Genomic DNA, 875,079 nt, shown 5'->3' on the forward strand with positions numbered 1-875,079 from the left:
ACGTGAAACGTACAGTTAACGTTAAAGGTGATGATTCCTCTTAATATGGAAAAAACTTTTTTAATTTAGAATTTCAAAGATCTGAAATTAATACGCGATGAAGCGGTTAGTACGAAAGGACTTGAAGATGTTAAATGTTAATAATACAAAAATTAACGTAATGACAGCTTCTGCAGTTAATACGTTCTACGTTGCTTCTGACAGCGAAATTTCAGTGAAATTTTCTGTAAAGGCTTTTATTATATTATCAGGGAAGTTACGTAATTAGGTAAAATTGACAGAGAAGTTTCCTCGCTGAAACTTCTTTTAGAAACTTCTATTAATTTATAATACAACATAAAAATGAAGAAATTTCCAAATTACGTCAAATTTCCATGGAAATGTGGTCTCCATGGGAGATAACTAATACTGTTTAAGAAATTAACAAGTTAGAATTGCAATTAAATTAACTTCCAAATAACCAGGTTACACAAAACTTTGAAAAAGTAGAATTTTGAAATTTCATCGTAACTATAAGTTAAAGTAGTATCGTAAGTGTCACGTTACAAAACACACGCTAATCGCTTTTATAGTAATTCTGACTCTTGGCAAACAAAAATGTATAATAAAAAAAACACTTAACATATCACTTTAATTTAACTGCATGTGTCTTTTAAACATTATGTTCGCAAGACATCTTTTATTACATTCTGTTTTTCCGTCATATACACAGGGGAATTATCTTTTAAGAAACAATCTCGTAGATTTATAATATCCATCTTCCTGTTCAATAACAGTCACTCTGTGCCACCCTTAATGGATTAAGACAGATTTCGATAAAAACGATCAAATACGAACAATCCCATAATTACAGCGAGACTGTAATGTAATTTAAAAGGAATTTTTTGTTCGTACAGCTGTTTCTTCAGCTGAGCCGTAATTTCCTACTTCATAAACGGAAAGGTTAAAGAACATAGCGGCCAAGCGAGTAAAAGGATCACCTTGGTTTTCACAGGTAATTCTTCCGATCATGGTCTGCGATTATAGAACATTTTTTTTATTTTTTAATAACCCGTACAGCCTTGAATCGATGAAAACGGCCGCGTCGGCTTTCTTATATCCGTAATGGTACTTCATACGACAGTGTGTACGCAGATTATTCTTTATTAATTATACGTTGAAACGATCAACGGTTTCATTATGTGACGTACGTAAAGTAAAAATGTTACTTAACATGCTACCCATTCATGATTTAAGGAGAAGGGAGAAAAAGAAATCGTTTTCAAGATCGCTCATCGATGATGTTCACGGCTAAATACAATCGACTGTTTCGATAACCATCGCTATAGAAAGGCAAGTTACACATGTGGTGACAATAGTAATGACTATGTGGTTAACTGTATGAGACACATGTACTACTTCTCGCGTCGTGTGCAAATGCGTTATACTGCAAAAGTTTCCCATCAGATCTGTTGCTGAATTTATAACGACAGCTAAATACGTTTTTACGAGATCAGCTCGAATTATTGGAAATTATAATCTTCGAACGGATACGTAAATACGAATTGAAATTTTTGAAATTGAATTATTGGACTTCGGATGGTCATGCGAATTAATATTTTTGTAAAAATAAATACAGGAAGGTGAGCGAAAGGTAAATAGAAAATTTTACCCTCTAAATATCATAACGCTCAGTTTACTCTGAATATTTTACGAGTTTTATTATTTTCTTTGCTATTTATTTTCTTTTTATTCTTTTATTTTTTATTTATTTTATTTATGCGCGTTATATGCACCTCGCGTATTCGTGATATTCGTTACGTTATGTCTATTTCTGGTTAGCGAATTATGCGTGTCGCAATAAATAGACAACGCTGACTTCGATCTTACTACCATAAGATTGATCTCTGGAGAAATGAGCGCTGTTAAGACAGCAAAAGTACAAGACATTATTCTTGAGAAATAACGATGAAACAAAAAGGATGAAACTAATAATGAGAACCTTAGATTCATTCATAAAAACTAAATTGGTTTTTTATCTGGCAGGTGATCTGATTAAGTAAAACTGTTACACGCTATTGTATGGAATATATGTTTAAGAAGTAGCTTAATTGATTCGAAACATAACTATGAATTGATACAATGTCTAATAAAATTATTACTTATTTTGTCTTGACTGCAAAATAAATCAAAAGCTTTAAATATCGTACAATTTTTCCATTTTAAATGTAAGAAAGATTCGTGGAAAGATATTTTTACTCCATTAGATTGGAATACAAACGCATTAACAACAATATTAATCTCATCCATTGTTGAATTATCAGATAGCTAAAACATTTACATTCTACAACTTACATTAGTTTTGTGAAAACAGTAGCGTCGAATACAATGAGAATATAATAGTAGATTTTGGTAATGAGTACAGCTCGGTACCAAATTAATTATTCTACATAATTTAGCATAGATCGTACGATACTTTAATTGAATTTAACGAAACGTAATCTTCCAGTCGACGAATAAGAAATGAATCCACTATTTTTAATGAAATCTACAGCCTTACATTTCGAGCACAGATTCTGAAACCAAATTTCACTGGAGAATTTATTCGTTCAAATTTTAATATTCGTATTTTAAAATTAAAAAATCGTATTCACGTTTCAGAAAGTACATTTTTCCGACGCGTAATTATTACTATATTTTGTTTGCAATTAATATCGGTAGAAAAATGACATTTTATTATCACACAGTTAACGTTGTAGTAACTGTATGAATAAATGTCTACTATAAAATATTATGTGGTATTATCAATATCAATACAAAGATATCTACAAAAAATACATAATCATTACAATGATTTCTATCGGAATAATTTTAAAAACGAAGAAGATTACAGTTTGTTTAACTGGCGCTCCATGTTGCGTATTGTAAATAATATCCTGCAATATTTCTATTCTTTAAGAAAAGATTGATGATTTACTGAGATAAAACAAGGTAGGCGAGGAAATTACTCAATTGACCAATTTTCACTTTTCAAACTTCTATTTCCATTAATGCAACCACGTACAGATTGTGATTTCAAACTTCTTTTTCCATCTTACTCACAGAATATGGCATCGCACTAATTACTTCGTTAATTTGATATCTAATACTGATATCGAACATCCGATCATCTTCACAATTACGAATCCTAATGCAAGTCAAAAATACAGTGCACGTATCTTTAAATATTTTCCGTATGAAGATCTTTCCAGGACTGAAATATAATATGAAAGAAAATAATGAAAGCAGATATTCATTTCACCTATGTTGCACATGTATTAAATATCATAATGAAAATACTTTGCTTTGTACGTTTTTGTATCTTGTATAATATTACGTACGTTCTATGTACTTTGTGCTCTCAAATTTTTCACAAATACGTAACAATCCGCAATTTATACGTTAATTAAAATTTCGCATCCGAATTGACACGTAGTAGCTCTATTTGTTTCGTAACTGCAAGGCAGAAATGAAAAAATCTCATGGAAGCTACAAATATGGAAAGGTAAATACAGGACAAACTACAAGCCCTTAATTAAAAGTCCAGATTAAATTAAAACGAAATGTTGGAAAACGTCGTAAGAGTAAATCATAACACAGACGTACATAGCTTATAACACGGATAACGAAGATCCGGTCAGCAGCAAACAATTTGTATCGCAGCTTGCTTTCTGTCTGATTATTGAAATATCCGGTTTTAAAACGTATCAAGTTGTTGGGTCAATCAACGGCATTCTTGACAGTCGATATATTCTTACTTGTGACTCGCGAGATTGAAGAAATTTATTACAAATTTATTCCATTTGCTATTTCATCTATTTTTATTTAGTCTATTATTCTAGTCTATTTGTTATTACTTGTTACAAATTATACAACGCCTTTCAAATGATAAGATTCTGTGATGAAAATGACAAGAATCGTGATCAGATAACTAGTGCCACGGTTGTGAGTCGCTGAAGAACATACAAAAGATTTTGTTCGTAAGTTGGTGCTTTCAACTGTATCAACCATTCACCGGACACCATAATTCTCACGCATTCGAAAGGTGTCGTGAACGCTCGTCGAAAAAGAGATTCATGTGCGTAGCGAGGTGATCGGAACAATCGAGACAAAAAGGGTGGAAAAATCAGGCGTTGCAACACACCGGCTGTCATAAACGAGAGTGGCGACGAGACGAGGAAATCGGCTGTGTGCTGGTCGGCGGAGCATCCTGCTCACGGCGTCGTAATAATAATCCCTTTAATCAATTAGCTCGACGGGAAAATGAAGCAATCGACGTGGCGCGGAGACTATGTCGGCGCGGTGCACCGCGCTCGCCCGCAGAAAACTACCGACCACGGATATTAATTATCTAGGGCAGAGATGCGCACAATGCTCCGTCTGTCTCAGCTGCGATTGGTCTGACATGACTTTCGCTTTTTCCTACCCCACGCTAATCTAGCCTCCTTTCCATCTCCACTTCTTCCTAGCTAGTCCCTGGGCCGTTCATCTGCTGCGTGCTATGGAAATCACGACGCGCCGAAAACGAGAACACGGCAAGCGCTGTTCGCTTTTTCCTGGAACGGAGACGTCGTCCTGCTCGTCTCTAGGTAGAATTCCCCTGGCGCCGCGCCGCGGTTACCATTGTTCCAACGATGCAAATCGCTCAACTGGATCGAAAGGAGCTCAACTCGCTGGCGATCAATCGCGTCTCGGTAAACGCGATTCCTCGCTGTAAAATCTTTCAGTTCGTTTTGATGACGGAGGCGAGGATGATCGATAATTGGCTGGAAAGTTTTATCGCTATCGTTAGCTTGGGAATTAAACGTCGAATCCTTCGGGCGAATTTATGAACCGTCGCATTCGTATCAGAGTATAAATTAGGGTTTATCGATAGATTTCTAGAGGCTGTTTGAAGAAACTGCTTCGAAATACGTAAAATTAGCGTTGCTCGGATACGAGCGTGATGAATGAAGCGTATAGCCTGGTTGATGTAAAGTAAGTGTATCGATCGACTCGATGATTGTTTCTTAATTGATTCCTCTATTGTGCTCGAGTCCATACGACTCGATAATTTAACGTCGATCAACGTAAATTGTTTGTACCGAATTCTAATGCAACTAGACTTGCTCAATACATGTACAAATTTTTCGTTATATTTATCAGGAAGGTACACGTTCGTAATTGTTGCGTAAGTTTCGCTGCCATAATGCACGATCAGATAGTTAGCAAATACAGAATTAGAAAAAAACGTTTTAGAAATAAACATAGGGATACTCACTATTCGCTTCATTTTATTTCCCGTAATTGCTTAAAAAGATATTGAATAATTTAAAGTAAACTATATTTTATATACTCTTTTTTTACTCCCTTGATGACAACCATTTTCTCAGAGATACTGTCAAGTTTTAGAATCGTGTATTAATAATAATTCGGAATAATTTAATCTGTCAATAAACTAATTTTTATATTTTCTGTCAGCCTTTCTACAGTATTCCAAGAAGCTCGGTTACTCTCCAAAAGATCGCAGCTCTATCTATAACGGTAGTTTCTGAAAGTTCTCTTTACGAGAAAAAACTAAAATTCACGTGAGACTAACGTTTAAGCAGTTAACGCGAAACTTTTGCATAGCGCTGTATCGGTAATGCTTTAAGATCGTTAACAGATACCTATGTCTGGGTTCAAGAAACGGAACGTTGGTAAATTAGCCGAAGAAAAAGCGCAAGCTTTCGTTCTTCATCACGTGAGAGATCTTATCGATCAACGCACGCTACAGCATCGACTATTTGGAAGTTCAATTTTTTTTTTCTTTTTGGTTACGCCGCGGCCGGTGTTGCAACGGTCCAATCAATGACGTGCCCCGATGATAAACACATTCGAATCTGGGCCAACAATTCATATTACCGCAACGTTGTCATAGCGGGTGCATCTCAGCAACTGTGGTACGCTAGCATCGGCTATGTTATTACTACACGAGCAATAATAAATCGTCGATTTAGCAACGTTCTTTCAGCAATCAGTGAGAGCGCGCTAACTGCCGCGAGTGTTTCGCGAACATCGCCGTGTACGTCGGCGTAAAAGGGAATTAGAAAAAAACGGAAGGCGGAACGATATAGATCCGTCGAACGTACTTACGTGGCCGAAGATTGAGAAGCCGAACGTTTATCTAGAATCGAACAGTTAAACAGACCCGTGTACGCGGCCGCGATTCCCACGTTCGTTTATTTCCAGCCCGGCAAGGAAAACTGAAAAGGGTAGAAGCAACGAAAAATTCGCGCTCCGCTAAACGCGAAGCAAAATCCGCGATGGTTGGCACGTGGTTGCGGGTAAAACGTAGAACCGTGACAGAAACCGATGCATCATATCGTTCTTCCAATTTGCAGCGTCCAACTAGGCGAATAAATTTGCACGGCACAGGCTTAGATGCGATCGGCCGCTGTACATCATCGAGACAACGAAGATCGAGTAAGAGGGTACGAAACGTACGAGCGACGCGGCGGTAATACGTCGATTTGCTAGATTGCGCGCTAGTCGTTCGCCTCGCAGGAGCATCCAACTGTATCTGTATTCTATCGACGATATCGTCATTTTCTCGAACAACTTCGTATACGTAGGCAGATCGTGTCCTCGGCCTAGAAATCATGCCCGTCGTCATCCGTGCTCCGTATATCGCAATGGGTCAGAGCGAAACGTGTTCCGGGCAAATGCTTGCCTAAGTAGCGACGTTAGTCGTGCTCACCCATGCAGCCGCTAAAGTTCTTAATCCTAATTTAGCGGGATTATGGCTAGTGATGAATCTTTGCCGGTTGCGCAAAAAATGTGGTGTAACCGCCATCACCAGGCAATTTATATTAATCGAGCGTGATTATTAAATGAAACGAGGATTCTACATCCGATCGCCTTTATCGTGATCGCTGCAAGAAACGTCAGCGAATCTTTACGTTTGCGTCTGATGGAATTGGAAACGACGATCGCTTGCGAATATCGTCACGCTGTTGTCTTCTTCGTGTATTATAAAGAAATAAAAACCTATACCAACGTACTCTGTTTGTGTTACGTCACGTCTAATTACATCCTAGTTACACCCTGTTATGAATTATAAATATCTAGGTATAACGGTAGTCGCACGGGCTTAAAAAATATCAGATAATGTTAGTAATTATGGCTTTACCCAATTTATGGAAATATATACAAAACTTGAATAAAAAATGAATTTCCTAAAACCTATGCGCTTTATACACCTAATTACATATTATATATGTTACGATATGTTATAAATATATAATATAATATAAATATATATGCATATTTAGTAAATGTATTAATCTTTACTGTACCTGTTTATTACTATTGAGCAGTCAATATGAATAATGGAATTATACGATTTGCAATAATTGAGTTTCATAAATACATAAATCAAATCAAATCACACTTTTTTAATTTATTACTTCACATTAAGTAATATAAGAAATTCGTACACTTACACTAATAAATGTTACGATTGTCTTATGTAGTATAGCACACGATTGTTTTCTGACGGACAGAGGAAGTTCCTCGATTGGATTAAAGGCTAATCGTCAAACGATATAACAATTCTACGATTGATTCATACTGTAATATAGTGTTTTAAGAAGCAATGGGAGTCAATGACTACCACACACATGTTTTGGAGAAACTTTAGGAGAAACTCGTTTTAATGAAATTGAAACGCATAGTTGAGAATAGATTCCCGTAATATTTGACACGGTATTGGCCAACTACTACTTACTTATAATTCAAAATACACAAAGCTTCCTATTAAGAATGCAACTACTTTCCTATTCGATAAATCAACGTAGGGGAACTTTTGACGTCGTTATATTCGCATCACGATTGAAACAAACGAGCGCCCAAAATTTGACTAACAATAGGAATTAAATTAAATTCGCACTCTGAACAGGCCAGCGTTTTCACTTCCGGAGCAAGTGCGGAGTAAATCATTCGGAGAAAATTACGCAAAGTCGTCCGAAACTAAGATCGGTTGAGCTGTTCGCTCTTCTTCTCATCCTTTTAAAAGCTAAACTTCTGATTATCGTATAAATGAGGTGAAGAAGCCCGAGTCAAAGGGCATTCTTTGAAAAGTTCACGTTCGGCGAGCGTCGTTGTAACCAAAGAACGCAACGAATAATCTACATAGATATTTAATGAAATGACGAAACGTCGAATAACTGGCACGAGATGAACAAGCATGTCGGTGCCTCGGGTGATCGTTACCGTCGTCATCATCTCCCGATCTCTGCCATCGGCTGTGACATCAAGGCCGCGTCTGCGGTAATTTATCATAACAAGAGCTTTAAATTCGTGATGCGACAAGAAAAGACGCGAACAATACGAAGATCGAAAAGGAAGAACAGAAACGAACAGGTTTCGATGTATGAGACAAAGAAAGGAAAAAATGGTAGAGTAACAGCCTGACCAGGGTCAACCACGACGCTAAGACGCATCTCTTACCAATCCTCCACCCGAGGTCCTCGATCCCCTCCTGTCCTCCACTTCCCTCACTGTCTTTCACCCCACAACTCGCTCCCCTCCCACGTTCACCAAGAAGTCTTGCCTACCTGGTAGCATCCTCTTGCACTCGCGCGAGGACTTTCTCCGAAAGACAGTTAACTATATAAGCGAGATCGACGATGTTTGAGGCACGTTAGACGAAATCTTACGGATGCGTCGAGCAGGCCACATCGCCTCCGCGCCTCTAGCTCACAGTTGATTCTATTTCTTCGTCCTATTTCCTACGTTACACACGTGAGCGTATCGAGAAGTCCTCTCGGGGTATAAGTTCGTGCATGTGAATCGGCTTCGGCTGTATCTTGAAGCTACGTCAACCACTCGTCAGGGATCATGAGGCCCGCGAAAACATGGGCTCCCCTGGCAGCGACCGTGCTCGCTACGGCCCTGCTCTTACAACCTATCTACGCCGAGGGTAAGAATACTTAGAAAAATTTGATACCTACGCGAAGAAAGTAAGAATATCCAGAACAATTAAACGAGATCAATATTTTTGTTACGTAGAATTACGAATACTCGGCTAAGAATATCCATTAAAAGTAAAATATAACGCGACATTTAACAAAGTGTCGAGCTATATTAGTTCCCAAATTCGAGATAACTTCAGTCGACGTAAAAGTTGGTAATTTCCAAGTGGCAACATTGAAAAACTATGTCACGTTGAAACAATCGGTTCAACTATACTTCTCTGGCTGTACACTAGTTACGATCTGAAAAAGTCTCGTAAAAATAAACCCGATTTACGATTAAAAATCGTAGTCGCGAAGCGAAAGTATAATAGTCGACGCGTTTTATTACCCTTCGAAACTACTTGACGGAAAACGTGCCGAAGCGCGTAGAAAGTTGAAAGCCACGAAAAAGAACTAGAAAGTTTAAAAAATTGACAGAAAGCGACATACATGATAGCACGATGCTTCTGATTAGCGTATACGTAGCGGAACTATCACTTTGCACTGATTGAACCAGGTGAAAGATACATTACACACGATCGCGCTGCTCTAGGTTTCTCCTCGTGGACGAACATCCTGCGTTTGCTGATGAATGAAAATTGGACGTGAAATTGAAAAATTAGCACGCGGAAAAAAATAGAAATCGTCGTCGCTGCTTCGAGCAACTGGGAATGAAATATTCAAAGGACGAAGCGCTGTGAATTATCGATACGGCTCATCGACGATGTCGCACGTACTAGTAAGCTAATGTGAAAATTGAACCGATATCTCGCCATCTGACACACTTCTTCTATGGTTACGAACGAATATAAACCGTTTCGATAAAATCAAATATTCCGCACCGGGCCATTTCAAAATTAGATTCGTCTTTTAATCGATCGGATAAAGAGAAGAGACTTTTCAACGCGACATTAAACAAATTATACTTGCATATATGTATAAACGGTATATATGCACATATTTATGTGTGTATATACAGACATATATCTTACATAAATACATACATGTATACATATTTATATTGTATATAGTACAATATAATTATGTATACATTATATAGATATTGTACAGTATTGCACAGTATATAGATATTGTACACAAGATGATAGGAAAAAAACTCGATAAACATATTTCTGTCCCTTGATCTTTACGTCGCTCTATAACTAAGAAGAAATATTTTAACGTAAGATAGCTATCAGTGAAGGGAATCTGTTTTGTAGAAACCAAATAATATTTCACATACAATGATATTTTAATATCTTTCAGCAATTGAATATTCTAACAAGTAATATTTTAAAAATTACGTAAAGCGTGGAAAGGTACACGTTAAGCTGCAAAATTGAATAGAAGAACAATTTCGGGATCAATTGATTAATTTTATTAGGTCTTGAAAATTTTATCGGTACATTAATCTGAATTTTAATTAAATTTCCCATCTTTTTCTTCCAACAGTCTTCATATAATTTTCGCAATAAAGAACTTGTATTTCTCATCTACGGCAAGATTCAGGAAATATTGTGTCATTATGTAGCCGTGATAAAATATAGAACAGGAAACTTTAATAGTTCCTCGTTTTGTTTTTACGAAATCAAAGAGGTCGATATAATTTCTATTTTGATATCGCAAGCAATATAATCATTATAATTAAAAGTAATACACAAGACAAGCAATTTTCTGAATAGGAATTGTTACAATCTACTTGCGATTTTGTTGCAATCTATTTTGTAGTTTATTTTATCGAAGAAATCTTAAATTATGTTTAATGAATAGTAATCACGTAAGTACTTCCGCGCTAGCTGAATTAAGTATTAAAATTTCACTTTACGTAAGAAACTATTTATTATGCAATTACTTTTGAGAAATTGAAATTACACGGAATGGTAAAAATTATTTTGATTTACATTCGTTTTAATATACAAGAATTACATTCGTCTTGTAAGAAGATTAACTGAGAATGAATTTTGTAACAAAAGTGCCTAAGAGTAAAAATTATTTAAGTCTAAATTAGTTAAAGTACGAAACAAACTTTCCAGTGAAAACCAGCGTGAAATATTTTGTTGTTATTCGCAGAAAAAGTACTCGATGAAAGGCACCGTTTCACTTATTTTATGACACGGCCTGAAAATAAGATTATAGTTCTTAAATAGCGAAATAAGTCATTAAGTGAACCTTGAATATTCAATTACGAATATTCTTCCGGCAATGCTCTGTCAGGCAATAAAACAATAAAGGACAGTAGGAGAAGTTCAATCACGAACTTGATTAAAGACAATGTGAACAGATCGTGGCTCTTAACCTCGACAATTTCAAAGGTAGTGGTATCTCAGCAGATTCGCCGAGAAGGTTGTAGATGAGTTTAGAGAACACTGTATGAAGTTGTAAACTACGATCACACGACATAGTTAACAAGGCGAAGTCATTTAGAGATCTCCCACACTTTTACCGATTAATGACAAAGATAAGAACAAAAAGACACAAGGGGAATCATGATCTTGTTAACGTTGTAATGTAACGTATGTAATAGAAATTTCGGAACCTACAAAGAAGACAGGACTTTTGATCTAACTTCCTCCGTACAGTTGCAATATTTATACATGTAGTTATAAGAAGAAAATACAAAGGAATAATTGCATAAAAATAATAGGAAAATATACCATTTGTAACGTGATATAACGAAATTCACATATTAAACAGAACTCAGATCAGCAAAATCTTCCGATAGAAACAAAATAAGAAATACTCGTACAAACAAATTTAACAATATATTTGCGACTGTATCTACCAAATATGTTTACGATATCAGTGCAACATGTTGCAAATATTAATATATTTAAATCTTATTTTACTAAAAACTAAAACAACGGCGTGAAACTACCTGATGATCTGCTTGAAGGTCGTGCGTACAAGTTGAGAACTCCTGGTGTGAAGAAACGTTTATTTACAGCTCCAATTTCGGGTAGCTACTTACCACCATCAACAAGCTATGGGACACCGAACTTAGGAGGAGGTGGCCCATCATCCACCTACGGTGCACCGTCCGGTGGTGGTGGAGGTGGCGGCGGCGGTGGTGGCGGTCGTCCTTCCTCGAACTATGGAGCACCATCCAGTAGCTATGGAGCACCATCCAGCACCTATGGCGCTCCATCCGGAGGAAGACCATCTAGCACCTACGGAGCACCTTCCAACGGTGGTGGCAGACCATCTTCGACCTATGGTGCACCATCAGGTGGCGGAAGACCGTCTAGCACTTATGGCGCTCCTGGAGGCGGCACCGGCTTCGGCGGTGGATTGTCGTCGAGCTATGGCGCACCATCGCGTGGATCATCGATATCCGCTAGTTACTCAGCACCTATTTCTGGAGGTGGTGGAGTCTCCACCAGCTATGGCGCGCCTACTGGAGGCGGCGGTGGCGGCGGATACTCGAGACCATCTTCTACTTACGGTACACCTAGCACCGGTGGTGGCAGTTTCGGAGGGTAAAATATTTTTTTTACGATATTTTTTTCATACTCAAGTAGTTCTAAGTGAATTAGGATTAAATCGTTTCCAACGAGCACAGCACGTATTGCACACATTAATCCTACTGCGGTTCCTCAGCTTCTCTAGTATTCAAATCTCATTCTTATTTCAAACGAAATGGATTCGTACCATTTTATGAGAAATTGTAGCGCAATATCAAACGAAAAATTCATGCCTGTCAATTACGATTCTTTCCTATATTCTTTAAATTTGGAAAGAATGCAATTCCATCGGAAATAATCGAAAGAACGCAGCAGACTCGAGAAAGTTAGCGAAACCAGCCTGTTTTTAACTTATATCTAGAAATTTATTCTAAAACTTTCTTTCTCCTTTTCATTGTATATAATTCCATGTACATACATGTTTATCGAGAAACTTTGACAATCACTAATCGAAATGTTGGAATCGTTACCGGGTCTAGTTCCGGTGGATATTCTGGAGGCGGTGGTGGTTACTCTGGAAGCGGAGGTGGCTACTCTGGAGGTGGAAACGGAGGATATTCCGGTGGTGGTGGCTACTCCGGCGGCGGTGGAAACGGTGGATACTCTGGCGGAGGTGGAAACGGAGGCTACTCTGGCGGAGGTGGAAACGGAGGTTATTCCGGCGGAGGTGGAAACGGTGGCTATTCCGGCGGAGGTGGAAACGGTGGCTATTCCGGCGGTGGTGGCTACTCTGGAGGTGGCGGAGGTGGTTACTCTGGAGGAGGCGGCGGTGGCTACTCTGGAGGAGGTGGTAACGGAGGTTATTCCGGAGGTGGTGGCTACTCCGGTGGCGGTGGTGGCGGTGGCTACTCCGGCGGCGGAGGTGGTCAAAGTTACGCCAGCAACGGAGGCTACCAATATTAATCGGAAGAAGTTTTCATCTCGCGCGACGACCTTCGACCATGTTTCACCAATCATCAACCACCATCGAACGGGCCAAAAGAATTTTAACACATCGACATCCTCCATGTTACGATTCAGACAGAAGAAACTCATTCCAAACGTTGATCTTATCCAGACCAATGGAACATCTGCCGATGAAACGAAAAGGAAGGAAGCGGAATCGGAGGTCATTCTCGCGAACCTAAAATCATCGCCCAAGTATTCAGGATCCGTATTAAAAGTTTAACAGTAACGCGGTAACGGCCGCTGCCTTGCGAGAACTTCAGTGTGTATCGTAGCAGGCGTATTTCTGAAAGCAAACGGAAGAAAAGGAATACGAGAAACTTAAAAGATTCAGCACGCTTTTGCTTACCTCTCTTCCTATTTGCTCTTAGGAAGCCGTCCGCTGATAATACTTACCATCGCATCGAATCGAAAGGAGCGAATATCGTACGCACGAGAGTCTTTGAAAGAGGCAGACAAATTGGAAAGAAAGGAAGAAAGAGACACGAAGATGAATTCGTTCCTCGTTCAGAGCCTGTAACTTATTTATTTTGTAAAAATGCTTTTTGTACTAATAAAGCCGCTACGCTGGAAAAAGAAACGTAATCACAGATGGAAGTTCATTGCGACACGACCTACCCTTTGTAGCTAGAATAAAAACCAGCGACTATACATATACGTAAGGCGATTGAGCTCGTCGTAGGGTTAGTTGGACGACGTAGTCGGTCGGTCGATTTATCGATTCCCTAACTCGAATACCGGGAAGGCATGAATAAGTAAGAGTTCTTTCTATTTCTGTCGTAACCTAGCTAAAAACGCGTATCGATATCGGGACCTACGGCTCCTACGTTGATTCGCTCAAATTATAACGGAATGTGTCCTGACCTATTTGCCACTCCCTTTCTGCAATGGATATTCAACGTCAGGTAATGACCACGTTCCTCAAGAATAATTGTTAGCCTCGTTTCTTCAAAAAACGAAGGTCTCCTCTTTAAAATCTGTTCAGAGAAGCGAAGACGATGAATTTAATTCGCTACTGGAGATGCTTACGCATTTATGGGAGATTCAAAGGCATAAAAGTGCAAAGAATGCGTATATACAAAAATATACGAAATATGCAAAATATTCATCTAACGAGTAATACAAATCTCCGAGTAGGTTTCATTTCTCCAATTGGGTTCATAGAAATATAAATTTTCATATATCCGCGATGTATTAACCCTTGGACTACGGCAGACTTTGAGACATACCAGGCGTACCATACGGTAGGAGTTCTGTCGCGACTTACACCAAGAACAGTGAAATTTTTTGTTAGGCTTACATTTCTCAGGAACTATATTGAAATAATTAAAACACTGAATTCCGTTACATAAAAGCAATATCGTTTATTCATTCGTATTCTCATTTATTCGAACTCACTTGTTTCCACAAAATCAGAAATATGAATTATTCGTTATTTCACGTTTGAATGTACTTTTCCTGACCTTTTTCTTATCCCAATATTTCATTTCAAGAATATAAAAAAAATAACTGAAAAATAAACATATTTAAATAATATATGACTAACGGAATATGTAATTGTCGAATTAGCATTCACTTACATCTGGTTCAAGCGAGATTCGCTGAAATTATGGTCGATAAAATTTTCCGAGCGCCTATAAGTGCCTACAGTATCATAAGAGCAATTCTTTTAAGCGCCTTTAGGCGCCTGTAGTATCACAAGTGCAAATCTAATAAGCGCCTTTAGGCGCCAACATTAGTCAAGGGGTTAACCGGGTTAACGACTGTTAATCAAAGTGAAAGTTTTTGAAGCAACGTAGCACTTTCAATTTCGTGTTTACGTAGCCGTAAATGCAATTCTTTACGACTCTTATTTTGCTGCTGGGGATAATTATTAAAATGACAACTCTGACATTTTCGTACACTTTTTATTTTTAACATTTACGATCAACATCGCGTTCAATTTCTCAATTATACACGTATAATATGTCGTATAATACAGTATCGGTAACGCTTTCGTAATACATATACATAGATATGCTCTTACGGGGTAAGTCGGGCATTTTTCTTTGTTTTTACACATAATAATACTCTATGATAGGTAGGCGTCCCAGGCTTGCGAGATAGGACGAAAGTTACAATAACATTAGATACGCGATTCCGTTTCAAAGCAGGTGAGTAGTTATGGAACATTGCGTTTCCGTAACGCTGCGTATTATTATAGTAACGAGTTCTCATCACTAGCTCGATTGAACCTTTCGTTTCGCGTTCGGCGTTCAGGCAGCCCATCGTTCGCACATTTCTTCTTTGTTTTTTAATTTGTTCGCGATACACGCGAGCCCTCGTTTCTCTTCTCCTCCGGCCAGATCACTGGATAGTACAACCGAAATTAAAGAGAAATTAAGGAGACACTCGTCGCTCGCAAAAAATGAAGAGAGTCTCCCTAATTCTGTGGAGTTACGAAACCATCGATCTCTTTTTGCGAGAGGATAACCACACTATATATATATATATATATATATATATATATATATATATATATATATATATATATAATACGTATATATACATGTCTTATATATTTTTTTTTATCATGTTTTTCCCCTTCTTACGTACTTCCTTACCTTACACGCTAGTGTACCTAATATATGTATGTATAACGTAGAGCACGCATCATGATATGTATAGATTTTCCGTTACATCGTTGATTACAATGCATGGTATTTGATATGTACGTGACAGTGGCTGTCTCATAATTAACATGTACGCCACTAGAAATACATCGGATCTTATCATATAGATTTATCTACGCAACAATATTCATTCGCAAATAGCGGGATTCTCCTTCTTTCTCCTTACACGGTATGTCGTTTTGATGGAACAGAGTGAATTAACGAACCAAGATATGCTATGAATTATTACATTAACCTGTCGTCTCAAACGAGATCCTTTTTATATAATTTATACGATCAGAAATTCAGCTTCTATCGAGAATCGAGATGATATACAGTAACTATTACAAATCATAAAAAATAACTTTGCCTATCGTATCATTACTGGCGATGAAATAATATAGGCAATTCTGAATGTGTAATTCGTATTCTTCCTCACTTGAAGTATCTTCGGTTTTGCGTTGCGGCGTACGTATCTCATTGACAGCATAAAATCTTTCAACGATGAGCCAGCATGATACCAAGCAAACTCATTGAACCCGAAATTCTTTTTTCCTTTTGCTGTTTCTCGCCTAATTGTTCTTTCAATATGAGCTACGTGCAATTCCGATCATCCGCAAAAGACGTTTTACGATCGTCTAATTCTGTTTCTGGTTGTAAAAAGGAGATAGCGAAAAGAACGCGGTTACCAGCTACAAAGTGGCCACACTGGCGATATAATAACGATAATTCCGTTCTCTGTTGTTTGCGAGTAGCTTGACTTAACCAGCCAACTCATCGCGGACTTAATAGCCGAGTGAAAGTCTTCTGTCTGTTGACAGCAACCGAATGAAAACACACAGAAGATACGTCTGTGTATACATCGTGATGCACAGGAAACATTCTCTTCCCTCTGTCATTTGTCTAGATGTAATTTCACCACCGTTGGTCGTGCAAAGACGCCTCGCTTAACGAGCGGCTACATCTTCTACGCCAGCGTACGCTTAAAAGCTATTTCCGTACGGAACTAACGTCCTTATTTTTTTATACCGTTACCTCGCGATTAAGAAGATGCTTCCTAAGATCTGACAGGTTAAATGAATAATCCGCGTGTGACTTTTAACCCTGTGGTTGGTATGGCAAAACGACCACATTCTAATGATTGAATACCCCTAGTTGGGAAGGAGGATGGTAAACGATAACGATGGATGAGAGTTTGCTTATTTCCAACGATGATTCGTGTCTACTTTAAAACAATTGCGTAGAACTGCTACGATTTCATTGTGTGCGTTATTCGCTTGAGTCGCGTAAAATGATTGCGATCGACTGTGACGACCAATGAGAAGGTTCGGGACAAGCGTCGAAAGAGCCTGGACGTTCGCGTGACAGGTAAAAAAACTCGCACACGCTTCATTTCGCAAAAAAAAGTTAATTCTCGCGCGCGTCTTTGTAGATGTAACGATCATACTTTTGTCCATGAATATTCATTACCAAAAACGGTAAATGAGAAACTCATTAAGAGGTTCCGCTTATGTTTCTCTTCAATTACGTTCACCGTTCATCGTCCAACGAAACTTTCGACCGTCAAAGAAGGATATTCAGGGACGTGGGAAAACATTGTGAAATTCGGAGACTGAGTAGGAATTACTCGCTTAACAATTATACACACACCGTTTTCTCTCGATTTCTCTTACATTTTTTTTTTTTTTGTTTTTCTTTTGGCGATAAAGAATGGGATGAGCAACTATAACGAGCAATAATTCTACTACATAGGCATTACCGTGTGGCCTTCGTGAACAACGTAACAGCTACGTTAAACAATAACCTACTCGATAAATCAATCATCAAAATTAACAACAGTGGCGATAATTCGCATCAGCAACATTAAAAACTACGACTTTAATCTTCGTGTGTGTGTGTGTGTGTGTGTGTGTGTGTGTGTTTGTGCATATGTATACATGCGGCGAGAAATCTGATTTTTTTTCTCTTCTGTTCGATACTGCTAATTCATTCGCAATTCATTTTAATACCGATAATGTTAATTATATTATACATTTTATATATATATGTATATATACTATATAATAAACACAACGAATCTGTGCTACGACCGATTTGTGTACACGATCATCCGTTCACTCACGCATCATGTTCGATCATTAGTTTATTCGTTTATGTCGTTTATGGACGTTTAGAAATGAGTTAGTACAAAGACGTGGGTTAATCGGTACAATAGTTATACAAGAACTTTTAATCGGTATGATATTTATCGAATCGAATATTTTATTTTTTAAGTTCGATTGATGTCTTTTAATAATTACGATGTCGATATTTACGATTTCCTAATTTTTGTATCGCGTTTATAGTTTTACGATTCATTGCGCGTATCAGACGAACGTAAGAATTTTATAAAAATCGGCAATTTATCGAGGCAAAGTTTTATCGAACCCTTCGATCTAACTCCGAGGCCAGTCGTACATCGAATAAATAAACAAAAACTGTGGTTTCGAATGTGTCGAATATAACATCGGTGAATATGCATCGTTCAGTTGAGATTTACATGCCTTCAAATCACTATTATCGATGCAAAAGAAAAATTCGAGTTGACTGACCCCGGTAGCCTCAACGCGTGAGTCACGAAAAATCTCGAGGAGTTCTACGAGCGGCTACGTGACATGCTACTTTATAACGCCTAACTCCGTTTCGTTTTTTTATAGTATAAACGAACGTGTATATGCATCGTGTGTATTGACTATGTTTCCAGTCAGATTAAGCAAGGGAAGAACGATGAGTCGCAAATACAAAAGCCTCTTAACGTCTTTTTGTTTCTTTCTTACTTTTATATTTTTTTCTAACATTGAGATTCTAAGATGGACTCTAACCGATGACGGTATATTATTAAATACTAATATCGTGACAATGAATAAGACGAAGAAAGTAGAACGATGCACGTGGAAGAGGACTAAACGATAACGTGATCTGTCTAATTTAACTCGTTCTAAAAACTTTGCATGTAACGTTCATCTATAGACTCTATCCTATCCGACGATAGCCGCTCGTCCCGAGTCAGTGTCTGATGAACAGTTTCAGCCGACATTGAAGCTCTCGATAATCTCGTTGTTTTCCCCTCGCGTTCTCACGATTTCTGAAATACGCTTGATGGTAACGAGGACGAATCGGTCGTGCATCAAGACGCTGGTTTTCCCAAGCAGTTTGATAAACTCTAAATTTCTGATATTTCTATACACAATTACATACGTACGCGCACATATATAATTGCATATAAATGTAATTTATATACGTATAAGTGTGTGTGTGTGTATGTGTGTGTTTGTGTGTATATTTCTCAAAAAGGAAACAGATTACTAGGCCTAATTGGCGGTACAGGCAGAAATTACCTCGCCCAATTATCCAAGAAGCTCCGATATTTAAGAGTATTGCACTTTCCTTCCAGTTCCATTTTCGCGCTCATTCGACCACTTTTATACATTTCCTTTCTTCTATTGCTTTCACTATTAAAGAGAACGTATGAGCATTCTCAAACAGGTACACATCGCTATAGAACTGTAGCTACGTATAAACACAACCATGAAACAAGATTCGTGAAGAACGTGGAGCAAATTGGCATATTTCGGAGCTTCTTAGACGTGAGGAGAGGAGGGAGGGAGAAGAAGCGTGAAAACAAATTGAAAAACCGAAGCAACAAAATCAGACAATCCTTTGTGTGACAATCCGACAAAGTTCTCTTCAACGAGAAGAATAATTGCGCGAAATAATACTTAACGATCATACGTTCGATCTCGTACAAAATTAATCTTAGCAATGAACGCGATCAATAAAAACTGTTAACTGTATACTCGTTTACGTTATAAAAAATCTAAATCGACGTTTCAGGCAATTTCACAACGAATGCTCTGACACGCGTTTGCGCACTCCCTTTATCTGCCCATGCAAAACACCGTTCCCAGATATAGAAACTATCGAAAAGAGTTGGAAATGACGTATAGAAGGAGGAAACGAAAAGAACTAAAAGACTGAAGGAAAAGAAGAAGGAGAACAAAAGACGGACCTGCACCGCCGTATTTATTGTTGGTCACAGCATCCGATCACGAAACCAGGAATTAGAACGCGGTGCTGGATTGCGGCTGTCGTGGCACGTTCGGTCCATGAGGCACTAGGTGCGCTCTACCTCCGCCTCCACCGCTTCCTGCCACGACGCTATCCGATTCCCCGGCTATCTTACATCCCGGCTCCATGTCGTAGTCCGGCTCGAGCGCAGGATTAACTCGGCCGTTTGATTCGTCTTTGCTACCGTAAAGTCTGCCAATACCGGCAGCTAGGACAGCCATTTGTTCGCCCTCCGCCGGATCTGGTCCGACTCTTTCGACGTCTTCCGGTATGTTGACCACGCATCTGAAGAAGTCATATCCAGGCGCCAGCCTGCCCGTCAGGAAGGCTACTTGCGTGCCGTATGACACGCTTATCAATGTCACCAACGACATCAGCATCGCCATTGTCCTGAAGGGGAACCCTTGAGTGTTCGTCTCTTCGTCGTACCCCGGATAGTGAATGAGCGCGGGCAAACCCATTAACGGTTCGCCACCACTAATCCTCACGATGAAGGCTATTATGTAAGCAGCTAGACTGCCGTAAGTGTTGCAGTATTCTTTGAAGTGGACCACCATCAACAGCTGAGGGAAGAGGATCACGTAGACCAAGTCCGAGCACATCGACCAGAGGCCGTAGATCGAGGGTATCGTCAATGCCATCACTGTGCTCAATATTCCGACCACGCCTATTCCCACTCTCATCACCCAGATGATCTCCATTTCCGACGCCTGTTTAACGGGGAAATGGCTAGTAGAGAAGGCGGACGTCGATTCGATTCTACGATCGGCTGCATCGTTCGAGGAAGTGGATTGACGGGTGAGGGAGATAGAAAGGAGATTTGAGGCAAATACGAAAATATGAGAGCGCGATGCTGGTGAAACATCGTTACGCAAATACGAACCAATGAAGACGTTTTCTATGGTCGGGCAAGATGTTCTATGAAACGTGGAAGCTTTTGACACGGTTACTTTTACTCGTGAATGCACAATTAAAAATTATGATCCTGAAGGAAATCGATAACACGTGATCCACATTCATGCGTACGTGAAATTCTACGGTTCGAAGAATCTGCATCTCGCGTCGAATACTAGAATGCAATATCAAAACTGCATGATCGTTGCGTTACTCCGACGGAGCTGTCCGATACCTAAAGCATCGTTGTGGTACTGACTTTGCTGACTTGCTGTCAAGCGACGAATAACTAATGCAGATTCCAATTTTGTTACGTTTCAAGAAGTAACGATATATCGCTCCTTGAACAATTGAACGTGAAACACGTTCGAATTTTGTAACCACTTTCCTATAAATAGTCAGAACCGAAGATGGAGAACGCATGATGGTAGTGATGACGATGGCCATGATGAAAATAATACTGATGATGATTCGTGCGACACATGATGTCAAATAAAATTTAAAAGCGATGACAGGCGAGATTTTCCGAACGATTAAATGCATGACACAACACGAAATTAAAAACAGAAAGTCGACCATCTACATAAGAACGAAGAACTTACCCTCTGACGGAAGATTAATTTATAAACGTTTCTGGCGAACATGGAACTAGCCGAAAGGATGCTACTATCCGCTGAAGACATCACTGCTGCTGATACTGCGCCTAACCCAAAAAAGGAAACGAAATCTGGCGTCAAATACTGCAAAACCATTGGTAGAATCATGCTTGTTTCTGCCTCGGTGAAAGGATATGGACCGGTGTATCCTGTCTCGTTCCAAGCTACAACAGATTTCGAAATATTTTTCGTTGTTATATAAACGAATTGATAGAAAATTATATGCCATGTAAATATTTTATAAAAGGGCGATACTCCAAACAGTGAACAAATCAATCTAATTTAATACGAAGTTCAATTTACGCGAAATGTCTAATACATGGGAATGTAATAATTGAATTATTGGCCTTATATTTCTATATCGATCTATTAGCAATTAAACCATCTAATGCTACAAATGTTTCAGAACGAATAACATTTCCTACAGGTACTGTATCATTTCCCAGTTTACAGAATATCTTGTTTTATCCTAACGGCTTATCTACCCTAATATATTTCCCCTGTCATATTAAATGGAAGATGTTAACGAATACAATGCCAATTATATAGCAAAAGTACGAAACAAATCTGCTATTTAACTAGCAGAGAATTTTGATGGTAAAATATGATAAATTAGATAGTAAAAATATTGTACAATATTTGAACGATATTTTACGTTCAAAGATTTTCACGTATAATATTTCTTCACTCATTCTCTCAAATTCGTCTACAAATTTAATCTTCCATATATACGTAACACCTATATTAATACTATACATGTACGTATAAGATGTGACATCATGTCTGTGCCTTTTGTATCGACGTACACCTCAACTTGTAGACACGTGCAGATAAGAAATTATTTGCTTTCATGCCTCAGAATAAAAATACACAAGATACCGATACAGTGTATCGCATTAGTTCCAGCGGTTCTATTGTGCTCTGCGTTAGTGTACGAGTCGCATTATCACCCTCACCCTCGTGCCGAGAACACCATATGACAAAATCCCACGCTATTGTACACGCTGTGGGATATCAAGGCACCCTTCGCCCACACACCCTTCCGTTACAACACCGACCTGCTTAGCCCTGGAACCTTGTAAATACCAGTAGTCCTCTCTCTGCAGTACTACCAAATGTCAAGTAGCCTAGGAACGCGAATGGGGAGGATGACGAGCAAACCGGGTCTAATTCAATCCCCTTTAGATTCGGGGACCCACGAAACATGTTTCTCTCCCCTCGAACGAAAGCAGAAGAGGTTGCTCATAGGAAGACGCCCGAACCATTCGTACAACGTCTCGTTTACTATTAATACGATGAGATTGGAATTTTCTTTATTCTAGCAAACCATAGAAAATGTACAGCTGGGTCGTGTTTGCGAATGACGAAACGAGTTTGCAAAACTGATGCACTTTCTATGTGAAGAATATTCTACGATAGAATTTAGATTTACAGAGTATCTGGTGGTATAAATAATTGTGAAAATTATAATTCGTTGTTATAAAGCACGACGTCGCACAGAAGATATAAGAATGGTGCAGTAACGCCTGTAATAGTACGAGCACCTTTGACTCGAAAGAGAATTCTATACATAAATACGTGTATGAACAAATAGTACAAGGACAAAGTATAAATAAGGATTATAGAGTGAACTATTATAATATACGTGCATCGCTTTATAAATATACTAGTGAAAATTTTGCGCATGGTTTATCACGATGTTTTAAATACTTCGATTTCTTTAAATTTCACAAAATTGCGGAATCTAGTTGAGAAAAACGGTAACGAATTTTTGAAATGTTCTTTCTTAGCCATAATGTTAAAGAAAAGGAATTTGATAATGTAATCAAATAGATTCAGATCAATAACATAGATATGAAAAAAAAGTGCAAACGAAATGTTGTCTTGCCGCAACAGTGACCTTAATGGGTTAGTGCATGTTTAAGATAAAAGTATTCTAGATGTGTATCTTTAGATTAATATAATTTTACTCACGCGTTGCTTTGGCGATTGCACCAATTAGAACAGGTGGGATTGCCATGAGAATACAGCCTACCGCAGCTACGTAACTCAATACTTGCGCTCTTCCAGCCGTTTTCGAAGATAGGACCCGTTGAAAGTACACTTGCCAAGGGATGCCACCAAATATCAACAAAAGCCCATAGTCTACGTAGGACCAATATTCTCCTGGTTTCACTTCACCAATCCAATCCACGTCCATGGATTTAAGGGATTGTACCTTTGGATTGGTCCAAGCGAAAGGAATGCACATCCACTACAATCAAAATTATAATACTCTCTTTAAAAACTGGATACCACGTGACACAGCATATTACTTTTTGTTAAATTTAAATGAAAAAGTAAGAAAGTATGTTCTTAACGTGAGAGCTTCTTCTAGTGGTTCATTATTAATAAAATAACTAACATAAAATGTAAGATGTAAATTAATATTTGTATTTAATGCAATATTTTTTCTGTATGAAATATAAATTCCACTATTTTTTAATTTGAAATGTGGTTAATTAAATAACTAACATAAAATGTAAGATGTAAATTAACATTTGTATTCAGTGCAACATGTTCTTTGTATAAAATATAAATTCCATTATTTTTTAATTTGAAATGTCGTTAATTAAATAACGAACATAAAATGTAAGTTTTTTGTATGAAATATAAATTCCACTGTTTTGCTAATTTGAAATATTTCCTTCTTTGGAAGCAGAGAACGAAGTAGATACCATTACTTTGCTATTAAAATTAATTGGATGCAAATTAAATGGGAGAGAGACAGAAAATCTTGCGATAAACTACAAAGGTGGCTTTAGAACGATTCTTATCATTGAGTAAAGTAATCACAAATGAATGAATATAGATTACGTTATCCTCATCTTGTGATAGATATTACAATCCATTGAGTTGTAGAAATGTTAAAGACAATTATTTCCAGAAAATCTGGTACTATCGTGATTAATTATACTTAATGGACGGCTACCAAAGAAGACTATACAAAAGAAAGTATAAAGCGATTTACTAGAAACATTTAAAATATCTGGAAATTATAGATTTCAATAGCAGATTTGACAAATCTAATAAATGTACTCGTTACAATTTTTAGTAAGTGAAACGAATCTCTATATAGATTTTATTTCTTTAATCGTGTTTATAAAGATATGAATTTGCATAAATATCGAATGAAAAAGAGATATTTAGGAAACCATTTAAAATATCAAAATATAAGGAAGCATATCTTTGAAAGACGATAAAAATAAATTGCGATTCTAAGACAAAAAGTTCTAGGTTATTTGCAAATTCTTTAATCTGATAAAACTTATAATAAATGATAGTTTGATAATATTCTTGCGAGAAGAAATAGGTCACTACCTACGTAACATTGAATGAATTTGGTAATATAAATACTTGCGGTACTTGAGCCCTCGTATCGATCAGCAAAGTCAATTTTACCACAGGACTCAGATAATCGAGCAACTCGATAACGTAGAACTTTCTGATCTAATAACGCATTGCCTTAAATAGAAGTGATTTATCAATGATACTTTGCAAGTGCGATACAATGCTATATTTGTCTTACGGATAATTTTATTTCGCAGAGTCGAAAATAATACGGCGATGTAATGATATATTTAGAAAATTGTGTTTAAGGAATGAACGAACACGTTTGCTTCTAAGACACGAATATGTAATTATTACAACGTACTATAAGCGATTACAAAATACCGAACACGTTTGTAAAAGCAGAGAATAAAATCGATGATAACCTTCACGTTGTAACCCTGCATGATAAATTTCCCCTAAGGGCTTTATGAAACAAAAGTTGCTGTAAATATATATAGCAACCTATAGAAAGAATGATTTCATTCCCTGCTAAGCAAGAAAGAAAGATATCGCAATAAATTCAAATCGAAATGTACCTAAAGAATATAATAAGTATTCTTATCAAAGGATGTGTTATATATCAAATTTCATGGAAAATACTTGCAACGAAATCGAAAAGGAAAGGAAATAATGGTAAATTGAAAGGGAAGAAAACTAAAAATTAATATTAGAAGATGACATTATAAAAATTAACGTTATAGAACTCACTGTGTCTCTTGCAATAAGAATATTAATAATATATTATATTTATATCAATATCAAAATATTATTCTCTATTTTATTAGCTACAAAAAAGATTGCTTTCTTAATATATCAATACTATTGAAAACACGTATTATAGTTTTATGAAAGAAAGAAAAATGTGTACATATTTCATGGTATACGTAAAAACATTCGTAACTCACCAAGCCTATGAAGATGCAAAAAAGTTGAATAACATCGGTATAAGCAACAGAGTAAAGACCACCAAAGAGTGTGTAGAAAACTGCGATACAGGCACTCAAAATGACCGAGGTTCCCTGATCCATGTCGATGATGACCGCTAACGTCGCACCCAGAGCTGCCAGAATACCTGCGGCCCAGAAGACCTCGCCACAGAGGGCCGGAAGAAACAGAAGACCTCCCATACGTTCGCCAAACGCATCTTGAAGAGGATCTAACATCGTGACGTACCCCTGTTCTCGCATTTTGTTTGCGAAGAATATACCACCTGTAACACCAATAAACGTGATACCAATTAGTACTAATAACGTGTAGCAAATTATAAGAGTATGAAAGATAATTATAAAATATATATATTTATTTATTAAATTAAATAATTATGGCAATTATAAAAAATATAAAAAGGAGATACAAGGATGCACACTACCATTCGTAAGTCACAGGATAATTAATATATTATAAGAAGTGTTCAATTATATATAATATAAGCCCATTTTATTAAAGTTAGTATTTGAAATTAAACTGTGCCCCATGATTTATGCGTGAAGGTGTATATAATTTCCAAAATATACAGAATATCCAAAGTGTAGGATTGATTTTGCAATTTAAGGGCTGACACAAATGTTCATTTCTTCGACTCTTTTACTGTCAAATATTCCTTTCGTATTATCGATGAAAATTCTTTCTTGTCAGTTATTAACAATCTAAACACGGATTTCGGATTTTCTTGTAAGGAAAATACATATAGTACTCCGATTTTAGTAAAAATTATACATTTGTTGTTTAATTAGTCAATGATATCTGAAAGTACACAATGTTGCTTATAGGCAACGTCGAGTGTGAAAGGAAAGATCGTATTCATAAAAATATGAATTTGCACAGAGAGACTATAGTCTACATTCTACACTATAAGTCGGCATCATGTACATATAACCATACATTTTTTATACAATCATTCAGTGAATAGACGCCTATAGTTTCAATGGATGGTTATACACATGTTTATTCTTTCTCGAGGCCATTCGACCACGTTAAAAACTTATTACGCGTAGGAGTCTTGATTACGATCTATTACCTTGCTATACTACGCCGTAAGAACTAGCAAGTTTCCAAACGACCATAAGCTTTCTCCAACTATGAAAAAATAGCCGCCGAGAAATATCTTCAATCGAATCAAGCGGTATACATATACTATATATTATATATTGTGTATTAATTGAGTCCTTATATGTACATATATAAACAGATACATCGGAATCTACTTTTATTACAAGTTCAATTATCCATCAATTTCTGGGTAATTACAACTCGAAATGTCTAAATTTTTGAGAACTGGTACGTATACATTGTAATATACTAATGATTAATAACAACAATTTGATATACACTTCGTATTATATATACATATTTTTAGAGTAGAGTATCATCGTGGTTGGAAATCAGAATACTTCGATTTTTCAAAGTATCATCCCCCTAGTTTCATAATTGAAGAATATTTATAGAAAACATTGTGAGTACCAAACTTGAAAAATTTTGATTTCTTGTTGAAAAATGTTCTACATACCAATGAGAATACTGTAATATATATAAATTATTTCTTAGGCTTTGTTTATGCCATCTATCTAAATGAATGGATCATTTATTTCTCTTTACAACTAAGGGATACCACATACAGACTTTTCTACAGATGCATTTTCCTTTTTCATGAATTTGGACTACATAAACGCATAAGATTTCTTTTTCTCCTGAAAGACTTGTTCCTCGGCACTTACAGTGTCTTCTACAAGCACTCTTCGATTGCTTGAATTATAACTTTATTCTCTATCGTGATACATTTTCGTAACTTTGACAAAACGCAATGAATTTTCTACAACAATAAACAGAATGCACTATCTTAGAAAATGTAGCAGTAAACCTTTACGATTCACAGACATTGAGATCAGGATGGACGTGTTAAGAAATCAAAGGAAAGGAAGAGAACTGAAATTTTGACGAAAATTGTACATCGTAAAACTTACCAAAAACGAGGCTAAGGGCGTATCCGAACGGAGCCTGACACCAAACCAGACCTCTCGTGTAAATAGCTTCGGCGGTGCCGTTGATGTATCCGCCGCCGACCCAGGTCGCTGTCATCGTGAATATCCCGACGAACAGACCGATGGAACGACCTGCCAGCATCACTTCCTCCTCGGAGTCGTTGCCAGCTTCCTTTTTCCTGGCCGCCCATATTCCTACGGCTAGGATAAGCGCGTAGAACAGGATGATTGAAACGAGACCCGCTATGTTGATCATCTTCGGGGAGTACGGGTCCACTTGCGTGAACTCGAACTGACGGAGACGCAAGTCCGAGAGGTATGGCGGTCGATCTGATTTTGGGAGATTCGGATACCTGTTTACAAATGGGAAATAGGTTCCATTCGTAGAATAATTCTAGGAATTGTCGATATCAATATTACAATATTAACGAGCCTTAGTCAAACTAGCTTGCTTACGAACGAACTGAATTTTTTTGCTGTTGCGAGTTTTCAAAGAGTTTGAAGAAATTCTGCGAATGTTAGTAAGCTGCTGATACTTGTTTGTGTAAAATTATTTTCCTATGCACACGGCTCGCAAAATTGGAACTAAGTGGAAATTTCTTTCGCCGGCTACTCCTTTCAAGATGAATTTTTTTTAACGATAAACGCAATGTTATATAGTAGTATAAGATTATAATACGCTCAAATTTGAAAAAATATGGATTAATCCTACTTTTTTAAATGGGTAGTTTCATTCATAATAGGATTTTGTGACCAACGAACTTCACAATGGTATCAGGACAATTATAACAATCCTCTTAAAAGTTGCATTGTAACATATCACGACATTAATCTCATGACGGTTAGATATTACGATGAATACTGTATTTTGAATATTTCACGTATCTTTCCACGCTGTATACATGTACTCTGCAGTTTTTCACCTTTGAATTCGGAAATGCATAAAATTCCACGGTCTACTTATCGACGTCTTTAAATGCAAATGTTCAAAACTCTTTCAATAAAGGTGAAAAGTTGAAAGAAATTTAAAAAGAAAATTTCCCTTGTGCCGACAACCGTCTAGTTCGTCACGAATTGATCATGAATTAAAATTAAAATCGAGAAAAGTAAGAGAGAAAATGAAAAGCGATATATTATGAGAAAGTAGCAATTATTCAAAATAACTGACATGAGGATTAGTATAGGAGTTCTCAGGTTGCTATCAAAATTACATTAATTGCGCGGTAAATGACTCGATTAAATTAATAAACATTAAATATAATATTAAAAGATTAAATATATTAAATACTAAAGTCGATAAATGAAGGATACCTCTACCATTTTCCAGTCTCAACTGAATAAATGTAAAGTAAAAGAGTTGCATAATTTGTACAATAAAACAACGCCATATTGCGAACTTATTACAGAAGACTATTTTTCATACAACTGAACTCATTTATCCACTCATGAGCTTAGTTATAATTAGATCGTCAAATTAGTCTCAGCTTAAACAATTTCTGGAAAAATCCCAGAATCTCGTTAATTTAAATTAACTAAAATTAACCAAATCCAACTAGTAAATTGCTTCAGAGCATGAGTTAAAATCGTTTTAATAGGGAACACTACTAATTAATTAGATATGTAATAATTAATATCATAACATTCTCAAACGTTACGTGTCATTAGGTACCCCAGAGAATCTATATTTCGCTTTGAATTCAATCATCTTGGTGAAATTGCACTCTGCTTTTCTAGTCAATTAATGCGGCGGTCGATCCGCTCGCACCTAATGCGTGCAGTTAAGTGTAAATTCCATGTTCCTACCCAGAAGGCATTTAAATCGCCCGGTTGAGTTCACCCTCTAATCCCATTAGTCTTGCTTCACACTATATAGGGCTAACTCTTCTATTAAAAAAGAAAAAAAAACGCATAGCTTTACTAACGTAAAAAAGCAAGAAGACGTAAATAAAACATAAAGGTTCAAGGCCTTGTCAATAAATGCAGCGGAATTAATAGACAAAGCTGAATTATTTGCACCACTCTCTTAACACAAGGTAAATATCTTCGTTCGAAATGTTGATACTACCTGCATATTACATTGGTCCCGATTACTAGTTTGCACGATAGCAAATTGAAATTGAAAGAATGAAATGTCTTATTATATCTGCTATCTGTTGCATTTCTCGTCAGTACGAAAACAAATTTCGGGTCGGTGTTACCACAACTAATTTTTAAAATTTACATCGTAACACAAAATTGCTATAAATTTACCGTGTATTGTGAACACGATTTTACACCACATAGCAATAATCAGATAAATTATAGTAACTTCATAAAATGTAAATTATTGAAATGTAAATTACTTAGAAGTGAAATATTCGTAAGAAAATCACAGACTTTAACAGGAGAAATCCAAAACTGATATCGTGTTTGCATCTATTCAAAGAAGAAAATTCCGAGGATTAAACAACAGCAAGATTTCCAATTGCGATGGCTAGCCGACGTTTGATGTCTCACGCGATTTACGAGAAAATTTCATAACGAAGTTCCAACACGTCTGATCGATATTCAACTTATACTTTGTATATTCTCCACTCATACGAACTTTGTACATTCATAATTTCGAAAAATTCATTTTTCACAAAATCATATTTCCTGACTATCTACAGAAACAGCGTTAAGGTATATCTTCTTTCAAATTCAAATTTCCGATAAGTTCCTTTTTACATATACACGAAGAAGAGATGAAAGCATGGGGGATCAAAAGAAAGTAAAGGAAGCTTATGCAGCGGAACATGCATGTCGAGGAATTATCGTGCGTGGATCGATAAGAATAAACTACTGGTACCTCTGAAGACCCCGCGGGGTACAATCACGAAGTAGTGGGGGACAGCCTCACACGGGTACCGGCGGCATGTCCTGATGACGGTCCTTCCAGACGGCCGACGACGACGGAGGGTTGGGATTTGGGGGGCAGCAGTCGCCCCACCGGAGCGAGGTCTTCTGGGAGGGGCTATTCCTTGTTCTAAACGCGAGGCCGCCCATGGGCACTGATGGCCATCGATTTTCACCCAACTCACCAAGCGTACTGCTACTCTGCTGCTGCTTTTCCTTCCTTCTCGAAATTTTGCTTCGCCTATGGCACTGATACCGATCGTGTCGATCAGTACAGATCTTCACCTGAAATACATCGAGCTGGATCCTCCTAGATACATATACACGTTTCTTCCAAAATAAAAAAAAAAAACGAGACAAATATGACAGTGGAGAACGAATTTCTTCTTTCATCCAATCTGACCTGCTCGAAGAGCTACCGAATAATCGCAATACTTTTACTTGAGAATATTCTTACACAAGATCGCTTTCGCACGAGACACCAAGGTATTTTCTAATTTCAACGTTTCAATGATATTTGTAATAATTTGAATAGCGAGTATAAATTTTTGTATCGACTTATTATTAACTTATTTGGATTTATTTTACTGTTAAGCGACACCACGATAATAAATGTTATACTTGTACGAACGTAACCAGGAAATACCATAACCGCGTGTATATGTAGAGAGAAGTACACCTCATGTAACACAAATAAAACCAGGCACTAGTCGGTAATTCTTTTTTCCTTCTGGAGAAGCCGGATAGACGAACGTTTCTTCCTTTTGCGTTTCATAAATACCTACAAGGTACGGAATCGATAGATCGCACTACCTTGACCGGTAGGTAACGGTATCACGCATTTATGTCACCAACTGAACAACAACAGGAGACAACGCGGAAATAAAATTGGTCGCGTATACACAAAACAACTCTACCTCGGTTCAAAGCCATCAGCGGGGGTCTATGAAAACCTCATTCTTTAAACAAGCTATCGAACTGCAGACTTGAGAAAAACGTACTTACAGGTGCACCAAATGATGTTTGGGATCTTCGAACGTCTTTCTACCACTCGCGCACGTTCCAAGCGTCGCAGGTGAAAAGCGATCCGTGAACAATTCGACGGCTTTTTGTTGATCACTGTCGTGCGTCGACCATTCACAGTTACGTGAAACTTGTTCGAAAACTATGGAACAACCATGAAAAAGCAAGGAATCGCGCGAAGGAAGATGATAAGATGGATACGAGAACCTAACGAAGAAACGTGACGGAAGTAGCAGAGGATGACGAGCAACGAGTGCAATGCCCGTGACAGTTGTCCTCGTCCTCGTCTTCCACTTTGTCGTCGTCGCCGTCGTTGCCGTCGTCGTTCTCGTCAGAACGACGCGCTCTCCGTGTCCTTAACGGTCGTGGAAGCCACCTCGTACTGAACAGTCGGTATCTTTCTCGTAGTCAAGGACCGACAGCAGAGGAATGGTTCCGTGATATTGATTCGACCCTCGTGACGTCATACAGACTCACGGGGGTGCGTCCTACCCTCTCGCACTGCCTCCATCTCGCTCCCTCTCGGCCTTTTAATTCGCACCCCTCTCTCGTTCGTCCACCTCCACTTCCCTCTACGTGTCCTCACTCCTCTCTCGAACCCCTGACGGGATCGAAGCCGGGGGCGTGGACTCGGTGAAGAACCGCGAGTCTGCGCCTAAAATACCGCGACAGACATATCAGCTCCCCATGGCTCAGCCGTATCAACGGAAATCTCGCTGAACGGGTCTCTCTCTCTCTCTCTCTCTCTCTCTCTCTCTCTCTCTCTCTCTCTCTCTCTCTCTCTCTCTCTCTCTCTCTCTCTCTCTCTCTCTCTCTCTCTCTCTCTCTCTCTCTCTCTCTCTCTCTCTCTCTCTCTCTCGACAGTGTATAAGTATGTTGCCATATGGTTAGGGGCAAGGTAGGCTAGTTCGACTAATTATGTGAGCTAAAAAAAGTCCAGGTAGGTAGAAGCGCGCCGAGCACCATCGATTCGACCTGCCACTTCGTTCGGGTCAGTAAAAATAAATAGACCCGATTTGACTAAAAATTGTAACGACGATGGCTTGAGACATTTTAGTTGTTGAATTTTCAGATAGGATACTTCGTTTCGTGGAGAAATGTATTGTAAATGTTTTAAGGTAAGATTGTTTCTAAACGATTGCGCGATTTCTGGAACAGAAATTAACGAAACGTGGAAAATTATACAAAGTTCGCGGTACGATATTAGGAAACACCAATATGCGAAAATTTTTTGCTATACATTGAAAATAAAGTTTGCCAAGTATTTGTTTGCAATATGAGTTTCGTGTTCTTTCGTTCACCCTATTTATTCTTTTATAGACACCGATTGATCGAAAGAACAATCACAGTTCTAGATTTTTACAATACATCTTGTACCATAATTTATGATATCCACGAATACAGTTAATGAAAGTTCACAACTCAAAATAAAATGAAAACCAAGAATAATTGAATTGTGTATACGTGAATTACTGAAATTGTTACGTGAACTAATTCAAGTATTTTATGTGCAAGTAATCACACAACATTTTCCTATAGTTCTATTTTTATTTTTAATTAAGACCTATAGTTGTATTGACTATGATCATGGGCAACTTGGCGGAATTACATCTTTTGTTATATTAAAGTAATTATTTTGTAACAAATACGTTAAAATATTCGTGGATATTTATTGACACAATTATTGATCGACGTAAAAAATGTGGGTAACGTAGGTACCATTGAGCAGCTATACGGGTTAGAGATCTAAAACGATGTGACAGGTCTTCCAGGTGAGATTGCGCGTACACGTAGGCGTAAACTGGAGGAAGGTAATGGTCGAGGATCGCATCAATGAAGCTGGAAAGGCGTATGACCTCGCAAACGAAACACTATAAAACGCATAAACCTCACGTTATAGATTGTAATCGTTGTTGTGCATAACAATGAATGAATTAACGTATGCTATGTATAATATTATTCGACACAATTATATTAAAAAAAGGATGGAATTTTAGTAAAGAGAATGGTTTCGATAAAATTTATAGAGTTTATGTTTTATCTCACTTTTCTTAATGTTACTACTAAAGCGATATTTGCTTTTAATATTAAAATCTTTATGGTTTATACGGATACCTAGCTGTGTATGACGATTAGAAATAAATGAATACTGAAAAACATAATGCTCGTATATGAAACGTTCAACAAAATCAATATTTTTCATGATTTCATTTGAGAAAAAAGATAACACGTACATCTGTACTATATTTGAAATTCTTTTGTATTGTGAGACTTTTATAAACACCTTCTTGAAAGGCTACAAACAGAGTAATATAAGAAACTCCATCGGGTTATTGTCTAATATAGCGTAATTATTCTTAAATAGAGTAATTTTATGCTATTTCCCTAGAAGTTACATTTATACATTTTATAATTCACAATACTTTCTATAACATTCTTCTAGGAAGACTATTTACATGCTCTTCATTGAATAAATAATTTTATTAGAATGTAAAAACACTTTTTATTTAAAAAGTTGATTATCTTAAAACCGTTAAGTGTTTCAAAAATTATTATTAAGACTCGATTATTATCATTACTAAAAGTCTTTCACAAAACTTTGATATACCATATGGGGATCAAACATTCGTTTAAAGAATTTTACTCACGAAATTTTCTCAGAAATTTTCCATTCGCATAATTAATTTATCACGGACTTTGACAAGTAATTAAGAAACGTAAATGAACGAATCAATCGCTGATTGTATGGTAAAGCCAGAATCCGTTTATAAATTGAAACGGTATCTAGATAATTAACGAACATAAATCATTTCTCACATTCTATATTTGTGTTCTGATTCGTATACGACTTTCGCATGACTCGTGTACTCGAGACGAATCATTCGTCGTCTTAAATAAAATGCATTCTTCGTGCAAGTTCATCCGGTAAGACATGGCCAATGCTGACGTCAAAGATGAAAAAGGCTGAATACGGGAAAAGCTATTAATGGTTGAGCAACGAATTGCGTCGCTGCCACGTTTACTATAGATCAACAGAAAGCATAGACAAATATAGTTGGTCTGTCTCGACTGGTAGACGAGACGCTATAGTACGACAAAGAGCAAATATAGCAGTTGGCTGTTCAGGCTAAACAAAGATACTCCCAGAATGAATCGCGAAACCGAATCTTCCTATATCTCTACTGCTTCTGCATGGTCGATATCACTTGACCCACTCTTTCGGATCTAGAAACTGCACCTTCGCTTTTATATCCCAACTCCAGTACCGAACCACCCTCGATGTTCGAGAACTTGATTTTATCACAGAGCATCCTATAACACAAGACGCACTTCATTACAATAAATAGATATTTATAAGGAGAATTAAAGATATTTTTGGAAAATGTATTGCTTTTAATAAGGCTTTTAATAAGAGGTCGTTGCCTTGTAATAATGAATAAGGAATAATCAAACATTCTGTTTCGTTAGTAATTATAACGTACTTTGTCAATATATGTATATATGTTACCGGCAATGTGTAAAATACAGGTACTTTATTTAATGCCTCGGAAATCCATAGAACTCCATAAATGGGAATGAAATTGAAATAAATAAGAATGAAAATGTATAAATGGGGCAAAGTATGAAATGCTTAATATTTCACAATTTCTTAAATTATAAATGTAACAGTCGTTCACTCTTAGTTTCCGAGATATTCGCAAAAGACTGTCAGTACTACTACAGTGAATTTTGTCTATAATTGTGAGACCGTAGCAGCGTATGCGTCAGAGCCAGCTTTACAGTGGCCGAATAAAAGATAACACCTAACCCAAACCTATATAAACTATAAACAAAGAATAAGAATTTGGTTTAGATGAGATAGTATTATTATTATTATTATTAATGGGCAATATTATTTTAAAATATAAAAAACGTGCTAATCATTTAGAAATACTGTTACCTTACCGATTTCGATGATTTTTGAATATGTTGTAGACATTTTGAACAAGTCTTTCCTATTCATATAATCCCCACTCGGCTTTGGTTTCCGCCGTAAGACTGGTCATAATACTAACGCATATGCTGTCATGAACGCACAATTATTGGCAAAATTCACTGTACTAGTACCAACAGTGTTTCCCGAATATCTCAGAAACTGAAACCAAACTGCGACTATATGTATAAGAAAAGATTCTTTAAAATGTTGAATTCAACAACATACTTAAATTTCACCAAGATCAGTGAAGTGTACCCTTACATGCATAATCATCGCCCCTTCCTCTTGTCTCTTCAATAAGAAAGTCCTGTATTTTACTTCGTATTTTACTTCTTTGTACTTTACTCCTTTTATTTTCATATACCTTGCCTTTGCAACATATCTTTTGAACAAAGGCTTTTTCATAACTCTCTTCCCATAGTTTGCCTAACTATCACTTATTGTTCCCTATAATACCAAAGTATTATATGCAATGCCTGGAGAAAGTATAAAATATATTAAAATAACAGGGGTACATCATCAAGTAATATTATATAATATATTATATTATTATATTAAGTACAATTTTATTATGTTAAGTATATTATATAGTTAAGTAATATATATAGTTAATATTGTAAGCTTTATTTTAAAGCTATTTTTGTTTAGAAATGGATTTAGGAAGAGATTCGTGGTTTTTGCTGATAACAGCAACGAACGAGGGTAGGCAACGTACTTTATCTTGAGAAAGAAGTAGTCTGAAGCAAAAAAAATGTTTGTCACATAATGATATTTTCATAATTTTTCGAAATAAGTTTTGTCACGTCTTATATACGTTATCGTGTCGTTACATTTTGCACCATGGTTTATTCATATTTTAACCGACAGATACAACAACTTCTTTAATTTATTAAATATGTTCATATTGCCTAACACTCGCTCGCAAGCGTTTGATCATGCGCTCTAATTAAAAAGGATAAAACAACAGACGCTGCTAGGCAAAGGGGATTCGATTAGGGTTACCTCCTCTGTCAAGTATCTCATGAAAAAGTCAAGCAATCCACATCGTACGAACTGGAGAATTGAAAATTGCCACGTGTCAGGTGAAGCACTAGACGACAATAGACACGTGCAGTCTGGAATCTCGTAACCGGATACGCTGGAACCGGGTTCCACGGGTATCAAGGGTGGTTCGAGTTCGTGGCTCTTCCAGATATAAACTGAACCTGTTGTGTCACACGTGATGTTCTCGTAGATTGCAAATGGGTGTTGTGTTCGAAGTACAGGTCGCAATCCTTCGTGCATATAACACGTCGTCGTACATCGTGCGTTATCTTTGTAAAATTCATTGCATAAATTAGTACATCGCTTACAGGTCAAAAGCAAAGGATTTAATAAATATATTTCTGTAAATTATCTTAAAAAGATTCAAACAGCATATTTTTAAATAAAATAATTAGAAGTGGGAAGAACTTGTCATGTCCAAAGATATGATTAAAGAAGTTTCTTAGAAGTCAAATATGTAATATAACTTAAAACAAATAATATTTTAATATTCTGCCGAGCAATGTCTTTAAAGTTATGAGAAGGGTAGAAGAATACGTGTTTAGTCCCAAATAAAAGGACAGTCTCATACTATAGATTGAATTAACAATGTACTAAATTTTAAGATTGCCCTCCTGTAAGGAATGGAACATTATTTAAAACAATTTATATAAAACTGGATACAACAAAAAAATGGACAAAATCTAATTAGAAGCATACATAAATCAAACAAAATTGATTAATAAAATACTTTCTCTAATAAAATATAAGATAGGAGCACCTTATACATTAATAACATTTATCATTTATTATTATTTACAAACACAGAGATATATATATTACGATATATTCTTGCTCTAATAAAATTTTCATATTTGTACGTATTTATATTTGTACATTGTGTTCTATGTTACTCGTTATCATCTGATAATGAAACAGGGACTAATGACATACCTTGTTACCATAGGTTGACAGAGATGAATGAAGTAGCCTTACCTCACATGGGAAGTTCTTCCAAAGAGCTCTACAACTCTACTACAGGGCAGAGTTTTTTTGGCGTGACAGAAAGAGACCATAGAAATTCATAGAACAGTGCTTCGCTACAAATGGATATTTGTTACCCAAAAATGAGCTGTTTGTAGTTAGTTTGGAATAGACATCTTCAAAAAATATAAACTTTTTTTTTACAAAATTTCCATCACTATATTCCAGGATCACCATATATATATATATGTATACGTTCGTTACGTTTATATCAGTATTATCATATATAATCTTACATAATAAATAATGTTTTTATTATGTTGTAGAATGATATGATTTGATTGATGATTTGATGATATGATTGAGTATCATGATATACTCTCTAATAGCCGTAAGATATTTATAATTTTAAATCGATAAATAAACCGCATTACTTAATCACAGCAATGAAGAAAAGCGAGCGTTATGAGTGTTTAATAAAAGAATCATTTGTTACAATATAAATTAAATTACAGCTCCTTCAATTAATGCAGTTTCTTTCAAGTTTACGATATTTGAGATTATTGGACTTACTGTACTATTAATATTTTAATTTATTCTTTATATCTTAGTTGTGATTTATGTTCATAATTTATGTAAAACCAAGTTCAATTTCTAGACCAAAATAAATAAATATTTTAGTAAACTATTTTAATAAACATTTCTATAGTTTGAAAGCTTTTTCCAACAAGTGATCGTTAAATTTGAGGAATTCGTTTAATTTAAGGAATATACAAAAAATATACTTTTATGGAAATTTTTTTACAAGAGAATCAAACTAAAAGGATTGTTTCCAAAATTTAATCTGATTTAGTATCACATATTAATATGATCAGAATATATCAATGTTATATCTATTATTATATAAGAAAATTTATTTAAAAAAAAAACAAAAATATTGAAGTGGTGAAATAAATAATAGTGTTAGTAGTTACTTAATTCATTTACAAAAGAACAAAATGGTAGATATACATATATACCACTTGCTAAATAGATCTCACAAACTTGTTACATGATTCAATATTTTAATAGCTTAAAGCAAAGTTAATGCGCGCTATAAAATATCATCTTGCGATAAACAATTTTAATAATAATAAATTCATTTGTCCCATTTAAATAGCACAGTAATGTCAAAGCATTTAATCTTACCATGTCGAAGACTTCGTCAGGTGGATGAGGCAAAACGAGCTTCCGATCCTTTACATTCGACACGTTGCTAATAATCCATAGGATAAGACAACGTAACTATTTTTTTCTTTGTATCTCGCATTTGTCATTTCCGAACATTTTGGAATTTGCCAATTTTATGAGAAATAATGTTGAGGATCACCTGGTTGCAAGAATGGTACCCCAGTGTTAGCGAAAGTAGCAATCTAGCGAATGCAACGAAGTGAAAAGATCAATTTTATTTCTGAAGAAGCTCTGAAAGATAAAAGAGAAAAGTAAATTTATATTAAATTCATTTAAAAGCAAACATAAATGTAAACTGTATCGATGACATTAATTACCTACCAAAAAATAATTCATCAATTTCCAAACTAGATCATAAGAATCTTAGATCATTATATAAACAAATTGTTTATTATTATCTTATAAAGTATGTAAATTAATGCATTTCCAAACGTTGTTGTTAATTACAGAACTATGCATATAATTATAAGACCATAAATCGTTAAAAATACTAAAAGAATGAAAAAAGATGGTTATGGGAATTGTTGTACAAAAATGGCAAAGGGACGCAAGAAACGGAGCACAGTCTAAGATATATCTACAATAATTACAAACACGTATAATTTAGCAAGCGTGAGTACTAACGTTCTTATAAAATATTTATCTGCGTAAGGATTCTCCACGTGTAAAATTTCATAGTACGTATGTTCTTACACAACGCGCTCAAGTCCAGGAGATTCCAACTGATCCTTAATTAAAATTATAATTGCTCAACAAATTTTTTCTTTTTACACTACAAATTCGTGAGTTTTTAAAACTCGCGTATAATTATTACATGCAATTTTAATCACAATGACAATAGCACATTAAGATGGTTAATGATTAAGAACCATTATAATTACCAATCCAAACATATGTATAATATTACAGTTTTAACGTTCTGCAGAGGTTACAAAAGTATTTAAATACTGAGTTGCCAATTATATTGATAAGCCTAAATATTCAAAGGCCCATTTTTAACATTTATTACACATTTAAGATGGCTATCCATACTAATATTTACTAATTTTTTACTAAGTATTATATATACAAGTTAATGCATACGTAAAATGTACGTACATACATATATGTGTTTGCAATAAATCTTTTATAACTTCTATATACATTTTCAGATTCTCAGAAATTTGGCCAATATAATCGTTACAGCCGTATCTCATAACATCGCTAATGATATTTCTAAATGTTTTATATAACGTATATAATATGGAAGTTATATAATATAAAAGTTTTATTATAATATAAAAGTTTTCTAGGACAAGTATTGAAATATGTACTTCGTGGGCCGGTGTACTTCTGCATACTAAATCCGATTGATTGCGATGTCGATCAATCACAACCTCGAAACGAATACACATTTCGACGCACGATTTCAAACGTTCGACGACCAGTAGCGTTCTCAAAAGATGTGCGATTAACGCTCGACACGATTTTTCTAAAGTATAATATTTCTGCGAGGCAGAGGGTGCCTACGTTTGCTACGTTCAACAAGGGAAGAATAAGATGTTCTCCAAGTAGAAAGCAGTTGTCGATGAACAAAGTGGGTCACGAGCTGCGACCTCCGCGTCTTTTACACAACCTCGAGGATTCCGCTTCTCCACTTAATTACCTTCACGTCCTCCATGCATGCGACGCGAATTTTAACACATCAAACGCAGCTACCGTGACAAGGAAAAATATTTCAGATAATGGAGGAACCAAGAATTCTTCACGAAAAGGAAGTTGTATGAGATTCTTCGATTAGGAAGGAAAAAGGCAATTTTCTATAGGAACGGTTTTTAGTATTTTTTAACATCCTTTGCAATCACTATCTCGTCATCATTGTACAATCAGTATTTCAAAATTTACTGTTCCCATTATTTAGGAGATTGAACTTTTTAACGGCACAATGAGAATTTATTTATCTGACACAAAATTTTAATTGTTGTTTGATTCACTAAAAATTCTATCGATTAACTCTATTTTAACGTGTTACAGGAAATCTCAATGAGTGCTTTATCACTCATTTGTAATATTGTAATATTAATTAATTTTCTATTGATAAAGAAAGATAAGAAAAAAAGATAGACAATTCCGGTGTTATTATTCCGAATTATTTATGCAATACCGATAGTTATATTAATCTATCCACTTACATTTATATGTTCGCAACACTAATAACGGTGCAGTGCAGCCATATAGAAGGCTATTGGAACTGTACCAGATGATACAAGAGCAGGAATATGTTTCCACAGCCCAGTGAAAGAAGATTGGACATGATATAGGCGCAACACTACTTTAACTAATTAGTTATTTACTAAAGCTAATTAAAGCAATCGCGATGGAAGAACGCAACGCTAATTCTTAAAACAAAAATAAAATAAATATCCATATACATATAATGAAAAAGCTATTTCACACATCGTGTTACTACAAACTGCGATATTATAAAATCAATGAAACATTTAACATCTCTAAATCCAACTATAAATAAAGCAAAAAATTTTAAAGGACACAAGAGAAACTCCAATATGAATTACTTTCTCAGAAATTCTGACGATTCATAATCAAAATTGCCACGGACAATGGCATTATGGCAATGGCATAATTCGTAACATTAAAATAAACACGATTATCATCTTTCCGCAAGTCTAACTCAAACCGTAATCAGTCCCTTGCGGCGCTAACAAAAAGCCGTGAAACTTTTTCGCAACTCTAATTCAAACCGTAATTAATCTCTTGCAACGCTAATGAAAAAAACCGCGATTTATATGATGGTAGACCGGCATATACATAGGCCGAAAAAAATACTACAACTACAAATGCTAAAAGTGAGCATAGTGGCAAAGTAATAAAGAGAATGACTCTCCATGCTTTGGCTGATCCACAGGGTGGAAAGCCATTAGTAGTTGTGTCTCTGCTATGGCAATTTTTCCAGGTCTCTTCGTAGCGTCTTCTTTTTTCGAACATAATATCCACTGAAACTTAAATCTAGTTCAAGTCTTTCTAATCGGGAAACAAAGAACAACTTATAAAGATAAAATAAAATATAAATCGTGGAAGCTAATTCAAGTGCACATCATAGTGATCGCTGTTCATTCACGTGTGCATACTCGAGTAATGCACGTAATCGTTTGTTTCAAGATCTACTCACGACCACAATCGCGAAATTTGAAAAATCGGTGTGCAAATCAGCAACCAGAGGCGAATGGTATGCTCCACTCGTAAAACAAGCTTCGCCGTCAATCTTTTAAATCAAATTTATTGAAATAGATTGGACCACGCGAAAACACACCTACCTGATCAGAAACTGTGCCAACCTGTCCGACACTACTTACTTATAATTAACACTCACTCTAGAGAGTATGCTACTTATCCTATTTAGTCCTATATTTAAAAAGTAACAAAACAGACATGCCAACACGCTCGCTCCACGCTTGTCACACATAATCCGAACGTAAGAACCTACATTAGAAGGACGTCCCGGGACACCTTCAACACCCGAGTTTAGAGCACAACTTTCATACTCTAATTTACATATCATTTTCCTGAAATCAACTGACGATGTTTAGAGACCATTTCATAAAAATATCATGTATATTTCAACCATATATTTCATGCATATTTAATAAAGTATATTTGAATTTAAATTTTAATTAAATATTCATAATCGTATACAATCATGTATATATCATTCAAAGAAATAATTTTACTAGAATAGATCATAATATCTGAATTAATTTAACTATCGTTGTAATTTAATACTAAGATTAATATTACTATTTATAATCTACTATACATATTTATTAGCATCGTTATTGTAAATTGTAATTGGATTCATATTTGCGAATTTATAAATATTTTAAAATTATGATGAATAGCAAAAGCGACGCAATTCCACAGCCTAACCACACAAACGCGCGCGTGCATACACACACACATGATGCAAAGTACGTCGTGCACTAACGCAACATCAGTCACTGAAAAATTGTTAAGCTCACAAATTAGTCATCATGCTCATTGCTTTTCTCCCACCCGACTAGAACCTAGGCACGTGAGTATGAATACCTGGAATTAAACATGGAAGGGGTTAAATCTGAAAATCGAAGGCTAAATCTATGATTAGCAATCGTATTTACATCTATTACATTTTGCATCTAACGGGATAATTAATGAAACATTATATAATTATATAATTAATAAATCATTTCATTCAAATTTTAATAACTCTACTTTACATTTTACTTTACTTTATCCATTTGCAAATAATATTTATATCAATAACTGTAAATGAAATATTAATAAAAATATTCTCGGGAGATTCCTTCGTCAAAATCCATCTTTGAAACACAAAGAGTCATTCAAAACTCGTTTTGATTCTAGAATCTGCCTGTTACGAAGTGTCTTCTTGGACATAAAATTTGGTATATTTTAACGGACGGACAAAATTAGAGTTTAATACCTCCATGTTTCATATTTGAAATTTTACTGAAATTATGCTGAATATAGAACTCAAATAATAAAGTTGTTTCATCATAGAATAGAACATAAAATTAAATATAATCATCACTAGCATTACAATAATAATTTGAACCATAATTGAAATTTTCATAATAAAGCAGTCAAATGGCATCAGGCTTTCTCACTACAAAATATTTAAAAGACTCATTTCGTTATTTATTTCAATATTGTTGTACATGCTTTTGAGGATTATTTAATCTATATGAGTAGACATATTGAATATATGTAATTTAATTTTATAAATAATTTTAACATTTTATTATTCATACAAATTCTTCATGTTGTAATATGTAAACATTGTACTCATATATATGCATTACCACCAACATTTAAAAACGCGATGTACAAGGAAACCTGTCCTGAACTAACAAATAAAATACAGACAACAAAATGTTACTATTCACAGATATAATAAATATCCGTAGTCACTATGCTCGTCAAAAATTCTACGTAATATAACCATTCACCCGTGTCGATTCGGACCTTCCATCCTACAACATGATTAATAGACGAGAGGAACAAAAATGCATGCAACTTACGATTACATACGAACAACGTTGTCATCGATACTGTTGCCCAAGAGAAATTCTCATTAAGTCATCTTAAGAGAAATTTTCATCAAGTCGGAAATTGGAAGAAACCTATAACAAAGCATAAAATATTATTATTCGTTGTTAGTAATAGTGTTAATTATTTTGAAAGTTTGTAATGATAAAAGTTTGATTTCTATTAAATAATGAATTTCGTGCTAATATTCAATTGAAGAATAAGAGGTTTACACTTATTGAATTTTCAATCAGATTCTATTCTTTAATTAATAATAATTATTGTAAAATATAAGGAAGAGAATTAAATGAAGTGCAAAATAAAATATTACTTACATTCTTAACTTTTCAAGCACCACTAGGTCCTTTTCGAGAAGCAAGAAAAAGAGGAAATAGTCAAATACCTTTAACAAAATGTGAATTATTATAATTTGTTTTGAAAGAAGTAATAATTATTCGAACAATTTAAGATAATGAAATATAAAACTTTACGGCAAAATTAAGATAAAATATCTCATAATTATTATTACCGTAAAATCGAACGATTATTATCAAACTATATTTCTTTTGTTAATGATGTATAAAAGAAAAATAAAAGAAAGTAAAACCGACTATCAAGGGAAAAGAAGGAAAGAAAAAATCGAGGGCAGTGAAAAGGAAAAGAATTTCACTCCAATAATGATTGTACTTCTCGGCGTAACTTTGATTGAAAAACAGTAAGCATCTATTCACATTAAAAAACGACAAATCACTATAAATTGTATTAGATTATGAATGTAAAATGTATGAAATTAAGATTCTCACTATTTTGAAGCAATGACTTGGTTTTGTGTATTAAATTTTCCACATTTATAACGAGCTCTCGACAATTGCTTCCTCTTCTCAATATGACATCGCGCGAAATGGTGCAATTTCAAATTTTAATTTCAAAATTTACCACCAGAGTGCGTTTGGTGCAAGAACGTATCTAATTCTCTCAGTACCCGGATGCTATTCAGATGATTGAAATTTCGATATCCATCTAAATAGAACTCTACATCAAAATACAATAAATCAGTATAAATTGTGTTAATTAATCGTTTTATTACTAGCTATACTTAGGGTATAGTTAAATTGTTTCTTCCTAAATGACAACGATGAAAATACGAGAATTTTCGTAATCAGCCTCAAGCATTAAAATAAAACGAGAATGGTCATGGATTTTTTCGTCTACAATATGTTAATAACTGCAAATATAGAATAATTCAAATTAAGATTCTCACCATTTTGAAGCAATGAGATGGCAATGTGCATTAAATTTTCCACACTTATGACGAACTCTCTGCAATTGCTTCTAACAACCTTTCAATATGACACCGCACGAAATGACATAATTTTAAAATTTAATTTTTATTTCTGCCACCAGGGTGCAGATGATACAGGTAACTACATATCGTATAGTATATATACGTATTATCCCCTCTATTATGTTTTATCAAAGGGGTAGTAAGCACTTGATACTTAATCAAGTAGTTTTGATATTGTGATACCAGTGTTTGATATTTATACTCTTTTTGTATTAAGGGGTATCGCTATTTTGGCATATTGTCGTCTTAAATATAAAATATAAATAATGGATAATTCTATGGCACAAAGTATAGAACAAACTTTTGGTAAAACGTTTCTGCAGTTCGTATTTTTTTAGTTTATTATTATCTTAATTACTTATTTATATTTTTATACTTTTAATTCTTTTCCTTTTCTCCCAATTAGGTACTGTTTACATAATAAAATATTACTCAAACGTGATAAATGTGGTGCTTTTGAAGTGTCTGGGACATCAAATAATATTAGAACTTTATCAGATTGTTTATATATCATTGACAACATTAAATCGGAAACAGATAAGAAACTAAAAAAGTTACAAAAAGAAGCATTGACTGCAGACTATTCACCCTGTATGTATTATATACTAAATTTCATATTTATGATATTTCAAATAAACTTTGTTACTCTTATATCATTTATATCATTAAATATACCTAAATTTATGTAAACTCAATATTATTAAAAGTTAAAAATACCATAATATAGATTAATAATAATAGATTACTATTTTAGATTCAGCTCTAATAAAGGCTAGGACTAAAACAAACAAAAGTAAAGTGAAAAATATTTCCAAAAGAAAACGTGTATCAATTTATGATAAATGAGTAAGGAATTAGATATTTATTTATACAATGCATCTTCATTATAAATGTTATGCAAGTTTGAAAGACTGTCTTCTCAATAAATATAAAAATGGAAATGAAATATATAACTTTATTGTAAAAAAATAAACTATGATAAATAATATTGTTGTTAACACATTGAATGCCATAGGAGTCATTGGTGACTGGCATTCAACTTGTCAGTAGCATTGTGAAGGTCACTGGTGACCGACACGCCAAGATTAGTAGAAACACATAATTTGAACAAATATCAATAGTTATAAATTTTATTACCATCATTAACATTATTACTAAAATGGCTTGATAAAATTAATGCAGTATAAAACATATAAAAATAGTTTTATTTATACATGAAATATAAACCTATAATATTTCAACATTATATGTATCACATAATAAAAAATTCATCATGGTGTCATGGGCAATCCCTGTAAAACTAGCATGGCATTCAACGTGTTAATTATTGATTCTATTTCAGTCCTTATTTTACTTTTAGAAAAATTTAAGAAAACTCATGAAAAATTCCATTATTTTAATGTTTTGAAGCATTTAATCCATAAAAAAGAATTTAAACAACTAAAATCAGAATGTAAATATAAGTTAATAAAAAGCAATTGAAGCCACGTTTTGATACTATATTCTTTAAAAATATTCCTCTGAATCTATTTAGAAAGTTATGAAATTTAAGAAAAGTACAAAGAACTATATTTCAAGTATTGGATATATCATGCTTTAAACTGTTTAATTTGAAACCTTTTATTGAAAAATTAAATGTACATAATTACATTCTTTTAACAAAATTAGTTATATTTGATGAATTTTCAGCATATGAATACATTTATATAATATTTATATCCAACAAAACAAAGTAGTAAATATAAACGAAACTTGATTACTATGGCTACACTCAAATTTTGTTTACGTTTACTACCCCGTCTTGTTGAATAGACTTTTTGTCAGATTTCTTTTAAAAATATTACATGCTTATTTTCATATGATATCAGCTTCTGGAAATAATAATGGAACATTATATATCATATATTCAACTTGGAACTCCATCCAAAGGAAATTTAAGAAAGGAATACGTTCAAAAATCTTGCAGCCTGATACAAAATGTAATGAATGGAAGCCGCTAATAGGTAGATATATAATAATTTCTAAAAATTCTGAAAATTCTACTACCTATATTTAAGCCAAAGTATATCAAACCAATGTATGTAATTACACTATTTAAGTACAATTTAAGTAATTTTATATTCTAGCAAGCAAACTGACTAAAAAATTATTTTCTAGGTATTATACCATTTACTGTAAGAAATCTGAGATAAATCAGTTGAATATAACATTCAAATTTTTGAAACAATTGCATACTACAATAATTAGAGTCACTAATTTTGAAAACAAATGGGGATCAATTGTTGAACACAGACGTGATATAGAAACAACACATTTATATTTTATATCTTATGATGTAACAAGTCTTTTTGCTCCTAAAGTATAAGGTACAGTTACTTTCAATTTTATATATTTGATATATTTAGAAATAAGTACCAAAACTCTTATTTTATATTTTAGAGAAATTATATAACATTAAACAATCACTCTCTCTTCGTAAGAATCTTCTTGAAAATTTGATACTCAAGTATTTGTAATAGTATTATCCAATTATAAGTAAAAGATTTTTTAATGAGATTGTATATTATAAACAATATTTTGCTAATCCAAATTTGTTATTACCCCTAACATCTGGTACATTATATTCAAGTACAAATATGATTTGGCAACAAATAGAAAACAGCTGGTTACTAGAAAAACTTTCTGCTCATTTTTTGTCAAAAATTATGAAAAAAAATTTTAAGAAAATTGTGTTATTAAAATACTATAAATACTATCTAAAATTAGTATCTGAACTTACAAAACATGATATTTTAATTTATAGGTAAAAATAGATGAAAAAATTAATGTCATAACAAAAGGAGTGGTTCAAGGTTCAATTATATCACCTATTTTATCAGATATATATTATAATCTTATATTACATAAAGCAACAAATTTAACAATTGGTACAGTTATAAAATAAGTAAATGATATTTTATGTTACTGTAAGTGAAACTTATAAGATGGTAAGATATACAATCGTCTAATAAATTCATAAATATATTGTATTTTATTAATTATTTTGTTTTATGGAATAGATTTCTACAACTAACAAAAAAGAAGTACCATGATATAATTGTTTTTTTAAATCATCAAGGACTCAAAGTAATGTGGCTTATAATGGAACATAGCTGTGGACAATATTGCTTACATTGGCTATAAAATTAATCATCTGTTTTAAAAAATTTCATTGACAATACTACAACTATTTAATGAAATTTTCTGAAGTGGGTGATCTATGTTCTTTAGTGTAAGTAATTGTGTGAATTCATGTATAATAATAATAATTTATTACATTTTGGGCGTTGTGTCCATTACAAGGAGATTTTCTGGCAGTATTATCAGAGTATTATTTTTTCTTTAATTAGAGGACTACACACACAAAGACAAACACAAAAAATATATGTAAGGAATTAGCAAAAATTGGAAACGAAGTAAGAACAATAAATAATATAACCAGATACGATACGAAACAGCAATTGCCACTGTTTCTAATAGAACTTGAACCCAAAGGTGTAATAACAAAGAAATCTTTGACATTAAAAAAATCCTAAACACAATAGTAAAAATTGAGCCACCTCGTTATAAGAAGGACATACTACAATGCAAACGGTTTCAACAGTACACACAAAAAACTAGTGCAACAGAAACCCGGAGTGTGTCAAATGTGCAGAAACCACCTAACAACAAACTGCCCATACACAAAAAAGATAATCGAAGCAAAATGCTATAACTGTAAAGGAAACTACTGAGCAAGCTATAAAGGCTACGAAGTCAGAAAACAACTACAACGAAAACTGTTTCCATCGTTTCAAAGTAGAACATATGGCAACTATCCCCCACAACAAGAAATTGTAGAACTGAACAACACCAAATGTACAGAACGTTCCGAACACTAAACATAGAGACATCAACACCTTTGGTAGCTGAAGTTATGTACAAGTAACTAATCAAACAGCACATTTAAACAACCAAAACAACAACAATAACAACGCTACAGAAATCAAGGAACTACTCAAGCAATCCATCAGAAACACTGAAACGCTAACAAAAATGATAAGTAAGCAAAATGCAGTACTCAGACAACAAATACAACAAATTACAGTTATGCTACAACTAATTACAAACATGTTAAGTAAAAAATAGAAATGGACACGCTGAAAATAACAGCTTGGAACTCCAATGGCCTACAACAACGGGCCCTCGAAACTAAAACATTTCTGTATAACAATAATATTGACATATTACTTCTTTCAGAAACACATTTCACACCAAAAAGCTACATGAAAATACCATATTACACCATCTATGATACCAAACATCGCTCAGGAAAAGCACACGGTGGGGCCGCAGTGATAATAAGAAATGATATTAAACATCACTTATGCAGTCAAATTAGTCAGGAAAACGTTCAATCAACCACCATTACGATACAAACAAATAGCAATCACTTCCAGATGTCAGCAGTACATGCACCACTGCAATACAAAAATGAGGACAGTATTTTCAATCCTTAGGTAACAAATACATCGCAGAGGGAGACTTCAATGCAAAGCACACGCTATGGGGCTTAAGAATTAAGACACCTCGAGGTAGAACACTAAAAAAATATATTAGAACTAGTAATCTCAACATATTATCCACAGGAAAAACAACATACTGGCCAACAAATCTAAACAAAACTCCTGACTTGCTTGATTTTGCAGTTATAAAAGGACTAAATGCAAACAAATTAAAAATAACACCCAGTCTTGAGCTTAACTCTAATTATACACTGATAATAATAGAATACACAAGCAAACCAATACTTTATAAAATCCAAATCAGAGTCGCTTTGCAATAAAAGCACCAAATGGCAAACATTTAAAGAACTAATCGAGAGCAAAATCAACTGCAATATTCCACTAAAAACACCCAAACACATCGAACAAGCAGTAACAACATTGACAGAAATTATACAAGAAGCAGCATGGACAAGTACTAATTACGAACCAAACAACAGGCAAACAAAAATAATTCCAACGGACATCCTGGACAAAATCAACAACATACTAAATGAATTATAGACAAAATACGGATAAAAAGAAGATAGATGTACTGACTAACTAGTGGAAACTCTAAACTCAGCATAGAAAATAAACTAAAAATCTACAAAACGATAATAAAACCAATTTGGACGTACGGAATACCGCTACAATCGAAGATACTGAGAACAATAGTCAACGCCCCATGGTATGTCAGAAACGAGGATATATGCAAAGACTTAAAAATACCTATGTTCAAGGAAGAAATCGGCAAGTACGTAAAAAAATATAAGGAAGTAACAGCAACACATCCAAACAAGCTGGCTGCTGAAGCGAGCAAAACTCTCATAAAAAGAATACTAAAGAGAAAATACCCCACTGACATCACCAAAGAAATAAAATAGACAAACTCGAAGATGGTATCTTGCTGGGGGTAGCCATTCACATGTTATTTAGCAATTAAGTTAGAAAAATTTATTAAATGTCCAGCTGGACAAATTGTAAAGTACAAATTAAATAATAAAAAAAAAACTTTTAACTTGAATCAAGGCCGGCGCAAGGCAGGTTCAGCGCGTTCACTGGAACCCGGCCTCGCGGTCTACGAAAATTACCCAATTAAAAAACACCGATTTTGATTAACATTTTACAGAATGATGATACCATTAATAGATGCAAGATATTTTTTTAGTAGCCATGATTCAGTTTAAAGGAGTGACAAAAAACATCAAAGTTAAGTGTAACTCCATAAAGTCCTCATATCCTGGAAGCTACTTTAGATAAAAAAATCCAGGCGCTTTCAGAGAAATGTACTTTTTAGAGAAATTAAACTACATCAATAGTTTTTTGCATTATATACAAATCACCAAAATATTTTTGGTTTTCTATACATGAATGAGATTGGGAATTTAGATGATGAATATTTATTAAAGTGTTGTCAAGATCTTCACTTACATTTGGAAGGAGATTTCAACGGAACTGGAATGTTTGAAATGTTTGAAATGTTTAAGATGTTCCGGTCAATAACGCAAACTAATTATTCAATAACTAATTATTCGGCTTTAAATTCATTGAATTACATTGTAAAGAACAACCTCTCGAAAGCATATCCAAATTTATTAATCGCATTACAAATTATGTTAACGACGCCAGTAACCGTAGCTTCAGCAAAACGTAGTTTCTCGCGATTGAAACTAATAAAAAATTATTTGCGATCATCGATAAGCCAAAAAAATTTTTGTCCCGCAAAATTTTTGAACCCAGCCCCGCAAAAGGTAGTGTCGGCCCTGACTTGAATGTACGAGCTACATTTGATTGCGCGATTTTGCTTTCTTTCTTTCTTTTTTCTATTTTTTTTTCTTTTTTTTTTCGTATTAAAAATAACAAAAACAGGCATATAATCGCAGCGATATGGCGCAGTAAAATGTCGCTCGTGTCGCCTTTTTTACTTCTACTTTCGGACGTTGTATCCGTACTGCTCGTTCTCTACTTTTTTGCTTTTGCAGCTCTCACTATACTGTCTACACCGTACTGTTTCGGCTACATAGTTATACATACTACGAACTTACATTATCTTTGTACGATATTGCCAATCGTTTAAATTACTTTCTCCCTAACAGCTCGAGCACCAGGTCACTCGCGTTAGAATAATAAAGATCATCGAAAAATTTATATTTCCAAATAAATTACCAATTAATCGTATGAAGACATATAAAACATAATGTTCGGTGAATAATTCTGTTTCACCGTTACGTTACATTTCCCATAACGTATCACTCCGCAATTAACTCTTCCGCTCTTCCTTGAAAGGAATTCTCGCCTCGTCACACAACGTCGTGTTGTTTTGTCTTATATCTTTATTCAAAGTCGTAGTCGTTTGTATTCACATCCTTCCATCAGTGTGTTATCTCGGTTTATGTGTAATGAAAAGTAGACGTGTTAAGATAAGGTCGTGATTCAATTGTACCCCCACTAACACAAACCCTTCACCTAACTACACTTCACTAACTAAACAATTACTGAACCTAAAATATTTGTTTCTACGACACATACAAATATATTTACTCTTATATCAGTTAGTCACGTTTATAGTTTTTATTATTTGGTTCAAAGTTCTGTTTGTAAGTTATAACAATTTTCAATGTATACATTATATTTATGTATAAAGCGGGATTTCCCATTTTATTGTCAATTTTTATTACCCTTCCTTTTATTTTCTTTATTTATTCTCTTAAAAAATTGTCGTTGGTTTTTGATACTATTTTCGATTGATGCCTAATTTTTTCCAATTCTTCATCTTTGCACATAAAAAGTTTCTAGGAGTGTTCAAATATTTTTTAATTTACTATGTGTATAAATAATAGTAAAAACTCGAATAGAAACATCGTTTCAAACAACACTATCTTACTTTTCACAATGTTTTTTTATGATTTTTATGACTTACGTAAGAAACGAAAGTGTCTCTTGCTAAGGTCAGGTAAAATACTAAAAGGATCATATCCCGCTTAAGAGGGTAAGGTTTCATTGTCTCTCCAGAGCATTAACGGTAGGTACAAAACAAAGGAAAAATATTACCTGAATTCCCTCACCCATATAACGGTTTTAAATCACAACACAACGATACGTCAGGATTTTCCAAGTTAGAGCTAATTAAATCGTAAAAATAATCCTTATTTTGTTACTTCTTCTAAAAGTATTGTATTCAAATATAAACTATTCCATGTAAATTATAAAAATAATACCAGTATATAATACAATAATTAATTTAATAGATAAGAAAATTTATTATGAATACAATATAATTTGTATAATATAAATATATATATATATATATATATATATACATATCATACATAATATACATTAAATACGCTTACAAAAATTATGTAAGGTAATTCAAGTATTGTAATCAGAATAATATCATCCAAACGTTCTAAAACAAAAACAAAATATTGTAAAATTAGAGTTTTCATATCTCATAATATTTTATGGCATTACACTATAGCATATTTTATATCTTCATGCATCAACAATGTTTATTTTTTAGCTCAAAATACAATGCTCAAGATACCTAGAAAGGCAGATGTTTTCTGTTCTCTTGCATCAGATACAAAGCGCGTAAAAATGCTCGATAATCAATTTCTAATCGACCACCTCTTTCTATGGAGAAACATTTGTGCACAGCGTCCAGTTCTCTGTTGCTAATTAATTCTAACATACGCCTGATAGACAAAACTTTGATCAAACACTCTTTCGAAACTGTACCGATATTCTCTTTATCGTAGCCCTGTAATTTCGAAATTTATGATCTCAGAATTTTGTACATAGGTCTGTACAATTTTAGAATCAATAAATTAATACCAAATAGCCAATAAATTAAATTATGAAATTAATTCTAAATATAATATCGTTAATTGATGGTAAAAGTTCTGAATCCTTACAAACCTTACTAATTAAACCCTAATCCTGACTAACTAATTTTTTAAATATGAAATTATTTAATGATTTTAAACAGTATGCTCTTTTCGTAATTACGGACCCTGAACAACTCCTCAAGATTTGGTTGTTGCATTCTGCTTAGCTTGTCTACTGCTGTTGTGGCCATGTGCCTTTCATCGAAATTCAAGAATGTCTTAGGGGAAGCTTCCGAAGGCACGTGTTGTACAGGCACTAAAAGTGGAGCTCTTTCTAAACTTCCCATAGCAACAGCTTCTTCGACCACTTCTCCAAATTTCACATAATCCACGGAATCTGACCTTTAACATAAAATAACAGAATAATAGAATAATTAAAAACTGATCTAAATATTGAAAATATAAATAAAATGGTTGAGGAGATTAATTTGGAAATTGAAATATTTTTCAGCAGACATTATAAAATAAAATAAAAAACGTATTAATTATTACTTAATTACGTAAAATATATGTTAAGTTTACTTGTATTTATGTACCTTAAAGGTGATTGGAAAATATTCATAATAGTTCCCATTTCTGTGCAAGTCAAATTACAACGTAGTTGATCCAAAGCTCGCAGAAACTCTGTTCTTTTTATAACGTGTTCATTATGAATATCATATTGACGCATGAATTCGATAACCTTTCCCATAAAAGAACAAATAAAGGATGTAAAGAAAAAATATAAAAATACCCACATTTTGTGCTTTACCTTTATTCTTTCCCGCACAACTTTTGCTTTGATTTTGGCTAAAATTAAAACGATATTTGTTTCACCAGCTGTTGTTTCCGGTGATAGTTTCTCAGCGTTGATTTTTCTTTTTTCTTTCATCATAGAGTGGTACAAGGGCTCCTCGATTGGTTGAGCCTCTAATTCTTTTAAAAACCAATTATAATTAAAACCTAAATCATTATTATACCTCTTTTCCAATGCAAACTCCTCTTCTTCAGAAAGTAGTACAGCCGCAGTTCTTAGAACTTGACGTAGTTGCGAACGTGATACGTGACCTTTGTTATGTCTAAGAAATAATTAGGAACGGAAGACATATAAATAATAGTATAAAAATATACGTACATTTTTGAAAATAATATTTTTCAGGAATATATAAATATCGTTGAGTGAATATACATATACCGATCATAATCCTTAAAAAATTGTTTTATCATAATTCTTCTTTCCTCGACTCGATGTCGAACTTTTAATAATGTTTTCTCACAAAGATCTCTTATATCTTTCTCTTCACATTGCCAATTAAACGCTCCTTTTCGACTTAGTTTCGCTATTTCCTTTGGCGGCGACTCAATTTTCAAATTGGGCAGCTTTTCAATTTCTTTCACGGTAAACACTGTAAACGGAAAGAATTCGAAAAATGGAAAGTTTGAAAAGGTCACGATCAGATAACGAAAATGGGAAAAATAAATAGAAAGAACGTTCTGTTTCGAAAATACCCTTATCGATGTCATCTTCGAATGTACGCCAACATACACGATCTGGATCATTTGGGTCTTTATAAAGCGTAACGAGCGCGTCAATTTCTGTTTCCGCAAGATAAAGACGTCCCAAGCTCGAAATCTGAAGACCATCTAATCCCCTTTTGAAGTTGGAAATCGTCGTTTTGCCCGCGTTCAAAGGATCAAAATCCTATTATTTGTCGTAATCGTTAATTTCCTATTTGTTATCTGACATTTTAATGAAATAGATATATCTTCACTATCATTTTACTATATAAAAATTGTAAATAAACTGTAACTAATATTTTAAGAGCGTGGTAGTTATACTGAGTTATAATATTTTTATAAAAATAGCAAGCCCGCTTTTAAAATTTTAATTACAAATCTTTATAAATAAAGGATTATTACCTTAAAGAATTCCAAAATGCGTAATCGATTTTCAAAGATATGTCTTTGAATACGTTGAATAACTTCTATCAAGGGCATTGTACTTCTTCGTTCTTCCATTACCGGATGGAACACAGCTTGTTTCCCAAATACTTTGCTTGGTATGAATTTACCAATTTCCGGCCTTGGAAGTTTCGGTAATTCAGCCGTAATAATTCGACCAGGAAATTGATCAAGTAATTCCTTTTGAATAAATAAGATACAATATTTATCATAGATTCATCGTTCAATACGTCTGATAACAAGACGAATGAATCGGTAATGGTAAATAATGAACGTAAGAGGAACATTTGTAAAATATGCAGAATAAAATATTACTCCACCAAGAGCCAGCATTTGATGTTTATCAAAGTAAGATTGAATTTCGTCAATCGCCTTTAAAAAGGCCACATAGTTGATCGTATAAGCATCTTTCGCGAATCTTTTTACAAGCAAACAGAATTCTTCGGAAGCAAGAACGATACCTAGAAATTTTAGGATTCGCCCGAAATGCGTGAATGTTACAGTCCCGGCATTTTTTGCAATCTAAAAGATAAATAATTGACGTTTACCGTATAATTATAAAATAGAAAAATGTATCGATAGATTTTTAGGGAGAAGATTATTTTTGACGCAGACCAGTTCGTAATCTTGAAAGTAAGGCCTCAACACGAGTCTTCTTTTGTTTATCAGAACGGCAATTTGAGTGAGTACGAGACATAATTTTCGATGTTCCGTTGCACTTATACGATTTACATGCTCTGGATCTTCCCATTCCAAACCAGTTACGAGCGGTTCGCTTTTATCGAATTCAGGAGCTACAAAAAAAAAACACCGATTTTATTGCTGTTCATATTAATCCCCTTAACAAAATAAAAAAACATTTAGAAAAGGACACAAATTTTGTTCCGACGATGAGTTCGCTTAACGGTACCGGATTATGTATGTCAGTCAAATACAAATTCCTTTCTTTTCAGGTACGGCAGTAACAGTTTCTGAAATTTATTTTTACGGAATAATAGAAATTTGCATACCTGTTTCAAATACCTATAAGATTTGCCTCGAAGAGGGTCAAGAAATATAATTACTTGTAGATATATATTACAATATAATACAATCATTTATATAAATATAGATACTTATAAATATCTGTGTGTAATGCATTGGAATATAATTATAAAATAATTTAATAAAATTTTTCTAGTCTTATAAACTATATATTAATATTATAGTATATATCAAATTATAAATTCATCATACCACTATCGTGAATTATTTCACAAAACTGGGTGTAAAATATTCGACCATCCTGAACGCGGAAATAATCGGCCAAATCGGAAATTTCTTTGTCAGACAAACCAATTTGATCCTTCAGTGGCCCAGCCAATACCGAAATAAATTTCGACTCTGCGTATTAAGGATATATATTGTATAATTCACGATCGTCATTTACAATCTTCGTGAAACATTATGTTTGTAAATACTAAAATATTTACTGCTAAAAATCAAGATACGGTACCGAGTAAAATAAAATTTTAATATGATAATTCGAAAACTACGAAATAATTGAAAAACACGATTAAAGGTGTTCAAGACAAAAAAAATAAAAATCTTTAATTAATATAATAATGGAAATTGTGTAACCGTACCTGAGATTAAACAATTATTGTTAGAATCTAGCGGTTTGTAAAAATTCCATAAATTAAAACCCACGCGAAAAATTGCCGCTCGGATTTTATTACAAGTACGCCAAACGTCCTGTAGCCTCAAAATCTATGGATAGAACATTTGTTAAACGTGAAAAGTTATTTAAACTAAACGTATTTTCTCTCTATATCTTATTTTAAGTGTGATAGAAATCCTGGCTTTACCTTCTGCTGCTCAGGCATTTTGGACAACTAAAAGGTAAAATGTTAGGTATTACAAAAATTTTATTCTGTAAATATCTATAAATTTTGCTAACCGTAAACGATAATTCCGTTCACAAACAAAAAACAAACGTTAACATTGATAGAGATATAAAATATTCGTTTTACTAGTTATTCTAATTTGCTAGTAATATTCTATTTACTAGTATTATTCAAAAAAATACATTGTAAACGAATAGGAAGGACGTTAATTAAATCAAGCGTTAGGTTAAATGAACACTAAATGACCTATTATAATGTTTACTTATTGTTATTGTCATCACAATAACGAATAAATAATAATAATACATAAAGACTTTAAGATATATAGATATATCCATCGATTAAAGAGACTAAACAAATATTTCTCATTAAATTATAATCTTACAATGCATGTGCTATGCATATGATAGTACATGCAAATATTCATATTTATACGTATACGTAAATATATATATACATATGTACACAAAATAACTTAGCATTGAGCGAGCTAACTAGAGCGACATCTAGGTTGATGCTGGCGCCAACTACTAGCGTCTACAATAAGAACGCTGAATCAACAGTAAACATTTCCCGCTTTTATTGGACATCAACGGAAAGATGGACTTCTCCTTCTTATTTAAACATTTAAATAATGAGTAATGACTAAATAATACAAATAAAAATATAACAACAAAAATTGAAAAAATTGTTATATCAAAATTAACTTGGGAGCAATATTTTATTGATTTCTTACAAATTACGCGCACAGAATTCTGGGAAGTAATGCCGAATGGAACCAAATCATTATGGAATTCTTATTGGCTGCTACGTATTACTCAGTATTTCTCACGAATCTTATTGGCTCTTCGTTTTCGCTCCATTCCCCACGCAAAGCTAAAATTTTCGTATGCGTGCCATTGTATTCATTATTTCCCCTTAACATCACTGAAATACTCGGCAACATCGATTGGTGTAACAGGACCGTAACAATGCTATGAAATAATGTGTATGCATTATCTTTTTGAAACTAAATAATTTTTCATGATTTCAGATACAAAATAAAATATATTTTATTCCGCAATCGATGTATAATTTAGTCCCACTGATGCAAGTAAAATAGAGCATCAGTTTGTTAAACAAGATATATTATTACTCATAATATTATCTTTGATAATATAGTCTATTATTTATAATTTTTCGAATTTTATTTGATTTCATTTTGTTCTATCGAAACTTGAAAAACCAGATATTAAAAGTTAAACGCCGTGAACAATGCTACAGAAAAAATATTAATTCTCTTTTCTTGACTGCTATGCATATATAATTATAGCACGCTGAAAGTAACGTGATATTTTTGGGAAGTGCAAATTAACCTGGCATTGGGTGTTCTAGGTACGATACTGTATGATGAAACCTGATTGGCTGAGAGAGTTGCAAGGGGGAAGTAAAAGAGATTCCATGATGCTTTGCGCGGAATCTCCTGAGTCAAACGGAGCGCAAGTCGTACCTCTTCCTTCTCCATTTGGCGGTCGATCAGTACGGACGTGAGAGTGTTGTTAGCTCGTGTAGTGTATTTAAATATTTGTTAAAGCGCGATTTATAATTGTGTTTTAAGTGTTTTATTAGAATAAAAAAAAAAGTAGAATAAATAATGGCCGATCAGGAGAACAAGGACTTCAGCGAAGATATTGCCGATCAAAACTTCGAGCAGAACGGCGAAGCAGAGAACGGCGGCGGGGACGCCGCAGAAAATGGCCAAGAATCACAGGAGGACAGGTAACCCTTTTCGTCTTAAATTTCGATCTTGCAATTAAATCAATCGTTGTTCTACGAAACTATCGACTTCGATTCATTTGGTACTTTGAACGCGCGGGAATATGTAGTAAAGCTTCCAAACGAGAGTTGCTTTGTGCGATACGATTGTCGCGATGACAAAATGGCGGATGCGCGAGATCCCGAAAATCGTAATCCGTTCCCATCGATTCTAAAGCGAGCGTTCCTAGTATTGCAGTTAACTTCTTTTGTATTGCTGCAGTATAAAGAAATCCTAGGTATCAATCTTTTTTTCGAAAAGAAACAACAAATAAGAAAAGGAAGTGAGTCGGTCAAATTAAAAGGAATGCCGGCCGCAAGTTTAGAAAGGGCGCGCCCACGTATTGTTGTAAAGTAAACCCACAGAAAAATCAATTTTTTATATCAAGCCAAAGAAATCCATGCATAGATTTAATACACTTTGCTTGGGCTCGCTTTTTTCAATTTTTTGTTACCATTACATATCGTATCACGTCCTCGTGTTTTTCACGCACAACACGCATTTATGCGTCAAACCAAAACACTAAATAATATACATATTACGTAAATATGAGTATGTAGATTATTCAGGGAGGGTAATGCGCAATAATTATTGGTTATTTAGTATTGTCGTGATATTTAGAAATATTAATAGATTATAAGGATTTTTGGTAGCTGGTGGGCACAGCACCTTGCCTTTCCCCCTTTTCAGCGTAACGAGATCTCAAGCTGGACGATTTGCTCATCGACGAGTTTAGATGTCAATGTTGATGTACGGACACAGTCTATGTAAATATTTTATAATATCGCATTATACGTTCGTTCTTATTCTCTTACTATTATCACAGCATTTTTAGTTCTATACCTAAGGGATTCGACTTTTTTTTCTTTGTATCCCTACAGCTTTGGATTGTCACAAACTCTTACATAGTTTGGGGTATGTTTTTGCAAAATGGGTAAGCTACTTTAGATTGTAACTTGTAGAACTACTTAAATTGATATCGGGAAAGAAGATGTAACCTTCAAATTTAGTAAAATATGTATGAATTTTCGAATTCTTATGTTACAAAGGGTTGTATAAATGTTGAGTACAAAATATAAAATCGTTATATATAAGGTATGAAGAATTTGGAGGTATGCTTCCTCTCACCCATAATGAAAGTACAAATGTGTGTTGAGGGACGTGATATCTATACATAAGGTAACAAAAATAAATAACTGAAAACTGGCATTCCCTTGTTTGTTATATCAGTTTAATATACAAGTAAAAATAAAAAGAAAATTGAGTATTGCATGTTCTTTATTGCAAAATTATGATAAGGTAACTATACGTATAAGAATTATAGATATTATAACTTTATATGTGCTGTTGTTGCGAGGTATACGTTTATCTGTTTAAAATTTTGTAATTTTGTGTAAACTCCTTATTTCTGCTCTCCTTCCTAGTTAATTCTATTCTAGTTTTGTAATTGATAAAGACAAGTTGTGATTTCATCAATGATAAAAATTTCTACATATTACACAAATAATAATTGTAATATTTTTATAGAGCATAAACTTTGAAATGCATTTTTGGCCAGCTGAGTCTTCCTCATTGATTCATTGCAGCAGAATTCTGGTTAGTCAATTCTTCATGATTGACAATATGTACGCTTACCTGGGATCTGTGAACTGAACCGTGAAGCCTTATGATTGACTTCTGAGTCTGAATTATTGTGAGAAGTCTACGTCAAGTTCAAGTCCGTCATGTTTCGTCACAACACAAGCACTGGAAGTCGAGTCAATTACGTCAGATCAATAAGTCTCGCACAGACATACACTTGCCTGCTGGGTCACGCGTAGAGTAATTTCTGATCAGATGTCAATGCTGTTTGGGCGTGATCAAAGCACAGAGTCACTAGGGCCAAAGCGAAAAACTCCGATAGGTCGGAATGCCATTAACCCAGTTTATGTGGCTTGATCTGCAGGTGGCAAACGACCCAGTGCGATTATGGCGGGCGGCTCGCAACCGGCTAACCGTGACCCGACCAACAACTGATTACCGGCGAGTGACTGGTGCCTACGGTATTTATCACCAGCCCTAGATGATATATGAAAAGATCAATATAAGTACAGACAACTATCATCACACTGCCAGAAAAGTGAAAAATATTGCAGCTTGTTATATTTGTATATGAAAAGGCTGAAAAGTATATCAGGACTTGAAATATAATATTTTGCTGATGAATAAACAAAGAGAGAGAAATACTATACATATATAAATATACTATAAATAAACATAAAATATTGTGTGCATATATAGATATTTAAAAAGTATCAAGAAGTGACCATCATTAACTTGTAATGTGGAAACAATTTTTTTAGCTTTTTAATAGAGTTGCAGTCTATCTACCATATGTCAATTCTTTGGGCCAATCAGCAGTCAGAGTTCAACTTGGAAAAGTTAAATCTTATTTCCTTTAGGAGCAGCTGTATGTCAACTGGAGTTATAACTATTGTTCGAGTTCACATGAACGTCGTGAAAAGTACTTTGCTCTCTCAATGCGTTAATTTTTACATATCTACTTTTTTCCAAGTTTTTTTCCTTTAATTTTTGTTGATAAACACATCTATCTGAAGTTCAAATCAAGGTCTATGTGGTGTGCAAAGCAGTCTTCTGATGGTTGTTTCATATAATCCTATGTTTTTTACTAAGGATAAACGCACAATTTTCATATAAGATTGTATTAGTGAGTTAATTTATTCTAGGTATTTTTGTGTCCTTATTAATACCGTAACTATGAAATTAAGATAATTTTAGTTTTGCAAAATTATTTATTCTTCCAAATTTTAAAGTAGACATTAATGTAGGTCACTTAATCAATTGTAGATTACATTTATACATGAGTATATATTTATATTTATATACATAAGAAGCATTTAATAAATTGCATACATTACCTGTTAAATAAAATTCCTTACCAAAATGTCTTTAAAAGTTTATCCAGTGCCCTTTTTCCAAATGATATACTACTATTGCATTTCTTATATATTGTCAATATTAAATTTTAATATTTTAACGTTTATTCTAATTTTTCCAGGGGTCAAGTCAAACTCCTTTTTCAAATATAAATGGAAATAATTTGTAACAAAACTTAAATTTTTGCTTCAACCTTAGTCCTAAAAATTTATATAAATTTCAAGATCGTCATAATAACATAAATTACATTGCTTTGCAGGTCAACCGGAGGTAATCAGGATTCTTTAAATGATAGGTACATTCTATTTCCATTATTATTTCTTTACTTTCTAATTTGCACATGAAAATGAAAATAAATGTTTCCCAAACAGTTTTTGCATTGTAATAGCTTTAAACACATTGTAAGATGTATAAATTAAAATATAAGTTGTTGTTAGCATTTAATTATTTATAAATGAATAGTTATGCAAATACAAAATTTTGAAAAATTTCAAAAATTAATGTTTTATTTTATTTTCATAAAAAAATTATTTAATTTAATTCAAATCTTATTTTATTTTTATTTTTACAGGAAATTATTTGTGGGTGGATTAAGCTGGGAGACTACAGACAGTGAGTATTATTTTGCATTTTAAGAATTATAGTTCTTTACAAGCTATTTACAAACTATGATGTTACTTACTTAGGACACCTTCAGATGACAAGTCATATGAGACTAGATTTAATACTGAGTTTTTATATTATAAATTTAATAGTATAAATAATTAAAGAATTCAATACCTAACATTTTTAAATAAACATATTAATTTACAGAGGAATTAAGGGATCATTTTGGTACATATGGAGACATTGAAAGCATCAATGTCAAAACAGATCCTAATACCGGACGGTCGCGTGGATTTGCTTTCATCGTCTTTGCTAAAGCCGAATCGTTAGATAAGGTAAAATTAATGAAACCAATAGTTACATGTTAAAGTAAAACTGATATGATGATAAACTTATCCAGTTCTGCTACTGACTTTATTTGATGTAATTCTCACTGCTGAAGATAAGATATTAGAACTAATCATGCAAATTGTAAATAATGAGAGTCTTCATGAAGATTATTTATGTTTCAGATCATGGCAGCCGGCGATCACATAATTAATAATAAGAAAGTTGATCCTAAGAAAGCAAAGGCTAGACATGGCAAAGTTTTTGTTGGTGGCCTTTCAACAGAATTGTCAGATGATGATATCAAGCATTTCTTTTCTCAATTTGGAACAGTAAGTATCTTAGTTTTTTATTTGTCATTGTAAATGTTTATGCCCATTAGAAAAAAATACAGTGAAATTTAACGTTACAGATTGTTGAGGTAGAAATGCCATTTGACAAGACAAAGAACCAGAGGAAAGGTTTCTGCTTTATTACATTCGAATCTGAACAAGTAGTAAACGAGTTGCTGAAAACCCCTAAGCAAACAATTAATGGTAAAGAGGTACGTTTTATACCAATAAATGAAATAATTAATTTTAGAAAAAATGTTACACATATTGACGATCCTACTAATGCATTTCAATATATTAAATAGGTCGATGTGAAGAAAGCAACACCTAAACCAGATGGTATGGGAGGAATGCGTGGTGGCGCTGGTGGTCGTGGCGGCCGTGGCGGTAGAGGAGGTAGAGGACGCGGTTTTGGCGGTCAAGGCGGCTGGGGCCAAGGCGGATACGGAGGTGGATATGGCGGCGGTTACGGTCAAGGCGGTTATGGCGGTGGCTATGATGGATACGGAGGAGGCTACGATTATTACGGCGGTGGGTACGGCGGCTATGGTGGTTACGACTACAGTGGATACGGTAATTTTATTGATTATTACTAAAAGAACTTACACGCGCTTATCGCTGTGTAGGATTATATTGAAGAATTTAATTTCTCTTTTTTATAATAATCAATAGCAGATAATTCTCTACTGCTATCGTCCCAATGTATTCGGTAAACAAACGTAATATTAAAATTATTGCCATTGTTACATTTGTTGTCTTAGCTTCTTTCCTTGTGCATTTAATTTATTTTTTATCGTAACTTATATAAATCTATGGTAAAATTTCAGCTCATTAAAGCTTTTAAAATTCAATAATGTTATGTATATGTTGAAATAACAGATTCTAGACATTCAACAAATCATTCGATATAACAAATATTAGTACAGTTTCTTTTTTACCAGAAATTAGAAAGCTATTTAATTTATAGAATGTAAAATATATTTCCTGTTAAACAAAAAGTTCAGTACAATATTTGTCTTAGAATTAATTAGTATTAACAGTAAATAATTGAGTTTTTGTGAAGTAACTTAATAAATATTGATTAATAATATTAGCAAATATAAGTTTAAATAAATTAATAAATTCTAGAGTTCATCATAGTATTATTAAAAATGATAACTTATATTCAAAGTAAATGTTTTAAGCCATATACATATGGGACGAATTTTAAAAATAACAATCAGATGTCGAGAAGGTTTTCAAAATTACCTGACACGAAGTTTTAATTACCCATACCTCCTATAAAATTTTGCTTTATGTAAAATCTTATAGAACATTTTTATTTATATTACATAAATTTAAATCATTTGACTCAACATAATATAATACTAATTTAGTATTATATGACTAAATTATATTTTGAAATGATATAAAATTGATGTGATATATTACATTTATGACTAATGTTGAAAATTGAGCGCTGGTTTGCAGGCAGATCAGCGATATCTTGACTTTAAAAATTATTTACATTAAACTTATTTTTATTGATTATTTACGAATATTATTGAAAATATCTATTGAGTGTTGATATTTCTGAATTAAAATTAAATACGAAACTAATTAAGAAAGTAAACCAGCAGCTCAGATACGTAGGATGTACATTCGGATTATGTTCTTTTATGTCTAAGTATGTACAATTCATATTTTCCCTTTTTTTGGCTACAAAAGAAAATTTTATTGCGAATGAATAAAAAAAGCATAATCCGAAAAGTAAATCCCTACTTCCAGAGGGTTGGCTGTTTTTGAGCTGTGATCAACTAACTTATTGATTTTAACAACTTCCTAAGTTGAATTTTTTAATGCCTTATTAATATTTGACTTATATATACATATATATACACACATACATATGAACCACATTAAACGCAGAAAAGCAGGATATCATATAATATGTAACAGTGAATGTGTGAAGATGATTAAGAATTACAATAGTTGAATGTGGTATTTAAAAAAAAAATTTAATTTCTTTACGTATATTTAATTGGTAAATAGTGTATAAACATTTCAATTAACTTCTTTTAGTAATTTATCAATAGTTAAAACAATATAAATATTAATAGATAATTTCACTCAGTAAATGTACATAAGAGTACTAATTTCATACGTTCACTGATTGATGTCTGTGAATCCGTGGAATAAATTAATTTTTTTACATTTCTTATCTTTACTATAAGTTCTGCAGACTCGCTGACTTCAAAACACACGCAGTCACTGTAACATAGTTATATGTGAACTTGAAATGTGTGGAGAACATTAAAGCAAAACTATACAGGATAATGTCGTATGATATGGAATATTAAACCTCCAATCCTTGCTTTCAAGTCCTGCCACGTTTCCTGATATGCATGCTTTCACATATTTCCACATTTCACATAACCACTTCATTCATAAAAAAACTAACACACTCCTCAACAATAATGAATTATCGATACTTGCAATCATTGTGTTTGATCTATTTTATTAATTACGTTCCATTGTTTTTAGCATGACTTTTAGTTCATTTATGAGAGAAAACGAACAAAATCATTTGAAACGGAGAAACATTTTTTTACACTATAAACCAATTTATAAAATTATTTCCTATTGCATATGCCAAATAAGAGTAAATGTTGAAAAACACAATAGCAAGTCCACATTGAATTTATATTTATCTATTTGCGTGTTCGACCCTGCACACACTTTTTTCCTGGGACTGTGGCAAATAATTAAATTATTACACTAAACTTTCTTGTCATAAAGAAATTTAAGTGCATGCCACTTCGTGTTAACGATAAATAAAATCAATTGTAATCTTTTTTGATACATAAGTTTATAAACAGCCTCTGCACTTATATTATATATTAGATGTGCAAACAATGAACCCTTTGGAAGATAATTATCTTTTAATATTATTAAGTAGTATTTTTTAAAAAATTCGTATAATATATATATAAATATTAATTTAATATAACATTTAAAATTATATTTTCGAGAATATTTAATTTTAAAGCTTAAATTTACTAAGATCTTTTTACATAATTGTGTTACATACATACTTGTGTACCGGCGATAATTTTTATTGGTATCATAGATATATTATACTATTCACAATTGCCGGTCCATGTTAATACTGACCCCATTTGTCTCTTATACCGTGTGTTCCATGAAACGCAGACGGCTATGGCTATGGCGGTGGTAGTTACGATGGTGGCTACAGTGGTGGGCGCGGTGGTGCACGCGGTAAAGGTACGCATTAGCGTTCCTTCTCTATTGTTTTGTATTTTCCCAAACGTGCCCTACTTTATTAGCAGAAATCCACTTTCTAAGTTCACATTCATTTCATCAATTATTTTTCTTCACCATTACTTTACCTTCTATGTTTGTTTATCCTTCATCATCATTTCCCTTTATTTTCTCTAAGTATGTGTGTACATGTACGTGTGAGCATATGAAATTGATATTTTATTATTTTTATAGTTACAATACTAATGAGAATAATGAATTTTCAGCAATTACTGATATACATTATTAAATACATAAATATTTACTATTATGTAACCTAAATGTAAATACTCTATTTCTGCCACATATTTTTAGAAATAGCTTTTTTTATGTTTCTCAATATTTATAATATATATTCACTTGTCTTATTTTCTTTAATCGTTATTTAAAAGATAATGTTTAAAGAAATATTATCTTACACTTTCATATATACTTTATTGTACAAATATCATACTTATTTAAGGATAATTCAAATTATAAATTCATGAAGAAGTATTTATCATTTTATTGAATAGAAATTAATTAAATAGGAAAAATTTATTGTAAATTAATTAAAATACCTGGTTTACACATATATATTAAGAACAAACTAGGAAAGACATTGATATATCATAGTTTTAACCCATTTGCATCATGGCTCTAATTAAGAGGACTGGTGCCTATCACCGCGCGCAGTCGGTCGTAGGTGCAGTAAATGACATCCGAATTCTTCATGGAGTTTATCGAAAATTTACTGTTCAAAACGATTGGTAGACAATGTTACTTCGCAAACATCGCATCTTACATTCTTTATAACAGAGGAAAAAAGTAAAAATTGTTTATTTAAAAAAAATTATTTAGATTAAAATGTAAATAAAAAAAAGCAATGGCAGCGCGTATAATAATCCGCGCTTGGTGATAGAAGACAGTCGCAGCGCGCGGATTAATCCTCGCTTGGATGCAAATGGGTTAAGAAGAAAGAAGATAATGTGTTAATATATATGTAGTCTATACTTTATTTCAATTAACACAAAACTATATAATTGTAATATATAAGAAATTTTATTTAGAAAATCATACAATTTCATAAATTTATAAGTCTTAATATTCATGTGTGATTACTAAAATATTTTGGTATTATTAGTAATAAAATTTTGGTTAAAGAAAGTGTTGAGAAACTAAGCTTCTCTCTCTATATATTGAGATAGTTTCATAATTTTTAAGAGTATATATAATTTATCATTCTGAGTAATCGATATATATTTCTAATATACTAAGATTTTCCAAGTGATTGTGTTATCATTTCAAAGTCTAAAATGTCGTTACACCATTCGTATATATGTATGTGTGTGTGAAATTTATATATCTGAAAGATATATGTAAGATATATAGAAGATATATTTTTGAGAACAATAAATGAAATATATATATCTTACATATAAAAGCATGTCATATCTCAGGCGTACAATATGGTGCATATTAAAATTCAAAGAAAAATGAATAGTAGACATTTTTCATGCTGGTATTAAATCCATTTTCATCTTTATTTCATTTTTCATATCCTTAACCTTAAACATTTCTGGTTATTTGATAAAAACAACAAATTGTTATTATGATATTAATGATATATCTATAAATTATATTTTGGTAATAGTATATAAGAACTATTAATATAAGTATAAAGTAAAGTCTTAGTGAAGTAATTGTAAATTATTTAAGTAATTTGAAATTTATTTAAGTATGTACACAGTATCGCAATATGGAAATTTCAGTATTTCAGCATATGCAGATCCCAGAAATGTGTAAGGAGAAAAGGAGAGTATGAATCAGAACGCAGCCTTGCAGCTTACTACCTTAGCCTGTAGCCTCTTATGTAGATTCTTCGTAGTTTTATATCCATTACGTTAGTCTTTATCTTTATATATTGTTTCGTACTTTATTCTGTTATTAATAGAAGTGTGCGTGCGGTAATTTCTACAAATGAACCGTTTTGTGGTCAATAATTTGTAATTTCTTCAAAAAACGGTGGGAGGAAGAAAGCGGGGGTATATATCCAAGTTGCTGGACTAACGTACATCGTGGATATTGTTTCAGGAGGCTCAGGCTACGGCGGAAAGCAGAGGGGAGGTGGTCGTCAGAACCAAAGGCACCAACCCTATTAATGGAAATCATTCATTGCGACCGCAATGCAATTCGCATTGTAACCGCTGGTGAGTCATCATAGCTTCCTGACATCTATAAGTTCAGTCTCAACAACCTTTCTCTTCCTTTTCCAATGTCATTTATGTTTAATGTTACCAAAATGGTTTCATGTGGTTACATAGTAAAAATATTTAAAAAGATGTAATATAAATATTATACACAAACAATACAGTGCAATACATTTGAATATTTATTCTTCTTTTCAGGTTTCCTGTCCATCCACAAATCTCATAACTCGTTAAATCATCATTCCATTAAACCACGCCACTTTCAGCAAGATTTTCAACAACGCAGACTACTGCCGCAAAATAAAATGAATCATCAGGAATCACGACAAAAACTGTAATAGCTTCACGTTTTGCGTCTAGCAATACATCTGTATTAACAAGACAACAAAAGCAAACATATATACATATATATATTATATATATATACATATAGGTACACAATGCTTTCTTCCATCTCTCGTTTACCCTTTTGTACAAAGTGAAAAATACTTCATATTTCACATTGGTCTTCTATCTCATTTCATCTTATTTATCATTAATTTTTTTTACCGTTAGTGTACGTTACTTTGTTCAGCGTAAGGCAATGTCACATCGCAATACGTTTGCAAATTATTAATATTCTATGTTAATACAAATATGGAATGATATAAATGCTGGCGTCATAATTATTCCAAACGTATAGTCGAGATGCCTTACAATGAAGTATTGTAACGTAATATTTTTGTGCAAATGGGAAAGCAAAAGATGATAGGAAATAATTTAAATACAGATATATTAGGAAGAATCAAGTTTCTCATTCATCTCTTGGGACTATTGAGAAATACCTACGTCCCTATTTTTAACAATAAGATTATTATAATTTGTTTATAAACTAAACTTAATAAGAAGAAACCCACTATAGAAAAGTAAGCAGGCAATGTACTTTTTACACGGCTATGATGAGACGAAAATGAAAAGTACCGAATTGTTTATAATGATTGTGTGAGGTATGAAATGAGGTAAAAAGATTATTGCTTCCTTATTGGTAAGAAAAATAGGATAAAATAAATTGATTTTGTGTACATAATATATACCGCGTATGTTTGTATTTGTGTTAACCGATCCTAATAATTTAATTTTTGGAAAACAGTATGTACACAATACTTCTTTAAAATATAGTGATAAACATCTATACATTAGATTTAAATAAGACTGACACAAAGATTTAGTGAATTTGTATTACAAACAATATTTTGCTGATTCTACCACAGTACGTGCATTGAGCTCTAGATATTCTTTCAGTTTTTACTCTACACTCAAGAACAACACATACATACATTATATTTATATACTGATAGTTTCATTCTAGGCAAAAAACATCGTAATAAGATTTTTAAACTAAAAGAAAATATTGTATTTTTCTCAAATTCAACACTGTTCTATGTCACAAAAGTATTACATTAAAAAAATTAGACAAAAAATAGTGTTGCCTTTTTTTTAATTTCACAGTTAAAGCGAAATGTACAAAACGCAATCTTAACAATATTAAACGTTTTAAGTAAATAGTATTGTATAAAGTCCTATTGTCTGACATTAAACTATAGAACATAAGCTATATTTAAACTAAATTTTTCACTAAAAAAAGTATACATTTTAAGTTATTAAATTTTATATATAGTTTTCCATGTATCATATTCAGTAAAAATCTTTTCTTATTAATTTGTATTAAAATTGTAAAAAAGAATTTCTATCTTGATGTATATATAAAATGGGGAATTTGATACTTTCGTTCTGTGTTGCGAAATATTTTGGTTGTTAAGACAAATCAAAGAATTTTTGAACAACTTTCATGTCAGGTAAAATTTTATAAAATTTAATTGGAACTATAAATATACATAAAATCATATCATGAAATTTATTTGTAGAAAGGCATGAAGAATTAGATTAAATGTAATATGGCATAGATGTTCATCATAGTTTTTCACAGAACAATCTAAATTTCTTTTATTTATAAAAATTCTTTGGTATGTAAATTTTATGAAAGCTTTTCATTTGTGTACTTTATATAATTAAATATATTATGTATTCTAATACTTTGTTTTATTACTACTAAACCTTAAAATGTAGCAATTATTTTATTTCAAACATTAAAAAATATAATACAACTAAATTATTAAAAGCATGAATTTAAAAACTGTCTCGCAAATATTTGGAACTCTTGCTTGATAAAGTTTAATGTAGGTATTACCAAGTGTTACATGTGTATGCGTATACACACACACACACACACACACATATATAAAGTATTTCACACTTGTACCACATTTAAAAGAATGTCTCTTATATCATCGTTTCTGATTTAATAGTATTATCTTGCAGTAATTATCAAATAATTTAGTTCTAACAATGTGCCTGATTGATTAACGATACCAAATTATTTGTATTGTAGTACTGAGATCGCATTTATTTATCATTATCAATTATTAATTATATTTATAAGATACCAAAGTTATATGATATGGATAAAAGCTAGAATATATATATTCATCACATAAAAATATAATCGGTTAATAGTTATTTGGCGACCTTCCATAGGTTATAATTTTTAAATGTTTTATCTGCAGAGAACGTACAATAAAATGAAACTACATTTGTCAATATCTAAAAATAATTACAATAGTATTTCCAGCCGTTCTATCGTAGCATTACAATAGCATTAAACATATGTACTGTAATAGAAAAAATTATATACTATGTCATGAATCTAGGAATTAAAAGGACGAAGTACAGATCTATTGGGCTTAAGCTTATGTCTGGAAGGGGGTAACGAGATACTGCGCATGTGGTGGTGAATGATCAGTGATTGGTCGATACAGATGAATTTCGTTATTGTGTTGTTAGAAACATAAATGAAGACGTATGTATAATATTAATGCAAAAATATATACTGAAATAAAAATATATATAGTGCAAATTTGTAAAAATTGTATATAAACGAATTTATATATATGTTCTTTACTATTATATCACCCTTCTTTAATACCCTATTTTGACATAATTTTAATTTATATCTATATATAATTGTATGTAATTTTCAATACATTATTTTCATCATTGTATATTTCAGGATATTTCACAATCCTAACTGGAGTTACCAAGTGATTAGCATTTACCATGCCTTTAGCAATGTTTAGCATATTTCAATTAATTTTTAGAAGCAAATTGTACATATAAAATTTCTTTTATAGTTTTAATTTCAAACCTGCTTTATTTTTATACACCTCTTTTCTTTACATCATTTTTCTGTTGTCAGCAGATTTATTATTAATCTCCAATTTTAAATAAAAACAATAGAAAAAAAATGTATCTTATTAATATACAGTTTCTAGTATGCTATTATCCTTTTGCAAATAACATACAGAGCCTGTCTAATAAGCAGTTTAACTTATTATCCATGTTTGGAGCAAGACTTTGAATAAATAAGATATCTTTTTTGTGATATGTTTGTGCTTGAAGAAAACTGAGTACTGCATGCAAATTGTTACATTCTGAAAGAGTAGAATTTGTCCAGATTACAAAGTCATACTCTACAAATGTCAGAAGATAGAGAAATGGAAATAGTTGCTGATGAATCCTAAAACATGTAAATTTGAAGTATATCTAGCAATAAATGATATAAGTCATTTAGGATTTGTTAAAATAATGTCTCTTGAACCAACAGAAAATTAAGCTTGCATCAAGAAAGATATTAACTTTTTAGATGATCTAGTCTGTAATAGAATATTTACAATATGATTTATCTGCATGTATATATACATAGTTTTGTATTATGTCTCTATAATTCTATGTAATTATTTATTGTCAAATAATGTGTTTCCAATAATAACTACATAAAAGTGTTCTAAATAGATTTTCAAGAAAAAAAGGCAAAAGTGATATTTTAATGAACTTTATTATGAAACGTTTCCTTATACCCATCTTTCATATGTGTGTATATTGATTTCCTATTTATTTGTAAAATGTGAATGAAAGAATATTTTCATATTTATTATAAAAAAAAACATATGTACACAAATTAATTAATTTACATCCAACACACTAAATATATAGTTTGATGCCCTATCATCAGATGGCAGTAGAAGATAACTGCGTTTGTTTATCATACATACAATGTAGGTAAAAGAAATAGTAAAAATTTAAAACAATAAATTATAAGATTTATAATTAATATAATCATTTTATTTGCAATTTTAGCATATTTTCAATATAACAAATAAACCTGTCATTTAAGTGTATTGTTCTTGTCTATTCAAAATAATTTATACTTTGGAATGAACTATAATTCCAAAGTAAGTCATTTAATAAATCATCCAATAACGTATAAGTTACAGTAGAACGGAGCGTATTATTGGACCAATAGCATGTTTATTTGTCTACAGAATTTTTCTATTTAATCTAAATTGTAATTGGCTGTTTTCATAGCAGAACCGAAATAGCCAATCAGCGACGTAGTACACGCAAGGAAATGCCTTTCTGGAATTTGTTCGATTGATGATGTAGTTCCTGTAAAACCCGCACAGCACGAGTAAGGTCTTGGCTTCTGTAAGAGAGTCGTTTATCTTTATACGACCGGTGCTTCTGTGCAGGTTCCGCTGCATGTGCTGACATCAAGGTGCTTGGAGGACTCATACATTGAACTGTTTTTATAATTAACATTATTGTGAACTGTTGTTGCTCGTAGAAACTTTCTGTTTTCGTCGCAGCATCTCGTTTTGCCGGGAAAAGCAGTGAATTGTGTCACGCATAAGTGGTTCCATTGGGTGAGTGTACAACGCCATAAGATCGGCTTTGCCGATATTCTTTCATCCGACTTCTCACAGAGAAGACCTCGGAACGAACCAGGAAGGCAAGCATGATACGAGACTGTGAAAAGTGCTATCTATTGTTCATGAATTAACGATATTTGTTGCTCGTAAATTATTGTTCAAATCATTGAACGTTTCGATACTCATGTTTTATGTTACTTATCGAAACATTTTGCTAAAATTTTATATTGAGAGCTTAGCGTTACCATTTCTTAGATCAAGAAAAATCGCCATGCTTGCTCATGCAACCGGGCGGCCCCCTTGCCCTCGACCTCGCACTTCGCGCAGCACACGAGTTGAGAGATGATCTATAGTTTTTTGTTTTTAAGTAACTGCTTTGCAACAAAGATTCCTGTTATTTTTGTACTTACGCGAGCACATGTTCTATCAAGACTAGACTGTACGCGCGCCTGATTACAATTTAATGTACAAATTACTGAAATTACATGTTTTAACACTCATATATTTATGTTTTAGGATTATTGTATCAATCTTAATAAAAATACCATAGATTCGATTGATGAATCAGTTACTTCAGAAAAATATTTTATTTATGACCATTTTTAATCTAAGCACATCGCTCTCATGTGATATCCATAGATAGCCACTTTGATTGATGTGCATATTTACAATTTTTATCTCATATTGTGTATTTGTTTCCAATATTTAGTTCCTATGTCTATTTTATGTTTATATATAAATGTGATAAGTTATTTAATATGTAAACATTAATGTAGCTTTAAGTATATTGTGTACCTTTTACAATACATACATAATTAATTTAACCTGTTTTCTTTGAACTATACATATATGTATACATTATTATACTTATATTGTAACAAAAAGTAGATAGATATAATTTATGTACACAAATAGTATGATACATCTATAAACATTACAGGTATGTTTTTTTTTTTTTGTTACAGGCATCTACGCTTCCAATTTTCATAATTACTACATAAAATTTCTGTTGCTATTTAAGCAAAGTATTATTTCAGACGGTAGGGATAAGAAAATGGTCATGGAGGCATCCCCTTCTCCGCAGAATGTCGGTCGTGAATTTGTCCGACAATATTATACTTTACTTAATCAAGCTCCTGCACATCTTCATAGGTAATTGAAAGAAAGAGAGAAGAAATACCTCTTTAAATGTAAAAAAAATGTTGAAAAAGCCACAGTACAAAATTAAAATATTTTTGTATTATATTTAATATTATTGCAGATTCTATAATCAACATTCATCCTTTGTGCATGGAGGATTAGATTCCAATCGAGAATCGACTCCTGCAATTGGTCAAAAGCAAATACATCAGAAAATTCAACAACTAAATTTCCGAGACTGTCATGCCAAAATAAGCCAAGTTGATTCACAGCTCACTCTTGAAAATGGTGTTGTCGTGCAAGTAAGTGACACTATTAACAGAAATTATAAAAATCTTTTTATATCCATTTAAGGTATTAATTAGTACCTAACACTAAAAATTATGAGAGTAATACGTACTAAATTTATTTGTATTAATTGAATTATATATGAATTATAGGTATCAGGAGAACTATCTAATGCTGGACAACCAATGCGTCGCTTTACACAAACATTTGTGTTAGCCATACAAGCACCGAAAACATATTATGTACATAATGATATATTTCGTTACCAAGATTTGATCTTTCCTGATGAAGAAGAAACAGATGTGGGTGGTGTGGAAGGAGGTGTAGGTGAGCCTGGAGAGAGGGAAGGAGAGGAGGGAGTGCGTTCTGAACCAGAGGAAGATGAACATCAAAATCGTGGACAGCAGCTTTCAACACCAGCTACATCTACTGAACCTCAAGTTCAACCTCCGCTTATTCCCGCACAACAACCCGTGCTTCAACAACAGCAACAAATATACTATGCACCACCACCGCAACAGACTCATGTTAGTTTCATCCTAAAATAAAATTATTTAAATAATATTGTGTACTATATTGTGCATTGTATATGTTATTTCAGGTACATCCAGTAATGCAACAGGTATTAAATGGTTCGGTTCATGAAGAAGCACCATTAATTAATCAACAACCACCACCACCACAACAACAACAACAACAACAACAGCAGCAGCAACAACAACCACCTCCACCACCTGCACAGCAGCACCAATATATAACTGAACCTACGTCACAAACACAATTTGTGCAAGAAACGGAACTGGATCCTGCAGCCGAACAACAGCAACAACAAACAGAAAATGAGCCGCAAGCTCAATCAAATGAGAGCCGTGAACAACCTGAGGCTGAAACGTTTACCGCTTCTGTACAAGAATCCGAACCTGAACATCAAGTGGCAAACACAAGTGTGACTAGTAGCGGGCCGAAAACATACGCTAATCTTGTGAAATCATTCCCGAGTACTACTGGCGCTACTAGTCCTCAAGCTCCCAAATTGTCTATGTCACCAGTATGTATTTTATTATTGTAATGGTTATTTTTAACGATTAAGATTTTGCTTATTGTGTAATTTATACAAATCAGATGTCGACAAGGTATAGATATAAACTATTTTGTAACATCTGTTCTCAGCCCCCAATGACGAACTTGCGTTTAGACGATAGATCGCCACTACATCCAACTAGTAGTGGACCTGCACTGTCTATAACAACTAGCGTTTCTACGCCTCAACAACAGACTCATAGAGTTAGTAACCAACAGCCACAGCAGCAACAACATCAGCAACAGCGAGCTCCGAGAGGAGGAGCAGTACAACGAGGTAAATATAGTTCATATTAGCAATGTTAAAAGATATTTATTTTCTACGTGCTATTTACATTATTCACACGCCTTACTAGTATTATAGAATAAGTAATGAATTCTTTAGATGGCGATCGTCGTGGTACAAGACAAAGTCAATATAGTGATGCCCACCAATTATTCCTTGGGAATTTACCGCACAATGCATCAGAAGATGATTTACGTCAAGTGTTTGAATCTTATGGTAGGGTAGTAGAGTTGCGTATACACAGTAAATCAAATGATAGATGCAAGGGGCCGCAGGGAAATAACACGGGAAAAGTGCCTAATTATGGATTCATCACTTTCGAAGATCAACAAGTCGTTAGCAAAGTGTTACAGAATTTGGTTAGTTTCTATATATAGATATAACATATACAAGATATAATGTACAAAAGGATTAATTTTTTATCGTTAATTTTAGCCGATTTATTATCCTGCTGAAAATGGACAAAAGCTAAATGTGGAAGAAAAGAAGGTTAAGCCGAGAACGATGGAAGGTAGCGGTGGTCGATTAAATTCTAATGATGGCAATATGAGAGCAATGGGAGGACAACAGCAACAACAGCAACAGCAACGAGGCCCAGGTATGCACACGCATGTAATGATTTTTATAATTACATTTAAAGGCTGTGAAAATGCATATATAAATTAGATAATTAAATGTTAAAGTAAAGAATAATAGCTCCTTAATACCTTTTATGATCCACGGAAAGTATGTTAAATGCTGCGATAATTGTATTGCAGTTAAAAAATGGTTACAAGTGTGACCACCATGTCATATTTCTTTGTTTTATAGGTGGACCTGGAGGTATGATGAGAGGTGGCCAACATGGTACGAGAGGTGGACGTGGAGGATTTTCACGAGGTGGTGATGGTGGAAGGGGAGGTGGTGGTATGCGGCAGTCTGGTAATCCCAACAATTTAAGTTATCAAAATCGCCGCTAATACTTCAAGCAACATTGAAGGGGCACTTCCCAGTTTCTTTCTTCTTGAACAAGTCATCGGTATATAATTACCATTCTCATTTTTAAACACAAAATCCAGGACTATCTCGTATGCCACACAACGTGATTAAAGGCGCTATTCTTTTACGCTTAAACATCGCTTGCACCGTTTGTCAAGCAACAACTATAGATGACGCAGCTCAAACTGTATGGAATACGAACTCGAGTAGGATAATCGGATTATCGCATTTAAGCTAAGTTTATCGTATTCGTGGATAAGGAACAATGATTTAGTAAAATAGTTCATTAAACGTTCAACTTAGTTCGTTGAATATTTGATGAAATAAATACTATGAGTTCGTCCTTCATACATCGACGTCAGGCAATTTACAAGACTTTACGATGAAAACAGAACTGCATCCATTTGCATATGTACGTATAACAGAGCGACGCGTGATATCCTCTCCAGAAATATGGGTGTATTTTGTCTCCTGATACGTAGCCCACGTTTCTTAGAAGCCAACATCCAAGAAACAAAATTGTTGCCAATTTTTGTGATAGAGTGACAGAAGAAAACTCGAACCAAGTTCTTTCGTGTTCTTTGTAGCACGTGTGCGATATACAAAAGCAAGTGACAGTGTTAGAAGTATACATCATACAGATCATACACACATACAGATACATGTCGAACTAGGATTCGGTAACGTACCTTTTGTTTTCTTTTGGATGAATATCATGAAAGTTATCCGTCGCTCTTTTAGTTTTCTTCGTTTGCCAATCGCATTAAGGAGACATAGGCGGTGCGAATTCCGCTGTCGTATAAATAAGTCACGAGCCAAACTAAACGAAATTAAAACGAGAGGATACGAATCATTTTAACTATGGAATATCACCGTACACTTCATATGCTCTCGAGTTAATTTACTTGACTGCCGATGAAACGTTCCATCTACATGTAGAAAGTCGGCAATAATGTTTATAGGTGTAGTTGGTCGGTGTTGGTTAACGAGTAGAGAACTGCGGCTGTTCTGTGGTCGCATACAAAAAGACACAGTCGATTTTTTCACAAAACATGGCCAACTATCAATCGACCGGTATCGATTGATAGTGGCGCAGTACCTTTAGACTGCAGCTGGTCTCGCCGTTTCCTAATTCATCCGCGTGTCGCTTATGCTCTATTTTGTTCCAACTTACTAATTTTTTGTTCAATTTCCTTTTTCTATTTCTCACGTATCTTTTCGTATTAGCCTCTTGTCTTTTCTTCTTATGTTCGTCTTCGTCTCTTTCTTATTTTCTCTTTACTCTTTTTATCGGTCTTTTGTTTCTTGTCTTTTTTCATACAAAGTCATACAAAGAGGGCGACGCTATTTCAAAATTATAATTTCATAGTTGATACAACAAACTAATTGAGAATTGCCTAACATCTGTTAGTTTGATAGTCTCTGGTGATCGCAGAACTCGCAGTGCGCTGCTAAAACAAAGAGACCTAGTACCGTTATAACAACACAAAATTTTAGCTTGACTTTATGCAAAACCTCGTAAGATTAACAATGTATATTGATGAAAGAATATTCCCCTGCTTACTAACGTAATTAGCGTTATTCTTGTAATTATTATACATACATAAATAGAAATTTTTCGAAGTTCGATCAAGAGTGATAAATGTTCGTACGAAGATTTTATAAACTTCTTTAACCTGGCTCTTTTCTTCGATAATTAGATAATCCATATCAATAATTAGATCGAAAAGTAGGCATATGAATATTCATTTTCGAAGATTTTGTCAGCTCTCTGGCGCTAAGGCACACTTTTAAATGTTTTTCAATCTACACGTTATCTTACGAACGAATAGTTTTACCAGCATGAAGTAATAACAGCGATTTAGCGAAATTAGATGGTCGATCTAACTTATCCTTTATATGGAGAAGATAAATTTAGCACGTGCACTTATTCTATATCACCGGATGGAATTGAGGAATATTTTGATTCCTGTATCTTCATAAGTACCCTAATGTGTAGATAGTATTTTCCTATCTGTATTTTCGACACGTGTCCGTATAAAGGTGCTAGGGCAGATAAAACAGAGGAGAGAAAGAGAACGAGAGGATGAGAGAGAGAGAGCTAGAGCGAACGAGAGAGAATTGTGTTTATTAGAAAAAAAAAGCATCAGAAATATTTTCGAATTTCTAGAAACAGTTTGCAAGATGAGTCCTGCGATTATTAGAGACAGGGCAATATATTTTTTCTGGCCTATTCGTCACGTGTGTCTTTTTTTTTCCTTTTTTCAAACCAGGAGATATTGTTCTTTTATTTCTGTAAATTGTGATCGTGTTAAAAATCATCGGATAATCAGAAGAAAATTATCAAGCCAACATTGAAACAATATAGAAGAATCGTAAGTGCAAAGTAAAAAGTAATACAATACTACCATCGTCGTGAAACAGTGGTAGCGCATATAGTAATTTATGTGCCATCTCGTACGTATACACCTCGCCCTAACCTAAGTGCACAGATGAAAATACAGGAGACGAACAGAAATTAAACTGTTTTTTAATAGTGCTGAGAAATACAGAGGTGGTAACAATATGTTGATGGTGATAAATTAACTGAATATTGAAATTTGCCAGAAATTACAAAGTGCACGGCGACTAAATCACAAAATGCTACAATATTAAGGCTGAAAACATGTGAGAAGTAATCATTTACTTTCTTATTGATCCATTAAATTGTTACGTAGTCTACATTAAACATCCGCAATAGTTTGTAATCGAATGCGTTACAATTGCTATGTCCGGGATATAGCAGAATCATCGGCGATCGACGTTTATTCTACTATCTCTACAAATTTTCCTATAATGTACATGTAATATTAGTTAAGTATAGCTTCACATAGTGGGATGATTTTTCTGTAACAAAATTCGATGTTTGTAAAACGTTGCTTTTGTATTATATCACGATGATGCTGCTTTGTCTCGGTCATGGATAAAGAGGTAATTTCGCGTAATCAGTTGGCTGCATTGTTCGTTACGTCGACAAATTAGAATATTTGCGAAGCATGCTCGTAATTGTCCAGTCATCCGTAAAAGAAATTTACCATTAAAAAAGATCATTGTAAAATAGCAAATTGCTTGTTTCATTTGAAGTACCGATATGCCTTTTATATCTGCGTACGATGATATTTTCAATTGTACAAATAATAATATATAAAATTTTATATGTCCAAAAAATCACGCTACTAACTCTATGCATCGAATAAGTTGATTAATTTATTCCTTCTTAAATCATAGGGTTAGAATACAATAACGAATTTTTATGGCTAGGTATTTTAACGAGCTTTCTCTCCAGCCTCGACGAGTAGAATGTAGCACTTCGATCTTTGCTCTTATTTCAATTTTCAATATGTATATACAGTCTTTAGGTAAGTTCATTTGTACCGTTCAGTATATATATATATATACATCAGTGTGCATCTCACGTATAAACGCATTGAAAACAAAGTGTTCAGAGGCCACGTGCACGCGAGATCACCTCTTTATACCTGAACGAAAGCTCTGCAAATTTTTAGTGTGAATGTTTTCGTTTTTAAGTGATTATTAATAATAATAATAATAAATAATAATAATAATTAATAAAAAAAGATAAATATAATGAACGAAGAAAGGAATATGAAGAAACACAAATAATTATAACAATATAATAATTAGAGGATGGCGAATAAGTTGTGAATTTTTGTAGTATACATTTTTATTTCGGTCTATCAGGCCAGTTTGTGTGTACAACCATGGTCAACGTTACTACGACAAAAGGAAAGAAATAATGTTAAAGGAAAATGAAAAAAAAAACAAACATCAAATATATTGTAACTTTTTGCATTTAGTATAATATACCTACCTTACTACCAACTCCTGTTAGTATCGCTTTATTTATCGGAATATTTTACCATTTCTTTATCAACAAAATGTTCAAGCTGCAGGCTTCAAGAACCGATTATCTGCGGTAATAACGTTTAATAAATTTTATTATTTGCAATCGTTTACGATGGTACATTAATTTATTTAAGTAAATTCCGAGTATTTGTTTGAACGTTGTTTATTCTCTTAATACTCAATTTCCATCAGTAACATTCGACTACTTATTGACCTTTTCTCAATGAAAAACGCAACAATCAAATCTAGAAGGGAAACTATTTCAGCCTTTTCATTTGCGGCGATACATTGGGGGACTTGCTTGAATGTAAATAACAAGGCAAACACGAACATTTTTGGAATTGGAACAAACGCGTTACGATCAAAAGAAGAATATTTTATGTTCTTTTCAAAAACCAATTATTTTCTCGTATAATTTTATCTCTGAAGCACGATGAATTATTTGATCTTTTCTGTCGTAATTACTTCAAGTAAAAATTATATCTTCATTGAAATCGGAATTCGTTTAAGATGTTTCGTTTCGTGCAAACAAATATCTTTCCGAAAGTCCCACTACACATTTTAATATGTATCGTAATATATATGTAAGTTTCACTACTTCAATTAAAGGGTTAAACTGATTTACTCTCGTTCCTATATGAACATTAGATACAGTAGACGTTTATTTGCGATCACTTGATACAGTTCCTCATGACCTGATTACTCGAACATCAAACAGCGGAGTAACGTAGTACGAAATATAAAAATATACACACGTAAAAATTAGCGGACAAACAGTTTCATTTTATCGAAACTTGCTATAAAAACATCGCGACGATCCGACGAGGTATACTCGGCAAATTGATTTTACTTTTTAATTGCACGTAGGCGGATAAACTCTAATTCTAAGTACACAGATACAGAATATCGAGCGAGACGTTACACTTTCTATGGATACTACAAATTACAGCGGTTTAACGTCACATGCTAAATATTTTGCATTAAAAAAAAATTCACCGAATTATGAGCATTTCGTGATGGTAGATTTTAAACAAGTTCAGTACGCGCGGTTACGTACATATGATTCAGCATGACATTTATTGCAAGGTCTTTTCTACTCTCTTTACAAAATTCATATTGTTAGGTGGATATCTCGAAATTATGACTAACACGTTATTTTAGGACAAGTTATTTGACGAGCTATTTTATGACATAATCGATAAGAGATAAAAACGAGCATAATCGATATTATCGGAAAAGTTTTGGTCATTGTGAAAATGCATGTGTTAATGCCGGAGGACACTTGCTCGTGCCATTAAGCTTATTCTGTTGGCGTTTTGTTAAATCGTCGCAATTTCTAAATCGTTCGACATGGTTGAGCGACTCACTACTAGTCACTTGAATCGAGACGAATTTTTTCGGGCAATTAGAGCGCATCTACCGCTTAAATCCCTGCTTAACGTAACTGACACGATACGATTTAGATAATTCCACGTATGTGTGTGTCACAGAACAAACATGTGAATAGAACAAATAAGTGCGAAATACTCTTCACGGTCATACGAGTGACGAGTATGGTCGCTCAGAAAAGTAACTTTCACGTAAACTTTTGGATTGCTTAAAAATTTCATTATTATAGTCGTAATAGTCGCCACCTGTTAACGATATGTTTCGAAGAGTTTCATGCAGTACGTTCGCAACTGTAACGATATAGTCGTAAAAATTTTCTTATAAATAAGCGTTGGAATACTTTCAAGAGTCGTTGAACAAAACGTTACAAGATGTTCACCGCAAATATGGTGCGATCACGAACGAAAGTATTGGCACATTCCTTAGAACCGAATAATTTTTTTAAGGTTAGACCAGACGACTTTATTGACAAGTTAGGAAGAATCTCGTAATAAACAAGATGACGCGCAAAAAACTAAAAAAAAATTGTAGGCGATCAGAATCACGAGGAAATAGTAAAAGTCACTTCTTATAAGTTTCTTATCCGAGACTGTAACGAAGGTTTAAAAACTGAGATAAGTACGCTTTGTAGATCTATGTTAGTTATATATGTACTGTCGATTTTATCGAAACCGGTCAACGTTGCTATCAGCTACAGACCGATAAAAATGATGAAAATTGCTGTTTCCTACGATTTTCGGCCTGTAACTAATAAATCCATATTCTTGTTCATCTTTCGACGCCTGTTACTCGGTTCTGCATCGACCGATTTCGATAAAATTTTCAGCATACGTACAGCTGGCATAACTCTTCAAAATGTGTTGTTTAAATTGTGCTTACAAATCTAAATAAAGATGCGTAGAAAGCTGCAACTTTCCAAAAATCTTTATTACCCGTTACCTAGTAAACTAGTCCCAACTTCCCAGAAGAAAACAAAATTCAGCTACTTTGGTCGAATTTTAAAAAGGTTTTTCTATCTTAGAGAGTGTGCCAATACCTTGGTTCGTGACTATATAGGTAACAAAAAATTGGTGTACGAAGTAAGCAGCCACTTTAAACATGTAAAATAGTTAAACGTAATCTCACCGAATATCGATGCTTATCGCCGTAATTGGATAATTAAATATTTAAATATTTGCTCGGTTTCTGCAAAATACATACTTTCACATACAAAAGTCTTCCTTTCATCTACATCTATTTCCAGATTAGTTTTGAAATTTATCGACATAATCGTAACAGCTTCGTCTCGCTACGATGTTAATAAAGCAAATAAAAAATAAAGCAAACGCGTGACGCATCCGTATCGAACGTAAAGAGCTTCTACAAGGATCGAAATATTTTTACGCTGTATACTGCTACATAGAGGCTGGATGGAACCGAGCAGAACTTGAATCGAACTTTATCTGGTTGAAGATTATTCGAAAAAGAAACTTCGAGGCCTGCCGGTTACGTATGTACGGGACATTACGTTGCGTAATTGTTCGGGTAGGAGGGACTCGGTTCCACAGCGAGAAGAGGAACGAGAAACGGTGCATATGGCAGAAAGATCAAACGGGGGTGTCGGAAGAAAGAAAAACGATGAGGTCATCTCTGGTTGTTTGGCGTGAGTCTGTGAGCTCGGATAGTCTCTGCTGGTCGTTCCTCCGCGCACTGCCCGCAGTCAGTACCGGTCCAGCGACCGATTTGGAGGGCTCTTTTGAACGTTCCCGAAAACGGCCGGAGAAAGGACAGAAAGGTAACGCCGGCAACAAGGGAAAGGAACGATACGAGGTAAATAACATGTCCGTACTATAGCGCGGACAGGTGTGCGCTTGCTGCGACCGCTTTACGGTTTGCGGGCACATGTACGTGAATCCGTCGCGATTACACGCCCCTTTTTAAAATAACTTGCGCTCGATTGCTGCTCAATAACAGATGTGAAATTTTACCTTCTCGATTTTCACGAATTATCACAAGTGATATTCAAGCCGCAGGAATTCCATTGCAACTTTGTCGCGCTTTATCGGTCGTTTTCTCTATAAACTATGGTCGTTAAACTATGAAAGTTGTATTTGTAAAAATAAATATTTAGCGCTCCTTTGGATTTATAGAGGAAAGAGGCTTAAGATAATGTGGGTTCGGTTATTGTCGAGTGCACAGCCTTTGTGATTTCGTTTTTCCAATTTTTGCGGAATATTAATGTGAGAAATATTCGAGGTTAGGTAATTCTATTTGATTTTGGTGTTCCGTAATTAACGGTGAAATAATTCTATTTGGTTTTGAGGTAATCGCGTATAACGTCGAAGAGGTATTAATAGAAATAATCGTAAAATCAATATTAATTGAACGTGTACCTAATATTATATAAACGAACGTTATCGTTGAAAATTATTGTAGACAAAAGAGTATATAATACGAATTGACGATGAATTAAAAATATATGAGGTCTTGGTAATTTGATCACATTACGTTATGATGTTTTCTGACATCAATTGATTACGTTATACTATTAAGAAAAAGAAGAGCTAATCTAAGTTGATACAGCTATCGCGAACGAATAGATACATTTGCATTTTGGTATGCTATACATAGATGATCTGTAGTTTCTTATACTGGTGATAACAGCTCTCTTCGATATTTTAAACATCTTCGAATGATGAATTTCCGTTTAATAAAATATTAAGATATAATATAATATTTCACGATATAAAATACATATGCAAATACGAAATGTATGTATATATTTATGAATACATATAAATATATATGAAATAAAATATCATTAAGTTCATTAAAAAATTAACCATTAGTTCTGCTACGTTATATGAATTATTGCAACAGATATATCCGAATTTCGAAATAATACAAAATATGAAAAATATACACTCTCTATCATACGTTGTATGCTGAGATCGTAGGTTTGGTATCTCGATATGCGATATATCCGATCAGACATTAACCGCTCTACTCGTGAAATTTAATTCTTCCCATTAAATTCTTGCTTCAAAATTATAGAAACGTAAATTCGCGTTTTACTTTGTACTCTACATTTTATATTACATTACATTAAAATACACATATTCGAAACGAGAAATTAGGAAGGAGATACTCAACTGGCGGGAAAGTTATAAAAATCCTGTGACCCGATTTGAACAACGAATAAAACATTTTAAGAATTACTCTTTCTTATTTTATTAAAATAATGTTATTTTGTATATGCATCAATTTCCTTACACGGAAGTGTCACTAATTATCTAATTAAGCTCACCGACCAGGAAGTTAAGTCAAATTTTTTTATAATTTAATAGATAGTTACGCTTTATTGTTTCTATCACACGAGCGACAATTACATCTATACTTTATCTAAAAATATGCTCGGTAAACGTATTAATGATGGGCGTTTGTCGCAATTGGTTTATCTTGTCGCGAACACCACGGAAATTGTGCTTTTTAGAACGGAAATTCAACATCCTTCTTCCGAAAAAAACAAGATACTGCTAGGATATTCGACGTTGTCACGCATGTAACTCTATCGAACATCCTTACAATCTGTTTTTCAACGAATATTCGCGCGCTCGTAATTTATTAACCGATCGTGTAAGCCGTAATCTGAAGCAACTATATTTCGAACGTTGCGTAATTTACATGCATCCAATTTAAAAGTATTATTTCGCACACAGAGCCACAAATATGTGCGGGGTACAGAAAGACCCGATCTCGAATTTCTGCAGTATCATGGAACGTGATATCTAAATCTATTCCACGAAGGTCAGCGAAAACACAGAGTTCGTACTCGAACGAGTCACAGTGGTTAAGGACGAGCTTCATTTTCACTTCGTTCTACCGTCTTCTTTGGAAAGGTTCCTCTTTTATCACCGTTAAGATAATACCGCGTTTGTAATAGGACACGAAACAGTATCGCGTCTTCGACATGTAAGTCGCCGTTGTTTGGTAAGATTTGTACGCCGTAGCTGAGAGTTTTGTTAAGAAGACAATGCGGTAATACGGTTCTTCGGACTTCGAGTGACGACGATTACGTACGCGGGTTCGTGGGCGCCGATCAGAGAAGCGATAAAAACCGGGTCATCCGCGATTCCTACAGTCGCCTCCACGTTTCATAAGCTGTAACGTGCTGGTTCGCGTTTCTGTCGCGACATACTTGCGACAAACTCCCACTCTACCAGAGGTCCAACAATATTTTTGCAATATTTTAATCACGCTGCGGTTTTTTAAAATGAAAAAAAAAAGAGAAATGTTTGCCGCTTTAACAAAAATTGCGACGAAAAATCATCGACTAACGATTACTTAATTTTTTCCCCTTTAAACTTGAGGAAGTTAATAAGAATAAAATACGATTGAAATTTTAAAAAATCGCGTCGAATATCCGCTCAGAATTGGCACTTGGAATAATGTTACTTTTCTTAACGAAATAGCTTCTTGAAACTATTTTTAATTTTAAGAAACTTAGATCAGGACGTCCTAGAGCGTTTACATGATACGCAGGGTACGGTTATGCTGTAGAGCTAACGCGATTTCGTAGAAGAAAGTAGCGATACGTTTCTTCGAGGAATTGAAGTCTCCTGCGTAGAACATTCCGAGTACCATCGGTTTTGATTATAAAAACAAAGGCACTATACTGGTTCTTCTTAGTCTAAATATTCCATTTAGCACTTTTTTATCTTTCAAGATACCTTGAAATGTTCGAAAAGTTATATTTTTTATCTTCCAAGTAAATATACTTTCAATTACTTCCAAATAGTTATATTATACAAATTATTACGAAATAGCGATTAAATATTTTAAATCAAATCAAGAGAAACAAAGACGGAACAAAGAGATTGATATGAAAGTTCAGATTTTCTTAGTTTCGAAAATGATATGGCATTGTAACATAGAACAGACACTAAGAAAAAGAAAAACAACATCTGTAGAATTTAAGAATGTACATATGTAACGTTGACTTTCTTTCTGTTTCTTTTTTAGAGAAGGAGAGAAAAAATACATTTAACGTAGATTTAAAGTATATTAATTTTCTAATAGTAATTGACATTTTAATACACAACAGAGACTAAGAAAATAATAAATATATATATATATATCACTTAACAAGGTACGGATGTAACGTTGAATTTGTTTTCCCTTTTTTGTTAAAGAAAAAAAAAGTATATTTACCGTAGATTTAAAACATACTCGTTCATAGTATCCTAATAGTAACTGACATTTTAATGCACTACAGAGACTAAGCAAAAAAATAAAAACAAATGTATCGCTTAACAATATACATATGTAATGTTGAATATCTTTTTTTTTAAGGAAAGAAGAAAATTACATTTAACGTAGATTCTAAGAATGCTCATAGTTTCTTTATTAAAATACTAATTGTACTGTATTATGTTCAAAATCTAGGTTGAAAAGAGAAACAGGGAATTCGAAGAAACAGCTGATGTAACACGTGTAACGATAGCCCTACATATTTAACGATTCTGTTTAACGGAAATTTCATGCTGCAAATGTAATCAAACCGACTGAACCTTACGCATAAACCAAGCTATATTTAGCCAGTTAACCCGCTAGGGAAGCTAGGGAAACGTGTTTTAATTTGTAGCTGTAAATCATCGTACAAGGACTCTACGCTCACATTTTAAATACACTTTATCACTATTTTTTATTACAATGCGTTAAAGATGATTTAGTACGTTCTCAGAAAAATGCAATAATATCATTTAAGTTACAAATTAATTTACACGTGCGAAAATGAAACACGTATACAAAAATAAAAGCAGAGTTATCTCTTTTTAAACAAACTTTACGATTCTATATTAGACATTTAATTTCTCCACGTGTTTTTCCAGTAGTAATTATTTATTTTTGCACAATTAATCAATTAACATGAGATAATATATAAATAAATCCATAATAATAAAGTAATCTGAACGAAATGTAATTTACAATTGCTCTGTTTTTAATTCTCTATTTTTAATAAGGGCGCAACGCAATTTGTAAATTAAATAGTATTTTGATATTCTTCATGATAAATTTAAATCAATACTTTTTATAAAATCTAAGAAGCAAGGCTTTGTCTTAAAATGGTAAAATAAATTTTTAAAAATAATACTCTGTTGAACAAAAGGACATTAGTTGGAAGAATTACGAAACTGCTTTGAAATCACAAAACATTTCGAATTAAACGAAGATCTTTCAAATAGAAGTAGGCGTTGTCATACTTGGTTGATGAGTTCAACGCGACCTTCGTTTCTCGTCAGCAATTCAAACTAATAAAGACAACCGCATAAATAGGTTTTATCATCCGCATTTGTCGCACGATATATTTACGAGCGTAAGAAATCGGGCAAGAGAATTGCGTGCTCGCAATACGCATTCGGGTAGTTACGAACATTTGTAAAGAATTGTGATTTCCGAGTATCTGGGTTATCGCTTCGTTGTTCCTATTAAGGTCTCAGAGATTTATCGTTGGATACGTTGCTTAACCCAAGCGGGATCGGTTGTATCGAGCACGTTATACATATATTGTTGGACATTTTTCAAATTAGTCCACCGTAGAACCCAGCACGAACGATCTTCTGTCGAAAAATCTGCTTCGATCGCGTTAGAATAATAAACCTTCACCGCGCAAGAACTTTATGAGACGGCGATGTGAATAACAGAAACTCGCTCTTTGCTTATGTCTTTCGAATACCATCGTAGCTGCCAACGCGTTAAGGGATAAAAAAAAGAGAGAAGAAAATTCGCATTATTTTAAATATATGTATTTTGAGCTCACACGCACATGTTTAACGATCGATTGTTTGTCGCAGAGATCGCAATGCGGACGAAACTGCAGTTCCTTTTATTTGCGTTGCTGTTAGTGTCCCTTTTGGTGGACGTCTCAGCCCAACAAGTAAGTTGATCAGAAGATATATAAAAATGAAGTATATGAATTATTACAGTATTACGATTAAATATAAATATTCAAACGACGAACTTGTAACAAATTTATACACAACATATTGGATAATTTAAGGTAAACCACGACAAAGTTTATTTTACGTGGACCGATATTCATAAAATTAAAAAATTATAATAACACGAATTATAATAACATGGCCTATTACGATTATCGATTCTTAGCGACGAAAAAAACATCGCCGTCGCACAACCACGACGGAAGCCACCGTTCAAGATGAGGTCATGAACATGCTTGAGGCTGATGAAATAGCCGAGGCAGCGGAGGATGCTGAGGTCACCGTCGAAGATGGCAGAAACGAGGTTGGATCGAAGCGTCAGAGCTTGCTCCGTATGGATCCGTGCATGGATAAACACTGTGGCGCAGGACGAGTTTGCAAGGTTTGTCAGAGACTGAAATCGCATGTTATTACCACGATGCGTACAATTCTTCAACAATTTTTCTGTATTTTTACCATTACCGAAATCACCGTACATCGACTATGTTCGGCTCTGAATTATTCAATTTTATAACATGTATTTGTTACGATTTTTTACAATCGCAAGCGTCTAAAAACGCAGAAGTACGAAAAGTGCTCCGCTAGACAGTAGGTCCACTAAAATCCTTTCGCTTTGTAAGAATACATCTTCTTCAAAGATATAAGAATTATTTGAAATATTCGAAGATTCGCTCGAGGTACTTTCGTGCAATATTCTGCCTAAAAATGTATCTCTCGCGGATTCGCTTCGCTATCAGCCTTTGAGAATCTTCTATCTAACTCGTGGAATTAAGTACGCAAACTATAAAAGATGGTGTTTTGGATAAAGGTTGAAAAGAGTTCGTACTGCGTTCGTTTGGAACGTTTCATTTACGTTCGAACGTTTCATCCAACAAAGAAATTCGTTGATTGTAAGGATTACGATCATTTCAGGCCATCGACGAAGACACCGCCGAGTGTGTTTGCGTTGAGGTATGCGACGAAGAGGTCGATCCTAGGCGAAAAGTTTGCACTAATCACAATGAAACTTTCGGAAGCGATTGCGAGGTCTACCAGGCGCGTTGTTTCTGCGACTCCGGCGACACCAGATGCAGAAACGCCGAGAAGTATCAACACGTTCACGTCGTATACTTCGGTGAATGCCGAGAGATGCCTGTGAGTACTTACCATCGTCACCGACGAGTTCGGATACGGTAAATTTCTATAAAGAATATAATACAAAGCACACGATACGAAGAACAAATTCGTATCGTTTGTTATACACGCTGCGCTTAAATCGAAAAAGTCGAATATCTTTCTCATAAATCTTAACAAATGTTCATTAGTATTGGTAAAGTATCTGTTACAGTTATCACCGGCTGATATAACGGAATGCTATTCATAACCAGAAGTGTATCTTATCTATCGCGTATTGTTGCTGTTCTTGTCCCGTAGAAATGATTTTATTGTAATTTTATATCTGCCCTTGCGTTCATTAAACGCCACTTCGTTAGATTACTTCATCATATAATTAAACGGGAATGTGTTCTTGACTTTGTTATGAACCAAAGATTAGTACATAGACGTATAAACTTAACGATTTCCGGAAATTTTAACTAAATTTGCACGTAAAAATACGTAGCGTAATTGAATAAACATCGGACAAATTACGATTAAAATATTTTATTTGTGAAATACAAAACTAAAGTTGCAATAGTTTGTACGGTTATTTATAAGAAACATGAAATTTTCGATGATTATGTTTGTAATGTTTTAATTTAAATTGTAATAAATATACTTATAAAAGATAATTTTAATTATAATATAAATATATTTATGGATGACTATATATGTATATTTTAATTTTGTATTTAAACATTGCAACATGGAATTAGTAAGAATTTTAAGAAATAGTTCGAAGACGAGTGAATTAATTGTATTCTTATAGTTTCGTTCTAACTTCGAACCCTCTCCGCGTTGCAGGAGTGCAAAAAGGAAGACATGGCTGACTTCCCAAGGCGAATGCGAGACTGGCTGTTTAATATCATGAGAGATCTTGCTGATCGTCAAGAATTACCATCGCATTATCTGAAAATGCAACGGGAAGCTGAAACAAATCATACGTTGCGTTGGACTAACGCCGCCATCTGGAAATGGTGCGACTTAGACGGTCACCCCCATGACAGAGCTGTTTCGAGGCACGAACTTTTCCCCATTAAAGCACCTTTGATGGCTCTCGAGCATTGTATTGCACCGTTCCTCGACTCCTGCGACAGAGACAACGACCATAAAATTACTCTTATCGAGTGGGGCAAATGTTTAGAGCTTAACGAGGTAACGATTCCTGATATTTATAAATGAATAATTTTAAGTTATTAATTAGTAATTAGTATTAATTATAAAGTACTTTATAATATTAATTAGTTAGTAATTTGAAACGAATATACTTCCACACACATGAATAAATTTTAGAATGCAATGATTACAATTCATTAAATTTTAATTATTAAAACTTCTAATGATATTAAATGGAAAACGTTAATTTTAATTATAATAATTATACACTTTATAATAGAGGAATTGATATTCCTTATCTTTTTAAAGAATTCGAATATTATGATATTAAACTGATAAATTCTATAATAAATTTTATAAGTTTCATAGATACTGGTAAACAATATATTATACAGATGAAGTATAATGTACATATGTTATGTACAATAGCAAGATTTTTAAATAGTTCTCATATAGCAAACTTAACCCTCTAAATTAATTTTAAAGAATCTTTTATTTTATATATTTTATACACTTTTGAATAATTGTCAATAAGGTTTTTATATTGTGATACAACCTTTCTCTAAACTCTCACTGTCTACTCGTTTAAAATAATTTTTACTCTTTTACATATACCGTTATCCACTATAATATTTTGAAACAAATAAACAGAAGTGAACATTGAAATAAGAATTTAACTATCCATGTATTAATCCATATAATATTAATTAATTATTATATTAATCATATTAATTAATATATCAATATAATTAAGATAAAACAACTAATGATATTATTCAGTGTTATATATTACTTAGAAGTCTGTGAAATGCTGCTTGTTTTATCTGTCTACTAAAATATTTCAATCTGTAATAGTACAGTTGAAATGATATCGATTCGAATTGCAGGAGGATTTGGAGGATAAGTGCGACGAACTGGCCGAAACAAAGAAGTCCGAGCAATACTAACTACAGACAAGTTCGAATGATAAGCGGTAGTGGTTACGACGGAATAAATGAACGTAAGGAACAAAAAGGAGGGTAAACACACGACGTATAGTACCAATGAAAGGGCGAGAAATGAGAAAAATGGCGGGAAAAGTTGCAAGTAAAGCGCACACAACAGTGCGCATGTCTGCGCAGAGACTCGTCGATATTGCAACCCATCCGTGATGGTCGTGCCAACCGCAGTTTTAGACAGTGCTCTCTAATAATATAGAGATGTGTACGTTAGGGACTACTCGCGTTATTTCAACAATAATTCTTTAAAAACCTGAGAACTGTTTATTGTCATATGATGGTTCAAATAGAAACGCGATACACCTGCTCGTTTCCTCTCCCTGTAGTATAATCTTGATATTATCCTCGTAGCAACAACGTACGTATTTTCTATATATATACATATATACATACATACCTTTTGTATAAATTTATTATGTGACTGCCTTTCTATCAATAAAGAGTGATACAGTTTCTTTCGTCTGCGCAATACTAATCCATTACATACTATGCTTCACGGTGTCAGCTGTTAAAATCGAAGGAAATACATGTTGATTATTTTTACAGGAATAATTTAATTTGTGCCTTTACTGCATAACGCGAACAACAAAATATTAATACTATTTTATATTATGTGTTTGTGTAGATATTACTTCGTCAAGTTTTATTCTATTCAGTTGTGTACAATAATAACACGCTCCTATGTTTGATAATTTAATTATAAAAATATGAATATATATTATATACGTTTATTAAAGTTTCCATTTCAGATTTCACTTTTTCGTACAGTGTTGTTTTATTATGTTATACCTGTGACACAATGTGTGAGAAAGAACTGAATTCTTGAGACTATAACTTAAGACTAAAGTTCATCGGTTACTTTGAAATTCATCGGTGCCGCGTCGTTAGCATTTTATACTTTTTAGGTGAGGTATAATCACTTTTTTACGTCAGATGTTACTATTTATAACATCATTTATTTTTTTTAAGAAACATATCTTAAACGTTAGAAACGATATGCGTACGATATATAAATCGTATTAATACTATAAAAATATAATATGTAATCTACTGTGTGTGATGGTACAATAGATGCAAGGAAATTTTTATACAGAATGATAAATTCTTTGTTCTTCCAATTTTTATTAACTTTACATTTATTAGTAATAATGCAATTACGTTTCCTGTTTACCGGCATAAAAAATACTGTTACATGAAAAGAATTTGAATATCAAACCATTTGTGTGTTTATAAATTTAAACAAGGAGATACATAGAAAAATATGATATGAGAATTACACGGTGGTTACGCCTAAAATTCAAAGAGACTTTAGGAAGTGTTTGATAAGTTGGGAATAAACGGTAAGTGGCCAACGTGAATAATAACGCAGTGTACCTTAGACAGTATGGAAAATTACTCAGTGTACACGATGCAATGTTTAAGTGATACGAGATAGGAATGTTACTCCTTCGATTAAATTGTAGTAACGAATCAAGACCAACAGATGGCGAACGGATATTTTGTTGAGTGAGTGTAATTGGTGTGTTTTAGTCACGTGAGACGATCGCGGGACGTGCCGACAGCGCCAAGCGTATTTGGCGGGACCGCGCTTAGACGGCGTCGTCTGTGCTTCTGGCAAGTCTGTCGTGTAGTGAACCACAAAGGCTCTTGTACGATAATGGTGAGTATCCGCAAGTTTTCAGCGGATCCTTTAGCCATCCGTGCATTCTAATAGCACAACCGTATTCTACAATGTTCATGCTGCCTTCTGGCAAAATTTCGTGGCCGTATCTTGCAAATTAACCGTGATTTTCGTTTCTGAACAGGCTGGCGGAAAGGCGGGCAAGGACTCGGGTAAAGCGAAGGCGAAGGCGGTCTCTCGTTCGGCGAGGGCCGGCTTGCAGGTGAGTTTATTGCCTACTACTCGACCAATTCAAATGCATAGAATAGAACTTTGTCAACATTATTTTTCGATAATGAACGTCTACATGATTATTTTAAATAGATTTTAAGGGTAAAAAGGTTAAATCATCGTGGTTGGCGCGAAAAACCGAAGCGTTTTTAGATACACAATGAACAATTCATTTTTTTCAAGTATTTGCGATCTTGCTGTGAATAAAATATATGAAAATGCGTGATTTAACTTCGATTTATACGTATTGTATTAAATAACTGAAGAAAACTTGGAGGAAGTCTATTATTTTTTGAATTAAAGTTATGATGATTACGTTTAAGTTCAGAAGTTTTCAAACGAGTCGTTGAGTCTGTGTACTCTACGCCCCCTCCTCTCATATCTTCCTATTCAGCTACTAATATGTTTCTCATCGAATTATTTTTTTTTTTATAATTTTCAAAAAATCATTTAATAGGAATCGCTGTGTTGGTAATTATTTGCGTTTTAGTCATATTATACGAATTCTGTCAAGATAATTTAAATTGACAGCAGTTCTAATTTAGACTTGTATTATTATTTTTGTATTGAATAGGCTCGACCATTATTAAAATTCAGTCAATAGCGATACTAATATTTTTTATGTTGAAACCACGTATTCTTATTTATTTAAGTACAAAAATTTAACAATCTTTTAAATTAATTTAGAGAACTTTAGTTTGTGATATGTAGAAACGTATATAGTTATGTATACAAACAAACATGTAAATAATAACATTAAGTATGTAAACATTAAACTTAATATCTTGTAAAGTAACGTAACATATTTTCTTTATGAAGTTTATCAACCATTGTTTTCGGATAATTATACTTTTCAACTGTAGAAAATTTATTATTATTTTGAATGCGTAAATAAATAAGATACAGGACATTCGTTAGTGAATGACGAAATCATATACTAGGCTGAAAGCTCGGGAAAGCCGAATCATCGTACACCGCTCGATATTCGTTACGTTAAAAGAGGACTGAGTTATGTGTGCTGTTCTATGTGTAGACAAAATTGGTTTTTCGTTTAGAAGAATCGGGTACAGTGTGGCTATATAAAGAATTGTTGCGGGGAAAGTACTGGGAACGTATAATATTACGAAAAATTGTGTCATTCGTCGTCGTTCGATATTTGTTATACGAAAAGCTGCTGACGCCAAGTGACCTTATGTTATTTGAACAGACATTATATATGATGCGTCCTAACCCAAAAATATTTACCTTGCCACGAATGCAAAATTACCTTCCGATGTAATATTATTTTTACCTATATTAGACATAGTACATTTGATTTTTTTCAGTTTCCGGTTGGTAGAATTCACAGGCATTTGAAAAACAGAACCACAAGTCATGGTCGAGTCGGTGCTACAGCAGCGGTATACAGTGCAGCTATCTTGGAATACCTCACTGCTGAGGTGAGTGAGAATATATGTGAAAGAAGAAAGCATTCACAAAACAAAGAGAGAAAGACAGAGAAAGAAAGGCAAATACGCACAATAGGAAGATCAGCCGTTATAACCAGGACTGTATGCGTTGGCATCACTAGCGACTGATGGCGTCACTAACGCCAAGCATCATGGCCGATTTTTCCCGCCTTTTCGTCAACCGTAGGCAAATAAGGAACAATTCTTTCTTCTGCTTATCGTGTTATATAGAATTTCACTTTTAAATTCATATTTTTAATTTTTTACGAAAGTAAAAACTTCCGTCTTTGTTAGGGAAGTATTATCATATAGTTACATTCTAGAAAGATATGTTTATGGACAAACAATTCTTGCATTACTAATGCTTTAGTTTATAATTACTTTTGTGATTTTGAAGCATTTCTATGTTTCTATTAAAACATGATGTCTAATCCTGATGTGTACATATTTATTCACATATTGTTACATGTTTTCATATTATTTTTTGTATTCTGTATGTAAGGTATTGTGTTTTGTAGTGTTACGTGCTAAAGTTTCATAAATAGCGCACGATATTAGATGTGTTATGAAACAATATTTTGTTTGTTTTAGGTTCTCGAATTGGCAGGGAATGCATCAAAAGATTTGAAGGTCAAACGTATTACACCAAGACATCTTCAGCTTGCTATTCGTGGTGATGAAGAATTAGATAGTCTCATTAAAGCAACTATTGCTGGAGGAGGTATGTTTTCTAATACTTCCATTACTTTAATACTTTTAATTAAAGGGTCACGTGATCATATATTATCATATTATATAATCTTGTTATAATAAATTAAAGCATTAGCTTGCTCCAGAATTAAAAGTCTTGATTCAAAGTAATTAATTTTGCTAAACCTAAAGCTTTAAAAATTATATTATGATATTAAAAATGGTAGTTTAAAGGTTTAGTCAAAACATAAGAATTATTTATCTTATATGTTTATTGCAAATATTTTCCTTATGTTCTCAAAAAGTAATAGAATGTTATATCAATGCGATTAAGATTAAACAATGATTTTTTATGTAATTTTCTCCTGTTACAGGTGTTATACCACATATCCACAAATCGTTGATTGGAAAGAAGGGTTCGCAAAAACCAGCATAATTTAGTGATTCAGTTAAGAACATGTGAAGCTATGTAGACAAAACAGATGCGAAGCAGAGTGATTGTTGATAAAGTGTACCTATGTTACGAAATTGATGGCAATAGACTGGCGTGATATATATATATGTATATATATATATATGTATATATATATATGTATATGTATATATATATAAATATATATAAATATATAAATAAAACAAATATTGATATAATTTAATATAGGTAACGAGAGTTAAAAAAAAGACAAATTTTCACCACATAATTGGCATTTAGAATCGAGAAAGTTAATAATATAGTCTGAAAATTTTAGTGTACGTTACACTGCAATTACTTGACAAGCGATGCGTTGTAGCATGGTTTGCTCAAAACTGCAGAAGTCTTTGATACTGTATGCGGATTGTAAACTAAACGTTTTGAAAGTTGGAGTATTTAAGGACTTGGATGTGTCGTAAAGTTTGTAATTTTGAAAAAAGATTGTTCTTTTGATTTCTTATTTTGTGCATGGTGTTTAACTTTGTCTCTTTTTTAAACTATTGCGTGAAACTAATGTTGTTTTCTTAAAAATAGCTATTAAATAGCATAAAGGTAATTCGATAAAAATGTATAATATGAGCGAGTATTAATAGGTATTTCATAAATTTTTTCACTTTCAATTTTTGAAATTTTTAATCCATTTACATTTAACTGTTTAATACCTTACGATTATAATTACAAGTAAAAGTAGTTACGTGCTCATTCTTGTTATTAAATACTCTTAACTATCTCATAGCAGTAAACAGTGTGCATAAATACCTCTAGATTAAATTTTTAATTTTGGACACTTTGTATTCTAAAATTTGTGTTGCCGAATATCTTTGCTTAAATTTTTGAAGTTTTCAGTCTCTGTAACATTAGTAGATAAGAGATTAGTAGATACATAAGATTACATGAGAAATCATTCTGCTGACTTTGTTTCCATTCTGTTAATTTTATGAAACACAATAAGTTGTAATTCGTAGCGTACTGTAATTTATGTCTATGATTATGAGACTGGAATCTTTGAAATCTATAAGGCTTTTACTCGTGTGAAGGTCAAAGAAAAAGTATTTCGGCATTGCAAAGCCTTTGATGTAATATATAATCTTTATTCCAGTAGTGTTCAATTAATGTAAAATCCATAGTAGAAATATCGAAACAATTTGAAATAAAGTAATATACATTTTTAGTTCTAACAACTATCGATTTCTATTTTGGTTCTGTTCACATCACTTTTCATTTTATTCATAAAACTACTGTTACTTGTGTCATTTAGTGTAATTTTCGCTGTATTAAATACCAGCCACATGTAAAATGTTCATTTTCATAATAAAGAGCAATTTTACTATTATCTATAGTTCAATTATTAAGAATTGTTGAGTTAAGAAAAGATATACTAATTTGTATTTTGTGCCTTCTTTAAGTCTTTAAATTAAAATGGACAAAGAGGTAATATATAATTAAAAGGCTGTAATACAACGAATGATTTTTGTAAATGCATTATTGTACACAAACTGTGTAATGTTTTCATATATTATGTGTAAACAGTTTCTAAATACACTTTCTGTACTAGAAGGTAACGGTTGTTTAGTAAACTTTGAAAACTACCTTAGGTTTGATGTAAAGATATATGATGAGCATATACATAAATGTAAAGAATTTTTAAATTATATAATGCAGGAAAGAATACTTAGTAATTCTATTTAAAAGTTAATAAATCGAATCTTTGTTTCGTTATAATCTTTGTTAGCGTATAGAAATAAGTACATTTATTTGTAAAAAGATGTAATATATACTATTTTGCAAACACTATCATCTCTAAATTGTATTATTTAGAAAATGAGAGCGAAAATAGAGGATCATTTCTTTTGATCATTACAGGTATGTTAAAGTTTTTTAAAATTTCACGTAATGAGTATATCCACGTCCAGTGCTGCCATCATACTGGGAGCGGTCTCCTATCACTACTCGATTTCCCCCACCAGCAACCAATCCCATGGCTCGTTCAAAACCTTGCGGCTTTTCGTCGAGTCCGCTTCTAGTGGGGTACGGTGTAGCTCCTTGCATTTGTGTAGGAGTGAGATAGCAGCAAGGAAGAGCTCCCCACTAAGCCGGTCAGAAGCTCAGTCGCCTTTCACGAGTTCGGTCGGTTGGGCGGCTTGTGTCGTGGATATCATTGTAAACGTGAGCATCAGTCGCTTGATACATAAATTCCATTCCATAACAGGAACGAATAAGCTCGTTTATCGACTTTGCGTAGGGGACAGGATCTCTCGACGGATCGTCCTCGGATCCGTCGTGAGAGGGCCGCGAGATAGTGCACACACCGGTGACAGAACGCGTGGGTAATGTCAAGCAGTGTATAGTTGTACGATCAAGATTTCGTATACTTTGGTATATCCTGGTTTACGGGTACCGGAATTTCGCTCGCGGAAAAATCAGTGAAGAGAGGACTTGTTTCCGTTTCGCTCACGTTGCGCTGTTGCCGGTGTTTACTCTTTGCAATCGAATTTTTACGCGCGCGAAGGGTGCGGGTAGGGGAAACAATTGGTTCGAAAAACGGGTGATTCGTAATTATAAAGAGTATCGTATTCTGTTTCGAAGCGGTCTTCTTGGTTTCGTGGAAAGAGTCAACGGTATGACATCCTTGGCGTAATTTTCCACCGTAATACACCTGGATCCAAGATTCTTTGAAGATGACGAGTAAAGATACGGAACGAACCTTCCTTCGTGGGCGGTAAGTCTTTTCTCCTTGTTTCCGTAATATATTTGCGTGACATTGCTTTTACTTGATCAACCTGTTAGCCAAGTTATATTATTCACCTTTACTATGTTACGGTGAAAGGAACATCTTGTTGCACCGTGGCTCACTTTGAATTTACTAACGTCACGTTCTCTGGAAATATCTATAGAAACTTGAGATTCTACGATTCAGTGAAAATATACTTGCGCTTTTCATATCATTTCACTGATTTGTTTTGCTACATCATTTACTGTTACCATTGATCTCGGAAAATTAATCATACGTACGATATGTGTATGTATTTGAACACTAGTTGCTTCAACGAAGGTCAATGAACAGTATTGACGCTTGGTTTCGACGTTTTTACGGTTGTTTCATCTCGGAATGTTATGTGCATCGAGCGTTGCTACAATTTATCGGTCTATTCTATTACTTTATGTTTTAGAGTTACTTTAAGTAAAATATACTTTGTAATGTTTTGTACTTTAGTGAAAATTTATACAACTACGATATGATTAACTGGTTGATATTTCAAGGTTTGTTTCTTGTATTTACTAGGAATTGAAATTTAAACGTGCATTCATATTTTATGGTTATATCATATTACTATCAGGGTATTTTTTATTTTAAATTGAAAAATTTGAACTATTAATTTTCTGAATTTATAGTATTGACAAGTAATAATATGGATTGTTTAATACACATTTATATACATTTCCATATTTGGTTAGTCATTAAATCTCATTTTAAGGCATTTTGGATATTACGAGGAAACAAAATAATGCAATACATATTTATTTATAGTAATTGACTCCATATTTTAGAATAATTATGTAGGCTCCAGTTTTATATTTTTATTATTTAGTTTTAGATATTATTCTTTGTTATATGTATTTAATAGTTTTTTCTTAAAGTTGTTGGTATGTTTTTAATACTTTATTGAAAATAATTGTGGAGTTTTCCAAATATGTAAATAGGTCTATTCTTAGTAAAAACATGTTTATTAAATAATTTTTCGATTAGTATATTATAAGATTGTCGTTTTAAATGAAAATAAGATATTACGTTTTTTAATATTATAATTTCGTTTACTTATGTATATGTTATTTGCTTCACACTTTGTCACTTTCATTGTTTTGTCTGGATTTCATTGTCTTCATGCAAAGTTCGTTGATCTTTATTACAAAACTACTTTGAATATTCGGCGCGTTAACGTAATAACACGTTATCCAGAGTTTTATTTTGCCTACTCTTAGAACACTGTCAGAAGTCGTTTAGAATGTATATGGGATTTTTATGAGTTTGTGCATGTTTCTTATAAACGTCACGTTGAGTCATATTTAATAATCTTTAACAATGATTCCATAATTGATTATTTATTTCCTAGTGAAACAAAATAAAGTGTTAGATGTATCATGGAAATTTGAATGAATAATTAGTTCTGGTATAGGTTTTCATATTTTTTTAACCATGAAATAATTGACATGTTTTATTTAAAATTTCGTACATAGTGAAGCAATATGAAATTATAGAAAAATAATGAATAAACTTTCAGAAATGGTTACTGAAACAATTAATTTGTACAAACTATACAGATAAGCTACGTTGTATTACATGCAATTATAAAATTTTGCTTAACCAGATTTCAATGAAATTATGAAAAATTAATGAGTATCACAATCCAAAGATCACAGTCCACAGATTAGGATTATGAAAATAATAAGATAAAGAAAGGGGCACATTTTGGACTCTACATATTACACGTTATTCTAAGAAACCTTGTTCCAAAATGCTCGCCAATTTCATTATCCTTGATTTTCTTCGATAAACCTTGTTTCTTGTAATACATTGAACAGAGGAAAAAGGAAAGAAATTCCACAAATTTCTTGAAATGTTTTTATTTCAAACTTAATGTATTCCTACTACATATTTATCGAGTCATTGAGAAAAAAAAATGTACAGCAATGCGCAAAATGTTTGCATCTAATTTTGTCACATATACGTACATACAAATAAGTAAATAAATATAATCCAAATATGTAAGCTGCAACATCTGAAAAATGAAATTGTTATTTACGTATTAATAAAAATATGAATTTGCCTAAATATTCATAGTTGAATACTGATGCTACAAACATTATTTTTTAGAATTCCTTATAGGATTTACAATTGTTTATGTCATTTTCGTGTAACAAATAAATTTACAGAAGTAAGTAAGATTAAAGATAAGATAAAGTAAGTTGAAAAAGATTAAAACATCAATCCTGTATACCCATGGCTTCCTTGCGCAATAATTTATGTATTAACTAACAGTTAATAGTTGACGAGTGATAAATTATAGATTTGTTATAAACAGAATTAATATTATTAATAATTATTTTATGCTAATATCATCAGTATTATTAATAACTATTAACGATAATTATACGTTACATCAATAAATATCAATATCACTACTAATCATTAATATTATAGACAGACAGATTTTTCTACTGAGATGGTTTTTCCAATTTCATATCGAACAGGACTCTTTTATTTCTAACTTCTTCGCCGCAGTCCATTAGCGGTGCCATTCCTGTGAAAATATTTTAAACGCAGCCCAGTGTCTTTGCGTGGTCTATCCCACGAAGCTTAGCAAAAATGTTTTCTGTAATCTAAATACCGGTACTTGGAACGCAAGGTCGGTTGATCGGCAACGTCATCGAGGCGACGGCAAATGTTGCGGTGAAAGTTTATCCTGCGTGGTAGGGATCTCTGCACGCTACGTTCATGCAGGAATGAACACGGAATCGTTCTTAGAACGAGAGCCTCTCCGACGTAGCTTGGGAATTTCATGTATAAATACAGGAAATACCTCTTCGTTACTTAACATGAACTGGAAACGCGTAATCTTGTTTGCGTGTCTTTCTACAACTTATTCTTTCTTTTATGTCGGTATCACATCGGTTGATTGATTCGAGTGTCGTGTTCGTATCCTTTGATTTACCTCGCTTTGCGATATTGAGAGTTTAAGAGTTTAGACGAGGCGGAGTCTCTTGCTGCTTCTTCGTCGTCTCGCCTTTAATCTTGCACCGCACGTGATTAACTCATTAAGGATCATGTAAAAGTCGTGTAAACGTAATTTATTAAACAATAGAGAATTGAATCGTTGTTTTGTCAGGTCACCGAAAATTTATTAGTAAAATAGATACATTGCGGATTATTATATTATATTAGTATAATAGATACATTAATAATTCATACAGTTGTAAGTTCTAGATGGGAGAAGTAGCGAATTCTTAGAATTTTTTTTTTATAATCACGATATGGATTCTATAGGATTCAATAAGGTGAATTGATTTAAAAGGAAGAAAAAATATTGCGTTAACGCAACGTTGGCTCTCGATGAGTCAAGTAATCTCATCTCTTTATTTTGTTAATATCATATTTTTTATACTGTCGATTTAATTTGTTTTCATTTGTGATTTATAAATCTTCTTTGTATTTAGGTTCTTGGCTAATAGTGTGTTTGGTTTGTAATTTAATATGAAGATCACAGTCAAGTAGAATATCACACTAGGTCACAGTGTACATGGAAGATACAGTGATTTTAGATCTCTGCTGTAGTGTCAATTTTTCTAATATTAGAAATTAGTTAATAAGATTGCGCGAATGTTTCGTGTGATTAAAATAAATTTATATAATACGATTATAAATTATAATACAATTTAGTCATATAAATATGCTAGCGTTACGCACAGACTGGAATACACATGCCATACAGAAGTCACATTGATCGGCTTCATAAATTGAAAACTACAGGAAAATGACGATATTATAAACGCCGTTTTCAAAATTTATTTTGTAGCGAATGATAAGCTTAATAAAATGGATGGACGAAATATCCGTTCCACTGTGACAATTAAATCATTAGTTAATTGTAGAGGAATAATTAAAAAAACGTTTAAAATTTGATGCACTCTGTCCATAGTTAGTCATACAATGTTCGTCGATGTTCAGATATTTATCAGTTTAGTGTGTTTGTCAGGCCTATCAAAGGAAATGTTGCATCGTTTGGGTAGCTAAGATATTGTAAGTACTTGACTGTTGCAATTACGAAGGAGCTACGATTGAATAAATACGATCTTACCACCTAATGACAAAATCCGCAATCACTTAGTTGCCAACTCAATAGCTTGTATATATAATATTTACGTTAAAGTTCTTTTGGTACGAATACAATGAGGGAGAATGGAATTGTTCGTTAAATATTGTAATGTGACACGCGCTTGGAAAATCTCTTTATTGATTAATTAGTGATTGAATCAAAAATGCAGTTAGGTGGTGGAATATTTTATGAAATTTTAGACCTAAGAATATTTAAATGTCATCATTAGGAATTTATGCTTTTAGTTAACATTTCGAGGCAAATGTAAGTTTGCTCAATTTTATCGTATGTTTGGCAATTTTGTAATGGTTTTTCTATGGGTCAAATTAGTCTCAAATGTGTGTATCTATATGAAAAGTAGAGTTGGTCAGTTTGATTTCTAAGATATTTCTATTTCTTTGTACCAAGTATTTTGTACCTTCCCATGATAGTCAAATCTCACTGTAATGTTAATTTGTCAAAATGTTCCGTATAACATACGTATTATATCGTTAAAATTATATTCTTTTTGCAAGTGTTGGAGTATTCCTGCGAGCCATTGTATGTACAGTAATGGACAAAAGTTCACGACTACCTTTCTGATAAATTATCGCGCTATATCGTAGATAATAAACAACCAACAGTCCGCGATCGTTCACTATGGAATTTCACTCTGTTACAGTCTGTTAAATTTTAAATCATCAGAAAACAATACTCCATTAAAATGCACTGTCCATATTTTTGTACTGTCCAGTGCTTGTGTGCTTCCCGGAAGTAGAAGCAATTTCTGGCTTCCGATTTTTACGACTGAGTATTGGATTCTTCGGAAGCTCCTTCGACACTAAAATCACGAAAATACTTCTGAACGATTCTTACGCAAATATTCAGATCATTCGTAACGTAAATTTCGTTTTAAGAATCATAGCAATTCGAAAATGATCGTTTCCGGAAAAGCAGTGAATGCGCTGGTTCATCTTCCTTCTTCCTTCATCCATTTCTTTTAAATTTATAAATACTGTTTTAGGTGTTTCAATAACATTTGCTATATTTCGCTAAATGTCTTTTATCTTTTGCGTAGTGGTATATCAATTTTTCCATCTTCAGGGCATTGCTGCTATACCCTGGATTTTCACTTAAATTTACCAATTTTTATCACGAATTTAGTACGTCGTGTTATATAGTTTTAAATTAATATTCGTAGCAAATACAGCATCGAATCGTTTTATACTCATCTTCTCAAGTGTTGCTTGTGTTTTCAGTCTCCTGGCCGTTCGTAGATAGAACGTGAGCGCATATGTAATTGCAAGGACGATTTGGTTATTTAGTATTTATAATGTGGTGCGATAATCTATCAGAGAGATAATCGTCTTAAATTTTTGCCAGCTACTGTATATGAATCAAACACGTATTCGTCATTCACCGGCCACTTTTACTGAAAAATTAAAGTCGCAATACGTGGGTTTATACTGGTTAGGCAAACACATTTCGTCATGTTTTTCGAGAGACATTTACGAGTAGGTCTGGTTCGTGGTTTCTTGAATCAGCGGCACAGCGCGATCCGTTAGCACATCCTCTGGGTCATCGACCATACGGCCGTACAGAAGATTCCATGAGCTCGTCTTCTATCATGAAACCGTAGGATTTTCTATCAGATCCCCACCAAACTTTCCTCTGATAATCTAACATCAGATGTCCTGCAGGCGAACTCGTCTTTGTAGCAGAGATCACACAGCTCATCCAACTTTCAGCTTGGAATTAATTTCTTACAGGTGCATAAATTTTTACGGCGGGAAAGTCGTTTCAGTTTCTTCTCCGAACTACCAACTTGTCCCTGGCCGCGAGATTGAGAACATCGAAATGATAACTTCCGAACGTTTGCCTCGTCTGGAAAAAGTAATCGGCGAATAATTAAATTGGGTGTTGCGTAAAGGGTGAAAAGTTTTAATTAAAACGTCAACAGGGAATGTACTCTGTCAGCTAGTGTAAACATTCCTGTTGTTCTCTATGTTTAGTGGCGACTTTGCTGTAATTAAGCCACTGTCTAACGCTTTTATTCCGAAGTGATTTTAAAAATGAGCCGTGTCGAGAAAAAGTAATTTCTTAACTTGCTATACGAATGAAGCAGATTCAAGCAAGGACGAATATTATTCGTTAGAATATTTTTATGTAATTTGGGAATTATTGAAAAAGGCGTTGCCCATTGATATTTGAATAAATTATAATTGTAAATATACTATATATATCGTGTTAGACTTTTTGAAGTTTTATTAGCATAATATTATGATCAAATGTAATTATCGTAATTATATTCGTAGAATTTGGAACCGATCCGATAATATGTATAAAGATTGCAAAACATTTATTACAAGCACGTATTTTATTATTTATAGTACCAAATTAGTATGTGTTCATGAAACGGATGTTAAATACAAAAGATACGATACAATAAATAAAATTTAAATTGTATTTTGTAACTTCTATGTACATTTTTGGCTCTGCTTGAAATCTTACCAATATGATACTAAAAGTTGTAAGTTCATAATAAAATCTTCTACATTAATATGGACTTTATTTTAACTCGCTTTTAAAGAACTCTACTGGCGTTAATTCTTCATCTTCGTTTATTATCAAGAAAATTGAATACAATTTTCATTGTATGCAAGAGAGCTAGTCAAAGAATTGTCCTAATTTGTAGTTATCAAAACTGTGCAACGTTATTTTTGGGAAATTGAATTTATGTAGAATTTTAAAAAAGTTCTTGGATAATACAATTCATAAATAGAAAAAATATGATCGTAATGATTATTATTGTAATTCCTTACCTCCTACAATTATTTATTGTTTCCTCCTGTAAGTTTCATCATCTGACACGTCATTTGTGTCAGGGATTCTTTATCATCAATCACAGGTTTCTAATAATTGCGTAATTTTCAAGTGACAATTAGCCTTTCTTTACAAGTATCTTTCGCTTATGTAAAATTCATTCGTCTTCGCATTATTTTTTGTTATTTTGGTTTTGATACATGAAATTTTCTGACTAGTAATCTCTTGGCGTTCTGCCGTATGTGGAGAGTATTTGTAATATGTAAGTAGAGACTGTTCTTGATAAGGATGGCTGCGGAAATGAATGGTTTTGGTAGATATCTTTTCCCAGCTTTTGTCTAATCTTTATTTAGATTACGAAAATTACGTGTACTTTTTACAACACTTTGCTAACGTGAGTCTTTGCGGCTTGTTATGACTATTGTTTAACGTACATGTACATTGTTCGTGTAATCAATGTTTTTCGTTATTAATTTTTTTGAAAACGTAAAAATATTTCGCTAAGTTTAAAGTTCCACTCAATTTTTATCGTATTTTTCACTGAGAGATTGCGCTTTTACGATTACGATGATCCAATTTTTATAAAACTTTCACGCACTAACTACATACTTACTTGCGATAGTTTCTGAAAGTTGTCCGGCAACTGTCATAGCCGTAAGAGTTAGGTCTTCTTCTTTGCTAACAGTGTATCATAGACGCGATCTATTTGCTGAGACGCTACGATCATCTCTGTTCATTTAAAAATCTAAGCATATTATGTGCTTCAGTTAGTAATAGGTTAATGAATTTTACAATCTATAAATTATGAGTTATTCGAATTTTGTTTCATTAAGTGGAGATTCTCGTATAACAACGAATTTTTTCGGACCAACTATACTAATTATTGGGTTGGCAACTAAGTGATTGCGGATTTTGTCATTAGGTGGTATAACTAAGAAGTTATTGAACGTGGCAGTTTAAAAAGTTAATAAACGAGAAGAGGAATTAAAGTAAATAAAAATTACATTTGAACTTGAAGACTACATTTGCATTCAAAAAAGGTCTACTCCTATGTATTGGGTTGGCAACTGAGTGATTGCGGATTTTGTCAGTACCACCTAATGCAAATGTAGTCTTCAAGCTCAAATATAATTTTTGTTTACTTCATTCCTCTTCTTGTTTATTAACTTTTTAAGCTGCTACGATTAATAATTTCTTAGTAACCAACAATGGTTACATGGTCAAAGATGATCACAGGACTCGCATAATGAGCAATAAACAATAAATCGAACCGAACTAACATAGGACTAGACCCTTTTTGAATGCAAATGTAGTGTTCAAGTCAGATGTAATTTCTGTTACTTCACTTCCTCTTATTTTTATTAACTTTTTAAACTGTCACGTTTTATAATTTCTTAGTAACCAACAATGGTTACATGGTCAAAGATGATTATAAGACTCGTATAATAAGCAATAAATAATAAGTCGAACTAATCTAAAAGAATTACTACTTCGACTTTCCATTCGCATTCCAAAAAGCTCTAGTCCCATATAACCAGTAACTGGTCTAAACAAAATTCACAAAAAGAAAATTCTGAAAAAGATCAATAAAGAAGTATACTGCATAGATATAGATACTGAAAATCTAGTCTATTAATACAACAAATTTATAAAACGTAAATGTTGGAATTTGGTATACATTCTCCTCTTATCGCCCAGTTTACTACGTGCCGAAAAATTATTTTTCGATTTTCCTCATAGTACTTCCAAGGTATTTACTATCTTAAAATACCCGAATAGATATGACAACTATAATAAACGTTAACATATAATATAATAAGAATCGTAGGGAACATTTTCGGCAATGACTTTTCCGTGGTACATCTTCATTCGCAATTTCAACTGATCATTCTGTCGGGAAGATCCACCGTGTACGTACAGTACACGAAATGTTCATGCGCAGCTGAGAAAAATTCCCCGAACGGCGTAACATCGCCTCGTGCCAAAGTTCTTCCTATCCGGCCGAGTGATAAATCACTTTCCGGATACTCGTACATCTGTTTCGCTGGTTTCGTATCGTATCTATCATACTGTTCGCTAAAACACCGACGTCTACGCTTCATTACGAATTCCATAACGTATCGAGTGCAGCTTTTCACCCCACCTTTGCAATTTGTCTTCGTCGTTGCTTTATTAGTAGCAACAATGAAAAATCACGGTCATCTATGGGCTTTGATATTTGCTGCGGTGACTATGGAACTGCGACAAATAATCGTGACGCTAGTCGTATGATAGTCGAAGATCTACCGATTTCCTTCAAAATTGAAGACAACGTGGTTCTAATTCCGTAGAAGAGAGGCCAAATTTTCAATTCTTTTGCCGCGATGAACAATGTACCGGAGTTAATTACGAACGAGTGTGTTTCGAATGGATGAATTTATAATAGTTGAAATTAAAATACAGTAGAGGCTTCAGCATCCGGATAACGGAGTATTTTCGGATAACGGAACAGTTTGTCTTTTTTCATGATCATTTTAGAAAACGTAATGATACAAGAACCAGATAAATGTAATTTATTGTCTTTTAATTATTTGCCAGTTCCGTAGATTTTTGCTAACTACATTTTTCGTTTCTTGTGATTTTTTTATAATTGACCTGTCTATCCTTATTCGTCTTATAATTGAAGCGGACGAAATTACATTCTGTTCGTGTCTCAGTCTAAATTCTTGTAACGCTATGTTAATGCTTCTCTGTATCTCCATTTTTATTGCATTCTTTTTCCTTTTAAGCGTGAGTAGACTACGGACGTTTATGCGTTTGTAGGAAATTTAAAAATTGCATAAATCGCGCGTATGTGGAATGACACAAAATGTCCAAAGTGTGATAATTATTATAGTATTCAATAAAAATAAATTTTTGCCAGAGATTCCATTTGTTCAATTAGATTTACAAAAGTACGAATTTGCGTAAAAATCCAAGATTTTGTCTCGTCTAAATACAAGAATTAAAAGGATTGCCAAGTAATCCAACTCAAAGCGATAAAATCAAAGATTGCTCTGTAATAGTTAGAACTAGCGTTTTGATTTGATCAATGTCATTGCATTATATTATTATTATCTTATTTTCTACGCATGCATACAAGTAGTAATATACAATACAAAAATAACATACTGTATAGAATAGCAATACTGTTATGTTCTATGATATCACTTCTTGTTCGTTAAGCTATTTAAATTCAAAAATACAGAAATCCATGTACAATCTTTGCCTTGTTCGTATTTCAATTTCGGCCCTATAATCATATACATAGCAACATTCTTTCGACTTTACGTTTTATGTAAATTTACCATTTCCTCATTTTCCATATCAAATTTGAACAGTCGTTTTCGTAATAATCTTTGGTATAGTTTATCCGCTTGTGGACACGTTACGAGTTTAAATAAAACGTATCCAAAGCGATCCTTGTACAACATAGTAATGCGTAGATATCAGTATTTTCGAAAGTTATCCTTATACGCTAAATGTAGTTGAAGTTAAACTTGTGTTCACTTCGAAACGATACAACACGCATTAAACTCATTTGGAAATAGCACAGTAAACAAAAAATAAAGTATGTGAAATTAGTTAAAAAACGATTTATGTTTAGAAAATTCAAAGTCGACAGGAATAACGAAAGTCTGATGTACAAATGTGTAATAGAGTTGTCTAGACACGCGAAATCCAGCTTCGGTGAATGGCAGCCAAATCACAGGTTTCAAAAATTGAAAGTCAACTAGCTAAAATCCTTCGTGCGATCATAGACGTAACCTGGTACGTTAGAAGCGACGATACTCGCAAACCACAGCACGTCCACTCAATCCTAGAAGAGATCAAACGATTCTCTAACAAACGCAAAACCAGAGCCAAATCTCACGTAAATTCGCCGGTGGCACATTGTTGCACCAGTGCAGTCAGAAGACTGAAAAGAAAACACTCTTTCGACTTGATATAATTTCGCTCTCATCGTACAAACAACGCTACTATTGTAAATAGCAACGTTCCCGTGACTTTTGAAGCGCTTGTGGTTTAAAGTAGCGAAAGCCACGCGATGCTCTTCGTACTATATATATGTCGGATCATCTTTGGAAAACGGGGCGTGTGATGAATTTTGCTGCGAGTTGTCCATAGTTGTCTTATACCAGATGATGTTTGTTTATGGGAATGTATTACAACAGTTAACAAGTAATATCGATGATTGAGTGCTCGAGATGCCTATGACGATGAATTTAGGTTCGATAACGAATACATGGTCAACGGGATGACGATTGCGATTAGGAACTCGATGTACGTGTTCACTGGGCTAGTCGAACTTATCGGATTGCACCTGAGTCTAAGTGGAACTGCCCTTATATATTCCTCTCCGTATCCCGGTCAATCCCTGTTTTTAAGGAGAGTTATTTAATTACTTTATGCTTCTGTTAGGTACACGTCCCTCCCGTGACCATGGCTACGTCCATTGACCCATTATGTCACTTCAAGCCCAAACCCATTGTCATAATTCTCGGATAATCATGATTGACTTAACTCATAAACAGCTATTTCTCAGTCTTATTGTTTAAGTACGACTATAGTAAAAAGTCTGGACTAAAGTATTGGGGACCTTCCCAAATATTCCGAAAGAAAGGCTCCGGCGTCCCTTCATCTAACTATTTGTAAATATTATGCGAGTAACAGGTACGGATAAATATGGGATTATAAGAAAAAACGTTTTGTTTCAAGAGGCGCGAAACGCTACGCAGTGTCCGATTTTAATCGACACAAATATACAACTTGTAAGAAGTTATAGTCAAGTATGTACATATAATATAATATATAAATTTTAGAATATATTAGATCGTGCACGTTTCTTCTGTAGATTTATATAATTTTTTAACCAACACGTTGAATGCCATGGCGGTCACCGGTGACCGGCGCACCAAGATTAATAGAAATGTCATCAAATGAATAAATGTCAATATTTATACATTTTTTATTATTACCATCGCTACTACAATAGTGTGACGAAATTAATGCAGTATAAAACATATAAAAATAGTTTTATTTATACATGAAATATAGATCTATTATGTGCGCCCCCCACCAGTGGTTGTCGAACGTGGAAAATACTCGCTTTTTCCTTGTTTTACCTTAATGAACAATAACCCTAAGGAACGTTTCGATTTGAAAGATGTTTAATAGCAATTAAGGGCCTTGACAGTAAAGTAAAAAGTGCTAAATCTTGTGACGGTTCTTTAGGATTATTGCGGGTCCGAATAAATATGATCGAGGGATGGATTATGGTTTATGGTAGGTCCCGGGACGTAACAACATAGAACAATTATTTAGCAACGCGATGAAACAATATGAGATAATTGATAATCGAAAAAAATAAGTGAATCGAGTGAAATTGCACTACAGTGCTATGGGGGTCACCGGGGATCTCAGTGAGATAAATTCATTAATGATAATTATATACCGTAACATATTTCTTGTAGGTAATATTTCAACATTATATGTATTGTATAATAAAAAATTCATCATGGCGCCACGGCCAAACCTTGTAGAACTGGCGTGGCATTTAACGTGTTAAGGAAAGTAAAAAGAAAAGTAGCGAATTTTTGTCAAAGTTATGTTGTTAAGACAAACAATAGATTTGGACATTAAATATGTATATTTATGTATATATGTATATTTATATTATTATTATATATGTATGTTATGTATATAAATATGTATATTTAAATATGTAAATACGCGTACTTTTTGTACCTCGGTCGAGTCATATTAAAGAATAACAAATTGCTAAGGTAACTTTGAATGGTTTCGATCGACCATGACTAATAGAGATTATCGTTAGCTTTCTCCAGTATGAGGGGAAATGATTAAGGCGCCGCTGTCGCTGAAGAGGAAATTACTTACGTTGACTGTACAGTATCTCTGTCAAGAAAATGTTCAATCTTTGGGTTAAACGTTTCCAGAGAAATTAGAGTTTCGATAGAAAGCAAAATCAAGGGTTTCGTCAAAGTTTCGCGATTAACTTGAATCGCTCGCGCTGAAAGGCGTTATGTTTAATGAAGGAAAAATGGGGCAGCTTTAAATTTTTCAAATGCATTTTCTACTTACCGTACTTTAGCAGTAATATCCTCTGATTAAAATTTTTATCCGTAATGAGTGTTCCAATTCTCGAAGATTAAACTCTGTCGACTATAAAAGTAAAAAAAAATAAAAAGAATTGACAAGAAAATCTTTCGCCACAGCGAACGTAAAATTTAAAAAACCTCTACCCAACGATATTACAGAACGGAAAGTATCTTGATACAAAACATGAAAACATAACGGAATTTACAATGAATACGGCAGAAGCTAGTGGATTTACCTTTACGATTGGCAATATGTTACAGCAGGCGGCCACTTTATAGAACGTAGGACATAGAGGGAGGTCCGCGTCTATCGGTAGGTTGAACAAAACCGTAGAATAAATTCCATTAAGAGATTTCAAAGCCGTGCATGGTCACAAAGAAAGAATCAGAGCGAACGAACGACAATTTGAACGACAGAAGAAAATATACTGGCGGAGAAAAGGAAACACAGGAAAAGGGGGGAAGAGCGTAGATTGTCTCCACGAGTGGTGTCTACGATAGGTAAAAGCAGAGGATCGAGGTAACGGTTTAACCCGACGTTTGCTGCACGCGGTGGTGTGTATCGTCGGTACCAGGTATGGAGAGACAAGATACGCTTTCTTGCGTGCACGTGCACAGTGCACATACATGGTGACTTAAAATATGCGCGCAACATTTACATGGCAAATGTTAGACATCAAAGCAATGACAGACGACAGTATCGATTATAGACGATACGCTAGAAACTGTTTGAAATTTACGTTGAATTGCACGACGAATTTGCCGTTAATTAATTTGGTGATTACTCGACTATGCACGTTCGTGCACTCATAAAAAATTGCCAGATACAAAAATGAATGTGATGGGGTACTTATGTGATATTGAAAAATTCACATAAACTGGATGTATGGCAAATAAGCTCCGTGTAATAGACGTGTAGACTAGAGCGCAATAAATATTGGAGCAGGCTGAGTGGCACGAATTTCCTCCTGCGACCAATATTTGTTGTTAAGTGCTCCAGCCTGTAAACTGCAATTGGTATTTAATTAGACTGCAGTGGAATTGGTACTACGTTATTTCTTAATATTCAAAGTCGCATCTTAATATGTGAAGCAGTACGTAATTCTAGCGTTTTATTTTAGCTGACGTCTGGTATATTGCTTCTATTTTTATATTTTGAAGTGACCGTCTCGTTCTATCGTTTATAAAAATGGCTCTGTACCTAATTTCGTCCTTTTAAATAGATAGCCGGGGACGAAATTAGGAACGCATTTTGTGGAAAGAAATTTTAAATAGAGTCATCCTGAGAAAGAGAACAGGATCAAAATACGACCTATTTTATATGTGACGATCGATTTTCGAACGATGCGAGGGCAGAAAAGTGGATTAGATGTATCGCGCGGATTATATGCTGCTATGAGCTGCGCGCATCTAAAAATCCGTGATTGCTCAAGTTCAATGTTTATGATTTGTTTTGTATATATATAAATAATTTTATAATATAACATATTTCAAGCGCATAAAATGTGAATAATATAAATTGTTTCTTAAAATAAATTTCTTAAAATAAATTTGAAACGAGGACGAAATTAGGAACACTTTTTTTAATAACTGAAAAATGCATCCTTTTACATATATACCTTTTCTTCTGTTTGTATGAACTTTTATGAAACGCTGATTACAGATTTTCGTTGCTATGCTTCCAAGGTAAAATAATTACGGACGATATTTAGGCATCTTACCTTAATATTAATATCCAAAGATACATAATATCCAAAGTATAGTAATAGATTTTATCCGGATAGTTACATTCATGAAAATTTGAATTTGCATAAACATTTGCAGTCTAGTGATCGTAGAAAGATTCACAAAAGTGGAGTTTGTCAATGCGGCTTCCAAGAGATATCCTGTAACACCCTGTATACGACCAAGTGTGTGTGTGTGTGTGTTTGTACAGCACGCGCGTGTATTCGCGTTCACGAGCTCGCACGCTTAATTTTCCAACGTAGCTTTACGTGCTGGCACGTGCACATTGCAATATTCACTCGCGCGCACCTTCGTCTCTAGGATTGCGTACGCGACTTGCCCAAACAAGTCGTAACTGACGCTTAAGTGTCCTTGATACGATGCTGGATGCGAGCGCCGTAAAAGGATCGAACGTAGACGCGGCATTTTGCTGGATATGCAAAATAGGAAGACGTTCCACGGGCTGCAATTGCACGGTGGATGCCGTTCAAATTTCAGAAAAGGAGATTGTCGATTGTCGCAAAGTCGATTGTGCTTGCTTGAGAGGCTTGGTAATTCTGTGTACGGTTTTTCGGAGAAGTGTCTAGTGGAACAAGATTGACGGTTGAGAATAGTAGGAGAGTAACGAATAACCGTGTTGCAATCAGGATTTCATTCTGTGTTGTCTCCAGCTTGAAAGTAATTGTGACTACTAACAGTAAGATAATAGCTTGAAATAGTACTATGTCTCGTCATTCCTTTATCGTGTTTCTTGACGCTAGTTGTACAGTGTTAGATACGATACATAGCCGAATATCGTGTTAATACAGTCTCTCTAAATGTCTAATACAGTGTGTATTTTCGTCTAGTCGCGGGGAGACGCGATCGTTTGATGTAGCGCGTCAACGGGAGTCGTAAATTCCCGTTACGATTGCACGAATCGACACCACGAGCAGGGCGATCCCCTTATTTCTTTTGGGATAATAGGGGTGATTAGTTTTTAATATAACTGGAATCCACAGTTATATAATATATATATTTATTTACACTAGCCTACAATAATTATTGCGTCGACAGAAATTGTTTGACTTCGTCGTGTCGGAAAGCACAGTAATTGATTAATCCGAAGATTGATCGATTTGATGGATAGAACGCCGAGAACTTGACTTTGATATGTATCGATGTTCGATGAATTCGTGATTTTATCCGTTAGCGTCTAAGACGTATGCGGTAGGATATCTGAAGAAAGACTAACTGCCCTAGGATAAATTTCTTGTCCTCTCGGGGAGACGACCCCCTCCGCGCTCGGATCACGCCACCGCTCGCGCCGATGATCACGTATGCCGACTTCTTTGTGTAATTAAAGAACGGATCGAATCGACGTTTCTGGAACTCGCGGCCGGGCGGCAACCGTGCGCTTGTCGATACATTGTACGCCCCGTCGGGAAGATGAGACGATTCGTGTATGACGCTAGAGGACCGCGAGAGACGGTTAGAAACACGATCCATATCAAGCTTCGCGACGTAACACAGTGTCTGTCTAAAATACTCTAAATGCTCGCTTTTATGTTCGCCTTTTTTCTGACCTGGTCCTAATGCGTTTCCTTGGTTACACTGCGAGGTTCGACGACTGAGTAGTGTAACCTGATACGAATTTAATCGTTCGTGAAAAAATGCTAATATTCCGTTTGGACAACGACGAATGTTTTTATCTCTGGCTTTTTAAAAATTAAACTTTTACTAACGTATTTGTGAGATTTTTCTAGTTCAAATGAGAATAACGCGGATAGTTAAAATGAGTAGCTAACATGAAGAACGCGATATAGTTTAAGTCACATTTACATGTGACGAAAGAAAATAAGTTAACGTTATTAAATAAGCTACTGTGCTCCAAATTGTATCGGGTTTGGTCTTCTTTTAATCAGAAAAAGGCCACAATTACGGTGGTAAAAGTTTTGTTCAATAAAGATTGAAAAGAAAAATGTTCCGTTGCGTTAACATTGTCCAGCCGATGTATTTCTTTTCATCAGGCCGACTCTCTCATCTCTCTTTCACTCGTGTTGTGTTTTCCTATTCAGCAAATACCGGGTCGTATCTATTACATATAATCGACAATTCATCGCTAAGTAGTTCGGATTTTCGAACAATTATAGCGACAATATCGTATGTGGAATACTACGTTATTTACTTATAGTTGATGTGTTTCTTCGTCTAAACAAGCAGAAATTTATTAATAATTTGCAAGTGTTTTGGAACAATAACAACACGTGAAATGTACAGTGGTTCGTGAAAGTATTTGAACACATATACCAGAAATATTTTATGAACAATATTATGAGATACATGTGAATCGTACAAAACCTTTTGAAATTTCATTAGCCGCTTAACGAGGCGCGATTATCGTAATTACGTTGGTAAAATTTAAAACGAATCTGAAAATCTATGTAAAGATTACAAGATACTTGTTACAAGCATACACTGTGCAACGCTCATGGAAACGTTTGAACAGTCAATTATTAATCGCATCAGTGAGCCACAACTTGTTGTTAGTGAGACCATTTTTAGCAACAAACATATGTTTAACACCGATATATTTTCCGCTGAACCACTGTATTTTGAGTAAATGTCACCATCTGTAATTTTCGCTTTTTACTAACTGCCGTGACTTGAACTTTGACAGTGATACATTCCAACTGACATTTGCGCTAAATGCGAGCCTTCTTAGAACCGTATTTTTCTATCTCTCGTTTGTGAGGCAGCCGACGTAAGAAACATCTCTGGGTTATTTTTCCAGTTTTACGTACTTAATCTTGTTCGAACATTTGCAATCTCTGCTGCGTGAAGAAGCACCGGAAGCATAAAGCAGACCGTGACACTTCGATGCTTAGAAATCTTCCAAGATCGAATCTTTGAAGATTTGTGTATTTTCGAACGGTCTGCGTCCGCTTCGTAGTCGATTTATTGCGTTGCGTTTTAGCGACCCTTGTTATGCTCTTTGAAAACGCCTGGTTTAATTTCCAAAAATTGTATTTCGATTTTTCTAACGTCTGTATTTGTTCCTACTATTTCCTATATTGGTTTGCAACTAAGTGATTGCGGACTTTGTCATTACATTGCTAATGATTACCTAATGACCGTTACCACCTAATGACAAAGTCCGCAATCACTTAGTTGCCAACCCAATATTTACAGAAGATGATTTGAAAAATTTATTATGGGTATAAAAATAGTAAACAGTAACAATATAATAAGTATAAAACTATAAAGAGTGTACGAGCTTCTCAGAAGCCTAAACGATCAACCTCAGTTTTTATAATTTCAATTATAATATAATTATAACCGAATATATCTACTATAGTTCCAATTATCCAGGTTCTGTCACATTACACGATTAATGTTCGCTCATTCGTTATTTATAGGTAGTTTCAAGGCAAGTTTTAAAAAATAATACTTTTAATATAATCGCTTCTCTCTGCCTTCCAATTTCCAAGTCGACTAATGTGGCTTCTGAGAAGAACATAAATATGATGAATATAGGCGAATAATGAACTATAATACTAGATAGTCAGATGTAATTATCTGATTATTTCGCTCGATGATACAGAAATACATATTCAGTCGTATATTACATATTTTACATATTTACATACGTATACATATACATATTTTGTGTACATATTTTGTCCTGTCTTTATATTTATTACGCAATTTTGTCACATGTTTGTAGCCATTTGCTAGTAGAAAAGTATAATATGACATCATTAAAAAGAATAGGAAAGTCTAAGATATATACGATATGATTCCGCAAAAACTGCTGGGGTTCATCGATCATAATAAATTTTTATCAAGGTTATCGCTGGAACGTAACTTTTAAAATGATATATAACGTTTATGGTGGCGAAGGATTGAAAATGATGTCCTAGCACCAAGTGGATAAAACGGAGCAAACGTACATTACAATCCAACTTAATACGTTGTATGTATTTCTTGTATATCATCCTAATGCAGATCCATTATTCTCTTTTATTATCTTCCGTATTGTATCAATATTTTAACAGCTACTTTATTTATATTTGTATTACATATACTTTCTTTATTTTTACTTCTCTCGTACGTCGTATGTTTGCATCGTGTGGCAAACATGAATCGAGAGAGCAAACGTTCAAATACGAACGATAGAACGAACGAGATGATAGAAAAGAGTACGAATTATGATTCTCGCGTAACAACGATAAAAGCAAGAGATTTTTATGAATTTTTTTTAGACCAACTACTAATTACGTGGGATTACAGCTTTTTGGAATGTAAATATAGTTTTAATAAATATAGAAATCCTAATTACAGCTTTTTGGGATGTAAATATAATTTTAATAAATATAGAAATACTTATAGAAATAATAAATATAGAAATCCTAATTACAGCTTTTTGGGATATAAATGTAGTTCTAATAAATATAGAAACGTAATTTTTTAATTTTAATTTCTCTCAGCGTTTATTAACTCTTTAAATTGCCACGTCTAATAACTTTCTAAACTGGTGTGCGCGATAACTGAGAAACTAATAGATTGATCAATTTCAGCTCTGTCGCTTTGTCACAAATTTCTCCAATTATCGAACGTCAAATTTTTATTTGATCATTTATTTATAATATCCTTTTGAACGATATAAACTCAATTTGTCCGCGGGAAAAAGTACATTTTTCATTTAAACGCTAGAACCTTCTAATCTTTTTTATTCCTCTTTCGAAAATAGATTCGATCCTTGACTTTATAAAAATTCCTTCTGCATTCTGATGACTGTGACAGGTACCGTACAGTACGTCAATGCATGCAATGGATGCATTGTCAAAGACGATCGCAACACTTGAATGATATACCATAAACGATAAGTGGCATTGAAATAAAAGAATTACGTTTGTACCTGAAGACTACATTTGCATGCCGAAAAGTCCCGTTTATAATCAGTAGTTGGTCTACAAGAAATTTGTCAAAATCTCTTGTTCCTTTATAGTAACGCGAGAATCCATCTAAACAAAAATTGTTACTTAGAACTGATGAAAACTGATAAAATTAGATTGGGCGTGGATACTAGATTTTCAGAAATATTATTTAATAACTATTACGAAACATAAATATTCGATGAATAAGTAAGTACAAGAGTTTGTCAGACCATCACTGTGCGTGTATATTACACAGTAACTCGTACATTCTCTAAATCGATAGGTTCACCGTTACGCAGTTACAAACCGTTCTCTTTCATCTTCCACGTCCGTGAAGTTTGTCCGAATTATTTGTTAAAAAATCGGATGCGTTCAGCGCGTGAAAACGTTACCGTTCGTTCCGATTGCCTGCGTGAAATTGATTGGCGAAGGTTTAAAAGTCAGATTTAAAAGTCACAACGCGCGACCGAAATTATTATTTGTCTAATATCGAGGTCAACGTGGAATATATTTGAAAACCGATTGCCAGCAACGACGAGCTGGTGACGATCGTATAAGCGAATTTCCGGAAAACCCAGCTCGCGGTTGTTTTCGTTTTGTTATCAATCGCTGGCACGATATCGTTCGTAGATGAAATTGGAAAAGGGACGGAACAATCTATAGGTACGCAGTTACCGGATGCACACGGATCTGTACGAACATACAAGAGAATTCAACTGTTTAGTAAAAAGCGTCGTTACAGTTAACGGTTTCATCAATCGATTAACGGTCTCCCTGTTTTACGGTCTGACGAGCGCGCACCGCGGAAAAACTGATTTTACCTATTTTCGCTCAAATTACCCCTTGCTTCGGTATTTTCTACCTATTTTCCGCCCGACTGTATCAATTGTGTCCCCGTGGAGAATAGCAGTGATTCGGTTCCGGTTAATATGTCGCTTACGACGTGAAACGTAATTCGCCAGGTGATTAGAGAAAATCGCTATTTCCCTTGAAAAGTTGCATTTTGCTGTCGTCTTGTTTTAGCCGCTCTGCCATAGATTAAACGTCGTCCGATCGGAGACGTAGATTCGTAAAGTCGTCTGTTGTGCTAGTGCGATCCGCAAAGCGCGTAAAATGCGGCGTAAACGCGGGGATAAGTCAAGATAAAGCGAAGAAATTGTGGACGGCCTGCAAGGGCGAAATTTGGCTTAACACATTTCATGCAGCGCGAAAATGAGAAATTCCAACATCAGGTTAAAATTTTACACAACGATATTTCATTAGAAGAACACGTTGCGACCGTGTTGAATTAATATTTTTTCGTTTCTTCTCGCGTTCGTTTCGTTTTTACAAGAGAGTCGGTTTTTCCTATTATTTTTCCATGGAATGAAAATACGCGACAGTCACGTTACACGCGTCTCGTGCGAAATTGGATAATTCTATGATTCGAAGATTTTATCCCGCTACAATACGTTCGTAAACGATAATTTATTTTACTACGTTTGTTTATTTGTATAGAAAGATGGAAATTATTTTAATTATATATTTTCTTTTAACTTCTTTCTATGAGTGGAAAAATAATAAACGATTTTTTAATAAATGCACGAGCATTTCTATCAAACTGCAATAGAATTGCTGTTGAGAAGTAGAACTCAAATCTGTCTGGCTACAGAGTAACACGTTACGTAAAGTACCTCGTAAAATGGAACTCTATTGCTTCTATAAAAGTAAGAAAGTGTATTTATTAAGAGAAGGAGTTTACTGTAATTGCTGAAACTTTTCTATAAAACATATTTCATTCGATTATTCATTCATAGACGGTTAACATTTTCGAATTTGTGCGTTTTCAGTATTTTTAGGATGTCAATTTACACGAAATAATTTCACTTTCTAACTGTAGATAAATTAAAAGATACAGAATTATAAGAGAAAAATACAAAAGAATTTTGAATTAAGAACCTTCGCAAAATATTCAGAGAGGATCAAGAAATTATAATTGCTAGCATAAAATTCTCTGTTGAAAATCCAAGAAGTTTTTACAAATATACACATACATATGCGATAGATTAATTCGGCGACCTCGCTGCAAAAATCGAGCAAGTCCACTTTTTACAAAAATTGTACGCGTTGAAGTTTTATATTTTTTTTTTATTTTTATACATTCGTCCGCCACTACAGAATCCCGAAATAACGTTGTCAGACGAATAAAACAATAGACGTTAGAAATTAATGGCCATATTATTATTCGTGTCATTTTCATTCTCGCACAATGGAATTAAATTTAAAAAATTGTTGTTGGCTATCGTTCATAAAATTCTCATTCTAAAGTATAGCGTTAATGTTGCGTTAATCTATCAGCCAATGTGTTTCAAACGTGTTTAGTAAACCTACTCTGTTAAATCGCGTGTCTTTCTTCTCGTCGATTTGAAATGTCTTGGGACGCACAGGAATCGTATCGGTGATCGGAAAGTAAAGAAAGTGTACGTGCCAACGAGAGACGACCAGCCGGATGTCACTAGTCTGCCCAGGAAACTGGAATTCGAAAGAAAGTCAAGGAAAAATAAAGACGCGAGAAAATGAGATATTCCATTTCGAATTCCGGGCATTTTAGCGCAGGAAGCAGGCAGGTCTAAATACCGAGGAAGGTTTGCTAGGTACATTTTTAAAAAATGTAACAAGTACCGTTTCTCATATCGCTCGTTACATCAATTCCTTTCTAAGTGCAAAACATCGGCGCATTTAATTCAGTTTTATTCAATTTCTCATAACATTAAAAATCTGCACTTGCCCGGTTTCTGCGTCAAGGTTTTCAATCTACCAAGGTATTCGTAACAATGACCAAACGCGTAGCTAAAGATTGAGTGGGATTATCGTGGAAATTAGCAGCGAGGTAGACGTGAGTGTTCCCGCGCCAGGGCAGAGAGAAGACGAGTGCGCAACTTTCCTCATTAACTTGAACTCTCGTTTTTCAAACGCAGCGAAACGACAGCAACGTTCCACCGCCATCTCCGAACCTCAATTGCGCAACACACAAGATTTCGCTTCTATTCATACGCACGTGGGAGCCGACGAAATTCTCGAAATTCTGCGATACAATTGTGGAAACCGTTCATTGTGCTCGGAACAGCTCATTGTTCTCTCTATCTCGACGCTATTGACACGACGTTCTTTTTACCGTGCGATTTACGTACCCGATACGAAATCATCGCCGGAGCAACGTTACTTTTGCCAGCAAACTTTTCAATAGTTGTCGTATTTTCAGATTCAACGATAACGAAGCGAATATATGTCTATTGAGATATGTATAATTTTATGTACTAGACTAGATTAGCTGCGTAGTAGTGATACATGTATGTGAATATGAGTGTGGAAGCATATGTGTGCGCGTCCCGAAAACAAAGGAATGTAAACTGTTCAATCAGTTAACAGTCTGGTATGGAAGAAGGTGAGACGCGTGAAAATGTATATCGAAGAATATCTTTGAAATCGTTTATCAAATAAATATATAACCATTCTAATATAAATTCTAAGTGTAAATTTAGTGTTCCTATATCATTATTTTGGCAATTAAGATTCAAAATTTTCAACAATGTCGATGTAACCGAACCACCGAGTCAATCGAAAGAATTATACTTAGTACGTTATTTATTAAGCGGATTTCATTCGCAAATGTAATCTAATTATATATGTTAGAAAATAGATATATGTACATCTGTTTTGTACTTAATAAAACTTTATATAGTATTACTTTAACAATATATTGTGTGAAGCATGCGATACATGCGGAGATTTTGTACATACGTTTCATCGAAATCGAACAACACACATTTGACATAGAATGATGTTGCTATTTTAATTAATAGTAAATTATGGCTCACAAAAATATTCCTGAAGGTTTAGTAGCATGTCGATTCACCTTTCTTTTGCTTTTGCTAACTTTAATGTAATATTTACAGTAGACTGCCACGTTTCTCGGATTTTTTGTTTTAGTTCTTCTTTCGATGTAATTTTCCTACTTTTCAATCTTCTGTCTACTTTATCCCACAAATGCTCAATGGGATTGAGGTGAAAACTTTGTGATGGACGTGGTAATATGTGTGAGATGTACAATATCACTTAACGACTTCTGTCGAATGCTTGTTGTCCTGTTGGAAGCACTGATTGTTTGGTAAATTTAATTTTCCCACGCTATATTTCAAATTATCCATAAAAATGTTCAAATATTCCGCCTTACCTAAAATCCCATCGATAGAAACAAGATTTCCAACGCAGCTCGCTGCCTCACACCATCGCCGATCCGCTGCCATATTTCACCGTGGGACGTAGATTCTTTGGATTTAGTTCCGTATTTTTTTCCCTTCATACAGATTTACGACCATCGCTCCCAAAAATGTCAAATTTACTCTCATCGGAGAACAATATTGTGCTTCAGTAAGAATTATCTCTCTTCTCTGTGCGTTAGCTATTTGGTAGCCCAGAACGAGTTTTATTCTCAATTCGTTTTCCTCATTTTCCTACTTCCTTAGGGTATGTTTATATATATGTAATGGAATAAATTACGCGAATGCGCTAGTCTACGAGGTTTGCAGTTTCACTTATAAATTTCCTTTCTTTACTTTTTACTTTACCGTCTTTGATTCTCTCTCTGCTCTACTCCGCCCCCATTTTTCCCGAATCAATGATATGGTTACTCTATCTGCGAGAAATTACAACGAAAATTCTACATGGAATTTTCTACTGACTAGTTGTCTTAATCGCTTAGGCATATGTGCCACTATAGGTGGCTTTCGCGGATGTCATCTTATGTTACGACGCGTCACTGTAGTGACTCACTCTACTGACTTATACGCTCGCCATTTGAGCTAAATGATCTTTTTCATTTGTCTTGCTTCACACTTTCTTTTTGCTCTCGTAACGTTTTATAACAATGTTAACACTTTGACTGCCACGTCAAAATCACATGATTCGCTCAGGACGTCACAGTGTTTTAACACAGTGCACCGTTAGATGCAAGATTTGTTCTAATTTTTTTTTATTGATGTTCTAATAAAAATGTTTAATTGTTCAATGGAGCACTTTTTATTTCAAGGTATCTTCTATTTATCGGTTATATTCAAAATGCCCTAACCGTCAATTTTCATTCAATTTTCACAATTGTAAGAAGTTCAAGCGCTCCGGTCACCAATGACCAACGTGGCAGTCAAAGTGTTAACAATATACAGACAGAACATATAGCTTTGTTTTTGATACGCCAGTGTCAGGTATCAACTGTTGCTTTTTGTTAATATAAATAGACCATCGTTAGATGCTCTTTTTAACATATCGATCCGTATCTTTATAATTTTGTAGAATCTTCAAGCTCAAAATGTCGCTTGAGAATAGAAAACGATGCTATGTGTGCGCTATGAGTGTGAAAATTGTGACGTGGGTCTATGTGTCGTACCGTGCTTTAAAATATATCACACTCAATTGTATTATTAAAGTTAAAGTATATGCATCATATCTTTAGGAAAAATTATAATTTAGTTATCAAACACTTGTTCCAATGTGCTTGCGTAGGAAACAGCATTATCCGTCACACATTGCAGTGCTGTACACATTTACGTGTAATTCGCGTCAAACTCTGCCGTACAGAGAAACGTACTTATTACGAGTGTTTTACACAGATTTTCGATACTTTTGTGAGCCACTGGGTTTGCCGCTGGTAGCAATAAAATTCTATCTCGAATGTGTACCTTTTTATTTCAATAAAATTTTAACAGATTATTCTCACACGCAGCTCATGCATCAGAATAATAATATCTAATATAACTAATATCTACTATCCTCTAAGTATCCCGTCCATCTCCATTATATTAGGTTGTCCGAAAAGTTTCTTTCGTTTCATAAGGTGACAATAGATGAACAACAATTTCTGTTTTATATTATTTTATTGAATCAGGTATGATCCATTTCGTTCTATTTCTATTATTCTGTTCGTGCATAATTCAATAAACTAATATAAAACAAAAAACATTGTGCTTCTATTATTTCCTTATAAAACCAAAGAAACATTTCGGACAACTTAATAAATATATCATATTTTAAATACTTTCGTATTTCGCCAATGTATCTCGATAGTGGCGAATTCGGACCAATGTTTCCAGAGAAGAAATAGCGCAAATCTTAAACTTAATTAATTATGATTTAATTAAAATCTGAATTGTGAAAATGTATAACTCCACTGCGAGGGAAAAGCATAATCGAAATTGCGTGTCTCGATGGGAATTAATTTTACCGCCGAGCGCTTTTTCAACCGCGCACAACAGCCTGTTCCTCGGAACCTCGCACACCTCAATTATCTTCGTTATTTTTGATAATACGTTTTGTAACTCGTGTTCAAACTCGATGGTTCGGCGTCGGATCAGCAAAGACTGTTTGACGACTGTTACTGCCACGAAGACAACGGCAAAGTCAGCTGCGCTCTATGCTCTGTCGCGGAATAACGTTGGCGGCTTAACACTAGAACTACTGATAGTTAACACGAAGCTATTTCTATCTACAACAACCAATTGAGGTGTACCATGTTTGTTTGTTGCTGTCTGGCCGGTATAGTTGTGGTGATAGTGCGCTACTGCTCGTGTGTAGAGTGAGACAGGTTCTGCGGGTCGCCGGTGTCGCTTGCTGGGCTACTGCTGTATTTTTCTTCTCATTTTTGATGCCGCGAAAGAAAATCGAACTCCGGTCGCCGGGATTTGAAACCTGGGTCCCGAACGTTCGTGACCTAAGGCGCTAATCACTGCGCTGTCGTTGTCCGACACTAGTTAGTGCCGCCACACAGTCAAAATGGCTGGTCTTTAATAAATAAAACATTTTTCGATTTATTATTTTCTTACAGAAGGAATTCCATGTTATGTAGTACATTTTTGGTATTATAAATCCATCTGGGATGCCTAAACGAGGGTTGACACATTTATAAAATTGTAGAGCCAGTCGTTTTTGACTGGTGTGGTATTCTAGTGTTAACATCTAGCGATTTAGCGATCGATCTGGAATTTTCCTGATAACTGATACCATCATATCGAATGATACGCTGTAAAAATTTAAAAAACGTGTAGGAAGTTGTATGAAATGAGGAAACTGGTTAATTGGGGTTCGATAAACAGATTGCAGCACCCTTTTACACTTCGACAAGTACCAGTCATTTTCAGTGGTATTGGTATAAGTAGCCTTGATACAAAGTTATTTTCAGTTTGAATACATAAAAAACAAAATAAAATTCATTATATTATTCTTTTAGTTATCGTTGAGAAGGTCATTACATCATTGCGGAAAAGAAGATCTAACATGAAGTAGGAATTTTAAAATAAAATTGTAAAACTAGTCAATTTGCTTTGTGTGGTAGTTCTAATGTTAAAGAAACTTAAAGAAACACATAATAATAATAATAGGAATGGTTTCTCGACAGGTAGATGCGATAAGATAAACACAGACGTCAATTTCGTTTGTATAAATGGAACGTTCAATTTTTCACGCTTGATTTCTATGGAATTGCGAATTCTGAATATAAAAGCGCTAAGCTACGTTTATCCTGAAGCTTACCGTTTCTGAGATATTTGACTTGATTCGTCTTATGACGTTCGTTCCGTAAACGAATGGTGCGAGAAATACAACATGCTACTTTGTCTCTGTTATTTGTTTATGTTCGAAGAATGTACTGTGTCCCATGTACACGCGTCTTTCCATTCGTTTTATAAGGAAAGCGATAGAACAGACGAAATCAAGTATCTCGGAAACGCTAAGTTTTAGGATAGAGGAGGATAGCGCGTTTATGCTTGGAATTCCCTGTTCGTTTTCGTCGAAATTAGGCGTAAAATATTGGACGTTCCATCTAAAGCAAAGGGAAGATTCTTAAAAAGTTATTAATATTATTACCACGTTGTGTATGCTTTAAGTTCTACGACTTTCTTTGGTAACATTTTCGCGTATTGCTTGGAATAACGAAGGTGTTTCGGGTGCGCGGAGTTCGTGGGACACGCTGGATGCATGTACAGGGTATCCCCAAAATCGTGGTACAACTTTCCGAAGTCGAAAGTAGGTTGAAGAAAAGGAGCAACGCTTTTTCATTTAAGGCTTCGTTTTCGAGAAAAAAAGGAAGACTTGGAGAAGTTTCAAGGTCTGAAACTCGTGTTTCTGCTCGTGTTTCTTTCGTGTTGTTAAACATGGCCAATGCTTCCTGTTATTGCTGTTATCTTACTTCCGCGATATCGGTCTGCGTGTACTGTTACTTTCCTCTACTCCGATTTAATTGAATGGTTTCCTTTAGTTAACTTAAAAAACGTTCGAAATGTTGACTATGTTACTGAATACACAGCTGCACCCTTTGAACTAAATTATCACGCGCTTCTTGTAGCGAATTACGCGTATTTTTTAAATCTTCGAAAGTCGAAACGGTGTTTGCTTTAATTCTTCGACGCTGTTATCATTCTTGGAGTACACTCTGAATTTAATAATATAAACACGAGCAGAAACAGAAGCTTCGTGCCTTGAAACTTGCAATTAATACACGTTATTTTTTTCGAAAACAAAACTTTTCTTAAACGAAAAAATATTGTTCCTTTCTTTCAACTTATTTTTCTATGTACGTTTAATGTACATCTGTATATTATAAACCGTAAATTGCACTAAAAGGTAGTAAAAATTTTGTCATCTCATTTCTTGGTAAATTAGTTTCTTTTAAATTTGTACTGCTTACAAGTTCTTGAATTTCACTCCATCATTGCCTTTTATTATTTTTTACTTTTTGTTTCTTCTTTGGTTATTATCTTATATTAGCTTGTATTTTTTTTTATTATTTGTTTATTAAATGTTTCTTTCCGGAGTGTGCTCATTTCGTGTCTTAACACTGCTTTTAACACTACGCGCATTAATGTATATATATTAAATATTCTACATATTACGTTGAGTAATAAGTTTGTTTGTATTTTATGAGAACTTTACCACGCGCTTTTATTATCGTACTTTTACACGAAATCTACCCAGTCAAGGATGCACGTAAAATGCTCTATTTTTCAAACAAGAATACTTTATCAGATTTTTACATCTGGAAGAGGACAAAGTTTTAATATTTTCTTGCGTAATACAACGACCAGAATTGATTAATTTAAATTTATTACACTTTTACGCGATAGTGACATCATGAAGATTTTTACATTTAATCTTGTGGTCTTTTCCGTATCATTTATAAGCATTTGTTTAGAGGAAATCAACGACCTACAACGGAATAGATTTAAAGAAGGAAATTTGCAGTACAAAAATTAAATAAAAATTTTAGAAATTTTATGAAACCAAATGTATTTATCGGTAATGTTGCATTAAATTCTCTACTCTTTTGCATTGATCAATTTCAAACTAATCAAACATTGATCAATAACATCAATACTAATATTAACATTCAATAGCATTCAATAACATTCAATTCATTTAACGTTACTTTCCATTTATCGTACTATTATATCGTGGATTTTTGACCTCGTTTTGGCAGTGTCTTTCGTACAACATGGAAAACATAATAAATTTAAAAACGTTCATGATCTCGTTATCGCGGAGAAATCATAGGAAAATATAAAAAACGTGATCATGCTATCGTACTAGAAAATAACGAAACGCAAGAAACTGAGCACGGTGTATATGCGCAAAGAGCAAATTATAATTCTGCTAAATAATTCTAGGAAAATTGATTTCTTTCGATTGAAATTTCCTGATCTGCGTGGAAACATGTTCGACGCTTACGATTTAATAATAAAAGTTCTTATTGCTTAATCGATTGTGCTACCAACGTTTTATGGGAGTATGAAACAACGCGCATCGTACGCGTGAATGCAAATTATATACTCGGCTCTCGCGATAAAATTCGCTGCCTTTTAAATTACGCGTAATTAGGTAGCTGGCTTTTTCTACTTCATTGCTGACCAAAGTAAATCAAATATTGGCGTGCGGAAGTTTTGAATTTGAAATAACGTTTAAGCAAGAATTTCACGGCAAATTGATTTCAAATCTTTATCATTTTTTAAGTTAAATAACGTTTCGCTACGCAGAGAAAGTCTGTAACCAGCCGAAGTATAAGCAAATGTAGTCTAATATTTCTCTTGTGTTCAACTATAAAGTTGAAACTGTATATCACAAATTTTTAAGAAGAAAGATGATAAGTTTGTCGAAATTTACAAGTTTGTTTTTTTGTTGAAAGTACTTTAACTCCTTGCACTCCTATGTCGAGTATGACTCGATATCAGTTTTTATCTCAGGAGCTCCTTTGTCGAGCCTCACTCGACATTCTTTCAGTTTCACCTTTTTTTATGAAACGTGCGAAAGAAAAGCAGGATTGCATCCTGGAAACTGTTACAACATATATCATACACTTAAAAATTACAAAATACAACAGTAGTGTGAATAAAACTGGTATTTAAGTGAATTTGCTTCTTCCTTTATTTATTTAATTGTCTTATTTTTTAGTTAAAGTAAATTTCAAATAAAACACTTAAAAGCGTTGGGAGCTGCTGGGAAAATTCCGAGTGTAAAGGGTTAACGTGTTCTCGTTGCCTTGACTCCCTCGGTACGAAAGCTTTTTACGCAGAGTCGTCGATTTATCGTAAATTTTTTTCGTAATAGCGCTCCATTAGCTTCGAATAATTTTTCGAAATTGATCTTCTTGATTTTATACAATTTTTCCTCGTTTAGCTATCGACTTTGTCTCGCACTTTTTCCATCTAAATCTCACAGGATGTACGAGTTACAATTAGAAACAAAGGAATGTAAATAACATTCTCAAATTTTCTGCCGATGGCATGAACAGCTAATTAAATTGTCGAAAATTATGTTATAAATAATTCAAACGACCCAATTGAAAGTTATGTAGATGTATGTTGGTGTCATTTAGAAGCGGATGGCAAGAACTGCGAAATCTCAAACGAATTAACTGCATGTGGATTCGATGCCTTAGGTTGATGGTAAAACAACCGCAAAATAAGTGTTTGGCTGTTCGTTTTCGAGAAATTAATATGTTTTTTTACATATTTCATTTTATAAATTTTTTTGATATTAATTTTTAATGTATTATTTAATATTATTTAATATTATTTAATTAATATTTTTTTAATATTATTAATATATTTTTAATATTATTTAATACAATTTAATATTATTATTAATCTCTAAATTCTTCCTAATTTAATAAAATTCTTGTAATATTTAATATTATTATTAATATTGTTTTTATTTTGTAATATTAAATCTTTTCAATTTAATTTAATTTAATCGTGATAAACTTTCGATTATTTTCATTTATTACAGTGCTCCCGCATATTTTTACAATTTTGCGAGTGGGAATAAAAACGTAAAAAGAAAGTAATTTCTCTATGAATTTCTCGAAAGCAAAGGATTATGCAATCAAATCTTTTTAGAATTGTTTTACCATCGAACACACGTACAGCCAACTCGTTCGAGATTTCGCAGTTATTGCCATCTCTTTGTGAGACAAATCTCTATTGGAATATTTTCCAGAATCCGGAAAAGGAAAAAGAAATTGATGAGGGTAGTTTTCAAATCAAACCGTTCCACTTTGAGAATATAACGAGAATATAGCGTAGAATTTGTCTGAAGCATTAAATGTACGCACAGCCAACTGATTCGAGATTTCGCAGTTCCTACCATATCCTCATTACAGGTTATAAAAATAAATTTCCCAGACAACTATTAAAACATGTTGAAGCGAAACGGAGCACGCGGATTGTATTTTTTGTTAAGACGGATTTTCCAACTAATTTTCAGATTAGTCTCGACCGTTATCGATATGATCATCTTAGCTAATAAAATATTAAGATTAATATTAAAATTCAAATTCAAATAATTAAAATATGAAAAATTAATAATTAAAATATTGTGCGTTTCGCACAACGGAAGCTAAACGCATAAAATACTTTGTTAAAATACTTTGACAAATACTTTGAAAAATCGCAAATAGAACAGACGCGATGAAGTAGTTACGTACGCTGGGAGATAGAGAGAGAAATAGATAGATAGTTAGATAGATAGAGAGAGAGAGAGAGAGAGAGAGAAGAAAGAGAGATTGGGTTATTTACATGGAACACTTTTACTCGCGAGAAGAATCGAGCGTGTCCCAACGTGCGATGCGAACACCTGCACGAGGATAGGGAAGCATCGTGAATCGCGTTAGAAAGTTGCAGCTATAGGTATACTTGGTAGGAAAGTTGCGTTTTCCTCGTAGTCTAGTTAGGCGTTTCGTTTGGAAACGAGCATCTGCCGGGTAAGAAGCGGATTCAACCGGGCCCGGTCGTTGCACGTGCAATTTCGTACAACCGCGTTCAGTCATAATGCGTCGTTGCTTGATTCTCACTGTGTCGTACGGTTGCGTTTCGAGCGCGAGAACGTGCAACGATACGGTGATCAGTCGCCGACTCGATGCACATCTTTGCTCTTCGTTAGGACGCTGCCAATAGCTTGAAAAATCCATGAAAATACTTTGGCGTCTCTAAATTGTTCGAGTTTTGTACGAGATCCACGATTTTATTCAAATCTCCTGGCATTTTCGTCTCTTTCTTTTTTGGACTTAATCGCGCCTCTGTTTTGCTAAAAACAGTCTCCAATTTAGGGAAGTAGCGAAGTACATAATATGAAATTGAGATGCAAGGATGTAGGTATACGGTGGAAAAACGGTTTTCCAAACTTTTTGTTCTTGTTGGGTTCGTGCATGTGCACGCGCACACGCTAACACAGCGTTAATTTCGTGCAACATTTTTAATATCGTATTTTAGTTACGTTATATCGTAACTTATATTGAAAGGAATTTTGCGAATTAAAAATAAGTTTTAAGTTATACGCGTATATTGCTGTGCCATGGAATAACAAATTTGCTGTCCTTTAATCGGTATATTATTTGAGGAGCATACACTGATAGTTTCAAAAAATCGAATTTCTTCCTTTATTTTCGTCAAGTTTTAAGCGTGCAGAATATCGTATTATCAAAATTCAAACTTTCGACGGAGTTACAGGGACGAATACACAGGAAATTCAGGAGGGAAAATTGGTATCCCGGAACTTCTCTTACGTTTTTCTTAAAACTTTGCTTTTCAACCTGGTCGTTACGAAATTTCTCGAACGAGACGTCTGATTCCTTTCAAATTTCGAAGCAATATTCTGCATAATGCATTCTCCGACGTATAATTTTCTCCACATCTCAATTATTTAAAAACATTTAAAGTTGATTTTTCTTTTTAGTAAAAAAAAAAAAAAAAAACAAAAAAAATGATTTTTTCAAACCTGTCAATTCCTTGATCATCAACATTTTTTGGGAATTCCACGCTGCATTTTAGATGAAAGATACTAGTTTATGATTCAAACGGAATTTTTTATTTTAAACGTGTAGAGCATCGTATTGCCGAGAGTGGCGGTTGGTTATCGATGTTCTAGCGGAAGGGACTTCAGATATATAGCGAATAATTTGGGTATTTCGTAGCGTTTCTCTTTGGAAAAAATGGAAAGGTAAAGTAACAAACTAGATTAATACGATCTGCAAAAAATTGAATTTTTCGTTATATAGAATAATTAGTTTTGAAAAATAATTTCGAAACCTTCCTCGTTTTTAAACATCTCAGGCGCCGTGTACGCCGTATCAATCGATAAATTGCGAATTTTTGTGCATTTATGAGAAACTTATACGTGCAACAATGTGTATGTACGATATCCAAAAATATATAAAATTTTCAAAGGAAAATTCTCGTTGTGACAGAAAGCTTTATCATCTAAATTCGATTTATGCAGTTGCGTAAATAAAAACGCAAATTTATAGAAAAATCAGCAGCCTGATTATCAGCTATAATTGTAAAATAGTAATTAATTCGATGCACGTGATTGTAATGAAAATTGTGCGTATCGAAATATGTTATGCGGAAAAGAAAATGTGTTCTTCTTCTTTGTAAAATTGACGTGAAGTATCGTTTGGATAATCGAGGCCGAATAATTGTACAAATTGATGATTTAAAGAAAATTAATATCACAGTCGTCTTTCAATTACAATGAATTATTCTATTTATATATTTCATTCTGGCGACACGATGAAGCTTTTATCGATTATTCGAGTATCAAAGTTATAAACTTTATCCTAGCGTTTTTTATATCTAGATTTGAAAAAAATAGAAATGAATTTATTCAGAAAATTGTTTCAATAGAAGCAATGTGGCGTAGGACGTAAATCTGGATGCTATGAAGAATAGGGCAGAATTTCATACTCGAAGTTATTCAGTTTTCATAGTGTGAAACGTGAACGTATGGCCGGCTATTGCATTGCTACGAAGGATAAAACAGTGCCATTGATCAATACACGATGTTTCTATAGTAATAAAGAATACACATCTTAGTCCACGGAAGTACAAACAATTGTAGATTAAATAATCATTCTGTAATTATTTTACTATTTTATAGAATAACGTAGACTATACTTTGCGATAAATCTTATGCAACCTAATGTCGTATAGGTAACCTAGCTTAACCCTAACCTGATGCTAACCCAATATTTTACAATTCATATTTTTAACAAGTATAACGTTAGAAAGTTGTAGCAAAATGTAATTTATACGTACACACAACTTATTAGTTATTAGTTTTCCTCTTTCGTTAATAATTTATCTTTACGTACAAACATCAAATCTTGTAGTAAGGAGAAAAATCTCCTCTGACTTGAAGTTACTTTCCAAATATCATTTTCCTGTTTTATTAATAATTTCTCTTTACGTACAAACATCAAATCTTTTAGTAAGGAGAAAAAGCTCCTCTGGCTTGAAATTACTTTCCAAATATCGTTTGTTCTGATTGTTATAAAATCTTAAGAATAATCCAAACTCATCACAAAATTTTCGATTAAAATTTTGCACTGATATAGTCAAAATTCATCAGAAGAGGAGTTATATTTGTAGGAAAGTGTCTCTTAGTCGTAGAGCAAATTCAATGTGCCATTCATTTAAATTTTCAAGCCCTATACCGATCCTGTTTGTCACTAGACAACGTGTATACAATCAAAAAGTATATTTCTTTAAACTGTTCTTTTTATCTTTGTTACAAAAGTATATCTTATAACGTTTCGAGTAAGAATTGTTATAAAATTGATAATATTTAGTACTTTATTATTTATTTATTTATCTTGCTTAATAATATTTGCATTATTTTATACAGAATCAACGTTGGACTATTAGTAATTATCTGCAAATGGAAATTTGTCTTAATTTCTATACTATTTATTGACATAGATAATAAATAATTCTATTATAGCGGGACGATAAAAAAACAATATTTTTCAATTTTTGCTATCTACGAGAAATCTTCATTTTTGTTTTGACGTAGATATATAAATAGTTTCACGAAGATCAATTTTGAGTCAATAACAATTTCGCTTAAATATCGTTTATCGAATATTAATTTTATTCTGGAATATTTCATTTGTATCGAATAAAAGGTTTATTGATAATATTTTCATTAATAATATTATGTGAGTTTCCATTTTTAGTTGGATTTTATTCAAAAGATTGAATTATTGAATATTATTTTTTGGATGATATAAGAATTTTTAGGATAATAAATTTAATATTGCAACAACTTTTGCTGTACCATATTCTTTTCGTATTATATTTATAATAATAAAAAATACTTTTATAAAGATTAATAATTTTATTAAAATAAATTAATTATAAATTAATTATAAAGATTAAAATAATTTTATTAAAATTATATTAATTATAAGAAAATTTATTTTTAATTTTTTTTCTGTCATATAAATATTAGTTGAATAATTATTTATAAATATTTTGTATTTAAGATAATATTAGTAGGATTAATTTTTCCATTTATCATATTTAATATACATTTAAAAAAAATTATTTTATTTATAAAAAGTTTTTTTTATAACAGTTCTTTTAATCAATTTATTGTAAATTATTTAATATATAGATTAGTTTATTATGAATATTATTTTGAAAAAAGGTTAATTGAAAAATTAACTGGTAAAATTATAAATTATATTTATTATTTATTTAATTTAATTTAGAATTAATTTAAGATTTAGAATTATTTTTTATTATTATTATATATTTATTTATTAATATTATTAATAATAATTTATTTAAATAGCTTATAATTAGATCATAATATTTAAAATATTAAGGAAATTAATAATTTTTAAATAAAAATAGATATATTATAGATATATTATTGGAAATAATGATATAATATATCTATTATTAAAGTTAGGAGCTTTATTTTGTTATTTCTCTACCGTAAGTACAATCCACTCGATATATATTTATCTATATTTTTCAGTATCTTGTATAATTCGCACGTACTTTACGTAACGAAATATTTGCAGAAATTCGCTATATCGATCGGAATATTTCGATTGAATTGCAACAAGTACACGAACTAAATCGGACTAAATATTTGTACATTTTATTCGACCAATTTTGCTTCGTAATCGCATCACGTAATTTCCTATTTATGTACTCGTCCAAATAATTTCTACCTGTACATAACTCGTCAGGATTTCATCGGGAAAAGTAAGATCGAAGTGTACATAATCTCGCGTAATCGCACTTTATGGATAGCAATTTCCGTCTCGCTTTCCTTTTCGTTTCCTTCCGACAGGAGCTGTGCGTAACATTGGTACGTGTCACCCGGCGAATCGCTGCTACTCCATTATATCATTTATATGAGATAAATGAAAAGCTACGAGTCACGAATGCATAACACGTGACTTCGACGTGTCACGTTTCTGATCCTTCGCTTCCTATATCTATATACATATACATATATAGCTATCCTTGCGTCAATCATATTCGTATCGCAAGTATTCCCTCGTCTCGTTTTACTCGTCCCATGCACAGAATTCGCGTTAGAAATAGGCGATGTCGTGTTTGGAGCAACAGCTTTCTCGAACGAGACGACGCGCAGTGATGGAACGAGGAGGGCGAATTTTGAGTTTGTCGGGCGTGTCCTTGCTCAAAATACTTCCATTAGCTACGGCGATAGCTGTTACGCATATAAATTTTGTAAACGGCCAAGGTGTTAGAAGTTCCAGGCACGATCGTGCTCAAATTCTGCCACAGAAGCCAGTTAAAACGGACGCGAGTGGTTGGTCGGACCGTTATTTTCCCCGTTACGGAGCGTGGCTTCATGGAAAACGATACGACGAATGGATTAATTCGTAGCGTCGATTTCCGCGACAAGCGTTACAGATTAGAAACTGGAAGCGGCGGAAATGAAATTTTTTATTTCCAATGGCCAACTGTGTTTCGCTCTTCGCCAGTTGCACGACTCGTTACTTGCCTCCGCGATTCGTGCTCTATGCTCGTTAAATGGAAATCTCTGCGCGGACCACTTTCCTCTACCACGAGGTCTTGTGCATACCATTAACATTATTATCATATTCTTAGCCGTTTAATCGCATCAATTAAGTAACCGTATTACGCTGTTATATAGAAATCGTGCATTCGTTACGCGTCTATTAATTAGAGGCGAAACAAAAAAATAACACACAGTTTCATTCATGGGTTATTGTAACGAACGCTTTTAGAACATCGATTATTCGAGATGATGCGAACCTACCTCGGATAACATAAATCGTATGATAAAATTATAGAAAAATGTTGACGATCTAATGTCGTACACGTATTTAAATTAAATTAATTATTAATCGGCTGAAAGTTTGATTAATTGGTTTCGCAATAGCTGGCTATTTACGCTTTCGTACTCTTCGCGTTAAAACTTCGAAGAAATTGAAGTTATAGTAAAGTTCAAAGCATCTTGGATAATACGAAATTTCGGTTAAACAGGTTAAACCACTGTATTTAAATCCGCACGAATACGCATTTTTCATAGCGATAGATTTGATTTAGATTTTTCTAGTAAAAGGATATTTCACGTGCGAGGATTTCAACATAATGTCCTTTTTGAGAAATGACTTTTACGTTAGAATTGTGGAACACAGTTTCGTTCATGCATTTGCGCAATATTAAGTACTATGGTATTATATTACATTAAGTATATCTATGTGGGATATGATACAGTGTTTTAAGCCGTGGAATGCGAATTGTTGTTAATTTTTTTCTGAAAATATACGCGCTGCATTTTCACAGATTCTTAATTTTGCAAAATTAAAATTTGGTATCTTACACAATTCTTATTACAAAATTTGTATTTCCATTTGATTGTTACAAAATCTTAAGCGTACAATAATCCAAATGCATTACAAAATTTTCTATTTCTTACACTAATACAGATTCGCCAGGAAAAGGACTGTATCTGTAAAAAAATCAGGGGAAAGTTTGTTTTTACTAAGAAGGGAAAGTAAAGTAACTGCTTACGAAATTTAAGACACAACGCTACTAATAAGTAAGCAGAGATTTACAAATCATTAGTTTTCAATATTATCGTTCTGCATAGTGTGCTATATTAATTCAGAATAAACGACGATAGTGGAAGGATATCTATTTAAACCTACAATTGGAGATTTCTTGTAGAAGGCTCTCTAAGTGCAAAAATTAAAAAATGTTTTTTTTATCGTATAATATGCTATATGCCAATGTAAGAGCATTTTGCATTTGTAAATAATTTCTGGCAGTGCAACATTTCCTCTATATAAAACAATATACAGTTTTTACTCAATATAAAAAATACTTTTGTAATAAAAATAAAAAGAACATTTTGAAATTTTTCTTGTTTTTATACAAGTTATCTAAGCACAAACAAGATTGACACTTATTTACTTGCAAATTTAAATGCTACATTCAATTTTCTCTGCAACTAAGAGACAAATACAGGCCTTTTTTTACAGATACAGTTCTTTTCCTGGTGAATCTATATCAGTGTACAAAATAGAAAATTTTGTAATGCATTTGGATTATTGTGCGCTTAAAATTTTGTAATAATCGAAGTAACTGGAATTTCGAAAATAATTTCAAGTCAGAGAAACTTTCTCTCTTTGTTAAAAAATCTGACGGTTCACAGCGTTGTCTGCACTTCAATCGTCGAATATTCATCGCGATAGAATAATTTACGATACCTCGGAATACAAATGAGGAATATATTTCGTCTCATTTTAAAATATCGTGAATATCTTTTTAATCATTACTACCATCTTTCGTTCTATTTTCACATTTAGTACATTTCATTCGCATTCGTACGTTTCGTCGAACGTCTTTACACTCTCACGCATCTATATTTGTTATTCATAGTCAACGTAAACTACTTTGGGAAAATGTTCAACCGCATACAGATGATTTCTTACAAATTCCACCTTATACTCGGCCTGATACAAAATGCATTACATCAGGATACGATATTGAAGCTGACGCAGCGTAACGCTGCTCGTTATAAAATCTGTTCTTGGATATATCCGAAAGTTACAATGAGTATGCGAAATAGGAGGTAAAAAAAAAGAAAAGGAAAACGAAAAAGGAAAAGAAGAAACGTGCATGCACGTGAGCAATTTATCGATACGTTTCACCGTATAATAGTTCGTCGAACTCTTAAACGATGATGGTTGAGAGATCGAACTATCCGAGTATTGGCTTCGACTTGTTCGGATAAATGAAAAGCGCCGAATAAAACGTGACTTCGATATGTCACGTTTTCTATCCAACATTTCCTTTAGTGGCACCCATGTCGCGTTGAAAGTCCCTGAAGAAGTTAGGGGAGCAATACACGACGAACGGCTATACGCGCTTGTATTTTATGTATACATTATGCGTACGTTATACGCATGTAACTGAGAATAGATGTATGTGCGTACGAGCACATGACACGTACATAGGAGTCTAAAAATCAGTCGCTACGGTTTCTGCGGCACTTCCGATCATCGAACGATTCCGACAGAAAAATATTTCGCACGAAAGTCGATCGACTACAAATTGCAGTGTTAAGAATTTGCAAAAGATTTTACTTTGACGAGGAGTTAAGGTCATTCCTATTTTTTGTAACGCAACAATGCAATAGTTTAGAAGATATTTTAGCTTTAATTTTGTAAAATTCCTCGTTAAGACAGGGAAAGATGGCGCAGCGCTTTTTTGTTCTTACGTTTTTCTTAACTTTCGTACGATAAGTTTTACGACATTAAGGTTAAAGTATCTTTTAAACTAGAACCCGAGTGTCTTAATACTTTTTTGCAGAGAATTAAAGAATATATCGAATGAAACATAACAAAAAGTATCGAATGGAGTATAAAAAACGCTTAAAACAATAGTAGGGGTGATCTTGATTTTTCATCGAAGTAAAATTCTTTTTGAAATTCATAATATTGCTCGAAAGTTGATAAACTTTTCTTCGAAATATTTTTTCTCCCACTGTCGGAAGTGTCTGAAAAATCGTAGCAGCTAATCTTTAGATTACCCTGTATATATATATTCTTCCCATAAGCTCAAAGTTGCTCCGTTACACGGTATATTTCGTGAAGTTTAAACCGAAGTGGTTGAATTTTTTGCCACGCAAAACGTCCCATCCGACGAAGTGAAGCGAATCTGGAAAATTCTTCGAGAGATAGGAAAAATGTCACACAGCCGAAATAAATAATACCATACTGTATATTGCTGCGTGATACTTGGCTTAGCATCTATATACATAGGTACATATTTCCGTGATTGGCCTAACCGTTTCAGATATCTCTCGTTTTATCTCTCCAATTATTCGTCATTCGTCTTTCATTTTACTTTTCTTTTTTTATCTTGAAACCTTAAGGCGAGATCTCTCGACGAATGTCCAAATTTAGAGCCAGCGATCGAAAGAATCAGAAACAGAAACTACTGAGATACGTATAATTTTATAGACTAGATTAGCCGCGTAGTAGTGACACACGTATGTGAATCTGAGTGTATGGAGAAGTATGCGTGTGCACAGCGTCTCGAAAAACAGATGAATGTAACTGTTCCTTTAGCAGTGTGATATGGAAGATGTTGAGACAAAGAAAGTGCTGAGACGCGTGCAAATATATATCGACGAAGATCCTGAAAATCGTTTATTATATAAATCTAACACTATTTTAATATAAATTCTAAGTATAACCTTAGTGTTCCTTTACTTTTATTTCGGCGATTAGGATCCATAATTCTCAACAGAAACGATCAACATTGATGAAACGAGGATTTGCTGAATTCGAGATTGAAATGCTTCTAAACAGTTAACCTATCTGCATCATGGCTCTAATTAAGAGGACTGGTGTCTATCACAGCGCGCAGTCGGTCGTAGGTGCAGTAAATGACATCCGAATTCTTCATGGAGTTTATCGAAAATTTACTGTTCAAAACGATTGGTAGACAATGTTACTTCGCAAACATCGCATCTTACATTCTTTATAACAGAGGAAAAAAGTAAAAATTGTTTATTTAAAAAAAATTATTTAGATTAAAATGGAAATAAAAAAAGCAATGGCAGCGCGTATAATAATTCGCGCTTGGTGATAGAAGACAGTCACAGCGCGCGGATTAATCCGCGCTTGGATGCAAATGGGTTAAAAACTGAAGAAGTTACTTGCGAAGTTTCACGAGATTTACGAATTTTTCCATCGATTTCTGTTCTATTATTGCGAAGCACAAATCGTCACAGAAGCTCGTTGCTGTATTTCAGGCGTACACGTAGGTATATATATATCGTACGTTTACGTAGAATGTGTGAGTGGCTGACGAAGGGAAAATTTCGAGTTCGTGAAATGTCACTTCCCAGAACGTCTCCATTCTCCATCAATTTCTGCCGGCGTAGTTACACCAGAGCTAGCTCGAACTACAAGCAACGAGGTTAGCTAAAACACGTGTACAGCAAGGCTCACCGAGAAATTATAACGTAATTTCCAGCTAATGGAGTTAAAATAACGTCGCGAGTTACAGTCCGGAGTTGGAATCGATTTGTTAACTCATTAGCGACGTAGTCACTACTTCGCCTCTTTTTCCTGTTTTCTTTTTTTTTTTTTTGTTATAGCGGTTCTGGCCAACTAGACTTCCGCCTACGGTTAATTTTAATACCGCCGCCGACACTTTTACCGCGCAACATACTTTATCGAGCGAATCGAATCGAAGCTCCGAGCTTGATTAAAAAACTGCATACGTAACTTTCCTTTTGCGTGAGAGAAGAATTTCTTCTGTGTCTTGGCAACGATGTAACAATCGGCGCTGAACGCTGCATTTCTGTCGGTTTCTTTATTTTGATGGAAAGAACCTGTTGGGTCTAGAGATGTGGTCGGCGAAGTTTCATAGAAGTCAAAGATACAACCGCTAAGACAAACAATTCTTTGGGACAGAATCTGGTAGCCTGTGAAGATTGCAATACCAACAACACCATCGAACATCTACTTTGCCATTGTATCAAATTCGAAGACGCAACTTAAAGATATCCAACAGTACGCGATCGCTTCTAAGTAACAAAATATAATGTCAAAAAGGTTCTAAACTTTCTAAAAGAAATAGACCTTTTGCATCCGCTGTAGATACAAATTTTTGCATAAAAATGGTACCAACTCGTTAGCTGATCAATTATTGGCAAATTATGTAACACTTGCTACACAAGAATGTAACATAACAATTAATACTAATTCCTTATTAACACTAGAACTACCGATACTTAACACGAAGCTATTTCTACCATCAGACACACCCCGTCATAGTTTTCGTCTGTAGCATCATCGTGACGAACAGTCAGTTAATAATCGACTAGAGCCCCGCGACGCATCTAGAGCAATCATCGTCCGAACTCGCCTTGCGCAATCTGTTTAACCGACACTGTATCGCACCGCTTGTGAACCAAATTTGTAAACGCGAACTGTGAACCGCTAGTGCGACCGTGAGTTCCACACAAAGTGTATATTGGTAGTAGTCTAATAAATAAACCGTTAATTATACTCTAGTACGTCTTCATTACTATCACGGGCTATTCATCTCAACTAGAACTACCGATAGTTAACACGAAGCTATTTTTACCAAAACCAGTCAAAATACGTCTTTAAAAAATACGTAACAATAGGATATTTTTATATTTATTGATTTATTACTTTCTTACAGAAGCAATTCCATGTTATGTAGTACATTTTTGGTATTATTAATCCATTGGTACCATGATACCTAAACGAAGGTCGACACATTTATAACATTGTAGAACCAGTCGTTTTGACCGGCGCGGTATTTTTAGTGTTAGCATCTAGCGATCTAGCTATCGATCCGGAATTTTCCTGATAACTGATATTATCATGTCGAATAATACGCAGTAAAAATTTTAAAAACGTGTGGGAAGTTGTACAAAATGAGAAACCTGGTTAATTGGGGTTCGATAAACAGATTGCACTTTGACAAGTACTAATCATTTTGGCTGGTGTTGGTATAAATAGCCTTGATACAAAATTATTTTCAGTTTGAATACATAAAAAACAAAATAAAATTCATTATATTATTCTTTTAGTTATCATTGCAAAAGTCATTACATCATTGCGGAAAAAAATATAACACGAAGTAGGAATTTGAAAATAAATTCGTACAACCAGTCAATTCGACTGGTGTGGTAGTTCTAGTATTAAATAACAGCACTAACTTAGGCAACTGTACCAAACTAAGCACGCGAATATTATTCTATATTTATATATTTATAGAATACTTGTAGTTGCAGTCACTGATACCCTACCAGGGTATGTAACGATATGTGTTAGAATTTAATCTTAAAGTTAAGATTAATAACCTGTGGAAGACAGGATGTTTGTGTTAAAATAATATTCAGTGATATTTATTAAACAGAACTACAGAACCAAATGTATATAAGCGAATGATATAATTAACAACGTATGGAAATTGTTGATTGTTGGCCAGTTACTCTCAGACTAGAAGTAGGTAGTGACCCATGATCCCTTAAATATTTTGAACCCCACTCTCTATACAGTAATGAGTATGATCTATGTAAGTGTCCTGTTCAAATGCCTGTGTGAGTATCTGTGTAAGAGTATTTGTGCCTATGCGTGAAATATCGTTGTATTCCAACAATATGCAATAAATAAAAAGAAATATTTTCATATTTCTCGACATGTAAATATTTTCGAGGTTACGAAGCAGTGGAGAAATGTACGTACGTCTGAGTCTACAATTAACAGTATGTGAATTCTACCAGACATATAACATAATAATAAATACAACATAAATACAACATAAAAATAAATTATAAGGTACATATTGCGCTTGTTACTAAATATTAGCTTATTCTTAGCTTGTTATTACTCTTGTTACTGAACATTTGTATACATTTATTATAGACGCTAGAATTGTCATTATATAACGCCTTTCAAACGTCAATTTAAATAGTCACAAAGCTTGTGCTGTTGTACGTAGCTATGGTGATTACTAGACCGCAGATTTTTACGCATATTCATATTTTTCAGAATATAATTAAAAAAGCAGAAACCTGGTAGAAGATTGTTTCGCCTAGCAAGTATTACAGAAAACGTTATACGTTGAATATTTTATACTTTTATACTTTTTCCTACTACGTGCATTTTGTGCAGTTCGGATTTGTTTTCGCATACAAATCTGCGACGATTGCGAAGATTTTTTTCGTAATTTTGATATTTCAGTTATATTTTGTCAAGAATAAGCACGTATCGATAAATATTACACTAATTGCTTTTCCAAACGCATTTGCAATGTTACTTAAGATAACAAGTTTTTGTAAAGTAACGAAGCCGATAACGAATAAAATAAAAGTTTACTTTGATATAAACTTTTCTTTCACTTTGAAATCCGATCAAACACGATTAAGAATCATGCGATTCACTCTCTTTTAAGGAACATTTTCCAATCGATGGCATCGCTGATATTCCTGAATTTTGTTTGTCTACTTATTCTCTTCACTCTAATTTCTGCCATTGGAAGAGTTCAGAGGATCGGGCGCAAAGAAAATGCAAGGAACGGCGTGTCTACGATATCGCTTTACAGGCGAACGAACACGAATTTCTAGTTCACGAAACATCGTCGCGGAGAAATATCTCCACCAATTTCTGCCACTGCTTCCAGACCAAGTTTATACCTGCAGTACATGGTGTGCATTTAGCTACTACCGAAACGTTATAAAATTTTAGTGGAAATGTAGTTGTAACGCGATATAGTCACTAAATCACGTTAATATCCAGGGAAACTAGCTCTACCTGGTATTTGATGCAAAATATTTTTCCCTTATATCGGTGCGCGCCATACCATAGCGGGGTTGCTCCGTTTCGAAATAAAATTTCACGTTGCGCTTTTGATTCGGATGCTGTAAGCCTTTTAGAATTTTTTATTTTCAATCGTTTTGAGGGCATGCGAAACGTAGGGAAATTCGCGCATATCAATTCGTTAGATGGATACAGACGCAGATAAATTTTGTACGAGATAAGCGCGAGGAACAACGGTTTTGAAGCAATTATTCGCAAGAGCTAAGCGAGCATTTTAATTTTACAATCAAAATTACTCTATCGGGAAATATTTATATAAATATTAACGTATAATTTATGGTAATACAGCAGTAAATTAATTTTGAAATAATAACGGTGCATATAACGCGACGTATTATTTCTAGACAGTAAATAATTAATATAATTTAAACAATATTTTCGGCTATTTTGTTTCTCGCATAAACTTTATCACAGATAGAGATTCAACGATAGTTATTTTAGTCGTTCAGGGGGAATGTTCCGTAGTTAAACGCTTTACGCAGTTCTTCCAAAAAACTGAAAATATTTTCACGAGCGCACGAATGCCGCTGTGTACCGTGAGCTTGTTATAAATTTACGACTGAATACATACATTCGTGAATTGAACAAATTTAATTTGTTCGTTTAACAGATACATTACCACTCCGGACACGAGGTGTCGTCCAGGGAATACCGAGAATTACGTTTTTGTCACGCAGAACGGTCATGACATTTGATTTTTTATCCATTTCAACGTTTAAATATTTTGCTTGTATTCAAACTACAACGTTACATTTTCCATGTTCCATCTTAATACTTTTCGTTGTGAGATTATCCGCGTTACAGGTAAACAATTATTTAATGACTTTGTACGTATTATTTTATATTTCCCATACTTGAGCTGAATATTTTTTATCGCAAGGTTGCTTATGTTTCGGGAAATTTATAAGTTACTTGTAAATTTATAAGTTACTCATAAGTTATGAGGCGAATTATTATACGTGTTGGTTTATTAATAGTTGTAATAGTCAGTGTATATTAAAATCACTTGAAATATTAAGTTGTCTAGAAAGTGTCTTTCTTTCACGAACATGTCTTTTACAACGACGCATCTTCATACAAACATGAATCCTAATCTGTCGAAAGTTGTGATCTTTGTTTTGATAGAACAAAATAGATCATACGTAATTCGATATAATAATATAAAACGGAAAATATTGTGCATCCATTATTTCCTTATAAAACGAAAGAAACTTATCGGACGACCTAATACAAGTACAGACATAGTGTATGCCAGCCATAATTGTCGCTCGCTCATTCTACTGTTCAACTCTACGCTCGCTATTCGACTGTATGACTCGCTATAATCCTCGTCCTAGAAAGCACGTTCGTCTATTTGTATCGACCTGTGTTATTATAAAAAGTTCGAATGTAACTCTGATTGATTACAAATAATGTTTTATCCGGAGTTCGTTTACCTTTGCACCTAGCAAACCAAAACAACGTTGGTATTCCAAGGCACAATAATACGAGTTTCTCCCGATTCGAATCTTCTATTGATTCATGTGCCGTTACAGTTACGTCAGGTATTTATAATTGAAATGTTAAAAATGATAAGAGATCTTCTAAACGCTTTGGATGAAGCATGTTATATTTTAATACAATCTATATTTTAGTCCCTCATTGTTTTCATAATACGTCGATCGCTCTTAAAAGCGTTTTCACCCCGTATGGCCGTAAACACGTGGACGTTCATTGCTATCAAGGGAACGCTATAAAGCGCTATTAAAGTAGAGATTTCGATAAAATTTTGTAGCTAGATGGAGGAACGAAATATTTGTTTGGATAATTAATAGTTTGGACGGCTGTTTATAAAACTATAATTTATAAATCCACGCGTTAAATATTATTGACATAGTTTGACTTTAATAATATAGTGATATGTAGTTGTATAGTGTATTCAATTTTTTAGTAGTAAAAGTAATTAAAAGACATTGTATTTATATTATATTATAAATAATTGTCATTGTTGTCGGTATTATTTTTTAAAGGCGTAAAATATTCACTTTTTATGAGAAAATATGAGCGTTCCTTTATCCGATAACGACGAATGATCAGTTCTGACGAGAGATTCCATCGTGCTTCACTGTAAACATTATAGAAAATTGAAAAAGACTTGGAGGTTATTAAATGTGCAGTTGTATAGTTCGTCTAGAACCAATCGAATAATTGAATTGTGACTTTTGATAAAGATAAAAGCATTACGTAATTATCGAATTATATTCATTATCACAAATCTATTCTTTAAATACACTGGTTGGATTTGTAATTAGACAAAATTGTCCATATATTATAAAAGATATTAACACACCAAGCATGAATTTTCTCTTATATTTTATAAAATGTAAAATTCCAAAATACAACTGTTTTTACGAGCTCGTTAAATTTTATTAAAATTCATGAAAAACGTTTCATTTTGTTGGATAATTTAAAAGGATAATTTAAAACGTACATTTTTAGATTCTACATAATGTCATTGACGAAACATATTTCTGTCTCTGTAACGTAATTGCAATTAGTGGGATTAAAAATTGACCATTAATATTCATATTTAACTGCATACTACATACAGTGCTGTGAGTAATTATAAACTCAATTTCTGCATTATTTCTTCGAAGGAATTTCCAAAAAAATCACTGATCATGTCTGAACATATTAAGTGAAATTATTTCTCTAAAGGGGGTAGATTGAACGTTATGGGATAGCAAGAAACATTGTAGGACGAATTATTGCCTTTCGTAACCGTAATAGAAGACGAAAAGACAATTTTGTCAGCAAGACAACGTTCCTATTTATGCAGCCGCCACTACAGGAAAATGGTTTTAAGATTCCGTAACAGAATTATTACGATGGTCAGCATTCAGTTCTGACCTGTACCCGATGGAGAACCTGCGAGGAATTCTAGCGGGATAAGTTTACGATTAGGAGGAGTCACTTATAGAAAGTTGAACTTGAAAAAAGAATAAAATAAGAGAATATTCGAAACGAAACTTTAAATAAGTTAGTGTATCTAGCGGATTAATAGAAGTAGTCAAATATGAAAATAAAAAAAAATCCACTAAACATTGAATGAAGACCTGACAAAATTAGCGTGTAATCTATATTTTTTCACAGTCAAAAATATAATTTTAAGAGAAGATCTAATTTTCTCCAGCTTTGTATTACAATATGAAGAAATTATTTTGCCAATCTTTGTTCTGATATTACGAAAAGCTAAAAATGTGCTTGAGTTTATAATTATTCACGGCACTGTATGAATACTACGATAATATTGCAGCAATATTTCGTGCGACCTAGTTACGTATATTGCTTATTATTAACATATATTTTTTATATTTTTTATTTTTATTACCAACTAATCGAATATTTATTTTACAACGATGGAACGAAGAACGAACAAAATGATTAAAGTTTAGGGTAAGCTCATCTGATTCATTAGAATGTTTAACTTCAGTGAAACTATGCAATTTGCCTTGTAACTCAGAAAATTTTTGAGTGATCGATATCTCACCTGCTATTAGTGGCTTGATAATCAATCGCGAAATATATTCTGTATAACTATCAACAAGAAATACATCTAATTTTAATATTTTCATTTTTAATTATTACAACGACTCAGTAGTATGCTCGTATTACTTCATTTCTGCAAGTTATTTTGTTGTTTATTCTATTAGTTCTTATATATGAAATACTTTTCCACTGATGTAAGTAATTTTTTTCTAAGAATATTGCAGTTATTCTCTCGTTTTCAATGTTGTTTCTTACCATTGTTTTTTGGCGTTCTTCATCTTTTCGTTATTACATTAAAGATACAAAATTTCTCATAATATACAAATCTGATGTTTTCTACGAATCTTACACTTCAACTCTGACTCAAGAATTGAATTGTAAGATCTTGGAGCTTAGCCAACTCAAATAAACTTGTTTCAACCTACCGTACCCATATAATAATAAAATTCGCCTAAGAACTAACACCGTTTAATTAATTTGATGGAATAATAGCACCAAAAAATAGCTGAAAAAGCTGAACGCGAAACATTCGAGCCCACGATCCGAGTATCGAAATTATTTGTACACACACTCAACTTATTTCCTCATCTTCCAAACGAATTTCACGACGCTACTCTGTCCGGAACATTCGTGGCTATGCACAATGTTAGCGCAAGGAAGAGAAAATTCGTAGGGTTTAGTAAACGCGAGCGAATCGCGAGCAAGTGCAGGAAGCATCAACGTTTCATTTGTTCCGAAGCTTCATCGATTCTCAACGTGTCTCTGTAAATACGCGGGTTCCAGTTCTCCGCAGCACCTGCAGTGCATTGTAGCCCGTTCAGCAGAATTTGCGGGGCCTTGTGGTCGTACGGCTCTAAATAATCCGCGAGTTGGTAATATCACTTGGTCCACTAAATTCTCGTGGGTTAAATAGTGGGAGACTGTTGGTAGAACGCCGGCTGTTAGGCACACTGAGAAATTCCTTATCCTCTAGGAGGATTATAGCCTAGCACGCATAATCGTCGTAATGAAATTTAAACTGGTGACTTGGTGTGAACTATTAAATACAGTCTTTGCGTGAACGCCGAGGTCGGTAGCGGTAGTTTGGTGCGCGGATTGCGATTCAGATCGCTCTGAATTGGATGCATCGCGCGTACTCAATGGAAGGGACTCAAAAGCGTCTTTGGAGCATGTATATCTTCGCGTTTGTAATAGTAATTGCTCGTTTAAGAAGCGGTCATGGTCAGTGATACTATGGAATTGTGGTAGTTATATACATGGCTGTTCAAAAGCAGCTGCAGGTTTGCCTCGAAGTCAGCAATTGGTTTCTGACACGAAATCAACACTTGGTTGCTGGCTCGAAGTAAACAACTGGTTTCTGACTTGAATTAAGCAACTTTCATTCCTCTTTCTTATTTAAAGTTGTCGATAAAATGAGAGATCTGAGAACGAGTAAGAGCCTCGTGGGAGCGAGCAGTCATAAATTTTTGTGGCTGAATGAACTGTGATGTCGTTCAGTAAAAGATGAGCAAAACATGTACAGTTTTTCCTGGAAATAAGCAACACGCTTGGAACCAGCAAGTTGCTTGTTACGAGTATTTACGAGACATATACTATTCGACTAAAGTCGAATGGAACTTTGTTCGCGAATGGGACAGAAAAGAACATGGTGAAAGAGCGAGAGGCCAGATATAGCGGTAAATTGTAAACTACATAACAATCGAGAAGTACATAACATGTGAGGATCGCTAATAATACAGCGAGAAAGCGTTATACATATTCTATTTATTTTCTACTAAACGATGTCAGTGTTTATTTGGCCATCGAGACTTTTGGCTTCTCGCTTTAATGGATTTCTTACTCATGGACTTCGTTCTCGAATCTCTCACTCTGTCAACGACTTTAAACAAAGAAGAGGGAATAGCGAGTTGCTTATTTCCGCAGAAAGACGATTATTTAAATCGAGCCAGAAACTAATTGCTGATTTCTAGTCGGAGACAGATTGCTAATTTCGAGTCAGAAAACTATTGCTGTTTTCTAATCAGAAATCCATTGCTGATTTTCACTTAGAAACTGATTGCTAATTTCGGGTCGGAAACAGATCGCTGATTTCGAATCAGAAACCGATTGCTGTTTTCTAGTCAAAAATTCATTGCTGATTTCCACTCAGAAACTGATTACTGATTTCGAGCCGGGAAATAGTTACTCATTTTCAGTTAGAAATAATTTGCTCATTTTGTGTGAGAAACCAATTGCTGACTTCGTATTAGGAAGCAGTTGCTTAGTTCGAGTCAGAAACCAGTTTGCTATTTCGAGGTCAAACTATATTAAAATGTTAGGGAAATGATTGATCAGACAGAATTTTGTATCCATGTCGAATAACAATGGAAAATATATAATAAAGATTGGTAGAATTTGTTTGCAAGAGTTGCAGAACATAGAACAATAATGAATTAACAATTGTGCATTGGCTACACAATCTGATATAAAATTCATCGAATAAATTTAGTATGTAATTAGATAGAAAACTGGTGAAAATTCAGGGTTGATTTGTGAAATCATTTGCAGTATTTATGGAACGAAACACAATACGAAATATATGAAATCCGCACGGGACAAATATAAATAAGATAGTTCTGTTTTTATTTTGTGACCAGAGAGAGACAGTGTGAGTTATAACAAATATTCCAACAAGTGGTTGTTATCAATAAAATCAGGACACTGCCACACACTCGAAAAGATTATCTAACTTTTTTCGTATAAATGACGGTTTCCGTAAATGTCTGTATAGTTTCGATACACTATTGCAGAAATAAAAGATGCTCGGTAAGCATTCACTTATTGCAAGGTTTTTATCTGAATAAGCAGTTTTTTAATTGTGTCGAATGGTTTCACGTATATGCACAGTTTATGATATGCGTTAAAGAGTACACGATAGTACATCAAAAGTTAGCGAATGAGTAGAAATTGAAAAATTGATTTCCCCGTATTGATACTTTTGAAATTTGTAAACAATTTTTTAGTACAGATTATATCACTATGCTTTTAATTATCACATCATTACTTACATTCTTTGAATTATATTTTTCGCCTATTAACAAATGTATACTTTTATTCTTACATACAGTTATAGTTCTCATGATATGCGAGGACAAAAGTTCGAAAGCAATTTGTTTAAACGAAAATGTAGCTTCAATTATAATAACATTTTTATCTAAGCGTAACAAATTCAAGATATAATTCGCTGAATTTTACGTATGTCGTTGTATGCTTCGAAATTTATTTTTCATCCGAATTATCGTCGTCCGTTTTTGCGATTAAATCGAAACGTATATACCGGAATAAGTCGTTGCAGAAGAGAGCGTTGTTTCTTTGATCAAAGGACATGTACGTGATTCGCGTTTCGATAGAATTTGGTAACAGTTGATGAAATACCTTTGATGGATTATCTACATGATAGAACGATATGGACAAAGGGCCAAAGGAAAAGCTTTGCTAGTTCATAATTCCTCGGGCGATGGATATTGCAAGTGCACAGCTTCATACAAAGAGATATAGAATTCTTTGCATCTTTTCGTCGAGAGCGGGTATACAATCGAAGCGCGTGCAACTCCATGAAACATTTTTCAACGTTGTTCCTCTTCCGAAACTTTTGTTTGCAAATGGCACTGCAGGAATAATCCTTTCATCGGATGGGACATCTTCGAATCTCCTTATGCGAAGTCTTTTCCAATTTGTCTCTAAACACGCTTTTCTTCCCAAGGAATATTTAACATGAAAGAAGATTGATTAAATTAGTAAATTCGTGTAATGAGATTGTGTTCGTCTGGAGATTGTCACAGAAACGTTACTTACGATAGCTGCGATCGACGAATATACGTCTTATACGTCTTATCGGTAAATATCGTTTATAATTAAAAATCAAATCACGCTTTGTATTTTCTGCAGGTGAGCAGTTTTAAAATCCAGCATGTTGCCAATCGATCTCCAAAATCAATTACCAAAATTATCTTCTTACTTGGTTTTCAAAGCATTTCTCTTCAAAATTTATCAGAGTAATAATCATAATATTGGAATAAAATAATAATTATCTTAGTAATAATATCGTCTTTGATCTGCACAAAACTTGCACAATTTATCAGTTATCTTTAAAAGACTTAAAAGACCTGGCAGGTGGTTCCCTTTTTTAAATCGTCGTAATAAAATTCTTCCGCTTGATAATAAAATGACGCTAAAATTAGAAAATCAACAAAAATTTTTCGCCATCTTCGATCCTTGTCTTGTCCAAAACGAACATTATAAGCGTTTGGTAAAAGAATTGTTACTATATATATTGGATTACAGGCTTCTTTCATCACACAGCAGATATTCGATATACATACATAATAATACAATATAGTAGATATATTTATTTATATTAGATTATTTGATGTGCCGTTAATACCAATTATTTCATAAATATCTAGGAACTCATAAATATTTTATTCAATAAATATTTGGGAAATTGCTGATAAAATCACAAAGTTTCCACAGTGTCGAGGTAAATCACTCGCGTAATCCATTTGCAAAGAACTATGGAACAAAATATGTAACACTCGCACGGTCGATCAAATAAATCTTAAAGTAGCAATCTTTTGAATTTTTCACAGAAGTTTCCAGGAAGTAACAATTTTTGACGAATTTTTCAAAAGACACGAGGAAACTTGCTGCACGATCTAACGCTTCGTGTATTAAAAGTTCGATAGAAAATTCTCCCCAACTTTATGCATTCAGACTTGTAACTTCGATCATTCGAAATAATTCACCACGCTTTAATTGATTAAACTTTGACAACAAGTTCGGTCGTCCGAACGAACGAAACATCGCGACTGGACTTATTAGGTTGTCCGAAAAATGTCTGTCTTTTACAGACACGTGTTTTACAACGTCGCATCTTTATACAAATATGAAACCTAATCTGTCGAACGTTGTGATCTTTATCTGGATAAAACAAAATGTATCATACGTAATTCGATAAAATAATATAAAACGGAAAATGTCGTGCATCCATTATTTCCTTATAAAACGAAAGAAATTTTTCCGACGATCTAATACGATCGCTGCGATACGAAATGATAATTCGTCTTCTGGAAATTAGCCGAAACACTTGTTGTTGGCCGAGTAGTAAACTCGTAAGTTCCTGGCCATGGCGTGAAAGGGATTCGCGTTTGTGCCGCGGAGTTTTTAACTAATCCCAGTTGGAAAGTTTGCGAATACAAGGGTGACATGGAAAGTCGTGGAAGTTTTAATCCTTCGTGATGAGACGAGCGTAAGTAGGAGCTTAGGAAGATATCGAGAATTTTTTTCACGATCCAGTCTATCCCCTCCACTTTTTCATACAGCGCGCGTATCCTTTAATTCTCTCGAATGTCCAGATAATTCGATGAAATTTGAACCTGGCTGGATTTCCCGGCTGGATTTTCTTACTGTACCGTTACGAGTATGTACATAACCCTGCGAGCTCAACCTTAAGTCCCGCACTTACCCTAAAAGACAAATTTCCTGACCCATCCCGAGGAGCGATCTAACGCAACCTTGTCACCGTGTTTCGCTAATCCAGCTTGTAATCGTTCCTCTGTACGCGAAGATGGAAGCAAGATCTTGCTAAACTGTTTGCTGTCTGTTAAACGTCTCGTTGGTCGTGATTTTACTGACACTCGTGCACGCGACGAAACACGTGGCGCGAAGCGCTGCGTCAATTTTGTCTTCTACGATCTGTTTGTACTTTCATCGCGTCATCCTGGATACCAGTTTGTTAGTACTTTGTTTCGTATTCGTAGTAATACTCTTGTCTTTGCGTGACGCGTAGACTGCGAATGTTCCTAGAAATTCTTATTTTTACGAAGGTAATGAAAAGAGAGGAACTCACATGGAGGATTGTTTTATCTGCTAAACGAAGTGCTGAGAAACCACTCGTAAACTAACTTTGGGATTGGATAATACGGAAAATAATTGTGTCAAATATTTCATTTGAAATTATGGTATCGTTTGAAGTATAATTTCTTGGAGTTTATGTTGGAATTTGCTTGTGGTATATGTTTGGTATTTAATCTCTATCTGAGATTTCAATTTTCGCTAGAACATGTCTATAATACGAAAGAATTTATGTAATAAAGGGCGATATTATATATGCAAATATTTTGTGTTCAGTTCCATATGCTGATAATTCGCTTTTATCGCCTAAGTAGTTAATGTAGTGTGTACATTAAAGTCAAATGCAGCGTCGGTTAATGAAGCTAAAGTTAATGGCATCGATCGTGTTCTTCTGCCCCAGTACAAATGAAGACTTTTAAACAACGATCGTTGTTATACTTACAGTGATACAAAGTAATAATTATTTTAGTATCTCGCAATGATTACGTATTTCTATATTAAAAATTAACTATGTTCAAAGTAATAATTATTTTAATATCTCACAATGAGTACGTATCTCTATATTAAAAATTAACTACATTCAAAGTAATAATTATTTTAATATCTCACAATGAGTACGTATCTCTATATTAAAAATTAACTACATTCAAAGTAATAATTATTTTAATATCTCGCAATAATTACGTATCTCTATATTAAAAATTAACTACATTCAAAGTAATAATTATTTTAATATCTCACAATGATTATGTATCTCTATATTAAAAATTAACTATATTCTTTATCACAAGAATATAAATAAAAAAGAGAAACACTTTTACAACGAACAATTGATATATTTGGAAATTATTAAAGGATCAAATTTACGTAGAGCTTTCGTAGAGCTTCGGAAAATGTGTAGAAAAATGCAGTAATGTTTTACAACTATTTCCGATTTTTTGCATTCATAACATCTGAATTCGCTCCCAGGACCGCAGAAATCGGATGTAGCCGTACTTGCATGTTTTGGTAATCCTGCACGTAAACGGGGATTAAAGAAAATCCCGACAGAATCCGCAGATCCTATAAAATGCGGTCGATACTACATGCACGAAAGCGTTGATTCTTGACTCTACGGAATAAAACTTGATGCTTGCTCGAGTTAAGTCTTTTCACGAGATGGATCAACTGTCATACATATGTAATGTATGTACAGTAGCGGACAAAAGTTTTAAGGTGAAGCTGGTTGTAGGTGCCCAAGAAATACTCTCGATATTCGACAAAAAGTTTATTTAACAATTACAGTCAACAATCAACAGTCGACGGTCAACAAACAACAATCAACGATCAACAACTGTTCACAAGACCCTTCGCGCTTCGCTGTTCGAAACGGAATGAATCTTTTTGTTCAAAACCAAACGGATTCTTTTCTTTGTTGTTCCTCTATATCCCCACTACGCACGCGTTTGTTAGGCGTCCGCGACTGTAACATCAACCATGTAACATCAACTACACCTCGATCTACATCAAAGACCGGGCCGCGCTTCGGAACCGCTGATGATAGAAATAAAGATGCGGCCGCACTCGGCGACAGTGTATGTCGGCGAGGCGAAGTGCTCAATGAACCCTCAATATCCCAACGGTCCTTTTGCCGAATATTCGAGAACGGCTAACAAACGAGTGGATAGTGGGGATATTGAGGGATGACAAAGAAAGAAACAAATCAGTTTTTAAAGGCGGAATTGTAAGAGCGTCAGTCTTAAAAAGTCGCTCCTAGAGTTCGGAAGTCAAGTGTAAATCAAGTGTGAAGAAATAAATTCTGTCTTTTTTTTATGTTTTTTTATTATTTTTTGTGTTTTTTTATTATTTTACGTGACATTTTGGCGATCCTGCCAGGATCCATCAGCTTCAAGTAAACGAAACTACGCATTTCGGGCTACGGTCAACCTTGAAGATTGAGGATCAACGAACCACTCCAACAGAGGAAACACTTTTGACGTTTTGACAAAGGAACACCGCAACGGAACCTTTCCTACGGGTTAAACGATCAAGGTGAGGAAACTCTGCATTCTTTTACCAAATATAGAACGAGAAGAGACATTCAAGCACAAATAATACAATCAGTATAATAATGGCAACGTCACGAAAGGATAAAATCGAGACTGTTAACGCCGCTTCAACTAGTAGTGGGATAGACCCAACAGTTAGGGCTATATTAGATGCAATACAGAAACAAAATGAAACTTTCACTCAACAAATCAATACACTCACACTACGTATTGACGAAACTCAACGCGCAGCAAACGAAGAGAACAAAAAACTCGCAGCAGAGATCGCATTAGTAGGAAAGAGTTTAACAAAAATACGTATGGGAGATGTATCAGAAGCCAATTCGCTAATGACCGCAGACGAAACAACCCACACTGCTAAAGACCAATCACCCCTTCGAGGACCTCCTCAGATGCCACCTCAGCTATCCGAAGACAGAGCTTTTACTCGACGTTTTACACAACCAGAGCTTAAAGCTAAAGACGCATTAAAGTGCATCCCACAACTTAACGGCGAAGACGATATAGGAGTAGAAGAATTTATTAAGGAAGTTAGAGAGATGAGGGTAATGTGTACTGAACAACATTTATTATTAAAAATGATTAAGATAGAGAAAATTTCGGGAAAAGCAGCTACGGCAATACGTAACGTACACATATCAGAATACGCACATTTATACCAAGCATTACGACAGAACGTAGCAACTCAAGCTTCGGTTCGGGAACACCAAGACCAATTACGAGAGTATAGTATTACCAATGAATACCCGGACGAAATAACCAGACGTGCCATGAGCGACAGAATTTTAAAAGATTCGGTAACAGATTTCATTCGAGGATTAAAAACAGAAATAGGACAAGTTCTACTTGCCAATCCGCCGTACAACGTTATCGAAGCCGAGAAACGCGCCGCCGACATTGAAAGATATTTTCGTGAAGACAGAACGCGCAAGCAACAGACTGCTCGTCTCAATAATGGACCACAGTATAAACCACGACCAATAACGAACTCTACGTCCACACCTCTCAAAGCGATTGAATATACCCCCGCACAGCGACCAAGAACTGCGTTTCAACAAATCGAACGCTCACCATTAGCAGAACGAGCCCAACTACGATGCTTCAAATGTAAACGCCTTGGACACACGTCAAACCAATGTTCAAATTTTCGAACACCAGGCCTACAACAACGAGCACCTCCAATCAACAACATCGAAATGGAAATAAAAGAATTAGAATCAACGCAACTACAGGAGAACTCCCAACAGTGCTCCTTGGACCAGTTGGAGAACCAAAACGGAGACTTCTTGTCGACACAGGAGCAGGAATTAATCTACTTAAGCGAAAATGGGTATCAAGAACAGAACCAACACCTATAACGAAATTCGCGATGGGACATTCTAAATTCAAAACTTCAGAACGCGTTATTATAAATCTGTTTGGCAAAAAGGATACGACCATATTACCTGGGCAAACCATATCAAAAACAGTGTACCTAGAAGGAAAACCAACTTCAGTATGCTTTATCAATGGTGGACGATCTTCATAACTGTAGTATATTTAGCCAACACGCAAACAGAAATTCTACCGTTAAAACAAAAAAAAAAAAAAAAAAAAATACTTAACGACATATATTTATATAGCGATACCAGAAAAGCCAATTGACCTGGAAATGATCTGCAGAAGTACTAAGATTTTGGAGGACCAAAATCAATCTAAGGAGGGGGGTATGTAACATCAACTACACCTCGATCTACATCAAAGACCGGGCCGCGCTTCGGAACCGCTGATGATAGAAATAAAGATGCGGCCGCACTCGGCGACAGTGTATGTCGGCGAGGCGAAGTGCTCAATGAACCCTCAATATCCCAACGGTCCTTTTGCCGAATATTCGAGAACGGCTAACAAACGAGTGGATAGTGGGGATATTGAGGGATGACAAAGAAAGAAACAAATCAGTTTTTAAAGGCGGAATTGTAAGAGCGTCAGTCTTAAAAAGTCGCTCCTAGAGTTCGGAAGTCAAGTGTAAATCAAGTGTGAAGAAATAAATTCTGTCTTTTTTTTATGTTTTTTTATTATTTTTTGTGTTTTTTTATTATTTTACGTGACAACCACATCTCGATCCACATCAGAGGTCGGGCCGCGCTTCGGAATCGGTGGGCTGATGACGGAAATAAAGATGTGGCGGCACTTGACAATGTATGTCGCCGAAGCGAGGTGCCTAATGAACCCTCAATATCTCAACGGTCCTTTCGCCAAATGTTCGAGAGCGCCTAACAAACGTGTGGATAGTAGGGATATTAAGGGATGACAAAGAAAAAGAATCGGATTCCGCCGAAAGTCAAGTTGTAAGAGGTTCAGTCTTGAAAAGTCGCGGCTGGAGTTCAGCAGTGAATTGTAGTTAGTGTAAACCAAGTGTTAAATTCTCTCGTTTTATTTCTTTATTTTTATCTTTTATTTTTCATCTTTGATTTCTCTTTTTTATTTTACGTGGCACGACCGTTGCTGCGTATGCATTCTTCCGAATATTCGGCAGAAGATATCGATGGCACATTAGACATGTCGGCCTTCCGAAGCCGTCGGAAAGTTCCGTCGTCGGATCCCGCCACAGTTCAAAACGACTGCCTCTTTGATAAATTATCGCGCTATATCGTAGATAATAAACAACCAACAGTCCGCGATCGTTCGCTATGGAATTTCACTCTGTTACAGTCTGTTAAATTTTAAATCATCAGAAAACAATACTCCATTAAAATGTACTGTCCATATTTTTGTACTGTCCAGTGCTTGTGTGCTTCCCGGAAGTAGAAGCAATTTCTGGCTTCCGATTTTTACGACTGAGTATTGGATTCTTCGGAAGCTCCTTCGACACTAAAATCACGAAAATACTTCTGAACGATTCTTACGCAAATATTCAGATCATTCGTAACGTAGATTTCGTTTTAAGAATCATAGCAATTCGAAAGTGATCGTTTCCGGAAAAGCAGTGGATGCGCTGGTTCATCTTTCTTCTTCCTTCATCTATTTTTTCTAAATTTATAGATACTGTGCTTGCTTACAAGCTGTCTCGGATGTTCTAATAATATTTGGTTTATTTCGTCAAATGTCTGTCTCTTCTTGCGTACTGATGCAGCAATTTTTCTGTCTTCCGAGCGTAGACTGCTGACTGAATTCACGATTTTCATTTAAATTTCCCAATTGTTATTATAAATTGAATATCTCATGTTACATAGACTTATTGTCGTTCGATTAATTCGTAGCACCACCGTGTTTGAATGTTCGTCTCAAATTAATGTCCGCAGCAAATTCAACATCGAATCGTTTCATACTTATCTTCTCAAGTATCGTTCGTGTTTCGAATGTCTCATGGCCGTTCGTAAATCGAGCGTGAGTGTACATGTAATTGTAAGCATAAAATCGAATTGTTCGTTATTTATTACCCGTAATATAGTGCGATAATCTATCGGAATGCTAGTCGTCTTAAACTTATGTTTTCCGCTATAGATTTTCCAATAAACTGAAGTAGTGTAATTGCGCAAGTATATACAGTGGCTAGAGGAAAGTGTGCGTTTTATTAAAATCGAAAATACGTAAGCAGTTAAACGAGCAATTCTTAATATTTCAAGAAGAGCTTATATTATTTTTTGAAATTTGCTCGTGTTAAGCAGTAACGATACTACTTTTATTAACAACTAGACCGCGGATATTTATGCAACTTCGTATTTTTGTTCGTGTAATCTACAAAATGGAGCTTCGATAGAAAAATGTTTTATCTATTGAATATCGTAGAAGGTTCTTTACTTTGAATATTTTATGTATTTCTGCATATTGTGTGCATTTTGTGCATTTCTGTATCTTCAATTTTCCCATTAGTGTATAAAGATCTACGACTATTTATTAATAATAATTGAACAACAGAAACAATGTTGATATTTTCGATTTGATACTTTCTGTCGAACTGTACGAAACCCGTTTTAATCGTACGAGATTATGTTTAGAAAATGTTAGAAGTCATTCATCCCGTGTATAAGCATTTTATATTCGACAATTGCTTGAGTAAACTTTATGAAAATGTTTATATTCTTCTTCCTGTTGACAACTTTCTCTTTGACTTTACTTTTGATTCGTTGTATCAGAGATATAATATTTGTAGGAAGCATGCTTCATGATATTATTTCTTGATAAGTATAACACGCGTCGTACGAAAACTACATCATTACGTCATTAATTAGTGAACAAGGCGACGTTAAATTGCTGTTGTAAATGTGTTTAGGCATTGCTTGACTCACTCGAGAGACTGTGACACATGATCGTTTTCTTCGACGCCATAATTTCTTTTTTCTCGTGTTTTCCATTATTCATAAGCATGAACATTTTGCACACGAAAAATATTCTTTTAATAATGTTGTCACGACAATAAATTAACGTATTCTCTGTAACTATTTCCTACAAGTATTCCCTCGTATATTACACTTTAATTATTTAATAACGCTCAATTACTTCGTACGCGTGTTTTTAACACGTTAGTTGACAATTAATTAAGCGCAATTCAGCTGATCGCGTATGTGCTAATATCTACTTTTATTATTTAGTAAATTAGATTAGTAGAGTATATAGTAAATTATATTTATACCTTTTTCTTGATAAACGCTTTCATAATAATAATATATAATAATAACATAATAATTCGTAATAATAATAATAATAATAATATGTTGAATATTTTTGTTTCAGGTGAGTAATGGACTTTAGCGATATTTAAAAGCGTATTCAACGAATATTCAAAATCGGATTGGTGGCGGTAAGTCGAAACAACATTATTCAGTTTCTCTTCCATATTATAATCGTTATAACGCGATTCATGGTAGAAAATTTAAAAAAAGGCGATAAAAAGTGTTGAATTTAAATTATATAAGAAAATAAATTCTATCACAGTTGACTAAGTGGAGAAGATTTCGCTATGAATTTGTTATATTGTGATAAGGTTATTGCAATTGCATGATTCTTCTTTTCTTAGAAATGACTAAAATGGAAATTCCTATTCGCTTCATGTGTCCCAGGGATATGTTAGACCGATACAGTCACAGACTTTCTTTAGAGATATTTTATGGAAAATTAGAAAATATTCGATACAAATCAAATCGTTCGTTTCCCTTGCAAAGCGGTTGGTCTTTATTCTTGGATTTTTCTTATCGCCGTAATCGATCAATCTATTCTTACCGACACTTTCTTCGGTTCTCTGGTGGCACATGTCGGAATGTCTTCAACAGTAATCACTTTCACTGTTGGCGTTGAACTGAATTCTATAGCCTACCGTTGAATCTTATTTCTAAATATTTCGTAGAAAAGGTAATAAAATATATTACACGAGAATAATTTGCCAAATGTTATGCGTTATTGCTATCGATGTTAATCGCTATGAATCATCGTTTTATCCAGTTTCATTGAATCTCGTTTATTAACAAAGTAACAGAAAAAAGTAGGAATCGAGGGAAAAAGAATTTCAGGAATTCAAGTTACGAGAAGGGTTTCATCGATGTTTTGAAGAGATTAGTTTCGACAATCTTAAAATTATTTTAAATTAATTAATCGAGGATTACTTTGCGTTATCACAACTGGAGCGGAAATAACAACCAGACGAGATTATTTTTCACAAATCTAATTATCAGATGATCCCATATCAAATAATAACACAGTATAACTGCAGACTTCTCGTAGACTACACTGTAAGTGCTAAACAGTAAACTTTTTTAACACAAAGATGAAGTTTGTCTGACTTGAAATTATTTTCAAAGTTTGATTTGTTCGATTGTTGATTCGTTGATCGAGTGTAAGATAAGATCTTAAGCGTACAAAATACTCCAAACGCGTCACAAAATTTTCTAATGTGCATTCATCAGAGAAAGAATTGTATTCGTCGAAGAGCCTGTATGTGCTACCTCTTAGTTGCAGAGTTACATAAAATTACATAGAAATACATTTTTACTTAATATGCTATTCATTTAAATTTTGTGTTTGTCCCCAAATAATTTCTAGAAAACCAAAGAATTCATCCAAGACGTACTTTTTATTTTTGTCACAAAAAAGTATATCGTATAACGTTGCGAGTAAGAATTGTTATAAAATTGATGATATTTAGTATCTTCAAACAGTGTTAATAATTACTTACAAATGGACATCGCTCTTAAGTTCTGTTTCATACGATACATACGATTTTCATACGATAAAAAAGCAACATTTTTGAATTCCTCTACTTACAATGTTGTCTACAAGAAATCTTCGATTTATTCGACTACCTCGAAATCTACAATTTCACCGACTCGTCTCACTCGGCTTACTTTTCCGCAAAATTTAATCCGGTCGGCCGATGAAAAATAATTCCATTGCGGAGAATGTTCCGAACGTTATCGAACTGATGGAATACGCAAAACACGAACATGCAGAGGTCGTTCGGTTTTGGTAGCAAGGAAAGGGAGGAACGTGATTCGCGCAGCGCAGGTTTCAATCGCACGGTCAGAAAGTCGGTCCGTATAGTAGCGAATAGCGAGCGTAGAATGCGCGAGCGGAGGAAACCGGTTTTCCCTGTGACTTTCGCGACAGAAGCAATTTCCATCGGCGGAGAGACAGAGACGAAGTTTCTCAAGTTTCATTCCTCTCGCTCTGTATTCGTATCCTTCTACTCCGCCAACGTGGAAGGAACGTAATTCTTTTTTCTTTATCGCTGTGCGCCACTTCCTTTTATCCGCGGCTCTTGGTCCGCCCGTTCGTTCGTCCTTTCACTCTTTCGTTCGCTTCTCTCGCCGCGGAAGACTTAATTCGTTGGACGTCTTAATCAAAAGTTACGATTCCCTGTTTTGCGTCGCCTAAGTTAAACGTCGCGACGGAGTTACGAGGCGGCGCTTATAAGAATGGATTTTAATTCGACGAAAGTGAAAAGCAAATTTAATCTCTTGCTCTTGGTCGAAATAATATCGCTGGGAGATAGAAGACTACGAGAAAAAAGAACGCGTTTCGCTTCTCTTCGTTTTATTTTTAACTGTTTAATGTCGCATCAACCACGATCTCGTTAAGAATATCGTTACGTTATACTCATTTATCGAGTAATTCCGTTTTCCTGATAAACGTTAACGAATCGTCAATTTTCTTGGCCTCCAAATGTTTTCGACGAGCGGCTCCAATTTGTATTTTCCGTGCATCGTATCTCCGGCAATTTGATGACCACGCGAGAAACCAAGACGAACAATTTAAAAATTCAGTAATTAATAAATAATTAATTATGAAATTTGTCTTTTTCTTCGTATATATATATAATAACTATATTAATTGTTGAGGTTATTTGATGTGTGAACAAAGGAACGCGTGGATAAATTGCAAGGTAGAAAATATATATTAATACAGAAGTGTAAATACAAATAGGAATATAATTTGAGTTGGTCCAGATCCGCACGCTAGCAGTGTTACCCGATGACTGAAAGCCCTGAAGCCATCGTCGCCTGTCTACTGTTTCTGGTCTGCCTTCGTCCCAGTCTTTTGTCTATACGCTGTCGATGGCTTAAATGCTTGAGAAAACTAAAAAGACCAGATGTAGAGTTTTCTTAGAAGTGGTGATCACTTCAACATTAATATAACAATTTGTACTAATAATAGGTTGTCCGAAAAGTTTCTTTCCTTTCATAAGGTGATAATAGATGAACAACAATTTCTGTTTTATATTATTTTATTGAATTAGGTATAATCCATTTCGTTACATTTCTATTATTATGTTCGTGCATAATTCAATACACTAATATAGAACAAAAAACATTGTGCGTCTTTCCTTTAATTAATTATTTCCTTATAAAACCAAAGAAACTTTTCGGGCAACCTAATAATTAGATATGCATATAATAAGCCTTAACATCCAATGAATCTGTAGTGACACATGAGCTAGAGGACGATTCGAATCATGTTGTTTTGCCTCGGAGTATCAACATCGGTAGGGTATACATAATGTAATAATAAATAAACTCCAGGCAAAACAAATTTTCCGGTACTCCCCGGACCAGTATAAATAAACGAACGATCGTAAGGTGACCAGTTTTTCAGTCTCAGTCTCGAGCGATTTTATTAGCGATCAATACACAGCTTTTAGCGAATCAGTTAGTATCGAGCGTCTTAGCGAACATTCTCTGTATTTATTAATTATTTTTAAATACATTCGACGCTTTCAACACCGAGTTATCTCGTCACTTAAACCGCACGACCAACCATCCTCTACAAATCTTACTTTATATAAACATTTTACATTTACTACGCTTGTCACATATACGTTTGAAATTAGAGTAAGTATTTATACTAATCTGCTAGTAAATATATGCTCGCAATAAATATCTTTCTACTTACATGATTTGTATATATATCAAATGTTATCAATGTAGCCGTGACAGTCGTGTTTCATTGTATCGTTGATAAAATTCCAAAACATTCGGTGTAGCGTATCCAATATAGTTTTGAAACTTTCACGGCAGTAAGATGTCACGATATTGGCTCTTCGGCAGCAATCGTTTAGCTGTTGCACTTGCACTTTGCACTTGCACCTGGAACAGGTCTCTGGAAGTAAACTGCAATGTCTACGAAACGTTGGTGTAATGTGCTAGTGCAACAGCTATACGATTGCTGTCGAAGAACCAACATCATGACACATAGGATACAAAGGGTTCAAATACTTTCGCAAGCCACTGTACTTTCCGTAGCTTTTTGTAAAAACCTGCAATACCATACTTGCTTAACGTCTTAAGTACAATGGGCCACTATAGTGGCTTTTGCGGATGTCGTCTTATATCACGACGCGCCATTATAGTGGCTCACTTTACCGACTCTTTCGCTCACCGTTTGAATTAAATGATCTTTTTCATTTGTCTTTCTTCACACTTTCTTTTTGCTCTCGCAACGTTTTATAACAATGTTAACACTTTAACTGCCACATTAAAATCACATGATTCGCTCAGGACGTCAGTGTTTTAACACAGTGCACCGTTAGATGCAAGATTTGTTCTAATTTTTTTTTATTGATATTCTAATAAAAATGTTTAATTGTTCAATGGGCCACTTTTTATTTCAAAGTATCTTCTATTTATCGGTTATATTCAAAATGCCCTAACTGTCAATTTTCATTCAATTTTTACAATTGTAAGAAGTTCAAGCGCTCCGGTCACCAATGACCAACGTGGCAGTCAAAGTGTTAAAAATATACAGATAGAATATATAGTCTTTGTTTTTGATACGCCAGTGTCAGGTACCAATTGTTGCTTTTCGTTAATATAAATATACCATTGTTAGATGCTCTTTTTAACATAGCGATTCGTATCTTTATAATTTTGTAGAATCTTCAAGCTCAAAATGTCGCTTGAAAATAGAAAACGAAAAGCAATTTGAAAAACACTATCGCGCTATGAGTGTGAAAATTGTGATGTGAGTCTATGTGTCGTACCGTGCTTTAAAGTATATCACACTCAATTATATTATTAATTATTAAAGTAAATTATTAAAGTTAAAGTATATGCATCATATCTTTAGGAAAAATTATAATTTAGTTATCAAACATTTCGTTCCAATGTGCTTGCGTAGGGAACAGCATTATCCGTCACACATTGCAGTGCTGTGTCATTTACGTGTGACTCGCGTCAAAGTCTGCCGTACAGAGAAATAGCTCCGCGCAGAATTTATTGAAATTTATTATACGGATTTATTATGAATTATTTTGGAAAGTGGAATTACTGGACTTTGAATACTATTGTTGGAAAAGATAATGGTCATCTTGCAACTCGTGACGAAATTCTTGTATGTGTCTAGCTTTTCTTCATTCAATGTTTTATCGATGAATTAATTTGCGTTCGACTGTTTTTGAAAAATAAGAGTCGGGCAGGTCATCTTCTTTTTTATTATCAGAATGTTGAAAGTTTCTACGGTGTTTCCGACGTGGAAGCTTCGTTCGCATGATTTTTTCGCTCGAGGATGATAGGAGGCGCGTAAGTTTTCGCGTGAAGCGTGCCAAAGCGCTGTTTCTTGTCACCGTTGTAGATGTAACGTACGGTTAGCACGAGAACTTTCTACTGTACCTAATAGTTTTTTACTTTGTTGGTGACCTTTTACATTTTCTGAGTTTCGTAACTAATGACACGTATATAAAGTTTGAAACAAGCAGCGTATGAAGTTTCAGCGATATCATTTCTCCTTTTCTTCTGTCGCCTACTGTATCCGAGAAAATGTTGCGTTAGAAATGCACCTGAAGTTTTCTTATCACGCTTCCACCAGAAATTTGTCATAGCGTTGTTTTCGCTACCTGGCGATCTATGATACGTGCGCAGGCGATCAAATTTTGCGATATTTTTTTATTTCGGAACGTTACATCTATTGCTAGAGGTTAAGAAGATGTGATGCAGTAAAGCATCGCTTGAATCGTATTTTGAATTATTTACACGTTTGGTTCTCGTTCAAATTCTCATTGAACGACGTCAGGAATTATAAAATTACAAAATTATATACATATATATGTAATAATGTAAATCCTTAGGAAAATTGAGTTTATTTTGGGAATAATTAAATTAAATACAACAGTTAATACAAATCTACTACAAAGTTTACCTGGAAAATTGAGAATCGATTTTCCAAGTCCTAAATTACCGTTCTTCTATCTATTCAGTAAAATGAGTGTTTGTAAAACAAAACAAAAGTAAAAAAATATTGATTGGTGGGTAGTTTGAATTCTATAGAATTTACATATACATATAATTTTGCAATTGTATAAACAATACATAATGATAAAATTAATGTATAAAATAAAATAATAAAGAAAAATACGCTGTAGATTTTCTAAAAGGCATTGGTTTATGCAACTTGCTACAGACTTGTTTGCAACACTGACATTCTTAACGTGATTAGTAAGAATCTTAGAAGCTACGTATGACCTTAAGCTCGCAGTTAAAAAGGAAAAAAGAAAGATACAAAATAGTATTGTGCTGTTTATGTCTTTCTTGTGTTTCATACAATTTTTTTCGCATTAGCAAGAGTAATCATTATTAAATTACCAACTTTTATTATTATTAATTAAATCTAAATTTATATGCCTTTGATCGTGACGAAGATTCAAAGTCGTCACACGACGCAGGTGATCTAAAACTCGTACGTAGCATTGTATGTATTCGTATCATTGATTTATTAAATTTTGATGTAGCTGTTCCGTTACTTTTTGACGCACACATTTCTTAACGATTTTTCCAATAATTATTACTTTCCAATAATTATCACGGCGTGCTTCGGTACTCGAACATTTACAAATTAAATCGCTGCCGGCCTGATTACTTCGGTGGACCAATCGACTTTCGTTAATGATCAGCTTCAGCAAATGGGATACTTGCAGCGAGAAAGGAATTAGAAAGATACGATCAGATTATGTACAAGGGAGAGGAGGAGAAGATGGCGTTAGATGAAACAGTGGAGATGAGAGAAGGAGAAGGAAAGCTAAGTAAGCCACAGCCCTCCATTGTAGTCCACGCGTTTTCGTCCCCGCGAATCTCTTAAACTTTCGATATTATCTGCTTAAGAGGATTTTTTTGTCCGAAGATGAAGAGCGAATTAAAGCGCGACGAATCTCGACTCGCGAGATAACAAACAATTTTTTCTGCTCCGTGGCCATCCGTTAAGTGAAAAAAGAAGAAAGGGACAGGTATAAAAAAAAAAACGCTATTCCGTAAATTAAACCGTAATAACGAACATCTATTACGCGGTTTCTTACGAGTTACCAAGTTTTTCCTACCCTTTGCCTTTCACCCGAGGAAATAATGGCTGCCGTACAGCTGAAATTTCCGAGTCGATATTTTAGAAGTTACACTCAACTCGTTCCGAACTTTGTTCCTTATACAGTACGCTTTGCACGGTGAACATTATTTAAAATATCGTTAATTACTTGGAGAAGCGTTACATGATCTAAAATCGCGGCGCGCCGATATCGCACGCGATATTAACGAGAACCAGAGCCGCAAAATAGATCGGGATTACCATCTAATTACAAACTCTTAAACGAAATGCCCTCTTGTGTTTTGCTCTTAGATAATACGGAGCTTGTAGTGGCAGACGAGTTGAACAAATATTACGAGAAGGGTTGTATGCAAGACTAGCCGGAAATTGGACTCACAGTCAACTCGCGTTCTACTTGTATAACCAATATCCTTGATTTTGTAAGCGCTCCGTGTGTACTTGTTTTAGAACGTTCTGCTACGTTTTCACAGAAAATTTATTAATACCATTTCCTTTATTCGGATAAACGGGTGATTGTACAACCAAAAATGTACAATTTCCGAATATCTTGCTTTCGTTTTGAACGAATTAACACGTTCGTCGCCACATCGCACATATCTATGCGACGGGTATACTTCCGTGGGGGCTCCGTCACCAAAGTATGGTGACGCTCTCCTTGTTCGAGTTAATTAAATATACGATATTATATATAGGATATACAGTATAAAATATTAAAAACACATTATACCATACTTTTTATTAATTTATATTCTGGATAATATATTACATTATTCTATATCACATGGTATTCGTTAAAACATTACAAACATATTTGGGGTGATTTTGGGTACTTCGAACAATAGTTATAGACTCCGTCATCGCTACTCTCCTCACTTTCAAATATATTTTCACACTGTTTACTGAACATTTTGAGGAGGAAAAAATCACTGATGTACGTCTCACAAGTATGCTTCTCGACTAAATGAAAGATCTGAGATATCTGCCATGAAATCCCTCGGAATACTCCAACTGGAAAGCTTATCACTTTCTCCATTTCAGAAATAAATAATCTTTTAATAACTTTACAATGAATCGAAGGAGATAAACAATGAATCGAAGGCGATAAACGATGAATTCCTGCTTGTCGCTCTATTTACATTCTGTGTACCGGCGGTCGTATTCGCAGGAAACTTAGCCGAATCACGCTGAGTGACGAACGTGTTAATATCATTTCGTGGCAGTTGAATGGGAAAGTTGCATCATTTTTTTGTAATCGAATATTGTGTATATTATTGAGATATGTATAATTTTGTGTGCTAGACTAGATTGGTCGTGTAGTAGTGACACACGTATGTAAAACTGAGTGTGTGGAAGTATGTATGTGCGTGGCGTCTCGAAAAACAGATGAATGTAGCTGTTCCGTTGGCAGTGTGATATGGAAGATGGTGAGACAAAGAGAGTGCTGAGACGCGTGCAAATGTATATCGACGAAGATCCTGGAAATCGTTTATTAAATAAATTTAAAACTATTTTAATATGAATTCTAAGTGTAACCTTAGTGTTTCTTTACTTTTATTTCGGCGATTAAGATCCACAATTCTCAACATGTGTGTGTACGTGTGTGTGTGTGTACGTATGTATGCATGTGTATAACATTTAAGCGTTAACCATTCAGGAAGCAAAAGAGTTGCTGCACTTTATCGAGATAGCAATGAGGAGTTGACATCAAAATGTCAGTCGCGTGACTAATATCCTGTGCCAATAAGACAAAAGGTTAAAGTTATACTTATGTATATGTAGGGAAATTTGTTAACATAATATGGTTTTCAATATTGTTTTAGTTGATCATTTGTTATTAACACTTTGACCGCCACGTTGGTCATTGGTGACCGGAGCACTTGAACTTCTTACAATTGTAAAAATTGAATGAAAATTGACAGTTAGAGCATTTTGAATATAATCGATAAATAGAAGATACTTTGAAATAAAAAGTGTCCCATTGAACAATTAAACATTTTTATTAGAACATCAATAAAGAAAAAATGTGAACAAATCTTGCATCTGACGGTGCACTATGTTAAAACACTGTATTTTCGTCCAGTCGCGGGGAGACGCGATAGCGTTGAAGCGCGTCAACGGGAGTTGTAAATTCCCGTTACGATTAAACGAATCGACACCACGAGCAGGACGATCCCCTTATTTCTTATAGGATAATAGAGGTGTTTGGTTTTGAATATAACTAGAATCTACAGTTATATAATATATGTACATTTATTTACACTGATTATATTTACACTGAACTTGACTTTTGATATTTTTCGATAATCTACGATGTATGCGGTATGATTTCTGAACTGAGACTCACTGCCCTAGCATAAAATTCCTTGTCCTCTCGGGGGACGACCCCCACCGCACTCGGACACGTCACCGCTCGCGCCGATGATCACGTATGCCGACTTCTTTGTGAAATTAAAAACGGACCGAAATCGACGTTTCTGGAACTCGCGGCTGGGCGGCAACCATGCGCTTGTAACATCAACTACACCTCGATCTACATCAGAGACCGGGCCGCGCTTCGGAACCGATGGGCTGATGATAGAAATAAAGATGCGGCCGCACTCGGCGACAGTGTATGTCGGCGATGCGAAGTGCTCAATGAACCCTCAATATCCCAACGGTCTTTTCGCCGAATATTCGAGAACGGCTAACAAACGCGTGGATAGTGGGGATATTGAGGGATGACAAAGAAAGAAACAAATCAGTTTTTAAAGATGGAATTGTAAGAGCGTCAGTCTTAAAAAGTCGCTCCTAGAGTTCGGAAGTCAAGTATAAACCAAGTGTGAAGAAATAAATTCTGTCTTTGTATTTCTTTATTTTCGTTTTTTATCTTTTATTTTACGTCTTCGATTTTTCCTTCCTTTTTTCTTTTTTATTATTTTACGTGACACGCTCGTTGATACATTGTATGTTCCGTCGGGAAGATGAGAAGATTCGTATATGACGCTGGAGGACCGCGAGAGACTGTTAGAATCACGATCCATATCAAGCCTCGCGACGTAACAAATACTTTAAACACAAATGTGGCTCGTCGATATAATCTGGACAATAGGTGATCACCTTTTTGGGCCGATTCTTAGCAATTTTTGATCCTAATTGTTTAACATTTTTTTATAGTACTCTGCAAAATTTTCGTGCCAGGTACGCATGCTTGCCCTTCTTTTTTCTGCATTTCGTGTCGCAGAATTAGAAGTGTGCATATACATTACTATTATATATAGAATGAGTAAATACTGTTTACTAATATCTTCTACGCGTTTCAACAATATATTCTGGACGTTTTGTTTATGAAATAACGAATGCGAATAGTTCATTGAAATAAAGGAAGCCTCCTTATATGTCGCCATCAACTGTTACCAAGGCGCCACGGTGGTCACCCGTGACCACCAATAAGATAAACAGTCCATTGGGGAAGAATGTTCTCTTACATCATCAATTTATTATTATTATTGTGCTATTATATGCTTTGAATAATAAAAATACTCCTGAGTGAAACATGGGATTTCGGCGTGGCAGTCAAAGTGTTAATAAATAATCGTAGATCTTTATACACTAATGGGAAAATTGAAGATACAGAAATGCACAAAATGCACACAATATGCAGAAATACATAAAATATTCAAAGTAAAGAACCTTCTACGATATTCAATAGATAAAACATTTTTCTATCGAAGCTCCATTTTGTAGATTACACGAACAAAAATACGAAGTTGCATAAATATCCGCGGTCTAGTTGTTAATAAAAGTAGTATCGTTACTGCTTAACACGAGCAAATTTCAAAAAATAATATAAGCTCTTCTTGAAATATTAAGAATTGCTCGTTTAACTGCTTACGTATTTTCGATTTTAATAAAACGCACACTTTCCTCTAGCCACTGTATATACTTGCGCAATTACACTACTTCAGTTTATTGGAAAATCTATAGCGGAAAACATAAGTTTAAGACGACTAGCATTCCGATAGATTATCGCACCATATTACGGGTAGTAAATAACCAACAATTCGATTTTATGCTTACAATTACATGTACACTCACGCTCGATTTACGAACGGCCATGAGACATTCGAAACACGAACGATACTTGAGAAGATGAGTATGAAACGATTCGATGTTGAATTTGCTGCGGACATTAATTTGAGACGAACATTCAAACACGGTGGTGCTACGAATTAATCGAACGACAATAAGTCTATGTAACATGAGATATTCAATTTATAATAACAATTGGGAAATTTAAATGAAAATCGTGAATTCAGTCAGCAGTCTACGCTCGGAAGACAGAAAAATTGCTGCATCAGTACGCAAGAAGAGACAGACATTTGACGAAATAAACCAAATATTATTAGAACATCCGAGACAGCTTGTAAGCAGGTATTGTAATTTTAACGATATAATACGTGTATCGTACAGAATATTTTGAAAAATTAACATTGCAGTGAGACTTGACTATATAGGCTAAGTTTGAAACAAATCTGAAAACGTATATGAAAGGTACAAGATACAAAGTGCAAGTAAATAGGAACATGTTAAAGATCAAATTGATCAACACTACTTTTTGTATATAAATAAAATTTGGGACAAATCTGACCCATAGATGATATTCAATTATCTGTTTTAAATATTGCTACAAAAATTCACTTCGGATCGTAGCAGTTACACCTTAACATGATTCAAACGTAACAAAAATGTGAAATATTTTCCTGGATACAAGTAATTTTACTACAAAGAATTGAATATTTTTTTAGAATATGTTAAAAAAAAACCTTCAAACTACAGTGGAGTGTTCGGAGTTATCCAAAGTGTTTCGAACTTTACCATAACAAATTTCGACACGAAAAGTAGGAAAATGTAAAATATCTGGTATTGTGAAAGCAGTTAATCAAGCTTCAGACAGACTGAATAATTAATTCAATCTAAATACACGCATAACATTACGTTATCAAAGTGTGTTTTATGATTATTGTACGATTTATGAATATTAATCGATTTTTTCGTGTTATTCCCTGTCTTGGACCATCCGAGATAGGCCCCGTTTGCGTCAGGATAATCGAGTTTCTACCGTGATACGAAATAAAAAACGATATTATCTCGTTTTCTTTTCTTTTCTTTTCTATGCACGTTTGAAAAATTGTGATGGGAAATTGAAGCGATGGTTACGAATTTGTTCGAACGACAGAAGCAAAAACACTTATTAAATCGCTACAGTTCATTGGCACTAAAATGAAGCTTTCTACATCTTCTACATTTCGAAAATTAACGAATCTATGTCTCCACGATGAAGCAAGAAGCTGCGAATGAATCGAAACGATCAGAACTACTATACTAGGAATTTACTTATTGCGCAATATTCCTGTCGCTATATCATCGTTGGAACTTGCTTCCTTCTTCCGCTTCTCTTGCGGCGCAACTCGCAATCGTCCTCGTTGAAAATCGAAGGAGATTTCTAATCGAAAGCAGATGCAACTCGGCATTCTCCGCTGCTTTGTCCAACGACATTGGAACGAATGTCGCAATGAACGCGAATGAGCAATCGATTTACTTCAGGCAAAGAGATCGTCGTTATTTATTTATTTTTGTTTCTAAGTTATAAAGAGTTGAAACATTTCGTTCAATCGATAATAGTATTTTATGCTTCATAGTGAAATGCATCAGCTGCATTTTTTCTATTCGACGTAAAAAGACCTTTTATCATCGTGCAAGTGGGATAAATCGTTTTATTTTATATTCATCGGGTGAGAGGGCTAAATTAAAGGGATTTTTAGCTCGTGAGTAAAAATATTTTTCAAGTATAGTCGAAATATTTTCTTAACAGGAATGTTCCTTCTGTTTCGTTTTAGTTTTTAGATTAAACCGTTCCGCGTATTTCGATTAAACTATGTTTCACAAACCTTCTCACCTTTTACCTCTTTCAAGCTCGGTTTTTTAATTCATTTACTGTTCCTAGTACAGGAATTAATTTTTGCAAGAATGTAATTTCCTGTTTTAATTGATAATTAAAAAAGCGAAGTTGTGATACATTTTGAAACAAAGTAAATACAGTAACGCGTCGGTATTTATTTATTCATCACTCACATGTCTGTTATACGTGATTAAATCTTTATAAAGGTACAAATCCTGTAAAATCATCATAAAAATACAAATTTTTTCAGCTTATTTTAAGCTACTACAACATAGCGTATCTTCCAAATGAAGAATGTACATGTACATATGACCGACGAAAATATTTCAACAACACTTATCAGAGAAAAATTTTATGAATATGTATACAGTGGAGCTTTTCTTATCCGAACTAACCAAAAGAAAAAATTGTTCTGGTAATAGAACTATCACTTTTCTGCTATATAATTTTATTTCTTTAAACACAGATTAAAATTAGTCGATAGGTTGTTTAAATATTTACGACTAAATTCAGTTAACAAGTTGTTAGAATATTTATGGACCCCATATATTTTTGGCTGCTAAGTCACATAGTTCTTTCCACATAAGTAACTGTATGGAGCTACATACTTTTTCTACTTCAAACCATCGAAACCCTTTTTCGAATGCAACGAATGCTTTGCACTGAGAAGACACCTCTACGTTAACACTTTCGTTTGTTGTTTCCATTTGAATAAAATCGTCGTTTTCGTTGTCGTTGCCGCGATGAAGCCATTTCATTATATCAGAGTATTTAAGGTTTTCCCAGTGTTCCCAGCATCCGAGGAATCTACTACGTGCTTTGGATAATTTGAAATATCAATTTGTTTTTGTTTTCTAATGTCTGTGATCGTGGCTTTTTAAATATCGTGTGTTTTCACCAACTCTGTTGCACTTGCACCACTTTCGGATTTGTTAATTCTATCGTATTTTGTTTCGTTAGAACGCTAATGGTTTCATACTAAATTCTTCTAATCAGAATTCATACGTTCAGATACGTCGTATATGAACACTAATGAAATATTAGGGTTCTACCGTATTATGTGTGTATACTGAACTTTTTGAAATTTTGTTATTGGGTTGGCAACTAAGTGATTGCGGATTTTGTCATTACCACCTAATGATAGATCTTCATTTTTTTGTGTATTTTTATTTACCACCTAATGACAAAATCTGCAATCACTTAGTTGCCAACTCAATAGCATAGTAATGAGACTCGATTATCATACTGATATATGATACTTAGTGCAAGTATACATATTTTGTAGAGATCACAAAAATATTTAAACAGTCACATATTTGGTATTATTGAGATATATGTAATTTTGTGTGATACACCGGATCAGCCTGACAGTAGTGATACACATATATATGTATGAATATGTGTGTAAATACGTGTGAGTATATGCGTGTGCAGCATTTCATACGATAAAAGAATGTCACTGTTCAGTACGCATGGTAAAAGTAAGACTGGAAGAATGCTGAAACACGTGTAATGGGTATCTATGAACATCTTGTAAATTACATATGATATTAAGTAAATACAATACTATTTTATTATTAGCTCTACATGTAATGAAAGTGTTACTACATATTTATTTCGGCGATTACGATCCACAATTCTCAACAGTTATATCAACGAGCCTTAATATTTAGGAACAGATATTGCCTTATAATTATCTGATAATTTAATATTTTATTTATATTACTTAATATTCTAGCTGTGATATTGGGATTATCTTTAACATTTATTATACGCTTAAAATGGCTGTGTACTAGTTTTTTTTTTTTTTTACTAAATATATATCCGTTAATGCAAAAGTGGTGTAAGTCAAAAAAGTTGATTACTGGATAATAAGGGATAATAAAGTAAAATTCTGTAAGGGACCGAGTGGCCGATTCTCATTTATTCTGCTATCCGCCGAGAAACTAATGAAGATATACTTGCACCACTTGCGCACAAAACAGAACGAAGATTACGCTTTCGAGACGCGATGTTAAAGCAAGTAGGCAAAAAATTGACCTACACCACTTTTGCGTTAAACTGTTCATATGCTCGCAGTAAATATCTTTTAACTTCTATGTACGAGGGTCGTCCGGAGAGTATTGCTTGTTTACGTACAAAAGCCATGTAATTCATAATATAACAAACATCAACAACATAAAACGATGTTCTCGTAGAATGTCACTTAGCTTCGTTCGTACGTTCACATAAGTCATAGTCAATTTTCTGTTTGAATCTTTAATATCGTCGTTGCATCGCATATTTAAAACGGCGATGCGAATCGAAAGTCCAAGCGGTGACGAAGTAGTACGGTCTACTGACCTTTTACGCTTGTCCACCGCTGAAAACATTCTTCCAAAAAGAATTCACCATAGAATGACAGCAGTTTACGGTAATAAAGTTATGGGTGAATCACTGGCAAGATGATGGGCGTGGGAATTCAATACAGATAAAGAAACTGTATGCGATCGTAAGCGTTTGGGCCGATCGTATTTCATCGCGCAGGAGCTGAAGAACGTGCCTGCAACTTCAATGCAAATGATAGACGCATGAAATAAACCAGATTACCATCCCTTTTGCAAAATTGCAAGAGCTTCTGTGTCGATAACACTTCACAAGAAACAGTGATCTAGGGGACTGCGTGGACGATGGTTACGTGAGCTGGCGGTGCAAGTGTATGACAAAGTTATGGAAAAATTCGTGTACAATAAGACTTCGAATAGGGCTGCTGGTTGTATAGAGAGACAACTTTGTATACATACCAAAGTCAGAAATGAGAAAAAAGTTCCTAAAGTGCATTTTTATTGTTGCTATTTCAAAATGGGTATCTCTTTCTGAACGTCCTACGTATTTAGAGAATCAATTTTTATTAGCGTTTAAGTTTGTCTATTGCTATTTCCATAATTGTTTACCACAAGCGTTTCTTAATTAAATTCTACGTTAATTCTCGTCCCATAGGAAACATTTGTGATCATATTGTACGTGTTGTACACGTATATATGAAACATTTTGAAATATTAACTCAGTGATGAGTTTGATTATAACATTAATTTGAACGATAAAAGATAACAAACGGTTAACATCATTTTAATTGTACTTGCGAAGTTACTCGAGAACGCTTTTTCTCTTTTCTTTGTCTCACCATCTACAGTCGCATCAATCACTATACATATAAAAAGATTATGACACGCGTGGGTAAAATGTAGATGATTATCATTAATTAACATTAACGTGTGCGAGGAAAAACGAGTGACACCTTGTTCTTTTTGTCTGTCTATTAGCGAGTCTATCTCTCGTCCTCTGTCTATCTTTGGTTAAACAACCTCGTCAAAGTGTACTCGTTAATTGTTATTTTTTTTGCATTGCTATTGTACCTGCTAACGAATGTAAAAATCCCTATCGTTCATTTGTCGAATGATATTAGTTCTTGATGAAGCTTAATTTATATTTTAATATTGGTAAACTTCCATAAAGAAATATGATATAAAGGTCTGAGTAAAGAAAATGATCTGCGTGAGACGATGGTTACGTGAACTGGCGGCGTAAGCATACGACGAAACTATACGAAAGCTCGTACAAAGTTACGATATGTACTCAAATAGATTGCAATGGGAAATAACTTAGTATATATACCAAAGTTAGAAATAACAACTTTTTACAATGCATTTGTACTGTTGTTTTATCAAAACGAATATTATATGGATCTTCAGATTGGTCACAAGTTTGACCAATATAATCGTAGCAATCGTCTCATAGTACTAACGCAATTACAAAATGTATTTAATATATTCATAAAAAATTCATAAGAAATTGTGAGTGTTCAAATACTTCGGTCATTCGCTGTATATGTTTATATCTTTTGAAGTCAAATTTTCCCCACAGCAAATTCCGCACAAAATATAAAATCAGTTACCTACCCATAGAGATAAAAAAGTATATACCATTCCCCCTGAGAAAACCTTTCCAACCTCGATTATCCTCTCAAAATTGCTTTGGCATTTTGCCGTATGAATGGAACAGTCCTTGTCCTATTCTATGTTTCCTTATCCTGTTTGTATTGTACTTTTAACGACGATAATTAAACGCTCTACTTTCCATGTTTTACGCTCGACTCTACGCCTACTCATTGCGTTCAAAAATTAGAATACACACTGTACAGTCGCAGCACGTCGTGGAACGGCTCCGATAGATAGTTAGTTGCTGTGGACATTGTTAACGTTGCACGTTACACCGTGTAATTTCTTTTTATTGCGGCAGATTTATCGTGGCGGCGCTGTAAGGACAGTGCCCCGTTGTTCTTGCACCGGCATTGACCCGGAAGGTCGGTTTATTGGTGTTTTACGGTGTACGATAAATTTCACTTTTCTCAAAGATTGATACCGGCCGGTATTATTCCGGGAAAAAAGTTTTATAGTCTTCGACGTGGGCTAATCAATTCTTCCTTCTTTCCACGCCTGTAAACGCGATTCGAGGTAAAGCCGAATCTATGGAATAAAATTGCTCGCTGCCCCTACAGTACAAGGGGCGGATTTATACGAACTAAATTTGCCTGGCCGTTTCTTTCTCTCCCGAGTTTCGTGTTGCGTGGTTTACGACTAACCATTAACATTGATACTTGATATTTTTTCCTATGGAGCCACAGCACGCGTAGAATCGTTATTTACGGGCGTCGTTATTTATTCGCGATTATGGAACTTAGATGCGCCGTAAGGTACGCCAGAAACGAAAAAGAACGTAAAAGCTGAAATCATTATTTGGCGGTACATGATTTTTAGATTTTGATTTTTAAGATAAAAAATAATTAGAAATTCAGCGAACTTTATGTATGATATTATAGTTAGATAATTTTATAGTTATTTGCAGTTATTTTAAAATCCATTTTCTTAGGTTGCGTTTTTATGATTAAAGACTACGATTCAAATCTGTTGTTTTTACAGGGAGACAGTTTTAAAATTCATTGCGTTGTTTCTATAATCAGTAGCCTTTTTATCTGATTTTGCAGTTAAAAACGTGTTCTCGAAGCTTCAAGCTCTTCAACATTCCAGAAATATTGCCCATTGTGGTATTAAAATATTAAAATTCAAGGAAGGTGGTATATACTTTTCATGTCACGTTGCAACTTGCGAAAGGTCGTTAAAGATCTTAATATGCAGGTTGTCCCAGTTTCCTTCAGTCAAACGTTGTCCAGCGCCGCCCAAAGCTGCCTCCCGAGAGACAAACGCCGCCACCATCACCTTAACGAACAGGTCGCGCGTTTCGTTTGTCAAGCTGCTATGCGTTTTTTTCTACGAAAACGCGAGTCTATTATGTTTGACTTCTTAGCGTAGTGCGATTTCTTTGATGACGAATGAACATATTGCACGAAACAACGGGTGGCAAGGCAAGCAGGTGCGTGTCGAGCCTCTATCGATATTCTATAAGTCAAGACAGGGCAAAAATGTCATACAAACATATATCATTGGCGAAACTATTATAACAGTTATAACAGAAGAGTTATAATGATAAAAGAAAGAAAGAAAAATATATGAAATGAGCGGTAACGAAGGTGCATTACTACAACACCAAGTACAAGGGTACAAGGTATGAATATATCAGGAATATTTGCGTCAAGTTGTAGCCAGAAGGTAATATAATACTTCTACAATTTCAACTACAACTTCGTTTTAAAATGTTCATCATTCCTGTCGATAGATGACAGCGGCAAAAAGTTGAATTTACTACTCTCCGTAGTTGTCGTTTGTTACTCGTCGAAATTGGAGTGATAAAAGTAAGGAAACATCCGATAATTGTCCAAAAAGTTCCCTGTATAAATACACAGTCGTCGTTTTCACTATGGAGGGTAAATTCCTCTGCACGAAACTCGATGGTATGCCGCGATCGAGCGGTGTAACATGATCCAATATCGGATATCGCCGAGATAATGTATCCAGGTACTAATTCGAAAGTTTTTTTTATCTGTGACTTCTTTAAAATTAAACTTTTACCAACGTATCTGTGAGTTCTTGTCGATTAAAATGAGACCACACACGATATAATTTAAATTACATTTACCTGTTGATACGTATTTAATTATCATTTATCGAGTAAGCAAATATACGTCAAACTATATTGTGTTTGGTGTCGTTTTAATCAGAAAAATGTAACAAACGTGTTGATAAAAGTATCGTTGGTCACGAATGCAAAGTACAAAATTTTGGTTTCTGAGCTAAAGGTTCAATATTCGCCGAACGATTCCACTCTCGATTCCTCTTTCTCTTTCACTCGCGTTGTCCTTTTCTACATTAAGCAGGTCTAAGTTTTCAGTTTTCAGAGATGGAATCGTTTCTACATCCACATAATTGCACGGACTCAATTTCTGTGTAGTTATCGAATGTTTTCATTTTATGATACTTTCTGACTTCTGGACGTAAATATTTCTGACCTAGCATACTTTTTACCGTAGCAACACACGTTCGTTACCGCTCGGTTCGTGTACCGTGTTTTTGCCTTTTACTCTTTGACAATTCTTCTAATGACGTACGTTTATATGACATTTTCCTTATCTTGACCTACAAAATATACCGACGATGTTTGACCGAAAAGAACTGGGACACTCTGTAAACCATCAAAACGGGAAATATTAATTTACATACATCGGTTGAACGTTTAAAAAGTACAGTACAGTGTGGTAAAAACGAAAATTAAGAATAGTAAATAATACGGTTTATTAGAAAAGGACTGAAACGCAACAAAAAAAAAAAAAAAAAAAAAAAAAATAAGGTTAGATTTTATAGAAAAAATGAATTATTATTAGGTTGTTATAGTATAATGTGTTACAAAGTTTGCTCTTATTAAGTTATTCGCGTACATTTATAATTATGCGTGCAAAATATATTCATACACCAATATTACACATACTTATTTTGATATTAAAATATGAGAAAGAGTAGAATCGTTAATTGTGACTTACAATTTTCTTCTTTTGTTTTGCATAATTTATAAAATAGAGATATTGTACAATTTTTGTCGGAATCGTTTCAGGTAAAAGACTCGTACGTAATTATTATTATTCAACGTCGTTCCTGCAGAATTCGGCTGAATCAGAGCTGCTGTTGACACCTTAATAGCTTTATTCCTGTGAACGACGTACGTCAATAAAGTTTATGAATTATGAAAGGAAATTCTTGACGTCCAAGTATCGTCTGCTCATGACAATACGTCTGATAAACGACAGTCTGTAATTACTATAAACGATAGCCCGTAATACCATAGATTTGCTTAATCGAAACTTAGGGTAGTCGAGTGTATCGTTAGTTCTAATTAGACACGTACGATCAATTTCTTTTCCCGTTTCGTTACCAATTTTGCGCTCTCCTTAAGGCGATACTCTTAATTAAACGATTCTCACTTTCATTCACATTTTAATTGTCAGGATGAAAAATTGTCAGAATCGCGATTATTTCTGCGTTTATAGCACAATTTAAAAAAGATATGTAAAAAGCAAAGCGTTCGTTATAGTATTTACATAGTTGATGGAACCGATTTCTATTTAGTTCAGAGATTTCATGCTTTTTAATTCATGGAAACGTAAGTCGCGTAAACATCCATGATCTACCACCAACAAACTAAGGAATTCAAAGTTTCTCGTACATGTTTGGTTACATTTCAAGAGAATATATAGGGGTGAGTGAGGGAAAATCGATCATCTAAGGAAAGTTCCCTGGAAATAAGCTTGAATTGTCATATTTAAAATTTCTGATTGAAATAGGCAAATTAATGTGTTCTTTGTATGGCGATAAAATACGACACGCATAGGTAAGTTAATCAAGTTAATTATCGAAAAGAACGAAGAGTAAAAAGATATTACCACATGTATGGACTTAATTACTTATAGAATTACTTATAGAATAAATAACAAATAATAATAATAAATAAATAGAACAAATAATAAGAATAAATGAAATTACTTATAGAATTATTAACGAAAGAACTATTTTGTTTATTGTTTAGATCACATAATGTACTTGTTGCACATAGTTAAAGAAAAATACAAGAATGAACTCTTCGTAAATATAATATTAAAAGAAAATTCAATTCGTTCCAATTTCCTGTATTTCATTTTCTAATCCACTTTCTCGGTATTTAAAAGCACAAAGAAACTGTCAGATAATCTTAAAAATCTTCGCCATACCAATACAATGAAACTATTTCGTTAAAATGGGACAATTTTTGCTGGCCTCTACAGAGTAAAATTATCTTTTAGATGTAGTATAAAAATTGAAAGGAAAATAGCAAGTAAAAGTAACAAAGTAACAGTGAAGTACTAAGGCTTCTAATTTACTTCAAAAAATTATAACAGAAATACGCACGTAATTGGATTGAAATTAGAGGGCAGCCCAACAAAAGATTGCTATAAGATAAAGCCATATATCAGATATTTGACTAGCCGATGTTACCCGCTGATATTCCGCCATTCCTAATTTTTGTCTTATTATCCTTGTTGTTAGTTTATTATTATTATTACATATTTTCCATAGTGTGTTGTTTTCTGCGATCTGCGTAATTCATCGGGTATCTGTCTGAAACAGAAAAATCGAGCATAATCTCGATTAATATTAATATCTTCATTTATAGAAATTATTACGATTATTACCTCTACCGGAATAAAGAAAACAAAAAATTCTAATTGCATATTACGACGCATATACTTTGCCATTTCATCGAATTTAGCAGTAAGAAATGTGGAACACGTTTTCTTAAATCAGGCGAAAAGAGTCGATGTGTTGACCTGTTTAAAGGTGTATACACGCAGCCTCTTAACCCGCTTTTCGTCGAATTTCGTACTCGGAATTAAAATGTCACAGCCGGCTAACATTTTACCGATAACAGGCTTGCAAATTGTCATTAACAAACAAATAACAATACGGCCAATTAAACGTCCGTTTTGGCGCCAAGCGTGAAATTGAATTCAAATAATACCGCTTACTTTAGTTTAATCGATGGAACTTTGAAGCATTATGATATACAGCATTTTGCAAATTATATGATAGCAGTCGAACGAAATGGGAAAATGTTTCGCGTGCTCGCTACACCCGCCTGAATAATTTATGAAACTTTTCGATTATGGATATTTATTCACTGCCCCGTTGCAAGAAAGATTCATACGCTTGATTATTTCTTAGGAAACGGAAATATGGCTGGAATTTTTCTCCCGTTATAAATCTTGGGAATTTACTTGCTTACCGAAATTGTTTTTCAGAATACCGCCAGCGTTTCAGATTACAACGGACGAGACATTTTTTACAGACAATTCTACAGTCTAAGGACCTCATTTTTTTCTGTGAGAACGGCTTTTTTGAACATAAAGTACAGCTCTCGGTACATTGTTTCATCGAATTTTGCATTTATAATTTATTGCACGTTAATTCCGGTGAACGCATTTTTTAACGTTCAAGAAACGCAGGATATTTGGAATACCGAAATATCTGGAAAACTGCCAACGTTATCTAATTTGTAACACCGTAAACAATAGAGGCGGATGACCTGTCGATCAATGAAAGTTGTGAACGAACCATAATTTCGACATTTCCCACTCGACCCGCGCGGTGAAAGAACAAGTTGTAAAAGATTTTCCGCAAGTATTCGATCGTTGCGATCGCGGTTAAAACATGTCAAAAGTTTGCAGCAAATCCTTTGAATTATTCGTTCGTATATTAATTCTATGGTTTCGCGTCAATTTCGCTAACGTTTCGCGAATACAAAATGTTTTTTTTTTATTTGGAACACTTTTACAATCAATTCTCATTGAGAATTATAAGTAAATTATTCTGGCGTGATATTATAACGTGAATAATAAATGATTATTGTATGTTCTAGCTGAATCTAATGTTTAAATCTACAGGGTAATGTCTTTTTAGCCTGCGGATCTGATACGTTGTGTTAAGTAATTGCGTAACTAGTGGGTTTTAGTGATTGTTAATTCTTATGTTATATCTATTACTGAATTTGGATATATCTTCTTTGACTGTGGGTATCTTGTCTAATAACACGCAGCAATATATAAATAATGCTCGTACGCATAATAACTGCACGGTGACGCGTGAATCGCGTATTCTGTGCTTTGTATTTCCACGTGTGCACGACTGGAAACATACGTCAAATTGGTGTAATACGACCTGTCGCTCAGCTGTATATTTTATTATTTTATTTCATTCCATGTACGTAAATTTATAGATTGATTTATTTTCTGTCGCTCAAGAAATTAAATTCCACGTTCGCTTATGCGTACTTCTCTGTACATATTTCGGTCGAAAGACATTGTATTAGGTCGTCCGAAAAGTTTCTTTCGTTTTATAAGGAAATAATGGATGCACTACATTTTCTGTTTTATATTACTTTATCGAATTACATATGATCCATTTTGTTCTATTAAAATAAATGAGATGGATAGATTGTGATAGATATGCTGGTGTATGAGAGAGTTTTGTCTTCATTCGGGTTGCCATCTTCTCAGTTATGAATTGTGTAAAAAACCGGACTGTGAGTGCCAGGATTCGAACCTGGTCTTGAACGTTCGTAACCAGCTGGTCTAACCACAGCTCTACCGTCGTCCAGTCGAGAATAGGGTGGGTCCTTTGTGTAGCAAGTCACGGAACAGAAATCATTGGAAAGTTTTGCTGTCGAGTGCCGCTACATTTTTTTCTTTATTTGGTAGAATTTTTACAAACAATTTTCATTGAGAATTATAAGTAAATTATTTTGGCGTGGTACTGTAACTTGGATTATTAATGTTTATAGTATGTTTAATTCTAGTTGAATATAATGCTTAAATCTAAAGGGTAATGTCTTTTTAGCCTGCGGATCTGATCCGTCGTGTTAACTAATTGAGTAACTAGTGGGTTTTAGTGGTAATTGTTATGTTATATCTATTACTGAACTTGGGTATTTCTTCTTTAACTGTAGGTATCTTAAGGTCGCGATGTATTGTTTCATTGGTAACATACCAAGCTGCATATGTTAAGAATCTTAGAGTTTTTGATTGGAATCGTTGAAGAATTTCTACGTTGGAATTACTCACTGTTCCCCATAGTTGGATCCCATAGGTCCAAACAGGTTTTAATATGGCTTTATACAGCATTATTTTACTCTGCACGCTTAAGTTGGAACGTTCCAATCAAAAACTTTAAGATCCTTAATAGATGCACCTTGGTATGTTACCAACGAAACAATACATCGCGACCTTAAGACACCTACAGTTAAAGAAGATATATTCAAATTCAATACTAGACATAACATAAGAGTTAACTATCACCAAAACCCATTAGCTACCTAATTACTTGACACGACGGATCAGATCCGCAGACTAAAAAGGAAACACCCCTTATATTGAAGCATTAGATTCAACTAGAATCAAACATACTGTAAACTGTTATAATCCAAGTTACAGTACCACGCCAAAATAATTTACTTAAAATTCTGTATGAGAATTGATTGTAAATAATCTACTAAATAAAAAGAAAAAGTTGGAACATCTGCCAATGAGCCAGTAGAATTTTTTAAATTTTGATTTGAGTTGTTTGGATTTATCTACGATGTGCCGTTTCCATGTCATTCTTCTGTCCAGAATCATGAGTACAAAATGTGACATGGAATTTTCGGTTTTAATGGCGTGTTGCTAATTCGGAATTCCGAAGGAAAATCTTGTGTGCCTCTTCCGCAATGTATAGCGAAGGTAAAAGTGAAGAAGAGTGTGAAACGCGAGTGCATCGTGAATGTGTTGGTTATGTCTGCGGAAGTTCCGCCTGTGACTATCGCAAGTAAATTGTAAGACAGAATTGATATTTACCTTTTTTTTTTTTTTTTTTATCGTGGGGAAATCCTCATGGACACTCGGCGCTGCGTAGCAACGACCGTGTAGTGTCGGACTCCTACCGACTAAAACCCCACGGTGGTCATCCCGACGTTCGGAGGTGCACCCGGGGTCTCTTGCGAATCACTGCCGAGTGCAGCCTCGTCGTCTATCTCCCTGCCGTTGTAGTTGTCTAGGGAGGCATCCCGGTTTGAGTTGGGAAGCTAGGGGGAACCACTCCTCCTAGCGCCACGTCCCCTAATCTGTCGCACCCGGGGCAGCGACGGCGGCGCCGCGCCCCTGCGTCGTACGGAGCCCCTGCGACGTTGATGCGATGATCTACTGGGATCGGCTCTTCTCTTCCGGTCCCTCTCTGCCCGCTCCTTTCTCTGCATAACCTCCTCGCAGTAGGCGCGGACAGCGTTAAACTCCCGGGGCCCTCGGAGCATGGCCTCAACGACCGCTTCCGGAGCCAACCTCTCGCCGATGTCGAGCTGCAGGACGCGCCGCGGTTCCGCCCACGCTGGACAGAACTCCAGCGTGTGCTGTGCCGTGTCCTCCTCTTCCCCGCAGTGGTGACAGGTGGACGTCACCTCCCGCCCGATCTTCAGCAGGTACTCACCGAAGACCCCGTGTCCGGCGAGCATCTGTGTCGTCCTGAAGGTGAGCGGAACCCCGCCTTGGTCTCTCCAAGCCTCCCAATTGGGAAGCACGGCGCGGACGGCTCGGTGTGGCCGCCTGGCGTCCTCCTCCATCAGCTGGGAGCGCCACCGCTCCCAGATCTCCAGCTTTGCCTCTTCCCGGACGTTCGAGGCCGAGAGGCCGCCCAGCGACAGCGCCACCGTCGAAGGCGGTGCCCTCAGGTGTTCATGCACCCGACAGAGCTCGAGGGCCCGCAGCTCGAACGGGGGGGACGCCGCCAGCACTGTCGCCGACTCGTAGGATATTGTTCGATATCCTCTGGCTATTCGGATAGCGATCGTCCTTTGCAGTCTCCTCACCAGGGTACGACTGCGACGGTTGGCCATCAGGTCTTGGGCCCACACCGGTGCCCCATAGAGGACCCGGGACCGGATCACTCCCTCGTAGAGTCGGCGGACTCCCGACCCTGCTCCGCCTATATTCGGAAGAAGGCCGCACAAGGCGTTGGCTGCAGCCGTCACCCTCGGGACCAGGAGCTCGAAATGTGGTCCGAACGTCCACCGGCTGTCGATGGTGAGGCCCAGGTACCTCATACGACACTTCACCGGCACCGCTTCGCCATTTATGGCCACGGACAAACCATCGGGAGGGGATCCCCTGCGGCGGCGGTCGAAGAACCATAGGGCCTCCGACTTGGCCGGCGACACGTTCAATCCCAGTCGCTGAATAGCGTGCACCGCGCATGCCACAGCGTCTTCCGCGAGAATCACGGTCTCACTCCACCACCGTCCCCCGGCTAGTACCAAGGTATCGTCGGCGTAACAGACCAAGCCCGTGCCCGGGGGCATCGGGCATCGAAGGACGGAGTCGTAGGCCGTGATCCACAGGATTGGTCCCAACACCGAACCCTGCGGGACGCCGCGCTCCACGCGCCTTCTCTCTTCCCCGTTCTTCCCAGTGAAGGTGATCCACCTATCGTTTAGGTAGGCTCCGATGACCTCAACCAGGTACGCCGGCACCTCGAAATGTCGCAGAGCCTCCATTATCCTCGCCCAGGGGATAGAGTTGAAGGCATTGCTGACGTCCAGGGAGACCGCTACCGCCGTTCCGTAGCGGGAAACCATGTCCTCCGCCATGCTCCTCACCCGCTTCACAGCATCCACCGTGGAGCGACCCCGGCGAAAGCCGTACTGACTGTCGTGCCATCCGGGAACCCGCCCCGAGATATGGGCCTCCAGACGGGCGGCGATCACCCTCTCGAGGAGCTTCCCGATCTCGTCCAGCAGGCATATCGGCCTGTACGCTGACGGCGACTCCGGCGGACGACCCTCCTTTCGCAGCAGGACCAATCTCGCCATCCGCCATATCCGCGGGTAGATGCCCTCCCTCAGGCATCGGGTAAACAGATGCCGCACGCGAGGGGCCACCACCTCCATCGTCTCCGCCCAGACTCGGCCCGGAATTCCGTCCGGACCCGGTGCCACATCCCGGGACGCCATCTTCTTAGTCGCCGCGAGAAGCTCCTCCTGAGTGACCTGCAGCTCCTCGCTCCGCTCCGTCGACGTCGTCGCCACCGCTGCTGTTGACGACGTCTCGCCCCCGCCGGAGGAGAGGGACGATCCCGACCGCCCCGCGTCGCTGTCCTGCCGCGGAAACAGCGTCCCGATGACCCTGGCCAGCAGTACCGGATCCATGTTGGCGGTCAGCGAGGGGGCCGCGGGTCGCAACTTCTTCGTTACCACCTTGTACGGCCGCCCCCACGGGTCTGACTCAACCGCCTCGATCAGCTCCTTCCAAGACCGAGCCTTCGCGATCTTGATCTCCCGCTGCAGAGTTCGTCTCGCCTCTCTGTAGACCCCGTAGCAGCGGGAGATCTCCTCCTCGTCGCGCGTCCTTCTACGGCGACGGGCCCTCAGGAATCTTCTGCGTGCCCGTACGCAGCTCGCCCGCAGTTCCGCTATCTCCGGCGTCCACCAGTGAACGCTGCGGTTGCGTCCACCGCCCGGGACGGAGCGCGGCATCGAGGCGTCGCACGCCGCGTTCATGTATTCTTGGAGGATCTCCGCCTCTTCGTCGACGCTTCCCAGACTGGTCGTCCCTTGGGCGTCCCAGCTCCACGCCGAGACGATGGCTGCCGCCCGCAACATCTCCCTGTCCCGCTCCTTCAGGCGCCATCTGGGTGGTTGCGGGCCGGAGCGGCTCGCACCACCTCGGGCGACTTGGTTGTTATTTTCGTCCACGTCCTCCGAGACCACCTCCATAAGTATGTAGAGGTGATCGGACAAGGTCTCGACTCCCTCGGCCACTCTCCAGTCACGGATCCTCGGGTACAGCTTCGAGGTGGCCCACGTGATGTCGACCACGGAGGACCCCCTCCACGCCACGCAGGTGCTCGCCGTACCCTTGTTTACCAGCAGGAGTCCGAGTCCCGCAGCCCAGTCTGTCAGCCATCTTCCTCTGGCGTTCGTCGCGGAGTTCCCCCACTGCGTCGAGTGAGCGTTGAAGTCCCCGAGGACCAGCACCTGACGGGGAAAGCACCTTTTGACGCATTCCCCGACATCGTCCAGAAAGTCCCCGAACGCGGCCAGGCCGCTGTTGGGGGAGACGTAGACCGCCACCACCGCTATTCCTGCCCATTCGACCGCGACGTAGCCGCTGCCACGGTCAAGCAGGGCGCCAAAGGCGCCCAGGGTCGGCGTCCAAGTTATGGCCGTCAGTCCGTCCAAATCCCCGATCCAGTTGGGAGCGTCAGGGACGCGATACGGCTCGGCCACTGTCGCGAGGGCGACCTCTCCCTCCCGGATAGTCTGGAGGAGCAGGTCATGCGCCCTTCTCGATCTGCCCAGGTTGCATTGGAGGAGACGGTTAAAATCCCTCAATCACCTCCATGGCCTCCTCCCGGCCATCTGCCGCTGAATGTTCGACGGTGCTCCCCTCTTGCGTTACCTCCGCGGTCGGTTCACGGATCGGTGGCTTCCTCTTAGTTCTCGGCGGAGCACATGCCGCCCCGCACATCCTGTGGTTGGCTGGCGCCCCCAGCGACTCGCATAACGGGCACTTGGGCGCGGAGGCGGGACACCCCCTGGCACGATGCCCGCCACCGCCACACCTGTAGCACAGATGCCCGCGATCCACGTTGGACGTGCAGGTTGCCCGCATGTGCCCCAGCTCCAGGCATTTAAAGCACTGCAAGGGTCTCTTCGGGATAGCCGTGACCTTCGCCGTGGACCATCCCAGAGCTACTTTCCCGTCCCGGGCTAATTTCCGGGCTCCAGTCACTGGGCACCTTACCCATGCAGTCCCAAGGCCGTATCTGGTGGTGCGGATCTCTCCGACCCGCACTTCCGCACTGCCGCATCCCGCCGCTGAGGCCAGCGCCTGCCGCAGCTCCTCCTTAGCGATCGAGATGTCTATCCCGGCTACCCTCAGCTCCGCCGTCCTGTTCGGGGCCGCTACTCTCACCGCGGCCGGATCCAGCACCTCGGCCAGACGCGTCGCCAATCGCGACGCCTTTCCTCTGTCTCTGTCGCCTGGGAGCCGGATAATTATACCCCCGGTCATCGACTTCCTCATTCCGAGGGATTCGACGCCGATCTCCGCAAGCGGGACCTTCTGTCGCGCCGTCGCGAGAACATCGGCGTATGTAGTCTTAACCCCCTCGTTGATAGTCAACGTCACCGCGGACGTACGCGGTGCGCGGGGGAGCCCGGCCGTTTTTGTCGCCTGCGCCGTTCCTTTTTTAGCCACCAGTGCGACGCCCGTCTTCCGTACGCCCGTTACTCGCGACGAAGGAGCAGCGGGCATTCTCTCTTTTTCCTCCTCCTTCCTTGCGGCCCTTTTCTTCCGCTGCCGTCTTTCCACCACCCTCCATTCGCCACCCTCCTGCTCCCTCGGGAGCATTGTGGCTTGGGTGACGCGTGGGACAGCGGGTTGGTCCGCCTTGCGCCGAGGTTCGGGGCTGCGCGGTCTTCGGCCCCCGAACCGTTCCTCGATGGCCCTCATGATGGAGGGACCGAGTTCGCCCATCTTTTTCTCTAGGGCGTCCAGACGCGCGCCTTCTTGCTTCCCCTCCCGCGGAGGGTGGCCGGGCTCAATAGCCCGACCGTTGCACCGCGGGCACTCGTGGGTGCGAGCGGCCAGCCTCGTTTTCTCTTTACGCAAGGCCGCGTTTTCCTCCTCCAACGCGGTCAGCCTTGCTTCCGCGAGCTTGGCGGCCGTGGAGCTACCGCTGTGGACCACCTCAGCCCTCTGTAGGTTAAGCTCCCTCCATGCGGCGGCGACGTAGGCCGCCGCGTTTTTTAGGTCCTTGACACTTGTTCCCTTCAGGTTCGGCGCTGTCGTCGCCACCCGCAAGATCTTAGACACCTGCCTGGTGAACTCGGCGCTCATGTCGGCCGCCGAGCTCATCCGTATGTCCAGCGCCAAGTCCACAGAAATCTCCGGGGTCAGCGTCGTCATGCGCCTTCTCTTCCCCCCGGAGACGATCGATCCCAGGGATGACCGGGACGCGGAAGAGGCGACCGAATCCCCGTCATCGGACCTCGTCCGCGCTCTTAGCTCCCTTACCGGCGCGAGGCCCGTTACCGCGGCCGGTGCGAGGAAGACGCCGTCCGCCCCGCCCGTGGTTCTCCGCGATGCTCTTGTTATTCTTCTCGGAGGTTCCTTATGAATCTCCGTACTATTGCCTCCCGCCTCACCAGACGTGAAAACACATCCGGGGGCCTGGCGGTCCACCCCCGAACAGCCGTGGTCGTGAGATGACGACGCAGGTGAGCCCACTTGACTACCCACCGCTGCGCCGGTACTGGGGTATCCCTCCCCTGCACCGTAAACCATTTTCGCTTTTTGGTCGCAATCCATGTTTATCATTGTTGTCGCCGCGGTCATCAACAAAGTCCGTCCTGGTGCCACTCACTCTTTCGCACCCTGTCCCGGTCAAAGCCGGTGCAGGGTGTCGGGGGGCCCCACAGGAAGGTGAGGTGAGTGGTCTTGACAGGCATGGGCCCACCAACTTCTCCGAAACTCTCCGCATCGGATCGGCAAAATTGACGGGCGCCAGAGGCACCGACCAGCTGCCACCCGACTGTAAGAGAGCATCAGATCTATCGGGGTTTCCCGGGACGTGGTCCTACGGCCCGAAAACCCATGCCCGCCTCATGCCCCCCAGAATTGATATTTACCTAGGACGATCGTTCCTGTGCTGTGATTTTCGTGGCTGATTGGATCGTAAGAGAAAATAATTTCATTCTTCACTTGATTTTTAACTTTATTTATAATAAGGAAGGTAGATTGGAATATCTGTTAAGGTAATACTGTATAACGTTTTATTAAATAATTACATGAAATTACATTACATAAAATTTACAAAATTTATGTAGAACAGAATAAATATTATATATTACAAATATCAACGAACAGCGCTCTGTTCTCTTGTACATCTCAAACAGCAAGGAATTTGTTTTATTGCACATTCATTCATTCAACACACGCGATACGCTCGTTTCACGGCGTTTTCCTTTTGTCTTGATCTTTTTCATTGCTCGCTCGTACAATTCAGACGTACACACATCTATTTTTTAACAATATCGTTCTTTCGAATTACCTGTACCGTAATAAAATCGTTACTTTATGTCATTTTTTGATCGGGCTAAAGTTCCAGAAACTTTTCGTTTCCCGCTATTGCCGAGAGTTTGAAATATAAAAGTTTATTACTTTCCCTACGATATTATACAATTTTATTGCTTGCCATTCGCTGCTATAATTTTTTATTCATCTTGAACAAGCTGATATTCCAAATATTCTGCGGTTTCTCTTACAGTGGAACGTTCGAATAGCTGTGAATTTTTAAAAAGGTAAAATATCTCGAGAAATGTGGAGTATTCGATGATCTTAGATTATAAATCTTTTGTATTAATACTATACTATACTAATTTATATAATATAAATAATATAACAATTTACATTTGTTGGTATTGTTATTTAATATGTATATATGTGTATTATTATTTGATAATAAAAATAAATATAAATAATATTAGTAAATGTAAAAATTGTATACTAACGTTAGCATTCCATTTAAAAAAAGATGCAATCGTATCCTGCACTGACGTAACCGTGAAAGAAATCGTATAATTTGTTAAGTATTACAAGATTTTTCTCTACAATATTTTGCCAATTTCACTTAGAAAATGGAGTATAAGTCGGCTCACTTACCAGAATCACTCTGCATACTGCAAATCGAAAATTGACACGCAGCTATTTTTTTTTTTTATCCGTACATAGTCCACACACAGAATCATCAAGTGGAGAGTAGTTGCGAATTCGCTGGGCGTTTGGAGTTTCGACCCTCGTTATTAGAAGGTTCGTTTTTCTTTCCTCTTGAGAATACTTTTACCATAGCACTGTCGGTCAATGGTTCGTTCAAAGTGACAGCTCCATTTGTAACACCAAGGAGAAATGCCTCACGAAAACAGACTAATCGAAAATATGTTCGGCAACACCTGCCCGATATGAGTTACATTCTGCGTGTTGTGTTTCTTCTCTTTTTTCCTCCCTCTTTTTCTCCCCCATTCTATTCCGCGAGGAAAACTACATATTTTTTTCCAACTAGAAATTATTAAAGGAAAGAAATAACTACGACTATTATTAGACACAAAATTTTATTATATAAATTATAAATTATAATAAATACGAATATACAATTTAAAAATATAATAAGTGTTTGTGTGCTTTTTGAAAAAGGAGTCAGTATAATCCTTCGTAATTATACCAAAATACACAAACGTATAACCAATCTCTGTTACTGCTTACTTTTGGGAGAAAAATTACACAGTTGTTGTTTGAACTGGAAATTATTGAAGGAAAGAAACAACTACGACGATTATTAGACACAAAATTTTATCATATAAATTATAAATTATAATAAATACGAATATACAATTTAAAAGTACAATAAGTGTTTGTGTGCTTTTCGGAGAAAAAGATCAATATAATTCTTTCGTAATTAGATACACCAACGAATGACCAAATTTTGTTGCTGCATACTTTCTATAGCACCTGTATATTAAAAATTGAAAGATGTAATTTTTAGCTGCATAATTATGAAACTAGAAAGAAGTTTGCAAATAGAGGTTTATTCACCAAGGATCGTTGCATTATCAATATGTTTCACGTAAAACTCTCATGTCACCACTTTGTTGCGAAACTTCTAGTTTAGCAGCCGTTTACGGTAATTTTTAATGACTTATCGCGCGACATATTTACTCGTTACGGCGAAAAATACGAAATGCAAATATTCATAGAGTCGTATGGCATGAACTTCCCAAGTTGCAGAGCTTATGCAACCACGCGAGAATACGTTGTTGCGCTAAAGGTGCTTACAGAGTTTTAAGGATTTGCGAATAGTTCTTTCATTCGTCATGAATTACGAATATTATATTCCACTTTTTCCACGTATTTTACGAAATACAGTTTCCGACGTGCTTTTCGCAAGTTTTCTAGAGACAAACGTCGTAAATTATGTAACGTCCTCAGGCTTTACCGTTACGTACTGTTAACATTTATCGTCGTTACAATCGTAGATTCGACGTCCTGATATCGTTTTTTACGCGAAAAAGTAATAGAATCTTAGGTTTTCTAAAATCTTTTCTCGAGCATAAATTTGATACACGTACAAGCGATTAAAAAGTGAAATTCGAAAGTTTATCTGCGCCTCTGTTTAGTTTCGGCAACATAGTTTAATTACGAAATTATGGACATTCATTGTTCTCTATCGTTGTCACAATTAATTAACAGTACATTGTTACAAATAGTAAAGTAACATATAACAACATAAAATTGACTTTTGAGAGGCAATTATATCGGTATACCTTAATCGATATGAATCTACATAATTAATGTTATTAACATCTTTTGAGTTTTCAAGAAAAATACGTATCTAACGTCAACATCTTTAACATATTGTTAGTACGGATTCATCAAAGTGCCTAGATACTTATGAATGGTAGTATAGATCAATCATAAGAATTTCTCATAGACTCTTCTAGACGTCTTACTCGATCCATTTCAATATCGCGCGATTTTCTTTTAATTAATTTCCAACTTCATCCATTATTTAAATTTACGAATGAAATTGCGAGCTTTACGAAAATATCGTTATGGAAATGAAGTCTTAATCCTACGTCTGTGAAGTCTTAATTAATTCTTGTTGTGTCACGAGCAAAGTAATTTTGAGCGTTGAAAGAAGCTTTCCATGGCTGCTCACTTCACACGTAGAATTAACGACAAGTGAATATTTCATTGTTTTCATCGGACACTGAACGAAGCTCGAACACATTTTCGCCATTGTTTCTTCAATATTTCGAAGAAACCATTGATCGTGCCTGGATATGTTAATTGGAATTGCTTTTGCAAATGCTGTAGGATATAAGGGGATGTTACACTTTTAATTAGGCGAATTATTGTCGTTCGTAACCGAAATAGAAGACAGAATGACAGTTTTTCAACGGTACAATGTTCTTATTCACACAGCCGCCATTAGAAAAAGTGGTTTCAAGATTTCGGAATAGAATTATTACCATGGCCAGCATCGAGTCCTGATTTGAACCCAATGGAGAACGTGCGAGGAATCGTAGCGAGAAAAGTTTACGATCAGGCGAAGCTAACTATGGAAAATATCGTTGAACTTAAAAAAAGAATAAAGTAAAAGAATATTCGAAACGAAATTTGAAATAAGTTAGTGGATACTGTACCTAACACATTGATAAAAGTAATCGAAAATAAAGAAAAATCAACCAAATACTGAATGGAAAGGTAGGAAAATTAACATTGGGCTTGTATTTTTTTAACGGCCAAAAACGCAATTTTGAGAGAAGGTTTAGTTGTTTTGATCGACAGGTTTGGAAAGTAGGAATCTTCTGTTTGTTGCACCTTCACTTTTGTTTCATATTATAATACGAAATTGCACAAAAGGTTTTGTCAATTCTTATCTGAATATTATGAAAAATCTAAAAATAGGGTTGAGTTTATGATTGAGAGAGAGAGAGAGAGAGAGAGAGAGAGAGAGAGAGAGAGAGAGAGAGAGAGAGAGAGAGGAAATGCATGAATGAATGTATAATAGAAAATTATATTTAAACAAGTTCAACACTAGAACTACCGATAGTTAACACGAAGCTATTTCTACCAAAACCAGCAAAATGACTGGTCTTTAAAAAATACGTAACAATAGAATGTTTTATATTTATTGATTTATTACTTTCTTACAGAAGCAATTCCATGTTATGTAGTACATTGTTTTGAGTTTGAATATATAAAAAACAAAATAAAATTCATTATATTATTCTCGTAGTTACCGTTGTGAAACTCGTTACATCATTGCGGGAAAAAATATAACATGAAGTAGGAATTTTAAAATAAAATTGTAAAACCAGTCAATTTGACTGGCGTGGTAGTTGCAATGTTAAGTATAAGTACAATGTGTATGCTAGTCCAGATCCGCACGCTGGTGTCACGGATCGAGTTCTGCTTGCCACGTGTTACGCCAAATGCGATGGTCCTTGCGATATTCCTCACGGTCTGGCCGCTAAGACCTACACATTGTTACACTGACCCGCAACAAACCTAAGGAAATACCATAAATCGAATCTGCTTAGTTTCATTTCTAATCATATAAGTATTTTCGGTTTACGGATGGTCCTTATGTTTTTGCACGCTCTTACCAATTACGGAGAAAGTGGGTGTCTAGCGAAATAGCAGGCTTTTCCCATGAACAAGGATGCCCATGAGCCACATCTGCTTTTCTTGTCTTCATAGTTTCATTTATTAACCAATGGACATCGCGGATCGTTACCCTTATTTTTCTACCGAAAAGTGTGAACGACGAATCCGCGTTCTTAGTTCAAAATGGCACACCCACACCGAGCTTTCCTCCTTGATGGTACGAGACGGGTCTGCGACAGTTCATGTAATCTTTTTGTACGAAAAACTTAACTGTGTTACCAATAAAGGCAGCCATTTACTCAATTAATTGATTATCATTTAAAATTACGCGACACTGGCAGCGTTACTTTACGAAAGAGCTTCGAAGCCATGGATCTATGGGTATTTGTACAATTACGAAAATAGCTGTCTGTACCCCGTTGCAGCATCTGTGCAAGAGAAAACTATGTTCCTAGAAAACTGTGAGGTTGAAAGGCCCTTCTAATTGATTTATTGTTAAACAATACTCAACGGCTTCGAGGATTAAGAAAACTAAACATTAGAAAAGATATGGAGTTTTCCTTGAACTGGGACCCACTTCAACAATGATCATTCACAGCATCAGTGAAACAGAAGTAAGACTAACGGTTTCACACAAATTTTCGGTGGTTGCAACAAATCTGTTGATCTTTGCTGATCGATGATCGACTAGAATCTTATTTCTGTGCGCTCGTCTTGCACGACTGGACCTGAACTTCCGTGAGATATTCTCATTTTTGAGAAAGTCACTATATTCCCGCAGACTGTAGGCTTCTGCAACTTGTACTGCCACGTGCGTTTTCCAATTACCTTTCAGAAATCCCGAGTTTGTAACACGTCTTCTCAGGCTACCAAGTTCTTTTTTCTATTATTTAATTTTTATTTACAATTTGTCCAGCTGGACATTTAGTAAATTTGTCTAACTTAATTGGTAAATAACATGGGGGTGGTTACCCTCAACGTGATATCATCTTCGAGTTTGACTATTTTATTTCTTTAGTGAGGCCAGTGGGGTGTTTTCTTATTAGTCTTCTTTCTATGAAAGTTTTGCTTGCTTCAGCAGCCAGCTGGTTTAGATGTGTTGCCTTTTTTTCCTTATATTTTTCTGCGTATCTGCCAATTTCTTCTTTAACCGTTGGTATTTTAAGTCTTTGCGTATATCCTCGTTTCTAACATACCATGGGATTGACTATTGTTCGATTGTAGCGACTCTAGTTTATTTATGTGGCTCATTGCTGCTCTCTCCCATAGCGGTATTCTGTACGTTTAACTTGTTTTTATTATCGTTTTGTAGATTTTTACTTTATTTTCTATGCTGAGTTTAGAGTTTCGACTAGTTAGCCAGTACATCTGTCTTCTTTTTATCCGAGCCTACCAAGTGCGAAATAAAGTGGAATTCTAAAGAATTCGAGTTCTGCCATTTTAGTTGATGTGATTAAAAGATTAGAATATCCAAAAGTAGCCTCCTTTACGCTCGTGCTGTAAGCTTTGGGAGTACGCACGCAGGCCTGTTGTGTGTGTTTCGAACAGAACAATTCCGTCGACTTGATATTGGCGCGCGTTGCTTTGAGATTGATAGCAGGAAGGAGGCATTCTCGTAACTTATAGGTTCCAAGACGACAGTTTCCAGCGACTGCGCCTCTTGGTCATGAATAGCTGCCAGTAAACCGAGATACATACAATTAAATCGGCTATCAAGAAACGCGGCGCGCCACGTCGCTATCAATATTGTTTCTTCATTAATTAAGACGTCTGCCTTATCAACGTGCCTGCAACGTTAAGGTTCACTTATGCAACTTCACGATACTGCAAGGCTAATTAATTAACTCATGGATTTGTACGGATGGAAGGTTGCTGGAAGGAGAGCACAATAGACGACAGATAACAACGCTGTGCAGAATGGAACGGTGCAGCATCGGCGCGCATCACTGGTTACATTCCATCTTATTTTTCGAAGTTCGTGTTTTTGTTCGGCGTGATGCGTTGCGTGTCTGACATACAGGCGGGGATTGTTCAAAAAAACTGTAGTTTATTATATTATACGCGGATGATTACAGAACATAGGGACAGAGGAACGCACGGAGCACGTGCTTCTGCTGAGACGTTGCAAATGGAAATTACGATGGGAATTACGCGTGTTCCTGGAACGAGGAAGGGCTTGTCCCACGGAAGCTTCGTTTCTCCTGATTCCAAGTGAGTTCCAAATGATCGGAATTTATATCTTAGCTCTGTTACGCTCCTTAGACATCTTCCGATCTAATCGCATTTTTCTATCGTTAAAACGTGTGTCGAGTCTAAAGACAAAGAAAGAATCGTCAATTTTATGGACAAAGGTTTTTTCAAAATATTAAGATGAGGTATATTTGATAGAATTTTGATAGATTCAAGACAGTCAAATTTCTTTCTTTTATAATTTCTATTGAGGTTTTATATCTCAGAATAGAGAGAGCAAACGCGTGGATGAATGTATTATAGGATTTCTTTACCAAAAATATTAAAAATTAGGATTTCCAGTGGTTTTTATCCTATATGATAATTTACTGATAGATAGATATATTGTATTATAGTGGATTAAACAGAAAAATGATGACTATTTAACTTGAACTTAATGTGGTAGTGTGATATGACTACTCTCGATTAACAACTCTTGACTCTTGACTCTCCGGTGGAACTTCAACGGCTTCGGTGCCGAAATATACTAATGGCCGTTAGGCCTATTGAAGTTTTCCGACTCTTTCGGCTTGTCCGCATTTGCGCTTTGTCGTCGACATTGTCTGTATGTCAGCGAACTTTCCGCGGTACTATAATAGAGACGAAAGAAGCCACTGTAAAGAGAATCCTTGTGCCAAAAACTAAACACTAGAGAAGATGTAGAGTTTTCCTACAAGTGAGACCCACTTCAACAATTCCATATCGATTTGTACCTATTATCTGCATAATATTGTAGTATTATGGACAAAAGGCCTAAGAGTTATTGGGTAAACCATAAACAATGTTGCGAGAGAGCCGAGGTGCCGACAGGCCCATCAATGTGTCGTCGGTCCTTCAATTGAATAGTTTCGTAGCAAAGGCCTACGTGACCCTGGCCACGAGCGGTTGCGGAACACGTGCATGATGGGGCTAAGACAAAGGGACAAAAGGGATGCTAAGGCAGAAAAACAAATTAACAGTCAGTGTCAGTGGAGAAGCCAGAGAGTGTGAATCGAGAAGTCAGAGAGTGCGAGTTGCGTTGTCGAGATAGTGTTGCTAGTGTGACGCCACCCAAAATCCAGACATCTGGGGACATCGGACATGTCAATAATATTTAATCATGCGATAGCAATAAGAAAAGACAATAGCCGGACTCCCATCCATAAGATATGTGAGTCACAATGAGTAGATAAAAACCCCAGTCCTTTAGTCAGTAAGTTAGTCTGTACTTTGCAGTTAATAAAGTATACGAATGGGCTATTGCTCATTCGTCTTTTTATAAAACTTCGTTATTTATTACGTAACACTAGCGTTGTCGAGAGAGTGTGGTCCGCGTGAGAGAGAAAGCGTTGGATCCGTGGTGACGAGAGTTGCAAATGAACTATTGAGTTGTCTAAATTATAGTACGTTATCGTGATTAGTTCAGGTTAAACAACCATCGTTCTTCTGTTTAATCAACATCTGTACAATCCATTCATTGTAAATAAATCATTATTACTTTACGATACTACAATATTTACAAATTATATTGTAGTATCGTGGACGAGGGGCCTGGGGGGTGTCGGGTAAATTATAAACAAGCGGTTGCGAAACATGTGCGTGGTGGGGCTAAGACAAAGGACAAGGGGTTGCTAAGGGACGATAAACGAATTAACAGTCGTTGTGAGTTGAGAAGCCAGAGAGTGCAAATTGCGTTGTCGAGATAGTGTTGTTAGCGATGTCGAGAGAGAGTTGGATCTGTGGTGACGAGAGTTGCAAATTAACTATCTAGTTGTCTTAATTATAATACGTTATTGTGATTAGTTCACGTTAAACAACCATCCTTTCCTGTTTAACCAACATCTGTTTAATCCATTTATTGTAAATAAACTAATTGTAGTATAAGATCCTACAATATATATGTCGGAGATGAAAGGACATCGGACCTCCGCTTTGGAATTCTTTGGAAAACTCCCAATACTGTAGTCTTTATAAATTAACCTAAATATAATTGTCCGAGACTTGAGATAATGAGCTTGGGCTCGAGGCGACAACTAGTCGCCGAACGTAGCCGCGGTCACGGGATGAGCGTTTTTACCTAATAGAGGTATAGAGAGTAATTGTATAGCGCTCCTTAAAAAGAATAGTTGCAGCGGCACTTGATAGTAAACATTCCAATGGTTCCTGCCCTGTGGCTCGCCACACACAGACCCTATTCTTCGGGCAAGATGATTGCCGGATGTTGATGTATCTCCACAGTACATGTTCAGCTAACCTGAGGAGCCGCTATAAATCTGAGGATTTAGTTAACTAAGGTCCTTCAAACGAACAAACAGTCTTTATCCTAACAGTCCCTAAATCTATAACCTACTACGGGAAGATACGGGGAATCTGCTTTTCTCACGAACGGCGCTTTCCGCTAGCAACTTTCTGTCAAGGGCGGCTAGCATCTTTCTCTAACCACTAACATAGAAATTAACCAATTAACAGCAACGTCCATTTCCCTCACTTTCTGAACTAGGGTTGTCCTCGACGAATCCGATGATCTCGTGCCCTGAGACACACCCCGTTATAGTTTTCCTCTGCAGCATCACCGTGACGGAGAGGAACACTCGTGCGAAAAAAGCAACGTCTTTACGATCAGTGAATACTTCACGTTTTGAACAAAGAGTCAGACCAAGAATTTGGAGGAAAGTACATTATGCTATCCCGTTGACCGCGGATTCGTTATCGAACCTAAGACCATTGTCATTAGTGTCTAATCACCGCCGTTACTTGTCGATTCTGTAATACTCACATTTGTGTTAATCCACATTACTTCAACTGCATAATAACGATGGCTAATTCTAGAGAATATTCATTACACGCCCCTAACTCTAATCATAATGTGAACTCGACATATATATATATATATATATTTACAGCAACACATGTTACATATATTGTATTATATATAGTATATATTTAGTCACGTCTACTTAACATATAGTTATATATATTATATATAGCACAAAGAGTATTTGCTGCTTTAGTTACTTTGAGCGACAAGCGCTCCAGGAGTCACTTGAGCGTTGATATTTACAATAGTAGTATTTACAATAGTAGCTTTTTACGATGAAAGCAAAATTATATTAACACGTTCGTCGCCACGTCGCACATATCTATGCACATATCTATATATATCTCATATATATACTTCCGTGGGGGCCCCGTCACCAAAGTATGGTGATGTTCTTCTTGTTCGAGTTAATTAAATTTACGATATTATATATAGGATATACAAGATAAAAATATTAAAAACACATTATACTATACTTTTTATTAATTTATATTCTGGATAATATATTACATTATCCTATATCGCATGGTATTCGTTAAAACATTCCAAACACATTTGGGGTGATTTTGGGCACTTCGAACAATAGTTATAGACTCCGCCATCACTACTCTCCTCACTTTCAAATATATTTTCACGCTGTTTACCGAACATTTTGAGGATGAAAAAATCACCGATGTACGTCTCACAAGTATGCTTCTCGACTAAATGAAAGAACTGAGATATGATCTGCCATGAAATCCCTCGGAATACTCTAACTGGAAAGCTTATCGCTTTCTCCATTTTAGAAATAAATAATCTTTTAATAACTTTACAATGAATCGAAGGAGATAAACAATGAATCGAAGGCGATAAACGATGAATTCCTGCTTGTCGCTCTATTTACATTCTGCATACCGGCGGTCGGATTAGGGCCCCGCAGGAAACTTAGCCGAATCACGCTGGGCGATGAACGTGTTAAGCAGGAAATTATATTAAATTTAAAGGATATTTTCATATCAGCCTTCTAACTGCAGTGGTATAATAATTTCCCACGGGATGATTTACGTGAGATTCGGCCCTGGTTTTGTGTTCGTCAGAAAATCGCCTGATTTCTTCTAAGACAGAGGCAATGTGCAGTGCCGAGTCAGATAAGATGAAACTAAGCAGGAAACGACAAATACCGCATTACATTATGTAACTGGCATCTGTTCGTATTTCGTATCAGGTCAAAGAATAGTCGATAGTATCTCAGTTTCACTTGAAACAATATTCCAAGTGAAGTAAAATAACAGGGCCACACTAGCGGGATAGTTGCAAGTCATTTGATTAATGACGACAAGCGTAGACACGAAGTGAAAGAGAATATATACACACGTATGTAATTCAAATTAACAAATTTAACCCTCCACTGGCAATACGGTTTTTACTAACAGGTGGACAGGGCATTATGGGTCTTTCGATCCCTGGCCCAATTTCTTTCTAGGCCCGGTCTAGGTAGAGAGTCCGCCGACGTAACAGTATATATACCAAAAGAAAGACATTCATATAAAAAAGGTTCACTCACTTAGCAAAGGACTTGGGTGACAATATGAGTCGCTGAAGACACAGTGTTCATTTTACCCTCGTGGTATTTGGAACTGAATTGAACCAAGTAAACGATGTTTTGGCAATGAAAGCCCTGTAGGTGTGAGTTTCCTTAGATGCGGCAACTACGGGATACGACACTTTCGTGTCAAAGAAAATAAACAATAAAAATATCGTCTGGACCTTAAAGACCTATATTGCCCACAGAAGATTAATAATAATAGGTTCACGCTGTTAAGATGATTTCAAGTTGCTTGAATCCCCACATTTGACTAATTTGTGCGTGGCTTCAAATAATTGGCTGAAAAGAGTATCCAATTACGGTTACAATTAATACCCGACAGTTGGCCAATTTTATTCTAAATGTTCCAAAACGTAAGTGACTTAACACTTAGCCAATCGTGCGCGCCATAGCGAGTTATATGTTTCTATCGCGTTCGGACTTGCTAACCTGTACACTGTCCACCTCGTATTTTTCCAAGTATCGAGATATATTTTGCGGTAATGATTTTATTTAACGATTTCACATGTTGTTTATACAAATAAAATCAAATTAAAAGTATAAAAATATAGGTAAAGTTGCAAATATTAAAGATGACTAAAGATAAATAACAAGACTTAAACGTGAAATTAAACATTCATTATGCACTTTAGTATTTTTTTATAATGTGGTATCGTTTGATCATAATTTTATTTAGTCATAACTGATAGTGTAACTTTTTAATTAATTTTAACACCACTAGATTGCTGTATTTTATTATATACTGTACTTTATAAAAACAGAAAAAGTGGCTCAATTAATTGGGGACAGTCCCAGGTAAACAATAACTGATAATAACAACAACAGCAACAACAAAAGAAAACGTGTTTCAAAAGTCAAAAAGAGAGGAGATATCCCTATTCGGTTGGCTAAGTGTTAAGAGTTGCCAAAAATGTCATATACGTATCGATGATGGCAGATATTGGCTGTCAGCGGTCAGGGAATATTCTCTGATTCTCCTCATTCGATCTCCTCAGACGATAGACTAGAATTCTCATAGTTAGTCAACCGTACTTACCCCATTTATCCGGTGACCGATTAAACGGTGAAACAATATTTTCGTGTTTCGCAGAATAAAATTATTCCAGATGAAATTCCGCTTTGTAATCCGCAGGAAGAAACATAACCCGGTTAAAGGTATCGATCGTGTTTATGCGAGAGTTTGTTCATTCGGTTGTATCGCAGTGAAAATAGTTGGACCGAGAGCGAAAAAAAAAATTCGCTTGTTTTTTCACCGCGTGGCATTTCGCCGGAGTATCGGCGCGGCATTATGCTTTTAGTCTGACTGGATACGCGCGAGACTAGAAAAAGCTGACAGTTCAACGACGACGCTATCGTCGATCGAATGCAGCGCGATTTTCGCATCGTTATTTACCTTGCCGGCGGAGTTCCGAGCCTGCAGCAAGATCTGTACTCGTATGCAAATAGATATTTCATTCCTGTCTACGAGAACAAGGATCGAGGTTGGAGGGTAAGGTGATTTTCTCGGGGGAAATTCAACGAAGGGCACTCTGGCTCGTGTCGTCGTGCAGGTTACGAGCCGTGTCGTGGATACGAGCGATTCTCTTTGTCTTTCGCGGACCGCGACCGACATCTCCGAACAGTCCCGCTGACCATTCACTTTCCTTTTTTCGATTACAGTTCATTTCCCTCGATGATTCGCCGTGACGTCCGGATGAATGACTTGCGTCGGATTCTCGGTATTTTCAATTAGTTCGAAAGTTAAATTATAGCGAGGACATGACGCTGCCAATAATTGTCCTCAACAAAGATCCAAAGAAATGAATTGTTTTAATTAATTTCACGGCGATATCGCTATCGCCATTGATGGATATTTAAACAATGACGTTTATCTAGAGAGATTGTTTAATTCGCGTCCGAGCAACGAATTATGTATATTATGTCTGTGTTTATTATTACGCCATTTAGAAACGGCACGATAGTTAATGATATTGTATGAATTAATTTACGGTTCCTTTGGAGCTGTGACTTTACCTTTAATATTCAATTTACGTTCGGTATATTCATGTGTAATTTAATTAGTCATATAGTAATTGAATGTGTATTTCGATATTATAGGAAATGTACAGCGAAGAAGGAAATTTCAATTGTGCAACGCATGATTCTTCGTTGGCTGATGATTCTGCAAATGTTATCGGCGTTAATTATATGTATTGAGAGAAAATAGCGTTACTTTAACAAATTTATAGTAATTGAAGAGTGCTCGTAGAAAACATTATAAGTGCGAAAATTGAAGAATTTTGTCTTTCTATTGGAAAATTGTCTACCTGCTAATGAAAATACCGCGGTACAGAATCTCAGTGCAATTTCCCTTTCTGAATAGTTTGATAATTAATAATGCTCTTAATATGCCTTAACATAATCAATAATGTCCCTTATTAATAATATCAGATGGTGTTACAACGTCGCTTGTATTGAAAAAATATAAGCGCCAACAAGCGCTTATATTCACAGTTAATTGGAAATTTCTTGTAGACAGCGCTGTAAATGCCAAACATTAAATTTTTTAGGAGCAAGGGAAAGCTTCTTTGATTTAAAATTATTTTCGAAATTCCATTTGTTTTAATTAGTAAAAGATGTTAAGCTTACAATGATCCAAATATGTCACAATATTTTCTATTTTTTGCACTAATATAGATTCATCAGAAAAAGTATTGTGTTTATAGAAAAATCTATGTATGTCACCTCTTAGTTGTAGAGAAAACTGAATGTGCCATTCGTTTAAATTCGCGAGCATTAAATACCAATCCTGTTTGTTCCTAGATAACTTACATAAAAAAAAATATATTTTATTTTTGTTACAAATGTACATTTTATAACGTTCCAGGTAAGAATTGTTAGAAAATTGATGATATTTAATGTCCATATGTTTGAACATGTCTACCGCTTAATGGCACTTACATTGCTTTGTACAGAGGTGACATCTTTTTAACACTATTAGTAATTATTTACAAACGGAGATTACTCTTAAATTCAATACACTTTTCCCATTATATGACATTATATGATAAAAAACAACATTTTAAAATGTTTACACTTACAGTATTGTCTATAAGAAATTTTCGATTCTTAGTAGTTAATCGTTTTTTGGAATTTGTTTATGCCATCTGCCTAAATGTACAAACACGAACATTGAGTTTTCTTTACAATTAACAGCTAGCACGTACGAAGTTTTCTACAGATACATTTTTCTTTGTTATAAATTTGGACTACGTTGATGCATGAGCTTTCGTTCCTCCTGAGAATCATGTTTCTTGGCACTTGCAGTGATTTTTATGAGCGCTCTTAAATTCCATAAGTATACAGTAACGAGCATACAATTGCGGACATTTTGTTTTCATAATTTGCGCGAAATATGTACAATGTATCGCTAAATTAATAATATATTTTGAAATAAAATATTCGCAAGAGCTTAATTCGTAGAATATTGGGTTGGCAACTAAGTGATTGCGGATTTTGTCATTAGGTGATAATGACAAAATCCGCAATCACTTAGTTGCCAACCCAATACATAGCGTTTTAGATAAAATCGATGATTGTGGCATTGGATCGTGGTTATGGAAACATAATGTGTGACATACGCGTTTCAAGATTTATTGTGTTTTCTGATTATGTTGAATTACTTTGGAATTATTTATACTTGTGAAAATTGTAAACATTTATTACGGCGTTTTTTACACGATGCAGCAGTTACACTTGCCCGATTCGCGAACAAAGTACCTAATTGTATTTAATTTAACGCGGAACATAAAAATTATACGCGGTGTTTCTGTTATTAGTGCAAAACTAATTTTAGATTACATTGTTGTCCTCCGTGATAAAATTTCAAGCATTCTAAGAATTTGTGTATTGGAATATCCTATGTACGTATTTCAAGAATGCATCAGACATTAACTCTAACCAGCGCAGCTTGGAATCCTTCTTATCTCGATGTTGAATAAGATTTTTATTGCCAATTTAATGTATAATAATCATTTTATCTTCCCCCAATTTTCTAGCTCTCTTTTCTAATCTTCTTGTATTAAATGTTTCCCAATAATCGAATATCAACTGTAGGTAATTAAATCGTCATTAGAGATAATTTTAATGAATAATATAGTGATATATATAGTCAACCATTTATAATTAATATCTTTTAAAAATTCTCCTTGCTTTCAGTGAAATATGACAAATATTTTCAGTAAAGACGTTTAAAAATTTTACGCGAATCAAAAGGAATTAAAATCTGGCAAGGAAACAACAATTGGTGTACTATGGAAAATGCTGTTGGATTGTTTATGCATTTATATTTGTTCAAATTTTTCATACAAGTGAAACAAGGAAAATTGCATATAAAATTACACCTAAGTATATAACAAAAATAAGTGGCTCATAATTAACTGTATGTTGATTATTGAACTGTATTTCAATTTCACACTAAAATCAATTAATTCACCTGACTTACTTTATTCAACGACGGGGTAGCAACGATATTTATGTATCATCGAATATAATATATTCTTAACTTAACCATCAGACAATGAAGAAAGTTCCGCGTCATGTTTTCACAACAGAAAAGAAATATGTCAAAATGCGAAAAGAAAATAATTTCCTTCGAAGCGTTAAGTTCTCTCTTGTCTCGCTAAATTGCCTAGTTGCCCACAAACCAATCAATCTATCGAGCCAAGCAATTAATAACAGTCACGTAAATTAATCCACGTTTCTCGAATTTAAAATTCCATTCACGAAGACACACCGTTTTAAGCTCGATAAAATACGAGCAGAATAGGAAGAAGCTGTTCCAATTTCCTTCGTTGACAACGTATTACAATAGCGCGGTGTACTAACGTGTTGGCGAACAGGATTTGTTGCGTTTCGGCGACGGTGCTTTAATTCTTCGGTTTTAGACATTATCACTTGGTCCTGGCTGGTTCTTACCATGGCTTAGACCGAGATTACGCTTTGTATCTATACTACAATATACTTGAAAACGTAGTACGTGTACGTCTTTCGTGGCGTGTAACGTTTCGGTAAGGCAACGAGTGTACAGTTTATCTCGATGCAGAATTAATTAAATTCACGAGGGTGGACAATTTTTGTTATCGTCGTTCGATTCGTCGTTTAATTTGCCTATGAATATTCATGACTGACGGGTTCGACGGTATTTAGAAAATTATCTTTCTAATCGCATTCGCGTTAACTTGAAATTGCTATAGCGTGTTGGACAGAAACGTAGGTCTGCGTTAAAATACGGGCTTACGCGGCCACCAATTTATCCGCTAATTAGCCATAAAATGTAACCATAAAAAGATTGTCTAATATGATTCGCTGTTTTTCAAGTATTAACACTAGAACTACCGATAGTTAACACGAAGCTATTTCTACCAAAACCAGTAAAATGACTGGTCTTTAAAAAATACGTAACAACAGAATAGTTTTATATTTATTGATTTATTACTTTTTTACAGAAGCAATTCATGTTATGTAGTATATTTTTAGTATTATTAATCCATCTGGAACCATGATCCCTAAACGAGGGTCGACACATTTATAAAATTGTAGAACCAAGCGTTTTGACTGGTGTATTTCTAGTGTTAGCATCTAGCGATTCAGCGATCGTTCCGGAATTTTCCTGATAACTGATATCCTCATATCGAATGATACGCAGTAAAAATTTTAAAAACGTGTGGGAAGTTGTACGAAACGAGGAAACTGGTTAATTGGGGTTCGATAAACAGATTGCAGAACCCTTTTACACTTTGACAAGTACCAGTCATTTTGATTGCTGTTGGTATAAGTAGCCTTGATACAAAATTATTTTGAGTTTGAATACATAAGACACAAAATAAAATTCATTATAGTATTCTTTTAGTTATCATTGCGAAAGTCATTACATCATTGCGGAAAAAAATATAACGAAATAGGAAGGATGAAGGAATTTTAAAATAAAATTGTAAAACCAGTCAATTTGACTGGTATGATAGTTCTAGTGTTAACAGATCTATAGATAAATCTACATTCAAACCATAATCTCGTAATTACCTTATACAGTCTTTCATGAAAATATTCAAATATTCGTGAAAATTCGTTACGAATATATTAGCTGTGTGTCTTATATACATAAAATACTTTGAAGTTTCATCAACATCGTAATGCGACTCGACTATCGCGATTATAAGGTAAATGGGTCAATTTTCATCCGCTGATCAATCTTTTGTTGTCAAGTGATGCAATCTGTAAACGGCAATTGGAATTTAAGATAGAAACGCTGCTAGTATAGTGACGGCAAAAACAAAGGAATTCCTCGTTTCCAGGGTCTTCTGCAACTAGAGCATCACGTTATCTCTTAGTATTCGAAGTTGTATTTCAACATCTGAATTGCGTAATTTTAGCAGCTATTTTTGGTGACATGTAATATATTGCTTCTATTTTCACATTGCGAAGTGGCCATTTCGTACTGTCATTTATTCATTAGAATTGTCAATTATATTAAAAAATACCTTTCTTACCTAATTACGTCTCTCTGTACGTAAATACCCGAGGACGAAATTAGGATCGCGTTTTTTGAGAAAGAAATTCGAAATAGAGTCGTCGAGCGAAACCAAAGAAGATCAAAATGTCGTCTGTGACGGACAGAAAAATGGGTTAGATGAACCGCGTGCTTCAGATGGTACCATGAGCCGTGCACATATATGTCACAAATTTACCAAATGCCCAGCTGGATAAATTGTAAAGTACAAATTAAATAATGAAAAAAAATATCAACAAATTTGTACATGATTATATACATATATATATATATGTCGGAGTAGAGTTGTTTGAGTTTTGATTATGGGCGTGTAAAGAATCTTCGCCTGGATTGTTCATTGTAGTTTCACAATCAAGATAACGTTTATTAACACAAATACAGAAGAAATAAGTTTGAACAATAACAATGGTAACTAGACGCTGATGGCAATGACCTTAGATTCGATATAGCGAATCCACGGTCCACGGGCTCACTTTTTATTAAACTCAGAATAGAATTTCTATACACAAAAGTATCGCTCACAATGACGCTCTTTATATTGCTCTCTAGACGATGTGTCACTCACCAAGGAGATCTCAAGAATAACTGAGTAATGGAAACTTTCTTTTCCTTACGGTTGCGTTGGTTTTGTTTAACGTTGGCCTGGGATACCAACAAACTTACCGTTGCTAGGCAGACTCACATAACTGCGACATTGCTCTTGCCCAGGGTTTGATTGTTAATACAACGTGTGTCTCACAATATTGGTACTTTTCTGTTAGGTGAAACATTCATCCCGTGACCGCGGCTACGCTCGGCGACCGGTTGTCGCCTCGAGCCTAAGCTCATTGTCTCAAGTTTCGAATGACTGTGTCTGGGTTATTTCGTGAATGATATTGAGGCTTTTCCAAGCAATCCCAACGGGTGACCCCGTTGTCCTTTCATCTCCGACATATATATATATATAGTTTTAGAAAGAAAGAGGACGAAATTAAGAACACATGGTTTATCAACTGTCCGTTTGTATAAACTTTTTACAAAACATCGATTACGGATCTTCGTTACTAAGCGTTCAATGTAATTATACAAATTTGTTACGTTAAACGATCGATTTGTTTTCGATGTATATTAAAAAAGCCCTCGATGGAAGAAATTTGGCCAGCTTACTCTACCGAAGCATTAATTTCATACAACAAATAAAATTTGGTTTGAATTTTAATAAAAGAAACGATCGAAGTATTTGCGTAAACAATGCATACGTTTAGATTGTTATTTAGAACAACAGCTTTTTTTTTTTTTTTTTAGAAAAGGTGAAGATTGGTAAAGTTTCGGTGGGTGAAGATATTGGAATTCGAAAGTTTCGGTTGTCATTGGTTATCGGGTGAATGTGAAATCGATCGAAAGTGTGGAGTGTCGTAGTGAAAAACGAGATGTTCGGCTGGAAAATTCGATGTAGAAAGAGAGGCGCGGAGTGTGTAATAAACTAACTGTTGCGACATGAATACGATGGTGTAGGGAACTCCTCTCGACCGTGTTCTCACGTCAAATTAATTTCGCGGCACGATTCATTGATCTAGAAACTGGCCTCCGATTGTGTAGTGTATTTAACAATTTTACATAAAATATGACTTCTTGCATATGTCCCGTGTTTTAAAGTGAATTTCATGTTCTAAATTATTCTTTGTTTGGATATGAACTATATTTGTGTCTAATGTTTCACTTATTGTGTTTTGTTTTGTAAACAGTATATAAAATATACATTACAAATTTTTAAATTCTAAATTCTAAATTATAAATGTTGTATGTACTCTATTGTTTAAATCGACCGCTAATAGATGACACACGTAGATATTGTGTATCTTTGTCCCTCGATCTTTAATTAATTCTAGTCATGTGTTGCATAAAGCGTTTGACAGTTTCGTACACGTCAATCCTACAATATAACACACGTATGTACTCATACATAAAAATATTCTAATAATATTTATTCAAACATTTGGTACATGATATTCTTTCTGCATTATACTCTGTTTATACCATCTTCTAACTAACGAACATAATTAATGCTCCAGGAGACGAGAATATATTTACCTATATGTTCTATATGATATACACATAGTTCTATATAAATAAATATAGTTCTTTATAAATAATTGTATACAATTTAAAAAATATATATATTTCAAATATATACGCAATATGAACATATATAGTTGTATACATACGTATAGCGTTATACATACATATACATACATACTGCTGTAACATAGTTTCACATAATAAATACTCTTGATATTACAGCTATCGCGTGCAAACATAATTAGCGCAATTCTCATTTGAAGAGTCAACGACGAACGCTCTCTAGAGATCGTCGTTTTACGCACGATAGTCACTCAACGACACGCTACACGACGTTTATGCGTCGTTCATCGTAGATTAAACGTTCCGCAAAGTATTTGCGTAAAAATTAGGGTGACAGCGATATTTGAAAGCTACTTTCCATTTTGAACATTCGAAGTATGCGCTCGTAACCTTTAGTTACGAGCAAACTTGATTAAGCTCAAGGAAGGGTTGCCGCTCGAGAGCTTTGTTTAGGGTCTCGGAGTACGAGGGTCGCAAAAAGCGAGTGCTAACCTACTGTTAGTCCCCGTTCCCCTTTCCACGCCCGATTACGCTTGATACGCATAATTTTTGCTAACCCGAGCTATGACTCTGCCATGGAAAAAGGGGTCACTCTTGCCGCGCTCCAACATTTATGCTCTCTTCGAGTCGGTCTTTTAATTACGCCGCACCGTGCACCTACGAATGTTCGTGACATGCCGTGTTCCCGATCTGCTTTGAAGTTTAACACTTAATCAAACGAGAAAGTACACCGCGCCAGCGGACAAAGCTGGGTTATTCTGTTATAGCAAACTGGAGTTGTCTTGAACGCCACTGAACTTAAGCTCGTGGCGTGGAAGAAACTATCGTTGCTGAGATGAGATTTTTCGTAGCGCGGAAGATGCCGGCAGTTTTTCCGCGACGATCTATTTTTATTCTTGAGATTTCCTGGTTATTTATTTGTCATATAATATTAGGAAATTCCAGGCGAAATTTACACTGACGACATCTATAACAGTGTCACGTCGAAGACACGCGAGCGGTGAAATTAAGAAATCACTAGTCGTTTCCTCGCGTCCTTCCAATGATATCGCGTAGGTTTAAACGTTTCACGAGCAAGGTAAGAAAAATTCAGACTTTAGATATGCTGGCAGAGTTTATTATGTGAATTCAGCAGTGACGGTTAAGAATGTTAGAACAGAGAGTGCCGAGAATTGATTTTGGGAAGGTTTATATACTATGGTTTTGGCTCTTATGGAGGGGGTGTCGCCGGGGGTGTTGCCAGGGCCCAAGTCAGAGGTAACTATGCTGTTGTGAACCTTTAGATTTCGACCTTACCTTTGCACATGGCCCAACACCAAATTTTCCTCATCACGTAGGGCACTCAGGATCCTCTCCTTGCCCCTCAACTCTGACGAACTCAACGTATAAAACTGCGAGCATTCGAGCACGAGACTAGTCTTGGGTACAGTCTTACCCGCGATTTGAACAACTATTTGAATATTTTGTAACTTCGCTACTTCATTGTAATATTGTACTTAACCACTTTTTTTAAATAAAAGCATATAATATATTGCTCAGCTCTTCCGTTTTTACCACGAATTTTACGTGACACTATTACTGTTTTTTTATTATTACTTGGGTTTTCTATCGCTAATTTATGGCTCTTATGGGAAATGTATAGTACATTTGACGATCTGAAAACATCCCACTGACCTCATTAAAGAAATAAAATAGTCAAACTCGAAGATGGGGATACCAGCGGGAGCTGGGGGTAGCCATCCACATGTTATTTAGCAATTAAGCTAACAAAATTTACCAAATGTCCAGCTGGACAAATTGTAAAATACAAATTAAATAATAAAAGAAAATTTGACGATTTGTTCGAGTCTCTTTTGTGCGATATCGCCAAAGTTCATTTAATTTGTTCATTTGTATATGCGTTCATTTAATAACGATTACATTTCTCGCGTTACATGCGTATCTTAGTTTTCTTTGTTCGATCTATGTATCGAAAAGTGGAAACTTGCAAATAACCGTTTTCGTATCGAACGAGTGAAATTATTATTGCGATGGGAATAGATAAAAATTCGAAATTGTGCAGCCTTTGCAAGTATCTTTGTTGAGTGATATTAGGTTTGGACAAAATTTCCCAACGGAATTCATTCTATTCCTGTCTGGTCATCGAAGACAAACGTGATCTGGAATTTTCATGCTGGTGAACGATACGTTTCCTATTTGTCAGGATTGGATGCCTTCTTTTATTTGTCACATTCAACTTCTCCACATTCTTGCAGTACTCCTCAGAGATATTGTTTTCTTTTAGTTAAAGCAACGCATAGCGCAAACTTCCTCTCGTTCTTCTGTTTTTCCATGCTGCGCTTATTTTCAATTGGTTCTACTTTGGTATAATTGCAATTTAAAAATATCCTTTTATCAAATCCGTTGTTATTTTCGAAATGCAAATCTTTCTAAATTCTATCGTATTTTGTACGCATCAATTTGTAACGCGATCGAAATTTTTTACTTAGCCAAGTCAGGGGATCAAATTGACTCACACTGGATTAATTCTATATTATACTCTTTACATTTACTTTTTTTTATTTGGAAGAATTTTACAATTAATACTCATTGAGAATTATAAGTAAATTATTTTGGCGTGATACTATAACGTAAATAATAAATGATTATCGTATGCTTGATTCTAGCTGAATCTGATCTTTAAATCTAGAGGGCAATGTCTTTTTAGCCTGCGGATCTGATCCGTCGTGTCAAGTAATTGCATAACTAATGGGTTTTGGTGGTTGTTAACTCTTATGTTATATCTATTACTGAATTTGGATATATCTTCTTTAACTGTAGGTATCTTAAGGTCGCGTTGTATTGTTTCCTTGGTAACATACCAAGGTGCATCTATTAAGGATCTTAGAGTTTTTGATTGGAATCAGTGAATACATTTACTTAACCCAGACTCGCGATATTTTTGTACAATAGCACTTAATTCTTAGAGTAGCTTAGTTTTATGTTTCCCCTCATACTCGCTTTTTTAAAAATTTATTTTTCCCTGTACGTTTAGTTCATAGTTGTCATCTGTGATTCGTAATTCATTCAACTTGTAATAATTCGTATTTACTGTAATGGCGATGTTAATGTAGCGTTAATCTGCCATCCAATGTGTTTTGTACGTTTAGTAAACATTCTGTGTATCCTATTAATCGCGTGTCTTTCTTCTCGCCGATTCAAAATGTCTTAGGACGAACAAGTGTCGTACAAGTCATTGGAAAGGAAATATGTGACAACGAGAGAGGATCAGCCGGATGTCAGTGGTCTATCGACAAAACAGGAAGACGAAAGAAAGTGAAGCAGAGATAAAGATGTGAAAAAACTGTTAGAATTTAATCTTGAAGTTAAGATTAATAATCTCTGGAAGACACAATGTCTATGTTAAAATAATATTCAGTGATATTTATTAAACAGAACTACAGAACCAAATGTATAGAAGCGAGTGATATGGTATAATTAACAACGTATACAAATTGTTGACAGTTGGCCAGTTACTCTCAGACTAGATTTAGGTAGTGACCCATAATCCCTTAAATATTTTGAACCCCACTCTCTATGCAGTAATGAGTATGATCTGTGTAACTGTCCTGTTCAAATGCTTGTGTGGGTGGCTGTGTAAGAAAATTTGTGCCTATGCGTGAAATATCGTTGTATTCCAACAGAAACAAAATATTCCATTTCAAAGATCCAGCATTTTAGTACAAGAACCAGGCAAGTCCAAGTATCGAAAAACATTTCCTAGGTATATTTTTCAGAAACGTAACAAGTATCATTTCTGTTGAAGTACTACTTCAAGAAAAACTCTACATCTTTATTTATGTATATCCGTGACCTGGAGACTGCTATTACGCAGAAATATTCTAAATAAGCGGTGCATATTATTGTACCCTTGAGTATACATTATGTTTTGATTTGCAAGGTCTAGGAAGAAAGGAACTAATAAACAGATTTCTATTTATGTTACCTGTAGCCTCTGGCCAAAGCCATGAGCTTATCCTTTTTGGTAATGTCCTTTTGCTATAAATATATGAACGTGATCCCTAACATTCCATTGTCTAGTAACACTAAGATAGTTAGGATTTGAATCAGCATAAACTTATACCTTTAATTATTTCAATATACTTTTCTATTACAAATTCATCCACTTGTTCCTCAATGAGTCAACTTCAATTAACTTAATAATTTCCTGTATCATTCGTCATATTAGTGCCTTTTTAAACCCGAAAATATTAGATTGCTCAAACAAGTCATAATTAATTCAGTTTCACTCATTTTCTCACAACTTTCAAAATCTGCAGTTGTCCGGTTTTCGCACCAAAGTCTTCGATTCTACCTTGTACTTACTTTTTTACATACTCTACATTACGCTGATTATTGACTGGTTGAACTCGTGTAAGATGAGGCACAGAAGCTGTAAATGGAAACATGTGATTGGTGGTTGTTGGGGTGTCTCAGGAAGTTTCTAGGGAGGGTGGAAAGCAACTGTATGGACGGCACATAATATTTTATGGCAGGAAATTTATCGATTCTGTTTGGAGTTTATTTCGTACTTAAACTCTGATAAACCTTGCGCTACCCAGTCGATCACTCGGCTGGCTGGTTTTTATGAGCATAAAGGTTCAAATCGTGTATGCGGTTGTATAAAAACAGCACAAAAAAAAACTTGTATTAAAATGTTTCGCGTGGAAATTTTTAGATGGTATGCAACAAATAATTTCAGTATTTGGGATTAGAACGCGATAAATAGACAGCGGATGTTTATGCAGATTTGCGAAATTAAAAATTCCTTAATGTAATATGCGAGAATATATACGATATTTAAAGTAGAATACTTATTTAGTGCACGAAACAAATTTCTATTCAAATCCCATTTCTTTAATTTGTTGTCCATAAGAATGTAAAATTGCACGAACATTCGTAATTTGGCGATAAAAAAGTGCAAATAGCTACTGAAAGTTTCTGGGGATGTTTGCATAGTTCTACATCTGATAGCTGTTGTCGACTTGTCGAAATGTTGCTAGTCATAGGATTGAGCGTTAGTTTTGCATAGTATTTTATTCAAATAAAAAGAAGATAATAATCGGGTAAAATGTCTTAGACGAAAACTGAGCCTGCGTGAACGACATAGTTACGACAGTGAGGATGTACTTGGAGAATAGACGTAGGTGTGGGATGCTATGTACTGGCAGCTATCTTATCTTCATGATTATATGTTCAAATTATGCGTTTGAAGGTATTGCTGTAAGAATTAGAAATTCTTCTTCACTTCCTTGATGTAAGTTTCTGCGTTGCATCGTTCTAAATTTTCTATTGTCGATCCTGTGCTGAACTACATTTAACAACAATCTATTTAAATCTATTTATCGATACACAAGGCTGTCTTACAATTTTGCTGTTCATATTACTCGAAATTACTAAATAATTATAATTATATATGACAAACATGACAATAAAACTTCTTATATCACCAAATCTCAATCAAAGGAACGATTAATCCGCCAACTTCCACGATTTTGGTGTCGTTTCTTCGGTCAAAGTCCTCGTGTTCTTTAAAGCTCTCAGAGTCTATTTCTCGAGTAATGCGTGAATATAAAGTTCGTTAGATAAAAGAGGTTGCAGCACGGTAGAGAAAGAGTTCGTCAAACTCAGTTTCATAGGGTTCCTGCATCGGAGATGTTCAGAGGTAAATCATTTGTTTAGGGTCAGGAGGGAAACGAGAGAGAGAGAGAGAGAGAGAGGGAGACAGTCGAAATGGCGGACAGCATCGGGTGGTGACGGCTAGTTAAGCACATTTTCCTCTTCGAAGAGAAGTTCTGGTGCGCGCGAACGTCGTAGAGAACATCTGCTGCCCGCTTAAAGAGAGAACTCCGGACAGAGTTTCCGTGTCCGGAAGTGACAGGAATGGCAGTAGAAATTTGCTCTTTGCGATACCCCGAAGCCCAAGGTGGCTTCATCACTCACCCTCTATCTTCTTCATCCATATCTCCCTCGTTCTCCCCCATTTTTTTTTTTTACACACGGTGTATCTTCCGGTTTCTCCCATCTCCGACCCCACATCCTCAGCGTTTACTTTCCACCCTCTCCCAGCCCTTTTTTCCGCGTTTCTTACCTCTGCTTTCCGCCCGACTGAGTTTTCTTTCTACCTTTTTAACTCCATTTCTGTCTGCCTCTCCTCCATATTTCCTTCTTCCGCGGCCAGACTGTCTCTTCTTTCTTCCGCCATTTCTTCCGGCCGCTCTGTCTTGCTCCGACTAGAAACCCGATCTTGCTGCCGGCTGCTATGGAAAGTAGCTGGGCTCTTTTAGGCCGACGTGTCCACCCTTCCTGATCCCGTAAAATATATACCTTCTCTGGTCGGGAGAAGAAGAAGAAGAAGGATAAGCGTTCTTCGCTCTGTGCGACAGTCGGAATAAAACGGGAATGTCGACACGCTCACTGCGAGAAGCGTGGCAAAAGAAAGAGAGAGAGAGAAAGAGAGAGAGAGAAAGAGAGAGAGAGAGAGAGAGAGAGAGAGAGAAAGGGCATGTATCGATAGCGTGTCGCAGACCAGGGTCGAAATTTAATTCCATGCACGGTCGTCCGGCAAAATTCCTGAGAATTCGATTGCTGTGGCCGAATTTGCATTGCGTAGAGTTTCCAGGCTGGCGCACCCCCTGTGACACGCAGCTCTGGAGACTGATACTGAAAATATATTTGCCCCGACAACGCTCTGGCGCCGGCAAAACGATAGAAGAGGCATGTGTCTCGGGCTCTATTTTTCGCGCTATGGCGGCAGCTGCGCGTGATCGATGAACAACCGTCCTTTAGCGCGAAACGCACTCGAATGAACAGCACACGCAACGGATAGAGTTTCGGTTTGCTTATTCCTATAGACAGCTACTGCGGTCAGTGATTTTGCCACCATTGTCAGGCAGTTCTGAAATTTCATTTCTTTCCGCCTCTTTCCAGCTTCTATATTAGCAGAAAATTGTCTCATTTCTGATGATTTTTGGTATCGTTGTTAATACGTTAGATTTATCGAGAGACGTTATCGTTTTGTTACTGTTATATAGAGCAGGGATTGGTAACAAAGGGCTCGCAGACGCCCAAGTTTTCGCAATACATTTTAAAGTGCCCGCTATGACGCCAGATTTACCTTGGTAAGTGACTTTGAAAGATGGTTGCACGAAACGTGTTTAAGTTTGTAAGTAGACTTTTATATCAATGAATTCGATTATGATAAATACGTATTGTACCATATGCTTACAACTCGACTCCGATAAAGGTTTCCTTTGTCATAAGTTAATCATTTGAGTCGCCCTTTTTGGTAAAAATGTTGCCGATACCGATATAGAATATTAATAATAAGAAGATATATTGTTATATTATTAGTATCAATGTACTGATACTGATATACCGAATAAATAATATTAATATGTTATTAATGTCAACATACTGATATTAATATACCGATATAATACTATAGGGTATTAACCGTTTGAGTCTTTGAAAAAGCAGGGTCGAAAAATCCTGAACAGTGTGATAGCGCTTGTTTTAATCGATTGCGAAGAGAAATAAGCGGCGCAATAGCAATTTGTTATTTTATAAAACACATCTATATTATTATTTATGTGTACATATTTTATACATATAAATAATAAGTTTATACATATTTTAAGTTTTGTTCAATAAAAATTATTCAGGAGATAACTATGAAATACAAAATACCGTCAGTCGTCCGTAGAGTTCAAATGTACCGGGATTTTTCGACATAAAATGTAAACAACGCGATCGCGTTGCTTGGGACTCAAATGGTTAAATGGAATTACTGGCGAATCTAAGCACAGCTTTCCGAAGTATTAATCACGATTTACAGTAGCGTAAACGCAGCGCGGCATGCTTCATGCAGAATATAGAAAAGATAAGCGATAATGACGCGAGCTTAATTATGAGTTATTTCCTAACCTCAACGTATGTACTTAACCTAACCCCAACCTAACCTCAATTAGACTAAGGTTCCCTTTGTCATAAGCGAATCATTTGAGACATCCTTTTTGGTAAAGAAGTTGCCGATACCGATATAGAGTATTAATGATATGAATATATTATACATTGTTATATTGTTAATATTAATACACTGATACTGATATACTGAATAAATAATATTAATGTTATTATTATCAACATACTGATATTAATATACCGATATACTACCGATATAGGGTATTAAATGGAATTGCTGGCGAATCTAAGCACAGCTTTTCGAAGTATTAATCACGATTTACAGTATCGTAAACGCAGCGCGGCATGCTTCATGCAGAATATAGAAAAGATAAGCGATAATGACACGAGTCTAATTATAAGTTATTTCCTAACCTCAATGTATGCACATAGGAAGGTTAGAAAGTTTGGAGTAGGTAATTTTGAATATGATGGAACCTACCAGTACAAAGTTATATTACCAAAAAGCTTGTTCGTATCACGAGAGAAATTGATTTCTATAGCGTAAATCGAGATTGATCATTATTAAATGCTTATGAAGTTTATTAGTCTAGTTATGGGTCTAGTGTATCCTATATTAATGTAAAACTATAATTACAAATTACTGAAAGCTAAATTCCTTGAAACAGAAGTTTAATCGCCATTTAAAATATCTTGTTTCGCTTAACTCTTCATAATTTCACCATAATTTTGTCCAATTTAAAAAGTCTTCGACAAATATTCAACGCTTTTGCATCTGGCTAGAAATCATAAAGTGATCAATAGAGAGCTTCAGACGTACGCACTTCATTGATGTTTATTATTAATTACTTGAAGAAAAACTTCTACATCTTTATTTTTGTATATCCGTGGCCTGGGTACCACTGTTACGCAGAAAATAGAATTTAGTGAAACAAAAATATTGTAAATAAGAAGAGATCTATATTATTGTGCCCTTAAATAAAAAATTATGTTTTGGGTTACAAGGTCTGAAAACAAAGGAGGTATAAATAGACTTCTATTTATATTTCTTGTAGCCTTTAGCTGGAGCTATAAGGTTAACTTTTTTGGTAATATCCTTTGCTATAAATATATAAACGTGTTCCCTATCGATTCTATTGTATTGTAACACTATGAGAGTGAGGATTTGGATCATTATAAGCTTATACATTATACTTATACTTATACCTTTATTTATTTTAATATATTTTTCTATTACAAATTCATGCACAGAATTGTATTAATTTATCGAAAATAGACGGAGAAATTAGTAGAAAATGAAATGTAGAGAAGTAAAGCGAATACAGCTACGCTATAATTTCTTTTCTAAACGTTTTCGAAATTCCTTATGAGGAGTAATGAGGTTAACTAACAAGAGGTAGAAATTAATTGATATTAAGGTGTTTGAAATTGCATGGGAGGGACGATATCGACTTACATCCAAGTTGTGACTTGATAGGCGGTGCTTTGGCTGACCTTTGCCAGGGTGTTAGCTAATTATACCTCTGAGGGAGAAAACTTTAGGAGAAAATCGGTCAAGTTTGTAGCCTCGTTACGGCCATCAAATCCAGAAAATTCGAACGTTTACCTTCCACGACGTAGCTCTAAAGGGGAAGCAGTAACATTTGCTGCAAACGCGCGTTTGATTCATTCAATTTAAAAGTACTTTCCGTGAAATACTATACGATATCTAGTCCGATGGACGTTTTGTATTATCATCTGTTTTTCGTAAGTTCCTCTTATATAATTCATCGTTTGTCCAGAGTGAAAAATCTTTTCCTAACAAGTTTATACGTATGCTAAATCTGTTGATACATTTTTGCGGAAATAAGTGGTTTGTATATACTTCAGAAGCTTTTACATGCATTTTAAGCGAGAAATAAATTTTCACGAAGACACTGCACATTCACTGTGCTCTCGCGTGATAGACTATATACATAAGACAATAAGATACGTAAATCACTAGTTGCTATTATTTTTTCACTGCCAGTAACGAGTTACGTTCTTTTTATTACAATTCCATGCTAATCCAGCAGAGAAGGATTTTTACGATTACAAGTCTACGCTAAAAACTCTCTATAATATGACACGATGTAGGAATTAGGACAAGTGGTCCAAATGTTATCCTATAACCAATCTTCTGTTGTCAAGTGATGCAGCCTGTAAACGGCAATTGGAATTTAAAATAGAAATGCCGCTAGTTAAATGACGACAAAAACAAAGAAATTCGTTGTTTCCACAGTCGTTTGCAAAGCTTTGTTTCTTCTCGAGTAGTGCGTTGCTAATGTGTGTGTTGAAGTACGTACTTCTATTTTTTGTGACACGTAGTAGATTGTTTCCATTTTCATACTTCGAAATGACCATCTTGTTTCATTACTTATCCATTAGAATTGACAATTATATTAAAAAATGCCTTTGTACCTAACTAATTCCATCCTCCTACGTAAACACCCGGGGAAGAAATTACGAATACGTTTTTCACAAAGGAATTCGGAATAGAGTCATCGAATGAAAGCGAAGGAGATCAAAATGTGGCCTGTTTCATAGCTGATGATCCATTTTCGAACGATCTGAAGTTAGAACAGTGGGTTAGGCGCATCGCGTGTTTCAGATGATGCTGAGTTGTCCACATGTACGCTGTGTTTATCGCTAACTAAAAAATTTGTATTAAGAGATTTGTCTTATGTATATAGTTTTATAATGAAACATATTTGGAGAGCATAACAAGCGAATAATGTAAACATTTTCTTACTAAAATTAAGGGAACGAAATTAGGAACACGTTTTTTATCAACTGAAAAACGCATCCTTTAGCCTATATATTTGTTACTCCATTTGTATGAACTTCTATAAAACATCGATTACAAATCTTCGTTACCAAGCGCTCATTGCAATTATACGAATTCTATCAAATTAAAAAATTGACTCAGTTTTGGATAAATGCTAGAAAGCTTTCGACTAAATTTGGTACCTTACGCTACGTTAGATAGTTTTTTATCCACATTGCGAGTGGCAATTAACCTAAAGCTTTTTCACTCGACGTGTTAAGGAAATACTACTTTAAATTCTTTCCCGGAGCAAGGAAATGCAAGTGTCCGTCATAATATTTAAAGGATAATGCACATCAACGTAACAAGTTAATATCGAGTGTACGAAGTATATCGTAACCGTAGAGAAAGTCTAAGTTTCAATGTATAACGATACGTATATTGTATGAGTTTCAGGACTGTAATGATGTCGATAATATAATGGAAACTGGCTGTAGTCCATCCGATTTTCTGCAGGAAATAATTGCGAATAGATGCAATAACGAATCGCCCCATTATCTATCGTTTCTACCAGTTGGCACAACGTCCGAAAATAATGTTAGATATCGACAACTTTTTCAATCACTTTTACACTTACTTTTTATTATTATTTTATTATTCTTTTTATATTTACCTTTACTCAAACAGTCGTTTGTTATATTGGAATGCGTTGACTACGCACGCAGCGAGGAGACGCGTTGCACTTGTTGCCGAGCAATTTATGTAGCAATTTAGAAAGCCTCGCCGTTTATTCTGCTTTTCGAATGAAACAGAAATTCTTTTTATATTGCACAATGAAATATTTATCTGGTGGAAGTGGTTTCTTTCAAGTTTGCACGCTGCGAATGTTGTAACATTTCATTTACAAATTTTTTCCAAGCAATTTACGTTATTGGATTCTATTTTCCAATACCGTGGCTACGACAGGGAATTTTAAGGATTTCTTTAACGTTTTCTTTATCAATGGAATCTACAATTTTATGAAGTTTGAAGAAATTGAAATATCTATTTGTTTTTAAGTCGTGAAAACATTTGTTATGTTGCTCGTTTGTGTAATAAACTTTTATAAAATATATACGGTCCCGTGAATAATTATAAATTCAACCCTATTTTTAGATGTTTCATGATATTAAAACAAGAATTGAAAAATTCTTTTATATCATATCATATTATTATATTGTCTTCTTTCGACGTCTGGAAAAAATTTAATTTTATTTTAAAATTGTGTTCCTGTCTATGAACAAATCTAAACTCAATATTAATTTTGTTACGTTTTCATTCGATATTTAGTGGATGTTTCTTCATCTCCGATTACTTTCATTAATCTGTTAGGTACACTACCCCTAACTTATTTAAAGTTTCCTTGTATTCTTTTATTTTATTCTCTTTCCAAAGTTCAACGATATTTTCTATAGGTGTCTTCTACTGATTATAAATTTTTCTCGCTAGAAAGATTCAAATCAGGACTCGATTTTGGTCTGGTAATAATTCTATTCCGCAATCCTGAAATCACATTTTGGTAATAGGTGCTGTGTGAATAAGAGCATTATCTTGCTGAAAAACTGTCTTCCTTTCTTCTATTTCGATTACGAAAAGCAATAATTCACCATGGAATATCTTCTGATGTCTCATAGCGTTCAATCTACACTTTAAAAAAACAATTTCGCTTATCGTATCCAGACACGGTCAGAGCTTTCTTGGAAATATCGAAGAAAAAATGCAGGAAATGTGTTTGAATTTATAATTTATTCACAGCACTGCATTATTTTAATACATCTTTTGTATGTCGATAACGAAATACATAATTCAGTTTATTTACATTCTTCAATAGCGTTGTTGCTTGGCAAGAAAGAGCAGTTGTTAAGAAATAAAAAAGAATGCAACACCATATGGATCAAAAGTGTACAGTACATATCCGTAAAATGTTGCAATAAAATTGTGAGTGCAAAAAGCTGTCGAACAATTTTAAGAGGGGAAGTTTTTAGCGACTGAGTAGAGTCCGGAAGAAACCGTTTAAAGTAACGTACGGAGGTACTTACGTTATGGTATGGAGCTGCGTGACTTCTCATGGCGTCTGGGGTTTATTTTTTATAGATGAAATTACGAACAAAGTAAATTATCTGAAGATTTTATGAGATTATTTGCTAGCTGAGTGGAACGCAACTATGATTGAAAAATTATTTTCAACGCGACTGTGATACAAAGCATATTGCTCATAATATGAGAAAATTAATGTTTAATAATAATAAAATACATGGGTTTGTAATGCACGAGTTTTCTAAAAAAAAAATACAGATTCTTTGAAATGATCAAATTAAAAGAGACCTACGAACAATGTGATTCACTGTGCCTATTTAAAAATGAGAACCCGAACAGGTTAATAACATTAAAACAATTATGTGCACCTTATTAGCTATTTTTAAGATCTTCGGCATTAAATTGCACAAAATTTTACATTCGATCAATCATTTTTTAGTTCAAGTTTCGTTTTTACAGTCGAAGATCCTGGCGTAAAAGGCAGGCAAATCCACCTTTTAGAAAAATTGTACTTGTTGAAGTTTTAGAGATTGCCGATTGATTGGTAGAAGAATTAGACAAGTCCAGCGCGTTCATAACAGTTTTTGTAGCTACGCAATGTAACCTTTGGGAAGATGTGACTTTTGTTCTAAAATACAGCGTTAATGTAATGTTTATCTGTCAGTCAATGTGTTTCGATTGTTTAGTAAACGTTTTGTGTATTCTGTTAATTGCGTGTCTTTCTTCTCATCGATTCAAAATATCTCAGGATAAACAAATGTAAAAGTCATCAATTTCAAAGAGCCAACATTTTGATACAAGGACCAGGCAAGTCCAAGTATTGAAACAGATTTCCTAGATACATTTTTCAAGAATGTAGGAAACATCATTTCTGATATCATTTGTCGTACTATGCCTTTCTAAAAGCAAGATAAGAGCGCGACTGCTTAAACAAATTGTATTTAATTCAATTTTATTCAGTTTCTCACAACTTTCAAAATCTGCGCTTGTTCGATTTCTGCGCCAAGGTCTTCCATTTGTTTATCAAAGGCTTTTGTTTGAGAATAACGTGTCTTCGTAACTCCGCGAACAATGGCTTATTTGCAATCTATACATCTCGCAAACTTGGCGATGTTATCTCGTAGGAAAAGTGTGTAAGTAGTACTCACGCGTGAGCGCCTTTTCACTTTTCCCACCGGCTGTCCATGTTCCGTGAAATGCAACACCATCGTTTACACTGTACGTGACATTTTTTTCACTTACATTTCCAAGGATGATGATATGCAGCCATTGGCACGAACTTTTATCCACAAGCGTCGCTTCATATGGTAAGATTTGTTATAGTCGTCAGATTATCTTCTTGTCGATATCTTTGTAGTCGATTTACAGTATTTACGATAGTTTTTTGACTGACTGTCGAGAATTAATCATTTTTATGTTTGTAAATGGAAGAAACACACGTGTAAAAAATATCCGTTAAAATTGAAAACGAGCTTTCATGTTTTATATTGACAGGATTAATTTTAAGATCTATGTGGAACGATTGATTTTTTATTGAAATAAAATTTATTTCAACGATTAATTTATCGAACTGCACATATATTTTAGAAATTTATTCTCTTTACAGTTTTAATATTGATATATTGATTTAACAATATATATGGACATATTTCTGCTGAAATAAATTAACGAACCATATGTATACGATATGTATTTTGTACTGTTTATTTTCTTGAAAAATTCGTTAACTAAACTTTATATATAAGTGTACTTTGGCAATTCATTTCCGTTACAGTTATGAAACTAATATATTTATTTATCAGTATAATATATTTCTGTTACGAATAATAAAGGTAATATATTCTACTAAATATTCTTATCGATTAAATAAATAAATAAATAAATATAAATTAATTAACGAATTGTATCTAGTGATATCATAGTTACTTATCACAATTCCTCTTTGTCAAGCATAGTATAGTCCATAATACGTAATATATACGTTTGGTCAACGATTGTTTGCGTTTAATATGTGGTAGAGTAATTATGGATTCGATATCATGTTTGTTTTAGATCTCTATTAAGAGTTAGGCATGGTCAAATTGGCCCATATATCGATAATCAGTCTATATATTGCGCTATCGGTATCGCGACCTGGTTCTACAGTCCAAAAGTTATAGATTAAGGGCAATTTATGAATGTAAACTTTATGGTTTTCACTATAGTTTAGTACATTGCTAAAGTTATTAGCAGTGCTACACTGTATTAATAGTGCTACATGTAATCATCGTTTTAGGTACTTGATAAGGAAAAATTAATGGATCTGATAAATATTAACAAATGCCACATACAACGATGTTATAAACGTTACAAACATCTTAAACTTTGTCAGCGCATTAATTTATAATTTATGTATATGTGACGTGAAGTTTAACTGTCCTATTTTTTTACGTAAGTATCATGGTAAATTTTTATTTAACATTAGAACCACCACACCAGTTATATTGACTGGCTTTACAATTTTATTTTAAAATTTCTACTTCATGTTATATTTTTTTCCGCGATGATATAATGACTTTTGCAACGATAAACAATAATATAATGAATTTTATTTTGTTTCTTATGTATTCAAACTCAAAATAATTTTGTATCAAGGCTACTTATACCAATAGCAATCAAAATGACTGGTACTTGTCAAAGTGTAAAGGGGTCCTGCAATCTGTTTATCGAACCCCAATTAACCAATTTCTTCGTTTTGTACAACTTCGCATACGTTTTTAAAATTTTTACTGCGTATCATTCGATATGGCGATATCAGTTATCAGGAAAATTCCGGATCGATTGCTAGATCGCTAGATGCTAACACTAGAAATACCACACCAGTCAAAACGGCTGGTTCTACAATTTTATAAATGTGTCGACCCTCGTTTAGGGATCATGGTTCCAAATGGATTAATAATACGAAAAATGTACTATATAACACGGAGTTCCTTCTCTAAGGAAGTAATAAATCAATAAATATAAAAACATTCTATTATTACGTATTTTTTGAAGACCAGTCATTTTGCTGGTTTTGGTAGAAATAGCTTCTTGTTTACTATCCGTAGTTCTAGTGTTAATTTATTGCACATATGTATATGTACATCGCCTTTTATGAGGCCAACTAATGTGACACATACGGTGGTGAAATGATAGATGTCAACACAAATGTTGTATATACGGGGAAAAGTGAATTCATCACGAATTTGGAATACGTCCGTTCATGTTAGACAATAGAGATACGCAAGAAACATGTACATAGCGAAGACAATAACTTTTCCATACACTAAAGTAACTTTTTCTTACTGTCTTCAAATTGTAATATAAATATTTGCTCTGCAAATAGTTGCCTTTTGTTAGAATTTAATCTTGAAGTTAAGATTAATAATCTGTGGAAGACACAATGTCTATGTTAAAATAATATTCAGTGATATTTATTAAACAGAACTACAGAACCAAATGTATAGAAGAGAGTGACATGGTATAATTAACAACGTATGCAAATTGTTGACAGTTGGCCAGTTACTCTCAGACTTAGGTAGTGACCCATGATCCCTTAATTATTTTGAACCCCACTCTCTATACAGTAATGAGTATGACCTGTGTAAGTGTCCTGTTCAAATGCCTGTGTGGATGTCTGTGTAGGAGTATTTGTGCTTATGCGTGTAATATCGTTGTATTCCAACACCTTTTCTATTTTTTAACCTTCAATCTAGCCTTTTTTCAAACAATGGCGATCGCTGCTTGGCAGTTTCAGACGTGTCGTTAGTAGAAATTTATAATTTAAATGCGAAGCATAATCAGAATCGGTCGTAACACACATACGAAAGGGAATAATGAATCTAGCGACGAAGAAGGTAAAAAAGAATGCTATTGTCAGGTATGCAGAAATTCTACTAGCACGAGGAAACCAAACGAAAAATGCTTGCGATATGCTAAGTCTAAGGATTAGGCACGTGAAAAATGTACCGATCAGAATGTTTCTTATATTTGTCACAATTACGATTCCCAATAATTGCTTCCAACCTTTTCTTTTGTTTCAACTTAATGTCGTAACTTAAATCGATAAATATTTGACTCTGCAAAGTTGTTTAAAACGTGTATCTATCTGGCCCACGCAGTGTTACAACTGATTTGGTGTCAGGGACGGTTGTAACCCGACGGTTGGGACCCGATAACGTCAGATAAGTAACATTTTCGTACAAGAAGTTTTCCAAGGTCAAAGTATTGTTACTCGCAGTCTACCGTGCGGATTGACGCAGCCTCAAAAATAAAAGGAAGGATAAGATCGAATTAAAATCGACCATCGTTAGCGTCGAATCGAAATTGCCAAAGCTGTCGCTGGCGACAAAAAATGTTAAAGTTAACAGTGCCTTTAAAGCCGACCATCGGGTCGACGTATCTTCTGTGTCTGTTGCCTGGAGCGAGAAAGGAGAAGCAAGCTGACGAGGAAGGAAGAGGAAGTGCAGGGTTGAAGAATATATAGCAGAAGGTAGGGACCGCTAATGGATGCAATTAAAACACTATAATAGGCTTATGACACGGACTATTCAGCGACCTTGTCGAGGCGAGACCTCAAACGAAGTTACCGCTTTGAGATTTTCGGTGGACTCTGCTGGCGTGCTTTAGCCTCTGTTGCAGCGGACAGGTAGATGGGTAGGGGTCGTGATACCATACGGAAGAGAGACGACGTGGAGGAGCAGTTCGTCTCTTCTCTTCGTTTTTCTCTCTCGCTCTCTCTCTCTCTTTCCTTCCTTTCGCAAGCTGCCGGCATCGATTTTCGCGTCTCTCCGCGAGCTGCAGCCTGTGCGAAAGCTACACTCGTCGGCTGAACGTTGCTTAGATCAGAAAGAGAAAGAAGAAACACGGAATCCATACGTTTCGTTGAAAACGTTCTCTTCTAGCTCGCTGTCGTGGATACGCGCCGTCGGAAGTCGTAACGTCTTTACCGGCGCATATGTACCTGACGCGCTCTGCGCCTCAAATTATCCGCTTCTGAAAATCGTCTTGCTGTTGGCCTTCGATTTTCTTGTCTATCGTTTCTTTCGTTTCACCTCGACGACCAACTTCGATCTTCGGATTTGTTTTCCGAATGATTAACATGTAGATCCGTTGCTTCCTTCAACATCCGCAAATCAGCTTCCAGTCGTGGCAGGAAACCTCTGTTTTTTCACTGCCAGTCTTTGCTAGACTGTTAAGTGGCTGTAAAAGTTTTGCCGGCTACGTATAGTATTTTTTGAAACCATCTCTATCACTAATTATATGTTTGAGACTACTGTTTATGTTACATACTAATTTTTTACTGAGTTTGCAATAAATTTCTCGTAATATTTGTGTACATTTTCGGAACCATTCTGGTTTCAAATTTTTCCAATGTCATCGCAATAGTTGTCTTCCGTTATGACGCTAACGAAATTTCAAAATGTTTGGCACAACACGTTCTTAAAATGTTCCTGTACTTAACGTAAAATCGTTTCACGAGCCGGCTACTGTGTCTATTCTTGAACATTTTAGAAATATCGATTGCTATTTATTATATTGATTTTATACATTACGATTATACTCGTAATTATACTTGTCGTGCTTGTTAAACCTGTCTTCTCTTTTTAATAGACAAGTAATGAGTTTAATAGATAAGTAATCTTCACGTAACAGGTCTAATAATATAGAAATCACAAGATCAACCGATCAACATCTCTCGCGGACAATTGTTGCCCCATGGAGTCTACGAATTCATCGCTAGCCCATTTTATTTAATTCTCATTTATAAACGTTCGGCTATTTAATCGTTGTTTATCTTCCAGCGAGATATTTCCAGAATGAAAACTGATAAAACATCGTTGATTAGCGCGTCTTTTTGTTTATAGCTTCGTCACTTTCTGCAGTTTCTACACGCTCCGCTATCCTTTTAACATTAGGTTTACGGGACCCGTCAATTTGACGGATTTCAAACTTCGAAATAAAATACCCCAAAAACCATAGCATTAATTTTAACCATTTTGCATCGTAAATTAATCATTTCATCCAAAGAATTTATGCACACAATTATTTTTTCTTAGGCTTTTTAATTTGTGAAATCTGTATGTAGTATACCCATCTCTATCTATGTCTATCATACTGATCTTCTTCGGAAATATCCTCAGAACAATCTTGTTCAATTTTGTTCAATATCTTATTATATCTCCTGGATTTACTCATGAAAAGGGAGATTGGTCAAAATAAGAAAATACTGTGCCTAAATTCAATTACCCTATTGTAAGTACTTACAATAAGCGGAGACAATAATGGGAAATGTCTACAATAACTGAAACTTTTGCACACTGTCTTTGAAAAAAGGATTGTTTATGAAATCAGCTTGCCCGTCAATTTGACGAGTGCTCGTAGAGATAGGATATAAGAAACGCTATAAGGATATAAGAAATTAACATTGGGCTTGTATTTTTTTAACAGCCAAAAACGCAATTTTGAGAGAAGGTTTAGTTGTTTTGATCGACAGGTTTGGAAAGTAGGAATCTTCTGTTTGTTGCACCTTCACTTTTGTTTCATATTATAATACGAAATTGGACAAAAGGTTTTGTCAGTTCTTATCTGAATATTATGAAAAATCTAAAAATAGGGTTGAGTTTATGATTGTTAAGAGAGAGAGAGAGAGAGAGAGAGAGAGAGGAAATGCATGGATGAATGTATAATAGAAAATTATATTTAAACAAGTTCAACACTAGAACTACCGATAGTTAACACGAAGCTATTTCTACCAAAACCAGCAAAATGACTGGTCTTTAAAAAATACGTAACAATAGAATGTTTTTATATTTATTGACTTATTACTTTCTTACAGAAGCAATTCCATGTTATGTAGTATATTGTTTTGAGTTTGAATATATAAAAAACAAAATAAAATTCATTATATTATTCTCGTAGTTACCGTTGTGAAACTCGTTACATCATTGCGGGAAAAAATATAACATGAAGTAGGAATTTTAAAATAAAATTGTAAAACCAGTCAATTTGACTGGCGTGGTAGTTGCAGTGTTAAGTATAAGTACAATGTGTATGCTAGTCCAGATCCGCACGCTGGTGTCACGGATCGAGTTCTGCTTGCCACGTGTTACGCCAAATGCGATGGTCCTTGCGAGGTTCCTCACGGTCTGGCCGCCAAGACCTACACATTGTTACACTGACCCGCAACAAACCTAAGGAAATACCATAAACCGAATCTGCTTAGTTTCATTTCTAATCATATAAGTATTTTCGGTTTACGGATGGTCCTTATGTTTTTGCACGCTCTTACCAATTACGGAGAAAGTGGGTGTCTAGCGAAATAGCAGGCTTTTCCCATGAACAAGGATGCCCATGAGCCACATCTGCTTTTCTTTGTCTTCATAGTTTCATTTATTAACCAATGGACATCGCGGATCGTTACCCTCATTTTTCTACCGAAAAGTGTGAACGACGAATCCGCGTTCTTAGTTCAAAAGGGCACACCCACACCGAGCTTTCCTCCTTGATGGTACGAGACGGGTCTGCGACAGTTCATGTAATCTTTTTGTACGAAAAACTTAACTGTGTTACCAATAAAGGCAGCCATTTACTCAATTAATTGATTATCATTTAAAATTTCGCAACACGTGCGTAGGTTGTGTTGGATTGGCAACTAGTCATTGGCAACGTGTCATTAGATGGTAATGACAAAATTCGTAATCACTTAGTTGCCAACCCAATAAATAGAAAAGAAGTTTAAGGATCTCTTTGTTAGTGAAATTGTGCAAGTTGAGTCTATACGCTTTTAAGTTTTTAAGTGCGTCGGTAAATGAGTTGCAAGCTATCGAGGATTGCTCAGAACTGAGAGCTTATGTAAAGTATATGAAAGATAGTTTCAACGTCGGGACTTGAAATATCGCGCGATGGAAGTAGTTTCGCTTTCAGTATTTTAGAGAACTTGGGGTTACTGCCAAGGATTCTGTTAAGGAAAAGTCAAGTTGGATTTAAGAAGAACTTTGCTCCTTTAAATCTTCCATTCCTTACAAATTTATATATACGCACCTTTGCTAAATTCCGCTGCACGAGATGCATCGTTATTATACCACAATACTCGATTACTATAACGCGCGAAATAACGCGATGAATAATATTAAATCGTGATTGATGTGTGTTGAAGTAATTACTTCAAGGAAAACCCTACATCTTTTTCTTCTGTATACCCGTGATCTTGACACCGCTGTTACGAAGAAAATAGAATTTAGTGAAGCAGAAAAAAAAATTAGGGAAAAGAAGAAGTCCATATTATTGTGAACTTGAATACGAATGTTGTTTTGGGCTACAAGATCTAGAAACAAAGGAGCTATAAGCAGATGTTTATTGCTGTTTCTTGTAACTTTTAGCTAGAGTTACACACCAAGGTTGATTTTTTGGTAATGTCCTTTGCTATAAATGTACCAACGTGCTTCCTATCATATTCTATTGTAATGTAATACTGAGAGAGTGAGGATCTAGATCAACATACACTATACCTGTACTTTATACTTACTTCAATATACAGTAGCGGACAAAAGTTTAAGACGATGATTTGCAAACCGGATTTCAAACATCTTATACGCATATTGTTCTTCTATTCGGTTTGTCTCTTTGGAATAACATAGCTGTATGTTTGACCTTTCTAACCTCAGCCCGTCAGTTGTTAAATACAAACAATGTAGGAGTTACAACAGATAGTTACCGCTTAGCACTTGTAAATAGTGGACGTTAGTTTAAGACGATCTGTGTAAAACGTGCGTACGAGTACAGTTTTTTAACATTTTGATTATGGAATGTCAAAATCATTGTTTAGTGTACCTTTTATTGCTTAAATTCCATTTAGGTAGAAATAGACTGTGGGTAAATCAAAGAATTTACTTGAAAACGAAAGGGAACAAATCGTAAGGTTGCGAAAGCAAAGTGAAACCTTCACCGAAATAGTAAATAAACTGAACAGGTCAGAAACGGCTTGTAAGCAAGCTTGGTAAAAACTTTTAAAAGAAAGCATGTATTGCGATCAACCGAAAAACGGAAGACCACGGAAAACAACGCCGAAAATGGATCGCCGGATTCATCGATCGAGCGAAAAGGATCGTTTTCGTAGTGCAAATAATATTGTTGCGGAGATAAATTATAAAAGCTATACACAAATTAGTGCTAGGACTGTTAGGAGAAGATTAGAAGACTTTAGCTTAAGAGGACGAAAACCGCAAAAGAAACCACTGCTGAGTTCTAGGAATCGAAAAAGACGACTTGTATTTGCTAAAGCTCATAAGCATTGGACAATGATGATTGGCAAAAGGTATTGTTTTCAGACGAGTCGAAATTCAATCGTGTCTCTTCTGACGGGATACAGTATGTTAGACGTCGAATTGGCGGAAGTTTGAAAACACAGTGCGTTTTAAAAACTCTTAAAGGTGGTGGTGGAAACGTTATGGTGTGCGCGTGTTTTTCTCGAGGCGGCCCTGGTCCGATATGTCGTATCAGAATTGCGGACCGTTTTCAATACATGAACATACTCAAGAACACAATGTTGTCTTTTGCACGTAACAATATGAGTGGTGATTTTATTTTTCAAAATGATAATGAACCGAAGCACACGGCTCGGGTTGTGAAACAGTTTTTTGAAGAAGAAAATATTACCGTGCTGCCGTGGCCGCTGCAATAGCCAGACATTAATCCAATCGAAAATTTGTGGAGCATCATAAAAAAGACAGTACAAGGTTATAAACCGAAAAATTTAAATGAACTTTACAATTGAAACAGCTTGTAGTAATATTACGGTAGATCAATGTAAAAAATTAATAGATTCTATGCCAAGAAGATGTACCGAAGTGATAAGAAATAACGGATATTGGAGAAAATATTGAATTTAAACAAAAATTGTGTATATTTTCTTACCAGAAATTAATATTTTTTGTGTAGTCCTAAACCTTTGACCGACGAAATATTTAGTTCCTTTTTTATAACGTAGCTACTGAGCAAAATATCAAAATTAAATCTTTTTTGTAAATGTATAAACAAATGTCTAATTAGTTAATACCAAAAGTAGAACACTTTATTTATATTTTTTATACAATGTAAATCAATTATTTATTTTTTCCATTTCGTCTTAATCTTTTGTCCGCTACTGTATATTTCTATTACAAATTCATCCACGCGTTCCTTTATCAGGTAAACTCAACAGTGTGTCGTCGTGAGATAATTTTAAAACGACCGATATTTATTTTCTCCATGTACATTCTATTATTCTATCGCATTTTTTTCAAGTCCTTTCAACCGCGTGTAAGTTATTTTACATAATGTGATTCTTCGATGGGAAAGAGAAATATCGGAGTGGAAACATCGAAGGAAAATTCACTTCGCTTTATGCTTCGATAACTTTAATCCCCTTCGAAAACCAATTTATGAAATCTAGTTAATTCTACTTGATACGCCACGGTCCCGAAGCATTCGATTAATTAAGGACGTATAAGTGCGGTTTTTTCTATATTCGTCGCACAAATACTAGCAACGTGTAGCCGAAGAGCCTGTGGAATAAATTTGATTTAAACTTGTGGGATAAATGAACGCAGGCTGACCGTAGAAAGTTTCCTGATTTGTTGTTTCTGAAACGAAATTTCGATGGTGCTTAAAATATTGGTCGCTCGAGTGGAACGAGAAAAATGGATTGGACGACTTGCTTTTTATTTCAAGAGCCAAGAGCCAAGAGCAACTTTTGTCCCAATAATGGTTGAGCGATCCTGCGGGATTAAATTAATCTTTGCAACCGTGATACGTTGCTCGACAATCATAAAGTGCATTATCCCATTTCTTCAGCCTTTCTTAACATTTTTCAAAGTGTCTTTGTTTATTACAAACAAGAGATTTTGTTTATTACAAAAAGAAAACACTTGGATTTTTGAATATCTTAGTTACATCTTGGTTGCAGGAAATTAATTAACTGGATTCAAATATTTTTCCGACCCAGAGAACTCTTCTTTATATTGACGGTGTTTATGTCTCAATAATAACATTAATAATAATATATAATAATATATTTATAATGATACAAAACACTTGGATCTTTTAAGTAACTACGAAAAATACAACAATACAATTGTGGCCGAGATTGGGTAGTTTTAGCGATAATAAATTTAAACAATCTTGGAATAAAAGTAGTATGTAGTGGGTTGTACAAGTCGAATTCGGATTGGTTGGTCGAATTTTCTTCAATGCCGATAATTTAATGAAGTAAAGAAAAGAGGAAACTTCTACGAAGAATATTCTGCGTTGTGAGCGAAGTAATTTTCTACGTTGAAAGAAACTTTCTGTGGATGCTCGCTTCAAACTCAGAATTAACGGCCAGTGAATAACTCATTATTTTTATAAAAATATTAGGTGCACTTGCAAGTTGATAACAATTAGTTCAATATACGACACAAGGAAGACTAACAATTTTACAAAGTTTTGACTAATTGTAACCGAATATGTTGATGCTTGCTGATCGATGGTTGACAAACGCATAACATTTAACAGTAGTGTCGCAAATCTCCAAATATATTATATTTAATACCACAAGCATAAAAATTCGTCTGGTAGTTGCACATGATATTAGACGATGCTTCAAAGGAAAGAAAGAAGTACGTCTCTTATGACGAAAACGCTTCTCTTCGAAAACGTGCTCTACACTAGAATACTCCCTTAACACGTTGGACTGTCACGCGTGTTTTCAATGAAATCTCCGTCAGGTCACGCGTCCTGCAGTACCAAGCGTTCTCTGCTAGGTACTCCCATCAATATTTTAGTAATGCGAGTCGCTCAAGTGGTGATCTCAAGAATGATCTCTCGTTTCGTTTGTTCGCAATATTAAAAATCACTAGCTGTTGTTGAATATAACGAAGGAAAGTATGGTATAGATTATTCCGACCAAATGGTTTCCTATGCCACCACAATTAGAAAAGGAATCAAATGGTACAGAAAACTTGGTGTTCAACTCCTTCTGGGAATTTCTGTTGTAAACGTTTTGGCGGTTTACAAAATTGCAACAAGGAAGGATATAAATATTAGAATATTTAGAGAGTTATTAGCTGCAAAATTATTAGAGTTGTCTGAAAATACAAAAAATCCTTGTCTTCGACGGAGTCAGCATAATATCGCCGTTCGGAAAAATAATTCCGGAAGAAACATTAGACGCACATGCAAACTATGTTATGCAAATAAAAGACGTCGAATGGACCGAACAAAGACACGAAAGAATTTAAAGAAAAGAACAACTGATTGTCCAAATTGTCCCGACCAACCTTGGCTATGTATAGAGAATGCTTTAAAGTTTTACATTCTAAATAATTTTTTTAATAAACCATTTTCGTATTACTTTTATAACAATTCAATAGTTTTATTATTTCCTCTGGAATAGCTTTTCAAATACCTACGACGATCCTTCGCAAGTAGCCAAATAAGCGAAACCCATATTCGGGTGACAGCAAAGTTTCTGATCGGGCCGCATTATCCGTATTCGGGTGACGCTTAGTTGACTACTTGCGAAGGATCGTTGTAGGTATTTGTTCTTTTCTTTAAATTCTTTCGTGTCTTTGTTTGGTCCATTCGAAGTCTTTTATTTGCATAACATAGTTTGCATGTGCGTCTAATGCTTCTTCCGAAATCATTTTTCCGAACGGCGATATTATGCTGACTCCGTTAAAGACAAGGATTTTTTGTATTTTCAGCTAATTTTCAATAATTTTGCAGCTAATAATTTTCTAAATCTTCTAATATTTACATCCTTCCTTATTGCAATTTTGTAAACCGTCAAAGCGTTTACAATAGAAATTCGCAGAAGCAGTTGAATGCCAAGTTTTCGGTACCATTTGATTCCTTTTCTAATTGTGGTGGCATAAGAAACCATTTGGTCGAAATAATCTATACCACACTCGTAGCCTGAAGGAGATGTCATTGAAAACACGAGAGGCAGTCAACGCGTTAATGCAATTCAAATCTGCTTGGAGCGTACGGGCGATTCGGAAAAGACCAGGATAGACTTGTAGATTCGTAGAAAATATGAGCGCTTGCTCGTCGAAATTCTATTACAGACAGATGGCGAAGATAATGGTTGACAAATTACTGGGGCTGGACATTCGAATTTTCTGATTCGGCATGTTCCCTAGATGGAGAGAGTAGAGAGAAAGTAAGCAGTCGGTGAATACATGTTTTGAAAATGGAGAACCGCAGTAGCTATAGAGCCTCAGGTGCCACACGCGATGTTCAAATGTTCTAAAAACTAAAGCAGTTAATAAAATAATAAAGCGCGCCGAGTTAAAGAAAAGGAAAGAAAAAACACGTTGATTTGAAAAAATTCCGCGTCGTTGGGATTTCCTTGCTTAGAAACTATTTCTAACGACTCGAATACTCGAACGATTCCTCAAACTATTTCTAAAGACTCGATAGCTTTATGTTCGTATCGTTGCGCCACAACAATCGTCGATCAAAAGAGGACGACAGATCTAACAATTCAAGATCTAGGTAAATTATTTAGCTCTCTCAAATACCCTTCTGATAAAAAATGACCGAAATAGCTGTACCCTTACCTTATCAGAAATTTAGTAGCGATGTGGCAAACTCAAGTGGAGAAGTGGCAAACGATTTAGAAAACGTTACACGAAGCGTGCACATCGACGTTTGAATGTCCATTGCTTTTGACAACGTTGTCAGTTGCTTGTGCACGACTGAAGAATCGTTCGGCGTGGTGTCTCGCGTGTTTCGACTGTGCATATACAATTATGTAGTCGCCAGGAAACATGTATTTTCCTACCTGTCATCCTTTCATGTCGCGAGCGCGCACGGTCACACACGTGCAACTTCCAATCCCGTGAACTTGTTTCGCGAATACAAGGCACAGGGTATCGTGTTTTTCGCATCTGCAATTTATAATATCGCTTGCTCGCACGAAACACGGGATAAGTTGACGGCGACGCCACCACCGTTTCCTTCTTGCTTTATACTCTCTTCCCTGACGTATCGCAAATTGGTATTTTATGCGCGTAGTAAAACGGCCGCGATTCGATGAATCTGAATTTATTTTATGCGATTCCGTTACAACCTTCCTTATCCGTAAAATCCACGCCATAGAACATCAGCGAAATTATCGACGAGATGGATTTTTCTAATTTGTTGCGGTGTATTCATCTTATTAACCAAGATCCTTTTTTGAATCTTTGTTTTGTGTGTGTGACGTTGGTTTGTCTGTAAATTAAACAAACTCATCGTTTGTCAAATATTTCTGTTTCAGGTAAGTAATTGAACAATGGACCTGTATACGTACTAGAGATATTTTGTATCGTGTTTAAGAGATTGAAAATTGGATCGGTAATGGGGTAAGTCAAAGTATCGATTTTTTTCGGTTTGTCAATATATGCAAATTGTATGGTAGTCGTGTATTGAGGAATGTAAAAAAATTACAGACTTTTCTAATTGTTCTTTTTGTAATTTTTGTATACTAACTTTTATGATCTCAATTGATAGCAGAAATTCAAAAAAGTAATGGACTATTGTTATAACTATCGTTAAATTGTATTTCTAAAAATGTTACCAGTGAAGGTAATAAAATATATCGGATATGTGAATAATTTATTATCATAGAATATATTTGCGAAATTTCATACATTATTATTATCTGTATTAAGTGCTATGAATTATAATTTTATTATTTTCCATTAAATCACTCTACTTTTATTAATATAAAGAAGCAAGAATTAAAGAAAAAGCTCATCTCTTTCGGGATATCGATGAAATAATTCGTAATTTAACTTCGTAAAATTCCAGTTTCAATGTACTGATATTATTTTCGATTGATTGATTCAAGATTATTAAAATGATACTATAACTGGAGCAAGTCTAGAGAAAAAAAAATAAAGCGACATTTAATTCTATTTTATAATGATATACCGTGTGTCTCCGAAATCGCGATAGCGGTCGAGTTACGATTGTATATGTAAAAATAAGTCAGTAAAAAATGAAAAGGAAAGAATAACATTTCTTTGCTTAAGGCTTCGTTTTCGTAAAAAAGATTAGTTTGAACTGATCTTTGACATTTCTTTCCACTCGTGTCGATATTTGTAAACATAAACAGTGTCACGATTTCCTTCCTATCATTACTGATATCTTATTTCCACAGTGTCTACAAATGGTTTCATAAATAAGAACAAGAATATTATTTAAAAAAATCATTTTGTTAATATTGACCGCGTTGCTGTATACATGGTTCTGCTCGTCTAATTAAATTATCATCAACACGAGCAGAAAGAGAAGTTGGATACCACAAAATTTACAATTAGCACACGAGCACCTTACCTTTAAACTCATTTTTTCCGAAAACGAAGTCTTAAATGAAAAAATGTTATTCTTTATTATCGATTTACTTTTGCTTTTAGAATTATCATCCAACAGCTTGTACCATAATTCCGGAGGCACCGAATCCAATCTTTCAAATATCATTATTCCCATAATATACATCCTTATCGAATGATTCCATAAGTAATGTCATTTCTTCTTATCTTTATGCTTTTGAAATCTCCTTCACGCCAGAAAATTTTTTTTTCGTATCAACGATCTTCTACGAACATCGAAACATTTTTTGTCGAACTATTGAAATCGGCTTAAACATCGTTGCGATTTATTTGCGTGCAAGTCCCGCGTATAAATTTTTATTATGTGGAAGTTTATTAACAAAAAAGTGTATTAAAATTTAATGGGAATCTTCTATTCAAACAGGCTTGGCTTCGCAGCAGCGAAACGGTTGCAATACGCTCCAACGTCGACAAAAATACCGCCGATAGGGTACCAAGTCAGTTTCTCGACATTTGCTCTATCGCAACGTAATAAAGGCATTGGATGGTGTCGGAATTTATCAAAAAAATGGGAAAAATGAAATCATTGTTTCGCGCACACGCGCTTGCTGGCAGGTCGCACAACTCGCGAAAACTTTCCCGTAAGTTGAAGGGAAAAATTTGTCAACGAAGCGGGAACGTCTCGTAACCCCAATCCTTTCCTTGCCCTCCATCTTTCGATAGGACTTCATTATTGAGTTTCGCGAGACGTTGAAAACAAAAGAAGTGGGATGCGATTTTGCCCTTTGCGAGCGATGACGCGCCGCTCCTTTGTTCCGAGAAATTTTGTAACAAGTGCTCGCGTCTAACTTTTCCTTCGAGGCAGCAGGGATGTCCTTATCTTGTTTCTTTGAGATCCCAGCGTCCTTGCATGCCCTGCCGCGCCATCAACAACGCCGATCTTCGTATAATACGAAGAGAAATGATTAATGAGCGTTGGCTTGGACCGCTGAAGAAACGCGTTTGTAGTCTGCTGCGCAACATCCTTCTTTTTTTTTTTCATCGGCCTGCTGCCTGATTTTGTTTGGAAATATATTTTCGTCATTAATAACGATCTTCTAAAATCGTTCGTTCTGTGTTGTGAGCTTGTTTAATGGAGCTGATATTCATTGAGTACGCGGCGAATTTCAGTCAACTTGCTGGTCGATACATGGTATGTATAGGGTGTGCCAAAAATCATGGTTCGAGTGCAAAAGTAAGTCAAAAAAAGAGATTAACATTGTTCCATTTAAGGCTTCGTTTTTGAGAAAAATGATTTTGAAAACCCATTAGGTAGTCATGTGTTAGCTGGAAATTTCGAATTATGAAACCTCTGTTTCGGTATTTTCAAACGCGAACAATATCAAGATTTGGTTGTTGTCATTGTCGCGATCTTATCTTCGCGATATCGATTATTACTTTCCTTTACTGTACATTTAATTTGGATAGTTTCATAAAAAAGAATAACATACGCTTTATTTTTTCTTTTCAAGAATTATTTCATTAATCATGTGTGTATATACACACCCGTTTATAAGTATCTTAAAATTTTATATAAAACATGATAATTAACCTAAATTACGAAGGAAAAGATTAATCGATTAAAACGTTGCGTTCATTCAAAATACCAAAGTATCGTGAAAATTTATAACAGCTATTTGTATCTATAACAGCCGTCAATTACATACTGTTCTAGTCTAAACTTCGTTAAAAAAACTTTATGTGATTTAACTCTCACAAAACTCTTTCTCAAAACAAGTTTCTATATCTAAAAGCTGGAATCAAATAACAACGCGTAGATAAATAATTTAATACTACGTTAATACTACACTATACCAATTGCGTAATTATATTAATATGATTTTTAATTAATATAATATTATATTATGTAAATTATTTATATACTAAAGCAATTATAAATATAATATATATAAGATATTGTATATATCACTTAATATTTTATTATATTATATATATAATATAATATACAATATACAATAATATTATAATATACTATATATATATAACAACGCAATTGGTTAAAAAAACCTACTGGAGACAGATTCTATCTAACAATAAGATTTTATAATCTCAATCTATCCCAATCGAAGATACCAAACGAGAGAATAATGCAGAATAGTTCTAACACTCTTCCTAATAATATTTAAGTAATTATCTCATTTACCCTATTTTCCGTGAATCTACAAATAATTATGCGCGAGAGTGTACATCTTAATCGTAAATGAATACATTTTATCGATGAATGCAATTTACTAGAAATAGTAGACATTCTGAGGTAGCCCTCGGAAAATTCGGTAAAATCTAATTATAATTTCGGTAAATTCTTAAATACTTTCGAAGCAAAAAGGAGACCAAATTTCCCGTTGTTCGTGCTTCATACACGTGGTCGCAATTTTACTCGTTTAACGCTTTAGATTTTTGCGAGAAAGTTGAAAGATCGATGGAGAAACAATGCTAAATTGTTGGTAGTGTAAGGCTGGCTGGCTGAGTTATTCCAAATACCGTACGTGCGCACCTATAATTTGTTCATAACACTGGCCATAGTTGGCATTCCGTAGTACAAATTCCGTCGCTTGCAAACTTCAAAATGTTTGAACAATTTCTGTCAGTCTAACGCTTCGTTAAATTAAAGCCCGCTCAAAGCGTTAAAAGGCGCAAAATAATTTCGCTCTGATAAACGAACGAGGTGAATTAAATTCAAATTAAACGATCATAAATGACGAGATAAAAGAAGGATTTGTTACGTGTTTTACGGCGCTTTGAAACGGCGTTCTTTAATTGCGCTTTTAACGATTCGTATACGATTGACGTTTATTCTTCAAATATGAAATACGTACAGGCGTACAAAACGGACTAACGTTCGTTCAAGACCAGATTGTCAGTGACCGAGATACGTGAACACACACGCGAAGTAACATCTTTGTTTTACGTGATTCATCGCGTATATAGGGTCTTACTTAGTAAATTGTATGACAACGTGCCTGTAGCTATTCAACTATATTTCACCGAGTACTTGTTAAACTGTTATCAAAACGTATGCAACTTTCCCGCGATCATTACATTTACTCTATAACTATGTACTCGTATCACGTAAAGGAAACCTTTGTGCGATACCGTGTTTCAGTAAAACCGGATATTATTCGCATCTGCATAACCGAAGAGTGCTTGTAGAAACAGTGTAAGGCAAAATGAAAAAATGTTGTCTTTCTATGAGAAAAACGTTTTGCTTGCCAATGAGCATACCGTAGTATAGAATCTAACTGCAATTTTATTTTCTAAAGAGTTATTAACTATGCTAGAAGACATAGAAGGAAATATAAGTGACAATAAACGTCAGTTAATTATTTTTTAATTTTTGTCTGTCACATCTATCCACAGAGCATTGAGTTTTCTTACAGATGTACTTTTCTTTTCAACGAATTTCAGCTACACTGATGCATAAGTTTTCTCTTTCTTTCGAAAAGTTGTTTCTTGCCAATTACAGTGTTTCCTATTCGCATTCTTCCATTGAAGATTTCTTGTAGACAACACTGTAAACGCCAAAAATCGAATTTTTTTAGCAAAGAGAAAAAGTTTCTCCGAGTTAAAATTATTTTCGAAATTTGATTTGTTTTGATTGTTATGTGAGATCTTAATCCAAATGCATCGTAAAAATTTCTATTTGTTGTATTAATATAGTCGAGATTCACCAGAAAGAGAATTGCGTTTGTAGAAAAGCTTGCTTATGCTAACTCTTGGTTGCAATAAAAGCCGAATGTGCCATTCATTTAAATTCGCAAGCACTGTAAGTACCAATCCTGTTTGTCCCTAGGTAGCTTATAGAAAAACGAAAAATATGTTTTTTTTTTCAAGATGTTTTTTTCATTTTTGTTACAAAAGTATTTTTTATAATATTCTTGTAAAGAGAGTAAGAATTGTTATAAAATTGCTGATGTTTACTATGGAACGTGTCTATCAGTTAATGGTATTTACATTATTTTATACGGAGACAATGTTGAGTTATAAATAATTATTTATAAGTGGAAATTGTTTTTAAATTCTATACCATAGTATTTCTGCATAGTATATATTGGCATGCAGGACATTGTACGATAAAGAAACGATATTTGTTCATTTTTGCACTCACGGTGTTGTCTATAAGAAACCAATTTATTAAAATAAAACCGACGTTCATTTTGCAATTACTTTTCACTTTATTGAAGTGTCTGTCGATAAAGAATCACAAAACACGTAAGTATACCACAATAAATTATTCAATTTCTTGTATTTTCAAATGTGTTATACAATGTTTTGGTGAGCAATAGGTAAGTTACGTAAAGGAATATTTAAATGTCTTGTGTAACACACTTAACATATTCGTAAAAGGTTTCTAAAAGTGCAAATATTTCCGTGAACCACGATATATTCCACTAGTCATGAAAAGCTTCATTTAGTAATAAATAAAAGCGTATTTAGTAATAATTTGGTTCAACTTGAAAGTTACTTGTAACGCTAAATGTATCTGAGAATAGTTACCAACTTTTCGCTGTGCAATTTCATATTTTAAAAATGTACCAATAAATTAAATACAGCAGGTACGAAACATTCAGATTGTGAAAATGACATAGTCGAAACTGAGGGAAGCTTTGTTAACCAGTTAACTGCGGAATTTAGTTTTAAAAATTCCTATTATAAATTTTGCGAAAAAACTGAAGCAAAACAAGGAAGGATTACATTTCTATTCGATAAAAAATTAACAATTTATTGTTAGAAAAGGTGTTATTATTGAAAATTTAATATAATAAAGTAAAGCGGAAAAACAATTGGGATTAGCCGATATACGCAATAAAATACACAGATGGGGATGCATTGTGAAAAATAATCAATCATTTATAACAATAAATTATACGGAGCATAACCGATATACCAAAGAGAATAGTCAAATAATCAAACCTTTTTTTATAAAATTAAAACATAATAATTTTGTTGCAAGTATAAAGGAAACATACCACTAAATGTTATTTATATTACTTTCGACTAAAATTTTGAGTTTTTATAGAAAATGCTAGTTCTTTATTTTATGCGACGAGTATTGTCGTCAGCTGCATTGACGTGTATACGCAGTCAACTAGTTAAATGTAATGTTGGGTTGAATTAAAATAGTTGACACAGAAGAAACAACATTTGCATTGGTCGAGTAACATAAATTGAATTTTTAATAAAATGTTTCTTTATTAATATTAATGATATTAATTCTAAGATAAATAATAGAATTTGTTACCCTACTTGAAAGAATGACAAGATACGATTGATTGATGTTTTTATGTGTTACGAATGCAATGTGAGTAGCATGAATGGCAGGGCGAAAGAAAGAGATATTTTGGGAAATTCGGAGGATTTTTCTGAACAGCAACGGAAAGACGATACGTAGCTACAGTTGTAGCTTGGATACCTTGTATTCTCGTAACTTTATTTTTGTTAGTTCTTCTCAACGGATATAATATCATGCTTACAAAACAAGTACTTGCTGGAAATTTTTCCATGTTTTCGCTAAATAAATAATGTTATTTCTCGGCTGCTTGACAAAAAATAGTATACAAGTAAAAATGTCAAAAGCGACATCACCAGATAAAATATTCATATTGAAATTCTGTATCGGCGTTTGTGACCGTACGATTTGCATAAAGATTCGCGATCGAAAGATTAAATTGAACAAGAATTTTTCAAAGTGTTAACAATGTGTCTTAACAGCTTTCTTTATTTAATTTATCCAATTCTAATGTCATAATATTTATGAACCGGAGTGTACGCTTCTTGCTGGAAAGTTCATCACAGCGTAACAATCTTTTTAAAAGTTAGCCTGCAACGTATCACGTGTTCCGTTAGTCCCGGCAAGTTGAAAGATTCAGAATTCCGTGAGTTTTTAACAGCTTGCAGAAGATACAACTTTCCAACGATATTCTCAACTTTCTCGAACTTGTCAGAACGAAATCATTCCACGGGTATAAATATACGCGTCAATAGTCCTTCTGCGTCGTATTTGCATGGAATATCCCCGGATGGAAACATGGATATACACATTTACTGCGCACATCGTGGTACATAGAGTGCGACACGGGTAAACAGAAACTCGGTAAATAAATACACATGGTGCTTGGGCGCTAGATTCGATGGTTATCGCTTGGAATAGTCGCGAAACTTTCAGTATGGTCCTTTTGAGAAAACAGGCACGGCCGTTTTGCCGAATAATGCAATGCACTCCGAATAATGCCACGCAATGGTAAAACGGTGAAAATGGAAACTTCAGTTCGGGGCGAATGAGAAAAGCGTGAGGACAAGCAGAAACAGGAAAAGTGAACGAGAGAGTTGCCGTCCTCTGTAAACGTCTCTAGCTGCCTCGATTTTTCCAGATCGAGTGCACGTCGTACTTTTACAGGTGTCACGGGAGACACCGAACATCGTCATGGCTTTTTCTAGTTTGACGAAAATGCTGCTACAAAGCATACAAATCCTATGGTACATTAATTTCTTTCCTGTAGTTTGATTTATTTCGAAAAGAAACAATACCGCGCATTTTGGAAAAGTAATACTAAAGTGATACTAAAATATTTATACAATTATATATAACAATATTATTTATAATTATTACTTATATTATTAATATTGTCATATATATAATATTTATATAATTTATATTTACTACAGTACACGTGTAAAGCAGTCTGAGTACAAATTATCGTAAATATTGCTCCTTCAGAGAAATTTCTCTTTTTTAAATAATTCTTTAGCAAATGACCTACGATTTGTTTGGTAGGTGAATTTTAGGTAAATTTCTTAAGCCTTTTGATCAGTTAACGCGATAATAATCTCCCATTGGACCGTATCTAATGTTAAACGAGCAGTTCGTTTTTAGGACGCGAGATCACCAGAATGTACTTTAAACACCAGTACAATTATACTGAAACTTGAATGTATACTTCTTTTCGAATTATTTTCAAATTGTTACTTCATTTTAAACGTGAAAATAGAACAATTTTGTTATTTTAAAGTAGCTTTTCTATACAAAAAAAAAAGAAGAAAAAATGTATTTTATACATATATCAAGTTCTTCCATTGTCTGTACTTGTACAAACATCCGCAGTATAGCCGTTAATGACAAGCAAATTCGACTAATTCTGTACTATACGTTACCCTTTGATGTACGTATCGGAAGGAATCGATTGATATCGTACGTGTTTTACGCAAATTTCCTTAAGTTCGAGAGATTGACTCGTGAGACAGGATCATCATCTAACCCAGATAAAGTCAAGGTCGAGTTCGCTACAAAATCTATCTCGTTAAGTAACCAATGTGGCACGAAAGTAAAACAATTGATTAAGTTTTTTTTTCTTAAGGATGGTAGAGGAAAGCGAGCGCAGAATTGGAGACTTTGCGCAACAAGTATACTATTTGATCGGAGGAAGAGAGTTCTATTGTAGGGGCTGATGGTTCGGTATATATGTACTTGGCGAGGCTGATTTATGGTTGATCTGTAGTGTCGTGGCTTGCAAGTTGCGAAATCTAGACTTCAAGGCCAACGTCGTGTGATACAATATTGTTATTAAAACAAGAAAGTCATTGCGCAGATCCATCAACACACGTAAGCGCGGCTAGCAGATTCACGCATTCAATGTTAGCCATATAATTAAATTCTACACAAACGCAGACTATCTATCTTATTGGGTTGGCAACTAAGCGATTGCGGCTTTTGTTAATACCACCTAATGACAAAATTCGTGTTAGAATGTAATCTTAAAGTTAAGATTAATAATCTGTGGAAGACACAATGTTTGTGTCGAAATAATATTCAGTGATGTTTATTAAACAGAACTACAAAGCCAAATGTATATAAGCGAGTGATATAATTAACAATGTATGCAAGAATTGTTGATTGTTGGCCAGTTACTGTCAGACTAGCCTTAGATAGCAACCCATGATCCCTTAAATACTTAAATACTTTGAACCCCATTCTCTATACAGTAATGAGTATGACCTGTGTAAGTGTCCTGTTCAAATGCCTGTGTGGGTGTCTGTGTAGGAGTATTTGTGCCTATGCGTGAAATATCGTTGTATTCCAACAATCCGCAATCACTTAGTTGCCAACCCAATACATTATGCATACAGCGGTTCGTGAACATTTACCATGAAAGCTTTCATGCGTATATTTTCATACAATCATATCATATGAAACATTTTGATCTGCATATATATAGGTAGTATCGTGGACAGATTGCCTAAGAAATATCGGGTGAACTATAAACAATGTTGCGAGAAAGCCTAAGTGCCGACAGGTCGAAAGGGTCGGGAAACTTCAATGGGCCAAGCGAGGCCCATCAGTCGAATCTTCGACTCCTTCGGTCCTTCAGTCGAATAGTCACGTGGAAGAAGGCCTACGTGATGATGATCTCGGACGTTTACGGAACACGTACGTGTTGAGGGTATGAGAAAAGACAAAGAGATGCTTAACCCCTTGACCTACACGCTAATCTGCTGATCGTGCGAGCCATAGTAAGCAAGAAGTTCGGTCACGCGCCGTACCATTCATCCGTTCAGCCGTGTGCCCGAACTGGCGCAAAATGTATACTTCTTATGACATGTATATTTAGGGGCTACAAAAGGAATTGTGAAATAATAAACAACGTTTGAGGACAAATAGTGATTTTAAGACGTCTAGGGCGTAATCATGATCAATTGATCAGTTAACAAAAACAATTTATTATTTCAAAGTAGATAATGAATCACTAGCAATTTGTAAATTACGAGTCTGACTCGTGGGCACAAATTCTTTACCACGAATCTGACTCATGGGTTCCGTTTATGGCACAAACTCCTTACCACGAATCTCGCTCGTGGTTATAGGCCAAGGAGTTAAGGGAGAAAGACGAATTAATCGGCAGTCGTTAACTAAGAGTCGAGTTGTGAGGAGTCGTGAGTTGATTTGCCGAGTTGTTATAAATTGTAAACTATTAGTTGTGAGTTGTGAATTATTCATTTAGTTGCCTTAGTTACAGCACATCACTGTATTTTGTTCACGTTAAATAACCATCATTTCCTGTTTAGTCTATTGTAAATAAATCCATCTATCAATAATCTTATAGGATAGAAATCATTGGAAACGCTAATTTCTAATATTTCTGAATAAATAAATCCTATGTATATGTAGGAGATGAAAAGACATCGGGGCCTTTTTTTTGGAATGTTTGAGAAAGTCCCCAATACTTTAGTCCAGACCTTGTATTATAGCCGTACTTAAATAACAAAACTGAGAAATAGTTGTTTATGATTTAATCCAATTATGTTTGCCCGAGATTTATGACAGTGGGCTTGGGCTCGAAGTGACATAACGGGTCGCTGAACGTAGCCACGGTCACGCGAGGGACGTGTACCTAACAGAGGTATGAAGTAATTAAATAGCTCTCCTTAAAAACAAGGATTGATCTGAGGAATACGGAGAGGAATATATAAGGGCAGTTCCACTTGGACTGAGGTTCAGTCCGATAAGTTCGACTAGTCCAGTAAACAAGTACGTTGAGTATCACCAGAATCTTGTATCAAATCACATTCGTCATCCCGTTGACCGTTATCGAACCTAAACTCATTATCATCGATTTCTCGATTATCCAATCGCCGCTATTGCTTGTTACACTCTGTAATACTCACATTCGTATCAATAAATATTATCTATACTATGCAACAACGATGGCCAACTCACATGAAGATTCGTTATACGCCCCGAACTCTAATGACTTCCCGACATATATATATGGACTTATAGTAGCTCTCGTAGGTATACGAACGTCTATTGAGCAGAGTATCTTTTTTAAAATTGGACCAATCGGCTTGAACTTTTTTACTAGGTTAGAAGGATCGGTTGGCTAGATGATGTGTCAAAAGTTTTTAGAAGAACTGCAATTGGTCAGAATCTGGATGAAAAGGAGGAAAGGTCAATTTTCATAAGTTTTCTATGTGGGTCTGTCATGAGAATTTAAGCGACTCATTTCGAAGAGTTATGTCAGCCATATGCATACTGGATATTTTATCGGAAACGGTTAATGTTACTACGAGCTGCGATAAAAATGATGAAAATCGCAGTTTCAATCTAGAATCGTAATAAATCTACGTTTCTGTTCATCTTTTGACGCCTGTTGCTTCTTTCTGCATCGATCGATTTCAATGAAATTATAGTATCTAGCTGACATGATCCTTGAAAACGCGTTATTTCAATTTCTATTTCAAGCCTAGATAAAAATGTTGTAAAAGGCGACCTTTATTTTCTTCTTCGCCATTCAACGATCAACTGCATTCTTCTAAAAAATTTTTACCATCTCGTCGACTAATCCTTCTAACTCAAAAACGTCTCTCAATCAAATTCAAGTCGTTTGGTCTAATCTTAAAAAAGGTATTCTATTCTGAAGGTCGAAGGTGTTCGAATATTTTCGCGAGCCACTGTATATACCTACACAGTTACGTTTCTCGACAAAAGTCTCTATGCATTTAATCGAAAGTATATTTACACATGTATTTTAAGCAACTATAGAAGCGTAGAATGAATTCTAATATTGAAGAGTATGATAAGCAACTGAATTTGGAAAAAGAAAGTAATAGTTGCCCAAACACATTTCAACGCTATGCTTCGCCAGGTTTGTATTTCTAACAGCAAAATCGCACACTCTTACATACCTTGTATCGTTAGAAGTGTAAATATTATTTCATTATTAATAATAGTGACCAAGATATCGTTATATCTATTCATCGCGCGATGATTAGATGATCATCAATGCGTAAACGGAAAGTTTCAGGTCCATTTGGATTACACAATTATATTAATATATTCCATTACGGTTTAATCCCATTTAATCGCATTATGTTCCACTGTGGCGAGTTTCAAAACTCTCAATTCTCCGAATCTCATCTGAATGTGGATACAAAGTTTCAGCACGCTCATTTTACGATCACAGGTGTAATAAAACTGCCAGACCTTATAAAGACAGATCTACAATTAATATTAATTTTGTACGCGTATATAAACACCGTGGTCGCAAATTTATGGTATGAAAGTGACGTCAGGTTGAAAATAATACGAAAATGAGGAACGACGGGATAATGTGTAATAGCAAGTTGTGAAAATCTCAAAGTAGCTTAACAACCAATCGTATTTATATTTGAAAATAAGCTTTCGAAATACACAGCCGAGCAAGTAAGTTGACGACCTGATATTTCAACTTCTAGCGCGACCGTTAACTTACTTTAAGGAGCAACAGTAAGTATACAAAGTATAAAACTGGTTCTTAATTTTAACGAGGATTATACATGCACGTAACAGCATTTGCTAGCCTCGTTTAATAAAAAATGATTGGAATTGTACATCGGTTTATTGGTTATTAGTAGAGAAATGAAGGAATTATTACGTGCTACATCGCGCGTTTCGTGCGGCTGATATTTGTTTGAAACGCTTTTAGCTTGTCTCTGATATTTATTGCTGCCGTGATTCGATTACCTCGATTTGCACTTCACGCACACCAGCTCTATATTGTTGCAGCGCGGCTACTCGTTTTCCTTATTTTACATATGGAATAATGGACAAATTAAAAAATGCACCGTAACCATCTCGCTGGCGATACGCGATCCGAATTAAACGAAGAAAAAAGTCGATATCAACGACTGAAAAGTATCGAGTTATACCGCGTGTATGCCGCTAATAATTAAGGAGCGTATAAACTTCCATCGCGCATATTTAATCGCAATGCATTTATCGATCGTGTCGCGTGCCAATCTCCAAAGGAAACATTTCTGACGAGAATTATTTGTTCGGAATGTAGCAGGTAATATTTGCACATGTCTCATGCATTTATTCTGATGCATACTTGCAGCAAGAACTTTTTATTAAATTATCCGGTTCCCTTTAATGCTCGGATCCTCTTCTATGACCGAGTAAAATTTTTTCCAAGCGATTGTCACGATATTAAGGAAATATCACAGTTTTTCAATTGTTCGATCATATACGATATGCATATATTGTCGTGCAAAAGTATTGCGAGACGAGTATTTATTCTTAATAAGATGTGTTTTAATTATAAAATTCTGGCAGTATCAAGTAGCAATGATTTTATTCTCCGTAATCGCTATAGTTTCGATTAGTCTGATTTTTTGGAAGACAATGTGCAATAACATGATTGATAACTCGTATGCAATTTAAGACGACGGGGCAAGGAAACGTGGTAAGTCTTTTACAGGACAGCAGTTTTGAAATCGAGTACAATATTAATTAATCTTATATTATCAAACTGTCTTTTTATTTAATCTGGGATTAAAGATATATTTTTTCATCTTCTTCATAATTTAGCAAAATGTTGTTCGTCACAATATTAAGATATTGTTTGCTTAACAATTATACCTTTGGCACTCTACTTTTACCTATTCTGTACTATAAAGCGGCGTTATAACCTGGTTGTCGATGTGACGTTAAATCTCCATGCGAAAAAGAGGATGAAAGAATGAATATCTTCTTTATAATTTAAAGAAATGTTGCGCGTCAGAATATTACAAAATCGTTTATTTTAACAATTATACCTTTGGCTGGACCTAGCAGGTTCTTCCCAGTTTTGCCTATTTTGCAGTAAAATATTCGTTTTCAATTACAAAGTGACATTATCACCTGGTTGTCAATGTGACGTTAAACCTTCACACGAAATAGAATATAGTGGAATTAATGAAATTAAACTTATCTTATCTTATTAAACGTATCTCTCCATTTTCTGCGTAATTAAAAAAAAAATGTTGCTTGTCATAATATTACAATATTTTTTATCTCAAGAATTATACATTTGGCTAGGTTTAACACTTTGCGCAATTTTGTTTTATACGCGTATATAACAGACAGCTGGCCTTAGGTTTCAAGATATTCGCGAAAAGCTGCAAAAATACGGCGAATTCTGCCTACAATCGTGCGTTCGTCGCAGCGTATACGCTAATAATAGTTGCCTTATAAAATGGAACCTCAACCAAACCCATAAACGAAAGATAAGAATCAAGTTCTCCAAAAGCACATGAAAATTTGCAATCTTTCTCGTGTAATAACTTTAGATCAATACAAATCGCAAAGATCGAAATCGTTATCATCAAACTCTATTCGATAATTATTTCAAGTACTCGTAAAATTCGCCCTTTAAAAAAATTGTCTCGCCAGAGGTAAAGTCGAGGCTACGAAATTATTTCTACAAAAAAGCATCATTCTACAAGCTCGTATTTTCACGGAGTTGCTAGGAACAGTTCACGCACGATGTTCGCCTGGTTTTTAATATCGTCGTACTTTTTGCAACAACTATTCTTAATATCCTTTGTCGTCAAAGGGTGAAAAAAGAGGAAGGTTTGATAAAAAGGAACACATGGTCGGCATCGTAGACTCGTGGTTTCCAATTAAATTAACTTGTACAAACGAAAGCCCTTTGTTCTCTGAAATGAAAAGCTACGGGCGTGCAAACAACGGGCGAAGTCGATCGAGGCAAAGATCGCGATACGGTTGATTAAATGTTCATTCAGACTGCCTTGCTAGCTATGAATTGACGATTATTTGTGTATGATATTAGGGTGTGCTTGACTGTGGACGCGGAACGGCGTCCGTTTAAGCAGGAACTCGCATGGTTGAATCGGTTTCGAAGGGGAACGACCACCGGCATCAGTTCTCATAATCTGCTAGTTGACCCTGAGTCGGTTCATAATCAGAGTGATAGCATTTTTGCATCCGGTATACTTTTTACGTGTACACAGGGGTCACAGGTTGGGGAAAATTGCGGCTCAAATGTTTGATCGCATAATTGGCGGAGCAAACGATTTCAATAACTTCAAACGTTTTTCACACGTGTCAGTTAGTGTCGTGTCATAAACAGTATCACGTAATATCGTTCTTTAACCACCTACTTATCTATTGAAATTATTAATTGAAATTATTATTTTTTAGATTGGCTGCTATTTTTCGAATTGGTTTAATTCTTTTTGCAAAGAAACGTTTAGTAAATTTATTTGTCGGCAGGTTTAATTAATTTTTATGTGAACTATTGTATTTGTAATTTTGTCATCCTCGTCATTTACTCCAATTGGAAATATTTATCATTATATATTAGTTGAATAATTTATTATTATATATCATTGTATTATATAACTTGCATCGTATTATTATGTTATAATATTATGTTAGTTGTGATTTCATCTCTGTTCAAAATATTTTTTTGTCAGAAATGATGAATAATACAGTGAAGACATTGTGATGTGTGTGATAGATGAAATATACTATACATCTAGGTGGAATATACTGTATAAGTAGATATTATCTAAGTGTAAGTAATATTCAATATTCAAAGCTAAGTAACTTGTATAATTATTACTAATTATGTTACGCATATTTAATTGTCGTTAATTATGCCTCTTCCTCCTACGTTCGTAAAAATGTTTCATACGTATCCTTAAATTTAGATGCTTTGAAATATCGTGAACTAATATAGAATAAAGTATAATCCTAAGAAAAAAGCAATTTTTTATTTTATATTATCTTTGATACTCTAGAAGAAACAATGGAGATATTCGATATTTCATACTTGAATATCGTTTATTTCTATTTATTTCGTTTCAGTCAATTAACAAATCTCACAAATTGTCTGCCTAATTACAAAATTTTATCCAAACGAAACTCCGATTAATTAATTCGACTTTTATTTGACTATAACTTAGTCTTTCTCTTTGTAACGATAAGATTCTACGTGAAAAGTCAAATATTCTGGGCGCAACTTTCTGTATCGTTCGCGAATAAGTAGAAAACGTGGAGAATTATGGAGGCTGGATTTTATTTCTTGGAATCTGCTTCGCAATGTCGCTAGCCTTCGTATAAACGAAACTTGAGATAAATAGTGAAAACATGAGATTTCCAGATGTGGCAACGATTCAGTTCACGATTACGCCAGAATTTCTTCTTTTCTATGCACGTACGTGTTTCAAACATGTACGACGAAGATGTACGTTAATTATTTTTTTCATTCATTCGTGCTTCGCCTTCGTTTTGCTTCGTTAAAATATTCGTTCATTAAAATACAAAATGTATCTGTGTATGCCATATTCTGTACTTGATACAGATACATTTTATAGAGAAAGATATGTTCCACTGGAAAACTAACTTTGCATTGGAAAGTAGATAAATTTTATCAATTTTATTACGAAATGGTATTGAATGAATAAACGATTGTCTTTGTAGACATTTAAAAACTTGCAGACAAATTGTTTTGGTCTTTGGCTGCAGTTCTTTTTCTTATAGAAATTACAATAGGCAAATTTATATACGCAAAATGTGTTATGATAATTTATGGTAAATGTTCTAATTTTATTATTTCTAGTGTTAGCTGAAATTGTCTTGTATTTTTGGTTCTCTTGATAAATTTAATCACGATATTTATATTCTTCGTTTTCTTCTTCCGCTGAAAAATCTTCGTACTAATTTTAAATTCTTAGTATAATAACAGTTTCTTATATTATTATTAATTATTAATATAAATGTTACGTTGCAAGTACCTTTTTTTTTTATACGTGGGGAAATCCTCATGGACACCCCCGCTCCCTCCGCTTGGAAGCGGCGGGGTAGTGTCGGACTTTGAAAATATTGGATTTATTTTATTTTCGGTGAGTTTGTGTTAGCTTTACAGCAGGCCTACATTTTAACGTTATTATTAATAATTGTATTGTTCATGCAAATTTATATTTTTACAAAATGAAATACATTACGATGATTAATCCTCGTTTTAAAAATCTTGGCATATTATGTCCACTTGTTCCATTATGTACATTCTGGCCATTTTGCACATAAAATTTCTTATTTTATAAAATTATTATTAAATATTATTATATAAATTATATAAATATAACTATCTTTAATATAAAGTAAATATAAACTAAAAATAAAAAATATTTAAATGATAAATTTAACGTAAAGAAAGTATATAAAATATATAAAAGATATAAAAATATATAAAGCAAATTAAATATATTTAAAAAGGTATTTCGGATACTCGATAGCTATTTCAAACACTTTAGCAGCTATGCAGTCTCAAGTAACGATATACTGACGAAATAATTTAAACAAAAAAATAGGTCGAAATACGAATGACGTGTTTTTTAAAAGCATTACTCCACGGGTGATAGTTTTTGGTACATATTTCTCTTATTTCGAAATGATATGGTTGACCTACTACCAAGTTCTTGCACCCTCGATAAAAGTTTGACTATCGAGTAAATTTCTTCAAACTTGCCTTGTATTCGTTTGGTTGATGCCAAGGGTACGAGTCTTAAGTATTCAAGACGTGCTCCAACTCCATATAGAATACCAATGATGTCCATGGAGTTATGGTACATCAATCTATATCCTGTACGAAAGTCAGTGAAATGAATCGCATACATCGAGATTCTAAACGTTTATGAAAATTATTCGATTCATAAAATGCAACTTGCGTTTAGGTTATGTTACTATTGTCGAAGTGTTGAGGTTCTAACAGTATATTACCTTACGCTGAAACGTTCCCGCTCTATGGTTCGTTAGAAAGGAAGAAGCGAGGAAGGATTTAAACGTCGTCACGATAAAGGAAGGAGTAATTTAATAATAATAATAAATTAATAAAAATAATTTAATAAAAATAATAAATAACACTTCGACTACCACGGCGAAATCACATGTTTCGCTCATGACGCCAAGGAGTATTTTTATTATTCGAAGCATATAATGGCAAAATAATAATAAATTGATGATGTATGTCACGGGTGACCACCTTGGCGCCTTGCTAACAGTTGATAGCGACATATCATAACAAGGCTTCGTTTATTTCAACGAACCATCTCCATTCGTTATTTCGTCGTAAGCAAAACGTGCAGAATATATTGTTGAAACGTGTAGAAGATATTAGTAAACAGTATTATAATTATTTTTATGATTTCGTCGAAACATTCGGCTAAAATGGTAGAGGTCCGCAAAAAAAATGTTTGTGATAAACAAATGATAGTGGTAGATTACAACAGAGGAAAATGTGCTGTAGATTTATCAGATCAAATGATAGCATATTCTACATCACATAGAAGAACCCTCAAGTGGTATATAAAATTAGCTTTAGAGTTATTGTTAAATACATCAGTTTCAAACGCGATGATACTCTATAAACAAGCAACAAAAACAAAATTCAAGGTATCAGATTTTAGAATGGCACTCGCAATGCACCTTACACAGTGCTATTCACCAAAGCCGTCAAATATACTTATTCGACAAAGATTGCGACACGAAATCCAGAAGAAAGAAAGACAAGCGTACCTGACACGAAAATTTTGCAGAGGGTGCTATAAAAAAATATTAAACAGTTAGGATCAAAAATTGCTAAGAATCGGAACAAAAAGGTGACCGCCTATTGTCCAGATTGTATCGATAAACCACATTCATGTTTTAAAGTGTTTTAACACAGTGCACCATTAGTTGCAAGATTTGTTCTCATTTTTTTTTATTAATGTTCTAATAAAAATGTTTAATTGTTCCATGGGGCACTTTTTGTTTCAAAGTATCTTCTATTTATCGGTTGTATTCAAAATGCCCTAACTGTCAATTTTCATTCAATTTTTACTATTGTAAGAAGTTCAAGTGCTCCGGTCACCAATGAACACCTTGGCGTCACAGGAGAAACCGTGGCTGGTCATATATCACCAACGTGGCAGTCAAGCTGTTAATCAATATGTTAGTCAATAACATGTACGATCAATAAATCCCCCGTAGGCTTAAGAAATGCAGCCTGCAGACCCTAGTAAACAAGTAAACATCTGCAAATAACCCAGATCGACTGATGATGTTAATGATAATGACGTTGTTTCAGTGGAGACGGTGGTTGTCGTACTATTTTGCCACATTTAAAACAATTTGTTTCATTTTGTTTCATTCAGTTTAAAACAATTGTTTAAAGTAATATTTTAATCAATTTCTTTTATGTATCTCCTATTTACTTTGCAATCTGTCAGGAGACATGAAAGTGTAGCAATTATTAATCGTCTAAAAATATGATTTTTATAGGAATCTACAAAATAGATATGAAAGATATGATTTCATAGGATATTAAAATGTGCACCACTTTTATTACTCGTTTAACACCACTGTTTTTTTAGGATAATATAGTAATAATTAATAGCAAGTAATTGTTTATAGTAATTTACTAATATGTCACTAGATACTATGAATTTATAGATATTGAATTAGATATTGAATCAAGTTATGAATTTACTGTGTATAAATTGAATTGCAAGTTACTTGTAAATTTATTTGTGGTTAGTTTCAAATCGTTCTTTCCAAAAATTTATTAGTCAGCTTGGAGTTACAGTATTTACGTCACGTCCAAAATCAATTGATCGTTCCAAACGAACGTGAAGGTGAATCTCACTACATCACTTATGTTGGTACTCTATTATTTTGTATCTTGATTTCTCCTCCGTATTTCTTCCACCCCATTTTTTATCTTGTGTAAAAAAATTAACTTAGGCGAAGAATGTATCTTTCAAATGTATCATATGAAAAAATTCACTTGCTTAGCAAAGGACTGACGTGGATGGCAATACGAATCGCAGAAGGCACATTGCTCATTTTAACCTTGTGGTATTCGGAACAGAATTGAACCAGGTAAACAATATTTCGACGATTAAAGCTCCGTAGGTGTAAGCTTTTTAGGCGCGGGAACCACGAGGTCTGACTTCTTCGTTTCGAAGAAATTAAACGATGAAAACTTCGTCTAGACTTCGTTAATATCGCACAAGCGAAAAAAGAAATCCTATTTTCACAAGCTCACTTATCATAAAGCGATAGCGCAATTAATCGCAGATTCTAAGATGGATTTCTTAACGTAAGAAATCTCTCAAGTTCTTCTCAAGCTTAATATTTCTAATTGTCAGCTTCTTATGCGTTCCAATTTGTGCAGCTAATCAGCATAACTTCTCAGCAATTCGAATCAGTTGTGGAGAATGGTTGGTCGTGTGGTTTGACGAGATAACTCGCTGTAGAAACCGTCAAATGTATTTTAAAATAATTAATAAATACAGAGAATGTTCGCTAGAACGCTCGGTACTAACTGATTCGCCGAAGACTGTGTATAAATCGCTAATAAGATCGCTCGAGATTGAGACTGATAAACTGATCACCTTACGATCGCGTTCGTTTATTTATACTGGTCGGGGGAGTACTGGAAAATTTAATTCGTCTTTGTTTTGACGATTCTAGGTAACGGTGACATTGTTTTACCCGGAATTTACTTATAATTACATTATGTATGTCCTAACGATGTTGATACTTCGAGGCAAAACAACATGATTCTAATTGTCCTCTAGCTCATGTGCCGCTACACAGTGTACAAAAAATGAATACACAGCATGAGATTCCGATAAAATAATAGCTGCAACTGAACTTTATCAGCCACTGCCAGTGCTTCTACAGTATCTGAGCTTCCTTCACGTCGCATTACGTATTGAACCACACGCTCAGTTGTATTATTGCACGATATTGTGCTAACTTAACTCAAGTGTAAATGCTAGGATTAGTCGCCTTACGCTTGAACTTGATCGAATATTACGATCTAATCGCGTTCGTGTCGATTGATTATTGAATACCCGTCTAAATCTATCTTACTATAAGCTTTACCCAAAATGTAGTAGATAAACATTGATCTGATCAGCAAATCAGTGACTGTCACGATGGCCAGGGAGTTAGGGGTGCGGACCAACGAGAGGGTCAGACCCAAAGGGGAGCAATACCGTGTCCATTGATTAACCCTACGCAGTGTTTCGAGTTTATGACCGACTATTGATATTGACTGTGCAGAAATGCGAATTTAGCAATCCATATGACTTGCAGATGCGGGGAATATGCCTGTAAAGGTCGATGGAAACACAATTGAAGAAATAAGATACAGTGGCTGACGAAAGTATTCAAACACTTAACATACAACGTGTTTTTGATTATATGATATACAGTGAATAACGAAAGTATAAGTACACCCTTTACAATGGAGTAACTTTTCTAAAATTGCAGCAAACGATTCGAGCTTCTTCGAGAAACGAGACAGACTAGTTCACTGGACGATATGCGAAACGAGTTTTGTGAAAATTACCACCGGTAGGAACGGCGATGAAAATGGTAAACGTCACCTTGTATAGGTTTTTTATCCGAGTCTGTAGTGAAAGTTCAAAAGATACGTTCTGTAGATTTATATCGGTTCTATTCACGTTGAAAATTTCATCGAAATCGGTTGACACAGAAACAAGAGACAAACATCGATAGATTTAGAGATCTCCAAATTTATTACGATTGTGTAGGTTGAAAGTCACGGAAAACTGCGATTTTCATCATTTTTTAGTCGCTCGTAGCTCATAGCGACGTTAACCGATTTTCCGACGAAAAATTTCGATGAAATTTTCAACATTTATGCAACTGATATAAATGTTGAAAATGTACTATTTAAATGTTCGTTAGGAACTCTGATTAAAAAGTTGCACAAGGTGACCTTCGTCATCGTCCAATCAAGTGATCCTTCTAACTTCTCAGAAAAGCTCAAGTCGTTTGGTCCAATTTCGAAGAAGTTATTCCAATTTCCATGTTAAAAGACATACTGTGGTGGACGGTGATACGTGTTGCGGGTTAAATTAATAACGAGATGAGTTAATTTCGTTAACTATATTTACAGATATTCTAAAATGTAGAATACAAAGTTAATCGCAAGCGTTGCTCGCTCGATGACATTCGCTATAAGATTGCGCGATACTACGGTACTGATACTAATTGTTATACTGATTAGTTAGACCGATTCGTTATACTTATTCGCTCGACTGATGATCTCGATGACTCGATAATGACGTCTGGAGAGTATGTGGTCTATTTATACTGGACGAGGGGGGTACCGGAAGATTTGAACTTGTCGTCGGTTGTCGGTTGTACGTAACAGCGAAATTGCTTTGTCCAGAGTTTGTTTATTACATTATGTGCGTCGTACAGGATTATGTGCGTAATCCTCTGTGGAAAAACCACGTGAGGCATCTTCGAATCGAAATGTCCTAAGACACATATGCCGCTACAGTACAAACGTCATAATACTTATTTATGTTATACTTACTGTATGTTATAGCACTTATAACAAACTTGTTGAAATTAGCACTGTAATGAGAATCGACTATAAATTGTACTGGTAAAATTTAAAACAAATTCTAAAATAGATATAGACACTACGAAACATTTATCGCATACATATATTTAGTAAAAGCAACAGTACGCAACGTGAATTGACCTTGATAAACATACATATATTATTTTTATTTATTTTTATTTAGTCCGTGCCTTTCGGCTTTGGACGAGTTTTCGGTTTTACATCTCGTTTACCTATCACGCTTTTTACATTTTCTCAGTCTTATGGCGTTATCACCTTATTGCCTCCTTCCTTATATCTATCTAACTAAACTCTAAACTCTTTTCCTTGTCTATATCTATCTAAACTCTTTTCTTATGTATCTACCTCCCCTCATAAACATACATATAATTAGAAGTAAAAGATACGCGTGATTAAATATTGAGCATTACTAGCCAATAATTGATTGTTCAAGTACTCTGAGGTACTTGTAATTTCTACATAGACATTTTCGACCATCGTATCATTACCATTCCGAAACTGAAGAAAACCGAAGTTTCATCGTTTTTTTCGTTCAATTTCAAGTATATAGTCATTATTTCATAACATGCTGTACCATATAACTGCACTTCAAAGGTAAAATACACGGAAAACTTTAAGCATCTCGACATACCTCGAGGGATTAAAAAGAAGCGAAGAAATAGGAAGAATCTTCTAAATGAAAGGACAGACGATGTTTGTCAAAGTAGATTTGCTCGGCTAACAGGTTAACGATTGACTTGGCTTCTCCGAAAGCATTACCGCCGCCACGATACCGTACAATAAAATTTCGAGCGGCACACATGTAATTTACTCGAGCATGCCAGCATGTTGGTCCTCGAATGTGACTATTATTTTCCGAGGGACGAGTCTGTTCCGACCGAATTGAATTTCGTTTATACCGGTGTTCCTGTATTCTGTTCGACTATCTCGCTACGATTTGGAGGCTGCAGCGTTAGCCGCGATACCCTTCATTCGATGGTGGTCACCTACGGTGTTAAATTACATTGTATCTATGTATAAATGGCATAGACCGGCGTATCGGTAGCAGTAATGGCAGCTTAGCTGGCTGCAGTGTGTACGTTCGCGAGCCTTGTACTCTTCGCGATGTAATTTTCAGCGTAGGTGACTGTAGTAGCCGATCGAAATTTCCCATAATCTGACAATTGACCGACCGCCGCGGAACGTTCGTGTCCGCTCGTAAAAGCTTTTGACCAGCCCTTACCGGTGACGTTTTATCACGTCACGCAGTTCCCGTATTGAGTAGTATATCCCTCGCATATCCGCACGGTCTGGAGGATAATGGCCACGGAACTAGGCTTGCAGGGGAGCGAGGATTATAGCCGATCCTTGGCCGATCTGCCATTATCGGAGTAACAGACCGGATCCTGCCCCATTTCGCTCTATCTTCCTCTGCTTCTCTAATAATCTCGAATTTTCGGCGAATAGGATTTTCCTGGGCTCGCAGGAATCGCCATAGTAAAACAAAGTTACTAGTTTGTGGATGCGTTTTATTGGCTTAGCTCTATCGATTAGTTTGCTTGCCTCTTTTTCGACTCCAGCGAATTAGACTGGAGAACGATGGCGGAGATTGTCTTGCGCCTTGGCGAAAGAACTCTGCTTTCTACGTGATCCCGTGCCTGTTGACTGCGATCAGTGCAATTTAGAGGAAGTGCACACTGTGCTTTTTTAAGGAAACTCGAGTTACGTATATGAGTTATGGCTTATTTATCGAGGTTTTAGTTGTTGAGTTTGGGTTTATTCAGTTAGCTTATTACGCACTCCTGGTTAGTCCATCAATTTTATACCTGAATATTTTCCACTTTCATAATCGATATAAAAAAAAATATAGATTTATTTGAAACGTAAATTACGTTAAGTTATGGCTTACTCATCGAGGTTTTAGTTATTAAGTTAAGATTATGTTGCTGTAAGATCTTTGGTCGTGCGAAAGATGACAACCAAGGGAAAATTAGAAATAATTTTGTAATACGATATTACTTATAAGTCAGTTTGCTCGTAAAAAATGATTATTTAAGTAACATTGAAATATATAGGTGTTTTGCAGCTAATTATATTTTAGTTTATTTGAATAAGAAACTGATTTTTCCCTACCTTATTTCTCAATTTGGCTGTGGGAGAGAATAATTTTATACTGCACCTTTTATCGGAATAAATATTTTCTGTAAGAATTTCAGAATAGTTTCAGAAGCATTTGTATTTGTTGGCGAGTAATAAACGAAATGTCAACAATTCTGAAGCAATTATTGTCATAAAACTAGATTTATTGTTCATTTGCTCATAATAAAATTGAAGCCATCCATTAAAATAATATTTTCATATTCTATCTTTATTTCGAATAAAATTTGGGCTTTCTATATCAACTTTTGCCAAGTTTCATGTGAGCGAAATATCTATTCAATGATTAAAATGCGTCAAAATGCGAAAAATTTCGAATCGTTAAATGAAGGCAGTTTGCATAAAAACAACTAAATATTTCGTAACATATATATTAAAACGACAGATTAAACGAAAAACTCGTTAATATTAAAAATTTTCACGTGTACACCGAACAAATATCTTCATTATTTGCATATTTATTCCAATCTACTTCACATAAACTTTATAGAAATATTCTCCAGTTATTACTGTTTGACATATCCCAATCATAGCTAAATATATATATGTCGGGTTATCGTTAAGACTTGGGTTAGGGGCGTGTAATGAATCTTCACCGGGATTATTCATCGTTGTCACACAATCGAGGTAGCGTTTATTAACACAAGTATGGATGTTACAAGATTGGCAAGTTGCCGCGGTAATTAGAAACTAATGACAATGACCTTAGGTTCGGCAACGAATCCGCGGTCAACGAGATAACAGATGTACTTTGCTCCAAAGTCTAAGTCGGACTCGACTTACTTCTCGCAATACAAGGACTACTTGACTAACTATTTATTAAAACGTGGATTATTCACCGATCGTACAGACACTAGATAACTGACTAATGAGACTGCAAGAAAGGGAATGACTTTCCGTCACGATGACGCTGCAGAGGAAAACTATGATGGGGTGTGCTTAAGGGCACGAGATCATCGGATTCGTCGAGGACAACCCTAGTTCAGAAAGTGAGGGAAATGGACGTTGCTGTTAATTGGTTAATTTCTATGTTGGTGGTTAGAAAAGGATGCTAGCTGCCCTTGAGAGAAAGTTCCTAGCGGGAAGCGTCGTACGTGAGGGAAGCAGATTCCCCGTATCTTCCCGTAGTAGGTTATAGATTTAGGGACTGTTAGGATAAAGACTGTTTGTCAATTTGAAGGACCTTAGTTAACTAAATCCTAAGATTTATAGCAGTTCCTCAGGCTAGCTGAACATATACTGTGAATGATTCATCGACATCTGGCGATTATCTTGTCCGAAGAATAGGATCTGTGTGTGGCAAGCCACGGGGCCGTTGGAATGTTTATTGTTTAGTATCGGTACGGATATTTCTTTAAAGGAGAGTTATGCAATTCTATACCTCTGTTAGGTGAAACGTTCATCCCGTGACCGCGGCTACGTTCGGCGATTAGTTGTCGCCTCGAGCCTAAGCTCATTATCTCAAGTCTCGAACAATTGTGTTTGGGTTATTTTGTAAAGGCTACAATATTGGGGGTTGTCCAAGTAATTCCAACGGGGGGTCCGGTGTACTTTCATCTCCGACATATATATGTACTTATCTATGTTATTTGCATATATACTCCAATTTAATCCATCAAAGTTATACCTAAATATTTTCCAGTTTCATAATCCATAGAAAGAAGAATAGACTTGTTCGAATCATAAATTCCATTAAAAAGTCTATGTAAATTCATTATTGACAAGGGGGATTAAAATGACGCTGCGGGTTATAACAAGAATAATACAAGCACGCACAATGACCTGGATGAAACATATTCCACTACGGTTCGCTTGAAAATGTCTACAGTCTTTGAATGTTGCGCGTAAAACCTGGCTCCCGTTCATGGTTTCAGAATCATTGTTTCTTAACAAAATTTTCGCACCGCCCGGTACAATTTCCATCCATCTGTTAGTCATTTTGGCTTCGAACAAAGCGGAACGTTTCTTCCTTTGTCCGGGCCATTCTCCGGGGAATGTACGCGTATGACCGTCATAGGTAGCTTTAATTTAAGTTAATTGACGTATCATAGCACCGGTGGCAACTGCCGCGTGATTTACGGTTTGTCTTATTCGTCGATCTTTTCTTTCTCTCTTTTTTTCTTTTTTTGTTTTTCTTTTCAGCGTACGGCAGAGACGTTGATGAAAGCGCCCTTGCCGCGTAACTTGCCGGGCATAATGGTCTCACTTTTCCTAGTAACAAAACGCCCCCGACGTTTGAAATATGGCCAGCACCTTATTAAGGGGTAAATCTGACTCCCTCCCTCTCCTATCATTATCGATGTAACAGCAGTGCTATCGCTTTCGCATGCAGAATGCTGCTTCGTAACAATGGCCACTGTACAAGATCTCGTAATAAATGGCAGAAACGTGAGAAATGTCTGATAAAAGGTAGACCGTGTCGACGTTGCTTTCAATATAAACGGTGAGTCGTTAAGAAGCAAAGGGAGAAGTTTCATCGGACCGGCAAACTTTGATAACTACGCCGGACTTTATGCGAATAATTCGTAATGGACGAGGAAGAAGTATGATCGCGTTTGATTCGCCGTTCTCTTCCTTTGAGTAGTCGACGAACGCGATAGATCAGACCCGACGTTCAATGGACAAGCCGAACAGAGACACCCGCGTTTGGCCTCGAAACGCTGTCGAGAGTTCTGTTAATCGAAAACTTCGCGTGCTCGGTCCTCGTGCCGCGGATCGTTACGATAATGAACCAAGCGGCTTGTATTTTTGCCAGGTGATTGGGAAATTACGAGATCGTAGAGAACGTTAGGCGGAAATCTGACAGATCGTTGGAAATTTTTTTTATCGCCTTGTTGCAGCTGCAAAATGTGATTTTTATTTTACGACTTTTGGGGCGATGACTTTAGGAGATTTTGTGGAATCATAAACACCGCGAGAGTTTCGTTGTCGTATCAGTGAAGGCTCTTATTTCTCAAGTAGTTACTCTGCGCAGCCTCCGCCTCTATAAACTCTTGAAATTCGAGACGAACGACGTTATTAAATTTTAACCTCTGTAAAAAAAAAAAAAAAAAAAGAAAAAGAATCGAAAGGAGAAGGAAACTTTCGCTACTTATCGAAACAGTAATTGGCAGAAATTGTGGAGGAAATTGGACAATTTATGTAATTAAACCGTTACTTAAATTTCTGTGCGTTTTACTAGTAGATTTATAAAAATGTTTTACATCTTTCTTGATATTTTCAGATGGAATTTTAGCATACGTGACGTTCAGTATTACCTACAATTTTTATAATAAACAGCTATTTGACTTTCAAAATTGAAAGGGAAATTGAAGGCCTTGAAATATCGAAAAAATCGAGAAAAAATCAATTGTGTGGTTGCTTTCAAATTATACAATTATACTCATTCGAATGAATTGTCTCTAAAAATTATTAGTTGATCTTTAACCCATTTGCATCCAAGCGCGGATTAATCTGCGCGCTACGACTGTCTTCTATTACCAAGCGCGGATTATTACGCGCACTGCGACTGCTTTTTTTTATTTCCATTCTAATCTAAATAATGTTTTTTTTAAATAAACAATTTTTACTTTTTTTCTCTGTCATAAAGAATGTAAGATGCGATGTTTGCGAAGTAACATTGTCTACCAATCGTCTTGAACAGTAAATTTTCGATAAACTCCATGAAGAATTCGGATGTCATTTACCGCACCTACGACCGACTGCACGCGGTGATAGGCACCAGTCCTCTTAATTAGAGCCATGATGCAAATAGGTTAACACTAGAACTATCACACCCAAATTGACTTGTTTTACAATTTTATTAAAATTTCTACTTCATGTTATATTTTTCTCCGCGATGATATAATGACTTTTGCAACGATAAAGAATAATATAATGAATTTTATTTTGTTTTTTATGTATTCAAACTGAAAATAACTTTGTATCAAGGCTATTTATAGCAACATTAGTCAAAATGACTGGTACTTGTAAAAGTGTAAAGGGGTCCTGCAATCTGTTTATCGAACCCCAATTAACCAATTTCCTCGTATTGTACAACTTCCCATACGTTTTTAAAATTTTTACTGCGTATCATTCGATATGATGATATCAGTTATCAGGAAAATTCCGGATCGATCGCTAGATCGTTAGATGCTAACACTAGAATATCACATCAGTCAAAATGACTGGGCCTACAATTTTATAAATGTGTCAAGCCTCGTTTAGGGATCATGGTCCCAGATGGATTAATAATACCAAACATGTACTACATAACATAGAATTGCTTCCGTAAGAAAGTAATAAATCAGTACATATAAAAATATTTTGGCTGGTTTTGGTAGAAATAGCTTGGTGTTAACTATCGGTAGTAGTTCTACTGTTAATTCATTTGTAGTGTATAATGTCCAACATATAATATATAGTATAAAATCATACACTACATATGAATTAATAGCATTTACAAATAATATATTGATATATATTATGTAGTACAGTGTTTTAATATGAATAAATGTCCAATATATAATATATAACATATAGAATAAAATAATACAATATAATAATGTAAGTACGAGTATAGTAATATATATAGTATGAGTATAATAATTAATTAATCAACCCTTGGAGAAAAAAATGTACAGGAAATTATACAATTTATACAGTTATACAATTCTTTCTGTAAGAAAATAATAAATCAATAAATATAAAACTATTCTGTTATTACGTATTTTTTAAAGACTAATCATTTTGACTAGTTTGGTAGAAATAGCTTCGTGTTAACTATCGGTAGTTCTAGTGTTGTTCATCATATCACGATAGGGATACAGATCAACTTGCGTATCAGTTACTTTATGAAAAAGGAAACAAATATGTATAGCGTTGGAAGAGCTACTTAACCCAGTGACCCAAAGTGCTACATCGGTGACTGGGTTTCTGAAGTTGGCAGGGTTCCCCTCGGCAAACAGGTTAATGGTAGGGATAGCAAGAAAAGGGTGACTGAACATCAGTATGCCGAGCATCAGAGCCTCGGATCCGTTGGCTGAAATGCACGAAAAATGTTCTACTTACAAGGCGATCAGTGATAATAAGTTAAATTAAAGCTAGAAATGAATTAAATATAAAAGATGGGATGAAAGAACGAGTATCCGATGCATGTAAAGGATATTGGGAGGATGGCGTAACGCGAGATAAAAATATCATGGCCATAGCGAATAGTGTGTACTTTGCGAAACTGAAAAAGTTGAAACGCGTCCGAAAGTTCGAAATTTCTTTCGGTACAAACACGATTTCTAAGTTAAACTTTCTTCGCAAGGGAACATTGGAAATTTTCAACAGACAATGCGAATTTCACTGCACTTTCTATAACAGTTTTTTCTTTGTGCTCGCCGTGTTCTTTGAGAGAGAACTGTAGATTGCGAAGAAAAGAGAGAGAAAAAAAAAGGAAAAGAAGTTCGAACCCATAATACCGTTCGTTAGATTAGGAGAAAATAAGGCGAATTTACGAAGAGCATGTTTCATTGAAATGAAGTCGATCTTCGTAGCTTATTGGATATTTCACGATTGTTACTTGTTCCTATCGTCTCGTGTTTTAACTTTAACCTTCCTCCTCTCCAATAACTCGAAGATTATCTGTCTTCTCCTTGAGAGATCAAAAACTAATATAAAGTTGATGAGAAAAGTAGCCAGCAACGTTATTCAATACACTTTATACAAAACTGTACATTAATAGAAAAGGATTTTATTTTTCACGAATAATCGAAATTTATTTTTAACGAATATCTATCATTTTTCATTATACAATGATAATTCGACAATTTAAGAAAATAGAACGTACCAAGAAAAATTGCAAGGAGAAAATATTTAGACAACTGTTCTTTGATCAACAGTAGCACTGTTAATTAAAATAATTTCCATGTAAATTAGGCGTGTATTATACGACAGTTTTTCGTCAGTTTCCTTCGTTTTCCTAGAAGCTATAGAGAATTGAACAAATAAATTACTTACCGTCTAATCGATATCAAGAAGATTCTTCTAACACAATACGAATTCCAGAGAAGCGAGCATACAATTTGCTGTTGGTACGAAAAATGTTTGTCAAAAAATGTGAACATCTCAGAAATGAGCGACGTTGTCGAACGAGAGAAGTTATCGATAAGGATCGGCTGTAAGCTTTAATGGAATCTGATACGCGAGTCAGGGTGTATGCGATGTACATAAATCAGGTGCATTATACAACAGTTTTCCGTTACGTAGAGAAACTGAAGAAATCGGACGAACGCGATTCACATTTCGGAACGAATATCTCAAGAACAGTGATAGGTAAAAATATGAATTTAATGAATGAAAAATTAGAAAGATATTTAGTTTATTTGAGATATTTCTTATCGACAAGGTATTAGTTTTACGTAAGGTGATAACTTACAATGACAAGATAATGTTTTCCAAATATTGGATTGACAACTATGTGTTCGCGGATTTTGTCATTAGGTGGTATTGACAAAATTCACAATCACTTATAACCAACCAAGAGAACCAATATGTTCTCAATTTTGTAAATATTTGGAGCACCTTCAATTTGGGGAAAGACTTTGTCGTATCCGAAAGCGCAGAGTCTTTCAACAAATATATGAAAAAACTTGTTATACGACGAGCATTCAAGCTGATGTATAATAGTTTCATTAATAGACATAGTTTTCGGTAGCATCATAAATTTGCAAAATAAAGTTGGAACGAAGGATACAATTTTTAAAATAATGCTTCGTTTTCGAGGAAATAAATCGGAGGATGTGTGCGAAGCATAGTGTGAAGTACACTTAACTCCGCTATCGAAAAACTATAATCGATAAACCGATACATACATAGGTACTGATAATTCATATTGATAACAAATCGGCAGGATGATAGATAAAAAAACTACAATTTTTAACGTGTTTATAAACATGAACACAAATAAAAGGGGAAATGTAATCAATGTCGTTGTTTAGGAATTAGAATACGAGATATGAACATTTTTGAAATGAAGCTTATTTAAAAAATAATATTCTTTATCTGTTCTATTTATCTATTTTTTTTTTTTTTTTTTTAATGAAAAATCACGACTTGCTCGATAGGACCGCATTTTACAGAAACGTGTTGAATAATAAATGAAAAGCGAAAAGAACCCAAACTATTCCAATCTCTGAAAGCTGCTTTGATGATGCCTGGAAAGTGTGTTGGAGATAAATATTTTGTAACTTATTTCCATTTATTTATGCGTCAAGGTTCAACAATATAATCACGACAGACGTATCTCGTTACAATGCTAATGAAATTTCAAAATATGTTTCGTACAACGCACGTGAATAACAATATATTCGTAAAATATGTAACATATTCGTGAAAGGTCTCCATAAATGTGCAGACACTTTTGCGTGCCACTGCGTATCCCGCAGTGGAATATGTTGTTCCCTATAATGTAAGTACGTAGATCTTTGTAGTCTTTGGAGACTCTCGACTTCTGAGGCTTAAAGTATCTCTCGAAAATCCACCGCATTTAGATATTACTTTGCCAAACGTGGCTCCATAAAAGAGTAATAAAATTCCTCTTATTCGAAAGTATATCGTTCAGGAAGCTCCGAGCGAAGCAGTGAGCGTAGAATCGGTGCACAAAGTGTTTGCATAAAAGCTCCGATCTACCCCGTAAGCGTATCCCTGCCGAAGCGGATCCATCGAGATGTCCGTCTTTATACGATTTGCTCATCCACATGACGTTTCACGAGCAGCTTAAATCGGACTTGCCTTCGAAGAATATCGAGAGGGTGTCCAGCGTAAAATGGTGGCCTCGATCGTATCCATTTTCCTTTTCACGGCAGCTTTCGGGTTATCGAATTGTATCCCCGCGGACGTTGTTATAAGCGTTAAGAAAAGTCCGTGGCTATAGGACCGGACGGACCTACAACGTAGCCTGTACGCTCTTCTATCGGACACATCCAATTCCGAGGAAGCTATCCTGCGGAGAATACCGAGAACCGTTGACCGGGAACCTCTGCTCGTAAATAGTCGGTGATCCGAATCCGTGCGCGATCTCACGGTTCGCCAGGCCGATCTTTAATTCTTTCTGTCGGACAATGCATTCGATTCGCCGGCCCTTGTCCGTATAAATAGCGGCAAGGTGAAATCGGTATCCGCAGGTCGGCTATTTTCCGCCAGGCATCCGTAAACTCCTAGATTCCTTGCTATGCCGATACATGCCGATTAGAGTGGTTTCGCACTAGTGGTTTCCAGCGTAGTTATTTTGGCGAGCGGTAATCACTCTACTGATGCTTTTCATTTCACAAGAAAATGGTAATACACAGAGAATTCCATTTATCTGAATTCGCAGGCTAACTGTTTATGGTACATATAAATTGAACAATTTATTGAAACTCGTGTAACAGGAATTCGTCAATTTCCTTTCCCGAACTATTATTTTTCGTTCGAGTAATAAGATCTCACGTTCGGATGAGTGGAATCGATCGGCGAAAGTTCAGTTAATCGGGAATTAATCACGCGCGAAGATTATATAGAGGAAACACGATAAACGCATTCTCGTTCGTTTTCTAATTTTCATGTTGCCTATTTTATTATACTTGCTGGTTAGCAAGAACCATCGGTATTCTTCGATACATTGCAGAAACAGGTGATACGTTCGTAAAATATTATAGGAAGCTAATGGCATAACTAATATTACACCAGTCAATAATTGCATGATTGATATTACGTCCCGTGATTTTGCCATAAACCATAATCCATCCCTCGGTCAAGATGGCTACCATCTGTACAAACATATTAACTCAGACCCGTAATAATCCTAAGGATCCATTATAAAATTCAACTCTTTACTTTACCGTCAAGGCCCTTAATTGTTACAAAATGTCTTACAAGTCGTTTTCTTTAGGGTAGTCGAAGTTCTTTAGGGTTATTGTTCAATCTGGTAAAATATAAATACTACCGTCACAGAACATAACTTACTTGCTATCATCCCTTCGAACAGAATACATTTCAATTTGCTAGTCACTCTTCATCTTATATTCTTCTAGAAAAAGTTGTTGGAAATAAAGAGTATATTTAAGTCGTTAAATCAGTGTTATAATTATTTAACTAATCGAAACTAAATCGAATATAATTACACAATTAATCGAAACAGAGGATCGGGTGATTCGTGGCGTCGATTATCTTATCGTAACGAGAATTTACGACTCTCGTTGATGCGTTATACTGTGAACTTGTATACTGTGAATTGATATTGAAGTTTTTAGTGATTTTCAGACAATTAAAAGAGTGCTAAATATATATAGCTTGACCGGGGGTTGTAGTAACAGGAGGACGAATGTAACACGTTGAATATCTCACAATGTATAACAGATACTAACACAAATTTTGAATATATGATGAAACATCATACTCGGAATACGCCCATCCATGTTGGACGATATAGATACGCAATAAACATATATATAACAAAGAAAATTACTTCACGATACGCTGAAGTCACTTTTTCTTACTGACTCACTGACTTAAAATTATAATATAAATATTTCCTCTGCAAGCAGTTGCTTTACCTATTTTGTAATCTTCCATCTGGATTTCTATAGAAATTCATATTTTCACGGGAACAACTAGCCGAAATGAGACACGTAAACGAATATTTGTTTCATGCTGTAAACGCTATAACGAGCAATATATTTTTGAATTTCTACACATACTTTCCATAAATGCAAATCCACAGTTTGTTAATAAGAAACATAAAACACCACAGAGAGGAGTAAAACATTTACGCTACACTGCTGACAAATTTTCATGTTTCTCACAGTAGCAAGGACGAATAGCTAAATCTTTGACTAATAGTACACAGTGAATAGTGAAATCTCATATCTTAATACTTTGACTGCTACACCGAAATCACATGTTTCACTCAGGACGCCACGGGAGTATTTTTATTATTCAAATCATGTAATGGCAAAATAATAATAAATTGATGATGTAAGACAATATTCTTCCCCAATGGACCGTTTATCTTATTGGTGGTCACAGATGACCACCGTGGCGCCTTGGTAACAGTTGATAGCTTCGTTTATTTCAACAAATCATTCGCATTCGTTATTTCGTCGTAAGCAAAACATCCAGAATTTTTGAAACGCGTAGAAGATATTAGTAAACAGTCTTTGCTCATTCTATATATAATAGTGTTACGCCTCGAGGCTTAGTATAGGCCGTGTTCCTAACCGTCTCCCTTGGTACTACGGTATCGCAGACAGACCGTCTTACATGACCCGCGAGATATACACAATGTAGCGATCGTATTGTTGTCGTCAAGCAGCGAGTTCTGAAAAACATCGATTCGCCTTCGGTCCGTTATTTTACCTACACAAAAAAGGTGGCATACGAGATCATAGACGCGAACGGTTGCGAGACCAGAGTCTGGTGGGGTCGTCTCCAAGAGAAGACAAAGGAAAAAATCAAAGGGCAGTCAGTATCATACGAGGATTCAAATCGAATGTATCTAGAGATTCAGAGAAATAAAATCAAGGTCGATTAGTCAAACGAATACGTCGAGAAATATAATAAAGTCGAGTCGAATTATAATAATGAACTAGTTGCATCATCGTTAGATCATTTGTAACGTGTTATTAACCCTGTTAATTCAGTGTTACAATCATTCGAACTACCTCTGTTATCCTAATCGAAACAGGGGAATGACTGGTTCGCGGCGTCGACTATCAGAATCGTAGCGAGAATTTACGCCTCTTGCTGACGCGTTTCCTCGAGATCGCGTCTCTCCGCGAACGGTCGTACCAAATAGTAAGGTATGTGCACACTTCTAACTTCAATTATGTTCAATTATGAAGCAGTATTTACGATTATTTTCTAACGTGTGTTTATAATAATATATGTAGATTACTCCTCAAAGATATGGATGCAAACACAGTGCACCAGTAGATGCAAGATTTGTTCTCATTTTTTTTATTGATGTTCTAATAAAAATGTTTAATTATTCAATGAGGTACTTTTTATTTAAAAGTATCTTCTATTTATCGGTTATATTCGAAATGCCCTAGCTGTCAATTTTCATACAGTTTTTACAGTTGTAAGAAGTTCAAGCGCTCCGGTCAACAATGGCCACTGTGGCGTCACAGGAGAAACTATAGCCGGTCGTATATGACCAACGTGGCAATCAAAGTGTTAGGCAAAATTTATAATTTCATTTCGAAGCATGATCGGGGACGATTGTAACATCGACAATGAGAGTCAGTTGTAACATTCTTTTAACACCTATACGAAAGGGGATAATGCACCTAGCGTCGAAGAAGACGAAGAATACTATTGTAGTGTGCACGGAATCCTACGGCACGAGGAAACCAAACGAAAAATGGCTGCGATGTACCGAATGTAAGAAATGGACATACGAAAAATCCTTCGATCGGAATGTTTTTTATATTTGTCACAATCGCGATTATCAATAATTGGTTACAAATTTTACTTTTCTTTTACTTATTATTATAATTCAAACCGATAGATACCTGTTTTACGAAGTTAAGTGTTTGTGTTTTTATCAGTAACGTGGTTATAACAACTTAACATACAGTAAAACTCTTGTGATTCAATAACATCAGATAAATAAGTAACATTTTCGTATAAGAATTTTTGTCGAAAACGTAATAGTTCCAGCATCATCGTATTCCAAAAGTCAAAGTATCACTGTTCCTGGTCTATTTCTAATCTGAAAATCAAATAAAAATCGTGATGTATAAAAAGTATTTAAAAATTCTTATAAAATTCGAAAAATTTTCTCGTATCTTTCATTTATAGTCTTCGTATACAAACATATATATATATATATATATATATATATATATATATATATATATATATATATATATAACGGTTTGAATCCAAAACAGCGCGATCCCGCTGTTTAGATTTTGTGTGAAAAAGTCGCAGTATATTTAGACATTACAAACGACTGACAGTATTTTGTATTTCATTGTTATCTTCTCAATAATTTCTATTGAACTAAACTCGAAATATTTATAAACTAATAGTACGCATATATAACAATATAAATGTATTTCACAAAGTAACAAATATGACAAGCACTATCGCGTTGTTCGGGATTTTTTGGCCCTGTTTTTTCAATGACTCCTCAAACTGATAATATATTAGGTCGTCCGAAAAGTTTCTTTCGTTTTATAAGGAAATAATGAATGTACAATATTTTCTGTTTTATATTATTTTAACAAAATAGCTGAAGTGGATACGTGTTGGTTTATTAAAGAGACGAGTGATATAATTATAATAGTCAATTATATTAAAATCAATGTAAGTACAAGTACAGAAACAGTGTATGCCGGTCGTAATCGTTGCTCGCTCGAAACTCATATCGATAACAATTCAACTCTTCTATTCGCTAACTATTCAACTATTAGGTCGTCCGGAAAGTTTCTTTCGTTTTATAAGCAAATAATGGATGCACAATATTTTCCGTTTTATATTATTTTATCGAATTACGTATGATCCATTTTGTTCTATCAAAATAAAGATCACAACGTTCGACAGATTAGGTTTCATGTTTGCATAAAGATGCATCGTTGTAGAAGACGTGTCTGTAAAAGAAAAACACTTTTCTGACAATCTAATATATATACATACATATATAAGGTAATCGTTGCCTATAATCATCGGCGTTTGCTTCGCTAAATATCTTTTTCGTTAGTATTCGACCATAGTGCTTGGATACCGATCTCACACGATCAATAATAGCAATATATAACAATGTTATTGATCGAGTGTAGATGTGTTCATAATGTTCCAGCAATTATAAAACACGCAATGACTGCATGAAAAAATAACCTTCTAGAACTAACAGCGTGAAGATTAAAGAAGAATGTGAAGACGCTTTTGTATCTTCAAGTGCGCACCCGTTTATTTTCTGCACGGTAAACCAAGTCGATAGATTTATCCTTTGGTTTTCTTCGAGTTGCTGGCGTACATAGGGTTTCAATTTATCGAATCTCATCCCAGTGAGCGGAGCAAATGGACCTTGGACGATAGTTTGTCCACTGTTTCAAGCAAAAGGACGCGAGGGACGAGTTTTCTCGTGGAGATACGGACAGAGCGCGGTCTGCTCGCTATAATTACGCTCGTTCTATACTCGTTCGCGTGGAAATGATTTTAAAAGATCGTTCTTTACTTTGCATTCGTCCACCGGTTCGCTCGCTCCTTCGATGACTGTCCCTTTCTACCTAGAGACGCTTCAAATTATGGGATATCGTTATCCCCATTAATAAGAAACTTGGCGACGCGATCGTCACGGAACGACTGTCAAAAGAAATTCAAATTATTTCCAAGTACATCGTGCCATGTGTACCTAAGATACTTTCCTTTCAGACTGTTAATTGCTTGGATTGTACGTGAGATTTCGCGTTTATACTCGGCAAACTTTTTCAAGTCGAAACCATGAATTTCAAACCAACGCGAGCAATCAATGTTTCCAGGAAAGTATCTTTGCCTATCTTTTTACGTTTCTTATTGATCTTGTTGATCCTTTTCTGTACACACAGCGTAATGTGTGTACTCACGAAAGTACGAGGATCGTGCAGAAAGCAATACACGTTTTGAAATAGCAACAGTACAAATGCATTTTAGAAAGTTTTCTTTGTTTCTAACTTTGGTACATATACTAAGCTATCTTCCAATACGACCACCATCCCTATTCGAACACATATGGCAACGTACGAGTTTTTGTGTACTTCCGCCCTACACTTGCCGTCAGCTCACGTAACCATCGTCTCACGCACATCATTTTCTTCACTCAGATCTTTTTTACTTTAGATCATCGTTTCTTCTAAAGGGTTATCGATACAAAAACTCTTGAAAGTTTGCAAAAAGGTGGTAATCTGGCTCGTTTGATGCGTCTATCATTTGCAATGAAGTGGGAGGCACGTTCTTAAGCTCCTCTGTGACGTGATGATGTGAACGCCTACGATCGCATACAGTTTTTCTATCCGTAGCGAATTTCCGCATCCATCGTGTGGCCAATGATTCATCCATAACTTTATTACCGTGAAAAGCTGTCATTCTATGGTGAATTCCTTTTGGAAGAATGTTTTCAGCGATGGAAAAGCATAAAAGGACGCCAGACCGCGCTTCGTCATTGGTGAGACTTTCGATTCGCATCAGCGTTTGAAGCATTCGATACAACGACGGTATTAAATATTTAAACAAAAAATTTCTACGTAATTTATATGAGCATACGAACGAAATTAGGTGTCTTTCTACGAGTACATCGTTTTATATTGCTTCTATGTGCAAACGATACTTTCCGGACGACCCTCGCATTTAAACACTTACAATAGGAAACTTGTACGTACGATACATGTTGTATGATACGCATATATAAAACTTTCGGACATTTCATTAACGCTGTAACGAGATACAGCTGTGTAGCGGCACATGAGTCAATGGAAGATTTGAATCGGGAGAGACTCGTATTATTGTGCTTTGGAATACCGACGTTGTTTTGGTTTGCTAGATTCAAAGGTAAACGAACTCCGGACAAGATATTATTTGTAATCAATCGGAGTTACGTTCGAACTTCTTATAATAACACCGGTCGATACAAATACGAATGTGCTCTTTAGAACAATCATTATAGCGAGTCACATACAGTCAAATAGCAAGCGTATAGTTGAACAGTAGCATTGAGCGAGCGACGATTACGACAGGCATACACTATCTCTGAACTTGTACTTAACATGTTGACTGCCACGACACTCGTATTCGGGTGACAGTAAAGTTTCCGGTAGGACCGCGTCACCCGTATTCGGGTGACACTTATTTGACTGCTTGCGAAGGATCGTTGTAGGTATTTAAAAAGATATTCCACAGGAAGTAATAAAACTATTGAATTGTCATAAAAGTAATACGAAAATGGTTTATTAAAAAAATTATTTAGAATGTAAAACTTTAAAGCGTTCTATACATAGCTGAGGTTGATCGGGACAATTTGGACAATAAGTTGTTTTCTTTAAATTCTTTCGTGTCTTTGTTCGGTCCATTCGTCTTTTATTTGCATAACATAGTTTGCATGCGCGTCTAATGCTTCTTCCGGAATGATTTTTCCGAACGGCGATATTATGCTGACTCCATCGAAGACAAGGATTTTTTGTATTTTCAGACAACCTTAATAATTTTGCAGCTAGTAATTCTCTAAATATTCTAATATTTATATCCTTCATGTTGCAATTTTCTGATACAAGTAAGTTTATTATTTCGTCATCAACGAACAGCTCAAATACATCATACGGATTCACATAATTATTGACCAGGTAATTGTCTAATGAGGCCGTCTGTCTCGGGAAAAGAAAATGACTTCTGCCGACCACTAAATTCATTCCATTCACCAAATTGAATTGTGCTTTCCTCGGAATCATCAGTCTTCAGTTCAATGACCAATTCTTTTAAAGTCTCGTCAACAGTATCTTCATTACATTCAGTATCACTACGATTGCACTTATCAATATCCGAATCAGAATCAGACGATGAAATTCTATTTATATTTTTATTTCTAGAAAATCTGATTTCTTCCTCATCGCTACTATCCGAATTTGTGTAAGCCTCGTAAAAGCTTTCTTTTTCTCTGCTATTTGACTCACTAAGAAATAAGTTTTCCATTTTTCTTTTCAACATTTTAACAAATTAGGGTAGAGATTTTAAGTTATCTAAAATATCGATGGGAGTACCTAGCAGAGAACGTTTGGTACTGCGACACGCGTGGCCTGAAGGAGATTTCATTGAAAACACGCGTGCCAGTCAACTTGTTAAAGTGATTTTAATATAAACTGAATATTGCAATTTTATTACTCGTATCACATCCGACCAACACGTATAATAATCCACCACAGCTGTTAATTTAGAAACTTTTTCTCGAATTGTTTTCACATTTCTATCCTAGCATAATTCGTTTCGCGTAATTGCGTTTTCTGGATACTAACGCGGTATTGCAGTCGATAGAGGTTGGATTAAGCTAGGATTAAAATATTGTTTACGATGGCATTATATTCGGTCGTGTGCGTGTTAATACTAATGTGAGAGTCGTTAGTGTGTAGATTGAAGGCTATTTTGGGGCTGGAAAATTAATTGGAAAGTTAATTCCCTGATCAAATGTAAATTTTATTCGCTGTTGTTTCTCGTCGCGTTCGCATTTCAAGATTTAATGACTTTAAATTTTTCTAAATCCTTCTCGCATATAGAATAACATTTGTCATCAGCTATTTTAATTTTATGTTTATAGAATTGGAAATTAGTCGTTCGGAAATTGCAAGCTGCGAATGTGTCACAGGCTTAATATACTCGTTATCCCTAAATAATAAATTATATTAAAATGAGTTTTATTACAATATGCAAAAATATACTAACAGCATTTAAAACAAGTATATGTATATTTACGTACAAAATTCATGTGTTAACCTCGTAAATTAAAAACTAATTTAATCAAGTTTGACCGTTATCCAAATTGAATATCTATCCTAAAAGTCAGTATATATATGTATAGTCTGCTCTTAACATACAAAAAGTTTATATTATTTCTATTTTCAATTATCTTTCTGTACGAAAAATTTTCTCTTCTTACACTACAATTCTACGGTAGCTATTTCTTCCTTCAATTGTCTTTTGACATATTTCGTTCATAAAACAGCTTTCATAGCGTAACAAGGAAGAAGTTTCAACAAAGCATTATATTCTTCTCTGTACACAGTTAAATATTATGTTACATCTGTCACAGTACTATAAATACCTTAAGCAGCAAACAATTTTCAACTTTCTCCTTGCCGTACATTCTGTTACGCGTGTTTTGTAGCGGAAAGGTTGCATAAAGCACAATTACTTTATCAATCTCCGGTATCGTGTACCCTCAAACATTTGCGAGCGTTTAAAGCCTCTACGAATGATAGCATCTTGAAATTCTCTTTCTGTTACTCGTAAAACCTTTTCAACGCAAAAATTCCTCTTCCAACTTCTTCTACGTCTTCTTGCGCTGCCTATTTCTCAGCAGAGATTCTTATTCGCGCCCTGAAATAGCTTCTGTAACTCAATTATCGCATCTCCATAGCAGCAACGCCAGGTTAATTCGTACACCGCGCAACTGGCAAATATTTCGCAATGTGCGCAAGGCCAGGCTTTAGCAGAAGCCACGGCGCGTTGTGGCGGCGGTAATGAAAGTGTACGAGAACGTGCTGCAAGACACAGGGTGTGTCTCTCGGCCGCTGGTTTCGAGGGTGAGGTGTCTACTCGTAGAAAAGGATTCATTTCGCAGGCAAACGACCGAACGGAAGAATATCACAGAATGCGCGGCAGCAGCGGAAATACTTTTCATGCTTCGTGTTTCGTTCACTCGCGGAGAGACGCGATCGCGAGGAAGCACATCAACGGGAGTCGTAAATTCCCGTTACGATTAGACAATCGACGCCGCGAAATGATCGATCCCCTATTTCGGTTAGGATAATAGAGGCAGTTAAATTGAATATAACACTGATATGAAAAATTATAAGTTACAGTTTATTCCAACAACTTTGTAATGAATATAGTTACACTGGTGCGTATGTATAAGTTAAGTAGGTGACTGATCTAAAGATGGAAACCTGGTCAAAGGTGTTGATAGTTCGAAAGATGGAAAATCAGTGCCGTTCGGTGACGATGCTGTGGCGGAGGAAAACTAAGGATGGGTGTGTCTCGCGCACGGAACCATCGGATTTGTTGATGACAATTTTGGCTAGGAAAGTGAGGGCAATAGACATTGCTTCTGATTGGATAATAGGCTGTTGGTGGACTAGCAAGGGTCTTAGTCGCTCTCGAGAAAAAGTCGCTAACGGAAGATACTGAACGTAAGAGAAACCAACTTTCCCGTATCTTCCCGTAGTAGACAATAAACTATTCAGTGAAAGAATATTTGGTTGGTCTGAAAGACCTTAAATAAAAAATGCCTGGGATTTATGGAGGATACTTGAGACTATTGAGGGTACACGGTAAGGATGTGAAGACATCTAGACAGAGAGTCGGCCGACGTAACATTTCGTTTGATCAGCGAAATTGTAGCGTAATTCGGCAATAAGCATTTCTATATAAATTTTATTTCTTTTACTTCCCAATGTCGCGCGAATCATAAACAAGCAAGTTGACTGAAATGAACGACCATCGACGAAGAATATCATAAATAGGAATCTATTCGCGTGCCTTCTTAAACAGGCTGTTTCTGAAATTTAGGATCAACTTTTAGGAGCATATATCGGCTCTATATACTAGGTTGTCCGAAAAGTATCTTTCTTTCGCAAACGTGCTTTTACAACAGTGCAGCTACATACAAACGTGAAACCAAGTCTGTGAAACGTCGCGGTGTTTATGTCAACAGAACAAAAAACGTTGTGCGTCTATTATTTCCTCATAAAACGAAAGAAACTTTTTGGACAATCTAATACTTAGAACGTATTCACGAAAGTACATAATTGAGAATCATTCTACGAATATATTATACACTCTGCGTACATCAAATATTCTACAGTTTGAAACCAATTTAAAATTGGTTAATATAATTTATATAATATATGATATATAATATAAATAATAACATATAATATGCAAATAAAAATTTAAGTATCGAAGTACAACATACACGGTCCAAATGGGTGCAAACATTTAGAATAGAAACTTCTTGTAAATATATGAAGTTCTTTAGGTGATACATTTTGAAATTTTATCAAAATTGCAATCAGATACCACTATCACTATTAAAACTTGGGAAGAATCTGAAAATGTATATAACAGTTGCAAGATACTTATAGGACTGGCTATATAATATAGCTATAGTCCAGAAAAACTTCTTCACGTAATAAAGTTTCTTATGTTGTTACAGACTCATAGTTTAAAGCGTCTTACAACTCCAAAACTCCAATAATATCTGAACCCACGTTTATCAACATCTTTTCGCTTCTGGTAAATATTACAATAGCTCCTGACGTTTCATCCAAACTCTAGAAGAACTCTGTATTTTTACATTAGCTTTCTCGTGCTCCACTTTTTTCTCGCCTACCTGAATGGAAAGGGACAGAATTTGTTCCTGGCCAGAACTGCCATTCTACTGCATCGTCGTTCCACCTCTTTGTCCTCTCTGTCTCGAGCATAACGACGTCACTTTCCTGGTAGCCTGTGTATTTTCAGTGTATTTTCACTTTTTATTAGCAGCTGCGTCGTTATTATCAGGACTCTTCTCTATTCACCGAGGCTGGGCGATGGTTTTCCTTTTTCTCGAGATAGCCCTGTCGTGAAAAGGAAACGACTTATCCGGGGGCAGGTGGTTGCCTCGCCTGCAGCGTTGTTTCGTCCCGAAACGGTGATCACTGGATCAAATTCACGAGTATCGGCGCAAGTTTGTGTTACGTGCTTCCTGTTACGCGTCTCGAATGTTAAGCGTGTCTATGTCGCTGGCGGTTGCGCCCGAGGAGAAACACGTTACGTAACATCGCTGGCGAACTACGAACGACTGCGGATCCTCGAATCCGATACACCTTACGTTTCCCTCTATTTCGTTCGATTCGAGCTGCACGATCATCGCCAATCAGAGGCGTCGTTACGATTTTCGATCGCCACGATCATTTCCTTCCCACTTCCTTTCTTTTCGACTAGACGCTTTTACTCGCCATTCGACCACGTTGTTATATCGCTTCAAAGTTGTGTGTGTGTGTGAAATTTTCGTCAAAGAGGAACAAAGGCAATGGTTATTTTTCACACCCGCCTTAGCGCTTAGCACCAGTTTCTCTGAAATGATGATCGCGGGCTTGAATTTAACATGAAGAGAGCACCTTCTACAAGGACAGTAGCATGAAACTCTGTCTTTGTGTCTTATTAGAAAATCACCGTACTCGTGTCGATGATACAGCAGACGAATAAATTACTCTTTAGAAGCTGTAAAGTTGTTTACTGCATAGTACACGAGAGCATGAAGATCGGTAAGAAATTGAAGTTTGCAATCTTCGATAACCACAACAAGTAATTAAAGATGTATTAGTTATAGTTAGTTAGTAATGATCTAAAAATCTATTTAACGAATCGACATAGCAGCTATAAACAAAACATTGACGTGCTGAGGCAGGTGAGAGAGGCAACAAGTCTAACTGTTGGTTGACACTTATCATCAAACGCTAGTCGTTTGTTTATATCAGCGACGGTTTGTTAGTCCTCAAAATTTATACTCTGTCCGCACGTAAAGTGGCAAATACGATGTCTAGGAACTACGACTACGCTCATGTCGTAAAATTTAAATACCATCACGCGCGTATGTTTATAGTTGACGTCTCGACTCGTTGAATGAAGCATACGTCATTCAGCATTGTATCGTACAATATCAATTAGGAACCAGTTCTGTCTTTGCAGTATGTCCAAAGAAATCTTTCTGCTTAGAAAAGAGTTAGTTTTTAAAACTAAACAGTTGAAACTGTAGGAAAGTGAACTACCCTTCGATTTCGATCATTTTTTAATATGTCGTAAAGCTCAAAATTTTGAACGATTTTCTTCTATACATATAACCATCGATTTCGCTTAGTTTCCGAGATATTCGCAAAATACTACAGGTACCGCTACGGTAGATTTCTGCCTCAAGGCCAATGGTACCGAGTTCACCTAGTGTACGCATAAGAAAAAGTTCTTCAAAAATATAGATTTCTAAAACGTATCCAAAATCATCGAGATCGAAGGCTAGTTTGCTTTTCTACAGTTTCATCAATTAAGCAATAAATACCTTTGAGATTACCTTAGTCTTCTTTTGAGTTATTATTAAGCGTATTCTGGAAGTTTTGGTTTCACGATTCGTCGTTGTTTTATCGTTATATTTATCGTTATTTTACTATTATTTTATTTTACTATATTACTTTCACTTTCGCCCTATACAATCGAAAGTTCCGAGTATTTGAACAATTTAGAAGGCGCACTGCAATTTCTGGATTCAGTATAATAAAGTAAGAGACAAAGTTAGTCTAAATATATGCGTGTCCGTATTATTTATTGTTACACTCGTTTTTGTATTGTACCGGTTGTTCACACGTCCAAAGAAATGAAGAACTTTAAGCCTGGATTTACACAGTTGTTGTTATAATTCGCAACTTTTACAGCTATTGTTCGAAGTGAGCAGCTTCGATTCGAACGAGGATTCGTTCCCCGAAATCCGTGCCAGCTTACAAAATTGTGATTGGCGGATTGGGGTCTGTAGAATCTTTCCGAGATATGACTCTGGTACCGAAGTTATCCACGTGTTTTTTCGTAACATGCTTTTGGAGATTTTCCTATCTAAATAAATGCTAAAACACAAAATAAAAATATATATAGACCAAATAAATGCTACTTTCAATAAATCCTAAATCGTAGATTTCCTCACAAAGATTATTTTCAGAGATTTTGTAAATTGTCATTCTACAATGAATCAATATGTTAATCACTTTTTATGATTTTCATTTTTGATTACTAAAACGCGTTATTATCGAAATAGTCGCGAAACTCGGCAAGAACTGTTTCTGTTACGGCGTCTTCAAATATTCTCTACCATCGTCGTCGAGTGCACCGTGTAAAAACGTCTTCAATTGATGAAAAAATGTTTTACAAAATTACTCGACAGACGAGTTACTCTTGAGCAACAATAGTTGGTACTACATTACTCGATACGTTATTTTAATTATCATTCGTGTCTGTTAGGGATTCTTTGGCCGTAAATTCTTTTGTCTTTTATGAATTCGTCCCATTCCTTGCATTGTGCGAGCATTCATTACTCTCATTAATTATTTTCGTCTCGCGTATCCAAGCTGCTATCGTCGGGTCGTCTTAATTAATGAGTCTTTGGTGCAGCCCATGAAGAGTGAGCGTATATCTGCGATTCGCTTTCAGACTTGAATCAGTTTCACCCTGTTCCTGTTGTTTTCTTTCTTTTCTTGCTTTTGTTTCCGAACGCGGTGTTTCTTGCCCGATGGAAACTTTGCAGAAAATTTCTGAGAAAAAAAGAGGCACAGGGGAAGAAAAAGAAGACATCGATCGATCAACCGTGCAGCTTATACGTAGCGCAAATGCAAAATTCCTATGTTTCAAGTCGATCTTCTGTGAATTACGTACTCCACTTACGTTTAAGTAGATCAAAGCACGAATCTCGATCCAATTACTAAAAATTAATTGTTCACGAGATATTTTATTATACCGTTCAATTAATTTTATTAGAATTTACAAATGACTGTTTGCGTCAGTACATTTCCTGCTATTTAAGTAGTAGTTTGCCAAGTCAAATAATGAATTTCTTCAAGGAATTTTTCTAGGTCCCTAGAGTCGACTTTGAAGAAAAGACTAGAACGAACGATCTATACGATTTACATGTGACAAAGAAACGAATGAACTGTGAAATATTTAGCGAAGTTCGACGACGCGCAAAATTCAACGTTCTTCTTAAAGGACGACATACCAATTTCGCACGTTTCGGTGTGTTTGAATGCAGAGTTCATTGGTTGGCAAAAGCTTGCTATAAATAATTCTTCCGGCTGTGCCAAATACACATAAGAACTTAATAGCAATCGTCGGAAAGGCAAGAAACTTAAAACTACGAATAAAACGGGCAGAAAATATACGCCGGTCGCAACAATTTATTATCCAACGAAGGAAGGCCACCTCAGGAAAATATTTATTTCGCTCTTTAACCGAAAAATTATTTCGCCGCTTGGCTTCTGTTTCTTTAAACTTACGACACATTTTCTCATACATCACACCGCACGAAACTATCGACTCACGACCAGAAAATTGCCACGTGACGCGAGAACCGGCTCCACTTGATTTCTCGCTGTGCCACCCTTTGTTCGTCGAAACTTTCTGGTTTCCTCATTGGTTTCGGAGCTTCGCTAAGCCTTGGGGTAGCAGAGCGCAGGGATTGACAATGCCAGCCAACACGTATTTTCCTGTACCTCGTTTCATTTAGATACTAGCGCACGTTCCCTAGGACTTTTCAGTTCTCGATAACGAATTTTCCCGGGGACCTGGAAACGCTTTCCCGAGTCCTCATTCGCTTCTCTCGCTTCTTCCTTTCGTCTACCCATCTTTCACCCTCTCTCTCTCTCTCTCTTTTCGAAACATCGTCACCCCGCAGCCTTCTCGTGGTTTACTCCGACTCTAGCTACCGGCCTCGTACAGCTGTTCCTTCGAAGACTTTCTACGGGTGCTCGAAAGCCGACCCACGTACGAGATACGAGGCTGAAATCGTCGCTCGCGCAACTTCGCAGTCGACGAAACTTTCCAGTTCCAAACTGACGGCGAAATTCTCTTAGTAACAATAAGACCGATTATCTCGAGCGGCTGAGTCGAGACGTTCAATCGTGGCGTATGGCAGAAACGCTTACTGCGTTCCCTTAGGATCTGCTTTCCGCTGGGATTAAGAATGGGAGAGCGCGAAAGCGATCGATCCAGCGGTGCAATCAATTGGTCCGCGTTTTACCTTCTTCGACAGAATCGACGTGGCCCAGGCACATCGGAAGAGGTAAATAACCGACGATGAACTCGGGAATAGTTAGTTGTCGGAATTTGACATTTGAAGTTTCCCTGTTTGTTCACGATCTTATTGCACCGGGACACGGTTCACGGTTCATCGAGGTACTCGGTCACACTTTGCTCGTCGTCGTCTTAGACAATTGAAGATTTCTTGTAGATGGCATTGTAAGTGCAAAAATTAGAAAATGTTGTTCTTTTATCGTATAATGTCCCATTTTCCAATGGGGATGCTAGAATTTAAGAGCAGTTTCCATTTGTAAATAATTGCTAATAGTTTAACATTGCCTCTGTATAAAACGATGTAAGTGCCATTAGCGATAGACATGCTTCACACTAAATATCATCAGTTTTATAACAATTTTTAATTGGAACGTTATAAAATATACATTTGTAACAAAAAGAAAAAGAACATCTTGAAGAAATATATTTCTTGTTTTTATACAAGTCACTTATGGATAAAGAAAATTGGTACAGTGTTTGGAAGTGTAAACGAATGGCACATCCAGTTCTCTAAAAAAAAAAGAGGAAAATTGTGATGCATGTACGCTTGGATCATTGTACGCTTAAAATCTTACGATAATAAAAAGGCAAATAAAATTTCGAAAATAATTTCAAGCCAGAGAAGCTTTTCCTCTTTGCTAAAATATTTGATATTTGATGCAGTTCTTGTCTACAAGGAGTTTTCTATTCATTAAAAGCGGTTTGAAACGACTCATTTGTTCTTTAGTCCTCGTTTTAACTTTGGAGAGAAAGCGAGGTCGATTCGTGAATATTTAAATTGCAGTCTATCTTCATTTTTAAAGGGTTGATTGTAAATTGTTTTCGAATAGTTTTATGAATAATTTATTGTTCGTGGTAAAAGATGCTACGAGCCAAAATAAGATGAAAACGAAAAATAGGAAAATTGTTGTGTTTAAACTTCTCTGTATTACAGCGGAGTCTCGGTTATCCGAGTCCCGTTTAATCGAAGTTAAACCGAGGTGCTTTGAACTTTACTGTAACTTCATTTTTTTTCTAAATTTTAACACGAAAATTACGAAAGTGTAAATAGACAGATATTGTAAGAGCAATTAAGTAAACTTCCAATTTATTAAATAATTAATTCAATCTAAATACATGTACAAAACCACATTATCAAAGCCTTTTCTACGATTTTATACAATATACGACATTTTGATTTATATTTCTGTTAAACTTCCACATACGTACATCCTTTTTATTCTACTGCAAATAATATAAATACATACATATGTAATTATCGAAATTTGATTTTCAATTATTTAATTTATATTTTAGACTGGCACGCACTTTTATTAATTTTTCAATCTACAAATTGCATACGTTAAATGATATTTTGAATCACAAGTTGTTGATTTTATTCGTCGGATCGAAGTGATTAATTTGCATATAAAGAGGCATTAACCATTCAATCAATTTCTAGGGAAACATCATTTGGGATTAAAACAAGATTGAAAATATATTCGTAATATATCTTTCCGTAATTGCTTTTAATTTTTAAATATCCAGAATTGATAACATGCATTTAGACGAAAGCCTATGAATGTGTTATTTTGCAACGCATCAAACATCGATTATTATATCTAGCTTTTCAGCCTAAATTTTTATCCTAAATTATCTACATATCTAGCTTCCCAACGATATCATTAAATAACAACGTTGACTAATACGTACATCGATGAAGTGCAAAAGTTTTATTTAATAATTGGAATAATGTTAGAATTTAATCTTAAAGTTAAAATTAATAATCTGTGGAAGACACAATATTTATGTTAAAATAATATTCAGTGATATTTATTAAACAGAACTACAGAACCAAATGTATATAAGCGAGTGATATAATTAACAACGTATGCAGATTGTTGACAGTTGGCCAGTTACTCTCAAACTACACATGGATAGTGACCCATGATCCCTTAAATATTTTGAACCCCACTCTCTATACAGTAATGAGTAGGACCTTTGTAAGTATCCTGTTCAAATGCCTGTGTGGGTGTCTGTGTAAGAGTATTTGTGCTTATGCATGTAATATCGTTGTATTCCAACAAATAATAATTGATAAAATTTGCTAAATGTTATCGTATAAAAATATCAAGTCGATTGGAAAGTTCTTTTATTTCTTTTGCTACAATCTAATTATTAATAATTATTTAACTAACTTATCATTAAGTAAAATGAGTTTCCGTGAAATTTTTATTAATTAGTCTGCAATATAATATGTATTCTAATCTGTGCCTATCTTCTATTTTATAATGTATTTTCGTTATTACCACAGAGTTGTTCGCTTTTGTCACGAAAATAATCTCTCGTTGTCTCTACAGTTTGATCCTATATCAAATCCCTTTCGTGTTAACAAATTTTTTACGGATTTAACGACGTCACCAATTCACCAAAAATATACTGCGAAAGCTATCTCCATTGCAAATTCCTTTATCTGCCACTCGTACAAAAATAATGCCTAAATTGCATTTTATCGTAGAACGTATTTAGCGATCAAATTCTCAATATCAGTTCATTTTCTCAGTGATATTGCATTCATAGTTGTTTGGTTCATGATTAACGGTAGGTAGTGATTTTGTATTGATATTACAGATTTTTATTAACGTTAATGCAATATAAAAAATATCGTCGAGTCCATCTAATTTGTAACTAATTGCGTATAATTTGCTAATTTTCATTTACTGATTTCTTATTTAATTCGTATTTTACGTTGCACCAACTCTTGCGCCATTAGTAAGTGACTTGGCTTAATTTGTTTCTATTATAAATCCAATTATTTGCTTTTCTATTATAACCCAAAAATATTTGTTTCAATTATAAACCCAATTGCCTCTTGTAGCTCATATCTCAATGATTAAAATAAACATATGCATACGCGTACGTTTCAACTATTTGTGATTTGCGATGATTGCTACATAAAATTGTAAACGTAGAATGTAGCGGTGAAACATCCGGGCAATTCGATAAATCCATTGTCGTAACAGTGTTTTTTTTTTATCGTATCATTGCAAATACTTGAGTTTCAATCAGGAAAATTGGCTTTACTTTTATGATGGCAAACAAACATTTCCACATACGTGTATATTGTTTAATTTATTTTCCATTCAATTATACGAATGATCAAATTTTATAAAATACAACGAACATTCGTTCTTTCACGAATTACTCGTCGTGTTTGTCCAATATCTATCAACGATTTTGAAACACGTTACACGTTTCCACCGTGAAGCTTCGTACAGATGAGTTAAGTTATTAGATTCCAAGCAATTTAATCTCATGTAACTTGCAACCATTACACCAACGTGGAATCGTTGTTTATTTGACCCGAAATATCCTATCGAAATTCCACGTTTATGTTTGTTAGTCAAGTCGCCTGACTGCAAACGATTTACTTTATTAATAACGTGAATTTTCTGTTTAATTAAAAACGTGCTGTCAAGTCTTCAAGTCGAGATTCTTTCAAGTATTCTTTATGTATTGTTTTATTACAATGCTAATGAAATCTCAAAATGTGTTGTATAACATGTACAGTAGCGGACAAAAGTTTAAGACATCTTATACGCATATTGTTCTTCTATTCGGTTTGTCTCTTTAGAATAACATAGCTGTATGTTTGACCTTTCTAACCTCAGCCCGTCAGTTGTTAAATACAAACAATGTAGGAGTTACAACAGGTAGTTACCGCTTAGCACTTGTAAATAGTGGACGTTAGTTTAAGACGATCTGTGTAAAACGTGCGTACGAGTACAGTTTTTTAACATTTTGATTATGGAATGTCAAAATCATTGTTTAGTGTACCTTTTATTGCTTAAATTCCATTTAGGTAGAAATAGACTGTGGGTAAATCAAAGAATTTACTTGAAAACGAAAGGGAACAAATCGTAAGGTTGCGAAAGCAAAGTGAAACCTTCACCGAAATAGTAAATAAACTGAACAGGTCAGAAACGGCTTGTAAGCAAGCTTGGTAAAAACTTTTAAAAGAAAGCATGTATTGCGATCAACCGAAAAACGGAAGACCACGGAAAACAACGCCGAAAATGGGTCGCCGGATTCATCGATCGAGCGAAAAGGATCGTTTTCGTAGTGCAAATAATATTGTTGCGGAGATAAATTATAAAAGCTATACACAAATTAGTGCTAGGACTGTTAGGAGAAGATTAGAAGACTTTAGCTTAAGAGGACGAAAACCGCAAAAGAAACCACTGCTGAGTTCTAGGAATCGAAAAAGACGACTTGTATTTGCTAAAGCTCATAAGCATTGGACAATGATGATTGGCAAAAGGTATTGTTTTCAGACGAGTCGAAATTCAATCGCGTCTCTTCTGACGGGATACAGTATGTTAGACGTCGAATTGGCGGAAGTTTGAAAACACAGTGCGTTTTAAAAACTCTTAAAGGTGGTGGTGGAAACGTTATGGTGTGTGCGTGTTTTTCTCGAGGCGGCCCTGGTCCGATATGTCGTATCAGTGGAATTGCGGACCGTTTTCAATACATGAAAGTAAATCAATTATTTATTTCTTCCATTTAGTCTTAAACTTTTGTCCGCTGCTGTACATACTTATAGTATACACATAAGTAATTTTGTACGGTAAATATTCAAACATACTTTCGTGAGTTACCATATTATGTACAAAACTGCTTCTCATTATATTTTTCATGAAGTATTTTTTCAGTAAGTTTTCATTAAGAACTCTGTTTGAATTGAAGCAGTTGGACTAATGCGAAGAAGGTTGGAAATTAAAGAAATCATGCAATGCAAATGGAAACGCGTAGACGATATTTCCTCGAGACGTTTGCCAGTAGGAGCGAAACTATGTCAGAAATTTAACGGTGCCGTGGATAGACGGCGAACGTAAGAAAACTTGGGATTTCGTATAATGAATGAATTTACATAACCCCAATTAAATGAGAATCGGTTGAATGCAAAGCAGCCGTGAAAGTATTCGTTTCGGCATTTAAAAAAGTTCCATCCAGTCGCTAACCCAATTGGATACCATAACGAATTGCGTTCGAGCCAAAAATTTGCTAGTCCAAGTAAATATTATAATTTCAAAAATGTTCCACCATAAATACACGTTGAAGAAGGTTTTCGTGGCGACTGGCTGAGCCGTCGATGAGAATCAAGAGCGTGTGGATGTCGATATAGCGAGGCTAGGCTTAACGGCTTCTCGTTCCGTATTTAGAAGAATGCGTAATCGAGTTCCGGTCACGCAGTGCGTACCGTTCGATGCACTCCAAGACATCCTAAATTCACTCGCGCGGCTAGACACCGCACTAACATATTTTAATTTACCTATTGTTTGAATTGCTACGATGAAATATCACGGTATTGTTATGGCTGTATTCTTCTAATACAGTCGAACCTCTGTAATTCGAGAACCTCTACAAGACTACAGTTTTTGTTCATTGCCTTCCGCTGTGAAAACCTTCTGGAAGTGGAAACAGGAGTTACTTTAACCCGAATTATGTACCACGTGTCCGGATGCGTTATTTTATCTGTGTAACTCGAAGTTGGAATCAAATTGTGAGAAGCATTCGATATTGTCGCCTTTCTTTCGACTGTTTCCAATTCAGACTGATTGTCTCGAATAACGTAAGACGGTACAAGTCGTATGCTTCTTCGCCCTTCCACCACCTGCATGTCCATGCAAATCTGATCATTTTTCGCTGATCGAACATTTGCATTTATGCGGGTCGAATGAAATGAGTTCGAAGAAGAAGCTTAATTAATATACTAGCACTTTTTGGAAAGGTGGATGTAATTCTGCATTCGTATGTCAAAATTTCGTTCGTTAAGCATTTTTTACTCGGAAATTTCGATAGAAACTCGAAGGTTTTAGCTATCCCCTCGAGGCTCCAGTTACCGAGGATTGTACTTTTCGTTTCGCCTCTACCTTTTTTTTGTACTGATAGAAAAATGGGTTACTTTATTTGCTTGAATGTTGTACAACTTTCGCTTCTCGTAATTAATGGCCTAATATTAGAGTTTCTGATTTTGAACGTTTATTGAAAATGCACGTGTACATCATGTGTACTCGTGATATTCGTTACGTCTGATTTTCATCTCTTCGACTTGTAGAACTCGTGCTGACTTTTAGAATCAAAACGCTACTTTAGATGCAAGAATGTTGGAAAATAAAGAATGAGCAAGCCCATAAGCCTTGGACATATTTTAGTAATATATGTACCGTTATATAATACTGTAATAATAATACTAAATAATACTATAATATTTTCTATAAAAACAAAAAGGAATTTTACCTATAATTAACTCAAGCACATGTGTACACATGTTATACATTTATCGATGATTTGAAATACTATTTTCAAATGGCAAAATGCAAAAGTTGGGTATGGGATTATGCAAGCCGTGATGGCGATAAAGCTTTCTGTAATCTGTGTGATGAAGAAACTACTAATGAATTTTCGTGTGCGGGTGGAACAACAAGATCCACTAGCAGCAATAATACTCAAACAGAAAGTACCTCGTTAAATGTTAACGACAAGTAGCAACATTAAAATATCATAATACAAAAGACAATAAATGAATGGTAGAAATAAATACGTAAATCATATGTACAGAAGGCGTGAAAGAAAATACAGTTCTGTTTCTCTTCGCAAAAAAAGTAACGTAAAAAAGAGTCTATTTTTATCTAGCAGACTTTAAACATTTGTTTACGTGAAAACGGAAAAATACACCAGGCAGTAGCCAAATTAATTGTCAAAAGAAAAAGACAATTATCTATTTCTTTCTATTTATCCGATCATTTCCAAATGTTTACGTCTGTAGCGCAGCGAAATTATAAAATATGCAAAGACGAAGCAGTGGGAAAAAGATTAATGAGTTTAAAGAGTACTGTCGCGACAAAGATAAAAGAACACTTAAACGCTGTTAAAAACGTAGCATATACATCTGTGCTGGTCATCGTTAGCTGATGATTGGTATGATTCGTACATTACGTAATTATACATATTATTAATCATAATCGGCACACAGGCAGATTTGTTTTGGGTGTATACGAAATGGAAGAACGCCATACCGTCTAAAATCTCGCAGATGAGTTACAGAGAACTCTGGCAGAATGGAAAATTACTTCGAAAATAGTAGTCGTCGTAACAGACAACGCCAAAAATATGGTAAATACCATCTCATTGTTATCGGAAGTATTGGACGATACCAAAATTTATAGTGTAACATGTACAGCACATAGTGTGCAATTAGATGTAAACCATGCGTTAAAAGAAAAAACCGTGCAACAAATAATCAACATTTGTAGTAAAATGGCAAGATATTTTAAACGTTCAAGTGTTGCGAAACATGCATTAGAGCAAAAGCAAGAACAGATTTCTTTGCCAAAAAGCACATTAATACGAAGCTGTTCTACACGTTGGAACGCCATGTATTTCATATTAGACAGTTTATATAGAAACAAAAGTGCAATATCAAATGTTATTGCAGACAGAGCCATTACTAATGCAAGGGTAATACACAATATCTGGAAATAAATCAAAAACAACGAAGAATAATAGAATTTCTTTTGAACTTTTTAAAACCGCTACAAGTTATAATTTCCGAAATTTTTTAAATATACACAAAACCGTGTCATCATCATTGCTTACATTTAATGGAAGATTGGCTTTCCACAAAAAAATGTTATAACTTGTAGCGGTTTTAAAAAGTTCAAGAGAAATTCTATTATTCTTCGTTGTTCAAATCAATGATACAAAAGTCTGGAGCACGAAACCTCTGACGTAACAGAAATAATTCGTAAAATGTTCGCTTCAAGGCTCGGATGTGGTAAACGCAGCAAAATCACATGAAAAATCTGCTCTTGAATTTTTATATGACATCACCGATAACAATGATGTTTATATTCAAACTGAAACACATATGACCGAGCCACAATTACGCTTCTACTACGCAATGGATTTAAAACCGTTTGAATGGTATGCTAATGGTGAAAACTAGGGTAGACAAATATCTAGCAATTTCCAAACCTGCCAAAAAATATTCAACAATTCCAACAACCTCGGCCATGCCGAAACGGTGCTGTTCATGTACTGAAAATATTGTAACAAAGAAACAGACCTGTTACTCCTATAAAATGTTGATACTCTAGATGATGTGAAAACAACAAAATAATAAATTAAACTCAATTTACTTTAATTAATTAAGACATATAATTAAGACTTCATTTACTGGCTTGCAGATGAAAATAAGAAAAATTGCGGTTTTGGTTAATGAAGCCTCATAAACAATTCATATCTAAATATTCCGATATTTAATTCTAACATAAACTAAATATTTCGTAACATATATATTGAAACGACAGATTAAATGAAAAACTCGTTAATATCAAAAATTTTCACGTGTACACCGAACAAATATCTTCATTATTTGCATATTTATTACGCTTGCATAGCGTGTAATGAATCTTCACCAGGATTATTCATCGTTGTCACACAATCGAGATAGCGTTTATTAACACAAGTATGGATGTTACAAGATTGGCAAGTTGCCGCGGTAATTAGAAACTAATGACAATGACCTTAGGTTCGGTAACGAATCCGCGGTCAACGGGATAACAGATGTACTTTGCTCCAAAGTCTAAGTCGGACTCGACTTACTTCTCGCAATACAAGGATTACTTGACTAACTCTTTATTGAAACGTGGATTATTCACCGATCGTACAGACACTAGATAACTGACTAATGAGACTGCAAGAAAGGGAATGACTTTCCGTCACGATGACGTTGCAGAGGAAAACTATTGTTACGTCGCGAAGCTTGATATGGATCGTGTTTCTAACCGGCTCTCGCGGTCCTCTAGCGTCATACACGAATCGTCTCATCTTCCCGACGGGGCGTACAATGTATCGATAAGCGCACGGTTGCCGCCCGGCCGCGAGTTCCAGAAACGTCGATTCGATCCGTTCTTTAATTACACAAAGAAGTCGGCATACATGATCATCGGCGCGAGCGGTGGCGTGATCCGAGCGCGGTGGGGGTCGTCTCCCCGAGAGGACCAGAAATTTATCTTAGGGCAGTTAGTCTTTCTTCAGAAATCCTACCGCATACCTCTTAAACTCTAACGGATAAAATCGCGAATTCAACGAACATCGATACATATCAAAAGTCAAGTTCTCGGCGTTCTATCCATCAAATCGATCAATCTTCGGATTAATCAATTACTGTGCTTTCCGACACGACGAAGTCAAACAATTTTTGTCGACGCAATAATTATTGTAGGCTAGTGTAAATAAATATATGTCGGGTTGGGGTTAACACTTGGGTTTGGGGCGTGTAAAGAATCTGCGCCAGGGTCGCTCATTGTCGGTGTACAATCGATGATATCTTTTATTGTCACAAATACAAGATAAACTACCGGTCTCAATACTCGAACGATAATGACAATGATCGTGGAGTCGGTATAGCGAATCCACGGCCCACGGGATAACTGATCTACTTTACTTCGGACTCGACTTACTCCTCGTGATACAAGGATCGCTTGATTAACTCTTTGCTAAGACGTAGATTATTCACTGATCGTACAAACACACTAGGTATCTAACTAATGCGACTGTAAGAAAAAGAATGACTTTCTGTCGCAACGACGCTGCAGAGGAAAACTATGGTGGGATGTGCCTAAGGGCACGAGGTCATCGGATTCGTCGAGGAAAGCCTCCGCTCGGAAGGTGAGGGAAATGGATGTTGCTGTTAATTGGTTAAGTTCTATGTTGGTGGTTAGAAAAGGATGCTAGCTGCCCTTGAGAGAAAGTTCCTAGCGGGAAGCGTCGTACGTGAGGAAAGCAGATCTCCCGTATCTTCCCGTAATAGGTGACAGATTTACGGGCTGATAGAATAAAGACTGTTTGTCAATTTGATGGACCTTAGTTAACTAAATATAGCGGGTCCTCAGGCTAGCTAAACATATACTGTGAATTATGCATCGACATCTGGCGATCATCTTGCCCGAAGAATAGGATCTGTGTGTGGCGAGCCACGGGGCCGTTAAGTGTCGGTACGGCTATTTCTTTAAAGGAGAGCTATGCAATTCTATATCTCTGTTAGGCGAAACGTTCACCCCGTGACCGCGGTTACGTTCGGCGACTAGTTGTCACCTCGAGCCTAAGCTGATTATCTCAAGTCTCGAATAATTGTGTTTGGGTTATTTTGTAAAGGCTATAGTATTGGGAGTTTTCCAAGTAATTCCAACGGGGGGCCCGGTGTCCTTTCATCTCCGACATACATATATAAATATTATGATCTATTTGCCTCTGCATTTTGATATACGTGTATCCGTGTACTTCAATACTTGTGTATTTCAATATTCATGTAGCCGAGCGTTGAGAAGCGCACTGATTAAAACGTGGATGTATTAACTACACGCGTAGACGTATATTTTGGGTACACGCAAAACCGAAATCGCTAGTCAACATTATTAGTTGGTGAATTACTTAATGTCAGAGGACCCAGTAAACGAATCGTTGACGTTAGAGAAAATTCATTTCTTGCTACTACCATCGCAATATCATCTTTCGATATCTTAATCTAAAATCTTAGCTTTCTACGGAAATTAATTTCTCGCAACTGTCAATACGCCTACAACATAGGAAAGAAAAACGTAGACGCGGATATTACTTCTTTCAGTGGTGGACAGTTGGCGAAGTGTTCAGACGCAATCTAACGTCGCCTATTCCTCGACTTGCAGGAGCAATACCGATACATTTTTCTTTTTTCGCACACCTACGCGCGATTTCACGCGCCGAATCTGCCCGACGAGAACCGCGAACGATTTCGCCAAGTCTCGAGGTGCAATGTGTCTCTCGCGGATCGTTGATTTACTGTTGCGCAATGGTTTCCTTGCTTGTGCAAAAACAATAAACTTTTATGGCAGACCGTGTACTTGCTGTTACTTCGCCGCGAAATTAAACGGACGGCGGAGTGTTGAGAATGAAATTATAAGAGCACGCGAGTGGCATGTAGCGTGTGGCGATGACGTAAAATTAAACGAACCCGTGTAAAATGACTGTACGAGGCTGAACCTGCCAACTGTCCAGTTTATTGCTCGTCAGATTAGACGCTGTGATCGCCGTATCTGTCACATCGAGTGATAAGCTCGCCCGTGTTTCCTTGAAAGAGAGCGTCGTGTGTTATTACTCTGATGTAAAATCTGTGTAATCAGACGTGTATGTGAACGTTAGGACATTTATGGAAATTGAGATGAACGAAATCATTAGGCATTTATTCAATTTATTTAACTTTGAGACTGTTTGTAATCTTGCGATATAAGGAATTGATGTATTGTGCGTTGTAGTATAGGAATTCCATTAATTGTAAATAGTACCATTAAATTATGTAAACGTATATTGTAAAAATTACAGGATGCAAGTACGTAGATTCGTTTTTCTTCGCCAGTGACTATTTTATTATAATATTATTCGTATTTATCGTCTTTTGCTTCCGCGTATTTTATAAGTAACTTCGCGAGTCAGATTCAAATTTTTACACTTTGCTGACTTTCTTATTTATTTATGTAACGTTTTGTCAGTGGAGTTTGTGCTCAAGTATTGGAAGAAACAATACGCAATTTGTTAATTCATTGCTGTCTGCATCTTTTCTCTGCATATTTTGAACAGTTATCTTGTACGAACACATAATTCCGATCGATTAATTGTTTCGCTGATAATTTAAAAATTTAGAGGAATTAAAGCATTTTTTATTCTTTAGATACAAATGGTACAAATGTAGACGATATGTTTGAAGCACACTTTCTTGTATCTACTTAACTTCGTTACTTTTACTATTCTATTTGTAGTACGACTACTTTAGTGTTTTCTAATAGTTAATTATATTTGCTTTGCAGGTGGTTGCAACAAGAAACCCAAACGGGAACCCATTTTGACCATACATATTCGAAAGGGTAAGTGATTCGTACAAAAATTTAAAAATTCGTACAAAAATACACTAAATCAATGCTTAAACATACGAACATTTGAACATACGAAGTTAATTTGTATCTAGTTTTACCATTTACTGTAAAATGTACAAGATTTCTCTTCTACTTTTACTTTCAACTTAGGTTTAAAATATATTCAATGCCTAGCGAGATAATAGATTTAAAAAATATTATTATTTCCTTGTAATATAAATTAGTGATATTTCATGAATATCATAATATTGAGAAATATTCAAATATCTGATTGAATATACGTATCCTACCTGGACAAAGAGGCCATCATGATTAATTTTAACACTTGGATGAATGTCGATTTAATTTTAGTATGCCATTAATTACGCTTCCGATAAACAATTCGTATTTCATACGATATACATACGTCTCTTGATCCCACAAACTAGATAGTAAATGTTGTCTCCGAACATTAGTTTGTCATTGATTCATATATTTCAGTAATATTCGTATATTATTAATACAAATTGACAAAACGTGTCCATACAAATACAACGCTACGAATAATTGTAGACTCGAACACATTTTGCGCGTTAATTTTTCTACATTTCCAAGAAACCACTAATCCTGCTTGGACACGTTAAAGAAAATTGTTTTCGTAAAGAATAAATTGAACGTTATAGGATGTGAGGAGATGTTACATGGCGAATTATTGCCTTTCGTAACGGAAATAGGAAAGACAAAAGGACAATTTTTCAGCAAGACAATGCTTCTATTTATACAACTGCCACTACAAGAAAGTGGTTTCGAGATTTCGGTATAGAATTATTACGATGGCCAGCACTGACTTCTGATCTGAACTCGATCGATAACCTATGGGGAATTCTAGCGAGAAAACTCCACGATCAGGAGAAGCCTCCTATAGAAAATATCGTTGGACTTCAAAAAGAGAATAAAGTAAAAGAATATTCGAAAGGAAACTTTAAATAAGTTAGTGGATAGTGTACCTAACGGATTAATAAAAATAATCAAAAATAAAGAGAAATCCGGCTAAATACTGAACGAAAAGGTAACGTCATTAACATCGAATTTATATTTTTTCATAAGCAAGTGCACTATTTTACGAGAAAATTGAATAGCTTCGAAAGAAGGAAACTTTTGTTTTTTATATCTTCTATTGTAAATGTTATATTACTATATGAAATTATATAAAAGATTTTGCCAATTTTTGTTTCAATATTATGAAAAATGTGAAAACGGGATTGAGTTTATAATCATTCACGGTGAAAAGAGAATAAACTTACTTTTGTATGTAATAAATTTACTATGTATATAATTTTATCACTGCAAGATGTGTTACATAAGTTTATTTACATTCGCAAACAAATCTACGCACGTAGATGCAAACTAATAGGAACATGATAATAAAAGTTTGTGCGGCCGTCAGTTTGTATATGTATGAGAGTGAAACAGTTTATCCGCATAGTTCTAGCAAGATCAAAAGCTTAGAAACTAAAACTTGTGCAACAGGCATCAGCGGTGTGCCGTAACGTGCATGTTGTCTAAAAGACGCGATGCTGATAGCGCTTTCTGAACAAGTTTACATATTTGTTGAACTTGTAGCATAGTTGGCAGGATTTTCAAGCTTCGTGCCAACAACATGAACAATACGAATCTATCTCTTACGAACAATTACTCAAAAACACAAAACTATCGAAAAATCCAATGAAATTCATATCGAAACTGGAAAAAACATGAAAACGAGGGGAATGAGATACGTACTATATTATACATGTTTCTTGATAATGTAAATTTATAATCCATAAAAAAATAGTAAATGTTCCTTCTAATTATTAACTGTTCGATATTTTGTATCGTTCAAATGCTTTATATCATGTTCGATCGGAAAGTATTGCCATTAAAAATCAATTAAATCGATGTCTCAATATTTATGAATAATGACGTGTATTGTATTCACGTTAATTTTATTTATCTGCTAGAGAATTTTGTTCGCGAATATATATATATATATATATATATATATATATATATTTATAACAACGCTAGTGCATGGTCAGAGTATCAAGTTATGCTTATGACGAATAATTTCAGTGTATTATCACGTTTCGAATGATCTGATTTTCCCATTTGTTATCGGCGATATTAAGATCGTATTGGATATCATCAAGCAAGGTTCGTTGTTTTTAATTAAAACGCGATTCGATTCGGGTTTCAATCTCGATTCATAAGCAACTTATTCGCATTCCCCGAAACTTTTGCGAATCTCTTGATTTCAGTTTAATCGATAATACTCACGAGCTGTGCGCCAATTCAATACGTTCATTTTCCCTTTGACATTTAATCTGTCTTTACCTGTATGTGAAATTTCGCCAAACATTCCACTCGTAATAAACCTTCGTAATTAAATTTCCAGCGTATTCGTGGATACTCAGACAGTTTATTCGTGATAGATGCCCTCGTGCACCTGCACGCAATATCGAAAATAATGTATCCTCGTACATCATGATGCATAATTCAGCGAAAGTGTTAGAGGCACGTCGTGTTTATGACGTAAACACACACAGCGTGTTCTTTTTTTAATAGAACCCTTGGCGGTGAATTTATGGCGCAATGGAACGAGATCCAAATTGAAGGTCTTGATGAAAAGTCCGGACAAGCCCAGATCTTAGAAGTTGCGGGACATTCAACGTAACTGAATTAATTACGATTAGTTCAAGCAATTACGCTGAAATTTTGGACTTAGTGAGGCATTAGTGTGACAAATGATATAACGATACTCTTTATATTTTTGCAAAATGCACCTGTGAAATCATCTTTGATATTTCCACTTGCTTGGTACTTGCACCACAACGCCGGAAATTTGAAATGAAATATTTTGTTTTTTTGCGTGTTTATTCTTCCTTGATTTTCTTTCGTGTTCCATAATCAGTTTCCTAGATAAATCACTGAGATATTCTCTCATTGGCACGAATTTACTTCCCCATGATTGACGTGATTCTTGTTCGTCCGAAGATATTTCGAATCGACGAGAAGAAAGACACGCGATTAACAAAGTAGGTTTACTAAACGTTTGAAACACGTTGGTTGACAGATTAACGTCACCATTGACGTTACATTTTAGAAGAAAAGCCGGGCGAGTCTTGGACATAGCCGACTCTTCTTCCCAAAGATCAAAAAATTCTTATAAAATTCCAAGTAGAATTTTTGCATCTGCATTTTTTCTAGTAAATTCCAATATTTTATTTATTCCAATATTTTTGTTCATCGTATCGCACAATTGTTGTGGATGTTATCTGTAATCGTAACAGAATAAAATCGTGAATCTTGCGATGAAAGTTGTTTTCAGGATGAAACAAGGACAAACCAAATTAGATTGCCATAGTCCATAGCAATATGTAGCTTGAACTGAATATTCTTCATTAACCACAGAAGAAATAATGGAACACTTGGAAATATCACTTTCTTTCTTCTCTATTAATGTCACTAAACAGAATTTTAGTAACAAAAATACAACCTTAACGAAGATTATTTTTGTAGGTAAATTTTGTAGATAAATTTTCATTCCACCACCACTATTTTTCATACATTTCTTCTGTAGTGTTACAACTCTCGCTTCCGAGTGCTGGAATGCGTCGTCATCTGAAAAGCGGGAAAATTTGAGGATCGTTGAAGAGTCGTCCTACAATTTTATTATCGGCGTTATGTCACGTTCAAAAATTCGTGACGCGTTCCCGATCAAGAGATTGAAACATTGCGTCGAATTTGATGAAAGGTATGGAAATTGAGTTAGTTTTATATCAATATTAGAATTGATCGATATATTTTTAAATTCCACGGAGTTCATTTTCTTTTGAATTCCAATGAAACACGCAAACTCCATTTTACGTAACTCCACGTTATCTCACGACGTCCATCGTTCGTCATGGAAAAGTAACGCTGTCGAGCCCATCCGACACCTGATCGTTTCGAATCAATAAGAGATTTTAATAAAGACAAAGGCAATGGCGAAGGAACTCGCGAACATCGCGATCGTTCAGGAATGCATAGAATTTTTCAGCGCGTACGATGTTTAAATTTGCATACATCTTTCATTCGCGACTAGTGGCTGTTGCGGCGGTACACTATCTATGCATAAAGCTGAAATGTCTCAGAGTTGTACGCGGCGGTAGTTTTTACAGTTTTTACATTTTCGTCCGTGATAGTGCGTTATAGCAGACGGCGTACATATTTTATGAAAGCAATAATCACTCGACACCGCGGTCCACAGGGAAATTTTGAACGTTCCTCCGACAAAGCTCGTGCGATGATTAAATGCGATTCCGTTTGTAATGTTGTTGGTAGCCGAAGCAAAGCACGATTATAAAATGTCTGTGTTTTACATAACGCTCTTGCCGAGAATTTTATTCGTAATGTGAGAAAACTTGTAAATTGTTCGAGGAAGAAAGAAAATTGTAAAATTTACTACAGATGATCGAACACAGTCCTTTTTGGCGAGGAAAATAAAAGACGACCGTGAACAAGATTCAATTTTGAGGCTTTGCGTTTCAATTTTCATTACCCCTAAAAAACGTCGCATCTGTTATTTCGTTGTATGTGTGGAATGTGATTTCTTTGTAGCTTTTGTCTTATGAGACAAAAATGACAATTATATTTTATTTTATTGTAAATTATAAAACGCTTTCGCAAACGCAAAAAAAATACGCAGAAATTTCTCATAAATTAATAAAGTTTAATGTAATTTCCTACAGATGAATAATTGCTATAAATTGATTTCCTATATTTAAATGCACGCAATGGATGTTGAGAAGATTTATAATAAAGATACGAGAAATTTATTATTGGCCATCTTGCTTGATATTTAGTAGTCGTAAAGACATGCACTCACATTGAAAAAGAAGAAATTTCCTGTAGATTAATAAAATTAAATTAAGTTTCCTACAGATGAATAATTGCTACAAATTTATTTCCTATATTTAAATGCACGCAATGGATGTTGAGAAGATTTATAATAAAGATACGAAAATTTATTATTGGCCATCTTGCTTGATTTTTAGTAGTCTCAAAGACATGTAATTACGTTTTTTCTATTAAAGGATTCCCTTCTCGTAAAATGAATGAACCCATACCATTGAGCAACGATGTATTTTTATTTCATGTAGTTTCCTTGAACAAAGCTTTCCATGAAATATAAACGTTGCTCGGTTATTTTCTGCCAATATCGTTCGTAACGGACTTCTGTACTGGGAAAAAATCACATTGCAAGAAGAAATCGCGTGTATAGGTATTCAACATCCACGCTGATTTCAATTGCAAATTTTAATTATGGCATTATAAACCTACGTCACACACGCGCACAAGTTACAATTCCTTACAATTAAAGGTAAACGGTGTTGCTGGAATTATCTTCGAATTAGTTTTTCTTCCTGTGGGCTATCGAGTACTATAGTAAAAAGCGATTCAATAATAGGAAGATTCTTCAGTCTATTTATTATTTTTCCAGTTTAATTAGAATTAGAACTCCGTTGCTCCAATATATGTTTGGGCAACAGTTGTTACCCAATATGGTTATTTTAATATTTCCTCGATAACGAAAGATACAACATCCGTTTCGAATAAAAATAGAAAAACATACTTAAAGCACTAAATTTATGCAAACCACATGCTATCGCATCGAAACCTTATGCCACGTTCTATTTTTTAGCGAATTAACTCTTTGTTTGCGTAATTTTTCTGTGCCCCAAACGCATTTCAATTTCACGTTCGGAAACCTTCTCCTTTTTTCAAAGAGCGGACAATTCTTTCTCGCGTACCATTTCGTGGAGAAAAATCAGACATTTTCTCGGTTGAAATGGAAAAAAGAGCGTGCGCGCGTTTATATGAAAATACCTTTCTCGATACCGGCGTTAAAATTTCGCAGTTCAGCCGTATTAAAATGGAACGATATGGCTACTTGCAATAAGACTAACGAGATATTAGGGCAGATATTTCTTTGTTGAATTAAACGAAGCTGATTAAAACGCGCTGTTAGGTAAATATTCTTGTTACCTTCCGTTGTTATTGTAACGAATATTCGCATCGCGCTGGTTTCGTCCGTATTGTTCGTGCTTTGGACGATGCCACCAAATGGAAATGCAACCTTAACGCACTCAAGCGAGTTTCCATCCTCCGCTCGGAAACAAAGTTTTCCTCGGCTTGGCGTTTTACGTTTAACGTGGTTACTGGAAAATTGAAGGAAAAACGCGTTGTCCCGCGACTATGCAGACACTCGCATAAGCAATCTGTGGAATAACGTTCCCGATTTGCTCGTAGACGCATTAAACGGGAGGAGTTTTCGATCGAGCGTGAATATTGAGCCGGCACCGTCTGGCTTTTGCTCGAGCACGCGATAAAGGAAATGCAATTCTCGTTCATATTCGCAGAAACGGGATGTCTTATGATGAAAAAGGTCCCGTTCGCAGTTATCGTTCGTATGGATCCCGCTGCTAAGGATAAACCTCATTTTCGTTTGTGCGTTCGCGTTCGCGAGAATTCTATCGCTTCGGGAGATGACGTTCGCCGTTCGTGTCTTTGCCGCTTTCTACGATCCAAGAACACGGGTAGCTACGTTATCGTAATCATCCGAATATTTTGATCAAGCTGTGGCAGAGTTGGACGCTACGCGAATTGTTTCGAATAAATATCTGTCCAGGTTGATTGTCGGTATAAATTCGCATCCGCGAAACAGTTATTCGTGATCTGTAACGAATTATTTTCTATATTTATTCGAATAGTGGCCACGGAATTGTTCGAATAATAATACGAATGGTTCGTTGCCATTTAATTTTGTACAAGTATATAGAGTACCATAATAATATAATAATGTAATAATTGATTTACCAAGCAGAAATAAACTTTCCAATTTGGTATCCCATAAAAGCTAGTTATGAAAGCCAATGTTACAACAACTGGACAATGTAGCTTGAAAATATATCTCACGTTCAGTACCATGTCCATCCTCCATGTATTATGCAACACGTAAATATCTATTTGTAATATATAATTTTATGCGAATAAATCCTTAACCGAATCAGTTGTTCGATTCTATTTTTATTCGGATAAATTCATGCACGAATAAAAAAACTGTCGAATAAATTCTTATTTGGATAAATACTTGTTCGATTGTGTATATGTGTATATCTGTGCTATGTCTATATCTGTGCTACGTCTATATCTGTACAACGAACGTAGGGAACGTAAGGAAATGACAAAAAGTACACTATAAGACGAGAAGAACGTAACAAATTTATACGCATACTTTATATGCAACACGAACAACAATTTTATGTACATTCACCGTCCTTCGATATGGTAACGCAATATACTAACAAAAAATATAATAATAAAGACATTAATAATTGTTATACATACACGTCTATGATACTTCGAACTAGAATTTCCACCTTAAGACTACGAGGGAAGCTATCTTCTTCTATGGATCATACAGACCCTGCATCCGCTCTCGGCGTCGCTGAAGAAGCATCCGCCATCCGAAGATTAATAGAGAACATATCGGGTTTTGAAACTCTTTCCCTATAGAAAAAAAGAAAAGAAAGAAAAATGAATGTGACTGATGAAAAATGAATGAAGAATGTGACTCGTCGTCTCCTTTCTCGGTAATCTTCATGTAGACAATTAGTCAGTCTCGTGTATAATAATAGACGCTGCCGCGAGAATGAGAATGCCTTTCTCAATGGAGAGGACGATTGACCGCGTCAAGCCAGAAATTGTTGGTTAACGATGCGCGATTCCCGCGGCGGGGTATTCGAAGCATGTCCATTTAACGAGTCTTCGTTCGTCGGGCAAACAGCAAGGAATATTTTTTTTCCTCTTTTCTCGACGAAAACGACGAAATTAATATCCTGCGGGGACGTTAATGTTGTCGACGCTGGCGTTAATTCGTCGAACGAGAAGCAATTTTCGGTTATTTGCGCGCCAACTACGTTTGGATTCCTACTGATACGGACATTAAAAGTTGTCCGGCTTTTATCGGTGCTTCAAGAACGAACGTGCTACCGCTGGAAGCCGACGACAAGTTGCTATCGCATTTGCTTGGGTGAAGAATTTTTCGATCGTCGTAGGCTGATTTTCAACCCTTGGAATCGTATCCATAGTCTGAGAGAAGCTCTGAGACAGCGGATGTTCACGCGTTCATGGAAAAGTTGAAAGCGTAAAAACGTATAGAAGCGTGTGATACGCAGAGAAATAATAACAAGCACTTTACTTTGCATATCTCAAAGTGTTTACTATTTTCTAGAAGGTACACATTTCGATCTCGTCAAATATAGGCTCCATTTGTTTAATTCCATTCGTAGGAATATGAAATTGCATGGAAATATGAAATTCGCAGTCCAATTTCTCGTACCATTTTCTTAATTACCACGCTTATGCTATTAACGTTTATTTTTATTTTCTGTTTTCATTTACCTTTTATAATAAGTGGAAGGTATTGCATATTATATAGACTGTTATTATATACTAGAAATGGTGGGAGTAATGAGGATAAAAAGGTAGCTTCTTACGAAATTGGTGTAAAGTATGTCGACTTATTCTACAACGTTTTAGAAACTTTGCGCGATAACAATTAAATTATCTGTCATTTTCACTTAACTACGAGTTCATAATGCATGCATTCTGCACATTAATCACATAAGATCGCAATTTCTAGATTGCTATAATTTACGCTACTGTACGTGCATATCTTGGTCTATGGTTTATTCGGTGTATCTTTCTATCGGAAATATTATATTTAACCATTTAAACGATCAATGTTAATGACAAAGGGGCTACGAATTTCATGCTGGCTTTTGGCTTTCTCTGATTAGAAAATGGGAAAGTTATTTATCGGTACTGCACGATGTTGCAGGATAATACTAATAATTTGCAAATTACGAGTATAATTTTACATCATAGAATCGCCAACGTTCGCTGTTTAAATGTCACATCAGTCACACTATAGTCATCGCAATGAGACATTCCACACGAACAATATACCATTTAATGTAGCAATATAACGAGTGGCCTTCAGATATTTATGCAAATTTTTTTAACATAAATACGAGTAGAAAATGATATTTAAACAGAGATTTGTTTCGTCTATTAAATATTGCATCAGCTATTGTACTTTGGATATTTCATGTACTTTTGCATATTAAAGATACGCATGTTGCGTATTATCGCAATTTTAAATGTCTCGTAAATACATATAAGATGTTGATATAACATGTTCGTTATAATAAGAAATTAATTATGTTTCGATATATTAAAACTCTCGTATATGAAGCTTATTAAAAAGTGAAACGGCTACGAACTTATGTGACGTATTTAAATTTTATTATAACAATGGTCCAGTGAGACATATATTTTAACTCACTACGATCAATGTTTCGATAAATTAAAAGCAATCGATTCGTGAACTACATGATCAGTAGAATATGTACGGTAACAATCTTTTGAAACCTTTGCACAACTATGAAAACTATTTATTTGTGTATTACAAAGGAAGCTAAATTATACTATCGTTGCAAGGATAATGTGAAAATCTCCGATTTTAAAAATAATAAAGAAATTCAAGATAGAAGTTAATAATATCGTCGAAAGAACGAACAGTAATCGTTCGTCGCGCGGTTGATTGCGGTTTGCAGGTTGAAAAAGGACTTCTGCGCTCTTTCGCAAGTTACAAGTTATAAGTATAGTTACGAGTTAACAAACTCGCGAAACTCTTCTCGCAACTACGTATTTCTTTTACTGTGCGTGTAAACTTTTGTCTCGTGCTGAGAGCAGCCACTTTTCGATTAATATTCAAAAGTTAATAACAGAGTAATAACGCGTACAATATTCTGTAACGTAGTCTAGGATTCGTTATATTAGAAATCTAAAATATTTTCTATTTAAATACTTTTTCAGAAAATCTTTCATACTTTTCTTCGTTCTCTATTCTTTTGTATCTTCATACTTATCATATCTCTATTCGTTGTTTCGTACATGTTTCTTCATTCTACTCTATTCAATTTTCTATAATTAATTACTATCGTTTAATTCCGATTTTAATCCTCGACCAATTTCTCCGCTAACATTCTTGGAAAAATTCAAAGTTTGTACAGGCAATTTTCAATATTTCAAAGGATCAATCTTGTAGTACTTTTTATATTGTCCAGAATATGATTGTCTGAGTGGTTTTGATTATTGTCTAATCTATTGTATATTATAAATTGTATAAGTGAATTATTAATGAGAAATTATTTTACTTAATGTCAGTGTATTTTTCTCTATGAAATTTATAATTTATGATACTGGCACTATCTAAAAAGTGTCTATTTAAATAGTTTTGATTTTTTGATCATAAATTTGATTGAATCATAAATGTGATTGTCTAAGTGATTTTATTTATTGTCTAGTCTATTGTACATTGTATAAGTGAATTATTAATGAGAAATAATTTTACTTAATATCACTGAATTTTTCCCTATGAAATTTATAATTTATGACACTGGTGATATCTAAAGAGTGTCTATCTAAATAGTTCTGATCTTTTATTGAAAGAATATAATAGACAACATAATTTAATATAATAATATTTATTGTACATGTCTAGTACACGGAGGTTATTTGGCATACATCACAGTTTAAATTTACAGATCTATATATATAATACAATTATGTAAAACTTGCAAGGTGAAAATATTACACATTAATATCGTAATTTTTTGTAATAAATATTTCTATTTGTAATAAAAATGCAGAACTATCTCTGTAGTTCTTGACGTACGTATCTAGCCTTCAATCGTATTATCAAAATGGTCGTTTTTTTTGTTCAATTTTTGCATTATTATTTTCTTTTATCATTATATTTCTGTTATTCAAGACACTAATACTCCCATAGCAAATTCTTTTCGTCACACACATATGTGGCAGTCAGTATTCCTCTGTAGCGGCACATGTGCTAGAGGACAATTCAGATCATGTTGTTTTGCCTCGGAGTATCAATATCGTTAGGATACACGTAATATAATAATAAATAAACTCCGCGCAGAACAGTGTTGCCGCTACGTGCAATCGTCAAACGAAGATAAATTCAAATTTTCCGGCTCTCCCTTGACCAGTATAAATAAACGGACGCGATCGTAAGGTGATTGCAGTTCTCTGCAATCTTATTAGCGATTTACACACTGTCTTTAACGAATCCGTTAGTACGAGCGTCTTAGCGAATATTATCCATACGTATTTATTTATTATTTTAAAATACACTTGATGATTTCAACAGCGAGATATCTCGTCATTCGAACCACACGACCTACACATCCTCTACAACTCCTTGCATATTTTTTTAAAAAAACATATTATTCACATGTTGCTTAAAGAGAATCGAGATCATCACTTATCTTCGTCACTCTCTGATCAAATTCTCCCTATGCCCATAATTTCATTTTGACTCGAAGCCTTCTCGATGTCAATCTGCCGTAAAAGCAGCAGTGTGCGCTATACGCTACGATTTAATCGCAAGTGGCAGTGTAAAATACAAATTTTGTTTTACAAGCGTGCGTGTTATGAAATCGGTCAATCGTATGAGTAACGAAACAGTAAAGAGAAAGGAAGCGAAAAAATCAGGGGAAAAAGGTAGGAAAACGAGAATGAACACGTGCGATGGATATTCGCCATTTTATTTCTCTGGAGAACTTGGAAATATTTGCGGATCGGCGACGCGTATCTCATCGGCTGTTTTTCTCATTCGGTTATACGCTTTCGTAGTATAACGTGCAAACACGAGCGCGAAAATATTTTGTCCGACGTGTTTACTTCCAATGATACTGTTCGCTTCTATTCTTCGTCCATTCGTTTCTATGTTATTTCACTGTCACTTATTCCGTGCTGCAGAGCAAATCATTTTACTATGCAGCGAACCGGCGCTTGTTTCCATCTACTAGAACCTAAATCTACGTTGTTTAGGATTCCATCGAACGTTCAAATTGCTTCTTGTGTTCTGTGTTGACGTTTTACGGAGTTCTATTTTTCCTCCAATTTCGATGTCATGCGAGCTAGCAACAAGCAAGCGCCATACATAGACAAATGCATTTAAAACTGTTTCCATGCAGATTTTTAGTATTCGATCGTATCACAGGTGTTCTACACGTAGGTAATTTCGACCACATTTATAAGAATAGTAAGACATAAAAATTAATTCTGCGTACTCTTTTTGTTGTTATTTCTTCTATATTCAGAGGTAGGATCACAATAGCTGTCATTATATTGTATGGATAGATCTATCACACCGTTCTGAGCCGATAAAACTTTATTGCACACACTTACATGGAGTAGGGTGTTACGTCCGTTCGCGGAGAAACGCGGTCGCGAGTAAAACGCGTCAGCGAGAGGCGTAAATTCTCGCTACGATTCGTATAATTGACGCCGCGAATTAGTCGCTCCCCTGTTTCGGTTAAGATAACAGAGGTGGTTCAATGAATTTAACACTGTATTAACAGGTTAATATAGTTTGTATATTTAACAATAAATTGTATAATAATAAAAGCGTCACAAATTATTTAGCGATGAATACAGTTAATGCGTTACAGAAATTCGACCCGACTTTACGATATTTCTCAATGAATTCGTTATACTAAGCGACTTTAATTTCAATCGTCAGACCTCTCGATGTATGTCGTTTGAATCTTCAAATGAGACTGATTGCCCTTAGATCAATTCTTTGTCTTCTCGGGGAGACGACCCTCACTACGCTCGGATCACGACACCGTTCGTGCCTATGATCACGTAGGTCACCTTCTTTGTGAGAATAAAATAACGGACCGAAATCGACGTTTATGGAACTCGCTGCTTGGTGACAACTACGCGCTCGTCGATACATTGTATATTTTTCATCGGGCAGATAAGACGATCTATCTGCGACGCTGTAGGACCGTGAGCGACGGTTAAAAATACGATCTATACTAAGCCTCGTGGCGTAACATAGGGGAAAAAAGAAACAAGAGAACATCTTAAAACTATCGATCGAGTCTATCGATTGTATCCAGAACAATCTCCTAGTTACTGTTTTTTGTAACTAGCGCATCTGCATATGGAGAGCGAGCACGAACTCACGTTGCCATTTTCAACACTTTTCTTCATTAACAATCTTTGATCTTTGATTCGATAGTGTTGATTGTTTTTAAACATTTTTACATCCTGAGAAACATATTAATCATATGATTGATATCGTCCTACAAACTATATCGTATCATGGCATCGATACGTAATTGCTAATTCATTATCACGTAAATGACTTTTAAGAATGTATTCTAGCGTACAACACGTGTTCGAGGTTGCTTAGCTGATTTATTTGCAAAGAAACTATGACACCTTTTGCAATCAAACTTTCAGGCTACATTTTTACATACTTTAATAACGTTTGTTACTTCTTTTTTCTTTCTGTGTCGCAAGAGAATCAATATTGGTGACATCAATTTTTATCCTACGCAATTGGCAAAAAAAGACCTCGTCTCATGGTGTCTATAACTCCGGCTGATCTACTTATCCGAAATAAAAACCTCAAACAGGTTTTTAATTAAAATTGGTTTGGCAATAGCAAGTACCGGAACGAAAGAAAAATGTTGATAATTGAGAAGATAACGGCATAATGAAGATTTATTATCAATTTTTCCCATGTTTTTTTTCCAACTTTCGGCGGCTTGGAAAAATAGAAAAAGGAAAGGTCCACCAAATTCATTCGAGTTCAGGCTATACTGGTACATGCGCTGAAGCTGCATTCAAAATTTTGAGTGAATTGGTCAAGCAGATTTTAAAATATCATGAATGTCGTGTTAGAAAACATAGATCTGATAAAAATGTGTTGAAGGTTTTGTGCGCCAATAATAATTATTCATATAAAAGTGTTAGAATTTAATCTTGAAGCTAAGATTAATAATCTGTGGAAGACACAATATTTATGTTGAAATAATATTCAGTGATGTTTATTAAACAGAACTGCAGAACCTGATGTATATAAGCGAGTGATATAATTAACAAATCATGGAGATTGTTGACAGTTGGTCAGTTACTCTCAGACTAGACGTAGGTAGTGACCCATGATCCCTTAAATATTTTGAACCCCACTCTCTATACAGTAATGAGTATGACCTGTGTAAGTGCCCTGTTCAAATGCCTGTGTGGGTGCCTGTGTAAGAATATTTGTGCCTATGCGTGAAATATCGTTGTATTCCAACAAAAAGCCTCTCAAATAGAATAATTAAGTTACTTTTAGCAGTCCAGGCATAGGGTTTTGCACGTATATTTTTGAAATTATATTCTCGAAGAAAATAAAAAGAAAAATATGGATTTTCTTTAACGTAATAATAATACGATATAACATATAACATATAATATAATAAAAAATCGAAAGTCCTTGTATTAGGTTGTCCGAAAAGTTTCTTTCGTTTGATAAGGAAATAATAGACGTACATTATTTGTTGTTTTATATTAGTTTATTGAATTATGTACGAACATAATAATAAAAATAGAACAAAATAAATCATACCTAATTCAATAAAATAATATAAAACAGAAATTGTTGTTCATCTATTATCACCTTATGAAACGAAAGAAACTTTTCGGATAACCTAATACATTAACATCATTCTGAGACAATTTATACCTTACGTCACATTTTGTCCAGACAAAATATAATACATAAATATTTATCGCAACTTTATTCTATGCTTATCGCAGCTTCATCCCGTATTTATAACGCAAATAAAACCTAAATTTTTCACGATCGTTTAGAACCCGATATATCGCAGATACGCGATATTATCAATCTGAAGACATTCAGCTGGCGTTTCCATTAAACTTGCCACGAAACTCAGCCACCTTTTCTATGCTTATGGAGTTAATCGTATTCCTCCTACTCGTCGAACGTTCCTTCCCGCGACGCTTGTCGTTGGAAAACGAATCGGCGGGAGTGGCGGCACGAGTGCGGAGATGGCGCGATAAAAACGGAACGCGGGAATCGCGAGGCGCAAGACGACTAGTGAGTTTGTCGCGTCTTGCCGACGCGGCGCACGGCGTCGCGACGCCGTTAGAACGACGGTCTAATAACTCTCGGTTCGAGGAGCAACGTCGGTGGTCGTCGTCGTAGTCGGGTTCGCCACTTCTCGTGACGCGCGAAAAGGGTTGAGGCAAGGAAGAGCATTCGGAGGTTGGTGCAGGGAAAAGTTTTGCAATAACGCACAATGGGTCTCGCAGAGTTTGGCGCATTGTTAACCGGCTAACCCTGTGGCAACTTTCCTTTCTCGCTAACGAAAGAGCCGGCCAGAGTGAGCGAGAGGGCGGAGAAATTAAGCGGTTGAGGAAGCGAAAGAACGAGTTGCAATTGGTGGGGAGAGGGACGGAGAAGAGAAAGTGAGGGAAAGAGACTAGCTGGAAAAGCGAGAGAGACGTAGGGTGAGGAAGGAAGATAGACTCGGCCAGGGTTGTTCGTCCACGATGATTTGAAATGTTCACGAGTTCCATGCGCAATGCCCGATCGATATGGCTGTTTCTCACAAGCCCGACACGGCACGTGATCCCTGTTATCGTCCTCTTTCTTCGCCGACATCGTCGTCGTCGTCGTCGCTGTCGTTCTTCTCTTCGTTGTCCTCTTGGTCGATGTCGATCTCGCCGTCGTAGTCATCGCCCTCGTCGTTGTTGTTGCCGAGGGAGATAAAGGGAATGCTCTGACGGCGATCAAGTAGATCGAAGACATTGGAGCTCTTTACGTTAAATGGGATGCATTTAGAGAGATGGAGTACAGAGATCAGGCAGGCAGAAATTAAAAAGGAGGATACGGCTTGGATGAAGCTCCATCGCATTCGATTAGTCTATGTGAAGAGATTATTCTTTATTAATTATTAACCGATGATGAATGAACCGATTATGAACCGATGATAATGAAAACGGTTCTCGTTTTTTAAAGAAGACATAGTGTAATTTTCTATCAAAAGTTGTCACCAGCTTCAGCGAAAATAAATATATTTAATCAGTAACTTATGAAGGTACAGTGTACGATTCACAAAATTTCAAATAAATGTACTTTTATAAATATTGTATTACATGGAACGTATCATATTTGCGAATATAATACGAGAGTCTCTCAGAAGCTAAATTAATTCCAAGCTATTGTAACCAACTCCACTTTTTGTAATATTCTCGGTTTCGTTAAAATTAGTATTTAATTCTCAAAAAATAAATAACTTGATTCTGCTATGAATCCGAGAAGATAGCGTAAATTGTCAGATTCTATAATTAATAAATAGCAAATTTTATAAGTTTAAATAATATTTGTAAAGCCATCGCTTTTCTTTACTTTTTAACGTATGCGATTGATCAATATGATTTTTGAACGGCTAAAAAATAAAATATGATTTTACTAAGGTAATAATTTCAGCAAAGAAAATACATGTACGAAAGAGCATAATTTTAAACTAATATTTTCACTTCATTCATTTACTCGTTTTATATACGTACGTATTTTGTGGCAGAGAGAACACGTAGTTTTTAATTATTTCGCAAGCTGTTTCTGCAGATTTGAATGTCAAGCGGACATTTACTTCATGCTCGGCCAATTTGTTTGACAGAATGATAACGACAAGATTAATCTTTGATCAACGAATTTTAACAGACTCTGCAGCGCCCGTTATTGCGTTCTATCCTGCGCTGTAGATCATAGATCATCGCGATAAACTACGATGAAATCAAGCCACGTTGCACATACACGATATATTCAGTTTTAAAAGATTTTAAAATATTTGACAATAGTATAGAAACAGTGCAAATATTCGATGGTTGTCGCTTTAATTTTTATATAGTGTAGGTACGCAATTACGCGTGATATTGGGCCAAGTTGTTTCCAAATGTGTCGATACTATGGTTCGTAATGGTTCTGAACATCGAAAAAGCTATTTCGTTGCTTCGAAGAATATTTCATGTAATTCAGTGTTTCAATCTTCTTTCTATTTTCTTCTGTTTTTCCTTTCCTCTCGAAAGTATCTCTCGAATATCGAAAGAGTCGACACTTTTCTAACGGTACACAACGTTATTAGAAATCTTCTCGATTCATCAATCATCTTAATTTTCAATTGAACGTATTTTCCCTTTATGTTGCATTAAGAAATGAAAAATTGATGTAATATACGTAACGTGAATGCAAGGTTTAATTAGCAAATCAAGTGTCTTTCTTTTAAATTTAATAATACAATTCCCTATTTATTGTCTCAAAATGTATAAAATTATTTTCACTGATAAATATTACAAGAGCTTTCTATTAACTTTTTGTCGTTAAAGAGAGAAAGAGAGAAAAAAAGAGGGAGAATATCCATTTTACATTTTACATTTAAGAATTCGATCACATGTCCTACCGTTCAACGAGGAGATTGCCGAAGGATTGAAAGTCGCGCAAAGATTATCATTGACGAGATAATCCTATCTCTTAAACGTCGAACGAAAGGAGATTACGCGGCTCTGCGATAGAAATTCTGCAAAAGATAGACAAATAAAAAAGCGAAACGTTACTTCACTTCCCTACGATAATTCAACTTAAAATTACACTAATGTATCGCATCATTCGCTTAAAATTCTATCTTAAATCTCGCAAGATGTACAAAATAGGATACAATTTCGAGCGTAGAACGTTAGATAGAGGGTCGCACGAACGAACCAACACGAATCGTCCAATGCAGAATGAATTCGTTCCAGCAAATGAAACACGATTACGCATTCCTCGCGCAGAACCGCTGGAAATGCGATTGAAATTTCAGATAGGTTATATCGATCTGGCGTGGTCAGTCGAAATTTAATTAAACGCACGGCCTCGTAAGAAAGGATTCATCGTCGAATGATGTTGCTGGAACGACAGCGTGAAATTAATGGATTTCAGTATCGATGACGCGTCAAACGTAGCAACCTTTGCAATTGTACGCTGCTAATGCTCTTAGGTGCACCATACATGCTATTAGCGTCGGATTTTCCATGATCGAGCTCGCTTACCTTTGAGAAATCGAGAAACTATTAGGTTAGCGAGGAATTTCATAGTATTTTGCTATTTCATAGTAGAATGCAAATGATAAATTCGAGTGGATATCGTTTCTTAAACATCAAAACTAGAACAATTAACTTCTGGCGTTATACAAAATGAACATTACGAACCCATTGGACTTGACTGATTCTTGAACCGATCAATCGGCAACATATAACAATATGTAAACAAATACAATTTTTGTAACAGATGGCCGTGCCCGATTTTTCCACCGAGGTCTTCAATTACAGTTAAAAGTCTACGAAAATAATATGGATGTATTTAATCGTATTTTGAACTGAATAAAATTGAACGTTAATTCTATCAAAAATATCCGCATGTTCTTAATAAGAAAAGAAAAAAGAAAATCAAAACCCGACAGTAGTAACAAGTTTTAATTGTGAATTGTGTATAACAAGACATTTATTCGCGGAATATGTGAGTGGGGTGATAGTAACTTTAACATTGTTGAATATTGAACATCGAATATTGAATTATGAAAATTGTTGTTATTTCAACGAGTGAAAAGTATAAAATTGAATTATGATCAATGTGATATAATTTTAATTCACGAGAGAAAGTTCTTCGTTTTCTAGAACAATTTTTGTCTGTACACTTTGAATGATAACGTGCAAACGCGAGCGTCAGTCACTATTATGTATTACATTGTTCATGACGTACCAAATCGTTACAGAGATTCAGTTCTGCCAGTGAATTTCGAAACCTAATTCCGTTGATGTTTAGACACACGTCGGAATTAAAACGAATCTGGCTAATTACGATAATAATGCCCGGCTGTATGTACAATACAGCCGTCTAAAATTCGGTTTTAATTATCTCGTTAACGTCGAACGTAGACTACGTGTGCGTCAGTAACGAGTACCAAAATGGAATCAGCAATTACGAATGGAGTATCGTGGAAATTTTGGCAAGTATTATTCTCGAAAGATCAATTGCGTGCTGTGTATTTTGCTCTGAAATTTCAGATATTTATAATTTATTAGCAATAATTTCTCTTGATATAAATAGATATACAGGTTGGTCCAGTTTCTCGGATCATTCCATATAGGCATATATAGTATTTGATTGCTTCGACATAGGAATTAGACGTAATTTAGCAGCGACGAGTGCAATCAATTCGTAGAAAAACGATTCAATTTCAAGGTACTATATCATTTGATACCTTTTGAACGTATCTTTATTTATGGCTTGTGCATTTTACATTTAGTCGAGTTTCTAGAACCTGTTGATTTTTTCAGTGACTTTTGCTACCTTTCACAAAACTTCTAAACATATGAAATCTTTATATGATATCTTTCTTCTTCTATAAATTATACGGGACGTTGCAAATTTAATAGTGAAACTTTTCTATCGCTATAATCATACTTATACAATCGTACGTTACTTGAAGCTTTGCGAAAAGTTATAACAAAAATACGAAATGCGAAGGGAATGATAATAGACTTACTTTGTTAGCAATAAAAAATTGAATTTAAGTATTATTCTAGAAATTTTGATTTTGCTTCGTCTGTATCAATCGATCCTTTGTATCAGTTCACTACGCATATTAATATTGTTTATTGTTATATCTTTCTGTTTTAAAGTTACACGTATAAAAGTAAAACGAAATTCTAGACGACATTGAAGACCGAAATATTGTTCTCTTTGTATTTCGTATTTTTATTACAACTTTTAAACGAAACTTTAAATGACTTATGTTTATATAATATTTGTTTGTTTAATTTGATTCATAGAATTATTGTTATTGCATTTATATTAAATACCGAGATATTATGTAGAATAAGCAGTCATTAATTTCAAATGATCACTAACTGAACCGCCACACAATATTCCACATTTTAATTAATTCATCTAAGCTGTTTCATTAATTCTTCTAAAATTGAAGCATTAGATATTCAGATATTGCGTAGGATGGATAATTAATTTCAAATAATCGCCAATTCGTCTAAACTTTTTCATTAACTGATGCAAAGTTGAAGTATTAAATATTCGCACATTACGTAGAATAAACGGTTGTTAATTTCAAATAATCACTAAATCGCCACAGGACTTTGCTCATTTTAGAACCTAAAACCGTACAATCATACCTGTATCAAACATTAAACATCCTCGTTAAAAACATTTTGTTTCTCGACCGACGTCTCCTCATACAATTTCAAATTACTTCCTATTGCTAAATTGAAACGAATCGAAATACTGAGCGACCTATACAATGCCGGATATGGCGGCTCGTTGCCTAATATCCGAATATTTATCCGCTAATTCATTCGTTCAGAACAAGAACGCGTTTAATTCGTACAATGCGTTTATGCATGTCGGTTTTTGTTCCTGCGTTTCCTTTTGTACCACTTTGTCGGCTGGTTGTACGCGTTGCATTTGCATCGAAACGAGCCAGTTTCACATCAAACTACGAGTACATCCACGTTTCTTATATCCACGCACTTGCAGGAATACTTGCAGGAATAATATAACATGACAATCAGAATGGCGTAGGTAACATGATGTGGAAACTGCAATTGATAGATTATTCCAGTAGCTGCCACAGAATTACATTAACACTTTGACTGCCACGTTGGTCATATATGACCGGCCACGGTTTCTCTTGCAACGCCACGGTGGTCATTGGTGTCCGGAGCGCTTGAACTTCTTACAACTGTAAAAATTGTATGAAAATTGATTGTTAGGGCATTTTGAATATAACCGATAAATAGAAGATACTTTGAAATAAAAAGTGCCTCATTGAACAATTAAACATTTTTATTAGAATATCAATAAAAAAATAAATGAGAACAAATTTTGCACCTAACGGTGCACTGTGTTTGCATCCATATCTATAAGGCGTAATTTACGAATATTATTATAAACACACCTTAGAAAATAATCGTAAATACTGCTTTATAATCATATAATTGAAGTTAGAAATGTGCATATACCTTACTATTTGGTACGACCGTTCGCGGAGAGACGCGATCGCGAGGAAAAGCGTAAATTCTCGCTACGATTCTGATAGTCGACGCCACGAACCAGTCATTCCCCTGTTTCGATTAGGATAACAGAGGTAGTTCGAATGATTGTAACACTGAATTAACAGGGTTAATAACACGTTACAAATGATCTAACGATGATGCAACTAGTTCATTATTATAATTCGACTCGACTTTATTATATTTCTCGACGTATTCGTTTGACTAATCGACCTTGATTTTATTTCTCTGAACCTCCCGATACATTCGGTTTGAATCCTCGTATGATACTGATCGCCCTTTGATTTCTTCCTTTGTCTTCTCTTGGAGACGACCCCTACCAGCCTCGGGTCTCGCAACCGTTCGCGCCTATGATCACGTATGTCACCTTTTTTGTGTAGGTGAAATAACGTACCGAAGGCGAATCGATGTTTTGCGGAACTCGCTGTTTGATAACTATGCGCTTATTACTACGTTGTGTATATCTAGCCGGTCATGTAAGACGATCTGTCTGCGACACCGTAGTACCAAGGAAGATGGTTAGGGACACGGCCTATAGTAAGCCTCGGGGCGTAACACTATTATATATAGAATGAGCAAATACTGTTTACTAATATCTTCTACGCGTTTCAAAAATTCTGGACGTTTTGCTTACGACGAAATAACGAATGCGAATGGTTTGTTGAAATAAACGAAGCCTTGTTATGATATGTCACTATCAACTGTTACCAAGGCGTCACGGTAATCATCCGTGACCAATAAGATAGACGGTCCATTGGGGAAGAATGTTGTCTTACATCATCAATTTATTATTATTTTGCCATTGTATGATTTGAATAATAAAAATGCTCCCGTGGCGTAGCGAAACTTGTGATTTCGGCGTAGCAGTCAAAGTGTTAAGATGTAAGATTTCACTATTCATTGGAGATGATCAAATCCTGTGTATTATTAGTCAAAAGTGTAGCTATTCGTCCTTGCTACTACGCGAAACATGAAAATTTGTCAGCAGTGTAGCGTAAATGTTTTATTTCTCTCTGTGATGTTTTATGTTTCTTATTAACAGACTGTGGATTTGTATTTATGGAAAGTATGTCTATTCAGAAATATATTGATTGTTATAACGTTTACAGCGTCAAACAAATATTCGTTTACGTGTCTTATTTCGGGTAGTTGTAGCCGTGAAAATATGAATTTCTATAGAAATCAAGTTGAAGCTGTGTATTTTTATAACGCGATATACCTAGCCTTGTATTCCTCTTTTTTTTACGCAGCAAAATCACCATAAAAATGGACATGGATTAAGGTGTAGTGAAATATTAATACCTACAGCCTGTATTTAAAGTTTGGAATACAAATGAAATAGATAAATCGGAATTTTTGGCCGGTGGTGTACATGTGCGTGCAAACTGCATACATTTCCGCTGATTGTAAATCGATGTAAGTTATCGATTACGTTTGCATTATTCTATGCGCCTACTGTTATCTTTTTTGTTTTTGTAAACGCGCGCATGGAAATAACAGCGCTATTTTATTGTATTATATCGGCGGATGTGAGTAAATATTGATTCTGCGAATACAGCACGAGTAAAAAATTGAATTTTCGTGGCATTTGTATTGTCATAAATGAAAAACCCGATTTTGATTTAAGCTAAGTTATCAAATGGAAAAATGTAATATGTGTAATTTTTGTAAAAACAAATGGCAGAAGATGTGTAATTCGTAGATATAAATATGAAATGTTGCAGAATAGAGTTGTTAGGTAGAGAGTTTACTTTATGAATAATTTATGAATTTTCTGTCAACAATCAGTGAAATATAATTTGTGAATTTGCTTGCAAAACATTTTAATGGTTTCTGTACAATGTGGTATGCGGGATAGCCCACGCAATTGTTTTTAGTTGTTCTCGGTGCAATTGGGAAAAATATCGGGGCAAGAAGATGAATAGGATTTTGCACTTTGCAAGGATATATTCCTGTATATTACAAGGATATTCCATTTGCAGGATTTACAAATATATTTTTTTAAGGACAATGATACATATGCATTTAATAATTATATTATTTTTTTTAATGGAAATGTGTTTTTGTTATACACATCGAGTCCTCTCGGCATCCTACGTAATAAAACATTGGAACACCAGGAAAATGTAGCACGAAAATTATTTTTCGAAATGCTTGAAATAAATGGCTTTGTCTAAAAATTAGAATTTCTTTTTAAATTATATCTATAGTACGTAGAATATAATAGTACATATACCTATATTTATATTAAATCAACTTCCAATGTCATTATTAATTTGGAGTTAATCCTACCAATATTAACAACATACTTTAATTTCATAAAACTTTTAATCGAAGAGTGTTTTAAAATTCTGCGATTCTGTTCTGAATTTGTATGTTCTATGGAATCCTAATGATTTGCGATTTTATTTTCCTTTTTCCTAAAACATATAATTATATTAAATCAACTTTTAATGTTATTATTGACCTGAAACTAGCCCTACAAATGTTAATATTCTTTAGTTTCATAAAATCTTGTATCGAAGAGTTTTCTAAAATGGTGAAGTTGTACAGTGACTCTCTTCTGAATTTCCATATCTTCTTTTCTTCTTTCTTCATCTTTCTTCTGATTGGCGTATTTCTGTTTGTCTTAATAAATCTTCGTGTCATTTACTAGCGTCATTCATTCATTGTCGCATATCTCTAGTCAACAACAAATATTCACCTACTTAATCTCGCCGTTTAGGTCGATGAAACGGTTGCGTTTAAGTCGATGAAACGGTCGCTGGTAGAAGGCTGCACGATTTTGAATGTTTGATGGCCACGACGTTACGCAGGCAGCCGGTGCATCGTAACGAGAGACAGATAATCGCGTTTTGATCGGGCGGATTCAAAGGGTGTGGGCGGCGATCGAACGCGGTAATCGGGCTGCTATGCCGTACCGGTTCAAAGGTGCATTCATGATATCTGATATAGGCATTCATCCATGGAACGCAGGTGCGCGGCGTACCGGTCGGGAATTCCGTGTAGATTAAATTCGTGCGTGCGAAATCGGCAAGCGACAGTGAATGGGTGGATAGGTCGTGCGGCGGAGCGCCAGTATGCGGTGAAGAGGGGGCGGAAGAACGGACAAAGCCGCGGAATATCTCTAGTTCCGTGAATTCCAGGAAGTACTCGAATTGGAAACCGGTTACACGCGAGAGGGGTTGAGTCGCGCTTACGTTTTCGCTCTCCGAACTTTCACCACCGCCGCCATTGCAGACATTGCCGCCGTTTTCGCGCCGTGTCGTTTCGCCCGCGAATTTAACGAGTAAACACTTCACGTTGCTTGTTTTTCAAATGCGCTGCTCTTTGATATGCGTTCCGTTACAGGCTGAAGGGGCGTGCATCAATCGCGTCAAAACCATCGACTTCCACCGCTGCGAACCGTGCACAGCAACTATGATTTTAGCTGGCGCTTCGAATAAAAAGACAGGGCGTGTTGTTTAACTCTTAACGATACGACGATAGTGATAGATTTAATTCGTAATTATTACGTCGGATTCATATGAATTTGTGGGAAACTTGAAGGTGTAAAAGTGGATAGTGTGCACGTAATATGTAAAAATATATGACATGTCCAAAGTATAGTTTTTACTCTCGGTAATGTTTTTCCCCTAGGTTCCATTTATTTAATTATTTTCTTAAATACGAGGGTCGTTGAGAAAGTATTAGTCGTTTACGTATAGGAGCCGATATCTTGACGATATTGAGATCATTAACGCTTTTAAAATTAATAACCGCAATGTTTTCCGTATTATACGAAAGACACTGCCTAAACGAGGTAAAAAATCTACGACTTAATGGTACGATAAATGGAAAGTAACGTTAAATGGCGTTATTGAATCTGATTGAATATTAATATCAATGTTGATGTTATTGACAAATATTATAATAAGATGCAGTACGTAAAAATATATAGAATTTAATACAACACTGCCAGTAAATACATATGTTTTTATAAAATTTCTAAAATAGTTTTTGAATTTTTCTGCTCCAAATTTTGTTCTTTAAATTTGCGTTGTTGTAGGTTGTTGAACAAACGCTTTTATAGGGTTGTTCAAAAAATATTACTGGTTTATCTATGGAATCCACATGAAACGATGCAATGTATTTATAGAAGCTTATCATGCAGCTTCATTCATACATTGACGTTAGTCATACTAATTTTTCTATTTAATCATTTAATATCGTCGTTGTATCGCACGTTTGAAACGGTGATGCGAATTGAAAGTCACGCCATGACGAAGTGTTTAGCACACTTTTACGTTTTTCGAAGACATTCTTCCAGAAGGAATTCACCATCGAACTGCAGCAGTTTACGATAATAAAGTTATGGGTGAATCATTGGCGAGACGATAGGTGCGATCAGCACCAAACCGCATGCGATCGCAGGCATTTGGGCCATCCGTTTTTCAGCACAGAGGAGCTCAGAAACGTGCCCGCGATTTCATTGTAAATGATAGACGCATCGAACGAGCCAGATTACCATTTCTTTGCAAAATATCAGGAGTTTTTGGATCGATGACGCTTCACAAGAAACGGTGATTTAAAAGACTGCGTGAGACGATGGTTACGTGAGCTTACGGCGTATGTGTATCACAAATGTATACAAAAACTTGTATAACGTTACGATATGTGTTGAAATATGGCTGGTGTTTGTATTGAAAAATAACTTGGTATATATACCAAAGATACGAATGAAGAATATTTTTTAAAATGCATTTGTATCGTTGTTATTTCAAAATGGGTATTCTGGACGAATTTTTATAAGTAGCCACAGTATAATTATGATACATTAGCATTTCATGGAATAATGTTTGATTCACATTATTATTTATTATTCAAAGATAAATCTGGATTAAACTAGCGTAGTATAACTTCGAAGGATACGTAGAATGCGTGAAATGAGATCTTTCTAACATAAGCGAAGAGCATCTATGTCACTGATAGTCGAAACTTGAATAGCCAAATACAGTTAAAAACGTCAAATAACAAATAAGAGAGTTTAAATCACGTGCAAGAAAGTGCATCATACTGTCGAATTTGTCAGTATTTCCAGCAAACAAGAAAATGTCGAAGTGCCATGCCGACCGTGCACACAGTCGAATCCAATCCGAAGGAGGAATATTAAAAGCTGTGTCGCGTCAAAGCCGTTGACGTATTGACTCGTCCGCAGTACCGTCACGTTTCGGTACAACATACTACATAAAAAACGCAGACGCTCGAGGTGAGACTTCGCCTCTCGAAGCAGATTCGGGCTTTGACTAAAATGTTCACCAAGCATTGACCTTCGATCTGACGAATCCTACCGTAAAAAATGTCTACTTCGCGACATTTAATATTTATAAAAAGCTCTCGGCTACGAATGCAAGTGTCTCTCGCGGAGTTGCAGATGGTATGAATCAATTCAATCTGCGGACGAAAGCTGAATGTCGACCTTGGCAACCAGTTTGTCCGTATACAGCTGTCGGCTAACGAATATAACGTTATAGGTTGTTAAACAAACACTTTTATAGGGTCGTTCAAAAAATATTACTGGTTTATCCATAAAAGCCATATGAAACGATGCAACGTACTTATAGAAGCTTATCACGCAGCTTCATTCATATATTGATATAAGTCATACTAAGTTTTCTATTTAATCATTTAATATCGTTGTTGTATCGCACGTTTAAAACGGTGATGTAACTTGAAAGTTTCGCCGATGACGAAGTATGGTTTAGCGCACTTTTATGTTTTTCGAAAACATTCTTCCAGAAGAAATTCACCATCGAACTGCAGCAGTTTACGATAATAAAGTTATGGATGAATTGAATATAATGAATATAACGTGAAAGAGCGTCTACCAGCTGAGCTTGTGTGATATATATATGTCGGATCATCATTGGAAAACAGGGCGTGTGATGAGTCTTGCTGCGAGTTGTCCATAGTTGTCTTATACCAGATGATGTTTGTTTATGGGAATGTATTACAAAAGTTAACAAGTAATATCGATGATTGAGTGCTCGAGATGCCTATGACGATGAATTTAGGTTCGATAACGAATACACGATCAACGGAATGACGATTGCGATTAGGAACTCGATGTACGTGTTCACTGGGCTAGTCGAACTTATCGGATTGCACCTCAGTCCAAGTGGAACTGCCCTTATATACTCCTTTCTGTATTCCTCAGGTCAATCCCTGTTTTTAAGAAGAGTTATTTAATTACTTTATACCTCTGTTAGGTACACGTTCCTCCCGTGACAATGGCTACGTTCAGTGACCCATTATGTCACTTCGAGCCCAAGCCCACTGTCATAAATCTCGGATAATCATAATTGATTTGACTCATAAACAGCTATTTCTCAGTTTTATTAAGTACGACTATAATAAAAAGTCTAGATTAAAGTATTGGAGACCTTCCCAAATATTCCGAAAGAAAGGCTCCGGCATCCCTTCATCTCCGACATATATGTCCTGTCACTCGTGATTTTATCGCGGATCATGAGACCCTTGTTCTACATGCACTTGTATAGATTACTACGGAATGGAACACGTTTTTACTCATGAAACTAATCGCGCGACAATTTCTCTTACGATGGATTAACGCTTCAAGTACTATAGTCGTATAAGCATACGCGACTGCATCAGTTTTGCCATACGACCTACGAATTTTCAGATTATAAACGCTGTTAAATGGCGTTTATGCACTTTCGTATTGGCGTGCTGGTTAGTATTCGCCGTAGTATGAGAGGCTTTAGGGTTCTTTCTCACTTGCGACTTGGTCGCGCGTGTTGACAAGCAGCGCGACGTCGAAGCTGCTAACAGACAAATTTTTGATTATGGAAGTGCTGTTGCAAGTGGATTCGGGACAAACAGGGGCGAAAGGATAATATTCGAAGATACATATCGTTTGTTGAAATTACTGCGGAATTGTGTACCATTTGAGTGTTGTTGCCCAACTGGTAGAAGATTAAATCTCTCTCTGAAAAATTGTCAATCTTCTGCAAATCTCGTGTCACTTTGAATCTTCGTGAATGAATGAAACCGAACAAAGATCAACTCTATTCTTTTTGATCGAACCATACATTTTTTTAACATATCAACCGATCTGTCATTCTATTCCTCATAACAAATTATGAACCTATTTATACATGTCTAAAAACTATTAGTATCGAACGAAAACTGAATTCATTTTTGTAAATGAAATGCTTTGTGATGGTGGAAGTAATGATGTTGAAATTGATGAAAATCCTGCAGAGATACAAAGTATACCTATACCCACGAGTAGCTTTCTGATTCTTAATTATTCCACGAACCGAGAATTTTTTATACATTAAAGCGCGTAAAATATCACGAATAAAGATTTAAATAACTCGTTCCTCCCCGGCCACGCGGCAAACAACGCTACTCACGTGCACCTATTTGAAAAGTTAAAAAAGTACGTATTTGAATATGTAACAGTAAAAATGTTCTACGAATATACTATGTTTGTCATAAAAACAGTGCAAGATTCTATTGTGCTATAGCGAAGTATGATTATTATGGTTACGTTGATGAAGTTTAAAAGAGATCTAAAAATGTATGTATATAGAAGTTGCAAGTTATTTGCTGCAAACACAAACGTAGTAAAGCATGAAAATTAGTGTAAAATGTGGTCCAATTAAATATTATAGTTTATTAATGTGATCGGTAATTGCGATGAAATACTTTGATAAATCTTGGTGAAATGTACGTTTGCAGCAAATATTTGATAATTTCTATATACATTTTCAAACTAGTTTCAGTTTTTCTTAATGGAATATAAATAGTCTCATAAAGCTTATGATTATAGCGCTTCTGAGATTTGAGAAAACTGTGCACGACAGATATATTATATTTATAAAAATTTTCTGTGATAGTTATTTTTGAATGATGGTACATTCGTCCTTCTTCTTTTCTAAATTCTTCTATGTTTTTTTCTTGTTTTCTACATAAAATTGAAACCCGGATTTTTGTCTAGAAAACATCAGTCCTAACATTTCTGGAAGAAATTATTTAAAAGATCGATGGGGAAAATGAAACAGGATTAGAAAATTAAGAAATTATATAATTATAGCTTGCTAAGTGCGTTTACTTCGTGATACGTAAATTATTCCAATGTCAGTCATATTTATATTTCATTGTTCTTTGTTGTACTATTCATCTTATCCACTGATTTACGACGAACCTGCAGCGAGTACGTATTCTCCATTATAGAACGGTGTATGTATTTTTTCACTCTTATCCTACTGTTCTGGTATTTTGCCAGGACAACCAAGCAAAGATATATGGTAAAAATATGTCTGCATTTAACAAATGATTTTGCGTTCCTATAGTACCGTTTGATATATGACGACAATTGAAGAATATGGAATAAAGCGATGATTCCGCCATAGAACTGTTTGAACAAAGAATTTTTCGTGGAACGAAGAAATGTATGTAAACGATTTTGAAATAGAACGAGAATAAAAGTGTTATATCAGATATATGTAGATAGATAATTAAGGTTTTTAAATAAACTATAAAAGAGTAAAATGTTCTTAAATCGTTGTCGGATAATTAAATCGAAATGAATTATAATTTCTCCTGGTTAGGAAAATATTTCAAATTCGATTGGAATTCTAATCTCGTTCCTTAGATATTGTTTGGTGCGTTGTTCTCTCAATTTCTAAATAAACTCAATTTCGAATAAAGATACCCAGTTAAATAAAAATTAAGTATGTTACTGATAACAGTCGAGACTTGGTTCACGTTCGTGCTAGGCTTTTATTTTGGGCAAACTTTATTTGGGCTAGAAAAAGACTACTAATTTATTTTTCAAGTAAAATGGAGATAAGGTAAATCGATTTTTTCTTCGTCAATACGATCATATCTGATTTATTCGTGGCAACGTTGTTTGTTGTTATTCATAGAACGTTTAATGCATATCTGAATACGCCAGACTTGAAATCGGAGTATTATAATATAAGTGGAAGGATATTCCTAGAAATCTGCCTGGCTAAGTAAATATTTTGTTGTTTCTCTGTATTCGTACTTCCACTCCGACGTCAACTTCGCATCGTTATATTGCAGGGAAAGAGAATTATTTGAAAGAAATTGAAAACGATATTACGTGGAATATGTTTGAATACTCGTTTACCCTCTAGCTATCGCATGCAATGAGGAGCGTACGCAACTTTGATTTTTCTACTGTGCTTCTCTGTCATCTCATGGGAACTATTTGCCCAAAGCGTGCTGAAATATATATATATATATCTATATATAAAATAAACGAGTGAACTATATTAAATAAATGTATCTTTTAATTCTACCCAAAGATTAATTTTAAAGAGAATCAAAATTTATATTTATGTTTATTCGTACCATTTTATCATATTGATCGTTACTAGTTTACAATACAGTTAATACTTAATTTAATAATAATAATATTACGATAACAGAATCTTCTTCTCTTTCGTATCACTGATTTTTCAAACATTCATCCTTACTCTCTGTATATGTATTACATTTTATCAACAATTCGGTACATCCACGTTCGTAATAGAACATTTCTATCCGATATAACAATACAGCACTAAATACAATAGAAATATAAAATATAAAATAGAAATGTGACACTATTCTAATACGTTTAGTTGTATACAGTAGCGCACAAATATGGCAGATATTTCACATTGTTATTGGCGTTCGTGCACCGGCGATGTGTACGCGTTTTAACGACTCCATTTTTAGAAAATCGACGGGTAATTTAATTTTGCAACGGAATGCTTGGTTCAGGCAGATACATGCGTGTACCACATACCAGCGGAAGAGCATCTCGCGCCCCCGCAATAACGGCTTCTCGAAATTAATTGTACGACCGCCCATTAAGATTCATGCGCACGCTCGTACCGAAAGAATAGTCCGCTACATTATCTCGTCACGCAAGAGACCATTCATTCCATAGAACGGCTCAATTATTTCCTACTAGCTCTCTTAATCTGTTTAATCTACGATTCCGTCTTTATCCTGCGCATCTCAGCCTCGCGTCAGATATTCCTGGCGCGGTAATAGTTACGTTATATCGTGCTGCGTCGCGATTTTTCACGCGAGTAGTTAGTTCGGTTGTTCGCGATTTTTGTTAATAATCCTGACTGTGCTTTATGACACGGTTTGTACAATTGCAGGAGTTTCTGCAATCAGGAGACAGCTCCGCTTTTTAGAAGTTTGAGTAAACGAACAAAAGTGAACTAGGAACCGAGTACTTTCCCAAACGATTTTTGCGAATCGGTCATTTCGATCAAAATTAAAGAACAAGTAGAAATACTATGTAATAACGAATAATTCGTATCGCAAGGTAACAAGTGACTCGATTGATGTTTATGCAAAATACTTATATTATTACAACAATGAATTACTTTTCAAATAATCTTAAAAGAATCTTAATAATTATAGACTCGAGCACATCTTCCGCATTGTTTCCTTTATATCTTCATGGATCGCGGCTGGATTAAGTGAAACTGTTTTGTAGAAAGTAAATTGAAAGCTAAAGAATATGAGGAGATGTTACATGGCTAATTATTGCATTTCGTAAGAGAGATAGCAGACAAAGGACTAATTTTTCAACGGGGCAGTGCTTCCATTCGTACAGTTGTCAGTACAAAAAAATGCTTTTAGATTTCGATGAGCAGGATTGAGAATCGTGGAATGGTATTATTACGATGACCTACGTTAAATGCTGATCTCAACCCTGAAATTCTAAGGAGAAAAGTTTACGATCGGGAGAAGCCAGCTATAGAAAATATCGTTGAACTTAAGAGATGAATAAAATCTGCATGGGCGGATATTCAAAACGAAGCTTTAAATCAGTTGGTAGAGAGCATGTCTGAAAAATCGATAAAAGTAATAAAAAATGAAGAGAAATTCACTAAATACCGAATGAAAAGGTAACATCGTTAACATTGAGTTTATATTTTTCCGTAAGCATAAGTACAATTTCAAGAGAAAATTAAATCTAATTGCTCCCAAACTTGAAAAGAAGAACACTTTTGTTTGTTGTATCTTCAGTTTTGTGCTATACTATAGTATAAAATTATATAAAAGATTTAGCCAATTTTTGTTTCAATATTGTAAAATATCTAAAAATGGAGTTGAGTTTCTAATTGTTCACGATGCGTTAATCCACAAGCTTTCTTTCCTCCGGAAAAAACTCTTTTCTTGCTTTACAGTGTATCTATCAATTTGTAGAAACCTGAAACTCGTTATGATTTCTAGAAAATTAGGAATTCTTTTCGTAATTACCCGAAAATGGAACGAAGTGGATAAAAATGCGGATAGAAAATCTGAAACGAATAGAATTAGCAAAAATTCTACCAAGTTAAGTTAGCTAACTATATGCACGATTATCTCAACTTAGTCGAATAGCCCAATCTTCGTACGAAAAAAGATCGTTCGTAAGGAACTATCTTACAAGTACTGGTATTAAAAATAGCAATAGAAACTTTCGAATGGAAATGCAACGATCTCCTTCAGTTTCTATCCTCGCGTTCTAAACTTTTTTGCGAGACGCCATCTCCAGCTTTCCCACTTTTTCGTTGTTCTGCTAATCAAGGCTCGTTCGTAAACGTCCTAACACGTGGCGATTCGAGAGGGTTCTTGGTGTCAAAAGCCTGGCGTACCCTTTTGAAGTTGGCTTTCGCCAGCAAGAACAACTGTCTGGAAGGAACGAGGATGGTTTGTCCATTGCAGGATACAAATCCTCGGTTGTATCGTAGGATTCGCTTTGGCATCTCTATCCGGAGGAAGACTCGGCCCCATTTCGAGTCGGATTATGCGTCATTCGTCGAGCGGCAGGAAACGGTCGAAACGGAAGCCGGTTATCTGTAGGACGAGTGTCAGCCACAGCCATGACAGTCCTTTCCGTCTATCTATATCATCGTCGTAGTTTGGACATTGTTTTGACTTCTGACAGGGCCGACATGCAAATCAGGATTTCGATAATTGCAGGGATTGCTTTGAATGTCCTAGACGAGGCGTAGGCGTATCAGCCATTTCTCGTTAACCGTGCCATCGTTCTGTCCCTTTATCGTGCTGTGACTTCTGATGCCGCTCCTCGGGAACACAATTGGACTGGATATATTTGGTTTTCAGTAGATGGATTAAGAAAATGTTTCGCGGCAAGCAACACTTGTACGTGTGATAGACCTTCGTTTATTGGGGCGAAATTTCAGTCGATGCTGGATTAACTGGACTTTTGCCGGTTAAACTCGTTTACCTGAACGTCAGCTTTTGTTATGTGAAAAGTAATAAGTTGGAAATAGAAATTTCTACAATGTGTTAAAAATTTGTTAATTGATTCGGCATCTGACTCTGAGTGAACACACATAGTTGCAAAATATTAAGAGATATTAAATAATTTAAATGGTACTTTTAAAAGTTTTGGAAAAGACATTTCGTCTTTGCTATTAATCGTCAAATGTTATTAATTGTTACTTATTTATTGATTTCCTTTCATTTTATTCACGAAGATTTCTAAATTCTAAATTATTTTGAGACTTTTATAGTACGGTATAATCTTCTTAATTTAACTATAGTTTGAGCTTCGTTCCTTATTTTCATTTCTATCACGACTTTCTGTTACGATCGTGTGCAATTTTGAAAAATGTGGTTAAACATCTATCCTAACTACGATATTAATATACTACAAATTAATTAATATAAATGCGTGATCATGTTATTACTGACAATCGTTATATATAGATACTCTCTGTCATCTAAATATAACAGTTGCAATTCCTAGTCAGAAGCCCGCGCATATTAATGCAACGTATTTACTCAAACAGTATACTATTAAACAATACATAGCTGTTTAACCATAATTAATATTGATTAATATTGGTTTATATAGTAAGTTTGAATGATTCGAAATATTTCGTTCATCCATATATCTGTAGACATGTATAACAATCATAAAGCTGTGTATGTTTAATACGATCTACCATTAATGCAAAATGTTACGAGTAATTAATTATCAAAGATTATGTATGCGATTGTGTTTATGAAATTTATTTTTCCATAGTTTTATTCAAGTTACCGTGACGATCGATTTTGATCGATTGAAGAACGATGGATATTTTGTCTCTTTAAAAATTTTCTTTCATCAATTTCTTCGATTCACGAGCGATAAATTTTAAGTGAAATTTTATATCGAAGAATTTATATGTACCGATCTGCTGAAAGAATTATACGATTTAAATACGTTACGCTATTCGAGATATTGAAAATGCTTCGAATATTTCAAATATTTCGAAATTTGTCGAGTGTCTCTTAATAAAATAAAAAACAATCACATACTTTCCGAGCGATTCGAAACAAATACATAGATAATATATTTTGCATCAATTCGATTTTAGCTTCAAGTGCAACTTCATCTACGTGCTCCGTTTCTGGATGATTAGTTGAAGATTTCATGTAGGCAACACCATACGTGTACACATTTTTTAACGCTACAATGTGTTTCTGTATAAAACAATATGAATGCCTTTAAGCGATAGACGTGTTCGAACACGTGTACACTAAACATCGCCAATTTTATAACAATTTTTACTCGGAACGCTAAAATATACCATCGTAACAAAAATAAAAAGAACGTTTTGAAAAAATATATTTTTAAGGCACGTACAGACTCATCCACAAATACAATTCTTTCTCCGATGAATTTCGACTATACTAGCGCAAAAAATAGAAAATTTTGTGACACTCTCGAACTATTTTATATACTTCAGATTTTCTGAAAATCAAAAGAAATGAAATTTCAAAAATAATTTTAAATCAGAGAAACTTCCTCTCTCTCTCTCTCTCTCTCTTTCTTTCTCTCTCTCTGCTAAGAAATTGACGTTTGCCACATAAACAATTGTCTACAAATAATCCTCGATTGCTATTTTCCAATTTTTAATTTGCGTGCTGCATCTGAACGCGCATTCTGAACCAATTCACTTGCTACATCCTGGACATACGCAACAACGAACGTGTTAAAAGGCTTCGGTGCAATTTAACCTGCTTGTCACTGCGTCGTAGTTGGAATCTAGGGAGCAATACACTCGTTTCGAGGCATAGACTAATCACCCAGATACTCGCGAGCTTCAGCTCGTACGCGACAGTAACTGTCCCGTAGATTGGTTTCTACAATGGCTTTAATATCGAACTGTTATCTACGACTGCAATTTCACACAATTAGAATCCTTTTGCGCAATAATTTACCAGCTCGTATGAGTGAACTGACAAGCCATAAATCGTAGCTTATAGACTGCTATTTTACGATCAGAATTTTATGGCAAACAGGGTAGTCACTTCTGGTTTGTCAAATTTGCTTAGAAAATTCCATGTGTTCTTGAATAGAAACTTGATAAATTCTAGAAATTAGAAATTAGAATTCTAGAAATTCTCTAAATAGAAATTTGATTAATTCTACAAATATTATAACAAGTATCGTATTTTGATTATTTCGTATGTCCTTACGCATCGTACGCGATTCGTCTATTTTTACGCGTTCAAACTTCTCGTAAATGCATAAACAGGTAATTAATTTCACTGTGTTCCACATGGAATTTACATCATTTTCAATTAAAAGACTGTTTTCTATATTTTGCACTACTTCAATTCCTCAATTCGAAGTATCTGTTCGCTGGAAAACAGCGATTCTGAGTTTGCCATATTGCGTTTATTAAAAAGTACAAATCAAATTTCCTGCTAATAAAACGTTGCCAATTATTCGCCGAAGGTACGTTGAAATGAAAATTCCGTTTCACATTTATTTCGCTCGTTCGTCGAATAATTTTACAGGGATTACTGCAGTTCTTAATGAAATTTTTGTTACAATTTTCGATCATAGTTTGTTGTCGTTTAGTTGAAATACTTAACGATGTGTGTAAGGCCAGTTTCGATCTCGTTTTTTACGCGCTCCAGCAAAGTTTCAGCGTTGGTTAATCTACGAGTTACAAACATGGTGGCAATTAAATCGGTAAGAACGTTTAATATCTGACGGCAGGCGGACATTATTAATCGCTGAATTCTGGTGGATTAAATTAACTGGAAACGCGCGCCATTCTGCGAATATCTTCGGATTAAATTCAAGCCGTTGATAAAGTAAATAACCGATCGGTCTGAAAATAAAGTTCGTTGCAAGTTGCCCAGCAAAAACTCGACGATGGATTCGAATCGGCCGTTAATTACCATCGCCATAGAAACTTCTGTTCCGGTAAATGAGTGGGCGGAAAAAAATCTGCGAATCTGGGGTTTCGTCTGGAAAAGAACTTCCCGCTGCACGTCGAGGAAATTACGTTTATTTTCTAGCCCGAGTTGCGGACAAGTTTCCATAATAAGCTCACGTATCGTGTAATTTAATATTTGCTATAATACATATCAATACCTAGTTCAATCAAAATCATATTATATAGTTATAACAAACATAACTGTTGCTATTTCTTTGTTTAGCTTTTTAATACTTAAACTCACTCCGCTCGACATTTTTTATGTTCTTTTGATAACTCTATTATCACGTAAGCAATTATTATATAAAGCGCCCTTATGATATTCAACACTGAATCATCGATCACGCACTTTCTGTTTTTGTTTTTGGGTTATCTTCTGCGCTCCTCGATATTATTACTATTAATAATATTTTCAATAAAAATAATAACTAATTATTGAACCTGGGCCCATAACCTGTTGTTATTTCTATATTCAGAGGTAGGATCACAATAGCTATCATTTTATTCTTTGGATAAATCTATCACTCCGTTCTGAGCCGAAAAACCTTTATTGCGCATTCTTACATGGACTAGGGATAAAAACAAAAGAACATCTTAAACCTATCGATTAAATCTATCGATTGTATCTAGAACTATCTTCTAGTTACTATTTAGTGTAACTAGCGCATCTGCATATGAATGGCGAGCACGAACTCACGTTGTCATTTTCAACAATAACATATAGAAGAATAAAAAATATAGAAAAACGATATTCAGGTAAGAGAGGACGAAGGTTAAATTTTTTTTTGTCAAATGACACACATGATGAATTCATCAAACGCAGAAAATTTATGGTTTTCGACATACTCACGTGTCTTCAAAGAATCGAGGATGAGGTACACGTGTACGTTTCTCGAAACTCGAAATTTGAAAATCGAAAATTAAAACAGTGATGGTCGGAGCGAAGGTTAGAAGCCTGAGAAGGATAGAAAAAGACCTTGAAGTCAAAAATCATTTTCCCTTACAAGAGTATCGTTCATGCTAACGAAGCCCCATCAACGATAAATCAGCGCAGCGTTACGCGTCAATATAAATCCTGATATCGCAGCTAGCAATCATCTGCACATTGAAGTTAACAACATGAAATGGCAGACCATATTCGAAGCGGACGCAATTCTTAGTTCCGTCAATTAATTAATTCCTTCGTTAATTAATTCGTTTTAATTAGATTAAAATTTTTCTTCTCGCGGGATTTTAATTTGCCTGGCGACTTCGTTCTCGTTATTACCGTAGAGATTGCTGCGAATGTTTAAGATTGTCGAATAAATATTTGAAATACGTTTAATCATTGGAGTAATAAACGTAATGTGAAAAGAATATGTAGAGGCGAGATTTTTAGAAAAAACATTTATTTTATTTCATTATTTCTTATTATATATTATTAATATTTATTTATTCATTTTTTAGAAACAATAAAAGTAAATGATTTTTATAAATGTTTGTTATATTAAATACTAGTTTTATGAGATTAGACGAATAAATAGATAGCGTTGAAGTGCAAATATAATTTCTTTATTTCAATTCCTGTTGTTTATTGTATATTGTACAAGTCTTGCGATCATCTTTGACATTGTAACCATTGTCGGCGTATTACACGGAATTTGTCATAGTCATCAGAAAAAAATTAGCTAGAAGCTAAGAATTTTTCCTAGAGTTTCATAAAGTAAATAATTTGCGCTAGGTTTTGGAAAAAAGATATGAAAAATGGGAAAGTTTTAGAAACAAATATACCTTTTTCACAGATAACTTGAACTTATATTGCTTAAAAAATGTTATTAATAGATGATCAAATAAAAATTTGAAGTTCAATCCGTGAAGAAATTTGCAACAAAGCGAACGAACTTCGTTGGAAACTGATTAATTAATTAGTTTTTTAGCTGTTGCACGCCAGCTTATGAAATTGTTAAATGTGGCAGTTAAAAATGTTGTCAAAAGAGGAGAAAAATTGGAATAAAAAAATTACCTTTGTACTTGAACCTTACATTTACATCCCAAAAAGGTCTGGTCCCATATAACTGGCAGTTAGTCTAAATAAAATTTATAAAAATCATATGCTTCTATTGTTGATACACGTTTACAGTTTCTTGCTTATAGAAATGTGATGTGATATTCTAATAATTTTTGTAGCTAAAATCAGAATACAAGAACCTCTGTGACACACTCGTGAGCAGCTTATATCTGCACACTCAAGTCAATTTGTAGCAAAAATACGAAAATTTTGCTAAGCTCCTCGTACGAATTAATGTAGAATTAATAATCGCGAAGGAATTTGAATTATATATCAAATTTACATAATCTGTAAATCGATCAATTTTAAAGGGATTTTAGAATTTTTTAAAGATTTCCTCAGTAACAGATTTTTCAAACTTCGTACCGTCTTAGCTGTAAAAATTGGAATTTACATGGATATATATGTAACGATAATACATAGAAGCAAATTAAATATTAAATTTTAAGCTTGCAGAGGTAAAGGATGACAGGAAGAACGACAAAGTTAATGTTACAGCAGCAGATGTACTCAAGTATCCATCTATAACCTTACCGAGATTTAAGATATTCGGTTGCTGGGAACTTAATTGCGGTTCTTAGCCATAAAGCGACTCGTAAACCTCGAGATAATATAACCCAGCACGGAATATAATCTTTTGTAATCGAAATAAAGATCATTAGAATCCATACACTTCTGCCAACAAGATGCGAGTTTAATAACTCTGTGTCAGAAAATTCTCGAATTTTCAAGACAAAGATACCAAACTTCTTGGTGTTTGAAAATATTCCATTGTAAGAATATTTGGAGAAATTGTAATCATTTGCACATGATTTTTATACTCACACGTTTCGAATAAAGTAATCATTCTTAAACGTTCCGATAATTTCTTAATCTTTTTTTGGGTTGCAAATTTTCATAGTTCAAAGTTTAACATTTAGAAGGAGTAAGATTAATTATTAAATAATCGGGAACCAAACAATCGATAGAATTTCTCCTAAATACCGGACAATGAAGTGGTCAACCAAAACTTGCCGCCTTTTTGAAACGAAATTCCGCGATCCTCGAATTTCTACATTTCAACGTTGCTTCCATTTTATCAAACAAGAAGCATCCACGTTTGGCATGAAATTAAAACGAGAAATCGTACGAACTAATAAGAATCTTCGTACGTTTTGTTCGAGTTTTGTAACCCCAGAAACACTAGCAACGTTAGAAAAATAGAGCCGGGTCGAAAATGACCAACAGACTGGGCAAGGGATAAGCTTAACGAGCATCAATTAAGCAACGCGATACAGAACGATTACTGGAATCTGCCCATCCTGATTCCCCCGTGAGACATTAGTCTGCAAGCTTCCCTAACTTCAGACGTATTACAGGAACAGCGTCAAGGCTCATAAGCTTCACACAAATGTCTCGATTTATCTAATTGATCGATCGCAGCGACGCGGTCGCTGTTACGAGACGGTTGCTACCGGACCTCTTCGTTTCGCTTGTAAAGTAAATTGCGGACGCTTCAGAGGATTTCTTTGCGGCAGGGATCTTGCTGGATTTTCTTCCGCAAAGAACACTATCTTCTTAATGCCACCGATGCTGCTTGCTTATATATTTTTGGCTGTTTCGTGACACGAGATTAAGTTCTTGAAGTTTCTTGCCGGAAAGTAGGGCAATGGTTCAGGAGGATAGAAATTTGCGAGAAAAAATTAATTAACTTTTGTTAGAATGGAGGAAATGTAAAAGTGTCTGGGCATTCGTGCTTCGCTTGAAACATAGTTTGTCGGAATACGAATCTGCAAGTTTCGATATAGAGAATTAACCGATAATAATATTATTAAATTGGTGTGCGCATTTTATATAAACAATTCGTAAATCGTGGATTTTTTTTCAAATTATCTTTGCAAAGAGAGTTATGCAATCTCAGATGTAATTAAAGCTGTGTAGAGTAATTTGTATTAATTGGTCATGCGAGGTTAAGACGTTTAATAGTTATTCTTTGTGTTTAAACATTTCTTTGTTTGTTTTGAATTTATATCTTGAAAAGTATAAACTAGAAGATGCAAATACGATGCTGACAATAACTGAGTAGGAAGCGGCAGCAGTGGCAAGTAGTATAGCGGCGTCTATAGTCAGTCATTCTATGTAAAAGCCTGGACACTGTAGTTCCAGTTATAATTTCAATAATATCTTTCTGAATTTAATACAGCGGAAAAATTTAATAAGTTATTTGCATGTAGTGGAAAAACTCGTTTACGTAAGTGAAAATAGGCAGTGTAATTATGATAAGCTTTACTAGATATCATTAAAATTACGATGAATATATAGTATGCATATACTTTATTTTTTAATCTATTTTTCAAAAGATTGTAAAAGATGAGTGGAGTTTTAAGGTTAATAATTGCTTTTTGAAAATCAGTCGCCACGATTTTTCCAGCACTTCAGATAATCAAACGATTCCAGCGGAAAAATGTTTCGAACGAAAGTTAAATCAGGTTTCAGTCGGCTACAAATTGCAATGTTAAGAACTTCCATTCCGAAAAAAATTCCATTTCGATGAGAAGTTAAAGTGATCTCTAATTTTTTATTTTTCGATGCATTTTTTTAATTCTCTGCGAGAAAATATTAAGGTACTTAGGCTGAAGAATGATTAGTTTAAAAGATATTTTAGCTTTAATGTGGTAAAACTTGTTGTATGAAAGACAGGAAAAGATGTACTTTTCCGTTTCTACGTTTTCCTTGTCTTTTGTACGACAAGCTTTAGTTTAACATAAAGCGACTGATTTCTACACCACCCTGTATAATATTTTTTCTCGTATCGGATTCCTTCGATTGTAAAACTAAATGTTGCTTCCTAAAAGACACAGCTATTCGTTCAAATAGAAATGGTCGCACATCGCGCTTAATTAAGTCGAGCGAAATAAAAGTTCGCTAATTAGCAGACATTGCGCGGAGGTTGGTGGTTGGCCAGTCACCTATGTCATTCTTCACGGTCACGAAATTTGAAGCTGACCGTGGACGGGTTCGAGGCCGCAAAGTAATTACGTTTACCCTCGTGAAGGTGAGGTAAGTAAAGAGGATCAGTTAAATTGTGCATCGGTTTATCTGGTCGTGTTCACCGTTGAATTTTTTCATCCTGAACACTTTTGAGACTAACTAAATAGAAAAAAAGAGCAAAACTAGCGCTCGAATGAATAAATTCTACAATATATATATAATATCTATATTATATATATTCTATATTTTATATGATTCGCTTTTCTAGCTAAATAAGTATGAGAAAAATATAAATATATTATACATTGATCGTGTTGAAGTAACTACCTTAAGAAAAACTCTACATCTTTATTTATGTATATCCATGGCCTGGAGACTGTTATTACGCAGAAGTATTCTAAATAAGAAGCGGTGCATATTATTGTACCCTTGAGTATACATTATGTTTTGGGTTGCAAGATTTAGGAACAAAGGAACTAATGAACAGATTTCTATTTATGTTCCCTGTAGCCTCTAGCCAAAGCTATAAGCTTAACTTCTTTGGTAATGTCATTTTGCTATAAATATATGAACGTGCAATCTATCATTCCATTGTCTAGTAAGACTAAGAGAGTAAGGATCTGAATCAGCATAAACTTATACTTATACATTATACTTATACATTATACTTATACATTATACTTATACATTATACCTATACATTATACTTATACATTATATCTATACATTATACTTATATATTATACTTATACTTACACATTATACTTACACATTATACTTATACATTATACCTATACATTATACCTATACATTATACATTATACTTATACGTTATATTTATACATTATACATTATACTTATATATTATACTTATACATTATACCTATACTTATACATTATACTTATACTTTAATTATTTCAGTATACTTTTCTATTACAAATTCATCCACTTGTTCTTCAATTAGTCAACCTCAACCTCAACAGATTGTATCACAGAGACGCGACAAGATTGTAAAAAATAGAAAAAGGACCAAAGAAAAATCTGCAAGATAGGTAAGATAGATAAAAGACTTTGTTGGGATAAAAACAAACTTATCACTACACGTGACAGCTGTGTGCTATGAAAGCGACTAACTAGAATGTAAATTAAAAATGAGAAGAAAAGGTAAAACTGAGAATTATCTATGTGATCAAATCAGAAAATTATGTGACTAGATAAAGACAAAACTAGGAAAACCAGTGGTAGAATAAAGGTAGGTAGCGTTTCTAAAGTGCCATCCTTGCCAAATCGTGCCAAAACTCTAACTGCGATTGTTCAATAAAAAAAAAAAAAAAAATTAACTTGAACTTGAACAACTTCTTCGAGGTAAGACTCTTGCTTACTTTTGGTAAAAAAGAGTAGCGACGACCATCGATCAGGATAAAACGTTTGTTTGATAAAACAGTTTTTCTCTAATTTTCTCTGACGGAGATTTCCTAATGTTCTTTGTTTCATTTTCTAATTTTTTCTAATGTCGTTGGTTTGAAAGCAATACGTCTGCTAATGTTTTGTTTTGTTTGGATACACATAATTGAAGACTTCTTGAAGACAACGTAAAATTTTTCAAGAGAGTAAAGAAACTTGACTTAAAATTATTTTCGAAATTTCATTTGTTTTGATTGTCATAAGATTTTAATTACAAAATTTGCTATTTCTCACATTAATACAGATTAATCAGAAAAACAATTGTATTTGTATAAAAGCTTGCATATGCCATCTCTTAATGAGATGCTTTCTCTTTGTAGAGAAAATTGAACGTGCTATTAAATTTGCTGTTCTGTACGTACCAATCCCATTTGTCCCCAAATAACTTACATAGAAACAGAAAATACATTTTTTCAAAGTGTTCCTTTTATTTTTGTCAGAAAAATATATGTTATAATGCTTTTATATTACAATGAAATTGCTCCTAAATTCTACACTACGGTGCCATTGGCACATGGAACATTATACGATAAAGAAAAATCTTTTTTATTTTTTCCACTTGCAGTGCCGTCTACGAGAAATCTTCAATCGTAATTGTATCAATTCTCTAGGGGCAGAAGTTTTAATTACATTTCATCACAATTATTATTTATTCTTACTACTAACTATTATTTATTTTCTCTGTTGTTGAAGCTACGATACATTTACGAATTATGAACAAGAGGAAATATTTAACAAATGTCGCAGGACGTTTGAATAACATTTTTTATAGATTTTCAGGCCATCGAGAAGTGTTTATAAAAAGATGATACTCTCGTTTTTACGCAATTGCAGATCTCGGGACAAGTGGTTTATAAAAATTTTACGACAGACCGCCGTGACGGGCCTCCTCGAACGGTACGAGCAAAGCAGATGGCACTCGTAAAATCGAACTTTCATATTTGATGTGTTGTTTATACGTATTTTAGTGTACGGTTTCCGTTCGTTGGTGGTATTATCAAATTGTAATGAGAACATGGAAGTGGTATTTTCGCCAGGTCATAGTAAATACCATTAAAATTTGATCATATTTAGTGGCATTAATTCGCGAGCTCACACGTGCGGAACTTGGACGCGATTTAATTGCCACTGTACGCGCTGGTGCATCGATAATTTTTTCCTAAAATATTGAAATTTCGGACAGAATTTTGTGAAACTCGATCGGAACGCTCTGTATCAACGAACGAAATTTTATTTACGACTGCTGAATTAATTTCTCCAAGTTCGATTACGATATGTTTGCGTGAATAAAGAGGAAAATATTGCATTTTTCCGAAGGTCGACATAACTATTTGCAGTAGAAAATGCACGTAAATTTATTATATCGTGTTGGTATTCGTTAGAAAATAATAATACAAAGTTTTATATCGGTGTACCAAGCGTGTTTATAATATGAAATTGTTCGAACTCTTTGGCAAACGTACAGTGTGATAGCAAAGTTTCTGAAATAATCAAATAGAAATAGCACTATTAGCTCATTGAAATTTCGCCATGATTAATAATTTGCGTGTAGTTTTGATTTTATGATACCGTACGTTTTAAACGCGTTTAAACACGTACTTATTTCTATAAATATGAAAAATGATGCTGAAAAAATGTTTCAAATTAAAGTTGTTTGACTTCATGAGAGAAACTTAATGAGATATTTCAATTTCTTGTCTTACATTTTTATTTAAAGAGATTCTAATGGAAATTTATTTTTAATGGAGCTATCCACCTTTTTACACATCATTCGATGCACTTTCTAATTCTGTACAAGTAAGTAGTCAGGTATTTGGGTCGATAAATGATTAATTAAATGGAAGATGTTTTAAGTTTAATGTTTCAAAACGTATCGTACGAAGGACAAGGAAAGCATAAACAGAAAAGCACCGCGTTGTTTTCCCTTCTCTTGCATACGATAAGTTTCACAACATCAAAGTTAAAAAGGCTTTCAAACTAGTTACTTTTCGAGCCAAATATCTTAATACTTTTTCACAGAAAATTAAAAAGTGCATCGACTAGCTTATAAATAAAAAGTATATAGTTTGATTGAAAAAGTATTATTGGCTTTGAAATATCTTTAAACAAGAATGCAAAAAAAATCGAAATATCTTTTTTTAAGTTTGCCCATTAAAGTCAAACAATTTTCAGCTGAAACATTTTTTCGCGCTTCTGATATTTACAGAAATAATCACGCGTAGACGTTTAAAACGACACGTTACATGGTATTCTTTGAAAGAACAAGCTGGGACTATTCTCTTATTAATCTGTCGATCCCTGGAATAAACATTTCATGTAAAATCATGCGATACAAGCGATAAATTATCCCAAGGGACAACGTAAATCGGGTACATTGATCACCATTTAAACAGGGCTTAGCCGTAAAGTAAATTTAGTACCGCGCGTGATAAGGATCAGCACCGTCTACATCTCAATGATATTCGAGTCTGGTTTCCGTTATTCCATTCCGCCTGGCTCACGGAAAAAATATCGATATATCTTAACCGGTGTAACAGATAGCGAAACAATGTCCACGTACCATCTCGACCATCTGAAAGCACGTAATTCGATTGTGGAAAGAGTCTATAGAGCGTATATAATTTCATTTCACTCTAATAATAAATAAAATAATAATCGTGATAGTCCCGTCTCATTATACAAGACCGTGAATATTTACGCATTTACAGGAAATTTGATATAAAAACTACTTAACACGTTCGTCGCCACGTCACACATATCTATGCGACAGGTATACTTCCAAACATCTTCTTGTTTGAGTTAATTAAATATACGATATTATATATAGGATATACAACATAACAATATTAAAAACACATTATACCATACTTTTTATTAATTTATATTCTGGATAATATATTACATTATTCTATATCGCATGGTATTCGTTAAAACATTTCAAACACATTTGGGGTGATTTTGGGCACATCGAACAATAGTTATAGACTCCGTCATCGCTACTCTCCTCACTTTCAAATATATTTTCACGCTGTTTACTGAACATTTTGAGGAGGAAAAAGTCACTGATGTACTTCTCACAAGTATGCTTCTCGACTAAATGAAAGATCTGAGATATTTGCCATGAGATCCCTCGGAATACTCTAGCTGGAAAGCTTATCGCTTTTTCCATTTCAGAAATAAATAATCTTTTCTTTACAATGAATCGAAGGCGATAAACAATGAATCGAAGGCGATAAACAATGAATCGAAGGTGGTAAACCATGAATTCCTGCTTACCGCTCTATTTACATTCTGCGTACCGGCGGTCGGATTTGGGCCCCGCAGGAAACTTAGACGAACCACGCTGGGTGACGAACTTATTAATAGCAAATATCGAAAGTACGGCGTATCTGTCTCAACATTCAGAGCATGAAATAAATATCTGCCCACGATTCATTTCTTTAATTGGATTTATAAAAATAGGAACTCGCATAAGAATCCGCAGTCCGCTGATTACAATGCTAACGAAATTCCTGAAACGAAAAATATTTCGTCTAACACGATATATTCGTAATATAAGTATCGAAATACTTTTACGCGCCAGTGTGTCTTTTCTGGCGTGAAAAACGAGGAAATAAAGTCCAGATACGAATCTCGAGGAAGTCATGGTTGGTCGTCAGATTTGCAGGGCAAGGTCTCCGATCGTGTCACATATGTTCAGAATTCGAGGAAACTGGCGGTAAGTGCTGTTGGAAACGTCGTTAGTCGCTAAAAGCGAATGGAGCATGGCAGAATTACGATCGGCGTCGAGCAAATAAATCATATTGTATTTTCGTGCGGGTGCATCCTTTCGCGCGGGAATGGTCGTTTTCTGGAAACGCGCTGTAAAAGCGGATGGTCGGCATTCGAATTTTATTGCGTGACACGTGTACCTATATTGTATGCATGTTTTGATGTGTTCGATTCTTTTCTTTTTTCCCCTCGCTTTTGTTTTCTCTTTTTTGTTTCATTTTTTCCATTCGGTTTCGAAGCACAGATTCCGCGTGATTTATAAACAGATTTCGTGCCTGCAACGCTACGATCTAGTAGAAGTATGCACACACATACACACACGCGCGCATATATATATATATCGTGTTTCAAGATAAATCGTTTCCCCATCTTTTTTTTTTTTTTTTTTTTTTTGTTTTGTTTTGATATTGGTAGTACGGAATTGGGATGTGTGGAATGCTCTCGAAACGTAGTTGCACATATTATATTTTGAATATTTCTGGTTCCCATTCGCGAATAAGCTAGATTTGTGGTGCACGACAGAAACCAAAATACGAATTAAACTCGTTTTCAGAAATCTTCTTTCCACCTTTTACTTTCGAAGACTGTGACAATCGGATTGTTTCGCTTGTGATCATCGTAATGTGTCGTGCTTTTTTTTTTTTTTTTATGGAAACTATAGTTATTAAAATGGAGAAGAGGATCGTTGCTGTTAAAGTTTAGGAACTACAAAAAAAAAAAAAAAAAAAAAAAAAAAAAAAAAAAAAAAAAAAAAAAAACGCTTTGAACCAGTAATAGCATCAACCAGAGTGGAGTTTCCTTAAATCTATGGAGAAACACCACCTCGAGCTTGTACTCAAAGGAATTATTAAGACCCTTGTACTTAAACATAAAGCGGTTTATCATGCTTCAACCGACCAATCAAGCGAGGCGGCACAAATACTTGGAGAGAAAATCGTGTGGAAAAATTATAACAGGGCAGCCTGCGGAAGCTTAAAGCGGCTAGCCAAATGATTAGAAATTTCAGTGTCCAAAGTCTTTCTTCCAGATATTTTCATTTGTGAATATTCCACTCCATTTCCGATTCCGATCCATTGTTGGTGTGTTGCACGAAATTTGTCATAGTCATCAGAAAAAAATTAGCTAGAAGCTAAGAATTTTTCGTAGAGTTTCATAAAGTAAATAGTTTGTGCTAGGTTTTGAAAAAAAGATATGAAAAATGGGAAAGTTCTAGCATTTAGAAACAAATATACCTTTTTCGCAGATAACTTGAACTTATATTGCTTAAAAAATGTTATTAATAGATGATCAAATAAAAATTTGAAGTTCAATCCGTGAAGAAATTTGCAACAAAGCGAACGAACTTCGTTGGAAATTGATTAATCAATTAGTTTTTTAGCTGTCGCGCGGCAGCTTATGAAATTGTTAAACGTGGCAGTTAAAAATATTGTTAAAAGAGGAGGAAAATTGGAATAAAAAAATTACCTTTGTACTTGAACCTTACATTTACATCCCGAAAAAGTCTGGTCCCATATAACTGGTAGTTAGTCTAAACAAAATTTATAAAAATCATAAAAAGTGATTAGAAATTTCAATGACAATTGCTGCAAATTTTCTCTTGAATCAAACGCATTTCCTTTAAGTTAAACGCAAGAAGAAATTTATATTGCGGTTATTCGGAGATCAAAGATTTGGCTTTCTCTGAAAACAAAAATTTCCAGCGTTCTATCGCCGGCTACATGAACGTAACGATAAACGTAAGTGAAATTGTACTGTATAAAATTTTTGAAATCTACACGCGTGGATATTTAACTTCCAAGTTATACGGTATTATTAAGACTAAACTAAATTTTTGGCTTCTACGATTATCAACATAGTTTCAAAGTAGGAAACTTAGCCTGCGGCCCGGAACTCTGTTATTTTAGGCGTCTTACAAGGGAGGTGACGGAAGTTACCAATAGGATTAACCAAGCAGCAATAAACTAAGCTTGTCCTATGCAACTAGAGTAGACTGAACAAAAGAGCTAGTAATTGAAAGGAATTTGTAATAATTTATTGAATAATATATGTGTTTGTATATGTTCCTTGTCTTAAAGTAGAATATCGTATTCAGGTATTTTAGAAAACATATCAATTGTATATTAATTCTTTCAAAATGATATTATTTCTAAGGAAAAGATTTTACATGGAACGATAATTTTATTCTACTAGAATTTTATTTTCACATAGGCTCACGAAAGTTTCTAATACTTGCAGACACCTTTTATGTATATATCATGTGTGTATGGTTTTCTGAAATGTCAGAATTTTATTGATACTGTTATAAGACTCGACTACCATGATTTTATTGGTCAGGTTTGAAGTATGTTTAAAAATAAATATAAAAAGTACAAGATATTTATGTAGCTATACTATACAAGATAGAAGTATATGTGGCGGATGATGTGAGGAGATTGGATTTAAATTATAACGATGAAAATAATTGCTATTACAACCGTCAAGTGTATTCAGAATAGATATTAATATAAAGGTTTATAAGTGTTGAAGTGGTCACCACTTCTAAGAAAACTCTACATATCTAGTCTTTTTAGTTTTCTCAAGCACTGAAACCATCGACAGCGCATAGACAAAAGACTGTGTCGAAGGCAAATCATAAACGGTACACATGCAACGTTGGCTTCAGGGGTTTTTCAGTCATAGGGTAACACTGCTAGTGTGACGCCACCCAAAAGCCAGGCATCTGGGGACATCGGACATGTCAATAACACTTAGTCATGCGATAGCGATAAGAAAAGACAATAGCCGGACTCCCACCCATAAGATATGTGAATCATAATGAAGAGATAAAAAGCCCAGTCCTTTAGTCAGTAAGTCAGTCTGTACTCTGCAGTTAATAAAGCATACGAATGGGCTATTGCTCTTTCGCCCTTTTATAACACATCGTTATTTATTACGTGACACTAGCGTGCGGATCTGAATCAGCTCAGTTATATTCCAAACTTTAGTATTCAAAATATATATTTTCTACCTTACAATTTATCCACGCGTTCCTTTGTATTCACATACATACAATAACCTCAACAATAAGTACCGTCCGTAGACGTTCGTACAATCGTAGTGGCGAAGATAGATAATAAAATGCTCGCAGATAACTCAAAGACTCGTATACTCCCTTAATTCGCAAATAATGACTCGGTAATAATTCGATGATAATAACTGTCCGTTTGCGATCGTGTCTGTTTATTTATACTGGTTGAGGAGGAGTCGGAAGATTCAAATTTGTCTTAGAACGACGGTTGCCCTCCACGGCAACTTTGTTTTTGCCTAGAGATAGTCTAACGCTATTTTTGTGTGTCGAGGCGGTGTCCGTGCTCCGGACAATTTTCCATTATAAGTCAATTTTCCATTATAAGTCAATTTTCCATTATACTAAAGAAAACCCTACACACACCTACTACTCCATCCTAAAATCCTACCTAACCAATAGACAATTCATGGTAAAACACTTAGAAGCTATAACCTCAACATTTCCAATAGAAGGTGGCATACCCCAAGGCATCCTCGGACCCCTGCTGTTCAACATCTACACTGCAGACTTACCAACTTCGACAGATATAACCACAGCGACATTTGCTGACGATACAGCCTTATTAGCCTCGCACTCAGACCCGACAATTGCCTCCTCTACTCTCCAGTGATGCCTCGACTCTATGGGAGAGTGGTTCCACAAATGACGCTTCAAAGTCAACGAAAACAAATCTAGCCACATAACTTTCACGTTACGAAAACAAACACAGGTGACGATAAACAACATACCTATTCCAGATAAAGAGTCAGTCAGATATCTGGGCATGACTCCGGACAGAAGATTGACATGGAAACAACATATCTTAGATAAAACCAAATTCAAAGCAAAATTTAAAAAATTCTACTGGCTCACCGGCCGACGTTCCAACTTAAATACGCAAAGTAAAATTACACTATACAAAGCCATATTAAAACCTGTTTGGACCTATGGAATCCAACTATGGGGAACAGCAAGTAATTCCAACATAGAAATTCTCCAACGATTCCAATCGAAAACCTTAAGATCCCTAATAGATGCACCTTGGTACGTCACCAACGAAACGATGCATCACGACTTCAAAATATCCACAGTCAAAGAAGAAATATCCAAATTCAGCAATAGACATAGCACAAGAGTTAGCAACCACCAACCTCTAATTACTCAACTACTCGACACGTTGGAACAGACCCGCAGTCTAAAAAGACATTACACCTTAGACCTAAGCACTAGATTCAAATAGAGTCAAACATATTATAAACACTTAATCATGTCATAGTACCACGTCAGATAAATTTACATAAAATTCTCTAACGAGAATTGATTGTAAAATAAACGTAAATAAAAAAAAAATTTCCATTATGTTGAAAAGGTTCAATAAACACTTAGTAGGATCATGTTTGACACCACATTTTTTTTTTTTTTATTTGTTTTATTAAATTTTTACAATTTGTCCAGAAGGACATTTGGTAAAATGTTATAGCTTAGAGAATAAAAGAATAAAAAAAATAAAAAAATAAAAATAAATAGAAATAAATAAAATATAGCATGTGGATGGTTACCCCCAGCGGGGTTCCATCTTCTAGGTTTCCTATTGCATCTCTATTTCGAGGTCTGCGGGATGCTTCCTCTTCAGTCTTCTTTCTATTTTGGTTTTATTTGTTTCAGCAGCCAGCTGGTTTGGGTGTGCTGCAAGTCTTTCTTTGTACTTTTTTGCGTATCTAGCGATTTCCTCTTTGACTGTTGGAATTTTTAGATCTTTTCGTAGGTCTTCATTTCTGACGTACCATGGAGCGTTAACTATTGTCCTTAAGATTTTTGCTTGCTCTATTTCTATTTTGCTTATGTGACTCATTGCTGCCGTCCCCCATAATGGGACTCCGTATGTCCAGATTGGTTTGATTATTGTTTTGTATATATTTAGTTTATTCATTGTGCTTAATTTAGATTTTCTATTGATTAACCAGTACATCTGCTTCCTTTTTGCACTTATTCTGTTTATTATTGATTTTATATGGTGCTTCCATGTAAGGCGTGTGTCTAAATTTATTCCCAGATATTTGACTTGCTTTGTTTGTGCTATGTGGGCGCCGTTCAGTTGAATATCTGGTGTTTTTCCTTTTCTAAATGTAAATGTTATGTGGTTGCACTTGCTGGTGTTCACTTTTATTTGTTTGTTTTGCAGCCATTTTTCTATTTTTGTAGTGTGTTCTTGTAGTAGTGCGGCGGCCGTTTCTAGATTTGCATGCCTCACTAGTATGGCCGTATCGTCCGCAAACGTCAGTGTTTTACTGTTGACAGTTGTTGGTATATCTGCCGTGTATAGTGTGTATAATATTGGTCCTAAGACACTTCCTTGCGGTACTCCTGCCTTGATGTCCTTAATTTCAGAGTATGCATCATTTATTTTTACTACAAAGGTTCTGTTGTTTAAGTAGGATTTGAGTAGTTTGTAGATTTGTTCTGGAAATTGCTTTTTGATTGTTTGAAGAAGTTTTTCATGGTTAACTTTGTCGAATGCTTTTTCGATATCCATAAAGAGTGCTGTGCAGTATTGTTTTGTTTCAAGCGACTGTAAGATTTCATTGACGAGTCTATGCATTTGTTCTATTGTGGAGTGTTTATTCCTGAATCCAAATTGATGGTTCGGTATTAGTTTTTCTTTTTCTATTGTTGGTTTTAAGCGGTTATATATTATTTTCTCTAGTAATTTGGAAAACGCAGGTAGTAATGATATCGGCCTGTAGGATGCAGTTAAATGTGGGTTTTTGTTTGGTTTGGGTTTCATCACTATCTGTGCTATTTTCCATAGTGTAGGAAAGTACTGTATTCTTAGAATTGCGTTAAATATTATCGTTGTTAGTCTTATTGCCTTTGGGGGAAGGTTTTTTAAGATTTTCCCATTGATCAAGTCAAATCCTGGTGCTTTACTTGTCTTTGTTGCCTCAATTAAGTTTGTAACTTCTTGCGCTGTTGTGCTGAGTATGGTGCAGCGTTTATCAGTTGTGTTGCTGGCATTTTCCACTTCTTCATTTGTTTGCCATCCAGGGATGCTGTTATTAATTTCATACGGCGAAAATATATTTTGTAGGTGCTTTGAGAATTCTTCTGCCTGTTCTTCGTTGGTTCTGGCCCATGTGTTGTCCATTTTTCTGATTGCTGGGATTGTTTTTACTGTTTTCTTAATTTTGTTAGTGACTTTCCATAGGGAGTAGTCGGTATTCTCATGCGCGGATAGTGATTCGATGAATTTTGAGAATTCGTTATTATGATGTTCCCTTATTTTATTCTTTAGTTCCTTTGCAAGTTTATTTAGGTTTTTCTTGTTTTCTCGTGTTCTCTGTTTTTGCCATTTTGCTTTCGCTTTTCTTTTTTCCCTGATTTTGTCTAGGATGTCCTGCGGAATAATTTTTGATTGCCTGCTATTTGTTTCATAGGTGGTGGTTGCCCACGCTGCTTCCTGTATTATTTCTGTCAAAGTTGCTACTGCCTGCTCAATGTGTTCAGGTGTTTTCAACGGGATATTGCAGTTGATTTTGTTTTCGATCAGCTCTTTGAAAGTTTGCCAGTTGGTGGTTTTATTGCAAAGCGACTCTGACTTGTTATAAAGTAGTGGTTTGCTTGTATATTCTATTATAATTGGTGTATGGTCGGAGTTAAGCTCGAGGCTGGTTGCTATTTTTAATTTGCTTACATTTAGCCCTTTTGTTACTGCAAAATCCAACAGGTCAGGTATTTTATTGGGGTCTGTCGGCCAGTACGTTGGTTTTCCTGTAGATAGTACGTTGAGGTTGTTGCTTCTAATGTATTTTTCCAATGTTCTACCTCTCGGCGTGCTAATTCTCGAACCCCATAATGTGTGCTTTGCATTAAAGTCTCCTGCCGCTATATATTTGTCGCCTAAGGATTGGAAGTACTCTTCCCATTTTTTAAGTGTCATTTTGTGTCTCGGAGGTACATATACTGCTGACATCTGGAAGTAATTGTCATTGGTTTGTATTGTGACAGTGGTTGCTTGTAGGTGTTCTTGATTTGTTTGACTATGTAAGTGATGCTTGATGTCATTTTTTATTATTACTGCAGTACCTCCATGTGCTTTACCTGAGGGATGTTTGGTATCGTATATGGTGTAGTACGGTATTTTCATGTAGTTTTTTAGGGTGAAATGTGTTTCTGAGACAAGTAGTATATCAATATTAGTTTTATACAAAAATATTTTAGTTTCGTGGGCTCGCTGTTGGAGCGAGCGTAGGCAAGCCATTAGAGTTCCAGACTGCTATTTTCAAAATGTCCATCTCTATTTTTTACTTAGCAAGTTAGTGAGTAGTTGTAACATGATTGTTGTTTGTTGTGCTTGTTGTCTTAGTATTGTGTTTAGATCACTTACCATTTTTCCTAACATTTCCATACCTTTAATGGATTGTTTAAGCATTTCTTTGATGTCTGTAACGTCTTCGATGTTATTGTTTTCATTCTGATTGATTGCAAGCGTTGGTTTGCTAATGTTTTTAGTTACTTGTGCGTAGCTTCGTTTACCTTGGGGATCTATGTTTCTGCTTATAGCGTTTAGTTCGTGTTGTGCTTTCAATGTTGTTTCGTTATCCGTTATACTTTGTTGTGGTTGATGGTCATTGTGTGATCTGTTGCGAAGTGGAGGAAACAGTTTACGTTGTATTTGTTTCCTTATTTCACATCCTTTGTAGCTGGCTGGGTGGTTTCCGTTACAATTATAGCATTTAACTTCTTCTATTTTTCCTGTGTATGGGCAGTGTATTGTTAGGTGATTTTTTGCACATTTAACACATGCCGGGCTTCTGTTGCAATAATTTTTTGTGTGTCCGTATTGTTGACACCGCATGCATTGTGGTATATCTTTTTTGTAGCGTGGTGGTTCCACTGTTACAATTGTATTTAGTATTTTTTTGATTTCATAGATTTCCTTGTTATTGGTTCTGGGTTCCAGTTCTATTAAGAATAGTGGCAATGGTTGCTTCGTATCGTATCTTGTCATATTGTTTATTGCTCTTGTTTCATGGCCAATTTTTCCTAATTCTTCATTTAATTTTTTTGTGTTAGTTTTTGGATGTAAACCTCTTATAACTATTTTATAGCTCCTTTCTGTTTTGAGTTGGTACGTGTGGTATATAGCATTTTTTTCCTTTAGTTCATTTATCACTTTCCTATAAACTTCTGGGGTGTTTGTTTGAATTTTTACTTGTTCTAATTTTGTTTGTTTTATTGTGTAGTTATCCTTCCCGACTATATTGTTTAGTAGATCAATAAGCGGGTCTATTATTTGGGCCTCAACAAATATTGATGGTGGTTTTGATATGTAAGGTGATTTAGTTGTGGTTTTGCTTGTCGGGTCATTGTCTATTTTTTCCGTTAATGAGCTGAAGGAGTTTCTTAAAGGTAATTCTTGCAGCCATCGCTGCTTTTCTGTATCTGGGTTTCCTGCAGCATTTGTGCCTGGAATTATTTTACGTTTTTTGCTAGTCTTTGCTAGCTTCCAGTTTTCGTACTGGTAACTTATTTCGTTGTCGTGTCTGCACTCCTCCTGTCTCCACTGCTCTTCCATTTCTTCTGTTTCCATATCATTTTGGTTGTTATTATTTTGCTGTTGTTGCTGTAAGCCTGGTAAATATGACGACCCTTTTATGTAATATTTTTCTCCATTGGTTGCAATCTTGATCGTTGATATCTGCTGTTGCATTGTTTGTCACTATCACTATTCGTAGCACTTCTCTGAATCACTTGACTGGAGCACACGTTTGCTTACACACATCTGTTCGCCTCGGTTGCCCGAGCGAGACTGACACCACATTAACATTTAACGTATAACCTTTGTAATATTATACTTAAGTCTTGCCTGTAAAAGGGTTAATAAAACACGCTTATTTGAAAAATTTGATTACAGATTTGTGTACCTTGAGTATAACTTGGTGTATAACTTGAGGACCCTTTTTCTACCTTTCACAAATATTCTTCTTAACGATTCTGTTGTAACGTACGAGTTAAAATTTTCCCCGGGAAAAGCGTACGTATTTATTTGCACAGAATATCATTCTGGCAGGTGGTCGAGTCATTCCGCAACGAAATTCATTTTCTCTGTTCGAAAAGGCGCGACGAAATTTTTCTCGTGGACCAATATCGCAAAACGGGTGGCAGGCGATGCCTAATTTCGAGGTCGGCGAAGGCGTATTAAGGTAATTCAGCCGGGTTAAAAATGAGAGCTACGAAGTCGCAATTTGCGTAGTGGAATTGTACGTACGTGCGCGCGGCTTGGGATAAGGTAATATCTGATTATATAATCCGGCTGCATAATAGACTGAGAGAACAAAGAATAGAGGAAACGCGATGCGCCGCAGAAATGAAGAATCCTTTAATGAGCTGAAGTGCTTTACAAAGAAACGCGTATAATGCCGAGATTTTCACAGTACCGGATCCGCACGAGACGGACGGAAAACTATAATAAACTTTGCTCCCTGCGCGAGGAAAGAGAAAGAATAATAAGTCCGCTTTTAATACTATTTTAACGACTTTCTGAAGCGTGTGCCGCGGTAAAAAGATAAAGTTGTCGGGGAACCTTAAACGTGGACTGACGTGCTTACCTGATGAAGAGACAATTGCGAGACTTTGATGTCGGTCTTCTTCAACTTTTCTAATTTTCTCTGCCGGGACGAACGTATAGTTGGAAACGATCGATTGTTTCCCGATTTTAATATTGCCTATTCTATTTTGAAACTTTTAATCCCTGAATGTCCCCCGTGTCAGTTTCGCGCACTTTTCTTGTGAAAAATTATATTACGCCTTTGTGGAACAATTTTTCTGAAACTTTCTGTCTTCTATTGAAGATTTGCATTTAGTGCGAAATTCCAATAAAATAGTTTTCAAAATGAATCATTTGTCGTTCCATTTCATTGACTTTCATCATTGTGTCAAATTGACACCGAGAGATATATTATTAACATGCAAAACTGAGAGACGAATGCAGGTTAAAAATTGATAAGGACTTTATGAAGTGTTCATTTCTTAGGTCCTGATTACGATTGAAGTAATTGATTTTCTGCGGTAGGTATGCTTATAATGTACAGCTTTTGTAAACTTATACATACACACACAGACGTTGTACATTTTTAGATATTTTTATGCAATTAGTTTAATGATCTTAAGAAAATTTGAGAATCAAGCACTCTTTTTATTTTAAAAAATTTCATTTGTGCTATAACAATTCAAATTATTTTGATCACCGTAATTGCTTGTCTTTCTTCATTATTTTTATCATAATATATCTTTGTTCATTCATATCTTAATTCATAAATCATTTCAGTTCGTACTTCACCTCGGTTCTTCACGTAGCGAATATAAAAAAAACATTAAGATCTAGGATATTGTTCAGATGTTTATTTTATTTATTTATTTTAGTGCTATTGCACTTCTAATTATTTATTATTGTCATAGAAATATGATTGCGATTATTTTCATAAAATATCTTTTAAAATCTTTTTACATTCAGAAAATGGACGAGCCAAGTTACAAATAGCTACTAATCACAGATTTTAAGAATAAAACATTAAATAACAATGAATGAAAAAACCTCAGTTCCTGTAATTAGTATTTGTACATAATACGTTTAAATCCACATTGTAGGTCAGTAATTCGAACGTTAAACTGATAAAAAATAAACGACGACCTAGTAAGAGCTAAACCTGTCGCAAGACCTAATTATCGGTTTCGAATAGTTTAAAATAATAACGCGGCGAAAATGTGAATGACCGAGATACTTTGAAATTTCAAATGTCGGAAATATCAACGCGGAAGCTCAAAAATTTGACAAATCTGGGAAATAATTGCCTTAGTGAATTGTTAGGTCGACAGAGAAACGTAGAGTACTGCTGGTAATTGACGTCTCGGTTTAATTATACGGCAAAGGTGTTCTACGCCAGAACGCCATCCATCACTGTTCTCGCGGTGAGGCGCAAACAATGCTCACGGCCATCGTGAAAGAAGCAATTTTTACGGCAACCGAATTGCTGGCTCTGTCGATTGTGATTTACGATGGCAACGTACAGGCACGGAAATAGTCACTTCGTCAAGTTCGTCGCCCCACAGTCCGGCACTTCGTCAGGGTGATGCATCCTGGCCAAAGAGTTCGGTTGACCGACTCCATTCGATTATCCTGATAAAGTCGTTGATAAAGCCGGTCTTTCCCTGAAACCCACGCCATAGGACAACGAACGCTCTTTACTTAGACGCTGATTAATGCAAGTCAGCTTCGATGGGGACCCGATGAATTATCCTCACGACGAACCGAGTAGTTGGATTAGCGATGCGAGAACGATGATCCAATTATCCAGGCTCACTGTGTATTTTCATTGCTTCATGCTTCTGTCATTCTGCGCTGATAACGACGTCTATTTTCATCCCTCTCTTACGCTCTGGAAATTAATACGTTTGCGCCACTCCACTGAGCAACGCGAAAGTAGAATGCACTGTCTTAGAATTGTCCAATTGTCCAAGTTTCTTTTTATTACTTAATTTATACTTTACAATTTGTCCAGCTGGACATTTGGTAAATTTTTCTACCTTAATTGCTAAATGACATGTGGATGGCTACCCATAGCGAGATACCATCTTCGAGTCCTCCAAGTACTCCAAAAATACGAACGCTCTTAGAATACTGCCACCTTGTCGGACCAATTTTAGGATATGAATTATATTTATATTAATATTTTAGAATATATATGTCGGAGATGAAAGGACATCGGAGCCTTTCTTTTGGAATGTTTGGGAAGATCTCCAATACTTTAGTCCAGACTTTGTATTATAGCCGTACCTAAATAATAAAAATTAGAAATAGCTGTTTATGATTCAATTCAATCATGTTTGCCCGAGATTTATGACAGTGGGCTTGGGCTCGAAGTGACATAACGAGTCACTGAACGTACCCACGGTCACGGGAGGGACGTGTACCTAACAGCGGTATGAATTAATTAAATAATTACTCTCCTTAAAAACAAAGATTGACCCGAGGGATACAGAGAGGTACGGAAAGGAGTATATAAGGGTAGTTCCACTTGGACTGACGCTCAATCCGATAAGTTCGACTAGTCCAGTGAACACGTACGTCGAGTTCCTAATCGCAATCGTCATCCCGTTGACCATGTATTTGTTATCGAACCTAAACTCATCGTCATCGACATCTCCATTATTCACTCAGCGATATCACTTGTTAACCTTTGTAATCCATTTGCTTCAATAAACATCATCTGGTATACAACAACGATGGCCAACTCGCAGAAAGATTCATTACACGCCCTGACTTACAACGTTACCCCGACATATGTGTACGTCAAGTTCTCATTGGGGTTAGGGGCGTGTAACGAATCTTCATTTGGTTTAGCCATTGTTGTTATGCAATAGAGAAGATATTTACTAGTACAAACATGATTATTACAGAATTTGACAAGTAACCGTGGCGATTAGATACTCGAGATGCTAATGACAATGATCTTAGGTTCAATAACGAATCCACGGTTGACGGGATAGCAAATGCGCTTTTTCCAAAGTCTAAGTCAAACTGAACTTGTGTATACTATAAACACCTATTAATCATGTCATAGTACCACTCAGATAAATTTACTTAAAATTCTCTAACGAGAATTGATTGTAAAATAAACGCAAATAAAAAAATAAAAATTTGTTCATGTTGAAGTGGTCGTCACTTCTAAGAAAACTCTACATCTGGTCTTTAGTTCTCTCAAACACTGAAGCCATTGTCACGTAAAATAAAAAAGAGGATCGAAGATGTACAAACAAAAATATCCCCACTATCCACGCGTTTGTTAGGTGTTCTCGAACATTCGGCGAAAGGTCTGTTGGGATATTGAGGGTTCATTAGGCACTTCGCTTCGGCGACATACATTGTCGCCGAGTGCCGCCAGATCTTTATTTCCGTCATCAGCCCATCGGTTCCGAAGCGCGACCTGGTCTCTCATGTGGTTGGCGTCACACTATCGACAGCGCACAGACAAAAGACTGCGTCGAAGGCAAACCATAAACGGTACACATGCAACGTTGGCTTCAGGGTTTTTCAGTCATAGGGTAACACTGCTATCGTGCAGATCTGGACCAGCTCAAATCATATTCCTATTTGTATTTACATTTCTGTTTTAAAATATATTTTCTACCTTACAATTTATCCACGCGTTCCTTTTCTCACACATCTAATAACCTCAACATGGACAAAAGGTCTAAGGGATAACATAAACATATCGGGTAAACATAAACATTGTCACGAGAGAGCCGAGGTGCCGATCGGCCCATCAATGTGTTATCGGTCTTTCAATTGAATAGTTTCGTAGAAAAAGTGACCCTGGCCACGAGTTGTTGTGGAACACGTGCGTGGTGGGGCTAAGACAAAGGGACAAAAGGGATACTAAGGTAGAAAGACAAATTAACAGTCAGTGTCAGTGAAGAAGCCAGAGAGTGTGAATCGAGAAGTCAGAGAGTGCGAATTGCGTTGTCGAGATAGTGTTGCTAGTGTTGTCGAGAAACTGTGGTCCACGTGAGAGAGAGCGTTGAATCCGCGGTGTCGAGAGTTGCAAATTAACTATTTAGTTGTCTAAATTATAGTACGTTATCGTGATTAGTGCACGTTAAACAACCATCGTTTTTCTGTTTATTCAACATCTATACAATCCATTCATTGTAAATAAATCATAATTATTTACGATACTACACTTATGTTATATCTATTACTGAATTTGGATATTTCTTCTTTAACTATGGGTATCTTAAGGTCGCGATGTATTGTTTCATTGTTAAGGATCTTAGAGTTTTTGATTGGAATCGTTGATGAATTTCTATGTTGGAATTATTCGCTATTCGCTATATAGTTGCAACCCATAGGTCCAAACAGGCATTAATATGGCTTTATATATCATTATTTTACTCTGCACGCTTAAGTTGGAAGGTCTGCCAATGAGCCAGTAGAATTTTTTTAAAGGATTGTATCCTGGAAATTGTTTCAAGATATATCATACATTTAAAAATTACAAAATACAACAATAGTATGAATAAAACTGGTATTTAAGTGAATTTGTTTCTTCCTTTATTTATTTAAATTGTCTTATTTTTTAGTTAAAGTAAATTTCAAACAAAACACTTAAAACCGTTGGGAAATGAAATAAAATTCGGAGTGCAAAGGGTTAATATATAACAATATCCTACGTGCCAATGGGAAAACTGTAATGTAGAATTTAAGAGCAATTGCCATTTGTAAATAATGCAATATTGCCTCTATAAAATATTATAATTGTAAATGCCATCAAGCGATAGACATGCCCAACGCTAAATATCACTAATTTTATAACAATTCTTACTCGGTATGTTATAAAATATATTTTTGGAACAAAAATAAAAAGAATATCCGAAAGAAGTATATTTTCTGTTTTTATACAAGTTACATAAGAACAAACAGGATTGGTACAGTGGTTGAAAATTTAAATGAATGGCACATTCAGTTTTTCTGCAACTAAGAAGCGCAATAAAGGCTTTTCGAAAAACACAATTCTTTTTCTGATTAATATATTAGTGCAAAAAAAATTTTTATGATGCATTTGGATTATTGTACGCTTAATATCTTACGGTAATTAAAAGAAACGAAATTTCGAAAATAATTTTAAACCAGAGAAGCTTCATCTCTCTCCTAAGAAATTTAGCGTTTGGCGTTTACGGTGCTGTCTGCAAAGAAGTCTTCAGATCGTCTTGCGTCCCCTAATTATCGCTGCCTCATATAAAAGAGTTTAGCTTCGATGAACTCGTCGAGCCACGAATCTTCCCTGTTCTTGGCTGTGACGCTTCTAATTACTACTAAATACATAAAAAATAAATAAATAAATAAATAGAAAAAGACAAAAACCGAAAAAGAATAAAAAGGACGCAGATGTAAAAGACGGCGGCACTTTTTCTCTGTTCAGTCAACTTGGAGCAAGACCGACTTTCGCGTCGAAAAGTGTTCCTAGTTGTCGTCTGTAAACAAGGCAGTGCGTGTAATCGCAACTAAATTATGCCGAGTCCTCTTGCGACACGGCGTCGCTCAAAACTCTGAAAAGAATCATCAACATTCAGAGTGGCAGCTGAAGCAACTCGTTTCACCACGGTAGCTACTTTCGTCGCGGAAGCTCGGCTAAACCCTTCCATGACGCGAATCACGCTCATCTGTGCGCGCTAGGATACGAACGTGCTTCACGTGTTTGTACATTGTACACGTGTACACTGTTCTTCTAAAGTCACGTGTAAAACTCCGGGTTTTAACTCAATGTGATGAGAAATGTCGCCCAGGCTTGACAAATGACGGTGGTAATTTTTGAAATTGTCCAGTGACGTTGAAATTGTATACGAGCACGTGAAACCGTAAGAATGTTGCATTGCGGGTGGATTTCGACCTGTGAAGCGTCGAATGAAATGATAAAAAACTATGATACATTTGATAATGGAATAGCGATTACTTACCCCGTTTTGAAATAGTTGTGTTTCGATTCTAAACTTCAACAGATTCTATTGCTACAGATTTTGTAATTTTGTTCTTATTCGAATCCCATAGTCTTTGTTAATATAAATATATTAGACAGTAGCTGCAGCTGCACATAAATAATTATGCAGATCTATCATATCAAATTTCATATCCAATATTATATGCTAGATAGATTGGCATGATGTATGGCCTGTGACTCTTATGTGAAATATATTAGAAATTTTCACGTACACAGACAATTCTTATTAATCGAAAATGTCAGGATATGTATCAAGTGTAGATATAAACGTAATATGAAAAATAAGATACTGTAAGATTATTAAACGTAAGGGAAATAGACGTCAACAATATAAAAAAAAATGTAACAAATGATCTACATGAATATGCATCCTTATTATTAATATCGTTACACGAACGTGTATTGGATAACTATGAAAATTTATATTTTTACGAATGCAACTAGGGAAATGGAAACTATTGGTAGACATTTGTTTCACTCGTTGTCAGTAATTTTGTAAAAATAATCTTATAAAAATAAAATAACAGTCTTGTCCTTAAATCAGTTGAAATTATTTGATATTAGGCTGTATATAATTAGTGTTATTAATATTTGTTGTGACTAATATTATTAATTTAAATGTTTAAGAGGATGGCATTAACATATTTAATCTGAATGTCAGTAGTATCATAAGGAGTGCTTCGAATATTTTATAGTATATCTTTTTGCGAATTCCGTTATGTGTATTCCGTGAATGTTTGTACCTTTGACTTTCCCATAAATACACAAACGCATGTAATCTATGAATAACTTTAGTTTGCATTTTTAAGGCTACCAGAAACAGTAATAGGTGTTAATAAATATAATTTTGTTAGAAGGTGTATACTTTGTATTAATAGTTGAAACGTGATCGCAATAAAACGTAACACCACCATGTTACAGAACGATTACTTCGTAGCCTAATAGGCAATTTCAAGGAACGCAGATTGGACAATGTGGTTCCGTAATATGGCTATCTCATTCTCCTGGCTTAAGACGATTAGATTTCTCGATCTTTGCTATTGTTGAAGAGCTACGTTTACTAGTGGAATAAATCCGATAAGAGATAGCAGTTAGTACCATGCGTGCAAAAGGCCCTCTTGCATTTAAATCATGGACTCTTGTATCTCTGTCGAGGAACTTAGATCAAATAATCTACTACCAGTTATTTTATGATGAACATATTTCAATCTGGATAATTTTTAGTTTATATATAAAACGTGATTCTTGGGGAAATTCGTTACATTCTTCCAAGTCACGAAAACATTTTCACACAGAGTGTACAACCTCGTCGACTAACTAAAAGTATGATTAGTATGAAAAGTATGATAAAAGTATAACGAAACTAAAAGTATGATTTGCAAGAATTAAAATGCGCGTTTAAATGAAGTTATCAGAATTTTAACTTACATTACAATCATTCTAGCCATATGTTAACGTAACGAGTGTTTGTCATATTGCTATTTACTTGCTTACTCGTAATATTTAATATCCAATTATCTCGCAAATATCTTCACCAATAATATTAAGTTGTCCGTAAAGATTCTTTCGTTTCATAAGGTGATAATAGATTAACAACAATTTTTGTTTTATATTATTTTATTGAATTAGGTATGATCCATTTCGTTCTATTTCTATTATTATGTTCATGCATAATTCAATAAATTAATATAAAACAAAAGACATTGTGCGTCTATTATTTCCTTATAAAACGAAAGAAACTTTTCGGACAACCTAATATCATTACCAAGAATGTTAAATTGTGTCTCATTTCTTTTTCGAAATCAGAAAATCCTGAAAAGAGTAAGTTTCGCGTAACAATAATCTTAACTAACGTAACTTAAAACGTAACGTAAAACGTAACTTAACGCGGTTGTCCAGCCGAAAATTTGGTGTTGTAGTAAGTTTGGCGAAGTTTGATTGTTTCGCTCTTGCAGAGACGCATGCAGGCGGCTAGAGTAATCTCGTGTTTGGCTGGCAACAGTAACGTTAATAATTTATGCAATCAACGCACAGCTTTATTAAACATGTCCGTTTTGCGTGGTAGTTACTTACGGTACGATGAAACGTGCTTCGCTCGTGCTCACTGTCGCCAGAAACTCTCTCGACCTGCTGTTGCTCGCTTGCGACTAGGCTAACGCTGTCTCGGAATTAATTCCGGTTAAACCCGATGGTATAATTAACGGGTGCGGCGTTATGAGTCCCGGTATTTGCAATTTGATTTATTTCGCTTATTTGGTCACGCCGTTGTGTACGTTGTTGCAGAGGGATACGGATATAAAAGGACAGAGACAGATTTTTGGAATTCTGCTTTCAATTATTGCGTAGGTTACTGGTACGATGTAATATCGGAAACGATGAACAGGAACGAATTTTCCAATATTATACTTATGTATATAATATAATAATTATGTTAAATATAATAATTACGTTAGATGCTTTCTTCTACAGAAATATTGACCGACTACTTACGTGTCTGTTACGTACAGAGTGTGTCAATAGAAAGTACCATTTAAAATAACTCGTTATCTATGAAGAAACGTCTGAAATGAATTATGTCGTATTTAACGAGACCAGTCAGATGGATGGAAATTTGCCTTTTCATAATAATGTCAATATTTTATAATCTTATGTCATTTTAAAATATCTGCTAAACTAGTGGTTTGTCGGTATAAATAAGTTGATGCCTTTTTGTCGAGAATGTCCAGCTGGATCGACTAATGTTATCAAAAATAAACTTTTAAACCATTTAAAAAACCGAAGATCCCCTTGATATCTCGGAAAACGTAAGATTTAAGGAAATAAAATTCCGTCCATCCGACGAGTCTCTTGAAATACGACGTAATTCAATTAAGACGTTTTTCGATAAAACCAATGAGCAACGAGTTATTTTAGATAATGATTCTTATTGACTCGGCCTGCATAATCGAATACCCATTCGGGCACAGTTATTACGCATGTAATTTGAATTTCTTCTGGATCTCCAGATCTTATGTTTGGTAGGATCCAATGTTAAATAAAACGTATGTGGAACTGTCAATGATAATAAAACAAATAACAAACCGAAGGATTTAAACCTGTGCAACAATATGGACACAACTGAACTTGCAGCGTTGGCTGTATCACCAAATTGCATAGCTGTGCAGAAGACGATGGACATCACTTTGACCATCAGCTGTAACTAAGGCAATTACGGGAAGCAGTGAGATCATGGGCAATGTCTTCGCAAACATGTTAATTGTTAGACATAGAACAAATAAAGGCGAATACACTTTCTTATAGAAAATGAACTGCACTTGCAAATTCGGAAAGTTTGTCTTGCTATATACAACGCAAGATTCAGGTCATTGATATTTCATAAAAAACTGGAAATTCCTTTGAATTTTTCGTGGTAACATTTATTATTATTGCCAGATAATATGATTTGGTTACGTGTGTTATTCTATACATGTAGTTTAATTGCGTGTAAAATAGTTAAATCGGGTAATCGTATGGTACGTTTTGTTAGCTAAATTATACTAAATTTGTAAAACATGGGAAAACTTGCTAGAATTAAATAAAAATATAATACAAGTATAAGAATAGATAGTTAAAAACAAAGGTCTAAAGTGAATCAGTTTTAACTTATTTATCAACTTTTTCCATTAGAAACAGTACAAAAGCAAATCAGTTGAAAATAAAGAAACGAACTAGCGCGTGAAGCAAGATTTTTAAAATTCGCGAGAAGCAGAGAAAATATGATATCAAAGAATATGAGCAATGAGAATCGATCTTTTCGCTGTGTTTTCTCCGTTTTTATAGAGTACGTGGAAGTGGATCAATTTCAACTTGTTTCTAGGCCTGTTTTTCAATTAGTACATTTTTGGGTCGCCTCTTGTTTGACAATATCACCTGGAACAACAACACTCGATAAAACTTCCATGAATCGCGATCTATAAGGGAAAGTGTAGCGGTCTGTTAAATAGACAAACTTTCTCTCCCGACACGTGTAATTTATTCCATTTAAGGATGAAACAAGCTGCGCAACTTGATTTATGTAAAGTGGAGACAGATCGATGAATTCAATGAACAGAATTTCTATTCGATTCAGGTTATTTATAGAGGTTATTCATATTCTTACGAAATATTTTTCGATAAATATTTTTAAGTAGAATCAAAAAGTATTTTTAACACGTTATACATACCTATGCGACGGGTATACTTCCGTGGGAGCCCCGTCACTAAAGGATAGTGACACTCTTCTTGTTCGAGTTAATTAAATATACGATATTCTATATAGGATATACAACATAAAAATATTAAAAACACATTATACCATACTTTTTATTAATTTATATTCTAGATAATATATTACATTATCCTATATCGTATGGTATTCGTTAAAACATTCCAAACACATTTGGGGTGATTTTGGGCACTCCGAACAATAGTTATATGTTTACTGAACATTTTGAGAAGGAAAAAGTCACTGATGTACTTCTCACAAGTATGCTTCTCGACTAAATGAAAGATCTGAGATATTTGCCATGAGATCCCTCGGAATACTCTAGCTGGAAAGCTTATCGCTTTCTCCATTTCAGAAATAAATAATCTTTTCTTTACAATGAATCGAAGGGGATAAACAATGAATCGAAAGCGATAAACGATGAATTCCTGCTTGTCGCTCTATTTATGTTCTGCGTACCGGCGGTCGGATTTGGGCCCCGTTGGAAACTTAGCTGAATCACACTGGGCGACGAACGTGTTAAGTACAATAATTTCACGATGTGCATTTCATTATTCTGAATTTTTTATACCAATGTTCATTGTGACGATGTCACGAATATTCGAAACTTGTTAACTTTTTCAATCTATCGACCATAGCCGTTTTGTACAATTCAATTAACATTAATACTGAAATTTTATGCGTTACTAACAGCTGCTAATTGCCTTTATCACTCCGCTAAAATTTTGACAATAATACAAAGGAAATTTTTACCTGAATACATATTTACACCTGTTTATGTTACAACAATACGAATTTCTTTCAAAACGAACGTAAAACAGGCTACTAGTCAGAAAAAGTGACCATTTCTTCGATTAAAGTGGATCTAAGCGTAAGTACATTACCGAACTTCTTCAACTTGAATCTCTCGAATAAAACGATAATTAATCTTTGTTCACATTTTCAGTCATTTTATTACGTTCCACGGCGTTTCTTGGGCGCGCTGTTCGTTAAGGAACGAACCTGTATATTAAGAGAACGGAGGTGATTTCCAACGAATCGATAGTTAGATATAGTGTCAACGTGGATGCTAGAATTCTGCGGTGATAGTAGAAACCCTCCAGCACCGGTCGTAGCAGTCGTTACATGTTTAGATTGTCTTGTGCATCATTGCAGATGCGGAATGTGATTGCAATTATAATGAAAACAATTAGGGTGGGATGCCCTGTAACCAGATTTCAATTATACGAACTCTGCCTGCGTGACTTCTGATTATTCGAAGATCTAATTAGAAATACTTCTAGTCGATGTTGAGTGTAAGCAACTGTATGTTGCTATCGATTCATTGGATTACATTTTACCTTCGCATTAGTTAATCGAACTTTAATTGTATTTAATGAATAGAATTCAATTCGGAATGTAATGGTTCTGCTCGTCTATCGGTATCGTATTCCTCTATTAATTTAATCACGTACAATTAGTATTTAATAATTATTTATATTCTTATTTATCGAGATAGACGAAAACCCGGTAAGACGTTAGGTTGTTCCGTAATCAATGTCGCTCTTCGAAGAGAATTTGTTCCAATTATTCGAAAATCATGAAATATTTAATAATTCATTACGTTGCTCCGCGTACTGTGTATTTTGTGTAGGAAATTTCATTCAGGCTTACAATATTTCAAATTACCATACTGAAATATTTGTTATACTATTAATATTTGGATATATTAATTATTCCGTAATAATATGTAATAGAATCGTTTTAAAAAAGCGTAAAAAGACGCACGTATTATTTGCTCTATTGTTACTTGTAATATTAAAAACGTTCAATAGTTACAAGCAGTCTTTATTAAAATAAAACTATAATTGAAGACTTCTTGTGAACGACACTATAAGTGGAAAAATTTTTAAATGTTGTTTTTTATTATTATATATTATGGCAATGGGAATACTGTAATACAGAATTTAAGAGCAATTTCCGTTTATAAATAATTACCAGTAGTCTGACATTGCCTCTGTATGAAACGATGTAAATGCTATTAGGTGATAGACGTGTTGCACACTAAATATCATCAATTTCATAACAATTTTTACTCGGAATGTTATAAAACACACTTTTCTAATAAAAGTAAAATATACATCTTGACGAATATATAGCAACAAACAGAATTGGTACAGTGTTTGCAAATTTAGACGAATGTCACATTCAGTTTTCTCTATAATTAAGAGGCACGTACAGCTTCTTCTATAAATACAATTCTTTTTCTAATGAATTTGGATTACACTAGTAGTCAAACTATAAACAAACTATACACTAGTAGTCAAAAATAGAAAACTTTATCTATGCATTATATGCTTCTAAGCTTATGATAATGAAAACAAACGAATTTCGAAAATAATTTTCAGTCGGGAGAGCCTTTTCTCTCTCCTAAAAAAATTTTATGTTTGACACTTAGTGTTGTCTACAAGAAGTTTTCAATTATCGTGTTAGAGTGATCTACGGAGGTTAAACACCGTTGTTTCTCTTCGTTTCATAAACATATTCCAAATAATAGGAATAATAATAATCGAGGAGGAGATGTAATTATAATGGAGATTAATAGTCCTTTAACAATCAGTCCGATTTGCTAATTAGTAATGTAGAACGATCAGTGTAATGTTAATGAAGTCAGCTCATATCAGAGGCAGATTCGAAAGCAATTATCGAGAGTTGCAACGTGTAAAAACCACGAATGAATTTCACGATTTTGCTTTGATATCTTGTTGATATATTACAGTAAATAAATGTTAAAACGTATCAGTAATGTGATAATTACACACCTGATGGAAAATATGTTAATACATAAATATTGATGCATATCAAAAGGCAAAAGTGTAGATGATTCGTGTATATAGGATAAAATCATTTATGCCATTCACATTGAAATATTCAGAGTGAAATCGCAATAGGCAAAATTGTTTTTCATACGATTATCATAATATCGTTCCATTAAAAAATTTTTCCGCGGGAAGATAAGTGATATTTTAGCCATTTTATACCAAATGTAAAGAAACGATAACATTACAATAAGATCTCTGTGATTTTAGGACGGAGAATACTATAACTGTAATACAGTTTCAGAGTGGAAGTAAATGCACATATATTGGAAGCTACAGAAACCATTAAAATGTGAAAATTAGAGGAAGGAAGAGAGCACAGTTCAGGACTGTTAGTTCTAGAAACTGTATTAGCCTATTAGAAAATAAAAACAAAATAGAAAGTATTAAAGAAAAAAGAATGAATAAAATACGGAAAGAAAAGAGTACCTATTAACATATACAACTCCATGATTTTATTATTTTTTGTGTAAAAAGATTATACCGAAAATTAGTTATTTTTGATATTAAAAAAAACGTAAGACGTAAAAAGAATTTTTGTATAATTGAAATATTTCCAAGAAATTTTAGTGAATAATCGGACTTTTCGAATACGTTTGCGAAGATTAATTTAGCTTCTAAATTTGAACGTAAATTATTCAATTATATTGATATGTATTTTATGTCGCTAACTCTTGGTAAAATCGAAGTGTTGTATAATACGTCAATTGTCTGTTTAGATTCTAAGATCGTATGCAATAATAAATTTATATCTAAATTCATAAATTGTGCAGAACTTATCGGATGACTAAACAACTTAATACCCTGAAATTAATTACATAAAAGCATCGTGTCGATATTTATAACGGAATAGGAAATATCAAGAAACGCACGAAACAATGTTTAGGATGTCCAATAAATAGTAAATTCTAAATTTAAGAAACAGATTGAATGTCCTCTAAAGTATTACTCTTTCAAGTATCTCATCTTATTTTTTTCATTCACAGAATTATTAAAAATAGCAGTACAAAATTATCGTTGATTGCGAGTTTTTTCTAACTTCAAATGTGTTAAGTTGGAATAGATCTACTTTTCCATGCATTAAATTGGAACAGAGCTACTATTCATGCGTTAACTCGGAACAGACTTACTTTTCATCTATTAACTTGCAACGGAGCTACTTTTCGTATGTCAGTTTGGAGCACAGCTTTTGCAACAATACCCTGTGTACCTAGTGTCCTTTCATCCACTGTGTAGCGATACTATCGCACAATGTTCAAGATTTTGTAAGGTAGAATTAGCAAACCGACAATTTCCCTAGCATTTTTATCGCGATCGGCACACACGAAGTCATTACGATGGGACTACTCGTTTCAGACAGAAGCGTATTTTCGCGAGCGGGTGCAATAATTTATGCAATTATCGAAGCTATATTGAATGCCGTTGTACGATGTCGAGCGAAGTGCAGCGTGCGGCGGGAACATGCTATTACTACTTACCTCTCATTGCCAGCATGCAAACGTGTAAGCCCTCTTGTCTCCTGTGTACACCAACGCTAATGCAATCGCGAGGGTAACGTAATTAACACGTCAGAATTTATATGCTCTCTTCAGCAAGAATGGTCGCGTGTATGTACGTACAATGTACGTACGCTGAAACGTTTAGTCAGCCCTTAATTGGCAATATGGGATTTCTGTCATCAGCTAAGCTTTTATTTTTTTTCCCTAGAAACGATAAACTAACGATTAAGTTTATATCGATTTTCGTTCAAGAGATAAATAATTGCTTATCTTCGACAGGATTTAAAGAGATAGAAAATTATAAACTCGCAATAATTTTATTATTTATGGTCATGTTACGTTCATGTGTAGCGGAATCAAATAATAAAATTTTGAAAGTTGATATGTAGCTATTAACACTTTAACTGCCATGTTGGTCATAAATGACCGGCCACGGTTTCTCCTGTGACGCCACGGTGATCATTGGTGACCGGAGAGCTTGAACTTCTTACAATTGTAAAAATTGAATGAAAATTGACAGTTAGGGAATTTTGAATGCAATCGATAAATAGAGGATACTTTGAAATAAAAAGTGCGCCATTGAACAATTAAACATTTTTATTAGAACATCAATAAAAAAAAAAAAATGAGAACAAATCTTGCATCTAACGGTACACTGTTTTTTTCTTTTTTTATTTTTTTTTATTTGCGTTTATTTTACAATCAATTCTCGTTAGAGAATTTGATGTAAATTTATCTGACGTGGTACTATGACATGATTAAGTGTTTATAATATGTTTGACTCTATTTGAATCTAGTGCTTAGGTCTAAGGTGTAATGTCTTTTTAGACTGCGGGTCTGTTCCAACGTGTCGAGTAGTTGAGTAATTAGAGGTTGGTGGTTGCTAACTCTTGTGCTATGTCTATTGCTGAATTTGGATATTTCTTCTTTGACTGTGGATATTTTGAAGTCGTGATGCATCGTTTCGTTGGTGACGTACCAAGGTGCATCTATTAGGGATCTTAAGGTTTTCGATTGGAATCGTTGGAGAATTTCTATGTTGGAATTACTTGCTGTTCCCCATAGTTGGATTCCATAGTTCCAAACAGGTTTTAATATGGCTTTGTATAGTGTAATTTTACTTTGCGTATTTAAGTTGGAACGTCGGCCGGTGAGCCAGTAGAATTTTTTAAATTTTGCTTTGAATTTGGTTTTATCTAAGATATGTTGTTTCCATGTCAATCTTCTGTCCGGAGTCATGCCCAGATATCTGACTGACTCTTTATCTGGAATAGGTATGTTGTTTATCGTCACCTGTGTTTGTTTTCGTAACGTGAAAGTTATGTGGCTAGATTTGTTTTTGTTGACTTTGAAGCGTCATTTGTGGAACCACTCTTCCATAGAGTCGAGGCCTCGCTGGAGAGTAGAGACCGCAATTGTCTGTGTTTGCATCCATATCTTTGAGGGGTAATCTACGAATATTATTATAAACACACCTTAGAAAATAATCGTAAATGCTGCTTTATAATCGGATAATTGAAGTTAGAAGTGTGCACATACCTTACTATTATATAAAGAATGAACAAATACTGTTTTCTAATATCTTCTACACATTTCAACAATATATTCTGCACGTTTTGCATACGACGAAATAACGAATGCGAATGGTTTGTTGAAATAAACAAAGCCTTGAGACACAATGTTTATGTTAAAATAATATTCAATGATATTTATTAAACAGAACTACAGAACCAAATGTATATAAGCGAGTGATATGATATAATTAACAAAGTATGCAGGTAAAGAATTTATGGATTGTTGACAGTTGGCCAGTTACTCTTAGACTAGACGTAGGTAGTGACCCATGATCCCTTAAATATTTTGAACTCCACTCTCTATACAGTAATGAGTATGACCTCTGTAAGTGTCATGTTCGAATGCCGGTATGAGTGGCTGTGTAAGAGTATTTGTGCCTATGCGTTAAATATCGTTGTATTCCAACAATATGTCGCTATCAACTGTTACCAAGGCGCCACGGTGGTCACCCGTAACCACCAATAAGATAAACGGTCCATTGGGGAAGAATGTTGTCTTACATCATCAATTTGTTATTATTTTGCCATTATATGCTTTGAATAATAAAAATACTCCCGTGGCGTCCTGAGCGAAATATGTGATTTTGGCGTGGCAGTCAAAGTGATAAATTGGCATTCGTTCTTGGCAAATCGTGTAGAATGTCTCATCGTTTGAGGAAGCCTGTATCTTCGGATTGTCTAGTCGTTAATACACGAAAATTCGATTGCGTTAGAATTTTATATATAATAGCATCATCAATGATGAAATAATCTGAATTGTGTACCGAATTGAATAATTGATCTCTTAATATTGAACAATTTATACCGTGGCTTGAATATGATTGTGTATCATGTGTGTTATAATGATTAATATGAACTTGTTATTTAATGTTAATTACGATAGCCTTACATTTCTATCAATATATCGCCGAACGTGTAATACATTTTATTCATGAGACCTAATGGATATTTGCATATTACAATTCGTTTATGAATGCTGCGAGAAATACATTATTCATTAATCATATACATAATTGCCAAAGTTTCGAAAATCTCTTTACTGTTTTAATAAATTGCAATGAAGTAAAATGTATAAAACACTTTTACGGAACGATGTACCGTACAATCTAAAACACAGGAAAAGGATAAACCACATTAGTCGTTAAAGCATCTATTCCTTTCATAACATTCTGATGCTCGTTAATAAAATCCGCTTGTTGCAGCATCGTTCTCTCTACTCTACGAAATCCTATTTCCTTCGTACTTTCTTCAGGCTCATCATGAATACGTTACTCGGAAATTTGCATACGTTCTAATAGCAGGCTGCAAAACACGGCAATTATTACTTATCCTCTTGATCATCTTGGAAGATGCGTTTACCCGTAAACGATCTATTATTTGTGCAGGTAGAAGCATAGCGGTAAACGCGAAGTTTCGCCCCGGCTTGTGAGATATCTCGAGCAGATATTTTCCTGAGTAATGAAAGTCGCATTGCTGGAGCAGCTGTAACGTCTATAATATACAGAAGCCGCGCAGAGCTTTATTAAAGCTGTCTGTTTCGTAGTAAACTAACTTAAGCTGTGGGTTAATGTGCCGCTGTTAGGAACCGTGGTTTTGATAAGTAAACTCGAGGCCTGCTGCCTCTCCTACGCAATCACGGCATGCGCTCGTTACGTCTAAACGACTCGTTAAAACCTGGAACCGTTCCGTTTCCGGGGAAATATGCGCGTCTCGCCTGTACGAGCTGGAAAATTGAAGCGTCGGAAGAAAAGTCACTGAGATTTACGAATTTTCTAGGTCTCTGCGAATTTACGTGAACCTTTTCATCCGCCACAGTTGCTGATATTTTTTTAATTAACATTTAAAAGATACCACAGGTGAAAGTTTGCGTCTCTTTTTCGATAAAAATATTGAAAAAATGAAAGGAATGGGTCGAACGTTGGATGTGCAGCGATTCTGGTAATTTTAAAGCGTAGACGAGAAATTAACGCGTTTAAATGTGATATACATATTTCAAAAGTCATTCGTTCGATCGCGTTTTCACCTGAAAAAATCTTAAAACGTTAAGGCCATCCTTTTCACCGAGTTTGATATCAATAGCTGAAGCCATCGCCTTCGTGCCCACTTTGGTCAGAACCTATATCGCTCACAATAGAACGTGGTCCGCCGCTTGAAACGTCAATACGGAATGTGTAGTTTAGAGACTGCTTGATCAACGAGCATTGGTCATTCGATATTTTCACCGGAACATCTCTTTTCTTTCGCGATTTAACAGAGAAACAGCCATAGTGAGGTTCAAATCACGTGTAGGTAATTTAATGCTCATTAAATTTGGAATGGAATTAAAAGTCAAACTCGCTTATTGCTTATAAAAGTTTGATCACCGATCTTTTAAATCTACTTTTAATAGCTGGTATCAAGGATATTCTTAAGTCGTAGATGTTATACAGCGTGGAGAACTAAAATATTCAGCCAGTAGATATATTTTATGATATGCAGATTGGGAACTACCGTGTACGATGATGAAATAATCAAAATTTCAATATTTTAACAGCGTTTACCCGTTAAAATGGAATAGAACCATTTTAGAATTGGACCAAACGACTTGAGCTTCTTTAGGAAGGATTAGTTCATTGGATGATGTATAAAAGAAACTTTGAGAAAATTGAAACTGATAGCAATGACGATTCATGGCCACTTTGTATAACTTTTTTATCCAAACCTGTAGCGAAAATTTAAAAAGTACGTTCTGTATATTTACATACGTGCTAGTTACATACATGCTGAAAATTTCATCAAAATCGGTTGATGAAAAACAGGCGTCACACGTGGAAAAATGTAATTTAAATTTTTGAATTTATTACGGTTATATAGACTGAAAGTCGCAAAAATCTGCGATTTTTACCATTTTTAACCGCTCGTAGCCCATAGCAACGTTAACCGATTTCTGTGAAATTTTGTATATGACTGACATAAATGTTCAAAACTTGTTGTTTAAATTTTCACTACAAGCCCAGATAAAAAAAAAAGAAAAAAATGTGCAACGTGGCTTCTACCACGTTCATCGTCGTTCCTACCAGTTTCAATCTTCTCAAAATTTCTTTTACGCATCATCCAGTGAACCAGTCGTTCCAGCTTCTCAAAGAATCTCAAGTCGTTTGGCTGAATTTTGAAAAAGTTGCTCCATTTTTAAATAGTGCACGAAAAACTTTTGCGATTGTCTGCATATAACACGCACTTGGAAATGTCCATTTCCTATAAAAAGTTGAAGGCATTTTTCGTAGTTTTTGTATCCAAGATACCAGAAATGCAGAAAATCTTGAGAACTGTCGAGAAGCGAAATTTGGGAAACTTCGAATTGAGTTTCTTTAAAACCTTTTTGACTCTGCTGATCGTTTTTACGTCAAATAGAATCCATTCTTTCTGACTTATGAACGCACATTGAAAACAATATCTGTTGCTACGAACGATTACGTGCTTTTAGCAAAGTTCGCAGTCATTTTCATCGGAGGAGAATGTGCGGTACCGAATGATATTTGTAATTGGAAACTGAAACGTATTTTACAATTTAATGGATTCCCGTCACAATTATTATTCAAATTGTTCGTCATACGCTTTTATTTTGGAGCACATACATATTATGCGAAGAAACTGAACGATAAAAGTTGGTTCTTTTGCTGTACAATTTGCTCGAGTAATTCTGCTAATACGTATATGTGTGTGCGTTGTTACAACGCAAATAAATTAGTTGTTCTTTCAGTATATTAAGTACTGCATGTGTTTGCAATTTCTATAAAGAAACCAAGAGTGTATTCAACTTAATTTAGCGTTTAAATGCGCTTTAAATATTATTTCTATAATTAATCTGAAATTATAATTTGAAATTCTACTCTCTTAAGAAATTGTATAAATAATTACTTTATCGAGTTACTTTACCTCGCTTCGATTATAACGTAAAGCTTTTCAAATTACCTTTTAATATTAAACGCGTTGCAAAATGATCATCTCTTTGTTTTATTATTATCTCGATCGTACGTTTTATTTGTTTAAGTTTGTTACTTCCTTACATTTCTTCGTATATAAATGTTAAACTTATTTTGTATCTTAACTGTGCAGTTCTCATAAACAGCAAGTTGACGATATTATAATTCTTTGTGGGTTATTACGCAATAATCATTCTAGTTTAATCATTTCAATATGTTAGATCGTAATACTGCTGCCGGAATTTTTTATTTTGTTCATCTTCCAATTGTTTCTTTCTATTGGGTTGGCAACTAAACGATTATGAATTTTGTCATTAGATGGTAATGACACTTAGTTTTTTAGTTGTTTTTTAGTTTATTTTTTAGTTTGTTTTAGTTTGTTTAGTTTATTGTTTAGTTTGTTTTTTAGTTTCTATAATATTGGGTTGGTAACTAAGTGATTGCGGATTTTGTCATTATGTGGTAATTCTTTGAAATTCTTTGCTGTTCACTAAATCGTTAAAAAACTAAAAAACAAATTAAAAAATAAACTAAAAAAAATAAAACTGAAAATTTTGTCACTACCACCTAATGACAAAATCCGCAATCAATTAGTTTTTTAGTTGTTTTTTAGTTTATTTTTTAGTTTGTTTTTAGTTTGTTTTAGTTTGTTTAGTTTATTTTTTAGTTTGTTTTTTAGTTTCTATAATATTCAGTTGGCAACTAAGTGATTGAGGATTTTTTCATTAGGTGGTAATGAACTGTTTACTAAATCGCATGATAAGAATAAAACAATTTGCAAATTGTAATAAAATTTGTAATACACATAAAAATCGAAAAAGAAAATATTTATAATCTCTTAAAACCTGCTGTTTTGAACAAATAGACATAGAAATGAACATTCCCATATTAAATCATAATTACAGATATGAAAATCGAGCGTTAACATTAACGTCCCTCTCTTGATAAGATCTGAAAAGAATTTTAAAATCTCGCATTTTCTTCATACTCCTACGCAAGAACACGATCTCTCTCACAAATATCAGATTAATATTTTGTTAAATAGAGGGAAATTTCAACAGGCACTGTAGACACGCGTTTCAGCGAAAAAGAAATTACAAAAGGATACAACAATGGCTGTTCACATTCTACCTTCTCTATTTACGAACTTGTCCATTGTTCGCTACTTTAATGCTTTTTCTAACGTATACATTCCTTGCACACGTACCTTTGTCCAGTGCCGCGATTCACGTCTGCATTTCAGCCTTCCCGCCTGCCACAAATTTCACTTTTGACACGCTACATGACCCTCCTCTTTTCGATCTGCACACGCCATACGAGAAAAATGAGTATCATGAGCGAAAGCGAATCACACTTACGATATGCCATTCACAGTATATACGAACCGCGCGATTTTTTTTTTTTTTTTTTTTATACTTGTGAACCTGAATGTCGCTAGATATTTTTTGGAAGTATTTACAACGTTTCGACAAACGATTGTTTTTAGTGAGTTAACTGATCTTTTCACGACTCGCAAAAGGGTCAATTTGTCAATTTTCTTAGACGAATGACGATAAATGGGTCACAGAGACTTTCTAACGGACATTCGTGCGAACTTGGTTCCCGATATTTAATACCTAATTATACAAAGAAATTTTTAATTTACCTTTTTCTTATTTTTCTACTGCCATAATCCGAAGCAGTTTCCTACCGAAAATGAACTGACTAGCCAAAGTTATCTTTGCACTATCGAACGCGACAACGCAAATGATCTCTGGTGGATTGGCAACTAAGAGATTGTCACCTAATGACAAAATCCGTAATTACTTAGTTGCCAACCCAATATTCTTAACTAACAGCGCAGCGTTATGAACGTGAAGCGTTTTTCAATACACCGGATTAATGCTGGCGAACCTTAGCTTCGGACCTTAGGAAACTACCCTTAGATAGTATCTCTTCAGCCTCTTCGTGTTGAAGGTATTTGCTGATACAGCGTTTCATGCTAAGGGTACAATGACTACAATAGATATTCTCACATCCTTGCTTCCCTTTTGCTGTGTCTATAAAAGTTAACGTTCCAAAATTTGGATAAAAGATCCAATGATTACACATTTTATCGACAAAAATGTATCCCCAGGGTCTGTTTATTCGTTGTATGCGTTAGCGTATATACGTTTGGTTGCATTACCTTACTAACGAATATGTTGATTCTTTAGGTAGAATGATTTTAATCGTTTTAAGGTTTTAATAGATTAAAATAAAAGAGTGTCGTTGTAGGCTTTATTTGTTTCCAACATAGAACTATTTTTTTAATTAATTTTTTCCTATAAAATATGCAAATCTCTTAATTATAGAGAGAAATCGACTTGGCCTATTCCAAGTCTTATTTTCCATCGAATTAAAATGAAAATTATATTACTAGTTTATTATGGTAACATGTGAAATGTTCAAACTAAATGTTAAATTTTCTAATTTCATGCTATTGTTCGAAACTGTGAAACGAGTTCTGTTTAACTAAAACCATAGGCAAATCTGAAAGGGAAGAGTATGGAAGATCGAGAAGTATATATTGTCCAATCCATCTTGCAGCTGAGCTTCCGTCTAACATGTTGTCTAAATGAAAATGGACTGGTGCTCCATCACGCATAAACTACGTGTCTGAAACTTGTTGTAAACATGCTGTCCCCAAAACTTTAAGTAATTTCCAAACCTTCTGATCTCAAGGCGCAGTGATGTATGACGTAGGTAACATTGTCGCAAGCTAATCGAGCGGAGTTGATTTTAATTGCTAGTTGATCTTCCTACTCTCTCTATAATCATCTCTATTTCGTAAATGTAATTCGTTTGGCAACATATAACGTACAGTATATAGTATGATAATTCTTATGCGGAGATTTCAATTTCTAATGAAAAATACGCCATAAAGCAGCTACTTTCGTATCTCATTTTCACTGTCTTCTAAGATATTATCGTGCATCCCATGCAAACACGTTATTAATTACTATTTTACTTCAGTGTGCTTATTTACCTCTTGCAAAATAGCGAGAGAACTTAAGCGGAGTATATCAACGACTAAGCTGAGACAAATTCATTGCCTAAAGACGAGATCTACGGTTGCCTAAAATCGATGAACAGACGTGTTCCAGTTGATTGGCTTTCTCCACTGAATGATTTAGTTGCGGATGGAAGTTGAACAGGTGACGACACCCTTGCGAAACATTAATGCAACCCACGTTGTCCAGGTAACTGCGGCTTTAATAGTTGATGCAATTAGCTCGGGCCTTATTAAACATGTCCAGCTAGGAGCGAAGTTAGCTTAGTCATATCGCGATGAAGCACTGCCGTTACAGTGCAGTGACATCGTCAAGTACGTTCTCTTGTGTGTGGGTGGTGATGTAGCTGCGATGTTCAGCGTTAACTAATTAACGCGCGGTCATTTACCGATCTCTGTGGAAGATGCGCCTATTCGATAAAACTTTGCTCAAAGCTTTTGTGCTTCTCGTTATTATGCCGCAGGTTCGCTGCAGGTTTAACCCTATCGCTAAAATTTATTTTGACAAACTTGGACTGTGTGTTAGGTTTGTGTGAACATTTTCGTTTGCTTTCTTTCGCGAAGAAAAGAAATTATCCATTCTCGCTTTCTGCTATCTTTTCTCAATTTGCTTTTTACCTAATGAATTCTTTGGTGTATTCTCTCATTATTATTTTTATTTCATCGTTTGTATTATTATTTTATTTTATATTATGACTATTATTATTATTTCTTATATTTCTTAGTGAAATGTCGATATTTTATTTGAGTAACCGTTAGACAAATTCGGCGAATAATTGGCGAGGTGAAACTTCCACAAAAACTTCTAACTGCAGGCCACTCGTCTTTAAAAATTTAGCCCAAATGTTTATTTCGTTATGGTTAAATATGTGTCAGTAGTTTGCATTTTATTTTATCTTAAATTTAAAATGCGAATTAGGAGACAACATTACTTGTAAGGCAAGGTGATAAAAAATTCAGCGATCGCAGTAAAGATAAAAATGTTCATAATCGTCTGTCGAAATCTTGCACTGGAAAGCTTCACACTTGCAGACTTTTGTGTTCAATTTGCATATTGCGATACTCTGTTTACGGTGAAATATAGACTAGCAGCACAAGTATCCTGCACAGCGACAGAATACTGACGGCTAAACTCCGCTGCGCATAGTGAAAGGGTTTAATATGTGCGGGCGACGTTAATTAGAGTTGTCATATGTTTTGCACTTTCTTTGTTAATATCTGTCCTGCATGTTGCCGAAGAGCACATGTTGTTACAGATACTGGGAGGAAGATTCACTGCGGGTGTTATTTATAGCCAGTTTGATTTACTGTTTAATGTAATTTTAAGGTTCATACACTGTTGCGGTAATTTCGTCAAAGGATATTAAAATACTTCGCAAGCTGGTTGTATAGCTAACATTTTTGTCTGCTCACTTCTACGATAGAGTTTAGCTCAGAATTAAGATAAGAACCTAAGTAGGTGCACTGATGATGGAATTTTAATGTTCTTAGAACATTATTAAGGTATTAATTTGAAACTTGCCGTGTGAAAGAAATAAATCAAAATGCGTCTAATCATGCACGCAGGATACATAATACAACGCCAATACAAAATTATAGCACTGTTTCGAATAATTGACTCAACTTGGTACATGTCTTGAAACATTGGCATACATCTCAGCTTTTGCTTTATTTACCAGTGCAATGTATATTTTCTTCAACTGCACTTAATTTAACTGCACTTTCTTTGTTCAACTGCAATTAATTCATCATCATTGTTTTGCACTTTACAATGATTTATTTCAATATTTCTCCCATCCACTTTCCTCGTCTCACTCATGCTAGTCATTGTTACTTAACGACTACAAACTGATCTAACCAACTGCGTGCATTAATTACCTTACTATCTCGATCTACTTAGCTTCTATCTTAAACTATTAAACTTTCGTCGGTTGCTTAAAGTTTGGAGTTTGCAGTAGCACTACTGATCGAAAATTCTTGGTGATCGACTCAGCTATCAGGAACTTGAACGGGCCAAATGTTACCAATTGATGTTCGTGAAACGTCGATTCCTAGAATGTTTGACTATACTTCCGATCAACTTGGTTTGCAATAAATTTTACATTCAGCTAACGTATATTATATTCATATCTGTATTTATATGTTGTTACATATAATACAATACATAATTACAGTAAATTAGAATAAAAGTTATAATTATGCATATTCTAACATAGATTTTTTATTATACCCAATTGTATTAATATACCCGTACGCATATTATATTCCTATCTGTGTTTACGTATTATATATAATTATAGTAAATTATAATAAAAATTATAATTATGCATATTTTAAAATAGATTTTATTCTTATACTCAATTGTATTAATATACCCGTACGTATGTTATATTCGTATCTGTATTTGTATGTTGTTATATACAATACAATATATAATTACAGTAAATTATAATAAAAATTATAATTTGCATATTCTAATATAGATTTTTTATCATACCCAATTGTATTAATATACTCGTACGTATAGTATATTCGTGTCTACTGCTAGAAATATTTTTTTTTATTATATCTAATCGTATTAACACTCTGGGGGCCAGAGGCGCGAAGTCGCGTCAAATTTTAACTACTGTTAAATAAAACAATAAAAAAAGCAATAGATGCTATGAACGAAAAGTTATGAAAGTGTTTTTGCATTATATGTTTGAACAATACGAAACCGTTATCAGTATGTTACATATAATGTTGGTCACTTTGAATCTTTTTCAATCGCTCCAAAAACACCCGGGAATTCAGGCTATATGCTTGTCAGAGCCGCCGGTCTCCAGAGTGTTCAGTATGTATATTATATTCGTGTCTGTTGTCAGAAATAGATTCTTTATTATACTCAATCGTATTAAGCACGTAGGACAATTTGAATTCTTTCTAACTAATTTTCGATCAATTTTTCTAAAATTAATATCATCAAATAATTTTTATGGAATAAAGGTAAAGTCATAGAAATGTCTTTCAAACTTAGGTCAAAAGTGCGTCTGCTTTCCATAACTATCCAGTAGGAAATAAACAAACTTCAATCCGTAGGTTGCATAATCAACACAATGCGCAACATAGTTATGGAATATGTGAACTGTATAGTGTTGATCAATAGCGCGGAATTATTACTGAAACGACAGATAAGACAGTATCTTTGTCAAGGTGATAATGATACCACTAATTAGACTACAGTGTGTCCTCATTGTGTATAGTCAGTAAACGATAAATACATTCTCCATTCTCCTTTGTAAAGTATCATCAATGTAACAATGACACAGTTTGTCAACTAATGAATTGGTCCCTATTTACAACTGATGTTGTAGCAAACGTGGTTACGTTAAGGGACTGATTCTATAGTTGCTGTGGTACCATTCTCACAGACAATTGGACGACAAACATTGTTTGTCCCATCGATGCACATCCGCCGTTGTTTATGTTTGGCTATAGGTTGGTCATTTAACGGAATTGAAGGATTACCATCGAATGTCGAAGTCGATGGCTGAAGCAGAGGCGTTTTAAAAGCGTTGAATATATTAATACATTAAACGCGTTTCGAAATGTCCTCAAGTGAAGTGTTTCTAAATAAATCTTTTGATATTATAATGCGAAGGAATAAAAGTTTCCTGTTCTGTAATTCGCATTAGCATCAGACGTATTTACATCTTCCACTTTGTATTTTTATTCTTGAAATGCTATCGATCGGTAGTTTCTTTCGTTCGTCTCAGTTGATTTTGTTAAAGTATGCAGAGGATTTGGGGAGATATTACAAAGAACTTTATTCTAATATTCGCATAACTTTGCTCGCCATGCTACTCGCCACAGGCCTAGGATACGAGATTTCACACTGCTCTTTTCTCTTTTGCCTCAACGGAGACCTTGGCCATCATGCGACGTTCACATACGTACCAGACAGGGGATACATACTTGTGTGTGTCTTCGCTCCACGTTCCCTCACTCTCGCATGCACAATACAATTGTACTATATATTCAACAGATTTAATTCATTCAGTGGCGATTCAATGGTTAATTCAGAGAGGAGCACATTTCTTAGATTCGAAGAATTTATGTGGTCTTGATAGTTGAAAATAATTATTATTCATTATCTTTCTTCCGGAGTTTGTTTTACTTCAATTAGAGCCTGTTAAATTACTAAATTATTATATACCTAATTAAATCATAAAGTTATTTCAATTTCTCAAGATTCTGAAATTTATTTGCAAACAAATATATCTGTATCCCACAAGTTACATATTTCGTCTTCCTTTCGTAGTATAAGTCATAAATTTCTATTATTTTTACGACACGATGTAACGCGAACATAGATTTCCCCTTTTTCCCTTGAAAATTATTGCTTTAATAATGCTATCAGACGTGGGATGCTCCGAGTTGTGCAAACGACAGACAGACATTTACTGATTTCATTAGGTATAAGGTATAGGTATATATGTATGTGGCATACATACATAGAACTGACGTGTTGCGGTGCGTGCTATACGCAGACTGATGCCACTGGAATGCATCGACCTCAACGTGCGTTTTGATAGTGAACGCTGCTCAATGCGTCGATGCTGTGTGTCGTGGTTTCCATTTCGCAATGCCTGGTATTATCGCAGACCGGAATCAAAGCGACCGCAGGCCATCCATCACCGAAATAAAGCTCCATAAATCATGAGAAAACGAAAACTAGCGCTTTTAATACTGGCCTCGGTTACATTAAACGTTAGACGGACAAAGATATATTAATCGGTGAACTTAACATCGAATTTTCGGAGCGAGAACATGAATATCAACCGTTGGATAGTACGGGTTAATTTTTGTCGTCGTTAAGAATTTGCAGCGAGAAGAAGAAAGCGTGTGACGTTACTAATAACAAAGAAAGTAACAGCAGATTTGTGTGATTTGAAGTAGAAGATACATCTGTGTTATTAACGTCGTTGCATAGTAGCTAAATGGAGTTATTAGTTATTTCGATATTTTAAGCGTATCGTATTATTTACTAGAAGCGATATTGAAGAAGAAGCTTCGTGTTTTTACTAAATCTAGTTTTTACATCTGTGTTATTAACGTCGTTGCATAGTAGCTAAATGGAGTTATTAGTTATTTCGATATTTTAAGCGTATCGTATTATTTACTAGAAGCGATATTGAAGAAGAAGCTTCGTGTTTTTACTAAATTATAAATATGGAACATATAGATATGGAAAGAAAATTAATTGCTGCCAGAAATATAAATTATAAATTTTAATGTATCTTTTTACATTCGGATTACCACGAAACTCTATTTAATTATTACAACAAAATTATTTCATCAAATACTCGCCATAGGTACGAAATGGTACAATTTTGTTACCAATTCAATTTCATTTTTTGTATATCCTGGAATTAGATCGTTGTCAAATATTATTTAACTAGATGTGTGTTTAATTTCGACGAACAATAATTATGAAACGTTTTACAAACATCAATTGACTGTTAAAAAAAGACGAATTTAACCGCTTAATCATAATTCCACTACATTTTGTACATTATTAATTACGATGTCGGCATTCGTTTCTTCGAGTATTGTTAAATTATTATTATACATTTGGAACGTAAATCAACCTGATGTGTCTTTCGACGATCACGGGATAAATGTGTTCCGGTGCTTCTTGGCCGCCGCGACTCCAATGTAACCATTATATTCAACGTCAGCTAATTTGGTTTTCTGACACGTGTATACAAGCTTTTCGCATACGATTTAATGGCAGACATCGTCTCTTCCACCGACAATATCACCATGTCCGTTTCACCGTGATAACGAGCATTATCGTCAGTTGCATCGTTATACTAACGATGTTGGACTTTTTTAGACCATGTTACGCCATCGATGAACACCATATATACAGATGAAAGGAATATTGATCGTACACTTCCGTGAAATGTATTTAAATGATTCGCTAATCTTTCGTTGTCAATAGAAATAAAGATATTACGAACGTATACTAAATCATTATCGACGATATTTCCATATTACCAAATTATGTTACAGATTGCTAATATCTTTATAACTAGACTAATAAATAATTAATAAATATATATGTAATATCGTAAATCTCGGGGTAATTCAGGTGATCGATTCTGAAGTCTGAAAATTGAGTTTATTATGAAAATACTTAAATGAAATACAGGAGTAAACAACAATTAATACCAATCTATAACAGTAAACAATAAATAACAAGTTCTGTGCAATGTCTACCTGACAGCTACCGATCTTTCTCCGTCAATCTTCAATGTTTTATATAATTATTCTTTCTTCTGTGATCTTGTCTATCTCTGATGTTGCTTTCTGTCCGTTCGTTTGGGAAATGAGTGTCTCCCAAAATGGTTATTCATAAAACAAAAGAAAGTCCCTCTGTCCGTGAAACAAAGAAAGTCGTGCTGTCCGTGAAACAAAGAAAGTCGTGCTGTCCGTAAACAGAGAGAGTCCCTATCACACGTGAACTCTAGGGATTACATATTTATAAACTAATAGTACGCATATATAATAATATAGATGTAATATCGTAAATCTCGGGATAATTCAGGTGATCGATTCTGAAGTCTGAAAATCGAGTTTATTGTGAAAATACTTAAATGAAATACAGGAGTAAACAACAATTAATACCAATCTATAACAGTAAACAATAAATAACAAGTTCTGTGCAATGTCTACCTGAAAATCGAAAATCGATTTTCAACGTCCTCAGCTACCGATCTTTCTCCGTCAATCTTCAATGTTTTAAATAATTATTCTTTCTTCTGTGATCTTGTCTATCTCTGATGTTGCTCTCTGTCCGTCCGTTTGGGAAACGAGTGTCTCTCAAAATGGTTGTTCGTAAAACAAAAGAAAGTCGCTCTGTCCGTGAAACAAAGAAAGTCGTGCTGTCCGTAAACAGAGAGAGTCCCTATCACACTTGAACTCTAGGTAGTTTACATATATACACACTAATGTACATATAGATATTAATATACATATTCAAGATTACAAAATTACAGACAAGATAGACAATAAATCAAATTAAGTTGGCAGCTACTTTCGTCAAATCCATTCGCTTTAGTTGTAATTAACAAGTAATTAAATGAATAATTTAGTTATTGTTATTTCATTTGCTTCAGAATTAAGAATTAAAGCATTCCAGGCGTTCATGCGATCTGAAACATTCAAAGAATCTCATTTGCAGTCCTTCGTGCGTAAAATCTTGTTCAAACATTTTACGAATACCGAATACGTTTCTCCCTTCGGGAATCACGTACGAGAACGAAGGGATTATCACGAGAAATCGCGACAGAGAACAGCACTGATCGCGTGGCGACGCCTCGTAACGGAATGCAGCCGGAAGTGAACTGTTTCCTTGCGGTAAATGGCGACGGTGCCGTTGTAGACACCCTGTGGATCTCGTGTACATTCGCGGTCGATGCATCCACGACATCCAGCGTCACGTAATTGATCCGTAGTTATCCGCAAGGTTGGCTAGGTGCATATGTTGGCAAACGTGGGTTGCTTCGTATGCGAATCCAATTGTGTGCATGAATTTTGTTTCGCTTGCGTACTATGCAATGGTAAGCAGCAGTAGGCAAGTCCTGCTCGGTTCCCGACCTAATTGATCGGATGACGTTGCTAATTGCAGCATCAACTGCTAAGGAAAACAGATGAAGGAAATGCGACATTAACGTCGCGAATTTCATACCTGCGTATGTGGTAATTGTGTTTGTTTGAGCGTTTGCGTGACGTCTACGTCCTCTAGGAGATCACACGAGAAGTTCGTAGAGATGTTCTAAGACAGCTGTTCGTTTTATGAGTATTTTTCAATGATTTTTGGCAGCTCTCAGGTAGCTTCGCGAAATCTTTCTGGCAAATTTTTTGAAGCAACAATAACATCCTTTAAGTAGATTATTTTTGAACAGTACAAGCCTTCAAATACGTTTTTCGACATCGTGTTGTTAAAAAACAGAATCTTTTTAATTAATAAATTCCGGGTATACTCACGAAAATATTGCAACTGTTACTATAGTTTATGTGTTATACGAAACATGTTGATTAACACTGTAACAAGATGCGATCGCCATGATTAGTCAAATTTAAAACCGATTAGAAAATGTACATAGAAATCACAGAATATTTACTGCCAACATATATTTAATAAGAAATTAGTATACAGCATATACAGCCATCTTAAGCACGTGCAACTATTAAATACACCTCGACTGAACATCAAGATTTATTAATAAAATTAATGTAATTAATTGGTCATTAAAATAATTTTGTGGTTTCTACGAAATAGACAGGAACGAGACACGATCGCCGTGATTAGTCAAGCTTAAAACCGATCAGAAAATGTGCAAAGAAATCACAAAATATTTATTGCCAACATATATTTAATAAAAAATTAGTATACAGCAAAAACAGCCATCTTAAGCACATGCAACTATTAAATACACTTCGACTGAACACCAAGGTTTATTAATAAAATTAATGAAACTAATTGGTTGTTTAAATAATTCTGTGATCTCCACGAAATATTATAGTCGCGGTAAATATCTTGTTAATTCTAATTGTCGAATACCTACACCGATGTTATTTAATTGGTTCAGCGCGGAGCGTTTTGCTTTACCAAATTGAGGTTCTCTTTTATAGCGAGATGTAGATAAATGGAACATCATTAACTTGCACGCGAACCTCATTCATTACATTTCGTCAACACGCGTTAGGAATGGTACTTACAACTAGTTTACAAGTCTTGAATAAACGAGGTGAAAAGCGATACTAACAGGGAAAGCGTGGATCGTCTCATTGTTAGTCATCCTGTCAGTTTTTGTCATGACTGGATGGTCTCGTGTGGCTGATTAGTTATGTACCTTATTCATTGCATGCACCACGACAGTTGCCTGTATTTTCAGACTTGTTTTCCTGCAACAGACGAGTACCTACTGCGTTGTGCTGTGTCGTAAAGAATTCTCCACAGTAAAGTATGACATTATGCTCCCGTACTCATTTATATTTCAGTATCATTTCTGTTAAAGCATAGTATATTATACACACCGAGGGCGAACTCATCCGGATAAAATGCCTTTATAATTTACAACTCGAAACGTTGACCAACCATAGACTTACGCTAAACGAGCGATATTTTTAACAGTTATCTTTTTTTTCTGCAAATTCTAAAGGAGAATTTCAGGTGCGAAGATGTTATTGCGCAAATTAAAAATAAGTTTTCGATATTTGAGAGTACAGGAATGTGTAGAGAGATGTAGAGATAGATACACCATAATATAGTATAGCGTATAATAGAGAGTCAATTTATTTAGATAAAAATGCTTTTATAACTTACGATCCTTAAACGTTAACCAACCGCCTAAAAATTACACTAAGGAAACTCTAAATTTGATTTCTTCCGACTTGGCCGAAGACTTTCATGTGCTGCTGTAGCAAAAAAAAAAAAAAAAAAAAAAAAAAAGAACAAAAAAAAAAAAAAAGAAGAAGAAAAAATGGCACAATATAGAATTTATATAATACGAAAAATATATAAAATATCCATAATTCTTCTAAATTATGTTTATATTTGATTGTATCTATCGATTCTACAAATTCGAATCGTATTGTATCTTTATCTGAATTAGATAAATTTTCTACGTTCTTGGCCTTTCTATTTCGAGGTAGACGAAGTTCGTCTGTAATTTATCAGGCCTGAACAGAATCTAGCCATCAATTGCAAATACTTTCGAAGAAATCAAACAATTAATCTTCGAGTGGAACTGGAATTATAGTACGGTGACTGTTTTATTTGCCCACTGTTACTGACTGAAGGTTCAATCAATAATCAACACGTTTCTTTTGCTTGCAGGTTTTCCAAGAAGCTCGCGACGTTGCTAGCAATTTGTCTTTTTGCCACACGCACTGGTGAGTGATTCTCTCTGCTTCTCTTCTATGTCTAAACGTTTTATCTTGGCAGAATTCCAATGTTTTAATCTCTGGATCTATTGCGAAAGAATTTGTGCAATCGCAAGGAAAGACAATTAGTTCTTTCTAAATTTCAATCGTTCATACATTTTAGCTAAATACTTCCGGCTATTTGTAGTCTGAGATTTAATTATCAAGTCGATTCCTAAGTTAATTTTGGAAAAGATTTGTTCATCCATCTAATATAATTTTGTATGTGTAAAAAGGAAAAGTGATTAATTGATTTGACACGACCCGAGGTAAAATCTTCTTTTCACCGATGATTTTAACGAAACGATTTATTCAAACCGTTAGATAATTTCGCCTTAAACTCCAATATTCCAGATGGCTGCCAATTCCAATTGTTCGATATTCATTGAACTATACGGAAAGTTTCGGTTGGAATGGAACTGGCAAGTTCATATACGTTCCAGGAAAACAACTATTTGTATTTCAAATTAAATTAAATACTCTTAAATTAAATACTATATTAAATATATATTAAATTAAATTCTAGAAAGTTGTTCCTTGAAGTATATATAGTGTTAGAATTTAATCTTGAAGTTAAGATTAATAATCTGTGGAAAACACAATGTTTATGTTGAAATAATATTCAGTGATGCTTATTAAACAGAACTACAGAACCAAATGTATATAAGCGAGTGATATAATTAACAATGTATGCAAGAATTGTTGATTGTTGGCCAGTTACTCTCAGACTAGACTTAGGTAGTAACCCAACCGCCAAGGTGGAAAGTGAAGGAGAGAAACGAAGATCTACTTCGAGCGGCCGTGACGGCGACAGCCTAGAGCTGGGAGGCCTCGACGACGACGACGACGACTGAAGAAGGCGTGGAAGAGGAGGCCGAGAACCTCCGCCGAGCCATGACGGCAATCTGCGACGCGTCTATGCTACGAGTCACACAGGGCACCGCGCGAAGCAGAGCCGTTTATTGGTGGAATTCCGATATTGCGGAGCTGAGGGCGAGATGCGTCCAGGCCCTACGGCAGTATCAAAGATTTCGCCGCGGGCGGCGACGGGACGAGGAGGAACTCTCCCTGCGTTACGGAGCGTATCGCGAACTAAGGCGCTCGCTACAGAGAGAAATCAAAGTGGCGAAGGAGCGTGCCTGGTCGGACCTGGTCGAAGCGGTCGAGTCCGACCCATGGGGTAGGCCGTACAAGGTCGTGAGGCGTAAACTTCGCGTCAGGGGCCCACCGGCTACGACGGAGATGAAGCCGACGCTGCTGGCGAAGGTCGTCGGGACGCTTTTCCCCCAGCGAGAGGACACCGCGGTGGAGCGACCTCCGGAGACCACACGGACGACCGATTGGAACGTCAATTAGGAAGTCAGCGAGGAAGAACTGTGAGAGGCGACTAGAAGAATGGCCTCCCGCGACGTGGCGCCTGGACCCGACGGGATCCCGGGTCGGACCTGGGGGGAAGCAATGGGGGTGATGGCTCCCAGGCTTCGGCGCCTCTACACCAGATGTCTTAAGGAGGGTGCCTACCCCTGTGTGTGGCGAACGGCAAGGCTGATCTTGCTCCGCAAAGAGGGACGACCGGCGACCTCGCCGTCGGCTTATCGGCCGATATGCCTGGCTGGACGAGGTCGGCAAGCTTCTGGAGAGAGTGGTCGCCTCCCGCCTGAAGCGGCACATGTCGGAGCGGGTACGGGCCTGGCACGAAAGCCAGTTCGGCTTCCGGAAAGGATGCTCGACGATCGACACGGTCAGGTGCGTACGGGCGCTCACGGAAGACATGGTTTCCCGGGACTGCGTGGCGTTGGCGGTGTCTCTGGACATCGTCAACGCGTTCAACTCCATACCGTGGGACAAGATAGTGGCGGCGCAGGAGCGCTTCGAGGTTTCCGACTACCTCGTTCGGCTGATCCGCGCCTACCTCGACGACAGGTGGATATGCTACACCAGCAGCGAAGGGAAGAAAGGCGGCCCGTCGAGTGCGGCGTTCCGCAGGGCCCGGTGTTGGGACCGATCCTGTGGGTCTTTGCTTATGACGAGGTATTGCGCTGCCTGCTGCCTCCGGGTGCGACCGTGGTGTGCTACGACGACAGTCTGGTCCTGGTCGGCGGGCGCGGGTGGCACGAGACGCTTCGCATCGGCGAAGTGGCGGCGGCCTGCGTGATACGGGCGGTGCGCGAGCTGGGCCTGAGGGTCTCCCCTGCGAAGTCGGAGGCCATGTGGTTTTATAACAAGAACAGCCGAGGGACTCCTCCGTCCGGTCTGCGCATAAGCATGGCGGGCGAAGTCGTCGAGGTGGGAACGCGGATGAGGTATCTGGGTCTCGTCATTGACGGCCAGTGGAAGTTCGAGCAGCACTTCGAGTCCCTGATCCTGGAGGTGTCGGTAGCGGCCAACGCCTTGTGCGGCCTGCTGCCGAACATCGGCTATACGAGGGCGTCGTTCGGTCCCGGGTGATGTACGGAGCCCCGTTATGGGCGGACGATTTGAGGGCGAGTCGTCGCAGCATCCTGCTCCTCAAGAGGTTGCATAGGTCGACCGCCATCAGAATCGTCAGGGGATACCAGACGGTGTCCCACGCGTCGGCGACCGTTCTGGCTGCGTCACCCCCGTGGAAGCCCCAGGCGTTGGTGTTGAAGAAGCGATTCGGCAGGATGAGAGCGCTGGACCCGGTAGAGGACCCGGCCGAGCCGGCAGCCCCGGACGATCTAGAAACCGCCGAGGAGGATGCGTGGGACCAGTGGCGATCTTAGCTGATCAGGGTGGCGAACATCGAGGCGCGGAGGCGGTCCTCCCAACCTACAGGATGACCCAGTTGCTCACCGGACACGGCGTGTTCGGGGAGTACCTGGAGAAGATCGGCCGGGAGGAGACAGACGTCTGCCACCACTGCGGGGATTGCAGGAACACGGCGCAGCACACGCTGGAATTTTGTCCGGCGTGGGAGCTGCCTCGCTACACCCTGCGTCTCGCCATCGGCGAGAATTTGGCCCCTTCGGCGATCGTGAAAGCGATGCTGAACGGGACTCGAGAGTACGAGGCTATCCGGTGCTTCTGCGAGCAAGTGATGCTCGCAAATGAATGGGCAGAGAGGGATAGAGAGAAGAACTCTCACCCTAGCAGGGTAACGCGGCAGAGAAGGATGACGGTCAGGCGACCGAGAGCCGCCTCACCGCTGTCCCAACAGGCCGCAACCAGAAGAAGGGTGGATGACGTTATGGGCAGTGGCCCCCCCCCTAGCGCCAGTAGTCGATAGGTAGGAGAACCTTTGACTGGCTCGCACGAAGGAGCGGACGCGTAAGGGGGTGCACCGGAGCAGATAATTCGCAAGTGGTCCACGGTGCACTCCCGTCAGACGCGTGGGAAGGCCATCGTGAAGTTTTAGTCGGTAAGTGTCCGACACTACTCTGCCGTTGTTGGTGCAGTAGCAGTGGCAGAGTGTCCATGAGGATTTCTCCACGTAAAAAAAAAAAAAAAGGTAGTAACCCATGATCCCTTAAATACTTTGAACCCCACTCTCTATACAGTAATGAGTATGACCTGTGTAAGTGTCCTGTTCAAATGCCTGTGTGGGTGTCTGTGTAAGGGTTTTGTGCTTATGCGTGAAATATCGTTGTATTCCAACATATAGTAAACGATCTTTTCAATTAAAACACTATGAAATATATATATATAAGAAAGAATGATAACCTGCGCAGAAAGGATAGGATAAATTAAGATACTGTATAATCATAATTAAATACATATTTTTGTTCCTTACTTATTAAGCAACACTGTTTCGATAATCGAATGTTTCGTTATTCGATGTTACAGAAAGCAATCATTCCGTCAGTAGTAGGTATCCTGATAATCGAAATTCTACTATGTATATTTGTTTTTCGTTCCCGCGTAATATTGTTCGGATAATGAAACTTGGATGTTCTAATATAATATTGATCATTCTTGAAGCATAAAATACTCAGCAAACATGGGAGTTATTTCAATAAAATACCTAAGAAGAAAATTATTTAATGAATATATTGTTTATCTCGACTATTTAGGTACTACTGGACTGACAACTAAGTGATTGCGGATTTTATCATTAGGTGGTATTGACAAAACCGCAATCACTTAGTTGCCAAACCAATATTTTGAATAATTTTGATTTTTCTTCCAATCGTTTCATATTGAGCTATCAAACGAAGTAACTTTTCATTTGGTATTTTATATTTGAAAGATATGTAGTGTTGGAGATTTCCAATGTTGGTAATAATCATTTCATCAAAATATACTGTCTGTAAGAAGTTTCTATGTGTATATATACAGCTTAGGCAACACCTCGATACCACTTTCGGCAAACGTGACTGACCCTTCGCATGCGTACGTATATGTATAATAATACGTAGGAAGTTCCTGGTCTTTTCGAGTTGCTGGCACAAAATCCTTCTTACGACCCACTTACAAAATTGTCAGAGCTTTTACCCTTCGCACTTTCCCTCCTTTCTTCGAGATATTTTCGCACCCCTTCTAGTTCAGCTTTTGCAATGTACCGACCTTCTTATCATATACGCTCTTTGCGGAATATTCTTCGTATGAAAATGTTAGATAACGTATATTGCTTATTACTTTGCAATTACGTTAGAGCCGAACTAATAGAGAGAGAAAATTATTCGGATAATGAAATTTTCTCATAATAGAACAATCACTTTTCTGGTATAAAATTTTATTTCTTCAAACACAGATTAAAATTAATTGGCAGACTCTTGAAATATTTGTGGGTCCCGCATCTTTTTGCCAAGTCACATAATTTTGCCGACATAAGTAACTGCATAGAGTTACATTCTTTTTGTATTTCGAATCATCGAAGTCCTTCTGCAAATACCACGAATGCTTCGTCATGACAAGGCACGTCTTCATTAGCACTTTCGTTTGCTGTTTCTATTCGAATAAAATCGTCATTATCGTCGTCTGTGTCGCGATGAAACCATTTCATTATACCGGTAATCAGTTTTTGATAATTTTCAATATCATGTTTTTGATTTTTAGCGTCTGTAGTTTTACACATTCCGTTGCACTTGCAGCACTTTCGAGTTTCTTTAATTATACCGTACCTTGTTTCTTTTTCTTCTTGTAAATTCTTGTAAATTCTTATAATCCGAATTCACTCGATTGAAAAAACGCGATGTTATGAAGGCCACACGATGACCATGAAAAGTTCTTATCATATGACTCCTGTTAAATTATTATGAGAAGTCAGCGTGTGTGTAGTACGAGAGAATAAAAATTATTCAACGTATCGAAAATGAATTTCTTTATACATAGACTGTAATATAAATGGGAAAAGGCAATTATTTATTTAGTATGAGTGGACGCCGATATTTTTTCTTTTCTTTAGCATTAACGATCAGTCTGCGGGTTCGATCAGAAATATAGACGTACCCAGTTTAGATAAAAATCAACTAAATTAAACAATTATTATCATCAGATTTATTACGATCAGAATTATTACATTCTCTAACTTATTGCCCGTAACCAATAACTTCCTCATTCACAAGCTCCAAAATAGACAAATTATCTCTAATTAATTTAATTCAACCTTGTTAAATGAAAGTCCATTTGCTTGAGTGCAGATTAAAATTAATTGACAGTTTCTTTAAACATTTATGAAAGTGATATCTTATTCACTACTAAGTCACATAAATTTTTCAACATAAGTAATTTGCATAGAGTTACATTCTTTTTGTACTTCGAACCCTCAAAATCTTTTTCGAATGTCACGAATACTCGACTATGACGAGGCATCTTTCTATTATCACTTTCGTTTGCTGTTTCCATTCGAATAAAATCGTCATTATCGTCCTGTGTGTCGCAATGAAGTCATTTCATTACGTCAGTATATTTGGGGTTTCTTCTCTACTACTGTATACACCATCTGAAAAATCTACCTGTTTTTCATAATTTTCAATATCGCGTTGTTGGTTTTTAATATCTGTGATCATGGCTTTCAAAACATCGTGTATTTTTGCCAATTTTGTTGCACTTACACTTCCGAGTTTTTTATTTACGTCCTCTTTTGCTTCTCCTTTCTCTTATATATTCTTGTAAATTATTACGGCCGGGACTCGTTCAATCGAAAAAGTGATAGAATTTTTACGTTTCATATGGACATTAATAAAATATGTACATATTTGAAACGGAAAAATTCATCGGCCGTAACTGAGAAACATTACGTTCGGATAGCAAAGCGTTCGAATGATACAACGTTCGTATATTATGTTAGTTTTTGGTTTTGGATATTTTAGTATTAGGATATAGTTATATTATAATATACAATACTATATATTATTATCGTAGTTATATTGTAATCTATATACTATATTATAATGTTATATATTAACTATATTATATTCTTAGTATAGTTATATAGTTATAGTTATATATAAGTATAATATACTATATATAACTATACTAATAATATAATATAGTTATATGTAATATAGTATGTAGATTACAATATAACTATAATAATATTATATATATTATAACTATATTATATAATAACTATAATAATATATATATATAATATAGTGATATTATAATATATTATATAGAATATATTAATATATAGATTTTATCCTGATAGTGGGTATTCGAATAAAGGAAATTTTGCTGTATTTATCTATTTCAATTATCCGCTGAATTTACTTGCAATTAGTCGAATAGCGTCTATCTCTGTCAGAAAAACAAAGATCGAGGAAGACGACACGAAATAAGGCGCGAAAAATACGAAAGCAGAAAAAGAGAAGAGTGGGGCATTTCCTTGTTCCGGTTAGGGGAAGCAGAAACCTTCCACCGAAGGGTCTTGCCACTTTCCTTGTCCTTCTCTTTCTTCCTCTTCCTCTTCTTCCTTTTTTCCCTTCTCAGAAAACCGCATATCTTAGCGAAGCTGTGAAACGGATTTTCCAACGGAAGCAAAGGAAGGAACGTTGTTCTCCCTCGTTTCTTCCTTCTCCTTCGCGCTTTTTTTTTCTCTCAACGCTCCTGTCCTCCGGCTTCATCCACTTTTCACCCCCATATCCGCCACCGTTTCGGATTTGTTACTTTATTTGCACGCGCGCTTGTTTACCTTTCGCGCGTCACTCGCTCACTCGCCACGACTGTCTCCGCTTTTCTTTCATTCTTCGCCGTTTTCGCCATCATTCCATTTTCTCCCCCAAGCTCCGATTGTTCGTGGCAACGGCGCAGCTGCATCTGCTTTCCAGGGAATTGAACGTCCTTAAATTTCGTTCGTATCAGTCGAACGAAACTGTTCAATATAATTGCGCCGACTTTAATATTTGAGGAGGACCATTGTTCAGAGTTTAGTTAATCAATGGCGTTATGTACTTGTAAATAGTTTGCACAGGTAATAGAGCAGTTTCATACTCAGACGTGTATAATATGTATTGTACTGGAGGATTAAGTCGTCGAACGCTTGAGCTGCTCGTAATTGGTAATAAGCCGCACGTAATTAAAGCAATGTAAGCTGCATGTGTCTATGTATTGTCTATTTTATAAGGTTGTTTTATATGTTTTCGACTATTACGCGCATTCTGCAAATTTTTCCACCTTGAAATTTCCCGTAAATGGATGAACGTTCGTAGTCCAGTACAGTAGAATATTCGGCAAAAAATAATGCAGTAGATAATTGAATGCTGCGATAATACGGGAAAGTCTATTAGTGTCCGTAAATCGTATAATAAAATCGTAGAAAACATTTTGATAATGTAATATTGTACGTATATTTAGATTGAGTTAATTATTTAACTAGTCGAAAATTTGCTTAACTGCTCTCACAATATTTAACTATTTACACTTTCCTACGCTTCGTATTAAAATTTCGAAAAAAAATGAAGTTATGACAAAGTCCAATGCACCTCGTATAATACGGAATTTCGGTTAACTGAGACTCCACTGTGATTACAATCTCATTTTATTCTTTTTATATTAGACGTTCTAGTCATTAAATTCTCTTTTTTCTCTTTTGTCCATACGATCGAACCAGATGTGCATAGCTGACCATTTATTTGTACCATACGCCGGCAACAGTAAATTAACAACGCTTGAATTGTATAAGATAATTTAGAAGCATCTTTAATCATCATATCGTACGATATATATTAATTCTGTCATCGATAGTGGTTGTCGATGACCATAAGATCTCATTATCGATAATGGTAACAGGTAACCAAAAAGAATCCTGACATCGATTATGGTTACCGATAACCAATAAGATTTTAAAGTTAAAACTTGCATTTTTGCATTCTGCACATTGAAAACTGTTAAATTGCAATAAAAAGAGGCGACAATTTTATGTCCTTTAAACCAAAGTCTAATCATCGTCCCTTTTTTTGCAATTTAGCAATGTGCAGAATCCAAGAATGCAAGTTTTAACTTTTGGAATCCAGTGGTTCGGGAATTATGCACACGTGAAACACCATTTTAAGCGTATTTTGGTGGTTAGTATGATATTGCTTCTATCTAACTGATATCGAACTGAACCTAGCGTAAGGATAACCGGAGAATAAAACATAACCCAAACCTAATCCAATATTCAAGATTCAAAATTCCGCCGCAAAGTGACCGACATCCACGTGCATTTGTTAGCTAGCGTTCTGGGTTCATTGGACGAATCGTGGAAAAGCCAACTTCAAAGCGAGTCGTCAGATACGCCGAAAACGCTCAACTTTACATAACTTTTAAACTGTTTTCTGGATTCCTGAAAATAAGACTTGCATTTGTTGTCGTTTATAATGATTATTCCTAGCCAAAATCTCGACATATACTATTGTAGTATCGTGGACGAAAAAGGTCTAAGAGATAGCGGGCGAACTATAAGCAATGTCACCAGAAAGCCGAAGTGTCGACAAGCCCAATGATGTATCGGTCCTTCTATCGAACAGTTTCATGGAAAAGGCCTGCGTGACCCTGGCCACGAGCGTGTCACATAAAATAAAAAAAGAGAAATCGAAGATGAAAAATAAAAAATAAAAAGAGAGAGTTTATTTCTTAACACTTAGTTTACACTAAATACAATTTACTTCTGAACTTCAGCCGCGACTTTTCAAGACTGAAGCTCTTACAACTTGACTTTCGGCAGAATCCGATTCTTTTTCTTTGTCATCCCTCAATATCTCCACTATCCACGCGTTTGTTAGGCGTTCTCGAACATTCGGCGAAAGGACCGTTGGGATATTGAGGGATATTGAGTGCCGCCACATCTTTATTTCCATTATCAGCCCATCGGTTCCGAAGCGTAGCCTGGTCTCTGATGTGGATTGAGATTTGGTTGATGTTACAAGCGGTTGCGGAACACGTGCGTGATGGAGCTAAGACAAAAGACAAAAGGATGCTAAAGGACAAAGACGAATTAACAGTCAGTGTCAGTGGAGAAGCTAGAGAGTGCAAGTCGAGAAGTCAGAGAGGGCGAATTGCGTTGTCGAGAGAGTGTGGTCCGCGTGAGAGAGAACGTTGTGACTGTGACGCCAACCACATGAGAGACCAGGCCGCGTTTCGGAACCGATGGGGTGATGACGGAAATAAAGATCTGGCGGTACTCGGCGACATACATTGTCGCCGAAGCGAAGTGCCTAATGAATTCTCAATATCCTAACGGTCCTTTCGCTGAATGTTCGAGAATGCCTAACAAACGCGTGGATAGTGGGGATATTGAGGGATGACAAAGAAAAAGAATCAGATTCCGCCGAAAGTCAAGTTGTAAGAGCTTCAATCTTAAAAAGTCGCGCCTAGAGTTCAGAAGTAAATTATAGCCAGTGAAAAACAAGTGTTAAGAAATAAATTCTCTTTTTTTTATTTTTTATTTTTATCTTTTATTTACATCTTCGATTCCCTTCATTTATTTTACGTGATAGGACCGTAGTGACGAGAGTTGCAAGTCAACTATTTAGTTGCCTTAATTATAGTACGTCATTGTGATTAATTCACGTTAAACAACCATCGTTTCCTGTTTAACCAACATTTGTTTAATCAATTTATTGTAAATAAACTAATTGTAGTAAAGATCCTACACTATGATCTCTTCAATTTGAATTATATCTGTTACGATCTCTGCTGTGCAGGTGTCACCGTTATGCCGGCCATGTACAACATTAGAATATCTGGAACCGAGGCGAGAATATAGTTGTATCGTCCCTCTCTCTCTCTCTTTCTCTGTGTTTTCTCTTCTAATTGCTGCGCTGTCGCGTCGAGTCAGAGATGAATCGCAACGAACGGTTTGCTCTTCGAAATAAATGCTTCTTTTCGTTGGTGATATTCGCGTCGCGTCGAACGCGTAAAAAAGCTAATAAAACGTACGGGTACAGGCGTACGTACGGTTTTTGAAAGCAGACTTGTTTGCAACCACCTCTGTGTACGATTGATCACTCAAAGGGCAACGTTTGCCCTCTCACGAATACGCGTCAATCACGTTCTAACGATGTATTCAAATACGACGCCGCACGTACGCGTGTAATTGGACTGGAAACGTCTGCCGGCTGGATGATTTTCAAAAGTCTATTGATTTATTTTTTGTTTGCCGAATTATGATATATTTATGTGGTGTTATTTTCCCAAATTTGTAAATATTCTTATGTATATGAAGCAGCAGTAGCAGTTTGCAGATATATTAGAAAGAGAAGTAAGAGATTGACCGAGTTGCGTATACAGAGTGGAACGGTAATCGTAGTACAATCGATCAGAGGTTGATTCTGCGTGAAAAAATAAGTCGAAAATGTAGAATACAATTTTTTCATATGACGTTTCGTTTCTGAGGAAATCGAGTTTGAAAATTCGTTGGATGTGCTTTAAACTTGGCTAAGTGGCGACTAGGCGAACAAGCCATTGGAGGTTACTGTACACGTGAAAATAAGTACAGAATGTGAAATAAAACTTTCCCGTTTGAGGCATCATATTCGAGAAAATCAAATTCAAATATGTTTAATTACGAACTGGTCTCGTATACGCGCATAATACATTTTCGAACTTTCGATCTTTTTCGCAATGAAGCATCTTATTTATTTTCAAATGCATTTTAAATCCCTGTCGACTATTTACTCTTGTTTAGTCCGAAATTAACCAAATGTAAAACATTTAAGTAAATTTTGTCAAATCTTCAAAGTCGATTTTCTCGAAGACAAAGTCTCAGATTAAAAAATGCTATATTTAACTTTTTCCGTATTTTTTTACGTAGTATCAACCCCTGCCCGAATGTACTACGATTAACGCCCCACCCTGTATAGATTAAGACAGATTTAAAAATTTACACACGCTACATGGTGACACTATTTGGAGAAATAAAATGTTATAAATCAATGTATTGCTGTTTGTGGTAACACACATATGAGACAATGCTTCTATCGCCCATAACAAGTATTTTGAAAAAGAAGCATCACCAGAAATCAACAGGGGATTAAAGTCGTAGTCGAAAATGTATAAAGAAAAATATTTTATGTACGTGAAAGACAAATGATGTCTCTTTCGTTTGAGCCTAATTTCATATAAAATTGTGTCTTACCCTTTGCTTGAGAACGATTTCAAATTTGATAAGCAATATTAGGTACACTTTACGATGCTAATAAATTTTGCAATCTGGAAAGTACAGAAAGTCATATGATGGCACAAACATTATTTTGTTTAATTTATTTGAAAATTTTATTTTGTATAATTTGCTTGCGATAAATAAATTTATAAGTTTGATTTTCGAGGAAATAAAAGATCCAGTCGATCAATTTGAATTCTGAAAGGATCTTGTAAGAAAATCATAAATTATTGTATTTCAATGATCTATATAATACAAATTTAGAAACAAAGATTTTAAGATGTAAAAAATATAATATAAAACCATTTCATTATTTTTACGTCATAAAGTTTTTCTTTTTTTTCACTAAACTTGGCTTTTTAAATATTCAGAAATATGAAATTATGCCGAACATTTTGCAAACATGCAAACGGTTGTGAAGATTTTGTTTAAAATTTCAAGAGTATCCTATTTATTAAAAAAATTTCATTAAAATCGTGTGATTCTAAGTAATTACGTATGCATGTCATTTATTTGATCGACTAAAATTTAGTTTAAGAAATACTTTCCATTCGTTTAATATTCAATATTAATATTGATATTCTATATTCGTTTAATATTTTAGCGTTTGAAATATTGCTCTCTATATTTACACCATAAAAGGTTTTGAAATGAAATATTGTTTAAATATTGTACTAGTACGTATAGTATGATCTAAGAGAAAATATAAATGAATAATAACAAAAGTACATATGTCATTCTTTTAATCCGAAATACATAAAATATTTAAACATAAGAACGTTTCTTGTTAACAAATTATGTCAAATACCATTCAAAATTTAAACGACAAAGTGAATCCGACATTTAAAAATTATTAATATCGTGAAGTAATGTCGAATCTAACGAAAAGTAACTGTAAATTCTTATTTTCTAAAGAAATAAAAGCTCGGATAGAGAAACTCGAAGGAAACCAATATAACTTAGAAAAATAAAATAAAATCGGAAACCCGGAACACTCGATAGTCTGGACAACTCAATTGATACATTAATCTTCCGGCAAAGAGAAAATGCAGGAGCGAATCTTAGTTTAGTGATCTCGTTCTTTTTCTTACAATTTATAACGTTGCGGTATAGATCACAGTTTCAAGTGCAATCTACGTTGACCACAAGTTGTAAAATGTAACTTGCATTTAAAACATAAATATTATTGTTATATTAAAAAACGTATCAGTGTTTGAAACGTAATAAAATTGACATTTTTTATCTTGTGAACTAATTGCTTCATTTATAATATGATTCTTTCGCGATGGAAAAGTCATACTTTCCATCAAAGAAAAGTGAGTCATAAAACATATCAGCTTCCATTTCGAAAACTAGAATTTACCGTAGAAATTTTTACAGCATTGGCAAACAACTTTTTGTATAAACTTCGAATCGAATTTTCGACTCGCCCCCGTATTTAATTTGAATTTTACTTAATTAATAAACTTTATATTATATTAATAAATTTTTGTTAGTGACCAATAAAAGTGTTTGACATAAATATTTGCGTAAATTATCATAGGAAATTGGCCGAGTTTAAGAGCTCAGATTTCTATAATTTCAAAAATAAAATCGTACAACGTATGTAAAATTTCTTGAAATGATGCGAAAGACAGAATTTTCTTTAATAAACGAATCCTACGAGCTTTCCCAATGCATTCGCTGTTATTGACGCATGTGGTGCGTCGATTGAATTTCTTAATCAATTCTGCATCTTGCATAATTGTTACATTGGGAGAAATATTATTACCATAGAACGTGCTTTACCTGGATTAATTGGCAGGCAGAACTGTTTAATTGATGGAATAGTTTCTATGGTAGCGGTTTATTAGTTATAACCTGCAGCTCTTATTATTAGTTCGAACAAGTAGGAGCTGATGTTCAGAAAACTGAAGTTGAGCAGTTACTTCTGTACCGCATTCAACGCGTGATTATATAACTGAAATTATGCTTGCAAACTATGGTTTGGACAAGGATATGGATATAGCAGATGCGTGTTCTGACAAATTATTATTCTGACGAATTAAATCAAACGCATACAGCATTTTCCTACAAATTGTTCGTCACTGTGTTTCTCACAATTGATCGGTCGTTCCTTTGACACATAGCAAAGTTCGATGGTTGAGTAGAGTAACCTGATGCAAAATCAATCATCCGTGACAAATTACTAATCATCCATGAGACAACGAAGAAACTTTTTTATTTTTTTTTTAATTAAACTTGTTCTAACGTATTTGTAGAATTTTTCTGATTAAAATGAATCGAAAGGGGACATAGTTTAAATCACATTTACATGTATATTTAATAGACGACAGAAAATAAGTTAATGTCAGTAGATAAGCAAATATGCCTCAAATTATATCGTGTTTGATCCTGTTTTACTCAGACAAACCTGGCAATAACATTGGTAAAAGTTTTATTCGATAAAAATTGCAAACAAAAAAGTTCTATTGTTGCATTAACACTGTCTGACCGATATATTTCTTTCCACCGAGCCGATTCCCCCACCTCTTTCTTGTTCACTTGCGTTGTCCTTTTTTAAGCTCGGCAAAATGCTGAGTCGTTTCTATTACATACAATCGAGTTCTATACATCGTACGTGATAACTCATCGCCGAGGAGTTCCGATTTCCTATCAGTTAGATAGTATACATAAATTCTTATGAATGTATGAAATTCGATGTTCAGGTATTTCATTCTACAAAAGGAGTAGTTTGTCAGGACACGCATCCACTGTAATATAAATCATTGTCTAATAGAGCGTAGTTCATCTCGTATTTCTAAAGCTGACCAAAGCTAAAGGAAATGCAGATTATGAATACTGTGTTTGAAATAAAGGTATTTCTAATGAAAAGAAAAATTCAACATCAAAGATAGGCGTCTGTTGTGTATAATTACCATAGAATTCCATGTAAATTGTAATTGCCTTTGTAATTTCTTTCTTCGTTACCAAACCCAAACCAAACCTGAATCTAATGCTAAAAGCTACTGCATGGTAGAACTCCATTTATTGGAACGAAATTTTAATTAATCTCTGTTTAATTAAAGATCCGTCGTCGACAACAGTGAATTGATTTGTCTGAACGCTAACTACGTGGTATTATATGAACGAAAAGTAATAAGTGGCGAGGAAAATCAATGAACTCTAATTATATATAATAACGTAAATTCTTAGAGTAAATCGGACGATCGATTTTGGAAAATCGAGTTTATTTAGGAATAATGAAATTAAACACAATAAGAGTTAATAACAAATCTACTACAAATTTTACCTGGAATATTGAGAATCGATTTTCCAAGTCCTAAATTACCGTTCTTTTTTCGTGACCTCATCTATTCAGCAAAATGACTGGCGGTAAAACAAAACAAAAGTAAAAATGTCGGTTAGCAGATAGTTTGAATTCTATAGAATTTACATATGTAAAATATATATGTGTATGTCGGATCATCTTTGGAAAACGGGGCGTGTGATGAGTCTTGCTGTGAGTTGTCCATAGTTGTCTTATAACAGATGTTGTTTGTTTATGCGAATGTATTACAAAAGTTAACAACTGATATCGATGACTGAGTGATCGAGATGTCTATGACGATGAATTTAGGTTCGATAACGAATACACGATCAACGGGATGACGATTGCGATTGCGGGTCAATCTTTGTCTTTAAGGAGAGTAATTATTTAATTAATTCATACCGCTGTTAGGTACACGTCCTCCCGTGACCGTGGCTACGTTCAGTGACCCATTATGTCACTTTGAGCTCAAGCCCACTGTCATAAATCTCGGATAATCATAATTGACTTAACTCATAAACAGTTATTTCTCAGTTGTATTGCTTAAGTATGACTATAATAAAAAGTTTGGACTAAAGTATTGGGGATCTTCCCAAATATTCCGAAAGAAAGGCTCCGGCGTCTCTTCATTTCCAACATGTATATACAATATGTAAATAATATGTATATAAAAAAGTATAAACTGACTGTCTGTTCTACAGCTTGAGATAAATGGAGTTTTACTGTAATGTCAAAAATACTTTTACATACATACAGAATAACACGTAAAAGCTGGCACCACGTAATTCCTTCTGGGAAACTAAAGGAAGACTATAGAATAAAATTTATTATTCTCAGCTTAGTTTTCGAGAAAATCGAGTTTGAAAATTTATCAAGTATTCTTGAACGTAGCTAATTGCGGATTGGCAGAACTAGATAATCGACAGGAGGTCATTGTACGTGTGAAAAACGGTCGAAAAAGTGGAATAAAATTTGTCCGTCTGAGGGTCCAAAAAATAGAGTTTGAATATATTTAATTACGAATCGAACTAGTATTAGGTTGTCCGGAAAGTGTCTTTCTTTTACAGACACGTCTTTTACAACGACGCATCTTTATACAAACATGAAACCTACTCTGTCGAACGTTGTGATCGTTATTTTGATAGAACAAAATGGATCATACGTAATTCGATAAAATAATATAAAACGAAAAATGTTGTGCATCCATTATTTCTTTATAAAACGAAAGAAACTTTTTGGACGACCTATTATATGGTTTTTACAAATTTATTTTTCTCGGAAACAAAGCGTCTTGCGAGGAAATTCTATTCTACACTTTCGATTTATTTTTATACGTAGAACGATCTGCTACCAATTATTTAGTCCTATTCAGTGCAGAATTAGTCATGTTCAACTCTATAAATTCTGAAATTCGATTTTCCCGAAAACTAAGTTGAGGACGAACGAATTTTATTCCGTGCTTGTTTCTAACAAAATAGTATTCTAACAAAATCTGTTTCTACTAAATTCCGTATCTCAAAATCTTGACCCAAGCTGCGATTGTATAGGTACGTATGTACAAGCTAAATTACTGAGAACGCTGACCTTGACAATATACATCAAGGTCCGCGAAATCCACGAGGCATCCCATTTTCCATTTAATTAGCTCGTATTTTACTACCTACCAGCGAGTCTGTTAATCGAACAAGGACGCATATCGATTCAGTTTACATACGCTTCCTGAGGAATCGATATCGTTCGTGTCTTCGGACGTGTACTCGCCTACGTGATACGACGCGTACGGGTGTTCGAATATCCATCGGTCACCCCGTTTGCGCACTGTCATTTCGTCGGTGAATGTGGCTTCTGGCCGAGAGATTCATTCAGGATCCCGTTAAATACGGCTTCGTCGAGGCAGAGCAACGAGTTTCCGATAATGCCGGATGCAGTCGGCCGTATTACTGGATAATGCGTCGCTCGCTCAATAATACGCGGCATCCGTGTCTGTTCAATCACATTTGATCGCTTGAAAAGTCCCGGCCTTCCCATTCATCCGTAACCCTTCTTTTCTCCTATGCTTTTTCACCACCGATGCCTCGTCATACTGCGCCTCCGCGCGTTGTCGCAGTCGTCCACCGTTAGTATTTCCTCTTACCAGTCGCTTCCTCTCGTTCTCTCCGCCGGTTATTTCTCCTATATTCCGCTTCGACCCGTTAATAATCGCTAGCTTTGCCGGATACGATGCCGTTATCGAATCATTTGTCGTCGTGATCTCTCTCGTCGTGTTTTTGCATGTGACTCGAGCGTTCGTATCGTTATCCGACTCCAGGTTCTGAAGGAGAACGCGCTTTGGACTCGGCTTTTACCCGGTTCGTTTTTGTTTCGTTGTTCGTTGAGCGAGTCACTGATAATTCAATACCTGCTTCGTAACAATATCTGGCTCGTGGTGAGGAATTTCTTTAATAAGCCATCGTTTTTGCTTTATAATGGATTGAATTTACGGAAATATATATATATATATTTTATCATAATTGAGGAACGCGAAGATTGCGTTTGCTCATGTGTGTTCAACTCTATTGTGGGCAACGAATATTCATTTTTATGTTTCTTTCGAAATCTTCTATTTTCTTTTTTTTTTTTTTTTTTTTGTGACAACATCAAATAATCGTGTTGTATCCTCATTCCTGGGACAGTTTTACGTCGAAATTTATGCAAAAGTTTTATATAGATAATATTAAAGTTTAAGATAGTATTCAAATTTCCAGCCTATTTAAGTTTTCCACTTGTTCAATAGCAGCGACATTTTGATCCACCGAGAACCGAACGTTTTAGAAAAACGTGAAAGGAATTGTTTATTAATTATTAAAAATACACATAAAATTGAAGGTCGTTCTCTTCAAAATGGAAATTTTTAAATTACTTTATTGGACTAAAAGCTGTTTGTTTTAGCTGTGAACGTGACTGTCAGTAGTTTAGGTTTGTGTATAGTCAGACGCCTGCGGTATGCTACAATTTAATTCTGAGTTGATATCATTGCACCGTAAGTAACTGTAGGATATATACATAAAATATTATTTTTTCTATTCGATAAAGTTAAAGAATTTATTTCTTTTATTGTTAGAAGAAGTTTTGGATGGGCATCAAAAGATGTGAAAATAAATCTACTCGATTACTATAATTTACTATGATACTTATTAGGGTAATTAGTTTTACTCATTCTATGTACACAGTTCTTACATTGCAATTATTTATAACGCAATTAAAATGGATCAATATTGATGAGTTGAGAATTACATATATCTATGTATATGTATTATAGCGCATTTTGCAATAAAATTGTGATCATGAAAATCAGAAGAGCTTGCACAAACACAGCCGAGAAAGTGATGTAAATATACTTCCTTTGCCAACATTAAAGAACTTCTCAATATATTGTTAACTTTCACAGAAACTCATTTCCAAGTTTGACTCGAAGCATGTCATTCGACTTTGAGGAGAAAGTTGTTCAATTTTTCCAACGTTTCTTGCTTTTTTACTCGATTAAAATATTTGTATAAAACGTTCCTCGATTTCCTTTGATTTTACCAACGTTATTTACAGAAATGTTTCGCTTTAATTAATGCTATACATTTTCCTTTGATCAGCTACTTGTAAAGCTACAAATTTGCACACGTGCCTAATTAGCATAATTCCTTCGTTTTTAATTTGTCATTTGAATTTTTATTTGATTTTATATCATGAAGTACAGTAATGGAAAGATTATTTTTTTAATTTATTCGCAATGAAAGCGTACATAAGGCGAAGTTCTGAGAAAGTTTGAACGAAGGATGTTATATTTCATAATTGTTTGCGTTTCGTCAATTTCATTAGTCGACAATTTATTTATTTATTAGCGTACATGTCTTACTGAATTTCCGTGTCATTAATCTGCTACATTATCCCAAGCAGCTGAACCTGTATATTCTTAAATGTCTTAAAAACTTCTCTTCATTTCTCTTGATACAGCTACAAGATAAGCTATTGACAAGAAGGATAGTAACCACTTAATTAAGAAACCTTCTGTGGTCGTTAAAACATAACTATAAAGCCTTATCCCTAATTTTCTGTACAATGGGGTATCGTGACCCCAATTACAGCAAATCTACCTTACCTCTTTTTGTTATGGTGATGTAACAATTTGAAAAATGCAGATCTTCTACGAAAGTATCTTTCTATGTACACACGAAACCCTAGCTAAATTATTCCTTAGAATTGAGTAAATTGATTTATTGAAAAAAATACAGTATTTTTTGTCGCAAAATTTTATATATAATGTTGAGATTTTTATTGGATTATCTTCAGAAAGGAAAGATGGAAAGGTACATTTACAGTTTTATACAATAATGAAATTATAATTACACAATATTATTTATAATAAGCCTTTGCTAGATATGAACGTTTGCTTTACTTTAAGTTTAAGCATTTGATCGTCCCTCGCATTTTTAGCACCGAAATTTATTGTCAGTCACTCGCTTTAACCATTCACATCAAATTTTCATTTCCATAATAATTAATCATTTTGAAGATTAATATTTCTACAGTGAATATATTACAAATAAATGTTGATGGTATATTAAAACGATAAAATATTCTGAATTTTATGATATGACTACAATTATCTGCATAGAGCTAATGCTTCATATTGGACGACAATATGGCTTCCGAGGAATATTGATCTATTGATATTACCACCCTAAGACATTGCTTTAAAATTAAACAAGACAATCGAATCTCTTTTAGCTCTAAAAATTTCCATAAATTGGCAAAACAGCAAATTATTATTATCATCGATGCACGTGTATTACTATGATCAATAAACCAGTTCTCTCAACGCTAAAATTCTCTCCCATGTGAATTACATAATCCATGATTACTGTTAATCCCATAAACTCACAGTTACCTTAGCACCGATAACCGTACCACAAATAAAAATTGGTTACGTTTCATTAATATGGTGCGTCGCGTAGTCGTCACGATGTAAAAATACAATTGGCAAATAAAGATGACACACATATATGTAATAGACATCTTAGGAATTATGGCATTGCAATAAGTGTACATTATCATTCAAAAGTATTCAGACATTTCAATCGATTTGTAGTCACGGCATCTGGATTGAACCAAATCGTACAAATTAATAATGAAATAGTCACTGTGATATATATCATTTTCTAATGAAAATCTTTAGAAGCTTAAAGATAAAAATTCTTAAAACTTCACGTTATAAATTGTTCCTTATCGTTTTAATTCTCGATAAATTTACAAACACGTACAATCAGTTCTTGCTTGCAATAAAATTCGCTAAACTTGTACGAACGTTCCTTCTTCTCCGATTTTGATGATTTTTGAATATGTTGTAGAAATCAAAATTTTGCACAACGTTTTCCTATACATATAGTCGTCGGTATCGCTTAGTTTCCGAGATATATGCGAAAAACTACAGGTACCGCTATGGTGCATGTCTGCTCATATTTGTGCGTCTGTTACAGCGTATGCATTAGTATCGATCGCTGCTTATTGTCTGTTTAGAAAGGAGAGTTGGGTGAGTTTAAGGGCTTCGTGCACAACGTGCATATGCGAAACTGCAAGAAATGTCCATTATAATTTACTTAAAAATGAGTATCATCGATGTATTGAATTTAGGTTTGGGCTAGTTTTTTAAATCGCAAATAACGTCCGCGTGAAATAATAACAAATTAATTATAAATAATAATAGGCGAGTGAATAATTGATATTATTTCACGAAATAAAACAATCGTCTTTTAATCGAGTTACAAATTATAGAGACATGCTTCACGCACAACTATAGTCAGAAATACGCTGCAGTGGCACCGGTAATTTTTTGTGAATATCTCGGAAATTAGGAGAGACCGGCGGTTATATGTATAGGAAAAAGTTGCCCAAAATGTCGATCTCTATAACATATTTGAAAATCATTGAACTCCGAGAGGAGGGAACAGTTCTACAAGTTCACCTAAAGTTCTTTATTTGAAAAAATCTGGCCACAAAAGTGTGCCAATGTAAACTCATTGGCCGATTAATTCCAGAAACTAATTCCATCGCGTTAATTCGTCCGGTACTCGTTATATCTGCAACAGTTGCGGATCGCAACTCATAGCAACGAAAGCGACACGCAACATCCGTCACTCTTCTCGGAAAAGGTGTCACAGTGAGAAAAAATTCCAGGCGATGAAAGGTTGATGCAGGTGGAGCGCGGGCCACGCGCACGTCACCCAGCGACGAATTGTCCAAAAAACGCGGTTCCGGCTTTTCTGCAGGCGACAGGATCCCGGTCTGAGTTTGACGCTGGACGAAACTGGCCCCAGCGCAAATTAACGTGTCCAACGCATGTAATCAAAGAACATGCCACCGCACCGGTTGTTGCCGCGTTTCCCACCGACCGTATCCGCGGAAAATAAATTACTTGCGTCCGCGGGCCGACATCAAAGCGATCCTTCCGGGGCCCCCCACGTTCATTTAATTTCGTCGAGCTGCGAGAATCAGCGACGACAAGAAGAAACAGAGACGTGCAGAGGCCATGGCCGATGGTACGACGAAGGAGAAACGAAGGCGAAATATCCAGGCAATGAACGAAGAACGTCACGCTGCATGGCGGGTATGGTCGTTCGTTCTCAACCCCGGCGAGGATTACGCTGGCTACCGACTAAAGGGGAGGTAATTATCCGGCGACGGCCCTTTATCTGCTATGCCGCAGACGCGACTATGCTCCGCTTTTGCGACATTCGCCCTTCTCTCTCTCTGTTTGTCTCCGTGATCGCCGTGGTCCGAGCGACGCGAGTCCGCATAATCCATGCAGCTGCTGAAATTACGCATCGTCCTCTGATAAGAAATTTCAACCGAGAATTTCCTACAGCTCGTTGCAAAAATGAGTAGTGCAGGCGAGTGCGCCTCTGTGGAGTTGCAGTTTCAAGTTTTGAACGTTTCATTAAATTTTGGAATTTCGACCATGCGTCAACGAGACGGTTATATGTTCTTCGTGGTTATTTTGAAGGTTTTTTTATCTTTTGAAAGGTTTGATTTCGTACATGAAATTGTGATGTTATGAATAATTATTGTATAGTTTTCTTATATCTTTTAATCGAAAATGATATGTATCATCTTCTTCCTATTGTAGGACAGAAATATATTTAGACAAAAGGAAGATCTACATAAATAAATGTGTAATGTTCATAGCAATATAAGCAACGAATAATTAAAGATTTCCATAAATTTCCGATATATGAACTGTGCGTTGTAAAGTTTCAAATATAGTAGAACTCCATTTATCTGAAATTGTCGAAGGACAACGACTTTATGTGCTACAGTAGAGCCTTCCTTATCCGAACTAATAGACAGACAAACCTGTCTGATTTAATGGAATAATGGAATAATGGAATTTTCGCATAATAAAACAATCACTTTTCTGCTATAAAATTTTATTTCTTCAAACACATCCCGCGTCTTTTTGGCTGCCAAGTCACATAATTTTGCCGACATAAGTAACTGCATAGAGTTACATTCTTTTTGTATTTCGAATCATCGAAGTCCTTCTGCAAATACCACGAATGCTTCGTCATGACAAGGCACGTCTTCATTAGCACTTTCGTTTGCTGTTTCTATTCGAATAAAATCGTCATTATCGTCGTCTGTGTCGCGATGAAACCATTTCATTATACCGGTAATCAGTTTTTGATAATTTTCAATATCATGTTTTTGATTTTTAGCGTCTGTAGTTTTACACATTCCGTTGCACTTGCAGCACTTTCGAGTTTCTTTAATTATACCGTACCTTGTTTCTTTTTCTTCTTGTAAATTCTTGTAAATTCTTATAATCCGAATTCACTCGATTGAAAAAACGCGATGTTATGAAGGCCACACGATGACCATGAAAAGTTCTTATCATATGACTCCTGTTAAATTATTATGAGAAGTCAGCGTGTGTGTAGTACGAGAGAATAAAAATTATTCAACGTATCGAAAATGAATTTCTTTATATATAGACCGTAATATAAATGGGAAAAGGCAATTATTTAATAAGTATGTGTGGACGCTGATATTCTTTTCTTTTGTTTAGCAGTAACGATCAGTCATTGCAGGTTCGATCAGAAATATCGACGTATCCAGCACAAATAAAAATCAATTAAATTAAATCAATTAAATTACAATCAGAATTATCACATTCTCTAACTTATTGGCCGTAACCAATAAATTCCCCATTCACAACCTCCGAAACAGACAAATTATCTCTAATTAATTTAATTCAAGCGTATTAACCGTATGGTCCAATTATTCGTTCCAATACCAAGCGTTGGTCAAAGCAATCGTTGCCTAGCGCGCGATAGCGATAACGTAGAATTACTTTCCTTCGAATCCGCCGATTTCAATCATACGCGGGTACTCTGGAGACAAATGCAGGCGCAGAAACAGGCAGGAAATAAAGAATCGTGAATCGGACGCATCAGGGTGATCGGCAACGGTTAACGTATCCGACCGTTGGACTGTCTGCTGGTCTCCGAAAGGCTGAAACACAGAAGGGTTGGTCGAGTAAAGCGAGATCCGATGGCCGCGTCGGCGACCGTCCATTTGAAGCGCCGTTGAAAAGAGCCAATATTCCGCTCGGCTGCACTATGCAGAGTTCGATTCATCGGGGAATTCAATTAGCGCCAGTTGCCGGAAACCTCAAGTAATTTGCGCCCAGCCTCCTCCCTACCGTTCTCTCTCCCTCTCTCTCTCTCTCTCTCTCTCCTTCTCTGCCTGGCTCTTCTCTGTCCGTGTTCCCTCTCGCACCGATTTGCGTCAGCTCTAGCCGAGTTACTCCCTCTTTGTTACGATTCCACGTTCGTTGCGAGTTTCCCAGCCGGTCGCAGCCCCGTTTGTATCCGTCCGTGTTTGATCCTTCTGCGATCCTCCGGCTCGGCGCTGGCTTGCCTCTGAATATCCGTCCGTCTCGTCAGCCTGATATTCCATTTCTGTCCGGATCCTTGCGCGCGTTCTCGTTCGAAGAGTGACAGCGATTGTATATGTAGCTGTGATAAGAGTGATACCCTTAGGATTTTCTAGACAATCGAGGAACAGAGAGCCGCCGTTTTAAAATGTAGATCCCAAGCGTTACGACGACGAACGCCACGCAAACCGGAATAATAATTTAATATATTTAGCTTCACGTTTGAAATTCAAATCGGTTGCGATTTCCTGCAATGTTTGTTTTGTCAGGCGGCGGCGTGCTGCTTTCTTTTGTCGCCTTTTTCTCCACGTTTCGCTAAATCATTTGTTCTGTTTGTCATCGTCGCCTTTTTACTTGCACCGATTCACGTCCACTTTCCTGTCTATCGGTATAGGAACTTGAGATCGCACGAGAAACAGAAGATAGATTGCAAAGTTTCGTTTCAAGATTTCTTTTATATGTTTCTAATAATCGGAATATTTGATTTTCCAAATATTTATACATAGTACTATGTGAACGAACTCGAGCTTCCTCCGAGAAAGAATAATTGCAAAGTAATTTTATTTCATGATTCCAGAAAGTACATCTGTGTTCGGAATTTTCAGTGTTTATGGCACGGACAAGCCGTCCATTGTTTAGGAAATTCCCAATTATGTGTCCTCCCCGAGCTGCAAACCTAATGACTCCGAGGTCTGGTAAAAAACCTGTTCATCATCAGACATCCTACAAATGGCACTTCAAAGTCAACGAAAACAAATCTAGTCACATAACTTTCACGCTACGAAAACAAACTTGTCCACAGGTGACGATAAACAATATACCTGTTCCAGATAAAGAGTCAGTCAGATATCTGGACATGACTCTGGACAGAAGATTGACATGGAAACAACATATCTTAGATAAAACCAAACAACTCAAAGCAAAATTTAAAAAATTCTACTGGCTCATCGGCCGACGTTCCAACTTAAACGCGCAAAGTAAAATTACATTCTACAAGGCCATATTAAAACCTGTTTGGACCTATGGAATCCAACTATGGGGAACAGCAAGTAATTCTAACATAGAAATTCTTCAACGATTCCAATCGAAAACCTTAAGATCCCTAATACATGCACCTTGGTACGTCACCAACGAAACGATGCATCACGACTTCAAAATATCCACAGTCAAAGAAGAAATATCCAAATTCAGCAATAGACATAGCACAAGAGTTAGCAACCACCAACCTCTAATTACTCAACTACTCGACACGTCGGAACAGACCCGCAGGCTAAAAAGACATTACACCTTAGACCTAAGCACTAGATTCAAATAGGATCAAACATACTATAAACACTTATTAATCATGTCATAGTACCACGTCAGATAATTTACTTAAAATTCTCTAACGAGAATTGATTGTAAAATAAACGCAAAAAAAAAAAAAATCATCACACATCGTACCGTGCAACAAGATCTTACCACCGCCGTGTTCATAACATCGCACTCTACTTTTATGCAACAAGTACAAATACAGTGCTAGATTACTCTGACACTCGATCTATTAAACCTCCTCCACATTTATTTTTGATGACGCGTAGTATATTGATTTTATTTTCGTATTCCGAAGTGGCCATTTTGTTCTGTTTTTCATTAGAAATGGCAATTATATTAAAAAATTCCATTGAGCGTTAATTCATTCGAGGTACGCGATATCGACCGATCGGTTTGACCTGACCGGTTGTTATTTAGTCGACAATTTGCAACAATCTGTTTATCTATCTACATCTCTGCGGGGGGATTGTTCATTTCTTTGCAAATTGGGGAAGAACGCTACAGAAATTGTTCACTACAAAGGATAAAGTTAGATTAAGGAATTTCATTTTGATACATTTTATTGTACTTGTAATAGTTTGTCGGTGTCCAGATACTTATGGATGATAACGTACAATACATATAAGCAATTAAGATGTTATCAAAGCGAAAAAGTAATCTTTCACCTCGTAAGTAATGAAAAGTTTAAGCGGCTAGTTTAAGAAACACGTAGAACGTTATCCAGGGTGAACGGTGTCAGTAAATCAGAAAGATAGAGGAAAGGATTTCTGACGGTTGAAAGCAATTTTTCTAAGTCGCCATATCGTTTTTCTCGCCGCCACGACTTTTACTTTGCGTTACTCGTGCGAGTTATTCCGTTGGTTGAAATGCCTTCGTTTGAAACTTGCAACGTTCGCTTAAAACGGTGTTCAGAGTTTAAGTTCAAAGAAAATAGTGTAAAAGCAAAATTGTGTTTCTTCTTGCGTGAAAATAATTCGCTCTATCGAAGCGCCATGTAAAATAGAGCGGCGTCAAGCGTTTGAGACCGATACGTGTACTCGCGTGATTCGTTTGAGCGTGAATAACTTCTTCGGCTAACGAATTCGAAAGAGCACTTTCAACGGAAACTCGACGTATTCGCTCGAGCACTACAAAATAATTGTATTTCTTTCTCCCTGTTTTTTTTCTTCTTTTTTCTTTTTTGTTTTGTCTAATAAAACTTTGATTACTCGTGGAAGAGAAATACGATACGTGTTTCGATAGAAACGACAGTAATTTCGTTGTGTTTTCAACGATTTATTAAATTCGAGATCTACTTGTTACGCATATCATGCAGACTTTTTTTAATAAATGGAAAATTCTGCATTATTCCATGAATATCGTTGTGATCAAATTTCCATCCAGTAAACTCTTACCGGCATACAATTGGTCATACAAGTCTACACGGGCCTCAACATGTATATATTTTTTAGTCTGCATGAACTTCTATAAACAGACGATTACAGATCTTCGTTACTAAGCATTCAAGGTGATCATACAAATTTGTCAGATTAAAAAATCGATTTAGTTTTGAGTAAATGGCGGAAACGTTTTCGTGGGGCGAAATTTGGACACATTGTCCAGTATCTCTTCGATTTTAATTCGATACACATTATAACAAAGACAGACGTCGTACAAACAAGACGTAAAAATTATGAAGTAAAGTTCGATGAAAATGAGGTAGATTTAACGTTATATTAATATCTCGTAGTGGAAACCTGTAATATGCACAATTTCTTGGCGTTGATAAAGTATTTCGTAGTTGATGGTTTTCTTTCTCTTTCCACATTTTGTCGATCTACGTACACGCATGCTTTACATTTTTGCAATTTTTCCTGGAAATCCGTTAATAGACCGAGGAAATTCAATCATTTATCGGTGATTTGTAAGTACGTAATTCTATAACAAAGTGCATTTTTAGTTTCAACGGATAGATGTGCATGTGTGTCGTATATTATATACAATTCGGTAGAGTTTTCGGTCGACAGATTTTTGTGACTGACTGTGCGAATAAAACAATTGTGTCCAACAAGATTATTTAAACTGCAGGTGAAAGCGATGATTTTTTCAAATTTACCGTCATTCAGCGCTGCTCGTTTTTATTCCTCGCAGATTTATGAAATGAAATACGAACTAACTGAAGCGGTTAACTCATTACATGCAAATCTGTAGAAAAATAAATCGTACATTCTCGTGAGAGATGGAAGACTTGCATTAAGTGCGCTTATTGTTAGTACGTTTTCATTATTTCAACGTTTACACTCTGAACAGCTCCGTTGTGTATTTTTAACTGGAAATATTATCTTAAAATCGTTCTTGTTTTGTTTGAAGTATTAAACATTAAAATGTGGTACGTGTGTGTTAATAAATCTCATATTTCCACATACGTGAAAGAGATTAAGCATCCATTCAAAATTGTAATTTGAAAATTTCCAAGCTTTTAGTAGATAAAATTATTCTTAGAGAAGTTTATTTTGATATCGATGATACAGATAAGTAAATTTATTATACAGAAGTTAATTTGCTTTTCTTTTATAAATATTGTCATTCGTGGTATTTTTAATTAAAATCATAATTTATTTACTTTTAAAACTCATCCTGTACTTATAACAAATCTAATAAATTCACTATCGCTATATTTATTTTCATTTGTTTGCACACAAACAAAAACCTCATTCGTTTGCTCAATTTTAGCGCGCTCTTCATTTTTAACTTACTCTGCTTCTAAGTATTCCACTCTTTTATATTGCGTAATATCTATTTTCTATTTTAAATGAAATTTATCCAAAGTGTTGAGGTTGACTGATAGTGGAACGAGTGGATGAATTTGTAATAGAAAAATATATTGAAATAAGTACAAGTATAAATATAGTGTTTACTGATCCAGATCTTCACTCTTACAGTGTTACAATACAACAGGAGAAGCTATGATAAGGAGCACGTTCATATATTTATAGCAAAGGACATTACCAAAAAATTAACCTTGGTGTGTATCTATAGCTAAAGGCTACAAGAAAAAGCAATAGAAATCTACTTATAGCTGTTTTGTTTCTAGACCTTATAACCCAAAACAAAATTTATATTCAGGGGCACAATAATATGGAGCTCTTCTTATTTCAAACTTTTTGTTTCACTAAATTCTATTCTCTTCGTAACAGCGGTCTCCAGGTCAAAGATATACAAAAGAAAAGATGTAGAGTTTTTCTTGAAATAATTACTTCAACAAAGTATATTTAAAAACTGGTAGAATTACATGACTGAAATTTGTACATTTTTAAATTCAGAATAGGATAAAGCAATTGCGAAAATTAGAATAGAATGAAGTTATAGATAGAATTTAGTATGCAGCGGTAGTTGCACGACCCTGCACGTTCAATCGATAAAAGATAGCTGATCAACCAGTAGGTTTATTTTTCAATGTCAAATAGATAATTGTGGATAATTCACTTTCGAGAGAAACTATATATTTGAAAGTGACAATATTGTCTTACTAACGATATTAAGAAAGTGCTATAAATAAATAAAAAATAATTACCAAATATAAACCATTGATTAATTGTAAGTAGTTTAACGAAGTTTCTAATTTCGACTTTCTATTTTCCCTGGTTCACAAAAGTACGTGAACGCTTAATATAAAAAGTTTACAAACACCATAGAAAACTGTCAATCAGACAATCAAGATTCTATTGTACATTCAAGTTTTTTTAATATACAACGTACAAAACTTCTGGTTTTAGACCACTTTTAACATACAGATTGTCTTAACGTCGCAAGAACACTGAGCTTTTACACAACTACGACCAACAAACGTATGCAATCGCAAAAAAGATTTCCAAATGCTGCAGCTAATTTCTCCAATCACAAATTTTCGTTCATGAAACAAGTTCACATTCGTTTACAATATTTATTGCACAACGATCGATTGATTATAGAATGAAACAAAAACCAAAATTTAAATTGACATAATCCAACACGCAATAATTAACACGAACTCGACTGCGCCTAAATTCGAATTTCATTTCAATATCTGCAATATTGCTATACTCGCAAAAATTCCTGCCATTTCTATACATATATATATATCTGGGGCAATTTTACCTTTCCGAGCCATAAATCCAATTGTTCTCCGCCATTACCCTCCGCAAACTATCGCGTACAGCTATCATACTTGAGGCTATCGGTGTGCACCCAGAAAGTAGTGATTCCCCCTAAAGCTGAGCGGCAATCTCGACCCTCAAAATCGCGTGGATTAATTGTTTACATACCGTGTACGGCCAGTAGGTTCTAGCAAGGGACAAGGGCGTTCTGTGAACGAGGGAGGCTTGGTGCGCGATCATAGATATCTTCGAACGCACACGGCCACTGTGTGCCGAAGTAGCGGCTATCGAAGCTCCTAGAGCTTGCATGTACGTAGATACGCGGCTATGTACCGAATCCAATGGGGTTTGTCTGTCTGGAATTTACGTCGGAAGCCAATGGCCGTCTATCGATCGAGGGATCGATGGCGCCTCGGAAGACCGCCCGCCCGCTTGCCGTCATCGTCCAACCAAACCTGACCTCAGGAATTGCGGAATTGTCGTGTGGAAAATTTCATTCCTTTCCGCTTGAACTTTCTTCCCTTCCTCTCTTTCTTCGATCGTTTCTTAAGCTCGACGGAGCCATTATCGTGAATTCATCGTCGTCTGCGGAAGTTACGAGTGATTACACAGTGTGGTCCATTTAATTATTATCTAAAAATACAAGCGGCAAAGCGACGATTCAAAACGAAAAAGTAAATCGAAAATGTGGAACGAGATCTTTTGCCTACGACGTTCTGTTTTCCAGAAAGTCGAGTTTCATTTGTCAGCGTACTTGAGAGTCATACGCGAGCTTCAGACTCGACAGGGACGGATTATCCGAGAGAAAACTGTCGCATATGTGAGAAGAAGTAAAAATTAACAAGCTTGCTCATACACGAACTTGCTAATTCTCAATTGCACGGAAACGGATAGTAGGAAAAACTATTCATTGTATATGTGGAAATGAGCGAAAGGTAACAAGCATACGCGAATCTTGGTTAATTTTCAGCTGAATAGAAACTACAGTACATATGAAAGTGAGTAAAGAATTGTAGACTGGGTCTATTTCGCTTGAAGCACAGTTCCCGAGAAAATCGAATTTAAAAATTCATCGAGGCTGCGTCTATCAAGTTAATCCTTGACTGAACACGTTCTAACTCTAGTTTGTTGAAAACGAAGCTCTGTTAGGCGAAATTTCGTTTCACATTTTCTATTTATTTCCTTAGAATAACATCTGCCGATTGTCCATTTGTATCGTATCGAGGATTAACCAAGTTTAAATACCTGTAAGGAAGTTTCATTTTATATTTATTGTTTCTTTGCTCGTATAAATTAACACCTGCTGATAACCCAATCGTACTATTATCACGAATCAGCCAAGTTTAGACATTTTTAACACTAGAACTACCGATAGTTAACACCAAGCTATTTCTACCAAAGCCAGTCAAAATGTTTGGTCTTTAAAAAATAAGTAACAATAGAATATTTTTATATTTATTGATTTATTACTTTCCTACAGAAAGAATTATATAATTGTATAAATTGTATAATTTTCTGTACATTTTTTTCTCCGCGGGTTGATTAATTAATTATTATACTCATACTATATATATTACTATACTCATACTTACATTATTATATTGAATTGTTTTATTCTATATATTATATATTATATATTGGACATTTATTCATATTAAAACACTGTACTACACAATAAACATAAATATGATATCAATATATTATTTGTAAATGCTATTAATTCATATGTAGTGTATGATTTTATTCTATGTATTATATATTGGACATTATACACTACAAATGAATTAACACTAGCACCACTACGGATAGCTAACACCAAGCTATTTCTACCAAAACCAGCCAAAATATTTTTATATGTATTGATTTATTACTTTCTTACAGAAGCAATTCATGTTATGTAGTACATTTTTAGTATTATTAATCCATCTGAAACCATGATCCCTAAACGAGGGTCGACACATTTATAAAATTGTAGAAACAGTCGTTTTGACTGGTGTGGTATTTCTAGTGTTAGCATCTAGCGATCTAGCGATCGATTCGGAATTTTTCTGATAACTGATATCGTCATATCGAATGATACGCAGTAAAAATTTTAAAAACGTGTGGGAAGTTGTACAAAACGAGGAGACTGGATAATTGGGCTTCGATAAACAAATTGTAGGATCCTTTTACACTTTGACAAGTACCAATCATTTTTTCTAGTATTGGTATAAGTAGCTTTGATGCAAAATTATTTTGAGTTTGAATACATAAAAAACAAAATAAAATTCATTATATTATTCTTTATCATTGCAAAAGTCATTACATTATCGCGAAAAAAATATAATATAAAGTAGGAATTTTAAAATAAAATTGTAAACCAGTCAATTTGTCTGACATGGTAGTTCTAGTGTTAACAAACTCGCAAACTGAAGCTTCTCAAAAACGAATGGTCTCATGAAAAGATAATAAGAAACATATTCTATGTTTCCTATTAATTTTTTCACCTAAAAGCAGCCTCTTGCCTCGAGTTCTATCGTGATTACTGAGACACCCTGTTCTGACACTTTCGTAACATATTTGCTATGTAATTACGTAGCCAAGTTTTCATTTATCGACGACGAAGGAGAGGTCAAAGGACGTAGGAGGGCGGGTCGCAAGCTGCTAGGCGGTGGATCTACATGCCGCACATTCCTGTACCTGATTGTTATTAGGTCGTTGCACCGAAGCGACAGGAAATGTCAAATAGCCGGAGCAATTTGTCCGGAAGTATTTATTACCTGTCGTCCTCTAGCGTTTCTTGTCTGGGGAAGAAGAAGCTCGGGAAAAAGATCGAAGAGCAACGTGGGCGTGCAGGTTAGCGGCAAGATTATACTCGCCTCTGTCGAAGGTTTCTTCTCGGCCAGTAATGTAGGAAGGAATTTAATAATCCCGATGGAAAGGTAGTTTGCAAACGCGAGTTGTCGGGCTATTCGTTTTTCGTTGACGCTTGAAACCGAAGGGCAGGTATAGGTTCAATAATGGCGAGCTCGATATCGTTAACAAAGTGCCGTGGGGCGTGCGATTTTTTTCAATGTGTCCGGACATTGCGTCGGAAACGCAGAGAACTGGAAACGACGGTGATGGAACGAATAAACGCGTTCGGTTTTTTCTAAGCCGCTTTTGCAGCCGACGTTTAAATAATGCACGTGAGAATTTTTCGTTTCGCCCAAATTTTTCCTAGCGAAAAGTAAGCGCGAAAGTGCTGGCGCGTGAAAAAATGCTCGTCGCCGAGAAAAAACGCCGCGGCTCATTGTTGTTTGCTGCAGTCGAGCTTTTCGGAGAACAATACGTCCGCGTATTGGCCTTTATTCGAAAGTGTATTGAAGGTGTATCAAATTGTCGATGCACCCCGCTTTTTCGTTCGGTTTCCTTTTCCTTTCTTCTTTTTTTTTTTTATTTCTTGGCTAGACGTCCAGCCTATCCATCAAAGAAAACAATAGACGACGGCAAAAATTAGGCGACCGCGTACTTGATGGCTATTCATTTTCGGTTTTATAGAGCTTTCGTGTCCGTATCGTGGAACGCGAGGTCGCGATCGGATCATGATCGTTTCGAGAAACATTCGCGTTCCACCGTGCAATTTCAGGAAAGGCTACATTTTTCTAACAAGATTACGCATTTACCTACAGTTTCCGCAGAAATTTATATTCGTCGTAAAATCGATTTTCTGGACATCCTGTGCGTGATATGTCGCACTGCATAATAGAAATTTTCCTCCTTCGAGCACGTGGCAATGGAAATTATTAACGGACGTGGAATTTTATTTATTTTGTACAAATAATAAATATATTCTTCTCTCTAAGAAAAATATTATCTGACCATAGGAATATTAAAGCAACTGTAGGAGATATTGGATTTGAAAAAAAAAGTTATAAAAAGAAGTATTAGTTACTATTCAACATTTGTAAAACAAATAATTCGTACAGACTTTTGCTAAATTGTTTCGAATACAAATATTATTACAAAACGTAATAAATGCAAACTGTTCTTCTATCGATTTTTCAAATATCTCACATTGAAATGAATTAAAATCACATTTGTTTGAACATACAGTATCATTTTTGGATTTTAATAAACCAGTCTAAACACGAAATATTAAATTCCTACAAATTGTATTTTTTAAACATATTTTTAATCCATGGTACGTAGTGAAAATCAACAGCTTAAATTTGAAATAGGAAATATTTTCAAAATGCAAATATCTAGAGAGAACGAAGTAAGCTAGCTACTTTGAGATTTGATTTTGAAACTACCCTCTGATAGACACGAACTTATTGTAGTTTCGGAAACCTATCGACGATCTACATGTATTCTTTTCCTTTCTTTACTAGCCACTACGTTTCCTCGATTCTCCTACGTTCACTCATTATTTCTGTGGAGAACGTGTTTTCGATTTTCTGCTTACCTACTGGATTGAATTTGGTCCTGTCCTTTTATATGGAAAATCTATGTTCTTTGTACCTTCGTAATGTTCCCTGTTTCCCTATTACTATATACTATATACTATAATATTTAAATTAAAGAGAGACACGTGTTTATGCAGGCTATTACAAACGCTATGTATTTATATTATAAATTAATTTTAAATATTAAAGTATTAAAGTATTTATAATTTTAAAAATGTTGATAACGATTTTGATGGAATTAAATTGTAGCGGCACACGAGCTACAGGACAATTCAAATCATGTTTTTATTTTGCCTCGGAGTATCAATACCGTTAGGATACACATAATGCAATAATAAATAAACTCCGGGCAAAACAATGTCGCCGCTACGTGCAACCGTCAAACGAAGATGAATTTGAATTTTGCGCCGCCCCCCCCCCCCCACCAAGATTAATAAACGACGCGATCGTAAGGAGTTCAGTTGTCAGTTAGTCGCGCGAATGAGTATCTATCAGTTACCAACGAGTTATCAGCGATTATTTTAGCGATTAAACACTGTCTTAGCGAATTTGTTAGTACGAGCGATTATTGTCTGTATTAATTTATTTATCATTTTAAATATACTTGACGGTTTTCAAAAGCGAGATATCTCGTTATTCGAACAAACCAACCAACCTCTATATAAACCACCACAAAAGCTTGTCAAATACAGCATGCGATGTGAATATAGAATGTTAAGATTTTATATGATTTTTTTACATTGTTATTTAAATATGTAGGAAACGTTATGTAGATTTTCTATTTAAGGAAATCTTTTAATGATTTTTAACAGAAGGAAATTTAAGAGAAAATTTTCTGAATATAGCGAGAATTTTCAGCGAATGAGATACTCGCCTAACAAGTTTCGAAGAACGTCCACTGAAATAAAAAAAATTAGTTTTACTTTTTCTTGAAAATAACAACGTGAGTTCGTGCTCGCCATCCATATGCAGATGCGCTAGTTACAATAAACAGTAACTAGAAGATTGTTCTAGATACAATCGATAGATTTAATCGGTAGGTTTAAGATGTTCTTTTGTTTTTATCCCTAGTCCATGTAGGAATGTGCAATAAAGGTTGTTCGGCTCAGAACGGTGTGATAGATTTATCCAAAGAATAAAATAATAGCTACTGTGATCCTACCTTTCAATATAGAAATAACAACACTTTTATTTGTTTTATTGCGTTAACAATAAGATATAGAAATACCAAAAAAAGAGCGAATTTTTTATTATAAAATATGCATAACAAGCTTCAAGAGTTCGTCACGTAGATTATTAACATTGCTGCTGTTAGAGATATCATAATAACAGAAAATAGTATTAACTGATTGTTATCTTCTCATATTTTCTCGTAATACAGCTGTAGTGATTTATATCTCTGCAAACCGTTCCTTGGCACAATATTAAATTTTAATTAAATCGAATAATTTCATTCCATCCATACAAAGAACAGGTTTCAACGGGAGAAAATGAGTAGGTTCTCATTGTCGATGAATCTCTACTTAGTCTGCGATATAACAGTTCAACGCAATTTAGGCAGTATTTGTAAACCGGCGCTTAAAATGCCGCAGTTCAAACAATGGATACTGTTGTAGTTAACTCCAAACAATTACAAGGATTAATTTTTGCAGGCAGCTGCACGAAAGAGTCTTGTTAAAATAGCAGGATAGATGCGCGTTATGCGCAGAATAAATCTGTTCTACCAGCTGTACTTTATTATAGATTCCTCAAAATACTTGTATCGTTAGAAAAACAAAAATAAAAAAAGAAAAAATAAAAAGAAATTAAGATAAGAAATTTTTTTTATTTGAATTTATTTTACAATCAATTCTCGTTAGAGAATTTTAAGTAAATTTATCTGACGTAGTACTACGACATGATTAATAAGTGTTTATAGTATGTTTGATCCTATTTGAATCTAGTGCTTAGGTCTAAGGTGTAATGTCTTTTTAGCCTGCGGGTCTGTTCCGACGTGTCGAGTAGTTGAGTAATTAGAGGTTGGTGGTTGCTAACTCTTGTGCTATGTCTATTGCTGAATTTGGATATTTCTTCTTTGACTGTGGATATTTTGAAGTCGTGATGCATCGTTTCGTTGGTGACGTACCAAGGTGCATGTATTAGGGATCTTAAGGTTTTCGATTGGAATCGTTGAAGAATTTCTATGTTGGAATTACTTGCTGTTCCCCATAGTTGGATTCCATAGGTCCAAACAGGTTTTAATATGGCCTTGTAGAATGTAATTTTACTTTGCGCGTTTAAGTTGGAACGTCGGCCGATGAGCCAGTAGAATTTTTTAAATTTTGCTTTGAGTTGTTTGGTTTTATCTAAGATATGTTGTTTCCATGTCAATCTTCTGTCCAGAGTCATGTCCAGATATCTGACTGACTCTTTATCTGGAATAGGTATATTGTTTATCGTCACCTGTGGGCAAGTTTGTTTTCGTAGCGTGAAAGTTATAAGGTAAGAAATAATATTAATTCAGAATTCCCAATCCTCGTGTATCATCGTCTGTTTCATATTGTTATTGCATATCAAATAGAATATACTATACGCAAATGCACACTGAGAGACAGTGTTTCTACTTCCTTGTTATGTTACTATACTTCGGCATGGAAGAGTTCAATTTTTTTACAATGAATTGCGATACTAGTTTTGTAATTAGGGTAGAGCTTCCTTTATCCAAACTAATATGGAAACAAGATTGTTTGATGTATAGCGGCACACGAGATAGAGGACAATTCGAATCATGTTGTTGTTTTGCCTCGGAGTATCAACATCGTTGGGACATACATAATGTAATAATAAATAAACTCCGGGCAAAGCAATGACGCCACTACATGCAGCCGTCAAACAAAGTCAAATTTCAATTTTTCGGTACTACCCCGACCAGTATAAATAAACGAACACTATCGTAAGGTGATCAGTTTATCAGTCTGAGTCTCGAGCGATCTTATTAGCGATCTCTACACAGTCTTTAGCGAATGAGTTTGTACCGAGCGTCTTAGCGAACATTTTCTGTATTTATTAATTATTTTTAAATACATTTGACAGTTTTAACATAGAGTTACGTCGTCATTTAAACCACGCGACCAAACCATCCTCTACAGATGAATGGAACTTTCAGATAATAGAACAATCACTTTACCGATATGAAATTTCGTTTATTAAAATACAAATTAAAATTAATTCATAGGTTCCTGAAATATTTATGGCTTCCGTACTTTTTGGCTGTCAAGTCACAGAATTTTGTCGACATAAGTAACTGCATAGAGTTACACTCTTTTTGCATTTTGAACCATCGAAGCTCTTTTTCAAATACCATGTCTTCATTAGTACTTTCATTTGCTGTTTCTATTTGAATAAAATCGTCATTATTGTCGTCTGTGTCGCGATAAATGTTCATCATGTCGATATATTTAGGTTTTTTTTACTGTTTCCAACACCAGAAAAATCTACGTGCTTCGTATAATTTTCAATATCATTTTATTTTCCAACATCTGTGATCGTGGTTCTACCAACACGGTGTATTTTTACCAATTCTGTTCCACCTACGTCACTTTCGAGTTCTTCATTCTATTTTTAATCTAATATTCTATTTTTATAATTTTTTCTATTTTTTCTATTTTTCCTTATATTTTTTTTCTATTTTTATAATTCTATTTTTAATGTAATAGTTTCATAGTAAATTCTTCTAATCAGAATGCACTCTATCGAATAAAGAAATATATCAAACACTAATAAGATGTCTACATATTTGAAACGAGAAAAGGCATTCGTCACCAGGAAATATTACGTTCGTATAATCATATTATATTCGAATATTAGATGTTCGGATAAGAGGAGCTCTACCGTATTATATTACGTATTATACTGTGTTGTATAACACACACACACATGAGATATACATATATACAGACACACAAGTATATTAAATATTATTTGCCTTCGATTAAACTCAGCTGCGCCGTACGATATATACAAAGTTCAGAATAATCTGGTACTTTTGAAACGTAGTGTGTACCAAGCGTTCGATATGAAATTGAAACAATCGAAATGTTGGCTTAAAAACAGAGTTTTAGTTTCTAGTGCGTAACTCCAATATAGAACAATCGCTATGCTGATTAAAATAGCCTTTCATCGCTAACATCATAGCGGGTCGTTCATAATTTTAATTCATCGGTTGTATTCGATTTAGCAATTTTAGCTCGCTCTTAATTGTATCCTGTTCAAAAGGAGAAAAACAGCGTGGCACGCGGCGCAAGAAAAAAGACGATGAGCGGACGGTGAATGAAAGAAATAGGAGCGACCCGGTGAATCGCATTGAAACTCGCTTTCTTTGATCTCGTCCGGTAATAACTTTTGTTCGTCGATGACAAAGTTTCTTTCAAACGAGTTATTCTTTCATATCCAAATTGATGCCAGTCCAGTTTCCATCTGAATTTACATTCGAACTCCGGCCCTAGTTGAAAACTTTCATCGATTCGATCCTGATAAGAATCGTGTATCGACGGAATAAAAGCTTTTCGTTTCCTATGCCAGACGAAACTTCCAACAGCAAGAAGAAGAAGAAGAAGAGGCAGAAGGAGAAGAAATAGGCGAAGAAGGAGAAGGAGCAACTTGCAAGAAAATCGGCGTGCAATGCAAACGCGGTGTTCGTATTCAATGAATAAACGACGATCGAAATATCGTGAACGGTTAAGTAGCGTGATCTCCATAGAATAGTGGTTTACTCTGGTGACTCGGAACAGACGATGGAATTCAAATCGACCGGAAACACAACCGGTCGTTCGTCACGAGTGAAGTTGTTGATCGTAATCGAATCGACAAGGTGGATATCGCGGGTCCTCCCTCGACAGAGACAGGTCATGAAAAACAGAAGAGAGAGAGAGAGAGAGAGAGAGATATGCTATCGTCTCGTTTGCCACGCAGCCTTGTCAGCCAGGCTGACGTTCGAAAATCGATTCTGAAACTTATCGAAGCTTATCGGGTAATAACCGACGAAATGACGAAGAGCTGCCGTGAATTCAATGTGATATATATATATATATATATCGACTTCCCTCTCTACAGTCATTTATACGATCTCGTAAAGCTCGTGCAACGGTTTTCCGGTTTTCAGCCTCGTGCGCTCTAGCAAACTGAAGGATCAGAAGAGCAATAGCAGCAGCGATCACAACTCGCAAGTCGCTTCCGAATAAAAGTCGTGATAACGACAGTGATCGATGTTTATAACTATCGTAACCATGTTTTAACATTGGGTTATGTCAGATTTTCCTAGCGAAATACGATAGGAAGGATATCAGAAACCGAGGATAACCTGTATGAGTATAATATTGGAGAGACATACGTGCCAGTTGCTTTTATTGTAATTTTCTTTTCATTTTTTGATTGGAAAATCGATAGAATTTAGCTAATAGATTTAGCTAATTAACATACAATGCTTAAGTCGATAGGATTCTTTTAATACGAATTAACATAAGGTATTTAATTATGGCTTAACCCTGCTACGTTCTTTGCTTCATTTTCGATACTATCGTGTCGTCAAAAAGTTGCTTAAATTTGAGGAACACGTATTAATTTTTGTATTGATTTGAATGTTGGCCTCGCTGCTCTCTCTGGTTTCTGTCTTTAGTTTTAGTAAGTTGTTAAAGCAAGTTGTCCAAGTTTCGCCCCGCGAAAGCTTCCGCAGCATTTGCCCAAAACTAAATCGATTTTTCAATCTGAGAAACTTTGTATAATTGCCATTAAAAATTTGTAATCAATGTTTTGTAAAAGTTAATACACACAGAGTAAAAAATATATATGCGAGAGGATGAGGTTTTCATTTGGTAAAAAAAGTATTCTTAATTTCGTCCCCTTAACTTTCACGAGAAGATGTTATACGATTGAAATATCTTTTATTGCAAAACTATTTTAATTTAATTATAAAAATTGCAAACAAATTTTTTGCATCTTTAACTTTTCTGCCCTCACATCTTTCGAAAATTGATCGTCACGTATTAAACTAGCCACATTTTTTATCTTCTTCGTTTTCACTTGACGCAATTGTTATGACGGATTGCAAATTAATTCGAAGGAATTAAAAAATCCCGAGTAAAGTAAAAATGATTAAAAAAAAAAGCATTAAGGTAACTTGAAACGTGAAGTGGAGCATAAAGCAGAAAATGTTTCTATTCCAGCAAAGTGTGCACCGTTCTATCGGATTATTCTTGGAAATTTTTAAATCGTCGATTGAAATATCGACTCTTCCCAGTGACCAATATATCACAGTATTTACAGAGGATACACACGGGAACAAAATTCGATTCGCGTCCCTGGCCGACCCAATGGATTAATTAAGTTAATCACAACCAATCACTGAAAATTTACATTTCACAAACGATCGCATCATCTCGTATTTTGCCGTGCTGGATTTCTCGTCCGTCATCGAAGTAAATTTGACAAGTCGAATCAGAACAGAACTAATTAATCGAATGGTGAAATCTTCCACGACCAAGAAACATGAAATATCGTACCACCTCTGGCAATAAGTTTTCAATCAAACGCGTTAATACTAAGCTGACTGAAAGTATGAAAATTTTCCAGATATAACGTGTCGTAAATACACACGGCACCATTAAATCAGTCTGATATAAAGCAAATACAGAGAGTATGATCAAAATGTGCATTTATTATTCGCTAGCGAACAAACAAAACATAGCTGGATGAAAGTATTTGGCAAATACATACATATGTATAAAGTATAAATACGCTTTTCTCAGCAACATTTGGTTTGTCCACGGTTTCCAACTGTAGCTATAGTTACATACATTTATTATTATTCTACCGAATAATAAATGAAAATCTTGATTATCTTTTTGTATTTATTTCGTGTGTACGGTATACGTGCGATTGGAAAGAATTTCTCTGAATTCTAGAAAACATCGAACTTCGAAACTACCGTCGAATTTAGCAGAAACTGCTGGAAATATATTTGCGCTAGTAAATAAGCTGTTTTCTTTCCTGTACAATTAAAGTTTCGTAAACTATTCGAAAATTCTAACTATCGCCGTGGGGTTATTCAAGAAAACGTTTATCCGAAGGAGGAAACGGAATAAAAACGAACTGTTTGTTGCGAATTGTTTCGCCTGAAACGCGTTTACTTAGAGAGCACTGTTTTCTAGCCCATTAAAGGAAAATGCTGGAGGATAGTTTGGATGTACGCAGTTTATCTACGATATCGTAAGCATAGTTAGCGCAGTAAAGGCGTCACCAGAAAGTGTGAATTGAAATTGTCTTAGAACTCTCCAACGACCGTTTTCTGGCAACCTGCTTAATTAAACCTCCTAGTAAAAGTAAACTGGGGGAAGATTAATTTATTTAAACGACAACACGACGAAAGTTGCCACAATGTAATTTTCGGAAAGTGCTTCTCCACACGCGCAGCCATTCGATAGTCGATCCGTAAGTTCCACAGCTTCGTTCCTATCTCTATAATTATGTCTCGGGATTAACTTCTACAGAGAATTGATTTAAACGATTCACGAGGATTCTTAGGTATCTGTATGAATTAAGTGGGTTAAGCATGTATATGAATGTCTTTTTATCAGTTTTGTATACCTGCTTTTAATTTCTAAGATTTTTGATCCCAATGAATTTTAATAACAGCATAGTAAAAGGAGATATTATATATAATGAGAAATAAATATTATTTTATTAAATACATAAATATACTGTAGTCGAGATATAATTTAATTGCTTTCTCTTATTTTGTTAATACTAGCCTGCAGATAATGTAAAAAATTGCAAAATTGTATAATCGATTTGTCACGTAAAATCTACTGACGAATATGACGCTTCAAAAAGCTTTTTCAAAAGTTCATAAAGTAATGTATTAAAAATTACAACTTTTTATTCTAACTGTTCTCGAAAAATATTCATCGATTTTTGGGTAAATTCGATTTATATAGACATATATACGCTTGAACTGAAAATGCTTTTTGCAAAATGCGAATAAAACGGAGCTTTTATACCGTGAGAGAATCGTTTTAATTTCCGGTTTATCTTGCTACGACTATACCCCTGCACTCTACATCGTCACATCTCTGAAAAAAATATTTCCGACTGAAAAATCAAAGTTACGATTGGATTTGCAGAAAACTTTGAGAGTCAAAGTATTGCAAGTACTTACTTAAGTACATAGTTACTCCTCCTCTAAAGATGCTTGTGTCAACCTTGACACAGGCGATAAATTAAATTACTGTATAGTTGATCCAAATTAATTTCAACAATCCATCAGAACTCTAGGTGGAGGTAAAAGATATTTACATTTAATCAGCAAATACCAATATACCGACGAGAGATAAAGTGGCTCGGTAGCACAGCACAAGAACTGCATGAAATTTACTAAAACCGGTTCTTAAGCTGTTCAAATACTCATCCACTTCAGTCTATTGTGTTGTAGTAGTTTACTGTCTCTATACGTTACCTACTTTTCAATGAAATTATTGGCTTTCTAGTTATTGCATTTGAAGTAACGAGTTTAGATGTGGCCATAATGAATCGAGACCGATAATGAATACGTTAAATTAATAAAGATTATTTGAACTGTGTAAATGTTAAACGCGTCCTACATCAAAATTTGAACAGAATCGACGACGCGTAAGATTGTCAAACTTTGAACATCAGACAGGAAATTTAATTGACTGCCATAAATTCTGTATGATTTTCTGTACATTTTTTTCTCCAAGGGTTGATTAATTAATTTTTAATTAATCATTATTATATTATTCATTATTATATTATATCATTATTATATTGTATTATTTTATTCTATATATTATATATGTCGGGTTATCGTTAAGACTTGGGTTAGGGGCGTGTAATGAATCTTTACCGGAATTATTCATCGTTGTCACACAATCGAGGTAGCGTTTATTAACACAAGTATGGATGTTACAAGATTGGCAAGTGGCCGCGGTAATTATACACTAATGACAATGATCTTAGGTTCTATAACGAATTCGCGGTCAACGGGATAACAGATGTACTTTGCTCCAAAGTCTAAGTCGGACTCGACTTACTTCTCGCTATACAAGGATTACTTGACTAACTCTTTATTGAAACGTGGATTATTCACCGATCGTACAGACACTAGATAACTGACTAATGAGACGGCAAGAAAGGGAATGACTTTCCGTCACGATGACGCTGCAGAGGAAAACTATGATGGGGTGTGCTTAAGGGCACGAGATCATCGGATTCGTCGAGGACAACCCTAGTTCAGAAAGTGAGGGAAATGGACGTTGCTGTTAATTGGTTAATTTCTATGTTGGTGGTTAGAAAAGGATGCTAGCCGCCCTTGAGAGAAAGTTCCTAGCGGGAAGCGTCGTACGTGAGAAAAGCAGATCTCTCGTATCTTCTCGTAATAGGTGACAGATTTAAGGGCTAATAGAATAAAGATTGTTTGTCAATTTGAAGGATCTTAGTTAACTAAATCCTAAGATTTATAGCGGGTCCTCAGGCTAGCTGAACATATACTGTGAATGATGCAATTATTATATACTGTGAGCTATTGCAATTCTATACCTCTGTTAGGTGAAACGTTCATCCCGTGACCGCGGCTACGTTCGGCGACTAGTTGTCGCCTCGAGCCTAAGCTCATTATCTCAAATCCCGAACAATTGTGTTTGGGTTATTTTGTAAAGGCTACAGTATTGGCGGTTTTCCAAGGAATTCCAACGGTGGGAGGGGGCCTGGTGTCTTTTCATCTCCGACATATATTATATATTGGACATTTATTCATATTAAAACACTGTACTACACAATAAACGTAAATATGATATCAATATATTATTTGTAAATGCTATTAATTCATATGTAGTGTATGATTTTATTCTATGTATTATATATTGGACATTATACACTACAAATGAATTAACACTAGAACCACTACGGATAGTTAACACCAAGCTATTTCTACCAAAACCAGCCAAAATATTTTTATATGTATTGATTTATTACTTTCTTACAGAAGCAATTCCATGTTATGTAATACATTTTTGGTATTATCAATCCATCCGGGACCATCATCCCTAACCGAAGGTGGACACATTTATAAAATTGTAGAAACAGTCGTTTTGACTGGTGTGGTATTTCTAGTGTTAGCATCTAGCGATCTAGCGATCGATCCAGAATTGTTCTGATAACTGATATCGTCATATCGAATGATACGCAGTAAAAATTTTAAAAACGTGTGGGAAGTTGTACAAAACGAGGAGACTGGTTAATTGGGGTTCGATAAACAGATTCATTATATTATTCTTTTAGTTATCGTTGCGAAAGTCATTACATCATTGTGGGAAAAAATATAACATGAAGTAAGAATTTTAAAATAAAATTGTAAAGACAGTCAATTTGACTAGCGCGATAGTTCTAATATTAATAGTATTTACGTTTATTGTGTAGTACAATGCTTTAACACGAATAAAAAGTTACTTTTACTAAATTCTTTGTACATCACAATTTTGAAATTAATGATACAATTATAAGATTGTTTTGCAAATTGATTATGTACTTTTCATCGTTGTAATGTTTTTTAAGGGCTGTTGTATTATATTCAGAACATTCCTCATGATTATATCCGTAAATTCTCAAATTCTTTCTACTTAACATTTTCTTATCAAATATATCTTATTGGATATTTAACTTGCTTCCTCGTCGTAATAAAAAATATACATTTCTTCAGGGTTGTGGACTATCTGAATATGAAATTTCCTGATTCTTTTGCTTTGTCTACATACGTATAAACGCTGTTCAATATATTATTAAAAATTTAGCTGATTCTCTTAGAAGAAATAATCTTTATCTATTTTTGCTGCTTTTCATTCGCCGATTTCTCCGACCTTCGTCCGATGTTTTAAATCGACGTTCAACCAAACTGCTTCTTCCGACGTCCTTTCGTTCCAAACGGAACAGACGTCACGATATATCACGTTTTTCCTTGCGGCCAGTTTTACCGATTCAGCGATCGTTTCTTGCAGATTATTAAAACGCGATAGTTCATCACCCGCATTTCTCGTGCACCGCTGACACAGGAGCTTTCTTCGCGCTGCAGACATAGTCCTCGCTTCACCACCAGCGCTCCTATCTATTATTTTAACCGCTTCCCGATTCCTATCCCTCCATTTTTAAGTAAATATATTCCCCTCGCCACGGTCTTAACCCTTTGCACTCGAGGACTTTTTCGATCGGGCGTAGCAGCTACTCCGGATGATTTAGCGCATACGTGACGCATGTCTTACAGCTAGCGTAACATGATTTTATATACAAATTAACTTACAAAGACATTATACTCTAATAATTTATCTATATTTACATCGTTGAAAATATGATTTTGTAATATTAATTTCTGTATTTTTCTTTTGTATGATAATTTATGAAGCATTCACCAAAGATGCATTCTTGAATATAATTGATCTCATTTTTCAACAGTTCAAAATCAAGTTCATTTTCATTTGAGCTAATTTCACTTCTGAAAACCATATTTTTAGGGTTTCTAAACTATAATACCTTTATCATGATCGTCGAAACCGATCTGGCGTTGGAGACGTTGTCAGAACCATAGTTTCAGGGGATATGGGATTAAATGTTTTATTTCCATTTTAAATTCTAACACTTTACACTTCCTAACAAAGAACACAAAGTGCTAAGAAACCAATTTACGAACCAATATTACACTCTCATCAATTATAAATGTCGAAACCTATCATAAACAGGGACTGTCGCCTCTCGCTCGTCACTGGAATTGCAGCATGGAACACCGTGGTCACTTAGAGTCGCCTCTCGAGTGCAAAGGATTAATTTACCACAAACACTTTTTACTTTGTTACTTTCATGCTAACCGAGTGTCTATTAACATTAGTTTCAAAACTGCGTATTAACACGTTGGTCGCCCAGCGTAATTCGGTTAAGAAATTCTCGTTTCCGAATGGTCCGACGTGTCCTCAGAAAATACTGTGGCTGACAACCATTGGAAGAAAACGAAGAAGCTGTCCCACCATTTGGAGATTCGTAAGAATCAGCAGGGCAAGCCTATAAGAAAGATGTGCACCCTATATTATGAGAAAAAGAGGAAAACTGTCGCACGCCAAGAAGCGAGAAAAAATGTAAAAAGACTGAAACATACTGTTCGAAGTGTCCAAAATCACCCCAAATATATTTGGAATGTTTTAACGAATGCCATGCGACATATATAATATAATAACATAATATAAATTAATAAAAAATATGGTATAATGTGTTTTTAATATTTTTATGTTGTGTATCCTATATTTAATTAACTTGAACAAGGAGAGCGTCACCCATATTTGGGTTACGGGGTCCCCACGGAAGCATACCCGTCACATAGATATGGATGACGTGGCGACCAACGTGTTAATTGATCGTAAGTGGCGTTTATTTGTACGTATAAATACGTATAAGTGTGAATATACTCGAGCACTGTTTATTTATTTCTATGTAGCAGCACATAACGTCAGCGTCAACAGAAGATTTGAATCGGAAGAGACTTGTATTATTGTGCCTTGGAATACCAACGTTGTTTTGGTTTGCTAGGTTCCAAAGGTAAACAAACTCGGGACAAAATATTACCCCCGTTTTTTGTAATCGTCAAGCGGAGTTACATTTGAACTTTTTATAATAACAACTGTGTTTATAAATAGACGAACGTGCTCTCTAAGACAGTTCAATAGTAGAGTACTTAGCGAGTAGAGAAGTTGAATTGTTTCGAGCGAGCCACGATTACGATTACATTTCTCTACTTGTACTTACAGTGATTTTAATATAATCGACTATTACAACTTTATAACTCGTCTATTTATTAAACGTTTAATATTCACCTCAACTATATCATTCGTTGCAACACGTAACTACTTTAACACTAAAACTACCACACCAAATTGACTTGGTTTACAATTTTATTTTAAAATTCCTAGTTCATGTTATATTTTTTTCCACAATGATGTAATGACTTTCGCAACGATAACTAAAAGAATAATATAATGAATTTTATTTTGTTTTTTATGTATTCAAACTCAAAATAATTTTGTATTAACACGTTCGTCGTCACGTCGCACATATCTATGAAACGGGTATACTTCCGTGGGGACCCCGTCACCAAAGTATGGTGACGCTCTTCTTGTTCGAGTTAATTAAATATACGATATTATATATAAGATATACAACATAACAATATTAAAAACACATTATACCATACTTTTTATTAATTTATATTCTGGATAATATATTACATTATTCTATATCGCATGGTATTCGTTAAAACATTCCAAACACATTTAGGATAATTTTGGGTACTTCGAACAATAGTTATAGACTCCGTCATCGCTACTTTCCTCACTTTCAAATATATTTTCACGCTGTTTACTGAATATTTTGAGGATGAAAAATCACCGATGTACGTCTCACAAGTATGCTTCTCGACTAAATGAAAGATCTGAGATATCTGCCATGAAATCCCTCGGAATACTCCAACTGGAAAGCTTATCGCTTTCTCCATTTCAGAAATAAATAATCTTTTCTTTACAATGAATCGGAGGCAATAAATAATGAATCGAAGCCGATAAACAATGAATTCCTGTTTGCCGCTCTATTTACATTCTGCATACCGGCGGTCGTATTTGGGCCAAACTTAGCCGAATCACGCTGGGCGACGAACGTGTTAAGGCTACTTATAGCAATACCAGTCAAAATATAAAAGGATCCTGCAATCTGTTTATCGAAGCCCAATTAACCAGTTTCCTCGTTTTCTACAACTTCCCACACGTTTTTCAAATTTTTACTGTGTATCATTCGATATTATGATATCAGTTATCAGAAAAATTCCGAGTCGATCGCTGGATCGCTAGATGCTAACATTAGAAATACGACATCAGTCAAACTGACTGACTCTATTCATTTTATAAATGTGTCAATCCTCGTTTAGGGATCCCAGATGGATTAACAATACCAAAAATGTACTACATAACATGAAATTGATTCTGTAAGAAAGTAATAAATCAATAAATATAAAAATATTTTGGCTGGTTTTGGTAGAAATAGCTTGGTGGTAATTATTGATAGTAGTTCTAGTGTTAAATCTCCCGTGAATGCAGAAAAATTTGCAGCGTAGTTAAAGAACATGATGAAAAAAATCTAACAAGTTCACCTTTTGCGAAAATTGTACTTGTTGAAGATTTATGTATTTTTATACCTCACCGGTCGATTGATGAAAGAATTAGACAAGTCCAATGCGTCCATAATAATTTTTTTTAATTTTTGGAAAGATGAATCGGCCATGTCCAGAACTTTTCCTGTTTTTCTTCTAACATATAGTGTCAATGGTGGAGCTAATCCGTCAGTCAAAGTATTTCGAATGTTCAGTAAACCTATTCTATTAATCGCGTGTCTTTCTTCTCGTGAATTCAAAATCTCTTTGGACGAACAAGGACCAGATCAGTCATCGGGAAGTAAATATGTGCCAAGCTAACAAGCTAACAATAAGACCAACCGAATGTCAGTAATTTCTCCAGGAAACTGATTGTGGAATAGGAAAGAAAGTCAAGGAAAAATAAAGACGAGAAAACAAAATATTCCATTTCAAATTCCTAGCATTTTCTTGCAAGAACCAGTCAAGTCGAAATATCGAAAACGATTTCCTAGGTTCATCTTTCAAAAATTTAAGGAGCATCATTTCTCGTATCATATGTCACCCTTGAAGACTAAAAAGAAAACACCTCACTGACCTCACTGAAGAAATAAAATGGTATCCCGCTGGGGGTAGCCATCTACATGTTATTTAGCAATTAAGTTAGAAAAATTTACCAAATGTTCAGCTGGACAAATTGTAAAAAATAAAAAAAAAAAAAAATTGTCACCCTAACGCCTTTCTAAAGCCAAGATATTAATTTCTTAAACAAACTGTGTTTGATTCAGTTGTATTCAATTTTCCACAACTTTAAATATCTTTGTTTTGCGGTTTTTGCAACAAAATGTTTAAAAGCCAATACTTTAAATATTCCTTTAGCTACGTAGTATCTTTCTAAAATAAAAATCTCTGGAAAGGAGAAGAAATACGACCACATTCAATCTTATAACTTGGCTTACGTATTTGCAAGGGAAGAACACGCGACGTTCTCTGATTTTCTTCGCGTTTACGGTTTCTGTATTATAAAAAAAGAGACAATGAGGTATTCTCCACCCCTGCTCGCGTTTTTCCTCGCCTCTTGATGGAACTCTCGGTCGTCTGTAAATGTCTGACGCCGATTTTGTAGGTAGAAAGAGCTCTAGAGAAGATACCATTCGCCAGAGTGTTTCCTCGAAGGGCCCATAATTCCAACCTTTTAATCCCGCAACAAAGAACGGATTAAGTAGAGTCCGCGAAACGATCCAACCATGCGGTCTTAAACGTTTCTGACTGCTTTCGCTTGCACGCAACCGCGCAGCAATTTTCCAGCTGAATACCCGCCTTGCGAGTATCTAAATTACTTTTCACCAAGTACACCCTGCTCCACGTACGCCCTTTGCAAACGCCTGTGGCAGTTCGACAAGAGGCCAGAATGAAAGGGCGGGCATGACGACGCTTTCAATCCTTGCTTTAAGCGGAATCCCTGTTCTTTGCTCTTCGATCATAAGTGTAAACAATCGCAGGTCGTTAGACGCGGCTCTCGCCTTTACCCTCTTGCTCCATTCTTCAACATAGATTTAACGTACACAGCGTAATATTTCAACCTGAACGACGAATTAATTTCGTTAGTGGTTTTATGAAATTCCCAGGTTCCATTACGTAGAATGTATTACACTCCTATTGTATTGTATATACAAACTCTTGTACATACATTTTATAAACATCTTACGTGTTCATAAAATGAACGAAACGTTTTGACGTTTCATCGGCGCTTCTATGACATTCGCACGTCACGTTTCTATCGGTAAACAAATTCGGAACAAATGCAATCGCGAGTCCAAGTGGCAGTCAAACTCAAACTCCATTGCGATAGTTAACTAAATTTATCAAACGTTAGTGCTTTTCCTTAAAAAGAGACATTACGTTTTTCTTACAAAAACATAGGTGTCTATTATTGCCAATCAGCAAGAATAAATTTATCCTAAATTGACAGAAGAAATCGAAGGAATCAGAGTTACAAGCTATGAAAATCACGTGTAAATAACGACAGCGTCCAGTTTCGCCTTAGTTAGATCCGCCAGGGTTTAAACGCGTAAGTGCAAATCCACTTACGGATTCTTAGACGGTCGTTTTAAGGCTTCGAGTTTCTATCGAATGAAAAATAATACCGGTGTAATGCCTCGTGGTGGCCAGAGGAGAAAGCAGGCTGGCAAAGGCAGTCATGGATGGCAGGACGCTCGACTGGGGTGAATCGGGGATAAAACGAGCGTGCTAAAAGGGGTCGCTGCTCTTTTCGTTGCGGCCTGCTGTCTGCTTGAATTTTGTTCAAGTGGAAGCCCCGATACCGAGTTAGGGGAATCAACGAATTGGCCGGATGAATAGAGTCGAACGTCAGAGGTAATCGCTCTAACACTGTATCTTTTATCAACTTTGCCTTAACGACGGGATACGGCGCGCCGTACTGCGTCAGAATGCAAGTCCGATCATTAGCCTCTGTCCCTAGTTGAGTCCAGCTTTCTTTGTACAATTTAGCACGCGATTTCCGCGGCAACGAGTGCTTATGCAAAGCCGTTGCTTTGTACGAAATGCTCTGCAGCGGAACTTCTCTGACGAACGTACGCGCGTGTGGAATTGTTACATTCGTTTACAGCCACCTCGTCTCTACGGTGGCTACACTGCCTTGCGAAAATAGTTGAGTACTTACCATGGAAAGCCTTTATATGCGTCGTATAGAACATTTTCGAGCTCTGTTATCGCTGTAATGAGACACGATCGTATTGGGAAAACGTGAAACCTATCTGTAGATGTGCGTGGAAGTTGCAGGATATTTACATTTGAGGTTAATTTTTCTCAGTTTCTCGGTCACATGTAACGGCGAAGAGGAATTTAACGGCCTCGCGAACGCTTGTAAAATTGCAGTGGCACGTAGAATCACGTGTGCAGTCTATAAAACTAGACAAGATTTCAAAACTTGCAGATACTTTTTTATATCGATTGATATGATATAAATTCGTCATAGTATGATAGAAATATATCTGATGGTGTGATATAGTATATGTTGCTTTTAGTAAAAAGAATATTAACAACTACAGTCCTGTTATTCTCGGAAAAGTTAAGAAAGACTGTCCACGTGAATTTAATTATTGAATATTGTTGAAGTGGTCGCCATTTCTAAGAAAACTCTACGTCTGGTCTCTAGCTTTCTCAAGCACTGAAGCCATCGACGTAGACAAAAGACTGCGTCGAAGGCAAACCATAAACAGTACACATGCAACGTTGGCTTCAGGGTTTTTCAGTCATAGGGTAACGCTGCTAATATCGCGTAATTTTTGAATGATATCCAATTAATTCAGTAAAATGACTGCCTTTATTGGTAACACAGTTAAGTTTTTACTACAAAAAGATCACAAGAACTGTCGCAGACCCGTCTCGTACCATCAAGGAGGAAAGCTCGGTGTGGGTGTGCCCTTTTGAACTAAGAACGCGGATTCGTCGTTCACACTTTTCGGTAGAAAAGTGAGGGTAACGATCCGCGATGTTCATTGGTTAATAAATAAAACTACGAAGACAAAGAAAACCAGATGTAACTCATGGGCATCCTTGTTCATGGGAAAACCCTGCCATTTCGGTAGACACCCGCTTTCTTCGTAATTGGTAAGAGCGTGCAAAAACATAAGGGCCATCCGAAATAACTAAACTAAAATACTTATATGAATAGGAATGAAACTAAACAGATTCGGTTTATAATATTTCCTTAGGTTTGTTGAGGGTCAGTGTAACAATGTGTAGGTCTTGGCGGCCAGACCGTGAGGAACCTCGCAAGGATCATCGCATTTGGCGTAACACATGGCAAGCAGAACTCTATCCGTGACGCTAGCATGCGGATCTGTACCAGCTCATATTGTATTCCAAACTTTGTACTTACACTTTAATATTCAAAAAAAAAAATATATATTTTTTTTTTCTACCTTACAATTTATCCACGCGTTCCTTTGTATTCACATACATCCAATAACCTTAACAAATATGAATATGAAGATCATATAAAGGCTTGTAATTCGTACGATGTTTCTTGCACTTCAGAAAGAAATTCTTTTTATTCGCAGGACGAAATTCCTAAATGTAGCCTCGATTCCTAAAAATGAGTAATCTAATGAAATATCCTAAGATTTGTTCACATCTATTATAAAATATGTTAAAAATTCAATTAAAGGAACTTTCTTCTTTGTGAAATGAAACAAGCTGTTCGTATCATTAATGGAAACAATTTGCACTGTTTATGCAATATGGGAATGCAATACTACTAAAATTCCAGATTTAAACAATCCAAATAAAGTACATAGGATAAAACACGAATAACACTCACAAAAATGAATTATTCTAAATTTACAAATGAAATTACCTGAAGCGTACAAATTAACTAGAATAAGAAAAATAAAAAAGAATAATCTGTCCATAAAGAACGATTGTAATTGAAATAATTAAAAACAAGTTCCCTAAAGTGTTAGAAAATTGTACAGGCTGTGATCTGGAACACGTACATGCGCGTTTTAAGAGCAACGCTAATATTTACGTTGCTCATTGGATTTCATGGTAAAAGTGAACTATTATTTCCAGTGCTTTCACGTATCAATTCCTTCACGATGCGATATTCCATTGAATCGGCAATAATTGAGCAAGACATTATTTTTCAGGCAGTCGAATAAAACGCGGCATTCATTCGGTTCTTTTTTTTTCTCTTTCTTTCCAATACATTCCCATCAATAGCTATCAATACAGTGTGTTATTCAATCCTTTTTTTTCCTCGTACAAACAATTTAACCGTGTTCCTCGCAAATACAATCCTCTTCGCAAATAATGAACACCAGTACGATCCATGATTCCACGATCCGAGGTAAACGTGAATCGGGTTTGTAGACATCCCTTCGTAGGAATATAAAATATTTTGTTCGCTCGCTCGACACACGATCCGGCCTCATGTTTCATGACAAATAAACTTATTCTCTTTTATTAGAGGGGAAAATAAATTGCAAATAGTTTACCACGTACCGGCGCGTGTTCGACAATGCGTTCGATGCTTCTAGTGTGATTTCGATTTTATTAAGGGGATGAATGTTGCGTCAGTCTCGTTTTTCCGCTCGATTAAAATAATAGAGGGATGAACAGATGAACGAAGTGCAGCATCAGATATCGTGCATGCATCAAAATCTTGTTTGGGTTAGATTTGTAATCTGATAAATAGTGTTTACCTTCTGTGTTGTTACTTTTACTGTGGTATTCTGATACATTAAAATTTATTTGAAATAACCTGTCGAACGATATACAATAGCAATTCGTGAGCAAAGTTTGTATCGAAAATATTATTCATAGTATGTACGTATACAGTTTCTAAATTCCGGATCAGATAAGAAAGATTTTTCTAATCTTATGTTATAATAAAATTAAAATATGAGAAACATCGACTCACGTTTCAAATTTTAGATATTTTCGGTCACATTTCGAAGCAAACAATCAAATTTTATTATTTATTGATTCTATAAGAAGATGATACGTATTGCTTTCGATCATTGTTTGTAGGAAATTTGAAAACGTATATAAAATATCCAAAATATAGTGTTTCGTATAATATGTGGTAGGTAAAACAATTTTCTGCCGAGGCCCTATTTTTTAAATTATATTTTCAAACAAACGAATTTCCATAAAAACCTACTGTCTAATCATTAGTTTCTTATTAATTTATACATTTTATTATTTTTATACAAATCATTTAAAGTTTCCAGACACTTATAAACAATAGTGTTTTAACGTCGAATACTTTTAACGTCGAATCAGGATATTTCTGCCAGATATTTATTAATCAGAATTGATTAGAGGATTAATCAATATAAAAATAATTATTTTATTTTATTTCTGACGTAATCCCGTTTTTGTTATCCTGTGCTGTTTTTATACCATAATTCTCATGTTCTCCTCAGATGTATACGAATCAAAATGATTATTACATTTCGATAGATATTATTAAAATATACAATAAATACATAATATTTATAATACTTTATAATATAATTTGTAACATAAAATATATAATAGACAATTTTTAAATACTTGGTTTTAGTATCCAATATAATTTTACTATCTTTTGCACGTTCCGTGTTTCTTATGAATAAAATACTCCAAAACAAAAAGATAATTAAAGAAATACAAACGCGAAGAAATGAGCAAAACAGAAGAGTTAACTTGAACGTTCATGTTGTGCCAATTTCGACTCGACTCTCTTATTCGACTAATACTAAAGATGAATAAATCGACGAAATGCATCACGAGATAAATGCGCTGAGATTCTCTTTCATAGCGAGCAGTTTCCTGCAAGGAGCGATCTCAGTGTAAACATTTTGATATTTCTATGTACGTGCGCGCTTTCAGATAGAGATTTAGTATCCGTGCTGTCCACTTTTATCGAGCGTAACATGGAATTGTGTATGCTTGGAGTTGAGATCGTTTTTTCCTTCGCGCATTGCACAGTCGACGTTTTTCTTGCAAAACACATTGGTCCATCTTGCTTGGGAAAAATGTTAAAGTTATCCTGACATCGATATGAATCTCTACAGAATGTTGGATTTTTTCTTTTGGAAAAGTCTGCTGTTCGTGTTGTTCTTCGCAAGTAGTGCGTTACGTAAAGTTCTTATCCCGATAATATTAATGAACGTTATGTAAAATATAAATCGTTCTTCAATTATATTGTAGATTCTGATTAAAAAGTTGATGAATTATTTCTAAAATGAGACGTTTCACGAATTTGTTCTTGGAATTTATTATGGATTTTTTTGAATCCTTGTCGTATACAATTTTCATATTTGATTTATTATATTTATATTTTATTTTTTTCTAAATTAAATGCCTATTTACATTTATGATCACGCGAGAACATCTTTGGAACGAAAGAAAATAATTTTTGGATATAATTTTATTCGAAATATTTGTGTGAAAGCTTAATAAGACTCATACGATACTGACAAAATCGATAACTAGTAAATGGTTTGAATTTTTAAGAAATTTTATCTCTGGGAAGGACAGGACGCGTAAAATCTTTAAAAAATGCAAAGAAACTTGATATAGCTTTTCAAGGAACTTTAGAGAAAAGAAAGAGTTCTTTAGAAATTCTAACCATTTGCACATTATCATTCTGAGTAAGTGAAAACTTTGTGCATTTTAAGATATATTGGGGCAAGAATTTTTAGGATTCACGACAATGTCATACGGAAAGAAAAGACGAACAAGGGGGCGAACAAGCGGAGAAATGGGAGTCGTAAAAGGACATTGAAAACACAAGCACGTTCTCCTCGCGAAACTTCTCTTAATCGATCTTTGTTCTCCTTTGAACCCATTTGTAATTTATCTGTGCTAGTTTCATCATTTTTCTGTAATTTTTCTGGTTATTAAATAACTTTAAAATTAGGATAATTATTACACGATACGATCTTACAATGTATGTGTAGCGGCGCATGAGTCAACGGAAGATCTGAATCGGGAGAGACTCGTATTATTGTGTCTTGGAATACCAACGTTGTTTTGGTTTGCTAGGTTCCAAAGGTAAACAAACTCGGGACAAAACATTATTTGTAATCAATCGGAGTTGCGTTCAAACTTTTTATAATAACACCGGTCGATACAAATAGACGAATGTGCTCTCTAGGACAGTCAGTATAGCGAGTCACATACAGTCGAATAGCGAGCGTATAGTTGAACAGTAGCATTGAGGGAGCGACGATTACGACCAGCATACACTACCTCTGAACTTGTACTTACAGTGATTTTAATATAACTGACAATTACGAATTGCTCACTCGTCTCTTTAATAAACCAACACGTATAATGAAGCAGCTCATATGTACGTTTACAAGATATGCAACTTTAAAATGTGTATGTAAAAAAGGAAAGAACAAATTTCTTACATTACGTATCTGTTATAACCTTTTCTAGAAGACTTAGGTCTTTCCAAGTTCTGGGCTAAGTATCGTTCTTCAGAGTTCGCTTACCGAAAAGGCACCTCTGCCTTATCCATTCCATGGCCAGATCTTTTGAGCTTTAAACGAAGTCTCTACTCTGACAAAGCAACGTCGTTTGCCACTGGTAAACTATCTCAATAATTCCCTGAACAGTCATATCATCGACTCCTCATAGCCTGGCGACCTGAAGGCTATCGATTTCCCAAACATTCATTCAAGCACCTTGCCCAAGTCCTTATTGAACCTTTGGTCCAGTCATAAATTACGGTAGGGCTAAAGCTAGAGATTCTCTACGGCTAAGTCAATCCAAGCTCAGTCAGTCCAAATTGCGTCGCGCTAAATTGCCATAAAATTGGCACAGTCCCTTTGGACGTATCTGTTTCAAAAGACATGTCGCTGGTTTTATCATATACAGCTGATCGGGAACGGTGTTCTTTCGTTCGCAAGGACACGCGAAGGTTGCTATGACTTCGAAAAAAGATCCAAAGGAAAATACGCTACCGCTACAACTAAACTTAGGCTGTTTGGAGCAACACGGCGGATGAACGCTGCTTTCATCCTTCTTTCGTATGCGAATGATGTGTAAATTCGGTTCGACATGTCCTATCCCTTTTGCAAAACATCGGTTCTTCATCAAAGCAGAAGAAAGAGGATTGTCTTGAAATATAGTGGTTTGTTACTTAAATTTACAATCGTAAAAATAATATTATTAACAAAGTGTGCTATCATTTCGACCTTAAAATGGAACAGTCTTTCTTTGTTCTATACAAACATCTACGACATTGCGACTTATTTTCAGCAAGCCGCATATTCTCAGCTCATAATGTTTTCATATTATACGTTACAGACGAAAAACTCTACACGCGTTATTGAGAAATTAACACGTTGGTCGCTCAGCGTGATTCGGCTAAGTTTCCTGCGGGGCCCTAATCCGACCGCCGGTACGCAGAACGTAAATAGAGCGACAAGCGGGAATTCATTGTTTATCGCCTTCGATTTGTTGTAAAGAAAAGAAAGAAAAGATTATTTAGTTCTGAAATGGAGAAAGCGATAAGCTTTTCAGCTAGAGTATTCCAAGGGATCTCATGGCAGATATCTCAGAACTTTCACTTAATCGAGAAGCATAATTGTAAGACGTACATCAGTGATTTTTTCATCCTCAAAATGTTCAGTAAACAGCGTGAAAATATATTTGAAAGTGAGGAAAGTAATGATGACGAAGTCTACAACTATTGTTCGAAGTGCCCAAAATCACCCTAAATGTGTTTGGAATGTTTTAACAAATACCATGCGATATAGCATAATGTAATATTTTATCCAGAATATGAATTAATAAAAAGTATGGTATAATGTGTTTTTAATATTGTTATGTTGTATATCCTATATATAATATCGTATATTTAATTAACTCGAACAAGAAGAGCGTCATCCATACTTGGGTGGCGGCCCCCACGGAAGTATACTCGTCACATAGATATGGGTGACGTGGCGACCAACGTGTTAAAGATAATATACCCGGGCTATCTTTTTGGCTAGGAGTGTAGAATGTAACTCATATGTGAAGACAGCGAGATGAAAGCAGAGTTCATCCGCAGTATTCCTCTAAAGTGAAATGGTGTAAATTCGGTTTAACATATCCTATTCTCCTTTCAAAGTATCAATTCTTCATCGTGGTAAAGGAAAGAGAATTGTCTTTAAATGTAGTAGATTTATTAATGAAATTAGGATCACGAATCAGGATCAAGCATAGCTTCTGTTATTTTCATCGTATAGTACATAAAGTACGTTTCTTATAAGGGTACTTGCAAAAGCAGGTTCCTTTTCCAAACGAACGTCTGACGATTTTAACGAAATTTCAGCCGAGAGTTCGAAAGTTCAAACGTGCTTCACGGGCGACTGGTCTAAAAAATCTGCTTGACCTCACTGCGGGATGCTAAGGTCCAAAGCTAGAATCACAGTTGATTGCATTGCGTTGCGAGGTGGTGGGTCCCAGGAGTCCGTAACAAAGTGTAGACTTGTTTTCGCGTTACGTTTCGTACTCCTGAGAACTGTGCGTGTTTAAGAATTTATTTGCAGAATTCAGGAACGAAGAATTCCTAGTAACAGTGAACTAGATGTTTTACATTTAAACAATTTAATTTCGAACCCCAATTTTATCCAACTATTCTTATTTAGGATAAAAATTAATTTTACTTCTGAAATTTTTAAAAATATTTTTCTTAGTAAGAAAAGAAGACGTATTTAAACACTAAACAAATTTAAAATACCATGTCACAACTATAAAACCATGTTAAAGCTAATTCTGATACAAAGTACGAAATACAAGGCAATGAAATTGGTTTAATAGTATGCAAAATCAAACAGTTCTGTAGACCTATAAAAGTTATTGTTATAGTCTTATTTTAGTGTATCCTTTTAGTCAGTTTAGTTTTTGTATAATAAAATATTCTCTGTTTCTAGAGTTATAGGAAACTAGTTTTCCCCATAAAATATGATCCATTCTTTTTGAGGAAGAAAAGGATAAATCGTTTATATACCAATGACAATGTATTGGGTGATTTCAGACTTATAAGAAGCAGTGTACTGTTACAATAAAAATTATTACAATTTCTATATAATTCCTATGTTTATAGCATCACGATTTTAAATCAAGTTAAGAAGCTCCTGAGTATACTTAAAAATTTGTAACATAGTATATTGCTACTGAAAGCTCAAGTACTGAATCAATCAATGAAGCAGTTGACAGAAACTAGTAGAACCATAAATTTCGAAATCGATAGCGATAATATTCGCCAGATACATTATACATGTATCGATCATTTATCGCAAATTGATCTTCTCAGAAGCCAAACTGATAAACTTCACCTTCTATCGATTTTTCAACTTCGTTGGCGTAAGTTACACGATTAATGTTCAATTTTCAAAAAGCAAACAACTCACGTCCCTGAATCTATTCGTTAGAAGAAGATAACACAGGTAATAGCACATTGCAAGTTACGCAGTGTAAATTTAAAAAACGGTATCAGGTTGCTCCATAAGTTGGTGCAGTTTTGTCGAATGTCAAAAATCCTGTTTCTTTCTTTTCTCAAATATTTCATAGAAATTCATCCACCATGTATTTTCTCCGCCATTATTTACGTTCTTCTTTTTTTATTCTTTTTTGGATTTTCCGTTACTTTTTTGGATTTCTCGCTTGAAGAATTCCGCGATTTTCGAAACGAACCAATCTCCCAACCATTTTCGAAGTTGTACATCGTTGTGGAAGGAAACATCGCTTAAACCATTTTGGAGGCAGCGAAAAAGATGATAATCCGTTGGAACGAGATGGGTAGGATGCTGGAGAATCTCCCATGCAAGATTTTCTAGCACCATTTTCGTCAAATGGGCTAGCACGTCGAAAATATTCGTTTTTGTTAATCACCATCTCTCTCGAACAATTAATCGCTTTATTATTGGCACAGAATGGACAAATATTAGGACGGCGTAAACGAAGAAAACGAAAGCGAATCGAACGACTTATTATAAATGATAGGTAACAGGCAATTGTTATGAGACGATATTCGATATGAAACTCGTCGATCAACCTATATTATTTCCAGTGTCGTCACTTTTTTCTACTTTCAATTTGCGAGGTTGATCGATGTGTCTTTCTGAACAGTTAAATTAACAGTTAGCAGTTCCGGTGCACGAAATTCGGAAGCCAGCAGTTTTCAGATACGAAACCTACGAAGTATCATCCTCTTCGTTGCGTACTACAGACACACGTTTGGATTCATGAGGGAATAATGCTCCTGTCGCAGCAATCGATAAAACGCATTGACAGACTACTCGAGGGAATGGCTTTGACAGGTACAAAATTCTCTTGTGAAACCGTTACACGCTACATCGGCTCGAATCAGAGGCAATTTTTCCTTCGCGCGAATTAACTGTGCGACGTAGCAAACAACTCGTGTGCATACAAATGATCTTTATGTCACACCCTCGCGCGATTCTCTGTAAATCTTTCCCGCTTCTAGTTACGCAACACGAAGGCATTAAAATATTTTTTTTTCCTTTTTTGCGAAATTTCATTTATAACTGTCACTGTTATTCCTTCCTATGGAAGTTTGAATTTTATCAACGTTAGCGTACATTCGTATGTATTAACTTACGACCGTGTATTTTGTATAATTTGTTTGTTTAATCTGTTGAATTTATTATTCAAATTTGTTTTCTTTGATCTTCTTTATTACACGTCGCTTTATATTCTTGACTCTGCTGCAGTTTTCGAATTCGCGTGTTAGAACTTTTTCGAAGAAACCAAGAACGTTTTTAATATTTTACGAAACACTTTAGCATAAAATTGAAATGTATGTCATGCGTGTCAACAATGTTTCTTTTGACCTCGAAAGATTTTTTAAGCACTAGATTGCGTGTATTCTGCAAGATACGAACAAACTTTCAAAGTTGAATAATAAAATAAATATTCTGAAAAATTTCATTTTATTTCGAGAATTGTGTTTGATACTGATTTTGCGATTGTTAGTATCCATAAATGTTTCTATTGCTCCGCAATGAATATGTATGTCCGAAATAAATGTTCATTTTTTCCAGCAGAATAATTCGAAAAGAAATTTCAAAATCGTATATTTCAATAATAGTAAATGAAATGTTTTTGGTTTTATGGCATGTTCAAATTAAAAATAAACCATTTCAATTATTATTATTATTATTCTAATAAATTTTAAAAATAAAGAAAACACAATTGCTTGTAGATATCAAAATTCAAGAGTGCGTGTTGTAATATCGAGTCTATTTGTTCATATTCTTTTTTAATCTGTCTTCGTTAACTAACGTAAAAGTTTTGAAAAGTGTAACTCAGCGCTTACATTCTGCTGGCAAACTTCCGAATAAGAATTTTCCAAATGGACTTTAATATTTTGAGATTGGTCATTCAACTCTTGCCATAAATTCCATTTGTAGTTTGTGCTAGTATTTCAACTTCAAATTGAAAATTGCTAATTTCCACGAATTCGTCCTTGAATAACCACATTTACATGGTTCGTTGCACTTTTCATAAAATTTTAGCTAGAATTATATATTATAAAATTGAATGCTTGAGTTCAGTGTTAATAAAAAAGCTAATTACGTAATTATAAATTTATTATGTTTAATTTCAATTTCACTAGATCGAATATTATAAATATTTCTGTTTTATTACGTAGTCAGCCAAAATTAAATTAGCTTGTAAAATGTAGGTTGTTAGCAACTAGGGACAATGAAGCTGTTACGTGTTATTTCACTAATTAAATTTTCACTAATTAATACATATATAATATGTATATATGTATAAATGAATTATAATCTGAAATAAATCAGATCAAAATATTCAAAAGAAAGAAAATTTGTTTATTAAGGAAGCTATAATTATCAAAGGGAAGATACTATAAAATTTGTATTTCGTGTGGCATTACAATTTTAATTTAATTTTTTGAAAGAAATAATAATAACAAGTAATAGAATATTGCATTTGTTGAAAGAATTGTTTAAATATTCTATCGTTCTATACTACATTGTTTATTTTGTGCTTTTATTTATTTTATTTTATTTTACATTTGCACTTGCTGGCTATCGTTTATTTTATCTGTGTTTGTATTTCTATTATGCGACCAATAATACTTTTCAAGCGTTTATTTTACATTTGTAAGGGCACGATATTGAATTTAGTTAATTTTTATACATTGTACCAACATTTTTCTATGTGAATAATTCAACACACATGAAAGAAACAAATGACGCTTTTGCAAGCAAAATCGATCAATCCCATTTATCAATTTAATTGACAAATTTAAATAAATTTGCCAATTTCAAAAACAAAATTAATTTACTACCACAAGGTTATTTGTCATAAGCAGATTGCGTAAATAATCGTGGATCCCATAATTAATATTAAGGAATATTTACAACTGCACAATTTATGAACTTTAATTCACAAATCTGATTTTCTCGAAAAAAACTGTTCGTTATCAAATTCATTCTCATATAAAATTCGTCCTCAAAAGTTATCAATTATTCTAATTCAAATTTCTACTAACACAAACATTATCTATCAACGCGGCGAGAATGTACTATTTCCGTAAGATTACTTTGCGAAATTGCATTGTCGTTAGTTCGAAATTCCTCGAGTTTCCTTTGGAAACCTAAGGTAACTATATCTTCTTCTCCGCACATCCCCCCCCCCCACACACACATTTCCGTTTCCTTATCCTTTCTGTCTTTCCATTCCATTCACCCTATTACGTCCTTCTTTTTCGATTTCTTCAGACTCTCTCGACATTCACGAAATTTCAATTGCTTCTAAATCAAAGTTCCTTCTTATCAGTACATAGCATAGAAATTGTTCGCGTATAACGTCGACGATATCGCAGTTTTAAAGGAAGATCGAGCTAATTCCGTGGCATCTAATGACGTCGAATCGTCCAAGTAACGCACCAAAGTTTCTTTTATTTATTTATTTTCCTTGTTAGTTACACTTTGCCTTTATTGATATTAGAAACTACATTCGCTGATTGCACGAAAATCGGGACCCAAGTTTTCCAATTATGGAGACGTAATTCGTTCTATTTCTTAAGGCCGAGATCTTTGACGTGCCGAACATAGAAAAGGAACATAGAAAAAGGCGAATATTAAAGGCTCGCGACAAGCTGACACCTTTCACTCAAAAATCAGAATGTTTTATTTTTGCTTCGCGATCAATGAAACTTTTACCAACACGTTTCTTACATTTTTCTGATTAAAATGATACCAAGCGCGATATAATTCGCAGCATATTTGTTTACTTGACAAATGATATTTAACACGCTCACGCCGGCGCTGCTATTTGTGTTTCTCGCCGTGATGCGACGCTTGTATTCCTGTTTATAATTAGTTTATAATATTGAATTGTCATGTTTTTAAATAAATCCCATTTTTTTCAACTAATTACGTTAAATTTCCAGTATTTAAACTTTCAAAGATATGGCAATGTTTTCTAGTTATTAAACGAATTACATTTTTGGTGGTACGCACCGTCTGATGGAAAATTCAAGTGTGAGCCACCGGTGGTACACGCCGGCGTGAACGTGTTAAATACATATCGATAGGTAAACATAATTCAAATTATATCGTGTTTGGACTTGTTTTTATCGGAAAAATTTTACAGATACATTGGTAAAAGTTCAATTTAAAAAAAGTCGAAGATAAAAAAGTTTCACTTTTGAATTAGTATCTACATATATTGTCTCAGCGGTATCCGACATTGGATCACGTTATACCACTCGATAGCTGCTGGCCATTGAGCTTCGTGGTGCATCAGAGGAATCCTCCTCTCGTAGTGGGGATGACGACTGTGCATTTATACAGAGGATCTTTTTTGTCTAATTATCCATTGTTTCCTGTAATTGTAATGATTATTCAGTCGTTCATTTACTCACGTTGAAAAACATTCATCCCATTTAGCTTCCCATCGAAGGTATCGAAGGTTTTCAATCAGTTGGTTGTTATGGTGAATATGTCCACTGGATGTTTTCTTCCTTTCAGCCTTTTCGGTTCTGTATTACAGCAGTTTTTGATCATGCTATTTTTACCGCACAAGTCTATCCTATTCTTCACTCCAGAATCATGTGTCCCATTTTCCAATTAGGAATGACAAACGATGCATGGGCAGAGACGTCATCGGTTACCACACATTAGAGAAGATATGGTGGATGATGATTCGTAATGGTTAACGTGAAATAAAATTTACTCGATGTTACATTGTCCATGTGAAATGATGAAGATTTTGCTAGATTCTATCAGAATTAGAAATGATAAACGACTGATACGTTGGTAGATACGAGATGTCACAAATTATCACACGTTGCAAAAACAGATGATAAACGATGATTCGCAATGGTTTAGTTGAAATAGATTTTATCGAATACTATTTTGTCCGTGTGAAATGTCGAAGCTTTGCTATACTTCTGCCCACTAGATTCCAGGAAGTTATACGTTTTGTTAATGACTGGAATTTGTTGCATTGCGCCATAGCCAATCGCATTTGCATTTCTTCTGCTGATATTCCAACAACGTACAGTAGCGTGGTGTTTATTTCGTGTTGTGCCATCTCATTTTATTTTGTAAGGTTAAATGACGGAAAGATTTGCAGGAAATAATTAGTCAATTCACGAAACCTGATGGGAACGCCGGATGTCGATTATATTGGATTACCTTGGTTTATTTAACGATAGTTGGTTAACTCATTGCCCAAGGGCCAACGTTGCGTTAACGTGTCATTTCATTCGCAATTTCAGTCAATTTATATTTGAAGAGTGCTTATAAAAAACACTGTTAAGTGGCAAAATTGAAAAACTTTGATCTTTATTGGAAAATGTTCTGCATACCACTGAGAATACTACAGTATTTAATTTAAGATACTAATATTAATTTAAAATAATAATAAAATGTAATATTTAACTTAAATTTTATTTTTTAATAATTTAAGGGCAATTTCCCTTTCTAAATAATAATTAATAATGCTAGAAGATGGTATTACAACGTCGCCTCTATAGACAAAAATATAAGTATCGATAAACATTAATCAATTGCTTGTACATCATCTATCTAAATGAATAGAATATTCAATTCTTCACAAATCAGAGATGGCATATATAAGCTTTTCTACAAATACACTTTTCTTTTCCATGAATTTGGACTACGTTAATGTATAAGCTTCCTTTTCCTTTTAAAAAGCTTCTTGTCACTTGTGTTTTACACAAGCACTCTTCATTTATAAAACTCTGCTTTTTGACATTGTAAATTTACTTCTCATCATTAGTCTCACCTGAAGCTTGAAGAAGCTTCAGTATACACAATACTATCTTAAATTATTTATTATCTCGTGGGAATATATATGTATGTACGTGATATAGAAGATGTCAGATACTAAAGCACAGGAATTTTTCTTTGTGTCTCTGATTTCTGTAATTGTCTTGTGTAGAACACATATTTACAATTCTGATACTTTTTTAGTTCACTTTGACTCGACTTAATATGGTTTTATCGATCATAATTTAGAACAACACTTGTTCGATTTTCGTTTGCAAGAAGCTTAGTCGCTTCGTAACTTTATTAATCCTTTTAGATTATTGGTGGAAATAAGACTAACTGAGAAGAGACTAAGTTGAAGAGGAAAGAGCGTGTGTAGATATTAAAACTTAGTAGAATATTCGGATATGTATCTTGTTGATTACAAGACGAGTTACGAGTGGATGGAAACGTGGAAAGTGAATTATTGAGAAGTTCTGCGCGAAGAACAGTAGAAAAATAAAATACTAGATAGGTGAATGATGTTGAAGTATGTCCGGAATAAAGATTGAGTTTATGTGTTTATAGAGAATAGTCGACGGTCCTCGTTGATCGTCCACGTGTGACCTCTTCAACTTGACTTTGTAATTACTGTTTGTCTAACATACAAGTATTAGAAAAACTGATGTAAGCGAAAAATGCTTATGGATTTTTTGAGAAAAGAGATGCCAAAGTAAGCCCAGAAACTGATGTTCTAAAATAGAATGCTGCCTCAACACTAGAACTACCACACCAGTCAAATTAACTGGTTTTATAATTGTATTTTAAAATTCCTACTTCATGTTATATTATATTTTTAATGACTTTCGCAAAGATAACAAAAAACAAAATAAAATTCATTATATTATTGTTTTAATGTATTCAAACTCAAAATAATTTTGTATCAAGGCTGCTTATACCAATACCAGCCAAAATGATTAGTACTTGTCAAAGTGCAATCTGTTTATCGAACCCCAATTAACCAGTTTTCTCATTTTGTACAACTTCGCACACGTTTTTAAAATTTTTACTGCGTATTATTGGACATGATAATATCAGTTGTAATATCATTGTAAGTGTATCTGTGTAGTGAACCCCAATTAACCAGTTTTCTCGTTTCGTACAACTTACCACACGTTTTTACAATTTTTACTGCGTATCATTCAATATGACGATATCAGTTATCAGGAAAATTCCGGATCGATCGCTAGATCGCTAAATGCTAACACTAGAAATACCACACCAGTCAAAACGACTGTTTCCACAATTTTATAAATGTGTCGACCTTCGGTTAGGGATAATGGTCCCGGATGGATTGATAATACCAAAAATGTACTACATAACATGGAATTGCTTCTGTAAGAAATTAATATATCAATAAATATAAAAATATTCTATTATTACGTATTTTTTAAAGATCAGACATTTTAACTGGCTTTGGTAGAAATAGCTTCGTGTTAACTATCGGTAGTTCTAGTGTTAATAATTGATAATGCTCTGGATTATTGATTATCGATTTGAAAACATTTTACCATATTTCGGTGCATGTTGCAGATAACAATCTTATCTCCCGATTATACATAACGAATTAACGCTTTCAATTTTGAAATACGCGAATTCCTTGATACTTTTGCTTTATTATTAGCCATACATTATTAATGGGGATTCGCAACTGGGGAATGAGACAATCAATTCGACGTAATGATATTGTTTATCGTTTTCCATTCTCTGGCAACATTGCCAAATGCGGGCTCATTATCGGCCTAAAGTATCCAATTATTTGTGGAATCGTCGAACCGACGTGTGACCAATGAAAATGCGCTTCTTTTATGCGATTTAGGTACTTCATGCGCGTTTCAATTTCCAGCAAATTTACACATTTTACCGAGAGCTATACACTTCAAAACACGCACTTCCACCAGGCGTTTGTTTCCTTTTTAAACTGTACGATTTTCACGAATGGATCGAACATATTTAACAGAAAGGAGAGCGTGAAAAGTTGATGCATCATTAAATGCTATTATTGGTCGAATGAATCGATATTTCCGTTAGCTAATGTCAAACAATTTTCGATGTGCTGCCGCGATAGTGAGAATAATTCTTTCTGTCTCATGCTGTGGCATGCTAGACCATGTTGCTCAAGTGCAAATGGTTTCAATAAGTTTCCGCTACGTGTATCGAATCACAATTTTTTATGAATAAAAAGTTCCAATTGATCAGTCGTTGGATTTATAAGCAAATTTTCTACGAGATTAGTAGATGTGGCGATAGTGCTTGGGATTAAATTATGCATTTATGCGAAATTTAAAGATGTAAAAATACATAAAATCTATATGCTTACACATACTATACGAAAATATCTGAAATGTTCAACATATACTTCTTGGTACAATATTTAACATATGAAAGAAATCTATTTGTTAAGAGACACATCCAATAAAATGTTCCTATTTTCTGTAATTAATAAAAGACAATTTCTCTCGCAGATGAAAAATGATTCGATTTCGAAAGGGTTAATGAAACTATTATTAAGACGATCATAATATAAAATAGGATTACAGATTTTGGCTGAAAATTGGTCAAAATAGTGTTTCATTATAACTATTATAGTTGAATAAATTATATGATGGATTTTGATTCGTATGATAAATAGATTATAAGATAAATTTTATGTGAAATACAACTAAATTTATGACATGTATTTTATCTACAAAATCGATTAGAAATTGAATAAAAGTATTAAACGTCTAAAATACCATTTTACGATAATAAGACTAATTAGATTTTAGAAATTAGATTAATTAGATTTTCGAAGATATATCTATCACGGCACGAACATAAACAGAATCGTTAATTGATATTAGTATCGATAGCAGATTATATTACAATGCAGTAATAATAAATAAATGAAGGACGAATTCAATTACTGGCATTAATCGCAGACTATACTATGTATGTAGTAATAGTTTCCAGCGAAACATTGTATTTTTTACCCTATGCACAATTTCTCATTACAGATAATATTAACCATTGTTACGTTATTTCTAAACAAAAGCTATGACATTACTAACAATACGCGATTCGCTGCTTCATAACATTTCCCCTATAAATAATTTGCCTAATGATTAATTAATGTACAATGCAAAATACCTCGCTATTATCTGATTGTCTATTGTTAATTCCATATCATCTAGAATATGTAAAATATAAAAGTTGACATTTTATACGTGTTCATTCGACTGTAAATAATTGCTGAATATGATCTGCGATACAAATGATCATATGTTTCATAGGCACTATAGTAATCTGACCCGTGATTCAGTTTATAAACAACTCTATTTAGTATTATGCGTCTTAATTTAAAATTACACTTTATTTTCCTACACCGAAAATCTCGTTTCTTTCTTTAAAAATAATTATTATATTTTATAATGTAGTATCGTGGACGAGAGGCCTAAGAGATATCGGGCGAACTATACACAATGTCTCGTCGGTCCTTCAATCGAATAGACACGCGGAAAAGGTCTGCGTGATCCTGGCCACGAGCGGTTGCGGGACACGTGCGTGGTGGAGCTAAGACAAAAGACAAAGGGATGCTAAGGGATGCTGTGACTGTCTTCTGTCACCAAGCGTGGATTATTCCGCAATCGGACGACTGTTTTTGTTTCTCTCACTCGCGGAGAGACGCGATCGCGAGGAAGTACGTCAACGGGAGTCGTAAATTCCCGTTACGATTAGACAATCGACGCCGCGAAATGATCGATCCCCTATTTCGGTTAGGATAATAGAGGTAGTTAAATTGAATGTGACACTGATATAACAAATTATAAGTTACAGTTTATTCCAACACTTTGTAATGAATATAGTTACACTGCATCAAGAAGGTTCAGAGAAATAAAGTCAAGGTCGATTAGTCAAACGAATACGTCGAGAAATATAATAAAATCGAGTCGAATTATAATAATAAACTAGTTGTATCATCGTTAAATCATTTGCAACGTGTTAATTATAATTTTAAATATTGTTAAAAATAGAAGCTTATATTAACCCTGTTAATTCAGTGTTACAGTCATTTGAACTACCTCTGTTATCCTAATCGAAACAAGGGAACGACTGGTTTGCGGCATCGACTATCAAAATCGTAGCGAGAATTAACGTTTCTGGCTGACGCGTTTCCTAGCGATCGCGTCTCTCAGCGAACGGTCGTGATAATTATAGTACGTTGTTATATTTAGTTCACGTTAAACAACCATTGTTTCCTGTTTAACCAACACCTATTCAATCCATTTTAAATAAACTAATAAATAAAGATTCTACAAAAATGTGGTATCCACAAAATGAAATTTTTAAACATTTTTTTTTTTAATTTGGAATTATGATATATACGAATAAAGTGAACAAATTCAACGAGTTGCCAGTAAAATTTGAAAAATATCAAGATACGTGTTCTAAATTGTACAGACGTATGTTAGCAAAAATTATTGCATAAACGATGATTCTGATCTATTATCTCACTAATGATTCATCACATTGTAATCTGTAACGCCAAATATTACATTTATATGTCAATGTAAACGGATATGTTTTGTTTCGAACGGTGGTTCACTCGATATCCAAAACAATTACGCTGATTTTAACACAGATTATACAATTGTGCTTTATCACGTGCAATTCGAGTGATTACATTCTGAAAGTTGAAAAATAAGGGTTTTAGATTTTAACGACTTATAATAGTCGCTAGAAAGAAACGCGAAGTGCTTAATTAATATATATAAATAATATATAGAATTTAAAAAGGATCTTTATCTTGTAATAACGATAAATAAATAGAAAATACTAATTCATGAAATAATCTTAATAGACATTAACGATTCGTGCATGTTATTGTCTTGTGAACTATCTTTCAGATATTTTATCTATATTTTAATCTGTATTTTTTAAGGAGTTATATTTAGAACAATTTATAATCGGATTAGATTTCTAAATCTCCATTGTATACTTACCGTGCATTGTGAGCTGTTAAAGTTTTAGTCTCCTATTTTCTCAACATCCTGCATTGCTCTACAGTAATTTACAACATGAATAATTGCGTTAGCCGTTAAACGCAAACAGCAACGAAGTTCGTCTATTTGTTTGCCATCTTCTAATACGGTCAATTGCACACAAGAGATTTACAGAAGCCGTTCGCTGCATTTAACAAGCCGCAGTATTCTCACTCAATGAATGGAATAAAAAGACTCATTAATTATCGAATCGGCAGGCAATAAGGCAGTAAGAAGGTTTACGTACATATATCGACCAGGATATAAGCTGAGAAAAAGCGTTCTCAACACGAGATCATTTTCCAGTTAACTGCATGATATATACGAATTACAAAGTGACCTCTCTCATCAAACTACATCGCGTCTCGTAACTACACATTCGTTTTAAAATGTTCAATTTCTGCTATAGGTACAAGGCGTAAAGTAGATCACGATGAAATCTGATTAGAATTATGCAAAATCGAATAAACTTATTCAAAATAAATTAGTAAGTTATCGTTGAAAGTTCGTTTTATATTATTATTCTGAATTGAATTTTTGTATGATAAAATAAATATTCCGTTATGCTTTCTTTAGTCAGAATATTTCTACCATTAATATCTTTTGTCTGGATAAAATGTTGCCGTTGCGCAACATGTCTCCCCCCAAGTTCGCCAATCATTCAACGTCTGTTTGTCTGTATTAATTACTGTAAATGTGTATGCTATACGATTATTTACATATTATGTATACCTGAGTGCATTTAACAATATAGATGTTTCTCCTTTTATTTCTACGACGAATCAAGTGTACGAGTACTTGTGTCTCTCACTGTAATCTATCCTTTACTGAAAAAACATTTTTTCTCAGTATTGCTTCGGACATGGCATACTTCGTTATATAGGCAGTGCTGAGGATAATTATGAATTCAAACACATTTTCCGTTTTATTTTCTTATTTCCAAGATCTTAGATATTTCCAATATTTCCATTGATCATGCCTGGATACATTAATTGAAATAGCTTTTACAAAGGGTAAATTGAACGCTATGAAATATCATGATATGTTACATGGAGAACTATTGTCTATCATAATCGGAATAGAGAAACAAAGGGACAATTTATTTTAACGAGACAAAGCTTCTATTCGTACAGCTGCCACTACAAAAAAGTGCTTTCAAGATTTCACAATAGAATTATCACCATGGCCAGAAAATTCGATAAACATAGAATGAAAACGTAACAAGATCAACGTTGAGATTATTTTTGTTTTTTTCACAGCTAAAGACACAACTGAACAGTGTTTGTAGAAAGCACTGTAATAAATAAGTTTATCAAGAGGAGCAGTAGTTTTACAAATTCCTAAAAAATATAAACATACCTCTAGAAAAACTTATGTATGTTATTTTTCAGTTGTAAACAAAACTCGACTCGTTTAGATAGGTGGCATAGGCGAAAGCCAGAAAGTAATTAACTAATGTTTATTGGCAGTTATGTCTTTTTCTCTAGAGACAATGTTGCCACACCATCTTCTAACATTATTAATAATATTTAGAAAGCGAGATTGTGCTTAAATTATTAAAAAGTAAAATTTAAGTTAAAGATACTACATTTTATATTATTTCAAATTAATTTTATTATCTTAAATTGAATACTACAATATTTTCATTCATACGTATATAATAACATTTTCCAATAAAAAACCAAAATTTGTCAATTTTGACATTTACAGTGTTTTCTATAAGCACCCTTTAATTTTAAGAGAAAATTTAATTTCTTCCACACTTCGAAAGAAGACAACTTTTGTTTATCGTATCATAACATGAGATTATATAAAAGATTTTGCCAATCTTTATTCTGATCTTACGAAAAGTCTAAAAACAGTGTTCAGTTTATAATTATTCGCGGCGCTTTATGTCTCTGAGACGCAGCTTATGCACCGTAGAAAAGCATCGTCGAATTGCAGATGTTTCTCGCGCACAAAATTCGGAACTCGATGCGTTCATTCTGAGAGAATCATTGCGCGGTTCCGACGGCCGTGTCAACGGCGAGCACGCGTTTCATCGGCGAAAGTACCGTCATAAATATCATCCACGGGAAAAAGCGTTTGGATTCCGATAATGGACGTCGAAATAAATAACCAGCGAGCCGTTGTTGCGGCATTTCTGCTAAAAGTCGCATCTGAAACAACGCGTGTCCGACAGGCATCGGCCAACGCCATTAGGAAGTCGTCGAGTATTAAAACACACAGGCTACGAATGTCAATTCGCGCAGAAATCGTTAAAAATGGCCACGCGAAAAATATGTCGCGCTCGAGTTATGGACAGATCGCGCCAGCCGGAAGGAACCGCGCAACTAGCACCATGACATATTGCCATCGCGGCGTGCGCGAATTTCGAAAAAGCCAACCAGGTTAGAGGAGGGAAGAGCGCGCACGAGATACACCTTTCGGAAACGCGTGTACACGCGTGCAGCGGCGTGCACATTTTCGTATTTATGCAGCGACGAGCGCGTGATACAACGAAACGGCGGGACGCGTCAAACGACGCTATCACCTCAAGCGTAGGATTTTAATAAGCGAGTGGCACGACGAGCAAACCCATAAACGCCGTGGCGCTCACAGTGGACGTTGAAACGCGTAGCAGGAAGCACGCAATACGCAAAACATAATATTCGAAGCCAACCAATTAATAACACCGTTCGTGTAGCCGCTGTCGAAATTTCACGCTCGCCGCCTCGTTTCTCCTCTCGTAACGGTTGCTCCAACGCTACATAACGTTTGACAATAATGGACTTCCACCGTGTTTTTACGTGGCTCTCGTAAACGACCTCGTGTTTTCCTCGTAACCTTGTACTCTAGCGCGATGTACGTACTATGTTGAAACGTTTGAATACCTTGTACCGATGAAAACCACGCGTTTTAGTCGTCCTCTTATCATAGCTCTCAGGGGTTCACAAAAGTATTTGTAAACCTGCCGTAGAGAAGTTTTATGTTTGTATTGTAAGTGTTTTATAGAACTTTATGAAATGTTTCCTCTTGCTCCGTCTTAGCAGCACAGTTTTCAACTGATTTCTTTCTCTCGTGATTAAGCTTGGTTTGTCTTTTGATAATATTTGTTGTTGGCTTTTTTCACATTTTCTCTCCCCCCCTCTCTCTCTTTCTTTCTTTTCTATATGTTTAATACAGCTGAATTTTTATTCGGATTAATCGATAAACGGATTACCATTGTTTCACTGTCCGTTGAAAAAATGGAGAGCCATTTTTTATATTCTACGCATTTCTGTTCCTTTTGTTCGACATTTGCAAAAGCGAATTCAATCGAGCTTTTATAAGGAACCTTAATGGATCGCTGAATATGTGGAATGGAAAATTTTAAGAAATAATGCTGACGCTGAGACACACAAAAGTGATCGTTTATCGGTTTTTGAATAGTCTCTTTTTATCTCTAGTGTGTGGCGAGTTAAATTATTGTGATCTACACAGCAGCGTATAAAACGATCTTATTATTGTTGGAACATTTAATTAAAGTATAAACTTAGCGGGATTCTTTTTTCTAGCGCATTAACGTTCATGCTATTGCTATTTCTTATTTTCTTAAATGGAGTTATTAGGATCATTAAAATATAAATGTTGTATATTTTACACCAACTCGGAAAATTGCTTTAAAACGTGTTAAATAAACCAGAGATATTTGCAGGCAGAATTTCATTTCGATTCTCAAGGAGCAAAACCATTGTAACCGGATAACAAGCAAAGCAAAGCGAACAAACAAGGAAAGGCGAGCAACCAGAATTTTATTTTCAAACACAAACATTGCCACGTATTAACACAGATGAAAGTTTTGAAATTAACTTTCGGCAAAAAGTACACGTCTAAATATTTCAAAAAAGTTTATGACAAAAGCAACGAAATTTCGCCGAAGGATTAATGAAGCTCTACGTACACAGCAAACGACGAAAGCGTCTGAAAACGCCGTAAACAGATCTCCAAAAGCGAACGAACTTCACAAACCATGGCTATGAATAACAAGTGCTTGAGAAGAGACAGTAGCTGCTTTGAATGTGAGGATTTGCTGCGAGACAAATGTATGTATGTCCAAATGCGTCCTAAATATTCAGCAATGTATGTGGAATTTTGAGCATAAGCAGACGCGATATGAATATAGGATTCGTTTGAGTATCGAGTTTGAGTATTGAACGCATAAAAGACGCGTTTAAATGAATTTACATATAGCTCAGAAAAGCACAAAACGTTCCTAAAATATACGAATAAATATACGAAAAAACGAGTAAAATATACGAATGTTGGTCTCAGCAACGATTTTATAATAAATATTATAATAAAATATTAATAATACATAATATGATATTATAACAAAATGTTAATATTCGATGTTTTAATAATACGTGAAATGCCAATTTCAGAATAGTTGCGCGTGTTTTCGTGAAATACGAGTGATTAAATTCTACGATATATGAAGCCTAAAATAATTGAATACAGTTTCAAAATTGTTGCGTATACGGAAGGTCGATACGAATAATTAAAAATCGTAATTAATTATATCATATAATATCGCGCTATATGTATGTCAAATACATATAACTCGATATCAATGTAAATTTTATTCCGTCAATATTTTTTACCGACTGTTAAATGTAACTAAAAGATTCCGATGTATATCGGTGACTGACATATACCTTTGGACGGTTCGTGGAATTTATGGGTTACGTCTATAACTGCTTCATGCAGCTGGCAAGTAGGTAGAAAATGTATAATGTGTACAGTACACGCGTACAGACGTATATACAACGAAGAAAGAACGACCTAGACTACGAGATCCCGTTGAAGTCTTCGGATTATATTGCTTCTTGCTCTTAACTGATCATATATTGATCGCTATTAAAGGTCATACCGTTGAATTCTAAAAGGAGACGTCTCTAACCTCATATTTTTCTTCCAAAGCATCGACTTCGTTTCATATATAATATAAAGATTTTATAGAGAGCTCATAATGTAAATCTAATTATGGACGATGGATGGAAGATGGATAGAAGAAAATCATAATAAGCACAGTTTTCCCCTGATTTCTATGTTACTATACTAAACTATGCCACTATATTAAGCAGGAGAATATTATATGATTGGACATGAAGATAAACTCTAGAAGATATCCAAAGATGCAATAGATTTTTAAAATATCTCGTAAATCGATGAAGTTTTAAGGAAGTCAAAGATATAATTATTAAGACAAGCAATATTTTAATACATTCAATATCGTAGTATTATAACGAGCAATATCTTGAAGGGATGAAAAAACAAATATTTGGCTTCGAAACCAAATATGGCACAAGTCTGGTAATGATGTGAGTTTGAGGACGTAGCGTAGCCTGAAATATTTCGCTATAAAAGGTAGGAAATAATGTAACGTACCATGTTGTGCCTCTGTAGAATTCACAAGAATATAATTTCTTACCTGTAAAAATTAACAAAACAAATACGAAGCTAGACAAGATGAAGAGATGGAACGTTGGGGACTTGCTTCAGCAAAGGAAAAGTATACGGAAAATGCAATACCGGTATAAATGGAAATCGTTTTCATAGCGCTCAATCAAGCGATGTAAAAGCGAAGATGAACAAGCGAATCGATGTGCGAACGAATTGCTTTCATTTTTATTTAATACCCGCGCCCTATATGAGGGCGACTAAATTTATTTGCGGAGACAGCAAGAACCGATGGAACGAAGGTTTGACGAACCGGTCCAATCTACACGCCGAAAGCGACGATCGATAGTGGCCGGTGTCCAATTAAACTCATTGAATTCTATGACATTTCGCCGTTTCGCACAGCTAGCCGACACCAGCTATTATTAACGATTTGCTTATTCTTTTTGTCCCAACCAAGCTTCAGAAAAATTTGACACGACGTGCCAGGTACTTGACTTCCCTATTATTCGATTTGATCGTGATTAACTATTCTATACTTAAAAACTGAGATAGATTCAAAAGCAGACTTACGTGTTAAACTAAATATGTATTAATATTCGGTATTTATTGATACGTACACTATTTTGACATTACATAATTACATATCAAAGATTTGAAATTTTTTAAATACGTGTACCTATGTATGTTTTATAATATAAAGTTAAAATTTCATTGAATAACGTTGGTTTGGAAAAAGCGAATTTCTTTCGGACAATGTTATTAGCATTAAAGGTCGAAGAGGTTATTACAAGTAGAATGCTTGGCCACGTCAGATTGACATTTACTTATTTATCGCGGCCACTTAAAAGAAATTAGAAAAAAACTTTGTATTAGAAACAATATCAATGAAATCATCAACCCACGTGAAAATATTAATAATATAATTGCACTCTTCAAAAAAATCAAAATGTGTGCCCAACTACAAACAAACAAATATATATATATAATATATATATTGCTCAACTACAAACAAATAAATAAATAAATATATATATTTGTTTGTTCGCAGTTGGGCACACATTTTGATTTCTTTGAGGAGTGCAATTATATTATTAATATTTTCGCCTGAGTTATTATTAAGAGATTATTATTATGAGATATTATTATAAGTATATATATATATACACATTATTATCTCGTTATTTATTCAATTTCAACCTCATCAACCTAAAAGTGAGTTTGGTTTACAATTCCTTTCATTCGTTCTTCCGTGTTTGTCATACCTGTCTCACTATCGCTCCTGAGTTAACTAATTGCTTATTTACTTAATCTGTTCTATTCCAAATATATACTTGTATATAAGATTATAATGATGTACGGCTTTCTATTATATGTATCTAAAGTTTTCCGATCTTTATTTGTGTTACAACGTAAATAAACGTAATAAGCCTTGAACTAAAAAAAAGTATTAGTATTGATAAGAACATCGACATGACCGCAATTAATAATATCACAGATAAAATTTCATTGAACTTTGATAATAATGAATTTTATTTGTATTCCGTTAAAAGGTACTTGATCGAAAGAATACATAGATTTGAATAAAACAGGACATATTTATTTTTATATGTTTTTATAACTCCGATATCTGCTCGTGTAAGCTAGAATTATTCAGAATATCAAGAACATAAAGGACGGGATAATATTAAACACAGAGTTCGCTGCAAATTGCATGTTGCCAACTGGAAAGTTCGGTTGCAAATTGGAGTAAACGTTACAAGTCAGTGATATGCGTTTAATTTGAAATTCCTTGTCGATGCATAAGTTTCACGCATGATATCATTCGTTGAAAGCAACTGAGGAACAACGTTAACCTTGCCGTGTTATTTGGGTCATTTTAGGCCGAATCGTATTTTTCTGTCATCAGAACGTTTCTGAATTTTGAAGAAAACAAGGAATAACTATTATTCATCCTCTTTTAATTGCAATTTATGATTTGTATAATGAATATTTATATGAAATAGCGTTTAGGATAAAAATATATTTGAAATCTGTAAGGAAAATCTAATTTAAGCTAAATTGTCAAAAGAATCTATCGATATGCTCGTCATTGTATATTGCATAGGGCCAGAGAGAATTATCATCGAAATCAACAGAATATTATACGACACGACAGTTTATTTCCTCTTTAATAGGAAATCGTTTAAATTGATGAAAATCATAAACTGTCGTGTATATATTGTATATATTTTTAAATATTTCTGTTTTGTTCTATATTCCCTGACATATACACATTTTCCATTAATTATTATAATTTAACTATATTATTTATTGTAAAGTAAATTATGTTCGTTTTGTCATTCTATGAGAACGTACTCAAATTTCGATTTACCTTAATGTGTATTTTTTTAAGTTAATATTTATTGTCTCATCAAGTGCGAGGTTATTAGTGACACTACGCGAGAATATGTGTAAGATAATATTATACTAATTTATGGTTGAATTGGTTAAAATAATGAAGTTGGTTTTATAAAAGTTCCCTTAGATTGATTTTAACTTGCTCCATATTAGTTTAACGAAGACGCAAAGTTCAAACCAAAAAATTATTACCAGCTCGCCAATTTCTTCCATTCAACCCTGAGTTTCTTTAAACGCAGTTACATTTTCTATGCTCTCGTATGCTTCATATGTTAAATTTGCCTTAAAAGCCCCTTTTCTGCTTGAAACAAGAGCAACATTGGAAGATAAAAACTTGAAGGATCTTGAGATTAATACGTGATGTCAATTCTTACAATGATGATAAACGATGATTTCGGCGAAACTTTGCACACGTGTTCATTAGACCTAAGAACGAAATTTTCATAAAAAGATGATTTCTCCAAAGAATATTTCGCTCAGATTTATAGCATCTCAACTTTCATTTGAATCATCTGTTGATACCTTGTGTTTACAATTTACAGTCACCTACGTAGAAGCGTTGATGAAAGGGTAGATTTCTTCCTTAAAGTAAACGAATACAACTAAATTCTTACGTAAGTCGTGCAAAGATAAATAAGAAACATAAACACTTCTGCAAAGTTTCATGAAAATCGTCATGTGTCAGTCAGCGATGTTCCGTTGTTAGTTAACCGGTATTACAACAAATCGCAAATCAAGACGCAGTTCGCAGCTCGCGAATAACAGTTTACACTATGTACAGTTAGAAGTTACAAGATAACGCGATAAATCGAGGCTGTCGCACGCGACGGATATTACAAATGTATGCCGGCGATTTATCTCGAATCGTTGCACGGCAGCAATTTACAAAGTGTGCATATGCGCCACGGTTGATTTTCGATTCTCGTTACAGAGGGGGCCGTGGAGGAGGGGGGCCTCGACACGGGTATGCTCCATTGAGTCCACTGAAAGCTCTGTAAAATTTTCCACCGTAAATGTCGACCCGGCTGAATCCGACCGCTTATCGCAAAAAAGCAGTCGATCCACTCGGGAAGCCAGGTCATTAATTCACTAAGTAACGACGCATTGTGTCCGGCCATAATTTCCGCGCAGCTTTCGCGCATTTATCGGCCCCCTAGCTCCGCGACGTTCCACGTTATTTTACGTTCATCCGCCGTCGTAACAAACACTGTCGAATGTCAAAGCAGAATGCTAATCTCTCGATTGCCTCCGAACCTGTTACGCACGATGGATACATGTAATACAATAGCGGACGAAAGTTGAACACGACTACATTCTTGATAAATTATCGCACTTCGTTTTCTTCGAATTCCGTTCTGTTACAGTCTATTTAATTTCCATTCGTCAAAAAATAACACAGTTTAAAAATATGTAGCGGCACACGAACTAGAGGACAATTCATATCAAGGTGTTGGTTTGCCTCGGAGTATCAATATCGTTAGGCTACACATAATGTAATAATAAACTCTGAGCAAAACAATGTCGCCGCTACGTGCAACCGTCAAACGTAGAAGAATTCGAATTTTCCGGCTCTCCCCCGACCAGTATAAATAAACGGACGCGATCGTAAGCAGACAGTATCTACGAGTATCTGTAAGTATTTACCGAGTGTCTATTAGTTATAAACAAGTTATCAGCAATCTAATTAGCGATTTACGCTGTCTTTAACGAATCCGTTAGTACGAGCGTCTTAACGAATATTGTCTGTACTTATTTATTTAATATTTTGAAATACACTTGACGGTTTCAACAACGAGCAATATCGTCTAATAAATTTCACGATCAACCATCCTACACAAGTCCTCTACAAATATACTGCTCATACTTGTACTGTCCAGTGCATGTGTGCTTCAGTGGGAACAATTCTCGGCTTCCGATTTTCACGACCGAGTAGTGGACTCCTCTGAAACTCCTTCGAGATCAAAATCACGAAGACGCCTCGAAACGGTTCTTACGCAAATGTTTAAATTCGTAGCGTTGATTTCGTTTTAAAAATCAGCAACAATTTGAAAATGATCCTTTTCGGATAAGCAGTGGATGCGATGGTTCAATTTTGCTGTAGTTTTTTGCCTCATATAGGTATATCATATAGGTACCATGTCTACTTACGAGCTGTCTCGGATGTTCCAATAATATTTGCTATATTTCGACAAATGTCTGTTCCTTCTTGCGCAGTGATGTAGTAATTCTTCCATATTCCGGGCGTAGATTGCTAGCTGTATCCCCGATTTTCATTTAAATTTCCCAATTGTTATTACTAATTTGGTACGTCGTGTTAAATAGACCTATCATTGCTCGATCGATTCGAAGCACAACCGTATTTAAATGTCCGTCTTAAACCGCAGCAGGTACAGCATCGAATCGTGTCATACTCATCCTCTCAAGTATCGTTCAAGTTTTAAAAGTCTCGTGGTCGCTTGTAGATAGAGCGTGAGTGCACAATAATTTCAAGAACAACTTGGAGCTGTCGCGAAAGTATTTCAACAACTGTTATACGTGTTATACGACACATTTTAGAATTTCATTGACTCTGTTATGAGGCTCGACTATGATTATATTTATTGGTAATATTTCAGACATTTGAGATAATATATTTAAAAAATTACAAGTTACTCGATGCAAGTAATTACATGCATAGAGCAGAATATTTCACAGAGATCAGAAAAGTATTCAAACAGTCAATTATACTTATTAATGAACTTTATTATACCTTAATTATATTTTTAATGAACTTTAATATTTAGTGGAGGCTACCTTTAACACTTATTACGCGGTTAAGATGGCTATGAGTGCTGTGTACTAATTTTTTTACTAAATCTATAATAATAATCTATAATATGTTCTCCACCATCCGTTTCTTGCTTGAGTTTTTCCTCACATCTATCTACTTTACAGGTATCTTCCAACCCTTATTTTCTTCGTCTGCAAATCTCGCACGCTATCCTATCATCTATCTCGATTTTTAACTCCTCATCTCCTCCGGACGCAACTTATTACTACTTAACAATAGCTGTACAAATACCAGATCGTATCAAGTTGTATTATAATTCTAAAATGAACATTTTTAATCGAGGAAGAATCATCTAAATCTCGACGTATTTCATCTCACATTTTTATATCTGTTCGTTCCGTTTTTGCGAAAATCTGATGTTTTCATATGTAGTTTTGATAAATTTATATTCATGAACATAAATAGTAGCTTCTACGTATTGTACTTTTAAAGAACTAGATTGTAATTGTTTTAAAAATCCTATGAAACCAACAGACGTTTGGTAAAAGTTTATGTGAGATACTATATACAATTTTTGCTGGGTATTGATTTTATTTTTCTTTCGAGTTAGAGTTCACACTCACAGACAAACGAGCACTCGACTCTTGACCCTTAACTCTTTCTAACCTTTTTATTTCGAAAATGTTTGAAATCCAATGATATTACTAATTGTCCATAAGAGGTTGTTGCTCTTTTACCAACGAGCAATAGTAGGCGAGATCATTATCCTGAAGCAACAACAATTCTGACCTACGAAGCGAAGTAATTTCAAAAAATTCTATCACAAAGAGAATGTAAGGTTGCACCAATGTGGCTTCCTTATTCTTTTGAATTTTGAGCTTACTTTCTTCCTATAGACGAGCTTTCCAGTAAAATTCGTACAGACGCTACATGTAGTTTCATGAAATGGAGTTCGATTCAAATGCGAATCTACATATCTCTATACTTTAATAAAACCTCAGTTTAATAAAACAATTGTAAACTGTCACAATATCTGATGAACTTTTACTCAGAAAAAGTTTGAATCTCTTTAGATAATAGAAAGTCACTTTTTAGAAGAACTCCAATTACCTTTTGTCGTACGCTTCTTCGTACATCGTGAAAACCCGCGGGTTTTCTGGATGATCCACTCCACGACGCGCATCTCAACATGCAATCGTACCTCTCGCCGATTTTCATTTATTCTCGCGTTTCGTGGAAATTATGTGGAATACTAGAACGCGTCTTCGTAAAAAGAATGTCGCATTTATTCTTACGCGCAGGTCTCGCGTAACTGGTCGCTACAAAGGGAATAATGGATTGAAGCCTTCTAGACGAAGTAAAAAACAAAAGGGAGCAGTTGGTATATCGCTACTGAATGTTTTATGATCCAAAAATGACTGGAACAAGACTTTGTTACAAAGGGACATTCGTTGTATAACGACCTAATGATGTGAAGATCACAAGAGGAAAATATCACGTGTTTTCTTTTGTAGATTTTTCTCAGTTGAAATTCATTTGGTAGTTGAAGAGGAAAATTATGCATCGAGTCCAAAAAGAGAAAGATTGAAATATTTAGAAGTTGATCGATTGACGACGTGTTGCAAAAGCCAGGAGTATTCTAACATCATGGCGATCGATACTTTTGAAACGTTACGTACAAAAATACAAATACATGAATTCGGAAATTAAAACACCGAGTAAGAAATGTCTTGTTTATTATACAATTCTTCCTCGCCGTATTTCACGTATCATTCGCTGATGAAAAACGTGTGTATTTTTACGGAAAATAACGGACGTTTCAAATGATACGCTTAATATTTTGTAGCGTGGCACAAAAACGGCGCAATGTATGCAGCAACAACGAGACATGCATCACTTTGAGCTTATGAAAGATACTAGGACTCAAAACATAAAATATTCTTCATTGCACCACCATAGACGGGGATATTATTCATGAAAATTCATGACACGTTTAACGCAAAAAAGACGCAACGTGATTTTGCCCAACAGGGGTTGCACGTAGAAATACAAAGAAATCGAAGAACGAGCCTTCCGAACTGCGATTGAAAGAATTATTAGAAAGATTCTTTCGTAACTCGGCTGAATCAATTGAGTAAAATGTGCAGTTTATACTGTTTGTAATTTTATGGTACTTGCAAGAGGTGGAGTACTGATTATGAGGTAGAGACGAAAACCAGAACACATAGTCGTGTACATAGATTCGACTCTAAATAGTACGACACACATTGCCACTCGGCACTGCGCGATTCATCGAATCGCCCGAGGAACTTTTACACGATCCTGGAAAATTGGCTCTACTACTTTCTACCTGTGTACAGAGTGGACCGAAATCCTACCGAGGATTGAGGTTGTAGATAGGATTTAGGTAGATGGATAGGTGGTTGCATTCTCGTGATGAGTTTTAACCCAGCTTTTTCCTGCGTTTGCGATTTGTACTCGGATAAACTTGCTTCGATACTGCTTCAAGGTAAAATAAAAAATGTAAGACAGACGGTTACTGGTGCTTAAGATACATGCTGTCGCGAAAGTTTACATACATTCCTGACGTATGAGATATTTTAGTGAAAGCTCTGGCTCTACTAATTCTTTTACGTATTGGAATATATATCGTTAAGATGCAACAAAATTTATTCGCTTCCTTTGTTAGGAAAACAGCTATAGAAAGATGCAAGATACAATGTTGCAAAAATTACGTAGTCTATTAGAATTAATTAATTTCTTACAATCTTATTAGTTTTATTAATTAATTCTATTAGTTTGTTACAAATTACATAATCATACAAAGAGGATTAATGTTATATTAAGAGATTCTCCTCACACCAATATGTAAGCATTAACAATGCCGTACCGTCTCCTTGGAGGAAAAATTGGAAAATTGTGTAGGCAGAGGGCTAAATGGTTTTTCAAAAAAATGGGTCGCGTTAGTTTGTTTAAGTGTTTTGTGCGATGAGGGCTGCCGAAGTCTCGGATCTGCACCTCTTGACGTTTTCTCAGCAACTCACTAAAACCGACCATCGGCGGTTCGATGCTGCGGAATGTTTCGATTATCGGCGATCGGTCCGCCGCGAACACCGATACCTGACACGGGTCGTCAAGAAAAGTTTCCGTGTCTTATTGGATACAATTGTAAAGTTCAGAAAATTGAAGATTTTGTGAATGAATTGTTTCAATTAATTTTCGAAAAATACATTATTCTCGGGATATACCTATCCTAACACGCAACTGTTAGAAAATAAATCGAAAAAAATAGCAAGGAAAATGGATTTTTTTGATATTGGATATCGAATCTCGTACTCGATATTTAAAATAGGATTTAAAATTTGTCCGTAGAAAAATTCTGGAAAAATATTCATCGAGTATACAATTCTTTAATTAAGCTGAAGTTTGAATAAATCTTTGTAAAAATAGAATCACTGGATAGAATTGAATCCCTCGCAAATGGTTTTATTCCCTGAATTGGTTTTCGATCTACATATTGTCTCAAATATTTCACGAAACCATTAATTCCAAACAATCCATTTTTTCTGCGGTTTAATCTTGTTTACACATATTTCTTTTCTCGAATGGTTTTAATACATTATATCAATAAGTTTTAACTTATTATCATATTAAACTTCATTCCATTAAGATACATTTCTCAATTTCATTTGCATCTCAATAGACAAGATATTCTAATGTTTGAAACAAAAACTTCAGCATAAAGTATAAGCATAGAACCGAGGAAACATGTGTATTAGCAGTGATTTTGTCACAACTGCCTCAAACTTGAGAAATACTTTCTATGAATGCTATACAAAAACCTATTATGCATATTTTCTCCATAATTGATCAAAAATTAGGTCTCCTTGACGATCAATTATCGTGCAATCAATTATTTTGCACAACTTAGAGAAAGACAACATGTAAATGTGACTTAAACTATATCGGGTTTGGTCTCATTTCAATCTGCTTCAAACGCACAATTATAGGCGAATTCACTGTAGCGGTACCTACAACTTTTTGCGAATATCTCGGAAATTGAGAGATCGACGGATACATATATAGGAAGAAGTTATTCGAAATTTTTATTTCTGCAGTGTGTTCAAAAATCATTGAAATCGAAAAGCACAGGACGTTTCTGCAAGTTCACTGCGACCAATCACAGAAAAAGTACTGTAATACGTTCAGTAGTTTCGATGATCCTCCAGATAACCACAATTTCTACGTTACCCACTGGCTTCGCGGTGGACGTCCACAGTTGCGAATAATCGAGCTAGTCGCACACATTGCCACGAAGTAGGGCAAATAAAACGACGAGCAAAAAAGAGGATTGGAAAAAGCGAAGAAAACGAAAACGAGAAAAAGTAGATCGATGGCCGTTGAGGCACTCGCGATGTTAACGACGTCAATCGATATTCAGGATCTCGTCGTTTCGTTATTAAAAAAGCCAATATTTGAAACGATCGATTGATATTACAAAACACGGCTCGAGTGGCTATGCCATCGAAACGATGCCGATTTACCGTACGATGGAACGCGATAGTCCGATTATTCTGTAAAATTATAAATACCTCTCGCGCTCTGCCTCTGCCGAGTGGAAGTATTTGCCGGGTACTCAGCCTCTGCCGTGTATCGCCTCGATGTTCGTCGTTTGCACAGTATCTGCAAATACGTCTGTTCGCTGTTCCGCCAATATTTCCAACGCGTTGTTTGCAGGACATATTCGAGCATGCTCGCGCTCCAGTTGTAGCCGTGGTACGTGCGTCTTCGTCGAGTAGATAGTACACTATAGCTTGTGGAAAAAAGATCGGATGTTTTACGAGACGCCGTTTGGTGCGCTGCAGAACATGCGATCGAGGATAAAACATCGAAATGGCTTTTTCTGATTGCGGCGTTAATTCCCTCCTTTCGGTGACGATAAACAGTGCAACTTGTTTGTAAGTTTTTTGTGTGTCAGTAAAGTCTAAAAATGTGCCTTTTTGCTACCGAATGGGAGATTCAAGTGGAATGAGGAGGATAAACCGTTTAAACCGTTTATGAAGTTTAAAGTACCGTCCATATTGGTCAGGTTAGTCAAACTGTCTTATTTTTCTTGGTTAGTTAGTTTCTTAGTTTTTGACAACTTTTACCATCGTGTGTTTTGTTAAATAATTTTCATAACAGAATGCACACTAATTTTCATAGTATAGTTTTTAACATAGATAATGAGCATCTTCAAAAATGTTTCTTAAAAAGCTGTTACTAAGATTGAGATAGTTTGCACACGAGTAGAGAATGTTTTAAATGAAATAATATCTAATAAATTCTCTCGACATTAAATTAAAAGAGAAACGATTTATTGGATTTTATTAAAGGCATTTATATCTCAAATTTAAACACAGATTTTGAATCTGATTACGATATTGCTAAATATTCTGTAGTTTGAGTGTATTTTATTTATTTTATTTAATTTTTCTTAACGTTACGTACATTTGATCAGTCAGGATCGGTATCGAATAGCATCGTATACAAAGTTTAATTAACATAAAAACGAGAACTGTTTCGAAAATATTTATAACGACCATTAAAAACTCTAAAGCAAAAGGGAATCCATATTCCGTTAGAAGCTTACGTTTAATACCTTATAAAGTATTTCCTATTCATGGTAATCTTCGCCATTGAATTGAATGCTTTGAAAAGTTTCGAACTAGCTTTGCGAAACGAAAAGTTGTTAATTAGTTTCCCTTTGCGATATTGAATAGCTTTGTTTTATGTTTAACCTGCTGCATACTGCGTAGTATCAATGTGAAACGGCTACAATCTTATTAAAAAGCACGAAACTGTTATAGCTGAGAAAAAAATTTTGTATTTGTTATTACGAAAAATTTATAGTAAAATATTGTACATAAAAATAGTCGTAAATTATACGCATATTTATCCCCATATTTTTCTCTCCAAACGAAGATCGCATCCAATATTTAAAACGAGAGGTACTTAATATGTTAAAAAGGGGAATAATATGCACCCATAATTTAAAAAATGAAGAATTTAAAAACAATTGATAATTTGTGATAAACCAAGAATATTTCTAATATTATCATTAATATTTTGGGAATGTACAGGAAGATAGAAGAACGTTTAAACATATAAATTTGTAAAAAAAATGTAAGGAGCAAATAAAAACTGTTTTCTTTATTTCATAATGGTTCTACGTTCTATAAGAGCTTAATATCTCTTAATGTTTCTATGAGAAGAATATAAAGATGTGATTTATACATATAACGCGTTCTACTCCCGTAATCTTTAAATATTTTCTCTAACTTCAATCTTATAATTAAAAACGGAAAGAGAAAGGACACCGTGGAGAGATAACATTAAGTTGGTTGGCTGTTGTTTAAGTGTATATAAAGTAATTGAATAGATTGTTTACTATTCGAACGGCGATCGCTAATTGATAGAAAATTATGCGCGTCAGGCATAAAAAAACAAAAGTTTGGCCCGATCGAAGAGTGTCGAACGGTTAATTTCCGAAGTTTATTAAAAGACTAATTGTTACTCATCACTGGTTCCATTACATTAATTAAATGGAAATGTTCACCGGTGAATAGCGCGCGCCTCGACTACTGCAATTTATTTTCCACTTGTACCGGTTTGCGTAATTAACTGCCGTGCTCGTAGAACTTTTATCAGAGCCGGTTGTGTTTTTATCGAAACACGCTGCATTATTAAAAGCGCCTCCGCGGAACTTTAAACTTGCTTAAAAGCAATAGCTGCTGGTTCGCGCGTACGTTTTGCTTTGTTCACAAGCACGAGCACGATGTCGTTTTGCGTTTCGCCACGTCAAATTTGTCGTTCGCCTTAAAAGCGTTCCAAACCTCGTCACAGAACCGCGTTCCGACCTTTGGAACGCCTTCAAAGCATCTGAGGTTCGTTTGACTGCTGTTAGCGGGCCCCTAACGTTACCGATACCATCAACCATTTTACGATGTCGCATCTCTTTTATTAAGCTCCCTTTTAATAAATTTACTAGAAATATATCCTCTTAAAAATCGTTATTTCACAGCGCTGTGAATAATTACACACTCAAACACATTTTCCGCTTTATTTCTTCGATATCTGCAGGAAACCACTGATCGTGACTGGATACGTTAAGTAAAATTGTGTTTATAAAGGGTAGAGTAAACGCTATGGGATATCAGGAGATGTTGCATGGTGAATTGTTTTCTTTCACAATTATAGAAGATAAAAAGATAATTTTTCAACAACACAATGCTCTCGTTCATAGAGTCGCCACTACAAAAAAGTACTTTTAAGGTTTCGAAATGAACTTGCGAGGAATTCTAGCAAAAACAGTTTACAACAAGGAGACGTCACTTATAGAAAATATTGTTGTAGTTAAAAAAAAATCTGCGTGAGCGGATATTCGAAACGAAACCTTAAATAAGTTATTGGATAGTATATCTGACGGATTAATAGTAACAATATAAAATAAAGAAAAATGCATTAAATATCGAATGAAGGCGTAACAAAATTAATATTGAGTTTATATTTTTTCACGGCCCAAAACGCAACTTTGAGAAAAAATTTCATTTTTACCAGACTTTGGAAAATGAACGTTCTTGTTTTTTGCATATTCAGTTTTGCTTTATATTATAATATGAAATTGTCTAAATGATTTTGTAAATTGTTGTTTTGACACTATGAGAAATCTAAGAATATACAATATATTATATAAACATTATTCGTTTTATTGGCAAATTTAATTAAAAAATAAATTTCTACGAAGAAATAGGTTGCTACGTTTAGTATGGGATTTTGAAGGAGAATTAAGAAATATCGTTCTTTGACCCTCGCAAGGTGATTGGCCTTAGTTCTCGTGGCTCGAGGCGATATAATAAGGTTGTAAAATCGGTCAGGCGTTAATGTTTACATGTTTGAACTAACGTGTAAGTTTTAAAGAAGATTAGCAGCTCGAGCTTGTTTAGAGCCGTGCGATGTCAATCCAAAACTATAATATGTACGTAGTTCTGAGTGCGACTAACTCATTTAATCTTTACCATTTAACACTTCAATTTGCGTCCTAACTATACACACAGTCACACACAAAAGTATTTAGTATACCCTTTGAGATAGAATATCTTTTTTCGAAATTTCATCAAACGAGTCGAGCGTTTTTGAAATGCTACGAGGACTAATTCTGGATGATGTGCAAAAGAAATCTTGAGAAAATTGAAACTGGTAGTGAGGTGTTTTCTGTAGGACGTATAGGGTGCCAAAGAAATACTCGGCGTTTTGCTTATTAATATATTTATTAACAATTCTCGTTTTCGACTTTTTACGTACGACTCTCGATTTCGACTGATCAATCTCGCTTCTCGGTCACAACTCAACTGTTCTCTTACTCCGATTCGTTTCTTTTTTTGTCACCTCTCAATATTCCCACTACACACGCGTTCTTCCAAGTATTCGGCGGAAGGACCGTAGGGATATCGATGGCTCCTTAGGCCTGTCGACATTTACGCTTCGTCGCAGTTTGTTTATGTTTCATCGATCTCTCGAAAACAGTCTGTCGACGATGGTATACTTTATACCGACGAAACCGTTGGAAAGTTCTTTGTGTTGAATGTCGCTACAGTAGGAGGGGCGATGGACATAGGAAAGGTCACCTTGTACCTTTTTATCTGGACTTGTAACTAAATATTTCAGTTTCCAGCCACACGTTCAGTCTCTTATGCATACGTTGTACTATCTAATCATATACTTTTTTTTTTATTTGGTAGACTATTTACAATCAATTCTCATAGAGAATTATAAGTAAAAATCATATACCTAACACTGGAAAAATCAATCAGATATTATTATTATTCATGTTATTATTTACAAATATATGTAGTTGTTTGTGTGAAGTCATGTTTATTGAGAATGCGGCTTGGAAGCGTAAAATATCTGTAGATAGTTGCAATGAGCGAGCACGCGTGCTGACATTTAAGTATTAGCATTAAGTAATAGAATTAAAGTATCAGTGTTAGGAACGTGTTTAAGATAATTCGCCTTGTCACTCGTTCCCGTGGTTTGCAGCATCCTGACTTCAGGGAAATGTGTTTCTCTTCTTATAAAAAAGGAAGAGAATTCTTTCCTGAGTGAAGTAGATCCGTACAAAATGCTGACAATTGTAAAGTTACAGATAGTTTTTGCCAAATTCCAGTGGCTCCACATTTCAACGGTGTCAATTAGTATTATAGAAAATTTCTTTCGGTTTAATCGCTTACTAAGAAACAACTGATGCCTCTAGACAAGTAGAGTTTCAAAACTTGGAAATTTAGGGTCAGAAACAGCGAATGCTTCCGTATCTCGTAGGATCAGAATCATCTCATATTATATCGTTAGTTCGTTACAAAGCAATTAAGCCGTTCAACAAATTCGTTTGCAGATAAGTTGAAAAGTGGTATTGTGTAAAAAAAAAAAAAAAAAAAAAAAAACGAGATTAAAAGGGGAAACAAGGCAAGCAATGGATCAGAAGTGTATGTCGCGCAAACTGTACCGACGTCCTTTGAAATGTTCGACGTTGAATTTCATGAATGACACCGAGCCCTTGTCCCACGGGTGTTTTCAAAAGAACAAGCGCGTTGTTGAAGCAGATGGTGCAAATGCGTTTTTGAAACGACACCGTGACGCAAGTTAAGGGCTATAAATTCGTGGGTCGCATCTCTGCATCACCTGCATGGTTTCCCTGCGCATAACTCATGAGTTGCAACTATGTAATGAAGATTTATAATTGAACATTCTATAATAAATAACAAGATACGGAGATGCATGTAAAATAAATTAACACTCTTTGGGGCCGGAAGATATTTCGCCCTTTATAAAACGGTATATTACGCGTCGTTAAACAGCACGTGGAATCTGGAAATTAAAAACGTATTTCTCTCGTGGAGGAAAATAGAAAATTATGACGATAATAAATTCAGCTTTTGAAAAAGATTGAATATTTTGATTAACATGTTGCCTCGCGTGGTCTACAGTATGTCCCAAGGAAGAAAATTAATGTTTGAAAGTTTCTTAAAATTGTAAGAAAATTAATTTTTTTATAACAAGTAAATTGTTTAAACCTGGAAATTTTTGGTAAGGCTTATATCTTAGTAAGAATTGATTCTTGTTTAAAAATGTTAATGATAAGGATTTCATATGCGTAGCATAATAATCAAACTTTCATCTAACAAAAAGTTAGAGAGAGGGAGAGAGAGAGAGAGAGAGAGAGAGAGAGAGAGAGAGAGAGGACGGTTGTAGCGATAGAATTCTATTTCAAATTAAATTTTAAATAACGAACTGATAAAAGAAAAAAAAACAAAGTGTAATAATAACAATGATGCGTAATAGAATAAAATTGCATAGCATTTTTCTATAATTTCATCTACAATTTCTCTACAATTTTAAATAGTAACAAAGAACATGACCTTGCTCTTCTATTTGCAACCCAAACGCTCGGAAAAATCAGCCAAGTTTCTACGACAGTTTAATAATCTCTCATCGTGGATCATTAAAGACTCGACGAACTTCCGTCATCCTTCTCGTTCTACTTAAACCGTATATTCTGACACAAAATTTCAGTAATTAGTAGGGAGCGCCACTTCGAGGCAAACATCGTAAAAGGATTTGTTAACGAGGCTGATGATAAGGCCGATTATGGAACGTGCCAAGAAAATTAGTGGAAGGAGCTTGAATATGAGGTGAATGATTTAATAATTAGAAGCAGCACTTACACCTTCTTAAAAGATATAATATAATAATATATGTTTACTAGCGTAATATATTAATACTAGTACATACGTAGATTTAATTAGCACATTTTGCATTGACCTCAGAAGTCCTTGTGTCAGTTCAGAAGGACATTCTTAATTCAGAAATTGAAAAATCCGAAAATAAATTGTTGCTTATCGAGCAACAAAATAGTTCTGCAAAGTAATTGAGCTTTACTTTTTGGGAATTTCTTAATTTCATTAGATAATTTGAGGACATGGCTAATATCCGATTCTCAAAAAGCTTAGAAATCCATCCATCGCGAGAAGATGCTATAAATAATTGTAAATATCAAGGTAATTTCAAGACAGTGTTTGTAACATCATTTTTCTGTACTTTTCAGTTTATCTTGTCAAAAGTAAGTAATACTTTTGAAGGTTAATACAGATTATGGCTCTGCGGACTATATGGAAGGCCCCATGGTACATTGAAAACTAAATAACCCATAGTAACCTGGAAATATGTACCTATCATCAGAGATGAAATCACAAACTACAGCAATTTACATTTCATGAAAATCCATTGGTGTCAGAACTAATCAACACATACTCAGACTTAGAAGACACTCCCCTTACGATATGACGAACAAACTCATTTAAATTCATCTGAATAGATCCAAACCATACGTCCAAAACTACCGTTATGTAATCGCTCCAATTCTAGTTGCATACTCGCTATTTTTATTGTATAATCTTCTAATTTTTTCATTCAGTCAGATGTAACAATTTGAAGTTACTGCTCGTATCATGTCACAACGTTATCTGCGAGGATCGGCCAAATATAAACCGGGCTTTATAGCTTTATGTTTCAACAAAATGTTCCAAAAAGAACAATCGAGTTATTTTTCCACGTATGTTCCATTTCTCTCTGTACACTTTTGCCAGCGGATTGGCAATATTTACATTCAAGTTTCGTAGCAATAGGAGGGCTGAATCAGAAACCAATTGCACGCGATTTGTTCTACTTCTTCGCTGTTCTTGAAACGTCCTTCTCTTGATGCCTCTTCGAGTGGTCGTGATTTTGGAGATCTTTGACTCTATCCGAATGATGAAAACTACACTTCCATGACTAATATTGACTTTCGAGCAGATTTCGTCTATTGCTATGTGTCGATCGTACTCGATCAGTTTCCCATATTTGCTTCGATATTTACTGGCGTTACGCTTGTCTCTGGACGTCGCGGACGCGACGCGTTTCGAACGTATCGACGTCCACTGAAAAACAATTTACGCCACGCAAACACTCGCGTTCTTCATAACCTTCCATCCCCAAACTGAAGTCGCGACCTGTGCAAAGTTTCAGTGAGTATTGTGCTCTCAGTAGCTAAAAACTCAATAATCGTGCGTTGTGCGACGGAAAACGCGCTATTTCTTCGTCCATTGTGTAATCTACTGAACGATGAATAGAATACCATGGAATGGAACGTCGTTAGGACACTCCTGTTTGAACTCCCACGCAGTCTCATCCGGATAAGCGAAGATGTAGCACGCGTAGTCCGGTTAATATCTGACTGGACCTCGTGATTTACTAGAAATTCTCACGGGAGAATTGACTGTAAACGTAGCGTTGAATAAAATACAAAAGAGCTATATGGATTACGAAGACTTGGCTGTCTGTTGGATGTAATCGGATCGCAACGTACAAAACTCAGGCAATCAGTGTCACTTCTTGCAGAGACACGAGGCTGCTTCAATACATAATCTATCGGTCCTTTTCGGCAGAATGGGATTGCACGGTACGCCGGAAGGATTGTCGTGAAGCGACCGATTTGAAATTCGGTTACGGGCTTCGTTACCCTCATTTCGCACCCCTTCAGGGGTTGTCGGTGTCCTTCTCCTGGAAACAGCTTCGAAAGTCCCGTGCAAGGAGTTTCTCAACTCGTTTTCATGAGCCGTTTGTGCCAGACGCTGCTGATATCTATACGTTACTTTCCCTCTCATTGTACCTCGTATTTTCGCCTAACCCCATCCACCCTGCAATTTCTTGCTTTCTAATTGTTGTCTCGGGATAAAGAAGAAATCACGCGGATATCGTCTAGAGTCTAGAGAAATTGCTGGCTGTGATTGCTATTCGCATTCATCATCGCAGCTCGTGATTCTCGCGAGACCACTGTTGCCGAGAGTTTGTAATTCTGTTGCGTTCTTTGCATCGTTTCAGTTTCAGACTAATCATGTTTTTTTATCGCCCATGTTGAAGTAACTACTTCAAGAAAAATTCTACATCTTTATTTATGTATATCCGTGACCTGAGGACCGCTATTAGGCAGAAAATAGAATTTAGTGAAACAAAAATATTCTAAATAAGGAGAGGTCCATATTATTGTGCCCTTAAATATACATTATGTTTCGGGTTACAAGGTCTAGGAACAAAGGAACTAATAAGTAGATTTCTATTTATGTTCCTTGTAGCCTTTAGCTAAAGCTATAAGGTTAACTTTTTTGGCAATGTCCTTTTGCTATAAATATATGAACCTGCTCCCTATCGATTCTATTGTATTGTAACACTAAGAGAATAAGGATCTGGATCAGCATAAACTTTTTTCTTTTTTTTTTTTATTTGGTAGAATTTTTATAATCAATTCTCATTGAGAATTATAAGTAAATTATTTTGGCGTGGTACTGTAACTTGGATTATAAGTGTTTATAGTATGTTTGATTCCAGTTGAATCTAATCTGCGGATCTGATCCGTCGTGTCAAGTAATTGGGTAACTAATGGTAGCATAAACTTATACATTATACTTATACTTATACCTTTATTTATTTCAATATATTCTTCTATTACAAAATACTCGTTCTTTTATCAGTCAACCTCGACAGCCCACAAATTTCTTAAGTTTCAGGCAACTGTGTAGAAATGATTGTTTTCGCGCGTGATCTTCTGTCTTAAGTGTCTGTCGAAGCTCCTCTTAAGGATTTTCGTGTACTTTTGTCTGACAAAAATTGAATTATCAGATTTGTCTACTTGGTAATTAATAAAATTATCAGAATAATTTAATAAAACTGGGATTAATAGCCAAAAATTTCTCACGAAAGTACGTCAGAGTAACATAAGATTGGACTCACAATCTGAGTTCTTAATGTGGCAGCATACTGTACACCTACTTTATTTGAGGTCTTATAATTCCAACACTTTTCCAACAATTATTTGGGTATTAAACGTTAATTAATGACACGGTGTTCTGAAAATGAGCAACTGAGTAGCGAGTTTTGTACTGTTCAATATTTTATTCCGACAGTCAGTGCATAGTGTGAATAATTGTAGTTCCATTGCGCGTTGTAAATTGGAAGATTATTTTGGTATCCAAGTTTAATTAAAAATAACTGTTTTACTTACAGATTCAATCTTTATCAGGTTGTATTACATGTATAAGCTTATATATTTTTTAATAAAAATATTTTATATTTATCTTCCTAATAAGGTGATATTACAGTTTACATTATTTTAAAAATATTATATTTCATTAGTTTTTCTGTATTAAGAAATAAAATTGAAAATACACATATATTTGTAAAACATAAATAAATAACATGTATTTAAGATATGAAAATACTGCATGAATAAACAAACGAATAGATTACTCTTACAATATATATTTGTTCATTAATTTTATGCAAGTATATAAGTTCATATTATTATTACATGTATATATTATACATTTATATTATTTATTGTTAAGCATAATGTAATGCATAATCAAATAGGCGAAGATGAATAGCAAATACAAAAGATTTGATCTGTTTTCTTTCCATCAATGCTTAAAATGAAAAACTAATGGAACAATATTAATATTTCAAATCACTGTTATCTCTGCCAGATCGATATTTCGTTTAATATCAAATGACGATATTGAAAATAAAGCTTGTTTACTTATTTATTTTTCTATTCAGCTACCCGTGATTAATTTATATGTCCCTGATTAATGGCAAAAATCAATTCGCATTTAATAATGAAAAAATATAGTATTGTAATATAATACTGTATTAACGAAGTACCTTTTTACTTTTGTCAACATTTGTTCTATGTGTCTATAAGTTACCACTATTATTTAACAATAAAGAATTAAGTAAAAGAGAGAAAGCAACTTTGCAGTCAAATTTTACAAATCACACGTTATCTGATTACTTTATTTGACGAAACAGCATAAAATCAGAAATGGAAAGTTTATATAAAATTGTAAAGTATTACAGTATTACACAATATACAATATAGTATAAAATACTATAGACAAGTTAGTAAACTGTTACTTTACTCTAAAAAGAGTTCTGGAGTTATGTGTTTTCTTAGACAATACGCGGTATTTTTTCCTAAAAACTAACAGAGATTAATCGATAGAACTTGCCTGTGTCATTTTTGGATACTGAAATTTAGGTTGGGCACTGTAGCTCGAAAAATATTGTTAAATAATTTGTTTTAAACAAGAGAAAGTATTTCTTGAGGCAAACAACAAATTAAAATTGCATTGTTTAACATAACTCGGTGTGCCATGTCGACGTCATCGTCCTTGGTGAAACCTGGGAAAATGCTCTTATCGGAGAGAGGATTTTCGTAACATTGCCGACTAAATCCTCCATGTTAGACGTCGTAAAGGCTGAACATCTAACCTTCCACCCATCTCCCTAATCTTCTTTTGTCCGCCTCGCCTCCTTGTCTGTTACGTGCTTCCAGCTTTTCCTCTTTGCTCTGCTTGTCCTCGCTGGAAAAGCGAAAAGATGTTCCACTTTTACCCGAGAACTATCGAACTGTTTACCGTATTTACGAAGAACGAATAGGTGGCATCCCTGCCTGCAGATTATGCTAATCCGAATATGAAATAATCCTGGAAGTACGCTCCGGCTGTATTTTGAATACAGAATGCAATTAGGTAAACAGGTTTGTTTCTCACTTTATTGCTGTTATTTGATAATAGCAAGCACAGGTGCATTAACTAAATAACGAACATGGTTGAAATTGTTTAACAAGTCGAACTTAGAACGAAACGACACAATTTTCCTCTTTGACTTGCCTTGATTCCCCTTGTTTACAAGTATTACAATACAAATATTCCACGAATCTGTAGAATTACATTTGGGAGGAAAATTTCTCAGAAATGTTCTTTCATCGATAAATAATTAAATAATCTCTGACAGATCTCATAATATTTCCAAACACTCGAACTCTATTTTCCTCGCATTAGCAAATAGCATTAGTAATGTATATTAAATATAGTAATAAAATAATAAATAATATAAATATTACATTTTCCCAGAAATGTTCTTTCATCGATAAATAATTAAATAATCTCTAACAAATCTCATGTTTCCAAACACTCGAACCCTATGTTTCTCGCGTTAGCAAATAGCATTAGTAATATATATTAATCATCTTTAATGTTGTTGCTGCAAGTATTGGAATATCCAACTAATGCGTTATTATGACATGTAAAAATTGTAAATAAATTCGAAAAATCACACGATTGAACATTTCGTTGCAAACGTTGAAATAGCAAGCTACGATATCGTGCACGCGTCCACACCTTTGAATCTCTTTCATGCTACAAGTGAGAGCAGAATTCAGAGCTGCGTGTAATTTCGAAAACTAATCAGCGAAGTCTAATACAATTAACCAACCCTTGATAATAAAGCCGGAGGAAGGATCAGCGATGTAAAATCAGAATGATCAGCGCGAGATTATAGGCTTAATTTTCATTCTCGTTCGACACCCTCTTACAGCGTTCCAACAGTCGCGTCATCGTCGTCATCGCCGACCGTGTTTCCCCCTCGGCATAAAAGTCTCGAAATGCAAAAGAATTTTCCAGACCGTTTCTTCGAAGCTGCCGCGCGAACTTCGAAACTTTCCCTACATTTTGTTCCTGCTTCGCCCTTTCTTCCTCCCATTCTTCCTGCCTTTCCTTTCTCTCCCATTTACATTCTCATCGCCCTGTTCTCTGTCCGATGTCTTGGTCGCGCCAGCGCCAGCCACGCGCTTCGAACACAAAGCGGCATTCAAATTTTCTCCGCGATGAAATGAAGGCTCGTTCCTTCTTACACGGCCGAACGAAGCCTTTCAACGGGGAAATTAAGAAGAGCCCCTGCTTTCGCCGCTGCGGAGAATCAAATTTCAATGAAAATCGAGAGCCGGCTACAAGCCGAGATGTTACCCGGAAGCTACGGAAATAATCCCTGCCATCGTTCCACCAGTCGATAATAACGTAAGCCTAGATTCTATTGTTCTCTCGGCAATTTTCGCGTGCGAGTTTTCCTGCTCTCGCGCGAAATCAACTTTTCGTCTTCGGTTTTTCCGCCGTCGAAACGAACACCATGGCGAGCATGTTTACGTTAATTTTTGGATTTTAGTGTCGTTCTACGACGAAAGAACGATTATTCTAACATTTTGTCACGCGGTTGAAAGTAAAAACAATTTGTTACGTCGAACGACGCAAGTCTTTTGAAAATAGCTTGCAAGTTTTGCAAAAGAACCAACTAACCGAAAAGCCAACAGTATAGCCATCAAGACAAACAGTGATTTATACATTTTCAAATTTTAATGTTTCTTTCGTTTATTATTTAATTTGTTTTTTACAATATGTCCAGCTGGAAATCTGGTAAATTTTTATAATTCAATTGCAAAATAACATGAGGATGGCTACACTCAGCGGGATATCATCTGTTATATGTATATCCGTGACCTGGAGACCGTTGGTACGAAAAGAATAGAATTTAATGAAAAAAATTCAAAATAAGGAAAGGTCCATATTATTGTGCCCTCGAATATTAATTTTCTTTTGGATTACAATGTTTAGAAACGAAAGAGCTATAAGTAGATTTCTGTTGGTGTTTCTTGTAGTCTTTAGCTTGAGCTACACACCAAGGTTAACTTTTTGGTAATGTCCTTTGCTATAAATATATGAACGTGCTCCTTATCATAGCTTCTTCTGTTGTATTGTAACACTGTAAGAATGAGGATCTGGATCAACATACACTATACCTGTACTTATACCTATACTTATATCAATATATTTTTCTATTACAAATTCATCCACTCGTTCTTCTATCGGTCAACCTCAGCAGGTGTTAAAGTAGATGCAGAAATTTTTGGATTAGATTAGAAACTTCTAAGTACTACAAATTTTCTTTTTATTATTTAATTTGTACTTATCATAGCTTCTTCTATTGTATTGTAACACTGTAAGAGTGAACATTTGGATCAGACACTATACCTGTACTTATACCTATGCTTATTTCAATATATTCTTCTATTACAAATACATTCACTCGTTCTTCTATCAGTCAACCTCAACAGGTGTTAAAAACGATGCAGAAATTTTTAGATTGGATTAGAAACTTGTAAGTACTATAAATTTTCTTTTTATTATTTAATTTGTACTTTACAATTTGTCCATCTGAACATTTGGTAATTTTTCTAACATAATAATTAAATAACATGTGGATGGCGGGATACCATCTTAAAGTTTAACTGTTTTATTTCTTTAGTGAGGTCAATGGGGTGTTTCCTTTTCAGTCTTCGAAATTTTAATGTGACAGTAATATTTCGAAAACTGTGAAGAAGATAACACGATACGTGTTTTGTGCCAAGATATAATAAAAGGAGAATTTTGCCAACGCATACGACAACGTATAGAATTTTAAAATTGCTTGCATGTAAAAGTAAAAAAAAAAAAAAAAAGATTCCTTATCGTGTTCCTCTGCTGTAGTTTTTAAATATAGAAAGATCTGCGAACAGCACCAGTACAGATTTCGTTCTACATATCGCGTACAGCGGTTCGCAATGGAAATTCTATGTTCAGCTTTCTTCAGGTTGTAGGTACTTCCCATCTGAATTGAATGTATTAAATTTGCATTTTTATGTTCCGATATGTATTTTTCATATATATCGTATATATCTGTGTTTTATTCCAACGTGCAAGATAAAGATCGATCAAGGAAATTCTTAAGCTTCTTTCTGTTTCAATGCTCGTAGTTAATTATGATAATTATTGCGTCATGATTTGTAAACTGCAACAAGAAGTAGAACGCTTAATTATTTGTTTAAATGAGAAATTAGTTGATTGAATTTTTTGTACCGAAATTGGTATTTTTTTTATTATGAGTGGGAAATGAAAATGATAAAATTCCAGACTGATATGTTTGCAGACAGTTTTTCTGATACGATATCAACTCTGGTTACATTTATCAATAAAATGCGTGATTTATAGACATTTTAAATTAAAATCAGAAAAGATAGATTCTAAAAGACATTAAATCGATACGACTGCTACCGACGTATACATACAAAGTTACATACACAGAAAGTTTGAAGTTCAAGTAACATTTCATATATTGCTGATAATTTACGTCGTCAGTAGAGATTTAAAGAATAGACTTAAACAATAGCTTTAAATAATAGAAACTAGAAGCTAGAAATAAATTTCATGCAATTCTTTCCATCTTCGACACAAAATGCAATGCCTAAATTAAGCATTAATTATATTAGTATAATATAGAAATTAAGTTGTCTTTCTTTGTTAAAATAAATTCGTTGTGATATTAAAAATAACTTGCGAGAAAGAAACCTTACACACCATACTTCTTTGTAAATAGTTTGTCTCATAAAACCAAGTCTAAAGAACGAATCTTTGGTATAAGATTCATAATTTTCATTCTAGATTGCCTTAAAAGATGTGGTTAATTTGATAGCATGAATCATGGTGAGCTTTCGCGAAATAAATGGCAGTACATTCTAATTTACCGTGTGTCACTGCTAAAGTAGAAATTACGCGAAAATTGACCTGTAAATGGCGAACGTGGCGAGAAAATGCAGAAAACCTAGAACAATTAAATTTATTCTAACATCTCTTTATTTCAATTTTTAATTTCGCGTATTAAAGTATAGAGAAGGAACGTTTCAAATATAAAGATCGAAAATAATTCTGCAAGCAAATGTTCTGACAATTTGTAATTATCTGTTTTTAGTGAAACCAGGAATGTATTTCCTTTGATTTTATGTAACATCGTTAATTGTAAAGAATTTTGTTCGAGAAACTGTGTAGAGATCATCACAGGAACACAGTATCTCATATTATAAGAATATTCACTTTAAGTACACGATCGTTTAATTTCTTTTTATTTGTTTATTCTCAATGCTTAATCAGAGACAACTGAGAGTAAGTAAGTGTCCAGAAACAAGTTTTTCAGAAGGAAAAGAAAACTTTTGCATTGATGTAGCCTAAATTCGTGAAAGAAGAGATGTATTTGTACCACCTCTTAGATGTAGAGAAAAATAATAATAAAAAGAAAAGAATAATAGAAAAAAACAATAAAAAGAAAAATAGACAATAGCCAAGAAACAAACGTTTAACAATGATTGAATGTTTCAGAATATTTAAAGTTTAATAAACGTTCATTGGCACTTGTACCCTTTTCTATAGAGGTGACGTTGTGACACTATTTTCTAGCATTGTTAATAACTATTTAGAAATAAATTGAAGGTAAATTGCACTTAAACTCTATACTACAGCATTCTCATTGATATGTAGAACATTTTTCAATAAAAGAATAAACATTTTTTAATTTTGGCATCTACAGTGTTTTCTACAGGTAATCATTTGTTCACTATACTTGATATTTAATGTCATTGATATTTAGTATTAATATTTGATATTTTATTTTCTTTCATTTACCAATTATAATATATAAATGTATTTTTATTTTAATTTACTATTACTCTACTTTGTTATATATAAAATGCCTTTGAAATAAATGAAAAATTTGAGATAAAAGGTTGGTCGCCATTTTATAAAAAAGACCTAATTTTGACCTGTAGTAATTCGCTGTTAAAATATCGCTGATTTTGTCATTGTGAAACATTCGTTTCATTGTTCGTAGGAAAATTACACATAGCGTTCGCGTACTTTTTTAGAGAAACGCGAAGCTATTATGAAGTTTCGTTAAAACTGAAATGCGTGGATAGAAAAAGTCACCGGAACGAAATATGACGACGAATTCAATTTCTCGCGCAGTCAAACTTTTAACATATCGCGTTTCGGCTTTCATTTCAAGCTGGGAAATTATATTCTTGATTTCTCAAATGAGAATTTTGACATGAAAGAGAGAGAGAGTTGGACGATTTTAGTTGAACACGCTAAATTCGATAGTTTCGTTCTGACTATATTAACACGGGTTACCATATACGATGTATCCACTCGAATTTCAAGCAAATTTTTCATTCGTATAATCCGCGTTTTCGAAAATTGACTTCTCTTTTTAATCGAACTATTACGGAAATTGTATTCTTCCTAAAATACTGCCCGCCCAATCTATCGATATGCATATTCCGTTATTCCACTGCGAAAGTAAAAAAAAGTATCATCGCTTTTCAATTTCGTTACTTTTCCTAAAAAATTGTTTCGAATTTTTAACAAACTTTTCTCTCCGCAGTAATTCGGAAAAATTGATTTGCCATGTTTAAAATCGAACTGACAGTTACTGTTGAATGCAATTAAGTTGAAGACGCAAACGATCATCATTTGCTATTTTTTTGGAGAATATTTTTAATGTAAGAATTCTAGAACTGCACTTTGCAGTCCTAAGTTTTAGATCGAGCTGTTTCATACGGCTCGCATATCACAACACGTTTGTTCCCATTAATAGATTGCTCTTTCTGCGCTGTATGTAATATACAATATTTCACAAACTATCTGGAATTCCTTAACGAGAAATAGAATTTTTTACAATCTTCGTAGCCCAAAACTGTCTGCGAGACAAATAAATTCATCATCTTTCATATCGGTGTTTCATACAGCCCTGTTCTTGCTGCATGTTTCTTTCGAACAATAAGTAAGGCTACATAGCGCGTTGATACGACTGTCATGTTTACAATGCAACAAAAGAAACAACTCACAATGTGTCAGCTAAAGAGTGTCTCAGAAAGAAGTCCATAGTAAATATGACTGTATCGTACTGCTCCATTTTTTATCAGCTTCCTTTTACCATCTCTCGTCTTCCTTTATCGAACATTTCTCACAGTTTCCATCGATACAATTATATAAACATTTTATTCTCACATATAATTATTATTACATTTACATATTTATTACATATAAATATAATTACATATTACACAAACCGGACACTTCTGTCTTGATATTTTGGAATTTCCATAAATTCAAATATTTATAGATGCGTTTTTATCGATCCTTTTAACGTGAATTGTTTCTTTGCATAAGTAAATGAAATAAATGTTGGAGAGGGAAATTCCTGTCATTTCCCTTACTCGGAAAATTTATCTAAAGAAAATCACTGCGCGTTCGTATATTCGAAGTTTCACGTTCACGATTATTATCAAAGAATTTCAAAAGTTCATTCACTTAGTTTGCACAAATGTAACATTCCAATAGGAGCAAATTTTATCGCTGACGTCAGCTGAAAACCGTTTCCGAGGAGAATGTTCCTATTCAGTTTTATTTGACTTTCTCTTGAATGATTAAAAACCTCATCTACGATCACGCTGAAAAAGCGATATTTTATCTTTTTCCGCGATGAAGCAACGCTTCTGAAACGCTGGATGCGCTGAATGCGGTTACGTCGCGTGTCAGTTCTTATCGGCTATCCTGTAATGGTTAAATCCTATCCGCTTCCTTAAAATTTACATGCTGTAATTCAAAATGAATAAAAGATACGTTGGCGTAATAAGGAATCTTAGGAGGGCAAACTCTACGCTATATTCTCGTTATATTCTAAAAATGGAAAAGCTCAATTCAAAAACTACTCTTATCGATCTTCTTCTTTTTCTTTTTCTCCAGAGGATTGAGAAATATTCCAACAGAAGTTTGTCTCACGAGGAGATGGAAAGGACTGCAAAATCTCTGTATGCGTATTTAATGCTTTAGATTGATGGTAAAACAGCCCCGAAAGGATTTCAGCACACGGTCCTTTGTTTTCGAGAAATTAATCGAGAAATTACGGTTCTTGCAGCAATTTCCTCCATTTTAAATATTTTTATTACAATTTCCATCCGCAAAATTGTAAGAATATGGAGGAGTACTATAAATAAAAATAATCAAAAATTGATGAATATAAATAGCAAAAATTTGATATTAAAAGAAATAATATTCGTATTAAAAGAATTTATACATTGAGATGGAAAAAGGATAATTAATTTGTCGAAGACAAAGGACCATGCAGCGAATCCTTTTACGGCTGTTTTACCATCAACTTAAAGCATTAAATGCAAATACAACCAGCTCGTCCGAGATACCGCAGTTTTTGCCACCTCGTTGTAAGACAAAACCTCTATTGGAATATTTCGCAATTTCCTTGGGAAAAAAAAAAAGAAAAATTAACGAGGGTAGTTTTCAAAACCTCTCCATTTTTAGCATATGCTGAAAATACGGCGTAGAATTTGCTTTAAAGCAGTAAATGCATAATACAGCCAACTCATTCGAAATTTCCTAGTTCTTGTTAATCGTACACGTCCACAGTATTTGTATGGAAAAGAATACAATGTTGTATTGTTCTCTTCATAATAAACTCCATGACTGGAGTATAATACAATGTTTGTATGGATAAAGGATACATAATTAGCCACATGAAACTTTTAGGTAAATACTGAGTTTCACTAAACCATACATAAAATTCTTCATATAGGTTCAATTCAACGTTATTTTCGTAATAAATTAAAATCCTTGTATAATTTTTATAAAACTGCTGTGGATATGTGGAACAAAATTTTCCAGTACAGCGCAGTGTTCGTTAAATTCTCGATCACGTCTCGAGCCTTGCGTCTACCACTAGAATATTCATTACAGAAAATTGACAAGAGCGGTTTTTCTTAGGAGGCCCTGAAATATTCCGTGGAAACATTGTCTTGCTCGAAACTTAGCATTTCTCGTTTGCTGTAAATTCGGTCACGAGTGTCCATATTGGCATATCACGGTGGAACAATGCGCCCGGAGGGCAGATAGAAGCTCCATTTCAGAGGTTTCTCCTGCGCTGATGATAAACCACGAGCGAAAAGGTTCAATTTCGTTGGCCGGGCAGCACCAGAAATGCAGACATCATCGATTCTGTTGAAAAGAAGGAAGGAAACCATTCCTCGAGTGGCAATTAAAGGCTCTGGCCAGAATCGAAGCCGATCGAATCTGGAAAGCTATGGAACAGCCCGAGCCGAAACCTCGCGTGAAAAAAAGACGAAGAGAGGCAAAAGGATGGAGCGAGAAGAGGAAGAAAGGGAGAGGAAACGTGAAAGAGAGGAAAAGACGAAAAGGAAGAAAGACACAGGGTGAACGCGTTTTCCCCTACCTTTTCTGGCTATCCCATTTCCTGTTCGGCCATACGAGCCGCAGCAAGAAAGCTTTTAAATTATTGCCGACTTACGGGCCGCTTCTTTCGCGTTGCGTTAATTTCACGTCGTAAAGGAGGATTGAGGGAAGGCTGCTTTTGTCGCTTATCCCAGCCCTGGCTTTGAACGGGCGCGGCGCATTGATTTCTTCCAAATAGAGGCTCGCTCAATTCCACCTGTCACTTCATTACCGGACAACCTAGCCTGGTAATTACATCGCGCTCCACCGCGAAATGTAATCAGCTCGCCGATTCACCGCCTATTTCCACCACGAATTTCCATAAGACGAATGCGACTAAATATACGCACGTACACTGTGTAACACGTATAAACGTTTCTACGATTACAAATTATTGCAAATATACGGGAACATGGTATTTTCTCTATAATTGTAAGCTGCTGTGTTTCTCGTAATTGAATGGTCGCTATTCCAATTTTGGGCTGTTTGACTTGATCCAAATTCAATCGTCCGTGAAAAATACGAATCATTTATGGGACATTGATGAAACTTCTTTACCTTCGATCTTTCAAAAATTGCACTTTTTCTAACGTATTTGTCAGATTTTTCTAATTGAAACAAGACCAAACGCGATGTTATTTCATCACGTTTACGTGTACATTTAATAGATGAAGGATTATTAAGTAAACAAATGTGCTTCGAATTATATCGTGTTTGGTGTTGTTTTAATCAGAAAAACCTGGCAATTATATCGGTAAAAGTTTTGTTCAGTGGAAATTGGAAATAAAAAACTTTCGTTGCTGCGTTAACATTGTCTAATCGAGCCGACTTTCGCAACTCTTTCTCTTTCACTCGCGCTGTCTTTCTCCAAGTTCGCCAAAATGTCGCACCATTACACGCAATCGAATCTTCTACGCGACAATTGGCCGAGGATTTATTTATGGAAAAAATATTGTATACATCAAATAATATAATATAATAATTAATATAATAATTTCATCTATTGCAATTTTCGCCTATCAGTAGATATTGATAAAAACAACAGTCGATATTAATTACTATAAATAAAAAATAAAATGCCAAAAGTGGATGAAAATTGCTCCTACGGAAACACTTAAATTCAACGATTTTAAGCGTCTCTGTTCAACGTTGAGATCTCCGAATCACCAGAATGTGTGTGCTTCTAACCACATTCTAAAGGTTCCTGTAAATTTTGTGAAGCATCAGGCATTTGTTAGAGGCAAATATGAATCTTGATTGATGCAGTTATATTTCCGATTTCAGTTTCATATTAGCAGAACATTTGATACTTAATAATATATATATAAATTAATAATAAATTAATTAACACTTTGATTGCCACGCAGAAATCACATGTTTCGTTGAGGACGCCACGGGAGTATTTTTATTATTCAAAGCATATAATGGCAAAATAATAACAAATTGATGATGTAAGACAACATTCTTCCCCAATGGACCGTTTATCTTATTGGTGGTCACGGGTGACCACCGTGGCGCCTTGGTAACAGTTGATAGCGACATATCATAACAAGGCTTCGTTTATTTCAACAAACCTTTCGCATTCGTTATTTCGTCGCAAGCAAAACGTCCAGAATTTTTAAAACGTGTAGAAGATATTAGTAAACAGTATTTGCTCATTCTATATATAATAGTGTTACGCTTCGAGGCTTACTATAGGCCGTGTTCCTAACCGTCTCCCTTAGTACTACGGTGTCGCAGACAGATCGTCTTACATGACCGGCGAGATATACACAATGTAGCGAGCGTATTGTTGTCGTCAAGCAGCGAGTTCTGAAAAACATCGATTTGCCTTCGGTCCGTTATTTTACCTACACAAAAAAGGTGGCATACGTGATTATAGGCGCGAACGGTTGCGAGATCCGAGTCTGGTGGGGGTCGTTTCCAAGAGAAGACAAAGGAAAAGATCGAAGGGCAGTCAGTATCATACGAGGATTCAAACTGAATGCATCTAGAGGTTCAGAGAAATAAAATCAAGGTCGATTAGTCAAACGAATACGTCGAGAAATATAATAAATTCGAGTCGAACTAGTTGTATCATCGTTAAATCATTTGTAACGTGTTAATTATAATTTTAAATATTGTTAAAAATAGAAGCTTATATTAACCTTGTTAATTCAATGTTACAAGTGTAAATTTATCAGATCAAGTGATAGCATATTCTACACCACATAGAAGAACTCCCAAGTGATATATAAAATTAGCTTTAGAATTATTAAATACATCAGTTTCAAACACGATGATACTCTATAAACAAGGAACAAAAACAAAAATCAAGGTATCAGATTTTAGAATGGCACTCGCAGTGCACCTTACACAGTGCCATTTACCAATACACTTATTCGACAAAGATTACGACACAAAATCCAGAAGAAAGAAGGGTAAGAGTATTTGGCACGAAAATTTTGCAGAGAGTGGTATAAAAAGAATGTTAAACAGTTAGGATCAAAAATTGCTAAGAATCTGACCAAAAGGGTGACCACCTATTGTCCAGATTGTATTGGTGAGCCATATTTATGTTTAAAGTGTTTTAACACAGTGCACCGTTAGATGCAAGATTTATTCTCATTTTTTCCTTATTGATATTCTAATAAAAATGTTTAATTGTTCAATGGGACACTTTTTATTTCAAAGTATCTTCTATTTATCGATTATATTCAAAATGCCCTAACTGTCAATTTTCATTCAATTTTTACAATTGTAAGAAATTGAAGTCACCAATGACCACCGTGGCGTCACAAAGGAAACCGTGGCCGGTCATATATGACCAATGTGGCAGTCAACGTGTTAATGATAATAACTCTAAATTGTGCTATGGAAAACACTACGATTGTAATATTGTTTATTGTGTTATAATTGGAAATTTTGGTTCGATTGGATCGCATTAAATGTTTAAATACTTGTGCACAGTGGTGTATGTCAGAAGTTCGAGTAGCGCAGTAGGAAAATATTCTATATAGGGAACAACGAGACGGACGCTTTTGTTAAGATCGGCATTTAAATCGATGCTCCGGTTTTTCTCTTTTTCTTGATTTTTTTTCCTTTTTTGACTCGGGCTGAGCTGTGGGACGAATGATCGCGCTGCAATGAATGTTAAGCGCGAGCAGAACGCTGCTGACAAGAAGCTGCTCGATCGGTTCCCATTCTTCGCTCTTTTCTATCTGTAAAGCGATCGAGGAGATTGAAGTGATTGACTTTAAAAGAGATGTTCGAAATGTGTTAAGAAATTTTGTTTTAGCGTGAAGTTTTCTGGCAAATTTCTGAACTGAAATATAATAAATAAATAAATACGTATAATAAACATAAGTAATAAGATAATTTTTACCAGATGTTTGAAAAAATCAATCCATGTCCAAAAATCAAATATGTAAACGTATTATATTATAAAATTTAGATTTGGATTTTTTCAATTTCTACAGTAAGCTATGTTTTCCAGACTCTGAAACACAGTACTGTGAATAATTATACGCTCAAACATATTTTCCGCATTATTTCTTCGATATTTCCAAGAAAACGGTGATCATGTCTGCATATGGTAAGTGAAATTGTTTTTGTAAAGAGTAGATTGAAATTTGAGGAATATCAGGATATCCCATGGGATATCAGGAGATGTTGTATGGCGCATTATTGCCTTTCGTGACCAAAAAAGAAGACAGAAAGTGAATTTTCAACAAGACGATTACACAGCCATTACTAAAAAAAGTGGTTTCAAAATTTCGAAATAAAATTACTACCATGGTTAGCATTGAGTGGTGCTCTGAATCCGATTGAAAAATTGAGGGGAATTATAGCAAAAAAAGCTTACGATCCGGAGAAGTCACTTGTAAAAAATATCGTCGAAATAATAAAAAAAGAAAAATCCACGTGGGCAAATATTCGAAACGAAACTTTAATTAAGTTAATGGATAGTATATCTGATGGATTAATCGAAGTAATAAAAAATAAAGTAAAATTCACTAAATATCGAAGATAAGAAATTTAACACTGATATTTTTTTACAGCCAAAAACACAATTTTCGGAGAAAATTAATTTTTTCCAGGCGTTAAAAGGAAAAAAGCTTTTGTTTTCTATATCTTCCGTTTTATTTTATATTATATTTAGTATGCAATCATATAAACGATTTCGTCAGTTTTTGTTTTGATACTATGAGAAATCAAAAACTACGGTTTACTTTATAATTATTCACTGTAATATATGCAATTTTAGCCTATTTTTCTTTTCTTTCTATTGTAGCTGAGACATCTAATATTTCTTATATTATATAGGTCGAAGATGATTTCATTGAAAACTGAAATAAATTGATCATGATAAATCTTCTTAATTGAATGAAGAAAACAACAATGCAGTAATACAGTCTTGAAGAAATAACGAGTTTAATAACTCTAAGCTGAATATTCTTTCCTTGTATATTTAATGTTACTTTTCCCATGTTTTTTACAGTAGAAATTGTCATCTTATGTAGCATGAATATAATACTCCTGGCTAGATACTAATAAAACAACAAATATCTGTCATTATTTCGAAATTCATCTGCAACCTTCAATAAATCTTCTCGGAGAAACGTAATAAATACGTGAAATGAAATCGACGAGTCTCACTTCTCTGGCAATTTATAGTTGTTTTATTCGATTCGCCGCGGAAAGAGGGATGGCCGTATTTGGAAATTTTGATTTGAGCTTGTCGGTAGCGCGATACGTGCACTGTCGCTGAGGTTTGCAACCAGACAATTGCAACGATCAATCGTATGTGACTATGAAATACGAGAACAGGTTGTGCTGGCCACAACGGTGGTGCAGTACCTAACTCCGGAAGTATTGCATTTTTGAAGAATTAATGACAAACGATCTGACGGTGCCGTTGTTAATATTCACAGATGTTAGGATATATCAGAGGAGAAACTTTATTTTACAATTAGAAATAGAGAAAGCGAATCAGGATTTTCCTGTTTAAAAATTAAACGATCTAACACTTTTTGAAGGTGTTGGATTACTTGAAAATAATAAAGGTCATAGGCAGTCTGTTTCGGTAGAATTAACACTTTATTGAATATTGTATCTATTTTTTTTCTTTTGATGATATTTTATTGTACATTAGATAGCCTCATAAAAATTTCTCTCGAAAAATCCATCATTTTCATAATAAATTTCTCGTTAATTCTTTTTTGCGTTTACTTATTAACAATTACATAACAGATTTGTTTCGTTTTTGCATTTCATTTCACAGATATTTACTCCATCCAAAAATAAAGTGAAATTGAAAACTGATCGGAAACGTTACAAGCTTCCATTATTTATTCTTCATTATTACTTCTATCATTTATTACATTTGAACGTAAAACATCGATTTTAAAATAAATTTATAAAATACATTCGTATTTATATTTTGATTTCTCTGAATTTGCACGTAATTTCGAATCTTTTGATTAAACTGCAATTTTGCATTGCTTGTTTCATCCTCCGTATTAAGAAGTTGACATTAAACATTGTATAGATATATATTTTTATAGATACTATTTACATTCCATACATTTTTCTATATCAATTCATATTTTTCTGAATGCAAACTAAAGAAATTGAACCTAAATAGAGGCTTGTTTCATTCTTTATATTCACAAGTTGACATTACACATTTTATAGTTATAAATATCTATTATAAATACCTATATTTTTACAGTTATAGATATCTATACACAAATACCTTTGCACAGGTATTACGTACAATAGCGGACAAAAGTTTAAGACGATACAAACATCTTATACGCATATATGTTCTTCTATTCGATTTGTCTCTTTGGAATAACATAGCTGTATGTTTGACCTTCGTAACCTCAGACTGTCGGTTGTTAAATACAAGCAATGTAAGAGTTACAACAGTTAGTTACCGCTTAGCACTCGTAAACGGTGGACGTTAGTTTAAGACTATCTGTGTAAAACGTGAGTATGAGTACAGTTTTTGAACATTTTGATTCTGGAATGTCAAAATCATTGTTTAGTGTATCTTTTACTGCTTAAAATTGATTTAGGTAGGAACAGACTATGGGTAAATCAAAGAATTTACTTGAAAACGAAAGGGAACAAATCGTAAGGCTGCGAAAGCAAAGTGAAACCTTCACCGAAATAGCAAATATAGCGAACAGGTCAGAAACGGCTTGTACGCAAGCTTGGTATAAATTTTTAAAAGCAAGCATGTATTTCGATCAACCGAAAAACGGAAGATCACGGAAAACAACGCCGAAAATGGATCGCCGGATTCATCGATTGAGCGAAAAGGATCGTTTTCGTAGTGCAACTAATATTGCTGCGGAGATAAACTATAAAAACGATACAAAAATTAGTGCTAGGACTGTTAGGAGAAGATTAAAAAACTTAGATTAGAAAAGAAGCTATTGTTTTCAGACGAGTCGAAATTCAATCGCGTCTCTTCTGACGGGATACGGCACGTTAAACGTTGAATTGGCGGAAGTTTGAAAACATAGCGCGTTTTAAAAACTCTTAAACATGGTGGTGGAAATGTTATGGTGTGGGCGTGTTTTTCTCGAGGCTGTCCTGGTCCGATATGCCGTATCAATGGAATTATGGACCATTTTCAATATATGGACATACTCAAGAACGCAATGTTGTCTTTTGCACGCAACAATGAGTGGTGATTTTATTTTTCAAAATGATAGTTATCCGAAGCACACGACTCGGTTTGTGAAACAGTTTTTTGAAGAAGAAAATATCACTATTAAGTAAGTATTAGGTTGTCCAAAAAGTTTCTTTCGTTTTTGAGGAAATAATGGACGCACAACACTTTTTGTTTTATATTATTTTGTCGAATTACGTACGATCCATTTTATTCTGTTAACATAAACACCGCGACATTTCACAGACTTGGTTTCACGTTTGTATGAGGGTGCATTGTTGTAAAAAACATGTTTGCGAAAGAAAGACACTTTTCGGACAACCTGATATATTCCACACATTTTTGTTTATTTAAATCTTTCAGAGACTAGGTGTCTACTTAAACTGACGACAAAGCAAATGTAACAAAGTGAACCTGCACGTTTGCAAATTACAACGATCAGCGTTCAAGTTACTCATTTGCGCCTGGAATCCTACGAAAATCGTGGATTTGTCAGTTCGATACTTACTCGTCGAAACTTGCCACTGAACTTCTCCCGAAACAAATTACAAGCTTCTAAATAGGACACATCAATGAAGAATGATCACACGTTAATCACTGCATTCACGCGATTCTCCTTAGTATTAGTTAGTGTTACGCGTGTGTACCTTTCCAGTTTGCTCAACCATGACAAAGTTTTTGGACTATAGTGCAACTTCGACAGACTGACGCTGTTTTCAAGCAAAATACACGTAGCGTACAGTGAAATGTGCCAAATAATTGAAATTAAAAATTATTATATAATTAAAATTATAACAAACATTATATCAAACGTATTAATATAGTAATTTTAGTAAGTTGTAATAAAGGAAAGTCAGATGAGTAACATTCGAAGACGAAGTATACATCATGGGCCATAATTTATGATAAAAGCGAAACGAAGAAGATTCTATGACTCGAAATAAGATGATAATCGAGAATAACAAAATAACGTTGGAAAATTGATTCTCGAGAAAATCAAGTTTGGAAACTTGTCCGGTGTGCAAACAATCGGTACAACTTTATTCCGCGCGCGAAAATAAATGAGAAACGTAGAATAGTAGACGTTACTCATTGAGTACTTCATTTCGAAGGGAACAGAGTTTGAACGTGTTTAATCAAGAATTAGCTCGGTACACGCCTATTCAACAAGTTTCAAATTTGATTTTTTCGGAAACGAGATTTCACAAAAATGTGATTGCACATTTTCCAGTTATCTTCGCCTGTAGAATCATCACAATTATCCATCCCTGTTCTGTGGAGATTTAATGAATTCAAATGTACTCGACAAGTTTTCAAACTGGATTTTCTCAAAAATGAAGTCTCCAACATAATTTTATTATTTTTGACTTTTCTTTTATTTCGCGCCGCAAAATATCTCGCTAATTTCACTTGCGCCACAAATTATAGTTCTCTGTGTGCATACAATATGCAGATACAAAGCACACAGACCATTAAGTTCAATAGTGTTTGAGATGATCGCATTCTGTACGAGTTAGAGGAAGGCAAACGAGCTTTAAAAATGTGTAAAGTAATTTATTTCATACTTATAGCAACATCATTAGCGTAAAGTACAATATCTGTTATATAACACAGACGCTTTATTAAGCTTTATTAAGTTATTACATAATTAATGTCACTGTTTAACGAGATCTTGTTTCACTCAGATCATAGATCATTCAACGATTAGTATTTTCAATTGCGTATGCTTTGATATAATTTTTCTAAAGCTACGATATTTCTACTTTTATTAAGATGCAGTATACAGAAATTTTTGAATCATTTGCATTTCTGAACGTAAGTTTGTCCAACCTATCGCTCCAACGATAAGAGTACCAATCAACAAACTTGCATCACGATTCACGTTAAAATATGCATTGATTAAGATGACGTATGCTTCGATGGAAAAGTTTCCTTTTGAACCAAAGTTACTTACTGAAAATTGTTATTTCAAGGATAATTATCTACCTATTATTTTTAATTATTATTTTACTATTATATTATTTCTAAAACGTTGCATAAAATAATCTAACGTCTATCCAAAGAATGTACTCCAACATGTCCAATATAATCCAATTATGCTATAGCTTAACAATTAATTAGAAAATTGTATCAAGTCCAAGAAAGAAAAAAACGTGGAAGAATGAAAGCAATGAGTTACGTGCTGTTTTATGACAATCTTCATGGACGATACGCTTCAACCACCGGTGTGGAAGCCATGGAATTAGTACGACAACGGGTTCAAGTAGGCACGCGATCAAAATCACGCGGTCTGATTGTCTAGTGTCACTCGACCTCGTGTCTCGGGGGTAGAGCATCTTGAAAAATGCAGCAACGCACACGCCGCAGCCCGAGACTTTTCCACGAGCATTTAGGTCCACGGGAATTAATAATCCAGTCTGCGAACTCGGAAATGGCTGAGGCTCCGAACCGCCAACAATTCGTCGTCAGCCTCCGCCAACCTCCAGCCCCGCTGCTCTTCCGCGGCGAAACAATGCGTGGAGATTAATTTCAAGACGCGGCATTCAATGCAAATTCCCTTAATTCGCAGCCGGGTCATCGTCGCCCGGTGATTTTCCTCGCAATCGTATGATAACGAGCTGGATATCCACAAATATTTGCCTCGGATCTCGCGTGTTGAAAACAATGTTCGTTTTCGAGAATATGATCAGGTTCGGTTTGTGGATTGTGTCGATGACGAATTATTAAGGAAAGTGGCGTATTCAAGTAGGAAATAATTGAAAATAAAACTAGTTTCCAGGTGTTAAAAATAATGGCACTACATTGACAAAGGAAATTTCAGCTGATTTTGAGAAAGAAAATGAAAAATGAGTTGTTGCGATAAATTGTCATCGATTGTTATTTAAATGCTGATTCGAAGCAATTACCAAAGCAAATGTACTAAAAACGAGCTAGTTTAATAACTATTTTTTAAGATTATTATAGAAACACTTGAATCTTTTCAAGATAGGGTAATATGGAGTAATTGGTTGTTTAAGTTATTACAGAAATATTTCAGTATTTTTTGAAGTAGCTTTATTCTGAAGTATGCTTTTGCTGAAATCCGAGTAATTCTGTTCTTGAATCATTGAATTTACAGAATTATTGAAGCATTGCTAGCTTTCAAACAAACGCTTGGAAAGTTTTTTAGGCGGAAAAGAAGTTTTCTTTGAGGAATTAAGTAACACAGGAAATAAGAGTCGACAGAAAATAAATTCCTGTAGTAAAATTTCATATAACCTCTTTATTGTGTTATATAAAAAGTAACATTATTATAGGTTGTTAACGTTACGGTAAGTGGGCCCGGCATGAACTGTAAAACCACAAACCCAAACGAAAACTCGTTATTTTTCAAGAAAGACAGCAGAAGTCATAAACAAATAGTGAAATTGTCATGATATTGAAATGGAAATAAAATACGAACGCTTCTGACTGCAAGACGAAACAGTAAAGTAAAAATATCTCTTAATAACTGGAAGTATAATGTCGAAATAGCAGATTGTACAATATGCACAAACATATAGTTTCAAGATATCCGTATATAAATAATATATATATTAAATATTATATAATATATTATATGAAAGTTAATAGAATATACTATATCATATAATATATAAACATATAAATTATATGATTCTGCAAATTATATATGTTGTTATATATTATATGTTTATCTTATATATATATATCACTATATATAATATGTAATATATAATATGTATAATATATAATACATTTATATATAGATATCTACAATTCAAAATGTCGCAGGTTCGTGATAAAATGAATTTCCAAAAAAGCCGGGTCTCTATAATTTTATTCTGATTTAACTTCCAAATTATATGTATATTTTATATATATCATTATACATATAATATATTTATATATGGATATCTCCAATTCAAATGTCACAGGTTCGTGATAAAATGAATTTCCAAAAAGACCGAGACTCTAATTTTGTTCTGATTTAACTTCCAAATTATATGTATATTTTATATATATCATTATACATATAATATATTTATATATAGATATCTCCAATTCAAATGTCACAGGTTCATGATAAAATGAATTCGCAAAAAAGCCGGGACTCTCTAATTTTGTTCTGATTTACCTTCCAAATACTATTTGCTGATATATACGTACACGGCTAATATATATGTCTCTAATTATAGTATGTTTACACGATTTATATATTTTTGTTCTTTTAAAGTTTTCATTCGTAGCAATATATAAATATTGGAATTTGAACGTAAATAGCGGAGCCGCGCAATTAGAGAGAACATAAAACTTATTTCCATAAATTTTATCAGGGCATCTCGCTGGAAGCAAAAATTCACATTTTCAGTTTTACCATTAGAAAGTGTTTATACTGTAAATTTCATACTGTGTGTTTTCAATATTGTGGAACACAAAGTCAAAGAGATTTTAGCAACACGCATATTTTCATAAAAATTGTACGAAAAATTGAGCGTTATTTATATCCATTTACAAATATTATGTTGCATCGATACTTTAATTAACCTCGTGTTCTTTTAACATATATTCGCTTTTTATTTCGCCAGTTTATGTTATTATTATATTAGTCATTAAACTATTAGCTACATCTATGTATTCTATCTTTAAACTATAAATGATAGTTAATATACCAATTTGCACTGTCGAGGAAGTGTGATACCTTCAAGTACACATTTTCCTAAAAATGAGGTAAGCACCCGAAACGAATTTTGTTACAGAGAATTTTAAGATTTTTTTAACCATAGACATATTTCAATGTTTCTAACCATGTAATCTGACTTTGGTTAAGATCTTATTAAATCAAAGATTTTACCACTTTTACTTTTTTATTCAGACAATTTAAATCTTCATGAAGAAATTATTTCGCGGTATATTGTGTATTACACATCGCCAAACACTTCGCAATTGGAATCAGAATACACTAGAATCTCGATCATCCAAATTTTTTCTTACCCGAACGCCTAAAGAGATCGATCCTCTACAAGAATTTTCCTCAACGATCAACGACGTTACTCATGAAAAGTTAATAGAATTTCAAGAGCAATCAAGTTTAAAGAACTGCTGTTATATGGTACCATATGTTTGGCTGGGCGTTAAACGTGTAACACTGAAAAGAACATGGAGAGAGCTAGTGTATTATATTGAGGCTGAAGAAGATACCATAGAGGAAGAAATGGACGATGATATTACGACAGATGTGGAAGAAACTCCTCCTATATTGAATATAACACCAAAATTTGATGATTGTGATAACGTCGACGATGTAGAATGATTTCCATGAGTTGAATCCTTTTAGATTGACCATAGTACCAGCGTTGTGTGTGCTTCAAATAATGAGCTGAAACAAAGATATAATGACAATGATGGTATTCCTCGAGAAGAAGATCTAGCATAATATATGTAATAATTAAAATCTATAATAATTAGTTTGAATTATATTTAATTTCGTTATTTGTATTGCTACTATTGATATTCCTGTTCTTTTTTTAAATGCATACTATCATTTACACCTTATATCATCCGAAAATTCCCCAACGCCCTTGTCTCCCAATTAATTCGGATAACTCAGATTCTACTGCAATTTATTTTCCTAAACTGTCACAACTTCTTAGAAACTCCTCGATCATCATGAATGAAGTAACTTAGAAATTTTAATTTAAAAATTAATTTTAAATTAAAAAGGCCATTCGAAATTATCTTAGCTCGATAATCCACCTGGATAATCCTAAACTCGGATAATACGGAAAGTTCTGTTAGCGTTCATAAAATCGTAGGAATATTTTGATAATATTGTACCTGTATTTAAGTTTAATTAATTATTTAACTAGTTGAAAGTCTGATTAACTGCTTCCACAATGCCTAATTATTTACATTGTCGTATTCTTCGTGCTAAGTTAAAAAGGAATGCAATTATGATAAAGTTCAAAGTATGTCGGATATTACGGAACTTGGGTTAAACGGGACTCGGATAACCGAGACTGCGCTGCATTAAAAATCAAACAAGTTAAATGTTCTCACATAAGAAATAAATCAATATTCAACGAATGGGAAGAATGAAAAATATGTATATAATACGAAAATGTATGGGTATTACATATTCACTTTGTAGTGTTCCTATCTAGGTTTTAATACATTAATGAACTGCTTCGGCAGATATTATATTTCATACTTATCGCGTATAGCCAAGCTGCATATGCACGTTATTAACCATCGAGATCTCCGGGGAACCATTCGGTCGAGATTTAGCAACTACGTAGTTAAATTATGCCATTTGATTTAAGTTCGAGGATGACGAAAGAAATAGCTGGCAACGTAAGCGCAGAGAACAGCTAGTCGGAAAACTCTGGAGGAATTGTTCTTTAAAAACTGGTAAATATACCGTGTCTCTGCATAGAGTGTTTACTTGCTGTGTTGTACACCTGAAGACCGTGTTGAGTTCTTTGTTGCATGTGTCAGGGAAGCACCGTGAAAATGGTCTTCGGGGCTTACGCTCGTCTTTATTTGCCTTCAGAATTGTTGCACTTTTCTAAAGCAATTAGAATACAATTGGACGAAGGTGTTTTCAAAGGAGCGATATCTGTCAGAAAATTTGTCGGAAAATTTAAAGCTATGAAACTGTGTTTGTGTGTTTTTTGTCATATACGTGTAAACATGTACACATTTAGATTTATTTTCAATTTCATATCGCACGAAAATACGGTAAATCGTGTTTTGGAAACAGGATACGAAATGTCAAACAGCGCTAGACATAATACGAGGAAACATGTCGCATCGCATTTTATCTAGACAGATCGCGCTCCGTCTGCGCTAATTGCAAGTTACGTAAAAGTACATTAGCCAAATATAAATTATGATCTAATTGAAGAACATTTTCTTGCTCCCTCCGATTCTTATTACGTTTTTATGAGGCTAATGAAGAAAAAGTCGAACAATTCTTTAAGCGATGAACAAGAGTTTCTTAAACGTGTTTACGAAACAAAATGTATATCAAGAAATGTAAACGCAAAGAAGATAATAAGGGAAAAAGGTAACACGTTTTACCATGTCCCTTTCTTTTGTTATAATCGATAATTACATATATAAATGTAATTATTAATTATTATGAATAAATAATATAAGTAGATATAATAATAATATGATAAATAAATGAATAATAATAAATAATATATATATATATACTATGACATTTACATTTACTATAATTCACTTTCTCAATTTTCTTGCAAAACTTGCAGAATAGCTTTTGCGTTAACCTATTCGAAATATACCGTAGCGCATTTCTGCGAAACGTATAAAAACCACATTTCTTTCCGCTCGTTCTATCAGTATAAAACACTAAATTTCAAATATCTGCCTCATCGCCGGCATATTATAAATATTCAATGAACTCTTCAACTTGTTACATTTCTGAAATAAATCTTTTAGAGGTTGTTGCTTTAGTGTGGTGAAAGATATATGAAACAACGATATGACTTCATCGCGGGTTTGTTCCTTTAAAAGTTCTGTTCTGATCCCTTTTGAAGCTCTCGTGTCTGAGAGATGCGACATTTTAATACCAGATAAAATGAAAATGTTGCAGGAAGCTCCCTTCCTTAAGAGAAAAAGAGGTACACGTTGGATAAAACATAAGTATACTTTAGATCCTGTTCTTTCAACCGAAAAATTCCAAAAAATGAAATTTTCTCCGAGCTTTTAATATGCTTGTGGCATTTCATTCTTTCGCGTCTCATCGTGCAGATAATGATTTCCATGAAACGTTTCACGAATGTTCGTTGCAAAATGTAACTCTCTCAGGAGGCAATTTAATCGTATTTCCAAATTATGCGCATCGATGTTTGAACGTGTTGCATATTACCCTAATAGGATAACGAAATCGATAATATTGTAATATACAGTTTCGATGGATGCAAGGTTGATATAACGATTGTTAAAATTCTACATATAATTTCTTCTGGTATTCAGAAAGATGTAGAAATTCTTAGATTAGATTTAAACTGCTATAAGTTAAAACAAAAATTTAAAATACTATATTATTGAAGTGAGAAATTTGTTTGGCGTTGTTGAAGTAATTACTTCAAGAAAAATTCTACATCTCTTCTTTTGTATTTTGTAGATGATTAAAAAGAAAAAATCTGGTAATTTGAAGAACGCTTGTAAAGAAAAAGAAACGAATTATTGTAGTAGTTAATTAAATATCATCGTAAAATATTGCGGCTTATGTTATTCATAATTAACAGTATTTCTTTGTGCGTTTCTCAATTGTTTATTATTTTCTCATGACTTCCATTCACGTAAAAGCTTAATTTACATATAAGCTATCTGTTTTCAATAATGAATAATCAAAGATCTAAGTAATTGAGTAATTAACAACATAATAATTTATCATAATTAATAATAAATATCGCTGTTGTTCCTACATTTATTTGAATTCGTTGTGCATACATTTAATACGGTGCAAATAAATTTAATAAACTATCGCGTTATGTTCCTTCGTATATTGCAGTTTTAAACTTTCTTTGGATAAAATAAAATGTTAATAAACAATTGCTATTGATAATTCAAAGGATAATGGATAAGAACCCATTATTTCAGAAGGAAACAATTGGAAACTTCGATCAATCTTAACATCCATTTTTTCTCTCAATTCATGTTGTCTTAATCAACTATACTAAACAGAATTTAATAATACATAATTAAACGCGTAATCAAAAATTATAATCAGGTAACGCGATACTGTTCTTACGTTACAGAAATAAAAGTACGCGCAAACGTGGAAGGAAATCTGAATTATATGTGTAATAATAATTATTTGTAGAAATTATTTGAAAATCTACTCACGCATCGTGTACGCGTGTATGTATATTGCGAATTATGAAATCACACGAAACCGGGAATGAATTCCGTAATACAATCGAACAGGTAATTTAAAGAATAAATGGCCGCATAATTAAAAAAGCTGTATCGTTCGTTACAAACAGATATTTTGCATCGAAATTATATCGCGGGGGGTAAATTGGAAATTAAAGGAATAAAGGAATAAATTTATTTATCAATAATGACGAAATATCGCAGCTAGAATGTATTTCTTTTCTGTTTTTATACGTTGGATTACGAGCTTTGCTAAATAATTTTCTCATTAATACAACTGTACATCTTACAAAATGATTCAACACATTCACATTCAAGAAAATTCGTTACTTTCTACAACTATTATATTGCAAATTCGTGTAACGTTCACTGAAAGTTTAAAAAAATATTACGAAACACAATAAGATACTTGTAATAGCAGTCCATAGAAAACGATTAAGGGGATAAGTACATTTATAAATTTCCATAGAATAACTCACTGATCTCGTAAAACGCCTGCTACAGATAAATACGTAAATTAGAAAACAAGAAACATATCAAGATAAATACAACGTAGCTCGCACAACGAAGATAATAGAAGTTAATCCGGTTTGTAACGCGGAGTGTACATAAATTTCGTAAATCGTTTTAAGGTGCAGCTTTTTGCAGGGTCGGCCAATAAGCAATTTTTAATTCTGCCTTTTTATCGCGTTATTCCACCTCCAGATGCTTATGTTCCGAGCTTAAAATATTTTTATCCCGCATGACTCCTTGGAAATTCTCTTTTCTGACTTAGTGAACAAAAATTAGTCTGAGTTACGCGATGTCTGCCAATTACTATAATAGAGTCGAAACTACAGTTTAGCGACCAAAATAAGCGGACAAGTAGTGAAAATACGTATAGATAAAATTCGTGAAATATACAGCTTGTTCACAGAAAATCTAAATATTAGCTTCCTCACTGTTTCTGTATATTCACTCTTTAGCATTTTTCATTCATCAAATTCTTCTAAATATCAGATAGAATTTCTTAAATTCTTGAAATCGTCAAAATGTATGACTACATTTTAACGATGCTAAATTTGAAGATTTTCGATAGGAACAAAAGCAATACAAAAGCTAAACAGGAAATTCATAATTTATATTTGTAAAAAACAGAAAAAATAAAAATACCTGTCGAATTGAGATACCTTTTTACCTTCCTGAAGTCGCTATGAAAACATAATATAGTCAATACATGCTAATAAATGTATGTGTGGTGGTTTATATTTGAAGGATGTTCAATAGACGATAGCTTCTCGCACATCCCACTAGCACTGATCTCATTCGCTAAATGACGTAGCCAGGTCAATGACAGTTCTCTTTCGTCGTTAGAATAGTCAAAACGTCTGTAACGGGTCTCTTACTTATCTTGTACTGACGCATCAGTGTAACTGTTCATTTTTACAAAGCTGCTGGAATAAACGATATTATATACGTATTAACACAGTGTAACATCAGTCAAACCACCCCTATTATCGTAACAGAAATAAGGGGATCGATCAGTTCGTGGCGTCGATTGTTTAATCGTAACGGGAATTTACGACTCCCGTTGACGTGCCTTCTCGCGATCGCTTCTCTCCGCGAACGGTTGTAATAATAATAAAAAGAATTCTCAATTAAACGACAAAGCTTTTAATTGGAAATCAAGCAACTCTTGACTCATTAGCGTTAGTTTTATTCGCTAAATGACCTACCTAGGTCAGTGACAAATTTGATCATTATAATAAATTACAATAACAAATTATAATCATATATAATATCATATACATAATTATAATAAATTCGATAATTGGAATAAACAATGAACAGGAAATTTGACATGGTTCGCGAAAATCAAATTCCAAGAGGTGAAGATTAAAAATTAAAGGGAGGACTCCTACATGGCATTCTACTAGTCGACTGCCTCTCACAACCGAATGACGATAAGTATTTCTTCAGATAGCAGAACATCGAAACCGAGGCCCACACTCGTGCTACAAACTTGCTGCCGCGTTTCGCCTCCAATACCTAACTTTCCTCCCTTTCACGGACTTTTTCCTCCACCTTCGACGTCCTCCGCCCGATAACAGTGTATTGTTAATGTCAGAGTCTTCTGGAGTACGTTTCAATCTTGTTGAATGGCACGCGCCGTGAAACTTCTTCGACAGACAGGGACGGTTCTTCGTCCGATAATTCTGCTCGAAAAAAAAGCTTCCAAGGGTCCTTTTCCCCTGTCGGTTCGCTCGATCAAGAGGTGCGTTACACACGAAAAAGTTTGCAAGAGTAAAAAGCGTTCCGGCTGTTGAACTAATTATTTTTCGAGGCAAAAGAGCGAGGAGGCACAATAGTCGAGCGACGTTCGTTTCTTTCGTAAACGTGGGCGATTAATTTCACAAAATGGTACCTGAGAGACTGGTTGGTCCTGAATACCCTTCGCTATGGCCCTCTTGGCACGATTTCTCGGCCCGAAAACCCTGTTCGCCATGCAAATCCATGCGCCAAGTATTCCCATTAAAAGCCTCCAACTTCACCATCTTTCGTTCGGTCTTCAGACCGACTATTTTCGCCCCGTGCTCCCCCCGTTTTCTTTTCATTTCGCTCGCCGGTTGCTTGAGACGACGTCGGAGTGCGCTGAACGGCTTCATACACCGGCGACTACCAGACGAGAGAACTTTCCGCTCCAATCCCGACTCGCGATAAGAGCCGAGTGCTGCGCGCCAACAGGAACGAAATACGTATGTACCCTGGTGCTCGCGACGCCTTTTGTTTCGCGGATTACGCGCTACGACGAATATTTTTTTCGCTCGAATTATTTCCTCATCTCGAAAGTAATTATTATTTTTGTTCGGTTAGAAGTGTTGGTTGTAATTACGAATCGAGATCTAAATTTTCTAGAAATGTCAACTCTGAGTAGGGTAAATAATTTGAAATTAAAAATAATCTTTGCGTATTCTTCGACGAACATTTAATTAAGATTATTTAACGCTTCCGCATTTATCATGATTATTTTAAATTCGAAGCAAGGAGAGATTAAATGTAAATATTGTGTCATTTTGAAAGATTAGAAAATACCGTGAACTAAGTTACATAGAAGCAACAAGTTATTTTTACACGGTTGCTGAAATTAGATTGAATTAATCTTAGGATGTTAGACAGTACTTATGCGAATTCTCTGCTTGCTATGCTTACAAAAGCTGACAACATTTTCCATTAAGGTAGCTTTATAAAACCAACTTTACTGTTCCAACTTTCCCAATTAACCTTCGTCAGAACCTTGTGCCAATTTGACATGTTGCGATAAATGTAAAAAGCAGCGCACTTTCAGCAAAATGTACGTACAATGTCGCGTCTGAATATATGAAACATTCGTTTGTGTTGTATTTTCGCGCCATATGTATTGATCTCATTAACACTAGAACTACCACACCAGTGAAATTGACCTGTTTTACAATTTTATTTTAAAATTCCTACTTCATGTTATATTTTCTTTCCGCAATGATGTAATGATTTTCGCAATGATAACGAAAGGAATAATATAATAAATTTTGTTTTGTTTTTTATGTATTCAAACTCAAAATAAGTTTGTATCAAGGCTACTTACACCAATCGCAGTCAAAATCACTGGTACTTGTCAAAGTGTAAAAGGATCCTACAATCTGTTTATCGAACCCCAATTAACCAGTTTCCTCGTTTTGTACAACTTGCCACACGTTTTTTAAATTTTTACTGCGTATCATTCGATATGACGACATCAGTTATCAGGAAAATTCCGAATCGATCGCTAGATCGCTAGATGTTAACATTAGAAATACCACACCAGTCAAATCAACTGCTTCTACAATTTTATAAATGTGTCAATCCTCGTTTAGGGATCATGGTCCCAGATGGATTAATAATATTAAAAATGTACTACATAACATGCAATTGCTTCTTAAGAAAGTAATAAATCAATAAATATAAAAATATTTTATTACGTATTTTTTAAAGACCAGACATTTTGACTGGCTTTGGTAGAAATAGCTTCGTGTTGACTGTCGGTAGTTCTAGTGTTAAAAAGCACACAGCATCAGGAATGATTCATATCACGTAAATGTTACATGTCGCATATACGCAGTTGACGCGGCGGAACATCTAACATATTGTGTAGCTATGAGAAAAGGTCTAATAATCTAACCACCGATATCCAAAAGAATTCTCAAGAAATTCGCAATGTCATAAATTCCATAGTACATTGGTGTTGCGTTCGAACCAATATACAGCGTCAGTTGACTCTCAAACACAGCAGTTGAAACGCGGATTTGGTTACACGTGAATTTTTCCTCGATTAATATTGTAACAGTTTCCGCAAAGAGATACATACTATGTTTGCTTACTCGTGTCGTCCGTGTAAACTGCGATTTTGTAACAAACTAAATAGACAGCTAACGGAGAGCCTCCAAAAAAAAAAAAAAAAACGCGAGTCACCGTTGCTAAAAGCCGATCAGGCAGAGTAAGCGTATTTTCTCTGCACGTAACCTTTTTAAGCCTCATTTGTCGTTCATTATGTCAAATTGACAGAATGACAAAACATGAATGATATGAAAAAATAAATAATTAATTTTGCTCTTGTCACGTGCATTCGCACTAATTCTCTTTCAAAGGTATCGCTGTTCATTCGCACGTCAAAATCAACAAGTTTCGGGGAAATTGTTCTATAAATGGCAAACTAATATAATCTTTTAGCGGAAAAGTGTGTCAAAAGGACGCGACAGACGGCTGAAGGTTAATAACATTTACTTTTCTCGAACTTATTTTGTTATAAGAATACACCAACAACACACGAATGTACATGTATAGTGCGGAATAAAAGTTTTAGGTCGAAAACAAATTGACATGTGTCTACACGTAGATCAGTTTCTGAAGACTGAAAAATAATATGCGGGTTTTTGGCTGACGAGGGGCGTCCAACCCTCGTGCTGTTCCAGGGTCAACTTAAGTGAAAATCCAAGCGATTTAAGCGATCGAATTTATCTACCTACAATATAAATAAAATAGTATGAAAACAAATAAAATAATACGTAAATTTCAAATTTTATATCCATTGGCAGAGATAAAAATACGTCTTCCGTTTAATATTTGTTTATAACATCGTAACAAAGTATCTGCAGCAAAAATAAATTAAAAAAAAAAAAAAATGAATGACAAGTGTGCGCAAATAATGACATAGAAATAACAGCTGCTAATACCTAAATTTAAGTATCTTCACTCACGTTTAAAGAACTTCTGCATTTTCCTTTGAAATCCTATCCTACATTAATTTCGTCTCATTATCCAGTGTGAAATTATGCGGTGGAAAAATGAGGTATGACAAGAGTCGAGCCATCGGAAAAGCGAACTTTTCTCTACGAGAAACAAAAAACTTTTCGCACTCCGTGGCTCGAATGGAACACGTTGAATCTTCGCTAAACACGAAGATTTGTCCTACGCCACGTCATCGCAGAAATTGCGACATTAGCGACATTAATTTCAGTAGCAACGCCAACAATGTGATTGTCTCCCTAGACAAACGATAGCACAGCTGCGGCTCAATTGTATGACTTCCTCGGCAATATGTGTGCGTTGCCTACCGCGTCCGTCGCATAATTCCACGACGCTCCCCGAGTGCGCGTTTGTCCCGAAGTCTGCGATTCCATCGGGACGAACTTCGAACAGCGTGTACGAATTGGCTGACAATGTTGCGCAACCAGTTTTTCTCTTCGCGTATAACGATGTGTTCAATTATTGTGTTGGCAACTAAGTGATTGCGGATTTTGTTATTACCGCCTAATGACAAAATCCGCAATTACTTACTTGCCAACACAATAGATCGTACCGTGCAGGTACAAGGCCAGTAATCGTTGATTGCGTGTATTTTCCGCTACGTCTTCTGCAACAAATATTAACATTAAGATTTCACGCAAACCTGATTCTTTGCTTTTTTCGTTCATTTTTCCGGAAAGACTAAAAATGTGAATTCTTGCATTCCTCTTTCGTAATCTGTACGTGTGGCTGAAGAAACGCACGAAATCTATTGGCTTTGTGATTGTTGTTAAGAAATTATTGTATATTGTTAATCATACTGGAATTACTATCGCCAGACTTCCGAGGATTACGTGGAAACACGGAAAAATTGGAATGAACCCGAGTCAAATATGATAAACCCTTTTTGTATAGTCTGCTTCTTTTGTGTTAATTCCGTTGATTAAAGCAAGAGATTAAAGCGATAGAATTTCTTTGTGGACGAAGTTTTGTGCAATATTGTACAAAAATTAGATATGTTTTCATTTTTCCGTTAATCAGATCAGGAAGATAAATGGAAACGATAATTGTGAAAAAATTGAAGTCGATTACATATCAAACAATGATCCTGGGAAAAAGAGTTTTTATTTTTGAAATATTCCGCAGAAGAAGGAGAAACGTATATTTACATAATTACAAGACCAAATAACATAATACAATATAATAATATTGTAATATTTATTTTTATTTTATTTATTTATTCTTAGTCCGTGCCTTTCGGCTTTGAACGAGTTTTCGGTTTTACATCTTTTTGCCTAATCACGCTTTTACATTTTCTCATATATCTATCTAACTAAAATTTGCACTCTTTTCTTATGTGTCTATCTCCCCTCTTATCTACTCTATTATATTGCACTTCGCTGTGTAATTTATTTCTAAGACTATTGCTTGCTGTGCTTCCTTATTGTCGTTCCTCCCCGTCTTGTATTAATAATATTGTAATATATAACATATAAACAGAATTTTGTTTAAGAGAAATTAATTGTTAATCTGCTCAAATGTTAAACTGTTTCCCTGCAGTTAGACAAAAGATAATATTTATCATACTATTCCCCAAGCTCTTCAGCTTCTTTTTTATTTGAAGGCTTAAGTAATAAAATCAGCAAAGAAATTTATAATACAATACAATATCCTTTTGGACCTGCTTTTCGCATAATACGTGTAATTTAAAAATTTTTTTATTTCTTTGTTCAAGATTTACTAGAAAATCCCACTATTGTGGTTTGTCTTTATTGTTTCATTTCCTTGCTCGTGAAGAAACATCAAGATTCTAATTAAATGTCAAGGTTCAGACAAACAGCGCGAAAACCCACATTAGCATTATGCTAGGCATCCATTGGCAGCGATTGTTTGCTATTGGAGAAAATATAATTATAGGATACAATCGACTTAATGAGTTTTTGTTTTCTGTTAAACGCTGTTAGTATAAAGCTATTAAATTATTTAAAATATGATTGTTGAGAATATGTGGAAAAGACGTAATAAAACATTTGTATGAGATTAATAGCCCATGACAGATATAATGGCGATACTGTATGCTTGAAATTAACTGATACGAAAGTTTCGTTTAACAGCTGCAAGTTTAAATTAAGTTACAGAATGTTATCTTGGATTGACCAGAAGATTTCCTCGGTTTAAATTGTTACAAATCTGAGTCCTATCGAATTAAGAAAATCGTTTCATGCAATATATATTATTTATTTTTCAATTAATTAATTAAATTAATACTACCATATTACGTGAAATTAAATACTCGAGAAAGTATAACTATTATTCGAAGAATACGTAACGTTTTAGGCAAAAATATATCTGAAATAGAAACAAAAACTAATCTCAGTTAAATTATTATCAGAAAAATCTTGTAATAAATAATTCTGTTTATACGTTCGCCACTGTACAACGATATAACCAATGAGATATGAGAATGATTTGGGCGAGAGTGACTGCTTAAATATGTTTTGCGAGTAGTGGAGGAAGCGAATGTGGTGTTGGAGACTTTATACGGCAAGTAAACTATTAGTTTGTAAGGAGTTCCATGGTGGGGAATGAGAAGGTGTGGTTTAACGTACTTGAAGCGGCTAACTTATGTGCTGACTTGTAGTGTCGCGGCTTGGTGAATTTAAGGGACCTTAGCAACCATATGTGCTCCTAGGTTTCGGTAATATTTTCTTACAAGCATTTCCTACGATTGAAACAAAATATTTGTAAAACTATTTAAAAAACTCAACGTGTTCGTTGACAGAAAAATAATAAAAGTAGCAGAATAAATCCGGAATTATTAACTAACAAACAATTCTTTACCAGGTCTATCAGTTATGCGTTTACAAACATTTATTGTTCATTGTACTATAATTTACTTATTACAATTATTTCTCAATAATTAATCCTTTAACACGACCTTTCAAGTTTCCATTTTTTGATACACATAGATACAATAGAACATAATTCGTACATACGTAATTATTATACGAATCGTATTCAAAACTACTTAAACTTATGGCAATAATATATCTTACGATTTATAGATTCTATGCGATTTCTCCCCTTTTTTTTATTCTTGTTCGATTTAAATAGAAATAACCAGATATCGTAAGCTGATCTTGAGTTTTAGATCGAAGGAAATCTTACGATTTAAATATTCATCGTTCCCTGTTCCGATGAATCTTTTCGAATAGCTGAAACAGAACTTCCGTCGAGTTAAACACGAAGAGCGATTTCATAGTTAACATTTGCCGAGTTTTTCTCGCTCCAATCGTTCTCAATATCGTTTGCACGGAACATAAATCTATTACCGTGCCTGTCGAGTTGGTCGCAGCGTATAATGCATTTCGCAAAACCTTTCTGGCTGCCGGAAACATTGGTTTTACGTGCACTCGATACTCGGTGATTTACGATCGCGGAATAATTCATCGAACCAGGAATTCCCAACAAGACTGGTAATAAGATAAAAACTTGATTTTATGGACAAACTTTTCGTACGATTTGCGTTCCACGATCACGGATTCATCAGTGCGATTTTACTGCAACTGTTTGCTTATAGCATCGGTATGTATCGATCGTCGATCGAACTGTATCTTCGTCGATTTATATGGCGCGTTTGTCCGACCCGATGATTTCTCTCGACAAATTGCAGATGAAAATGTAAAAGGCAAATAGATTTTCCTGCAAGAGCGTCGGATAAGGGAACGGTCTATAAGAACAGGAATTTCACGAGCTACCTGGCACAATTGCATCAAAGGAGTTATTTCCCTACTGTCTGTTAATCAAATTATTGCAGAACGTATTCTTCGATTGGAAGAATGAATACTGTCGTTATCACGAGTGTTCAACTATAGTATTTGCTGTTATTATAAAAGTTCCTTTATTAAATTTTCTTGCGAATTTTTACGTTAAATAAGTTAGTCTGAAGGATTTTAAAGTAATAAAATATTGCTTGATAATTTTTTCAAATATGGCGTTCGAATGTGTGGACTACACACACGATTGTATACAAAAATCTATAAATTATATTGTGTGTTATATTTAATAGAAAAAATGAAAGGAAAGTAACAAATTATCAGCATTTTATCCGAAGAAATAACCTTCTCAAATTTGTTTACGTATTCAGATTAGTCGTTGAAATATCGTTGAAATAAATAAATATGTTTACTACAATATTTGCAAATTCCAGAATGATGTTCTCTCCTTTGACGTAGCATTTAGTATATCGTAGATATATGCAGCAAATCTATACACCAAAGTTTAATTAAAGTCGGCTATTATTAATTTGCAGGATATTTCCTTACGAGGGAAATATTTTTGTTAATTAAAACAGAGATTGGATCGAAGGAAGATCAAAGGAAATGCACAAAAATAAGGAGAGGAAGGACATAAGGACGTAATCCGCCAAAATCCTTACAAGTGAAACGAGATTCTTAAATATTTAAAAATTAATCTCCATGTGAATTTAAACCAAATTTATTTTTATACTGTACTTTTTGAACTTTGTACGTTTTTAAGGAAGTCTACCTGTAAATAAGGAACTAATTATTCCTGAGCTTCTCAGTTAATTATCTCTGAAAGTAACCTCTGTTGACAAGTTTAGATCATCTTAGTAATCTCGATGCATAATATAGAAAGCAAAAATGAGGCAAAAAGGTTTCGTCTTTATAGAAGTAGAATTAAGTAGAATTAAAAAAGAGAATATGAGAATTAAGCGTCCGATTTGAACTAGAAAGTTTTTCCATTGCGAAATTATGATCGAGTCTTCATTGGTGCAGAGAGCGATGCAGAAGCTGAAGAAATTAAAATGCAAATAGTCCACGTATCAATTGTATTTCTGATAAGCTATAAGTTAATAATGAATTTCACAGAGGGATATACAAAGAAACTTTCCATTTAATCAGGTTTATATTCGCTGTTGTTTAATCTAATTTTTATCGAACCACGAGCTGCAGCCATAACGTAATTGCTGCAGCCATAACGAATTTAATAAAAGACAATAGAAGCTTTGACATTTCAAAAGCCTTGACATTTCATCTAATAAGTTTATGTCATAAACACATTCTTTCGGAAAATGAATCTTTTATGCACGCGTTTCTTCATTTTGCATAGTTTTCTCCATTCACTGTTCCCTTTTTGCGTGTTCTTTTGCATTTTATCTTTTTCTCTATCCTTCTTCTCTAATTGTTAGTATTGCGTTCACGTTACCTATATTTTTATTTACATAAATACCTGTTAAAATATACTCTAAATTTAATTAGATACGATCATGATTTGAATAATCTTGAGATAACCGTTTATTTCAAAAGTAAATAAAATATTTTATCGACTGCCCGTGGTAGACAGGACAGAATACAATTTTTTCTTAGAAAAAAAAAGCAAACTAGAAGTAGGTACCGAAAAATATATTGTATGCATGTTTTATGAAAAGTCATAAATCATAAAGCGATATAATAACGTTTAAATATGGTTAAATTTGTGTAGAAGTTTGACCAGCAGTGGTAGGTTTAGTGTTAATAACCGGAAGACGATTGGTCTTCGTGTTATGTTTTCGGGTAAAACTTTATTGAGTAGGGTAACTGTGCGATACCTGACCACTTGCAGGGTAATAGATTTTCTGAATCTATGTCCTAGTGTTTCGCAGATGATGCAGTATTGCTTACAAACTAAAATCGCGGCATCTGCAAACCATATAAAAGCAATTAAATGGTTCAACTCACATCTAACACTAAATGGATGTAATCCATTGTACTATTAATTGTTAACTTCTATTCATTCTACTCATTTTAATGGTTTGAAACAATGGTATTCATCAGGACAAAATATTTGTGTAAGCGAATTAGAAAACTTAACAGAAAAATAGCGAACATTTACAGAGAATGAACAGATATACCAATTGTCCAGATATTTGTCTACTTTCATCTAATATACGTACAGGAAACTCGTATTATTTATGAAATGAAACATTTTTCATTTCTGATAGTTTGCTTTAAATTAATGCTACTATGCTACGTGACTCCGGAACGGCTATAAATTTTTAAATAACAAATTCTAATAAACAGACACTATATGATACTAAATTTTACTGTTACTATCGCCATAAAACAAGTATCGTGTGACATTCTTCACATGCTTTATAAGATTCATAAGAGTATAAAATTGTAACGAGACAGACCCGAAGCTTTTACATGCACATCTGTTTATGTAATATTTATGAACATTTTACGAATCATGAAATATGCACGTATGTATGTATACACGTATACATATGTCATTGCGATATTAAACAAACAATATATCATTGCGACTATTTCTATAACTCGCTAAAATGTTGCTAGTTTACAATTATAATGCAAAGTATTGTCAATTGAGTGGCAAACACTTTAGTTCGCTAATAATACGAGTGTCTCATTTATAATCGATAAAAATATAAAATAATAGCACTTCTCCCACTGCGCATTTATTCATGTGATATTCATAAAGATTTTATGCATCACGAGATATGCATATATCGACCGCACAATAAACAATATACCGTTGCAACTACACATTTCTATTAAAATGTTTTTAGTTTACAACTATAATAGAAAGTATTCTGAATTGAATGGCAAATGCTTTAGTTCGCAATCAAGCAGCTCCTGACTCTGTTCGTATTCTAGCAATGTGAAATTACGTCCGCGGTGGCAGTCCATTACCACTGTGTTCCTCGATGAATGATGAAATAATCGTGTTTAGGTTTGCCGTGGACAAGGCCGCAGTATTCCGAAATTGTCTCAATTTGCGACGGATACACGCGTACAATGCCTAACTACTTCTACCGCAGACTCACGGTTTCCACGAGAACTTTTCCTGTCTGTGTGCACACACGCGTATGAGTAGCCAAAGTTAGCTGCCAGTGATCGAAACTTTGCTAGAATAACTATGGCAACTATGGTGCAGCTTTGGCCACACGGGAACTTGTTTCACAGTGTAGTCCTGTCGTGTTATCGCGCGCCAAAAGAAGAAATCCTGTCTCCTGAAAACTGAATATCGTACGTCGCACCTCCTTTCTCCTTTTTCTCAACGAAGCTGCGCACAACGCCGCTTTTTTCGCTCTATCGTACGCTTTAGCTCGCCGTTTTGTTTCCCGATTTTGGGACAAGTTTTCATTCGATGCAAGATTCCAAGATGTATCCTGTCGTACAAAAGTATTCGGACATTTGTTTACTTTTAACAAAATATATCTATATTGTCTATTTAATTCTTGCATCTTGAACGTCCTTCAGCTTCCGTTTTACTACCGCACAAAGATGTCTACGTCGTACGATAATATGCATTGGGTTGCCTGGAAAGTTCGTTCCAATATTTAAGGAATTTCGTCATGAAAGATCATATTGAAAAGTTCTTCGTCGAAAAACTTGAGAGATTTTGGGGGGATGGAATATTCAAGTTCCTTGAAAGTTGGAGAAAGGTTGTGCAATAAAATGACACCTATGTAATTCGTTAAATAAAGCGAACTTTCCGGGCGACATAATACTATTTTTCCTTTTACGCTTTTATATTATACACTATGACACTTGCTTATTTTGACTACGATATAAAACACATTTCATTTGTCCATATGCAATAATTTCATTCTTCGTACTCGCCGTAGTTAAATATCACAGAATACCGATCATCCAAGACCATGCAGTTAATGTGACAGTCGATAAAAGGTGGGATATTAAAAGGGGTTGCATTGCTATTATTGCACCCCATGAGTATAAGTCATCGACGAAGTTTTCGATCGCTTGAAACTTCAAAAAGTGACGATAGGCGTATTTATAGTATCGACAACAGGCACAGTGAACTGTTCTTCGTGGATGGTAGGCTGAAAAGTGGAACATTAAATATTAGGTCGTCCGAAAAGTTTCTTTTGTTTTATAAGGAAATAATGAATGCACAACATTTTCAGTTTTATATTATTTTATCGAACTACGTATAACCCATTTTGTTCTATCAAAATACAGATCACAACGTTGGACAGATTAGGTTTCATGTTTGTATAATGATGCATCGTTGTAAAAGACGTGTCTGTAAAAGAAAGACACTTTTCGGACAACTTAATAATTGTTTCCACGAAGGCAACAATGTTAATGTTTATAAAAGTTATATGTACAGTGGTGCATATAACTGATTAGACGTTTAAGCAAATACAATATATAAATCAAAAGGCTGATGTAATTTTAAAATGATGGAATTAAGTAGTGCGAGCCTTACTTCTACAAATTTTTCCTAACTTCACTCGGATGTTACGATCGCGGTAATATGTTCCGCTCGTTGAAAGGACCAATTACAACATAATAACACTAATTAATCATACAGTGATTACCGATGTATTAGTAAATATAAATTAACGTGGCATTCTTCGTTCATTACGAGAGCCAATAACTGTGAAACAAGGCGAAAGGCTGGCAACAATTACCGAATTATCGTGGCTCATCCTTGCTCGTTATAGAAATTAACGAAGATACTCGTCCGTTGTAGAATTAACGAAGATAATGAAGATTTAAACATTTATTACGAACGATTATTACACCGGCTGTTACAGCGCCGTTTCTGAATTGATATACCGCTTATCGGGTCGTTACAATAGCTAACTAAGTAACCAAAGCAAAATGTACTCGAATGTTTGCAGCCGTATCACCATTGATCCGTCGCAATTTTGAAAATTAATACGTAAACAAACGACGACTTACTCGCTCGTATTCCCGTGTTTCCCGTTAACACGATGTCTGTGCTTTGTAAAATCACTTTTCATCGTCTATCTACCAATTTATAGAGTAATCATTGCGCTGGGAAGCCCGAACGCTCCATGATCATATTTACCAACTAATTACCCATTTGCCATGCAAATCCTCGTACTGCTGGGAATTCCCATTAAGCTTCGATTCTTTCCCTGTTCTCCTCCAAATCCCCCGTTCTCCCATGGCCTCTGTTTACTCCTCTGTCTTTATGTCTCTCTCATTCTCTCTTTTTCCTCTTAACCAACAACGATTTTCTTCGTCCGTTCTTTTTCTTTTGTTTTTTTCTTTTTTACCACCTAATTCCAGCAGGATCCCCAGATGCACGTTTGCCCGTGACACCCTTTTATTTTCCTTCCAACCGGAACTTTCGTATAACTTCGGTATTTGTCGATGTGAAAACTCGAATTCCCTCGCATTTCCATTCAAATTGCTACTTTCTCTGTTTTATCTGCACGGCCGATATCGAGCCCACGCGAAATGGAATTGTACTGGGGAATTTAGCAACGCGTTTTCGACGCTACGTTTGGATTTAAGAGGCCAGCCAGGGGAACGAGTGTTCGATATTTAGAGAGAAAGTCCGCGAAAGCGATTACGTTGTGAGAGCTTCTTCCTCCACTTTAATTGCTAAAATTAATGGGTTTCTAATAGGAATCCAGAAAGTACTACCCGTTCGCGTAAAGAAGCCACGTAAAACGATGTGTTCGTAGAAAGTCGTTTAGCTTCGTTCGTACATTTTCATAAGCCATGCCAAATTTTCTGTTTAAACATTTAATGTGGTCGCTGTATCGCGCGTTTAGAACGACGATGCAAATTGAAAGTGCCGGCGATGACGAAGTGCGGTCTTCCAGAAGGAATTCGCCATCGAATTACAGCAGTTCGCGGTAATAAAGCTATGGTTGAATCATTGGTAAGAACGTGTCTGTGGCTTCATTGCAAATGATAGACGCATTAAATAAGCCAGATTACCATCCTTTTTGCAAAATTGCAAGAGTTTCTGTGTCAATAACACTTCACAAGAAACGGTGATCTAGGGGACTGCGTTGACGATGCTTATGTGAGCTGGCGGCGCAAGTGTATGACAAAGTTATGGAGAAACTCGTGTACAATAAGTGTTCGAATAGGGTTGCTGGTTATATAGAGAGACAACTTCGTATATATACCAAAGTCTGAAATGAAAAAAGTTCCTAAAATGCATTTTTATTGTTGCTATTTCAAAATGGGTATCTCTTTCTGAACGTCCTACGTATTTAGAGAAGCAATTTTTATTAGCGTTTAAGTTTGTCTATTGCTATTTCCATAATTGTTTACCACAAGCTTTCCTTAATTAAATTCTACGTTAATTATCGTCCCATAAGAAACATTTGTGATCATATCGTACGTGTTGTACACGTATATATAAAACATTTTGAAATATTAACTCTGTGATAAGTTTGATTATAACATTAACTTGGACGATAGAAGATAACAAACGGTTAACATCATTCTAATTGTACTTGCGAAGTTACTCAAGAACGCTTTTCCTTTTTTCTTTGTCTCATCATCTACAGTCGCATCAATCACTATACGTATAAAAAGATTATGACACGCGTGGGTAAAATGTAGATGATTGTCATTAATTAACATTAACGTGGACGAGGAAAAACGAGCGACGCCTTGTTCTGTCTATTAACGAGTCTATCTCTCGTTCTCTGTTTATCTTTGGTTAAACAACCTCGTGAAAGTAAACTCGTTAATTGTTATTTTTCATCTATCGTTCATTCGTCGAATGATATTAGTTCTTAATGAAGCTTAATTTATATCTTAATGTCGTTAAAGTTCTATAAAAAAATATACAGACATCCTGTCCTTTCAAATTAATGATAATTTGTGATGTATGAAACCGACAGAAAAGACGGGAAGGTTGTCATGAATTTATTATAAATTAGCTATTTCATTCGGTATTTTATCCAATAATTCGCCTTTTATTAGAAACGACACGAGATGTCAGTTTAGTTATCGCTGTCTAAATACTAATTTAAAACATCTTATTTCTATTACTCTTGTCAAATGTCCAATAATGCAGTCCTTGACAGATCAGAAAATATCCTCGTTGCTTACGATTATTTATGGTGGTTTATATTGAGTTTTTATAGGTACGCTTTTCATAGAACAGTAATTTACGACTAATTACAGTAATTTACGAAAAAGTACTCGTTCAAATTCTTTGTTATTAAATATATGTCAAATACATATTCAGAAAAGATTTAAGTATGAATGCATTTATTTAATAATAATGGATTCAGATGAGTACCTTTCCTATAACGTTATATAATTTGTAAAAGATATAAATTCAGAACCACCATTGGAGATAAGCAACAATTGTTTATTATCGATAACATCTTACATAAGAATATTTAAATTTCTTTTTAAATATACATTTGACGTATTTAAAAATATTTAATAAGAGCAAAGTCTAGAAGCATAAATAAAGCTGCTGAGAAAGATTGTAAGCACTAAAATACTTGTTTAATTTTACAAGCCATCGTTAGCTTTCCTAAAGAGACAATTCGAATTAAGAAAGTTGCGATATTCGACAAACATGTTTCGTCTGGCGTAGTGAAAAATCCTCGACATCTTGGAACGCGTTACGCGTAGTTTCATTTAAAATAATAGAGAGTTGCTAGAATGTAATTTGTAGAAGTGGAAACATCACTTACCTTCCTGTAATACAAAGTTAAACGTTTACTTTCCGGGGGACCATTTTAAATACTTTCCATGATCTCACTCTGAGAACATTATGCAAATGTAGAAAAGAGAAATTGTTCTCTCTTCAAAAGTGCTCCAATACCAGGTGTTTTACGCACTCAGCGTTCCTCTGAATTCGATTCCACGATATTTCTATTTAAAGTGAAAATCAGCTTAGTCCAGTTAAATGTATTTAACGCCCTGTGCTGTTATTCCATCGAATTTCGAACGGTGTCAGTCGGAAACTGATTCGAACTATTCGCATAACGTTCAAGTTTCATGAATTAAGTAACAAAGCTGCTTCGTCGTTAATTATTTTCTTTTTCTTCCAAAAGAAAGTTTCCTTTGCCCCGTTGCTACATAATCAGGTTTTTCTACGCCGTCGATTATTTTCTTCCGCTTTTCCTTCCTAAATGGAAATTTTCTATCTAATATCCATTTCAACTTACGATTATCTTTCATCTGACGATTCGTCACATCAACTGTAGAACGTTACGTTATTCTTGTACTAATTCTACGACATAATTTCCAGCACCAAATTCCTTCCTTTGACAGAAAATTGGATAAAAATCCACTCAATTTACCGGACTATCGAAAATAAGACTGTGAAGGTTGCCTTCGTAGCAGATTTCTTTGTTCAAATCTCGTACAAAAAAAAAATGACTAAGGAGCCCCTTGTCTTAGAGTATATCTGCTGATAAAATTGTCAACATTTAGCTACATTTTGTCGTTTTAGTTCAAAACTGTTCTAACCGCAAAAAAGAAGAAACGTAATTATTCAATCTACATACGTCTCGTTGATACGAAGAATACAAATTTATGATTATACGAGGAAAATTCTACTTAGAAAGCAACGAAATATTCGGTTCTTCCGAATCCTAACTTCACTCAACAACGTTAAACTTCAACAACTTTAAATTCAGTTTTCTCAGTTTACAAACCAGTGGAGATAGAAGAGTTAAGAACCAGAGCGACGATTTTCCAGCAACGTTACCGTCCTTTTATAATTATGTACCTTCCAAGCAGCTACTGTTTGCAGCAGTTGCCAAAAATACGAAATAAAATTATAGATAGACTGTGGATTTTCACGATTTTATGGGAAATTTGAAGGTTCCAAAATTCACAGAATGTGCAAAAATATACGAAATATTTAAAACAGAGTATTGATCGTAATATTTATTCCATCAAACAAATTTCTATTTAGCTTCAACTTCTTCGGTTGAAGATTTCTTGCAGACAACGCTGCGAGTGAAAAAATTAAAAAATGTTGCTCTTTTATCGTATAATGTCCGACGTGCCAATAGGGATGCTGTAGCATAGAATTTAAGAGCAGTTTCCATTTGTAAATAATTACTAATAGTTCAACATTGCCTCTTAAACAATAGACACACTTGACACTAAATATTACCAGTTTTATAACAATGCTTACTCGGGACGTTACAAAATATATTTTTGTAATAAGAATAAAAAAGCATCTTGAAGAAACATATTTTCCATTTTTATAGAAGTTACTTAAGGACAAATAGGATTGTTACAGTGCTTGTAAATTTAAACGAATGGCACATTCAGTTTTCTCTACGACTAAGAGGCACATGCATTCTTTTCTAGAAGAACAATTCTTTTTCTGATGGATATATTAGTACAAGAAATAGAAAATTTCGTGGTGCATTTGGATTATTGTACGCTTAAGATCTCACGATAATCGAAACAAATGAAATTTCGAAAATAATTTTAAGTCAAAGAAGCTTTCTCTCACTCCTAAAAAATTGTTGATGTTTGATACTTAGAGAAATCTTCAATTATATCTTTCATAAAGCTTCGTCAGTTTGTCAACTCTTTTTAAAAGACCTTTATTTTTGAATTTAACTTGTTGTTCCTATTTCTTTCAAATAGACGTACGCAGACAGTTTACCTGCACTCTTTCTGAATCTCAAATACGATTCAAGAAATATTATATGAAAAAAATATTACCTATAGCTGCTTCATTGGTAGAAAGTATTCGTGCATAAATTTTATATTATATATGTTACATACCATATTCATGTTTATATTGTAGGCGATTATATCAACTATGTCTATAAAATATTTACTCGCGCATAATAAACAGGATTGCTACAGTGCTTGTAAATTTAAACGAATGGTACATTCAGTTTTCTCCGCGACTAAGAGGCACATGCAGACTTTTCTAAAAAAACAATTCTTTTTCTGATGGATATATTAGTACAAAAGATAGAAAATTGCGTGATGCATTTGGATTATCGTACACGTAAGATTTGTTTCTCCTTCTGCTAAAAGAATTTCACGTTTGCCACTTACAGTATTGTCCGCGAGCAATCTCCAACTACGTTCACAGAAATGTAAAAACGCGTGAAAAGCCGCAGTCTAATTATACAGATAGCCATAAAGTCTAGCGAGTAAACGTTCGAGCCGAACCAATACGATTAAATCTCGATGAGATCTGAACCTCGTACAACCTTCGTGAACCCAAGATTCAATTTCAATAACAATCCGAGGATCATAGTGGCGGTAGGATGGGAATGGACATCTCTGGACAAATTTCTCTCGAGAAAGGAGCCAAAGTCAGCAAAAAAATACGTAATGATTTCCCGCGAGCTGTCCACCGGAAGAAATCGGATTTTCGGCGACATGTTCGCGTCGTCTTCGCCATCAGACAAAGTGCTCCGGCGAGAGTCGGGCGTGAAAAGAAGCGGGGAAAAAGGTAGGGCAAGGGGATATAGGGGTGGAACGAAAGCTCGTGGAAAAGTATAGGGACGAAGCTTCTCCCTTGGTATCGGCGCTGCCGACGGGGGAATTATTTTAGACTTGTTAATGCAATTTCCTTAAAAGCTGGCGCGATATATCAGTGCATAAATGCGCGTATATCTGCGTCACCGTGGCAGACGCGTTTAAGAATGTATGCACGGTCTTTTGTGTTATGCAATATCTGTGCGCGATCGTTTGAACGGCAGGCGAACGAGTGCGTGGAAAGTGGATGGGGCGAAAATGCAGTTTGATCGTCTCTCGGTGCCGCTTTTAAGAAGATTTAAAGGGCGTGAAACGTTTTACTCGGCTCTGTTTGCGGATAATTCTTGGCACAGTGGCATTCACTAGCGGAGATTTTTTATGAAAGGTATTACAGAAATACGTGGAAAGATGAGATGAGTTTAAAGGTAATTTAGAAATTGAAAGTTCTCTGCGCTTATGTAATTCTGCTGGGGTTCTCGAATTGTTTATGCTTTAGCTTCAATTGAATAGAAGAAAAATGTTGGATATTAGAAATAAAAATGTAAAGTTGAAATTGAAAGAAGTGTGGCACGTGTCTTAATAATAACGATTCTTTTGCAGGTTTCTCGAGTTTAAGAAATTTTCTAACGATATAAGAGTAAGACAACAATCGAGAATTTTTTTTTTATTTGCGTTTATTTTACAATCAATTCTCGTTAGAGAATTTTAAGTAAATTTATCTGGCGTGGTACTATGGCATGGTTAATAAGTGTTTATAGTATGTTTGATTCTATTTGAATCTAGTGCTTAGGTCTAAGGTGTAATGTCTTTTTAGCCTGCGGATCTGTTCCGAGGTGTCGAGTAGTTGAGTAATTAGAGGGTTTTGGTGGTTGTTACCTCTTGTGCTGTGTCTATTGCTGAATTTTGATAATTCTTCTTTGACTGTGGGTATCTTGAGGTCGTGATGTATCGTTTCGTTGGTGACGTACCAAGGTGCATCTATTAGGGATCTTAAGGTTTTCGATTGGAATCGTTGAAGAATTTCTATGTTGGAATTATTTGCTGTTCCCCATAGTTGGATTCCATAGGTCCAAACAGGTTTTAATATGGCTTTGTATAGTATAATTTTACTTTGCGTGTTTAAGTTGGAACGTCGGCCGATGAGCCAGTAGAATTTTTTAAATTTTGCTTTGAGTTGTTTGGTTTTATCTAAGATATGTTGTTTTCATGTCAATCTTCTATCCAGAGTCATAAGAATAATATAATGTCATAAGTCAAAAGAATAATATAATGAATTTTATTTTGTTTTTTATGTATTCAAACTTAAAATAATTTCGTATCGAGGCTACTTATACCAATGCCAATCAAAATGACTGGTACATGTCAAAGTCATGCAATATGATTATTGAAGTGGTCACCATTTCTAAGAAAACTCTATATCTGGTCTTTTAGTTTTTTGAAGCTATCGACAGCGTACAGACAAAAGACTCGGTCGAAGGTAAACCATAAACAGTAGACAGGCGACATTGGCTTCAGGGTTTTCAGTCATAGGGTAACACTGCTACCGTGTGGATCTGGATCAACTCAATTATATTCCGGCTTGTATTTACACTGCAGTATTTAAAATATATTTTCTGCCTTACAATTTATTCACGCGTTCCTTTGTATTCACATACATCTAATAACCTTAACAATGATGATATTAGTTATCAGGAAAATTCCGGATCGATCGCTAGAGCGCTAAATGTTAACACTAGAAATACCATACCAGTCATAATGACTGGCCACACAATTTTATAAATGTGTCAACCCTCGTTTAGGGATCATGGTCCCAGATGAATTAATAATACCAAAAATGTACTATATAACATTGAATTCCTTCTGTGAGAAAGTAATAAATCAACAGATATAAAAATATTCTGTTATTACGTACTTTTTAGAGACTAGACATTTTCACTGGATTTGGTAGAAATAGTTTCGTGTTAACTATCGGTAGTTCTAGCGTTAAGACATAAAAATGTCTGAAGGAATGATATCTATCCATAAATAATAACGCGTATTTTTAAAGATTCAACACCGATCTATATTATTTACAATGCCCATTTGTCATTAAGTTTCTCGATATAGAGAAATTATAAAATATGTTATTAAAAAATTCTATAAAGTAAGCTGATAAAAGAAACGTCAAAAATGCAGGAAATATTATATCGTGTATCTGTGTACGTTTCTCTTCTATACAACTTTTGAAATTTCTGCGCTTCATTTTACGCACATACGAGCTACGTTTTTTGCCGTAATATAATGCGTCAGATGCAAAGATAATCATATCAAAGCATAGGAGAGAGAAACAAGATATGTAACTATGTGAATAAGTATACGTTGCAGTATGATGTTGCTCTGCACCAGTAGGGCAAAATAACTTTCTAAAGTTCTTTGAAAATGCATTTTTCTTCCACACAGATACTACTCAATCAGCTTTTGACATAAATAAATTAGATAGAGAATATTCATTTTCACTAACATCACGAAAGCAGTTTACTGTACAAATATGCAATCAATAAATGTTATAAAGCAAAACATACACATGTATGAACCGGAAATAGATAAAACTTCTTAAAACAATTTATATCTTTTTCGTCCAAATTATTTCAGAACAAACTTTTTCTTCGAAGAAAGAGAAATCTCAATGAAGAGAATATCTGGTCGAGCAGATGAGAAAAACTGCTATGTATTTTCCAATTTGCTTATTCCAAGTATTGGAAAAAAGAATTACTTTCAATCAGATGGACTTTATTCGCAGTTCTTTCTGTTTTTAATTGTTTTTTTATTTCACAAAACAAATATATTAGACAATTATATTTTAGACAAAATATAGAAATGCCTATGAAATATAAAAATATGAAAGTGAAACATGAAATTACAGAAATATAGAAAAAAAAAAGAATTTTCCAAATCTAAAGCAAAGGAACAAAGATGATTTCCACCGAGTTGCTAATAACTTATTCCGATGGTCGATATGTTCATAAAAAAAAAAGACAATTAAAAACAGGAAGAACTCCGAATAAAGTCTATCTGATCGAATGTAATTCTTTTTTCCAATACTTCCAATGAGCAAATTGGAAAATACATAGCAGTTTTTTTATTCCTGCCAATTGCCTTGTGTGTGTAGCATTCCACTGACTGTGTATCGACGAATTTTTCCGGACGAGATATTGCACGCGCACACAACGTACACCTTGCACGCACGTATACGTTTTATGAGTCGGAATTATATCTATTTACTATTTTCGTTTTACTCGACGCGCAACGTTCAAAAGAACCGATTAACTATTCATTTCTGAAATTGGTGTTGTGTAAACCGAGTGACGATGAAAAAAAATTGATATTTGTCTCCCGACATAGGCGGATTTTATTATCCGGTTAAACAAGAACAGCTTTCATTCGACCGTGTTCAATTATATTCGATTCTGGCGCAATTGACGCGAAATTATGATAATATTTATGATTGTGATAATATCGGGCCCTTTCGCGCTTCGTAAATTTTCCCGTGAAATTTCCACGAATGAAGAAAAGTTCGTTCCGTTGCTGAACGCAAAACGAAAGAAACTGACAGTTCCTTCGTTTGAAAATTACTACGGTAAGGGAACAAAGAAAAGAAGAAAAACAGAAAAAAAAAAAAAAGAAAAAGAGCCGAAGGAACAAGTGAATTTATTCTTCCATCTAGATCCTACAGTTTTATAAGATTTAAAGGGATTGGAATATGTATAGCAGCGTGGCAAATTACTTTCTTATTCGAATTACTCTGTTGCTCGAATAGACAGTTTAGAGAAACTTATTAACGATCGGAGACGCGAAGAAAGAAACTAAAGAGAGAAATTTATCACAGTATTGTGCGTATTTTAATTTACATTATGCGTAATAGTATGCTTCTCAAAAGTTGATAAAACAATGTGCAAATTGCCGAGTTCTTAATGGATTAAGTAGAATCAAAATATGCAAATGGCACACTAGTCGCAGTTTCAAATATAAAAATATCTCATAAATATATAAAATATATAAAATATAATATATATAAATATATCAAAAAGCAAGTTTCCAGAAATATGATTTTAAAATTTCACTTTCGTTTACGTTCTCCTTTCGCGTGGTTATCTTTCAATTCCGCTATCTTGGCAAAATTTGTCTATTTCGACCGACTACTTTAGCGATGTGTTTTTAACATTTTCGACTCGAAGAAAATGCAGAAAGGTACAATATATCGCTTCCTCCAAAGCTCTAAACTAAAAGGTACTTCGATAGATAAAATAAGGTTAAACTTTTGATTAGAAATTAACAATTAGCGATTAACAGTTAGGATATAATTTTCCTCGTATTATCACAGCAATGCCACGTGACGTTGTACGTGAACTAAAAAGAAATTATTAGTTAAAATATTAAGTACATTTTTCGATTAACAACGACAACAATTTCTACGCGACGTAAATTAAAGGCAAATGTAATAGTTTTAAATGAAATGTATAGAACTAAATACATTGATACTTTCCATCAGCCAACTCTGTGCTTATGCGAGCTATTAAATCCCAATAGAAATGCATTAGTATAATGGAAGCGTAATCGAGTTACTGTGGAGGAAATATCGAGTTCGAGAATTACAAATTTTCTACTGTACTCTATTGGAAGATAAAAAAGAAACAGAGAAAAGTAAAAGTGGAATGAAATGAAACGAAGCTGTTTTACCACAGAAACGTGCTTTTATAAATAATTGTCCGTCTTTTGGACGTAATGATTGCTTTACTTTAGCGTAGCCTATCTTCATACCTTCCGTTTCTTTCATCGTTAACACTAAAACTACCGGCATTTGAGACGTAGCTATCTCTACCAAAGCCAATCAAACTAACTAGTCTTTAAATTATCTTACAAAAGAAATTCTATGTTCTGAGATCATAGAAATTATATAATAACTTTAATAATAAAAATAAGTACAATAACGAGGAATATTCAGTGCCAAAATCTTTGGTAACAAGAATATTAAAATAAATTTCCATTGATAAATATAAGAAGTATGATATAATAATATAATAATAAGCGTAATAAGCGTAATAGAAGAAATAAAATACAAATATAACTTAAATTATTAGGTACAAAATTTATCATTCGTCACATTTCTTACAAACGTAAAATTTCTTCTGCGTGCATTTTCCGCGTATATATTTTTTACAAAGATTGCAAATGGTGGTGGTCTTATTATTATTACAGTACCCTATCTGACACCATTTGCGTGAATAAGGTGAGTTCTTTGACGTACTTTGGATCTCAGATGCTCTTTATTCCATCCGTGATTTTTCATTGTCAGCGGCAAGTTCATCTGCTAATTGAAACATAAAATCTTTTCTAGGTATCTGCTCATCTGTGGTTTCTTTATATAAAATCCAGGCATTTATGCTAGCTAAATCTAAAATATTAAAAAATACTTGAAGTGGTCATCTTCTTGATCCTGACTTCACGCTATATTTTTTTGCCATTTGGTCTACTATATCTACGCCAAATTTTGTTTTATTATAAAATTCGACCGTTTCAGATAGGCCCTTTTCACTTTTTCCTAAATAAGGGACATAATTAAAGTTTATTATATTATTCCTTTAGCTATCCCTGCAAAAGTCATTACATTATTGCAGAGTAAAAATGTAACATGAGTAGGAATTTTAAAATAAAGTTGTCAAACCAATCATTTTGACCGGTGTGGTAGTTCCAGTGTTAAGAACGACATTTATTATGTTCACATTCGTAAGGACTGAGACTGACCTGATTGAGATTAATGCACCTTTAAGAACGATCTTTTTCTTTTAACAGTGATTAAGGAAATTTTTAATTAACATCTATCCTGTTAACGGGTCAAAGAACATTTAAAACTACTGGCACCTGGCACAAGTTTCATTTCTTTTACAGTTTCATACCCTTTCGCGAGGTGCGGCGAGCTGCCTTGATCAATGCGGTGAAAAGCATGTGATTTTATTTAACGAAATCCTCCATGCGTTTATCCAGGAAAAAGATCTAATATAACAACGATCCACGTCTCTCTCGAAGCCATTCAACTTTCATTCGAAGCATATTTCGGTGCACGTACTCGACAGTTTCGCTAGATATTCAGGACCCGATGAGATCGATCGGAATGGGACACCATGTATATTTGAAACATTCATTTTCTGCGATTTTTCGCGTTGTAGATAACACAATGCTGTGTATCCGTTGTATATTGTAAAGCGTTGATACGCGTCATCACTCTCGTCAGGATTGCGCAATATTTCGGCGACGCGACGGGTCGCAAATGCTTTAACGCTTTGAATATCGTTAAAACCTTGGAAACAGTGAATTTCAGGTTCGCTGCGATTCGAAACGAGTGGCGCGGCGAATGTTTAAAACAAACTGGGAATTTCAAAGCGAACGATGAACGGGAGGATGAAGCTGACAGAAGAACGTCAATTTCTGGCCGGTTGGAGTGTGTCGCGCGGCCGTCGCCTCTATATTCGGTGCGCGCGTTTAGAATTCTCTTTCATCCTGGCGTTGTTCGGCCCGAATCCGCATGGAATTCACGGCGTTCATAGAAAATCGACGTATCAGCCGCGATAAACTCTTGTCAGCCCGAGGAAGCTGGTTAATTCTTCACATAGCGAAAATTGTTTCTACGAGTGTGCGGCGAGCAGGGAAGCCTCCGATACAGTAAAACCAGCCCTGTCGCTTTCGATTCTTCGCGCATCGTTGGAATTTCGATGTTATTACGCGATATATCCGTTCAGCCGGTTAGCCGACGCATTATCAAAGTCGACAGCACAATTTCCCGGCATCTCCTGCGAAATATATCGCGTTTTCCTTTCGATCAACGCCACACCATCCAAATAGATTTCAGTCACGTTCCACACGACATCGTCCCGGCTAATGATTTCCCTTTTCCCGTCAAACAGTCGCTCGCCTTTCCCTTTGATCGTCCCTCCTCTCCCCGTCCCCCGTCTTTTCGCGAATCGCTGAAAGCCTTTGACTGCCACACAGAATCAATTCCTAATAGCTTCTTTCTCTTGTAACGTACCTTACTTCGTCGTGCCCTTTAAACCTTGCTCCTTTGTCTGGCTAGAGGCTGCACCCGGGATATCCGCGTTTAAGATTTATTTTTATACTTCCACTACGGCCGAATTCAATTTCCGGATGCTGACGGATACGCTCGTAACTCGTAACTCGAGATTCCTCGGATAAGCAGGCTCGTGAAATCTTATTTCTCGTTGAGATATCTGATTGTCCATCGATCGAGAGGGTGCATTATACTTTCCAGCCAGAAGCTTTGTAAATGATCTACTTTCAGCTGCTTTAACAAACTCAGATAACCACGTTCCTCGGTTCTAATTGCCCAAGCTAAAGATAGCCGCTATTTTGCGCGCTAAATGTTCGCTATTCGGATGCAGCAAAAGACACATTTTTTTTTTTTTTTTTTACTATTTAATTAGTACTTTACAATTTGTCCAGCTGGACATTTGGTAAATTTTTCCAACTTAATTGCTAAATAACATGTGGATGCCTACCCCCAGCGGGATACCATCTTCGAGTTTGACTATTTTATTTCTTTAGTGAGGTCAGTGGGGTGTTTTCTTATTAGTCTTCTTTCTATGAGAATTTTGCTCGCTTCAGCAGTCAGCTGGTTTGGATGTGTTGCTGTTCTTTCCTTGTATTTTTCTGCGTACCTGCCGATTTCTTCTTTCGCCGTTGGTATTTTTAAGTCTTTGCGTATATCCTCGTTCCTGACATGCCATGAGGCGTTGACTATTGTTCTCAGTATCTTCGATTGTAGCGACTCTAGTTTATTTATGTGGCTCATTGCTGCTGTCCCCCATAACGGTATTCCGTATGTACCTTCTTCGTTAATTGCTAGCAATTTTTACCAACTTTTAATTTGTTAAGAGCGATATCCTCGTTTATATGAATTTCTTTAAATTTAAATCTTAATCCTTTGCACTCGACGGCCTTTTCGGACGGGTGTAGCAGCAACTCGAGAACTGCTAAAAATTAGTTTTATTCTCGTTTTGCAGATTTTTAGTTTATTTTCTATGCTGAGTTTAGAGTTTCGAGTAGTTAGCCAGTACATCTGTCTTCTTTTTATCGATATTTTGTCCATAACTGATTTAATACGTTGTTTCTAAGTTGTGTGTCTAAGTGGAGTCCTAGGTATTTAACTTGCTTCGTTTGTGTTATGTGCGTGCCATTCAATTGGATATTTGCTGGTTTCCGTTTTCTTCGTGTAAATGTAATATGGTTGTATTTACTGCGAAAGAAAATGAGAACGATAATTGAAGATTTGTTGCTGACAACGCTGACATTGAACTTTTTATCAGAAAGGAAAAGCTTCTCTGATTGAAAATTATTTTCGAAGTTTCATTTGCTTTGATTATTGTAATATTTTAATTTTTCATAAATAATCCAAATGCATCAGGAAATTTTCTATCTTTTCCACTAACATGGATTCATCAGAGAAAGAATTGTATTTGTGGAGAAGCTTGTCTGTGTAGGGAAAACTGAACCTGCCATTCACTTACATTTCCAATAACTGCAAGTACCAATCTTGCTTGTCTTCAGATAACTTTTATAGAAAGCAAAAAATTTTTTTCAGATGGTCTTTGCATTTTTATTACAAAAGTATATTTTATACTATTTCAAGTAAGAAGTATATGTTATTGTTCATGTGTTATTGCATGTTTATCGCTTAATAATATTCTAAGACATCGCCTTTTGATACAATAGTTACAATAATTACTAATAAGTAAAAGTTTCTTTCGTTTTATGAGGAAATAATAGACTCACAATCTTTTTTTTGTTTTATATTATTTTGTCGAATTACGTATGATCCATTTTGTTCTGTTCAGATAAACACCGTGACATCTCACGGACTTGGTTTCACCTTTGTACGAAGTTGCACTGTTATAAAAAAACACGTCTGCGAAAGAAAGACACTTTGCAATATTTATAAATCGTAATTGCTTTTTAATTGTATTATAAAATTCCTATTAATACGTAGGACATTACGTGATAACAATATTTTTTAATTTTTACACTTACGATGTTCTCTGCAAGAAATCTACAATTAGAAAATATTATATCCTATGTTTGTATAAAATTGTTTATAACTAACAATTTGATCCCAAACTTAGAAGTGTAAAATTATGTTTCCGTTGCACAATTATTTCGTACTCACAGGAAGAATAACATATTATTCGATTTTGATAGAAATTTGTAGAAAAGCAAAGGTGAATTGTGAATTATCGTTGGGGGAAAACTTATGAAAGTGAACGTTTTCAAAAACCAGATATAAATTACTGCGATACAAATTCGTGGAACACTATCTTTTCTATTGTTGAATTATTCTATTTGTCGTACTTTCCAATTATATTTCTACAAATATTTCACATCAATACAGAAATTTACATTTCCGATCGCACCTGCGCAAATTTAATAATCTCTGATAATTAATAATTGAATATATAAATTTATAATCAATAGCAATTTGTAAATATTCATACAATGTATAAGTATTCATACATTATTAGTAATTTTCTTTACATTAAATTATTTCTTTTTTCTTACAATTTTATAATATAAATTAAAATTTTTTTTCATCGTCTAATTTGAAAGAAATTACTTGGATAATACCCATCTTTTAATTGCTTGATAAAAAAAAGCCAAATTCTTCTTGTCAAACAAGAATCTTTCCTCGCCTGTGATCATCGCTTATGTCTCTTTCATCCTTCGTTCTTTGTCCTGCGACTGTTCGGTCATTCGTTTTGCTGGAATTTTTCGTCTCGCTTGTTAGCTACTGCAGAAGTACACCAAAAGACAGGGCTAATTAAATTTGCATCGGAATGTCCAATTATAAGACATTTTGAGATCAAGTCCTGTTCGTGGGAAAAAGAGCATACGCGAGCTATTATATTCTCATAGAACAGATTAGCGCAAGAAAAAAAATAAATTTCAACCTGCCTTTGAGCGAGAACCTGGAAATTAGGTATGTTTAACGATAAATGAAATCCCTGTGATATTACTTGGCTTTAAATATTACAGCATTTTCGCTGGACGTACAAAAGCTACGGAATAACGTTCATTAAATAAACGAAAATAGAATGAGAAACTTTATGAAAGTTCCGCTGTATCGATCGTTGAGTTTTCAAAGTTAAATCAAATTTAGAAAAAGAAACAAATTACTAGAAATTTTCGATATCGTTAAATCGTGTAAGTATATATTTTTTCATTATAAATTTTATTATTAATATTTTAGTAAGGGTAATGTAAGGAACAAACGTATGGTTTGAAAAGAAAAAATTTTCAAGAATGAGAAATTAACGTTCAAATGCGGTTATACTGTATTCATTTGTTTTTTTTCTTTTTCTTTTATTTGGAGGAATTTTACAATCAATTCTCATTGAGAATTATAAGTAAATTATTCTGGCATGGTACTATAACTTGAATAATAAGTGTTTATCGTATGTTTGATTCTAGTTGAATCTAATGCTTAAATCTAAAGGGTAATGTCTTTTTAGCCTGCGGATCTGACCCGTCGTGTCAAGTAATTGACTAACTAGTGGGTTTCGGTGGTTTAATTGTTATGTTATATCTATTACTAAATTTGGATATTTCTTCTTTGACTGTAGGTATCTTAAAGTCGCGATGTATTGTTTCATTGGTAACGTATCAAGGTGCATCTATTAAGAATCTTAGAGTTTTTGATTGGAATCGTTGAAGAATTTCTATGTTGGAATTACTCGCTATTCCCCATAGTTCCATTTGTTGCAAACATAGAATCGTATAACATATCAAAATATACTGCTAGGGTAAGAACATTTCACGTGTATCATTTCACAAATTTCATTTATTTTACGCTGACAATCACATGAAGCTTAAACGTTTTTTCTCCTAAATATCTACGAGTATCTTAAATTTATTATTTAAGTGCTCCGTATTTTATACACAGACGTATTAAAAGTTAATACGTCTACGTGGATCGTACATTGCGAATTTATATTTTGCCCAAGATGGTTATCAAATAGAACGTCTGCATTTGCTTTTACGCCTGCATATACAAAAAACTGATATTAACTTTTTACCAGTAGGGAATATTATGAATGTAGCTGAATGTCAGTTGAAATAATGTTGCGAAGGTTGATAGCACGCGCAAACGCAAACGCAAACAAACGTCCCCTTTCGCGTGGGAAAGTCGAGCCCCGATTTTACGGGGTGAATCAAAGCTACTGATAATACCGGAGTCAGCCTAAAAGGGACTGCATCCTGCTAGTTTATGTAAGAGACGGCTCGTAAACAGATAAGCATGGTAATAAAAACGGGTTTGTGCCGTGAAAAGACCACCTTATGGTTTCGTATCGTACTTGAGGGAAACGGTACTGCATAAAATACCAAATATGTATACTTCTGAAACGGAAAATGTCAGTGAAACTGATCTGATCTTTTCGCTCTTGTTTCTCGATTATTATATCTTTGTAATTATGTTTCTCATATTTTAACATTTATCGTTGCTTTGAGAGAACGTTATGGATCCGATACGATCGTATTTCGTTGTTATTATTTCGATTTCTGTGTTTATAAAGGATATTGAAATAACGTGCGATATTAGGATAAAGATTTTCTTAATGATATTGTAATTCTGTTGAAAGATTATAATTATGTTAATGTATAAAATAAGATATTTATTTCTCCATGATTCTGCAAGTAGTACAGTAATATCAGAACGTTTTGTTATCCGGACATAATGTTCCTCAGTAATGGATGCCCTTTTCGTTTCAAACATTTACATATTTTATTAGTGGTCGTGTACTGTGTGTTCTTTCATTTTATCGAATGAGTGAATTTTGATTGTAAGAATTTGCATGAATTTACAAGGAGAAGGAGAAACAAGATACGACATAATTAAAGAACTTGAAAGTGGTATAAATGGGACAGAATTAGCAAAAGTACACGATGTTGGAAAAGTCATGATCACAGACATTAGAAAAAAAAAAAAAAAAAAAAAAATGATATTGAGAGTTATGCAAAGCACGTGGATTTCTCAGATACTGGCGAACGTAGAAAAGCCTTAAATACGCTGATGTAATGAAATGGCTTCATCGCGACACTGACGATGATAATGACGATTTTATTCAAATGGAAACAGCAAATGAAAGTGTTAATGGAGACGTGCCTTGTCATGACGAAGCATTCGAAAAAGGGCTTTGATGGTGCAAAGTACGAGAATTACTCTATGCAATTATGATGAAAGAATTATATGACTCAGCAGTCAAACAGATACGGGATTCATAAATATTAAAAAAAAAAAAAAAAAAAAAAATCGATTAAAAAAAAAACCATCGAATCTGTATTTGAATAAATGAAATTTCACATGAGAAATGTGATGCGAATAGTTTCGTCTTCCTATTAGTCCGCATAAGGCTCGACCCTACGTAAAAACAAAATCGTTTAATCGTTGTATCATCTACTGTTACTATGATTCCTATGCTATACTGACAAATAAATATACATAAGAATACACTGTGTATTATAATGATATGAAAGAAACATACTGCACAGTGGAGATAGTAATAAAAATCACGTTATTGGTTTTCTGGCTGTACATTACGTCCTTCTGTATAATTACATATAATTAAGATTAACCTTAATCCGTATTTGAACAAATGAAATTTCACATGAGAAATGTGATGCGAACAGTTTTGTCTTCCTATTAGACCGCATAAGGCTCGACTCTACTTAAAAACAAAATCAATCATTTAATTGTTGTATCATCTATCGTTACTATGGTTCCCGTACTATACTGTCAAATAAATATATGTCGGAGATGAAAGGACATCGGGGCCTTTCTTTTGGAATGTTTCGGAAGATCCCCAATACTTTAGTCCAAACTTTTTATTATAACTGTACCTAAATAATAAAACTGAGAAATAGTTGTTTATGATTTAATCTGAGTATGGGTGCGCGAGATTAATGACAGTGGGCCTGGGCTCGAAGTGACATAATGGGTCGCTGAACGTAGCCACAGTCACGGGAGAGACGTGTACCTAACAGAGGTATGGAATAATTAAATAGCTCTCCTTAAAAACAAAGATTGACCCAAGGGGTACAGAGGGGTACGGAGAGGAGTGTATAAGGGCAGTTCCACTTGGACCGAGGGTCAGTCAGATAAGTTCTACTTGTACTGTGGACAAGTACGTTGAGTCACACCCGAATCGTGGATCAGTAAGTTGAGTTCGACATAGACTGTGGAAGAAATTGCATTCGTCATCCCGTTGACCGTGGTTTCGTTATTGAGTCTAAGATCATTGCCATTCACATCCCGAGTATCTAATTACCACGGTTACTTGCCAAATTCTGTCACAATCATAATTGTACTAGTAAATATCTGCGCTCTTGCATAACAACTATGTCTAATCCAAAGAAAGACTCATCACACGCCCCTAATCCTAATGAGAACCCGATATATACATAAGAATACACGATGTATTGTAATGACACGAAGGAAACATACTGCACAGCCGAGATAGTAATAAAAATCACATTATTGGTTTTCTGGCTGTATATTACGTCTTTCTTTCGCATTTCGTGTCTGATACCTGCTTTGTCGAAGAACAGTACAGTACATCCAATATTTGGATATCAATAATTCCATTTGCTTGCTGAGTAGCTGCTTCGGTCATCAATTATGGAAACAATCGGAAAGGAAAGAATGATTCTGCAGTCTTCTCGTTGCTTTTTAAGTTCTTCGTTATATTTTAATAGCCGTTTTGCACACGGCGAATATTATATCGAAGATTATGCCACGGATCGCAAGTATTATTAATATTTATGGCTTGACCGCACGTTAATAATTCATGTATTTTTAGTATCGGGTATAACGACATAGCAGTGATACACATAAATGACACGTGTGATGTATCACATACGATGTTTACATGCCAACTATGTCCGTAGAATATAGATAATTGCATTGTCGATTCATATTAAAAATTGTATCTCTGTCTTGTAGTAAATTTGGAAGACGATGGACTATAGAAAAAAAGGATTAAATACGATATTCTTGGATTTCAAGCAATTAATTTATTAGATTGGCGAAAAAAATGATCAGCCGGTGTTCATATCTTTAAATCGTTTTTTAAAATATTAATATTATAATTTATATATGTCGGAGATGAAAGGACATCGGAGCCTTTCTTTTGGAATATTTGAGAAGGTTCCCAATACTTTAGTCCAGACATTTTATTATAGCCGTACTTAAATATTAAAACTGGGAAATAGCTGTTTATGATTTAATTCAATCATGTTTTCCCGAGATTTATGACAGTGGGCTTGGGCTCGAAGTGACATAACGGGTCGCTGAACATAGACACGGTCACGGGAGGGATGTGTACCTAACAGAGGTATGGAGTAATTAAATAGCTCTCCTTAAAAAACAAAGATTGACCCGAGGGATACAGATATAAGGGCAGTTCCACTTGGACTTGGCAGTCTAATAAGTTAATAAGTGCACTAGTACGTTGAGTGACACTAGAATCTTGTATCAGATCGCCTTCGTCATTCTGTGGACCGTGGATTCGTTATCGAACCTAAACTCATTGTCATCGACTTGCCGCTTATCCAATCGCCGTCATTACTTGTTACACTCTGTAATACATTCGTATCAATCAATCTCATCTGTATTATACAACAACGATGTCCAACTCACATGAAGATTCGTTACACACCCCGACTTCCAACGTTAACCCAACATATATATCTATGTTTTATATTTCATCTATTCTTAAATTGAAAATATCTATTGCAACCGCAGCTTCATGAAGAATTTATATAGTTATTTAAATCTCGTTTTGAAGACACATCCTGTTTCCTGAAGATGCTCCTGTTTTCTAATTAGTAGCTCTAATTAATGGAAACTTCAATTATTACGATTTTTGGTATTAAATTCCTTTGGTTTTAAAAATTTAGCGAAGTATTTAAAAATGCGATATGGAGGAGTAAAAGTGGAAAATAAATAAATAAACAGGAAAGAAACGGTGGAACTTTGCATATTCATCCAATTGACATTTCTGTCGTAATTTCTAATGTTAAAAAACTGGTATTATTATCCACGTTAGAAAAATATAGAAATAATAGTGCTACGCTGTTCTAAAAAATCTCGTACGAAATGAAAGTTATTAAATAATTATTCCGAATTAATTGTCAGTTTTATATTGGTTTACCACCTTTTCTCTTCGGTGAATACTACAAAAATGTTTACAAAACCTTCGCCGGAACTGTTGTTGCTGCGCTTTTCTGCAAAAACGCGTAATTCAGTTCAGAAATAAACTCGGTAAACGCGAAATTTATTACAACGTGTATCATATTGATTTATAAAATAAAAAGTTATATCCTTGAACCTATACGTATGTCCTATAAAAGTATCTTTCACATATGTTCTATAAAAGTGCAAATTCTGATTAACAAGATTATTCTGAAAGTTATTCCAGAATTAATAATAGTAAAAACAAATTATCAACTTGTACATAATGAGTAGAATAAGTTAGTGGCTCTTATTTATCTTAATGCAAGTAAAAACAGAAGGATTAAAATCTTACACTTAGACCCTCATCACATATGTATATTCATATATGAAAATGTGACTCGAACAAATACAAGTACGCTGTGATCTACCCTTGTCTTTGCAACCTGGTTAATGAGGCTGAGAGACTACCTATGAGGGTTAATTAGCAGCCAAGGTAGAAGCTGCAAAACCGTGGACGCATTAGGCAAGACGATGACCTATCGTCGTATCTTAAATGCAACGTCACGAAATAGCAACATCGCTTTACACACGATGCTCCTTCTTCCATAATTTACGTGGTCGTATGAAGGCGTCAGCAACGACGTATTTTGGAAGATCATTGGGGTCAGTTACTCGGACGCTATTTAATGTCGGGGAAATTTATAGCAGCTATTTAGACTGCACCTGGCCAGTGTAATTGTGAGCGAAGTCATACGGTTGAATGTACAGGAAAAAGTTGCACTTATTGCAACCTCTGTTTGCAAATTTTTTTCCAACATTTTTTATTCCAAAAAGCATGTTGAAAAATCATCGAAATCTAGAAGTCCTACAAGTGTAACAAACGTCGTATCTCATCCTAATAACATCTACGTTGCCTGTTTTTACAATTATATAGAAAATTCTTATGAAACAATTACCAAATAGTTTTGACGAACTGGAAAGACAGAAGATATTGGGTTGGCAACTAAGTGATTGCGGATTTTGTGGTAATGTTTTTGCTACCTAATTAGTTGCCAACCCAATAATAGGAAGGACATGTTGTTGAAGGACAGGGATGTTTCGGGTAAAGCGTTTTAATCAAACTCAACGATATCGTATTTGAGTGATCCAGCGAAGCAGCACGTCGTACAGCGACATCAAACAAATTCTATCTAAGAAACGAATAACAGTTAAACTATGGCACACGGTCGATAATGGGAAAAATTCTGCGAAAGGCAGGAATCGTTGGCAGAATCAGCAAGAAACGAGATTCGAGAGAAACTCAGCCACCGTTACGCTCTAACGATTATTGTTGGCCCTCGACGTCCGTTGTTCTCCAACAACAACGACCGGAAGCATACGTGGAAAAGCGCAGATGCCCGACACACACAGCCAGTTTCTTGTTGTTTTACGCGGTTCTGGCGCGAAGACAGGAGAAAAAAGCAACAAGAAGATCGCTAAGAGTTGAGTGAAATACGTTCTCAGGGAAGCACCCGCCTTCCACATTACAGCTTGATGTATCTATTAGGTCTGGTATACATAGTTTGGCCGGCTTTCCAAACTTCCGCCAACGCCACGATGACGAAGCTACTTTGCCAACTTTCTAATAGTTTTATGACTTTTCGGACTCCTTGGGGCCGCCTTGTTCCCAACGAATTAGCGACTCCCGGGAAACCTGTGCGCCACGTCCAAACTTACTTTCTTTGCCTCGATTATCCCTTTTTCTTTTTTCCTTTTTTTTTTTTTTTTTGTCCGGCTTCCGTACCAAAGGTTTCGCAAGATTGGAGGACCGTCGTTTGTTTGAGCTGGTAAATGCACTCGGCAGTTTCCTACGTTCGGTTGTTTCACTTTGTTTAGGGGAACTAAGAAATTGTTCGCGGAATTGTAAGATGGTTTGACTGTAAAGGATAGAATGATTCACGGTGAAGGACTTTCAATCCGTTTACAAATTACTTTTGCCTTCTACGGCTCTTCTATTCTGCGGTCTAACCGCTCAGTTACATCTCAAGTTTGACCAAAACATGAAATAATTGGCATTGATACGTGTGATCAGTGAACAACCACTTTTAACGAATACAGACAAAAAATACGTTATTAATCAATTAGAACACATTAAAATAAGCAAAAGTATGCAAAAAATATATATCTTACAACATTAATTAACGAAAAAATTAAACAAATATCCCAGTCGTATCAGTCCGCGGAAGACTAATTTTTTAAAAAATTCGAAATAAACGTTTAATTCCGTTGTATTAAATAGAAATATAACTATTTGTGTAAAAATATTCATACCTTATAACGCTTTTTAACGAAATAATTCGAAAAAAAGTTTTAGTCGGTGTTTACGTACTGGTGCTGAATTTTTCTAAGTCTCTACGTCTCGGTCGTATCGGTCCGTTTTTTTTAAAACATTCCCGGCATGAAATAAACCTTTAATCCCGACGTATTACGTCTTAATATTGAGATTATGTAAAAATAAATCATACCTCATAACGCTTTTTAAGGAAATAACTCGAAAAATTGATCGTGATTTTCTTCGTATTTTGCAAAATGAGTAGAAGATTGAATGGAAGAAACCCAGAGATCGCAGTGCTTTGATTTAAGAGTGGAAAACCTAAAATGAGAGACAAGATCGTTTGTAAAACAAGTTAATCAGTTAACGTGGAATACGACGTTCTCCTGTTTCTCCTTAAAAAGTAAAAACGTTGTCTTTTCTCGTTCGTTCATTGGAATTTTTATTTGCATCAACGTCATATATCGATTTGTTCGTGTTCGCGGTGTAAGACAATTTTAACTCGATTATTCGAAAAATATCTCGTGACGTGGGACGCATTGATCGTCGATCAAACATTCGCGGATAAAATACGACGACGGCTTGATAAACTCGGTATTTCTCAAACGAAATTGACTATCGACAGGTTTAAGAATATCTGTAGAGAAAAATCGATATCGGTGCGGAGACATGCATCAATCATAATCTATTTTACTGTGCACGTTGTTAATCGTTACAGTCGATATACGTAACAGTCTAGAATCGGATGTACTTAAAACAATCGACATCTCGAGGAGATGCGATGCTTTAATTAATTAATGTCAATTACGTTCCGCAGTTCTCTACATACCTGTCCGATGCTTTCATGAATTGCTGGCAGATCAATACGATCTGCCAAATTTACAACGATTTTTCACTGGAATCGGCTAAATAATATTTTTCTCACTTTCTTTTCTTATTTGGTTATAAATAATATTTGCTCTATTATAATTAAATATTTTTATTGGATTGTTTTACGAAATATTTCGGCTATTTCAAAATCGTAAAATGCATTCGATAATCATTTTCGTTTATTTGTTTTGTTAACTGATTGCGTATGATCCTATCAAATATATGTAATATGTGATAGCTTTAAATTAGCAATTCGGTTGAAATCATAATTCAATATAATTTTGTAATTCAGTACATTTCGTTTGTTCCAAAAATTTTTGCAAATGTGACGTTTGAAGTATGATCTGACAGCGGAAACTTTATTACAGAGGAAGAAATGGTTCGGAATAGTGTTCGTGCTTGGTCCATAATGAACTGATATTCTTTTCTTAAATTATGAATAGGTTAATTTTGTGATACGTGACCTATCTCGATTATTCAGAAGACTTCGGTCTGTTATTAAGTACTCTACTTGCTTGATAATGTTGCTGAACTACGTTTTATATTGTACATAACTTATTCAAAGAACAAACCACTATTTTTGACCATTCATTTTAATGAACAAATGTGAACTTGTGTGAACTAATAAAACTGTTGCATATTTTAATATCGTATAAAATCATGTCTTTCATATTTATTTTATAGAATTCTATAAAAATCATATGTTTAAACGATTAATAATTGCTAAACTTTAATGTCTACTGAGAAATTGCAAAGTAAATAGGAGATACATAAAAGAAATTGATTAAAATTTTACTTTAAACAATTGTTTTAAACTGAATGAAACAAAATGAAACAAATTGTTTTAAATGTGGCAAAATAGCACGACAACCAACGTCTCCACTGAAACAACGTCATTATCATTAACATCAGTCGATCTGGGTAATTTGCAGATGTTTACTTGTTTACTAGGGTCTGCTGGCTGCATTTTTTAAAGCATACGCGGAATTTATTGATCGTACATGTTATTGACTAACATATTGATTAACACTTTGACTGCCACGTTGATTATATATGACCGGCCACGGTTTCATCACGGAAAATTGACAGTTAGGGCATTTTGAAAATAACCGATAAATAGAAGATACTTTAAAATAAAAAGTGTCCCATTGAACAATTAAACATTTTTATTAGAACATCAATAAAAAAAAAAAAAAAATGAAAACAAATCTTGTATCTAACGGTGTACTGTGTTAAAGCACTTTAAACATAAATGTGGCTCATCAATACAATCTGGACAATAGATGGTCACCTTTTTGGTCCGGTTCTTAGCAATTTTTGATTCTAACTGTTTAATATTTTTTTTTATAGCACCCTCTGCAAAATTTTCGTGCCAGGTACGTTTGCCCTTCTTTCTTCTGCATTTCGTGTCGCAATCTTTGTCGAATAAATATATTTGATGGCTCTGATAAATGGCACTGTGTAAGGTGCATTACGAGTGCCATTCTAAAATCTGATACCTTGGTTTTTGTTTTTATTGCTTGTTTATAAAGTATCATCGCGTTTGAAAGTGATGTATTTAACAATAACTCTAAAGCTAATTTTATATACCACTTGAGGGTTCTTCTATGCGGTGTAGAATATGCTATCATTTGATCCGATAAATCTACAGCACATTTTCCTCTGTTGTTACCTACCACTACCATTGGTTTATCACAAACATAATTTTCTTGCGGACCTCTACCATTTTAGCCGAATGTATCGTCGAAATCATAAAAATAATCATAATACTGTTGACTAATATCTTCTACACGTTTCAACAATATATTCTGCACGTTTTGCTTACGACGAAATAACGAATGCGAATGGTTTGTTGAAATAAACGAAGCCTTGTTATAATATGTCGCTATCAACTGTTAGCGAGGCGTCACGGTGGTCACCCGTGACAACCAATAAGATAAACGGTCCATTGGGGAAGAATGTTGTCTTACATCGTCAATTTATTATTATTTGAATAATAAAAATACCCCGTGGCGTCCTCAGCGAAACATGTGATTTCGGGTGTGGCAGTCAAAGTGCTAAGCTGCTCCGAGAAACTAAAAATAAGAACGTCAGACTCTTAGATCAACTGTTAGATTGCAAACACACATGTATAGATTTGTATTATTTGGAATTGTTTCGATTACAAGTATTCATTTGAAACTAATGTCGTATTCATTATATTTACCATACACATTATTATATTCATTATATTCATCATATTCGCTATTCATTATTCATTACTTATTATATATTCAATTTGAGTTATTTTGCTCGATGTAGAAAATTTATGAATAATATTTATGATGCAGCGATCTAATATTAAAGATTGAATCTAAACAGTGTTCAATTTACGTATCATGATTTCTAAAGCACACTTTATGCAACTTTCTAAACTATTTCGGCGAAGGTATATTCTAGTGCTTCGAAAGTATTGGTCGACCATTCTGCGTTTTATAATCGAGCAATTTTTCAAGCAAAAAGATAATCACCAAAGTACAAAGCATCCGAAAGACGTGTTCCCAAATTACTAAAGGCGAGAAAGAAGTGAAATTTTTATGGATATACTGCCACGTAAGCATAAAGAACGAAAACAAGGCAGACCAAGCAGCAAAAACCACGATAACGTGCAATATCCAGGACGAATGTAAAATAATTTCATGACTGCGCCTCGTGATTACAGAAGAGAAATCGATAGAACAGCAGAGAATAACTGGGCCCATGGATTATCTTCCTTAGTGTCAACGAAATTATAATGAATAATGTCGGCAAAATAAATTGTTTTGCATAATATGTAGATAAAAAGGAGCATATAAAACATAGAAATACGAACGATTTCTTGAATTCTATGCGAATACTTTCGTGATCCACTATACATATATACGGCAGTGATTGTGTGCTATTTTGTCCATCAGATTGTATTTTTCTTTCTTTGCCTGAAACAACCAGTGGTGTTAAAGAAAAAGAAACTTATTCAAAGCTTCAAAGGGTTTGAGCCTGTGGTTGTTCACGGGGTTCTCAAGCTATCGTTTTGACAATGTATCTACATATTTGGGTGGTCTGGCAGAGTGTTAGCATACGAAGTTATAAACTGGATAGCAGTTAAATTTACTGAACAGACGAGACAGTAATTATAAGTGATCATTACACGTGCAATAATTGGCCTGTGCCTAACTGTATTCTACGTAACGAAAATCTTACAATGAAACGCATCCTCCAAGACTGTGGCCATTTAAAAGAAATAAAAAAAAAATATTTTTTTAATGAAAAACAATATCGATGAAATCATAAACTCACGCGTAAATATTAACAATCTCATTGCAGTTCTCAAAGAAATCAAAATGTGTGGCCAATCGTAGAAATGGAAATACTAAATATATATGTGTCATTATTTTACTATCTGTTTAGTTTCAGCCTCATCAGTTTAGAAATGGGTGCGGTTTACGATTCCTTTCATTCGTTTTTCCGTACTTAGACTTCCTTTACTGTCGCTCCTTAGTTAACTAATTGCTTATTTACGTAACCTGTTCTATTCCAAATGTTTAAGTTTATAATGATGTAAGGCTTTCTACTATATATATTATGTGAAACTATGTAGGTAGGTAGGTAATTTTCCAATCTCTATTTACGCTACGACATAAGTTAATGTAATTGTAATTAAAATTAAATGTAATTAAAAATAATGTAAATAATGTAATTAAAAATAAATGTAATTGTGCCAAGTCGCTCGTGACCTTAGTAGTCGATGCAACTATAAACTGTAAATAAAATAATTTAACCGCGAATAATAATATCGCAGGTAATACAGACTTAATTTCGTTGAACTTTCATAATAGATTTGGTTTTATTTGTATTTCATTAAAAAGTGTTCGATGGAAAATATACGTAGATTTGAATAAAACGAAACATATTTATTTTTATATGATTTTATAGTCCCGATAGCCGTTCGTATAAGCTGAAATTATCCAAAATGGGATAATATTGAAGGCAGAATTCGTTGCAAATTGCATATTACCAAATAAAGTAAAATACCATGTAAAGTTCTGTTGCAAATTAAAGTAAACGTTACAAGTTAGTAATACTTAAATAAAATAAAGAAAAAAGAATAGAAAGAAAACGCTAATAACATTAAAAATTCTCACGACCAATAACAACCTAAGCAAGGCTTTGGAAACTGAGAGTAGCCTATGTGTTCTGTAAATTCCTCTTCAAAAGAGTTTCCGTTTCAACGTTACGCTTAATAGCTTCATTTTGTTCTTTGAAATCGAAGTCCTGGCCTGATAGTCGAATCCAACAGCTCCGTCCTGATAGTCGAATCCAACAGTCCTGTTTGTAACTCTATTCCCAATATCAAGTAAACTTATTTATTAAAAGTACAGATAAATGCAAACTACACGAACGAAATACGATATCGTCACTTTTGAATCGTTTGTTTCGTTCTCCGGAACTCTGTACATCTTCATTGTATCTTTTATGACTATAGTTAGCAATTCGCAAGCTTTGTGTCAATTAAAACCTATGAAGCACATATTTTCATCTATTCGAATTCCTTGGAAATCGCGATGAAATTATGAGAAATACAACAATTGCATAATTTGTAAAATAAGCTGTAATATAATACAAATAATAATTTGTAAAATAATAAAAAATAAGCTGATAAAAATAAGCTTGGTATTTCTTGATACTGCAATCGTATTTAATGATTTATAACCAATGAGCGAATGCTGATGATGATATTGTTAATTCTTAATAAGCTAGCGACGATCCATAGAGGATGTGTACCTTTGACACAACGAGCAGAAAGTTGCTAATAGAATTTAATTTAATTTAATTTGCCACGAACTATATATGTATACTATTTGAAAGATAAATTCCAGTAAATTGCTTTATCCATGCAAACCAATATTACGTAAATTCATACAAATAGAAATATCATTTCACCGAAGATTAAAATTAGTCTGCGATAGCTGCGTTAAATTTTGTTCGATATTTAATTCTCACAGATCATTATGTTAAATTTCGTATAATAAATGTGCTGAATATTGCATTTTTTAGATATCTAAAATTGAATTGTTGAATATCGAAGGCTGTCCATGACATTAATCTATCGCTTGAGGAAACGTAAATTGATGATAATTTCTAGAATTGAATCGATTTAAAAGAACCCAATCTTGAAAGAATCAATCGTTTGGATAGAGGAGAAGAATCGTATGAAAGGTATTTCAGTGAAATTTACGTGATTTTACTCGGAAGGATATTTTTATGCGCCAACCTAATAAATTGCTTCTTTACAAGATTTATGAAACATGCAAAGATTAAAGAGGAAATTCCATAGAAAAGACGTTTTAAATGTGCCATTCTTTTAACACCTTTTTTTCTTCATTATTCTTTACGTTGCTACAGAAACGCATGATACCCTCGGATAGACAAATTTGCCCCATAATTTTCAGCCATTTGAAATTCCAATCGCAACATGTTAAACAATCTATCTATTGTAATGAAGCGGCAATAATATAATAACGTGAACCACTAGTTCGGCTAACAATAAATTTGCTAAACTTACTATGCGAAGTCCTTACAACGGCAACTGTTAGGAACAGTTGAAGTGAGAGTGCTCTGTTCTGTTCTGCAGCGTTCTACAACTGTTGCGGCCAAAGGTTGCGTTGACTTAATGCAAGATTTCTTGTTAACACATCGGATGTTTTAACTTTATCCAATATAGCTATACTATATCCAGTTATGAGAACTGACGTATGTATTTTATCAGATTGAAATTCCGATAAACTGCTTTCTTCGTTCAATATATAATTAAATGTTATTTAATCAAAATTATATAATTAAATTAATATTTATAATTCCTTTAAACAGCACCAAAGAGCTTTTTACTTTCACACATATATACATATAACGCGTATTTAAGGGCAGATTCTCATGCAACAGCAAGAGGAGCAGGTGACTTTTGTGAATTTTCTTTTCACTAATTGCTAGTTATGTGAGGCGAAACTTTTTTGGGATATAAATTGATAGCGTTGAAGTACAATTGTAATTTTTTTATTTGAATTCTTCTTATTGTTTATCGTATATTATACGAATCTTGCGACCAAATTTGACAATATAATATAACCATTGTTAGCGCGCAGTCGTCGAAATGCAAAAGTTACGAAATTTTCTTAAGGTCAAACGGTTTACGCTGGGATTGAATCTATTTTCGAAAGAAAAATATCTTTGAATGAAGAATTGGAGAATTTTAACGTTTAGAAGACAAATTTACTTTTCTCGCCAGATAAACTGGATTTACATTGTTCGAAAAAATGTTACAAATAAATAATCGAATAGAAATTTGATGTGCAATCCCTAGAGAAATTCGTAGTAAAGTGAACGAGTCTAAAATTGGATTAATCAATTATGGAACGCGCCAATTCAGAAAGTTAATAAACGATAAGAAGAATTGGGATTAAAAAATTACAATTCAAGAATTATTCAAAATTATTCCTACTTCAAGGCCACATATTTACATCCTGAAAACGTCTAATCTCATATAACTAATAGCCAGAGTAAAAAAATTCATAAAGATCACTTGCTTTTATTATTGTCACACGAGAATCCCCCTTAATCAATGATGTGTGTTTAATTATCTTTTTAACAAATTTTTCTATTATCGTTTATGAACAGATTAAATAAATCATTTATTCTATCGTCCCAAAAATCTTTTTCCTCTCATCAAAGAAATCCATAAATGTATTTTTATATTGTCCAAGCTATTCAATGATTATTCATAACGAAATGTCCAAATATGGAAACAAATAATATTTCAATATCGATAGCACAGTAAATATTATACGTATCTATATATACATATCCTGCTTGATGAAATCTAATTTTATAAGAATCTATCTTGAAATATTTCTTTGATTTCGCTACATACTTCTCGAACGAGGCGATAATAATTTCGTGTTTGAAAGTTTCCAGGTCAAACCGATTTCCTCTCCTTGATAAATCCATTTCTCTTATAATCAGATGTGTAAATCTGTCGAAAATTGACTTATTTATCTTAGTATCTATTTTTGAAATACAGAACAGTTAAGATTACTCTTGCGCCATGCGTTTAACATAAACGATAATTCAAACTTCGGTTGTCGGAGAACGACTGAAAACAAGAATGGTTTCTCTGTTGTTTCAGGCGCCAACAATGTAAACGAACCACCTATCCTCGAACCTGGTGGATACCCTGCGGGCCTGCCGCTTTCAGAATCAACCAAAGTCGGTACGGAAGTGTTCGTCCTTAAGGGCCACGATCCCGAAGGATCGCCAGTGAAATATGGTATACAACTCACGGACCATTTCGTCGTAAATCCACGCACTGGCGTTATCACGTTGGCGAAACCTCTCAATCGCGAGGTAAGTCAAATCCCCTGCTGTTTTCTTTCCCTCTTTGCCTGGATGTTGATATGTTCACAGGATGTTTAATGTGGAACGAAACGAATAAAAATAAATCTAGAACAGGTAGAAACTATAAACCGTGTATAAACCGTTAATTACATACCTGTAATTAAAAGAATATTAGATTACTTGAATTCTTATTGTTTGTAAAAATGCTTTGGCAAGTTTCCCATGAAATTCGAACATTTTTGACAGCATGATGAAGCTTCAAGTTTTCTTTCGCGATGAAAGAATCGAGTATTGTTAGAAAATTTGTATCAAAGTCTGGAGAAAGTTCAAAGTTAGTATAATTGTGAACAATTAAGAAGAGCTGGTATGAATAAACAGAAGATAGTAGTTTTTACTTTGACAAATAGAGAAAACGCTATGCTTTTAATGAATAAAAAATAAGCATTAGTTTTTCTTCGTTTTTATGTTTTAACTTTCAGGAAACAAATGCTTTTACTTTTTCCAGAAGTATGTATGTTATTGACCTTGGTATGATTTGGTATGGTTTGAAATATATGATGCTACATAAAATTGATTTTGTCGTTGCAATTAGATAAACGATATTTTATAAAAATAACTTCGAAAAGATATTTAACCCTGACCTGTTCCTCAATTTTACACACTTTTCTGATAAAAAAATTATATTATTTGGCCATTTAAAGAACAATTTTTCTGAAGCATTTTGACCTGCATCTTTTCTATTCTTTACGACCAATGCGAAATTTTAATAAAACAATTTTCAAGATTAATTATATATCTCCTCATATCATTGGCTTTTTACCATTCTGTCGCATTAGGATGCGAAATTTAAGGATAGATTAAACGAAGACCACAAAAATTTATACCGTTTTGATAAAAGTAATTCGTCGTGTAAATCATTTTCTTCTTCTGATTTACTTTCGCTTATTTTACGACCACATTTTCAACTTCTCAATAAAGTCAAAACAAAAGACAAAAATATTTGCTTGCAAGAAAAAGGTTTTGTTTATTCGTACGCAAGAGAGCATTTACTTTAATCTTTTCTCCGAAAGAAATACTTTTACTTTTAACTTTTACCGAGAAGCTTTTATTTAATTTTTATTTATATCAGAGATTATTTTACTTTACGTACAATGTACATACCACGTTCTGTCTGTTATGTGTCTACCCTTCTCCATAAATTACGACACATTTGCCAATTTGAAACATAATGTTCGATAAAATATTTCTACTATAAAATTTTCAAAAACAAAAAAAAAAAGATATATATATATATTTATAATTAAGAATAATTTCATAAAAATAATTTCGATTTTCATAAGTAACATTTCACGAGTAACATCATTTTGATGTTAGAAAATTGATTTGTGTCTGTTCTAGTTTACTAACAAAATCCTGTGATTTATGGATAATAGCATGATAAAAGATGTTTTTAAAACACATTTTACTTTTCTTTCCAATGAGTTATAATAAATAGTTTTTTCGAATCTCACTGACTGAAAACATTTCAATCTTTAGGAATTAAAATGTACGTTCTGTTTGCAAAAATACAGAGAATATACAAAAGAACTATGTAGCATGAATATAAAATTGTACAGTATAAAGTTATGAGCGCAGATTTTTTTTATACACTTTATCTCGTCGTTATTAATAATACATGCTCGGCTGTCAGCATTTTCCAAACAAAAATTATCAGTTTTAGAGTAAAAAAGCCATTTACATATGTAACATAATCTCGCGTCTTTGTATATGTACAGCGTATATCCTTTTTTCACATTTCACCTGTATTTCTATCCTTCTCATAACGAACAACCACTCAATGCTGCAAATCCACTTCTCTGTTCTCCATTTCCTGAATAATGTTATACAATCAGCTTAATAAAATTTGTTAAATGTAAGTTTAGTAGCTCGTTTTCTAGACGTTCTACTTAAACACCACGTTATTAAAATGAAATGACAGTCTACACGAACTTTAGTAAGGATACTTGCTGCTACGAGTCTTCTAAACAACTCGGTGCATAGGTCGCATATTAATGATGATGAAATAGCTGTGATGTTAGTTCAGCGATAAAGAAAGTTGCGACAAAATAAAGTTACAATTTTCTATGTGCAGTAGTATATAAACTTCGTTCGAATAAAAATAAAGAATGAGATTTTAGTCGTCGCTAACGAATTAATATCCAGTCGAACAAATATTTATCCGAATAAAAATTTCTTCGAATCAGAAATTATCCGCATAACATTTAATCGAACAACTTATTCGGTTAAGAATTTATTCGCATAAAATTATATATTGTGCGTGGATATTTACGTGCTACATCGAGGATGCTAGTGACCGTGAGATATATTTGCAAGCTACATTTCCAAATGTTGTAACATTGGCTTTCACGACTAACTTTTTTCATAACTAATCAGATTGGAAAGTTTATTGCTGCTTGGTAAATTATTCATTTGGTAAATTAATACTAAAAATTGTACCTGATATCTATACAATGTATGATTGTACCAAATTAAATGGCAACGCACGATCTTTCGTATTATTGTTCGAATAAATGTAGAAAATAATTCGTTACGGATAATAAATAATTATTTCACGGATAAAATATTCCACTGATAGGAATTTATTCCGATAATTATCTTATCGATAAATATTTATTCGAAGCAATTCTAATAATATCCAACTCTGATGTATACTACCATACATGAAGTAAAAAGATTATTATGATTTCATATCTGCAATTGATAAATCTTTTATAAAGAATTAGGTTTACAGTTCGATCATGATAGTTAACTATTTTTAGTAATTAGTGCAAGTTACTGTTGTTTTTCATAAGATGATATTTTCTATTTAAAAAGACCGATCAATGTCCATATTTCTGAATTTTCTATCGTTTTACGTTATTTCTTAGTATCGTTAGTAGCTTGTGAATGATTTGCAAGATTTCAGTACAAAAATGTCTGGAATAAAAATTCCCAAATATGATCGGAGTTTTCCACGTCTAAAATACAAGGTATACATCGTAAAAAGACTTAATCACGTAAAAAATACTATCGCGAAGTTTACAACAAAGCGTTGTAGTTGCAACGAAAAGAAGCGTACAGGCGTAAACGAAGCTTGCAAGCGTAACTTTTCAAAGTCAGTCAATGCTATTAAAACAAAATGTAAATGAAATGTTTCTAAAAAATATGATGCACTGCAATATTTTACAAATTTCACGTATCAGAAAATCCAAGTTGATGCTGATGCGACAGTTAACAAACATATATTCTGGCGAAGATATAAAAGAATTCATAATTTTTTACAAACAGAAAAATTTAATAAGTATGTTACTTGTTGAAAAGTATGTTACTTTTACATGAGTTTTCTGAAACGAGCATTTCTCTCTGTTCGTAAACCTGTCTGTGAAAGAGTGGAATTACTTGTCGTAGTCTATCTGCGTGTCAAAACTTGGTTCATCATTAGACGTTTCTATAACAAATTTTCGCGCAGCTACGATGAGATTGGAAATTTAATTTGGGGACGTTCTCCTATAGTAACCTCGATGATATAGCGAGGTCGTAAAATCGGTCAGACGTTGTTAGGAGTGCTATGTTGCTATCCTAATTAACTATGATTTAGAAGCCTTAGACACGTTAATCCCGAGACCAAAAGTTTGCTTGAGGACTGCTTCGTGTCCTCGTTAATAAATTAGGTTTTTATAACTTTATTATATTGGACGTAGGGAGCAATTCTCTTCTTTTATAGTTTGTAGTATAGCGGCAATTTAAAATAGAGATATCAAGGTATTTCGATATGTTTATAATGTCGACGTTTAATCTTTGAAATACGCTGTTGTATATTATTTTGTTTGTCATGCAACTGTGAAGACAGTAATTGAATAATCTGATGAAATGTAATATTCAACAATTGCGTATGTATTGTAGACTAAATTAATAGCCAGAGGGGAGTATTCTAAAATACGTAAATACTAATTTTGGAATACGTACATTTTAAACTAAAATCATATGAAAAGAGAGGAATTGGTAATATAATGTTGAAAAAATCAACGTTTTCAATTAAAAAATTGCCTCTCTGTGAAACACGAAAAAAATTACGTTTTTCTCGTGCGATCTTCCATTCTTAAACGTTTCAAATTCACAGAGACTTGTCAGGTCTATCTTTATAGACTGAAGTGTATAATATATTACTAACTTAAAAATATGAAAAATATTCGAAAATTGAAGGATTTCTTTTATTTTATTTAAACCAACGCTTGTCGAGAAAAAATAAATCAATATGTGTCACTGAAGTTCAGACAATATTTTCATTGTTTAATTTCTCCGAAACGAAGGTGTCAGACCTGGTGATTCCTGCGTCTAAAAAAGCTTACATCTACAAAGCTTTGACTACCCAAATACCGTTCACTTGGTCCAATTCAGTTCCGAATATCGCGAGAGTAAAATGAGCACTGTGCCTTCAACGACTCATTGCCGCCCACGTCGATCTTTTGCTAGATGAATTTCTTCATATGCAAATTTTTATTATTTCGGTATACTAATGTATACTATACCGTATACTATACTATAATGTATACATACTAAATATGTATACTAATCTCTTTGCGGCCGCCTCAATGTCTCGTATAGCTCCTATGTTCCTCATGCGTTAGTAAGTTTGAGATACAGAGCCTTTCCTTTTCGCAGTGTGTCTCAAATCATCTTTCAATAATAAATAATCCATTGAAAAAATAATTGTCTTTTTTCTAAGGACTGGTGAATTTCTTTATATTTTTCTGAAAGATTATAATCTTACGAGTAAAACCTTACAGTGATATTTTTCTAATGTTTCTTTAATACGAAACTGTGTAACTGAAAATTCTCATTTTTTGTAACTTTCTGTCAAATTTTTATTTTTATCGCGACGAATTTTAAACTTTTGCTTAAATCATCACCTGTATAGTAAATTAGGAACTATAACAAGTACCTTCGGAATTTTTTCAGACCTTTTTAAGGTCTAAAACAGTAAGAAATTAGACCGGGGACCAAAACATTCACAATGTTGATTGCGTTAGTGAAAAACATCTTCCAGTGGAGGATTAATTATTGAGAGTAATCCATACGAGAAGATAGATATCGTAGATAAATGCGTGAAGGAAGGCAAACTAATCGTGTTTCCGAATCTATAGAAACAATCGTATTTTCGGTAATATCATCGGAGCATCATATTCAGATACAATGAAGATGGATCGATCTGCTCCAATTATTATGGAAAAGCTATTTCGGAAAATCTAGCTGATAATCGATAATCGAGGTGCATAGATAAATGACGGCAATGAAAACGGGAGTACCGCAATGTTAGTAATTTACGGTATCCAGGCATAATCTCAGCTATTTATACTTGAAAATCATAAATATCGCATGCGATTCGCGGTAGCGTCGATCGATTGATTTCGGACCGAGTTAGAGCTTTATCGAAGTAAAAAGTCAGGAAAACATCGGTCGAATCTTTATCCATTCAGTAAATTATTTACACGCGAACAAACGTCCTCTTCAAATCTTCATAAAAATTTTAATAAAAATTATCGGTGGAAATTATCAGCGCACGAAACTGTTCGATATTTAGGTTCCAGAAACACTTTGGAGGCATTTTGAAATGAGCATTTATTTTTGCTTGTAAATTACGATTAGATATTAATTGACGAACGTAAGATAAAATGGGTGAATTGAATAAATTAAGTTAGTAGATTTAGTAGTAGCTCTTCTATTTACAAAATAAATAAGAATTTCGTAAAACAATTGAGCTATTTGACTAGAAAATAGTTAAGCTTAGAAGCTTAACTTTGGAAGCTAAATAGTTAATATTTGCAAGTATTCAGTAAATTATTTACACGCGAGCAAACGTCTCTTCAAATCTTCATAATAAATTTTAATAAAAATTATCGGTGGAAATTACCAGTGCGCGAAACTGTTCGATATTTAGGTTCCAGAAACACTTTGAAGGCATTTTGAAATGAGCATTTATTTCTGCTCGTAAATTACAGTTAAATATTAATTAACGAACGTAAGATAAAATGGATGAATTGAATAAATTAAGTTAGTAAATTTAGTAGTAGCTCTTATATTTACAAAATAAATAACAATTTCGTAAAACAATTGAGCTATTTGACTAGAAAATAGTTAAGCTTGGCACTTGCAAGTAATTACCATAAATTTATTCTTCAAGGAGCTTTTACAATTTTTGAAAAAGCTCTTCATTTGTACTTTGTATTTCAATAGCGAGGTTGCAAATTACTTGTTCTTTGATACTGTTTATCTGAAACATTATTTAAAGAAATAAAATTTAGTAGCGGAGATATCTTTCTATACTATTTTAATCTTTGCAAATAGAAACTGATTTATTAAATGCAGTCGTATATTACAGACACTGCGGAGGCTTCCTTATTAACAGCAACTCCACTTTCAACCCCTCAAGAAAACAGAAATACGATCCAGTAGTTGATAATAAATGCGATCTCCCTTGTCTTCTTTCTCTTTTCAGATCCTCTCGCAAAGGAACCAAGCTCTGCATTAAATGTGATTGATGTATAATGAAATCTGAGATCTTTGTTATCTCTTACTGTAAAGTTACTCAAATTTTTTTCTTTTTTTTTTTGCATAATATTACACATAGTGTAATTATTAGCACGTTATCATTAATAGCTATAAAGCAGATATGATTTTATATGAATAAGAAAATATATTACGGAGGTTTAAACTTCATGGAAAATAGTGCATTTAACATAAAATATTGCTATATCGTAATATTTCACTTGTTTGCTCTAATATTTTATTATTATTGTTCATTTCAATTTGGACAAGTGAAATGGATTTCACTTACGATCTCTTTCATTTATCTTTCCATACATACCATACCTGGCTTTATTATCGCTTCCTAGTTAATTAATTGCTTATTTGCAATATCCTATCCGATTCTGTTTTTACATTGTTGCATAATAATATACTTTGCCAATCACTATTTCGCTATACAGTAAACTTCTTTCTTAGTTGAAGTTATGTTTCCTTGTGTCTCTGCTAGAAAACTTTGGAAACCGTTAACACACATCTGTCCCTCATTTTCACAATTTATCTGCCCCATGCGTGTCAAATTCACGCAATGGTAAAATATCGATAAAATAAATTAAAATGGTATGAAAGATAATTTTGCTCTTTGTTGTTCACGTGCATACACACTAATTCTCATCAATTCAAAGGTATCGCATTTTATCCGCGCGTCAAAGCCAGGCAGTTTCAGAAAAAACGTTCCATAAATGGTCGAACAATATAATCTTTCACCGGAAAAGTTTGTCAAATCGACGCGTGGGCGAGGGTTAACGTCTGTAAAAAGTCTGTAAATAAATGGTGTATGAAACCGAACCACCGACAATATTCTCTAACATTTATTTTTACATATACATTTCTCTAAAAATGTGATTTAGAACACTGAGAGTTGTTACGAGTGGAATTTTAAAAAATTGGACTCAAAAACTTAAGGGGAATTGGAATGTTCTAAAACAGTGTCTTTTTGTGATTTTTTTAAGAAGGGAAAGGAAGAAATGAAGTTATTGAATTTTGTAGTATGGTTTTATATATATTTAAAGAATACCAAAAAATTTTTTTTAAAGTAAAAACAAAATTATAACAGATTTCTGAGCCTATTTCATGGGCGTCTTGTAGCTGCAGAGCAGAGCATCTACCACGTACTTCTTGACTGAAACAAAAAACCAAAAAAGGATTAAATTATTAACTAAACAACGGCAGAAAAAAGATTAAACGTTGTTTAGTTCACCCAGAAGAAAAATATATAATAATTTAATCCTTTTTTGGTTTTCTGTTTCCGTCAAGAATTAGGAGGTGGATCTTTCCTGCCGATTGAAGACTGCAGCGACAAGACACCCATGAAAAAGGCTTAGAAATCTGTTATAATTTTGTTTTTTACTTAAAAAAATTTTTTTCGTATTCGTTCAATATATATATAACCATATCTCAAAATTCAATAACTTCATTTCTTTCTTTCCCTTTAAAAAAAAAAAATCACAAAGAAGCGCTATTTTAGAACATTCTAATTCAGAACACCCCTTTAATAGGAGAAGGATGGAAAAGCAGGTGGGAGAGAAGGAAGGGATAATGAATGACATATAGTTATAAGAAATAATAAAAGGAAAATTCATTCGTCGTCATTCATCGATCGTCAACGCGTAATGCTTTATTTTCATTATTTATAGCACGACCTAACGCATATACAATGCAATTGGTAATGATTCCTACAAGTTGATGCGTTTTTTTTTTTCTTTTTTAAGTAGAGAAAAAACTAATAATCGCATTAACCATCGCAGCACTCGTCACGAGGAAGAGGAAGACGTAGAATTCTTCCACCAAGCGAAGCTTTAAGTCGTTCGGACAGTCGCGTAATTAAGTTGAAACACGCCGCTCTATCGAACGATATGACTTTGAAGCGTGAAACGACAAAGGGGCGGCAAAGGGCTATCGGAAGCGATCTAATGCAGACGGCTATTACGCACATTCGTGAATTAGCGTGAGCGCGCTCAATGCGGGCGAAATGTCCGTACGCCGGCCTATTTGGCTGAATTAAATCAATGCCGATTGGTCCGCACGGATAGATGGGTCGAAATTGGCCCGCGGTTCCGTTCTGCGAAACGCCGACTCCCCGCGGGATTAATTGCCATGTTTGCGACTTCGTGGAACGGTTTTACGCTTGGAAGAGCTACTAATAACGTCCACTTCATGCACGATCATCCGTTTTCCAGCAGAGCAGTAGGAATATGCTTTGCACCGCTTGGTTTTCCAAGAACCAGAAAAAACTGCTTTCTCGGATTTTACAGTTGAACGCGTTGATAAGCTTGAAGCTTCGTAAATTTAGTTTCCTACGGGCAATACTGTGTCGGAATTGGATAAATATAATGATAAGAAGATAACTGAGAGGAGGGGAACCTGTGAAATATAGTACACCAGAATAAGATATTATGCCATTGTTAGTTCTACGGTCAATTTAGAAAACTTTTACACTAAGAAAACGGAAACCACCAAATATCCAATTGAATGGCACGCGCATAACACAAACGAGGAAAGTTAAATACCTAGGAGTCTACTTTGACACACAACTTACGTGGAAACAACATACTAAATCAGTTATAGACAAAATATGGATAAAAAGAAGACAGATGTACTGGCTAACTAGTCGAAACTCTACACTCAGCATAGAAAATAAACTAAAAATCTGCAAAACGGGAATAAAACTAATTTTTAGCAGTTCTCGAGTTGCTGCTACGCCCGTCCGAAAAGGCCGTCGAGTGCAAAGGATTAAGATTTAAGTTTAAAGAAATTCATATAAACGAGGATATCGCTCTTAACAAATTAAAAGTTGGTAAAAATTGCTAGCAATTAACGAAGAAGGTACATACGGAATACCGTTATGGGGGACAGCAGCAATGAGCCACATAAATAAACTAGAGTCGCTACAATCGAAGATACTGAGAACAATAGTCAACGCCTCATGGCATGTCAGGAACGAGGATATACGCAAAGATTTAAAAATACCAACGGTGAAAGAAGAAATCGGTAGGTACGCAGAAAATACAAGGAAAGAACAGCAACACATACAAACCAGCTGGCTGCTGAAACGAGCAAAATTTTCATAGAAAGAAGACTAATAAGAAAACACCCCACTGACCTCATTAAAGAAATAAAATAGTCAAACTGGAAGATGGTATCCCGCTGGGGGTAGCCATCCACATGTTATTTAGCAATTAAGTTGTAAAAATTTACCAAATGTCCAGCTGGACAAATTGTAAAGTACTAATTAAATAATAAAAGAAAAAAAATTTAGAAAACTCTGTGAACGATTCGTAACCAGTTTCGCTCGTGTTGAAGATTTGTTACGAAACACTTACTCTGTTTAAGTTGTATATTGTAATTACATAAATTGTATTAAAAATAATAGCTACATTAGATTCGTTTTTATAAAACAGTGGTTTGATAAATAAAGTAACAAGTGATTTAAGAAACGTGTGTAGTAATGGCAAAAATATGAACGTTTTTTTAACTGTTTAAATGTATATCATTAAACGAAATAGCTATATTAGGTTCATTTTTATGACATAGCAATTTAATAAGCGAAGTAACAAATAATCTGAGAAACTTCTGTAGTAATGGCAAAAATATAAACATTTGCATATAAACACTAAAACTACCGATAGTTAAGACGAAGCTATTTCTACTAAAACCAATCAAAATGACTTGTCTTTAAAAAATACGTAATAATAGAATATTTTTATATTTGTTGATTTGTTACTTTCTTACAGAAGCAATTCCATGTTATATAGTACATTTTTGGTATTATTAATCCACCTGGGACCATCATCCCTAAACAAGGATTGACAAATTTACAAAATTGTAAAACCAGTTATTTTGATTGGCGTGATATTTCTAGTGTTAACATCTAGCGATCTAGCGATCGATCCGAAATTTTCCTGATATCTGATATCATCACATTGAATGATACGCAGTAAAAATTTTTAAAACATGTGACAAATTGTACAAAACGAGGAAACTGGCTAATTGGGGTTCGATAAACAGATTGTAGGACCTTTTTACACTTTGACAAGTACCAGACATTTTGACTGCTACTGATATAAGTAACCTTGATACAAAATTATTTTCAGTTGGAATACATAGAAAACAAAATAAAATTCATTATATTATTCTTTTAGTTATCGTTGGGAAAGTCATTACATCATCGCGGAAAAAAATATAACATGAAGTAGAAAATTTAAAATAAAATTGTAAAACCAGTCAATTGGACTGATGTGGTAGGTCTAGTGTTAAGCATCGATCAAACAGTATACGTAGTTTGAAATTAGCTATAACTCGGGGATGTATTATTTGAAGCACGTTCCAAGGAAAGTGACACAAGTCACCAATAAGATCAACTAATTGGCACAAGTTAGATCTACGTATCATACGACTACTAACTCGACCTACATACTTACTATGGTCTCTACAAAAGAGCCAGCATAGTAGTACGTACAATTACACAAAAGAGTAATTGTACTCAATTTGTTAGAACGTCTTTAAGGTTTTCTTGTAAACGGCACAAACGTCATGTGTCACCCGTTACATTAAACATGTAAAATACGGTGTTGGAGCACACCAATTTTATAAATAGCCGACTAAAGCTGCATTTCGCTCTAAACTCCACTGTTGGATATTAATTTAACGCTGAAGAAAGCATAGAACTAATAACTATAGTGGTCGTTGTACATGGACATGGAAATCTTTTTCTTTTCTTTTCTTTTTTTTTTTTTTAGCGTTAAAATATGTTTTTTGTTATCTATTATTTCAATTTGATTTCATTGCGTTAATTTGTAACAGCGTTAGCGTGTAAAATTAGCTTCCGTCGTATTACACGCTACGACTAATGAACAAATTTAAAAAGTGTTCGCGACGATGAGTACCAATACATGGCAAATAACGAAAAACGAAAAGTAGAATTTTCCACGAAGATTAATACGATGTACACGTGTTTCTCACTATCATTTTAAAAGTTATATAAAATGATCAAGCTTCTACAAAAAGAAATGAGAAGGAATCATTAGCAATTTAACGTGCATATTGAGATACAGTATACTATTGTGCAGTATTCATTTATCCTTGAAAATAGTTGAAAAATTGTCTTTTAAAAATAAATTGCTTGAAAATTAATTTGTTATATATTTTGTTTTAATAAACGAGGAAGGATATAAAACGTATTTCAGAATTATTTATTGTTCGAAACTATGTAAAATGAGCTTAATTAATTTAAGGGAGGAAAAGATGCTTCGAATATCGTGAAGCTAATTGAACATTGTTCAAAAGTTGACTTTTTCGAAGTTAATCTTTGAAAACTTAATTACGCCCGATTCTTATTATGAATAATAATCTATTCATAATTGACTGGTTGACTAAGTGGTTTCAGAAAGTATTACGATGTCCTTGTAGTTGCTACTTTTAACGTAGTTTGCCTTTAAGTAAATTTCACGCATTTTCTATAGATATTAAAAATATTCGAAACATTAAAAATAATTTGCTTTCGCAAATTCTTCGTGTTACAGCCTGCCAACTACCTGTTATTAAATATAAAATTTTATTTCTTAAGTTTGAATTTTAAACATTAAATGTAATCCTCGTATCAAGTTGTGTTGCACTTTTGTAAAACAGTCTAACTATGAACGAAGATTCTACGTAATAATCGTATTATAAATTTCATCCACGGCACGTTTTTAACTAATTTCTTGCATCAAGCTAGAGATTCAGGCAAAACCTTATTTTATTGATTTATATATTACCTTCCTAAATATTTAATAGCACGTTGTTATAAACGTTATGTAAATGTATAAATAAACTACTAACGAATTATGTACCGACTAGAAGCAGTATCTTCTCATGGAATCAATAGATCATAAATTAGAATTATTTATTAGATTAATCAGATTAGCTCGGTTGAATCTCGATTCCATGGATAAAGCAGTAAATCGATTCATTATGATATTATTATACACATACATTTGGCTGTGAAACCATTAGCTTTCTATCAATGTTCGAAAGCTCTGCTCCACTTGTACTAAGTATTATTCTATTTTCGTGTTATAAGACATGTCCACTGAAGATTTTTATCAATAATTTCTTTAGAAACTTGATGTGTAAACGATGATGGCTTGTCAATTATTTCTGAAACTGCCATCACGAAATTTGTTAAACCAACAAAAGTATTTTTTTATTTTCCAAGAAGTGTTCACTGAAGGTTTTTATCCATAATTTCTTTAGAAACTTGATGTGTAAACGATGATGGCTTGTCAATTATTTCTGAAACTGCCATCACGAAATTTGATAAACCAACTAAAGTAATTTTTTATTTTCCAAGACGTGTTCACTGAAGATTTTTATCAATAATTTCTTTAGAAACTTGATGTGTAAACGATGATGGCTTGTCAATTATTTCTGAAACTGCCATCACGAAATTTGATAAACCAACAAAAGTATTTTTTTATTTTCCAAGACGTGTTCACTGAAGGTTTTTATTAATAACTACTTTAGAAACTTGATGCGTAAACGATGACGGCTTGTCAATTATTTCTGAAACTGCCATCACGAAATTTAATAAACCAACATCCACATATTACGTTCACTCGCGATGCGCGTACCAAAAATATAACAAACATTTACACGTAAATTTGTTTTAAATTTATATAACACTAATCTTCTAATCAATAGAAAACATAGACCCTCGTATTTTGTGCCTGACAGCCACAAGTGATACTGACTATTAACCATAGCAATTCAATCTATGCTATCTACTAACTATAGCAGTTCAGTTTACGTTGACTACTAACAATTAGTTCAAATGTGCCTGTGATTATAAAACATTATCCTGATAAGATGAACTTATCATAAACAGCGACTCCAATATTAAGAAGTTCGCCTTCGCATATACTCGGTGTATTAATATTAAACATGCCAGTTCTCGATTTATCCAGCAATTTTACATACCAATTTTAGATATCAATTTTACATACTTTGAATTCTAAATACTTTGATGGCAGCAAATGCTATTAAGTCGTTCGAAAAGTTTGTAGCATCTTTGACGATCGATAGTATAGTTCTCGATATATTCGATAAAATTGAATAAGTATAACTGCTTGTGCTCCGTTAAAAATTCCCGCTAGTGTTTTGTTTTCCGAAGAAATTTACGAGTGCTCAATTTATAAAGCTGTTAGACTGATAACAATTTTTTTATAAACTATTTAAGCGTTGCAGTAATTATTGAGCTGTATATATATTAGTATAAAGTATTTTGACAATAAATGCTTTAAAAAAATGAAATTTAATACGAATTACTCGTTAGTAAACTGCGAATTTTTGTATATTTGTGAGAAATTGAAAAAGGTTAACATCTGTTGTAATCTTTAGTAGACAAAACAAATTTCTGTTTAGGTGTTCCCTTGTATATTTTTACAAAAATATGAATCTTCGTAGATAAGCACACTGTTCGTTACAATTTCCCGTAGAGTAATAAAATGTCGAATTCGTACAAATATCGCAACTGAATATTAAAATTAAAAAACAATACCAATCATTTATCGTATTTTAACAACGCAATAACAAACACCATGCTGAATCCTTAGAAACGTCGAATCTCATCCATTCTGTTCTCATATTCGTTTATTCTGCTATTTATAAACCTTTCTTTAATGATAAAAAATTGTATACACCAAAAGTCCGCAAAAACTTGTTGGAAGAATTCGTAAAAGTCGAAACATTCTCCGAGGAAGCGATTACGCGAGTTCTTAAGACTTTAAAGGATAGCAGGAAACCACCGAAAGGGACATACATTATTCAAGAAAATGATACTACAAAAGACGTTGACCTTACATTTTTTTCCTTTTTTTTTTTCAATCTTGCTACAAACTTTACGGGCAGCCCAATATTTGCTTAACAACTTTCTTCCATTACGTTACCTCTGGACTAAAGATTCCCATGCAAATTTGTATTTTTATGGACGCGGCTAATGAAATGGAACTTAAGCAGAGGCTTATTTCACCCATTACACATTATAACGAGGACTCCTACTTTGAGTATTTCATTCAGTTCTGCATGTGAAAATTACAGCAGAAGTACACGATAAAAAAGTCATGGAGAAGTAGCTTTTAGAATGTTGCAAATTAATTCAGTGTACCCAAATTAGTCAATTTCGAAGTTAAACCTACACTTTTCATGATCTTAAAAATAATCCTCGTGAAGATGTTAAAATGTTAAAGGTGCAATATCGTTTGTTTTAACAGATTGAAGTATCTTTGCGTCTATGAAACCCCGTCAACTATATCTTTGAACCTAATAAATCCTCTTTCTTTTTATGTACTTTATATTGAAATAAGATGGACCTAGATTTTCCATGGTTTTAAAAGTATTACTCATCGAGATGTTAAAATGTTTGTCTAACATTTCTTGAACAGTTTGTTTTAATAAAAGTTCTATATATCTTTGTGTCTATGAAACTACGTCAACTATATCTTCTGGACAGGTCCTCTTTCTCTTTATCCATGTTGCATTAAAATATTCCTTTTCAATCATCGCACGATATTAGAAACAAAAGAAACTACGAAAGCGTACTTACCTCGTTCTTTGCCTACGATTTTCCTATTATACGTGTTTCGTACATTTCCATGAGACCCATTACTTCGCACAACACGATGTTGACATTCAGTTGGCAAAGATCGATCCTCGCAGAAGCCCTGGAAATTCATGAAACAGGGAAACCAATTAATTTCACCGGAAAAATTGTAAAGCGCCGGAATCATCGAACGTCCGATATAAAAACGATAACCTGCACGCTACAGCGAACAAGCGAATCAAAAAGAGAGAAAGAGAGAGAGCGAGCTATAGTTGGTGCTACCTTGATGAAGGGTAAAACGACGAACGAATTGCCAGTGAGGAAGAGAAAAAAAAGAGGAGACAGGGGGGAAGAAGCGTTCGTTCTACCGACAGGGGAATAAATCACGAATTCCCTGCGCAGGGGAGTGACGAGACCAGTTGCAAAGTCCATTTGGAAAGTGGAATCCAATAAGGATGAACGCGTGTGCCGGTGTTCGCGTATATAATTAATTATCGTTCGAGGGAATTTGGTGGCGCGCATGGAGGCCAGAAACGCGAGGAAAAAGGATTTGCCTGGACTATCTCGGCCGAACGATTCGATGCATTTTGCCCATAAATTTCACCGCGTTTATGCAGACCCGGTCCAGCTCTGGATCCGTATAAATGAAAAAGGCGAACACGGAAAGAATATGGATCGACTTGCCTATTTCAGGCACGTTCCGATCGTAGCTCTCTCGACTTTCCAACTAATTCCGGGCCCGGCGCAGCGAGTTTCAGAGGACACGAACGGCATCAGGCAGAAAGGAATCGGCCTGTCGGCGAGATCGAGGGTCAGAGATCGAGCTCCGTGGACGCTGATGCTGTATCGACTTCATATTTACCCAAGCGAAGGGCAAACGATTGGCGAATCGACAAGTGAGAACGATTCGAATTTGTTTCACCCACGTGGAACCTGTCCTTCGTTCAACGAGCCGCGAGCCAATGACATTTAGAAAGTTTCTCGCTAGCTGAAAACCTGGCTCCTTTTTTTCTTTTTTCCTTCTCTCGTGTAGCGCGAGTTTTCTATGTAAATGTCGAAGGGAAACTCGATTACAAGGTCGAAGTTGAACGATGAAAATGACGAAACTTGATTGGCCTCGTGTCTATGCGGAAATATCGGTCGCAGTCTTTTTTTTTTTTTTTTTTTTTTTTGTCACCTCCCGTTCTGGATGGACGAGGACCGAAATGGTTTGAAACGACTTTTAAAATTGACTTTTGTCGCCGTCAATGGAATTCTAAAGCGATTGCTCTTGTCACAAATGGTGGTTAATTCGGTTGCAGTGTTAATCTTTTTTTTTTATTGGCCATTGATATGTACGTTTCCTTATTATATCTCCCCTGACGAAAGTTTAATGTTTCGTGCTGACGATAGTTGTACGTTTTCTTCTATTTTATTGATGTAAAAATACAGATAAATAGAAAATCGTTCGATGTAAGAAATCTAAGATTAATATAGCGTCGATATTTATGGTTGTAGAAACGATGCAAAAGATATCCTTTTATCGATAGTACTCAACACATAAAGTGCTAATGTGAATAACTTTTTTATACAAAAAGGTAGAGAAATTTTTACAAAACAGCAAAGTTATGCAAAAAAGTATTCGTTAGAAACATGTAAGTGCTTGTATATAAAGTTACTAAAAATTGAACGATTTACAAACGTATCAAAAATGTCTGAGCGTTTATAGATATCGCAATATTTGTATAAATTTGTTAAAACTCGTGTCGATCAATCTGATAAAAATAAAAAGGGAGCTTGTGCTAGAGGTAAGACGATTGTGTAACTAGGTAAACAGGTCAACTGCGGTAAGATAAGAGGAGGGTGAACGACTTAAAATTGTCAAGCTTCGCTTTTTCGTACATTCTGCACAGTTGGACGTACTATAGATTGTAGCAGAACTTTGCAGTACTAAAACATTCGTTTGCACGAGTTATGTTTCAAGGAACAAAATACTAGAATGTAATTGCGACGTACTATAGTAAGAAACAAAATATATTCACAATATTTTACGCAATCTATTTTATTAAAAAAATTAAAGTACTTCGTCAATTGTTTAATATCTAATCTCCTAAACTTAATATTCACACATAAAATAACAAAGCGAAAGAAGGATTATGTATTATTCAATTTAAGATGATTCTTTTCTTGTCGTTTCTAGAGGATACAAATATTTTTCCTATCGTTTAATTATCAATTAATTACCGAGTATTTAAAAACAATTATCATTTAATCACAGCATACTTAAAAAGACAATTAATAGACATGACGGAGAATAACATTTTCGCGGAAGTGTTTACTGTGAGAGCCGTGAAAACTCATAAGTCTATTCATTGCGAAGTCATAAAGCGAAAGTAACGCTACCCAACAATGTTCACAGTCCCTTGACCACACTTATGAGCAGGAAACTGAACGACGTTATGGTATACTGTTAAAATCGTTGCTATAGAGATTGCCTACAGGTTTATACTTTTCTGGATACACCATAATGCGCAGAGAAGCTAATGCATTATTGGCATTACGTTGCTTTTTTATCTACGAAGTCTTTTATTCTGCCCTCGTTTAACATCATGAAAGAACGTAAAAATAAAGTAATCCTTTTTGGCGAACCGTAGAATAGCGATAAAACAGGAGTAAAACAAAAATAAAAGAAAAATAAAGACTAAAATACTAAAATAGAAGATGTTACACGTTTGCAAGACTGAAATACTTATATAACATATTTAAAAACTTGAGTAAATTTAATGTATAAAAAATTACATTTCTGCGAATAATCTTTCTTTTTCTCTCGCATTAATTTTATTGAATTTTATATATAATAAATAAATAAATAAATATTTATCTGTTCATAAAATATACCTTCAAAAGGTAGGAGAATGGTATACACTTTAAGCATAGCGTTCTTTTATAATTTGAAAACGTAATGGTTAAGTGTAGCAATTTATTACGAAGTTCTTAGTTTACCACTTAAGTAGTGAAACTATAGAAATAATTTTTCGTTAAGAAACGCGTCCAAGTGAACGCGAGATGAGTCGAATAATTCTTAAGTAGAATATGCGTAACAGCAGTGTTACTGTTGACTTTCAGTGAGTTGCTAATTTACGCTCTTCAGTACGTTTTAATACGATATTTCCGGCAATTAACAGTGCCTTAGTAGTGTCTGCATATCCGAGAACTGCAGGCCATGTGCTAAGGTCGTTAATTCCAGGAGCAGGATTATAGCAAGGTAACTGGTATTGAACAGGCGGCGACGAGATCCTAATTAGTTCCTACGGTTCGTTTTCCCGAATTATAATCTACTAATATCTTTTTTCATCATGCAGTAACTTCACAAATAGCAGATGTAACTATCCGCTTTACGAACTTGGTTAATCACCAATACGCGTACAACGTTCCGCTTTTTTTTTTTTTTTTTTTTTTTTTTTAGAAACGACGATTAGTTTTATTAAACAACTTTCATGATAATAACAGAGATACTAGGTAGTATAAAATATAACACATCTTCAAATTTTGCCAATAACTCCATTTCTTCTTCAGTTTTTATAACTCCAACTTTACTAAATTTAAAATCCACTGAAATAAAATACACATTTGCTAGTTACTAGTTATTTTATTTTTCTTTTTTTTTTCGAAATAATGCTGTATTAAAACGACGTATTAATTTTTTTATATTTGATATCATAAATCTACGAAAAATGGCACAGATCTTGCGCTTTGAAAAGTTGATAAAATGGAAATAAAAATTCCATAAAAATATATATATATAAATAAACGCAGAAATAAGTATACGATGAAATCGATTTCGTGTAGCTATAGGGAAGAGTTGTGCACTACCGCTCTGTTTTCTTATATCTTGGGCAAAGCCGAATTCTAAAAAACAAGTTTATCATACAAATGGAATTAATAAAAGGAGGGAAATCAATTACGTGAAAGCCAATAATAAGAATTGATAGTTTGCAAGAGCAAAAATGTTGTAATTCGTAGGAAGAATTGTCGTCCAATATGGACCAATTATTTAATTAAAAAATGTCTAAATGATTAATAATGTTAAAGAAGAAAGACATTTAGATGTTATGATACACATTTTTACTCAAATTTATTTTTACATACATCACAAGTAAAATAATTAATATTTTCTTGGTCCGCACTTTCGACGAGTGGCCAGCCTTCAGGCTTTCACAGACACATTCATGTTTTCTGTCTATTTCTATTTTTTCTGCTTCGGAATTTCAAACGATTTTCTGCGGAAAAAGGTGAATGAACGTCTCCTAATTTAATTTCAGTCGCCAACAGATTGAACTTACAGATGTATATAATAAAATATAATACAGTATATATAATTAATATCTAATGTATACAATATACAAATAGTATACAAAGAACTGATAATTACACTTAACAGACTAGATATAGTATACACAATGGGAAAAATCATCTACTTACCTAAGAATCAAAATATCAGCTCTAGAAAATAACTCGCAATATGAACGCGTACGTTTAACGCGTCAGAACAGCGAAAACAATGGAATAAACGATATGACTCGAAAATATGTTACGCAGAATTGCTATATTCGTTTGTTTACTCATATAAAAGTACTAATATCTGGTGACAAAAGTCAAAACTAATTTTGCACGGTTATGTATGTCGATGGGATACCGTACGACCCTCTTCTACATCGTGAACCTTTGAATATTTGTAGTCATGTCACACTGTTTGAAAATACTCATACATTTGCACGAAAGGTGGATAAAATAATTCTGCACAAAACACCTTCCTATAATGAAGTAGAAAGAACGTTTAACATGAAAAAGCGAAGGCACAATGACGAAACATGAAATAGAAATGGTAAGAGGGCGGTTCGTTCATGGTCGATGGCGAATCTTCCAGCGGATTCGCAATAAAAGCGCACCAGGAATCGGCCGTCCTTTGTTCCGTAGATTGCAATGCGAATCGTCGAGTATTGTTTACACTGGTCGAGGATAGAGCCGGGCAAGCGTTAAATGATTTTGCCACAAAGCTATCCAATATTGCGCCACGTTGCTAAATAATGAGGGTCGATCTTGTGTCGGTGAACTGGCCCGAAAGGGTTGCACAGCCAGCTGGAACGTAATGAAAGAACGGTGACCCGAAGTCCCGTCATAAAGTTCTCGCTTGATGCGGAATGATCGCGGCTCACGCATAAATTTTAATCTCTCTACCCCATGAATTTTAAGCAGCGAGTAATTGGTTTCACGCGTGATTCCTCAACAAGGGAAGAATGAATTAAAAACACGGTGCAGATATAGAAATGTTGTGTTGTTTCTCGAGCAATGCCCGCGATTGATCATAGTTTCGTCGACGATGCAAATTTATATAAACATGAAAATTATTGGGAAGCATATAAAGCAGGAATAGAATTTATATATTCTAGTTTTTACGGGCAAGCAGCTTCGACATTCACTATGTTGTTCGTGAAATTTCACATTGACAAAATTATTTTTATGTTGTTTCTGCATATTTGATGTTAAAAGTACATAGGTGTCTCATCATAGTATTATAGTACCCAAGGTATTAAAATATTGCTTGTTTTAATGATTGAAGATTTCTTGTAGAACACACTGTAAATACAAAAATTAAAAAATGTTGTTTTTATGGGAATGTCGTAGTAGTTTCCATTTGTAAATAATTACTAATAGTTTAACATTGCCTCTGTATAACAAGATGTAAATGCATTTAAGCAATAGACACACTCGACACTAAATATCACCAGTTTTATAACAATTTTTACTCGGGACGTTACAAAATATATTTCTGTAATAAGAATAAAAAAGCATCTTGAAGACACATATTTTCCATTTTTATAGAAGATACTTAAATACAAACAGGATTGTAACAGTGCTTGTAAATTTAAACGAATGGCACATTCAGTTTTCTCTATGACTAAGAGGCACATGCATTCTTTTCCTGAAGAACAATTCTTTTTCTGATGGATATATTAGTACAAGAAATAGAAAATTTCGTGGTGCATTTGGATTATTGTACGCTTAAGATCTCACGATAATCGAAACAAATGAAATTTCGAAAATAATTTTAAGTCAAAGAAGCTTTCTCTCACTCCTAAAAAATTGTTGATGTTTGATACTTAGAGAAATCTTCAATTATATCTTTCATAAAGCTTCGTCAGTTTGTCAACTCTTTTTAAAAGACCTTTATTTTTGAATTTAACTTGTTGTTCCTATTTCTTTCAAATAGACGTACGCAGATAGTTTACCTGCACTTTTTCTGAATCTCAAATACGATTCAAGAAATATTATATGAAAAAAATATTACCTATAGCTGCTTCATTGGTAGAAAGTATTCGTGCATAAATTTTATATTATATTATGTTACATAAAATATTCATATTTATATTATATTATAGGCGATTGTATCAACTATGTCTATAAAATATTTACTCGCGCATAATTTTGAAAATATTTGTTTACGCGCGGGAAATTTCATATCGTGAATATTATTTAGGAATTAATTATAGAAAATATTTTAATATCTCAATCGTCGTATGAATATTGGTACATCGATATATCGTATATCGATGTGAATAAATTGAACATATCAATTCTCAACATCGTTAGGTGCATATTAATATGAACGTAATAGTTGCGCGCTTCGTTCCATGCTTCATGGAATTTCGAAATTTTGAACGTAATAAAATTGAAGTATTAAATGAATGGTCTTAACGTAAACTGTGTTTGATAAATATGCCAATGCTTTAAATTTTCGTTATTGAAGTTATTTTATATGCTATTATATCTTGGTACCGGCGAACTATTTCAATTATTAATTTGATTAGTTATTACCAGTTCGACATTATTCTCAACAAAATTTCGTTAAAATATCGTACTATTTTAATAGTTGAAATAATTGCACCAATTTTTGATATTTAGCACTAGAACTACCACACCAGTCAAACTGGTTGGCTTCACAATTTTATTTTAAACTTCCCACTTCATGTTATATTTTTTTCCGCAATGATGTAATGACTTTCGCAATGATAACTAAAAGAATACTATAATGAATTTTATTTTGTTTCTTATGTATTCAAACTCAAAATAATTTTGTATCAAGGCTATTTATACCAACAGCAATCAAAATGATTGGTACTTGTCAAAGTGTAAGAGGGTCCTGCAATCTGTTTATCGAACTCCAATTAACCAGTTTTCTCGTTTTGTACAACTTGCCACACGTTTTGAAAATTTTTACTGCGTATCATTCGATGTGATGATATCAGATATCAGGAAAATTCCGTGTTGATCGCTAGAGCGCTAGATGCTAACGCTAGAAATACCACACCAATCAAAATGACTTGTTCTACAATTTTATAAATGTGTCAACCCTCGTTTAGGGATGATGGTCCCAGGGGGATTAATGATACCAAAAACATACTACATAACATGGAATTGATTCTGTAAGGAAGTAATAACTCAATAAATATAGAAATATTCTATTATTACGTATTTTTTAAAGACATCATTTTGGCTGGTTTTGGTAGAAATAGCTTCGTGTTAACTATCGGTAGTCCTAGTGTTAAATACTATATGATCGTAATGAATATTATGGTAACCTTAACCATAGACGCTCATATTTTCTCCATTCCCATTATCACGTGAATCAAAATACACAAAATCTATTTATCCCTATTTACGGTTCATTTTACGTACCATTACTAGAGTATTAGATAATTACTGGATTATAGATACTACACGAGTGCATCAGCTGGACAACGATGCCATAAGTTACAGGCTATTTACTGTTCATTCAGATTCCCACTGATCGTGAGCTTAAACAGATGAGAAGATTCAATAATTAAAAACGAACATATTATGTAAACTAAATTAATCAAATAATGAAATTAATGAAATTAAATTACAGTACAGTGACACAATAAAATACTAAGTTTCAGTGAAATTACTTTCCATTGAATGTTTCATACGTTTTATCTTCTTTTTAAATAGATAAGTAAATTATTTTGAATAAAATTGCCAGGATTTTATAAATAATAGTAGCTAAAAGTACTGCTATTTCCAATTAACAAGACAATTTTCAACACAGAAAGACCGTTTTATTTCGCAAGAGAAATTACATCGGGCATTTGCATAACGTTTCTTTTTTATAAGCTTCTATCCAGAAATCGGCTCGGTCACGGTAACCACGCTTTATGGCTGTACGCGATAATAATTCATCTCAGATTTTTTCCGATACACGTGATGCCGTTTATCTTTCGTCTCGCGCTAGTGGATTTCAAGAATCTATCCAGCAGATAATTTTCCAGCGCCGCGGATGTCTTAAATAATTAACGTCGCCACGAGTTGGCTGTATACCAACCGAGAAAAACAAGGGCCGTTTCTCTCGGTTATCGGACTCAGAACGATGGGAAAGTTCATCCGCGAGCGCACAACGGATTGCCAATTGCCTTGTAGATTGTTTTGGAATACGCAACTCTCGTTTACATTTTTGAAATACTTGAAAGCACGAACGTGACCGGAGAGACACTGTCTGAACTCTATCGAAACGTAGCGTGAATAAACGTTAAGAGATAAAAAAGTGAAGGAAAAATTGATTTGATAAAGAAATATATTTATTCGATATAGGAAGATCGATCGAGGATAGAATATGAGTCGATAGAAATTATGTTGTCTCGAATATTTTAAATTCCATTTAAATTTGATATAATTGCAGGAACTAGACGACAACGGTTAATGTGAATTTGCATAAGCTGTAGCTGAGCGCGACAGGTAGTTATCGTTGATACCAGTATCATGGCTAATGGCCACGGATATAATGACTGAATTTCGAAAATTATGTGGCTATTGGCTCGATGATGTCGAGCAGTGTTTGAATTTTCTAACAAAAATGTCACGTTATATTTTTACAAATTATTACGATATAATTATACTATATAATTATATAATTTATAGAAATTATTTAGCACACAAGACTATATATACAAAGTTTTACAGACAATTCAAAGTACACTTTTTAGTTTAAAATATTTCTCTTAGACACACTTTTTGTAAGAAACAATTTACATTCTCCTGCAACGCAAATACATATAAAATGTATATTGACAGTTGTAATCAAAGAGATATGCTGAAGAAACTACATAACGTATAAAACAGAAAATAGTTTGTGGAATGTAAATTTTGTAATAAAGTAGATATTGAACAATTGAGCTTTTAACGCGAAATACAAACAATGAAATGAAGTAATTATCGTAAAAATATGAAAAGTAAAATCCATGTTGCTAAAATATACATACGTAATATTTTATATTACATTAATCGAACCTAATGTCAAAGAATTGTAATGTAATTGTAATATCAGGGAAAATAAAAATTGTTGTTAATTATTTAATTTCATAGCTTGTATTTCATACCAGAAACTTAATGGCTCAATTGTTTCTACACCTACGTTGCATAGGAAATGTATTTTACAAAATATACAAATTTACATAATATCTAAAAAATTACTTGATATTTTAAACAACTTTTTTTTAACAAAAAAGAAAAATTATATACTTCCGCCTTGGTGTTACTGAAATAACCGATACTGATGGAATATATCTTAAAAGGACATCATTTATGATTTATCATAATGCTTGAACGCGCACCCCACCCATCGATCGTCGATGTGTGCATTTGCGGAAGAACATCGATCGCTGTCGTCCTTTGTATCTATTTACGATAAGCCTCTTCAAGCATCGTGTCAAACAATTCTAGGGGTCCAGAGGGTCGATAAGACCCCGAAGAGCAGCGCAATTTAGTATGTGGTTTATGGACCGTGAGATTTCCCATTTGTTCTTCTCTTATCGGTTGCCTGATGCGAATGAGATCTGAAAATATAGTTAAAGAAAATATGCTGCAAACCTGTAGATAAAAAATCCTAGAATGAATGAAAATAAAGAAGAAATAGTGTGTGAAATTGTATTTTTATAAAAGTATTTTTATAACGAGTCGAAAATTATACTTCTTTGAATATAAATAACTCGGAGACAGACGTACAGACCAATTAATTAAAACGATATATATCTCTTTTGATACCAAGCAGCATTTATATAGAGAAACCACTTATAAGTAATTTTAGGTGGCGAAATTAGATGTCTCATCTCGTCTACTAATTACGTAATATTGTTATAAAAGATAGTAAATTATTGTTCAACTAATTGAAAAAGCAATGGTGTTCGAGGCTTCGTCTCTTCAAATGTTCAGACAGATTTTTTTTTATTATTTAATTTGTAGTTTACAATTTGTCCAACTGAACATTCGGTAAATATATAGACAGAATATCAGCAAATCATGGTACAAACGGTCGATTGATGACTTTACACGTAGAAATAAACATCTTTTCGTTCGAGGATTCATTTTCAAGAAAAATCAATTTGAAGATCTTTCTCCTTGTGTTAGTAATAATTTTATTATACGAGCAGAACTATGTATGCAGCAACGCGGTCAACATTTTGAATACTTATTACGTTGATAAAATGATTTGTAAAAAGTAATACTTTTATCCTTATTTGTGAAACCATCTTAAACGCGAACACTGTGGAAATAAAATAACAGTAATGACAGGAAATTAATTATGACATTGCTCATGTTTATAAATATCAACGCGAGCTGGAAAAAAGTCGAGTACCTGAAAACTTACAATTAGCATACAAATAGTACTTGACAGATCTGGAAATTTATTTCTCTCGAAAACAAGACTTAAACGAAAAAATGTTATTCTCTTTTTTCGATTTATTTTTGTATGTACAATCACCATTCGATCGCTCGTAGGATAATTTCAGAGACACCCTGTATATTACATTCTCTTCTCTAGCATAGTTTGTCGTGATATTATAATTATAATTCAGATGATTTCTAATTAATTGGCGTATTGCACAAATAATATTTATCTACCATATATTAAACTTTATGTTAGGTAATAGTAGCAGTAATTACGACATTATATTTATTAATATCTTAATTGTAACTATATTATTAATAGTACTAACTATTATTACAGGTACAATTATTTTACATAACAAGTTTACATAGAATTCGATATTTGCTATAGACAGTTTCCCCGTATTATTTCGAAAATGAAAAGTAATAAAATAGTTCGTTACTTTCATAATACGTATTATTTTTTTATCTTTATGTCAAATAGAAATGTGCCAACCTAGTTGCCTTCAGTTCATAAAAATCACTGAAACATAAAAGAGCCGCTTTATTTCCAGAGCCAAGTAAAAATAAGACAACGAAAATATCATTCCTATATTGATTCGTCTATTCAATTCCAGTCATATTTTTGACGTGAGAAGAGGAACGTGACCAGAAGAGTACAGTGCCAGCCATTTTGCTATGAATTGGAGCGTTTTAAACGAGGTTACACTTATAGTAGATCCGAGGCTCGGCAAACGCGTCTGCAGAAACAACGTCTGCGGTTCACCACACGCTACTCGTTGCCGTTACCGCGTAAATGCTTTTACACGGATTCGCGTTCTTCCGGCAATGGTTTTGCACGTAATTGCATCGATGCTCGTGCAGTCGACTTTTCCCCGATGAACGTGTATCTCTTGATAAACCCGTGTGTTTCGTTCTTCGGCGAGAATAACGTACGCAGCTACATGGGAAATTATTCGCGAAAAATGTTACGGAGCCTACAGTAATCTTCGTTAACGTGCATCGAATAAATCGTCGTCCTAGTTCTTAACTGTTGTAAGTGCATTTTTCAAAAAAGTATAATTAATCAATCAATGTACGTTTGGCTGGTGTTAAGAATACGAATTTATAATAATATTACGAAAATGGTATTTAGAAAGCAACAAATATTCAGTTCGTTCAAGTCATAAGTACACGCAATCATATTAAATTTCATAAACTTTAAACTCGGTTTCCTCCGTTTACAAACAGTTAAGAACTAGAGCGACAAAATCTTGTCCAGTTAAATACCAACTACGTACATGTAGAAAAGTATTCAATCTGTAATCCTCAGAATCTTAACGTTAGAGCTTGGTAATTCATAATTCACAGAATCATTGGATACTGTGAAATTTATGCTGTCAGTAACACTGAGGGTGATGGAATTCATTTTTGGAAAGTTGACTAATTCATGATGAATTTAATTTATTTCGTCAATGATTTTTTATTGTAAAATTAATGGTATGCCTGCTTTTCTTTTCTTCTTTTCTTCTTTTCTCACTTTTTACGTTCCAGTCGCGTTTGCCGCTGGGCACAAGCAAACAAGATTCTGCTGGATATGAACAACGTTGGTCAGACAACGTTGCACCACTCTGCTATTTCGTAATTTCATTGAATAAAAAAAATATAAACACAGAGTCCACATGTTGCTTCAAGTTTCCTATAAAAATCTTGATCCTTTCTTAAATACTTTCAGGTGAAAATAATGTTAAATCTAATGTTAGATATTTTTAGGCCACCTTAATAAACCACACAGAAGAATTGTATGTGTACAATATCAAGCTAAATACTATCACGTTACTCTTCTTAATTCATCCTGTTGTTTAATAACCTTCGGTATCGCTAATTTACCATTGAGGTGTAATTAGGAAGCTTACGTGCCACAATTATACGTGTTCGTACGGTGGGCATTGCTCATAATTTATGTAGCATGCATCTAAATCACGTGTACGAACATTGGACAAAAGAGAACAAGGTGGTGTGGATCACAGAATGGGGTAGAATGCGGCGAAGCAAAAGCGCATTTGGCCCAAGTCACGTCGGTTGAACGTTTTTAGATATGAGGCGGAGAGATCGTTTGCATTTCTCTACTGTTATTATCCATATAAATTTCGCGAAAATATCAAAAAACTCAAGTGTCTTGGCCTGATTTCTAAGTATACTGGCTACTTATCGCAAGATCGTAGAATTGTTTTAAAAAATCAGATTATAGCGTTTTTATACACATATTGCTTTGATATCAATATATATATCATTAGTTTATTTAAATATTAAATTATTGAACAATAGTAACAATAAAAGTAATTAAATTTGGTTTGTGTGGGTGTGATAATGAAACGAATGCAGCGTTGAATATTACAGTGTACGAATACTATACATATACATTAATCTAAGAGTGAAAACGGAATGATTGGACAGTACGAAGAGCGTGCAAGTTGATAACTGTTTACTATGTTACAGCATGTTAATTCTACTAAAGTAAAATATTTCTCTTGCTCTCTTTCTTTGTATTCTTAAATTAATGACGGATCTTGCATGATTGAATTTAAAATTTCATTTCAAATTTCTAATTTTCTGTATTATCTTTATAATTACATACTGTTTTACGTAATTTCTTTTTACTTTAATGTAGGATCAATTTTTCTCCCTTTGATAATCAATATTGTATTAAAATTAAAGTGTTTTTGATCGTCGAATAAGAACAAAAGATAATCAAAAGAATGGATTTTTATACATTGCCACGTAATCTTTGTTACGTGTCTCGCTCATATTATTATTAGAATATTCGCGAAAAATAAATGGATACTGGTGCTGACCTGGTTAATATGGAGCAAGATATCGCGGTTTTGACCCAATTAGGATGCAAATGAAAAGCCAGCTGTTTATCGGTATGAAGTGTAAGTACAACGATCTGGAATAAAACAGAACAAGCCAGCAGGACTGAATGCTTCATCGATGACCCACATTTGCATGATATCTGCAAAGACGATCCTTTTCTCTTAATGGACTGGGAACGTATCGGGCTGATGACATTCTCGATAAAACCATCTCGATACGATTATTTTCTGATTATTTTCTCGAGGAAATTGACAATGGCAAGAAGATGATGGTTCAAGTATTTCGAACGAATTTGATTTTTCTTGATATAGTAGCATCCCGTGTTAGAATTCAAACCTGGAAAGCAGAAAGTGATGTGCTGTGAAACGCTTTCAATCGCTTGGAATACGTACATTGACTCACGGAAATGTTTTATACGTAACGCGATTTATAAAACACTTCATAAACGCAAAATCCACTGTTTTACGTGTCAAAGATAAAATTGTAGAAATTAGGATACTAAAAAAATTATGAACCATTTTTAATATTCTAATTTACTTTGACATAGAATACAGAATTGTGCATGTAAAATTTATATATATATGAATACAGGAATTTACGAACAATGGGTAATTAAAATTTTTGTTAATTTAAAAAATTACCTAATGAAATATTGAAATAAGACAGTTGTGATGATGGAAACCATCGATATGAAGCATTAAAGGTAACAGAATTGCGTGAAAAATCCTACAAGCGAGCAAATCGTTTAATGGAAATATGTAATTAACATGAATACATACGTAAAAGCGATTAATTTGTAAAACTACGTTTCTGTATACCATTATCTGTGCGTAATCATTTATTATTATTTAACATTGCCGAATGTCCACCTTTACAGAAGGCAGTCAATCTGATGACTAAGTGCTTACAATGTAAATGGTCATTTCCTATTCATAGAATTATAGATTCTCCGTATGCCCGTGAATGACAGTCCTATTGATGAGATGAATGGCTTTTAGTGGGAAAAACTGGCTGCAAATGTAGCTGCCATACGGTCGAACTATAATTCCATTTGCTGCAGTGGCGATGCATTGACGAGAAATTCGACTATGAATCATTTATGACGTCCTCATTATAGCTGCCGTTAATTGGATGATTCGGGATGACGATTGCCGATATGATGCTGCTAATGAAAGCCGCAATACGCCGTTTCTTTGTCGACGCGACGCGACGTGGTGCAACGCCGCTGCAATCGGCCGCAACGTCAATGTTATCGGAACCTCGTTACATTTCTCATTTATTTATTTATTGTCTCTCGCTACGTGCACCAGGCTGAAAACGCGACGAAATTTTCAGTGGTTCGCCAACTACAGTGGAAACTCCGTTGTGTGAACTAATTGAAGGACAAAAATGTTTGGATAAAAGAATTTTCACATAATAAAGTAAAAAATACTTAGCATCGATTTTTATTTAAAATACTTCAGACGAAATGAAATAAATTGATTTTACTGTTAGTGGGACTACCTTAAAATAAACTTATAAACAAATAAATGTTGTTATTTCTGTATTTAGAGGTAGGATCACTATAGATATTAGTTTATTCTTTTGATAACTGAATTATCACGTAAGCAATTATTATATATTTGATAAAGCGCCCTTATGATATGACACTGAATCATCGATTATGCACTTCTTTTTTGTTTTTAGGTTATCTTCTGCGCTCCTCAATAATATTACAATTAATAATATTTTCAGTAAAATAATAACTAATTATTAAACCTGGGCCCATAACCTGTTGTTATTTCTGTATTCAGAGATAGGATCACAATAACTATTATTTAATTCTTTGGATAAATCTATCACACCGTTCTGAGCCGAAAAACCTTTGTTGTACTTTCTTACATGGACTAGGGATAAAAACAAAAGAAAATCTTAAACCTATCGATTAAATCTATCGATTGTATCTAGAACTATCTTCTAGTTACTATTTATTGTAACTAGCGCATCTGCATATGGATGGTGAGCGCGAACTCACGTTGTCATTTTTAACAATAAATAAATAAAATGAAATTAAGTAAATATTGGTTTGCTAGTACAAAATCAAAAAGGATCTATTTTCCTCGATTCTGCTTATTCCCTGTGAAATTTAAAAAAGATCAGACTTATAAATTCCTCATTATTTCGGCAAATGGATCAAATAATTGTTTCAGTACTGTTAGTTCTGCTGTGTTACTTTTCCGTTGCTCTGTTAATGCGTATAGTCTATGTCAATCTCATAGTAGATTTCGTCCTACAGGAAGAAAAGAACACAATGTGCATACTTACATAGAGTGTTCTAATAAGAAATATGCTGTTTGTGTAGTAGAACGTCTACATGAGAGAATGTTTGAGTAACGAGTGTTACGATAAAGATGCTTCTACTGTACCCAATAGACGAAATTTCTTATTTGTGAAAGAATTCGTTAAATATGTCGTCTCCTACCGATTCAGGCAAAGGTCTCCTTTTGCATCATGTTCGAAAGTCGTTCTGCACAGAATGCATACTTTGAAAATTATCGTAAAATTACATTTCCGACTGGATTCCTTAAAAACGAATCGTTTCATGAGAAAATAGTCGGAAATTTTGTAAAATCTGGGAATTTCTATTAACTAATTTATTGGTCCGGATCGAACGAATCAATTAAAACGGTTTTTCGATAATGAGTGAAATTAATGCCTGTTGCAGAAGACCCATGGTAATTAGCATTATGATACATGTACATTACTAAACTTTAGTAAAATAATACATCAGTGTAAATTTATTTTGATAATTTAATTTAATTGTGAATTAAAGAACGCACTCGAAAATTCATCGACAGATTCATCGAAAGAAAATTATATTAATTTTTATTTCATGTTACGATCATCGATCGTTTCATTAACTCCAACACCACGACGTGTAATATATATTTTTGATTTAACTCTTTCACATTTCTATTTCTTCATTATTATGTAGGCTACACGATTCACGTAAGATTTTGTCGTATTTTCAAGAGGTTAATATTACAAGTTTACTGTTATCTACATTTTACACGAAGATCATAGTAGCTATAATTTATTAGAAATAATTATTGCTAAATCAATTCGTAAAAATGAAAATTTTCAACGAGCGATCTTCGATATACGACACTTTTCTACGTCACTGAAATAATTTAGGACACTTTGTGTTCCTTGCCCTTTCACTCTGTTCCTCAACTTTGCTATTCGATATGCAATAACTGCCGAGTTAGTTTGTATCTAACGTTGCATAAAACATATGACCATGTTCGTGCACATGTAAAGAAGTATAGAACTATGTATTAGTAGCATCGTTGCTTATTTGCTTTGCTGAATAATGGACATGTTGTACTAACTTGAAATTTCCAATGTTCTTTTCAACGTACCCCAACAGCTGTGCAAAACAACTCCCTTTATTTTTTATTTTTCTTTCTTTTTCTTTTTTAGCAAATGCGTACAAAACGATTAGTCAACAAATTCCGTTTCTTCGACAATATTAATATCATTCATCATAATTTTGACAATATAAAAATATTTATTTAAAGAGAGTTTTTCCATCTATTTATATATATATATATATATATTATATATATGTATATATATCTTACATATATTTATGTATATTTTATTCATATATTTACCATAAACGTTTGGGAACAAAAATGAAGAAATTTAGTATTAATTATTGAATAATTATACGCGTGTGATATAACTGATAAAACCACATTTGAAAATAACATTTGTCCTGCGCAAATTAATTGCACTATTGCTTTTACAACAAATAGAAACAATGGTTCGTAATCTTAAAGTTTCGAGTCCTGAAAGATCTTTAGATTATTCACAGTTTTAAACGTATCGTATGATTCTATAAGAATCCGTACATTTTTACTTAACTGAAAATAGCTCGGCCGAACCTGTACCTATTTGGATTCGTATTAACACGTTCGTCGACACGTCGCACATATCTATGCGACGGGTATACTTCCGTGGGGGCCCCGTCACCAAAGTATGGTGACGCTCTTCTTATTCGAGTTAATTAAATATACGATATTATATATAGGATATACAACATAAAAATATTAAAAACACATTATACCATACTTTTTATTAATTTATATTCTGGATAATATATTACATTATCCTATATCGTATGGTATTCGTTAAAACATTCCAAACACATTTGGGGTGATTTTGGGCACTTTGAAAAATAGTTAGACTCCGTCATCACTACTCTCCTCACTTTCAAATATATTTTCACGCTGTTTACTAAACATTTTGAGGAGGAAAAAATCACTGATGTACATCTCACAAGTATGCTTCTCGACTAAATGAAAGATCTGAGATATCTGCCATTAGATCCTTCGGAATACTCTAGCTGGATAGCTTATCGCTTTCTCCATTTCAGAAATAAATAATCTTTTCTTTATAATGAATCGAAGGCGATAAACGATGAATTCCTGCTTGTCGTCCTATTTACGTTCTGCGTACCGGCGGTCGGATTTGGGCCCCGCAGGAAACTTAGCCGAATCACGCTAGGCGATGAACGTGTTAAAAGGAAAAGATTTCAGCAGCTCGTTGCAATCTTATGCACCAAGAGGCAACCAAAATTATACAGATCTCATTTTTCCATCGAAGTGGCCGCTTGTAGGATTTTCCAGAGATTTCTTCATTCGCTCATTCCTTGCGTCTGTCTTACTATTAGCATCAATATCATGCAATTTCATACTTTCATAATTGTAGACAAAAACGTAGAATTTTTATCTACATTTGTTCCACCCACTAGATATTATAACCATCGCTTTATTTTTGATATTTCACGTATTCTTGCATACTACGTGCATTCTTTACATTTTCACACTTTTATAACTCTCATAAGTGCATAAGTATCCGCGATCTATCTGTTAGTCTTATTTATCGTCGAAGAGGAATCTCGTTCAGATTATTTCTAAGAGAAAATCGATTAATGGAATCGGTTATTAACGAGACCTTTCAAGTCGATGTTAGTATACTTACAAGTCTTCACTTGCGATAGAATTCTCGCCAGCGATTCTCCACGCAGACGAGAGAATTTTATTATTCGCATTTCTGGGCTGCTTCTCAGTTATACGAGAAGATACGCAGATGAGCGAGAGGATTCGCGGCAATAGTAATTAATCATCGCTTTTGCTTGTCACATTATCCACAGCACTGTGACATTTAGACGAACACCTACGTAATATCCATAAAAAAAATGAATAAAATCGATAAGATCAACTCCTCGTGTGTATCGAACCATAACCAAAGTTTGCGAAACATCTTTACAAAAGTAGATCAGCTTTTCTAACCAACTTGTGTGGTGTTTAAAATTATGTACTTGAAATTCTTGAAATTCACAGACAGGCAACTTGTTTGAATCTTTTGCCAGATTAGTAAATAAAACGATTCACAAGATAGATAATAATGTAAGAAATTGTTGTTGGTTTTTAAAAATGTCACTATAATAATTAAAATAACAATAAATTTATTCGCAGATATCTACGATAAACAATGTGTTGTTATTTGTAAAATTGAGAACCTTTTTTGGAATGTAAATCGTAAGCTTAAAATTTATATATAATAAATTGTTTACTAAACGCTCGGTCTATGCTGGGTGTCAAAATTGTTTACCATTCATAAGTTAATAGAGTCTTGTATTTATTTAAGAGATTAGATGAGAATTGGAAACGATTAATTTACAAGATATCGTAAACGCTTCATGGAAGATTATATTACGTAATTAGAGAAATGATCGTCCGTGTTCCCTTTCTTTCGTTTTCTTCCTTACTTTCTTCTGACGTCTTGCCGCTGTAATTTTATAAATCAAAAAGCTGGCCGGAGTAGAAATATAAAACATAATGCTGATGCAATATACCATGACAACTTTTCTTATGCCCAGAGGAACTTACTTCTTTCGCAGCTTGATGAACAATTTTCCTTAATCACTCTTTATTGCTTTCCGCAACAATCAATGTCGCAAGTTTTTGCAAAGCAATTTAAAGATAGCGGAGAATTTCATTCTGTGGTTAAGACTACAATCCTCAGTTATAGAGAAAAAACATTACGAGCTTTATTTACTAGCGCAAGAAATTCAAAGTATAAATTGCTGAAACGTGCCTTCCTTAACAAGAAACTTTCTATCAAATAACTAAAATTTTATGCTTACATAATATGGTTACATTACAATAATCTGTCTTGTTCGTTGTATAATTAAAATTTATACTCTTGTAAGATAATTTACAAAATAGAACTTAAATAGAAAATTGATTTATTTGTTAAATAATGTGAATGGTATTGGATACTTATATATTGCTCACGTATTATGCGTATCCTATGCACTTTCGTATCTTCAATTTCATAACTTTTTTCGATAAACTTTCTTCAATAAACACTTGCAGCACTTCCTGCGTAATATTTGTCGTCGTCATTTAAATATCATTGAATCTCGTTATATGGCGCGTATTTTAATGCGTGTATCTTAATTACTAATATTCTTTTCTCTAGCCAACGCTAGACTCTGCATATTTATGCAAACTCATATTTTTAGGTAGATAGCTAACGTTGTACAGTAGAACCTCGATTAACCGGAATCTTTTGTTAATAATATCAAACGCTTCCTTCACAGCCAAATGATAATTTTCTAACTGCATTGAAATCCCTCGATATCGAAGATTTATATGGATATGTCGGAGATGAAAGAACATCGAGGTCTCTTCTTTGGAATTTTTGGGAAGATCTCTAATACTTTAGTCTAGACGTTTTATTATAGCTGTGTTTAAATAATAAAACCTAGAAGTAGTTGTTTATGATTTAATTCGATTATGATTGCCCGTGATTTATGACAATAGGCTTGGGCTCGAAGTGACACATCTGGTCGCTAAACGTAGCCACGGTCACGGGATGGACGTTTGTACCTAATAGAGGTATGACATAGTTGTACAGCTCTCCTTAAAAAGAGAGTTGACCTAAGGAGTACAGAGATGCACAGAGTAAAGTACATGAGTTCAGTTTGACTTGGGCTTTGGACAAGTAAGGAAGCATTTTTATCCTGTTGACCGTGTCTTCGTTATTGAACCTAAGATTATTGCCATTAGCATCTCGAGTATCTAATCGCCACGGTTAATTGTGAAATTCTGTTCGTCAACGCCCCTAACCCCAGCGAATGGCTCGACAAATATATTTATATGAGTGTCAAATGTCAATGAGACAAAGTTCAGGTGCAGACTATACTTAGGTTAATGACTCAAGTTCTACAGATGTAAATCTGTCGATACAGAACATCCTGTCATAAATGATAGAAACAATTGCACAGTGGATCGATACCAGATCAGCAAGTGAGCAATTGGATGAACTTAATATAGAAGTGTGGCTGCCTGAAAATAATCAACTGATATAATCACTGTTATCTAAAATTAGCCCATCGATGAGGTGATAGAAAATGAAAAAATTAGTCATAAACAAGGTACTTCAATCCTTTGAATGAGGAAGACACGTTCAGTCTAACAGAAAGTTTAATGATGCTGAGAGGATGGCATGCACTTTCAAAAGCAACGTTGAGCAAATAATTTAATTAAATAATTGTATTACAAATGAGAAATATGGTTATAGTACAAAAGCAATTACATCTCTTGGAAATAAAAGGCTCATCTTGGTATAGAAAACTCGTTTTCATTTCTTTGCCCTCGATTATTTGTTGAACCTGGATTTATCAGAACTCCTCGACCTGTCTCGATTAAGTAGGTTAATCGAGGTCCTACCTTAAAACCAAAACAGATATTCGTTTCATTCGATAAACGTTATGTGCACGATTTTCTTAAATACGATAAAATAATTAATTATGGTAAATATTGTGCATACTTTCACACATTACGTGTGTTCTACGTATTCGTGTATTTCCAAATATCCCATTAACCTTCCCCATTGTAATTAGGATCTCGTATTCGTGTTATTAGCTTCGCAACTCCCTTTGAACTCGATAAGCAACGTCAAAGTGTCACGTGGCAAGCTAATAAAGTGCTAGTGTCGAGCAATTCGGGGAAACGTCGCGACACGACCAGCACCTCGTTGCGATTTCATCGATAAAGGGGAAGGTCACAGTGTCGACTGATCGCGAAGGCTGTTTGCCGTTCGTGCACGGACCTCCGCTGTCGCGAGCGTGTCGTCGAAATAAAAGCGCAAAACCGAGCGAAACAGAGTCTTGTCAGGCTTTTGTGCGGCGGATCGCGATTCTCTGCACGTAGCCGCGATACACGACGAGCAGAGCAGTGGGTAGCACGACGCGGGGATAAACCGAGGCGGCGGGGTTGTCGGTGCATTGTGTCCCTCGAAAGTGGTTGCGTTGTTCCGTCCCTCTGTCTGCAACCGACAGGAAACTCAAGAATAAGAGGTGGATTATCTGGAACCGTTGCGGAACCGCGAAACGAGGAAAGAAAGGAAAAGGGAGATGAGAAAGAAAGAAAGAAAAGAATTGAAGGAAAGAACGGGAAGAGAACCGCGGACTAAAAAGGCAGATTCGAAGAGAGTAGAGAGGAAAGTCGCGTGATTGTGTCGGTTCAAAAAGGAAGCAGAGGAGCTTGCAAGGTTATTCACAGTCAGAGATACAAGAAGGAGAAACGGGAATATATGTAACTGCGAAGGGTAAAGCGAGGAGGATGCGGGATCCAAAGGGGCGTGTTTTCGCGGACGGAAAAGGAACTTCCTCTCTGGGCTCTGTCACGTCGAAATTACCGTGCTCGCGGATCGCTCACGTGTTGAGAGAGAGGCAACGTGTGCAACACGGTGACGCGCGTGATAATGATAAGACCGTGCATCGTATTTGGATCCTTGACCCCCTGCTCCCTCGCTAAATTGCAGTCATTACGTTGTATTGTATGGTTCTGTCTCTTTTTACTTCCTGCCGCACCGCGGACATGCACCGAGCGCCAACTTACCGTTTCACCTTTCTTCGGCTTTGCCATGAGTTTTTATTTCACGCGAATAAGTAATATTAATGAATGCGTGAAAATGTCGCTTTACAGCAGCTTTTCTTTGAATTTTAGAAAAAAAGGTTTAATCGGTTTAGTTTAATCTGCAATTGAGTTTGCGAATAATTGAAACAGTGAGAATAAAAAAATAGAGTATTTACTTACTCTTATTATACTCATATTTATACTTTTATACTCATATTTATGTGTATACGTGTGTGTGTGTGTAAGTAGATGTGTAAATGATTGTTTGAAACAAAATGTTTGATAATAAACAATAATAAAATAACGAAAGTATCTAATGTGAATATGTGCTACTTTTTCCCGCCAAAAAATATATCGCAAAGAAAGTGAATATATCTATAAAGCAATTTTCCATCTATTTATAGAAACATACTATCCTTCGATAGAAAAAAGGCCTAAACGAAAAATCTATAACATCGTCCATTTAATCTCAATGAAGCACATTTAAAACATATAGAAAACGATAGTATTTACTAGATGGAAGAAACGTCTAGTTTGGTTTTGTTTAATCACGTTCATAAAGATACGAAATTGCATAAACATCCGCGATAATTGTAACAATAGAATTAATAATCTTCAAGTTACGATTAGACCGCGGATATTTCTGCAAATTTATATTTTTATAGAATAGAATTTAAAAAAGGAATTGAAATGGAATCTAAGCGGAGAGTTTCATCTGCTAACTGATATTTCATCCTCATTTGTGAATGTGAAAATAGAAGCAATACGTCACACATCACCAAAAATAAATGCTAGAATTACGTACTTTAGATGTTGAAACACGACCTGGAATATTAAAAAATAACGTAGTGCACCACTCGTGAAGAAACAGTGTGTTACAGAAGACTCTGCAACGACGAATTCGTTTATTTTTACTCTTTTAACTAGCCACGTATCTACTTCAAATTCCAAGTGCCGTTTACAGACTCGAGCATTTAACGACAAAGATCGATCAGGCGACGAGATCTCGGTCTCTTACCCTGTAAAAACTTACAATTTGTCTATAATGCGTAATATGTAATATTATACCAATGAAAGACGAATAAAAAAAGCAAAAATCAAATTTTTTCCAATTTTGTTAATGGAACTCGTTGACACTTTACGTACTTCATACGGTGTCCTATAAAAATGTTAACTACTGTTAAATAAAACAGTAAAAAAAAAATGCAATTGATGCGATAAACGAAATATTACAAAAGTGTTTTTACATTACATGCTTGAATAATACAAAACTGTCATCAATATATTAGAACCGTTATCAATATTGATTACTTGGAAAGTTAATCCCGATTTTTGAGGAATTTAATAAAATAATAAATTATTTTGCTTAGCACCTTTCCATCGGAAAAACTGTTTTCAAGCATATCACGCTAAAAAGTACCTTTAAATATGCTCGTTGATTTTTAATAAAATATTACACTCGTTAAATGCTGCTCGGGAAGTTCGTTCCGATTTTTAACTCTTTGTTCGACATAAAAAATCACGTTGGAAAGTTTTCCACCAAAAAACCTGAGAGGTTCTCCGAGCATGGAATATTCAAATTACGTGAAAGATGGGGAAGGTTATGGAACGAAATGGCACCCATGTAATTCAACAAATGTATATCGAATCGAAATGTAAATCGGAACGAACTTTCCAAGCGACCGTTTGAATCTTTTCAATCGACTGCTAAAATGCGCGTTTTCAATTTTACAATTTTATTTTCCCTTTCGGGTTATATGCTTTGTCAGAGCATACGGTCGTCAAAGTGTTAAGTGTAACTTGTAAATCTCTGTATCCTTCTTAGAAAAAAGCTTTATCTGAATATTCTACAAAATTCATCTTAAGCAATTCTCCTCGTGTGTTCATCTTCATCGTGAAAACGTTCTTTCTTCCTACGTCTCGTTATTTTCTTCGCGTTGCATTGTACACGTACGATCGTGCACAATTAGGTCGACGTTATTCGAGATTCACTTGCTCGAAAGCCAGTGGCATTGTGGCTCGACCATTACGCATGCATGAAGGGCTACGGTACACGTTTTCGAAAGGACGAAGTTACTACGGAAGTTTCGCTATTCTTCAGAGAAGCCTTTTGATTTGATCTGGAACGTGCTTGCTTCAGCCTAAAACGTGAGAAATCATAGTTACATCACTGGTTCTATTTTAGAGGATCGATGATTCGCGAGTCGATTTTCCGCCTTGAAACGTGAACCGTTGCTCGCGGATGTAAAATGAAAGTTAGAAACTCCGACAGGCTGTTTAACTTGTCAGCAAATTTGCTACCGATAGTGCTTCTTCTATGGTTTGATTTTCGCGTTAAAATTCTTGAGACTCTTCCACACGCTCGGATAAATGTCCTTTGGCGCGTTATCGCCGCACGTTATATTCCACGTTTAAGCTTCTGTTGTATTATCGTTGCACAATGATCTCCAAAATTGTTCGGTGACCAATTCGAACTCTGCCTTTGTCTACACGTGTTAAGACACTCGTGAAAATTGAAGTAGATTTCAGAGAGTCGAAGGGTTATTTGCGAAGACATTAAACTAGGTATAATATTCAACACTACAGTAACTTCATCGATTTGGTGCATATGTCACGTTGGAGACACAAGAAATCGCGAAATTAACGGATCGCCGGTGATCTCCTCGCGTCCCGGTTCGAACGAAATGATTCTTTCACAAATAGGGTGAAGAAAATTGAACTTCGTATGCGACAATGAAATTTATTGTAGAAATCCAACAGAGTGATGGTTCAAGCGTTACAACAGAATGTTAGAACAGACTGGTTTGAAATGTTACAACGGACTGTTCGAGCGCTAGTTTAGGAAGGTCCTTCTACCGAGGGTCTAGTCCTTTTGGAGGGGCCACCGTCGGGTGTGTGTGTCAGATGCTCCTTTTTAGTTATTGTTTCAATAGCTGTGGCATGCAGGGTGTTCAGTCTATCCGGTTACTGAGCGGGTGGTCTTCTTGGGTGTGTGACACATACAACGTAGTCTCGACTATCATCCGAGATGTTTTGAACTGTACTATAACTTGATGTTTTTCGAAATTTTCACACAAAGAGTAAGAAAGTGTATAGAAGTGTACGGAAACGAAACAGTTAGGTATTGTGAAAGCAGGTAATCAAACTTTCGGCCGATTAAATAATTAATTAAACCTAAATACATGCACAGTATTAGATTATCAAAATTTTCCTTGTACAGACACTAATAGACCGCTCTTATTATTCGAATTTTCGATTATCCGAGGGAGAACCGGTCCATATTATCTCGTATAAATAATCGAATTTCTCTACCGTATATATATATATATATATATATATATATATATATATATATATATATTTAACAAGTCTTTAAATCCCTATTTTGATCAACTTTGACTTATTTATTATTATATTATTATTGCGTTCACTGTTATTCAATTTCATGCATATTATAAACTTTAATTCAGATATAAAAGAGAACCTTGCGAGCCAGCACGAAATTATTAAAATTCATCGTATTAATGTAACACCTGCAAATAACTTTAACAAATCCGTACCATACATTTCAGATCTTAATCCTACACGAGTATCTTCTCTACATAGAATTCTAATAAATAAAATTCTAATAAATAATTCTGTTGGAATACAACGATATTACACGCATGGGCATAAATATCCTTACACAGCCACAGGCATTTGAACAGGACTCTTACACAGGTCATACTTATTACTGTATAGAGAGTGGGGCTCAAAATATTTACGAGATCATAGGTCACTACCCACGTCTAGTCTGGGGGTAACTGACCGACAATCAACAATTCTTCCATACTTTGTTAATTATATCACTCGCTTATATACATTTGGTTCTGTAGTTCTGTTTAATAAATATCACTGAATATCATTTTAACATAAACATTGTGTCTTCCATAGATTATTAATCTTAAGATTAAATCTTTAAGATTAAATTCTAACAAATTCTAGTCGATTACTAATGACAGATATAACTTCGTTCGTTTTAGCAGCTCGGAAAATGCAAGAAAGAAAGAAACTCTTTTTACTTTTTCAAACAGGAATAACGAAATGTCCTCTGAAAACAGATTCAAAGACTGTCATTGTCTCAGACACACATCTTCCATGCAATATACTCCAACACCTGTGCATTCTTTTCTTCCCTATTCCACCTTTTCTTTCACTCACTTTGGCCCAGCTATGCAAACATTCTCAGAATACATTCAGAGACGTCCATCTAATACCTTGCACGGCCATGCACTCTTCCTTTCATCTCTTCTCGCTAGAACTCGACCACTTGCTCCTTTCACGTGTCTCTAGTATTCGAAACTTGCAATAAGTAGCCGTACGAAATTCCTATTACCAAGATGCAAATTTAGCATCTTGGTCGAATCGTGTTTCAACTTTGACCCTTTTGCTTCGGCAGTCCAGTCCGCTGAAGTACTGTCACTGAACGGAAACGCCAGAAATACACACAGTGTGCGTGGTTGCTGTATACACGTTTTCCTAAATCTTAAATAACGATAATTCTTGTAAGAACCGTATATGAAATATCGTTTCACTGTCAATTTAATAGATTTAATGGATTTAATAGATTTTTTAGCATAAAACAGTATACGATCTTTTGGATGTTTTAAATATATTGCGTGAAACGTTTTGGTGTTGTTTCAACAATGAGTAACTTTAAGAAGTGATTAATCCAATATGTCAATAAAATCAACAGAGAATGTTCTGCCGATAACGAAAAAATATATTTGTCGGTGATGAAAGGACATCGGGACCTTAAGTAAATATACATAAGAATACACGGTGTATTATAATGATATGAAGGAAACATAGTGTACAGCCGAGATAGTAATAAAAATCACGTTATTGGTTTTCTGGCTGTACATTACGTCCTTCTTTACAATTACATATAATTAAGATTAACCTTAATCCGTATTTGAACAAATTAAATTTCACATGAGAAATGTGATGCGAACAGTTTTGTCTTCCTATTAGTCCGCATAAGGCTCGACTCTACTTAAAAACAAAATCAATCGTTTAATCATTATATCATCTATCGTTACTATGGTTCCCGTACTATACTGTCAAATAAATATATGTCGGAGATGAAAGGACATCGGGGCCTTTCTTTTGGAATGTTTTCGAAAGGTCCCCAATACTTTAGTCCAGACTTTTTGTTATAGCTGTATTTAAATAATAAAAATGAGAAATAGTTGTTTATGATTTAATCTGAGTATGGGTGCCCGAGATTAATGACAGTGGGCCTGGGCTCGAAGTGACATAATGGGTCGCTGAACGTAGCCACAGTCACGGGAGAGACGTGTACCTAACAGAGGTATGGAGTAATTAAATAGCTCTCCTTAAAAACAAAGATTGACCCGAGGGGTACGGAGGGTTACGGAGAGGAGTATATAAGGCCAGTTCCACTGGGACTGAGAGGCAGTCAGATAAGTTCTACTTGTAATGTGGACAAGTACGTTGAGTCACACCCGAATCGTAGATCAGTAACTTGAGTTCGACTTAGACTGTGGAAAAAATCGCATTCGACATCCCGTGGACCGTGGATTCGTTATTGAGTCTAATATCATTTCCATTCACATCCCGAGTATCTAATTACTACGGTTACTTGTCAAATTCTGTCACAATCATAATTGTACTAGTAAATATCTTTGCTCTTGCATAACAACTATGTCTGATCCAAAGAAAGATTCATTACACGCCTCTAACCCTAATGTTAGCCCGACATATTATTGACTACAGATAGCACTTGTATATGCATCTTTTGGATGACGGATATATGGGGTGCCGGACTCAGGAGTCGTGGCGTGGTCGTCGCCTATAAGCGGCACTCGAAACGAAAGTGTTAATAATGCTTGTTATAACGTTCGAATGGCGTAGATTTCTTGCTTCTACGAGTTGTAAATCCCGAGTTAGGCTAGTATTGGATTGGAAACTAAGTGATTGCGGATTTTGTCATTACCACCTAATTAGAAAATCTGCAATCACTTAGTTGCCAACCCAATAGTACATGATTCTTTCGTCACTGCCTGAATCAGTTGAATGGATTGTCATCAATGTATGAGCCACGAATAGTTTCAAAATAGATGCGCTTCGAGATGATTTTGTTGCTAATTTTATTTTCGCTTAAAGAGTTTTTAAAAATGAATGTTCATCCCGCGAGCGTAGCACGTAAGGTATTTCATAAAGTACGATATTGTAAAAATTTGCGCAAGAATTTGATTAATATATAAGTTACACGGAAATATAGAACTTCATTTTGGCTGAAAACTTTTGGCAGCCAGTATACAAGGTGACTCTGAAAATCATGGTGGCCGGGTGGTGATTATTAGAAATAAGTCGAAGAAAAGGCGTAACATTTTTTCGTTTAATTAATCATTATTATTGGAATGAAGGAATAATTAGTAAAGAAATAGTTGTTAAAATTACTGTTAGAACGTGGAGTAATAGATGAATCAGCAGAAACACAAGTTTTTTTTATTATTAGTATTTAATTTGTACTTTACAATTTGTCCAGCTGGACATTTGGTAAATTTTTCTAACTTAATTGCTAAATAACATGTGGATGGTTACCGCCAGCGGGATAGCACGTTCGAGTTTGACTATTTTATTTCTTTAGTGAGGTCAGTGGGGTGTTTTCTTTTTAGTCTTCTTTCTATGAGAGTTGAACACAAGTTTCATAATTCGAAGCTTCCAGTTAGTACGCGGCTATTTGATGGATTTTCAAGCTCATTTTTTTCGAAAACGAATCCTTAAATGAAAAAAGATTGTTTTTTTTTCGACTTATTTTTACAATCATCTTTCTGCCGGTTGTATCATAAATTTCGGGACACCCTGTATGTAGACGTTTGCTTTATAAGGTAAAAGATATACAGAAGCGACGTATGTTATATTCAAGAAAACTATTTGAAGACTCTGTGCAGTTTCTGCGCGTTGAACTTTTTGCAAAGCCTGTGATGGCAAAGCTAGGATAGCTCGTTGCTAATTAACTAATTCTATTAGGAACTCGTGTCAGGTACCCGGAAATGCACTTAAAATGGCGCGATCCGCAAACGTGGGTTACAGTAAATTTTCTAATTTGGGATGTTTTGATGGTCGTTGAACGATAAAGCAAAATAAGAGTTCCAAAGACAACTAGCAAAGAAAAGATACCAAGGCAAAACTAACGAGGTAATTTGTTTGCCAAACTTTCAATAAAACTTTCAATAGACTTACAATACACAGACGTGGTAATATCGACTTGTATTACGAAAAGAAGAAAACTCTCATAATAATTCATATGGAACACGTACATGTATAAGAGATAATACTCTATATGCAAATTGTTTGTTAATACACAGATATCCTGTGTGGTAAAGTGTTACGTATTATTAATGTTAAGGTTATTGGATGTATGTGAATACAAAGGAACGCGTGAATAAATTGTAACGTAGAAAATATACATATATATATATATATATATATATATATATATTGAATATTAAAGTGTAAGTACAAAGTTTGGAATACAATATGAGCTGGTCCAGATCCGCACGCTAGCAGCGTTACTCTATGACTGAAAAACCCTGAAGGCAACGTTGCATGTGAACCGTTTTATAGTTTGCGTTCGACGCAGTCTTTTGTCTATACGCTGTCGATGGCTTCAGTGCTTGAGAAAACTAAAGACCAGATGTAGAGTTTTCTTAGAAGTGGCGACCACGTCAACAATTAATTAAACGCTTCAACAAATCATTCCACAACGCCTGCTAGAGTGGAAACAGTACTTTCCTTTCATTCAAATGGAAATTGAAAGATATTTATTTCTCGTTCGAGTAATTCTTATTAAACCGAACAAAGAGATTGAGACAGCAAGTATAAGAAACATCTCATTTTACAGAAAGAATTTGAAGCCTCATTATGTGTTTTTCTGATAATTTCCAAGTTGCTCTTACGTGTACTTTTATTCTTCTCCTCTTTCGAGCTTCTAAATGTCTCGAAGTACATCTCCGCGCTTCTTCAACAGAAGAAGTTTCAGTTCTTCGTCTCGGGATGTAACACCATCATCTTCCCTACTTTTTTCGCTTGATGACAGCCGAAAGTGGTCTCCCCGATCGGTTTCGTTTTCCTCTCCATCCATGGACGAGTCTTGTCATCTAGGAATCGTGAAAAACAGGAACTACGGTGTCGGGATTCGAACTTGGGTGTGGGATGATGTTTGTTGCTGACTACGTGAAGTACAACGTCATTATCGTTCTAACGAACTTAATATCTTGTCCTTATACCTATATAGAATAAAAATTTGCTATTATTCATATTTATTATCTAATTTGATAAGAGCTATCCGAATAACAAAAATCGACACCACCTTTCATTTCGAGGAACCGAGAGAGTCTGGTTTTTCATGGCCTTAGCAGACTTTGTCCCAGGAGAAGTTGCCGTTAAAAGATTTAGTATCCTCAATCACTTAGTTTAATTAAAAAAGAACGACATTATGGTATTGGTTTCTGGGAGACAGCCCGCGAGATTTTGTTTAAGCCGCCCTATATAGGGTGACTAAATAGCAGATTAAGTAACAGCGATGCTGTTAGCAAGTGTTCCGAAACAAGAGATATCAGCATCAAATAGAATAGCGTAGCAAATAAACATCTTAGAGAGAAGGCAAATTTGTTTGTTTCGCTTCGTTTCACGATGAAACAAATATACGTAATGCGATCGTAATTATTTATCTCGAAAATTGTACGCAAGAACTGAAGATGTTCGTTCCATTGTCCCCTTTGTTTTCTCTTCCAGCAGGCAATACAACGAAATTTATGTATGTAGATATCAGAGTGACTGTTTAAGAAAATTGCTGCCGTGCAGCGAAAGCTTAAATGTAAACACAACGTTTAAGGACGTGGTTTTGGTGCATCAGTCAAAAAAGTCTGCTCGCTAGAATTGAGAAGTTGGCAAACGAGGTGCCACTCTCTGCAAACCGGCGAACTGTTCCATCGGCCTTAACGACGTTTGTTTTTCTCTCAATTAATGTTCATTATCCAAGATTAATCGACTGGAAGATGACCCAAGAGAAAACGCGATTATACATACTTCAACGATCCTTATTTTTTTGCACTTGCATCGTAGCCTGGTACGTTTAAACTTTCGCTTGTAATTCGTTTTTGTTTCAACCAAGTATAAACTTGGAAATATCTGCAAACGAGCGATACTTGTAATTAAAATAAATATCCTGAAAGGTACAAAATTTGATAAAAATTTGAAGAAACACGCTTTACGAATAAAGGATACGATCTGATGTATTGAGAAAAACATAATATGTACACAGGATAAAATTATGTTTTATTTAAAACTTTACATTACTTTTGGCATTTATTTATTTTCGAAATCAACAAACTTACTTGCATACTCTCTGATTGTGATAATAGATCTTTGTTTAATGAGATTTCTTTTGTTTTATCTTATTGTCCTTTCTGTTATTCTTAGAATTATTGCTCTCCGATTTCTTGTTTAACGAGATTTATTATTATTCCACCATATTATAATTCTCGATAGAATTTGATGTATTTTCCTATATTCTTAACTATTATCGGATAGTTAATTTTTTATGCGTATTCTTTAAGGACAAATTTTCGGTTAACGCCGAAACACGTTTGAAACACGTTATTCCCCTAAATAATCATTTTCTAAATCTACCATTCTCGGAATTATTGTCCTGGCTTTAAATGCTTCCCACCAAATTGACCAAACGAAAACCATCAATTGGAATATGCTATTTACTATACAATAACAGACACTATATATATATGTAATAACGTAAATCCTTAGGGTAAATCAGATGATCGATTCTGGGAAATTGAGTTTATTTTGGGCATAATTAAATTAAATACAATAACAGTTAATAACAAATCTACTACAAATGTTACCTGGAAAATGGAGAATCGATTTTCCAAGTCCTGAATTCAGCAAATGACTGGCGGTAAAACAAAAGAAAAGTAAAAAATGTCGGTTGCCGGATAGTTTGAATTCCATAGAATTTACATATATATATATATTTAAAACATTTATAAAATAACACGAGATCGTCATTTCTAATAAATTTTGCAAATAAACGCGCATATTTTCATGAATTATATTCGAAGCAGCAACTCAGCCAATTTATGCGAATTGTTTACCTTTTTCAGGAGTATGATACAATACGATTTCGCGTGACGCTTGAAGACGAAGTGCCAACAGGGCAGCAACCGAACATCGTCGGCGTAGATGCATACGTAATTGTGTTGGACGAAAATGATAATCCTCCGCGTTTTCTCAACGTGCCATACGAGGCCGTGGCCGAGGAGGATCTCCCAGTTGGCTCGACAATTCTTCCAGGTATCAGAGTAATGGATCCTGACCTGTTGGGCGACACCATAGATCTAACCTGCGTTCCTCAGCCACAGGTGAGTCATTAATACTCGTTACACCGCTAATATCCCATGGGCACTTATCGCTGCCCGATTCGTAGATCAAATTTTCCTGTGCTTCCACTATTTCTTCCTCGGCGAGCTGAAATCTTGCTGTTTCCTTATTTTTATTTCTCCTATTCTTATTTTTGGCGAGGAACCTTGCCGGAGGAATCAAATTGTTCCTCAACGTTTCATCAACTACGAAAATAAATATTATGTCTTAAATTAAGTTATGCTTTAAGTTTAAACTTTTTTTTAGCAGATTTTAGCTCGTTTTCGTAGTACTTTCGTGATTCTCTGTTTACATAATCCATTATTTTTTCGACCCAAACAATGGTTTTACAGTATTTTGTCAATAAATCGTAGATGTGAGTAAGTCGGAAGCAAAATATAAATAAACAGTATTTATTCTGCTTAAAATTAATATGATTTTTACATACGTGACGTGTTGGCAAATATCACGCTGGGTCGTGATAAACCCGCTACGATTGTTCCAGGGTTAACAATGTCTTGTGTTGTTAAAAAGTTTCTTAAGTTTGAAGAAGATAAACATCGTCTCTTGAACTTCGTTTCTTTGAACGAATCATGGAAATTATAAAAAACGTTTTATAAATATATTAGTATGAATTAGCATAATAATTTAAACGACTGTATGTACATATACAATATTTCCATATATTTCTTTAGATATGTATATCCAAATAACCAATTCCCATAGCCAAACAAACCTCGAGGTTCTAAATATTTTTAATATCATTAATTGCGTTTGAAATTTAAAAAAGTTATGAATCATAAAATTGTCTTCGAGTATTTCTATTTAGAAAATTTTCAAAACCATTACAGATGGATTGTAAATACTCAAATATATTCTATGGAATACCACGCTCTGCTTTCTGTGAAAAATACGATTGAATAGGATGAGGTAAAACGATTTTAAGCTTTAAAATTAAGGGTTAAACAGTGATCAACTAATTGATCAGCATTTGGTAGTTAATGAAATTAATGATATTTTTGGTGGTCATTTTGAAAGCAATTAGGATTCAATTTCTTTTTAATTAGTGCACATCTGGGATGCATGGCTTTTCATTAAGTTAATCGGCAGTGTGGTGGAAGTTACAGTTTCAAGAGCAGATAGGTAATTAACATTCGATATATCTTCCTTGTTGACGATTGGATAAACATATTTATTATTAAATAAATGTCAATTCTTCCGTAAACGATAAAAGACTTTGTCAGTTAGATATATTTAAAAACATATCAATTTCTTCACTGTAACTATTAGTAAATTAAAACTGATCTCTTTAATTTTGAAAAAGTTAAATATGAACAAATACGTAACAGAAGCGATACAACTTCGATAATTTACTATTATTTTTTTCAATTTTACTTTTGTTCGTTAAAATGATATTTTTAACCTGAAAAAAGCAGTACTAATTTTTTTCTAACTGTCACGTGTCCACAATATATTTTTATTTTTTGTATTCAATAGTCGCGTAGAATTGGCTGTCTCCACTGCCTGAACCACCGACAAACTGAAAACTAAATTTGCATACATGGTTATTTCATTTTCCGCAACGAACCGTGTAAACCCATTGCAAACCATCTAAAACTAGAGAATTTGTTAGCTTGACTTTGCGAACGAACTTTGTATTTTACGAAACTTTTAAACATATTATCTGATATAAACTTAAATCTTCTGCGATAAATTATGATTTCCGAAACATTTTTAAATTCACATTTACGGTTATGTATTGCTTATCCAAAGAAGGTTTCTCGTTTGTGAGAACTTTCGAAAATTGAGATTAGTTTAAGAGAAATTTAAAACGATCAGAATATTCGTCTAATAAGAATCTTCAAAATTCGGAAAAATAGTTTTTTTAATGTTTGCAAATCCATTTGTTTGTTCGAGTTAATTTAGAGCTCTCCGATGATGGAAGGAACATGAATTCTTCCAAATTTTTAACTCGAATTATTTAGTAATAAAAATTATGAGAGGATTCTCCTGTAACATCAAAAGAAGCAGGTGTTTCTTATGAATTTTTTCTAAACTAATTATTAGTTACACGGGACTAGACCTTTTTGGAATGTGAATGTAGTATTAAAGTACAAATGTATTTCTTTTATTTCAGTTCCACTTATTGTTTATCGTATATTACACAAGTCTTGTGATTATTCTGACAATGTAGCCATTGTTGGTGTATAGTGTAGCTCTGTCACAGTCGTCGAAACACGAAAGCTGAGAAATTTTCTTAAAATGAAATAGTTTACGCTAGGATTGTATCCATTTTCGAGAGAAGAACATGAAAAATTGGAAAGTTCTAGCGTTGAAGAGAAACATTTACTTTTTTCAATAAATAAATTGAGCTTACATCGTTTAAAATAAATGATCAATAAAATAAATAATGAAATAAAAATTGAAATATCGATCCTTGGAGAAATTTATAATAAATTCATAACAAATATAACAAATTTCAATAACAAGTTTCGTCCGAAATTGATTTATCAATTAGTTTTTCAATCATCAGGCGCGCCAGTTTAAAAAGTTATTAAACGTGACAGTCTAAAATGTTAATAAACGGTGAGTGGAATTGAAATAATAAAAATTACATTCTTACTTAAATTCCTACAATAATTACTACAGTTACGTCCTAAAAAGATCTTGTCTCATGTAACTAGTAGATAGTCTGAAAAAAATATCTAAAAAGATTAAGCACAATCATACAGTGATTATATCACGTTATAAAACAATGCAAAAAATTTCACTATATCCAACACGTTTAGTGTACTAGCATATACTGCAGTATAAAAATCAAGTATCTATGTATTAGCTTATACAATGGCCCTAATACTCACCATAATTTTCCTGATTTAACGTGAACGAATATCTCAAACGTCGTTACGTCATTATGCAGCTCGCGATACGAGCCACGCCAACATTGCGTTGCTTAAAAGCACCAATAAAGGCTAATAACTTTGCAATAAAGGCTGAAACAACTGAAACAGTTTAATAGAACTTTACAGGGAAGTAAAAAATATTTCTGCACGAAGTAAAAAAGAATATCAGAGAATTTATCTTGCTAATAAAAAAAAGGTCAAAGATTTTGATTCGATGCTTTACGTCTTTACGTCTCTCATTATCAATCAAACGCGTTAAACGTGTTATAAGAAGTTTTATATACCAAGTGAGAATTTCTTATTATACTCGTCTAATATTTTGAATTTATATTTCTTACTCAATTTAAAAATACAATAAGCGTTTGTGTGCTTTTCGAAAAAGGAGTCAGTATAATCCTTCGTAATTACACCAAAATACAGCAACGTGTAACCAATCTCTGTTACTGCTTACTTTTGGGACGAAAATTGCATAGTTGTTGTTTGAATTAGAAATTATTAAAGAAAAGAAATGATTACTAAGATTATTAGACAGAAACTTTTATTATGTAAATTATAAATTATAATAAATACGAATATACAATTTAAAAATACATAAAAAAATATTTCTATCCCTTTGTTCGTTTTTATTTTCTAGCCTTTGTACCTTTATACATTCATGTTTTTATATTTATATTTTTATCCCTTTATACGTTTATATTAATAAGCCGAAGAAATTCTCACTTTCGTTACCTTATTTCCAATAACCATACGAAACCATTCAACACTTACTCACTATGGGGAACAGCGAGTAATTCCAACATAGAAATTCTTCAACGATTCCAATCAAAAACTCTAAGGTCTTTAATAGATGCACCTTAGTACGTTACCAACCGAGCAATACATCGTGACATTAAGATACCTACAGTTAAAGAAGAAATATCCAAATTCAGTAATAGATATAACATAAGAATTAACAGCCACCAAAACCCATCAGTTACTCAATTACTTGATACGACGGATCAGATCCGCAGGCTAAAAACACATTACCCTTTAGATTTAAGCATTAGATTCAATTAGAATCAAACATACTATAAACACTTAAAATCCAAGTTACAGTATCACGCCAAAATAATTTACTTATAATTCTCAATGAGAATTGATTATAAACTACTTTCAAATAAAAAAAAAAAAAATACTTACTCTGTTGCTATTCGTTGGCAGTTGCCTGTAACGGTCAGGAACCCAGCAGTTTTCCCTTTTTTAAACTTCTGTTCCAGCATGTTTGGTACGCGTTTCATAAGAGTTTATAGTGTTCTACGGTCGATGTGTAAAACTCGCGAAACCCCGTGCAGGCCCTCACAGGTCGCTCCGTATCCTCGAGCGCCGGTAACGTGCAGGTGGTGACTTGCAGAAGAAAAATTCCCAATCGTATTAAACTCACCACCACTCTTACAAAATCGAAAATGCTTAGACAACCAATCCGCTTGTCTTACCTCCGCCAACGTCTCTCGTATGACTATACGACTATACGAGCTTCATCTCTGATGAGTTCAGTCAGTGTACGTTAGCCTTGAGACTTAACTCACTTTCAACTTCATGGTATCTCGCTGGGAGTAGCCATCCACATGTTATTTAGCAATTAAGTTAGAAAAATTTACCAAATGTCCAGCTGGACAAATTGTAAAGTACAAATTAAATAATAAAAAAAAGAACTTTCACCTTAGAAACATCTCACACCAAACACGTTCAGTTTATACGCAGTCCATTTTAAATAAATCTCACAGTTCTTTATACTAACAAGTGATCCTTACCATACCTTTATTTTGCTGGTAAATTATCTTTCTCAGGCCTTTTATTTAGCTAATAATAGTTGGTTAATATTTTTGGCTAATAATCTCTGTCAGCCTATCATTCTAGTGACAAACAATCTTTGCTGCTTTCGAGTCTCGAACATTATGCGATCCTTTTCAACACAGAGTCTCGAACACGTATTTTGTAGAACGAATGAGTCAATCGTGTTAAACATTTGATCTTTCAAGCGAAAGATCAATTTTGAAAATTTTTCTAGAGAATAAAATAAAAGACAGAAAATAGTAGGAATTTTATAAAGAGTTTAAGAATAAGTATGTTGGTTTCTTGTATTTTGTAACATTGTTTTGGTTATAATTTTGTTGTTGGGCAAAATGAAATTGGGCTAACTAAAATTTGCAAAATTGGAAAGATTTGTCCCTACTTTTATCAGTTTAAAAACGTAGAAAGTTTCTTATTGAAACATAAAGATACGTGTGGTGATCTCTAAACAACCATTATCCCATGAAATAAAAAACTAAATCACCGTTCGATTATTTAATTGTCTAACAATAATCGTAATGCTACTTATGTTTAGTTATTCGATGTTTTAAATACGATATCTGTAATATGTATAGTACAGCAGAAGATTGCAATTTGTATTTCAATGACCAGCAGAATCATTATGATAACATCCTTTGTGACAAATCATAAACAGTACGCAAATTGAGTAACATAAATGGAATCAGCGTCGAAATAAACTGAATTTACGCGATATCAAGTTATTGTTTTTGTACGGTGAGATATAGGTGAGATGGAAAATTGGATGTGCATTGCATAAGCTACTGAATATAAATACAACACCATAAACACATATTTTCATAACAAAAGCATTCCACTTGTACATACATGTTTTTATTTATGCCAGACCTGTTTTCATCTGACAGGAATTAATATTTTGACTGAATTTAATAAACACAAATACGAATTCCTGACGAAGTTCAAACTTCTTCTTTAGTAGGTAATTTCTAAAAATTTTAGCATATTTCTCTACTCTTTTAGTTGTATTATAATATCCTATAATTTGTTATATACTATATTTGATCCTATCAAGATGATAAAGTGACTCTCAGTTCATATCGATGTCATTATCGTATTTTAATTGAAATAAAAATGTTTTACTAACTTCTCTAATTGTTACGAACTGGTGAAAAATTTACTTGCAGTTTTTCCAGTATGCATTAGTTTTTTAAATCTATATAAATTTCGATTACGAAACTACTTGTGGTAATGAGGCCTACGATTAATGACACGCCAAACACTCAACAAAGTTTGTTCCTTTAAATTCTGTTACATTAATAACATACAACGTGCAGAAATAATATGTGCGTGAAAAAATTTAATAAGCTTCCTTTCTTGCAAAAGCTTTTTTCGATCGAATCATCCGATACCGGCTTCGAAAGCACGTAAATGTTATTTCGCGTTTTTCATTGAAAATAATAATGTTAATAAGATACAACATCGTTAACGCAACCGTTTTATTTGTGTAACTTTGTACGTGCAAGCATGAAATTATTCATATGATTGAAATGCGATTAAGCAAGTAATGAACATAACGCAGCAATATCAGCAACTGCAGCAATACATACAGGTTTCTAACGGAGTAAGTAACTTCGTTCCTTTGATAAATATTATCGAAATAATTTTGCACCGGTGTTAAAACAATTTTAATGGATTTATGGGCATAAATGAATTATTATTTTAAACTTGATGGCTGGGTTGTTAAAACTTCTACTCCTCCAGCTTTAGCGTTCGATTATAAAATCATCTTGTTCAACTTCCGTTGATTAATTTTCAATGTTAAACGTTAAAAATTTTCAAAGCGTACATTTACGTGAAAGAGAGGAAGAGAGAGAGAGAGAGAGAGAGAGAAAAAGAGAGAGAGAACCTTTGTGTAATGTCCCTTGATAGTTTTTAATATTCTTTCTCCATTTATCCAACAATTTAATTATCAATGATCATTTTTTTCCTTTTTATATCGATGCATATTTTAACATAACTCGTAAAGTTCTACGTCCGTTTTACATCCAAATTTTCATGCTATCAACGACATACGCAGCTTTGAGCAGTGGCAATTAAAAATTGCGTAACTCCACTGTTTCTGACTTTCTGCCTCCAATCACAGGTATCTACTGCTTCATAGCGTGTCAAACTTTGTTCAAACGCGTTTGGAAAAAGATTTGTTCCATTCGGCAATATTGAAAGCTATAGTGGAATTTTGATCATTTGATCTCGTCGTGACACCGACTTCTGTTTGGATAATCGACTTTTTCAGGTGATCCAACAATTTCATTTTTGTACGAAGATCGCAAAAGACAGATACCACGTTGTAAATTGTCATCGATTCTAATGTTATTTTATGAACAAACGAAAAAGTTTTAATACGACGTAATGGAAAACGAGAACGATCTGTTAAGTTGAAAAGTAACTGAGAGGTCGACGAGGTTTCGTGAAATTACGATGCGAATTTGTGATATTTTTTATGGAATCTTTTTTAAACTAACTACCAGTTACATGGTATGAATTCTTATTATACATTTTCTTCTACAACATTCATAATTCATGAAAGCGATTTTCCACGTGTTTAAGCATAATAGTATATGCAATTTATGAAATATCAACTCAGAAAATTGTTGTAATGTCGAGTATGTTCCCATTTTGTCACGAACTGCACCGATATCAAACGTAATCTCAGACTATACTGTGATCGATAAAACATGGCAGAAACATGGAAAAATGCAACAAATTAATAGGAAGAGATAGAATTTATCGCGTAGGCAACACAATAATCACTACGCTTTGAAATGATAAAATAGAAAATTCATAACATTTTTTTAAGTGAGACTTTTGCGTAACAAAAATAAAAGCACCTAATTTATATGAATTATTTTCAGATTAACTACTGGTTATATGGGACTTGACCTTTTTGCGATGTAGATATAGTCCGGGAAAACAAATGTAATTTCTTTTATTTTAATTTTTCTTCTCGTTTATTAGCTTTTTAAACTGCCACGTTTAATAACTTTGCAAACTGGCGTGCACGATGACTGAAAAGCTGATTCATCTCGGGCAAAGCTCATTCGTTTTGCTACAAATTTCTCCAGGGATCGAACCTCGAATTTCTATTCGATTGCTTATTTATAATATTTTTTCGAACGATATAAACTCAATTTATCTGCGGAGAAAAAAGTATATTTTTTTTCTAAACGCTAAAATTTTCCAATTTTTCGTGTTCTTCTTTCGAAAATAAATTCAATTCCAACGTGAACTATTTGACTTTGAGAAAATTTCTTAACTTTTGCGTTCTGATGACTCTAACACGTGTTATACTGTACGCCAATAAAAGTTACATTGTAAAGAACGTTAAAAAACTCGTACAACATACAATAAACAACAAGAGGAATCGAAATGAAGAAATTACATTTAGTAGGTCGGTCTAAAAAAAAATTCGTAAAAATCATTTGCTCTTATTGTTGTCACGCGAGAAACTCTCCTTGAAAGATACAATATTTCAATATTATAACGATCGATATATTTAAAAATTGTTCAAGTAAAATTGTTCAAGTAAAATTGTTCTGCGGAAGCACATGCTTAGCTTGGAAATCAGATAAAGAAGTAGGTAATTGAATATATATGGTGACATGAAATTGACAAATGGACTGAATTTTATCTGCTTCCTTGTGAAAAGTAGATTTGATTTATCGCGTTCTCTCCCTGTCGTCTTTTTACGAAAACAGACCATCTACTTGGATCTAGTGAACAGATATTAATATTTGTCGAAGTAATTACTTCAAGAAAAACTCTACATCTTTTTTTTTTTTTGTATTCTCGTCACCTGGACACCTCTGTTACGAAGAAAATAGAATTTAGTGAAGGAAAAAATTACAAAAAGAAAAGAAGAAGTCCATAATTATTGTGGCCTTGAATATGAATGTTGTTTTAGGTTTCAAAGTCTAGAGACAAAAGAGCTATATGTAGATTTTTATTGCTGTTTCTTGTAACCTTCAGCTAGAGTTACACACCAAGGTTAACTTTTTTGGTAATGTCCTCTGCTATAAATCTATGAACATCCCTATCGTATCCTGTTGTAATGTAACACTGAGAGAGCGAGGATCTGGATCAGCGTATACTATACCTGTACTTATATTTATACTTCAATATATTTTTCTTTTTATATTTGATGACCGGAGCGCTTGAACTTTTTACAATTGTAAAAATTGAATGAAAACTGACAGTTAGGGCATTTTGCGTATATCCAATAAATAGAAGATACTTTGAAATAAAAAGTGTCCCATTGAACAATTAAACATTTTTATTAGAACATCGATAAAAAGAAATGAGAACAAATCTTGCATCTAACGGTGCACTGTGTTAAAACACTTTAAACATGAATGTGGCTCATCAATACAATCTGGACTATAAGTAGTCACCTTTTTGGTCCGATTCTTAGCAATTTTTGATCCTAACTGTTCAACATTTTTTTTATAGCACTCTCTGCAAAATTTTCGTACCTGGTACGCTTGCCCTTCCTTCTTCTGCATTTCGTGTCGCAATCTTTGTTGAATAAGTATATTTGACGGCTCTGGTGAATAGCACTGTGTAAGGTGCATTGCGAGTACCATTCTAAAATCTGATACCTTGATTTTTGTTTTTGTTGCTTGTTTATAGAGTATCATCGCGTTTGAAATTGATGTATTTAACAATAACTCTAAAGCCAATTTTATATGCCACTTGAGGATTCTTCTATGTGGTGTAGAATATGCTATCATCTGATCCGATAAATCTACAGCACATTTTCCTCTGTTCTAATCTACCACTATCATTGGTTTATCACAAACATAATTTTTTTGCGGACCTCTACCTTTTCAGCCGAATGTTTCGTCGAAATCATAAAAATAATCATAATACTGTTTACTAATATGTTCTACACGTTTCAACAATATCCTGGACATTTTGCTTGTTTGGACGTTTGGATGGTTTGTTGAAATAAACAAAGCCTTGTTATGGTATGTCGCTATCAACTATTACCAAGGTGCCACGGTCACCCGTGACCACCAATAAGATAAACGGTCCATTGGGGAAGAATGTTGTCTTACATCATCAATTTATTATTATTTTGCCATTCCATCCTTTGAATAATAAAAATACTCCAGTGGCATCCTGAGCGAAATATGTGATTTCTACGTGGCAATCAAAGTGTTAACACATGTTAACCGGTCATGAGTTAACTCGTGTTTTCATGGCCAAACTCGTGATGCGCTTTTTTCGTATCAGTTCGTTTTCTCAGTGCGTTGTTGGAGATGATACAGTGCAATTGTTGGTCAACATATCTCAAGCTGTGTCTCTCGCTTATAAGACCCGCCTAGTTGCGTCCTGTGTTGTAAAAAAGATTCTAACGATGATGGAACGTACCAGTGAAGAATCTTTCAATGATTGTCCCAGTGATTGTGAATCAAATTGACTTAGAAAATGATACTGTATCAGAAGATAGTGAATCTGATATTAGGCCACCAAAATATCAAAAAAGGAATATAATAGAATCAAATAGTGACGACGAATTGGAAAAAGAGTGGAACAAATATGATATCACACCAAACTTACAGAATTATTTCAAATCCGACTAGAGCATGTAGAATATGCTTTGCAAAAGGAAAACGCAGTGAAACTGGATATATTTGCAAAAGCTGTTATATACCATTACACGTAGGTGATTGTTACTTTATCATACGCAAAAGAAATATTAAAAGTTGAATAATAAATAAAATTTATTAAAGTTTATTTATATTATTTTACTTCCATATCGAATTACGAAATAATAGCCGGTGACATGAAATAAATTCTCAGTAAAATTGCCGGTCAACAATGTGTTAAACGGAAACAAAAAATTGGAATAAAAATGTACAAACCTCTTCTAACTTTCAATTGCAGCGTTTGTTATATTTAACAGATTCCTTCCACTTTCAGTTATTAAAAAATATTATATTAAAAAATACTTTTCCAATCGTAGAATCACATTAAAGTAAAAGCATTACGAAAAAATGTATTCAACGTGTTCTTTGTCTGTGATCTTCATATATTAAGGATAACATTTGAAACGTTAACGTCTATCGGATAAATCTGTCAGTGCGGAGATTTAAAGCGAGCACGGGAAGGTCTACTGGCCAAAATTCATCATAGAACTCGAGATGAAAGATTCAGGAATATTCGTCGTGTGCTTTGCGCAAACGTGCAGCCACATAAGATAAAATATACATCGTATTGCAAACGTCTATCAGAATACCAAAGTCCTTTATAATTCGCTGGCTATTCGTTAAATTATTCTAGTTCGCCTCTTCTGGCCGGAATCGGAACAGTAAAAGTCGAATGATTTAGCTGACGTTATTAAACGGCACCGCTGTTCGTGGAACAATCTTTTCCACGATAAATAATTCCCCATCGGAGAAATATTAGTAAGTTCCTTTTAATTAATGCATAACGAAATCCGCTCGTAATCTCTTTCTTTCGTGCACGTTTTCGATGTCCAAGGGGCAAGATTAATTGTCACGAGATAAATTCCGCTTCCCTTCCGGTAGTAGCGTCTGCGAAATTAATCTCGGGGACATTTGACTATTTAATAGGACGCGCTGCATATTCTCTGCCTCTCTGCCCTCTGTAATATATTAATACGACAACATAAACTCAAGCCGTAGAAAGTTCACCTCTTAATCGCCTGAATTTTCTATGTCGACCACGCCACTGAATACGCAAGTATCTTTAACAGCTGTTCCATGTCAAGTCATCTAGCGACGAGCCTCTGTGCTTTATTATTCCTTCTGGTAGCCACTCTTGCAGTATTTATCGCGATACAGACAAAAAGGCTAATCTGCATGAAATCTGAACGCGTTTCCTTCTTCGTGCACGCCTTAATATCTGAAAAATTGAATCGACAATTTCTCGTACACGACGCTGTAAACGGAAAAATTACGAGATTTTCTTTTTTATCGTATAACGTTCTACGTGCCAGCGAGGATACTGTAGTATAGAATTTAAGTGGAATTTGTCTTTATAAATAGTATTATATAAATAAATAATATTTGAAAAATATTTTTCAATTTTCTAACATTTTTCTAATAATTTTGAACTTTATAAATAATAGTAAAATAAAATTGTATCGTAACGTCGCTTGTGTAGACGTTATAAAAAAATAGAAATAGCAATAAGCAAGTAATTAAAAATTTGTTGTACGTGGAAAAATTAGAAACTGTTACTTTTTTATCGCATAATGTCGTACGTGCCAGTGGAAACAATGCAGCAGAGAATCTAACAGCAATTTCCATTTGTCGATAATTACTAATAGCGTTAAAACGTGATGCCTTAAAATATGATTACGCGATGGACATGCTCGAACACATGGACGCTGGATATCACTAATTTTACAACGATTTTTACTCAGATTATTGTAAAATATGTTTCTCTAACAAAAATAAAAAGAACATCTTGAAGAGATATATTTCTTGTTTTCATACGAGTTATCAAGGATTGTTATTCTGATAAATTTTCCTGTACAAAAAGGATTATTGGTACGGTACTTGCGAATTTAAATCAATTGAACATTCAGTCTTCTCTACAACTAAGACGCACAGGCTCCTCTACAAATACAATTCTTTCTTTGATGAATCTATTAGGTCGTCCGAAAGGATTCTTTCGTTTTATAAGGAAATAATGGATGCACAACATTTTCCGTTTTATATTATTTTATCGAATTACGTATGATCCGTTTTGTCCTATTAAAATTAAAATCACAACGTTCGACAGATTAGGTTTCATGTTTGTATAAAGATGCGTCGTTATAAAAGACGTGTCTGTAAAAGAAAGACACTTTCCGGACAACTTAATATATTGGTGAAAAAGGATAGAAAATTTTGTAAGATCTATTTTTCTGTCTGCCAGAGAATTTGATGTTTGAAGGTTTCCCTGTTTTACGTTCTTCGTCGATTTACACGCATTTTGCAATAGAGACAGCAATTTAAATAATTGTCCTTTAAGAAATATCGTGCGTTTCTTATGTATTAGATTCTTTGTAATGAAATTACAAACACATTGTATATTGCTGTATCGTAGTGTCATTTCATCAGCTGTAGAAATTTGTAAATTTCAAGCGACGATTACCTGCTCGGCGAAAATCGAAGACAATCGTAAATTGCATCTGTAATTTCGTTACGTGTAATTTAAAGTGTATCGTGCTGTGATGATTCCATTATAATAATGATGATTTCAAATTGCTGCATTTTTCTTTCATAGTAGCATTTATTCGCGGATTCGTCTTTCTTTCAATTTGAATTTTAATTTATTTCTTTTTTTCAAGCGACAGAATTTTTCGTAGAGTGACAGTTTTTTAAGCTCAGTTGTAATATTATTATCGCGTGCATCCCTATGATCCGTGGAAATGCGATGAGTTTCTCGCATTTCCTACTCTACGTTATAAATCTTGACATAACAAGCATAAACTTAACGAATTTACTGGCAAGAATATTGTCTTCTCAATTATAAGTTCCGCGTTGGGATGAAAATCCACTTGAGATCATTAGAAGATCACGCAAATTGTGATGAATCAACTCAACAAGTTTGCTATTACCGTGGAATTTTGGAACGGATGTTACCATTAATATTGTTGATAACGTCTACTGAAGTAATAAATTCGTCCTGTGAAATTATATTAAACGCTAATGCTAATTACGTGCAACATGATAAACAATTAATTTCACGTAAAATTTTATCCACTGAACAATTAATACGAGGTAACTGTACGGCATAAAATGTAATAATATTAAACGTGTCGTGAGAATGTCGAGTAAAAAGAAACAAAAATTTCCGATTATACGAAACGTTTTTTCATTGATTTGAAATATTTTCCTATTGAAAAACATCTTTCGTAATGGAACGAGTTTGGAAAAAAATCAATAGGTGAAAAAGGCTCCGATGGATCACATAGTTTCGAGGAATAATTTTTCTATTAAACCTGCACTAATTTACGAGGCAGCGGATTGCTGATACGTTTTGAGTGATAGTTTACATGTAATATCGGGAAATTTTGTATTATCGAGGCTCGAAATTGTATTAATATGATGAAATATTAGCTACGGATATAATACTACTTAGCGAAATAACGATGAACTGATTTTGGCTAGATTGTCAACACGTTGATACTGTTGAACTGAGAAAAATTAATGTTGTTTCGATTAAATTAATTACGCATAACAAAGAAAGAGAAAAGTTTTGATGCACGTTTGTTTTCTAAAGTATAAATAATCGCTTTTGTTAAGTCCGTGGCTTTATTATTGCAATTACTACTTTTATTGCAACAGTTTTGTATAGATATGTTCTACTTATTCTTACAAATATTACATTTTATATTGTATTATAATATTGTAAATAAATATTATATAGAAATATAATATATTAAAAAATAAATATAACAAATATAATAAATATAATAAATACAATATAATAAAAAGTAAAATGATTATTATATAAAATAGTAAATACTCTATTATAATATTGTAAATAAGTATTATATAAAAATATAATATAATAAAAAATAAATATAATATTATATATTATATAAAATAGTAAATATTTTATTATAATATTGTAAATAAATGTTATATAGAAGTATAATATATAAAAAAATAAATGTAATAAATATAATAAATATAATATAATAAAAAATAGTAAATATTGTATTATAATATTGTAAATAAATATTATATAGAAATATTATACAATAAAAAATAAATATAATATTATATATGATATTATATATAATAAAATGATTATTATATAAAATAGTAAACTTTATAGTGAAAACATAAACGACATACAAAAATATTGACGTAGATAACAATTTTATTTACATACGTATATATTTATAGAATAAAATGAAAGCCTCTAATTTTATAAAAAGATATATATATTATAAAATTAATTTATGGTATAATAATCATAGGGTATATTAAAATATTTCTATAAAGAAACAAACTACCTACATTGTCGAGATTTTAAACATAAACTGACTGAACGTACATACGTATACTGAATATGTTGCGAAACTAAAAATTAAGACGAGTTGCAGAAATTCGAGCAAATATTGGTTTATTTTAAAAATTGCTCTACTCGTGCAGTTATCAAAAACTTCGCAGAAATTAAGCTTTGCAAACTAAAAACTGACTTATACAAAACGAGTTTTCATTACAGAAACATACAAGAGGATTATAGAAGTCTGGCGATTCAAAATTTTCTATCGTTGGCAAAATAGAATTTTCCTTTACTTCTTCACTTTCTCCTTTTTCCTTAATTTTCTCACCGGAAGCTTCTTAAAGTACGTACAGACATAGCTCGTTTAAGAAGCTGAAGAGAAGCTAAAGCTATAACTGCTTCGGTCTAGAACATCTTAAATAATTTCTGTTGGCTTATCTGCCGAATCATCTAAGCAGTTCAAAACGGAACAAGTTAATGTCCTGCATAAATAAAAGCTCGGTAAGTGTATTCACTTGTTCAAGCTTAATATGCAGGCTCTGACAAAATCCTACTGCAAAATTTGTCGTGTGCGCGGTCTCCTCCTGCATTATTTCGTAAGGTTAAATCACGACGAATATGTATAGTTGTTCGATTTACGAGAATCAAAATACGAACACAAAGCGTCGTACAATACGAAGTTAATACTAATTAAAGAGCCGATCATCTTTCCAGCCTTAGTATTTTACATTGTACATTAATTGTTACAAGATAAAATTTCGTTTGTTTTTTCCATTATCGTGTAATCTTTTCACTCTCAACCTCAAGTTTGCCGATTATTTAAACAGAATAATGTTAGAAATGATTGCTTATGGGTTGGTGCACGTACAGTTGATACTAAGTATTATGACCAACAAGACCATAGAATGGTCTTTGATGTTTGTCTTTATGCCTGGAGCTTTCCTCGTCGTGTATTTTCTAGTATTTGGTGTCATCTTACCGGCGGCGAATATAACAAGTTAAATATTTGAAAAAAATATTAACATAAATTTTGAATACACTATGACAAGTGACATTTAGAATACTGCCGTGTATATTAGACAATGTAGATACACAACAAACGTACATAGCGTAGAAAACAACTTTTCGATACCCAAAAAGTAACTTTCTCTCACTCGCTTAAAATTATAATATAAATATTTCCTCTGCAAGCAGTTGTTTTTTCTATTTTTTAATATTTTTTATAGCACCCACTGCAAAATTTTCGTACCAGGTACACTTACCCTTCTTTCTTCTGCATTTCGTGTCGCAATTTTTGTCTAATAAGTATATTTGACGGCTCTGGTGAATGGCACTGTGTAAGGTGCATTGCGAGTGCCGTTCTAAAATCTGATACCTTGATTTTTGTTTTTGTTGCTTGTTTATAGAGTATCATCGCGCTTGAAATTGATGTATTTAACAATAACTCTAAAGCTAATTTTATATGCCACTTGAGGGTTCTTCTATGTGGTGTAAAATATGCTATCATCTGATCCGATAAATCTACAGCACATTTTCCTCTGTTCTAATCTACCACTATCATTGGTTTATCACAAACATAATTTTTTTGCGGACCTCTACCTTTTCAGCCGAATGTTTCGTCGAAATCATAAAAATAATCATAATACTGTTTACTAATATGTTCTACACGTTTCAACAATATCCTGGACATTTTGCTTGTTTGGACGTTTGGATGGTTTGTTGAAATAAACAAAGCCTTGTTAGAATATGTCGCTATCAACTGTTAGCAAGGCGTCACGGTGGTTACCCGTGACCACCAATAAGATAAACGGTTCATTGGGGAAGAATGTTGTCTTACATCATCAATTTATTATTATTTTGCCATTATATCCTTTGAATAATAAAAATACTCCAGTGGCATCCTGAGCGAAATATGTGATTTCTACGTGGCAATCAAAGTGTTAACATTTTGAGTCCCAGGGGTCTTTGAAAAAACAGGGTCGAAAAATCGCGAACAATGCGATAGCGCTCGTCATATTTGTTATTTTTATGAAATACATCTACATCATTATATATGCGTACTATTAGTTTATAAATATTTCAAGTTTTGTTCAATCAAAATTATTGAGAAGATAACAATGAAATACAAAATATCGTCTACAGATCTAATAAAATCTAAACAACGCGATCGCACTGCTTGGGACTCAAACGACTAAAGCGTTGATCATCCTCCAGTAGAATAGACAGTTATAGTCAGACAGTCAGAGCTGATACGCGAGAGACGACGCTTCAGTTTCAATCACTTGATAATACAATCAGTGAATGCGTCATGTGCAAGCAATAACGAAATACGAATAGAAAAATCAGGATTTTTCAAAGAACAAGCATCGAATGGTGTGGAAAATAAAGTGTCGTTCAGATTAGTCAAGTTAGCGGCTTAAATTCAAAGAATTTTACTAGCTAGCATAAACCTGTTATTCGTTTGACTTAAAATATTTTTCTTTTTTCAAGTTTCTACGCTTTAAGTATGCTTATTATTTACTATTGTTTCCTTGGTTTCACGTTGTTCGTATTTAATTGATTAAGAGTTTTTCAATTATTCCTTGACCTAAGGAAAACAACAGTTGCTAGGTAAGGCGATCTTATCTACAGTTCGATGCTGTTTCTTCTCTTTTAAAACGCGTCATTTCCTTTAACCGTCGTTTTGTAAGTATCCATTTTCCATTAGATAGCCGTCTGAGGTCAAGCGACTTGAATTCAAATGACTTGAAATCAAGTAATTTGACTTGCACGAACACAAACGTGGAATCAAGTTATTTGTATTCAAGCGACTTCAATTTACCTTCTAAGCTTACGAATTTTACGTATGACTTAGTCCCGATATCAATGATTCCAGATGAAAAAACGGATGATTTACAGTTTAAATACAGTTTAAATAATTCATATTATTTATTCGTTATTATTCATTCATATTATTGCACTTAATAAGAACAGTGTGCGTCGTATGTGCATATATCGCGAAGAAGAACAGAATATATCGAAAATAAAACATTTGTTCTCTTTGAACTTCTGAATCAAGTATTGTCTTGAGAATGATGCGAAGCATTAATTTTTAATTAAATTTAGGTACTGGTTACTGTTATTTTTCTTTCTCTGTGATCTATAACGATGCAATAACGAAACCGATGACGTAAGATGCTGCTGCTGCTGTTGTTTTCCGATAAAACTTTCCGTTTGTACATCGAGAGGAAAATCAATGGAGCGAAAATGAGAATAAGTGGAGAAGGATTTCGAAGCCGAGGGAAGCTGATATATTAAACGAATCCAGTACCTGGATTGGACCAGATCTTTCAAATGGGAAAAAGAGACGCAAAAGAACAATTTTGCAGCGTGTATATAACAAACTTTATTAACTCGCAGCGCGACTTTTCTATCCAGTATATCGCACGGTGTATTTTCTTTTTAAATGAAACCATAAATAAAACTTTGCACTAATAGTATAGTAATAATATATAGTAATAATAGTATAGTAATAATAAAAACTAATAGTTTGCACGAATTTATTAGAATTTGTTACAATTAAAAAGTATAAGATAAGGTGATTGAAAACTCAGTATTTTATGATTAAAGTGTACCTTGAGTATCTTTTTTCTTGCTACTGTTCATTACGTTGTTTAATTGCTCTCGTTTAAGCAAATATATTTCAATTTGTAAAATATTCATATAAAAATTTGTTATTAGCAATGGCAGCTAATACGTATATTTAATCGTAAAATTGCTGGTAAAATTATGATATGCGCAATTACACGCATTTTTACAAGAAAGAACAAGAAATTAAAATTTTGACTTGAGATAAAGATACAGCCTGATTTACTTGCTGAAATCCTCTTTCTAATGTAAAATATTTTCGTTCTTTTTGTAATGTTTGTTCATATCGAGAAACTGCGGAATTATTAGGGAAAATAAACGTTTAACATTTTCTTGTATTGGTTATTTTCTATTGTCAAATTGCTAGTATTGTTGAAATTGTAATCGTTGAAATTATTAACATTAGTAGATAATAAAAAAGATGTAAAATCTTTAAAGGATTATCGTTTACTTAAAAAATACAATTCATCGCCAGTTTCGTTTAGAATTATGTTAATTTACGATCCTTGTTACTATTTATTATATTATCTTCTGCTAAGAGTATTAATTTTGTCCATAGTTAAATATGCTCTCGTGTGTAATCTAAAAGTTGATTGAAAATCGTAGAAGCACTTGCTTTAAATCTCTTTAATTAGAATTTTCTTCGCTGATAAAAGAAAAGAATTATAATATCGATCACCTACAGCCTCTTGCTTTAATCCAAAATCTAAGAATATCATTTACATAGTATGATAGTATTACTCGTGAAATGCAATATCGTAATCACGTACAAACAGATGAGATCAAATTTATGAATATGTAAAATAATTACGTAACTTCTACGTTATATGACGTTATAAAGGATCAAAGAATAAATTATTACTAAAATATAAACAGCTTTGTGGTGCAACGCTATGGTGTACAGAATAAATAATGCTGGCAGAATAAGGATAAACAGAAAACTTGACGTTATTAAAAGCAATGAAAAAGTCTCAAATATACATGCGAGATGTGAAATGAAATACTCGATAAAAATTTTCTGGAAACAAAATATGTTCCTTTTCTATGAGAAACGTATGCTTTGGAAAAAGAACGTCTTCAACGTTAATTAATTACACGCTTACTCATGGTGGAAATTTCGCTATAATTACTCTTCCTAGTGTAAAGCAAACTAAAAATATTATGGAAGAAGATACTAGTTGAGGAATATAAGAATATGAGAAAAATGTAAAAAGTGTTTAATTTTCAGTATTTAATTTAAGAACATTATATTATTTTACGTTAATTATTTACGCGATTTTAAATGGAGCTTTATTAAAGCTGCTACAGGACGAAGATAAACAAATATTCAACAGTTGTAAGAAAGTAGCACTTACCAAGTTAATCGCAAATCATTCTTTTATCAACTCGATATATTTACTTCTTCGCTGCATACTTTTACTGAAACTTAGTATTAGGTTGTTCGAAAAGTATCTTTCTTTTACAGGCACGTCTTCTATAACAACGCATCTTTATACAAACATGAAACCTAATCTGTCGAATGTGACTTTATTTTGATAAAACAAAATGGATCATACGTAATTCGATAAAATAATATAAAACGAAAAATGTTGTGCATCCATTATTTCCTTATAAAACGAAAGAAACTTTTCGGACGACCTAATAATTTATTAGCTACTTAACACGTTAAATGTCACGCCAGTTTTACGGTGTATAATCATTATTAATGAATTTATCTTACTGAGGTCATCAGTGACCCTCATGGCGCTGTAGTGCAATTTCGCTCGATTCACTTATTTTTTGCGATTATCAATTATCTCATATTGTTTCTTCGCGTTGCTAAATAATTGTTCTATGTTGTTACGTCCCGTGACCTACCATGAACCATAATCCACCCCTCGATCATATTTATTTGTACCCACAATAATCCTAAAGAATCGTCGCAAGATTTAGCGCCTTTTACTTTACTGTCAAGGCACTTAATTGCTATCAAACATCTTTCAAGTCGAAACGTTACTTAGGGTTATTGTTCATTAAGGTGAAACACGGAAAAAGCGAGTTTTTCCTACGTTCGACAGCCACTGGTGGGGGGCGCACATAATAGATAATAAATAAACATAACATAATAAATAAACGAAATTAATGCAGTATAAAACATATAAAAATATTTTATTTATTATGTATTTATTTATTATTAATTTCGTCACACTATTGTAGCAACAATGGCAATAATACAAAATTATACTGTTGAGGTTATTAGGTGTATGTGAACAAAGCAATGCGTGGGTAAATTGTAAGGTAGAAAATATATTTTAATACAGAAGTGTAAATACAAAGAAGCAATATAATTGAGCTGATCCAGATCCACACGCTAGCAGTGTTACCCTATGACTGAAAGCCCTGAAGCCATCGACGCCTATCTACTGTTTATGGTCTGCCTTCGTCCCAGTCTTTTGTCTATACGCTATCGATGGCTTCAGTGCTTGAGAAAACTAAAAAGACCAGATGTAGAGTTTTCTTAGAAGTGGTGACCGCTTCAACAATAATTATTGACATTTCTTCAAATTATGTATTTCTACTAATCTTGGTGCGCCGATCACCGGTGACCCCCATAGCGCCATGGCCAAGTTTAATGCCGGTCATCGGTCATCCGCATGACATTCAACGTGTTAAAACTACTACGACTACTCACTACTTAAAGAAACTGCAAACAAGCAATCGTTTGTAAATAAAACAAACGAAAACTCGGAGAAATACATTTCGTCCGAATCTCCAGTGTTTACAGTCAGGCGATTGAAAATTGTTTACCCATCGAATAAAAACCGAACGTGCGCATAGTATCTTATTGCAGAAACGCTTGAACGGAGGTGGTAAAGCTATAAAATTTGTATGGAGAAACGGCGAGGGTATTTTCGCAGCAGAAGCCCTTGATATTGGCTACGCTACGGCGTCAAACAGTTCCTCATAACTCGTAACAACTTCTCCTTCGGCGTTACTGGCGCGTCATAAAGGCGGAAGATTCCGTAAGACGCGACTGTACTCGAAATTTTTCAACTTCCGTGTTTGCACGGCATCCGATAACAGTACAGAAATGGCTGAGCGACACGGTTTTCCAAATATATATATTGGAGATGAAGGGACACCGGAGTCTTTCTTTCGGAATATTTGGGAAGGTCCCCAATACTTTAGTCCAGACTTTTTTATTATAGTCGTACTTAAACAATAAAACTGAAAAATAGCTGTTTATGAGTTAAGTCAATTATGATTATCCGAGAATTATGACAGTGGGCTTGAGCTTGAAGTGACATAATGCGTCACTGAACGTAGCCACGGTCACGGAAGGGACGTGTACCTAACAGAGGTATAAAGTAATTAAATAACTCTCCTTAAAAACAGAGATTGACCTGAAGAATACGGAGAGGAGTATATAAGGGCAGTTCCACTTGGACTGAGGTGCAGTCTGATAAGTTCGACTAGCCCAGTGAACACGTACATCGAGTTCCTAATCGCAATCGTCATCCCGTTGACCGTGTATTCGTTATCGAACCTAAATTCATCGTCATAGGCATCTCGAGCACTCAATCATCGATATCACTTGTTAACTTTTGTAATAAATTCCAATAAACAAACATCATCCGGTATAAGACAACTATGGACAACTCGCAGCAAGACTCATCACACGCCCCGTTTTCCAAAGATGATTCGACATATATATAGATATACATATAGTTATATGGCACGAGAGTGCCTCGTATCGTATTTTAGGGTGGCTAACACGGCATACTGTGACAGACCTTTAAGCGATCAGATCGTGGAGAAAAATAGCGAGCACGAAGAGGTATTTTATTCGCAAAATATCCAACGCGTTTATCACAGGGGATACGCGGAAATTATCTGACCACGCCAGTTGTACGCGACGATCCCGAAGGATGCGGCTGGAATATTAGCACGTAGACGCATACTCTTACACGCTTTACCCTCTACGTCATATCCGCTCGATAAATTCACGGGGCCGTTAGACGACCAATAAAACTGTAAAACCTTTTAACTAATGGCCCCGCTGGCTTTACGGCGGCGAACTTTAATGCCTCTTTTCGTTTTACACAGACCGTGGAACGCACCATGCATGTTCGGTCATTAAACCAAACTAATGTTTACAACGGCTCTATCATTTACCAAAATAGTCGAATTTCCTCGTTAATTGTGGCGGTTATTAGAACGAGACGTTCAGCATAGTTATGGTTCAAAAAGATTATCGAGACAGAACCGATATATGGACAATACGGTCGCGTATTGGGATTCATTTTTTAGATCGTTTATTTGCTGTTTTTTCTTTCTTTATTTATTTCTTCTTTTTATCGTTTCTACCATTGATTCGTCGAGAGACTTTCGTTTAATTGAAAATGTTTTCATTTTATCGGCGTACGAAAAATTTTCGCTCGTAACATGTAGCGTTGGAACACACGCAGAAAAATAAAGAAAGTTCCTTCGAATCTTGAAGCTTCAATTGTACGAAACGACGTGGTTTTCCTATTGTCATTTTAAAAAGATGGACAAGCGAAAATGCTTTTTCGAACATAATGAAAGTATTGGGTTGGCAACTAAGCGATTGCGGATTCTGTCATTAGGTGGTAATGGAAAAATCCGCAATCATTTAGTTTCCAATCGAATAGATGAATACGTTTGTAGCGATTTTGCAATGTATAGAGCATTTTGTTGATAACAATTGGAATTATAGAGCTGTTGATTCGTGAAGAATTACGAAGCAACAACACCTGTACGATGTAACATTTACAATTTGCTGCGCTAGTTGACGCAATTATTGTTAGAGGATACAGCTACTCTACTTTTTGAATTTACACTTTTCTTTCGAAGAAAAGAAATGTTTTTGTTTCAAGAAATGATATTTGCTTTAATACACTGTCTATCGTTTTCCATATTCCTGAGTCATCTTGTTTGAAACATACAAAGACCGCAACAGTTGTGCTAGTGGCACTATTTGTATACACTGTCATGAATAATTACAAACGCAATCCATTTTTAGATTTCTCATGATATTAAAACAAAAATTGACGAAATATTTTATACAATTTCTATTGTAAAATTTATATTGTATATAATACAAAACTGAAGATATAACAAACGAAAGATTTGTTCCATCAAAGTCTGGAGAAAATTGGATTTTTTCTCTTAAAATTGTGTTTTTGGCTGTGAGAAAATATAATGTTAATCTTTTAAACATAATATAATTTATTTAATAAATTTCATACAATTTTAATTTTTATTTTTATTAAAGTAGTAAAAGAATCTTTTTCATTAATTTTTATTAATTAGTCAGTTACACTATCCTTCTAACTTATTTAAAGTTTCGATCTGAAAATCCGTCCGCACTGATTTTATTATTTTTTTACATTTCACGATATTTTCTGCAGGTAGCTTCTTCTGATCGTAAACTTTTCTCGCTAGAAATCCCCATAGGCTTCCGATCGGGTTTAGTTCAAAACTCGATGCTGGCCACCGTAATAATTCTATTCCGAAATCTTGAAACCATTTTTTTTTCTTTTTTTTTTTTTAATATAGAAGTTGCTGAATGAATGCCGTTGGAAAATTATCTTTTTGTCAATTTCATTAACGATACAACAATAATTTCACTTAACATATCTAGCCATGATCAATGGTGTCTTGAAAATATCGAACAAACAATACCAAAAATATAATTATTCACAGTAATTGTAATTGTTACAATTGCATTTGTTTGTAATGTAAAGAAAACAATTGTAAAATTGTAATTGTCACATTGTAATTATTAAAAATCAAAAATACGAATCTGCTATTATTATATTATTATATTATTATATCTTGAAAATATCGAAGAAACAATACCAAAAATATAATAATTATTCACAGTAATTGTAATTGTTAAAATTGCATTTGTTTGTAATGTAAAAAAATCAATTATAAGATTGTAATTTTCATATCGTAATCGTTAAAAATCGAAAGTACGAATCTGCTATTATTCTCAATAGCATGAATTTACATAAAAATCCGCAGTCCATAGAAAAGCAGCAACAGCAGAATGTCGATGCACGATCAATATAATGTCTCTGTTTCAGTTCCTCGACGCCTGTGAAAAGTTCGGCATCGTGAACGTGGAAAGAAGACTGAACTCGTACATGGGCGCCTTGGTGTTGCGCCAACCACTCGACTACAGGGAGAGGCCCTTTTACCAATTGCTACTCAGGGCAAGCGTGAGTACAGCTCGAAAATTGATTTTAATTATGCTACTAGTGCACCGGTACCAAACGCCACTTTGCTGCTCATCGACGTCTCGAATAAATCTATTTATAATAACAAGCGTTGAAAATTTTGGTCGCGTTGCTGCATACATAACTCTGCTCGTCTAATGAAATGATCGTCAACACGAGGGAAAAAGAAGTCGGGTGCCTGGAAACTTACAATTAGCATACGAGCACTTGATATCGAAATGTATTTTTCTCGGAAACGAAGCCTCAAACGGAAAAATGTTATTTTTCTTTTTTGACTTATTTCTGCATGTAGAATCACCACTCCACCGCTTATACTATGATTTCGAGGTTTTTCCTCGCACCCTGTGTGATATTGTGTCTCAATTCGACTTTAGTGTGGTTATTTTTATCACAAAAAGTGGCTAATTCTTCCATGTAACCCGATAAATAAGCCAAAAGATTCTCGTTTGTCACAAAATTGCTATATCTTCGACTTACTTTTACACGATAAACGTCCCAACTTTTCGATATACTCTGTATTTTAACTATCACGTCACCAATGCAGACAGAACACCTGCAACGTTTCCGAGAACTTGGCTGTCATATCGTTCTTCATCGTCTCTATCGCATTTGTCACGTGTTTCTGACACGTTGTCTTATGTGTTTCAAATTCAATAGCAGATCTTCCAATATGCTCGTGTCGCGTGCTTTAGTTTTCTATCGATTCTTCTAAAACAAATTCGATATTAAAATCAGTTGCTACAATTCTTATTTGCTAAAGCAAATTGGATGCTTTTTTTTATTATTTGCGTTTATTTTACAATCAATTCTCGTTAGAGAATTTTAAGTAAATTTATCTGGCGTGGTACTATGAGATGATTAATAAGTGTTTATAGTATGTTTGATTCTATTTGAATCTAGTGCTTAGGTCTAAGGTGTAATGTCTTTTTAACCTGCGGATCTGTTCCGAGGTGTCGAGTAGTTGAGTAATTAGAGGGTTCTGGTGGTTGTTAACTCTTGTGCTATGTCTGTTGCTGAATTTGGATAATTCTTCTTTGACTGTGGGTATTTTGAGGTCGTGATGTATCGTTTCGTTGGTGACGTACCAAGGTGCATCTATTAGGGATCTTAAGGTTTTTGATTGGAATCGTTGAAGAATTTTCATGTTGGAATTACTTGCTGTTCCCCATAGTTGGATTCCATAGGTCCAAACAGGTTTTAATATGACTTTGCATAGTGTAATTTTACTTTGCGTGTTTAATTTGGAACGTTGGCCGATGAGCCAGTAGAATTTTTTAAATTTTGCTTTAAGTTGTTTGGTTTTAAGAGCTTCGATGCTGCGAATACTTCCATTTCTTTCCATTTCATAGAAATAGAAAGATGTATAATATACAGCGTAGATGACAGAAATAACGATAAAAAGAATATTAACACGTTGAATGCCATTTTCACAAGGTTTGGCCTTGGCACCACGATGAATTTTTTATTATGCGGTACATATAATGTTGATGTTGAAGTGGTTATCACTTGTAAAAAAAAAAAAAAAAGGAAAACTCTACATGATCTGTTTAATCTTCTCGTATTTTTTTTTAGTAATAAATTAATTTGAATGGTAAAGAGAAAGGCACTGACGAAATTAAGCTTCAAATATTTACGAAGAGATAATTGTATGTAGGGATGTAGAGTTTTAGGGAGGGTGACGAAGTGGTCACCACTTCTAAGAAAATTCCGATTTGTATTTACACTTCAGTATTTAAAATATATTTTCTACCTTACAATTTATCCACGCGTTTCTTTGTATTCACATATATCTAATAACCTCAACAGTTGAAATATTACTTACAACAGACATGTTACGGTGTATAATCATAATTAATGATCTTATCTTACTGAGTTTATCGGTGACTCCCATGGCGTTCAACGCGTTAATCGAATCTAGTGGGTTAGCAACTAAGTGATTGCGGATTTTGTCATTAAGTGGTATTGACAAAATCCGCAATCACTTAGTTGCCAACCCAATTATTAAAAAAAGAAAAAAACGATTTGGTAACGTAAATTTGTTGAAAAAGAAGTTGCGGATGACTGGACTAACATTTTCTTCTTTGATGGATTATGGTGAAAAATGTGACCCTACGGTTTTCTGCTTCCCTCGTGGTGTGTTCTTGCGAAACGCCTACGAAAGCCATCCGTCCACAAATAGCAGGCGAAAATGAGACCAGAGCGGATTATTGAATCTAAAATGCCCTTTGACGCGAGCAGGCGCGAACATGGAATTCAGTTTTCGCTCATTTCCGTGGCCAAAGCAGCAGGTGAATTTTTTGAAGTCGCGCAAAGTTTCGCCGAAGAATCTCTAACGAACTGCGCGGCTGCGGACAGAAAAAGAGCGTAACATTATTAATGTTTAGCGAGGGTGAAAGGACGCGCTTACCAATTTTTAGAAGGTCGATTAAAATACTTCTTATTGCTTTTCCTTTGATCCTTCTTAAATTTCTATCGTCGTTCGTCCAAGTATAATCTGCTTTCTCTCTCACGTTTTACATTTATGAAATAAGTTTCACGTAAACAAAAAAGATTGGCCGGATGATTATCGTGCTCCCTGGAGGAGACGTGTTTCCGCTGGGCAAATAAATATGGAGAATTCATGAAGTCCTCTTGAAAACAGGTTAGCGAGCTGCGCTTGAAAATTGATTTTCATTACATAGTCTTGGAAATGACTTTGTACCGCTCTAGAGACCAAGATTGTTCATGTCTGAGAGTGCAATTATACGTAAATATAGTTATACCGTTATAACTTAGATATAAACAAAAGTGCAGCATCTGTGAATTAATTAAAAAAAATTGTTCTTAAAGAGAGAGGATTCGTTTGGCCTTGTTGAATAAAAATATTAACACGAATGCTTAATACTTCGCTTTAATTTCTACAAACATACAAATATGTGCAATGTATAAAAAGATAGTTAGTGGAGCTGTGATTAGCAGAATGAAGAGACATTTATCTTATCCATATAGTTTAAAACAAAAAGTATTAATTAGAGTTGAATAATTATATAATATAATAATAATAAATAATATAGTAAAATAATTCGAGCATTTTCAATCCTTGGAATTTGATGTCTTCCATTTTTAAATAACGTTTAATTTCAACATTTTTCGATAACTATTCTTATATACAATAACAATATTCAAATAAAAATACGTATAACATGTTCAATTTAAGAAATTTTCGACAAAAATACAAATCTAAAGAACACAGGCTAACATTGATATGATATGAAAAGAAATCTAATCGAACATTTCTCTGCGCTATTACATTCTCTCTATGAAGAATGATACTTTCTACCTTATTACGTTTTCTTCTCCTTTGTCGTTTGCTAATCATTTCCAACGGCAGATATATCGCTATAAGCCAATTTTATCTTATATTACATCGCATTACGTGAACTTGAAAGTTCCATATTTCCGAAAAAAACTTATAAAACTAACTAAACGTGAGCGCATACGTAATTTCCAAAAACTATGGTAGAACGAAGAATTTTGTCAATACAACCTTATAACAAAATAACTAATTCGACATAGAACACGACGATTATTAATTAATTCTTCGGCAACGTAATAAAAGTAACCTAACGTGATAAAAGTAACTAAACACGAGCGCACACGTCATTTCCAAAAACTATGGTAGAACGAAGAAAGTGATACTATTGGCTTGGCAACTAAGTGATTGCGGATTTTGTCAATACCACCTTATGATAAAATCCGCAATCACTTAGTTGCCAACCCAATATAACTGATTCGACATAACACGATGATTCTTCGTCAACGTGAAAGCCTGAAAGCTTTGAAAGCTTCCACGAGAGATGTAATTTTCCCGATCTATAATAGACAGATCTGTGGCGAGATTTAGCTGACAGAAATACATAGTGAGGATTGAAATAGTTGACAGGAGGACAGATTGCGGCGTTCGCCTTAAAATAGCCAACAAGGCAACCCGAGATCATACGACGAATAACTTTTACATAGGTGAATTTTCCTCGCAGGATGGACTGAACAATGAGACTACTGGGGTAGAAATCAAGGTAGCAGATATTCAGAACAGTCCGCCGGAATTTCTGGACTCGCTAACGGGTGTAGTGCGCGAGGACGATCCCATCGGAACCTTAGTTATGACCGTTAAGGCTAGAGACGGCGACAGGGGAATGCCAAGGAAAATGATCTACGAATTGGTCACCAGTGAGTTCACGTCATATTTTTCTGACTACGTCGATCTATCGGACAATCTAATACTACGTTGTTAGTAATTGTTGGTAATTTGTCAATTAAATTATCGAAAGTTTCATAGTTTCGAGGCAGAACATTCTTATCATATCGTATCACGCTTGATAGAAATGTTAATTTTGTCTCTTTAAATGGAATATATTTTTTATATATTCGATTCGATAGTTACATATTTTTAGCAATATATTTCAGTAATTATATTCAGTATAATATTCTTTACATGATAATCAAGTTACTATGTTTACACGTTCCGAAATTAAACATTTCTTTCTGTCACAATCGTAGTATTAGATCGTCCGAAAAGTTTCTTTTGTTTTATAAGGAAATAATGGATGCACAATATTTTCCGTTTTATATTATTTTATGGAATTATGTATGATCCATTTTCTTCTATCAAAATAAAGATCACAACGTTCGACAGATTAGGTTTCATGTATGTATAAAAATGCATCGTTGTAAAAGACGTGTCTGTAAAAGAAAGACACTCTCCGGACAACCTAATATTTTTAAGCGTATAATAAATTAAAGAATCACAGTAGTGTGAGTGAAAATTTTGAGAATTTATATTCAGCCATGTACTTCAACTTCTAAAAGTATTATCCTTTTAGCTTCACAATTAATTCAGTTGTAAGCTTATTCTCTGCCGCTTTCTCAAGACTTTCTCATGACTTGAAAAAGTGCAGTAAATTTCATACGTTTAACCCTTTGACCTACAACAACGAGTGAGACTCACGGTAAGAAATTTGGGTGAAAAACAATAAGCACGAGCCTGACTCGCGGTACTTCGTTCGGACCAAACGTAAACAACACGACTGAGACTCGTGGTTCAGTTGTTTTCGGTGTTCTCTTACTTTAGTTGCGTGTAACTCTTCGTTACGTTCACACGTTTAGATTATAATTCCCTAAAAGAATTAAACAACCCTTGTACCTGTCGTGTCAGTAAAAAGAGAATCTAATATCGATGATAGTAGTGAGAAGTGTGTTATTATTGCGGACAGTGATTCGGTAGATCCTTCTGATAACGATAGTGATGATAACGATATTGTGTTTTCTATTGTGTTTCATTGTTTCGAGAAATATCACACAGTTGAAGATTACTAATTTTCTACGAGTTTTCTCAGAACATTATTAATTTAAGCTGAGTATTAATTTACAAATTGTTACTCATACATTATGCACTTTCAAATAATAAATCATTTTTCTTCACTAATGAATCGACGATAATAACTTGCAAGGCATCTTAAAAGTATTAGTTGTGTCCAAACGTGTTTATTATTTCACAATTGCTTTCGTTGCGACGAAATAGACATGTCATAAGACGCATACATTTTGCGCAAGTTCCGGCACACGACTAAACAGCTAAATGACTCGACGCGTGACCTCATTGTTTATTGTGACCCGAGCAATCGGCAATTAGACTACGTCAATTCATTAATTACTACGTAAGATTAAATGGTCGAGTGCTAGAAAGCTTACAATGCGTTACAAACTTAATTAAATTGTCGACATGTTCTTCGATTAAATTATTGTATACAAGAGTTTATTATTGTTTATATTTATTATTGCGTACGATAGTTTTGAGGGAGAATGTTCTTACAAAATGTATGAAACTAGCTAACTCACACCGCTACGATTCTCGCTCTTCCATGTGTTAAACAATGAAAGGTAAAAAACGAACTAAATTTTAATCTCAACGTAACGTTTGCAATGTTTCAAATTTTCCTCTTTTTCTCCTAAGTGCGAGTCGTGAAATAATCGAAATGACGTAAAAGTATTTACAAAAATTGAAGTATTTCTGCTAAACAAATTTCCTGTATTCTTTTATGCAGACCCATTCGACTATTTTCTACTGGACGACGAATCAGGCGAACTGAGAACCGCAAAGCCGCTGAACAGGGAAGCGTTGAAGGATTCAACTGGCGTACTGACACTGGAGGTAAGGGCGCGTGAATTGATCGACGGTATGCCAGGTAATGACAATCTGACAGTGTCAACGGCCGAAGCAACGGTAACCATCAAGGATGTGAACGACGAGCCGCCTACTTTTAATCGTCGCGAGTACAACATCGAGATTCCGGAGAATGTGCCGAATGGCACACCACTGCCACATTTGGATATGACTGTCAAGGATCCTGACGTCGTGAGTATCATACATTAGAACAACATCTTGAGTTACTTAAATACAATCATTATCGATCAACTTCTGAAATTAGGAAATAGAGAAAAGAACGTTACTTTCTTTTTATTTACCTTGGAATTTAACATTGCTTCTGCACTTTTCTCACAGGAAAAATAAACTTACGCAATTAAATAGAATTTGATTTCTCAACACTTTGACTGCCACGCCAAAATCACATGTTTCGCTGAGGACGCCACGGGAGTATTTTTATTATTCAAAGCATATAATGGCAAAATAATAATAAATTAATGGTGTAAGACAACATTCTTCCCCAATGGACCGTTTATCTTATTGGTGGTCACGGGTGACCGTGGCACCTTGGTAACAGTTGATAGCGACATATCATAACAAGGCTTCGTTTATTTCAACAAACCATCCAAACGTCCAAACAAGCAAAACGTCCAGGATATATTATTGAAACGTGTAGAACATATTAGTAAACAGTATTATGATTATTTTTATGATTTCGACGAAACATTCGGCTGAAAAGGTAGAGGTCCGCAAAAAAATTATGTTTGTGATAAACCAATGATAGTGGTAGATTAGAATAGAGGAAAATGTGCTGTAGATTTATCGGATCAGATGATAGCATATTCTACACCACATAGAAGAACCCTCAAGTGGCATATAAAATTAGCTTTAGAGTTATTGTTAAATACATCAATTTCAAACGCGATGATACTCTATAAACAAGCAACAAAAACAAAAATCAAGGTATCATTTTAGAATGGCACTCGCAATGCACCTTACACAGTGCTATTCACCAGAGCCATCAAATATATTTATTCGACAAAGATTGCGACACGAAATGCAGAAGAAAGAAGGGCAAGCGTACCTGGCACGAAAATTTTGCAGAGAGTGCTATAAAAAAAATGTTGAACAGTTAGGATCAAAAATTGCTAAAAATCGGACCAAAAAGGTGACTACTTATAGTCCAGATTGTATTGATGAGCCACATTCATGTTTAAAGTGTTTTAACACAGTGCACCGTTAGATGCAAGATTTGTTCTCATTTTTGTTTATCGGTGTTCTAATAAAAATGTTGAATTGTTCAATGGTGCACTTTTTATTTCAAAGTATCTTCTATTTATCGGTTATGTTCAAAATGCCCTAATTGTCAATTTTCATTCAATTTTTACAATTGTAAGAAGTTCAAGCTTTCCAGTCATCAATGACCACCGTGGCGTCACAGGAGAAACCGTGGCGGGTCGTATATTACCAACGTGGCAGTCAAAGTGTTAATTAATTAAAAATCGAACATTAGTCATATATGCGAGTAACGAACTACGCATTTCAGGGTTAAAATAAATTCTTCGCGAATTGAACAATTTCGATTTTTTATTGGAGTTAAATCGGGGTTGGGTTGCTGTGTTCTGAGTTTGAGTGCAATTGCCCTTTCTAAACAGTTACTAACTATAACTGGATTATAACTGGAAGATAATGTCAGAACGTCTCCTCTTCTACAGAAGAAAACGGAAGATAAGCGCCAATAAACATCAATTAATGGTTTCTTGGCTTTTGTCTATTTAAATGGCGTGTATTTAAATAAATGGAGCATTGAGTTTTCTTTAGAACCAAGGGCTGGCACATGCAAGCTCTTCTTCTACGGATGCACCTTTTTCTTTCATAAATCTCGACTACATTATCGCGTAAGTTTTCTTCTCCTGCTGAAAAGTTTGTTCTTGGCACGTACAGTGTTTTCTACGAGCGCTCTGCAATTTCATAAAGAAGTATTTCCTTTTAATTCGAACTTGCACAGTAGTAACGTTATGTTACAAGCCTTATAAAATTACATTTTTACAGGGCCTGAACTCTGTATTTTCCCTACGTCTGGACGACATCACCGATGGTGCTTTCACCATCGAGCCGACTATGGCGACTGGAAGCACATCTGTGAACATCCGCGTAGCAAATGGCTCGCTAGATTATGAAAATCCTAACCAGCGTAAATTCATCATTCTGGTAATCCGGCCGCTTCTAGCAAATCCTATTATTCTTGTCAATCAGTTAACACAATTCGAAAGTAAAATCACGCCATTGTAAATGTTCAGGTCGTTGCGGAAGAGGTTCACACGAATCCGAAACTTTCCTCCACCGCAACCGTAACTGTCTCTATCACGGACGCGAACGATAATTCGCCTACTTTCAATAACCCTACTTACACAGCCGTGGTGCAGGAAACTGCGCCTCCAGGCACAACGGTTATAACGATCACTGCTAAAGATCGCGATAGCGGACGGTGAGAAATGTCGTAATTCTTCTTAGAATTATTTCTTCATTCGACGCAACAGAAATTTGATAAACAAGTTATGCTCTAGATTCGGTACAGCTGGAATAGCTTATCAGTTGCTGGGTCAAGGCGCACAGCATTTCTCTGTCGATCGGAAAACTGGAGTTATCACGGTGGCTCAGTGTCCAACTCCTGGAGTATCACCCTGTTTAGACTACGAAGAACAAACAGAGTATTTTCTAACGTACAAGGTACGCTGTGTCAAAATTATTATATCCACTTGCCATTATACGTTTCGCCATTATACCACAGCCAGAAACATGTGCTTATTTCATTACTATCGTTTAATTTGACAAGCATAAGGAGCCACATATTGAATGCAGCTCTATTTATATAGAAGCAAATAACAATATGTTCAGTTTGACTGAGTCAATATTGTGAGATTAAATATATACGTTTATCTATTCTATCAAATATTGACCAATCTTAACTGCAGACTCCTCGTCTTTAAACATTTTGATAGTAGCGTATAGAACTTGCTCGTGATTTAACATACACGTTACTAGAAACCTCTATTTGCGGAAGATTCCTGATAATTTGCTTTTGTATAGATGTAAGTAAACTGTAATATGCAATTATTTTTTCATCTTCGCTGTTTTTTAGGCCACCGATAACGATGGGCAGGGACAGACGACCAGCGTTTCGTTGCGCATCAGTTTATCGGATGCCAATGACAGTCCACCACGATTTTTGCAAGACAAGTATCGTGCGGTTATAGACGAAGGAGCTGAGAAATTCGAGCCCGACTTGAAAGTGCAAGCCCGAGATAAGGACAAGACATCGAAGATCACGTATGCGATCGTGGGCGGCGATGAGTTAGGACTCTTCGCCATAGATCCAGACACTGGTGAAATTACGATAAAAAATAAAGGACCGGTGGATTTAACGAATTCAACACACGATTGGATTGCACTTGTTATACAAGCAAACGATGGGATTTATGTTGATTCCGCCACCGTTAACATTACTATTCGCGATGTCAATAACAACGCACCCGTCTTTACGCAAGAACTTTACACTGCCAGCATACCCGAAATATCGCCGATTGGTACGTTAGCCTTTAACGATGGTTTACAAGAAGTTACTATCGTATGCGATTGGATCTTCTAATTTCATACATTTCAGGGACCGTTGTGGAGGAAGTTACAGCGACCGATGCTGACACAGGAATAAATGCGGAACTCATTTACAGAATACAGAAGGGAGCTTTCGACGACTTTACTATGAATGAAACGACAGGCGTTGTAACAGTGTTTAGGAAGCTGGATTACGACAATAAAAATACGTACCATGTAGAAGTAATAGCATTTGATAAAGGTACATGAAAATGGTTTTATTTAGATAAAAACTATCATCTGTTTTATTTTCTTTAGTTTGAGCATTCTACTTATAACTAGACTGTAGATTCTTATGCATATCTGGGAATTTTAAAGCGAAATAAATGAGTAAAATACACGTAATACGTAAAAATGTATGTATAAAATATTCAAATGCGATATTTGCTGTAATATTTGGCGGATGAAACGAATCTCTGCCAAGGTCCTGCTGGTTGTCCGTTTAGTTATCTTCATAAAAATATGAATTTGCACAAATATCCGCGAGTCTAGTTTATTATACGACCACGTCATAACGTTTAGTATACGTTTCATCGTGATCTTTTTCTGATTAGGAACGCCTAGCTTAACCGGAACAACGACGTTGATGATAAACGTTGAAAACAGCAACGATAAAGCGCCTTATTTCACGCCAGAAACCCAAAGAGCCGAAGTTACTGAAGACACGCCCATTGGCACCGTCTTCACGACGTTAAAAGCTACAGATCCGGACAGTGCCAACTTGGAAGCATTGAACTTCGCCATTTCAGAGCCAATTACAGCGATCGATAGAAATGGTCAACAGGTCAACGACAGTAAATCGTTCAAGGTATAATCTGATGCTTTGTCTGATAATCGTATAAGATGATCATACAAAATTAGTCAATAAGATTGCAAAACAACTTGTGTATTAATCGGTATATCCACAGGACTTTTTCGCTGTTGATCGGGCAACCGGTCAAGTTTCCGTCGTTAGACCATTGGACCGTGATATCGCAGCTACTGTGAGCATCACTGTCGTTGTCAGTGATACAACGGCACCCACATTACAACAAGGCAGAGGTATCACATGTTTAGTATCATGAAGTTCATAGAATAGTACTGTTCGGATATATGGCCACAAGTTACGACGAGTGATAATTTACTACTGCTATTGGGTTACCGAAACAAGAAAAATATAACTTTCTATGTTTTTTGTTTTATTATTACAAGATGTTTTAGTCGCGTTGAGATTCTTACGGTCAAAATGATACTTGTCTGTAGTTATTTAATGGATCTTCTTGTTTGTAATTAGGCACCTTAGTAGTCACGATCATTGACGTGAATCACATGGCACCGGAATTCTTAAAACCATGGACGAGAGAAAATCCACGATATTTGATAGAAATGCAAGAAGAACAGCCAACCGGTGCTGTTGTGGGAGCATTTACAGCGGTAGACGCAGATAGTAATATAGCAGGATACGGAATTATACCACCAAGTCCCTATTTCAATATAGACAACGTTACAGGTTCGTTATAATCGCGTTACAACTAAGTGGAAAATATGGGAAGTACAATAAATGTTACGCATATTGCAGGAATTGTACGAACCAGTCAAGTTATTGATTACGAAGAAACGAAGCAACTGGAGTTCACAGTGGTTGCGTATGATTCTGGAGTACCGCAGTTATCCACAGCAGCCAAAGTAATCGTCACTGTAATAAATGTTAATGATCAAGATCCTAAATTCGAGAAGGAATTGTATAACGCGTCTGTGAAAGAAAACTCACCACCAGGCACACATGTTACCACCGTGAAAGCGACAGATGGAGATGAAGGTCCGTTTGGAGAAATTAGTTATAGTCTTATAGGTGATCACGCTGCTGAATTTAATATCGGTAAGTGTAATATCTTTAATATCTTTTTATTCAAAATTAATTGAACCAATATTTTATGGACAAACATCTATTTATATAAATTACAGGCCACGAAACGGGAGAAATTACTGTTGGTGGCGCAACCGTTCTCGATAGAGAAATGACGCCAAATATCACCATAACAGTAATGGCCAGCGATGGTGCTCATATAAATTCACGTCGAAGTACCACCGTTCCAGTACTTGTAAAACTTATCGACGTTAATGACAATCGACCAATATTTACACAACATAGTTATAGAGCTTCCGTTGCTGAAAATCTGCCAGTAAATCCACCTGCACCTATTTTACAAGTAATTATACCTCGTCTATTTGAACTTAGAGAATGATAAAGCTAAAAAACTGACATATTATATATTCATTGTAAGGTCATAGCTATGGATCATGATGAAGGGATCAACGGAGAAGTTTGGTATACCATAATTCATGGGAACGAAAACGAGTCATTTTCTTTAAATCGTGAAACAGGCATTTTATACCCCGGAGCAGCACTGCTTGGAAGAGCTGGCTCGTACAGAATTGAAGTGGAGGCAAGAGATGGTGCGGGTAGTGGACCACATTCAGACAACTGTACCGTTGATATACGAGTAACATCAGTAAATCAACACAAACCTCAATTTGTTCTACCCGAATTAACGAACGCTACTGTTGAAGTACCCGAAGTTAGTGTAAAAATAGATTATCGATAAAGTATTCTTCGTCATTTAGAAGATTACATGAGTGTAATAACGAACAACATTTTTTAGAATACTGGTGTACTAAATTACTTAATATTGACGGTGAAAGCAATCGATAGAGATCCTGGAGAAAACGGACGCGTAAGTTATCACTTAAAGGTTGGGAATCGAAATACTCAAGAAACAGAAGAATTTTCAATAGATCAAGAAACAGGTGAACTAAGATCGAAGATTATTCTTGATCGAGAAGTAAAAAGCAAATTTGAGGTAAATTCCATTCATGTATCTGAAAGCTTTTTACAACAATTGACTTCAAAACTAATAAAGTTAACTTTAATATTATTTCAGCTTGTTCTGGTAGCTGCTGATCACGGTACCCCTACGGCATATGAAACATTACGTCTGCTTACTGTACAGTTAGTTGATACGAACGACAACACGCCACAATTTTACGATGAATATCATTTTTATATATCAGAAAATCGCCCGAAAGATTACTTTGTGGGAAAAGTAACTGCGGAAGATAAAGACGAAGGCAGACATGCGAAGGTTTACTATTACATAGAGGCTGGTAAGTAATGTTCTACTAAGCAATTTATAAAATTATACTATTACTAGATAGAGGTACAAATTTATGTAAATGGGAATATTTTTCAGGAAACGAAAATTATGCGTTTTATATGGACAAATCTGATGGTAGCATATACGCAAATAAATCATTCGATCGTGAATCTCGGGACAAATATGTCTTATCGATACTGGCTTCCAATGATCCTGATATCTATATAAGCCCCGTAGATGCAGGACGTCCACTAATGCACAATACAGACCATGGACACGTAAATGTTACCATAACTATTTTAGACGAAAATGATAACTTACCGATATTCGAACGTAACGACTACTATGCGGGTGTTAATTCAATGGCAAATGTGAATGATTTTGTAACAAAAGTAACAGCGTCAGACTTAGATGTTGGAGATAACGGTACGCTGCATTACTACGTTGCCAGTGCAAACCTCTACAAATATGGATCAGAGAAACCTAGTGGTTCTATAGTTCCAAGTCCTTTCAATGTAACACAAGATGGTAAACTTGTCACAAGTGGTTATATGGCTGAGTACAACCAAGACAGGTTCATTGTTGAAGTTATAGCAAAAGAAACTGCTATTCCAGAGAGATATGCTATGACTAGAGTTCATGTAAGTTATTTTATACGTGAGTATTTGTACACTTTTAATTCCTTAATTACTTATCTTTTATGTTGACAAAGGTCTGGGTATTCGAAGCTTCACAATTAATTAGAGTCATTTTGTCAAAATCTCCTGAAGAAGTAAATCGTGAACGCGATGAAATTGTGTCAGAATTATCAAATGCAACTCAAAGCAGAGTTGTTGTTGATGAAATTCGATACCATGTAGATGCATCAGGTCATATTCGTAGAGAATGGTAAGAAAAGGACATTTGAAACTTTCTCTAAATTAATTTGTACTTTTTCAAGAACGTAACATTTGAATGCAACTTATAGGTGTGACATGTATTTACACGTGGTAGAACCAAAAACCCAAACTATTGCTCCCATTCCACAAGTACTTAAAGTTATTGATGCAAAATATGACTTCTTGAAAGATTATTATGCTGGTTTTGCTATTGAGAATGTTGTGGTAAGTATTTCTTGCATTTCAAACTATAAATAAGATATTAACATTGTGTTAACTAATATAATTTTTCAGCCTGCTTATGCAGGAGTACAAGAAGAACCATTCGATCCTGCGTTAGCGGCTTTAATAGCCTTACTGGTAGTTTTATTAGTTGGTGCAGTTACTGTAACAGTAGTTTGTTGTTGTTTACGACACTGGTAAATGCTAAGCAAATATACATTTTCATATTTTAATATGAAAAACATCAAATGTATTATATTACATGATATTTTAGGGTAATCACTGTGCCAAATGATATAAGAAAGAAGGATGGTTTAATAAAGAAACAAATTATTGACGAGTTAAATACTACAGAAAATCCTTTGTGGATCGAGCAGTGAGTAAAGATATACATTTGTGAGTTAAAGATACATTCATATAACATATTTATATAATGATAATTTTTTAGAAAACTCAAATTATATGAGGAACAAGAATTGACAATGCAAGTATTTAGTGAACCTGAAGGTGGCTTAGGTACAGAGAGACGAGGAAGTGGTGTAAGTGTTGGGATGGGTGATACATCTCAAGATAACACTTACGCTACTATTCAGCGACCACTGCCTACGAACAGGCACCGTCCAACAACACCAGATTATACAACGCTTCCAGGAAACCATAATGTATATCAAGAAAGCCATTATATTCTTTAATATTAGATAAATTATTATATATAAGAAAAAAACGTAATTATATTATACATTTTATTTTAGCTTTACGAATCAGCCATGGGTTTTCAAGGATCAACATTTCAGCCATCCTCGAATGTAATGCCTCAATTTACACTTGATCGTGATGGTCAACCCCAGTTTGTTTCAGGGCTAGTATAAATTAAGTTTTACGCCAATCCCTTTTTTAATCAGTAATATAACTTTATCATCATACGTTGTACCTCTTTAACCACGGCTCTAACTGTTGCACGCGCCTTTCCGAAATTACACTCGCATGCACACACCTTTTCGACAATAATCGGATAATATCGTTAGGTTTGTCTGCGAGTAGACGCGTGTACAAGAAGAGCACAAAAATTATCCCGAATTACACAGGAAAATCTACTCTGACTGTGCACCTTTTGCTATTTCAGTTCGAACTCTTCAGCAGTGAAGAATTCAAGATGAAGAGTAACGACGAACAACAGTCAATATTACTGGAATAAATATTTCCCTGTAGCTGGTGTGTGCATGTATATATGTGTGCGTTGCCAACCTATGGTCCTAACTAACTAATTGTTAGGTTCACTGTTAGAAAAATCAAAATTGCTAGAAAATAAACACTGTGAAATAGTTTAATGACCGAAGCTTGGCACGACAGATATATGTATATAAATGAATGTGTAGACTCCGTCCAGCGCAGTTTTCTGATTAATTCCTCACTAGTTTAGTATTTATATAACTTATGTACGTTTTACACGTAAAAACAAAAGAAAGGAACGTACTTATAGTGTCATTATCTTCTATATGAATAAATGAGTCACTTAATGTCATATCATGGCATTAATACAACAAAATGTTCTAAATGTTAAAAAAAAGAACAAGCTCATAATGTTAAAAATACTTGTAATTAGAAAAACAATTCAGTCGAAATATCAACATATGTCATAAGTTCATGTACAACTATTAATTTGCAATATATGTTATATTTATTTAAGTTAGGGTTAAATGACTGATTTTTATCCGATTAATCTGTGATTTGATTACGCCCGCGTATATACGTGACAGTTATCCTACATTTGAGATTTTGTATAACTCATTGGCGATGGGCGGATATAGTCATATCATAGCTAGTTAAATGGAGACGTTCGCATCAAATTTCAATGTTATGTAACAACATAATCATCTCGCGCTATCTGCGAAGACCACATCGCTTTTCATCGCCTAAACCGTCCTCAACGAAACATATGTGCATTGGGGTCTATGGAATTTATTGCGAACGGCTCTAATCGTACAGTATATCATATACTCGAAAAACAATAACTTAACTATGATCATGTTATGTCTATAAACATTTAATGTAAAACTAATATCAGTATCACAATATTACTAGATGGTTATGAATATTCCAGTTAGTAAAAGTATCTGTTTATTGATTATAAATTTATTGTAACATATTTTATGTATAAGTCATTGATAAAAAAAAATATTCGTATGTCAACATTCATCACATCTCACATCATGTGGAAATAAATATTCAAATCTGTGTACATTTAACTCTTTTCAGTATCCATATGTTTTTCTTTATCCAAATTCTCTTTTTTTACCTCAATATTAGACTTATTATCTAACGATTTTGGTGCATAATTGAAAACTTGAACTACCGAATTAGGTTGTTCAATCCATAATTTATATCCTTCTTTTGTGGGATATCTTTTAACACTTAAACATGTTAAACATGTCCACTTCACGCTTTTTACCGGTTTTGACACTAATCGCACCCTTGCAGTTTCACCAGGTATAAGTGGTGATTGACAACATTTACAAATTGTCCTTTTAATATCTGATTCTCTTAAAAAGAAAAATTATATACATCTTACCTATATATTTTATAGAAACTTATTTACGATTATGACTAGATAGATATATTATGGTCATTTAAATTTTTTAAACTCACATTCTTAAAACTGATTTTTTTGCACAACCAACCATTATATTTCCATAATATGATGCCACTACTCTATTTTTCAATGCCATTAGGTAACTTGCCTAAGAACAGTTTTTTATTAATATTTCCACTTTAATTTACAGCAAAATGTAAAAAGTTACTCAAAATTATTATTACCTGATACAAATAGTTCATCCTTTCAAAAATATCTTTACCTTGGCATAGTTTTGTATTTGTATCTAATAATTATAAAATAGAAAATAAATAAGTATGTAAATATATATAACACTTGATATTACAAATATATTTGAAAATATATAATATATTATATTTTATACTAACCCATACTTATTATAAAAATTAAAGTTACGTATCTTAAAACTTTGTTCGTGAAGAAGTACTTTCAAGAAGAAAATGGTTTAGTAAAATAGGTTATGTTGTATTGTTTACGATTACTTATGACTTATAGTAATATATTACTAGACCTATACATCGTTACTAAAGCAAAATTATATTTAAAAGTTTCAAATAAAACTTTCAAGTATTATAAAATTAGATAAAGTTATTCACACAACTATACTGTCCATTAAAATAGGCTATAAGTGAATTATGGTATCTTATTGCAAAATTGATGTTTATATATATATATATATATATATATATACACACACAAATTGATACAAATAAAAATTTAACCTTTTTTTAAATTAAATTTTATCTTTACTTTGTTTTTGTGTCATAACATATGGCAACAAAGTTAGGATATTTAATATAAAATCTAGTATAGTTTTAATTATTGAATTACCTACAAAGTTAAAAATTCTAAAAGAAATAGTCTCAATGAGTATTTCAATGTATAGTTGTACTTATACATTTTATTATTATCTTATATTTGAGATACGACATATAAAAACAATATTATCTTAAAATAATTCAGTTTTGACTTTAATGATTAATAATAATAATATGAAACAAACAATAGACAATCTCGGAAATTTCATCTTCTCAATATAATATACAATATAAAAATGTTTAGAATGTTATGGTACTTATGGACATTCTCTTTCTCGAATGCATACATAATCATATACAGTCTTCATTCCTTATTATTATCATAGTAATCCTTATGAACTATGATCAAAAACTGATGTTGAAGTATTAGTTAAAGCTGTCATAAGCATATGTGACTTATAATTATCTTTACATGCTGATAATAATCCATTTTCTTTTACTTTACATTTCCAACTAAGATTAGGAGTAAATTCAACTTTTAAGTTTTCTGTTTCTTCAACTGAGTTCTGATCTGGGCTCCTTGTACTATTAGCATTTGATCTATATAATTTAAATAAGATATTGAAATAATAATTATTATGAATTGATTAACGAATCTATGTAATTATTAAAAAATAATAGTTTCTACTTAAAATATTACAAATTAAATACATACTCTTCCAAGACATTATTTTCATTGTAGCGATAACCATACTCTTCAAAAACAGTCTCCAAATTATCGCACTGCTCTTTTAAGCTTTCATATTGTGCCTTAGTTTCTTGGAGAAATTCTTCCATATGAATTGAATCTTCTTTCATTTCTGACAAAGTTTGTTCTATTCCATTCTGATATTTTTTAGTGTATAAAGAAAACATTAAATATTATCAGTAGCAATATAAATTTTTAAGAAATATTAAATAACGAAACATTAATTGAATGGTAGAAATAATTTAAAAAAATAAAATGATTTATATGATACAAACCTGTGTACTTTTTATAACATTCCACATAGCTTCGGTATAAAAATCTGATTCTGCGGTACATTCTGCAAAACGTCCGATTAGAACGTGTGGAAGTTTCCATGTTGTATTTAGTTTTTCAATGCCGTCATCAATTTGTCGAGCTTGAACTCTCAATTTTCCAAAATTATTTGAACGCATTGAACAAAAATTGTATCAAATTTACCTCCTATTTCAAAATTTGATTATTTTGAATGACTGTGTACACAGCTACGTGAGCGTTTTTTAAAATATGTAACCGTATACACTTTTGCCAACATAAAATATAAAATTCTCTGCGTAAGTAATTATCCCTTTTTATATTAATATTATATTGTTTTCACTTACTATATGTTATAATTAAACAGATAAATGCAAAGACTGTTAAATTAAAATATATTCCTATTCAATAAATTTCGAAAAATTTATATTTGAACATGTTTTTCATAAAAGACTGTTTTTAATATTTTTAATAATATATTATATTAAATTATACGTATGTGTATGCTCGGAAGTAAAGTTTGTATAAAGTTTAATTGCATATTTCCATGTCATTAATAATAGCGTTTTTAATACCATTTTATTGGATTGAATGCCATCGACATTTTTTTACTAATATACCATATGTCATATAATACAATTATTAAGTATTAACTATTAACGAATTAAATATTGTAATTCAAAATCTATGATACTTATTTAAAAAACCATTAAAATTTAATTTTCGCAGGAAACAAACTATGGAAAGTTAATGAGACAATATTAAATTGAATTCTTATCCTTATAGGAAAATAAATTATTTATGTTGGGAAATAATAATACTACCACTATTACATAAAAGTTTAATACAATACTGTTGAATAAAATTTGAATAAAAATTATGGTTTATTGTTTTAAGATATATATGTAATGTCGTAAATCTCGGGATAATTCAGGTGATTGATTCTGAAGTCTGAAAATCGAGTTTATTGTGAAAATACTGAAATAAAATACAGGAGTAAACAACAATATCAATCTATAACAGTAAACAATAAATAACAAGTTCTGTGCAATGTCTACCTGAAAATCGAGAATCGATTTTCAACGTCCTGAGCTACCGATCTTTCTCCGTCTATCTTCAATATTTTAAATAATTATTCTGTGATCTTGTCTATTTCTAATGTTGCTCTCTGTCCGTCCGTTTGGGAAATGAGTGTCTCTCAAAATGGTTTCCGTAAACCAAAAGAAGGTCGCTCTGTCCATGAAACAAAGAAAGTCGTGCTATCCGTAAAACAGAGAGAGTCCCTATCCACGTGAACTCTAGGGAGTTTCATATATATATATATATATATACACATATATGTATATTCGGTTTGATAAAATACCGTTTTTTTTTTTTTTTTTTTGTCGTTAATTTATTACGTTCAAGATTCCTCAATTATTAAAATTACATAATAGCTACTTGAAATCTTCCCTAGGTGACATTTAAAAAATGGAGTTTTAAAAATTGTAAGAGAGGGATAAATTCTTTATACTGTACATTACAAAAAAATACCCCTTAGTGTAGATGTAACTGATAATATTTGCTTATTTAATGCACAGAAAATAAATAAAAAATGAAAAAGAAAGCATATTGCAATTAAATTTAGTTACTGAAACAATTATATATGGATAAAAAATAATAGATAAAATTATACAAAAGAAATAAATTTAAACCGTGCATGCTTAAAATTACACTAGTATTTAGTAATCGTACTATAATAAAAAGATTTCGTTAAATATGTACGTTAGATATATTAAAATCGTACAAAATTGAATAGTAAAATTGTCTGTGTTGTATATCTATAATAATCAATATTACTTTTTTATAATCATAATAAAAGAAAAAATATAATGATCAGTTACTAATATCGAAGTACATAACAACAAAATATTTTTAAACTTATCCACATTTTAACTAGCGAGAGACTACTTTTGACCTACTGAATATGCACTTATGTCATAATCGCACCAACGTCCATTTTCAGATGCAAACGCTCGTAACGGATTCTAGGGGAACATCAATGACGACAATGTGCATAGTATAGAAAAAGCTACATAAATGTGAAATTGTAACCGCACATGAACGCGGTTCATGAATATATGACATTAGGCACAACGCATAATGGCTACTGTAACATTGTAAAAAAGTGTTTCGCCTGACAGCAGTAGAAATGTAGTTCGTGTAATTCAAAGAACATTTTGTGGTTTAATTGTCATACAGATTTTTTCGATTAACTAAGGTTAATAACAGACTCATTTGTTCCATGACTTCCTTACTAAATAATACGTAAGTACATAGGTTTTAAACTTTTTATTTATACGCTATAAATTAAAGTAATTAGTACAAAGTAAAATGGAATTTAAATTACCTCTGTAAAAGCAAATTTATAATTTAAATGCAATTTATGTAAATGGACAACTATATAGTTGATTGCAATTTTAGGTTAACAAAAAATGACAGTATTAGAAACAGAAGAAGATGCGGATAAACGTTCAGTTCCCCCTAGGAAGAAACTTTGCTTATCCCTTTCTGGTCGTGCACGTACAATTTCTAACAACATTTCTCAGGCTCCTCAGATTTCAGAGAGGGAGAGCCTTTTAAAGAGAGATACCTATACACATAGTACGTAAACTTCATTATTATATAAACTTTCATATTACATTGAATATTCATTATATATTATTATATCAATCATATATGATTTAACGTTTATTCATAATGTTCATTAATTATGAAGGTACAATCAAAATGTTGAATGGTTATCGCAATCAATTGAGCAATCACCAAGATGGAAGTTATGATGTATCAAATAGTGGTACAGAAGGATTAAGAATAGCTACTTTATGTAATTTAGGAAATACATGTTTTTTGAATAGTGTGATATATACGTTACGATTTGCACCATCCTTCCTACATAATTTGCATCATTTGGCCACCGATTTGTCTAATTTAAATGATAAACAACTTCAAACAAAAGTAAGTTGTATTTTATTTAAAACAGTAGATTTTGTTCCAGCAGTACATGTCATTAGTGACTGAGATGTTGATGCTAATTCTTTAATTAAAAGAAAGAATGCTTTGTTATATTTTTACATAAAAGTAAAATGGAAAAGTATATTATATATTTTTTATATTAGATAAAGTCATCATCTTTGGGAAGAACTGGTGTGTCACTTACATCAAGTGGCAGCAGGAGTTGGAGCAGTAAAGACCTATTAGCTTTGGCTGGACCTACGGGAGATAGTAACAAACATAGAATACAAATTGCTACTGAAAAGTTACATGAATTGTTCATGGCATTACGTGCATCTGAAGCAAGAGAAAACAGTGAACCGTATCAACCAGATGCATTTTTGCAAGCTCTTAGGTAAATATGATATTAACGATAGAATATTATAATTAAGAATTGAATAATACATTAAAAACAATAATACATGTATATCTTTTTACAGAGATGTGAATCCTATCTTTGAAGGAAATCAACAGCAAGATGCTCATGAGCTTTTAGTGTGTTTACTAGATAACATCCGGGAAACATTCCAATTGTTGGTTAGGCATAGAGAAAGTCAGTTTGGACAAAATAACGATGGATTATCAGACTTCTCTACAGAACATTTAACAGATGTACAATCAGAAGGTAGTAATTCCAACAAAAGAAGCATTCGTAAATCTAGAAAAAAGAAAAAGATAACAACAAGAGGAAGTTCATCTTGTCTTGTACAATCAAATCTAAACGGTGTATCAGTATCTTCTAGACCATATGAACATATGAAATATTATATGAAATACTGTATGAAATATGAAAATGGTCATACTGAATTTCCGGAAACTAATGGAGAGATAAGTAGTCATAGACTGGAAAGCAAAAAGTGTTTTATTTCTGAAGATTTTGAGGGAGTTAGCCTTTTGCGGACTACATGTCTAGAGTGTGAGCATGTTACAGAACGAAAGGAAACATTTTGCGATATATGTGTGCCTATTGATATAGACAGATCAAGTGAAAAAGGTAAGTGACATTAATGATCATCCAATATTAAATAACGAGTAACGATCAGAAATATATTGTAGATATATTTATTTGTAGATAAGGAAGTAAGACCAATGGATAGTAGTGAAGTATACAAACGTGCAGTAGTTACTAGTGAACTTCTTTGGGGTAGAGATAAATATTGGTGCGCTCGTTGTCTTCGTTATAATGAAGCTCGCAGAGCTGTGTGTTTTCCATCTTTACCAAGGCTACTTATATTGCAGTTGAAAAGATTTTCTACTGCAGCAGGGTAAGATTCAGTTTTCTAACTTTTATTTATTGCAATGAAGAAACAAGATTTCCATATTTCATATAAAGATATATATTGCATTAGGTCAATGGAAAAAATTAATAATCATATGCCAACACCGTTAACGTTACAATGTTTTTGCGAAGAATGCAACAATGATCAAACACGGGGAACTACAAGTGGCAGATCAGAGTCACGACATGTATATAAATTATATTCTGTAATTATGCACCAGGGTGCGACAATGACAGCTGGTCATTATGTCGCTTATACTCGTTTACCTGATGAATCTGCATTTGCAGAATATTTTCAATGCGATCGAGGTAGTAAACGACAAACTTCTGGTCAGGGTAGTAGCAGTAGCACAAACACAAATTCGTCTTCATCAGACAAAACATCTGGTATATTAAAATACTTTAGAAGTAAACCAAGTGCTAGTGAAACTAAGGAACAATTAATTCGGTTTGGTTGTCGTAGTATGGATTGTTGTGGTATTCGACGTCATAAACATACTAGCACATGGTTGGAATGTGATGACGAAGCAGTACATGTAATCCCATTACGAGAGTTAGAAGATAAATTAGCGCCAAATCCACGAAATTCCGCCACTCCTTACCTCCTGTTCTATGTAAGATCTATGACGTAAATATTTTTTTTCTTTAAAAACGTAAAAGCGTATATCAAGTATTCAAACTAAGAGTGCAATGGGCCTTGTTCCTCCCTGTTAATGATTGCGCTGTCACACACATTCCACATCTGTTTACTCTGTACGTACTGTATCAGGTTTAGGTGAACGTGTATAATTTCGTAGAAAATAAATTATGTATTAAAATCATGTTAAGCGTTAGAGTTTGATAGTTAAATGATATGCAATAAATTCTCCAATCTACGCGATAATGGTACTCAAATCTTGCTATTAATACCACGAAGTGTCAATTTGTATTTAGATGATTAATGTTAACTGGGACGTGGAGCGTTTTATTTTTAAGTTGTTTCTGTAAAAATAAAAGTGTGTATTCTTGATTTAATTCCCTATTCTTTTCAGCTTTAGGTACTTTCCGATGTAAGTGGAAGTACAAAAATGATATTTACAATAATTAAATAAGCTTATATCCTAGATACTATCATCATATATATTTTTATTAACCATATTATTTTTTTCATGTACTATCTACACACATATTATCTTATCTTATGTTTTATTTATGAGAATGGTAAAAACAAAAAAGTATTTATGCTAGTAAATTAATAATATATTCCTTTTATATTTTTAAATTAAATTATAAATATATTTCTTTAAACGTATAATTTTTATACTTTTATTTCCTAAACAAAAAAAAGGTAATCCCAGATTTTTTGCCGAAGGTGTTTGCATTTGAAATCGTTCTAATTAAAGTTCAATTATTATATACATAATCACTGTTAAATGTGCGAAAATCAATCACTATGACACATACTTTGTAATAAATATTTATACGTCCAAGAACTAATTTAAAGATGTCGGAGTTAAGCGATTGTTGTTAAATAATAACAGAATGAAATAGAGCAAAGAACAGTGAATTATTAATTGCGTAAAACGTTGAAATACATATTTGTAAAACGTCAGGATGTCAGTTTAATCATACGTGGCTATATACATATATCGATTGTTTCGATAGGGGTCAGTAGTGAATAGTCGTGTTTCACCTGCCAGCCTGACGTATTGTCGTTTCTTCTACTTTCAACTCGCGTCACAAATACATTTAACTTTCCGCCTTTTTTTATATAAAAAGTTTTCCTACTTGGACATGATTGCATCGTTGTTTCTTTAAAGAAAAGGTAAGTCAATCGTATATAGAGCTGTATACAAATTTTAACGTTTTTAAACGAAATCAAATTTACGCGCTACGAATAAGCAGAATTTAAACGAAAGTAGAACATTCATGTATACGTTATAGTGTGAGTATATATTTTTTATATTCGTGTTATATTCATTGTTAAATACGATAGATCGTAAAACATTAAAACTTGTAGGAAGACATTGTATTTGCATAATATTGAAATCGGTAACGTTAATAAGTAATTACTATTTAAGCTAATTATTTAATTATCAAAACTGTCTGTTTGTTTAAATTAATTATTTATATAAATATTAGAATACTAATATGAAAGTGTTGTAAGAAAAATCAATTTTTACTGTCACTATTACTGTTTTAATGACTTATATTCTTTTATTAGTTATATACATAGTTATTATTTGAAATAATGTTTTTCTTTATTTGCATAACGTACGAGTAAACTGCGTACCTGCGTTTTATTCAACAGTAACAATTTAACGTCAATTTGTATAATGACATGGTGAGTGTAACATATAAGAATTTCATTGAATGTACGTATTTCGATGTGAAACACTGTGGATGTAGAAATCATTCACTTGGACAAAAAAAAGCAGTCATTTGGAATGAGGCAAAAAAAAAAGACGCAAAACAACATTGATTATTGGTAAAATTACCAGCGACAGTAAATGGAAAATGCTTAATGAATATTACAATAGTACAGAATATCTCCATAACGCAAAGTGCACATTTATCGCTCTAACAAACTAAGCAAGCATAATCAATACAGTTAGAGTATATCGTCGACAAGTATAATAGATGGATGTCATAATATCATTGACGTTTATTACATGCACTGCACATTATACATTAGTGTCATATTTTTCTTTCTTAAAGAGTTACGTTTGATACAAAATATCTATAGTAAGCATCGTAAATTTATTAATTCACTGTTCACATATACTTGATATACTTCACTTATTTGTATTATATCACATTTTTAACATTGCTCAACGTAGTAATAAATACATTTAATACGATATTTATATAGTTATTGTATAAGTCAATATAATTCGTACAATTATTGATATCGACGTAAGAATTAAAAGTGATGTGATAAAATTATATCGTAAATATTTAAAATATTATTAGCATGTTGGTCATTAACTGTTGCAAGTTCGAACACTATAAATATATTTATAATAGTAGTTATTGTGTACGTTGATTTATTTAATACGGTTACTGCAAAAACCATATACTACAAATATAATACCACATATAATACAAGTATATAATATAATAATATATATTATGTAATATGTATATTATATAATATATTAATATAATAGAATAAATAATATATAATATAATATATAATACAAATATATACTACAACTAACAAATACGGTATTATAAAAATAGTATTACCTTTTAATATTACACGAGATCAAATTAAGTCAATAAGAATAGGTATACATATGTCATTCACCTATTTGTTTCAATCGAATTTTCGAACGTCGGAGATGATCTTATCTGTTTTTCATTTACACGGTGATTACAGATTTTGCTAAAACTAATAAATTATCGGTATGAAGTACCAGCAGATCTCGGTCGATTTTATAAGCATGGTGTACACCGCTTGTTCGTACTTGGCTCTCGCTGGAGTTGTTTGGATATTCTTACGACTCATCCAGGCGTGCTTTTGGTTACCACGCCATCTGAAAAGACAAAATAATGTCCAACGAATGCTGCAAGACAAGGTTCTATTTTTCTATTCTCTTTTAACAAGTAAAATATATTAATATATTAAGTCTGTTAACGGATTAAGTGGTGAAATATTTTAGTATAATATTACAGTAGCTTTTGAATAAACAATCACATCTTTCCTTGATTAAAGCTCCGTAAAATTACCTTTACACTTCGTTTATGAACCAAAGCGAGTAGCAGGGGGTTATTGTTTCGTTGTTCTCAGCCTCACATGTCTGACCGGTGATAAATGAATGTGTCGAATTCTGGACATTGATCGAGTGATTCATAAGTAAAATTTGAATTTTTATATTGGAACTTCATAAAACGGAACTCATTGATGAATGGTTGATTTAAACAGATTACCTGTTATCTTTATTATTTCTTTCTTTTAAAAATTGAAGATAGTATTCAAATGTCTTCAGAAGTATGAAATGTATCAAAATGGGAAATATATGGAAAATATAAGAAGTGCTTGGATGAAAGTTGTAATATATCAAGCGTGCTGAGGTTATGTGATCTTCCAATTATTTTAAAAATCCCTAAATCAACATCGAGAGAGGAAATAATAAAAAAATTCTTCTTAAAAAGAAGACTACATTTCTCATTGTATATGGAACGTTTTCAGAATACTTTTGCTTGTTTCTTTCACACGAGATATTCTTGAGACATTACCATAATGGATATTAGCATAATACCAAGACACATAGAAACTGCACGATCGAACCTCCATATTCCTTACTTATGTGACAGCGTATACACATAATATATTATCATTTTATACGTATGTCACAGTATTGAAAGGACCCCATTATTTAAAATCTTAGACTAATTTCTCAATGCAGAGATTTTCAATGCGTATGTATATGTATATTCGACTCTGTACTCTACCTTCTGCAATATTGCTGCAGTTAAATCCCAACATACCCTAACAATTCTACGCTTTATAACTCCAGATGTCCTAGAGCTTTAATTCAGTAAACGATATTTTTTAAACGAGGTAATGTAATTATGGTTAATCCTGATATGTCCATTTCGAAAATTCATATCCCAAGAATAATTCAAATAAAAGATACAAAGTAGTTTTATCGAAAATATCACGATTTAGTGTCAATTATAATATGCAACGAAAAATATACATTGTCATCTATAAATTCGGAGTTGAAAATCATCACAAGATCGAACAAATGTTAGTATAATCTATTCCTTTCAATATTTTATAACTAAACTGAGGACTGTTCTGCATTTATGGAAAATTTCAACGTGGAAAAATTTATAGAATGCATGTAATATACAAAAATACGTAAAACATTCAAAGTACAGTAGTTGTTATAATATTTGGAGGATGAAACAAATTTCTATTCGACCTCTGTTTCTTTAGTTATATTCGCAAAAAATTTGAATTTTCACAAATATCTGCAGCCTATTACTTTCGATCGAGATATTTTATATATATATTTTCGTATATTTTTCATACCTTCCGAGATATTTGCCTTTTTTATTTATTGTTATGAGAATCATCGGCTTTTAAAAAAATGTTTTAAAAAAATAATTCTGTAATTGAAATTGCTTTAATATCTTCACTACACTTATCAATACGAAAAAATGTTTGAAAGAAAATTTTTCTGCGTGAATGGATAAATATTCTACTACCTTTTAAGTGTTTACATGCTTATTTAAAGATACCTATAGTTATGTGAACCATCAATTAATAATCATTTTTGTATAGATGGAGGGCTATGAGAAGTACATATTGGAATGCGAAAGAAGAGAAAAGATTGAACAAGAAATGCAAGGCGGGGATGCCAAGTGTGATCCTGAGCAAGCGGAAAAATGGAAAGAACGAAGAGAATGTCTGGAAATGTTGAAGAGGGAATTAAGTAAAATTCGCGATGGCGGTGACAATTCGCAAGACTGGGACTATCTTCTGGAAGATGATGAAAAGAAGGAAGCTAGTATAACAGAAATTCAAGAGGACGAAATTTCTATAGATGAACCTAATGGTAAAATAAACGCAAGCACGAACGTGATCAAACAAGTAGCCGATTCGGAGGAGAAAAAGGACAAATAATTATCTCTGTAAGAACGTAATGGCATCTATGATAACAGATTGAAGATGTTTTAAATCTTTTTAGTTCGTACAAATCGTAGATAAAATCGTAAGATTTAAAGAATTTGATTCGAAGTATTTAAAAAATATGCAACGAGATAAATGTGTGTACATTTCAAAACAAACAGAAGAAATAGTAATTATTAATTCTGTGACAAAATTTTTAACAATTTTGTTTTTGAATGTATCGTTGTTGCCGTGGTCATTCAATAATTAATATCATAAACAGTTTTAACCTTAATACGTTTCGTCCACATATTCACCTACGAGGCACAAGAATTTAGTAATTAATACGTATAAAGTGTTTGATTCTACCTATACTTAATTATATTTGCAAAGATATACGAGTGAATGCATTGTATTGTACGTACCTAAATATACAATTTTTTCGAAAAATTACCTGTTGACACGAAAATGTAAAATAAGTGCATATATATTAGAAGCACAATTCAAAATTAAAGTTCAATCTATTACATACACGTGCCTCTTTAAAATTACAATGTAATCAAGGGATATATCGAGTTTTTCAATCATTAGCCTACAGTAATTTAAGGAATTCATTTAATTAGTTTATAGTATGACAAAATTATTATATTATAATATAGGAGATGTATTACGATATTAATAATTTTAATATATTTTTGTTATATTTATTATTATTATTATTATTTAGTGCTGTACACGTATTGAGACTTTAAAGAAGTGTTCTTATAAAAATAGAATAGATATATTCTTAAAGATGACTGAAACACATACACGAAAAACAAATGAAACTAATATATTTAAAAAATCGAATTTATAATACCTAACAGAGTTAATTTATCGAAATATTACATATGGAAAGAACAATTATGATATTTTTGTACTGGATTTTTATCAAACATAATGTAAAGTGTAAACTTTATAGTATTTATAACAAATATTTAAAGTTACCAATTCTAACCAGGAAAATGAATTGAACTGAATATAATAATATATAAACTAAGTGTGATTTCGTATGCAACTAATGCACCGTATTTTTTACATGCATGTACATCAACAAAATCTTATTTATTCTTCAGACGTGTTATATATCTATGTACGTATCTTTGTATCGTTTGAATGACAAAAGTAAGAACACCAAATATACTTAATATTAATCTTGAAATTTTTATTAATTAGATAGTATCTAACTAAATTTAATTTATCATTTGGTATCACAGTATTATTAAATAAATGTAAAATAAAAAGAACTTCTTAAGTTTCAATTTTACCACTGATCATTATTATTAACATTTTTGTATGAAAATGTATCGAATGAAATAAGTTTCAATAAATCATATACACGTAGAATCTTTTGTTATTGGAGAAAACATATCATGTCTATGTGAACTATCTTCTTAAACGTGTAAATAACTTATCATTTTTGGAATACCATTAGTGAAATTTATAAAAAGAAGTACACAATGGTCCTTTCGCGAAAACACATCGTCGGTATAATTCGTTGTCGAAAAACGGCCTTGGCGAGGGTGTGGTCCGGGAAAACACTTGGAGGTCTTCTGCAAAATGATGCGCACAGTGCCGGAGTCATCGGTTCCGCCGCACGTAGCGCGTTGTAGCGTAGCAATAAATAAATTAAGGTCCTTTCACGGCTGGGCCAAATTTCTCTTACGATCAAAAGCTTCTTCGCATGCACATCTAATTCGAAAATAAAAAGGTCGGTTAGCAGACTGTTGCGCCTCAACTCGACATCTGTTTTCAATCGAGTCATTAATAATCTAAACTAACAATTGATACAACTGTAGAAATAATCAACTAAGAAAAGGATTAATTCATATGTGGAAAGAATTTCATGTTCTTATGATATGTTTTTACCGTTGAAAATTTTACGAATATGCACTAGAAAGGGCTGGTTGCATTGGCGGTGATTATCGAAGTTTGTTATCTAAAGACAAAGTTTAACCGAAATTTATCGATTTTTAGAGAATAGACATGAACGAATGCAACAACTGTATCTAGATGTTCCAATTACGATACCTTGGGAAGCAGGTGCAAGATACCGGGTAGAGATATACACACGTTTTACGGCCTGAAAGTCAAGGCTACGCTCGAAGGGCAAACTTAAAAAGGAGCTACATTTGCTGGCGCACATCCAACTGGAGCAACGATTATTTTCTTTGCCTGCGAGGCGATGGAGGTCGCTGCGCCATTCTAAACATGTATTGGGTCTAATTCAGCCGAGGCATGTGCACGAATCATTTTTCTTCAGCTGTTGGCCACGACTTTTTTCCTTCAGCATCAATTTTTCGTAATGAATCGTTGATTGCAACATGGAAATGCTTTATGCAGCTATATCCTATCCTAATGATAAATTAATTCCGTCAAATGCAGCTACTTATGAATTTCAACAAGAAACAGGGAAAACTTGTTAGTTCAGGATGTAACTTTTATTTTAAGTCACATTATAAAGTTGATTATAGATTTATCAATATACGTTCTATAAGTAATGTAATTGCAAAGAAATGTATAGAAATTTGTAAGATCCGATTATTTTTGAGTTTCATTATTTTAGTGTCGTTTTATACGTCATTTCATAGTAAAATTTTGTATAGCTATTGAGTTCCGTTAAATTTGGAAAACATTAATTTTATTCATTTCTATCTTTACAGCATAATAGAATTATATTATAAAGTTAATTACAATCTACGTTTAATACAACAAACTTTTATAAAATACACGTTTATAATTGACGAAAACAATTAATATATGTTTACACGCGTACTGTTCTATACAATACATAAGGTATCCCGCGAACAAGTTGAGAAACTTTGTCAGCGCATTCAGAATGTATTGGTTAATTTGTCTTTGATTTTGAGATATGGAAAGTATATTGAGATATAAACCAGAATTAATTATACGGATTAAAGCTACTTAATTTTTGTTCATATTTAACATTGTATTCGATTTTGACATAATGTATTAATCATTTCGTGTTTCTGTGTACGTAAGATGGCTTTCACATTAACCATGTCTATTTTGAATATCGATAAGATCATTGCAAATGCTAATAGTAGATTCATTGATATTTGTTACCAAATGCTCATGTGTATACACTTTTGACCTCAATTTGAAAAACATTTGAAGGGGATAGGTTAATCATTGTGCGATTTATGTTACACGTCCAATATCAGTTTTCCTTTGACTTCAATAAACATTTTATAGATGTTAAATAACAAGGAATTCCATGATATTGATATTGCTGTTCATATTTTTCTGCAACGGTATATAATAAAATTTCATTTATTGGAATCCATCGGATGACGAATGATAACTGCAATTCACATGATGAGAAATTTAAGATTAGAGCTTTTAAGAATATATGCGATTGAATTTAATAAGATATCCAGTAACATATTACGTTTAGAAGTCAATTATACTTTTTCATATTTTTAATACTTATACATATCTATAAGAATTTAATCATATATAATATTTCACTTAAGGTCAATAACAAAGCAAACACCAATTGCATATGTTTCTATGTTGAATGATTTAAAAATAATTTATATTAATAATTTCAGTACATTATCGCTATAGCACTAATTATTGACGAATCAAGTTATTCTCTCACTATATCTCGCATAAAACCGTCTTTTACGTAGGATCATGCAACTAGTGTACTTACATGAATCGATCACTAACTTCGTGAAAGTTTTCGTTATTCGTGCGCAAGGTGGTGCCACCGACATTATTTGTACACAATCAGACAGTTTGATGGCGGGAGGGCGCTACTTGCGATCGGGTGTATAAGGGTTCGTGGACGAAATTGGCCCTCTTCATGGACCTAGGCGATTACGTTTCTGTCGTGTAACGCGAGGGACAACACGCGAAAAGTGGTTTACACGTTGATCTGTGGAATTGACGACAATGTCGTCGAGGAGGCGACGTTCTACGTTTATTTAAAAATCGTCGATGTACACTCTCGTCGCTGACCTGGAGACCGGCGACAGGAGCCATGCCGCAGCACAACCCCTGCCTGAGGAGGCTGATGACAATGACAGCGACGAATCGTCATCGTCTTATCAGCTAGGGAACGTCGACAGCAAGTAAGTAAGTAGTTGAACGTCATGTTCCTGCTACGTACCGCCCTTCTGTCTTATTTCTTTCACCTACATGATTTCATGGTCGATAACATTTCTCTACCTGAATATGCATACATCATCGCGCGAGTTTTCGAACATTCAAAATAATGCACGATCGAACGTCACTCAATGATTGAATTTGATATTTAACGTACGATGGTTACGTGTTGATTTGGCTGGTTAATGTGTTTGTAGATGCAAGAAACTGGTTAGTTATGTTCTAATTGTGTAATGTGATTGTCCAAAACAATATCGACGCGGCAATTTGAGCGATAAAGAGGGGAATATCAGAATAATAGAGAGAGATTCGGTAGTTTGCCAGTCGATGCATGCACTTATATATATATATATATATATATATATATATGGGCATGTGTGTGTGTGTTTTTCGTATAAATGTGGTGTTCACTATGTGGATCAATTTGGTTTTCGCGTGCACTATCGCGTGGTTCTATCGTTGATCTACTCGGCGCGGTGTGTTTACGCTGCGGAAATATAGCCAACGAAGGATCGTACAGTTGAAATATTGTTTCGCGAGCAGTTGCGCCGAGTCTTTTGTTACTGCTGCCAGGTGACTGGAACGAGCAGAGGTCATTGACCGGTGAACTCTGACCGAACATGACGTCATTGATTGTAGCCTCCATCCAGGGAGTTTATTTTTGTGTCACTGTATAGGTCGGTATAGGAGGTGCGACGCATCTGTAGAGAGTGGAGCATCTATGGCCTTTAATCCTTGTTGCATGTTCCACCGTCAGACCTATTGCGTCAAACGTATATAACGTATATGCGTTTGATTTACTTATAATCGTATACCTGCGTCTTTTTAACGAAGTATGAACGAATGAATGGATTCGCATTATGAACAATTTGTTTGTTAGTTTATATTGAACTATACTATAATTTTAATCGTGAATATAATACAAGTAATAGATGTACGATTACTCATCGAGTAAAGAGTCAACATTGACGATACCGTAATATTTGAAACGCGCAGGATTAATTAATCATAAGATGGAAATAACAGATCCTAATAATTTAAAAAATATCATTTCGCGTTTTATACTCATGAACGATTGTATGTTTTTAATGTTCACGTTGCAGATAATAACATCTTAGAAATAATTTAATATTGCAGTAAATTAGATTTAATTAAATATTACTGAACTAAATGATATATAATTGAAATATACACAGTACATGTATCTCTGTATTTTGTAAAAACTTTATATTTATAGAATTACTTGTTGCACACAATGAGTACTTATGAAAATATAAATTAATATGCAAATTATACCTTGTTTTGCACTGAATTACATTTATTTTCCAAATATCGAAATTTAATAGTGTCCTATCGGCATTGACAGCCTATATAAATTACGAGATAACACAATGAGTAACAAATAATAATCATTAACAGAGAAATAATTTTTTAATAAAGTATTATGAATGTGAAAGTAAAATTTTGAATAGTTACAGCATATTTAACTACAGGAAATTTAACTTTCAAAGTGCATGAGCCAAACATATTTTGTAGCAGTTTTTTAAATAAAACAACTTCCAATTACCTGTTCTCACAAGAAAAAAGACTTGCTCGGATACGACCACGCTTTTTCACACGTTCGCCATAAGAAAATATTTAACAAGAGCTTTGTGCAGATCTGTTAAATCTATCGGATTGCGTATATACTTGTGTAAAAAAGCTGTTTTAAAATTTTTGGAACGTCGATAAATTTTTTATCGATATGTTCACACGTACAATAAGTCATGTGAATCACAACCGTTTCCAAAATCCATACCGAATTTCAACTGTTTCTAAAATGAGAATAAAGTATACACACAAGTATGCAAAATTTCATTCTATCCATTACATAAAATAAATATAACAAATATAAACGTAAATCTGCTGTTACATGCATTATGTTTAGTATTTGAACGTGAAGATTAGAGCATATTAAGATTGTACATAGAATTTATACATATATTCTAGCCATTAATAAGAATTTTAAAAAGTTTCCTAACGCTTTTTAAATAAATTAAACGTCGAGGCAACTATAACGTACTCACTTGATCAGTTAGTTTACTATTTATATATACATGTGATAACGTTTATGTATTGTAAATTGTAAATGATAAATTTAAAAAGAAAAATACTAAGATTAGATAAATATGTCTGAATTCGATCAAAAGGCAAATAACTCGAAAAGTTATCTTTTGTTATACTTCTTTTCAGAAAGTGGAAGATTATAAGTGATCTTAATAGCGTTTGAATAACAAGATTCATAAATTTGTAGATAATAAAAGATTTAACAGATAGTAAAAGCTATTTAAAGAGTAAAGTTTCCGAGGCAGAATTTTATATTTATTTCTATTCAATCTCTTTCAGCGGGAAATGTATCTCTGGTCGAGTATTAACAAGAAGAAAAATAAAGATCTCTTGTTAAGTAAAATTATTTTTAATGAAAGAATTAAATTTTTTCTTGCGAGACGTGAAAGATGAATTTTGATTTAATGTACAAAGATATTATCTATAGTTCTTTAATTACATATCTATCTTAAAACAAAGATGTATATATGTTACGTTGGTTTTCCAAAATTGTCTTCCAAATTCTAATGTCTTCCAAACTTCTTGTAAGATCATTAAAAACTATTTTAGCCGACTATTCTTTCTACGTAAAATAATGTAAAGCAAAGTATATAAAATTCAAAAATTTTATATACAAACGCCGTGTATTACGTAAAAAGAATTAGAATATACATGTCACATATAAACAAATCTATTACGTATATATTCTCAACACATATCCTTGATCTCTTTTCTTTCTGTATATAGTATACAATAAAGGTGATATGTTGCTTTTGAAAATCTCATTGAATCATTTGAAAGACATCGGAGGAATCCAAAACACGAGCAGCAAGTCCCCATTGACCCTAACAATTTCGGGAAAAAACATCTCGCGGTAATTTTCACGGACCGCGTGGTGTATCTGTTTTCAGTTAGGGATGGAAATTTGACGAGCGAGCCAGTAAAACCGTGAAACGTGAAAGAAAGTGAAAACGCGTAGCGGGAACAACGTGGTTGCGTTTTAGAAATCGTCGAAGTAAAAAGTAATTACGCGATCTCGCGACCAAACAAACAACAATCTCGTATATGCACATGGTGACGTCAGAATTATTTGGATCATCAGCGGTGCAACAGTTTTCAGCGCGAGCTCGCCGGCGGACTACGTTTTCCACGCGGTAAATCTCATTTTACGTTGCCAACCGGCGAGAAACGTGGCACACGCTCTTTGTATTAACAACGCCGGCCTTCGTACACACTTACTTGTAATTTCCTCGAAGCATGTTCATCACGTAACCTACGTATCTCATTCATGGCGTTCCATCGCGTCTATCGGTTTCCTGTGTGGAAAGCCGAGAGCATCACGCAGCTCCGTTCTATCGATTTGCAGCTGGCAGGAGTTCTCCCTCTTCCTCCTCTGGCCCTCAGCCCGCTGCTCCTTCCTCATCTCGCTCTTCGCCAACTTTAGGCGTCTCTGTTCATTTTCCAGCGATCGTTCGCTAGCTCATTCATATCCTCTCCCTCCTTTTCGTCGTTCTCCTTCTTTCCTTCTCTCTTGCTCACCCCCTTTCCATTCTAGTTGTCCCTCTTTATCTAATTTCGTTTCTCATCCTCCATACCGTCCATCTCTTTCTTCTCGCGTTCTTCCATTCCCGTACAAGTACGTTCCCTATCTCCTCGACCTTCTCTTTTTAGTCACCCTTCACCCTCTACCCTTAGCGCCCTATCTCTGTGCCTTCGAGCGGTAGATTCTCTATCCTCCCTTGTTCGTGTCTTTTCTGTCCTCTTCTACCTTTTGTGCTTCGTCCGTCATCCCTTCCACTCTCTATTTCTCTTTTTCTTTCTCCGACCTGTCCTCGAGCGGAATATCCTAGTGCAGCGAGCGAGGAACAGGTAGCGATAGGATGAAGTTCCATATGTGTGGGAATTTGGCGTGTAACGCGGTAGATAAAAAATAGATGGAAAAATGCTGAGTCTTACGAAAATGCGTTACACGAGACGGAGAATTAATGTAAAAGTGGTATAATGTATGTAATTAATGTAAAACTACATATTACATTTCTTATGATGCTAAGAGAAATACGTTTATTAAAATAATCAACGATTAATTTCAAGTATTACGTATCCATATTATTTATGTTAGATGTGAACAATGCCATCGACTTTTTATCCGAGAAGCTTGCAGTTGTTACTTTCCTAACAAAATGTTCGAATGCGAAGGATTAATATTCCGCTAGGTAAAAGTGGATTAAAAATTTCGATATTCAAAAATTCCATACGCTTGCTCCATTAAGAAACATCGAACAACGGTGCTTGCGTTTAAAAATTCTCATTGCCTTCCTTTGCTTCTACGGATTTCTCCAATTCTCCCAATTCTCGAAGCTGGTACAGCTAATCCGTGTTGCAAGAAAATATCCTTTACGCGGGGGATATCTGTATTCATAAATCCGAATCAAATCGAATCCAATACCCAAGCTCTGCTCCATAGGACTTTCGAATGGTCCAAATACTAAGATAGTTCACGTTAAATATCTGAAACATATCATAGATATTAATACCAATTTTGAATATACAATACACCCATCCATGTTGGAGAAACACGTACATAGCGAAGAAAATAATTTTTCGATACACCAAAGTAGTTTTTTCTTATTCACTTGAAATTGTAATATAAATATTTCCCTTGCAAGTAGTTAATTTGTTAATCTCTCATCTGGCCTTTTTCCAAGTAGTTCCGATCGTAACTCGGCAGTTTTGAGCGTCCCGCTAGTCAAAATTTATAATTTAAATCCGAAAGTAAGTGAGAAGGTGAAGAATACTACCGTCTGGTGTGGACGGTATCCTGCAGCACGAGGAAACCAAACGAAAAATGTGTGCGATGTACCGAGTGTAAGGATTGGGCACATGAAACATGCACCGATCAAAATGTCTTTTACTCTTCTTCTGCTCATCATCATAATTTAAATCGATACATATCTTAGTCTTCCAAAGTTAAATGTGTGTTACTATCGTGGTCATGCAGTGTTACGGTCGACCCGGGGTCAACGACGGTCGTAACACTTTCTCCGCTTCTGACTTTTTATCAATAACCTGGTTATTACTTGATACGGTGAAATTCCTGTGGCTCTACAACGTTAGATAAATAAGTAACACTTGAGAAGTGCAAGAAGCTTTCTTGTAAACGCAATAAAACTACTCAATCAACGTGAAAAATTGCAAAGTCAAAGTGTTCGTTCCAAAGTATTATATACTCTAACGGTTCACTCATTGTACTATTTCATTGTACAGATCGTTCTCAAGTCACAGAATGAGCAGTTGCGAGTTTCGGGAATCTGTTCACGAGATGTTCAGGTTGCTGGTAGGGAGTGTGGCATTGTATGGAGCGGAGATCTGGGGATAGGGAAGAGAAGAATGGATAAGATACAGAGAAGGTAATTTGAAGCGAATCCTAGGTGTGAAAAGAACCATACCAAAGTATATAATAAGACAGGAAACGAAGTCAAAGGAATTGAGTACTGTAGCGGATAAAGAGGCAATGAAGTATCAGGAAGAAGTGAGGAGGATATCGAGTAAGAAGTTGAAAGTGGAAGGTGTAAAGGAAGTGGAAAAAGAAAAGGAGAAAGCGGAAGAAACAGATGGAGAAGGAAAGGGGATGATCTGCTTGGATGAAAGCATAGTGTTATAGAGAAATAGATAGATAGCAGCAATTGTACATAATAGCAGAGAAGATGAAAGTGAAAGGAGAGGAGGATACAGGAGCCAAATTATAAGGAATATTACAAATACATAAAATTGTACGTAAATCCATCATACATAAGAGAAAAACGAGAAAAAAAGGAGAGAAAATTAATAGCCAGATTCAGAGTGGGAAATAAACACTGGCGAACAAACACTGGACAGAGGATGATAGCAGGAGATGCATAACATGCAGAGTTGAAATATATAGCGAAACGATGCGAGGAAATTAAATGCAACAAATAAACAAGGAAGGTGTTGGTACACGATACAAGCAGGGTAGCAAACATGAAAAGAATAGTGGAAGCAAAACGAGCGAGTTGGAGCGAGAAAAGAGGAGCAATAGAAGATGGAAACAAAAATCAAAAAGTTGTGGGTGTGGGAGGTCAAGAAACAGAGGAAAGTCTGTTAGGAGTTGAGAGTATCATGAACGAGTAATTAAGTTAATTAATTAAACAGTGTAGTAGTTAAGAATATGAAATGTACAAAAAATAATAGATTTGAGGGATAGATTTAAGAGATAAGGAAAATGGGAGGGAATGTGAACTAGAAACCGCCATGAGTCAGAAGACAAAGATTATGAATAATAATAATAACAATAATAACAATATATTCTTATTTTTATTATTCTTGTATTAGTTATTATTAACTGTTAACTGTTATTATTATACAGTATATCCGTTTTAAATGTCTATACGTGATTTATTTCTGTAAATATCAGAAGTGCGAGAAAATGTTTGAGATGAAAGTCGTTTGACTTCACGGGGGGAACTTAATAAGCTATTTCGATTCTTTTCATATTTTTATTTAGAGAGATCTCAGTGCCAATGTGACTGAGTAATGTAATATAATTTTAAATGAAACTATATGCTTCTATACACCATTCGATGCATTTCTTAATTCCCTATAAGAAAGTATTAGATACTTGTGTCTGAAAATGTCAAGTTCAAAAGATATTTCAATGATAATTTCGTTAAACTGAGTGTACGAAGGTCAAGGAAAACACGAACAAAGAAGCACATTGCGTTATATTTCCTTTCCTAGTCTTTCGTATGATAAGTTTTATAAGATTGAAGTCGAAATATGTTTCAAACTAATTATTTTTCGACCCAAGCACCTCGATGTTTCTTTGTAGAGAATCAAAAAATGCATCGTGTGGTGTATAGAACTGAGGTGGATTATTATACGTATTGGTTTATTAAAGAGGCCAGTGATAAAATTGTAATAGTCAGTGTATGTTAAAATCACTTTAAATACAAGTACAGAGACAATGTATGTCGGTCGTAATCGTCGCTCGCTCAATGTTATTGTTGAACTCTACACTCACTATTCGACTGTATGACTCACTATAATCACTGTCCTAGAGGGCATGTTCGTCTATTTGTATCGACCAGTGATATTACAAAAAGTTCAAATGTAACTCTGGTTGACGATTACAAATAACAGCGACGATGTTTTATCCGGAGTTTGTTTACCTTCGAACCTACCAAACCAAAATAACGTTGGCACTCCAAGGCACAACAATATGAGTCTCTCCCGATCCGAATCCTCCGTTGACTCATGTGTCGCTACAGAACAATGTGTAGTTTCATTTAAAAAAAATAGAGAAATAATAGAAAAAATATAAGAAATTTTTATATGCCTTCACTTTCAGAGAAAACATATGTAACACGCGATGCAACACAGGAAACCATAACAATTAATTTTAATTAGGAAAAATTAAAATTTTCCTACCTTCTACCTACTATCACTTTCACCCACTATGGCTTGTTCCAGTTGCTGGGGGCACCCTGTACACGGTGTAAATGCAATAGGACGTTCAAATAACAGAAAGTTCATAATAGAACGTTCGCATAACGGAGGTTCTATTGTACTTATTTCAATATTACAATGATTCGATAGCCTTACAAACGCTAAAACAAGTCACAAGAGTCAGAGAAGCATTTAATTATGAGCGTGGAATTGGATTACGAATGAAAATTCCTATGGATTTCACGGATAACCAGGAAAAATGATTTTAAGGAACTGTGCGGACAATGTTCGATTCTATTTGGGAAAAATTTGTTCGCTCCTCGAACTGCTCATAGTTCGTTCGAACGTGTCGCATTTAAGTTTCTATTTCTTCTATTTCTTCTCTTCCGATATCCGTAGAGACGCTTGAGTTTGTAAAATTCTTGGAAAGCAGATGCACCTTCATCTTCCCACACGCTGTATGATGTAAAAACATCTTTGAGAAATATCAACTCAGAACTGTGAAAGTCCAGGTTTCATGCTCTGACCTCCACCCTCGTGTCAATTTCACACACTTTTCCGCTGAAAGATTACGTTACTCCACCATTCATTCAGCAATTTTCCCACAGCATTTTGACTTTCACGTGCGAATGAAATGCGATACCCTTTTAGGCGAATTAGTGCAAATGCTTGTGACGAAGAGTGAAATTCTTTATTCATCTTTCCATTTTATTGATCCTCCACTATCGTGTCAATCTCGTAGACGAGTGACGCATCGAATTACGAAAATGAAGGATGGCTGAGGGTAAAAACGAGCTCAGGTGGATCGTTGTACGACATTTCTTCACCAAGTTACGACAGTTCGAACATCGACAATTTTTCGCCGGAGATTTAGCGATTTAATTTTGTACGCCAGCGTACTTACAGAAGCTTCCTATTGGCAATTTGAGGCCATCACTGAAAACAGGAGATCCTCTATCTCCCTTCCTCGTCACCTCGCAAAGCTCCGGAGAATCGGATACGATTGCTCGAAGGAAGGAAGCGCGCGGACGAGTAGGTGAAGTCAACCCTTTTCAGTTCTCGCTCTTCGTCTTTCCTCGGTCGCTTCGCAAGGTTATCGTTGCATCCAATTAAAGAGAATCGTATGCATCGATTTCGGCTCGTGCTAACTTTACTTGATCCCATAAGTACACTATGCGATAGCAATTAATTGCGATATCGCAATGAACGCATCGATGGGTTCCGGCTGGCTTGTAAACGCTGCGTTTCCCGCGTTTCATGTTCATTAAGCGAATCGAGTAACCATTTAATTTTGCTGATAAGGATAAAGCCGAAATCCATTAGCAGAAACGAAATTCTGACATGCGAACGTTAGGTAGATTCTTCTTGTAGCGAAACATTAACCTTTTGCACTTGGAATTTTATTTCAATTTCGTTACCAGCAGCTGTCAATGCTTCTAAGTGTTTTATTTGAAATTTAATTTAACTAAAAAATAAGACAATTTAAATAAATAAAGGAAGAAACAAATTCATTTAAATATTAGTTTTATTCACACTATTGTTGTATTTTGTAATTTTTAAGTGTATGATATATCTTGAAACAATTTCCAGGATGCAATCCTGCTTTTCTTTCGCACGTTTCACAAAAAAAAGATGGGAATGAAGGAATGTCGAGTTGGATTCGACAAAGGAGTTCCTGAGATAAAAAACTGATGTCAAGTCACACTCGACATAGGAGTGCAAAGGGTTAATTTATTCTCTCATTCATTAGCGTTGTTCGTTTATATTTTACAATTCCTCTCTCTTTTTATCTCTCTTATAATCATTTGGGAAAAGGACAATTTCGAGAAGCGAATTTTAATTTCTAAAATTACTGGATTTAAGTATATTGCGTTAATTTAAGTAAACATCGGAATACGGTAATATATAAGTAATGATGTCGTAATGAGTTCCGATATTCCAACTAACTGCCTAATAATGAAGCATTCAGTTTAGGAGATTGCAAGTTCACTTTTTAATTCGCGTATTGGTTGTTAAATGGAGCAAAACGATAAATGAGAAACGGGAGTTACAGAATGTTTGCAACGTTTAAAATTTAAGTACACAATACGTGGTGTAATATTGATTTATTTACGACGTTGAAACAAAGAATACAATGCAGAGTGTAATATTTTGATAAAGTAATTTAATTCAGTAGTTTAATTTAACAGATTAGACTTTTGATAAATCTACTTGCAGACCGGGTTTTTGTTTTCCTTTAATTACCTAAATACAAAACCACCTCTCTTTTATTGTCTAACCCCTTACCCCTTCGAGACGTACTTAATTAAATGCTTAATTAAGTGCTTAATCAAGGCGACAATAGCTGATATTTCGAAAAATTCATTTTCACCGAAATTCTAGCTGTTGCAAATTTACTCTGATTATCTACCATGCAATAATATCTTAATTCCTCCTGTAAGAACATAGACAAGCAGATGGAGAATTAGTTAGGAAGAGGGAGATTTAAGAATATAGATATGCAATAATGTTCGCCAACAAATTAGTCTTTTAAAATATCCGCATTTTCTCGTTGATTACGATGCAGCACGAATGCTATTTTGTTTACAGAAACGAGTACACGAGTATACAACAAATAAAATTAATTTTTCATTTCAATGATACAACTTTTAAATCCGAAAGAACGTTCAATGACTGGTGCGTTCGTGCTCGGTAAAACTTCTCCATCGCACCTGTCGTAACCTGTTGAACTTTCACGCAACGTCGTTATTCATCAATTAAATTTGATAAGCGTGACTAAGGATTCGATGAAGTCTGGATAACGAAAGGCAGGATATATACTGACTTGGAATCGTATCTCTTACGTGTGGCGAGTCAGGCCAGATATTTCTTCCCTGGATCATCCTTGACCTTGTCTACTGATATCATTTGATAACCTTCACGTAACAAGTATTTCGTTCGCAGCCCTGAACCAGCGTTGTTGTATTTAGAGCGAACTTTATTCACAGAGGCAACGACTAAGGGTTACACACGTATGAACACATGCAACAGCCACCTCTTTGAAAGGCTTAAAACGTGCAATTCTCCCTACGTGGGAGTAATTTTAAAAGTTAAGGTCAAGGCCTGGACCCTGCAGATTGAACGCGGGCGTGAGAGGACAATTTACTGAAAAAAGATCGGATGCGAGCCAAAGATCGCTTTGACGAGCTTTAGAAACCAGTTCCCATCGGGAACATATGTTGAATATATTTGTTTGGTTGTGGAAGAGAAAACTGGGCTAGTAGTTCTCGGCCAAACTTTTTCTCCTGTTAATAGGTATTTAGGAATATTTAGCAGCCGTACTGTTTTAGTATAATTGCTGGCAATTTTCCATGCTATAGTCGATTAAACTTTGGCAAAAATTGCGCATCAGAAGCATAGATTCGATTAAATAATGATATTTCTATTTCAGTATTTCTAAATTGTGTGTAGCAGAGTTATAGCTCAATTAAGATCAGCCCGTAAGGCACGAGACGTGGGTCGATGTGGTGGTGCAAATACACTGAAATTAAATGACTGAGTTTCGTCGACTGTGTAATACGCAAAGAAATAGAGAGCTTTAACTTTTAAGTGATTGCCCACGGTCGAACCGTATAGAGCGAGGCAAGAAGAATGGAATTCCTCAGAAATGGTGGTCGTAGGGAACATTTAAGAAGGAAAATAGTTGGTGTACTTTATTCAGGCAGAAATGAAGGTGACAGAGTTGACATTGGAGCACTAGTCGCGCAACTAATGTCCTGCCGGTGTAAATAAGATCAAGGACTGATGTTATACTGATGTATATTTAAGGAGATTTGTTAATATAATGTGGTTTAGGCTTAGAGCATAAGTAGAAATAATGAAAAGATACCAGGTTTTAGGTAAGTAGCCATTGACATAGGTCTGTAGTTTTAAAATGTGATGTATGAAAAATAATAACAGATATATAATATATATATATAATATAAAAATAAAAACAGATAAATATTGTTGTATAATATTTTGTATAATCGTTAGTTAACGGTAATTGCGAAATTAAACAGAGAAATAATTAAAAAATAATTGTATTCAATATTCTATACAATATTATATAATATCTTCTATTGTACTTATTTTATATTTTATATAATTATTATATAATATTGAATATAATTATCATTTAACTATTTCTGTATAATTTTGCAATCAGTGTTGACTGACGATAAGAAAAAATATTCTCAGCATTGCTGATACTCACCTTTCAAGTAAAATTAGCAAATGCAATATTATTGGAAAATATAAATAAGATAAATCACACACTGCTTTTTTAGAGTCTGTTTAAACGTACAAATCACAGACACTAAAAAGATTTCTATTTTTGAAAAACGACGCTCTCTACGATTAAATATCTCTCTCTTATGCAATTAATACTGTAATTAATATTATCTTTCATAATTAGAATCATATACATTCGTCATAGTGGTACAAGTTTCGTACTTAAATTTCTTCGAACTTCACAAAATTACAAGATTTAGATAAAAGAGATAAATGGAGAGAAAAGATGATTAAATTAATCATCGAAATTCTCTTCTATAACCACAGCGTTAAAAAATAGAATTTAATAATTTGAATTAAAAGAGATTGTAAATTAAACATTACGATATCATAAACTGATTTTTATCAATAGGATCTAAATTATTAGAGTAACGAATTTAAATAATCTTCGTACGAGATTCTTTCCTGCAACTCGCAACGTCGAATCAAGAGACGTTCTATTTTGTCTCGACGACATTCTCGCTATTTTAGGAACATTCGAGAGACTAGATGCGCCCTGTTGGCCCTTTTATTTATAGGAATGACCCGGTTCAATGACCTAAACGACTTATCCGTCAGTTTGCATTTTACAGTAATTCGACTGAGTATTACAACACTTACAAAAACTTCTCTTAAATATATCACGTATGTTCAGGCTGTATACTAATTTTGTACTGCAGTAAGTAAGCTATAACTTCTACACGTGCATAGACCAAATTTTACCAATATGATCACGATGATCGTGTCTCGTCACAACGCTAACGAAATTTGAAAAACTTTTCGTAGAATACGCGTAATGCGGTGATAAAAATCTTCTATGATAAGTGCACAAACGCATACTTTTGTATGTCACAAGAATCATGTGGTTTGTATCTTTGTAATTTCTTATTAAAAAATATTTTCTACATCGCGATATCTTTGCGCTTTTATCGGTAAAGTTTCATTAAAAGATCTTTCCTACAGCACACAATATCCTCGTGCTTTCATTAACGCTTGCTCGACAATGCTTTATTGTTTGATATGCAAACAAAAGTTGTACATGTGGTAGGAATTTTAATTAACCAAGCAGCTGTCTGCTCTCGTTCGTGCCATTTAACAGTTTCCAAACGCTGCCGGAAAATTTGAGTTGGTGAGCGAAAGGTGGGCTCTTGTACGAAAAAAAGGTGAAACACGGCTCGCGGCTAACGTAAAAGCTATTAAATGAATTACACCTGCAGTTAGGAAGAGTTCAGTACGATGAAAGCAATGTCGAAATTCAGATTAATAAGTTGATTTAAAAGTCTAGTTTAAAAGTTTAGTATCGTGCTAGCAATGTGATATTTGTAGCAGTTTGCGTTATATTGAAAACTTTTGCAGTTTTATTGAAATGTGAAAAAAGTAATAAAAGCGAAAAATAAAAAGTCATAATTAATAAACCTATTAAAAACGCATAATTTCATGCCATACGTTTTTTACAAATAGGAACCTTCCATGTAATTCACTTTTAGCTGCGTTTATACGTTTGTCCTTTTATATGTTTCACGTAGTATTTTTTTTTCTAATTAAAAGGATTTTATTTTTGGGCAGACAGAACTCGTGTGATTAACCAAGTGGTTAAATTTTCAGAAGCGCACAGTCAGCACTTAAATTAAAATTTCTTCAAAGAGTGAATCACTATGTTCGTCTTTATGTTAAGGAAAATAGAAGGAATCAAGTTTCAAGATGTTTCATCGTTTCGCCTAACCTAATGTTGATCTTTTATTAACATCCTTTGCTACGCCAGAGAAAAACGATTTGATGTTCTCTATCTCTTTTTTTCTCTTTTTTGCAAGAACCTGTTAATCGAATGATTTAATCCTATTACCTACGTTTGCGTTTCATCGTGAAAGATAACAACGACTGATAAAACAGTATGAAGTTTTAAACAAAGAATTATGCAGAAGTTCTCTCACGCAAGGCTTACTTTAATTTTCTCTATCCATGAAAATACTGCTACCGATTTAAATGTCAGCATTCATACATCTATCAAAGGCTAACCTTGTTATATTTCAGCGTAATTTTCATTCCATCTTCACGTTGTATATGTGGCGGCACTCGACCACGAAACTTTCCAACAGCTTCGCGACACAAAGCGCTCTATACCTTCAAAGCGTAAGGCCGACATGCCTAATGCACCATCGATATCTCTACGGTTCTTTCGCACTCTGCGAAGTGCGAAAGGTTTAGCGTCATAGAGAAGCAAACACAATTCGAGATACGTGATGATTAACTCTTGATTGTTAATCGTTGATCGTTGATTGTTAATAGTTTAATAAACCTCTTTTGTTGAACATTAAGAGTATTTCTTATGGGTACCTTCACCAACTACCACCTTGTATATATCGTTAACAATGCAGATGCAACGTTAACAATGCAGATGCAACGTTAACAAACAGATGCAAAGTTTCTTTGTCAGTATTTTCAAAAGGTAACTAATTCATGCCATGTTCGATACTCAAGTGTTTGTATAAATTCACTGCGAAATATAACATAGCGATGGAAAAGTATAATAAGAATAAGTTCCATTTCGTAACTACGAGGAAAACAATATTAAATTCACGTAAAGTGGAATCGTGTCCGAATACACGAAGTAAAGCAGTTTAAACTTTAATTACTTCCTTAACATATCTACGTCTTTTATTTTGCTAAAAATACTTTACATTTGTGTGTATTACGTATGAGACACGCTATATTTGAGAAATATTAGAAAATGTTGGGTACTAGCTCTTCTTGTAAGTACATAATACCGCTTTTATAGATCTTTCGTTGAAGAAGCTCTTATCGACCTCAATTATAACGGGCTATGCTCGAACCGAACTGATTTAAGACAGGTGAAAATGGGCCATCGGTTCGGTCTTGTCGTTACTTTGAAATAAACCTTTATCGGGAAAGCTTTTCCTCGGCAAGTAAGAAAACGATTCTCTTAATGTTTTGAGAATAAGGTAGCCTTATCCTCCCTTTTATCGCATTATTTAAGGGTCTACGATGGTTCTTTATCTTCTATGTAGTATCTATGAAGAGGAAATCTGGATGTATTAAAAGTAATTGTCTTAAAGTATTACATCTTTTGGAGAAAGATTTACGACAGAGAAGGATTTTCATTCCAGTAATACAATTGTGGCTAAATTATCGAATCGTACGTGATAAAAATATTATTACGACGAGATTCTTCTGTAGCAGAAAAATAATATGTTATCCGTATAGTTATACAGTTTTCGTGTGTTTGTTCTTATTGGAGAATCATACTAATTTGGCAGGTATATTTTTAAACGCAACAAGATCTTCAGTGTCGAATGTTTCATGCATCGTTATAAAGTACTTTTTATATGTAAATTGTTTTACAGTTGATTATGATATATAAAAACGTAAAACTTAACATAAAAGTGATTAATTGTATCGTTAAGATATATTAGACGTTATAATCCATGGAAAATAATATTTAGAAAATGAATATTTATTCCTTTATTATCAGAATACGAATTAATTGGAAGGCTGCATGGAAGAATCGTACAACAAATGTAGAACATTATATGCAAGACCCGCGTTTGTCTAGAAAATTCTGTTATGAATTTCCACAACATGGTGACTTTATGACCACACACGATATCATTTTTCTTCCGAGTACCTTGATCAGTATAATTAATTTTAATTATACCCATCTCAAGTTCCTCTTACATACGTAAAATGAAGAAATATAGTCAAGAATGCTTACTCTTTATAAATTACATATTCAGCATAGTATAATATTTGTACAATAGTTATATAATATATTACGATACCAACGTATCGGAATATTGTTAAATGAAAATGAACGATAGTGAATGAATCAGCGTCCGTCGATCAACGATCAACGATCAATGATCGTCACGTATTTGTTGATGCACACAAGGTTGTATCGGATGGAGTCCGAAGTTTCAGCAAACAACGTAGTTGTTGGAAATAGACGGAGCACATTAGTGTCTATTGACCGGCGATTTAAATCAATGACAGATGTTTCTGTCATTTCTAAAAAATGTACTTGCTTGCGATTCAACCGATCGCTTGTTCCTCCTGCGATATGCACATGCAAACTGTTCAATAGAATTCGTTATGAGAAATCTTTCGCAAATGTATTCAAGACATCCATACGAAGTTTCCGTGTTTCTCTGCGCGAGGTAAACACGTAGATTACGTAGCTAATATATTCGATCCACTCATCCATCCATCGATGCGTCTCTACGTTCTTTTTGTGAAAATATTCCGCTGAAATTTGAGACTTAAAATTAAGGAAAATGCGAATTATCTTATGATCTACGGTGGAAGGTAAAGGAGCCAATAGAAGTTCGATATTTCAACGTTTAAATCACATCGATATCGCTTATTTATTACAGTCCCAATTTCATGTGAACTTACATTCGATTACACATCAGACGTGTCATTACAATTACATAGATACACATGAGAACACGCATTAACACTTTGACTGCCACGCCGAAATCACATGGTTCGCTCAGGACGCCACGGGAATATTTTTATTATTCAAAGCATGGAATGGCAAAATAATAATAAATTGATGATGTAAGACAATATTATTCCCCAATAGACCGTTTATCTTATTGGTGGTCACGGGTGACCACCGTGGCGCCTAGGTAACAGTCGATAGCGACATATTGTAACAAGGCTTCGTTTATTTCAACAAACCATTCGCATTCGTTATTTCGTCGTAAGCGAAACGTGCAGAATATATTGTTGAAACGTGTAGAAGATATTAGTAAACAGTATTATGATTATTTTTATGATTTCGGCGAAACATTCGACTGAAAAGGTAGAGGTCCGTAAAAAAATTATGTTTGTGATAAACCAATAGTAGTGGTAGATTATAATAGAGGAAAATGTGCTGTAGATTTATCAGATCAAATGATAGCATATTCTACACCACATAGAAGAACCCTCAAGTGGCATATAAAATTAGCTTTAGAGTTATTGTTAAATACATCAGTTTCAAACGCGATGATACTCTATAAACAAACAACAAAAACAAAATTCAAGGTATCAGATTTTAGAATGGCACTCGCAATGCACCTTACACAGTGTTATTCGCCAGAGCCATCAAATATACTTATTCGACAAAGATCGCGACACGAAATGCAGAAGAAAAAAGGCCAAGCGTACCTGGCACGAAAATTTTGCAGAGAGTGCTATAAAAAAATGTTAAACAGTTAGGATCAAAAATTTCTAAGAATCAGACCAAAAAGATGACCACCTATCGTCCAGATTGTATCGATGAGCCACATTTATGTTTAAAGTGTTTTAATACAGTGCACCGTTAGATGCAAGATTTGTTCTCATTTTTGTTTATTGATGTTCTAATAAAAATGTCAAATTGTTCAGTGGGGCACTTTTTATTTCAAAGTATTTTCTATTTATCAATTATATTCAAAATGCCCTAACTGTTAATTTTCATACAATTTTTACAATTGTAAGAAGTTCAAGCGCTCCGATCATCAATGACCACCATGGCGTCACAGGAGAAACCGTGGCCGGTCATTTATGAGCAACATGGCAGTCAAAGTGTCAACGCTATCAACAGCGGCTTCAAGACGCGATAAGAGAAGTTTTTAACGCGCATCGAGTCACTGATAGTCCGTGTTTCTAAGGTACGAAATCAAATGCTTGTTGCGAACATCCTTGGCAATTGGAATCAGTGTCTCTACGTGGTGGTCTAGCCTCGGGCACACGAATTTACGCATACCATCGGCGTGTTTTGGCTGTCGCAAAAGCCGGTTGACTCTCCTCCAGTCTGACACCGACTGTTGACGTCGTCGGAGCATCAACCTCGCCAGGTGATCGACCGCCCAAAGTAAATTCGTTAACGTGAAAATCTCAGAACGACAATGTTGGCGAATTACAGGAAGCGACGCGATACGGCGCGGTGATTTGAAAAAACGCCGGTGCGCACGAGAAACGTGGTGTCGTTGTAGTAGTAGATAGGTAAATAGACGACGTGAAAGCTCGCTTGTGTGTTCGTACAGATGTAAAGATAGAATGCACGAGCGAGCTGAAAAAACGACGTAGGAATAGAAAGAAAACGCTACATAGACATCTTTTGCGTTCTTGTCTAATAACACGCAACAATATATAAATAATGCTCGTACGCATAATAACGCACGCATATTCGAATAGGAAATACGTTAGTGTAGCAGTGATCAACGAGCAACGTCTCCCATTTCTTATGAATCTACACGGTGACGTGTGAATCGCGTATTCTGTGCTTTGTATTTCCACGCGTGCACGACTGGAAACATAAGCCAAATTGGTGTAATACGACCTGTCGCTCAGCTGTACATTTTATTATTTTATTTCATTCCATGTACGTAAATCTATAGATTGATTTATTTTCTGTCGCTCGAGAAATTAAATTCCACGTTCGCTTATGCGTACTTCTCTGTACATATTTCGGTCGAAAGACATTGTATTAGGTCGTCCGAAAAGTTTCTTTCGTTGTATAAGGAAATAACGGATGCACAACATTTTCCGTTTTATATTACTTTATCGAATTACGTATGATCCATTTTGTTCTATCAAAATAAATGAGATGGATAGATAGTGATACGTACTGCTGGTGTATGAGAGAGTTTTGTCTTCATCCGGGTTGCCATCTTCTCAGTTAGGAATTGTGTAAAAAACCGGACTGTGAGTACCGGGATTCGAACCTGGTCTTGAACGTTGGTAACCAGCTGCTCTAACCACAGCTCTGCCGTCGTCCAGTCGAGGATAGGGTCTTTGTGTAGCAAGCCACGGGACAGAAATCATTGGAAAGTTTTGCTATCGAGTGCCGCTACATTTTTTTTTTTTTTTTTTTATTCGGTAGAATTTTTACAAACAATTCTCATTGAGAATTATAAGTAAATTATTTTGGCGTGGTACTATAACTTGGATTATTAGTGTTTATAGTATGTTTGATTCTAGTTGAATCTAATGCTTAAATTTAAAGGGTAATGTCTTTTTAGCCTGCGGATCTGATCCGTCGTGTCAAGTAATTGGGTAACTAATGGGTTTTGGTGGTTGTTAATTCTTATATTATATCTATTACTGAATTTGGATATTTCTTCTTTGACTGTGGGTATCTTAAGGTCGCGATGTATTGTTTCGTTGGTAACATACCAAGCTGCATCTATTAAGGATCTTAGAGATAAAGATCTCCAAAATAGAAATTCTCCAACGATTCCAATCAAAAACTCTAAGATCTGCTACATAAAGATCACAACGTTCAACAGATTAGGTTTCATGTTTGTGTAAAGATGCATCGTTGTAAAAGACGGGTCTGTAAAAGAAAGATACTTTTCGGACAACCTAATATCTTCCAAGTAACTTCCAATCTTAGTTACACGATATCTTATGCTGTTTCGACGTCCTAATAAACACCCTAAGCAGAAAGCACACGAACCATAGTACAAGCGTACGTAACAACAAAGGAAGGATAAAGTCGAAGCGCGGTGTATTAATACGATCGTATTTAAGAGAATTAATCGAACCGATCGAACGCTCGCAGCTTCGATCCTCCATAAGCCTCACCATTCAGTCGATGAAAACAGACAGCCGCTTTGTAAGCAAACGTTCTAACGCTAATTGAACGTTGGATCCGCCGTATCGTGCACCGATGTATACAACCGATGTTTCGCAATGTGCCAGGCACTTTTAACCGATGACGCTTCTAGAGCGGTTAGATAACCAAAAGTACATCAAAGTTGGCATTCGCACGAGGGATCGCTGCGCAGCGATGAACCACACGGATTCAGTTATTCGTCGGCTGTGCCGATGATAGCTTTTCGACGAATTATCGCTTCGTGACTGCGAATAATCATGGGCGAGGTGCATTCGATTTTCGAGACGGTCGACGGTTGGATACGGAAGCTGAAAAGCTGCCATAACGCGCCGATCCCCAGGACCCAGATTGCCGAAACGAAAATCACGATCGAAACGAACGATACGATTTTCGATCACGAGATATGGAGGCAAGCATTGCTAGTCGAGGCGCCTGCTCTTCGCAACCTGCTGTTCGGTGTGCCCGTCGAGAACAACATCTTCGAGATCGTTTGCACGATCAATCGCTTGCTCTTCTTTTACGTAATCATCAAATGGATCAATTACGAAGCTTGGGTACTGGCTGGCGCCGAACCCTTCGTTCTGAACCGGTGAAAGCTTAGCTATCAGTAAACGACCATGTCGACGTGTTCCTTCGTTCGAGTTGATCCGTACGATTGTCAACCGACAGTGCAGTGCCTCTGAGTGGCCTCGGAGAATGATTTGGACAGGAGAAAACATTGATTCAAGAATTAATTGAAACCTATGGAGAGAAGACGCGAATGATTTTATAAACAAAGTGAAAAGCTTTATGTAAGAAGAAAGAAATACTCGATGAAATATAACTTTTCCATCGTCTTTTATGTTTCCTGAAAGTCTTAGCGCTTTTCATGTTCCTCCGGCGAGTTAGCCTTTCTAAAATTCTGCCACTTTTCTTTCCTATTGGTTCGACTAAGTTACGATTAGCTTTTACCTTTTTTTTGGTAATATTAAAATACTCTACAAAAACTGTAATTTTTACTAGGAATTATAAAAAATATCTCGCATATTCAATTTTCTTTTTTAAGTTACAAAAAGTGTCCACATATGTTTCAAAAAAATTCTACGAAACCTGTAGTTTTGCATCGAGGAAGATAGAAATTAGCAGAATTTTATCGCACTAGGATTCCAGCTCTAAAAATCGAAGGGACGAATCTACGTTTCCGATCAAAGTTAGATATTCACACTAAGAGCACTATAGTCACAGGAAATTTATTATTAACGAAAAGTAGCCACGAACGTACGACTGTATTCACTGGAAACGACGTAGACTGACAATTAGTTCGGAAACCTTTTGAATATCACGTTACACAAGCTCGCAAGTGTCGTTTGGTTCCTTCAACTAAATCCTCGTCTCTCCGTCTAACGTTTAGCTGGAATTCGAAGGTACGCGTTTCGAGAAAAAGAGAGATAGAGAGAGAGAGAGAGAGAGAGAGAGAGAGAAACAAGGAGTGGGCGCCAATATTTTCAAGAATCAACATACCAGCGAACGCTAAAATTAAGCCAGAGTTCTATACCGATTCACGGAATGCGCGCCAATAATTATCGTTCGAGCTTATTTCCAACAACACAGACAGCGTTTTAGGCAGTTGAATTTTTATATCCGCTGTTACCGTTAATTACGCGAAATGCCGGGGACAGAGGGTGGAAATTGCGAAGGATCCGGTGTCGATGGTACTAAATGAAATTTAGCCACGATCGAACGCAATTTATTTCCATGTCCATGCTCCAAATCCGTGACCGCTAGCGAAAATAGACTGCGATTTCCGTCAAATGCACACGTCTGTCCGTCTCGTCTATCGAAACGTCGGCTCTACACGCTTAAAACTGTACGTATACTTTGCCGAGTATCGCGAAAAACGCTGCGTGGATAAAACGTTTGATCTTTGCGCTTATAAAAAGAAAATGTTCGATAAGAGATGTTAGCGAGAGAAAGAAAAAGATAGAGAGAGAGAAAGAGGGTAACGAGAAAACTAAATTTCTGTTGGTATACTTAGCAACAATAATGTTTTGATATAATCTAATAATAGTAATAACAATATATAATAATAATAAAACAATAATGATCTAAATATTCACCGATAAACACGTGGATACGAAAGAGCAAAGATAATCAGCTATTTACAAAATTTTGTTGAAGGAAGTCGTCGAGGGGAAGTTAATTTTCGTTTAAATTCTAAGTGGAGGTCAGTGGTCGCTAAGTCTCAAAGAAACTCCTCGATGGATGAAGCGATTAGAATCGTTAAGATGAATAAACGATTGTTAATGAAATATATTCTTGCCGTTGGTTGGTTCACGTGTAAGCGCAGAGGCGTGATTCATCGTGAAAAACGCGAGGTTTGTACAGATTTCCAGGCGGCTTCTGTTATAAAACTGTCCACACGAGGGAACATATGACGCGTGTCTCCTTTTTCTTTGGTAAACCGCGTCCTGCTGCCAACATCCGTCCTTTCAATTACATCGTCGAGTTTAACGTTCAACTGGTAGAAACGGGAGCTGTTGTGCTAAAATTTGAATCAACGCGATACACGAACGAGGTATAGTAAGGTAGATAGTATACTTACGTATGTACGTACATTACAAACGCTGTTTTATTTTTCATACAATAGGATATAATTAAAGGAATGTTCTGAATTAGAATGTTCTAAAACAGCGTCTTTTTGTGATTTTTTTAGAAGGGAAAGAAAGAAATAAAGTTATTGAATTTTGAGCTATGGTTTTATATATATTTAACGAATACAAAAAATTCTTTTTAAAGTAAAAAAAAGATTCTAACAGATCTCTAAGCCTATTTCATGGGCTGCAGTTTTCAATCGGCGTGAAAGATCCACCTCGTAATTCTTGACGGAAACAAAAAACCAAAAAAGGATAAAATTATTATATATTTTTCTTCTCGATGAACTAAAAACGTTCGTCAAAAAGTTTATTTAAATAATTGTTATAGCACCTTAAAGTTTATTTTTTCTTTTTATAAAACACATTTTTTCTTTAAACCCACCAAATTTTTAATTTCACACTATTTTCTGCCTTTTTTTTAGTTCATCGAGAAGAAAAATATATAATAATTTTACCTCTTTTGGTTTTTTATTTCGGTTAAGAATTACAAGGTGGATCTTTCACGCCGATTGAAAACTGCAGCCCATGAAATAGGCTTAGAAATCTGTTATAATTTTTTTTTTACTTTAAAAAATTTTTTTGTATTCGTTAAATATATATAAAACCATACCTCAAAATTCAATAACTTCATTTCTTTCTTTCCCTTTCTGAAACAAATCACAAAAAGACGCTGTTTTAGAACATTCTAATTCAGGACACCCCTTAAAAAATTGCAGATACAGGAATCTGGAATGATCTTGGGCATTATTATTATTATTATTATTATTATTATTATTATTATTATTATTATTATTATTATTATATAACAGAAGAAAATTGATTTTTGAAAGATAATATATATGACCAACTGACGACTGGTCCTTATCATCGCGCGCGCGCGGTCGTAGGTACAGTAAATGACATCCGAATTCTTCATGGAATTTATCGAAAATTTACTGTTCAAACCGATTGGTAGATAATGTTACTTCGCAAACATTGCATCTTACATTCTTTATAACAGAGGAAAAAAGTAAGAAATATTTATTTAAAAAAAAAATTATTTAGATTAAAATGGAAATTAAATCATATTATTTCTCGTGGAATTCTTTTAAATGGTCAATACATAATAGTACATCGCAAATATGGCATTTAAAGACCATTTCTCTTCGAGTACGTTTAGATCCATTGGGGCAACTAAATTTTAGTTTACATTATAAAATTAGAATATTTTTTAAATTTGAATTTGTTAAATTTGATTAAGATTGACAGTACTTACTCATAGTGGCAGTTGAAAAGATTTTCACAACAAAAGTAAGACTTGCCTAGAAAATAAGGAACTGATATAGGCGAGATGTTGACAAACGGGTCAAACGTGATATCTCACATCTGAAGAATACTTAGCTACTGAAATAAAAAGCAGTCGCAGCGCGCGTAATAATCCGCGCTTGGTGATAGAAGACAATCGCAGCGCACAGATTAATCCGCGCTTGGATGCAAGTGGAATATGCAGATACAAAATCACGATAGGATACAAAGGCAAAGATAAAAGAGTTAGGAGATAGAAAATTAGTATTTGTAATTGTTGAAACTCATTACATAAAACTTCCTTATTTGGGAAGTCGTTTGCCTCTGCGATTATTTGAATTTTAAACTACCAATCAGAGATCTACGTATATTGTTAACTACAATTTTAACGGGTAATTAAAATTTAGTGGCTAATAATAGTAAATTACTAATAGTAAATTACTAATAATAGTAAAGGGCCGCTTCAATTATTAACTTGCCAATTTGCTAGTTCGTCTAAACGCGATTGGCAGCGGTTGAATTCTCAGTTCGTCTGATTGGGTTGAGATTAGGAGCAATCTCGCTTTTGTGTTTCACGGTACATTAGATATTCTGTACTGTGCGTTTCTATTTTCAGCTGATGTTTGGCCATCCATTCGAAAGTAGTCCAATCCCAATGACCAACTTCCAGTGTCCATCGATATATTCCGAATCTTCACCGTTGCATGTTGTAGTATCGATTTTTTTACACTGTTTAACTCAACTACAGCTATTGCTGTAACAGCAGACATAGCATAGACACCTTAATAGTTAAAAATTTACAATTTTGTTTTCGAAACTAATTCTCTTGATTAGTGTGGCTTCTAAGAGAAAGCAGAGTTTACAGATTCGCGTTTAGTTCGCAAAAGTTTAGAAAAAACGTCTACTGAAAGTTGCAAGATAAGATTTGTTGAGCAGTGTAATTAGAGATAACGATCGTGAAAGTACCGAGCTAATTGAGAAATTTTTCAAAATAAAGTACAGATTATTGCACCTTGACTGTTCCAAATTAATAGCAAGAAGCACACACTTTCTTTCCGCTTTGTTCAAACTACTTTGAAATTCGAAAAAGAAGCATCGATTTGGAAAAAACCTGCATCCTCGAAGCGTTCAGGTTTAACGAAGTGTAAACAACATTTCTTTGTTTTCTGTTCAGGTTTCTCAGTTGTTATTCCAACTTCTAGATATAAAATAAGAGGAACATAAATGTACTAGCTGTCCGGCCGCGCCTTCGTCCTCACAACCCTCGAATTTATGTTTATTACTCTCTGTTTGAACGCTCCTTTAGGACTTGAATTTCGAAAAACGCTCCAACACGAGATTATTTATTTCTAACGACCAGCTTATTTGCCGCATTCTAAATCACCAGCTTTAACGTATATAGAGATACGGTTTTCCTTTGACGAAAAAACTTACCCCTTTTTTATCCCCATTAAGGGTTGAATTTCGAAAAACGCTGAAACACGTGTTTGTTTATTTTTGACACTGATTTTTAGTGAATTTTTAATGAGCGCACAACCACAGTCACTCGTGGGATACGAGTTGTTTTAAAAAATATTTTTACTCCAGTTTTACCCCTTTAGGGAGCGTATTATTTAAATCATTGAAATAATAATTTAATATTATTATTATATTATATTATACTGTTATATTATAATCATTTTAATAATAATTTAAATCATTTCTTATCCCAAGTTTGCGTCGTAAAAGAAATATACCGTGCAGATTTCACGTTTCTAGCGATTTGGACTCGTTGATGACTTTTGCATTTCATATACACAAATGGATTTCGAAGAGAAATTAATTTCTCTCAAAATTTAGCTGTCTGAATTTGTTTCATAAAAATATATCGTAATTTCTCCACTTCTTTATTCCAGAAGCAAAAACATCGTATATCGTTTGTGTAATTTTGCTACTCACGTTTCTTGTTTCACTGCTAATTGCGTCCCTTTATTGTTCATTTCTTCCAACGTTCTTCATAATATCGTAATTTATAATATTCTTTCTCTTTATAATATTCTGTTTTTAGGAAACGTCATTTGGATATGAAAATTACGTCTGCTGAGTTAGAAGTCGTTTCAATCCAAGATAATAAGCGTCAGCTAAACGACTGCTATGATTATTGGTCCGTGATATTCTTCCACTTGTATCTCATTGCCCACACAGATGTTTTAAATACAATCAGAATAAAAATTCTACAGAAATTAAGCGACTCTTATAGAAGTATCCCTATGCTATGGTACGTGTATCGGAGGGAGAAAGAAATATTTACATTTCAAGATGTTGTTTTCTTCTTTAGACGTGACTTTAGTATTTTATGGAGGCACGTTATGGCGATCTATATGCGTAAATGTCTTGCTGGGAGGTCCACGATCTATTTCAGAAAACATCACACGCTGCGTTCGTGACGTCGATTTCATTCGCATTTCGTGAAGAAAACCTGGCTAATTACAATTTCTTTAGTGAGAAATAACAGTGTTTGAATAACTACAGCTTCAGTTAATATCGATATAAAAATACGATATCGATCAAATCAATTCTGATCAGATCAGTAATTGCATATGACATTTTGATGGATGGAATGTTCCTCTTCTGCTTTGTGGCATCTTCCTTTACCAACTATGACACTACTACTAACAAGAAGAGAAAGAACAGAAGTTTCTTCGTTATTTGACACCTGTAGTTTTCCAAAATCTCGTTATTTGTACACTTGAAGATTAAATAATTTTGTGCTTGTTTTCTTCTACTCGTTTCTTCATTTTATTTGTTCTGTGTAAAATTAACGACACCTGTAGTTTTTCAAAATCTCGTTATTTGTACTCACTATTACACACTTGAAGATTAAATAATTTTGTGCTTGTTTTATTCTATTCGTCTCTTCATTCTATTTATTCTGTGTAAAATTAACGACAACAAAATCTCGTTATTTGTACTCAATATTATACACTTGAAGATTAAATAATTTTATGCTTGTTTTATTCTATTCGTCTCTTCGTTCTATCTATTCTGTTGTGTAAAATTAACGTGAAATTAAGGTAGAAATATTCTATTTTGCGCGCTAAGAGAACTGTGACCTATGAAGTTTATGATATATAGAAAAATAAAATCGACTTTGTTTATTTATGGCAACGTCATTGCTAAGGAGCGATATATGATGTAAATAATAAATAAGTAAATGACTTTAGAAATAAGATTGAAAGATAACTTGAAAGATATCAATTATTTTTCATACGTAGAAATAAGCTTCAACTATTTCAACCACGAAAGAAATTTCCCTGTCTCGCGATAACACGAGATAACACAATTAATGTCCACATTTTCTCAATTTATAATACGCCGACTCCGTACTGTGAGATTCTGGTATATAATTGTCATCGAGAAAACCATTTTGTTTCTTGATAAAAATAATTTGAAACGCTAAATAGGAACGATTGAAGGTAAAATTATCTACGTTGCTTGGTATTTTCCTACGGACGATACAAGAAGACACGAAGTATCCGAGATAATTCACAGTGCCTCGCGTGACTTTACATTTTGGTGTTTTAGCTGAAAATTGCTTATTTAATAACGAGGCAAAGGTTCAAGGATACTGCAGGAAAGTCGACTAGATCGTTTGCTTAAAAGAGAAAAGAAATTGGATTTTTGGACAAAATATTCCGTTGCATAGTCTTGTTATCTTGTTGTAACGCTATCTTATAGTCCTTTTTGCGGATCGATAGAATCTATTCATCGATCTTGAAACGTTCGATGATGGACCAAAATGTGTGAATTAACCAGAATTATTGAATATGGACAACGAACTTTTGCAATCTTTTTGATCCAAATTGATCGGTCGATTTTTTAAGCATTTAACAAATGGAATAATTATTGTTTCATTTTAAACTAAATTGAATATGGATCTTCTGCAAAATTTACATTTACACAGAACTTTGCCTACCTCCTTCACAATTTATTGATCGATTTTTTTCAAATTTCGTAAATGGAATGACATTTCTCAGCAACGTAGAAATCTACAGAAGATCTCATTAATTCGTTGTATTATTTCCAATTAAACAAAATTGGATACGAAGCTGCTGCAAAATTTACACGAAATTTTTCTACCTTCTTCTCAGCCAATTCTTTTTCTAATCGATTCTTTTCAAGTTTCGTAAATGGAATGACATTTCTCAGCAATGTAGAACCTACAGAAGATCTCATTAATTCGTTGTATTATTTCCAATTAAACAAAGTTGGATACGAAGCTGCTGCAAAATTGACGCAGAGCTTCTTTTACCTTCTTCTTAGCTAATTCTTTTTCTAATCGATTCTTTTCAAGTTTCATAAATGGAATGACATTTCTCAGCAATGTAGAAACCTACAGAAGATCTCATTAATTTGTTGTATTATTTCTAATTAAATAAAATTGGATATGAAGCTGCTGCAAAATTTACATGAAACTTTTTCTACCTTCTTCTCAGTCAATTCTTTTCAAATTTCATAAACAGAATAACATTTATCAATGACTTACAAAAGCCTACAAAGAGATACCTGCTGTAAATCATGAGATCGTAAATTCGTCTTGTTTGTACGTCGTGTCGCTAAAGAAATAAAAAAGAACAAAAAATAAGAATCTGGCAGGAAAGTAAGAAATATGGGAGACGCGGAGTGCTTTAAAGTTTCCCTGAAATATTACACGTCCGGATATCCCCGAAGAGGATTTTATTCGAATATCAATCCGTATTTCCCTCGGCATCTCATCATCCGGAGGCTAACGCGCCCCTATCACAGGAACTCGACGTATGATGTAGAGGAACGACGCGCTGCACACGGTGCTCGCTGATACATTCTGGCCGTGATCGTTGGATCGAAATTGTATGCCGCGTTCCACCTCGGCATGGAGCCAGCTCGCGACATGGGCCGAATTCTCTTTGTCCACGTTAGCCTACCACGGTCACGATGTCCATCGAAGCTTCTTCGTACAGGCAGCAAAAAAAAGTAGGAAAAGCAGAAAGAGCGGAACAGTTGGTAATTCCGCGGAGAATTTCAACGGCGTTGTTACTCGTTCGACCCAGTTTGTCCAGCATAAACAAACATTTACAGCGACAGCGAAGCTACTAGGCCCCCGGACGACAATGACAAATGTATCAGTTGCGCGCCAGCTTTCAGAGAATTTTCCTTCTGCTTGTTCCTTCTGCTAATGGAATTTAAAACGAATGCAACTCGCGTGGTACCATTTCTCGCTCGCAGACAACAATCTGTGTTACTAGCGTTTAAAGCACCTCCGCTTACTTTAGCAAAATCCAGTAAAACGAAAGTATAGAGCACTCGTTTGCCGTTTGACGATCGTTGCCACCAGAAATCGAACCGAATGTTCTAAGAGCATCCCGCAAATGCCTGGTCGATTTGTGGTGGACGGTGTGACGTGTTGTTGGTTAAAGTAATAACGAGACGAGTTGATTTAATTAACTATATTTACAGGTATTTCAAACTGTAGAATATAAAGTTAATCGCAAGCATTGCTCGCTTGATGATATTCGTTATGTGATTGCACAATGCTGCGGTACTGATACTAATCTTTATGCTGATTCGTTAGACTGTTTCGTTGTACTGACTTACTGACTCGATACTGATATTCATTCGCATTACTGATTGTGTCTGGAGGACATGGTCGTCTATTTATACTGGTCGAGGGGCGTACCGAAAGGTTTGAACTTGTCGCCGGTTGTAGGTTGCACATAGCAGCGAAATTGCCTTGTCCAGAGTTTATTTACCATATTATGTGCGTCGTACAATGTTAATCCTCTGTAGCAAAACAACTACGTGAGGTGTCCTCGAATCGAAACGACCTAAAAAGTATGTGTCGCTACAGATTCTTTCAGATACTCAGAACGTGCCCTGGCGTTTGTCACGAATATAGAAACAGTCGCGAAAACCAGTTGACGAAGCACGTGCTGAGACACGTGGCGAAGATGCTAACCTGTAACTGCAGAGATGAAAGTTGATACAGAAAGACAGGGAAAGGCAGGTTCAAAACCCGGCACCGCGTTTTGAGAAGCCTCGCGGTCTACGAAAATTACCCAATTGAAGAACACCAATTTTGGTTAACTTTACCATTAACAGATGCAAGACATTTTTTTTAGTAGCGATGATTCAGTTTAAAGGAGTGAGAAAAATCATGAAAGTTTAGTGTAACTCCGTAAAGTCCTCATATTCTGGAAACTACTTCAGATAAAAAAAATCCAGGCGCTTTCGAAAAAATGTAATTTTTAGAGAAATTAAACTACATCAATAGCTTTTTGCAAAAGTCATACATGATTACAGATTTTCTACTTTCATTGAATCTTTTACCCCTTGAAAGCGAATTATGCATGCGAAAAAATATTACTTGGATTTGTTTAAAAAAAACTGCTTATAAAAAATATATAACATGTAACAGCATTTGTAAATAAATAATTCCTCGTTGTAAAATTGAAGTGTAGGATTTCAATGTGTATTCAGGCCCCGCAAAATTTTTGAACCGGCCCTGTAAAAGGTGACGCGCTAGCCCTGCAGAAGATCAATTTGAACCAACATCAATTGAACAATGTCAATTTTTAAACGCATAATTGTAAATACGATGCGCTGGCTTGATGAGAAAGTAATATCGGTTTCTCATCGAATTATTGGAAAAACAGTTTCGAGTGACTGATATTTCAGAGTTCGCGATGAGATCATTTTATTAAAATGATATGAAGAACTTGACTCTTTGAACTGGTAACTCAACGAAGTCGGTAGAACGAGCAGCTTCGACAGTTGGACATGGAGAAAGACAAAGCCTTTCTTCGATTTAAATTACTTTATTATTTATTATACGAATCTGGCTTAGGTTTGGGTATAAATATTTGAAATTCTTTCGCAGCCTGCCTTTTGGTAATTTGAAAATTATTTCGGATTATTAATTGAATTATGATGGAATTATTAATTAAATTATTACGGAAGAAATATAAATATTTTCTATTTGTGTAAATGAGAATGATTTACATTCGCTTGTCAATAATTAAATTAAAAAAACAGAATAATGTAACGTCTCGGTATAGTGTTTAAAATTCGGCAACATCTTCAGGAAGACCCAAAGTACTGCAGAGGTGAATACCTATGTACAAGTTATTTGCAACTTATTTTCACTTGTACAAACTATTTCCTTGTTTGTAAATACGCAAGAAAGACGTGCAACTATTTTGTATAAATCGCGATTATAATCTGTTATAAAATTGTAAAATTGAGAAAAGGCGGTCAATTACTTAGAAAAATTGTGCGAACAGCGCAGAATTCGTCCGCAGTTTGTTGTTAAGAAATAGGGAAACCGGTTCCACTGAACACCAAAAATATTCGGAACGACTACAAAAATAAAACTCGTATCGTAACCATGATATTTTATGAACACTAAAGTGTAATACTCGAACAAGAGTCCCGTGATTGGTAGAAACGATTGAAGTTGATTATAATATGAGAGCTCTTTCAAGCGATTCGCGATGTGGGTAACAGATGACCCTATAGTCAGGAAACAAATCCTTTATTAACGTGATTAAAGAACAAGTGTATTAAGTTTGCTAGATAATGTACATTATCAAGAATGACAAATTTTGGAATACTATTATACTAATTTGTGGCTGTTTAATTAATCAACAGATTAAAATGTTTATTTGCATCTTTTGAAAGAAAATTTAGAAAGAGGAAGTCAAATTCTATAAAAAATAATAAAGAGGATACTAGGAAATGGTTATTACAAAACATGTCTTCAAACAACTTCAAACTTCCAACTAAGTAAATTTCCAAATAAGTAAAAAAATAAGTGAACTCGCCTGAATTCTTATAGGTTGAAGTAAAAGGACGACTAGAAAATATTATGTTAAAAATAACCATAGTTCAGAATCTGAAATATTATCCGAGTAAGACGATACTCAATCAACTGTCAGCAAGACATTAATTAATACAATACGAAAAGGAGAAGGTACTATGCGTAGGAGATTATTAAAGTGAAAGTAGGAGGATGATTAATTGATAAAGTATCGATAATAAATTTATGTTCCAATATCTCTTACATTATTCTTTCTACTAATTAATTGCTGACAGTCGAATGTATCAATAATTCTCTTTGTATTAATAATAAATTTCATATTTTTAAATCAAATAAATATCATTATTTATTTACAATTTTTTCTTTCAGCATTATATGACGTCAAATAAATCGTAATGCATGGCACGGTTCTGTTTAATATACCAAAAAATGTCATTATTTATATACACTAAATTTTTCTAATTTATGTACACATACGTACACATAATCTTAATACATATTGATATTTTATTCCCAGCAAACGTTTTCGTTGTAAATGTTCGAATATTTCCATAGACAGTGACGATTTTATTTTTTTATAATTACTTAATCGATGGAGAAGTTTGAAGAAATTGCTTTTACGGGTTTTGTTCGTTTTACGTGCCCGGAATAATAAGAATCCTAACAAGAATGCCGATATCGATTGATATTCTTCAGAGTATTTGTTATAGATTCAGTACTCGATAAAGAAAAGTATCAGATAAAAACCCGATAATTGCAAAAGTACTATAAAGTAGAAAATATTGTATTCTAATTCTCTTAATTTATGAGAACGATTTAGTATAATTAATTATTCGAAAATTAATTGAAAAATTAATCCCTTTACGTTCGTTAACAAAATTGAAGTATTCTGAAATACGAATTTTCATCGAGTTGAAATCAATATTTATCTTCAAACTGCCATTAGAAATATTACGTTGAACAGATTAAATTACAATTAAATTATACAAATCACGCTTTACTAAACTGACGAATATATTCAATTTATTGAATTCTTTATACAGCGTGTAGTAGCTAAATGGTATCGTCTAAATATCTATCTTCTTCATTATCGTATAAGAAACCTTTTCAAAATTTTACTGAGACATATAACGGTAGAAAAAACACTTCTTAAGATAATTTTTTTGTGACATCGTCTTAATACTTTTATACAGAAAATAAAAAGCGCATCGACTGGTATACAATAAATATAGTACCTTGAAAAAGATTCTTTCCACAATGACGTGCGTTTTTCGAAATAGCCCAACTTTGGCTTAAGAAGCTTTCATGTAACGATAAATAAGAGTATTGTTGAGAATTTCGGAACTTAATAGCCGAGATAATGGTATATGAACACTAAATTTACACTTGGAATTTATATTAGAATAGTTATATATTTATTTGATAAATGATCCCAAAGATATTCATCGATACACACCTACACGCGTCTCAGTACTTTCTTCCATAGCCGTTAATAATAACTTCCATAACTGTTAACCAACTGAAGAGTTTACATTCATTTGTTTTTGAGACGCCGCGCACACACGTGCTTCTACACACTGATATTTACATACAAGTAGTACTACTACGCATCTAACCTAATCTAGCACACAAAATTACACATATCTCAATAGATATAAAATCTGAAAATCTAGAATAATTAAATTTACGATGACTCCATTTAGCTGGTCCGCTCTGCATATCTAATGCAGAGAAATGTCTTATTTATTGGGTTGGCAATTAAGTGATTGCGGATTTTGCCATTAGGTGGTATTGAAAACTCCACAATCATTTAGTTGCCAACCCAATACAATGTGCTCGAAATTACTTTAAAATTACTTTAATTCCTTATGTACGATGTGCTCAAAATTACTTCAACGAATCTTATGATCATTGTGAAACTTTTTATTTAAGACATGCTAAAAATTACTATGACGAATCATATCACGATTATGACATTTTTTACTCACGATGTGCTCGAAATTGCTTTAACGAATCCCGTTACCATTACTGGTATCCAAACAATTATCACAAAAATATTCTTGATGATGAACAACGAACGTTTATTCGGCACAGCTATTTGGAAATCTTGTTGCGTAACAAATTACGACTTAATTGGACGAGGAACTTAATTAAAATAGCCAAGGGTGTGCACGAAGACAATCGGCTTTACAGCATTTTCCCAACGGCGCTGAATAATTATCTTAATGCGCGCTCGCGCTACTTCCTTCCACGTTTGCATCTTTATATGCATGGCTAGTCTGCAGCTGCAGCTGCGGAACACCGTCCTTGTAACATCTCGGTCAGCAAGCTCGATCGAAGGTTTTAACACCCACGAGTTCCATTCGAAGGATCTGACAAGTTTTCGTGTGATGGCACGCGCGCTCCCTTACGCCTTTTACAGGGCCATTCTATACGTTGCAAGGATTATACCGCGCTTTATTTCTGTTTGCTTTCGGCTCGCAGGTACTACGCTTTCTATTGGCATTTGCAACTCATTGATCGTTCGTTGATTAACGCCGTACGTATCAAGGAAAGTAGAACATAAAGTACGAGGATATTTCGCGATGCTTTTAAAAGCTCTGTTGTTACGTACGACTGAGAAGATTGTGCTGTGTTTGCACGCAATGTTACACGAACTTTCGCGAAACAAAGGATACAATTTGTTTTCTTAACGCGATTGCCAGCGGAATTTATTTTCTAAATCTCGCGCCGCGATATGATTTAGCGTGAAGAGCGAAGGTTATTTTCGACGTGACTGTTTCGAATTGTACGAAGATTAGCGAAACAAATAGTAGCTGTTCGTAGTATCCTACGAGCCCTTATACAAAGTGACTGTTTGTTTACCGCCAGTTTACGATTTGATAAGCTAGGTAACAGAGAAAATTGGAATTGCTTGGGAAAAGTGTTTTCTTCTATATCTCATAAACATTTTGGATAAACGTTTATGAAGTTGCCTCTTTGAAAGACTTAAATAAATATTCATTGTAATTATCAGTAAAATTAGAAATCACTGTTAGACACTGTATATTACTTTGTTACTGCAGAAGCATTTTCAAATGATGATGCAAGTTCAACTGGAGATGAATAACAATTATACAAATTAAATAAATAGGAATACAAGTAATGGAACCTAACGGATAAGAAAAATGAATAAATGTTTAATGAATAAAGATATACAGATGATATAAATTTTGAAATAATGTTTATTTCGCCAATAAAATTATTGTCTCACGTAATATTTTATATATAAATACTTTCATGTTCCATTTTTGCCATTTCATTGCTTAGAATTAATCAAAGTAAATCATGCGCAGGAAATATAAAAACGTTATTATTTATTGAAATAACTTTCTCACATTCGTCTCGTCTAAGATCAATTATATTGTCAATATTCAAGATTTTGAATATTGTACTGACAATATACACAAATATTGTCATTATTTTTTTTATGTAGAATATCATCGCGAATACAAATTTTTATACTCAATTTGTCAAACTTCGTATTATGAAGGATCTACAGGAGACGATTTTGGAGAAAATCCTATACGACAAAGTATACTACGTTTCTCCCCTCCCTTTTAATGTTTTTGTTTCGGGGATTTTCTCACTTTTTTTTTCACTTGGCAACCCGTTGTTTTTTTTGTCTACGATTGGTTCCCCCCTCCCCCCTTTCTTCCTCCTCTCATCCCGAGCTGAGCTTTGTTCAAGTAAGTAAGAGACATTCTGAAAAATTGGAGACAGAATGACAACACACAGGGCGGCGAGGATTCGAACCAGAGTCCTGGCATTTTTGTAGCCAGCTACGTTAACCACATCGCTATCGCCTCCCATATTCTGACGGTTACTTTCAACGTTATTTCTTTCTGCAGAAATCTAATGTTTTTATTTATGTTGGCAAGTTTTGACCATAATATCTCCATTTCATCAGCCTTCGCCTTCAATGTATTTACTTCAAAACAAAGGCTCTGTAATTCGTTTCCAATTTCAGTCAAGTTTACCCAATTTTTATTTGTTACCTAAACTAGGTAATTGATTATTATTTTCTTAGACGTGTTAATAATACTAACGTATTGTTCTGAACTTATCAGATAAGGTACGTCCACAAACGACGCTGTCCCTGCGTCTGTTGCCTCCACCTGAATATTAAAATGAGTTATTAAAATTAATACAAGAATACAAATAAACATGCTTTAAAGTGTTTAAATGAGCTTGGTTTAAACTCGGCCCATTGATCGGCTAGAAAATCTCTTACGTACGACAATGTTTACATTCTTCAATATTGAAAATAATATTAACAAGACCGTAAGAACCGAACGTTCCAACACAAACCAGAAAAAATAAAGCTACCCTTACACAGATATACACAGATCACGTTGTAGACTAACCCATGAACATTTAATAACAAAACAATCACGTTCTGATGTCTCGTTGGATTTTGATGTTATTCCGATTGGATCACCAACGTCGTCATTACCATGTAGCATATTTTAATGTCAAAGCCAAAATGAAGTTTAAACTGAACGATTCTCAAAGCATTCTTGACGCGTTGGAGATTTTTAAACAGATAAATCTACTCGATTCCATGTAACTAGGAATTATTCAATGTTTCAAGCAAGTAATTAAAAATTATGTTTCTCTTTTCTTTTCATTTTGTTTGATAGTCGTTAGTGACTTTATGGTCAATAGAAACACCTTAAACTAAACTCATAAATAAATACGTAAATAAATAATTAATATTAGCAACAGTATTGATCATTTGAATGTACCTTAGATGCAAAACACGTGTTCATGATTGATAAAAATTGAAGAAATATCTAATAAAAATACTACGACTTTTAATTTACAATATACGCAGTAATAATACAACTTTTACTTACGGCATGAAAGAATTTATGATACATACATATTTCTGTGAATTTACACGCTGTTTTACTTTCGATAACATGCCGCAGAGAAATACGGCCTGCCAATTCAACAGCAACCACTATACACATATACATACATATTCTATACATATATTCAGAGAATATCAGAGGGCTTTGATTTTGAACGAGACACTTTTATAGTTCTTGGCTCTTATCTGCTTTCGCATTAAACCGGGAAAACAGAGAATGGAAAATTAATAAAATAGATAGAGGGTGGGTGGTTGGTGAGATTTCCAAGCAGGCGTATTACGAACGATGAATTTCTGGTTTATTTTTAGGCATTCTACTTGAAATTCTGCTATAGTCGTCGATTTATCGGTGTCTCGATTCTTTTTACATAATTCTCGAAACTTGTATATAAATTTGCCTCTTCTCTTAACAGAAAAAAGCATTATGTTGAATCAGATATGAAAAAAGAGAAACTGATTCATTTGATCGTGGATCCGATTACGATCAGTGGTATATTTAGCGTTACGTGTCGCAAAGGAAAATGAAATAGGATTCTGATCATCGATTTCGTGAATTCGATTAATCATGAATTATATATTACACGTTCTTGCGCGAAACAAATTTCAAATATCGTTGCTAAATGTGGTAATAATCTTCCATATCTTCCATATAGATCAATGTATTGTTTTTAAGCTTCGTAATATTCCCGAGAACATTTTTAATGCAATATCAATAATAAAAGATTTTTTAATACGTAAATCCTACCATAATTAAGCTCACGCTTTTAAATACACTTTTATTTGGAAATCATATGGAAATAATGTGATTTATTTGATGGAATTCAAAGAGAGGAACTTTTATTAATCTTGCGTTTCTTGGAATTTTTATATTTTACAGGAGTACCATCGTTGAAATCTTCGTTAAAAAAAAAAAAACTGATACTTTTACTTTATCTTTAGCCCTTATAATGTTACGTTACATTCTGAAAATTACATTTTGAAAATTTTTTCTAACTGTTGCTATATCGTTCTATTTTATATGGACATATTCATTGGATTTTTAACTCCTAATTTCAGATTAAAGTAAAAAGCTTCAATTGATTCTGATTTTTTATCCCAAAAATAAAGGAAATTCCGTAGGAATAGGACGTTAAACGATGTAGCTTTTATTTTAACGACGTTTAAGAGTCACACTTCATCTTTCTTCATTAACAGTTCCTTACTTTTACCAAAATTTAATTTATTCAATTACAGTCTTGTTTCTATCCTATGAAGTTACAAGAATATATTATCAAATACCAAAAAGTAACAAGAAAAAGAGTACAGAGGAAATAGAGGCGCCCATAACTTGTAACAAGAAGCGTTGTTAATAGCATCTCGTAGATTGGCTGACTTTAAATTTTAAAGCTGCTACATATATCGAATTTCGAATGGTTAGATACGGTTTATACATGTTCCATAGGTTTAATAAGAAAGGATGAGACTAGGTTTACTGCTTTAGCTTGATTTAACTTTCTTCCTTTAGCAATTTTCGGAATCACTGGATCTTTCAACCCGTCAGCCCACCTTATCGATCGTTCATTCATTGGTTTTAGAAATATCTGCCTATCTCGTGGTAGGTCAGGCTTAGCGGAATTACGTCGGACGTTGGGACTAACGATCTGACGTGGGACGTTTGATACGAGATGCAAACTGCGTCATCAATAAATTTCTCAACGTCAATGACATTTTCTCATTTTTAACCATTCCATCTCTGACACAGCATCGTGTACGTAATCTACGCGTTGAAAACTTTGCTCGATTTTAAAACTGTCGTCCTAACGCTTATCCCCTTTCCCCTTTTTAAATATAGCTCGTATTTTTCGAAAAGGTTAAGCAACTAAATCGTGTTTTCGATCGTTCTTGTATCATGAATGTAGATGTTCTCTTGTATTACACCGGGGGATTTAATAATGAAATAGAGCGGAGCAAATGCGCACGTCGACTTCGGCTTTAATACTCTGGAGATTTTATTTAAACTTCAGAAACGCGACGGAAGAGATCTACTTTTCTTTGCGTACAAAAGGTAACGTCTTATGCCGTAAATTGACGATACCCTACTTTTTCGAAGAACCGTGCAGCCTGTAATTTTCTCTACAATTAACTATCGTCCTTAATATCAAGAATTTACGATACACCCCTATGATCTAATGTGTCTAGAAAAATCATCTTATACAGTTGCTACAGTCTACGTATTCTCATTTACGTTCTAATTTTTCGTATTCTTATATAGTCATAGTTGGATTATAATTTTGTCTTAACTTATTTTAAGTTAATTTCAAGTAAACAATCTTCGTTATGTCTACATTCGTGTAACGCAAATTTTTCGCTAAATATATGTCTGCACAAAATAAATTGTATATAATAACAAATAATAATAAATATAAACTATACCTACATTTTCGAATTTTACCAATAGAATTATACATACTAATATTATATATATTATATTTTATTTATTTTAGTATTATATTTCGTTCTATGGATTTTCATATATCATTTTTGTCTTCAAAATACTCCAAAAACGGATGAAAATCCGCATTACAACTACTACTCGTTACAGTGTTAATGAAATTCAAAATGTTTCGTGTAACATTATATATTCATACAAATCTTCAACATATTTCTAATACATCATTCATAAAAATAAATTTCACCAGCCACTGCACGTTCTTATTGACGTACAAAATCTAATAAAACGCATACCGAGTCCTTTAAAATTAACATTGTCGCTGGAGGAGAAGAAATTATACGAGCGCGAGTTCGACTGCTCGGATGATTAGACAAAGGGCGCTAAGAGAACCACGTTCTTCCTATTATCATACTTAGAACACAGACTTTGTACGGTTGGCCAAATAAAGGCCAACGTCAGCTGCGGCGTATTAGAACTTTTTCTAGCCGGCTCTATCGCGTCCTTGTTTCGTTTCCAGATAGACATCGCGCACCCATTCTATCGAAATCAATGCGCTCCTTTTATTTCCTCGAATAACGCACACCGTACCGTCTTTGAAAAAGTAACAAAAGCTAGGAGACACGATAACAGGCGAGAAAAAAGAGCGCCGCAGGCGATACCGCAGCTTAAAAGAACTCGCATGAAGCTCCAAGCGTTTTAAAATCTCTATATCTTACGCAGTACGTCCTATTTTTATTTCGCACCTGTAAATTACCTCATTCACGTGTCCGTTTACCTTTGATGATATCTAGTTGGAAAACTAGATTATTTTCGACAATTCCTCACGGGAATGTCCACGTACAGTGATACTTGAAATTACCATGCACCGTGACGATTTTGCGTGACTTTAAACCGATCTTGTTGTTACGTGTGTACATACGTCTCCGTGCAATGTGCAATTAATAACATTTGCCACATTTAATTAGCTATCACTAGTATAATTATATAAGACACGGAAGATTGTCGTGATTGAATAATTAAATATGTTTATTTTCATGCAGTACACATGTCACTATTTTTATAATACGGTCTTATACGGTTTTATAATCTTTTATGATTATATTATACGTACATATATATATAAATAGTGGCATGTATATTGCATGAAAATAAACATATTTAATTATTCAATCGTCACAGTCTATATATATATATATATATATATATATATTAACACACAATAGAACTGCTCTCCCTGTGTCATTTCTAAAATAAAAATACTAGGACAGTTGAAGTGATTCATTATGTCAAATTGTCACATCGTATTTATTTCTAGTTGCCTAACCTCGGTATGGACATGAATTTAACTCGAGGAATTTCACTATTATTAACTAAAATAACAGATATTTATTTCCTGCGAGAAAATAGTATTTGGCATACCTGGCTATCGTTTGGCTATAAGGAAAGGCTATAGTTTGTTGGAAAAATGACATTGCTAAGAAAGATACATTTTTAAAAACATCGATTTAGAATAGAAAGTTCGTTCAACCATTAATTGTTGAATGTTGTCCATCATAATAAATATCTCGTTTTTGGAATTAATCTATATAAGTATTTCAGATCTAATAATTTCTTAAAACGTAGCTCTCTTGTAGGAAACCGACGCCAAATAATACCAAAATATAATATCGATACATATAACGATATAATACAATCGATATAATATTTCCGATAGAAATAAAAATAATAACAGCTGACGTCGTGTGGGTGACGCGAGGCAGCTGAAAAAGGGACGAAAATCATGATCGTATAATTTCCTGTGACGTGGTCGTATTTACGCTCGACGAGACGAGAAAGGCGAAAGGGATTCGAGAGGACAGGAGAAATGCGAACAAACTGGAAAGGAGCTACTTGATGCGTCTTTGAAATACGTCCGATATCGATGGTGGCACGTTGTTGCAGAGGGTTGAGGACGAGGATAGTGACATATCCTATGTAGTGCGATGGCGCGTCCCCTGGCGCCGCGGCAAGGGACGAAAGGGGGCGGTGATGTTCCCTACAATCCCCACGTCGCGACCAGCTTTCCTCCGAGCCAGTCGGATGCTAGATGTGGCAGGAGTCGGTTCGTTATATTCGGTTCGACTCGGCCCTAATCGGCTTTCGTCGGGTTACTCGTGCTTTTCACATACACTCGCACATTCGTTGCATTCGCGACTGATACTCGAATACTGTTCGTTGCCACTGTGAATGTTTTCGTGTAATTTAGTACGAAAAACATTTGAATAATCGGACACGCGACTAACGTCTTTCGAGCCGTGTGGATACCAACGAAAAAGAGCAAAAGAGTAAGTGACAGGTCGTTGCACTTGCTCCATCCAATCAGTGTCGTCGCTTCGTTGAATTTCCGTGCGTGATTTGTGTTTACTGGCCGCGCCTGAATACCGTTACTTGTGACACTAGCAGACCGTGCGAAATTTTGTGAGTTCTGTCTCTCGTGTTTTTCATCTCTTCGATCGATCTTCGCTTGTCGTGCTCTGTCAACATCAAACGCTGTAATTTCCTTCGAGATTTTCAAAGTATATCGTGGCGAAGACGCGTCCAAAGTATCAAACATATTTGTAATAAGCCGAGGAACGGTACAGAGTGATCGTGACAAGAACGGTGCACGAGAGCACGTAGAGGGACCTGTTGTGTCGGGATAGTCGACAGGAAGACACGTAGAATTTAGTGCCTGTCGGGACTCGTTGAACGACGCTAACCAGAACGGTGAACAAGTTACGACGCGTCTGGGAAAGTTGAACATCAAACTCTACACACTCTACAGTCTACAGAGCTCCTAAAGTCATACAATTTAAACGTCGAATTCTTCGCGGCGTAACAGCCGAGAGGCAAGTAAAAGGGAGGACAGGTTGCAGAAAAATTCCAGCGATAATGCGTACAGTGAGCGAAGCAATGAAACATCGCGCGATCAGCTGACTAGCCGAACTGTTTGGCGGTCGTGAGAACTCGGCCGGTAACGAGAATCGGCTGAAGACCGGCAAGAACCCTAAAAATCGACAGCAACCTAGATTGCCTACTTGTGCTGTTATGACGTTTGGAACGCCGTTTCACACCGAGAAATCGCAGTTCGTTGGCGATAACCCTGTTCGGTATGTTCTCAACTTCTCTCCCTCTTTTTCTCATTATTTCAGTCGTTAGAAACCGGTTTCGGCAAATACATATACGTATATCGTGAGATTCGAAGGTTTTACGAGATTGATACTCGATGTTTTGATTTTGTAACGAAACTTTAGACTAAAGTATATACAAGAACTCGTTTTCTCCTTTTTGAGATAAAAACGCAGGCTTTTTGTTTATTTAACTTCACCTTTTACAAGCTGCTTCATTGTGTAAATACACCAACACTTAAAACGGAAGTGGAGTTTATTTGTTGAACAAAATACGAAGATATTATCTTCCAAAGATTAAACATTTTCCGTTCTTGGACTTTGAAATGGATATGTTACAGATGTATTGATAAAAATATTGAATTATTAAATATTAAATTGAAATATTAAATTTTTTCTGTGAAAAAATTGTATACGTAATTAAATGTATACGTACATATTAAATTTTATATCTATTCTTTATAAAGTGTATTTATATTACATGCTTAAGCGCTTAATCCATAATTTTGCAGTATTCAACGCATAATAACGTCTGCATACGTAAGAATTCATAAATTTAGCCATTTATGTAGCTTCTTATTTGTTAGCAGTTTAAAGATACTTATCGTGTCTAGAGACATTTGTTTTTAAATTACAAATTTTAGCACAAGCATTGAAGTATTAAACTTGATATTTAGTTTCATGTGATTGTACAAAAAATGTAATTATGTATAGTAGCTACATATACATTAGTCTAATTGTTTACATTGTCATTCTGTGTCCTATTTACTTAAACGCATTATACAGGGTGTCCCAGAATTTTACAGTCAAACTCTGTCAGTATATTACGCGGATATAATTAAGCAAAAAATATTACATAAACACGGGCCATTCAAAACTCCATTAAAATGTTCTCATAAAAATATGAAATATGGTGGGAACTCTGTTATAAGATAAGAATAGATTTTCAATCAGCATGATAATATTTCATTGCAAAATGTTCACTGTTCTTCTCAATACGAAACTGATAAAAAGATTGAATCGATTATCCCACAAAGTTGATTTTGATTTAGTTTGTATTAGTTCATAACATATATTCTTTTCCTTTCCTTTTTTTTCTTCAAATTTTTCGCACATAAAAATTCAATATAGCGAAATTATAGGCTAAAGCATTGTTTTCTTTGTTCTGTACTGTTATTATTACTCACTCGATTTTGTCCATAAAATGTACTGACAAAGTTTGGTTATTAAATGCTAAGAAAACTGTATCTCTACCTAAATTGTATAAAATTTACTATATTAATTGTAATAAATATGTAATAATATCGTAAGAGCTTACGAATTTCAATATGATCGCGGAAATCACAATGATACCATATTATACATCAGCTTTATTAAATTCGGTTAATCACAGTCCTTTATTTCGTGGAAATGTTGTTTATAGTCGCAAACTAATACATGCACGATATATCTGTCTATTATGAAACAATAGTATGATAACGAAGTCCTATGTGTATTGATTGATATTATTCTAGGAATATATCAGTTTGATAATAACGCACATTTTATATTTCTTCGTATTTCGTATTTCAACAGAGAAACTTCATCGGTTATTTAACGACTTAAGTTCTTGCACAAGATACCCGGTATTTGGAACATTTTTATCGTTAACACAATTAGTTGATCGTTTTTGGTAATCTCTTATAAATAAATTACATAATTCCATTTTTAAATATGACGTGTCAGTTGCAAAGCAATAAATTCATTTCTATTTTCTTATTTCCACATACACGAGTATCAATGGTCGATGAGAAGCAATGATCTGACTAACGGTCGTAATTGCAGAAACGCGTACGTTGAAACTGCCGTAATAGCCGTGGAATTATTTCATTAAGATGGAGAACCAAATGATTCTTTGAAGTCAATTCTACGCTAACAATTTCGATAATAATTATGTTCTACGCAAGTTCCTAGCAAATAAAAAGGTTTCTGTTTTGCTTCGGTCGTAATATACAAAGTTCATTGTTTCGAGAAACAAATTAGACATTTGTCATTATACGTACTAAAAGCTTCGTTAATAGATTTACAATTAGATCCACAATTATAAAAATGATTGAAAATCAAGAATACGTACAATACGCAACTCGAATGAAATTTGATAGTGGTATAATTGTCAGTAGCTATAGCTATAGCTGTATTGTAGCTATAGCTGTGGGAAACATAGCTGTTCAGGAAACGAACATAAATTACTTAATCGAGATAATATTGTATATTCCTTTTCTTCTGTAAACCGCATTGAATTTCTCAAAATTAATGGTCAATGATATTATGGAAACGCGTGTCTACGTTTACGTAAAAAAGAAAAACGTAATAACACAGAGACGAAGTATCGCTGTCTTCTTAATTTATTAGAGACTTCGAGTGAGAAAATATGGACATCTCTTTTCATCTAAAATATTAAAGTAACGTGGAAAATAATTACCAGTTACATTGTGACGTTAATTTAGCGTATTTTCAGTCTCACGTGCATATTGGATGTGCGTGCCTATGCGACTAATTTGGCATTGGTTCGTGGAGATACATTCGAACGTCATTCAATGCTGCACAATATACGATTAATGCATATTGATACCCACTCGCATACTCACACGATCGCATAAGAATCATTCTTCGAGGTGAAGCGCCTTGTATTTTTATAGTCTCGGAAGTAGAGAAAGCGTCAGTAAAAAGGTATGCAACTCTCGAGAAAATGACCAGAGAACGATACAGGATAGTTCTGATACAGTGCTGACGCTTCCTTTGTTCTGTTGCTACGCGTCAGGAATCTCAATGGCATTGTAGACCATGGAAAAAATTCTGACGCACATAAATTCAGGTTAAAATCGGGATTAAAGGAGACGTTATCTGTTGAAAGGAGTATCTAAGTGCTGATAAAGCGTTTTTTTTTTTTTCTTTTTTAATAACAAATATAATTTTGAAGTACCGTAGCAATATAATAATAACGTTATTTCACTGTAGATAATTTTTGAATGAATCACGCTTTTTTGAAGTTCCTTTGTTAATATTGATAATAAATATTATTTTCACTTTGTACCATTTTGTACACTTTCAAACATTTTTAACTCATTCCAACGAGACTAATACAGATTTTATTGTTGTATTAGTAAAGTGTAGAATCTGAAATGAGCTGAATTGATACATTTCTATTAAACTGAGGAAATTTATGTTTTTATGGACCTAGTGAAGTAAAGGTACATATGTAGATATCTAAAAAAAGGACATCTTCTGACAGTGAGTAGGTGAAACGTTCTATTAGGCATTTTATTTATTAGTTATCTATTACACTTTATTTATTGTTATTATTTATTACCATACTATTATAACACTAATCTTACCAGGCCTGGCTAAATGACCGGTTTCAAAATTTGATTTAAAATTCTACGTTCCTTATTATTTCTTTTATACGTCTAGCTTTATATAAATTCTTATGTTATTTGCTCAAACAATTTCTCAATTTTCCATAATATTATCTGCTCAAACAATTTGTCAATTTTTGTTAATATAAGAATTTACATAAAAGAAACAACAATAAATGTAGAATCTTAAATTAACTTTCGAAACCGGTTATTTGATCGGGCCTGGTAAGATTGATGTTATAATAGTATGGCAATAAATAATAACAATAAATAAAATGCGTAACAAAACGTTTCACTTACTCGCTGTCAGAAGATAATATATTATAATAATACCCACTAATATCGCAATCTCGGTAGTTTAACGAATTCAGAAAGAAAGAACTAGTTTTTCACGAAAATTTGACAAGTTACAAGTAACAATTAAATTTGTTATTCTCGCTGCAGTTACAAAGTTATGTACAAGTGAAATTGGAAAAGTTTCGCACACAGTTGAAACTTTGTATGCAGGTGACGAGATGAAAAGTTTCGTGTAAATTCTTCATCCATAATACGCGGTAATATGACCGATTTGAGTGGATAGGTTGGTCAGTGAACTAGAAAAATGTGACGTTATTGCGATGATGGAAGCGCAGAGGCAAGGACGCGTTGGGGTAGATTGCTATGACCTTATTATCCTCGACATGCTGTTACTCGAACAACGACATCTAAACGAGAGAAGAGAGTATGAAACATTCATTCTGAGCGTTGCTCAGAACTCGTTCTTTGTTTTTGTAGTCGTTGGACTGATTATACGTGTGAACATCTTTCCTTGCTTAACGCTTCCTCTTCTGTTTCACGAACACTTGACATTTTTAGGTGTTTAATAAAGTTAATTTTCCCAAATTGTGTACTTCAAATAAATTATATAATTATTAAAATGTATATGTTTGAAGCTTCAGTTTTATTCTAATAAATATTAACTAGGATGAAGCAGCTGTATCAGTGCAGAAATTATGTTTCGTGATAGCTAGATCATCTCGTCTTTTATTTACGAACAACAATGCAATAGTCTACTCTCTTTATTTTTTACCGCGATGAATTGGAATCCGTGTTACATTGAATTCGTTTTATATATCGAAACTTTTCATTACATCGTACGACGACATTTCGAAATTCCTAAAAAGAAAGTAGGAACTAAGCTTTCTGCATTACTTACGCCTGTTGTGAGAATCCTTATTGCAATTAATAATTCGCGCTGTATTAACTTGAACGTTGATTGCGCATTATTTATCCGAAACAAACTTGTTCGCAATGTTCCGTGGAAGCAAACATCTCCAAGTTTCATTATACGGAACACATTTCCAAGTTTCAAATAAAAAAGTAAAAAAGATAGGAATCAAGCAACGAGGTACATGCACGATTTTCCAACGTTTAAAAACGTCGAAATTTGTTCTGAGTAAATATTATTTCATTTCTATTCCCTTGATATTTCTCGTGCACAAATATTTTTCATTTTTTAAATATATAATAATCCATTACGTATGTGCCTTTGTACTGTACATTTGAAACAGTAAATATCGTTTATTTTATTTCCATATCATAAAATATAATTTTTCAGTAAGGTAAATGAAGGGAAAAGGAATATCCTGATAGAAAAATCAAGCTGTTTTGAAGCTTTATTTGCTAACTCTATTCGTTATTAAAAGAACAAAGTATTTAAAAACAAAAGAAGCTAACGACCAAATAAACTGCATTTCTTATAACGCTATATATCTATATAATATATATATCTATATAAATATACAAAGTTTGTATTTATATTATTTTAAATTGACCAACAAGACAAGTTCTAAATATGCATGGTACGTTAACGATAAATATTTACTTTAAACTATATAAAGTTGTTAATATTTGTCTTTATAATCTAATAGTTTATAATTAATCTCTGTGTTCTAAATATGCATCGTACGTTAGCGATAAACATTTACTTTAAACTATATATAGTTGTTAATATTTGTCTTTATGATCTAATAATTTATAATTAATTTCTGTGTTTATAACACTCGCTTCTTCTCAGGCCATGCAATATCCGCAGAGAAGCCATTAGTTTTGCGAATTTTTTACTTTATTTTAGAACAATCGATAATGAGCTTCACCTCAACTTTCGAATATTTAAACTACTTAAATCAATTATTTTCACCGTGTTTGCGTACTTTTTATATTGGATTGAAAGGGAAGTTTTTACATTTTACTGTAACATTCTACCAACTAGACAGTTCGTTAGTATTAGGTTGTCCGGAAAGTGTCTTTCTTTCGCAAACGTGTTTTTTTACAAGGCACCTTCGTACAAACGTGAAACCGAGTCTGTGAAATGTCACGGTGTTTATCTTGATAGAACAAAATGGATCGTACGTAATTCGACAAAATAATATAAAAGAAAATTTATTATTTCCTCATAAAAAGAAAAAAACTTTTCTAACAACCTAATAGTTATCCTTTTGTTTTTTAATCTTATCTAGTATCTCGTTACCTACTACGGTCACGAACTTGTTTTGAAAAACCATCTGCATCTATCTCGCTAATGAAGAAGAATTCATCCTCATTTAAAACACCGCTAGACCATATGTGAATTTTATTACTCGTAATTAGAGAAATGTTAAAGAATTAAATTGCGAACCTATGGAATATACCGCATATAGGGTCATTTAATTGAGAAAAGTTCAGAGTTCAAAGGCAAACGAATATGTCAACAACGTTTGATCAAGATTATTTCACTTGTAAGTAAGAAAGTTTTTGTGACGAACGAATGTGAAACATCATAATTGGACTTGAATTCGCAGAAAATTGAAATATGCCGGAATGCATATTAATATGTAAAAATATGTAAAATATCCAATATAGTACTCGTCATAAGGTTTGATTGGTGAAACAAGTCTCTGTCTTACATTTTCAACATATTTTTCATAAAAAATTGAATGCATAAATATTCGCAGCCTAATTTTAATACATCAATTCCGTAAATATAATACAGCAGTACTCGGTGCGATAAAATTGCAAAACTTTCCACTGAAGCCAATCGACTGCAATATAAATAAAGCATACACTTTCGTTTTTGTGTTCTTGGAAGTATATTTACATTCATTCTGATCCATTTATATTTAATTCATTCATTTCGAAAACATTAATCGTTCAATCACTTATACTTTCCAGCGAATTCTCCGCTTTATTTTATTCGCGAGGAAAAGAAATGCGTATTTTTCATATTTACGCTCAGTCCAATCCATTTACATTCAATTCATTCAGTTCGAGAATATTAATCGCGTTCAGTTACACTTACCAGCGAATTCTTCGGTTTGTTTTGTTTTGTTTTGCTTTGTTTACGACGAAGAGAAACGGCTATTGTAATCAGTGTTGGGCAAAATTTTATTCGAACGCCAGATAACGAGTAAAAATAGAGAACGAAATTTTATTTCCAACTGACGAACGAATATCCAATCGAACAAGCATTTATCCGAGTAAACATTTTTTCGTATAAGGAATTATTCGTGCAGAAATTTATTTATTTTAATTTAGGAATAAAAATTTAATCGAAGAATTTATTCCGATGAGAATCTACTCGCATAGAATTATATATTACTTTTTTTTTTATTATCTAGTTTATATTTTACAACTTGTCCAGCTGGACATTCGGTAAATTTATATATTAACATGTTGATATTTACGTGTTGTGTCGAAAATGAACATGGTACTGAACTTCTTTCTTTTTGAGTTCCTTCTTTTTTTTTATTATCTATTTGTTTAAATTTTTACAATTTGTCCAGAAGGACATTTGGTAAAATATTATAGGTTAAAGAATAAAAATATAGCATGTGGATGGTTACCCCCAGCGAGGTGGTACTGAACGTGATTTATTTTCAAGCTACATCGTCAAGTTATTGTAACATTCTAACAATATTCATAATTAACTTTTTTCAAATGCCAGCTTGGAAAGTTTATCGTCCTTTGTAAATTATTTCTTGGGTAAAATAATACTAAGAATTATACCCGGTATTTGTATATACTTGTACAAAGTTAAGCGCGAACAAAGAATTATTCGTATTATTATTAAAAAAATTCTGCAATCGTTATACGAGTAAATATACAAAATTTACGGGAAACAAATAATTATTCCACGAAATAAAATATTCCACCGATATAGATTCATTCAGGTAATTATTTCACATAAATATCTATTCGAAATAATTCGAATAATACCCAACTACGATTGTAATTAGCCTGCGAATCTGTGACTTTTTGCACGTTTAAATGACGTTTCCTGAATTCTGCAATATCTGTCGTCACACGTTTCACGCTTGTGTCATGGCTGGAATCATTTGATGGGGGGATAGCAATAGCAACAGCAACAGCAGTAAGTTCTTTCGTGTGCAACGAACCACTGTCGTGTTTCGTTCCACTCCGTTCCATTCTTTTAAACGGCAAGGAAAAGGTCGCACATCTATTGCCGCATTAGACCCTGGTTATGGTCATTGCGCCAATTCAGTTCGACATCCGTCCACGTCATTCGTTCGCGTGTGGACAGGCACTTCGTTTCGTCGCTAAATAGCCAGGGCAGGATGACGTTTCGACGATGCTAGCCGAATTCAAAAGGGTCGTTGACGTTGGACAGATCAATGGTTTCGCCTTGGATCGCAGGCTTCTTAATTCACTCTGAAACAGATCGTTAAACTCCAACACGATAGGATATATAGAGGAATTATTGTTCTTAAATCATCGACGTATTTATGTTTATGTAATACGTTGAGAATGACGAAAGACAAATTACCATGAATAAAAAAGTGTTCTTTCGCGTAGGTAAATATATTTCGTTTTTGTAACTTCTAAGTAGGTTTCAAATATCGTATCGTGTTACGTTGTTTATATATTTGTTTAGGGGTGGAAAGAATCGTCACTTGGCAATTAGGTTTTGCCTCTGATCGCAGAGTTCTTAATTCGCTTCCAAATTGATAATTAAATTCGAAGACTATAGGATACCTACGGAAGTTATTGTTCTTAGATCATCTACACAATTACAACGAATAAAAATTGTCTAATAATTTATTTAATTTTAAGATGTGCTTTCAAGCAGTTAAAGTAGGTAAATAAATTTTGTTTTCATAACTTTTAAAATTACATATTACTGTATTACATTACATCATTTGTATATTTACTTAATGGTGGAAAGGACTATTGCTTTGTAATGCGATATTTGATCTCACTATAATATAGTAATCACTTAGGAATGTAGTGATTTGCTCGTTATTCGATGCAAATTTTCACGTAATCAAGTCATCAGTTACTGTGATGTAACCGCACTCGTGTCTATAATAAAAGCTACATTCCTTTTATTTAAAATTCTAATAGAATTTCAAACCTAATTATATAGCAGTTATGAGAATGGAGTAAGACTTATCTCAGTCGATATTTTCGTCCACAGCGCGTTTTTTTTCAAATTATTAATTAGTACGAATGTTTTCTATTTTTAACTTCTATACTTTCTCTTTTCTTTAAATATTTGTAAAGCCTCGGTGAAAGAAACGTACAAATGGGTTTCATGGTTCTTTTGTAAGCAAAGGTTCGCCTGAGGTTATTTGGCGGTAATCCGTTTTGAGGTTATGGTACATCATTGTGCGTTTCACGGATCGCATGACGATAGTAATTTTCGACTGTTAGGCGACTGTTAGGTTCCACTCTTGAGCGCCTCGTCGAAAAAGCCGAGGAATGGGATAATAGCAAACTCGTCACACCGAATGCTTATTTTCTCATTATCAGTTGTTATTTCATTTTCGGTGTTTTCATCTCTTATTTTTCTGCTTAATCGCTGCTCTAATACTACGAATAGCTCTTAAATATCGTACATTGTAATTCGACCGCGGGTTTTTATGCACCTGTAGGAAATTTTAAAGTGTAAAATTGCACAAGATACACGTGATACGAAAAAGTACGTAAAATATTCAAAGTACAGCGTTGTGTGTAATAGCTGGTAGATAAAACAGTTTTCTACCAAGGTTATAGTTCTTCGATTATATTCTCGTAAGAAAGGAACTTGCTTGAAAGTCCGCAGTCTAATTATAATTCAAGATCGCAGGAAAAAAACAATTCTTGTTTATTTCTGTAGTCTAGATTGTCTGTAGCATTAGTTTCAATCTCAATGCGATTATATGGTATATAAATATTGAGATATGTGTAATTTTGTGTGCTACACTAGATTAATCGCGTAGTAGTGACACACATATATGAGTATGAGTGCATGGGGGTATGTGCGTACACAGCATCTCGTAAAACAGAAGAATACAACTGTAAGAAGATGGTGAGACAAAGAGAGCGCTGAGACGCGTGCAAATTTGTATCGACGAATATCTTGTAAATCGCATATTAAATAAATCTGAAACTATTTTGATATCAATTCTAAATGTAATCTAAGTGTTCCTATACATTTATTTCGGCAATTAAAATCTACAATTCTCAACAGTAAAAATATCTTCGAATGATACATTTGACATATTATTGAACGAGTTTGGCAAGAGTCGGCCAATCCATGGCAAGATGCGTCTATATTGAATTTCATGCAGTACACTCTCTCTTTGGTCACCTACGATATACATTTTTTCATTTAATCTGTTTGAATGTCGTAGCAAGAGATCATCTTTTTAAAACACGAGGTTTAAATGGTTTCTATGTTTCTATCGTTATCAATCATAATATTGTTATAAATCAAAGCATAAAAATCCGTGATCTATTCATCGTTATCGTAGAGAGATCGCTCGCGCCAATTATCGCTCGATTATCTGCAAGTGAAACTCAATGCGATTATCTCTTCGAAGCGTAAGGACCGTTGGGAAAAAGCCAGAGTAGGCGCGTGGATCCGTAGAAGCAATGCGCGTTTACTTGTCGAGTATACCAGCTGGCTGCTGAAGCGAGCAAAACTCTCATAGAAAGAAAACTTTAAAAAAAAAAAAAAAAAACACACCACTGACCTCACTAAAGAAACAAAATAGTCAAACTCGAAGATGGTATTTCGTTGGGGGTAGCCACCCACATATTATTTAGCAATTAAGTTAAAAAAATTTACCAAATGTCCAGCTGGACAAATTGTAAAGTACAAATTAAATAATAATAATAAAAAAAAACTTGTCAAATAAAGTAAACTAAGTTCTATCGCAGACCGACGATAGAAAAAAGGAGTTGAAGTTAGACGAGTTGCTGGGGACGGACACTCGAATGTCCTCACTTGGCATTTTCTCGATATCCAGAGGGTGGAGAGGATAAGTAATCGGTGAATGCGTGTTTCCAGGGTAGAGAAAGTCCAACATCTGTACGTACCAGTCGCGCACCATGTAGCGACAGTCGTGAGCGTGACGTTCGAGTGCCCGACTAACGGTTCACTGGCAATAAAATAAAGCGCGGCGAGTTTAAGCGAAGGAAAAAAGCTAATTGCCTGTTAATTCCAAAACATTCCGCGTTGTTACGTTTTACTTGATTACGAACGGTCGTCGACTGCTTCAACTATCACTAAACACTCGTTGGCTGTACGATGCTATCGCTGCTCCGCAGCTATCTAAAAAAAATCGTCGCGAGACACGCAACGCAAGGTACAAGCAAAAAAATCGATATAAATCAGTTGGGGTCGCAGGTGTTTATCAATCGGAGGCTAACGCACGCGGCAAACGTGCGAGCGTGCACACTGCCCCATAGAAATTAGCAGAGGCTAAGTGTATTCGAGCGTATCGGTCCGCTTCACGACGCTCCGATAAATCGCCGACGCTTGCTGCTTGATTATAAAAATATCTAACCCACGCAATAACGGCTGTTGCGCCGATACATGCGTGGACGATATCGGACAGCGACAGTGATACGTCATTCGACGCACGTCTACACGTGACAACGAAACTGGCAGCAACGTAATGGAGGTTGCAGTCAAGGCTGTAGAAAGGCGTTCCTTATTGCATCTTGCGAGTCGTGCTAACCGGTCGTCGACCTGCCACGCTGCCGACTCTTTGTGCAAGGTCATTTTACTTATTGTTAGATTCGTTTTAGTGCGCGCGTATTCTTTCGACCTGTCGTTGCCTTTGTTTCGCGGCCACTCGCGTGACCGAGAGATGAATACGTTCGATGAATCGGGAATTTTGTAATCGGCTGCCTAACGATCTGCCAGCGGATGCGGTTCTACCTCGAAAGCGGAATAATTTTATAATATGTTGATTCAGTCGCGTCGATCTACCGGCGTCGTAGTTTTCTTGTTTTTTTGTTTATCTTTTCGGCGTGTTATCGTTTCATTGCTTTATTAGGTTCGTCGGTGGAGTGTCTCTGCGGTGGTAAACGAGACTGTAAAATTTATGCTGTATTTTTGTATTTATTAACTTTGCTCTTTAAAGAGTAACATTTTTCCTATATTATGTTTTGCGAAGGTCTTTGGAAATTTCATGTTGCCCTTTTTGATATGAAAGTGATAATTTCGCTTCAGGCGATCATACTTGGAATTCTAATTAACCAAAAATTGAGTACGACAGAGATAATGTGAGTCATAAAAGCAAGTAGATGAGAATTAATTATTTTGTAATGATTGAATATTCCAAGGATGAATCTTGAATATACCGCTTTGAACTTAGTTAAACTTCTCGCTTTAATAATTTCTATCAAATTGATGTTATGAAGACTTAAATAAAGTCCTGATTTATTAACATGGGTTATGATTTACAAACAACAAATTGGAAAATTTGTACATTTTTCCACAGTATTTTCAAATGCATCTTGGAAGAAAGCTTCTAGCCAGCCAGAACGTAGAATTTTGTCTAAAAATCGCATTTAAAAAGTGCGACGCAAGTAATGTCATGGAAATTCAAACTCTGTACAACAATCTCAATCATACTTCAATCAAACTTGGTTAATGCAGATTCTCCTATTGCAGCGCAGTTTAAGAAACTTCATTTTCTCGCTTAATTGCATTAGCGAGCTTTATCAAGAAACGTTTCGGATTCTAGCGACGCTGTATCTTCTTAAAATATATCTTATCGATTTTATCGTTTCGAAATATCGAATTTTTCCCGTGTCATACACACGAGAACGGAACTCGAACATTGAAATATCCTGTTTGCTGCTTTACGGTATCGCGAAATGAGAGGAAGGAAAGAAGTTGGGATAAATTTCATCCGAAGTTGCCACCAACGATAATAGCTGGAACTTTCCGCTATTCGTTGCTTTAATTCGAACCGTTCGAGAAGTTTATGAACACTGAGAAAATTATTCCGCTCGTTGTTCGAAGACCTCTGAGTAACCCTGTTCCGCCAAGTTCAACGAATTTTCTTAGCCGGCTACAAGTCTTGTGAAGAAGCTGCACTCAAGTTAATTAGTTTTCCGCCCTTTTGCGTAAGAAAACGTAATGAGGGTTGTCGCGTCGGTGATAAGTCCCTTTCACGAAGTCATTAAAGTCATCTGCCTGTTCGAGGGCGCGATACTTTGCTGCTCGTCGTTTCAATCCTACCAAAGTTAAGAAGCTTTGTGGAAGTCACAAGTGAACCAGTTTTTTGAGGCGAGAGACGCGATTAATAATCCTGGAAGCGTCGGAAGGTCGGAACAAATTGTCCCGAAGCCTTTGTAATGAAGCACGAGTCTTAAAAAGTTGGAGGGTCGTCCTCCAAGTTTGGCAAAGGATCTCGTTATAAAACCATGAGAGTGATCGAACGCTTTAATCCATTATAACGCCATACAAGTCGAAGGCTACACATTCACATGCAATCATGTTTTTAGGAAATATTTACACGCAGCGTTGCGTACATAGCAACGAACCTTTATGGTTGTTACTTGAATCAAAGTAATAAAAAATAAAGAAAAATCCATTAAACGCTGAATGAAAAGGTAACAAAATTTTATTTACATCGAGTTTATATTTTTGCACAAACACAGTTTTAAGAGAAAATTTCATTTCTTGGAAACCTCGAAATTAATGTTTTACTTTATTATTATTTCATACAATGAAGTCATTGTCTGTATAGTTTTGCGAATAGATGATCACCATTCGCTTGTAATTTTCTATATGAAAGAGCTCGCTGACGAAACTTCGCTTTTCATTTAAAGACAAAGAATCAAGCTAGAAACTTACATTAGCCGTCTCTTGAACCGTCACGTGTCAGTTCAGCGTTTCGTTCTTTTCGTGGACAAAGCGCTCGATCTCTTTTGATCTATTCTCTGGGAAAACACGTGTCAACGTTGTCAAGAAAATAGTTACGTTATGAGAAACACCATCATTCGGTTAATAGGAAATGTGATTGCTTAAGGCAATTTTTATGAATCACGAGTTTAATGTAAGACGCAGTTTTTCTTTGTCAAGAAAGTAAGCCGTATTATTATCCTTATTAACCTTCAAGGAAATAAGTTCAGAGACATGGTATAGTAGCCAGAGTATATACAAGTATCTGCGTGCATGATGTACTTACTTTTAAATTCAATTAACTGCGTTGTGAAAAATCTAATTTCTTTTCTTTTCTATCTGTTATTCGATCGCATATAATATATTTAATAGATTTAAATATACTATGTTTGTACTTTGTGATATAAACGATATAATTATAGACTGACTTTCAAAATTTTATTTATAGCAATAATCAACTTGCTAAATTACATAAGCTGAATAACAAAGTTATTAACAAAGTTATATAAAGTAAAATTTTTTAACGGAGAAAGGAACTTCTCTGATTTAAAATTATTTCTACAATTTCTGATTATTTCGTCTGATTGAACGCATCACAAAATTTTCTACTAAAATTTTGCGCTAATGTAGACAAAGTTCATCAGAAAAGTCACCGTTTAGTCGTAGAGAAAATTGAAGTGCCATTCATTTAAATTTGGAAGCACCGTAGGTGCCATTCCTATTTGTTCCTGATAACTTGTACGAAACCAGAAAATGTACTCTCTTCGAGATGTTCTTTTTATTTTTATTATAGAAATATATAATATTTTATATTTTCTATATGTTCTTTTTATTTTTATTATAGAAATATATTTTCTACTGTCACGAGTAAGATTTGCTATAAAGTTATAGAAAAATTCACATTGTTTTATACAGAGGCGATGTCGGACTTACCAGCTTTTAACATTATTAATAATTATTTACAAATGGAAATTGCTCTTAACTTCTACGCCACAATGTGCCCATTGGCATGTGATGTTACACGGTAAAAAGCATTTTTTAATTTGTTCAGGACTTTTTTAATTGAGCAAGGACTTTCCCCATTTATATGATCACCAATGTATATATTTGTCTAATGACATTATTATAATCAAATGATTTCCGAGAAATACAAATAGTATGATGCAAAGTTATTTAAAATATAATTACACGTCAAAGATGATTATCAAAAGAAATTTCGAAATGTTGCAGTAATATACGTTTTCTTATTGTATATTATCTTTGCATCTATTATTTACGACAGTGTCTTGTTCATTACGTAATCATATCAGGTGGAAGTTTGCTTAGTTATATTATTAACGATGTGATTTGTACGCGATCAACGTATAACGTTATATTCTTTTTCCTTCCGTTCAGAAGTCGAATAGAATAACGAGGAAATTACACCTACGATTCGTATGATTTAAAGCAGCTCAAACACTGAAAATGGTATTGTAACACGCGTGCCATAAATTTGCAATCTTCGCATAATGTATATGGAGATATCAGATAGATATTTTGGATGGATCAGTAGAATGTAAAACGAATAGTAAGGTTGATATTACATTTACATATACAAATAATCATTATAGAAAGATTTACGTATTATTACGATTACGATTTTATTTATCTTATATCTTTCTTATTGGGTTGTCCGAAAAGTTTCTTTCGTTTTATAAGGAAATAATAGATGCATAACATTTTTTGATTTATATTATTTTATTGAATTTTATTTTTATTATACGTTATCATTTTATTAAGTTATGTATAATCTATTCATTTTATTCTATGACTACAAAATGGATCATATGTAATTCAATAAAATAATATAAAACAATAAATGCACAACATTTTATTGAATTTTATTTTTATTACACGTTATTATTTCATTAAGTTATATATAATCCATTCATTTTGTTCTATGACTACAAAATGGATCATATGTAATTCATAAAATAATATAAAACAAAAAATGCACAAGATTTTATTGAATTGTATTCTTATTGCATATTATTATTTTATTGAGTTATGTATCATCCATTCATTTTGTTCTATTATTACAAAATGAATTATACATAATTCAAAAAAATAATAATGTGTAATAAAAACAAAATTCAGTAAAATGTGCATTTTTCTTTTTTTTTATATTGTACGATACATTCATTTTGTTCTATTACTAGAAAATGGATCATACATAATTCCATAAAATAATAATGTGCAATAAAAATAAAATTCAATAAAATGTTGTGCATGTATTACTTTGCAAAACGATAGAAACTTTCGGGACAGCCTAATAGAATCGATTGTTATATTCTTCTTTAATTATATAACTACCTCCTTTTCTTTTAACCTTAGTTATACTTTATTTACGTAGCCAAACAATTGTGTTACATTGTAGTCAAAGGTTTAATATTATTTTTATCTCAGTTCGACTTTAAATAGTATAATTAGTGTTCTTCACGTAATTTAAACATAACTATAGAGTAACTCGCGCGTGGATATTCAAATTTATTTAAAATTTGCTTTCTTTATTTAATCTATATATATATATTTATACATTATTCTGGTAAGTGTCTGTTCGAATTAACCTTCAGAACCTTCTTTTGAGTTTCTCCAGCTTCGTGAGAAACTGAATGGATTTTAATGCCTTTTTGATCATTTTAAAGAGCGTTTCACGATTAAGGTTTAGATGTTTGACTTTAAAGAAAGATTTTAAAGTATGAATCACTCGCGACATGAGCGTTAGAGGGTCGAGCCAAAAGGAACCAAAAATACAAACAGTAGACAATTTGCGGATATTCGCACGAGCGACCTTCTTCGCTTCGATCGTGTTTTGTTTATAATCGCTGCCACGATATAGCTAGACGACACGACCTTCTCCTCCAAGCAATGTCTTTCTCTTTTCGGCGTGCGTCATGTCACAAGCTTCACGACTTCGCTGCGTGATAGCCGTGATAGCTGTTTCACAGGTCGCAGAACGTTTACCGAGCCAATAGAAGTTCCCGAGCAGAAGTCCGTTACAACTTATTAGTTGTAACTAACAGTTATTTTTTTATAATTTTACATTTTATATACAACAATAATTCTATTACATTTTATATATATCAATCGTATAAATATTCAAACTTCTCGAAAAGTGGTCGTCGAAAAGCGCTCGTCGCTACTTTAGCATTCAATAATTTGCCTTATGGTGAACCTTGACCTTACGAGATTATTCCTAACGCATTTAAACTCAGTATTCAATGCATACTTGCCTTTTCACTGAAGTATCAGATAATCTGGTTGCTTTACGAAGACCCATTCGTTATAAGTACGTTTCTGTAGCTTATCTAGAGCGTTTTATATCCCTCCATTAGCCTCATGTATTTATAATGTTTGAAACAGTGGCGATTCGGCCATAATTTCGACAAATTAAGTCATCACTGTCGAATCTTATTTATAGCGGCAGCACCGAGAATAAGTGATACTCGTTCTTGTTGCACCAATTGTTATCTTCGTCGTTCCTCTTCGTCCCTGATGACCTACACACCCGGTAAATAGGGCAAAGAGCGAGCCAAGAGTCGAGGGTACACGGGTTATCTCATCGAGATCTTTAGAATGAGGTCACGCCGATCGCAATTTATCTAACGGAGACTCTCGTTCATTGGTACGCGCGACGATTCAAACTTTTGTTTCTACCTTTCTTTCACTCGTGCGAGATTCCTTTGGAAACGAAAGCGTCGCTAACGCGGAGAAAATCGGGTGCCTCCATTGATGAGCTCTCAGCTATATCGCAGTATTACGTAACGTGTCCGAAATTCTCACGATCTTTCGTAGTTATGTGAATGTTTCTACGTTTCAAATTCTCCTCTGTTATCCCGCGTGAATAAAATCTTTAGATCGATTGTTAATGTTTCAGAGCTTACGTAATTGAACGATGATGCAAGACACTTCTAACGAGTGAGAAATGTAATTTCAAGTATAGAAATATATCGGTATCATATCATATCGATATAGCAATATCAATATACTAATATCTACGTATTTTCTTTATATAAATTTATTATTTGTCACACTAATACGATTTATCATTGGCTGTGTTATGACTTGTATATTTAAAGTGCTCTGAAATATAACAAGTTAGAGAAGAATTGAAGTACAAAGATCGGGCAAGTCCACTTTTTGGAAAAATCGTACTTGTTCAAACTTTGTGTATTTTTATACGTTGCCGAGCGATCAATGCAAAAATCAGACAAGTTTAATGCGTTCATAACAATTTTTCGACTTACCTGATATGATGTTTGGGAAGAAGAACCGACCATGTCTAGGACTTGTCCAGCTTTTGTTCTAAAATATCGCAACGGTGGCGCTAGTGTAGCGTTAATGTCAGCCAACGTGCTTCGAATGTTTGGTAAACTGTTCTGTTAATTGCGTGTCTTTCTTCCTGTCGATTCGAAATGTTTTCGGATGAACAATAATCGTATCGGTTGTCGGGAAGTAAACATGTGCCAACGAGAGACGACCAGTAGTTTATCTAAGGAACTGTTTGTGGAGCACGAAAGAAAGTGGGGCAAAAATAAAGATATGAAAAAATATTACATTTCAAATACTCGGCATTTTCGTGCAAGAACCAGACAAGTCGAAATATCGGAGGAGATAGGCATATTTTTTTTAAATGTAAGAGTATCATTTCTTGTATCATTTGTCGTACTAATGTCTTTCTAAGGCTAAAATATTTGTTGAAGTTATTAGATGTATGTGAACAAAGGAACGCGTGGATAAATTGTAAGGTAGAAAATATATTTTAAATACTGAAGTGTAAATACAAGTCGGAATATAATTGAGCTGGTCCAAATCCGCACGCTAGCAGTGTTACCCTATGATTGAAAACCCTGAAGTCAACGTCGCCTGTCTACTGTTTATGTTTTGCCTTCGACCCAGTCTTTTGTCTATACGCTGTCGATGGCTTCAGTGCTTGAGAAAACTAAAAGACCAGGTGTAGAGTTTTCTTAGAAGTGGTGACCACTTCAACAATATTAATTGCTTAAACGAGTCGTATTTAATTCAGTCTTATTCAATTTTTCGCAACTTTTTTTAAAACCTGCTCTTGCCCAGCTTTTACACCAAGATCCTTAATTTCATTAGGAAAAATGTAAATGGTTTGGAACAGTGCGTGACATATCATGCGTGTGCACTTGGGAAATAGCAAAAATAGTTTTCGAAGGTTTTAAGGATAGTTCTATATTTTTAAATGTAGCTGCAAATTTTTCCATAAACCAACCGATGCATCCTCTTCTTCTGTAGAAAAAAGTATCGATAATTTGTCGCTTGAAAGAAATGAACGTATAAGAATATCTTGTTACATATATTTTTCCTCGCCTTTATTTAAAATATCTTTTAAGCCAGTCAATTAATTTTGTATTGTAGTCGGTAGTTTTCGTAGCTCGCGAACGTTTCGTGAGTTCTAGTTCGAGGATCTCCTTGTTATCGAAGAAGATAAAAAACAGATATTATAACACGTAGGTATATTGTGTATTGAATACAAGTTTTTGTGAAATGCTTATAACACAACCTGATTAATGAGGTTTTCTTAAGATCGCATCTGAGTTTGCTACAAGAAATGGCGATTAACGCGCTGCCTTCGGAAGAAACGTGTACATTTGTAGATATTAGTTTGGTATTTTTACGTGAAAGTGATTTATTTCTGTGCACTTTCGAAAGTTTCAATATCTGTTGTTAATCTTTCTAGATCATGAAACATAAATACTGGTAAGGGAAATATTAACAATGGATACCTATTTTATTCTTTGCTTAATAACGTGGGAAACAATGCGATTCGTTCGATTTAATTAATCTATTAAAATTTATTCCTTCCGTTTCTCCTCTTTTTTCTGAGAATTTCGTAAGAATTGAAATCTTTCGAATCTGTAGTCTGCTCTAGTTCATATTTGTTGCTTTGTATATTTCATATACGATAATTTCTATCCAATTGTATTCTATGTATAATTATATTTTTACCAAAGAGTAGTTGTAAAATACACAAGTAATGAAGGAACAAGTAATTAATAATAATAATAAATTTAAGAAGCATGTGTTTGAAAATAAGTAATTAATTTTAAACAGAGAGTACAGTTTCAACACTGTTATCATTATTGAAATATTATTTGAAGAAACCACCTTTTTGAAAAGAATATTTAATTAGTATATTTTTAATACCTTGTTAATTTAGAATAACTGAATGCATAATTATATAATTTAATAAATATACATAAAATGGTCCAGAAAATGGATATGTTTTTTATACCGAAGTGTATAAAGTATTTGTTATTTCATCTGTGTAAAACAATAGGCAAGTTTTAATGTAATATCAGTAAAAAGAAGAGAATTTGAATGGATGATAAATGGCATTTACAATAAATTTTTACAAGCGATGTAATAATTGGTAGGACCACAGAAATTTCTTCTAAATGTATTCTTTTAAAATATCTATTTCGCTCGTTAATTTTACTCCGAAGTTTTTCGAAAACCGAATTTGCTTAATGGTTCTACTTTTTAAATTCCAATAAAATTCAGATAAATCTCTTGAGAAATATGCTTTGCGTGTGTGCCTTTTGAAAATGACGTCGGTAATCGTTATTTTGCACAAGATATTAACGTTAGATGCTTAAGAACGTAATTACTGGCCCGTTGTCAATATTCATCGTAGAATTTTGATGATTTATTCACTAAAACCTTGAATAATATTTTTGTACTTTTACAATTTTGTTTTATGAATAAATCGCATTGTATATTATTTTGATCACTGACAAATACAAATATATATATTTTTTATATTATTTATATAAATATAATATAATATATATTTTATATTATTTATATAAATATAAATAAATATATATATATATATTTGTATTTGTCAGTGATCAAAATAATATACAGTATGATTTGTTCATAAAACAAAATTGTAAAAGTACTGACAAATATAAATATATATATATTTAATAATATTTATATAAATATAAATATATATACACACACATATGTATATCGATCGCATTACTTGCAGCTTTTATCGATGCGTTGTCGTCTACTTTCGAGTCTCTTCGATTCACCTCGATGTTAACAGATTAACACGTAGAAAGTACCAATCCTTAGCTCGATCGTGCGTTAACTGAAGAGAAATACGTTGAAAGTCTCACAGTGTCACATCATGTTATGGATGTAAAGGGAAACGTCCACAACGCGTAATGGTACTTCCACAATGTCAGAACATGTTGTGTGGTCGTGCAGACTCACGAGACAAATTTCGCTTCTTCACAATTTTTAACATTCGATCTTAACACGTGCGTGCAGCAAAGTAATGAGCAGCGATCCATAAAATCATACGAATTTGTCTTGTCTACTATCACATAAGTATTTTGCTATGTTTATTTAAAACAGACATATGCATTTATGTTCATTTCCATTTGTATTTCTTTTCTCCTAACTAGCATTTCTCGTGCAAATGTAAACATGAAATTCTTTATATATCGCAAACTGAAGAAATACATACACAATAAATCGTGTTATTTATCAATTATTAAATAACAGATCAACGAAACGATTAATTATCAACATATCGATTAGTGGAAAATTTAAGCATAATTCCTTGCAATTAATATAATCAATGGTTGGTAAACCAGAATTCGTATTACATTCGTGTTCAAAACTGTCTAGAAAACGAATATTCGTAAAACAATTAAAATATCACTCTCTCTCTCTCTTTCTCTCTCTCCCTCTTTCTCTCTCTCCCTCTCTCTCTCTCTCTCTCTTCTCTCTCTCTCTCTCTCTCTCTCTCTCTCTCTCTCTCTCTCTCTCTCATATGAAAATAAAATCGATCAATTATTCGAACAGCTTGTGCCGTGATTAGCTTGTACAATAGTTGTTACTGCTGTGACTAGTTGGTACTATAATATATAAATAATAACTAACTATTTAATTAGTTAGTACTTTAATTTCCTTCTATTTTCAAACCCTGCTATTTTTTGTATCTCCCAGCATACAGTCTAGATTCTGAATATTTTTCACCGTGTCACGTTTTACCATAAAATTACGAAATCCTTTGTAAGTGGATTTTTCCACGCGGAGCAAACGATGGAGGATCCCCGCGTGGTTTCTAGATGGAGGAAGGACGAGTAGGATTATACAAACGGGAGAAATATTTTCACGCAAGCCACACAATTGTTGTCCAGCAAAAAACTATGGTATTTACTTACCCTTAAGTGTACAAGCGTATCGACGAGAACTTTCATTTTTTTCTTCCCAGTTTTTTCTTCCGTTCGTTCTTTTTTCTCTATTTTCTTTCGTGCATCGACATGGATTTAATGAGGTACCCTTTTCATTATGCGACGCAAGAGGTTGGCTTGCTTAATGAAGAGCGGGTAGGTTGGTCGACGTTAATTGGGCGACGGGAGCTCAAAGCTCGAGAGCTTAACTCCGTCGCGCAAAACCAACGCCCCTGCTCTTTTCAAGCTCTTCGTAGCGAATGCCACATTGTTGATCGTCGTAGAACCGGTTCGCTCGAGCACGCTGTGGAAAACTTGGCGAAAGATAAATTTTTTCCGCGACACCCGCCATCCTTTGCGCTCCTCCCGCCGTTTTTCACAGCGAGCTTCGGCTTCCTTGTAAAACACGACTGCCGCAAGCTTTAGTATGTAGAACTTGGTACGTTCGTCCATGCTTCTACAGATCAGGGCTATCCTTTATGTCTGACCTCTTTTACCACGAAATTCTACGTAGAACGAATGAAAATGATGGACATTTTTGGGGGGATAAAGCGCTAAAGAATTTTACAATTTAGTTTTATAATTTATATCTTTGCACATAATATTCGTTGAATATGGTAGTTTGCAATAATTTTAATAATTCAGTGAATTTTTATAAGATCTCTTTCTCATTATTAGAATTAATTGGGATTAGTTTATTACATTAGGTTATTAATTAGGATTAGATTTAATACTCTGATTGATATCTGTGTTATTTTATGCAATATTATGGAAATATGGGAGGAGTAAAGAACATATTTTCCTTGCTATTAAAGAGTGCTATTAACAGTACGTAATATTGTACGTATAGTTTCAAAAGAATGTTTTTTTAGATTTTGGGTAACAAAACACGAAAATTGTATCCTAATCTATTAATCTTTGTCAGGTTACTTAACTTGGACTATTTATACCAGACAGTTTGATGGTGCATCTGAACGAAGAAACTACATTTGAATATCTTCATTTGAATATTTACATTTGAATATCAAAGTTGTGCAACGCCCAAATTCCTTAATCACGAAATACCTTAATCCGTGGTTCACCGATTAAATTAATCCATGAACTACCGAATTTACTACGTGTCGAGGATATTTCACGTTAAATGTATTTTGATAATAGAAATCTCCGTTACAATTAGACGGTAAATATTCCTATCGTAAATTACGAAATAGATTTCCAACTTACAGTCACAATGTTTCCATGTTTCACCACTAAACATCAGCCGAGAATAGTTTCACCTCGACGAAATTCCATTTTGGGTATGGTCTTACGTCACATCTATCCAAAAAAATTTATCAAAATATTCTTGGAACCGGTTAATTGAAACGAATTAATTAAAAATCCGAAGACCTTTTCAAGTGTATTCTATGGGTAGGACTAGACCTCTACGATGACGAATCTACTGCAGATGTTTATGCAAATTGGTATTTTTATAGACCTGATTAAATAGAATCTATCCGGCGTTTCAACAACAAAATATTATAGCAAGCACTGTACCTTGGATATTTTATAAACATAGTATCGCCTGTTATGATACCCCGGTCAATTATTATATTTGCTCTTAATTGAAAAAAATTATAGACGAATCATGTTATAACTATAATTCATATTTTATATGATAAAGAAACAAGTAGAGCGTGACATATTAACAGTTTTTGTAAAGAGCAGTATATAATTTATAATTTATAATCTGCACCAAGTAGCAAAATATTATTAAAAATCAGAGTTATTTTCAAACTTTTGAGCAGATATGTCCATCTACGAAATACGCTATTATATAAAATCAATGACGTAATTAATGTTATAATCATTAACATCTTTTAGAATGTTCGAGATTATTAAAATGAAAGTTTACTAAAATGTTCGACAGAGCGACAAAAATACGTCTAATCCGAGAACCCAATGAAAATACAGTAATATAATGTTACAGTAATAATAATAATAAATGCAATAATAATAATAATAAATACAGTAATATAAAAATACAAAAGTCTCGATTATCCGACGTGAAATGTGGATAATAAGGAAAGGTCAATTAATCGTATAATAAAATCATAGAAAAATGTTGATAATGTAACATCGTACACGTACTTAGGTTTAACACATTGTTTAATCGGTTGGAAGTATGATTAGCTGCTTTCACAATATCTCTCACTATTTGATCTGTCCTACTCCTCGCGTTAAAATTCGAGAAAAGAATGAAATTGTGGTCAAGTTCAAATCCAGTCAGATATCTGGGCATGACTCTGGACAGAAGATTGACATGGAAATAGCATATCCTAGATAAAACCAAACAACTCAAAGCAAAATTTTAAAAATTCTACTGGCTCATCGGCCGACGTTCCAATTTCAGCACGCAAAGTAAAATTATACTATACAAAGCCATATTAAAACCTGTTTGGAACTATGGGGAACAGCAAGTAATTCCAACATGGAAATTCTTCAACGATTCCAATCGAAAACCTTAATATCCCTAATAGATGCACCTTAGTACGTCACCAACGAAACGATACATCACGACCTCAAGATACCCACAGTCAAAGAAGAAATATCAAAATTCAGCAATAGACATAGCACAAGAGTTAACAACCACCGAAACCTTCTAATTACTCAACTACTTGACACGTCGGAACAGATCCGCAGGCTGAAAAGACATTACACCTTAGACCTAAGCACTAGATTCGAATAGAATCAAACATACTATAAACACTTATTAATCATGTCATAGTACCACGTCAGATAAATTTACTTAAAATTCTCTAACGAGAATTGATTGTAAAATAAACGCAAATAAAAAAAAAGTTCAAATGACCTCTGATAACGCGGAACTTCGGTTAAATAGGACTCGAATAAGCGAGACTCCACTCTAAACCGTGAAAAATTAAATAATAATATATCGAATTTAAAAATTCGCTCTATATAAATTATCTTGGAATTTTATCATATGCAACGTACAAGGTATAATCTGTGCAGTTTTGCTATAAGCAATTTTAAATTTCCTATGAATGTGCATAAACATTCGCGGTTTCGTGATGAATCGACTGTCCGAATTAGGAAGAACGATAGAACGCGCCGTTTAACGACCCGATGGCCTGCAAAGGGCATCCGTGCCAATTATCTTTCCTTCACGGAGATGCGTTTTAATCGCCTGCTCTGGCTTCTCCATGGAATTAACAGACGTTGCACTGCACGCCAGGCCGATTCAATTATTCGACCTCGTAAACACTGCGCTCCTGTCCAATGAACGTTCAACTACTTTACAAGATTTGTTATTGTTACCTCGATGTCACGAACACACGCTGCTCTTCGCGTATTCCTGCGATAATTAACTGGAAATCTTTCTACCTGATTGATCGCCCCTTTCCATCTATCAAGTGCGCAACTCTCTCAAAAGTCTGACAGTTACAAAAGTCGATAAACTTATAACGGGGAATAAGACGAATGCGTACAGCGAAAGAGAGATAAAGTTACGAAAATCAGAATTTATTTCCTCCTACGGTTATCGTTAGTTATCGATATTGTGTTCTTTTAATTTGTATATAATATTAAATACTAATAATACAAATAATAATAATATTACGTAATAATAATATACATAAATAATTTGAAGAAGAAAATTAGAAAGGACGCTCTTTAGTAGCATACAATTTTTCTAATTGTAGGCGAATGTAATAAGAACTGCAGTATGCGAACTACTTAATGTTAATTGTTAGAGCATTGAGAAATTAATGATCGTTGATATTCTAATATTATCGATCCGTACACTTTCATCTATATGAAATGTTCATTACTCAAAGTACCTGGAAATAAGATATTATAGATAGCAGAAGATGGGCATCGTGTTAATTAGTTGCTAAACTTAGAAAACTGCTGCGAAATATTTCTAATTATAGATACATCTTATCGAAATTAAGTTCTATAGTTAATGAGTGTGATAAATTAGAAAAAATTTTCCACGATTAATTCTTCTAATATAGAATATGTAGTTAATTATATTATTTATATTAATATAATATAATATAATATAATATAATATAATTTATATTATAATTAATTATATAATTATAAGTTAATCTAATGACAGATAAAGAAATTGATGTTTCAATGCCATTGTGATGCGTCGTTTCTAAATAAGTGAAGCGTCAGATTGAATTTTAAGCTTCAATTTTATGCTATTAAGAAGCCTTAAAAATATTTTGTATATGTTCCAAGGAAAGAAGTCTTCTTTCTAGAAGAAAATTTTTCTTCCAAACAATTTATCGTTTCCCTGTAATTTCCTGTTTTGTAGAAAGTACGTATTACTTATATTCGTTAAAAGTAACAAACTCTTCGCTTGAAACTTACATGCGTACGAAACGTACGTATTTCGTAGAATATACGAAATATATGTACGTAATAAGCATAAGATATTCTTATTGGAATAACAGCAGTGTAAAGGAGTCTAACAGAGTACAGTTTTTGAAATGTCTCATCTTTATTATATAGGATATGATATTGTTTAATTTTGATAACGAATTAACAAAGAAAAGCGATTCTATAAAGCAAAATTCTTCTCAGTCAGAATTTTGTACCCCGAAATCTGTTCCGCCAAGGGGCTCAGTGGTCTAGGGGTATGATTCACGCTTTGGGTGCGAGAGGTCCCGGGTTCGAATCCCGGCTGAGCCCGCCTAATTTTTCGCAATCTTTTTGCAAAAATATATTTTTTACATACAACATTCTCTATAAACATAAGAATCGTCCTCATAATATTTTCAGAAGTAAAGTTGAAAGAAACAATCAAAATTATGTTGAGATGATGTCTTTCTTCTTTTATACGTACGTTTATATTTACTTATAAATATTTTTCTTGTAGTTGGATTGTTTTGATATAAGTAGGTAACACGTGTAAAGAATAATTTAGAAAATAATCGAATTTTTTAGTACGAGCTTCACCTTATGGTGAAAGTATAGCAAAGAACGAACAGAACGGCTCAGTGGTCTAGGGGTATGATTCTCGCTTTGGGTGCGAGAGGTCCCGGGTTCAAATCCCGGCTGAGCCCACTTTTTTTTCGCGAATTTTTTTTTATTTTTGTTATAGATCGTTCTTTTAATAGCTTTGTAATATTTCTATTTTTTTTTTTCAGAATTCCGTATATTTTCTCAAAACATCGAAATGAATTCGTAACATGTGCGTTTTTTAACGATCAATAACAATAATCAAGCAGCTCCTCTCACATGTTTCGTGCTTTTCTAGGAATTTTATTCGCCAAAGAAATGAATACTTTACAATTTTGATATAAATATTTACGGTATTAAATTCGCATTTAATTCTTACTTCATTTTTCTATAGATACTTTCTAATTTCCAGAATATTTCCAAGACATATGACTTTGAACGTTTTAATCTGACCATATGTAACAATAATAAAATAATATAATAATATTATAGAATAATTATTATAATAATATAAAATATTATAGAAGCAATAAAAATAATAAAATAATAATAGAATACAATTTCTACGCTAATACGATTCCATGGCGATAAACATAGAATACACCCAATTGCTTAAGAATCATGAATTAATCGTCACCGAGTATATTTTCCTTCAAACGAAACAAATAAATGTAAAAATGTCAGAGAACCTGTTAAATTTCAAATGATCGTCGAACGTGATGTTTCTTTTATCCGACAACGCTCGGATCGTTGTCGTAGACAAAGCGCCATTGTCACTCGTTAATATTATTATCAACTCATTGAGAATCAGTATCGTCCTGTTGTGCGGGTGCAATTGACTAAAAGCATTGTTGTTTATCTATTATTCCAGGCCCAGCACCATGGCGGCTGAGGAGGGTGCGCTGAGTGGCGGACTCGGGGCGAAATTAAAATGTCCAACCCCTATATCACGCTTGAGGGTGGAGAAGATCGAGGGTGGTCTCATGGTAGCTGGGGTTGTAATAGCTGCGAACTGCCAGATTGCTCTTCCGGCATTCGGCTTTCTCTTCATGCTCGTCGGCGCTGTGCTCACTGGTTTGTATCTTCCTCATTGTTTCCACCCACTCAACTACCTACATAATATCGATATTCTATATTTGCCAACATTGTACTCTGCTTCCAATTGTCTGCTAATATCGGGACAAAGTGACGAACGACAGATCCTTGACCGTTGTTAACGATTTCGTGAAAATGTCCTCGTACCAAACGAACCAGCTGCACGCCAACATGCCACAACTACTCGTTCGTATCGAGCATCGATTAGAATTGTTTCGCTTGCCGAGCAGCAAGAAACGGTTGAACGCTTTTAACCTAATAGATGTTTGCTCTTGTAGTTAAAGAAACAGCGTGAGATTCTGTCCTACAATTCCGTCGAATATACGGCGCCTCGCGAAGGTATTTTACGAATATATCGAATGCGTTGTATGAAACTTTTTAAAAATTTCCTGATTACTGTAACGAGACGCGACTATCTTGATTATAATAGGAACATTTGAAAGCGAACAGAAAATGCATACTGAAGTTACAAGACATTTATTGTGAATATATATAGACTTATTGATATTTCATACAATTTGAATAGTATTCAAGTTCATTTATACAGTTCTTAAACATTTATTTATTAGCAACAATTAGCACCAAATAGTCTCTATACATATGGTGGCTTATTAATACACCGATTAATGAGCTGTTGAAACTCTTTGGTGATTTTTGCGAAGTGTATGCTTCCAATAAATATCTCGCAATTTTTATATGCATTTTCAGATTCATTCAGATTCTACCAACGTAATCTCGATAGTCGTATCTCGTTACAGTGCTAATGAAATTTCAAAATTCTACAATATGTATAATATGTTGTAAAAATTGTATAATACGAACATAAAATGTTTCTAGGAACGTTCGAATAGTTTCGTAAGCCACTGCATCCGACGTTAAAACATCTTTTGAATTGATGATTTACCCGGCATCGATAGTTTAATGAATATTTTTGAAGAAGCAACGAGTTACATCGATCGATGCATCAAAAAGTACATCGCTACACACAATACACAATATACATCGGTATACACAATAACAACGAGATTGTTTCTTAGTAACAGAATATTCTTTCGATAACAAGCAGGAAAATAAGGATGCATAAGAACGAAACATTTTCTTTTCAAGAGGATATTAAGCTGTTGTCGTGTTATCGATCGCGAAAACGTCGAGAACCTTAGACAAAGATTTTTCTTAAACTTATTCTGATAAGAGGAAACAGCGAACATTCACAAGCAAATGACTGTGTTGCAACGTCTTCTTCTTCGCCGTGACTTCTCCAATTCGTAGTATAATATTCACGTTGTTAGTTTTTTCATAGATCTCGAAACCCAAACGTTTCAACGTCTCTTTGTTCTTTTCGCGTTGCTCTTACGTTTCGTGCTTTCCATGTTCTTTCAATTGAAATTTTAACAGTTGTTAAATTCTCGTCACGTAATCGCCTCTTTTGTTTGATTGCTTTTATGTTCTCATCTAATTTTACTGGAATCAACGAGCGCTTATTAAACTCTACGGAAGATAAAAATATCGATGTTCAATAGGAACAAATGAAATTTCCTGCTCTGAATACATTATTTTAATACATATCGATATTCGATTTTCTTTGACTGCTTGATTATTCTCTCGTGCATTATGTAATATTCGTATCGTTTGAAAATGATATTTCAAACGTGCTCTTATCTTCCAGAAAAAGTATTCCAGTTTAAAGTCCAAATTCATTCGTTTCGAACTTTTTCCCACAGTTTGCTTGTTTTCATACGTGAAAATGTATCGAGCAATTATTGCTTATGACTAGACTGATTTTTATTCATTTCTGGCAAATTTGAAGGTGTAAAATTGTGCAAAATCTACGTGATATAAAAAATCGTATCAAATATGCAAAATATGGTGGTTTGTGTAACATTTCATAGGTAAAACAATTTTCCACAGAGACTCTATTTTTCAAATTATTTCAGAAATCCGAGTTTGCATAAAAATCTGCTGTTTACTGACGACATTAATATTCAGTGCAGTAAGCAGTCGATATAATGAAGACCAAACAAATGCATGCGTAATAAACTTGCGTAAGCGATAGATCGGTATCTTGAACTCGTAATTCAATGCAAAATAATTGTTGCACCGTGGCGAAGAGTGGCTTGGTACTTTCCATTTTGGAGAAAGTGCACAGGATGCACATTCTCGAATTATACGAGAAAGTTGACGAATACATCGATATACGTATATCACTGTTACTATAAGCAGTAGATTCATACAATACGCAAATACGAATATTATGCGCGTACAATAAAAATATTTTTTCCATGCATCAATATTTATCAATATTTATATTTCTTAGCCGATTGTTTACAATCACATCAATCGCTATAGTAGGCTATTAACGACTCAGTGGAAGTTGTAGATTGAAATAATTAGTTATAATTAGTCGAAGTAATAATTATAGCGTCATAATTTCTCGGCAAGATTAGTCTGTTTTGAAAATGTTAACAATCGTAACGTTTAATTAAAGCGTTTTAGTTTGAAATCTTTTACGCTGGTGGAATTACTATTAAATTATGATTTAACAGTAGCAAATTTGTTGCGGTCTAAGATGAGATATGATGCACAGTAGGTTTCGTGTTACATAACACTGCAAATTATAGAGCGCGTCTTCAGAGAACTATGGTTAGATTAACATTATGTCTATCATGATTCTCGACATTCTGTTTCAAGAAATGATCAAAGATTAACTTGTTTTGAGAGAATTAGACGTAAGCACAAGCTATGGGTTAGGAGCCAGAATGTTCAACCAAACACGTAGGAGCTGCAACTTTATATTTCATTCTCTCCAAAAAGCTGCATTTCCAATTTCTCTGAAAATAACTGAATCTCTGAAATCAGAAGTATAAAGTATTTTTTTATATATTTAATTTAAGGTATAACGTTGGATTACTGTGAACAGTATGTGTGTGTGTGTGTGTGACTGCAAAAATTTAATTATATTTATTGTAAATGTTGCTTGATGCATGAATTGTGGTATGAGTGGGAGAGAGACACGACAACCATTTTATTTAAATGTGGGTGGACAGCGATATTTTGCCTTTTTTTTTTATTTTGTTTGGTTAGTTACAGTCACTTTTCAAAGAGTAATTCATAGAGGGATAGGCTTGCTTTCTTCAACAAAAAATAAATAAAATAAAATAATAATTGTTAAAAGAATTATTATATCTAATAATTTTTCGTTATATTATATCTATTTTATTTAGTTATATTATATTTAACGTCTTCGAACGTTTCGTTCTTCTTAAATTTTAAAATTGTGGGAAGAGTTCAGGTTTGTAGGAATATTTGTTCTTACATTTCGTATAAATGTACCATGCACATGTGTACAGGTATGTAAAAGTTTTCTACGCAAATTTTTTTCCCAGCCTTTGGTTTACTTTATAGTTTGCTTGCTGAACTTGGCTTCTTTTTGTTTGAACGTTTGCAATAGTAGCGAAGTTTGTTTTCAGAAGGGAAAGAGAATGTAACATTTTCAGATAAAAGTGACATTTGTTTTTCTTGCTTTAGCACACTGCACCCACTTCAAAAGAGTGTAATAAAGTTTTATCGTTACTGTGTATATTTTCGTACGTGTTATATTGGACGTAAATAGTCATTCATGCAAACTTTTCTCGTGGCTCGAGTTCCGAAAGCACAACTCGCAACGCGTACAACTGTGAAACAGATTGCAGCTCAAGACGTATCTGATTTTTACACGGAAATGAACTTTTCCTTGAATCTTGAAACAAGGAAACCATCACAGGAAATTGCACCAACTTCCGCCAGCATTTTTTATGCTGTACATCTCATAAACAGTTAAGCTGTTAGTTCTTAGCATTTAATCGTAAATGGCAGATTTGTGAGAAAAATAGAAAAGATAAAGATACGATGTTCCGACTAGATATTTTAAGTTATAAATGATACTTGAGCGTTTTTAAATTGGTCGCTATAATTCCTTGAACATAATAATTAGAAAGAGATGTATATCAATGTTACATAATATAAATAAATAATATATTACAATATATTATAATGTACAATAAACTACGACAGGATAGTATCACTAAAATATAAAAACGCAAAATTTCTTCAGATTTTTAGCGAATTCAGAATCCAAAACTATAGAATTTTCCAAACAGTAAAAGTAATCATATCTTATAACAATGTTATTAACGTTGCTAAGTGCTCGTGTAATTTTTCTATTATTTTGTATTTTATGTACTTTGTGTCTTAATAATCCTATCATAATACATTGTAAGTCATTGAATTTATCTCATTAATAGTTTTCATATAACGCAAAGAAAATTATACGTAGCTGACAGTTAAAAAATATTCATGTTTTTTTCCATTACGCAAAAACCACGTGTGGAACATTAGAAAAATTGCTCGGTCTACCGTGAAGCTTCTATCTTGTTTATAAATTTATTACTCGTGGGAAAGTAGTGGGAATAAAAGTAGCTGACGAACCCTGTGTATATCGAAGCAGATAATGGCGCGATTTTCCTCCTCGATGAAGATAACGGCGCCAGAAAATTCTTTGCAAGATACCGGGGCGTGGAAAATTTAATTTTCGATATACGCCAGCCTGACGAGACCCTCGTAAATCAGTTGCCAGCCAGTCTAATGTATGCAGTGAAAATTCAGAACGAGTAATTCTAACGTCTAGCAACTTTCGAATGAATGTCGGTTTCTAATACATTTCGGATTATAATTCCATACGTGCGTGCAAGCTTGATTACATACTCTCTCGCGTAAACTGAGATTTATTATTCAACGTCTTTTTCAGTTGCTGTTTTGCAGCTTTCTATCGTAGACAGAGAAACGCGTATTACACGAAATAAATGCTTCTTTCATGAAAACAGATGCAGAGGAAAGCATCGCGTATTGATAACAGGAATATTTTTCTTTTTATATGGAAACGTTTATTTTGTCAGATTGCGTCTCTCTTTAATCTCGTGTAATGCAGCATAAAATTAATGAAAAGAATAAGATATATCTGCGGCCTAGAGATTCTTTAGAAGATTTAAAAGGACAGATAAGATCAGACACAGCTGTAAGCAGAAAATATTTCGCAATTCATGTCTCTTTAAACGATGATATGTACTTGAAGTATTTCGCGAACTAATTATTTCTCGATCGCTTACGTAAAACAATACAAGGAAAATATTGCAATTCTCAAATGCACATGCGTTGTGTATTGTGCTGCACCCACAAAAAGTTTGTGATCTTACAGATATGGTATTCTTTGGAATCATTCATCTTTCTCTTCCAACGTGTTTCTTGATTATATTTTAAGGAAGAGAATATGATACGTTTACGCTTACATGGACTAATGTGCATAATATCAATAAGGATGATTTAAAAAAGCAGATAAGCAAGAAAACATATTCTTTTTCGTTCTGTTGAATTATGTATTTTTACTTTTACATCCGCTCTTATTACGTCCGCTTATTATTATTATTATTATTCCTTCTTCGATGAGAAATACGATTTTTGGAAGCTTTTTCTATTTTCCTAATTTCTATAGGATTCTTTCGATAAAAATTCTTAATGGTATTATTAGAAAAATTTTTGAAATAAGCGATCAATTGAATTAGTATTCATGAAATTTCACCTTCTACTCTTCTTACTGATCTATCTTGGATGCATAAGTGTTTCATGAATAATCACATTCCATTCAGTTCAATTATTATATTGATATCGGTAACGTATGCTTCAATATTTGGTAATTATGGCTATTTAGATTTCATAAAAGAAGATACAGCTTAAAAGTATGTTTCGTTGCACATTAGCAAACTGAAAACGTGTTCTTCCTATCTTTTGTTGAACTGTATATATATACGCAATAAAAAATATATACAATATAAGTATAATAAATTATATATTATAAAATAACCAAGAAAAAAATATATATGTAATAATATAAATGCTTAGAGTAAATCAGACGATCGATTCTGGAAAATCAAGTTTATTTTGCGGATAATTAAATTAAATGCAATAACAGTTAAAAACAAATCTATTACAAATTTTACTTGGAAAATCCGTTTAATTAAAGTACCGTTTTTCTCTCATGATCCATTCTATTCACCAAATGACTGTCGGTAAAACAAAAGAAAAGTAGAAAACGTCGATTGACGCGTAGTTTAGATTCTGTAGAATTTACATATATATGTCGAATCATCTTTTGAAAACGGGTCGTGTGATGAGTCTTGCTGCGAGTTGTCCATAGTTGTCTTATGCCAGATGATGTTTGTTTATGGGAATGTATTACAAAAGTTAACAAGTGATATCGATGATAGAGTGCTCGAGATGTCTATGACGATGAATTTAGGTTTGATAACGAATACATGGTCAACGGGATGACGATTGCGATTAGGAACTCGATGTACGTGTTCACTGGGCTAGTCGAACTTATCAGACTGCACCTCAGTCCAAGTGGAACTGCCCTTATATACTCCTCTCCGTATTCCTCAGGTCAATCACTGTTTTTAAGGAGAGTTATCTAATTACTTTATACCTCTGTTAGGTATACATCCCTCCCGTGACTGTGGCTACGTTCAGTGACCCATTATGTCACTTCGAGCCCAAGCCCACTGTCATAAATCTCGGATAATCATAATTGACTTAACTCATAAACAGCTATTTCGCAGTTTTATTGTTGAAGTACGACTATAATAAAAAGTCTGGACTAAAGTATTGGGGACCTTGCCAAATATTCATCTCCGACATGTATATTTTTTCTAATGTTCTTCAATTCCATTGTTACTATTCTAAAGTTAACGTTTTATTCGTTTATTATATACATTTCTTAAAGATAACCCTAATATCTTCAGATAACTAATTACCTGTTCGCAATATTTGATCATTATCATGCTACATGATCGGTACGTTAATCCGATGAAGTTAGTTCGTAAACTCCAGGTTAAGCTAAACTTGAGGTTAAGTAATAGCTGTGGGGCATACATAACGCGAATAGCAGTCTTCCTCGAAGCCATATTGTCATTACATCATGAAACGAACGTAAGGAAGTATAATTCAACTCTTTCTCGACGTGTCGTGTCAAGTTTGCTCGTTACGTAAACTGTGTATGTTAATGTACAATGCAACGTCTACACATTTCATTCAATTCTCATGCCTTTTTAACGAGCGCAAGGTAAAAAGTCGATGGTTTTAGTTGTAAATATATTTTCTCGACTTTGTCAACAAATACAAAAAACGAACGCAACTTTGCTTTTTCTGAGACATCTGTCGATTGTCGGTGATGTAAGATGAAGCGTCTCGTGTAACATCGATATTTACCTTAGAACGTTTCCATACTGCAACTCATAAAATTAAGCAGAAGCTCTACAACAAATTTTGTTTCTCAAACAGAATTCAATCTGATGACTTACGAGTGCATTGATGTAACTGTTGCAGGAAAATGTGATTATGAAAGGACAGGTTGTTAAAGTACACCGTGTACTTGCTTCTGTTCGTTACGCTTCGTATATTAGGCGATTCATCTGCATATTAAAATCTCCTTTTTAGCCATTGAGTAACGTGAAAGGGACAAAAAGTGAATTTTCTATTATTTTCTCTATAGCACATACCGAAAATAATGCACTGACAAAATTTATAAAATTGCGAATGCATTGGTATCTGTTGAAGAACAGTGTGACTATTAAGGTACGACACTTCCCTCCGTGTGTTATACTTCATATATTACGTGTGCACTTCATCTACTTCATATTAAAGTTTTTCTTTTAGCCATCGAGTGGCATGGAGGCTATAAAATCTTCAAAAATGTACTTGTCATATTTTCCCAGATTATGTAACAACTCTATGTTATTAGTAAATTTGTGAAATATTTTTATAAAAATTGATTCAGTTAGAATAGAATGGAATAGAATTATTTATGCTACAAGATACAATAGAATATTAACCTTGCAGCCTGCACGTAAGCAACTAACAAAATAGACATAAACTTACTCATAAACAAAGACGCATACGTAATAAATAAATCTTAACAATAACATCTACTTATGTGTACAGTGTTGTGAATAATCATAAATTCGACACGTTTACTGTGTTATTTTGTCGATATTTTCAAGAAACTACTGATCGTGACTGGATATGTTAAAAGATAAATTGAACGCTATAGAATTTTCTTAAGGGAAATAGAAGACAAAGGGACAGTTTTTTAACGAGACGATGCTCCTATTCGTACAAACGCAACTACAGCAAAGTGGTTCACAATTTTGGGATAGAATTATTACGATGACCAGCATTGAGTGCTGATCGAGCACCTGTGGGCAATTTTAGCGAGAAAATTTTACGATCGGAAGAAGCCAGCTATTAAAAAAAGTATTGTGAAGCTTGGGAAAAAAATAAAATCCGCGTGGGCGGATATTCGAAAGGAAACTTTAAATAGGTTAGTGGATAGTGTACCTAACGTATTGGTAGAAGCAATCAAAAATAGAGAAAAATTCACTAAATATTTAACGAAAACGTAATAAAATTAACGTTGAGTTTATACTTCTTCATAGCCAAAGAGAACAATTTTCAGAGAAGATTTCATTTCTTCCAGACCTCGGAAGAAGAGAATTTTTGTTTCTTGTATCTTCAGTTTCGCTTTATATTATAATACCAAGTTGTATAAACGATTTCCTCGAACTCGCTTTCGATATCACGAAAAATCTAACAACAGGTTTCAGTTTATAATTATTCACGGTATTGTTCATCTGTATCTTAAATTACTCTCTGTTTTCTCAATTCAATTCTCCTCCCCTTCGACATAACTATATCATTTAATAATATATCGTTTTCATTACAATCGAATAAAACAAGCTTAATTACATATAATAATATAATTAATAATTAAGCTTCGAAGCTTCCAAAATTCCCCTCTATATTCAGACAATAAAATAAAAATTTCAATTTCATCGAGAGACGATTACTCCGCAGGTGGAGTTAATTTTAGCAGACGCCTAGACGTCAATATCGAGGGTTAATCAACGTCTCAACAGAGAGACGGCTTTTGCGAAATGGACAAACACGTAGGAACTAGGAAACACGCGTTATATAGCATAATGGAAACGTTTACCATTCCAAGCTCGGTATTCTCCGATGATCTGACGGAAGCCTCTGTCGCATTCGCGGAATTCGATTAGTTATGTCGAATAAGAAGCCTTGTTTCTAGGCTGAACTGGTAGTCGATGTTTGAACGGCCAAGTCATTGCGACTGATCGATTCGAAGGAAATTACTGCGTCGATCGAGTTACTCGGACGACGAATAAACGGTAGGCTTCTTATGAAAGAACAATCGAAGATTGTTCGTACGATCGACAAACATTAGCCGGAGGAAATTATACAGAAACGAGGAGTCGTTTCTTTTTTAACTACGAATTCTCGACCCTTATTATGCAATGCTGTTACAAGTCACAACGAAGCGACGCTGGCTACGTGCTGCTTCGTTTTTTCGTTTCAATGCAATCGATATGTCTTGAACGGATACGGCCACGTAATTCCTTTTTAATCCTTCATTCGTTTCCCGATCCACGCGAGCTTAACCTTCTACCAGAAGCCCTCTTTTCTGCTAAAACCTGATAGTAAATTGATCCCACTATAGTTTGCCTTGTTATCAAAGGATAATATTTTAAACTTTTCGTGCAGATAGACCGTGAACGTTGACGAAAATTCATATTTTTATAAATGCAGCCGAAGCAGCGAAATTTAAACAGAGATTCGTTCGTTGAACAGTATAAGCTGTGATCTCAATATTTTATGTATTTTTGATTATCGCGTGCACTCTGTGTATTTTTACATTTTCGAATTTTCTATAAATGTATAAATATCCGTAGTCTTATTTTATTTAATTATAAGTAATAATTACAAGTAAAGAGCTGTTAGTAATAAAAAGACGTTATCGATATAGCAATAGCAATTAAAAATTATGAAAAGTATAAAAAATATCGAAACATAGAGAGACACAATGAAGGTTGTGAATGTTTAAATAAAACACAGAAATATGTTTCTGTTTTATTTTACGTCGTACAATATCTGGATATTACACTTACAAAATTATTGTTTCTCGAACGATCAATGCTCCCTTTCTTTTATTTTTGCAATAGCCAATTTGAATTAACTTAATTTATGAATTTCACGTTCTAAATAATTACAATTTACTTACAACATTTTCTGTAATTCTAATTTTTATCGTTGTACTGGTATTTTAACGTGAGCTTTCACGTTGATCAATGTTAAATGCTGAGAATTATTAAAAATATAAAATTCTATTGGCTTTAATATTTTCTGTATCGGCTTAAGGATATTTCTCCTTAAAAATGCTCATCCTATGATAAATTACGTAGCTATAACACGACGATTAATAATAGCAATTGGTATGGCGCGTTTAACGAGTTTTAGTTTTCTATTTAAATTCTATTACTTTGTCTTTGTCAATATACATAACTAATGGAGATACTTATTTGCATCGCAAATGATCAGTAGGTTTCAAGAGGATCGATTTGCCTATGCCAACCCGGCATCTTATAAATAAAATATGTAGATGATTTATTACGCGCCCGTATAATTCAGAATTAATTAGCCGTTAACAGTCGTGCATAACTAGCTTACTATTTCTTTTTCTGCTTCTTGTTGCTGTTTAAAATTTATTTCATTTTATCAGATCGCGCATTTCCATATACGAATACTCCTCATCGAAACCACATCAGGAAACACATATTGAAATCATATGTCGAAAAATCGTCTGTGATGTAATTTATGACAAAGGAAGTGACTTTGCACGGTCTACCGAGTTTCGACATAAAATAGTCAGTTGTGCAATGAGCTTGTTCGACTTTGATACATTTCGAAAAATATTACAGGAACTTACGCTTGTATTTCAATCATTTAATGACAGCAACGGAGAAGCAGGAGAAAAAACGAATATTACGACTATTTGATATAAAAGTATCACTTCTTATTCTGTAGATCAGATTACAGACTTTTCTCGTGGCAGAGTAGAAATACTGGATTTAGGATTATGTATTTAACACTAGAACTATGGATGGTTAACACGAAGCTACTATTACCAAAACCAGTGAAAATGACTGGTCTTTGAAAAATACGTACATAATAATAGAATATTTTTATATTTATTGATTTATTACTTTCTTACGGAAGCAATTCCATGTTATGTAGTACATTGTTGGTATTATTAATCCATCTGGGATCCCTAAATGAAGGTTGACACATTTATAAAATTGTAGAACCAGTCATTTTGGCTGGTGTGGTATTTCTAGCGTTAGCATCTAGCGATCTAGCGATCGATCCGGAATTTTCCTGATAACTAATATCACCATATCGAATGATACGCAGTAAAAATTTTCAAAACGTGTGACAAGTTGTACAAAACGAGGAAAATAAAATTCATTATATTATTCTTTTAGTTATCGTTGCGAAAGTCATTACATCATCGCGGAAAAAAATATAACACGAAGTAGGAATTTTAAAATGAAATTGACTGGTGTGGTAGTCTAGTGTTAATTATGATTAAATATTTAATATGATTATCATTGCGATGATTAAACATAGTTGAATATTTATTTATAGCGAACATATCGGATTCAAAGATGTTAGAACAAGTCGATGTAATTGGTAAATCGTATGTAGCTTAATTATCAGCTTTTGAGATTGCACGTGGATAGGACAGTCGCGTGAGTCGAGTCCAAGTTGTACGTACACGCACAATAAATAACAAATATTCTCCTTTTCTTTTTTGCAAAATTTCCCCAACTCTCTTCAATTCTATTAATCCTGGGCAAAAAACGTGCGTAAATTTTTTGATAAAACGACGAAATCTTTGAAGCTATGGAGTGGATGTGCTCCTAATCCATTTACAAAACCAAGTCTACGATAAATATTCTTTTTTTCGCATAAATTTCTCCAACTCTCTTCAACTCTATTAATCCTGGAAAAGAAATGGACGTAAGTTTTTTGATAAAATGACGAAATCTTTGAAGCTATGGAGTAGATGAGCTCCTAATCCATTTACAAAACCAAGTGTACGATAAATATTCTTTTTTTCACATAAATTTCCCCAACTCTCTTCAACTCTATTAATCCTGGGAAAAAAAACGTGTGTAAATTTTTTGATAAAACGACGAAATCTTTGAAGCTATGGAGTAGATGAGCTACCTGATCTATTTACAAAACCAAGTGTACGATGCTGATAAAAGACGCATCTAAAGTTTTTAATAAAACAACGAAATGTCCAAAGTTGCTAGTAAACGAGTTGCTTAACACGTTGGTCGCCACGTCACCTATATCTATGTGACGGGTATAGTTCCGTGGGAGCCCCGTCTCCCAAGTATGGATGACACTCTTCTTGATCGAGCTAATTAAATATACGATATTATATAAAGGATATACAACATAAAAATATTAAAAACACATTTTACCATACTTTTTATTAATTTATATTCTGGATAAAATATTACATTATGCTATATCGCATGGTATTTGTTAAAACATTCCAAACACACTTGGGGTGATTGTGGGAACTTTGAACAATAGTTGTAGACTTCGTCATCGCTACTTTCCTCACTTTCAAATATATTTTTACGCTGTTTACTGAACATTTTGAGGAGGAAAAAATCACTGATGTACGTCTCACAAGTATGCTTCTCGACTAAATGAAAGATCCGAGATATCTGCCGTGAGATCTCTTATACTGGAAACCCCCTTTAGCTGGAAAGCTTATCGCTTTCTCCATTTCAGAACTAAATGATCTTTTCTTTAGAATGAATCGAAGGCGATAAACAATGAATTTCCGCTTGTCGCTCTATTACGTTCTGCGTATGGTCGGATTTGGACCCCGCAGGAAACTTAGCCGATTCACGCTGGGCGACGAACGTGTTAATGCATTTGCAAAGATTAATTTGACAGAATAATGCACACGTGCATCGATTACCTAGATCTCGCACAGTGATTGCCAACGTTTCGTTGAAGAAATATCGAACTCGCTACGCAACCTAGTGATACAAAGAAAAATTGTCCAAGTATCATGTAGGTAGAGAAAGTGTCTTTGTCTCACGAGCGACGTTTTCGATTAGATTCTTCGATGTTATCCGAAGAAATCGCCGTAACACGGATAATTGAAGAATCCTCTTCGACATCTCGCAGCACCATGGACGATCTATCAGCTGAATTACCATTTTAATGGAATTTTGAGGTAAAGCGCACTTTCAAGCTGCGCGAAAGAACAACCGAGCAGACGCACGAATATTTGCTCAACTCTCTGAAACTGAGCAGCTTGGAAATTGAAATCTTGCTTCTTGATACACGGCTAAGAGGGCTGTTGAGATTCGCGTCACGCAGCCTTTATCTTCGCTTCAGAATCTATCGGCCATTTTGCTCGGCTCGTTACGGTACACCATTTGAGAACCACTATTCTTTGAGGTGATCGAACTCGGTGATGGCAATGCAGCGTTTATGTCATGAAGAAGGAGAGGGCAATGAAGAAGAAGAAGAAGAAGGAGAAGGAGCAGAAGAAGAAGCAGAGAAAGAAAGACTCACTAACGGGCAACAGCTGGTCGTTTACTTGTTTGGCCACGGTTTCTCGGATACGGGTCCGGACCGTTGTTACCAACCGATTTATCAAAACCGGTCAGTCCTTCCAACCTCTTTCGCCATTCTTTTTCTTGCCTCTGGCTCCGTCGATGAGACCGGTCCTGTAGCCCATTTCCCTTTCGTTCCTCGCCATTTGCTTCTTTTACGCTCGCCAACCGGCTACTTTACATGTTGGATCACGTATCGGGAAATTTCTTATTTTTCACCAGCTATCGAGGTCTAAGGTTGACAGGTTTCTTCGAAACAATGCGCAAGTAGCTTTCAGCTAAATCTCACACTGGTAAAAGTTGCATGTTTTCTCGTCTCAGTTGCATTTATATGGAGTTCGTTGAGACTACGCGAAGCTGATTTTCATAAAGTTTTCAGAAACGTTCTTAAAATGGTCGAAAAAGAAGCTAGGAGATTTTTTATTCACTTCAGCTCGAGCCCACGAAGGTTTCGCGTTGACGAGTTGCTTTGCTGCAACGTGCAAGTAAATGGTTTGCTGTAAGATCAGAAAATGGTAAAACGTTACTTTCATCTTAATATTTGTATAGAATTTGGAGGACTGGTCTTCGTAAATTTTCAAAATACATAGTTTCTTTCTCGAGATGGTCAAGGGAAAGGCTAAAAACTTTTACTTGATTCGATTTAAACTACTTTAGTTTCTTAGAAATTGCACTATTCTTAGTTGCACTTTTAAAATATCTTTTTGGTTTCTATTTTTTCTTATCCACCTTTTACTCTAATCTCTATATTTTATCATACAATTGCAGTTTAAGTCGTTAAAAATCATCTTGACCAGGTTGTATTGTGGAACGAAAATTTTAAGCTTCGAGGGGAACAGCCCGAGAGATCGTTGCTCTGTTGCATGTGTACATACTCTACCTAAAAATATAAGTTTTACGAGTTCTACTTTCTCATAGGATCTACCATTGATATTATTAATTTTAGTTTACAATCTATTTTAAATACCCAGAGGCTCAATATTGTTTTACAAGTAATATTTGTTCCATTATTATTTGCCTTGATATTTGCTCTTGCTTTTCTTTCATAATCGAAGCGAAAAGAAATATTTTGTTATGCAGCAAATTGATGAATGAAATTCATAAAAGTGACATATTAATGTCCGTAAGACACATAATGGTACATTTCGAACAGGCAAGTGTCTGGCTACTTTCGAACGTTAATACACGTAATAAGCGTTTTTAAACTTTAAACGATTTTTTCAATCGCTACAAGCAGTTTCTCGCCTGCCTACGCGTTCCAATCTGCATACAAATTTCGCGTATAATGAAATCGAGAAGGAGTTAAGTTACGTATGCCTCGTTCGTTTCTTCTCTGTCTTCCGAGTTTCTTCCCTTATAAAGATCGCTGCATAGGAGAATAACTTTCTCCAGTGGCTCGCAGGAAAGCTCGTTTAATACTCTCCCGCGCGTTTCCATGAGTAATCACTATCTTCCGGTGGATCGAAAAAGATAATGAAAGTATAACGTGAATCAACTTGAAACGCAGGGGAATTCTTTGTATCCGATTTCTCGATGAAAAGTAAGATTTCTTGTGTATTTTTCGCATTTTTAGCCCCATACGTATAGTTGCTTATAAATATCTCAATGGACTAAACGATTTGTAGTAGATAATAGTACACGAATAAAAAATGACCCAAAGCATCGCCTTTTTTTACGAGATAAATTCTAACTATTTGTTTAAAAGTCGATCAATATTCCAGTTACAGTACATATTTTGTATAGTTAACTCGTAATCATCTGGATAGTCTAACCGATTTGTAGTAGCTGGTACCATGTGAAAAAAAGACGAAGAAATACGTCACTCATCACGTTTTTAAAAAATCAATAAACAAATCGTAATTATTTGTTTAATAATTGATCAGCGATTTCAATCAGGTGCATTACATATTTTATATAGTTCGTAATATTTTTGATGTATACAATTGATCACTGTCATCATGATAAAACGAAATTTCTTGTTGATTCATTAGTATTGATTATCTCTATACTAATGATATTTGAAATCTTTTTAATTGTTGAAATTTCAGTAGATATATATATATAAAATACAATACATTGTGATAGAAAAAATATAATAAGAGTTCTATAGTAATTGCAAACCTGTTAACACGAATATCTAAATTGGCTGAAGCAATGAATGCATTAACCTTATTACATATATGGTAATTAATAAGAATTATTAGCATATTCAACTTTATTAAGATTTCACACTTAATGAGGTAATAATCCTTGATCGATCGAAGAATTAATTGAATAATTTTCTAACAATTTATCAGCTTTATCTCGTTTTGTTATAAATGTTTTAATTAAGTATTCTTGTACGAGTATGTAGAACGATTGTTATTCTCTGAAATTCCAAGGTATTTATGACAAACATACAGCTAGTAATTATTATATGACACGAATGGTATTTAATCTCAAATATATATATATCAATATTAAACATAGTGATACTAAATATCGTGAGTTATTAATACAATGTTCAGATACTTTGGCGATATCTGTGAAACGTATACTTGCAATAAATACTTTATATGCATATGCATTTCCAGATTCGTTTCAAATTTTACCAATATGATACGCGTTTCATTACAGTGGCAATGAAACTTCAAAATGTCTGGCGCTTAGTATTCACAAAAATACGTAATATTGGAAATATATTGGTGTAATACGTAAGACTCGTAGAAAGAGAATAACATTAATAACAAATAATAATATAACCATATTAATTACGTAATATTATTGCTGAATATAGCTTGAATATAATTCTATAATATTAATTATATACAATAATAATAATAAGTATATTAATAATATCATATTATAATATAAATATTATCTATATCAATACAAATAATAGAAAATTCAAATATTTCCACGATTTACTCTATGTTCCACCAGAAGCGATTAAAAATTTCTTATGCTTTTGAACGTACGATTTTCAACCAGACAAGTCTCTCTAAACGAATCATGACATCGAGACAGCCATACGTTCCGGTTAAACGGAAAGAAACTTTAACGGGAGCGTGAAGAAAATTGTCGCATAATCATAAAAACTGCTATCCCTTCAGGATTGCGAATGTCTTCCTTGAAGATGGTTGGTTACTATTTACGACATTTACACCATCAGCCAAGTAATCGTTCTTTACAATACGACGGTAGCTTATCAGATTTTATCTAAAAAATACATTCTCCTTGCTGATGTAAGCAATTTGAAATTACGCGGAGATTGCAATGTTTATCGTTAGCATCCCATTTTGGAGAAAATCCTATCAGAAGGAGGATGAACGTTTCTCGGGGATTATACACGTCTGGCACATTTTTCTGAGATCTCTTAGTGCTTGAATTTAAAAAGGAAGAGATTGTGCTTACGGCTCTGCGTGCCACTTTAAAAATCTTTTTTTACGATCGGATTTGTTGAAGCTTTGACATGATAAAGCTTGATCAAGTTAGTTGTATTAAGCTACGTTCTATTTTATTTGACGACCACCAACGACGTAATCTCAATGTTTATGCAATGAAGTGGCTGCTTCTATGTTTGAACGTGTTTTTCAAAATGCATATTTAGATGGTTTCTCCTAGTTGGATTAGAAAAATATGTCTTCTTTATGCAACGAGAGATCTCGCAAATCACATTACTTTTGTAATGCTAATCCTCTTCGTGGTCGTATAGTTCCCGTTAGAAAAAAATGTATCCCTTTTGGAATCACGAATTAATGGATTAATGTGAAAATAAACACGAAATAAGATCTGTCAGGCAAGTTTATCACTTTTATATACTACCATTTGGCAAACATACGCGCGTACTGTTATCGTGTAAATTAACACGGTATGAGATAAGTGGTAGGTAAGTTTCTTAGGTCTTTGACATAAGCTACTACATTAGAACTTTTGCATACAAATGAAATGTCAACATTTGGAGTCGCTCATAAACACGTCGTCAGAGTACGATATCTTAACAGACGCCAGATCATTTCGCAAATTATTTTCGTCATTTGTAATTGATGTCGATCGTTAACACTTGCAAAATAGAACAGTGTTCTCGGTATGTAAAACTAACGCGGAGCAGCTCATCTTCATATACGTAAAGATAATAGCTACTTTAATAACAAAATTTAATTTGTTCAACAATTTCGGTAATTTAGGTAAAAAACATCTGTTGTAAAGAAGAACACAGAGATCTGTATGTAGGTGATAAAGATATCGATACCGAGGAAATTAATTAGAATATAATAGTAGCATTAAATTACGTGTAATAAATTGCAATGGATAATTAGAAATTTTATGTAATTTTAGTTCCCAACTTCTATTCTTTGGAGAATTAAAGCAAGGGAGGAGTTCTGATGACTTTTGAGAAGAGAAGGCAGAAATTGAATTAATTGGTTTAATCCTAAAAACGTGGTAGAGGAGAAGATAGCTTAAGGAGATTAAAAAGGAGCAAGAGTATTCTAAATTTGGAGCAAGTCGGCTGTAGCTAGGACCCTCGACGTCCCATTATACTGAAAATTTAGACGAAAACAGTATAGTTAGGTTTTGACGTTCATAGAACAGGAGTTTTCCAATTAATTTACTTGCATCATTAGCGCATGATTTACCTAATGATTATCAACAGAACGCATATTATATGTCCATACATGGACTAGTTTGCAATACGACGTTCACAGTTCAGGTGAACAGCAGCACGGTGACATGAACGCGTTAGTGTTGTTGGTACAGCGTTAAGTTAATTTTAACATGTCCCATGAATTGCATCTGACCGTGTGTGCACTAGCCATCGTATTTTATTATTCTAAAATCGAAGCATCTACGAAACTTGCTAGTAGCCTGAAGAAAATTTCATCGTGTTTATTAATTACTTATAAACAGCGGATTTATATTTCATGTGAATTTATATTTTTTACGAATAAGACTAAGGAAATGGAAGTTGAGCAGAGACTTTTTTCTCTTGATAAATATTATAGCGAGCTCTATACTTTGAATATTTTATGTATTTCAGCGTGTTTTTATGTGCAGTATGCATCTTTAACACTAAAACTACCGATAGCTGACACGAAGTTATTTCTACCAAAACTAATCAAAACGACTGGTTTTAGCAAGCCAGATATTTGATACGAGACCTTGATGAGCTTAAAACGAGAGCTTGATAAATCCGGACGAGATCGACTATAGCTTCAAAAAGTAGTTACACTGTAATTTCGTATGTAGGTGAAGGGAAATGGCAATTTAGTTTCGCATGTACACGAAATATTGTTAGATATATTCAACAGTAATGGTTGTTTTTGCGTCAAAAATCTGTATCCACGCCGAGTAATTACAGGCATATTAAACAACTATCGTGAAATAGCTTTCGTTTCAAGTCACTGAATAGCGAAAAAGATAAAGAGATGCGATAAAATATACAATTTTATAGTAGAATATAAAATTATTACTTCGATATTTTATGATTTTGCTACTTCGCATTATTAGTTTCAATTTTATGCAAATATCAAATACGTAGATTACGAATTTCAGTAACTTAACACTAGAGCTACCGATAGTTAAGACGAAGCTATTTCCACCAAAACCAGTGAAAATGATTGGTCTTTAAAAAATACCTAATGATAGAATATTTTTATATTTATTGATTTATTACTTTCTTACAGAAGCAATTTCATGTTATGTAGTACATTTTTAGTATTATTAATCCATCAGGGATCCCTAAAAGAGAGTTGACACATTTATAAAATTGTAGAACCAGTCATTTTGATTGGTGTGGTATTTTTAGTGTTAGCATCTAGCGATCTAGCGATCGATCCGAAATTTTCCTGATAACTGATATCATCATATCTAATGATACGCAGTATAATTTTCAAAACGTATGGCAAGTTGTACAAAACGAGGAAACTGGTTAATTGGGGTTCGATAAACAGATTGCAGGACCCTTTTACACTTTGACAAGTACCAGTCATTTTTACTGGTATTGGTATAAGTAGCCTTGATACGAAATTATTTTCAGTTTGAATACATAAGAAACAAAATAAAATTCATTATATTATTCTTTTAGTTATCGTTGCGAAAGTCATTACATCATTGCGGAAAAAAATATAACATGAAATAGGAATTTTAAAATAAAATTGTAAAACCAGTGAATTTGACTGGCGTGGTAGTTTTAGCATTAAATTTCCCATAAACGCATAAGCAGCTGTAGACTGTTTACAAACGATGAAAGTCACTATTGCGTGTACAATAGTGAAAAAATTTGGCAATAAGAACACACGTTCGTACGATGCAAGCACAACGAATGCTCAAATTCATTTGTCAGTAAGATATTTAAATTTTTCGTGATTTCTAACAAATTTCATTCGCAAACTTTAGATTTTACACAAAATTTGTAGTTCTTAGAGACGAGAAATTCCATCTCCTGGAAGAAAAATTAATTAAATTATTTCCTTTATACTATGCAAATTGAGACTAGGTTGAATTTTAATAACAATAGAGATTTAACTGTCGCATGACATGGTAGTTAGTATCTGTATGTATTTAAGTCACTTTAAAACAGGCCACTTCTTGCTCTTCTTCGCTTTCGTTCGATGACTTTCTTTCCGAAACACACGTCCATAATTTCGAAGGCATTTTTTAATATAATTGCCAACACTAATATATAGATAAGTAACAGAACGAGATCGCCACTTTGGAATATAAAAATAGAAGCAATATGTCAAGCGTCGCCAAAAATAAATTCCGAATCACGTACTTTAGATGTTGGAATACGACTTCAAATATTACGACGTAACCTAGTGACGAATTCCTTCGTTTTTGCTGTCACTAAACTAGCAGCATTTCTATTTTAAATTTCAATCGTCACTTACAGGCTGGTACACCTAACAAGAAAGATTCATCAGCGAACGAAATTTGGGCCCCTTAAACATATCGCTTTTTATGGGAATAAATGTAGTTAATTTATCATAATAAATGAAATACATTCTATTAACGTAATATCATATTATTGAATGGTTACATTCGGGTTCTGTGAGTATGGCAGAGAGAGTTTAGACAGGAAGGTCGTCGAGACTTGTGTTGTAGGAATTTATTAATATTTTATATTTATTATACAAATAAACGTCTAATTCTTTATCGTCAATATTTCTACATTATATGTTTAAACAGAGAAATGTAGTTTTTAAAAATAATGTCAATAATATCATTGTATTATCGCTTATATTCTAAGATTATATGTTACTTAATATTCTTAAGTACGTTGATTACAAGGTACGGTCTTTTTATTAATTGAAATTTGTGAAATCTAATACGATACGTCATTTCAGGAGCTAAATTTCAATATAGAAATGAAAGATTATATATTAAGAAATAAAAGGTACAGTGGCAAAAAAATGGAGCACTTTACAGAAAACTTTGGAAGCAGCCAATTCCTTTGTTCTTGATCTCACATAACCAACGGTGTTTCTATTTCAAACTGCAATTACCGTTTATCGGCTGCAGCATTTAACAACAAAAATTGATCAGACCGAAATTTTGGTCACTTGGTCTGCATCTATCTGCAGAAGTGAAACTGCAGCGTGTAGCAAAACACTGCTAGAAAGCTTGTTTCTTTAACTTGTTCTTGTAACAAACGTCTATCGCAATTTAAAGGAGATTAATTAACCACGACGGCGGGATATTACCGTCGATCATAATTTTCACGCGGCAAGTACCAATTTCCCCGTAATGGGTTCGAAACGGTACTAGCCGTCCCACCGTCGTCTTTCCTTGCTTATTTAATTGAAAATCACCTGCCCCGCAAAGTCACCTTTCTCTCTCTTTCGCCTCTTCCTCCCTTTCCCTCTCTCTCTTTTTCTCCGTTTGTTCCCTTTTGGACCGTTTCTTCACAGCGAGTATTGCCCGGCAGTTTGATATGGCGCGCACGTTCATGGAAGCGTGAACTTAGCCGCGAGCACTCGGCAAGATTAAATTTGAAACATTAATAACGCGGCCGAAAATCTCGAAAGAAAGTAGAGGGAAGCTGGTCCCAGGTCCGGGCTTTGAATTACGAAACCTCATTACGCGTCCCTTTATCCGCCGCGCCTTAAAAATTCCATCGTCGTTCGCGAGTTCTCGTTTAATACGAGGGAAAGAAATTGAAAGTGATAGAAAGAAAAAAGAAAACGGTCGAAAGGAACAGAAAAGAGGCGATCGTATCGAAAGGGACGCGAAGGAGAGTTGAAGCAAAGAGAGGAGAGAAATTGCCGCCACAAAGGTGCCGATTAATCGTTCACTAGAGGGCGGGAAAATGGCTGATATCGCTTGACTCTGTGCTCACGCGTGCTTCATTTGTTTGTTTCAGCTGCGTCGTATCGCGGTCCCGGCCAGGATGAAGACAAGGACTCGTACGCGGCTAGAATCGCGTTCACTGGCAACTCGCGGATCCTGGGACCGATCTGCATAGTCGTGGGCGCCCTTATGCTCGCCCTCGGTGTGCTGCTTTGCATGCTGACTAGAAGGGCGCGAAGAAGGGAGCGCAGGGTTGGCTTCCATTGCCCTCTCCACGGCGATTTTTACCCTCTGAGTCCTGTTCAGGGCGTCAAGATGCTTGGTGAGTCGACATTCTGTCTGTGCTTAACGATACTTTCCCTTTTCAGATGCCAGGCCACCAAGCGTACAACGATACGTTTTTCCACAATTTTAGCAATATTTACTGTTTGGTAAACATACGTTCGACGATGAGACGTTGTTAATTATTCAAACATACAGAGGCCTTTTAGTCTTCTGCAATTTGCACCTGTTCTCGTCTTCCAGTGGCGCGTTTTTCAGTCGGGTTCTACACGTTTTATCTCTACTTCTGAACCATCGAAAATTTAATACAGAGTGCCTCAAAATCATGGTATAAGCGGTTGCCTGATGATTCTGCACGCAAAAATAGGTGGAAAAAGAGGAATAACATTTTTTCCTTTAATGTCTTGATTTTTGTACGGGGCTGATTCTCTGTACGGCAGAGTTTGACGCGAAAACGATACAGCACTGCAATGTGTGACGGATAATGCTGTTCTCTACGCAAACACATTAGAAGGAAGTTTTTGATAATTAAATTATAATTTTTCTTAAAGGTATGATTAATTTACTAATACAATTGAGTGCGGTATATTTTAAATATAAATATATATATAAATATACAAAATATATATATGATTATATAAAATATATTTATAATATATAAATATAAATATATAAATGTATATATATAAATATATATAAATATATATATAAATATATATAAACGTATAAAAAATATATATATGAATATATAAAATATATTTATATATATTTTAAAGCACTATGACACATAGAATTTGTCACAATTTTTACACTCATAGCGCGATAGTGTTTTTCAAATTGCTCTTCGTTTTCTATTTTGAAGCTACATTTTGAGTTGGAAGATTCTAAAAAATTATAAGAATACGGATCGGCATGTTAGAAAGAGCATCTAACAATGGTATATTTATTTTAACAGAAAACAATTGATATCTGACATTGGCGTATCAAAAACAGAAACTATATATTCTGCCTGTATATTGTTAACACTGTTATAAAACATTGCGAGGGCAAAAGAAATGTGACAAATGAAATACGTCATTTAGTTCAAACGGTGAGCGAATGAGTAAATAGAGTGAGTCACTATAGTGGCGTGTCGTAATATAAGATGACATCCGCAAAAGCCACTATAGTGGCGCATCGTACCTAAGAGATTAAGGCTTCATTTTCAAGAAAAATCGGTTTGAAGATCCGCCAGTACCCGTGTGCTAATTGTAGGTTTCCAGTTACCCGACTTCTCTTTCCGCTCGTGTCGATATATATCAACGTGAACAGTGTCACGATTTGCTTCCTATCGTTGCTGTTATCTTGTTCCCGTACTGTCCGCGTTTGGAATGCTTTTATAGATAAGGACAAGGGTATTACTTTTTGTAAATCATTTTATTTATGTAATAAGTCGACCGCGTTACTGTACACATAACTCTGCTCATCTTATTAAATTATATATAATTATATTATATGGAAACTTACAATTAGCACACGGCTATCTGACGGATCTTCTAACTAATTTCTCTGGAAAACGAAGCTTCAAAGGGAAAAATGTTATTCTTCTTTTTCGACTATTTTTTGTCTCTAAAATCACCAACCGAACGTTTATAGTATAATTTCGCAGACACCCTGTATACTTGGAGTCGAGTAGTATATAAATGTTATAATAAATAGAGAGATAGCCACAGTATAGCTATCATTTTGAATAAACACGTTTTAAACGAACGTTCGTAGTATAATTATAATAAAACTTTACTCTCTGATAAAATTGGAACTTCGTACGGAGATTGAAGTTATATAATATACAAGTCCCTGACGTTTTAGAAACATTTTGCGCGTAAAATACAAATCTTGGAAATGCCTGATCTCGAGTTTTAAATTATCTTCAGTACTCGTGATTGCTACATTACGAAGCGGAAAATGTTGATGTCTAGAATTGCAGAAAATATTCGAGCGTAATTAGCAACATATGCTTGTGAAGGATTAACAGAGAAGAATATAAAAACCTGATGGCCTGATTAAATTACATCACCTATCAAAAGTTTTGCCAGCATACGTCATTCGCCGCCACTCACCCAACAAATTTTCCAACACGTGATAGTTTAACTAACAATGTATGATAACTGTTTACTTGGGCTACATGTAATAAGTTAAAATTAGAAGCAGAATCGCAACGAGGACTGGAAGATTTCTATTTAATGCCAAAGCAAAGAACTTTCCACGTGCATTAATTTTCAGTTGATCAGGCATTGTCATTGAATATTAATGAACTGTAACGAATGAAACGTAAAACGCACAATGTAAAATACGTAACGAATTTTTGCAGGAAACCGTAGAGAATTTCCAAACAATTTCAAACGGTAGAATTTTCTTTCAATCACTTTTTAATTACTAGGTTGTATAATAAAGTTGTAGAATATTGTAAAGTATTATAAATATAACTACGATGAATGTACGAATAATATGGATCAATATCGTTTATAATTACATATTATTTAATGAAAGCAATGAAAAAAAAATTATGAGCTTTTCATAAAAGAATCGTTTCTGAATCTAATGCAGCAGAGATTGTTACATTTTCGTTCAAAAATTTATCGGAATATCCTCCGCGCTATTAATATTAAAAGATCAACTGTTTTAATGTTTGGAAATTTTCTTCGCGTGTGATTGTTAAATAATTTAAAAAATGTATTCCACATTTCTTGATATAAAAACAAAAGTTTTGAAATGACCGTGTCCATTCACAAAGAATATTAAAGCAAAATAGTATATGCTTCGTTGATTATATAAACCTTTTAGGAAAACGTGGGCAATTATTTTAACCTAAGCAACCTAATACAGAGAAGTAAATAAATCTTTGTGAATGTACGTAATATAGACGTCTATTGGTTCTTAACGAGTTCAATTTCGAAAGTATCATATTCATTCGCGTAAAACCTACAAGTAAAACAAAATGAAATTATCTTCGTTTATCCGACTTTCAAATCAACTTAACTAGACTAAGTAAATTTAGACCTTAATATTTTCACGTAACTCGACTCTCATTTAGCAAGATAATTTTCGCAAATTAAATTGAATTTCAATTAAACTCACAATATCGAGAATTCATTTTATAGAAAGATGGAAGTAAATTCCACACGTCATTACAAAATAACAGTACGGTGATCCTGGTTTTCGTACAGTGTATCAAAAAAGTGTTTTATTCCTCGGCTCCAAATATGAGAATTTCTGCTCCACCGTTCACTCATTGTCGAGCAATGAGGCTGATCAAAGTTTAGCTCTACAGTTTACAGTATAACACACACGCGTGGAACGTTGCTGCTTCGACCAGAAACTTTAAACGTATATTCCCTTTATACTTTGCAGTTCCATTGCTATTCGATGAACGTCCGAGGAAACAGAAAAATTTTCCGCCTCAGTCGTGATCCCACGTACATATCTACCATTATTATTCAGCGCTACTCTGTATACTCTACGTTCGTCTTGAATTTGCGGAGCAAACATCAAATTCGAATAATCTTCGCTGCCAGTCGTAGAGCAAAGTTCAAAAGAAAATAACGGCAATGTTATGTTATGTCTATTAGCCATCAACCAGCCCTCACTTTTCCAAGTTATATATCACTTGGTGTCAGATTGACATGGCAAAAAATCATCACAGATTACTATTCCAAGATTAGATGGCTATTCGCGTCATTGGCGAGTAACAAATGAACGTGCTGATCGTATTTATCGCAATGCATCGCTTCACGTTGCTGAAAAGTAATAAAATATTGTTGATAGTAACATAGTCACGCTACTATATCTAGGAATCACTTACTTTCACATTTTCGTTTAGCGAGACTTAATTAAATTGACAGAAACTTTTGCTGTTCCGTAAAATAATACACGTCGATATTCAATTTGAAAATTAATATAAATTGAAGATTCGACTAAATTATCGTATTTAGACTATGTTCAAAATTGAACATCGACGTGCGTGTACAGAGTAGCGAAACTTTCTCTTAATTTCATTGAATCCCGCTAAACGTGAAAAAGAATTTGAAATGTGAAAAATAACAGGTTTCTACACGTAGTAGCAAATAGTCTAAATATTTGATTTACTATTTCATGTTTAGAAAATGTCTAAAATAAAATATCGACGTACATTTATAGAACAGCACTTTCTCTTAATGTAATTGTATCTTACTAAATGGGAATGTGAAAATAAACGCTTCCTACGCATAGTATACGCATATTTATCAACGTTTAGACATAGTCCAAATATTTAGATACAGTATACAATAATTTTTTATCATACGAATTACAAGAATAAATTCTCACTATTGATATGATTTTCGTTATTGATACGAGTTTCATATTTTCAAATGCTTTATTATCGATATTGTTCCTGCAAAAAGTGTATTCGTGCAAAAATTACGATTTATTTAATGGAGCTATCTACAAATTCATAAACATTGTAAAATATTCTTCTAGAAAATATATTTGCCTGCAACACGACCTGTCTGCAATAAATTTCGTTAAAATCGTGCAATAATAATGGTAAGTTGAAATTAAGCGGATTGATTTCCGACTGATCGCGTTACTACTAATACTTCATTATCGTAATCACAGTTACGTGATTCATAATTATTTTTGCGTAATCATAATTATTGTTTCAGTAGATTATATAAATTTGCAAGAGGGAAAGCAATAGCAACAAATATTAATTTATAGAGAAATTCTAAAGAAACACGTCTTAACAATACAAATACCCGAGATATCAATCACAAATTAAATGCTTATATCTGATCGATCATCAATAAAATATCAATCGCTAAATTCTACTCTTCAGTTTCTTAGAACACACACTTCTGTAAGTATAAAATATAAAGTACAAAGTAGAAAATTTCTTCCTATTTCGCCATTTAATTTTCCATTCGTCAACACCTTATAAATACTCGATATAAATCGATCGCGATTAAAGGCAAAGGACAGTTAATGAAATAACGAAATCTGGAAGTTGCAGCAATCGAACAAGTTCGAACTTTCCTCGAGGGCATTTTACAGTTTTCCGGCGTGGAGAACGCCGGTGCGACCTGTCTTAGGAAGCCTATCGGAAACGTTAGTTTATCACAGCGTGTTCCAGTTCGTGTCAATTGCTCTAAATTCAGGACGAGGCTGGATCAGGGCTAGGGTAGCTAACTGGATTGTAGGAATTCAGGCTAATACGAGTCTATCAAATTATTCTGTCGGCCAGTCGCACGCGTTGCGACTCCTGCAGCATCTTGTTGTCGGCTTTAACCCGACAATTTTCATCTGCGGATATCTGCTCTATGTGTTCCTGCGGTGTTGACGTAGCGCGTTCGCTTCTGTATACAAATATTCTGGCGAGAGAGTCGGCTCTGGTTTTATAAAGTAGGATTTAAAAAATGTCAGATAAATCTTTCTTAGTGTTTAAACCAGCTTTGATATATTTCGAGGTGGATGTTTTCTTAAACAGCGATTCCGGTGATTTATAACGTGGATTTAAATATACACCGGTCTTATACGAAGACATACAGTGACAAATAAAACTTAGATTGTAGAAATGAAGATAATTGAGTATACTGTTGGTGATTAATTGGCTATAGATGCAGTGCTGTGAATAATTTTGCACTTGGACACGTTACCTTCGCATTATTTTTTCGATACCTTCAAGAAACATCAAGATATCTTGATACGTTTGTTGAAATAAAAGATAAAAGGCAAGTTTTCAACGAAACAATGCTCCTATTCATCTTGTCACCGCTACAAAAAAGTGGCTTCAAGATTTTGGAATGGAATCATCATCGTCACCAACTTTGTGTCCTGATCTGAACTCGATCGAGAACCTGTGAGAAACGAAGATTTAAATAAATTAGTGGATAGTGTAACAGAGCAATAGAAATAATCAAAGACAACATGTTTTCTCACAACAAAAAACACAATTTTAGGAGAAATTTGAATTGTTTCTAGACTCAAAGAAAACACAGTTTTCGTTTGTTGTATCTTGATCTTTGTTCTACGTTACAATATGAAATAATATTAACGACTTACTCAATTTTTCTTTTAATATTATGAAAAATCTAAAAACACATTTGAATTTATAATTATTCTATATATTAAATATACAAAACGCAATTGAAGTTATATAAATTTGCAAAATTCTGTACAAGATATATAAGATGCAATAAGAATAATAAGACTGAGATAATAGTAAGAATAATAGGTTTCAAAGATGCTATAATCTGCGATGATATTATTTTATTGGAATCTTTCGCCTGGCGTGTTGAATACGTCAGAAAGAGACAATAATGTGAAATGTGAAATCTGAAAACGATTAGATCTCACTAAATTATTCACTGTCGTCGCTATATTTAACCGGGTTCATCGAACCTGTACGTAGTACATACATCGGATGTGCTTCAAATACAAAGGAGGTTTCAGCTCATATCTTAAAGGCAATGTAATAGAAAATTAATTTTCCAATAAAGCCTTGCGATAAAAGCGTCGAACGAAAGAGCGCGAATTCATCGTAAAAAAGATATACAATTTTCGTATGTAAGTATAATAAAAACGTAACTGAAGTTTAAACCTCACTTAGAGAAACGCTACCATTCGATATTAATTCAAATATTTGTAACAGCAGCAAAAATCGTTTACCACACTTTTCACCGAAATTCTTTGCATTTGGAAGATTTTGTAAAGTGCTTAAAAAACGGAACAACGTTCAAGATTAAATTATTATCGACGAAAAAGGTGCAATACCGCCGAAGAAATGCAAAGGCCTCGACCCAGCGTCTGAATGTAGGTCAGCTGTAAACTTGAAGTTGCGACTGTAAATTTCTTAGACTCGCCGAATAGTAGAAGGAAGTGGCATTAAATATTCGTAGGCCAGACACAGTCGGTGCGGTTTAAAAATTTGAAAAGCTCAGCGAACGGGATATAAACGGCAGGTGAGAGAACGAATTTCTCGGGAATTTGTTATGTCGGCCGTCAATTTCGACTGCAATACGCGTGTAACCGTCGTTGATGCTGCGGAGCGTGGAAAATAAAAAGAAAAATGCTTTGGAAAACATCAATTTATCAAGACACGCGGCCGAAGTGCTGCCTTTGACGTGGCCGCTCCCGTTGAATTTTCGACGTGCGGTGAAACATGAAGTTTCCAGGCTGCTCGTTGTTTAGGAAACTGAATATCATGCCTCGTTTTCGCGCCCAAGTGGCTAGTTTCTCGAAAGCCACGTGTGATTGACGTTTTGATATTTCGCTGAGATTGCACCTTTCATTTCTCTTCTTCCGTATCATATCGAAGACACATGACGTTTCTCAGTTTCACGCGAGATTCAATTGGTTTTCTTTGCGATACGCGGGATTACGTTTTTTAAAAATCATAGCAACACCGGAACTTTATCATCGATACGCGCGCTTGTTTCTTGTTAATACGTTCGGAAGAATGTCATAGAAATGTTGTTTCTTGATTGATACAGAAATATGAGGAATTGTTGTTAGTACTAAAGATATCGAATTAATCAATAGAGAAACGCAAGACAAATGGGTATGAAACCCATTCTGTTCTTGTATGTTTGCAGAATATATTTTCGTTCCTCGAATATGATACATCATCGATAGAAAAAGATGAAATATTTTTACTGTTGAAGATATTGAGTTAATTGATACAGAAATATGAGGAATTGTTGTTAGTACCAAAGTTATCGAATTAATCAATAGAGAAAGGCAAGACAAATGGGTATGAAACCCATTCTGTTCTCGTATGTTAGCAGAATATATTTTCGTTCCTCGAATATGATACATCATCGATAGGAAAAGATGAAATATTTTTACTGTTGAAGGTATTGAGTTAATGGATACAGAAATATGAGGAATTATCGTTGTTCACATCAAAGTTATTGAATTAATAAATAGAGAATTATGAGATATTGTTACTAACATTGAATAGTGTTACAGAAATACGAGTAATTATTGTTATCATCAAGGTTATTGAATTAATTACTAGAGAGACATTGCTGTTGACATCGAATGGTTAATTAATACAGAAATATGAGAAATTATTCTTATTAGCAAAGTTGAATTAATCGATAAAGAAATATGACACATTACTACTACCATTGAAATTATCGAATTACTTAAAAATTGTCAATCAAACTTAATTTCCCAATACAATATATACACGTGCAATAAAAAATCTAAAAAAAAATTGACGATAAGGAGGAACATTAAACAAATCGCTGAAACTGTTACGTAAAACCATCGGATAAACGAGAATTATGTAATAAAACCAAAGTAAGCTAGTTCTTCTATTCTGCCACTCGCTGTGTTGCAAACTGGTCACGTTTTCGATAAATAGAACTTTGCGGTCTCGATGGATTTCTCATGATAGAATGCCAATGGTTAAAAAAAAAAAAAAAAAAAAAAAAAGGAAAGAAAAGAAAAAAAATTCTATATTCACAGGTTGGTGAAGTAGGTGCTTGTACGAAGCATGAGTTACAGCTGGCAGATTGCAATGCCAGTGTTAGAGGTCGCACGTGTTCTCCCCTGTGCGCCCACCCAGACAATTTATCTAAATTGTACAGCTCCGGATTCGGTTTCTCACTGCGTGATCGTATCCTCTCGACCAGAATCCACACCGTAAACGTTTAACTGTGATTTATTAGGATCGAAGGTCGAATGTTTCTTCCTCGAAATCGTTCAATCAAGAGTTACGCGTGATAGCAGGTCTATGAACTTTCTCACAGAAATCGCTGATGTATGTAGCTATTAATCTCTGATAACATGCGCACGTTGCACACGCGTAACATATTTCTTTGCATTTGAGATATTTCTGTGGAATATACGGCTCGACAAATTTAAGCAAAACGCTGCATTGATATATATATATATATATATATATATATATATATATATATGTTGCTGAAATATTAACAAAATAATGTATATTGCTCTCGTACACTGTTTTTTTTAGCCATGTTTACAAAGATGGGATTATTAAATAAATCTGTATGTTTAAATACAGCGCTGTGAATAATCGTAGACTCAAACACGTTTTCTTCGCATTATTTCTTCAACATTGTTGAGAAATCATCGATCATGTTTGGATACGTTAAGTGAAATTATTTTTTAAATAAATAAATTAAACGCTATGGGATATCAGGAAATGTAACACGGCGAATTGTTGCCTTTCGTAGCCGAAATAGAAGACAAAAGACAATTTTTCAACGAGACTTCAGCGACTACTCGTACAGCCGCTGCTAGGAAAAACTAGTTCCAACATTTCCGGGTAGAATTATTACGATGGCTAGCATCATATCCTGATCCAATCGAGAATCTGTGGGGAATTCTAGCGAGAAACATTTGCGATCAGAAATTACCTTAGAAAATATCGTGTACTTAGAAAAAAAATAAAATACCTAACGAATTAGTAGAAGCAATCAAAAGTAGAAAAAGTCCACTAAACGTTGAGTGAAAACGCAACAGAATTAATCTTGAGTTTATATTTCTTCATAGGCGAAAACACAATTTTAGGAGAAATGGTCATTGTTTCCAAGTTTCGAGAAAAAAGCTTTCGTTTGCTGTATTTTCAGTTTTGTCTTGTATTATAATGTAAAATTATATGAACGAATTTGTCAATTTTTTATTAATATCTCATCGATTTATGTTATTAATAAGAATATAATACGTTATAATATATTTAATATATTACGACAAATTTAAAAATGGACACTGTAGAACTTATCCTGTTTCGAGGAAAATATCCTATTGGAATTTCTCTAGGATTTTAAATATATTTCTATTAAGCTGAACATGAAAATGACATCTTTTCCAAAAAAGAATTCACTAGTTTGCAAAAATACATTGGCCCTTTGGCTAGTCAATAATCGTTCAACGTTATTTGTTAACCCTTTACACTCCTATGTCGGTTTTTATCAGTCTTTATCTCAGGAGTTCCTTTGTCGCGTCCCACTCGACATTCTTTCATGTCCACCTTTTTTTGTGAAACGTGCGAAAGAAAACCAGAATTGCATCCTGGAAATTGTTTCAAGATATATCATGTACTTAAAAATTACAAAATACAACAATAATCTGAATAAAACTGGTATTTAATTGAATTTCTTTACTTCCTTTATTTATTTAAATTGTCTTATTTTTTAGTTAAAATAAATTTCAAATAAAACACTTAAAAGCGTTGGCAGCAGCTGGTAACGAAATTGAAATAAAATTCGGAGTGCAAAGGGTTAACATTTAAAATCTCGTTTCGCTAACCGCCTAGAAATTGTTCTTTATCTTGCGTATTCGAGGGGACAACTTTGCCAATCAATATATTGGTTCGTTCTGACCCTGAATAGTTCCAACCCCTCGAAACTTGTTCCAGTAATTTATTGGCAGCCATCCGTAATCCACTTCGAAACAGACTGTGTTTCATTTGCAACATTTTCTCGATAGCGAATAGTTGAGGAAATAATTGCACGGAAGTATTAAAACCCGATATTCTATAGATACAGTGGCTGCAAGAAGTATCACCACGTCAGTGCATAGCATCACATACTAATCAATTAGGTCCAAGTACATTAAATTGTATGATATCTAGCAATATCCTTATAAGGCTGCAAAAATGTCATGCCATACAGGTGGAACATAAAGCTCGATAGAAATGCGATATGCATCGATATTTTAACCACTGTACTTGTAAATCTTACTGTGATTCTTTCATCTTATGCTAAAGTTTAAAAGTCAAAAGTGTTTAGTGTATGAGTTTTGTATTTATCGCAGAGGAAACATATTATATATTTAAATCTTATATTTACAAAATAAATGTGTAATATGTTTTATTTACGATAAATACAAAACTCATACAATAAACACTTTCGACTTTTAAACTTTAGTGTAGGATGTAAAAGTCACAATAAGATTTACAAGTACAGTGGTTAAAATATCGACGTATATCGCATTTCTATCGAGTTTTATGTTCCATCTGCGTAGCATGACATTTCTGCAGCCTTGTGAGGATATTGCTAAATATCATACAATTTAATGTACCATACTAATGTATCATACAATTTTAGATAAATTATAGATTTATCATTATTTGGCTGAGGAAATAATTGCACTGTACTTGTAAATCTTATTGTAATTCTTTCATCCTATGCTAAAATGTAAAAGTCAAAAGTGTTTAGTGTATGAGTTTTGTATTTATCGCAGAGGGAACATGATGTACATTTATTTTGTAAATATATTTTAGATAAATTATAGATTTATCATTATTTGACTGAGGAAATAATTGCGCGAAAGTATTACAACCCGATATTCTGTAGATACAGTGACTGCAAAAGGTATCACTACGCCAGTGTATAGCATCACATACTAATCAATTAGGTCCAAGTACATTAAATTGTATGATATGTAGCAATATCCTCATAAGGCTGCAAAAATGTCATGCCATGCAGGTGGAACATAAAGCTCGATAGAAATGCGATATGCATCGATATTTTAACCACTATACTTGTAAATCTTACTGTGATTCTTTCATCCTATGCTAAAGTTTAAAAGGCAAAAGTGTTTAGTGTATGAGTTTTGTATTTATCGCAGAGGGAACATATTGTACATTTATTTTGTAAATATATTTTAGATAAATTATAGATTTATCATTATTTGACTGTTTAATAATTGGCTTTTGCAACACTTTTCATGAAAATATCAACGTTTATTCATCCATTACAATTGTAGGTTCTCTAAAACTGAAAAAATAGTGCATTTCTGAAAGTCTAGAACAATAAGTTTCGATTCTCTGAAAGCTTTTGCTGGATTTTACCAGGTTTTTGCGATGCAGTGCTATGAGATGCTGGGCTACGTCATACGTTGCAAATGTTTCAAGTAATTTTAAATAAGCTAGACGACAGAGAAGACGAAAAGAGTATAAAGTGACGTGGTAAATAGGAAGATTTGGAAACATGAAAATATTCGGAGTGTTATAATTAAAAAGCTTATCAGATATATGCAAAAATATGAATAAATGCTGTATCTTGATTCTTCGAAATCTAACGATTTTTGGATGTAACCAAAATAGTTCTTGAATCATAGTACACTAGAATGCAATGAAGATTATAATATTAGGTTGTCCGAAATGTTTCTTTCGTTTTATAAGGAAACAATAGACGCACAATGTTTTTTGTTTTATATTAGTTTATTGAATTATGCACGAACATAATAATAGAAATAGAACGAAATGGATCACACCTAATTCAATAAAATAATATAAAACAGAAATTGTTGTTCATCTTCTATCACCTTATGAAACAAAAGAAACTTTTCGGACAACTTAATAAAAATACGATTACGAAAACGCGTTTACAGAATTGCTAGAATTCGTCCAGATAATATGTAACGATTTTACGAAGATTCTAATGAAAAGATGATTACATTAATATGTATAAAAATATGTTAGATTTTCGTTGCACAAACATACAATATCATGCAGATAGCGAAAAGATAATATAATTAATTGGATAATGTTAATAACACAATATGGTAATTAAGTAGCAGTGAAAAGTGACATTGAAATTCGCACTTGGAGGGTGAAACGGACCGTTTCCTGAACTTTAGAGGGAAATCTCGTTCTTAAAGCAGAGTTAGCAATCGTTGGAAGATTAATTTCTTCGCTAAATGCATCAATGTTTAAAATGAAAGTCTGCCAAGGATAGTAAGCGAAGTCTCTGGATCGTGTCAGGAGAACAAGGGTAGTTACTAAGTTTCTGCACGTTTTGTTTCGCAGATCAGCAACGATCGTGCCAAATCGAAATAAATATAGAACTTTAGGTCATAACTTTCCTGTTTAGGCGAACTGTCGACTGATCGATGCATCTGGTCCACTTGATTATCCTATTATTCTCTACGTAATTAATAGACTACGGATGTTCTATGCAAATTTCTATTCTTATAAACATAATTTGAATGGAATTGAATGTGAATAGAAATTTATTTCATCTACTAAATATCACAGTAAGTGTTTTATTTTAAATATTATTGTTGTTATTTCTATATTCAGAGGTAGGATCACAATAGTTATTATTATATTGTATGTATAAATGTATCACACCGTTTTGAGCCGAAAAACCTTTATTGCACACACTTACATGAACCAGGAGAAAAAAAAGAAACAAAAGAACTTCTTAAAACCATCGATTGAGTCTATCGATTATATCTAGAACAACCTCCTAGTTACTGTTTTTGTAACTAGCGCATCTGCATATGGAGGGCGAGCATGAACTCACGTTGTCATTTTCAACAATTATACATATTTAAATATATTTTTGCATATTATCTGTAGTCTGTAGATTTGTGGAATTTTTCATTTCTCAAAAATGTATAATGTCTGTGGTTTAGTAATTAGTTGCACGTGATCTCCAAAGTCGAATTTGTCAATACATTTTCTCCATTAATCGATGCTTACTGTAAATCAAATAAAACTACAAATGGACGATATTCCATTAATTTAATTCTTATAAAATGAAAACGATCTTCGATGTGATCTTCGAATGATTTTGTTAAAAAAGGAATTATGTACTTTGATATTCCATATTGAATAGAATAAAAAGTTTAAGTTGCAAATACACACACGTACAAAGATAGCGCCTTCTAAAATTCATTTTCAAGCTAACCATAATGTTACTATAATGTTAATGTAATGTAAACTGTACATTCTGCTGTATCTGATTTCCAATTTTTTATGCGATTAATTACCAATTAATTAAGGTAATTCTAGTGGGATTTTCAAAGGCAAATTTGTAAATAATACGCTTTGTCTATAAACGAGGGAAGTAGGTGGACGTACAAAGATCGTATCTTTTGAAATCGATTTTAATTTTAACGATACGATATTAATAATTCGACAGGGCGCTGTCGATTCGCATTTGTTGATACGCACGAGCAAAATGTGCGTGACTGATAACATTTGCACTGCACGGTTATTTACAGTAGAAGCAGAACGCGATAAAAATTGCCGCTTGTTGTTCCAAGCTTATAACATTGGTGAAAGTATCTCTTCGATCTTTGTTTTCGATGTAAAGTAGAAATGATTGGAGATAACTTGGTGAGTGTAATATCAAAGCGAACACTTGTGTTTTTAATTTCGCTTCGCGTGTCACAAATTCAGCTTTCCTTTCTTATCACATTGTAGACCAGACATTTTATTCATAACTATGTTTGAAAGTATTGGACTGGCAACTAAGTGATTACGAATTTTGTCATTATGTGGTATTGACAAAAAAATTTTTTTTTTTATTTGCGTTTATTTTACAATCAATTCTCGTTAGAGAATTTTAAGTAAATTTATCTGACGTGGTACTATGACATGATTAATAAGTGTTTATAGTATGTTTGATTCTATTTGAATCTAGTGCTTAGGTCTAAGGTGTAACGTCTTTTTAGCCTGCGGATCTGTTCCGACGTGTCAAGTAGTTGAGTAATTAGAGGGTTTTGGTGGTTGTTAACTCTTGTGCTATGTCTATTGCTGAATTTTGATATTTCTTCTTTGACTGTGGGTATCTTGAGGTCGTGATGTATCGTTTCGTTGGTGACGTACCAAGGTGCATCTATTAGGGATCTTAAGGTTTTCGTTTGGAATCGTTGAAGAATTTCCATGTTGGAATTTTGCTTTGATTTGTTTGGTTTTATCTAAGATATGTTGTTTTCATGTCAATCTTCTGTCCAGAGTCATGCCCAGATATCTGACTGACTATCTGGAATAGGTAGAACCGAACGCTTGACGCACATTTTCGTCCGTGGCGAATATACCAATTTGTATAATTAGCAATCCTAAAATACGGACAGCGTCCAACTTTTATGTCAATTTTACGACGTACAATGGCGAGAATCGCTGAATAGGTCTATAAATATCAGAGATTACACGGAATTCTCCAGGATTTCGATCAGGTGGAACGAGATATCGCGGCACGGTCGTTTTAAACAACGTCCACGAAAAGGACCTTTCCGATTTCACTAGTTTCTCGTGTCCATTTCAGGATTAAATTCGATTCATGATTCGGGTATAATACAACAGCGGACAAAAACGCTGAGTGAAACCCTCAGATTTCTTTTTTAAATCCAAACAATATTCGTTTGTGCACATTTGTCCAACCAAAATTTCCATTTGTCCACTCTCAAAAACAAAAAAAGAAAGAAAAAAGCTATCAACAGATAAAAATTAAAAAAAATTTAACGTCACCACCCTATGAACGTTTTCGCTGTTTTTTATATAGAATATGATCGTCCACGATTCGTTGGCGTTTGTCCAGCCAAAATTTTAATTTGTCTGCTTCTGAAAAAACAATTATTAGCGAATAAAGATTAAGAAAACACTTGACATCACCGCTACATGAACGTTTTCATTGTTTTTTACGTAGAATATGATTGTGCACGATTCGTTGGCGTTTGTCCAGCCAAAATTTTAATTTGTCTGCCTTTGAAAAAACAATTATTAGCGAATAAAAATTAAAAAAACACTTGACATCACCGCTACATGAACTTTTTCGTTAACGTTTATGTGGCATATGATCGTCCATGATCTGTTCAAGTTTGTCCACCCAAATTCATCCAAAGAAATTATCAGTTTTTTAATATTTTCATTTGGTAGTTTTCTTTTTTTTTTTTTTTCAAATACAGCTATGCTAAAATTTCAGCCGGGCAAATCGTGGACAAACGAACACTGTTCGGTTTTCTGCGATCGCCAACTTCATCCAACTGTCCAAGGGATAGCCAAATCTCTCTCGCTTTACGCTCAAGCCGAATCGCGCTCAGCTTCCACTCTCTTAATTTCTATCTGATTGAATTGCGCCTCTGTCTGTGCATTTCCCGATCCAAACGAGCCGCGCCCTCGCGTATACCAGTTGCATTCATCGCCGTGCGCGTATCTGCGTCCTATCTGAATCCTGAAAAGGATGACACGTCTCAAGGACTAGAGTTCGCCTCCGAACCAATGCTCGCTAGTGCAGCTAGCTCTTGCCTTGTCTCCATCGCAACGCCAGCCTATGTCTGCTTTTCACTCCTTTCTCTTTACAAAAATCTCATTTTTCAGAGTGTTTCTTCGTTTTCCCTGGCGCATTCAGCGTCGACACAACACGTCTATCCTGGAAGCGATGCTACCAGGATGCAGACAGACGCTCTTGTCTCCATGCTGGCTTTATTTCAGTGAAGCGTGACGTGTGTATTTTCTTCCTCTTTGCTTTTTCCCCTCTTTTTTCCAATTTTTTCCCCCGCTAAAGCGCACGAAGACTAGTGGAGAAACGTGACAAGTCGAATCTTCTGTTTCTTCAGTAGAAGAGTAGCGACGGTCAGACAGCAAAAAGCTAGCTTTACGACTAAACATTGATAGCATTGGTTATTCTATCGGTTTTATACAGAACTTCGTGGATTTATTATTATCTATTCTTGAAAGATAATGCATAGACTACGAATTTTTAAGCAAATTTACATTTTTATAATTTAATATCATACAATTTATATAATTTATATTTTTGCACACAGCTAGGAAAACACTGTGCGATAGTAGCACGTTCTTTACTGTTTACTGCTCGTTTTGTGTATCATTTGTTATGATTCTTTAACGAAGCTTCCAACGACGTATGTTTATATTACATTTTTTCCTTATCTTCGCCTATGTACTAACACCGCTTGGTCGAAAAATACTGGGATACCCTGTATAGTTTTCATTCGTATATCGTCGTAACTTTGTGTTGTAATATTAATCCTCGTGCGGAATTCTTGCACGAATATCCAGTATGTGTTAGAGTTCGAAAACGTTTTTTTTTTTTTTTTTTTTTATTTGTTTTATTAAATTTTTACAATTTGTCCAGAAGGACATTTGGTAAAATGTTATAGCTTAGAGAATAAAAGAATAAAAAATAAAAAATAAAAATAAATAGAAATAAATAAAATATAGCATGTGGATGGTTACCCCCAGCGGGGTTCCATCTTCTAGGTTTCCTATTGCATCTCTATTTCGAGGTCTGCGGGATGCTTCCTCTTCAGTCTTCTTTCTATTTTGGTTTTATTTGTTTCAGCAGCCAGCTGGTTTGGGTGTGCTGCAAGTCTTTCTTTGTACTTTTTTGCGTATCTAGCGATTTCCTCTTTGACTGTTGGAATTTTTAGATCTTTTCGTAGGTCTTCATTTCTGACGTACCATGGTGCGTTAACTATTGTCCTTAAGATTTTTGCTTGCTCTATTTCTATTTTGCTTATGTGACTCATTGCTGCCGTCCCCCATAATGGGACTCCGTATGTCCAGATTGGTTTGATTATTGTTTTGTATATATTTAGTTTATTCATTGTGCTTAATTTAGATTTTCTATTGATTAACCAGTACATCTGCTTCCTTTTTGCACTTATTCTGTTTATTATTGATTTTATATGGTGCTTCCATGTAAGGCGTGTGTCTAAATTTATTCCCAGATATTTGACTTGCTTTGATTGTGCTATGTGGGCGCCGTTCAGTTGAATATCTGGTGTTTTTCCTTTTCTAAGTGTAAATGTTATGTGGTTGCACTTGCTGGTGTTCACTTTTATTTGTTTGTTTTGCAGCCATTTTTCTATTTTTGTAGTGTGTTCTTGTAGTAGTGCGGCGGCCGTTTCTAGATTTGCATGCCTCACTAGTATGGCCGTATCGTCCGCAAACGTCAGTGTTTTACTGTTGACAGTTGTTGGTATATCTGCCGTGTATAGTGTGTATAATATTGGTCCTAAGACACTTCCTTGCGGTACTCCTGCCTTGATGTCCTTAATTTCAGAGTATGCATCATTTATTTTTACTACAAAGGTTCTGTTGTTTAAGTAGGATTTGAGTAGTTTGTAGATTTGTTCTGGAAATTGCTTTTTGATTGTTTGAAGAAGTTTTTCATGGTTAACTTTGTCGAATGCTTTTTCGATATCCATAAAGAGTGCTGTGCAGTATTGTTTTGTTTCAAGCGACTGTAAGATTTCATTGACGAGTCTATGCATTTGTTCTATTGTGGAGTGTTTATTCCTGAATCCAAATTGATGGTTCGGTATTAGTTTTTCTTTTTCTATTGTTGGTTTTAAGCGGTTATATATTATTTTCTCTAGTAATTTGGAAAACGCAGGTAGTAATGATATCGGCCTGTAGGATGCAGTTAAATGTGGGTTTTTGTTTGGTTTGGGTAACATCACTATCTGTGCTATTTTCCATAGTGTAGGAAAGTACTGTATTCTTAGAATTGCGTTAAATATTATCGTTGTTAGTCTTATTGCCTTTGGGGGAAGGTTTTTTAAGATTTTCCCATTGATCAAGTCAAATCCTGGTGCTTTACTTGTCTTTGTTGCCTCAATTAAGTTTGTAACTTCTTGCGCTGTTGTGCTGAGTATGGTGCAGCGTTTATCAGTTGTGTTGCTGGCATTTTCCACTTCTTCATTTGTTTGCCATCCAGGGATGTTGTTATCAATTTCATACGGCGAAAATATATTTTGTAGGTGCTTTGAGAATTCTTCTGCCTGTTCTTCGTTGGTTCTAGCCCATGTGTTGTCCATTTTTCTGATTGCTGGGATTGTTTTTACTGTTTTCTTAATTTTGTTAGTGACTTTCCATAGGGAGTAGTCGGTATTCTCATGCGCGGATAGTGATTCGATGAATTTTGAGAATTCGTTATTATGATGTTCCCTTATTTTATTCTTTAGTTCCTTTGCAAGTTTATTTAGGTTTTTCTTGTTTTCTCGTGTTCTCTGTTTTTGCCATTTTGCTTTCGCTTTTCTTTTTTCCCTGATTTTGTCTAGGATGTCCTGCGGAATAATTTTTGATTGCCTGCTATTTGTTTCATAGGTGGTGGTTGCCCACGCTGCTTCCTGTATTATTTCTGTCAAAGTTGCTACTGCCTGCTCAATGTGTTCAGGTGTTTTCAACGGGATATTGCAGTTGATTTTGTTTTCGATCAGTTCTTTGAAAGTTTGCCAGTTGGTGGTTTTATTGCAAAGCGACTCTGACTTGTTATAAAGTAGAGGTTTGTTTGTATATTCTATTATAATTGGTGTATGGTCGGAGTTAAGCTCGAGGCTGGTTGTTATTTTTAATTTGCTTACATTTAGCCCTTTTGTTACTGCAAAATCCAACAGGTCAGGTATTTTATTGGGGTCTGTCGGCCAGTACGTTGGTTTTCCTGTAGATAGTACATTGAGGTTGCTGCTTCTAATGTATTTTTCCAATGTTCTACCTCTCGGTGTGCTAATTCTCGAACCCCATAATGTGTGCTTTGCATTAAAGTCTCCTGCCGCTATATATTTGTCGCCTAAGGATTGGAAGTACTCTTCCCATTTTTTAAGTGTCATTTTGTGTCTCGGAGGTGCATATACTGCTGACATCTGGAAGTAATTGTCATTGGTTTGTATTGTGACAGTGGTTGCTTGTAGGTGTTCTTGATTTGTTTGACTATGTAAGTGATGCTTGATGTCATTTTTTATTATTACTGCAGTTCCTCCATGTGCTTTACCTGAGGGATGTTTGGTATCGTATATGGTGTAGTACGGTATTTTCATGTAGTTTTTTAGGGTGAAATGTGTTTCTGAGACAAGTAGTATATCAATATTATTTTTATACAAAAATATTTTAGTTTCGTGGGCTCGCTGTTGCAAGCCATTGGAGTTCCAGACTGCTATTTTCAAAATGTCCATCTCTATTTTTTACTTAGCAAGTTAGTAAGTAGTTGTAACATGATTGTTGTTTGTTGTGCTTGTTGTCTTAGTATTGTGTTTAGATCACTTACCATTTTTCCTAACATTTCCATACCTTTAATGGATTGTTTGAGCATTTCTTTGATGTCTGTAACGTCTTCGATGTTATTGTTTTCATTCTGATTGATTGCAAGCGTTGGTTTGCTAATGTTTTTAGTTACTTGTGCGTAGCTTCGTTTACCTTGGGGATCTATGTTTCTGCTTATTGCGTTTAGTTCCTCTTGTGCTTTCAATGTTGTTTCGTTATCCGTTATACTTTGTTGTGGTTGATGGTCATTGTGTGATCTGTTGCGAAGTGGAGGAAACAGTTTACGTTGTATTTGTTTCCTTATTTCACATCCTTTGTAGCTGGCTGGGTGGTTTCCGTTACAATTATAGCATTTAACTTGTTCTATTTTTCCTGTGTATGGGCAGTGTATTGTTAGGTGATTTTTTGCACATTTAACACATGCCGGGCTTCTGTTGCAATAATTTTTTGTGTGTCCGTATTGTTGACACCGCATGCATTGTGGTATATCTTTTTTGTAGCGTGGTGGTTCCACTGTTACAATTGTATTTAGTATTTTTTTGATTTCATAGATTTCCTTGTTATTGGTTCTGGGTTCCAGTTCTATTAAGAATAGTGGCAGTGGTTGCTTCGTATCGTATCTTGTCATATTGTTTATTGCTCTTGTTTCATGGCCAATTTTTCCTAATTCTTCACTTAATTTTTTTGTGTTAGTTTTTGGATGTAAACCTCTTATAACTATTTTATAGCTCCTTTCTGTTTTGAGTTGGTACGTGTGGTATATAGCATTTTTTTCCTTTAGTTCATTTATCACTTTCCTATAAACTTCTGGGGTGTTTGTTTGAATTTTTACTTGTTCTAATTTTGTTTGTTTTATTGTGTAGTTATCCTTCCCGACTACATTGTTTAGTCGATCAATAAGCGGGTCTATTATTTGGGCCTCAACAAATATTGGTGGTGGTTTTGGTATGTAAGGAGTTTTAGTTGTGGTTTTGCTTGTCGGGTCATTGTCTATTTCTTCCGTTAGTGAGCTGAAGGAGTTTCTTAAAGGTAATTCTTGCAGCCATCGCTGCTTTCCTGTATCTGGGTTTCCTGCAGCATTTGTGTCTGGAATTATTTTACGTTTTTTGCTAGTCTTTGCTAGCTTCCAGTTTTCGTCCTGGTAACTTATTTTGTTATCTTGTCTGCACTCCTCCTGTCTCCGCTGCTCTTCCATTTCTTCTATTTCCATATCATTTTGGTTGTTATGATTTTGCTGTTGTTGCTGTAAGCCTGGTAAATCTGATGACCCTTTTATGTAATATTTTTCTCCATTGGTTGCAATCTTGATCGTTGATATCTGTTGTTGCATTGTTTGTCGCTAACACTATTCGTAGCACTTCTCTGAATCACTTGACTGGAGCACACGTTTGCCTACGCACATCTGTTCGCCTCGGTTGCCCGAGCGAGACTCCGAGTTCGAAAACGTGGCTATAATATTCGCATTTATATTGGTGCTCACACGAAACCGGGAATGGAATTTTTACTCGAGCCAGGAAGTAAATGTACACAGAAATATATGAACATTATATGAGTTTCTGTGATATAGAAAATAACAGATAAGGAATATGGTAGGGCGAAATTAAGTATAATACGTGGATGGTACGTTGGGCAGTTACAGCAGAATTACTGCTAGTTTATACGAACCTGACGGAGGGCAAGCAATTCATGCAACTAGGCTTCATATGTGTAATAGGAGTTTAGACAAGTGGATTCAATCAGCAGGAAATCGTTTAATCGGATACCAACTAAAATTTCATTCAAATAAATGGACCTTGTGCGTATAAACGAAGCTCTATCGAAATAGTTTTGGGAAGGTTCGCGAAAATCAGCAAACATTCGTTGAGCCCTTGTGGCGAAACTTGATATTTCATCTCAATTAATTCGTAGATATATAATAGCTGCGCTAAATTGCTTTAGAAACAGTCAATAATTTAATTAGATATTAAAGCAATTGGATACGCGATATGAACGTCGGTCATTCGTTAATTAATTATTAGTTGGAGGCTGAGCACTGAAGCAATATTTATCGCAGTTGCATGACTGAATTATTAACTACGTTATTCGAAGTAGAAAATGTGTTAGAACAAGAAATCTCCGCTTTTTTAACGAATCGAAGATAGAAACATTGTATAAAATTGTAAGGTCAATGTAAAATAATAAAAAGGGAAAATAGTAGGAAAAAAGCATTCAGCGAATTGAATGATATAAATTGATTGAAAAATTAAATGTATTATGTGGACCACATGGATTTACTTTCAGATTTTCCACACTATTGGACTACTTATTTCTTTCATGTACACGTACTATACAATAATATGTGTATGTTAAATGTTGAGGTTATTAGATGTATGTGAATACAAAGGAACGCGTGGATAAATTGTAAGGTAAAAAATATATATTTTAAATACTGAAGTGTAAATACAAACCGGAATATAATTGAGGTGATCCAGATCCGCACGTTAGCAGCGTTACCCTATGACTGAAAACCCTGAAGTCATCGTCGCCTGTCTATAGTTTATGGTTTACCTTCGACCCAGTCTTTTGTTTGTATGCTGTCGATGGCTTCAGTGCTTGAGAAAACTAAAAGACCAGATGTAGAGTTTTCTTAAAAGTGGTGACCACTTCAACATTAAGCAGTGTAGAATTCGTGCATGGTTATGAGCACTGTTTACATATTTTCACAAGAATTCGAGAAAAGGTGAAAAGTGTGAGTGGAAAGGTCAAAGATCACAATAGCTTGTATACATATGCATTCATAAATACATTTATTTCTGAATAGTATCTAGATACAGCTCAGTATAAGTACAACAAATAAATAGATAGATCCATAGTATTCTATTATTATATCATAGTATTATAATCGTCATAGGAGGCGTTGAAAAAGCTTCTCAAGTAGAGAAGTAGATTTTATTTCGAATAACATAGTATTAAAAGTTGAAGGAATCACTGCAAATGGATACGCCTTTCCCATACGCAAAATTAGCTAGAATTCAAAATGAATTCAAAAGGAATACGAGAATTTATTTTCGTTATAAATTTATATTTGAAATTTCCGAGTCTTTACGGTTCTGTCTAACAGATTTCGGGTGTTTGTGCATTTATGCAAAAGTAAACTGGCGGGTTTAAAATATCCAAAGCAATGTAATCTTTATCACATAAAAATCTCATTTTTACCTTTTTGGTTGCATTTGTAGAAACATAAATCTGTACGAACATGTGCAATCTGTTAATATAACATACTTTAAGCGTTCGAATATGCGAATACAGATTTCTGCGTTAAAATATAATTTTATCCGCAATTTCCTCGAATCAAACATTTCGTCGTTTCCACCCTTTCTCCCGCGAGCTCTCCAATTAAATGGATGTGAATTTAACATCACACGCTGTACGTAATTTTCCGTAGATTTCACCATCGAAATCCACTCGGCGTTCTTCGCGTACGATTCAACCTTCTCCGTTAAAAGCGCAACATGGTTCGAATAGCGGTCGGACAGGTTGACCAAATTACAGAATCGTTGATGGCCGCGACTGTTTATTCGAGTTTTAGCGAACTGGTATTTGGCTGATGGCAATGGCGTGCGCGGATGGTTGCAATCCACTGGTATCGTCACAACAACGCGGCGAAATGATTGCTTCCGTGGATCGTAAACGTTGAGACTCGCCGAACTCGATCTCAAATGCGACTGCACAATTTCGTCACGTTCTTTTGATAAATCAATCATTATTGACCCGATGTCTCTGGTTGATTGCGTAAAAACGCCGGATTTTTTGGGCACGTTATGCATACATGTTCTGCGTAATCAAAAATAACAAGAAAAAATGAATATAGCTGGCAGTTTTGAACAGAGAGCGTGAAAAATTAATGTACGATTAATTTCAGTTACATGTTGTAGATGTTCTTGTTCGATCGTTTATTAAGTAATAATTAATTTGAGGATGCAAAGATGCACAGAATGCGAATAATACGCGAAAGTATCAGTAGGGTGAGTCGCGTGAGAGTTTAAGCTGAAATGTTTCGGATGAAAGTTGAATGGCTTGGAAAGAAGTATTTTCGGCGTTTTTCGTTTTTCCGTAGGTGGACCCGCAAAGGTGATACGGAAGTCAACTTTGCTTTTTTAAATGGAAGCATATATTTTTTAGCACATTGATTATTGAAAAGTTAATTAATTATTCCATTAATTATTTATTAAACATTAATTAAGCTGTATATGTGGGAAAACTATTAGTTTAGTAAATATTTGAATTTTTAGCTTGTAAAATTGTATTTGTTTTCCTCGTCTTTCATACGATAAGTTTGTAAAACTGAAAGTTAAAATATCTACTAAATTAAGCATATAAAAAAAAACAAATTGACCTCCATGTGACCTTCACGCGTCCACCTACGGAAAGAATAATAACATCAAAACACGCGCCCCTTGAATCGAAACCGTTCAACTTTTATCTGGAACATTTTTCGATATAACTAATAACATGGAAAATATTTCAGCTTAAACTCTTCGGTGACTCACCCTGTATACAAAATATCCAAAATGTAAGTACTCTTTGTACTTTTTAATAGAAAAACTAATTTTCTACTTGGCTTCTAGCTTTCAAGTATGTTCGTAAAAATATTAATTTGCAATTTTATAACCTCGTGATAATCGAATGATTGGCATTTTGTCAGACGCGTTTGTAGAATTTCAGTCGCTTTTTCTTAAAAATTTCCCCTGTAATGTAATAAAATTTATTGCTACTATTTTTGCAAGTATGTTAAAATACGAATTTGTTATTAATATTATTAATAATAAATTATATTTTATAATAATATTATTAATATTATTATGAAGACCCGAAATTTGCAGTTTTATAATCAAACGATTGAGATGAATCGTAAATTGAGATGATTTGTAATTTGTTACATTTATTTGTACAATCCCATTCGTTCTTGCTTGTTAAATTCTCTGCTGTCGTATAATAGAATTTATTGGCACTGTTAAATCATGACCTGTGGTTTGTAAAATTTGGCACGCAACAATATTGGCCAAATTGCGCCACAAATCCCTGATCTATCTAACGAAATGTCGATAAAATAATCATTTGATGAAATAAATAGTTTTTGCAATTTTTCCGTTTAATCGTCACGGTATTTCATATTTTTATCTCTGAATTGAATGATGTAAAATGAGAGCGTAGTGAGCAACATAGTCAAAGGACTAAAAATGGCAGCAAACTCGGAAATAAGAAGTTTCGAGCCATAGGGGAACGATCGTATACTTCTAGTGTTATAAATATACATGGGGTGGTGGGTTTCTTACGTATACAAGCGAGCTAACGAGCAATATCTTTACCAGCAATATAGCCAGTGATATTTTAAATTAATTTGCTACCTTGTGTGGTATAGAAACCGATAGCAAAAGAATTTTTGCTAACCAATTTCTTAAAGGGGAAAAGGACACTTTAACATTTACAAGAAATTTATAACATGTAATGATTTGATTAATGCGTTAGCTCTCGTTTCTAATTTCTGGTCTATCAAGTACTCTCCTCAAACTATTTACAGTGTCGTATATCGAATAATTTGAAAAGGGAAAAGAAATGGATGGAAGAAACAATAATTATGTGAAAATAAACGATTCTGATGTTAGTAAAATATTATATCAATTTTATGTTATCATCGAATGTTATATAGTAAAATACAGGTATATATACTACAACAGTGTGAAGAAATATCGAAAATATCGGAAGTACTATACTTAGTATAGTGTATAACTTACTGTACTTAGAATTAACGCAGTTGCATTTATGCAATTATTATTACCCTCCAGCTGGATAAACGTATACGTACTACAGTTACAACATCGTTAAACCAATTTTGTTTAAGAACAGATGTCTAGACAAATTGTTATAAAAAGAAATATTTAGAAAGCGAGATAAATTTCTACTTAGATCTCGCTTTTACCATTGTTTTTAGAAAGATATGAATTTGCATAAATATCAACCAATATTTATATTTCATAATAATCATATGTTATACTCTGACGTTATATTTTCGATCGTAAGATGATGAGAAATGTAAAGATCGTCGTTTTGAATTATCAGATCATACGAATCGGACATTCAGCAACAGATAAACAAATAACAAAAATAAGCTTTTCAATATCGTAAAAGTTACACGTGTTCCGAGAATATTCCTTTAGCTGATGCAAAAGGCAATTGGACGAGAATTTGCGCGAACGTAGACAACGAGGCAAATAAATTAAATCGTCCTCATTTATAGTGATCGAGTTATCTTGCTCGCAAACGAACCCTCGCGCGGACGTCCGTAGCGAACATCCGCGTATTATCCTACATTGGTAGCGATGTTACTGATCAAGAGTAATTGAATTTTAAAGATCCAGCTGATCCACAAGCTGTACGGGTGTCAATTTGCGCGCAGCACGTATAGTCGACGTGGAGTAAGCGCGATTATTAAATCGGATAATGGCTATTCGGCTGGTAAGATCCGAGATTCCGCCCAGCAGAGGATTCTGCAACGAAATTTACCGGCATTTACGCGGCCGAAATATCCTTGTCCGTGCAATTAAAGAGACGTATTCCATAAGGGGCGGTAAGGAATCTTGTTAACGTCAGACTACGCAGAAATACGGAAACAGGGCGTAGCGTAACTGTTAATTAAACCCGTCCACAAAGCCGAGTAATAAGAGGTTGAATAGAAGATGAAGAGGCCCTATTGTGCCCCTAACGATACTGTTCTCACGTAAAATATTAAACAGTTGGCAATATGTAGAGAAGGCTGGTTCCTGAGACACTCGATAAGTCTCGTTATTAAATTTTTAGGTGAATTCAAATTGGAGATAATTTCTGCTATTGCTTTTCCACTCTGTCGATTGTAATATCGTTCTGTGTTCTTTATTGCTAATTTATTAACGCATTAAAGATCCGCATGTAAAAATTGCGGAAATTTAACGTTATTAATAAATGTAAATTGGTATTGAAGATAGTACTGCTATTGCTTCTTCGTTCTGTCGATTTCAATATCGATTTTTATTCTTTATTGCTAATTTATTAACGCGTTAAAGACCCAGATGTAAAAATTGCGGAAATTTAACGTTATTAATAAATGTAAATTCTTAGGTACATTGTTATTGAAGACAGTTTCTGCTATTGCTTTTTCACTTTATCGATTTTAATATCGCTCTGTATTCTTTATTGCTAATTTATTAACGCATTAAAAACCAAGCAGTGAAAGAATATGTAAAATTGCATAAACGTAACATTATTAACAGATGTAAATATATGTAACAAATGTAATTTGAAATTGAAGGCAATTTGTGACATTGCTTTTTCACTCTGTCGATTTTAATATCGTTCTGTATTCTTTATCGCGAATTTATTAACGTATTAAGGATCCAAATATAATAATTACGAAAATTTAACATTATTAATAAATGTAAATACTTATGTAAATTGAAATTGAAGACGGTTTCTGGTATTGCTGCTTGGCTCTATCCATTTCGACATAGACATTTTGTATTTTGTATTGGGAGATTATTCACACGTTGAAAATTGCATAAACGTAACATTATTAAATACATAAAGTAAATTATCGTTTTATCAAGGTACAAAAATATATTAAAACAATATATTACAAAAACTCGTTGTATAAATTGAAGACAAAACAATCTTCAAGTTTCCTATTTGGTAGCGTCTAAACGGAAACAGAAACGATAACGAAAATAGTATTAAACAAATTCCTAGAATTCGTTCTCATAATCATAATGTCCATCGACAGAGTTTGATGACACAAATTAATTAAAAGAAAATCAAACGTCGTGTCGCCTTAATAGGTTTAAATAATATAAAAGTTGCGGTTACGAAATGAAAGTAACACAAGTTTGAACATAGTACAATTACTTGATGATGATTGCATCGTACAATGATAAATGAAATTTAGTCAGTTGCTCTATACGAAATGTTCGAAACGTTGACATTAGCTGTGACTTAAAATTAATTAGGTAAAGTTAATTACATAGGTAAGCAAGTCGTAACTCTTATATTTTAATCATTTTTAAAAATGCTAAGTTTATCCACTTTATGGCAAATAATACTGTACATAAAAGAATATATTTTGTAATAGAATGAACCAAAAAATTATTTCTAATATTCTGGTACTTTGGAATGCCAGAGCAACAGAAAATAAATTTCTTTCAAATAAAAATTTTGAGGATGAAATAGCAGCATGGTTAGTAACTATGAATTAAGAGAATTTTGGAAACTTTCGTTCACACGCGTTCATATCATATTTACTACTAATAACATCTATTAAAAAGAAATTATGCGAGTTACAAAAGATATTTTCACGTTATCAAGATACTTAGCTACCTCCGGCTATTGTAACGTTACTTAAATTTTCTTTCATATCTTTCGAGAGTATTTTTCTAAGTTAACAAGCTCGTTAAGTGAATTGTTAATTAACATGAATTCCCACGACCAGAGATACGTTATCTGTCAGGTAGAAAAGTTGTTGCCGGGGCGGAGACCGCGTTCTCAACTCTCCTGTTTTCTTCAAGCGGGCGAACAGAGAAGGAAAAATAAGCGTCAGTATGATGATTATCCCGATACGGTTATCTCAACGTTTGTTCTTGCACGAAGGCGGACATACCAACACAAAACCAGCGTACTTCCGAAAACGTGAAAAGGCATTCAAACGGCTCTCACGTTAATTACAGCTTCTACATCGACAGAATCCTTCTCCGTAAGAGAACCTGAAATGCGTTGCACTAATTATGGAAGCGTAAAAAGTCTTCCGTAGAGAGACTTCTCCAGACAACGCTGTAAAACCACCTCAAAAAGGAAAAAAAAAAAGAAAGAAAAAATTACCGAGGAGCGCCCTCCAGGGGATTAAATCCGATGTCGAGTTCTTTTCACAGACTTTTCGGAAACAATGGATCGTTCCTCTCGCGAAATATCAACGATACTCGGAATTTCAGGCGGAATTTTTCGAGCGAAATTTATTAGACTCCTGATACGAATAGGAATATGGTAACTGTGGTACGAGTTATTTAATTCTGCCATTTGTTGTCGGCTATTTTTGATACTGTGCTTTCGTGTCGTTAGGAAATTCTTAATTTTATTTGTATTTTCTATGAATATTATTTTTTCTTTTCAAAATTTCTATTTTATTTTACATATAATTTTTGTTGTTATTTCTATATTCAGAGGTAGGATCACAATAGCTATTATTTTATTCTTTGGATAAATCTATCCACCGTTCTGAGCCGAAAAACCTTTAAATCCATTCTTACATGAACTAGGGATAAAAACAAAAGAACATCTTAAACCTATCGATTAAATCTTCGATTGTATCTAGAACAATCTTGTAGTTACTGTTTATTGTAACTAGCGCATCTGCATATGAATGGCGAGCACGAACTCACGTTGTCATTTTCAACAATTTTACTTTATCTTAATTTTTAATTTTAGGAGATTACGAGGAAATCGTTACGAATATAAGTTTCTTATCTTAATCATACGCCGGATTTTCCCGTAAGACGTTGAAAGTCTTCTTGTTCGTTGAAAGAAGATTTTCCGTATTAAATCGGGTAGTCTAATTAACAGAATCGTTATTATTCACGACGTTGCCGATAATTTGATTTGCAAGATAAACAGTTTAGTTTAAGCCGCGGTCGGTTTTCGTCAGCTCGAACCAGGTCCTGCGGAGAACTAAGTCGTAAATTGAATGGGTAAACGTCATAGTTTACTTGATCATTTCCATTGAGCTGTATGCATAGAATACGTTAACTGGAAAGAAAATAAAAAAGGAATTCTTTAACCCTTCCATTTTCAATCCTCATTCTGTAAAATTGATAACTTACACCGTTTTGCTGTGTATATTTTATTTTATTCATATTTTACTTACATGTTTCCTATCATATTGAAATTTGAATTAAAAAAAGATATTTTTCATATATATTTGAACTAATTACGTTTAGTTTGTTTATACGATTAGTGAAGTTTATAAAATTAATTTGTTTATAATGTTGGTGCATTCATTGGCTAAGTGAAAAAACATGCGGAACATATCCATATGTATAGTATATCAAAATGTATAAAATATTCATCAAAGTAGAGTGCTCGTTATAATTTTTAATGGGTGAAACAAATCTACGTTTATATTTCATTTTTTGGTTACGTTTGAAAAATATAAATTTGCATAAAAATTCACAGTCCAGTGATAGTCTGATGTTGCTGCTATATTAAGTACTTTCGTATATATATCTTGAGATAAAAATAACTTATGCAGTGCATTTAAGTCTTAAATCTTGCCGCGTGTGTCCGAACTGTGAGTCAAGCCAAGCATTGAGATTATTCTCGACTATTTCAGATTACAATTATTCACGGGTGCGGAGATATTCGCTAGTTTACCAAGACCTGTCTGCTGGCGGTAATCGCTCACTTGGAACGTGAATGATGGAATAGAGCGTAATGCATAATATAATAAGAATAGAAGTGGAAACTCGTGGAAAATAACTTGGAAATGGGGAACTGTGCCGCGAAACAAACGTTGATTTCTGCTTTTCAAATAATTTGTTTCAAAAATAACTTTGTTCAGATTTTTTTACAATTTCATATTTACCTTAACCCTTTGCACTCCGAATTTTATTTCAATTTCGTTACCAGTAGCTCCCAACGCTTTTAAGTGTTTTATTTGAAATTTACTTTAGCTAAAAAATAAGAGAATTTAAATAAATAAAGGAAGAAACAAATTCACTTAAATACCAGTTTTATTCACGCTATTGTTGTATTTTGTAATTTTTAAGTGCACGATATATCTTGAAACAATTTTTTAGGATGCAATCCTGGTTTTCTAGGACATCTATTGATTTGGAGCTCCTGAGATAAAAACTGATGTCGAGTCACACTCGAGATAGAAGTGCAAAGATAAATAAACATTCGTAATAAATGTCATAACAGTTTATGTCTACTAATATTATAATTGCAAATGGATTGTTTGTATAATTCATTTACTTTGAACGTTGTAACAAACTGGAGATTAATAGAGCAACAAAAGTGTGCGCAAATTTAGCGTAAATAATACGAAGTTATTATCACATATTATATATACTTTATACTATAAAACTTACGAAGGAATCTCATTGGCAATTTTCTATAACAAAATTGACACATCTTTTTCTTTTAATGCGCTTTAATTCTAAAATACAGTCCATTCTACTGAAATAAAATTTTCCAACAAAGTTTTTTCTTGAAATTTATAGCACTTACGTGCAAACATAAACAAGCATATGCGAACGTAGGTTTCGTAGAAATGTCAAATCACTTGCAATAGGATTAAGTTAACGAATAGGCGTACATGTAACTTGTACGTTTTAGCAAGTCATCTATTTGATACGAGACCTTGGTGAGCTTAAAACGAGAGTTTGATAAATCCGGACGAGATCGACTATAGCTTCGAAAAGTAGTTACACCGTAATTTCGTATGTAGGTGAAGGGAAATGGCAATTTAGTTTCGCATGTACACGAAATATTGTTAGATATATTCAACAGTAATGACTGTCTTTGCGTCAAAAATCTGTATCCACACCGAGTAATTGCAGGCATATTAAACTATCGTGAAATAGCTTTCATTTCAAGTCACTGAATAGCGAAGAAGATAAAGAGATGCGATAAAATATACAATTTTATTGTAGAATATAAAATTATTACTTCGATATTTTATGATTTTGCTACTTCGCATTATTAGTTTCAATTTTATGCAAATATCAAATACGTAGATTACGAATTTCAGTAACTTAACACTAGAACTACCGATAGTTAACACGAAGCTATTTCTACCAAAACCAGTGAAAATAATTGGTCTTTAAAAAATACGTAATAATAGAATATTTTTATATTTATTGATTTATTGTTGTATTGTAGTGTGGAAAGTTGTACAAAATGAGGAAACGGGTTAATTGGGGTTCGATAAACAGATTGCAGGACCCTTTTACACTTTGACAAGTACCAGTCATTTTTACTGGTATTGGTATAAGTAGCCTTGATACGAAATTATTTTCAGTTTGAATACATAAAAAACAAAATAAAATTCATTATATTATTCCTTTGGTTATCGTTGCGAAACTCGTTACATCATTGCGGAAAAAAATATAACATGAAGTAGGAATTTTAAAATAAAATTGTAAAACCAGTGAATTTGACTGGTGCGGTAGTTCTAGTTAGTGAAATTGGTTACAAATACTACGAACAATATTGTACGGAGGCAAATAAATTTTAATACTTGAAAAACTCATTAGATAATCTATCGTTTATATCTACTCGATGTATTTATATATATTTGCATGTTCTTTTTACTTTCCACTGGTGACGTGATACAGTTAACAATCGCCTTGGCAATTCTTTGGAGATAAAACCGTGGGAGACAGAGGCAAACTTTCGAGAGAAATTCGCAATTAATGGAAATAAATATATTTATAAGAAGAAAGGGCGATAAAATAAAATTTATAATCATGTTAACGATGTCTCTTCACGCTATCGTAATTTTGCTGACAAAACCAACAAACGAACTCCATTTCAGAAAATTGCACCACCGATTCGATCACACACGCTTCGCAAATGTTCAATCTGAACGCCAAATTGCCAATTCGAAATTGGTAATGATCCAGTTGTGGTTCTTTGAGAACATTGGCTCTTCCTCTAACAAGACGTTCGCTTCCTTCAGCAAATCAAAATATTTGAAGAGCAGCGTAATCATAAGTTGCCTTGCAATTTTCTTACGCCATTCGTCCATGGGAAAGACCTAACATCTGATGCAGTTCTTTCTGGTTCACAATAAAACGGGTACAGTTTGTACAGTTCTTGGTTTGTTGTAATAGTTTTCAGTACGAATTTCGGTAACGCACACACTGCATCGGAAAATTGCTATTAAAATTTATCTTCACATTTAAAATTCCTTTTATTTCTTCAAAATTTCGATGAATTCTTTTGTATTGAACGAGAGAACAGAAATGAAGCAGTGCACTATGAGCTTGATTGGTTGATACGTTATTGATATATGTATGATACTGTGAAGAAGATTGATGTTAGAATAACAATTAAAAAAGAATATACAGATACAAGGAATAGATACAAGAACCAATGTGACATGGAAAGCTATTCTCTGACTGCAGCTGCCTTAATGTATGCTGACTGAACAATTATACCAATTGAGATTTAACATAGTTGCCTTATCTGTCGACATATTAATTGCATAGGATGATTGGTTATGGGTCTGGTTACAAATACATATGAGTTTCCTACGAACGCATAGTGATCATCTGAAGTCATCATGCGGGATCTTCAGTACGATGACTCAAGCTCGCAAGGGGATTCTGTTATTTTAGCGACTTTCTTAAAATAAAAGGACAACCACCCAGATAGGCGCCTCAGCTACATACAGGCTCCGATCGAATAACATGCAAAAGTTGCCAGGACGTGACTTCTTGTGCAAAAGGAAGAAAAATATGTAGAACACAATTTGTTCATTCTTGGCATAATTTTTGAGAGAATCGTGTTTGAACATTTGTCAAGTATACTTGAACGTGGCTATTTCCAGACTGGGCAGGGCCAAATAATCGACGGAAGGTGATCCTACGCGCGAAAATAAGTGGAAAGTGTAGAATAAAATTTGTTCACAAAACGCTTTGTTTTCGACAAAAATAAATTCGAAAATCTACCATACGCCTGTACCAGACCGACTCTTAACTAGACGCGTTCAAATTCTATTTTCTTGAAAATGATGTCTTAGACGGACAAGTTTTACCCTTCATTTTCCACAAAGAGCTACGAAAAAGTGAATTTTTCACAAGACTCACATTATTTTGCAATCGAACATTTAAAAATTATTTTGGATTGTCCCGCTTGCTTTATACATTGTTCCAAAGTGTTATTCCAATATTTACATTTAGTTTACGAAATAATTTGGGAGAACTGTATCCGCAAGACAATGAACGTTTCTCTTCGTTTGAACAATAGTTTAGAGTTCTTAGAACAAGTATAGGGTTCTTAGAACACGTACTCACAGTCCTAGAACAATTCAGGACAGAAGTTTGAAGACTAGAACACAAATACAAGAATAACTTCACCAAATGAAGAGAAATTTCCATCGTTTTATGGGTACAGCTTTCCCAAATTATCTACTAAACTCAGGGCCGGCGCAAGGCAGGTTCAGCCAGTTGGTCAAGGAACCTGGCCCCGCGTTCTACGAAAATTACCCAATTAAAAACACCGATTTTGATTAACTTTTTACAGAATGACGATACCATTAACAGAAGAAGACATTTTTTAGTAGCGATGATTCAGTTTAAAAGAGTGAGAAAAATCGTGAATGTTTAGTGTAACTCCGTAAAGTCCTCATATCCTGGAAACTACTTTAGATAAAAAAAAATCCAGGCGCTTTCAGGGAAATGTACTTTTTAGAGAGATGAAACTACATCAATAGATTTTGCAAAAGTCATACGTGTTTACAGATTTTCTATTTTCATTGAATTTTTTGCCCCTTGAAAGCGAATGATGAATGCGAAAAAATATTACTTGGATTTGTTTAAAAAAAACTGCTTATAAAAAATATATAACATGTAACAGCATTTGTAAATAAATAATTCCTCGTTGTAAAATTTAAGTATAAGGTTTCAATGTGTATTTAGGCCCCGCAAAATTTTTTAACCCGACCCCGCAAAAGGTCACTACCTAAACCAAATATGACATTGAAATGATAGTTTGCAACAATGTTTAGAGCAACTGGAACAACTCAGGACAGCTTTTAAACGTTCAATTTGCAAAAAACAATTGATCAGAAATTCACTTTTTCGCGGTTGGAAGCTTCCGAGACAAATCGGCATTTTCTCTTTTTTTCTTTTCTTTTCCTTTTTTTTAACAATGTAGAAGAAACGCAGCACAATGCAACGACAAAAAGATCGAGATTTAGAAAATGGAGGCTAACTTATGCAATGAAGTTCGGAAGATGATAAAGTACATACACGAAACCATCTTCGACAGTCATTTGCGCTCGTATCCTCGATTTGCGTAAATTACTGTACGCTATTTGGGACGCCGGAATATTACGCTTGGCTGCATTTGGTGTCAACATTTTTTGCATAAAATTACCGAGATTCTGAGACGGAACAGAAATATACGACGCACGGTGGCATTTTTCCGAAAGAAGAAACGACTAGCCGAACATTTCATTGAGATCTGTGAGTGCATTTTCGAAGCTTTGTTACAGAGAGCGGATCAACGAATTATTCGCGTTCTGTCGTCGCGTTACAGAACCGTCGATCAATAAAGCAACCGCTCGAGCGTCGTTCCGCGTTCGCTCTCGTCTTCCACGCTGTGCGTTTCAGCCGTTTCAGGTCAAGATCGGATTAATCCGTGCTTTCGTTCTCTCGTTGACACACATATTCAATCTCGGCGAATGAAACTGTATAGAAGCATCTGTAAATGTGGACGTGTTTCGCGTGCAGTCTAAGGATACGCGCGAGGATAGCTTGAACTTCTGTTCTTGTTCTTATTTGAGCGTGTACATAGAAAATTGCTCATTCCCGTGTAAATTCAACTGATCGTGTTACGAGAAGTTTCACTTCTATTTTCTTTCTATACTACAGCATTTTGAAATAAGTTTGTTGCACTCTGACTACAGCTATGAAAATATGCAGTTTCCAAATTTGTTTGCTAATAATCGCGACGAAGAATGGAAATGTTCAAGAAATCCTGTCGATTTTTATGGAATTACCAATTATGGAGATCTTGAAGGTGTAGAAATGCGTATAATTCATGTAATATATGAGAAATACTTAAAATATATCAAGACAATGTAACGAGATAAAGTAGAGACAATTTAGAGTAAGAGTCTAAGGATCTAGACTCTGTTTAGATAAACTTCTAAGTTTCATTTTTTAGGTTTATAGCAATGAATTATGCAACTTTGCATTAGCACAGAATGTGTCTCATTCTGTACTATTAATATTCTTTATATATTAGGTTGTCCGAAAAGTTTCTTTCGTTTCATAAGGTAATAACAGATGAACAACAAATTCAGTTGTATATTATTTTATTGAATTAGGTATGATCTATTTCGTTCTATTTCTATTATTATGTTCGTGCATAATTCAATAAACTAATATAAAACAAAAAACATTATGCGTCTATTATTTCCTTCTAAAACGAAAGAAACTTTTTGGACAATCTAATGTATATCATTCAAGAATATATCATTTGATATAAAAGTCAATTCTTCTTCTTAAAACGATGGAGAATTTAGAACGAGCAATTTAGAAAATAATTATTTCTTCATCGTGAAAATTTCCTACGTTTTTTGATGTCAAACACAAAAAATAAAAACTTGCAAATTTCTGTGGAAAATAATCTATTGATAATTGCGTTATCTACGATGACGTTTAAGACGTGAAGATGTAAAATTCCTAGTGCTATATTTAACCCCTTTATGGCCCTCGAGTTTCCCGAATTTTCGTGTCTCAACCTAACTGATTTAGGTTAATTATAAAAAACCTAATTCTTCTTTTCTTTTCTCTAGAAATACGTCAACACTGAATCGAAATTAGAAATCACAACGATTCGGTCGTGTTTCTCTTAAATTCAACAAATTTCTTGATGATAGAAAAATACGATTTGATCGATAATGATCGAGTTTTACCTCATTTTACGCTTTGAAAGGGTTAGAACGTGAAATGTCGAAAAAGTGTCGGAAATTGAGATGCAGGTTCGAACACAATCGCTGGAAAATAATAAATCGTTGAACGAGAATAGCACGAGGAAATGGAGTTGCCAGGGAAGGTAGAGCTTGGTGGCTGGTTGGGTTGGTAGGAAGCTGGTAAAGTAGGACGTGCACCGCCCTTTGGGTCCATGACATCTGTTGCCCTCGATCTTACGAGTATCCCCTTTGCGTTCATTCCAATCTGTTCTTTTTCTTGCTCTCTAACCCTTTTATTGCGAAGTACACGGGAAACCTTTAGAATTAATTAAATCGTTTAGAATTATACTTGACACAACGATACGCGAATCATTAATTTATTTGTTGTTTCAAAACCTGCCATATGAGAACTTATTAATCAATAAACGAATAATTGTGTGCAATATGCATGCGAGCATTGCCTCGATCTTTTTAACTTTTTCATTGTGAATCTCATACGAGCTTGTGGAAAAATATAAATTAGAATTTCTTTAAATCTATTAACACTAGAACTAGCGATAGTTAACACGAAGCTATTTCTACCAAAATCAGTGAAGATGACTGGTCTTTAAAAAATACGTAGCAATGGAATATTTTTATATTTATTGATTTATTACTTTCTTACGGAAGCAATTCCATGTTATGTAGTACATTGTTGGTATTATTAATCCATCTGGGATCCCTAAACGAGAGTCGACACATTTATAAAATTGTAGAACCAGTCGTTTTAACTGGTGTGATATTTCTAGTGTTAGCATCTAACGATCTAGCGATCGATCCGGAATTTTCCTGATAACTGATATCGTCATATTGAATGATACGCAGTAAAAATTTTAAAAACGTGTGGCAAGTTATACAAAACGAGAAAACTGGTTAATTGGGGTTCGATAAACAGATTGCAGGACCCTTTTACCCTTTGACAAGTACCGGTCATTTTTATTGGCATTGGTATAAGTAGCATTGATATAAAATCATTTTCAGTTTGAATACATGAAAAACAAAATAAAATTCATTATATTATTCTTTTAATTATCGTTGCGAAGGTCATTACATCATTGCTGAAAAAATATAACATGAACTAGGAATTTTAAAATAAAATTGTAAAACCAATGAATTTAACTTACAAGATTTATAATTGTCACAAATATACACGAATCATTAATGTACTTCCTATTTTTAAATCTACCAGATGGGAAGATGAAGCGTTTGGGAAGTTATTAATCAATTGTGTAAATAATACCCAAAATCCACATGTGCTTCTCCTCGCTCTTTTTAACTTTTTCATTGTGGAAATATATAAATGAAAATGTATTTAGAGCTATTAAGATTTATAATTGTCGTTAATATCTTTGCTATTTCTTTCTTCTATATTCATTCGCTGTCATTAATCAGTGGGTACATAATTATGTCTTAGATTTACACGTGATATAGTCTTTTACCTTTTTATTGGGAAACCTGTGCGAGCACACGGTAAACTATAAATGGTTTAGATTTATATCTATCACGACGATATATGAATCATTAATGTGTTTGCTATTTCAAAATCCGTCATATGGGAAGTTGGGGAGTTTGGGAAGTTATTAATCAATAAATAAATAATTATATCTGAAATCCACACGTGCTTCTCCTCGCTCTTTAACCTTTTCATCGTGAAGCTCGCACGAACTTGTAGAAAACAACAAATTAAAATTTATTTACATCCAATTAAGATTTATAATCGTCACCACTCGTTATACTCAAATGAATAAAACGTTTGTTATTTCAGAATCTACCGTATGGGCGGTTATTAATCAGCAGATAAATAATTATATTTATAAAATTCATATGAAACAATATTTTTTGGAAATTTTCCAACGTAGTTTTATTCCAACACATCGTCGTTTTAATTCACAGTGAAAAAGAATAACACGTTACCTGGCACTGTGGGTCGTCGGTGAGCCACGGTACTAAATTCTTTAGAATCGTTAAAATAAGACAAATTTCATATACTAAGAAATTTCCTACGATATGAATTGCTCAAACGACATTGTCAGAAACAAAGTGCATAAATGCATTGTAATATTTTGCAAGAATGAAACGTTATGGTATAGTATATTTCAATCTATCGTGGCTCTACGTATTCCGATATATTTCAATGTATTTATTCCATCTCATATTTCGATCTATTCAGACGAACTACGTAAAATTCGAACGACAGTGAACGTGTTCAGTCCTCGCTGCTCTGTGCAACATCCTCTTCGCTTGGCGGGCAGCCTAGGGACTTGACCATGACGACTATGAGTCATTCCTCGTATGCACACCCTTGGCGAGTAATTCTATTGTTCAGATTACGTTCTATGGGTTTCTTGGCGGGCGTCTTGTTTACGTGTAAGTGGTGCGTTACGACAATCAGATTCAACGCATCGTACGCTGATATCGACCAGAGCTGAAGTAACCGATGCGGCTTGGAAATAAACTGATATCGATTAAACAAGAAACAGCGATTGATGTGAAAACCGCATGAACTGTTTCGCGGATTACGTCATTAGAAATTCGAATATTATGTCTCGAGATTTCTCGAGCTAAATTTAATCTAAATTTACTTAGTTATTATCTAAATTTAATTTATTATTTAATTGAAATTTAACTTAAATTTGAGATTTTTTTGACGCCAGGAAAGTACAATTGGGTCAAAAATAATCGAAATGACGTAGCAGAGAGAAAACAACCTTTTTGTCGATATAACGCTAATTTACTTTTTGCTTCACTCTACCAATATATTATTTATTTGACTGGAAATGTTCTCTTTGGCTTAAGTCGCTTGTGTAGAGGTAATTTAGAACCATTCCGCCACTCGTTATTTATTTAACCGAAGTATTTCTCAAGTTTCAAGCGCAGTTGCGGTTCTTCCAGCTGTTTCTTGAGTTGGAAGAACCAATAATTGCAGGATAACGTAACGCTATTTCTACTTTCATTCTTGCTCTGATATTGCTTCTTCAAACTAAATCCACTTCTCCGGAACTTTAAGTTTAATCATACCGAGCAAATCACCTAACTTTTCTACTAACATTTTCAGATTTTTTTTGTATCCTTTTCTATCTTGTACAAGTAATTTTTTCAACAGAACCTCAGGTGCTGAGACGACTATTTCCTGTGTAATCTGATTCCTTAGGAAAATTGGTCGTTTCTTCTTGATACAATTTCGTGAAACTTTCATCAATTCTATCGTATACACATAATCTCTTTCATTGTCACAAATATTCCAGTAAACAGTATTTTCTCGATTAAAACGGTTTAAAAAATCAAATGGTTAAAAACAAACGGAACGTGGCTTTAGATTGTAAATTGCACGAGATTGTAAGACGTTAACGTTAATGAAAAACGTCGTAAGGGAAGATAGTTTATATCATGCGTGATACATCTCTGAGAATTTAAAAATATGATGTTAGAGGAAACGGACTGTGGAAAATTTATAATGTGGATGAAACGTTTGGTATCTTTGAAAACTCGTATATTTCAATCAGACGTGTTATTTGTTAATTTTACAATGGGCAGTTTAAAAACGTTGAAACTTGAATATTTTTAAGTTTTTTGTACATCTCGTTGTATAACGATTGACGCTCCATGAACAAAAATGACCATGTGTATTAACTTTATGCGTGAATAGCTTCGCGAAAATACGATAAAAATATTTCTTTAGTATTAACATGATAGTCAACTAGACTTTATGATCAAGTATTACAGTATCTTTTTATCTTCTTTTTATATCCTTTTTATTTGATTGAACATTATCTTATTTCGCAAGCAACCCGCTGAATTATTGTATATTTTATTTCAAAAATAGTTCATCTCATTTAGCTAAATAAAAAATATTTTCCTGCATTTTCGTGTATTCATATCGATATATTATATCGAAATACAATCCTAAATGCATTATGTTTCCTTTCTCAGTAATGATCTTCTACGTACGGTATCACTGTGTATAATATTGTTATATTATAACTGCATACAGTGTGAAATGTTTTTTAGATAATCATAAGGATACATCTGATCTGTGGAAAATTTTTGGAAAAACATTCATTTTCATTTTTCACGCGATACACGTTACCTTTCACGTTTCACGCTTTATCATATATTCGTAACAGTATGAAACTACAAACTTGATTGCGGATATATAAAGATTGAATGTACTTCCCGTTGCATTTCACATTCTCTGTAATTTTATTTATTATAATATTATTGAAAAAAATGTACAAATCATCTTATTCATTCTTGAAAGTATGGAGAAATTGAGATACGTTCAATTCTAAATATAAGAAAACAGTGACTGTGTTTAATATAATTCCTCTGGTAAAATATAATTATATTTGTATATCCGATAATTCCAGTTATAATTAGAGTTTATGAATCAGGTTTATAAATCGAAAATTTCATTGCAAATACAAATTTAATTTAAAAGTGTGTTCTAAGTGTCCAAGTATTCTAAGTGTTACGCAAGATGTACGTAATAAAAATTGCTGATACATGACATTCATATAGCATACCATTTCTTTTGTATGTATTCGTAGAGAATGTTAAAAAAATGGGATGAAAACTTGTCTTTTTATAGAACGCGTCAGTACTTCGAGAAGCAATTTAGGATTAATTTAATTAGGTCACTAGTTCAGTCGCGTTTCGCAGTTTCGACTACGTAAAAAGTTGTATTATCTGCTTTAAAAATATATATTTTATTTCTAAATTTGCAAACACGTTTCCTCTTTAATGTGCTATACTAATACTGAATTTGTTTACAAAGTTACAAAAAGTCATTTTTTTACAGCACATTACAATTCTTCGATATACATTTATTTCTATACAATATCGATATTACCATTGTTACAAAATATTACATAACACACATATACAGATAAAATATGTCATTATTAGCATATTTTTACTTTACGTTATTATTAATATACCTTTGCTTCAAATGTTCGTAAATTACGATACAAGAGAGTGAAATATCGATAGATCATAGTTTTATTCTTGAAAATTTAACGTGAGAGGTTTGATTTTACGTGTATTTTCATGAACGTAATAACCGAGGAAAAAATATTTTTGCGCATTATTTTATTCTATATATTATATTATATTTCGTATATAATATTTATTATATTTTTATTATATATTTTGGTATCGTAACTAAATATTCCTGGAATATGATACAACAGACGAGTAAACGATAAATCAATAATAAGAAAATAAATCAAAAACATATTCTATTGCAAAAAATTTAGGCTACCATGTAACAATAACTTGATGGACGCGAAAATAAGAGAACCGAATTAAATGGCGCCTAATGAAAAGAATAACAAACATTCGTTTCCTCTCTCTTCTTTTTTTTTTTCTTCTTCAAATCAATTACGCGCACAGTAATGGTTTTCGTTTGTATGTAGGCAGACAATAAAATATACCAAAATTTATAAATAGTGTGGAATTACATAGTCGATTTTGCATGGCCAGAACGTGTCTGTGAAATGTATCCAGCAATACACGTAGGTGTTGCAAGTGGGTAGTGCAGGAGAATTTTATTGAAAGGGACATACTGTACGCAAATTCGTTTTGTCTCTTTGTTGAATTGATCACAGCGTAGTTTATTGTATTTTCTTCTGCCTACGACCTGTCATTCTTTGAGAAATTTTCTAATCCTTTCTCGTCTATCTTTTCTATTGAGCTAGTAACATTGTATTATCTATCATTTTGCATATTAAATATTTCGTTATATATTGCGGTATGATAAATTTTTACAAAAATGTAAACACGTCAACACCATAGGTGAACAAATATAATAAGTCACTTTTCAGGAGAATCGCTTTAAAATTTAATATACACATAATACTATTGACGGGTAGTTCCACAGCAAATAATTTTATTATCTGATTTTGCTATTAAAATTGTATTTTTATATGTAATTACATACAATATATGTAAATTCTATAGAATTCAAACTGTCTGCTAACCGACATTTTTTACTTTTGTTTTGTTTTATCGGCAGTCACTTGCTGAATAGAACAGATCACAAGAGAAGAACAGTAATTTAGAACATAGAAAATCGATTTTCGATTTTCCAGGTAAAATTTATAGCAGATTTGTTATTAACTGATATTGTATTTAATTTAATTATTCCCAAAATAAACTCAATTTTCCAGAATCGGTCGTCTAATTTATCGTAAGGATTTACGTTATTACATATATATATAATAAATAGTGTTATTTGTCACTTTCTTGCACATTGAAAGAAGTCAATAGCGTTAGTTATTTGCAAATTACTGTTAATTAGGTTGAGCTATTACAACAACTAAATTCCATTATTCGTTTCTTTGTAAACGTCAGATTTATTACACATTTTCGAATATATGAATTATGACTGTAAATATCAAAAATCAGGAAAATTTAAAACAAAACAGTAACTGAAACAAAAACATTTTATATTATCAATATAAAACAATACACGATATCTTTACGTAAATTCAAATTCAAAAAGGGAATAGAGTGAAGGTCGACTCATCTTTTTATGTACTTTTTAAAAACGTTGTTTAACTTGATTTTAATTCAACTTCAATTTCGCTGAAAACTGATAGTATAATTTATACTATAGTATAATATAATATAATAGTATAGATAGTGTAATAGTATAATAATATATTATATTTTAGTATAATTTTTACACGAAACCCAGAACAAAGCTATTAAATTTCATTGAATAAACTTCCCCAAAATTACATTTGACATGTGCGTACGACAGAAAAAATCTCCGCCGTTCGTTGAACGATCTCACTTCTCGGGTGGTAGATAATTCTTTCCGATAATTAAAACTAATTGCGTCGTAGAAGTGAAATTGCTGATCGTAATTTGTAAAGTACGGTACGCGATTACCACCTGGGCGAGGTAAAGTTCGTAATAACAGGTGTTAGCTACAGCTGGCTCGAGAAATGACGACAATAAACCAGACGCGCCACATCTAGCAGAGCCACTTGCATTCAGAAAGATAATTGTAGCGATAGAGGAAGCTCGCTATAAAGAGCTTAACTATCTCCCGTTCGATATTATCATTTTTTTAATGGATTAATCTCGTTGTGATATTAGGATAATATCAACGAATTAAGATCGGTTGTGGACCATTAGCAATTTTATAATTACGCTCCACGCGTCCTATTTCAAATTAGAATTTAGAGTCAACTCCGTAATAAGATTCTGGCAATTTTACTAACAGCGAGTCTAAATTAACGAATTATTTATTTCGCATACTCGTGATTGTAAAATGTAGACAAAAACATGTAGAGAAAATGCAGTAAAAAGTATATTACTGTAATATTTTAGGACAAGATGCCCAAGTATTGTCCCCCAAAAACCTCAGCATTTATCCAAAACTAAATCAATTTTTTAATCTGAAAAGATTTATTTAATTACCTTGAGTGCTCAGTAACAAAGATTTATAATCAATGTTTTATAAAAGTTCAAACAAACAGAGTAAAAAATATGCGTGTAAAAGAATGCGTCTTTCAGTTGCTAAAAAAAAGCGTTTCTAACTTGTTCCCCTTAGTTTTGGCGAGAAAATAGTCGCTTTTCATGCGCTCGAAATATGTTCGTATGAAATAAGACAAATCTCACAATCTATATAAAAATCACATAGAAATTTGTTAGCTTGTGATATAGCTGTCCGCAGCTCATAGCATCGTCTGAAGCACGCGGAGCATCTAATCTATTTTTCTTCTCCCGTATCGTTCGAAAATTGATTGCCACGTATAAAACAGGCCACATTTTCATCTTCTTCGCTTTCACTCGATGACTCTCTTTCGAATTTCTTTCCGAAACACGCGTCCCTAATTTCGAAGGCATTTTTTAATATAATTGCCAACACTAATATGTAGATAAGTGACAGAACGAGATGGCCACTTTGGAATATAAAAATAGGAGCAATATCCCAAGCATCGCCAAAAATAAATTCTAGAATCACGTACTTTAGATGTTGAAATACGACTTCGAATATTAAGACGTAACCTAGTGACGAAGTCCTTCGTTTTTGCTGTCACTGAACTAGCGGAATTTCTATTTTAAATTCCAATCGCCACTTACAGGCTGGAACACTTAACAAGAAAGATCCATCAGCGAACTAAATTTGGGCCCCTTAAACATATCGCTTTTTATGGGAATAAATGTAGTTAATTTATTATAATAAATGAAATACATCGTATTAACGTGATACTCATATTATTGAATGGTTACATTCGGGTTATGTGAGTATGACAGAGAGAGTTTAGACAGGAAGGTCGTCGAGACTTGCGTTGTAGGAATTTATTAATATTTTATATTTATTATATAAATAAACATCTAATTTTTTATTGTCAATATTTCTACATTATATGTTTAAACAGAGAAATATAATTTTTAAAAATAATGTCAATAATATCATTGTATTATTGTTTGTTTTAAGATTACATGTTACTTAATATCATTAAGTACTTTAGTTACAATGTACTGTCTTTTTATTAATTGAAATTTGTGAAATCTAATACGATACGTCATTTCAGAAGCTAAATTTCAGTATAGAAATTAAAGATTATATACTTGTCCATGCGTGTTATACTTATTAGAAGAATTTCTCCTGACTTGCCTTTCGAAAAATTTACATAATTTCTTCTATCAATAACATCTGTGCATGTCTTTATACAATTTACCACAAATGATGCATAAATTACTTGACGGCATAAAAAGCTGCTGAGATCTGAATAATTACACGCTCAACTCGTAGATTTCGTAGTAGAAAATGATAATAAGAAATATCGCCAAGTAAGAAACCTATTTCTTCCAAGCAAGGATCCTATAAATATGAAAATTCTGGGGGGAAATTTGTTACTATTCATAACATTTCTCATGAAAATTGCCTTGTGTTTGTCCAAGCTCCTCCTTTATATATTAAGGAAATATATTATAATAAGATGCTTGAGCTAACAACCTCAAAATAGAGGCAACGTACACATACCGAGATTCTATTTAGGTAAGATTAACATAAATGCGTGCATATTTTACAAACAGCTATTTTGTTCTGTCGTATGCGATGATTCAACTGGTCAGTCGATTGGTAATTTAATTTCTGCTATATTTCTTATCACTCGATTCCACGTATAAATTATTTTTTATTGAAAATAAAAAAGGGCGGTTCTACAAAATCGAATTCAGAGTTTGCACAGACTTCTCGCACTTTCCTATTTAATTCATTCTGGATATTTTTCAATAGAAAATAACATACAGAAGAACATAATTGTTATCTCATTACTTGTTAACTGTTGTAATCATTAAGAAAAAATTTAATCCCATCGATAGATAGACTTTTTCTCATAAACTGGGCGAATTGTTACTGTTTTATATGATAATCTCATTATAAGATAATCTATTATGCTTCTGAACGTGATTATATGTACGCATTTACAAATGTTGCTGACATTCTTTCGCATATTAACAACACTTTCTATGACAATTTAGCGACAGTGGGATAAGTTTTACTGTGGATCACACGTCAGCTTTGAATAAAATACAATTGTACTTACTTTATTGCGGAGGAATCGGCACTCTACAACTCTCGCATTAGTGTTGTGCAGAAGTTTGGAGCAGATCATGTTCCACGTTATCAAACGACGATTGATCCTGCCGGAAACCAAACCGAGCAACTTCACTGTTGACTAATTGCTTAATTTCATTACGTGGATACACAAGTAATGTTTAGTCCTCGAGAAACAAATGATTTACTTTTATAAATTAATTCATCTGACAAAAATGTGACAGATAATGGTAAAATGCAAGGAAAATTTAAAAAACAGCCTTTGTAACATCGTTGCTTTTTTACACTTTTCGACCTACGCTGTTGATCAATGTGCAGCATTCTACAGCGTATTAAAAATGCAAGATAAGACAAAATGCTGTATAATTGGATGCCCTTTTTTAAAATTTTTAAAACGTTCCTAGGATTACACTTTTTACCGTTTATTATTGTCTCATGAGCCCAGAAACTTGACATCAACAACATTTCGCTTTGATTTGCAGCATAGAGTGTAAAGGGTTTGCGGTTTGTAGCTAAAGACAAAACTGCCAATCTTTGAGTAACCTTTTTCCACGACAGTTTGCTGTAAAACTTCAACCGTGTGCCATTAATCGTCACATTCTCGTGCATTTTAATTTTGTCATTTCCTTCTCTTCTTCTTCTTCTTCTTCATAATAATGACTAATAACATTCTATAGTAATAACAATAATATCCTAATTATATTATAATGTATCTAGTTATTATACAGCGTGTAGTAGCTGTATTATCTTGTTATAGAAATATTAAGAAGATTATTCAATTTTGTTCTTCTTCGGTCTTGTATCAAAAATATCATCAAGACTATTATTCAATTTCGTTCTTCTTCACATTGATATAATTACGTCGAGTTTAATGTTATTATACAAGTTAACACGTTGACAGTTAAATTATTTACCACGATATAATAAATTTTATAAATTTCTAACAAATTGTCAACAATGCGAATACGACATTGTCAGAGAAAAAGCACGCAAGCACAGTACAATGTTTTGTAGAAATTAAATTTTACCCTGCGATATAGCTCGCTGTATCGGGCCACGATATACAAAATTTACTTTAAACAAGCTGCTTAAAATTCATCGTAAGAAACGGCCATTTGTGTACAAACAGGTTTATTTTCTTGCGGAGAAACGCGAGAGGAAAGGAACACGGACGAAAGGCGATTAATATAACGGAAGCGACATCGTAAACATTTCTCGCTGCAAGTAGGTCAGGTTTGCTTTTAACACATAAGTAAGTGGTTAAATGCCTGGTTGCTTTTTATTAAGATCGAGAGCTTTCCCGATCGCTCATCTATAGACTCACCGGCGATTATGTAACGTTCAATTTCGTTCTGTCACTGCGGTGGTCTAATCGTTGAACATCGGCGAATTCCATTTGACATAACATTATTAGATTACGAAATTGCTATTAACGAACGGCGAACGATAAACGATAGTTTCTAAATATGATAAACGTAGATTGATAAAAGAGTAATAGAAAAATATCGTCCGCATCATATGAATCTTTCGACTGTCAGAAAATTCAAAATAAATAAGACGAATACAAAAGATGCGTTATATTTTTGTACGTTAAAAATTTCTCTGTTTCTTAATATTTTGATCATTTTCTTTCTTCATTTTTATCACGTTTTGAAGACGTTTCTTATCTCTGTTTTGTTACATTAGTTATTACGTTATATAATGTATGAACTTGAATAATTCAGGTGATTTAATTTTTAATAACAAGAAATTTATCGGAATAATTTAGTAACGCTTTGTAGCTTTTAGACCACTTGTTGTTATCATTATCCCTTCAATCATTTTTCTACGTTATGCCATGTTGTCTTGTTGCATATTGCCGGTTCTGAAGCGAGATAACACGAAAGTTATGAATAATTTATACCGGAAATGTATTACGTCAAGATATAATCGTGTATCTGCATAATCGAAAAATATGTGCAAGCCACTCGTCGCTTAAGCGGAATCTCTGCTCTCAACAAATTTTATTCTCTATTTTTTCACAAAACTCAACAAGTCTTTACTTATCCCAAACACAAAATATTTTCATACTTGGAAGTGCGATAATTCCCCGAAGATTATGCTATTATACCTCTCGACCCTGTTAAATAACGAGCCGCTTAGCAGAGTTAAATCACTGATCTATCACAATTAGAAATCGTTTTTCATTGCTGTGTTCAAAAAGCATATTATTCAATTTTGCTAACTGTTCGCTCCAAGTGTGGATTTTTATCTCATTAACACTAGAACTATCGATAGTTAACACAAAGATATTTCTATCAAAACCAGTGAAAATGACTAGTCTTTAAAAAATACGTAATAGTAGAATATTTTTATATTTATTGATTTATTACTTTCTTACAGAAGCAATTTCATGTTATGTAGTACATTTTTAGTATTATTAATCCATCAGGGATCCCTAAAAGAGAGTTGACACATTTATAAAATTGTAGAACCAGTCATTTTGATTGGTGTGGTATTTCTAGTGTTAGCATCTAGCGATCCAGCGGTCGATCCGGAATTTTCCTAATAACTGATATCATCATATCGAATAATACGCAGTAAAAATTTTCAAAACGTGTGGCAAGTTGTACAAAATGAGGAAACTGGTTAATTGTGGTTCGATAAACAGATTGCAGGACCCTTTTACACTTAGCTTTTTTTACAATAGCTTTGATATAAAATTATTTTGAGTTTGAATACATAAAAAACAAAATAAAATTCATTATATTATTCCTTTAGTTATCGTTGCGAAAATCATTACATCATTGCGGAAAAAAATATAACATGAAGCAGGAATTTTAAAATAAAATTGTAAAACCAGTCAATTTAACTTGTGTGGTAGTTCCAGTGTTAAATTATCGCTGAAGGAGTTACGATCAACTTTCCCACTGCTAATATCGCAGACAGAGGTTTACGAAAGTATTTGGATATTTATCGTAGAAAATTGTTATATTTCCCATTTATATTTTATGTCTCGTATGTGCAATATAAAACATTTTGAAATCTCAGCACTGTAATAAGATACAACTGTGATGATTATATTGACAAAATTTGGAAACAATTTGAAAATGTATATAGAAATTACAAGACACTTATACACACACTATATATATACAGAAATAAAATTTAGTAAAGAAATTAATACAACGCATTTGTGGCCATTTTAGAAATACGATCAGTGTTAAAAATGGTCCCATTGAATATTTATCTCTGTTAACCCACTGCCGAAAATATGGGTCGTCCAAATGGGGTCCAGATGAAATTTTCCTTGTTCAATTTCTCCGAAACGAAGTTGTCAGATCCCATGGTTTCCACGCGTAAAAAAGCTTACGCTTCCAAGTCTTCGACCGCCCAAATATCATTTACTTGATTCAATTCAATTCTGAATATCATAGGGGGTAAAGTGAGCACTGTGTTAAAGTTAGCGACTCGTATTGCCGCCCACGTCAGTTTATTGCTAAGTGAATTTTTTTATATGCAAATTCTTTTTATTTCGATATATATATACTTATCTCTCGTATGTATCAGGAGTGGCCAACAAGTAGATCGCAAGACGATTTTTGGTCCATTATAGCCGACAGGAGACATTTTCAATACGCAAACGCAACTTAGTATGCAATAGTAACTATAAATATTATTAATAAAATATCATGTTGGTTTAATACCGCCTCCCCCATTGTCGCTTATTAATACACAAGACACATGTTTGAATGTTTTAAATGTCCAGATTTTAGTAGGAGGGTCGCGACATATTTTTAAGAAAAATAGAAAATTAAGATTATATATATATATATGTCGGAGATGAAAGGACATAGGGGCCTTTCTTTTGGAATTTTTGGGAAAACCCCCTATCCTTTAGTCTAGACTTTTTATTATAGCTGTACTTAAATAATAAAACTTAGAAGTAGTTGTTTATAATTTAATCCGATTATGTGTGCCCGAGATTTATGACAGTAGGCTTGAGCTCGAAGTGACACAACTGGTCGCTAAATGTAGCCACTGTCACGGTATAGACGTTTTTACCTAACAGAGGTATGGAGTAGTTGTATGGCTCTCCTTAAAAATATAGTTGACCCGAGGGGTACACAGAGATACAGAGAAGAGTATATAAATGCAGTTCCATTTGGACTGAAAGAGTTAGTTGAGTTCTACTTGTACTGTGGACAAGTAAGTTGAATTGTACTTGAATTGTGGAAAAGTAAGTTGAGTTCGACTTAGACTTTGGAAGAGAGCGCATTTTGCTATCCGGTTGACCGTGGATTCGTTATTGAACCTAAGATCATTGCCATTAGCATCTCAAGTATCTTATTACCACGGTCAAATTCTGTAATAATCATATTTGTACCAGTAAATATCATCTATATCGTATAACAAAAATGGCCAATCCAAATGAAGATTCGTTACATGCCCCTAAGCCCAATGAGAATTCGACATATATAATGAAATTGACCCTGACATCTCATGAATTCTGTGTTTCTCCTACATTAGTAAGTATGAGATACGGAGCCTTTCTTTTTCGACGCGTGTCTCGGATAATTTTCCAATAATAAATAATTATCTGAAAAATCCCGCAAACTTAGATCTCGAAATAATTATATTTGTCTAAGAGTTGGCCAATTTCTTTACGTCTCTTCGAAAGATCATAGTCTTGCGTGTAAAATCCTACAATAACTTTTCTAAATATTTGTTTAACACGTTCACGCCGGCGCGTACCACCGGTGGCACACGCTCGAGTCTCCAGTCAGACGGCGTGCACCACCGGTGGCTCACACTTGAACGTTCCATCAGATGGTGCGTATCATCAAAAATATGGTTTGCTTAGTAACTAGAAAAAATTACCATATAATTAAAAATTTAAACAATGCAAATTTAACATTTATTAATTGAAAAAAGTAGGATTTATTTAAAAACATGACCATTCAATATTATAAGCTTATTATAAACATAAATACAAGCGCCGCCCCACGGCGAGAAACACAAATAGCAGCGGCGGCGTGAACGTGTTAATACGAAACTGTGTACCTTCAAACAAATTTCCATCTTTCCGTAATTTTCCGTCAAATCTTCATTCTTATCGCAGTAAGATCTAAACATCTTGTTAAGGTATCGCTCGTATAGTAAACTAAAGACTATGATAGCATCTCGGAATTTTTTCAAATATTTTTCAAAGCCCGAAACTGTATAAAATCGGGCCAAGAGCTGAAAGATCCATAATACCAACCGCGTTAGTGAAAAACCATATTGAAAATTAATACGTATATTGCATATGTATATCAGCGTCGATTTCTCTATGGAGGAGATCGTCACGTGTCGAGGTCGACGCGTCGTACGCTCGTTGATTTATTCCCGAGAGTATCATATTGCCGATAGCCTGAGTCATAAATGTGCCATCAGGGTTTAGGCTGATAGCGGCGCATACTCTTCACGAGTATCGTGGTTCTAAGAGTCGCGGATGTTATAGTTTCAGAGCAGCAACAGAGTGTTGTTCGATGCTCACCGTTGTCCACGTGCATGGAGCCGATGATTCGAAGACACTCGAAGTCACGGTGCCCCATGAAACGCGGAAGACGACAGAGATTTCCTACTGACAATTAGAAGGATCTCGTTACGCAATGGGCAGGATGATGAACAGAAATATTTTTTTTTTATTATTATTATTTAGTTTGTACCTTACAATTTGTTCATCTGGACATTTGATAAATTTTTCTAACTTAATTGCTAAATAACATGTGGATGGCTACCCAGCGGGATACCATCTTCGAGTTTGACTATTTTATTTCTTTAGTGAAGTCAGTAAGGTTTTTTCTTAGTCTTCTTTCTATGTGAGTTTTGCTCCCTTCAGCAGCCAGCTGGTTTGGATGTGTTGCTGTTCTTTCCTTGTATTTTTCTGCGTACCTGCCGATTTCTTCTTTCGCCGTTGGTATTTTTAAGTCTTTGCGTATATCCTCGTTTCTGACATACCATGGGGCGTTGACTATTGTTCTCAGTATCTTCAATTGTAGCGACTCTAGTTTATTTATGTGGCTCATTGCTGCTGTCCCTCATAGCGATATTCCGTACGTCCAGATTGGTTTTATTATCGCTTTGTAGATTTTTAGTTTATTTTCTATGCTGAGTTTAGAGTATGAACAGAAATGATACGAACTTCTACTTGTGATTCACGTTCGTTTCCAAGCACGATGATTTTTCACAGCGATCTGTGATTTTTCCTGACCGCTTCTGATCGGCGGAGAACATATCTGTTCTCTGCGCGCGTCACATAACCCGTATATTTTATATCAACGATATCGAGTGAATATTGCGACTTTGAAATCGAGAGGAAGAATTAGTATTTTACTTTTTAAAACACTGATGCGAGGTAGAGAAAAGAAAATCGAATTCTTTTTCGTCTTTTGATTCTTTGCACTCGGCATATTTTTTATTTCTTTGCCTTTTCTTTTCCTTCTTTTTTTCATACAGTGTGAAGGCGAAGCTTCAAGGAAACATATATTTTTAAAAAATTCCTAACTTGTGTAATTTTATGCTGTATCTATAATCACCAGTGATCTCTTTGTGTCCCTTTAAAAGTGACAGCCAGTTGCTTAATATTAAATAAATTTGTGTCATATGCAGGAAACGTACTCTTAGGCTTACATTATACGCAGATATCTTTGTGCAAACTATATCGAAACGTTCTGTAAGAAATAATTCAATCAAGATGGAGAATTAAAATCACAGTGAGCAAATTCGATCAAGATAAATAAATCACAATCACGGTCGTCAATGAAGTTATATCACGACCGTGATCATGAATTTGCGGCCACTGTGACAAATGCCTATTAGCGATTTTGCACACCATCTCTACTGATGACATTCACGGTATAAACAGCTATCGAAACTCATATACCGAATTTACCGAATATCCAGTTAGATAAATTGTAAAGTACAAATTAAATAATAAAAAAAAAAAAATATACCGAAGTCTGGAGAAAATCGTTCGAAAATTTGACAACCGTTAAAAATCAATATGGGAGATAATAAGCTTCTCATTTTGCACACGTGTCGGATAAAGACAGAAACGAAGAGAATGTAATAAATCTCGCGATATCGCCGCTCATTCTCAAAATTCGACCAAAGATTCTGAACAAAGATTCTGAACAAACAAATTTTACTTGACAATTCAGATACAAGCAAAGAACTATGTAGCGTTGGTAACATTCAATGTCGAAGCAACGTTAAAAGCAAATTCGAAGAAAGAAGAGAGCACATCTATCGTTTAATTACTTGGATAGTAATTTATTAAAATACACTGTCGATCGTACGCAACACGAACCGTGAAAGGGTTAATATCCGCAGTTTAATCTCCGCTTTCATCATCACCTTTTAGTTTTATTTTCTACCAGTCTTACGACTGAGTAGTTGAATCATCGATAGAAATAAAATAATTGTCTCGATGGGAACCTTCTTCCTTCAATTTCCACGAAATTGATTACACGACTATCGAATGGATCGAATTAAAAATCTTAACAAACCGAGATTGTATTTGTATCGATATTCTTACAATCAGCCACGGTTGACCAGCGATAGATTCTACCTGGAACCGAGGTATCTGATCTTGTAATGGAACGAACTTATCAAGGTATAAGAACTTCGACGATAGTGGAAGAACGATACAGACTGTTATATACATCTCGGTTCTGTTTGTATCAAAGAAATCCTCATTCCGGGATTTTACCCACCCTCCTCCGAGTGGTTTTCCAATACGCGGAACTTGAAGAGTATTTCTTCGGCTCTTATTGCGCAGCCGATCTGCTCGATACGATGCTATCGACTTATTGGGCAAGCCATCGTTTGCTCTGCTTCGTTTTTTCGTCGTTTTTTTGGCGAAAACTTTCTACGGTCGGGAACACGAAGAATGGAAAGTCGTGTTGGGTCGGACAGATCGCGAGTACCATGGGAAAGTAATAGATTACGTTTTTATTCTACTTTGGCAGCTTGAAAAATAATAATAGAGAAGACGTGTATTATTATGGTAATGTAAAACTATATCAGTTTGTCTGAAAAGTTGCTTTCGTCTTGTAAGGAAATAATAGATGTATATTTGTCCTGTTGGAGCAAAATGGATCATAAAGTGGATTGAATAAAATTATAAAAAATAATAAAAATGCTATGCATTTATCATTTCGTTATAAAACGAAAGAAACTTTTCGGACAACCTAATATTTCGTTTCTCGCGATTTTTTCAAATTTTGATTAAATTTGAATGGAGTTTAAATTGAAACGGCTACGGCTGTTTTGTCCCAGTAGATCGATGATTCTCGTAAGCTGACACAAAACGGCTCTTTCGATTTAGATTTAATTCTAATTTAATTGATTTGTTAGTTTTGAAGAAGTCGCGTGAAATGAAATACAACTGTCGAATGCTTTCTTATTGGAAATAACATACGCGGATGCTAATTGTTATGAAAAACGACACACCAGTTTCGAAATTTTGACCGGTTTCCTGAAATACATTTTTATTATGAATTATTATGAATGTGAATGATTGAATGAATCATGAATTATTAGGTTGTTGAAAAGTGTCTTTCTTTTACAGACACGTCTTTTACAACGACGCATCTTTATACAAACATGAAACCTAATCTGTCGAACGTTGTGATCTTTATTTTGATAGAAGAAAATGAATCATACGTAATTCGACAAAATAATATAAAACGGAAAATGTTGTGCATATTTCCTTATAAAAGGAAAGAAACTATTCGGACGACCCAATACTATTTTACAACTGTCAGTAAAAGCGTTGAGAGCAAAGCAGCGAAGTAATGTAATAAAATAAACGCGATATTATCGAGAAACGTAGAGATAAAGTGACTTACTTAATAAATGTTTAATAATAACAGACACTTTACGGTAGTAGACTATATAAATCATAATGCTAGAAATACTTCTACATCATCAATCTTCATGAAACTGTAGAATCTAGGTTGGAGATATATAGAGATGTTAGTTTGAATGATAATAAAAAGTTGTATAGTATAGCGATAGTAGAAAGGTGAATAATAGTAAATGAAAGTATGAAGCAAATCTTTTGCATTTCTCTTTGGGCTGCACGTCATAAGGCAGAGCTCGGTAATGTAAATTGATTGAGAACAAATTGCAAGTGAAAATGTTGATAAAATGAAAACTAAAGTGACACAGTACTTACTTACTTTACACAACTATGTCTAAAATTGATGTATGATGTGAATGTTTGAAAACGTGATAAATCATGCATCTAATTGTAACGTAATACTGGCAAACTTGTTCGTGAACAATATTAATTTTCACTCAGTCGACTTCACAACAAGATAAATATTATATATTTTCAATATATTTAAAATATTATTACCGTGAATGGAATAATGTTTCTGGATAAACCATATACGTAGTACAATTAAACTATCCTATAACACATTATGTTATAATAATAATAACAACAGCAATGTTTATTTATAACAATGATGTTATCATAATGTTTGCGGATTTTTGGGAAATTTAAGATTCCAAGAATTTATAGAGCACATGTAACACGTACTGCAAAAATATTTATAATATTCAAAGTAGAGCGCTCACTATTATATTTAATAGACGAAACAAATTTCTACCTAAATTCCATTTCTCTGATTACGTTGGTAAAGAATATGAAATTCCATTAAACATCCGCAGTGCAGTTATAAGACTAATTTATTCGCATAATTACCCAGTCGTATATGTTTCACACACATTTTGAAAACTTAAAAACTTATGCTTCAATCTTATAATAATATAGTTATTATAATTTAATTAATATAATAATGTAACAAACTTTAATTTTTTCGCGCGTCTATTTTTTAAACGAGGAAAACTAAAATGGTATTTTAAATAACTTGAAAATTAGTAGCAGCTGTGTATGCACGATACGATGAGAATTTGTTTAAATTTGCTGTATAGGCACACACTGAAATATTGAATACACGAGTGAACATCCACTTAGATGTCCGACCTTCTATCACGCCTTCAAGAAGTCGTACTTTTGTTGATTGCACGGGCGAAGCTTCGCTGTGTGGTCCTCGAATGTCTTGAGAAGGAAATCTCAGCCACACTCGTGCAGGATCATCCACATCTATTTTCCCTCAACTTTTATCGTTCTCTGAAGAAGGCACATGGGAGTTCGAATCTGCTCGTTCTCGGAATAACGCCAATATACATATTTTTCCCAGATTAGGACTTTCATCGCCTTCTTTACAGTATTTTTCCTACAACCGATTATATGCAGAAATATATTGCATTCAAATTAACATGCAGCCGGTTTTTAATTTAAATCTGAGCTTTACAAGCTGCTACAGTCGGTTCTCGATCTATTCCTTCGGTTATTTAACTGTTTTTTAAACTATTGAAGATGCAAATGAAGGATATTGTAGAATTATTAACAAAATTTTGATTTACGTCAAAACTTCTTATAAATTACAATTCCTCGTAATCTCTGGCATTTTTAACATTAACAAAATTTTGATTTACGTCAAAGCTTCTTATAAATCACAATTCCTAACATTCTCTGGCATTTTTAACATTAACAAAATTTTGATTTATGTCGAAACTTCTTATAAATCGCAATTCCTCGCAATTTCTATTATTTTTAACATTTACAAAATTTTGATTTACGTCGAAACTTATTATAAATTACAATTTCTAGCATTCTCCAGCATTTTTAACAGAGTTATACTAATTTCGATAACACATTTTAGGATATAAATTAATTATGGTTTAAATATCTCCTTTGCTTATGGTTGGTAAATAATGTTTATAAAATTTGTTGAAATTAAGAATTGTATCAGCTGTTCTATATCAGCATTTTGCAACACCACGCGTTTTCAAATAATAAAAGGAAACTTAACAACTTAATAATAAAACGAAACTTAACTGTCTCTATAATAAGTGTAAAACGACAGTATGGGTCATTATTTTCCTTGTACCGTTCTGTAGAAAACAAAAACAATGTAGAAAAGGAAAAAAAATTGTGACTTGTCAAAATATCACAAAGTATCTGCAAGCGAGAATAAAAATTCTCAGAAAAATTAATTTTTGTCACGTTAAAATCGGTATAGTATATCATTTTCGCATAATTGAATCTGTATTTCTACACGAAAGAAGCGATGCAATTGTTGAATAATATTGATACAATACAAATTATGCGCGAGAGATATATTTAACGCGTAAAATAGTAACAAATATATACTGTATTTAATACACAGCATTTCGCAGCAGTGATTAGTTTTGCTTTGCATTTTCAACGATAAAGAATTTAAGACAAAAAGTGGACAAACTGTTTTTATTTAAAAATATGACTAATAATTTGACGTTTTTAATAATTGAATACGATTCAATTTTTGTGTTATAAATAAAACGAGTCGTTGGTAATATTGATGAAATACCAATAAATACCAATTTCATTTTTATATCGCATATTGTACTACTGAAAATAATCATGTTAATGAAAAATCTTTTCAATTATTGAAATTCATATTTTCTGAATTATACGAACTAAAAGAAATAAAAAGTAGATATTAAAATTTCTACGACAAATAAGTTGAAATTTAATATCAATTCTCGTACATAGCATAAAAACAACGTAAAATATTGTGTCATTTTTACCTACAAATGTTACTTCAGTTATATACTTTTTCATATTTTAACATCTAGCTGTTCTCTTTGTTAATTATATCCAAAATAATTCAATCTTGTACGTTTCCCCTTGAAATTAAAACAAAATTAAGTTAATTAACAATTTGTTGCCATAGTATTACTATTCCTTCTTATTAATAATATTTCTTTTGTATTTAAAATAACCAAAAGCAACAAAGCCAAAAGATATTTATTTGAAAAAAGATAACTCGTTACTTCCTATGATATATTAATTAATAAAAATACACGGTACCTCGGGTGGAAAATAATATTCTCGAAAGACTGTTTGAATTAATCCGACAAATATAACATGTGCGATCAAAATGTGAAGAAAATGGTAATTAATGGTAATGCCGTCTTGCTGAAATAATTACGAGGCTTCTCTCGATTCTCCAGCTAAAAACGCAGGAAAGAAACAGGTCGCAAGCCATTAAAGCTCAAGCCCTCATCCGAGTTACACGGAAGGCTTGGCCTTTGTTAGCAATAAGTGGAGGTTTCGCGGTGAACGCCAACAACCACTCTTGCTACCGTTCACCACGACCACCAGCAGCGTTTCGCATTCTACGTTAGGCGAAAACCTTCGACCTTCTACGGTCAAGGTCGCTCGCACGCTCGCGCGCCTCGTCTCCACTTCCTACGTTAGGGAAATTTTGCAACTTGCCGAGCAGACGTTTTATTAGCAAGCACTCCGCATAACAAGGAACACGATATCGTAAAATTAGCACGTTGCGATACTTTTTATGAATAATTTATGGCTGTGAATTATCCAGAGCGCGCAACTAGAATGCACACGGATAATACTTCGTATGCAGTTCGTAACGCGAGTTGCTTTTGCCTGTGATTTTTGGCCAGCTTTTGCCTGTGACTTTTGCCAGCTTTTGTCTCTGATTTTTATAATAATGTATCTCTATGTAGCCTCTGGTAATTTTTGTTTCTTGTTTTTTTTTTTTTTTTTTTTTTTAGCGTAAAATAAAGTAATTTCTATCTTGAAAAAATAAAGCCCATACAATATATGCATAGTCGGCTGTAGTTTCTTAAATGTGTATAGATAAAAACATCTTTGCTACTATGTCCTACTGTTTGTACAGTTTAGCTAACTTCGTTACAAAAGGATTGGCTTAAAACCAAACAACTCAAATCAAAATTTAAGAAATTCTACTGGCTCATCGGCCGACGTTCCAACTTAAACACGCAAAGTAAAATTACATTATACAAGGTCATATTAAAACCTGTTTGGACCTATGGAATCCAACTATGGGGAAGAGCGAGTAATTCCAACATAGAAATTCTTCAGCGATTCCAATAGAAAACCTTAAGATCCCTAATAGATGCACCTTGGTACGTCACCAACTAAACGATACATCAAGACCACAATCAAAGAAGAATTATCCAAATTCAGCAATGGACACAGCACAAGAGTTAACAACCACCAAAACCCTCTAATTACTCAACTACTCGACACGTCGGAACAGATCCGCAGGCTAAAAAGACATTACACCTTAGACCTAAGCACTAGATTCAAATAGAATCAAACATACTATAAACACTTATTAATCATGTCATAGTACCACGCCAGATAAATTTACTTAAAATTCTCTAACAAGAATTGATTTGTAGATAAACGCAAATAAAAAAAAAAGGATTGACTTTTAGTTTATTTCTTTTTCGTATATAGGCAACTCCTTTTACATGTCTATTATCAATTATTTTGGAAAAATTTAATTAATTATCGGGTAATAAATTACATCACCAAATTCGTGTTTCCCCTTCGATTATTGTAATAAAGTTGTAATTAACAAGGGAATTTGATATCACGTTGAATACGCTTCCCTACTTTAGCCACTATATTGCTTTGAACACAAAATAATTATCGCGATTACTCTTGAAATTAACTGCACATTGTTCACATCACTTTATTGTAACTAAATAATTCATCAGTAATATATCCAATTTGCTTCATTACATTGCTATTATTAAAAATATTAACTCTAACGTGTCCTCTCCAACATTGTTAAATCCATATTTATGTAGTTTAAACTTTTAACGTAAAAACAAAGTATTTCAACATTCTCATCTTTATTATCTCAGTTTCATTCGGTTTCCAAATTTATTCAATTCATATGCATTATTTCTATGATAAAATATTCTTGTGAATGGACTTGGATATGCTTTTGTTAAAATTTTGTCGCATGGAAAAATATTCCTGTCGAATCTACAAACAATTTTCTTTTTTCGAGGCGTTTTTTATCAGAGTTGTTGACGCCTTGCACAGATGCCTTCCGTCGAAAACAGATACACCATGTGTCCATATGCCAATCAACGATAATTAAAAAGTCCGTTAGTTCAGATGTCATATATACATATATATATATATATATATGTTCATTGTACACCAAATCTACGATTCGAGAAATAAATGTATGGTAAATGTTATTATGTCAACAAGCATATAAAATACTGTTGTCTCTAAAACTATTGACGCGCTTAATTAAAATATCGGAATTCTTGAAACTCGCACGTATTTTATCCGTTTCGTAAACGTGACGCAGACCATTGGTTTTATTGGGTTGGCAACTAAGTGATTGCGGAGTTTGCCATCACCACCTAATGACAAAATCCGCAATCACTTAGTTGCCAACCCAATAACAAGCAGTAAAGGTCAACGTGACCATTCGCGGAACAAAGTTAAGCAAAGTCGAAATACAATATCTAAAATGTCATTTTATTTGGTTTATTCTTACGTTTATTATATGACAATTATTTTATTATTTATTTGAATAAGTGTTTCCTGAAATAATTTCTGATTCTGTCAACTGTATCAGAAACATAAATGTCATTGTGAAGGTAATTGAGACGAGGAGAATTTTCACATCGAATGCTGTGATGTTATAAAACACAATTCTGTGAATTCAAACTTGTTATACGTATTTTAATAATATCTATGTATATATCTGCTATACATTGGTATTATGTTAACGTAACTTAATCCAACAAAGATTTACAAGAAGCTTCGTGGCGTAGAACGCGCAGCCTCGAGTCGAGTCAGGACTTCAGATCCTGTCAAAAGGGATTTTATTTCAACTGGAATTTCAATTAGTACAGAAATTAAATTACTTGTTATTTTATTTAAAATTGCCATTAATAATAATCATTCGTGTTTATTTCATCTTGCTATGAAAAATGAAAGTAACAAATTAGTTGAAACAACTATTTATTTCAAATCCTTATTCTTCCTTCCTATTTTAACTCTGAAACTTCCAAACCAATCAAAACGATTGGCATCAGGTTTTCGGTTTTTGCATTTGCATTCTGGAAACCTGTAAATGCCTTTGGCAACGTTATTGTTCGCTCTTGTTCACCACAAACAGACGACCGCGTATAACGTACTTATTTTCATCGTATTCGATATTAATTAACTGTATGAAATGAACATTTGCTTCGGAGGTAGATGCTCGCCAACACAATTTTATCAATATGTATCTTACAGATTAATTGATCAAGTGTTCCTAAATAAACGCTCGAAGCGTACATCTGATATGCCAAAGCGCTACACTAAATAGAGCAGCCGCCCAGACGCTCTAAATCCTGTGCAATGCTAATGCATACAGTGAGATTGCTATCACCTGCATAGTACGATCGATCAACGTATTTGTTCACAGGCTTGTCGGGCAACGATGTTAGCGGTTGGTCGAAAATCCCCTGCCTGAAGGGACGTTCCTCCAGCAAAGGTGGAAACGCATCTTCCGGTGCACATGGCGGTCCGCCACAATGTCCACATTCTGTGTTAAGCAGCACTCGTAGTTCAGTCAGCAGTTCGCCATTGAGCCCATGCCCAACACCTATGCCATTTTTGGTCACCTCGGGCTCGGTTAGGTGAGTTTCAATCTGTTCTATTTATTCGCCAAATTTATTTACTTATTTAATCCTTGTAAAAGATTATACTATTCCATTCACTTACAGAACAATTCTTATGAAATTCTTTGACTTTGACGTACGATGCCTCTGAAGGAGGATTAGTGAAACAGCGTTATAAATGCGTGAAAAACAAAGACAAAGAGCAAAAATTAATTATTCGTCTTTTCATTTCATTGATGTTTTACCATTTGATTTGACACACGAGGAACACGTTACGTCGCGAAGATCAGCGTCACATTCACTTCATTTTATTAATGGACCTTGCTTACTTTATTATCTGTTAATAGACTGTAGATTTTTAATAAATTTGAAGATGCAAAAATCCACAAATTGCGTATAACGTACAAGAACATGTAAAATATTCAAAGTAGGGTACACTTTATAGGTTTCAGCGGACGAAACAAATTCTTGTGTAGGTTCTGTTACTTTAGTTTTGTTCATATTAATAAAAAATTGTATAAAAATCCGTAGTCTAGTTATCAATGACTAGATTGTAATACACAATCACATTGACAATAAATTATCACACAACAATAATAATAATAATACACAGGTAAAATAGGGAAGCATAATATACATCTCGCTTGCTTTGTGTTAGTTTCAGATGAAGTAAAAGATTCTAATACTCTGTGATTGAATATCTAACACTACACGAGGTTTCTTCTGCAACTAATTACATGATCTGCTGAATTATTCGTTAGCTTGAACTTGTAAATTCGATTACGTGCATTAAAATGTTTGCTGCAAGTGGAATAAAGATATCGGCAGACACTTTTAATCACCAGCTAATTTGGATCATAATGTCAGTAATGCGCAACAGGCGCGTCATTCTTTTGTTCGGCTCGAGTCATGCTTCAGGGCTTGGAGTAACGTTTTAACGAATTCCAACCGAATTATTAGCGTACCGTGTCTAATGATTCTCTCAGGTATCTACCAGTTGCTTTGGATAAACATATTACGAGATGTTTGAATTATTTCATGTGTAGCTGGAAACTAAACGTTTTTGAAAGTTCAGAGAAGCCGTGAAGATATTTCGGTTTTTCTCGTGAGTCTTATTTTCTTCTTCATTTTTACGATATCACAGGAAATTGTTTCCTGCTTACAAATTAGCGTTCAATTATTGTAGTAACGTGAGAATTTTGTTGTTAAAAATAACCACCTGAGAGATATTTTGTTAGTAGAAGAGAGCTCTAAGACTTGAAGCTTTGTTCTTTGTTTAATAAAATGTGAACTCCATCGCGACATTCTTGGCAATGAAATGTTTTTTCTATCACAGTATTCATATGCATTTCGTAGAAGATTTTATTATTATAAGTTGATTTTATTGTAAATTAGTTATGAGAATCTTGACGAATTTTTATCGATATCAGTTTTGTAATAATATTTCTGTCATATATGTTATCTAACATTAATTATAATCCATCTGAAAATGTTACTAAAAATATCTTTTTAGCAAAACATTAAGCAGACTTCAAATTTTGTTTTTTATTTAAACACAGACACCATTGCGACACCCCATTGTTGGCGATGAAATGTTTTTTCTGTAATAATATTCACATACATCTCGTAAATGATTTTGCTACTATAACTTAATTTGACGGTAAATTAGTCAGGAAAATTTTTAAAAATTTTTGCTAAATTCTCCTTAGTAACTTTGAAATAATATTTTTGTTATACATATTGTTTAACATTAGTTAAAGAGGATAAAATTATTTCTCAAGTATAGCAATTTCTTTTAATAACTGTTTGTAGATAACAAAAATTGATTATTGCTTTAATTTTAATTTTTCAAACTTAGCACGTAATTAGAATCGTCATATATTTCTGATTTGTATAATCGACTTTGTGCCACTTATTTTCTTTCTCTCTTATTTTCAAACTATTATTCTAATGTTACATTCGCACACTTCAATCACGTCTCTTAACTTCAAATTTCGTAACTGCTTCCAGCTAGATCATCCCATAAGCATTATCAACAACAACAATTGTATTCCTATCACAAAATACAGCAAATGTTACATTCATCATTGTTAATATTTAAAACAACTGCCGCTGGTATCGTCACGTACATAATAAAATCTTTTCGTAATAAAACGCAGATTCAGATCTTGTTGTTTGTATCAAAGTGTGCCTTAGAATTATAATTGCGATATGTATTATGCATCGACATATACAAAGAAGCATACGAACACCATTACAGTTCAGAAGTAATTAATTTTTCAACTTCGAAACAAAGGATGCTCTATAGAATGAAAACTTGATAAATAAGTAGGTTTGCAAAAGGAATATAAATAAACATGATAAAATTCGTATCAATAAAAGCATGATTAATTTCTGGTTCAATAATCATACTCAAGTTGTTTAACTGTATACAATATAAAACGACTTGCATTTTCCATAAATGTCACAATTCTTAAACCACTATTTTTATAAGCAGAAAACTCATGATTAAATACAAATTTATAATTTTATATTAATCGTAATATTTAATTCTACTTTCTTCTAGTGTTTAATACTTAATTTTGCGATTTAACCCTTTGCACTCCTATGTCGAATGTGACTCGACATCAGTTTTTATCTCAGAAGCTCCTTTATCGAATCTAACTCGACATTCTTTCTGTCCCACCTTTTTTTGTAAAACGTGCGAAAAAAAGACCAGGATTGCATCCTGGAAATTGTTTCAAGATATATCATACATTTAAAAATTACAAAATACAACGATAGTGTGAATAAAACTGGTATTTAAGTGAATTTGTTTCTTCCTTTATTTATTTAAATTGTTTTATTTTTTAGCTAAAGTAAATTTCAAATAAAACACTTAAAAGCGTTGAGAGCTGGTAACGAAATTGAAATAAAATTCGCAGTGCAAAGGGTTAATATAGATCAAAGAAATACTTACGTTTACTTCATTATTGAGTGCAAGGTAAGGCGAGAATAAGAAAATATTAAACAGTAAATAAAAGTGAAATTAATTGTAACATTTAATTAAAAGAATTAATTGCAACATTTAATCCTATTTTCTTTTAGTGTTTAATATTTAACTTTGCAATTTAATATCGATGAAATAAATACTTACGTTTACTTCATTATTGAGTGTAAGCTAAGGCGAGAATAAGAAAAAATTAAACAGTAAATAAAAGTGAAATTAATTGTAGCATTTAATTAAAAGAATTAATCGTAACATTTAATTGAAAAAATTAATCCTAATATTTAATTTTATTTTCATTTACTGTTTAATATTTATCTTTGTGATTTAATATCGATAAAAGAAATGCGTACGTTTGCTTCATTATTGAATGCAAAGTAAGAAAATGTTTATTTTTGTACAAGGAAAACAGTAAAACGCAAGCTGTTATAACCTTAACCGCTTCTGATCGAGGATTATATTCACACAATAAGCATTTCCCTATCTCGCGCACATCGCTGCCAGACTGCATAAACACGCACAAATTGTTTTCTTTTTCACGATGAACCTCATTAGACGTATTCCGCATGATGCTTAAATGTATTTTAATGGCATTTCTCGCGCACAATGTCATTTATGACGCCGTATTCAACAATTTGAGTCTCCAAGTGTTTGATTGTCATATTGTCGCCTTCGAAGAGCTTGTAATATATTTAATATGCTGTTTAGTAAACAAATGGATAATCTTACTCGTTGGCGTATATTTATTTAGACAAATACTTTATTTAGACAAAGTACAAATAAGGTAGAAATTATTTCATACTTTTTGGCGCATCCCGAAGTCGATAATTTCTCTTTTGGTAAGAAATGTTCCATTGACGTCGCACGCTCCTCACTTTGTTCTTGAATTTTTTTTGGGTCGGATACGACCAGTTTGGTTTCGTATTTACATTTGGAAAGAAAACACGCACGCGTAACGGTGATCGAAACGGATATTCCGAATTTTTAGCTTTCACCGACCGAGATAAAGTGTTAAGCAAATTTCTCCTGTGAACTCATATTAATTTGTTAATTTATCAATAAGAGGCTGTTCGTATTTAAAGCAAGCTTCTGCACACCTTAAAAATTGCTGAAAATTGAATATGAAGAAATTATGAGACCAGAGACTTGTAATTTATTTTTATTTACTTTGTTATTCTAAAGAAACGTATTAGACTTTCGCGTTTACAATTATTTACAATTATTTGCAATTAATAATACACTTATTCTGTACCAGTTGTTACTTCCTTTCCTCTCTCTCAAAGTGAATATTATCTACTTAGTTTTCTTATCTTCTTCAAAGAAAAAAAGTATAAGGAAATGTTTATTGAACGTGTTTACCGAGTTAAAGTATAAATGTATTAAAATTTTAACTTGGTAAATAAATATTCTGACTTGGTTCCTAACAAAATTATTAGTTTCCACAGTGTAAAAACGCAGAGGAGAACTGTTGTAGATATCGTTAAAATAATAAACAGATCTCTATTTTACATGTCTTAGACATGTAAATGATTGGAATATAATTAGACATGTACATGATTGGAATATAATTACAGAATTACAAGAAGAAATGCAACGCTTCAATCCTGGTCTTCATTTCTCTTTCCATTTCATCGAATATTGTTGCAGACGTGTAATTCGATTGATGTCTTAGACATGTAAATGATTGGAATATAATTAGACATGTACATAATTGGAACACAATTTGTAAACTACAAGTAGAAACGCAACACTTCAATCCTGGTTACCATTTCTCTTTCCATTTCATTGAATATTGTTGCAGACGTGTAATTCGATTGATGTTTTAGACATGTAAATGATTGGAATATAATTAGACATGTACATAATTGGAATACAATTTGTAAACTACAAGTAGAAACGCAACAATTCAATCCTGGTTACCATTTCTCTTTCCATTTCATCGAATATTGTTGCAGACGTGTAATTCGATTGATGTTTTAGACATGTAAATGATTCGAATATAATTAGACATGTACATGATTGAAATATAATTAGACATGTATATGATTGGAATATAATTTGAGAATTACAAGTAGAAACGCAACACTTCAATCCTGGTTACCATTTCTCTTTCCATTTCATCGAATATTGTTGCAGACGTGTAATTCGATTAATGTCTTAAACATGTAAATGATTCGAATATAATTAGACATGTACATAATTGGAATATAATTTGTAAACTACAAGTAGAAACGCAGCACTTCAATCCTGGTTACCATTTCTCTTTCCATTTCATCGAATTTTGTTGCAGACGTGTAATTCGATTAATGTCTTAGACATGTAAATGATTGGAATATAATTAGACATGTACATAATTGGAATACAATTTGTAAACTACAAGTAGAAACGCAACACTTCAATCCTGGTTACCATTTCTCTTTCCATTTCATTGAATATTGTTGCAGACGTGTAATTCGATTGATGTCTTAGACATGTAAATGATTGGAATATAATTAGACATGTACATGATTGGAATATAATTAGACATGTACATGATTGGAATATAATTACAGAATTACAAGAAGAAATGCAACGCTTCAATCCTGGTCTTCATTTCTCTTTCCATTTCATCGAATATTGTTGCAGACGTGTAATTCGATTGATGTCTTAGACATGTAAATGATTGGAATATAATTAGACATGTACATAATTGGAACACAATTTGTAAACTACAAGTAGAAACGCAACACTTCAATCCTGGTTACCATTTCTCTTTCCATTTCATTGAATATTGTTGCAGACGTGTAATTCGATTGATGTTTTAGACATGTAAATGATTGGAATATAATTAGACATGTACATAATTGGAATACAATTTGTAAACTACAAGTAGAAACGCAACAATTCAATCCTGGTTACCATTTCTCTTTCCATTTCATCGAATATTGTTGCAGACGTGTAATTCGATTGATGTTTTAGACATGTAAATGATTCGAATATAATTAGACATGTACATGATTGAAATATAATTAGACATGTATATGATTGGAATATAATTTGAGAATTACAAGTAGAAACGCAACACTTCAATCCTGGTTACCATTTCTCTTTCCATTTCATCGAATATTGTTGCAGACGTGTAATTCGATTAATGTCTTAAACATGTAAATGATTCGAATATAATTAGACATGTACATAATTGGAATATAATTTGTAAACTACAAGTAGAAACGCAGCACTTCAATCCTGGTTACCATTTCTCTTTCCATTTCATCGAATTTTGTTGCAGACGTGTAATTCGATTAATGTCTTAGACATGTAAATGGTTGGAATATAATTAGACATGTACATAATTGGAATACAATTTGTAAACTACAAGTAGAAACGCAACACTTCAATCCTGGTTACCATTTCTCTTTCCATTTCATTGAATATTGTTGCAGACGTGTAATTCGATTGATGTCTTAGACATGTAAATGATTGGAATATAATTAGACATGTACATGATTGGAATATAATTAGACATGTACATGATTGGAATATAATTAGACATGTAAATGATTGGAATATAATTAGACATGTACATGATTGGAATATAATTTGAGAATTACAAGTAGAAACGCAACACTTCAATCCTGGTTTCCATTTCTCTTTCCATTTCATCGAAGAGTGTTGCAGACGTGTAATTTGATTAATGTCTTAGATATGTAAATGATTGGAATATAATTAGACACGTACATGATTGGAATATAATTTGAGAATTACAAGTAGAAACGCAACACTTCAATCCTGGTTTCCATTTCTCTTTCCATTTTATCGAATATTGTTCCAGACGTGTAATTTGATTAATGTCTTAGATATGTAAATGATTGGAATATAATTAGACACGTACATGATTAGAATATAATTTGAGAATTACAAGTAGAAACGCAACACTTCAATCCTGGTTTCCATTTCTCTTTCCATTTCATCGAAGATTGTGCAGACGTGTAATTCGATTAATGTCTTAGATATGTAAATGATTGGAATATAATTAGACACGTACATGATTGGAATATAATTTGAGAATTACAAGTAGAAACGCAACACTTCAATCCTGGTTACCATTTCTCTTTCCATTTCATCGAATATTGTTGCAGACGTGTAATTCGATTAATATCTTAGACGTGTAAATGATTGGAATATAATTAAACATGTACATAATTGGAATATAATTTGTAAACTACAAGTAGAAACGTAGCACTTCAATCCTGGTTACCATTTCTCTTTCCATTTCATCGAATATTGTTGCAGACGTGTAATTCGATTAATGTCTTAGACATGTAAATGACTGGAATATAATTAGACATGTACATAATTGGAACACAATTTGTAAACTACAAGTAGAAACGCAGCACTTAATCCTGGTTGCCATTTCTCTTTCCATTTCATCGAAGATTGTGCAGACGTGTAATTTGATTAATGTCTTAGACATGTAAATGATTGAAATATAATTAGACATGTACATGATTGGAATATAATTTAGAAACTACAAGGAGAAGTGCAACACTTCAATCCTGGTTTCGATTTCTCTTTCCATTTCATCGACTATTATTGCAGACGTGTAACTCGACACATATACAAATCATAAGTAACATTTCTGTGCATCTACAAAGGTGTTTTTTAAATACAAAATTTCATGTTCTATACAATATTATAGGAAAGTTTTAGTCGAAGTTTGATAATATAAAACAGAAATTGTTATTCATCTATTATCACCTTATCAAACGAAAACAACTTTTCGGACAACCTAATATTATCTGGAATGACGTAAAACAACACAAACTGTGTTCTACTTCTTCGCCCTTCGACCACGTGCATACTCACGCAAGGTAATGAGTTTTTGTCAATCGGCAGCGTAATTGCACGCGTAACTTTATGCACATCGAATGAAACAAGTTCCAAGAGAAAGCTTAAAATACTAAACGTTTGCCTGTTATTGAAATGGTGAACGTAATTGTGCCTTCGAACGAAACTTCTGCGTGTCGAATTTTCGTTCGTTAAAGAATAAAGATTTCTCTGACTAGCTGTTTCCTTGAGGTTCCAGTTACCAAGAGTTGATTTTGCAATGGGATTACAAGCGAACTTGTATCAATTAAATTTGAATCTTGATGTTTTCTTTCAAAGCACAGTGCCTGTTTGCGTTTCGTCTATATTTGATAGAAATGCGAATCGGAATAGCCTCTTGTAAAGGTCGTGTCTGCTAAAAATAAGCCTCCTCTCTTATTTATACTTCATACGGGGTTATATTCAGCAATCGAACAGAGACATAGCAGCTGTAGAAAGTATACTGACACGTTACGATATCGCGTGTTTCAGTTTGAACTCAGGCAGAAACAATGTACTGACTTCGTTCAAACGTTTTCATTTATTTATTATCGTTGTTTGTTTTATTATTTAACGTCGCACCACCTGCCACAGTTACTAGCAACTATGTACTTTCTCTGTTTAAAATAACGCGCATATTTAAAATAAATAACGCACACTAAAACAGTGATTATACTATTGTAAATTCCGGACACGTAATTAAAAATAAACGTTAGATTCGGCTAATCTAACGTCTCTTGAAGTTTAAGGGGGTGTCCTGAATTAGAATGTTCTAAAACAGCGTCTTCTTGTGATTTTGTTTAGAAGGGAAAGAAAGAAATGAAGTTGTTGAATTTTGAGGTATGGTTTTATATATATTTAACGAATACAAAAAAATTTGTTTAGAATAAAAGAAAAAATTATAACAGATTTCTAAGCCTATTTCATGGGCCGCTGTTTTCAATCGGCGTAAAAGATCCATCTCGTAATTCTTGACAGAAATAAAAAGCCAAAAAAGGATTAAACTATTATATATTTTTCTTCTCGATGAACTAAAAAAAAGGCAGAAAATAGTGTGAAATTAAAAATTTTGGTGGGTTTAAAAAGAAATGTGTTTTATAAAAAGAAAAAATAAACTTTAAGGTGCTATAACAATTATTTACACCGTAATCCAATGACTAAAATATAGCTGCTTGTACGCATGAAAATATATCACACATGTACATCTTAATGTAGCATAATAAATAATTGAAACAGTTAGTTTCACTTTCAACTTCACGCCTTTATATTCTCCGTTTAAAACGTTATCTCTCATCACAGAGTTATTTGAGACGAGTAATATGCTTTCAATGATTGTCATTCCATTATGGAAGTTGCAATATGAAAGTCGTAAAACGAAAGTTGCGCCAAAAATACCGCTTTACAGACTACTGAGTTGCATTGATCTGGAAATAATTCAATCCAATGATAATTCCAAAAACGATTCAACTAAAGATGATCGTGTACCAATTATGAAATTGTATTGTATGCCTATCGTTAGAATGACAAGCTTACCCCTTTTTTTCTTTTCTTTTTTTTTATTTTCACGTTGGTCCAGAGGTCTAAATTAAACATTTACATTCGTGCCTTGTAACACGAAAGACCCTTGGCTATTTACACATTTCATTACATCTCTAGCGATTTTTGTTTGTAAAACGTCCATTTTTCTCTTTGCTTCGCTTCTCTTTTTGCGCTAATAGCATAGCGTAGTATCTTAGACAAAAAGGCCTAAAAATATCGGGTAAACCATAAACATTGTCGCGAGCCGAGGTGTCGACAGGCCCATCAATGTATCGTCGGTTCTTCAGTTGAAGAGTTTCGTAGGAAAAAGACCTACGTGGCTCTGGCTACGAGCGGTTGCGTAACACGTACGTGACGAGACTAAGATAAAGGGACAAAAGGGATGCTAAGGCAGAGAGACAAATTCACAGTGAGTGTCAGTGGAGAAGTCAAAGAGTGTGAATCGAGAAGTCAGGAAGTGCGAGTTACGTTGTCGATACAGTGTTGCTAGCGTTGTCCGCTAGTTGCTAGTTGCTAGCTAGTGTTGATCCGTTGTGACGAGAGTTGCAAATTAATTATTGAGTTGTCTAAAGTATAGTACGTTATTGTGATTAGTTCACGTTAAATAACCATCGTTTCCTGTCTAATCAACATCTGTATCAATCCATGTATTCATAAACAAACAATCATTAATTATTAAGTAGCATCCTCCCGATACTACAGTAGGGTGACCTGACGTCAGACCAATATCGTGTCCATAGCCCAACACAGCTTGACATTGCACGTACACCGCTTGTGGATATATATAACGTGCATAGTTTCTGTATGGCTAAAGGCCATTCGCGTATAAAGCCAATTATTACCATTCGTAAATAATTGCTGAGAAATCAGCGGACCGACTGGGATTCGAAGGCAGGATATCTCCCAGTGGCAGAGGGCTAGCCACTTCATCAACAATCTGTCTTTATATTGCAGAAACCTACTCGGCGTAATTGCCATATAAATATTCATAGTATCTATGCATAATTGCATATAGATGGTTGTGTTAGGTTGTCCGAAAAGTTTCTTTCGTGTTATAAAGAAATAATAGACGCACAATGTTGTTTGTTTTATATTAGTTTATTGAATTATGCAGGAACATAATAATAGAAATGTAACGAAATGGATTATACTTAATTCAATAAAATAATATAAAACAGAAATTGTTGTTCATTTATTATCAGCTTATGAAACAAAAGAAACTTTTCGGTCAACCTAATATTTAGAGTGGCGCATACGAGGAAGATAGATGTTTCGATATAATCATGTAATGATTCCAATAAAAGTCAACGTAATTTTCTCGAAAATTTTTCTCGAAAGAATGTACATTTTCAACAATTTACTTTTACTTACAATTTACTTTAATAGGATTGGGTAGTTTAAGGGAGAGATGAAAGTATAATTTTCAGACGATGCCATTAATTTCCCAAGATGATTGTATCTAATGATAAAATTGCTTTGTTTTTTTATTTTCTTTTTTTCAATAGATTAAAATGCATCGAATAAACTTCATCAATCTGTTAGTCCGTGACGATTCTAATTTTACTCGCGCATAGATTCTTATCGATCTTCGATTCTACACTTGCTACGTCGTTCAAACGGTTGTTAAATTATTATGGGATGAAATATTTAAAGCTCGGTAAAAAAGAAAAACGCGTCATTTATCATACTGCTCGTTATGTGATAAACCATATGGGCTGTTTATTATTCATACTGTGTTGCTCTGTTTAACACAAGGTACAGGAGATTGTTATCGTTGTAATTCATAAGTGAACAGTCCGAGGAACGGTAAAATTTCTTCGTTTGTTATTTTCACACAATTGTTAAGTGTTTTCAAGGCTATTGATTTATAAAATGAGGGCAATGCGAGCAGTTATATTTTATATGTAAATATATAATATGAGAATAATACTACGCGTTAGTTATTTATAGTACTCTGGGGAAAAAGTTATGGAAAATTGTAATAAAATAAAAGTTTCCAATTTCATCCAGTTTTCTCGCATTCCATATATATATCAAGTAGAAAGTTTCAATTTTGTATTTGATTATAGCAGATGTAGACTGATAGAAATTATTCCTTTTTCCAGTTAAAATGTCGTATTTGAATCATTGCTACAATGAATAATGAATATTTTAAATGCAAGTAGTGATGAAAACTTCAAAACACAATAGAATTAATGACATGATTATGAATAAAATGTTTGTATTATAATTAATTAATTCCAAATTACACAATTAGTTTTCAATTTCGTTTGTGCAAATTAATATAAAAATAAATTTATGCTATTTGTAATTAAACATAAATAGTAACGAAAACTTCAAAACACAATAGAATTAATGACATGATTATGAATAAAGTGTTTGTATCATGATTAGTGGATTACAAATTACGCATTCAACTCAATTTATTTTATGCAAATTAATTTAAAAATAAGCTTGTGATACTAATAATTTTGTCGCATATTTACGAATTATGAGAATGCATATAATTATGTATTAAGTGAGCTGAGAATGGTAATGATGCGAGTTAAGCTTTCTGAGAATTTTAATGAATTCGTTTGCATTTACATAAATTGTATATTTCAGCTTCTAAAAATATCGTCCGTTTAATTCCACATTTAATTAAAGCACAGCTTTACTTTCTGACGATATACGTATTTGTAATTTCAAAAGGTATATATCCCACGTTTTCTATAATAATATACGCGGAACATTATTTTACGAAAAATACCAGTGAATCCACTTTCGTCATTCTAATAATAATAATCAGACATCTTATAGTTATAAATAAATATATAATATATGAAGTTGAACATCCCAACAACTCCTCTAGTAAGATATATAGGAAGCAGAAAACTGCTATAGAAAATGAAAAACGTTATAGAAAAGTCGAAAATACAAATAAAATTTTCCATTTCCCATTATACACTTGCCACTGTGTACAAAATGGTCAAACTTTGACATTTTCTCTTTTTCTCAAATCCTCCAAAGAGTATTAGAATATAATATACAGAAATACTCCGTCTCAAACAATACAATTGAGCCCTGCAAATGTCAAACTTCCCGAGTCTCTCGCATAAATGTTGGAAATTTTCCCCAATCAGGTTTCTAACGAGAAATGCTGGAGCTCCGCCATCGTCGCAAAGGATGTGATTCTTTCGCAATTAAAAGTTTCGTTAACGAACTGCCAAATCGATACATCATTACCAGGATGAAACACGTCGGTCTATAACAAGTCTACGAAGGGTAGTTCTCCATGCGGAAACTTGGCCAATTCACCGCGAGAAAATGTATTAGCAGGCGCGCAGTTTGTCGGTTACAACGCTACAACGTCGACATTCTGCCGTGCTACCTCGTTCTGAATAATTCATAACGCAGCATCTCGAAATGCCTGGTTTCCCTGTAATATATCGATAACCGTCCTCTTCAACCGACTATTTGCCCCTTCTCGTCGTCTCCTGCAGACGGTAATCGCTATGGGATTCTCCTACCTGTCGCGGGAAGCGTATCGATCCAGTCGCGATGCATTGTTTTTCCAGACTGTTCCGCTGCTTCGGTCACTTTTCATGTTTCGAGAAATATATCGAATTAAAGGGAAACTTTAAAAGCAAATAGCTGCTTCGTGCGATAATTTAACACGAAACTTCCATTAGATTTTCGTAGATAACAACACGATCGACCCTCGAACACAGCGGTGGCTTTCAACAACGCAGATTTCATTGTACGCGCACGTTTCTCTCGCTTAATATTGTAGGACTTTCCGCCAACAGATACACACCGTGTACTTACTTGTGTAATCCGTGTAGGAAACCGCCACTTTGTAACAAACTAACGAGAAGCATTTGAGAAGAAAACGCGAACCGTTGTTCCTGTAAGACGATCAAGAACAGACTATCTTCATATTATTTGTAATTTTTTTGAAATCAGTCGCGTGAACATCATCGCATCATCATGATATAAATATAATATACGTATGAATAATGTGAATGTATGTGAGTCGGATGAAAACACGTTTCGAACGTAAATTAATCAGCTTTCAATCGACTGCAAATTGCAATACGAAAATGTTTTACTTGTATGAAATATCAAGGTTACTACTATTTTTTAAAACGAAATAATACGTTTTCTTATACTCCATTCGATGTATTTTTGCAATCCTCTGCAGAAAGGTATTAAGGTACTTGGGTTGGAAAATTTAAGGTAATTGAGTCGGAAAATTTAATGTTGCGAAACTTATCGTATGAAAGACGAGGAAAAATAGCGTAATACCTTTGGGTTTTTTATTTTACACGCTACTTTTTTTATTTTGTGCTTTCCTTGTCTTTCGCACGATAAGTTTCACAATATCAAAGATTTTCTTCTCTTTTTTTATTATTTGCGTTTATTTTACAATCAATTCTCGTTAGAGAATTTTAAGTAAATTTATCTGACGTGGTGCTATGACATGATTAATAGGTGCTTATAGTATGTTTGATTCTATTTGAATCTAGTGCTTAGATCTAAGGTGTAATGTCTTTTTAGCCTGCGGATCTGTTCCGACGTGTCGAGTAGTTGAGTAATTAGAGGGTTTTGGTGGTTGTTAACTCTTGTGCTGTGTCTATTGCTGAATTTTGATATTTCTTCTTTGACTATGGGTATCTTGAGGTCGTGATGTATCGTTTCGTTGGTGACGTACCAAGGTGCATCTATTAGGGATCTTAAGGTTTTCTATTGGAATCGCTGAAGAATTTCTATGTTGGAATTACTCGCTGTTCCCCATAGTTGGATTCCATAAGTCCAAACAGGTTTTAATATGGCCTTGTATAATGTAAGTTTACTTTGCGTGTTTAAGTTGGAACGTCGGCCGATGAGCCAGTAGAATTTCTTAAATTTTGATTTGAGTTGTTTGGTTTTATCTAAGATATATTGTTTCCATGTCAATCTTCTGTCCAGAGTCATGCCCAGATATCTGACTGACTCTTTATCTGGAATAGGTATGTTGTTTATTGTCACCTGTGGGCAAGTTTGTTTTCATAGCGTGAAAGTTATGTGGTTGAATTTGTTTTCGTTGACTTTGAAGCGCCATTTGTGGAACCACTTTTCCATAAAGTCGAGACCTCGCTGGAGAATAGAGAAGGAAGGCAATTGTCGGGTCTGAGTGCGAGGCTAATAAGGCTGTATCGTCAGCAAATGTCGCTGTGGTTATATCTGTCGAAGTTGGTAAGTCTGCAGTGTAGATGTTGAACAGCAGGAGGTTGTCCGAGGACACTGCCTTGGGGTATGCCATCTTCTATTGAAAATATTCAGGTTATAGCGTCTAAGCGTTTAACATGAATTGTCCATTGGTTAGGTAGGACTTTAAGATGGAGTAGTAGGGCTGCCCTAAAAAAGAAGTAGTTGTACGGACACCTAACAGTAAATATTCCAACGGTCTCTGCCCCGTGGCTCGCCACACACTGACCCTATTCTTCGGGCAAGATGATTGCCAGATGTCAATGCATCATTCACGGTATATGTTCAGTTAGCCTGAGGACCCGCTATAAATCTTAGGATTTAGTTAACTAAGGTCCTTCAAATTGACAAACAGTCTTTATCCTAAGAGTCCGTAAATCTATCACCTACTACGGGAAGATACGGGTGATCTGCTTTCCTCACGTACGACGCTTCCCGCTAGAAAATTTCTCTCAAGGACGGCAGCATCCTTTCCTAACCACCAACATAGAAATTAACCAATTAACAGCAATGTCCATTTCCCTCACCTTCTGAACGAGGGTTGTCCTAGACGAATCCGATGATCTCGTGCCCTGAGACACACCCCATTATAGTTTTCCTCTGCAGCGTCATCGTGAGGGAAAGTCACGTTTTCTTGCAGTCTCGTTAGTCAGTTATCTAGTGTCTGTACGATCGGTGAATAATCCACGTTTCAATAAAGAGTTAATCAACTAATCCTTGTATCGCGAGAAGTAAGTCGAGTCCGACTTAAACTTTGAAGCAAAGTACATCTGTTATCCCGTTGACCGCGGATTCGTTATCGAACCTAAGGTCATTGTCATTAGTGTCTAATTACCGCGGCCACTTGTCAATCTTGTAACATCCATACTTGTGTCAATAAACGCTACCTCGATTGTGTGACAACGATGAATAATTCCGATGAAGATTCATTACATGCCCCTAACCCAAGTCTTAACGATAACTCGATATATATATTATTATAATTTTATATATATTTGTAAATAGTAAAATCTTTGAAATATCGTCGCTGGAAAATTTTTTATTCGAAGTAAGCATATCTTAAAGAAATAATAAATAGTAAAAGAATAATAAAAAATAAGAATGTAAATATTTAATATGACTCTTAAAATATTCAGTTACTGAACGTTCCGAGTGTAATTTTTTAAATATTCAATTACCCAATCGGCTAACCTTGAATCTCGTTATCAATTTATTCATAGACGCATAAGTATAGCCGTACTGGCGCTGCAAATTGCCGGACATTAATAATACATAGGCGCAAACGATCGTAATTAGGCGTTAATAAAATTGTTTCACGTGCTTTTGTCGTCATACAGGTGAAAGACGTGACAAGGAGAATAGATTTTCACGATATGAAAATTATAATGGAACGTGTAAGGCCGACATGTGCCAGGAAAAATATATACGTGAAATGCCATTACTTTCTCTCACATAATTCCAGTGTTTCCTATTGCTAATGATGCACTATGTGTCATGTTTCAGCGTGCATCAAGAAACCAATTACTTAAGAAAAATTGTTCGCGAAAGTGGCAACGAAGAGCGGTAAAAATTGTTTCTAGAGCGCGAAATATATGTATGTACTTGCATATTGCGTGCACCTTATAACGGCTCAAAATATTTATAAAAACACTTCCGAGAAACGGTAAAAGAATGTGTTAAATTATCGCCTTGCGTTACTTTTTATGTCGAATAGGTTTCATTTGATTCTGAAGCAAGTCGCATCTCAGACCTTGTGTGATATAATACTGTTTATGTAGAGAAGTGAAACGCTATTCTTCGAATAGAATCAAGATTGCATTCTACATTCTAATAATTACTCTCGGTTGATTTTCACATTGCAGATTCGCAACGACAACTGCACGCGGTTCGTTTCCGTTTCCTAACGCGAAACTGTTGAAGTAATTACTTCAAGAAAAACTCTACACCTTTTCCTTTTGTATATCCGTGACCTGAGCACCGCTGTTACGAAAAGAATAGAATTCAATGAAAAAGATTCAAAATAAGGAGAGCTTCATATTATTGTGCGCTTGAATATAAATTTTGTTTTGCATTGCAAGGTGTAGAAATAAAAGAGCTATTGCTGTTTCTTGTAGCCCTCAGTTAGAACTACACAACAAGTTAACTTTTTGCTAATGTCCTTTGCTATAAATATATGGACCCTGTCATGGATTCTTCCTATTGTATTGTAACAGTGTAAAAGTGAGAATCTGGATCAGCGTACACTATACTTATTTCAACATATTTTTCTATTACAATTTCATCTACTCGTTCCTCTATCAGTCAACTTCAACAGAAACGATGGAACATTCGAAAGCAACAAATACGAACGATCAGTCACAAAAGTATTCGTGCGAGAATATAAGAAATTCTTTATTATATAAGACAATTTTATAACATACATTGTTCTATTTAAAATAATCTAATTTACAAATTACAATTAAAACAATACGGTTTAAGAGTAATTTACAGGTTAATTACATATTGTACATAATTCAATATTGCGTCAAACTTATAAGTAGTATATGGTTCACATTGTGAAATCTTAAACGTTCTGTATTTGCCATGACTTATAAAAAAACCTAATGGCTTAGTGCACTACAACTATGTAAGTAAATAATTACAAAAATGATATTAAGAAATGATGTAACTTATCATTTCATAGTTAAGATTATAGCCATTATGTTATGAGTGCTAATAACATCTTTAAAGTAAAATTTAAAGAAGTTATTTTATCAATTTATTATTTATAAATTTTATTTAAAATAGACCAACTTCTTTAAACTTCAACCACACGACCTGAGGTTTTTTGAGAAGCTATTGTGTCATTAGGTGGTAATGACAAAATCCGCAATCACTTAGTTGCTAAACCAATAGAAGGATTAGTTGACTGGATAAAGTGCAGCAGAAATTTTGAAAAAATGGAAATTGATGTGAATGGCGATGAAGATAGTAAAGTCCACCTTGTACAATTTTTTTATCTTTTACACGTCATCTAGTGAACTAATTCTTCTAGCTTCTCAAAAGGAGCTCAAGTCTTTTGGTCCAATTTTGAACAAGTTCTTCTCTTGGTAATAGTGTACGAATGCTTTTGTAACTATATTTTACATTTTACGTCTCAGATATCTACAGACTATGCCCTTTCAATCTATGAATGCGAGATACCGATAAACTATCCGTAGTATTAAAATTAGTAGTTTTAATTTACTAATTGATTCGTCTTGACACACTTTCTGAAAAAATATCTATTCGTATAATAATCAATTCATATGGAAAAACTATTAATTTGCCAGACACTTTCACTTTTATGTTGTAAAACCTATCGTATGAGAAGACAAGAAAAACAAATACGTTTTCCCTTAAATTGATACCTCTCAGGACCAAATTATATGTCTAATTTTTTGTCCCATATTGAACCTCGTCATATGAAATACCACATTTTGCCATTGAAACTATGTATATGTATGTGACATATCGCTCTATATTTCTTTTGCAATTGGCATTATATGATTAATCCCTGGAAACGCAATAAAAGCGGCTTACATTATCATTCTTATTTGCATAAATACATTTACACGACAAAAGCTTGATTTACATAAATCCTTTACATCATTTTCCCCGTTACAATTTCATTGTAAAATGCCAAGCGAAGCGCATTCTCGTGAATGAATATAATAATTATTCTTTGTACAATTGAATTCAGTTAGTCTCGCTGCCTGGCTCATGCCGATCACGTAAAAGGGAATTGATACTATCGCAATTCCATCGAAACTCTATTCTTACGAGTCTTATAAATAAGATACACATTGATTCGTAGACTTTTCTCTTTGATTCTTCGTAACTTCATTAACTATATATATTATAAATGCTGTACTATGAATACTATTTACTATACTACGCTATAAATAAAAGATACATCGATTGACAGATTGCAGACTTTTTTCTTTAACTTTTCGCAGCTTCGTTAACTATATGTACCATAAATAAGATACACATTGAATTGTAGAATTTCTTCCTTGATTCTTCATAATTTAATTAAATATATAGGCACATACAGATACTTTAAACACAACGTGTCCAGAATTTGTAAAATAAAACTTTAATCGTCGTTTTGTTACTTTTTGCCTATTGCACGACATCAGTGGAATACAAGACTGCCAACATGATTGTGCTATAAAAGATCTGTTATTAACCGATACGACCAAGTAAGTTGAGAGATTCTTATTACGTTACGGGTTTAATTGATGTCAGCGAATCGATCTGTTTCAGTAGCGGGATGGTGCAAAGTGTTGGTGCCAATTTATCTCCGGACCAAACATTCGGATCGATTCGATCGCTGTCGGTGACGAGGGAAGTCGCCAGTTTTCCTCTATCAAGAACGCCTACGCCGCCTCCGCAACGCAGGTAATTTTTCTTCATTTGCTTCGTTCGCCGCCACAGCGCGTTCAATAAATATCGCTTTACTCGAGCATAACGCTTCCATCACGAGGAATAGCTATGCCCGTAGGATGTGTGAGATAAGCCCAACTTTTAAAAGATATCCAACCAGATACTGAAACATTATGGCTGAGCAGGTATTTTATAAATGTGGCATTTTTCATCGTATCATCCCATTTTTCTACCATTTTTCTACTTATACTCGAGGAAAATATGGAAAATAATGGAAAAATTGCGCGTGAAGAATTATTGAAGTATTAAAAGTTTTGATATTAATGTTTTAATATTTTGGATATTCTTCAAATGTTAAAAACCTCTTTTCAGTTGAAACTAAAGCGACGTTGGAATATACAAAATTCGAGAACCGCAGCGACCTGTCGCTATTACTTCTATTATTTGATTTGATTGTGAAATGTTCCTAAAAGATTTCTGATCGTAATTACGTACAATTTATTAACTACGAATCAGATTTTCTAATAAATAGAATGAATCTAATCAGTATAATATCAACATAAAATATGTAACGTTGCATTAAAAGTTGGAGATCTATGGGTAAATATACCATGTAGATGCAGTTTATGCGTCGTTAAGACCTACATAAAAAAAACGTTATTAACCTTCCTATGTTTCTTTCGGTTATTTCCGAGCCAATTGTATTTTTTTAACATTATAAAATACCTTCAGCTTGAACAAAATAGAAACTAAGTTTTATTTGTATGCACGATTTCTCGTTTCAGTCTTATGCTATCCGTTTTGAACTTCTAATTCTTTTCTAATTTTCTTTTCAATAATTCTCTATCGTTTTAAGTGTTTTATTTAAAACGTACTTCATCAAACAGCTGGTTGATAGGAAGCAATTTAAACAATTTTTTTGCTAATGGCATTGGATATGTAATATTGCTTATCTGAGTACAGAAAATATTGCCAAATATAATACGTATTTAACCTGACAATTTAAAAATATCTAGTACGATTCGGAGTACCTGTGAAAAAAATTAATTTCGAGTTACTCAACAATGAAGTTCAAAGGGTTGAACATTTTCTTACCTCTTCGGTACGACGCACCACTATGGTGGCTCACTTTACTGACTCATTCGCTCCGTTTGAACTAAATGATCTTTTTCATTTGTCTTGCTTCACACTTTTTTTGCCCTCACAACATTTTATAACAATGTTAACGATATACAGACAGAATATATAGTTTTTGTTTTTGATACGCCAGTGCTTCTCATTAAAATAACGAGAAAAATATAAATAAAATAATACCATTGTTAGATGCTCTTTTTAACATGCCGATCCGTATCTTCATAATTTTTTAGAATCTTCCACCTCAAAATGTAGCTTCAAAATAGAAAACGGAGAGCAATTTGAAAAACACTATCGCGCTATGAGTGTAAAAATTGTGACAAATTGTTATGTATCGTACAGTGCTTTAAAATATATCACACTCAATTGTAATATTAATTATTAAATTAAATTATTTAAGTTAAAGTATATGCATCCTATCTTTAAGAAAAATTATAATTTATTATATTTTTTTATTATATATTAAAATATATAATAAATATATTATAATTTATATAATATAATATAATATAGTATTATTTATATAATATATATTTTATAATAATAAATATAATTAAATAAAAATTATAATATAATATAATATTATTTATATAATATAATATAATAAAATATTATATATTAAAATTATAATTTATTATAATTATAATTTATCCGTCACGCATTGTATCGTTTACACGCAATTCTCGTCAAACTCTGTCGTACAGAGAAACAACCAGCAAGACAACAGCGAGAAACAACAAACAAAATTCAACTGTACCTAAGAGGTTAACAATATTCCAAATTCTTTTCGTTCAATAAAATGAGAAAAAGATTAAAAAGAAAAATGTAAAAATTCGTAGGACGTGGTAGGCTTAAAATACTGACAACACGGTTTATCAGTGGATATGTTTCCCACTGTTCATTACAGTACCAGAGGACGTAGATTTATCGGTAATTTGTTATATTGAAGTCTACTTACATCGTACACGCGGTCGTTAACGTTGATTGTACTTGGTTATTCGATAGCTTGGCCGCATTCCACGTGCTAGAATATTAGCCACGTGCAAACTCGAAGCTCGACTCGTGGTCAGTGAAGTGTGCGTACTCTTAACGGTATATCAAGATTACCTATCTCCATGAATTAGACGTTCGTGCCATGTTGCCTCTACTTACATAGCAATCAACTTCACCTTAAGTGTTTGTTTAATAATTATTACGGATCAAGAGTTTCTGCGTGTTAACGATCAAATGAAATTGTACGTGTGACGCTATTTGAAATTGTCCAATGTGAAATTGAAATTGAGATCAACCGACTTAAAATTACGCGGGTATTAATTAATAATCAACTTGGTCTTAAACGTTTATCTAACAATTATTACGGATAAAGAGCTTTCATTAAATTTCAATTTCAAGATCAATTTGAGATTGGAAATCAACTAGCTTAAACTTAATAATCAACGAGCATTAATCGTAATCAACTTCATCTTAAGTGTTTATTTAGTAATTACCACGGATCAAAAGATTCTGCGTTTTAACGATGAAATAAAATTGTACGTGTGACGCTATTTGAAATTGACCAATGTGAAATTGAAATTGAGATCAACTGACTTAAAATTACGCGGGTATTATTATGGACAAAGAGCTTTCATTAAATTTCAATTTCAAGATCAATTTGAGATTGGAAATCAACTAGCTTAAAATTACGCAGATAATTATAATCAACGTGCATTAATCGTAATCAACTTCACCTTAAATGTTCATCCAATAATTGCAACAGATAAAAAGCTTTTATGTTTTAACAATAAAATGAAATTATACATGCGACGCAGTTTGAAATTGGAGATCAACTGACTTAAAATTATAGCATTTCATTCGTATCACATCATTAAATGATATATTAGTATTCTTTCAACAGTTGTTCGTCAATTTCGTCGTACTTAATTTTCTACAGGAACGTTAAAGACATTGATACAATTGTTTGTTTCTTTTATATTTTTGCTTATATAATTGCTCTATTGTAGGAAGTGTTCGAGAAATCGTGGGGATTGATTTTTAGACGACCCTGTATAACTAAATGCAATTTATTCGCTAGAGATCCTAATATGGAAACCTGTCATTGGTGCGATCACTATGTTTTTATGTATGCAATATGCATATTTGAGAAGTGAAAACAAGAGCGTGATCGATACAACGATATCAAAGAAATCGTACGTCCACGATGAAGGCGTTATCACATTTTATGTCGCAACAATGTGTCAGATCAGTTGATTTTTCTTTTCTAATCAGAGAATCGTCGTCCTGTGTTAGCTATATCAGATATAGTAATTTCTTGGCAAATTTTTTAGAAATTTCTCTGCAAGAAAGTTATCGAGTTATTCGAATTACGACACTTTTTCATGTCATCAAGTACAACGTAAAGTTCTATGAAAAGATTATAGTAATTGTCCAAGTGATGAATTGAAAGGAAGAAATACCATAATAAATGAAAGTAGAATAGCTCGTCTGGAATGTATATATAGTCTACACCACAGAGTTTATCGAAAAAAATATCATTGAAGCAATAAATAAGATGTTTATAGGCAAAATAATGGACAAGCCATTTACTTTAGATGTAGGAAATTTATTTTTATTTCACCTCGCTTTTACGAGTAGAGTAAACGATATTTTTATTTTATCGTGCTTATTTACTTTTTAAATAGTTCGAAGTAGAGAGTGGCGTAGCAAAGAAAAATATTCGTGTCTTCTGAAAGAAACTTCTTATTTATACTTGATGGGTACTTTCTTATAAACGATATAAATCCTAGGAAAGCTTTCCCTTTGAGGAAAGTTAGGAGCTAGAAGTAAAAGTTCATCCGTTCCAACTTTAAAGCGTAAGACGCAACGTGAAAGCTTTTCTGTACTCTCGCAACATTGGTAAAACTATTTTTAAAACGAAGTTACACGATTCTAACTTTCCGAAAGAAGGTATTACATTTCGTCATGTATATTTCACACCGTAAAAATACCGGAAAATCTATATTTAGCAGACTTCTCAAGGCATTCAATCAATTTGCCATGAATAATTCTCTCACGTATCTCTGCTGTGATATATTCCCATCTGTAACTTTTATATTTTGAAATTACGAACTTCTTTTTCGTTTATAATTTGCCTGTGAAAGATAAATTCTAATTTTTTTTAACACGTTCGACGCCCAGCGTGATTCGGCTAAGTTTCCTGCGGAGCCCAAATGCGACCGCCGATACGCAGAATGTAAATAGAGCGATAAGCAGGAATTCATCGTTTATCGCCTTCGATTCATTACAAAGAAAAGATTATTTATTTCTGAAATGGAGAAAGCAATAAGCTTTCCAGCTAGAGTATTCCGGGGGATCTAATGGCAGATATCTCAGATCTTTCATTTAGTCGAGAAGCATACTTGTGAGACGTACATCAGTGATTTTTTCATCCTCAAAATGTTCAGTAAACAGCGTGAAAATATATTTGAAAGTGAGGAGTGAGGAGTAGTGATGACGAAGTCTATGACTATTTTTCGAAGTGTCCAAAATCACCTCAAAAGTGTTTGGAATGTTTTAACAAATACCATGCGATATAGAATAATATAATATATTATCCAGAATATAAATTAATAAAAAGTATGGTATAATGATAATTTATATGATATGATAATGTGATAATATAATGATAATGATTTTTAATATTTTTATGTTGTATATCCTTTATATAATATCGTATATTTAATTAACTCGAACAAGAAGAGCGTCATCCATACTTTGGTGATGGGGCCCCCACGGAAGTATACCCGTCACATAGATATGTGCGACGTGGCGACGAACGTGTTAATATATCGTGACTCGCGAAATTGTTTGATTATTTATTACACAAGACAATTTTCATGAATGTACTATGTGTGTTATAGTGCTGCGTTAACATTACAATGGAACACGAATCTCGAAATTACATTGATATTGTTGAGGTTTTACATCTCAGAACAGAGAGAGCAAACGCGTGGATGAATGTATCATAGAAATTCTTTATTCAAAAACGTTAGAAATTAGGATTTCCAGTAGTTTCTATCCTGTATAATAATGTATTGATAGATGGATTTATTACAGTAGATTAAACAGAAAACGATGATTATTTAACTTGGACTTAATGCAGTAGCGTGATATCACAACTCTCGATTAACAACTCTTCACTCTTCACTCTCCGGTGGCTAACTGAACGATCAACGACTGCGATACCGAAATATATCGATAGTCGTTAGGCGTATTGAAGTTTTCCGACCATTTCGGCTTGTCGACATTTGCGCCTTATCGTCCACATTGTCTGTGTATTTTCGTCCAGTCGCGGGAAGACGCGGTAGCGTTGAAGCGCGTCAACGGGAGTTGTAAATTCCCGTTAAGATTAAACGAATCGACACCACGAGCAGGGCGATCCCCTTCTTTCTTATGGGATAATAGGGGTGTTTAGTTTTGAATATAACTGGAATCTACAGTTATATAATCTATATCTATTTATTTAATCAGCCTACAATACTTGTTGCGTCGACAAATATTGTTTGACTTCATCGTGCCGGAAAGTACAATAATTGATTGACCCGAAGGTTGATCGATTTGAGAGCACCGAGAACTTGACTTTTGATATTTTTCGATATTTTAAGCGACTCTGTTCGTCAGGGCTTTCGATGTATGCAATATGAATTTTGAACTGAGACTGACTGCCCTTGGATAAATTCCTTGTCCTCTCGGGGAGACGACCCCCACCGCGCTCGGATCACGCCACCGGTCGCGCCGATGATCATGTCACGTAAAATAATAAAAAAACACAAAAAATAATAAAAAAACATAAAAAAAAGACAGAATTTATTTCTTCACACTTGATTTACACTTGACTTCCGAACTCTAGGAGCGACTTTTTAAGACTGAAGCTCTTACAATTCCATCTTTAAAAACTGATTTGTTTCTTTCTTTGTCATCCCTCAATATCCCCACTATCCACGCGTTTGTTAGCCGTTCTCGAATATTCGGCAAAAGGACCGTTGGGATATTGAGGGTTCATTGAGCACTTCGCCTCGCCGACATACACTGTCGCCGAGTGCGGCCGCATCTTTATTTCTATCATCAGCCCATCGGTTCCGAAGCGCGGCCCGGTCTCTGATGTAGATCGAGGTGTAGTTGATGTTACAATCACGTATGCCGACTTCTTTGTAAAAATAAAGAACGGACCGAAATCGACGTTTCTGGAACTCGCGGCCGGGCGGCAACCATGCGCTTGTCACGTAAAATAATATAAAAACACAAAAAATAATAAAAAAACATAAAAAAAAGACAGAATTTATTTCTTCACACTTGATTTACACTTGACTTCCGAACTCTAGGAGCGACTTTTTAAGACTGAAGCTCTTACAATTCCATCTTTAAAAACTGATTTGTTTCTTTCTTTGTCATCCCTCAATATCCCCACTATCCACGCGTTTGTTAGCCGTTCTCGAATATTCGGCAAAAGGACCGTTGGGATATTGAGGGTTCATTGAGCACTTCGCCTCGCCGACATACACTGTCGCCGAGTGCGGCCGCATCTTTATTTCTATCATCAGCGGTTCCGAAGCGCGGCCCGGTCTCTGTTACAAGCGTGTAACATCAACTACACCTCGATCTACATCAAAGACCGGGCCGCGCTTCGGAACCGATGGGCTGATGATAGAAATAAAGATGCGGCCGCACTCGGCGACAGTGTATGTCGGCGATGCGAAGTGCTCAATGAACCCTCAATATCCCAACGGTCTTTTCGCCAAATATTCGAGAACGGCTAACAAACGCGTGGATAGTGGGGATATTGAGGGATGACAAAGAAAGAAACAAATCAGTTTTTAAAGGTGGAATTGTAAGAGCGTCAGTCTTAAAAAGTCGCTCCTAGAGTTCGGAAGTCAAGTGTAAACCAAGTGTGAAGAAATAAATTCTGTCTTTGTATTTCTTTATTTTCGTTTTTTATCTTTTATTTTACGTCTTCGATTTTTCCTTCCTTTTTTCTTTTTTATTATTTTACGTGACACGCTCGTTGATACATTGTATGTTCCGTCGGGAAGATGAGACGATTCGTATATGACGCTGGAGGATCGCGAGAGACGGTTAGAAACACGATCCATACTAAGCCTCGCGACGTAACAGCCTGTATGTCGACGATTTTTTCGCGGTACTATTGGGTTGGCAACTAAGTGATTGCGGATTTTGTCAATACTACCTAATGACAAAATCCACAATCACTTAGTTGCCAACATATAATAGAGAAAGAAGCCTCTGTAAAGAGAATCGTTGTGCCAGAAACTAAACACCCATATTAAAACCTGTTTGGACCTATGGGAATCAACTACGAGGAAACAGCGAGTAATTCCAACATAGAAATTCTTCAACGATTCCAATCAAAACTCTAAGATCCTTAATAGATGCACCTTGGTATGTTACCAATGAAACAATACATCGCGACCTTAAGATATCTTAACCTACAGTTAAAGAAGAAATATTCAAATTCAGTAATAGGTATAACATAAGAATTAACAACCACCAAAACCTGCTAGTTAATCAATTACTTGACACGACGGATCAGATCTGCAGGCTAAAAACACATTACCCTCTAGATCTAAACATTAAATTCAGCTAGAACCAAACATACGATAATCATTTATTATTCACGTTATAGTATCACGGCAGAATAATTTACTTATAATTTTCAATGAGAATTGATTGTAATCTTCCTAATAAAAAAAAAAAAAAAGAACTGAACACTAGAGAAGATGTAGGTTTTCCTAGAAGTGAAACTCACTTCGACAAATACGTCAGTCAATTCGGAAATACACATGAAAATTGCAGAATGTTCACTACAAGTAAATATATCTTATAATACACACACACACACACACACACACACACACACACACACACACACACACACACACACACACACACACACACACACACACACACACACACACACACATTTATGTATATATTTCAATATTTTAACGTTTCTGCATTGTTTCAAACTATAGTGATAAAATCATGATACTCGTGTCTTTAATACGATATTGACGCAGTTGTAAAGTGTTTTATAAAAATAAATTCAAATACGTACATTCTCGTGGTACGAGGTATAAAGCAATTCATTGAAAAATTCAGTCACGTATTGATGCTTCAACAAATACAAATTTGTATGTAGGTAGGTTTATACGCGCAACTCGCTGTAGAATACGGATTGTTTCTTCAATGATATGCACTAGTATACTTGTAATTTTTTACGTGACCGATACGGCTTGTGCTGCATGAGAATCCATCAGGCAATAAGAAGATAACATCTGTTATCGTTGTTTCTATTGCGTATTTGTGCATATAACAGGCATTTATTATTAGCAGATAATACACCTGTAGCGATACATTTGCAAGACTGTTACATTACCATCGTGTTTTCTTCAATTTTCTCACTCCTATATAATCAACAATGTCACACGATAAAAATATTATTTTCCTCGATTATATTTTACATTTAGTTTTTAATAATATTGGAAAATACTTCATTTATCGTATTTATACATTTAAGATTGATGTGTGATCATTGGTAACTATTATTATATTACTATCTTATCGTACTTTTACCGTATTTCCTTTTATTGTTTCTCTTATATATAATCAACAAAGTCACGCGATAAAAATATTAGTTTCCTCGATTATTTTTGACATTTAGTTTTTAATAATATTGGAAGATACTTCATTTGTCGTATTTATACATTTAAGATTGATGTGTGATCATTGGTAACTATTATTATATTACTATCTTATCGTATTTTTACCGTATTTCCTTTTATTTTTTCTCTTATACATAATCAACAAAATCACGCGATAAAACTATCTTTTTCTTTGACAGATTCGGTTATTTTTTAATGATATTCGAAAATATACAGATATATAAAGTGTGTTCACTGTTCAAGATTGGTTGGTTCTCAATGTTTTTCTCGTAAACGATAAGTGAAGTTAGGAGGAAAAATGAAAGAGGAAAGGGATGAATGGTTCAAGGTGAACTACATATTCGCGATAATATCTTTCTCGTAAGTGCAAAAGACGCGTGTGTCTTACGCAGTTGCATTATTATTATTATTTTTTTAAATAGAAAAAAAATTCTTTTTTTATGGAAACGTTAAAAAAGATATTAGAGCAACGAAGTCGAAAACTGATCAGTTTAATTTTTATATTTTAACTTTATAGAATTTTCTCTTTCTCTTCTTTGTATTTTCAATTTTGTAAAATTTATTGCATGTAAGACAAAGGAAACATAAATACAAAAGTACTTCGTCTTTCCTTCTTTTTCATATGATATGCGACAAAATTGGAGTGGAAACATCGTCAATGTTTCCCTAATATATACAGTGTCGTGAATAATTATAAAATCAAGCCCATTTTTAGATTTTCACGATAGCGAGACTGAATCTTTGGCTGTGAAAAAGTGTAAACTTAGTGTTAATTTCCTTACAAGTTTCCACTTTGTTTCTTATTACTTCTATCAGTCTTGAAGCAACAACGCAGAAAATGTATTTCAGTCTACAAATATCCACAACACTGTAGCTTTTTTCATAAAATGACGAGAGGATTCGATGTATACAAAACGCACACAGACCTTTACGCTTGCGAAAAAAATACTGTGAATATGTAATTCGCTTTGAACCACTCACTCATTCCTCTTATCGTTTACGAGAAAAACGATCTAACACCGTGAACAGTGAGCACCCTGTATATAAATTAAAATTCTGTGCCGGTGAAACGAACGTCGACAAAAACATTGTCGGTGATTTGTACATGTTGGTGAATAAATAATGTGGATGAAACTGGTGTCAGTCAAACTGGTGTCGATGTAAATTTTGTCGGTGAAATGATTGTCGGTAATCACATACCAAACCGTTCATCTAAATGTGTTATAAAGGAAGATGTCGGTTTTTAGATAGAATACTTTAAATATGATATTTGCTTACTAGCACGAACAATAAAATTGCTTTGCATTGAAACATATATTTTTACATTTCTATTTATTCATTTTGTCTGTTATTTTTATTTTATTTATGTTTGTTGTTATTTATATACTGTATACCGTATTTGTTGTGTGTTTGTATTAAGACTGATCAGTGTTAAAAATGTAACCAGTTTTACTATACATACGATACTGTGCACAGCATAAAACTGTCTGATTTCTGAACTTTAATTCCTAAAAATGATTACTAAAAAATGAATCCTAAAAATGAATCCAGCAAAAGTAAATCGTGTAATTTTATACGTTTTTGATTGTATCGTAATAATCAGCTTTGATTCTATCGTAATAAAACAATCGCTACTTCGTAGTCTAACTTTATTATAAATTATATCTACCATAAAATAGTAACGCAGATGTTTGAGAAATTGCGCACATCGATAATAAGATCAAACAAATTACGTGAGATATCTGCTGTAGATGTGATAGAATCATTTGAATAAAAAGGTTCATTCTTGCACACACGTGTCAGTCCCTCGCGAGCATATCTTTAACACAATAACAAAACTCTCAATTTGTTCATGCTTCTTGTTACGATAAATCCAAACCTTACCAGCCATTAGATATTTCGTACAATTTCTTGTCACACGGGTAGCAAATGAAATTCTTCTAAATTCTACCTGCATAGAATATTCCTTACGATTCGTGTACTTTTAACAAGCACAGCAGACTCTCCACATCAATTTATGAGGCAACCTGATGCATAAATACGTACATAGCATATTCATATTCGTCTGTAAACTATAGCTATATCTACTCTTTGAAACGATCTGTACAATATTCCATTCCATGCATCGTGTTTTGCACCCGCGGTTTTATATCCCGCGTATTGTTCGCTACGAAATAAGAATTCGATTAGAGCGAGGTGGTCCGTAATAACAGAGGAAAAACACGAAAGCCATCGAAGCGAAGCGAAACGCACACTCGCTCCTATATATTCGCCTGATGTTCCTTTTTCCAACATTATCGATGCACCGGTAGAGCCATGATATAAATCACTATACCGTAACGCAGCAAACGCAGTTCGCTGCAAGTTGATACTAGGAAACGGTATATAGAAAGGGTACGTGATAAATGAAAAATCATTGACCTAAGAGTGGGAATTTTAACGAATCTGATACGTGCACGTTCGAAAAAAGAAAAAAATAGTAGCAAGTCGAAAGAAAGTACGAAGAAACGAGATCGATGTCTGGTATAGCGACGACTATGTATTTTGGAGTTATACCAAAGCGAAGACTATTGTTATCGAAGTAAGGTGGAAGGAAATTAGGATGCATCGAATGTTTATAATTGTAGAATTAATTTGCATGCGTTAACCTTACAGCCATCTGTATTGACTTTTGCTTGTAGTTGAAATGTCAAATATTTGGATCTCGAATATTGTCGAATATTGGAGAACAATTTCTCCGAATTGCGAAATTTGATTTGACGCTGAATTTATTTTGCTAACAGTCCAGTAACAGTATTGATTTATTTATCTTGTTATTACTATTGGTATTATTTCATATAGAATTGTTACTATTTGTTATTTACTTATAACAGTATTTTTCTCGGCAATGTAACAGCGCTCCAATAAATTATTAATGAAAGGTAGGAAATGTTAAGGGAAGAAATAAAATCGTTAGAGAAAAATCAATGATACAAATGAGTGATACAAATATTCCAAAGTAAAATTCAAAAGAAAAGTATCGCAAGTTGTTCGATCAAGGTATATCTTTGTCGTTGCTTTCTGTAACTTTAAGGCGCTTCGATCTGGATGATTTGGATCGTGGAAAAATATCTTTAACCCTGTAGAGGACTTGTAGAAGATTGTAATATAGAATAACGAGAACTTGCTGTTGCAATCCGTCAAATATATCTAACCCATTTGCATCCAAGCGCGGATTAATCCGCGCGCTACGACTGTCTTCTATCACCAAGCGCGGATTATTACGCAATCTGCGTAATTTCCAATTTAATCTAAATAATTTTTTTTTTAAATAAATAATTTTTACTTTTTTCTTCTGTTATAAAGAATGTAAGATGCGATGTTTGCGAGGTAACATTGTCTACTAATCGTTTTTAACAGTAAACTTTCGATGAATTCGGATGAATTCAACTCCATGAAGAATTCGGATGTCATTTACTGCACCTACGACTGATCGCGCGCGGTGATGGGGACCAGTCGTCAGTTGAACACCCCTGATGCCTACAAATGGCCCCTTAACACATTTGCTGTCCAGCGTGATTCGGCTAAGTTTCCTGCGGGGCCCAAATCCGACCGCCGGTACGCAGAACGTAAATAGAGCGACAAGCAGGAATTCATCGTTCATCGCCTTCGATTCATTGTTTATCGCCTTCGATTCATTACAAAGAAAAGATTATTTATTTCTGAAATGGAGAAAGCAATAAGCTATCCAGCTAGAGTATTCCGAGGAATCTCATGGCAGATATCTCAGATCTTTCATTTAGTCGAGAAGCATACTTGTGAGACGTACATCAGTGATTTTTTCATCCTCAAAGTGTTCAGTAAACAGCGTGAAAATATATTTGAAAGTGAGAAGAGTAGTGATGATGAAGTCTACAATTATTGTTCGAAGTTCCCAAAATCACCCCAAGTGTGTTTGGAATGTTTTAACGATACCATACAATATAGGATAATGTAATATATTATCCAGAATATAAATTAATAAAAAGTATGGTATAATGAGTTTTTAATATTTTTATGTTGTATATCCTATATATAATATCGTATATTTAATTAACTCGAACAAGAAGAGCGTCACCATTCTTTGGTGACGGGGCCCCTACGGAAGTATACCCATCGCATAGATATGTGCGACGTGGCGACGAACGTGTTGAATGTATACTTCTTACTTGCATGAAATATTGCTGATTTACTTGTACTGTATTACGTATTTGTACGAAAATACAACATAATATTAAGTTGTCCGGAAAATGTCTTTCTTTCGCAAACGTGTTTTTCGCAACAATGCACCTTCATAGAAACGTGAAACCAAGTCTGTGAAAAGTCGCGGTGTTTATCTCAACAGAACAAAATGGATCGTTCGACAAAATAATATAAAACAAAAAACGTTGTGTGTCTATTATTTCCTCATAAAACGAAAGAAACTTTTCGGACAACCTAATATTTTAAGTTTCATAATGGTCAATGCAGAATCGGAATGCGTTATCACTTTAAGAGGAAGTTTAATGTGCAGCGTTTGATATTAAAGTTTCACGAAAGTTACTTTTATTTGAATAGTTCTCGAACTAAAAAGATTAATAAAGGTCAAGGTATATATCGATTTAAGTAGAGCCATGATGCAAATGGGTTAAAATAATTAAATAAATTAATAGATATAAATAATGACGAGAGACGCTCGTACAAACGTATTCGCTAAGACAGTGTATAATTGCTCGCTGATAACTCGCAGATATTGATCGATAATTCGTAGATACTCTGTATATACTGATTCGCTCGCGATCGCGTCCATTTGTTTATACGGGGAAAGTCAGAAAATTCAAATTCGTCTTTGTTCGACGGTTGCACGTAGCGGCGACACTGTTTTGCCCGGAGTTTATTTATTATTTTGATACTCCGAGGCAAAACAACAACATGATTTGAATTTTTCCTTTACTCATGTGCCGCTACAACCCTTCGAGCGCTATAAACGCATATATGCGTTCTCACATAACCATTCAATTTAGGCTAAAAGTGGCATTAAAGTGGCGTAATAAAAAAGACGTATGGATGTTATCCACCTGACATTCTGATGATTTCGTTGAACCAAAAAAATTAATTATCAAACTGGCAAACCAAAGCGAAAACCAAAGCAGATTACAATGCCTTGATGGGCGCAGTTGATAAAATCGATGTGATTTTGAGTTCACTTCACTGCTTTCGAAAAAGCACAAAATGGTATAAAAGATATTTTTTCCACCTCTTAAATCTTGCTATATATAATTCATATATTCTGTAGAAAAATGCTAATAATAAAACTGGAACACTTGAAAATGTTCATCTGCTTCTCATAAAAGATATTTTGCAAAAATACCCACCACGCAGAGTAAAGGCTAAAAGAGGAAGAGTTTATTCGGACGACCTTCCATTTCGGTTAACGAAGAGGCATTTCCCTACATCCTGCACAACTAAAGGAAATAATAAACATTCTTCACGACGAAGATGCGCTGTTTGCGCCAAACATAATCGCAGATGCTTTCAGATTTACCATACAATACAAAATTATTAAATTTTCAATTTAAGAGATATAATTTCAACCTTTTATATTGTTCATGTTATTATTGCTTAATGAAATAAATGGTTATTAAAGCTTTTAAGGTCATTGCATAATTTGTTTTAGTTACAATCAATATATTTTGCAATGAAAATTCAGTCTGCTCAACTTGCGCTCTTTCGTAAAAAATACGCAGCCCACGGTGTGCTTCTTCGTAAAGAACGGCACACGCTTAACGTCGAACAACACAGCGCTCAAAGGGTTAAACAGGATCCAATCGACAGCGTATTGACAAAGCAGAACGTTCTGTGAAATTGCTGCGTGCCAACTTCTTCCGAGTGCTTCTGCCACAAAAGACATCACGACGAATCTTGGGTGGAAAACGTTGCAGCAACCAATTTGTTCGCTAGACATTTTCCTCCTTTGGATTATTAGATTATTTCCGATCGATGAAACACGCGTTATCCGATATCTATTTCCAATTAGTAGATGAAACAAAAAAAGGGCTTGACGATAATTGGCACTTGTCGTAGACGCAGCATTTCTCCATGATGGACTCCATTAATATGGTAACATGACTTAAAATTATAGAAAACAACGGCGTATATTTTGACTGAAAAACTGGCTGTATTTCCTTTTTAATAAATTTTCAATTTCGCTGAAGAATTTTGATTATTCATTTTTTTATCTAGTAGATAATTCTTAGACACGTGAAGTACATTTTGCTTATATCCTTCGTGTTTTTACTATGAAAAATTCATCTTTTATGTATGATGATTCCCTATGGGTTCCTGTAGATCTTTGGCAGGTTTGCTATGAACAATTTATTTGCAATCTTGTGGATGAGGAACGCATTTGTGTTCGATGTACAGCGACTGATTATAAACACTGCCCTATTTTAAAGTTTGTTGTAATATTAAAACAAAAATCGGTGAAATCGCTTATATAATTTCATATTACAATATGAAAGAAAACAGAAGATACAGCAAACAGTTAAATTTTCTCCTAAAATTGTGTTTCTCGCTCTGAACACATATAAACTCAATGTTAATTTCGTTACCTTCTCATTCGATATTTAGTTGATTTTCTTTTATCTTTGATTACTTCTACTAATCTGCCAAGCACGCTATCCGCTAACTTATTTAAAGTTCCGTTTCGAGTATCTGCCCACGCGGGAATTTACCTTTTTTCCAAGTTGCGCGATATCTTCCACAGGTAGCTTCCTCTCATTGTAAACTTTCGTATTCTATCCGGAAATTTTGAAAGCACGCTTCAGTCTCGCTGAAACGTTGTCTTTTGTCTTTTGTCTTTTATTTCGCCTATGAAAGACGATAATTCGCCATGTAACATCGCTTTGTATCCCATAGCGTTCAATCTACTCTCTACAAACACAACTTCACTGAACAATATTCAGACATAAACAATGGTTTCTTGGAAATATCGAAGAAATAAAGAAGAAAATACGTTTGAGTCTGCAATTATTCACAGCACTGTACGCGTAGTACATGTTCAACGTACGAATCAAGAAACTTCGCCAGCTTCCAGAATCTTGTTTCGAGCGTTCATTCCCAAGATATAATGATTTCCGTGTATATAACAAACACAAAAGTTGTATCGATGGTACAGTGAATGCAGCGTAGTACAAGTGCTCGTACTTCGTTATTTATTCAGAATTATATTCCGCGCTGACATAGTACACGGATACTGTTCAAAGTCTACTAATATACCTCTCGTGCTTTATCGTGCACGCAAGCAAAGCTGCATCCATTCACTGTATCCCTTGGCTATCGACATGATCGTGGCTAATAGTAACTGCGGCTTCGTTAACGTTTATTGCCAACTACTCGCGTGTGTTAAACTTTCTATTTGAATGTACCCTCGATCCCATTCAGCTTCGTAAAAAGAATGAAAAGGGGATAGGTGAACGAGAGGAGCATGCTACCGACGACAGTACCAGTTTCTCTTCGACATTGTGAATGCGTAGAAATGTTGGGTATTGTTATTCTGTTTTCCAGCTGCTATTTTTCTACAACAGTATGATCAATCTCCTTGCAAAAAGAGTCTCGTAATTCGAGCACGCGTACGTTAACGTGTTTTTCGAATGAAATTTTTGCAGATATTTTATGGAATGATCAATTGTCTATGGTGCATATTTGGGAAACATCGAGATATAAACAGTATCAATATGACATGGCTGTGTGTGTTACAGTGCTAATGTTTTACTGCTATTAATGCTAAACGTAAATATTATGGAGACGAATAATTCATCTCAACCGGGATATACACACCGATCCCTCAATTTACGCGAATGAAAGTGATAATGCGAATAAAGTTTATCAGTACAAAAGAAAAAATACGTACACGTACAATGACTTGCTAGTAATGTCATTAAACGTAATACGATTGAGTGTACTAGTTGAGGGATCAGTGTACAAATACAGATTTATATTAGAAATATGCTATATGTAATATATGTAGAAATGTATATTAAAAATATATTACATATCGTATATTAAATATTATAACATAAATTCTTAACGTTAATTTTATCCACCGAATCTCCTACTAATTCGATTTTTCAAAATATTCTGTGCTCGTTTTAAATATTTCTCATATATTTTCGATCATTATTTATGAAGCTATCGCGAATGCTTTTGTATTTGCAAAAGGAAGAGGTAAACAGAATGTACGTAGCGATCTAATGATTTCCTATATGTATAACGTGATAACTATATTTTAGTGGCATCTTACCTATATTGATAAAGTTTATCAGTCGCTGCTTCTTTTTTGAAAATATTTTCTTAGAACTGAGGATTCGGAGGCCTCGGAACTGAGAACTGATTTTACATATTTCTTCGCATCTCACAATTTTGCTAGCGATTTATCAATCTTACAATATCAAATTTCAGGATAAAAATAACTCATCAATTGCATATGCATCAGTTTCCCTAGAAAAATATAAGCGAAGCCATGATTTCGTGTACAAAATATTACTATCAATAATATAAATCAATAATATAAAAAATATAAATCATAAGGAAACGGATAAGTATATTTTCTTTTTCTGCGAGAAAGGTTTCGTCAGCGAGAACAAACGTAATCCACCAAAATAATTGCCGCGTTTCCACGATATTCTCGTTTCACTATCTCTCAATTATCTCTGAAGCGCCAAAGAAATTGCAACGAAAGCAAACAACAAATGACCGACGACTTTACGTTTCACGTTTCAACGACACTTCGATAGACCGCGATGAAATTTGCTTTTCGTCCAGTCGACGATGATTATTTCGATGGGAAGGTGAAGACGACGGCCGAGTCACATCGTCGTCGAGGGTGTGGGATGAGAAATTGAAATCGATAGGCGAAATTGAATACTTAATTGAACTGGGGGAACTCGTCAAATGCATCTACGTAACTTAACGCGCTGCATTACACGCCCCTGACTATATTATACGTGAAAATCAACAGCGCCATCCTAAACGACGCAGCAACACGATATAAATGTGATAACAACATTATCGCGATTAATTGTATAGCTGCGTAAACGATATTCTCATTAACCGTCAAAGCTGCTCGATTTTCGACTGTCAAATTCATTTCGAATAAAAAAAATTCTCCAATATCCTGGCAGCAAAATCGTACGTGCCGCTCGACAGAAATTAATCGCATTTTTACGGATGTTACACATAGTGGCTACTATACGGAAAGTTTAGAAAATCGCCACTTAGGAAACTTTTATACACAGTATGTTCTTTTTAAGTACATACACGCGATTATTCCTCTAAGTATCGAAAATACGAGAAGATGTTAAGAACAGAGGTTGTATGGTATCGGAGCAGACATAATCCGGTGTAATTAGCTTTTTCGTAGACAGCCAAGTAGAGGTTATACGAAGGTGACACGCATTTCTTTTTTTTAATGGAATTGTATAGTTCATATAGGTATTTCCTACAAAAAAAGAAATTAATTCATTTGTGTGGAGAAGTTATTTTAGTTTAGAAGATGTTTTAACTTGAATTTGTGAAATATGACGTTTGAATATGTACAAGGTGTTCCGAAAATTGTGAATCTTTGTGGGCAGGAGATGCGTACGTTCTTAACGAATATTCAAATTCGGTTTTTTTTAAAATGAAGATAATCTTCAGAGCCTTCTTTCCGCTTGTACTAAAATTTTGCGAACAGCTTATATATTTAGTAAAGAATTAGTGTAGAAGAACTGAAGAATTAGCATATTAAATAGACGTTAAAAACTGTTCCACCGAATGTTGAGACTTGTTAATATAATGGATAATTAGACTCTTTTTGTGCAGAACCCTACCGACCTATAATGACCTAAAACCGAGAAAAGTTAGTTTAAACATTTTGATTTCCAACAGAATTTAACTTCGCCTATATCGAGTGTATTTTATTTCTGCTCTTTGTTTCGCAATATTTTTTTTCTTTTTCCGTGGCTTATTAAATAGCGTGTAACGTAGTTAATATTATTTTAAATATTGCTTACTTTTTGTGGATTGGTATTATTCAGGAAATTCGGTTATTATCCGCATCAAAATTAAGGCGTTCTACGTTGAAGCCATTTGCGACTCTAACAATTCTACTGTCGCTAATTGAAATTATCGTAGAAATGTACACAATCTACTGGAACGAGATGCATTGTTTCTCGTAAATTTTTAACCCTTTGCACTTGAGAAGCGGTGTTCCGTGTTGCAACTCCAGTGGCGAGCGAGAGGTGACAGTCCCTGTTTATATTAGATTTCAACATCTCCAATTGATGAGTGCAATATTGGTTCGTAAATTGGTTGCTTACCTCTTTATGTTCTTTGTTAAGAAGTGTAAAGTGTTAGACTTTAAAAATGGAGATAAAATATTTAATCCCATATCTCTCCGAAACTATCGTTCCAACAACGTCTCCAACGTTAGTTCGGATTCGAAGATCATGGCGAAAGTATTATAGTTTAGAAATCCTAAAAAAATGGTTTTCAGAAGTGAAATTAGCTCAAATGAAAATGAACTTGATTTTGAACTGTTGAAAAATGAGATCAATTGTATTCAAAAATACATCTTGATGAATGCTTTATAGATTATCGTACAAAAAATACAATACAGAAATTAGTATTACAAGATCATATCCTCAAAGATGTAAATATAGACTAATTATTAGAATATAATATTTTTGTAAGTTAATTTATATATAAAATAATTTTACGCTAGCTGTGAGATACGCGTCACGTACACGCTAAATCATCCAAAGTAGCTGCTACGCTCGACCAAAAATGTCCTCGAGTGTAAAAGGTTAAGTTTCTCCTCTGACACGAATTTGCCATTCGGCCATAATATCTGTTGAGAATTGTGGATCTTAGTCGCTGAAATAAATGTATAGGAACACTCACATTACATGTAGAAATGATATTAAAATAGTTTCATATTTATATAATATATGATTTACCAGATACTCATAAATAAACATTGTACACGTTTCAGCACTTTTTTTTCTCACGCCATCTTTTTTGCAACCATACGTAGGAAACATTGCATTCTTCTGTTTTACGAGACGCTGCGCACGCACATACTTCCACACACTCATACTCATATATGTGTGTCACTACTACGCGGTTAATCCAGTGTAGTACACAAAATTACACATATCTCAATAATATCGCTAAATAGAAACGTCCACAATGTTAGGACATTCGTCACTTTCTTTAGATTTGTTAGAAAATAGATGTGTGTACATTTGCCTTGTACGAGCGAGGAATGAAAGAGAGAAAGACAAAAGAAAAACGCCATGAGGCGAGCGCATCGCGTATGTATTGAACGAATAAATGTGCAATATGACAAATTCATTCTTGTTTGAGATATATAAGAGAATAGAGCGGTGTTCGTTAATGCTTCAAGTTATTTTGTTACGTATAAAATAGTTATTCTGTTCTACATAAATTTTGTATTTAATAAAACGTTATATATTGTTACTTTAACAATATTTACCATTTCAAGAGCATTGGACGATTATTACGTGCGATCACGTGGTTTGCAAGCTTTCTGCAAAACAACTATACAACTAAAAAGGAACTATGGCTACCGAGCCACTTTTAATAATTTTATAATGCAAGGGTCGCTGTATATGTTGGAAATTTTTACACGATAAAGATAACAAGTGTGTTTAACTAATCTTTCGTAATTTTGAAGATTGGTTCTACATAACAGAGTTCAACTGTCTGTTTAAACGCTTTTCCGAGGATGATGAAACATATGGAAATAATAGTTATTAATAATAGTTATCCAGCCTCGGAAACATATTCGCACGCGCCATTAACGCTAAACAATTGCAAACGATAAATCATCGATCTTTCTTATATCTATGAGATAGCTGTCACAAGTATGCAACAAGGTTGTTATCCGATTTCTCGTTGCATGCGATAAATCATTGAGAAAAAATAGTAACCAGGTTGCCAGCATCGATATCCCGTGGTACGCGTCGCCGATGATTAATATTCATCGTTCTGCGGATGCTTAGAGCACGATGCCATACGCTACAAGATAAACGATCAGCGAAAAGCGCGCCGCACAAAGCGCTTGCAAGAATATTGACCTATCTAGAATGCGAACTGCAAGGCGTTGCTGTTGCATATTCATCCGAGCTATCGAACTCGAATGCGTGCGATGGGCCACGTGCTTCCTGCATCGGCCTCTGTCACGTGACTCTCACAATCGCGTCGCGTTATCCATCGTCGTGAGATCGATGACGCCAGTGTCACGTAAAATGAAAAAAGGAAATCGATGATCTAAATAGAAGATAAAAATTGAAAAATAAAAAAAAGAAAATTTATTTCTTAACACTTGTTTTTCACTAACTACAAATTACTTCTGAACTCTAGGCGCGACTTTTCAAGACTGAGGCTCTTACAACTTGACTTTCGGCGGAATCTGATTCTTTTTCTTTGTCATTCCTCAATATCCCCACTATCCACGCGTTTGTTAGGCGTTCTCGAACATTCGGCGAAAGGAACGTTGGGATATTGAGGGTTCATTAGGCACTTCGCTTCGGCGACATATATTGTCGCCGAGTGCCACCACATCTTTATTTCCGTCATCACCACATCGGTTCCGAAGCGCGACCTGGTCCCTCATGTGGTTGGCATCACACCTGTGTCACGTAAAATAATAAAAAAACACAAAAAATAATAAAAAAACAAAAAAGACAGAATTTATTTCTTCACACTTGATTTACACTTGACTTCCGAACTCTAGGAGCGACTTTTTAAGACTGAAGCTCTTACAATTCCGCCTTTAAAAACTGATTTGTTTCTTTCTTTGTCATCCCTCAATATCCCCACTATCCACGCGTTTGTTAGCCGTTCTCGAATATTCGGCAAAAGGACCGTTGGGATATTGAAGGTTCATTGAGCACTTCGCCTCGCCGACATACACTGTCGCCGAGTGCGGCCGCATCTTTATTTCTATCATCAGCGGTTCCGAAGCGCGGCCCGGTCTTTGATGTAGATCGAGGTGTAGTTGATGTTACACCTGCCTGGTCGAGCAAGCCCGTGTTCATCCAGGTCAATGTATTAGGTTGTCTGAAAAGTTTCTTTCGTTTTATAAGGAAATAATAGACTAACAATGTTTTTTGTTTTATATTAGTTTATTGAATTATGCACGAACATAATAATAGAAATAGAACAAACTGGATCATACCTAATTCAATAAAATAATATAAAACAGAAATTCTTGTTCATCTATTATCACCTTATGAAACGAAAGAAACTTTTCGGACAACCTAATATTATAATCTGGGATACGTACGTCTAACAGCACAGTATAATATTTATAATGTTATAAATATATATAATAAAATCGTACAATATAGATCATTCGAGGTGTTCAAATTCCATCACCTTATTTTGTAGTTTTAATAATACTGTGTGTAATTTCCAAGTCGTCTTTTCGTTACTTCGTCATGGAAATTGTTTCGTTTTTGCTTCTATCTGTTTCAGAAGTTACATATATCAGGACCTCTTCTAATTTCATTTAGGGTTTTCATAGGTTGATTTTATACGTCGATTTTATATTCTTGGCCTTCGCGATCTTTATACGCACATGCAATTACCGATTGAATCTATTTTCAAACTCCTACTTTTTTCATAATCCGGTGGAATATCTTTGTCTCGAAAGCACAATTGTTCGTGAACGACTTTCACTTGTTAATGGTTTTCTTCTGGGGCCATTGTCGTCTCGCTTTTAAAGAAAACTGATTTTCATAGAGCGCCAGACCAATTCTTGTCGTAGCTATAAGACTAAGGAAGACAGAGGACCGCGTTAAAGCGATGTAGTCATTTAGAAGCGAACGAATAAAGCCTGGGAAATTGCTTGCAAATCTCGGAATAAAATGCGATACAGGCTCTACAAATTTACAACTATCTAGAAGGTTTAAAGGATTTAGGCAATTAAATTATTGAATTCAATGCTGCTAGAATACAGAGTGTGTCTCTCGCGAAGCAGTGCGACGTTAAACTTACACACACACAAAAAAAGAAAGATTAAATTATATAATAAATTCTGTATTTCTGCATTTACAAAAGAATTATAGCTGTATGTATATAATCTAAAGATCTATAAGACTCTTTAACACTAGAACTACCACACCAGTTAAATTGGCTGCTTTTACAATTTTATTTTAAAATTCCTGCTTCGTGTTATATTTTTTCCCGCAATGATGTAATGACTTTCGCAACGATAACTAAAAGAATAATATAACAAATTTTATTTTGTTTTTTATGTATTCAAACTCAAAATAATTTTGTATCAAGGATACTTATACCAATACCAATAAAAATGACTGGTATTTGTCAAAGCGTAAAAGGGTGCTGCAATCTATCTATTGAACCCCAATTAACCAGTTTCCCCGTTTTGTATAACTTCCCACACGTTTTAAAAATTTTTATTGCGTATCATTCCAAATGATGATATCAGTTATCAGGAAAATTTCGGATCGATCGCTAGATCGCTAGATGCTAACACTAGAAATACCACACCAGACAAAACGACTGATTCTACAATTTTATAAATGTGTCAACTCTCGTTTAAAGATCATGGTCGCAAGTGGATTAATAATACCAAATGCTTCTGTAAGAAAGTAATAAATCAATAAATATAAAAATATTCTATTATTACGTATTTTTTAAAGACCAGTCATTTTGTCTGGTTTTAGTAGAAATAGCTTCGTCTTAACTATCGGTAGTTCTAGTATTAATACATTTTACACTTTTCCTTCAATCTTAACATTATCTAAGATGGACATAATCTATTTAGGTCTTTCAGCTATATTTCTGTTTACTTATTTTACCTATTTCTTGCCATTTTTTAATTCTTCGAATCGTAGTACAAGTTTAAAAGAAATTAATTATCATTTGTACGTACTGTAGATACTAATTGAGTTTTTATTATTCTTCGTTATTTTCTAGTTATTCTTGTTATCTGATAGTATCATGAAGCGTTATGGTAGTTTCCCAAAAATAATTGCAAGAAACTTTTAAATTTAACACATTATAGAATTAACAAATTATAATTATATAATTAATAGTGAATTATAGAAATATTCGTGAGAAGTTGCAATTATTATTTAGAAATTTAATAAAATCTGTAAAACAATACATATATCTGTATTTAACAATTAATATATAAATTCAATGTATTATATTTTCTTCGTTTATTACGCGGTTCCCATTACATTTCGTACAGAATCTACGTGTCAGCGAAAACACGGTTCAATTCCTCTTTTACGACGGCTGTTCATCTATCTTCGAATTGAAATCTTCGTAGGGTAGAATTCTTATCATCCACGATAAATAAAATGTTTCAATATTCCTCTGAATCTGATATTTCGTCCAAATATTGAAAGTTATACATATTTGAACCGACAAAATATCTTCGATGTCCGTGATTTTACTATTTGCAAAATATATGTTCCTGTAAATTTGCAAATATCTTTCAACAATGTAATAATGTGAAGAAATTTTATATGCTAAAATATGTTCGTGCCTGTAATATTTTAAATTATTCATACTTACAGAAACATAACTAAAACTTAAAAAATAAAGAAATCGATATTTGAAAACTAATTACATTAATAAAAAGCGAAAATTATCTTCATATTGGGTCAAAACATGTTTACCGATAACTTCGTTATTGATAGAATTATCATTAACAAAATAATTAGAAACATTGAGTCTTCTCCCATCTATTAGGCATTTTCATAGAGATGTTCGAAAAGCGGGAAAATGGGTTAATGTTCGAGATACAAAATATATTTATATACAGTTAAAAGTTACCTTTCATCAGCTGTTAACAATATAATATATAATATAATATATATTGACTATTAACTGTATAATACTAAAAATATATTATATTAACTATTATAAAAATATATTAACTATTAACTGTATAACAATAAAACTACATAAACTGATCGACTTATTGTTAGAATTTAATCTTAAAGTTAAGATTAATAATCTGTGGAAGACACAATGTTTATGTTAAAATAATATTCAGTGATATTTATTAAACAGAACTACAGAACCAAATGTATATAAGCGAGTAATATAATTAACAACGTATGGAAGAATTGTTGATTGTTGGCCAGTTACTCTCAGACTAGACGTAGGTAGTGACCCATGATCTCTTAAATATTTTGAGCCCCACTCTCTATATAGTAATGAGTATGACCTGTGTAAGTGTCCTGTTCAAATGCCTGTATGGGTGCCTGTGTAAGGGTATTGTGTCTATGTGTGAAATATCATTGTATTCCAACACTTGTACACTTCCATTTTTGATTCTTCAAACTTCATTATCTATATACATATTATACATGTCATGTATAATATAAGTGACATATCCATTCACTTGTAGACTTTTCTATTAACTATTAACTGTATAATACTAAAAATATATTATATTAACTATTATCTGTATAATAATAAAACTGCATAAACTGATCGACTTATACACTTCCATTTTTGTTTCTTCAAACTTCATTATCTATATACATATTGTACATGTTATGTATACTATAAGTGAGATATCCATTCACTTGTAGATTTTCCTCTCTGCTTCTTCCTAATTTCGTTAATTACATATACTATAAATATTATAAATACTACTTATTATATATACTACAAATAAGATACGCATTAACCTGGAGAATTTCTTCCTTGACTCTTCATAGCTTCCTTAACTATATATACTATAAACGACATATACATTGATTTGTACACTTTCTTCTTTCACTCTTCATGACTTCGTTAATCAAGACTATTGTTTATCGCAGAACGGCCACGCTGACGAGCGCAGAGGACCTAGCGAATGTAGGAAGCCCGCTGAGGGAAGCTTCGCCGCGGCCGGAAGTGCGAGTGGTCGCTCCATCGCACCGACCGCCTCCTGCCCTCGCCACGGTCAACAACACGAACAACGCTAGTAACGGATCTGCGAATCGCAAATCGGTCAGCATACTGCTGCCCGAGCAGTCGAGTGGATGACCCGAGCAGCAGCACGGCTTTGTGCATCGTTGCGACAAGGAGCCGCCATCGATTTAGGAATCCAGCAAAAGAAACGCGGCCACTACGGCAACGAAGAGAAAGGCGGAAGCAACGATGACGAGGCTCGATTGCGCGACGAACACCCGGCATCCGAGATTTGTCGGACGATCGTGGTGCTCGAGTTTCGAAAGCGGCAAGCATCGGTCACGGCGTGGTGCCCGCTTCTAGCCAGATCTGGCTGCCACGCCGTGACGATGATCGCGCGCAATTACCACGGCCATTCGTTCTTGGCAGTTAGATCTCTGTCGCGAGCAAGGGGTTCGGCGATATCAGACTCCGCGGCTGTGTGAATTAAAACGGAGTAGACGGCCGAACGAGCTAAGTTAATTCGCGTTATTGGCAAACGTTCGATCATCGGCATCGCCCCGCCAGCCCAAATTGCTGAATAATTCACGCTGCCGGCGTGATAGCCGAGACAACGACAATTTGTCCAACCATAGTCGCTTTCAAACTGCTACTAGTTCGATCGTTTTATGTCTCGTAAATCGGCCCGTCTTCCTTCTTTTTCTTTTTTCTCCTTTTCGTTTCTTTCGACTCGAGCCAGCATAGCGCTGCTATTTCTGTCGCATCGTGAAGACCACGCGGGGAAACATGATGAGTCGATTCGAAGGGCGTTTGTAAGTGGCAAAGATTAGAGAATCTTGACCTTTTAGTGGAATACGTTGCGCGTACTAATGAAAACACTGCAGTGTGCAGTTTAAGTGTAAATTGGTTCATTGTTTCTTGGTGTATGCCAGTTATTCAATCGATGGAATTGAGTTTGCTTTACAACTGAGAGGAGGAGCACATAAAATTTCGATTAAATTAGTGCATAAAGTTTCTTTTCCTCTTTGAAAAACTTGTTCCTTGCCACTCGCAGTGTCTTCTACAAGCGCTCTTCAATTTTTCTTACTTTCCTGTTACGTCGCTTGACCATACGAAACAGTTGAAAAACATGTAGCCTGTGAAATTCGAAGATGCAAGTCTTCCGAAGATAGAAAACAAATCTTAGAGAATACTAGTTTAACCTGTTTGATATCAGTCTACGCAACCGAGGTTATTTTTTAAATGTTCAGGAAGATAAGAAAAAGTCGTATTTAATTCTAAAATCAAATATGAAATTGATCGACAACGTATTGAATTAAAAACTTTCTCTTCTATAACAGACTTATCATGCTTTTCACCTGTGGCCTTTACGCGTATACGTGCTACGAAGGAGAAGCGTATCGAATTGCGAGGATTCTGATCAAGATCTGACCCACGAGATGCGTCTACCTTCTTTGAAAAAGCGAGACGATTAACAATTTGCGGAGGCGCAACGCGTTAACTGCTACGTCGTTGCCAACATCTCTGTAGTTGGAACGCTTTGTAGCGTCGTGTCTCTTGGCGAGACGTAATTTGTTAAACCTCGCGTGATTGGACACCGTATAAATTTAAGAAACACGATCACGTCATACGAGACACTAACGCGGACCTCTCTGCCTCTTGTTCCCTTGGAAAAGTAATTTTTTCTTCGAGTTACGTCGTTGGCTCTTCGAAGGTGGAAGGTAGACGAATAGATGAGACAAACAAGAAATTCCGACTACTCGACAGCGTGACACGCAAAAGTCAGATTCCCTGTATTTAGAGTAATCTGCGTTCATTGATCGTCCAAGTTTAATTCTTTCACAGTGTAAGAACACGACGAAGAGTCCCAAATTTCAAACCTAGACAGCCTTTTCATTGGATAATTAACGTTAAGCAAAGCGCGTGTTCGGCTTCTGGCCGATGTTAACGCGTCCCGAGAATTTCATTTTTACAGCGAAACTTTTTAAACACAAGGTTTTACCAACAAAAAACGACTGTACCTAAAGATTTGTAAATTTATTTACGTAGCGTACTGTATCGATGCAAACGATACGAGAAGCGATTTTCACATTTCTGTCTTCGATATCGTCAAAGTACACAGAATTAAGATACGAAACTGTATGCCCAAAACTGCATCTGCCAACTTGTCGACGTTTACATTGTGAAAGAGTTAAACTAATATCAGTCGAAAGAAACTCGCGCGATATTTCGAAAGATTCCTCTTTCGGAAGACTCTCGTTTCAAGCCAAGCGAAAAGTCTGCGGAAGCTTCGAAACGGCGGTCTTCAAGAACAGGAATTGAGATCGCGGCTAAATGCATAGGATTTCGTCGAGATCGATCGCTGTCGCTGTCGTTAGCCGAGACGAAATGCAAAAGATCGACGCGTTGATCCTTCGGCTGCGTCTTCGCCGAAGCAACGATGAGGACCTGTCGACCTATGTTTGTGGAAAATGTGGCGCTCGTTGTCCTATGTCTCTGTTTGTCAGTGTCTCTGTTGCTGCTTGTTGCTCATTTCCAATCGCGGCAGCAAAGATCAAATGAAAAATAAGAAACGCGTAGCAACACATCGAAAGCGAACATTTCTTCAGCGTGAACAATGTGATTCTACCAGTTGACGTTCGTTGGCGATTACTTGGAACACGCAACAACAACAGGCAACGGGAGGTTCCTCGTTGTGTTGTTTCGGCAGAGACGTGGCTTTTGGCTTTGGACCTAAGCGTACAGCGCATAAACCTTGCCTTTGTTCTGTTTGTAATTTTTAACGAATGATTCCATGATCTTTGCGTAACGCTGTACGTAGAATCGCTTCGGATATCCCTCGCTTTCCTCGTTGAATTTCACGGCGATGATTCGGATAATCGGCTGATCCGATCAGTGCGAAACCTTTCATTTGTAATCGCTTGTAACGCTTCTCGAAGACGATGGCGAATAAGAATTCAACCGTGTAGTTTAAGTTTCTAAAGCCAGTATTAATGGATCGTTGGTAAATTTCCGCGTCGCTACGAAGACGAAGAATCGAGCGGTTTAAATGTTCAAGCTCACTGACAATCTACCGGACGAGTATCTGAATCAGTTTGTTTTCGTGTTCGATTGCACGCCGAGACAAGAATACAGGAAACTGGGATATGTTTACAGAAAGATGGCAAAATTGTCGAGAAGTCAGATACAATGTCGAAACGAATTACTCTTCTGTTCGAGTCGAACGATTTTAACACTAGAATTCCCAGAGTGGCGAAAATGACCAATTTACGATCCTTTAGAAATAATTCTATAGATTGGCGAAGCAGTAGTTTTGGAATTTCGAGTGATTCTTTGTAAAATATATGGACAAAGTGGCCTTTTGCCTCCAATTATGTACAATTTTCTATATCTGTTACTTTCGCTCCTTTGGTACAGGTCTCGTATTTGATCGTCGGTTGTTCTAGTGTTAAAGAATTCGAAGTACGATGGACGTGATACTGTCGAATGTACTCAACGTTTCCCCATCAGAACTTTAGATACGACAATCAATGGACCCCGAGGAATCATTCGCAACGAATTGATCCGTACTTCGTTGCGGCCACTAGACTGGCCATGTGCTTTCGAAAAAGAGCGGCGGGAAAGTTGCGCGAGATTAGGGGAAAAAAAAAGATTTCGAGAAATCGAAGGGAATCCATGCTTATACATTCGCAAAGAAACATCGACTGCTATTCGACTGTATGTAAACTTATAAATGTCATTCCACTGTTGCTGCAGCAAGTTGTATCGAAGATGAAAACTCGATTTTACACGGCAGATTCGTGATTAGAATAGTTGAACGTTTCACGACGATAGAAGAATATTGGTCCCCGTTTGTTTCAGCATCGGTACAATAAACGTTCTTACGTGTGTAAGAATAATAATCGAGTCGTTGCGCCGATATGACTCGCGCGTCATCGTCCAACATGCGTCTACGAAAAAAGATGACGCGAACGAAACGTGCTCAGAAATTAGATTAAAAGGCAGTTTTCTCTGATGAGAAAAAGAATAACGAACATCAGCAAAAGTATAGACAAAGATAGTGGAACGATGGAGAAAGAACGTTTCAAACTCTTTTGTTTGTCACATTTTAGATAAATTAACGAATTTCACCATCTTGATAAGATCTAGCGCTATCTCTGCCCACGATAACACACATACACACACACACACAAAAGTAACGCTTAGGTGAAATTAATCGAGAAAAAGAGACTCCTAGGATTCGTTGAAAAATCCCTTCGATGGTGCTTCGTGGATTAGTGCTTTGATGAAAAATTAAATCGAGGACACATGGTTGAACGACTACTTCAAGTAGGAAATTATCGTGGGCTCTAATTACACGTATAGTCTTTAAGATTCTAGACTTAAGATAACGCATACGAATCGCTCACGATTCGCCTGTCTGCTCGGTGGCCGCGATCAGCTGCAAGCTCCTAAGATATTAGCTCGACCGATCATCTAAGTTTTAACTTCGTTTGTATCGCCAAACCAGCAGCACGTTTTCTTGATTCGCCGAAACTTACGGTCGGAACCATCGTTCGATTCAATATTCGGCTTTTGATCGCAATTGGAACCGCGACCGAGCAGGCACCAGCAGATTTTAAATAAGACTCTAGTCCTGTAAATACGTAGCTAGACGAAACGTGAAACGAGAAAACGATCGGCGGAACTGTTGGCCTGAGAACAGAATCTTGAGACACGAAGTGTAAAATGTTTGTGGTTTGCATGGAGATTAAGCCGTCACTTTGTATCTTGAATTTTGCAAAACAAGTTGTTCCATTCTGACGACTGATCGCAACCGTTTGGTCGAATGACGAGGTTCGTAAGCGAGGAAGGCAATTTCGAAGACCGAAATTTCGCTCGATCAACCGAACAAAATATAAATATAACATGGAAGAATCATAATTTGAGAATGCTTGCAACTACAGAGGAGCGCGTAATATTTAAAATCCAAAATCGACTTTTTGTCGTAAAATCTATAATTTTATATTTTCAAATATCATTTCATTATTTTTGTCGGGTCCCACTTTGTGCGAGCATGTACGTCATCTACTGATTCTTCTAATTCAACTACGTTGGTTACTACGTGCAAGTGAATTAAGTTTTTCGACTCTGCAACTGCGGGCGATTTTCCGAATTTCCCTTACAGAACCGCGAACGAACTTTTTGTCTATGCTGTATTTTAGTCCATATCTTCTCTAGTTTATCGTATGAAAATTTTCAATAGTATGCAAAAATAATGTCTTTTTCTTTGCTTTCTTCCATTCTGCGTATCAAAGATCCCGCTATGAGATCTAAATACTCCGAACGAGAGTTTATCTCTTGTACCATAAGCGTTATTCCATAAAATACACGCGTCTCCTGCGAGAAATCTAATTCTTAAAGACACAGTCCATGAACTATAACGACTCCGTACGTTCAAATACGAAATACGATTGAACCCAGCAGAAGTATCGTTTAGCATTGCTCGGACATTGCACAAACTCGAAGTAACACGATGATCGCGCAAATGAGCGAAACACGTGGAGCGCGATTTCCACGTCGCCCGCGGTTGGACAGTCGAACACGCTCGTAAACAGATACTTTTTCCATCAAAAATATATCTCCATGCTGTCGTACATATATCGTTGCTTAAGAACAAGAGAAAAGAAAAGAAAGAAAAAAAAAAAAACAAGCTGATACATTCGAGTGAGCCGAGAAGATCAAAGTTGCTTTACCAACTGCGTTTAATCCCGCGCGATCGTGCAGAATCCGACCGCTAGCCACAAACATGTTACGGAAGAGGAAGAACACTGGTTTCTGATATATCCGACAATATATTTACACTAATCGTAACGGTCTAGTACACGTTCTCGTATGTAGCTCGCTGTATGGCGATTGTTCATGCACCCGTAGAGAAGACTGGCGAGAGGAAGCGACGATCGTGCGCAAAGTGGCGCCAAGCGGAGACGATTCGGCGCGAAGGAGCCGCGTACCAAACAGATGATATCGGTGATCGATCTAAAATTGGTCTGCGAGCAGATAGGAAGAGACGAACGAGAGAAAGCAGAAAGGAAGAGAGAAAGAAGGAAAGAGGTCGAGGTTCATCGTGTTACATTCAGCGAGGCAAGCGCGCTTGTTTGTGCGAAATAGCGTGTGCCAAAAGATGCGTCGAATTCTTGTTTAGCGATACGCGAAGCTCGCAAGACGTTCTCGGTCTCCGGTGCGCTTTCGATCATCCAACGACACGAATTGCAACCGAAATGATGATGATCAATGATTCGAAAGAACGGAAGAGAACACCTTGTTGCTAATTATTTAAGAATTATTCCTCGTCGAAGACATGTCACACATACACACACACATACACACATGTATAGACGCGTGGCGTGTTTGGAAGCGCGCGACACGGCCATCCTCGTTATCATCGAATCGAAGAAGCTTCGCTGATGAAACGTATGCTCAATACGCGAGTCGAATCGATGCATTCCTTTCTTCCGGGGTCGAGACGAAGCATACGGCGCGTGCTCGTGAAACGGAAGATCACGACGCGCCTTCACGCGTCTACCTAACGTAACTTAGGCGAATGGATTTCGTTCTTTGCGGATTCAAAAGAACTAAACGACGAGACGAGACGTTCTCATTGCCCCCACCCCTTTTTGGTTCTGTTTCTAGAGAGAGAGAGAGAGAGAGAGAGAGAGAGAGAGAGAGAGAGAGAGAGAGAGAAAAGAAAAAGAAATATTGTGATAGAAAAAAAAAGCGTAGCAACTTAAGGCGTTATTAGTTATGATTTTAAGCGATTAATTAAACTACCATTTAAGACGCGAAGAGAGTGAAGCAACACAGGAAACATCGGCCAAAAACATCGACGATCCGCGTGAGGATCGCGATCGATAAGCTGGACGCTCTTAGATGTCTGTGGCAGCGATCACCCAATCTGAACTTGTTAACGATCCTATATCAGTCGCATGCACGCGATATTTGCGCGACGCTAATTATTAACTGCGATCTCTGTTCAAATATCGGTTTTATAGCTGTCGATGAAAGAGGCTGATTAAACGATACGATGGAATTACATATACAATGTACGTATTCATATATACGGTAGATGTACGATTATACTTCACATGTAACGCCGGTGGAAACTATCCCTTTTAACCCGACCCTAAGCCCGGTTTTCCGCATGCGTCATTCCGATTTTCTTCGTGCAAGCTGTTTCTTCTATTCTTTTTCTTTCGAAATTCAATGCGACCGCGATGTTGCTTCAATTCCGATCGTCCAATGTTTCAAGCGACTGGTGGACAAAGCGATTTCAAAAGATCTGTCCGTCGTTCGGCGCTAGCTTCCCAAGCTCTGTGAAACAGCGAGGTGAGATCTCCTAACTTCGAGATCGAGGAGCGCTCGTAGAAAACACCATAGGTAGCAGAAGAGCTGAAGAATTTTAATTTCTTATTCGAACATGTTCCACGTTCCAATGAAGACACTGCAGTATGACATTCGAATGCAATTTCACGCTCTAAATGGTCATCGACAGTGCTGGAATGGCAATGCTGATGAACGTCGGTTAATTGTCTTTTAGCTTCTGTCTGTGGCACTCAGCTTTCTTCGCACCTAAGAGGCTTTTTTACAGATACATTTTCCTTTTTCATAAATTTGCATTACGTCAATGCATAGATAGGTTGTCTTTGATTTCCACAATACTCGTTTCAGCCTCTCTCATGGTATTTTTTACAGGCACTCTTCGATCAATTGAAAGTGAAATCGCGTGACGTTTGTCACGGTGGGAGTTTCTCAAACATTGTGAAGAACATTTTACAATTTCAACGCTGTTACGCCTTTTCAGAGTGGTTTTTTCGCTCCACTTGATCATCCTATAGTTAACGTATCTCCTAGCTTTAAGGAAGATATTAGAAAATTATCGTTGACGTGTGTAATTTCCCGTTTCAGTGCTATGTGAAAGGTTTTCATAAAACGTTCGAAGCGAACTTGCTACGCGAGAGTTCGCTCAGAAACTTTTCACTTTTTTATTCGTCAACGTAGATCTTCGAGGTCATCGATGAATTTTAATTAGGATAAAAAGTAACTCGAGATACGAGCGGTAGCCTAATGAGACGAGTAAAATTTCACGAGAATTATAATTGCAAAATATATTTATATGGACAGATGAATAAAGTGTTCGTTAATAGTGTGGCAAAATGAAACTTCAACTTATTAACTGCAGGTTACAGATGGTAAAAAAATGTTGTATTGCGCGTTCAAAGTGTCCCATTGTAAGTAATTACATTTTTCGACGATATTCTGTTCTGTACTTGTTAGGAAATATCGTGAAGTTCTAGGAATCTCGATCGTCGTTGTAATTTCAAGATATTCGAGGTGAACGAGTTCGAGCAAAGAGATCGTGGTATTCGTAAAAGTAATTTCTTAATAGCCTTTTCTCGTAATTTATCGCGGGAGCATTGACCAATAATCAGTTCAGAGAAATTACGTCTCTAATGACTTCAATTATGGCCATTTGTCAGACATATGCAATCTTTCGCATTCGCCACTTAAACAAGAATATCAAAGGAATGTTCGACTTGAGAATGCCGGGAAATTTATTTGATCTCGAATTCGCTAGCGGTCATTTCCAATTACAATATTCGTTCTCCCGCGATGTTAACGGGCAAACGTTGTTTTCTGAATCGTTAACAACACTGTGAAAATTTTACACGCGAATCGGTGTTGATAGATAATTGACTGGAATAACATTTCATTTAAACAAACTGTTACACTACAAAAACAAGCGATTGTCTCAAATGATTGCAAAGATAATTTATCTTAACAGTTCCCTAAGAAGTATACAGATATCATACAATTTTTTACACATTCTATTCCAATAAGCGGATAAGAATAAAAAAGATCATCGAATATTTTAGAACACCTAGACTAAGAACATCCAAGTACCAAAAAAAGAAAAAAAAAAAAGCAAACACAAAGCAAACAGTCAAAATGACCGTATCCGAGGACCTATCGTTGTATCAGTTTGCCCATTCGCGGCACACGATGCTAAGCAGAAATTTCGAAATGGCGAACGACGCATTGTCATCGTTCCAAAAAAAAAAAAAAAAAAAAAAAACAGAAAAAGAAATAGTCCAAGATAAATATTAAACGGGTAACAAAACACAATGAAAATAACTAACGCTAAATTATTAAATTAAAGAAGGTGCTGCCGAAAAATGCTTGCGTATCGAGTATATATGTATAGTTTGCGAATCGATCTTTTGAAATCTATTTGTATGGAAATCAGTAGTGGCGATTTTCGTGGCCAGAATCGATCGATCGTTGTCGAGGAACCGAGGACTTCCGTTTGGATCGAAAATACGACGAAACGATCCCCCGTTCTCCACAAATCCACCCCCGTTTCTAGTGTACGTAAATAATGTTACAACGGCCGTACGTAGACATTCTCTCGACGATCACGCAATCAATAACCGATATAGAGAGCGCCATAACGATTTTTTATATCGACAGCGGTTACTACTGTTTTCCACGGTTCTTTTTTATACCAAGTAGATGGAAGTAGCGGTGTAATACGATACGGCCTACTTTTCCACGAGCGTACAGTTGCTAACGTGAACTGAGCATCGCGAAGAAGGGATACCTTTCCGATTGTGAATTCGGTCGTAAACGGAGGCATCTCCAACCGGGGGCACCTCTATTTCCTCTTCCTTTTATCGATCGTCAACCCTCGACTACAGACCATCCACCTGCCATTCGAATCTGAATTTTCACTTTCGTTATCGCGATCCGCAGTGCAGACTATTAGAATCTCGTTTGATGATGGCTACGTTTGATCGTATAAATATTGACAAATTTACATACAAAGCAATAACGCTTGTATTAGATTCGTTTTTATATTTAAATTTGATAATTAAATAAGTAACATTGCCGAATAATCTACATTTTGTGTTCGAGGTTTTTTTGGGGAAAAACGCGGACGAGGTTTGTAGTCGATGGTTGACTGATCGATCCAGCGAACGTTTTGTAAATCCAAGACGCATGATCTTACGTTATAATTGTCCCTAAATGTATGGATCAGTTATGAAAGTCCATCTAGCCTAGTTTGTACGTCTGTTGCAATTATTATTATTATTCTTATTATTATTATTATATGATTATCGTTAACGTTAATAATCAGTGTCGTTCTACTGCTATTATTCTTATGATTACGTTTAATTACTTCTATTGCTACGATTATTGTTACTCGTCGTTATTACCACTGTCATCACCACGATCGAATTAAAAGGAAAAAATAAATAAATAAATAAATAAATAAAGGTAAAAAATAGTATGCCCTATACTCGGTATCTGTGTCGAAAAGACCTATGCATATATTAATGGTTATCGCTATATATGACTAAAAGCTCCAGTACAGTAAGGAACATAAACAGTACACTCCTCCCTCGCCCCCACACTGATAATAAAGAAAATTGACGTCGTTCGATGAATCCATAGTAAAACGAGTAAAATAAACGTCCAACGGTAATTTGATCGTTCGAATATCGTGAAAAACATTTGAACAAAAAAAAAAAAAAAAAGGAAGAAGAGAAAAGGAAAAACAGAAAGAAGAGAACATCCGACGAATTCTTTACACCTTGGCTCGACGACGAATCGTCGTTTATCGAGTCTTTCGTGTAATACTATGGACGACGTCGTTCTCACAGAAATTTTGTACGTATATTATAGCCTCCACTTTCGTTTCCAACGAGAAATAAAGAAGAAATAAATGAATAAAACGAAACACCGATGCGAGTATGTACTTGAGAAAACTTGAGAGACAGAGAAAAAGAGCGAGAGAGCGAGAGAGCGAGAGTGTGAGAAAACGAACGAGCGAAGGAAACAGACACGATAATCGATCCTTGCGAGACTCATTAAAGCATAGAGAACGTGTATACTGCACGTTCGGATGTGCGATGGTGAGGAAGATCGATGAAAAGCATTGTATTCATCCCCGACACACAACTATTTATTTGTACATTATTTTACCGAATAAACGTGCATCTTTTGCATCCTTAAACTAACAGCTGTGTCATTTGTCCTTGATTAACACTTTCCGAGCTGTCCGACCGGAAGCTCAGGCGCAGATTCTTTTTGCTCATCGCGAACGGTACGCTTTTTCAAATTGGTATAAAACTGTGGGAGTCCACAAAACAACGCAACTGACGCAACTGAGCAAGGTAACTTAGTACTAAATAACAAATTATTGCTCGAATAATGAGAAAGATTGTTACTAAACCTATCGGCGCAGTCAAATTGACGCAACTTCTACATAATTAATCAGATTTAATCAGATTTAAACTTTATCATATCGTTTCATAATTTCTGATGTTTCCTAAGACATACATACTATATATTTGTCGGTATTTCATTTTAGTTTGCTCCTGTATTTTCTGAGAAAAATTTGTACTCTGCCTTGCATACCGTAAGCGGTCATTTTGACCGTCTGACAAAATATGTTAGTTATTCTTAAAATAAATGCAATCAGTACGAAGAAAAGGCTATCTCAAGCTCAGATGACAAACAAAATCAGTAATAACAAATAATAACAACTGTTACACCCATAATCTTGTCATAAAACAATCCATCCCTCGTTCAATATAGCCACCAGCTGTTGAGACATATCAACTCAGGCCCATGATAATTCTAAGGAATCTTAGCAAAATTTAGCATTTTTTACAGTCCATTGCTACAAACATTTTAAAAGTTGAAAAGTTTCTTAGGGTTATTGCTCATTGCTATAAAACATGGGAAAAGCTTTCCCAACTTCACCCTCGAGTAACCGTTGGTGGAGAACGGTCAATACTCATCAATATTTTCGTATAAATATCGCCGCCACAGATCATATTTTTACTTGCTATTGTCTTTTCGACTAGAATACATCTCGATTTGTTATTAGTCAATTAGTCGACATCTAAACTTGTTATCTCTAAAACTCAGACAGAAAGATCTATCTCAAAGCGTTTTGTGTAAAGTTGTTATAAAAGGGAAGATAAAGCATATCAAATTTGACAATAATTTTGTATTCCGTACATGATATTATTCTGTGATAAATATTTACCATAGAAATGTCAAGACTTTTCAAACAAAAAATATAAAAATGAAATAACGGACATAGAAAAAGACTGTTCAGTGTGCGATGAACAAGAAACTTCAGCAACTGAAAACAGCATGGAAACAAATGAAAAGCTATTTACAACCGAATCAGAGTTGAATATTATATATAAGCGTTTACGTAAGGGCAAAAAGGAAAGAAATTATCGTTGACAGCAGAGAGTGAAGCTAGGCCCGATGGAGCAGTTTGAAAAGAAATAGATGCAAGTCCCAAACCTGACAATGTTTGACATCAGTTCATAATATTTTTAAGGATATGCTAAACGGCATATAATGAAAGGACAAGTAAAGACGGCATTTTATCTTATCATTGATCACCGTATAAGGGATCATATAATAAAATGTACGGAAGAAGAAGCATTTAGAGTATTGGGGACTAAGAGGTAGCTAGATGTAACAAAACTAGATGCATTTATTGCTCTGCTATATGTCCACGGTGCATATCAGGCAAAAAATTTGTGGAATAAAATTTAGAGACCTGCATTTTTTTCAAAAACAATGAGCAGGAGTGACATTGCTGAAATTATGAGATTTATACGATTTCATAAGAAGAGCGAAAGAAGCCAACGTTTATGAACCAATAAATTTGCAATGGTATCTACAGTATGGACCAATTTACAGAGAATTTACAAAATTGTTATAAACCTGGTACATACATTACTTTTATATAAAGAATCGCGGGAAAAAAACCATGCAATAAAACTATCAACAAGTTCATATCCATTACTACAAAAAATTTGTCAAGTAAAAAATTGTAAAGGTTACAAAATTAAGAAAATTTGTTTAAGACGCGGGAAATATTTATGCGGCAAGTGTATATTTGATAATATGTATAATATATATTTGTATAATATATATTTGATAATTTGTAAAAAATGCAGCGAAGTTGAATAAGATATATCTTTATATAAATAAAAGTGTAATTCTATTTAAGACTAGAGATATTAATATTGAAATTAAACAAAAGTAAATTTGGACGAAATTTTAAGAAAGTTCATCATTTTATATACATTTAGTTATAAATTAACTATTACCTAAGTTAAATCATAAAAACTATTACTTCTTTAATCACTGGACATTTTGACCGCATACGGTAGGAATAAATGTAACAAATAGTCTTTCTTTTACAATTTCTAACATCACTGACTCATCTATAATAACATTGAGCATGAAGTTTTTCATATTAAATTATTTAACATGTAATATTCTGATGTAATAAACTAATAAAGGAGTTTTAGCAAGTTTTTGTTTTATTATTTAATTTGTTCATTCGGTACATTTTTCTAGCTTTATTGCTAAATAACATGTGCATGACAAACTGGAAGATGCAATCTCGCTTAGCCTTCCACATGTTAGTTAGCAATAAAGCTAGAAAAATTTACCGAATGTCCAGTTGGACATATTGTCAAGTACAAATTAAAGAAAAAAAAAAAAAAAAAACGTTGTAGCTCGTGTGGAGGGCGCATCTTGACATTCAGCAATTCGTAGATCTTCGAAAATACTGGTAATAATTATTGTTAGTTACTATCGTTATTTACATTCTTTAATATGTTATGTTTAAATATGTTTCAAAGTTAGTTACATCGATAAGGTCGCCATCCTCAATTACTACATATAGTTAATTATTTACAATTACAATTTCCTTTTTGTTTTATATGACAAATTTATATGATAAAAAGAATACGAGAAAAATGAGGGGGAAAAGAAGCCCATTTGTATATACATATTTGTTTCTATATCATATAATTTTATCAATATAAATTTAGGTCCAAAGCAAGCTTTGCATTGATTAATCGTGTATCTACCGGCTTTGATAGATAGGTAAATTATGAAATAATTTATGTCACACCTTATTTACACCTAATTATTATACCTAAGTTATGAAAATTACTACGCAGGGCAAGGTTATGCTATTTGGAGCAGCACACGCAATGGTAGATAATGTTCTACTGAAAGTCATTATGTAAATAAGATTTTATGTTCATCATCATTTTTCTTTTTTTCTTTTTTTGGGGGGATCACATATTTGTTTAATACATTCATTGATTCATCTTGATATTCCCTGTAAACATTTAATTTAACAATTACTTTAACTCTAATTTGCTAAATTGAAAGTATAAAGTTCAAAGAGAACGAAAATACAAAATACGAGAATACCTAATCAAGTTTTCACATTTTTAAATCGTTTTTTGGAATTGAGTGTGCACATCCTATAGCGATACTAAGCTCTTCGGCGATCATCCATACAGTGATTCGCCGATTTGATAACACAAGTTTTCGAACTCATAGAATGTTCTCGTCGGTTTGCAAGGTAAAAGATCAAGGAATAACAAATTACTGCTCAAATAATGAGAAATATTGTTGGCGACAAAAAGCCGATAAATAGGCTATCGGTTGATAAGCGTCGGCGACGAAAAACGGATTAATCGGCTATCGGTCGGTAAATTGTTAATATGCATGTAGCAGAGTTGATCATTAGTTAGTGTAAGAACATTCATGTAAATTAATGTATAAATATTTGTTAGAGTAAGATAAATACTTGTTAGAGTAAGAAATTGGAATAAATTTCATAAGTTTATCCGTGGGTTTATCGTTTGTTATTCGTAACGAATTATTTTAATTTAATCTTACAAATTTATTTTTATTATCTGTTTGAATAACGAATCGTTCGAATAAGAACACGAATGATCGTTTATTTCCACTGAATTTTTCACAAGTATACATATACGGTACAGTTCTTACTATTAACCTCTTGCACTCGGTTCTCGATTTCGTTACCAGCAACTGCTAACGCTTTTAAGTGTTTTATTTGAAATTTACTTTAACTAAAAAACAAGACAATTTAAATAAATAAAGGAAGAAACAAATTCACTTAAATAACAGTTTTATTCACACTATTGTTGTACTTTGTAATTCTTAAGTGTACGATATATGTTGAAACAATTTCCAGGATGCAATCCTGCTTTTCTTTCGCACGTTGCACAAAGGAAGGTGGGGCTGAAAAAATGTCGACTGTGAGACTCGACAAAGGAGCTCCTGAGATAACTGATGTCGAGTTACACTCGACATAGGAGTGCAAAGGGTTAATTTATCAAACGAGTAATTTACCAAAGAACGATAAACTTTCTAATGTGGAATTTGAAAAAAGTTAGTTACGAAAGCTGATGTTACTATCTAGTACCACGTCTATCCTCGATGTGATAGATAAATATCTATACATAATACATAATTGTATTCGAATAAATTGCACGATTACATTTTGTTTGTAATAAATTCTCGCACGAATAATTTCTTAGTCGGATAAATACCTGTTCGATTGGATATTTTCTGGTTAGTGGCGAATAATATTTGACAGCTTATTTTTATTCGTTATCTGTTGTTTGCATAGAATCTTGTGCAACACGCACGTAGCAAACTTGGACATAATTCTAATAAAATATTTACTTAGATATTTTCAAATACTTATACATTAATTTACTTCCTACATACTTTTTTATTGCTTAACTATCAAATGAAATAATTTCGTATTTTATTCGATACTTTATATTAGAATAAATGTTTGCAGACATAATATTTTTGTATTTCTGATTTTACATATTACGTCATTATCGACATCATAACAGTATCGTTAGGAATACGATGACGTATTATTTACGAGTAATTAAAATTAATAATACGATGAATCTCAAAACTTACGTTAATTTCCTCAAAGAGCTGCTCGTTAACTGTCGTCCCTCAGATGTAAATGCTGCAATCTGGTTCTTGCTTCAGTGAGCAAAAGGTCTTAAATCTTCTAAGAAAGACTTTAACACAAAACTAAAACGAAAAATTACGTATATCAATAACGATCCTCACTGGTGTTTCCCCCGATCGTAAGAAACATTCCGATAAACAGACATGAGCAGATGAAAAAATGATTCCAAAGATGTAGCAGGATTAAAGAATCGATTTTACGTCGTCGATGGACAGGCGTCTGTAAAACAGTATCGTTCAATGTAGTACTAAAAACATTTACATTTGCTTATAAGGTGTACAAAAAAAAAAAGAAAATAAAACAATTTTGGTTAAGTTCTTGTACTTTTCAAAAGACAGGCTCCTTAATTTTGTTTATCAATTAAATAATTAAAATGAAAATTGCGCTTACAGATATCTTTTAGATTTGAAATAATAACTTGAGAATTAAGACTCTATAAAAGACACTGCATGGTATTAATTCCTTTTTTATTGTCCTTTTATAACATAGTGCACAATAAATAATAATAATATATATATATATAATCCATCTGTCAGAGTGATTGATCTCTAAAAAAAGAAGACAGATTAGTTATATCATAAATAGTGTTGCATATAAATAAATACGTTCACAGTGAAAGGACAGCGATAGCTGAATAATATTAATGAACTTACGCTAAACACCTTTCTCGTCGATGTTGCATCGATTAAGTAGTAATTTGATAACGTTAAAAGATACCGATATAACAGTGAAGAATTTCTCACGAAATGGTAGTACTATTTCTCATGAAATAGTAGGATATTAATAAATAGACAATAAGTATCGACAATACGTCATAGGCATGTGTATACGACTGAGAAAAGTCATTTTTTAAGTTGAATACGTGTATGTATAATAACATTTGGTACTCCTCGTAATACTTCTCATTAATTTCTTAATACGCATCACAGATATGTCGTTGTTTATAGAAAACAAAAACATACAGGTAATAGTGTAAACTCAACTTATTCCCATTAATCTCTAATGTAGGCAACTCGAGATACCATAGTTTCGAAATATATTCAATCAATCCAATTTTAGATTTTAATCTTTCACGATGGTTCACGATGCACGTCGTGCCTCTCGCTTTACAGAGTCAATCGCGTTATCCCTTGGAATAGCGAACCATAATGTTCGCGAAACGTCAACACGACACTGCGACAGATAACGCGGTTAATCCCTGAGCAGCCAAAAGTCGACATCGATCGGATCTGTTCGTGTTGCAGAACTGCAAGTAATAGACTGAACATCGTTATAAAAAATGCTTACGTACGCATGCACGCGTGAAACGAGGAAGAAAATGCGTGTCCGCTTTTGTACAAGTCACTTGGTTCGCTACTATCGAATAAAAGGATAATTTCAACTCTGCAAGATCTATTTTCCTAAATTATGTATCTGTATATAGTTTAGGCTGTTGGCAGAACATTGAAATCGATTCAAAACACTTCATACGTCGATTGATAA

General features: G+C 34.5%; 14 protein-coding genes, 4 long non-coding RNA genes and 2 other non-coding genes across 40 annotated transcripts; 14 read left to right on the forward strand and 6 right to left on the reverse strand.

The window, feature by feature from the left end:
* The first annotated feature begins 8,660 nt into the window (after positions 1–8,660).
* On the forward strand, positions 8,661–13,984 carry LOC139987001 (uncharacterized). 2 transcript variants are annotated; one of them, XM_072002820.2, is made up of 3 exons: positions 8,661–8,959; positions 11,938–12,469; positions 12,934–13,366. In XM_072002820.2, exons 1-3 carry the CDS (start codon positions 8,878–8,880, stop codon positions 13,355–13,357), a joined length of 1,038 nt encoding a protein of 345 aa, XP_071858921.1. In that variant the 5' UTR covers positions 8,661–8,877; the 3' UTR covers positions 13,358–13,366. The 2 variants fall into 2 exon arrangements, with proteins under 2 accessions (XP_071858921.1, XP_073967809.1); XM_074111708.1 differs by lacking the exon at positions 8,661–8,959 and having other exon boundaries at positions 11,944–12,469; positions 12,934–13,984.
* Positions 13,985–18,848: 4,864 nt separating this feature from the next.
* On the reverse strand, positions 18,849–32,373 carry Cht (choline transporter). Of its 2 annotated transcripts, XM_072002817.1 has the most exons (7): positions 31,937–32,373; positions 30,885–31,216; positions 28,040–28,410; positions 25,985–26,289; positions 23,682–23,961; positions 21,654–21,871; positions 18,849–20,867 (listed from the first exon to the last, which is right to left on the reverse strand). In XM_072002817.1, exons 3-7 carry the CDS (start codon positions 28,311–28,313, stop codon positions 20,151–20,153), a joined length of 1,794 nt encoding a protein of 597 aa, XP_071858918.1. In that variant the 5' UTR covers positions 28,314–28,410; positions 30,885–31,216; positions 31,937–32,373; the 3' UTR covers positions 18,849–20,150. The 2 variants fall into 2 exon arrangements, with proteins under 2 accessions (XP_071858918.1, XP_071858919.1); XM_072002818.1 differs by lacking the exon at positions 30,885–31,216.
* Positions 32,374–45,695: 13,322 nt separating this feature from the next.
* LOC139986854 (uncharacterized) lies at positions 45,696–48,568 on the forward strand. 3 transcript variants are annotated; one of them, XM_072002565.1, is made up of 5 exons: positions 45,696–45,916; positions 46,001–46,185; positions 47,463–47,597; positions 47,721–47,960; positions 48,398–48,568. In XM_072002565.1, the coding sequence occupies exons 1-4, from the start codon at positions 45,861–45,863 to the stop codon at positions 47,957–47,959; spliced, it is 615 nt and encodes a 204-aa protein (XP_071858666.1). In that variant the 5' UTR covers positions 45,696–45,860; the 3' UTR covers position 47,960; positions 48,398–48,568. The 3 variants fall into 3 exon arrangements, 2 of the variants coding, with proteins under 2 accessions (XP_071858666.1, XP_071858667.1); XR_011799730.1 differs by having other exon boundaries at positions 45,697–45,916; positions 47,752–47,960; XM_072002566.1 differs by lacking the exon at positions 48,398–48,568 and having other exon boundaries at positions 47,721–48,176.
* Positions 48,569–48,622: 54 nt separating this feature from the next.
* Positions 48,623–53,455, forward strand: LOC139986868 (uncharacterized). The gene is made up of 3 exons (XR_011799744.1): positions 48,623–48,865; positions 48,986–50,207; positions 50,322–53,455. It is a non-coding gene; the product is annotated as an uncharacterized lncRNA (long non-coding RNA).
* Positions 53,456–53,640: 185 nt separating this feature from the next.
* LOC139986840 (uncharacterized) lies at positions 53,641–58,391 on the reverse strand. Its single transcript, XM_072002497.1, has 13 exons — positions 58,262–58,391; positions 57,838–57,864; positions 57,616–57,739; positions 57,227–57,373; positions 56,606–56,784; positions 56,306–56,512; positions 55,949–56,170; positions 55,538–55,730; positions 55,224–55,434; positions 54,801–55,107; positions 54,586–54,731; positions 54,175–54,391; positions 53,641–53,922 (listed from the first exon to the last, which is right to left on the reverse strand). Exons 1-13 carry the CDS (start codon positions 58,301–58,303, stop codon positions 53,707–53,709), a joined length of 2,238 nt encoding a protein of 745 aa, XP_071858598.1. The 5' UTR covers positions 58,304–58,391; the 3' UTR covers positions 53,641–53,706.
* Positions 58,392–59,366: 975 nt separating this feature from the next.
* Sqd (RNA-binding protein squid) lies at positions 59,367–70,430 on the forward strand. 8 transcript variants are annotated; one of them, XM_072002535.1, is made up of 10 exons: positions 59,367–59,634; positions 62,868–62,903; positions 63,180–63,220; positions 63,422–63,549; positions 63,727–63,873; positions 63,954–64,085; positions 64,179–64,446; positions 67,066–67,137; positions 69,247–69,362; positions 69,561–70,430. In XM_072002535.1, exons 1-9 carry the CDS (start codon positions 59,510–59,512, stop codon positions 69,312–69,314), a joined length of 1,017 nt encoding a protein of 338 aa, XP_071858636.1. In that variant the 5' UTR covers positions 59,367–59,509; the 3' UTR covers positions 69,315–69,362; positions 69,561–70,430. The 8 variants fall into 8 exon arrangements, with proteins under 8 accessions (XP_071858636.1, XP_071858638.1, XP_071858634.1 ...); XM_072002537.1 differs by having other exon boundaries at positions 64,179–64,404; XM_072002533.1 differs by lacking the exon at positions 69,247–69,362.
* Positions 70,431–71,833: 1,403 nt separating this feature from the next.
* LOC139986156 (uncharacterized) lies at positions 71,834–73,257 on the forward strand. The gene is made up of 3 exons (XR_011799587.1): positions 71,834–72,258; positions 72,469–72,565; positions 72,810–73,257. It is a non-coding gene; the product is annotated as an uncharacterized lncRNA (long non-coding RNA).
* A 661-nt stretch (positions 73,258–73,918) lies between these two features.
* Rin (ras GTPase-activating protein-binding protein 2) lies at positions 73,919–81,821 on the forward strand. Its single transcript, XM_072002351.1, has 9 exons — positions 73,919–74,161; positions 75,133–75,319; positions 75,429–75,609; positions 75,748–76,122; positions 76,197–76,643; positions 76,766–76,952; positions 77,061–77,320; positions 77,397–77,559; positions 77,772–81,821. Exons 2-9 carry the CDS (start codon positions 75,222–75,224, stop codon positions 77,918–77,920), a joined length of 1,860 nt encoding a protein of 619 aa, XP_071858452.1. The 5' UTR covers positions 73,919–74,161; positions 75,133–75,221; the 3' UTR covers positions 77,921–81,821.
* Positions 81,822–84,880: 3,059 nt separating this feature from the next.
* Sparc (secreted protein, acidic, cysteine-rich) lies at positions 84,881–93,920 on the forward strand. 2 transcript variants are annotated; one of them, XM_072002352.1, is made up of 6 exons: positions 84,881–85,043; positions 90,068–90,150; positions 90,381–90,596; positions 91,127–91,348; positions 92,156–92,506; positions 93,355–93,920. In XM_072002352.1, the coding sequence occupies exons 2-6, from the start codon at positions 90,076–90,078 to the stop codon at positions 93,412–93,414; spliced, it is 924 nt and encodes a 307-aa protein (XP_071858453.1). In that variant the 5' UTR covers positions 84,881–85,043; positions 90,068–90,075; the 3' UTR covers positions 93,415–93,920. The 2 variants fall into 2 exon arrangements, with proteins under 2 accessions (XP_071858453.1, XP_071858454.1); XM_072002353.1 differs by lacking the exon at positions 84,881–85,043 and adding an exon at positions 87,073–87,185.
* Positions 93,921–94,995: 1,075 nt separating this feature from the next.
* On the forward strand, positions 94,996–98,085 carry His2av (Histone H2A variant). The gene is made up of 5 exons (XM_072002354.1): positions 94,996–95,125; positions 95,271–95,348; positions 96,682–96,795; positions 97,396–97,525; positions 97,869–98,085. The coding sequence occupies exons 1-5, from the start codon at positions 95,123–95,125 to the stop codon at positions 97,928–97,930; spliced, it is 387 nt and encodes a 128-aa protein (XP_071858455.1). The 5' UTR covers positions 94,996–95,122; the 3' UTR covers positions 97,931–98,085.
* Positions 98,086–99,972: 1,887 nt separating this feature from the next.
* On the forward strand, positions 99,973–643,260 carry Cad87a (cadherin 87A). Its single transcript, XM_072002494.1, has 30 exons — positions 99,973–100,132; positions 100,553–100,685; positions 299,357–299,413; positions 388,682–388,737; positions 553,927–554,144; positions 602,078–602,335; positions 626,797–626,931; positions 630,966–631,158; positions 633,033–633,343; positions 635,186–635,344; positions 635,434–635,621; positions 635,701–635,863; positions 636,276–636,720; positions 636,798–636,989; positions 637,342–637,595; positions 637,696–637,828; positions 638,061–638,276; positions 638,346–638,645; positions 638,732–638,976; positions 639,052–639,345; positions 639,430–639,627; positions 639,709–639,931; positions 640,018–640,562; positions 640,634–640,809; positions 640,889–641,024; positions 641,094–641,218; positions 641,296–641,397; positions 641,470–641,683; positions 641,774–641,880; positions 642,145–643,260. The coding sequence occupies exons 2-30, from the start codon at positions 100,645–100,647 to the stop codon at positions 642,176–642,178; spliced, it is 5,718 nt and encodes a 1,905-aa protein (XP_071858595.1). The 5' UTR covers positions 99,973–100,132; positions 100,553–100,644; the 3' UTR covers positions 642,179–643,260.
* Positions 643,117–644,271, reverse strand: Rpp21 (ribonuclease P protein subunit Rpp21). Its single transcript, XM_072002569.1, has 4 exons — positions 644,001–644,271; positions 643,836–643,897; positions 643,668–643,759; positions 643,117–643,561 (listed from the first exon to the last, which is right to left on the reverse strand). The coding sequence occupies exons 1-4, from the start codon at positions 644,002–644,004 to the stop codon at positions 643,264–643,266; spliced, it is 456 nt and encodes a 151-aa protein (XP_071858670.1). The 5' UTR covers positions 644,005–644,271; the 3' UTR covers positions 643,117–643,263.
* A 242-nt stretch (positions 644,272–644,513) lies between these two features.
* LOC139986855 (uncharacterized) lies at positions 644,514–645,730 on the reverse strand. The gene is made up of 3 exons (XM_072002567.1): positions 645,414–645,730; positions 645,106–645,275; positions 644,514–644,990 (listed from the first exon to the last, which is right to left on the reverse strand). Exons 1-3 carry the CDS (start codon positions 645,588–645,590, stop codon positions 644,783–644,785), a joined length of 555 nt encoding a protein of 184 aa, XP_071858668.1. The 5' UTR covers positions 645,591–645,730; the 3' UTR covers positions 644,514–644,782.
* Positions 645,731–647,264: 1,534 nt separating this feature from the next.
* Usp1 (ubiquitin specific protease 1) lies at positions 647,265–650,755 on the forward strand. The gene is made up of 7 exons (XM_072002504.1): positions 647,265–647,736; positions 647,893–648,072; positions 648,188–648,426; positions 648,588–648,817; positions 648,903–649,456; positions 649,535–649,727; positions 649,812–650,755. Exons 2-7 carry the CDS (start codon positions 647,904–647,906, stop codon positions 650,371–650,373), a joined length of 1,947 nt encoding a protein of 648 aa, XP_071858605.1. The 5' UTR covers positions 647,265–647,736; positions 647,893–647,903; the 3' UTR covers positions 650,374–650,755.
* Positions 650,756–653,130: 2,375 nt separating this feature from the next.
* LOC139986856 (uncharacterized) lies at positions 653,131–656,544 on the forward strand. Its single transcript, XM_072002568.1, has 2 exons — positions 653,131–653,301; positions 655,017–656,544. Exons 1-2 carry the CDS (start codon positions 653,131–653,133, stop codon positions 655,356–655,358), a joined length of 513 nt encoding a protein of 170 aa, XP_071858669.1. The 3' UTR covers positions 655,359–656,544.
* LOC139986865 (uncharacterized) lies at positions 653,140–654,324 on the reverse strand. Its single transcript, XR_011799741.1, has 3 exons — positions 653,921–654,324; positions 653,453–653,829; positions 653,140–653,259 (listed from the first exon to the last, which is right to left on the reverse strand). It is a non-coding gene; the product is annotated as an uncharacterized lncRNA (long non-coding RNA).
* Positions 656,545–659,192: 2,648 nt separating the features above from the next.
* On the forward strand, positions 659,193–868,749 carry LOC139986847 (uncharacterized). 8 transcript variants are annotated; one of them, XM_072002516.1, is made up of 7 exons: positions 719,199–719,431; positions 720,182–720,273; positions 728,864–729,066; positions 751,024–751,272; positions 812,702–812,915; positions 831,787–831,918; positions 857,624–868,749. In XM_072002516.1, the coding sequence occupies exons 1-7, from the start codon at positions 719,222–719,224 to the stop codon at positions 857,829–857,831; spliced, it is 1,308 nt and encodes a 435-aa protein (XP_071858617.1). In that variant the 5' UTR covers positions 719,199–719,221; the 3' UTR covers positions 857,832–868,749. The 8 variants fall into 8 exon arrangements, with proteins under 8 accessions (XP_071858618.1, XP_071858624.1, XP_071858622.1 ...); XM_072002515.1 differs by having other exon boundaries at positions 719,201–719,431; positions 831,784–831,918; XM_072002520.1 differs by lacking the exon at positions 857,624–868,749 and adding an exon at positions 833,271–833,445 and having other exon boundaries at positions 719,201–719,431; positions 831,784–831,918.
* Positions 727,651–727,722, forward strand: Trnap-ugg (transfer RNA proline (anticodon UGG)). Its single transcript has one exon. It is a non-coding gene; the product is annotated as a tRNA-Pro (tRNA).
* On the forward strand, positions 728,025–728,096 carry Trnap-ugg (transfer RNA proline (anticodon UGG)). Its single transcript has one exon. It is a non-coding gene; the product is annotated as a tRNA-Pro (tRNA).
* LOC139986863 (uncharacterized) lies at positions 846,297–851,073 on the reverse strand. Of its 2 annotated transcripts, none has more exons than XR_011799739.1 (6): positions 850,802–851,073; positions 850,393–850,632; positions 850,116–850,248; positions 849,052–849,248; positions 846,545–847,619; positions 846,297–846,510 (listed from the first exon to the last, which is right to left on the reverse strand). It is a non-coding gene; the product is annotated as an uncharacterized lncRNA (long non-coding RNA). The 2 variants fall into 2 exon arrangements; XR_011799738.1 differs by having other exon boundaries at positions 846,545–848,326.
* Positions 868,750–875,079: the final 6,330 nt, after the last annotated feature.

The sequence above is a fragment of the Bombus fervidus genome, chromosome 4 (assembly GCF_041682495.2).
Source record: "Bombus fervidus isolate BK054 chromosome 4, iyBomFerv1, whole genome shotgun sequence".
Taxonomy (NCBI): Eukaryota; Metazoa; Arthropoda; class Insecta; order Hymenoptera; family Apidae; genus Bombus; species Bombus fervidus.

Coding starts and splice junctions, on each gene's coding strand:
- LOC139986854 (XM_072002565.1), top strand. CDS start 45,861: ATGGATAATTCTATGGCACAAAGTATAGAACAAACTTTTGGTAAAACG. Junction 45,917..46,000: donor TTTGGTAAAACGTTTCTGCA/GTTCGTATTTTT, acceptor TCTCCCAATTAG/GTACTGTTTACATAATAAAA. Junction 46,186..47,462: donor GACTGCAGACTATTCACCCT/GTATGTATTATA, acceptor ATATGATATCAG/CTTCTGGAAATAATAATGGA.
- His2av (XM_072002354.1), top strand. Junction 95,349..96,681: donor CGGCGAGGGCCGGCTTGCAG/GTGAGTTTATTG, acceptor GATTTTTTTCAG/TTTCCGGTTGGTAGAATTCA. Junction 96,796..97,395: donor TGGAATACCTCACTGCTGAG/GTGAGTGAGAAT, acceptor TGTTTGTTTTAG/GTTCTCGAATTGGCAGGGAA.
- Rpp21 (XM_072002569.1), bottom strand. Junction 643,760..643,835: donor GGATGAACTATTTGTATCAG/GTAATAATAATT, acceptor AACTGTTCTTAG/GCAAGTTACCTAATGGCATT. Junction 643,562..643,667: donor AAAAAATCAGTTTTAAGAAT/GTGAGTTTAAAA, acceptor TTTCTTTTTAAG/AGAATCAGATATTAAAAGGA.
- LOC139987001 (XM_074111708.1), top strand. CDS start 12,085: ATGGAGCACCATCCAGTAGCTATGGAGCACCATCCAGCACCTATGGCG. Junction 12,470..12,933: donor GGTGGTGGCAGTTTCGGAGG/GTAAAATATTTT, acceptor TACCGGGTCTAG/TTCCGGTGGATATTCTGGAG.
- Cad87a (XM_072002494.1), top strand. CDS start 100,645: ATGACGAGTAAAGATACGGAACGAACCTTCCTTCGTGGGCG. Junction 637,829..638,060: donor CACATTACAACAAGGCAGAG/GTATCACATGTT, acceptor GTTTGTAATTAG/GCACCTTAGTAGTCACGATC. Junction 638,977..639,051: donor CACCTGCACCTATTTTACAA/GTAATTATACCT, acceptor ATTCATTGTAAG/GTCATAGCTATGGATCATGA.
- Cht (XM_072002818.1), bottom strand. CDS start 28,313: ATGATCAACATAGCGGGTCTCGTTTCAATCATCCTGTTCTACGCGCTT. Junction 26,290..28,039: donor CGCCCTTAGCCTCGTTTTTG/GTAAGTTTTACG, acceptor TTGGTGTTACAG/GTGGTATATTCTTCGCAAAC. Junction 20,868..21,653: donor AATTAATCTTCCGTCAGAGG/GTAAGTTCTTCG, acceptor CCCGTTAAACAG/GCGTCGGAAATGGAGATCAT.
- LOC139986856 (XM_072002568.1), top strand. CDS start 653,131: ATGAAGTACCAGCAGATCTCGGTCGATTTTATAAGCATGGTGTACACC. Junction 653,302..655,016: donor AACGAATGCTGCAAGACAAG/GTTCTATTTTTC, acceptor ATTTTTGTATAG/ATGGAGGGCTATGAGAAGTA.
- Sparc (XM_072002352.1), top strand. CDS start 90,076: ATGCGGACGAAACTGCAGTTCCTTTTATTTGCGTTGCTGTTAGTGTCC. Junction 90,151..90,380: donor TGGACGTCTCAGCCCAACAA/GTAAGTTGATCA, acceptor ATCGATTCTTAG/CGACGAAAAAAACATCGCCG. Junction 92,507..93,354: donor AATGTTTAGAGCTTAACGAG/GTAACGATTCCT, acceptor TTCGAATTGCAG/GAGGATTTGGAGGATAAGTG.
- LOC139986847 (XM_072002515.1), top strand. CDS start 719,222: ATGAACAATAATCGTATCGGTTGTCGGGAAGTAAACATGTGCCAACGA. Junction 719,432..720,181: donor TAGGCATATTTTTTTTAAAT/GTAAGAGTATCA, acceptor TTTGTATTGTAG/TCGGTAGTTTTCGTAGCTCG. Junction 751,273..812,701: donor TCAGGGCGTCAAGATGCTTG/GTGAGTCGACAT, acceptor ATTTGTTCACAG/GCTTGTCGGGCAACGATGTT.
- Sqd (XM_072002533.1), top strand. CDS start 59,510: ATGGCCGATCAGGAGAACAAGGACTTCAGCGAAGATATTGCCGATCAA. Junction 63,550..63,726: donor AAGCCGAATCGTTAGATAAG/GTAAAATTAATG, acceptor TTTATGTTTCAG/ATCATGGCAGCCGGCGATCA. Junction 64,086..64,178: donor AAACAATTAATGGTAAAGAG/GTACGTTTTATA, acceptor TATATTAAATAG/GTCGATGTGAAGAAAGCAAC.
- LOC139986855 (XM_072002567.1), bottom strand. CDS start 645,590: ATGCGTTCAAATAATTTTGGAAAATTGAGAGTTCAAGCTCGACAAATT. Junction 645,276..645,413: donor ATGTTATAAAAAGTACACAG/GTTTGTATCATA, acceptor AAAAAATATCAG/AATGGAATAGAACAAACTTT. Junction 644,991..645,105: donor GAAAATAATGTCTTGGAAGA/GTATGTATTTAA, acceptor TAAATTATATAG/ATCAAATGCTAATAGTACAA.
- Rin (XM_072002351.1), top strand. CDS start 75,222: ATGGTCATGGAGGCATCCCCTTCTCCGCAGAATGTCGGTCGTGAATTT. Junction 75,320..75,428: donor GCTCCTGCACATCTTCATAG/GTAATTGAAAGA, acceptor ATATTATTGCAG/ATTCTATAATCAACATTCAT. Junction 76,953..77,060: donor AGGAGGAGCAGTACAACGAG/GTAAATATAGTT, acceptor TGAATTCTTTAG/ATGGCGATCGTCGTGGTACA.
- LOC139986840 (XM_072002497.1), bottom strand. CDS start 58,303: ATGAATATTTGCATGTACTATCATATGCATAGCACATGCATT. Junction 57,374..57,615: donor CAATAATTGTTTAATCTCAG/GTACGGTTACAC, acceptor CTTAATACGCAG/AGTCGAAATTTATTTCGGTA. Junction 56,785..57,226: donor TGAAATAATTCACGATAGTG/GTATGATGAATT, acceptor TTTTTTTTGTAG/CTCCTGAATTCGATAAAAGC.
- Usp1 (XM_072002504.1), top strand. CDS start 647,904: ATGACAGTATTAGAAACAGAAGAAGATGCGGATAAACGTTCAGTTCCC. Junction 648,073..648,187: donor GAGAGATACCTATACACATA/GTACGTAAACTT, acceptor TTAATTATGAAG/GTACAATCAAAATGTTGAAT. Junction 648,818..648,902: donor GCATTTTTGCAAGCTCTTAG/GTAAATATGATA, acceptor ATCTTTTTACAG/AGATGTGAATCCTATCTTTG.